At 40.3% G+C, this 1,153,433-nt stretch overlaps 4 protein-coding genes and 1 long non-coding RNA gene across 9 annotated transcripts in view; 1 reads left to right on the top strand and 4 right to left on the bottom strand.

Moving 5' to 3' along the window:
- The window catches only part of unc5a (unc-5 netrin receptor A), an 860,398-nt gene extending 769,344 nt beyond the window's left edge, over positions 1 to 91,054 (top strand). Inside the window, exons 11-16 of the mRNA XM_048542935.2 lie at positions 5,040 to 5,208; positions 25,036 to 25,269; positions 53,741 to 53,890; positions 60,145 to 60,309; positions 78,387 to 78,565; positions 82,154 to 91,054. Of these exons, the coding sequence (XP_048398892.2) occupies positions 5,040 to 5,208; positions 25,036 to 25,269; positions 53,741 to 53,890; positions 60,145 to 60,309; positions 78,387 to 78,565; positions 82,154 to 82,319 (1,063 nt within the window). The 3' untranslated portion in view covers positions 82,320 to 91,054. The remainder of the gene's footprint in view (positions 1 to 5,039; positions 5,209 to 25,035; positions 25,270 to 53,740; positions 53,891 to 60,144; positions 60,310 to 78,386; positions 78,566 to 82,153) is intronic.
- Positions 68,760 to 75,637, bottom strand: LOC125458070 (uncharacterized). Its single transcript, XR_007248744.2, has 3 exons — positions 74,845 to 75,637; positions 70,387 to 70,425; positions 68,760 to 69,499 (listed from the first exon to the last, which is right to left on the bottom strand). It is a non-coding gene; the product is annotated as an uncharacterized LOC125458070 (long non-coding RNA).
- A 4,479-nt stretch (positions 91,055 to 95,533) lies between the features above and the next one.
- pdlim7 (PDZ and LIM domain 7) lies at positions 95,534 to 222,594 on the bottom strand. Of its 3 annotated transcripts, XM_048543136.1 has the most exons (11): positions 222,491 to 222,594; positions 222,210 to 222,329; positions 177,092 to 177,243; positions 163,435 to 163,468; positions 158,644 to 158,909; positions 123,546 to 123,625; positions 113,916 to 114,159; positions 107,672 to 107,852; positions 106,566 to 106,686; positions 98,981 to 99,096; positions 95,534 to 97,268 (listed from the first exon to the last, which is right to left on the bottom strand). In XM_048543136.1, exons 2-11 carry the CDS (start codon positions 222,303 to 222,305, stop codon positions 97,182 to 97,184), a joined length of 1,377 nt encoding a protein of 458 aa, XP_048399093.1. In that variant the 5' UTR covers positions 222,306 to 222,329; positions 222,491 to 222,594; the 3' UTR covers positions 95,534 to 97,181. The 3 variants fall into 3 exon arrangements, with proteins under 3 accessions (XP_048399093.1, XP_059506704.1, XP_048399094.1); XM_059650721.1 differs by lacking the exon at positions 222,491 to 222,594 and having other exon boundaries at positions 222,210 to 222,484; XM_048543137.1 differs by lacking the exon at positions 222,491 to 222,594 and having other exon boundaries at positions 158,785 to 158,909; positions 222,210 to 222,484.
- Positions 222,595 to 340,841: 118,247 nt separating this feature from the next.
- LOC125458509 (transcription factor ATOH1-like) lies at positions 340,842 to 342,387 on the bottom strand. The gene has a single exon (XM_048543832.2). It carries the CDS (start codon positions 342,288 to 342,290, stop codon positions 341,379 to 341,381), a length of 912 nt encoding a protein of 303 aa, XP_048399789.2. The 5' UTR covers positions 342,291 to 342,387; the 3' UTR covers positions 340,842 to 341,378.
- A 19,431-nt stretch (positions 342,388 to 361,818) lies between these two features.
- On the bottom strand, positions 361,819 to 858,119 carry LOC125458525 (glutamate receptor ionotropic, delta-2-like). Of its 3 annotated transcripts, XM_048543867.2 has the most exons (18): positions 857,270 to 858,119; positions 770,834 to 770,989; positions 605,881 to 606,165; positions 603,970 to 604,175; positions 565,727 to 565,780; positions 535,302 to 535,475; positions 520,705 to 520,866; positions 516,690 to 516,746; positions 515,263 to 515,382; positions 502,569 to 502,670; positions 489,513 to 489,710; positions 459,915 to 460,227; positions 447,297 to 447,441; positions 436,686 to 436,881; positions 408,656 to 408,822; positions 372,711 to 372,948; positions 368,895 to 368,975; positions 361,819 to 367,593 (listed from the first exon to the last, which is right to left on the bottom strand). In XM_048543867.2, the coding sequence occupies exons 1-18, from the start codon at positions 857,352 to 857,354 to the stop codon at positions 367,246 to 367,248; spliced, it is 3,087 nt and encodes a 1,028-aa protein (XP_048399824.1). In that variant the 5' UTR covers positions 857,355 to 858,119; the 3' UTR covers positions 361,819 to 367,245. The 3 variants fall into 3 exon arrangements, with proteins under 3 accessions (XP_048399824.1, XP_048399825.1, XP_048399827.1); XM_048543868.2 differs by lacking the exon at positions 516,690 to 516,746; XM_048543870.2 differs by lacking the exons at positions 368,895 to 368,975; positions 516,690 to 516,746.
- Between the last annotated feature and the right edge of the window lie 295,314 nt (positions 858,120 to 1,153,433).

Below are 1,153,433 nucleotides of genomic sequence, written 5' to 3'. Positions count from 1 at the left end.
CTACATGTGACTCCAGACCCACAATATAATGGTTAACATCAACTAGCCACAAAACGACATGACCCACTATCACTCGTATCCTTACGTACAGATAAGGAAGGACACCACTTTGATTGGGACAACACATCCATCCTCGGACAAGCCAAACAGAGACACGCACGAGAATTCCTAGAAGCATGGCATTCCAACCGGAATTCCATCAACAAACACATTGACTTGGAGCCAATCTACCATCCCCTGAGAAAAAGAACAGGAAATGACATCACCAACCCAAGGAAACCTAACCAGATAAATAGAAAGCGGGACATAACACCAGCGCTTCGTCGGAGGCTCACTGATGATGTTACCTAGAATGGTGATGAAACATCTGAAAACTAACCTTCCAGCTCAGCGAGCAAACTCACATCCAGATCCCCAAACTGAGCTACAAATCTTCTCAAAACTCGCTAATGGTTGACTCTAAACTTCTCTCTGGGCAATTAAGGATGGGCAATAAAAGCTGCCTAGCCAGTAACACCCTCATCTCCTGAATGAATTTTCTAAGAAAGGTGGGAATTGGCACCAAAGGCACTGTTTTATTATTGCCTGTGGCTTTTCTACCAACTGGCACATATGACAGTTCCAGCAAAATTCAACCACATCCTTATGTAGTCCAGGCCAATAGAAATGCTTCTGTATCTTAGCCTGAGTCTTCTTCACTCCTAGATAACCTCCTGCAGGTAATTCATGTTTTACCCGGAATGTCTATATGCTACCGGCAACACAATCCGGTGAACTTCTCATATGCACTAACCTACTAAGGTCTCCATTTGTGCCATTTTATCCTTAATGCATTCTGGAATGCATTCTGATTCCTTTTGAGTAGGCTTTACCATAATAAATCCTTATCTTTTCATCTTTTTATTGTAATTCCATTCATCTTCCAGAACTACACACTTTGCCTTATCCTCTACCTGCTTAGGTTTCTCCTTTACCATTTCATCAAATGGACTGTCAGCTAACTGGAGATCAACTTCATCTTTCTCTTTTGTTTGCCTTTCTTGGTTTAACCTATGGATGTGGGATTTTTTTTTCCCACTACACAGTCTGCAAAAATTCCAGGGTATTTTCTTTTTAACTCCTCAGTTCCCTGGTTTCCTTTTGGCTTTTCCAACACAATGGGCCTCAATCCCAGTTGAGATAGAGCTATATTGTTTCCAAGAACAAACTGTACCGCTGGAATAGTCAATTCTTCTACTACTTGCCCAGTCTTGATTGGACTTTCTAGCCTTCTCTTACTGAGGGGAACACTATTTCTCCTCCACTTATTACATTGATTATAACTCTCTTGGGCAATATTTCAGAATGAATGCAAATATTTTCCACTCTTACTATTGGAGACTGACCAGGTCCCATATTTCTCAATATTTTACCTTTTTTTACCTACTCCCCCAGTTCCACCTGAGTAAACCTTACCCACACAGGAGAAATCTTCAAAGAGGTCAAGTGCCATCTTACAATCCAGCTGTTGACTAGGCCGTACAGTCTCCCGCAGCTCCTTGACTTCACTTCGGATTTTCTTCTCTACCTCAACTAATCACAATTGTTTAGCCTCCTCCACCACACCCTTTATCCCAGTGCTTTTCTTGAACCAACAGCACTGTAATTTTATGTGTCCCACCTTATTACAGTAAAAACCACCTGAAGGCTTTCACCTTTTTATTTCCACCCTCCTGGGTTTCTTTTCCCATATGTGGTAAACTGTTCCCAGCGCGATCTACTTTTTGTTTTTCAATAACGGATCACCCTCTTTCCCAGTTTTTATCCACATGGAATGAAATTGCTGTCGGAACTAGATTTCAATTTACGCAGTAATGAGTATTCATCTGCCCATCTCTGCAGCTCTTCTCGCTGTTTGACCTTTCTGTTCTTCAATATGAGTTCTTATCACTCTGGACATGAGTTTTTAAACTTCCCCCAGCAGAATAGCATCACTAATATTCTCATATATTCTTTCTATCTTTAATGCTCTCATCTATCTATCGAAATTGTTTTGTTTATTTCTTTCAAACCCAAAATAATTCTGACCCAGCTCGGTTCTTACACTTCTGAACCATTGTCTATATGCTTCTGGTGCTAATTTGTAGGCACTCAAAATAGCCTGTTTTCCTCCTTAATATTCTCGCCACACCACCTCTGACAGCAGTGCAAACACATCACTAGCCCTGCCTACCAACTTGACCTGAATTAACATTACCCATGTAGACTCTGGATAGTCCATCTGTTTAGCCAGTTTCTCAAAGGAAGTGAAAAAGGCTTCAACATGTTTTTCTATGTCTATGCTGCGTTTGCTCATCATCACCCTCCTCCTCAGAAAGCCTATCTTCTACCTTTATTTCCATCATTTTCAGTCAGCTACCCTGTCTAATTTGCAACTTCCGAAGTTCAAACTCTCTCTCTCTTTCTCTTTGTTTTTTCTCTGCTTGTAACTGTCATTCAAACTGTTTCAGTTCCCTTTCTTTCTCTTCTTCCCTGGCTCTTCCTTCCCTTACTTTGTCTTATAACTCTAATTATCTAATTTGCATTTTTTTTTCTAATTCCACTGTACCTAATTGTTTTTCTGATGTATCAAAATGTTTGACTATCTTCTTTCTTACCCCTAGTTAAACCCAATTCTAGTGCCTCCCCTTTTCTGACTTTCTAAACTTTCTTGGCAAATTTGGGAAGCATCTTCAACTCCCAGAACCTCTTTAGCAATGTTAAGTGCTATTTCCCCACTTTTGATTAAACCAACAACAAGCAACAGAAATTAAACAGATTTTCCACTTATCATTGAAGTATTTTCTTTTAAAATGTCTGGAACATTAGTCACCAAGCCTGTTTAAATCTGCTGGGACCTTTCATACCTTAATTCTGACTCGAGCCCAAACCTGTTATAACGCAGAGGTTGACTCGCCTCTGAGAACTAAACCCATAACACCCAAAGAAGAGTACCTCGCCTGTAAAAGGAGTGTGAAAAGTGGTGTAGCCTGCCTTTCAGGAACTTCTCATGGTTAAATAAAATAAATCTCTCACACTCACTTCACAACCAACAAGTAACAATTCATTTATCTAACTCTAACAGTGAACAAATAATCTAAACTATTTACAAACCAAATAAACCCCTTCTAACTACTAACTATTCCTGAATAAAGCAAGATTTTAATAGTATGCTGTTCCAACAAATAAAAACCCCTCTTATGTAAAATAAAAACAAAACATAGACTTTAGTCTCTTGAAATTATAGCCAGGTTTTCCTGACTGTTCTGTGCCTTCTCCATTGAATGTTCTGTCAGGAGCGCTTTCTCCATTGAATGCACTGTCAGGAACATTAACCAGTTGTGCCATAGTTACCTTTGATTTAGATGGTGCTTTCTGTCAAACATAGAGAAAACTATGAGGGTCAGCGATTTTCTCTTGCAAGCTGAGAGATGTTAACTCTAGCAGATAGCAGCTAACTCTTCTGATTTTCCAACTGCTGTCTCCTTTTATACCCCTCATAATATCAATTTCTTTCAATAGATTCGTCCCGTTAGATTTAAATTTAATTGGTTTTTGACATCGAAATTGACATCAAGTTGATTGGCTAAACTCAAAAATTGTTGTCATGATAACAAAACAAAACTGCTGCTTGGCCTGCTAACTGTGCAGCCTTTTGATACTAATGTTTCAATTTGAGTGTCCTCTGTGCAGCTGCAAATACACAAGCTGCTGCCCACAGACATCCTTTTTGAATCTCTAAGCAGAGAAAAAAAACACATCATCTTTTAAATGGACTACACACTACTTTCACCCCAACATTACACAAATACCAAATTCTCACTTCCGACCTTCCCATCCACATGTATTTTACTCAAATTCCCAACAATATTTATTTGATAAATTGTATCCATGTTGTTTTCAGAGTTGCGAAGCTAAAATCAACAATTATTTTAGTTCTATTCAATAAATCATCGTACTATGCCTAGTTTGCCTCCTGACTGACTTTGTTGTGTTTGGTACAAGATGACAATTTACCTTGTTTGAAAAGGTGTACTGTGTAATAGAATTCGAACAACTATAATACAGTCACTTCTGATATAAAACTTGTTTCTTCAATGCAAATTAGTATTAATGTGATTGAAGAATTATAGATTGCTATTTGTAGAAAGTGAACATTCCCTACCTGCATTGGCTATGCTGCAATTCCGTCTCCTTCACTTTAAATGTCACAGCTATTGCATAATTTTCTTATAACATGAGATTGCGCAAGAACAGAAATATCGCGTTATATCAGAACTGACTGTATGCAGTTGAATGACAAATACGTGCAGTCATGGCTCATCATTCAGTAAGGTCCGGATCTGAATTGTACTTTCGGTTACAGCTAGGTGCTGGAAACTGCAGAGCCCCATGGGCTCTATTTCTGACATGAAAAGTAAATTCTAACTGTCGAGAGAATTGGCATTGTATTGACACAACTTAGAGTGGAATCTGTTGTATGGATGCAAGTGAAATTCTATTGCACCTCCTGCAAAATTCAATTTGAAATTTGTTGGAATGTACTTCCTCAAATTTTATGAATAAGGCATCCATTTGGGGGTCACATAATCAAGCTGAGAAAAAAAAAGCTTGCTTGTGAAGGAAAACAAAATTGTTTATTTGGTTCCTATAGCAATTCTTTCTCTCTCAGAATTTCAGAAATTTTGTTTCATATCACACCTATCTTTAAATAAAAAGCTATGAATCCTGAAAATTATGATGTAGTGACTTTTTAATCTCTAGAGAATAAGAAAAAAATGTTAACTCAAAATATTCTCAACATTCTGTCAATTAAATGGCATAAAGTCTTTCTGAATATTCTAGCCAATTGTGAGAATGGCAATCTTCATATTATATAGTTGAATTAAATGGAATTCAATAAAATACCTTTGAAGATAAATTGTGAGATAAATAATAGAACATATAGAAATGAATATTACATCTTTTCTGCATTATTTATTCTACATTGCTTATGTATTTTTACCATTTTGATAATTGAGGTTACCTCTAGCAGGATGCCAGACCCTGCTCAGCCCAGTTGTAAGCTGTGGGCCGCCAGGTGTCCTGCTCACTGGGCCAGTCATCCTTAGCATTCAACATTGTGCAGAAGGAAATCTGGAGAACTGGTCTATAAGGCTGAAGAAACAATCGCCTCAAGGAAACTGGGAGGTAAGAGAAAGATATTTTCTACATTTCAGATAAAAGGCAGTTGCATTCTCATGTGGCACAGCTTCATTTATGAGATAGCCATCAATGTAAAAATAATGTCCTTAGGTTAAAAAAAACACTTCCTTTAAATGAATGTTTTAGCGTGTATCGAAGTTGAGAATTGAATGTCACAAGTGATTTCAGAAAATTGAACTGTAGTTCCATCTAATGGTCAGAGCCTGAAGCTGCCTCACAACAGAAGATGTGTCAATATCGAATGAGAAATATTGGCATAACAATTTACAATATTAAACAGACAGAAAAACACATCCAACAATAATGACATCAAAGTTTGTACACAATGGGTGTGTTCATTGCCTTTTGAATTAAAGGTGACACTGAGTACTGAGAAGATTATTGCCCAGAACTCATTTCCCTGTCAACATTTAGGGTCAATTACCTAATGTGAGACAAAGGTCACAAATAGAAAAACATAGATGAAGGTAGCAGGTTCCCTTCTCTGAAGAATGTTTGAAAATTAGCTAAGATTTTACAAGAATTCAGCAGTACTAATGCTCATCCAACCTACAAATTACTAGACTTATTGAACTCAACATTCTGTCAGCCAGTGTCACTTATAAATAATTCTTGAAGATGTCAACTCCAAAATTGAACTATTATTAATAGGTGTCATAGACTCATTTAAATTATTATTTGCTGTTTCAACGTTTGTATTTGAAGTTTTGACTAAATATTAGCACTAGCTTATTTGTAAATGCTAATAATAAGAAGATAATTTGTTAAAGTAAAGTTTTAGGTTACATAAGTAGATTAGTGCAGTGCACAAGCCAATGTGAACTTACATCAAACGATTTTAAGATATGCTAAATAAAAAGCAAATTGCTGATGCTGCTGGAAATTTAAAGTAAAAGGAAAAAAAATGTTGTCAGAGCTCAGCAGGTGAGGTATCATCTGTGGAGCAAGAGAAGGAATTACCAGTGATTTGGTGTATTTTTTGCATAAAATGTGGAGGTGTGAGTCTCAAAGGGTGAGTAAGCCCTGTCACAACCCACCATTGTGAAAGCAGCAATCAGGTGCTTCAGTGCTTGTTGATCTATCAGGTTTGATAAGTGACCAATAAGTCACAGCCCACTTGAATTGCCAGCCACTTGGAGGCTGGCAGTCTGCTGGGAGCTGCAGAGAGTCATTGTAGACCTGGGCTGTAAAACTCAAGAAACCAAAGGCAGTTACGGGGAAGGGGTCAACAGGAGGGTCAGAGGCAACGGCATCAGCCCCCTGTCCTGATTGATTCCTCCTGTTGCCAGATTGGAGAAAATGGAATCATCTCCGCAACCTGTAGAACGGCTGTGCTGGTTTGACTGTCAAGGGCAGCGGATATTTTGTGCATTTGTCCGGAAGGCATGTAATTGGGCAGTTGATAAATGGAGACCCTTGCTTGGCCATGAAAGACTCTTACTTGTTAGTGTGTTGGGCCATGGGCCAATTTGATGGCAAAGGTAGAGGGAAGAGTGCAGGAATATCTCCAGTACCAGTGAACTCAATTATTAGGCCTTTTCAACAACTGCCTTACCACTGAAAGGGAGGGGAAGATCTTGCTCAATGCTTAAGACTGAGTGAACTTGCATCAGAATTGAAGGAAGATAGAAATGTAAGAGGTTTTAAGTCCGTGGAAGTGGGGAGAGGGCAGGAAAAATACATGAGAAAAGCTCTGTGGTAGGGTAGAAAAGATTAAATAGGAGAAGATTTCATGATGGAACAGCCAAAGATTGTAGTAACAGAGATCGTGAAGTTTAAAAAAAAATGTAGTGGATAATGCGGCAAGAAAGAAACAAGACAAGACCAGCTGATCAAACCGAGAAAGGACAATAATAAAATAGAGTTTATAATTTAAACTTACCGAACTCAGTATTGAGTCCAAAAGGTTAGGGTGTGGAAGCACTGGAAAAGGTGCAGAGGAGATTTACCAGCATGTTGCCTGGTCTGGAGCACAGGCCCTATGAAGAAAGGCTGAGGGACTTGGGTCTGTTCTCATAGGAGAGAAGGAGGCTAAGAGGGGATTTATAGAGACATACAAGATGATCAGAGGATTAGATAGGGTGGACTGTGAGAGTTTTTTTCCGAGGATGATGACTTCAGCTTGTACAAGGGGACATAGCTACAAATTAAGGGGTGATAGATTTAAGGCAGATGTCAGAGGCAGGTTCTTTATTCAGAGAGTGGTAAGGGCGTGGAACGCCCTGCCTGCCAATGTAGTGAACTCAGCCACATTAGGGGCATTTAAACAGTCCTTCGATAAGCATATGGATAATGATGGGATAGCGTAGGGGGAGGGGCTTAGATTAGTTCACAGGTCAGCACAACATCGAGGGCCGAAGGGCCTGTTCTGTGCTGTATTGTTCTACGTTCTATGTCTACGTTCTAAGTGTGAGTCAGAAAATAAGGCGATTTTCATCTTGCTTGTATTGAGTTTTATTGAAATGTTGTAACAGGCCATATGCATAATGATTGAAATGGGAACAAGGTTTAGAATTAAAATGGCAATCAACTGGAAACTTGTGGTTGTGCCTGCAGATTGAATTGAGGGGTACTGCAAAGTGATCAGCTGGGGCTGAATCTTTGGTTTTTTGCTTTAGGTGTGAAGTTGCTTTTTGAGAGATTTCCACTGCAATGCCTAATGGGCCTTCTCACATTATTTTACCAAACTCACCTCATTAACTATCTATGCCATTCTTATTGCACAGTCATTCATTTACTGGCACACCTTGTCAAGCACAGTTCACAAAACCATTTACCTCTGCCTTGATTCCCAGAATTCACTGGCATCTCTTGCAATAGTGCCATTTTGGGGGGGAGATTGGTACCCCACTTTGTGGATAGGGTCCCGGTGGTCATGCTGGGAGTGGTTGGCACTGAAGCAATTCTTCCTCTTCCCAGAGGACTAACAATGGAGGCCATGACGCCAGACCATGCTACCCTATTCCATGATTGCCACTTGGGTAAAAGCAATTTCAGCTGTCTGGAGGAATTCCCAACACTGTAGGAAACTCCACTCCAGTATTATAAGTGGCACCTTCTGTTCAACCTCACGCTCACTCTGCACAATCTGCCATCAAGGCCACGCTGCGCTTCATTGCTTGTGACTTCTTCCTGCATTTGCTGTCGCCCACCGAAACATGACAACACTCGCTCTGCATGCCCTTTATGCTACCTAATTATTTGCTTGGGTACCTCCCCACCTACACCAAAAGTAACATCTGTGCCATCACTTTCCTCTCCTTTAATAACCTGCCTGGCTGCTTTTTGAGATTACTAATCCAAAATATGACAGAAAGGTTCAAGGCAGATGCTGGGTTTTCTTGCATCCAGGCCTCCTCCCTTATGTGGAGAGCAGCCTAACTCTGACTACCTTGAATGACTGACTGACGATTTCCAAGCTCCTGTAACAATATGAGAGACTGCCCTTGAGTGACTATTGCCAAGACCCCTTCAGCAAAGAGTATCCAATGACTTGATTGAACAAGCTGACAACCATCAAAATCTTCCTGCCTTTGTAGGATATGAGAGTGGTATCTCTGGTTGATGAGAAAAATGGCACGACAGGGCAGTAATGTTTTGAGCCTGCATATAGACTAAGAGGAAGTGAGCACTATGACGGTGAATGAAGGAAATGTAGCCTGGTCCAGTTCATGACCTGGGTATGTGTTACTGAATGTACAGTATCCTTACTGGTCTCTACAATGACAGTTACTGTTGCAGCATTAAAGTGCAATACTGAAGTGCAGAAGTGTTCTGAAAGTGGATCAGAGAAATGCCAAGAAGGGTTTTAGAGGCTGGTATATATTGAATGTCAGTGTCTGTAGATGGGTCCATGTAGCTAATGCCCTTGAAGATGTTGGTGCATGATCGCCAAGGTCGAATTCCTTCATAGCACACAGGAGCCAGCTGTTTTCCAAGTCAAGTTTTCTTGCTGTCCAGCTTGTTTGGTGAGCTTTAAGATCAGAAGCTGAATAATAATTAGGTAGCAGGGCCATCAATAAAGCAATCAACAAGCAACAATCCCCTTAATTGTCAACTCACCACTGTCCAGTGAGAAACTTACCACAATGCTGTGAAAAGCATAAAACGTTGGAGTAAGATGCTCCCATGTCAAGAAATACCTCACTAAACTTCTAACACAATTCTGTCACAAGATTCACCTTAGTCCACATTGCTGAGATCTCTATAAGACCCTGCCCATGCTCCTGGTCTGTTTTTAGTCTTTCTAAACTTATTGAACAGTAAATATAGTATACTACATTGAAAGTAAGTATACTTCACTTGATGACCATTTTTTGGGCCTTATATGGTCAGAAAAGAGGAAATGGCAGCACAGCTGTTGCATCACCTGCGCTTTCATATAAAGCTACCAGAGGAAATGAAGGTGACAGAAGGTGAAGGAAAGAACATTGGAGGTAACTGAAGAGAATGTATTTATTATACAGCGAGTAGAGACTTCAGAATGCTGAAAGGGGAAGGCAGTACCTGATGAGTTTGGTGGCTTCCTGGTGAAATGGAAGTGGTGGAGGATAATGAAGTAAATAATAAAGGCTTGTATGGGGGGGAAATGGACAAAAAGAGAACGCTATCCTGGCTGTATGAGGGGTGAATAGGGGTGGGAGAAGAAGTACTTGAAAAAAAATTGACACAGTGGAGGGTCCAGTCAGCTTCTACCATGACACCATTTTATGACAGTATTATAAATATTGTAAACTGAGTTTTTTAAAGGTGAGATAATAAGAACTGCTGATGTTGGAATCAGAGATAACACAGTGTGGAGTTGGAGAAGCACAGCAGGGCAGGCAACATCAGAGGAACAGGCAAGTTAACGTTTCGAGTCAGGAACCTTCTTCAGAATAGCACCTTATCTTCTGCCTGGGCACTCTACAACCTGAAGGACTCAACATTGAGTTCTCCAATTTCAAATAACCTTGCCACCCATCCGCCACCTCCCCTTCCAGCCCCACCTCCTCCCTTCAATTCCACCTCTGACCTTCTCTTCCAACCACCAACATGATTCAACCCTCCCATCAACCAACTAGTTTGCACCTATCACCACCATTCTACATCCACCCCTTCTTTCTCTCCCCCACCCACCTTTATCAGCAGCTCCCCCTACCCCACATCCAGTTCTGAAGAAGGATAATACCCGAAACGTTGACTGCTCCTTTCCTCCGGATGCTGCCTGGCTCGCTGTGTTCTTCCAGCCTCCTGTTTGTTTACCCTAAGTTCATGGTCTATCATGACTATTGGAAGACAACTTTGCCACGGAAATGGAGACAGAGAATTTGAGGGAGGGAAACATCAGTGATGTATCAAAAGATGATGCAGGAAGGATAAAAACTAGAAACATAACAAATTAATCTTTCCAGTACATGGTGAGAACAAAAAGAGGCACCAATACAGTCATCAATATATTAGAGAAAAAGTGATGAGGGAAGAGGCCGCGTAGAACATACAAATTAATGTTCCATGAATTCCACAAAAAGACAGGTATAAACTTGCAGGTACACCCAGGATTACATTTTTTTAATTGGAGGAAGTCAATGGAGTTGTCTGTATGAACTTCGCAAAGAGTTTGACAAGGTTCCTGATGGTAGACTGGATATTAAGCTTAATTCACAGGGAGAGCTAGTCAATTAGATACAGAACTAGTTTGAAGGTAGAAGACAGAGGGTAGTGGTGGGGAGGGTTGCTTTTCAGTGGCCACAAATTCAGTGCTGGGTCCACTGCTTTTCGTCACACAAAAATGATTTGGATGTAAATATGGGAGGTACGGTTATTAAATTTGCAGAATACACCAAAATAGGTGAGGTAGTGGACAGCCATAGAATCCCTACAGTGTGGAAACAGGCCCTTCAGCCCCACAAATCCACACTGACCCTCAGAGCATCCCACCCAGACCCATCCTCCTATAACTCACCTAATCTACACATCCCTATGGGCAATTTAGCATGGCCAATCCACCTAACCTGCACATCTTTGGACTGTGGATGGAAACCAGAGCACCCGGAGGAAACCCACGCAGACACGGGGAGAATGTGCAAGCTCCAAACAGACAGTCACCCAAGGGTGGATCAGGTCAGGTCCCTGGCACTGTGAGGCAGCAGTGCCAACCTCTGAGCCAATTGAGAGAGACAGCCTGAAAGAGAAAAATCTGCTTTGCTGAGTAGTGGTCAAGGTGGATTAATTGGATGCCAGTTTATTGCCTGCCGTTGATCAGATTCACAATGGCAGGAAAGCTCAATCCCATAAAATGTTCCTCCTGCAATATGTGGGAAGTGAGGGAGACTTCTAGTGTGGATGGTGACTGTCTATACAGGAAGTGTGTTCAGCTGCAGCTCCTCATTGAGTGTATGGAGTGCCTGAAGTTGGGATGGACTCACTATGGAGCATCCATGAGGCTGAGAATGTTGAGGATAGCACACTTAGTGAGCTTGTCACACCACCAGTAAGGATTACATAGGTAGAAAAGCATTGGCTGACCAGGAAGATGAGTAAAGCATGAGCAGCAGTGCAGGAGTCCCCTATGGCCAGCCCCCTCTCAAACAAATATATTGCTGGGACTAAATTGTCTCTCAGGGGAAAGCAGTAACTGCTGGGTTCAAAGCATCATAGATGTCTCTGTTTCACAGTAGGAGAGGAAAAAGACTGGAATAGCGTTAGTGATCGGGAGCTCGATTGTACGGGAAACTGACAGGGGGTTTTGTGGCAGCAAATGAGACTCATGAATGCTATGTTACCTTCCTAATTTCAGGATCAGGAATGTCTCCAAATGGCTCTCTGGCATTCTGAAGGGGGAGGGTGAATCATCAGCAGTCCATGAGACATATTAATTCTAACGACACGGTTAAAAAAAGAAATGTGATCCTGCCTCAGAAATTGAGGGTGTTATGTAGTAGATTAAAGAGGGAGACTACTAAGGATGTGATCTCCAGATTTCTTTCAGGGCTACGCACTACTGAAAATCAGAATAGGAACATAGGTCAGATGAACATGTACGTAAGGGTATGGTGTCAGGGGGAGGGTTCTAAGTTTTTGGATAATTCGGACAGCTTCTGGAATAGGTAGGACCTGGACATGTTTCACCTGAACTGGACTGGGTCCAACATCCTTGCTGGGAGGTTTGCTCATGTTGTTGGGAAAGTTTCAAACTGAGTTGGCAGGGGAACAGGCCACAGAGTCAATGTAAAATTGGGAGCAAGGTCCAATCAGATTTAGAAGGAACTCTAGGACACTCCAGTATGTGAAGAAGATATGAGCAGTGTAAGGCACATGCGAAGTGTAGAAAACTCAATTCTATCTATTATGATGCAAGGAGCATTATTGGTAAGGCAGATGATCGGCATGTAAGAGCATGATATTTTCACAATAACTGAGACATGATCAAAGAAAGGACAGGACTGGCAGTTCAATTTTCCACACTTCAGAAGCTTCAGGCACAATAGTGGGAGAGGGGATGAGAGAAAATGAGAGAGGTGGGAGTCATTGCATTATTCATAAAGATATTCATTACTTTAATGACAGAGAACATCATAGAAGTGTTTTCAAATGAAGCAATCTGGGTAGACCTTACACATTTAAAAAAAGGGAAGATTACATGGTTGGGATTATACTACAGGTCTCACAACAGTCAGGAGGAGACCGAGGAGCAGATATGTCGGAAAATCATGAAGGCATGAGACAAATCGAGTTACTATTGGAATGCAATTTCAACTTTGCTAATATTAACTGGGATCACCTTAATCATAAAAGTACTAAAGGGGTGGAATTTCAAAAATGTATCCAGGAGACCTTTTTGTGCCAGTACGTAGGCAGTCCTAAAAGAGGTTGGGCAGTGTAAATCTAATCCTAGGGAATGAAGCCAATCAAGTTGTTGATGTTCCAGTGGGTGAGTATTTTGGGGATAGTGAGCATAACACTGTTCAGTTTAAAAGTCATTACAGAATGGGACAAGAGTAGCAGAGAAGTTAAGTGTTTAAATTGGAGGAAGGGCAATCCTAATATCTTTAGACAGGACTCGGCAAATAGACTTGGAGCAGTTACTTGCAGTTACTTGAAAATTGGGAGATTTTAAACATAATACAGTGAGAATTTAAGTCTGACATATTCTGCTAAGAGCAAAGGGTGAGGGCAGAAAGTCCAGTGAATGCTGAATGCCAAAGATATCAAGAGTTTGATTAAGAAAAAGAAGGAAACATATATCAGATAAAGGGCCGTGAAAAACAGGGGAGGACCTTCAAAGGTATGCTTAAAAAAGGAAATTAGGTGGGCAAAGAGAGGCCATGAAATGGCTAACAGATAGGACCAAGGAAATATTAGTGTCTAAGGAGACAAAGGTTTACTCAGGGAAAAGGTGGGATCTATTAGAGACCAAAGGGGCATCCTGTGCCCGGTTCAGTGGACATGGCCAAAATCTTAAATGAATACTTTTCATCTGTATTCACAGAGGAAAAAGATGAGTTGAAGGGGATACTGTGCAGTAAGTTTGGCTGGAAGAGGAATCTGGTGCTGGTAAATGGAGATTAGATTGGACTCGAGAGTGACAAGGCGATGGCTAGGGTTAGGAAACTGAAGGTTGTGGAAATGACAGTGGGCAGCAGATGAGGTGGAAAGAGAGTATACAAGGAGAAAAAAATTACAATTGAGCTTGGTCGTAATAAATTCCATCGGGCAAAACCAAGCAGCAAGCATGAATTGACCCGGCCATTCTTGGATTTTGGAAAGTAAGAGAAAGTATCTTGTTCATGCTCACGGGACGACATGGTTGGAGGATGTAGAGTGAAGATTTCAGGAGCATGAAGTTACTTATGATTCTGGGCACAGTGGCTTCATACTTGGTCATTGGTCATGGTCCAGGGGCGCAAGTTGGGTCAAAGTTGGTAATTGAACTCCACTGATAGAGGTAAGCAGAGCCATTATCATGAGTTTAATGATAATGCAAGGTGTGGGCCTGAATGAACAGAGACTTGGTGGTAGTTTTGAATTAACAGTAAACAATAATGCACTTCAGTTACAGAAAACCCACTGTGAAAGTAATCTCCAACAAAAGCACGGTTGGAAATTAAGCTAAGATTAAAACAGGAGTAAAGCTGAAACATTTTTAAATGTGCCACTTATTTTCTGCTCAAAAAAAAGCAATAAAGGTTCATAATAGATCTGCTGCTGCATGATGCCTTGTTAATTAGCTTTCAGAGAAAACTGTAGTATATTGCTGAGGAGAATCTAAAATAGCAAGAGATAGCGCTAATCAAAAGAATAGAGCAGATAAATCCTGTAAAACATAGCACCTGTTAAAATTAGATTTGCTGTAATTGTTACATTAACTGATTCAGTGTTGTCACAGATGCACAAGCTCCACAAAATATTAAATATCCACCCCAACAATTACCATCAGCTTTTTAGTGGCCAACTGCAATGCACTCATTTTTGGTTTACTAATTTATCAGCCTGCAACCTAAGGGTACAAAATCTATTGAAAAGTTCCAATGAGATGTTCAGCTGTTTATTTTATTCTGCTGTGTGGACTTCAAGTTTGGATGTTGAAATACATGGTTACAAGTACGAACAACTCAGCAATAAATTATTTTAAAGATCTCAATAACATTTACAGAAGGAGGCAATATGAATAAGTATAAAAAACTTTCAATAAAAGAAAACAATTTGCAACTGTTGGAATTATGAAGCTACAGATTCTGAAATACACAGTGCCCAGTAGGATTACCAATATTTCAGGGGAGATCAGTCATTAGTATGTACAGTTCTGAACACCACACTACCAGAAGGATGTGGAGTCCTTGGACAGAGTACAGAAATGGTTTACCAGGATGTTGCCTGGTTTGAAGGGTATCAGCTATGAGGAGAGATTAGAAAAACTTGGTTTGTCGTCACTTGAATGTCGATCAGGAAGGGTGGCCTGATTGAAGTTTCCAAAAGTATGAGAGATATGGGTAGAATGTAGAGTCAGAGTCTTTTTCCCAGGGCGGAAATGACAATTACCAGGGGACCTGGGTTTACAGTGAAAGGAGGGAAGTTTGAAGGAGATGCCAGAGGCAAGTTTTTTTGTGCAGGGTGTGGTAAGTGCCTGGAATGTGCTGCTGGAGGAGGTGATAGGAGTGTATACAAAAGCAAAGTTAAAGAGACATCTTGGTAGATATATGAATAGGTAGGGAATAGCGGGATAGAACTAACATAGAGGCAAAAGCTTCTTTGTTTAGAAAGACATTGTGTGTCAGCACAGACTCGGTGAGTTGAAAAGCCTGTGCTTATGCTGTACTGCTCTTTGATCTTAAAACATTCAATGGAGTATCTATGTTTAAAGTATTAACTCGGCTAAACGGCATCCACAAATTATGTTCCTTATTTTCCAGTTTATTCTTTACTTTCTAAATTCAAAACACAGATTTTGATTTTTCATGTAAAAGCAAATATATTGATTCTAGCAACACAGATTAGCCATGATCTTAATGAATGACAGAGCAGACTCAATGACCCAAATGCCTTACTCCCATTCCTAATGATCCTATCCAAAAATCAGTCTTTCAAGCTCATGAAGTGGGCACGTCAGTGATTTGGGTTCTATAATTTACTGATGTTCTTCATTTCCCACAGTTCCCTGCCTCCAGGGCTGGATTAATGTCCTTGCTTGGCTCATTACATGGCTGTTAATTATTTGAAAGGTGGGAAATGTACATTATTGCAGGCAAGGATCTGATAAGCTGTTTTTGTGTCAAATAAAGCCTAATGAGACGCTGGAGACTGAACTCACACAGAGGAAAACTAAATTCGTCACCGATTCTGCTTGCTGCCATAACAATCAGCCAGAAAAGACAAATAAATAGCCCAATTTCTTTTTTTTAAAATTCTCCTCATAATATTAAGTGAAATCAACAAACAATATTGATTTCATGAAATGGTGATAATGTTGTAGTGATATGTCTCGACTAATATGATTCACATACAGTGAGCAGTAGGAAATTAATGTCATGTTCAGAATAACAAAGGAAAGTGGAAATGCTGAAAATCTGAAATAATTTCCCATAGTTTCCTACTTCCAGGGCTAGATTTATGTTTTCACCTATTACTTGATTAGTTTGAGAAGTGGAAAAATATTTACAAGGATATGTGGAAAGAGCAAGAGATTGGTATTAATTGGATAAAAATATGATACAGGCATAACGAGCCAAATGATCTCATCCTGTGCAGTATTATTCTATCTAGTGCTGGCTTAATTTAAGTTCAGAGTCCACAATTTCCAAACACTGGTAAATTAAGTTGACCTGATATCATTTGTGTAGAGAATGGAATGTTGTATATAATTGTCTGTATTGTAATGAAAGTGAGAAACCTGAAATAAAACATGTTAGCATTTATTTTGAATTGATGAAGCCAAGTGTTGTAAGTGAGAGCAGTCAGGAATGGAGTCCAGCAGCAAATTTAAAAGTATATTTTGATCTCTAATAGTTTGAGTCACCTTAAATTTAAAGTACTGTAAAATGGTTACATTATCATATATTTCCACAGGAAACCATTGCATTACAAATCAATTTTACAAAGATAATTTCATTTTAGAAAACCTGTTTTGCTCAGTATCCTATGTCAGGGTATAAGATCCCAGTGGGAAAGAGGCTGAAGTAGCAGAAAATTAATCCTTTCATTTCACAAACTCTTAACTTTAACAGTGTGCTCCTGTACTCTTGCTGGACAAGAATGAGAGAGAGAATTCTTACCTCCCAGTTCCACACTACTGCCAGGAAATGATTTAACTCTCTGGTTTTAAGAATGGTATTACATTTTCAGTACATCATAAACTGTCAACATTGTTGCTGTGATTGAAACTTTGATGCAAATTTAACACAAACTCATTATCAGCAACAGTAGTGAGTGGGTTTAGCACTGTCGATGACTCCTTCAATGTGCCCAATTATCCAGTCCCTGGAGGTGATGAAAGGGCAAATTATTGGGCGGGTTGGCCCTGAGGAGATTCTTGCCAACTTCTCACCACCACAGCAATTAAGTGGGAGGCAAGAAGATCCATTGGCCATGTTCTTGACTCGCCAGCAATTAAGGAGGCCACGAATCAGCTCTTAAGGAGCAGAATGAAGCTCATTCTGCAAGCCTTTTTTGATGGGGGCGCAGAGTCAATTACCACTGAACATACCTAACAACAGACTCAAGCACTGAAGAGTTAAATACAATCTGTGCCTTTATTGGTGATTGGAAAAGGACATAGGCTGATAGAGTGCTCAGTGACCAAGTTAGGTATGTCTGTTTGACAGGAGCCATCTTGACAATTTTCACGTTGTTCGACAGACCTACTTCTGTAGCTGTGTCTTAATCACAGAAATTTCTGGAGTACCAGGATGATACTAAAGGCCATAGATTTGCTGTTCACAGAGGACTTAAGATTTTTCTGTAGGTCATGGATTGCATCAGAAAAATTGAAAATCAGCACCTGTGATAGTGTGGACTTCACATATGATGTCTGACTAAAGAAGTAAACGTTTACACAGGTCTACAAGTGCTAAGGATGGGGATGATCAAAGAGCCTCCTGCTCATCTTATGTGGTCAATTGTTCATCATAATATCCAACTAGATACAATAGAATTCAAGAGGTTTTACCTGATGAATTGCTTGTAGTCTTATCAGTGCTAAATAGCGTTTGCATTTTAGCAAGCAGGAAACTCTATTCTACCTTTCTGCCACCTCTGTTGACCTCTCTGCTCCCTTTTTACTGCCTGAATAGCCTTAGCTAGCTTCAGCTAAACATTGTGAAGCCCCCAAAGTATTTGGAGTAGAAACTGGGTATTTTGTATTTTTGTAAAAGTACGCAGTAGTGTGTGGACTATGTATTCTCAAATCTCGAAGCTTGAGGTCGTCCTATATTGGACTGTGAACCCAATTGAAATAATTTAGATGAGTAATTGGCACTTGTTGAACCTTGAGATAAGCAATTTTAACATCAATTTCAAGTTGTCTTCTTTTTTATATTGCAATCCATACCAAATAACTGAGAGACCAATATGCTCATAACGTGCAAAGAAACTTGCCACAGTGGCTATGTGACTGCACACCTGAGAAGAAATATTGGTGAACACTATCCATTGAAACAATGATCTCACCACAGTCCAACTGAAAGCAGCACCTGGCAATAATGCTCAAGATTACCTTTTTTTTAATGTTGTAGGTAGGCATCATGGGCAAGGTCAGCATTTGTTGCCAATGAAATGATTTGCTGTCTTGGACATGTCAAAGAGAAATTTATAGTCAACCACATTGCCATGTGTCTGGAGTCAAACCACGGCCAGATAGAAAGAATGTCAGAGAGTTCCATCTCTTAAGGGCATTTTTGATCCAGCTGGGATTTATGAAGATCAATAATAATAATCTGATTGTCATTGAAATACCTACTAATTCCAAATTTAGATCAATTCAAATTTCTTCATCTGCCTTGGTGGAATTTAGACCTATGCCCCCACAAAATCAACCTGGAATTACCAGTCCAGTGACATTACCACTACATCACCTTCTCCTTCAGTTTACCATATACTGAATTGTATCTGAGCTAATCTGCCTCTGTATGTGCATTATAAATTAATCACAAGGTAAATACTAGTTATAAATATGTGCAGAACAGATATAGTATTAGAAGTAGGTAACACAATGGCACTTTTTAGTCAAGTCCCATAGGTTTTGTCAGACTAGTACGAAAAATGACTTTTCTGAAATATTATTTAATTTTCCAGTATTTTTAATCTGCCAGTGAGTGTTCAATAGTCTAAACATTGCAACTAGAATCTTTTGTTTTGGGTGCAATATATGCTCAAATTACCAAATTGGCCACAGAAAACAGCAGACTTAATGAAGAAGAGACCAGGCCAAGCAGCACCTGAGGAGCAGGAAAGGGTCTAGGCCTGAAACGTCAGCTTTCCTGTTCCTCAGGTGCTGCTTGGCCTGCTGTGTTCATCCAGCTCCACACCTTGTTATCTCAGGTTCTCCAGCAGTTCCTATTATCTCTGACTTGATGAAGATGTTTAGATTTCAGCAAAGCAGACAAAAAGATTGATTAAGAGGGAAAAATAGAGTATGAGAAGCTTTCAGAGAACATACAAACTGATTGTAAAAGCTTCAATAGGTAATACGTCCTTGTCACTACTTTTAACCATGAGGAATCTAAAGACACGTGGTTTTTGTTACTATTTATAAAATAAGGAATAAGCCATAAAATTCAGGTCAGTTAATTATTCAAAAGCTTAATTGAGGTCCTGTCATGTCATCCTCCCCTCTGTGAGATACCTTTCACTTGTAAAGATCTGGAGCCAAGGTCTTGGCAGCATACTTACAGTAAAACATGTTCTAATCTGGTTTTACACCCTCTCCACCCTGTAACCTTATTCTGTGGCCCAGTAAATATTAGCCAATAATGTTGCCTTCATTCTAAGCAAATAATCAATTGGAACACAAAACTAATTATAAAAATGTCTTCAATGTAGCAGTAGAGTCCCCAGTGTTTAGCTGAAATAGACCAACAATATTTTAAATCCCTAATCCAGCCCAAATACATGCTGCAATCTGGTTTGACTGATGGATACTGAGTGACAAACCTGGATACAGTTCACAAAAGCAGTTCATTGAAATTGAACGGAAAGAATCTATCGCAAATCCATAAATGAATTGGGGAAACCATGTAAGAGGAAAATTTCAAAACTGATTGTTGTAAGTTAGGAGTGAAATAACTGATTCACACACTGAAATTAATGAATTTCCAGCTGTCAAGCTGACAGTTTCTCTCAGTTAATGATTTTGTTAGAAGGCATGCATAAAATTTTGAAGACAAACATAATGTTCCTTTTATTGATGTAATAATTGTTAATTACTGATAGCAACCTCTCCTGGCATAACAGGTTAACAATTACAACCAAAGCTTCCCAGTACCTCAAAACATACTGGTTACTAAGATTGAAATTGATTTTTTAAAAATTAATGTTTCTATCTTTTCTTTGTTCTGATAGTCATTTGCCTCTTAAGTATCTTTCAGCATCTGATGTCACAATATTCACTCCTTCCAGTTTACGTTTCTTTCTCGGTCCTTGCATTCTAGATTTCACACTCCTTTTGTCTGATTTGTTAAGATTGATTGTTCTGTTCACTTGGGTTCCAAATACTCTACATTCCTCGCTCTGCAATTATGTACTCAAATTCAGAAATTTAATGAACAATAATGTACTGATAGCACAAAAATACACAGGAAGATAAGTTGTAAAAAGGATGTGCAGAGCATACAAGGAGACATAAACAGTTTAAGTGAATGGGCAAAGACCTGGCAAAGGGATCATAACATGGAAATATGTCAATTTTTTCACCTTGCACAAAGAATAAAAAAGAAGTATATTATTAAAATGGTGAGAGATTAAGAGCTCTGAGATGCAGATGGAATGAAGTGTCTGTTTGCAAAAGGCAGGTAGAACAACTAATTCAAAGAGTTAATTGACCATTATTGTTTATTGTGAAAGGAATTGAATAGAGAAGTAGCATGGCTAACACAACCTTATATGCGGTGTGATAACAAGGTGTAGAGCTGGCTGAACACAGCAGGCCAAGCAGCATCATAGGAACAGGAGAGCTGATGTTTCGGGCCTAGACCTGAAGAAGGGCCTAGGCTCAAAACATCAGCTGTCCTGCTCCAATGATACTGCTTGGCCTGCTGTATTCATCGAGCCCTACACCTTATTATCACAGATTCTCCAGCATACACAGTTCCTACGATCTCTGAAACAATCTTATATAAGGTGTGCTGAAACCATATCTTGTGTACTATTTAAGGTACTGTGGAAGCAGTTCAGAAAAAAATTATAGAGCAAGTAACGTGGAATGAATGGCCTTGCTTCTGATGGAAGTTTGTAAAGTTAGGCTTGTTGCTACTCGAATTTAAGAGGTTTAGAGACCACTTGACTGAAATATAAAGATCTTGATAGGATGAAGTGAGAAAGGATGTTTCTTTTTATGGGAGTGTAGAACCAGGGAGGGGTATATTTTAATTTTTTTTCCCTCATCGAGGTCATAAGCTTTGGAACTTTTTTCATCAACAGATTGTAGCATCAGAGTCTTTAAATAGTTTCACAGTAGTGGTAGTTAGATGGTTGCTGAGCAAAGGGATGAAAGGTTAACAAGCATAGATAGGAATTGGAGTCATCATAATAGCCATAATGTTATTGAATGATGCAGCAATGTAGAGAGGTATTGTGGCCTACTTTGAATTTGTAATTTTTGAACCGAAGATTTCAGGAGAAAATCCTAATTAGAAATGAATGTTTTAAATCTTTTAATCAGCAGTTGATGACCTTCTACTGTAAACTTTGGCACAATAAGACTAACCAGATTTTTAAAAAAACAAAGTTCTATGCATTTGAATTTCATTGTAATATGTGTTTTGTTGATGTCTATTAGTTTTATAAACAAAAATTATTAGATCAGAATTTCATCTAAACCACAATGTGAAATGTTGCAAATAATATGAAGTTGTAGTAATTTGACAGTACAGAATATAAGCAGTGCTGAAAAAGGTGCACTTTCCCTCAAAACCTTTTGCATTGCATCATCAGGTCAATATGTGAAAATAACAATTCAAAGGGAAAATAAACATTTATATATCATAAAAGGAGGGTGGTAATTGGTTGCCACGTAGACCCTGATTGTTGAGGTGTTGCTGTGGAGAATGCCTGAATTAATGACAATTGAATGTTAAATTTGAAACTAAGCGGGCTGATTCTGATTGAGCAGTGCATTATCCTCAAGGTCATTTGACAACCCATCAGTAGTTCTCAACATGAAGAAGTTGAATTGCCTGAATGTTATTGGATCCCAAGGACTGCTGCAAAGATATTTGCATGAAAACCTTTTATTTTCCCCCAGTGTCTAATGCAGGTGCACATCAATGATTTGTTTGTTTGTTCCTATGATACCATGATATTCATATTCCATATCAAGATATCTTATTGGTTTAAAATGATCTTTGAAATAACTAAACATTTCTACCGATATCTAGAAAGGATACAAAAGAGCCAGAACAGAGATTAAAGCAGATAAAACGCCAAGCTAAAATTAAGTTTTCAGAACCTCTTTGTTGTTGTAATATATATCAAAGAAATTAGCTAAATAAAAAGTGCAGTTTCTAAAACTTATCAATAGGATAATTCATCAAAGGAAAGAAAAGCATTTTGGCAAATGAGAGTGGGATATTATAAACAGAAGTAAATTATTTCTGGTAAATTTGTATTTGAGGTATATATTTGTTTTCTATGGTTAAAATGATAGGAAAACTGGTATTGATATTTAATTAACTTCATTTATATTAAAAATATCAATGTGTGAACTGAAAGCACTAAAATTGTTTGGCCCAGAAACAGAATACTTTTTCTGGCTCTCTAGGTGGTCTAATGTTGACTCATTCATCATTCCTTAACCTTGTGGCTGACCTCTCAATTCTCTTGCTTGCTGTCGACTGTTAACGTATTGAGAACAAATAATCTGGGACTTTTTCTTCATTCCTTTTGGCTTTTGTTTTCATTTTTGATACAACTTTTAGTTATTTAGAGTTGAATTTTGCCAGGTATCATGATCAGTTAGTTTCTTCAATAAAATAAGACTTTAGGTTAGTTTTGGTATTTAAACTTGGCTGCATTGAGATACTGGTGTGTTTCTTTTTGTTTTATCAGAATATATTTACTTATACATCCTTCAAAACGTGTTTTGTTTATTTAGCCCCATTTCTCTATCCCGATGCTTACATACTTAGACCTAAAGCTCATGACATTGAGAGGGCTGGAATATTGATAATCAAATAATGCATATTCTATATTACTGTACATTGACTAGCCTCTGATATTATCAGTAAAATAAAGCTTTACCTCTAAAATATGATTATAGTTCAATACTAAGTGGGGGGAATGCAACATGTCAGAGGTAGATCATTAAGCTATAACATTAAGCTGAGATCCATATTTAGCGTTTCGCTGGTTTAGGTTGGCTTTAGAAATCCCTTACAATCATGGCCAAAAGAATAGAATTCTCCAGGTAATGAAGTCAACATTCTTCCCTCAACCACAACCTTTAAAAAATGGATTTGTTGATTATTTGTCTGATTTCTCTCACCATCATCCAGTGTGCAAAATGCTCATGTAACAGCTATCAGTGCATTTCTAAAGTAATCTTTTGAGGAACAAATAGTATTTTCTGAGAACATTGGTGGAGAAAGCAAGATCTGGTATTGAGATTGCACACTTCATATGATCAGATACCTCAGAGAACCTCATGGTCATTTCATGATGTTGAAACATATTAAGTTGTGTAATATAGCCAAACATGATTACTGAATTGTAGACAATAAGTCACCACAAACAACAGGAAGATGAATGACCAGAATATTTTAATGTTTTATTGATGGTTTAGAAAGGAATGCTGATCAAGATGTCAGGAAACTTGCATTCTCTTCCTCAGGTAATATCATGGGATCACTCACCTGAGGAAGCAGAAAAGGCTCTAGTTTAACTCCAAATGGATAATATCTCTGTTTGTACAAAACTCTTTCAAATTGAAATATCATCTTAGATTATGCGCTCAACATATTTGGATTTGCTCTGAAAAGGTATTGTAACTCATTGGTACAAAGACTGCCTATGGCTTTCAGTTAGATTGATATGAATCTTTCTTTCTGTTATCCACTTGAGTTAGAGCTGATCAATGGCTTTCCCAAAAGCCTAGTGGGTAGAGGCTACACAATAAAATACTGAGCACAGAGACCAGAAGATCTCAGATTTAATTCCCATTCTAATTTGCACACTAATTAGCTGTTTTCATATAAGACAAGGTTAAATCATCATAATTAGCCTTCATTCCTCTAGAAAAAGGATTAAAAAAATCTGTTAGCTTGTTGCTGTTGATTGAGATCTCACAACTCTTACTGCAAAGAGATTTCTGGTACAAGATTTCATACGGTTGAACTGACCTCCATTTCCAAATACTTAATGTTGTGATTTCCAAATACTTAATGGTGTGAAAAATAGCCATCTGGGTAAGATAGAAGACCATGGTGCCTTTGGAGAGATGATGGTAGTGAGTTTAACCTGTATGTTACTGTGTCACGGGTGAGAGGGTGACGTTGAGAAGGTGGAACTTTCATGGTGACCTCAACAAAGATGGGAATTAAACTTTTGCTATTGGTGATACTCTGCAACTCAAATTAGCTGCTCAGTCAACTGAGCTAACTGACACTCCCCCCCCCCCACCCCAATCTGTTAGAGGCTTACTGCCATTATATCTGGAATTTTCAGCCAGCAACATTCCATACATCCAGGAAATAACAATGAAAAGTGAAAATGAACATCATTCCTTCACCAGAAAATGACGTTATTGGTGCTGAGTCATGACATGATATAATCCAAATCCTAACTTTAATTATTAAAAATAAGGATTAACCAGTCAGTTCACTGCTTGATTATTCACTGACAAGCCTCACAACTGGCTCCTTAAAATGAAGTATGTGAACACTAATGTAGTCCTATAGCTAACTAGGAAACTAAATATGTAAACAATTTGATCCAGTTCACGTTATTGCAAACGTACAAACATTTTAAGCATGTTAATCAACTAAAATGTTAGTGCAGTTCAATGATGTCTGTAAAACATGCAATTTTTTTGCCCATCCTAATCTACTGTACAAGTCTGGTTTGCAATGAGAAGTTTTATTAAATTCACTTATCATAACTGTTTTCTTTTTCTTTGTCTTTCCACAGGAAGTGTTACATCTAGGGAAAGAAATTCCTTCCAATCCTTATTATTGCCAGCTTGATGGTCAAATGTCCCATATATTTACTGAGACACTGGGCAAATACACCCTAGTTGGTGAATCACAGAATGTGACTGCAGCAAAACGCCTGAGGCTTGTTCTGTTTGCACCAGGAATATGTACATCACTGGAGTACAGCATACGGGTCTATTGTCTGGAAGATACTCAAAATGCATTTAAGGTAACAAAATTTATACAATGTTTCAGAAAAGCCTCCTACTTTCAAAAGGCTTTATTACACTACTTATATGGCAATCAGTGATAATAATTAAAAGCTCCTCTAGCTTAGCAGTTTGAAGAAAATGAAGGTTGAGTATTACAGTAAGTAATCTGTCCTTAACTACAACTTATTGTTTGACCTGAAGTAAATGACTGACATTCAATTATCATTTACAACAACTTTTGAAATAAATGCTTTATTTAATTTGAAACTACTACATTATTTACGCATTTATGGATATCAATCATTTGTAATACAGCAAAGCAAAAGGGCAGGGAAATTAGTGCAGCAAAGAAAGAAGTGGATGGCGTATAATGTGGGAATGAGGTTTTCCATTTTGCTGGGAAAGGTGGAAAAGCCGAATATTATTTAAATAAAGTGAAACTGTAGACTTCTTTGGTGTGGAGGGACCTGGGTATACTTTTCATGAAAAACACAAAAATAAGCATTTGTAGTTCCAGTACGTAATGTAAACGGAATGCTGGCCTTTATCAAAGAGTGGTGGGCAAGTGTTGCTACTGCCACAACTGTGTAGGGTATTGGTGAGACTATGCATAGAATGTTAGCCTTTGGTTTTAAGGAGAGGTATATTTTGCATTGGAAGGAGTTCAGAGAACATTTAATGAGGTGTTTCTTGAGACAAAGGAATTTTCTTATGAGAAATTGTTAGCAGATTGGACATACTTTCATTGGAATTTGGAAGAACTAGATGTGATTTTTATGGAAACATATATGATTCTGGGGATCACCATCACTGTCATTTCTGGGGTTGTGTTGGAGCAGTAATGTCCCTACATTTGGGCCAGGAAGCCCTTAGGTCTGGCACAACATGCCTGACCCAGTTGATTAAAAATATCTATAAGATTCTGAGGAGTTTGACCAAGTAGATGCAGTAGTTGGTGGTTAAGGGCAGGACCCAGTGCCTGCTTCCACTGGCTGAGTCAGATTTGTCAATGATTGGCTAACCTGGTGTGTCACATCCATTCATGTTTTCTCAGAGGGTCAGTAATGCTTGGAATTGACTACCGTTGATAGCTATGGGTTACAGTATGTTTAAGGTTAAGTTAGCTAGATTTTTGATCTACAGGCGAGTGCTAGCTTATGGGCCCAGGGTGGAAAGTGGAATTTAGCCTTCAATCAGGTGATCTTATTGAATGATAAAGTAGGTGTGGGGTCAAATGGCCTACTCAATTATACAATCCCTACAGTGTGGAAACAGGCCCTTCGGCCCAACAAGTCCACACCGACCCTTGGAGCATCCCATCCAGACCCATACCCCTATAACCCACCCAACCTACATATCCCGGAACACTATGGGCAATTTAGCATGGCCAATCCACCTAGTGTGCAAATCTTTGGACTGTGGAAGGTACCCGGAGGAAGACCACACAGACACAGGGAGAATGTGCAAACTCCACACAGTCATCTGACGGTGGAACTGAACCCCGTCCCTGGCACTGTGAGGCAGCAGTACTAACCACTGAGCCACCGTGCCCCACTTGTTAAAACATTTTTGTGACATTTTGAAATTGTCTGTAATTATTCAATGCAATATTATTTATCTTTATTTTGCTATAGTTTGTGTCTATAAAATGCAGCTATTTGTTGTTAAAGTAATCAGCATGATGCCTGAAGCTAATGCTGGACAAATTCTGTTACCAATGTGTAAGAATTACTTCTGTGAGTATCATTTCTGATGTTCCAAATACAGATCCAATTCTACAACATTCTCTATTCCTTGAAACACAACTGTAAAGAAATATGTTTTGCAGTTTGTTGATCATTTTCCATAGGAAGTATTTGTAAAATGAATTGCTTTAAATGTCCAGTTTTAAAGCAAAGGATGTTTCCAGTCTATTTAAAAATACAACTAAACTAAAGAGTAGAAATTTGTATCTGGGGCAGAAAGTATTCATATTTGGTTGAGTGTGGTAAGCCATATTCATTTGGATGATATCATCAAGCTTTAGTGAGAGAGTAAAGTGGGATCTCATGGGAGACAGATCTAAGACTAAGTGCACCTAAGGATCTTTATATTAATGTAGAAAATGTTCTTGCAACCTGTAAACAGTTGCAGAGAGGCAGTAAACTGCATCTTGTTTACTCTACAATTTCTTCTTATTAGACTAAAAGATGGCTACTATTACATACACAAGATCGCAAACCCCTAAAGAACCACCCATTTAAAAAATACAGATGGGAACAGACACAACAGCTAATATACAAATAAAAGTTTCGACAAAGATTATCAGTAAAAGGCAATTCATCTATTTTTTTCTCAACAATAGAAAAACAATTACTCCCATTGTGTTGGAAAGTTAGTGATTCTATGGCATGGGTCATCCCAAGATTTAAAAAAAAACAGGGGCTTTCAACAAGATTGAGAAGTTAGAAATGGTGGTGACTAATCAACACTTTAAGTCAGTTAATATATCCCATGAACTGCAGAATAATGTTTCCGGCCTCACTGGGAAACAGAGACCAGTCAAAAAATCTGATGATGTCTTCTCAACTGGAGACAAAATGTTTGCAATTCATTTGCCAACCTTCACGAACAAACCAACAGCTAATGGTCAAAAAATCATTCTGCACCACACCTCAGAGGTGAACTTGCTCTATGTACTTTACTTTCTCAGGAAAAGTAACGAGGTGTCCAATGAAACTCATTTAGCTGGGTTGAATGAGCCAGTCGTTCAATCTAATTTTTGATTCATTTTTTTGGATTAGAAGTTATTAGGACAGGATCCCAACCCAATGGAGTAAACCAAATACTGTCATTCAGAATGAAACTGCAGTGCCAGAAGAGAAACATCCCAAATTGAAAGGGGAAAAAAAAACTTCCCTTTGGTAATAATGTGGCTGATTTTTGATTTTAATTATTTGGCAGGTTTTGAGACTGTGGAGAGAGAAAGGCATCCACCATTGGGAACTTGCCCTCTAAACAGCACTTTACTGTGCCCTAACATTACTAGCCTACAATCTGTCACTATCTTGGTGGCCCCAGCTCAATGTTCTGCCATCCCACTGGCAGAAATGAAGCGTTTCACCGTTGTTTACGTGAAGAGGTTTTGTTAAGAGACTTTCCTTGCTAGTCTGCGAGGGCAAATCACCACAGTTATCTTCCTAGGCTGAAGATGTAATTACTTAATTTTCACTTAAATTTTTGGCGTTATGCCACATGATTTCAGTTGATTTAGTAATATCTGAATGGTTAATATTCTTTGGGGTTATCAATAGTTTTGCAAATCTTGAATGCTATTAGGAGTGGGGGTGCTGCAGCCATGAATGGAAATGGTTTGAGCAGGAGCTGGCTCAACTGACAAACCTACTGGTCAAAGCCAGAATTTGAGGACCTGAAGAGGATTAGAGATAAAGCTTCAGATTTCTTGTTCAGATCAGCAGCAATCACAGATAGAATAATGAATACCTGGGCCTGAATTTTTCTAGGACAAACCCAAACTAATACGCTACCCTCAACAGTACTGCTACTAATTTGTTTCACTGATCACGTTGTGACTCACATCTGCCCAATCTGGGCCACTGCTAAGTGATATGTACAGTAACACTATCCAATTCATGAAAATAACTTTATAACAGCTGGAGTATTGTACAACCAGATTCACACTCCTAATCCTCCCGACTTAGAAAGTGGCAGAGCGACATTAGTTTAGCTTAAACAACAGGATGGTAGTTTTTAATGGAGAATGATGCCAAGATCATGGGTTCAATTTCCTCACCAATTGCAGTTACCATGAAGGTCTGTCCTTCTCATCCTCTCCCCTTACCTGAGGCCTGTAACCCTTGAGATAAACCACCATCAGTCATTTTTCTTTGATGAGCTAGCAGACCTATAGATTGGTTAGACTATTATGACTTTATAACTATTTTGCAGAGAAATTCTTTTCTCTATCAGGCAAAGACAGAACAACAGTGCATCTTATGAATACTGATTTTGCAAAAAGTGAAATTAAGAAGAACCTTTTTCATGCAAGGTGTAGTCGAACTCTTGATATTGCTTTCCCAAAAGACCATAGACATTCCATTTAAATTGTAATTTTCAAGTTTAAGACCATCGAGTTTTGAGGTGGAAACATTTGTGATAATAGGTTAATTGTACTGACTGCAGAATCGTAGAATCCCTACAGCGTGGAAAGAGGCCATTCGGCCGATCGAGTCTGCAGCATACTCCAAATAATAGCTTACCTAGATCCAAACCCTTATGTTATCTCCGAGGCCCTGCATTTAACATGACTAAATAATCTGGAATGCACATACCTACAGACACTACAGACAATTTAGCATGGCCAGTCTAACTAACCTACATATCTTTGGACTGTGGGAGGACGCGGAGCAGGAGCTTAAGCAGGGAGAACGTGCAAATTCTACACAGAGATAGATCAACCAATATTTAATTGAATTGTAGAACATGCTTGAGGGGCTGAAGGGCCAACTCCTGGCCCTATCAAACTATCATCATTAAAGCTGCTTGATACATTTGTATGAGAGACAGAGGATTTAACATAAATGCGCTTGTTTAAGTGGCAAAACACTAAGATGGCCTAATATAGCAATTTCTTTTCTATTGTTAAGTCTTTTTGAGATGCACAAATGAGCCCAATGAATTTATTATCATTCCTGAAACCAACATCATTGCATTAAACAGCCTCATGAAGTGTCTAGTTAGTCGATAGCAGATAGTGGCCAACTAAGTTATACTCATCTAATGTCAGTGAAAAGTGTCCAAATACTAATTATTTAGGAATTGCAGATACATTGTAGGTGATTTTATCTCACTGCACTGGACAGGGACGTAGAAGTGGCCATCCAATTGTTGCAGCACAGCAAACTTTTTAAATTAAATCATGATATCTGGGCTTTGCTGGTTGGCCTATACCCCGTTGCCCTTGAGAAGGCAGTGGTGAGCTGCCTTTTCAAATGACTGCATTCCATTTGGTAATGGTAGACCCGAAATGCCACTAGCGAGGGAGTTCCAGAATTTTGAGCCAGTGACAGTGAGGGAATGGTGAGATATTTCCATGGCAGGATGGTAAGTGGCTTGGAGGAATACTTGCGTATGATGATGCTCCCATGCATCTGCTGCCCTTGTCCTTGATGGGACTGGTCATAAGATTGGAAGGTGCTGTCTAAGGAGCCTGGGTGAATTTCTGCATCTTTTTTAGATGGTATACTGCTTCTACCCTGCGTCAATGATGCAGGGACTGAAAGTGGATGAGTTGCCAATCAAGCGGGCCAATTATTCCCAGGTGGTTTCAAGCTTCTTGAATGTTGCTGTTGGAGTTCCACTCATTCAGGCAAGATGGGAGTATAAAGCTTTTGAGAAGATTTGTAGCTTGGGTTGTGGATGAGGTAATGTGAATGAGATAATGGTAGAATGAAAGAACAACTGGGAACTCCAGACTAGTATACACAGAAAGACCACACGTACGGACTAGATACTTAATTACACCAGAAACCACTCCAGCACCCATAAATGGAGCTGCATCAGGACATTATTCAAATGAGTCACAACACACTGCAGCAACCCAGAATTGCACAGAGCAGAAGAGGAGCACTATACAGAGCTTTTAAAAGCAATGGATACCCAAAAAACACAATCCACTGTTACCTCTGTGACAGACCACAACATGAAGACACAAAATGGCCGGACACACTAGTCACCCTACCACACATCAGAGACCAATTGGAGATGACCACAAGACTACTCAGGGTATCCCACAAACCAACAACCATCCTGCAACAGCTACTGATGAACATAAAGCGTCCCATAGCCACAACCGATAAAACTAATGTAATATACAAAATACCATGCAAGGACCATGACAAACAATTCATAGGCCAAATTGGAAGAAAACTGATAGTAAGGGTGCATGAACACCAAGTAGCCACAAAAAGGCACAACCAATTCTCACTGGTCTCAGTACATGCTGACAAAGAAGGACACAAATTTGACTGGGACAACAGATACACAACAGCACAAGTGACATGCCAGGGAATTCCTGAAGGGAAGGCCTGGCATTCCAACCGGAACTCCATCAACAAACACATTGAACTGGACCCGATATACAAACCACTGAAAAACAGAACCAAAAGCGATGTCAACCACCCCAGCAAACTGAGGCATATAAATAACAAACGGGACAGAATACCAATACTTCACCAGAGGCGCACTGATGATGTTACCTAGCAGGGCGACAAAACGTCTGCAATCAAACACACTGACTTGGTGAGCGAGTCTACAACCTCAAGTGGACAGTATTCCGTCATAATCCTAACTGCTGCCTTGTAGATGGCGAACAGATTTTTAGAGCTTGGAGGTGATTTACTCACTGCAGGATTCCCAACATCTGATGTGCTCTTTTAGGCATAGTATTTAAATGGCTAGTCCAGTTCAGTTAGTGGCCATTGATAACTCTCATATTTGCAATTCACCTGGCTGGATTTATTTTTAAAAAACATAACTTTTTTTTTCAATATATTAAAGCAACCTAGGGCATTCACATCCAGAAATTGACATCAAGCCAAAGGAGGAGATGTTAGGTTGGGTGATTAAACGTTTTGTCACACGCGATTGAGGGTTCAATTCCCATTTTATCACAGAAATCAAAACTGACACTCCAGTGTAAATCTAAGGGTGTGCACAATTGGACGGGCAATCTTTTGGGTGAAATATTAAACCAAAGTTCAACTGCACTGTCTTAAGGCCATTAAAAGTAAGAGTTGAAGTAGGTCTGTCAGCCCATCAAGAGTATGCTGTAGTTCAATGAGACTATGACTGTGCTGATAATCCCCAATTCTACTTTCCTGTCTTTTCCCTATAACACTTAATTTCTTGACTGATTGCACATCTGTCTGTATCACCTTGAAAAATAGCTAAAGACCCAGCCTCGGCAATCCTCTACAATAAAGAAATATACAACTTCACTACCCTCTGAGAAAAGAAATTTCTCCTCAACTCTGTCTTAAGTGTGTAACTCCCTTATTATTCTGTCTGATCCTAGACTCTCCCATGGGGGAATCAACCCTTCTACATCTACCTTGTCAAGTTCCCTAAGGATCTTGTATGTTTCAACAAGGCCCCCTCTCATTCTTCTTAGTTCCAATAAATATAGCCCCAGTCTACCCAACCTCTCCTCATGAGACAGTTCGTCAATAGTGAACCTTCTCTTGGCTACCTCCAATGCCAGTATGTCTTTCCTTAGATAAGTGGCCAAAACTGTTCACAGTATTCTAGGTATAGTCTTACTAGTGTCTTGTATAGTTTTAGAAACACCTTCCCACTTTTACACTCAATTCCCTTTGAAATAAAGTACAATATTCCATTCACTTCCCCAATACCCACTGAACTTACACACTGGCTTTTTGTGATTCCAAGGATGAGGACTCTCAAATCCCTTGGTATTGTAGCTTTCTGCAGTCTTTCCCTATTTAAATAATATTCACCTCCTCCAGTCTTCCTGCCTAAGTACATAAATTCATATTTCCCCACATTATATTCCTCATGTGCAAAGATTTTTTCCACTTGCTTAGTCTGTCTCTGTCCCCCTGTAGACTGAGTCATCTTATTCACTTGTATTCCCTTTGATTTTTGTGTCATCCACAAACTTGGCTGTAGAGCTTCTGTCTTCTCATACAATTCATTAATATATATTATAAATGATTATGGCCCCAGCACTGATCCTAGTGGCATCCTAGTACTTACATATTCCCTTCTTGAAGCGCCTTCCTTATCTCAACCCTCTGTCTTCTATTAGTTAGCCAATCCTTGTATTATGTTAATATATATTATCTCCAACACCATAAGTGCTTATCTTAAGTAAACTAATGTATGGTACCTTATCTAAGGTTTTTAGAAAATGCAAATATATTACATATACAATTTCCCCTTTATTTACCCCGCTTGTTATCTCCACAAAGAGCTTATATTAAATTTGTCAACTGTGATTTTCTCATCATGTAGCTGACTGTGCTTATAATTACATATTTCCAAATATTCTGATATTGCATCCTTTATAATTGAACATTTTCCCAATGGCAGATGTTAAGTTAACTGACCTACGGATAATTTTTTTAAACCTCCCTCCCTTTTGGAATAATATTATGTTGAAAATTTTCTGAGAAACTAAGGAGTATTAGAAGATGACTACTAGTGCATCCATTATCTCCAGCTATTACATTCAATAGCCTAGGACACATTCTGTCAGGTCCAGGGGACTTGTTGATTTTTAGCCACGTAAGTTTCCCCAGTGGTTTTTTTCTCTAGTGTTAGTTGTTGTATATGTTTTCATTCTGTCTTTTACACTTTGATTATTTAATCATTTTGAAATGTTATTCCCATTTTCTACTGTGAAAATATTTATTCAATACCTCTGCCTTTTCCAATATTATTTTGACTGCCTCATTCTCTAAGGGCCTGTGTTAACTTTGGCTTCTCACTTCCCTTAAATATTTTTGAAAAAAGCTCTTGCTGGCAGTCTTGATATTACTTATGAATTTACCCTCAAGTTTATTTTCTTCCTCCTTTTATTTTATTTGGTCTTTTTTTTAAATGGATGTGAAAAGCCCTGTAACACTATTTTGAAACAGAAAAGGGAAGTTATCCTTCATGTCCATGGCCAATGTTTATTTCTGAAACATGAAACTGATTACCTGGTGACTCCTGCTTGTCAGACCCTGTTATGGTCAAATTGATTGCCGTGTCTCCAAATTTACAAGAGGATCTACGCTCCAAAAGTATATTATTGGCAGTAAAGTGCCTTAGACCATCTAGTGGCCTTAAAGGGGTCATATGTATGAAGTTTGTAATAAGTATTTCTTATTTCTTGAACAATATTTCACACAATGGGTAGTGCATATTTGGAACTAGCAGCCAAAGAAAGTACTGGCTACTACAATTACAACATTTAAAAGACATTTGGGCAGTTACATGGATAGGAAAGGTTTAGAGGGGTATGAGGCAAAGTTCAGGCAAATAGTTTAGTTTAGGAAACCTGGTCAGCAGGGATGAGTTGAGCTGAATGGGTCTGTTTCTGTGCTGTATGATTCTATAACCAAATGCACAACTACAAAAGGTAGAGTAAGGGAGTTTTCATGAAGCAGGAACATCTTGATGGACAGTGTGGATAGAGGTAATTAGAGAAACAGGGAGCGTTAAGGCTATGATGAGATTTTTATACAAGCATGGGAATATTAAACTGGCAGAGTTGATCAAATGGCAGTGAATGTATGGCAATGAGAAAGGGATGATCGTGGTTTTGGAACAGATTAGAATATGAGAAAATGAGTTTTGGATCAGTTCTGGTTCATATGTTTGGAGTCAGAAATCTGGCCAGCAGACCATTTGAATGTTTAAATCCAAAGTTTGGAAGAATCATGCAGGAGGATTTAGGAGCAGGTGAGCTGAGTAGGAGCTGAGATGAATGACCTTTCAGAGAGAAAATTTGCCTTTGTTGTGGTAAAGCTGTACAGCCGGAAGCTCAGCTCTGTGTAGAATAGGATGCAGAGGCTGTGATCAGTTTGCTTCTGAGACAGCAGCCAAGAGACAGAGTCAATGGCAAAGGACAACAGAGTTTGTGGTGGTTCTTGAAGACAAAAGCTTCAGTCTTTACTATGTTTAATGGAAGAAACAGCTCATCCAGGTTTGGATCACAGACAAGCAGGTTGATAACATGGATTAAGGGATTTGGAGAGGTGGAGCTAGATAAATCCACTGTGCATATCGAAACCAACATCATGTCAATTAAAAAAAGGCTGGATCATGGGATAGCTTTTTGAGATTTTATGGCACAGAAGTGTCAGTTGGATAAATATGTGACCTAACAAGGGCAATACCACTCAGTTGAACAAGGGAGGAAAAACACTTGAGGAAAATGGTGTGGTTGATCCAATCAATGTCTGCAGGTATAGAGAAAGCTGCAAAAGGAGATGAGGCATGGCCAGTCACAGAGGATTTGATTTGTGTCTTTAATTAGTGCTGCTTTAATACTGTGGCATGGATGAAAATGTTATTAGAGACAGCCAAACTTGGATGATTGCATGAAAGAAGAGCACAGGTTTAGGAGGGAATGATATAGCCAACAACTGTGGAGACAAAACAGAAATGAAGATGGGCAGTAGTTCACAATTACAGAGGGGTCAGGCTGGATTTTAGAAGGATATAGACTACAGATTTTAAAGAGTCAAGGATAGCAGCTGAGAAGAAAACACTGCCCACAACATCAGCTTGCACGGAAGCCACAAGAGGGCATTAGATGTTCAGTTAGGCTGCAAGAGTGAGAGAACAAGACATAGATCGCACACATAAAAATTGCCTCGATAACGAATAAGCTGGTACGAAAACTAGAAAATATGACAGGACTTTCAAATAATGGACAAAGGAAAGGGAGTGATCTTTTAGATGCAAATGAAATGGACAGTCTCTGATGAAACAGTCTATGAACATGATCCTATAGTGAAAACAGCTGCCAATGCCCTACTGGACCATAGGTCTGTTTACCTATTAGAAATAGATGACTGGTGGTGGTTCAACCTAAGGGTCACCATTCCTCTCATGGGGAGTGAGGTGAAGAAGGGTTCTTCATAGTAACCTCAGCTGGTGAGGAGTGATGTAGGGTGATTCTACAGCAGAGACCACCTTACCAGTCAAGAACATGGTATAATCGCATTAGATCTCCAGAATGCTTTAGAAACAGGATTGATAGTTATGCACCATATACTTTCAAGTCAACTTAAAAGAAACTAAATAAGAGAATGTACTCTGTGTCATTCTGGCCAGTCTATTCTAATTTGTAGGGAGAGGAGAAAAAAAGCGCAAGTTGGAGCTCTGGCATTCCTCCAAACTAACTCGTCTCACAGTTTCTTCCTTCATCTCAGGAAGGCGGAGGTGAAGGATAATGGTTCCTTGGTTCTGGCTGTGTCTCTCGAGTTGGGAGAGAGCCTGTCCCACAAGTGATTGTGAACAATTCAGTACATCGTTCTTGTCCAAGCCAAGTTTATGTTTTATCTAGACTGAGTGGGAGGATTATTAAGATGATGGATAGTGGTCATGTACAAGAAAATGGCTCCAATGTGAAAAGTGAAAACACTTAATGGAAGAATAATATGTTACTACTTGATGAAAACAGACAATTTTGTTGGTTGAACATTGCGTAAGCAGGTTAGTATGCAATTAGAATAAAAAAGGGGAGATGATGCAATCCCCCTTTTTAATTGAAGAAGAGACTTGTGGTCTGGGGAAGGTAGCATTTGAAAGAGGAGGGTGATAGGAAGTGTGTGGTGAAATGTAATGCACAGAAGCACAACCTGGCCTTTAAAGTGTTTCATAGTACTAGAAAACCAATGTATTGAAACTTATGGTCCTGGCTGGGCATTTTTAACCCTCACTATAAGCCTGCTGCAGACTCTGCCTGAGCAGCTCCTTTGGCAAGAAAATCTGTCTCCCTGCCCAAAGTCCATTCCTGAGTTACTAAATTAAAATGTTCTCACACTGACGTGTTGCAATCTAAATCTCCCAATACCAACAAACATTGTAACGAGTGAGTAAAATCTCAGCTTAGTAGCTGTATGTTCTAAATTGTGGTTTTGTAGGAAATCATGTTGGAGAACACGTGAACATAAATAGAGAAAGAACATGGGCAAGTCTTTACATGGAGTAACTATGTGACTCGAGCCTGGTATATCCGAGATTACTACATATGACAGTATTTTGTGTTAATATGTGATAAGTAGCATTAGCTTGAAGGTTAAACCTGAAGAAGGCAGTGTTTAACTTTGCTTTCTCCTCAACCTGTCTGACTTGAGCCCAAGCTCAACAATGGCATCAAACCACACAATAAAAAGGGTGGCAGCAAGGGGGTGCTTTACCGAGAAAATCATAGCAGCAGTGAAGATCAAAAAGCAGCTCTGAGATCATCTGGAGAAGGAAAAAGAATATTTTCTTAATGAACTGGTCAGTATAGATCTAAGACAAGCTAAGAGCCAAAAAGGCAACAGGCCTAAAAAGCTGCTGTGAAGGTAGAAAACTCTGAACAGTAAACTCCTTCAGAGAATCCACTTGTACAGTATACATCTCAAAAACCCGTTCATAGACAGCAATAAATAAACTGCATGAGCAATAAAAGCCCACTACATGTAAGGGGATTGACCCACAAAAAGAGGCCAATTACAGGACACACAAAGATGACCACAGCAAGTTAATAAACTTTTACAGATATAGGCTGAAGTAAGATCACTGATAAAGGGAAAAGAAATCAGGAGCAAGAATTGTTCTTGAAATTCAAAGTAACGGAGCCCAAATGGTGCAATCTTTATTTTGATGGTTTGACTGACAAATGTAAAAGTTTAATTTGACAACTAAGCAGTTTTCTTGATTTTATTCATTAAGACAAAAATCTGGTAAAGGGAGAGAGAGAATCTGATCACATGGTATTGAATTTAATGCAAAAATACATTGGACACAGAAACATTTGGTGCCAATGATGTTACAGCACACTTCTTTGATACAGTTAAAACTCATTAACTCTTTAAATGAAGCCATTTTGGGAAAGGTCTATCCACAGATCTTTTGGAATTTCTTTGGCTATCTTGAGTGGACACCTAACATTAATGGTATTGACTTAGGAAAAGGTTTGAATGACAATTCAATTCAATTTATTTAGCAATTCAGAAGTTTTACCATTTGACTTATTAAAATACAAAAAAATTGGATTGGGAAAGATCAAATGTATATGGAGTCGAATTTGGTGAGGAAATATCTCAGGGACAGAGAATAATCAGGGCAAACAAGACATATGAAAACAGAATGGCAGACATTGTCTACATGGACTTTGGCAAGTTCTTTGACAAGGTTCTGCATGGTAGACTGATTAGTAAGACTCGATCACATGGGATCCAGGGAGAGCTTGCCAATTGGATACAAAATTGGCTTGATATCGGCGACAGAGACTGTGGTAGAGGGTTGTTGTTCAGGACTTTGACCAGTGGTGTGCCACAAGGATTGGTGCTGGGTCCACTGTTGTTTCTCATATGTAAATGATTTAGATGAGAATACAGGAGACATGGTTAGTAAGTTTGCAGATGACACCAAAATTGGTGATATCGTAAACAGTGAAGAAGGTTATCTAAGAGTACAACTGGGTCAGACGGCTGCGAAATGGCAGAAGGATTTAATTCCGATAAATGAGAGGTGTTTTATTTTGGTGAGACAAACCAGGGCAGGACTTGTGTGGTTAATGTCTGGGCTTTGGGGATCATGGTCAAAGCGAGATCTAGGGTGCAGGTACATAGTTCCCTGAAATGTAGTGAATAAAGCTATTTTTCTAACATTCTAACATCAAATATTTTAAACATGCTTCATCCATCTTGAAAAATGAATATCTTTCTTCATCTCTATGAATATGCCATATTGGAAAAGGAAATCTGATGTTTATGTTGAAATCAGCATTTAATCCTGCAGAAACATTCATAGCTTTCAGTTTTTGTACTACAACAGTCTTTACAACAATGAACATTCAACAGCTAATTGAATCAAAATAGAATGCGACAAGACAATATAGCGAGATTAAAATCCACAAAATATTCTTTGAGATCGAGAAATTAATCAACAATTTCACATAGATATTAACAATTAAACAATGCAACCAATTCCCCTGGTACCACACTTACTACCACAAATGTTTATGCTTTTGGATCTATTTGATTGATCAGTGAATTGACAGTACATTTTCTAAGATATCAATTCATTTCTAGATTGTATACCAAATTAAGTAGCAGAAGAGGTTAGCATACTTGTCTGTCCATTTTGGTTCGGAGAATATAAAAGTAACTTATTATCTAAATGAAGGGAGTTCTTCCATGTAGAGGGATCTGAGTGTCCTCTACATGAGTTGCAAAAATTAGTATGCGGTTATAGAAAGTAATCAGGAAAGCAAATGGAATGTTGGCATTTATTGCCAAAGGAAAGAATATAAAAGTAGGGAAATATTGTTGCAACCATAAAAGGCAGTAGTGAGATTGGACCAGGAATATTGGTTTTGGTCCCCTTACTTGAGGAGAGATGTATTCATGTTGGAGACAGTTCAAATGAGGTTCACAAGATTGATTCCGAGACAATGGCTTTGGCTTATGAAGAGAGATCAAGCATTTTAGCCTTATGCTGTCTTGAAATTTAGAAGAATGACAGTGGGGTTTATAAGATGCCAAAGGTGATTGATGAGTAGACAAGTTCCCTCTTGTGGGGCAATTTAACATCAGAGATCATAGCTTGAGGACAAGGGGTAGCAGGTTTAAAATGGATGAGGAGAAATTACTTCACTCAAAGTGTTGTGAAGCTGTGAAATTCTCTATCTCAATATAGTGGATGCTGGGACTCAGTAACTTTAAGGAGGAGGTAGGTAGATTTTAAGTAGTAATGGGTTGAATGGTTATAGAGATTGGGTGAGAAAGTGGAGTTGAAATCGTACTGAATGTCCAAGGAGGCTACCTAAGCTGCTCCTAGTTCTTATGTTCTCTAATAAATAGAATCCCAACAGCACAGAAAAGGCCATTTGGGCTATCAAGTTTACACTGATCATCTGAAGAGCATCCCACCCCACATTAACCTCAACTACACGTCTCTCAATATTGTAGAGCAGTTTAGCATGGTCAATCCAACTAACCTGCACACTTTGAACTGTGGGAGGAAACCAGAGCACCCTGAGGAAACCCATGCAGGCACGGGGAGAATGTGCAAACTCCTCGCAGGCAATCACCCGAGGCTGGAATCAAACCCACATCCCTGGTGCTGTGAGGCAGCAGTGCTAACCACACCTTGCTACCTTTTGGCAGACTGTATGTTGCAAAGACAACAAATCAATGAGAAAGCATTTGTTTGACAAGCTCAACTGCTTTTGATCATTGTATCACTTCAAGAAAAAATAGGACATTGTGAAGATCATGCTTCAATAGCATATATCTGGTAAAGGGAGAGAGTGAATCTGATCACATGGTATTGAATTTAATTCCAGGTGAGTCTGTAAGTAATTTCAGTCATGACCAATTTGCACTATCTGAAATATACAGGTGTGGTAACTTGAAGCAATAGCTCATTTGCTACAGAATTGGCATTGGTCTCTTCATTAGATCAGTCACTGAACTCTTTCAATGAGGAGGATCTAGGAACAGTAGGAATAAGCATAGGGCATACAGCCAGTTGAGCCTGCCCCATCATTCAATATAATAATGATGGCTGGTTGAACAAGTCAGTGCCTTGTACCCACCCTGCCAGGTGTAGTGGTTTCCTGTTTGGGGAGACTCCACACATAGCTACCACCAGTTCCTAGCATGATCATAATTTAATGTGGCTCAGTTGAGTTTGTGACAGTTTTAATGTACACTTACTGTTGGAGACTGAGGGATAAGCCATTGGGTTAGCATATATATAGGTTTATATTTGGACCAAAATTTCCAGATGTGTTTTGAAGTTCAATTTTATGAAAAAACATTATTTATAAATTACTACAGTGTTTTCTGTACAGGTAGTTCTCCTGTAATACAATACTTGTGTTCTTGTGTAACTTCGCACTGTAGAAAATTATGCTTAAGGAAAATAGCCATGGAAAATCGTGTTATAGGGAAATCACTATAGAAAATTGCTATACCTGTACAGCAAAAAGCTCGCCTTATCCAAACCCTATTCATTACCGGTGCTACAGCCAAGTTGTACACCCATTATAGCAGAACTACCTGTAATTTCATAAGGAAAATTGATTGTTTATTATGCTGCCTCAAAGCAATTTAAAGAAAATCAGAGAAGTACATTTACGCTGCAGCAGGGATTCGTCCAACCAATTCATGAATCCTAAGTGAAGAACCAGCAGTCACCTTCCAACTGTCATTGAATATGTACTGGACGATCATTCATAAGAAGTCAGCAAAGGCTTTGAATGACTAATTCTGGAATATTGTCCTTAAGAGATTTTTCAAACCTATGCAAGTATGTGCAAACAGTTCATCACAGTCACGTTGACTATATGATTAAATACAGAAAAAGCAAAAACTGCAGATGCTGGCAATCAGAAACAAAAACAGAGTTTAACAGATCTGGCAGCATTGGCAGAGAGAAATCAGAGTTAACGTTTCAGTCCATTGTCCTTCCTCATTGCTGATTATAGCTAGGAAAGTGTTGTTTTTATGCAGAAGATAGGGTGGGGAGTGGGGGTAAGGAGTAAAAAAACTGTAGATGGAGATAGAGCCCAAAGAGAGAGAAGAAATGTTGGACAGACAAAGGAGTGGATGATAATCAGCCTAGGAGAATGAATCACTACTAATGGGGACTATTAGTCACTAGTTATGGGTTGTTTGTAGTAGCAGACCATGTGATAACAGGGCACATGGGTGAAAGTAGCTCAAGCCCTTAAATTGTTGAATTCGAAATTGAATCCAGAAAGCAGTAGAGTAGTCAAGTGGAAAACGAAGTGATGTTCTTCCAGCTTTCTTCATCTGCAATGGAGCACTGCAGCAAGCCTGAGACAGAGATATTGGCTGGGGAACACATACATGTGTTGAAGTGGCAGGCAACTGGAAGCTCAGGGGGTTTTTTAATGGCCAGATGTAAATGTTCTGCAAAGCGGTCACCAGTCTATGCTTTGTTTCCCCAATGTAGAGGATGATTATATGATTTCCTTACTTATGAAAATTAGTTAAGTAGCCCATATTAATGACCATATTTAATTAGAGTTGGACAGTTGGCTATACTTAGCCTATTTCCAAATGAAAACTGAAAGCTGTGCTTTGAATGCATAAACAGGAAACTGCATAGCTACAAAAGGAGAAATTATGCTGCGAAAGGATAAATAATGTTTTACTTAAAAGAGAAGATTATGGCGTTGAGTAGGTTGCTTTTAAAATATGAGGGTGAGAGCAGGTGCTGTGGTAAACAGAAATGCAGAGAAGTCAGGCCATTTGTGACACTGAGCTACCAATAGGTCATTTAGTGGCACAGAACACAGAGATTACTGAAATGAGAAGCTTGCACTCATTAGCACAACTGCAAGAGTGCCAAATTCCAAGTGATTGCAATGATTTATAGTAAAGGAAGAAAAGATATGGATCGGTTGATAAGCCTGCATTGATTTTCCAAGGGCAAGGCAGCAGAGAACTATTGGCTGTCCAAGGTCCCTGTAATTTAAAATAGATAAACCTCGTTCACAGAGAACAGATCTCTGCATACAAATGCCAGTTTCTTCTAGCAAAAATAAACAAGCCACTTTACAAGCTCAGCTAATATCTTCCCTTGGTCATTTTGGGTAGCCACACATGCAAATTGTTATGAAAGTGCTGCCCAAGCACCATATCTAACGGTAGACATACTTGTTGAGAATAGTCTTTATTTTGTTCCACTCTATGGAAGGGCCACCAGATCCAAAATGTTAACTGATTTTTTCTTCACTGATACTGCCGGATCTGCTGAGCTTTTCTAGCAACTTCTGTGTTTGCTCTTTATTTTAGTTCTACCTGAAATAAAACCAAACAACCAAAGGAATATGTTGATGATTTGATCAACCAATTGCCGGGACATACAGCTTACACCTAGTATTGCAATGTTGTGAAAGAATTTCGGTGCTGATTTAATGCCAGGTATGATGGCCATGTCCCATTAATCAGCGTATCAAATCAAACAGTGTGTTCCTTTGGTCATAATAGGCAGAGTACAATATTGAACCAGCCAGGACATACAAAACCTAAACAAAAGTGTCTTCAATTAGATTTGATTATGTAATTGGGCAGCATTATCCTACATGTGCTAATAGCTAAACTAACAACCAAGTCAAGATAATCAGTGAAGTTTGTAATGTGTTAAAACTCATTGCAACCAACATACATTTAAATTCAGGTATGGTTTTCGAAAAGCAAAAGCTTTATATTCAAGCCATTTGTTATTAATTTCCAGGGAGCTTGGGGCACCTAACTGCTCCTTTTTGCTTTCTCAGTGGCAATACCTTGGTGAAACAGAATTGATTTTCCAACCAGTCAGTAGCTTTTTGATCTGCAGTATAAACGGTTGTAGCCATTTGAAGCTTGGCATTTTTGCATTTGTCCTGATTAGTGCACAACAAAATGCTTCAGGATCACCAAAGTCCTGAAGGTAATGGTCCAGGCTGGATATTTCCAGTTATTCTGTTCTGGCCTCCTTGCACACTCTACCTGGAAAGCTCCAATCTGTTATTGTCAAAAAGATTTAGCTCACTGCTCTCGTGGACAAGAGCCTGCATTTCTGATTACTAATTTAAGACATCCTCACAAATCTCAATACTGAGAATTTCCAGAAAGTAGAAAGACACGTAGCTTTAACATTTGTAAGTGTAGTTTTAAATTAATGCTTAGAGTCTAATGGTCATGACAGAGTCATGTAGCCCAAGATTAAGAGGAGCATTCTTATTTGAGCAAATGTATTTTGACATTCTGCACGGATTTGTGATTGTGAATTGGCACCAAATACTGCTCTGGCATAGATAATTATATCTCATATAGTGTTTTCTATTGGACTCCATAGTATGTTTATGTTCCTAAATTCCATCTGCAAAAGGTAAATATTTACAGTTTCAGTTTGTACCACTGCAATCCAGCACTCTCTGGTTCAACCACTTCTGCAGTCAGTAACCGCAGTACTTTTAGTTTTTCTTGTAATGGTAGCTAGTGCCTGTGCAGTGATCTTTATTCACGTTACTTTTGTTGCACCTTGTCCAGCTTGGATATCCTAAATAAAGTTGGAAACTCATTCACTCATTAGCAAGGTGATGTCTTCACTCAATATTCTAATAAAGTTTGCACTGAATATATTTGTAATGGGTATTTTTAACTGCTTCAAATATTTCATCAGGACGACAGCCATTACCGTGGCACTAAAATGACTTAGTGTGTTTGAGTGATAAAAGTTTTGATCTAGATTTGTGATTTTCTGCTGTCTGACAAATTCTCTGGTCTGCTAAAGGTCTAGTCCTGAAGCCTAGTCCTAAAGAGAATGTAAAATAACAAGCGCTATTAACTTAATACAGCAGTTTATCACTGCTTGCTCTGTAAACTCAGCTCTACTTGTTGCATTCACCAAAAGTTTCCATGCACATTGCAGGACTAATAAAGGTTTGTTCTCTTTCTGTGGGATGAGTTCAAAGGCATGCCACAATCTTATGGAATCCATTTTAATTGTCCTCTGTGTTCCAGCTGTTACCAGAGATAATATTGTAGGGAGATTCTTCCATTTGCTTTTTAGCCAAGTCACCCTCCAACTGTTACTAATTGTGTCTAATACAGCACCTTGCTGAGGTTACTAGCAGATGCTTTCTCTCATCCTTCCAAGCTAACTTTGCTGACTCCTTTCTAGGACAAGGCTCGGTGAGAACATTGTAGAATTTTTTGTTTAGTTTCAAATTAGACAAACCATCTAGCTTTTTCTTTTCCGATACATGCTTGAGACTGAACTTAGGTCAACTGTATTCCACATGGTGAATAAAAGTGTGAGAATTTTCTCTGCTTAAGGTACAGGCCTGATAAGCATTTATTTTTGCCCTTCTCAACTCAAAGAGCTGGAGCTTACCCAAATCAAAGCAGCAACTGCTTTCTGTGAGGGCGACCTAGTTGCATTGATGAAAGGAATCTTCTAGTGTGCACATCCCATCTCTGTGAAAATATGCCATGCTTTCCAAGTTCTTAAATGGAAATTTGACTCTGAACTGTATCCCTAATGAAATTTTATGACCCTTTCTCCAAAACCTCTGTGCCTGTCAAGGAACTCCCTGGGTGACCAATTGCCTTTAATTTGTCTTCATCAGAGATGTACATGTGTTTATTTTGTTAAAGAGAAGGTAGACATCCTGAGCCCATTTAGCTAGATAGAAGACCCCCTTTTGATAATTGTTTTCAATACTCGACCCCTGACCTTTGGAGGACAGATATAGGTATCTTTTAAATATAATTAAATAGAAGCTTGTTCGAATTGTATTCATTTGAGAGATACAGTTCAATTTATGATCAGACTTTAAAAAATTATTTTATGAGAATTGGGGAAATATGGCAAGGTCAACTTCTATTGTCCATCTGTAATTGCCTGGAGTGATGTTTAAACTGGACCAGGTAGAGATGGCTGATAATTTTTTTTCCTACTTACGTTGCCCATTGATTATTTTGAGCTGATACCTGTTAGCTGAAAAGATGAGTGATTGAGTTGAGGGCAAACTGCTTTTAAGTTTTAGTAGTAGAGGTGAAAAATAGAAAAAAAAAGTGCAATAAGAGAAACTAACAGAACAGAAAGCAAACATGGCAAAATGGGAGAGATGGTAAGCGAATAGCAGGAGGTGACAGGAGAAAAGGAAGAAAATATTTTAAAACTACACAAGATGATCCTGAGGAAAAACATGCTTGTTATGTGCAGGAGCCTATTGCAGTAAAAATGTACAACATTAGAGCGTGCGGCAATACGATAATAGAAAAATTTTCTTCCAAAGTAGGTGATGAAGTGAGCAATAAAAATAAAAAAGCAAGGCAGCAGGTTTCATGTATTTGTAGTAGACCTTTGTTAGATATAACACAAAGCTATATTCCCAGTCAGGTTCCCAGATTCCACAAGGAAGTTAATGAAACCCATTACAATAATAACTTAGTTTTTAATTGTGGTGCAGAATCCAAGAGGAAAAACAACACAAAGGTGCTGTTGGATGGAAACAGAAGTGGGGAGAGGAAAGAGATAAAAGGTGTAGACCTGGCTGAACACAGCAGGTCAAACAGCATCAGAGGAGCAGGAAGGCTGATGTTTCGGGTCGAGACCTTTCTTCAGAAAAATTTCCCCTCCCCCAACCGCATCCCAAAACCAGCTTGTCAGTGTTCCCCTTGCCTGTCCTTCCTCCTATCTATCCCCTCCTACCTGTTCCCTCCTCCCACCTCAAGCCCCACTCCCATCTCCTACCTTGTAGCCTCATCCCGCCCCCGTGACCTGCCATGCTCCCTGGACTGACCTATCTCCTCCCTACCTCCCAACCAACACTCTCCTTTACTGGCTCCAACCCTCGCCTCCTTGACCTGTTTGTCTCCTCTCCACCTATCTTCTCCTCCATTCACCTTCTATCTGCCTCCCCTTCTCTACCTATTTATTTCAGAACCCGTTTCCCCTCCCCCATTTCTGAAGAAGGGTTTAGGCCTGAAACGTCAGCTTTCCTGCTCCTCTGATGCTGCTTGGCCTGTTGTGTTCATCCAGCTCTACACCTTGCTCTCTCAGAATCTCTAGCATCAGCAGTTCTTAAATATCTCTGGAGAGAGGAAACACGAGCCAGAGAATGACCTGCAATGGCAATCCCTTCCTTCCTCACGCCATTTCTGCTTTTTCTTCCATAGTTCTGTCTTTGGTTCCATTTTGCTTCTCATCCACATGCAGCTGTTGTGTTTTATCCATGAGGGATATGCAGAGATGATACAGTTATATATATGGAAAGAGTTCTATCTGTCATGCTTCATAATATTTACAGCCATATTCACAGTAGCTGGCTTCACATCAGTTTCTTTCTCTCTACTGGACAACACCCAAGCTTAAGACGATAAGATTTAGGAGCAGAAGTATGGCATTTGGCTCATCATGTTAGATCCACCAATTGATGGCTAATGTGTTTTTCAATCCTATTCTCCCGTCTTCTCTCTATAACCCTAGATCTCATTTCTTCTCAAGAACCTAGCTCTGTCTTAAAAACACTCAATGATTTCACCTCCACAGCCTTCTGCAGCAATGAGTTCAACAGATTAACTGCCTTCTGGCTGAATACATTCCTCCTAATCTCAGTTGAAAAGGGGTGGCCATTCACTCTGATCCTCTCCTCTTAATGAAAGCATTATCTCCTCATCCAGTCTATCAGTATTCTGGAAGTTTCAATCGGATCCTCCTTATCCTTCTAAACTCAGTCGCGTGCAGTCCCCAGCCACACCTCATATGAGAAGCTCTTCATCCCCAGGATCATTCTTGTAAAGCTCCTCTGGACCCTCTCCAATGCCAGTGCATTCTTCATTAGATAAGGGGTCCAAATCAGCTCTCAATATTCCAAATGCAATCTGAGCAGAGCCTTATACAGCCTCAGCAGTACTCCCCTACTGCTGTATTCTAGTTCTCTGAAAATGAATTCTAACATTGTCTTTGCCTTCTTAACTGCCAACCAAACCTGCATGTTAATCTTAAGAGAAACCTAAACTAGGACTCTCAACTGCCTTTGTGAGTCCACTCCTCCTCGTATTGTCAGCATATGCATATGCCACAACAATGCCCTCCCTTCCTTCAGCCAGATCACTAATGTATAACATGAATAGTTCGGTCCAACAAGGATCCCTGCAGAACTCTTCTGATCACTGGCTGCCGTCCTGAAAAGGCCCCATTATTTCCATTCTCTGCCTTCTGCCAGTCAGCCAATATTCTATCTATGCCAGTGCCTTGCTCCTAACACCATGGGGTCTTATTTTGTAGCCTCTTATTTGGCACCTTGTCAATGGCCTTCTGGAAATCCAAATAGATCACACCTATTGGTTCTCCTTTGTCTAACTTGCATGTTATCTCCTCAAAGTATTCTAACATTTGTCAAGCATGACCTACACTTGATGAAGCCATGCTGACTCATTTCTTTTTACCATGTACTTCCAAGTATACTACAATCACATCATTTGTAATGGATTCTAAAATCTTACCAACAACCAAGGCCAGGCTAACTGGCCTATAATTGCCTGTGTCCTGCCTCTCTTGTTTCACTGTGGTGTTAGATTATCAATTCACTAGTCCTCTGGGACCCTCCCTAAGTACAGTGATGCATGAAAGATTACCACCGATGCCTTTGAAATGTCCTCAGCTCTCCCCTTCAGAACCCTATCATGTAGTCCGTCTGGTACCTTAAGCCCTTTCAGCTTCCCCTGCATCTTCTCCTTAGAGGTAGCCATTGCACTCACTCCTGCCCCCAGACTACCTTGAAGTTCTGGTATGCTGTTGGTATATTCCATCATGCAGACTGATGCAAAATACCAGTTCAGTTCCACTGTCATTCCTTTGTTCCCCAATGATACTTGTCCAGTCTCATTTTCCAGAGGTCCAATGTCCACTTTTGCCTCCGTCTTACCTTTCAGATATCTAAAACAAAACTCTTATAATCTTCTTTGATATTAGTAGCTAGCTACCCTTATAATTCATCTTCTCCCTCTTATTGCATTTTTTTAGTTTCCTCTGCTAGTTTTTAATGATTCCCCAATCCTTTGACTTCTATTACTCTGTGCCACACTATATGCTTTCTCTTTTGCTTTTATGCTGTCCCACACTTCCCTTGTCTGCCATTGTTGCTCTGTTCTCCCTTTAATATGTTTCTTCTTCCTTGGGAAGATTTTCTGCTGTGCCTACTGAATTACCCCCAGAAATCTCTGCCATTGCTGTTCTATCCCCATTCCTGATAGGCTTCCCTTCCAATCAACTATGGCCAGCTCCTTCCTCATTTCTTTACTCAGTGGCAACACCATTATATCTGATTCCAGTTTCTCCCTCTCCAACTGCTGGGTGAATTCTATCATATTGTATTCTTTGCTTCTAAAGTGCTCCTTCAGCTTCAGCTTCCTAATCAAGTCTACCTCATTTACACATTGGTAAATCCAGAATTGCATGTTCCCTGGTGGACTCAATCACAAGCTGCTGTAAAGAAAAATATTGCAGACATTCCATGAATTCCTTTTCTTGGGATTTGCTGCCCATCTGATTTTCCTTGTGCACCTGCATATTAAACTTCCCCATAATTAGTGTACTAGCGCCTTAACTGTCAAGTAAGTACTCAACAGACAGCAATATACAAACACTGAGCCATTGAATGTTTATTTATCCTTTGTGAAGGTAAATTTTAGCCACTTTAAATGACAAAACACACACACACACACACACACACACACACATATATATGTATGTATGTATGTCTATATATGTGTGTGTGTAGATTTATATATTACGTATTTGTGTCAAGTTACTTTTCAGAGTCAGCTTTTCCACTCAGTACGATGCAATGCTGGCTCTTCCCAGCATTGATTTCTCATTTCAGGGTGGGTGCCATGCATAGATCTCATTAGGGATGAAGAGGAAAAACAAAATTGGGGGAACATTGGTTTAATGTGTGAATTTTCACTAAGCATCAATATTGTCTTTGAGATATAATGTTCTTTGACAGTCCTGAGATCTTACTGAAAAAGGTTTGTGTTTCTGCATAATATATGACCTTGACATTGTTCTGGTATTTGTATCTGTGTAGATACCAATGATACCAATGACCAAACCTTAACATGGTTGACAATATAGTTAGTACTGGTGCTTGATGCAGAGAGTGAACTTTCCACTGTAGAGATAAATGAACCAACGTACACAAATAAATTGTTGACTAATGCTTCTCATTTTGCAGGAAAATATTTGCATTCAGTTTTGGACAGTAAGAAAGATGCATAAGCAATTGATTACTTGCTTTCTTCAATGTGCTATGAGAATATAGCTTCAACCACACTTCCTGACCAAACTGTTCAGACATGCATTTCAACCCACATGCAGAAATCTATGAGGTGATGCTGTCTTTGCTTTTTAATGTGTTAAGCCCTTCTTGCTATGCAAGTGCCCGTTCCCATTCTGTGTTGCCTTTCACTATGTTCTGAACAGATCCTGTGCCCTTTGTGAACTTCAGAGCAAGTTTGTGATACAAGTTGGCGGCACTGAAGAACAATGCCAACTCTTTCATAAGAGGGGCCAGAAGTACATGAATGGATTGTTCATGTCTTCAGTTGCTTTTATTCTATCCATTAAACATAAATGTTGGATATTGTGAATGTGTGATTTTATCCTTGTTCACTCTCAAATTGTGTTTTGAGAGTCAAGTAACCACCACTCAATAAACCTTTCCTGAACAATGACATCGTCAAATAGGTTCTGTCATCATGATATAAAATTGAAGAGATGATTTTCTGGAATGCACGGGATGCTGAATTTAGTCCATTGATATTTTGCAGGAATGAAACAAAAGCGGTAGGATATTGGTTTTGCTCCAATGCTGTCAGGTGATAACTGCATCACATGTCAAACCTTGTGATGACTGTGGAGTGATGAAATATTGCTGATAGTCATTAAATTGTAGGGACATTATCTGGGATCGTTGCTTTGTTGGCCACTTTAAGGTTGTCATCTGGTCTAATTTTACGACTTTTACATCATGCAATTTTGTTGTGCATTTAATGTTTTTACCAGATTCGACTTTCTCTCATCATTTATTTCAAGTTGTTTCAGCTCCTGCAAATCATCAGCATGTATTGCAAATGGCTACCATCTGAGGTTTAGTGCAATTGGCCTATATTGACAATTCACCATATTCTGTAAATAAAGATATCAGTGTGTTTTGTTTGCGCCTTAATGCAGTTAATATTTGCCAGGCAAGAGTTTCATGTTTGATTCCATGTTTATTGCTACTTTGGCCATGAATCTGTTATGTTTCAAAACTGCAATGGTTCCTCAAGCAGCAACAATTTAGCTTGAAGTTTGTCAGACGCAAGAGTGAGAGAAAGTTGCAAAAAATGCCAACAGTAGATTCTGTCACTTGATATAGCAATGCTGATAAGAAGTGACAGTGAGACACCTGTGATCTCCACTGAGTAATACTTAAAATGATCTGGTGTTTTTCTATGCATGTTGGTACATCTAATGTGCTTTACTCTTAGGGTGAGCTTCCACTACATGCTGAACGGATGAGTTCCATTTCCTTTGCCCTGCAGACCTCTGTAAACTGGTTTCACTTTAAACATGAGTTATACAATCTCCCTCAAGCTGACATGATGTTGTCAACATTGATCAATTCCACAACTTGGCCATTGTTTTTGAGAGTGTCTGACCATAAATCTCACATTTTGATGAATCTTCTAAGTTTCCTCAATTGTACTCTTGCATTTGTGTGAGTTAGGCATTATAGCATCAACACTCCTGAGCCCAAGTGTGCACTTCTCTGTAATCTTGTAAAACATAATATGAAAGATCGGATTGGGGCAACCAAGGTTGTGGCTTTTTCCAAGGTCAAATCTTTGATATGGTATAATTCTCTAATTAATGGAAGTGAAGGCTTTTTCAATTAATTGATCACAAATTACTTGCTTAGTTAATATGCCTAAATTTACATGTAGATGCCAGTTCCCACACCATTGTCTTATGTTCTTTAATGGACTTACTAGCTCCCTGTCAGCTCTGGGATGTGTATCATTCAAGCATCAGATTTTCTTTGGTTCAGCATTTTTTTACAAGCACCTACAAAAATTTCAAACATATTTTATGTGAGCTGCTTGCATACTGACTGGTTTCTGCTCAGAGCCAATGTACAAGTATCGCCTTCTAACGGAGTACTGATAGATCCAGTCTGTCTATCCACGTAGTGATAAAGTAAATATCGAATTCCAAAATCCATCAGACTAATAGCATGGAGGAATATTTTTGCCATAGAAAGGAAAGTTGACATGTTTGTATATTTAATCTATTCTCCATTATTCCTATTACCAATTATTGTCTTTTATGCGGTGGAGATATGCAGCAGGACTTTGCTTTGCTCCCATACTGACAGAAATTAATTCCTTCTGTGTTTCTCTCTCTCTTTCTGTCTCTTCCCTTATCTTCCTCTCACACGCACTCTCTATCCCACAAGCCATCTCTCTCTCTCTCCCCTCTATCTTCCTTCTATTCCTCCCTCTCTCCCTCCCCCTCTCGTCTCGTCTCTCTCTCTCTCTCTCTCCCCCTCCGTCTTTACCTCTTTCTCCCCTCCCTCTTTCCCACTCTGACTCTCCCACCCCCTCTCTCCCTTCTGTCTCCCCCCACATCCCTCTCTCTCTGCCCCTCTCTTCCCCCCCCACCTTTCTCCCACTTCTCTCTTCCATCCCTCTCTCTCCCCAACTCTCGCTCTCTCTCTCCCTCCCTCCCCCCCTCACTTTTTCTCCCTGTCTCTCACTTTCTCTCCCCCACACTCTCTCCCCATTTATCTCTGTCTCTCTCTACCCCCCGCTCTCTCTGTGTCTCTCTCACTGTCTCCCCCATCTATTACCCCCCACCTCCCCTATCTCCCCCATCTCTCTGTCTCTCCCCCTCATCACACTGTCTCTGTTTCTCCCCATCTATCTCCTCTGCTCCATCGACTATGTGTCTCTCTCTTTGTGTCTGTCTCTCTGTCGCTCCCACCCTCTCCCTGTCTTCCCCCCTTTCTCTCTCTCTTCTCCCCACCCTCACTGTCTCTCCCCAACCTATCTATCTCCCTTCCCCCTACCCCCCCGTCTCTCTCTCTCCCCTCCCCTTTGTCTCTTTCCCTCTCATCGGTGTCTCTGCTCCCCGCCTCTCTCCTGCTGCCCATCGCTATCTCTCCGTCTCTCTTCCCCTCATCCACCACTTCCCTCTCCCTCTGCTGCCCTCCCTCTCTCTGACCCTCTGCCACTCTGTCCCTCTCCTTCCATCCGTCACTCCCTCCTTCCCTCCCTCTCTCTCTCTCTCATTTTGCTAAAATGTAATCTTACCCTGCCTGCCTGATATAATTCAAAAGCTTAGCCTTGGTGTCTACAGATACATCATGCTTTACCTTATCATCTCCTCCCCGAGACCCTCCACTGTCTCTAAATTGTCAGATTGCTTTTGTAGCACTCAATAGTATATCACACGGAAATTTTCTTTAAACTAAATAATAAATAAATTTGTGCCAATCCAAAACTCTGCCCTCCAAATCTAACATGTTTGAGCTTGTTTAGCCCAAGAACGTTGGATGTTCTCGGTCCAGTAGCACCTTTCTTTCCAAATTCTCATCAAATTTCTCCATGGCCTAAGCCCTTGCTATCTTTATAACTTGTTCCAGTCTATAAAGCCTTGTTTTAAGTGAAGGTCAATGTGAGTGAAGACAGCTGCTGGTTTTGAAGTTGGCAAAGAGCAAAGGGACTGTATTAAGGTAAAGAGATTCTTGGACTAGTGATGGTGAATGGTTAGATGTTTTGACATTTCATCTTGAATCATACAGTGCAGAAGTGGCCCTTTTGCCCATCAAATTCTGCACTGGGAAACGTTACCCAAAATCCCACCTTCCAGCAGTTGGCTCATAGCTTTGACTGTTACATTTCAAGTTTTATTCAAGAACCTATTAAAGGAGAATGCACAATGCATTATGGAATTACAATTCAAGGTGTGAGCTGACCATTTTGGTGTCTGAACATCTTTGCAGATCCCTCTCAATATGTGGTAGAATTTGGCAATCAGATGGAATCAAATTGCAAGCAAATTGCTGTAGAAATTTAATCAACTGTCTGCTGGTGAACTACTTGTTCAGATTGCTGTGATTTCAACTCTGTGTATTTAATATGTTTCACCAATTCAATTCTTAATTAATGTTTTCCTATGCAGGAAGTGATGCAACTGGAGAAACACCTTGGAGGGCAACTGTTAGATGAGCCGAAGGTTCTTCACTTTAAAGACAGCTATCATAACTTACGACTTTCTATACATGATATCCAAAAATCTCTCTGGACAAGTAAGCTGCTGGACAGCTATCAGGTAAAGCCAGATTGGAATGGTCAGTGCTTACAATCCAGGTAGAAACGAATGACTTTAAATGAAAGGAATTCCTACAACGCTGATGAACAGGAGTTTAAAAACTTCCACTGTGACAAAACAAATAAAAATAACATAATTCAAAGGCTAACAAGCAGTGAAAAAATATTTCAAATAAAGAGGTGCAGTTTATTTTAAATAGTTGATACAATAAAGATATGCCTCAGGTATTTGTAAGCTCTTGTCTGACTTCCTGCACAAATCTGGCATCAAGTACAGTCTCATGGATTTTCCAAACCAGCTTCCACAATATAATTTCTCTCCCTTTCTCGCTCTCACTCTTGGTTCTGCCCGTGAATCATATCCACCAGCAATTGTTTTCCATTTATTGCTCCAGGCAACATTGATACAGCAGCAATGGGGTTTTTTTTGAGTTCACCATGCTTTGTCCATCCTCTCTTCACCTCTCTGCTCTTTCTGATTGGATAGAGCACACAGTACCGCAGTGATTACTTTATTCTCAGACATCGGCTTAAATATCAGGTTCAATTTGGAAGACTGTCAAACGGAAGACTGTTTCCTGTAAAGAGAACCCTGCTTGTTCCATTTTTACCCAATTATTTTTAGCATGTTCTGAACTCCAAAACATTGATCTCCACCTAACCTAACCACATTGCAATAAGCCTTTGTCATTTACTTTGTGCTGCATAAATGTTTATCCGCAGACATTCCCCAGCCGCACAGGCATTTCTTGAAACATCATAATGTCATAATTAGGGAAGCAAATTAATGTTATTTCAGAACATTCCCCAACCCACTTTAGTCTCCCAGTATGTGAATTATCATATAATAAGCATGCAATGTTTAAAATGAGCTCACTTTCATTTTCCAAGCACTGGTAATAGTTTTCATTAGTTTTCTTTAAGCATTCAAAGACGCACCACACAAGAAACTGTAAGGATAAATGGAAGTGTGTGGCATTTGAGGCAGTTTACTAACATGTAGGAAATTGGTTAGGGATGGGCTGAGAACAGGCTGTGAATCACATAAACGGTAAACCCAGTCTCGGAAGAACATTTTGAAATGGTGCCATGTTCGAACAGATCTCACATTCACTGTTTTGAAAATGCCTAATCCCACAAGAGCGACACATTTTACTGAGGAGGTGTAAGACCTCATTTTTGATTATCCTATGGTCTGTTATTGCAGAGATTGGATGATATGTTCTTAGACTCAAAACCTACATATCTCATTGGGATCTGAGTTTGTATTTTAATAGTTTTAATAGCTATTAAATGAATAGTTGTTTTTGTTGTGAATGGTAGCATTTTTTGTTTAACAACAGATCGATAATCAGAGAGACCTTAACATTTTTATGAGCTTCATAAAGGAGTTTTTTTTTCTCTGTATCCTGCATATGAATGAGAGTGCTCTTTGATTCTTAAAGGTATTTCATCTCCATGTGGCTCCTGAGTTTGACCAGACTGAGTGAGAGCCTGTGGAGGTGACATAGAGGTATGAGAGAGCTTGGAGATTGCATGAGGATATGAGGTGTAATTGACAAGGTATGCAACATAGGAAGGGTCTTGGATGTGACATGAAGGTGAATTAGGAGGAATGAAAAAGTTGAAGGATGTGGACTAGAAGGTACAACAGCCTTTTATACAATTGGACCAGCATCTCATAGAACCAGCCTGCCTTGGTATTTACTTGCCTCTATGGTAACCTCCAAACTTCCTTCAGAGACAGAAAGCCCTTCAATCCAGCCCCCACTCTAGAATGAAAATCATGCAAGGGTGTTTGGATTTCATTTCTCAACTAAAGCTACTCTTCTTTCTGACATAAATCCCACCCCAGACTTACATTTCCTAAGTATGAAAGATAAAGTGTGATCCAGTTGAGATAATTAAAGTGGCCAAGCTGTTCATAGATGGAGGGAAACTAGCTACTCTGCTGGTGGAGAACAGAACAGGGAGATATCATTTGAACATTAGAGTTGGGCCATCCAGAGGTGACTTGAGGAAGCATTTTTCTGCCAGTCTATCCAACTGCCACCCTGCTCACATCTCGAGCTGCTGTCTAACTTCATGGAAGGTGGACTTCAGGATCATTCTGCTGCTACATAGTGTTGATTGAGTCACATTGCACTCAATGGATTACCAAAGAGTAACACAGTAACACCTACAAGCAAAAGACAATTAAGATTTTTGACATTTATGACAAATAAAATAATGGTTGGGTAAACGATGTCATCAAAGTATATTTGAGCTCTTGTGGCACAGTAGTAATGCCCCTACCTCTGGGTCAGGAGGCCCCAGTTCAAATCTCACTTGCTCTAGGGGCGTGTAATCACATCACTGAACAACTTGATTAGAAAATGCCTACTTGGTGACTGATTAGCAAAGCCACTTGAAATTCTTGGAAAGCATACTGAAGGAAATGATGAGAATGTAGGATTTATCATGTAAATATTCAAGGTTGAGCCTCTGTGTTATACATTAACGATAATATGCATTCAAGAAAGTTATGTCTTCTGAGAAGCCCTACTAGTACAAGACATAGTGATTTGTCTACTGATTAATTTAGTTTGAAGACAGCCTTGGAGCTTATTTCAATATGTAATTTACTGCAGCGTAGTATGTTTTCGACCAACTCTTGGAGCAATATGTAAATACAAATTGTAATTAAGATTGAAGGAGAAAACTGGCATTGTTTGATAAAATCTATGAATTGCACTTAACCACTTCTTCCTCTCCCACAGACCCAACCAACCCCCCTCCACTGACACCCTCATCCACCTAGCTGAACTCGTCTTCACCCTCAACAACTTCTCTTTCAATTCCTCCCATTTTCGACAGACAAAGGGGGTGACCATGGGTACCCGCATGGGCCCAAGCTATATCTGCCTCTTTGTAGGTTACGTGGAACAATCCGTCTTCTGTACCCTAAACCCCACCTCTTCCTCCATTACATTGATGACTACCTAGGCCCCGCCCCGTGCTCCCACGAGGAGCTCAACCAGTTTGTCCACTTCACCAACACCTTTCACCCCAACCTTAAGTTCAACTGGGCCATCTCTAATACCTCTCTCTCCTTCCTGGACCTCTCTGTCTCCATCTCTGGCAACCACCTACAAACCAATATCCATTTCAAGTCCATCGACTCCCACAGCCACCTATAATACACCTCCTCTCACCCACCTTCCCACAAAACTGCCATCCCCTATTCCCAATTCCTTTGCCTCCACCGCATCTGCTCCCAGGATGAGGCATTCCACTACCATACATTTCAGATGTCCTCGTTTATCAAGGACCGCAGCTCACCCCCTCAGTAGTCGAGAACACCCTTGACAGTGTCTCCCGCATTCCCACAACTCACCCCTCACACCTCCTCCCCACAATAACAACCAAAACAGAATCCCCCTCGTCCTCTCGTACCACCCCACCAACCTCTGGATCCATCTCATCATCCTCCGACTCTTCTGCCACCTGCAATCCAACCCCACCACCAAGGACATTTTTCCCTCCCCATCCTTATCTGCTTTTTGGAGAGACCACTCTCTCCATGACTCCCTTGTCTGCCCCACACTCCTCTCCAGCACCACCTCACCCGGCACTTTCCTCTGCAACCGAAGCAAGTGCTACATCTGCCCCTACATCTACCCCCTCACCCCCATCCCAGACCCTAGGAAGACTTTCCACATTAAGCAGATGTTCACCTGCACATTTGCCAATGTGGTATACTGCATCCGCTGTTCCCGTTGTGGCCTCTACATCAGGGAAACCAAGTGGAGGCTTGGGGACCACTCTGCAGAACACCTATGTTCAGTTCACACTAAATAACTGCACCTCCCAGTCACAAATCATTTCAACTCCCCCGCCCCCACCCCCATTCCACAGATGGTATGTCCATCCTGGGCCTCCTGCAGTGCCACAATGATGCTACCCGAAGGCTGAAGGAACAGACTCATATTCCACTTGGGAACCCTGCAACCCAATGGTATCAATGAGGACTTCACAAGCTTCAAAATCCTCCCTCCCCATACCACATCCCAAAACCAGCCCAGCTCGTCCCAGCCTCCCTAACCTGTCCTTCCTTACACCTATCCCCTTCTCCCATATCAAGCCCTACCCTCATTTCCTACCTACTAACTGCACCCCGCCCCCTTGACCTGTCCATCCTCCTGGACTGACATATCTCCTCCTTACACTCACCTTTACTGGCTCCATTCCCACCTCTTCGGCCTGCCTATCTCCTCTCCACCAATCTTCTCTAACTATCTTCTTTCCACCTCTCCCTCTCTCCCTATTTATTTCAGAACGCCCTTCCCCTCCCCCATTTCTGAAGAAAGATCTAGGTCTGAAATGTCAGCCTTCCTGTTCCTCTGAGGCTGCTTGGCCTGCAGTGTTCATCCAGCTCTACACCTTGTTAGCTTTAATCTTGAACAACTCTTCCCCCATGCTTGTCGCTGTTAAGTTCACAAGTTAGCCGGTCATCGGAAGAAGTGCAAGAGATCCAGGCTAAGAGCAGCAGGCAGTGAGGTATTTAGGTGCTGGGTCTGGGGGAGTAGCTGGTGGAACTCTAGGTTGTGCCTTGTGTTGGCTCCTGAGTGCAGTTGACTGCTGGGCCTGGAGGGGAGGTGCTGACGATAAGATGATAAAAGTGAGCTTCCAGCAAGTGTAGCATTATTTGGATAACAGTTATGTGTGTGATTCAACTTGGATTTTTTACACCATTTTACCACAGCACTCTGAAACACACTGTTAAAAGCATTCTTTGGCAGTAACCTACTAAACTGAAACATCTACATATTGCATGATAATGAATAGCTTTTCTTTAGTGAAATGATTTCTAAGACTACACTGGGAGACTATTTTCTTACAATAAAATGGGAAATCTCTGTAATTTAACATCAATTATATCAAAGAGTAGACTTTTCATTAAAACAGTCTTAATCAAATGAATTCAGCACCTTGTTTGTCAGACTTCAAAGTGACAACATTTTAAAAAAAGGCAAGAAGTAAGCATAAAAGAAATAATCTTCCTGAGTTGTGATGCCTGAACTGAGTTGTTATTCCATGATGATCAATTACCTTCATCTATTAAATGTAATTTTATTTAAAACATTTAAAATGACATCTTTTGCCAATCATTTGAATCTTGTTTGTTAAACAAAACCTTTACACAGTGCTACTATTTTTAAAACACATGAGAAACATATGCTAAATCTCTCAATTCCATGAGCACACCTTGAAGAAAAAGCAAATTAACTTCAGCTCAAAACAAATCGCAATGGAATAAATGAGCACGTTCTGGTTAAAATGTTTGGTCTTTGCAAGTTTAAGAATGTAGCTTTTGTCAATATTCCATGATAGAGCCTCCTCCATGTGGAAATGGTTTGGAGGCACTGAAGCAAGCTCCCTTTGAGTGGGTGCACCATTAGGTATCGAGAGGGTGGTGGAACAAGATTTGTCAGAAGCTGTAAGACAGGTTTTTGATAAATATTTTAATGAGAAAACAAGTCATAGGGATATGGATAACACAGTGTGGAGCTGGAGGTAAACAGGAGGCCAAGCAATGACATGAACTTCAACTTTCCAGCTGCTCTGATGTTGCCTGACCTGCTGTGTTCCTCCAGCTCCACACTGCGTCATCTCTGATTCCAGCATCTGTAGTTCTTACTATCTCGCAGAGATATGGAGCGAGAGCAGAATATTAGTCTTTAAAAAAAAACTTGGCAGAGACTCATTGGGACCAATTGGCCTCCTTTCATCCTGTATTATTTCATGTTTTGATAAGTGAACTCAGATTGACTTTGGATTGTTGCATGATTGTTGTATGTTACTCATGCTAACTGAACTCGGGGCAGCACAGTTAATCAGTGTTTAGTACTGCTGCCTCACAGTGGAAGGGACCTGGGTTCGATTCCAGCTTCAACTGACGGTGCGAACTCCACACATTCTCCCTCTGTCTGCACGGGTTTTCCCTGGGTGCTTCACTTTACTCCCATAGTCCAAAAATGTGCAGGTTCAGTGGAACGGCTGTGCTAAATTGCCCATAGTGTCCAGGAATGTGGAAATTAGGTGGATTAGTGAAGGGAAATGCAAGGTTACAGGGATAGGGTAGGGGATTGAGACTGGGTGTGATACTCTTTTGAGAGTTAGCGTGGACTTATTGGGTCTAGTGGCCTGTTTCCACCCAGTAGTGATTCCATGATTGACTCAAAAAAATAATACCTGCTTTACTTAATTTTTTAGGAAATTCCATTTTATCACATTTGGAATGGCTGTCAAAGAAACCTGCATTGTACCTTCACTCTGGAACGATACAGTCTGTCCACAACTGAACTTAATGGTAAAATTTGGGTTTGGCAAGTTGAAGGAGAAGGGCAAAGTTTTCACATTCATTTCAACTTTCTGAAGGTAAGAAATAACAAAATATTTCTAATGTCTATCATAGCATAAAGCAGATCTGTGTAGCTTAGTGCAAGTTATCTAACTGAAACATATTTCTATACCTATGAAACATTGAATCATAAAATCCCTACAGTGTGGAAGCAGGCCATTTGGCCCATTGAGTCCACACCAACTCTCCGAGGAAGGTCTGGATTTTATAATTGGGTTATAATTGTATATTTTTTCTGTATTCCAGTTAATTCTATGTCTTTTCACCAATGATAATAACTTAATGGCATAAAATAGAATAAACTGGAGTAAGTCACAGAAATAGCTTTACATTTAGTACAGTATAGTGATGGTCAGATGACCACAAAAAACACTTCCGTTGCTATTTTCTACCACTCCAGGGAGAGAAAACAGATGGAGTGTTAATAGATAATTATTTAAATGTCAAAACTTTCTCCTGTATCATTAATATACTTGATATCCAGTTTTTGGTTGATACATTGTGATAAAAATATGCTTGACCTAGCATCAGTAAATTTACTTCTGTCTATCTACTGATTGAATACTGTAAAATTGCTTGACCAGATGAAAAGAAACTCCATCCCTTGCTCTTGACTGAGTAAATTCTAGAGTTACATAGATCTATACCTTGTTATTTGCTGCAACTCAGATCATCCCTGTAACACTGCCAGTTGCCTGCAAGATTAGTTAATGGCCTGGCACCAAAAGTTGTCAGCACTTGCACAAGCATAGTCTGAATTCCTGAACATGTATGTAATATTCATTATCGAGCCAAAACATTGGTGCAAAGTCTCAGTAATTTCTGAGGCTACCTGTCTTCTTAAAGGTTCAAACTGATGTTTGTGACACATGCACTTTTATGCCATATTGGTGAGTGCATTAGAAACTTACAGTGAATGCCCATCAAAGGTATACAGAGTCAGACTGTAACTCTAAAATGATAAGAACACTGCCATTTCAGAGTGAGCACACCAGCTAATGGTATCTTCTCATCAGACATTTCTGCACCGTAATCATGTTACCTCCACCACCCGCAAATTTAAAAGAATGATTAACTGTTTCAAGTTAGTTGTAGATTGATTTCTACTGGCTTCTGCTACAATTGTACAAGTGTTTGGTGCTTCCTGGAGTTGTATAATGTTACTAAGCTTTACAGGGGATGCTGTGGCTGGTGTTGAAGGCGCAAACAGAGGCAAGAGGGGCGGCTGGACAAACCTATTGCTCTCAGATATGGGATACCAAGTACTCACTGAGAATACAGCATGATGCAGGACAATGACAAGAGGGCGCACAGCCCAGTCAGAAGAGGAGGATGGAATAAACAGTCAGTGCGGGACCAGACATTGGAAAGTATTCCCTTACTGAGTTTACAGCAAGGAAGAGTTTGTGAGCTGTCCATGCTGTTTCTGGACTAGAAGTGGAAATATTTGCAACATCTTGCTGTCAGATTCCTCAACTTCCTTTGACTTTTGACATGTCTTCTGACAGTTTTACTAATATACCTGGCATGTCATTGTGTTTCACTAGCCCACTGCATCAAATTGCACATCTCAGTATGGTGAAGCAGAATTTGTTTGCAGTACCTCCCTCGGGAACTATTTACTACAACCTGCCTGTAGGCTACTTGTGCCTGGTGTCTTATCACGAGAGGATCCCACCTCTACATTACTTATGAAATAATGTGCAATGTCAGTATGGGTTACTGACACTGAATAATAAATAGAGTGACATGGTTTCTTCACCATCAGCATCTTGCGGCTCTCCCATCACAGTTTTCCGAGTGCATATTCAGACAGTCTCCTGGCTCTCTATGAATTCACTTGCTTCAGGAAAGTCCTTCAGCACAACAAGCTTGAAGGGCATCGCTGCCATGTTGTGCCATGCCAGTGTGACTTGAACCACTGCTGTTCTCATTTGCATCAGCTACAGTTCACCTCTTTAGTTGCCTTTGATTCATGTGGAAAGCTTTAATTTCTGCTAATGTCCGATGATTTTAGGCTCCCTGCTGGGGTGTAGAGTCATTCAGCAGTTCAGTTAGTGCTGGCTTCACACGAGAATCAGGTTAATAAGCAAGGAGCATGAAGTTGCATACTGCCTGCATCATATTGACCGGGACCTGGGTAATCATGGCTTGCAAATCCTGAGCTGTTCAACTTAACCAGCTGTGACTTTAAAATTACATTCCTGCACAGGTTCTCCAATTTATTCTGGTTACCAAACGTGTGAAAAGTAGATTTCACAAGTGATCTCCAACTGCAACTTATTACGCGATACAAAGTAGAAATGAATTCACAGCAATTTTTTAAATTTGTCAAAAACTAATCCTTTCATTTTTTAAAAAAGTGTATATTAGATGATTCAACAATCAAGTATCATTTAAATGACAAAAATGGCATTTGATTGGTTTCACCAATTAATGTTGGTGAATTGCATTAATACGGCTGTAGATAGAGCTTTAAACTGAATAGTTGGACGACGTAGGAAGGTTTCAGTTGCATGGATAATTATAAAATAAAAGGTAAAGGAGAAGGTAGGATTGCTGGTTAGTGATGGGGTTGATTGTTACCAGAAAATAAAAAAGAAGGGCCAAATGTGTGAATGTCACATTGTACCAAAGAACCATAAAAGTATAGGAAAACCCAACGATAGAACAAATTTAAAGCCTTTGTTCCTTCATGCACAACTGATTCAGAATAAAGTAGGAAAACTGACAATTAAAACCGAGGCTACAAGGACTTTAAACTGGTCAAAAGGGGAAGAGTGCTCAAGAAAGCTTATTAAAGTTTCCAGAACAAGTAACAGGACAGGGTATGGAAAAGAGTCAGGATTCTAACTTCAGGCACAACAGCTAAGAGGACAATTATGAGAAGGGTTTAGGGAGGGACAGGTGGGTGCGGTTGGTCAACACAGGACTGAGGATGTCATACTTAAATGTGCATGATATACAAAGCAAAGTAAATGAACTTGTAGCATGGATTGAAGTTGGTTGATACAGTTTTGTGGACGTCACAGATGTTGCTGCAAGGAGATCAGGGCTGGAAGTAAATATCCAAGGATATGTATGCTATCAAAAGGATAGGCAAACACCACACCAGGATGCAACTGACATGCAGGGCCGGACCAAAAGCATCTGCTGAAGAAAAGACTATCAACCTGGACAAAGATACCATGCCAGGCTGTCGGAACACTGGGCCAGAAGCTTTCACTGGAGGCCAAGCTGGAACTGCCGATGAGACCTCAACACTGGGACAAAACTGCCATATCAGGAGATTGCTCCGTAAGGCTGAAACCACCACACCAGATCGCTGGAGCCCACCCTGTCAATGGATAAGCCATTAAATGTAGATAAGATGAGTTTTGCTGTTTTAATATTAACTACACTAATTGGTAAGATATTTAAAAGCAAGCAGGGTTAGTTGTGTGGGTGATTGGAGGGTGATAAGAATGGTGAGGAAAGATGGTGCAGGAAATACTGAGACTGGCAGACCATGAGCTTTGATTGGAGTTGTATGCAAAGTTAGAGGGAGTGAGTGATAGGTGACTGTGGCACCAACCCTGATAAAACGGAAAAGGCCACTGAGCCTTTTATGGCAATATAGGCCATTCCTCTGGAGCATTGAGACTGTACTGACCCAGGTAGTAATCTTATGTTCGGCTGCCAAACGCGAGGGGCCTCTTCTCTCTTGTAGGTCCTAAGTGATAAGGATAGCTCTCCTTTTCACCACCCATCCACTAGGATCTGTCGGTCTCTCTCAGAGAGTCCTGATGCCATCCCTGACCTTACAAATTGGTCTATAGCTGAGATAACAAAGTGTGAAGCTCGATGAACACAGCAGGCCAAGCAGCATCTCAGGAGCACAAAAGCTGACGTTTCGGGCCTAGACCCTTCATCAGAGAGGGGGATGGGTTGAGGGTTCTGGAATAAATAGGGAGAGAGGGGGAGGCGGACCGAAGATGGAGAGAAAAGAAGATAGGTGGAGAGGAGAGTATAGGTGGGGAGGTAGGGAGGGGATAGGTCAGTCCAGGGAAGATGGACAGGTCAAGGAGGTGGGATGAGGTTAGTAGGTAGATGGAGGTGCGGCTTGGGGTGGGAGGAAGGGATGGGTGAGAGGAAGAACCGGTTAGGGAGGCAGAGACAGGTTGGACTGGTTTTGGGATGCAGTGGGTGGGGGGGAAGAGCTGGGCTGGTTGTGTGATGAAGTGGGGGGAGAGGAACGAACTGGGCTGGTTTTGGGATGCATTGGGGGGAGGGGATGAGCTGGGCTGGTTGTGTGATGCAGTGGGGGAAGGGGATGAGCTGGGCTGGTTTTGGGATGCGGTGGGGGAAGGGGAGATTTTGAAGCTGGTGAAGTCCACATTGATACCATCGGGCTGCAGGGTTCCCAAGCGGAATATGAGTTGCTGTTCCTGCAACCTTCGGGTGGCATCATTGTGGCACTGCAGGAGGCCCATGATGGACATGTTGTCTAAGGAATGGGAGGGGGAGTTAAAATGGTTCGCGACTGGGAGGTGCAGTTGCTTATTGCAAACCGAGCGGAGTTGTTCTGCAAAGCGGTCCCCAAGCCTCCGCTTGGTTTCCCCAATGTAGAGGAAGCCACACTGGGTACAATGGATACAGTATACCACATTGGCAGATGTGCAGGTGAACATCTGCTTAATATGGAAAGTCATCTAGGGTCCTGGAATGGGGACCCAATGGACCCAATATACAAACCACTCTCCTCTCCACCTATCTTCTTTTCTCTCCATCTTCGATGTGCCTCCCCCTCTCTCCCTATTTATTCCAGAACCCTCACCCCATCCCCCTCTCTGATGAAGGGTCTAGGCCCGAAACGTCAGCTTTTGTGCTCCTGAGATGCTGCTTGGCCTGCTGCGTTCATCTAGCTTCACACTTCATTATCTTGGATTCTCCAGCATCTGCAGTTCCCATTATCTCTGGCCTATAGCTGAGCAGGTCACCTTCTGAATGCTAGTTCTCATCCAGGTGAACTAAGTCCTGTTAAATATGGTGCAGACACCATGTCTTTCTGCAGATACCTGGTGAGTGACGAATTGTTTTGGGAATAGCGTGTCTTAAAATGGCAACAGAGTCAGATGTGATATAAACCTTAGGAGTAGGGTAAGTGGCTACTGTGCTGAGTTTGGTAAGGCATCATGAGAAACCTAGCTAGGCATCGCAGCAAGAAACACTCCAAAAAATCCAACACAACTTGCACTTAGCCAATAAAACGTAAAGATCATCCCGAGTAAACTGAAAAAGTTTCTGTTGTTTTAGCTACTGTTAAATTATAATTTTGCACTGGTAGGCAAGTGTATTTATCAAAACGTTATTGTTTAATAAAATCTGGAGAACCTGACACATTTAATTGATGGTTAGCCGTGAAAATCTGCCAAGGCAGCAACAAACGTTTTGTGATGTCCTTCTTACAGTTTACGATCTGAACCGATATATTAGGAGGAAGATTTTATTATTTAACTATAACTGGTGTTTACCAACGAGATTAGTAACCCTGGGCAAATCTCCCCTCTAGTGTTGGTGGGTAGTGGTGATGATGTTGTTGAAGAACGATGCTACCATCCCCTCCAAGATATGCTAAAATGGGCCCCACGTGGGAATTAGAAAAAGTCGTGAAAGCTTTTGTAGTTTTCACAGAACAAGGTTCAGTCTCCAGACTATATAGTGAGGCACCATTTACTTCCAACAGCCAGCAGGTATGTACAGCCTCTCAGTTCATGTATCATACAGAATTCTGCTAAGCCAAATACAATAAAGGTTCTACCTAGGAATCACATTCTAGAGCATTTTATCTGATTAGAAAATCATATCCCAAAAAGTTTTTCAGAAAATTTGTGGCTCGGGTTGTGACTGAGGTAGTAGACTTGCTCACCAAGCTGGTATGTTTTGTTTAATACAAACATTTTGTCACCCTACTAGGTGACATTGTCAGTGTGCCTCTGGTGAAGTGTTGATGTGCTGTCCTGCTTGTTATTTATATAACAGGCTGCAGCCACCCAGGATTTTGCAAAGCAGAACAGGAGCACTTATACAGAGTTTTTAATAGGAATAGATACCCAAAAAGCACAATCCACCATTCTCTCCTCAACAGACCACAACAAGAAGGCACAACATGGCCAGACACTCTAGTCACCCTATCGTACATCAGAGACATATCAGAAAGAACCACAACATTACTCATACCGCTAAGTCTGAGCTCACAAACCAATGATCACCCTACACAGCTACTGATGGAAAGGATCCCATACCCACAACCAATAAAACTAACATCATATACAAAATACCATGCACGGACTGTGAGCACCATTACATAGGCCCAACTGGAAGAAGACTGGCAATAAGGATACACAAACACCAACCAGCCACCAAGAGACATGACCAATTCTCACTGGTCTCAATACACATGGCAAAGGAGGGACATGAATTTGACTGGGACAACATATCCACAACAGCACAAGCCAAACAGAGACATACCAGGAATTCCTGGAGGCCTGGCATTCCAACTGGGACTCCATCAACGAGCACATTGAAATGGACCCAATATACAAACCACTAAAAAACAGAATCGGAAGTGATGCCAACCATCCCATCAAACTGAGGCATATAAATAACAAACGAGACAGAACACTAACGTTTCACTGGACGCGCACTGATGATATTACCTACCAGGGCGACAACACATCTGCAACCAAACACACCAGCTTGGTGAGCAAGTCTACGACCTCAATTGCATCCCTAACATGGAAACCAGCAAGAATATGGAATCTAGCTTAATCTCTGATCATTTCACAGCTGCATACAAGACTTGTTGTGGGATATTGCAGGATGAATTTTTAACCCAGGCTACTTTGTGCATAGAAGGTGGAGCATATAGACTAATATATTTTCAAGGTACACATACAAGAATTATTTGTTAAACATTTCAGCCAGCTAATTTGGCATTGAATCTAAAAAGTATTTCTTTAGTGCAATGACAAATAGAGTGAATCAGCAGCTTTTTTTTTATGTTCTTTAAGTAAACAACAGATAATCTCACCAAGGTCACAGATTACCTCCAATCAATTTAGATCATACGACCATAAAACAATTAGGCCTAGGAACAGAATTAGGCATTCAGCCCATTGTGTCAGCTCCATATTTTGTCATGGCTGATATGTTTCTCAGTCCCATTTTTCTGCCTTCTCTCCATAGCCCTTGATCGCTTGCTAATGAAGAATCTATTTATCTCTCTTAAATATACTTGATGACTTGACCTCCTTAGCATTCTGCGGAAATGAGTTCCTCAGGTTCACCACCCTCTAGTTGAAGAAATTCTTCCTCATCTTAGCTCCAAAGTGTTGTCCGTTCTCTCTGAGACTATGCCTTCAGGGCTGAGTCTCTCCTACTAGTGAAAACATCTCTACATTCACTCTATCCAATCCTGTCAGTGTTCTATAAGTTTCAATGAGACTCCCACGCCCCTCACCACCACTGCCCCCCACTTCCTAAATCCCATCAAGTACTGACCCAGACTCCTCAACCACTCCTCGTTTGACAAGCCCTTCATCCCAGGGATCATTTTTGTGAACTTCCTCTGGAACCCTCCAACGCCAGCACATCCTATAGATATGGAGCTCAAAACAGCTTATGATATCCCAAATGAGCCTTTTACAACTTCCACAGTTCATCACTGCTCTTGTATTTTTACCATGTTGAAATGAATGCTAACATTGCATTTGCCTTCGCAACTGTGAAATGACGATACAATATTCATGTCATCAGGAATAATTATTTCATAAAGTATTTAATGTGCCTCATAACTCTTGAAAAGCCATGTTTCTTGCCTCTATGCTGTTTAACATAACACCTTTCCTAGTAACATTAAAAATTCAATGTCTGGGGAGAGAAAATATTTGAAAATATCTATTCCTGATTGATTTGTTAGTGCAATGGTAAGTGTTCTTTACAATTTAAATTAATACAATATAACACCAAGTATCAATTTCAGTGAAACAGTAGTTGAGAGTGAGTTTGGCCAGTTACCAGTTAAATGCCTGGATCACTTAGCTCACCATGCGGTAAAATGGTATTTTGTTCATAGCAGCTGCTGGATGATTCATAGAGCAACATTGGCAATTCAAAGCAGGCAAAGATCAAGACTGCCACACATAATGAACTTGAAGTTCGCAATGAATCTTTTTCTTTAACTTGATACAGAAGAAATAATATGGGCTTTGGAATGAAGGAAGGGTTGATGTTATTTTGTGATGTGTGTTTGGCTTCAGTAGGTTATTTGTAACTTATGAGGCCATACTTATGTTATCAGTCATAACATAAGAACTAGACGTGCATAACATGGCATTAGAAGATCCAACAAATGTTTATTAGTTCACTAATAGATGCAAATAATTCATTCACAGGTCCATCCATGTCAGGTTTGATATTAAATTATTTGGCTACCAAACATAACGTGTTTCCATCAGTGTGTCATGCTTCAGGTGTTTAAGCTCGGATCGAATGTGAGACCTCAGGTCACAGGCAGTGATAAAGTGATAAGCAAACATTTTAAAGACATATTGACAAATAGTGTGAGACATAACATCATTTAGTTATAACCCGCCATCATAAATGACGTTGGGCGATTATGTGCATAAAAGTTTATTCAAACGTTACCAAAGCAGACACTCTTGGAAAGGGCAAGTGACTACTAATGACTTCCAGTACAGAATCTTGGAATATTTACATGCACATTGGTAAGATCATGTTGTACTATGAAAGACCAAAGTGAACATGACCTGCTCTTTTCCACTCACCCAAGCAATTTGCTATGTTTATGCATTTAGATGACTGATGTAAAAGCTTTCCTCACACGAGTTTCCACTTAGCCACAGTTGGTGATTTAGGTTTAAATTGTGTCCAAAGTTGCACCAGTTCAGAGTAATTCCTTTCTTTGATTTCTGCTGAAACTTATTTGTGTACTGCTGAATGTAAAGCCAGTGCAATTAGGCAGCATTTTAGAAGTTCTCTTCAAAAGTTGCTTTCAAAACTTTTCAAATATACCTATTAGTGACCCGGAACGAACAAAAATATTTTGATTTGAGTTTCTGACAAAGTCTGCATGTGCGAACAATTAGTGGAAACCACTGACTTGGTCAGTATTGTGGGCAGGGCCTGCTTCAAGTTTTAAGCCGACTGAAAAAAAATTACAGAAACATAAGTTACAACAGATGGAATTTGCACTTAAAATTCAGTAATTACTGTACTTGTACTGATTTCCCGATCCTGAGATTCATTACACAAAATAAATCACTGCAACCTAGAAAAAAGCACCAAGCCACTTAATAACCATACAAGGTATCTGGAAAGTTTTTTTTCTTTAGCATGGGTAATAACATAATCCTTTAGTTTCAGGGAGAGTAATGAATAATAATTACTGAAGAACAATACAATTGTCATCCATTTATCCTTCAGGAAAAATCAGAAGCCATGCATGACTTTGCTCGCAGTGAGCATGTAGCACACAAAGAATTTTTAACATCAACTAAATTTGAAAATAATTCAAAACAAGCCATCTGCTGAAAAGATTTCACTGACTATCCCATTTGCTTTTGTGACATTTGAAATTTTTGCAATGAGGCAAGTGCTGTTTGTGTGTAAAAATAAGAAAATAAAATTATTAATCCCCTTGCATTTAATCGGTGTGTGTGGATGTAGAACTGTGGCACCTTTCGTACAACTACTTGTGTTACTGGATAGTAGTTTTATGGGCGTTGTGAAAAAAAATGCTGCAGAACACTTATTCTGTACTGGAGGGCTCCTGTGCTCATTTCCTGTGATCTTCAGAACCACATAGAAAATTCTTTTGGAAGAATACCTAGGGAAGGAAAGGACCTTCCATGTAAAATTAAAGAAGAATAACTTGTAGACCACCACATGCACTTTTACTGAGCTAATATACAAACAGGGAAAAAAAGATGCTGGATTAGAACTGGGACTCAGAAAGCGATGAAACCATAATCAGATATAACAAATGTTTTCCCACAGGAAAGAGCCAGAAATTAGAAAGATAATTGGCATACCTGTCCTGTAAATATTTTGCTTCCTTGTTATGTTCATGCCTGTGTTGTGAATAAATTAGGCTAATTAAAATTTGGGATCAGTAATGGATTTCAGATTGCCATTGATCATTGCAGTTCATTTAATTTTATTTCTTTCTTATTTTAAACATAAACTGTGACAAAATATGACCAAATTACAATTGATAATTCCTTTCAATTATTACCATATGTTGTGTTTCTGCTCTTGAATCAAGGCTCGGTGGGACCTTCTCAGGATAAGCATAATGCAGGATAATAATTGCTCTGTGGCTGGAGAATGCATAATTAACTGATACAAAATAATTTACCAGAAACATAAATTACTGGAGAAACTCTACAGGCCTGTCAGCATCTGTGTGAAGAATGCAGAGTTAACATTTCAAATCTTGTGACTCTTCATCAGAACCATTAATCATTAAGGAAAACTAATATTTGCGCTCAAGTCAAAGTGGGGAGTATAAGGAAAGGGGAGAGGTGAGCTGGTAGGCGGTGACAGCCCAGAGAGAGATGTGAAAGGTGTAGTAAACAAAGAGATAATGGATAGCAGGCCAGGACAGAAGAAAAGCTGAATAAGAGATAATAAGAGTGAGAGTGAGAAAATGGGTAAGCTTGAAATCTCTCGCTCTCTCTCTCTTGCTCTTGCTGTCTCTTGCTGTCTTTCTCTCCATCTCGTTCTCTGTCTCTCTCTCGCTCCTTCTGGCCTCTGTCTCTACCTGTCTGCTCATCCTACCCTAATACTACCATCAGCTTTGTCTTCAGCATTAATACCAGTTCTGATGAAGGGTCACCGGGCTTAGAATGTCACCTCTGGCAGCATCTGTGGCAAGAAAGCAGACCTGACGAGTTTTTCTGCTTTTGTTTCAGATCTCCAGTATCCACTGTTCTTTGTTTTATAAAATAATTAAATATGTTCTAAGCTGCAGGACTAAACTAATGAGAAGAAATGTCAATAAGTTAAAAATTAAAGCAGACCAATTTGTATGAATCTAAATGTTATATTTGATGTTACTTTAAAGTCAATAATCAATGTGTTTGTAAACCACCCCATTTGCTATGGACCAGACCAAGCCCTCTTCAAATATATATAACCTAGGCCCTAACTTTTATTTTATTAAAAGGCAATTGTAAAGAGCTGTGTTCTGATGTAATTTGATTGGCCACACCACTTGGCTTTAAGCAAAATACGCTTTATTCTTACGCTCAGTTAAAATACAAACAGAAGAAACTTTAACTCAATGGGAAAACTTAACAGAATAATAGATTATTTAACTGATAAACAACAACAGCTCCAATGTAGTAATATCCCATAAAGGCACCATTGGCAAAGGCAAGTTCAGTCAAATGGATTGCCCTATATGTGATCTTTCTCCAGTCCAGGAGAAAAGGACACAAAGCCAAAATTTGGGCAGAGAGAAAGAACTCCAGCTTTTTGCTGTGGCCATGAGAGATGTAAAGCAGCTTCCACAACCAACTTCAAAGCCCAACTACTGGAAGCTAAATTAAAATCCTGGTTCTGTGGCAATCAGACTCCACCCATTCATGCTGCTTCTACCATTTAAAACAAAATGCCGATGGCTTCACGATGTTTATTAGCTTGAAAGAGATGACTTGGCTCCTCTGGCTTAAAACGTCTCTCAAAACAAAAGGACAAAATACACCTCTCAAAGCCATAGTATTATCACACACTGATGAATATACACATTCAAGGTATTTCTTCTTTAATTCAAAAACAAGATTTTTTAGGCTACAATATCCATTTCTGAAGCAGTTTCATTATAGAGATGTAGAATTCTACAGCACGGGAAACAGACCCTCTGGCCCAACTCATCCATGCCAACCAGTTATCCTAAATTCATCTAGGCCTATTTGCCAACGTTTGACCCACAGCCCTCTAAACCCTCCCTATTCATATACCAATTCAGACACCTTTAAATGCTGTAATTGTACCCCCCACCACCACTTCCTCTGGTGGTTCCTTCCGTACACATCCCATCCTCTGTGTCAAAAGGTTACCCTCAGGTCCTTTTTAAATCTATCCCCTCTCCCCGAAAAACCTATGCCCTCTTGTTCTTTTTGATTATATTAACAATCTAAATGAAACAAATCTCAATTCCATTCAAAAAAAATCCAAAAGATCCAAATTGCAATGTATGATCCTTCCTGCCATCCTTCTCTTCACCATAGTTAGAACCACAAAGGTGAAACCATAACTGAAAGAAAGACCATTAAAAGAAGTATTGTCAAAATTTGTCAGAATTTCCTAATAAAGTTAGATCTTAACATTTGACTTGTTAAATGATAAGGCACTTCAAATGAGCTAGATTTAAATATTGCTAGAAAAAAGAGAAATATTGCCAAAGCTTTCCCATCTTGCAGTTAACTGAATAAGACCTTCTGACCAAAGAGCTAAAACATGTCACTCAAGGAATTGTGATTGATCTGATAATCCTCAACTCCACTTTACTGTCTTTTCCACATAACTCTTTATTCCCTTTCTGATGTTGGATGGATCTGGCATGTTTTGCAGTTATACAGGGTCTGGGTAAGGCCACACCAGGAATATTGTGTGCAGTTTTGGTATCATTTTCTGAGGAAGGATGCTCTTGCTCCCGAGGGAGTGCAGCGAAGGTTTACCAGGCTGATTCCAGGGATGGCAGGTCTGACATATGAGGAGAGATTAACTAGGTTAGGATTGTTTTTGCTGGAGTTCAAAAAAATGAGGGGGCATCGGGTAGAGACTCCTAAAATTCCAATAAGACTAGACAGAATAAATGCAGGAAGGTTCTTCCAGATGACAGGTGCGTCCAGAACCAAGGATTCATGGTGGGCGATTGAGGATGGAGATAAGGAGACATTCTTTTACCCAAAGAGTCGTAAGCCTATGCCAAAACATTGAATGTGTTCAAGAGACTGCTAGGTATAGCATGGTGGGCAAGTGGGATCAACGATTAAGGGGAGAAAGCAAGATTAGGCTATTATGTTGGATGATCAGCCTCATCATCAAGATGAATGGCCTCCTCCTGCTCATATCTTCTATGTTTCTATGGCTTCATGAAAAACGGGCACACTGATAATGACTTCCTTCCCTTGCTGTGGGTCCCTGCCTTGTGATGCTATGCCACGACCTCCATCTTGCTGTCACTTGACTGTAGCCTGGGTCAATTGTTGATCCCACATCTCTGGTGGGAGTTGAACTGGCATCAACCACGCCCATGGTGATACTGCTGAACAATGGATTACTGCTGACCTCTGACCTTCAGCAGCTCTCTTAGTTCATGGGGGAATTGGGAGGAGAGGTGGTGTGGTTGATGGGATTTATTACTCCATGGATCTTGACCCCAGAAAGGGAGCGACACTTAATTGTCATGCTTTCCTGAATGGAAATATGTTGAGATTTTAGCCAGGTCTCCAGCGCTCAGAGGCTTGTTGTTTTCATTAAATAGTGCCTATTTTGCATCCTTTCCACAATTTAGTTCACTTGGGATGCGGAGTCCTGTATTGCACACAATAGTCTAACTGAGATTTATTTTGTATTATTATTTCCTGACTCATACACTCTAAGTCTTGTGCTATAAGCTACACATTTGTTAGTTATTTTTATCATCATTGTCTCTTGTCAAAATCTGATTCTGATCAAATTTTGTTATCTTGCACAAGAACTAATGAGACTATTGTCTGCAGTGTGATGTCTTAAATGTTTTGTAAATTTCTGGTTCTATTTAGTCATTCACAAAGCTATGGGTCTTAAGCAGTCATAATTTCATACCAAAATGAAAATAAAAAAAATGGTCATGGGATACTGAAGGAATAGTTATTTTTATACTGTTAAGAAAGTCTGGAGTAAATTTTCTGCCCTTATGCCAAGTGCATAACCTCGCTTTCACTTAATGGGAAATTGAAAACATAGAATTCATAATTTACCATTCATGAACATTAATGGGTTTTAAAAAAAGCCATTGACCATGCCTGCATCATTCCTTCCAGCAGTAAATAAGCAGAAATTTACTTCCATATGTATTCAAAATTGCAGAGAACTTATAGCATTCAGTTCAGGTAGCCAGGCAATTCAAAATCCTATTCAAATGAAAATTGTGCGATAATAAGCTAATATAGTGAATTTCCAATGTACATTTAAAGAAACTTATGTTCATTAACAATGAACAGAATCTTCTCACCTTACTCCTGCCAGTACAGTGGATCAGTTTTCAGGGTTCTAAAAGCTTGCCTAATAGTGCTCTTTACCAGTTCAAAATAAATGTCAACCTGTCTGAGACTCCCTAGCCAACTGGGAAGTGGCAATGAACAGAACAATTCTATCAAGGAAGCATTCCTAATTAGTAGGATCATGATGTGGATCAGAAAATCTCAGCTGGGATTTTCAGGCTGCAGCAGTAGCAGGGATGGAGAGGAAATCTGGAAGCTGGACTTCAGATCACTCACCATTCCTGGAGGTTCTCCCGTATCTGAGACGCTGCAGTGAGTTGAGTGCTCCCAAGGGCAGTCAGCAGAGGATAGCATCCCGATCAAATAGTTAGGATTGAAGTGGCGAAGGAAGTCAGCAGCAGGAATATGGACGACTATGCACCAAGATGATCTTAAGAAGTTGAGAAAGGTAAGTGTATAACACTTGCAAGTGCCAAGCCCCACTTTCTCATTGGCATTGCATTCTTCTACACAGCCTACCCTAGAACAACACTTTACATCGCTCCACTGATTGCTCCCTCTACAGGCACTTCATGAACTGCCGAAAGTTATTGTGTGTTGATGGGAATGTGGAATTTAAAACAGATCAGCCGCCATCTTACTGAATGGTGACTTCAGCTCGGATTTTATTTCCACACAGCCTCAAGCCATTGTTATCTCACATTTATGCTTCAGAGTCACTCTTTGGAAAGGTGTTCTTCGTTCTTTCTCACAGAAGCCATTTCAAACACACACCCTCTGTGTATTGTCTCCTTGCAGCAGAGAAAGGCAGGTAGGACATAGGGATGATTGGACTCCTGTGATAGGATCCTTGTCAGCCACTATCAGTGTTTTTTGCTTGCTCCGCTGGGAGACAACTATTGGCGATCTTATGAGTGTCTAATCCTCTTGAGACACAGTGTGCTGCTCTGAAGTTTTGATCATCCTTCGCCTATAGTCCGAATGTTGAAATTTTTGCAACCGTCCAATGAGATCCAGGCATCCATCCCATTTGCCTTGTGAGGACCACATGACTGAGGAAATACGTGAGTTTCCTTCCAAGAAGTTGACAGTTGGAGGGAGGCACTCTCTCAGAGAATTACTTTGAGCTGTGCTCTCTCAATGACCATGGCTGGAGGTCTTTGTGATCAAAGCCTTTCACAGTTTGATCTTCAATGAAGAAGCTTTTCCTACTGTGCCCTCATCTTGGTGACCCAGGTGAGAAACCGGTTTATCAGAAAATAGGTTCCAGAGTTGATTAATTTTGACTTAAACTTTCAATCTATGTATAATTGCATCTTAAAGTTCTTAATATCTGAATTACCTGTCTAACTAATCTCTGAATTATCTGTGTACCTCACCAGAGAATGCAGGATCCTGACCTGATATAAACTTCTGGGGCATTCACCATTCTTTGCTCCCAAACATGCTCCACCATTCTGGGAAAGTGCTTCACTCTTGTTGATATTTATGTTGCTTCATGATATTAATAGATGAAAAGCCTCACCATATATGACAAACGTTTAAGTAAAACAGATATTATCTTTACAATAGTTGACTTTGGAGTGATAAAGACATGAATCAGTGTTTTAACACAGATGAGCTGAGATTGAGGCAGAGGCACATGATATTGATGTGATGGACAGAATTTAATGCCCTTAACAGATGTGGGAAGGAAATTTGGCCAGTGGTGCTGTCAAATGAAGCAGGAGGAATCAGAATGGTGTGGTGATTCTACTACTTATCCAACGTTCCCCTGTTAAGTTTGAACTGGACTTTCCAATAATTATAGATCATTTATGGGTCTTGTACCAGAATTGGGGTGGGTGGGAATTGTAATAAAGGACTAACTTTTGGTGTCTAACAAGCTCAATAATATGCTATTTAGTAACTTTAAAATGATGGATGGTATTCTGCTCACATACCTGTAATTTGGAAGTCTGATGTTATTGACATTGCATTGCTGTCATAGCAACACTGCACCCTGAACTATGGCCACTTTATTTAGCCCCATGAGAGGAGAAAATTCATCACATTTACCAAGGTTTAGGCTGTGGGCTTTAACTATGATTGTGTAAATTTAAATCGAGTGAGAAGCTTAGGAAGGATATGAGAGCAGTGAATTTGAAGAAATGGAGACAAAGATTTAACTAACTAAAAATGAGGAGCTGTGTAGTGCTGGGAAGAGCAGTTGGTAACAGGAATTTATTCATTGTACTGCATTTTCATTTTAATTTGAGAGTCACTTTAGGTAAGCATTTTGATTACACTGTTGCAGCTAATGGGGTTTTTATTCCATTGCTTCCTCTTTTATTGCTTTTTATACTCATGCAGTGAGTATAAAAGTTTGCAGCCCCAAAAACCAAAGGACATGATGTTTATTAACTACTTTGTCACCATCACACATGATGATAACTGCGATCATTCATACGGATCATTACATTTGTTTCCAGTCATTAACCATCTTAAATGCACGATTCCAGCTAATGTTCCATTTGTTGAAATTACAAAAAGTGGTAAATGTAGTTGTGTAAAAGCACAAGAATGTTGTCAAGAACCCATCCAAAGGTGAGATGGTCTTATTGCATGGACCTAAATTCTTAAAGCTTGGGGTTGTCAGGAAGTTGCCTTCTTCAGTTTTCATCCCCCATGGTCTCCAGTAGGAGTACAGCTAGGAGACAAAATCTGAAGTGTCACTCTCTGGAATGGGCATCAAGCCCTGTGCTGTTGACTGCAAATCAATCCAAACCAGACAACTTGCTTCCCATGGAGTCCAAGTTGCTGTGGCAAGTGCAATTTCATACGCATGCTGTAGTCAAAAGCTATAGACACTAATGATCGAGGCTTCAATTTTCTTTCCATCGCATGGCTGATCAGGAAGCTTTTCCATTCTTACCATTGCTACTGGCTTTTGCTGGAAGGATTTCAGATTTGGTTAGGTTATGAGACACCATCCTTGGCCACCAAATCATGAACAGGAATTTGAATTGAGACCGCTGGCTCAGTGGCAGGGACCTCAAAGCCACCTTGTCAAGAGTGTCTAGAAATAAACTAATTATTGCTCTTGAGCAACATTCAGGTTAAATAATCCGTAACAATGCATGAAATCCCCATATAAGGTTTTTATTCTCAAATGCCATCAAATAAATATCTTGTACTTGGGATTTTTCTAGCATAATAATGGCAGAAAATTAGTCTTTAATATCGAACATCTCTTTTGTTGGAGAAATCAGATTCAAAACACAGAACTAAATAGATGTGCTTGGCTGAAAACAATTTAAAGAGAGAATATTAATGAATTGTTATTCATTTGATGTTATTTGTCTGATATGTAATATGGGTATCAATACAAAGGAAGTATTACCCTGAGGTCAGAAAGCAAAAACAACATTCACTAAGCAAAAGTGCTTCACATTTTAAAAGAAACTTCATTATAATAAGAAAAATACTACTTTGTTGTTAAACTGTTGCTCTCGTGGCCATTAACATTATTTGTACATTGAGACATTCAGCTTAGTTTGAATGTGTATCGGAATATCTTTGGAGCAGGATGCTGCTTAGCCTGCTGTGTTCATCCAGCTTTACACTTTGTTATCTCGGATTCTCCAACACCTGCAGTTCCCATTATGGTGGAATGTCTTTCCGTCTTTCTCCAAGAGAAAACACACTAAGGGCAACAGAAACATTTGATAAATTGAAATATATATTGTCTATGTGGATTGTCAACTGTTATGATTTGATCCCTGCAGAACTGAATCTATTACGACATGTTGAACTCGAATTATTTTTATTCCCTCAAGGATGTGAAGCAGGCAGACTTTCAATATATGGAGCCAAACCATTGTGGCACATCTTTAGCAGGACCTTGTGCGTTTAAAATTCCTTATCTGATCCGACAGAAGATTTGTAGCAGTCTGGATATTCCAAATTCAAGAGGAAGCGACTGGAGAATGCTGGCATATAAATTGAAATTAGACCGGTGAGTCCCAGAAGATTTATACAATCATATGTTTTTGTATCTATAACTGAACACTGAATGAAAATTTCATCTAATGCCACTCCTGTATATTCTCTCTGCGGCTCTCTACTCCCTTTCTTTTCAGATAACAATCCATTCCCATCTGAATACCTTGATGAAATCTACCCCAACCACAATCTCAGTCACTACATTTCAAATTCTGACCACTCACTGCATGAAAAGGCTTTTCCTTATATCACCATTGCCGTCTTACTCTTGAATCTTGCACCAATGAAAGCAGCTTTTCTCTATCTACACTGTCCAGCCCTCTTAATATTATGAAAACATTTATAAAACCTCCTTTTCTCCTAGGAAAACATCCTAGCTTCTTTAGCATAACTTTTTTCCCACTTTATAAGAACATAAAGTGTAGGAGCAGAAATTGGTCATTCAGCTAATTGAATGGCAAAGCAGATTCAATGAGATCAATAGTGATCTGATAATCCTCATTTCCATTTCCCTGCCTTTTCTTTATAACCCTTCATTCCCTTACTGATTAAAAACCTGTCTATTTCTGCCTTGAATATACTTAATGACCTAACCTCTGAGATTATGCCCTCTGTTCCTAGACAGTCCCAATAGGAGAAACGGTCTTTCCGCAGCTACTCAGTAAGTCCTATAAGAATATTGTGCATTTCAGTAAGGTCATTTCACATCATCTATATTTCAACGAGTACAACCTAACCTACACAGCCTGTGTTATTTAGATAGTATGTTCATACTCTGGCATCAGATTCGTGAACCTTCTGTGGCATGTGTCCAATGCCAGTATATCTTCCATTAATTAAGAGCCCTAAAACTTTTCACAGTTTTCTGGATGTGGCCTGATTCATGCCTTATATAGTTTTAACAAAAACTTCCTACTGTATTTTTAAATTTTAATCTCTTTGAAATAAATGTTTGCTTCAACACAGTTCTGAACATAGTTTGAGTTCTGAAGAAAGGTCACCGGACCCAAAACATTAACTCTGTTTCTTCCTTCACCGATGCTGCCAGACCCGCTGAGCTTTTCCAGCAACTTTGATTTTGTTCCTGATTTATAGCAACCGCAGTTCTTTAAATTTTTATTATATTTGCCTTCTCTATTGCCTGGTGAACATGGATTCTAACTGTTTGTGATTTATTGATTAGGATACCCAAATTACTCTTTTTCTGTAGCTTTCTGCAACCTTTCTCCATCTAAATAATATTCAGCTCTTCTATTCTTCTTGCCAAGGTGTATAAGCTTGTATTTTCCCAAATTATATTCCATCTGCCAAGCTTTTGTCCACGTGCTTAACCTGTCTATATCCTGATGCAGATTCTTTGAGTTATCCTAATCACATGTCTTCCTGTAGATTTTTATATCATCCACAAGCTTAGCAATATTACATTCATTTTCCGCATCCAAGCCATTAATATATGTTGTAAATAATTGTGGCCCTAAAACTGTTTCCATCAGTAACAGATTACCATCCTGAACAAGCTCCCTTATCTAACCTCTGTGTTCAGTTATTTAGTTAATTCTCTATCCATGCTAATGTATTACCTCAAGCACCATGGGCTGTTAAGTTATTAAGCAGCCTAGTAGTGTAGAACCTTGCCAAACACCACCTTAAAATCCAAATATATTATATCCACTGCTTCCCTGATATCTATCCTGCTTGTAACCTTCTCAAAGAATCTTAATATATTTGGCAAGCAAGATTTCCCCTGCATTAAGCCATGATGGCTCTGATTGGTCATATTAAGTATTTCTAAATGGCTTGTGATTACATCCTTTATAAAAGACTAACATTTTCCCCATAATAGATGTTAAGCTATTTTTGAACTTGCCTTTTAAAATAAAACCATTACATTGGCAGTTTTAAGTGACTTACTGGCCTTTAGCCCCATTAGTTTCCCTAGCACTCTTTTACTGATAGTAATTATTATATGTATAGCCTCTCCTCCTATTCCGCCTTGATTAGTTAGTAACTTTGGAATGCTATTACTGTCTTCTACTGTGAAGACTGGTGCAATAATATTTTCAATTCCTCTGCCTTTGTTGTCTCCCCATTATTAATTCACTGGCCTCATTCTGTAAGGGACATATATTCACTTTGGCTTCTCGTTTCCTTTCTGTATGTTTAAATAAGTTTTGCTGTCTCTCTTAATTTTATTTGCAAGTTTACCCTCACAGCTAATTTTCTCCCTGTGTATTTTTTTGCCCATCTGTTGTGAGTTTTTAAAAACTTTCCCATTCTTTGGCTTGCAAGGGGAGGAAAATTAGTGGTGTGCTTTTTCCTTTCAGCTTTTCTGCTATCTTTAACTTCCTTGGTTAGCCATTGTTGACTTATGGAATCCCTACAGTGTGAAAACAGGCCCTTCAGCCCAACAAGTCCACGCCAAAGCTCAGAACATGCCCTCTCAACCCATCGGCCTATAACCCACCTAATCTGCACAGCCATGAACACCTTGGGCAATTTAGCGTGGCTAATCCACCTACCCTGCACATCTTTGGACTGTGGGAGGCAACTGGAGCGGCCAGAGGGTACCCACACTGACAAGGGGAGAATGTGCAAACTCCACACAGACAGTCACCCGAGGCTGGAATCGAACCTTGGTCCCTGGTGCTGTGAGGCAGCAGTGCTAACCACTGAGCCACCGTGCTGCCCTAATCTTATCTCTTTATCTCCTTCCGAGAATCCTTTTCCCTCACTGGATTTCAATGATGTTGTGAGCCATTTGCCATTTGCTTCAATGTCAAACACACGTCCTCAACTGTCTTTGCTGCTAAGCTCCTTTCGCAGTTCACCCCAGCCAGATCTGTCCATGATACTCTGTAATTGCTTTTATTTAAGGTTAGCATAGTTGTTTCCAACCCAAGCTTCTCCCACTCACACGGAGTGTTAAATCCTACCATGTTATGGTCACTGTTTCTTTAGCCTTTTTTTTTACTCCAATGTCATATTTTAAACCTGGCACTTTATACATCATCAGATGCAAAATAAAATGATCCCTACTTGGATCAACCATATTTTCTTTGTGGAAAAAATCCTGATTACACTTCAAGAATATTTCCTCATTCCTTCTTTGCCAATCTGACTATCCCAATCTACATGGATATTAAAGTCACCCATAATGAATGTACTACCTTTGTTACATCCCTTATTATCTTCTGATTTGTTATCTCGCCCACCATATAGCTACTGTTATCTACTATTAAGGTATGTTTTCTCCCATTCATAAACTCTTCATGAGTTTATTTTGAAGATTTTGCATAAGCTCCAGGGAAGGTAGATTACCTGAGCTTTAGTCAGTATTATCTCAGCTTCTAAGACTTAAAGCTCATCAAAGCAAAGCAGTGGAAGATGTGCATATGTGGCAAATTTATTTGGTGAAATTACTGTATAGAGAAATGTCAAGGGTAACCATATCTACATGATTGCCTTTTTGAACTTGCAAGTGCTATAGACATGAAAGATGTTCTGTATTTGCACCATTCTGAAAGTAAATGTTACAGTCGAAGAGTACTCAAACTTACTAATGTATCAGCTTTGAAACACTTTTGATTTTGTATTTTAACAGGTATCTGACTTACTTTGCATCTAAAGCTAGTCCAACCTCCGTGATTCTTGATTTATGGGAAGCTCAGCACTTTCATAACGGCAACCTGAACCATCTTGCCATGATCATGGCAGAAATGGGAAAACAAGAACCAATGATATTTGTTGTGTCAGAAGCAGAATGCTGAGTTGGTTGGAAAATGTTATTGACCTGTTTTGAAAATTCATTTTTTGAGAACATTCATTTAGAATTCACCGAAGTCTTGCTTAAGCAGTAATCAATTCATCCTAAACAAGATTAATATATTTTCGGTGAATTAAGCCTTCTATGTAGATTTGCTAATTTTGTGAACAAATATTCACGAATGAATTTGATTTTGTATTGTTAAGTATGTTCATTACTTCAAAACAAAACTTCAATAGCATTTCTATTTGACTCTTTAAGGCTCATATGATAAACATACAAATTGAAGTGACACAGAGCAAAATGATAAAGAAATGCTAGAGCCAATCCTTACCCTGTTGTTAAATTAACAAATTTCAGTTGCAGTAAAACATCACAAACCTAATCTAGAGAATGGAAACATCAGCCAAGGTGCCGACTCTTGATTAGCTAATTAAACTTGCTTTCCACACAAAAACTTCTAGCAATTAAAGGCAAGATTGACTAAGCTAGTATTACGCCATAGTCAAATATTCCACAAATAAGAATTGGCATTTTGTTGAGCTGATGGAATAATTCTATACAAACTCAAGACAATAATTAAAAATTATTGAAGGGTATCTTCAGCATCATTATCTGGCTGAAATGGTGCAGCAGATAATAAGCAGTTGGTGAACACCCCTAATTTTTGAGAATCATATTCAAAATCTTCACTAAGATGTTCTATATCCAACTTTATGACATCAGCCAACTTACCTTTTGTTTCTGCCGATCTGTTGCAGGACCTACCATTCATGCTCTATTCTGGACTATTCTAAAACACCCCTCACTGATCCCTTATGTTTTCCTTATATGAACATGAGGTAATCTAAAATTCTGTCTGTGTCACTGCTTGTGTCAAGTCCTGTTCTTTGATCACCCTTGTGCTCACTGATCTTCATTTGGCTCCTGGCCTAACAATATCCTGACTTTACTATTCCCATTCTTGTTTTCAAATCATTCCCATGAACTCACATGTTCCCGTCCCTATCTCCTCTAGTCCTACAAGACTGAGGTAGGGTGCTGGTCTAATTCTGGCCTCTTGGGCATCACAGATTATAATTGATTTGCCATTAATGGCCATAAACTCTAGCATACCCACCCCACACGTCTCAAAATATGTATTACAGTTTTCTCCTTGAAGATACTCTTTAAAGTATATATGTTTGCCCAAGCATTTGTCATCTGACCTGATATCTCCTTGGTGTCATACTTGGTTTTATGATCGTCCTGTGAAGTTTCTTAGAATGTTATCAACACAATACAAATGTAGGTTGTTGTTGCTGTTGTTCAATGTTGCATAGGCAATCTATCCTTTCAGTTAATAGTTTGGATAGTGAAGGTGAAAATGACTTCTAGAGTTATTGCCAATTGCAAGGTTGGTAATCTAATGTGTTCAAAAAGGTCAATATGTCTTTTTTTTTACCAAATGTACTTTAAAACAAGCATATGCCATGCTATCAATAGTTATCTCAGTATTTTTTTGACCATCTCAGTAAAATTTATATGGCATTTCAAATTAAGCTTATTTTCCTGTGAACATGCAGTGACAAAACAGCACGTGTATTCAGGACAGTCAATTTTCAGTGTAAGAGATCAAGGACACTATAAGTGAACTATGAGGAAGGGTCACCAGACTCGAAGCATTAACTCTGATTTTTTTTCTTCCGAGATGCTGCCAGACTTGCTGAGCTTTTCCTGCAATTTCTGTTTTTATAAGTTAACTATGTGTACAACTATAGAGTACACCAAAATTTCCTCAGTATTTTGGATTCAATTTTGGAAAACCCTCACTAAAGCCCTCTGGTAGTAATGCTGCCCAACCTAAATGGAAAACCACAGAGTGCACAAATGTCCTGAAACAAAGACTGAGAAAGCTGGTGAAATTCAGTAATTCTGGCAGCATCTGTGAAAAGAGAAACAAGAGTTAAAGTTTGGAGTCTTGAAAACAAAAATTGCTGGAAAATCTCAGCAGATCTGGCAGCATCTGTGAAGAGAGATCAGAATTAACATTTTGGGTCAAGTGAGTCTTCCTCAGAACTAATGAAAGCTAGGAAAATGTCAGTTTTCTCTTGACAGATGCTGCTAGACCTGAGTTTTTCCAGAAATTTGTGTTTTTGTTTCTGAATTACAGCATCTGCAGTCCTTTCAGTTTTTATGACTCAAGTTTGGTTCTGAAGAAGAATCATGCCAAGTTGAAATGTAACTCTGCTTCTGTTTCCACAGATGCTGCCAGACCTACTGAGTTTCTCCGTCATTCTGTTTGTTTCAGATTTCCAGCATCTGCAGTATTTTCTTTTTACACAATATTCTGAATTTATGGAAATCATAAACAGTTTTTCAAATTTTTACCTAAACATAGCCAGAGCTACAGTAATACTTCTCCTTTATGGCAATTCTAAGTTCATTTGATTTTATTTTATTCTCACTTAAACCAACCATATATTTTCTGTATTATTGTTTTATTTAGATCTAATGACTTTTTTTTGTTTCTAACACTTTTTGGTATGTTTTGTTCACTGAACCTCAGAAAAAGTTATATATTTGTATTTGGTTCCTTTAAAAATAATGGATAGATATCAACAGGATATGACACAGAGAAAGGGAATGGCCCAAGGAAGAATTTTTTTATGAATGTGGAATTAGATCTGCATTCTGGAATTTTAAAATTATACATTGATGTTAATTGGAAATACAATGAATTGACTTTATTTTAGAATGTTTTGGATCATTTTGTTTGGAATGTTGCTTGTGATTGGATGTTGTGGATTGTCTAAGCTCTCAAGATGGAATTTGTCAGTGTTTTCAGAGCAGGTTGTTAGACATGGGTTCATTTGAAGTCTCCTCAGTAAGAAAGAAGTTTTTAATATTTCTCTTCCATCTTTATGACTACATGCAGAAACCAGGCAGAGATTAGCAGAATGAGAGTCCATTCCATTCATCTTCACAGTGATTCTTAGACACCAAAATTACAAGAACAAAATACACGCATCAAACAAGATTCGGGTTAACCTTAAATTTATTAAACCATCAAAACTATGTGCAAACACTTTATGATATGAATGCCACTTACAATCATTAATATAGTTTTTTGATACCACTGTTAATTGTAGGCCTGGATTGAGAGATGGCTGATCTTTCTCCTCTCCTCCTGACTGTAATGATTACCCATTGATGCTTGGTTACAGTGTCCCAGCCAAACTATCATTTATATGGGCCTCAGGGATGGATTCTGGCAACAGCCTGTTGGATTGCCTGTTTTTTATTACAAGCTTCTCTATCCTGGCTTTTAATGTCCTGACTTGTGCAGTACTGCAAGAGCAATGACAATACACTTTCGCAACCACTGCTGTTCGCAGCAAAAAGCTATGTGATTCCTCTCCCAGTGATGAGCTCACTGCCAACTCTGTTGTTCCTGATCCTTCCATTCTTGACAGAAACTGATTGTGGGTCATTGTGGCAGTTAACTTGTATTAATTTGTTATTAATGTTCTCCAAACTGGTCATAAGTTAGAGTTTCAGTAGGCTCATTTACATTTGCATTGAGGTTAACCATTCCATGTACTTCAAAGGTTCAAAGAGCTGTATAATTGTGATAATGTTGAATTAATATGGCATGGCAGGATCTGTACTCTATTGAGTGCCTTTGTCCATTAGGTTTATGCTGTTTTTGACATTCTGACAAATGACCATTATATTCTCAAGAGATATTGATTCAACCCTTAAATAAGAAGATGGCTATAAGTATTGGCACAGTCTGCCAATTGCGCTATTTCAGGAAGTTTTGGACAATTTGATAGAAGCTATAGAGTTTATTTTAATTAATTTCTTCCTGTCAGGAATAAGGAGAGCCTCTGCCAATACTGAACATTTTTTTGACTAAACTGATAGAGACTTCATAATTTGCTTTCAATCAGGAGCCTATGATACAACTAGGACCATTATTAATGTGAAATCATCGAGGTTGTGCCCAGTGCCTGACCCAACAGTAAAACCTAGACAGCCTGGTCTCTTGGATGCATTGAAGTAGTACTGAAATGAACATTCAGCTGTTGGACTTTTGTTTTATTTAGATCAAATGACTTATTTTTTGTTTCTAACATTTTTTTGGTATGTTTTGTTCACTGAACCTCAGAAAAAGTTATATATTTGTATTTGGTTCCTTTAAAAACTGGAGTATGGGAAACAGGAGTAGCAATAATATGTAACATAATGGTCCAGATTCCTCACGTTGACATTTGCTCCCATTCTAGAAACATTGTCTTTTCTATCCAAATGCATAACTAAAACCTCCAGTGTTATAACTGTAAACTTGGACTTGTGCAGCTCTGACATTCAGCCAGCATCATTAGAGGAGGCCTGTAGGCATTTTCCTTGCACTGAGCATAGAATTTGTTTAAAGAGAATCAGGTTGCCTTTAAGAGAAACGTACTGGTTGCACACGTATTGCCTCTTGGTCTCTTGTTGAGTGCTATGCAGCTCAAGTGCAAACATCAAAGTGTTTTTGTTTTTTTTGTTCTTTAGCTCCAGCCACATCAATTTTGTCCTTGGAACTCTCTGGAACATTCTCTTTTTCCAACACTGTCATGTTCTCCTTTGCTACCACCACTTCTCCTTTCTTATTTTATTCAAATGTGTTATATCAATAATTCTTAGCACACTGTCCTGAGAGCCAGACCTCTCTCATACACATATCACCATAATTCCACATAGCAATCTGCATCTGTAAACCACAAATCTTATTTACTACCTTCTGTGCATTTATATGTATGCTGGAACATGAACTGTGGTTCTCTATTCCAGTGTTAACTGTCTTTCACAGTATTTTGTGCACCTTAATATTCACTGTTGATATGCTTTCCTGATTCTCTTGTTCCCAAACCCTTGCTGATTTTGTTTAGACCCTGGCCATAACTACCATTGAAACCGTTTGCATGGAATCTGATCTGTGTTCTGTTCAGACACAAACCATTTGGCTTGCACTGATACCATCTCCTCTGGGTCCAGTCCCAGTGTCCCCAGAATTTAAGGCCCTCTCTTCCACACTATCATTTCAATCACTCATTCATCTGTCTTATTTTTTGTGCTCTCTTGTGCATGGGGTTCTTATTTTGAGTTCTTGCTCGCTAATTTTCTACCTAGCTCCATAAATTCTGATTATAGGACCACATACCCTAACCCTCCCATTCCAATCTATGTTGTTAATAATAATGTGAACCACAATTATCGTCCAGCTGATCACTTTTCCACAGAGGAGAAAAAATCCTTTAGCCACTCTGGAGCATCTTTGACCTTGGCACCATAGAGACAATATACCATGCTGGAGTCACATCTATGTTCACAGAAATGCCATTTCCCTAACTAACAAATCTTCCAAAACGTCAACCACTTGACTAGCTTCATTCCCTTGGATTAGGTCTAACACTGCCCATCTTCTAGTCAGTCTATCTACATACTGGCACAAAAACTCTCCTGAATGCCTTTCAAAAATTCCACCCTGTCTAATCCTTTCACACTAAGGCAATCATAGTTATTGTTAGCAAAGTTGAACTGCCCTACAACTATAACCCTGTTTCTTTTTCTCACTTTTCTGTGATCTATCTACATATAGTCATAGAGTCCTACAGCAAGGAGACACGCCCTTTGGCCCAAACTGGTCCATGCTGACCAACATGTCCTCCACACTAACCCTATTTCCCCGCACTTGGCCCATATCCTTCTAAACATCTCATATCCATGTATTGTCCAAATGCCTTTTAAATGTTGTTAATTTACCTGCCTCAAACACTTCTGCTAACAGCTCATTCCATATGCATATCACCGTTTGTTTAAAAATGTTGCTCTTCAGGTTCCCATGTACTCCTTCCCCTCTTACCTTAAACTGATGCCCTATAGTCCTCAATTCCCCAGCTCTGGGGAAAAGATTGATTGCATTCACCCTATTAATGCCTCTCATGATCTTATATATTTGTATAAATCCCCCCTCAGTCTCCTATGCTCGAAAGAAACAAGTCCTAGCTTCTTCAACCATTCCCTATAACTCAGAACCTTAAGTCCTGGCAACTTCCATGTAAATTTCTTCTGCATTTTTCCATTTTAATAAAATCCTTCCTATAGTAAGTTGATCAAAACTGAACACAATACTCCAAGTGTGGCCTCACCAACGTCCTTTACAATTGCAAAATAATTCACAAGTTCTATACTCAATGTGGTGACTGATGAAGGCCAGTATGCCAAAAGCCTTTTTCATTGCCCTGTCTAGCTGTGACTCCACTTTCAGAGAACAGCGCACCTGAACTCCAAGATCGCTCTGTTTCACTACACCCCTTAAAGCCCTACCATTCACCATGAAACTCCTATCTTGATTTGACGTTCCAAAATGCAACACCACACACATCTTTAATGAACTCAATTAACCATTTCTCTGCCCACTTCTCCAGCTGATCAAGATCCTGCTACAACTTCTGATAACCTTCCTCACTGTCCACAATATCACCTATTTTAGTGTTGTCTGCAATGTATCTGCTCCTCTATCTCCCTGTCACTGTTGGGAGGCCTGTAATGTAATCCCAGCAAGGTAATTGCCCCTTTTTTCTCTCTCTCTCACCAAGTGGACTCCTTTGAAGACCATTCTGGGATGTCGTCCCTTAAGATGGCAATGATGGTTTCCTTTATAAATACTGCAATGCCCATCTCTCTTACTTGCACTGACTCATAAATTAGGCCAGTGAACCTTTTTGTTAATTTCCCCTTTGGAGGTATATAACTGATTCACATTTGATAATTGCAAATCAATCTACTCCATTATGCTTTCAGCCAGAACATTCCAGATACCAGCTTGTTGTATTTTAAACAAAAAAAAATCTCACTTTGACTCTTTTTGCCAATTTTTAGTTTTTTTTATCAACTTACTGAATATTTCATCTGTGAAAATGTATTATTATGTTTTTCAAAATATGGGAATGATATAGGGACCTGATTAGTATTTCACATCCAATGCTTCATTAGTTTAATCATGTTGAACATGGAAAAGCAGTACAGTTTGATGGAGTCTCATTTTTTAAATGTTCTTTGGTTGCATTAGCATGGTTTATGTTAAAGGATTGCATGGTCACAAACATGCTTGTCAAAACAATTGTAGCCCAACACCTGTTACACTACTGGTCAATCACTCAAAGTTGAATCAGCCTTTAGATAACAGTGTATTAAAACAATTTTAATACTTAAAAATCACAACAGAAATTGTTTAGAAAATGTAATGAAACATCTAACAACATATGGTAATGATTAACTCTGCATTGTTCACATTAACAATCACTGCACATTTAGTGTACACAAAAACTGCTTTGTAATAACTATTATAAATTGCAGGGTTTGGGTCAGCAGTAAATTACCATTTCTTATTCCTTTCCCTTTTACATGCCTCCTCCCATCCCGCAAAAACGTGCTAAGCAGTATAGCCACTCTATGTTGAAAAAGTAATTTAGTAGATGGGTGGTTTTACAAATTGTAAATTTTTTGCGATGGAATCGCTTACATAATAGAAGGCTTTTGCTGGAAGGTCTTGGGAATACATGTTTTGTAGTGTTATTGTAGTAAATTTTACAACTGTGAGGATTATTAAGATGTGTGTTATTATTTTTGACGTAGTTCTTTGCCGCTTGCTGTCATTTGCTGTATATGATGTAAAAATGCTACAGAAGTACAAAAGCATTTCATGTAAATTATCATTGCAACAATGCCTTTAAATAGAATTCTTTGTATTAAAAATGTTCGAGACAAATGCTTACATTGTTTCAACAGTACCATTTTATACTACTTACTATGTATTAAGTGTATATCCTTTTTAATTAACCCTTTGAAGATGACATTACAACACCAAAACAGTAATAAAATCCACTTTATTTTAAGGCTACAGGGTACAAAACATTCTATCCAATCTTTATAGGTTTTAAGTGAAGCACTAAAAATATCTCCAGTATTCAAAGAGTTAATTAACATTGCATTGTTTCATCATATTCTATAGTAATGTATACTCTGTTTTCAGTTTAATCCAAATCTTCAAAAGTTGACTGTATGCACTGGGTACTCCAATTAGTGTCCATTCTCCATTGAGCCTGCTTTAAATTAATTTCTGTGTTTGTGCACTTTCATGATGTGTAGAAAATTAACAAGAAACAACAGCTGAGCATTTTAGATTGTTACCAATACACCAAAAGCCTTCACAAAGCAATTTGAGGCTGATAAAGCAAGTTTATGTTTAAGTGTTAACCAATAATGTAAATTTTGGTTGCAAGAAGTAAAATTGCATTTTATTCATGAAATCATAAGAAATAGTCAATATATTTTACTTAGGACTTATATTTTTCTTGTTTTGGCTTATGGTTCTGTATCTTTGTGCTGAGAAATCTTATTGCTGTTTTCAATATAACTGTTTTTAAACCCAAGTTACTGTTTATAATGCTATATAGTTAAACTTCAAAGAATCCACTGGTAATAAGAAATCAATGTTTTTCCACATGCATTTTGTTGTCCAGCTGTTGTGAAAACTACGTTGCATTTTAGATCACAGACCGAGTACAGTACTTTGAATTAATTTGGAATACAGCAGTCTGTAGATGTTCTATTTTGAAAAGTAATTCTGAAGTGCTTTCAAATATATTGGCCTTATGTATATATTCATCCACTACGGTAAATTTATGTATGTAATTTAACCCAAGACTCCAGTAAATGAAGTATATATTGTTAAATTTGTTGATTTATTCTTTTCTGCCTTTTGTATATTGATTTAATGTTGGAACAGAAGACAGGCCATCCTTCCACAAGGAAATGAAAGGTAACCTTAACTCACCAAAAATGAATTTTAAACTATTTAACTGGGTCAGCTTATTCTAAAGTATGCGCTTTTGGACTCGAGGTTGCAATGTGAAAAGTATATTTTTTTTAAAACATTCATGATGAGGGCACCACTGGCTAGGCCAGTTTTATAGTCATATATAAATGTCTTTATTATAGAATATATTTGTGATCAAAAAGCGTATGGTTCAAAGTGGTGTACTTCCACATTAGTATTTTTTGGTGGAGAGGAATTTAAAACATTAGTGTAGCAAATACTTATTCAAAGAGGAAAAAAAGGTATCTAAAAATACATCTAACTTGCCAGCCTGAACTTTTTACTGACAAATTTAAGCCATTCAGCAGTCCACCTGAAAGAAATTTGTTAGTAAGATTACTGTTTGGGGCTATTGAAAAGTTTCTAATTTTGTGGCATTCTATTTGTATTAATTAGCATCAAAGATAGGAAAATAATTTCAAACAGATCATGACGTACTAAGATACAATTACAAGTATTGTTTGGTGTCACAGATGCAGAGAAGATGCGGAGAAAGATCAACTCTTATACAAGGGGTGCATTCAAAAATTGATAGTAGTGGGGAAGAAGCTGTTCTTGAACCTGTTGGTATGTGTTTTCAAACTTCTGTATCTTCTGCGCAATGTAAGGGGGTGGAAGAGAGTATAACCAAGTTGGGAGGAGTCCTTGATTACGTTGCCTACCTTCCCAAGGAAACAGGAATTACAGTAGAATAAATGGAAGGCAGGCTGGTTTTCCAGATGGACTGGTCTGCATTCATGACTCTGTAATTTCTTGCGGGCTTGAGCAGAGCAATTACATACCAAGCTGCGATACAGCCGATAGGATGCTTTCCATGGTACGTCTATAAAAATTGGACGATTCATTGCAGCCATGACAAATTTCCTTAGCCTTCTGAGGAAGTAAAGGTGTTGGACCAGGACAGACTGGTCGTACAAACTTGAAACTCTTGACCATCTCTACCTCAGCACCATTGATAGATACATGCTTGTCCTCCATTCTACTTCTTGAAGTCAATGACCAGTTTTTTCATTTTGCTGACATTGAGAAAGAGTTGAGTTTTATAACATGCCACTAAGTTGTCTATCTCTTTCCTGTGCTCTGTATCACTGTCATTTGGGATCTGATCCACGATGGTGGAGTCAGCAGCAAATTTGTAAATGGAGTTGGAGCTGAATTTGGCCACATAGTTATGAATGTATATGGAGTATAGTAAAGGGCTGAGTATGCTGTCTTTCTGGGCACTGGTGTTGGGGATTATCATGAAGGAGGCGTTGTCGCCTATCTTTACGGATTGCAGTCTGTGGGTCAGTTGCTAATGGGGGAAGCAGAGTCCTCGGTCTTGGAGTGTGGAGATGAGTCTTGTTGGATTATGATATTGAAGGTGAGCTAAAAGTCATTAAGCAGGAGTCTGTCATTCCAGGGAGGAGTGTAGGGGCAGGGAGATAGTGTCGGTCGTGAATTAACGCAATATGGGAGGCTGGAGTTGATGTGTCCCACTTCTAACCTCTTGAAGCACTTTGTAACGATGTCAGAGCCACTGGTTAATAGTCATTAAAGGACATTGCCTTGTGTTTTTTCTGGCACCTACAAAGTGGAAGGTGTTCTTAAAATATGTAAACTTGTGGGTCAGTCCTGAACATCAGAAGAAGATAGCCATTAACTAACCAGTTGCAAATTTTGAGGCTTCTTTACACGGAGAGTAATGAGAACATGCAAGTCTCTGCTTGAAGCAGCTAGCAATACAAGAGGAAGCTTTACAACGTTATAAGGGGACAAACAGAATGGAGGAGTGATAATATAGTAAATTGTGTGGAGTATAACCACCAGAATAACTCTTTGGCCTTTTTCTTAGAAGAATGAGAAGGGATCTCGTAGAAACCAATAAAATTCTATTGCACTAGACAGCATAAATGCAAGAAGGATGTTATGAATGACCAGGGAGTCCAGAACCAGTGGCTTTAGGATTGAGAGAAGGAGAAATTTCTTTACTCAGCTGCTCAGCTTGTCACCTGTCCAGGAAACGAATGCTGCATTTTAGTAAAAATCAAGGTTAGGCTATTATTTGCCTAATGCCAACAATGTAGTGTATTTGTCCACTGAGGATTTATATCATTCTAATTGTGACTCTTGCTACCCTACTTCCTACAAAATATGGACACCCAGGGAGGTGGGCTTTTGTGTGTTTAAAAACTAGAACTGCTGAAATATTTTGCATTTAATGTAGTTTTTTTCCCCTTCAAACCCTGGCAATGCTGTAACCTTGACAAATAGATAGATGGGTATGTTGATCTAAAATTTAATCTCTTATGCAATGTAATCATCGCAAGTATTTGAAAATTAAGTATTGTTTAAAGCTCACTTCTTTCCAGGTATTCAACATGAGAAATGGCAGCAGAAACACAATAGTATGTAACAAAAGTTTAGCATATTGTTAATATTGATTGTGTTTATCCCACCAGACTGCAGTTCAGCATTTATTTTATTTAAAAGAAATTAAATGTTGAATTAATATCCTGTTAGTGATCTATGAATAGTTTGCTTATTTTAACATCAGCTGCATTACTTTTAATGTTTGCACTTTATTGTCCTTCAATCTTCTCTGGCTTTTGTATCTATGCACCTTCTTCGAGTGAATAAATTTCATGACTTGTTGCACTCACATTGGGAATAACCCTGAATAGAGATCTTTCCAGCTAGGGAGACAATTTTGGCTGTGGGGCTGATAACATGTGAATCTAGGGAGGAAATGGTGAGGGAATTGGGCTGTGCTAAAATCAGGCTAATGGGGCCACTGCTCCTGACAGCTGCTTATCACTTTGTAATCAGCCACAAAGGTGCTGAGTTGGTTAACTAACGGTCATTGTGCTCTGGGATAAAAATTAGGCCCTCCAGTGCTTACTGCTTCTCAAGTTTGTCTATGCCATCAGTCACCTCACCCATTCTAATATTCCCTCATCCCTCTAGGTCAACTTACAACCCTCCACTGATCCTACTTTTTCCTCCGCTATTCCCTTAGTGTTCATACCAACCCATTCCCTCCATCAGAGACAGGCCCTACGAATCATTCTTAGATAAAGTTGGGGGCTGTAATTGGTACTCACCACATTAAAAAGAAAACTCATTAAATAAAGCCCATTCAATACATTTGTTCTCATACTTTAATACTTAATTCTTTATTTTAAAATCTATATTCACAATCTCACAATGATGCTGATCCCTTAAAAATCTGTTACATATTGTACTGTCATATGGTGGACCCCACTGTGATAATGACAGATTGTGGAAGAAGTAATGCTGCTAAAGAAACTGCTGTACTGATTCTTTTCAGTTCAGTCACGCACAGCCTGTCTTTCAAAATTTAGAGGGCAAAGGATTTAAATAATTTGGTAGCTTATAGTGTTGAGCCACTAAGTTTTCTACAGCATAACTCCCACACTGAGGGCACTACGTTACTTTGGATCAAGTGCAAATATCTAAGCCCTTGTCTTCACTTTAGTCAATTTATTTATGACTAACTTACTTGAGCAAGATTGAAATGGGCCCTTCAGAATGATGATTTGCAGTTTTAATCAACAGACATCTCTGGAATTACTATTCAGTACTATACTGTACAACTTTAGTACAGCATGAACAACTCTTGTATTGCTGTACTATAGTTTGCCTGTTGATGACTGTTCAAAATGATTTTACTCCAAATCCATGCCATTCTCTTCCTAAATAGCACTGTGTACCTTAACCATATAGTTAAAAAGGTGATGACTCACCACGTTCTCAAAGGCACTTCTGGATGGACAACAAAAGGCTGGCATTGCCACTGACGCTAATAGTGCAAATATTTTAGGGGAAAAAAATCCTTTATAGTTTGAAACTGAAAGTACTCAAGACTAATGAAGTCCATTGCAGCAACCAGTATTAATCCGACTGGCTTTAACTTAAATAACTACATAATTAAATCTGGATATTTAAACCTAGGATCCTTGCCATATTGGACAGCATGTGGATGTCTCAGGATCATGAACAAGAAAGGTTTAGAGGGATGTAGGCCAAGTGGAACCATCCTTTTTTACTTTGGAGAAACTTGGTCAGCTTAGACAAGCTGGACCAAAGGGGCTGTTTCTATGCTTATGACTCTGTGCATAAAATGTTGTTTTCCTGCCTTGATTCTCCAGAGAGCAAAACAGTCCTATCTCCCAATGTGTAACAAATTGAGATTTAACAAAAGATTAAAAAAATGCATGAAGAAGTCACACAATCCCTCTAATTGTAAGCATGTGTCAAAAACCGTGAACATAGTTTGAATAAGAATGCCAAGAATAACAGTACAATTTGAATCATAACTTGCTTTAATTTCAAACAATTATGATGCTCTCCTGGCAAATTACAATTGCTTTGGAAATATGTAATACGTGACATGGGTATACTTTTCAGCAAAAGAAGGATAAATTCAAGTTATGAAACTCACACAAATAAAGAAAGCATTTTATACCAATACCTAGTACATTATAGGTTCCATACCTGTGACAAATGGAAATATTTGTGATGACCAGGTTCTTTGTTGCAGCACCTTCCATTTGCAAACTTAAACACTTAAAAACAAAACAGGTTAAATAAGGCTAAAACGTTGGCCAAACCTGTTGCGGAAAAGTTTCAGAATATAACACTATTTGTTCCTTTGACACATAGCCTCCTTGCATGTGATGTAACAAGTTCCAGAATTCAATGACAATATCACAATCTCAACTCTACCACAAATAAATTGAGTACCATCTTTACATACATCAATTGAGGTTTGCCCACCTTTATTCAAAAATCCTTGAATGCAAAAGTTACTGAGATTCTATTAAAAGTTTGCTAGAAAATGGTACTAAGTAGATAAATATTTCTTTGGTAATTGAAGGCTGAATTGTTAAGCCTTGAAATAATACCTACACAAAATCATCCCTTCCACCAACAGTTTGTCTAGGTCTATTTTATTTTACATACAAGGAAGGAAATGAAACCAAGTTACATTCCCTGCAGCACTTCCTCTAACTAATCAAATTTACTTTGTTACACACATTACTTCCAAATATTCTTTGAAATAGTCCAGAAGAGATCTTCAGTTCCTCCTACAAGAAGGATACTAGCCACAAAGAGCTAGTCACAGTGACTACATAAAGCATGTTTAATATTCAATACTGATGTCAGTGCATTAAGCAGGACTTAACCTGACTGAGAGCAATGTAAGTCAAAGAAAAAGTACAAAACACAAGACCTAATTTAAGCTTCAGCCAGATGAGATGCTATGTACTTCCAGTGAACATATTCAAATGGTGTTTCTGGCCTTGTATTTAGGCTGTTTTTTTTTAAAGTCCCTTCTCTCTCAGTAGTCCAAGTACAACAGCATTCAACCTATAAAATCAATAGTTTAAATTTGTATCTTGTGTAAAACACTTTGGCATACATCCATACTAGAACATTTTGAATAATCTTTTTCTAGCTGCTATTAATGTTGGACAACCAAAAATAGCTGCAGTGCAGTAACAAGCAAAGTTCTAAAGTCTGAGTAAAATACTGACAGATTTTGCTATACATACTCCATAAAAATATTTTAAAAAAGTGAGAAAAGTTTCAAAGTATTTACTAAAATGTGTTGATTGTGTGCAAAAATAGTGATATCAGTGAAACGTGTGAGAATATCCTTATGCTGTACGGATGTCCAAGATAGCTACCTATAACGTAATTCCCCACCCACCCAAAGGAAAACAAACACTGAAATTAGAAAGAAATTACATGCACAACAGAAAGACATGCAACATAAATGTAACCATGTTTTGCATTCTAAAATTGTCTCTCATTTCATACATTCTTATTCTGAGAGTTGGAACTCTTGCAACTTTAGTTCTCTTTGTGACTTCCTTCAAAGTCTGTGTTAGTTGCAGAGTTTTTCTGAGCCTGTTTCTGCTGCGCTCTTTGGGAATCATCAGTGGTGGACTAGATGGTAGAGAAGGCATGGCTCTTGCATAAGGGCTTCTCTTTTTTGGAATAAAACGTTTTGCCTTCCAAGTTAATATGACATACCTGAAACATGAAAAAAAATTATGTCAAATAGGAATCTCATCCTCTCTATTAAGATTAGTACCATAGTTTAAAAAATGTTACACTATGGAGTTGATTTTCATGCAAATATGAAGATTTGTATTTTCTTTCTAGAATGTTTGCACCTTTAAGTTCTGAGTTTTCCAAAGTAATAAAATGAGTCTGTACTAAATGGGAGTAATATAATAGCTCATCTCATTTTGCTGAAAGTTATCAGTTTGTTGAAACTTTTCACCTTGCCCTTATCAAGGCAATCTGCAAGAAATACTAATGAAAAGGGAAAACAAAATTATACTATAAACATGTGCTGATTGGTTGACAAAACGAGTATAGGTGTTGCCACGGAGATGACGATGTATAATTAACTGTAAAGCTCTTCCTAAATTTAAATCAAGGTAGGGCAAATGATTATTAAGATTTGGCCTGAGAAATGAACCAGAGAATCGCTGGCACCTGTTTTATCGAGATGAAACTGATGCACTGCAACTCAGGCACACTGATCAGTTTTCTTCAAAAAAAATACAAAAATGTTTCCTAATTGTCTTTTCGTGTTCTTGAATTAAGAACCAGTTACCCTCCAGAAAATGCTAAGATTTGAACAAAGTAAGTTTTTAAATTTAGGCTCCATGTGAAATAAATTAAGCTGCACAATGGTTTTTATTTCGATATTCTATGAAGAAATGTACAATTTATGATCTTATGAGTTGTTCAATAGTCACTGTTGGGTAAAGGGTCATTTGTGAGGTGCTTTTTAGCTCCAATGACACTGATTGCAACAGTCAATATAAGGCAGCTGCTTGGAAATGGAATTGGAGTTTACAACTTTTACAATAATCTCACCAGATGGTGTCAGATGGAGGATTTGAAAAAAAAGGGAAGAGTGAAGTGAGCAAGTGTAGGCTGCTGTAGCTCACATTAGTTTCATGCAGCCAGAAGGAACACTCTTGCACTTCCAAACTTCAAGTGAAAATGAGAATGTAAAAGTTAACTTAAATTTCTGATGGGTGCCTCTAGCACTCATCTTAAGGACAACTAGTATAGAATATGAAATACTGGGTGAAGATCCACCCACCTCACTAAAAAATCAAATGAAATTTCCATTCATTTCAGCCAGCTGGCAAAACCAAGCCACAAAGTACAGTGAACAGCTTGAAAATTGTCCTATGTCACACATATTGGACTCAGCCATTTCCACTGATTGCTAAAATCATTGTGGTGTCCATTTTACACCAATAAAATGTCTGCAACAATATTCAACTTTTTATAAAGACGATTTGAACATGTCCTAGAACAAACAAAATATGGGTTTGAATAATTGCAATGTATTTTTAGAAAAGTTGCCAGCTATGTAGATTTAAGGAAAGATTTGTTTAATTCAATCTTCTTAGTGATCAAATTAAATACAATGTGCTTGAAATGTCCATGTTGATTAGACTGGAACATGATCATTTATTACTGAAATAAAGAAGGATCGGTACCGGACAAAATTACTTCATTCACATCATATTCATCACCAACATATCTTTGACTTGAATTCAAGGTGTCATTTTTGCCTTTTTAATTAAAACAAATTAGATCACAGGTGCCTCTTGAATCAAATATTCTTTGATTGCTCTCATTTCTTCATCTCAGTTTAGTTTAGAAAATATCTGTAAATTTACAAATGTATTTCAAAATGGAAAAAAAATACTCACAGCACAGACAAAACAGGTATCATGCCAGCTGTACCCTAGAGCTTCAAGAAATCTGTCACCAGCATCGATCTTGAAGTCACAACCATGACATTTAGTACCAAACATTTTCTCATAATCTAAATGAGATTGCATAAGCAGAAAAAGAAGTTTCAGATTTACTTGTACAGAAATTTTAATGTTATGGGTTCCTTATTATAAATACAAATTAACTTATTCAACATAACATTAGCTGAAAGCAATGATTTATCTCTAATGTGACGCACCACACGTTCGGAATTATGTCAAGCTTGGAGATAATGCAGAAGAAACTTAGAAAATTGGTACCAGGAATGCTAGAATGCAAAAATGTGGAGAGGCTACAGAAACTGAGATTGACCTCCTTAAAATAGAGATTTAAAATAGAGATTCCAACATGAGGGGTAAGGAGATTTATAGCCACTGACAAACAAATCAGTATTCAGAGGAAACTAATTTGGGTAATTAGCAAAAGAATCATAGCATACATGATGAAGAATTCTACTGTGCAGAAAATTAGGGTGCATGGATCCTAGTTGGAAGGAGGTTCAATATGGCTTTACAAATTTCAGCTCTACCAATGGTGCATCTAACCATATAATTAGAATTGGTACAGATGATAAGACCACCCTGCACTCTCACCAGCAAGTGACAGTGAGAACTTTAGAATTTAGATTCACTAGGAGGTTTGCTATTTGAGAGGATACAAAATATTAAAAATAGAATATGTATTTATCAGAGGTCAGATATAGCATACCATCGAGAAAAATCAGGACTGACAAAATGGGTGGGAAAGCAGAAGAAGCTACCAGACCTTTGCATGTAATGATAATTTATAGGAAGTTTATTTTGTCACGTATGCTGTCTAAAAAATAATCTCTCCTTAACAACAGTATACTCACTTTAAAGAACAAAATATTTTAATGCCAACTTTTAACTGTTTTCTAAATGAGCATGAAAACTCCATGTTTACAGTACCTAAATTCAAAAATCAAGAATGATTGATGAGGGAACAGCTGCGGATGTTTACATGGGCTTCAGTAAGGCATTTGATAAGGTACTTCAAACAAGGCTGGTACAGAAGGTAAAGTCTCAGGGGATTTGGAAGAGCTGGCTAGATAGATACAAAACTGGCTTGGTTGTAGAAGACAGAAAGGAGCTATGGAAGGGTGTTTTTCCACAATAGAGATCAGTAACTAGTGGTGTTCTGGAGGGATCAGTCCTGGGTTGTTGTGTTGCTTTTAATGTCTATAAATGTTCTGGAGGAAAACACTTGGCGGAGATAGTGTGGAGGATTGTCATAGAAACAAAGATGACAGGAGCAGGAGAATGCCACTCAGCCCTTCGAGCCTGCTGTGCCCTACTTCATGATCTCCCCATAATCTTTGATCCCATTCACCCCATGTGCTATATCTAGTCTCCTCGTGAATATATTCAATGTTTTGGCATCGACTACTTCCTGTGGTAATGAATTCCACAGGCTCACCACTCTTTGGGTGAAGAAACGTCTCCTCATCTCCATCCTAAATGGTCTACACTGAATCCTCATACTGAGGCCCCTGGTTCTGGACACACCCACCATCAGAAACAACCTTCCTACATCTGCCCCTGTCCAGCCCTTTAGAGTTTTAGAAGTCTCTGAGGTCCTCCTCATTTGTCTCAACTTTAGTGAGAACAATCCGAAATTAGTCAATCTCTCCTCATACATCTGACTCACCTTCCCCAGAATCAGCGTGGTAAATCTTTGTTGCACTCCCTCAAGAGCAAGAGCAGCCTTCCTCAGAAAAGGAGACCAAAAACTGCACACAATATTCCAGGTGTGGTCTCACCAAGGCCCTGTACAAATGCAACAACACATCCCTGCTCCTGTACTCAAAACATCTTGTAATGAAGGCCAATATACCATTTGCCTTCTTTACTGCCTGCTGCACCTGCATGCTTACCTTCAACGACTGGTGCACAAGGACATCCATATCCCACTACGCATTCCCCTTTCCCAAAATACAGCCATTCAGGTAGTTATCTGCCTTGTTTTTGCTTCTGAAGTGAATAACCTCACATTTATCCCAATCACATTAATAGTCACCCAAGGCTGGAATCAAACCCAGGTCCCTGGCGCTGTGAGATAGCATTGCTATAAATGGCAGAACCCTTAGGGACATTGAGGTAGAGGTGTCTGGGAGTACAGGTCCACAGATCTCAGAACGTGGCAATATAAGCAGATCAGCTAGTCAGGAAGGCATACAGCACACTTACACTAAATATAAAAGTTGGCAAGTTATGGTACAACTGTACACAACGTTAGCCAGGTCACGTTTGGAACAGTGCATACAGTTCCGGTCAACATACTACCAGAAGAACATGGATGCTTTGGAAAGGGTACAGAGAACATTTACCAGGATGTTGCCTGGTCTGGAGGTTATTAGTTATATTGACTGGTCAGATATACTCATTGTTTTCACTGGACAGACTGAGGGGCGATCTGATAGAGGTCTAAAAATTTATGAGGGGCACAGATAGGGTGGAAAGGAAGGTGAACTACAAGAGGGCACAGGTTCAAGTTGAGGGATGAAAAAATAGGGGAGAGGTGTGGTGAAAATCTTTCCAGAGGATGGCAGGTACCTGAAATGCATTGCCAGTCGTGGCGGTGGAAGCAGGCATGTTAGCAATGTTTAAGGTGTATCTTGTGTGAGGTGAACAGAGACCGAAACCATGCACAGGCAATAAGTAACAGGCCTAAGTAAGAACTGAAATTGGTCTTGATGAGCCAAAGGGCCTGTTCTTGTGCTGAAATGAAACCTGCATGTGATTGAAGTATTGGTAGGCCATCATTTTGCAAACAAAACTTATAAATTATGTAGACTCTAAATTGTTAAATGGAAAAGGACAAAGATGGGTCTGAAATCAAAGTTTTAAACAGGGAGAGAGGCAAGAACAGATACAATTTGGCCAGACTAGACTGGGAGCAGATGCTTTCATGCTAAGTGTGTGTTAGATTAGCAGGTCACATTCACGGAGGAATTAAAGGAGAATACAGGGGCAGCATGTTCCAAAAAATACAAAATGTGATCAACAAAGCCTGCAAGATTGGACAAAGAAAAATGGAGCAGATACTGAGGGCTCAAAACAAAAGTCCAATAACAGTATAGGATGTGCAAGCTGGAACTTGAAAACAAAAACAAATCAAAACAGCAAAAAGGAGCATGGAAGAATAATGACAAGAAAAAGGAAAATCCTAAGTTATTTTACATTAAGGGTAAAAGGATAACTAGGGAAAGAATAGAGTCCATTAATGCAAGGAACTGGAGAACGTTGATAAGGTTGTAAATAAATACTGTGTTTTGGTGTTCACTCGTGAAATGGATGATGTGGGTACAGAAATCAGGAGAGGGACAGTAATATAATGTCAGCAACCACTTGCTAATGAGTGTGATTGTCTACGTAGGAAATTGTGTGTCAATGCTCATGGCCTCTTCTATGGTTGACATACTTAAAGAAATTAGCACAGACAGAAAGGATGTTCTGAGCAGTTTCTGAGCAAGCTGAAATGCAGATAAATCTCCAGGGCCAGATGAAATACATTCCAAGCTGTTGAGGGAGGAAAGGGAACAAACGGCAGGGATGCTGGCAATGATTTTCAATTCCTCTCTGGCCAGAGGAGATGCATCAGAGGACTGGAGGACAGCCAATAAGGTCTTGTTATTCAAGAAGAAAGCAAGGAATAAAACAGGAAACTACGAGCTGGTCAGTCTAACATCAGCGATGGGGATACCACTGGAAGCAACTCTTAGGTACAGGATTAATCTGCACTTGGGGAGGCAGAGGTTAATCAAGAACAGTCAGCATGGTTTTGTTGAGGGAAGTTCACGTCTGCCCAAATGGACTGAAAAAAGGTGACCAGCTGTGTAGATGACGGCAATGTATTTGACACAGTCTACTTGGGCTTCAGCAAGGCTTTTGGTAAAGTGCCACAAGATTAAAGCAAAGATGTGCATATAGAAAGCAGTTCAAGCTTTCAGGCACAGGTATCACACGCAAGACTAGTTACAGCACAGAGAGGGGCTATTTGGCCTCTTGTGTCTGCAATGGTTCAGTGAGGGAACAATTTGACCTCGTGCCTTTCCTTCACCTTCTTCCCATAACCCATATAATTCAGGAGGTTTTGCTAAAACTATATCGGGCACTAGTCAGACCACTACTGGAATACTGTGAACAGTTTTAAGACTCTTATCCAGAGAAAGGGATACTGACTTTGGACGCAGTTCAGAGAAGGTATGGAAGGATCGTCTTATGAGGACAGATTGAGTAGTTTGGTCCTATACTCTTTGGAGTTTAGAAGAATAAGGTATGACCTTATTGAAACATTTTGGAGACTTAAATGCAGAAAATTGTTTCCCCTTGTGGGAGAATCTAGAATCAGAGGGCATCATCTCCAAATAAGGGATTACCCATTTAGGACAGAGGATTAGGAATTTCCTCTGAGGGTAGTGAATCTGAGGAATTCTTTACCACAAAGGGCTGTTGAGGCTGGGTCATTATGTATATTAAAGGCTGAGAGACAGATTTTTAAATCAGTAAGGGAATCAAAGCTTATGGGGAAAAGGCAGGGAATTGGCATTGAGGATTATTAGATCAGCCATAATCTCACTGAATGGTAGAGCAGAATCAATGGGCTGAATGGCTTACTTCTGCTCCCATATTCATGGCCTTATGGTAATAATCCAGTTCCAGGTCTCACATACAACAAATCCTCATCAGAAATCTGAAACTACTGGTTTATTTACATCCAAAATCTGCACAAATGGGCCCTGCCAACATACCCAGAGTCACTATCTTTCAGATAAAAGTATGTTGAATGAAATGCTATGGAGCAGGTCAATATAGCATATATACACGTAATTCTCTGAGCTCCATTAGGCAAAACATTTGCAGAATAAATTTTAATTGAAGCATCTTATTTATTTCATATTTCATTACAGCCCCAACTTACTTTAAGACCATACAAGACCTTTTAATAGTTTACATTGGGAAATGCAAAAAAAAAATCCCCAGTCTCAATAACAACATCTGTTTATAGTTTTAAAAGAAAACACAATTCTCAGTCTTAAGCCACAAAACATACTGAGCAGAGCAAGTAGCAATGTGTTGTGAATGCATGTGGTGGGACTTAACAGAGAGAGATTTTTGGAGGCAAGGCATTCCCTGCATCACAGTTGACCCATTGGTGATTTAGTCACTGGTTGTTTGGCCAACATCCACTTAATCAGGAAAAAAGTGATTTTCCTGTCTGTTTATAAAGAGCGGAGTATTGTTTTGAGTTGGTGAGTTACAAGGAATATTGCCAAGACTGAAAAGGCTGGGACTTTTTCCACTGGAGCGTAGGAAGTTGAGGAGTGACCTTAAAGTTTTATAAAATCATGATGGGCACAGATAAAGTGAATAGCAAAGGTCTATTTCCTAGAGTGGGCAAGTTCAAAACTAGCAAGCATATTTTTAAGGTGAGGAGAAAGATTTAGAAGGGACCTGTGGGCTAACCTTTTTACATAGATGGTGGTTTGTATGTGAAATGAACTGCCAGAGGCAGTGGTAGATGCAGGTATAGTTACAATCTTTGAAAGACATTTGGAGAGGTACACGAGTAAGAAAGGTTTAGGGGGAGAGAGGGATATGAGCCAAATGCAGGCAAGTGGGATGAGTTTGGATTGGGAAGTTTGGTAGCATGGACTGTTTGACCAAATTATCTGTCTCCTTGCTGTACGACTCTGATGTGAGAAACTGATTGCTAAGGTAAGAGACCATGGGTTCCAAGGAAATGGCAAACTGAATCCTGAATTGGCTGAATGGCAGGAAGATGATGGTGATGGTTGAAGACGTTTGTGACTAGAAGCCTATATCCAATGGTACTCCAGTGATCAGTACTGGAGCCCTTGCTGTTTATGGTATATATAAAATTATTTAGGCTTGAATATAGGAGGTTTGACTAATAAGCTTGCAGATAATGTGCAAAATGTGTGGGATGGTCATTAGTGAGGAGAGCCTCACTATGTGAGGATAGATTATAGGTGGTTATAAACAGGTTGGTCAGGGGGCTAATCAGTGGGAAATGAAATGCAATCAAATAAGTGTCTGGTGAGGCACTTGGGCAGGACAATTAAGGCAAAGGAATACATGATGAGCAGTAAGAACCTGGGAATAACCAAGCATCAGAGGGACCTTGGTGTGCATGTCCAACAATCCCTTAGGGTACTAGGACAGGCATATAAAGCAGTTAAGAAGGCATATGGGATACTTTCCCCTTTAAGAGCAGGGAGCTTATGCTGGAGCTGTATACAAAGGTGGAATTCATATTATAGGAGTGATGTGAATGCATTGGACAGCGTGCAGAGGTAATTTACAAGGATGTTGCCTGGGCTCGAGAATTTTAGTTCTGATGAGAGACTGGATAGACTGGCGTTTTCACCAGAAAGGACACTAAGGTGGGAAGGGTGAACAGGATTGAGCTGTACAAAATTATGAGAGGCGTAGATTAACCAGACAGGAGTAACATTTCCCCTTGATACAGGGATCAATGACGAGGGACACAAATCCAAGCTAAGGTGCAGGACAAGATGGCTGAAGAAAAAAAACTTTGAAAGGGTTCAGAAAGGTTTACAAGGATGTTACCAGGGTTGGAGGGTTTGTGTTATCGGGAGAGGCTGAATAGGCTGGGGCTATTTTCCTTGAAGCATCGGAGGCTGAGGGGCAACCTTGAAGAATTTTAAAAAGAATCATGAGCATGGATAGGGTGAAGAGCAAGGTTTTCTCCCTCAGGAAGGGGATTCCAGAATTAAAGGGTATAAGGTTTAAAGTGAAAGGGGAATGATTTAAAAAGGACCTAAGAAGCAAATATTTTACACAGATGGTGGTGCACATATCGCATTAAACTGCCAGAGGAAGTGGAGGAGGCTGGTACAATTACAACATTTAAAAGACATCTGGATGGGTATATGAATAGGAAAGGTTTAGAGGGCTAGGGGCCAAATGCTGGCAAATGCGACTTGAGTAATTTAGGATATCTGGTCAGCAATAATGAGTTGGAAGAAAGGTCTGTTTCCATGCTGTACATCTCTATGACTCTAAGACAGTGGTTGGAATCTAGAACCCATGGTCTGCAAGATTAATAGAGTTTGTAGCCTCTTAACACTTGTGTATTCAAGTGTGTTCTTGTGATACCAAAGCATACAGGGTTATAGGCCAAGGACTAGAAAATAGTATGAGAACAATTAGGTGCTCATTTTCGACCAACACCAACAGTGTGCCATATGGCCTTTTCCTGTGCAGTAGACCTCAACGACTATCATCTCTAAACAGTTGTTAATGTACAAAACCATGACATTTTAACTTTACAAATATTCAAGAATGTTTGTAGTCATTAATCAACATGAAATAGTCCATAAATATATGCTAAAACATAAACGTGACTTTTGTGTAAAACCTTAAACCAGTCTGGAGAACAATGAATACAATCTTGAACAAACATTTGCTTACCAAAGTATTCTGTAATTTCTTTTCCAGTACATAACATACTTACCTCTCTCACAGTACGGTTGGCCTTCCTCCATGTAAAAGGCTTTGTTGCGGATGGGGGTTTTACATGCAGTACAGTTAAAGCACTTAACATGCCATGTCTGCTTCAAGGCATGCATAATTTCCTATACAGAAAATGCAATTTCAATAAAACAGAATTCACATCTCTACAATATGAAAAACAATTTATTTTACTTTATTTCAGCTGATCTACTCATTAAGTTAATTTCAAGTAATGTACTGAATATATTTGTTTAGACATGGCTGCAACAAGTAATCCAGGTGTGTAACCCAAAATCCATTACCAATGCGTCTCTTGCAGAATTTTGGAATGTTTTGTGGTAAGCCAAGTGCAAGAATTGCCTTTTTGTTACTCATTCTTGAGTATTACAATCAGATCGTTATGGGAATTCAGATCATATTCTGATTGATAGTTACTCTTTGACATCTTCCTCCTGCAAAGGTGAAGGCTGATGAATGAAGCATTCTCTCTCAATGTAGACATTAAGTACCCCTGAGATAGATTAAGCATGCACAGCACAAAACCACAACTTCTCACTCCCTACACACATGTCCAATGACATTTTTTCCACAGAACACATTTTTGCTTCCAGCTTTCTAATAAAATTTGGTCAAGATTCCTTGATCAGTTTTCCACATAGGGCTTTTTAAAACCATACAGAAGATACTCCAATTAGTAAACGATCAAGGATCAATGTCTCAGATGTGAGGGAATTCACCTGGTTTGAAAGACCTTCAATTGCAACATTTACAGTATTAGCAAGACAACACTTACTGCAGGAGATAAAAATCAATGGCAGTTCAAATCTATAATTCAACATTAATTACAGCATTCATTGTTATTCTTTTAAGAATGATAATTACCAGGCAAGTGTGCATGTACATTCTACATTGTGTGTATTCAAAATTCTAACAAGAAAATGAACATACATGGTAATAGATAGCTCAACCATGAATCAATCTGTTTTCACAAATGCAATGAAGTGCTCCTGGTGTATATTTTAAAAGGCTCTGTTTTGATTTATGAGTTGGCTTTCTTTATACAAACCAGTTCTGCATTTAAAATTACAAATATACAATATTACTTACACCTACAATCTTCTGTTTGCATTTGGCACAATTGGGGGCATGCTTATTTTCATAACATTTTCCACAGAAAACAGAACCCTTTTCCTCAAAGAATCCTCCCTCAGTCAAGGTCATTTTGCACTGATTGCAAGTGAACTCTTCAGGATGCCAAGAACGGCCCAAAGCTACAAGATAACGACCTCTAAATAAAGAGAAAGAAAAGCCAAACATCAGACTAAGTTCCAACTGATAAAATATAATGACAATAATATTCCTACATTATTGTGAAAATATACTGACAAAAGATTTTCTTTGTTTCAGTCATTAAACAGCTTTGTTCATATACCTCTATCATTAAGTCATTTGCATAAATTTGCATAGATGTACTACGAAAAATAATTTTGTAAGTCATACATTTGTCTCTTAGTTTTTTTGAATTAACACAGATAAGTACATTTTAGCATCACAGTTACAGCCACTTTCATAAGACGAAATCCCAAGACAAAACAAGTCTTTCCTCCTCTAATAATTTTAAAATCTAACATGTTATCATTCATTTGGACAACTTTAAAATGTCAAATAGATGAGAAATATTGATGTGAAGAGCATGTTCCGCCCTCTCAGTTGGTGATTTTGGAGATGGAAGCTAACCCTCGATCCCAAACCTATTTAAAGAAAGGGATACTTCACCATTTAAAATGAGATGTTTAGAAATTTAGATAGCAGATTGCACTTGTATAGTTCGTTTAATGCAAAAGGATTCCCAAGATGCTTCACACAGTCACGACTGGACAAAAATGGATAAGATTATAAAATGTAGGAGCCACTTAGCCCATTCAATGAGATCATAGCTAATCTGATAATCCTCATGTTCACTTTGTTGTTGTTTCCTCACAACTCTTGGTCCTCTTAGTGTTAAAACGTCCACCTTCATCCTTGAACATATTTAATGCCCAACCTTTACTACCCTCTGCAGTAAAGAGTTCCGCAGATTTACTAATGTACAATGATTTACAGAGAAAAAAATCTCTCATCTCTATCTAAATCTCATCTCTACCTATTTGTGTCCTTGAGTCTGTTCCCAAATATTTGTGTTTGCTGCATGCTAGGCAATAGTACATTTACTTCCATTATCCAAGTCATTAATATTATTTGTAAATAACTGAGGTTCCAGCATGATCCTTGTGATACTCCATTAGTTACAGGATACCCTTCTGAAAAAAAATGTCTGCCTTCTCCCAGCACTGTCTTATATTAGCTAGCCAGTTGTCTATCCTGTTAATATACTACCACCAATATCATAGGCTTTCATTAAATAGTCTTAGGTGTGGTACCATACCAAATGTCTTTTGGAGATCCAAATATATTACAGTGACTGGTTCTCCTCTATCTATCCTGTTCATTTCCTCAAAGAGCTACAATAAATTTGTCAGACACAATTTGGTCTGCCATTACATCTTTTATGATAGACTCTCGCATATTCCCAACGATAAATGTGAAGCTAACTGGCCTCTACTACCTTAGATGTTTTTTGACTCCCTCTCTTTGAATAATTGTCACATTGACAGTTTTCTAATCCTCAAACTTTTTCAGAACCTAAGGATTTTTGAAAGACTACTATTAGTACAACTGTTATCTCCTACCTAATGCTTTCAAAATCCTTGGGTGCAACGCATCTGGTCCAAGAGACCTATCAGCCTGAAGGCCCATTAGTTTTTCAGAGTACATTTTCTCTAGTGTTAAATTAAGCACCCTCTGACCCTTGACTATTTAGTATTTTGGAATGCTATCAATGTCCTCAACTGTGAAGCCAGATACAAAACACTTATTCCTGGTTCCCTATTATTCCATGGCTTTATTTTAGTGTCATAAAGGTTTCCAGCACAAAGGCTCCTCAGTCATTGAGTCTGTACCAGTCAAAAACAACCTTGTGTGCCTTGGAATCGTAAGTGTACATCTAATTACTACTTAAATGTTGTGACGGTTTCTGTCTCTACCATCCTTACAGGCAATGAGTTCCAGATTCCCACCATGCTCTGGATGAAAACATTGCCCCTAACATCCTGTCTAAACCTCCTGCCCCTTACCATAAATCTACAAGAAACCACCGCCCCCCCAACCCCCCCGCCACCCCAGTATCCCTCCACCAAGGCAAAAAGCTTCATCTCATCTATCCTATCTATGTTCATCATAATTTTATGTATCTCAATTAAATTGCCCCCTAGTCTATCCAATGTCTCTCAAGTGAAACTCTCCAGCCCAGGCAACATCTTGGTAAATCTCCTTTGCTCCCCTCCCCAGTGCTGTCATATCCCTCCTATAACATGTGGATTCCAGAAATGCACACAATGCTCTAGCTGTAGCTTAACCAATGTTTTATACAGTTCGAACATTACCTTCCTGCTCTTAAAATCTGTGCCTTGGCTAACAAATGCAAGTATCTCACATGCCTTTTTAACCACTTTATCTACCTATCCTGCTACCTTAAAGGGATCAATGTACATGCACACTAAGATCACTAATCCTTGATGCTTCCCAGTGTCCTACTGCTCATCATGTGTTCTTTTGCCTCGTCTGTCCTGCCCCAAGTGTATCACCTCACAGTTATCTGGACTGAATTCCAAGTACCATTGATCGGCTCTCCTTTAATCTAAGGATATCCTCCTCACTACTTACCACCTTATATATTTTTGTATCATCTGCAAACTTACTGATCAACCCTCCTGCATTTAAGTCTAAAATCACTTGTATACATCACAAACAGCAAGGGCCTCAACACAGATCCCTGCAGGACCCCACTAGACATGGATTTCCAGTCACAAAACACCTCTCAACCATCACCCGCTTCCTCCCAATTCTGGATCCAATTAAATCAAATTGCATTGGATCCCATGCACTCTTACTTTAGCTATCAATCTCCCACAAGGAGCCTATGTTCACTTTGGCCTCTCTTTTCTTTTATATATTATGTATATATATATTCTTGAGAGACGGGTGGATCTTGAGAGGAAAGTAGACAGGCAGAAAGATTAAGTGGAAGTCACAGGTACCAATGGGAAGAAAACAAAAAAGAAGTGATGCAGCGGGTTATCAGTGAGCAATGTGTTGGGGGATGCACAAATCACAAGTCAAAGAGATCAAAAACTGATAGGTGGGACTTAGAATTTAAGGGAGCAATAAAGTCACGAATGAGAATTTCACATTTGCAAAAAATCTCAGCTGTGCAGGGATGTTGACACTGAAACTTGATGCAGGATAGGAGTCAAACATGAGTGTTTAGATAAAAATATGTGTTTTGAGAACGTTGAAGAATCAGGAGAACATTCAAATAACCACATCATCACAAACAAACAGATGAGGGTTTCATCTGAAGACGTGGAATGTCACAGGGATAGAAATAGATCTAGTAGGATGTCAAGACTGCAAGCAGTTTAGCTCCACTTGAGACATTGATGACTCTGCTGGTGGGAAGTAGAAGCAAAGATGCAGAGTTTGTGGCAGGAACTGAATATTCTGATTTTAATATTTCCAGTGTTTAGAGAAAATTTAGCCAAGACCGTTGCCGGAATACTAATAGGAACAGGTTAAGGAGTTTGAACAGCCGTAGACATTAGAATGTTAAGAAACTTCAGCAGCCTCATGGAGGGCATTTGAATAACACAGTTGTTAATCGAAGCAGAGCCTACTTCATTCTAGCATGGCCACATTGTATGTCGATTTGAAAACTGCAGAGTTTGATTTCTTATAGCATTATCGACCTATCTTAGTTTTCTGCTTTTATTTTGGAAAACAAGCATTTCAATACATTGATTTGGTGTTTTTTTTCAGCTAATTGTCACCAGTTATTTTTTATTCTCCTCAACCAAATTTCAAATCACTTGGCTGTGATCTTGTTTTATTTATTGAGTTTCTCCCATAGCAACTAAAGCTTGAAACTCAAACTTTATCAGAGTTGAAGAATGATATTATAATCATTTAATTAAATTATTATAAAGGTCTGTAGACCAAATTGGTGAGATGATTATGCTGTTATGATACAAATTCACTGTAACTACATTTATAAAGGAATGAATGTTATAAACTGAAGTGCTATTTTGTAATCACTGATCAATACAAATTTTAAGAGTTTTAAAACTTGAATGAATTTATTAAAAAGAATAAAACTATTGAACATGTCAAACAATTATTTCATACATATTTAATAAGTCCAATCAAACTGCAGCAGTGGAACTAAAACTTTCCTGTATGCACTGCGACTATTTTTAAAGCTGCAGTTCTGCACAGCTGTTCTACTTTGCAAGGTTAAGTTCCTTTAACATTTTTTTTTCATTCTATATTGAGCATATCCCAAAAAAGCTCAGGAAATCTTGGCTCAAGTACTCATCATGCCTGTCTGCCATTCTTACCCCTTGGTTTGTTCCTATGATTTATCTCATGTCAGAGTTGTGGAGGTTAATGATAACATTAAAAAAAACACGCATTGACCTCAATGCTTTAAAACTACAGAAGAAACTATGTTCATAACGACAACATTGGTTAACAAACACATTAAAACCATAACACGGCAACTAATAGTGCATTATTTTAAGATTCTAAAAATCTTGTGTGTATAACTGTTTTTTGAAAAGGAAATATGATCCCTGTGAAATCATAGTCACATGTTTTATACAAACAATAAAATAGAATGCTATGTTTATAACAGTAAGTATAACTTTTACGTAATGGAATATGACAGCAAGCCACATGAGGAAAATCAAACAGATGACCAAAAGCGTGGTCATGAAGGTATGCATTAATGGATGCTTTAAATGTGGAAAGTGAGGGTTGGGACGTTAAGAGGTTTAGGTCAGAAAGTTCCAGAGTTTAGGATCCAGGCAGCTGCAGGCATAGCTGCCAGTGATGGTGCATTTAAAATTTAAAAATAAAAAGGAGGTCTGAATATGATTTATAAGATATTTCTGGGATTACAGGTATGAAGGTGTTCAAAGAGCTCAAGCAGGGGTTGGACACAGGAATGAAAATTCCAAATTCAGATCATTGCTTAACCATTTGTTTGAAGAACATTTTATCCATTTAGATTACTTTGATGTAAAGAATCAGTGGAGATTTACCATATCACAAAGAATTATTTTTATGCAGTGATTATGGAGTCAATAGAGTACCCTTTTTATTGCATTGCTTAAATCATTTCCTCATTTAATTCATGCATATATCAATCAACAGAGCTGGCATTTTCCTTTCATGGAGTGTCTAAAACATGTCAATTTAAAAAATATTATTTTAACAAAAAATTAAAACACTTAACTAAACTGGAAACACTATTTCAATTTTGAAAGGAGGTAGGAAACTTTTGTGGAAAATAAATGGACACGCTTCAGAGAGAGAGAGTAAGTTTTTTTCCCCCACTTGAAGATCACAAACTCAAAATGCAAACAACACAGTTAAATGTTAGAAAGAAGCATTGCTTTTGTGGTATTATTCCCATATTTGCTGCGACACCATAATCCACCAACATTTCCTTACATCACAACTTTCCTCCCAACATTCAGCTGCAGCCTCACAAAATTTCCCATCCCCCGTGAGGTAGCAGAGGTCAAGTTATCTGTAAAACTTTTCCTATACCTATATTCTAATTTAAGCAATGCCATTTGAACGATAAAACAAACTTCCTCTCTATTTTGTGGCCAAACAAGCGAGTCTGAGCATTGGCCCGATGAATCCATCATCCTAATTACAAAACCACAACCCAAATGTTTACCAGCACATGTTTCTCATCTAATTCAAGTAAAATAAGAATATAATCTTATATCTGAGCTGCATACTGTGCATTTTGAAAAAGCAAGCAGAATCCCTTTGTCTTCTATTATTGGGAGTGATGGAAGAAAATATTTTCTCTCCTTTTGATTTTGGCATGAAAAGGAGAATAGGAAAAGGTGATAAAGGCAAAAAGAAATAGACAGGAAAAGAGAAACAGAGATGAAGCCCCCATGAAAAGTGAAGGAGTAGAAAACGGGCAAAGCTGAAATGAAAAATGGAATGGATAAAAACTAAGAGAAGGATATAAGAGAAATACAAGAATAGCAACAAAAAAATCTTGTTTATTGACCTGCTGTTGCAAACTCACTAGGTTAGCTAGCAAAGTATGATAACTGACTAGTCAAGATTGACAATTGTGAACATAAAGTTTCTATTTGTTATGATATTTTACATGAGTCAATTCTATGTACCATGCATAAAGAATAACTCTCATGCATTCTTTACTCACTTGATAACCTTGTTACAGTGGGCACACACTGGAGTTCTGTTAGTCCCATCAGGTGTTTGCTGTGCTGCCTGGACAATAGAGTTTCGATTTTGCTGAGGAGTTGGCTGAGCAGGTTGAGTGAATTTAGTCATTACGGTGGTAGTTTTGTCTGGTGCATACTTCTCTGCAAAGGAAGTGTCAACCACCCAAGGTGGTCTGCAACTCGGAACAGAAGAACGGGTGGGTGCTCTTGGCATATCCTTCTCTGGAAAAAGAAAGTATTAACTTCATGGATTGATGTTATTTTACCTGTATTTTTCATCTGGACCTTTTTAAAAGGATTGCCTTCTACCTAAGTGTATGTTATGTTCAAATATAGGTGTTCATTGCCATTGCAAATTGTATCTAAGTACAATTACTTAATCGGTGTAATATATCTCAAAAATATGAAATTTTCATTCATCTATTTCTGAGATGGACGATAAAGAAAGTTGCAATCTTGTCATCAGGGCAGCACCAAGAGCACTAAACCTTCAATCCTATACATCATACAAGAGGTCTCCCTTTTCACAGTGACCAAAGTCCATAATTTCTTTGATTCACAGTAATTAAAGATCTTGAAAGTTTTAAATAAGGTTAATCTGCCTCCTTCACTAAAGTCAAGCACAGACTTGACGTCAAGGCTGCTCAGCTACTGGATCCTTACTCTTGCCAATAAGATCTTTGGAGAAATCTTCAGGATGGCATCATAGATAAGATTAAAGTAATGAAACAAAAACATAGCACCAGCATTTCTCATGTTCGAGATAAGGAGACACAGTAAAAGCCCTGATATTTGCAAACATTGCATCTTTATTTTTTATAAAAATAAGACATGTCAAACCCAATTTGAAGACTGTATCCTCAATTGTATCATTAGAGACTCTGATTTCTGTAGGAAGGAATTAATTGACTTAACCAATTTCACAAACATTGGTGGTAGAGAGATCAGGCTTGTATATCTTTGTCCCTGAACCATTGAGCTGTAACAAAGCGAAGGAAAGCAGTCTGGGGAAGTGGACATTCTCTGGTCAGCTACAGCCCAGTAATAACAAGAAAAACTTGCATCTACACAGTATCTTTCGCAAAGTCAATGTTCCAGAAAAGCTTTACAGCCAATAGAGGCACTTTGGAAGAGTAGTTTGAATTGCAGTCACCATTGCAATCAATGAAATGCAGCTGACAAATTGTGCATATCAAGCTGTCATAGACAGCAATGTTATCTTTGGCAAAGTATTTTTGTGATATTGATTGAGGAATAAAGATTACTCGAAACACTGGGAATAAATTTACTTCAAAATAGTGCTATTGGACGGAATTATGTCCCCCTTATAAAGCAAGCAGGGCTTTGATTTAACATCTTTCCAGAAAGATGACACCTCCCTGAGCTAGTGTAGTCTCAGTACTGCACCGAAATAGCTCAACTGTCTTTGCAGTGGGGCTTGAATCTATAGACTTAGATGTTACAGGAAGACAGCAACTAAACAAGCACACCAAAACGTGTCAGAGTATCAACCTAAAGTAGCCTTAATTTTCTCACTTTACAAAAGCTGCAAAGGAACAGTTAGCAATCAAATGTAAGTGGCTCCCTGACCAGGTATTAATTAATGGGACAGGAAATTGACAGTTTTAACAGTGTGCTTCTGGAATTCTAAGGAGGCTACCTGGAAAAGCGTAGATGAGTGAGTGGCTTAGTAGGGAGTGTTGCTAAACATTGCCAACATGTGAAGTACTAAGGTATAATTATATAACATGTTAATAAACTGTCAGTAAATGAACAAATGTTTCCATCAAATAAATGAAGCACCTGGTAAAAAAAATCTTAAAATTTAGTCCAATTATCATAAAATGGTTTCTTTTTCCCCAAATAAATCATTGTTTTTTAATACAAACTGCAATAGCTGCCCAACCTGGGATATAAATCAATCATTCAGAGATAGTAGGAATTGCAGCTGCTGGAGAATCTGACATTACAAGGTGTAGAGCTGGATGAGCACAGCAGGCCAAGCAGCATCAGAGGAGCAGGAAGGCTGAGGTTGCGGGCCGACACCCTTCTTCAGAAGGGTCAGCTTTCCTGCTCCTCTGATGCTGCTTGGCTTGCTGTGTTTATCCAGCTTTACACCTTATAATCTCATATAACTCATTCAACTGAGTGAAAGATGACTTGTGAGAATAAACAGCTAGTTATCACTAGCTTCAACTTTAAACAAAGTTTCTGAATTTTGCATAAGGTTGGACTTTAAGATCAGATAAAACCAGTTGAACTGTTTCCACATCCATCAGTCAGGTCTGGATCACTTCTTGATCTGACAGCAGTCAACAGTCAACAACGTGTATGTGTCTGGAGACACTCATAGACCAGATCAGATCAGGGCAGCACACTTCCCTCCCTAAAAAGGGCATTAGTAAACCAGCTGGGTTGTTACAATAATTGTCACCGATGGCCCAGTTTTTTTTTCCTGCCACAATGACATTTGAGCCCATGACCTGAAACACTTGAATAAATCACTTCCAGTGACATTACCAATAAACCACCACATCCCCTTCTGTGTAAGTAAATGTTTCATTGATATGGCCAATTATATATTTCAGCTAATAAAATGTGAGGCTGGATGAACACAGCAGGCCCAGCAGCATCTCAGGAGCATAAAAGCTGACGTTTCGGGCCTAGAACCTTCACTTGTTGGGCCTGCTGTGTTCATCCAGCCTCACATTTTATTATCTTGGATTCTCCAGCATCTGCAGTTCCCATTATCACTGATATATATTTCAGCTGTTAGTTTTACAAATAAAAAGATCGATCAATCTTGTTTCTTAAACCAATACATCTTTTTAAATTATAAAATAAAACTTGAACAAAGTTGCAAAGATAATTAACAAACAATTTGAAATATGGAAATATGAATATTTATTCTTCCAAATAGTTTCACAGTTTTATGTATTCATACAGATCAACTAAATGATTTTAAATAATCTTTCCTTGCTAAGGTTAACCTTAGGAATTTAAATCAACCAGATACTTGTTACTTATCAGAGGAAAAGGAGAAGATATCAAACGTTCCAAAAGGCTTTCAGTCTGGTGACCTTCCAAACACAGAAACACAAACACATACATTGTTACTAGAATCTTCTCAGAAACAGTATATTCAGGAATTGTTAACAGAGGCCAGTATCCTGTCACCAAGTGAACCTTTATTTATATGTGGAAAGACCTTGATACTGATCCAGCTTTCACACAGCAGGCTCTAAGTGAGCAGATCCTCTGACACTCCTGTTTATATCTGTCAACCAGGGCTTCCTGATTGGACCAGATTAATAACTCCAATCAAAACCCACATTCTATGGGTCTATCTGGCTGATGTCATTACAATCACTACAGCAAATGCTCCAGAAGCTTCCACATTGGCTACTTGAAGAATTTTTCAAAATGGGGTAAAGGCTGAGCTCATGTCATACACCCCTGCAAGCTAACACAACTAAATACCAACATCAAAAAGCCAAATTTGCTCAATCCTTCAGGGTCAGAACTCAAATGTATTAATAATACAAATGTCTGCAGCAATTTAAAATTATTAGGTGATTATATTTTCAAAATTTCCTTTGATTTTGTATCCCATTAACTCCTAAATATTATTTATACGCAAAGTTTGATTTATACCCACCAAAATTTTATTTAATGCAATGTGAACCCCTTCACTTTTAGCAACCTTTACTTAGCTAATGCAGATTTAATTAATTATTTTTTGTTAATTCACATACAATTTATTAATATATTAAATTTATATAATTATTTTTGTGATGCTCCATGAATGAGAATGATATGTGCGCATTGTGACAATGAAGTAGTGTGATGTGACAGAGTGCATCTTTCCAATCTTATTTGAAATAAAATGAAGACAAATTCACATAGTAAACATGATTTTACACTCAAATAATATCGTACTGTCTAAAACTAAACCACTACCAGTAAACGTATTGAGAATTAGAAAACAGTGGCATAGGCAAATCGGGTTTTTGACAGCAAGACTGCCATGTGCAAGAAATGTCTCAGCAGGTCTTAATCACACTTTAGATGAAAACACAAATGCTAGAAGGGGATAGTATGCCTGCCATTAAGTAAGGTGGGAGAACCAAATAGTGTACTTGGGATAATCACAAAGACATTGGTCCTATCCAATGAGTAAAGTGTCCATGATACTACTCAAGGTAATGAGGAAGGCTACAGAGATGGCAGTCACAATGCAGGCCAAGACACCATGAAAAGCTATTGAAAGGAAGGAGGGGATCAGAGTAAAAATACCACTTAAGCATTCAATAATCAGAGAATAATTAGCACTTGCTGCAACCATATTTGGAAATTCCAAAGATTGTCAGAAAGACATGCCTCAATGTTTTTAGAATGATAAATGCTTGGGTGTTGGGCCAGTAGAATCAAAGTGTTATGCATAATGATTGAGTCAATGGCACAGAAGAAAAGAGAAGGGTTCTCTTGAGGGTGGACAAGTGGTCGATGCTATATTAAAATATACTGCAAGGGTAATAATGAAGAGTAATATTTTCTTACTTCAAACACACAGAGCGGCATTTAAGAACAAACAGATGCGGCCAGCAAGCAATAGAAATGTATGGGAAAGAGGAGTCCAAATTCATGGCACAATTTTTATAACGTCTAAAAGCAGATTTCAGGTCACAGTCAGCAAATTAGAATTTAAATTTAGAATCAAGTGAAAGGAATGCTAAAATAACCAAACAATAGCAGAAGTGACAAATAAAAAGAAAACATGTTAAGTTAAAAAGGTGCAAGTAAAATGACATCAGAGGAAAGGAACAGGATCGAGTAGCCTGCGAAATAGATATTTTATACATTAAAGCACAGAGTATGAAAACCGAATAAATTAGTGCCTGAAAGAAATAAGTGGACGAGACATGGAGGCAAAATGGACACAATTGGAAGTAATATATTCAAAGTTGTAAATTCAATAGAAACGATGGAGTAAGGAAGATAGCATTAAGTTTAAAAATAAACTATTGCAACATTAATAAAAGACGCATGTGAAAGGAAACAAATGACAAATTTATAGCTAGAATTAAGGAGCAAGAAGGATTAAGGCTGTAAATGTTAAGTGCTTGCAGCCCTGCAAGAATCTTTACAGGGATCTTACATATTCACAATCCATATGAAATAATTTAAATAACCTGAACAAGTGCATGCTGTAAATCTGAAATAAAAACCTAAAGTAGTGAAAATACTCAATAGATATGGCAGCATCCACGGAGACAGAAGGAGTTAACATTTCAAGTTCATGTTTGCCAATAATTACAAATACAGATGGGACAGCAAGTCATACAAGGTAGCAGCATCACATCGCTAAGAGGAACAGATAGTACAGTTTTACCCGGTCACGGAACCTATAGGGTTTTAGTGCAGTCCCAATTGAGAGATTATTCATTTGAGGAATTACTTCATTTTGGAGTAAAATAAAAGCATGAGAAGGAAACAGTTAATATTTCAGATTAATGATCTTCCACAAACAATTACTGATTTGAAACCACCTGTCTGATGGCAACATGGAGGTAGGAAAAGCATCACCCTCACTCACTCCCCATCCAACAGAACATGGTCACTCAACAAGTTTGGGACTCCACTGCCTGTACTTCCTGCGGTCTCAGGGCAAGACCAGGCATTACCTCACAAATACCTAATTGGTTTGTGGTTTAAATGGTCCTTCGGAAAAGGGGCAACACAGATCTCTTGCTAACAAACAGCAACAACAATTCTGAGGAAGGGTCACTAGACCCGAAGCATCAACTGTTTTCTCCTTCACAGATGCTGCCAGACCTGCTGAGCTTTTCCAGTACACTTTGGTTTTGTTCCTGATTTATAGCAACTGTAGCTAATTTGGTTTTTATTCATAGATCTCTTGCTGTCTCCAAATGACAAGATTCCACCTTGAGAAATTCTGTTTCTCTCCCTCACATGCTGCAAGACCAGCTGAATATTTATGTTTTTGTTATATTTCAGATTCTCAACATCCAGAGAATTTTGTTTTTGTAAGGATACATCCAAGTATTTTTTTAAAAGTGGTAGAAAGCAAAGGATGTGGAATCCTACAAGTATTGAGGAGTCTATGTTCACTTTTCATTAAAGTGAAGTGTATCGGTTGAAAAAATGAACAGAAGCTAACAGAATGTTAGTTTTTCATATTTAGAGGCTACAGGGCAGGATGTTTTGCTATAGCTATACAAGACCCTGTTGAGATCCTATATCAAGTACCACACAGTTCTGGGTATAATGACTACGCCAGAATGTTGTTATCTTTCCTCCAAGGAGGAAATTTCATAAACTAGGCTTATATTCCAAGGAATATGCAAGTTAAAGAATGATTTGGTTTTTTTTGGGTTTTCAAAGGAATAGATAGGGAATAAAAAATTCTATGTGAATAAATCTCAGAAAAGGAAACAACTTGAAGTTTGGAGTTGATCTACTCAAGGGAGAAATGGGAAAGCAGGAGGATATTGAAAGTGTGGGCATATCACTCAAAGCTCAATTAGTAACTTTAAAACTAACATCAATAAATATTTGCTATTTAATGACATCTAGGGATATGGAGCCAAAGCAGGGTGGTTAGAGATAGGAGACAGATCAATGTTTTCTCCGTATTGCAGAGCAGCTTCAAAGGGCTAAACAGCCTACTTATATCTCTATGTTCATCAGATATCAACATTTCTGCTGCAAAGTGAATCAAATTTAATTGAATGACAAGACTTGCTGTTTTAAAGTGTTAACTGCAAAGGATATTTTAATTCAATTACTGTGGGCGTAAAGTTCAACTTGACATTGCAAAGATTATTCCACTTGAAGGAAGAGCCATGAGTCTCAATTCAAATCTGAACATGGATTATGATTTGTTTAAGTGTGTTTGATTGCATGTTCCTGTAGATATAACTACTTATTTAGATGTGAATAGCTTTGCTCACCTTCTAAAGGTTTCAACATTTAAATCAGCAAGTTGGCTGACTGAAACTGAAGAGTTTTCATATGGCAGGATATATGACAACTCTATAGTCTCAGAAGCACCAGTAGAGGCCAGTACTGGAATTACAAGCAGTCTCCAGATTCACACAACTGCAAAGAATCTCACATCAGATTGTAGAGAATCTCATAACAGTGAGGGGAGCAGTCAGTCAGATATTGGCGGTGGGGGGGGGGGGGGGATCTTGGGGGAAAAGAGGCCATGATGGGAGGGAGCACCCATTTTAATGTGGGCACTTGATATACAAAATACTTCATTGAAAGGAGCCGTGCCTCCTTCCTGCGCAAAGCCCAAGCATTGATTATGATCAGTCCATTTGGGAAGACCTTGGTCAGTGGGGGAAAACAGAAGAAGGAAGGTCTAGACAAAAGGGATTAGGGGGAGGTACAATCCCGGAGGTGCCCAATAAGCATGTAGGATTCCCCAGAAGAGGCTGCCACTTTCCTGCCTGATAGCAGTGAACTTGGTGGACTGCCCCTATTGTACTGTGTATTCATTTCATACCCACTGGGCAGCCAATGAACTCATCCTGCTAACCTCAGAGTTAAGGCCTATTTCCCGTCCAGCCTCAAGTGACTGGCCACTAGGAGTAGCTCAAGTGAGGTGGTGAAGGGACAGAAGTATGTGTGGCTTAGGCTTTGTCCAAATGTAAAACTGAGGGCAAGTTGGGAACAAGGAGGAATGTGGTGAGAACACCAATGGAGGAATCTTATAGAACCGCACCCCCCCCCCCCACCACCCACCTTCCTGCAAACTAGTTGGCAGAAGTTCTTAAATTTATATTCTCTTGGGACAGAATTTCAACGACTTCTCAAACTGACAAAGAAATACTTAATAAGACAATTGCATGGAAGTAATTATACTTGTGGCTTTATTAGTCCAGTTGTGTATAATTTGTTCTTAATATTCAGTCAGCTAATATATTTTCCAAACTGAAAAGTATAGGATTGCTACTAATCATTTATTTATTTAATATTTTAATTAAAAACCATTTGGCTTTGCAAGCTACAATTAAGGCTCTCAGGTGAAGGCTCTGTCTTGGAAATCCTAAATAAAAATTGTTAAGAAAAACAATCCCCGGTTTCATTATACATACTTACTTGTTAGGCCAAGTCAAACACTTTTAAAAATGTAAGGAGTGAAGCTGCTTGAAATAGAAACAAAAACAAACAAACAAACAAACAGACAAGTGTTGGGAATAAGTCCATTCCTTAACAAAAACATTGAACTTCAAAAAAAAAACAGGAATTGTTCCATGTAAGGAAAAAAGAAACTCAAAACTTAGTCCATTGGAATTAAATTCAATCTGCCAATGCAAAATGGCCATTTTTAATACTTCCATTACCCTTCACCTTATTAAATATTAGGTAGCACATTGATATATCTATATCTTACATGATGACAACTTCAAATTCCATTGTAATTCCTCATTTTCGTGTACCAAATACAATGAAACATCCAAAATGTGTTTCCAAATCACTAAACAAAATCCTGAAATCTAATCTAATCCAATTCCAAAGTAATTCCAATTCCAAATTTATTCAGTGCCTTGAAACACTAGAACTGAGCTCAGGACTTTTGTTAGCTGTATTTATTTCCACGTATTTAGGTTTTTTAGGTCTAAAAATAGCCTAGAGGAAAGAATCAAATCAGAAAAATGATGTCACTTAAAGGTCTACAAAACAGTCCAATATTTTGTGATATGAAGCCACTTGTTCAGTAAGAAGGCTTCTACATTTAAAATAAAAATCAACTTTCCCAGTCTGACCTTGGCCTTCAACATCGTTCCACTGAAACTCAATGCAAGTTTCAGAAAGATCACCTCATCTTTTAACATGAGACTTTATACACCATCAAATTCAACAATCTCAGACTGTAACTGTTGATTCCATGTCATTTGACTAAATACTTATAATGAATCTATTACTGTGATTTCAATTCGATTTTTTTTTGGTTTTGTGCTTTTCTCATCCACTGCAAATCTTAAAGCTGATGAAACGGAAGCAGAAATCAGAGTCAGTTCCCACTCTGCCCTTCAAGTATATACATAGTTTCTTCAACTGCGGATGTCATCATTTTACATTCCCAAACTTCAGATACAACTTCCCCTGCCAACCTCCTTGGTTCCTCTCACTCCTATGATGCCCCTTTACCTCAGTTCCCCCCCCCCCCCGCCCAAATCCCCTCTCTCTAACTGCCCCCTACTTGTTCTAAATGAAATACCAACATGAAATATGAACTGTTTAATTCTCCATTGAAGCTATAAGACCAGCTGAATATGGTTAGAAATGTTCTCGAATCATTAGGATGTTTCCATTAACATGTAAGTTTAAGTGTGACCCAATCTGATACTGGAACACAAAATTAGTGCAATAGAATGAAATGTACTCACTTATTTTACTTAAAAGATTTAGTGTGCTCTTGATATTTTATGGTGACAAGCATTTTCAACATGATAAATAAAATTTAAAAAGTGCAATGCATTCTGATTTCATCATCAATTTGAGATGATGATCTCAAATTAATTGCCTTGCAGTGGCCAGCGTAAACGTAAAAGCTCAAAAAAGGCAAGATTTACCTGAATCTTCATAGGACTCAGAGCTGGGCTCAAGTGCAGAAGCTAGGTCAAATGATCTCCCTGCAGCACCTCTCTCAGGGCTAAAATGGCAAAAAATGAAATTAACAAAGACGTTTATCACTTAATTCTGAAATCCATAATTATTTTGGCCCAAGAAAGTAGATGCGCCAATTAAATTCATACAAACTTAAGTTCAATACAACAACAATGAACTGACAGTAAGTTTCCTCAAGGTTGAAGAGGAACATAGAATTACAGAATCCCTGCAGTTTGGAAGAGGGTCATATACAGTCAATGTGCAAACAACTGATAATAACACCATCAACTGAGATGAGCATACATCAGTAAAACTGTGGATTACTGTGATAGAGGTAAGTTGTATAATCTTAAACACTGCACTTCTAGATAAATGGAAGTTTCCTTTACTTAGCAAGATTATGGCAATTTTGTGGTGATATTTCAATTAGGCTACCTGAAAAGAAACAAAAATATGAGTGAAATGCTTGAGCAGAGTGTATACAAGCGAGAAAAAAAAAAGTAATAGCAATTTCATTGAAGCAAGACTGAGAAAGCACAAAATGTAAAGAAACTGACAAGAAAACGAAAACATGAATAGTATCCTCTGAAATACTGACAGGAAATAATGGAAACACCAAACACAAAGCCTATAAAATGGAGCAGGAACATGCACAAAAGAATGTGCAGTGTAGCAAAAGTGAGAACAAAGACTACTAATGTATTTAAAATGCAGCCTCGATAAAGTAGTGATACTTGTTACAAGTAAAACAACTTTGTAAAAAATGCAAATTTCTAGTATTATGCAACACTATTATATTCAATTACACCAGTAACAGGAAAGAAATGTCATCAAGAGTGTCAAATTAAAACAAAAAAAAAGCTAACACAGAATTTAGAATTTAACAAAAGGAAATCAGGGAAATGATTCTGAAGCAAGATGAAAAAAAAAAGCTAATAAAAAAGGACCAAAAACTAAACCCTCTTGTAGAAAAAAGAGGTAATATGCAATAGAACTAACTATTCATATTTGGGAATCACACAAACCTATTGCGATTTTTGTTTGGCTCATCACCTGAAGCCAGTGTTACTGATTGCCAGCTGGGACCTAGTGGTAACTAGGTATTACAAAAAAATAAATCCACATCAATTATTTTCAGCAGTAAACTCAGTCAACTGAAATAAATAATGGCACCTCCCTTCCAATCTGGCTAAAATGAGCTAATTTAGCACAAACCAAAAACACATCTGCAACTGCTTTATATGCAAGTACATGGCAGACAGTATATTTATTCCAAGTTTCTGGGGGATTGAACATATAAAAAAAATCTATAAAATGTTTCAGCTGCAAACAATAGTGAAAGCCCACACCAATACCAAATCAATGACATCATGTATCTTTTTCGTTTCAAATTGCATAACCATTTCTTTTTCAATTTCCACATTTCCTTTTCTCCCCGCAAAGGAGCAACGTAAATTATTCAGACCTTGTGGAAATGGAGAATAGAATATTAACAGAACTGGAGCAAATAATTGCACAACAGCAGAATGCATGATCAAGTAAAAGTACATATGGACAGAAAACATTTTCTTTATGCAGCAAATACATCAGACATAGCACTAAACTTTGTTTTCCACAAAGTTCTCTTGCCAATGAAGTATTGAAGTGCCATCTGTCTTCTGCGTATAATATAATTCAGTTCATTTCCTGATATTAATGAGGTAGAATTTCATGTAACAGAAAATTTACAGTTTGTACACAGACTTTGCCAATATCCATTTACACTAACATTTCCTGTGCACTTAATTAGGCTATGCCAAGTGTTAAACGTGATTGGACAGTAAATTATTTGATTTGATTTATTTATTCTCATGTGTACCTAAAGTACAGTGAAAAGCTTTGTTTACGAGCGGTATAGGCAGATCGTAGTAAGCAAAGATATGCAAATTATAGGGTGAAAAAAAACAGATACATACAGGTTGTGGCATACAGTGTTGTACAACGCAATGTAAGGTCAACATTATCAAGATCAGCATTATTTGCAGTTAGGAGAGTTCATTCATCCGTCTAATAATGACCGAGAAGAAGCTGTTTCTGAACCTGCGTGTCATCAGGCATTTGTATCTTCTGCCTACAGAAGAAGAGGTTGTAAGAAATCATTGCCGGGGTGTGACAGGTCTTTGACTATGTTGACCGCCTTTCTGTGGCAGATGGAGTCTGCGAATGGAAGGTTGGTTTCTGTGATGTTCTGGGCTGTACACACAACCTTCTGTAGTTTTTTTTTCGGTCCTGGACAGATCAGTTGCTGTATCGGGCAGTTATGTACCGGGACAATATGCTTTTAATGGTGCATCTGAAAGAATTGGTGAGAGTCCTTATGGACATGCCAAATTTCCGAGCTGCTTGAGGAAGAAGAGGCTTGTTGTGCCTTCTTGACCATTGTACCTACGTTGGACATCCAGGTACAGGCTGCCAGTTATCTTTACTCCTAGGAACTTTACTATCTCCACCAAGTCAACCTCAGTTCCACTGATGTAGATGAGAGTGTGTTCTCCTCTTTTCTTTCTGAAGGAAATGATCAGTTCTTTACTTTTGCCAACTTTGAGAGGGGTTTTCTCATTACATCACATAACCAAGCCTTCTTTCTGTATTCTGGCTTGACATTGTTTGATATCTGTCTTACCACTGTGGTGTCATCAGCAAACTTGTAGATCGCGTTCGTTCAGAATTTGGCAACACAGTCACGGTTGTACAGAGAATATAGTAGGGGGTAGAGGACACATCCTTAGGGTGCTCCAGTGTTGAGTGTTAATGTGGAGAAGGTGAAGTTGCCTATCTTCAACGATTGAGGTGAGTGGGTCAGAATGCTGAGTATCCATTTGCAGAGGGCAGAGCTGAGCAGGTCTAAGTTTTTGAGGTCAGTCTGGAAGGGATAATAGTGTTGAGCTGCAGTCGATGAGCAGGAGTCCTATGTAGGTGTCCTTGTTGTCCAGATGTTCCAGGGAATAGTGCAGGGCAAGGGGAATGGTGTCCGCTGTGGACCAGTTATGTCAGTAGGCAAATTATTGGGCAGGCTACAGCTGATGTGGGCCATGACCACCCTCTTGAAACACTTCATGATTATGGAGGTCGGAACCACTGGGTGGCAGTCAGTAAGGCACATTGCATATGATTTAAGTGCTGGGATGATGGTGGTTTTCTGAAGCAGGGAGAGGGAGATTTAAGATGTGGATGAATACCTCCTCCAGTTGGTCTGCACAGGATCTAATTGCTTGTCCGAGAACTATCGTCTGCTTTCATAACATATCACACACATTATTGCTGCAATCCTCAAATGAAGTCTGATTTTGGGACTACTCAAATCATTATCCTATCACAGGTGTATATATTAAGAAAATTGTTAATTATATTGAACAGTTTGAGAAGATTTGGAACTCTAGTTGTGGATGAGTTTGTGGACTTGCTCGCTGAGCCAGAGGGTTTGGTTGCAAATGTTTTCTCACCCTGCTAGGTAACATAGTCAGTGCATCTCCAGTGAAGTGTCGGTGTTATGTCTCACTTGTTATTTATATGCCTCGGTTGTTGGGGTGTTTGGTATCACTTCCAGTTGTTTCTCAGCAGTGTGTACACAGGATCTAATTCAATGTGTTTGCTGATGGAGTTCTTGTTGGAATACCAGGCCTCCAGGAATTCTCTAGCGTGTCTCTGTTTGGCTTGTGCAATTATCGATGTGTTGCACCAATCAAATTCATGTCTGTCCTTGTCTTTGTGTGGGGAGACAAGTGGGAACTGGTGTGTCTCTTGGCAGCTAGTTTGTGTTCGTGTATCTGTATTGTCAATTTTCTTCCAGTTCGGCCTGTGTAGTGTTTATCTCTGTCCTTGCATGTATGCTTTGTTTGTTACCGCAGTTTTGCTGGTTTTGGCTATGGGACCCTTTTACATTTGTCAGTAGCTTTCGTAGGGAGGTTGTTGATTTGTGGGCTACCCTGATACCTAGGGGTATGAGTGGTCATGTAGTCATCTCCGATATGTCCTTGATGTCCGGTAGGGTGATTAGTGAGTCTGGTTGTGTTGTGTCTTCCTGTTGTGTGGAAGACACCACACAACCAGGCTCACTAAACCACCCTACTGGACATAAAGGACATTTCAGAGATGACCAGAAGATAACTCAGACACCTAGGTATCAGGATAGCCCACAAATCAACAACCCTGCAAAAGCTACTGACAAATGTAAAAGGGTCCCATACCCAAAACCAGTGTTTCTGGCAATTCTCACATGTCTCACTACACACTGACAATGGAGGGACACAAATGCGACTAGGACAACACAATCACATCGTTGCTTACACAAGTCAAACAGAGACATGCCGGGGAATTCCTGGAGGCCTGGTATTCTAACCAGAACTCCATCAACAAACACACAGAATTAGACCCTATGTACAAACCACTGAGAAACAAAGCTGAGGTGGTACGAAACACCCCAAAAAACTGACACATATAAATTACATAGTGGAACCAAACATCGATGTTTCACCAGAGACACACTAACATCACCCAGCAGGGTGATGAAATACATGCACCCAAACCCACCATCTCGGTGAGCAGGTCTACATCCTAATGCTGAACGGGGTAAAACCGGTGGCACGGTGGCTCAGTGGTTAGCACTGCAGCCTCACAGCACCAGGGACCCGGGTTCGATTCCAGCCTCGGGTGGCTGTCTGTGTGGAGTTTGCACATTCTCCCCGTGTCTGCGTGGGTTTCCTCCCACAGTCCAAAGATGTGCGGTCTAGGTGGATTGGCCATGCTAAATTGCCCATAGTGTTCGGGGTGTGTGGGTTATGGGGGATGGGTCTGGGTGGGATGTCCCAAGGGGCGGTGTGAACTTGTTGGGCCGAAGGGCCTGTTTCCACACTGTAGGGAATCTAATCTAATCTAATCAAAAAAAAACTACAGGAGTTTGTGGAGAAGTTTAGACATATTTGATTTGCTGAATGCACAATTGTTATTAAAGGAACACAAAAAAGTGTACCTCAAGTGTATCTTTGTTCTACTTCATTCAAATTAATTACCAAAACATTTAAATAAAAATGACAAGAATGTTAGACAAGTCAACATACGAGGGTATCCACATTTTAAATTCTCTTTACCAATTATCAGTTCTTAATCTCACATCAGAAGCCAAAGTCCCAATGAAAAGCATGAAGTAATATTAATTTAATTTAATAGACACAACGTTTACTATGCAATAAAATGGTTTCGACACTGAATGATAGATGACATTAATTTCATCTCTCCAATCTAACACGCTGTCATTATATAAAGTTGTAGTAGTATACACAACTCGAACCTAAGCATGTGCCAAACACAATTTGGTTAAAAATAAAAGCAAAGCTGCCAATATGTTTGAGTTAAAATACATACATAAACATACATTTGAATATACACATTTATGTTCCACCTTCAGATATCAGTCTATTGTTTCCAGTTTTTTTTTGTTCAAGTTAATATATTATCTTGGTATATATCTTTCTTCGCTGCACAATCTTCCTAATGGACTCCAGATAAATAATTTCAGAATATTCTTCCCCATGATTGACTTTACTAGTAATTGAACTTACATTGCTACAGGAGCTGTTAGTCTGCTAAAATACTTGACAACTGCATTCACCATCTCCCCAATAAAAATATAAATCGCATTGATAGTGATCAGAAAACTACGAGACACTCATAAATCTATATGATTAATTGTCATCCATCAGGGCTGGAAATCTGCTGTCTTCACACAGCCTGAACTATGTGATTCCAGATCCAAAACAATAGGGCCGGCTCTTAGTTGCCCTTCAAAATGCCCTAACAAAACACTAATTTGTATCATGGACATTACTTTAGCCCAGAAAAATGAGTGGATATAGCATATATACTGTGGCTCCTAATGTAGGAGAGATTGGGAAATCGGCCCCTATGATTAAACTACTTTCTTGCTTTCTCTAAGGCACAGGACAATAGAGTGATGGAAAATGATTACAAATGTGAGGTTTCAAAACAAGATATATACACACACCCACACACACACTTTTTGCATCTTTATAGAGGGTGTCACTTGCTTGTTCTGAATTCTGTAATGCGAGCAGAAATCCATTTCCAGTGACAGAACAAATGATCACCAAAGGGCACAGTTTGAAGATAATATGCAATAAGAACAAGAAGTGAAAGGGAGAGAAATATTTTAAGATATAAAATTAGAATGCTAACATAAAAGAGAATTCAAAAATCCACTGAAGACCTAGAAACTGCTAGTGTAACAAGGAGGGCTGGAACCAATTTGGAAATAAAAAGGATAAAAAAAGGCTCCACTCAGAGGCAGAGGGCATGGATGAGGTTTCAAAAAAAGCTAAACAGAAAGGCATCAATTCCAAAAAATGCACATGACTGCAGACAAGTCCCCAACAGAACCCCCAAGGTGTTAATGAATAAAACAATTGTACTGCCGACTTTATAATGGAGAGAATAAACATATTAAAGCCATTAGTTTATTACAGATCCAAGGAATTCCCACCTTCCTCTTACAGGGTGGCACGGTGGCTCAGTGGTTAGCACTGCTGCCTCACAGCGTCAGAGGCCTGGGTTCAATTCCACTCTCGGGTGACTGTGTGGAGTTTGCATGGGTTTCCTCCCACAGTCGAAAGATGTGCAGGTTAGGTGGATTGGCCATGCTAAATTGGACGTAGTATTCAGGGATATGTAGATTAGGTCAGTTACAGGGGATGGGTCTGTGAGGGATGGTCCGAGGTTCGGTGTGGACTTGTTGGGCTGAAGGGCCTGTTTCCATACATTCTATGATTCTACAACTTCTGAATTATGTCTTCACACCTATTCTAAAGACTCAGAAATTGATGGTTCTCTAGTCAAATTTATGGGTGGAATTGAGGATCATTAGGACACAATTGTCTCAGTGAATGGAACAGAGAAAGAAATGCTAACATTACATGTTCATATCGAAGGGAAGAAGATTATAAGATCCTGAATGACATAGGCTATGGTGTTGAAACCAGAAGAATCAAGAAAAATCCAGTGATGCTTTTCTTTATGGGTTTGGGAGTAGAGTTGAGTTTTACAGTAGAGTTTTGGGCCTTGTGATGTAATTCTTGCCAGCAAGCATTGAGATGCCTGTAAGGTGCGAATGATGCTCAGTATCACCCTTATTAACACAGAATCTCATCTCATTACTGTGCAAGTTCTTATTCGACCACAGATTAGATAGAAACTAGAGGCAGAAAAGTCTTGACTTGAAAATCAAAGGGATGCCTGGTGACCCAAAATCTCCAGCTTGAACACCCAGCACCAATGTCTCACGGCATATGAGATATATTCAGATGAACCTCACTCTTAACAGACCTTGGCATTTGACTTGTGCCAGTTTATCCACAACCTAACAGCACATCCTGATCCACTTACTACGCACTTCTGCACTTGAATTCTGAACCTTGGGAAGCATGGATACCTCTGATCACAATACTGCTCCAAGAACACTTGGACAGGCATCCAGCTGACAGGCTGCATCTCAGGGCTGCTGGCACACCCTCTGAGCACTCACTTCCCTTGTAACTACTTAGATGCTCAAGGCATCCCTGTCTTTCCCAGTACGGTTGCGTTTTAGGGCAGATACAAAATCAAGCAGCGTGTTGTGGTTGTCAGCTGTCACTATTTGGGAGGAACTTACATGATGCTACATCAACACCATATGCCAGCAACAGCTACATAAAACAACAGCATATGCTTCCACCAACTGGCCATGTGTTAAGGTCGGGGGGAGAAGTGCTCAGTTAGGTCAAGGGTGACACTCTTTAGAAAGGGTGTCCTGGCATGGATGTCAAGGGAAGCCTCTGATATATCTAGGAGCTTGAACATGGTCAGGTTGCCACTTGGCGTAGTCAGGGTCAGGTTACCGCTTCTCTTGGGGATGAGGAGTTACATGTTGTGCAATCCAACAGGAGAGACTGGGAGATGAAAATGGCTGGAACAACTGCTAGTGCTGTTAGAGGTGAGGTGTTGAGTGATGGAGAGACAGGTCAGGGTTGTTAGCATGGGGAAAATCGGGTAGCAGAGAGCGAACGAGCAAAGTTGTTTCATGCTGTCAAAAGCGGCAGAGCATCAGCCTTGCTAAGAGGTGAATGCAGCAGCAAAGATAAAAGTGCAAGACAGAGAGTGAGAAATGTGGTGGTGGCACATACACTGATGGCTCAGAAAAGGTCATTGATCTTCTTCATACATATTCCTCCAGATAGCTAAGACTGCACTGACCTGTGTGGTGAACTTGGATGAAGCTGGCAGGGTCTGGTATTATGCCTTCTACTGCCACTCCTGGGGCAGGTGGACACCCCCCACATTGACCTGGTCACAAGGACATCTGTCTCTGCCTGCAAAGCAGGGTTCCAATTTCACCTTCTGGCAGATCTGGGGCAAAAGCCATGAATGGCACAGGGCAGTTCCAGACCAGTTATTTGTCTGAACAACCTGTTAAAAATGGCACTGACACCAGGGTAATGGTCTGTTTTTGGATATCCTGACTGTGGTGAGTAGCTCTGGCTATGGTGAGAGGTCGAACTGGGCGAGCATCTAGATAAGAAGGTTGCCAAAGGGACACAGTAGGTCCTCACTGAAGTGTATTATGAGAATGTACAGAAGTCTTAAAGTTCTCCGATTGGAAACAAAAAAAAGGTCAGAAGTTACAGACTGGCAACAGGCCCTTTGGTCTAATTCGTCCATGCCAACCAGGTTTCTCAAGTTAAACTAGTTCCACTTACCTGCATTTAGCCATATTCCTCTAAACCTTTCCTACTCATATACTGTTCAAATGCCTTTTAAGTGTTGTCACTGTGCCTGCATCTGCCACTTCCTGTAGCAGTTCATTCCACCTATGACTGATCTTCAGAGAAAGTTTCTCCTCTCACCAACCTTCAGTTCACCTGGGCCATCTCCAGCACATCCCTCACCATCCTGGGCCTCTCAGTCTCCATCTCAGGCAACCAGCTTGTAACTGATGTCCATTTCAAACCCACCGACTCCCACAGCTACCTAGAATACACCTCCTCCCACCCACCCTCCTGCAAAAACTCCATCCCCTATTCCCAATTCCTCTGCCTCCGCCGCATCTGCTCCTACGATGAGGCATTCCACTCCCGCACATCCCAGATTTCCAAGTTCTTCCAGGACCGCAACTTTCCCCCCCCCAGTGGTCGAGAATGCCCTTGACTGCGTCTCCCGCATTTCCCGCAACACATCCCTCACACCCCGCCCCCGCCACAACCGCCCTAAGAGGATCCCCCTCATTCTCACACACCACCCCACCAACCTCCAGATACAACGCATCATCCTCCGACACTTCCGCCATCTACAATCCAACCCCACCACCCAAGGCATTTTTCCATCCCCACCCTTGTCTGCTTTCCGAGAGAGACCACTCTCTCCGTGACTCCTTTGTTCGCTCCACACTGCCCTCCAACCCCACCACACCCGGCACCTTCCCCTGCAACAGCAGGAAATGCTACACTTGCCCCCACACCTCCTCCCTCACCCCTATCCCAGGCCCCAAGATGACTTTCCATATTAAGCAGAGGTTCACCTGCACATCTGCCAATGTGGTATACTGCATCCAGTGTACCCGGTGTGGCTTCCTCTACATTGGGGAAACCAAGCGGAGGCTTGGGGACCACTTTGCAGAACACATCCGCTCGGTTCGCAACAAACAACTGCACCTCCCAGTCGCAAACCATTTCCACTCCCCCTTCCATTCTTTAGATGACATGTCCCTCATGGGCCTCTTGCAGTGCCACAATGATGCCACCCGAAGGTTGCAGGAACAGCAACTCATATTTCGCTTGGGAACCCTGCAACCCAATGGTATCAATGTGGACTTCACCAGCTTCAAAATCTCCCCTTCCCCCACCACATCCCAAAACCAGCCCAGATCGTCCCCTCCCCCCACTGCACCACACAACCAGCCCAGCTCTTCCCCTCCACCCACTGCATCCCAAAACCAGTCCAGCCTGTCTCTGCCTCCCTAACCTGTTCTTCCTCTCACCCATCCCTTCCTCCCACCCCAAGCCACACCTCCATCTCCTACCTACTAACCTCATCCCACCTCCTTGACCTGTTCATCTTCCCTGGACTGACCTATCCCCTCCCCACCTATACTCTCCTCTCCACCTATCTTCTTTTCTCTCCATCTTCGGTCCGCATCCCCCTCTCTCCCTATTTATTCCAGTTCCCTCTCCCCATCCCCCTCTCTGATGAAGGGTCTAGGCCCAAAACGTCAGCTTTTGTGCTCCTGAGATGCTGCTGGGCCTGCTGTGTTCATCCAGCCTCACATTTTATTATCTTGGATTCTCCAGCATCTGCAGTTCCCATTACCACTTAAAATAATGACCTCTAGTTTTCAATTTCCACATCCTCAGGGAAGGGCCCTTGTAATTCACCTTATCTAAGGCCCTCATGTTTTTAATGAAACTCTTAAGCTCACCCCTTAGTCTCCTACACTCCAGTGAAAACACTCCCAGGCTATCCAGCCTCTCCGTATAACTCAAATGCTCCAATCCCAGTAACATCCTTGTTCATCTTTTCTGCACCTTTTCTAATTTACTAAGATCCTTTCTATAACAGGGTGAACATCCTGTATACAGTACTCCAAAAGTGGCCTAACCAACATTTGAGGCCATCAAAATTGTGAAAGAATTGTCCAGCAGACTCAGAACGAAAATGCAAAGCTGTGTTCATGATCCTAAAGAAAATGAACAAGAAGGAATCAGTTAATTAAAAACTGAGTTGAGATAGAAGTGGGATGCATAAATTGGATATTACAAGTTAGATAGAAGTGCACAATAGGAGGTGAGATGTGCAGTTGAGTTGTTAACAAGCAATAATCCTTTAATAAGTAGTGTGCTACTGCCAAATAAGCATTTTCATTGGCACCTGGAACTTAGTTAAAGATAAGGAGTTGCACCCAACATCAGGCTAGGCTTCACTAGACTGTTCACATGATTCTGCTATATTTCTCTTCATAGCCAACAATATTCAGGCCCCTGTAAGATTAGTGTAATAAACTATGGACGTAAAGAGAAGATTATCTTGAAAATTATCTTGAAGTTATGCTCCAGTTATACAAAAGCCTGACTTGGCCTCATCTGGAGTATTGTGTCCAGTTCCGGTTGCCTCATTACAGGAAAAACTTGGAGGCGCTCGAAAAGGTGCAGAGGAGATTTACCAGGATGTTGCCTGGAATAGAGGGAAGGTCTTACGAGGAAAGGTTTAGAGAGCAAGGGCTTTTCTCTTGAGAACGATGAAGGATGAGAGGTGACTTGATAGAGGCATACAAAATGATCAGAGGTATAGATAGAATGGACGGCCAGAGATATTTTCCTAGGGTGGAGGTGGCTATTACAAAGTATCATAGATTTAAAGTGAGTGGAGGTAGATCTCAGGGAGACGTCAGAGATAAGTTCTTTACTCAAAGTGGTCAGGGCATGGAATGCATTGCTGGAGAGGGTAGTTTATTCGGCCTCATTAGGGGCATTTAAGCGGCTATTAGATAGGCATATGGATGATAGTATAAGGTAGGAGTGGAGGTTAGACTTTAGGGTTAGGGTAAAAATTCAGCACAACATTGTGGGCCGAAGGGCCTGTACTGTTCTATGTTCTGTTAAAGAATACCTGCAGCTCTGTGTGCATGTTTCTAGTAATAGCCAACATATTAACCAATTGGAAAAACTAAAATATAATCGAATCAGGCCAGGTTTCATTCTGTGATCTGTATTTGGGCCACTATTTGTTTGTTACATTCTATGGATCTAAACTTGGCATATACGACACAAATACAAGAATCATACAAGACAGAAAGCCTGGAAAGTTTATGAAACATTACAGCATTTAAGACATTTGAATAGGTATATGAATAGGAAAGATTTAGAGGAATATGGGCCAAATGCAGGATAGTTATAATCTTTCACTGGAGATAGACAGGTTGGTGAGATGACATTTGAAGCAAGTGTAAAGTCCTACAGGCTGGTAAGAAGAATAAAGACTGAAGAAAATAATGTTTTAATTGAAAGCAGGTGCAGGAGTAGGGGATATGAGAGAATATGTGCAGTACTTGTTGAACCAGGGCAGAATGAGAATAAGCTTGAAAAAAATATATATGGGATTGAGTGTATAGCTGCAGAGAGTACTAAGGCAAGGAAGATGTGATAAATATGCACAACAGTATACAAATTAAAAGCAGAATCAAAAGCATTAAGAGTGAGTCATTTAATATTTTAAGCCTGTTATACCATTCAATAAGATCATGACTGATTTGGTTGTGGATTAATTTCACTTTCTTGCTTATGCTTGGATGCTTGACTAACAAAGGAAGTGATCTACCTCAGCCTTAAAAATATTCAATGACCCTACCTTGACTGCTCTCTGGGGAACAGAATTCCACACTTACATAGCCATCAGAAAAGAAAAATCACACCCATCTCAATGGGCGGCCACTTCCTTTCAAACTGTCCCCGAGGTCTACTCTTACCCACAAGCAGAAACATTGTTTCAGCATCCACCCTGTCAAGACCCCCTCGGATCGAGTGTTTCAATAAGATGACTTCTCATTTTTTGAAACTCTAATGGACACAGGCCCAACTTATTGAGTGAACTCTCTCTTAATTGGTTCAGAAGCAATTATATATTTTCTTAAATAATAAGGCCATAACAGCATACCGTACTTTCAATGTGGTCTCATCAATGCTGAGAACAATGGTGGTAAACTTTGCTACTTTTACACTCCAGTCACCATACATTAGATGGTAGTATCTATTAGTCTTCCCGTTCACTTGCTGGACCTATATACTAAAGATGTTGTGATTCATATACCAGGACAAATCAAATTCTGCTGCATCTCAGTTCTGCAATCTCTTCCCATTTAAATATTTTTATTGCTTTCCTGTTCTGTCAATATGTATTGTATTTATTTCTGTGTTTTACATTTTAGGAAAGATGTGAGGGGGTGCAGAAAAAAAATCTATCAAATTTTTCCAGTATTGATAGGCTTTGGTTGCTTTAACAGTTTGGATTCCTGTTAGTGAAATGAGAGACGAGGACATGTGACAGAAACGTTCAAAATCACGATAGGAATTTGGACAAAGGTTTGGCAGAAGGCTGAGAATCAAAGGATATCAGTTTAAGGTGATTAGCAAAAAAGAACTAACAGCAACATGACAAAATGTTTTTTTAAAAAATAACAGCAATTGGTTACCATCTGAAATGTCCTGCCACAGAGTGTGGCGGTGACAAATTCCATAAGTTTCAGAGAATTAGTTAAGTACCTGAAAACAAAAATAACTGCCACAAGGAAAGGTCTAGACCAAGGAGCCAGCTAATCTTCACTTACAGAGAATGGCACAGATACAAATGGATAGAATTGCTTTTGATTTGATAATATCATAATCATTACCACATATCTTCACTGACCAATAAAATGTAATTATATCTGTAGGATATTAAATTTTTCTTGTGAAAAAAACAATTAAAAGATGGTATACTTTTCCATAGGTATCTTTGCTTCTGAATTTCATCATTTATGTAATAATCTTTCACTTCTAACAATCATATTCAGGCAAAGTGCTTTGAAACTTCCTGGTTTGCTATTCTACACAATACTTCCAACGTGCTCAGAGATAACAGGAACTGCAGATGCTGGAGAATCCAAGATAACAAAGTGTGGAGCTGGATGAACACAGCAGGCCAAGCAGCATCTCAGGAGCACAAAAGCTGACGTTTCGGGCCTAGACCCTTCATCAGAAAAGGGGGATGGGGAGAGGATTCTGAAATAAATAGGGAGAGAGGGGAAGGCGGACTGAAGATGGATAGAGGAGAAGATAGGTGGAGAGGAGAGTATGGGTGGGGAGGTAGGGAGGGGATAGGTCAGTCGGGGGAGGACGGACAGGACAAGGGGGCGGGATGAGGTTAATAGTAGGAAATGGAGGAGGGGATAGGTGAGAGGAAAAATAGGTTAGGCAGGCGGGGACGAGCTGGGCTGGTTTTGGGATGCAGTGGGGGAAGGGGTGATTTTGAAGCTGGTGAAATCCACATTGATACCATTAGGCTGCAGGGATCCCAAGTGGAATATGAGTTGCTGTTCCTGCAACCTATGGGTGGCATCGTTGTGGCACTGCAGGAGGCCCAAGATGGACATGTCGTCTAAGGAATGGGAGGGGAAAGTTGAAATGGTTCGCGACTGGGAGGTGTAGTTGTTCATTGCGAACCGAGCAGGTCACAGATTGCCAGATCCTCACGGGCAGGTTTGAGGTCAGCACAAATGCAACTGTTTCACCATTTGTTGCATATCTAACAGAAAAAAAAGTATCTTAAACCCCTAAACAGGTATCGTTCAAATCAAATTCCAATAAAAACAATTCTGTAATTATTTACTGCATTATTCCCTTCAAATTTAATGTGCAGCAAGTTACAGATTAAGGGTTGTCCTTTTATGCAGTATTTTCAGGCAATGTAATTCACTTCCTGTGGTCAAGGGGTAGCTGAATGCATTTGATACAACAAATATTAGGGGCCCCTCGCAACATTCCAGCAATGGAACTGAACAGTTCTGCTTCAGAAATAGTCTTACTCCTAGCCAAGCTGTTCCAGTAGAACTACAACACTGGCATCCACCCAGAATTGTCACCACACGCCTGAGTTTCTCACCCCCCCATTCATTCGAAAAATATGCGTGCTGCTGGCTGGCCAGCATTTCTTGCCCATCCTTAGTTGCCCTTGTGAAGGTGGAGATGAGCTGCCTTCATGAACTGCTGCAGTCCACCTGCTATGGGTTGACCCACAATACTATTATGGAGGGAATTCCAGAATGTTGACCCAGCAACAGGGAAGGTACAGCAATATATTTCAAAGTCAGGATTGAGTGTGGCTTGGAGGGGAAGTTGGAGGTGGTGGTGTTCCCATATGTCTGCTGCCCTTGTCCTTCTGGATGGAAGCAGTCGTGGATTTGGAAGGTGCTATCTGAGGTTATTTGGTGAATTTCTGCAGTGCATCTTGCAGATAGTACACACTGCTGCTACTGAGCGTCAGTGGTGGAGGGAGTGGATGCTTGTGGGTGTAGTGCCAATCAAGCAAGCTGCTTTGTCCTGGACGGTATCAAGTTTCTTGAGTGTTGTTGGGGCTGCACACATCCAGGTGAGTGGGCAGTATTCCATCACACTCCTGACTTGTGCCTTGGAGATGGCAGACATGCTTTGGAGGAATCAGGAGGGAAGTTACTCACCACAATATTCCTAGCTTCTGGCCAGCTCTTCTAGCCACAGTTTATGTGGTGAGTCAAGTTGAGTTTCTGGTCAATGGTAACCCCTAGGATGTTGATCGTGGGAGATTCAGTGATGGTAACACCATTGAATGTCAAGGGGCAGTAGTTAAATGGTCTCTTGTGGGTGACGGTATTGGCCTGGCATTTGCATGGCACAAATGTTACTCGTCAATTGTTAGCCCAAGCCTAGATACTGACCAGATCTTGTTGCATTTGAACATGGACTGCTTCAGTATTGGTGGAGTCATGAATGGTAAACATTGCACATCATCTACGAACATCCCCAGTTTTGACCTTATGATGAAGGGAAGGTCATTGATGAAGCAGCTAAAGATGGTTAGGCTGAGGACACTAACCCGACGAACTCGTGCAGTGATATATCCTGGAACTGAGATAACAACCTCCAACAGCCATGACCATCTTCCTTCGTGTCAGGTGTGATTCCAACCAATGGAGCGTTTGCCCCCTTGATACCCATTGATTCCAGTTTTGTTAGAGGTCCTTGATGCCACACTCTGTCAAATGCAGCCTTGATAGAAGGGTGGTCACTTCTGCAGCTCTAACAACCCTCCAAACATTTGACACTAACTAGCACATAGATTGTCTGTAGATATGGTGACATTTACCCTTTTTGACATATTTCTTCAAAAATTCAGAGCTGAAATGCATTAAGGCTTCTTAGAAAGTACCTTCCAAACCCATAACACGCTACCATCTGGATGGGCAAAGTTATCAGATATATGGGAAAACCACCGCCTAAAGGTTGCTCCCGAAGTCACTCACCAACCCACCTCAAACATATTGCTGCTGCTTCACTACTACTCTGCCACTATCCTGGAACTCCCTTAACAGCAGTGAATGCCACCCAAACCAAATGGACAGCAATAATTCAAGGCAACAGCTCAGCACTGTCTTCTCAAAAGCAATTAAGGATGGGAAATAAATGCTGGTCCAGCAAGCGAAGCCCATATCTCCAAAGATTTTTAAAAAAAAACTTTTGTCCATTATTAATAAAGAAACACATGATTGCTTTATAACATCTTTATGAATAAAGTAATTAACTATTTTTCTACTTATTTACACATCCACAAGTTACTGATACTTCAGAAATGATCAAGATATTCTTTTCAACTTCTGGTTAAATCTCTTTTGTAGGTATATCCATTAAATATTTTACATTACTTGGACTCAGTTTAGCTGATGGGCCAGATTTTTCATACAGCTGGATTTAAGTTGCAGGTAATTTTCCCAATGCTCCCAATTAGCCTACAGTCGGTAGAAATGGAAAATATGCAAACTTTGTTGGGTGGGATAATGGAGAAGACAAGAGCGAGAGAGAGAGAGAACCTCAAAAGAGAAGTAGAACAAGAGAATTTGTGATCTGCACACATATAGCTTCTTGTACAAAAGCATCAGATTCTGGGATAAATCCTTCCTTGCTTCCAGTTTCATAAATGATCTGCAATCAATTGTGCATCCTTCAAAACAGAAGGCCCACATGATCAGCACAGTCATTTTTAAGCATTACTGGATCCTTCCACTGGGCTGAAATTACAAAATTAAGCCACAAATACAAAGCACTGCATTGTGATATTTTACTACATTGAATTGTTGCATAAATACAAGCCATTGTTTACCAGCTAAAACAAGTTTAAAAGAAAAATTGCATTATATACAAAAGAACAAGACATAACCACAGGTCTATACTAAATTGTTTTATTTTCCACTAATAGCACTTGCTGAATCAAAATATCTTCCACAAGTATTTTCTTAGCTTGCAAGCTTCATTTGAAATAATAGTCAGTCTTTTGTTAAAGCTAGCACCAAGTCAACCATGCAAGATCTCACCACTATGTTGATGACACCACAGTTGCAAACCCTGGGCAAACATGAACAAAACTCTACAAATATGTTATGTATAGCAAGAAAAAATTTGACAGTAACTCTAGACATTTAAATTGCAGATTAAATGACTATGTTTGTGCTAGATTTGTTCTCATTATTTCGCAGTACAACATTTGTGACAGGAAGGTGAAATATGTAATAAAGAAATATTGAGCATTTTGCTATTTGGTTTCTTTCTTTAGAAGGGTTCCATTTATCCCTAAAAATGTTTTTAAAAATTAACTATATTTAACCAGGAAAAGGCTTGCAGTGTCACTTTTCAAATCAATTTGCCTGATGGAGTTGACGTTGAGTTCAGTTTCAACCATAATCTCATTTCCAAGTGGTTAGAAAACGGTCATCGTGTAGAACAGGATTTCCTGCACTGACTTGTATTAATCTCGATATTGAGTTCATGCTTGGGATAGTATGGCTAATGTATTCAATTACATGTCTGTACTTGGGAATGTGCCAATTATATAACAGAATTTATCTTTTGTGCTCTAAAGTTTTACAAATTAAACCCTACTTTTATTAAACTGTTAATTATTTTATTAGAAAACATTCAATTTCAAAAGTATATATTTTCAAATAGTATCATCATTTGGGAAGCAAATGGAGAATCACTTAATTCAATAGCTTTTATTAATATTTTCTCTAAAACAGTTATATATAAATTTGTGTACAGAGCATTAATGCTATGTTACAAACATATGCAATAACTTCCCAGTCATTCTACAATCATTAAACATGCAGATAGCTAGCAGTTCTTGCCAATAAAGTTATGTTCCAACAACTCAGGATTAACTGTTACAAATTCTCTACTCAGATGAAAGGCTTTAGCTTAGGTTTAACCAGATTGCTTTAAATTAATGTACTCCTGGATCTAAGCCTTATATTTGCAATCAAAATAAAACGTATGCATTCCCCAACTGCAGTTTACCAAGTTCCTATAACAAAACCAAATTATGTGGAACTGTTCCAATTGTGATGCATGTTCAGTATTCTGCTAACTGAATCAAAATGTTAAAATCAAAACCATGCTGACACCAAATTGCAAACTCCAGAAGAATCCATATTTTTCTTTAATATTTTATGTATTACAGGTATTGCAACAGTATATGTAGCACATAAAAGAAGTGTTAAAAGGAGAACAAAAAGAAAGCTCTAAAGTAAGGGAGATGAGATGCTCAGTACAGAAGCCAATTGAGATAGAGGACTGATGAGATGAACTGTTCACAATTGCACTTTAGTCCAGTTCAAGATTTTATATTAAGAGCGTGAGCAGATCGTTCATGATGCCAATCACGCAATTTTATATAGCGTGGGCTCTGCAGTTCTGTGATAAACCTTTCTCTGTGGAACATAAGAGAGAGAAAAAGATGAGGAAATAAAAAAAATAAATAAAACAGCAGATTTAAGCTAAGAAAAAAGCCTTATATTCTTCATTACTAAAACTGCAGAAAGATCACAGATTTAGGAATAAATTTAGGTTTGATTTAGTGCAGGCGTACATTCGTATCATTGAAGAGACCATGTTAAATAAACTTCTAAACTGTTCAAATATCATGTGGATTCTGTAATGTCATAAAAAGTCTAGGTCATACATATGTAAAATTGACAATTTATTTTACAGCTAGAGCCAAATACCACACGTGAGAAATGAATCTGCTGATACCACATATACATGATGGAGCTGAAATTAAAGCGGCCAATAAAACAAATATCAAGGAGATAAAGTCACTTCTGAATGGGCTATTACCAAGCCAGAGCAGAAAAAAATCTCCTTGATCAGACTGGTATAGCTTTGATTCCAAATGTATGATCAAGTAACTTTAGCCTTGAACATGAACCAGGACCCAAATGTGCCTGAGTATTCGGAGCATATTTTCTTAAAAAGATTTTGAGAGAGAAAGTCATTACAGAACACAAGATTATTTGGTTCATCAACTGCATGCCAGTCACAAGGGTTACAAGAATCAATTAAGTTAAAAACTCTGCACTCATTGTAAAACTTAATATATTTTTACTGGAGAATTAGAAAAGGAGTCTTTCTGAAACATATGACTTGACCATAAATGTATTTCCAGAAAACTCAGCAGTTTAAATCTTCTTCAGGAACATTGTTACTAACTGTCTGAGCCACTGAAGACCAGGCACTTCACTGGACAAATGCTCATACAGTCACAGGCTCCATTAATTTACACCTGAATTATCTTTCAGCATCCTGGACAGCAGAGAATCCGGTCTGCAATTGGGAACTTTAAAATGGTTTGAATGGGTGGGCAACTTATTCACGTAGACCACGCCAGCTGAATATGGGTTCAGATGAACCTTCGATATCAGGGTTTAGTCAAGGTACATCCATGTTCATTTTAAATTTACAGCTGCCTGTTTTATAGATGTAAAACGAGACAACAGCAAATTTAATTTCTGCAAAGTTATAGCAATTATTGCTTACTGAAACTGGTTCATTTTCAGAGTACTCCAGGATAACCTAGTTTAGTTTATGTTTGGGGTATCAACTCAAATGTTAGGCTTTGAAGTATGTATTTTATCCTTCAATTACACATCACTGATGATCAACACACTGCATTCATTAATGAGTCCTTTGGATTTTTTTGTTCTTTAATTTCAAAGACGTTTTCAACAGATTTTACAGTATTAAGTTTTAATTTCCAGTGAGTGAACACCCCAGTCTGGATTCCTCAAAGTTTATTTTGGTCAGGGAATTCATAGTGATTAGACTCATTTAAGATCCATAGGTAACCAAGAAAAATTAGAGGACTCTCAACTCCCGGTAACTTTTAAACTAACTCCCTAACTATACTTCCACCAAACCATTACCCCCAAGCACTTAAAACAAAGAAAGTTGCACCTTCCTCCAGGTCTGACCAGTGATTCTCACTTTTATCCCCTCCCCCAACCAACATATCAGACATAGAAGAGACCCTTAGCCCTTCAATGTGGTCCTAAACCCTATCACCCTCAACCGACAGATCTGAAACTCCTCCATCCCTCTCCCTTGACCCAACATCATCCCCACCACCCAGCCAACCGGACTTTCTGAACGCTACCCTCTCTCATCTTTGGCTCAACATTCCTCCCTCCATCCCATTACACTCAACAAATACCCAACCTCCAAAAATAAATTCACTTAGCTGGCACGACCTACTTGACCCACTTGGCAACTCATGTGGCACACCACCCCTCACCCAGCATACATACTACTCCATGAACACCCTCCTCTCACCCATATGGCACATTACTTTTCACATACGAGCACTAAATTTGACTTTTATACTTAATCACTCACAGGGGCTGCCAAAGTGGCTAGTTTGTCGCTGGACATGTAAAAAAGAGAGAATACAGCACATTTTCTGCTGTAAAGAGGGGTATGGTTTTTATCTGAACACTCTCTGCTGCTGGATTCAAGGATTCCTAGGCAGGTTCATGACAGGAGGCTCCTGCCCAGGAATCTCCAACACTGAAGACATGTAACGTAGAGTCCCAGAGTCCTACACCACAGAGACAGATCCTTTGGCCCAAACTGCATAACAGTTCCAATAATCCTAGCCTTCCAAAATTTTTTGTTTTGAGGACAATATGTAGTCTTACCCCGCACCCAGTGCCAACCAAAATATCCACCCACACTAACCTCAGTTCCCTGCACTTGGCTCACATCCTTCTAAACATTTCTTATCCATGTATTTGTCCAAACGCCTTTTAAATATTATTAATGTACCCACCTCAGCCACTTCTGCTGGCAGCTCATTCCATATGCATATCACCCTCGGTATAAAAAAGCTGCCCATCAGGTTTCCAACTATTCTTTCCCCCCTTAAACTGATGTTCTTAGTCCTCAATTCCTCAACCCTGGGAAAAAGACTGACTGCATTCACCCTTTTCATGCCTCTCATGATCTTATACACTTCTAACAAGATCTGCCCTCAGTTTCCAGCACACAAAAGAAAAGTCCTGGCTCGTCAATGTCTCCCTATAACCCAGTCCTGTAAGTCCTGGTAACATGCTAGTTAATTACTTCTGTACTCCTTCCAGTTTAATAATATCCTTCCTATAGCAAGGTGATCAAAGATAAGAGTTAGTGAGTAACTAATATATGGTCAATGAGTATTGAAGTGATTTTGCCAAACTCTACATCACAGACTAAGATTAGTACCAACTGTCTGAGCAGGTATATAATCACCACAATGCTTATAGCGGTTGCTGTACAGAGAAAACACAAATTATAACACATCAGTCAGTTACATATTGCAATGCACAACGAGATTGGGGAGCGTGCAGCGTAAGACTATACATTGTCCTTATTAAAAAAAAGTTAGAAGGTTAGGCTTATTGGAACTGCTATAACTGCAGATATAACTTAGCAACCACTATAGCTATATTTTTGTCCTTCCTTTGTACTTATAATGACAGAAATGCAAACTTGTCAGTGTAATTATACTATTCCTCCCAGTCATGGTGTTCACAGAAGAGTGTAATTCTGATCAAACAATCGGATACCTTTAAACAATTCTGACTGTAAATACAAAAATCTGAACGAATGAGGGAAATATCTGGACGTATGTACAAGATAACGCATATAACGTCGTATATAGAAAACGTATAATGGGCTCAACTGAGCAGAATATTCATTAAAGTGTCAAAGTTACTTTTATTTAACGGAATGGCTTATTATACTCCTGTTCCACCAGCAAGATTGGCCTTCACTTTTGTCTTCTACATCTTACCTGGCCTTTTTAACAACGTCATCATCTGGATCGCGCACTGAAATTAATCGGAAAAAAATATGGGGTGCTCAATCAATAGCATGTGCCAATTCAAAGTCAAAAACACAGACTAAAATAGACTTTAAGATTTTTTTACCTGTAATTGGTCATATTGAAATATGATTCCCCATATATTGCTTTCATGCACACTGACATTTCCAGCATAATTGCTCTTTTTGGGGAAAAGAAAATTCTCTATAATTAAATTGATATAATCCGAGATGGGGAGACAGTGATGTAGGGATATTATCTGCCTTGTAATCCACAGAGCCAGGTTTGAGTTCGGAGAATAAAGGTTCAAGTCCAAACATAGAACCTACTGGAATTTAAATTCCATTGTTTAAAATCTGGATCTGAAAACTAGTCTCAGTAATTGCAACTATCAATTGTTGCAAAAACTCATTTGGTTCACCAGCGACATTAATAGAAGCAAGATAATAAAATGTGAGGCTGGACGAACACAGCAGGCCAAGCAGCATCTCAGGAGCACAAAAGCTGACGTTTCGGGCCTAGACCCTTCATCAGAGAGCAAGTTGGTTTTCCTAAAGAATCTAGCCTACATTGATTCAAGAACAACAGGCACATTATCCAAGAGCAATTATGGATGGACAATAAATTTTGCCCTCTTCAACAATATCCACATCTTGTGAAATAATAATCTAAAAAACTAAATATTCATCATGGAAGTCAACTAAGGTTATCTCATGTAATTGAGAAGCAAAGAGTTTACATCAGAACATAGATTAAATTCATAGTCACAAAACCTAGTTGATAGCATAGATTATAATTGCTTATTCCAAATATCTGCATGCAACACATCACCATTTAAATGGATTTCTGAACTAAATTAAATTAAATCATGATTATATGCTTGGGTATTTCTCCAGTTTTGAAGTGAAATAATTCTTGGATAAAATAAATTGCTAACTTAAATTTATCTACTGTTCTAGAAACAGTACTTTTCAATACTTAACAGGAAATTCTCTAACAGCAATCCTGTTTTGCTTTGATTTCTACCTTATTCACATATAACCATGTCCAATGATTATTCAGAAGCACAATATAAGCTTGAAGTCATCAATAACTGATGCATTAAGATATTTGGTGTTCCTGAATTTACTCATACTGACTTTTTGCATAAAAACTGAAGTGATAAATTAGTTGAGTTTAATTTCATTATTTTGTAACCTATAGTGAAATTACTAGCTTATACTCTTTATTTATGCTTATACCCCAATCACAGTCACACTAATAGCCTCAGTCTCCTAACTGCCATGCTATGCACCTCCAAATATCCAAAACTGTGGTCCTTACATATGTAATTCATTAGCTCCAACTTCTCCACCCTCCCATTACTTCCCATTTTGAATCGTTTCCATCCACAGCCTTATTCCAACATTATCTCAGCAACATGCTCCCAAACTTGTATCCATGAATAATCTGATTTTCTGACTTTGGCCTCTGGTGTATTTCACTCCATCTAACAACGAGAGACTTCATGGCTGTACTTCAGTCCCCAATTGCAACTATTTTGACATTTTATTCATAAGATGCATCACACAGTTGATCTTCAGCATTTGCAGATGTGGATAGTAACCAATTATGTCCTGAAATAACTATTTGACATGCATGTTTGTTACATCATTATGTATTAATGATGCCAATAGACTTACTGAAGTCTGTACCAGTCAACTGAGCAAGGATACGGAAAGAGCGAGACTGTGTTGTCCCTGTTTTTGGCTGCCAATCCTCAGTGTCCACCATTAGTCGCTTCTTACTTGCGTCATTGGGGATGATAACACGTTGGTCAGCTTTGACAGAATGCCTAAATTATGTGGTTGATGAGTTTAAAAGCAATCAGACAGAGAAAGAAGTGAAGGGAAGAGAGACAAAGCAAAAGCAATAGTAAAGTGTGAGTATGACCTCAGGACATTCCACTGCATTTCACAGCTAGCTTTGATGGGATTCACTGTTATGATGCAGGGTAAGTTCCTGTCATTTTCACCAAGTTTTGTCTCCCAAACAGCAACAAGATGATCCATTTTGTTTTTTTAAGTGATATTGGCTGAAGGATAAGTACTAACTGAAAGATCATAGGAATTAATTACCTGCTACTCTTCGAATAACCTCATGGGATCTTTTACATCTCCCTTACAGAGCAGCCAGAGCTTTATATAACAACTCAAATGAAAGACAGCACCATTAACTGTGCCAACTTGGATTATGTGTTCATGTCTCTGGAGTAAGACTTGAAATCAGAACCTTTTACTTCAGTAGCAAGAATGCTACTAACTCAAAGCTGACATCTAAAACCTTCAGAAAAAAAAGAACAGTAAGCACTCTCACTGCAACTACTACTAAAAAGGCAGAAAGGTTCCATTCAGTAAATACCACATAGAGGAAGATCTGAAGTGCTACATTATATTTTAACCTGTTACAGAATGTTTCTCACTTTAAGATTATTTGTTGCTCACCATCTTGTTACAGCAAAAGACAGAAAACAGTCATAACCTGATTTCAGAGATGTCTAACAGTATTTTCCATTTACAAAACAAAATCATCCGAGAAAAAGGCAACGGTAATCAATTTAAGAAAATGTCACAAGACAACTGGAAGCATGTGACAGCAACCAAGCTCTGATGTATTTTGGGTTGAGTTCTGCTACAATTAGTTCAAAACAATTTCCCGTCAAATGGCACTTTTCACAAAATTCAACTAATGCATTTCTCTTCATACACCTCCTGTTAAATTTTGAAATTAAACACTAAGGTTAAAATTGGAAAATAACCTTTTCCATTGATCTTGGATTGATAGAAAACGAAATGGTGCTTTTAGAGCACAAAGTTCTAATACACAGGTATTGGGAGAAATTAGAAAGATTTTCACAAGTATAGGCACAAGATTATTAATTCAGATAGCAGCTTCAATGAGCCAGCAAGACAGTCCTGGAGCACCATTCTGTATCTAGTAGATCTCATCAGAACACACAGATGCACAAAAATAAATTCGACCAACAGGCCACATCATTTTGAAGGTTATTAAATATTCAAGAATTATTTTGAAAGAATAATATTCAGGAGATTTTTCTTAAAGTGAGAAAAAAAAACAACACTGCATTTCAATTGAGTAACTTTGATATATTCAACTCTCTTAACACTGACTCCAGCTGCTACTTAATTACATCTCATCAAACAGGGGCAACAGTATCAAAAATTGTATAAGAGATAATGGGAACTGCAGATGCTGGAGAATCCAAGATAATAAAATGTGAGGCTGGATGAACACAGCAGGCCAAGCAGCATCTCGGGAGCACAAAAGCTGATGTTTCGGGCCTAGACCCTTCATCAGACAGGGGGATGGGGTGAGGGTTCTGGAATAAATAGGGAGGGAGGGGGAGGCAGACCAAAGATGGAGAGAAAAGAAGATAGGTGGAAAGGAGGGTATAGGTGGGGAGGTAGGGAGGGGATGGGTCAGTCCAGGGAAGATGGACAGGTCAAGGAGGTGGGATGAGGTTAGTAGGTAGGAAATGGAGGTGCGGCTTGGGGTGGGATGAAGGGATGGGTGAGGGGAAGAACAGGTTAGGGAGGCAGAGACAGGCTGGACTGGTTTTGGGATGCAGTGGGGGGGGGGGGGGAGAGGGCAAGAGCTGGGCTCGTTGGGTGATGTAGTGGGGGAGGGGACAAACTGGGCTAGTTTTAGGATGCGGTGGGGGAAGGGGAGATTTTGAAGCTGGTGAAGTCCACATTGATACCATTGGGCTGCAGGGTTCCCAAGTGGAATATGAGTTGCTGTTCCTGCAACCTTTGGGTGGCATCATTGTGGCACTGCAGGAGGCTCATGTTGGACATGTCATCTAAAGAATGGGAGGGGGAGTTGAAATGGTTCGCGACTGGGAGGTGCAGTTGTTTGTTGCGAACCGAGCGGATGTGTTCTGCAAAGCGGTCCCCAAGCCTCCGCTTGGTTTCCCCAATGTAGTATCAAAAACTTCCTTTATCACATTATTCTGAGTAATCAAAGAATGCCACCAGTATTTCATTGAGTCATGCAGATCAGGAAGACTATGTAGATCACAAAACAAAATCCAATTACCCAAAAGGTACACTCCTCTGCAATATGGCAAACCAGTTAAATTATATTCTTGTGTGAGTGCACACCAAACTAAAAACACTATTTTTTTGCATGGCAACTCCAGCTTATATATGCTTGAAAATTCTGAAACACTCCTCCAACCTCCCAACACAGCCGTTCTTTCCTCTCAGATTGTCACATGACAACTTAGTCATAGTGTCAGAGATATGCAGTGCACAAACGACCTTTCTTTGATCCAACTTGTCCATGCTGACCCGATATCCTGAATAAATCTGGGCCCATTTGCCAGCATTTGGCCCATATCCCTCTAAACTCTTCCTATTGAAATACCCATCGACATGCCTTTTAAACGTTGTAATTCTACCAGCCTCCACCACTTCTTCAGGTAGCTCATTCCATACACTCACCACCCCCAATGTGAAAACACTGCCTCTTAGGCCCCTTTTAAATCTTTCCCCTTTCATCTTGAAACCTACACTCTCTAGTTTATTCCTCCACCCCAGGGAAAAGACTTTGTCCATCAACCTTATCCATGCACCTCATGATTTATAAACTTCTATAAAGTCATTCCTCAGCCTCCAGCGCTCTAGGGAAAATATCCCCGATCTATTCAGCCTCTCCCTATAGTTCAATCCCTCTAACACTAGCAACATCCTTGAAAATCTTTTCTGAACTTTTTCAGGTTTTACAACATCCTTACAATAGCAAAGAGGCCAGAATTACACACAATATTCCAAAAGCGGCCTAACCAATGTCCAGTACAGCAACAACATGACCTCCCAACTCCTACACTTAATCAAGGTGTTCTGAGGAAGAGTCACCAGATCAGAAATGTTAACTGTTTTTTTCCTTCACAGATGTTACCAGACCTGCTGAGCTTTTCCAGCAACTTTGTTTTTATTCCTGATTTACAGCATCTGCTGTTCTTTTGGTTCCTATACTTAATGCACTGGCCAATAAAAGGCAAGCATACCAAATGACTTCTTCATTATCCTATCTACCTGTGATTGCACTTCCAAAGGAACTATGAACCTGTTATGACCTACATTCATTTCTTAACCGCATGCTACTTGGACAAGACAGAATGGTAATTTATGAAAACCAAAACAAAGGGGTGGAACACAAAATGATCAGGACAACCTTGATATTCAGTTTGTTGATTTTGTACTGATTCAATTTATGGAACTAAATGAAAAGCCTGAACTGCTCAAAACAAAAATTAAAGAAATCTTCATGCAATTTAAAGGCACACAGATATTTGGATTTTCTGTTCAAAGAAAAAATAAAAATCAACCCTGGAAAGGCAGCCAAGTTTATACAAGTTCAAACCATGCTAAAGATTTACAATGTTTGCAAAAGAAACATTTTTAAAATGCAAGATGTTAAAATTAAGAAATTGCACAATTGCCCCATAGTTATGTTTTAATTCTTGGTAAAACTTGACCATTTACATTCCACACAACGGCAAGGAATTGAAAGCCAACCATGTTCAGGTTTGCAATTTTCATGCTTGCTCTACTTACCTATAGTCAGCAAGATCGTAAAGCATTTCTTCATCTCTAAGAACATGAAACTTGGGACGATTCTCAGATTTCTCCTCATTTTCACTGAATGCATTACAGTACAAAATCAAAGTACGAACAAGTTAAAAAGGCATGACAAGCTCCAGGACAGAAGCAACAAAAAGAAAATTGATGACTAGAAAGTGAAGAAAATATAATTATCAATAGCAATTTTAAAAAAAAGTGAACAGACTGATTTTTAATTCCTACGTGGGATGTCTGCTTTCTTATCAAGGTCCACATTTGAGTTAATTAGGTCTCAAGGCCATTTCAGGGCATTCATAAGTCAGAAACATTTCCATGGATCTGGAGTCATAGGTAAGCCAGACTAGGTGCAGATAACAGACTTCACTCACTAAGGGGCAGTAATGAACCAGATGCATTTAAAAAAAATCAAAATAGTTTCAATTAGACTAGCATTTTCTGAAAATAAAGTCCCTCAAAGCTGAGAACAAAAAAACCCACTAAGTCATCAGTCAGCAACTGGCTTGGTACAGCTCGCAATATGCATGTTTTAATGCCAACTTTCAAATTGATTAAAAATCCAACTCTATGAGCAAAAGGTTAATTCTTAAATTTCAATTTTTAAAATGCTGGGCCAGCATTTTTTGTTCATCTCTATTTGCCCTTGAAAAGATAGTCGCAAGCTTCCTTCTTGTACTACTCTGGTCCATGTGCTGTAGATTGACCCATAATGTTATCAGGAAGGGAATTCCAGAATTCTGAAACAGATACAGTGACGTACAATGTTATATTTCCAAGTCAGGATTGAGAGTAGCTTGGAAGGGAGTTTGCAGGTGGTGGTCTTCCCATGTGTCTGCTGCCCTTGTCCTTCCAGATTGTTGGGTTATGGGGTCAGAAGGTGCTGTCTAAGAATCTTTGCTCAATTTCTGCAGTGCATCTTGTAGATAATACACACTGCTGCTACTGGGCATCAGTGGCGGACAGGGCAGTTTTTTTTTGGAAATGTGGTGCAAATCAACCAGGTTGCTGTGTCCTGAATAGTATCAAGCTTAGAGTGTCGTTGGAGCTGCACCAATCCAGGAAAGCGGGGAGTATTCTATCATACTCCTGACCTTGTGCCTTGTAAATGGTGGCCAGGCTCTGGGGGCTCAGGAGGTGAGTGATTCACTGCAATATTCATACCCTTTGACCGGCTTTTGTAAACCCATATTTATGTGCTGAGTCCATTTGAGTTTTTGGTCAATAGTTGGCCCCCCGGACACTGATAGTGGGTGTTTCAGCAATGATAACACCATTCAATGTCAAGGGACAGAGGTTAGATTGTCTTTTATTGGAGTTGCTCACTGCTTGGTTTTTATGTGGCATGAATATTACTTGCCACTTGTCAGGCCAATTCTGGGTATTGTCCAAATCTTGCTGCATTTGAACATGGTCTGCTTCAGTATCAGAGGAGGGGTGAATGGGGCTGAACATTGATTGTGCAATCATCAATAAACATCACCACTTTTGACTTTATGATGAAAGGACGGACGTTAAATGATGCAGCTGAAGACAGTTGGCCTAGGGCACCACTCTGAGGAACTCCTATAGAGGAAACCGCCATCCAATAACCACAACAATCTGCTTACGTGCATGAATGACTCCAGCCAGCAGAAATTTTGCCCGCTGATACTCACTGCTTCCAGTTTTGCTAGGGCTCTTTGATGCCACACTCAGTCAAATGCAGCCTTGATGTCAAGAGCTGTCACTCTCACTTCAGTAATGGAGTGTGTGGAAAGGTATGAGATGTTTCTTAAAATACATTATTTGAAAACATTATGCCTTTATTATTTGTGCCAGTTCTTAAAAAAGTCAGTCATCTGCAACTATTCTTTTTAAGATTATAAAAAAACATTATGATAACACTCGTATTTGGAAAATCATTGTCATATGGCGTTTGAAATGTTTACATGGAATCTAAAATAATACTGCTTGCTAATTGACAAAATGCTGAACTCTAATTGAAGCATTTTGTAATAGAGAGAGAAGGAAATGCAATAAATAGACCAGACTGCTGGATGGAACGATAAGGCAATTATAAGTACTGATGACTTAATTCTGAAGCACTTCAAATATGCTACTTCATAGATAGAGTGATGCAAGATTAAAAGGAGGCAAACGAGGAATGTCTGTAAAGATCTAGGACCAGACTAGATATGCCCATCATTCTGCCATTCATATTTGTAGATCCAATTTCACTTAACAATTGTGTTAAAGTAATAGGCTTTTAGTCTTCAAACAGCTAGTTACACTGATTAAAGAATCCAATGAAAACTTTAAGGATGAAAGATGGATCGCATTTTAGTTCAGCCTTTCTTCCCTTGCCACTTACAAAGTAAGGCTGTGTAGATCAACTGTAGTTGCAAACAATGGCAAGATACTTTTTGAAAAAAGTGATTCATGCATTAATTCATCCTTCTGACCCCTAACCCCAACAGCTGGAGCATCCAAATGTTTGCTGTTACAATAAAACCACAGGTCTCCAAAGTATGGGGTCATTAATAGTTGCCAGCATGGCATCAGTTATCTGCTCCTCATTTGTGCACTGTGACTTATTTACTGCTATCGCTCTGAAATCAGTACTTGTATCCTTGGATGTAAAGATTCACCAAACAGTATACAAACATTGTTTGCATCACAAAACATAAGAAATTTGCTTTATTCTGAATGACTAACAGTAACATCAAAATACTTTTTCAGACTTAGATATTTAGACAGTCAGATAATTAAAAATACCAATGGAGATATTAATGTGGGACCTGAAAAGTTATGTAGAAGACAAAACAATAAAAATAAAAGTTGCAAACTCAAGTCCTACAGTTTCACCCTGATGTATAGGGATCTGTGGAATTAGCTCCCTACAGGTCAATTACAGCTCCCATGTCTACAGTTCCAAGCTTATGCTGTGCAAGTATGGGAGGAATTCAGTTAAGAGGAGGGTCCATTGAAAGCACCGGTAGAAAAAAAAATAGATTTTAAAGAAATGCATTGACTTCACGATTCCGGAATGAATTGCAGAGAATAGGACCAAACAACTTAAACTGGAACAAAACATGGTTAAACAAAGGGAAATAGAAAACAAGAGGGAATGAGACCATGAAAGAACGGTGGAGTGCATGTAAGGCTGAACATCGCTGTAATGTTAGACTAGAATCAAAGGTGATGGAGACATTAGCAAATGAGGATGCAGTTTTTTTTCTTAAAAAATGGTGCTGAAAAAGAGAAAGCCAATGTGGATTGTGAAGAGATGGGCAAAAGGAGTTTTGGAATTGAAGTAACATCGATATTATGACCTAGCAAGTTCATTGGAGAAATGGTTCAAGCTGATGAAGGCAGTGAATTAATGCCATGAGTAAACAGGGTTGCATTGGTCTGATGTTTCAATAAGACTCAAAATAAAAGTAACTAGAGAACACACATTTCACTTTCGGCTCTGGACTGAATGAAATACCAGTGTATGATATTGGAATTTGTTTCCGTGTGATCAAACAAGGAGTGAATTGTCTGTTGGAAGTCAAAAAATTGAAGCATCAATTATCCATTCTCCAATTAGAAAATAATTGGCTTCTCGGAAACTTACCAGTCTATCACGTTACAGAGGCAATTGTGGAACTGTGTAAAATGGAATTGGAGCTTGTGATTAACAACATACATATGAAAGCTTATTCCATACTTGTGGACGATGAACAATGAAACTGCTGAGAAGTTGTGACAGGGTTTGACACGGGCCAACAGAAAATTTTGAAATGCAATTTTCCAAAAGCCATACTAAAACGAATACATTAACTCTTTGTCTCTCCACAGACGCAGCCAGACCTGGCTGAGATTTTCCAGCATCTTTTTTTTTTATTTGAAGATCTCCAGCATCATTTTTTTAGACAAATTAGTGTTGCGTTCTCTTTACCATGATAACTTCTGTAAGTAATGCCCTTTAACTAATGTTAATGGGGTCCCCACATCATCTCTGCATCCATCATATTAAGATGCTTGCAATATCAACCAAGTAATTTTTATAGTATTCACCTCATGCAGCAATACACCAGAGAAACAGGGACATTTTAGTAATCTGCACAGTGTCCTGTCTCCACAGAGTTGAGTTTTACTGTTCATTTTATTTGCCTTTTATCAACCCCTTCAACACTTTGCCACCTCTCAAACCCATGCTCCAAACTGTTTCCAGCATCTCAAGTTAAAGTATCGTTGTTACATCAAAGAGTTCTTCTTGTATTCAACTTATTCTCCCTCCTTCAAATACATTTCAACTTCACATTCTAACCAATAAGCATGTTGTGCACAACTATGTAGTTAGACTTCTATGTAGCTTAGCATCAGACTTTAATTCAACAGTTGATATGCAGTACTCCAATTTGAAGTGAAATTGAAAATGCTTCCTGGAGAATTTTGAGACAACCATTATGAAAGGTAGTGAACTTGATAGAAAAATAAAAATACCGAGCTGAACTAATCAATGGGTGAAACAGAAAAGCAATAATGTATCTCAGTTAAGATATTACAAATTTATTTATATTTTATTTTGAAAATCTCTCTCTCTCTTTCTCTCTCTGGAAGCAAATATAGAGGCTTTGTTTACAACAGAAAAAACTAAAAATTACTATCTTAAGGCATCTATGATTGTGCCCTTCTACAGTAAATTAGAGTATGCCACCCATATTAGATAAGTACAAAGAAAATGTACTAACTTGATTAGAGTATCCACCTGAAGAAAAAGAAAAATGTACAAGATGAGTTGAATATGAGTGATAGCCAAAAGTTTTTAAATAAGATTGAAAAAGAGAAAATGGCAGTGTAAATAAAAGGATTTAAAGATTCAGGGCTAGATACAGATGGAGGAGGAAGACAGTCTACAGTATCATATATCATATTAGTAACATTCAAGTTTGCCAAAAGACTACATTTCCCTTCGTTGTTTTATCAATAATCTGCAACTGTTTCAAATATCCTTTTCACTTCCTTCTGCATTGTCACGTATGAAAATAGTGAATAATCAGTGAGTCAAAAATATACCTTTGTGTCACCAGAATTGTGGAAAGTCATAACATTTAGTGTCTTCACTATCCGTAAGATTAGCTGACTGTAAAATATTCAAACACACTATTATAAACATCCTGAGAAACAGGTATCATGTGATTCCACTTGACTAATTTGACAGCTCTGTTGACTACATGTATTAGGTACATGCTGAAATTTCCTCCTCCATTCAAAGCATCCATCACAATTTAAGAGAAAAGCCAAGTATTTCTCTTCTTGCCTGTTGTTTTACTTCACAATGCAAGCCGAACTGAAAGTGTCAACCATTTTATGCTGACAATTTACACTTATGTTCTGGAGCCTCTTATGAGAATACATATTGCAGACAAACAAGAGAACAAAAACCGTAAGCAAATCTTTAATTGTAAGAAACTTAGTACACCAATAGGGAAACAAAAGTTCTTGTTTTAAGTCACAGTTTGGTACAATGACTGTAACTGTTATTTGGTCAAACAGTCAGGAATACATGTGTTAAAAAAAAGTAGAACTTTTTCTATTCCCACTATTGCATTAATCCATACATTGACAACAGGAGTAATTAGCTCAGTTGGTTGGGTGGCCATTTTGCACTGCCTGGTGTGGCCGAAAGTGTGGGATTAATTCCTGCATCAGTGAAGGTTATCATGAAAAACAACCTCTTTCTCAACCTCTTCCCTCGCCGGAGGCACGATGACCCTGAGGTTTAACCATCACCATTCATCTCTATCTAATCAGAGAGCAGCCTTGTGGTCCAGTAGGACAATGGCATGGTTACCTTTTACCTTTACATTGACAATGTGGATTAGTCAAATTCAACATGCCACCTCCCTGTAATTAGTGAATATTTAAAATTGACAAAACACTGCCAGTTAGCCATTTTCTAAACTTAGCCACACTCATTAAATATATTCACAACATGCAAAAAAAAACTAAGTAAGGCCACTTGATTATTTTTAGAAAATAAGCACAAAATCAGTTTGATTTTTTTGGTGGTACCACACAATCGGACAAAAGTGAATCAGCAAGACTTGCAAGATTTTCTTTCCTATTGATCTTTGTGTTGATGCTGAAAACAAATTTCACACCTCATTGTAAAATTCTTAATTTCATTTAAAGTAAAAATCTTGCAGTAGTCATAATTAACATTTTGAAGGACACTTTCTCCAGGAACTCAAATTAACAAAAACAAACTTATGACATGAAGCCCCAGCATGTAATTAAATAATTTGTTGTACCTCTGCATGTGTCTGAGATTTTGTTGGCTGCATGCTTACTTTTTCAACTTGATCAAAATTATAGAGCAGATTTAGGGTTTCAGAGTTAGGAGAACAATATTTTGCATCAGCCACAGATATTTTGACATACATATCTTGACAAACACTACCAAAGCTTGCTAACTGAAGCAGTAGGTATGCATTCAAAGGGCCCAATATAGGCCAAGATAAATATATGCCTTTCCAAGTATGGACCTGTGTTGGGTAAGCAGTACTGCATACTTGTTGAATATGACCCTGACCAGTAAGCTCCTTGATAATTTCTTAAAAAAGAAATGTCACAGTTTGCACACGTTACTACAGCCAATCCACAGTTCCAACACAGTAATCTCATGCCAGACTGTTGCGTGTACTTAATCAACAAGTGACAATCTAAATGGAATTAGAGCACACAAATCTAGAACACCTTAGATTAATCAAGTACAACACAATCTGGAAAACAATTTTGTCTGAAATATTTCAAAGTACTATGCACGATAACCAATGCAAATAGATTAATGAGACAGGAAACCTCTATTGATACAAAATGCAAATGCACTCAGCACAGTTGATTAATTAAATTGTTCCAAAATACTTTTGTGAATACTAGATGAAGCAAAAGCAAATCATGGGGAGTTACTTTCAAACAGCAGTGAATTGTGAAACATTTTGCTCACACTGGAAAGGTCACACCTTTAACAAACTTGAAAAATTGCTTCCTTCTTTGGGAATCTAGGATAGTTTGAACAGTCATGCATCATGCAGAAGGTATTCTGATATAATTCATTGATATGTTAAGCATAAATAAAATCAAATTTTTGTGGGCACTTTGATTAAGGCAGTTGTCATTTGAGAGAGGAAAATCTATTGCTGAGGCACTGTGGTTTTTAACTCCAGTTGGTTGTAATTTGTATTTCATCCAGTAGAAACAAAGCTCAGCACTTGGCCACAAAGAATCTTCCCACTTAGTTCTGAAATGCCTGAGTAGTTAAGACATTTCCTAAAAAATTGTTGATTTTTTTAAAAAAGAGAGGCTTAGCAATGGACCTTCCTCTCCAGTGCAATGATTTTGAAACAGCATTTGTGATATATTTTATTGACAGGTTTATATGCACATTCTGACATACCCATTTGGATGCTGCAGTGTGGTTGCAGTTGAGCTGTGTTTTTCTGTGGTTGTGCCATATTGTTGTGTCTGGGATGCAGGTGTGATGCTAGGCAAAGCAGAAGGTGGAGTATATAGGGATACAGGTTTGTAGCTCACTGACTTTATTGGTGTCCCTGAATTTGAACTTTCCGTAGTTGTAACACCAAATGGTCTTGCTGTCTTATTCAATGGCATGCTGGAGTCAAACGAGTACTTCGGAACAGAAGGTGCAGTAAGCATAAAATCCTGAGCAAAAGAAACACACAAAAACTCAAAAAACACCACAAGCAACATGCAGTTATACAGTCAGTCAGTCATTGAGGCAAGACTCAAGCACCATGGAGCTATCTATTAGTTATCGTTATTTAAGAATGTAATTGCAAATCACTGAAGGGCCAATTTAGAAATCCAAGCTGCATGAATACTGAAGGTCAAAAGGTAATTCATTACGTAACATATGCTAATAATTTACACTTGGCCATTGCAAAAATATTCTCAACTTGTCCCTAGAGAACAGCTCTCCATAACAAACACGTTCCCTTGTCATACATTCCGACAAATATGCAATTACATAATGGTTGTCTTAAAAACAGACACATAAATACTTGAATCCTCAGCAACAGGAGATGACCAGTTCAATACACTGATGGGAAAGTAGTGGTTTGAAGTTGCAGACTACTGAATGCATAAGCAGGTATTTTAACTGATTAAATCAAATTGTAATCCTAATTAGGTACAAATAGGTTTAGCACAATAGACCATTGGGATTATCGTGCAAGCACTTCTAAAGGTTTGATTTCATCATGACTTTATTGTAAAAGTAGAGCTGTTAACTCAACATTGCACTGGTGATAAAATCTTGGGTCACCACAGAAATCTACGTCTAGTCCGATACACTAGTGTCTGACTTTAAGTAGCAAAGCCTTGCTATTTTGCCACATGTATCCACTAAACTCTCCAGGCAGACCGACAGATTTTGAGAATCTTAGACTGAATCTGACAGCAGTCTCCATTCTTTAGTATCCTGGCTTATGCATACAATAACTGCCAGGAGACCGTAGTGAACTATATCCTCCTTCAAAATCAAATCAGCAATAGATAGGGAAGAAAAATTGAAATACGGAGGAACATCTACCAGAAATTCAAATATACTTTGACCTTGGATCTTGGACAACATGAACTGCAAACTAAAAATTCAACTAAAATACCATTTATCATTTGAAAGAGAACTGGAGATGGAAACCTAGAAATTTTAGAATGTCGTCATTGCTAGCCTAGTACTGAAATGCAATTAACCTCCATTCTGGTGTCAGTAATAACCTTTAACTGAGTTGATTACTTTCACAGCTAGATTATATCAATGTAGCTTTGGAGTATGTTAATAGCTCTGCTTAACTGAGCCTTGAACAAGGTGGAGGGGGAATCCTGACACATCCAAAATACTTTGCCAAATGTGAACTTTACTCAGCAGTTAAATTCTATGGACAGAGGGTTGTGGAGGAAGTTACAGAGACAGGGATGCAGGGGTTTGTCAACAGTTTTGAGAACAAAAATGTGAATTTAAAAACAAGAGAAGTGTTGCTTAACCAGGAAGCGATGTTGATCAGTGGATCTGGGAGCAAGGGGTGATCGAAGCTTAAGACATGGACAGAGTTTCAAACAAGCTTAAGTTTATATATGGTAGAATTATAGGGGGTTGGCTGAGAGCATTGAATAATCAAGTCAAGGCAAAAAAAGGTATGGATGAGGATTTCAACATGTCACTTAATTTTCCGCTACTCATTCTGAAACTAAGAAATTACATTAAAAAAAACTACCCAAGTCTTTGAGCAAGATGGCAACAACTCCTTGAGTTAGTGTATGAAATTTAGCTAATTTTGTCTGTCATGTACAAAGTGTAATAATTAGCAACTGTATTTAGTATGCAACCACGCAGAAATATTTTCTAACTCACTGGCAGTTCACTAGTCTCAAACTCCACCACATTTCCTGATCATGGAAAAAAAATCAAGTGTAATAACCACTTACAAATTCATTTTCCATTGCGCACCATTTCCAAATTCTAATTGTAACTTCTGATGTTCTAATGGTAAATATTTATGGTTATTTGGTTGGAAAGGGGAAGACTTCTAACGTGCTAAGATAATCCATTATGTGTTCATTGTCTGGGTCATAAATAAAGGCCCATGCCAAAGAACCCTAAGACGTGCAGTGCAGCAGGTATATTAACCCCTATCTGGCTGATAACATTAGTGAGTGCACGTATACTTGCCTTGCATAGCGAGATGAAGAGAGGCCGCAAAATGCACCACAAACATAGCTTCTGATGCTTAGCTAGACTTCAGTACAGCATGGCCAACATATTGTATGGTAATTTGTGGGGCATGCATCGAGACATCAAGATGCACATGAGGAAATGGTCAGCAGCACAAATTTAGACAGGCAACAAATACATTCCTCCAGCTGTTAAGATTGTTAATTAGATGCCAATTACCCATCCCTTCATTACTATATTTTTGTCTCAAAACACCAGTCTCATTAAACATAAAATCACAGAAAAAAAAGAGGTTGGTCATTCAGCCCTTAAGCCTCCTCTGCCACTCATTATGAGCATCCAACTCAATAGCGTGCCCTCTTCCCTCATATCCTTTGATCCCCTTAGTTCCAAGTGCTATATCCAACTCCTTGAAATCACATGATGCTTTGGCCTCAACTGTTGTCTATGATAGCCAATTCCATAGGTTCATTACCCTCTGGGGGATGACATTTTTCCTCATCTGTCAGAAATGGTTTACCCCATTTCCTTAGACAGGCTCAGGTGGATTCTTAGAATTAGCGTAAAAGTTGTATCCACACTGTAGCTCATATTACTCTGATTTGGTACAGTAAAGTTTAAATTTTGGTTTGTTTAAATTGTGGTGTTTTTGGACTCAATACTCTCAGTTACTACCTAGCATCTTTCATTTTCTCCCCACTTCAGAAACTTTATTGGTCACCAGTCAAATTATAACAAATTTGGCAGTTCACTTTGGGATCATAACACATTTCACTGGTCTTCATCCAAGATATTTTCTAATCAACCCGTTCAGCGATGTTATCAGACACCTTACGAGCTGGTGGGTCTTGACACAAGCCTCTTGGTAGTTCTAATGATTGAAGTGTATTGCATAACATCACATCAGATCAATGTCCAAAGAAATGTCTGCAAGTTAATCTAGCCTTTCTTCTGCATGCTTCACCAGAAGACCGAGAATCAGAAATGTTTGCTTGCCATATCAGAGTTAGATTTTAAAACGTGATTCAAAAGGGCTTTCTGAAGTTGTATTGTGTCTTGACACATCACAATTTCTAGCCCAGACACCTTGTAACAGCATAGATGCTGAATAAGGCTGGTTTGAGGGGTAAGATGCTTTAATATTCTGAGAGAGAATATTATGAACATAGTAATTTTTTGAATGCCATCCACTCTGCCCATCAATATGCAACAGAGATGCAACAATAAATGAGATGGCTAAAGACCCAAGCAATTTCTGTCTTAATCCCAAGCCAGCCCAAATTGGGAAATCAAGATCTCCAAATACTATTTAACTATTAGAGGCAACAAAAGCCTCAGTTTTAACTTTTGGTCAGGATCACGGCAAAGAAAGCAGAGTGCCTATTCAGGAGTTCCAGCAGGCAGTCTCAGCCAAGGGGTCAGGGCTCACCATCATGCTGCTTGTCAACTTCTAATTTAAAAAAAAAATTGGAAGAGAGTTGAAAGTGACTGCTTTATGGTCAAGATTAACTGGGGAGTAGGCTGCGTGGCACGAGGGACTCTCAAGAATTATGCCTACACTGTGGAGGGGATGGCTAAAAAAAAGTCTAAAGGTTGGAGAAGCACTCCTGCTCCCTCTGGCTGCACAAGGCAAGTTCTTTTTTGTAGATGCACGAAAACCTTACCATACTGGGTTCCCCTCCTGTTCTCAGAGGGAAAGCCATCACTGTATCCTTGACCCTGCTCAAGCCTCAAGGAACAGAACAGGTGTTGACACCAAAATGGCCCAATCCCAGTGATCTTGGAAAAAGGTAGGAGTACAACTTTATCAAATTAATCAACCAAAAAAAAAGAGGGAAAAAAGGGCGATGAACAAAAATAGTACTAATATCTATTGCAGAAACCCATGCAAAATTGGTGCCGTTTGCTCATGGAAACTCAGGAATTTGTCATTTTCCCCTAGCTTCAGAGATGTAATCGGAATCAGTTTGGACAAATACATCACTACTGAAAGCAAAGATGACAAGTATTATGAAAGCTAGTTAGCCATGCATTAGCAGTCACAGCATAATATTAGGTGGTTTCAACAGATTTAATGCACTTCATGAAGTGGGAATCTCAATATTAAGTCAGTAATTACAAAGACAAAAGCAAAGCAATTTGAATTACTTGACCTCAACAGTCATGCATGATTAAGCAAAGCTGAACTCTAACCTTTGGTATTGACAGGTTGGTGTTTTAATATGCATCCAGGATTTCCAGGAGAAAGGTGAGAAACAAATTATGTCAATAATTGAGATAACATAATCGTAACACTCAATCATGTCACAATCCATTTTCAGTAAGATTCATTTTACACACAGGTACATGTGAGCTTTGGTCGACAAAGTTACAAGAGTTATATTGAATATCCACAATTAAAACAGAATATTACTTGACACAGTCTGCCTTAGCTTATTGTTATTTTTTAAACTAAACATGCATAGACATTGTAGAAAACGTAATCATCCACTATACCTTCTCACCACCACCTCCCGAGGAACGAAGAACTCTGAGAAGAGAAACCAAAAAGAAATGTGTTGAAACATATGGTATGCTAAAGCTCATTAGAAAATTGCACACCAGAGAGAACGTAACACATCAGAGCAAAATCCTGTCACTTGTACTTCCGAGCCACTCTCAAAAGGTGTGATTAAACTTACGTATGCTATTTAAACAAACAACTGCAATGAGGAAATATGAGGACTAGCTCCTCAGATATGGTGTGAACTCAAAATCTTGATTCAAGGATGAATACCTTAAAATGAAAGACATTTTGCTTACCTGCTTTTGAAACTACAGTATTTGTATCACTAGCCCATTTCCTCATTAACAGCAGCTCCTAGGATTTTGATAATGTGATACTGCCATTGAAAGTCACAGGCAATGGTTAAATTTCCCTTGACAGAGATAGTCATCATCTGTCACTTATGTGGTGCTTACCACTCATCAGCCCAAGCATGGGTATTATACAAAGGATTAGCAAGAACTGCAGATGCTGGAGTCAGAGATAACACAGTGTGGAGCTGGAGGAACACAGCAGGCCAGGCAGCATTAGAGAAGCAGGGAAGTTGATATGGAAGGGTCCTGAAATGAAACATCAACTTACCTGCTCCTCTGATGCTGCCTGGCCTGCTGTGTTCCTCCAGACCCATACTGTGTTGTCTCTGGATATTAAACAAATCCTGTTGCATTTAGCCATAGACAGTTTTAGAAGTCAAAAACGTGGTGCTGAACATTGAGCAATCAACAACCAACTCCACTTCTACATGTCATTATGAAGGGAAGATAGTTGATAAAGCAACTGATGGTTAGGTGTAGGACACCACCCTGAGGAACTCCTGGAGAGATGTCCTGGAGCTGAGGTGACTGACTTAAAATAACCCTAAATCATCTTACTTTGACTCCAAACATTGGGCAGATCCCACTTACCACCTTCCCAATTCCCATGGACTAGATGCAACAGTTGTTCGAACGCAGCCATGGTATCAAGTGCGGTCATATTCATCTTCTCCCTCAGATTCAGTTCTTTTGTCAATGAGGTCAGGAAGTAAACTGAGTTGCCCTGACAGAACCCAAAGCTCATGTCTTCAAGAAGATTATTGCTAAGCAAGAGCTACTGGATAGCATCGTTGATGGATACTATCCATCACTTTACTAACAACCAAGAATAGTCTGATGGGTTTGTTATTGGATGGGTAGGATTTGTCCAGCTTTTGGCACCACTGTAAGGTTTTATAATGTTCTCTCACTTCAAGCAACTTCAGCTTTTCAGTAGAAATCTTATATCACTTTAGACCTCCAATTAATGAATACATTTTCGCTTAGAAGGAAGTACATGGCTTGTATCATTACAGGTACTGTTTTTCAAAAACAGTCAGTACTCACATATCTTACTGACCATTGACTATTCTTCCAAGTTTACTGTGGCCATTTTCTGTGTCATCCTTTAATGTCATCATAAAATTTAAAAGCTGGATTTGAGACTTGCCTCTTTCCAGAAGAAATTCAGTCATAGAAAAGTCAAGATTAGGTGGACTATCAGCAAATTGTCTCTCCAAACAAAAATCTGCTTTGGAGAATCAGTAATAACACTGATGTCTGAAATAGAAGTTTGTTTTTCTCACTAGCATAGAAGGTCATCAGCATCAATTAATCACATCAGTCAAAAGCTAGAATAGTAAATAGTAAAATCCAACATATCAGTTTCTCAACTTTAAGAAAAGAATGTTTGCTAAATGAATATGCATGATATTCTTCAAGCCATAAGACACAAGTAGTCATCTTTTACCAATGATGCCATAGTTTCAAGCCGAATGTGCTTCAAGATAAAATTGAAGAGTAGCAGGTGAATCAGATTCTGAAAAAGAATAATATATAATGTAGTGTAAAGACTTTCTTCAATATTGGCCCATCCCTCCTGGAACGCACATTTTTGCAATTACAATCAGCTCAACCACACGCTTATTCCAAACTTTGGATGTTCTTTTCAATATTAAAAGCAAATATAATCTCATCCTAGCTGATCCCAGAATGACCCTAATCTCCGGTCCACGGGATATAAAAGTTGAATGGATATGACAGACTAGGTTGGCCAATTATTGACAAATCTGACTCAGCCAGGGAAAGCAGGCACTAGGTCCTGCCCTCAACTACCAACTACTGACTATGCCAGGAATGATGCACTATGCAAAGAAACACCGTAGCTTCTTTTCTCTACTGCAAACTACCTTCTTAAACCCTTCTGCTTTCTAGTAAGCATTAAAAAAGGAGCTCATGAACAGGGTTCAATCCTGGTGAAAAATCTGATCAGTTATTTCTGTCACTTCCTTGCCTTCCACTGGCACAACAGGTCAAACTGCCTTTTAAAACAGTTTCTTGCCATAGATATTGCATCTTTCTCAAGTTTCTCATCTATTCTCCGCTCAAGCCCTCTCTAAAGTCACCTTATGGAGATCCATCTCCTGATCTATATATTCCTACTAAATTTCTGATCTTCTAATTTCCTTTCCTAGCTCCAACATTAACTGATATTCTGAATTTTTGCTCCCCATATTCATCTGCTTCCTTAAATATCCCACATTCCCTCAAATAAAAACAGGCCTGCCTCTCCCACTCAGCTGGCTCTATTTATAATCTCCCAATCACAGCTCAAACTCATTTATAATCATAACAAAGTGTGAAGCTGGATGAACACAGCAGGCCAAGCAGCATCTCAGGAGCACAAAAGCTGACGTTTCGGGCCGAGACCCTTCATCAGAGGGTTCATCAGCTGATGAAGGGCCAAGGCCCAAAATGTTAGCTTTTGTGCTCCTGAGATGCTGCTTGGCCTGCTGTGTTCATCCAGCTTCACACTTTGTTATCTTGGATTCTCCAGCATCTGCAGTCCCCATTATCTCTCATTTATAATCATATTCTTCTCCTACCCATACCATTAGCTCTGGTGTCCCCTCTGGTGTCTGTTTGTCCTCCTCTTACATCCACACAGTGCTTGTGATATTATCTATATACACACTGATCCCACCCACCTCTACCAATCTCACAACTTGTCACTCAGCCAGGTACCAGTATCAGCCAAAATTTCTTCCAACTAATGACCAGAACCATTGTTGAATTTTAATATTTCTGAAGAACGTGTTAAATATTCATGTTACAATGTGGCCTCAGTTGGAAGGGTGCAGCCACAGTCTGAGAATAGAGTCAAGGAGTTCTACTCCAGCTTGGAAGGAGATGTATCCATTCTAGCTCTTTAAGAAGGAAGTAATTTGTCTGATCGAATGAAACGGTGCTTACCACTATCCTGCAATAAACCTTGACATCCAAGAGGCATGCCTCTTCTGCAGACACCCTGTAGTAGCAAATTCTCTACCTCTAATCAGCAGATTGTCTTTGCTTTGTTTTGGGCAAAAGGGAGAGAGGTAACTACCTCAAAAAACCCTTCAGCATCTGCAGTTCCCATTATCTCTACTCAGTAGCACATAAGGGTAGAGGGTAAAAATACAAAATTCCAGGAGGTGTCAGGTAATATACCACAGTTGTTCTCAGTTAATCAACACCAAGCCAAATTCCCCAGTCATCTACCTCAAATTTCTCCCAGATAGTGACTCGAGAATGAATTTAATTGTTCATAATCTTTAACCTCAGCGAGTTGCTTATTTCTCCTTTTAGAATTCCAACTCAATTAAATGGTTGTAGCAACCCTCATCCATGCTATCTCTAGACTAAATATTCCTGGCCCAGTTGGACATTCCCGACCCTCTGCAAATTTGAAGTCATTCAAACACTGCTGCTTATGTTCCAAATTGATTGTTAATTGTTCATCCAGTGGTTGCATTGATTCTAGTTAAGCAAACCCCTGGAAATTCTCATCCTCAATTTGAAAAACAAGTTCCTCCATGACCTCCATCTACCCTGCACGATTCATTAGCACTCTTTCAACATTTACCACTTGGGAGCAACCAGCTTTAAGTCACTGTATCACTGGTAGCTGTGCATCATGGTAGATGGTGACATTTGAATTCAAAGACCAGGAATGGAATGTTAGTTTAATAAGGACCTTCTAGGCTGGCTTTCATGTGAGCTCATATCCACAGTAGCGAAGTTAACTCTCAACTCTGAGTCCTCAGAAATGGATCTGGGAAGCCATTCAGTTCAAAGGATGGTTTGGAACAGGTAATAAATGCAGATCATTAATGGTTTTAAGCAAATGACTTAGTCTAAAGAAATGAAAGAAAGGCCCTGAATATAGATCAAAGCATTATTTTGTTTATTTTTTAAAAAGCAAACAAGCCTTTTGAACCACACTATTTACTATTGCTGGGTCAACATATTTTATCAGTTTTACTTTAGCAAAAGGACTCCAATCTACACAATGTAGCTGCAGAAAATTAAAAATACTCCCAAGGAAATTGTAAAATGATTGATGAAGTGACAGTTTATAAATATTGCAACATGTACACTGTTCTAACATCCAGATAACTTATCGGGAAACTTAATACGTGCAATGTTATAAACAGGAAACAGACCATGAGCAAATCTTCCTGCGCTCTAAGCCAACTTTTGTTTCAGCCAGCATTTTACAGGCTTGCCAGTGAACACCATACATACATCTGCAGGTGTAACCTGGTGTTTTAAAAGAAACCTTAAAAAATATTGTTTAATGTTTAGCAGTATATTTTTGTATGTCTGAATGCACATAAATTCTGGTGTAACTGCTGTACAAGTTGTTAATGCTAAATGATAGTGATATAACAGCTGACAAGCATTGACCAAAGCGCCAACAAAAAAGAAAAAGGGGTCCAGCAGGTGGGGCTTGGAGCTGGGAAAAATAAGCAGGAAGTCCCAATTAGATGTTCAAATCTCACTCAGGCTTTCTGGACAATCAAATTTATTTGTGAAGCTAATCACCTCTGATACACTGACAGGGTATTCCAAAAGTCTTTTTGAATAAGTTTTTTTAATTTGGTTGCGCTACTGCTCTGGATAGTTTTGAATAATATTGAAAGTGCATCTTTTTATTGTTTAATTTCTGATGTTTCCCCATTTTTCAACCATCTCTCTAGAATGCAGAATTCGTTCTGTTCCGTTGCTTAATTTGGGATTATCCCAACTGCTTTTCTCCACTCTCTCCAATGCACACTTTTCTGAAATTTAACATTATTCATTTTAAATGAGTCCTTGGAGACTGTACGTTCTGTGGACTTATATTCCAGAATCAAATCAGATCAGATCCTTCATTAGAAGTCGATAACCTCTAGTTACTGCCCGGACTACCAAGATTAAGGATTCAGCTTTTCTTCCCCTCTTATTTTGTTACATTTACTGTAATATTGCAGAGGCCAGGGTGCAATCAGCTTTGTTAGGTGGCTGGCTTGTGATGCAGTGTGACACCAACAGCATGGCTTCAATTCCTGCACTTAGCTGACGTTACCATAGAGGATCTTCCTTCTTAACTTCTTCCCCTCAACTCCCAATATGTGACCCTCCAGTTACATTATTGCAAGTTATCTCTAATTGGCGAAGCTTTTATGGTCTGGAAAAACTGTGGTGACTTTACCTTTAATTACAGTCATGCATTAATGAAGACATCTCCCTTACATTGCAGAGGACAAGCACAACATTAGTTGACCAATTCTTTCTACAGGTTTGACTATGACCATGGCAGTTTCATTCTACTCAGCGTTCTGTTCTGACCACTCAGCTTTTGACATCCTACATTATGTCAACCATGTTTAACAAAAACTTGAATAGTTCCTCTTTCTCAGAGTCTTACATCTGATGTGAAACACTGGCTTTAACATCAAAGCTCAATGGTATCTTTAATCAGTGCTGAGTTCAAGGGCTGTAACAAGGATCCTCCCCAGTGTGGGAATCATTACCATTCAGAGTAGAAGGCATACTCTTTAAGGGTAGATGAAGTATTGTACTATTATACTGTGAAGTTATTTAAAAACCCATCCCTCAAGAAATGAAAACTTGCCTATGTCAATGAGAGTTGAAACCATAATCTGTTCGCAATTACAATAATCGTTTGTTAACAATTCTCTGGAGGCTATCACTGCCATTATGAAAGCGAACTTTTAGTGCTGAAGGTTCATACAGTATTGTCATTATTTTGAAACTTTAGTACGTATAGCTTTAAGTTTGGTCAATATTCACATTTGTCAAGGGGAGGCATAGTCAAAAAAATAAGATTCAGCCATAAATGCAAGTTTGTAGAGTGATTCTCGCCATGAAGCTGAGGGAGTTTTCTGTGAATCTTATAAAGCACACCACATTAATTCCCCTTCCCATCCCTAAAATGAGTACCACACTCGGATTTCTGACCCATCATACCACACTGTTCCCAGAACAACTTGTCACTCACCAGACATCAGCAAATTGACTGGTATCCCTGACACAGGCACAAATCTGTAAAATTTTTATTACTGCATGGTCCCTGACAATTGTCCAGATAGTGACAGTAGAAATCCATGCTCCACTTTAGGAGCTCCTGGTTCCTGCTCCTATTGGATTGGATTGCACATAGGTGGGACATCTTCTTCTCCCAGGGCCAGCAGAGAAGGCCACAGATCAAACCATGCCAGCGTGGCCAGAAGGTGCACTAGGTAAAGCAATCTCAGCTATCTGGAGGAACGATCAGCACTGTAGGAAAGACTAATGAACTTCTCCTCTCCATCAGTGTAAGTGCCACTATCTTTTTATTCCCCCCCAAAAGCTTGCACTCACTCTTCGTCTCTGCTCTTGAACCCAGATCACACCAAGGCCCATGCTCTCAGTATCAGTACTGCCTGCATCATCCCTCATGTGCACTCACCCACTCCAGCATGTGACCCCACTAAGCCTGGATGCTTTGTGGTGCCTATTCACTCACTCAGGACACCTCCCCACCTGCACATACAGAGCTGTGCCACTCACTTTCATTCGAGAGAACACAGTCCACAGTCGGGCAGACAAAGCCAAAGGTGGCTTGTGCACTGCCTGACATTTGGTTCCTCACCCTTGTTTGGACGGCATTCTGATGTGACCAGCCAAGCCAGTCCTTGCAATACTATCAGACGCTGCCTTTGACCTGACAGAGGCAGAATGACGATCAAGGACAAGCTACCTAGCTTTGTATCTGCGCTAAACAGCACAACAAAACATCAATAAATGAGACCAGTATCTTTGCCCCGTCAGCCAAAGAGCAAAAAGGCAGGGCATTGCAAACCAGGGATGCTGTGAACATGTAGGTAGGCTCAGTGTGAAAGAACACTAATAGCAAGCAAAATGCCTAGAGATACAGCCTGATCCTTTCAATAAGCTGGGTGCGTATCCATGAACAAAGGATATCCTTGCTTCGATGTTACAATGATCATTGCTGCACTTTGGGCAGCAACTAAGTGCAGAAGCACCTTATAAATTGGGCCAGGAATGTGCCATGGAAGTTTTCAGAGGCTGGCATATATTGGAAGCTAAAGCCCATAGACATGGCATATGTGATCTTTCTCCGCGGAGAATGCCCAGAGATGTTGGTGCCCAATGTCTAACAAAAGGCAGTTAGGAGTAGGCAGCAAGTTGAACATGTCAAGGCTGTTTGGTGAGTTTGGTAAAATTGCAATTGGAATAATAATGGGTGATGGGGGCTGTTAAACAAGACATTTAACAAGCAGTAATACAATCAATTGGGAACTTGTTGCCTAACAGGAATTTCACCATGGAGCTTGTGAAATGCTTACAAACCTGCAGCAAGATGGTCTTGACATCAAGATGGGCCTCACTGAACACCTTGTGATAGCCCACATTTCTCAGATCCCTGTAAGACTGCACTCATATTAGCTCCATGAGTGACATCAGATTGCTTGGAAGGATATTTAAACACATTTGACTGGGTTTTTCTTTAGGGAAAATAAAACCTATAGGATTAATAGCTCAGTGCTTTAGGAAAAAAAAAGGAACTGCTGTTGAAAGAGGTCCCATAATAGTGACAACAGGCTCTTTTAAGCAAAAGAAAACAATCCAGATGTTCAAGCAACACACAGGCTTTTCCCCCTCTCTCACCACCAAGTCAGACAGAAAAAGGCTTTTAAAAGATTAGCAATAAAATTTAGCAGTCTCTAGAAGAAATCCGAGCAGAAAAAAAATGATAAAAAAAGGTTTGGAAGTTTGTGACAGAAAACCTACAGAAACAGAAGTCTTTAAGATGTCAAAGTAAAACAACATTCAAGGCTATTGAATGCATTAGTTTAAAAAGAAATACATGTTATGGAATATGACAGCTGTGTCAGCAGTTCCAGGGTCTCACAAGAAGTGACAGTAACTAATGAAAAAGGAAAAAAGTGAAGGCAGAAGCTTGACGGGAACTAAATTATAGCCATGCCCACCAAACAAGGAACTTTAAAGTGGAAACAGGGTGACCATTCACTAAAGTTTATAGTGTCTATAAGGTTGTTGAAGTAATAGAGTTGAATAAAGTAGAAACTTGCGTTGGTGTCTGGTGGGATTTAGCTTACCACTGAACTCTGGTCCCCTATTTGTTGTTCAAACTCTGACAGAATTTGTTAGGAGTGACACTTTCCTTCAACCCTGCAGTTGAGAGAACATTCACTGACGTGCTCAGTAACTTATTCCACACAATGAAAAATCACTACACAAATTATCAAAGCAAGAGTTTCAACCAAGTCATTTCATGGCCAAAATCCTTGTTTTTTGCTAAAACGCTGGCCGCAAACTTCCACCATTTCCTTCAGAAGAATTTCCAACTCTGATGTAGATTTTCCTACAATTAACTGCTCTCAGTCCACTTTAATCAAGTCCTGTCACATCCCCCTCACTATTGAGTGCCCTACGACTACTATTATTCCTTTCTCTCTGCTTCTTGCTTGACCACTTACACTCTGGATACACGCCTCAGGGGAACCATCACTCTCGTTGTTTTAAAACATATATACATACGTGTACACAGTGTTGTGAGTAAGGTGCACCTTGGGTGTTTCCTAACTACCTTCCTGCCTCCCATCTTCTGAGTGGCGGTCATCTATTTCCTTCTTGGACTATACCTCAAACTACAAAAGGTGATCACTTCTACAAATATGCTCTCCACGTAATCCTCATGAACAATCTGCAGTCACCCCAGCCAACACAAACTCCAAAATACAACACAAGCTGGTTATGCCAGTGGCACTTTCTGTAGATATGATCACACAGACTGAATTTGCTTTCACTCTGCATATAATACATGCTGAGATCTTAATTTCATATCAACACAGCTGAGGCAGGCATTGATGGAAACACTGAATTAGCATAAGTTGAGACTGGACATTAAATGGGCAAGCAAGTGGCATGCCATATGGGTGAGATGATGTTATGAGAGAGCTAGAGGGTAGAACTTATGGAAACTGCAAGGGCACGGCTGCAGACAATTAAAAAAAGAGGGCTTTTTAACCACCCACCTTGACACAGCAGCCCTTACGGCTGCCTTCAAATCTGTTTCTGCAGATGCCACCTACTCCCATCGCGTCCCAACCAACATCACCCAACAAGAGTAAATATCCTGCCATTTGGCAAGTTTCTGCAGGAGAAATAAATAGAGCAGCTAGCGGTGGAATTTTCCAACCACTTCTTCTTGTCTTGAACGGAAATGCAGGCCAAGGATAATATTGATAACAAAATTAGTCGTCATTTGCCTCACCTTGATCGGTGATGAATGAAGTTGCTAATTCTTAAGCCAAGTGAAAGACTGATTTGTCCAATGACTATCATCCCACAGTCACCTGGCAGAAAATAATTCGCCAACAGGTCCCAACTGGTTTGGGCAGGTTTCATGCTTGAACTTTGTGCAAGAGCATTTTGTTGACACATCAACATGTCATGCTCTGTTTAGTCAGAAGGGCTTGTCAACATGAAATAAACTTTCTGCTCAAAATTAGCACCAACAGTTACGACCTTAGAAATTAATCAAGTTTAATACCAATAGCTCAAGCAGTTTTGCAGAATACAATTTACAGTAACTATAGGAAGTGTTTTCAGACTGTTTCCTTTATTCCAACGTTTCAAGAAAAGCATAATGTCGAAGTAAGTTTACATTCCATCAGCTCAAAATGCAGATGTGAATCTTAACTCAAATAGACATCACAAAACAAATGCCAAATTTTATCATTTTCTACCAAATCCTGACTGAATCTGCACTCAAAGCTAATCACGTCCATTTACTAAGGAGGGTTGCCCCATGTTACAGGGAGATTTTCAGATGCAAAGAAGGAATACGCCTTGTGTTTTATCGTATTCTTCAACTGTGTGATTGAAAGGACATTCAACACAATGGAACATAGGAAAATGGCTCCACCCAACTTTACACACACACAGTCAAAAACATATGCATTTGCACCTATCAAATTTGTCCAGCAAATGTCCATTAGATTCACACTGCCACTGCTCTCCTCCAAAACGTGCCTCTCTCCCACCCAAATCATTGGCATTGCACCATCTCCCATTTCTCCTCATTAAATTGTGCATGCCATTTAGTTCTCTACCCCAGGCTGAAGGATATTCAAAGAGATTTGAAGGAAATGGTTTCAAACCTCAATATTACAATGAGGCCAGCATGTTTTTTGTTTAATAAAAAAAAAAGCTTTACTGATTACATTCTCCAATACGACTGGAATCTCAGACTATCTCCTGTTATTAGCAAATTCCCCGAAAACATTGACAAATGTGAAGGACTACAGGCACCACAACCATGGTGTTTGTTAATATACATGTTAAATATCTTAAACAAGAGATTAAATGTAGTATTTCAAACAAACCAATCCTTTAAGTTAGCTCAAACTGCAAAACCAATTCCTATGAATAAATATAAACAAACTAATTCCAGGATAGCTTTCCCATCCAAAATGTTCCATATCCTAAAAGCAGTGGTTGTTATTTAGTACCACACACTGAGTAACATTGAATTTTTAGTTCCACAAGTTTGTCAACTCAAAATAATTTCTCCCACATGAAGGCATCGCACCACTGAAAAGAAAGCAAACACTGAGGAAATTGCAATCTTTAGTCTCTATGTCATGCACATGGCCTCATTCAAAAAACTCATCTCAAGTCTAGATTCCCTTCACACCATATTTGGCAGTCACACTCAATTCCCAAAAGCCAAAAGCTCCGAAATCCTTCTCCAAAATCCCTGCTTCTCTACTTTCCCTTTTAAATCAATTGCTAAACCTCTCAGCAATCCTATTGTCTTAATGGCTTTCACATTGCCCATTGTCAAATTGTGTAAAATAATAGGTAGACTGCAGGACAAACATGCACTCCAAATTCTTAAATGCAAAATATTGACAGACACTTCATCCAATACCGAGAATGGGAGTACTGCTCTGCTCAAGGTGCCCCAGAACTAGACAGAGGCAGGCAAGTGCCAGGGACCAGGCTGTAGAAGAAAAACGAGGAAAGAACAGAGAGAGTGTTTCATGCTATACTTCGGCCGTTGCCAATTTCTTCACAATCTCCCCACCTAAACACTCTTGGAAGGGCTCCTCAGAAGATTTTCCTCAAGGGCCGTTATTGATTTTTTATGTGCAGTATTTTTTCTCTTACCAACACATTCATTTTGTAGTCCAGGCAGGTCATAATATCTCTGTTTCTGTTGAGAGTGTATTTCAAGCCCACAAAAAGCAGAATTAAAGAAAATTAAATGGACCATGTTTAGACTTAGGATGGGTCTGAAACTCAAGGTGGTTATTGGGGGGCATTGCTACGGTGACGAGCAAATTAAAAGGGAGTGAATTCAACAGGATTGGAGGCAGCATCCTGGGACGTACAGGAAGAATAATTCTGAAGGAGGCAACACAACATACAGTTGTTGAAGATTACAGTACATTGGAGGATGCAGGTTACCTGGATTTGAGGTGGGGGTTGGTCAGGGCAATCATCATTCAATCAGACAGATGATGTATAGACTGCCAAATTCAATTATCAATGTGAGCTTCTATTTTCAATTAATTGTTCCAACAGAAGCTCTTCTTTCTCATTTCTCTCCCATGCATGTCTACTACAAAGAGGTATTCTGGCTTTTTTTTTGTAAAATTCATACACTGGATATGGGAGTCACAAGCTAGGCCGGAATTTATTACCTGTACCTAAATTACCCAATAAAGCATCAGACTTTGATCTAGCCACAACTCGCCACATTACGGTGAGTCTGAAGTCACATGCGGCTAGATCAGATTTGGATGGTAGATAAACTTCACCGAAGTAGATTAGTGAATCAGATGGATCTTTACGACGATCGCCGGTGCTTGCACAATCACCATCCAGCTAGATTTTTACTGAATACATAGTCCACCATCTGCTATGGTGGAATTTAAACCCACATCCCAAGAATGTCAGTTTGTAGTTTTAAATTATTAGTCCAGTGACATTAACACTGCAGCATTGCCTCCCCTGTGCATGCTATAAATCTTACAAATACGTAGATTAAATACAACATTACATCACTGGTTCACAAACATTGATTAAAAGTTTTAAAGCTTTTAATTAAACAAAGTCACCTGCTCCACCTCAGAATTGGAATTTTCAAAATCTGAGTATTTTTGAGAATTATACATTTTATCAATGACAACTGTCAAGTGGTAGAGAGCCAGAAACTGAAAATAAAATGTCTAAAATTGCTGTTTCAAGAACAACCAAAAGACAGGACTGGAGTTTAAGGCAGACAGTTTTTAGCTTTTAAAGTTATTCATCCAGCCAGATCTTGACTCTCCTTTCCCGAAGGCATTGATGCCTTTGGAGGAATTTTGCTCAAATAATCATTATCAATTTCAGCCTGAGTAATATCTCAATGTCTGCACTGCCAGGAGGGTAAATAACATCAGTAGTTTTTCCTTGCAGCCTTGGCACTTACATATTTGAAACTGGAGTGCTCGTGACAATTATGGCATTCATCAAGAGGGCTGAAACTACTTTAGCCACGGTTGAATACTCTACCCAAGGTTTTTCAGATATTACCATCTCTCCACGAGACTAATCCACTATTTTATTGTACTGGCTAATTGAGCTGTTTGGTATCTATGCCCTTTGAATTCTGCAATTTTGGACCCAGTAAATTCTATACACCAAAAACTGCAAAGAATTGCATTTCTGATACTATATTCACCTAAATTGGACCACCTAAACACATACTTGGTTGACTTTAACTTCTAAACATATTTTTCCGTATTTCCCACATGAACTACATTAGTGAGCTCCATTATTAACCTCCGCAATCAGAGTTCAAAGGTAAAGTAAGGGCTTAATCCAGTACATGAAATGAACCATCTTATTAAACCTCCACATTCTGAGCAAAAGAAACAAAGTAAAATCTCTGATAACAAAGTGTGAAGCTGGACGAACACAGTAGGCCAAGCAGCATCTCAGGAGCACAAAAGCTGATGTTTCGGGCCTATTATAAATAAAAGTTACTAAGCCACGCATGTTATACCATATGGCATATTTCACATCAAAGGTGATTATTTCAGTTTGCAGGCAGACCTCAGGATTAAACTAAGATGCAGAGTATACAATCTATATAATCATAGTATCTATAATCAGAGCATACATCAATCCAATTATATTTACAAAAGGTTGCAAGACACATTTTGCCTCTGATCTTCTTTAAACTTACTTCCCTAGGGAAAGAGTCAGGAATCCTACACAGGATTTGATTTTGTTCTGCGCTTCCAAATGAGTCATTCCTTCAGTGTTTTCACCATTGATGGAAAGCACCATATCTCCAATTCCAACATTCGCCAGGTCTGCTTTACTGCCTGGTGTAACCTGCAACAAAAACATACAATTATGACGTCTTAGCAGAGCCTGAATGAAGCCCTCTCTGATTAGTCATGAGCAGACAACTGATGAATGCTTGTATGATTAAAGAGTGTGTTTATACAAGCATTAAAGGATTTATTTCCCTGTACCGACACTCATTGAGAACAAGCCTTTTCTGCAGGCTAATACATTGGCTCATTTCATACAGCATATGGTAGTTGAATTGATAAATAAGCTTGGTCCTGCTTAATAATATAAACTCAAGTTGTTACTAACCCCGACCCCATTGTACCCTTACTAGAATGCCAAGGAAGTGAATTTAAATGTCCATTCTCAGCACTTTCATAGTTTCTCAGAGGTAATGGTGATGTTGGGGTTGAAGCAGAAGACAGGAAAGGTGGGGAGAGGAAGAGAAGGAGTGGGCATTATGTTCCAATGGTTTCCAATTGGAGTTATGACAGAAACACTCTTGCCCCACCCAACCTGCCTCCCTCCATCAACATTTGGATGACAGTTGTGTGTATGGGTTATTAGTTAAAGCAAACAGGAATATACACAGTGAACTCTTTCAAATCCTGCAAAACATTCAGTGGGAGTCAGTATGTTAGTTGTCTCCTGTCTTTGAAACAGCAGATGCATGACAAGTTTGAGAAGTATACATCAAAGTTTGTTCTGTGGATCTTGTAATTTGGTATGAAATTCAAATGTTTCACTAAAAGCAAAGCTACAATCAACTGTCTAGAAGGGTAAGTGTTGAGTAAAAACATATTTACATCCCAAGTGTAAAATAACTGCTTTGATCTGACTTTTGAAAATGAGAAATACTATTCATACTGTTGGCTTTTGCCACTAGAGTTTGCTTACCCATTTCCCTCATGAGTGGAAAATCGTGGAAAGAAACGCTTGTACATTTAATAATGGTAACTTTTGGGATGTTAACTTATTAGAAACAGAAACTGGGACAGCCGCATAAATACAGTTGGTCAGAAGCTAAGAATTCTGCAGTGAGTAACTCCCCAGAGCCTGCCCACTATCTACAAGATGATTCAGGATGGAGTATTCTCCACTTCCCTGGATTTGGGGAGCTCTGGACAACATTTCAAGTTTAGCATCATTCAAAAGCAAACCTGCTTAAATCGGCACCTCCTCTGCAGGACAGCTGTGAATGGTCACATGACAGAAGTTCACCAAGTCCATTGCTACAAAATATTTCAAACCCACAATTTCCACTACTTACAAGACCTAGGCAGGAGGCATGTGATGCTACCTCCATCTATAAGATTCCCTCCAAAATCAGCCATCAAGCAAACTTTAAAACACTGTTGTTATTCCTTCACCATTGCTAGTCCAATATTCTGGAACTCCTTATCCAATAGCACCAGTAGATTTGTATGAGAAAGACAACGGCAGTTCAGTAAGCCAGATCATCACCCTCTAGAGCAATGAGGAAGGAGAAATAAATGATGATATTGCCAGTGATACGCAGATGCAACAAACATATGAAATAAAATTTTAAAAACTGGCTAATACAATGCTTTCCCAATATCTGAAATGCCATTTGTGTTTTACTACTCAAGAGCTTTCACTCCATAGTCAGAACGTGGGCTCAATTTTGAAAGGTGTAGTTTGACAGTGACTATTTGTTTTTGAATGGACACAAGTGGACAGTTTGTGTAACCTGCAACTTAAACTACTTATGTAAAAAATGGTCAGTAGCTAATCTTGTGGCTCATTACGGTAGATCCAGCCCAAATTGTAAATTTGGCTTTGTTTGCTCTCAGTAGGTTGAGAATGAACAAAAGTCATGGCTCAAGCTTTGAATTATTTTGCATCAGGGCTTTTGAGCACAAGCAGTTTTGGGTATCACATATTTTTGCAATTAAGTCAAGAAAAGGATTTTGAGATGGTCGATAGTTAAGACATTAATGAGCTGTTGACACATATTTGGACTGGATGCTGAGACCTTTACAGATTCCTTACCAGTGGTTTGGAGTATTCTTTGGAAACTGTGCAATAGTTGGATTTAGAAGTGTATCAGTCACATCCATTTATGATTTAAACTAAATACCTATGTCTTTTGACATGCAGGTCAACCGCTCAAAAGAGGTGGTCTGATTTTAACACCTGGTAGCTGTAGAATTAAGCCCACTGTAGAAAGTTATGATTGCTAATTTGCTTAATTAAATCAAATACCGCTACCATCGCACATTTTAAGTGAGTCATATTTCTGGATATAAAGAGATTAAATTCTCCAAATGCTGTGCTTTGTAACCCATTTTAAAAATTAGGCTTACTACTCCTTGCTATAAGTCTGCTTAATTTTAAACAAAATAAATTCATCCAAATGATATGGATGCAAGATGTCTAAGAATTATAGAGATGTTACCTAATTGATTTACAGTCAATAAGACAAAATTTCAAGGCAAGCTTCTCTCACATTCAAGCCAAGCTAAGTTCAAGAGTCTTCTGTAAAGAAAACTTGTTGCACCTTGAGACAAATGTGAACCCTTTCTCCAAGTCTCATGAAAAATTCCAAAAGTATGAAACGAGACATAATTCCAAGTTAATGACCTGTCAGTTTTCTCCATTAATTCTGCCTAACTCCTTGTTTACAGCATTGTGTGTTTTATTGCAGATAATGCTGCTGGATCTTTAAGGAACTGCAAATAATAATCAATTTCATAGCTTCAAACCAAGCTCTCTCTCGTCTAGCACTGCATGTCTAGTTTGTGTTCAAAAACTGTTTAAGAAAAGCATGTGCAGAAGACACAATGTCTAATCCAGTTCACAAGGTACTGTTAAAAGGATAATCGTATTTAAATAGATATTGGGAAATGGGGAATCAACATCAGCATTAATTTTCACCTCAACAATCAAAAGATTATGGGTTCAAGTCCCACTGTAGAAAGGAGATCAAGGTGGATATATTTGGATTTGATCCCGAAATCTATGGGCATTAATTAGGAAAAACGGGATTAAAAGATGATCAGCCGCATATCTCTCTGATTGGCAGAGGAGGTGAAAGACAGCATACTGCCAACCCTTCCTCTTTTTGTTTTAAATTTGAAATGTTGCAGCATGTTATGTAAGCAGACAACTCAAAAGGCTGAAGAGTACTGCATTGCGAAAGCTATCAACCTTCAAATGAAACATCAAACATTGCCCTTTCTGATGGAAGTAAAAAATCCGAAGAAAGTCCTGCTCTATTTTGAATAAAGTTCTGTCTAAGTCCTAGCGAGTATTCATCTTTCAGCCAATAACAGACAAAAAAACCCCTCAAATTTGGCCATTATCCCATTGCTGCTTCTTCATTACAACAGTTGCCAATGATGTGGCAATGCCGAAATTGGAAAGGTGAAGTGAAGAACAAGCAGTGCTCCAAAAGCTTGTAATTTTAAATAAACCTGTTGGACTATAATCTGGTGTTGTGTGGCTTCTGACTCTCTTCATTACAACAATGAAGTATTATTGGAGCGAATCATTTCTGGTTAAATTTCAAACAAAAAAAAACTATGTTATCTTTAGTTGAACCAAATTATCAAAAGGAAGGAGTCTCATGTTATTCATATTAAACAAATGCAACATATCTCACACAAGCAAGACAGGCAAACAAATAACACTACTGCATTTACTGTATATCATTAAGTGGATAAATTTTATTGCAGCTCCAAGTTAATAATGATGTTTTTCAAAGTATGTCTCCCCACAATAAAGACAGAAACAGAAACAATGTGCAAATTCTACAGCTTTTTTTTGTAGTTTATTAAATTCAACCCACATGAGCTGACTGTGTAGAAACAGATGTACTTGCAAGGGTCATGCCAAATATTACTGACAGGAATTGTAAACCACAATTAGGCTTGCTCACATCAGACAGCAAAATTGCCACAGGTACCTGTCATCTATTGTAAAAGGCTGTGAATGTACTCAAAGGTTCTGTTTTATGAGGGCTAGCATCATGTTCTAATTTGGATTTCATCACTACCCCACTTCCTCTTGAAATAGATTAGATTCAGACATTACCTCAATATTTCAGATAATTCAAAACCTTAATTCATACCATTAGTTATTACCAAACATAAAGGAAGAAATCTAACTTGCCAGTTACAGTCAGTACTATTATATTGAATGTTTAACGTCAGTTACTATCATGTGCATCATACTTGGAAGAAAAATATTCATGTTTAAATAGTGTTTCCAAATTACATTTTGTGCACAAACTTACATGTGTGTTATGTAGAGCTTGAGGAGCGCAGCAGGCCAGGCAGCACCAGAGGAGCAGGAAAGCTGAAGTTTTGGGTCAGGACCTGAAACATCAGCTTTCCTGCTCCTTGGATGCTGCCTGGCCTGCTCTGCTCCTCCAGCTCCACATAGCGTCATCTCTAACTCCAGCATAGTCAGTTCTTACTTTCTCTAAGTTTTTAAGCCATCATATAATCTAATACAAACAGCATGACAGAATGACACCATCACACCAATTTTTTTCCCTGCCATTCAACAAGTTGGATTCTATCCTTCCTGTCAACAGGTTTGAAGGGCAGAGTGTACATTAAATCCAAAGATGGCCTTTGCATAATCTTCATATATACCACCACCCTGCCTGAAATTTTGAAAGGGTAGGAAGACTGGGTAGCCCATCTGCCCTGGTGTCCATTGAACTCCTCAAATGGCCAATAATAGCAACCTAAAAAGTTTTCTTTCCACTATCAATGCCTTTTAACTTGTAATAATCAAGAGTAGGCTCACCCCATGCAGGAAGTCCAGCAACTACAAACTTACATGATATGAGAATTTTTTTCCCTGGTCTTTTGGGTTACAGAGTAGGAGTCATTCATTCCCATTTCACTCTCCTTCTTGGCCATCTGCCTCAGTCACAGCCAGAATCATACAGTCATACTGCATGAAAATAGACCCTTCACCCAACTTGTCCATGCGGATCAAATTTCCTAAACTGAGCTTATCCCAATTACCTGCATGTGACCCATATCCTGCTAAACCTTTCCTACCTGTGCACTGGTCCAAATGTCTTTTAAATGTTTAATCGTACCTACCTCTAACACTTCCTCTGGTAGCTCATTTCAAATACACACCACGGCTTGCTGAAAAAGTTGCTCATCAGGTCCCTTTTAAATATTTCTCCTGACTTTAAAAAATGCCCTCTAGTTTTGGACTATCCTACCCTGGGTAAAAGACCATGGCTATTCACCTTATCTGTGCCCTTCATGATTTTATAAACCTCTACAAGGGTCACTCCTTAGCCTCTGACACTTCTGTGAAAAAGTACTAGCCTGTTTACCCTCTCCTTATAACTCAAAAATTCCAGTCTCCATAACATCGTGTAAATCTCTTTAGCACCGTTTCCAGGTTAATAACATCCTATCCATAGCAGGGCAGCCAGAAACTGTCTGCAATATTCTAAATATGGCCTCACCAAAGTCTTGTACAGCTGTAACATGACATCCTAACTCCTGTGCTCAATGCTCTGACCGATGAAGGCAATGTGCCAAATGTCTTCTTCACCACTTGTGACACTACTTTCCAGGTTTGTCTTACCAAAAAATGCAGTACCAGATTAAACTTCATCTGCCATTCCCTACATTACCGAGATTTTGGTCAACTAGACCATTGTACTCTTAGATAACCTTCCTCACTGTCCACTATACCCAAAATGTTGGTGTCATCAGCAAACTTCCCAAACATGCCGCCTAAATTCTCATCCAAAATTTGTTTATATAAAAGATGAACAACATTGAACCCAGTATCAATCCTTGCAGCACACCGCTGGTCACAAACCTCCAGTCTGAACAACAACACTCTACCAGCTCTGTCTCCTACTATCAAGCAAATTTTGAAACCAATGGGCTAGCTCCCCGTCAATCCTATGTGATCCAATGTTACTAAACAGCCTGCCATGCAGTATCTTGAAGGCCTTGCTAAGTCCACACAGAGAACATCTACCACACTTCTCTCAATCTTCTTGGTCACCTCTTCATTACACTTGTATTTGAGAGACATGATTTCCCATGCACAAAGCCATGCTGACTCTCTCTAAAATCAGTCCTTGCCTTTCCAAATGCATGTTGGTCTGGTCTCTCAGAAACCCCTATACCAATGTGTTTACCACTAAACAATAGCCATCCTCCAGCCTTCCGGCACCTCACTCGTGGCTTTTGATGATACAAATATCTCTACTAGGTGCCCCTCAATTTCTTCCCTCGCTTCCCACCGTGCCCTAGGATATGCTCGATCAGGTCCTAGGGATTAATCTATAATTTATGGGTTTTAAGACCTCAAAAACCTAATCTTCTATAACGTGGACTCTTTTCAGGACATCACTATTTACTTCTAAAAGTTCTTTAGCTCTCCCCATAGTAAACACTGACATGACATTTTTGTTTAGGATCTTAACCTTCACCTGTGGCTCCACGTAGATTGACTTTGTTAATCTTTAAAAAGGGGCCTTATTCTCTCTCAGCTTAGTCTTTTCCCCTCAATATATGTATAGAAACGCTTTGGACTCTCACCTTATCAGCCAAATCTATCTCATGTTCCCTTTTTGCCTTCCTGATTTCCCTCTCAAGTGTACCCCAACGGTCCTAAAAAGAGATTTATTTGATCTCAACTGTCTATACTTGACATATGCCTCTTCTTCTTTCTTTACCACAGCCTCAATTTCTCTTGTCATCCAGTGTTCCCTACTCCTGCCAGCCTTGCCCTTCACATTAATATTCTCTCTGAACTCTCTCTTACTTTTGAAAGCTTCCCATTTGCCAGTCATCCCTTTACTTGTGAACAGCCTCCCCCAATTTGTCAAAGTTAATTGGCCTTGGCCCAGTTTAGAACTTTAACTTCTGGATCAGGCCCATTCCCACAACTATTTCAGAATTGTGGTCACTGCTCCCAACATGCCGCCACCCCCACACAACCCCCAATAACATGTCAGTCACTTGCCCTGCTGTATTTCTCAAGAGCAGGTTGAATTTTGACTTTTCCTAGTAGGTCCATTTACATATGGATTAATAAAGTTTTCTTGAACACACTTGGATTCCTCCCCATCCAAGCCCTTAACACTATGGCAGTTCCAATCTATGTCTGGAAAGTTAAAATCCCCTGGTACAATCCTATTATCCTTACAGCTATCTGCTATCCCGCAATGTACTTGCTCCACAATTTTCCACTGACTATTGCACGAAAAGATTCCCCACAATCTCAAAGTAATCTCACCCCTTCTTATTTCAGTTCAACCCATATAGCCTCAGGAACACCCTCCATCTACTGCCGTGGTTTTTAGCCTGATCAGAAATACCTCCTCTCTTTCCTCTCCTTCTATCCTTACTGTCTGTACTGCAAACAGAGCTGCCAGTGCTGTCCCTCAATCAGCCATGTTTCTGTAATAACTATGATATCCCAGTCCTATGTTCCCAACCACACCCAGAGTTCATGTGTCTTACTGAACAGGCCTCTTTACAGTGAATTAAACTGTATTTATTTCAATCTTCCCTCATTTTGTGCCATGCTCTTGCTTGCTTTTTCTACCCAGCTTGCTCTCTAACGTCCGTACTATCCTTAACCTTCTTTAGTTTCTCATTATATTTAGTTTCTCCCATTATATCAGATCAGACAACTTGGTTAACTCCTAAACATTCACAAATATCTCAGCAAGCCACCAGTTGTACAAAATAATTACAACAACAGAAAGGTAAAGATAAATTTAATAGCTAAATAACTAACTAAATAACTAAATATTAACCATAAACTGGCAACATTCAAGACAGCAGCTTCTCAGAGCAACTAGTTGACAAATGCCCCACATTCCATGAACAGTTTTTAAACGGCAATTCATCTTGCTAATGTCTCACAATAAATATACCTTTAAAAGGACAGAGATAATGGGAACTGCAGATGCTGGAGAATTCCAGGATAATAAAATGTGAGGCTGGATGAACACAGCAGGCCAAGCTGCATCAGTACCTTTAAAGGAGACATGTTTATGCTTTCATCAACATATCATAACATCCAATCCAAAAAAGTATGGGAATCTCATACTCCATCTCACCTCGGATCATGAAGCACGGACACCATTGGAAGTACGCTCCTCTATTGTAAACTTATAGCTTATTGTTAACCCAGGCACTTATGTGCCTCATGACTACAATGTCTGAACACAGTTGTAATAAATGCTTGTTGGGTTCTTTAACAATACAATATGCACATTTTTCTGTTACAGGAAATAAACATGACCATATCAGATAAAATACCCTGATGGAAGCAATTCATAACAATTCGAATCACAACAATTGATACAAATTCAAACGAAAGCAAAAACTGGTAAACAAGAAATCCAAATAATATCAAGCGACTGAAATTCTACTGAAACCTTAGATGTCTAAAGATTGTCCCGCAAACTTGCCAAAACATCTCTGGCACAAGTCAAAATTTGCTAGAAAGTGTGTATGTGTGAGTGTGTATGCGTGCGTATTCATGTGCATGTGTTGGAGGGGGTTGGGGGTGTTATTTAAAAAAAAACCCAAAGAGAGACAAACTTTCTAATACTTTCAATATTTGGTGAAATAGTTTATAATTTGTATCTCAACATCATTCGCAACTGTGGTCTCACACATGCTGCAAAAAAAGTGTACCACTGACTTTAGTCATCGCTACACACTGACCTAAGAGGTCTGCACACCTTTCAACGGATTCTTTAGCTACCCCTTTCCCTGCCAATCTTTAATGCTAATTTCTATAACCAAGGTTCTTATTTTTCACATATTTGGCTTGCCACCCAATTAGTTCTTACTCTGGAAAAGGACCGTCAACAATCTACTGACACCCTAATCCTAACAATATAGAGGCTGCTATCCCCTAATGTTTCTCCCACCAACATTTTATCTATTTGTCCCAAATCATTCCCAATAAGAAGGGCTAGATGTGTTTTCTTTCTCATTGAGCTGAAGTCATAGTGTGTTTAGGAGAACATACTATCACAATCAGAACACTTGTGCCTCTCTGCATTATACACTAAATATCTAAATATCAATAGGAATAGTGATAAAAGTCCTCCATGATAACTACCATGTTTTGCACCTATCTGTAACTACCTTGAAAAAATGATCATCTAAACTTATCCCAATAGAGGTCTACAGAGTCCCCACAGCAACCTAACTCTTAACCCTACTGCATATAAGACTAACCCTAATCTTACACATTTTTGTTCTTTAGCTCTTTCAGAATTGATTTGCTCGGTGCCCCAGAAGGAACACCATCTTTTTACTGCAGTGCAAAGTCCACCTTTACCAAAAGGACCACTCTTTTCGCTTCACCCCAACCCACCCCTTAGCTTTGCTGATTACCCTGTTTACTTGTAGTGTAATTCAAAGAAATGGTCAAAAGTAACTTCTTCAATAAATATTCTATACCTTTGTCAAAACTTACCAAAACTCCCATCAAAATTCAGACTCGGTGCAGAGATCAGACCAGTATCTCTGATAAATTTCAAATGGTCATAGTTATTAGTTATTAAGGAAGTATTAACTAATCATGGAATCAGATCTAATGGTTTAGGTTTTACAACTAAGCTGAGTGAGCGCAGCCTACATTTCACCTGTTACAAACTCCAAAAGGAACATAATATTTAGCTGATTGAAATAATCGTTAGTTTGGCCAATGTACCTGGTTCTACATGGAAGCTGACACAAGCAACAAATTTAAGATAAAATCACTGAAACTTACAACATGGATAATTTACACCTGTTCACAGTCCCACTACGTTCATTCAGCCTTTGGACCCGAAATTTGTTGCTGGTAGCTGTTGTTCTATCATCTTGCAGTGATGGGACACAAACCTGTGGCTGTGCGCACAAAAACACTGTGCCAACTAGCAGTGGTGTGGATAATAAACATTGCCTTATCTGGGATCTTGGGGACCCTGTAATTCTGAAATGATGTAACAGACTAGGAGGAAATAGATTCCAGTTGGCTATTAAACGTGCTTGCTTGAAATTTTACCGTGATTTTGTCCTGGTCAGCGCAGGATGAAAAGGTTCAGCAACGTGCTTATGTTTTCACCAACAAAAGAAAAAGAGAGTTAGAACAAAGATAAGGGGCTGGAGTTTGGCTACTGAGGCAGGTAGCCCTAAAATTGGAGATTTCTTAACTCAATTGACCTACTTCAGTAAGTACCAGCGTGATTTATGTAACTTTCATTCCTGGGGTAGGTGTGGGATGATGGCAGACATACAGACTATGGTTAGCCACAGAGGTTGGCGAATTGGTTTTAGAAAGGTATTCCTTTCTGACTGTTTGAGGGACTGTAGACAGCACAGTTCATGTACTCCCAAGCTTCTTCATTCTTCATGCCCATTCAGCCTCATGTTACTTCCAGAGTCAGAGTTAGTCACCCAGTATCTATCATAGTTCCCAATTACAAGAGGACACAGGCTCAAGGCAATGCAGGTGGGCAAGAAGGTGGTTTAGGGGAGATGTGAGGGGAAATGTTTTCATCCAGAGGGTGGTGGATGCCTGGAATGCACTTGCAATACCAGTGGGGGCAGCAGAAGCAGACACGTCAGCAATGTGTAAAGCGTGCTTTGCTAGGCACATGAATGGGAGGCAAACAGAGGGATAGAAACCACATATGGGCAATAATTTTAGCAGGTCAAAATAAGGATTAGGAGTCAGTGCAAGGGGCTGAGGGGTCTATTCTTATGCTGTATTGAAATTGAATTGGCTGACCTCAACAGCAATATGCAGACAAAAAAGTAAACTCCCATTCGTAAAATCCCAAAGTTTTGAAATCTCAAGTGGTTCATACTTGTAACAATAAGAATCTATTTCATTCAATATTTACGGCAGCACTTCATAGTCTCTGAATTATCAAACTGCGAACTCAGAACCCTCTGCTGAGCTTACTGTAGCTTCTATAACTCATCCAAGTATTCATAATGACATCGTCAGGAGGACGATTAAAGAACTCTATGGAAACAATATGAATAGATGTTAATAATTTGTTAGCCACGATCTTAAAAAGCAATAGCAAAGCAAAAACTTGTTTTGATTAAAAAAACCTGCACTGCTGCCTTAAGTTTAAAGAAGAGGATTTTAAAAATACGATGATGACAATGTTTGCTGTGATCTTAGCCATCTTCAAAGACAGGAAGCCAAGACCATGGATTGTGGCTCCTAGAGCTACTAAAATGGAGTCTCTCCCAATCTGCAGAAGCATATTAAAAATGAACCACTAGGGGGTTAGCAATTTGCACGTGCAAATTGTGTGTTTGGTTGAATATAAATTTTCTAAGACCTGCCCCAATGTCATGCCTACAGTTCTAAAAAAGTGCCCAATGGGTAGAAACATTTTCGATCAAAATGTACTTAGACTTGCACAGCAAGGCTCCCATTTTTAACTCTCTTGAGAATTTGACAAGTGAGTCAATCATTGTTTACCTTGTCAAACTCTTCATCACAATTACAACCCAAGGGGCAAATTTTCAGATGCTTTTGCCAGCGGGTGTTCCATTTCAAATTTAATTCATCAGTATGTTCATATCAAAGCTACCTTTGATTGCACCTCAGGAAACATTCCTCTGCATCATATAATTACATCATTCATCATTCTCATTTTACTCCAAGTTGAAATTTGACTTACATAAGAAAACTACAGACATATGGAAACCATACAAAATGAAGTACAAAGAAAAAAAACTGAAAGAGCCAAAATTAAGTTTTTAACCTCAAAATACATTTTTCCCAAAAATATGGCTAAATTAGAGTATTCTGGCATAGTTCAAAACTATTTTACATTTTCTCAAACTAACAAGCCAATTCAAGAAATTAAGCTCTTTCTCATCATAGAGAATCCCAATCTCCCTACCAGCTAAATAAGATTCTGCAGTTGCAACCCCAAGATGCATTTATAAAACACCCTTAGGGTGTAGAAAGAAGAGAGCAAGGAACTTCAGGTGGTCTGAAGAAAAACAACCCAAGACCCAAAAAAGGAAGATTTCAGGCATTATTAAAAGCAGGGGCATCCAGATTCAATTTTCAGTCTATTGAAATGATTTATTTTAGCAAAGTAGCATTGTAATTAACCAAAGTCCTCTAATGTCACAAAATCTCACTCACATTCGCCAGTTCGAACAGGCAAGGAAATAATTATTCTCAGCTGTAACATAATTTCATGAAGGCAATACACAACCTGCATACTGCTATTCAAGCATATAGCAATATCTTGCCTAACATTAGTTTAAGTCTATTTATAAAATGTGCCGCATCGTACAAATCATTTGTGATCTAGTGAAATCATATTCTTAACCTGTATACATAAAACTAATGAATTTGACAATGCCAGCAGTTGAACTCAGTCTTTAATGGTACCATATATGCTTAAATAGATGGCATATTCATGGGAGCCTCGCTCTATCTAGTGCTCACTAATATTTACTGGTTTCCAGGTGGAGACCATCTTTGGTGGGAAGAACCTTAAACCACCTGCCTTGTGCATACTTTTGATGGATAGGAAGGAAATGTGAAGAATCTCAAAAATTTGAACAGTAAAGAGAAAACCATTTCAATGCTAAACAGGAACAGCCACGTGAGATTTTCCAATAAGATGCCAACGTTCTGCCTAACAGACAATTCAGCAACATAATGTTTAAATTTCAGTGCTAGTGCAATGTCAAGTACATAGGGCATTTATCTCAATTATTGGCTGATTGAGGAATTAGGTTTAGTGATTCATTTTCTTTTAATAGGAAGAATACAAAACCTGTGCTTGTAAAATCCAAAAGCAAAACATCCACTTTTTGCTGCCCAATTGCAGCATTGTATCTCTTATTAAACAAAGTTGATAGTGTTAATAGCTACACTGAATCAACTTAAGGTATTCAGTTGAGCTGTGATGTGGCTCCTTTATGCTTGCCAGAAGTGACATACATTCATGACTAGTGACCCATCCTTTGCAAAAAAGGAATGCATTTAAGCCTTGCACATTTTCTGAATTACATAGGGCCTTGGGCAAGCACCACCCACTACTGTCTCCACAGCAATGCTTTCGTCCATCAAAGTCAGCCTAGTAAACAGAGGTGCAGGATAGTATTGGGTCACATTACCCCTGGATACAGTCCAGAGGTGGTCGTGGGGTTCCAAACTCTGATGCATGGAAAGTTGTGCAAGTTGTTCTGTTAAACATGAGATCCTCTAGACCTCAACACCACCCTCCGATCACTTCCCATGATCCTGCTGATCCTTTTATCCTTATGTCTTCAATGTCAACTAAACCAGATTCCCAACAAGCGTAAACCACCGAAGCAGTGTAGAGATGATAATCTCCAGAAGTTGTCATTCAAACTAAAAGACACAAACAGTCACCTGTGAGGAGGATAGATTTTGGAAAAGCACAGTCAAGGAATAATGTTAAAACAGTAGCACTTAGGTGTTAGGTCAAATAGCAACTGAAACTGCAAAGCTCAGTTTGCCAGCTCTCCAAAGGAAGGCTGCTTTTCCCCCCAAAATTTGGGTCCCATCAAGTCATTTCAAAAGAATGCTCACATAAAAACTGCTACAAGGATTCACAAAAATGCCTGCAAACTTATTTCCATTAGTAACATTTTTCAGAACAACATTCCCCTCCTATCAATATCAATAACATTCACTGATTATCAAACAGTAGCAAAATACATCTGGTTCTAGACTTCCCTTTCATTGGCCTTCATCAAATGGAAACAGTTCATACAGATCTGATGAATCTTTAATGTAGGGCAAGATCAACAACAGGAGCTCAACTAGCATCATCTACCTTCTCAAGGTCACAGAAAACTCACATACACTGTTGATATCTTTACCGTCTCCTGGTTTAGCACATGCCTGGTTAAAGGAGTTTCCCCAAGGACAAGAGACAAAAGGGTAAGATCACCAGACTGCAGCCCTTCAGATCCCACAACAGGGCTTCTTGGTAAGAGATGGAGAGAACTGGGAAGTAAAACACAGCTCCCTCTCTGAAAATGGGAACTGCAGATCCTGGAGAAGCCAAGATAATAAAATGTGAGGCTGGATGAACACAGCAGGCCCAGCAGCATCTCAGGAGCACAAAAGCTGACGTTTCGGGCCTAGACCCTTCATCAGAGATGGGGATAGGGTGAGGGTTCTGGAATAAATAGGGAGAGAGGGGGAGGTGGACCGAAGATGGAGAGAAAAGAAGATAGATGGAGAGAAGAGTGTAGGTGGGGAGGTAGTGAGGGGATAGGTCAGTCCAGGGAAGACCGTCAGGCCAAGGAGGTGGGATGAGGTTAGTAGGTAGAAGATGGAGGTGCAGCTTGGGGTGGGAGGAAGGGATGGGTGGGAGGAAGAACAGGTTAGGGAGGCAGAGACAGGCTGGACTGGTTTTGGGATGCAGTGGGCAGAGGGGAAGAGCTGGGCTGGTTGTGTGGTGCAGTGGGGGGAGGGGATGAACTGGGCTGGTTTTGGGATGCGGTGGGGGAAGGGGAGATTTTGAAGCTGGTGAAGTCCACATTGCTACCATTGGGCTGCAGGGTTCCCAAGCAGAATATGAGTTGCTGTTCCTGCAACCTTCGGGTGGCATCATTGTGGCACTGCACCCGAAGGTTGCAGGAAAAGCAACTCATATTCCGCTTGGGCTCCTGCAGTGCCACAATGATGCCACCCAAAGGTTGCAAGAACAGCAACTCATATTCTGCTTGGGAACCCTGCAGCCCAATGGTAGCAATGTGGACTTCACCAGCTTCAAAATCTCCCCTTCCACCACCGCATCCCAAAACCAGCCCAGTTCGTCCCCTACCCCCAGTGCACCACATAACCAGCCCAGCTCTTCCCCTCCACCCACTGCATCCCAAAACCAGTCCAGCCTGTCTCTGCCTCCCTAACCTGTTCTTCCTCTCACCCATCCCTTCCTCCCACCCCAAGCCGCACCTCCATCTCCTACCTACTAACCTCATCCCACCTCCTTGACCTGTCCGTCTTCCCTGGACTGACCTATCCCCTCCCTACCTACACTCTCCTCTCCACCTATCTTCTTTTCTCTCCATCTTCGGTCTGCCTCCCCCTCTCTCCCTATTTATTCCAGAACCCTCACCCCATCCCCCTCTCTGATGAAGGGTCTAGGCCCGAAAAGTCAGCTTTTGTGCTCCTGAGATGCTGCTGGGCCTGCTGTGTTCATCCAGCCTCACAACTCTCTCTCTTGCTGTTTGTGCAGTCTCAAAAAGAGAGGAGCATCGTTGAGCTTTTCTGTCCTGTCAAAGTACCCTAAATCGGAAATCCTCTCTTTAACTTAACTTATAGGCAGCGCACTTATCTTTCAACTGGCCAGGGAATCCACAGATAGGAAGCTAACATTGAGACAGTCAGTTAAAGAAGCTTAAAAAAAAATCCCATTGAATAGTTCAAATTGGCTTCCAATGCACTAAATGGTCCTAGCATTGTGGATGGAGGGGAGAAAATATGCCTTCAAGTGTTTAACTAGTTTTACACTCGTGTAATTTTAGCAAAATCATTTACATGAATGCTCAAATTACACAAAGTTCTTTTGCAATTTTGCTGTTGTATACTTTTCACTTTTATCTGGACAAACTGGAAGCATATGAATATCATTATATTCTATTGGCTATCAGTGCAAGACTTCCTTATCATAGTATCCTAGACAGTGACTTTCCTTCCATGAGATCACAGCCAGTTATCTTGGCTCATAATTACACAGTCTTCAGTAGCATACACAACTTCTTGGATAATGAAGCAGCAGATAATGCAACAAGACCCGGACAACATTCAAAGTGGCAAGGCATATCTTACAACAGTGGGATCTACCTGGCAATGCGAAAAGTTGCCCAGCTAGGTTCTGTGCACAGTGACAAAATCAAATTTGGCCAACTATGACCCTATTGGTCTGCTCTGCAAAAGTGATGGAAGAGGTTAACAGTGTTAATAAGCGGCATCTGCAATAAATAAATAAATAAATAAATAAATAACCAGCAAACGACCACAGTTTGGATTCCGCCAGGGCCACTTGGCTCCTGATTCAATACAGCCTTAACACAAGCCGCAGGAACAAGGGAGAGAGCATCTGCCCTTGACATCATGGAACCTTAACAAACCTAGTGTTAACAGCAATTTTCCATGAGCTGGAGTCATGCGGAGCACAAAAGGAAGATGGTTATGATTACTGAAAGTCAATCATTTCACACTCAAGACTGCAGAGGAGTTCCTCAGGATAGTGTCCTACACCCACCATCTTCAGCTGTTTCAGAGAGCTTATCATTACCATAAGAAAAAAAGGTCAAAAAAGTGAAGCTGTTTGCTGATGATTCCACTATGTTCAGCATTATTCACAACACCTCAATCCATGTCATATGCAGCAAAAGCTGGACAACACTCAAGCCTGGACCTGATGTGCCACAAATAACAGCATCTGCATCACACAAGTGCCTGGCAATGATCATTTCCAACAAGAGGTTGTAACCATTGGTGTTTGATATCCAATGGCATGGCCATCACTATATCCTATACTGTCAACATTCTATTCTCAACATAACATTTTGGTGTTCATGCGAGCAACAATTGCATTACTGTGACTGGAACTGATTGGTTCAGGTGATCCTGGCACATGGGAGGTTTCTTTGATCAAAGAATGCCCTGTTTTAAAAAGCAAAATTGTTCACAGTATTTTCAAAAAGTCCCAGTTAATTGCATGGGTTACTGTTGACCAGAAATAGAACAGAGAAACAAATATTGTGGCTACAAAAATAGGTCAGAGCTAGAACTGATGTGGTGGCTAACAGACTCCCTGTCTCACCAACACATGTCCATCATTTAATCTACAAAGGCACAAGTCAATAGAGAGATACAATAATCTCTACGGCCAGGATGAGCTCAACAAAATAAGATGCTTGACGCCATTTGTAATAAGCCAGCTCACTTGATTATGACTTCATCCTTAAACCTTGCCCCAGCAACATCTCTTTCACATCAGAATTTTATATTGTACAGTTCCTTAATTTATTATGGAGTCAAAATAGCAAAATCCCTCTCTCCAAGCACCTCAAGCTTACTGAGACCAAACTGACTGAAAAGGATCAAGAAGATCATTTAGCACTATGTCAAATGCAATAAATTCTGGCCTTGTAAATGACACACGTACCATGAGGAAACAAAGCATTGTCTGCTATTCCCAAGCATATTGCTATCGATAAAATCATTCTCTTTCATGCAAAAAAAAATGTTGGTAGCAGAGTTTGTGAAAAAAGAAGACTAACTTTTGCCAGCACTGGTGACTGTTCAAGTATGTTCCAATTATGATCAAACTGCACTTCAGGATTGAAAAAAGCCAACAGGGCTAAGTTGGGTTTTTTGAAAATGCTGTGAACAATTTTGCTTTTTACAAGCAGTACCTTCTTTGATCAAAGAAACCTCACATGCAAGGATCACCTGAACCAATCAGTTCCAAATCACAACAATAAAATTGCTGCAGTTTGCGTGTACACCAAAATGTTAACTAGATCATGAGCTAGAGTTCCATCAAACTTCCATTTCTTCTGCTACAAAATAATTTAATAACCAAAGATAATGGGAACTGCAGATGCTGGAGAATCCAAGATAACAAAGTGTGAAGCTGGATGAACACAGCAGGCCAAGCAGCATCTCAGGAGCACAAAAGCTGACGTTTCGGGCCTAGACCCTTCATCAGAGAGGGGGATGGGGTGAGGGTTCTGGAATAAATAGGGAGAGAGGGGGAGGCAGACCGAAGGTGGAGAGAAAAGAAGATAGGTGGAGAGCAGAGTATAGGTGGGGAGGTAGGGAGGGGATGAGTCAGTCCAGGGAAGACGGACAGGTCAAGGAGGTGGGATGAGGTTAGTGGGTAGGAAATGGAGGTGCGGCTTGAGGTGGGAGGAAGAACAGGTTAGGGAGGGAGAGACAGGTTGGGCTGGTTTTGGGATACAGTGGGGGAAGGGGAGATTTTGAAGCTGGTGAAGTCCACATTGATACCATTGGGCTGCAGGGTTCCCAAGCGGAATATGAGTTGCTGTTCTTGCAACCTTCGGGTGGCATCATTGTGGCACTGCAGGAGGCCCATGATGGGTATGTCATCTGAGGAATGGGAGGGAGAGTTAAAATGGTTCGCGACTGGGAGATGCAGTTGTTTATTGCGAACCGAGCACAGGTGCTCTGCGAAGCAGTCCCCAAGCCTCCGCTTGGTTTCTCCAATGTAGAGGAAGCCACACCGGGTACAATGGATACAGTATACCACATTGGCAGATGTGCAGGTGAACCTCTGCTTAATATGGAAAGTCATCTTTGGGCCTGGGATGGGGGTGAGGGAGGACGCGTAGGGGCAAGTGTAGCATTTCCTGCGGTTGCAGGGGAAGGTGCCGGGTGTGGTGGGGTTGGAGGGCAGCGTGGAGCAAACAAGGGAGTCATGGAGAGAGTGGTCTCTCCAGAAGGCTGACAAGGGTGGGGATGGAAAAATGTCTTGGGTGGTGGGGTCAGATTGTAGATGGCGGAAATGTCGGAGGATGATGCGTTGTATCCGGAGGTTGGCGGGGTGGTGTGTGAGAACGAGGGGGATCCTCTTTGGGCGGTTGTGGCGGGGGTGGGGTGTGAGGGATGTGTTGCGGGAAATACGGGAGACACGGTCACGGGCGTTCTTGACCACTGTGGGGGGGAAGTTGCGGTCCTTGAAGAACTTGGACATCTGGGATGTGCGGGAGTGGAATGCCTCATCCTGGGAGCAGATGTGGCGGAGGCGGAGGAGGAGGAATTGGGAATAGGGGATGGAATTTTTGCAGGAGGGTGGGTGAGAGGAGGTGTATTGTAGGTAGCTGTGGGAGTCGATGGGCTTGAAATGGACATCAGTTACAAGCTGGTTGCCTGAGATGGAGACTGAGAGGTCCAAGAAGGTGAGGGATGTGTTAGAGATGGCCCAGGTGAACTTGAGGTTGGGGTGGAAGGTGTTGAAGTGGATGAGCTGTTCGAGCTCCTCTGGGGAGCAAGAGGCGGCGCCGATACAGTCATCAATGTACCGGAGGAAGAGGTGGGGTTTGGGGCCTGTGTAGGTGTGGAAGAGGGACTGTTCCACGTATCCTACAAAGAGGCAGGCATAGCTGGGGCCCATGCGGGTGCCCATGGCCACCCGCTTAGTCTGTAGGAATTGGGAGGAATCGAAAGAGAGGTTGTTGAGGGTGAGCACGAGTTCGGCTAAGCGGATGAGGGTGTCGGTGGAGGGGGACTGGTCGGGCCTGCGGGACAGAAAGAAGCGGAGGGCCTTGAGGCCATCTGCATGCAGAATACAGGTGTATAGGGACTGGACGTCCATGGTGAATATGAGGTGTTGGGGGCCAGGGAATTGGATGTTCTGGAGGAGGTGGAGGGCGTGGGTGGTGTCACGGACATAGGTTTAATTAAAGGACTACAACAGAAGCCAAACCCCAGTACAAACCAACAAATAATGAAATAAAAATCAACCGTTTGTTCAACCATCATACATCGCCACTGTTGCGGTCTGATGACCCGAATCTGTGGCTTTTCTGCTTGCTAATGCTCATCCCCTCCCCCCACTGCATCCCAAAACCAGCCCAGCCTGTCTCTGCCTCCCTCACCTGTTCTTCCTCTCACCCATCCCTTCATCCCACCCCAAGCCGCATCTCCATTTCCTACCTACTAACCTCATCCCACTTCCTTGACCTGTCCGTCTTCCCTGGACTGACCTATCCCCTCCCTACCTCCTCACCTATACTTTCCTCTCTACCTATCTTCTTTTCTCTCCATCTTCGGTCCGCCGCCCCCTCTCTCCCTATTTATTCCAGAACCCTCTCCCCATGCCCCTCTCTGATGAAGGGTCTAGGTCCGAAACGTCAGCTTTTGTGCTCCTGAGATGCTGCTTGGCCTGCTGTGTTCGTCCAGCTTCACACTTTATTATCTTAATTTAATAACCAAACTGTTTTTACCATTCAGCACGATTCTAATTTTCTAATGGTGGAGCATATTTGACCAGAATTAGCTATACAGTAGCTCTCCTGCAATGCAATAATTGTGTTCTTGTGTGATCTTGTGCTATAGAAAATGATACTATAGAAAATAATGCTATAGAAAACTGCATTATAGGGAAATCACCAATGAAAGTCACTATACCTGTACAACAAAAAGTTTGCATTATCCAAACAGGCTCCACTATTAAATTACATTATAGCTGATCTACCTATACTTATATTCAGCACAATTCTCAACTTCCTTTGGTAGTAAGTAGACCACAGCTGTGTTCATTTATAACATAAAGGGCATCAATATTCAGATATGAGTAAAACTCAGCCACGTGCTGTAAGTTCTAGGACCTTGGGGTCACCTTGGGGAAATATTTACTACATTCGATGGGAGAACTTGAATTCAACTTTTTCTAATTCCACACCTGAGTAAGCTTCTGGCTTGGGTCAGATAAGCCCTGAACTCTCAACAGACAGCTATAGATCCAGCACAGACTCAGCAAAGATAAACGCTCCCTCAGTACCGAGGATTCGATTTCTCCAAACATTGCCGATCTTACAAATTTTGTGACCTAGCTTATGGCAACAAAATCAAATGTTAGAAGACATTAAGGAGTGTTATAAAGCAAATCTGACATGGACAGACGATGGTCAAAAGTTTGGTCAAGGGGAAAAATGATATTCGGAGCATCTTACAAAAATTGGAAAAAAGATAGAGAGATTTACTATGGGTGTTCCAGAGGTTAAAGCCTTGGCAGGTACAGGCTTGACCATCAATAATGGAGCAATTAAAATCAGGAATGCTGAAGAAGCCAGACAGAATTAGAGAGGAGTGCTGATAATTTGGACATTATTGAGCTGGAAGAAATTAGTAAGATAGAGCAGGCAAAGCCGTGGAAGGATTTAAAAATCAAGTTTGTAAAATGTAAATGATCCTACTGTCTTGCTTTTCTGAATGCAGTTCACACAAAATGTGAACAACTTTACAGTTAGTCAATCACAAAATGCAAGTCTCAACCAAGCAAATGGAAAGGGATGAGTACTTGCTTGAAGGACAGATAATAATGTCATCAGATAGAAACATACTTGCACTTTTGTTTTCTCCCGAGAGCTCCAAATTAAGCATTCATCGATGTTTCAAAAAAAACAGCATAATTACTACCTGATGCAAAAGGATACCAAAGAAATGAAACTGATACTAACATTATTTGTAAAGTTACCATCAACTTGCCAAATTGCTGCTTGGCCTGCTGTGTTCATCCAGCTTCACACTCTATTATCTTAAATGCCCTAGCCAAACAGTTTAAGTGCACACAACAGAAAATTAAGTTACATCTGAAAAGGAATTAGTTGAGACACTTCCTACTGTACCAAATTCAAAAATTAAAAACTTTCTAATGTTATCTATTCCAGTTAGTTTGTCAGAAACCTTGTGTTTCAATTGGTCGTTTAGACTTGACTTCCTAAACATATTTTCAAGCTAAGTGAATTTAAATAAAAACAGCCTTACTAATTTTCAGGTGATACTGGAAATCCAAATTCAAGTATCTAGTCAAAAAGGGACAATGCAGAAAACCTGTAGATAATTTAAAAAGGAACGGCCTACATTGAATCCAGTGAAAATCAGGAGTTGTATAAAAGTTTTATTTTACATATGTATCTCCTAAAAGTTAATTCATTGCTCCTTTACATTTTGCAGCTGTTCACAGCAACTACAGAAACATGCCACTGGCATCAGCTTACACCATGTGTAATTCCATCCTTTTATTTCTGGAAAGAAATTTGCAAGCTTCAATGCCACAGATCCATAAATATTCAAGATAATATATTCTGTACCATATACAACTGATGCAATCAGTTAAAACCTCATGTTTAAAATGTTTAACAGAAATGAACCATGGAAATAACTCAGGAAAGCAGCATGTCTATTTATCCATGAAATAGTATGCATTTTGTCAAATAACTGCATGCCACATCTTCATGCATAAAATGTAATCTGATGGCAGTTAATGGCATGAAACACACTCTTTTGACTTTTAACTGAATACATCTCAATGTACAGTGTACAAATATTATCACAAACACAGTGGTCTAAAGAAAGGTCACAGACCTGAAACTTTAACTTAGATTCTCTCTAACGATGTTGCTAGACCTGCCGAGTACTGCTAGCGCTTCCAGGTTTTATGCTAAAGTCTGGCAGTCTTACAAATGTACCATATGCTGCCAAAGTACATTTACTTCTAATTTTGAACTGCAATATTCATATACCTTGCCTTTTGTTCTTTACTGATAGAAGTAAAAATAAGCATTATGTGATTTTAAATATAGGGAGTGCTAAAGCCTACTTTTGGGAAAAAAAAGCATGATTTTTAAAAACTGAAACAAAAGAAGATGTTGTCAATTCACAACAGTTCACTAATAAAAGGGCTTCGCAGATACATTCACTCATCATGTGTGCTTCTGCAAACAACTAAATCATGTAGCTCAGCAGTATTATGGATAAGCTACAGGTTTACACTACATTCTGTCACTTATATTCCATGAACACAAATACTAAGAACTTCTATAAGTCATGTCAGATTTGTCAACTCCTGGAGAGGTGGTACAAAAACATTTAAAGGGGGTTTAATTTTCACCATTAGTATTATGATTCCATTATGAGAATATTGGTGTACTTAAATATACTGTGAAGCCAACAGCCTCTCAGACCTTAAAAACCAAAACACTATGCTTTAATGTTTAATTAACCTATAACTGAGACAGTTAAAACAAAATGTGAAATTTTGTCATTTTTAATGCATTTTGCATGTGAGAAAAACAACTTTTAACTAAAGCACTGATGCTCAAATGTTTGATTGAAGGACTCCCTTTTAAATGTATCAATCACATCATCATTCACCCTCGAAATCGCAGAAAACCTCACTGTGGAATTGGAAAGTGGTTGTGCTCATTTGGAGACAAACACAGAACGCTGGATAAACTTAGCAGGTCTGGCAGCATCTGTGGAGGGAGAAAAGAGCGTCAAGAACAGTATAGGACTTTTCCAGAAACATTTTGCTCTGAAAGGGAGGCATACCAAGCTTGAAACATGAACTAGTTTTCCCTCCACTTGCTGGCAGACCTGCTGAGTTTTCCCCACTTTCCACATTTGTTTCAGATTTCAAATTGCTGCAGTATTTTGCTTTATATTTGTTTGGTTGTTCAAAGTTAGTCATCTTGGCTGGAGTTCCTCAAGGTGACGTTTCGGGCCTGGACCCTTCATCAGAGAGGAGGATGGGGTGAGGGTTCTGGAACAAATAGGGAGAGAGGGGGCGGCGGACCGAAGATGGAGAGAAAAGAAGATAGGTGGAGACGAGAGTATAGGTGGGGAGGTAGGGAGGGGATAGGTCAATCCAGGAAAGACAGACAGGTCAAGGAGGTGGGATGAGGTTAGTAAGTAGGAAATGGAGGTGCGGCTTGGGGTGGGAGGAAGGGATGGGTGAGAGGAAGAACAGGTTAGGGAGGCAGAGACAGGCCGGGCTGGTTTTGGGATGCAGTGAGGGGAATGGATGAGCTGGGCTGGTTGTGTGATGCACTGGGGGGAGGGGACGAACTGGGCTGGTTTTGGGATGCGGTGGGAGAAGGGGAGATTTTGAAGCTGAAGTCCACATTGATACCATTGGGCTGCAGGGTTCCCAAGCGGAATAGGAGTTCAACCCCTCCCCCCTGTGCGTCACACAACCAGCCCAGCTCATCCCCTCCCCCCACTGCATCCCAAAACCAGCCCAGCCTGTCTCTGCCTCCCTAACCTGTTCTTCCCCTCACCCATCCCTTCCTCCCACCCCAAGCCGCACCTCCATTTCCTACCTACTAACCTCATCCCACCTCCTTGACCTGTCCGTCTTTCCTGGATTGACCTATCCCCTCCCTACCTCCCCACCTATACTCTCCTCTCCACCTATCTTCTTTTCTCTCCATCTTCGGTCCGCCTCCCCCTCTCTCCCTATTTATTTCAGAATCCCCTCCCCATCCCCCTGTCTGATGACGGGTCTAGGCCTGAAACGTCAGCTTTTGTGCTCCCGAGATGCTGCTTGGCCTGCTGTGTTCATCCAGCTTCACACTTCATTATCTTGGATTCTCCAGTATCTGCAGTTCCCATTATCTCGCACATCCCTTAATAGCTCATTCCATACATGCACCACCCTCAGCGTGAAAAAAAAACTGCTCCTCAGGTCCCTTTTAAATCTTTCCCCTCTTGCCTTAAACCTATACCCTCTACTTTTAAGCTCCCCTACCCTGGGAAAAAGACCTTGGCTATCCATGCCCCTCAATTTTATAAACCTCCCGTAAGGTCACCCCTCAGCCTCTGATGCTCCAGGTAAAATAGCCCCATCCTATTCAGCTTCACCCTGTAGCTTTAAAATCTCCAGTCCTGGAAACATCTTCGTATTTTTTTTAATCCCTTTAAAGTTTGACCAATATTTTCTACAGTAGAATGGGCAATAAATGCTGAAACAGCCAGTACGCCCACATCCCATGAATGAATATGTACAAAAAAGGGGAGTTTCAATAACGCTTTTAAGAAAACGTGTGAGAAAATACAGGTTATTAACCATCTCCTAGTTGCAAAAAAAAAAGAGTCCTGCTTGGCGAGCATTTACATTATTTTCATGAATGCCAACTTAACACTACTACCCTAAGAAGTGACTAAATACTAAATACTTGTAACTCTCACCGTTGTTCTGATGAGGTTTATACTGCTTTGAAATGACAAATTAACAAACTAACGAACAGCCAAGTATCACAGAAGATACCTCTGGAAGTCTTAAACATGAAAACAATGCGAACATGAAGGAGGCCCTGCAGCGCATCCTGCTCCAGAAAAAAAAATATTAATTTGTAAACTCAAAGCTGAATTGATACACGTTGGTATTTTGTTACTAAGAAGCACATATGGTGCAGGCAGAAGGACATCAAAGTAAGAGTGGTATCGAAATGCAACATTTTCCATTTTCTTTGTCAGTAAACTTGAAAATGCCATGTTTTATATTTCTAAATATCATGTTTCATCCATGAACATGAGCTAGTCTGTTCTCAAATGATTGCAGAATCAATAGGATTGGGTGGGGTAGTGTGGTAATGAATCAATTTTAAAAGAAATTCAAATTCTTCAGTTGAGATCTGCAAAAGTAAGTGGGATTGTAAAGACACTAACATAAAACAGGTTTTTCATTCTGTTTTCCCCAAATGGCTTTGAATGAGTTTTGTTCCAAAAGGATGGTAAATTCAAAACAGCACAATGATTTTGAGATCAAAAAGAGGAAGATGGATTCGTGTTTAACACTTTCAAAAAGCATCTATTTTTCAAAAGTAACATTTTCAAAAGACTATTTATTTCTATTTACAAAATGCAGTTGTAAATGCAATCCAGAGTAAGAGAAAATACTTCAGAACCCTATTAAAGACTTTGCAAGGCTCAAGTGTTCTTTATTATTGTGCATTGGGAATAAAATTATCTACATTTCTGTAGAAAACCTAATATTTGCACTTGACATAAACATAGCAACTATGGAGTAAACAGCAACTCCTGTTGATTTCAGGGGAAAGCTTGAAGCAGAAGGTCATTTAATTAGGAGCGTGCGGGTAGTGAGCCTCTGCCATTTTTGTCACATCCTCTAGAATTGTGTTATGGGTGGAAAGGCCCCAACGCCAACAGAGGCCGTTAGATGGGATTTTCTGTACTCTCTGTTGAGGATTTGGAGACAGAAATGGCATTAAATGAGGTGGAATGGTGGTGTATGTAAATCAGCTGTCAAAAATTAAGTTTGGGTAAGTTGACTTTCTGATTCCACCAAATGAGGTTACGAAGGGACTTGTGTCCAAATCAAGGCCTCAACTTATTGACTCCACTGTGCCAACTGCCTGCCCCCCTTCTGCAGCTACATTCATGCCCAGGTGTACTTTAAGAAGCAGCAAATGGTATTCTCACCAGTACTTCTGATGCATTAAATTACCCTCCAACTCCATTTTGATTTAGCCCCTTCCCCGCTCCCTCCCCTTTAATGGCTCACATTGGTCTTTAATGGGCTTTGTGCATAAATTAATAAATTGGAAAATATGGGTGATCTATCTACTGGTAGTGGGTAAAAGGTGAAAATTGCTATGGGATATTTGTGATGGTGGGAAAAAAAAACAAATAGTTCTGAAGGCAGGGGGGAGGTCACTGGACCCCAAAAATGTTAACTCTGCTTTCTCTGCATAGGTGCTGCTAGACCTGCTGAATTTTCCCAGCAATCTCTGTTTTCATTCCATTCTTAGTATTTTCGGTTTTGCTTTTTTTTGGGAAAGAAATGTTCTGTTGTGCCTAAGAGCACTTCTAGATGTAGAAGAAAAATTAACTCAGCTATGTCCCTTTGCAGCATGCACAACACCAGAAAGTATATAACCACATTGGACATTTTTTTTTGGGAGGGGGTATGGAAACTGAGAAATGCTCGACCCCCACACTCATCTTCCTATGAGCTCCATGTACAAAGCACCCTCCCCCTACCATAACATTTCTTAACTGTGGCCAAGTAGCCGTCAGTAAGCGAGGCCTCTAACTTGGTATCGTGATTCAACTAAGGAACGCCACTGGCCTTATCACTGCTTCACCGGCACATGGTTCAGCTTTCCTTCATGAAATGATACAGCACCATCTTTCATCAGCTCAACAGCCAGCAGGTGATACCCATATGCCTCAAACAGAGGTCTTTTCCTTATCTTGAGTTATCTGCCTGAAGGCAGGCAACCCTGTGTCATTACTTCCATTATAAGGGGACAACGTGGCAGATCCTGAATTTACCCCAGTCAGAACTAACTTGGCCCATGGCCCAGTCATCCAGGATAATCAGACTTCCTATGGGGTTTGGATTGCTGCGCAACGCGCACTTTTATTGTGCAGCCTATAGCAATGTTTAGTGATGGTTGAGATTCCAAATTCTTTCCAGCACATGGATGACCAGAAATCTCTCCCACATTACAGCTTGCCATTGGTGTTGGAGAAAGTATCTAAAATGTTAGCAAATTAGACCATTTGTATTGGATGCACTTTCTTTGGTCAAAGAAGAGGCAATGGCCTAGTGGTATGGTTGCTGGACTGTTAATCCAAAGGCGCACTTAACATTCTGGGGGTCTGGGCTCAAATCCTGCCATGGCAGATGGTGGAATTTAAATTCAATAACTATTTGGAATTAGGAGCCTAATGGTGACTATGAATCAATCAGGAAAAAGCCATCTGGTTCACTGATGTCATTTAAGGAAGAAAACACAGTCATCCTTACCCAGTCTGGCTTACATGTGACTCCAGACCCACAGCAACATGGTTGACTTTTAACTGCAGGACGGGCAATAAATGCTGGCCTAGCCATGATGACCTGATCCAATAAATTAAATTTAAAAGTTTTGCCATTGTACCACAAGATAAAAACCTGTAGTCTTTTTATTTCCTAGTCTGTATCTTGTCCGATTTCTCATCGGCAATCCTGTTAAATCACATGATACAATAATTGGTTGTTAAACAATTATTGCAATTAAAAATCAATCTACTGCAAATCAAGTATTAATGCAAGAACTAGGAAACAAACTGGAAGGCATCCATAGCCACAGGTCCAAAGTCAACCCTTTTACAACTGAACACTTTTAACCTCATGTTTAAATTTGTTAATGATTTGTATTTCTTTCTCTCTCAACCAGCATAATGAAGGGAAAGTAAACCTCATCTGAACCACGTATTACTGGATTACTCTGACACTGCTGTCTATTGACTTCTGTGTATTGATGGCTGATGTGCAAGAATATTCAATTTCAGTACTGCAATAACTGACAGAAGACTCTCCACAAAAAAAATGAGGTTATTTTATATCGGAAATTTAAAGAGAGCAGGTAATAATGATTGTCCACTACTTAATGACAACAGTATCATGTATTAGTTAAAAATTATTCTTTAAAAAACTGAGCTACAAGCCAACAAGAATGATACAATGCTGCTCACAAGGTAAATTAATATGCTGAGCTAATATTCTGTAGTAAAATATACCAACTCAATCCAAACTACATTACCATTGTGCCAAAAATATTTCATCACTTTAAATGGCTCTCCAGTTTTGCCATACTCTTTCAGTGTTAGATTGCCTTAATTACTGGGCTTGACTTCAAGTCCCTGGTGGGGAATGCAGCAAACAGTAAGCCTGCCCAGTAGTGTTATCAGGCAAGTTCAACTGATTTAACAACTTGGCCTCAGTTGAATAACATTTGCCAACTCTACAACCATAGCCGTGAGGAGGTTGACACCAATTCACTAACCAACTCAGAATTAGATGGCTCAAGCCCACTGCTGAAGGCACAATCTGTACCAAGGACAATACACATAGGTGACCGGAGAGCTACAGGAATTGCAGTCAGTGAGGAAGCCCAATATTTTCTTCTCAGGCTTAGAAGCATACACCATCTGCACTTGACCGTCAAGTAAATCAAAACAAAATGTTAATATATACCTTACTGGGCCTCTTCTGACCCTAGCTGCTGTTCCCAGCACTTTTTCCCCCCTTCACGGAAAACCACTAGCAGGCTGTTGCACAGGACTGAAGTTGAAATAGCAGAGCAGAATCAGAGATAATTAGAACCTGAACAGCATAATTTGTAATACAGAACAATTTGGGCTAGGTGTCTTCATCGCGTGAAGTTTAATATTAATTTAACAAATACTGAGGAGAAAAAGACAGAAAAAGACCCCCAATCCATTCTTAAACAGTCTGTACCTCATATCCACTAAATAAAGAGCATTGAAATGAAACTTGTGTCCAAACAAGCTCAGGTTTCTTTAAAATAAACACACAAAAACTTTACAATAATACATTTCAAAATTTGAGTGGATCCACAATGTTTGCACTCAGACAGTATGGTTACTGAATTTAGTTTTGTTAAAAAAAAATCACACTTTTTTGCTTTACTACAAGTAACAATACAAGTTATTACAGGAGTTTTTAATTACAGAACGTGGACAACTGTAATCCCAGGAAACATTTCACAAGAAAGCTCCACAAACAACTTTAACGTTACAAAAATAGAATTCTCACCAGGAAAAAAAAAATTTTCTTCACAATTTTTTTTCAAGTAAATATCAGCAATATAAATATTCTGTAGATTAGGAAATTCTACTGCAATTGATCCAGATCATTGCATAGTCAATATTTGGGCAGTTTCAAATGAATCACATCAAATCATGCAAGAGGCTCTGAGCAAAATTACATGATCCATGGCAAAGAAACAGTATGCACGGAAGAAAGGCTTCCACAAAGATATGTGGGGCAGTCTTTACCTTTCCTCATAGCAGTTTTTAGTGTCAACCCAACTAGTTCTATTGCTATATGGGTTTGTATAGGTTCTGGACCATACATTTAGTGAATACTTTAAAACAATATTTATCAATAGATTATACATGATAGTATGGCTACAGAGCAGCACGATCTGTGATGTACAATTTCCACTTCCCAATGGAATACAAGCACATGGTTACTGAGGTCCCAGCTTTATCACAATTTACCTCAGCATTTAACAAAGAGAGGGACTAGTTGAGTCTCTCTCGACAATCGGAGATGATAACCACAACTGCAGATGCTGGAATCAGAGTCAACACAGCATGGAGCTGGAGCAGCACAGCAGGTCAGGCTGCATCAGAGGATCAGTAAAGTCAACGTTTCGTGTTTACAGCCTTCATCAAGGCTGGAGAAGGGTGTAAAACTGAAACGTTGACTTTCCTGCTCCTCGGATGCAGCCTGACCTCCTGTGCTCCTCCAGCTCCACACTGTATTAAGCAATAAGAATACTGCCCATATTCTAACCAATAAATGAAGATATGAGAACTAAATTGCTTCACTTTTACTTCAGCAAATGAATAAATGATTGGATTAAGAAAAAAAGCATAGAGTACAGGTAAACAAAATTTAAAAATTGTGAATTTTATTCCAGCAAAATCTTTAACATTTCACAAGTAAATTTAGCTTCTTGGGGCTAAAAAAATGTTTAGCAGCAATTATGAAGTTAGCGCATTACAAAAACCGAGATACCGTCATTCAACATGGTGCAAATTTTGAAGAAGGTTATGCTTACAATGAGACTAACAATGTAAAACTAGAAGGTTTTGACAATTCACTGAGCACTTAGGGTCACTGCATCCTCCAGAACGGACATGAATATCTATTGATATGTTTTCTATTTCTATATTTGCCGTGTCCCAAAGTTATTCCTAGTTTCAGTGAAGTAATAGTGGCCAGAGTTTCACTATCATCATCAGTGCAAAATCTAAGTCAGTGTGTTTACTCAACAGGAGAGAAACAAAACAGATTTACACACTGCAATAGGTGATAACTTAATAGGGTGCATGATGGACGGTTTGTATTTGAATTGTACCCCAACTTCATCAAGTAAAATTGTTATCATGTAGACCAAATGCTGAGCCATTGCAGAGTGGGCTAAGGTTGGCTGAATATTTGTAGATTAAATGAAAAGGACATGTAAAGTAAGCCAAAGAAGATGCAATTTGCTAAAGACAATTATATTTGAATAAAAAAAGTTATCCTCTTTATTCCCTCTGACTATAAGCAAGATTTCACAATAAGAACACAGGTATTAGTCTTAATGAAGTACAAAAATAGGCACCAAATAAAATCAAGAATATTACCATTTAAAACCTTGCCTAAAACAAGTTTGTTCTTTAACAATCGTTTTAGCATTTAAAAAACTTAAATGATGTACTTAGATAAATGCCTAAGTCTCAAACCAAAATGCAACAAAGAGAAACTATTTCATATGTACAAAAGCTTAATTTGAAAGGGGCACATTTTAAATCGGTATCTTTAAAAGGATTATGGAGGCATAGGGAGGAAGTTTGTGCTCAGTGCCTAGGCATATGAAAATTGGCCACAAATGGCAGAGCGATTAAAAAAAAAATGGGGACTACTCAAGAGACCTAGATGATATCAGAGGGTTACAGGGCTAGAGGAGATTTCTGTAAACTGATGCCTCTCTATCATGTGTGCAAATTCCATAAGAGTCAAGTTATGGCTTCAAAATGTCTTCAGCTTTATTTACTTACCTTGTACAGATCACAGAATTGCAGTTCCAACTGAAGGGGGAAAAGCCCTCATCCTTCAAAGGGCTACTACAAACAATGGCATGTCAAATATGCAAATAGCCCTCCAGAACAAATCAATTTCAGTTTGATTTCTAGATTAATCCACCAAAATCAGCATAAAATGGAGAATACCAGAGGAGAAAGCCATTAAACCAGTTCAACCTAAATAAAGATTTCAGAAATCCTCAACTAGGAGACAATTTTGTTGCAGCATTGTGATCTAAACTGTTTCCTATGAAACAAATACCCAACTGCCTGCCTAGCTCGAGCTGCTAATGTACAAATTATGTTTACCCAATATCCACATAAGCCATGCAAAAAAAAATCTACTCAATGGGACAATGCATTTTCAACACCAAACAAACTTATTATTTGAGACAACATCAGTGAATGCTTGTTAAAATGGGGAGGGGGAGAATGGAGAATAAAAGAATCTCAAATATATCTATGGGGCACTTAATTAATCCATGACAATTACAACTGGCAAGGTAACATTTCCTACAACCAATGTTGACCGTTAGATGTATGATTACCACTTGTAATGTAGGAACAGGGTATTTTGCCCATAAAGACCACACCAACGCTCCAAAGAGCATCCCACCCAGACCTATACCCCCAACCTTTTCCCTGTAACCCTGGGTTTCCTGTGGCTACCCCCCTAACCTACACATTCCTAAACACTGAGCCATTTAGCATAGACAATTCACTGAGCCCACACATCTTTGGACTGTGGAAGGAAACCTGAGCACCCCGGTAGAAACAGGGACAATGTGCAAACTCCATCCCTCGGGTGGAAGTGAACCGAAGTCCCTGGTGCTGAAGCGTAATGCTAACCACTAAGCCACCATGCCACCCATTCTTTATACATTGAAGATTGATTTTATACATAAAAGTTATGCTTTCTTTTAAAATAAAGTAAAATTTGATTACAAATTTCTGCAAGGAACATAGAACAACTTCCTCTTAATTCATCAATAATGTTTACCATAAAAGATGTGTGGTGGAATGTTCACACCTTTCAGTGTGCAGCTTCATTCGTGATTTAGCTGCACGAAGATCCCCCAGGCCAGGTCAGCAGACAGCATGTGATATTTGCACCATAGATTATACAAGCCAACTTCAACCTATTTCCATTGCTCCTTAACACTGGGACTACTGCCAACTTCCCCCACATCAACATTTTGTGCTCAGCACTGGTCAGTTGCTTAAAAGATCTAGTCCTATCAACAGCATGCTGGAAAGGCCAAGGGAAGTGATGGATACTTTGTGGTCACACTTGTGGTGACTATTGATGTCAAACAATTTTTTTGTCCAACATGTAATTATTTACATTGGCTATTCTGTAAGTATCACACATCAGTGATTAGACAAGCAGGCTGGAGTAACACAGTCAGAGGCAGATCATTGACTCTCTATGATCCACACAACTCCAGTCAGTACCAAAGTGGAATAAATTACCACTTGCCTAATATACATAGCTGTAACCTTCTAACCCTAATGCAGGCAGTCAACATCATGCTGGGCAAAGTAACTGACTGAATCAGTATCCCAATTATTGATTCATTATCCTCTTCCACCTCCTCAGATCCAAGTTTGTGCAACCAATGTATTATCAAAGAACTTACTAAAAGGAATGCAAACATTGTATTATACAAAATTAATAACTCACTAGAAACATTATATATAGCGCCAGAGAACTGCTGGACAGCAAATGTATCCCCCGTGTTGAAGAAAACAAAAGCATGATCAGGAAATTATAGCGCAATCAGCTTAACATTAATGGAGGAAGAAAGGTAATGAAGTCCTTGCTCAAAGAAAAGAATTGAGGAAAACCTAGAAATGCGAAAATTGATGAGTAGTCGGCACGAATTTCAAAGGAGACATCTTGGTTAACAAATCCCGAATATTTTGAGGTGGTAACAAAGTAGACATGGCAAGTTATCTTCAGACATAATTTAATGGATGGGAAAGTAGCCTCAAGACAGAATGCAGTGTACAAGAATGAAGTTATTGAGGCTAGCAGCAGTGTGGCAAAAAGCTGGGCCGTGATGTTCCACACGATTCAGTATGGGGGGCCACAGTTGCTCAAATTTATATTAACAGGCCCAAGTCTTCCAGATGGTTTTTGCAGCAGCACAGACAGAAGTTGTATGTGGAGATGTCCCAATATAGTTAATTCCATGGGAATTGCACAGGAAGTTGAAATTTCCCATGAATAATTACTAAACAGTCCTCTAAAACATCCTTAACTGTGAACTGGAGTCCAAGATTTCTGACAGTTCTGGCTCACTTATCCAAGTAGCTCACCAGGATAGGGGGAAAAAAAAAAGATTAAAAACTGTTCCAACTCAGTCTAACTGCAAAACTGTCCCCTCACCACTCCCAAATCAGATTCTGGATTCAAACTATACTGAAGCAAATGGAAATGCTCCTGGTCTTGAATTTCACATAGACACTGCTCTAACCAGTAAGAAATTATTTACATTTATGTCCAGTCAGTATCAAAATTAGGGCTTCTCACCCGGATTGGAAGGTCTGGGTCGCAGCGTCCAAATTTTCAGACAATAGCAAATTGGGAGAGGCAAGTCATCAATACGGAGGAGGACGGGAACAATTTTAAAAAATGAATTAAATTAATAAACTTGGAGAATGAATAAATAATTGGCCATTGCATTTAAACATCAATAAATCCAGGGCAGTACATATTGTGAGGAAGAAGGATAGAGGTAAATTACTTGGAAGGTGCAAGTCTAGGCGTAACAAAAGGGAGCTCAGAATATCAATACACCAATCCCTAAAAGTTGCTCCACAGGTCTGAAAGACCATAAGAAAGCAAAATAAACTCTCACTCAGTTTTCTTCCCAGATGAATGGAATTAAAAAGTAATATGAAAACTCTATCAATGAAGCCAGAACACACAGGGCACCGCATGCAATTCTGGTTACATGTTATAACAGCAAGATTACAAGGCACTGAAGAACTGATTGGCTGGCTTCTCTTTTCTCTTCAAGACAATAAAAAGGGAAATCTTGAAAGCAGTTTGTCAAGTTCTGACAGGTTATGATCATGTCAATAAAAGAGAATGGGCAGAATTTTTCACTACCTTCATTGTCATATTTGGTGGTGACAAAAATTGGGAAAATTACACATGGAGAAAGAAAGAAAAATGGAGCCTATTTGGCCCTTGCAGTTTAAATGGAGAGTAAGGAGCTTTGATAATGAGAGGCAAGTACTTTATTTCCATGCTTCACCATCACCCTGAATACACCATGGACAATGTCATCTCCCACTCTTTGACCATACAAGTTGGCATTCGCAAGCCACCAGAATGTTCTCAGACCAACACACACCACCTCAACCTTTCAGGAATTCACTTTGGAGTTCACAGACACTTGGACTGGCATGCAACTGGCAAGATGCTGACACACATGGATATATACACATCTTAAGCATCTACACAGGATGCGTTCTATGGCTCTGAGCTCACTTTCTGCTGACTGAGTCTGCCAACCTCAAGTACTTGTATTGCTTTTTAGTACATAGCATCTTTGTCCATAACTCAAAACCTGCCAGATTTTTGGGTTTGCACTGCTCTTTAGAGCAGACAGAGGCAGACAGCCTGTCACTATCGAAAGCACCATAACAGACAAGGAATGGTCATGTTGCTATATGGCACCATACTACCATTGATACCATGTGTCAGTATTTTAAATGGAAACATACAGCATCTGCCTCACCGAAATGGCCATAGCCGTAAGTCAAAAGGGACCAGTGCTGAGTGCTGCAAATGGTCAAATCAGAAGACACACTGCTACAGTCAAGAGACTCATCCAGTCTCGGTCTATGGGTTGGCATCAGTCAGGTGCTTGGTCCTATTGAGTCCGGGGTCAGTATCCTTGCAGTCTAGAGATTGTGCCAGAGTCAATCCTATAGGTCAAATTTAACCAGTGTAGGACCACAGGTACATCAGTCAAACATCAGTCCATGATCTGGGCTATGCTCACTTAGTGTTTTCCTGTCAAGTTAATCCAGAGGATGTAGGTTCACTGTCAGTCTGGGATCTGGGGTATTGATGGTCATGGGCAGTCTTGGGAAAATGGGAAACTCTTGGGTGGGGATTTATTAGACAGGCTCGGTGAGGGAACATGGTGAAAGCGGAAATTCAGGAGAGAACTGAGAGATCTGAGTGTAGGAGAGGTCAGAAAGATACTGGTGTGGGCAACACAATTCAACGTCATTCCAGCCTCAATAGAGGCAAATATATGACCAAAAGAAGCATAGCAATTCACAAAGCAAAGCAATGGGCTCAGGGAGTAAACAACAAACATTAACTGCAAGATATAAAAAGTGATTGAATCAAGATTTCAGGTGGAGCAGGAGTGGGGAAAGCTTAAAAACGGTCACAAACATAGAATGAGGAACACAAGGACTGAGGTGAAACTTAGTCACCCTCTCAGCAATGTCAATATAAGGAAACAAACTAGTTACCACTGCATGCAGACGGAAAAAGAATAGTTACTGTTTCACTCTTCAGAGATGGAGTACAATGACTGAAACTGTATGAATCATGAATCAGTCATGCTGTAGCATTCAATTATTTTTAAACTGCAGAAACAAAAAAGGAGAGCTCCTTCCTTTCCAGAGGCCCAATGGCTTCTGAACAATTATTTACACCCACAAGCTGGCCACCGGGTAGCTGAACAATCATATAGTTGGTGATAGGCAGAAGGTCTTTGTCATCAATAACTGTCTCAGCTCCAATCAGCCAGCTAAATCTTGCTCTGTGTACGCCTCCCTGGCTCGGGTGCTTCTAATAGTAACTTCGCCCGCTGCTTGAACAAACAGCACTTTAATAAGCATCAGTAATTAGTTTTTAAAAAGTGCCACCATTCTTTTCCACAACATTTGGTTTAGAAGCCAGTTTTTTTTTCTATCATTTAGAAATACGGAAAAGTAAAAATTGTTTTTATATACTGAACCTATCTGTACATCTTTGTTAACTGCATGTAACATTATGGTCTAACCAATCACTTATTTTTCATCCTCCACAGACTGGAGCTTAGCCAAATATCTCTACTGACAACTTAACCACACATCATATCCTATTTCTTTCTCTACCTCTACATTTAACGCCTCAGTGTTAAATCCCATCACAGCCTTACCTTTTCCTCTTTGTAGGCTAATTCAATCTTAATGGCCAAGCATTAGGTCACCAGCTTCAGTGTTTTCTTGTATGGTACAATCATGTTTGATCAATAACGTTCTCAAAAAGCACCTTGCCATAGAGTCTGATATTCAAATTATTATGTAAATGCAAATTATTGTTGTTATTGCCATAGGTCTACATGTTCTGTTTTAAATAAGTATTGGCTGGATCACTCCATATTATTAATTCATTACATTGCATCAAAGTGACCTGCGAAATGTTTACTTACATCTCTTAAGGTGAGAAACAGCCAGCATTAAGTGGCTTCTCAAAAAGCACAATTTTCTTTTGCATTTGTAACATAGGTTATCAAATTTCTAGTACCACTGCTTATGAAGTTGGAGGATGCACATTTTAGGATAAAACCTTATACTGCGTTAAGTTCATTATTGTGCATTCTGTTAAACTCCAATGTTAAAAACTCCCAAAGAGAGATTGCTTCATGGAGATGGTTAGAAAGGCAGATTTATTCCATTTACAGCATTATGCCTCTCCAGGACTGCAGAGGTTCTTGAAAGAGGCACTGCTGGGTGGGGGAAGACAGCAGATAACAGAGTCTTCAATCAAGAAAGGATGGAAGAACAGAATACAACTAGGATCAGTTAGTCAACTGTTAGTCACAGCGATTAAATTAGAATCTGCAACATAAGTTTTTTTTGCGTGATTACTTCACAAGATGAGTGTCCAGCCATGCCAGCATTTATAACAAAGTGCTTTTTGGCCCAGGTGACAGTGAAAGAACGGTGATATTGATCAAAGTTAGGATGGTGTGTGCCTTGAAGGGGAACTTGCAGCTGGTGGTGCTCCACTGCATCAGGTGGCTGTCAATTTATAATGTGAAAGGTGCTGTTTGTAGGTCCGTGTTCAGTTGATGCAATGTACCTTACATACAGTACTGCTACTACTTGTAATGATGGAGGGTGTGAAAGTTTAAGGCAGTACATGGAATACCAAACAAGCAGCTTTGTCCTTGATTGGCAATTGTGAATATTGAGAAATTTGAGTCTTAAATAAAAACCAATAAAAGACAGCACGGATGCATGAATAACAAGTTATAGAACAATAGAACATAGAACAATACAGCGCAGAACAGGCCCTTCGGCCCTCAATGTTGCGCGGACCTGTGAACTAATCTAAGCTCCTCCCCCTACACTATCCCAACATTATCCATATGCTTATCCAAGGACTGTTTAAATGCCCCTAATATGGCTGAGTTAACTACATTGGCAGGCAGGGCATTCCACACCCTTACCACTCTCCGAGTGGAAGAACCTACCTCTGACATCTGTTAAAATTTTAAGAACTTCTGATGAGATGAAGAATGGGTAAATAAAGAACACATAGCAGCATAAATAGAAAGTCGGTTGACAGTAATAAAGTGAAACTTGGGACAAATTATGGTGCAAGAATTGGCGAAGGTATCAGGTAGTATTTCTGCCAGTTACATAGACTCGTTGTGAACTCTATAAAATGATTTGCACTCCAACACAGGGAGCACAACCTCTATTTTATGGCTTGACAAAATTTAAGGGATTAACAGAAAATGAAATACTTTAGGAAGGCATAAGCTAATAGACAGTGAAGCCGTATACAGGTGTAAGGTAATTCGCAGTCAACAGTGAAGAATTGACTTTCATGCAAGCAACATTTATTCAAACTCATCTGCTCCCATTGTCTCTCAAAGGCTTTTCCCACCAAATCCACCCCCAAAAATAGCTCAAACTGAACTAAAAATAAATTATGAAAAACTACCAGAGAAAGGGATTTCTGGGCATTCAAATTAAAAAAAACAAAAAGCCATATATACAAATTTATTGCTTTTCAGTTGATACAGCATACACTAAATGTGCATTAAAACCATAAAAATAATCTATAAAACCACTTAACTTTCCATTCAACAAAGAGATTGTGACAACAAAAGTTTCATTTTTGTCAGCAATCACTAGCCATATCATTTAACAAAATCACCTCCTGTGCCATCAAATGCACCGAATATGCCACATTTCTTGAATGATCTGATAACAAGCTTCAATCAGATTTTATCTCAGGTCTCTACAACCCACTCTCACAGGATTGCTGATCTTAGAACTCATTACCTCTCTTGATAAACGTCTGCTCTTATGCAATCCTCCAATCATTTCAAATTTTTGTCATGGTATCCTTGAAAGGTTTGTTCATCCAGTGGATGTTTCTCTAAATAAATCCATTTAGAGAATCCAACTGTAATACCCATGTTTTACAATCTAATGGCAGTATAAACATTGTTGTCAAGGTGTAATATGAACATGTCTCAGATGAAAGAGCTTTTTCTGATTTAATCCTTCTGGTAGACAGCTCCAAAAACCTTTGTCAGCCACAGTTTCAAGCCACCTCATCCATCTATCCTTTCATCATGGACGTAAAAATAACTAATCCTTTTAGGAAATTACTTTGGGACTGTTTTGATTTTAAGCTCACCATTAATTTAAATCTTTACGTTGATAGGCATATATGACAGAACCACAAACCACCTTAAATTTTCCATGGCCAGTTGTCTTCACTATTTTCTCCACAATTTTGCTTACTGTTTGACTGGGTGGCATATCATAATTTATGGCTTTCTGTAGCAGCACAAAATTGTCAATCCTCACTGACTTCACACAGCATCCAAGGCTGGATTTGCAGATTTCAAAGCTTAAATGTTCTTGCTTGTTTCAGGACAAAGATTCAGGCAGTGAGCTGGGAGTTCCCTGTTGTGATTTTCAGATATAGCTTGCAACTTTGATTTTCAACAGTGGCGACAAGCTAAGCTTACCACTATGCACTTGTTCCAAAGTTACACTATGTGAAGGCTGACCACCCCCATCCGCTCTCAACATCCACCATTAATTTTCTAGCTGCAGCATAATGGAAATTTCAAACTCAACAATTTAATGACTCAAGTTGGAAGACGGGTGTGTTTCCAGCATTCCTTATTGATTCCATGTTGTCACATTAGGCAGTGTGATTGTTGGAAAATGAGACAGTGAAGGCCTTGACAGCACATTTTGACTTGTGAAAACATGGAGGCGCTGAACAGCCAACTTCCATGATTCCACCAGGGAGCACTGTAATTTAACATGAGCAAGTAGTCAGTACAAATTTTTTTCCCCTAAATGTCAGGGGTCAACCTGTACATGGGAAAAATCGAGAAAGGAATGATTTCTTGAACATTGGTCTAGCATTGGTTTTACAAGACGAAAAACCATTTTTTGAACATATAAAGCAGGGAGCAGAATAGACGGACAGTGGTTGACACAAATTAACTGTGATAATGTCAAGGACTCTCCTTAAACAATCAACGAGCAGGTCTGAGACATCAACAAGAGGATGAGAAGGATTCCATATGACAATGCTGAAAAAGCTCGGCTAACATGGTTCATTGCAGCTTGACAAAGAATGTTCCCATCTCTGGTTCAATCCTGCTGGAAAGAAGAAAGGCCCTGGCAAGGAAGCAGGCATACAACCCAACTGTTCAGGTGGCCTTATTCATAATGAGAGCCTGAAGGCTAGTGGCAGAAGCCAAAAATCACCAACTGTATCTCCTGCATGGAGTTCAAATGGATTCTGCATGTGAAAGACACACAGCATGGAGGAATAGGCAGATAGCAATTAACCTGATGATAAAGACCATTACTCAGTCGTGCAATACCTGTACAGAAACCTACACTGTGGCAGACCACCCCGTACAGTGTGCAACTGACAGGTGAGGCTATAGTAGATACAGTAAGCTCTTCAAAAAGAAGGGCCCTGATGACCTTGAAGAGTAAATGCCTATAGACTCAGCCACCTGTTCACCTAATTCAATGTGGAAGGGCCATAGATATGGTCCAGGATCTCACATGCAGCACGAATAGACAAAAAAAAATTGTTTGATTGCATTGACAGTATGGCAGAAGGTATTAAGTACATGTCGAAGACATCACGTTAAGCAAATTATTGTACTTTTCTAGCACCAATTCCCTACAGTTCATGCTTCTTAGAGCACAATGTCAGGCCATTGTAATGTGTGAACCAAACTGAAAAATGAATCCCATCCCACCCCCACATAGTACATCACTATTTCATCTGTTGTATTTGAAAGAGAAAATGGGGTTACATAAGAGCTCCCTTGGCCATCTTGAAGCTCCAGCTAATACCCATTCGACGGCGGATCCTTTGTAATTTAACTTATCACAGTTTTCCTGTACAATTTCTAAATCTTGGCATTATCCTAGTATATCTACGATTATCAAGGCTGACAAGAGAGGTTAACTTTCTCTGCCTCAAGGAAAATAAATTGTAAAAGGAGATGCAATCAAGACTTTATTTGAACTGTGAAGGTTCTGATATTTTAAATAGGGTAAAACTATATCTTTTCGTTGCGAAAGCAGTGACGAGCAGTCAGTCAGTCATCAGCAAATGCCAGTGAGGAAAGGGATTAGGAGAAATGTCATTAGAGTTGTTGAAATGATTTGCCTTAGGGAATGGTTGTGCCAGAGGCCACTGTACCTTTTATTATTTATGCTCTTAAACTGCAAAAGATATAGGATTTTGCATGGGAACAACATGTGGGATTCATTTTGGATTGCTTTGGCAAAGGACCAGTGGAGGCACTAGGCCAAATGGCCTCCTTCTGAGCTGTACACTTCTATGGTTTTCATCAAGTGTAACAGGAATTAACTTGATAAATGAGATTACCTATGTTAGGATTTTCTTTGTTCTCCTCTTAAACTTAAACTCTCCATTTAAAAATCTACTTAATTATGTTGGCATCTTGTGAACTGGACTATACTATAAACATGGATAAACAAGTTGGACTGACTTAATAGTTTGATGGAAGCTTTAAGGGCAGTTGCTGCCTACTGTCTATGCGTTTATTCTCTTCCTCAGTCTTGGTTCACTCAAGTGTAGTCAATTATGTTGATTAATATGGTTTCACTTGTTGAAATGGATTTGAATCAGCAAGTCAAACCCAGGGAGGAGTTGGGTCATCAAATATTATACAGTGCTTGTCTGGAATATCTCACTTTAATACTCGGGGTGATTTAATTTGTCCAGAGGCACTGTGTATATTGGAGCAAGGCCAAAATATCTAATAGCTGAAGTCACAATCTATGCTAGCATATTCTTTTGAATTGTAGGGATAATTGTTACTCTTAAAAAGTTAATTCCGCAAAGCAAGAGACAGGGCTTTTCAAAATTTCTTTTTAAAAAAAGAAGTGTTTCACCGAACAACCTTCTAATTGAAGATCCCTATGACAAGCTACTATGCTTTCCAACTTTCAGGTCTAGAGGACGAAACTTCCTTGGTGAAATCTATAGTCTAATTTTGCAAAACTTCTCTCTGTGCAGATGTTAAAAATGTCATGAAAATTTGATTAACCATCTTATAAATTAAAGGCATGACAAGCTGTCTTCATATATAAATCGAAATTAAACTTAAATTACAGCGAATATGAAGTCAAATATTATTTACATACTTCAAATGTAATGGAGTTCTAAAATTCCTTAAGTTTTTTTTAAACATGATCGTTGTTGCATCTGGTAGTAAAAAAAAATTCATATAGCTAAACAAAAATTCCAGAAGGTTCCTGGAATGCTTAACTCTGTCTCACTTCACAGAAGCTGCATGTCCAGCTGAGCATTTCCAGCATTGTTTCTATTTTGGATTTTCAGCATCTTCAAAATTTAGCTTTTGATTTTAACTGAAATAATGTTTTAAATTTTCAATTTATAAATGGATGTACTGGATCTCCAAGCTTAATTTCTGCTTTTAAAATCCACAGTGGAGCATTTGGTGTCCCCAAGAAATAAGGTTATCCAATGTTCCCAGATTTTTAATCCAAAACAGCATATAATTGTGTTTAAATCATATTCTCAAATACCAAAACTAAGTAACATGAAGCTTATTTCAAAATTAAGAAATGAAAGGCATTTATACATATTTCAGTTCTCGTCTGTAAAGTCTTACAGACACATTTGACAATATTGCACTGGATACATTTTTATTTCCATTGCTGTCTTCATAGTAGCTTTTTGTTTAATTATACACATCTGAGGGATCCAAATGCATTAGGAAACATGGATCAACCAGCAAAAGAAAACTGCAGCCAAGGACAAACATTACTTCACAGTAAGAAATTCCAATAGCCAAAATTTTGTGCATCATGTTGCTTTTCTTTAAGATTCCAAACAGTGTGGAAACAGGCCCTTTGGCCCAACAAGTCCACACTGCCACTTGGAGCATCCCACCCAAACCCATCCACCCCTGACCACAATGGGCAATTTAGCACTATGGGCCAATCCACCTAGCCCACACATCTTTGGACTGTGGGAGGAAACTGGAGCACCTGAAGAAAACCCATGCAGACACGGGGAAAATGTGCAAACTCCACACAGACAGTTGCCTGAGGCTGGAATCAAACTTGGGTCCCTGGCGCTGTGAGGCTGCAGTGCTAACTACTGAGCCACCGTGCCACCCTTTTGTTCAACAGATTTCACACTCTTCCCCTCCACCTCACATTCTAAGCCCCAACTTTGCCTATCGTTTGCTAAGACTATGTAAAGTTCAAGTTGCCGCTCCATTCTACTGCATTAGCAACACTCTGGAAATATTCAAATGTATTCATCACTTTACTCGGCTTGTATATATAAATATAATTGTATATAGTTTTAAAGAAAGCCTATTTAATTGGGTGGAACATGATAGGGGATCTGAGGCGAGGCAATGTCGCAAGACAAGGAGGGTTGTGAGAGGAAATCAGCACGTTGAAGCATATGGAGAGATTTGTGCGGGGGGGGGTGGAGCTGAGGTGACCAGGGGATAACAACTGTTTAAATAATACCCTTAATGTAATATTATGTCGCAAGGAGCAAGCGCAAAACCAAGTATGAAAGGCTCATTGTTCAGTGGTCAAAACGTCCTTGTACAAGTACCATCTGCTCCAGACAAGCATCACAACAAGTTAATTAAAAACTTCTTAATGTATAACATCAAACCAAACAAGGGGATAGTAGTGGCCAAAAGTTAGTTCAAGGAAATAGGTGTTAAAAGCGTATTGCAAAGGTCCCTACCTGCTAAGAGGGGAACGAGAAAAAGTAGGGGTGGAATGAGCTGCAGGGCCGAGGATTGTGGCATGGGGGGTGTTTTCTGTACAAGTTGTAGACAGTCTGGAATTTGCTTTTAGCTTGCAGTATTTAAAACAATCTACAGAACACTGCTGTTCTAACAGTCAAATGTCTGGTTGTAGAATACAATTACAAAATGCTTTCTTGACTGGAAAATTTACAGACTTTAAATAAAACAAAATCCCAGAGCTTAAAACATTGTGATAAAATGAATGATGACAACAATCAATACACTGATGCCAAATATACCTTAAAGTAAACTAAGCTATGCAAAAGAAAGCACATAAAATAAGAGCAAGTACAAATATGGATGCAGCATTAACATGCAACCTCAATAAACCCTTTCAATAATGCAAGTTCTGAGACCTATATGGAGTTGTTATCCTTCTTCTCCATGCTGAAACTCTTGCCCATATCTGGTCATAAGAAAAGAATCTTCCTTGCTCTTGGAAGAGTGAGGATAGATCGCAAGAGAATTTTAGTCATAAAAGAACTGTTTTTAAAACACTGCAGTAAAATTATTCCAAAATAAATTTTAAATGGTAATAAATTAGGGCAAATAAATGCATTCTTGCAAAAGACTGCAGCAATGATCCTTTTCAAATCAGATTTATTCAAAAGAAAATCATCTAGCTTATCTGAAGGTAACAAAGAATTGAAACATTTACTCGAAGATAGCATGCCTCAGTTTGGAACTACAGTATTAAAGTTATCACTGGGTTCAGAATCAAATTATGTTGCGAGACAACATTATAAGCAATAATCAGAACGCGTTAAAATGCAGTTTTTAAAAAAACAAAATAGCTGTCGAAACGTTTGCATTCGAATGTAAGATATTTGGTATTGGACCTAAATAAAAGACTATGAGATGTGATAGTGACCTCATCTGGTCCGTTCGAAGAAGAGATTGCTGGCAGTCTACTCAGAGGGGTCAGATCAATTTACACTGCTCGTTCTCAGTGTAGTTGGAAGCTTCAGCCTTTTACTAATCCCTTCACATTCCTGATATGCAAGAATCACGCTGGAATGCTTTCAATACTGCGATTTTAAAGATACCATTTTGTATCACACGACCACCCTGTGTTGCATTAACACGTTACTCTGGGTTCCTTCGAAGTCAGGAATTGTTGGCTCTCAAACACAAAACGCCTGCGAGTTAATTTCACGGTTTCTGAACTAAAGGACACGAAGCCGCGTGCAGCCATCAGCTGAAAAGCCGCAGTACCCCTCTAACGCCCTAACTCCCTTCGCTTCGGAACATGAAGCAACTGCAGCACACACTTACATCAGAGGGTGCGTTTTAAACTTGGTGCCCGAATGATTACACCGGGAGTTCAAAAAGCATGAAGTGAGACTGCATGGCTAGTAGGGGGTTACTCAACTTGCTTAGTCTTAAAATGTCACAAACCCTGCTTTGACTTTGCCACTTCATGAAACAAACAGGTAACAAGTACAGAGAGAGAGAGAGAGAGAATAAAAGAGGATATATCTGGTCACCCTCGCTCACCCTAGACATGGTTAAAGGCTTGTTGAAGTCTTTTCCTCCCTGTAGTCTAAAACCCCACGGAGCCGGTCCTTCCAGGGTCACTTTGTACAACTCCATCGTCGGTGGAGAGGTTGCTGTTTGCTGGAAAAAAAACAACGGCTCTCTATTTTTGTTTGCTTGTCTAAAGACCGAATCAGAAAACTTTTTTTGGGGGGGGGCGGTGGAATTAGGAAACAACTGAGCGCAGTCCCAGAACTGAGGGAGAAAGAGGGAGGTAGATCCGCGGCGATACAGCCACTCACTTTATCCTACGGAGAATGACAGCTCCGAGCTTCCAGGCTATATAAGGCGTGTAAAACTACACCAACACTTTCAGCACTTTTTTATGACTCACGCCAGGGAATTCAAGCGCCACACAACACGTCACTCTGCCATTTCCCGTCCAATCTTAAGACTTTCAACCAGAGACTTTTTTTAAGAACACAGTGCAATACTTTAAATTGAAGTCACTTGATGTTGCCTGGAGATTACTGGAGTGAGTTGACTCCCGCAGTATTTACGGTAAAACTTAAAAAGTTTACATCTTAAAAGAGTCAAATACTGATGGAAATCAGTTGTGTGTTAGATGTCTTATTCCTTAATCAACAGTGTTCTCTGATCCCCACTTTTGATCAGAGGGGGAATAAAGTGGTGAGAAGTGTTCCCTTGGTTTAAAAAAAATGGCAAGGAGTTCGTGATACAACATGGCCCATTTATCAGGCCAGAATTACATCATAGGAAATGCCAGGAACAGGGCGCACCTCAAATTTGCCATGCGATGCCTCCAGGGAAACAGGCAGTAGCCTCTTTGTTTCTCTTGCTAAATGACCGCTGATTGCTCTCGTGTCAAAACACTGCAAGTTTCTAGTTAGCACCGAGCTTCATATACTCCTGCAAAATAAAGCAATTACTTGATTCTTCCGACCAAACAAAACGTCACGCCCAGCAGTCTGGCTCTAAACCTTGGAGTCAAAAACAGGACTCGGGTGTGTCTGATAACACAGACGGCGACACACGTTACAAGGAGTTCATGATTCAGATAAAGAAGCAGCATTAAATCTCATCCCAAGGAAATTAAGAGAAAATGTAGTTTACACAAAGCATAGCAAGTAGTAAAGTAATGAGCATTTCGAAAAAAAATCATTAAAATAAATGTTAGGAGAGCGGGCGGAATGGAATTAATAATTGTTCAAAAGCTACGCCGGTATTTTTTCGTTTTTGCGCCACTCTGAACCTAAAAGTTTACAGAAATAAAAAAACACGTTTCTGTCTGTTGTGGATGGTTACACAATTAGAAATCAGCATGCAATCAGATTAAACTCCCACACTAGCTATCTCAGCTAAAATTTACCCTGATTGTCCAATACAGTATTGAAGGAGTACTGCACAGTCTTGAAGATGAAATTTCAAACCAAGGTCTCAGGGCGAATTAAACAATCCAGGGCATTATTTTGAAGAACAAGGCAGTTCTCTTCAATGTTCTTGGCAAAATTTGCCCCTCAACTACAACACAGAAAATATCATCTGGTCCTTATCCTATTACTACTGTGAAGTTTACTGTGTATAATGTAACTGCTGTGTTTAGAATCTCAAAGCAAGGTCACTTGAATAATCTTTATATGGCACTAATTGGCCTCAGTTGTAGTTTATCGCATAAAGGTTATGAAGGCTTGGTGCAGAAGGAAAACCTTACAAATATAATTCTGAAGACAAAATACTTCAGCTATGTTGACAGATTACAAAATTTCATCACCCTAGATTATTGTCTTAAATAATTCCCCAGTCACATCATTAGAACAGCTGAAACTTGAACCCAGATCTCTTGCCTCAGTTTGGGGACAGTACCATTGCACCTTAAGAACCCATACAGTTGCTATTTTACACTCTTTTAAACCACCCCAGAACTTCCAACCAAAAACAGATCGTACTCAGTTTGCCAAAGACATTTTGCACTGCTGTACTATTGTGACTGGGATTGCATTGACTTTGAAGCTTTGGGACAAATTTCTGAACATCTCTGATACTAGGACCTTTTAGACCAATAGATACAGAATGCGACAGAAATTAAACATTGTACTATTTCTGGACTGTCCATTGTTTGCCTTCCTAGGAGGAGAGACTTGAAGTCCGGAGACACAGTGACAATCTACACATTCAATAAATAGAGCCGCTTCTTTCTTTTGAGCTACGTTCCCACCACCAAAATCATGGCAACATTTTTGTGCTTGTTTTTAACCTACTGACCACCCGCATTAAAACATCCTGTGTAGCTATTTGAATATTTATAAGCAAAGCCCATTGCACACAATGCTAACCATCAAAAGTGAGGTGTGAGAGAGGAGGGGAAGTGGGAAGGGACTAAATCAAATGGATTTGGAGGGGGTAATAAAGTACTGTATCCTCCTCTAAAGGCTTCAAGAACATTGATGGATGCAGCATGCTTCTTCTCCAATGATACTCAGGCAAGAAGTTAATTGAGGGAAGACATGCAGACGGCTGGCAGAGATCACCTCTTCACTGCCCGCTGCATGGACCTGTTTATCACCAGCCTAGCCAGGTCCAGGAGTAGACCCATGAGGACATCGTCCTATCTGTCCACACCAGTTACCCAAAGATCAGGAGTGTGGTGCTAAAGTGCAACCCAAAACACAACAAAAGAGTTTTTAAATAACTAAAATGGGTGTGCATTGCCCACAACCAATATATACTTGGCCCATGGGCTCCACAGTGCCACAAAATAAACAGTTTGGCTGGGAGTCTGTGAATGCCTACAATCTGCAGTTGTAAGGGACTGCTGCGTGCAACACTTTCCATCCCAGATCCCCAATGGAAAGTGGAAGGACTCCCATGTAGAGAGCCCTACACTGGGGATAATCACTTTTTATTAATGAAAGTCAGACAGAATTAAGAACGGTCTCCAGACTAACAAATAGCCCCTGACAATGATCTCATAAATGACTTTGTTCCTCCAACATCACCCATTTCTGCCACTCTCTCAGCAATGTTAATCAAAATTAGGAATTTATATTCTGTTTCTGGATTTGTGTGTGATGTTTTGTCACTGTTTATTCTTTTCGCCCCATGTTCACCCTTTTACACACCAAACACACCATCATCTTCCAACACACTTTCTCTGTGGTCCAGTTTGGGTCCATTAGTCCCATCCAATCATCTACACAAAGGAAGCCAGAGCATCCCGACTAATAACATTTATTCCTCAAAACAATCATTAACTTAGATCCATCATTGGCATCTCTTCATTATCCAGATGCTGTTCTGGGGATCAGTATGTATCCTGGCAATATCCATCATTTATACTGCTAGGTATTTCTTCAAAATTTATTCTCTGAACTTGGATGTTGTTGGCAACTCCAGTGCTTTCTGCCCATCCTGAATGTACTTGAGAAAGTGATAATGAACTGCCTCCTTGAACCTCTGTAATCATCACAGTCTGTAGTCACCTGCAAGCTAAACAGGGTAAAGATGGTAGATTCTTCTCCAAAGGGCATTAGTCACTCACATTTTTATGTAGATATATCACTCCAATACGTCATGATCATCATTACTATTATCAGATTTTCAACTGATTAATTAACTGCATTCAAATTTGAAACTCATGGCTTCACATTATTAGTTCAGTCGTCTAATTATCCCTACATTTGTATAATAGTATAATACTGCTTGCCTGACATCTGGTACAGGATATAATCATCGAATGATTACAGCATTGGAGACCATTCTGTCAGTTATATGCATGCCAGCTCTCTGCAAGAGCAATACAGCTGGACCCTTGGACCTGTCATTTTTTTTTGCCATAAGCCCTGCAAGTCTTTAATTTCCCGGTTCTTATTCAATTTCTTCTGAAATGCTGTCATTAATTCTGCCTTCATCATGCTCTTGTGTGGTGCATTCCAGATTTTAGTCACTTGCTGCATCAAAATGATTTTCCTCAAGTTGCATTTGATTCCTTTGCCAATCATCTTAAATCTGTCTCCTCAGTTTACTGACCCATCCAGCAATAAGAACACTTTCCCTCTCTCTACTCTGTCTAAACCCTACAAGCATTTTCAAAGCTAATATGAAATCTCAAACTTCTCTTAATGGAGAACAGCTCCAGCCTCTACAATACATCAACGTAGCTGAAGTGTTTTGTTCCTAGAATTATATTAGTAAGTTTTCTTTTCTGCACCTCCATAAAACCTCCATAAGCTTCATTTGATAATCTACAATTGAGGTCAATTAGTGCAAAATAAAGATTTACTAAAGTGACTTCGCTTTTGGATTCTAAACACAGCAGTCACATTTTGCACTATCAACTTGACAGTGGTAATGTGATAAGGACCAGATGACATTTTAAATGATATTAGTTAAGGGACAAATGTTGACAAGAACTCTGAAAAGAACTCCTTTGTTCTTAAAAATGGTGCCTTGGATTGTTTACTTGTCCCTGAGAGGAAGGTGAGACCTTAGTTTGACATTTCATCTTGAAAGCCATGCAGCACTCCCTCAATACTGTATTTACAGTCAGACTCGATTTTAACTGAAGTAGCTGGCGTGGGAGTTTAATTTAGAAACTTTTGCCTAAGGGGCAACGGTGGCATCAATATGTAGTGAACCCAGCTGTGCACAATCCCAATGTTCTACTTAATCACAGGGTACGGTTCTAATTGTTATCTTCCCCAATGAAACGATTATATATGTGCATCTCTATAACATTATCCGCTGCGTACTGCCCTAAACTTTCATGTTATTGAAACCGTCTTCCATATGCTTGTGTTCTGGAAACCTTGATTAATCCTAATATTTCTCATGATCAGTCTACCAGCTTCCACTTTACCTAACTGCAACTTACTTAAAGATAATGCGAACTGCAGATGCTGGAGAATGCAAGATAACAAAGTGTGAAGCTGGATGAACACAGCAGGCCAAGCCACATCTTAGGAGCATAAAAGCTGATGTTTCGGGCCTAGACCCTTCATCAGAGGGGTCTAGGCCCGAAACGTCAGCTTTTATGCTCCTAAGATGCTGCTTGGTCTGCTGTGTTCATCCAGCCCCACACTTTGTTATCTTGCAACTTACTTAAACTCTGCTGCTTGCACCTTATTTATGTACCCTTATTACTCATCCTTCATGATTGTCCTTGCTAATCTTTAATGGTTCCTGGTCTGCCAACATCTCAAATGTAAAATTCTCATCCTTGTACTTCAATCTCTCCATGGTGTTAACTCTTTATTTGTCTGTTAATATTTCAGTGCAGCAATGAAGTTTTGCACGACTAGAGGATTTTTAAACCAATTAAGTTAAACCAACGCCTTGTCAGTTTTCCCAAGTAAATGTAAATTTTCTCTTCTTAAGAAAGAAGGGAGGCTCTCCCTGTTTCATGACAAATATTTATTTTTTTAAACAACATCCGCCAAATGATTTATTTAGTCACGTATCTCATTACCTTTTGAGGGACCTTGCTGGATGCAAAATGGTACCACATTTCTCTGCATTACAACAGTGCAAACACTTCAAAAGTACTTTATTGGCCGTAAAGTGCTTCAATACATTGTGGTGCCTCATAAATTCCTCTCATTCACAGCTGATGTTTCAGCCTTCTGGGCCTCCTGTATTGGAAATCCCTTCTTCAATTTTTCAGCATCATATCTTACTCTTCTGTTCAGATTTTCCTCTGGTTCATCCCTTTGGCCAAAATTTTGGTGACCTTTCTTAACGTGCACATTTTTTGATATTGTAGTAATTTTTACTTGTACTTCTTTGAAGTTTCTTGAGACTTTTTTTGCGTTATTAAAAGAGCTAAACCATTGTGTTGAGCTTGTTAACATCATTGTTTTTTCAGCAAATGCCACATTTGTCCATGTTTATTTTGCATCAAAGATACAATTGGCCTATTCCAAGACTTTGTGTCACAATAGTATTTTAGTTTCATGCCTCCCACAATGAACACAGACCTCATTAAAAATTAATTACTTGGATTTGCAACATAATAATTTTGCAATGGACCCAGAATCAGATTTGTGAAACAATTTATCCAAAATCATTGAATATCAACTTAAACATTATAGGACAACATTGCAGAAGATGCTCAGTTTCAGCTATAATTTCAGCCCAAGATCAGACAAAGGCCCAGAGAAATAGTGTAAACAAACATCTATAGTTATTTACAGAATTTCTGCGGCCGACAAGCAGACACATGCCAGAGAAATTGCAAATGTGTTGGGAGATAATGAAAAAATAACAAAAAACAAACTTTGGAACCTAATTTGTTCACTTATGTTAAATTGTGTTAAAATATGATTTATCGGGATTGAGGTGTGCTGGATTCTTTCAAAGGCCCAGGTTTACTGAAAGATAAAAAATACAGGAGGTCTTGTGGTGCAGTGCAATGCTTCTGGCTCTGATTCAAGTTCCATACCATGGCTCCCTTGACTATGTAAGGTATGCTTGCAACATGGCCAAACAGGTTGATATTCAGTTAATTGTAAACCCTTCCAAAAATTTTGCAAGCAGCAGAGTCTCCTGCTCAAGCATCCTGCAGAAAGCAACGGAAAATCATTGCAGTACTTTGCCCCATAGCTCCAGGGCCCAGCACTCAGAAGCAAGAAGATAAAACAGACTAAAAATGTGGAAGAGCATATATTAAAAAAATCCAAGGTGTCCAAATCTAAGCTGTCCACAAGGTGTGTTTAGGATCTCAGTGCATTTCTGCAATTATCACACTTTTTAAGCGTCTTGCACAGAATTTTGACTTGTAGCATGGACACAGACCCAGTACATGTACAAGGTTAAAATGTCAAAAATAGCAGAGCATGTTAAATACAAAATGCTCCCATTGACTTAGAAAATGTGTGGGAAAGCCTGATGTGGAAGGTGGATCTTTGGATTAACTGTGTAAATGGCAATTAAAAACATGTTTAAACAAAAATTGTGGCTTTAGCAGCAAAAGTACAGGGCTCCTGAACTCTCTAAACCTCTCTAAGGTGAGATGGCAAGATCTCAGTAGAAATTGACAGGGTTGTGAAATTAATGTGCAGGGAGAGCCTTTATAGCTACTTTGTTTTTGCCTGTGTGAAAGGGTTTTGTTCATATCTCTAGTCTTGAACATATCATTTCACTGCTTTCAGCTCCTGCTCCAAGCTCCCGCTCGCGCTGCTGCTGCAACCAGAAATGGAAGGCACTGGCACTCGAGGTAAGCTTTTTAACGATTCAAAAACAGTGACTCACCAGCGGTAAGCTGTCAGCAAACTTGAAAATATTACGTTTAATTCCCTCATCCAAATCGTTCTTACATATTGTGAATAACCGGTGCCATTCCCTTGCCACTACATTTCAATCTGAAAAAAAATCCATTTATTTTGACAGATGCAACCTATTTGTTTAAACTGCTGAAAAATAGGGCCTGTCTAGGCCAACTGCTGGAAGCTACAGGGAAATCCAGTGGAGCTTATTGGGTCATATAAGACTTTGTGAAGACGGTAGAAGTCAGAGAGCTTAATAGTCCAGGCTATGGCTCTGACTGTGGTCATGAATACCTGTAAAGGCACTCCTGAAGACAAGGTTACTAAGAGTTACTGGGAATTTATGTCTAAAGGAAGGGTGATCACATAACCCCAGGGTGAAATGAGCAAGCCTGTGATGATAATGAGGAATACTGAGGCCAGTAAATGCTTCTGCTGGGAAAGGGCATGACCTCCCCACTAGAGAGTGCTCAAAGGGATTGATAGAGCCTACATGTCCATTCCACTTTGTTAGAGTGCAACCTTGTGTCTGAACCAATGACCGGGGGTTTTTACCTAATTTCCCTGCGGACAGGATGAACTTGCTCTTCAACAATAAACTGGCAGGACAAAAATTAATAGCATCCCCAGTGGCCTCTGAGAAGCGCTCTGACGTCAAGGACACTGAACAACTGCAAGAGAAAGTGTCTGGCATTTTTTTTTCTGACTGTGCAGTCATATACTCCGTGACCACACAAGCTTAGCCAGTGGAGCTGAAGTGACATGGCAAACAGTACGTCCTCTGGCCTGGCTGTTTGAAATCTTTTTGGGAGTCTGAAGCATCCAAGAACAATGTAAGCAGGATTTCTTCTGTAGTGCTTTAACAAACTTATACACCATTGAAGCACTAGCTCAAACTCATTCCTATTGAGCTGAGGTGCAATCAGAACCTGAATGCTATAAGTTAAAACATGAAGAAACAGCAACTACATTACAGACCTGAAATAGCGAAGTATACAATGATCTACCAGGAAGGAGTGGTGTCCAGAGAGTGTAGGGAAATATTGTGGCTACATCTGGCCACAGCACTACAAGGATGAAAGAAGGTTTTTTTTTGCTTGACCTGCCACATCTGCCAGGAAAACCCTGTAGCTACGATTCTTGTACCAGAGATATTAGGAACTGCAGATGCTGGAGAATCCGAGATAACAAGGTGTAGAGCTGGGTGAACACAGCAGGCCAAGCAGCATCTTAAGAGCAGGAAAGCAAACGTTTCAGGCCTAATTTCTGATGAAGGGTCTAGGCCCGAAACATCAGCTTTCCTGCTCTTAAGATGCTGCTTGGCCTGCTGTGTACATCCAGCTCTACACCTTGTTAGCTACGATTCTTGATCAAGCTTTTAAGGAAAATTCAGTAAAGAGTTATTGGATTGTGTAGGAGACATGCCCAAAACTAAAGGGACTACCAGTATATTGTAGATATCATGGACATGACTATCAGAGGCTGTTCAACTGAGAATCCCATCTGCCAAAATGGTGGTGAGAAAGTTCACCCAATTTTTACCCTGGTATGGACTGCACATGGAGAGCCAATTAGACGAGGGCTCAAATTTTGTAACCAAAGTGTTCCAGTAAATCATGAGTAACCTGGGTGTGACCCAGTGGAAGTCTTCAATGTATCACCACAGCCATGAGGGGCACTAGAACAGTATCACCAGACCCTGAATCAATGACCAGTGCACTCTTCCATCAGTGTTCTTTCTCGTTTTTCTAGAATTTGTGAGGAACCTGAAGTAGTTTGAGTGGCATATTATGTCCATTGAGCGGAAGTCATTTTACAATGCCTTTCACAGTTTGTTTATGAACAATTAAATGTGTGCATTTATATTAATTTTCAGTTACAGGTAGCCTACCTGCAAAAACAAACAAAATGGTTTGTTTGGCTTGGAAGTCTGGGGATCTGTTTAGTGGTGGCACCATATACACCACATTTACTACATGGCCAAAAAAGTACACTTGTTTTTTCACATTCCTTAGTTGGCAGCTGTTTGTGCCTATCTTTAATGGCTGCCCATTGATTGTATGTGCATTTTGGTTGATATTCAATCCAAACAAAAGTCGTGTCAAGTTGTCCAATTGATCCCTTTCTGATATATTTCTGGATTTACCTTCAAACGAGTCAAAATGCTATTAAGTGACACTCTGAGATATTGGCAAAATCTTCAAATTGTCCTTTCTTCTCAGTTGACATACTGCACATTGTATACACTATTCTTGAAAGTATTTTGGTATCAACTGTTCAACAAGTCACACTGACCCTCTAAAGAGAATCCCAACCAGACCCATCGCCCTTCCCTAGCCCGCACTTCCCTTTCCTAATGCACTTAACCTACACAACCCTGGATGCTGTGGGAAATTTAGCATGGCTAATCTACCTCACTTGCACATCTTTGGACTGTGGGAGGAAACCGGAGCACCCAGCGGAAACCCACGCAGACATGGGGAGAATGTGCAAACTCCACACAGACAGTTACTTGAGATTGAAATTGAACCCAGGCCCCTGGTTCCGTGAGATAGCTGTGCTAACCACTGAGCCACTGTGCCACCGTAACATTCTCAGCTTCATTTTGCATTTGGCAGATCTTCCAAGACTTTGATTATCTTTGTTTTATTGTTTGAAAATGATTTCTCTTAGTCTGCTTTGGGCTTATGCGCTATCATCATCCCAGTTTACTGCTTGCTTTCATGGGCTCTGGCACCCTGAGGAATTAATGCTGATTTAGAAAAATATAAAGGGTCTGAAATTTCTCATCCTCTGTGCTATAGTTTCAGTCATGTTGATGAGGTGCACACTCAGCTTTGGAGGCAGAATACAGAGGGCTAGAGGAGGTCTGGTCATCTCCTGTGCAGCATCTGAGGGGAGAGAGACGGATACTCCTGTATCAAATTTAAATCTGGACTTGTGCCCATTAATGAAGCCCACCTTACAGCAGACATCCAAAGGCATCTGGGTTACGACTCCAAGGAAATGCTCTTCAAATAGCTGGGAGTCTTCTACTTCCAAGTGCTAATGAACCTTTGTGTCCCTGATAGGGACTTGTGCCTCAGAGATGAAAATGTCTTGCTATGATTCCCTGCCGAAATAGACTGTTTGAAGCCCACATTGGTGGCAAGACATATTTCATTCCTTTGGCACAACGTCTGGAACAAGGGGCTGCAGTGCCCTCTTTTGGCCTTTGCTGTATGTGAGCAAACACATAGAAGCTCTTTCCATGAACAAACTATACTCACTCCATGTACTGCTTCAATTAATCTCATTCCTCTGTTATTGGGTGCCTGTTGTATTTTCACAAATCTGACTACCAAGTTATTGTATTAGTATCCACAATGTCTTGGGACTGCAGGAGGCCTGATATTGCCTAGTCATGCATTTATCCATCCTCTTCCCACTCCCTTGATGATTCAATCTCTTCTCACCTCAACGTGCCTTTTTTTAGATTAGATTAGATTAGATTCCCTACAGTGTGGAAACAGGCCCTTGGGCCCCACAAGTCCACACCGCCGCTTGAAGCATCCCACCCAGGCCCATTCCCCTATAGCCCACACACCCCTGAATGCTATGGGCAATTTAGCACAGCCAATCCACCTAACCTGCACATCTTTGGATTGTGGGAGGAAACCGGAGCACCTGGAGGAAACCCACGCAGACATGGAGAGAATGTGCAAACTCCACACAGACAGTTGCCCAAGACTGGAATCGAACCCGGGTCCCTGGCGCTGTGAGGCTGCAGTGCTAACCCCTGAGCCACCGTGCCGCCCTTTGTTACAGTTTTCTGTGAGTCATTAACAAGCAAACAAACCTGTGTTCTCTTCTCCATCTAGATGGGTCTCTTATAGGTATCATGTAAATCATATCACCCTGTGTCATGTCAAAGTAAAGGGTGAAGTCACCACAGTGGCAGTGGACCATAGAGCTGCTCTCTCATTGGAAAGAGCTGACAGGTGTTGAGTTGAACCTGAGGATCACCACACCTTAGGTAAGGGACAAGGTTGAGGACCTCACGTGATTGGCAATGTTCTGTCTTGTGATGTAGCTAACCATCCAACTGAGTTAACTGACCCCCAAGTAATCCTTTAGTGTCTTCAGAGCCTTGTCATGTTTTGCTGAATCTTCAGTGAGCTTTTGTTTTGACAGAGTATGATTAGTACAGTTTCCCATTAGTTATAAGAACATGCTGCCCTGTTCCCTGACTGGCTTGTGTAAGAGATTCTGAAGCTTGGAAAAGTTTGCTGCTAGTTGTGTGGTGCCTGTGTGCACCCTCCGTTTGGAAGAGTGGTTTGGGAGTGAAAGGGCCTTCTCCATCACAAGGCAACTTTGAATCTTGTTGCCTTGAAAGTCAGATTAAACATGTTTCCATCTGTCTAGTGTGAGGCTGGATGAATACAGCAGGCCAAGCAGCATCTCAGGAGCACAAAAGCTGATGTTTCGGGCCTAGACCCTTCATCAGAGAGGGGGATGGGGTGAGGGTTCTGGAATAAATAGGGAGAGAGGGGGAGGTGGACCGAAGATGGAGAGAAAAGAAGATAGGTGGAGAGGAGAGTATAGGTGGGGAGGTAGGGAGGGGATAGGTCAGTCCAGGGAAGACGGTCATGTCAAGGAGGTGGGATGAGGTTAGTAGGTAGGAAGTGGAGGTGCGGCTTGGGGTGGGAGGAGGAGATGGGTGAGAGGAAGAACAGGTTAGGGAGGCAGAGACAGGCTGGGCTGGTTTTGGGATGCAGTTGGGGGAGGGGAAGAGCTGGGCTGGTTGTGTGGCCCAGTGGGGGGAGGGGACGAACGTGGCTGGTTTTGGGATGCGGTGGGGGCAAGGGAGATTGTGAAGCTGGTGAAGTCCACAATGATGCCATTGGGTTGCAGGGTTCCCAAGCGGAATATGAGTTGCTGTTCCTGCAACCTTCGGGTGGCATCATTGTGGCACTGCAGGAGGCCCATGATGGACATGTCATCTAAAGAATGGGAGGGGGAGTTGAAATGGTTTGCGACTGGGAGGTGCAGTTGTTTATTGCGAACCGAGCACAGGTGCTCTGCAAAGTGGTCCCCAAGCCTCCGCTTGGTTTCTCCAATGTAGAGGAAGCCACACCGGGTACAATGCATACAGTATACCACATTGGCAGATGTGCAGGTGAACCTCTGCTTAATATGGAAAGTCATCTTGGGGCCTGGGATAGGGGTGAGGGAGGAGGTGTGGGGACAAGTGCAGTATTTCCTGCAGTTGCAGGGGAAGGTGCCGGGTGTGGTGTGGTTGGAAGGCAGTGTGGACCGAACAAGGGAGTCACGGAGAGAGTGGTCTCTCCGGAAAACAGACAAGGGTGGGGATGGAAAAATGTCTTGGGTGTTGGGGTCGGATTGTCGGAGGATGATGCGTTGTATCCGGAAGTGTCGGAGGATGATGCGTTGTATCCGGACGTTGGTGGGGTGGTGTGTGAGAACAAGGGGGATCCTCTTTGGGCGGTTGTGGCGGGGGCGGGGTGTGAGGGATGTGTTGCGGGAAATGTGGGAGACACGGTCAAGGGCATTCTCGACCTCTGTGGGGGGAAAGTTGCGGTCCTTGAAGAACTTGGACATCTGGGATGTGCAGGAGTTTAATGCCTCATCGTGGGAGCAGATGCGGAGGCGGATGAATTGGGAATAGGGGATGAAATTTTGCCACAGTGGTCGAGAACACCCTTGACCGCGTCTCCCGGTTCGCAATAAACAACTGCACCTCCCAGTCGCAAACCATTTCAACTCCCCCTCCCATTCTTTAGATGACATGTCCATCATGGGCCTCCTGCAGTGCCACAATGATGCCACCTGAAGGTTGCAGGAACAACAACTCATATTCTGCTTGGGAACCCTGCAGCCCAATGGTATCAATGTGGACTTCACCAGCTTCAAAATGTCCCCTTCCCCCACCGCATGCCAAAACCAGCCCAGTTTGTCCCCTCCCCCTACTGCATCCCAAAACCAGCCCAGCCTGTCTCTGCCTCCCTAACCTGTTCTTCCTCTCACCCATCTCCTCCTCCCACCCCAAGCCGCACCTCCATTTCCTACCTACTAACCTCATCCCACCTCCTTGACCTGTCCATCTTCCCTGGACTGACCTATCCCCTCCCTACCTCCCCACCTATACTCTCCTCTCCACCTATCTTCTTTTCTCTCCATCTTCGGTCCACCTCCCCCTCTCTCCCTATTTATTCCAGAACCCTCTCCCCATCCCCCTCTCTGATGAAGGGTCTAGGCCCGAAACGTCAGCTTTTGTGCTCCTGAGATGCTGCTTGGCCTGCTGTGTTCATCCAGCCTCACATTTTATTATCTTGGATTCTCCAGCATCTCCAGTTCCCATTATCTCCATCTGTCTAGTGTTCTTTTTGCGACTGTTTGTTGTGATATATGTCATTTTTGCTCATTATTCATTTTAGCCTGTGTAGTCACCTGCTAGATACCCCTAGTACTGGGCCAATCTTTCTCCTGAGGTTTTGCCTGCCACTGGAGTTTGTCTGCTTCACCTTTTGCTTGTTTCATTTACCACTGGTATTTACCTGTCCTGACGTTTTTCTAGTGATGGGATCTGTCTGCTCTAGGTTCTTCCAGTTTCACTTATCACTGGAGTCTGCCCCCTTGTTCATCTGTCTTTACCTGAGATATTCTGTTCTGGCCTCTTTGGTTATGCTGTATATTCCTCCTATTTTTTTCTCATTTTGCTGCTTACATTCATTTCTTGCTTTAGCATTGAAACTTGGTTGCTGCTGCTGACCATTGTTTCATATTTTTACACTTGTGCACCTGGGCACTGTCCCCCATGTTCAGTTTTTCTATTGGTTTTACTGCTGCCTTCATGTTGCAAGAACCATTGATTGAACTATGTACATTGTATACCCAAAGAGGGAGAGATCTGGGATAAGCCCTCACTGAGGATGAGATGATCTGATGTCACTTTGCAGTGATATAGCACGGGAACTTCGAGCTTTTGAAGGCTGTGGGTTTAAGAGGTGCCATCAAAGAAGGCTTGACAAGATGCTACGGTTGTGTGACCTGAAATTCTGTTGCTCATTATCTGGGAGAGCTATGTCTTTGAAGTCCTTTGCCAGTTTCATGTCTCCTCCTCAAGTAGTAGTCAGGGAGATAATTATTAAGGGCCACCCCTGGATCTTTGTCACTGCTTGGAGTTCTGTGCTTTTGTCTCCTGTAAGGAGAGAAAGATTTGAATTATAAGTGTGAGAAATGGATTGTATGTAAATGACTGAATGGTAACATTTGCGCAGAATGGCTCTGAGGAAACATTGTGAACCAGCAGTAAAAATTGTGGGCAAGTGCTAGTGTTGATTACTAAAGGTTCAGCTCTCACCTGGAGAGAGAAGCGAATGGAACTGTAACTTAGGTGGCCTGAGGATTGTTCTGTAAGAGATGTTTGGAGTGCAGCATTGGTTCCTGAAAGTGGGATGACACATTTCCCTCTTGTCCTGTTAAAATAATTGAAACTTTTTCAGTGCTATCTTCAATTGCATGGCCATCACATTCCTGCTAATGATCTTCTCAATTACTTTCACTCTGCTTGTTTTACCTGAGACTGGCCTCTCCATTCTGATGTGAATGGTTATTTCTATCAGGCTGTCACAATCTGCAACATGATCTCCAGGGATACCTTGGGAAACAGAGTGCAACTTCCCTATGTTATGCCTCTATATTCATTCTGACTCTGTCTTCATTCATTGATCCGCAACAAAGATATTCTGACCCCTGCTCAGGTCTCTATAAATAAACACGTTTTAACAAATAATATTTCTTCGTTATGCCTACTCTCCCATTTGTCGAAAAACCCAAAAACATGCTGCTAAGTTGTGGGCAAAGTCATGTGCTTTTCAGTTCTTGATCAACTTCTGCCCCCATTCTTGCTGCAAATTGGACAAGAATGTTAAAGTTCTGTCCTTTGAAATACAGATGATGTATCTGGCCAAATGTTAAATATTCACAAAGCAATTCATTATTTACAATTCTGACCACTGCACTCTTCCTAACAAAATAACCTAGCCACTTCTATTAAATGTAAAATATGTGATGCATGTGTTGTATTTGAAAACCTGAGAATATGACTTGTATATTGGGATAATGGAACAGCGCATTACTGTAGATATATATCTTTTTTTGTTATTATTTGATATTGTTGTAATGTTTATATAATATGTGAAAAATAATGTAAAGATCACTGTTTTATTTTCCTTTGTTTTGAGTTATTGATCAAAATGAAGAAAGGATACTGCAATAAACTAGAGACTGTGAAAGGAGTTTGATGCACTTTTAAAATTAAGTTTCTGGAACTCATCATGAGTTGCTGATTTGTTAAAGCAGTGGAGGAAGATGTTGATTATCCTCTGTGGATGTATGTCAGGGCAAGCTTCAGAGACAGAGGACAGAGGCAGACTGCTGTTTGGTTTTTCAGTTAGGACTATTTGTGGATGCCAGGAGTCATTAGCATGGCAACAGTTCTCTGACTGGCTCCCCAGCAGATGGACAGAATGCCTGTGAACAACACAGAGGCAGAAGGTATCCAGTCTGCAAGAAACTGCGTCTCTCTTTTTCTCTCTCTGCTGTGAAGAAAACAACTACAAGATAGCTAGCTATTCTCTCCCACCATTTTCTATAAGCTGCTGCCTCTCACCAGTGACAGACAAAGTGAACAATTAATGTGACTCCTTCAAACCCCTTCTACACTGTGTCTTTAGAACAAAAGTAATAGGAGGAGGAATAGGACACTTGGCCCTCAAACATACTGTGTCATTCTACAAGATCATGGCTGAGTTGCTTCAGGCATTAACACCTCCCTTGCAAGTTTGTTATAACCCTCAACTACACAACATTTCGAAAATCTACCCATCTCCTCTTTGAATGCTTTCACTGATTTAACCTCCACAACTCTCTGGAGTAGGGAATTCAAAAAATGTTGTTGTCCCTGCTTTCGACACATTGAACAATTTATGTATTATACACACTCTACCCAAGTGCTCCTGTCAGTGAGGCAAACAAAGGAATTCAGAATATGGTTTGCAATTCAACTCAATTTTATTAACAAATTATTCTATGACTAAGTGGCCAATGGCTTAAGTAACTCAACACAATATAAAATTAGCTAAACACTTTCTGCAAGCAAAGCCTGATGGAATGTAAAGAGGTCCAGGTTACCACTGGTCAAAACTCAACAAGGACCAGCCCAAACCTGTACTGCATATTGAACAGAAGTGCTGAAACTCATTAAGATGTACTCAGCCAGAATGATAGAGAGAGTCATTATAATTCATTCCTCAGTTTTGGCCAGACTTCTTGGCATCATGGACTGATCATATCTTGGGAAGGAGATGGGCACATTGAGGATGACCTGACCTAACCTCATGGGGCACTGTGACCCCATTTGTTGAAATTCAAGAACATTCCAAAAGGGCTCAGAAAGGGGGATGAGAAAGGACACCAGGCAGCCATTCTCTCAGTGAAGACTCCATACAAGAGCAACATTCAAATTAATAAGCCGCTGAGTGCCAGTTGATGGAGCTCAGGGAACTGAATCCAGAAGCCCAACCAAGTTCACCAGACCAGGTAGTAGATGCATAATGCCAGTCATCCTAATTTAGCAAAAATTAACTTAATTTGTGTAAGAGCTGTTTTCTTTAATATGTGAGTGTTTTACTAAACTAACTTCAAATCCTAATCATTTATTTGTCTCATACAGTAAGACTACCTGTATAACTTGTTTTATGAGTAATAAACTGGACAAAGAATCCAGGTGTTTTATCCCCCTTGCACTGGAACTTCCAGAATGTTCTGTGGTCTTTGGCCAATGGGTGCAGGAACTGGGTATAAATCATCCAATGGGGTTAAATCAACACCCTTGCCATGCTAAGAGTTCTAAAGTGCACAAATGCAGGCAGACAACATGCCAGAAAGTCTGATTGATACTTCTCCAATACACAACTCTCAGGCTGGCTGTAACTGGCTTCTTCTGAACCTGTATAACCTCTTTGATCTTGGTTTCCACTATTCTCTGTAGCTAATAGCTGCTGGAAGCTGTTTGATTTAGTTTGGTCAATTTTCTGTGAGACCTGATTTCTCCAGCTGTCGGTCAATTTAGATTGTCCAATTTTGGGCCTGTGGTTGCTTCACCACAAGTCACTACCTCTGGGAGAAGAACTTCCTTTGTACATCAATATTGAGTGAGTATCCCCTTATAATGTAACAAAGAACCCCCCACCCCCAGAATTGGATATTCCCCGAATAGTGGAAACATTATCTTGGCATTAAGTTAAGACTCTCAGAATCTTGTACGCTTTAGTAAGATCACCCATCATTCTTTTAAATTCTAATGGATAAAGCCCTAACTTGTTTAGCCATTCTTGATTGGTCTACCCCTTCATCCCAGGATTCAGAATCGTGAATCTCTTTTGAACTGCCTCCGATGACAGTACAACATTTCCTAAATTTGGAGGACCAAGACTGTACAGACAACTCCAAGTGTAACCATACCAATATAATTGTAACAAGGTTTCCCTATTATTAAAATTCAATATTCATTTACCTTTTTGTTGCACCTCAGACTTTTATTCCTACTTTCAATACAATGCAATACAATACAGTACAATATCCTTTTATTGCCACATGTGCTCCATTGTAGGAGTACAGTTAAAAAACATTTACAGTGCCTACCTTCTTATGATGACATCTTAGGTACAAGAACCTCGGTACAATTCTTGGATACAGCAGATGGATAAAGATAGTTGCTTAATTGCAGAGTTGAAAAGGAGTCAAAAATAGGAATATATTAAGGAGTATATTAAGGAGCTAACATTACAGTGTTCTAAGATAAATATTGTCCTCTGGCACCAGCCTCTGTCCAGGACTTGCTGCATGCAAGCCGCTCCTGGGCTGCTTCCGATGCACTGCCATGGGATTTCTTCCCCACACTTCTCTGGGGTCACAGCCCATGTGCTGCTCCAGGGCTCACTGCTTGCGGTGTTTTAGTGCTCATGGAAGGCACCTGCAGGCCCTTGAGTGCAAGGCCATGCTGCTCACTCCGGAACTCCGGAGGTCTTGACCTGTGCTCGTTCCGGTTCTCCGGGGGTCTCGGCCCACTCACTCCGGTTCTTCCGGGTCTCGGCCTGTGCTCGCTCCGGTTCTCCGGGGGTCTCAACCTGTGTTCCCTTCAGTTCTCCGGGGGGTCTCAGCACGTGCTCACTCCGGTTATCTGTGGGCCTCGGCCTATGCTCACTCCAGTTCTCCAGGGGACTTGGCCCACGCTCACTCCGGCACACCATGGGTCTCAGTCTGCTCGTTCCCGTACTCTGCAACTCCACACTCCAGGATTGGGGGTAGTGAAGAAAATAGTAAAGGGAGAAAAAAGAGACAAGTGGGTAAAGGACCCGGCGAGCAGAGGAGCTTTGATCGGAGCATCCCACTTTGCCGCCATCTTGGACTTACCTTGCTCCACCGGATTTACTCTCAGTATCAGTAACCCAACCCAATGGGGATATATCCAACTTTATTTCATGAAGCATGAGACTACATAAATACTGCAGAAAATAAGACATCATCAGCTAACCCATCCAATGTTTACAACAGTTTAAGTGGGCTTATCTGAGGAACAGAACAAAACAGGTGATCAGTCCACTCTGCCCCGAGCTTCAGTTGTGGATCAGATGATGCATTGTGACATAGTAAGTTATATCTCTGGCTGGCTGACTGTGTTTGAAAATGTTAACCCTGTCTTTGTGTCACCTACCATGGCTAGTTTGGTGAAATGCTCATTAAGACTTGTTTGTTTTCTCTGGACAGAGACTTATGGCTTGGATTTAATGAACTTTGACCTCAGGTTTAGCTTGCTCACGATGTTTGCCATTTTGACGCCATTCAATTTACACAGCACAGATCTGTGATTAAGCACTGTCCGTTTAACTGACATATAGTCACATTATCTTGTAATTCCCTGGCCGCTTATGAAGGGAACTTTAGCCCAGATACTCTATGACAACTCATTTATCACTGCTGGGTTTGTAACACTTGATTTAGAGACACATAAAATCATAGAGTCATACAGTATGGAAACAGATCCTTCAGTCTAACCAGTCTGTGTCGACATAACCCCAAACTGAACTCGTCCCACCTGCCTGTTCCTGGCCCATATCCCTTCAATTTTTCCTACTCATGCATGTATCTAAGTGTCTTTAAAACATTACAACTGTGCCCACATCCACCACTTCCTCAGGAAGTTCATTCCACATGCAAATTACGGTGACTCAGTGGTTAGCACTGCTGCCTCACAGTGCCAGGGACCTGGGTTTGATTCCACCTTTGGGTAACTGTCTGTGTGGAGTTTACACGTTCTCCCCTTGTTTGTGTGGGTTTCCTCCGGTTGCTCCAGTTTCCTTCCACAGTCCAAAGATGTGCAAGTTAGGTGGATTTGCCATGCTAATTTGCCTGTAGTGTTCAGGGATGTGTAGATTACGTGGGTTATAGAGGGGTGGCTCTGGGTGGGATACTGTGTGGATTGGTGTGGACCTGTTTGGCTGAAGAGCCTGTTTCCATGCTGTAGGGCTTCTATGAAGCCACCCTATGTGAGAAAAAAAATAGCTCCACATGTTTTCTTTAAATCTCTCTCCTCTCACTTTAAAAACATGCCTCCTTGTCTTGAAATCCCCAATCCTAGTAAAAAGAGATCTGCTATCATTCTATATTCCCTCTCACACAGAGCATTCAGTCCAATGACTTTTCTAATCATTAGTTCATCATTAGACTGATTAACTTTTCAATAGACCGTGCTTAATATGTTTTTTTTTCTTATTTTGGATAACCTAGCAAAGTTAGGGTTAACATTTTGCATGTCATGGTCAAAAACATTCACAGCTCTCTGTGCTGCATATTTTTGTGTCTCTCAATTTAAATAATAATTTGTCTTTTGATTCCTTCTACCATAGTGAATGTCATGACACATTCTTACGTTAAACTCTACCAGTGAGCTCCTACCTGTGCAATAGCCCTTTATCTGGCAGCTTATCGAATGCTTCATGGAAATCTAAACATACTATGTCTACTTGTTCCCCTTTGTCAACTTCACTCATTGCATCCAGAAGAACTCTAACAAATACATCACTCAGGGTTTCCTTCTCACAAAACTATGTTAAACCTGTTGATTGTTTTCACTTGTTTTTTAAATGCTCTGCTCTATATTCCCTGATAATAGACAATAGCATTTTTCCAATGGGAAATGTTCACCGAACTAGTTTATTATTTCCTATTGTCTGTCTCTCTTCCGTCTTGAACAGGAGCATCACGCTAAAACTCAGGGAGTTTTTACCTCTTTCAATCAATGTCTCCATCATCTCTGGAACCACCTTCTTTAAAACCCTTGGATGCAGGCTATCAAATCCTTGTCTGCCTTTTGTTCTATTAGTTTGTTAAATACTTCTTTCTTTGTGATAGACTGTCATAATTAGGGTGGCATGGTGGTGCAGTGGTTAACACTGCTGCCTCACAGCACTACTGACACAGGTTCAATTCCACCCTCAGACAACTATCTACGTGGAGTTTGCACATTCTCACTATGTCTGCATGGCTTTTCTTCAGGTGCTCTGGTTTCCTCCCACAGTCCAAAGATGTGCAGATTTGGTGGATTGGCCATGCTAAATTGCCTGTAGTGTTCAGGGATGTGTAGATTAGGTGTGTTATAGGGAAGGATGTGGGTGGGATACTGTGAGGGTCAGCGTGGACTTGTTGGACTGAAGGGCCTGTTTCCACACTGTAGAGATTCTAAAAAAGATCTTTCCTCCCATTATCACCCTACTTATTTGTTATTTTGGGCTGTTTTGTACTGACCTCTTTGTGAAGACCAAAACAAAATATTGTTTAAATTACCTGCCATTTCCCTGTTCTCCATTCTTACTTCCTCACACTGCAGGTTCCAAGGGTGCCACACTTCTATTTAGCTACTGTCTTTTTATATTCCTGCAGAAGCCTCTGCTTTTTGTTTTTATACTTCTGCTTTACTTTCACAAAAGCTTTTTGTCCCCCCCCACTTCATTATTAGCTTTGTAATCATCCACTGCTGGTTTAAAAAAATCATAATCCTTTGGCCTACCACTAGAGTTTGCTGCTTTGTATACCTTACTGTTTGAATGGATACTCTCCTTGACCACTTTTGTTAACCGTAAGTGCTTTACCCTTCTTTCATCACCCTTTTAGACCAGAATAAATCTTTGCTGATCATCATGCAGTATTTGCTTAGATGCCTGCCATTGCTCATCTACTGACTTTCCCATTAGTTTATTTTCCAAGTGCACTTTCTCCGTACCTCTGTAGATTCCCTTATTTAACTTGAGGACATTGGTTTGATATCAGAGTTGATCTCCTTCAGACTGAATTTGAATATCCTCCATGGTGAGATCATTACATCCTACAGCCTCTTGAGTCCCACCTCATTAGATAATATGAGATGTAAAATAGCTTGTTCCCTGATAAATTCTGCAACAACCTGCTCTAAGAACCGATCTCTGATATATTGTACAGAGTCATGTCTGTGTTGCCCTTACCATTTAATTCGTCCAGGCAATTTCTGGGTTATAATCACACCTGACAATTGTAGTGCCCTTCTTACATCTTCCGTTATTTCACTATTTATAGTCTGCCGGACGGTGAGGAAACTCTTTGAAAGCCTATAGACCCATGACCATCACTTCTGTCCCCTGCTGTTTCTTATTCCCACCTAAACTGATTCTACATTATGATCTATTGCACTTATATCATTCCTCATCATTCTATGTTTACCTTCCTTTTTGAACAAAGCTATGACACCTCCTTCTGTTTCTCACTTACTCTTTGGGAAAATTAAATGCTCTTAAATGTTAAGATCCCTGGCTTGGTCATCCTGCAGCCCCATCTCCATAAGAGCTATAAAGTCATATTTATTTATTTGCATTTGTGCCATCAACATAACTGTCATGTTACAGATGCTAAAGTGTGAAGCTGGATGAACACAGCAGGCCAAGCAGCATCTCAGGAGCACAAAAGCTGACGTTTCGGGCCTAGACCCTTCATCCATGTGGACAGTATCTATGTTACAGATGCTGTCCACATTCAGATAATGAGCATTCAGCTTTGATGTTTTGCCATTGTTATTTAGTATAGCTCCGATTTCTTCTGCACTCTGCTGTCTATATTTTCTACCTCTTCCCATCACAATTTGATTATTGTTTTCCTCTTCAGCACCCTGCGATTAAGCTTCTTGTATCTTTTTAAATTTGGCTTGGATTGACCCCTCTACCACCATCAGTGCATCTCCCCGTCTCTCTGTTTCTCACACACACACACACACACACACACACACACACACACACACACACACACACACACACACACACACACACACACACACACACACACACACACACGTTTGAAAGATCTATCTATGAGCTTAGACCATAAAGCCGCAAGAAAAAAGAGAAACAAGTATAGGCCATATAGCCATTGAATAGGATCATGGTGAATCCAACATTCACTCACATCAAGTCTCTTGCCTTTTCCCCATAACCCTTGATTCCCTGACTGGTCAAGAAAATATTGACTTTAGCTTTAAATATACACAAGGACTCTGGCCCATAGCTGTCTGTGGTAAAGAGTTCCAAAGACTCACAGCTCTCTGAGAGAAGAAATTCCACCTCTTCTCAGTTTGAAATTTGCTCCTGTCTTATTCTGAAACTATGCCTTCTAGTCCTAGACTCTCCCATCAGGATTCTCTCAGCATTTAACTTGTCAAATGCCTTAAGAATCCTATGTGTTTCAATAGCATCACTCCTCATTCTTCTAAAAACAAACGAATAGTGCCCCAACTGGTTTAGTCTTTGCTCATAACCCAATCATTCCATACCAGGAATCATCCCAGTTAAACTTCTCTGAACTGTCTCCAATGAAATAACCTTTCCTCATACAAAGGGATCAAAAGTGTTCATAACACTCCAGACATGGTCTAACCAGTACCTTGTACAGATGGACTGAGATTTCTCAACTTTTATGCTCCAACCCCCTTCAAATAAAGGCCAATATTCCATTACCAATTACTTGCTGCACCTATGTACTAGCTTTCAGTGTTTTGTGCACAAGTACTCCATAGATCCCTTTGTGTTTCAGCTTTCTGAAGTTTTTCTCCATTTAAACAATACTGTTCTTTTGTTCCCCCTTCCAAAGTGAACAACTTGCCATTTTTTCTAATTCATTCAAGGGATGCGGGCACCGCTGACTAGGCTGATATTTATTGTCCACACCTAATTGCCCAGAGGGAAGTTAAGAGTCAACCACATTGCTGTGGGTCTGCAATCACATGTTGGCCAAACCAGGTAAGGATGGCAGTTTCCTTCCCTAAGGACATTAGTGAACCAGACATTTATTCCCCCCGATGATCAACAATGGATTCATGGTCATCATTTGTTTCTTAATTCTAGACCTTTTTTATTGAATTTTACCACATTAGACTCCAACTGCCAACTTTTTGCCCAGTCAGTTAAACAGTTTACCAGAGTATCAGTCCCAAAGTGATTCAAATGAAGTCTGTTCCAACAGAGCAGCTGTCCTCCCCATTGCTCGTATTACATAAATTGGAACTGATTTCTCCATGTCAAGCTTTCAGCCACACATTAACCTCCCTAATCTTATTCACAGTTTGTATTACAATTTGCATGTAGCTTGAGTAATAATCCGTAAAGTATTACATATGCTTGCAGCAAAATGCTGAAAGGGCTTGAACATGAAGATTGGAGATCGAAAAGACATAGAGGCAGGAAAAGGGACTCCTCATTGAAACTTGGGGACTGGGGCTATTGAACTGTTTTTCACCAATATGTTTTCTTTCGTCCATAACTTTCATATTTGCTTGTTTGCCTGTGCTTCTAACCCCTGAGAAGGGGCGAGAGTTGCAGCTAGTAAAGTTACATTTTGAAAATTCATGTTTTTGTTTGCCTGTGGTTAGAACTGATGTATTTTTAATAAATAGTAGCCCATGTTAAATACTAAACCTGCCCAATGTTTTCTGCTAACCTGAATTTATCAGACAGGTAAATTGGAGGCTTTGAGTAATTTGTTTCAATGTTTAACTTTTGTGTCAACCCATGGAGAAGTGAGGCTCAATTATCAGCCCATTCTCCCATGTGGGTGCTGACAAAAATTTTCACATACATCAGTATATAAACATGCAGCTTCATCCCTACATAAATCTATGCTGATTTGGTTTGCTTTATAAGTGTTTCATTAATCCAACTGTGAAGCTTCTGGGTTTAAAAGAGTGAATGCTCGAGACATTCACTTTGATCAACATATGACCAGTTTAAAGACAATATCACAGAATAAGCAAGTTTGATTTTCTGAGCTTTTGATCGATAGTGCATCAAGCAGAGCTTGTGCTAACACTGTGTGGCAGGGAAAATCAGAAGAGAAAGAGTCACATTTGATAGAGCCTGACATCTGACATTCTGGGAGCTGACTACAGTATTTGGCAGTTCTCTAGAAACAGGCTCACCACCTGCCTCAACAATTGGGTATCTTTTGAAAGAAAACTGTTGGGAATTAATTGATACAAGAGACAAATTTAAATTATGCTTCACTTCTGTAGTACTGAATTTGTGCCACTAGGTAGCATCAGGATGCTATATAAATGCTATAATTTGGAATATAAAGAAAAAAAAATTCATGTACAAAATTCCTTTTGCATTATCTGGATAATCATGTTTATCAATATAATTTATCAAAGAAATATGTATGCAATTACAAAATACTTAATAATTAACTTTTTAAAAAGTACTTAGACTTGGAACTTAATGTAGCATGTTAAAATGTATCACTACAAATTAATATTATAATGTTATAGTCATTTTAAAGGGAAATTCTGTAAATAAGCTATTTCATTGCTCATACTCAAATGGTACAAATGACCAATGATCATAATTCACACTGAATGGTAAACCTAAGTTTTACATGCGCATAGCAGCAGTATAAATTCACCAGGAATGAATGTTGGGAGATCATCTCTTGAATCATACAGATTTCTTGTAGGCACTCCTGCTAAGTCACTCCGTTCATTTACAATGTGGCCATTTAGAGTGAAACATATGCAACTTTGGCAGCTATTTGACCCTGATATTAAGTTCCAACACCATATCTATTTTGTCATCAGAACTGTAGGCGTCTACATCTGTAACATCATCTGTATATTCCCTCCCTCAGTTCACCCACTTATGAAATTCTCAACTATATCTCTAGGTTACCTCTAGACATAACTGTTCCAATATTGTGTTGTTTGGTCACCTACAGGCTACACTTTATAACATTGAACTTATCTTAAACTCTGCTGTCCATATCCCAACTTGTGTCAATTCCCAGTAACCCATCACTAATGCTTGCTTATTTACATTTGCTCCCTGTTCAGTAATGCAGCGATGTTAAAATTCTCATCTGCTCTTTGCAATGCTGCCAAAGTCTCCCCATCCTTGCCTTTTAACTTCTTTCATTCCCGTAACTCTCCTTGTCCCCACACTCCCTCAATTCTGTCCTTTTACATATTCCTGGTTTTGTTCATCCGACAATTAGGACTTCAGTTGCCAGGACTCTAGATCTGAAATTTCCTCAGTGCCTCTTTATGTCACTTTAAAATTTGGCTGCACTTGTTGACATCAAGGAACGTGAATATTATCAACAATATCTCTTCCAGATATAGTTACAAATATTTACAAATACCAATTAAAGATAATACTTTACTGAAATGTTATGTTGCGCTATCAAAATAAACTGAAAAACAAAGCAGAACTTTTATTTTAAAATTCGTGTGTTGGCTTAACATGCATGCATAGTTGGAAATAATCTGTGGTGCCTTAAAAAATAAATTAATGAAAGTACTTAAAAAGACCAGTATATTGTGATAACATTTTACAGTGATCACAAACATAAAGGATAAAACAAAGTAAAACTTTACATACTCAATAATTATTTAATATTGTGCACATAAATCTGGTGCTTTAGTGTCAGCAAACCAACCACTCTTTGGCCAAAGTTTTGGTCACTCTTCCCAATATCTCCTTATGTGGCTCAGTATTAGCATTGTTTCAAACTTCTTCCGTGATGTGCCTTGGGCCACTTTACAACATCAAAGATGCTGTTTAAATATTTAAGTTGCTACCATTTTTGATCTTGAAGCTCTGCACGAGCAGTCAGCTGTAGAAGATCTGAACTATTGCTTCTACAGTTAAAAAATGTGATTTGAATTGATTTAAATATGCTACTCATTCACTTCAGGATTTAAATGCCTGCTATTAAGAGTTAATTCAGGTCCTCGTTCATTTTCTGAATGTGGGCCTGAGTGATTATGGGTTTTTTGCCAGAATATTTTAGAAAACCTAAGATAAATGTTAAAAGTTGCTGAAAAGATCTGTTTTTTTAATCAAGCTAACGCAGCCTGGAGCTGGATGAAAACAGCAAGCCAGGCAGCATCAGAGGAACAGAACAGTTGATGTTTCAGAGCCTCTTCAGAGGGTTCTGACCTGATACATCAACTTTCTGATCCTCTGTTGCTGCCTGGCCTGCTGTGTTCCTCCAGCTTCACACTGTGTTATCTCTAACTCCAGCATCTGCAGTTCTTACTATCTCTGAGCATGTTATTTTTCTATGCTGTCCATCACATATATGACAGGAGTTTGGGTAAATACTATAGAAATTCTCCCTCACAAGACAAATCAAGATTGTAGATATTCTATAATTTAATTATAAATTAGACTAAATTCTGTCCTGATTCTATTTCAGTGGAGAAATACCAGATAACAAATCAATAATACAAAATCCAAATTTTTAATATATTTCAAGATTCAAAATTGGATTTCTATTCCTATGACATGACCAAAGCTGATTACAAATTATGTTTCATATATCTTTAGTGAGGAAATTATAAAAAATGTGAAAATAGCAAGATTTCCAATGCTTTTATTTTATTGGTATGAATGTGGATAAATTATTGAATTTTCAGAGGAATTTGGTGGAATAGACTGAAGCCAAGTCCAATGATGGGACCTGAAAGCATTGGCGATGAGATAATGCTCATACCTAATCTTCCTAGTTACATTCTACTTACCCGCATTGTCTCATCTCTTCCAAATACGAAGTTGTATATGTATGTTGTATATAGACCATAGTGCCACACAGCACAGAAACAGACCCGTCAGTCTAACTTGTCCATGCCGAGCAGAATGTGCATCCCCTCCTGCGCCATAACCCTACACTTGTCTTTTTTACCTTTCAAACGCACAAGAATTACAAATGGTCAGCCAGTTTTGTCACAGCGAGTAAAAGTAAAAGAGGATGAAGAGACAGATGGTGATGAAACATGGTCAACACTTGATCTCACGCATGCAGCACTGTCTCAGATATTGTCACCGTGTATACTTAAAAGGGGAACTTAGGAGCAGAACCTCTGTTTCTGGAGATTTTGTCTTACTCATCCTACTTTTATTAAAGCCATTCAGGGCCTCTTTTCTTCTGGCTGACTGTTTTGGACAGTGGAAAGCTGCATGTTGAGCATACAGGGTTTTTTTTATACTCCCATAATGAACTGCTTCTCCCTTTGAAACAAACACACTCACTTGTTGACTTTCTGGATGGTGCTGTTTTTAGATTAAACAACCTGCCTATGCCTCTGTTAATCTATGTCATTGGACTCCTTATCACTCGGCAATTTCCATTTCTTCTCTCTCTTCTGCCCTTGTTTTCTAACACACTGAACTATTCACCTTTTTTTTAAAGAAGTTCTCATTTTCAAGAATGTGAGCAAATTCCAGACAACTTGGCACCATTCATAGAACTCAAAATTTGAAATGGAACTAGTATTGTGTTTTCTCCCTCCTTGACACAAATTAAACTAAAACCTATACACAATTCTGTTCATGTTAGAACTCAAGTTTTAATAATAATAATACATCATGGCCCTTTAACAGCTTTGGAAGAATTAGTTCTGTTCCCATGGAGGGGTGGGGAAGGTGGGCGGGAAGGGGTCAGGTATTGTCATGAAAAAAGATATTTAAAACTGTTGATTAAATATTAAATGGAGCAGTTAAATCTCTTTTGTCCATGTGAGTTATTCGATAGAGATGTGCTTTCCACTATTTGCATTTTCAGTACGGTTTGTTCCCTTCTTTCTCAATCAATAGATATAGAATCTTTTTTTTAAAAATGAAGCTTTAGTAATACAAGGTAATTTGCACAATGCTTCAGACAAAATCTGTTTAATAGCTGATGGGGAATAAATTTTTGGAGCGAGCTCGGCAGCATTATAGTTAAGACATTGCTGAACAATAGTTGTAGCAACATTTAACTATACCTGTGAAGGAATTTTTTATAATTTCAATACATTTAATGCATAGTAGGAACCTTTGACCTTTTTCGCCATTTTATAATCTGTTAACTTTATCAAATATGCTGCGTTTACTCTTAACATCTGCCAGACTGCTAACAAGGTAAATATATTTATTTCAACAGTGGAAAGCTGTATTTGAAGGAATATTTATTCAATGGCAATCAGATTACACAATCACATGGCATTGATGATTGTCACTGTTTAATCAATGCTCATGTTTGTTATTTAGAGGATGCATCCGCTCAATTCATTTGAGAATTTCAGCACAATTTTTTTACATGCATCATATAAATACTTTTACTTCTGAGTGTATTGAGGGATAAAAGTGAAATTTCAATGAATAGATTCCAATTATATTCTGCCCTTGTTTCAATTCTTAGATTTTCAGAACTTAATGTTGTATGCCACCTGTTTTGCTATATTTAATTCGATTGAAAAGTGAATTAACTTGACGAAATAACATGTAAATTACAAAGAGTGTGAAATCTTTAATCAAAATTAATTTTCTGGATTGAAACATGAACAACTCTTGTTTTAGGAGTTAGTGGTGATTAATTTAGGAAAAAAATGCAATAAAATGTTACTAATTTGTTACAGATTTACAAGAATGATACTAACAAACTCTTGTACTTGTAAATAGCTGTTGTTATGGCCAAGGCTGCGGGGTGACACTATTGTTCTATTGCTACTTCTGCACACGTTACAATCTAATGTTAAAATGTAAAAGCAAAAAAAAAGTCAGGTTTATTAATAAAAACAATTATGGGTTTATTTATGAAAACAAAACATTTTCAATAATGGTGCAATAACTAATCAGTGCTAGATTGATTATACAATTGGTGATACAGATAAATACTTATCACTCTAACTAGCCCCCAGGCAGATACACCCACCCTTCAGGAAATGAGATTTTTTTTAAAAACAATAATCTCCGTAGAGATTGGTGTTTTGGAAAACAAAACACTTTAACCAATGTACTCTTTTGGAAGGCATAAAGATAAAACACAGAATTTTGCAAAGGCTGTTGCTCAGGTGACCTTGCATATATAACCAAGTCATTAATCATGCATGTTTGTCTCTGAAGTCTTCCAGACTCAGGGTGCTCAGGAAATACAATATTGAGTTGATTCTTCAATTTCTCTTTTAAAATAACAAATAGACTTCAAGCTGAACTTGACAAGATGGTTTTGCTTTTAAAATGAGAAGAATCAGCTGGGCAGCTTGTTCTTAGCAAGCCTTCACCCAACACAATGTGCTGTTCGCAGGCTTTGTGCAGCCAAAACAAATAAAACATGCACTTCTCCAAGCCAGTCACTATTTAAAACACAGCTCCAGCCTCTCCAACAATATAAGTGTTGACACCAATTATATGATTTTCAAGAAGCCTTGTTAAAATAATCTCCAATTACCACATGAAAACTTCAGTGGCCTCTTTCAAACAAACTACTTTACATATGTCCAAAAGACTTGAATTTCTTTTTTCTATAATCCTTTAAGGTGTCCTCCCAGACATCTAAGACTATTGCAACATTATTCATTATTGATGGGTTTTATCTGACTTGTACAATCTAGCTTAAATTTATAATCTATGCTGCATAGAATGATGATATCATAGAGTTTTTTTTTACAGCATGGAAAGTGGATCTTTGGACCATCGCTGTTTCCTGGAATTGTGATTAATGATATCAGAGTCTGAATTTTTATTCATGAAAATCAAGCCAGAGCTTAAATTTTATCTTGCCAACAACTAAATAATGCAGAGAAAACTGTTCTGGTAAGGACATACTGTATAAGGTAATAGCTCTAACAGAGTTAAATTTGAGTGACTGCTTTAAGCACAATCCAACCTGATGATCTCATATAGGCTTGGTTGGATACTGCAGAAAGTCATAGGATCTCATGGACTGCAGATCTATACATACAGTTCTTGTTGTGATCTTAATACAAAAGCTTAATGAACTAATGTAACTTGTTGCCATCGTTGCAATGGAAGTCACCTTGTTTAAGATAAGAACTTCTTCTTGTTAAGATTCAGCATTGTTTGCTGATTCAATACTATAAATCAAGTTAAAGGGAAAAATGGTGGTAACATCTTCCTATTTGCAATTACCACAAAAATAAACGTGCAAAAGAAAGTGAATAAAAAAGAACTAGCAAGATTGAAGAAAATTGAAAATCAGGTTTTTAAGAAAAGAAATATTAGCTGACATCTAAGTTTTTTTTAAAAGCCTATACATTCCAAAAAGTAAATTTTGAGCAAAATAAGGAATCAAATGTTGAGAAAATTGCATGATAAATCTGGAATTCTACATATTTGAGGTGCAAATGGAAGAATGTGCATAATTAATTAATGAATCATATATTTGGAAATTAGAATAGAGAACAAATTGCACAGCATCTTGCATGGCTTTGGTGCATAATAGTTCAATGAAATTCATTCCAGAAATGCAAACAACATCACATTGACCCAGACACTTAATAGGTATCTAGTAGGGAAACAAATGACCTTTAAAATGATCCTCACCTCTCTAAAGTAAGCCTTTAGTTATTCATTGTAGGTTGCTAGGGTGTTTTCAGATCAAAATGTGAGCTATTCTGTTCTGTCTTAAGTGGAATGATTTTGTGGAGTGCAAAATATGTCTAGTTGAACTTATTTGCTTAATTCTCTCAAAGTGCATTGTTATTATTTGTTGCATAAGTTAATATCTGTGCCCTTTAATCCAGTCCTGTAACTTGTTTCCAACAGAGTGTCATACCAGACTTCAAACATTAATTCTATTTATTTTCTCCACCGGTGCTGTTAGAAATATGGAATTTCTCCAACATTCACTGTGCTTGTTTCTCCTCTAATTCAGACCTATCGTGCATCCTCAAATTTAATTGCTGTATCATTGATGACTGTGCCTTCATTTGCGATCTCCCAAGTTATACCTCTGTGTCTATCTACCTTGCTTTCCTCCTTTATGGCACACTGTAAAACATACCACTGTGACTAAGTGTTTGATCACACAACATAATACCTCCTTATGTGATTTGGTGTTATATTTTAGAAATCTTCTTTGAATGGGATGATTTGACTTGATTTAATTTAATTTGATTTATTATTGTCACATGTACCTAAGTTCAATGAAAATTTTTCAGGCAGTACAGGCAGATCATAGCATACAAAGATCATAGCGTGATTGAACAGAGCAAGGAATACAAGGTTACAACTGCAAAGAAGTTGGACAGAAGCAAGATCTGCATTAGATTTGAAATTTGAGTGGTTCATTCAGAAGCCTAAAAAGAGCAGGAAAGAAGCTGTTCTTGAACCTGTTGGTATATAAGCTTTTGTATCTTCTGCCTGATGGAAGAGGTTGGAAGAAATTGTAATTGCAGTCATAGGGGTCTTTGATTATATTGGCTGCCTTTTTGTTTCATTATGTTAAAGATGCTATATAAATACAAGTTGTTTCAGTTGTTAAGAAAGTTTAGACAGACAATTAAAAATTCATGCAAGAAGAAGGGGCAGCACGGTGGCTCAGTTGTTAGCACTGCAGCCTCACAGCACCAGGGACCCGGGTTCGATTCCAGCCTCGGGCGACTGTGTGGAGCTTGCACATTCTCCCCGTGTCTGCGTGGGTTTCCTCCGGGTGCTCCGGTTTCCTCCCACAGTCCAGAGATGTGCAGGCTAGGTGGATTGGCCATGCTAAAGTGCCCATAGTGTTCAGGGGTGTGTGGGTTATAGGGGGATGGGTCTGGGTGGGATTCTTCAAGGGGCGGTGTGGAATTGTTGGGCCAAAGGGCCTGTTTCCACACTGTAGGGAATCTAATCTAATCTAATCTATAAATTCTGCTGCCTGCAACCATGGAATGGGAATACATTTCACCACCTACGTAATGAAACTGCAACGTCTAAAAATCATCTTTTTATGTTTCACTTGCTCCAATTTTCAGTGCTTTACTGCAAAAAAATCAGATATGGCAGCTAGTCTATGAAAGGAATGTTTTGTTTAAGAAGTGGGTTGTGTGGTCTTGTTCTAAACATTCTTATATGTTTCATGACACTTACCAATAGCAGGGCCACTTTCAAATCAAAATGACAAAGTAATTTATTTTCCCACTGTCCTATTTTAAATTACCATTCTTAAAACTACTCTTAAAATTCTATTGAAGTATTATATTTTCAAAAAATATTCGAACAATTTAATAATGTGCACTTCATAATACTACTGATGTATACCCTTTCTTCCTCAGACAGCCTAATGGCAATTATTCTAAACTCTGAGTTAGATTGTGAATTAAACATGCATGGCGATTTGACTTGGTCTTTTTTATCATCTGAGAAAATGTTGCGCCAGCTACTAAATTATTTTTCTATTTAAAAATATAGTAGGGAAGACAAAAGTGAATCGATTTTACATTTGATTTGTGATTGAAATATGTTCTGTAACGAAAGTCATTGCAATTATACAGAATATTTCATGAGCTTAAAACATCCCAAAATGTTTAATATCTATTGAAATACCGTTTAAATTGTTTTCGCATGAAATGTTGGCAATGAATTGCACGCAGCCAGATCTCACAAACAGAAATGTGATAAATTCCTAGATAATCTTGTTTAATTGTTGTTCATTGAAGTGTAAACATTGGTTAGATCAACACTTTTGCACTTTGTCATGTAGTGACATGGGAACTGCTTCAATTAGCAGATTATGGCAACAGTGCTATAGGAATGAAGATGTCTCTTAAATGAACTAACCTGAGTAATGTTGGCAGTTGAGGTGCTACACAACACTCACCAACAAGGATAAACATGAATAATGTTGACTGTGAAGAGATATTGGAAGCATTTTGACATCCAGAGAATATAATAACTGATTCAAGATGAAAGGAAAGAATTGTATTAACATCTTTCCACGATGTAGGAGAAGAGCCATATCAATTCCTTCAGAGGGGAAGAGAGAAAAAAGTTCAATAACTACCAGAAATTATTAGTCAAATCATAGCCAGTAATTTTCTATCTTATTATAAAACAGAAACTGCTGGGTGTTGTGAACACTCTTGGATGAGGAAAGTGACTTCCAATTCTTTTCACAGAAGGAAGGTGTGCAACTGGAAACTCATCTGTTAGGAGTTAAAAATGAATAAATCTTCAGAATGAACATTTTACAAGCAATGTACACATTACCAAGGAGACCATCACAGATCTCTAATGCAAGGCAAGTAGATACTATCAAATGAGGTGTACCTCCTCTGCAGGTTAGTGAATTGGAGATTACTAAATCTCTTAAATCCTATGCAGCAGATTTCTTCCTACAGGTCATAATAGTAGCATATTCCAAGCAGCCATTCACCGTTGAATCAATGAGTTGACAGATGCTGACAGAGAGCTTAAGAATTCTTAAGCTTCTGGATGAATGGAGACATCGAGTGGAGAGGTGGATGAAATTTGCTTTGGCTTGTGCTCTAAGCTAATGCTGCTACACCCACATTGAAATATTAGACTGGAGTATCTCAGGCTGTGGATGTTTGCAGATACATTGCCATTGAGGCTGCTTGCTCTTTATTTCTAAATAAGAATCTTCAGATTCTTGTGTACTGAAACTCTCCTTTATTTACATCTAAATATTTAGTGTAGGGCTGAAGACTCCTCCATTCACATTCACTTTCTAGACAGGTGTTGTTTCTAGCAAGTTTTGAGAAGATTTGTAGCTCAGGTTGAGGTTCTGGATGTGAGTTTGCTCGCTGAGCTGGAAGGTTAGTTTTCAGACGTTTCGTCACCATTCTAGGTAACATCATCAGTGAGCCTCCGACGAAGCGCTGGTGTTATGTCCCGCTTTCTATTTATCTGGTTAGGTTTCCTTGGGTTGGTGATGTCATTTCCTGTTCTTTTTCTCAGGGGATGGTAGATTGGCTCCAAGTCAATGTGTTTGTTGATGGAATTCCGGTTGGAATGCCATGCTTCTAGGAATTCTCGTGTATGTCTCTGTTTGGCTTGTCCTAGGATGGATGTGTTGTCCCAATCAAAGTGGTGTCCTTCCTTATCTGTATGTAAGGATACGAGTGATAGTGGGTCATGTTGTTTTGTGGCAAGTTGATGTTCATGTATCCTGGTGGCTAGCTTCCTGCCAGTTTGTCCAATGTAGTGTTTGTCACACTTCTTGCAAGGTATTTTGTAGATGACGTTCGTTTTATTTGTTGTCTGTATAGGGTCTTTTAAGCTCATTAGCTGCTGTTTTAGTGTGTTGGTGGGTTTGTGGGCTACCCTGATGCCAAGGGGTCCGAGTAGTCTGGCAGTCATTTCGGAAATGTCTTTGATGTAGGGGAGAGTGGGTATGGTTTCTGAGACCGTTTTGTCTGTTTGTTTGGGTTTGTTGCTGAGAAAACAGACAAAACGGTCTCAGAAACCATAACCACTCTCCCTTACATCAAAGACATTTCCGAAATGACTGCCAGACTACTCGGACCTCTTGGCATCAGGGTAGCCCACAAACCCACCAACACACTAAAACAGCAGCTAATGAACTTAAAAGACCCTATACTGACAACAAGCAAAACGAACGTCATCTACAAAATACCTTGCAAGAACTGTGACAAACACTACATTGGACAAACTGGCAGAAAGCTAGCCACCAGGATACATGAACATCAACTAGCCACAAAACGACATGACCCACTATCACTCGTATCCTTACATACAGATAAGGAAGGACACCACTTTGATTGGGACAACACATCCATCCTCGGACAAGCCAAACAGAGACACGCACGAGAATTCCTAGAAGCATGGCATTCCAACCGGAACTCCATCAACAAACACATTGACTTGGAGCCAATCTACCATCCCCTGAGAAAAAGAACAGGAAATGACATCACCAACCCAAGGAAACCTAACCAGATAAATAGAAAGCGGGACATAACACCAGCGCTTTGTCGGAGGCTCACTGATGATGTTACCTAGAATGGTGACGAAACGTCTGAAAACTAACCTTCCAGCTCAGCGAGCAAACTCACATCCAGAGGTATTGTTTCTCCTACCAATGTCTGGAATGTGCCAACAGCCAGGTCATTCTTATTTACATGAGAAATATTAAATCTCACGATTTGCAACCAACACTGACTATCCATATCTTCAAATTAAAGACACACACACACACACACACATATACACTTACACTTGTGACTGGTCCAATTCCAGCTTGATTAGTTGATGACAACCCCTCAGCAGAGGGCAGCGATGATGCTGATTGGCAATTAGGGTGAAGGTTTGCATCTGCACAGTCACCAGCAGCAGAAGGAGGACCTCAGCAAGACACCTGCTGAGTGAAGACAAGTGTTCAAATGAGGGTTGAGACAACGTTGATTGGGGTGAAGATTTGCACTGATGCAGTCACCACTACTGAGCAGGTTTGTGGAGGAAGTATTGTCAAGGGATGGTTAGAACCCAGACAGCATTTCAATGTTTCTCTCCTGTCATTCAACAAAAACCAAAGCAGTGACTATGAAGGCCACTAGCTACAGCAGAGTGCATGCAAACCTACCAGATCTTGGGACACATTGTGGCTGTGAGGAAAAATCTGGAATGATGTTACTGGAAGGCTGTGACCTGACTTGTCGGTAGGAAATCTGCACTAAATTTAAAAAGAACACAACACGAAGTACCAGAGATAATAGGAACTGCAGATGCTGGAGAATCCAAGATAACAAGGTGTAGAGCTGGATGAAAAGGAACCCCTCTTTCCCACCACACCCCTTTGGCCAAGTGTTTACTTCCCTTATTGTTGTGTCCCTATGTCAATTTGCACACGGCTCGGGCAGTAATCCAGGAGCAGGAAAGCTGAAGGGTCGAGGCCCGAAATGTCAGCTTTCCTGCTCCTAAGATGCTGCTTGGCCTGCTGATGAGGAAAAGGACTGCAGGGAGAATGAGCCAACTGACCACTGCACTGTGGTATGGGAGGCCATTCAAGAGTGAGGAGCAAAAAGACAGGTGGTAGTTGTAGGGGATTCTATAATCAGGGGGGTAGATAGCATCCTTTGTCAGCAGGATTGAGAGTTCCGCATGGTGTGTTGCCTGCCTGGTACCAGGCTCTGACCAGCTTGAAAGGATATTGGAATGGGAGGAGATGGATCCAGTTTTTGTGGTCCACGTCAGAACAAACAACATAGGAAAGAGTAGAAAAGGGGACCCTTTCAGGGATTAGCAGGAGCTAGGAATGAAATTAAAGAACAGGTCTTCAAGGGTGATAATCTCTGGATTACTGCCCGGGCCGTGTGCAAATTGACATAGGGACACGACAATAAGGGAAGTAAACACTTGGCTATAGGAATGTTGTGGGAAAGAGGGGTTCCTTTTCATGGGGCACCGGCACCAGCATTGGAACAGGAAGGATCTGTACTGCTGGGATGGTCTCCACCTGAACTGAGCTGGGACCAGTGTTCTAGTGAAATGGTAAATAGGCTGGTCAACAGGACTTTAAACTAAAATGTGGGGGTAAGGGAAAGGTAAAACTTACCCCAGTGGGGAACAAAGCAATAGGCTAACATCTGTAGGGGTAGATTCCACTGTGTGGAAAAAGATACGAAAAAAGTGACTGGAGATGAGAACTCAGGAGAGGTTATTAAAGTCTCCAGCACAGACTAGGACAGAGTGTTTGGAAAGGGTTAGGAATCAACCTTCAAGCACACTGGTTAAACAAGTGACAATGAGAAGAGGGAGGGTTAATACAGGACTGAAGGTACTATATCTGAATGCATGCAGTATAAGGAATAAGGTAAATGATCTTGTGGCGCTGCTCGAAATTGGCAGGTATGATGTGGTGGGCATCACGGCGACATGACTGCAAGGAGATCAGGATTGGGAACTGAACATCCAAGGATATACATCTTATCAGTAAGTTGCCTTATTCGTAAAAAATGAAATTAAGTCGGTGGTAAGAAATGAAGTAGGGTCAGATGGTATAGAATCTGGAGCATAGAGTTGAGGAACTGCAGATGTGTAAAAAAAAACATACTTGGAATTATGTACAGGCCTCCAAGCAGTAATCAAAAGTGGGGCACAAGATACACCAGGAGATAGAAAAGGTGTGTCAGAAAGACAAAGTTATGATGGTCATTTAGGATTTCAATATGCAGATGGACTGGGAAAATTCAGTTTTGTAGTGGATTGCAAGAAAAGGAATTTGTGGAATCTTTTTGAGATGGCTTTTTGGAGCAGCTCGCAATGGAGCCAACGAGGGAACAGGCAATTCTAGAGTTAGTGATATACAATGAGGCAGACCTGATAAGGGGGCTTAAGGTAAAGGAACCGTTCAGAGACAGTAACCATAATATGAGTGAATTTACTTTGCAATTTGAGAGGGTGAAGATAGAATTAGAGATAAAGGTATTACAGCTGAATAAAGGCAACTACAGAGGCATGAGGGAGGAGCTGGGCAGAATTGGCTGGCAGAGGAGCATAGCAAGAAAGGCAGTGGAACAGCAATGGCAGGATTTTCTATGGGTAATTCAGGAGAAACAGCAATAATTCATCCCTAGGAAAAAGAAGCATGGTACAGGGATGATGAGGTAACCATGGCTGACTAGAAAAGTCAGGAACAGCAAAGAAGAAAAAGAGAAATCATATACTGTGGCGAAGGGCAGTGAGAAAGCAGAGGATTGGGAAACTTACAAAGACCAAAAGAGGACAACAAAAAAAAGAAATAAGGAGGAAGAAGATTAAATTTGATGGTAAGCTAGCTAATAATGTAAAGGAGGACTGTAACAGTTTGTTTAGGTATATAAAGGGCAAAAGAAAGGCAAAAGTGTACATTGGCGCACAGGAAAATGACACTGGAGAGATAATAGTGGGGAACAAGGAAATGGCTGAGGAACTGAATAATTATGTTGCATTAGTCTTCACAGTGGAAGATACAAGTAATATCCCAAAAATTCAAGACTACCAGGGGGCAGAGCTGAGTTTGGTGGCCACCACCAAGGAGAAAATGCAAGAAAAACTGAATGGCCTGAAGGTGGATAAATTACCAGGACCAGATGGGCTACACCTCAGAGTTCGTAAAGAGATAGCTGAAGAGATAGTGGAGGTGTTAGTGGTGATCTTTTGGGAATCACTAGAGTCAGGGAGGGTCCCAGAAGACTGGAAAATTGCTAATATGACACCCTTGTTTTAAAAGGGAGTAAGGCAAAAGACTGAAAATTACAGGCCGATTAGCCTAACCTCTGTCGTGGGTAAGATTTTAGAGTGAAGAATGAGCTTTCTAAATACTTGTAAATGCATGGTAAAATAGGGCAAAGTCAATGGCTTCATCAAGGGAAGGTCCTGCCTGACAAATCTGTTAGAATTTTTTGAGGAAGTAAAGAGCAGGTTAAACATTGGAAAGCCAGTTAATGTTATCTACCTGGAATTCCAGAAAGCCTTTGACAAGGTTACACACAGGAGAATGCTGAGTAAGATAAGGGCCCATGGTATTAGAGGCAAGGTGCTGGCATGAATAGAAGATTGGCTGTCTGGCAGAAAGCAGAGAGTGGGAATAAAAGTGTCTTTCTCAGGATGGCAGCCAGTGAGAAATGGTGTTCCACAAGGGCCAGTGTTGGGACCACAACTTTTCACTTTATGCATTAATTATCTAGATGAAGGAACTGTGGGCATTCTGGCTAAGTTTATGGATGATACAAAGATAGGTGGAGGGACAGGTAGTATTGAGAATGCAGGGAGGCCGCAGAAGGATTTGGACAGGTTAAGAGAGTGGGCAAAGAAGTGGCAGATGGACTACAACGTGGGAAAGCCTGAGCTCATGCACTTTAGTAAGAAGAAAAGAAGCATGAACTATTTTCTAAATGGGGAGAAAATTCAGAAGTCTGATGTGCAAGCAGATTTGGGAGTTCTAGTCTGGGATTGCCTGAAGGTAAACTTGCAGGTTGAATCAGTATTAGGAAGGCAATTGCAACTTCAGTATTTATTTTGAGAGAAGTTGAAAATAAAAGCAAAGATATACTTCTGAGGCTGTATAAAGCACTGGTCAGGCCACATTTGGAGTATTGTATGCAGTTTTAGGCCTGATATCTCAGGAAAGATGTACTGGCTCTGGAGCGGGTTCAGAGGAGGTTCACAAGAATGGTCCCAGGAATGAAAAGCTTAACATATAAGGAACGTTTGAGGACTCTGGGCCTAAACTTATTGAAGTTTAGAAGGATGAGGAGGGATCTAATAGAAATTTACAGGTTACTCAATAGCCTGGACAGAGCAGATGTTAGGAAGATGTTTCCATTGGTAGGAGAGACGAGGACCAGAGGGCACAGCCTTAGTGTAAACAGAAAACCTTCTAGATTGGAGATAAGGAGAAACTTCTTCAGCCAGAGAGTGGTGAATCAATGGAATTCATTGTTACAGAATGCTGTGGAGGCCAGGTCGTTGAATACATTTAAGACGGAGATAGATAGGTTCTTGATTGTCAAGGGGATCAAGGGTTACGGGGAGATAGCAGGAGAATGGGGTTGAGAAACTTATCAGCCACGATTGAATGGCAAAGCAGACACAATGGCCTAATTTCTGCTCCTATGTCTTATGGTCTCTTAACTCTACCTGGACCTCAAAATTTTCTGTTGCGATGTTCACATACCCGACAGTACGAGCCAGTTCAATTTTAGTCCTCCAGAGAATGGTTGCTTGAAGAAATTCATCTTTTAAAGGATTTTTACCATTAACAAATATCAGAACCACCCCTGCTGTGAGATCCAGTGTGAAGTTTGCCTGGCAGATATTCATAAACTTGCTGCAACATGATTGGATTCAGGCAGTTGCATCCTTTCTGCTTCAGATCCTCAATGATTCCTGGGCCCATTGGCAGCTTTCTCCATGGTAAACCTTAATCCAATCCAACATCTCAATTCTTTTTGTCTATTGAATCTTCAACTCATAATGGCAGAGTCCCTAATGTGAGGTTGACCATAGTCCTAGGGCAGTTGTAGTCATCCTAGCCTGAAGCATGCCACACTTAAGGCAAGGAGAGAGGTTGAGATAGAGTATTGTTTTAACCTTAGCTGGTATGGGAATAGAACCCACACTATTGGCATCACGAATTAGCCATCTAACCAACTCCACTCCTGTATTAACTTCTGAAAAACAAATAGGCTGAAAAGTAAAACAAAAATCATGCTACTGTTACCTGCTTTTTGTTTTAACTTCACTATGTAACTATTTGCTATTGAACTAGCAAATATAGATAAGTGCATAAATCGAAAGATTAATTATTTAATGAACCCTGTCTGACCAGATACTGGATTCCATTGGATCCATGTGTTCTCCTTAGATTACCACTCACTATTACCATCCACAGATTTTAAAAAAAACTTAAAAGGTGTTTTTATCTATACTTTAGGTCGCACAGTTCTTCTATTTACTTTTAAAGCTGTTTTTGTTTTGTGTAAGCAATATTTGAAAGACCATTTAAATAAAGATCACTGCCACATAAAAATACTTAATTTAACCTGATTATAGCTGAGATTCTGTAGTAATTTTCTAAATGTGGGCTGGAACACACAAGTGTCATCTGTCTACATGAACAGAATGCTAGCTTGTTCTGTCTACATTTTATTTCCATTGTGCTGCAATTTGACTTACAGAACACAAGGGGGCACAGTGGCTTCAGCTAAACATTTGCACAGTTTCATCAAATGTGCTTCAAAGCTGCTGCAAACAAGTGTTCGAGGCAACAAAGCGTGGAGCTGGTTGAACACAGCAGGCCCAGCAGCACCTTAGGAGCACAAAAGCTGACGTTTCGGGCCTAGACTCTGCATCAAAAAAATGACCTGATGAAGGGTCTAGGCCCGAAACGTCAGCTTATGTGCACCTGAGATGCTGCTTGGCCTGTTGTGTTTGTCCAGCTCCACACTTTCTTATCTCGGATTCTCCAGCACCTGCAGTTCCTATTATCTCTGCAAACAAGTGTTTTCCCAGGAATGATCCTTGGGGTACTCTGGTCACAGCTGTTCCATTAAAACTGCAATTAATTATTACCTCTTTTGTTTATTTTCATTCTTTTGTCCAACTTGTAACATTCTCATTTATTACACTTCATCCAAATGACTCCTGTAATTTAGTATAATAGTTTTAAAAATCCACAGGGCCAACTCTAACTCAGGACGTATAACGGGACCAAAGTAGGCGGTGAAGTATACAATCCCAGGAATATGAAGCCCTGTAGAATTTGCCTCTGACTCACTGTATTCACATCCAGACTTTTACTCCAAATTCAAGATGGGGGAGATTATATCATCGGCAGCAATCATTTTGTTGCTTACCTGTAGAATTTTAGAGAATGTTTGGGGCGTATGTGACCTACTCCATAAAAGAGAAGTGGCTAGAGCCCTAGCACTTTTTGAAGCAGCTCTTCATTTTCACTTTCTGAGCTAAATACATTCTAATCAAGCATGAGGTCTAATCTGGTGCTCGTCTCGTTAGAGCACCCCCACCATTGTGTGATCATGATATCGTCATTGACATAACTTCTTATGTACACAGTCAGGATATGACCCGTTACATCTCTGCCAACGTCATTGTCTGTATGCAACATATATATCTCCATTAACGTCTCCAATTTACAGGGACAGTCTTTGTGGTGGCTTTCCCAATCCCCCCAAACCTGTGTGAATTTCTGTTTGATATTGTTGAGGATCTGTTCTTTCCAAGTTCACATCTTTTCTTTAAGAGTCACTTTACTTTTCCTCATTTACCTTCTCCTTCTGCTATTTTCTACCTCAAGAAGTGTAAAACTTGTACTTTTTCAAGCTGACAATTTTTTTGGGTTATGTTCTCAGTACTGAAGAGAAGTATTTGGTGATGGGGCATGTGCAAGCTTCTAATTATTTTATGAAATTCTTGTCTTCCTATTAAGGTTAATCAATAAGTATTCTCAATGATGCATCAGCAGTAGTTTGATACGTTCACTGAGCATATTCTGTAACTTTATCTTGTTGCATTAGGGTCAATACAAATATTTGGATGCTTGGCTGTGTTCCAATTATTTCTTTTGCATTTTGAAAGGTTTTCAATGAGGCATATTAATTCTAATTTGAAATTACAATCCTACAATATAAATTTTTTTAATGTGTTCAAATAGTTGCAAGAGCTTATTTTTCTGTGATGGTGTGACTTTTATTAATTTCTGATATGGATGTCAATACATCATAAACAAATCTAATAGCATCCTTTTGAATCTACAACAACATTGCATCCAGTCCTGTTGATGACGCAGTAGTCAGCACAATAATTGGTAGCTCAGGATCATGAATATATTAACATTGTTTTCCTTTTCAAACAATTGCTGTTGACAGTTATACCAGCATCATACCTGTTCTAGCTTTAGGGGAATACTCTGTTGAAGGTGGTGATAGAAAATTGCTCACTTGGCTAACCATTCATATGAACCGTTGCTATTCTATAATGTTCTTGGGTGTTGGGAACTCTTTATAGCTTTTGTTTTCTATAACTCTACTATTGTGCCTGCTGCTTACACAATATGTCATTAGGTAATACAATCAAGCCAACTCTAGAATTTCATGTGCAAAACTCCAACAATCTACATGTTCAAATATTTCTGGAAGTGACCAGGTCAAATCCATTTTGTACCCTGAATAGTGTTTTTGTTACAGAGCTGCATCTTCGCCAGTTGTGACTAAACATTTCTCTCAAACTTTTCTCTATTGTTAGGAATTGTTCAGAGGTTTCATCCACGACTCCTGACTTGCTGCTGGATGAGCCTACAGATTATTTCTCAATGCCTTGACTTGCTGCTATGTCTCTTCACTGGGGCAACCATCTGTTGTTGTCCTCTGATTTTTTAGAGGATGGTTATGGTGCAATATTCTATGGATGAGGCATGGCTGGGTTCTGAAGACATTTTAAAGTAATTATTTACACAATACTTACCATACCAGCATTTAATCTAAATTATTCTTTTTTTTTCAGATTTTCTCCATTATCGCTGGAACATGACGTTTGCATCGATACAGATGTTTGGAGACAGGCATGGCATATGATCAGGCCAAAGATGTGGTCAGTTAACTATCTTATAACTGGAGATATATATAGTCCTGTGACTAGCCAAGAAGGTTGATAGGAGAGAAGTGAGTTCAACTTTCTCACCTAATTGAAATAATGTGATGATTATTATGAAGAGAAAATTCTTTCTGCTGTGAAGGTTAGTGGATAGACGTCTGGTATCTTTATGCTTTAACCACTGAATCATGGAGGAAGCCTGGAGATTCAGAAAACAAAAGGATTATTTTATATTCATTGCTAGTGTCTGCAGGATATGAGACGTATTTGTTGACAATGCCAAACAGGGCACAATGATTCACAGGTAGAAATAATGTCCTGAAGAATTCTGAAAAAGCTGAAACTAAAAATACTAAGATAGATTAGCAAGCTACTCTCAAAGCATAATTAAACATCCAAACAAATAGAAGGCCTTGCTGAAAGAGATTGCAAAGATGAATGACTGAAGTCTTGAAGAAATGCCAACTTTTCATGCAATAATCTTTAGCCACATTTAGGAAAGTCACTAATGAATTTATGGGCCTTATTCCCACCAAGCCAAGCCTCACCGTCAACAGTCTACATGGACCAGCAGTTGGCCCACTTCGTTTTATGACAATGACCAGATAATATATTTCTCCAATATTAACAAAGGGACAAATATTGATTATAACTCCCCTACCCTTCTTTGAAATAGTGCCATCGGATCTTGGACAAGATTTCAGTTTAAAAACTCACCTGAAACCAACACTTCTTATGAAGGATCAACCTTGGTTATGCATTTAAATATGACGATGATTGCGGAATCTCATGACTCAGAGGTCAAAGTTCAACCATCTGTGTCATAACTAGATAAGTAACATCAGGAACAAGTAATCATCAAGCTCAGAAATTCCTTGGCAATACAAAGAACTGGACAAACACGAGACATATGATCTCTGTACTTGCAATTGAGTACTACTTAAAATATTGCTTCAAATAACCCTTCTGACCAATCTTGCTAAGTTTTACCTAGCATGTTAGGTGCTTGGTGGGACTTTCAATATTTCAAATTTAGAAACTATTTTAACAATATCATAATGGCTTGATTTATATTCATTCAATGAATTTCATAAATGAACAAAAATGCACAGATGAATCTGCATTGTGTGAGAATGGCGCATGAAATTTAATCTTTTGTCTTTGATTTTAAATATATGTTTTGGTGGTTTGAATTGGACCTTGTGTTTTCAACTGTCTCAAACACTGTGGGCTGTTTATATGGGGCATTGCTTTCCCCATGGTCTCCCAGCTAAAAAGTCAGCTCAGGGGGTAATCTATTGAGGGCAACATTGGTTACCCTGCAGCCACTTAACAATAGACAATAGGTGCAGGAGTAGGCCATTCGGCCCTTTGAGCCAGCACCACCAACAACCAATTGGACATGAAGAGGCTGAAGAAGGAGTGCTGTCATTTTGGATCAGGAATTCCCAAAGAGCTACTGGCTAAGCAGAAACTGACAACTCCCTAGCACTTCAGAACAGCTGGCATGTGGCATTGGATTAATATTTACGTATAGATTCGGGAGTCTCGTCGGACGCCGAGTGGCAAGCCATGATGAGAGGGTTGGACGCTGGGGTTTGTGAAGATATGGAAGAAAAGTAGGATAACTTGGAGTAATGGGGTAAAGCCTTTGTGTTTCCCTTCAATGACCTTTTAAGAAGCAAATCTGACTTACCCCACACACAGCTCCACTCCACCAATCCTTTTAGGAATACCTGGCAGACTGAATGTTTGTTTGCGAGGGGATCTCCTGCCACTGTATCAATGACTGGCAGAAATAGAATGAGGCCCTTAACTGTGCATGAATTTCAAACTCAGCAGCCTAAATTAACCAACTGGAAGGTGGGCTGCCTAGTACCATTCCCACCACTGATATATTTGTTTGTAGGCAGTGGGCAGGTTGCCTGCTGGACTTAACAACCCTCCACTGCCATCAAACCCATCGGCAGTATAAAATCCAACACTGTGTTTCATCTCTTAAGCCAAGATCATGTCTTCAATATTCCTCTCAGCAAGTGCACAAACTATTAATACAACTACCCCACTGTTCTCTGAGTACTTATAATACTGCCTTTTTATCACCTAATTGTGAATTCATAAAATTCTGTTGTTTCCCATTTTATATCCCCAATGTAGTAGATGATCCAAAATGTTTCTAAACAGAATCAAAAGTTAGAAACAAACACATCTCTTGCCAAACCACAATTTTAACTAGACAGGCAGCTATTCTGAAAGATAACAAAATAATCATAAAACAGTAATAGTTTCTCTATATACATTGTTTCCTTAGAATTAGTTAATGAGACTGTTATCCATTTGTCAGGCATTAGGTATTCATCTCATGACTTGTTATGACTAACCATTTAAATAAGGGTGTGTGTACTGATTTCAGATTATAGTCCTTTTCGAAGCATGCCAAGGCCACGTTGCATCTTACCCATCTGTACTTACCAGATGCTTTGTGTGGAAGAGATTTTTCATCACTTAATGACGAGTCAACCTTGCCAAAGATGCAATAATTGGATTTTATAACTGTGCTTAATTATCTTGTATTTTAGAGCTATATCAGCAACTGCAAAGCATAAAATGATAACCTGAAAATGAATATGTTTTAAATAGAATCTTATAAATAAGTCAACAAAGAAAGCTTTATGTCAATTATTTGAAAATATATACACATGACCACAAGTACTGTATAGTCAATTAATCTACTTTGAACAGTATTTCTGTGAAATTCTTTATATCAACCATTAGCAGTGTACAAGTCCTTCTGATAGCTTGATTATTTTACAATGAGTAAGAGACTTATCAGCAAGCCTAGCTATTGGTAATTTAGGGTTTCTTGGCATACTTTATGTGATAGGACTCAAACATTTTATTTCAATTGCAACACTTACAAGCTTTGACGAAGGATTTGGATTGAGTAATAGCTTTGCTCTTTTTCACATGTCAGAAATAGCACCAAGAGCCTCCCCACTTGCTTTGAGAGATGTGAATAATATGTGAACTAATTTATGGTCAGTCAATCCCCTCTGATGGCATAGGCTCAGAAAGTAATGATGTCCAGAAAAACAGAGACATTTTTTTATTTCTCTTCAAACAAAATCATGCGATATTTAGTGGCCTTTGGAAAGCATGGAAAAGGAGACATGTGTTTGCCTGATGTCAAATATAAATTTTAGATGGAACACTATGATATGAAGTCCAAAAAAGGTAACAATTTGGAGAGAGTTCAGAGGAGGTTTACCAGGATGCTGCCTGGACTGGAGGGCTTATCTTATGAAGAGAGGTTGACTGAGCTCGGTCTCTTTTCATTGGAGAAAAGGAGGAGGAGAGGGGACCTAATTGAGGTATACAAGATAATGAGAGGCATAGATAGAGTTGATAGCCAAAGACTATTTCCCAGGGCAGAAATGGCTAGCACGAGGGGTCATAGTTTTAAGCTGTTTGGAGGAAAGTATAGAGGGGATGTCAGAGGCAGGTTCTTTACGCAGAGAGTTGTGGGAGCATGGAATGCGTTGCCAGCAGCAGTTGTGGAAGCAAGGTCATTGGGGTCATTTAAGAGACTGCTGGACATGTATATGGTCACAGAAATTTGAGGGTGCATACATGAGGATCAATGGTCGGCACAACATTGTGGGCTGAAGGGCCTGTTCTGTGCTGTACTGTTCTATGTTCTATGTTCTAATACCTTTCCTTCTCAAGATATTCTTAAGCGGTTTAAACACTTATTGAGTAGGAGGTGTTTTCAATGCTTTAGCCAAGTTTGGTTCCAACTCAAATCAAGAGAGTTTAAAATCAGTGGCGTTTCCTTTCTTTGCAACATTTCATCACAAATTCTCTCTACATGCTTATCCAGAGAAGGTGACAGCACAACGATTGTAATGTGGTCTCTTAGATAGTCAAGTAATATGACAATTTGTTTTGGCATGTATTGGCTTTTTATGAAAGTTAGAATATTATTAAATATTGAAATATCTGAAATGAACAGCAATGTTTTCTCTCCTAACATGCAACATACTGCTTGGCCAAACTAATGCTTTTTTCATATTATTCAAAATGATTTTACATTCAATATACAAATATTTCAGTCATTAATGACACAAGGACATTTAAGCTATAGGCACAGTTATGTTGTCATATTGAAAATGTGGTGCAGTTTATAAAATCATCTTAGACAATTATAATGCAAGACAGACATTTCCACGGCAAAAGTGCTTAATTGGAAAAAAAAATCAGACTGTTAATTAGTATGCATTAGTGCCACAATAATAATTCATCTGTCTCACTTACATCTTCCTGGTGGCTGTACTTTGCTGTGGTAAAATTAAAGTCCCTCTGCAGGGAGTTTGATAGTTGGAAACAACTGGCCCCTGGCCTACACAAATCTGTCTTTAATAAAAAGAACTGGCAATGCATTTACAATGAAGAGGTCAAGTATCAAGGGTTAAAGGCAATTCAGATTTTAGGCTATAATGAAGTGCCATCCTGATATCTCCAAATGAATATAGAATATACCCATATCACAACAGCTTGGTCCCATGGTTACTACAGTTTCAGGTTTGGTATTCAGTTTCTCTGCAGGGAGCTTAAAAGAAACAAAACCCTGTTGCAATAAAGGGCTTCCATTATAACTGTGAACTTTAATAATGAAAATCATTTACAATTTTAGTTCTTTCCATGAACGTTAGTATGTATATTTTTATTAATAATCCCGAAACATCGTAAAATGTTTCTTTATTTTTCATAAAATTTTGAAAATAATATGAATTTGATGTATAGCACAAACTGTAGCAAGTTTCAATGAGATCCCTGCAGAGAGAACATCAAAACCGTGTACACTTTCCAATCCACCTTCAATTAGCAAACTCTCTAATGAACATAGCAAAATAGGCAGTTCTGTATCAATTTTTTAAAAAATCTGATTTGAATTCAGGTTTTCTGGTCTTCCAATTTGAACCTTTTTCTTTCTGTCGCGAAGTATAATAGCAAAAAGTATTTCTTAGGATTTAACTGATGGGTGCCACGTTCACTTATTTTCATTTCTAAGCGTTCTTGCCATGAAAACTTCTCAAAATCTCTGATTGTTAGAAGTGCCAGAACAAACTGCCAATCCGGTACAATGGCGGTTTAAGAGCAAGACCAACATCTGTGTTTGTTGAGCCAAGTAAAAACCAAAAATAATACCTTAAGTGTGCTCAACAACCCACAACATGCAGAAGAAAACAATTTTTTTAAATTCTGTCATTATAAATATCTTCCTCATTTAGGAGTTTTCAAATTGTTTGGTTTGTGGGCTGTTCTTTGTGTTTCGTTTGTTGTGCAATCACAAAAGCAAATTAAGGCTCGGGTGAGTCACTTAGTGATCTAATAAAAATGCATGTGTTTTTGCTGATGTATTGCCAAGGCAATATAGTTTATGTTTAAAATGTGTGCATTAGATGTGTGGAAATGCAAGCGTTCTAAACAATCCCACTAACAGAAATGAAATGTGCTTCCCTCTGAGGAATCATTATGCCACAGAAAAGAGTACAAATTTAAACAACATGTCCTGAAATGATTCCTAAAGCAATTTTGCAGTAAATTTCCAAACAGAGTGTGAATTTATCAAAGCTCTTAATTCTTGACTAAGTTGGAAGATATTTATGTTGATCTAACTATATAAAAGATTTGTTAAATCTTTCAGTCTTTATGATATTACTGTAACTTTGCTTTCCTCAAGTGGCAAAGTGATACTACTGAGTAAAGGCAAAGTCAACATAGTCTTAGCGGACATTAGGGGCTGCTGTCTCATTAGAAAGACTGTAGGTGGTTTAACCTGAGGATCAACACATGTCATATAAGGGGAGAGATTGAAAGTAGAATTCTTCATAGTAACTTTAGCTGGTGAGGGAAGTGAATCCATGCAATGGTGATCACTCTACATTGTAAACTAGCCTTCTAGCCAACTGAGCTAAACTGACCTATTAAACTAAGCAACTGAATAATGAGCATACTATGATAATATTATTCCTTTTAAAAAACGTAAGTATACCTTTACTTTTAAAGTTACATTTTAAATATATTTTAGCACGTATTTTATAGACTCCAGTTATATTAATTTTCTGAAATAAAAAACGTGTTTTAAATTGGAGAACCAGAAAACCTGAATTTAAATTAGATTTTTTTCTTCTGTTGATGGAACCTATTTTGCTAGGTTTATTAGAGAGGACAGCTAATTAAAGTTAGATTTATTTTAAGGTTCTGCCTGGATGGATCCCACTGAAAATTGCTACTGCTTTTGCTACTGTTCAAATTCATGTTATTTTCAGAATGTTAGGAAAGGTAAAGAAACATTTCTTTTTAAATTTTAAAATGTTTATTAAACTTTTTTTTCATTTCTATTTGTGTCCAAATTATCAAATTTATTAACGTATGCACTCTTTCACTTTTGACGACAGGATTTCTTGCTTAAAAATTTGGCAGTGCTAAATGGCATTGTCATCCCCTGCCTCTACTATTAGGGCACTACTATTCACAGAACATCACACAGCAGCCAACCAAAAGTTTTGTTTATAAAAATAAACATCCTTTGAGAAGGGTATGAGATAATAAGTGATTGGCTAGTAAGTGACATAAGCAACTTAAAGTTTGTAAAGCAGGAATCCACTGTGTACTAGTGTTGTCATAAAGCACAAGGAGAAAAGCACATTGAATGAAATAAAAGTGATTGCGCTGTGATAATTTACTAGGCTTAAATTTAGCTTTTAGAAACTAGGGTCATCTTTTAAAATCTTGACACGGAAATTTTAATAGTGAATTTTACATGTCATCCAGAAATTTTTTTTCACAAATGCTGCCTCAAGTCTGTAGCGGTTTAGAAGCATCATGCAAGATCTTTCGAAACATAAGTATTGTCCTACAAAGGAAACACCACAATTCTAATAATAAGCCCTCATTCCGAGTACAGAAATTTTCTCAATATATTTATGCTCATTTCACACCAAAACACTTGGGAAAGCAAGTTTTGGATTTGACATTTAATTTAGAATTTCAATCTTGGTTTATTTCATGAAATTTTTATCCATTCCTATTATTACTACCTCGTTGGTTCATACTAGGAGTGAAGTGGAGATGCAAGCGCTCCGAAAGCTTGTGATTTTAAATAAACCTGTTGGACTGTAACCTGGTATCATGTGACTTCTGACTTCATATCAGAAATACAACTAATTGCTCTGTCTACAGTTAATCAATTATCTGTGACTTTTAGTTTCAATCTAAATCAATAACATAAGATATGAACGCTATGAGCTGAGTAGCACTATAACTATTTTTTTTCAGTCCTTAAATACAGATTAACTTACTTAGTTTCAACCGCAGTTCAGTAAATGGAGCAGCAAATTGAACTGTAAATTCTAATTTGGTTACTGGCTTTACATATTGAGAATGATAACCAAGGGTATAACGGTGTTCTACTAAGAACTGAATTGTACACACCTACTGGTTTTGAACATACAATTAAGTGCTACATAAGGCTAACCAATGCTACAATTGACTGTGTACTGTACTGCATGAACCGAAAACAAACCTGTTTAAACAAGAATGTAAATTGCACATGTTTATCACTTTCAACTTCATCAAGGTTTTTTTAAATTGATGATGCCCATAAAGAACAGTTTAGGAATGGCAGCAGTTATTGGGGGTAGCTGTGTTGCTTATCATGGTTATTGACTTCAGAATTCTCCAGATAATAAATGAAAGTGAAAATGCATTCATTTAACACAAAACACAGAATAAGATTCAATTTGTACTTTGGAAAGGATCTGGGTCAAGTAGAATTTGTTTATTTTTAAAACAATATAGTTTCTAAAGCTATAGATGTTATTCTCGTGTTTATTTTATAAATGTAGTGAACTGTGAAGTAATTTTTCTACAGGGGCATCAATACCTCAGTGTTGTCATTTTAAAGTACAATATTGACTTACGATTTTGAGAAATGTCTAGGGGAAAGTATAAGCACAGGGAAAACCTAACTAGACAAGGTCCTGTTCAATTTATTGTAAGTATTTTATTATAATTCATTTTTTCCCTTCACCCATCAGCTAGGCGAATTGATACATTATTTGGCAGACTATTTGCGATTCTTGGATGTAGCCCATTTCCAATAAGCGTGCACAGAATTGAACAAGTGATTGAGGCTTGAGGGTCACAGTGAAGCTAGTCAATAAGCAAGGGCACAAGGATGCTGGAAATCTGTAATAAGAGTAGAAATGCTGGAGAAATTTTGTTCTGAGAAAGAGTGATATCAGACTCAAAAATATTAACTCTGTCTCTCCACAGATGCTGTCAGGACTGCTGGTTTTCAGGCCTGCCATCATTTTCTGTCCTTATTACAGCAAGAGAACAATGCTGGGTGAGGCTAGAAATGAGCCATCTTGAGTGGGAGGGATGAGAAATTGAGCTATTTAAAATTTGTTGCTGGGATCTGAGCATCTTTGGAAATTCCAGTCCATCAAATTGTGTCAGATATATAGGTGGCTTTTTATCTCCCTCCCTGATCCTCTCCTCTCACCAGCATAGAGTTAATGTCAAGTCAAATGCCTTTGAATATTTTTGATAAGAGAGACAAGGAAAAAGGGTTTTATCTCCACAAGAATGCCGAATTTCCAATGATTGCAACAATTTGTACTACACTGGAAAAGGGAGTATCGATCAGCAAGTCAACTCTGATTAGCTAAGACAACACCATGGAGAAAGGAACAAGATACTATAGGCAAAGACTTTATTAATGATGGTGGTGTATCATTGTGCCTGATACCCTTACCATTGTAAAGGACGAGAGTTATATGATTGAAACATTCTGTCAAAGGAGGCTTGATGGGTTCTTGTGGCAGTGTGATGGTGAGCTGTTGCAGTGCCTCTTGAATTTGACCCGCGCTGCTGCCACAATGGAGAGAGTGAATGCCTAAGTTCATGGAACAAGTGCTGATCAAGCAGTTGGCTTTGAACTAGTTGCTATTGATCTTCTTGTGTTGTTTAGAAATGCATTCATCCAGGAAGTGGAGAGTATTCCAAAGCACTCCTTACTTGTGCCTTGTAGACATTAGATAGGTTTTTACGAGCCTAGAGTTACTGCAGAATTCCCAGCCTCTGACTTACTGTTGTATCTACAAAACCTATATGGTTGCTCCATATAAATTTTTCATAGAATATATATATTTACCTTTAAACCTCCTACACTCCAGGGGAAAAAAAAGTCCCAGCCTGTCCAGCCGTTCTTTATAACTCAAACTTTCCACTTTTGTGTCAAGTTGTCATAGCCGTCTTCTACTGTCACCAACTACTTCATCAATATTTACACCTGATATGCTGCTGTCAATCACTGTTGCCAATAGGTAACCTAGAGACTTGAAAATATGGCAAGTGGAACATCACTTGAAAGAATTAAGATAGCACAATGTGGAGCTGGAGGAACGCAGCAGGCCAGGCAGCATCAGAGGAGCAGAAAAGTTAATGTTTCGGGTTGGGACCCTTCTTCAAAAATTTTTGGCAGAAAGGGCACTTCCTGATCATGTTAGCCTTCGTTGGGGCGGCACAGGGGCTCAGTGTTTAGTTCTGCTGTCACACAGCACCGTGGGCCCGGGTTCGATACCACCCTCAGGCGACTGTGTGGAGTTTGCACATTCTCCCTGTGTCTGTGTGGGTTTCCTCTGGGTGCTCAGGTTTCCTCGCAATCCAAAGCTGTGCACTTTAGGTGGATTGGCCATGCTATGTTGTCCATAGCGTTCAAGGATGTGCAGATTAGGTGGGTTATGGGTGGGATGTTCTGAGGGTCGGTGTGGCCTTGTTGGGCCGAAGAACCTCTTTCCACACAATAGGGATTCTATGAGATATAAATTTCTGGTTAATAGTAACCCTCAAGGTGTTGATAGTGAATGATTGAGCTATGGTAAAGAAGTTAAATGTTGAGTGTTGATGGTTAGATTCTATCTTTTTGGAGATGATCATTGCCTGGCACTTGTGTGGTCTAATGTGACTTGCCACCTATCAGGTTTGTCTAGATATTGTTCAGTTCTTGCAGTGAGTTACAAACTGTACTGATCATCAATGAATGTCCCCATTTATCTCCATTGTAAAGGCAAAAAAGTATGAAGCTGCTGAAGATAATTAGATCTGTGACACAACAGTGAGGAACACCTGCAATAATTCCCTGGGACTGATATTGTTCTAGTTATGGCTCTCGAGAGGTTTCAACTAATTCCCATTGATTTTAAATTTATTGGGGTTCCTTAGGCTAGACTTGGTGAAATACTGTCTTGATATTGCTCACAACTCAGTCTCGAGCCAGTGTCTGAACCAGGCCAGGATCCAGAGATCCAAGTGGGCCTGTCAGAACTCAAATTGAGCACTAGTGATACCTCTAAGTGTTGCTTGATAGCACTGCTGATGGAACAGTAATTAACCAGATTAGATTTGTTCTGCTTTTTGTGGATAGGAAATAACTGGGAAATTCTCAACATTGTTGGGAAGATGCCAGTGTTTTATCTGTAGTGAACAACATGGCTAGTGCAATTTTTTGCATAACAGCCTTCATTACTATTGCTAGGATGTTGTTAGAGTCCTTTGCTTTTGCTTTACCTGAAATTACTTGATATTGAATCAAAAGAGTCAAACTGGCTGAAGAGTGATATTTCTGAAAGGTCACTGGACCCAAAACATTAACTCTGATTTCTCTTCACTGATACTGCCAGGCTTACTGAGCTTTTCCAGAAATTTATATTTTTTTTTTCATTTCAGATTTACAGCTTTAACAGTTCTACTGTTTTCTTTGACTGGTATCTGTGATGTTGGAGAGATCAGGGAGGTGGTTGAGATTAAGCATCCATCTCAGCACATATGACTGAAGATAATTGCAAATGCTTCACCCTTGACTTGACATTGACTGTTCCCATTACTGAGGGTGGGGTTATCTGTGGAGACATGCCTTCCAGTTATTTGTTTAATCGTCCTCCATCTTTCATGACGAGTTGTGATAGCTTGGAGAATTTTGATTGACTCCTTTGGTAGTAGTATCATTTAGCTCTTATTTGCTGTGCTCACAATCTGATATGCAATTAGTCCAGCACTGTAGCTTTACCAGACTGCTGTCCTGTTCTCACACAAGCTGCTCCTTGCATGTCCTCATATACTTCTCATGGGCCAGTACAGGTACTTTGGCCCACGATGTTGTGCCGACCTATTATCCTACTAAGATCAATCTACCCTGCGTACCCTACATTTTACTATCCTCCATATGCCTGTCCAGAAATCACTTAAAAGTCTCTAAAGTATCTGACTCCACTACCACTGCTGGCAGCACACTCCACATGCCCACCACTCTTTGTAAAGATACTACCTCTGACGTCTCCCCTCTACCTTCCTCCAGTCACTGTAAAATTAGGCCCCCTTGTAATAGTCATTTCCGCCCTTGGAAAAAGTCTTTGACTATCCACGCGATCTATGCCCCTCATCATCTTGTGCACCTCTAACAAGTCACCTCTCATCCTTCTTCGCTTGACTGAAAAAAGCCTTAGCTCCCTTAACCTTTTCTCATAATACCTGCCCTGCATGCCAGGCAGCATCTTGGTAAAGCTCCTCTGCACCGTCTCTAAAACTTCCACATCTTGCCTATAATAAAGTGACCAATCGATGAAGATGAGGTTGAGAAAAATATTCCCTCTGGCAGCACCATTTTTATCCTGGTTGCAGGTGGGATTGTTGGAGGTGGTACAGTTCAGTTACCACCTCTTTGTTAGTCTTGACTTGCCTCATGCAACGTCCCTCATTGAAATGAAAGTCTGAAAAATGTTATTGATAAACCCTTAGTCGGGTAGGGAATTTTGCAAAGTCCTCTGGCTCAATCGCAGACCATCCCATTTTTGCAGCTTCTGTTCCATTGGATGGTCATTTTGCAGACCTAGAGGAACTGTTACTAAACATAGCCCACATTTCTCAGTTTGCATCTCCTGTGCCTACCTCAATTTTAAGTACCAACTCTCCGTAGGTCTAAAAAGCACATTTCCATAAACTAAGTCCAAGCTACAGTAAATTAAAAACCCCTCACCCGCATGTTGCTATTGGTCCTTCAAATGGCATTGTTGCATGGAGGGAACCCCTGCTGCTGTATGTATGATTAAGGCAACATGGTGGCTCAGTGGTTAGCACAGCTGCCTCATAGCTCCAGGGACCTTGGCTTGATTCCACCCTTGGGCAACTGTCTGTGTGGAGTTTCCATGTTCTCCTGGTATCTGAATGGGTTTCCTGTGAGTGTTTCAATTTCCTCCCACCGTCCAAAAATGTGCAGGATAGATGGATCAGCCTGCAAATTTTACCCATAGTGACCATGGATGTGCAGTCTAGGTGGATTAGCCATGGAAAATACAGGGTTACAGAGATAGGGTAGAGGGTGGGCCTGGCTAAGATGCTCTTCAGAGGATCAGTGTGGGCACAAAGGGTTGAATAGCCTGCTTCCACACCATAGGGTTGACCTGTGAGCTGGAAGTGATCAATGTGGTGGACAAGGAGACATGTACAGAAAAAAAATTCCTGAAACTAACAGCTCTTTGCTGTCATCAAAGCACTAGTCCTGCCATGATAATAAAATGTGAGGCTGGACGAACACAGCAGGCCAAGCAGCATCTCAGGAGCACAAAAGCTGACGTTTCGGGCCTAGACCCTTCATCAGAGAGTTTGTGCTCCTGAGATGCTGCTTGGCCTGCTGTGTTCGTCCAGCCTCACATTTTATTATCTTGGAATCTCCAGCATCTGCAGTTCCCATTATCTCTGATACTAGTCCTGCCATGCCTGGTTCTACTGATAGTGTGAGCACCCTTCTCAGCATTGGTTATTGAATAACTTACGATATATGTCCAAAAATGTTGGGGCCACAATTTTCTTTCCTCTGGGCTCTCAGTACCCTGGTATCATTGGGAATACGCAGCCTAAATTCATGCCTAAGGTGTGGATGAATCTTTCCATTCTATCATACATCAAAGCATACCCTGATATTCATCTCCACAGAACTCAGGTGAGCAAATTGAGGAGAAATTCAAAGTCTGAGCTGAATTAACACTACTATGCAGGATAGTGAGTAAATCAAAAAAAATTAGTACAGAATGATGAAACTACCATCCAAACAATCCATTTTAACAAATCTGTATTCAAAGAATGCATCTAGGGTCTTCTCTTCTTTGAATGCATTAAGGTCTCTAGAACTACTGCATTAAAATACATTTCTGGATTATTCAGATTTTTTTTACCATTGAAATTAAATCGACAGATTAAAAGAAAGTACAAAGAAAAACAAAAACTCAAAGGTACTCACAAAAGTATTCCTGCTGATGGTATTTTCCATGCTATTCATAGATTTATTCATGCCACAGTTCTTATATCAAGAAGTCAATAGATCTTGAGAAAGTTGTGAAGGCTCCCCTGCAGCTGGAGGTGAGAAGGTGCATGTTAGCACCGATCAGCCTTACTGGGGGGTGGTGACAGTATGCTAATGCTTACAGTTAGATAATGAAGCATGTCAAAGGCATGTTCTCTTCCATTAGGAGACAGGGTATGAACAGTGCATCACACCAGGGAGAGGTGAAGGCTGTCTACTTAAAACATGCTTGTTCTGGCATGCTGCTGAAGTTACAATGTTATTCTGCGTGGAGTACAGACAAGAAATGATCATCTTTAAAAGTGTGTGACAGAAACTTGTAAATGATACATTCTCATGAAGGCATCATTTTTAAAAAAAAGCAGTCAAGGATTTTATAAACAGAGCAGCTAATCAGAGAGCTAGAGGCCTGAAGAAGCCATCGTATCCTGCAGAATTAATTTTACTCTGTTTTCTGTTCATTCATGAGATCTGGGTGTCGCTAGAAAAGCCAGAATGTATTGCTCATTCCTAACAGTCCTTGAGAAAATCATATTGAGCTGACCTCTAGATCCACTGTAGCCCTTGAGGCTTGGGAGGGAGGAGTGGGGTTTTCCAGGGGAGGGAATAGACAAACTCAGTGACAGTAAATGCGATATAGTTCCAAGTCAGGATGACAATTGCCTTAGAGGGAAACTTGCCGGTGGTGGTGTTCCTGTGCATTTGCAGCCCTTATCCTTCTGGGGAAGAAATGTTGCATGTTTTGGAAGGTGTTGTGGATAGAGCCTTGGTAGAGTTGCTACAGCATATCTTCTAGATGGTATATATTGCTACCACTGTGCAATGGTGATAGAACTGTACTCATCCATACAAATGGATAGTATTCCAACACATTCCTGACTTGTGCCTTCTAGATATTGGGCAAGCTTAGAGAAGCCAGGAGGTGGGTCACTTGCCATGAAATTCCGAGCCACCTGTTCTTCTAGCCTCAATGTTTATTGCTGGCTGTTCCAGTTCAATTTCTGGCCAATGCTAACTGCCAGAATGTTGATAGTGAGAGATTCAGTCATGGTAACATCGTTGGATATCAAATGGAGATGCTACATTCCTATGTTCCCCAGCCCCACCCCTCCTCTGCTGATTTATTTCTGAGCTCCCTTCCCCCTCCCTGTTTCTGAAAAAGGGTCCTGAGCCAAAAGATTAACTTTCCTGCTCCTCTGATGCTGCCTGGCCTGCTGTGTTCTTGAATCTCCACACTGTTTTCATACTTATGAATGAAATCCCATACATGGTTTTAAAATTTAACCATGTGACATATAAACATTTCCTGTACATACAAATGCCTGCTTTCCGGTCTCCTGAATTGTACTCTGACTTGAGAACAAAGTGACTTGCAATCAGACTTCAGAATGGAACCTGTATACCACCCAGGGACAGCCTGTACTGGTCAATATTGTACTAATGCTGACCAAAATGGCCCTGAGACCCAGTATAGAAAGAAGAATTGATGGCAGCTTTCTAGCAATTAGTTCCACAGAAAATGCATACAACTTGCCTCTGGTATTCAGCTCTTTAGACAATGTTTGGACCAAGACTGTAATGAGCTTAAGAGCTAAGTGGCTCTGGCAGGACCAAAACTGAGTATTAGAGAACAGTTTGTTACTGATCAAGTCCTTTACGTTAGCGCTGTCAATAACGCTGTTCCATCATTTTACCAATGATCAAGAACAATTTGATGGGACAGCAATTGGTTGTCTTGGATTTGAGGTCCCTTTTGTAGCCAGGACATACCTGGGCGATTTGCCATATTACTTGGTAGATTCCAGTATTGCAACAGTACTGGGAATGCTTAGGTAGGGCTAAGGCAAATTCTGAAGTACAAGTCTTCAGTACTATTGCTGGACTGTTATCAGGCATCCTAGCTTTAGTGCTTCCATTTCTTGATACCAGATTCAGTGAATTGTATTGGTCAGGTTTAACCTGATATGCCTTATAGAAGCTTTCTATTATGGGATTCCTATGAAATTGTATAATTTCTAAGCCATCAGAAATAGTAGAGATATGTGGAGAAGGTGGAATCAGTTTTATTAGTTATTTTGCTGAGCAGGAAGTAAAGGAATGTTCCTGTCACCGCTATAACATGATTGCAGATTTCTGATGGCTTGCAATACATCAAAACCCCCTGTTCTCTCCACCTAATAACAAGGACTTTAATAAAAGCTGCTAGTTTATATACATTGACGCATGGTGTGAGACAATCCACTACTGAATGTGTGACGGGTGTTACCATTCATTTCTTTTGTTAAGATGAGACCTAAGAACATTTGACTTCCATTCTTGGCATTGTGGTGAATTAACTGATTATATTGCGGCTCAGTTCACGAACTAGGAGGCTGGAATAACTCTGCCATGGGCACTTGAAGAAGTCCCAAATGAATTGTATGATTTTCAGGCAGTTAACTGCCTGGAGTCAGTGTTTTCATATCCTTAAAAGGGAAAGCTATCACTTTGCAGAGGTACAGGGCAATTAGATAACCAATGGCTTTTCAGCCCCACAGTGCCACCAGAAGTGATGATCACTGCTTAATCTGCTGCCAGTCCCAAGCAGCTCAAGATGCCTTTATTGGAGAAACTATGCCAGAAATGGTGGCCTCCAGCCACATATAAAGACCTGTAGCAGCTAGGAGCTGACACTATGTTCCTTGAGAGCGAACAATCTCTCTGGTAAACTTGCCAATGCACCAAGTATTTCTTTACTTCTGTCCATCAACCCTTTGCTGTTTGTCACCATGCTGAAGTACACCTATGAGTCTTCTGCAGCAGAACGTACATGCCACTTCACACTCAATGAGCTAGCATCATTTCTCGCTGATCTGGCTGCAATGTCACGGTATGTACAGATCCCACCCTCTATGTTACTCGTTAAAATGCCTGCATTGCTAGTCTCTGTGCTGGTGACCTTGAATGTGAGATTGAGTGATAGCATTTCACTATCTTTAAGTCTCTAATTCTTTTTGAACCTTTGTCTGACTGTGTTGAATTTTTTTGGGTGTCTGAAAAGGAAATAGGATAAGGTTTGGGCTGCAAAGAGAGAGGCGTTAAATCCTTCACAACATTCAGCGAGGGAATCGGAACAGCTCATGGGAAAGTAGATACAAGAAACAGGATTAGGTGGGAATATTTGGTCTCTAATACCTTGGGTTTTGCCACTAGCTATAACCTTGGTCATTGTTTCTCCCAATAAGGACCAGCACACTCTTCTTTTGTGGGTAAGGACTTATGACAGTACCTGTTTCTTGCTGATGAGGTGTCGCTGCTTTAAGTGTGTCCAATGTGTCCTACTAGAGAGAAGGAAGTGTGCCAGTATCATTTTATTTAGGTGACACAGTGTGCATGTTTGAATAGCTGACAGTATCCATATAATCTATGCTGTGGGTGTGAGGCTCAATCCTGCAACCTGCCATGTTGTGCCTCTCCTCTAACTTTTCCTGCTTTATGACTGCCATGAATTTCAGCACCTGTTCAAAACTAAATGCACCCTCTCTTCACGGATATAGACTTGCTTTAAGTGCTACTAACAGTCTTAAACTTGCACTTGCCTCTCAAGATTGTGCATCTCATACTCAGATCTATAATTACTAAACAGTGAGCTAGCACTGAAAGCAGATCATGATTGAATATGTGAACTGGCATAACCCCAAGGGCTGATGTTTTAACTGTGGCATGCTGGTCTTCACATGGAGTAGGAAGTGGGTGGTTTTTCTACTGTCTAACTACTTGCTAATATGCATGGGAATAAAATTAAATTTAAAGCATGAGTGGAAAGCTTTTCGATGGTGATGCCCACTAACAGCTGATAATGCTGTAGGTAGAGAGAGATAATGGGAACTGCAGATGCTGGAGAATCCAAGATAATAAAGTGTGAAGCTGGATGAACACAGCAGGCCCAGCAGCATCTCAGGAGCACAAAAGCTGACGTTTCGGGCCTAGACCCTTCATCAGAGAGGGTGATGGGGAGAGGGAACTGGAATAAATAGGGAGAGGGGGGAGGCGGACCGAAGATGGAGAGTAAAGAAGATAGGTGGAGAGGAGAGCATAGGTGGGGAGATAGGGAGGGGATAGGTCAGTCCAGGGAAGACGGACAGGTCAAGGAGGTGGGATGAGGTTAGTAGGTAGCTGGGGGTGCGGCTTGGGGTGGGAGGAAGGGATGGGTGAGAGGAAGAACCGGTTAGGGAGGCAGAGACAGGTTGGATTGGTTTTGGGATGCAGTGGGTGGGGGTGAAGAGCTGGGCTGGTTGTGTGGTGCAGTGGGGGGAGGGGGCGAACTGGGCTGGTTTAGGGATGCAGTTGGGGAAGGGGAGATTTTGAAACTGGTGAAGTCCACATTGACACCATTAGGCTGCAGGGTTCCCAGGCGGAATATGAGTTGCTGTTCCTGCAACCTTCGGGTGGCATCATTGTGGCACTGCAAGAGGCCCATGAGGGACATGTCATCTAAAGAATGGGAGGGGGAGTTAAAATGGTTTGCGACTGGGAGGTGCAGTTGTTTGTTGCGAACTGAGCGGAGGTGTTCTGCAAAGCGGTCTCCAAGCCTCCGCTTGGTTTCCCCAATGTAGAGGAAGCCACACCAGGTACAGTGGATGCAGTATACCACATTGGCAGATGTGCCGGTGAACCTCTGCTTAATGTGGAATGTCATCTTGAGGCCTGGGATAGGGGTGAGGGAGGAGGTGTGGGGGCAAGTGTAGCAGTTCCTGCGGTTGCAGGGGAAGGTACCGGGTGTGGGGTTGGAGGGCAGTGTGGAGCGAACAAGGGAGTCAAGGAGAGAGTGGTCTCTCCGGAAAGCAGACAGGGGTGGGGATGGAAAAATGTCTTGGGTGGTGGGGTCAGATTGTAGATGGCGGAAGTGTCGGAGGATGATGCGTTGTATCCGGAGGTTGGTGGGGTCGTGTGTGAGAACGAGGGGGATCCTCTTTGGGCGGTTGTGGCGGGGGCGAGGTGTGAGGGATGTGTTGCGGGAAATGCGGGAGACGCGGTCAAGGGCGTTCTCGATCACTGTGGGGGGAAAGTTGCGGTCCTTGAAGAACTTGGACACCTGGGATGTGCGGGAGTGGAATGTCTTATCGTGGGAGCAGATGCGGCGGAGGCGGAGGAATTGGGAATAGGGGATGGAATTTTTGCAGGAGGGTGAGTGGGAGGAGGTGTATTCTAGGTAGCTGTGGGAGTCGGTGGGCTTGAAATGGACATCAGTTACAAGCTGGTTGCCTGAGATGGAGACTGAGAGGTCCAAGAAGGTGAGGGATGTGCTGGAGATGGCCCAGGTGAACTGAAGGTTGGGGTGGAAGGTGTTGGTGAAGTGGATGAACTGTTCGAGCTCCTCTGGGGAGCAAGAGGCGGTGCCGATACCGTCATCAATGTACCGGAGGAAGAGGTGGGGTTTGGGGCCTGTGTAGGTGCGGAAGAGGGACTGTTCCACGTAACCTACAAAGAGGCAGGCATAGCTGGGGCCCATGCGGGTGCCCATGGCCACCCCCTTAGTCTGTAGGAAGTGGGAGGAGTCAAAAGAGAAGTTGTTGAGGGTGAGGACGAGTTCGGCTAGGCGGATGAGGGTGTCGGTGCTGTAGGTAGCATTAGGTTATAACAAAGTCTCCTTGAATAAAAAGATGCTTGTTGTCGTTGTCACAACTTTTCTGGCCAAATTCCTTAACATAAGATTTGAGACTACAAAGGCAGCACTGGTGATTTAGAAATTCAAATTCAATGCGGTATGTAATATTTATAAACTGGTTTCATTTTATTCGTGTGCAAAGTAGCATTAATTGTTTAAGAATAAATTAGTTTGAATGCTATATGTGTTGGTCTGCCCCATTGTTGCCATGCTTGATGGCTAAGTGGGAGTTAGGGGATTTTTTTTATTGTGGACGAAACAATTATGTATATTTGGATTCATTTTTATTAAATATTCATATCTGCATCCAATGTTGATGTTGCCGGTCTTTAGGAACATCACTGAAACAAAGAATTGTTTATAGCACTGAAAGAGGTATTATCTCATGCCAATTTCCTGCTCTCTTCCTACTATTGCTTTCAAAGGCAGCACAGTGGCTCAATGGTTAGCGCTGCTGCCTCGCAATGCCAGAGACCTGGGTTCAGTTCCACCCTTGAGAAACTGTCTGTGTAGAGTTTGCTTGTTCTCTCTGTGTCTGTGTGGGTTTCTTCCAGGTGCTCAGGTTTCTTCCCGTAGTCCAAATATGTGCAGGTTAGGTGGATTGGCTGTGCTAAATTGCCTGTTGTGTTCAGGAATGTGTAGATTATGTGGGTTATAGGGGGATAAGTCTGGCTGGGATGCTGCAAAGCTTGGTGTGGACTTGTTGGGCCGAAAGGCCTGTTTCCACACTGTAGAGATTCAATGATGGTTCATCCTTGCAAAAGAAAAAGCTCTATCTCACACCACCCTTGCTTTGTTTCTGCATCATTCTAAATCTGTGCTGTCTAATTCTTTTTATTTTATGAGCAGTATTAGCTTCTCCTTCACTAAGCTATGCAGACTGCTGATGATTTTGAAAACATCTATTAAATCACCTCTCTCGTCACTTTCTCTCCAAGGAGAACAGTCCCAATTTCTTCAAACTATGAGCATGACAGAAGTTTCTTATTCCTGGCACCATTTTTGTAAATCACTTCTGCACTCTCTGCTATGCATTCAGGTATTTCCTTCAATATGGCACACACAACTGTACTCAATACTTCAGCAGAGGTCTAACAAGTACCTTATTTAAGTTTAACATCATATTCTTGCTCTAGTACTCCATATACTTCTACTTATAAAGTAAGAACAATGTATGCCTTATTTACTGCTCTCTCTCCACCTGTCCTATCACTTTTGATGATCTGTGCACATACACACCTAAGTCCCTCTGCTCCTGCACCCTCTTTAGAATTGTAATCTCATTTTGTATTATCCTTCAATGTTCTTCCAAATAAGTGCATGACCACACACTTCTTTGCATTGAACCTCATCTGCTATCTCCACCAACTTGTCAATATCCTTTTGGAGTTCCAAACTATGCCCTTCATGACTAACAATTCTTCTGCATTTCATGTCATCTGAAAATTTTGAAATTGCCCTCTGCACATTAACATCCAGATCATTAACTTCCAAGCTCAGAGATCAACTCTTCTGTGCAGTATAAAGGATATTGTTGAGATCATACTCCAAAGGAATGACTGAAATGGTGAGGGTGAACTCAAAACTCTGTAAGTCTCGATCAGTCAATAACCCAGACAGACACACGTACAACTTTTTATGACCAGTTCCTAGGCAAGATTCCCCAGTGTGTGAGAACTCCACAGGGGATATCCCAAGTTAGTAACGTCCCAGTTAAGGAGGGATAAACTGGGTAATCTTCTTTATTTTCTGGCCCCGTTCAATTGATTCATTTTTAAAGAGATCACAGACCAAATGAACTGATGTTTTGAAAAGGGCCAATTTACTTCAGTTTTTTTGGATTAACAGAAGAATGAATTTATTACTGACTAAATCAGAAAAAAAAATGCAACACGCACACAAACAGATCAATGTTAAAAAAAATCTTTCTGAGTTGTTTGTGAAGAACAGACAGTAACCTTAGAGGGCAACTTACAGAACCGCCCCCACCCCCACACTTTCCTTACTGTCAGATGTGAGACCCCCACCTGACCTGACAGGCCCCTACTGAGCCAAGCCCAATATCCCCTGCCACTCCAACCTGGCCTAAACACTCCATCATTTACTTGCCAGTAGCCAGCTTATGCTTTGACACCCCAGCCATCTAGTAACTTACTCATCTGGCACCATACCTTCTACCCACCTGGTACTGTACCCATCCGGTAGCCTAATTGTACTTTAATAGCTTCCTGTGAAAAGGTAAGTTTGTAAAGTTTTGTCTGTGATGCTGGATCTTTTAAATCACAGAATATGACAGCTGATTGGTGTCAAAAATAGCTGTGGATTGTTTTCCTCAACTGTTGTACGGCACAAGGAGCCTATCAGATTATATAAGTAAACTTGGCTTTGCATTGCTGATTGGGGTCTGATCAGAATCTCCTGTCAAAAAGATAGTTTGTTCATTCCATTAAAAGAAGCAGCTAAAAGGCTAAAATTGTAATCAGTGCATATTCCGCTTGGGAACCCTGCAGCCATATGGTATCAATGTAGACTTCACCAGCTTCAAAATCTCCCCTTCCCCCACCGCATCCCAAAACCAGCCCAGTTCGTCCCCTCCCCCCACTGCACCACACAACCAGCCCAGCTCTTCCCCTCCACCCACTGCATCCCAAAACCAGTCCAACCTGTCTCTAAATCCCTAACCTGTTCTTCCTCTCACCCATCTCCTCCTCCCACCCCAAGCCGCACCTCCATCTCCTACCTACTAACTTCATCCCACCTCCTTGACCTGTCCGTCTTCCCTGGACTGACCTATCCCCTCCCTACCTCCCCACCTATATTCTCCTCTCCACCTATCTTCTTTTCTCTCCATCTTCGGTCCGCCTCCCCCTCTCTCCCTATTTATTCCAGTTCCCTCTCCCCATCCCCCTCTCTGATGAAGGGTCTAGACCCTAAACATCAGCTTTTGTGCTCCTCAGATGCTGCTGGGCCTGCTGTGTTCATCCAGCTTCACATTTTATTAGCTAAGAGGCTATCTGTGTGCGATAGCCACTCCTCAGAATCTGTCTCATTATCTACAAGTTTTATAAAACTTAGAAATAAATTAAAATAATGAATCCAAAAAAAAAACTGATATTTAACTTTTTTCTCATTTCAAAAGTTGCAATGACCATGGTGAGGCTCTCAATATATTGAGTTCTACCTTTGTTCGAAAGATGGTATTAAACACCACAACAATCCCTGTCGAATTAGTATAGCCAACCAATGGGAAACTATTTTGACATAAAAATAAGCTGAAACAAGGACATCATTTGCATTGTTGCTGACTATGTGACGCCTTCTGACCACTCCTTTCAAATAATGCATCCTCATGAGTTTCTGTAGTTGAGGAAACTGCAGAGGTAATTTTGTTGCTGGTTCATTAGCGTATAAACTATAATCAGCTGGAGTGGTGATCAGCTGTTTCAACAGTGCCTCAATTAATTACTATGAGCTCTTGGGTTCTAGTAGGACGATGGTAGTGTCCTCACCTGAGTCAGGAAACCAGGGTTCAAGTCCCACCTGTTCCAGCAGTGTGATGGGGGGAAATACCTAAAAGAGTAAACTAGGGTGCTGAATCTATTGCATGGTGATTTTTAATTGTGTAAACATCCACAATTGATGTAAGTGTTGTGGCCTTTTGGTTGGCACAATGGCTCAGTGGTTAGCATTACTATCTTACTGCACCAGGGTCCCATGTTTGATTTCAGCCTTGGGTGACTGTCTGTACAGAATTTGCACATTCTCCCGTGTCTGACTGGCTTTCCTCCAGGTGCTCCAGTTTCCTCTCACAGTCCAACAATGTGAAGGTTAGGTGGGTTTGCCATGCTAAATTGCCCATAGTATCCAGGGATGTGTGGCTGATTGAGTTAACTATGCAGAGTTACAGGATAGAGTAGGGGGATGGGTCTGAGTGGGATGCTCTTTAGAGGGTTAGTGTAGACTCAGTAGGCTGAATGACCTGTTTCCACACTGTAGGCATTCTATGAGTCCATGACTTATATATAAATTATGATAAGAGTGAATAAACTAAAATCTACCAAATGATAAATGCAACCCAACAGTTATTAAATCAATCCTCAATGGTTTAAACCCTATCTCCCATTAGACAAATATGCCATCTGTGAAACATGCCAGCCTATTTCCAAAATAATGACATTTGACATTGTCAACAGCATGAAGGTACTAAGCAAATTTCTTGCCATGTTCATTTAAAGTTAGCTCTATGATCTAGACACGTGAACAATCACTTTAGTTCACTCAAGCTTCTTCAGAATTTCTGAACATGAGCAGGACCTTCTGGCCGTCTCACAGCTGTAAACATATGTTTAAAGTTCAAAATGCAAAATTCGGAGAATTTCAATAACCTTTTGTTATTTAACTCAACGGCGTGCAAACTAACATTTAAAGAATATATAAGTCACCGATGGTGCAAAATATGAGTGAGTGGGAGCTGTTCTATCTGAGAGAATTTCAATGAGATGAAGGCAGAGAATGGGGGCCAGCTGGAAATTAGCAATAGATGGAGCTGAAGTATGGGGAGAGTGGCGAGTAATGTTACAGAAATAGAAGTGAGTGGGCTTTCGGATGGAGTATGTGTATGTTGTGAAAATAATTTGGACTGAAGTTGAGGACTCAGCTTGAATCAGGCACTGCCTTGTTTTTGCCTCAAGGAAAGACGCATTCAAATGTTTCTTGGAGAGCCCTCCTCGCTGGTGGCTGTGATGAGGTAGAAACCCAACATCTAATCTTTGGCCCCCTGCCATTCCTCCTTTGAATTTAGATGGCTCATTTGAAGAAATCCTTGAGAAAATTCCAAGCATTAGGATTTTATTCCAGCGCACTGAAAATTGCCTCTGTTATGCAACCAGAATGTTGGCCTAGGATAACTAACATTTGTTAGATAACCAAAATCATTCACAGAATAAACATAAAAATAGATTTAAGGAGGTTGCTTTGGTGAAATTTGCAGGAAGATTTATACTAGTATTTAAGTCATGAGTGAGATAGAGAAAGAAAAACTATTCCATTAGTGGAAGGCTTGAGAACAAGAGGATGTTGACAAAAGAAAGGTAACATGGAGGGTATCATTTATACTCAGTGAACGGTTACAATCCAGGATGCTTTGCCTGAGAGATGATAGAGATAAATTCACTTGTGGTTTTCAAAAGGGGATTGAAGGGAAATGAAAAATGCAGGGCCATGAAGAAAGAAAGGGGCAAGGAGACTAGCTAAATTTCTTTGTAGAGAGCTAGCTTGGGCTCAATAGCCTGAATGGATCACTTCTGTACCTCTCTGAATATTTGTTCACTTGAGGCAGAAGATACCAGTCATCTTCAAGAAAACATGATCTACATACAACCTACACAGCAAAGCTTAAAGTCTGGCCAATAAAAATCCAGGCGTTTGAAAATGCCTGAGGAGACACATTGCCAGGGAATACCTTCCTGCTTCCTTTGCTTCTGGCAACTGCTCCCTTCTCTCCAACCAGTCATTTTATTGACCAATGTCAAGCATTACTGTTCCTCCCAATAACTAAAACTCTCTCTCACAAACACACCTGTCTTCCTCTTATATGTATCCCATCTTCTGGTCACCCTTCACCAGACCGTCACTTGCCATCATTAATGGCCTGAGGAGTACTGTGGCAATACACATAAATTGCTTCAGGTCTATATTATTGTAGCTTCAGCTTACTACTTCAATAACAGAAGCAGGGGTACCATTTATCTGTGACCTGAGCCCATACATGCAATTTGCTGTTAGATAAATTACTAGATCATTATATTCATGTTTACAGTTGGACTATGTTAATTAAAGTATGTAACCAGGTTGATGCAGAAACATTGAACTTTCAACTAACCTTCTACATTTTGAGTGAATTTGAACTTATTCAAAAAATAGATCAAAGGTTTGCAGCACCTCAGCTTCTGTTTCATAGCCAACATTATAAGGCTCAACCCAATATCTATTTCCTTGAGAAAACATAAACAAGTACAATTAGGTATTTTTAAATTCTCAGATGTTACTGTGGTACATTTAGATTTGGAAGCATTCATAAATTAATTTAGATTGAAACTGGGTATAATGTGCTGCTCTTCCTAAAAGGTGCAACAATAGGATTTAAAGAAATTATCTCATATAGACTTCTTCTGCAAATAAAGTGGTGCTATTATTAGTTGTTTCATTCTTTGCCTCAATGATAAAAGGATACTTCAAGTTCAATGACCCTAATTCTGTCAGAGATTCTGTCAAATGCATCTCCCACAGCTCTGTCCTCATGCACTGCCAGATGGAAAGTGGGAGCTGAAATTTCTTTCTTAGTGTGTACGGTCTGCAGTCTAGTGCCTGCTATAACCTTATGAAATATTCATAGCTGACTTAAATAGCTCCCAAGTAACCATGTCTGCTTAACTATCCACGCTATTCCACATCTCTAAGTCTGGTGAGCCCAAAATTAAGTTATTCTACAATTTCTGTTACCTCCAGTCATCTCCATTGCAGTAATAAGCAGTGGAGAGCTCCATGTTACATACTCCAAAACATTGAAAAGACATTCAATTTTAACCCACTGGAAACTTGTTAAACTTGACTTACAATTACTGTATTCCCTCCACAGTACAAATGCAAAACAAAATCTGATTCATTTTAATTAGAGATTGTGGTTTTCAGTATTAAGTTGTCTTAAGCAAAGCTATGGTTGGCAAATAAATGAATGTTGTATGAATTAAAGATTAACTTCATGACCAATACCCTTATTTAACATTCTTCCTGTAAGTGGTAACTATTAAGGATACTAGTTCCCTTTTTGTGGCACCACATATAGATAAGGAAATCATATATTAGCTTGAGGTCAAGGAAAGTTAAAGGACAATTGGATCATATCACAGAAATTGGAGGAATGAGGATAGGAGAATGCTTTGCAAACTTAAAATCTTGCAGTGCGGGTAGATTTCTGTCTTCTTTTTGTTCGAAAACCAGAATATTAGTATTTATTAAGATTGCCTATTGAATCTGCGTAGTTCTAACAAAAATATCAAAACTCATTCAACATTAAAAATATGATATCCTCATTTTAAAAATCTTGTAACCATTTCACCATTAATTTAGTTGCTATTTATTCCATCATAGTGTTATTGGCATTAGCAAAATCTAATGTTAAACAATATTATCATAGCCAGCTACAAGTATAAAAAGTATTGTGGACAAATATGAACATTTATAAAAACATTTCCAGTAGACTAGTTTGATGCAGAAGTTTCCAATTTATTTTGGAATGGGCTAATGATTTAACTTGATTTATTATTGTCACATTTACCTAAGTACAGCGAAAAGTTTGGTTTTGCATGTAGTACAGGCAGATCATAACACACAAAGATCATAGGGTGATCGAACAGAGTGAGGAATACAAAGTTATGGCTGCAATTGAGGTGGACAAAAAGCGAGATCAACCTCAGATTTAAAATTTGAGAGGTCCATTCAGCAGCTCAATAACAGCGAGGATGCAACTGTTCTTGTACCCATTGGTTCATGTGTTTAAGCTTTTGTATCTTCTGCTTGATGGAAAAGTTGGAAGAAATTATAACCCGAGCGGAAAGAGTCTTTGATTCTGGCTGCCTTTCTGAAGCACCAACAAGTGTAGATGTATTCAATGGATGGGACGTTGGCTTGTGTGATGGCCTGGCTGTGCTCACAACTTAATATAGTTTCTTGCGGTACTGGGTAGAGCAGAACCAAGCTGTGATATATCCAGATAGAAACCTATCTATCATGCATCTATAAAAGTTGGTGAGGGTCCTGATAGACATACTGAATTTCATTCGTCTCCTGAGGCATTGTTGTACCTTCTTGAACATCGCTTCAACGAGGGTGATCCAGAACAAATTGTTGGTCACCGTCACTTCTAGGAACTTGACTCTCAACCACCTTCATCTCGGCTCCATTGATGTAGATAGGGGCATGCCTTCCTCCTTGCTGCCAAAAGTCGATGATCAGTTCTTTCATTTAGCTGGTGTTGAGGAAGAGATTGTTATCTTTACACTATGCCACCAAGCAGTCTGTCTTTTTTCCTGTTGTTAGCCAATATATTGTGGGAAGTACATAGCAAGTTGAAAATATTGTCATTTTCTCATAAAAGCAAAATACTGTGGATAGCAGGAAGCTGAAATAAAACCAGTTTCGACAGAAATATATGATTGGTCAGACAACAGCCGTGCAAAGAAAAATAGCATTAATATTGTAGGTCAATGATTTTTCCTCTGAGCCGAAAGTCATTAGAAATTTAACAATACAATTGTAAGGAAGAATGGAGAAGAGAACAAGTAGAAAGGTCTTTATTAAGGTAGAAAGCAGGAAAACTTAAATGAAAGGACATGATATTGTAAAGTAAAAGGGAATCAGAATGTGACAAGTGAAGAAATAAGAAATATCTAAGGATATGTAGGGAATCATAAAGATTTGCAATCTGAACAAAATGGGAGCAATAGTTATGATGTGAATTTAACAAACTCAGTGTTGAATCAAGAAGGCTATATCATGCTTTAGTGGTAGATTAGGTATTGTTTCTACTGAGCTTCATTAGAATAATGGAGAAGGCAAAGGAGAGAAAGATCAAAAGGGAGTGATATGGACAATAAAGCAACAGTGAGCAAAAAAAAACAAAAACTGTAGAGGCTGTAAATCAGAAGCACAAACAGAAATTGCTGGAAAAATCTCAGCAGGTATGGCAACATCTGTGGAAAGAAATCAGAATTAATGTTTCAGGTCCAGTGACCCTTCCTCAGAACTGGAAGGCATTAGAGATGTAATAACACAATGGTATGGAAGAATGGAAAAGAGGACAAATAGGAAGGCCTTTAGTAAGATGGAAAGCTGAAGAAATTAAATGACAAATGGCATGATATAGTAATGAAAAAGGGAATCAGAATGTAGCAAGTGAAGAAATTAGAAACAAATCTAAGGGCATGTAGGGAATCATAATCAGGGACTGGAAGGTCAGAGTTTGAAGACTGAACAGAACATTACTTTTAGCTTACTGCATCCCTATTTCCAGCAATATCTAAGTGGCTGAACTGACCGCTTAACCTCCTTTCCTCCACCATAATTATTGGCATTCACATGAGCCTTGATAACTTCCATTCACGACTTTCAGGACAGATTGTAAAAGACGCCGTCTCACTTCACCTCCATCTTTTATCCTCATGTCCCATGGCAGCAGGGGAATCCTGAGTTCCGAAGTGGCACAAGGTGAAGCGAATCCCGGCGCAGTGCGACTTACCTTGTTGCTGCTGGGTGCTGGTGAGAGGTGGACTGGAGGCTGAAGCAATGCAGGATAGTTACTGGACTTGGGTCTGGTGCCACATGCTGAGCTGCTGCCATTTGGAATTCATACTGGACTGTAATGTAAATCCTTTTCACAAGTGTTATAACTACCTCAGTTGTACCTTACTCTTAGACACTAAATAATGCTATTACTTTCCTTTTAATCCTCTTTTGTATAATAATGCTTTCTTTTACTCTATAAAATTTGTACTTAGTACCCGTACCTAAGATGGTTCTTTTAAAAGGCAGCCATTGTAAAAGCTTTTCACTGTCCTCCTGTATTTCTGTGCTGGAGTACAAGTGACAATTAAAGGATATTCGTAAAAGGATAATCAAAAGGATACTCATTCATTCACATTTATACCCTTTTCGCTTAAAAATACATTTGAGCTGAAACTTATTTGTTTTTTTTTTGCAAAGTATCAGTTGTGTTGAGTTCTGTGGAGTGAATTTTGATGCTGTTTGAGACCTTGTGGCGAGAATTAAGTCTGATTTCCAGAACATCTTACCAGATGGAGCAACTTGCCATTCATTCTAATACCAGCATTCTTTGCAGATGTAACATCTTCCAAAGGCCTGCGGCAAACCTGCAAGAGTGCTGCCACCTGAAATCTGTGCTGCTCAGCAGTGGAATGAGTGATTAGAGATGGTGAGAAAGGGAGGCTGGCACCATGCTTCTCTCAGAGGGACCTGCAGATCCTTGTGGATGGACTGGTGGAGAAAAGAGGAGTTCTCTTCCCAGAGGACCACTAAGGAGGCCATGTACCCTTCTAGCGCAGACACAGCAGGTGGGAGAGAAGGAGTAAACTCTCCTAATGGTACATGTGGACGATGTCTGGGAAACTTATAAATACTTTGCAAATATGTTGCTCTGGCAGGGTACATATGGCCTCCTCAGCTGGTCCTCTGGGAAGAGAACTCCTCTTCTCTCCACCAGCCCACCCACAAGGATCTGCAGGTCAGAGATAATGGGAACTGCAGATGCTAGAGAATCCGAGATAACACAGTGTGGAACTGGATGAACACAGCAGGCCAAACAGCATCTTAGGAGCACAAAAGCTGATGTTTCGGGCCTATACCCTTCATCAGAAAAGTCCCTTTGAGGTCCATCTGAGAGAAGCATGGTACCAGCCTCCCTTTCTCATCACGTCCAATGTAAATATAAAATGTAATATAAATAGTTTCTGTTTAGCACACACTGTGATGTGGCTTTTTTGTAATGCAGAATGTTTGTTTGTCACAAAATGTTACTTCAATAGTGACTTATATTTAACAAAGCCTTCCATTTGACTGGTTGTGTGGTTGTACCTTTATCTGGTGTAGGATTGAGCAAAAATCCCCATCACCTAAAATTCTGAACAAGACTTTGGGCTTTTGTAACATCTAACCTAGTCTTGTTATTCCTTTGACTTTACAATGGTCAAATACAATTGAGTGGCTTTCTTATCCATTTCAGAGAACATTTATAAGTCAAAAATATTGTTATGGGTCTGGAATCATGTAAAGACCAGACCAGTTAAAGAAGTCAGATTACCTTCCCTAAGGGGCAAGTCTTTATGACATTTGATAAAGATTAAATGCTCACTAACAGACTAGCTTCCAAAGCCACATTTATTATTAAGAAATCGAGTCTCAACATCTATCTCAGTAAGATTCAAACAAGATGTAGATTTAGTGATTTGCAAAAGAAGCAAATGTAATGTGAGAGAGAAAAAAAAACTTTTTCAAACAACAAGTGTTTTGGGTCAAGAATGCAGTACCTGGAATTTGTGGTGGAGGCAGATTCAACTGGGGCGCTCAGGGCACTGAGTAATTATTTAAATAGAAGTAATGTGTATGAATGGGGGGAAAAGCAGGAGAGAGTCATTATATCATGATGCTTATTTATTTGGAGGTGCAGCGTAGACGTAATGGGCTAAATAGGCCTCCTCCAGTATTATAACAGTTCTGTGATAACTGTGTTCTGAGGTATGGAAAATATCAGCAGCAATCTTGCACCATATCTCAGGAATGAGAGGTTTTCTTGTTTTGAGATGGATGGAGTTGACATGTTTGACATGACTAGATGAATTGATCAGTGTCGTTGTTGATGACAGGCATTAGACAGATTAACATATACATCTCTTGTCATTTCTACACCTTATAGTCTAACATGGCTTGATGTAGAGTTTGTGGAATTATTATTTGTTTATCTTTAAAAATAAAGATTCTGGAGAGCTCTAATTCATCTCTTAATAGCCAGAAAGAACATGCTTACTCTAGGACCCGTTGAATGTGTTCAGGCTGATTACTGATGACTTTGGAGCTGTTTCTGCTCATCAACATCAGATACAGATTGCTCAATCCACTCTGCCTGACTATGAACAAAATCTGAGATGGATATTAAAACTATCTTCAAACTTAGATTCAATAATATCCACTTGTTCGTATATAGGGGTACCTTTTTTTTATCAGGACTTGGACACTGGCCAACAGCTTTGGAAATAGTCATTTGGGAAGCTAGTTTGTATTGTGCTTCTGAATCATACCCTTTATAAGTGGACATTAGAGCTGTGAAAATGCACTTGAGTAGTTTTCAACAGATCATTTTGGAAGGTTTCTTGTCAGTATGAAAAATGAAATAGTTGCTGAATTTTTACTTGGAGAATCATTGTGTTTCTAAAGAAAAGGAAAACTTTCCCTTTCAATGTCAGAGTAAGTTGTCTCACTTGTTATAAAGGCCTTAGATGCAAACACAATAAAGCTGTCATCCTATGGTAGACATGATTCAAGGCCTTTCTATGATATATCTATTAAATTTCAGAAGCTGAAATGCAGGTTGACAAAATCCATTCATATATTTCATAAGTAATATATTTATTTCTGTTTGCACATTAAAAACTCCAACAGCACTGATTATTTACTAGCCATATTTATACACCTGGTTCTCAACCAATTAACCTTTAATTAATATATATCCATCGCTTGGTCCCTAGTTTCATTAAGTTCTCAGAATCCCTCTGAGGCGCAGCTCAGTGATAATAGATTCCCCATTTTCATTTTCTAATAAATTGATATGATCATAATAATAAAACACAATATAAAAAAGCTGAAAATGAGACTCAAAAATCTCAAACATTATATTTCCCCTTCTCTTTTTAGTGCTCATTAAAGTTTCAAATATTCTTTCTTTTGTCAATATTTCTAATAGTTTCTCAGGATCTTCAGATTTCTCCATTCTCCAAAGTGTGTTTTAAAACTGCTATATTGGTCCTCGGTTTCTCAATGGATCTATATTATTCCATGGTGTCTTATTAGCAACATAGCACTCAGTGAGGATTGCTGCTGAAATTTTCCCCATATTTTCACTAAGAAAATTACTGAGAATACCACCTCAATAAAAATGAGAATTTCTGCTGCTCAGCTGCAATTCAATGCTCTTCTGCTCTTTTCAGTTTCCTGATGTAAAGGATCATTTTGTTTCCATCTCCCAAAAGAAAAATTATAAACCCTCCTGCAGTTGAAAGCCCAACACAGTGATTTGCATAAGAAGCATCGGTACAAACAATTCATGTGTCTGAATCTCCCAGAGACAGAAATTTCAAAACATAATGCTAGGCTTTTAGATGTTTCAGTTTCTCTTTATAATATCTGTCCCCTTGGGATTATTCATTGTTGCTGTCAACTTGAGGATATCATAACTAGCATCCAGCCTCATTTGCAAGCACAGCCAATTCAGCTATTCAACTGGACTTTACAATTTCTTTGAAGACTTGCTTCTTTATGTGAGGCCCTACATTGACTACCAGCAACAGGAACAACATCTTCCAAATAAAATTTCTCATGCAAAATCTATATCATTCTAAAATCTGCATCTCTGAAACCATTCTAAGCGATTTCTAATCAAACAGGTTTAAAAGTCCCTCAGCCTGACTTCCAATTTCCCAATTCACTGCTCCCGATCCACATTTTTGTTATGTACATCATAAAGATGCTGAAAATTGCCAATTATGCTGCCAGTAAATATGGCAGGGTATGCTTTCAGTTACAGGCAACCTAACTTTTAGGAAAATACGTCTTAGTGAGAAGTTCCAAACTCTAGAGGCATAATTTGGGTCATTATGCATATTTCTTTAACTTCCAGATGGCCCCTATTGCGTTTTGGTATCTTTTTAGGAATATGGACCAACACTTGCCTTTTGAGCTGACCCCTCAAAAATGTAGTATTTATATCAATTAATCTACATCCTTAAGTATTTGTTGCTTACAAAACCCAGAAAGATCTTCACAGTTGCTTTTCCTGCTATCACTGAATCTATTTTTATCTTGGTTGCCTAGTTTTTGGACAAAATTTCAGGCCACTAGCCTTGGTCTAGGGATACGTTTCCAATGGCATTTGCACTTATGAGATCATGCTGGTTTCCCCTAACTGCCAACTCTGTGCACACTCCAAATTCTCTCCAGCTTTGTAATTGTTGCTGTTTGATAGCTTTAATTAATTTACCTCCTAATTTCTTTGTAGCCACTAAGAATTCCCCATCACCTGGACTTTTTTTTAACCCATGTGGCATTCCTGGCCTGTACTGCACTCTTTGACATTGTTATGTCACAACCTTTATTTTGTCTTCTGTCTCTTTCTGGGTCGTTACTGTTTGGTCTTCTCCTCCTTTTAAAAAGGTTATTTCCCACAGTTTAGAATTCCTTCCTAGAACAAGTTTTCTCCCAGAGCCATTTTCTGAGCTTGCACTGCACCTCCCATTTTTGAATTTCATGCTCCTAGTCCTTGACCCCATTCTTCTATTCCTCAACTTGTACATTCAACCAGTTTTTTGTATTATCCAGTGGCCTTTCTTGCCCTACCTATGCTATTTGCATTGGGATGAACTGTTAATCCAGATGACCCAGGTTTGAAAACCCATAATGATGGATTTTGAATTGAATTTAAAAAACAAAATCCTGGAATTAAGGATCTAGTTGACAGGAGAAAGCCATCTGGTTCATTAATGTCCTTTCAGGAAGGAAACTGCCATCCTTACCTGGGCTGGTCCACATGTGACTCCCAAACCACAACAGTGTGATTGCCTCTTATCTGCCTTCTGGGGATGGGCAATAATTCTTTGCTAGTCAGTGACACCCTTATCCCATGAATGAATAAAGTAAAAATTCTCCACTGTGTAGCCTCTTCTGGCAAATATTTGATTTTCATACCCACTTTTGGTAGCTCTATTTTGGGACTAATAGATTTATTTTGATCGTAAGAACTTACTTGCTCTTTGTCTGGCAAACTGTCAAATGTGATAGTCAGATCATCATGGCTTTGCAACATATGGCCATCAGATATATCTGGTTCATTGTTACTTTCTAAGCCTTTTAGTGTCTGAAAATTTGTAATTTATTCCCTACAAAATTGAAGAGTTAGCCAAATTGTCTGGTCCTTTTCTGTACAATCATTGGGCCAAATTTGCTGAGAACTCCATATTTCTGGCAAAAGATTATGATCAAGGACCTTTCATGAATGCAGAGCATTCTCAAAATCTGACAGTTCCCTTTCAGTGCAGGATAGTCAAAGGAAATCTTGTATAAATATTTCTAAGCTTAATGGCACAGTGGTGTATGAAATACCAAATAACACACTGCAATGAAATACTAGTCACTATTAGTTATTGTTGTCAAATTTCCACTTGCACTGTAACTCATTTTTAGCGTAAAAAGATAAGTATACAAGTAGGCTATATAAATGTGTCAGTCATACAGATTTTCTGCAATGTTCATAATATGAATTAAATATTATGCCCTGGAAATTCCAATCTGATTGGATTAAAACATATACCCTGAATTTGATAAACTGAGAGAACTGCAGATGTTGTAAATCTGGAACAAATGTAGAGTTTGCTGGGAAAACTCAGTAGATCCAGCAGCATTTGTGAAGAGAAAAACAGAGTTAACGTTTTGGGTCTGGTGAACTTTCCAGGAATGGTCACTAGACCAAAAAATTAACTCTGATATTTTTTTTTCTTCACAGATGCTGCCAGACCTGCTACTCTTAATCTTGAGAATACTTCAGCACTGGAGCTTCCTGGACAGCAGTGTCCTGGAACAAACATGTCCAGGAATCCTCAAATTTAGCTGCGGAGAAGACCATTGTGGAAACCAGATTCTCTTTTATTATACGGATTACCGTATTCTGTAGATTAAATTGTTTAATAGATTGATACCCATAACTTGGATTAAGGAGCAAAAAGCTTCTCAAATATTGACAAGACGTTTATTGTAAAGCTACAGTTTAACACAAATATCAGTTTCCTGCCCTTCTAGTCTATGTGGCTATCCAGAAACTAATTCCCACTAGACAAGCACCCAGATTTTTTAAAATTTAATTGAACCACCTCCAACTCACCCATGTCACCAATTAGAATACCAATTAACAAGCACTACTCACTAAGGAAAGTTAGCACATGGCTTGTTTTAACATTAAACCATCATCAATAAATAGCAGCTCTAGGCACCTGCTCTACTTTTTCAAAGACAGATTTGATCTACGATGCTACATTCCCCAGCACAGATAGAGAAAAGAGGCAGGCACAAACCAACCCAGCCAGAATAGGGATCAAATTCCATATTGTTTATAGCAATTTGATTGACACTAACAATTCAGCCAACTGAACCAACCAACCCCTTAAGCACCCTTTTATTTTCTGTTCAGGGATTCTATTACACAACTCTGGACTTATTTCTTCACGCCTATCAAATCATCTATAATACAAACCAAGAAAAAGGCACACACTTCTTATTATATTTTCCTAATCAACTGATTTGGAAATTTTGAGACTAGGACTTGAATCTGGGCCTACTGGCACAGATGTAGAGATATTACCTCTGCACCATGCGATCCAGGCACCAACCTTCAGATATTAAAATGTGAGGCTGGATGAACACAGCAGGCCAAGCAGCATCTCAGGAGCACAAAAGCTGACGTTTTGGGCCTAGACCCTTCATCAGACCCTCTCTGATGAAGGGTCTAGGCCCGAAACATCAGCTTTTGTGCTCCTGAGATGCTGCTTGGCCTGCTGTGTTCATCCAGCCTCACATTTTATTATCTTGGAATTCTCCAGCATCTGCAGTTCCCATTATCTCTGATACTATTTTAACCTTCAGATATTGTTCATCAAACTGCTCAGACACAACTCAGGGACAAGGTGAAACTTAAACCAAGGGCTTCCATCCTAGAGATCGGGACACTTACACTATACTGCAGGAGCCCAAAACACCCATCTCTATTTTGTTTTTTTTTTATGGACACAACTGAACATTTTGTTTTCAAATCACCAAATCACCATGGTATTTTTTTCATTTATTAACCACTACCAGTATATAACCCATGTTCTATGATGGATCAATTTACATGCTAAGGTCATTATGGGAAACACAGATCATCAAAGGTGAGGAAGAGGGTGGGATTGAGGGATAAGAGCTGCTACGGCTTTTTTAGCCTTCACTGAATCACCTGTGGTTTTTTTCATCAACTAACCACCACCAGTAAGAAAGGAGCAGAGCTAATGTTTTATACTGCACCACAAGTTCCAAGCAACTATCTCTAAATATTTTTATTAACCTGATCAGGCACACCTCTGGAACAAGTGAGCTTGAATTCAGGTCTAGTTCAGAGACAGCGATAGTTTCTTTGCACCATAAGAGCCCTAAGCACTCATTTCTAAATATAAATACTAATAAGAATCGTTTGCTCTCAGTCAAGTCTGGAACTGTACTGTTTTGCCCTTAAAGGAACCTACTTGTATGCTCGAACAAGTTTGCCTCTCATTCTCCTAAATTCCAATGGGTACAAGTCCAACTGACTCAAACTTTCCTCACAAGAAAATCTCTCCAAACTCATGATCAACCTAGTAAACCTTTTCTAGACTGCTTTCAAAATTACTACAACTTTCCTTAGGCTAGGGAGAGAAGAAATTGCCGCCAAAGGGGTTTGATTTTATTGGCAAGAATATAGAATACAGAACATAGAACAGTACAGCACAGTACAGGGCCTTCACTCTATGATGTTGTACCGACCCATTGTCCTACTGAGATCAGTCTACCCTGCATACTGTATATTTTACTATCCTCCATGTGCCTATCCAAGTGTCACTTAAACGTCTCTAAAGTATCTGACTCCGCTACCACTGCCGGCAGCGCATTCCACACACCCACCACTCTTTGTGTGAAGAATCTACCTCTCTCATCTCCCCTGGACCTTCCTCCAATCACCTTAAAACTATGGCCACTTGAAATAGTCATTTCCACCCTGAGAAAAAGTCTCCGACTATTCACTCCATCAATATTTCTCATCATCTTGTACACCTCTATTTAGTCACCTCGCATCCTTCTTTGCTCCCATGAAAAAAAGCCCTAGCTCCCTCAACCTTTTCTCATTAGACCTGCCCTCCAGTCCAGGCAGCACCCTGGTAAATCTCCTGTACCCTCTCTAAAGCTTCCACATCTTTCCTACAATGGGGTGATCAGAACTAAATGCAATATTCCGAGTCGGGCCTAACCAGAGTTTTATAGAGCTGCAGCATAATCTCATGGCTCTTAAACTTAATTCCCCTGCCAATGAAAGCCAACACTCTATGAGCCTTCTTGACAGCCCTATCAACTCGAGTAGCAACTTTGAGGGATCTATGGACGTGGAACCCAAGATCCCTCTGTTCCTCCACACTGTCGAGAATCCTGCCATTAACCCTATATTCTGCACTCAAATTCGACCTTCCCAACTGAATCACTTCATACTTTTCTGGGTTTAATTCCATCTGCCACTTCTTTGCCCAGCTCTGCATCCTGTCAATGTCCTGTTACAACCTACAACAGCCCCCTCCACACCGTCCACAACACCACCAACCTTCGTGTCATTGGCAAACTTACTAACCCACCCCTCCACTTCCTCATCAAAGTCATTTATAAAGATCACAAAGAGCCAAGGTCCCAGAACGGATCCCTGCAGAACACAACTGGTCACCAAACTCCAGGCTGAATGCTTTCTATATACTACCACCCACTGTCATCTATTGCACAGCCAGTTTTGTATCCAGATAGCCAAATTTCCCAGAATCCCATGCCTCCTTACTTTCTGAATGAGCCTACCATTTGGAACCTTATCAAATGTCTTGTGCCTTGCTAAAATCCATGTACATTGCATCCACTGCTCTACCTTTATTGATGTGTTTTGTCACATCCTCAAAGAATTCAATAAGGCTTGTGAGGCATGACCTGCTCCTCACAAAGCCAAGCTGACTATTTCTAATCAAACTGTTTTCCCAAATAATTATAAATACTATCTCTCAGAATCCTGTCCACAGAAGTAAGACTGACCTGTCTGTAATTTCCAGAATTATCCATATTCCCTTTCTTGAACAAGGAATGACATTTACCACCCTCCGATCTTCTGGTACTACTCCAGTTGACAGTGAGGACGCAAAGATCATCGCCAAAGGGGCAGCAATCTCTTCCCTTGCTACCCCTAATAAGTGTAGGTATATCCCGTCTGGCCCAGGGAACTTATCTATCCTCATGTTTTTCAAAATTTCTAGCAAATCCTCCTTCCTGACATCAACCTGTTTGAGCATAAGGGATCAGGATACCAAAGATTGTATACTTTAAATGAAAAATTGCAGTTCTGAATTGGACCATAATGTAGCTCATGTTTCTGACGAGGATCATAAATGTTTCTAATAAGGCTCATGAACTGTGTAAAGTGCGATTTAGTTTTAAACTGAAAATAATTTTCTAACCATTTGCAATATTTAACTCAATTATAATCTACTTTTGGAAAGTCTTCTGGCCACAGTGGGTAGTGTCCCTTTCTTTCCAAGCCAATTGTCCAATTTCAGGTCTCACTCCAGGATTTGATAACCAGGAAGACTCATATGTAGTCAAACAGAATGAGAATCAACATGCAAATCCTTCCAAAAAGGACCAGTGGCAGGTGGTGAGAGTGGGAGGTATTCCTGATCGCCAATGTGATGTAAAGAAATTGGATTGTACCATTATGATCCATACTTCTAGTTGGCAACATAAATATATGTATATGTCATTACTGCAACATGGGCTCCTGAGATGCTGCTTGGCCTGCTGTGTTCACCCAGCTTCACACTTTATTATCTTGGATTCTCCAGCATCTGCAGTTCCCATTATCACTATCTATGGAGGACTGGTTGACTTGACAGCCAGTTTGGATTAGATTGGAACCATTTGCATGGGGTTCAGTCCTTGTTGTGGCTGGAATAGAAACAACCTGTCTCCTTGTCCAGATGTGTTGAAGATTATAATATTGTGTGTCAAATCTGCCTTCAGGAGAATTTATTTTCCAACATTGTTCCCTTCTTTATCAGTTCAAGGTTCTAATGCCATTCATCTTTTTCATGGAAATCTTAGCTTATTACAGTTTTCAACTGGAGATTGTGAACAATGATGGCATAAAAAAGACAGAGGTGGTTTTTCTATAACATGCAAATATTCATTGACATATAGTTTGTTATCTGGATACTGGGAGAGTAAAATTTATCCTCAAGGGATATTGAAATGTTCTTGTGCAAGACAAGAAACTACAAGCACATGATGACGGTACATTACTAATTATGGAGTTGTCACTTTACTTTCAATTTATCCTCCTTATGCAACAATAGGTTTGCCAAATGAGCATTTTAGTAATTTTGATGAAGGCAGCTATTTAAGAACCTTGTGTAAAATCATCACTTGCATTTGTACTGCCGATGAAAAATATCACATACATGCATACACATACCAAGGTGCACTTGAAAGCATTGACCTTCTCTTGGAGTTCAAGTAAAAGGGAACCTCATTTTATGATTTCGCTGCATCTGTTCGTCCCTCAGCTTACATGCCCACCTTTGACATGACAGTGAGTTTAGAGGTGCAGGAGAAGCTAATGATAGCTTTTTCACTTTTGTCCCAGTTGAGGCCTTTGAGGGACTATCTGATAGCATGTAAGGGCTGCTTCTCATGGAGGTCAGGTATTGGATGGGCAAAGCTCACCAGGTTCGTTGCTAGATCCTGAAATTGTAAGGAGGGACAATTTCCTCATTATTCCCCTTTCCCAATCAGCTCTATCTAAAAGTCTGCCCCTTTCAGGGATTCACTGGTCCTAGTCCCGGAAACACTGTCTCCAAGCCCTTACCAACCCCTAGTGCCTTCTTTCCCAGTGCTCCTGAGAGATGCCAGACTTAATTGCACCCTGGGCACCCAGAACTTTATTTTATGGGATGTGTTGTCTTATCCAAAAAGTTATTACTCTGTTGCTGTCAAATGCTGTCTTAGAGAAATTTGCTTGCTTTTCTATGAGAAAGAAGTTTGGCTAGCTGTAAAAATATCTTGAAATAATCCTTCAGTTTTGTAATAATAACTTTACACATTCCAGCTAAATACAAGCTCTGAGCTGTTGTTCTTTCTTCTAGAGACTCTCCCTCTTTATGTAATCCTCACATCATTATTGACAAAGATTCCTATTTGCATGATCAGTAGTTAACCCTTTAGTCTATAGTCACCACTTCAGTTGACATTGCTGGGAGTAGAGCTTTTCATCAATCTGCTTAGGCAAAAGTTCTTGGAGGTGAGACTTCCTCCCCAGTGAGGAGGAAGAGTCCTTCTTCTAGCCACCAGTAAGTGTTCTACAGTGCATTAAAAAGGAAGCTGGACAAGATGTGAGTGGTGATACTTTGCCCTCTGACTTTATCAGTTATAGAATGGGATCTCCAACAGAAGAAAAAATGCCCATGATGTCTTATGTGATGTCTTGAAAATTTCTCAGAGTTAGTACTGTCTTAATCATCACTCAAGATTTGAAAAAAATGAGTGTGCCACTCAATTTGCTAAAACAAAAATACTATTCAAAACAAATTTGTATTCTGCTCAGTTTTACAAGATTTGTAAACAAGAAAGAAGAATTGGCAAATATGTTGAGGATGTGCAGTTGTGCTCTGTTGTTATTCTGTTCCTTTATTCTAACAGCGTGAAAATATTCTTAGAGTTCTATAATGTCTTTGTGAAATTCAGACTTGATTAAAAAGGTGATAACAGTTTTCACGTTCTCCAGTGTGTGTGAATGGACAATACTTCATTGTTGAACACCAGTAAATGCTGATTGCAGTCAGCCATGAGAGACTGTTTTCAAAAATTATTTGTCTTGTAAAACTGTTAATCCAGGACAAAGTCCAATGTTTGAGTTATGGTACCATTTATTATCCTTTCAGGCGAGACACATCTGCCTTTCTTCTGTGCAAACGATCTATTCATCTCAGAAGTCAAATAGTTATCTCATATTTCATTATAGCCGTGTGAAATTATCACTTCTTCCTGACAAACCTAACAAAATTCTGATTTCATGGGTTTCTTTTTTGTCAGAAGCCAGCTAACAGACTCTTATAGATTTACCTTTTCACATTTGTCACATTTTTACTTTTTTGTGTGTGGCAACTTGCTGCAAGTGTGAGCCATAATGTTGTAACTAGGAAAACCCACATAAACCAGCACAATCAACTTTTCTGCTTAAAAAAAGCAGTTTGAAAGCTAACAAAATTAATAGAATTTGGTCAGGCAATGGAATATGATTTACAGTAAGTGAGATTAGCATGTAATCAGATACAGAGAAAAAAAAACGAGAACTATTGGTTCGAAAGACTTAATACAGGAGACCGATAGAAAAGTAAAATTAAATAATTTTGTTAGATTTAATATATGAGGCATTAAGATTTCAGAGTTTTTGGTGCCAGAGAGTTGAATAGTAATTAACAATTTATCATGCTGTTAGTGAGGAACTTGAATTAGCTTCACTTAATTTTCTATGACATGTTTAGTTCAGATCTACTGCAGGAATACAGCAATTTCATGTACTACCTAGGCTTTTCAATGGTGAAGGAGACAGAAAAGTGCTGTTTTTGTGAAATTAATAGAGGAACAGCATTGCTTGGACATCATCTTTTGGATAAGTATTTTTAACTGCATTTGCTTATGTTTGAACTTAGTGCACCATTTGTGCATAAACATTATTTTTGACAGCAAAATTTGATTCATTAATTTTCTTTTAATAAGACTGAAATGTTGCTTAATATCTCTTATCCATTTAGTACTCCATTCAGGCATAAGATCTATTCTGTCATCAAACTAGAGAACTCAAAAATATCTAAGCTAAAGACTTTACCCTGGATTTCTACACAGCAGGATCTACAGATTATTGAACATATGGAATTTAACCTCAACAGTTGAAAAAAGTAATAAATTGTCAAGGAAACTGGAGAATGAAGCTACTTTCATGTTTCATTTACTACATGTCTGTCTTTTATTGCACTAAAAATATTGCTGGAGGAAACAAGCACTGAGTTTTTTGTAAACGCCCTACTCATCCAATACCTACCAGGTATGTATCTGTCACAGTTTGAGTCAAGCATGTTTTAATTATCCAAGGTTCCTGACTGAAACCAGTGGTTGAAAAGTACATATGCATAAATGTATGCCCTTTGCAAGTTTCAGAACCTGATTATAATGGGTTCGCACATTCTAAAACCTGCCCATGAATCCTAGGCAGTAATAATCAAAATATGCATCAGATCAATGTTATTTAAGGGATCATTTTTTTCCTGCTAATTAAATGTATTTGTTTTAAATTAGCTGTTAGCTTTTGTATTTTCATTATTGCAGCTCTCTATGGCATTTTTGACAAGTTTTTATTAACGTGATGATAGAGTTTCTGCCAAACTTCCTCTGTCAATGCCAATATACTATATAGTCTGCAAATGTGTCTGCAAAATGTAGAGTTTTAGAAGAGATGGGTGTTTAATAGCCATCAAGGACTACACACAAAGATGCTAGCAGCAGAGAGGCCAAGACAATCAGTGCTTAAAGGCTTTAATTGCATTTCTCCAAACATCCACTTTTTCATAAAAATACAAAAAAAGCATGCATTTGCATTTGCAGTCACAAGTTGCATGTGTTATTAAACATATATATTCATAAAGTATATTATTATTGACTAACAAAATAGTGTGTTAACTCTAGATAGTTTCATTTTCATCAGTCACTGTACAATTATAATATACTTAGTCATTTAATTGTATAGTTCTCCTAATGGTATGCATGTGCATTGCTTGTTATTTATATTGTGCCTGCTCATTCCTTGGGTGTTGTTCCTTCTCCAAGGAGTGTCATTGCTCTGGTGAGAACTGTTGCAGTAGTAACTGTTGCTACTATTCCATTTCAGTTGCTAGGGAATAGTGGGCCGTGGGGACTAATTTGCCACTCTGTAGTCTATCTAGGAGGTGTGAGCATTTCTTCCCAATCTACTGCCTGCAGTGAAGGCAAAGCTTCCCAACTTGTACATAGATGTCCACAGTTATAATTATTTTTATTCATTTAGCAAATGTGGGTTTTGTTGTCTAGGCTAACATTTATTGACCATCCCTAGTTTCCCTGCTGAAGGCGGTGGTGAGGTATAGTACTTGGGGTATAGGAAGATGCATTTGGGATGAAGTTCTAGGTTTGTTACTCAGTGGCAGTGAATGAATTGGTGATATATCTCTATATCAGAGTGATGAGTGGCTCGAAAGGGACATTTGATGGTTTTCCCCTTCTGGTCTTGTTCCTCCAGTTGGTAGTGGTTGTTGGTTAGGAAAATGCTGTGTAAACAATCTTGGTGGATTTTTGCAGTATATCGTGTAGATCTTTTCCTCCTCCTGTACAGTGATGTTGAAGGAAGTGACATATCTAATAACTCACATTCACTGCATATGGACAAGGTGACACAACCACCTTATACAAATCCCAAGCTGCCATGTAACCTTTGTTGAATATTTGCAATCTGCCTAGCTCTCAATGCTCAGCTCAGGCAGTTTCATCAAAGTGAAATTTGATGTTCTGTCATTTCACCTTGATTTTATGGTGTATACCTGCTGTCACTTCTGGATTCAGTAGCTTCTTGGCTGGAAGAAGAGCAATCTGGGCACATCATAGTATTTACTTGTGAACTGGACTATTTTCCATGCTTTCAGTCGGAACATTCTACATCAAGCCCTCCATTATTCAAGTGTGTGCTAAATTTATTCAATTTCTTGATGATTCCTTTGGTTATTTCAACTACTGCCTCAGCCTTTCTATTTGACTCAGACAATATTGAGATGATGTGTGGTATTGAATTTCCCAATCTTTTCTGAAATACCCAGAATTTTCACATGTGCTTTGTGGATCACTGTAGCTTATCATAATGTGTGGAATGTTGTAACAACTGAAATGCGTTTTCAGGCATTCTACAGTCTCACTGTCGTCATTGATGTTAGTTGGTCTAACTCCCAGTAGTCAGAATAGTAGTCAATGGTGACAAGACAATTATTTCATATGACAGTGAAGAAGTCTACTTTTGAGCTTCATCCATGGTCTTTCTGGGATGAGATTATCATAAGCATCTATTAAATTTGTTGAGTTTCCTTTTCATTACAAGCACTGTTCCAGCTAATATGGTTAATCTATAATCTCATTGTTAAAGTTTGGCCTGTAAAGCACTTTCTAGTGCTTTTCTCAAACTAGACTCAATCTCTTGAAGGTTTGTTTAGATGTACTTCAGCATCTCTTTGTCATCACCTGACTGATAATAATGCCATTTGCTTTGCCAAAGACATCATTTTAAGCTCTCACTTCATCTCTATATGCTGTACACTCACTTAAAGCAACAGGTCTGTCTTTAATGTTTTCAGGATATCTTGAGCCTCATTGCACAGATCTTCAAAACTCATTAAGTTGCACAAAGCACTGGTGTTTATCTATTATATTGCACTCACTTGATGGTCTCCTTTCATAATAATACTCTAAAACCAGTCATCACATTTAAACCCGATAATGCCAGATTGTTTCATGGTATACAGATGATTGTCAGAATCATCAAAAAAAAATCTTGTGAAAGCCATCTTCATAGGTTCATTCTTTTTTTCATTTCTGTTGCATACGAAGCGATTCGGTTTCCTGCAGTTGTAAAACTGGTTATGTTTCCTATTCTGTAATGTGATGCCTGCCACAGTACATGCACCTTCCTTCTGATCTTGGCCTTGTTGCTGCTGCTTCTGCAAATATTTCTTACTTTTCCTAGTCTGTGGTTTTCCTTTAGCCTGGAAGGTTTCTCAATATAATGCAAAGCCTTGTTTCTTCTCCCTTTGATGTACTCTAGTTAATAATTGTAAAGTTTAGATCTTCCGCACGTGGTTGCTTCTTGAGAGTAAATTTCTCCTCCCAGCAGATGTGCTGTCACTGCAGAATCTCTCTTGCCTAAGACAGTCCTATCTCAGGTGAGGTCATCTTTCAGTTGATTAAACTCACAGGATTCAGCTAGATGTTTAAGTGCAGTTGCACACTCCTCAATATTCTCCTCCACTTAGTTCTGATATTGAAAATTACCATTCATAAGTACCAATAATATCGAGTTCAAAATATACTTTCAAAGTTTTCAAAATCTCTCCTGTATAGCTCCTCTTCTCACTGAAAACATGGTTGCAACACAATTTATAGAAATCCTTCCCCATTAATGATAACAGGGTTGCAAGCCAACTACCATACTGTATCCGCTGTTCCTGTTGTGCCTCCTCTACATTGGGGAAGCCAAGCGAAGGCTTGGGAACTGCTTTGCAGAACACCTAGCTCAGTTCACAATAAACAACTGCTCCTCCCAGTCGCAAACCATTTTAACCCCCCTTCCCATTCCTTAGAGGACATGTCCATCCTGGGCCTCCTGCGGTGCCACAACGATGCCACCCGAAGGTTGCAGGAGCAGCACCTCATATTCTGCTTGGGAACCCTGCAGCCCAATGGTATCAACGTGGACTTCACAAGCTTCAAAACCTCACCTCCCACAACTGCATCCCAAAACCAGCCCAGCTTGTCCCCACCTCCCTAGCCTGTCCTTCCTCTCACCTATCCCCTCCTTCCACCTCAAGCGACACCAGCATCTCTAACCTATAAGCCTCATCCTGCCCTCTTGACCTGTCTGCCCCCCCGGATTGACCTATCTCCTTCCTAACTCCCCACCTACACTCACCTTTACTGGCCCCATCTCTGCCTCTTTGACCTGTCAGTCTCCTCTCCACCTATCAGGGGATGGGGACAATCGAAAGGTGGAGCTGGTTTAAGGAACAGATGTTGCGTGTCCTTGATAGGTATGTCCCCATCAGGCAGGGAGGAAGCGATAAGGTAAGGGAACCGTGGTTTATTCAAGAAATTGTATCTGTTGTTAAGTGGGAGAGGGAGGCTTATGTGACGATGAGGCGAGATGGTTCAGATGAGGTGATGGAGAGTTACAGATTAGCTGGAAAGGATTTAAAGAGAGAGTTAAGAAGAGCAAGGAGGGGACATGAGCAGCCATTAGCAGGTAGGATAAAGGAGAACCCTAAAGCTTTCTATAGGTATGTGAGGAATAAGAGGATGACTAGGGTAGGAATAGGGCCAGTCAAAGACAGAAGTGGGAAGTTGTGTGTGGACCCTGTGGAGATTAGAGAGGTGCTAAATGATTATTTCTCATCTGTTTCACTGAGGAACAGGAGAATATTGTAGTGGAGATGACTGAGTTACGGGCTACTAGAATTGAAAGGATTAAGGTTAGTAAGGAGGAGGTGTTATCAATTCTAGAAGGTGTGACGGTCGATAAATACCCTGGGCCGGATGGGATTTTTCCGATGATTGTCTGGGAAGCTAGGGAGGAGGTGGTGGAGCCTTTGGCCTTGATCTTTGAGTCCTCATTGTCCACAGGTTTAGTACCAGAGGACTGCAGGATTGCAAATGTTGTGCCCTTGTTCAAGAAGGGCAGTAAGGATGACTCAGGTAATTATAGACCTGTGAGCCTTATGTCTGTTGTAGGAAAAATTTTGGAAAGGATTATAAGAGATAGGATTTATAATCATCTAGCAAGCAATAATTTGATTGGAGACGGTCAGCATGGATTCGTCAAGGGCAGGTCATGTCTCACAAACCTCATTGAGTTTTTTGAGAAGGTGACCAAGTATGTGGATTAGGGTAGGGCAGTTGACGTGGTGTACATGGACTTCAGTAAAGCCTTTGATAAGGTTCCACATGGTAGGCTATTGGAGAAAATACAGAGGCACGTGATTGAGGGAGATTTAGCAGTTTGGATTAGAAACTGGCTTTCTATAAGAAGGCAATGAGTGGTGGTTGATGGAAAATATTCAGCCTGGAGGCTGGTTACTAGTGGTGTGCCTCAAGGATCTGTTTTGGGACAACTGCTGTTTGTCATTTTTATAAATGACTTGAATGCAGGCATTGGTGGATGGGTTAGTAAGTTTGCAGATGACACTGAAGTCGGTGGAGTGATGGACAGTGTGGAAGAATGTTGCAGGTTGCAGGGAGACTCGGATAAACTGCAGAATTTGGCCGGAAGGTGGCAAATGGAGTTTAATATGGATAACTGTGAGGTGATTCACTTTGGGAGGAATAATAGGAAGGCAGAATACCGGGTCAATGGAAAGATTCTTGGTAACGTAGATGTGCAGAGGGATCTTGGTGTTCATAGATCCCTGAAAGTTGCCACCCAGGTTGATAACGCCATTAAGAAGGCTTACGGTGTTTTAAGTTTTATTGGTAGAGGGATTGAACTCCGGAGCCATGATGCCATGCTGCAACTGTACAAAATGCTAGTGCGGCCTCATTTGGAATATTGCGTGCAGTTCTAGTTGCCCCATTACAGGAAGGATGAGGAAGCCTTGGAAAGGTTGCAGAGGAGATTTACCAGGATGTTGCCTGGTCTGGAGCGAAGGCCCTATGAAGAAAGGCTGAGCGACTTGGGTCTGTTCTCATTGGAGAAAGGAGGCTAAGAGGGGATTTAATAGAGACATACAAGATGACCAGAGGATTAGATAGGGTGGACAGTGAGAGTCTTTTTCTGAGGATGATGACTTCAGCTTGTATGAGGAGACATAGCTACAAATTGAGGGGTGATAGATTTAAGACAGATGTCAGAGGCAGGTTCTTTACTCAGAGAGTGGTAATGGCATGGAACGCCCTGCCTGCCAATGTAGTGAACTCAGCCACATTAGGGGCATTTAAACAGTCCTTGGATAAGCATAAGGATAATGATGGAATAGTGTAGGGGGAGGGGCTTAGATTAGTTCACAGGTCGGCACAACATCGAGGGCTGAAGGGCCTGTTCTGCGCTGTATTGTTCTATGTTCTATGTTCTATCCTCTCCTCTATCCATCCTCTATCTGCCTCCCCCTCTCTCCCTATTTACTTCAGAACCCCTTTCCCCCTCCCATTACTGAAGAAGGGTATAGGCCTGAAATGTCAGCCTTCCTGCTCTTCTGATGCTGCTTGGCCTGCTGTGTTCATCTAGCTCTACACCTTGTTATCTCAGATTCTCGAGCATTTGCAGTTCCTACTATCTCAGACAGTGGGGAGAATGTGCAAACTCCACACAGACCATTGCCTAAGGCCTAAATTGAACCCAGCTCCCTGGCACTGTGAGTTAGCAGTGCTTACCACTGAGCCACTATCCCACCCCATGTCGTTTAATCTCATTCAGTTAATGGATGCACTGGGATTGGCAAGGGCACAAAAAGTACACAGGTTAGGGGACTTCAATGCCTATCATGAAGAGTGACTAGGAAGTACCACTACCTATTGAGATGGGTAGCATGCACATAAACATAAACTTCTATGGATGCTGAAAATATGAAATTTACAAAAAAAGATAGTTATGGTGAAACTCGGTGGGTTTGACAGCACATAAGGAGAGAGGAACAGAGTTAATACTCTGATAGGACTTATCATTAGTAATGGAAAATGTTAGTTTATATGCTGTGGATATAGTGGGAGGAGGAGCAAGTGGAACAGATTGTGATGGTGTCCAGAGCAAAAGACAAGGAAGCAAAAATGATGGTAAATCAAAGATAAAGATTAAATTGAGTGTAAATGAAAGAGTAGAAAAGCAAAAGAAGAAGGCAAAAAGCAGGCTTGCAATGATAATTGGCATGTAATATTTGTGCCACAGACTTGCCAGACCAACTTGAGACACTGTTACTGCTCACAAAGGCTTCTCCAGCAACATCTTCCAAGCATTCAGTACTACCACCTGGAAGGCAAGAGCAACCAATCTACAGGAACTCCAGCACCTGCATATACCCCTTCAAACCACACACCATTCTAATTTAAAATTATATTGCCATTCATTGTTGCTAAGTCAAAATCCTGGAATTCCTTTCTTAAAGCACTGTGGTTTCATCATATCACATGGACAGCAATGGTTCAAAAAAGCAGCTCAGCAACACTCTTTCAAAGGCAATTAAGGGAGAGCAAAACAATGCTAATCAGTGATGCCCATGTCCCATGAATGAAAACTAAACTAAAAATATGCACTCTACTTTGTTGAATGGATAGCAGTATGTCTGATGGCTCTGCTTCATCAGGCAAATGTTAAACATCTATATCACTGCTGGAGTAGCAACCGGCATCCAGTAGAGGAATCACGGAGCTCCTGTCTGTAGCTCTGAAAATGGCTGTGATCCTGAACATCTATGTCTCCGTGTTTTCTAATTGATTAATTTACATGTGGATACTGGTGAGGACAATGCAGACCACTGAAGGTGAGGGAGTGATAGAGAGAGACAGAGGGAGCTAAGATGAAATGGAGTTGAAAAGGGCTGAACTTGTTTTCAGATATTTTCCCAATCCACATGTTATAACACATTTCTGAAGCAAGTGGGACTTGAACACTGGCTTTTTGGCTCAGAGGTATGGATACCACTGTGCCACAAGAACACCTGTAAACAATACATTAAAAAAAACTTGCCAATCTGTTCAATGATGTTATTACATCCTCTGGAACAGGTGGAACTTGAAACCAGATCTCCAAGTCCAGAACATGATCGTTGTACCACAAAAACCCTGCTAAACCTGTTTTTAAAATATTTTTGCGACAAGGAATCATGTAAGTGTTTTTATGAAGATATTTTCTAATCACTCTGTTCGGGGATGATAAATTTAGCAGATGTGTCTTGAACCTAGCTCTCCTGATCCAGAGGTAGGGACACTACCATTAACTACAACAGCCCCTTGCATTTTATAATGCTATTTTCTAATCTGTGCAGTGATGTTATTACATTCCTCTGGAGTGGGTAGTGCTTGAACCCAGGTTTCCCTGGTTCGAGCTAGCAATAGAACCACCTGTCTTAAGACACCAAAACCATTCTCTATCGGTTATCAATTTACACAGCCATCCACATTAGTATGGTTGCAGAGTTCTTTGCTTCTTCCAGGACAAAAAGGCCTGAACCACTATCATCCATCACCACTCTCTTCTGCCTGGCCAAGCTCATTCTCACTTTGTACAACTCCTCCTTTAACTCGTCCCACTCTCTTCAGGTCAAAGAGGTGGTCGTGGGTACCCACATAGGACCCAGTAATGCCTGTCCATTTGTGGGGTACATGGAGCATTCCTTGTTCCAGTCCTATCCCAAACCCACACCAAAAACTCTTTTTCTTTTATATCAATTACATCATCACTGTTGCTTTCCTCTCATGTGAAATTGAAAATGTTGATCAATTTTGCTCCCTATTTCCACTCCACTCACACCTTCATGTGCTCCATCTGTGAATCCTCCCTTTCTTTCCTCAACAACTCTATTTCCATTTCTGGTATCCACCACAAACTCCTACAGTTATCTGTACTCTCCATCCTCACGCCCTGCTTCTTGTAAAAGACTGTATTCCATTCTCTCAATTTCTTCATAACTGACAGACAATTTCCAGTGATGCTATCTTCTATTAGGGGCCTCAGAAATGTTCATCTTCTTCCTCAAGCTAGGGGTGCCCACCACCATGGTTGGCATGACCCTCAGCTGCATCTTACCAATCTCCTGCACTTTGGCCCTTGCTCCCTCTCTTCTCTCTCACAACAGCGAAAGGGCCCACCTGGTCCTCACTTACTGCTCCACCAGCATCCACATCCAACAGATCATTAACCACCATTCCTACCACCCCGCCTCTCCACAAGGCCCATTCCCTCCAGCATACTTTGGTCGACTCCACCTTCACTCCCAACATATTCCCACAGCCCCACGGCCCATTCCTCTGAAATTGCAGAAGATGCAATACCCGCCTATTTACTGCCTCCCTCCTCACCATCCAAAGCCTCAGATACGTTGTTCAGGTGAGGCAGCAATTTATGTGGACTTCACTCAATATAGTCTGCTGTATTCTCTGCTCACGATGTGGTCTCTTATCTACTGGAGAGCCAAAATGCACATTGGGTGACTGTTTTGCAGAACATGTATGTTCTGTCAGCAAAACTGACCCTGAGCCTGTATTGCCCGCCCTTTTGACGCCACCGTGTTCCCTGGCCAACATCCCTATCTCAGGTTTGCTGCAGTGCTCCAGCAAAGATCAGTGCACGCTGGAAGAACAGGATGTTATTTTCCACTTTGGTACCCTTCGGCCTTTGAGACTCAACATCAAGTCCAAAGTTTTAAGAGCCCGAACTCCTTCTTCTATGTCCTTACTCCGAACCTCATACACCAGGCTTTGTCATCACATGAGCTGCTACCACAGTCAACCTATTGTCAGCTACTAATAGACTGCATTAGCAGCTATTGATTCTCCCCGGCTGACCTTTATTCATTCCTTTGTCTGCCCAAATGTTGTTCCCTCTCTCTGAGCTACATCTGTGCTGATCATTTATTCCTCCCCATCCTCCCCATTTCAGCATATATAATGACGTTTCCTTAGTTGTGATCAGTTCTGAGGAACGGCCACTAGACCCGAAACATTAACTCTGCTTTCTCTCCACAGATGCTGCTAGACCTGCTGAGTTTCCTCAGCAATTTCTGTTAACATATATTTTTGCATTTGTTGGGCTTTCTCTAATGGTTAGGACTTCTTTTCTTCTGCTTCAACTATTTTGGAATTGGCTAAATTACATTTCTCTTTCAAGGTGTTTTCTTTCTGAATGGCCTACTTCGTTCTAGACAGAAACCTATATGCTGTGCTGCCCTTCCAAATAATTCTGTCATTTCATCTGACTCCATCATAGGAAGACATGTTGCTTGGCAGCAGTAGTATTTGTTTTCACTTCTGCCTTTTTTCTAATGCACCAAACTGTTCTTCTCAAGCTCTACTTCAAGCCTGTAAATTAATTAAAAATTACAATTATCAACAAACTTCAGGTTCTTGGAAAAGACTCACAGAAACAAATCTAATATGAAACTAAAACCATGTATCTTCTACGTAACATTTATTATCCCAAAGTTTGAATTAGACTTAAGGCTATATTTATTTTGTCATTTTAAAACATATGATTCTAAATAATGATAATATAACATGGATTTTTAATAAATCTCATCCTGTACAATTAATTTAAAGGATTACATGATTCCAAAGTCATGTGACCAATTTTAGGTATTCCTGGTGGATAGAAGAAAAAAGAAGAATTTAGACCCCTTTAGTATGTTATTTAGGACCAGTATCAGTTTTAATCATAATCAGAACTATCTTGAGTAGATTTATTACCACAAATTCCTCTTTAAAGTATTAGTCTAGGTTATTAACACTAAGTGGGGAAGAATGCCTGCATAACATCATCAACAAAAGAAAAATCTGGTTCTAGTTGATCAAAATAGGCTTAGTACATAGTGCTTAAGAGGTGGCAATATCGCATCTGAGTTATAATAAACTTAAGATTAAAGTTTAAGAATAGTATACATTTCCAGTTAACTACATGGAAGTTAGCAGTAGGACATTAACAAATAATTCAATAATAATTGGCTACATATTCTTCGGAAGGTTATATCTTAATATATATTTATATCATTTATATCCTAATGTGTAATGTATAACATGAGGTGTTAGTTAACCCTTTCAGGCACAAATGGTCTTATACAATAATGGCTTCATCATAATGTTAGCCATTGAGAAGCTGCCTCTCCTGCACAGGGCTCTTCAATGTCTCCTAAAGCCACCAACTGCAGGCCTTTATTTGATAAGGGAGGAAGAGCTCTCAAACAGAACACAGAAGTTTTATGGTGCAGAAGGTTCACTGCGCCTGCACCTGCTTTCAAATGAACATCATTCCCTATTGCCAAACTCCTTGCTCACTATTTCTAACCAAATAACCGTCCAATTCCCTCCTGAATACCTCACTTGAAACTACCTTCACCAAACTTCCTGACAAAAGGAGTGGGAACCCTTCCGTTCCCTGTACTGTTGACTGAACTGTTACCCATTGATCATTCCCCTTTCACACCCATCCATACTATCCCTACCCCACATTCCTTCTAGATGTCAGTTTAACCTTACATTTTGTAAATTTTCATATATTTAGACTGCCACCAGACCAGAACATTGAGTATCCTGTAGAAGAGTGAGTATCCGATAAAAGAATAGCAGTAAGTGGCAGCAACTGACAGAATATTCAGAACAGGGCCAAAAACTAACAAAAATGAATTTTGTATTTGAAAGCAAAATCACCTTCACTAAGGTTTCAATCATCTAAAACTGGATCTTAATAAAATCATTGTATCAGCATAGGATTGAATCTTACTTTTTTTGGCTAAGTGTGAATTTTGTTGAGCTTCTTGGAGGATTTTCCTCTGCAAGAATGAGCTAGTTTTCTTAACGCATCTGGCCAAACTCTCTCCATTAACATCCACTTGCCTTTATGATGCCATATTATTTAGTTTCTAGCTCCATTCTACCCCTCGCCATACCCAAGTCAACTTGTCACTGCCGGGATATCCCAGAACAGGTCAGTATCCCTGAACCTCAGATAAGCATTGTTAGCCCAGTGCTGCCCAGGAGTTCCTGATTTTTACCACTGATTTGGCATAGAAAGTAATATTGGTACCATATTTTGATGAGAGCAAAGTGTGAAGCTGGATGAACACAGCAGGCCAAGCAGCATCTCAGGAGCACAAAAGCTGATGTTTCGGGCCCAGACCCTTCATCAGCTCTGATGTAGGGTCTAGGCCCGAAACGTCAGCTTTTGTGCTCCTGAGATGCTGCTTGGCCTGCTGTGTTCATCCAGCCTCACACTTTGTTATCTTGGATTCTCCAGCATCTGCAGTTCCCATGATCACCATACCTTGATGGTCAGGTTCTGGATGTCCTGCTAGATGGGTTGGTGTGGAGGAGGCATGTCTCCTTACTCTGTAACTGGAAGAGGAAACCACAACACCAGAGTGTGCCAACTAGCTTTAGCCACCTGGCTCAGTGTAGTCTCAACCGTCTGGTGGAAGGCATAGCATTACTGAAAGGAGACCAATGCTGTTCTCTGCTCCTACAATGTAAGTCATCAAACTGTATAGGAGATAATAAAATGTGAGGCTGGATGAACACAGCAGGCCAAGCAGCATCTCAGGAGCACAAAAGCTGACGTTTCGGGCCTAGACCCTTCATCAGAGAGCCTCTCTGATGAAGGGTCTAGGCCCGAAACGTCAGCTTTTGTGCTCCTGAGATGCTGCTTGGCCTGCTGTGTTCATCCAGCCTCACATTTTATTATCTTGGAATTCTCCAGCATCTGCAGTTCCCATTATCTCTGAAACTGTATAGAAGTATTGTTTTTAGTTCAGGGCACCTTATTTAGGGAAGGCTGTTAAAAGCCTGCAGAGAATTCAAAGGAGATTTACTGGGATGATACTAGGAATGAAGGATTTTGGATACAAGGAAAAATTAGAGAGATTGCATTTACTCTCTTTGGAGCAAAGGCGATTAAGATGTGACCTTGCTGTGGTGATCAAAATTAAGTACCACTTTGACAGGATAAAGAAGAATAATCCGTTTCCACCATTGGGTATGTCAATAGCTAGAGGCCACAATGTCAAGATTGTTAACAAGAAAGTGAGGAGTGAGATGAGGAGAAACTTCTTTACTCAGAGAATTGTTAGGATTTACGCTTCCTGGGAGAGTGGTAGAGGCAGAGCCCATAGGAAGTTTCAGAAGAGGTCTGAATATATATTTGAAAGTAATGAATTTGAAGGGCTACAGATATAGGGCTGGAAAGTGAAACTAGATGGTAGCTCTTTTGGGACCTGGTACGAAGACAATATGAATGAAAGATTTATTGTCACATATATCTAAGGAGATACTGTGAAAAGTGTTTTGTTGCAACAACACGGCACCATTCTGAGGTACAAAAGAGTGAGCAGAAAGTACTTAGAGTTCATCTTCATCGGCTGGGGTCCCGAATATGGCTCCATGACTTTTTCAAGGTCCATGCTCCGGACTTACGGCCACCATGATTTCCTGTACCTTCACTGTAGCCAACGCCTTGCCACCAATTCCAGGAGTCCACGCTTCGGGCATACAAAGCCAGGAGTCCCACTTTGGTCACTGTCAACATTGTTCCAGGCTCCCCAAGATGTCAGGAAAATGAAGAAAAGAAGAAGATAAGGAAAGAAGAAAAGGACAGAGAAAAAAAATGTATTTGGCCAGCCTTGAGTGGACAGGCCTGCCATGCCAGTGCCACCATCTTGAATAGCTGGGCCCACTTTCTCCCGTGCGCTGCAGAGACTCCACATTGCTGTCTACTGCTGCATTGCAGCCACACCCTCTGTGCTGCCAGGCCCAAATCTGCCATGTTAAAGATGCCGAAAAGGCCTTAAAAGACAGAAAGAAAAAAAGGAGGAAGAGAAAAATGAAAACAAGACAAAAAAGGACCACCTTGGGCAGCGCTTTCCCTGTTTCCATAGATTGAATTGCCTTGAAAGGGCCTCTATGTTGGACATCAGGCACCAATACCTCAGAGGCTGCTCCATGGGCACTGGCCACACACACCCCATGTTCCCACAAATATTAACATCCAATACGTGCCAGTCTCTAAGAATCTTGTTGGCTCAACTCTTCCCCTTACAGTATGCTTCTGCACTTTAGTGCTGCACCTTAACCTTCTCCAGCAATAACCTTTACACTTACATTCATACCAACTCATGGACTGGACTAAGTTGCATCTCAGGATGTTCACTTGCTCTTTCGTGCCCATTCACTTTGAACTTTCGTAGGTATTCCAACATCCTGGCCTTTTGAAATGAGAGAGAGGCAGGTACTAAAGGAGAAGAAAGTGGATGGCATGCTGTAAAAATCTATGATTTTATAAGTTGTGCCATTTTCTCTCTCATACCTCATATTTACTCTAAGTCTGTTACTGAATCCACCTCACACAAAGGTTCATATTTGGCCACTCTCAACACTGCCTGCAATATCTTGCCTCACTTGCTGTCACACACCCTGAAACCACTAAACTGCATGTCCTCTGCACTGCCTACTCAATTGCTCAAAACACCTCCCAACCTGAAATAGCTGTAACAGCTATGCCATCTAATTTCTTCTCCTTTAACACTTGTTTCGCTCTCATTTGTGAAGGAAAAATAGCCCAAAATAGGTCAGAGAGAGTCAAGGTAGGTGTTGCGCTGCCTGACATTGCATTTCTCACCCTTTATTGGGAAAGCATCTCATCTCTGACTGCTCCGATCGGCTGACTGATTCTATCCAAGCATGGTATCAAATGCTACTTTTGACTTACTATCCAGGAATGCCTGACTGAGGCTATCATGCTTGATATACTGAGGACTGCTGACTAGCACGGACAAGGTTTTGTGTCCGTGCTAGTCAGCAGTCCTCAGTATATCAAGCATGATAGCCTCAGTCAGGCATTCCTGGATAGTAAGTCAAAAGTAGCATTTGGCCCTGAGTTGGGTGTGTGAGCCTGAATGCAAAGGTTGTTGCTGGAGGAGGTTGAGGTGCAGCATTAAAGTGCAGAAGCATACTGTAAGGGGACTGGAGTTGGGCCAAGAAGATTCTTAGAGACTGGCACATATCGGATGTTAATAGTTCTGGGAACATGGGGTGTGTGTGGCCTGTGTCCAGCGAGCAGTTCTTGAGATGTTGATGCCTAGTGTCCAACGTAGAGGCCCTTGCGAGCAAAGGACAAGCTAGGGGCACCAGGTACCTACTGTGATGTTCATATGAAGAATTATTGCCGACTGGTTGCTCAACGCAGATGGTAGGAGAGAAAGCTGCATTTTAATGAGGCAAGATGTGCAGTTAATAATGTCATTTTAAAGCAATAATCCCTTTAACAGACAAGTTGCTGCTGTCTAGTGACAATTTCATGCTGAAGTCCAGAATTACCTAAAAAGTGCAGAATTGATTCTAACATTGAGAAAGGCCTTGTTAGACTTCTCACATGATTCTTGCCATAGCCTCTGTAGTTCAGGCCCCTATATGATTCTGCCCCTGGAGACCAATGCACATAGCTACAAGAATATTAAGGGTAAAACGTTGACATTTTTGAGGAATTTTTATCATTTCCAGGACATACTAAAGTGTATTATGGCCAATGAAGTACATTTGAAGTGTAGTCATTGATATAAAATAAGAAATGCATCCACCAGTTTGCTCACAGCCAGTTCCCAAAAATACTCATATGATAATGGCTGAATAATCTCATTCAGTATTGTTGGTGAAGGAATATATTTTGGTCAGGAGACAGGGATTTTTACATCCACTGAAGAGGCAGGCAATAGCATTATTGGTTCATTTTCTCATTTCAAAGATAATGGGTAGGACCTTATTTGGCTTTGAGCAATGTGGGCTAAAGCAAAATAAATGGTATGATTAGACAAGACAGTTGTCTCAATGTTGAAATTGTCTCTCCACAACCTCCCTGTCTTTTTTTAAGAGGAGTGGCAAGATTTTCATGAGAGCAGTGAGCTCCCAGTTCATACGCTACTGCTTATTAAGTAGCTTGTTAATATTCCAATTTGGCATGGATTGCAATATTTTCAAATTCAATATTCAATATTCCATAACTGTCTGAGACAACTCAATTCAATATCTTACCAAATTCAATTCATACAGACTAGTTATTGGGAGAACTCAATACAGGAACCAGGGAGGATTCTTGACAGGCTCAACTTGCTGCTTATTCTAAAAGATCTTCCTGTCAGATACTGAACACCAACATCTCAGACACACACATGGGCACTGGCTTTTTGTACCCCATATCCACAAACACCGGCATCCAACATATGCCATCCTCTGTGAACCAATATGGGACATCTCTGATCCAGGAAGCAGAGAAAACATTGATCTTCTTTGTACTGTGCTGGGCATGCCTCCAGATGGCTAAGACTTCTTCAACACAGGTGACAATCTTAGATTAGGCTGGCATAGTCTTGTGCCGTGGTCTCCACTGCTAGCAAAGCAGAAAACCTATCTATGAATCACCCTGTCCAGCAGGATATCTAGGATCATGCCACTTAACAGGAAAATACCTGCCCCTTTTGAAATGTCCGGGTCAAGCATCAGGAACCATGCAGCACAGTTCCTGAATGACAGTGCATGCCTGGATGCATGACAGCCGACTAGCACAGTTGGCTGGTCGTTGGCTGGTTTGTGATGTAGAGTGATGCCAACAGTTTGGGTTCAGTTCCCACACCAGCTGAAGTAGCTATGAAGGACTTTCCTCCTCAACCTATCCCCTCGCCCAAGATAAGGTGATCCTCAGGAGAAACAACAATCAGTCCCTGGGAAGTTTCTTCGGAAGAGTCTACTAGTGCTTTGAGGATGCTCAGTTGGAGAATATTGCTGATGAAAAAAGCTGTTGATATTCTCTGAAAACATCCGTCAGCAACAAGTGAAGTACTGGGAATACTATAGTTGTAAGAAAGTCACAAGACTTCAATGATGAGCTTATGATAAAAGGGTGACTACCAATCATAAGATAATTAAGAGGGTCTATGCTGAATGGAAGCAACGTCCCCTGTGTAGTTAAATCAAATATTAAGAAATGAGAAACATTAAAAATTTACAGTCTTAAGTCACTGTACTTCATCACGAGTTTATTTCAATCAATGCTACTCATTAGCAGCCAGAAGTATATACTTATTCAAATTAATAACATTCCCAAAACCTCAATATATTAAGCAATTGAAAAAAATGTCAATTTTACTGATTTTCAGCCAATGACAGAGCGACAGGTAGATCCTCTTGTTAGGAAACAGAGGTATTTGTAAGTTGATCATGTCCTTAAGAAGGTTTGGCTATTTCCAATGTTGTTCATCATTAAAGAGCACAGCACTTGCATTTTGTAATGCCTAAATATCAAGGAATATTACTGTAGGTACACTGGTTTGTGATTTTTGCTAAGATTGCACTGGTTTTGTCAATACAGTTTGCCTAAATTGGTCAAAACAAAAGATTAAGAATTTCAAGTGCATTTCATATACACATAAATTGAGTTTGTGTGATCATTTGTGTTGATTTAAAAAAAATTGCAGGAAGCTGGCCTCACACAGAAAACTGACCAGAACTCCAAATTGAATTAGTCACCATGGTGAACTTGTACTAATTGTACCCTAGAGGACCTTCAAAGATGCCGTTAAAATTAAAGGTCTGAGATTTCTGTTTAGGTCCACATTTTTGCACAAATCACTCAAAATTTGAGTAAACAGTGAAAACGTTTACGCAATTACTAGCACAAAATATGATCAGTGTGACTCACACTTCGATTGGAGTGTCTATTTGTTGTCTCATTTGCAAACCTTTGAGAAGGGAACTAAAATTCAACTTTTTCTTTGAGTGCAAGGAAACTGATAGGAATGACTGAAAAGCTATTGAATATCCTCTTATGTTGCAATTAAACGGATGAGTTGATTTCAATATTACAAGGAAACATATTTTTTAAAGTACTTTTCAGTCACTTGACTGATATATGATGGATTGCACCATGAGTGAAGGTGTTTTTTTTTGTGATAAACCTATTCAACTGTCTTAATCTACCTTAGAAACAAAAGCAGAAGTTGCTTGAAAAGCTCAGCAGGTCTGGCAGCATCTGTGGAGAGAAATCTTTTTGTTTCTGATTTACAGCATCCACAGTTCTTTTGATTTTTAATCCAACTTCATCTAGGCACCTCTCAAAAACATTGCAATTTTAAACAACATTTTTTTAATAGAATCAGCATTTTCAAACATTACCTGACTGGTTTATGGCATATATAGAATTCAACAACAAGTTAATGAATTTGTGTGGAAATTTGATGGGAAGTAACACATTTTTTAAAAACAGCCACAGTTTTGGGAGCAATTTGCGGCTAAAGAAAATCTTTCTTTAAAGGTGCAAGAGCATGCTTAATAATTTTATGCATTAAAAATTAACTCTATGAAAATGATAACTGCATGTAAATGAAATTACTAAATATTCTGTCCAGTCTTATTTGAAATGTATTTCAATGGTTGAAATTCAGATTACTCTCAAGTAATGAACAAGGCATTCTGATTAAAAGCTTATATTTCTGATGAATCCAATTCAGCTGTATTAATAAAATAGCGCTAGATGACAGCTCTTAAATATATCAAAACATATGTTTAATATATAACATATTTTAAAATGCTTCTCAATGGTGCTGCTTTAGGAATTCTTTTATTTTTGTTGTCATGGTTAAACAGAAAAATGAGCAGAAAATAAAATTCTGAAAGATAGTACAATTTCGATCATAAATTGTGTGTGGATTTTTGGACTGTTCCCAAAAAGAAAATTCTACCACTGCTTTATTTTATAAAGACAAACATGACAATGTGCATAACATATGTAAACATTAACAATATGCAACATATTACCATTGTCTGGATCAGTAGAGGCAACACCCAACATTAGATATTTTTTCTCTCTGTTTTCCATTTCCTTGAATTATAATGGTCTAATACCTACCCAGGAAGGCCTTTTCTATCATTTATCAGACTTAGACTGAAGGAAGATCGCTCGCATGAAATTATTCAATTTCAAAGAACACAGATTTATTTTTGTTTATGCATTATTAATTTAACAGCACAGTGATAGCAAAATGCAAAACATTTGTAACTTTCCAGTAAAACCTGTGCACTGGAAAGCAACTTCTTCTCTAATTAAAGACAGTAAGAACTGATGACGATGGAGTCAGAGACAACACAGTGTGGAGCTGAAAGAACGCAGCAGGCCAAGCAGTGTCAGGGGAGCAGGAAAGTTGATGTTTCGGGTTAGTGCCATTCTTCAGAAATGGGGAAGGAGAAAGGAAGCTCAGAAATAATTTCTGAGCTCCTTGCACCCTACCCCATTTCTGAAGAAGGCTCCTGGCCCAAAACATCAGCTTTCCTGCTCCTCTGATGATGTCTGGCCTGCTGTGTTCTTCCAGCTCCACACTGTGTCATCTTCTTCTCCAATTATTTTTGATTCTTCTGGTACTTAAACATTCTCCTTACAGTCGGCAGCCAATGGCCATAACACAGGTTTCATTCTTTGCAATCAGATTTTTATGGTTCTTATTTGTACAACCAGCAGTTTGCTTTTGCAGAATTTTTGTTTTTGAGAAGAACATATTTTCCTCTGCTAATTGCATTGTAATTTATTAACATAAACCAAAAGATTTATCAAAATTTATCCTGCAAATGAAGGAATTCTGAACTAAGGACTGATATGAAAAACATTCACTTGGTTGGACAATATCCACATAGAGAGAGAAGAACTGGGAAAGTTTTGAGATGGAAAGTTTTGAGGACAAGGTGGGGTAGCACAAGGGCCAATGAAATGCCTGTAATAGGGTGGAGGAGGGGTAAATGTGAATGGCAGAAGACTTAGTCGTACTCCCACCATGAATGTTAAGCCAATGTCCCGATAACATTAGCCTGTGTCTCTGGATTATTAATGACAATACTACTCTATCTCATTAGAATTCTTCAGTTTGATTGATTGATGAGACGCATAGTTGCACAACCTCTTCACAGAGGCCTCAATACAGGTCTAGTCCAGATTTACCTGAAAGATTTGTCTGACATAAATGGGGTGGTAGTTATCGAAATGTGGTATTGGGTCGCGTAGTGATTCATTTGCAGTATTCTGGAAGCTGCCATTTTGGTTAGGGCATTGAAATAGAGACAATTCCAAGGTCCTTACACTATGGTATACATAGACCCTTATTAAGATCATGAAATATAGGTCGTTGAAGTCTGCTTTCTATATGCGCTTCCCATTTATATTGATATAGGGAAGGGTTTATTGGAGGTAACTCCTGAAAATGAACAATATTCTCTTTGGGACATGGAGAATCAAGGATGCACCTCAGACACCACCTTCACCATCCCTAGATATCTCCTTTCTTACAGATAGAACAGGCCTATCTGAGGTGTGGGTACAATGGTATAAAGCAAAAGGGGGTACTCAAAATTGAATCTGAACATCAAGAAAATATCATGACCATCACGTCAAACATGGACAAGGAAAACCTTTGCAAATAAACATGGTCCATTCTCTCTTAGCTGATGTCTCTATGCTCCATCATGTTGAACAACATTTGAGTATGGTAAGCATATGGTTGATGGGGGTGTCAATATTCACTCCCAAACATAGGACAACAGCAGAAACACTCATTTAGATGGTCCAACCTCTTATGGATCAGACTGAACCCCCTCAAAACATGTTATGAGTCCGAGACTCTAACATTTTCTTGTTTTAAAGGCAAGCGCCAGGCGTTGCATTCTGGATGCAATTCGATTGGTCAAACTATCAGATTTGAAGCAAAACATACTTTTTTGATACACTATAGTTAAAAGACAACAAAATAAATAAAATACAACAAAAAGTAAAATGAACTAATTGGCTTAATTATAACTCTGTCAAAATGTTTACCAAAATAATATATATTAACTACTACTAACAAATTACTCAAATATAGCAAAACATCGCAGAAACACAACCTTGGAAAGTTCAGTAAAATAGATTGACTCACATGCAATTCTAGCAGCAGGTAGAGAAGCCCAGCTTTAAGCTGTAAGAGAGACAGGAATAAAAACTTCCACATCCAGCTCCAACACTCCTACTGAAGATTCAATCTAAACAAAAATCCTTGTTCTGTGGGAGTTTGACCCCACCAACTCAGTCTGCTTATATTATTCAAGATAATGGGAACTGCAGATGCTGGAGAATCCAAGATAACGAAATGTGGAGCTGGATGAACACAGCAGGCCAAGCAGCATCTCAGGAGCACAGAAGCTGACGTTTCGGGCCTAGACCCTTCATCAGAGAGGGGGATGGGGTGAGGGTTCTGGAATAAATAGGGAGAGAGGGGGAGGTGAACCGAAGATGGAGAGTAAAGAAGATAGGTGGAGAGAGTATAGGTGGGGAGGTAGGGAGGGGATAGGTCAGTCCAGGCAAGACGGACAGGTCAAGGAGGTGGGATGAGGTTAGTAGGTAGGAAATGGAGGTGAGGCTTGAGGTGCCAGGAAGGGATGGGTGAGAGGAAGAACAGGTGAGGGAGGCAGAGACAGGCTGGGCTGGTTTTGGGATGCGGTGGGGGGAGGGGATGAGCTAGGCTGGTTGTGTAATGCAGTGGGAGTAGGGGACGAACTGGGCTGGTTTTGGGATGCGGTGGGGGAAGGGGAGATTTTGAAGGTGGTGAAGTCCACATTAATACCATTGGGCTGCAGGGTTCCCAACCGCCCAAAGAGGATCCCCCTCGTTCTCACACATCACCCCACCAACCTCCGGATACAACGCATCATCCTCCGACACTTCCGCCATCCACAATCCAACCCCACCACCCAAGGCATTTTTCCATCTCCACCCTTGTCTGCCTTCCGGAGAGACCACTCTCTCCGTGACTCCCTTGTTCACTCCACACTGTCCTCCAACCCCACCACACCTGGCACCTTCCCCTGCAACCGCAGGAAGTGCTACACTTGCCCCCACACCTCCTCCCTCACCCCCATCCCAGGCCCCAAGATGACTTTCCATATTAAGCAGAAGTTCATCTGCACATCTGCCAATGTGGTATACTGTATCCATTGTACCCGGTGTGGTCTCCTCTACATTGGGGAAACCAAGCAGAGGCTTGGGGACCACTTTGCAGAACACGTCCGCTCGGTTCACAATAAACAACTGCACCTCCCAGTCGCGAACCATTTTAACTCCCCCTCCCATTCTTCAGATGACATGTCCATCATAGGCCTCCTACAGTGCCACAATGATGCCACCCGAAGGTTGCAGGAACAGCAACTCATATTCCGCTTGGGAACCCTGCAGCCCAATGGTATCAGTGTGGACTTCACCAGCTTCAAAATCTCCCCTTGCCTCACCGCATCCCAAAACCAACCCAGTTCGTCCCCTCCCCCTACTGCATCCCAAAACCAGTCCTGCCTGCTCCGCTTCCCTAACCTGTTCTTCCTCTCACCCATCCCTTCCTCCCACCTCAAGCTGCACCCCCATTTCCTACCTACCACCTCATCCCACCTCCTTGACCTGTCCATCTTCCCTGGACTGACCTATCCCCTCTCTACCTCCTCACCTATACTCTCCTCTCTACTTGTCTTCTTTTCTCTCCATCTTCGGTCCGCCTCCCCCTCTCTCCCTATTTATTCCAGAACCCTCACCCCATCCCCCTGTCTGATGAAGGGTCTAGGCCCGAAACGTCAGCTTTTGTGCTCCTGAGATGCTGCTTGGCCTGCTGTGTTCATCCAGCTCCACACTTTATTATCCAGGACAAAATATACCTCTTAAAGTCACAATATTGTCACACCTCCCTCCTTTCAAAAACAATGAACAATCAAAATATAAAAATATTCATTTTTAAAACCTTTAGTCTTACACAATTAGTACACTAATTCCTCTGACTCTAAGCATGCAAACATTCACTTATACAGTTCATTCCAGTCTGTTTTGTTTCGCAACAGTGCATCTCCATCTTCTTTCATCGAAGTCGTGACAATGCATCAGCAATTACGTTCTCTCATCCTGCCACGTGTAATTTTCGATATTGAATGGCTGCAATAACACAATCAATTTAAACAGTCTGGAATGTTTATCCTTATTGTTTTCCAAAAATTTTACGACATTAAGATCAGTATATACAACAGTCTCAGACACATTACTGACAATATAAATGTTGAAATGTTGCAACGTCAACACCAAATTCAAGGTCTCCTGAATTGTGGAATATTTCTTTTGATGATTATTCAATTTTCTGGAAAAAATAGTCAATAGGTCTTTTTATTTTCTCATTGTCTTCTTGCAAAAGTACAGCACTGATACACACATCATTTGCATCAACAGCCACTTTGAAATGTTTCATGCAATTAGGTGTGACTCACACTGGATCAGTGGTTAACACAGCTTTCAGGTTGTCAAATGCCTTCTCGCATTCCTGCATCCACTGAAATTTTCTGTTCTTCTTCAACGAGTCAGTCAGTGGAGCAGCCAAACTGCTAAAATTCAGTATGAACTTTTGATAAAAACCACGCAGTCCCACTTCATCGAAGGTTTGGAAAACTCCTGAAGAACCTTTGTTTTCATATCCCATAGGACCATCTGTCCATATCCAATAACATGGCCCAGGTGAATGACTTGTGCATTTGTAACCGCGCTCTTAGTCAGGTTTATCACCATATTAGTGATAGACTTGGAACTGAGGATTTTTGCTCAATTTTTATCACCAAGCCTGCCTCCCGATGTTGATCAAATCATTCCAATAGACTTTCCAAATGTTTCTCCATTTGTGACTAAAAATCACCAGATCATGGATGAACACTGCACAATTGGGTAATTCCGAAATGACTTTATTTATTTCTTTGAAATATGGCTACTGTATTTTTCATATTAATGGCATAAACTTAAACTGGTACATTCCATTCAGCGTCACAAAAGCTGAAATTTCCTTCACTCTTTGAAATAAAGGTGCCTGTCAGTATCCTCTAATTTGAGATATAAGTTGTTTGTCCCACTTTCTCAATGCAGTCTTCCAAACATGGAATATTAAGGTGTGTTGGCTCTTCGAGCTGGTTTCTTGTTTCGCAGACATCTCTTTACCATGCTGGGTAACATCCTCAGTGCAGCCTCCAATGAAGCATTGGTGTGTTTTTCCGCCTAGTTTTTAAACTCTGGGGTCTAATTGAGCCTGATTGCCTCACTTCCGGTTTTCCTCCGTAGTGGAGTGTATGTGGGGTCGAGTTCAATGTGTTTATTAATAGCATGTTTTGTGAACTGCCATGCTTCTAAGAATTCCTGTTCTTGTCTCTGTCTAGCTTGTCCCATGATTTTGGTGTTGTCCCAGTCAAAATGGTGGTTCTGCTCGTCATTGTGGATTGAGATGAGTGAATACTGGTCATGTCTTTTCGTAGCCAGATGGTGTTCGTGTATTCTTGTTCGTTTCCTTCCTGTTTGTCCGACGTAATGTTTCTCACAGTCTCTGCAGGGGATCTTGTAGATGACGCTGGTCCTGTCTATGGCAGGGAGTGGGTCTTTAGTTCAGGTGGTCAGTTGTTGTAGGGTTGATGTGGGTTTGTGTGCCATTCTGATACCCAGCTGTCATAGGAGTCTTGTGGTGTATGAAGGAAAACCGGAAATGAGTTCAATCCAGCTCAACGGACCCCAGAGTTTAAAAACCAGGTGGGAAAACACACCGAAGCTTCATCGGAGGCTGCACTGAGGATGTTACCCAACATGGTACCGAAACATCTGCGAAACAAGAAGAGAGCTCAAACAATCAACCTCAACACACACAAGCCGAGCTACAAATCTATTCCAAAACCTTAGAAAAATGTGGAATCGGATATGAGTCAACTTTTGTAACTGCATTTTTTCGCAATACTGCACGCAATTGTTACTTATCAACAGTAACAGGGACCCGGGTTCGATTCCAGCCTCGGGCGACTGTCTGTGTGGAGTTTGCACATTCTCCCCGTGTCTGTGTGGGTTTCCTCCGGATGCTCTGGTTTCCTCCCACAGTCCAAAGATGTGCAGGCTAGGTGGACCAGCCATGCTAAATTGCCCATAGTGTTCAGGGGTGTGTGGGTTATCGCGGGATGGGTCTGGGTGGGATGCTTCAAGGGGCGGTGTGGACTTGTTGGGCCGAAGGGCCTGTTTCCACACTGTAGGGAATCTAATCTAATCTAATCTAGTTTTGTAATCATTACTATGGGTGAGCTCCATTTGCTGCTACTCACTTTGATTATATTGTTTTTGAGCATGCATGCATTCTCTTTTTGAACCTGTGCCAACTTTGGAGGGTTAAGTCTATAAAGGTGTCACTTAATTTAAAGAGCACTGTTTATATTTACATCATACATATTTCATATTAGTTCTTCACAGCTTATTCCCACATATTTCCCTGAGTGATTATCATTATTCTTTCAGGTCATTTCCCTTCTCCTCTATAAGGTGACTCCATAATATATCTGAATTTTTGAGAACTTCCTCATTTTTCAATTTAATTTGAGGAATGTCCAATTCAGAATCATCCAAACTTGGTTCATAACTCTGCGTTCTAACCAGTAAGACATTTTTTCTTTTGCAATCCTTCCTTATTAAAATGCCTTTTGAGTATATTCACAGGATGTACTCTGTGAGATTTCTTTCTATCTGGCGTCCTTATTAAATAATCCACACCTTACTCAATTTGCTTTCAATTTAATAAGCCCTACTAAATCTTGCCTTTAAGGGTTCAATGCCACTAGGAGTAACACTAACACTTTAACTCCATTAGTAAAACTGCAAAGTTTTGATTTCTTGTCTGCTTCCTGTTTCATCACATGCTGTGCCACTTCCAAATGCTGTCTGGCCGACTCACCCACTTGATTTAATATTTTCCTAAAATTTGACACATAGTCCAAATATGTACTTTCTGAACTCTGACACCAATTTCTCCTTAATTTCCTCTAGTAGTTCTCCTACCTCATGCTCAAAAACTAATTCAAATGGACTGATTTTCAGTGATTCATTATGTGCATCCCTAATTACAAGAATTACAAAAGAAATTTGTTTATCCCAATCCTCTGGATGGTCTTGATTGTAAGCTCTTAACATGGTCTTTCAAGTTTGATGTCATCAGTCTAATGCTCCATATGATTCTGGATAGCTAGAAGTAGGTTTGAAATTTTATCCCTGTGTCCATAACTTTCTTGAATAATTTTGATCTTTCATCTGATTGTATCACTACAGGTAGTCTGTATCTCGTAAAACAAATTGGGTAACTCTTCTACAATCCTTTTAGTTGTAATATGCATAATGGAATAGCCTCTGGGTATCTAGTAGAGGCATCTATTATGGTCAACAAATACTGGGTCTTACTTTTTGTGTTAGGTAGGGATCCTATGCAATCAATTCAGACTTTAGTAAAAGGGTCCTCAAATATGGGAATGGGCGTTGGGGGTTCTGATTTTATCATTATCTGAGGTTTCCAATTACCTGAAATGTATGCTATGTCCGGCAAAATTCAACCACATCCTTTTGCAGTCTAAGCCAATAAAAAATACTTTTGTTTGTTGGCTTGAGTTTTTTTTACTCCCAAATGATTTCCTGCGCTAAATCATGTGCTACCAACAACACCTCCTTTTTTTAACCAACCAGTAATTCAACTTCATGATCTGCCCATTTCTCATCTGGCTGAATGTGTGGTGGTCTCCATTTCCTCATCAAGACTTAATTTTTAAGAAAGTAACATTCTGAGATATATTCATCCTTTTCTTCTGTATATCACTTTTGAAATAATTTCTGAACTCCCTTCACCCTCCTCAATTTCTGAAGAAAGGTCCGACCTGAAATATCAATTTTCCTGTTCTTCTGATGCTGCCTGGCCTGCCATGTTCCTCCACCTCCACGTTTTGTAATCATGGCTTTGACCCTAACTTTTTTCTTTGTTAAAGGCAAGTGCCAGGCATTGCATTCTGGATGCAATCCAATTGGTCAAACTACCAGCTTTGAAGCAAAACACGCCTTAATCATACAATAAATTTAAAATACAACAAAAAACAAAAGAATTAGCTTAAATGTAACTACATCAAAATGCTTAACAAAATAATATACATTAACTACCACTCTGTCTATTAATAGTACATATAATTTACTAACCTCCAAGATTTTGGAGTATGTTTGTAGCTCATGTATGTTTGTGGGTGTTGTGGTTGGTTGGCTCGCCGAGCTGTTCATTGTTCCGTAGACGTTTCATTACCCTGTTGGGTAACAACATCAGTGCAGCTTCTGGTGAAGTGCTGTTGTGTTTTTCCCGCCTGGTTTTTAAACTCTGGAGTCCATTGAGATGGATCATCTCACTTTCAGTTTTCTGTCTTTACCTGTGCCTTTACACCCTTTCCAATGTGTTCCTAATGTAAGGTAGCGTGATGACTGTGTCAGGGCATGTAGTATCTTCATGGTGATGTTTGTGTAGGCATCTTCTGACCAAGTTTTTTGGATACCCAGTATGTTTGGAAACCTGGAAGAGGTATTCTTCTTTTTGCTACCTTATCACGCTACCGTCGGGACTAACCACAAGAATGCTACGACTGCTGGACATCAGAGTGGCGCACAAACCCACATCAACCCTACGACATCTGCTCACCCAAGCCACAGACCCACTTCCCACTATGGACAGGATCAACGTCACCTATAAGATTCCCTGCAGAGACTGTGACAAACACTACATCGGACAAACAGGAAGGAAATTAACAACACGGGTACATGAACACCAAATGGCTACAAAAAGATGCGACCAATACTCACTCACCTCTATCCACATGGATAAGGCAAACCACCAGTTTGACTGGGACAAAACCAAGATCCTGGGATAAGCAAAACAGAGACAGGCACGAGAATTTCTGGAAGCCTGGTATTCCATGCAGAAAGCCATCAACAAACAAATAGAACTCAACCCCATATACAGTCCACTACGAAGGAAAACTAGAAATGAGGTAATCCAGCTCAATGGACTCCAGAGTTTAAAAACCAGGCAGGAAAACACAACAGCACTTCATCGGAGGCTGCACTGATGATGTTACCCAACAGGGTAATGAAACATCTGCGGAACAACAAACCAGCTCGGCGAGCCAACCAACCACAATTACTAACCTCTGTATCAACCTTTCTTCATAAAAAATGACAAAATATACCTCTGTACACCATCGTATCATTACACGCCCTGAAGGACATTGCTGCTCATCTGGGTTTGTAATAGGAACTATCTAAAATGAAAACTATGCTTGACCAATCTCACTAATTTTCCTGTTACAGATACATCTGTACATGACAGTGAGAGATTTGGTCATGAAGATTAAGTCCTGCCTTCAAATTCATAATACCCTATATTATGTTGTGTGGTAATATCAAATGTACCAGGATGTCACCTGGGCTTGAGAGTTTCAATTATGAAGAGAGATTGCACAGATTGAGTTTGTTTTCCTCACACAGAGGAGATTGAGAGGGACATGATAGATTATAAAACTATAAGAAGCAGAGACAAGGGTAGACAGGAAGAAACTTTTCCTCTTGACAGAGGGAGCAATGACCAGGGACTTTGATTTAAGGTAAATAACATACGGCTTAGAGGATATGTGAAGGAAATCTTTTGTACCCATTGGGTGGTAAGAATCTGGGCCTTGCTACCTGTAAGGATGGTAAAGGCAGAAACCCTCAAACAGTTAAGAAGTGTTTGGATGTGCACTGTTATGTCAAGGTAGACAAAGATATGGGCTAAGTGATAGAAAATAGAATTAGAATAATGAAGGAATTGTTTTTGACCAGAGGAATCATGATGGGCAAAAGGACATTTTTTTTGCACTGTCGCTCTCTGATTCTATGACAGTCTGCTAAATGTGACAGTCTTTGATCAGATCTAGCAGTTCCATGCTATCAAAAGTACGGATGCTCATCTGTATCTAATTTAATTCACTCTACATGATCTTTAGAAACAGTTGGAGATACTGGATATTACAAAAACTATGAGTCCTGACAACTTTCTGGTAATAGCATAAAGACTTGTGCATGAAAACTTGCTGTACCCTAACCAAACTATTTCTGTACAACAACCACACTGTAGATTTACCTACAATATGTAGACCACAGCAATTTAAGACGGCAGCTCACCACCACCTTAATATGAAATGTTGCCCAGGTATGTCCTGTACACAAAAAGTAGGACCCATTGAACCAGCCAATGACTGCCCCATCAGTATACTTTTGATCATCAGCAAAATGGTGGAAGGTGTCATCTACAGTGCTATTAAGCAGCACCTGCTCAGCAATAACCTGGTCACTGATGCTCAGCTTGGGTTCCATGAAGGCCACTCAGTTCCTGACCTCATTACAGCCTTGTTTCAAACATGGACAAAAGAGCTGAATTCCAAAAGTAGTGTAAGAGTGACTGCCCTTAATATCATGGCCACATTTAACTGTGGATGGCATCAAGGAACTGTAGCAAAACAGGAGTTAATGGGAATGAGGGACAAAGGTCTCCACTGGTTAGAGTCATACTGCACACAAAAGGAAATGGTTGTATTTGTTGGAGATCTGTTATTTCAGCCTAGGACTATTTTGCTGGAGCCTCAGGATAGTCTCCTGAGCCTAACCTCCTTCAACTCCTTCATCAATGACCTTCCCTCCATTGTAAAGTCAGAAGTGAGGATGTTTGCTGATGATTGCACAACATTCAGAATTATTCATAACTCCTCAGATACTGAAGCTGTCCATGCTCAAGACATGAACAGTATTCAAGCTTGTGCTGAAAAGAGGCAAGAAACAATTATGCCATATAAATGAGCCAACTTCAATCAGAAACAATCTAACCACCATACCTTGATATGCAACGGTATTGCTTCATTGAGTCCCACACTAAAAGTTCCCAGAACCAACATCTTATGGGGTTACCACTTAACAGAAATGGAACTGAACTACCCATACAAAGATAAGGTCAGAAACTAGAAATTCTGCAGTGAGTAACTCACCTCCTGGCTCCTCAACGCCTATCACCACCTACAAGTCATAAGCGAGGAATGTGATGGAAGACTCCCCACTTTCCAAAATGAGTGCAACTCCAACAACAGTCAATAAGCTTGACACTAACCAGGACAAAGCCCATTTGATTCACTCTACATTCACAAATGCTAACACTTAGTAGCAGCAGTGCATACCATCTACAAGATGCACAGCAAAAATCCTTAGACAGCACCTTCCAAACCCAAGGCAACCACCATCTAGAAAGACGAGGGCAGTAGATACAGAGGAAGATCACCATCTGCAAGTTTCCCTCCAAACCAATCATCACACCGCCCTACCCCCCCCCCCCCCCCCCCCCCCCATCCTGACTTGGAACTATATTGCCATTCCTTCAGAATAGCTTTATCCAAGTCCTGGGATTTTTTCCTTACCAGATGTGAGTCTACCGACAACACATAGACCATAGCAGTTCAAGAAAGCAGCTCATCACCACCTCAAGAGCAGCTAGGGGCAGATAATTAATACTGGCCCAGCCAGCAATGCACATGTTCCTTGAGTGTTTTTTTTAGAAAAGAGCTTCATAGAAAGTTTCATAACATTCTCCAGTTCACTGCCAGATATTGCAAGGTCCAAATCTCCTTCTAAAGCTCTAACTGTCAGTTGGCTCTGTGCATGAGCTGTCCAATTTCCTTCCAGCTCACTAGTCACATGTAAATGAGGCCCAGGCTTAAAGCCAATAATAATTTTAAACAATGTGTGCACTCTACCTGCCAACTGCCTATTATACATCTCAAATTAAAATGAACTTCACTGTATTAAATGCCTGAGAAGATAAATGAGCATATTTTAAATTCAGTAAACATTGCCCTGCAATGTAAAACAATTTCTCAAAAACTGGGCAATTAAGTAATAATTTGATTTATCGATAAGTTTTTACAGATAACTTTGACTCCTCTCCAACGTTGCCATTAGATTCATATACATCTTCTTGGCTTGGCATGGATGAAGCAATAGACCTTGCGGTAATGGATATTTTGTCAGAATCACGTTTACACTCGCTGACTGAGGCTACAGTTTCTTTCGTTGACAGCATCAACGCAAAAAAAAGTAGTCGCAACCTCACTCACTGACCACTTTTTTTTAAGTTTTAAACACCTTCGGAAAAGAAAACTATCTTTCTCTCAAGCTGAATTGTCAGCTTATTCCGAGCAGTTGCAATATGGAACTGCAATCAATTGAAACCGGTAGAACATGGGATTGGGGGCTGTTTGAAAAGTTCAACTGACAATATTACTTCATATTTTTGATTGGTCATGAGTTTGAGGCAGAATAATTTTCGAATGAACTGTTGGTTTTAGCGAGGAGCACGTTGACATGTTTTAATATTGTCAACGTTTCCAAAGGTGGAATATAACCCAAAGAAAGTTGAAATATAGGTTTTGAAAGCAAAAAGCTCTAGAATTGTGCTGTAAATTTAACATGATTACAAAGCAGAAATATACAAACCGATTTATGTTAGAGATGCGCTCAAGTAACCGGCGAACACAAAAGCTTACGTACAGTCAATAAGTTTGAAAAGTCTTGAGTCAAGGAAGGGAGTGATTGAAAGTTCAAGTAGAACATTAGCTAGACTGAGTTTTTTTTTAAGTTATTAACACAAGAATAACAATTAAGATAAGGGGAACAGTTTGAGCACTTTAACCTGTATTTCGGCAGATTTTTTTTGCTGTCGAACAAGAGCCTTGAACTTTGCTTATGAACAATCTGCCTCTAGAGCGAACCATAATCGCATATGGGAGACCCGTCGAAGCTTTGAATTATTTATACCAAAACTAATGGGCAATCGTTCTTCCAAAATGTGACCGAATGAGACTTCTTTCAAGAGAAAGTGTTACCCTGGATATTATGCAGAGTCGCGGTCGGAAATCCCTGATGCCGAAGCCAGTATCTTAGTTACAGTCAGGGGCAGGGACAGACCAAGACTCGCCTACCGGACAGCATCTGGCAGATAGATCCGAAATGAACGGCTTTTGTTAAGACATGTACTGTAATGCAATTGGAATATGCTTTAAACCCCTTATTATTTGCAAGATAGTTAAGTACCCCGTGTTGCATTGCTTGAATGTTGTGAAGATTTGATATATAAGGTATTGATCAAATATAAACATTTCAAGAGTTGACACTTTTTTTTGGTCGGAATTTTACCAGAACAAGCTAATTCCATGCTGTTTTAGAAGTGGTGTTTTCTTTCCAACGATCAATCGACAAATGCCAATTTCTGAAGCGGATATCTTAATAATATTATTCCTACTTATTCGAAAGACGCTCGAGGTGAGAGGGCCGGATGGTATTGATGCAGTTTTTTTTACCCAAAGTTTAATTCACTGTGGGTACTATGTAAAATCAGAACTGGTTCGTCCCGTTACTGGTGTTGTAGGGTGATGTCAATTTACAAAAGTCCAACAGTTTAATCCAGGCTTCTAGCATTTCTCAATATTTGGTCACAATAGAACACAGGATGATCGAGAAATCTTAGAGAGTCTGATCTGGTCTCCGTCTCCGACTGACTGTTTCAATCGCCTTAATCAAAACTCAATTTACTTGTTGCCTCTAGAAATGTCTTGTTTCAGTTATCCTTCCAGAATTGCTGTTAGAATGAGATTCTAGTTGCTCTGGATGGGTCATTTTTCACATTTTATGCTTTTAATTTATCCAGTACTTTTCATGCTATTAGAATGGAAATTTTTTAAAAAAGAGAATTTAAAAAGAAAGATTCAAGGAGTTGGCCTCTGAATCAAGCAGCAAATTTTGTTAGAATTAATACACTCAAGACATCGAAGATTCAAAGAGTTGGCCTCTGAATCAAGCAGCAAATTTTGTTAAAATTAATACACTCAAACATCGATTGGTTTGACCCAAATTTCATGCATGAACTGAACCATTTCTTCAAATCACTGTCATCATTGGTCGAATTAATGGATAACTCCACTGAACGAAATACGTATTAAGGTAAAACTACTGGCAATGTTATGAAACAAAAATATAGCATTAAGTAGTGTTAAGAACTGTCGGCCAGGCTCTACCTATGCATATTTGATCATTGCTACGAGTGTACGGCACGCGTACATTATTTCAATTTGATTAATGCAGGTACAATGACAGTTTAGGACAAAGTTCGACTTTCAGGAGCAGGTGCAGTTCAATGGCAGGCTTTACACCTGCTCTTTTACAGCCTTACCTCATTTACTTAGTTTAAATTATTGAATATATTGTTCCCTCGTCTTATTGTAAAGTTTAACCGAAGGGCGCAAGTCTTCCCTGATACCTCAACAGATTCATCTTTACGAATGTTTTCTAACATTTTGTTTTACGTATTTCCAACAGTAAACGTTGCAACTAAAACTTGATTAAATCAAAATTTACTTTAAATGACAGCTCGACCTGATAATTTTTCCCGATAATAAAACTCTTTCGGCAGGATTTATTTTAGGTTGATTTGTTCATGCTGGAATGTTGAATTTAACGTCGTTGCCCCTTTACTATGATCTGTTTTGAACTTCAAGAATCCTTATAAAATGCAAAATTATCTGCTGAATCTATTTATGTTCCTGTATATTCTAAATTAGGGAGAATAATTCTTCGCAAAGCAATAAAAACAAATTACACAAATATGATTTACAAATCCACATTTTATTCAAAAAATAAAGTACATTTTCATTTTACATGAAACAAAGCTTTTCAAAATGTGTCGAATCAATTTCATTCTTATTATAACGTGGTGATTGAGTGCCTGAACCTGTGCTTCTCACATCCTGGAAGAATATGTCATACTTTAAAACATACAACAATATTTACGATGTGACCTTAATCTGCCAAATAAAGGGTTTGAAAAAAAAATGAAAAACATATTTCAACAGTGTAGATTGTTCCGCTGCTCTAAACTGCATACCAACTGGTACTTTCCCTCTGCATATCTCTGGACTCAAATGCTGTATTTTTTTTTAAAGTGCAACAACCCATCTCATTGTGAGCAAAAATGATATCATAGATAATGGGAACTGCAGATGCTGGAGAATCCGAGATAACAAAGTGTGGAGCTGGATGAACACCGCAGACCAAGCAGCATCTTAAGAGCACAAAAGCTGATGTTTCGGGCCCAATCCGTTCATCAGAAAAGCCTTTTCTGAACAAAAATGAAATCAACGCATTGAAATTTACAAAAATATATGATCTCGCATTCTCTACGTTAGAAAAATACAGTTGGTGTCAAAGTTCATGAGGTTCCACCCCTAACTGGCTTTCCGCGCCACCGGGGCATGAGAGAGATCGGAAAAGTGTTCTGAGCGTTGGTAGAGTAGAGTGTCTGCGTGTCCCTCCTCCCAGTCGCTGTAATGAGAGTGAGGAGAAGATTCTCCATCGCTGCGACTAGAAATCACTTTACTCTCATTTCTGATCGATTTGCAAGGAGAGAGTAACTTCAAGCGCTGGGCTGCAGGTCCTGTGTCCCCGGTACTGTCGGAAATAACCGTTGGAGAGCCCTTGGGGATGTTAGGAGAGCATGCACTGGTTGGGGTTTGCAAACTGCAGCGATTCGTAGGGCAGAGTTTATTGTTAGCTACTTTAACATTTGGGCAGTCGGGTAGCGAACTGCCAGCACCTAGGCTCTGCTGGCTCACATTCTGCAGAAGCTCAGTCAATTCAGCTATATAGATCTGTGCCATCTGCAGTGTTTCGTATTTGGAAAGTTTCTTGTCATTGTCGAAAGCTGGAATGACGCTCCGTAGCTCATCAAACGCATGATTCAAGCCGTGCATCCTCTTCCTTTCGCGTGCATTTGCAGCGAGTCGTCGGTGCTTGGGTGCCTCCGCTAGTTGCTTGCTTGTCGCTTTAGCCTGGCCTTTCACACCACAAAGCTCGCTGGCTTGCACTGCAGCCTGTGGGGGCAGTTTGGGTATGATGTTGGCTAGACCTCCCTGCGAGACCTGCTGGTGACACCGAGGCGCGATGCTTCCTGCGGGGGAGCAGTAGGAGTGAGGAGAGAGTGGACAGCTGGCCGGGAAAGCAGGCGAGAGCCAGACGCATGGCTCGGTGCCGGCGAGGCGTGCGGCGTTGTCTGGGTCACTGGGGGGCACCTCGCCGGGATCTGGCGGAGACTCTTGCATCAGCCAGCGCGCGGCGGCAAGTTTCCGAAGGTGGGACATGTCGAGTGTGGAGAGTGGGTGGGGAAGGGGAGGGTAAGTATGGAGGGGGGTGGAGTGGTTGGTTAGGGCGAGTTACGGGTGTTTGGCAGGACAGTTCAGCCCAGCGAAGCCTGACCACCGTCAATTAGCTGTCACTTTGGCGGCTGGCGTGGGCGGCTTTTATAAACACGGTGGACCAATCAGCACTGGCGCGTGCTCCTGACCAATCAGCGGCTTTGGGTGACGCGTGTCGCTCACGTGCAGGCGACCAATCAAGACGCGCCGCCTGCCCCCCCCCACGGCCCCGCCCTCCCAAATAATAGATAAGGGGGCGGTCCCCTAACCGCCATACCGGGACAGTGAGCACGCGCAGTACGGGGCGCGCGATACCCGGCGCCTGGCGCGTGTCTGTCACATTCCCCAGAGCCCACTCTTGCCCGAAGGGTTTTCTTGTTTCTTTTTGCATTCCTACGAAACTAATTCCACCTCCATATTCACTGTACAGTCCACTGGACCCAATCTATGCATTTTGTTATTTTTCGGCTTCATGCCATCGAAGAAGTTAGCCTGGTTATACCTCAACTGGGCTCCAACTCACTGCATGAGTGACCGCTCCATTTTTTATCATATGGCTCTCATCTGTCTTTTTTTTAAAAATCCCTCAATCAAAACCAAAAGAGCGCTTTTTCACTTGTCAACAAGAAATGATTAGGTGAGATAAATGAATGGACCTTGTCAGGACATAATATTCACGATTAAACAAATGCAAAGCACTGCGGATGTTGTGAAGCTGAAACAAACGCAGAAGGTGCTGGAGAAACATTGTAGATTGGCAACCTCTGTGAGGAGAGAAACAAAGTTAACGTTTCGAGTCCGACGCCACTCTTCCTGGGAGCTGAACCAATGTTAAACAAAAAGTTGCTGTCAATCTTCCAGTTGTGCCCAGTAGTCGAAACTCCATTCTTGATTCTAGCATGCAATCGGTGGTGATCATGCGAGAAAAGGAGACAGTCATGTACAATACTGAGAATGTCCATTCCACACAGCGATGCCAAATACTACTCTCGTGGAAGCGACGAGAGGAATGGCGTGAGGGGCATCGATAGGGACTTCGGTAAATGAGTTTATAATGTAAAGGTTTTTGAAATGGCTCGCTGCAATTAGATGTTATAAGTCTAGGTTAGCTTATAACGCTTTGTAACTTATGCTTATCGAATTTTTCTAGGTAAATAGAATGTGATATATAAGCTAGCATTTATTTTCAAGCACTATCATTGTGAAGATTACTCTTTGCTTCATCAGTCTACCAACTCTTTGAAGAAGTGCTACTGTTTAAGAGGTTTTTTCTTATTTGTCTTCTTGCTCAATTGAGTTTTGATAAAAATTTAAACTCAGCATCATTAATCAAATGCAACTGAAATAATGCGTTGACACCGACAAACCCTTCAAATGCCGCATCAAACACGTTGTAATCTTTTTGAATGCAGTAATAGATTGTCATCAAAATTATCAGGTCGCTCACATTACATAACTTTTAATAAGTTAGCTGCATGATTTACACGAGTCACCATTAACAATTTCATTGCTGTACAGTCATCTGTTAATATACTCAATATTTGGATTGAAAAGGATATTATATACTTCAGTAATCATGACAATTATTATCCTATTATGTAGTGTCGGCACAAATGTAGTGTTACGGCTGTCTAGCTTCCTATTATCAAACATTAAACCTTTCGCAAGTTTCTGGCTCAGCAAATACAAGGTTGGATTTTGCGGTCAGGAGCGAAGCCACAACGTTCAATGCAGACGTCAAAGAAGGAATGAATAAGGATTCAGCTACCTCCTTGTTTTTCACCAAATACAGCCTAAATCTGGTGCCAAGTCAACGGGATCTCCAAGTGTCCGGCAGTAGTGCGGGAGTAAGCAGGCAAGCAGCCCATCACACTGACACGATTCCTGTTCCAGAAAACTAGAAAATTAAAGGTTGGCAGCCTCCATTATTAATTTGTGTTTTCAGGTAGAGAAATGACTGATAATAACTGAATTAAGATAGATCCCAAATATTGTCAACAAACTTTCGCTTTATTTTAGTACGGAATTATTTTATGATAATGAACGATTTTGACCCTCCTAAATACAGAAGTAATTTTTCAGGGTGCGCGACGGCGTGTTGTTTCAATTATGAATATGATAATTCATTAGAATCCCAATTTCGTTGCCAAAGTTTTTACAGCAAGATTGCCCATACAAAAGTGGAAGTTTCCAGCAGTTCATACTTTCTTTGGGAAAAGCATTTTGTGGGAAGCTCACATTTTCCAGTGAGGAGCACAATCTCTGCGAGTTCCTTCTGGATTTTCATGTGATCGAGTTCATGTGCAAACTAAAGTTGCTGTCTGTTTCATAGATGACGGCGGTTGTTAACAGTGTTGCTTCTCACGGGCAACTAGGGACGGGAAATAAATGCTGGCCCAGCCCGCGACACCATGACTCACTAGCGAATTAAAAAGGGAAAATTAGGGCTATTTTATTTCGTTCATTGCAAACATGTTCTACACGCGTCATTTCAACTAAGAGAGTTGATAACTTTTAATTATGTAAAAGATGGATAGCTTTGATTTTTCCATGGTCAAATCTCAAAATTATAACCAAGAACCTTATATCATTTTACTTTGTGTTTTTGATTTGAATTTGAAACCTGATTGTTTGGATTTAAATCTGTCAATTTTGGAAATTTATTCAAGACTTGGATTAGGCATTTTCTTGCTCTAATGCCTAATTTCAATCTCTAATTCATATAGTTCTATGGACAAGAAGATTAAACATTTTAATCAATAGACTAGCAATTTATATTAAAACATTGCGACTTAGAATAGAATTGTTCTGGAAGAATAGCATAAGAAAGACTATATTTGTATTTCACTTTATGGTATTAGTGAATTTGAAGTTATCTGATGGTACATCCTTTGTACAAAATATCTTTTTATTAGAAGACAGAGCAATCCAACAACCAAGTCAAATAGCCAAGGACACCCAATGTGTATACACACTGGCAAGCTAAACTGTTGACACTTTTTATATATTTTGGTTTTTAATCTGCAGTTGATCACACAATCATAAAACAAAGTTGGTTAATCATTTACCTAACTCATAAATTTGCAAAAAATGTATCTATTCATGCAATTATACACCTGGTGCAATTATGCATAATCTGCCTTGCTGTGTTTTTTTAGATATTGACATTCAAAACTTTAAAATTGCTATTGGTCTGGTCACAGGCTGAACCATATATTTCTTGCAAAGTAAGTTTTAGGCGAACAGTTCTTTTTAAAGCAAAATGGTAATGAAATTTTTAAAAAAGTAAAAAGAAGGAAGCAACAATAATGAGATTAATATCAGATATCTTTTTAATACAACCTTCACACTCAAAACACATATGAAATATGATAATTTACAATTGTATTAGATGTTACTTCCCAATCTTATTTTAAAAAAGCACAAGCATAATAATTAAAATATATTGCTAAAAATAAACCTAATTAATAAATACAGTTACGTGCACAAAGTGAAGTAACCACATATACTCCAATACATTGACACAACTACAGTAAACTGTGGAACAATTTAATTCTACTATATCTAAAACAAGGCAATAATCTCATGTGCCAACTCATCTTATAATCTTTCTTGTCATAAATCTTTCTTGATACAAGAACATTTCAGTAAAAACACTGATTTAAATATATTATTTTGCAACATCTTTTAATTTTCTGAACATTTGGCACAATAGCATAACAAATCTCTGGTAGGATTATAAGGAAATATGAAAAATGAGTGATTTAACTTATAGAAAGTTACATAAATAGAGGAAAAGAAAGATTGATTTAAGAGACAGAAAAGAAACAAGAAGAATAATGTATTTTGTCAGTAAATAAAACCTACTCTACTCTTAAAGAGATCCTTATACTGGATTAGGTAAACCTTACCTTTCCTGGAGAATTATTAAAAATTATTGAGGTAAACTTTATACTGTTCAAAATTATTTGAAATCTGATATGCCAAGATGTCATGCCCAGGAAGGTACACGAATAATAAAACATCTTGGACAACAACTATCAATTTTTGTCTATTTAACAGATTATGTGCAGTGCTTGAATTTGCACTCTGGTTTAGATGTAAATAATGGTCATGTGATAAGGGTCTAGGCCTGAAACATCAGCTTTTGTGCTCCTGAGATGCTGCTTGGCCTGCTGTGTTCATCCAGCTTCACACTTTGTTATCTTGGATTCTCCAGCATATGCAGTTCCCATTATCACTGATACAATTTTAACCTCACTGCGAAGCCTCTTCCCAGGATGCCTAATCTGAAGAAGTTACCCCCCTACCTCCGGACCAACCTCAGGGAATCTCCTCTCTGATGAAGGGTCTAGGCCCGAAACATCAGCTTTTGTGTTCCTGAGATGCTGCTTGGCCTGCTGTGTTCATCCAGCTTCACACTTCGTTATCTTAAATAATGGTCATAATTGTTAACCTCATTGGCCTTAATTTTATGCTTTCTTGCTGGCAAGATTTGTTTTTAATACTTTCACAGGATGAGGGCATCACCAAGGCAGCATTTATTGCCCACAGGGCAGTTAAGAGTCAACCACATTTTGATGCAGGACAAAGTAAGGTTGGCAGTTTCCTTCCCTAAAGGACATTAGTGAGCCAGATGGATTTTTCCAACAATCAGCTCATGGTCACCATTAGATTTTTCATTCCAGATTTTTTTTAAAATCCAAATTCCACCAGTTGCATTGGCAGAATTTGAACCAGGTCCCCCAGAACATTATCTGGACCGCTGGATTAACAGTCCTGGCGATAATACCACTGGCCGTTACCTCCCCATTGAAGGTGTGTGAATCATTTAAAATCCATCAGGGTTTTTTCCTTTCACCTACCTACCCATTTCCCAACCTGTCTGAACTTTCACAAAAGATGGAGGAGGTATCAGGTGGCCCACCCATGGGCCTGTTGTGGGGTGGAGAGAACTGCTTCATGTCTGAAGCCTGGCACCTTCAGTTGTGCAAGTTAGCATTGGGCAAAAGACAGGAAGCAGCAATGTGGGACTACCCTGAGCCCATTACAGGCACATTCCTAAAGATAAATCTCTACTTGAACCTTTACCCTGGCCTCTTTATGCTGATTAGCTTTATTAGTTTTGAGGGAGATCAGCAATAAATTCAAAACTAGGAAGGATTGTTAAGGAAGAAAAGGATAATCACCGACTTCAAGAGAACAGAGGCTGGAAAGGGTGGTCATTCATATGGTACAGTACATGAAATTTAATGCAAAGAAATGACAAATGGAAGCTTAAGGAGAAGGAATAAAAGGGTACAATTCCAATTAGGGTACAGCAATTGAGATTGACTGGGAATACATACACATAAATCATTGAAGGTGGAATGCCAGGTTGAGAAGGGGTTAAAAAGTCATATGGGATTCCAGGTTTTACATAAAGTAGTGCAAAGTGCATGAGCAAGTAACTCAATATAAACCTTTATAATAAAACACTATTTTTTTCAAGTGGTGTACTCTGGCCAATTCTAAAACCCCATTTTATTAAGTAAATTAAACTTTAGGCAGGGTGCAGAAAATATTTTCATAAATTGTTCCACGGATGAGGGATTCCAAATTCCTGAATTCCTTGCAGAAAATTGAGAAGATGTTTTTGTCCAGTGAGTGATTAGGATCTGGAATACTGTGCCTTAAGATAGAGTCAATCATGCCTTTCAAAAAGGTATTGGAAAACACTAAAAAAACAATTGCAGAGCTGTAGGGAAAAGGCTGGGTGTGGCACTGGTTGATGTGCTTCTACAGTGTACTGGCATGGGAATGATTGACCAAATGACCTCCTTCTTTGCATGCCTTCCAACATGATTCTGAGCGCTATATGAATGTTTAATTTATGAATTCTAAGAGCTGCTAAGCCAAAATATTCTTCATGAAGATTAGGCATGGTGACATCCACATTGAAAAAAAAGATTCCCATGCATTCAATTTGCAGATGATACAAAACTTGGCAAAGTATTAGTGCTATGGATAATAACATACTCCAAGGAGATACAGGCAGACTGGTGAAATCAAAATACACAAGAGCTGATGCTGAACGATGTAGGCAAATATTAAGTGTTGCACATTGGACGGAATACATGGAGAGAGAAATTAATCTAAATGATATTACTTTGAGACAACATTAGCAGTGGGATCTAGCAATTCACATTTATAAATATTTGGACATGGCAGAACAACTTGATCTGCTAATTAAGAAAGGACATGGGATATAGAGCACCATATTTAGAGATGTTAAACTCAAAGATGGTGCAACTACATGTGTCAAAGAGCATATCAGGAAAGTAACTTTGTTGATCCAGGACAAGATCCAAGGCAGAATCCAAAGGGATTCATGGGTGACACACCCACAATGACTGTGAGGGGATTTAACTGCCACAACTAACATTACAGTCACGAAGCTGAAGAAAGTTTTCACTTTGAAAGTTGATAAGTGTGGGTTTCTTAACATGTAGCTTGATAATCTCTAAATATGCATTTCAGATAGCTAGGGTCATTTATAAGCTCATGTTCAAGAAAAATATGGTATGTTGTGGGCAAACTTTTATGGATTTACTCATGGTAATCTGCAACTGTAATTTCCCAGTCTTATTTACCACAATCTGCATGTTCATATACCTGCAATGTAACTCTGATTCAGACTCCATTCATTTACCCCCTTACTCTAAATGCACCTATTAACCTGCTACTTCTAAGCTAATGCAAGCTGTACCTTCAAATGTTTTTTTGAATCCTAACGTTTCCTTTTACTATTTTTTTCTTGATTCTGACACCCCTACACAGTTAGTTTAAAGCTTTTGCAACAATACTAGCTAAATACCCTTCAAAGAACTTAGTCACAACTCTGTTCAGGTGCAATCTGTGCAGCTTGTGAAGGTGTCACTTTCCACTGAGCCAATCTCACAGTTCCAGGAACCTAAAGCCTACCCTCTGCACCATCTTTCTAGCCACACATGCATCTGTCTTATCTTGTAGTCACTTGCATGTGTCACTGGAAATAATCTGGAGATTACTACATTTGAGATACTGTTTGCTGCTGTTCTACCTAACTCCCTAAATTCTGAGATAATGGGAACTGCAGATGCTGGAGAATTCCAAGATAGTAAAATGTGAGGCTGGATGAACACAGCAGGCCAAGCAGCATCTCAGGAGCACAAAAGCTGACGTTTCGGGCCTAGACCCTTCATCAGAGCTTATTATTATCCCTAAATTCTGAGTTCAGGATAAGATTCCCTTTCCAACCTAAGTCATTGATACCACTGTGGACTATGATCTCTGACTTTTCCCCCCTCACATCAGAACTGAGGAAGGGTTATCAGATCCAAAACGTTAACTCTTTTTTTCCTTCACAGATGTTGCCAGACCTGCTGAGCTTTTCCAGCCACTTTGTTTTTGTTCCTGATTTACAGCATCCGCAGTCCTTTGGGTTTTTATGAGGTCATGTACCATTTTGGAATCACGTTGATGGTCAGAGAAATGCTTGTCTGTTCTCTTAACTGAGGAATTGCTTATCACTGCCATTTCTCATTTCTTACTCTCCCTCCTCTCCTATATAGCTGAGGCGCTCATGGTGCCAAAAAGCATGGATCTGACTACACTCCCTTGAAGAATAAACACCTTCATCAGCTTCAAAGAAAAGAAAATCAATTTGTGAAGGGCCTCCTGGGATTCCTGCACTGTCTTGTTTCTTTTGGCCCACTTGGTGGTCACTCATTCCTTTCCTTCTTCAAAGCCCTTAAACTGCAGTGTGACCATGTCTCTGAACATATAATCCATGTAACTCTGAGCCTCATCACAGTGCCCAAAGTGTTTCCAGCTGCTGCCTGATCTCCAATATCACAATAACTTGCCATACATCATAAGCTATGAATTCTACTCAACCAATGTGTGCAGCTATGTGTTAAACTTGACCTTACTTAATCTCGCTTACTTAGTCTAAACTTAATTCCCTTACATTAACTTTAATCTATTTCCGTTACACAATTTTCTTATTTGCATTATTTTATTATGGTGGAACTGACTTTCATCTATTCCTGATAACAAAATGAAGAGCTGGATGAACACAGCAGGACAAGCAGCATCTTAGGAGAACAAAAGCTGACATTTCAGGCCTAGACCCTTCATCAGAAATGGGGGAGGGAGAGAGGGTTCTGAAATAAATAGGGGGAGAGGGGGAGGCAGATCGAAGATGGATAGAGGCAGTGGGAGAGAGATCCCCTGTGGTTTGTCTGGAGGGTGGAGGGTAACGTCTTCAGGTTAGGCATCCCTAGAAGAGGCTTCACAGTGAGGTTAAAATTATATCAGAGCTAATAGGAACTGCAGATGCTGGAGAGTCTGAAATAACAAAGTGTGGAGCTGGATGAACACAGCAGACCAAGCAGCATCTTAGGAGCAGAAAAGCCGCTGTTTGGGGCCTACACCCTTCATCAGAAATGAGGGAGGGAGAGAGGGTTCTGAAATAAATAGGGAGAGAGGGGGAGGCACTTATTCCTGTTGTTTCTAAGTTAATTTCAAAGAAGCACACTTTTCTAATCATGAACGAATCAACCCAGCAATTCTACATTGATTTTTTGTTCTTGATTTGGGTGATCTCCTTAAGCTGCCTCCTTCCTTGCGGCTTTTTTGAAGATGAAGTGCAGGGACCTCAATTCTTTGGCATCGTTTTATCCTCTACTCTCTCCTCTCTTGCTGCTGTGTTGAACATGAAGTCTGTAGAGGATTCAGATGAAAACTTCAGAAAGGTAGTCAGGAGAAAAATGCTGATGGGCATGTGCAACAAAATATTTGATGCATCGCAAAACATCCCAGAAAACCTGTTTTCTGTCAGAGAGCAGTGAGAGGTCCAGCATCATTCTGATGCAAAAAAAGCAGCAAAGCAATATCTGAATTTCAGACTGAAACCATTATAGCTGTGGGCTACAATGTGCAAAGAATGTTGCAGTAGTTCAGAAATTGTCTTTCAACAGTTAATGAGGATTGCAGAAACACCGCCTAAGGAGCGTGACAGTGATATCATGGAGCATCGACCTGCTATTCCTTCTGAAGAAGACAGAAATTAACTTCGGAGCTACTCTGTCATGGCCCTCCTGTCACCCATCAGCCCATGCAGACTGTTCTTGCTCTGGTTGAGATGGTACAGTCAGCAGCCAGGCCTTCTAGATCTAAGACTGCTCAAAATATCCTCCAACGCCATCTGCATTCTCTTCTACTGTAGACAGCTGCTAATAGATTCCACAAAACTGCTGGGTAGATTTTTATATGATTTTTGTTTTATTTTTATTAATAAAACTTTATTTTTAAATTTGTTTTGAAATGTTTGTTTTATGATGGTTTTTTTTGCATTGTGGCCAAATGAACGTCTTGATGTTCAGTGACAGAGCCAGGGTAAGATGTAGTATTGTTGACAAATGTAAAATTGGGGACTGCTGTTAATAGTTTCACCCTCGAATGAGTACTTCATGAACATCTTGGCTGAAAGGGGTCATGAAGCTTTCTCCTATTATCCTCATCCTGCTTCTGCTCTTCAGATATTTGCTGTATAGCTGTTGGAAATGTTGTGTCCTCCTAATGGTGAAGTTGTGCAGCATGCAGCAAACCACCATGAATTTGGAGATCCACTCAGCAGAGCACTACATGCAGCGAAAACATTGTTTCAGCTCACCAATAACCTGCTCCGTCATATTTTGTCGGTTTGCATGCCGTACACATGTGCACGTGTTTCTATACTTATCAATCATTTGAAACAAAAACGGAAATTGCTTGAGAAACTCAGCAGGTCTAGCAGCACCTGTAGAGAGAAAACAGAGTTAACTTTTCAGGTCCAGTGATCCTTCTTCACCTGGCATACATGCTGAAGATGGGATAGGCAAAGTGGGGAGAAGCAAATTATTGGTGGAGATTGAGCCCGGAGAGAGAACACCAATTGGGCAGAATGGGTAATGGTCAGCTTGAAAGAATCATGAGCTGCTAATGGGGGCCATTAGTAGCTGACAATGGCTTGATTGTGGTAGCAGCCCATGTAATGACAAGGCCTGGTTTGTGGGATTGGGAGAAGGATATGGGAAAAGGTACACAGGGCTAAAATTACTGAACTCAATATTAAGAGCTGAAGACTGCAGGGTCTGCAAATGGAAAATGACATTACTGTTCTTCCAGCTTGCACTGAGCTTTGCTGGAGCAGCACAGCGAGCCAGAGACAGAGACATTGGTCAGGAAACATGGCAGCATGTTGAAATGGCAAGAAATCGAAAGCTCAGGGACATTTTTGTGGACAGCAGCCATTTGGTCAGTGTATGGCTCTGTTGCCGAGTAGCAACCTTCGGTTTACTGAGATTTCTCCAACACGGGTGGTACAGCAGAATATTGCTAAATAAAGACATCATGATGGTTAGTAGGATAACAGCATTCAGGGATGGAGTGAAGACTTGTAGCTTAGGTGCTGGTAGTAGATGGGTGAGTTTGCTGAGCTGGGAGGTTTGTTAGCAGATGTTTCCTCCCCTTACTAGGTGACATCCTCAGTGCTGTGGAGCCTCCTGTGAAGCATTGTTGTCTAGTAGGCTGCTATCAAGCCTCCCAGTTCGGCGAACACATCAATATCTACAGGATAGCATCGATATGCATGATGTACTGCCTGTGGTCAGGCATCACCTGGAAGCCCTTTCAGTTCTGGTGCAGGACAGAGTTGAAATGCAGCATCGGCAGAACAACCTGCATGCTGGCAATGGCACCCTTCACCATGAGGAAACTTGTAATTGTAGCAAAATGATTGTGGTTGTTCCATCTTCTTCTTTCTGACTAAAAAAAAGCATGAAACATAATTAGCTCTCTTTGAATGGAGAACATTAGAGAACCCCATCATTCATGGCAGACTGAGTTGTATATATCTCGTGCTGAAGCCTAGAAACAAATAGCTGCATAAAGGTTCATACGTACAGTCAGGTCAATAGCAACAAGCTATGCAGTCTTTGGCCCTCCTCTAAGGCTGTAGTTGTAATTGCAACATGACAAATTTCAGTGAGAAAATTATTATTGAAGCATAGACATTTCACACACTATCCACTCAGCTTAGGCAGCAGAATTGTCCTTTGAACACCATAGAAAGATGTGATTTCTTTTTTAAAACCCTTCTCCTCATTTTCCACCCTCACCAGGCAACTTGTTAATCCTCCACGGTCTCTGTTCATTCTCCAAATACTGTCCTAACTGAGAGAAATGTTTATGGGTAAACCTGGGAACAAATAGCTTGGCCAGAGGCCTTGAAGTCAGATAAAAATTCTTAAGCACTTACCACTTGCTATAGACTTTTGTGACTTGGGCTACGAAGGAAGCACTAAATGTTTATGAAATCATAACAACGGAAGAAATCAACAAATATCTTAACTGTAAGTAGTTGAAGATTGCTTTAAATAGTATTTGCAAGGGAGTAGAAAATCTGTTCAACACAGCAAGGTTAAAAAAAAGTGCATTAACGACTGTATTGAATTCCAAAATGGTACTGCTGACATTGAATTAGCTTTGTATGATGTTTAATATCATAATCTGCCTACTCTGCATTTGTCTGGTTGTGTTTTAATGCCCTCCAGTATGATGTCTGGTACAATTCACCCCAAAAGTACACATGTGCTCACTATAGATGCTAGCTTGGAGATTTAAAGGCACTCATAGCAAAACAGACAATCAAACCCAATTTCTTGCACAAGACAATAAAATGTGAGGCTGGATGAACACAGCAGGCCCAGCAGCAATCCAGGAGCACAAAAGCTGACGTTTCGGGCTTAGACCCTTCATCAGAGATGGGGATAGGGTGAGGATTCTGGAATAAATAGGGAGAGAGGGGGAGGCGGACCGAAGATGGAGAGAAAGGAAGATAGGTGGAGAGGAGAGTATAGGTTGGGAGGTGGGGAGGGGATAGGTCAGCCCAGGGAAGACGGACAGGTCAAGGAGGTGGGATGAGGTCAGTAGGTAGGAAATGGAGGTGCAGCTTGGGGTAGGAGGAAGGGATAGGTGAGAGGAAGAGCCGGTTAGGGAAGCAGAGACAAGTTGGACTGATTTTGGGATGCAGTGGGTGGAGGGGAAGAGCTGGGCTGGTTGTGTGGTGCAGTGTGGGGAGGGGACGAACTGGGCTGGTTTTGGGATGTGGTGGGGGAAGGGGAGATTTTGAAGCTGGTGAAGTCCACATTGATACCATTGGGCTGCAGGGTTCCCAAGCGGAATATGAGTTGCTGTTCCTGCAACCTTCGGGTGGCATCATTGTGGCACTGCAGGAGGCCCATGATGGAGATGTCATCTAAAGAATGGGAGGGGGAGTGGAAATGGTTTGCGACTGGGAGGCGCAGTTGTGCCCTTCCTCCCACGCCAAGCTGCACCTCCATCTCCTACCTACTAACCTCATCCAACCTCCTTGACCTGTCCGTCTTCCCTGGACTGACCTATCCCCTCCCCACCTCCCCACCTATATTCTCCTCTCCACCTATCTTACTTTCTCTCCATCTTCGGTCTGCCTCCCCCTCTCTCCCTATTTATTCCAGAACCCTCACCCCATCCCCATCTCTGATGAAGGGTCTAGGCCCGAAACGTCAGCTTTTGTGCTCCTGAGATGCTGCTGGGCCTGCTGTGTTCATCCAGCCTCACATTTTATTGTCTTGGATTCTCCAGCATCTGCAGCTCCCATTATCACTGTACAATTTCTTGCACAGCTTGTTTTGGTGAGGCTTGTTAATCTTGAATTGAATATGGTTTCTCACTGTTTTTTTGCCCTGCTCACACACACCACGGATGCCTTGTTGTTGGCTCCTCACTGGATGCAAAGGATTAGAGCAAGTCTCCACTCAAAAGACAACAAAAATGTTCTGGACAATTGTCGGAAAGATGAAAAGTGAGCACTGCTTCTTTGTCACTGACTATAAAATGTGGCATATATGTTATAATCTTTATCTGATTAAGATACTATGCACTGTTAAAGTGCACACCCACCATATTTTGAACACAGGTACCAATTAGCAGCTTTTAATATAAACACTATAGAAAGTAATAATTATGTACTAGAAAAATATTTTTGGGCTATATTCTGATAGATTGTGGAATTTACTGTGCATAAAGATGAATGTCTTGGCTACTTTCTTACAAGAACAATTCTTTTTATATTTATATTGATTAATGTTCTTATAAAATGATGTTACTCTGAAATGCTACTTTTAAGGAGCTGTTTTTAGTGTGATTTCAATAAGAATCTCTTGTATGCAAAATAAATGAAAATTCTAAATCATGCTACCGTTGCATTCAGTATAAAATGGTAACAAGGGATTGATTAGGGCCCACTAAGAGCCACAGTGATAATTTGTGCGTGGAGCCAGAAGACCTATACAGGGTTCTAAATGAATACTTTGGGTCAGTGCTCACTAATAAGAGAGATAATGCTGTAGAAATCATAGAGAAGGTCTGTGAAAGAATTAAAGAAATTAGAATAGACCCAAAGGGGGTTCTGAGTGGTCTGGCAGCAGATAACTAGATAGATATCCAAGGCCAGATGAAATTTTATTGAGTGAGGCAAGGGAGGAAATAACAGTAGCACCTGCAAAGATTTGCAATTCCCCTCCAACTACAGGAGAGGTGCTGGAGGATTAGAGGACATACAATGCAATACCATTATTAATGAAGGGAGCAAGGGATAAACCAGGAAACTACAGGGCAGTCAGTCTAATCTAAGGGGTAGAAAAACTATTGGAAGCAGTTCCGAGGGAGAAAATTGATCTGCATTTGGAGACCCAGGAATTAATAAAGAAAAGTCAGAATGTTTTATTCAGGAGATGCATATCTGACCAAATTGATTGAATTTTTCTTAAGAGTTGACTAGATCTTTAGATGAGAGCAATGCACTTAACATTCTAGTTGGATTTCATGATGTGTTGGTGCCAGTGTTGGACTGGGGTGGACAAAGTCAGAAGTCACATAACGCTCAGTTACAGTCCAACAGTTTTATTTGAAATAAAAAGCATCTAGAGCACGGCTCCTTTGGCAGGTGAAGTGGAGGGAAGCACAAATACAAGCACGTAACACGACATAGAAGCACAAACACAAACACGTACACAGAATATATAGGCAAAGGGATAATGTTAAGTTAATTCCAGGTAATTAAGAATGTCAACATGTAAGTACAAATAGTGAGTGGAGTGTTGAGTGTTGACAGGCTAAATAACAAGTCTTTGTAGGTAATCAAAAGTGTCAAATGTTGTCAGTAAATTGTCAACAGCTGAATAACAAGTAAAGGGATTAGCTATGAACTGATTACTTCAGGAAAGAGATATTTACAAAATTTAAAAATAAGGTGATGCTAGACACTAACCAAATGGCTGGAATAACATGATAGGTATCAGATTTAGAAGATGAGGGTCTAAGCAAAGTAATAAGTAATCCAAATATCAAGATGATGCTGAGTTCTGAAGAAGGGTCATCGGACCCGAAACATTAACTCTGAGATTTTTTTCTTCACAGATGCTGCCAGACCTCCTGACCTTTTCCACCATATTCTATTTTTGATCCAGATGATGCTATCAAAACAGGACGTAAGATTTTACAAACTTGTTATTCAGTCTGCCAATACTCCACTCACACTATTTGTACTTATCTTTTGAGACATTTAATTACCTCGAATTATCTTCCCGTTATCTTTCTGACTATATATTCTGTGCCTGTCTGCTTTCCTCTACTTCACCGTGATGTGGAGATGCGAATGTTGGACTGGGGTGGACAAAGTTAGAAGTCAGCTGATGAAGGGGCAGCACTTTGAAAGCTTGTGACTTCACATAAACTTGTTGGACAATCACCTGGTGAGTGATAATGGGAACTGCAGATGCTGGAAAATCCAAGATAACGAAGTGTGGAGCTGGATGAACACAGCAGGCCAAGCAGCATCTCAGGAGCACAAAAGCTGATGTTTCGGGCCTAGACCCTTCATCAGAGAGGATGATGAAGGGTCTAGGCCCGAAACATCAGCTTTTGTGCTCCTGAGATGCTGCTTGGCCTGCTGTGTTCTTCCAGCTCCACACTTTCTTATCTTGGACAATCACCTGGTGTTGTGTTACTTCTGGCTTTCTCCATTTCGCCTGATGAAGGAGCAGCACTCGGGAAGATTGTGATTTCAAGTATACCTGTCTAACTGCAACCTGATGTCATATGACTTCTGACTTAGTTGACTCCAGGAGAATTTTTGATAAGGTCACGAATGGGAGACTAATAACAATGGGAAGAGCCATGGGATCCAAGGAAATTTAACAAATTCAATCCACAGCTGAGTAGATGAAAGCAAAGGGTGATGATTGGGTTTCTTTTCATTATGTTTGGAAGGCTGTGTTAAATGAGGTTCCATAGGGGATAGGGTTGGGGACATTACAGTTTGTGGTTAGTACAAATGATTTAGACTTCAGTGTAGGATGGTTGATCTTTAAGTTCACAGACAGCACAGAAATTGGTGGGATGGTTTCTTTTGTTTCTTTATTTATTCACGGGACGAGGGCATCTTTGGCTGGGCAGCATTTATTGGCCATCCCTAAGTGCCCAGAGAACAGTTGAGAATCAACCACATTGCTGTGGGTCTGGAGTCATATGTAGGTCAGACCAGGTGAAGATGGCAGTTTCCTTCCCAAAGGTCATTAGTGCACCAGATGGGTTTTTCCGACAATTGACAATGGATTTGTGGCATCATTAGATTCTTAATTCCAGATATTTATTGAATTCAAATTCCACCATCTGCCATGATGGGATTCAAACTCAGGTCCCCAGAACATTGTCTGGGTCTCTGGATTAATAGTCCAGCAATAATACCATTAGACCATCACCTCCCCCTAATTGTGGGGGAGGATTAATTTATATAGGAGGATATAAGTGGGCTGGGCAAATAGACTAATCAGTGCCAAATGGAATTCAATCTGGATAAATGTGAGGTCATACACTTGGGGCAGGACAGGCTAGGAAAGGGAATACATGATGCATAATAGGACTCTGGGAAGCACTCAGGATCAGGGAGATCTTGGTGTACATGCACACCAGTCCGTTAAGGTTGAAGGACATGCAAATAAAGCGGTTAAGATGGTATATGTGCCGTTATTAGTTGAGGTATAGAGTTTAAGAGCAGGGAGGTTCTGTTAGAACATAAATGTAAACATATAAAATTTTGTTTAGTCCACAGCTAAAGTATTACGTGCAGTTCTAGAATCCGCATTATAGGAGGGATGTGATAGCACTGGAGAGAGTGCAGACGAGATTATCCAGGATGTTGCCTGAACTGGAGAGTCTCAGTTATGAAAGAGATTGGACAGACTGAGGTTGCTTTCCTTACAGCAGAGGAGATTGAGAGGGGATGTGATTGAAATATGTAAAATTATGACAAGCATAGATAAGGTAGAAATGTTTCTCCCTGATGGAGGGACAAATGACTAGGGGAATAAATTTATGGTAAGGAGCACAAGGATGAGAGGAGATGTGAGGAAAACCCTTTTCACCCAGTGGTTAGTGGCAATCTGGAACTCACTACCTGTAAGAAGACAGAGTCAGAAACCCTCAAAACATTTAAGAAGGAATTAGATGTTCACTTGTAATGCCAAGGCATACCAGGTTATGGGCCAAGTGCTGGAAAGTGAAATTAGAGCTGTTAGATGGCTATTTTTGACTGGCATAAATACAATGGGCTGAAGAATCATTTTCTATGCCGTAGATCTCTATTATTGAAAAAACATGAAGTCTCTACAGTCCTACTGGACCAAAGGGCTGCACTCCCGTTACAGAGGGAAAGGAGTTGTGATAATTTAAGGGACATTGTACCTCATGTGAGTGGAGTGAATGGGAAGGAGATCCTGTCTATCTTCATACGTCAGTCCTTCCTACTCAAGAATTATTCTGGTAAATCATTGTTTAACTCCTCCTTGGCCAAAAATTTATTAGTCAGATAGTGAGACCAAAACTGCATGGAAACAGAATAATTTTGTGAATCACCCTCTTCAATGTCTGTAGGCCATCTGGTGTAAGAAGATGAATAAACTGTTAGGAATAAAGTTTGATGATTTTGATCCAGTGACAATGAAAGAAAGGCACTAGAATTTCAATTTTAGATGGTGTGTGGCCTGTAGGTTAGGTTGCAGGTGCGGATGTACCCATTTACCTACTATCCTAGTCCTTTCAAGTGGTAGAGGTCACAGGTTTGGAAGAAACTGTTGAAGGACACCTGGCAAGTTGCTGCAATACAACTTGTTAATGGTACACACTGCTATTACTGCGCATTTGGTGTGGACAGAATAAAGGTTTATGTTTGTAGATGAGATGCCAATAAAGTGGGTGGCTTTATCTGGGATGGTTTGAGCTTTAAGAATTTTGTTGGGTCTACACTCATCCAACCAAGTAGAAAATATTTCATCAAATTCCTGACTTGTGCCTTGTAGCTTTGCAGAGTCAGGAAGCAAGTTAATTGCTCAGAGTTCCCAGCATCAGACTTACTCTTATTATTTATACGGCTACTCAGTTACAATTTTTATCAATGATAAGGATGTTGATGATAGGGTATTTAGTGATGGTAATAATTCTAAATGTCAACACAAGATGGCTCAATTCCCTATTGTCAGAAAAGCCCTTGCCAGACACTTACGTGATGAAAATGTTACTGCCAGTTATCAGTCCAAGTCTGAATGCTGACCAGATCTTGCTGCATGATTGACATGGAGGGCATCAGTATCAAGAGTTACAAATAGTGCCAATTATTGTGCAATCATCAGCAAATTTATCCACATCTGCCTTTATGAAAGAAGGAAGGTCATTGCTGAAAAACCTTTCAGCCTAGGACACTATCCTCAGGAACTCTTGCAACAACATACTTTTATTCCTATTTGTAAGATTCCATTCTCTGTCTGCTGCCATTAATATTCCTATGTACGAAAACTGCCAAATGATAATCTGCTGACCTTGGTGAGGCATTGTAACTTTTCACGAGATGCTGATAAAGAGTCACATGGTTGATTGACATCCATGATTTTTCAGCACGCATTTTAAAATAGTTGATAGATGGAGGTGACCTTCTGGTAACAAATCAGAGTTTGGTGTGGTGGGTTGGGGGGAATAGGGGAGAGGGTGAAATTGGTGATGATGATTGGGAAATCTCAGAAGAATCAACTTGTGAGTCATGCCACAACTGTAGGACCACCTTCAAAGGCTCCTCCAATCTTGGGAACTGGTCTGCTGTCCTCACAGGATGGAGTTAGCAGACACATCCACTTAACTAGTTACCATCTCAATAATCACCCACTGCATCTTTGTATTCTCTTTTTGCTGCCAGGCAGGTAACCAACTGAGAAAATTGACAGTTGATAATCTTCTGAACTCGGCTAGGAAATGTAACTTTTCACGACAAGCTGATAAAGAGTGACATGTTTGATTCACTTTCATAATTTTTCAGCACGCATTGTAAAATAGCTGTTAGATGTGGCAATTAATCATTAGAATATCTCCCATATAGGTAAGAGTACAATATAGGTAGAGTATAATAACTATATTTAGTTTTTTTTGAAGTAGAATGCAGCCACAGTGAAATTTAGTGCAAATTATATAATTCGGATATAATGTGAATACCACAGAATTAGAAAGGATATACATTATTGTTGTTAAAATTCCTCACTTTGTATTTTGTAAAGAGATATACTTCTCTATTTCTATATCTTTCTTTGACAAGTATCAGAGGTTTATATTCTGGTTAGATATAGCTTAAACAGACTTTTTAAACTTACTAATGTGCCTAATGAATCTTGGTCACTTATGGAAAGCATAGAAACATTCCATACTCACAAGTTATTAACTTAATTTAAGCAATAAATATCATGTGGCATTGTGATATGGGCTACAGTAGTGCATATAATTTTAATAATTAAGAGAATGTAAAGAAAGCTAAAATACAACTAAACTAGTTCATAATCCTCAAGGGCATTTTAGCAAATCAGCTATGTAATTTTAAAATCACATCAGTAATACAGCACATTTTTGAGAAAACTATATTATCATGTTTTAATTTCAAATCGATACTGTATATTGCAAGAAGAAAAAAAATAGCAGAAGTAACTTGATATATGACATGAATAATAATGTGGGCACTACTTAAAATGATTGCCAAGGGTGTGAACTGAATGTTGGATACATTTGCAATTTATTCTTATTAATGCTCAGTCTGTGCCGTTCATTTGTGATGGTATTTTCAATATATATTTTTAGTGTTATTGTTAAGAAACAGAGGCCTTTTTTTCCAAAATTTGTTTCCTTTCTTTTCATAATTAATTTCAGAATGAGTGGTGAGAAAATGCAGTTCTAACATTACTGGTTTTGGCTGAGATTTGACACAAATATATTGAAATAAGGAGCAAAAATAGTAGAAATCAAAAATGCAATAGATATATGTTAATGACACACATTCTTCATTTAAAAAGCATTTATAATAGATTTATGTGATAGTCAGAGGCAAACACATACCAGGAAAGTGTAATAAAAGATGTTATTTAAAATACATAAGGAGGAATATGAGAGCACATAAGAGGCAATAATAAGAACAGTTCACTAATTGGGCATACAGTAACACAATTATGAAAAGAGAATAAAAGAGTGCTTAGCAGCATTATGGAAAGGTGTTCTAATAACATTTTTAAGCTGTTAGGGCACTGTTGTACTCCTCTCCAGTCCATACGCCATTGGTTTTACATTCATATAAGCAACAACAATTTCAGATCAGGTATTTTAACAAATGCAAACTTATAGTCTTACAGCAGTAGTACAACATTCTAAGAGGTCTATATTTCACATAATGGTTTTGTAGGCCTCTCAAAAGAATGAAAGCATCACAAAATGAGCATGTTAACATTACATGTTCCTAATATAATTGCAAGTACTTCTCACAGTCTTCACTCTTTGGAGAAGGTGAATGAAATTAACTATTTCAAACAAAGTTCCATTGTGCTGTCTACATTTATTACCAACAAGCAATATAATGATTTGAACATGTTACAAATTAATGAAGGTTAATTCTTCATTTACACTTCCAACTACTTGTGTTTGCTATAACGTGACAAGGCTTTTTATCCCCCCCCTCACATCACTTCCAAGGGAGTTGACAGGAAAATTAGTTTGCAAATTAACACATCAGTTTTCTACACATGTCAATTACTTGTCCTAGTCATATGAAATTAATGCACATATTTTGTCACACAGTTTGGAGTTTCATTAATATCTGAAAATATATCAGTCACACAAAGAAACATAGGAAGGGAGGGAGGCAATTTATCAAATAGAATCTGTTCTACCATTCAGTGAGCTCATTGGATGATCTGTAATCTATTCCTCACACTTGCCCCTTATCTCTGCATACCTTTGGTTATCAAAAAAAAATTTCAAATTTAATATGATTTATTGGTTTAGCATCAGCTGCTATTCCTGGGAAAAAGTTGCAACCTCCAAACAACCTTTTGTGTGCAGACATCCTAACTTTGCTGCTGAAAATCTGGCTTTAATTCTTCAGCTTTGTCCCTTAATTTTAGGTTCTGTAATCAACAGGAATAACTATCCTCCATTTAGCCTATCAATTTACTTTAATATCTTGTCAATTTTGATTATCTCAGTCCTTACATTGCCAAATTCTAGGGATTATTCCATATATTTATTAATACCAAAGGTGATGGAATAAAGAGCTATATGTAAAAATTGTTGATGATATATAGTGTTAAGTGGCATTGTAAACTGTTTAAATTGAAGTGTAACATTGGAAGTAAAATTCAAACATTAATGGGGAATAGATTTGAAAGTCAGAAGGGGTGAGGTTATCCACTTTGGACCTGAAAGTACAGAGCAGAATAAATCCTAAAAGATGGAATGCTAGAAATAGTGGAAGTCCAAGGAGACGGAGAGCTTCATATACAGAGATCATTATAATGTGATGGACAAGTACAGAAAACAATTAAAAGCACAACTGGATTACTGGGTTCTATATCTAGATAACTAATACATGGGAATTTAGAAGGTATACACTAGGCATACAAAGATCTAGTCAGAAAGTGCCTGGATTACTTTATATAAATACTAGTCACAACAGCTTACGAAGGATAAATTAACCTAGGTTGAGTGCATTAGAATGATACTTGTACTCCAGCAGTTAAATTAAAACAATGTTTTCATATTTGGCCACATTGAAATCCAGTTGCAACATGTTTAATAATTTAATTAAATCATAACATTACACTTTTGATTATATTGCTTTCAATATTGTCATCTTAGTCATCGGCAAACTTGATATGTAGCTATCTATCACATCATCTAAATCATTTTTATATATGGAGGAAGTGTTAGGGTCACAGAACAGATATTTGTAGGATAACATTTTGTCACATCCCACAAATAGAGGATGAGACCACTGTTCTTACTTCCTTTATTCTGCCATTCGTTACAATTCCAAATTTGTCTTCAATATCAATAGCTTCAATTCTAGTTTACTTTATCTTATAAGAGACTTTGTTAAGCATGCTTTAATGTCCATATTATATCAATTTTATCCCTGGACATTGATATTTTTGAAGAGGTGAATGAAGTAGTGGATAAGACAATCAGGTTCATCAGGAATGAACTATCTTCTATACATCTTCTTCTTTCCAAAATGTTCAGTTAGTCTAACTTAAATAATACATTCCAGGAGGGAAAACTTTGACCAAGCAATGGCTGCTTAAAGCAGCACTATGCCGTTGGTAAACATCAGTGTGGGCTATTACCTATATCATTCACATTTCATTTTCCTTTGATATCGAAGATAAAAGCCACAAGGGTTAGGCAGGTAACAGGTCACAGCATTGCCCATAGTGCTGCAAGCCTCAGGAAATGGAAGGAAGTGGTAGTATGTGAGATATTGCTCCTTATTAACTTTCCAGTTACAAATTAGAATCATAGAGTCATAGAGATGTGCAGCACGGAAACAGACCCTTCAGCCCAACTCATCCATGCTAATCAGGTATCATAAATTAGTCTAGTCTCATTGCTAGAATTTGGCCCATATTGCTCTAATCCTTTACTATTCATACACCCATCCAGACACTTTTCAAATGTTGCAATTGTATCAATCTCCACCATTTCCACTGGCAGCTTATTCTATACACACACCACCCTCTGTGTGAAAAGGGACATTAAGTTCCTTTTAAATCTTTTTCCTCTTACCTTCAACCTGTGCCCTTTAGTTTTGGACTCCCCTACCCTGGGAATAAACCTTACCTATTCACCCAGCCCATGCCCCTCATGATTTTATAAACTTCTATCAGGTCATCTCTCAGCCTCTGTTGCACTGGGGAAAACAGTCCCAGCCTATTCAGCCTTTCCCTGCAGCTTAAACCCTCCAATCCTGGCAATGTCCTTGTAAATCTTTTCTGAACCTTCCAAGTTTAACAATCTCTTTCCTAAAGCAGAGAGACCAGAATTGAATGCAATATTCCAAAAATGGCCTCATCAATGTCTTGTACAGCCACACATGACCTCCCAACTCCTATACTCTATGCACTGGCCAATAAAGGCAAGCATATCAAACACCTTCTTCAATACCCTGCTCACCTGCAACCCCAGTTTCATGAGCTATGAACCTGCACTCCAAGGCCTCTATGTTCAGCAACATTCTCCAGGTCCTCACAATTAAGTGTACAAATCCTGGCCTGATATGCCTTCCCAAAATGATACACCTCATATTTACCTAGATTAAACTCCATCTGCCACTACTGGCCCATTGACCAATCTGATCAAGGCCCCACTGTACTCTGACGTAACCATTTTCACTGTCCACTACACCACTTCTCAGCTAAATAATTTTGGAATCCATTGTCATCCTTAATCACGTTTCTTAAATTGTGGGCTGCTGTGCAAATTTCCTATCGAAAACAATAGTACCTGAATTGAGAGAATTTAGAAGAATGTAGTTTGGATATCTGCAAAAAATGTTTTTTGAAACCTTGGCATGAAAACTATTTGATTCTAGTTTATGCCACTCTTTAGTGCAATTCTTTTACCTATTAGTATCATTCTGCTTTGGTTACTTTTAATGACTTTCTTTCTCTGATTAAATTTAGCTTCCTTAAAATATCAAACATGCTATCCTCCTCGTAAATCATTTCAAAGCCAAGTCAAAATTTGTCCACACCTGACATTACAAATCCTTTTATAAAATTCTGTACTTTTCATCGTAAACAAGTACAAGTCATAAACACTGGGTTGCTATACCTTGCCTTCTTACAGTAAAGTTAACATGTTGTTTGTTTAGAATTCCAAAATAGGAATTGAAGTTTGTGTGTAGGATGGAGCCAATGATTATTTTAGACAAAATTATGATCTTTGATAGCAATTTTCATACTTAAAATTAAAATAAAATACTAAGAATTTCAAGCACTGTTTTACCATTGCTACGAAGCTAAAACCTTCTCAACCGAGTCCAACATTGGAGTATTATATATCAGGTCATTTACAGCTGGGTTGTTTTTTTTTACTACTCTTGTAATGGTCATAACAGAAACAAATATTAGGGGTCAGTTTATTTTAAGTAGTCAATATTGTACATTTTAAAATCATTTGAAGTTTATAAGGAGATTGACAGTAAATCATATGACGCAAAATTATAGCTCAAGCGTCTGAATAATCCAACACAGTTTGTTTAATCTCTTACACAAAAGGATGCTGCCCCCTAGCTAGTCCATACAATTTTATCATCAGATACAATATTGAGCTGCTTATACTATCTTGAGCATGGGTAAAAAAAAATACGTATTATCGCGGAAACATCTTTTTATACAGGAGCAGAATTTCAGCAAATTATGCACTAGATTACTTAATGACCTTAAATTGTGCTTCATAGAAAAAATTTCTAAAAATTCTCAAAAAAGTATACAGACTAAAAAAATGACCACCTCATTTGGTGCTGCAAGTTAATAATGAGCATTAGACTTTGCAATTTTATTTTACTCATAATATGGTGAAACTAATGTTATACAATTTATATTTTAATGTATTTGTTGCTATAAAATTGATAAATGTAACACTGTTTCTATTACCTTCTCTAAAGTGCATTATTTTGTACCATCATAGAGCCAATGTAATATACATTTTTCTAGATTGAAGCATTTCAGATAGACATAAGTAACTAAGCAGCACATGTTCCACACAAAACTTTTTTTTCAGTATGCCACAAAAAGAATACCTTCTTATTATCTCAATAACCTCAAATATCTTCAGAGATAATTAGTTCTGATATTAAGACAGCATCTTTCTGACTGTCATCTTTTCTTCTTATATTCATACTTTTTTGATTGATTTTATTTGTTTCTTTAATTTCTAATAATTTGACTTCATTTTGGTGAACGTTCTTATTGACATAGTCTACTTAATATTGAAAGATGAGTTTGAGATTAGGCACTTCCTCAGTTTGGCATTATTTCCCCTTGCTTTTGTATGTATCTTGATGGTCAAGATTACAGCAGTACTCATGGAGGTCTCGGAAGGTCATCTGTCCACTCTTTTTGAGCTGCAAATGATTGGTAGGGTCGGATGAAATGGAAAATAAAGAGAAGAATGGAACTAAACCTGGGATGAAAATGTATACATTCATACATTGTAAAATTAAATGGCAAATTTGCTGTAACAATATGAGAGTTCTACTGTTTTAAGAATTGTGTGGGATCAAGTAGAACATGCATGTGATTGTTAATCTTCTGAACAATGCAATCAGATTGATTCAACAAGACTTATAACTGCACATGGCAAATCCTTCTGAAAAGAAGTTCACTTACAATATTGAGAAACTCACATTTCTTAGGGCTGTACTTAATTAGGATCAGAGGAAGGAAGAAGGACTGCTACAATCTCTCTCATTTTGTGATGTGCATACATATTGTGTAGTTTGTTGACCAGCTGTGCCACTCAGTGGCAATCCAGATGAAGTCTTAGCTGATAAGCTACATGTGCTTGTCCTCCGCATCTGGTCAGGTATGAAGGTTGACATTGTCAAATTAGTGTTCCTGAAATCACTATATTGTTCTCGATTTTCACCAGTTGGCATTATAGATAGTTCAAATGAATTCAAGTCTACAAATGATGGTGAAAATTTAACAGAGCTCTCATTGACTTTAGAGAAATCATCTGTTTGTTTCTGGAACTGATCGATTTCAATTTCGTTGTCCTCCTGCATACAGAGGGAAACAAAGCAAAAAATTACTTTAACATTAAATAATTAAAATAATTTAGAATAATCAATTAAAAAATATTAAACATATCCAGAGTTCTGTAGTTTTGGAAAAGGAGAAATGATTCTTAAGTGATAAGTATGATGCAGACAGTTCTCAGATTTTGTTTGGGAGGGAGTCTATAAAATGCACCTTTTTAACCTCAGTATATATAATTTACCAAACCAAGGCATTGAATTTTGGATGGATAAAGTTCAGTTTTATAAGGGTTCATGTAATGAACACAAACAGTGGTTGGAATATTGGAAAAATAGAGATTCTGGGTGCATAGAGGAAGAGTATTTCCCCAGCTGAAATCTCCAGGCAAATTATTCTCATAATTAGAAGTTGGTCATGTATTACTGATGGGTGAAGAATGTCATTCTCTTGGAGGGATAGGACATAACTGATTGAAACTATCCTGGCCATAAGATGGTGAAGATGCAGTTGAACGTCAAGTGTGCATCAACATACATGCACCTTATATGCATTTGGATATCTAGAGGCATGAATTTCTCTATTGGACAGAACCTAATTGGGACAGCACTTCACCCCAATTAGTTTTACCTACAATGAGGTGCAAATGCATTCAGATAGGCTTCCTGGCACCTGCAAACAAGAGGGTTTGCTCAACTTTCAATGTTATATAAATTGATGGCTAAAGTTTATCCTGGTATTAAGATTCTGAAATTTTGACTCCCACCCAATTAGGCTCCCCGGCCATGTTTATTCATGCCTGCTATAAAGACTTCCATCCACTGTTTCAACATTAAGTAAACAATGTGTACATCATGAATGTTTGAGAAATATCAAAAGAGTAGCTTTAAACAGGTTGAAAGTGCTGAAAGTCTAAAATTTCCCTCAGAATCCGTGAACTGTACTCTGTGGTCTGTCATGAAACAGGGAAGATTAACAAGGAAATGGAAATCCTGTTGAAAAAAGTCATTGTTCAGTGAGAAGTTTCTGCAAACTGGAAACTGCCAAAAAGTGGGCTTAATATTAGGCACCAACTTTGGGGAGGAAAACAGGTGTCCACCTGTAATGAGGAGTATCCGACCATCAGTTCAGTATACACCATCAGCCTACCTGCCCAGTTCTGCCATGATTTTACAGATGGTGGATGTTGAGCCCACCTGCAGATCAAATAAAGCTCCAAACTTTTTCTTCCCATGGCAACCTTTTCCCCTTCCTTGCCCAACATGTCCCTCCACCTTCCTTGCTTGAACTTGGCAGCCCAGCCCCGCTGAGAACCCAAACCTACCTGGGATTGGGGTTCTTCCTCCTGGGCCTTTTGCAATTCTGGCATTAGCCACCAATCCTGATGTTGAACAGTGCTGCTGGCCTAGATAAGAGGAGACAGGATTTCTTACTGCAATTGGATGGCGGGCTCACCTCACTAATTAAAGGGTGTCACATGAAAAATAATTGTGCTGTGCTAAAGCAAGGGTGCAATTGCCCTCAAACATTAAGCTGGGGTGACCACAGCCAACCTCCAAGATATAATCATGTCCATTGTTGCTCTTTCTAAGGGTAATTAAGTCATATCAGAGAGCTGGAGACTCATAGCCTAATTTCCTTAGTTGAAAAACTAATAAACATAGAACTGTACAGTACTGGAACAAGCTTTTCAACCCATTTAGCTGTGCCAAATATGACACCAAATGAAACTTATTCCTTCTTCCAGCCCTTTATCCATATCCCTCCATTCTTTGCATATTCACATGCTTCTCTAAAAGTCTCTTAAAGACCCTTATTGTAGCTGCCTCCACCATCACTCCTGGTAGCATGTTCCCCACTCCTTCCACTGTTAATGTAAAAAGCTCACCCCTCACATCTCCTTTGAACTTGTCCCTCTCACCTTAAATGCATGTCCCCTTGTTTTAGACATATCAACTCTGAAAAAGATTCTGACCATCAACCCTATCTATGCATCTCACAATTTTATAGACCTCTATCACATCTCCCCTCAACCTCTGCTGCCCCAGAGAAGTCAGCATGAGTTTTTCTCGCATCACCTTATAGTTCTTGCCCTCTAATCCAAGCAGCATCCTGATAAACCTCTTCTGTGCCCTCTTTAAAACCTCCAAATCCTTCCTGCAATGTGGCAGCCAGAATTGACCACAGTACTCTAATTGTGGCCTAACCAAAGTCTTATAAAGCTCCAAAATGCCATCCTGGCTCTTGTACTCAATTCCCTGACCAAGAAACGCAAGCATGCCATATGCCTTCTTCACCATCCTATATGCGTGCATGACTACTTTCAGGGAGCTATGGACATCAACTGTAAGATCCCTCTGTATATCAATGCAGTTTGGGTCCCACCATTGACTATATACTTCTTCTTTACATTTGATTAGCTTGAGTACAGCAGCTCACACTTACGTGAATTAAACTCTATCTGCCATTTCTCTACCCATATCTGCAAATGACCTATATCCCAATGTATCCTTTGAGAACCTTCTACACTATTTGTAACTCCACTGATCTTTGTATCGTCTGCAAACTTACTGACCCACCCATCTACATTTTCATTCAAGTAATTTATATAGATCACATACAGTAGAGATCCCAGTACAGGAACACTACAAGCCACGGACCTCCAGCCTGAGAAACAACCTTCCACCACTATCCTCTGCCTTCCATGAGCAAGCCAATTCTGAAACCATGTGGCCAACTCACCATAGATCCTATGCATATTAATCTCCTGGATGAGACTGCCATGAAGGACCTTGTCAAAAGCCTTATTAAAATCCATAGGGACAACATCCACTGCGGTACCCTCATCAATCATCTTCATCTCCTCCTCCAAAAATGCAATCAAATTAGCAAGATATGACCTCCCCTTACAATAAGACATACTGACTGTCCCTAATTAGGCCATGCTTTTCCAAATGTGCAAAAATTATAACTCTAAGAATTCTCTCCAATAGCTTCCCAATGTAAAACTCACAGGTCTATAGCTTCTGGATTATCTCTATTTCCCTTCTTGAATAGAGGAAATACATTAAGGTTTCAAAATTATGAACAATTTTGACAGGGTAAAGAAGAATCATCGGCTTCCACTAGTTGGCATGTCAGTAACTTTGGAGTCACGATTTGAATATTATCAGCAAGAGAACTAGGAGTAAGATGACGAGAAACATCTTTACTCAAGGAGTTGTTAGGATTTGGAACATGCAACATGGGAGTGAAGTAGAGATGCATTTCATAGGCGGATTCAAAAGAAAACTGAATATAAATTTCAAAGTGATGAATTTAGAGAGCTATGGAGATAGGCTAAGAATTGAACTAGTTGGGAACTAGCTAGCTCTTTCAAGAGCTGGTACAGACATAATGAGCTGAATGGCATCCTTCTGTACTGTAAAATTCTGTGGTTCTATCATTCTATTAATAAAATGCGTCCAAAGGAGAGAGAATTTAGCTTAGCAATCTCATTCTCTGAACAATTTGTACCCTGATTAACAGAAATTATTCAATAGTAGTTTTCATGTAAACTAGCAAAAAATAATTATTTAAGTTACCTAATGGAAGAATCTTCAGTAAATAAGGGTAGAGGATATAACAGAAAAAAAGAGGGTCCTAACAGGTGAAAATGAAATGAAGTATGGAGTGTGATTTTACATGTGTCTCTTTTCACTTTCAGGTATATACAAATTACAAACTTCATGCAACATATAATGACAAAATGCATCTGAATTTAAGACCATGAGACCATAGGAAACAGAAACAGGAATAAGCATTCAGCCCACCGAGCCTGCTCAATCATTGAATAGGATCATGGCTGATCTGACATTCCTCAGTTTATTTTCCTGCATTTTTCCTCTAACCTTTAAATATATTTGAAGACCCTACCCCCACAGGTCTCTGTGGAAAGGAGTTCCAAAGACTCACAAATGTGCAAGGGAAGAAATTCCTTCTCATCTCAGTCTTAAATTCGTACCCCTTTGTTTTGAGACTGCATCCTCCAGTCCTGGACTCTTTCATGAGAGAAAACACCTCTCAGCATTTACTGTGTCAAGCCCCTCAAGAATCCAATATGCTTCAATAAGATCACCTCTCATTCTTCTAAGTTCCAGCCAGTAGAGTATGAACTAGCCAAGAATTTGCAAGAAGTTGATAATGGAGAAATTATAGGGATTTAATACACAAGTTATACTGCTACCTTTGTGCAAATATACTCCCAAAACTGTTCATCATTGGTACATTGATCCATTTAACTGGAACTTGTCATCAATTCAACAAACCTTAGTGTTTTTAAGGAAAGTCTTAACACAGTACTCACAAATATTTACGCTTAAGTCACTCAATGGAGAAAGTACTTGGAATAGTTTCCCATTGCTTCCCCCATGATTTTCTTATATTTTGAGTACTTTCTCCTAGATTGTCTATAAACAAGGATAAAAAGCATCACCGCACCTATTGACTCATGAGTATAAGTTTTAAAATTAATTAGCTTTGCATAGAAAGATATTTGTGGATATTAATGCGTTCAATAATATAATGGAACAATACTAATGACAAAATGATTACAGGTAGCTTAGTATTTCTATTATTTTAGCCTTGTAATTTATTTTAGCCTGTCCATGATATCAAATTCATTAACATCTCAGACGTTTCAGTAGGATTACTGTTTTAAAATAAGAATACTCCAAAAACTTATGATATATCATGCAAAACAAAAGGTTGATATATTTTGTTTAATTCTTTATGGGATATGAATATCATTGTCAAGCCAGAATTTATTGCCTGTCACTAACTGCCCTTGAAAAGGTGGTGATGAGCCACCTTCTTGAATTGCTGTAGTCAACATAGTTGAGGTACGCATAGGGAGTTCAACGGTAATACAATTCCAAGGCAGGATGGTGTATAGCTTGGACGGAACTTGCAGTCTCCAACAAGTTTGTTTTTTTTTAAAAGATGGTTAAATAGATGACCGTTCAGTATAAGAAAATAAATGAAAATTAAATAAAAGCACACCATAAGAGTAAGAGGATTCATGTCAATATTTGGTTAAATCTTTGGAATTGATTGTAGTATAAAATCTAGATTTCTGAGAGATCCGAATTATAAGTATTACCTCTCTAGGAGAATCTGTTTTCTTTTCACCTTTCCACCAAATTTCTACCACAGCAGCAATGAAAGCCAAAATAACACCCAAAGCTAGAAAACAGAATGCTCCAGCAAAGTTTTGCAGATCCATTGGGCCTCCTTTTCCATGTGTCTTAACATGACTTTGCAAATCACACTTCCCAACTTTGGGCCACCATTTCTGTTTTAGGGCATCCAGTTCACCATTTTGTTCAAGTTCTAGAAGCCTGAATTAAAAATGCAGAAAAAAATGTTTAGGATCAATTCCATTCAGTAAGTGATATGATTTAATTACTTACAAATGACAATATGCATTTATACAACATCTCTAACATAGATAAATATCTCACAGCACTGCATAAAAGCGTAATCAGACAAGAATTGACATCGTATGAAAGAAGCTGTTTTTAGAAGAGGTGACTGATGGCTTGATGAAATAGGTAACTTGATTTTGAAGAAGAGGTGGGAAGTCTGAGGGCTCGTATCCCTGATCCCAGAACCCAGATAGTTGAAGTCAAAGCTGTCAATGTTGAATGTGAAGAGAGTTAGGAATGCACAAGTTTCAGACAGTTTTGGACTGGAGTACAGATTAAAGAGATGGAGAGGGACAAGGTGAGGAGTGAATTTGAATAAATCAAGTCATTTTTATGCGACAAAGGCATTAGTGAGGATTTTGGATGAAAATTGGCTGAAGGAGATAGTGGATCAATTCAGCGATAAAAGGAGGACACCTTCACAATGGATAGGATAAGGGGTAGAAGTTCTATATGAGGTAAAACAAATGTTTATTCAGCTGTTAGCTATGACAGCACTAAGTAAAGAATTGCAATTCATACTGAGAGAATAGAGCTTACCAAGGATGGGACTAAAACAATTGTTTCAGTTATCCCAGTTTTTAATGGAATGTAATTGTGATTTACAGCCAGAGGCAGTAGAAGGACTAAAAAACAATGATGCAGAGTGGAACTGGTGTCAGCAGTGTTTTATTATGTTACTTTCCCTGAGGATTTTTGCTTTGGTTGTACATTACAGTGCCTTCTTTTTTGCTTAAACTTTTATAACTTAATTTATTATCACATTAATCCTGCAACAATTAACTAACTATTTCCAAGAAAGTTTATTAAAATGTTCTTTACTGATTATAAAATTATTTTAGAAGCTTTAGAGCCAAGATTATTTGTTCATCAGAATGAATTAAAGCAAACTGCATACAAAAAACATTCTGTTGTTTTAATAAGTTGGAACTAGTAATGAGTACTTGAAGGGAAATATGCATTGTAGAGAATAAATCTAAGGAATGTATTCGCCTAAAAAAATTAAAAATGGCATTTTGTTACATAAATGTAAAATATACAAAATTTCCAAACATATTACTAAGAGTATTATTTCAATTTGGATCATAGCCCTAAAACTCTGCACATGTTCATAGGTCTACCAATATTTCAAGGTGGAATATTATACTAATTAAGATAATTAAGTGAATAAAAATATAATTTTGGGACTTACTGATAGTGACTTTTATGATGTCAGGAAGTGACACTGAGCATAGATGATATTTTACTTTCACTAGAGGTTTGACTCAGTGGAAAGGCCCTGAGAAATATTTTCACTGTTTGAAACACCTTATTATTTAAGTTTCACAACCCTCATGTTATCATTAATAGATTATTAATTCATGTCATGTAATGAAGTAATTTCTCTACATTTTACTTGAAAAAAATGTGCTAAGTCTGCACTGCCAATCAGATGTCAGATGAAAACAAAACCACCCATAATATTTGATTGACAGAAAGGCTGCACAGATGATTAATTTTACCTTCAAGCAAATTCAAATCTAGCAGAGGTCTCCTTCTGGGATTACTCCAGAAGTAAAATACTCTGAATGCTTGATGCATTCCAGCTATTTACATTCAAATCAAATCTTATGCTACTGCGACAAATACACAGCAGCATAAATGGGCAAGTCTCACAATTTACCAATGCAGATGCGATTAAAGGGCCATGATGAATATATTAAAGATACTTATTTTTGAAGGTGCTAAAACATAAATATAAACATGTATACATAATGAATTAAGCGTGGATTATTTTATTTAACATACAATTTCAACAATTGAATATTCACATTGGTTACATTTTTTTGAGTAGCAATTCCATATCTGCATCAAAAACAATGTGCTTCCTCCCATGTTGGCTTCCCCTGATCCTTGCTTTCACTTTCAATGATGTAGATTTCTTTGGATATGATAGTCTACTGATTTAGACATTCTCTTACAGGTCCATATAACATCATTGTGCCCTACTTCTGTCTTCCCAAACTATTCACTACGATAGGATCATCTTGAAATGCAAAAATAAATGACAGCTTCTTTTCTCTACTGCAGAACATCTTCTGAAATGCCATTACTGTAGGATATACCTGCCAGTGAGGCCGAGCCTGGATCTCATGTTCTGAGGAGAGGCCGTTGTTGCTTTCCATCATGTTGAAAATCACAACAAAATGCACAATGGAACAGAAAATGGCTACAATGACACTTGAAGTGGTTGAGGTAAATGCAGACAACTGCGAAGGAGGGGTCTGTACCTTTTAGGTACAAGGGACCCTTTGAAGAACAACACCGGTAAGACAAAACATCCCCATCCAGTAAAGATGAAACACACTTGTTAGTTCAGCCTTCATTACAACACATGCATTAGTTTACATTGTGCAGTCCAACTCCTTGACCCATGCAAACCTAACCATTTCACCCAGGCTATTGGCCAAACCCCACTGATATCTGCGATGCAAGAGCAATGCCTGTGCACTTGGGAAAAATGGGGCTGAGTTGTCAAGGTCACAGTCCCCTGTGATTTCTCCCATTACATGCAATGGTGCAGCAGCTGCTGACTTCACAACTTGCCTCACTGATAATTCTTAGGGATAAGAAGGGATTACTTTAGTACCTTCAGGAATTTGGAGCTACACAGGGATTTTCAATAGATAACAGCAAGAAGTGAACATGTATTTACAAACATGAGAACTTGTTTACAATCAAGTAACATCCAACCACTATACACCCCCAATAGGTCCTCTGCTTTCTCTCCTTCACACTTTGTCTGAGTTCAGTCCCTAGGTCCATGCGCGTTTGGGGAAAAAGGAGGCTGCGGTACAGTGGAGCCCATTTCCCTTGGAGATTTGATTGACTGATCCCAGGGGTATTTGTGTCTAGAGGGACTATGCATGCTGAATGTGCCCTTTGGATTCCCACTGACGGTAGTGGAGAAAATGGAGGCAGTAGGCCAAACAGCTCTGGAGCGTCCTGAGAGGAACTCAATTGGAGCCTGTATCTGGTTCCTCTTCTGGCCAGTGCTTCCTGGCATCACCCTGTCTTTTTGTGAGGAAAGAGCACCTACATTGACATCAAGGTTCCTCATTCCCTTATCATTTGTGTTGGGACAGCCGGTGGCTAGGATAACAGAGCTGAATATCAAAAAGACCCTGTAGGGGTCTGGGCAAAGCTCTCCATGGCAGCTTTCAACTTGTCCATGGAAACAGCAAGATGGTTATATGCCTAAGCAGTCGGGTTCCAAAACTACTGCAATCCTGTAGCTGTTCCATTAGGTAGCTCAGTCTTACCAACAAACTTGCCCACATCTCCTGTGTCTGCTTGAGTCCAGTATGTCATCACAAATGGTGAGCAAGATATGGCTTTCTCCAGCCTGGGTTTCAGCAAGTGCCTGGTCTCTGGCAGTAACCCTAGTGCCAATGGCCTGGGCCATTTCTACCTTGACCAGCTGTGGAGAGGTGGCAGTGAAGTGCTTGCCAGCATCTGCTCCTGACTCTAGTTGAGAGAAAATACCCACTGAAATGTTGGTATCTGTGCTGGCAGGAGTGAAGGGACAGACATGCCTCAGCTTCCTCTGAGTTTCTTTCCCTCAGAGGTGATTGAGGGTATGCCTTGTGGGACCCTTTTGATTGCAACCAACAAAGACATGCTGCTGGTACCTGGAGGACACAGTAGAGTGAAACTGTTGGACTGTGGGTTGTAAATTCTGCAGGGAGAGACATACATTGACACAGGGATTAATGTGAGAATTGTACAGGAAATGAACAATGATTTTTACTGGGCTGCCAGGACATGAAGATCTCTGCATTTCCACAGGATCTTCAGAACTTATTCTATTTACTCATGGAACGAGGGTGTGGCTGGCTAGGTCAGCATTTATTACCTATTCCGTGTTGCCTAGAGAGCAGTTGCGAGTCAACCATATTGCTGTGAGTCTGGAGTTACATGTAGATCAGACCAGGTAAAGATGGCAGATTTCCTTCCCTAAAGGGCGTGAATGAACCGGGTGGGTTTTGTCCAGACAACCAATAATGGTCATAAATGAGACTCTTAATTCCAGATTCTGGGAATGTAGGTCAGTAGCTCCTAGAAAATGGAGTTGCAGGTAGATAGGATAGTGAAGATGATGTTTGGCATGCTGGTCTTCATTGGTCAGTGCATTGAGTTTAGGCGTTGGGAGGTCACATTGTGGCTGTACAGGACATTGTTTCGGCTACTTTTAGATAATGGTGAGCAATTCTGGGCTTCCTCCTATTGGAGAGTGATGCACAACTAGAAAGGGTTCAGAAATGATTTACGAAGATGTTGCTGGGGTTGGAGGTTTTGAGGCATTAGGAGAGGCTGAATAGACTGAGATTATTTTTCCTGGAGTGTCAGAGGTTGAGCAGTGAACTTACAGAAGTTTATAAAATCTTAAGGGGCATGGAGAGGGTAAATAGACAAGGTCTCTTCCCTGGGGTAGGGAGTCCAAAAACCAGAGCACACAGGTTTAATGTGAAAGGGGAAAGATACAAAAAGGGACCACCTTTTCACACAGATGATAGTACATATGTGGAATTAGCTTCCAGAAGAAGTGGTGGAGCCTAGTACAATAACAACATTTCAAAGGCATCTGGATAGTAATATGAATAGAAAGGTTTTAGAGGGATATGGGCCAAATGCTAGTAAATGGGACTAGATTTATTTAGGCTATCTAGTCGGCATGGATGAGTTGGACTGAAGGGTCTGTTTCCATGCTGTACCTCTCTATGACTTTATAAACAAAAACAACTCGAGTGAGATGTAAATGTGAGAAAAAAGAAAGAGAAATGCAAAGATTAAATTGGAATTAAAGTGAGAAAAAAGGCAAAATAGAGAGGAAGGAGAAACAAAAGAAAAAAAGACCCACTGGAAATAGAAAAGCTGGAATTGGAAAATGAGGATAGATTAAAACAAAGAGCAACAAAAGGACAGGAGAAAGAGATTGACAAGGAAATATCTTTTAAAAGGCTTGAACTCCAAAGGAATAATCCACTATGACTCAACCAGAAAATAAAGATTAATAGTAAGATCAAAAATGTAGTAGCTCAGACGATCCTTGTGATTCCAATAAGGGACCTAATTTATTAAAGTCTGAAATAAAGAAAGAAAATCTTCATTGTAATAGACAGGGCATACCAAAGACAATTGCTGGAAGCTAAATGGGAGATTGCTAGCCATTGTATTAAAGTTCAAGGATCTTCAGAAAGTGAATTTAGTATTGAAACTGCTGCTGTGGTTCAGAGACAATGTCTTTCTTTCAAATATACCAAGAAGGGATAGATGATTCAGAACAATTAAGAAAAATCTTGCTCAAACAGTGATAATAAAAATCAGACCACTGGAGAAATTTTTCTTAAATTTTGAAAAAAAGATATTTACTTATGTTTTGAATCAATGATACATACTAATGCAGGTATTGAAAGACACTAAAGTAATTCAGTCACTGATGTTGGCTGATGATACAATTTGTCTTCCAGAGAGTTCAATGATGAAGAAAATATACACACTCTGGCTGTAAACAAATTCCATCATGTACAGTTTGATTAAAGAATGGAGAAGTTGTAGTTGGAATAGTTCAAAATTATTGGTCTCACTAATGGAGGTAAGATCATAGAATCACAGAATCCCAACATAGTGGAAACAGGTCCTTCGGCCAAACAAATCCACACGGACCCTTGGAGGACCCCACCCAGTCCCACTCCCCATAACCCACATATCCCTGAACACTACGGGCAATTTAGCATGGCCAATTTGTCTCACCCGCATATCTTTGGACTGTGAGAGGAAACTGGAGTGCCTGGAGGAAACCTTGCAAACTCTGCACACACAGTCACCAGAGGGTGGAATCAAACCCGGGTCCCTGGTGCTGTGAGGCAGCCGTACTAACCACTGAGACACCATACCAGATACTATGATATTATTGGAGGAACATCCTGGATGTATTTTTTGACTGAGTTGTGACTAGACCTTAAGCACATAGAACTAAACAGAAGAAGGGCAAGTCTATAAAGGAGGGAAATGATTTGGAAATTCCATTATTGGATACAATTTTTTCTTTGTGAAATATAAAAAATGTAAGTAAAGTGAATGAGGCTAACAAGTTTAACCCACCTTATTTAACAGAAATGCAACACACGGATACTGAATTGATAGAGTTACGTCAAATGGGGTTGTGGGTTGTTTGTGCACAGTCTTAATTTGGTGGTTGGGGGGGGAGCAGGAGGTGGGGGAGGTGGGGTGTGCATTGGTAAGGATCTGACCATGGTATTTTTAAGGCTGCGGGCAGTTTAGATATTGGGAGATTGGGAGTGCCTGCTGGTGTTCACTGGCTGACACTGGTTACAGTCATAAGGAGTGACTGAAGATGGTTTGGATTTTGTAGGATAGGGGAGTGGGCTGGACAGTCTTGGCGGGAGGGCTTAAGACAAGTCATAGTCACTCAAAATGGGTGTATGTTTGGGAGTCAGTCAATACGAGCATTAAAATTCTCAGTCATCACTAGTTTTCTACAGATTCAGAGTGCAAATCGAATGCACCCAAATGGCATTCAGAAATCTCCGTCATGAATCAACAGTCTTCATGAATAGAAAAGAATTCCACTCTCTTAATGTTCAAGTTATTTCTAACCACAAACACCACAGAATGCAGTGATCTGTCAATAACTTACACATCCTGAACAACTAACAGATGCCAAACTCTTTCAAAGGTCCCTGACTCATCAAAAGATAGATGTTGGATGACAAGGGATACCACTCGACATGCGAAACCTATAGGAAATCTTACTATCATTGTGTGTTGCACTCCCAACAATCTCAGTCATCCAATGGGGGTGGGGGTGGGGGGTCGGGGACAATTGACGTGTGATTTTGCTTTTGTCCACCTCCTGGCCTGAAATGTTGACATGTGACTTGTTGAACCCCAAGCACAGCTTCAATTATGACACACAGCTCCTGCTTGTAGACTGTGCAGGTTACAGTGATACTTTCAGAAAGGTTCCTGTCTTTTGCCAGAACCTGACTGATTTCAGACACAATCTCTTCCTGCTGGTGTCATCACTCTTCAGGAGCAGCAGCCTAGGAATCTGTACCTTCACCAGTATAGCTTTCAGTAACTGGCTAACGACAGCAGTTAGATGGCCTGTCCAGCCTCTTTCCCTCTTGGAACATAGAGATAGAACATAGAACATTACAGCACAGTACAGGCCCTTCGGCCCTTGATGTTGTGCCAACCTGTCATACCAATCTAGTCTTGAGATTCTGCCATTGCTCCCATAAGATGTGTGTTCAGGGTCCACATTCTAGACATTGGCTACTTCCCTGATCTCATTGTTACCTTGTGTCCTCTTGGATAATTTGTAAAACCTTGCTTCCGATTTCCAATGTATAGCTGTGTGATTCTCTGATGGATCAGGAAATCTCTGTTCACCCACACTGCAGATTTGGGGAGAAGTTGCAAGATGCAAAATTGAAATGTAATACATTCCACTGATGATGGAAGACACTCCACATCTTTCACTTTGGAGAACCTCCTCATCTTTTATCTGTGCACTACGGTTGCAATCGTATACGTGTGGACTCAAAAATAAAACAAAGAACAACAGATGCTGGTGATCTGAAACTAATGCAAACAGGATTTATTGGAGAAGCTCAGCAAATCTGGCAGCATTTGTGGGGTTAAAACAGAGTTAACGTTTCAAGATTCTTCCTTAGAAGGGCAGACACACCCATCTTACATTTCAATCTACTGGGATCCTCCAGCTGATCTGCTTGATATTTCCCTGACTCTTTCTGAAGATTTAACATGTTAACTTATGGTCTTCAGCAGGGGTTCAACAGGTGATCAGGCTCTAGTAGTCCCCTTTAAATTTCACATCTTGCTGTCAAATCCTTCCATTGACGGAACTCCTCCACATTTCTACAACCTCCTTTATCTCACAGCCTCCGTGGTATCTGCTCTCTTCCAATTCTGGCCTCCTAAGCATCCTGATATGAATTGCTCCCCCACTGGTGGCCTCATTTTCCAGTGTCAACGTCGTAAGCAATCGATGTTGTATTCTTGTAAACCACTCCAGCTTTCTTCTTCCTCCTGTTCCTTTATGGCATACCCTAAAATTTGTCTCTTTGATCAACCTTTTGGTCACTTGCGCTTATATTACATTTGAGATAATATTACATTTGAGATTCGATGTTAAGTTTGTCTAAAAATCCTCCTGCAAAGCGATTTTGAAGGTTCTTTATTTCCTAAAAGGGAATATAAAAGTTGTACTGTTAAAATGCAACTTAATCAGTTATTTTCATTGTGGCCGTGCCTTAGCCCATAAAGACCATATGTTAAAACTAAAGGCAGCTTGCGTTGGCTTTGCTGGGCTTAGTGCATAATATACATTGCAGACTGTTGATTTTTAAAAGAAATCTCAAAGCAAAAATACCACTCAGCATATTTACATGATTTTTGTAACTCAATCCTTTGTTGTAAAATTGTTTTATTGTTGACTGAAAGTCTCTTCAGGGATGTTGGATAAGCCTCGGAGATTAATTGCATTGGATAAGTGGAATTAGCAAAAATACGCAAAAATATAAAAATCTGATGTTTTAATGAGTGTATTATTACATGCTACACAACAATAAGCTTCATGGTTTATTTTTGATGAGTAATGCATGCTGCACTTAACCTTATTGAATTTTCTCCCTTGTTTACAGAACACATTCTGGTAATTTTATTCAGCGTCAATAAATTTGTCAGGGGGTCAAATACTTAAAGCACTGCACTAATGAATTCCCTAGCGCATTTTTGAAAGTTAGGAGTAAATCAATTGTAAATCAGTTTCATTCCATCAAATGCTAATTCCAATTACCAGCATCCTAGGATTTTTCTTTTCCATTTTGGCAAGAGACCGGAATGGCATAGGCAGAGTATAGCATGCTCACAGGAAGCGCAAAAATGAGTTCTCTTAAAGGACATGCAACTGCAATAGTTTTCCTTATATTCTTATCTTTTCTGTAACACTGATAGATATTTTCTCTTTTCAGTACTTATTCTTTAAATGTGAGTTATAAATTTAATTATATTTAAGTGGATGCTTGCAACAAATGTCTGAATACTTACCGTCAGATGGCAGCACTTGCTGCAGTAAGTATCATGAACAGTTAAAGAAATAACAAACCTAATGTCTGAGTAGCAACATTTTCTTTATTGATCTCAGTGGCATGATGAATGATTAAACCTAGGGTCAGAGAGAGAAATTATGAGCCTTGACACTTCTGCCCTGACCTCACGCCCTGTCTGCATTTAACCCTTGACAAATTGTGTTGAGTTCCTTTGTGATGCCTTTTTGTCCAATAGACTACAAGAATGAAGGACAGAAAGAAGCCATTCAGGCAATCAAGTCTGTCCCCAAATATTTAGAAGGAAAATTAATTTTGTCCCAGACTTCTGCACCACATCTCCAGCCTCTCACACACCCATTGCTTTAATCTAAGTATTTCTCCAATATCCTTGAACCTGTATCCACCTTGATAGCGAGGAAGTAGTGCGTTCTGATTCCTAACCACTCTTTGTGAAGGATCTTCTCATCTTACCTTTGGTTCATTTGCCTATCAATTTAAATTGAATCTGGACCATCTGAATACTTATCCATCAGCTATTTGAAATAACATATCAATTCAATCAAAATGCTTCATAATTTTATATATCTCCATTAAATTCCCTCATCGATTTTGGATCTTAAGACAGCATCCTCAGTTTTTCATAATTCCTCATCCCTAGACCTATTTCACTAAATCCCATGAAATACTCTACAAAGTCTTCACACCGTTCTGTCACCAAGAGATAGAAATCATGGACAGTGAAATTCAACCGTATCATGTAGGTTCAGTCAAACTTCTTCACTCATGTCCTTTATGTTTCCATTTGAAGTGCCCATTAAAAGCTCAGTTTTAGTATGATGCACTTTACAACAACACCTTTATTCGACTATTGCATACAACTTGATTGTTCATATTACACATTCAGCTTTGCTTCTTTGAACCTGGCCCTACATCAACATAATTACTTTGAGAATAAAAACAAAGTTGCCGTAAAAGCTCAGCGGGTCTGGCAGCATCTGTGAAGGAGAAAACAGAGTTAATGTTTCAGGTCCAGTGACCCTTCCTTAGACCTCAGCTCTGTTTTCTCCTTCACAGATGCTGCCAAACCTGCTGAGCTTTTCCAGCAACTTTGTTTTTGTTCCTGATTTATAGCATTCACAGTTCTTTTGGTTTTCAATTACTTTGAGAGTTTTTTCTTGATATTTTCTGAAGACGTGGTTTATAATTTTGGAGGTTGCTTTTTGGTTCTCAAAAGCACCATTTTTATTCTCAACAACTCCTATCTTAGATGATGTAGACACAAAGAGTTTGGTTACAAATTAATGACATAGGTATCACTCTTCTTTTGTTGAAGTGGTTTATAACTATGTAGGTCAAGGTTCCAGACTAATGGTTTTAAACCAGCATCTGTCAGAAAACCAGTGACTTAGCGGACTCCTGGAATGTTACTGAAAATTAATTTATATTGTGGGGTTGTGTAACAGGAGAGAGAATGCATTGAATGCTATTAATTTGTTTTTGCATTCAGAATAATTAACGATTGATGTAAGCTTGGAAAAACCTAGAAACTGCAAAGCTTTTAACAAGTTCACGAGAAACTTGACTAGGGTCAACAATAATTATAGTCTGTCCTCAAAAGAAGGGGTTGTTCAGACGATTTAAAGAAATAAGTGACGTAAGGATGATGTGAGATTTTTTGTTGACACAGTGAATTGTTAGAGTATGAAATGCACTACCTGGAAAGATTTTGGAGTCAAGATCAAATGTGGAACTCAAGAGGAAATTGAGTGTTAATTTGGAGAGGAATAATTTTCAGGGATATGCAGAAAGGGCAGAAGATTAGCATTTGATAATAGAGCCAGACTAGATGGGCAGGCATGATAGGCCAAACGGCAGCTTCTGCATCATAATAATCCTGTGAATCTGTGAAGTTATCTCAGCTGAAGAATGTAATTTGTGAAAACTTCCAGACCAGGAGTGTTTGGTTAGAGATCTACATTGGTCGCTGAGAATATTTCAAGACAAAGGTCTCAGATTTGCAAGCATTCACAGAAAAAAGTCTCACAGTACACAGGACTAGAACTGAAGAAAAGCTTTCAACCTACTGTGATAGGGAATGGAAATTTCTTTGAATTTTCATTACATGTAAAGTGACGGCTATAGAGAATAGATTTCTTTTTAAAAACTTTTAATCTATGTTTTATGTAGACATCTTGCTTTTTTAAAATTTATTTTGTGTAATAAACTTCTGTTTTATTGTGAAAACAAAATCTGCAGTCTGGCACACTTATGCATCAGGGAAAGGCCATAATGTTGATTTCAAAAGAAAAGATATGATCTATCAAACCAGATTTAATTCTGGATTCTGATTTGTCCAATAGCCCCTTTAGATCAGATTGTAAAAATACTTCTGCATTTGAGTTGGGATAGACGATATTTGGAACCAATTATTAACCTTCTATTAGACATAAGGCTGCTGCACAGAAGAAAAAAAGACATTAATTTGCTTGACACTACAGTTTTAAAATTGGTACATGAAAACAAGGACAAATTGGCAATTTTCTTTTTAATTGCTTGGTATTTCAGAACATAAATATTGCTAATATGTGACACAGTCAGAGTTTTTTATCTGGCACTTATCAGGACTAGGGTGCAAAAATAAACTTGAAAAAAGACACCAATTTATACAGCAGGAGAAGAGTGTGCTGACTGATCAGGTGTCGGGGCAGGGAGGTGCAGGAGTCAGAGTTAACTGCCAATCTTAGTTGTTGGACCAGCCATGCTCTGGATGGTTATGATGTTATCATGGGAGTGCAACAGGAATTGGCAGTTTCCATGACATTCTTTACAAACAATGTAGAAGTTACAAACTGTGTATAAATTCCTGTACCCACATAAAACTGTGTCTTGTGTGTCAATATTTATAGCTTCTAGCACAGGCAAATGCATCACACTATGAGCTCAAATGACAGACATAAACTGGTTTCTGGTGGAAGCTCATCATTCTCCTCTCTAACTTGCTGATTCATTCCTTTACCACCAGTACAGCTCCTTCTTTGCCCTACCCTGCAGCCCTTTCCTTCAACCCCGAACACGTAAACTCCTCCTTCCCCCACCCCACAACTTTGCAACTTCCTCCTTCCTGCTTACAACTTTCCCCTCCACTCCTGTGTGCAGCCTTTTCCTTTTCTACTTCCATCACTCCATGTAGCATCGTCATTCCTCTCTATTCCAGTAGTAGGTTCTGCCTTCCCTGGACCTGGCTGTAGCAATCCTCAATGACTGAGCTGTGCCTGGGCACCCCTGAAGTGAGTTATGGGAGCGGCATCAGATTCTGAAGTGGCATGAACAAGTACTCAAAGAAAATGCCGTAACTGTAGGGAAAGATTTCAGTTGGTTGGAGGTCCAAGCTCTTGTGTTTCTGAATTGACAATAAGTAATAAGCACTTTGATGGAAAAGGAGTGAAGGGAAAATTAAAGAATATATCAGAGGAATTTTTTTTACATATTCCTTGGGCTGTATCTCACAGGGGTCTGAGTGCCATCAGCTATGTTGAGATCTGATGACAAACATGGCAAGACCCAGCTTGGCATCGGGAGGACCTTGCACCATTATTCATGTTTCTAACAAATTATGAAATAAAGATTTCTTGCAAGGTAGCAGTAAGAGTGCAACTGACATTGATCTTTGCTTATTAAATGCCTTGTTAACAACCCAACTTACCTCATCAGTTAGAAAGTTGAGGGGTGATCTTATAGAGGTCTATAAAGTCATGAGGGGCATAGATAAGGTGCATAGCAAAGGTCTTTTTCCTAGGGTGGTGATGTTCAAAACCAGTGGGCATATTTTTAAGGTGAGAAGAGAAAGATTTAAAAGGGGCCTTAAGGGCAATGTTTTCACACAGAGGGTAGTGCATATATGGAATGAATAACCAACGGAAGTGCTAGATACAGGTACAGTTACAACATTTAAAAGACATTTGGACAGGTACATGAATAGGAAAAGTTTATAGGGATATGGGCCAAGTACAGGGAAATGGGATGATTTTAGCTTGGGAAACATGGTCAGCATAGATGAATTGGACCGAAGGGTCTATTTCCATGTTGTATGACTCTATCCTCTCATCTTTCCAAACACAGCAAACATCTTAGACTTCAGGAACACTCAACAAGAATCCAAAGCCAGCACCTGGTGTATTCAGATTGCTGCTTGTTCGGATCGACCTCCATGTTGGAAAATGTACATGCTCTATTGGCATTGGTGACATGAACCCCATGGTGTATGGGCATTGCCTTCCAATATGTTCTGTGAACCTTCATGATTTGTTTTTGAGCCACTTACAAGATGTTCTGCCCTTTAGTTCTACAAAAATCATGGCAAAGCTGCAGCAAAGACGCTGTGCGCTGTTGTTAGGTTGTAGGATTAGGCTATAACTCAGGACTCTTCACTTGCTGTTACAGCACTTACTGACTCTGAACCACTTGGACATTCACAGTATCTCTGGCTGTCTTTAATTTTTTTGTGTTTTGCCTCCTCAGCTTGAGATATCAGGCACATTTTACTGCAGTCTTCAGTCAAGGCAAGTGGTATAGCATTCACTCAGGAGTCCGCAGCAGAATAAGAGAAGAAAAGGCAACCCTGCCAGTCCTAGTTGTGCTTGGGGTGGTCAGCCAGGATACTCTCTGCGTTAGGAATGAGGAATTGAAGGACAGCTGCACACAATGTGTCTTGACTATTTTGCCCTGTTGTGGGCTCTTTTCCTCCTGAGATGAGAGACAGGCAGGTATTAGGGAGATGAAAATGGGTGGCTGTAGGTAGGGAAATGTCTTGAATCAATGTGTAGGCACCATAGAGAGCATGCACAGTTCGTGCTGACAGGGTTGGACTGGATGTTAGCAAGTTAGGGAAGATGTTGCCAGCAGCAAGGAGAGTGGTAGAGTGTGTGCTTTGATGGGAGGTGGATACAGTTGCAGAGATAGAGTGAGTCTGAAGATATTGAAGAGAAGGTGGTAGTTATGCTAGTGGATTGGAGGAAGTCATTGGTGTTCTTCGTGCAGTGCTAGACATTCCTTCAATTGACTGAAATTGCTTTAAACAAGTGGCAACCTCAGACCAGGCTGGCATGCTTTGGTGCTGTGGCCTCCAATGCTGATCTTAGGCAAGGTGAACGTTCAGGTTGGCAGTGCCACAACCAGCAGTACCTCTAGGAACCTGGTCACAAAGCAGGGCAATGATTTCCCTCTATTTGCCATGTCCAGGGCAAATGTCAGAGACTTTACAGGGCAGCTCTGAACTGACCATATCTGTCTGGGTGCACAAGAGGCTTTTAAAGACGACAAAATGTGGAGCTGGATGAACACAGCAGGCCAAGCAGCATCTTAGGAGCACAAAAGCTGACGTTTCGGGCTTAGACCCTTCATCAGAAAAGGGGGAGGGGGAGATGAAGGGTCTAGGCCCAAAACGCTAGCTTTCCTGTTTCGCCTGTTGTATTCATTCAGCGCCACATTTTGTTATCTCAGATTCTCCAGCATCTGCAGTTCCCATTATCTCTGATACAATTTTAACCTCACTGTGAAGCCTCTTCCAGGGGTGCCTAACCTGAAGAAGTTACCCTTCTCCCTCTGGACAAACCTCAGGAGATCTCTCTCCCACTGCCTCTATCTATCTTCAATTCGTCTCCCCCTCTCCCCTCCCCCTTTTCTGATGAAGAGTCTAGGCCCTAAACATCAGCTTTTATGCTCCTGAGATGCTGCTTGGCCTACTGTATTCATCCAGCCTCATATTTTATTATCTTGGATTCTCCAGCATCTGTAGTTCCTATTATCTCTGATAGACTTTTAAAGATGCTGCTGGCACAAGGGGTGCCAGTGAATTCCAGGATATCTGCTGAGTGGCAAGCTTTTCCAGGAACAGAGTGTGGTAAGATAGGGTAGAACTCAGATGCGACGGACACCATAGAGACATGGTTGATAATTAATTTGGTGATATTTGTAACAGTATGGTGAAAATATGTGAGGCCTCACAGCAAAAAGCCATTCAAATAACTTCAAACAACTCACACTTAACAAAGAAAAATGTTTTTTCTTTGCTCTAATTTTCCTTTTGCCTTTTCTTGCCAGCTTTCAATAATTTTTGTATTCATAATTTCTCTTGCATTTCATGATATTGCTTGACAACAAAAATTATATGATTCAATGATAATCCTATTCTGTGAACTCTGTTGTTTTTCCTATTCTCTCCCTTGTTTTCAGCCAATTAATGCCATTGTTTATCTCTTATGATTTTCCTCTGAAGAACTCTCCAAGTCCATTTAACTGTCTTTTCCCCTCAAACATTACTGACTTTGCTTCAAGCTCTATCTAACTTGGTTTCAGATTTCTATCATTTCATGGTTTTCTTTTTATTCAGAAAACTGTGAAATGATTTGGTTGTCCTCTGTGGTAGGGAAAGGAGACATATTTATTTGTTCCACTTTGATCATCCCCTTGTCAGTTACAGAATTTCAGAAGAAAATGAAAGAAGCAATTAATAGTCATTTTCTTGGATTGTAATTGTTAATATATTTTGTGACAGGATCAAACCTTTTATTTTTCTTGTACAGGATCAAGCCTGCCACTTTCCCTGATCTGTCAACAGTGAAAAGGGAAAGGAACAAAAAAGAACAGATTACATTTAGTAAAATATCTGATACTGTCACTGTCAAGAAGAAAGAAAAGCCTCTTATTTTTGTCTTCTTCACTTCAGCAGACTCAATAGATTTGAAAATTGAATTCATATGTCTAACACCCCAACATCAGGTATTAGTGTTTAATATGTCACTTTCATTTATGTTGCAAATGCATTCTCATCCATGTTATTATGATATTCTGCAGCTTTCACACAACCGAATAATTTAAACGTACAGCTAAAATGTATTTTAGGATACATTTACCTTGTACTTCTTGCTGCGATAAATCTCAGTTTAAAACAAAATTGTAAAATGATCAACTTTTAACATTTAATACAATGTATTGAAATGAGACAGTAAATTAAACTATTTGCACATTACTATCAATTATAGGCACCATGGTGAAAATCTATTATGAGTACATAATGGTCATAATTAGCACTCTGCTCTTGGCATGCTGGCTGGAATGATGTAATCTGCTGCCAAGCGCACTTCCAAAAGACTGGAAATTTTCCTCCCTGCTGATAATAAAGTACAGGCGCTGCCTTTCCTGCAGAGGGCAGACTCCACCGATTGTTACATTAGCATTCTTTCACTCATATCAGAAAACCCAATACACATCTTCCATGAAGTGCATGTGTACATTTTCCTTACTGATTAGAACAATACATTTTATATATAAAATAAAAATTCAGACCATCTACAGGATCGGCTTTAGAACTATCTGCATATTTCTAGCATGCCGACTGAAATTTATTTGCTGTTAAAACTCACTTGCGTTACAATAATGCATTTGTTGTACTTTAACATTTTGCATTCAGGCAATGGAAAGCACTGGCACAAATATTAACTAACAGTGAAAATGCAAAATACATTTTCTAAAGTTAAATTTCAGGGCTTCTCATCAAGGTATTCAGTGCTTTGAAAATTTTTGAACTGATTTCCAGATCATGCCCCCATTCAGTCAGAATGTACCTGTTGGCTTAATTTTACAGGAGGTCACCCTGTAGGGACGATCATCAGCCTAGAGATACAGGAAGGCCAGTCAGAGCAGCTGAAATGAGGCTGACCAACAGCCCAACTGTGAGCTTAGTAGAGATGGCAGCAAAAGACGGAAGTACAATATTAATGATGGGACTGGGAGCAAATCCCTCGTGTCCAGCAATATCTGGTGAATCGTTCTGCAGGTGAAATGGATCCATTTGCAAACCTTTGCAGATGAATGGCCTGAGAATTAACTATTTGGTCATTGCCAGTCGTGGATTTGTATTGCATGGCACCTTGACCATGGTAATAGATAAGCTGCTGTCAAAACAAGAGTATCATGGTCTAATGAAAATATTGCAGTTTTTTTGGAAAATGTGGTTTAATCAACTTAAAAATTAGCTCACCAGTTTATGGTTGCTGCATTGTCAATTAGCACCAAAAACTTAAAAGAGTTGATGTAACACTTTTGTTTTCTAAATTTCCTGAGTTGTTTACCCCCAAACTGTGCCCTTCCTTCTTTCTTTCTTGTCTGGCAGTGCCACTGGAGCGTAACTTGTTCCCACTTTGCTGGGGGCAGGGGTCGTCTGACCAGTCTAATCCCTTCTGGTGTAAGATGGTAGCAGAGTAATAGGGCTGTGTGCGGGATCGTGCCCAGGGCCAATCTGCTCTCATCTGCTTTGCTTCTTTGTTTTAGTTTTGCTGATGCTCTTTCTCCTTTAGGCTATTTTCCTTCCCTTTTGGTCTTTTTATTTTTCTGCGGTGGATTGGTCAGCAGCACCTGCACGGTAGCGAGAGCGGGCCACATGCAGACTGCCCCATGTGGCTTCTCCTGCTGATCTCCAGGTGATAAGTGGCTGGCAGCAGTCAATGTGTTTTCCTGCCAATTAGGGCCGGTGGCAGAAGGAGCAGTGAGGTCATCCTCCTGGCGTTCGGGGCTGGCAGTGATGAGGTTGTCGTTCTCCTGGCACTTAGGACTGGCAGTGGTGATATTGTTCTCCTGGCATTTGGGCTGGCAGCGGTGATGTTGTTGTCCTCCTGGCATTTGGGGCTGGCAGTGGTGGCAGCAAGGCCCCTCCAAAGATTGGGGGCGGCAGTGCTGGAGGCAGCAGACTCTTCAAGATGGCGGCACCAGCAAGGCAACATCTGCTGCTGAAGCAGGACTTGTGTCATGGCAACAGTCTGGTCTGGCAGCAGAACCAGCGACTCTTGGTTATGGGGTGAGTGTGGATTCAGTGGTGTCAGTGAAGCAGGCCCAGTGGCAAACACTGAGGTGAATACTACATTGGTGGGTTGGTGCAGGTGGCATTGAGGTCGTGGAGGTCTCCCTTGGGGCTAGGGGCTGGCCTGGTCTTGATACAACTTTATTTTTGATTCTAAACATGATACTACTTTATTTTTCTAATTTATCCCTATGACGTATAATGCTGGACTATTTTCTTCCACTAATTTGTCTTTGTTTCCTACAAACAGGATCTTAAGTACCTGTACCTAGGGTACTGCTGTACTTCAGATGGTGCAGTAATGCTGCAATTGTAAACCTTTCACTGTATTCATTTGAATACATGTGACAATAAAGCTAATTCAATTCCTGGAGCCACAGACTCTACGAGCGAGTGGGGCAGGTGGTATTTGAGGAGGTGGATTGGTGGCACAATCTCAGTTTTGTCTGCTTTTTCCATTACTTGTGTTTGGCCTTCATACGCTCCACTTGACAACCTTTGAAGTTGCTGGAGCCCTTGTGGATGCCTCTTCTCCAGTTTGTGTGTTCCAAAGGAAATGATTCCCATGTGTCAGCAAGACTGTTGCATTTGCTCAGGGAAGCTTTCAGGATGCCCTTGTAGTATTTCGTCTGCCTTCCTAGTGATCACTTACCATTGCAGAACTTCAAATTGAGCACTTGCTTAGGGAGCCCTGTGGGTGGTTGGAGAATAGTGTGGCCCACCCAACTAGCCATGTTTGATACTGGCCTGGGAGCAGACGCTCACCTTGGTATGCCTGTCTTGCCGGTCGATTTGTTTGATTTTGAGAAGGCCTTTGTGAGATTGAAGAAGATCACGTACAGAGGATGGTACTGTTTGCTTTTAGTTCACTTTTTTTGGTTGGCCACTTGAAATCATGTCTTTGGGGCCTCTCGACGGGCGGAAGCCGCATTGAGACTTGAAAATGCTCTTCAGCTAGTGGGAGGAAGCAAGTGAGAAGCACTCTCATGATGGCATTTCCTGTCGTGCACAGCAGAGAAATCCCTCTGGAATTTCCACATTACAAGCTATCCCCATTCTTGAATTACAGCAAGAATGATGACTTTCCAAAGATTTGAGGTGTCTTTTGTACATGCTCTATGTTTCTGATACAAATGGGGATGATGGCTCTTCTGTCAACTTGGTGCAAGGTTTGAAGCCTCTCACTTTGAACATTCTTCCTTAGGTTTCTGAAGGCTGCATTCGTGTATTGGAGTTGATGTTGGATTTCATTGCTAAAGCCTGCTCATGCTCAGAGTAGCCTCCTGATGTAGGGGAAATGACCTACATTGTCCAGGGACTGACCATGGATTTTGATGGTTGAGGGGACCACGTTGTGTGGCAGGAATAGGCTGGTGGAAAGCCTTTGTTTTCCGGATGTTTAGTTTGAGGCCCATTCTCTCATACCCCTCGGTGAATGTGTCAATGATTATTTGCATCTCAGCCCCTGAGTAAGTACCACAGACAGGCATTGCCTGTGTAGCTCAATGGTATAAGTTGTAGTCATCTTGGAGGTGAAGGTTTAACAGTCTCCCAGTCATCCTGTAGGTTTGCTCCACTGCAGCATGGATCTTCATGGAGATAAGACATAGGAACAGAAATTAGGCCATTCGGCCCATCGAGTCTGCTCCACTATTCAATCATATATGATAAGTTCCTCAACCCCATTCTCCCGCTTTCTCTCCGCAACCCTTGATCCCCTTGATAATCAAGAACCCATCAGGCATGGAGTGCTGCAGAGAGAAAGATGCAGTGTCTTCGCGTGATGACATGACGGTGCTTGACCCCAGTTTGCCTTTGCATTTGTTCTCTGGTGAGCCCATTAGTGAGGATCATGACTTCCATGTCAGTGTGAATCAGGTGGAGAAGGGTGACAGAATTTGAGGGGGCAGCTGAATTTAAAGAAGATATTCTACAAGCCCTCATGGTTGACAGAGTTGAAGGCCTTTGTGAGATTGAAGATGGCCAAGTACAAAAGGTGGCATGCACTTTTCTTGGATTTGTCACACATAATTAATCATGCCCATTGTGTCTCTTGATAGGCAGAAGCTACACTTAGACTCGGGGAGGAGTTCCTTAGCTGCTTGGAGGAGTCGGTTGAAGAGGATTCTTGCTTTCTGTAACGATCAGTAGGGAAATCCCTCTAATTTCCACACATGGACTTGTCTCCTTCGTAGAAGTTGGTCATAATGACAGAATCTCTGAGCTCTCCCAGCATGGTCTCTTCCTTCCAAGTAAAGTGATGAGGTTATGGATTCATCTCAAGAGTGCTTTTCTGCTGTAATTTTGTGCTTCAGCGGGGATTCCATCTGAGCCTGATGCCTTGTTGTTTATCAGCTGTCAGGTGGCTTTTTCAATCATGGCAGGTTGGAGATATGTTGAGATAGTGATGGATAGTGATGGATAGTGTATTGTGGGAGGGTGTCAAGAGTACTTGTGTTGAAGTTTACGTCTTTTGGTTGAGGAGGTCTTCAAATTGCTGTCTAAGATGGGTATTGGCTGCTTTTAGGTCTTTGATGAGTGTCCTTCCATTTTTGGCATGCAGTGAAGTAGGACTTGGACTGTGGATGACCGAGATTGCACAGAGGTAGCTATAAACACCGTGGTTATCAATGAGTTGCTGAGTCTCCTCTTCTCTTTTCACCCACCAGCAATTCTTTAACCTGTGGCTAAATCGCTGTGCAGATAGTGCTAGTAGGTCTGATACATGTCTGGTGAAATTAACCTCATGCTAATACTGTTAAAATGAGTATGACGAACCTGTACAACTGCAGTGAACCCAGCAGATGGGGTTATGCCACAGATCAAAAGACCTGATGAGCTATAATTGTTTTCTACAGAACAATGAATTAAGTTTAGGACTCACAGGCTTTGAAATGCAATGAATGGATGGAAAGTATGACTGAAAACTGACCTCTACATTGAAGAGAAAAAAAATTAGACAGTGCATGTTGAGAGGCTGTTACTTTGCATTTAGTGGTTGCTATTTTCTTAATTTGGGAGAAAAGATGACTTGAAACCACTTCAATGGGTAAATCATAGCCTGTCTTTTATAAGAAAAAAAATACAGTACATTTATTTGAACAAACAAGTGAGTTCTGTTCAATGAAGTAGCAGCACCAGCTCTTACAAAAATGGTGTAAATAGGTTTTTAAACTCTTTTATTGGGGTTCCATGGATATCACACCAAATTTAGGGAAGGGAAGGCCGAAAACCCTGCAGAAATTCATCACTTCCATGTTGAACATTTTGCCAAGATGAAAAATTGCATTGGAAATAAAATTTACTTGGACATACTTACCAACATAATCACCAAGTTTTATTTGTTTTAAAAACAAAAACAAAAAAAAACAAACAAAAAAAATAAAATCGCTGGGAAATTAGAGTGCAAAATATGAATGATGTTGCTCATTGCACTGATGTGCAGCATTTTGTTTATTAACAGTGTCATTTCACAGGCTACCCAGCATTAACTGAGTGTGAAGGAGGAAGCAGTGAAGAAGAAAAAGTTAATTTGTTCATGACACGAATACAAATTTTCAGTTTGCATCAATGTGCAAGATACCATCAGTTTATATCGAGGAAAATGACATGCAAAGGACAAATCATGCTCTGATTTATGTATTAAAGCCTAATTGCAACCAATAAGTGCCCTTTGCATCACAACTGCAAATGTACAATTCAAGCATCAGGCAACAAAAAAGCAAGCTCGCAGGGAAAAGCAAACTGATTGTAAAAACTGCTTTCAGTATGCGAAGACAAAAAGATTAGTGAAGACAAATATAGGTTCTTTGCAGTCAGAAACAAGGGAAGTTATAATGGGAAATAAAGGATGGTGGACCAATTAAATAAATAGTTCTGTCTTCACATGGCAGAACACAAATAACAGCCCAAAAATATTAAAGAGCATAGTGTCCATTGAGAGGGAGTAAGTATTTGTATGGTGTTGTGAAAATTGCTGGGATTTTAGACCCATAAATACCAGGAGCTCAATTATCTACATCTCAGAATACATACGAAAGATGCCCTTGATATAATGGATGCATTGGTGGTCATCTTTCAAGATTCTCTGGATGCTGCAACAATTCCTATGAATTGCAAGATACTAATGTAATTTCATTAATTTAAAAGATAAAGGAGACAGAGAGAAAACAGGAATTTCAGACCTGTTTGCCTGACAAAAGTAGTGGTGAAAATGCTGGAAACCATTCTAAAAGATTTAGTAGTAGAGAACTTGAAAAACAGTTACAGGATTAGATAGAGCATGCATTTATGAAAGGTAAATCACGCTTAACAAATCTACTGGAATTTGTTATCAACACAGACTGGGTAAGGGGGAACCAGAGGATTGGTTTACGTGGACTTTCAGACCAGTTTTGATGAGGTCCCATATGAGTGATAAGCATGTACAAGAAAAGCACATAGAATCCTTAGTGTGGGAGCAGGTCATTAGGCCTTGACCCTCAAAGAGCATCCTGCCTACATCTACACCTTATCCTGTAACCCTGCATTTGCCATGACTACTCCTTCTAACCTACATATTTCTCGACACTATTGACAACTATAGCATGGCCAATCCTCCTGACCTGCACATCTTTGTACTGTGGGAGGAAATCAGAGTACCCAGAGGAAATCCACACAGACATAGGGAGTTTGTGCAAACTCCACACAGGCAGTTGTCAGAGGATGTCAGAGGTCCCTGGTGTTGTGAAGTAACAATGATATTCACTGAGCTACCATGTCACCCACATAGGATTGGGCTAGTGTACTGCCATGGATAGAAAACTGATTGGTAGGTAGGAAGCAGAGAGTAGGAATAAATATGTCTTACTCCAAATTGCAGGTAGTGACTTGTGGAGGAGATAGTAGGAACTGCAAATGCTGGAGAATCTGAGATAACAAGGTGTAGAGCTGGATGAACACAGCAGGCCAAGCAGCATCAGAGCAGCAGAAAGTCTGGCATTTCAGGCCTCAACCCTTCTTAAGAAATCCTTGATTTAGGCCTGAAATGTCAGCCTTCAAGCTCCTTTGTTGCTACTTGGCCTGCTGTGTTCATCCAGCTCTACACCTTGTTAGCTCAGTGATTAGTGGAGTTCTGTAAGGATCGGTTCTTGGACTCCAGCTGTTCACAATATATATTAATGATTTAGTTGAGGGAACTAAATGTAATATGTCCAAGTTTGTAAACAACACAAAGTTGGTTGGGAGGGTGAGCTATGATGAGGATGTAGAGATGTTTAGTGTGACTTGGACAAGATGAGTGAGTGGGCAAATACATAGCAGATGAAGTAGAATGTGAATAAATGTGAGGTTATCTATTTGGGTATCAAACACAGAAAGGCAGATCATTATTGGAGTGGTAGATTGGGTGATGTGGATGTGCAATGAGGCCTGGGTGCAGGGCAGCAGCTAGTGAAGATGACAAATTGTATTTTGACCTTCATAGCAATGAGATTTGAGTGCAGGAGACGGGATGTCTTTCTGCAATTGCACAGGATCTTGGTGAGATCACACCAGTAGTATTATGTGCAATCTTCTTCTCCATCCGTGAAAAAGGGTGTTCTGATTTTGGAGAGAGTGCAACAAAGATGTACCACACCAATTTCTGGGATGACAGGACTGATATATGGAAACTACATCGGTGAGGACTATATTAATTGAAGTTTAGAAAAATGACGATGTATCTCAGAAACCTATAAAATTCTAACAGTGCTAGATGAGGCAAATACAGGAAAGATGTTTCTGATGACCAGGGAATCCAGAAATAGGAGTCACAGTTTAAGGATACAAGGGTAGGCTATTTAGGACTAAATGGAGTGGCATGGTGGCTCAGTGGGGAGCACTGTTGCCTTGCAGTACTCAGTTCAATTCAACCCACGGGTGACTGTTTCCACGTGGAGTTTGCACATTCTTGCCCTGCCTGTGTGGGTTTCCTCTGGGTGCTCCGGTTTCCTTCCACAGTCCAAAGATGTGCAGTTTAGGTGGTTTGGCCGTGCTAAATTGCCCAGTATCTCGGGAGGTATAGGCCAGGTGGACTAGCCATGGTAAATGCAGGGTTATGGGGTGGTGGGATGTTGGATCTGGGTGGGATGTCTTTGAAAGGTCAGTGTGGAGTCAATGTGCTAGATAGCCTGCCTCCACGAAATAGGGATTTGATCTTATGAGGAGAAATTTCTTCACCCAGAGATTGATGAGCCTGTGGAATCCTCTGCCAGAGAAAGGAATTGAGGCCTAAATAATGAAGGTTTTCACTAAGATCTCAGGTTCTTAGAATGCATTGTTAGGTTATGTAGAGAAGGTTGGAGCAGGGTACTGAAATGGATGTTCAGCCATCATCATATTGAATGGGGGAGCAATCTTGAAAGGGCTGAATGGTATAGTCCAACTCCTATTTCCTCAGTTTCTATTAACATTTTGTCTATTGCACCGGAGGTTACTGGCATTTGTGGGTAAACAATCAGCTTCATGATTCTTAATTCTACAGATTGGTTGAGATTCAGTACTAATTCCTTTTAACCATGATAGAATTCTAGTATTCAGGAATGAGAAAGATTCCTTTGTTGTTCTGTTTCCTTGTTAACTGGTTTAAGCCCTCGAAATGCATAGGAATTTTAACAGTAACACGGGGTGAATAAAAGATCATTCATTAACTGAGAGCATCGTAACACAATTAATTCTCAAAACCAGGCTAGGACAAATGGCAGCATTCAGTCTCACTAGTCCATGCCAGTAGAGTTGAAACTGTTTTTAACTTTTGTCTTTGTGTGCTCTTCTATGAGAAAAACAATTGGGGAGTTGACTGCAGTTGGGGAGGTTCGGTATTGTGCACTAATCATTAGCTCCTTGTTATAATTACGGTCAGAAATATCACATTTAATGTGAATGAAGTGGCTTCAGACACTTTTACATATTATATAACAGTAGCCTCTCACTCTCTTGGGCAGTCACCTACAATCTGTAGCCACTCTTAATCCTTATCAGTACTTTAAAAAAAAGACATTTTAATATTACAAGTTAAAAAATGTCCACTGTATTGTAGGGTTCTGACCTGTTATTATAATAAATACCCCACACTTTCATATTATTAACTTAAGTAAAGATCAATTGCCCTCTGGTATACATATTAAGTATGACCTAAAATAGAGATCTCTTTAACCTCAGATGCCTCTGCATCAAAGCCAAACTCACCACCACACATATGTAGTATATAGCTTTTGAATGATTACAATGTCATTCACTCTGCCCATTCTAAAACAAATTGCAGGCTACTCATGATCTCTTCAAATCTACATACAATGAACTCAGCCTGTCCTTGAACATTGCCAAACCAATCTACACCTGTTCAGAAGCACGACAAACATATCTCAAAACTTAGTGGCCATCTCCCTCAAAAGGCCACCATTAAGGAGAAGATCCAACACTGGATCAGCTTGTATCAGCTCAGTCTTTTGCAGTCTATGGCATTTCATCAGTGATGCCTCTGCAAACCTCCAGATTTAATGTTAGGAATGCCAAGCAAATGCTCACGTTCTTCTTGAAGTCAGTCCACAAGCAGTCTTGCAAAACTCCGGCGAACATCAACGTTGTTGGATTAGATCTTTCTCGTCAAATCATGTTTCCTGAAAACTCAAATGGCCAGCGTTCCGGGGAGGATATAGAAAATGCTTCAGAGAAAATCTGAAGCTCTTGGTGAAGCAATGACTACAATGGAATTAATGACTGGGAGTAGGTTTGTAACAACACTTAAAATGGTGATAACTCTGTCCAGCAAGCTGTATCATGTTTTGAGTCACAACTTCTTAATGATGAGGCAGGGAAGCAGCAGAGAAAGAAGGAAAAGGAAACAAATCCAAAAATTCAGGTCATACTACTTTGTGGGATATTATGTCCCATGTGCTAGAAGATGGGATATCTGGAATTGGCCTGTTAAGTCATATGAAAATTTAGAGCAGAAACGGATGATCCTGGGTAGACATAATCTTTGGATTGAAGAACAGCCACTGTTACCAGAAAGTGCCATTTGATAGCATTGTCAATTTACAGACTTTCAGAGTAGACTAATGGCTTAGTAATTGGATGGATTAGATTCCACTTGCATTTTGTAGTGGACATATCTTCAATATTTTTGGGTAGATGTCAATGTTCTTTGAAATTATGATGTTATGATTATTTCAGAAACCTGGCTCAAGGAAAAACAGTTCTTGGTGTTAAACATTTCTGTACATAAATTGTTCAAGAAAGGAAAGAAAGATGGATGAGTTTTGATATTGGTGAAAGAGAGTTGAAGTTGTATGAGGAGAATGCCCTATAGGGTTTAAGGGCAGAATCAATTTGGTTAGAGTTGAAGAAGCAAAAAAAAAGGAACAATCACATTGCTCAGTGTAGCCCAGTCCACAAAGTAAGTGGGAAGGATGTTGAGTAACAAACTAAAAAGGAAAATACAGCGTGCAAATATTGTAGGAAAATTATATGGTGTATTTAATTATCTGGATATAGACTGGATGTAGTATAGATACAAAGTAATATACGCATTCCCAGGAATGGATTCTGGAAGATTTACCAAAGCAGAATATTTGCACTACAATGAGAAAGGAGGAACTGTGAGTCCTGGTTCTTGAGAATGAGATGTAGCAAGTAGATCAAATAACATTGAGTAATGATTCAGAGGACAGTGATCATTGTATATTTGAGTTTAAGTTAAAGACAGCAACAATGCTATGGCCATCATTGAGACATGGTTGCAAGAGGATCAGGGTTGGGTATGAAATATCCCAGGATACATGTCCTGTTGAAAGGGCAAGCAGGTAGATGGCAGGGTTGGGGTGTTGTCTTGTTAACAAGAAATTATATAAATCAATAGCAAGAAGTGATATATGGTTGGAAGACATAGAATCTGTGTGGGTAGTGTAGCGGAACTGCAAAGGAAAACAGGCCCTGATGGGAGTTGTGTGCAGGCCTCCTAGCAGTAATCAGGATGTTGGCAGAAAATACATCAGAAGATAGAAAAGGCAGGAAAAGAAAAACACTATTACAATAATCATGGACGACTTCAATATGCAGGTGGAGTGGGAAAATAATGTTGGTAGTGGAATCCACAAAAATAGAATTGAATAGAACAGAGATAGAATAGAACAGAAATTTATCAACACATACTTTTACATAAAAAATACTGTGAAAAGTTTTATAAGTCTTCCACTACAGTGCCGACATCAATGGCAGAAGTCAAACATAATAATTTTAAAAAATAAAATTAAGATAACATTCAGTTAAAAGCTGGGCTCGAGAAAGCTGATTTAGGAACGATGGAATACCCTGAAGATGCAGCTGGGGCAACAGTAATATTCCAACATGAGAATCACCGAACTCCTGAAATTCCGGGCCAAAAACCTGCACCAAAGAAAACCACCATGCGAGGCCAAGACTGCCACTGCTGAATGAGACTGCCTGCCAGACTGTTGGAATACCTGGACACCAAAGATGAAGGAGACCTCCACACAGGGACAAAACCTTCATGCCAGGCTAAGAACCGCACACTAGTATAAAGACTGCCACACTGAGACAAGACCACCAGACTGGGATCCCACCACATCTGGAGACTGCCACACCAGGGGACCACCACACCAGGCTGAGACCACATTTCTTCTCCAGACCCCTGGGCTTAGCTGGACCCTTGGCCTAGCTCCTGAGTCTGTGGTGGAGTAGTCAGCCCGAGATCCGTCACTGACTTGCTGGGAGACCCCAGGTCGAGGTGGAGCTGTGTCCGGCGCATCCTGGTGGTTTTGATGCTGCTGCCAGAGGCTTAAAAGAAAGCAAAATGAAGGGAAAAGATAAAGAAAAAAGAAGAGCAAAAGTAAAAAGAAGAAAAAAGAAAGAAAATGAAAGCTGATGGGAGCAAATGAGCCATTGGCTCAGCCCCCTTACTCTGCTGCTACCTTGTCCAAAAGGAATTTGTGGAATGTGTGGAATGTCAGCAAAATGATTTTTTCCCCATCTAGGAACAAGCAATTCTGGATTTGGTGATAAGTAATGAGGTAGCCTTAATTAGGGAGCTTAGGTGAAGGCACTGTGGGGTGATTGGGCAGTGACCATAATATAGAGTCATTCAGTCATAAAGTCTTACAGCATGGAAACAGACCCTTCCGTCCAATTCATCCACGCTGAACAAATATCCTGAATAAATCTAGCCCCATATGCCAACATTTAACAATCTGTAACCTTTTCTATTCATATACCAACCCTGGTGCCTTTTAAATGTTGTAGTTGTACCAGCCTCCACCACCTCCTCTGGTAGCTCATTCCACAAAAGTACCACCATCTGTGTGAAGAAGTTGTCCCCTAGGTCCCTTTTACATTTTTTCCCCTCTCACCTTAAACCTATGGTCTCTAGTTTTGGACTCCCCCACCCTGGGGATGAGACCTTGTCTATTCACCCTGTCCATGCCCCTCATGATTTTATAAACCTCTGTAAGGTCACCCCTCACCCTTGGAGGAGGCCCAGAGGAGGTTCACAAGAATAAACTTGAGAATGAAGGGCTTGTCATTTGAGGAGTGGTTGAGGACTCCAGGTCGGTGTTGAATGGAGTTTAGAAGGATGAGGGCGATCTCATGTAAACTTAGAGAGTACTGAGAGGCCTTGATGCAGTGGACGTGGAGAAGATGTTTCCACTGATAGTTCATGGGGAAGGGACGATCCTTTAGAACTCGGATGTGGAGGAATTGTTTTCAGGGGTGGTTAATCTGTGAAATTCTTTGCAGGAGAAGGCTGTGGAGGCCACGCCATTAAGTGTATTTAAGATAGAGATTGGCAAGTTCTTGATTAGTGAGAGGATAAAATATTACAAGGAGAAGTCAGGAGCATGGAGTTAAGAATTACATCAATCATGATTGAAAGGTGGAGAAGACTCAATGGATCGAGTGGCCTTATTCTGCTCCTACGTCATATGGTTTTACAGTTTAGCACAATGATGAAAAAGGACAATGAGCAATCCACACACAGAAAAATTAACACATAACTTCAAAGAGGCAAGAATGGAGCTGAGCCAGGTAGACTGGAGACAAAAATCTGTTATGAGATGTGCCTTTAAGAAAGATTTGTTCTGTCATATTTCATTTGGAAGCATACATTGTAAACTTGGAGTTGCCTGTTCTGAGCCGAGCTGGCATTTTCTTTTTGAAAAGCTGGAACAGTAAAAACAACATGAACGGGGTGGGGTCAAGCTCCCATGGATCAGGATTTTTATTTCAGCTTTCAATAGTTGTTGGGATCTTGAAGATGGATGTGGAAGCTTTTATTTCCTCTCTCGTTTGCAGTTAAATGTGTGGCTTTTCTTCCTGCTGCTGGAATTCCATATGAGACAGTCTGTTTTGCTGAATTTGCCTTTGCCCATGGTGCATTTATGGGATGCTACTACATTGGATCATTTGCTATTTAGTAGTTAAATAATCTATTATTCTGTTAAGTTTTCCAATAGAGTTATTGGAAATACTATTCCCATTTTTCTTTCCTTTGTATTTTAACTACAGTGTGAAATTAAAGTGTGTTTTGCTTCAAGCCTTGTATTTTGACCAGTGAAATTGCATCTGGAGCACAATGCCTTGCCCTTGCCACTAAAAAAGTGAGAAAAAGTTGGGTCTTCTTCTTAAATGTAGTTTAAGGGGGTTAGTCTGGTACAGAACAAAATGTAGCTAAAGAGTGTAGCTGAATAGTGGGTTACCTTCAAAAAGGGATTACTTGGACCAGAAGCTACGCTCTCTCAAAAGAAAAAGGTAAGGCAAACAAATCCAGAGTTCGCTGGATGAAAATGAAGATAGAAATGAATATAAAGAAGAATGTCCTTATGCCTGGCAGAAAGTACAATTGAGAAGAGGCTGAATCCAGAAGGTTCAAAATTGATGCAGAAATATTGAATAGACAGTCTGTAGTTAAATTTAAGTAGGCCAGTAATAGAGGAGTTGCATCCAAGAATATTGAAGGAAGTGAGAATGGAAATAACAGAGGCATTTTTTTTTTCCAGTTTTCTTTCGATTCATGGATCGTGGCAAAAAGTTTGAAAAATTGCAACATTGCTACTTTTGTTAATAAAAAGGTGAAGGATAAGCTGATCACTTTCAGACCAGTTAGATTAACTTTGGCGCTAGGGAGCTTTCAGGTAAAATAATTCATGATTATTAGAATAAATCATGTGGACTATTTGAGTTAATTGAATTTCTGAAGGGAAATTTATGCTTATTCAACTTGCTGAAAAGGCAACAAAGAAGGTTTATAATGGCATTTCTGCTGATGTGGTTTACATGGACTATCAAATGTTGTTTGAAACAGTGTTATACAACAGATTTGGGAGCCAAATAAGAGCTGATCGAATAAATGAATGGTAGTAATATAGATGCAAAATTGGCTGAGTGATCACAAACAGAGAATAATGATCAGTGGATTTTTTTCAGGTTGAAGGAAGATTTGCAGTGGAACACCCAGGGGTTGGTATTGGGACCTTTGATTTTCCTGGTATAAGTTAATGATATAGACATTGACAGACAGAGGAGGTCTAAGTTTGTGAGCAATCAAAAGCCTGCAGTCATTGTAAACTTTCAACAGGATGCTGCAGAACTTCAAAAATCAATTGACAAGTGGTGGAGTGGGCAGATAGGTGGCAGATTAAATTCAATGCAGAGAAATGTGAACGGATACATTTTGGTAGAAAGAAAATGGAGAGATAGTACAAACCGAAAGGTGCAGACCTCAAGCAGATGTGCATTTGTATTATCAAATGATTCTTATGCTGAGCTGTTTCCTGTGTTAATAAGCCATAAAGATGGCTGGCAATTAGCAGTACTGGCATTACACTTTTTTAAAAAATAACAGAAACTGCTCTTGTTTTTGCCATTCTCCCTATCAGGAGGGCCATTTGTTTCTTACTTAAAAACGAGCAATCTATCCTTTCACAATTCAATCTATGAACTTAGAAGAAAAAAAAATTCCAGTGTGCATGCACAAGTTACAATTACAAACAAACTACATACATGTTAGTTCTAATGACACCAAATAGGCGTCAAAAATAACCTAGCAGCTACATCTGTTAAAAGTTATGCCTGAGGTATCTGGGCAACAGTTGCTATGGTGTTTCAGAAGCTCAATAAGAAACAGTTTGAAAGAAAATGTTAGTGATTGAAAAGCAAAGGATGTATTATGTGAACAGAAAATTCTGACTCAGTTCTGATTTTAGTTGTTAGCTAAGATTGAGACTCAGAGACAAAAGCAAATTATTGACCTTGTTTAAAACCTGAGTGGCAGAAAACAGCAAGAAGGGATAATAGGTAGGTATTGTATTTGCGAGAATATTTCTAGCTCTGTCCGACAGGATTTGAGTTGGGGACTGAACTATTCATTGTATTTATTAATCACTCAGACAATGGACGAACAGCCCATAACCAAATTTGCTTGTGATACAAAGAGAGCCTGTATTGAAAGCACTAGAGATAGAAGAATAAAATTAAAGAGAGGTATTAATAGATTAAGTGAATGAGTGAAACTGTGGAATTCAACATAGGCAAATGTGAGATAATCCAATCTGAAATAAAAAGGTTCTTCTGGATGGTGAGAAACCAAAGAGATTTCTGTCTTCATACAAACAGACCTTTGAAATACTTGCAAAATAGGTACATATCACAAAAGATTAATGAAATTCTGGCCTTCATACATAGAGGTCTAGAATGCAGAGCACATAGAAATCCTATTTTTAGCCATAATAACAGCAACACAGACTACAACTGGAGTACTCTGGGCAGTTTCAGCAACCATGTTATCATCCTCATAGACAATGCTATCTTTATAAAAAAAACAGAAATTTGTACCTTAACAAATAATTGTAAGCATAATATAATAGGATTTCAAATTTTAAGATTTCTACTGTAACAAACAGGCTCAAAGCACTATTGACTAAATTCTATTTTTGAAGGAACTTGTATTTTAAACTGTAGGACTTTTAACAGGACCAAAATCCCATTCCACAGTATCAGGAGCCATTGCAAAGCGATTTTCTGCACTTGAGGATTTGTTTCCTTCCTTTTCCAAGTCTGGTAATTCTTAACTGTTGAACTGTGTTTTGCGATGAAGGCTTCCTTTGCTGCAATCTGTATTATCTTCCAACGTTGTTTCAAATCCTAACAAATTTGGTCTTTCTAATCCAAAATGAATCATATTTGCATGCTAATGCAGTGAACCACAGAGATGTCAGCCTCTGGCTGCTCCTGATTTTCTGGATCATGCCAATCTGTCCATGTTTTCAGGAGTATTTTAGAAATCCTCTCCTCCCAAAGGTTACCTCTACGGCAAGGTGAATCACATTTATCTTGTTTCAAAGTTTAATCTCTGATTAGCTATCTGTGAGACTGCAGCTCTATTTTCTTGGAAGGATATGGATAGTTTAAAATATTACTGTTTACAAATCCACACTCTCAACACTTATCTGGGAGTTTGAAAACTAATACCTTAACCATTGTAAACAGATGCTTCTGCCATTGTCTTTAAATGTGAATATTGTATACCTTCTGTCCAGCAAAACAATCTGGGCCCCCCATCTAATCCTTAACAGCTCCACCACACAGGCTTCTTCTTAGGCCAACTTTAAAACAGAACATACTTTGGCAATTTCTCACATTCCTTGACAGTGTTACAGCTGTACCTGAAAAGCTTGGCAAGGATCACAGTTAATTGTAGACCACAAATACAGGTCAAGATGGGTTCTGTACTTTAAAAATTTTCAGAGCACGAATATGTCATTAAGACTAAATCTTTAATGAATTAAAAGGTGAGTGTTTGCATTGTGGCAGTCCTTCTTGTAAGAAAACCAATCAAATAAAATTGGAATGTGCAGTTTTAGACTATGAACCCAGTGAACCCTAATATCATGCTTGCAATGACCCGGATGCTAATTCTGATGTCTGGATGGAAAAGAGTCAGAAATGTAAGGAATTCTGGCAGGGGAGAAGATATCAGGACACCCTACAGCAACTTGAAATATTTACCAAATGTAGTCACTTCTGTAATAATAAATAAAAGCACAATTTACACACCCACAAACAACAACTTGATAGTCATCAGTCAATTTACTTTTGTGATTTTGGTTAAGGGATAAACATTGGCTGGGACAGCATACAGAATTTCTTTACTCTTCTTCACAGTCATGGTATGATATTCATTTGCATCCAATTAATACAACAAAGATAGCCTACGTTATTATTTCATCTGAAATATGACACCTTTTATTGTGTAGCAGTTTCTCAATAGCTTTTTGGAATGGTCAACAGACATTCAAGATTCTGGAGTGCAGATCTGAGTTTATAGCTTTTTGGAATGGTCAACAGACATTCAAGATTCTGGAGTGCAGATCTGAGTTTATAGCTTTTTGGAATGGTCAACAGACATTCAAGATTCTGGAGTGCAGATCTGAGTTTATAGCTTTTTGGAATGGTCAACAGACATTCAAGATTCTGGAGTGCAGATCTGAGTTTATAGCTTTTTGGAATGGTCAACAGACATTCAAGATTCTGGAGTGCAGATCTGAGTTTATAGCTTTTTGGAATGGTCAAGAGACATTCAAGATTCTGGAGTGCAGATCTGAGTTTATAGCTTTTTGGAATGGTCAAGAGACATTCAAGATTCTGGAGTGCAGATCTGAGTTTATAGCTTTTTGGAATGGTCAACAGACATTCAAGATTCTGGAGTGCAGATCTGAGTTTATAGCTTTTTGGAATGGTCAAGAGACATTCAAGATTCTGGAGTGCAGATCTGAGTTTATAGCTTTTTGGAATGGTCAAGAGACATTCAAGATTCTGGAGTGCAGATCTGAGTTTATAACTTTTTGGATCGAGGCCAATTTGTTGCTGCAGTAATTTCTGCTGTAGAAACTGCGGCGAGGTTAAACTGAATGGTTGCCACCATTCTCCTTATAATTTGCATTTGGGCCTGATACACAGAAATAAACTTTTCTTGCCAGTGTTAAAACTACTCTGAAAAATTCAAGTTAATATTTAAAAGTGTCCTTGTGTTTAAAGTTAGATTTTTTCAGGAAGGTGGTAAATCAGTGAAAAAAAAATTACACAATGGATGAAATTTAAAAGTTATGTCCAACCCATTTCAGAAATAGTTCTGCATACCTTCATAGAATATAAAAATGCTAATTATTAATTCATATTGACTTTTCACATCAAATAAATAATTTCATGACATACAATTGTTATTGCCATTAATGGCACTACCTTTCAACAAAATGCTCACCACTCCTATATTGACGTTCCTTTCCTAATGCCGTATTCCTGATACCCTCAGTGTCCAAATGTTTATCGATTTTAACCTTGACTACATTAACTCTGGATAGAAAATTTCAAAGAATCAATAACTCTCTAAGCAAAGGGAGTTCATTGTAGGTTAGCTTTTGTTCTTCTAGTGACAATCCTGTATGATTCTTGCTGGAGATTTGCAGAACCCGAATGCACAATCTTTCACTGCCTATGCTTGAAATTATTGGCTTAACATTCATCAAAGTGGGGCTCACAGACATGTAGGAAATTCTTGCCAACTGCAGTCTGATGAATGTTTTGTAGAAATTGAGAATGCTCCCTGTCATCCTTTTCAAGAATCCCTTTGATAAAATTCAGAATCTTTTCTACTTTTTTGATAGCATTTTCCACCTACACTCATACTCACTTTTCCCAAGGGAAAGACAGGAGTTACCTATTGCCTGCCCAGTATTAATACCGGTAACAATGTTTACTTGAAGTCACTAAAGTTGCAGGAAGAGTAGAAAATACTGCTAACCATAATGATGGGCAATCCTAGTATAATACAGAATGATGAAATTCAAAAATATGAACCTGAATATATGTCTTAGTATATTTTTTCCAGGTTTTTTTTGGGAATGCTCCATATCTTTGTAAGGCTTTTTTGGTAGATATTTACTATTGCAAGCTTCAATAAAACCACCTTGGATGTTGATGGAATAAAAGTATTATCTTTAGTTAATGCAAATAATTAAGTAAACATGAGCTTCTTGGATAAGTTCTCTCATGGAATCCCAAAATCAGTTCACTGACATCTTCCTTTATTCATAAAATCCAATGGCTTAAACCAGTAGAAGTGTCCACAGAAATTATTAATGACAATTTTATACTCTATGAGAGGTGAAATTGAATAAGTTGTTTAATGTATAACCTGTTTCCTGATTGCTCATTCATGACTAGCAATATAAAAAATGATTTCTTGGTAGATTCATTGTTAATGCTTTCAGACAGCTGAAATTAAACAAAAAGACATCGTGCCTCCTCATTATAAATGTAAGCAACCTGATGTTCTAAGCAACCTTTGTATTCACTTTCATGATTAGTACAAGAAAAAGAAATATGTATTGCATTATGTAAGTTGAGTAGCACCACACCTACATTAAACAATTAAAATCACTGACTGTAAAGAAATGAAATTATATAGTTTTTGTTTACATTGGAAAACTTAAGTTAACTATAATAGAATCTCATTGTTAGAATATATCTATTTATAGACACAAGATGTAGAATACAATATCAAAACTATTGCATTTCAAGCACAAGCAGGACATACCTGTGTGAAAAAATGTCTCTGTAGGGGCTGCCATCTTGAAGAGCAATGCCATAACCTCGATCAACTTTAGAATTCCTTGCTGTGACAAGGGAGCAATCAGGTTCATTCTCTACAAAATATTCTAGGGCTGCAACATCCCAGATGAATGCATAATTTCCAGCCTTTACCTTAAAATATGGAAGTGAACATGGTTTATCCATATGTTAGCTCTACATATAGTTTTCAAAAATGCAGGCAGCATAAATATATCATTAAATGAATCAATGCCTTTATTGTCACACAAAGGTATCAAAACAAAATCACCTAGTTAGTTCTAGTCTTAAAATTCTAAATTAAGCTGATGAAAAAGTGCATGAACTGAGCCAGTTGGATTGTCATTTCTATATTTTACAAGACAAGTTACAATATTTAATGCATCAAGTGTGTCAAGATGTATTTTAAATTTCTTACATGCTCTTCAGAGTCCTTGAATGTGCTCTGCCTTCCAAATTTGTACCTACCTTTTGCACGACTCCAAGTTTGAACTCCTCCACTCAGGTAACTGCACAAGCTACAGAGTAACGATATGGCTCTTATAAAATCATAAATGACATCCCATGTGATTGTGACAAAGTAAACTATTTTTCCTTACCCTTCTGGGCTTGTTGATCACGTCACTCTCCTTCCTGTCACTTAGGATGGGATTGTGTCCATTTTAATCATTGTCAGAAAATTACTTGCAATGAATTCTTACCCCATTCTCACTCTTGATATCCTTAAACTTTCCTTGGCCTCTGCTTATTTACCATTACATGTTGCACCCAAGTAAACTCATCTGAAAACATCATGTTTCTGATGCTCATTGAATTTGCTTAGTTCTACATCTTTGCCACCTCTCATAAATCCCTCAACTGCCTAAGGGTGAACCATGCTGTTTACAGCCTTCAAGTCATATTAATCCTGAGATGAGTTTCCATTCCCATATGTGCACCTTCACAAAGCCATTCGATGATGGAACCTCTGCCTGAGATGATTTATTGTTGAAACTCTCATCTGTCCTTTTATGCATTCTAGATTTGACTATTCTAATGATTTGAAGGTTACTTTCCATATACAACTCAAAATAAGCTTGACATCAACTAAATTCTCCTGCCCATAACAAATTGCATCAATTCTCAGTTAACAGTCACTCATTCTTGCTGACCCTGATTTTAAACAGTTAAGCAAAGACTCAACATTATACATTCTCACCATTACTTTCAAATTATTTTGTGATCTCACTATTCCTCAGTTAGATTTCCCCCTTTGATGCAGGAATCAGCAGGTCAGCTAATAATGTGTAAAGAGGTTCCATTTAATGGTTGCATCCAATCCCGTGTTGAGCTGAATCCTTGGGGGTGGGGTTTGTTGTTAGAACTCAACCAAGCTCACAGAGCAAGATTTTATTACATAACCATGTCAACAAAAGCTCCAGAGTTGAATACATTAAAGACTTTCAAGGCATTCAAACAGACAACTGTTCAAATTTTACATTTGAGGAACAAATGTCTGAGCTGTCAATTAATGAAAATGATTAAATTACAGGGGTCAAATAACACTGTCAAATCTGGATATCACTATTGTTCACTGCAGAATGAACACTTCATCCATTTAATGTAACCTGATGCACCTAAAAACTTTTCTTTTCTCTTTCACAATGCTTGTAATCTTAATGGATAGTTGACTTTTAAAATGAAGCTCAATCTTCAATCACTGTATTAAAGCAAGTTTGATTTATGACACTATATTATGATATGTGCAGTTGGTTCAACACTTTTTGAGCTTGTCTGTCAAATGTTTCCCAATTCCACACAAGGGATTGTGGAACTTTCCAACACTTCTGAACTGTCATAGTGCACGTCACCTTCAGAAACTGGACCAACTCCATCAAAATTGCAGAGGGTCTAAGATATTCACTCTTGGGATGGAACTGACAAAGGATCCCGTGGGCTTGCAGCACCATTGCTTTTCGCATCCTGTAAACAAGCACTAGCAAGGTGAATGGGAGCCAGACATCCTGCAGAGAACCCACCCACCTATGACATGTGCTCATCAGGACAGGCAAATTTTGTCCTTTAGCTCTCCAGCCCCACACAACATCGATAAATTGACACCCACCAAATTCTTATCTCTGGAGCATCTCTAATTTTAACTGCTTCACCATTGGCTGTCATACATGTAGCTGTCTGCACCCTGCAAGGGTAAGGACTTACCATTTTTATTAGTTTATTATTAACAAAATAATTATACAACTTTCTTAGGAAAGCAAAGATATTCAGGAATTTTTTTTCTGTGACAATAACAACACTTGAGCTACTTACTAACTCCAGACAGATTAACAGTTTATTATTATATCAGCTTTGATGTAAGTGACAGGAAATCAGATTCTAACTCACTGTCTTATTAAAGCAAAGATAATGCTATTATTTCTGACTGTAACAATAATACTATGGCAAGCTCTGTAGATATGAATAGCAGACTTTCATCAATAGTGTTTTTCAACTCTTTTCCAAGACCCCAGACTTTAGAGCAAATAGAGCTAGTTTCAGTAGCAAAGATATGAGTCATAGTCAATGCAGTTAGAATGCCATACTGAATATGACACTGAACTGGAGTAAGCAACATATGTAAAAGACATACCTGTTTAAGAGCTATACTGAAATATCTAGATAAAATGATTATACATAAAATAAGTTTAAAATAAATCTGTCCCACATATGTAGAATGCTTTTATCAAGAAGATTTTTCATCAGAAACTTTTTTAATGTGAGTGAACCAATCAGAAACACTTCACTTGTTGCAGTGCTAATTTTTGAATTGTCTAATTTAACAAAGGTTATTCATTCACCAATGGCAACTGAGTCATAGTGGTTTTGGTTCCTCCTTATCTTTTATCAGAAGAAAAAAATTTGCTGGACCAATATTAGTAGACAATCTCATTTAATCAGAATCTGTTTGTTTGTAATATTTAATTGTTAACCTAAAACCTACCGGAATTTTCACCCAGAAGTTATTCACCTGCTTTAATCAAGAAGATTGGTGAAACCAATTATCCATTCTTTTTCTCCTTTATTCATTCATGGGATGAGGGTGTCACCAGGCAGCATTTAATGCCCATCCCTAATTTCCCAGAGGGCAGTTAAGAGTTAACTACATTGCTTAGGATCTGGAGTCACATGTAGGCCAGACCAGGTAAAGACAGCAGTTTCCTTCTCTAAAGGACATTAGTGAATGAGATAGGTTTTTCCCCTTGTACTTGACACTGGATTCACAATCATTGTTACACTCCTAACTCCAGATATTTATTAAACACTGGCATCTAACCAGAAAAAGTTGGAAAGTCATTCAGATAGGTCATGTCCATAAAAAGAAGTACAAACCCAATTCAGGCGATTACTGCTCCATCAGAAAGGGCTATTGATAGTGTTATCAAATGGCATATACTTTACAATAATTTGCCCACTGACATTCAGCTTGGGCTCTACAAAGCCTACCCAACTCCTGATTTCATTACAACCTTGGTCCAAATGTAAACAAAAGAGCTAAAATCGAAAGGGGAAGGAGCGCAACTGCCCTTGACATCAAGGTTACACTTTACCAAGTGCAGTATCAAGAAGCCCTTGCAAAACAAGAGGCAATGGGAATCGCGATAACAGTCCTCCACCAGTTGGAGTCATACCTAACACAAAGGAAGATGGTTGTGGTTGTTGGATGGCAATCATCTCAATCCTGGAATATCTCTATAGGAGTTCCAATGGATAGTGTTCTCAGCCCAACCACCTTCAGCTGTTTTATTAATGACTTTCCTTCCATCATTAGATCAGAAGTGCATACGTTGATTGATGATTTCACAATGGTCAGCACGATTTGCACCTCCTCAGATAATGAAGCAAATCATGTTCAAATGCAACAAGATCTGGACAGCATTCAGACTTGACTTGATAATGGTACATAATATCCTCGCTACACAAGAATCTCGCAATGAACATCTCCAAAAGGACAGGATCTATCCATTGCCCCTTGACATTCAATAGCGTTGCCATTACTGAATCTTTCAAATCAACATTCTGACGGTTACCATTGAACAAAAACTAAACTGGATCAGCTATACAAATGCTGCAGCTATATGAGTATGTCAGAGGTGGGAAACTGTACTGAACAACTCACTGCCTGACTCCTGAAAGCTTTTCCACTATTTACAAGGTAAAAGAAAACAATATGATGGAAAATTCTCCACTTGCTTGGATGTGTGCAGCTCCAGCAATGCTCCAGAAGCTTGACACCATCTAGGACAAAGCAGCCACTTGATTGGAACTCCAATTGACTGGAACTCCATCTGGTACGTTCGAAGTTCACTCCCTCCACTACTGACTTACAATAGCAGCAATTTGTATCACCTACAAAAGATGCACTGCAACAACCCACCAAGGCCCTTTAATCTTCCAAACCTGTGAACTCTACTACCTAGATGGACAAGAACAGCTGAGTGACAGGAACACCACCACTTTCAAGATCCTCTCCAAGCCACACAGCAATCTGACTTTGAAGAACTTCGCTTTCTTTCACTGCCATTGGGATAACATCCTGGAACTCTGTTCATGACAGTTTTGCAGATCTACCCAGAAAGTATGGAATACAGTTATTCAAGAAAGAAGATCCCCACCGTCTTTTCAAAGGCAACTAGGGATGGACAATAAATGCTGGATAAATCATCTATGCTCTCATCCAGTGAATGAATAGAAATAGAATCCTCTGCCATCTCTGTGGATGCATGCATCAGCTTATGCTCTGACAAGCAAGACAAATCCATTTACATTCCTAAACCTCATTAACAAGCTGTATCAATTTCATAAAACTTCTGAATTCCCCAGATAGCCCTGAAAACCATTAAAAGTAGATATTAGACTGGTGCCTCAACATCAAAACAACAGTGCCTTCTCACAAAAGAAGGCATTCTGCTGAATTCAATACACACTTTGTTGCCTTTTCCTGTGTCACAAACATTTAAATCATTTCTTCCATTAGGTTAATTCCGTCTCTGCTTTGTGATTGTGCTTTTTCAATTTGAGGAGAGCTTGAGTATTTTCCATATTAGGAGAGCAGCAGAGTTAGTTACCTCTTAAAATCCACCGACTTGTTCAGACACTACAATTGAGGTCAGCTGAGCTCCATTATTGTCAGGTGGAATGTGTGCATTTTGCAGTAAAGAGCTAGTTAGAGTTTCAGACAAATGTGCAATGTTCTGAAGAATATGTAAAGAGGAGTCTAAGCAATAGGAAATAGTTCATTTAATCAGTGAGGCAACATGTCAATTCATTTATGCAGGCAGAAAAGTACACATTTGTATGTTTAAGCTACATCTCATCTAATACATCTGTAGCTTATATTCAGAAAATTCATGAGGAATTGAAAACACAACTAAGCTCATTATGACTGACAAACATTTTTCTTTGCACGGCTTTTGAGAAATTGTGACTCCAGTGTAGACACTAAAGGGCATTCTTTCTGGTTCAAATCGATTCAATCTCACTAATTTAGCTACATCTGCTGCTCATTTGTGTAACAGTCTGCTCATTGGCACAGATCCAGATGCAGTTTTCTGTTGCATTCACAGGAGCACCCAATGGCGAAGACAGTGGACTCTTGGTAGACCAGGTTTCTCATTATCCTCCTTTTGAGATGGATGAGGTGAGTCATTAGATAATGAAAATCAAGAATGGATTGTAAGCATTTTAGATAGGGCAAGACCTTTGATCAATTGAATTGTCTATCCTCAAAAGATTTTTGTTACATTTTTATTAACACTGAATCTCATTTTCTTCTGAAAACATTCTTATTAAGATCTTCCATTCTGTTCTATATACTTTTATATTTAAAACTTCCACTTTTCTATTTTGTATCAATGGTTGCCACCTAGGTCGATAGGGTTGTTAAGAAGGTGCATGGTGTGTTAGGTTTTGGTAGAGGGATTGAATTTCGGAGCCATGAGATCATGTTGCAGCTGTACAAAACTCTGGTGTGGCCGCACTTGGAGTATTGTGTACAGTTCTGGTCACCACATTATAGGAAGGATGTTGAAACATTGGAAAGGGTGCAGAAAAGATTTACCAGGATGTTGCCTGGTATGGAGGGAAGGTCTTATGAGGGACTTGAGGCTGCTTTCATTAGAGAGAAGAAGGTTAAGAGATGACCTAATAGAGGCATGCAAGATGATCACAGGATTAGATAGGGTGGATAGGTGAGAGCCTTTTCCCTCGGATGGAGATGGCTAGCATGAGGGGACATAGCTTTAAATTGAGGAGTGATAGATCTAGGACAGTTGTCAGAGCTAGGTTCTTTACTCAGAGTAGTAAGGGTGTGGAATGCCCTGCCTGCAACAGTAGTAGGCTTGCCAAATTTAAGGGCATTTAAATGGTCATTGGATAAACATATGGATAATACTAGAATAGTGTAGATTAGATGGGCTTCAGTTTGGTTTCACAGGTCTACACAACATGGAGGTCTGAAGGGCTGTACTGTGCTGTAGTGTCCTATGTTCTGTGTATAGTTTGACAATACTGTTTTGCTTAAATTTAATACACAGATGAAAAATTTTCTTGGAAGTGCAAATTAACTTATGGATTGTGTATGGGCAGTGCATACTTGCTGCATTGCATCATATCCGGTTAATAGCATGTGTTAGCCAGCTAATTTAACACTCAGCCAAACCACACCTGCTGTAAACAACTATTAGCTAGAGGGCTATCGTTAAGCCAGTTCTTACGTTGTTTATTAATATATGTGCAACCTACAACAATAAAATGAGCAAAATTGGTTCAACATCAAATAAAACAATGAGAATCAGGAGAAACTTATTTTTTCAGCTTATTCTTGTTTGATATCTTAAGCCAAACTCAGTATCTTGGGCATTCTCAGAGAATCAACAGAACTTTTCTATAATTGTCTGCTTTACTAACATTATCAGAGATATGAGTAGGGTGATGTCCAGGTTCTGGCTGTGAGCTGTGTTATTTTTTTCCAACATACCACTGTTATAGTTTTTTTTTATTTATCAAAAGCAGAGTCACAGCTAGGCAGGGTAGTGAAGATGACTTTTGGTACACTTGCCTTTATTGGTCAGTGCATTGAGTACAGGGAATTGGGAGGTCATGTTGCAGCTGTACGTGACATTGGTTCAGCCATGTTTGGAATACTGCATCCAATTCTGGTCACCCTGCTATAGGAAAGATATTGTGGAACTCGAAAGGGTTCAGATAAGACTAAAAAGGATGTTTCCTGGGTTGGAAGGTTTGAGCTACAGGGAGAGGCTGAGTAGGTTGAGACTATTTTACCTGGAGCATCAGAGGCTGAGGAGTGACCTTGTAGAAGTTCATAAAATCATGAGAGGTATGATTAGAGTGAATAGTCAAGGTGTTTTCCCCAAGAAAATCCAAACCTAAAAGGCATAGCTTTAGGGTGAGAGGGGAAAAATTTAAAAGAAACCTACAGGGTAACTTTTTCATGCAGAGGGTGATCTTGTATAGAATTACCTACCAGAGGAGGTGGTGAAGGTGAATGCAATTACAACATTTAGAAAGCTTCTGGATAGCTATATGATAGAAAGGGTTTAGAGGGATATGGGCCAAATGCTGGCAAAAGGGACTAGAGTTATTTAGGATATCTGGTCAGCATGAATGAGTTGGACCAAAGGGTCAGTTTCTGTGCTATGCAATTCTATGCCTCTATCTTACATCAACTTCCTGATTTCTACAAATTGCACCGAATTATCTCCCATATGTGCAACATTTATCTTTTTGTTTATAAGTTGAATATATTTTCAAATAAAATTTCCATAATATTATCACAATCAAGTTGACAGAAAAATGTAAAAATATTGCTATTTTAACTTTCATTTATACATTGCATATTTTCTCTTCACAAGGAAGATGACATCAATGCATTTACATTCATAAGAAGTAGAATTTATACAATGAAGACATTTATGGTAGGCTGTCAAATTGAAGTAAAAAAGTTAAAGTTTTGGGAGTTATGTTTTCTAAAGAATGACAACTTGGGAGAAAAGAAGTAAACAGAAAATTAGAGTTTTTAAAAAGTGCACATCAGATCATTTGAACTAAGCTTTTGCTCATCTGTCCAATGTCAAAGTTTGTTTAATAACACTCATGCAAAGTGCTTTGGGGAGTTTTGTAGGATTGCATTTATTTTTCAGCAACAAGGTTATGGTTTAAAATGCTTGGTTGTTAATCAATTCATTATTTTATAATAAACTTGTTTGAGATATTACTACATACCTTTGGAGCAGGTGAGACTTGAATCTAGGCATTCTGGCTCGGGTGTAGGAACATCACCACTGTGTAATAAGAACCACCCAATTGGCCTATTATAGATATTTTACTTATCAACTTGTTCAGAGTTATTACACACCTCCAGAGCAGGTGAGACTTGAACCTGGGCCCCCCGGTTTGGAGGTATGGACGGTACCACTGTGCTACACAAGCCCTCCATTTAACCTAGTGTATTCTGTTTAAATACAATGAATGCAGTTGTCATGATTCCATCTTATGTTAATACGAGATGAGTCCGACCTAAATGTGAAGCATGGCTTGAACAGGCCTCAGCTGATTTTGTTTCAAATTTACTGAATACATACACAAGAGCCTGCAAATATACTTTGAATGCAAAAAAAACATTTATTCACCAAGAAAAATAAAATGAACTTGATTACTGCAGACATAAGAAGGAAAGTTCTCATTTCAAATACCAAAGATAGTTTCATATTCTTGATTGTTTTTAATCACAGCAAAAATCTTCACTAATACCAAACTCGATTGAAGATTCACCAGACTCTTGTCAAAGCTTCATGCTCTGATTGCCACAGCTGAAATTGGTTTCTTTCTAGTAAATTTCCATATACTCATGAGATTTATGTAATATCACTTCCTGAGATGCCTAAAACAAACTGCAAACTAAACTCACTATCACTTTAACTTGGGGACAAACAATTTCTCCAAACTTAATTTTTAGTAAGCAAGGACTTTTTTTACTGCAACTTTTAATTCTCTTACTTTCACCGTCTGACAAAAACACACACTGACTCCTAGATTTTTCTGCCCGTTTCCCAATGGCACTTGTCACTGGGTTTTATACTTTTTTTGAACTGCCAACTCCAATTATGTCTTATGAGGTTAGAAAATCTCACTCCAGTCCATGTGTTCAAACTCAGATCTTCAGACTTTGCCACTATCAGTAAGCCACAAAACAACTAAAAATTAAACTAAAACCATGTCTTCCCATTCTCATAAAAAAACAGATTTATACTTTGTTCATAAAAATAGAATGCTAGTACATCACATCCGAGCCTTTGTCTGCACTGCCTTAGGTCAGTGCAAACTACGTTTTTATGACTTGATTATTAGAGAATATATTGCAAAACCCATAAAGGTTTAATTCTGAGACTCAAAACTTGCTAATGAGCTAACACTTCCCAATTTATGTTCAACCATTTAAGAAGTAAAAACAGCTGTGAGGTTTCAAGCCTTTAATCTCTGGGTCCTAAGTTAGCTCACTTTTATTTTTTGTTGGGAATCAATCACTTTATTTTAGGTTACCTGGCAAACGTTTGGATTCTAATGGAGGGTATTTTGGTGCAGTGGCATTATCCCTACCTTTGAGACCAGAAGGCCTAAATTGAAGTCCTATCTGTCCTGGAGATTTGACAGAATAGTTTGATTAAGATAACAACCATACCTTTGCTTTGAAGTAAGTGCTGAGAGGGCTCTATAGTCATTTTTTTTGTAACTATGCAGTTGTTTTGACTTTTCTACTTACAGTGAATGTATCATACTTACTTATTTTCTTGCCATCTCAACTTGAACACAGTGATAATTTTCATGCATTTACTTTCTGCACATTTTGTACAGATTAAGTTTTACTAACTGTGTCATTTCAATACTCATTTTAAGGCTGTATATAATTTCATTACTTTTGCTATTTTAAATACTTCTGTTTAAAATTCCAGAAGCCACTATTGAAACATATATATTAACAAATAATTACTTTATCAAAATGCACTCACCATCTCCCTTGATGAGAGTTCTACAGGATATTCCACAGTCATAAGTCTAATTTAGTTTTGGCAAATGGATAATGAGCCCAAAGATTGATCATAAGCACTTGACCTCATAGACGCTCTTACCTCAAACAAGCAGTCACAGAACTATCCCAAAGCAACCCATTATCTCAGTAGCAAGGCTTAAGATTCCATAAAATTGCAGAGAAGGCCTAATGAGGACTGTTCACAAGTAACTGACATCTGAGGAACTGAGTCAGGATACAATGGGAAGTGACACTGTGTTAAAAGGATCACTATCCTTAAGGAATCTAATCTTACACCATCTCATCAATCAGAGATTGTGTGCGCGCTGCTTGGACGAAACACACTGACCGTCTTCAGATATAGCGCCTAGCAAGGGGTTATAAGCCTCAACTTTTAACAGTCAGCAGTTCCATTGTCTCCAAATTTATTTTCTTCTGCAGGGACCTTGGAGGGCCATGTGTGGCAGCAACTTCTAAAACAAGAAGTCAATGCTGGGAATGGAATAAGTAAACAGATTGGAATGAGTCAACCTCAAAGGGGCTGCTGGCCAGGAGCTCAGCAGGAAGAAACAAGAAGGAAGAAGATAGACTTTGGTCAATGCGAAGAAGAGACAAATATATTAAGTACTATGGAACTTGTATCTCGAGTCCCTTCTGATGGCTGCAACTGAAACAATACTGGGGAAGGGAGGGGTTGAATTTGTTTGTGCAGCACTACATCTAGTGGATATGCAGATCTGTGTAGATTCCTTTAGTAGACTGAGATTTGATCAGTAACTTGCACCATTCACATACGCTTCTGCATAAATATCATTACTGAATCTCATGTTATTGTAATGCACATGTACAAAATTAAGAGGTTACTTAACTGGCACCTTTGTCTTTATAATATATATTTCTACCATTCCTCTATGTGAGGTTTGAAAGTGACAGTGGAGGTAAACTTTTTGGTTAAATTAAATCAATCTGCTCAGTCAAGATGATTATGATGGAGCTGTACATAACATTAGTTAGGTCACAGTTGGAATACTTTGTGCAGTTCAGGATGCCACACTATAGGACAGACGTGATTGCACTGGATGGGATATAGCACAAACAGGCCCACCAGCATTCAAAACAGACTGAAAGCATCTGATCCAATGATAGAAGAGGGTGTACAGACAATGCTAATAATACCTCTGAACATGTTGATTAGAAAATACGTATAGTTCCTTGTCTATGTGCAAGGAGTTCCAGCTTCCTTGCTTAGCCTTTACCAAACAGGAAATATTGACTCACTGCCAACTCCTGCAGTCAGAGCCTGAACAAGCTACAATAAAAGGTACAATAAGGCTTGTGGCTGCCTTCCAGCTCAATGTAATTAGTTTCTTTAAATTGCCTCAAGTGATATATCAGATTATCCAATCTGCAGTATACTCTAAATACAATTGAACACTTTTGCATTATTGCTTAGGTGATGTTGTATCACTCTTTTTAAAGGGAAACAACCATTAGCAATAAAACCAAGGATTATGCAAGCACTCTTCCCTTTCTTGAGGTATCAAGCTTCTCATGACTCATGCACTCATCAAAACCTTCACTTCATCATAGTTGCCAGGAATATTGTGGGTTTAGCTGGAATGTTTATCCCTGATGTGGCCATCCTTTAATTGCCATGGCATTTCTGAACAGGAGGGAATGCCATTCTCTTAACATCTAGTTTGTGATACCATCAAAACTGCTAGACATATCTGAATGTGGTGTTCCCTGAAAGCTGCATTTGCTTTTCACTGAATCCCAACAGTGTGGAAACAGGCCCTTTGGGCCAACATGTCCACACCGATCCTCAGAGCGTCCCACCCAGGCTCATCCCCCTATCTCCACACATCCTTGAACACTATGGGCAATTTAGCAATTGCCAAGCCAAGCAGCCCACATAGCGTGCTGAAGGAAACACACACAGATAGGGGGGAAATGAGCAAACTCCAACAGACAGTCTCCTGAGGGTGGGACCAAACCTGACATCCTGGCGCTGTGAGGTAGCAGTGCTAATCATTGAGTCACGATGCCACCCAATTATTGTTCAAAGGCATTCAGTAATGTGATTTAAAGGGAGATGTCCATGACACAATCCACCACATTTAGTAGAACAGAAGTTTAATTAGGAACTTGCTTCTAAAAGGATATAGATAGAATAATGAATAGGTGCTCTGAACCAAAGACTGGGATTTTACATGAGGATGTCAAGGAAAAAATGAGAAGAAGCAGTTGTCACTGAACCAACCACACTGATCCATAATTAGGACTGCTTTTGTGTTGGGCAGCCTATATAGACAAGTGAGGTCACTACCTGATAATGAAGGTTGCTGCCACTATCCTTTTCAAGTGTAGGAGACTATAAGACTTGTTTAGTTTAGTGAGGTATATTAAAAACCAACTCGGTAGACACAATCCTAGGCTTATGGCATAGCTCACTATTAAACCTTTCAGAACTATATAAAACGCCAATTAATGGATGAAGACAGGGTGACTGACTATTTAACAGCTTGAGGTTGGGGCTGTGCTGATGGACACATTATCAGTTCGATGTGCTCAGGCACCTTTTTTAAACAGTAAACCACGACCTCGGACCATTGTGCCAACACTCTGTGACTAAGCATGCAGCAGAACTCTAGCCAACAGTGTAGACTGTTGTTGAGAGAGGGCCATGTGATAAGTAAATTGAAAGCTTGAGGAAGGACATGCTTGTCAGCTGGTCAGCGAAATAACTATGGTGGCCCCGTTATTCAGTGAGAACTCCTTTCGTGTTCCCCAAAAAGGCCACTTGGGCCATGTGGGTCCTCTTCCCCAGGGACAGGAGAGAGACAGCTCATCACCTACTCAAGCAAACCTGGGCAGAGGTTACACAGATTAGCAACTCTGTGGTCACCTGGAAAACCTGATTGAAACACTGAATGAATACTGCCACCTTTTTCTGCTCCACAAAGTTTGCAAATTGTACAAATTGCTACAGTAGGGAACTAGAGATCTCATCATGTTGGAGAAATGGATTAAGTCAGCAATGGTTAAGTTGAAGTGTTAAAAGTGATATTCAAGTAAAAGTAAAAGCACATAATTGGGCAGAGGCAAAGTGACAGGCCAGAAGAGTAGACAGATGTGAAAAAGAACAGAAAAGTATGATCAAAAGAGTAATAAGAAGGAAAAAAATAAGATTATGAAAGACAATGAGACAAGAGAATTGAAAATAGTAAATAAAAAAATGGTTGACTAATTGATGAAGCACTTCACATCTATTTTCACTAGAGAATGCAGGCAGTCCTTGTGTTGTGAATGAGTTTCTTTCTGGAGTCCATTCACATTCAAAGGTGACTTGTTTGCAAGTCAGAACACAATTCAGGAAATGGAGAGCAGCTGTGTCTAAGCACAGGAAATGGTTTATTTTAAATTTCAAAACCATGTATGGGCTTGCATTCATAAATTTGGACGTTTGTAAACCAAAGACTGCCTCTATGCAAATAATATCACAGAGGTAGTTATAAATGAGGAAATGGAAAGAAAGGAGGAACTTAGGAAAATCCCAATCACCAGAGAAGGAGTACTGAGCAAATTGTTGGTATACACAGGCTGACAAGTTCCTGCTTCCACCCTAGGGTCTTCAAAGAAGTGCCTAGTGAGATGCAGTCATCCTGCTTCTGAACTCACCTGATTTGGGGACAGTCCTAATAGATTGTAAGATATGTAATGTAACTCCTTTGTTCAAAAAAGGAAGACAGAAAGCAATAAACGTCAGACCAGACTAGAGATCTCATCATGATGGAGAAATGGATTAAGTCAGCAATGGTTAAGTTGAAGTGTTAAAGATGATATTCAAGTAAAAGCAAAAGCACACAATTGGGCAGAGACAAGGTGACAGGCCAGAAGAGTAGGCAGATGTGAAAAAAAACAGAAAAGTAGGATCAAAAGAGTAATAAGAAGGGGAAAATAAGATTATGAAAGAAAGTGAGACGAGAATTGAAAATAGTAAATCAGGAAATGGTGGACTAATTGATGAAGCACTTCACATCCATTTTCACTAGAGAATGCAGGCAGTCCTTGTGGTGTGAATGAGTTTCTTTTGGAGTCCATTCACATTCAAAGATAGCTTAATGTCTGTTGGAAGAAAATGTTAAATCCTATTATTCGATAAGTTACAGCAGGGTACTAAGATAACGTCAATGTAATCAGGCAGAATCAATATGATTTTGCGAATGGGAAACTGCTTTTGACCAATCTATGGGAGATATTTGAGAAGGTACATACTGCGGATAAAGAGAAATCAGTAGATGGTCCATTCTTAGAATTCCTGAACGCATTTGGTAAAGTGCCACCGCAAAGATTATTATGGGAAATACGAGCTCAAGGTGTCGGGATTAGCATGTTGGCACAGTGAAAGATTGGCTGGCTGAAAGGAACCCAAGAGCAGGCATAATGCAGCAAAACTTTTCAGGTTGGCAAGATGTGACATGTGGTTAGCCAAAGTATTGGTGCTGGAACCTTAATAAATTACAATTTATATAAATGACTAACATGAAAGGACAGAAATAAGGGACGCCAAATTTGCTGCTGACACACATTGATTTGACCAGTAACTAGTTCTAGTGGCTTGTGTGGCTCGATGGGGCAAAACTGGATCCTTCTGTTTGTTCATGCAGAACAACCATAGGTACAGAGAGCTGCTGACTGTAGGAGGACACTTGACCACCCCTGAAGAGATAGAGATTAGCTTAGAGAGTGCAGGCGTACACCATCTTCCTGCACCTTCTACCTTTCAAATTACTTCCACTTCAGTGGCTAAGCCTTTATGTTTACACTTTGGTTTACAATCTGGTACAAGCACATGGTAAAATGACCAGGCAGTCAGTGTGACATGCTAATTCACCGTGACAGACAAAATCATTGTGACAGGCTAGTTCACTGTGACAGACAAATTCACTGTGATAGGCAAATTCAAAGGATTGTGTATCAGCGAATCGTGTCCATACTACTGTTAAATGTTCTGTATCAACATGACCTATTCTGCTTATCATGGGGAGGTAATGACCTACTGGTATTATCACTCGACTATTCACCCAGAGACCCAAGTTCAAATCCTGCCTTAAAAGATGTTGGAATTTTAATTCAAGGAAAAAATCTGGAATTAACAATTTTATGATGACCACAAAACCATTGATTATTATTTGGAAAAAAAAACTCGTCTGGTTCAGTAACGTCCTTAAGGGAAGGAAATTTGCCATCCTCAACTGGTCTGGCCTATATGTGATTCCTGACCCACAGCAATGTGGTTGACTCTTAACTCCTCTTTGGCAATAAATGCTGGCCTAGCTTCTGATGCCCACATACCAACAACAAATGAAAAACAAAATCTCACACCATTCTATTGTCTCAACTTTTCTCATCAGACTTCCATGTTTCCCATCACCTGAACCTTTCCCACCCCTTCTTTTCAAATTAAAGCCCCACCAGAGCTCTGGTAATGCAATTCACCAGGATGTTGAATCCAGCATGGTTTAAACAGAACCTTTCCCATAGGAATTACTCCCTCTTTCTGGATTTACTCGCGTCAGTGTACCATGAATTGAAAGCCCTCTGCCCCACACTATTCTTTGAATCGTCGAGTATATTCTTTCATTCCCCTGATCCGATGTCAACTGGCCCAAAGCTGAAGTAGCAATTCAGAGATGTGATTATGTTTTACTTTGATTCGAACTCCTCGAATTCCCTCAGTAAAACTTCATTTATGGCTGTACCTATACCGTACATTGATTAAGATAATTGGATCCCTTCTCTCAAATTAGAGTCATATAGCTATAGAGCATGGAAACAGGCCCTTTGGCCCAACCTGTCCATACCGGCCAGTTTTCTGAACTGAACTAGTCCCTTTTGCCTGTGTTTGGCCTGGTACATCCCTCTAAGCCTTTCATATCCATGTATCTATCCAAATATCTTTTAAATGCTGTAATTGTACCCATCGTTAACACTTCCCCCAGGAGTTTGTTCCATATATGCAACACCTTTTGTATGATAATGTTGCCGCTCAGTTCCCTTTTGGATTTTTCCCCTCTCATCTTAAATTTACGCCTTTAGTTTTGGACTCCCCCACCTCGGGGAAAACATGGCTGTTCACCTTATCCATGCCGCTCACGATATTAAAGTCACCCTTCAGCCACCTATGCTCTAGGTTTAAAAAAAAAGTCCCAGCTTATCCATCCTCTCAATATAATTCATACCTTCTAGTCTTGGTAACATGTTTTAATTTCTTTTTTGCACCCTTACCAGTTTAATTATTGTCCAGTAACAAGGACTTGTCTTTAACTCTGGCACAATGTGGCAAAACAAAATCTTCAAAACGCTTGATTCTGCTGCAGAGAACAATATCTATCTGGCTTACTATATTGTTGCCAATCACCACTACATTTGTTTCCACTTCCTCTCAGAACAAAATATCCAGCTACTTCTCCTCTGCTTTGACGCTTTGTACTGTCTGCCACTCAGAATTCAGCTCAAAAACTCTGAACCACAGCTATCAGCAGCAATGGAAGGGACAATGTCTGGGACTACCTCCTACACACACTGCAGTCACAGCAGACCTCACAGCGTTACCATGTCTGTCCAATCTTATTTACTTATTTGATTACCCAACCAAATCTGCGATCTGTTAATTAAATAATTTCAATCTATAATCTGCTAAATTTCAGAGAAAATTAATGACTCAACAACCAAAAGAGAGAAAACAAAAGAATGAAAAGCAACACAGCCTTTCTGCTCTGCAACAAATTCCCACTTGCAACAATATCCCAACTGAGCACTTGCTTCCTGGATCACTCTATTTGCCCACTGTGCATTGGCAATCACTGTCTACTTTTACAGATAGAGTATGGTACATCCAAGTTACAACAGCTAGGTAATCAATATTTACTCAGGCCATCACTTTCAGGCCATTGACAGTAACAGTTAAGTGCCACTGCCAACCAGTTTCTCTTTACTCGGGATTTTGACTAGTTTCTTTGATAGTTTTAAAGTTCTCGTCAGATTCTAAGTAGAAGTTTGAGAAATACTTACCAGAGAAACCCTACTTACATCAACTTCACAAAGTGGGAGTGACACAGTGTCTCTGCTGCCTCACAGTGCCAGATGCCTGGGTTTGATTCCAGCCTCGGGCAACTGTCTGTGTGGAGTCTGCACATTCTCCCCCATGTCTGCATGAGTTTCCTCCAGGTGCTCTGGTTTCCTCCCACATGGGCAGGGGTCAGAATTACTCTTTTGAAGATTGATAACCGAGACTTAATCAACCATTCACAAGAGAAAGATTCCCCTTTTACCTGCCTCCCTTGCATTTCCTGGGCTGTGAGCACTTAAGAAGGAACATTATTTCCCCTAGCAGAGATGCACAAGCCAAACTCTCTAAAAATCACCTTCTCAAGGGCAACTAGGGGTAGGCAATAACTTTGGCCCAGCCAGCAATGCCCACATCCCAAGAGTGAATGAACAAAAAAGAGACGCATCATTAGAAATGACTGATGAAATGAGCAATACGTGTGTGGAATCCTGCAGGTGGATTCAGAAGCTATCTGGGCAGAAATCTAATTGCTCATCCACTTCCAAATGCCAGACTCCACACATTGGCTTTCCCTGCATTATCCTGCACAGCATTTCTCAGAATCAGACACCTTGCAGCCACACTCATTCACCTTTGGGCACATTCATTACATCGCTCTCTCAACAATCAAAACTGACATAATTAACGCTGCCTCACATCCACCCTCTGCAAACATTATCATTTTATTCTGTCATCACAATCCATTCCTCACATTCACATCTCTCTTTTTCTCTTTACGGGAGAGAGAGGGTAAAACTCAAAAGGGAGGCAGAGAAACCTCCAGTAATTGTCTTGCTGATTGCTGTGAAAGAGATGTCCATGGAGTTTGGCAGGATGATAGAATGGAAAGTCCTTGCTGATGGAAAGGTGGGTTCACCAGATTCCTAGAGACAGAATTACATACTGCATTGCCACTTGGCAGATAACAATGACTACTGATTTCTTGATGTGGAGGTGCTGGTGTTGGACTGGGGTGGACAAGTTCAGAAGTCACACGACACCAGGTTATAGTCCAACCAGTTTATTTGAAATCACAAGCTTTTGGAACACTGTTCCTTCATCACCTGATAAAGGAGTAGCACTCCGAAAGCTTGTGATTTCAAATAAACCACTTGGACTATAACCTGAGTCGTGTGAGTTCTGGCCATGTGATTTCCTGAGATCACTAATTTATATTCGAAAATCTGCACAGTTTTGACTTTGGACTCTTTCCCCATGGGAGAATCATAAAATTATCTGCCACTTCACTATTACCTACGTATACATTCTCACATGAAGTTTAGTTTATCTCTAACTATATTTTAAAACAGCAAAGAAACTTTTGCTTTTAGCTTTAGTATCATTTTCAATTTTCTTTGTTATTCACATTTTAATGCAATACTTTTTTTTAGTTCATACATTCCTGTGATATCCACATTTTTTTTCCATTTTGTGTTTTTATTCTCTGTAACTGAACACTTTCTTTCCTCACATTTTGATCATAGTCAATTAATCATACAAGTAGAAGCCATGCCTTTTAAGGGAATGTTAATGATGATTATGAAAGCAGTGTTAATATTCCTCCCCGAAGATGTTATCCTTTTGCAATGCCATAACCAATATCAATCAATGCTGAGAGCTCAGGTGTTCACGAGCACAGGCATCTCAATAATCCCCACATGAGTCACATTGGCTTTCTATCACCTCTGCTGAGGCCACTGGATGACCAACTCATATGATTGATTAAAGTAACAAACCGCTTTTGAAATGAAAATATATGGCATAGCTGTTCAATCTGTTATATTTTAAGTTAAATGATAGTTTTGCTGCATTCATATAGTTCATTTTCATTGAAACTTGTTGGTCTGTGTTACCAAAAGTCATTGATAATAAGGTAGAGTCGGTGACTTCAGATCTTCTTTAATGTAGATGTAACAAGGACCATTAAAGCAAAGGGTTCTTTTTCATTTTTCAGTTAAAGGTTTTGAACAAGCTACTGAAAATGTTACTTGATCTATTGTGCCTTCGTTCTCTAGCTGTAATGCATTCTACTGTTCCCCCTTCTAGATTCTATTTCATCTTCATCCAATTCCTTCTTGAACAAAAAAGTCTATTCATGCTGCCGTGCCTCCTTCAATCCCAGATTTTTCAGCATTACCAATCATGTAAAAAGCAGCCAATCATAATGATGTGGTCTAATACTGTTAAGAATGGTCAAAATGGTAAAGACACTTCAGCTATCACTTTAAATTGTTAATAGCTTTTGATACGATACTTTAGTTGGATAGATATGCATCTTTGCTGTTCAGTCCATTTGGCACTGCATAGGGCTTTTTTTTGTTGCATGTGTCGGGAGACTGGCTTTCTAAAAATTATTTCATGGGATGTGGGCATCACTGGCAAGACCAGCATTTACTGCATATCTGTTATTGATCTCGAACTTGGCTTACAAAATCATTTCAGAGAACAATTAAACAGCAAACTCGTTACTCTGGGTCTGGAATCACGTATAGGCCAGACCAAATAACAATGGCACATTTCCTTCCCCAAAGGGCATTAGTGAATCAGGCAGGTTGTTTTATAGCAACAGTATTGGCTGCCACTCCTCATTTATGAAATAATTTTAAAAATACATTGTTAATACTAAATGTCTTCGTTCAATTTAAATTCTATCAACAGCCGCGATGGGGCTCGGACAGGTGAGACTAAAGCATTAGTCTGGGACTTTACCATGAGAGTATTGTCTCTTCTCTCTGCTGGAAACCATCCTTTAGAGTTCCTGAATGGATGGGTGAAAAATTGTGGGGTGACATGAGTGTCATAGGATGAAAGTTTCATGGCAGCTGTCAACAAAATAAGCATGGATCCATACTTTCCTTCAGCAATGTTCTCCAGTTATAATTGACACAGAAAATCAATACAGTTAGCAAACACTCCTTGCTTGTTTTGAGGAAGAGTCATTAGACCCAAAATGTTAACTCTGCTTTTTTCTCCATAGGTTCTGCCAGACCTGCTGAGTTTTTCTAGTAATTTCTGAATTTGTTTCTGATTTCCGACATCTGCAGCTCTTTGGGGTATTTTTTTGTTTGGCACGAAAGAGGAGTTGAGGCCTGGATAGATCAGCCATGATATTATTGAATGATAAGATAGGCTTAAGGGGCTGAAAGGCCTACTCCTGTTCCTATTTCTTATGTTCTTTGAACATTATTTTATCCAACACCTAACAAGTACAATGAGAGAGGGTGCAGGTCAGGAACATACCTAAAGATAATGGGAGGGAGAGGAAGAAGAAAACATACTGAGGGCACATAAGTGGCACAGGCGCTATACCATTTTAAATAAACTGTCACTCTTCTTCATGTATTTTCACTTCCAGTGTTACAATGTCTCATATGGTAAGTAATTTTGCTATAGGGCCTGGTTAAGTCATACCCATACGAGAGAGGCCTTTTCCCAGATCACAAGGAAACAAAATGTTGCAATTATCAAGCAAGCCTCATCTCTCACAACTAACCAAGTCTTGATGCAAATAGTTTTATAGGCCTGTGACCCTTAGAATGCAACTTTGAGACTGCACCAAATTGTTTGACATTACTATGGAGAACACTGACGTGAAGGATAATGTCCAGGGAATGTGTCAGGAACTATTCTGCATACATCCTTTTAGGTTTACACTCATCTTAAGAGACAGTACAGAATCAGTGATGATTCCACATATCTCAGCAGGGTAATGTTCTTATGTGCAAGCTCTTTAAAGCTGGAGATGTTCATTGGGCAGCTCACGAGTCCTCGATACTGACAGCAGCCTGCTGAGAAAAGCTGCACAAAGCAATGCCTTCAATGGTTAAACTCTGTCATAGAGGATGTTCAAGCTCATAAAGGTGGCTTAACAGTCTCAGCACACTCTGAAGCATTGACAAGATACACATGAAGGAATTTTTGAATTATTCCTCTTTAGAATTTGGCAGACTGTCATGACAGACTGAATTACACATCACTCAGATGTCTATCCTCATGGATGGTTTCAGAGCGATATAACTTAAGTGCTGTGCTATGCAAGTGTATTGTCTTCAGATTTTTACTGAACAATGACTCACGGCAGGTTATATGTAGCTACTTTTATGTTAATTCATCAGAAAATATCAATTGCGTATTGAAATGGATAATGTAACATATACTTTGCAACAACAGAAGTGAAGAACAGCTAAACAATGAAATAAACATGCCCTTTCCACAAAGCAGGGGGTGGCCAGACAGACAAGCAATGAAAACAATCAAATGAAATCTGGATCCAGCACTGTCATCATGGAAACAGGCGACTACAATGTTGTCTCTGGTCACTCGCGCTCTGAACAACATTTCTTTGTCTCCCTGTTTATATGGCCCTCTAGATAACATTCAAATCCTCAGTCTCATCTTTATCCTCAGATTTCTCTCACTCCCCAAACTGTCTGCATCCAGAGCATTTGCCTTTTGTGTGCTCGTGCTGTTTAGGGCACAGCAACCACAATGAAGCATACTACAATGAACCTTTCTGGGCTGTAATGCTGTTCTCCATTGGAATGGTTCAGTTATTGAAACCTCACCTCAAGGCAGCCTACAGTCTGTTTCACAATGGCTCTGATGAAAGATTAAGCATCATTGTTCTTCATTCTGTGTTGATCTGTGGAGTTCTTAAAGGATGTCATAAGCCATGTTTCGAGGGGCACCCCTTGTCTCCCAACACTCATCCTGAATACGTTGAGGATTTTAGAAAGAGGCGGGAACCTGAGCTCAAGGGTATACAAGTCATGGCAGCTCCCAGAATATTTGATCGAGTCTTCCAGAATTTGAATTTGTGATCACAAAGCAGTTAACAATGTGAGAGTGGAACTCTGTCCTTCACCAATGCCATTGGCTGGTGATAGGTTGCATTTAAAACAACACGAGTGCAATCCGCATTTCTCTGTAACTGAGGGGAGGACCGAAGATGGAGAATCCTAACACTCTAGCTGCTTGATTATCATCGTCAAGGGAAAAGGATAGGAAGAAGTGGACTCCAATGAAAACAGCATCAATGGCATCCCAGATGCACTTATTAGTGAAGGATTGGGAGAGGTCTTCAGTTGCTCGTTGAATCAAGATTCTGGCACAAAACTTAAGGGTAGCTGTGACCTTGACATCCATTGAGATGGAATTTCCAACAGCTCTTTGTGAATCAAGCAGCTCACATAACTCTGAAATGATGAATTGAGGTACCTTTTTTCTTCAGTGGTACTGCTCTTCATACTTTTGCTTTTAACGACAGTGAATCCTGTAATACCCTGGGTCTTACCATTCACCTGCATCTTGTCAACTTGGCTTAGATCTTATCCTGCTTCTTCCTGTGGAAGCTGTGTGACAAATGCTGCAGGTTAATGTTCTTGCTTCACTTGCTACAGCTCTTATTATAGCTGTCTCCTTCTCTATGGCCTTCTAATTAAGAGCAAGACCACAAAGACGCTGGGAAATCCATCTGCCACATCAGCTCCATGAACAGCTAATCCATGGGGAATGTCAAAGAAATTACAGAGTGTTAATGAAGTGACAACTGAGCCCTCATATCTTTAACAATCAGGTTGATAGTTATGGTTTCACACAAGGTAGCAGGAAGAGGTTCCAAGGAGATCACCATCATGTCTCAATAAGAAGCACTGAGGAGGCATGTGACTTTTCGAATGTATGGGAGACAATCAACATGCCTGTGCTCCATTGTGACTTAGATGTCTGAAAGTAACCCACCATGAAATTGCCCACACCTTCCCAATACAAAAAGAACATCACAGCCTGTGTCTTTGCACAGTTATTTTTCTGTGTGAAGTTATGAAAGTTGCTATGTGATGTCTTACGGTACTTGCTATGGATTGCCATTTATAAATGGAAATCTTAGGCTCTGCTTTTCAGTTCCTTCCTACAATAGGACTTGCTGAGCTTACATGACAAGGAGGCAATCAGTGGGAACAATGTAATACTCATGACTGCCAGATATCTGCAATCTTTGACAATTAATGTCTCTAGAATTAATGGCTGATGGCTGCATTTCTTAATCAGTGAAGCCATTGTTATTACAATTGCCGTTTGGCAAACCTCAAAAACAAAGTCGGTAACACCGCCTCCACAGAGGAAAAAGAAGCACCTTACATCTTCCATTTGATTGCAATAAAGTTCCAACATTGTGCTCATGCGTGTGGCTTGCAGGCTGTACCCCTGATCCAACTATTTCCCCCAATTCTTCATACTCACTTTCAAGTTGCTACGCCTGTGTTTCTAATGAGAGTACAGCCTCCCCATTTTGGTTCAGCCCAATCACATCACTATTGGTTTGAAGACTTTATGCCCAGCGCTCATGATTATCATCCTTTCAATGCTCTTAATAGCTCAACAGCATACTGATATAGGGGCCAGAATAGCCATGATAGACATGAAACCACTCCCCACTTTGTGATCTGCCAGTTCTCTCCCATTAACTATGTGGACCACCTCATCTATAAATGCCCACCATCACTGTCAACATTCCTTCATTGACCCTATGAAATGACTCCCATTTCCAGATTTCATCTGCTCCCTCTCAGCAGGATGCTATGGACATTTAAATATCAAGTTTATTGTGAATAACAAGGTGTGGAGCTGGATGAACACAGCAGGCCAAGCAGCATCTTAGGAGCAGGAAAGCTGACGTTTCAGGCCTAGGCCCTTCATCAGAAATGGGGGAGAGGGAGGGGGTTCTGGAATAAATAGAGAGGCGCATCGAAGATGGATAGCGAAGAAGATAGGTGGAGAGGAGACAGACAAGTAAAAGAGCTGGGGATGGAGCCAGTAAAGATGAGTGTAGGTGGGGATGTAGGGAGGAGATTGGTCAGTCCAGGGAGGACGGACAGGTCAAGGCAGTGGGATGAGGTTAGTAGGCAGGAAATGGGAGTGCGGCTTGATGTGGGAGGAGTGGATAGGTGGGAAGAAGGACAGGTTAGGGAGGCAGGGATGAGCAGGGCTGGCTTTGGGATGTGGAAGGGGGAGGGGAGATTTTGAAGCTGGTGAAGTCCACATTGATACCATTGGGCTGCAGGGTTCCCAAGCGGAATATGAGTTGCTGTTCCTGCATCCCTCAGGTGGCATCATTGTGGCACTGCAGGAGGCCCAGGATGGACATGTTGTCTGAGGAATGGGAGGGGGAGTTGAAATGGTTCGTGATTGGGAGGTGCAGTTGCTTATTTGGAACCGAGCATTGGAGTTCTGCATAGCGGTTCCCAAGCCTCCACTTGGTTTCTCCAATGTAGAGGAGGCCACAACGGGTACAGCGGATGCAGTATACCACATTGGCAGATGTCCAGGTAAGCCTCTGCTTGATGTGGAAAGTCTTCTTGGGGCCTGGGGTGGGGGCAGGTGTAGTACTTTCTGCGGTTGCAGGGGAAAGTGCTGGGTGTAGTGGGGCTGGAGGGGAGTGTGGAACAGACAAGGGAGTCACAGAGAGAGTGGTCTCTCCGGAAAGCAGACAAGGGTGGGGAGGGAAAAATGCCTTTGGTGGTGAGGTCGGATTGCAGATGGCAGTAGTGGCGGAGAATGACGCGTTGGATCCGGACATTAGTGGGGTAGTATGTGAGGATGAGGGGGATTCTGTTTGAGTTGTTATTGCGGGGATGGGGTGTGAGGGATGTGTTGAGGGAAATGTGGGAGACACAGTCAAGGCATTCTCAGCCACTGCAGGGGGGAATGTTGTAGTCTTTGAACAACGAGGACATCTGAGATGTACGGGAGTGGAATGCCTCATCCTGGGAGCAGATGCGGTGGAGGCGAATGAATTGGGAATAGGGGATGGCATTTTTGCAGGAAGGTAGATGGTAGAAGATAGCTATAACAAGAGCGCAGCAAGTGAAGCAAGAACAGTAACCTGCAGCATTTGTCACACAGCCTCCAGAGGAAGAAGCAGGATAAGATCCAAGTGAAGGTGGCAAGATGCAGGTGAATGGTAAATCCCAGGGATTACAGGATTCACTGTTGTTAAAAGCAAATGTATGAAGAGCAGTACCACTGAAGATTAAAGGTATCTCAATTCATCATTTCAGACTTATGTGAGCTGCTTCTCCAGCATCTGCAGTTCCTATTATCTCTAGGTTTATTATGGACCTTGATAAATCCTCTGACTATTAGTGGCCAAGCCCCAATGACTGAATTCCACCCTCTGGGCTGTTTTGACAGGTCAGCTCTCACTGACTAGATCTCACTGTCTGGACTGATCCCATAATAGCAGACTGACTGGCTGGGATGTAATCCTCAGCCTCTTTCGATTGACTTTGAGGACTGCCCATGTTAAAATCTCCAGACACCAAGGACACAGATCCCCACACTCATGGTGGAACAAATGCTCGACTGACCGTGGCCTACTGTCTGGACTGAAACTGGACCAGTTGAGGTCTAAATGCATTGGTATACCATCACTGACTAGAACTATCCTAAGCTCACTAAACACTCGTCCTCTTTGACTTTCATAAATTAACATTTTCTTCAAGCACATAACTGCCCTCTGGGCAATTGGGGAAGCAACAAAACCTGGCATACCCAGTAATGTGCTCATTCCATGTGTTTATGTATATGGTTCTTGCACGCATTACAGCTTTGATGTACAACAACATATCCAGTCCCTCTCTGACTAATACATTTACTCTTTAGTCCTTCTCACTGCCACAAGCTGCAATCTCATTCTGTGCTAAGAAGCAGCCTAAGCCACAGAGGATGTCCGCTTCCAACTTGCCGCTAAATTCTTCATCTTCTTAAAGTCAGGCTGAGGCTTAGAGGATGCCTGCCTTGAAGAAAATACTAAAAATCCTGTATTGATGTGTAAAATGCGTGGCTGCTTCTAAACGCAAACTGACCTGCCACAAGTGTGCAAGTCCTGGCAGTCCCTCAGCTCCAAAGTAGGTACTTGGATCTGTGTAATGTTGGCTCCTTTGGGCCAAGCACAGGCCTGATGAGGTTATGAGCTTTGTGCTTTGCAGATGCCGAGTTCTTTGGATGAAAGGCTGAGGAAGAGTGTGGTCATTGATCATAGAGGCATGTAGATGAAGTGGTTCTATGTGAACAGAAACATGATTGACAGTACAGTCATTCCTATGAGCTGCAATAGATACTGATGAAAGTTGTCAGGTGCCCAATACATTTTGGCTGTGGACTTTTTGTCCCACTGAGTTTCTCGATTGCAGGAGGATGGCTTGAAACGAAATGTTAATATGACATGTTGGGGCACGAATGAGATGCAAATGCATGGAAATAATTAACTTGTGACCCTAGGGCAAGGTTCTGGAATTGTCATTTAAGATGTGAGGTGTTAAGCTGGGTATGCTTTTCAACAATATTGGGAAGCTGATTTGTCAACATTCACTATATTAAGACATCTTATGCACTATTATTTGTGCAAACTCAGATGGGATAAAATTTTCTGTATTGCTGTGTGCCTTTGAACAACATGGATAAAGGTAAGGACTGAAGGGAAATATGAGAAAAATGAAACAAAAAATCAGGATTCCTGCATTGATAAACAAAAAAAATTCTCCTTGAAGTTTAAGCAGCTAATTCAGAATCTCACTAATCAGTGGTAATTACCTCATTGTTATGCAATTGAATCTCATTAATTGTCTGACCAATCTGATTTCTAAGCACTTCGATTCTTCCCTCCTCTCCCAATGAGGATGACACCTACAATTCCTGAGGTGGAAGAACAGTTACCTGAAAGCAGCAATTCCCACTTGTCTCTCCAATTCTTCATCCAACTCTGTCTTCACGCAAAATCCCACCACTCTCCATGAAGGCCGTTTTCCAACTTCCAAGGACAGCAATTGACATCAGGAAACCACCAGTCTCATCACATCACCTTTCACGCTCCCCGACCAACTAATGCATTACATCAGCCCTTTCATGACATCACTTCTGGAGTTTGGGAACACCTATAACTTGCATATGTCTGCCATGTTGCTTTGCATACTGAAGTATACATGGATCTCATAAAGACAGGATGCATTTTATCATTCATGGTTTCATTTCTTAGCATTGACACTTTGTGATTACTTAGAGGCTGCTAGCCTCCATGGCTCCCAATGCTTTTTAGTGTAGGCGGAGAGAAAGATTTTTTGTCAGAATTCAGAGAACTGAGCAATGAAGAGGGTAAACATTTCGCTAAATGGTTCCGTGCTACATCAGTATCACACATGCACCATGCGCCAGCTGCTACAGCCTTGTAAGTAGTAGGCCAGATTGGCTCAAAACTACAATTCATTATTATCTGCAAATTCACAGTTAACTCAATAAAGTTTTCAATTGTTTCAGAAACATTAAGCATCATTGTCATCAGAGTATTATGACTGCATGAGTTATCTACTAAATTCTCCCTGTGCCAAAGTTGATTGGTCACAAGATTACAAAGAAATATAGGATAGTCCCATATTATCTCAACAGAACAACAAATTTATTACCCCAGATAATTTCAATTTAAATTTTTGACAGAACTGCATGGAGTACAAATACCTATGTATCACTTAGGATGGATTTTAGTAAAAATCCGGATGCTATAACTTGTCAGAAAATTCTCTCATTTCATTTCACAATGTAGAATAGAAATATTTGCAATTATGACTGATTTTTTTGTTTTGTGTTTACATTTCCTCCCTATATATATTATAATCTTTTAAATTAGTCCAATAAACTTTCAACACACGCCATTAAATATTTCTCAACAATAATACTGAAAGACACTATCCAAGTTCAACTGTATTTAATATTTTGCACCAAATAGCGTCTTGAATGTCGCTGCTCACTCACCCTTTGAATTCCATCATGAATTCTCTTCACGCAGTTCTCCAAGCCATTTGTTTTGTTTATCATATTCCACAAATGAGCATATGTTTGTTCAAGCTCAAATGGATTTCGACCTTTGGTTTTGATTATTTGCAATACTTCTGAATCAAGGACTGTACCATATGGAACATCTGTCTGTTTGGCAAGGTCCTGGAAAGATCTGCATCATGGAAGACGTTGTTATGTTAGTAAACGTCTGCATTTTATTTACAATTTATTTAGTCGAAAGTCATAGTTTACTTTAATTGCAAATTCTTCATGGCATTTTAATTATCTCAAAGTGTTTTAATTATACTAGATTCTCAGTTTGAAAATTAGTATCGCTGCATTCAAAACATCAGGTGCTGGTTAAGAAATGTATAGATTTTCCTAGTAAAAGTCTTGTAATCAGATGTAATATATTTCTGTGGCTGTAATATCACTTCTGTAACATTACGATTCAAGAAACAGCATTTTCTTCACATCAAAAGCTCATCTTTTCTTTTATCTCCTGCGTACGAAATGCCTTGCTCACCAATTTATAACATTAGTCTGATTCAAGAAGTTGGGGAAAAAGACAGTTTTTAAATAGCAAGCTATCTTTTTAAAAATAATTTTCCTTTCGTCTCCATCCATTCCTTCAACAAGAAGTGAACAAATGTTCCCCATTAAAATTGAGACAATCTGATCAGCTGCCTTTTACACTTCTCTCTCTTAGAATCCTTGCAGTGTGGTAGTAGGCCACTCAGCCCATTGAATCCACCCTGGCCCACTCCCCACTCTATCAATCTGCATTTCCCATGGCCAATCCACCTCGCCTGCACATCTTTGGATTATGGGAGGAAACCAGAGCACATGGGGGAAACCCATGCAGACACAGGGAGAATGTGAAACTCCACATGGACGGTCCCCCGAGGTTGGATTCAAATCCAAGTCCTCAGTGCTATTAAGCCGCAGTGCTAACCACTAAGCCATCATGCCACCCAAAATTCTGCCATTGTGGGATCTAAACCTGGGTCCCCAGATCATTACCTAGGTCTACTGATTAGCAGTTCAGCAATAATATCACTAGGTCACCTCTGCCCTGAGTGCTTTGTTTCAAATATCCTTCAAGGATCTCTTCAACCTAAAGCGGTAAAACTATATCTTTCTCTAATTAAATCTTATCGCCTGTCTTTTCTCATGCCCTCGCAAATCTAATCTTAGTGATGAGGCTCATCTCTTGCTCTCTCAACCTTACAGAATTAATTACCAAGTTGGATAAGGCCCTAAACAGGAAGGATTTTAAAACCAGGAAAAATTCATTTTAAATATGGCATTGTTTAAAGATTGAGAGATATTGCACTGTGATTTGGACAGCTGAGTGAGCAGGAAAATGCTTAGTAAATGAAGTATAATGTGGCTAAATGTGAGGTTATCCACTTTGATAGCAAAAATAGGATGGCGGGTTATTATTTGAATGGCCGTAAACAGAGATGGGAATGTTCAATGAGGCCAGGTGTCCTCGTGAACCAGTCACTGAAAGCAAGTGTGCAAGTGCAGCATGTAGTAAAGAAAACCAACTCTATTTTTGCCTTCATAGGGACAGGGTTCAAGTCAAGGATCAGGAATGTCTTGCTGCAATTTTACAGGGTATTGTTGAGGCCACACCCGGAATATTGTATGCACCCGGAATATTGTATGCAGTTTTGGTGTCCTTATCTGAGGAAGGATATTCTTGCTATAGAGGGAGTGCAGTGAGGGTTTGCCAAATTGATTCTTGGGTTAGTAGGACTGCTGGATGAGGAGAGATTGAGTCAGTTGGGACTTTATTCAATGGAGTTTAGAAGGATGAGGAGGATCTCATAGAAACCCATTAAATTCTAACAGGAATAGACAGGTTAGATGCAGGAAGGATGTTTCCAAAGGTTGAGGATTCCAGACCAGGGATCATAGTTTAAGGATAAGGGGCAAATCTTTTAAGGCTGAGATGAGGAGAAATCTCTTCACCCAGAGAATGGTGAACTTGTGGAATTCAATATGACAGAAAGTGGTTGAGGCCAAAAAATTATGTGTTGTCAAGAAGCATCAAGATTTAGCTCGTGTGCCTAAAGGGAGCAAGGGATCTGGTGGATCAGCGTATTGAGCTCAGTGATCAGCCATAATCATATTGAATGGTGGAGTGGGCTTGAGGGGTCAAATGCCCTACTTCTGTTCCTATCTTCTATGTTTCTACGCAACAGAGAGCTAATTTGCAAGTTCTTCCCACTCTAATAACAAGGCTAGCTCATTGGAAACTTGCTGTTCAAATCCCTGAAGTCCACTAAAGACACACTGTTAACATTGTTCTGCACAAGGATATGATGAATTGCATCTGAGCCCATGGCTCTGTTATTACCTCCTTCCACAAGTTTCCAGAAAAAATAGCATAGTTAATCATGTCAACCTCCCTTGTGTTTCTCCTGCAGTCATTAATTAAATGGCACAACCCTGTTTGGTTCATCTTCTTCCTTTTACAATATTGTCAACAAATGTCCTGCAATAGATTTTCTTCACTTTTTTCCACACCATTATCTTAAGCACCACACAAGGATCAATTCTTAGACCTCTCATTTTGTTCATTTGCATGCTGTCTTTAAATGACCTGCTTTATAGGCCGGATGAACACAGCAGGCCAAGCAACATCAGAGGAGCAGGAAGGCTGATGTTTCGGACCTAGACCCTCCTTTCTGAAGAAGGGTCAAGGCTTGAAACGTCAGCCTTCCTGCTCCTCCGGTGCCAATTGGTCTGCTGTGTTCATCCAGCCCTACATCTTGTTATCTCAGATTCTCCAGCATCTGCATTTCCTACTATCTTTGCTTTATAGACCACTTGTCACCTTCCATTTGTATGCTCATGACATCTCATGGCTGTCATTCTCCCTTTCCAGCATTGTTTCTTACTATCTAAAGCTCTATTCCTTAGTTCATCTGCTGTGGAAGCCTTTAGCAATACAGGTGTGCCTTTACTTTTGATTATTTCAATGTTCTCCTTACTCTTTGCATTTTGTTGTGTTGAATTTAAATTCCTTGAACTAATTTTCAATTTGGACATCAGAACTGCAAGTTAGGATTTTTCCATTTCCTTACCTCTTCCTTGCCCCCTTACATACTTCACAGCCACTTAACCAGCCATTCAATATGGGTAGGTCCCTGAGTGTGTTTGATATTATCATTAAAAATGGACATCTAACAATCTAATACATCTGTCATATTCAAAAACACTTCGTACAGAAAACAGAACCTTTCTCTCTAAATAGCATTGAAAAAGTACTAAATTTCTCACCAAGTTTTCAGTCTGCTGTAAAAACAAACACATTTATCTGCTTACAATATCAAAGACAGTGAATTGTATAATAATCTTTGAAGTTTGCGAATTAATATACAAACACAGCATTCCCACCCCATGATATAAGTGATGTTTGACTTATGGAAACTCAACCAAATGTCATAAATATTCCTAGCTGTCAAGTGATGCTTGTTAATGTCAACAGTGGAACACAATAACATTGAAACATGAGATGCTTTCTTTTAAAAGCTGCAAATCGTGTCATTTTCATTTGAAAGCAGGCTGCATGTTAATCAATTAAATGTGACGAGCATTTTAAGTTTATATGCTCAACAACCGGGCAATTTCTTTAAAAGCTAAAGATTGTTGATATTAAAATCTCAGTCCAAAACATGCCAGAATATTTTCTCAACATATTTTTCTACAGTTAAAAGGCATTATGGTATTTTCTGCATTGGGAAATGTATTGTCATGAATATCAATACACACAATAATGCTAAATGCAACAATGAACTTGCTTTCAAAGGACAAAACCTTATGATCAAACATTGCATTGATGTACATCCATATTATAATAGTGTCTAATTGTGACATTCAGTGGTGTCAAAACATTAAACACTTACCTGTCAGAATGTTCTGGAACTTTCAGCAAAGTTTCCCTACAGGTTACAAACCCTCAAATCTGGTGGGTGTTTTTTTTAGGGTTCAGCACAACAAATGATGCGGGAAAAGAAATTTAAATTCCCTATAATCCTCACAATAGCGATCCTGGCTTCAGAAGAGGTCTGTTTGCAATTTACAACTTATGATAAGATTGCACAGTAATTGCATGTGTTTAAGAAGGCACTTCAAATTAGAACTCACAGTCACAAATCCCTTTCCTTTTGCATTCCTAACCCCTTCCAATTAGAAGACAAAAATCCAGCCCCATATCTCCAATGTTTTCCCATGGAGTCACTCCATCACATTTCACTTCTCAGCTTTCTTTTCTTGTCGAGTCTTCTCGTATCTTCACTTAGTCCCAACATTAACAATCATGTCCACTTGTCATTATTCAGGGATCACTTTAAGGATTAAGTAATTTGGAAGAGGAATATACTATATAAAAGATTCAGAAAGCTAATGTTTGCAAGACGACAAGGGAAAAATATATTTCTGCTATAAATGATATGTTATTTACCAGAATATATACCTGAATAAATAGAGCATTTGGAGCACTTAATGTAAGTGGGTGAACAAATGGAAAAGATGAACACATTCGTAGTTAGAATTATAGAATGCTTACGGTAGAGAAGAAGGCTACAGGCTCATTGCATCCTTCGCAGAATCCAATGCTATCTCCTGTTGTTTGATAGCACATGGAGTTAATCAAATTAGTAGATGACTAGCATCGCTCAAAAGAAGGCTGACATGGATCATTTGTATTGCACTGCTAATTGAAGATACTTGCAAATGCTTCAGCTTTGTCTATTGTACTTGTGCCAAGCTCAGCATTCTTTGAGGATGGAGATATGTATAGAGTTTTCTTCACCAGTTTATTGTTTAATTGTCCGCTGTTGTACATGTATCAGGATTGCAAAGTGTGATACTGATCCACTGATTTTGGGATAGCTTAGCTCTTTTTGTCACAAGCGGCCCTTATTGTTTGTCATAAAAGTAGTTCTATGGTAGCTTCATCAGGTTGAGTTCTCATTTTTAAATTTTCCCTGTGCTGCTCCTGGAATGCCCTACTGCACACTATTCAACTGTGCTTCATTCTCCAGCTTATGATAGAATGGGGGAATATACTGGGCCATGAGTTTGCAGATTTTATCTGAGCACAATTCTGCTGTGGCTGATGGCCTACACTGTCTCATGGATCTCAAATTTTGATTGTGAGATCTGTTTGAAATCTATGCTCTTCAGCATTGTGGTCATACCGCACAATAAGATCGAGGGTGTACTGAATTGAAGATTGACGCAAAATATTGTGGGATAGTACATATTAGGAAAGATTGAAGGCTGGATCTCTTCTCTAAAAAGGGAAACAACTGTAGTATTAGGCTTTTAAGATTATGAAAGTTTATACTAGGGGAGACATAGAGAAAGATGATTGTGCTTGAGGCATGACCAGAACCAGGGACTGTAAATTTGAGATTGTTAATAATTAGTTCAACAGGAATATTCACAGAAATGTTCTTTACCTATTACAAATGAGGTGAACTAATGAAATAATAACTTATCTGTGCTAAAGCTGTCAGGAATTTGAGAAAGTGGTGAAGACATATTATGTTTTTGTTCAGTATCACATAAATTTAAAAATAAAGAATACAATGGGCCAAGCATGCAGCTTGAAGATGAAACTGAAGAAAATGACAAATTAATCTGAGGCAAATCTGAAAAAGATAGCCAGAGAGAAGGGTAGCATGGACCACTGTGGGAGGAAACAAAAGCAGGTGAAAAGTATTGGTCAATGAGATCCATAATGATAAGTAAGGATAGACAAAGAAAACATGCCACTGATCAGCATTCGCTCTAATGTAAAAACATGGACTGGAATTGTGTGCATGTTCTGATATGTCATTTACTAGAATATATTGGGCTTTCTGGTGCTTTTATTAATGTTTCTGAATATTTTCATGCTGTAGTCCCTGTGTTTTTATCCTTCTGTAACCAATCAATTTCAAAGCAGACGGGAATGAAAAAATATAGATATTCCATCTTTGCATGTGAATGATTTTCAGTGATATTTACAAAGCTGGTTTTTCATTAAATACCAAATACAATTTTATTATTTTGCACGCAAGTTCAACAGTAAATACAATAAAGAAATAACCCTTATGTGTGAAGTGAGAGGATTCCATTACTCACTGCAAAGGGTTGTGAACACGTTATTGCCTTCCACTGCAGAAACCTGGCTGAAACTATAGTGCTCTTGGATCAGTTGAGATCGTCTCAAATTTCCAGTAGCTTTTTCTCTTGCAAGTGAGTGACTGTACTTTGTTACATGCTGCAAATAGTGTGTACTTCAGAACTAGAATGCACAATTCATTATGCACAAAGGAAAGTCTAATAAATTCATATTTGCCTTTGTAAAGCAAAGATTTTGTATTTGCTCAACTGTATACTTGATGTATACTTTGATATTATCATGAATAAATTCTTTAAAATAAGGTGAAACATAAAAAAAGAAGTATTCATTTGAGCAATGCAGTGTGGATATTTGGAGTTGAGCTTCATGGAATATTTCTCTGTGATGCTCAGCAAGTTCTGTCATTGTATCTTCTCAATCTGCCCTATTAAAGACAAACCCTACTTCTATGATGCCCTTGTATCTGATTCTAGCCCCATTCCAATGCTTGCTGTGCTAGGAATACCTTGCCACTGCAAGGATATCCCAGAATTGATTGGTATCCTTGGAACCAGCACACAGAAAAAGTACTGTTAGTCCAGAAATGTCGTGCATGGTTCCTAACATTTGTCGCACAAATGGTAGACAAAGGAAAATTGGCATCTTACTTTGCAGGCAGGGGCTAGGAGGCCCTGGTGTTTGGGCTGGTGCAAAAACAGAATACCCTCTTCCTCCAGGAGCAGAAAAGGAGGCATCAATACCAGACCTTGCCAGCATGGCCTCGGATTAATGCCCAGATCAATGCTGCCTCAACCATCTGAAAGAATGCCCGGCAACATAACGAGAAGGTCAATGGTCCTCTCCGCTCTACCAGTGTAAGTACCACCATCTTCTCTCTGATACCTTACACTAACTCTAACTCTGCTATTATACCCAGTTCCCACAGAGTCTTATACTCTATCACTCTTACTATTGCCTGAAAGCTTCTCCCTCACTTGCTAATATCCATCCCATGTCCCGCTACCACCGGCCCTGCATGCCTTCTGGACTGCTTATGCAATCACTTGGCACACCTTCCTAACTGCACCAAACATGGCAACTGTGCCACTCCCTTTAATCTCCCCTAATTTCTCCCTTTTTTCTCATTCCAGGAAGAAAATAGCCTACAACAGGGCAGAAAGAGTCAAGGAAGATGGGGGGCTGCACAACATTCGGCTCCTTACCCCTTATGAAGAGAGGATCCAGACTTTGATTGCTCCAGTTGGTTTATTGACAGTGTCCAGGTCGGGGACTAATATCAGAGGTTGTCCTTAACTTACTATGCTGAGAACCCCAGTGCAAAAGCTATCTCCTTTGAGTTGACTGATGACTGCTGCTATGAATGACAAGTTTCCTGGCTTTGTGTATGCGCTAAATAGCATTGGAATACAGCAATACTATGAACCTTGTACCTCTGGCTGAGAGATCTGGCGCAAAAAGGCAAATTATGTTGATGCAAGGCAGGGATAACTGGCTTGATGATGAAGGCTAGTCCAGCCACGGCTGGGTACATGTACTTGAGCGGACAGTATCCTCTTTGGACTCTCTATCACATCTCTCACAATTTTCCATGTCATTCAGGCCCCTAGAATATATTGCCCTTTCTCTCCATAGTGGAATTAGATACAGATTGAGAAAAGTCAAAATGGAGCCAGAACTCGGAAAGTTAACGAATATAGTCAGTAGTCTAGAAGCAGTTATGGAGAGAGAAAGAGAGTTGATGTTTCAGCTTGCCTTTCAGCTTACCCTTCTACATTTCTTTCTTCATAGATGATGCCAGAACTACTGAGCATTTCCAGAAATTCCTGTTTGTTTTCCGGATTTCCAGAATTTTTTGCTTTCTTATTAAGTACAGTATAATTCATCCAAAGTCTTTAAAGATAAATGACAAGTGCATGAGTGATATTGCTATGAAAATAGCGGGAATTGTTTGGGAACAACAAAAGGCACCTGGGTTACAATAGTGGGTCAGCGTTTGCTTTCAAGAATTAGACTGGAACATCAGAGATACTGTGACAACTAACTTTAGAATTATTGATTTAAATGAAAGGAAATAAACTTTTTCTACAGTATTTTGATGCATGCAGATCATTTGGTGAGGTCTGCCTATAAAATAGAATCCCACTCTGAAATAAAAAGGATGACAGGCAGAATCTTGTACGTTTTTATTTAAGTGTCAGTTTAATCCAATTTTTTGGAGGGTTTCTCACAGTGTGGCCTGAGATGTTTCATCATGACTTAACAAACTTACCGCACCAATTATCTACCCTGCCATTAAGGCAACCCTCTTGTTCAATTCTAGCTCTATCTTACCATGTACCATTGCCAGAAGAGTTAAACCACTCACTGGATATCCCCCTGAAGACGAGCATCCCTGGTTCCTGTGGCATCTTTGAAAGGCCACTCCTGTGCACCTAGACAAGCTTTGGTAAACCTCACCACAACTTTAAAACACAGCAGGCATAAAGCCTCGCATGACCAGCATGGATGGCACCTCCTTGCACTTACAACCCCATTCTCATACGCCAGTTACTGTTACCTCTCCTTAGCTACATCTTGCCTAAACACCCTCTTGAATTAACTGATACTTTGTTCCCATTACATGTTCCGATTGTGCAGAGCACATCAGGCCAGGCTGATGTGGTACACTTAGGCTCAAGCAAACCAGGTTCTTCAGTCTCAGAAGAGTCAACGGTGAAATTTCCTGCAGATGAGAACTGCACACACTCCTCCATATTGTGTGCTATTCTATACCCTGATAATGAGGGCCTTGCCTCTATCATTAATTCAGCTTCAGTCTCAGCATGTACATCAACTTGGTGAAGCTGTTGACCCAGTGGTCAACAGGTAGAAAGAAAAAGGAACTGCCTACTGTGTTCCAACCCCTTCCCATCTCAGAGCCACATCAACAATTTAACTTATCATTGAATTCAGCACAGTCCATTGTAATGCTTATGTGACAATATGGAAGCCCACATCCACTCTCCACCATGGCCATTTGGTTGATTAAACTTGTAGTATGTTTCATACACAGTCAGATGGACACATACTGTAGGTGGTAGATTGATGTCTTATTGTGCTAGATGCAGCAAGATGCTTTGTGCCCACCCCCCCCAAATTCCCAGACAGAGCTTTATGAACAAGAAGAAAAAGCAGCCTATCTGTATCTATGCAATGGCGTATGTCAAATCAATACCACCTTTAGGCATGGCATAGCATGGCAAGACATGGATTCTACAAACATGCAGGTAGATGCTAAATGACCAAATGAACAGCCATGAGTAAGCTGCGTGCCTGCTCCTTTGGGCAAAATCTTCCTGCAACTGCTTTTCAGCGCTGTTTGCTGTTATGCCCTAGGTCTGTACTTCCTAAGCATCTAGTAAATAGACCTGAGAGGAGCCATGAGGACCCTGGTGGGGGGAGACTGGAAAATCTCGGATTGCAATGCCTGTGGGCAAAGTAATTTAATATTCACTATGAAGTGGGAAGTGTGCTGGCTTAGCACAGATCAGCCAGAGTGGGGAATTTTGCGAAGCCTATAGGAAGAAGAAACATGGTATACAGAGTAACTAAATTAAAAGGGAGCCATATGTTCACTTGTTAAACACTCGGTTGAGATGTAGATGTCAAAGCCGCAGTGTGTCTGTGTTGGTTTAGGCCTCATACTGTCTTCTGGTTCTCACCTGTAACACATTCATATGCCATGGATACTTACTCAGGTAGAACTCAGGCCAACGTTCAAAATATCCTCCCTGGAACATGAGAACAGAATGGCATCTCATCCATATGCTCGCAAAGGTAGCACGCACGAGGCAACTTTGTGTGGCTGAGTGGGCTCTGAAACTCTGTAGTGCAAGCGAGGCGAGCAGAAAAATGACAGCTTGCAAAGAGGCTTGAGACTGGCAAGGCTGAATTGGGTGTGAAGGAAGTGTGGTTTAAATTTAAAGGCTACCCATGTTGGGCTGATCGCAATAAGTTTCACGTTAATGACAATGGAATTGGTAGGAACATTTTGGCTGAAATGCAGGGCCTCCCTGTTTGACCCAGAGGCACTTTTATATTCTGCTTGAAGTTGCAGCATTGTCAATGAACTGTGGTTATCATGAATGAAAAGCATCTCAGTCACAGAATCACAGACCTTTACTGTGTGCAGCACCAATACCTTAAATTTTATTTCTAGTTCGAACAGAAGCAGCATCGAGCAAATAATTGGAAGTGGTGCACGATCCTGGATCATCCACTGATAATGACATACTGCAGTTAAAATCTTACACAGCAGGTTACATTGTGAATGTTCTATTTGATGCAGTCTGTCTTCCGATAACAAATATATTAGCTAATTTCATTTTGACTGGCAGTATTTCTAAAAAATACCTCAAAGTTATTAACACTTTGACATAAGAAAAATAACAATGTTTTACCGAATTGGGTTTTCAATTCGATTGTTGGTCAAGATGGCCGTTAAGTTTGCAGTGTACGTTGAGATTATTATAAAAACAAAAAGCCACCAAAATCCCATCAACAAGCGAACTGCCAAAGTATTAATGGGGACGTCTCCTCCTGTTCCTAGAAAAAAAAGTAACACAATTTAATGAAAAACAGCATCATCTTTCTGATTTAAATTGACTCTTGGAGACAAATCTTCAGGTAATTACAAATTATAAAATGTACCAGATGGCGAGTTAATTATTTGGAGGATGGTTCCAAACAATATTTTAGCACATCATAATCTACTGCCCAGAGCTCTACAGCATGGGACGTTGATTATATGTCACTGATGTTTATCTACTTCATCCAGCTGCAATTGTGCCTCAGAGTAGGCTTAATATAGATATTTCACTCACTGCTTCCCTCAAGGATCTCTCTGAGGCTGTGTGAAAACTTGGGTCCTGGGTTTTGTTCCTGGTTGGGTGCATGGTGGGCGTGTGGGGTGGATTCTTAAACTACACAAACTCAACCCTAACAGGCCTGTATGCCAAATTTTCAGTCTGGGAGTGATGGTCTGAATTGTAAGTTGGATGAGGCAACTTAGAAATTGCTGAAGATGCAGGCAGCCTCTGAGAAAGGTGGGTGGAAAGCCTGTCCTGGGGACATGTCCGAAACTTAAAAGTTAAGAACAAAATTTTTTAAAAAACTCTCCGTCCCTCAATATAATAAAATGTGAGACTGGATGAACACAGCAGGCCAAGCCGCATCTCAGAAGCACAAAAGCTTTTGTTCTCCTGAGATGCTGCTTGGCCTGCTGTGTTCATCCAGCCTCACATTTTATTATCTTGGAATTCTCCAGCATCTGCAATTCCCATTATCTCCATCCCTCATGCCTCATTTCCCACTCTCCCTCATGCATTCCCCTGCTCCATCCATGCTTCCCCATGCCAGTCTACTCATCCCTATGCCAATCTACACATATCCCAATGCTTCTCATTCCCTATTGCCTATTACCACTCACAACACCTTCCCCTTTATCTACCATGCCAACTCAACTGGTATCTACAAGTAGCTGTGCACTCAGAGAAGAAATAAATTCTAATGATTTAAGTTTTATGTTGCAAACTATATTCTTCTGAAGGAAGCACTTGTACTAATAAAAGCACATATTGCTAGGTCTTGGCTGCTTTAGTCTTCTTGAAAGTTCCTGACAGATGTTGACAAGTTTGAAATTTGACAGCTTTGACAATTCACGGAATCCCCATCATGTGGTAACAGGCCATTTGGCCCAACAAGACCACACTGACTCTCCGAAGACCATCCTCCCTAGACCCAGCCCCCTACACTATCCCTGTAACCCTGCATTTCCCTTTGCTAATCCAAGTAATTTACATATCTTTAGCCAGCGGGAAGAAACTGGAGTACCTGAAGGAAACCCACACAGACACGGGGAGAATGTGCAAACTCCACACAGACTGTCACCCTCTGGTAAAATTTAACTTGAGTTCCTGCTGTTGTGAGGCAACAGTGCTAACCACTGAGTCACCATGTTGCCCCAATTCTTGATCGGCATTACTCTTTTTGTCAGATCTTGACAGTTCTTGAAAGGTTTGGCACCTCTTGACAACCTTCATAGATTTCACAATTCTTAGTAGGTTTTGGTTGAAATGTCTTTGAAAATTCTACGCTCCTTGTGAGGTCATGACTAATAAGGCAACTCTTGGCAACTTTTCTAGTGGTCTGACATTTACAAAGGTTTGTGCTCCCTTTACTCTCAATCATTTCTACAATTAACAAGTAAAACTCCTCCTTTCACATTAGGTACTTGAATCTCCATCAAAAGGATGTACAAACCACCTTCCATATTAATCTGAACTATCAACACCTTTTCCCTACTGGCACCCAACATCCACAACAAAAGGACACACAAACCATCTTAGATATTAATTTGAACTGTCAACACCTTTTCTCCACCAGCACCCTACATCCATAAAGTTCATCCCCTCCAAACTATAGCATGAATGCCATCCCCTCCACACTTCGCTTCAGTTCTAATGACGAGTCATCTAGACTCAAAATATTAGCTTGTTCTCTCTTCATGGATTCTGTTCGATTGACTGTGATCTCCAAGATTTGCTATTTTCATTGCCGCTTCCAGCATCTGCAGTAATTTGCTCCCACCTTCTCAAAGAGTAGCCAAGCCCTCTGCCTAAGTTTCCAGAGACCATTTCATAGTGGTACCTCTGCTCTGCAAAGAGCTACTCTGGCTATCCAAAGGATGTGCACATCTTCTAAATCCATCTGTTTTCTGCACTGTGCATTTGCCGTAACCAGGTTACCAACATGGAAAATAACTGAAGACAGCTGACTACATAGCTCGTCAAGTGTCTCGAGGAAATGTGTGCGTGTGAAGCTCAACTCCTATTGCATCCAAGTGAAAATCAGCTGTTCCGAGTTCGGGACCAGAACATACAATTTCAGGCATTGTCTGCCATGCTGAACAGGCTCATTAGGCAAGCAAAAATCTGGAAGATGATTTTACTGAATAGCCAACCCACTACAGATCTCATTGAAGATAAAAAAGAAAATTGGTAAAGGGGATATCAAACAGGCAATAGTTACCGAAATCTGATTCACACATGGGTCCTTGAAGCCTCTTTTGATGCCTATACCAGAGAATACACATTTTTTTGTGACTGTGAAGCACATATAGACCCCATGAATTTCCAGGCCATTGCCTTTCAATAACAGAGACAACAGAGGACTGAAGTTTACCAAAAAATTGTCAGGTTTAACTTACAAGTGTTTCATGGAGCATTTCACTATTCTCTGCAGCTCACCTTATTATCTATGTACCATGCATTGATGGCACCCTACTCACATTAATGTGCACTCACTGGCAGCAGAAGTACTTGGCACTGCCAGGGCCTTCTGGAATTTCTGGTGCCAGTGCCATATTTAAAGCTCAGCCATTCATCAGGTCAAGCACTGCCAGCCAAGAACTGCCTGTCACAGTATACGTTGTGTGAGGGGAATGAAATAGAAAAGCTTCTGAGCTACACACTTGGTAAAGGTCTCAGTTAATGAGAAACAGCGCTCACATTCAAAAACAAAACACCACCACCTATCATAAGATAACAAGGTGTAGAGCTGGATGAACACAGTAGGCCAAGCAGCATCAGAGGAACAGGAAGGCTGATGTTTTGGGCCTGGACCTTTCTTCAGAAAATTTTCCAGCTCTACATCTTGTTGTCTCAGATTCTCCAGCATCTGCAGTAGTTACTATCTCTCCACCACCACCTATCAGATTGACTGTCATTGTGACAGCAGATGGAAGAATCATGCTACACAGGGTACCTGCCCTGAATGTCATACAATGTTAGATAGCTGTCTGAGGGAGTGTTATTGTTTTTGTAACACCTTGCATAGCATAACAAATTGCCATTGCTCCATTTGGGGGCATCACATGTTGAAAATCATTCAAACAGTCATAAACATTAGCTTTCATTGCACAACAGTAAAAAAATGAAGAAAAGAAAACAACAAAACAAATCTCTTTGTGCTTCTGGGAACCATTTGAGTTTTGAGCAACAACAATTTTATAGTCAAAGAATGATCAATGCACCCAGCTCATATCTATTGGAACCAGGTGTCAAGTAATGCCTTTTTGGATTGTTATATCTCATGCAGCAGTGTTTAATCATGCAGAAGATAATGTTCCTTCTGCTCAACATTTTTGTAAATGGCATGCCATTGCTCTCCTAATTCTTCAACATCTATCACATCCCACCTTTGTTGACGCTAGATGTTCCGAGCACAACATGCTTGAATTGTGTAGCACACTCTGTCTGGACTTTGCTGAAAGATACTCCCAGACCAATCAAAGCATCTTCCACAAGCCAGAGATATTTCTGAAGAAGGGTCTTGGCCTGAAACGTCAGCTTTCCTGCTCCTCTGATACTGGTTGGCTGCTGTGTTCATCCAGCTCTACACCTTGTTATCTTCCACAAGCCTATTGTTGCACTACCATGGTCTTGTTAGAAGAATGGGCTGCATTGTAAATATTGTTTGCCTCCGTCAGGAATGTATGACAGAGTCAACAATCATTGAAGGCTGCTCAGATGAGACAGTGATCACTGGTGACTTGAATACTAATGGAATGGAAACACTTTCTGTTGATGAAGAGAGCTGCATTACGATATGATACTCTCAACTCAATATTCATACAGTCAGTAGCCCCCTGCAGTGAGGGGAAGTGAGTTGTATTGGTAATGCCAGCAGTCTGAGTTGCAGAACCTATCAAGTGGGAAATGAGGTAAAGTAGTGTGATATGGCACAAACTACATCCATGGTAGCATAGATAAATTTGTGCATTGAGGATTGAGAGATCTCATAATTGCTCTGTGCATCATCGGAAGTAGTCAGTTGTTATAATATGCAACACAAGTTCTGCTCCAGACATCAGCAAACTTCTGTGAAGTCATCCTGGGACATCCAGTCTTTGACAACAATTTGTCTGAAGAAAATGGAATGGAGGACAAAAGGCTCTGGGCCTCCTGTACCTCCACCATGTCCTGCAGGAACGTTCACCTGAGATTTCATCATGTGGAAGTTGCTGGAGATTACTGATTCTTCCTGAATTTGCTGGTGCATCTGCTGCTCGTTGATTTCTCAGCACCTTCGTAGCGCTGGAGCAACAGTGACAATGACATCTGCTGCGGCGAGATCTATTGACCATGCTTCCAACGACCTGTATCAGGAAAGGTATGGTTTCCTAGGAAGACGAGCTGTCAGCGCTCTCATACAGATTGAGTGAGAAGCCAAAAACTTGATGGATGCACAATCATGTGAGAAAATATGAGGATATGCACTTTGGCAAGTATACTGGAGCTGAATATTCTTAAAAAAAAGACTGCAGAAAGCTGCAGCACAAAGGGGTTTGGCGTTTGTCATGTATAAATCACAAAAAGACAGCACACAATTTCATCAGGTAATAAGGAAGGCAAATGGAATTTAGTCTTTATTGCAAAGGGAATAGAGTATACAAATAGGTAGGCCTTACTAAAACTATACTAGACACTAATCAGACAAAATTTAGAATACTGTGACAAGATTTCATCACCGTGTCTATGGGAAGCTGTATTGGGAGCTGTCCTATTCACTGTGTTGATGCTGTTGGTGGAGGTATTTTCTTATGAGAGATTGTGTTGATTGGATCTGTAATCATTGGAGTTTAGAAGAATGAGATGTGAACACACCAAACCATTAGGGGGCTCTTAGGGGGCTTGACAGTGTAGATGCAGAGGTTACTCCCCCTTGTGAGAGAGTCTAGAACCAGACAGCATAGTCTAAGATAAGGGGTTGCTCAGTTACGACAAAAATTAGGGGGAAATTCTTCTCTCGCAGGGTAGTGAATCTGTGGAATTCTTTACAGATGATTGCGGAGGCTGGTTTATAAGAATACTCAAGGCTTTGATAGATTTTTCATCAGTATGGGCATCAAGGGTTATGGAGATAAAGCAAGAAAATGGAGTTGAGGATTATGGCTGAGCAGACTCGTGGCTTAAAGAGCTTACTTCTGTTCACAAGTTTTGTTGCATTAAGGACTCCATTAATACTGAGCTTCAATATGTTCCCATCCAACTGTTCTATTTAAGTGCTCATCCACCGACATTGCAAACTGTGTCTCCAACCTACAACATAACTATGTCAACTGTCACACTACACCATGGAAGGTAAACTCACTTTGATCATTGATGACCCCTCTCTCATAATAACCATGTCCTCCAATGCATCTTCCACTCTTATAGGTCAAGTGAGCAGCCTTCATGAACATCACCCCTTCTGTAGCCCAGCATATTGGCCTCCAATAATTGTCTTCCACAGCTTCACAATCACAGTGATCACACCTGATAATGATCTTTGAATTTCATTGAACAGGTTGTCAGAGTTGCATATGGTCTGACTTGGAAAGACAGCCCCAACTGAGTGTGACCAAGTCTCTGGATGGTCTCTGTGCAGACATACGAAAAATCTCCTGACTGCTTGTACTGGACTTGCAGGGCTGATCAGGGCCCAGTCCTTGATGTACTGTGATATAGAGCGCTTGAGCTTGACTGCCTGAAGTAGCTGATAGACCATGCTCAAGACCCTGGATTGGGATGGGACACTTCCTTCAACTTACTCTTCCAAACTGACATCAGACTCCCTCCAAATTCCTCCTCATGTCTGTCCTAAATGGCAAACCATTGTCTCCAATTATGCTTTCTGACTAAGGACTAATGCTTTTAGTCTTTGAGAAATAGTTAAATGTTTGAAGCGTATGCAGCATGTTTTTGCAGATAGGTTTTTGGCACATATTATAGGTGTGACATGAATGTAGCATAGTGTTTTACTGTAACATTTCTGATTTCTGTTCAAAACCATTACAAGCTGACTGACTCTCTGTCTGCACTAAGTTCTGAAGGAGAAAGCAAAACTTAGAAAGGCAAGTCAAAGCAAGGAAAGGCAAGGCTGAGATTGCATGAGCATCCATGTAAGTGCCAAGTTAATGAGCAGTATGAAAACAAGAGAAGGGTCCTAAAGAACACCTTGCTCTGAAACATGAAAGGAGTGTTTGTGCCTGTATACAAAGTACCCTGGCAGGAGCATTACAAAGAAAGGTATTGGTGCATCATTGAAGTGGAGAACTATTTTAAGGTGGTTGAAAATATGCTAAGAGGATGCGTTGAGGTTAGGTGTGCTGATAGCAATTTCTGTGTCCAAGGGATGCAGGCAGTTGCTTCCTATGGAGTATGTTCTGTGATTTTGGGAACTGTTGTCCAAGATGCAGGCCCAGAGAAGCAAAAGACAATCTGAAGTTGTCTGACTTATATATTTTGAATTGCCACCATCTAATTTCTCTCTGGAATGTGGGAGAACATTAAACCGCATATAGGTACTAATGCATTCCAAATAGGTCTTTGTCCACTCCACAGGTGAGACTATCATCTCTCCATTCTGACCTCAGGTCCAAATGTTGACCCTTTTTACTCAACAGCAAGAATCTCATTTGTCTGACCTCACTGTAATCTTCCCGACTGAATCACCATTCTTCACGTCATTCAGGAGCAGGGAAATTCAGCCTGGCAGATCAAAGCAGTTATTTTACCTAAATGGGCTGAATCCATCTGAAGACTGCGTACATGAAAATATGAAGCAAATATTGAACAGAATACCGAAAGAACTGTAGATGCTGTTAACCAGGAACAAAAACAGCAGTTGCTGGAAAAGCTCAGCAGGTCCAGCATCACATAGTCTACCATTATACACTATGTATTGTTAGTCACTAAGAGTCCCCATTAACAGCTATTCACTCTCGTAGTCAGATCCTTATCAACTCTGAGATAACAAGGTGTAGAGCTGGATGAACACAGCAGGCCAAGCAGCATCAGAGGAGTAGGAAGGCTGATGTTTCTGGCCTAGACCCTTCTTCAGAAATTTCTTCCGAAATCAACTCCTTTGTTTGTTCAACTGTCCTCTCGCTTCAGGCTCTATCCCCAACTATGATTTACTCCTTACCAATTCCTCCCCCCTAGCTTCTGCATATAAACTGACATTTTCCTAGCTGCCATCGATTCTGAGGAAGGGCACCAGACCCGAAATGTTAACTCTGATTTTTCTTCACAGATGCTGCCAGCCCTGCTGAGCTTTTCCAGCAGCCTCTGTCTTTGTTCACAGAGCAGGATGCCATGGCTGTGCCTTTTAGATTCCAAAGTCCACTTTATCTGTGCAACACTCAAAATTTATGACCTTGGACCACCCAAAAGTTCCTTTTCCAAATGCTGCCACCTCTGTTTTGAGAAACAATCTCTGCTCAAGAGATGGCCATATTAATATGCTGCATTGTGAAAATAGAGGTGTGTTTCAGGCATTTTAGTGCATCATGGACATGATTTACCTGCCTCTTTTTTTCATGGGTAGGCAGAACATGAAACACTGACCTTGAGAGGCTAAGTATGGAAATAAAAGCTCAATTAAAAAGAACAATAAAAAGATGTAAACAAAATATGGATCAGCATAAAGAAACCAGAATTCTGACTCCTGAAAAGATCTTAATTATCAACATTCAATAGCTATTCTCCTTGCATAAATATGCATGCTATGGAACAGAATATTTGAAGATAAATCATTTATGATTGTTGAGAAAGTGGTTATACATATCCATGATGATATTTAGACTGAATATTCCATCTGTATGTCAATGAAATGAAGAACATTCCTGTTACATGCATATTTTAAACAAGTGCAAGATGGATACATTGTACAGTTGATGAAATTCATGGCTTTGACGAATGCACAAATGTAAGGATGTGCAGTTGGGTGATACTTGTCTCTGTTCATGCAAAATAAGATAAATGTATGCTTTTGTAACTAGCAGTACAGAAGGGAAATTACTCAAACATGCGGTACAAAAGAAATAGTTTCTGTGAATAAGATTTAGTTCGCAAAAAAAAAATTCAATGACTAATTACAGGTCACTTCACATTTTTAATTTTGGCTTCTCCTGACTTGAGAGAGATGAGGAGGTTTGACAGAGAAATCTCAGATGAGCTTTTCTGCAGAAACATATATTTGGAATTAAGGATGAGATAAGTTATAAACAAACTGTTCACATTTCAACCCTGTCACTGTGAGCTGTGTTCCTAAGCACTGGGTAATCAAGTGTTAAATAAAGGAGGTAAAATCTGGGATGATTAGGGGAAAGGTTTTGTTGGAATCTTTCTTATAGGTAAAAGAGTTACAAGAATGGACCAGGCTTAGGACATTATCATTCTCACTTGTATCTTGTGCCTTGCCTCACCAGCTTCACAACCTAATCACATTGTCAGCTGGCTCCTCCACATCCTCTTCATCATCAGAGAAGACATCATGAAAAGCTGTGATCTTGTTACTCTTTACCTCCCTTTTCTGCTATCTGCACTGCATTGCAAACAGGTTCCTTGCAGGGGTGAACAGATAGGTTCCACTATCAGAAACCCAATGACCTACTCAGTGGTCACTTACTGTAGATGTCATACCCCTCCTCTGCATCCATGCTTGAATTCCTCACACTGCCTATTGATCATATTCTCAGTCATTCTGCTTTTATCATAGTATTCAACCCTGATGATGTTTGGAACAAATTTTCTACTGGGGATAGGATTCACTGTAAAACACAATGGAACCAGGATTGCCAAATTATATGGGCATGTGTTTGCTTCCTAGGAACTGATCAGAAACCTGAAGGATGCATTTCCAATCATGACAGACCAGTAGAACATTAACACAATGGAAGTCCTTAAGTTGATCAAGATTGGCATTTGTTTTCTAGCAGTCTAATAGCCACTGGATGCAGTTCATGATACTATGATACCTAGGAAATCTCTACTAATGCAGTTCCAATAGATCATCAAGTCTTTAGCCCATGCATTGAAAACCTCAGTACTACCACAAATATCATTCTGAAGCAGCAAAGTGGTGCTATAATAGAAAACCTTTAACGTAACTACAATAATGCCAGAATTTCAAGTAGGAAGAAGTGCAATGGATACTTCAACATGATATATCATCACCAGAAACATATTCAAATTATAATTTATGCATTCACATTGTCACAATAAAACATATTGATCACTAAGTAAAACACTTTTAGTGCTTAGAAACAAGAAAAGCCTTTGCCACTGCCATGAGTGATAGCACAAATAGAAACAATAAAACTTAGCCTGCGGTGCTCCAGAATAAATTTGAAGACTCATTCAAGGTTTTGCCAGGAGCCAACAGAATAAACAAAGAATACAAAACTCGTTAATGGCTGGATACTTGCAGAAATCTTTTCTTGTGGGTGAATGTCTATCATTATGCCCATATTTGTTATGCCTTGCAGTCGTAAAACTATCATACTCCAGAAGAAAAAACTGCTGTAATAATATTTCTCGTATGTCCATCATTAAAAATAAATCTCAAACATAAATAATTTACATTCTGAGGTATCTGCATTGGTTTGACAGTTACAGGATTTCACAAAAATTGGCCACTTCATTCTAAACTGGTGACAATCTGACAAGTTGATGGGGCAGAGGGATAGGTTTCTGGAAGAAGAGTCTTAGTGATCAATCACAAGGGCTGGCATTGGTAAAGAAGAGGGTTAGAGGAAGAGAGAGTGATTATCATTTCAACATGCAGTATTAATCTGAGTCTCAATACTGTGGCTAACAGTCCTGGGTGCATTGATGGCTCACAGGTGTTAGAGCAAAAGACAGTTGAAAGAAACAAAATGATTATGGAATGCAACAGAGAGCATTTGGTCATTGAGAGTTGATGATGCAAGAAAGAAAAGCCCTGAAGGCCTGCAAAATAGACTTTAGGAGATTATAAAGCATTTTTGGCACTTAGATTTCAAGGGTGATTCATGTGCTAGATTAAGAAAAATTGAAATGTTTGGAGCTCAATGAATAGCTGAAAAAAATACTCTTTTTTAAAGTTCTGGATGGCTTCTGAGAAAATGCTTTTATTTCTGAGGACAAATAATACCAGATCAGAATGTGGTCAATGAGTTTGAAAGTCATGATATGGAATATACTAAAACTAAGAAGGAAGACAACTGGGGAAAAAAGGCATGCATAACAGAAGGAACTGCCAGATAAGGTAGAAATTAGAATACAAAATAACCTTGGCTGAAAGCTCAGACATACATTACTCCTACGATACACCTGATTCCTATTTGATTGACAGCCCTGACTGTTTGATTTCTGCTATTTCTTTCACGATGTTTATTTCCACAACATTTCATGAGCTTGCAGTTTCAGGTTTTGATATTTCGAAGGATCTGAATGATCGATACTTGAGCTGTAGAGAAAATGAGTTTAGCTTAATGTAATTATTTCTAAACTATTCTTTTGTAAAACAAAAGATTTTTTTCAACACATTTAACTCTTGCTATAGGGTTCTTGATTTCTTTTACAATGAATATCAGGCTCATAGATATGGATAAGCCACAGCATGTAATGTAAAACATGAGGGGCCAAGGTGATGTGGGTGGAAGGGGGAGGGCCGTAAAGATATAAGGGCAACGTTCAGAAGAACTAAGCAAACAAATAAGTAAAATAAAATTAGCCAGTTATAAGCAGGCAAAAAGCTAAAATGAAGCAATAAGATGTTAGATTCACAAAACAAAAGCAAGAAGTAGAGTTGAAGAGGAAAGAAGCACAACACATTTTCATGATTCAGAGATAGTAAGAACTCCAGATGCTGGAGAATCTGAGATTCTTCAGAAGAGTCTAAGCCCGAAATGTCACCTTTTCTGCTCCTATGATGCTGCTTGGCCTGCTGTGTTCATCCAGCTCTACACCTTGTTACAAAAACATGCTTTGTTGTTTAGTTTGGTGAATAAAGTAAGGAAATTAGTAGCAAATCTTTGCAGGAAGTTATGGATATGTTCAGCCTCCCTTTAATGCGTTTTCTACTGTGTGGACCTTCAACACCAGTGTGTGGTAGTAACTTCCAGAACTAGATGTAAATGCTGCAATCCTTGTTGACATACCAATCACCATGAATGGAATGTCAGAGTGGCTGAGTGCATACAGTTACAAACATAAGCTGGGCAAAAGTGGAAAATATTACTTTTAGGGAGCACAAAACTAATTTTAAAATGATGCAGTGTATAGGTCTGTAGCACATAAAAAAGGTTCAGGAGAGCCATTATGAGTTGAGCTTCTTGTGCATTAATTGTGGGAGAGATAGAGAAGACAAAATGTGTAGCAGATCAAAGAGTAGAAATAACATTGTTAGAGGTGATTCTAACCACAAGTTAATTGACCCAAGGAAGAAGTAACAGAGGAAAACAATGAAACTCCTAACATTTGTGTGGAAAACTCTTTACCAAAGCAATCTGCTTGAATATCTACATATGCTTGGAGGAACATTGTTAGAACTACTTACAAGTGGTGAATTGTAATAGTTAGATATGGATCAGCACCCTGGGAGGGTAATGATTACGACACAAGGTTAAAAATCCAAACAGAAAGGGAGAAAATTAGTACAAGAGCAAAACCAGCAGATGAGGAATGTACAAGCTGAGGTGATGTGGAAAAAGAAACTTGCACACAGGACCATTGGCTAAAAGTTGGAACTATTTAAGGTTTGAAAAGTTGCAGAATAAATAAATAATGTTCAAAATTACAGTGCTGAACAGACTTATTTCATTATACATCCATGGATTTTAGCTTTCCACGTATTTTTCAAATGAACTAATTCTTTTCCTATTTTAATTAATTGATAATGTTCCAGTAGAAATATAATAGAAACATGTAGCAGTATTGTTTTTGTTTCAAAAACTTCAAATGATTATTTTTTGTTCTTTAGAATTTACTAACATCATTGCTTAATATTCAACATCAGAAATTTGCGGCAAATTTATCTTAACTCTGAAAAATGCTATTAGTACACAAAATAATCATTATGGATTCTTTGAGAGAAAAAAGAAGCATTAACTACATAATGTTAACAGCTCACTAGCTTTTAAAATAGGCAATTTTGAGATGAAATTACCATGGTAGAGTCTAATAGAATACATTTGAATAAGATAGCCCTACCTTGTTGTACAAATGATCCATAAACAAGCCACGCAGCATTGTACAATGTTGTAGAAGTCACAGATCCTATTTGCAGTGGTGATGGCTTTACCCAGCTAAACATGCAGACAAGCAGGCCTATTATAAACAAAGTGCCAATAATACATGCCCAAACTGTCAGGTCAAATGGTTCAAGGCAGGTAAACATATCCACTCTGTGTTCTGGCTTCTTAAGTAGAAATCCTAAGGTGTAGTCCATGATTCGACCAGTGAAGTCCACAACATTCTCTCTCTCTGGAGTAATTGTCAAGGCTGAAACTGCTATGTCAGCTCTCTATAAGGTAAATTTAAATCAAAAACATAAAGAAATTGTGTAAAAAACTTTTATATTTCAATAATGAAGATTGAGTATCTTGCAATTAAAACAATGTACCAATTTCCTAAGCTAGACATTTTATTTTATTACCCCCGATAATAATTCATGATTATGCATCTGTAATAATACATGAGGCATTAATCTGCAATTTTAACATTGATTAACAGTATAATTTAAAGCTGCAAACTGCATCTTGATGTATTAAAACACGTTTTTAGAATGAAGATAAATTGTAAGATTCAAACACATAAAGCCTTTGTTCTTTAGTTACAAACATATTTGTGCCATTAATACTATTGTAATTAAGTTTCAAAAATCAGTAAAGTATCAAATTTGATGAGTTTCATGGAGGGTTTCTCTCCGTGAGGTCTAGCAAGTCTTCTCACGCAATTTTCTGTAGCTTGTCCCATTGGGAACAATGCCTTTATGTCACCCAATTGCACTATCTTTTGTTTGGCAATGGCAGAAGTACTATTAACTGCTGGGATCTCTCACAATGCCCTCCCAGCTCAGGCACCATACTAAAGACCAGCTGTGTACCACATTGAATGATGCCAGCCAGGAGTTGCCTTTACAGTGGTATGGGAATGAAAAAGAAAAAGAAAGAGAAACACATCTGAGGGTGTAACGTCAGCATGGCTTATACCTCATTGTAAATACAGGTGTACATGCAAAAATATGCTACTATTTAAGAATCAAGCTACACAGGTTAACCATCCTTAGAACACCGTCTAAGCAGTGCTACAGTATCCCTGAGGCCTAATATCTTCTCATTGTTCAATGTGGGAACATTGCATACTGGAAAGCTTTCACAAGTTTGAAAACATTCATTTTCATTCAGCAACAACAAGCAAAGAAAAGAAGAGCTGCATTTGCTTCTGAGAAGATACTGCGAGCATTTGGCCAGCAACAAATTAAAAGTCAACAGATCAATGCACCCAGATTTTATCTATCAGTGTGCAGTCCTCTGAGGTTTGCATGTGGCAACGATCTTCAAATCCAGACATTAATGGATCAGCACATCAATCAGCGTATGCAGAACTTCAGAGAAACCCGAGAGTGCTGCACAGTTGCACAGCTGTACGGCTTAAAGAAACATTGCCTCCAAGACTGACCCAAGCATCAGAAACTTGTCTTCAGCAGGCCCATCATCAGCTTAATCATGGCCCTGACTAAAGAAAAGGCTTCATTTTATCCATGTTTGGCCTCAATGATTGCAGACGGTAGTCCCAGTAACAGTCATTGTAAGGCATCTTGAAACAAAGCAGCAACATGAGAATTCTCAAGGAAATTGGCTTCATAGCAGTGTGCCTGGCACAGATTGCCAAGATTTGGTATTGCTGATGAAAAATGACTTGTACATCAATGGAATTGAACCTTTGTCTGGCGATGAAGTTAGATGGGTTATGATATGCCATTCTCAACATGACATATGTATAATCTAAGTAGCTGAAAGTGAGGGAAGGGCTGTGTTAGCAAATCTTACTGCCTGGTCTGTAGCACTGGCTTTGATGAAACAATGCGGCCTGGCACAAGTTGTGTTAGCAGCAACCTTGATACATTAAGGGTCATAGGATCCCAGTGGATCCTAGGAAGCATCCAGTTGCATATAAGGTGATGACCACCAGAATAGGATGGTCACCCACTCTTTCATGTCACAGGTGGCATTCCAGCAGTTGGTATGATGCTATAAAAATGTCCTGGGACATCCTCAGCTTGCAGTGACATTATGCCTCACTGATCTGGAAGTAACGGCATCAAGTATGATAGACTCTGGGCCTTGTGTTTCTCCTGCACATCGTGAGGGAACTTTCAGCTAAATTCTCTTCATGTGGAGGCTGTTTGGAGGCGCTAGAAGTTGCCACTGATCCTGGGCATGCAGCCACATTTGTTTGGCCTTGATTTCTCTATACCTTTGTTGTATGATGAGCACATAGATGATAAGCCCCGCTGTGGCTGGATCCATTGGTCATGCTGTGTGCATAAGTACAGAAACAGAACAGCTCCTTAGTAATGTGAACACTCAGCATCCAAATCATATGCAAATGCTAATTTAACATTATCTTCTATACACTGGGACAGAAAGTGCTCTGAGAAAGAGGGCCATGGAATGCATATTCAGAAATCGTTGACATGGGGACCTTATTCAGATTAACGCATCCTAAGTCATATACAGTATGCTATTGGAAGAGCTATACAATTACATCTTATCTCTCAACTCCCACCACCCACATTGTTTAAGAAAGGCAGCATTGCATATTACAATATGTTGTAAATAGTTATACTTCAAAATAAGAAATCCCTAGACCGGTATCAGACTCTGCCCTTAATGGGCTATCTGACTGAAAGCTGTCTTTGTTGGCCTGACTGAGGATTACTGAGCTTAGACTTTGAGACATAGCCATTTGACTGAAGCACATTCAGTGTGTTTGTTGTATGAGCTGCTGGTACATGCTACAGGTGTGACATTGATGTAGCTGGGTGCTGTTCAGCAACATGTCCACCCGCTTGATTGATCACCGCTGGCACAAATGACAGTTTTGTATGTGCGCTAAAAGGCAAAGTAAGATGGAAGTATTGTGAGCTATTATCTCTGACTGAGGGGTCAAAGCACAAAAAAAGGCCCAAGAAACATCATGTTCTATGGGATGGCAGCCTGACCCTGAATGCAAAGTATCCTGGCAGCAGCTTTGCAATGAAAGTTGTTGGCACACTGAAGTCAAGAACTGTATACAAATGGGTTGGAGATATGTCATGAGAATGTGGAACGGCCAATGCCAAGAAGGGTGAGAGGAGATGTGAGAAGTTGCTGTCCATGGAACGTTCCTGAGATGTTGGGCTCTGCAGTGTGGGATGGGCAGCCAAGGGAGCAAGTGACTGGAGACACCGGGTCCCACTCTGATATTCATGCCAGGAATTGTTACCAGCGAGTTTCTTTCAGGCACATGGGAAATTAGGAAATGCATACTAATGAGGTGAGATTAAGTGATAACCGAATGCAAATTCATGCAAATAGGCCTCTCCCTCCTCACTGGCGAGATTCTGAACTCGCCAATCAAAGCCCGGTTGCAGAATTAGTCTTTTCTTTTCTCCAGGCTGAGAATATCATTTTCCTGATCTCACCATATTTTCCCAATCGACTCACCAACGTCCATGTCATTTAGAGGCTGGGAAAGTTCTGGCCAGATGTGTGTTACTGACCAGACAATCTGTTTCGGTTGATTCAGGGCAAGTACTGACCAGCACACTGCCGCTAACCTTCTTCAAAATATTGCCACAGGATCTTTACATCCACCTCAGAAGGTAAAAGGTATATCCATTTAATGCTTCATCTGGAAGATGGCACTTCCAGCGAGACATACTCAGACATAAAAATCCAACACCATCTATTGCAGAAAACAAAGTCTGGAAATTGTGTTAAATTAACAAAGAATTGTGGATGCTGAAGATCTGAAACCAAAACAGAAACTGCTGGAGAAACTAAGCAGGTTTGGCAGCACCTGTGGGCAGAAAGCACAGTAAATTTTTATAGAACAGAATCCCTACAGGGTGGAAAGAGGCCCTTCGGCCCAACAAGTCCACACTGAATCTCAGAGAATCCCACTCAGACGCATCCCCCTAAAACCCACCTAATCTACACATCTTTATGGACAATTTAGCATGATCAATCCACCTAGCCTGTACACCTTTGGACTGTGGGAAGAAACTGAAGTGCCCAGAGGAAACCCACATGGACACAGGGAGAATGTGCAAACTCCACTTTAGGGGCAGCACGGTGGCTCAGTGGTTAGCACTGCAGCGTCACAGCGCCAGGGACCTGGGTTCAATTCTAGCCACGGGCGACGGTGTGGAGTTTCACATTCTCCCTGTGTCTGCGTGGGTTTCCTCCGGGTGCTTTGGTTTCCTCCCACAGTCCAAAGATGTGCAGACTAGGTGGATTGGCCATGCTAACTTGCCCGTAGTGTTGGGGTGGGGGGTTGGGTCTGGGTGGGATGCTTCGGGGGGCAGTGTGGACTTGTTGGGCTGGGGGGCGCTGTTTCCACACTGTGGGGAATTTAATCCACACAGATTGTCACCCAAGGCTGGAATCAAGCCCAGGTCCCTGGTGCCGTGAGGAAGTAGTGCCACCAACTAAATGTTTCAAGGCTCTTCATCTCTCAGTGACTGTGTCAGAATTCATGCGGTACAATTGCATGCATGCTAAACCATTCTTACGATACTTTATAGTATGCTGCCTGAATGGGGATATTAAAAAGCAAGTACATGAAAAATAACTCTGTTAAATAAAGGGACAATGAATTTTCAAAATGCATTCATGCAAACATATAAATACTGAACTCAATATTTTTCAGAATTACAAGAAGTAGTGGGGAAAATTACATATGTTTTTCTTCGCATTTATAACTTCAAACCTATTTGTAAATTTAAATACGAAAATATATTTCCTAGAGGGAAGTTATCCTTATACAATAAAAGCAGGAATTGCTAAAGAAACTCAACAGGTCTGGCAGAATCTCTGGAGACAAAGCAGAGTTTACATTTCAGGTCCAGTGATCTGTCTTCAGAACTGATTCTAGCTAGGAAAAAAAGTGATATGTATGCTAAAGATGGGATGGGGAAAGGGGTGGAGCTGAAGTCCAGAGTGAGAAACAACAGTGGAGCAGACAAAGGAATGGGTAAAGGACAGCCTACATGAATCAATTGTTGCTAACTGGGACCATTTGTAGCTTACAATGGGACAGTTGTGATAACAGCCAACTGAAGGCAAGGTCTGGTGTATAGAGGTCGGGGTAAGGGCATGGGAGAAGGCACTCTGATCCTAAAACTAGTGAACTCGATTTTGAATCACAAACACTGCAGAATTCCCAAGTGGAAAATGAGATGCTGTTTAAGGCAGCAAACAGAGTAGACTAGGTTGAGTGGAGTGCAGGTATATCAGCTGGGTGGTGTGTCTGGGTCATGGGATAGTGAGGAGGGAGGAGATAGCCAGGCAGGTGTCACACCTTCTGTGCTCACGTGGGAAGGTGCCATGGGGATGCAGGGAGGCCTTGGGAGTGGAGGAGGAGAGGGCTGAGGTGTCCTGGACGGACTGGTCCCTATGGAAGGCTCTTGGGGAGGGGAGGACAGTGGGGTATATGTCTCGTGCCATCCTGCTGGAGGTGGTGGAAACGGTGAGGGGGGTGGTGGTGAACGATTTGGTTTTCAGAATTGAATGCAGGGGGTGGGTAAGTGTGGACTGGGGGATCTTGTCACTGTCACAAGTTATCCTCATGTTTGGACAACACAAAGAAAAAACAAAACAGCCATTTTTGACTGAAACATTCGCTCTGTTTTTCTCTGCACAGATGTGTCAATCCTGCTTCTTATTTTAGTGCCGATCTCAAGTACCTGCAGTATTCTGTTTTTATTTATGTGGTCTATGAATTAAGGTTGCTACATTTTTCAAAAAGACAAGTGACTACACTTTAAGCTAGTTCATTTTCTATAAATGTCAGCTGACTTCTCCTGTTATGTGAGTTGCTTTAATTGTTTGAAATTCTTGTGCTTGATCCAGTGACTGAAGGGTGAAAAGCTTCAGCAACATGGCTCTCTTTTCAACAATATTCGAGTTCTGAACCATCAATCTATTTAGACTCTTGCTGAGAAAATTAAGCTTACAAAGTTATACCAGTCTAGATGACAAAATACAGCAACTAATAATGTAAAAGCCCCAATTTATACCAAAGATATCAAAGATCCACATCTCAGAAGTAGAACAAAAATCTCTCTCTGAAAAGAAATTTGAGTAAAAGCATAACATATGAAGAATGTTTGAGGACTCTGGGTCAATGCTTAATGGAGTTTAGAAGGACGAAGGGGTATCTAATTGAAAGTTACAGAATACTGAATGGCCTGGACAGAATAGAAGTTGGGAAGATGCTTCTGTTGACAGGAGAGACTAGGACCCAAAGGCACAGTCTTAGAGTAAAGAGAAGACCCTTTTGAACAGAGATAAGGAGAAACTTCTTCAGCCAGAGAATGGTGAATCTATGGAATTCATTGCCATAGAAGGCTGTGGAGGTCAGGTCATTGACAATGTTTAAGATTGAGATCTATAGGTTTTGAGAGTCAGGGGAATTAAGTATTAAGAGAGAAAGTGGGAGAATGGGGGTCAGAAACTCAGCAGCTATGATTGAATGGCAGAGCAGACTGGATGGGCCAAATGGCCCAATTTTTGCTCCTATGTCTTACGGTCTTAAGGTCTAATATCAGCCGCCTTTTCCCTTGTAACTTCATTTTCATCACTTTTTTTCTCTCTGGATTTAAAAGTGTTGATTTATGGTGGCAATGGATTAACACGAGCTTCTAGTATCTTGACCTCTTAACAATGTGTGAATGAACACAATAAACACCAGTGGGTTACTTGATAATTAAAACCAAAAAAAAACTGCAGATGCTGTGAATCAGGATCAAAAACAAAATTGCTGGAAAAGCTCAGCAGGTCTGGCATCATCTGTGAAGGAAAAAACAGAGTTAAATTTCAGGTCTGGTGATCCTTCCTCAGAATGCTTCCTTTGAGGAAGGTCACTGGACCTGAAACATTAACTCTGTTTTCCCCTTCACAGAAAATGCCAGACCTGCTGAGCTTTTCCAGCAACCTTATTTTTATACTTGACACTGAACTTAGCATGATATTACACTTCAAATGTCAATGCACCAAAATTTTTAAGTAAAAACAATAACTATGACACAGTTTGTTGAAGCTTTTTGTATTGCACTCATTAGGAGTTTTCACAATATAAATTTAAATGAAAAACTAGCATTTATACTATTGATTATAGACTATTGATTTGTTGGCAAGTGGTCTCTTGTTAATTTGGGCATTATCATGGAGAATGTACCCATTATTGTTGATTGACAGGTAACAGCCAGGCTTTGTTTAAATTTTGAATGGGCATATTGATTCTCAGTCATCAGGCATTGCCCTGAAAAAATAAACCAATGAATGCCTGTCAATTATTTTGTTGAGTTGGCTGCATTCTCCATAGTATTGCCTATTCCAGTCAGAGTCAACTTGTCAATCAATCATTATTTTTGTCTTATGCATTTAATATAAATTCCTTTTAAATTGTATTCTTGAAAATTATCCTGTTGAGTGCAAAATGAAAAGATTAAAGAAACATATCATTTTTCAGCAACACTCAAAACTGTACTACCAAATGAATGTCTGATAAGAATACACGTATGGCCTATGGCGTATTTCTTCTCACTGTAACATAGATACATTTAAATCAACTGTAATACAGCTGACATCAGCTAACTTGTCACAGAAGGTGAATTAATGCTGGAATTTTTGCTGTGTTGACTCTGCATTTGGTCACATGTTACTTTACCCATTAACCAAAGCAGTCTGAGTGCCATTCAAAGTTACTGACACAAACGTAGGGTGTTTGTCATTTTCATTATTAAAATCCCTGAAAGCAGTTACCTTCTTGTTTTGGCAGTCTCCAGCCTAACCCATCCATTCTGTTTCGCCTCTAAAATACGATTTGCAAGATGGCACGTACATATGTACTTTCAGAGCTGTCTTTTTTTGTTTGTGTTAATGTGTGAGGTTTTGTTTTTATGCCCAGATATTCCAAAAATAATCTTCTCTTTTTATTAATTTGAGGAAATAATTGCCATAAGCAATTAGTTAATTTACCTGTCATTAGATTTAAAACTACACACACATCTTCGCACTGAAGTACCAAATTAACTTGAATAATTAATGGGTTTTGGATACTCAGGCATTGATTTCCTCTAATTATTTATCTGAATGAGAAGCAAGAGCAAAAGGAAAAAAAAATAGAAAAATCATTGAATAGACAGGTAAACGGGCTGATTAAAAAAAAAGATGTATGCTGCAATAAACTGAGCAGAAGTAAATTAACTGGCTACATACTGAAATTAAGTTAGAAACAAAATAACATTTTAGCTTTACTGAAAGATCTCAAATGTCACATAAATAGTAAAATAATTAACATATTTGATAGTAAAGGGCATTGAAAAATAAATTTATCTTTAACAAGGGGAGGTACCTATTTGAATATGTAAATATATGTAGGCCTAAATATGTACCATTAATCAGAAAGAACATGACTCAAATGTGAAAATTAACATTAATAAACCACCCTCCACTGCTTCTTTCTAATGTACTAAGTCTGATGTATTGTTTCAATCTTTCCTGCGTTGCAAATAAATTTATTCATTATGGATGCATTTGACTTCGATGAATTCCATCATCAAATAGCACTATTTTCTGTTTTGATGTATTAATTTGCATGAAAAATCTTGTGAATAAACAAACAGAACTTGAATTCAATTGTGTTTTTTGATGTTGCTTTAAAGCAGATACTGGGAGTCAGGAGGAAAACAAAACAGGTGTGATTATTTAATTAATTAGGGAAGTGTGAAAAGGTTAGGTTCGATAAAGGAAAACATAAAATTAAAGTTAAAAAAACCTGAGAAAATATATGGAAGGAAAGAAATTAATGTAGAAACTGAAAATGGAAATGAGCTGTAGTGGTATTATTTCATATTTGTATAATTAACACTTGCATCGTACATGCACATTTTAATTGTAAAAAGCTCACAGATCAGCAAAAAGTACATTTGTGCTTTCTGAACTTCTAAATTTTCATGGACGATATTGCTTTAGCATTCTACGAGCTAAAACCTGGACAGTGGGGCTGCCATTTCCCTCAATGAAAATAAATTAAGGGTCAGTGTGCAAACCAGATTTACATTTTGGTATCAGAGAAAATGGGAACTGCAGATGCTGGAGATTCCAAGATAATAAAATGTGAGGATGGATGAACACAGCAGGCCAAGCAGCATCTCAGGAGCACAAAAGCTGACGTTTCGGGCCTAGACCCTTCATCAGAGAGGGGGATGGGGGGAGGGAACTGGAATAAATAGGGAGAGAGGGGGAGGCGGACCGAAGATGGAGAGTAAAGAAGATAGGTGGAGAGGGTGTAGGTGGGGAGGTAGGGAGGGGATAGGTCAGTCCAGGGAAGACGGACAGGTCAAGGAGGTGGGATGAGGTTAGTAGGTAGCTGGGGGTGCGGCTTGGGGTGGGAGGAAGGGAAGGGTGAGAGGAAGAACCGGTTAGGGAGGCAGAGACAGGTTGGACTGGTTTTGGGATGCAGTGGGTGGGGGGGAAGAGCTGGGCTGGTTGTGTGGTGCAGTGGGGGGAGGGGATGAACTGGGCTGGTTTAGGGATGCAGTGGGGGAAGGGGAGATTTTGAAACTGGTGAAGTCCACATTGATACCATATGGCTGCAGGGTTCCCAGGCGGAATATGAGTTGCTGTTCCTGCAACCTTCGGGTGGCATCATTGTGGCAGTGCAGGAGGCCCATGATGGACATGTCATCAAGAGAATGGGAGGGGGAGTGGAAATGGTTTGCGACTGGGAGGTGCAGTTGTTTGTTGCGAACTGAGCGGAGGTGTTATGCAAAGCGGTCCCCAAGCCTCCGCTTGGTTTCCCCAATGTAGAGGAAGCCACACCGGGTACAGTGGATGCAGTATACCACATTGGCAGATGTGCAGGTGAACCTCTGCTTAATGTGGAATGTCATCTTGGGGCCTGGGATGGGGGTGAGGGAGGAGGTGTGGGGACAAGTGTAGCATTTCCTGCGGTTGCAGGGGAAGGTGCCGGGTGTGGTGGGGTTGGAGGGCAGTGTGGAGCGAACAAGGGAGTCACGGAGAGAGTGATCTCTCCGGAAAGCAGACAGGGGAGGGGATGGAAAAATGTCTTGGGTGGTGGGGTCGGATTGTAAATGGCGGAAGTGTCGGAGGATAATGCGTTGTATCCGGAGGTTGGTAGGGTGGTGTGTGAGAACGAGGGGGATCCTCTTGGGGCGGTTGTGGCGGGGGCGAGGTGTGAGGGATGTGTCGCGGGAGATGCGGGAGACGCGGTCAAGGGCGTTCTCAATCACCGTGGGGGGAAAGTTGCGGTCCTTAAAGAACTTGGACATCTGGGATGTGCGGGAGTGGAATGTCTTATCGTGGGAGCAGATGCGGCGGAGGCGGAGGAATTGGGAATAGGGGATGGAATTTTTGCAGGAGGGTGGGTGGGAGGAGGTGTATTCTAGGTAGCTGTGGGAGTCGGTGGGCTTGAAATGGACATCAGTTACAAGCTGGTTGCCTGAGATGGAGACTGAGAGGTCCAGGAAGGTGAGGGATGTGCTGGAGATGGCCCAGGTGAACTGAAGGTTGGGGTGGAAGGTGTTGGTGAAGTGGATGAACTGTTCGAGCTCCTCTGCGGAGCAAGAGGCGGCGCCGATACAGTCATCAATGTACCGGAGGAAGAGGTGGGGTTTGGGGCCTGTGTAGGTGCGGAAGATGGACTGTTCCACGTAACCTACAAAGAGGCAGGCATAGCTGGGGCCCATGCGGGTGCCCATGGCCACCCCCTTGGTCTGTAGGAAGTGGGAGGAGTCAAAAGAGAAGTTGTTGAGTGTGAGGACGAGTTCCGCTAGGCGGATGAGAGTGTCGGTGGAGGGGGCCTGGTCGGGCCTGCGGGACAGGAAGAAGCGGAGGGCCTTGAGGCCATCTCCATGCGGAATGCAGGTGTACAGGGACTGGACGTCCATGGTGAATATGAGGTGTTGGGGGCCAGGGAATTGGAAGTCCTGGAGGAGGTGGAGGGCGTGGGTGGTGTCACGGACATAGGTGGGGAGTTCCTGGACCAAAGGGGAGAAAATGGAGTCCAGATAGGTGGAGATGAGTTCGGTGGGGCAGGAGCAGGCTGAGACGATGGGTCGACCGGGGCAGGCAGGTTTGTGGATTTTGGGAAGGAGATAGAAACGGGCCGTGCGGGGTTGGGGAACAATGAGGTTGGAGGCTGTGGGTGGGAGGTCCCCTGAGGTGATGAGGTCATGAATGGTGTTGGAGATGATGGTATGGTGCTCGGGTGTGGGGTCATGATCGAGGAGGCGGTAGGAGGTGGTGTCGGAGAGTTGGCGTCTGGCCTCGGCGATGTAGAGGTCAGTACGCCATACTACCACTGCGCCACCCTTGTCTGCGGGTTTGATGGTGAGGTTGGGGTTGGAGCGGAGGGAGCGGAGGGCTGCCCGTTCTGCGGGGGAGAGGTTGGAGTGGGTGAGAGGGCTGGAGAGGTGCTCCCACGATAAGACATTCCACTCCCGCACATCCCAGATGTCCAAGTTCTTTAAGGACCGCAACTTTCCCCCCATGGTGATTGAGAACGCCCTTGACCGCGTCTCCCGCATCTCCCGCGACACATCCCTCACACCCCGCCCCCGCCACAACCGCCCCAAGAGGATCCCCCTCGTTCTCACACACCACCCTACCAACCTCCGGATACAACGCATTATCCTCCGACACTTCCGCCATTTACAATCCGACCCCACCACCCAAGACATTTTTCCATCCCCTCCCCTGTCTGCTTTCCGGAGAGACCACTCTCTCCGTGACTCCCTTGTTCGCTCCACACTGCCCTCCAACCCCACCACACCCGGCACCTTCCCCTGCAACCGCAGGAAATGCTACACTTGTCCCCACACCTCCTCCCTCACCCCCATCCCAGGCCCCAAGATGACATTCCACATTAAGCAGAGGTTCACCTGCACATCTGCCAATGTGGTATACTGCATCCACTGTACCCGGTGCGGCTTCCTCTACATTGGGGAAACCAAGCGGAGGCTTGGGGACCGCTTTGCAGAACACCTCCGCTCAGTTCGCAACAAACAACTGCACCTCCCAGTCGCAAACCATTTCCACTCCCCCTCCCATTCTCTTGATGACATGTCCATCATGGGCCTCCTGCACTGCCACAATGATGCCACCCGAAGGTTGCAGGAACAGCAACTCATATTCCGCCTGGGAACCCTGCAGCCATATGGTATCAATGTGGACTTCACCAGTTTCAAAATCTCCCCTTCCCCCACTGCATCCCTAAACCAGCCCAGTTCATCCCCTCCCCCCACTGCACCACACAACCAGCCCAGCTCTTCCCCCCCACCCACTGCATCCCAAAACCAGTCCAACCTGTCTCTGCCTCCCTAACCGGTTCTTCCTCTCACCCATCCCTTCCTCCCACCCCAAGCCGCACCCCCAGCTACCTACTAACCTCATCCCACCTCCTTGACCTGTCCGTCTTCCCTGGACTGACCTATCCCCTCCCTACCTCCCCACCTACACCCTCTCCACCTATCTTCTTTACTCTCCATCTTCGGTCCGCCTCCCCCTCTCTCCCTATTTATTCCAGTTCCCTCCCCCCATCCCCCTCTCTGATGAAGGGTCTAGGCCCGAAACGTCAGCTTTTGTGCTCCTGAGATGCTGCTTGGCCTGCTGTGTTCATCCAGCCTCACATTTTATTATCTTACATTTTGGTATGCTTTCTTCCCACGTATTATTATTTGTTCGCTATTTAATTAAAATATATACAATCTTTCCATAATAATAAATAAATGCATGCCACATTGCAATGGCAAGAAATGAAACTCTGCTCTCATTTGGAAAAAAAACCTAACACCACGTTAAAGTAACAACATATGGGTGGAATTTTCCCAAGTCCTGAACAATGTGGACATTGGTAAGTCAATTTGGAAAAATAGGACTCTTAATGTCAAGGAAAAGAATCTCATTCTTAACCTAAGGTTTGAATGGTAAAATTAGAATTTTGCTGAAGAGTGGTGAGAAAACTATTTGCATATATTTATATTGTATTAGCATCTAATCTTGCATCATTCATATGCAGTTTGCTATTCTCCCAGGCAGAAACTAGAAGATGGTAATCGCTGATATAAAAGTCAGACTGGGAATCTAAAGGCTCCAGACAACTGCTTGCTCCTCTGGACCTCCACATTGGCTTGTAGCTCCCAACATCTCAGGGCACGGTTCATAAGCAGCAAGATCCTACACACTCCCTCCATAGAGATTGGCATCAGACATGCAGCAATTTCACCACATTATCATGGCTTATCTCTGAGTCACTGAAAATAGTTCCCCACTTAAATTCTGCACTTTAGAGTTTACCAATGCCTTTCATTACAATACTGCTCCTTGGTGACTCTGTGGGCAGGGAACGGTGCCAATCTCCTACATTAGAGGAGAGTGCATCTCAGATTTCTTCGGCTGCTTTCTTGGTATTCACTCACTTCTTGATTGCTTGGTTGCTCAAAGCATCTTTGTCTTGCCTTGCCTTCTTGGCTTTGCAGACTCATCAGAACTTACAGACTCACAGTACCTTCTGTACTTTTAGTGCAGGCTCGAAGCCAGGCAGTTTGTTGTGATTGTAAGCAGTGATCAGTCAAGAGCGTAGATATGTTGCTGTATTGCATTGTACTATATCAATGTCATGCCTACACTATGTGTCAGCAGGTTATGCATTTCAACCAAATAGCAATACCTCAAAATCTAAGGGAGTAATTTTCAGTCAAGTGCAAAGGACTGTCATCAGTGGGGGAAGAATGAAATGGTCATGCTTGCTTGAGGCTGTAAACCTGAATCCTTGGCAATGAATGAGCTGCTGAATTGCAAATTAGATCAGTGGAGACAGGATTATGACAATTGCCTCTAGCAGGGACTCCAATTCCAAAAACTTTCCTGTGCCTGTGAAGAAAGAAAAACAGTACTCCACCCATTTTCCACACAGTGCCAGCATTTTTGTTTTGTTATTGTGCTGTTGACTTTCTGTCCAACATGGCAAGATTCCAACACGGCCTACATGTGAGCGAGAGTTAGGGTCTGCCTGTGTAACTATTCCCAATCCTTCATGTGCCCTTTTGTATCACTGTCCTTATACCCCAGTGCCCTTTCAGCCTCCTTCTCATACTGAAAACAAAAATGCTGGAGATCACAGCATCAGGCAGCATCTATGGAGAGAAAACAAGCGAATGTTTCAATTCTGATCAGAGATAATGGGAACTGCAGATGCTGGAGAATCCAAGATAACGAAGTGTGGGGCTGGATGAACACAGCAGGCCAAGCAGCATATTAGGAGATGCTTCTTGGCCTACTGTGTTCATCCAGCCCCACACTTTGTTATCTTGAATGTTTCAATTGTAGTTGCCTCTCCATGAATGCTACCTAGCTCGCTGTAATCTTCAGCATGTTTTGTTTTCAGTACAGATTCCAGCATCTGCAGTAACTTGCTTCTCCTAACACTGTTAAGCTCTGTTATAGAAATATTAATGTCCCTACTTTACTAGAGTCATGACTGGACATTCCCATGTACTCTTAGCTCTTCACCCTCCCCATGTAGAGACCAGAGTTACGTGACCTGTTTGAACTACTGCCTGCACTCTCAAATCAAAACCTCCCATTCCTGACTTTGCTATGAGATCACATCTTACTATGTCCAATTGCTCCCTATCAATGTTACCATTCTGTCAGTGATCCAGAACAACAAAGCCCATTTCCATACTTGAATTTCCTGCTTTCCCAGGACTACACGGGATGCCTCCTGAACACTGTCCACCCCAGCATAGCACCTGCCAGTATGGCAGTCTGACTGATGTAAATGTAATGCCTGGATTGGTTGTATATGACTTACAGGACTGACCATGGCCTGATCCCAAACTGCAAGATTGTATCCTCAGACTCTGGTGGGACTTGAAATATTAACTGTGTTTCTCACTCCACAAATACTGTTGAACATGCTGAGTTCCTCCACTGTTTTCTGTGCCTGTTTCAGATTTCCAGCATCCACAACATTTTGCAATTATTCAACTGCTCCCTCTTGACTTTCACGCATTGGTTTGTTCGAAGTATTTGGATAGGAGGGAACTGTACCATTGGGATAGGGTCCACCTGAATCAATCTGGACCAGGATCCTAGCGGAGTTGTTAAATAGGTTGGCAAATAGTTAAAAGAGGTGAGGGCTCAGGAGAGATTATTAGAAGTTTCCAGAACAAGTAATAGGACAGAGAGTAGGCAAAGGGTCAAGAATCTAATTTCAGGCACAGTAGATAGGAGGCATCTATGAAAGGGGTGCAGTCAATCTGTCACAGATGGTGTGATATTTAATGTGTACATTCTACAAAACAAGGGAAGTGACCTTGTCAGACACAATGAAATTATTGGCTGTGATGTTGTGAGCATTAGAGGCACGGTTGCAAGAGGATTGGGGCTGGGGAGTAAATATCCAAGGTTATACAACCTATCGAATGGACAGACAGATGGCAGAGGGGGTGGGGTTGCCATGTAGATAAGAATGGAAATTAAAGTTATAACAGGAAGTGACAAAGCATTCGAAGGGGAAGAAACTGTATGGGTAAATTGAGGAAGTGCAAAGGAAAAAGTTATGTACAGATCTCAAAGCAGTAGTCAGGACATGGGGCAAAAACAAAATTGAGAAAGAGAAAAGACAGGTAAGAAAAACACGATTGCAATAATCATGGATATTTCAATATGCAGGTTGACTAGCAAAATCAGATTGGTAGCGAATCCCAAGAAAAGGAATTTGTGGAATGTCAGTGAGATGGTTGTGGTAGCAGCAAGAGGTAGAGCCCACTAGAAAACAGGCAGTTATGGATTTGGTGATGTGTTCTCAGGCAGATTTGATTAGGGAACTTAAGGTGAAGGAACCCCTAGGAACCAGAGGCCATAACATGATAGAAATCGCCTTGCAGTTTGAGATGGAGAAACTGAAAACAGATGTAACAGTGTTACAATTGAGTAAGGATAACAACAAAAACATGAAGAAGGACCTGATCACAGTTGATTAGAAGGGGAGGCTAGCAGGGAATCTAGTGGAGCAGAAATAGTAGCAGTTTCTGAGATAATTTGGGAGGCACAGAAAAAAATCATTCCAAGGAAGAAGAAACATACTACGGGGAAGATGAGGCAACCATGAAGTCAGAGGCAGCATAAAAGTTAAAAAGTTTACTCCACTACATGATGTAGTGGAGATTATTGGGAAGTCAGAGGAATGGGAGGTCTTTAAAAACTAGTAGAAGACAACATAAAAGCAATAAGGAGCGAGAAGATGAAATTATGAGGGTAAACTAGCTAGTAACATAAAAAATCTTCCAGAATGTTAGTAAATATATAAAGTTAAGAGAGATGTTAAAATGGACTCTAGACTGCTGGAAAATGAGTCTGGAGAAGTAGTGGGGAGCAAAGAAATGAGGGAGGAACTGAACAGGTACTTTGCCTCAGTTGTCATGGTGGAAGACATGTGTTGCACACCAGAACTTCATAGAACCAGGGGGCAGAAGTGAACGGAGTGGCCATTACTAAGGAGATGGTCTGAAGTTGGATCGCCCACCTGGACCAGATGGGCTATACCCCAGGATTCTGAAGGAGATAGCTGAGGAGATTGTTTTGCATTGGTGGCAATCTTTCAGGGATCACTGGAGTCAGGAAGGGTCCTAGAGGACAGGAAATTGACTCATGTAACACCTCTGCTTAAGAAGGGTGGAAGGCAAAAGACAGAAAACTATATCCTCGTCTTGGTTATTAGGAAGATTTTAGAATTCATTAGTAGAGATGAAATTTCAAAGTTCTTGGAAGTGCATGGTTAAAAAAGGTTGAGCCCTTTGTCAAAAGGAGGTCATGCCTGACAATTCTTTGAGGAGGCAAAGGAGAGCAGGTGGATGTGATCTATTTGGATTTCCAGAAGACTTTTGACAAGGTGTTGCACAGGAGGCTGACAAATAAGATGAGGGAATGGTTTTAGCGGTAAGATACTGGCATGGATAGAGGACTAGCTGACTTGTAAATGGCAGAGTGGGGACAAAAGAATCTTTTTCAGGGTGGCAGCCAGCGATTAATGGAGCTCTGCAAGGGTCAGTAATGTGATCCCGAGTATTCATGTTACACATTAATGATCTGGACAAAGGAACTGAGGCCACTGTTGCTAAGTTGGCACATGACACAAAGTTAGGCGGAGGTACAGCTAGTTTTGAGGAAGTGGGGAGGCTGCAGAAGAACTTGGACAGGCTAGGAGAGTGGACTAAGAAGTGGCAGAGGAACACAATGTGGGAATGTTGTGAGTCATGCACTTTGGTTGGAAGGATAGAGGTTTAGATTATTTTGTAAACAGGGAAAGACTTCAGAAATCTAAAGCACAAATGGACTTAGCAGTCTACTTCAAGATTCTCTTAAGGTTAACATGCAGGTTCAGTTGGCAGTTAGGAAGGCAAATGCAATGTTAGCATTCATTTTGAGATGGCTAGAATATCGGAACAGGGTCAGACCACATTTGGAATACTGAAAGGAGGTTTGGGCCCCAAATCTAAGGAAAGATATGTTGGATTTGGAGGGGGTCAAGAGGAGGTTCACAAGAAGGATTGTGGGAATGAAAGGCTTGTCATACGAGGAGTGGTTAAAGTGTCCATCTGTACTCATTGGAGTTCAGAAGGAAATGGAGGATTTCATTGAAATTTACACAATACTGACAGGTCTGGGTAGAATGGATGGGGAGAAAATGTTTCCACTAGTTGAGAGATTAAAACCCAAGGGCACAGCCTCAGAGTGAAGGGACGAACTTTTAGATCTGAGGTGAGGATAAATTTATTCAGCAAGAGTGTGATGAATCTGTGGAACTCATTGCGACATGGATTGTGGAGGTCAAATCTTTCAGTACATTTAAGACAGAAAAAAGATAGCTTCTTTATTAGTCACAGAAACAAGTGTTATGGGAAGCAGGCAAAAGAGTGGGGTGGATTTAATACAGTGCCATACTGCACTATGGCCATCCCATTAGACCCCACAACAAGCTGCAGCTTCTCCCACTGCACTTTACAGTGGTGTAAGTGATAGAAACTGGTAGCAACGAGTCAGTGTCGAAGTCACTGAGTGTGTATTAAGAGAGCAATGGAAGATGATAGAGGCTGGCAGCTTGCAACTAAGTGTAAAATGTTTGAACGTGAACGAACCAAGCTAAAAGCGAAAAAGATTACTCCTGTGTAGACATAGACATCAACCTAGCAGAAGCCCACAAGGTTTAGGTGTCTCTGAGCTCCAAAACAAAATGCTGAATGGCAAGTGTGTGAGAGTTAGTCTCAGAGCAGACATGAGAGTGTGATGAGATAATAGGAACTGCAGGTGCTGGAGAATCTGAGATAACAAGGTGTAGAGCTGGATGAACACAGCAGGCCAAGCTGCATCTTAGGAATAGGAAAGCTGACGTTTTGGGCCTGGACCCTTTCTCATAAATGGGGGAGGGGAGTGGGTTCTGCCCTACTTATTTCAGAGCCCCTTTCCCCTCCCCCATTTCTGATAAAGGGTCTAGGCCCGAAACATCAGCTTTCCTGATACTAAGATGCTGCTTGGCCTGCTGTGTTCATCCAGCTCTACACCTTGTTATCTACGATAGAGTGATGCTTGTGTCTTACTGCTGCAGACTTCCATTGATAAAAGGTAGCAAAGATGGTAACTACAGAGCATGCAGGAGTATTGTTGAGAAGAATCATTTGTTTGATAGTTAAGATAAACATTGAGTGAGCTGCAGCCACAGGTACTCACTCTCATTTATATGACATGAATTTGTGGCATTTGGTTTCTCAGGGACAATACTTGGAACAGACAGGTAAGTAAGCTAGGCAGGACTTTAATGAGATGCAAATGTAAAGAAATATGGAAGTCACTGCTGAATAGCCAGATTCCAAAATCGTCATTGAAGAATTGAGAGGAAATGCAAAAGTTTATCTTGATGCTGAGATTCTGTTTTTGTCATTTTTCATTCTTTTCATTTTCCATTCAGTCCATGTTTTGCTATCTTTATCGCTATTTTTCACATACTAGGGAGGGAAAAATTCCACCCTATATATCCAGACTATAAAACTGAAGTTACTGGTAGATAAAGAGCTGGATTAATAACTGAAATAACTACGTCTTAAAAAGAATTGGAAATATAAACTGGGAAAAACAGTTTGGACTGTTGTGCTGCCATGAATGAAACAACCGTTTCTTTATAACCCAAAGGAAAACTGGAACGCTATGGTATTCACTCATTGGTTGTACAAGAACCTATAATTTTTGAACAAGCTGAGTATGATACTTTCGTGAGACTCAGTGGCAGCAGGTTCTTTACTAGGTTGACAGAAAGCTGCTCAACAACAGTCTTTGGATTGGTTTTGGGTGGTAGTTTGAAACAGAGCTGATTGGAAGGAACAGTGGCACACATACGTCCAAAAGCTAGCAAGCAACCCACATCTCTTGAGTGGAAGATAACCAGCACAAAAAATCTACGGAGACAAGTTTCTAACTCAAGTATTAGACAAGGTCCAACTGACCAGTTATCAAATTGAGGATTACTGCTGCAACAGAATGTCAAATCTGTTTGGCCAAAAAATAAGTCACGAATAAGCCACCACATTCCCTGTCTGCAGTGTTGCTCGTGGTTGACAGACTTTATGTGCTTTTACCTATTTTTTCAACTTAAGAACACGTTTTTCCACTTAGTAAAGAATACTTTGCTATAATAATATGTATGCATTGGTTTCTTGTTCATCGATGAATCCTGGCAATATGTTTCTTTTATGTTAGATCATGTTCAGTGTTACTAACATGACATGCAAATGCAGTATCACTCCCTGCCCATTGTGCCAAGGTTGCTCGGCTACTCACTTGGCATGGACATTGCCTTGCCAACTGTTGCAGGTGGTGGTTCTCATTGGCCTATTAAAGGCCTCACAATTCCCAAGGAAGTGCAGGCAGCTTTGCATCTTCCTAGTCATATTCCATACCCCCCTGTAAATACAGGGTTGGAACAGGTTTTGTCAGTGGAGGTGGACTGTGTGTTACATTTAAAGAGCTTTGTGCCTTCAAACCTGTCAGTAAGATACCATGAAATTTTGTACATTGGTTCATTTGGCTGTAGTACTATATAAAGAAGATGGTTACTCTTAGGTAATCCCGAGAATAAATACTGCAATGAAAAGCAAAAGTGGAAGCAGAATTTCAACATGTATATAAAATGGATAGTAACCATTAGTGGGCAAATTTTGCTCTGTAAAGAAAAATCACAATACAGTGTCATTACAAAAATAATAAAGCGAAAATAACTAAACAGAATATTTTAAGCCAAGTAATCATATTAATTTACATATTTTGGTTGCTGCTATTGTCAGTTGCATTTCCTTGAGTGAATAGGGATCTGTCTGGTTTTCTCGAATGTTCGATCATTTTAATACACTTTGCTGAGATAGCTCCATTTACAGAATGGATGGCTGCAGATGTGTTCAAACCACAAGCAATTATCTCAGTGTTATAATCCTGCTAATTTACAAAAATCAGATAATTACATCATTTTTTAAAAAGAAAACACAAATTATGGAGTAAAGGTTTGAGAGTTATCACCCAGATCCAATGTTACATTTTGTGTTTAATGAGAGTTAGCAAAATACCACATGAATCTCATTCAATGGGCTTCTTTGACAGATTATATTTACAGTGCAATTCTTTTGAAATGAGATTTTCCATCAGCATCCATAATCTATGACATTTTGAAAGATGAAGCATCTTTATTAAGGTAGTTTAAAAAAAACATGTAGCTAGCAGTGTTAGAATTCTAATACAATAACAATATTTGTGTTATTAAGAATTTAATGCTATGCCAACTCTTTAAATTCAATTATCTGCCCAATATTTAAAATATGGGACTGGGGCCTCATTTATAACAACTACAAAATTAACTTAGTTGTATTTTGTTACAAATGATACACCTTCGTGATTTTAGTATTTACTACTTGATTTCCTATTACATTTTTGTTGCATGTTGTTATGTACAAATAAGAATCTCAGAATTCAAATACAAAATAGTAATGACTTAACACAATGGGCCAATACTTTGTCTATACGCATTCTGATGCATGAATGCCACACCCTTTTTGAAGAGTAAGTCTGAAGTTTTACCGCACTCCTGATGCTACACATTTTTATTTTGATTATAGCAAGGTTAGGCAGACAGACCTCATAGAACACAAATTTCCTGATTGGGGCTGTTAACCTGGTCCAATCAGAGAGCTCTGGTTGACAGATATAGATAGGAGTGCCAGAGGTTCTGCTCATTCTGAGACCCTGCTCTGAGGAAGCTGGATCAATGTTGAGGATGTGCCACATGTAAATAAAGGGTGACTTTGGTGATGGGATACCAACCTCTGTGTAGTCATTTCAATTTTCTTCTGGCCCTTTTTTTTTGCAGTCTGAGTGTCTAGTGTGAGAATGCAAACCTCCTTGAAGTTGGATTCCCCTTTCTGAAATGGAGGAATGAAAATAGGATTGCCTCTCACTCACCCTTTTTGCATGGTTATGTGGGGACTTGGGGAAACCTTTCATAATCGCATGAGGTTTGAGAGTTCATGAAGGTAATTAAAAATCTGCTCAGCAGTCTGAAAGACATTCAGAAAGACACGGGTAAAGCATTTCTGTACTTTCAAATGGCACCATTAGGTATTATATCAGAATGTTTTAACGCAGTGATTTATCTCACAGATTTGTCCTTTAAAGGTAAGTTGACCCTGACATTTACAAGCCTTGTAGTATTTTAATGTGCATTACAGTGCTCCTAATGCTGAAAGCATGGAAACTTTGTGAAAAGTATACAAAATGCCATGTCAGCCTGTTCTGACATTTTTTTTCTGCTGTGATTTAAAGAGCTCCAGCTGATAAAGGAAAAAAACACTGCTTTGACACGGTGGGGGGGAGGGAAATCCCCACCTGATCCCTAACATTGAGTGACAGCCATGCTGAAATGAAATTTATATGAGAACTGGCAATTCTTTCCTTTCCAGATAATAACTTGTTATTTGGACAGCTGTGGCCATAAGGTGGCATGAACAATCTGAGAGGTGGGCATATTCTGACTGTAGTGATGGGTTGAGGGTGGTGAGGGAAACATTATGGGAGGCTGTGCAGGAAAATGAAGGTTGGGCCTTCCAACTGGCAATGCCTCCATAGCCACAGTTTCATCCACACTGATTCACAGTCCCAAGTGTACAGCAAAATTCCTGGTGAAAAAAATGTGCCAAGGTATACAAGTGGCAGCTATGTGGTTTGCTGCAAAAATTCACACATTGTGTGTTTTTCCCAATCCCAGAGGAAGTTTTGGCCCATTTAACAAATATATGAGAAAAGGATAATTAGCTGTTGAAGCACAAAACACAAACTCATGGAGTACATCATGAACAGAAGAGGAAATTAAGAATTCTGAGAGCAAAGCCTTCTGGTAAGTAATCAATGAAAAGACCTCAAACTGAAACTTAGTTGAAGTTACAAAAAAAGACATAAAATGGTTAATCCAGATGAAACTGCAGGCCAACAGCCCCAGCTATTGCTATTTTTTGCAATTTTAATTCTTACATCTTATTCTCGTTTTCCTTTTGAGCTTTGGGGGAACTTGTAGTTTTCTAATCAACCTGTTCAGAGATGTTGGTACACACTTCTGGAGCAGGTGGGACTTGAACCTAGACCTGGATTCTTAATTTGTAAACACTGACTTAAATTCAAGTGATTGTGTGTTGATAAAGTGAAAATGAACCAATTATTTAATCAGTAGTAATATTATTCATATTCATGGTTGCTGCTATGATTGGATTATTGTTTTCTCCAAAGCAGTAAATGAAAGAGAAATAGAACAGCATTTCGTTATCTAAAATTAAGGACTCTACCTGCTGAAAACAACAATGCTGGATATCACAGTGGTCAGACAGCATTCATGGAGAGACAGCAAGCATTCCGAGTCGAGATGACTCTTCTCTCTCCATGAATGCTGCCTGACCAGTTGTGATCTCCAACATTTGTTGTTTTCAGTACAGATTCCAGCATCTGCAGTAATTTGCTCCTAAGCTCTTCTTACTGTATTGACTCCAGTGACCCTTTTACTACAAGCCAGGAGAGTGAATAATCTTATGTACAGAATGGCTCCCATATGGAGATGAAGTTTATGAATGAACAATAACATAATAAGCTGATCATATAAGAGACAGCAACAATATTTGAGAAGTCACTGATGGTAATGCTGGCATTGGTGTCAACAGTCAACAGAAGCTAGAGGCAGCCTAATCCTAGCATTGCAAGGAGATGGAGCAGACCTCCATTTCTCTCAAAACAGGTGACGGAAACAGTAGGAAAGGAAGAAGGTGATGGTTAGCCAACGGAGGCTATTCTGGATAGTGGTTTGCTGTTGCAAAATAAAGCTACAGAGAATGAAGCCAGCACTCAAGTAGCCCATTCATTGAAAGCTGAAACTTTAGACCTTCCCATATTTTTGGACTCAGCAGACACTGGTTCTGAAAATCCACCTGTCTCTTTTGACGACAATCCGCCCTAATATGAAGGAGATATGGACAAATTAAAACTGTCCACTGATTGCACAGAATCTTCCAAGGAAATGCAGCAGCAGAAAGCTTAGTCATAATTAACTGAATAAGTTCTGCCCAGAGTAAATGATCAGGTCATGGCTGGGAAGCAAGACAGCAACTTCTATGTGTTAAATCATCACTAAAATCAAGTGAAGCTTCAAAATTCTAGGTAGTAAAGTGACTGTAGAACCTGGAACATCAAGGCTGGTGGAGTTAGAAAGAGACCTGCAATCATGCAGGGAGGATAACTGATTGTTTCCAAATTAATTCAAGACCACTGAAACTTAAGTCAGGATGAATTGTGGCATATCTAACTGGCAGAAGTCAACCACATGAAACAAATCCTTATAATCTTGCACAAAGAGCACTCACATGTGCTTAACATAATTAAAGAAAAATAAACTTTAATCCTTAGCAAAGGTCCACAAAGAAGAAGTGCAACTCAGTGTAGTTAAGAAGCTAGCTGCAGGAAAAAGAGGTCCTTAAGTTCAAAGTTACATTGTTGACAGTAGGCTGCTGCAAGTGAAACCGATCAAGCTATGGAAGCTCTAGAAATGTTTTTTTTTCAGCAAAGTTTCCAATATCAGCAATATATCCAATACTGAGACACAGATTACCTTCAGCAAATTTGAAGTTAAGCGTAGGAATAACTGAACAGCTCAGATCCCAACAGAATTGGACCAGCCTAACCATCTCAGTGAGGCAAAAGAACTAAAAATCTAGTTGTTAGCAAAGAGTGCAAGTAAGGCTTGCAATCTGAATGAGAAGCTCGCAGAACACTTACAAAAGTTTTGTAGTCAAGCAACTAGTTTTCTCAACCATGTGATACACCAGAGAGATGTATTCATGGAGAAAAGAAAGGCTGTATTGTTTTAGAATTGTCCAAGTTCCTTGGCAAATAGCTAGCTGAAAAGAACTGCTTAGTTAATGAGTGATGATCTAGTCTTTGAAAATGAAATATTGAAAAAGAATCTTTATTGCCTTAATTTCAGAGATCAGCTGCTGCATAAGGTAAACCTTTCAAGTAGACATGTAGATCAGATGCTGCACAGGAATTTATTGATTCTGTTCTCGCAATTTATTTTGTTGTCCATGATGGGGAGTCCTATTTTCTCATGAAGTCTCTGCGATGTCATTACGTCAGCAGCCTTACCCCGTAGCATTCATTCAACTTAAGAATAAAGGAGCGGGGCTATTCCATTCAGTTCACCGAACCTGCGCTGACATACGCACAATCATCATTGACCATTTTGTCTCACATTATCCCCATGGCCAATTTACACTGATTTTTACAAACCTGTCAATCTTCACTTTAAATATCCTTATTCATTATGCTTCCAAATCCCTCTGGGGCATAGAATTCCAAAAAATTCACTACTTTAAAGGTGGAAAAAATAATAGCTTCACCACAGTTCACCTTATCTTGAAAATGTGTACCCTGGTCCTGAGGAGACAGCGAACTTGCATTTGCCCTACATGTTACTTTCAATATTTTGCAGGTTTCAACTAGATCACTTGTCATACTTTGAAACTCCAGAGAATACAAGCCCAGTTTCCCCAATTTCTCTTCAGTTTAGTGCAACCTCAAGAGAATAAGCCTATGAATCTTCAATTATTATAACAACAGTATCTTTCTTAAGGTAAGGGGACCAAAGTCACACACTACTCATGTGTAGTCTACCCAAACTTTTTTAAAAAAACGAGTTTACAATTCTTGCAATGTATCATTAGCATTTCTAATTGTTTGTTACAGCTTTATGTTCATCTTCAGTGACTTATCAATGAGAAAATCCAGGTTCCTTTTTATACCTTCACTCCTAAACTCTTATTAATCATAAATATTTTGCACATCTACTCCCCTTATCAAAGTAGGTAGTCTCATGTTTTTCCAACATTGTATTCCATCTGTCATATTCTTGCCCATTCTCAAGGTTCAAGTTTTCTTGCACATTCCTCACAGCACACATTCTATCGGACCATGTGTCTCAAACTTAAACATATATTTTGCCATGATTTCCAAAATATGAATATATATTGTCAACAGATTGGGCCCAAATACTGCTCATTGTGGCACTATACAAGTCACAGCTTGCAAACACAAGAACATTTTGTCTACTCTTGCTCTCAGCTAATGACCTGTTAGCTAATCCTTAACTCATGCCAGCTATATGTTATCTCCTATCTCACATGCTTTAGTCTTGCTATCCAACCTCCTATAGGAGTAATCAAATTGATCTGAAAATGCAAACAAACTATGCTCATGCCTTTGTAATGTTCAAAAAACACCAATAGGTTTTACTAGATGCAATTTCCCATTCAGGATTCCACACTAATAACAATGTCTATTTAAATTATTTTTGTTGAAATATTCACTTATGACATCCTTAATAATACAGATGAACATTTTCCTGGCTGTTGATGTAAGACTAACAGATCTCTCCCCCTCTCCTTGAAATAGTGGGGTGACACTTGTTACTTTCAATTAGAAGGAACCAATTCCAATCATAGAATCATAGAAACCCAACAGTATGGGAGCAGGCCATTTGACCCATCAAGTCCATACTGACTCTCCAAAGAGCATCCCACCCAGACCTAAACTCTACCTTATGTAGAAGGTAGAAGGTGTACCATTAGTAGAAGGTGTTCAAAACAGGTGAGAGTATGACAGAACAGTTTTTTTATCCATAGGAGGCAACAGCTCTGCTTGCCAAAGAGATACTCACTAGAGAGGTAGGGAAACAAAAATTAAAACTAAAAGAGTTCGCGCATACAAATGAACACAAAATCACACATTTTGATAACTGGAAGAGAGACAAAGAACAATAAGGGTGAGAAAAATGTAAGGGTTCCAAAAAATAAGGAGTATGAAAATAAATTTGTTGAGCATGATAATCAAGAATAACAAGGGTAAAGTGAAAGGACATCTTATTAAGAAATGAATTAATCTGTCTGTGCAACATGTCCACCATGAATAAAATAGAGGAGGTGGATTCAATCATGCATCAGGGAACACTAGGTACAGGAGAAAATTACTGAAGCATGGGCATAGAAAAGTCAAATTAGGAACAGAACTATTTGAAGGATCAAGATAAACACTGATGAGACTATACCTGAGAAAAAGAGATGCTATTAAAGCTTCTCATCTTCTATTCATTGGGACAGACTCAAGAATGCTATATTTTAAAGGGACTGATTGATTGATTACAATATTATCATAAATGTAAGTAAATAAAAGGCAGATTGATAAACAATTCCTTCATGTCAATATTTACAAGTAGAGAAACACAGCAGCATATTGGATATCCCAAAGATACTAACAATGAATCAGAGATGTGGACCTTCCAGAATTAACATAAGGAGTTCACATAAGGAAAGACAACTTCCTAACTTCAGTGATGCTAAAGAATAACAAAACCCCCGAAGACCAGATAGTTTTGAAACTCAGGAACTAAGTGGAGTACGTGAGAACACTGCAGAGATCCTAACTCTGTATGTCAAAGTTTATTGGTATGGCAACCCTTTAGATCAGAAAATTGTGCATATCATTCCACTGTTTAGGTAATGTGTGGTGAAACCAGTTGGTCTAGCATCTATTGCCCAGAATATATTAGTCTATAATTCAGATGAGACTGCCTATCATCTTCAATTTTCTGCAGATTGGGGAGAGCCAATATGGATTTGAGAAAGGATTTGGCATGGAGAACCTGATTGAATTGTTTGAAAGGTAATAAGAGTAGATGACAAGGAATTATTTGTGGATTGTATTTGTTAGCCTTTCCAGAAGGCATTTGATAAAGCCCCTCAGAAATTCTGTTAACTGTAGTTAAAGATCATGAAATTAAATGTAAACTCTTTAACCTGTTAAAAAATTAGTTGAGTGACAGGAGGCAGAGAATCTGAATAATCTAGTGGAAGGATTGGATAGATGGTCTCTCAAAATAATGAAAAGGAACTGATAAGGTAAGCAGAGGGTAAGTGTTCAGCTCACTTCAAAAGTGATTTTCAGAAACATTCTACATGCCTTTTCTTTAATGTATGCTTACTATTTGCTTCAAGCACTCCTTGTGTAGCAAATTCCATATTTTAACTGTGCTTTGTGTAAAGAAATGATAAATGTTTAGAATTCTCTTCTACAAAGTTTAATTGATTTTCAATCTAAGAATTTTGTTAACTGAAGACAGTGAGAGAAATGGACAAAGGAGGGGATACAGAATTATAAATTAACTATTATCTCATTGAATGGCAGAGCAGGCTTGAGGAGCTAAATAGTCTTTTTTTTTCCCTATGTCCCAGTGTAAATGAATAGTTTCCATAATTATTATGCAAGTGGGTAACTGCAGAGGATGCTTCTGAATTGTTTCTTTCAACTCAACCAGAAGATTGATTTTTCTTTCATAAGTGATTTTTTGCTAATCTGTAAGTTAATTTTAAACCCATACAGTTTGATTCTTAAAAATATATTATTTCAGCATCTTGGAAAACCTTGAAATTTAATGAATGCAAAAGGATGATTTATTTCCTGTATGCGCTAGAGAAATTATATTTACCTTTTACGATGTGAAAAAAAGTGCTCATCAATCCAATTGATTTGATTGTATGATTACCATAAATTTTGATGATATCATGTTATTTTCTATGTACTATAAATAGAGAGATTCCTCATTGCAACAGTGGAGCTTTTCTTTGTTGGGGAATGATTTTTTTTGATTAAATGAATGCAAAAAGCAGGATCAAATACTGAGCGACGATCATGTACTGAATTCTTAATAATCCTCAAGTGCTGCTTTCTAAGATACTGGTTGATTCTGGTCTCATTAACATTAGAAAACTGAAACAATATGACATTTGGTGCTTAAATTCGGCAACCATCAGCTAAATTTTCCCATTCCAAGGCTGTTTTCTTTGGAGGGGTGGGGTTGGTTTCATGAATGGTTTTCTGTTATGGCTCACAGTAAGTTTTTTCATGTAATCTTCCACTGCTTACATCATTAGTTATATATCCAGGTCCAACATTCATCTCTAACCCAGCCGGCTCCCAGACTGAAGATGAACCACACACAGGACCCAAAGAGGTTTCCTCCCAGGACACTCCAGAGGTGTCTGGTCCCTCAACCTCCACACTGTCTCTGATGCCTGACCATACAGAAATTGCAGCCAAGGAGGATGTGCCTGCAGGACACTCTCAGAATGTCTTGGTCCTCTAGCCACAAATACCCTAAGGATTTCACCCCAAAGTTCCCAGGCAAAAAGGATCAACTACAGAACTGGATCACTCAGGTGCAAACCAAAGAACTTAACATAGACATAACGGGAGTGAAAAGAAAAAAAAACTGAGGGCACATTGTTAGCACAGGTGACATATCATCAGATATACGCTTTAACATCTGTAAGTACATATGCACTTTCGATCATTGCATGCCTGATTGGTTCATTTTAGCTGGAGAACCTGGTTGAATGCCTACCATGCCAAAGTTAAGCAGCCTCCACATACATCCCAAGGAGGACAGAAGTTACATTTGTGAGGCATTGCTCATATCTGAGAAGCATCCTGAATAATGGCAGATCCTTGATAAATAAATCAATTGTGTAATACATAATCAGCTTTTCAGCACCAGAGATTTCTCAGCAGATATTAGTAAACTAGTATATTAGTTATATCTTGGTTATATCTCATTTAACAAAGTGTACATTTTTCAAAAGCTTTTCTTTATGATGAGAGTAAGATTATCATTGGCACAATGACTTCTAATTATATACAAGCTGTGGTGATTTCAATACTGCATATTACACAGAGCATAGAATAACTGGTAGAAATGTTAACAGTGCCTTGTCAAAAGCCAGAAGTTGTTGTCTGTTTCTGAAGAGTAATGAAGGTGTATGTGACAGCTTCACCGTCATTAATACTGCAATGTCCAGGCTATTAATTTCAGCAGTGAACTACTTACCTTGTTCATAAGCTCTCCTATCATTCCATTCCATTTTCCGTTATTTTGTAATCTACCATGCTGATTATCAGGAGCTTGATAAATTTGATATTTAAAGCCAAGGTGCTCAGACAAAGCATTCAGAACATCTATAGAAAATCCACAGAATTCTTTAGGTTGGCCAAATATATTCTCTGACATCATAACAAATGGAGGCATCTGGAAAGATTAAGAGAAAATATCAAATTATAGCTGAGCCTCTGAAAACATAGTCCAATTTTCTGGAGATAAGACCAAATACTAGTTTTGTAGTGAAATCAACAATAAAATTATTGAATTTTAAAATTATACAATTTATCAGGAATATTTTGGATATAAGATTTTTTTTAATGTACATCTATGAAATAATCCTAAGTCTATTGTAGAAAATGTACATTATAAGCTTTCATAGCTTTTTTGAGGAAAATATTTTTTTAAAATGCCAGATTAAATCACATTACACTTGAAAACTGAATCAGTGCATTTGATGCATTCAATGTTCACCTTGTTTAGTTTAACAATCAGATGGCATACCTGCAATAGAGTAGTGCTTTAACTCCTATACAGTACTATGTACATTAATTTAAATTAGAGAATTTTTAAAAAAAAATCCTTTTTTATTATGGAAATTTTTCCACTATTTAAATAGCTTCCTAAAGACTAACAAAAGTTAATGTCTCTGCATTGGGTAATGAAAAAAATTTGAAAGTTGACTCTCAATGCTGTACAGAACATAATTTGAACACTTTAACAGTGATGGCTTGTCAAGTTTGTCAAATATATTGCTGAGCCTGCACACTAGATGATTAAATCTAATTTGTACTAAGTGAGCTGATCTCAAGGTTTACTGGCCTAGAACTGGGAAGAACAAAAATATCAGCAAAAGTTATTGCTCCTGATAGTTTCCCGTGGATGTGTGCATGTGAGTCAGTAAGAACCGGATTGTGTTTCATTATGATGCCTCAGTGGATGAATAGGCTGCTGACATTGTCATAGTTCACAGAAGATTTAGTTCTGAGGAAGGGTCATCAGAGCTGAAATGCTAACTTTGATTTCTCTTTCATAAATACTACCAGACCTGCTGAGCTTTTCGAGCAACTTCTGTTTTTGTTTCTGTTTTACAGCATCTGCAGTTCTTTCTGTTTTTATATAATTTAGGATAATACTTCAGTCTAAGATGCATTTTCAAAGGCTCATTGTTCAGGTTAAAGTTAAAGACCGTAGGGAAATTTCTGCAGATAACTACAATGTTATCCTGGCCAACAAAAACATTTACAACAATCAAGAACAGGATGATTGTTTATTCATTTTATTGCTGTTTGGGGAGCAGCACCCTGGGGAAAATGGCTTCACTGATATAATAATTTTCTGTACTTTAAAGCAATAAGTTGTATGTGAACTACTTGAGATCACATTTGGGAGAAATATTAAGTTGACATATAAATGCCTGTTTCGTCTTTCTTAATCTTTCATCTGATTTACTGCTCAAAGGGCACATATATAAAACTGAACAACTGACATTGTTCAGCTTGGGTGTTTTTTTATCCCAACTGATTAGCATAAACAGAACATGGGCGACATGATTTTAACACAATGTTTAATTTCTCAAAAATAAAAGCTCACACATGCAATTTGGATATGACAATGAATACAGTCATTTATAGTCTGCATGATAATGAAAGAATTGTGCAGTCTATCAGTGATCAGGAATATTGAATTGTTTAAAGCAATTGTTGTAATCTGAGGTAAACATTTGTGAAATAGAACTTTCATTTTCTCCTTATTGATAACTAACCTGGTTCCATTCAACTCTATCTTGAGTTTTTGCCTTTCCTACCTCTCAGGTTGGACAGTATTATGCTTCACCTTCTAAATCACAGTCTACAGTCTTGATCTTTCTGCTTTTACCTGTTCTCTGTGCCAGTTAAGCAGATACAAGCTGGCACAAAATCAGGAAAGCAGCCTCTGCTTTTCGGCATGGAATTAGTGAACTGAGAAGTTTTAGTTCATTTCATGCACAGGTTTTACGAAAACTTTGGGTTTGATGTAAAAATAATTCAATCAATGTTGACCATTATTCACAAACTTTTCAACTGGTTTGTATGATCTGTACTGTTGGACTTTTTATTTCTTAATTTTTCTCATGTGTTTTTCCCAAAGAATTGTATTTAAATGGCACCATAATTGGCTACTTTAAACTTTTTACTGTACTCATTAGAGTGCATGTGATAATAAAGCTAATTCTAATTTTCCCAAATTGGAATAGAAGCAAAGGAAGCATTATTTGTGGTGAAGCTCTTTGTTAGCATTTCTCATCATACTAGGGGTCTTTTAGTACAATGATTTTGCTTAAAAAAAACTTCCTCTCTGCATTTGTGAAAACATTGTGTGCTACATTTTTTTAACTCCTCAGATTAAGTTGTTTTCAATGCACTTCAAATAATGCAACCAAAACTGCACACCAGTCTTTAGAATTAGTGTCAGTACTTATCTGTACAATGTCAGTGTAACTTGTCCTGAATTGTAAATTAATACTTAGTTGATGCACTCAATTATGCAATTTATCCTAACTGTCTAGACCTCTCTCACACTGGTCAAAAAAACTTGTAGAATGTCAAAAAAAGAAGGAACTGCAAATGCTGAAAAGCAAAAGAAGAAATTGCTGGAAAAACTCAGTATGTGTAACTCAGGTAATGTGTCAGGTCCAGTGGTCCTTCTTTAGAACTGATGGCAGCCAGGAAAAGCTTGGTGTTTATTCAGAAGATGGCATGTGGGAAAGGGGGAGAAGTCAACAGCAAGTGGAGGTAGAGCCCAAAGAGAGAGAAAAATAGTTGGACAGACAAAGGAGATGATAAATGTCAGCCTAGAAGAATAATAGATGCTAATTGGGATTATTAGTAGCTGACAACGGGTTGTTTTTGGTAGCAGCCTTTATGATGACAAGGCCTGGTGTATGGGAGCTGGGGAAAGACATGGGGAAAACGTGCTTAAGCCCTAAAATTATAGAATTATTAAATCCACACGGCTTCCGAGTTCCCAAGCATAAAATGAGATGCTGTTCTTCCAAAGAAATAGTATCTCATTTCTCATGTTTGGAAGAAGGGCCATTGGACCCGAAACATTTACTCTCCTATCTTTCTGCAAAAATTTCTGTTTTTTCCCCCCAATTTTTGGGATGTGGTCAATGACCATTCTCAAATATGTTTTCTATTCCAACAATCTTTTTCATTCTTTTCAAATTACTTCTACATTTTCTCAAAAATTATACTGTTGCACGCCACACACAGATTGAATGTTACCTGCTTATTTATATATAATTTCACATGTATACACATCTGGCCGATCAGAGCCAGTTTACATACTCGGCCATCATTTCTCCAGGGACAATTATTTTCCACTCATATTAGCCTACCAATCATGTTTTTAAGCAAGTATAATATGCCTACAAAGGCATGTTTCATAGCACTCATAAGCACAACAATTTCAGAGCATGTCACTGTGCCATTAAACTTTATACCTTTATACATTAAATCTTTACACAAATTGAAGAATATTTCCTTTATCACCATCCTCTGTTCTTTGTTGCAGGAAGAACTTCTTGGTCCAACTAGACAATCTGCCCACTCATGGAATTTCAAATGTTGATACTGAGAGAAGCATTGATAACAAACAGAAACATAACATGCCTGTGCTCATCTCCTAAGCAATCTATCTGCTTAAGTTCTATTCCGGGAGCTTAAAATTTGGTTACTTATCCCATGAGGAACTTCATTAAAAACTTTTGCAAATATCTATTTGATATAACTTGCTTAATAGCAAGCTTATCACCTCAAGGACATATCTCTTATCACATATATTCTTGAAATGCTCATTGAAAGCATCAGCAGGAATGTGCTAAGATAACTTGGGTCATTATAGTTAAGGTTTACTTGTCAATTAATATCAGGTCACTTTACACATGTTATTTCTTTCTTCAATATTACTATTACTCTTGCAATCCTTCAGCTCTTAGCTTTATAATTTGTGAAGGTTTTACTACTTTCCTCCTAAAGTTCCATGATAAAATGAGAATGGTAGATCATCTTTCTATTGGCTGCAGAATACAATTTTTAATTCTATACATGCCTGGATAAATTTTCCTGCATCTTACTGTCAGAATTTGTTCATAATCCTCCCTTGTGAATGTCAACATATGGAGTACATTCAATTTATTTAACATATCATAAACATCTGCAGTGGTTCTACTCAATTTGTACTTCAGCAAATTCACCTATTCTTTGATTTTCCCTCTTGAATTAACATAGTCTTTTAAAATCCCATTTGCTGCATTCTTCAATTTGATTCTTTCCCTGCACCTGTTATCTTTCTTTAAAAAACAGCCTAAGTTATCCATTATCATGCACTCAATCTTCTAATTTTAAACATGCAAGGAAGCAAAAATACATTTTTTGACATAAATTCTAAAAAACACTGCAGTTCAGATTTTGCAATGATTTTGTGAAGCAATATGCCTTTCATATTTTGTTCTTATCCTTCTTAGTTATGGCTTTCACAATAATTGTTACCTAGAACATTCCTCACAGCTCAGAGATATCCTCCTACCAAACCATTTTGGTTTTCGCTTTGACTGCAAAATCAAATCAAATATTCCAAATGTCAAGAAATATTAAGTGCTAAATAACAGAGTGTGGAGCTGGATGAACACAGCAGGCTAAGCAGCATCTGAGGACCACAAAAGCTGATGTTTCGGGCCTAGACCCTTCGGTCTAGGCCCAAAACGTCAACTTTTGTGCTCCTCAGATTCTGCTTGGCCTGCTGTGTTCATCCAGCTCCAAACTTTGTTTTCTCGGATTCTCCTGCATCTGCAGTTCCCGTTATCTATCTCAAGTGCTAAATAAACATGGTGGGGTCAGTGTTAACTTGCTGAAATTGACATTAAATGGATAATTATAAACAAAATGATCAAAAACAGTTCCGTGCTGGAAATTCATCGACACTTTCCAAGAGTAGGATTTATTTGAAGATCTGGATATGAGTCCGTATGCATTCTTCCCACTTTCAAAACCTGTTCTATATTTGATGGCCCAATGCATGACAGTGCAAATCTTCACTCTGGATTCTAATGAAGAAGTGGAATGATAATCAGTAGATTGCTGTTACATTATTTTGCAGTGTATAGCATCCAATGGTATAAATATTGAAAGCATTGATTTCAAATGTTTTGTGAATTAGATCGGTCAACCTCAGACACAATATCCTTTGTAAAACAGATTTTGTTGAGACACTATTACTGAAAACATTGAACCATTGATTAGAATTTTACTAATCAGACAGATGCCCTCTCAGTGGAATGGTAATCAGATGACAGATGGCAGGACATGCCCAGTGAATTTACATTATTGGGCATCAATGATGAGGATAACTACTGCATGTATGTTAGACTTTGCATATCAGACATTGGTAATTCTGTCTCCTCCAGTTCATCTAATACCACAAAGGATATGTGTAGAAATGGTTGAGTATGGAGGCCACCACATCAGACAGAGGACTGACTGGGTAACTGGGTTAGTTTAATTTGTGAGTGTATACATAGTCTTGTATTAATAACATTGAAGATGTTGACCTATGATCCAAAATATTGCAGGGTTCAACATGAAAACTGGAACATGGAGAAATGCCGATTAGTGAAACTGCTGGAGATAATACTATATATTAGCAATAATAGTGGATCTATTCAAGGTTGTATGCTTAGGGTTATGTCCTCACAAGCAGAATAAAGTGATCCCCAATGCATGCAGACCTGCAGAATGATTAAGACATGGATGAAACATGCAAGGAACAGATGTTATTCATGCCATTCTGATCATAGAGTTGACTTATGATCTGCCACATCCTTAAATAGCCTAGACACTGTTATGTTCTGTATCCTCCTCTTCATCTTGTTCACCCTTTAATAAATTGTGTCAATTCAGCACTTCACCCTCTTGTGCAAAATCTGTAAAAAGTCATGTGATGGAGAATGCAGCAAACAATTTCCATGAGTAAGAGCCTTGTAGGAATGCATTTCAGGCACCAAGTGACCATTCATAGTCCTTTGAAAGTTGCATCATTGGTAGACAGGGTGGTTAAAAAGGCATTTAGTTGGGACGTCATGTTGAGGTTGTACAGGATGTTTGTGAGGCATTTTTGGAGTACTGTATACAGTTCTGGTCACTGCTATTGGAAGGATGCTATTAAATTGGAGAAAGTTCAGAAAAGATTTACCAGAATGTTGCTGGGACTGGAAGTTTCGTGTTATAAGGAAAGACTGGATAGGCTGTTTTTTTTTTCACTGGTGTGTAGGAGGTGGAAGGGCAACCTTGTAGAGGTTTATAAAATCATGAGGGGCATGGATAAGGTGAATACCAAAGGTCTTTTCTCTAGGTTGGATAAATTCAAAACTAGGGCATACTTTAAGGTGAGAGGGGAAAGATTTAAAAGGGACTCGAGGAGCAACTATTACACAGACCGTAGTTCGTATGTGGAAAGAACAGCCAGAGGAAGAAGTAGATGTTGGTACAGTTACACAATTTAAAAGATGTTTGGATTGGTACACGAATAGAAATGGTTTAGAGTGATATATACCAAACGCAAGCAAGTGGGACTAGTTTAGTTTGGGAAACTTGGTCACACAGACGAGTTGGACTGAAGGGTGTGTTTCTGTGCTGTCTGTCTCAATGACTCAATGACTTTCAAGATGGCCTAGTCAAGATGAGAGCACAGTCGGATGCTCTAGTCAGAGCTCCTCTGCTCACCAATCCCTTTACCTTTTTTTTCCGCCTTTGTTTCTCTCCTTTGTGTGGTTTCCCCTTTCTCTCTCTCCCCTCACCTAGCTGGAAGGTGCAGTTGTGGAATGAGTGGGCCAAGTGCTACGGCGGACAGGAGAGGGCACGGGCTGTGTCTTACAGTGGAAACAGCACATGCAGCATGACCTTGTGCTCTGGGACCTGCAGGCAAACCCCATGAGCCGAAGAACACCATGAGCAGTGAGTTCTGGAGCAGCACGGGGAAGAAACCCTGCAGCAGCACATGGGAAGCAGCCCCACAGCAGCGCACAGGCAGCGAGTCCTGGGCAGAGTCCGGTGCGAGGTGCAATTCTTACCTCAGAACTTAATTTAGAACACTGTAATGTTAACCCCTTCATATTTTCCTATTTTCAACTCTGTAATTAAGCAACTGCTTCTATTTCTCTGCTGTATCCAAGAATTGAACTTAGTTACTTGTTCCTAAGATATCGCCATAAAAGCTTTTCAGCGTACACCTGCAATGGAGTACACATGACAATGAAAGGATAATAGGAAGAAGGGCTGTTTCAGGCAATGGAATTCCTTCTTCAGAAGTACTTTTGGCCTGTTCAATGGTTGTCCTCATGAGTAGACAGCTTCAGGTGTCATAGTTCTGTGCTTCCACCTGGAGGTCATATAAAGGGATGAGTATGAAGTTCTTCAAGTGATATCCTTTGTCTGCTAAAATAATTTACAGAGTTTCAGGAGGAACGTGAAATCTATGCCACCCTGAGCAACTAGGAATGATGGTGTCTTGTCAGCTATCATGAAACTGTGCATGGATAAGAAACAAAATTCTTGTTGTGGTTCTATACTGGGTTATTGAGGGCTTGTACTGACCAATCACTGGGTGATTTGATAAACATGTGAGTGCAATCAATAAAGCCCTATGGCTCTAGGAATCTAGCAATGGAGGCAAATCCTACTGCCTTTTGTACATTAAAATGCAGTAATAGGCTATGGACAAAGTGGAGGGAAATGGGATTCATACAGTATGGTGTTTATGGGTCGGTACAGACACAATGAGTGAAGGGCCTGTTTCTGTGCTTTGTGACTCAATAGCTCTATGACATGGAAGGCAGAGCAGATACCTGGCAATTACAGCTCACTTCTCGCTCTCTGCAATTGCATCTATGCCAACAGTCCCTGACATCATATGGCATGCTCATGGGTTATGAACAGCTGCATTATCTGTCCATAGAGGTTGGCATCAAACTAGCACCAGCCTGGCCACATAATCATAGCACATCTCTGACTCATTTGGAATACAGTCATACAGTAGAGCCTGAAATAGTATCAGAGATAATGGGAACTGCAGATGCTGGAGAATCCAAGATAATAAAATGTGAGGCTGGATGAACACAGCAGGCCAAGCAGCATCTCAGGAGCACAAAAGCTGATGTTTCGGGCCTAGACCCTTCATCAGGGAGGGGGATGGGGAGAGGGAACTGGAATAAATAACATGGGATGAGTGACATCTGTAGTTTCATTCTTAAAGCTGAAGCTACAGTAGTTGATCAGAGAGGTGATGATGTAAAGTAGAAATACATTTAGGAATTTACACCTCTATTTCCAATGAAGAATTGCCTATGCTACCCATGTGTCCTCGGAGGTTTTCCTTTTTGTTTCTCTCCAACTGTGTGTATTAGTGAAGGGCTATTCATAGCACGCAATGATTAACCTGGTGCAGCCTTAAATATGGCACGAGTGGAAGAAATCCCAGAAGCTTCCAGCAGTGGTGGATACTTTTGCTGGTGACTGTACGATAGCATGAGCATGATGCCAAACAGGTGTGGCACACACACAATGAAGTGAATAGTGGAGAACTGCATGAGGCACCTCACTAAAGCTGATGGTGTCCAAAGAAAGTTAAAACCACAGTTGCTTAAATAGCTACTGACATGGCATTCTTACTTGAGGGTCTAGATACATGGATCATTAAAATATTATGATAGGTACAGAAACTGATCAAAACATCAAATAAAATGTAAGGCTTCATGTCTGCCAGACAGGACCAGAAGAGATAAAGGTTTTACCACAGTTTAGGATACAATTCTTGGAAAGCACCTGGAGTATTGTGTGCAATTTTGGCCTCCTTCCCTTACAACAGAAATATGACCTTGGAGAGAATGCAGAGTACATTTATGAGAATGATACCTGGACTTCAAGGGTTAAATTGCAGAGAAAGATTCCATGATTTATGTATATATTTCCATGGAATTTAGAAGATCAAGCAGTGACTTGATTGAAGTTTTTCAGATGGATAGGGGAATACACAGGGTACACAGAGATAACATTTCACTGCAGATTGCAGTTTGTTTTGAAGTCTATTGAGACCTAAGTACTTTTGAAATGATATTTAAAATTCTAGTGACTGACTGGAAGGATTACAAGATTTGAAATGACGAGATCTAATAAACCTTTACAATAGTTAATCTCAACCCTGAAACTGATTGATTTCTAGTCAACAAAATTGAGCGTTAAAAGGAAAATATGAGTCTGCAGGATTAGACTGCAGTGGCCTCACTGAATAGTGGAACAGAGGTTTGATTAATTAAATAAGCGTATTTCCTATTTGGAAACTGCTATCTTGTCATTCAAATCTTTGCATTGAGTATTATCAAGAAAATTGGATCACTTTTTGATATGTGTTTCTAAATGCAGCAAGTGGACCAGGAGCTCATTCATTATACAGTTCAGTCTTTAATCAAAATAAATAATTTCTGTTTCCCTAAATATTTCTCTATTTGTTTTTGCGTTAGAATGTTTAGACAACTACAAATAATCTCTTTGACAGTTGCCCACCTTTCAAATATTTGTCATTCACATTTTGCGAAAAAGAAATCTCTGAAGAAAAGAATATCAGTTCCATTGGTTTATTATGAAATAAATGGAGCTGGGCAAAGAAACTCGAAGACTTTATGGATTGCTTTCACACTGCTGCCAGTGGACTTGAATGAAGGTTGATACCCTAAAGTAGCCTTCATCAAATATCTGCTCAAAACAATGCTATTCCTGGCTTCTGCAAATAGTGCCATATCAAGGTAGCACTATACTTGCAAATACCACTGTAACTCCCATTTTTCGGAAACAATGATATTGAATCTCGAAATTTGTCAAATAACAAGATTCCAGATGATCACTTGCAAAGGTATCAAAATTGTTTAAAAATTATTGGTGTGGTAAATCAATATTAATAAATGCAAGTTTCTATTTGGAAAGCTAACAAAATTTGAATTAAATATCATTGCATAAAATCTAGTAATTTTAAGGTATTGAAATAATAATGATAATATTACCTAACATTTTCAATACTCTTGTAATTTACTTTCTCACAAACACTTTAACCTGCACATCATAATACTGAAAAAAGAGCAAGACATGAAACTGTGGATCATACCCAACATATACTGTCATATTAATGTTCAAGAACACTATATGGGATAACAAGGTGTAGAGCTGGATGAACACAGCAGGCCAAGCAGCAACAGAGGAGCAGGAAAGCCTACGTTTCAAGCCTAGACTCTTCGAAGGTTTTTGCTGAAGAAGGGTCTAGACCCAAAATGACAGCTTTCCTGCTCCTCTGATGCTGTTTGGCCTGCTGTGTTCATCCAGTTCTACACCCTGTTGTCTCAGATTCTCCAGCAACTGCAGTTCCTACTATCACTATATGGGATGCCATTATTATTCAAACAAAAGTGAAAAGAGCATAACAAGAAGTCAGCAAATAGTTGATAGCAATTGGAAATGGTTATTAATCTGTTAGAGTTCTTTGAAGAGTTAACTAAACAAATAAATGGGAGCTATGCTGAAAAAATATTTATTCAGTGTTTCTAGAAATATGATAAAGTTCAAGCAAAAATCTTTGAAAGGTTTAAATTCATATAATCACGGTAGGTTAAGCAATTACATCGATGGCAGACTTAATAATAAAATGTATAGAGTGATGATAAGCTAAAAAAAGTGCCTGGGAAGTAGGACACAAGGGATTTCCAGAGAGTTTTGTTCTTGCACACAAAGTTAGAGAAAATCTAGAGAAATTAAGCAGATAGTTTAAGACATTGTAAATTGATTTAATTGGAAGTGAATGTAATGCACATTTGAAAAGGATGCATGAATTTGTAAATCGTAAGCATTATCTATACTGAAGTATGGAAGACATAAAAAATTGCTACTAATCAATCACAAAATTTTTTGTTGTGTAGCTGTATTCAGCAACACTAATCTGATGCTGGATGGATCTCATGGGTATTTGACTAGAAAGGGCAATAGATTACCCAAACTTGTACAGATCATTGGTGAGGCCATAGTCAAACACTGTGCAATTTTGGACACCCTACCTTCAAAAAGAGAGATGCATTGAGAGGATTCAGAGAAGAGCAAGAAGGATGATTCCAGACAACAGAGCAAAATCACCTGATGCTGTGTTGATTAACTCCTTCAAGAAAGAAAAATCAAAAAGTCTTGATAAATATTTAGTTGGGAACAGGAATGAAGTTTACAGGAATTGCTATGGACTGAAATGGTCAAATATTCCACGGAATCTGATGGTTCCCACCACTGTTAGATCTGCAGTTTGTTGTTTCTGGGGGATAGTGATCCGTCCCAGTACAGAGAAGTTAAACATGTATGGTGGCAATTCTCTTGTCTTTAAGAAATCATTGATACAGAAACCCAATTTGGGAAATAAAATTGTTGAGACAGAGTTTACACTAGGGTAAACTTTATAAGATTTGCAACAGGAACAGGCTTAGTCAACTGATAGGTCTTTGCTTATTTCATGTTTTCTGACTGTATGTATGAACACAGCAGGCCAAGAAGCATCACAGGAACAGGAATGCTAACATTTTGAGTCTGGAGATAACAAGGTGTAGAGCTAGATGAACACAGCAGGCCAATCACTTTGCTCCTATGAATGCTCCCATGAAGCTGCTTGGCCTGCTGTGTTCATCCAGCTCTACACTTTGTAATCTCAGATTCTCCAGCATCTGCAGTTCCTATTATTTCTGATACAATTTTGGGTCTGGACCCTTCTTCAGAAATGGGGGAGGGGAAGGGGGTTCTGAAATAAATAGGGAGACAGGGGGAGGCGGAGAGAAGATATATAAAGAAGAAGATAAGTAAAGTAGGAGACGGACCGGTCAAGGAATCGGGGATGGAGCCAGTAAAGGTGAGTGTAGGTGGGGAGTTAGGTCGGTCCAGGGAAGATGGGCTGGTCAAGGAGGTGGAATGAGGCTGGTAGGTAGGAGGTGGGGTGGGGCTTGAGGTGGGAGGAGTGGATAGGTGGGAGGAAGGATGGACTGGTCAGGGCGGCGGGGATGAAGCTTCAAAATCTCCCCTCCCCTGACCACATCCCAAAACCAGCCCAGCTTGTCTCTACCTCCCTAGCCTGTCCGTCCTCCCACCTGTCCCCTCCTCCAACCTCAAGCGCCACCCCCTTTTCCTACCTACTAACCTCATCCTGCCCCCTTGATTGGTCCGTCCTCCCTGGACTGACCTATCACCTCCCTAACTTTCCACCTACAGTCATCTTTACTGGCTCTATCCCCACCTCTTTGACCAGTCTGTCTCCTCTCCACCTATCTGCTCTTTTATCCATCTTCCATCCGCCACCTCCTCTCTCTCTATTTATTTCAGAATCCCATTGCCCTCGCCCACTTCCGAAGAAGAATCCAGACCCGAAACGTCAGCCTTCCTGCTCCTCTGATGCTGCTTGGCCTGCTGTGTTCATCCAGCTCCACACCATGTTATCTCAGATTCTCCAGCATCGGCAGTTCCCACTATCTCTGGCTGTATGTATTATTTGTTTAATTTTTGACTGTGATCTGATTCAGGAGGAAAACATTGTTTATTTTTTATTGTTTAGTTTAGTGTTTGTTAAATACATCAGAAAGGGTGTTGGGGCAGTAGAACAGAGTCATCCAAATATGATTGAGTATTAAATCGCTCTAGAGATTCATTGAACTTAAAGAAAATGTTAAGTTCTTACTAATATTCTTCTTGATTACATTTAAAAAAAGACATTCAATGTGAGGAAGACAAGTCATGCATTTATTTTCAGATATATGATTCTGACAATCATTGTTGAAGTATAATACTGATGAAGTATGTATTGTTATAATAAGAATCTCATTTCTGATGGTGCATGTACTTAAATATGATTGCAGGCTGCCAAACATTCAACTATGTATGAAGGCAAAAAATTCTATTTTACCAGTACTGTCACAACTCGCAGTGTCACTCCTTCCATACTATTTTCCAGTCTTTGATCAACAAGAGAACCATTCAATCCAGTGGTTGGACTCCAAAGGCCTAGCTAAATAGGGAATACAAACATATTTTATTAAAATAATGCAATTAACTTTAATTATAGTATAATTATACTCTTTTACTTCCCTAAAGATCCATGCATTTCACAGCTCATTATATAAATGTGAAGACGGTGAAACTGTAATTATTATAACTATCCTTTGAAAATGTAAAATTGCTGTCAATTTTGGTGCTGTTACAACACACTGAAGATTATACCGGATGTTATAAGGATTGAAGCAAAAAGTGGCACATCAGAATTATTCTGCTACTGAAATGATGATATGTTTAATTGCTAGCTTACCCCTTTAAAGCCACTTAATTATTATTAGTGTAACCTGACACATCTTGAGAGGATAATTGTTTTTTTTCCCCTTTCACAAAGTAATTTTGAAAACACTACTAGTTAATGGTTAGGACCCCTAGCTGTCCTGTTACATCGATTCCAAGATTAATGAATAAGATATTTAAGACAATTAATGCAAGTATGACAGTTTGAAATATCTTAACCAGTTTAAACATAGTATTTTTTATAGCCTGAAGATGCCTAAATGCTTAAAGTAGTTGCTGTGCCACTTTTGAGGGTGGATTTTCAATCAGGATAGACAACCATACCTCACAAAAACATTTACTCCTTATTTCCAATTCTAAACAGTAAAAAAAAACAAATGTTCCACTTGCACACTGCAGGGAGGGAGTAACAGTGCCAGATGTCTTGAGTACTGATGCAATTTCTGCAGTCAAGCGTACTTGAATACATATTTCCTGGAGATGCAAGTACCCAAGATTGAAAGCTCAATTGATTGGTTGGGGTCATGATTGGTGAAAGATGTAACGAAATAGCAGGCTTTCGCAGAGCCTAAAGGCTTGCAGCAATTAAATGCACCATTGGTAGACTTGTGCTTTCCAATCTGCTGTATCCAATGCCTATATAATAAGAAGTAAATGGGCCAAATTGTCAATGCAATGTCCGTAGACAAGAAGTGTAACAAGCAGTATTAGGCATATCTGGTGTGAAGTGACTGATGTTCTCATGATTTTCTATGTGTAAGCCCACATAACATATACCATTGACAGCTGGGTTTGTAGTAAGACTGATATCTAGACATTTACTAACAACTAACTATGACACTAATATTATATCTCAGATTTACATACACAGTCAAGGTTATACATATTTTCCAATATATGTTTCAAGGTGGATCTCAAACCCAGGCCTCCTGGTCTAGATGGAGTCTTTAGATTTTTTTTTAGAAGTGCCATTTCAAAAGATTTGATAGGTATAGATGATCAGTTCGATCTGTCTTTCGCCTGCCTTCAGTAAAATCACATCTGCACCTTTGTAATGACATCTGCACACAAATTGGTCACTATTTTCATCTAGCCTTTGGTACTCTAACATTAATTCGAACCTTTGAATCCTAAAGGACTCTTCTAGGACTCACACAAGCTTGGTTGGATCTTGCAGTCAACATTCAAAATACTGGAAAGTTTACTTCTTCTCACTCTTTCCTCCCAAAGTGATCAGAATTTTGACAGACTGTCTCACCTTGCAGTCTGTTAATTTACATAGTCAAGATTCAGCCTTTCCCTGAATCATTCTGACAAATTATGATTGGAGAGTTAACCCATGCTTTTCATCCTAAACCATGCTGGCTTGTGCTGTTGAAAAATTACAATTTGTAAAATTTACTTCAAAAATAATCGGCTTCTCTTCATTTTATTTCTTGCTGTAGTTGTTTTAAAAGCAGCAGCTTTGTGCCTGTAGGTGTGATCATGCCAAATGAGTGAGTTGTGACATCATGTGCAACTTGTTTTTTTATCACCTTTTTCAGGAGTAAGATGCCAAAATCAAATATGTTTTGACACAGTTATAGGCTTTTATTAAAAAAAACATGCTATGTAGTGTTGTTTCTCCTCAGTTTTGTTCTAGGAGCACTTTAGTAGGTTGGAGCTGTCCTTCAGCACATTTTGAAACTCCTACTTTAAATTTGGGTCAGCTGAAGACCTTTTTTTTAAAGAGCAAGAGAGAAGGAAGCAAAATTTTACAGCTTCAGTACAGGTGTGGACTTTAATCTTGGTTGCCAGTAAGAAGTCCAACTTTAAAAACAGATATCCAATGGGTGATTGTTACAAGAAGAACTTTTCACAACTTTGACTGTTGAAATTTTACTTCAGCTTTGAATACCCACTTGCTGTCACCTGCGAGTATGTGTTTGTTGTTAATTTGCAGCCACTACAATGTCTTTGTGATTATTAATTTGATAGTCCATGTAACATATACCACAAAGTACTGGATTCATGTTGAAATAGACAATTGGAACTTTATTAACAATAAATCATGTTGATTAATACTACATCTCAGATGTACACATTCAGTTTAGGTTAAATGCTTACTTATATTACTATTATATTACATACAATTGATTGGCTGACTAATTGACTAATGACAAACTAACTGAATGTACCTCTTATACTAGAACATCACATGTCATGATGTCAGCCAGCTATCTTAAAGTATAGTACTTCCTGAGATCTGTGCAATAATACAACAACAGTGACCCAATCTCATAAGAGGCTCAAGTAAAAACATCATTAATCTATCGCATACATTCTTGCTATCTCCAGTTATAAAAAAAGAGCAGATTAGGATTGAGAGTTTACTTTTCACATACTGGTCTCAAGGGGAAGCAGAGTTAGTAGGAAGCAGTAGGCCTCCATACTCTATTAACTATATTCAAACAACTTTAATGGAGGTTCCTTTGAAAAGATGGAATAAATGAGGCCTTTTAGTTTTTAGTACAGTGAATGTGCTGTATATGATGATACTTCTGTGGAGACAAGGGCGAAATTGTATATAGAAGTGTTGACACACTGGTCAGCTGTGGAATTCAAAAGAAGTGTTCCTGTGTAAAAGCACCAAGATTATCTGTTGCAGTTGGTGATGGGTTCTGTTTTACAACCCATGAATTATTGACAAAAACATGAGAAGTAGGAGCGGGAGTAAGCCATTCAGCCCCTCAAGCCTGCATCACAATTCAAGAACATCATGGCTGATTTGCCGGGGACCTCAACTCCTCCTTCCTGCCAGTTCATCATTGACCTCAGTTCCCTGATATTTCAAATATTCAACTAACTCTTTCTGAATTACATTCTATAGCCTTGCCTCCATTGCTGTCTGGTGCAGATAATTCCAGACATTCACTGCCCTCTGAGAGAAGAACTTCCTTTGCCTCTCATTTTTAAACAACTATCCTCTTATCTTCTAACTGGGTGCCTTAGTTTGATTACCCTTACTAGTGGAAACAGCTTCTCAACGTCTACCTTGTCAAGCCCCCTTCGAACCTTGTATCTTGCAATAAGATCATCCCTTCTTCTAGACACTATTGCAGAAGCCTGTTCAGCTGTTCTTGATAATTCACCCCTAACATTCAAAGAATCAGCCTTGTGAATTCCTGTTGAACTGCGTTCAATGCCAGTGCATTTTTTCTTATACTGTACAAAGTACCATAGATGCAGCCTCACCAACACACTGAATTGTTGTAGCGAAGCTTGCCTATTTATAAACTTCAAACCCCTCACAATAAAGGTCAAAATTGTACTTGGCTTGTTCATTACTTACTGCACCTGAATGTTAATGGTTTTATGTTTATTGCACAGAGCACCCAGATCCCTTTTCACTGCACTACTTTGTGGTGTCCCTTTCCACTTGAATAATATTCTGCATTTTGATTCCTCTTAACAAAGTGCATGGCATCATAGTTTCCCACATAAAACTCTTATGTTGTTGTCTATTCAATTCACCTAACGTTATCCCTTTGCAGATTCCTTATGTTCACCCAGATATTTTTGCATCATCAATAAATCTAGACAAATTACACTCTGCCCCCTCTTCCAAGTGACAATTATTTGTTAGCTATATTAGGAATGCTACGGAGGACTAACTGTTGTGGCACTCAAACCCATTAATCCTGATTCTTTATGTTGTGTGTGGTAAGCTAACCTCAATCCATAAGAATACATTATACTCAAAATTCTGAGCTCCCACCTTCTGCAATAAACTTTTAGGTGGCACCTTGTCAGATTTCTTTGGGAAATCTAAATACACACATCTGCCAGTTCCCCATTATCAACAGTAATTGTTAAATCCTCAAAGAATACCAGCAAACTTGTTAAACATGATGCCCTTTCAAAAAACCATGATATCTCTGTTGATTGCATTAAGCTTTGCTTTAAGGCATTTCTTCCTTAATAATGGACCCTAACATTTTCCAAACAACATAAAAGCTAACTGGTTGATAGTTTCCTGCTTTCCATCTTCATCCATTCCGACACAGGGAGTCAATATTAGTGGTTTTCCAAATAATTGGAACGTTCCCACAATTCAGTGAGTTCTGAAATATTTCTCCCATAATTTTGTCAAATAGTTTGTCCCTAGTGATAGACTGTTACAAGATCTTTTCTCCCATGAGCACTTTGCTTATCTGCTTTTTATGGGATGTTTATCATATTTTCTACCACGAAGACCAATAAAAAATATTTATTTAAATGATTTGCCATTTCCTTATTCCCATTATTAATTCCCTAGTTACATCATTCAAGAGTCCCATACTTAATTTTCTTTTTCTGTAGCCATAGAGATTATTGTTGTTTGTTTTTATATTGCTTGTCAATTTATTTTCCAAATCAAGTTCTCCTTCTTTTTCAATGTTTTAGTTATCCTCTACTCAACCCTAAAAAAAACCCTTCCAATCCTCTGGCCTTTGCCTATCATGGGTGGTCCTTTGCACACATTGAATCCTCTTTTTTGACTGGAATAAATTTTTGCTGATCAGTATGAATTATCTGCTTAAATGTCTGCCGCTGCTCTTCTGCTGACTTGCCCCTGGATCCTTTTTCCCTTCCCATTTTAGACAATTCTTTCTTCACTCCCCTGTAATTCCCCTTACTGAGTTGAGGACATTGGTTTGAGACCTGAGTCAATCTCCCTCAAACTGAATTTGAAAATCAGAGCTGTGCTCACTTTCCCCAGAGGATTCTTAAGCACAAGATCTCTTATGGATCCCATGCCTTTACACTTCATTAGATATAATGTTCTTAGGTCTGCCTTTTCTTGGATAGGTTCAATAACTTGTTGCTCGAAGAACAATCTGTGACCTATCGTACAAATTTGACTCCTTGTTATGTTTGCCCATGTGATTTCTTCAGTCAATATGTAGATTAAAAGCACTGATGACCATCGTTGTGTTCATCTTACACGCCTCCTTTATTTCCCAATTTATACTTTGCTGTACCAAGATGCAGCTTTTCAAGGGCCTGTAGATAACTCTCTTGTGTGAATACTTTTCCTTGTGATTCCTTGTTTTCACCCAAACAGATTCTACTTTACAATGTATTACACCTATATTACTCCTCAGAAACAAATCTAATCTACCTGAATTTCCTTCTGTCTTCTCTTCTGGAATGTCAAATCCCCTTGAATATTGAAATCCCAGTTTTGATAACTCTGTTACCACATCTCTATAACAGCTATCAAGTTAAATTCATTCATTTCTATTTGTGCCATCAACTCATCTGTCTTGTGTGCTTTCAGACAAAGAGCCTTAAGCTTTGACTATTTACTAGTATTAATGTCATGGATTCTAATTTCTGTTAGTCTTGCTCACATATTTTTTACTCCTTCCTGTCACCTTCTTCACTCCACTGCACCTCTACTCTCTTATTTCTTTTGATTCTTTTCTAAAATTCCCCTTAGTTGATCCCTACAGCCTCTAATAATTAGTTTAAAGTCTTATCTCCCAAACTAATTATACATTATGCCAAGACAGTGGTGTCAGCATGGTTCAAATGAAACCAATCCCAATGGAACAGCTATCTTCTTCCCCATTAGTCACACTCTGAATCAGAACCCAGTTCTCCCACACTGATCTTTGAACAATGTATATACTCTTTGAACTTATTTACTCTGTGCCAACTTGCAACTTTCTGTCTCTGATTTTTAATATAACCTCAGGAGAACCTATTTCCTGGCCCTCCTACATTATTGGTACCCATATTGTCATACAACCATATCCCACCTCTACCACTCAAAGTTCCTCTCAAGTCCTGAAGAAATGTCCTGAACCTTGCCACCAGGTAGGCAACGAAACCATCAGTGTTTGCTGCAGGGAACAATATCCAATCCCTCAATCAAGCAATCACGTATTTTGACTACATTTGTCTGTTTTCCCATCACTTGAATGGCACTCTGGGCAATGGTGCAATGGTCAGTTAACTTATCCCCCTTTCAATTGTTCCCTCATCCACATCGGATACAAAAACCTCATACCAGATAAGGCCACTACTGGGGCTAATTAAAAGCTAAATTCCTCTGCTAACCTTTTCTGCGTCCTTTATCTGAGGTGTCTGTGAGTTAAAGTTGCAGCAATTAATAAACAAATGCAATCCTGAAATCCAAGTGCAACCACATTTCACGTAATAGCTTGATGTTTAGAAGTGAAACCAGCAAATTGCAAACAGAAACGTGATTCTGGTGAATGCACGGATATTGATGATCAGCTCATATCCTGAATACCAGACAGGTTCTGCTCACAAATGCTTCAGCAGGTTTCACTCTACGTTTTCATAACTCTCACCTAGATTCAAATAAATTGTTGTATATTTAAAGAAAGTATAAGATCAGTTGTGATTGTGTGCTCATTATTGGCATCATTTAACAATCAAGTCCATTGTTTTGAACAGAGCTTTTCAATTCTGTATTGAATTTGTCTGTGAATGTTGTTCAAATTATTGTTGTCTTTGAAACATCAATGAATTATTAATATGTTAAAGTTGTTAAGGTGCCATTAAGTTTAAGGAACGTAAACAGAAAATATATATTTTTGGTGAAATAATTTCCTGCCCTCCTTAAAACTTAATATTCAGGATTACATGTAGTGCTGGTAAAAACTGTATTCCTTTTAGAAGTGAGTTCATCTTGGGAACACTTACAAAGTGATGCACTGTTATGCCAGACACCCTTGCTTCCAGAAGTAGGCTGCAATAATTTCAAAACATTTTGGTCCAAAATGCACTAAAACAACGATGTCATGTGAAAAAGCTGTTGCTTCTGTGGCATCTGGATGATGGCTAAATAGATGTAGTCCTTTCCTTCCTTATAATCTTTTCTGACTAGTGTTTGAGTTGGTCCACCTTAATCTTACCTTTGAAGATTCAAATCAGTTTGACTGTCTACTGCACTAAAGTTTAAACAAGGAGTCAGCTGCTTACCTAATCTCGTAAGGTTGTAATGTTGCGTTTAAAATTTCTTAAGTGTCATTTGGATCTATATTTAATTTTAAAAAATTACAGCTTGTGATTTCTTAAGATGTAGCTTGGGTTCCTATAATCAGATCTATAGTTCCAAAGCTTGTATATATCAAATTTGCTTGAGTTGAAGTTTGCAGCGATTGTTAGCTTCATATTCATTGATCCCAAAAGTTCAAACAATTTGTTGTACATGCTAATTTCATACCTCAGAATCCTGATGCTGATATATTCAGAGTTCACAGGTTAGGAAACCTCCAATGATTTGCTCAGTCATGAAGCATTGGTACTACCTTCATTATGAGGATGTTAAAAGTCAATTTGTGCCCTGGAATGTCAATTTGCCCTTGAATTATCAGTAAAATATCATTATCCAATGATGGGGTAATTTTAAAAAAAAATTCCAGAACTGGTCCTCAGGAGACAAAATCATGACCTTGGCCTGATCACAGAATCACTTCAGTGTGGAAGCAGGCCATCTGGCCCATCAAGTCTGCACTGACCCACTGAAGGGCATCCTACCCAGTCCCACCTCCGTATCCTATCCTTGTATTTCGCATTGCTAATCCATCTAGCCTGCACACTATGGGCTATTTAGCATGGCCAATCTGCCCAATATGCATATCTTTGGACTGTGGGAGGAAATCCACACAGACACAGGGAGAATTTGCAACTCTGCACAGGAAGTCACCCAAGGCTGGAATCAAATTTGGGTCCCTGGTACTGTGAGGTAGCTAGCAACTGAGCCACAATGTCATCCTAAATCTGCCAGTAAGAAGTTCCTGGTCCTGAGTTTATTACTTCATGTAAATGGTCTTAGATGCTTTACTTCCATCAGGTCACTGATGTGGAGGTCCAGAGGAAGCTATAGGTATATCAGGCTCTCAGCTAATTGTTCTCTGTCCTATTGGAATCGCACCAAGGTTACAATGCGAACATTCTGGCCAATGCTTAGGCCAAGCAACATCAAAGGAGTGGGAGAGAAAGTAGGGTCCCAACCTGAAATGTCAACTTTCCTACTTCTTTGATGCTGCCTGACCTGCTATGTTCCTCCATCTCCACACTGTGTTATTCTGACTCCAGCATCGGCAGTTCTTATTCTCTCTGGTCCAAAACTTATATTTTTGTGATTTGTGTTGTTTTTGTAACTTTATTTAAAGAAATAGCTCTCAGGTCATATCTAGACGAAGAAAGCTCTGAATCATCAATTTCATCTTCCCTGCAGACGAATGTCCACCTGACTTGGTAATGTGGCCATGAATATAACCCTACCCAAATTATGCAGCTATTAGTATTGCAACACTACTGCTTCACTTGTGCAAAATCATCTGAATCTGAATAGGTGTTTCTTCAACCCTTTGAAAATTATACTGAAAATTGTATGGGTAAGCTCAAGTATAATGTACCTCTTCAGAGATAATGGGAACTGCAGATGCTGGAGAATCCGAGATAACAAAGTGTGGAGCTGGATGAACACAGCAGGCCAAGCAACATCTTAGGAGCACAAAAGCTCATGGTTAGAGAAGTAAGCATGGAGGTGGAGGTGGCTTTTGTGCTCCTAAGATGCTGCTTGGCCTGTTGTGTTCATCCAGCTCCACACTTTGTTATCTATAATGTACCCCTTGTCTCTTTTTGCCCTTTAATCTCCTTCGCTTACGACATTACAATTAGCAAGAACGTCTGTAAAATCTACACAAATGTATCAACAAGATAATTAACAACGTGGTTGGAAAGATGATGCGTTGAGGTAATTCTTGTTATTTTCTGGAACACACATCTATAAATGTACATGTTCCAACAGGGAACAGTAATTGGATAGACAATTGTTAGAAGTGGAAGCTGTGGCTAAGTTTTCACCTCCCTAATGCAGGAGCAGTGAAGCAATACATCCTGTCACAGTATGGCAGGTAAGATTACATTCTTTCATAGCTTTGTATCATGGATCACGATGTAATTATTCATTGGCTAATTGCAAGAATCAATTCTGTACTTTTACTCTGCCTCTTTTCGTAGTCCAATTATGGTGAAATCCACATTTTTCTTTTGTAAATGCTTGATTTGTTTGAACCACACATGGATGCATTAAATACTCTCTGCTCTTTTTAAGCCAGTGAACTTTTCAACTCTGTGAAATTTCATCAGCTGAGCTGAAGTTGGTGGAGCCCATTTTTGCATTCTTTAGTGCCTCAAATGTAAAGTTCCAATGGTTCTTCAAAGGAGTATGGTCAAAGTTTTGCACAAAACTAGATATATATTAGAAGGGAATTGGAAGACATGAGCAAAAGTCAAAGACGTAGGTCAATTTTAAAGCGTATCTTAAAGAAAGTAGATATTGAGATGCAGAAAGGTTTACGGAAAGGAATCAGAGCATTTGTGTTTTCACTACTGAAGATACAGCCATTATTGTAACAATTAAAATCTGTGATGCTCTACAGGTCAGAATTTGGAGAGCATAGATGTCCTGGAGGATGGCCCAATTAGAATAGAGGTAGGAACAAAGTGAGAGCTTAGTATTTGTGGAAGCAGCAGCCTTTGGGTCCAATGATGCAGATTAGCTGAAGACTACAAGTTCTCTTTACAATTGCTTAAAGTCAGCTACATTTCTAAATTCTTCCTGTTTGAACAAAAAGTCTGACTTGACACTCTACCTTGGATCCTATTGTCACAGATGCTGCCAGACCTACTCAGCATTTCTTCCATTTTCTGTCTTTAAATAGCAACAATGTGGGTGGACAGCCAGAAATGCATTTGGAAACTGAGTTTGTTGTTAGTATGAAAGACAATTGCTGTAAATTTATGATGTGCATTAGTCATCAGGGATACTAAGAGACAAAAAGAGACTAAGCTAGCGTCCTAGGCTTACAACACAAACATATGTCGGCTGTGGCATGGAGCACACAATACAAAGGCTACAAAGTGAAGTCGAGTAGAATCACTGACAACAATATATCCCTCCCCAATGTGATCAAAGCATTCTTTGTTTGCTTTGAATGGAAAATCAGTGAAATGGTGTCACCTGCTCTGACAGCCTTGGGTGTACCTTTCACTACCACAGACATTGCGGCTCAGTCTTCTTGAGGGAGAATCTACGGAAAGTGACTGGCCCAGGTGGAGTCCCTTGCCATGGGATATCTTTAACCTCAGCTTGCTATGATGTGAGGTTCACACCCGCTTCAGGAAGACCACTTATCATTCCGGTGCCAAAGAAAAATCAGGCAACCTCCTTTAATGACTACCTCCCAGTGGCTTTGACATCCATTATAATGAAGTGCTTTGAGAGGTTAGTACTGGCACACGTCAACTCCAGCCACCCAGATTGTTTTGATCCACTACAATTCGTCTTCCATTGTAATAGGTCCACGTCACAGGCCACTTCCCTGGCCCTACACTTATCCCTGGAACATCTAGATAACAAGCACACCTACGTCAGACTCCTACTTATTGAATTTAGCTCCACCTTCAACACCATAATTCCAACAAAATTCATCTCCAAACTCCGAGACCTAGGATCCATCTCTCCCGTTGCAACTGTGTCCAACTTCCTGACCTGCAGACTGCAGTCATTGAGGATTAGCGACAACACCTCCTGCACAATAACCTTTAACACCAGTGCCCCGCAAGTCTGCACACTCAGACACTTACTATATTCCTTCTACACTCATGACTGTGTGGCCAACTTCAGCTCTAACTCCATTTACAAGTTTGCTGATGACACCACTGTAGTGGGTTGGATCTCAAACAATGATGAGATAGAGTACAGAATGAGATTGACAGCTTAGTAGCATTGCATAAAGACAACAATCTCTCTCTCAATGTCAGAAAAATGGAACAGTCGCTCATCAACTTCAGGATGCCAAGTGGAGAACATGCCCTGGTCTGTATCGACAGTGTTGAGGTGGAGGTGGTCAAGAGTTTTAAGTTCCTAAAAGTAAATATCACCAACAATCTAACTTGGTTCATCCATGTAGACATTATTTCCTCAGAGGGCTAAGGAAATCCGGCATGTCCACAATTACTCATCAATTTTTAGCGCTGCACCATAGAAAGCATTCTATCCAGATGCATCATAGCTTGGTACGGCAACTGTTCTGCCTACGGCCACAAGAAATTACAGAGAGTTGTGAACGCAGCCCAGTCCATACAAAAACCAGGCTTCCTTCCATTAACTCCATCTATACTTCCCACCGTGTTGGGAAAACAGCCAAAATAATCAAGGGCCCCTCCTAGTTTGGTTATACTCTCTTCCACCGTCTTCAATCAGGCAGAAGATACACACTTCTTCCCCGCTGTTGTCAGACTTATGAATGGTCCTTTCATATATTAGAGTTGATCTTTCCCTGCACTTTCTCTTTAGCTGAAACACTCTATTCTGCATTTCATTGCATTATCCTGACACATGTATACTATATATATATATATAGTATGCTTTGCTTGGATAGCATGCAAAACATTACTTTTCACTGTATCTTGGTACATGTGACAATAATGAATCAAATCAACTCAAAGTACTTGCCACTGAATTTGAATTAAACAACACCAGGCTTAATTTTTACTATTTAATAAACTTGGATACTGGGGCTACTCTGTCAACATAAAATTGGTGAAGTTGTCAGGCTGAGTAAAGATTTTCAAGTTTAGAAATGATGATTATTATCACACATGGGGAAAGTATAGTAGTCACAGTGCGTCTCCAGGAAGATTAGAGCAGAAGGAGACTATTTTCTGGGCACAGAAGAAACTCAGGGAAGGTCCAAAGGTCCTGGGTAATAAATGCTCTTCTGTAGTATTTTGAAAATTGAAGAATTGGGCACAAGTCATATGTCACCATGGATGTGCTGAACATTTCAGATGTCAGAGAAAGCTTCATGTCAGCTCATATCTACAGTGCATAGGATATAATTCCTGAGCTATCTCAGCAGATACTCCAAACATGCCACTTGACATGTGGGAGGGAAATGGAAAATCAATCATCACTCTTCCTCCATCTGAAACTGGCAGAATGTGCAACAAGGGACATAATCCTCGTAAAGATTCCTCATGGGTTGAATCACCTTAGCTCCTCTCAGGACATCATCAAAATGTAGTAAAATTATAATTGGAAACTACTGTTTCATTTTATTTGAGCTTTTTAAATAACCATTCGGTGAAGGCGCAGCTGATGGAAAAGGGCATAAAGAAATTTTGTTTTATGAAAACAAAGAGCTGTAGCAATCAAAATTCAGGGAGAAATGCATTAATAAAACAAGCATGGTATAAAATCCCGTATTAATTCCAGAGCACAAAATAATGCTTACACGTTGAATCCCTCTATCCTTTTCCTCACTGTAACTGGTACCAAGAATTTCAAACAGAATATTGGTATTTGTCCCATCATCCCTAAAATTGAGTATTCCAGTTAATCCACTCACTTTCCCCTATAAATAAAAGCAAAAATACACTTAAGATTTGACATTAAAACCCATACAACAACAAATCTAAATATAAGGGAAAAGTAGCAACAAAACAACACGTTATTTCTTAGATTTTTATTTAGAATTCATTTCATTGTGAAACCAACAGACATCTCCTTACACGTAATAAATCAAATGAGCGATCAGTTTTTAAGAGATTGTTTTGCTAAACTGGGCAGGATTTCAGACCCACTGATTTACATTGCCTGGAAAACGCAAACACTGTTCTTTTCCTTTTCTCGCAAATTTTATTGTTTTTTTAAGAAAATAATCTATGTATAGATCTGTCATCTATTTATTTAAATTTTCTCCAATTTCTTTTTTGTTTGAAATTGAATGTATGCAACAGGAAACATTGATGTGTAGTAATCTCATTTTTAGCAATTCTGGTTGGAGAATGTAAGAGGAATACGGTAGTACTCAGACATTCCGGACTTCACAGTACTGGGGCAGGGGTTGCCAACATTGTGAAAATGAAATTGAGGGTTTGTTAAGACTGTGAATTGGGAAAATCATATGTTTCTTAATGTCAGATGGAGGCAATGACATTGCCCACTCAACGATTTATATCGTGTTTCTTTAATTGAAGTTGAATTTATGGGTAGAGGCAAGTCGGTGTGGTGGTGGGGTTGGGGATGAGGTTGGTGATGGCAGCTGGTGGAATTTAAGTTTAATGAATTAATAATTAAACAAGTATTGAATTGAAAGCTAATCTCAGAAATCTACTGTCCTTTTCTTGTCTGGCCTACAAAATGTTGTTGCCACTTAATTGCCCTCTGAAACCATCCAGTAAGCCACTCAGTTCAAGGCCATTTCGCAATGGACAATTAATGCTGGCCTTGCCAACAATGCCTTCATCTCAAAAAAGAATAAAGAAAAATCAATATTGATAAGCAAGGAATTCCTTTAATTGTCTTTGAGCCCGTGAAATTCAGACTCAACACAGAATATAGATTACACAAAGTGAATAATGGAGCTGATGTTTTGGGCCTAGACTCTTCTGGGCCCGAAACGTCAGCCTTTCTGCTCCTCCGATGCTGCTTGGCCTGCTGTGTTCATCCAGCTCTACACCTTGCTATCTCAGATTCTCCAGCATCTGCAGTTCCTACTGTCTCTGAATAATGGAGCTGTCTGGATTAAAGGCTGATTGGTATGAGTCTGTGAATACAATTATGTCAGGTCAATGTATGACCAACATGTGAAATCAATTAGATTGTAGTCTCCCAATGTCATTGTGGAATACTCTGCAGCATTGATTGGACTTAGATTACCTTAAATTTGTCTTCATATAATGCCTGAGCTGTTTCTTTCAAATTTTCTGAACTGATCTGTCAATTTAAAGGATTTTAATTATAATCTGGATGCAATATTAAGTCGTCATTAACGGGCAACAATATTAGGTGAAAACATAGTACATATAGATCAAACAGACAGGATGCTAGAGAACTAATCAGTGTTGTTCCACAAATTACCACATCTATTAAATGAAAGTCACCATGTTGTCATGGTGGAATTTGAACTTCAGACTTTGGGGTAGAAAATCAAGTCTATAACTGCTACATTAACTTTTTCTCAGAGAATTTTATTTTCTCAGTTAACGTAATGCACTTTTTGAGATAAAAGGCAATATAAAAATCAGAGGAGCAGTACCATGCCAGTAAATACCCATAAGCACAAAAGAACATTTGATGATTCACTCTCAATTCGTAGGCTGAACCTGTTTTTTGCTTGTGCACAATTTGGGAAATCTTTGTTTATTTTTGGATGAATTTGGCCTTAAATCAGTTTCTACATTCATCTGGCTTCTGACATCTATCTGTCTTTTGAAATGTCAACAAGTATAGAATTGAAATTCACACTGGCTCAGGAGATGGTGGAGGCATTAATGGTGTCTTTTAAGAATCATTGGAGTGAGAGAGGGTCCGACAGGACTGGCAAATGGCTAATGTAATACCCCTGTTTAAGAAGGGATGGAGGCAGAAGACAGAAAATGATAACCTAACCTCGGCCGTTGGTCAGATTTTAAGAGTCTGTTATTAAGAATGAGATTACAAAGTACTTGGAAGGGCATGGAAAATAGGGCTGAGTCAGCATGGCTTCACAAAGGAAGGATTTGCCTTATAATTACTTTAGAATTTTTTGAGGAGGTAACAAGCAAGCTAGACAAAGGAGAGTCAATTGACACGATCTGTTGGGATTTCCAGAAGGCTTCTCACAAGGTGCCCCCCAGGAAGCTGGTCAATAAGACAAGAGTCCACGGTATTAGTGGCATGGTGTAGGCATGGAAAGAGGAATGGCTGATTTTCAGGACTGGGGAAAAGGGGGACTTTTTCAGGTTAGCAACTGGTGACTAGTGGAGTTGTGCTTGGGTCAGTGATGAGACCATAACTATTCATGTAACACATTAACAATCTGGATGAAAGAACTGAGGGCGCTGTTGCTAAGTTTGCAAATGACACAAAGATAGGTTCTCAGAAAGGATGTGCTAGCTCTGGTGGGGTCCACAGGAGGTTCACAAGAATGATCCTAAGCTTAAAGAGCTTGTCATTATGAGGAGTGGTTGAGGACGCTGCATTAAATGGAGTTTAGAAGGATGAGCAGGAGATCTCATTGAAACTTATAGAATACTGTAAGGCTAAGGTACAGTGGATGTGGTGAAGACATTTCAACTAGTCGGAGAGATTAGAACCTGAGGGAACAGCCTTAGAGCGAAGGGGTGATTCTTTAGAACTGAGGTGAGGAGAACTTCTTTAGCCAAAGAATGGTAAATCTGAGGAACTCATTGCCATAGAAGGGTTCGGAGGCAAGTCATTGAATGTATTTAAGACAGCGATAGATAGGTTCTTGATTAGTAAGGGGATCAAAGACAGAAGGAAGGAGAATGGGTTGAGAAGCACATCAGCCATGATTGAATAGTGGAGCAGACTTAATGGGCCAAATGGCCTAATTCTGCTCTTATATCTTATGGTCTTATCCAGGGAGAAGCAACTTCTTCTACATTGAATAATATCAGATCTTTTGTAATATTTTGTTAACCTTGAAATAAAATGTGTGAATAGAATTATTTGCAAGTATTTTGTCCTTTGTTATGTTATTAGAAAGAAAACTGGCATAACATTCATTAAAAATCTCATTAATATTGCAGCTGCAGTGATCTAAAATAAATAAAATGGCTGGTTTCACATTACATTTTATCACCTCTGTTAACTGTATTTACAGTTAATGACTAAATGACCTTGCAACTTTTTTCTGTGACTGTGGTTAGAATTTTGGGTATTGGATTGTAATTCTGACATCTTAGACCATAGGAACAGAAGTCGGACCATCAGCCCATTCAGCATGCCCTGCCATTTAATTCAATCATGGCTGATCAATATACCTCACTGCCATCCCCCTGTATGTTACCAGAAATCAGAAATCTACTGATTTCTCCTTTAAATATGCTCAAAGACTGAGCTTTCACTGTCCTCTGTGAAACGAGTCAGGGTCAAATGAGGTTCTTGATTCTGCATTGTGTGGGAACTCAGATACCTGGCATTGATTTTCCCTTAATTTGCCAATCATTAGATAGAAGGCAGTCTTACAAAGGACACCTTCCCAATTGACAGAAGGGTAGGCTGGAGTGAGGGAGAAAGAGACATCACACTCCATAGTCACCCTGGATGGAACTGAAAACCTTTCCCTATTCTATTTATGTTTAATACATTTATCATTCATAGTGCGGTGATGTCTGAATCTCCAGAAAAGCAGTATCAACTTTAACATGAATATGAAGCTGAGGCTTGGGTATAAGCCATACTAAACTGAATAGCTTAACTGGGAATAGGCACATTCATAGACCAATAAAGCAATTGGCAGCTTTCTTTTTTATGATTCTTTCTTGGGATGTGAACATCACTGGCAAGGCCAGAATTTACTGTCATCTTTAATTGCCCTTGAAAAGCTGATTGTTGGTTTGTTGTTAGATTACCAGAGAATCTCCATTGCAGTACCAGAAACAGAGCTTATTCTGTCTTATTAAAAATGTATTGGTTGGATACGTTACTATTACCTCCTGACATATTGTACCCTTGCCAAGATGTCTCGTTGAATTTTAACAGCTGTTTCCTTGTATTTTTGAAGGATAATTTATTGGTTCTTTGGAAGCCTGCATTCTTAGATAGGCCAGAAAAATATTATTGAAGTTTCTTTGTCCAGAAAATTTTATTTGATTATTCATTTCTACTGTACTTTGAAAGGAGAAGCTCTGATACCACGGCACTACTCATCAAATAATTTTTTAACACGCGTGATTCAATGTCAAATACTGTCTCAGGTATGGTGATGCTCAGGTTAAGTCATCACTGGTTCTGTCTCTCTAGTGAGAGAGCAGTAATAGGGTCCAGCAGGACAATGATCACTTCACATCACTTTGTTGTCAGAAATGAAAATGAGTAAAGAATCAAACCTGAATAGGAAGAGGAAAAGGAGAGAAAATAATCTGAAATTACAGCCCTAGTTTTAAAGGGAATATTTGAGTATGGTGAACATGGCACCAAAATACGTGTCGAACTGCTATGATCTGAACTGATTATTGGCTGGACCTTGTTACTGTGTATTTAGTGGGGGAGAGAGGTAATTTAGGGGTGGGAAGCTGCAGCCAGTGACCCAGGCATTCTGAGGTGACCTCTGCATGCAACTGGGCAGACAGTTAAGGTCCAGATGAAGGACAGACCCAACATATATCTGCTGCTTAAGCAACTTCAACATTTCTTCATTGTAAACAAAAACTAAAACACAACAAAGAAAAGGCACATTGAGATTCTCCAAAACTCCTTCTGCAACTTCAGCAGAATACCAACAAAGTCCTTGAAGAAGCAACATAAACTCTCATTTTTGATGTTGTTCCCAGATACAATGCTGTTCTTATGCAAAGGTTAGGATAAAATATTTGGAGAATCCCAATAGAATTTCAGCTTAACTTGTTCAACCCTTGGGCAAACGGTTCCCTCTACATATTTAGAAACTGAGGGATTAACTGAGGGTATAATTGAGGCTTAATTGCAGTTATCTTAGCTTTTACAATGAGGGCTGTGAGAGCAAATTTCGGCAACCAATGCTGTTTGTTAAATGACACGTGGAAATGGTCAACCAGATATTAGATTGGGTAATTCTTCAGGTGCCTGGCTAAATGTTTTGGGCAGCAAAGTATACATGTCTGAGGTGTGATTCTTAACTCCTACCATTGCAAGGTTTTATACTTGTGCAGGTGCAGCATGACTGAATTCTACAGTAAAACATCAGTACCTTTTTGATTGCATCAAAAGTTGACTTCCCACCTTGCCACGGCTTGGAATTTTTTCTTACACATGTCAGGCTAGCCATGCTGTGCCATTTTCGATCTTCAAGCTTTTTGTGGAAAGCATCTGCCAGCAGCAAAACACTGTCATATACATAGAGATTGGAGATCTGCATAGATTAGATCAAGAGCAGTTTCAACTAAACAAGTTTATATGAAATTGATTTATTCCCTGACAAAAGGAACTGCAGATTAATTCAATGCCTCAGCCAAAGACAAGCATATCATTCTTGTAATGTGTTCTTCCACTTACATCTATTGAATTTGAGAATAAGGATTTACCAGTCCCCTAACAGCGCTTTAATAGCAGGTTAAAGGCTTTTGAGGAGTCCACACCATTTGCATTAATTTTACCCTATAATTTCATCAGAGGGCTTGATAGTATATCCTAATTGAAATACTTAAAATACATCAAATTAATTTTGCAATTTTTCAACTTATTAATTACTATTTTAAGCAATTTCTTGGTAAAAGTGTAATCTGACCTGATTTTTGACCAAGATAGTATTTGTATGCCAACCAATTTATGAAAATTTCAATAAATGTAAATTACATATTAAAGAGGCACAGTGATCTTATTTCTCATCTTTACAATACTAAGATACCAAATGTACAGCTATCTAAAATAAAAGTGAATTATTCAAGCAATAATAATTTAAATGCCAGAAGTTTAAACAACTGAAACTTCCTGGTCCTGCACCAAATATGTCAAAACAGGACTTCTATTTACCACATGACATTGCTCTAATTTCAACCCAATCTACTGGCTATACGTGGTAGACTTCCAGTACTGTTTTCACTATTGTGTAGAAGAGGACTGATGATTCTGTTGAAAATTTTGACATTCTTGTAATGGGACTGTGTTTTAAATCCTTTGCAGTTCATGCACTAGGACACCCCGGTTCCTCTAATAAGAGCTCTATATTCTCTCATCATTTAGATCTTATGCTTCGATTTATATTCTCCCAGCCACAATGGAAAATTCGATACTTTCCTTCATTATATTCCATTTGATAGATCTTTGAGCGTGCACTTAACTTAAAATTATGAGGTTTATATGATAGTTATCTTTTGGACTGTAGCTCTCAATTTGGGATAAATTTAGGAGACTGAGTGATTATTCTGAGAGACAAGAAATTACAAAATTTGCAATGTCTGTGAATCTCCTAAAGCACCAGAACGATGCTGTAGATATTGGGCTATTTTATAAACTGTCTGAATTGGGTTAGTTCAGGTGGCTGGATGGCTTGTTTGCAATGCAGAGTGATATCAAGGGCATGAGTTCAAATCCTGCACTGGCTGGGGCTACCATGAAGGTGTCTCCATCTCAACTTCCTCACTCCTGAGGAGTGGTGACCTTCAGGTTAAACCACCACCAGTTGTTTCTCTCTGAAGTGAAAGCAGTCCTGTGATCTATTAGGATTATGGTGACTTTACATTACCTTTATAAGCTGTCTGGTTACTTTAAATATTAAATGGAGTTGTGTTTCAGGGATAGCTGCTTAGAAGTTATACCTGAATGTAACATTAATGTTATTCACCTAACTATAGGGAGAGGGCAGAGGAAACTATTTTTTTTTATCAGGTCATAGGCTTCCCTACAGAACAATGAATACCACAGGGAGACAGCTGTTATGATTCCAGTTGATCATATTACTGGACAAATCAAAACTTAAATCTGGCTTGACAGAGCATCATTTATTTTTGTAGTGGTTTAAACAAGGTGGTCTCTCACTGAGAGAGAAGTGTACAATGATGTAGATTTTGTTTAACAATAAAGAGAAGCTTATTATGCAAAATAAATTAAGATATAATCGAATAAATCAACTCTATTTCATAACATAAATTTGAAGAGTTTTGAAAACACAGTAAATATATAAACTCAATAATTCCACAATACACCTTTAAAAGTTGCTCAAAAATAAAAACTTCAGACAGTACCCAATAACTACCTTATTGCAGTACTCCTACCAGAATCCCTTTCTGTAACACCTTGAAATATTTAAGTAACTGTCACTTTAACTCTGAGGCTGTAACATCATTATTCCTGGAGCTATGTCAGAGGAAGGTCATGCCTAATAAATTTGTGAGAATTTTTTTGTATGTGTGATCAAGTGTGTGGATCAGGGAAGTTTAGTTGATATAGAACATAGAACATAGAACAATACAGCGCAGAACAATGCCCTCAATGTTGCGCCGACCTGTGAACTAATCTAAGCCCACCCCCCTACACTATCCCATCATCATCCATATGCTTATCCAAGGACTGTTTAAATGCCCCTAACGTGGCTGAGTTAACTACATTGGCAGGCAGGGCGTTCCACGCCCTTACCACTCTCTGAGTAAAGAACCTGCCTCTGACATCTGTCTTAAATCTATCATCCCTCAATTTGTAGCTATGCCCCCTTGTACAAGCTGACATCATCATCCTCAGAAAAAGGCTTTCACTGTATAGTGATGGTGCATGTTATGACATGTGGAACATATATAGGATTGAGCTAATAAACCCATTTATGTGGGTTTGGAACGTTAATCATTGCACATGTTAAATGCAAAAATTGCTTGATTTCTGAATGCTGACATCAAGGGATATGGGGGTAGCATGGGGAAGTGGCATTGAGGTGGATAATCAGCCGTGATCCAATGAAGGATGGAATAATCAGCTGAATGGTTTATACCCCTCCGAGGATCTCATTGTCTTCTATGTTGTGGGAGCATAATAAGGCAAGATTTACATTCTTTTGGAAAGGCAATGACTGATTAGGGATAGTCAACATGGCTTTGTGAGTGGGAAATCATGTCTCAATAACTTGATTGAGTTTTTTGGAAGAGGTGGCAAAGAAGATTGATGAAGGCAGAGTGGTTAATGTTGTTTATATGGACCTCTGCAAGGCATTTGACAAGATTCTGCATAGGAGACTGGTTAGCAAGGTTAGATCACATGGGATCCAGAGGGAACTAGACAAATGTATACAAACTGGGCTTGAAAGTAGGAGACAGAGCGTGATGATTGAAGGATTTGTTCAGACTTGAGGCCTGTGGCCAGCAGTGTGCTGCAAGGATCAGTGGTAGGTCCACTGCTTTTCATCATTTATCTCAATGATTTTCGAGGTGAATATAGGAAGTATGATTAGAAAGTTTGCAGATGACACACAAGTTGGTAGTGTAGTAGATAGTACAGAAGGTCATCTCAGAATACAATGGAACCTTGATCAGATGGAAATTTGGGCTGAGGAGTGGCAGGTTGAGTTTAATTTAGATAAATATGAGGTGTTATATTCTGTTAAGGCAAACCAACAAGGACATATACAGTTAATAGTAGGTCCCTGGGGAGTTTGGCTGAACAAAGAGACATAGCGGGTTGGGGGGGCGGTGGCAAGTGTAAATTTCCTTGAATGTGGAATCGCAGGTAGACAGGGTAGTGAGAAAAAAGGTGTCTAGCACTTTTGCTTTCATTGGGCCAGAACATTGAGTATAGGAGTTGGGATGTCACGTCATGGCTGCTCAGAACATTGGTAAGGCTACTTTTTGAATACTGCATACAATTCTTTTCTCAGAATAGGGGAGTCAAAAACTAGAGTGCATAGGTTTAAGGTAAGACGAGAAAGATTTAGAAATCTTCTGAGGGGCAACTTTTTCACATGAGGTGATGCGTATGTTGAACATGCTGCCAGAGGAAGTGGTGGAGGCGTGTACAATGTTAACACTTAAAAGGCAACTGGATGGGTGCAGGAATGGGAATGGTTTAGAGAGATATGGGCCAAATGCTGGCAAATGGGACGAGATCAGTTTAGGATATCTGGTTGACATGGACGAGTTGGAGTGAAGGGTCTGTTTCCGTGCTGTCTAACTCTATAACTATAAAAATATTGTATTCATTGAATGTATCTATCTAGTATTAATGCAGACTGTCTAATTATCTATCCTCTAACATTAACGTGAGCTAATTAAGTCAAATTTTTCACAGGTTTCTTACAGCAGTCTCATATCTTAGTTGGGAGATGATTTCCTCAATGGCTATGAATTTTAAATGTGTCCTCCTTAAAAGCTGGAGAAGTGCTTTTTTCATGATTTGCTATTTATTAAAGATTGTTTTTGATACGTTAGGTCTGAAAGAATAGCTTAGCAGCATTTCCACACTCCTAAATAAGACGAAAACATATTGGAACCTGCATTTTTCTCACTATAATTAGAAATGCACAGCAACATGGAATCAGGTCACTGTGGGCTGAATATATCACTGCCTGTCACAACATGGTAAGCAGGTCCATTTAATTGTAGGTGTTCAAGTGGTTTCCCAGTGAGTGTGAGTTTGAGGAATTTATAATGTGAAATAAAGAAATGGCTCATGAACTAAATTCAGATACCACTTCAGTCTTAACAAAGAGGACATGAATAACAAACCAGATGGAAATCTGTATCAGTTGTAAAATAGAGTCAGAGAAATTGATGGTATTGAAGGCTGATAAATCCCCTGGGCCTAATAATCCACATCCCAGAGTACTTATGGAAGTGGCTCTAGAAATAGTGGATGTATTTGTGGTCATCTTCTAGAGTTTTTTAGGCTCTGGAACATTTTCCACAGGTTGGAGGGTAGCTAATGTAACCCCACTATTTAAAAGGGAGGTAGAGAGAAAATAAAGATTGTAGACCAATGAGTCTGACACGGAAACTGGAAAGCTTTTAAGGTCTATTATCAAGGATTGTCTCGCAAAGCACTCAGAAAACTTGGTCGTGGAAGCGGAGTCATTAGTGACATTTAAGCGACTGCTGGACATGCACAATGACAGCAGTGAAATGAGGGGAATGTAGGTTAGGTTATTTTATTTTTGGATTAGGATTATTCCATGGCACAACATCGTGGGCTGAAGGGCCTGTACAGTGCTGTACTTTTCTATGTTCTATGTTCTAAAACAGAGTCAGATGCAGTCAGCATGGATTTACAAAAGAGCAATCTTGCTTGACAAATCTACTGGAATTCTTTGAGGGTTAACAATTTGGGTTAATCAGGGGAGGCTGTGGATGTGGATTTTCAGAAGGCTTTCAACAAAGTCCTATATTAACATGAAAATTAAAGTGCATGGGATTGGGGTAGTGTATTGCGATATAGAACATCGGTCAGCACACAGAAAACAAAGAGTTCAAGTAAGTCAGTCTTTTCTTTCTGAATGGCAAGGAGTGACTACGGGGGTAATTCAGGGATCCGTATTAGAGCCTCAGCTATTCACAATATATCCATTGATGTAGATGAGGGAATTAAATGTAATATCTCAAAATTTGCAGATGAAGCATGGAAGGGTGAGCTGAGAGGAGGATGCAAGAGGTATTGCGGTGTGATTTTGTCTGGCTGAGTAAGTGGGTAAATGCATGGCAGATGCAATACAATGGTGATCAATGTGCTCCTGAGGGAGTGCATCAAAGAATTACCAAATTAATTCCTGAAATGGCAGGACTGATGTATGGAGATAGATTGAGTCAGTTCGGATGTATTCATTGGAGTTTGGAAGAATGAGGGAGCATCTCATAGAAACCGATAAAGTTCTAACAGGACCAGAGAGGTTGGATGCTGGAAGGATATTCCTTATGGTGACATTATCAGAGCCAAGGATCATAGTTTAATGATAAGGGGTAATCATTTTAGGGCTGAGATGAGGAGAAATTTTATCACCCAGAGAGTAGTGATCCTGTGGAATTCGCTACCACGGAAAGTGGTTGACTCCAAAACATTACATGTTTTCAAGAAGGAGGTAGACATTGTTGCATATATTTGTTATTTGCATATATTATGAATAGCTGAGGCCCTAGTACTGTGAATCTTCAAATCTGAGGTTGGCTGAGAGTCATCACAGTGGGATTCTGGCAGACACTGCTACTGTCATCATGACTGTACAGAAGGTCAGAGCAAACCTGGTGTCAAGGTCTGGTTAAACCTGAAACACTACAGTGTTGTTTCTCACCCTCCCCTCTCCTCTGCCAAAAAAAAGGGGCACTGTGAGGAAGCCAACTGGCAAGGCAAAGGTGCATAAGGGAGCAGCCATTAAGAGTGTGGGCCTGGTAAGAACTTTTTAATGCTACTTTCTTTCTGTCTAGACTGAAGGCAGTGGGGATGGCAGTTAGGGTGGTGGCATGCTCCCCTTGCAGGATGTGGGAGATCAGGGAGACTTCCAGTGTCCCTGGTGGTTACACCTGTTAGAAGTGCACCCAGCTACAGCTCCTGACAGACTGTGTTAGGGAACTGGAGATGGAGCTGGATACACTCAGGATCATCTGGGGTGCAGAAAACATCATTGATAAGAGCTATAGTGAAGTGGTCAATCCTAAAATGCAGGTGGCTGGGTGACCACTAGAAGCGGTAAGTGGCAGGAAAGCAGATATAGCAGTGTTCCCCAGTGGCCATTCCCCTCAGTAACAGGTATACCACTTTGGATACTATTGTGGGTTAACCTTTCAGGAGCTAGCAGCAGCAGTCAGGTCAGTGGCACTGTGACTGGCTTTGTGGCTCAGTGGGAAAGGGTGCAGTCAGGCAGAGCAATACTGATAGGAGACTCAATTGTGAGGGGGACAGATGGCAGTTTCTGTTACCACTGTAGGGACACCAGGATGGTATGGTGGTCTCCTGGGTGCCAGGGTCAAGGATGTCTCTGAGTGGTTGTACAATATTCTGAAATTGGGAGGGTGAACAGCAAGAGGTCATTGTGCACATCAGGCAAATGACATAGGTAGGCAAAGGGATGGGGTCCTGTTAAATGAGTATGGGGAGTTAGCTAAGAAGTTAAAAAGCAGGTCCTCAAGGGTAGTGATCTCTGGACTACTCCCAGTGCCATGTGCCAGTGTTTAGCCATCGAGAGCAAGTTTACTATTCAGCATAGCCAGTACACAGTAACGGGTGGGAAAACATTTCTGGTTTAAAGACCATTTATTTCAACACCTGTGGCCTGGCTCTGGGGGATGGAGTATTACAGACATAACAGAAACATGGCTGAGAGAAGGGCAGGATTGGCAGCTTAATGTTCCAGGATACAGAAGCTACAGTTATGATAGAAGGACAAGTAAGCGAGGAGGGGACGTTGCACTTTTGACAAAGGAGGATATAACAACAGTGCTTAGAGAGGATATTCTTAACAGGTCATCAAATGAGGCTATATGGTTAGAACTTAGGAACAAGAAGGGGATGGTCACTCTGTTGCAACTGTATTACAGACCGTCGAATAGCCAGCAAGTAGGAGAGGAGCAGTTGTGTCTAGAGATTGCAGTTGCCTGTCAGAATAATAGAGTAGCATTGGTTGCAGACTTTAATTTCCCCTGTTTTGACTGGGCCACTCAGAGAGTAAAAAGCCTAGACAAGGTGGTATTTGTCAAATGTGTCCAAGAAAACTTCCTAAATTAATATGTAGAGGGCCCTACGTGGGAGGGTGCAACACTGGAAATGCTCTTAGGAAACAGGGTCTGACAAGTGACTGAAGATGCAGTCAGAGAGCACTTTGGGTCCAGTAAGCATAATTCTCTTAGTTTTACCTAAGTTATGGAAAAAGCATAGGACAGGTCCACAGGTTAAGATGCTGAACTGGAGCAGGGGCAATTTTGCAGCCAAAAGGCAGGATCTAAGCAAAGGTCGATTGGGTGAGTCGGTTTGAAAATGTTACGTGGAACAATCTCTCTTCCGTAGTTACTCTCATCCTAAACCCCACCTCTTCCTTCATTACATTGATGGCTGTATCGGCGCTGCCTCGTGCTCCCACAAGGAGCTCTAACAGTTCCTCAACTTCACCAACACCTTCCACCCCAACCTTAAGTTCACCTGAACCATCTCTAATACCTCTTTCTCCTTCCTGGACCTCTCTGTTTTCATCTCTGGTAACCACCTGCAAACCGATATCTGTTTCAAGCCTACCAACTCATACAGCTACCTAGAATACACCTCCTCTCACCCATCTTCCTGAAAAAATGCCATCCCTTATTCCAAATTCCTTCGCCTCCGCCGCATGTGCTCCCAGGACGAGACATTCCACTCTCGCACATCTCAATGTCCTCGTTTTTCAAGGGCTGCAGCTTTCCCCCCCACAGTGGTCCAGAACGCCCTTGATCATGTCTCCCACATTTCCCGCAACTCATTCCTCACACCCCGTCCCCGCAATAACAACCAAAACAGAATGCCCCTCGTCCTCACGTACCACTCCACCAACGTCCGGATCCAATATAGCATCTTCCGACACTTCCGCCATCTGCAATCAGTCCCCACCATCAAAGACATTTTTCCTTCCCCACCCTTACCTGCTTTCCGGAGGGACCACTCTCCATGTGACTCCCTATCCAGTTCCACACTCCCCTCCAGCCCAACCTCACCTGGCACTTTTCCCTGCAACTGCAGGAAGTGCTACATCTGCCCCTACATCTCCCCCCTCAACCCCATTCCAGGCCCCAAGATGACCTGCCACATTAAGCAGATGTTCACCTGCGCATCTGCTAATGTGGTATACTGCATCTGCTGTTCCAGATGTCGCTTCCTCTATATCGGGAAACCAAGCGGAGGCTTGGGGACCACTTTGTAAATACCTACACTCAGTTCACAACAAACAACTGCACCTCCCAGTAGCAAACTATTTCAAATCCCCCTGCCATTCCTTAGACAACATGCCCATCCTGGGTCACCTGTAGTGCCACAATGATGCCACCCGAAGGTTGCAGGAACAGCGCCTCATATTTTGCTCGGGAACCCTCCAGCCCAATGGTCTTGATGTGGAATTCACAAACATCCAAATCTCCCCTCCCCTGACCACATCCCAAAATCAGCCCAGATTGTCTCTGTTTCCCTACCCTGTCCTTTCTCCCACCTATCCCCTCCTCCCACTTCAAGCCTCACACCCCCATCCCCTATCTAGTAGCTTCATCCCGTCCCCTTGAGGTGTCCATCCTCCCTGGACTAACCTATTTCCTTCCTAAGTCCCCACTTACACTCACCTTTACTGGCTCCACCCCCCCGCCTCCTTGACCTGTCTGTCTCCTCTCCACCTATCTTCTCCTCTATCCATCTTCTATCCACCTCTCCCTCTTCCTATTTATTTTGGAATCCCTTTCCCCATTTCTGAAAAAGGGTCTAGGCCCGAAACATCAGCCTTCCCGTTCCTCTGATGCTGCTTGGCCTGCTGCATTCATCCAGCTTTATACCTTGTTAATTAGAAAATGGAAGGGTTTTAAAGTGTGATATCAAGAGTCCAGGGACAGTACATCACATTATGGTGAAGGGAAAAGCTGGCAGGTTTAGGGATCCCTAGCTGACAAGGGATATTGAGGCTCTGGTCAGGAAAAAGAGTAAGGCATACACTGGTTTCGAGCCAGTGGGCTCAAGTGAATGTCTAGGTGACTGTAAAAAGTGCAGTAGCACATATAAGAGGAAGGTCAGAGGACCATAAAGAAGGCATGAGATAGATCTGGCACGTAAGGTTAAAGGTAATCCCAAGAGGTTCTGTAGCTACCTTAAGAATAAGAGGGTGGCTTGGGAGAGAATAGGCCCCCTTGAAGATTAGCATGGCTGTCTATGCGTGGAGCCACAGGAGATGGGGGAGATTTTTATTAAATATTTCTCCTCAGTGTTTACTTAGGAAAGAATCGTGGATGCACAGGAAATAAGGGAAACAAGTGGGGATGTTTTGGACTGTATACATATTCCCAGAGAGGAGGTATTTGTAGCCTTAAAGCGCATTAAGGTGGATAAATGTCCTGGGCCTGATCAAGTCCATTCTCGGACATTGTGGGAGGCCAGGGAAGAAATTGCAGAGGGGCTTGCAGAGATCTTTGTTTCATCTTTAACCACTGGTGAAGTTCTGGAAGACTGGAAAGTGGCTAATGTTGTTCCACTGTTTCAGAAAGGTGGTAAAGACAAGCCAGAGAACTAGGCCAGTGAGCCTGACATCAGTGGTAGGCAAGTTATTGCAGAGGATACTGAGGGACAGGATCAATCAACATTTGGATAGTCAAGGTCTGATTAGGGATAGTTAGCATGGATATGTGTGCAGGAAATCATGTCTGACAAATCTTTTACAGTTCTTCCATGAGGTAACCAAAAGGATTGATGAGGGTAGAAAAGTGCATATTGTCTTTACGATTTTAGTAAGGCCTTTGGCAAGGTTCTGCATCACAGGTTAATCGTGAAGTTCAGGTCGCATAGGATCTAGGGAGAGCTAGCTAATTGGATTCAAAATTGATTCAATAGTAGGAGGCAGAGGGTGATGATTGCAGGTTGCTTCTCAGACTGGAGGCCTGTGACTAGTGGTGTGCCAAAGGGGGCGGTGCTGGGACTGCTGTTATTTGTGATTTTACATAAATAACCCGGATGTGAATGTACAAGGTACAATTAGTAAGTTTGTGGATGACACAAAATTAGGAGGTATCATTTATCATGAGGAAGGCTATCAAAAATTACAGATGGATCTTGATCAGATGGGGAAGTGGGTTGAGTATTAGTGATTGCAATTCAATATCCATAAGTGTGAGGTGTTACACTTTGGAAAGTCAAACCAAAGTAGGAGTTATACAATAAATGGTAAGCAGAACAGAGGGACCTTAGAGTACAAGTATATAGTTCGCTGAAAGTGGCATAACAGGTGGACAGGGTGGTGAAGAAGGCATTTAGCATGCTGGCCTTCATCGATTGAAGCATTGTGTATAGGAGATAGGATATTATATTACAAATGCATAAATGTATGGTGAGGCTGCACTTTAAGTATTGTGTGCAAATTTGGTCATCCTATTATAGGAAGGACTTGGTTTGCTAAGACATAGGAAAGTGTGCAAAGAGGATTAACAGGGATGTTGCCAGGACTAGTAGTCCTGAGTTATAGGCAGAAGGTGGCAACGTCAGGACTTAATTCCTTGGAATGTAGGAGAGTGTGCAGTAACTATTGATGTGTATAAAATCGGGGAGCGGGGGGGGGGGGGGGGGGGGGCGGCATAGATAGGATGAATGCATGCAGTCTTTTTCCCAGGGACGGGGAATTGAAAACTAGAGGGTATAGGTTTAAAGTGAGAGAGGAAAGATTTGAGAAGGGCCTGAAGGGATAATTCTTCACACAGATGTGTACATGGAATGGGCTGCCAGAAAAAGTGGTTGAGTCAGGTATAATAGTTACATTTTTTAAAAAATGGATAGGTCATGCATGGGAAGCGTTTACAGGGATATGGACCAAATGAGGGCAATTGGAACTAGTTGAGTAGACACCATGATCAGTATGGACAAGTTTGGGCTGAAGGGCCTGTTTCCATGGCAAATTACTCTATATCCCTTGTGCATGGAATGGATCAAGGGAAATGGAGGTAGGAAGGGGTTAGAGCATTGAGCTCAATGATCAACTATCTTATGCTGAATGATGTAGGAGGCTCAAGGGTCGAATAGCCCAATTATAGCAGAGAGAAGATAGCAACACATCTTATCAGAATTCAAAAGATCATTAACCTTCAACATTGCATTTTACCTGGGACACAGCATTGACCTGTGACACTATCTCAGTCTAGGCTGGCTGCACCTTCAGGCTCTGTCCATGAAGTGGAATACCAGCTTCCTCTTCTGGGACATATCCTTCGTGATGATATTCGAACACCACAGAGTGATTGGGAATTCCTCACTTGCTGTGTATGAAGTGATGTGCAACTGAGCTTTCAATATGGCACCAGGATATAAAGGTCAGAAAGTCCCATCAGCAGTAAGCAATTCTGCCTTTCCTGGTCCACAATATCAGAAGTAATATGCCATGGGGCCTTGGTGCATTATTCATGAGGTAAAAAGTCAAAGATTGCATGAGAAAAGTTGCTCTGAGCCTTGGTGGAGAAGGCACAATGAATCTCATTCAGAGAAACACTGTAACTCAAAACGTGAAAATTCAGCCTGAAGATATCAAGTGTACATGCCTGAGATGCATCAAAATATACCACAGTGCCATTAGGATGTGTGCATGACATATAGCTTCCTGATCTATACAAATGTCTGGGAGAACAGATTGTAAATTCTACCCTGAAGAGCTTCACTTACACCCATTTAAAGGTAAATTGTACAAATGTGTCACATATTTATCAAAATATTTTTGCAGGCACCCTGAGGCTTTAATAACATGTGCACACATATATCTATGCATGTGCAAACATTTATATGAACATATGAATTAGGAGTAGGGCATTCAGCTACCTGAGCCTGACCTACTATTCAATAAAATAATGGGCGATCTACTTTTGTTACAAATTCCATATTTCGATCAACTCCCAATAATCTTTGATTCACTTAATGAGGTAACTAGCAGGAGATTGTATGAGAAAAGTCATTTTGAGCCTGAGAGCAACAGGCACCATGAAGCTTATTCGCAGAAACATTACTGACAAAATATATATCTACCTCCACCTCAAGAATATTCAATGACATTGCCCCCTTCATCTTCTGAGACAGAGAGTTCCAAAGTCATATAACTCTCTGACAATAGTATTTTTCCTTATCTTTGCCCAAAGTAGGTGATGCCTAATTTTTATACTGTGTTCCCTAGTTCTGGATTCAACCACAAAGGGAATAATAATTTCCACATCCACTTTATTAAAACCTATCAGGATCTTCTAAACATCAATTAAGTCACACCTTCCTCTTCTAATCTCCTGTGAAAACAAGCCCGGTCTTTTGAAATAATAAAGTGTGGAGCTGGATGAACACAGCAGGCCAAGTAGCATCTTAGGAGCACAGATGCTGCTTGGCCTGCTGTGTTCATCCAGCTCCACACTTTGTTATCTCGGATTCTCCAGCATCTGCAGTTCCCATTATCTGCGGTCTTTTGAACCTTTCTTCAAAAGGCAGCCTGTTCAATTTAGTTACTTTCCTCGAACTCACCTTCAATGTGTTGGCATCTTATTTTAGGAGACTGAAACTGCACAGTCTTTCTGATATTGACTCACTAATGCCCTGTATAATCGTAGCATGACTCCCTTCCCTGTCTTTCATTGTTTCTAAAATAAAGGAAAGCATTCCATTATTCTTTTAATTAATTGCTGCACTTGAATTCTAAGTTTTTCTGACTGTTTCAGTGGAACACTTTGATCCTTTTGTACCTTTAAGTTTTGCAGTATTTTTCATGTAAATAACATATCCTTTTTCTTCCTATATCCTTATATTATATTATATTAAATGATTATCTGTCAGTCTTTTGCCCACTCAACTCGTCTATATTGATCGGCAACCTCTTTACGTCTTCTTCGTATAATACCTCCCTGACTACGTTTGCCACATCTGCAAATTTATTTACTATATCTTTGCGATCACTTGCTAATTTATTGACATGAATTGTGAAAAGTTGAGACCTAGCACAGATCCCTGCAAGAATCCACTCATAATATTCTATCTACCAGAAGAAAAGACCCATTTATACATAATCTCTGTTTTCAGCCAGCCAGCCAATGTTCTATCCATTTTGATGTGTGGCATCCTCACCCTGTCCTCCTACTTTGTACAATCACCTTCATTGTGGCATCTTGTCAAATATCTTGTAGAAATTTAAGTTCAGTATGTCCACGTTCCTCCCCTCCCCCATCAACAGCACATGTTACTTTTTCAAAGGACTCCAATAATTTGATTGTATATGATTTTCCCTTCTTAAGACTGTACTGAGTCATCTCAATTACCTTGAGTTTTTCTCAGTGAGTAGTCATAACCTTAAACAATCAATTCTAATACATTCTGCACCCCAGGCATCAATCTATTTACTGGCCTCTTATTTACTGTATTTTGCCTTCATCCTACCTTCTTCCCTCACTTCTTGAATACAAAGGTTATATTTGCTACTTCCAGTCGATGTAACCTTTCCAGAACATAGCTGAATTTGAAAAATTAATGCCATCTCATCAACTGTTCATTTGTCACCTCATTTAAGTCCCAGGATGAAGTCCATCAGTTCTTGACACCTGTTAGTCGGCTACTTCATAAATTTGTTTAAACTTACTTCCCTAGTTGATTTTGAGCTACAGCCTGAATTTAGTTTGTATTCTTTGTCATGAAGTCAGAGCAAAATATGTGATAACAAGATGTAGAGCTGGAAGAACGCAACACGTCAAGCAGCATCAGAGGAGCAGGAAAGCTGATGTTTCAGGTCTAGGCCCTTCCCATTCTCTTCACAGAAATTGTAAATGGTTGGAGAATTACAAATAAAAGAACTGATTCAGCTATTTTTGCACAACTAACGCTCCTTAACTAACCCTAAGTAGAATATAATTTCCCCTTGTTGATTAATAATAATATGAATATAAATGCTAAACTGTTACATACATTTTCAAAAGTCAATTATGTATTGGATAAATACGGCTCCTTAAAAAAGCAACATCTCAAAATTGTGTCAGTGCATATTCAATGAACATTGAGGACAGCTTTAAAATTGCTTACAGTATTACAATATTATTCTTTAGCATTAGTGATGACTATTCTACTTTGATCTATATATATTTCATCTAAATATTGTAGAAATTATGTTATTTGTATTCAATAAACAATATTATAAAGAAAAACAATTATTGTCACATTTCCTACCTCCATGTGTTGTGTGAAGGGATCTCTAGGGTTACACATCACAGAAGAAAATCGATGACTGCTTCTCAAACAGTACTGACTTTTGCTTTCTGACATTGGGAAACTTTGCCGAATGACAGTCAACCTGCCAGTCAATCTCTTTGCCAGCTCCCGAATATCTGCATCATTTATTTCCTTAATTCAACAAAATAAAACAGATTGGTTAATTTAAAAGATGGTCTTCTGTGTTCACTCACTTTAAATGAATCAGGGTGAGAAAACAAAATTAATGAAGAAATTAATCTGTATCAATATTAATCACAAACACTAAATCATTTTTGATATTCATTAATGGAGCACATACAAAAATAATTTCCTTTTGTAAAATCATATGGCACAATTAGATCCGCTAAGCAAAGTTTCTCATCTGATATTTCCAACTGTCGATTAATCCTGATCTTTAACTTTATACAATTGTTGCATAAACTGGTAATTTTGACAATACATTTATACTACAAGGGCAGGGTATGTGGAATATATTTTTGCAACTACAATAAGCCGGTAGGGTAAATAAAGGGATGAAATCCAACCTCACTTTGAAAATAGGGAGTATCATATCATTTTATTTGAAACTGAATGCTTTATCTGGGTTATTAAAGTACTTTAAGATATTGAAATATTTGAACAACTTCACCAAAGGGGTAGACTAAATGAATTAATATTCATCGTAATACATTTACAAACTTTTAGGAGGCAACATTATACAAGTTCACACCCCACCCATGACCTTAAATTGCGTATCATGTCATGCATTCCACTCCAGAAGTTTACATACCAATCCCTTTGCCAATCAATTTCACCTGTAGTGGGGCAGACATTGGAAGGCTTGTGTGGCATGGGCGAAATGAGGCCCCTTAACACTCTCCTTTGCATGCCTCTGGGATTTTGTCCAAGGTCAGGGAGGGCCACATCTAATTTCCAACCAAGCACGTTTCACCATAGAGGCTGATGGCTTGTTAAGCGCAAGCAGGGTGAGTCCTTTATTAGCATCCTATATCCATTGATGCTCCCTCCCAGGGACTTGAAAGTCTGCAATGCATGTCTCCCCTCACATTGTCAACCTAGTCCCAGCAAGATCCCAGATTTGCCTTAATTTGGGCTCAAGTTCTGATGTCTCCTTTAAGATTGGCTGTAGTCCCAGCAGTAAGCCCTCCTGAAGGTTTTGATAGGACCAGACATCCGCTGGCTACTTGACTGGCGTTTCTCAGTGGAGGGACTTCCTTCCCAGGGGAGTGGGAAAGAGCTACCTCATGCCAATGAATGGCTGATGTTAATTTAATGGCTGCTGTACAAACTGGCCAAGCAGGGACAGGATCACATATGACATTTACATTGGCATCTTCCATATAATTCATCTGATAGGCTAAACAGAGTCTATTTAAAGAGAATATTGTGTGTTTTAAAATCTCTAAAATATTCTTAAAACTAATAACATTATTTTATCAACCCACTGTGTAAAATTCAGTAAAATTGATTGACACAGTATAGGAATTCCAATGAAACAATGGGTTATAAAATTCCATACCAATTTTAGTATTTCTTTAGCTTAATCTTGGGCATCTTTTCATTCTACAATCAGTCACCCACAATGTTCCATAAAATTTCTAATACCTTTTGTAATCCACCTATTGAGCACCTTACCAACACTTTTTATTTACTCAGGGAATGTGGGCTTTATTAACTTGGTCAACACCTATTGTTTATCCTAACTGTCCTTGAGAAGGTGGTTGTGAGCTGCTTTCTTGAACTACTGATTTCTTTTCAGTGTCGGTATAGCATAATTTTGTTAGGAAGATATCCCAAGAGTTTGACTTAATGATACTGAAGGAGCAATGATATATTTTCAAGTCAGGGTGGTGAGTGGTTTGGAAGGGAACTTGCAGATGGTAGGGTTCCTATGTACTTCCTTCTGGTTAGTAGCAGTCGTGAGTTTGGATGAATCTCTCCAGTGCACCTTGTAGATGGTGCATGCAGGTATTCAGGCAAGAGGACAGTATTCTGTCACACATCTGAATTGTGCCTTGCAGATAATGGACAGGTTCTGGGGAGTCAGGAGGTGAATTACCCACTGCACAATTAATAGCCTCTGCCCTGCTCTAGAGCCACAGTACTTTTATGGCTACTCCCTTGTAGTTGCTGCTCAGTGGTTATCCCTGGATGTTGATATTAGGCTCTGAGGAAGGGTCACCAGAGCTGAAACATTAATTTTGATTTATTTTCACACATACTGACAGACCAGCTAAGCTTTCCCAGCAATTTCTCATTTTATTGCTGTTGATAGTAGGGGTTTCAGTGATTGTAATGTCATTGAAAGTCAAAGGGCATTGGTTAGATTCTTTTGTTGAAAATACTTATTGGCTGTCATTTATGTGTCACAAATATAACTTGCCGTTAGTTAGCCCAGGGCTGGGTAATGTCCAAGTCTTGCTTCATTTGAACAAGATGCTGCATGGCTTGCTGTGTTCATCCAGCTCCACACTTTGTTATCACCCTAATTTCCCCTGCCTGCTTGTTCAAACGTGAAGGTTATATTCAATTTTTATGCTCCAGGGCAATTTCAGGCAGTCACATGAGCTTTCTGTAACATTAACCAGGATAGGCTGCAGGTATGCATTTATCAGGTTACTGGTGTATATTAGAGCAAGATAAGGAATTCATTTGCTTTGGTGGCATCATCCCGAGCAGAAGTGAGACAGGCCCTTTCAATTTTATAGAGCTATGGATATTCCAAAGGCTAATAATTCAATAGATGGCATTCATGTTGTTTTGACAACATCTATAGACAACTGTTTTAACTTTAGTCAACTGAAAGCATTCCTAGCAATGAAATGATTTTGTACATTAAAGTTAATATGCCAAAAATGATCATAATGAACTCATCCTTCTAAATGAGGCTCTTTTTGACCCTTTCCATGAAGAAAATTAAGTCAACATATTGCTTGTAAGTAAAAAGGCCTAATCACATTGATATGACATAGCATATAACAGATACAATAACTAAGTAAAGCAACCAAAACAGCACTGGGAAAACGGCACACAAATGTCATGTTACAATTAGAGACGTCAGTTAAAGTGTTATTCTAAAGAATCAGACTTCACAGCCAGATGGGGCTCCCTAGTTTTTGTACACCAGATTTATTCTAATTTATTCTGATCTACAAAGCTTCTGCAGACAAAAATGCCTAAGATGACAGCTGCAGATGCTTTAGGATTGAGGAATAAAGAGAACATCAAGATAATGTTTGCTCAGAGGCATCTTCAGAGCATATCGGACATGGGTCCAGAGCACAAATACTTAGACAATAGACAATAGGCAATAGGTGCTGGAGTAGGCCATTTGGCCCTTCGAGCCAGCACCACCATTCATTATGATAATGGCTGATCATCCACAATCAGTATCCTGTTCCTGCCTTATCCCCATAACCCTTGATTCCACTATCTTTAAGAGCTCTATCCATCTCTTTCTTGAAAGTATCCAGAGAGTTGGCCTCCACTGCCTTTGGGGCAGAGCATTCCATATATCCACCACTCTCTAGGTGAAGAAGTTTTTCCTCAACTCTGTTCTAAATGGCCTACCCCTTATTTTAAACTGTGTCCTCTGGTTCTGGACTCACCCATCAGCGGAAACATGCTTCCTGCCCAATCCCTTAATAATCTTATACGTCTCAATCAGATCCCCTCTCATCCTTCTAAACTCAAGTGTATACAAGCCCAGTCGCTCCAATCTTTCAACATATGATAGTCCCGCCATTCTGGGAATTGACCTCGTGAACCTACGCTGCACTCCCTCAATAGCCAGAATGTCCTTCCTCAAATTTGGAGACCAAAACTGCACACAATACTCCAGGTACGGTCTCACCAGGGCCCTGTACAGCTGCAGAAGGACTTTTTTGCACCTATACTCAATTCCTCTTGTTATGAAGGCCAGCATGTTATTAGCTTTCTTCACTGCCTGCTGTACCTGCATGCTTGCTTTCATTGACTGATGTACAAGAACACCAAGATCTTGTTGTACTTCCCCTTTACCTAACTTGACTCCATTTAGATAGTAATCTGCCTTCCTGTTCTTGCCACCAAAGTGGATAACCTCACATTTATCCACATTAAACTGCATCTGCCATGCATCCATCCACTCACCTGGCCTGTCCAAGTCACCCTGTATTTTCATAACATCCTCCTCACATTTCACACTGCCACCCAGCTTTGTGTCATCAGCAAATTTGCTTATATTACTTTTAATGCCTTCGTCTATATCATTAATGTATATTGTAAACAGCTGCAGTCCCAGCATCAAACCTTGTGGTACCCCACTGGTCACCGCCTGCCATTCCGAAAGGGACCCGTTTATCACTTAACGAAATCTTCCTTTCTCTAGGGTAACCCTATCAATACTCACCATATTTAACCACTGCTACATTCAATTGAAGAACCAATCCTTCCATATAGTAAATATCGCACATTTGATCCTGTGAATTTGACAACACATTAGACCTCTTCATTCTGAAATGCCAGCAAAGGTGCAATTATTAGCCTTTACATTGTGCATTGTGTTCTGGAACGTTGATGCTTCTCCTTTATGACAGTGGATGCTGTGTGCCATACTCCTCCAAACTACGTACAACTTTCAAATGACTTCTCAGTGTAACATAGATTAAAATTGAAAGCTGCTTTACTTTCAGCGTTTGCTTTAAAAGATAGACGTGATCCAGTACATGATTGTCTGGGTTAACACGTGGCCTAACAACTGCAGAGATCATACATTGTACACAGCTGCAGTAGCTGCCTTGGCTTTTTGTACATTTATGGTGCATCAGGAGGCATCTAAACCAGACAGCTGGGTGATAGGATGTTGAATTGTCCTGAAGTGCAGCCTGCTGTGGAGCAATATGACAGCAAGTCAGAAATTTATGCATTGAGCAACAATGACACTGTTGGGTTCTTATATCATGGCAGTCCCAATACAACTGCCTATATCATGAATGATGTTGAGAAATTACATTGCATGTTGATCCATGACCTTTCCAGAGCTATGGTTAGAACGTGCGTAAGGGGAACTGTACCTGAATTTAGGACCTTCGATGTGGAATTACACTCCACTGCAGTCTGACCACACCTCCCATGTCATTGCTCAGCAGGTGCACGCTTTGAAATCTTCCACAGATACCCTGATGTTTCACAGGCAGATTAGCATATCTTCAATTAACATAACTAAATACTATGCAGTACAATCAAACTGTGTTCATAGGCAGGCTCTGTGAGGTTGAATTTCTGGCATCCGCAGCTAAGGAGGCCTTAGCAAGTTCTGGGCTCAGCAATGGCATTGTCACTGACTCCTTCTCACTTCTAAATCATTGCTCCTTTCTGCTACATACTAATTGGTCTTGTAAGGATACATCTTTACTGTTGCTTGCCACTGATCAGGTAAGTAATTCAAGGTGATAAATGCAAAGCAAGCATTGGGATTTGCTGCCTTCTCACATTCAACACATATTATATATGTTATATTTTATATTTTAAAATGCAATCAAAAACCCAGCCTTTCAAATAAAATGCATGACACGGTAATGGTTTGCCTAGAATTCACTGCAATTGTTAAATTGGCAACAAACAGCACAAGTAAGTATACATTAAGTATAGCAACAGATTGGGAACAGTTTCATCACATGGTTAAAAAAATGTCCAAGAATTATTTCAATTGTTGACTTCTGCATGAATTTTGACCCTTAGTTTGTGAATTTCAGCACCCTATTGAAACTTAAAGTTTTGGCAAAGATCTGTAGCTCGGGTTGTGTATGAGTTTGTTGACTTGCTCACTGAGCTGGCTTGAGTTTGTTCAGACATCATCTCTGAAGATGTCGCCTAGCCTGGTGACAAAACGTCTGAATATACACAAGCCAGTTTGGCAAGCAACTCATCAACCTCATCCTATTGAAATTTAATCTCAAGATTCTTATTTACAACTAAATTAAAGGTCCCAGTATATGGGTAGTTTCACAGTAGAGGAGATTAAAATCTATATGAAATTGTATTTTTATTTCACACAAACCAAAACATCTGTTTTATTCATTCATTGGACACATTCCTACTGCCCTTGAGAAGATGTTGACAAGTCTTCTTGAATTGCTGAAGTCTGTTTGTTGTTGGTACATCCATGGAGTTCCGGGATTTTAACCTAGTGATGGCAAACAAATGGTAATATGGTTCCAAGTCCAGATGGTGTGTGCTGTGAAGGACAAACATGCATCTAATGCCCTTGGTCTTCTGAGAGAGTTAAAATGGCAGGTTTGGAAGCTGTTCTGGAAGAAGCTTTGGGCAGTTGCTGAATACATATAGTAGATATTATATGTTGCAACAGTGTCTCAATGGTGTAAGGAGTGAATAACTAAGGTAAGGTAGGGGTGGGTACTATCAGGTGGGCTGATTTATGTTGAATGGTGTCCCGCTTCTTAAATATTGTTGAAGCTGGAACTCATGTTACCAAGTCGACAGTGCCCTATTAGAACACTGAGTTGTCCTTTTAGGTGGTGGGCAGGCTTTGGGAGTCAAGTGTGTGTCACTTATCATTGAATTTGCAGTTTCTGTCTTGCTTTTGCAGCCATACTCATTACATAATGTTTTCAGTTTGAGTTTCTGATCAATAGTGACTGCTGGCATATTGACATTTAAAGATTCAATGATGGTAATGCATTTAAAGGTGAAGGAAAGATGGTTGGAGTCATTCTTATTGGAGATGATAATTATTCAGTGTGAATGCCACTTTTTAGCCAATCCTCAATGTTGGCAAGGTTTGCCAGATATCGATGTGGACTGGTTCAGATTCTGAGAAGTTGTGAATTATACAAATATCAGTGAACATCTCCACATCTGACATTTAAATGGTGGTTATGTGCAAGGTACTAACCTGAGGAACTTCTGCCGGGATGCTTGACCTTTAACAATCAAAATCATTTGTTTTTGTTCTGAAAATAATCCTAACCATGAAAGGTGATTGCTGTGTGATTTGCAGTAACTTCAATTTTATTAGGGCTCACTGGTGTCACATCTGGTAAAGTATTGCCTTGATGTCAAGATCATTCTCTCACCTCAATTCTGGAATGTAGCTATTCTGTTTATATTTCATCCAAGACTGCAATGAGGTCACTATCTTCATCTGTCCATCAATTCATAACCAATTGGTGGATGTCATGGAAGAAGAACTAGACTTCAATGAGCAGATTATTGCTCTTTGTATGGGTCGCGAACACTGCCTTATATTTTGCTAAAGATTGGGAGTAGATGGATTGGATTTCTCCTGATTTCTGTGCACAGGATATATCGGGAAATTTTCCATGATTTTGGAATGATGCAAGTGTGCGACTACGCTGGAATGGCATGGGTGGAGGTATAGCTAGGTCTGCAGTACAGCATTGCTGTATTCAATACTACAGTCTGCATTTTATCACGGCCAATAACCTTCTGAGTATCCAAAGTATGAAGCCATTTCTTGATTTCTTACTGAATAGGCTGCAGATTTGTATTTATGATAGTGCTATCCTCAGGAGGAAGTTCAGATGAATCATGCATGATGCACATCTGGTTCAACATGGTTGCAAATGCTTCACCCTTGCTTTTTGCACTGATGTGCTCAGCTGTACCTACTTTGATGACAGGGACCCTCATGAAGATGAACCTGTTCAAAAGTTTGTTTGCAGAACTGCAGAGCCATGCTCTAATCTCTTGGTTGTGGGATCATTTAGTTCTGTCTATAGCATGTCACTTTTCTTTTTAACATGTGTACCATCTCCTGTGATAGCTTTACTCGGTTGACACTTTGATTTGAGAAATAGCTGGTGCTGCTCCTCTACAATTATTGCACATCATTATTTACTCATTAGGAAATCCATGAAAACATAACAATGCTTAATTCTATTTAATTTACTCCTTTGATGAATGTTAATTTATGTCCAGCAGCTAATTAATACTAATTAAAAGCAGCAACAGATATGGAGTAAATCTTGGCAGTAGAACAAACAGAGATAATGGGAACTGCAGATGCTGGAGAATTCCAAGATAATAAAATGTGAGGCTGGATGAACACAGCAGGCCAAGCAGCATCTCAGGAGCACAAAAGCTGATGTTTCGGGCCAAGACCCTTCATCAGAGAGGGGGATGGGGAGAGGGAACTGGAATAAATAGGGAGAGAGGGGGAGGCGGACCGAAGATGGAGAGTAAAGAAGATAGGTGGAGAGAGTATAGGTGGGGAGGTAGGGAGGGGATAGGTCAGTCCAGGGAAGACGGACAGGTCAAGGAGGTGGGATGAGGTTAGTAGGTAGATGGGGGTGCGGCTTGGGGTAGGAGGAAGGGATGGGTGAGAGGAAGAACCGGTTAGGGAGGCAGAGACAGGTTGGACTGGTTTTGGGATGCAGTGGGTGGGGGGGAAGAGCTGGGCTGGTTGTGTGGTGCAGTGGGGGGAGGGGGCGAACTGGGCTGGTTTAGGGATGCAGTTGGGGAAGGGGAGATTTTGAAACTGGTGAAGTCCACATTGATACCATTAGGCTGCAGGGTTCCCAGGCGGAATATGAGTTGCTGTTCCTGCTGTTCTTCCTCTCACCCATCCCTTCCTCTCACCCCAAGCCGCACCCCCATCTACCTACTAACCTCATCCCACCTCCTTGACCTGTCCGTCTTCCCTGGACTGACCTATCCCCTCCCTACCTCCCCACCTATACTCTCTCCACCTATCTTCTTTACTCTCCATCTTCGGTCTGCCTCCCCCTCTCTCCCTATTTATTCCAGTTCCCTCTCCCCATCCCCCTCTCCGATGAAGGGTCTAGGCCCAAAACGTCAGCTTTTGTGCTCCTGAGATGCTGCTTGGCCTGCTGTGTTCATCCAGCCTCACATTTTATTACAGTAGAACAAACAGTTATTTTATAGGTTTCACACTACCATGGAAATCCATCTAAGTAATGTGGATTTTAAAAGCATGCTGGATTACACTCAATATATTACGATGTGATTTTAAAGGCTATACATAGAACAGTGAATCCAAAAATCAATTTGACAATATTTCAAGAATTGCTCTTCCTTTTTTTTTTAAATGACAGTATTTAGCAATGACAGCAATAAGTATAAACACTTACAATTGTGGTTCATTAAGCTCTCAAAAATCTGTGCTCCACATTTCTCAATATTAATCTGGTTAAAATAAGATTAGAATTGGTGCATGGTGGTTCAGTGGTTAGCACTGCTGGCTCACAGTGCCTGGCACCTCAGTTCGACTCCACCCTCAGGCAACTGTTTGTGTGATGTTGTCCATTCTCCCCCTGTCTACGTGAGTTTCCTCTGGGTGCTCCAGTTTCCTCCCACAGTCCAAAGATGTACAGGTTAGATGGATTGGCCATGCTAAATTCCCCATTGTGTCTAGGGATGTGTAGGCTAAGTGGGTTAGCCATGGAAAATGCAAGGTTACAGGGATAGGGTAGGGGGTTGGGATGCTCTTCAGAGTGTCAGTATGGACCTGATGGACTACGTGATCTGATTCAACGCTGTAGGGATTCTATTAAATTGAGAATGCAATTGTTTTGTAGTGCCCACAGCAGTGAAATTTGGTTTGAAATTGGCCAATTTGATTCCTGTACCTTGTCCCACCAGAGTACTGTCACAATGGCCAAAATATTAGCACCAATCTCAGGGGCTTCATATCAGCAAACTTATTCTTGCCATAGATTGGACTGGGAGACCTCTCATGATTAGCATTTCAACCATTGGAGGATTGGAGAGGATGGAGTAAAGCAGAAGTCTCAGGAAACTTTGGAGTAATTAATAGCTGGAGTTACTCGTCATAAATTGAGAGAAAAAGTAATGAATTATACTTTAACTCTGGCATTACTATGACTTATATTATCAGCAAATTCCAGATCAGTGAAAGATACTGTGATTATAAAGCTCTTGTAGTGCTCTAGTGTCTCTACCTCTGAGTCAGAAGGTCTGGGATCAAGACCCAGATGCTCTTGAGGTGTGTCATAACATGTCTGAACAGGTTGATTTTAAAATATCTGTATCATAGGTTCAGGAGATGATTTAACAGCTCTGATTTTAATGTATCTGTCAGGCCAGAATAGTGCAGGGGATAGACTTATAGGATTATGCAAACAAGGGAAGGTGACTTGTGAGGAGCACAAACATTGGTACAAATCAGTCGGACAGAAGGACCTATTTGTATACTACATATTTAAAATAATGTTGTTTTTGTTGATATGATGCTTCATTGTGTTGACTATAAAATAGAAGCTCATCCTTCTGCCTCCTTTGTGCTGGAAGGACAAGGTTCAAAATACGATGCAAAAGTGACAGGAGACTAAAGAATCATATAAGCATTTGGCAGATGGAAGAACACCTCAACTGTGCTCAGAATGCTCTCGAGAATGCAGGCATATCACACAAAATTACCAAATCACCCAGGAAAATTCACTCTGGTCAAAGGGGGTTGGGAAAAATTGAGCCAGAAAGGAGTGTGAGTGAGAACGAAGGCTATAGAGGGTATGGGAAGATGAGTGGGAGATCTACAAAGTTGTCAGTGTGAGACATGAGCTACAAGGCAGGGTGGTGATGAAATGATAATGTTGTTAGATTAGTAACCAAGAGATCCAAACTGAGGCTTGTAAAGTTGATGGGGAAGCTAGCGTTCATGATGAATTTTATTCAGTAATTGGACAATTGAAGTATGTTCGTTGATCAATATATTATTTTATTTATTCTGCTTAACGATAGCTAATGTAGGATGACACTAAAACCATGTGACTCTCTTTAGATTCAGTTAACAAGTAAATGCACCTCGGGATTGCAATTGAGGTTTAATGCTTAAACTCATTGCTGTAAGGATTAGGACTCTGTTAAGTTTCAAATCCAGACTTCAAAAGTTGTATAAGATAGAGGTTATATATTCCTAGACTTGTTAGCCTTTATCAAGGAATCATAACCACCACTGTGTCCTTATATTGGTGGATGAGAAGAATAGGCGTTGACCAAATCTAACCTTTGTATTGGAGTTAACCTTATAACAGTTTAATTAAGTTTGTAATTGTATAATCCTTTAGACTTTAACATATCTTGTGTAACAATTTGTAAGGGCAACATAGAATATTTACAAGCGTTCAAACAGGGGAATAACAAGCTAAGTATCTGATTTAATGGGAACTTCATCAATTAAGTGAGGATTTGAGACATGAGCACAAGGATATCAATCTCCGGGTCCCAACCACAAATGCCTCCCTATTTCTTTTCAAACAGGAAAAGAACAGTACAAACCCATGGATACTTGACAACTTATGAAATGAGGCAGGAGACTGGGCAGTAAGGTGGCTGAGTGGTTAGCACTCCTGTTGCACAGCATCAGGGAACCAGGTTTGGTTCCAGCCTTGGGTGATTGTGTGGAGGTTGCACATTCTCCCCAAGTCTACGTGGGTTTCCACTGGACGTTCTGGTTTCCTCCCATAGGCCAAGGATATGCTGGGTAGCAGGATTTGCTATGCAAAATTGCCCTGCACAGTCTAGGGATATGCAGGCTCGGTGGGTTAGCCATGGCAAATGAGAGATTACTCAGATAGGGCTGGGTCTGGGTAAAATGTTCTTCGGTGGGTCAGTGAGGCTCAAGGGGCCAAATGGCCTCTTTCAGCACTGTAGTGATTTGATGAGATACTGGGAGGTGAAATCTGTCAATGTCCATCGCCTTTAAGAGCCAATTAGAGACTGATCAGGCTTCCCTTGAACCAATAACAAACAGAAGGTAATGTTACCATGTGACTAATAAAAGAGTTGGTAGAAGTTTAAAACTAGCCCCTGACATCAAAAACACAGTTTCAAAAATAACAAAAATCTTAATTAAGAGCTTTTAAACAGAGAAAAAAAAATGTTTTTCATACTCCAACCATCAATACTCGCTTTAATGTAGTGAAACAAATAATTTTCAGATTGATTATCACCTAAGGCAATTATTTGACACCCCATTTTGAGGCTTGTAAATTACCATGACCTCTCATTAGATTGAAGGGGGAAAAAGTAGTGGAGGATGTTGAGGAGAAGTTCGATGTGAGGAGATGGCGTAGTGTCAGTATTGCAATCATGGAACTGGTGAGCACAAAATATCACCTCAGGATCCAACTTGGCATCCTAATTCCCATTGTAGTAATTCTAACCTCAAGTATCACTGGTCTTAATAATCTGCTGTGCATCTGAAAAGAAAATGGTGGCTTTCTCCAGTACTGTTAATCTTACATGGTGTATCGGCAAGTATATTATTTTAGCCATACCGGTAAGCCAGAGAAACCCTAATGAGACGGCACATTTGAAAAGAAATGTTGCATGTATGTTTCCTCTCCTATGCTGCAACAGTCTAATCATAAATTGCTGCTAGTTTGCAAGTAGAATGGAAGTAAGCTTAGTGTAGACATAGTTACCATTGCAGCAGTCAGAAAAATCAGCCAATTACTCTCGTGGGGTTTTATGGATGGGGTTAGAGTTGGATCTAGTGGCTGTGGTTGGGCCTAGGATGGGTCAAGTCCATAGATGGAGGAAGCTGAGCTCAAGGCAGACCCAGTTGAAAAAAGAAACCAGGCATGGGTAGTCAAGTTAGGACTGGGTTGGGGAAATGTTAGGTGGATCTGGAAGACAGAGGGGTTTGAATTAGGAGTATCAGGGCCAGCAGTTCAGGTTGAGATGGGGGTGGATGGAGTGTAGCTTGGCATTGCAAGAGGGGAGGGGGCGTCATTTTTATAGTTGGCTTGAGTTTGAGCAGATTGCAATCCTTTTAACATTTCCTGATTAACTAATAAAGTCAATTGAAACTCTCCTCAATCACCGACAATGACTCAGAGATTTTTGGAGGATTCCAGACACTAGATAATTGCTCATCTGAATTTTAATTATTGGGAAATTACCTCACGTTGAATGCAATGGAATTGTTGAATATACAAATTAGGTGCAGGAGTAGGGCACAAGAGCAGGACTGAGGTACTGAAAGTTCAATGAGATCAACGCTGGTGGGAGTATTTCACAGTCCCATTTATATGACAAAAAACACAGTTAATGTTTCAGGCCTGGTGACCCTTCCTCAGAACTTCTTTGATATTAGAATGTTAACTCTGATTTTTCTTCACAGATGCTGCCAGACCTGCTGAGTTTTTCCGGTAACTTCTGGTTTTGTAGATTTTCATTATACCTTAGGACTTAGCCTTACATTAAGGATTTTGGGGGTCTTTTTGAGATCCGTAGCCTCTGTCCATATTTAACATGACCATAAATGTTGACAGCAGAGTGGCATTCAGGGTTGGAATTCCAAATAGTCATTAACAAAAGGGCAATGTGTCTTTGGAATCTGATCTGCATAATGAAGTCAAACCACAAAATGCAGGAATGATCCAACCTTACAGTTAAGGCACAGGGAGAGGCGATTCAATCACTTGAGTTGATGATGTTTGACTCTATGCAACAATCTAGTCAGTCACATTTATCCAAACTATCCCCATAGTCCTGCAACTTTATTTCCTTCAACAACCCAAATCCATTTGAAGTATTAATTGGTGAGGTTGGTTGAACCAAAAATTTCAAATGGGAAAAAAATTTTTTTTACAGAAAAGAGAAACACATAATCCTTTTCATTGCGGAGGCGACTGGTAAAGTGTTATATTTAGCAATGCCTTCAAATCTGACAATCCACACCACCCATGTGCAGCACCTTATGTATGTGGGTGCTCTCAAGTAAGCTTCATTCACACATGTATCAGGTGCTCAAGTATTAAATTATGTGAGTTTCAAAGAAGTGAGTAAGCTGATTGATCAATTTTGCAGGGTCTTGCTCAGTGCTGATTGAAAGCAATTGAAAGTGGAGTTTAATTCATATTTAGAGATAATAGGAAATACAGATGCTGGAGAATCTGAAATAACAAGGTGTAGAGCTGGATGAACACAGCACAGCATTTCTGATGAAGGGTCCAGTTCCAAAACGTCAGCTTTCCTGCTCCTAAGATGCTGCTTGGCCTGCTGTGTTCACCCAGCTCTATACCTTGTTCTCTTTAATTCATATTTAATTAATTTAATAGACAGTAAAAGATTTGTTTCAGTGACAAAGGTCCCAGGCAAGTAATGTGGGAAATTTTCAGAACTCGTCAATTGAAGCTCTGAATTCCCTTTCAGTTTGTTATTCATTGAATTTAATACCAAATGCTACAATACACATTGTTTTGTCAGTCATCAGATTCAATTCTCAATGAATAGACTGCTACTTCAATGGAACAACTTATGACTTATTGACCTGCCTCATTCATTTTTAAAAGGAATTGCCACGTGTTCTGATTCCACTTGGAAAGAAAAACAACTTATTTAAGCTTGCATTTCATTCACAATAACTCATACGATCAATTTTTCTTCTTATGTTTTATCCATGAAAGGTTTTGCTCTGTGCTGGGATTCATGCAAGGAGAGCCAGGGATTCTCCGAGGCATCGTAGGAAGAGCAGATTGGCTTTTGTGAGCTCTCACAGTGAATGGTAGAAAGTCATTTGATTATAGAGATCCACAATTTGTCTCAATGCTGTTGTGACTTAAATTTACAAATCTGTTCACTTCCAAAAGAATTACTTCATGGAAAGAATGAGCAAAAATCCAGTCAGGATTTGTCAGAAAAAAAAGAACAAGAGCTTGAAATCTCTGACCATATTAAAGGGCTACACAAATACACATACACACAATTGCACACACACACATACTCTCTTTCATCAGGAACTGGAAACTGAGCTCTTAAGAACCAGGTGATTTGCACTGAAAGTAAACTAAATCTTCAATCAATAAAAAAAATCTCTTGTGGATAGTTCTAATGTTACTTTTTTTATGAACTTGGTGAACTTCTGTGGTTTTCTTTTGTATTTGGTCTTTTCAGGTTCAGGGTTAGCAAAAAATCCGCTGTTTGGAGGGCATTTTTATGAATTCTGCATTTTATGAATGTGCTGACAAAGGGACAAAATTGTCAATGGCTGAAGAAAGTAGGTATAGGTCTCATTTTGGGCATTAAACAGGCCCCCCAATGATAAAATTACCTTTAACTTAGCTCAACATTGAGGCGGAGGCAAGGTTTAAGAATAATTTGGAATGCAGCTGTAACCCTCACTTGTCAGTATTGGCACATTAAAACAGAGCTTGGTAGTTAGATTCATAGAACAGTACAGCACAGAACAGGGCCTTCAGCCCACGATGTGCCAACCGTTGATCCTCATGTATGCACCCTCAAATTTCTGTGACCATATGCATGTCCAGCAGTCTCTTAAATATCTCCAATGACCTTGCTTCCACAACTGCTGCTGGCAACGTATTCCATGCTCTCACAACTCTGTGTAAAGAACCCGCCTCTGACATCCTCTCTATACTTTCCTCCAACCAGCTTAAAACTATGACCCCTTGTGTTAGCCATTTCTGCCCTGGGAAATAGTCTCTGGCTATCAACTCTATCTATGCCTCTCATTATCTTGTATACCTCAATTAGGTCCGCTCTCCTCCTCCTTTTCTCCAATGAAAAAAGTCCGAGCTCAGTCAACCTCTCTTCATAAGATAAGCCCTCCAGTCCAGGCAGCATCCTGGTAAATCTCCTCTGGACCGTCTCCAAAGCATCCACATCTTTCCTATAATAGGGCGACCAGAATTGGACGCAGCACTCCAAGTGCGGTCCAACCAAAGTCCTATAGAGCTGCAACAAGATCTCACGACTCTTAAACTCAATCCCCCTGCTAATGAAAGCCAAAACACCACATGCCTTCTTAACAACCCCGTCCACTTGGGTGGCCATTTTAAGGGATCTATGTATCTGCACATCAAGATCCCTCTGTTCCTCCACATTGCCAAGAATCCTATCCTTAATCCTGAACTCAGCTTTCAAATTCGACCTTCCAAAATGCATCACCTTGCATTTATCCAGGTTGAACGCCATCTGCCACCTCTCAGCCCATCTCTGCATCCTGTCAATGTCCCGCTGCAGCCTACAATAGCCCTCTATACTGTCAACGGCACCTTCAACCTTCATGTCGTCTGCAAACTTGCTGACCCATCCTTCAATCCCCTCATCCAAGTCATTAATAAAAATTACAAACAGTAGAGGCCCAAGGACAGAGCCCTGTGGAACACCATTCACCACTGACTTCCAGGCAGAATATTTTCCTTCTACTACCACTCACTGTCTTCTGTTGGCCAGCCAATTCTGTATCCAGACAGCTAAGTTCCCCTGTATCCCACTCCTCCTGACCTTCTGAATGAGCCTATCATGGGGAACCTTATCAAATGCCTTGCTGAAGTCCATATACACCACATCCACAGCTAGACCCTCATCAACTTTTCTAGTCACATCCTCAAAGAACTCAATTAGGTTTGTGAGGCATGACCTGCCCCTGTCAAAGCCGTGTTGACTGCATTTAATCAAGCCATGCTCTTCCAGATGGTCATAAATCCTATCCCTCAGAATCCTTTCTAACACCTTGCAGATGACAGACGTGAGACTTACTGGTCTGTAATTGCCGGGGATTTCCCTATTTCCTTTCTTGAAGAGAGGAATTACATTTGCCTCTCTCCAGTCCTCAGGTACGACTCCAGTGGAGAGCGAGGATGCTAAGATCTTCGCAAGTGGCGAAGCAATTGCGTTTCTCGCTTCCCAAAGCAGCCGAGGAAAAATCTGGTCCGGTCCTGGTGACTTGTCAATCTTAATGTTTGACAAAATTTTCAGCACATCAACTTCCTCTATCTCTATCCATTCCAGCATGCACACTTGCTCTTCAAAGGTTTCATTCACTACAAAGTTTGTTTCTTTCGTAAAGACAGAAGCAAAAAACTCATTTAGGGCTTCCCCTACCTCCTCAGACTCCACACATAAGTTCCCTATGCTATCCCTGATCGGCCCTACTCTTTCTTTGACCATTCTCTTATTCCTCACATAAGTGTAAAATGCCTTTGTGTTCTCCCTAATCCGTTCTGCCAAGCCTTTCTCGTGCCCCCTCCTGGCTCTCCTCAGACCATTTTTGAGCTCCTTCCTTGCCTGCCTGTAATCCTCTAGAGCTGAGCTTGACCCTAGCTTCCTCCACCTTATGTAAGCTATCTTCTTCCTTTTGACGAGAAGCTCCACCGCTCTCCTCATCCAAGGTTCCTTTATCTTACCCCTTCTTGCCTGTCTCAGAGGGACATATTTATTCATCACTCGCAACAACTGTTCCTTAAACAGTCTCCTCTAGGATCTATGTTAATCAATGTGACTGGAACCATAGATCAGAGACAATAGATTCTGCAGCAAGTAACTCACGTTGGATTTCTCAAAATCTGTCCACTACCTATAAACTACAGATCCGGGTGTCAATGAAATACTCTTCACTCAGCTGAATGAGTGCGACTCCAACAACACGATCGATAAACGACAGCAATGCAGGCAAAACATTCCATCGATTGATCCTCCTTCTTACATAAGGATATAGGAAAACAAGTAGGCCATTCAACTCTTCAAACATTTTCTACCATCTAATGAGATTATAACTTAATGGTGGCCTACCTCCATATTGCCTTTGGTCTATATCCCTCAATGCTTAAGTAGTTTTTTCTTTTGCTTGAACTGAAAATTTACAATTAACAATGGATCTAGTATTGACTGCTGTTTGAGATGGGATGTTACAACGAGACAGTGCACCAATTCATCAAACTCCTTCCACAGTACCTGATAATTGTGTGATCCCTACCACCCAGAAATAAATAAAGACCAGCTCCAGAATCTGCATGTTCCCTGTCAAAATCAGCAGAATCCTGATGTGGAACTGTATGACTGTTAGTTCATTTCCACTGAGTAAAAGCAATTAATGTCCTGTCCTCAGTAGTTCAATTCATATATTCATACCACATGCATTGCAGCTGTTCAACAGGCCAATTCTCCACCACCTTCTTAACAGCAATTCTGGATGGATAACAAATGCAGCCCAAGAAAGCAACATCAATAACATGGTCGTGAATTTTAAAAATTATAATGACATTATTTATGGATTATAACAAATCTCAGACTTCATGACATCTCAAATCCATTCTCCCTCTCTCCCCACTGCTTTGATGTGCAATCATGCTTGTGGTTTACAAAGAACAGCAACTAATTTGAAACAATTCACTTGTAAAAACAGAACAGAAATCTAGTTTTGTGCAAAACTGACGCAAAACAGATAGTAGCGGATAGCGAAGGGGACTGTTGGAGGATGCAGAATACAGATAGATTGGAGAGTTAGTTGGAGAAATGGCAGATGGGGTTCATTCCAGGCAAATGAGAGGTGATGCATTCTGGAAGATCCAATTCAAGAGCAAACTATACGGTAAATGGAAAAGCCCTGGGGAAAGCTGATGCAAAGAGAGATCTGGGTGTTCAGGTCCATTGTACCCTGAATGTAGCAAAGCAGGTCAATAGAGTGGTCAAGAAGGCATACGGCATGCTTTCATTCATAGGATGGGGTATTGAGTACTACAGTTGCCAGGTCACGTTACAGTTGTGTAAAACACCGATTCAACCACATCTGGAACACCGCATACAGCTCTGGGTGCCACATTGCCAAAAGGATGTGGATGCTTTGCAGAGGGTGCAGAGGAGGTTCAATAGACAATAGACAATATTTGGCCCTTCGAGCCAGCACCACCATTCATTATGATCATGGCTGATCATCCACAATCAGTGTCCTGCTTCTGCCTTAACTCCATAACCCTTGATTCCACGGTCTCTAAGAGCTCTATCCATCTCTTTCTTATAGGTATCCAGAGACTTGGCCTCCTCTGCCTTCTGGGCAGAGCATTCCATATATCCACCACTCTCTGGGTGAAGAACTTTTTCCTCAACTCTGTTCTAAATGGCCTACCCCTTATTTTAAAACTGTGTCCTCTGGTTCTGGACTCACCTATCAGCGGAAACATGTTTCCTCCCTCCAGAGTGTCCAATCCCTTAACAATCTTATATGTCTCAAATGAGATCATCTCTCATCCTTCTAAACTCAAGTGCGTACAAGCCCAGTCGCTCCAATCTTTCAACATATGATAGTCCCGCCACTGTGGGAATTGACCTCGTGAACCTACGCTGCACTCCCTCAATAGCATGAATGTCCTTCCTCAAATCTGGAGATTAAAACTGCACATAATACTCCAGGGCCGGTCTCACCAGGGCCCTGTACAGCTGCAGAAGGACCTTTTTGCACCTATACTCAATTCCTCTTGTTATGAAGGCCAGCATGCTATTAGATTTCTTCACTGCCTGCTGTACCTGCATGCTTGCTTTCATTGACTGATGTACAAGAACATCTCGATCTCGTTGTACTTCCTTTTTACCTAACTTGACTCCATTGAGATAGTAATCTGCCTCCCTGTTCTTGCCACCAAAGTGGACAACCACACATTTATTAAAATTAAACTGCATCTGCCATTCATCAGTCCACTCACCTAGCCTGTCCAAGTCACCCTGTATTCTCATAACCAGGATGTTGCCTGATATGGAGGGCGCTAGCTTTGAAGAAAGGTTGGGTAGATTATGATTATTTACATTAGAAAGACAGAGGTTGAGGGGGGACCTGATTGAGGTCTACAAAATCATGAGAGGTATAGACTTGGTGGATAGCAAGAAGCTTTTTCTCTAGAATGGGGGGCTCAATTAATGGGGTCACGATTTCAAGGTGAGAGGGGAAAAGTTTAAGAGAGATATTCTTTCCGCAAAGGGTGATGGGTGCTGGGAACACGTTGCCAGTGGAGGTGGTAGAGGCGGGCACAAAAGCATCATTTAAGATGTATCTGGACAGATACATGAATGGGCAGGGAGCAGAGGGATACAGAACCTTGGAAAATAGGTGATAGGTTTAGACAGAGGATCTGGATTGGTGCAGGCCTGGAGGACCGAAGGGTCTGTTCCTGTGCTTTGTTCCCACCCAAGGGAAGATATCCTTGTCATACAGAAAAAAAGGTTCAACAGATCCCAAGTTCACATCCAGGGATGGCAAGTTTATCTCAAAAGGAGAGATATGAAGTGTCTAATTCTATAATCTCTAAATTTTAGAAGAATGAGGTGACCTAATTGAAACTTACATATTTTAGAGGGCTTGATAGGGTAGATTCAAAAAGACCATTTCACAGGCTTGGGTCCTCACTTGGGCTCATAGTCCCAAATGGCCTATCGCTTTTGCTGATAAGGAGATAAATAAGAATTTCTTCACTCAGCGGGTGGTGAGTCTTTGAAATTCTCTGTCCCCGAGAACTGTGGTGGTTCTGTCACTGAGCCTGTTCAAGACAGAGATTGACAGATTCCTTTCAACACAGCAAGGCAGGCAAACATGCAGGAAAATGGCATTGGCATTTCTGAGAAGATCTGTCGCTCGGGTTGTGGATGAGGTTGTCGACAAGGTAGATTTGGATAGCAAGAAGCTTTTTCCCAGAGTGGGGGACTCAATTACTAGGGGTCATGAGTTCAAAGTGACAGGAGGATAGTTTCAGGGAGAGATGCGTGGAAAGTTCTTTACGTAGAGGGTGGTGGGTGCCTGGAACGCGTTGCCAGCAGAGGTGGTTGATGCAGACACGTTAGCATCTTTTAAGATATATCTGGACAGTTACATGGATGGGTGGGGAGCAAATGGACACAGACCCTTAGAAAATAGATGACAGGTTAGACAGAGGATCTCGATCGGCGCAGGCTTGGAGGGCTGAAGGGCCTGCTCCTGTGCTGTAATTTTCTTTGTTTTTTGTTTTGTTTTGAGGCTGTAGACTTGCTGGCTCAGCCAGTGTATCTGGGTGCAGATGTTTCGTCACCCTGCTAGGTAACATCATTAGTGCGCCTCCAGCGAAGCATTGGTGTTCTGTGCCGTTTGTTATTTATAGTTATTGTGTGTATTATGGCAATTACCTGGTCCCTGGATTTTGAACACCCATTTCATTTTACTATTTATTTGACGGATGTACTAATTTTACATGCCAACTCCCAGCATTCTGGGGTCCAAAGCGCACATCTGTCCAAATTATCCATTCGAAATGTCATATAGGGTTTCTAAGAGCCAGGGATCACAATATCCTAGGGATTCTGAAGAGATCATCATGGTGTAATGCTTCATTTTTTTTATCTCCTATTTGGTTTCTTCTACTTTATTTTGATTCTCAAAGATTTAGGTGAAGTACATGATTCACACAACAGTTATACCAGAAAGAGAAATGCTTAATTCTGATTATTACTGCTACGAAAATCATGTAGAAGCACTGGGAAATTTTGTGAAATAAATTTCATGGTATTACCAGTACTTAACTTTCATTGCTATTTGAAAATGTGAAAAGATTGGAGCTCTTTATTCTGAAAACGTTTGGATGAGACCTAATGGGAGTAATTAAAATTATGAATAAATTTGTTAGGATAGATTTGTTGAACAATCCAAAACTCATGGCAAAAAGAAATGAGGTAATTATTAATGTATCCAATGGAATGCTAATTAAATGTGAATTATATTATTAGGGAGAGAGTTTGAGCAAAATAAGATGGATGCTTTCCAAAGGAAACAAGAAAAAATGGGATTAGAAATGTAGGAAATGGATATCTCCTTGTGCCTTTTTTTATCAAAAGAACTCATAGCATATTGGATGTGTCATTTGTATGAGCTGTTGGTGATTGAAGGATTAATTCTAAATGCATGCTAAAGCCATATGGCTGTGTAGTTTGAGACAAGTCAAACTCACACTGTAGCACAAATTGACATGTGTGAATAGCAAAAAGGAAGTAGGACAGATGTCCAAACCATGTTGAGCAATGGCACTCAAATCTTGAAAAAATATATAACAATGTGCCTTGGAGCTTTAACAAAATGAGGGAAATGGTTATTAAATCCAGCAAATGGTTATACAGGAAAAAATTAATGGTAGGCTGTTTAGGTATTGTAGCTTTCTGGTTCATGGTTCCATGTCCAAATGGAATAACAACATCATAGCATGACGGCAACGTCAGAACACAGCAAAACTCTTGGCTTCAGAGGATAAAAATGATCGAGAGAATTTTCAATGGGCGATATAGTAAACAATGGAAGAAATTCCAAGCTTTTTGTAGCCTTGAGAATAAAGGAAGGAAGAATTACCTGAATTACAAAGTAGATAGTCTTATTTTGTTCTGTATGAATCATCCTTATACCACTATGTTAAATACCTCCTCATATGGTCTCCAAATATTTTTAAAGAAAGTTATGGTGAAAAGTTGTGATGACTGGAATGGGAGAAAACTGATGTGGACCATAAAAACCAATACAAACTAGTTGGGTCAAAAGGCTTGTTTCATTGCTAAGCATTCAACATTAACTGGTTATTATGTAACAGTCTTAAAGTAGAATAATAGTCAAACATTTTGTCAAAGAAAAATCATGACACTGAAATGGGGGAATGAAAGAAGATGAGATCACACTTAAAAAAAGAGCTTCTATAGGTATCAGAGGTATAGTTGGAATTCCAGAATTTAAAGATTGGATGACTGTAAGTAAGAAAATTAATGTTTGAACAAAGGGAGGAATGTTTGCATGACAGCAGAAGAAAGGAATGGAAATTTGGGGTTTTGTGGTTGTAAAAGATAACAGAAATTGATAGGAGCAACGCCATGACAGAATATGAATACAGGAATGAGAACTTCAACATGGGAATATTGGATACCGACAAAACAACAAACAGAGAAGTGTGGGTGATTTAGACTTGCTGCAGAGTAGAATGCAAGAAGCATGGCTTTGCTTAGCTGGCGATAATGGACCAATTTGGGATCTTGGCCATGACATATTTGAGATAACAAAAGTGTTATAAAATATTCATTGAGATTTCAACAGCATCTGGACTGAAATCAGTGTGAAGCTGTTAAAAAGGTTAAAGTTGGGAGTCTTTAAGTTGGAAAGAATATCAGGTCACAAACACATGCTAAAGCTGGAAATTCTACTCAAGACAGAAAGAAGGATTCGATCCATCGTAAGGTTACAGCGCTCATAGCAGAGTGTTTCTCATGTTTCACCAAAGGCATTTACATTTTAGCCAGTCTGGATTCTGGAAGAGAGTAAAAAGGGACAGCGTAAGAGCTTGGTGCTGTCACTAGTCTTCGGGTTCACGAGTCCCTGCGATTGATATATGCTTCTAACAGAGTGAGAACAGGTGGGGCCATTGAGCTAAAAAATCAGGTGTTCCTAGTGAATAAAAGATCTGAATTCATGAAGTGAAGTGAGAATAGTTTTACTTGAACGAGTGTGGCAGCAAGGACCCCTAATGAATAGGAACAAAAGGATAACTCTTCACTGTTTGCAGTCATATGTAGCACAAAAGATGTTGGTGAAATATTTTGTGTCCACTGCATTGCTACAGTTTCTCAGTATTCTGGGTCTGATCATCTCCAGCTGCATCAATGACCTACCTTCCATCATAAGATCAGAAATAGAAAAGTGTTGGTTAACTATTCCACCCACAATGTTCAGCACCTTTTGCAACACCTCAGATGATGAAACGTCTATGTTCATCTACAACAAAATCTGGACATCATTCAGTGGCAACTGGTACTAAATTAGAAAAGTGTCCGACAATGATGACCTCCAAGTGGGAATCTAGCTTTCTTCCCTTGACATTCAACTGTATTAACTACACATCAAATCCTGGGAATTATCACTGAACAGAAACTTAATTGGACTAGTTATATAGTGTGTAAATATATATAATATACATTATATCATCTTTAGAATTTGAATTATTTTTAAAAGACAGGTGAATTTTGCTAACTGCTGTGAATGCTTTCTTTTTCAAAGAATTCACAAAGTCATTCTGGAACAGCGACCTAAATCCAGAAATGTGCAAAGCATGAGACTACAGACCCCTGTGCTGTTATGCAAAGAGATTTTGAGTTTATGACAGTCGGTATAAACATTTAAGGCCATCAACATTGTTTTAAGTTAAGTTCAGTTCAGTTCAGAAAACAGCGCAGTTGTGTTCAGAGATGGTAGGAACTGCAGATGCTGGAGAATCTGCGGTAACAAGGTGTAGGATTTCTGAAGAAGGGTCGAGGCCCGAAACGTCAGCCTTCCTGCTCCTCTGATGCTGTTTGGTCTGCTGTGTTCATCCAGCCCTACACCTTGTTAACTCAGTTATGTTCAGAAGCAATTTTTTTGTTTTTTCTCTTTGCACGGGTTTATGGAAGTCAGTTGTCTTGGCAAAACTGTCTAGTTTGTGCAGCCTTCTGACCAGGAGAGTCAGATTGAAATTTGCAAGTTATTGGAACTGAGAAAGACTCGGCTCTCAGCTTTGTTAACAGACTCGAAAAGAAATTGTCTCCACAATTGGCCATAGGAAAGAATTTGGGAGGAGTCAGTTAAGTAGAAACCTGATGAGTTGAGATAGGGTTTTAAGTTATTTAACTTTAGCCTCTGCGATGAATGGTGTTGGAAAACATTGCATTTTGCTTTGATGTTTGTATTGAGCTCTCAAACTACTGTGTATAAGTTGAGAGATTTTCATTAATTTTCTTTCATTTGTGTAGTAAAACCTAAATTCTGCTAAAGAACACCACAATGACTACCCATCATATTTTTGTTAAATACAATGTAGCACACTGGGTTTTATTCTGGGATCTAATTTGTCCAACAGTGACATCAGTTGGGATCAAAACAATATATTTACTGTGGCTACAAGAACAGGTCAGGGACTATGAACTCTGTCGAGAATAACTCACCTCGTGTTTCCCTAAAACCTGTTCACCAATGCATTGCAGAGATCAGGAATGTCATTTACTATTCTCTGCTTCTCTAGTTAAGTGCAGCTCCAGTGACACTTAAAAAGTTTAACAAGTCCAGGGCAAAGCATGACTTAATTGGTAACACACCTACCTTTTTTAAACATTCAGTCTATCCATTGTGGAAGCACAATGGCATCAGTGTGCACCATATGCAAAGTACACAATAGCAACTCACCAAGGTTCCTGTATGAACATCTCCCAAATGTACCACCGAGAAGAACTATGGCAAAAGAGATTTGAGAACACCATCGCACGCAAGTAAGCAGACCCCTACCCCCATCATCTTGGAACTCCATCTTACACAGTATAATATGTACATCCATACTGATTCAAGGCAGTGGTTCAAAACCACTTTCTTGAGGGCAACTAGAAATAATCAATAAATATTGGCATAATCAGTGACATCCACATCTGATGGAAAAAAAAACTCATTTAATGTTGACTGATTGTGAGATGTTTGTTCAGCTTAGTGATGTGGGATATTTTGTGACAATATTCAACCACAGTGCAGTAAGGAGCTGGGTTTCTAATGTGTCAGAAACCCCTATAACTAAACAGAGCTAAGAGCAGCTGACTGTTGCAAATCAACATGTTGTTTTTTAAAAAAGAAATACTCCTTCTGGTCCAAGGGCATTAGAATTGCTTTCCCACAGCCTCTTAAAGCGAGCCATCTGCCAACTCCAGCATTCCATCAATGAATTTGTCATCCCTTTGTCGTTCTGTTTACTTCATGATCAACTGCACCAACTGCTTTATTCCAATGCTAATCTCAGCCACTTCCCTTCCTGATTGCTGGGCTCTTCTCCTTCCCAACCCTGCAACCAAATCTAGTTTCCACATTATAATAAAAATGTGAAATTAACATGGTTAGATCAAAGGAACTGAAGAAACCTGAGGGAAGCATTGCTTGGTGAACAAGGAGAAAGAGACGAGGAATACTATTTACGAATTTTTGAAATAAAGATCTTGAAAAGTTCCTTGTATTTGTTGGTGGCTTTATGTAACTTAAGCCATATTTCAGGTGAAAATCTGATCCATTTTATCTAGGCACTGAGCATACAGATATCAAGGGTCATGAGAACTGCTGATGCTGGAGAATTTTCGATAACAAGGTTTAGAGCTGGATGAGCACAGCAGGCCAAGCAGCATCAGAGGAGCAGGACAGCTGACATTTCAGGTCTGGACCCTTCACTATGATTTCTGAAGAAGGGTCCTGACCCGAAATGTCAACTTTCCTGCTCCTCTGATGCTGCTTGGCCTGCTGTACGTATTCAGCTCTGCACCTTGTTATCATACATTTATCAATTCTGTTTTTAATGCCCATGGCTTGATTGTTACCAGATTGGCAGGGACTTAGGACCTTAAATGGCAGGGAAGCAAGTGCTAGCCTGGAAGGAGATATGGTAATCAGAAATAGCAAGTTGAAGAGACAAGTCAGTTTGGAATAAGACAGAGAACAAGGAATGCCTGTTAGATTAAAGTGCATCGATTTCAATGCAAGAGGTCTGACAGGTGAGGCCAATGAACTCGGCATGGATAGGTCCGTGGGATTGGGATATTGTAGCCATTACAGAAACATGGCTAAGGAAAGGGCAGGACTGGCACATTAATGTTCCAGGGTACAAGTGCATTAGGTGAGACAGAGGTGGAGGAAAGAGGGGAGGGGGACTTGCATTTTTGATTAAGGGGAGTATCACAGCGATAGTCAGAGATGAAATAACTTGAGGGATCATTCAGTGAGGCTGTGTGGATGGAGCTAAGAAATAATAAGGGGATGGTGACATTATTGGGGTTGTACAAGAGGTACCAAATAGTCAATAGGAATTAGAGGAACAAGTATGCAGGCAGACTTGGGAGACTTGCTGGAGAAACAGGTTGTATAAGTGGGGAATTTTCATTTTTCTGTAACAGACTAGGACTGCCATCGTGTTAAGGGCTTAGATGGGGTGGAATTTGTTAAGTGTGTTCAGGAAAGTTTCCCTAAGCATACAGAGGGTCCTACTCGGGAAGGTGACTGAGGTGACATTGGGGTGCACTTTGGGACAGTGACCATAGTTCTATTAATTTTAAAATAGTTATGGAAAAGGACAAAACTGGTCCACAAGTTCAAGGTCTAAACTGAGGCGAGATTAATTTGATGGAATTAGACAGGAACTTGATTGGAGCAGGTTTTTTTTGCAGGCAAATGGTCCTCTGGCAAGTGGGATGCCTTTAAAAGTGTGATAGCTAGAGTTTAAGATCTTTATGTTCCTGTGAGGGTGAAGGGCAAGGTTGGCAGGTGTAAGGAACCCTGGATGACAAGTGATATGGAGGCTTTGACCAAAGAAAAGAAGGAGGCATGGCTCAGGAGCAAGCAGCTGGGGTTGAGGGAATCTTTGGAGGTGTAGAAGGGATAGAGGAGTTTACAGAAGAAGGAAATCAGGAGGGCAAAAAAGGGGACATGAGATAGATCTGGCAGAGAAGATTAGGGTGAATCCAAAAAGATTCTTCAGGTCTGTTAAAGGAAAAGGAATAACTAGATAGGCAATTGGACCACTCAAGGATCAAAGTGTATATGTATATATGTGGGAACCCAAGAGATGGGCAAGGTCCTCAATGAATACTTCTCCTTTGTGTTTACTGTGGAGAAAGACATGAAGACTTAGGAACTTGGCGAAGTTACTGATGACGCCTTGGGGACAGTACTTACCACGTTACAGGAGGTGTTGGAAGTATTAGAAAGTACAAATAAATCTCCTGGTCCTGACCAGATATATCCAAGAACCCCACAGAATGCTATGGAAGAAATTATGGGGGCCCTGGCACATATATTTGCATCATTGTTAGCCACAGGTGAAATCCTGGAAGACTGGAGGATAGCAAATGTTGTGTTCTTACTCAAGAAGGGTTGTAAAGAAAAACCCGAGAATAATAGAAATGTTAGCTTAACATCTGTGGTAGGTAAATTACTTCAAAAGATTCTGAGGGATAAGATAAACATGCATTTGGAAAGTCAGGGTCTGATGAGGAGTAGTAACATGGCTTTGTGTGTGGGAGATCATGCCGCACAAATTTGTTAGACTTCCTTGATGAAGTGACCAGAAAGATTGGTGAGGGCAGGGCAGTAGACATGGTCTGTATGGATTTCAGTGAGGCCTTTGATGAGGTTCCACATGGTAGACTGCTCTGGAAGCACTGATCATATCGAATCCAGTTAGAGCTGGCAAATTAGATACACAATTGGCTTGATGGTAGGAAGCATAGGGTAATACTGGAAGGATGCTTGACTGGCTGGAGGCCTGTGACTCATAGTGTGCTGCAGGGGTCAGTGCTGGGCCCATTGCTATTTGTTATCTGTATGAATGATTTGGATGACAATGTACAAAACATGATTTGTAATTTTGCAGATGACTCTAAAATAGGTGGTATAGCGGGCAGTGAGGAAGGTTATCAGAAATTGCAGCAGGATCTTGATCAGCTGGGGAAATGGGCTGGGAAATGGCAAATGGAGTTTAATATAGATAAATGTGAGGTGTTGCATTTTTGAAAGTCAAATCCAGGTAGGAGTTTCCTAGTGAGTGGTAGGGCCTTAAGGAGTGCAGTGGAAAAGAGGACCTTGAAATTCAGGTGTGTGGTTCTCTGAAAGTGGAGTCACAGGTAGACAGGACATTAGAACATAGAACATAGAACAGTACAGCACAGAACAGGCCCTTCAGCCCACGATGTTGTGCCGACCATTGATCCTCATGTATGCACCCTCAAATTTCTGTAACCATATGCATGTCTAGCAGTCTCTTAAATGTCCCCAATGACCTTGCTTCCACAACTGCTGCTGGCAATGCATTCCATGCTCTCGCAACTCTCTGTGTAAAGAACCTGCCTCTGATATCCCCTCTGTACTTTCCTCCAACCAGCTTAAAACTATGACCCCTCGTGTTAGCCATTTCTGCCCTGGGAAATAGTCTCTGGCTATCAACTCTATCTATGCCTCTTATTATCTTGTATACCTCAATTAGGTCCCCTCTCCTCCTCCTCTTCTCCAATGAAAAAAGTCCGAGCTCAGTCAACCTCTCTTCATAAGATAAGCCCTCCAGTCCAGGCAGCATCCTGGGAAACCTCCTCTGAACCCTCTCCAAAGCATCCACATCTTTCCTATAATAGGGCCACCAGAACTGGACGCAGTACATTGAAGAAGGCTTTTGGCACACTGGACTTCATCAGTAGGGGGACTGAGTACAGAAGTTGGGAAGTTGTGATGCAGTTGTACATGATGTTGGTTAGGCTGTACTTGGAGTAATTTGTTCAGTTTTGGTTACCTTGCTACAGGAGTGATGTTATTAAACTGGAAAAAGTACAGAAGAAATTCACAAGGATGTAGCTAGGACTCTAGGCAGAGGTTGGACAAGCTAGGACTTTTTTTTTAAAGTGTAGGAGGCTGAGGGGGGATCTTATAGAAGAGTATAAGATTATGCGAGGCACGGATAGGATGAATGCACTCAGTCTTTTTCCCAGGGTTGGGGAATCGAGGACGAGAGGGCATCAGTTTAAGGCAAGAGGAGACAGAATACATGGGAACATGAGGGGCAATTTCTTTACATTGAAGGTGGTATGTATATGGAACGAGCTGCCAGCAGAAGGGGTTGAGGCGGGCACATTAACAACATTTAAAAGTTATTTGGGCAAATACATGGATTGGAAAGGTTTAGAAGGATATGGGCCAAATGCAGGGACATGGGGTGAGCATGGATGGACATTTTGACTGACAGGGACCAGTTTAGGCCAAAGGGCCTGTCTCCATGCTGTAGGGCTCTATGACATTGTGACTCTATGTTGTACATTGGAGCTGTAATATACTTTTACATATCACACAAATTTCATTAACTCTTTCATAATTGCCATACTGTGAAGTTTGATTTTACTTGGAGACAGGAAATTGAATTTTGACTTAATTGAGATGTTTAAATGACAGTATAATTCAATTCTGCCATCAAAGGAAACCTATAATTTCTGATCCTAAACAGGGGCCACAATCTTAAAATGAAAGCAAGGCCATTCAAAAAATGAAATTGAGAAGTACGTTAAAAAAAAGTTGCAGAAAACATTAAAGATCCAGCACTTCCTTCCTCAGGAAACAATGATGTGGTATAATTTGAAACCTTTAAACATAGACTGATAAATGTTTGTTCAATAAAAAATATTTGGAGAAACAGACCAAAAGTGGATTGACCAGACCTGAGTGAATGGCACAACTGGCCTTAGGTCCTAAAACTTAGGTATTTCCTATAAATATGTACGAAAAAATGCACGATAGCATAGTGCCAAGCTCATACTTTGCTGCATAATTAACAATTGTTTTGCATTTGTGTGCCATTCTATGATTTAATTAAGTTGAAGTTCAATAGCATTCAAAAATAGTAAAGAGAACTTCACACAATGCATTCCACAACAGATCCATAAAAGCATAAATCTGTAAGACTCACCAATCTTTATACAATCCTTTTTTTATGAAGTGGCTTCTAGTCAGACAAGTTACCAGCATATAGCATAATGAAAAATATAAACTACAGTGATATTTGGCAAATTTCTGGGGCATAGTACATCTTGATCCACTTGATTTCAATTACCTCATTGATGAAGATCCAGTGACTGTCAACAGCTGCCAAATTAGTGTCAACTGCCTGTGAAGGGGAAGCAATAATTCACAGGTTATATGATTTTCCCACAGTGATCTTACAATACATCATCAGGTTTATGTGTTTGATTGAATAAATCTCAATGTTAGAACTAATGAACAGGGAATTATTTTTGAACATGAAGTAAGTTCACAGCCTGTGGAACATTCAGTTTCTGACAATCAGCATTAGAAAGTTTCTACTGTCTGTTCTCACTGTAAGTTCCCAAAATACCAACCACTATCATTTTATATATAAACTAAGTTATAAGATTTATGGTTTACAATTTAACATACCAATAATATAATTTGCATTTTTGCTTAAATTAACATAACTTTGTTCAACAAACAAATATTATTTGATTACAATATGCTTCCTAGGTAATTTCAGTAGCTTTAGGTTTTTAATAAAATTGGTTTACAGAAATGTTTACTGAATAATAAACCACAAATTGCAGCAATCAATTGTAACCTTACAAAAAAGCACAACATTCCCCTTATTTGTGGGAAAGACCTTCATGATCTGAGAGGCTTCCCTGTGGAACAGTCTCGGACCAGAGGCATAGCCTCAGGTTAAAGCGTTGTACATTTAAACAAAAATGAAAAGGAATTTCTTCTCTCAGAGAGCAGTGACTCTGTGGAATTCTTTACTGCAGAGGCTGTAGAGGCTGGGCATTTCAGGAAATTCAAGGCTGAGATAGGCAGTAAGGGTATCAAGAGTTATAAGGAAAGTGGAGTCGAGGAATGCCAGAGCACACTCAACAGGCTCAATAGCCTTCTTCAGCTCTTATGCTTTACTGTATTATAATGACATACCATATAATCAAAGTATCCGATTAATCATTAGTATCCTTACATCTACATAAGATTTTGGACATACAGCTAATCAAATCCATCAGGAATGACATGGGTTTGTATGGTGCATATTTGTTTATTGCTAAAAACAGCAAGCATCCTTCAGCAGATTTTGCCACAAATGCTATATATGAAATGGTTATCAAGTGTTGTTGCAGGTTATTGTTTTTGATGTTGCTGCCTATTGCCAAGCCACTACAGAAACTGATTGTCATAATGGCAAGCCTGCCCACAGGTTCAATCACTATTTCCTTTGATCATAGTGCTTCCCAGGCACAAAATAAAATTTGGGTCTTTTTTGTCATACATGCTAACTTTGTGCATTCTACAGGCTCTGGCTCCCTCACCATACAGAAAATGTTGATTATTTATTCATTTTCCAGCCTGGAAACATACTTGTGCCCAAATACTGAATTCACTGCTGCTCAAAACACTTTGGAGATTTGTCTTTGAGAGGACTGCTGCATCCTGCATTTTGTTCTTTCATGAGACACCCAAAATAAGACACAAACAGCCAAGATAAAAGTTGTTGACGTTATACGACACATTTTCCAAGATATATATTTTTTTAAAAATCTATATTCGAGGTATTAGCACTTTACTCTTTTGGCCTGTTTAATTATTTAGAACTGATTTACACCAGACCCCAATTCTTCAAACTAAATGCAGTATGAATTACGTTGCAAAAGAAGCAATGGGTTTGATGATAGATGAAGAAGGTAGTCTTTTGAAAAATTAAAATTACTCTTAATTAATAATTGATCTTTCATCTTAATTTCACATCTTCATCATCTGTGATCAGCAATTGTAAAGAGAATCAACTGGGGAACATGTTAGAAGATCTGTTTAACTTAGGTTAACATTAATTGTCAGCTGGGAAACACAAGTTATCATGTGTGGTAATAGTGTATTGATTTTAAATTGATTAGTTCTGATGGTAAAATTGTGGATAGGGACACTTTATATGAACATTAAATTTGCTATGCTTGTATTTCACAGTGTGATTTCATGCTAGCTATTCTTTAGATAGAAAACACATTGAAACCATGGAAACATTGACATGTTAACACAGCAAGAAAAAGTGCCATAAAAACAAGCTTACTACACACACAGCAGTATTTAAAGACAAAAAATTGATTTTTTGTAGCGTTCCCTATAGACCAAGGTAATACAAAATATTTTTATTGGCTTTCACTTGTGTTCCTAGTTTGCAATACTTACCTATTCTGATAGGCAACACCTATGTTGGAAACCTGTTGTGGAGGTCACAGATGGTGATTTTAATAGCTCAAACTATAAGAGTCTGGAGTATGAATTGCATGAACTGCTAAAACATTCTTCTTTGACAATTACTCTTTCTTACTCTCTGTTTGACTTTGTCACTAGGTGGGAGGAAAATTAGTCAGTCCCCATGTGTGATGTCAAATCTGCATATTACGTTTGTACTTAGTCCCCATTCAGCACACCTCTTATATCATGGATAGATTATTTTCCACCTTGCAAAAGTCACGCAGGTTGCTCTTATAAATGTATTCAAAATGATCAAAGATTTTGATCAACTAGATAAAGAAGGAATATTTCCTTTTGCGCAAGAGAACATACATTGTGGGTGTCACTAAATCATGAGGACTCCAGCAGTTCAAGAAAACAGCTCACCATCACTTTCTACATGGCAACTAGGATAGAGATGCTCACAAATGCTGACTTTGCCAGTGATGTCCACTTCCTTTAAAGAAATTAAAAGAAAGACCTAGAATCCATCAACGTAAGTTAGTCACCAAAAAACTCAGTAGACAATTCACAAGTAAATTCACCTGACGAGTGATAAGAATGTGAAGGCACAATGTAGTTTAATTATTGAAGTGGAGGATATACATTCATTTAAGAGTAAATTAGAAAATGATTGCTACAATAGATTCAGATAAGGAACTATCCGTGAATGCTTGAGAGCAGTACAACATCTGCATGAGCTGCCTGGGTCAATTGCTCTATTTCCTTGGCACATATCCTACTATTTTGCATGTTTATAGTGTTTCCCTTTGCATTCCAATTTTACACTTCTCACCCTGTTAAGTTTTTTCAGCAGCCAATAATCACACTCTGTTTACTTTCTGGCATAAACCGATTTTCTCGGCTATTTCAGGATCCATAGCTGCTTTAAGTTAACATCTGAAGTGGTGGTGATAATGGGAACTGCAGATGCTGTAGAATCCAAGATAATAAAGTGTGGAGCTGGATGAACACAGCAGGCCAAGAGCATCTCAGGAGCACAAAAGCTGACCTTTCGGGCCTAGACCGTTCATCAGAGAGGATGAAAGGTCTAGGCCCAAAACGTCAGCTTTTGTGCTCCTGAGATGCTCCTTGGCCTGCTGTATTCATCCAGCTCCACACTTTGTTATCTGAAGTGGAGCAAAGCATTATAGGTGTGTCACTCAACTTTATCCTTACACGTATCATGACAGAATCTGGCACCACAGGCATGTTAAAGGGTAGGTTAGATAGGTCTGTACAGGGAGAATGCATCCAGTACTAGTGGGAAAAAATATGCATCAGGACTATCAGAGAACACAGAAATAGGTAACCTCAGGGTAAGTATGGATCCTGGTGCTGACACAAATGACATAGATGATGACTTAAACAGAACAGAAGAAAACTGCTTGATGGATACCAGGAATTTAAGCATGCACTGGGTTGTTTGTATTCAAAGCACCTCAAGGGCTTGAACCATTCTAAATGTGTCTTGTGGGGTATGGGAAGCTATCTACCTCCCAAGCTTCAGCCATGTGGAATTAGCTCATAGAAATGCCAAACAGGGAATGTAGAATTGAGGTCTGGTACCAGCACTTCACATAAGGTGGTTTGCAAATTTTCATTGCCAACTTTGATGAAAAGATTTTTGCTCTTATTTGTCTTCTGTCAATTTGCCTGATTTTCAAGGTGAGGTGAATTAAAGATAGTTAATGATTAGAGAGAATTATTGTTGTGCATGTCAAATCCTTGGTAAGATACAGGCAGAGACTATTGTTGCATTGTGTCAGAGCGATTGTTCAGGTTTTTTCAAATATGTTTTTCCTGAACGTCTAATTATCCAGGTGAGTTCAAAGGTTGACCCCTTTGAAGGGTAAATCTAGAGATCATGCAGCAAATGGCTAAGATCTTGGTGACACAAACTAAAGTTTACTGCAGGGCATTGTGGTGTGCATGGTACTGATGAAGGTGTAGTTTGGCTCTATGCCATCTTTCCTGACAGTAATCATGAGCAATATGCCCAGTGCACATTTCTTGTCCCCAACTGCTAAATTAACACTGATGGCTCAGTTGAAACAGACAATTTATTGAGTTTATAGGAGACAACATGATTTTAGCCATGAACTAAGATACAGATTTGCGGGCTGTGTTGTCTGTGATCATTGATTATTTGATTGAGTGGAATCTCTTGGAGCTTGGGCTTGACCTGGGTCTTGAGGCTGGGTATGGAGGAATGGAGAAATGCTCTTAATTATTTCTTATCCTTTCGGGAAGCCTACAACCATTGAAAAGACCCTGTCTGTCTTATCCTGCTTCAGTGACTCCTGGCTGTGGAGATAAAGTTGATTCTCCTAGATTAGATGGTAAATCTCTGATGCTGCACTGTACAGTGCACTGGGCTATATCACTAGTGTCATCTGTTGCAGTCTGGAAGGGCTTTGTGATATAGAACTTTGTAGCCAAAGTGACTTGACAGGCAGAAGGCTTGTTCATGTGCTCATTTGAGACATTAGTTATATTGCAACAGCACCCCATAGTTTTGTGACCAATTCCATTGGAAAGATGCCTGATAAACTGCTCCTCCATGAGTTTGAGGTATATCCCACTTCTGAAGATCTGAATGCTGTTGACATTCTGTAGCCTCCTTTCCTTTTCTGTCTTCTTGTAATAAAAAGTTCTGTTGGACATTTCTGGTTGGTGCTGCACTCATTATCTAGCAATTCAGATGGCAGACCCTGCTGAACATCGGTAACAGCAGCAGAAAGTGCAGAATTATGAACATTATAGTGCTGCTACGCTCTCAAAAGATATCCAAAATATTTTCAAATACTGTTATTTCAGTTAAAGTAATTAAGATATTAATTAAAAGTTAGGATCCTCTTCCACGATGTTTGTGAAGTCTGCTTCCAAATTGATCTGTCATGATTTACTTTTTTTGACTTCACAAAAGATGGCTCAGGAATTGGCAAATACCACTTTCCCAAATGGCTCTCCAGATCAGTGCATTTTTCCTCACTCTTATATTTTAATTGGTTTCTAATCAATTTAGTTGAGCATCCTCAATTTTTTTTTGAGTATAACAATTTGTGTTGCACCATGGTATTGAGAATTGGATCTCAATAGGTGAAGCAAGATTCAATTACAAGCTTTGTATGTCAATTCAGGATAGCTTATTTCTTGTTTCTTTATTCTATAAGTACCTGCTTCCCACATCAACATCATAACAGTAATATTAACATGACTTTGCAATAATTATTATCTAATATGCAGTAGTCTTATTTAAATAGTAAATTATTACAATCTCTCACAGTGAAATATGAATTATTATATCATTTTAAAATAATATTTATCAAACTCTACCATTAGTTTTAAGCTTTGCCAACTGTTTACCTGGTTTCATCATGTTTGAGGAACTGTTTGACTTATTGCCTTCAAATTTTAACGTGAGTGATCTTTCTTCTTGTTTTATGTGATGTTTTTGATTATTAGATATTCTGATACTGCAGAATTGGAAGCTTTTGTGCAATGATAATGAATTAGGGGAAAATGTCAGGTAGAAAATTGTGCTCAAAGTTAAAAGAAACTGGATTAAGCCCAGAGAATACAGTCTATGCTGAGTGCAGGGGTTTAGATATAACTGTTGGTGAGATAACAGACTGCAGCTCAATGCTGGACAAAAAGGACAACTAAAGCAGGAATAGGGTGAAGACAGTGGTGGGGAGGAAGGATTATAATTAAAATACCCTATAGCACTCCACAATCCACTTTAAAACCCAGTATTTTGACTATTCTTTGATCATCCTTCCTAATGGCTGAGTGTCCATATACTGATTGGATTTTTTTAATGCACTTTAAGCACTTTACTACATTAAAAGCAGTAGATAAATGATAGAAGTGGCTCTTGTGTATTCAACACAACTGAACATTAGAATCTTTAATAATTTGATGGGAACATAATCCATTTATATTAAGCAATTAAGGTGAACCAAGGCACAATGTTCTTGGTAAATGTAGAAGCAAATGCGAATAGTACTGTCAACATGCCACATGAATCAGAGTATTAGTTATTCACGTTAAAAATTGTAGCAATGTCAAGGGGGATGACAGTCACAAAGGATATTGTAGATTATTTTGGTAAGTTTTATTTCAGTGTTGTGGAAGGAATCTAATCAGAAAATAAATTAAATGGGCAAAAGTATGGCCAGATTTTGGCACAAAGCAGCGCAAAGTGCTTGACTGTAAGGATAGAGGTGGAGGAAGAGCTGGTAGAGAGGAATTAGGATTTTTATTTTTGTTTGAGGAGCAAGGTATCAAAGGGGATTTAAAGTAGAAGATAGTGCCTGAGGTAAAGCAATACGGAAGTCAGCTAGCATGGCTGCCAAGAAACAAAGTTAGTTTTTCAAAGGATTAGTAGGAAATTGATCAATGGAGTCAGGCATGAGTTTCCTGGATGAAATGAGTTTGGAGATGGGATAATTATAGCTGGAGAAACTAAAGAAGCAGGAAAGAGGTTTAGTTTATTGGGAACTGGAAAATTGGACAACAAAAAGTAAATGACTGCATAGTTGCTGATTCAATAGTTATAGTCATGGTGAGAACGCAAACCATGGGGTTCTCCTTGTCAAAGTTGAAAATAGTGGCATAAGGGAAGAAAAATTTTTAAAAGTGGTTCAATGTTTTAAAAGTAAGCCAAATCCTAAGTAGTGAGCAGGTTTGACAGGGCGATTATGCTTATATGATCAAGCCATTTGTGTCCATAAAATTTTCAGGAGAAAGGAAGTAAAGCTACAATGTGAAATGACTAGAAGGAACCAGTAATGCTTTTGTTGGACAAGGTCAGGTATCACACAACATCAGGTTATAGAGCAAAAAAGGGTTTATTTGAAAACACAATCTTTCAGACCCTTGCTCCTTCTTCAGGTATTAGTGTTTTTGTTGGAATCAAGAGAGTCAAAAATAAAGGTAAACGAGTGGTTGGACAAATCTCATAGAATCAGAACTATTGGGAACACTTTGACGTTTCTCTCACAGAAGATGTGAGATGGTAATATCATGAAACAATGGAAATAACTCACTGTTCCAGTCTACAGTCACCATGGCGACTATAATCTTTTCTCGTGCCTGCTGCTGAATAAGGTTTTAGGGAAGATTTGTAGGTCGGGTTGCGGGTGAAGTTGTTGACTAGCTCATCGAGCTTGCTTGTTTATGTTCAGACGTTTCGTCACCATGCAAGGTAACATCATCAGTGAGGCCACTGATGAAGCAATATTGTTCTACTCCACTTGTAATTTATACTGTCCTGTCTGTTATGATGAGTTGTATCATTTCTGTTTCTGTCCTGGATGGGTTTGTATATGGGGTCCAATTCTATGTATTTGTTGATTGTATTATGGGTTGAGAACCATACCTCTAAGAATTCCCGTGTGTGTCTATGTTTGGCTTGGTCTACTACCGTTGTCTTTTCCCAGTTAAACTGATGGCCTTCATTGCCCGAGTGTACTGATAAAAAGGAGAGTTTGTCATGCCGTTTTGCTGCCAATTGATGTTCATGTATTCTGATGGCTAGTTTCCTTCCTGTCTCTGATGTAATGTTTGTGGCAGTCTTTGCATGGTAATCTGTGAACCATGTTCATTCTGCATGTTGTGGGAATGGGGTCTTTAATCTTTGTGAGTGTTTGTCATAGAGTGGCTATGGTCTTGTGTGCTACCATGATTCCTAGTGGACATTGGAGTCTCGTCATCAGTTCTGATATGTTCTTGATGTATGGCAGTGTGGCCAGTGTGTTAGGGCATAATGTCTCCTCCTGTTGTTGTCTGTTTAGTAAGCACCTGTGGATGAAATTGTGGGGATATCCATTCATAGCAAAGATTTTGTTTGGTGCTCTTCTTCTTTCCTGCATAATTCTGGTGTGTTGCAGTGAGTGGTGGCCCATTTAAATAGTGAACTGAACACAGCTTTGTTTGTGGACGTTGGAAGTTTATGATTTGATCAGAATGGGTTGCTTTCCTGTATACTGAGGCTTGGAACACCCCGTTGGTCAGACGTTCAACTTTAACATCCCGAAATGGAAGCTGACCACTGTTTTCTTCTTCTCTTGCGAACTTAAGCCCAGTGAATACATTGTTGGTGAGATGGTGGGTCTCTTCGAGTTTGGTGCATTTAATGACGACAAATGTGTTGCTCATGCACCGGATCCACAGATAGGGTTGAATGGCAGGGAGGGTAATGTGTTCTAGTCTTTGCATTACTGCCGCTGCAATGACTCCTGAGATGGGTGACTCCATGTGTGTGCCATTGATCTGTTTGTATACCTGACAATTAAAGACGAAGTGTGTGATGAGGCACAAGTCTGACAGTTTGAGTATGTTGTCTTCGCTGATGGAGCTGCCGATCTGAGGCCCTGCTTCCTCCAGTAATGTGGCCACTGTTTCTTTGGCTAGTCGGATGTTGATTGACATGACTACTGCTATGACGTCAAAGAATACGATAATCTCATCGCTGATTTTCATGTTCGTGAGGGTATTGAGGAATTCTTGGGTTGAGTAGATGGAATGGGGTGATACATCCATTAGGCAGTTCAGTCTCTATTATAGGGCCTTGGCCAGTTTGTGTGAAGGTGTGCCTCTAGGGAGACAATGGGTCTGAGGGGGATGTCTGGTTTGTGTACTTTGTTGAGAGTTGGGTGAGCTTGAGCTATTGGTCAGAGCAAGAGTGCAGATCACCAAAGCTGCTCATGAAGCACGACCCTTAAAATGGTACCATGCCATTGACTTAACTCAACTGGCTACCACCCAACGGATCAAGTCCATAGCTTCATAGCAAAGAAAGGGACAATATATGGATGTGAGTTTGCTCGCTGAGCTGGAAGGTTAGTTTTCAGATGTTTTGTAATCATTCTAGGTAATGAAACATCTGAAAAATAGCCTTCCAGCTCAGCGAGCAAAGTCACATCCAGAACCTCAACCTGGGCTACAAATCTTCTCAAATTTCGCTAGGGACAATATATTTTGGGCAACATTGGTGCTTTATGGTTAGACAGATTTTCTGGCACAATGTAGTGTCCTTACCTTTGAGAGAAATGCTTTGGGTTCAGGTCACACCTGAATTTTATGCCCATGTGTTTTCTGACATGGGAAAATGGTTTAAATATCATTCTGATACAAGCATGCGCCTGGCTGCCTCATGTGTCAGTAGATATGGGAAAGCCTCCAAGTCTAACTACAGATATTTACAAGAGAATGTTCGCTGCCAAATATTTTTCAGTTAAATAAAGTAAATATTCCAAATCACAATAAACCACCACTCAAAGGTTAAAAAAATGTATCTGGTGGACAATATCATTCCACATAAACTTGCTGGCATTTGTATAGCCTATTCCCTGTGAAATAATTGAATATTGGTCATCTACAAATCCTCTTGTCCTTTTTGAAATAATATTGCTACACTGGCAGCACAAAACTGGCACAACTGATGCTCAATGTGACCAGCTGCACAACACTACAATTATGCATGAATTCGAGGAATCATTTCTACTGGTGGATGAGCTGCCAAAAATATAATAATGCCATCCAAAAAAGGACTAAATTATGCTTTTGTTTGCTCTCATAATTCTTCAGGTATTCAATTCCCCAGCAGAACACCGTGATGGAGGCAGAGTTCATAATAACTTTTAAAAGAAATAAAACAATGTGACTTTGGGCAGGGAAACAGGACCAAGGGGATATTTCATTAAGAGTTGGCACAATAGGCAAAATGCCCTCCATCTGTGCTTTGAAATTGTTTGATTCATTTCCAAATGTCAGTTGCATATAATTGGAACTAATCAGTTTAAACTAAACTGAACCTGTACTAAGTGCAGGTCTATCATTGTTTCATCTTTATTTTAGACATTACTAACTGGCAGTGAATTGACTGCATATTGGGAGAAAAGGGCTTTAACTATACCAAAGGTTTGAGAATGAAGTACATTTGTCATATAGCTGATACATTTCAAAAGTAAAATATTTTGGCCCATATTGCATGCTTTGGAAATGGTAATGCCTTCATTGGATTATACCTGTCCTTTCAACAACAACTCAAGCTATTAAGTTAACACAAAGCCAAGAATCATGGATGCTGGATATCTGAAACAAACAAAAACAGAATTTTCTTGAGAAACTCAGCAGGTCTAGTTGCACCTGTGGAGAGATAACAGAGTCAACATTTTGAGCCCTGTGACCCTTGTTCAGAGGTTTGCTACTTGCCAATTGTGTTCAAAACCCACTGCCTGGAAATACACACCTCTTAGACCTGTCAAGACCTCAATTTAGATGCCATATTCTGCTGACACTGATATTTTACAGCCCTCCACCCCTCCCAGTCATGTCTGCAAGCCTCTGTCCAATTCAATTTGTCTCCTGGGACCAGGTCAGTGCCCAGTTCATTAATTAGTGTTATTAATTCAAAAGCTATACCTAAATGTGCACTTTATATTCAGTCACTGGGCCTCGTGTTATGCGATTTAATATGAAATAAACAGATTTATGCCAATGCTAAAAAGTGTATGAAACATGGAAAATAACAGTAATAAATATCTGATATAAGGAATATTTGATCTTGGGCAGAGATCACGAATATATTTTAGTGTATTTTACATTTGTAGCATATAAAATTCTAAAGTTCTGTTCCTTCTTGTTTGCTTTTGGGCTTTACTCTTATAATTACCTAGACAGACCTTTCAAAAGCATACTTTGGGCATTAAGAACACTCTAGTGACTCTGGGTCAGGTTTCATGCCTGTTGTAGCTAAAGTTTTTTCAAAAATTTGAGAACCTGATATTGGAGAGAAGATGGTAGGTCAAGGAGATGGGGATGAAGTGAGTAAAGGTGAGTGTAGGTAAGGAGTTGGGATGGGGGTTGGTCATTGAGGAAGGAGGGATGGGTCGGTGGGAGGGAAGGTGGACAGGTCAAGGAGATGGGGATGAGGCTATTAGAGGTGACTTCAGGTAGGACGTGGGGGTAGGGGCTGGTCACTGAGGTGGGAGAATCAAGTGTAGGTGTTCCACAAAGTGGTCTCCAAGCCTCTTGGTTTCCCTGATGTAGAGGAGGCCACATCAGGAACAGCAGATACAATATACCACATTAGCAGATGTGCAGGTGAACATCTGTTTAATGTGGAAGGTTTTCTTGGGGCCTGGGATGGAGATGAGGGGAGAGGTGTAGGGACAAGTGTAGCACCTCCTCTGGTTGGAGGGAAAGGTGCTGGGCGTGGTGGGGCTGGTGGGGACTGTGGAGTGAATGAAGGAGTCGTGGGGAGAGTGTCCCTCCGGAAGGCAGGTAAGGGTGGGGATTTATTCCCATCTTCTCTCCACCAATCTGCTCCACTATCCACCTTCTATCACCCCCTCCCCCTCTCCCTATTTCTTTCAGAACTCTCTTCCCGTTCCCCCATTTCTGAAGAAAGGTCAGAACTGAAACATCAGCTTTCCTGCTTCTCTGATGCTGCCTGGCCTGCTGTGTTCATCTAGCTTCACAATTTGTAACCTCAGTCTCCAGCATCAGCAGTCCCTACTTTCTCTAACTTAAATATATGTTTTATTCATCAGAATTGATGCCGGTTCTAAGATGTGCAGGTTAGGTGGATTGGCCCTGTTACATTGCCCGTGGTGTCTAAGGATCTTTAGGCTAAGTGGGTTAACCATGGTAAATGAGTCTTATAGGGATGGAGTGGTGGCTGGGTCTGGATGGGATGCTCTTTGGCAGCTATTGCAGACTTGATGGGCGAAATGGCCTCTTTCCATATTGTCGACATTCCATGACTCAAAGATAAAAAGAAACTATCCTAAAAACCTAGATTAATTAGCAAGAGTAATTTCAGTTAAAGTTGATTCTTTATATAAATATACATATTTCATATCCACTTGCATTCATTAAGTGGGTTATGTTTTGAGAGTGGAAACGGCACCTTATTATCACAACAGATGCTAATTTACTTTTCATTGACAGATGGTCCTGGTCAGAGATTCGCTGCTTTGTAAGTGACAGGGGACAAAATCTCTGCTTTCTCAGTGGTGTCTTTCAATTTTGACACATAGCAAAGAAATTTAGGATTGCTTCTATAATCATTCCAGGGCTGTTAAAATAGTTTTCTATCTCCACAGTGTACCAGGTAGTCAAACTGATTCCTATTTTCTTATCAGTAAATAACACCACTGCCAATTTGTGATGATTGGAGTGAATAGAATCTATTAAGTGATGTGTAAAAATATTAAAAAAACAGTCCATTGCTACAAACTGCTACTATTAGATTTCTTTTCTTCACTAGCCACAGTAACAAACCACTCACCTCCCGATGGGAGCATTATCAGTATTTATAGATAATGTCTTCAGTTCTTAAAATTACTGCTTTCATGCATACAATTTGTGACTGAGTAATTTGTTCTAGCATTAGTAAAATGCAAATATATTTGAAATTGCCATATAAAAGGCTAATAATCATAATATTAATATATAAATTTGCAACAGTGCCATGATATTCTAAATCAAAGTTCAATGTCTCTCCACATAATATAAAATGTTGGCAGCAAAAGCTGCTCTGTGGTGTTTTAGCTCCAAAATTGTGACATCCACACATGTCTTGTACTGAATATCATTATACATATGAATTACAGCCGTAATACATGCGCCGGGTGTCTTTGCAGAAGTATGCAGATCATGACCATCACCTGTGTGTTTCCCTCCAAGTCACACATTATCCTGACTTGCAACTACATAACCTTTCCTTCCATGTTGCTGGCTCAAATCCTGGAATTCCTTTCTTAACTGCTCTGTGGGATTATTCATACCCCAAAGACAGCAGTGATTCGAGAAGGCAGCTCAGTACCAATTCCAAAATGGCAATTAGGGAAGAGCATTAAAAAATGGCGAACCCAGAAAGGCCCACATCACATGAATAAACAAAGGAAAGACTCCAGTCAGCATGGTTTATTGCTGGCTCAACGGAGCTGAAAGCTTGAGCTAATGTTATGTTTTCAAATTATGTAATTGACCATCCTTTAAACAGCAAGAAGGACACTCTTGCCTGTGCTATTTAAAGGAATCATCAACTACTTTTAGGTTAGTTGCTGATTGATCTCTTCAGGTTCTAAAACAATTTGCGCGCGCACACACACACACACACACACACAAACACACACGCACGCACACACACACACACAAACACACACACACACCCCTGTCCATTTTGACTACAAAAAAAATAGAGAGAATAGCCGAGATCTCCACAGATTACAGCAAGCTACTAGAAAAGAGAAGAAGACAAGAAGGGGTCTCAGTCCGAGCACTCAGGATATTAACAAAGTAATTTTCCTATCTTGCTGTGCAAGGAACTGGATATCAGACTTCAAACAGCCTCAGAGCAAGATGCAAACATTACTCCTGGCCAAGAAATTGTAAGTAACTGATTCATTCTTCACTGGAGTAGGTAGTATTTGCATAGTTTGCCACCTGCTATTGCACAAAGTGGTGATCAGCGAGGCTCTGCACATGGACTACTGAATGACACTTGTTAGACAGAAACAGGAAGAGCAAAAGTGCAGCATCACCAGGATTCTGAATTTCCTGATAGTTCAGTGTTCCATTGTTGCTTTGTAGGTGTTACATGTCAATTTAGAAAAGTAGCACAACTGAAAAAAAACTCCTTTCCCTCAATGTCCAACTGATATTTGACTGATACAGTGCATCATGGAGGATAATTCCTGGAATTCTGACAGTAATCATGATGTCTTTATCTTGGGTGATATGTTATGATCCCAACTTCAAACATTTTCCCAGCAACAACTTTCATAGATAGTCAATATCAGTGAAGTAACACTGTTATCTCAACTTTAAGTTTTCTGACTCAATTAACACTTTCCAGCTTTGATGACCTCAGACTTTTTTTTCCAGCTCTGAAGCCTGAATATTTCTAAGCACTTTTGATAATCTGGAAGCCTTCTATAAGATTTTTACAACCTGAAGATTTTTACCAACTAAAATCCTACAGTCTGGAGATTTCTACAAACTAATTTTAACTTTTGCTTACATGAAACCGTTTTTCTCAACGGAAACCTGAAACTGGCCCCTGCTTATTGGTTTAAATATTTAAAATATACATGGGAATACGGAATATTCCAACAAATGCTTTCACTGTCTCTGTAGCCACTTCATTTAAAACCCTTGGGTATAAGTCAACAGGTCTTGGTGCCTTGTCTGCCTTAGTCCCTTTAGTTTGTCAAATATTTTGTCCATCATGATCGAGACTGTTACAGTATGCCACTGGTCTCTAGCTACCAACTCCAACTAATTTTGAAGGCTGAACCAGATTGTTCCAAACCTTGGCATCATATTTGGCCTCAATATGAGTTTCCAATGATATTTCCTAAATGATACTATGGCACCAGAAGACAATTATTTTCACCTCTGTAACATCACCTGACTCTACTTCTGCCCTGGCTCTCATACTTCTGAAAATCCTCATCTATGCCTTTGTTCCTTCTAGGCTGCATTATTCAATGTGATACGAATTGGGCTCCAATATTTTATCCTGCTTAAATTTAGCCACATCAAAAACTCTGCAGCCCATCTTCTACTTTGCATCATATTTCATTCACATAACACATTGTGTTTGCTGACATTCACTGGGTTCTGATTAAATAATACCTTGATATCCTGTTTGCTAAACTCTCCATGGCCTCTCCATTCCCTATCTCTGTGATCCTTACCATCCTAAAAACCTTCAACAAAACATAATTCTTTTGATGTGGCCTCTTGAGTGACTCAAATCTTAATTATTTTATCATTAGTTGATGTGCTTTAACCTGCCTCATCCAAATTCCCGCCTTGATGGTTACAATTTTCCTAATGGTTTTATTTTCCTTCTTTAAGCTGTTCCTTAAAACCTATTTCTTTGACCAAACCTTTGATCATCTGCCTTTATATCACCTGACTGGATTTGTTGTTAAACTTTGATAATCTGGAAGCCTTCTATAAAATTTTCACAACCTGAAGATTTTAACCGACTAAAATCCTACAGTCTGGAGATTTCTACAAACTTTTTAAAACAGGGGTTATATAAACACAAGTTGAAGCCGTTTTTCTAAGATACTGTGTACACATATACACAAATGATTGGAATTTAACTTAATCAAATGATAAAAATTTTATGTCTCACTGAAATACATTTGGAATTATGCTGTAACTAGAAAGAATAAAATGGCAAAAATACTTTAGGTAAAAATGCTTTAGGGTTCAAATTGATGATTGCTGTTTAGCTTCTATCAAGATACAGGATGTAATCTGCTGAATTTTGGAGTTGTGCCAGTTAACTTATTGTGGTCAAATTATAAAATACACTAGTCAACATTGTCATCAGGCAGGAAGTAGGATAATAGGCTCCATGAGATTCATCACATACAGGATCGAAAATAAGCTCTGTTTGAACAATAACATAACTTGCAGCCTTAAAGGGACACTATATTTATAGTGAATACTACATCTGATTTGCTGTAAGCACCAAAATAAATTTGCTAATAACATCATAAAAATGGTAAATGTAGAGTAAAGGGAGGGTCCCTTTGCTCTGGATGTTGCTGTGGACAAAATGAGCTATGTCATGTGACATTAAATCATTGGAATTGGAACCTGGGTCTGCAAGATTTCAATGTAGTTGTCCTTGCTTAGAATCCCCTGTATGTAGTTGTGTTTAATGAAGACCACTGCATGTTTAACTTCACAGTGACTGTAACAAGGTCAGCCATCTGGACTTCATAGAATATGCATTCCCTGTTTGGGACTGTCAATCTGGTCCATTACAGGAGCCTTGGCTGACAGATAAAAAGGGGAGTATCAGACATTTTGAAACTCTGGTACTTGACTCTGAATGAGACAGTACTAAAGTCAAGGACTATACATGTGTAAATAAAGGGCAACTTAAAAGCAGATGTTGGCCTCAGTGGAGTTAAATTAGACTACACAAATTCCCTGTAACTTCAATATATGGACTGTGTTGACAATGCTGAACTTTGATTTGATTTATTATTATCATGTGTATCAAGATACAGTGAAAAGTATTGTTTACCCTACATAAGTGCATTAGGGTAATAGAACAGAATGCAGAAAACAGTGTAACAGTTACAGAGAAGGTGCCGAGAAAGATCAACTCTAACATGTGAGAGGTCTGTTCATAAGTCTGATAACAGCGGGAAGAAGTAGTTCTTAAATTTGTTGATATGTTTTCAATCGTTTGTATCTTGTGCTCGATAGAAAGCGGTGGAAGAGAGTATAACCGGGGTGGGAGGGATCTTTGCTTATGAAGTAGAACTCCCATAGCAGAGGAGGGTGAGTATATTGTTCAACCTTAATTACCCTTCTTAGAACTGCCACAGTTTTTCCAGTGACAAGAAATTTCAAGATTTTTACCTGGCAATGGATAGAACAGAATCAAATCTAGATCAGGGGTAAATTAGAATTTTACACTTCAAATATATTTCTGTTTGCCTTTTCTAGTCTCAAAGTCGCAAGGCTGTTATATCCGTTCACAGGTAAAAATCTTGAAATTTCTTGTCAACAGAAAATCTCTGGCGGTTCGAATGAGGGCAATTAAGATTGAACAAGATGCTTATCATCCTCTGCTTTTTGAAAGTTCCATTTCATAATCAAACACCCCTCCCACCCCAGTTATACTCTCTTCCACTCCACCCTCCATTGTGTACAAGATACAAGAGTTTGAAAACCTGTACCAACAGATTCAAGAACAGCTTCTTCAATGTTATTATCAGATTTAAGAACGGGCTTCTTTTGTGTGTCAGAATTGATTTTTCTCTGCACCTTCTCTGTAACTGTTACAGTATTTTCTGCCATTCTGTCCTATTACTTTGATGTACTTATGTAAGGTATGATTTGAAGTAGACTGAGTAGAATTGCTGCAGTTTATTCTGTGGATAGCATGTACTGCAGTTACACTGCTCAGGTAGCAGAGGGGGTTACTATTAAGCCGAGTGGCAAAATGTGCAATCAAATAGATTCCTTAGTCTAGAATGAATTTGTGTCTCCTAAGAGTATACCATCATACTTTTTGTCGATTGCAGACAATGAAGGGTTTGAAAAGTCAAAAGAGCTAATTGACACAGAGTACATGGCTCCTAATCCACTTCTGCAGCCATTGTGTTTGTTTAAAATTCAAGGCTGATGCAAATGAGAACAGGGAACATGTTTGGAGCAGTGCAGTTAGAGGTCACAGATATTGATTAGTCTTGCTCTTGCTAGAGAAATTGTGAAAATGTTACTGATGACTTCATAGCTCAATGCCCTGTTGATCAGGTTCATTATAGAAGGAATCAGCTTTTTTCATAGAATCACCAACACACAATTGCAATTCTGACACTATGATCAGATGACAATCATTGACAAGACAGTTGAATTTTACAGAGTGTTGAGGAGTCTGGCAGAGTTCATTCATCTCTAGCAATCTTTGTGTTGAGTTTTGTCCTATTCATTAAATGCTTATTCGTTGCCACCATTAATTTTAGCTTTTTCTGGAGCTATTTAAAACAATTTTTAATTAAAAGTTTGCTTGTTATTTAATATTGCTATTTTAACAACTCTGATCTTCAGCTCTTACATCCATTACTAAACACGGTGTAATATAGTCTGAAATCAAGACGGTCTTGTGAACCCAAGCTGAATAAAGATGATCAGGGTTATTGGTGAGTAGCTGTCATTTAATGGCATCACAGGTGACTCCTGTGACACTTCTTATCAAATAACTGGGAGAAAGCTGATGATGCAGTGGCAATTTTGTTCTGAAGAAGGGGCTCGATCCGAAATGTCAACTTTCCTGCTCCTCTTATGCTGCTTGGCCTGCTGTGTTCATCCAACTCTATACCGTGTTATCTCAGATTCTCCAGCATCGGCAGTTCCTACTATCTCTGATGCAGTGACAATTGTCCTTTTATTTTAATAGGATGTACTTGGAAAATGTTTTACATTGATGGGTGATTCCAGTATCACAGCTGCTTTGGAATAGTGTAACTAGGGAAGCAGCTGGTTCTTGTATTAGATGTTCAGAACAACATATGATACTGGTTTTAACATTGACATTTTTTTACTATGACTGGAGCACCCAGCTGCTTTTTAATGACATCTGTAATAAACTAAATTGGGTAGGTACTAGCATTTACAACAATGGAGGCTTCAAGGGGCTGAGTTGAATTATCCATTGAGCTTTTCTTGTTGAAGCTATTGCAAACAGCCCAGCCTCGTCAGTTTTATTTGTGATAGGCTGTATCATAGGGGATATGTTAAAGTATGCAAAAAGTTTTTATTTTCAAAAGGTCATAGAGAAAGGTCATAGAGAACATAGAAAAGTACAGCACAGTACAGGCCCTTCAGCCCACAATGTTGTGCCGTGGAATAACCTAATCCTAACCTACATTCCCCTCAATTCATTGCTGTCCACGTGCATGTCCAGCAGTCGCTTAAATGTCACTAATGATTCTGCTTCCACGACTACCACTGGTGAACTATTCCATGCGCTCACAACTCTCTGGGTGAAGAACCTCCCTCTGACGTCTCCTTTATAACTTCCTCCTAACACCTTACAACTATGACCCCTCGTGGCAGTCAATCCTGCCCTGGGGAAAAGTCTCCGGCTATCGACTCTATCGATGCCTCTCATTACCTTGTACACCTTGATCAGGTCATCTCTCTTCCTCCTTCTCTCCAGAGAGAGAAGTCCGAGCTCAGTCAACCTCTCCTTGTAAGAGAAGCCCTCCAGTCCAGGCAGCATCCTGGTAAACCTCCTTTGCACCCTCTCCAAAGAATCCACATCTTTCCTTTAATAGGGCGACCAGAACTGGACACAATATTCCAAGTGTGGTCTCACCAGGGTTTTGTAGAGCTGCAGCATAACCTCGCGGCTCTTAAACTCGATCCCCCTGTTAATGAAAGCCAAAACACCATATGCTTTCTTAACAACCTTATCCACCTGAGTGGCAACTTTGAGGGAGCTATGCACTTTGCCCACAAATGTATTGCTCTGGATGTAATAGGATTACGGAAGCTCATTATGACCCATCAGTTTTTGATTATGTAAACCTGGGTGCAGTTTTCTACTTTTGGTGTTCAGTGTGTAGGCATTTCTGTGCCGTAGGTCAACACTTCATCAAAACACCAGGAACAAATGTTTTGTGACCCATATGTTAGTGAGGTCAATGTACCACCAATGGTTTACATTCATGTAATTCCTGCTGGCAGACATCAAATTTCTCCACTGTTCATGCCTTGCTTCTGTTTCTTTAACAAACCAGTACAGATTCAGTTGAGGGGTTAGTAGGTAGTGACCAGCAAATGTACTCTTATATCAAATGAAGCATTGAGGTTTTGTTAAGTTGTAGTGAACCTTTTAAAACTGAGTGGTTTACTAGATTGTGTCCCATCATATTACGAGTCACATGCTGTTCAGATAGATAAAGGTAGTAGGTTGTTTGCCACTTGGACATCATTGAACCAGCAAAGATTTAATGATAATCCTAGAGCTTTAATGATCAATTTCTTGGTGCTTGCACATAACTATCAGATTTGTTTGATTCAATTTTATAATTTGTCATATGGATCTTGATCCCCCAACCTCTGAGTTAATAGTCCTTGTGTCATAATTACTAATCTACTGTACATGATAGCATCACATTTCAACTCTTGCAAACTTCTGTGCTGTAATTATAAAATCTTTCCCAATTCAATTAGTTTCATCTGAATGACTGATTACTTCACTTCAGCATCTGTGATTAAAACTTGTAGACCATACCCAATTTATTACAAGTGCACCCAATATTCCCATCAGATTATTGAGAATACATGTTTAAAACTTTATGTGTCTTATTTGTTTTCTCAGTCTGAAGAGAAAGATAAAACAACTACTTTTTGTCTCTGAATACCATCAAGGTTGTTTTAAATCTTCTGTCAATGGCTGGGTTTGGACTTTATATTTTGTCATAAAGACTGATTATTCTGTCAATTACTTAGTGAAGCTATACCATGTGTAGAGTGTGCAATTTCCCACATGGCTATTTAGTGCAAGTGTAAGGGCATATCTCCCCATGTCATAGTTGCTGGTTATAAAGTATTTTTCAGCTAAGTTTCAAATTTACCAAATTACTTAATTGAAAGACCTAGCCAGTGGGTGAGATCTGGGTTTTGATCACCATCAGAGCTTTACTTTAAGAAACACGGTTCTTCATCAACATGTAATGAAGACCAATGATTACTGATGAAGTCTTTCTATTTCATGGTTATCTTCTTGCGATATTCTCATACTATAAAATTTCCAAGGTTTATTTTTCATAAGCTGCATTGAAACACAAACAAGTTACATAAAATCTAAAACATTCAGGCATCTTTGAAAAACATTCTGCAAATGAAAACAATAAAGGTAAGAAATACTGGAATCTTTCATGATAAAAAAATGCAGATAAAAGGTGTGTTTGTCTTCTGTCACATTGTTGCCAAATTACAGAATTCCAAGCTCCCATCTTGCAAACCGCATATATTCAGCTTCTCCCTCTATCACCGCAGCTTAATATTACCCAATGAAAACCTTCCTATTGCTGCTAAATGCATATTTCAGCTTGACAGTTGAAATATACTATTTTGCTTTTACTGTTGGTTGTACTTAACAAGATATTAAGAGAACAAAATTGAGTATTTGGTTGCTGCAGTACTGTAACAGCCTTTCAAAGCTCTAGAATGGAGATGCAAAATCAAAAGATTTCTCTTCCAATAAATATAAATCCAAGACAATCCTGCTATCTATACCATAATCACAAACAATTACACACACAAGTTTAGGGATGATTGTGTTGTCACATTTGTAAACTGAATACTTATAAACATCAATAAGAATAAATAGCACCACTAGCAGTAACGTTCTGAATGTTTCAATATATAGCTGTTTTACACTTTATTACACTTTGTTCGTTTTCTAGATGTTTCAACATTACCTATTTTTCATGTCTCCTGTATGTCCTTCTGCCATACCCATCAAACCCTGCCATCAAATTTTGATTTTCCCCATGACTTTGGACAGTTGCTTCCTATTACCTGTCACTCTCTTTCTCTCCAGATTCCCTAGTGCTCCACCAGGGGGTATTGTTGTTATATTTAAGGGTTGTATTTGTATGAGTAAATACTGGGTTAAGTGAGTGAAATTGCAATCAATAAAATAGGGTCTACCTATTGGTATGTCTATCATCACCTGAATGGAGATCAGGTCTGCAGCAGCACTGAGTTTTAACACCAGCATTACCATGACCCTGATATGTTTCAATCATTTTATCTTGAATTCCACCTTAATTTATAGTCATCATTTCTAGAGCTTCCTGTGCATTCTTTGCATATGTTCTGGCTTCCATTTTTTTTGGAAAATCTGATTCATTAGGAAAATATTTATCAATGGAACCCAGTTTTGAATGTATTCTATTTTTCCCCTTAAAGAATATTCTTGCATATTTTTCAGTTACAGAGTCATAGAGTCATACAGAATGAAACAGACCCTTCAATCCAACCAGCCCACACCAGCCATAATTCCAAACTAAACTACACCCACCTGCCTGAGCTTGGTTCACATCCTTCCAAATATTTCTTATTCACGTACTTAAAAAAATCTCTTAAATGTTGTAATATACCTGCATTCACCACTTCCTTTGGCAGTTCATTTCAGACACAATCACTTTCTGTGTAAAAACAGTTGTCCCTCATGTCTTTTATAAATCTTTATCCTCTTGCCTTATAAATATGCACCCTAGTCTTGAAATTTTCAACCATAGGGAAAAGCTGCCTGTCATTCACCTAATAATTTTATAAGCCTCTATAAAGTCATCTCTCAGCGTCCAATGCTCCTGTGAAAAAAAAGTCCTAGCCTGCTCCAGCCTCTCCTTATAACTTAAACCTTCCATTCCCAGAAACATCCCGGTAAATGTTTTCTGAGCCTTTTCCAGTTAAATAACATTCTTCTTACAATAGGACAATCCGAACTGGGCACAATAGGCATCGCCAACATCCTATATGACCTCAACACGACATCCCATCTCCTATACTCAGAAGATCTGAGCAATGAAAGTAAGCGTGCTAATTAACCACCTTGTTTATATAAGATGCAAATTGCGAAGAGTTGTGTACCTGAACTCCTAGGTCTCTCTATTCTCCAGCTCTACCCAAAGCCTTATTTTTAACTGAATAATTCCTGCCCTTGTTTGTTTTTCCTAAATGCAATACCTCACATTTATCTAAATTAACCTCCATCTGACTAATCCAAGGTTTTGTTTGACAGTTTTATTTTGCTTCCATTTTATCCAGGCAAGATTGTCTTTTCTTATCTTGCTGTAATTCTGCAACCTGTGAAATATTTTTGTCTTCAAATGTTTTTTCATTCCCTTTCTATTCATGCACTGAGAATGATTTCTAAACATTCTCCCAAACTTATTCTACTCACTCACATTGTTTCATTGCCTAAAATCATGGCAAGGAATACTTTGGTATTGAGTAGCAAAATACTCTGAGTAGCAAAAGAAAAACACCCTTGCCATTTTTCATGAACATTTTTATCAACCTCAACATCTTAATGATAACTGAGGTCTATCCTAATCATAGCTACCATTAGTTCACACCTCTCCAGTTGTTTCACAATTTCTTTCACACTGTTCGTCATTCTATATTCTAGTGTGACTGATCGTTGCTAATTCTCAATTTCATTCAAAGATTCTGACTGGATCACCTCATGGTAAATCCTAAGTATCCCTCTTCAGAAATTTCCTTTGGCCAAGTGGTCCTAACAGACATTATTTGAGGTCAAGTGAGGCTAATTACTGTTATTATTGGAAACTTTCCCAGACTGGCATCTGTTTTGTTTCTCTCTTCAGATATACCAATAAATCTCATGATTGGGGAAAAAAAAACAAGAAAAAAAAAGCTTTCTTTCTCTTTTTGTACATGTTACATTTAAAAGATAGCTCAGTTTTGATTTGTTGGTGTTTTGCACAAAATTTAAATTCTGAAATGTAATGCATATTTTTCAAAGTGAAGTTTCTCTTGTCCTATGTTAATTTGCTCCATTTCTCCCTGAAGATCTTAGCCAATGCAACCTTTTCTATGTTATTCTACTGAATGCTTTCCATTAGTAAGTTAAGCCAAAACAGTGAACAGTGAAAGCATATCTCTGTAATCATCTAACTTCCATAAAAGTACACTTTCCAGCAAGAATAATATCTATTTCTCTCTTGACTCAAAATGCTAAGGCAATGCCTAGATGGAAAAGAAACTCATATTGAAAATAAAAAGCTGACTGGCAATTCACTGTTGCCCTTGTACTCTCACCTAAGATGAGGTCACCTCTTCTGCACGATCTTAGATAAATTTGGTTCTTATGTTCTTGAGTACGATAGGATTAAGATTGTCAACTTTTCCTTTCAGAGCAAAATAGTTACAGGTAACATAGGCACTTTACCCATTCAGCTCATCCATCTGGGATGATCCTATAGTTTCATCCACCTCCACCCCCATTTCTGGATCCATTTGTTTGTTAAAATCTGTCAGCTTTTCTTCCTGGAAATCTATTCAATAACTTAAAAACATTATGCAGAAAAAAATGTTTCTGATATCAGTTCTTGGATTCAAACTGCAAAGTGTAAATTATGTCCCTTTGTTGTTATAACCCTATTCATTCTCCCTAACCTTTCCTTCTAACATCTAATTTTTGATGTGATTTTTAAAAAAATTATCAGAAAAGAAGGGATTCTGTATAAGAGGAGGTTCTGTATATATAATTTATCAGAAAAGAAGGGATTCTGTATAAGAGCAAAGTTACTGGAAAAGCGTGGGATGCATTTGTATACTTGTCAGAGGAGGACTCAAGGGTTTATAAGACCATGAAAATGGCAATTTTAAACATTTACGAGCTGGTTCTAGAGGCCAATAGATAAATGTTTCGGAGTCTAAGAATATGGTCAGGGCTTACTGATTTAGAGTTCACGAGGGAAAAGCAGACCAGTTTTGACAGATAGATTAGGACATCCAGAATAGGAACAATCTACGAAAGATTTGGAGAGATTTTTTGGTTGGAAGTGTTTAAAACCTCCTTACCACCTGCAATGAGAACATACGTATAGGAACAGAAAGCTGGTAATCCTAGGCAAGCAGCACAGATGGCCAATGACTTTGAGATGACCCATAATCCCTCATTCTGTCGACCCTGGAGGTTCGAGAAAAACAGGAGGGGACAGCCGGGAGAATCAGAAATCAGTGCCTCAAGCCAGAGAGGTAGTGATCAAGCTCCCAGGAGAATACAGGAAACTAAGTAGTTTTCACTGTGATAAATAAGGGCACGTTAAGGAAACTTGCTGGAAGCTATATGCAGGAGCACTTGGGGCCATAAGTATTCAGCAAAGAGAAGCAGAAAGCAGACTAAGGAAGAAAGCACCCTGAGCCAGTCAGTAGCAATAGCTACAGTAAAAAGAATGGAGATGCATCCTGTCAAAGAGGCAGGAAGAAACAAAGTAGGTGATGGGTACCGGGGATGCTTGACAAAGGGTTCAGTGAGACCTTTTGCCTCTAACTGAATGGCAAAGCCTATAACATTATTTCTGTACACAGGGGTATCCTAATTTTAAACTACTGAGGGATGGCTTAGTCTTACCATCTGAAGTTCGAGTGAAGACCGGTACTAAAAATCGGAATGGGTGGACTGCACATCCCCGTTCCACTCCATGGGGTAAGGTTGAACTACAACACTGGGTCAGGTGACATGACAGTAGGAGTGACAGACCCTTTGTGAACTAAAGGAGTAGACCTGCTGGCGGGAATGATCTGCCAGGACTGAAGGTAATCACCTCAACTTTCCTAGAGGATAGAAATGAGATGAAATGACCAGAAGAAGACATTCCAGGCATCTTCCCACCCTGCATATTGACCTGGGCAATGGCTCAGCAGGAGGAATCAATGGAGGAAGTTGCCACAGCACAAACAGATGAGAGTTGGCTGAAACTATAATGGGCAAGGAGAAAGGGAGTCCTTGAGACAACAAAATTAATCAAGGCCCAAAGGCCAGACCCCAAGTTAGCCAAATTAGCAAATTTTGCCCACTCTGAGGTTGTAGCAGAGGGCGTTTCAGAGCCTTATTACATGAAAGATGGAGTGCTGATGAGGAAGTGGAGACCTCCTCATAGGCCCACAACCAAAAAGTGGTCAATTGTCCACCAGGTTGTGGTATTGTCCAAGAACTGTCGGGAATTGTTATGGGCACAATACAAGGTCCTCAAGCAGGACATGGTATCATCTGAAAGACTCAATCCTCCCTGAATCAATATTCCATGTGGTGAAAGTTGCTTGGAGATGCAGTGCAATTCTGCAGAGCTTATCACATGTCAGGCTGTGGCAAGCCTCAGCCTCAAACCGGCACCCTCAATACTGAAAAATCATTTGGCCAGGTATTAATCAATTGTGTTAGTGCTTTGCTGAAGACGAGAGCTGGAAATCAGTACATATTGACAGTTAAGGATGCAACTGCAAAATTCCCTGAAACCATCTCTTTGAGGACTATTACAGATAGGGCAGTAGCAGAGAAACTTGTAGAGTTTGTTTTATGAGATAGAGACTCCAACTGGATGTTCAATCAGACCAAAGGTCCAATTTTAGATCTAGGAAAATTTGGCAACTTTATGATAAAGCAAATTCACTTTACAGCTTATCACCCACTGACACTAGCCAGAGATGAGTTAAACAAGTGTAAGGTCATGTCCTTTGGAACAGAAATGCCCTAGCCATGTACCGGTGACTGATGATCCAGCTTGTAGCAAAGGTACCAAACTGTGTTGTATACCTAGACGATATGGTAGTCTACCCAAACACATGGGAGCAGCATGTTAAATAACTGAGGATCCTATTCAAACAGCTGAAGACAACTGTAAACCTTGTTTATAGTAAACCTTGCAAAGGGCAAATTTATGAGAGCTAAGATAAATTACCAAGGCAATTGTTCGGCAAGGTGAAGTGGTGCCCAAAGCTGCAAATGTTAGAACCTTGATAGACCTTTCCATCTCTCAGGAAATATGGAACATTATGTGTGGGTTTTACTGTTAAGTTCGTACCAAATTTTTGTAAGCTAGCTGTAACAGATATGGATTTGCTGCAAAAGCAGGAAGATTTAATTTTGGACTCGAGAATGTGAGGTGGCTTTCAAAAACTTAAAAGCCATGTTGCTAAATGAGCTGACATTGAAAGCTCCAATATTTAGCAAACCTTTTAAGCTGGCAGTGGATAGCAGTGACATAGATATTGGAGTGGTTCTGTTCTAGGATGCCTTTCAAAGGGTTGAGAAACCTATGGATTACTTTTTGAAGAAGCTAAATCAGGACTCAAGGGAAAAAAACTCCACCATTGAAAAGGAATTGTTGGTATATCAGAGCCTGCTCTCAGAGTGAACAGAACCTCTGACACAAGATAATGAAATGTGAGGCTGGATGAACACAGCAGGCTCAGCAGCATCTCAGGAGCACAAAAGCTGACGTTTTGGGTCTAGACCCTTCATCAGAGAGGGGGATGGGGTGGGGGTTCTGGAATAAATAGGGAGAGAGGGGGAGGCGGACCGAAGACAAGAGAGTTGCAATGGGAGAGAGATTCCCTGAGGTTGATCCGGAGGGAGGAGGGTAACTTCTTCAGGTTAGGCATCCCTGGAAGAGGCTTCGCAGTGAGGTTAAAATTGTATCAGTGATAATGGGAACTGCAGATGCTGCAGAATCCAAGATAATGAAATGTGAGGCTGGATGAACACAGCAGGCCCAGCAGCATCTCAGGAGCACAAAAGCTGACATTTCGGGCCTAGAACCTTCATCAGAGAGGGGGATGGGGTGGGGGTTCCGGAATAAATAGGGAGAGAGGGGGAGGCGGACCAAAGACAAGAGAGTTGCAATGGGAGAGAGATTCCCTGAGGTTGGTCCGGAGGGAGGAGGATCTCTTTCCCATTGCAATTGTCTTGTCTTCGGCCCGCCTCCCCCTCTTTCCCTATTTATTTCAGAACCCCCACCCCATCCCCCTCTCTGATGAAGGGTCTAGGCCTGAAACGTCAGCTTTTGTGCTCCTGAGATGCTGCTGGGCCTGCTGTGTTCATCCAGCCTCACATTTCATTATCTTGGATTCTCCAGCATCTGCAGTTCCCATTATCACAGAACCTCTGACATCCCTGGTTATATCTGTCAGCCAGGGCTTCCTGCTTGGGTCAGATTAACAGTCCCAATCAGGGTCCTCACCTAAGACAATAAGGTATAGATAACAAAGTACTCACCTGTCCAAGATAATGGGAACTGCAGATGCTGGAGAATCCAAGATAATAAAGTGGGAAGCTGGATGAATACAGCAGGCCAAGCAGCATCTCAGGAGCACAAAAGCTGATGTTTCGGGCCTAGACCCTTCATCAGAGAGGGGGATGGGGTGGGGGTTCTGGAATAAATAGGGAGAGAGGGGGAGGCGGACCGAAGACAAGAGAATTGCAATGGGAGAGAGATCCTCCTCCCTCCGGACCAACCTCAGGGAATCTCTCTCCCATTGCAACTCTCTTGTCTTCGGTCCGCCTCCCCCTCTCTCCCTATTTATTCCAGAACCCCCACCCCATCCCCCTCTCTGATGAAGGGTCTAGGCCTGAAACGTCAGCTTTTGTGCTCCTGAGATGCTGCTGGGCCTGCTGTGTTCATCCAGCCTCACATTTCATTATCTTGGATTCTCCAGCATCTGCAGTTCCCATTATCACAGAACCTCTGACACTCCTGGTTGTATCTGTCAGCCAGGGCTTCCTGCTTGGGTCAGATTAACAGTCCCAATCAGGGTCCTCACCTAAGACAATAAGGTATAGATAACAAAGTACTCACCTGTCCAAGATAATGGGAACTGCAGATGCTGGAGAATCCAAGATAATAAAGTGTGAAGTTGGATGAATACAGTAGGCCAAGCAGCATCTCAGGAGCACAAAAGCTGATGTTTCGGGCCTAGGCCCTTCATCAGAGAGGGGGATGGGAAGAGGGTTCTGAAATAAATAGGGAGAGAGCGGGAGGCGGACTGAAGCTGGATAGAGGAGAGGATAGGTGGAGAGGACAGTATAGGTGGGGAGGTGGGGAGGGGATGGGTCAGTCCGGTGAGGATGGACATGTCAAGGGGGCGGGATGAGGTTAGTAGGTAGGAAATGGAGGTGCGGCTTGAGGTGGGAGGAGGGGATGGGTGAGAGGAAGAACAGGTTAGGGAGGTGGGGACAAGCTGGGATGGTTTTGGGATGCAGTGGGGGGAGGGGACGAGCTGGGCTGGTACCTGTCTGACCTTGTTACAACCACTACATTTTTGGTGGGGAGATATGTTATAAGTCTATGTGTACTTTCTAACTTTTCCTTCTGTGACTAACTTCTAATGGTAGTTCTAAAAATTTTAAACAGAGATTCTGATGGGTCCAGTGACACACTTCTCACCAGGTCCTTGACTTTGCAGACAGAAGGAATCATCACTGATTGTGTATTGGTCACTTCCTGCACTGCACAAAGCCACCCCAAGAGGGATTTTGACCCTGTTACCTCACAACAGCTATTAAAACAAACAGGAAGAAAAATTACAATCTGGAGTGAATAATGAGGGCCGGAGTTGTGAAGTCAAACCCCACAGGCCTGTGTGAAGAGTCAACAGCTACAGCTTCAGAACTGAGGTCCGAGGAAGGATAGGAGACACACTGTGAGTGCCCTCTGTGTAGGGAACTACAGGGACATGACTTGAAGAAACAAACAGAGAACTACTAGAACAGTAAAGGTCAAACTGGAAGATTGTTATTGGCAAAGGGCCATATTGTGAGTATTCAATTGGTAGGGTACAACAAACAGACTACCCAGGAGGAGGAACCAACAGAGCTCAGTAACTCTATCGAAGGTAATGGGAATTGCAGATACTGGAGAATCTGAGATAACAAAGTGTGGAGCTGGATGAACACAGCAGGTCAAGCAGCATCTTAGGAGCACAAAAGCTATCAGATGCTGCTTGGCCTGCTATGTTCATCCAGCTCCACACTTTGTTATCTCTATCGAAGGTCTCAGCTCTTTCATCATCAAATTGTCATAGAGGTGCTGAGAAAGGTTTAGTGTATTCAAGTGCTGGAACTGCAAGCCTGAGATTTAAATTCTCTACAAACAGCGCCATAGCTTACTACGTTTCTCTCTTTAACTTAATATCTAACCTCCACTGCTAACCTTTTGTCTTGTCTGTCAGGTTTAAGGGCAGACTTGGGGAAAAGGAGAATTTAGGGCAATAATCTGCGTTGTTAGTAAGTTGGTGGTTTTAAGTATTTGCATTGTTGCCATTCCTAAAATTTTGTAAACTACTTTTTGTTCATTATTAATAGTTATTTCTGTTTTACATAAAAGAAACAATGTCAGTAGTCTTCATAACACATATAGCTTGGGAGCAGTAAATTGAGGGACAGGTCAATTAGCAGGAGTTATTGTGATAACTTCGCAAAATTTTCACCACATGTTAGAGACCTGCGGTTCTCCATTTTGTGTTCACCTGTATGGTTAATCCAGTGTTCGTAAGTTGCTATTCTCAATATTTAATTAAAGCAATATTCCAAATTTATGTTCTTCATGAACTTAACTATCTTTATAATGTTATATCTCTGATATCCTTATCCACAATGAAGTGTTGCTCAGATCACAACTCAGATCATTCAGATTAGGAAGTGATCTTATGGGTCTACTCTTCACTGATACCAGCATTTCAATGTCTCAGCGGACAGTACAGGATGTGATACTCACAGCGTGTGTTTTGTACAGAAAACTACAGTAAGCTTCTGAAAACTTTTACATGTTATGGACCAACCACTACCTTCTTTTTCTGGGGTTGAGGGCTACCAGCAATCTTCCTTTCAGTACTGAGTCCAAGAGCCCATCTATTAGCAGCAGTAGAAGATAAACTATTATTTTATCTTAACGAGAACGGCACTTGTGTTAAACTAGTGATGTTTATTGCATGACAGCAATAGTACAAGTTACATTGTTCAGTTACGCGTAATGACAAGTATCACCATATCTATCTCCATTAGAAACTTATGTGAGAGTGTTTGTTCTCCACCCAGCGCTGCTAACACTATCAGATTAGGTGAAGCCTAGTGGATTCTCCCACACTAAACCCTTCATAACCATCATCTTACACAATATCTCCATTGCAACACCTACCCTCAGCCCTCCAGTTTTTCTCTTCATTTTAAATATTCATTTCCCATTCAGACATACCGCTACTTCTACAATTTACACTAAGTTATATCCCTGTCCCTGCCACCACCCACTCTCACACCCTTGCAAGTCTCTGACCTTACAAACTTAGGTGATCTGGACGTTCATCAGAATTCTTGCAGATCATGTTCTCTTCCGACAAGAAAGACTGGTAGCCCTTCTGCTTGAGGACTATTGAGGCAGATATTGATCACCTGTAAATCATTTCTCCACTAGAGAATCTTTTATCTCTTAGATATCCTTTGCTGAGAATATCATTCCTATTAAATCCAATAGTTAGTCCATTAATTAAACTGGAGGATTTTATTCTCCTAAATTCCCTTCACAGAGCAACTCTTCCCTCCAGACGTTGGTAGCTATTCTACAACATCATCTGGGGGCCTTTAATCACATGACTGTGTCGAATGGAAGATTGCTGCTCTGTTGAAACAAGTACCTTTTCCTTTGTAGTAACTTGGATTTTCAGGCTAGGTTATTTCTTTTTGACCATGTCTCAAATTTGTGGATATTGGTTTGGTTCCAAAGAATTACAGGCAGCTTATCTATATCATGCTTCGTTTTTTATATTTTCAATCTGGTAATACATCTGTGTCAAAGTGTATAAGCCCTTTGCTTCAACTTCTGGAGTAGGTTAAATGTTTTCATGCATCTTCTGTGCTCATCTACCTGGTGTATTTTGACATTTTTACATCTTCAATCATGCTGCTGCCGAATTGCTGTTTACTTAGTATTAATAAACCTTCTTTGTAAAATGAAGGATTGAAACGTTGCTCTTGAACTTGTCAGCTCATCATACAAAATCAAAGTAAAATCTGCTGTATCAATTAATTTAATAGGCCTGCTTATTGTCTGAACAATTTCAGTTACAGATTCAACAATACACTCACGTTTATTCGATGGCTTGTTCTAATTTGCAGTATTTACTTCTGGGAAACTTCACTTTTGTCTTCTAAACTTTCCTCAGTGATGAGAGAAATAGAAAACATTTTCACCAGTCCTGCAAGGTCTGTAACTTCTTTCCTGTTAAAAATCCAAAGCAATTCCCTTGTGCCAATGTAGGTAATCTCAATAGATTCTATTATATTTCTTTTTGGGTTCCACCACAAATCTAGGAAGCCTATTGGAACTTTCTATTGCTTGTACCTTAACCAGTAGGATGCCAACAGTTTGTTTCCAATCACTTTGTTTTCTTGGAACTTGACGTACCCCTCATACTATTTTAAAGGTGTTGAGGTTCAAGAGAGAGAAATGTTGATAATGAATTATGTATGCATTTTTAAGCCATTTTATGCTATTTCTGTTGCCAAGTTACTTTAGGTATTCTTTTATTCTGGAGAGTTATTTCATCTAGACCATGTGGTTTCATCTCTGCAAGCCCCAACTTCCAGTTTGTCGTCTTCTGGTATTTCATTTAATGGAACAGTGTCAGTCACCACATGTATTAAGCATAAAATTAACAGAATGTCCATTGACATAGTTCTGACAAATTTAAATTGGTTTGCTCACTATCACTCACTAGGAATACCTCAGGTACATTTTCTAATGTAGGTATGTTGCCAAATGTGGATATTTTTTCTAATGGAAGATATTCTACTGCATTATCCTGTTTTCTGAGTAAGCAGTTAGCTTTTTGCTGCTATGAAACTGCGTTTTCATTCAACACATCTCCTGTAAATGACCCACAGCTTGACAGGGATAACAATATTTTATCATAGCTGGGTACTGCTTGCTTTGTAAGGCATTTTTGTTCAGACATGTCATGTCTGTCTGCAGAACATTTATATCTTATAAATTGGCATGTTGTGTAGCTTTCCTGTGCTAAAATTATCCTTCTGCTCTCAAGATTTGTCTGTGAGACTTTCTGGTTTCTGATTCCAGAATAATTTAAACAATGTTTCTACAAAATAAAATCTTCTTTGGACTGCAAGGATTCTGACAAAACTGTGGAAAATAATTCCAAACACAATCCTGTCTGTTATGAATTCTGATTTCAAAGCTCAATAGTTATAGGTTTGCACCATCTGTGGAGGTCATTAATTCAATTAACTACAGACTCCTGGATGCAGAACTTTTGTGTTCAATCTTGCCCTATCAAAGATTGGCCCCAGGTCATCTACAAAGATGTGAGAAAGGAAATAGGAGGGGACTCGAGTGATTGTCAAGGTAAAATATGGAGTTTGTGTCAGGGGTATATGGGTGGGTGGGTGTTAGGCATTTGAGAAGGGGTGGGGTTGTCAGTTTTCTAGTTTGCCAGGATTGGAGCAAGTTTTAATTCCTCATCCTTATGTTGGGTGATTTGGAACCCTCCAAAGTCAAAAACTCCAACTCAGAGTTGGGCCTTTCTATGAAGGCATCCAGATGCCAAGTAATTGTCCATAACAAATTCAAATTCCCTGGGCAATTACCACCTAATCCGTGCTTTTAGATTTCCACAAGTTCCCAACACATATCCTTCAGGTTATGACTAGTCTCCAACTATTCAGAGGCTGGAATTTCTGAAACTCAGAATATCAAAATAGCTTGGTCTCATTGTAACCATGCATGAGTGATCTTTTGTATCTGTTATAGAAATACCATTGGCCATGGGCCTAGGTAAACAAATCACCATTGGAAATTTCTACTAATTGAATAAATCTGGGACCTTCAACAAGCTTTTAAAAATTAAGCTGAATCTTATCATTGCAAGGGCACTAAAAAGATAAATTCTAAAAGCTCTTAAATCTGATTTCCATTTTAATTCAGTAAGAAACTGACTAATGCGCTCTTAACATAATTAGAATATTTCTAGAAAGTGAATTTAGATTTGGGTCATTCACAATTAACTGATTCTGAGATTAAAATGTTTAATTTGTGGGTTGGGGGTACCTTATTTTCAGCTGTTTCAATTAAATGTCACAAAGTTATCACTTTTCAAGAAATGGAGGATTGTCTTTTCAAAAAAAAATACTGTTTAAAATGTTTTTTTTTCTGGACTGGTTAAGGACAGATTTTGCATCTGTTGATATGCAATTAAATTGAGCAAAACACAAGGGGAGAAGTGCCTTTCAAGTTGGTTATAATTTCTGCTGCAATTTGCCTTACAATTTGCAACACTCGTGGCAGAGACATTAACCCACAATGTACAATGAGTGAACCGTAAATGGACAGAAGCGAGACAAAAATGCAGTAAAATTATCCTAGGCTTACACCAGTGTTAGTAAAGTTCATAGAATTAGTCTGAACTTGATTCATTAACTTATTCAAAGACTGGCTGCTTGTACTGCCAAACTCTTTAGTAATGTAAGGACACATTGAAGCATCTGCTGATTGAACAGTCAGTTTTGACAACTACAAACTGATCAATCTTGTGAAACTGCTAGGCTACATTCGATATGGGCCTCATTCAAAACATCATAAAATGTGTTTCTCATTCTGCTTACTTCCTTCAGGATGGTATAAACTGTCAGCATGATGCGTAGATTTATATTAACCATGTGTGGAATGTGTACGGCATGAGAAACAGCAACATTCAGGAGATAAGTTTACCATGAAATTTGAAGCAAACATGGGTTGTAACTTATTTTCACATTTTGGGAAAACTGCACCATAAACAGAAACCTGAATTCACAGCTGTTACAACTTGACAAAGTATGATTGTGATGTTGTATTCCATTGCCTACGTGTACTTATTGCAGATGTGCCATTATTTTTAGAAGCAGAGCAAAACAAATACAATTGCAGGTTTCGCTTCATCAAATTTACATAAAATTAATAATCCTGGCCATTGAAAATAATAGGTCATTTATTAGAACATTAAAGAGCTGTCAACATTCTGCTTTTTAATGTTTTCAAACAGAATTTGATGATACATTTTATTTTCTGGAATGGTTATTAGTATTGGAACTTTTTGCTGCTTGGGCCCTCATTAAGCTTTTAAGAATTAAGCTGAATATTTTAGTTGTTAGGAGAGGTCCTTAGAAAGCAATTAAATCTTATTGGCTGTGGTAATGGGAACTGCAGATGCTGGAGAATCCAGGATAACAAAGTGTGGAGCTGGATGAACACAGCAGGCCAAGCAGCATCTCAGGAGCACTGTGCTCCTGAGATGCTGCTTGCCCTGCTGTGTTCATCCAGGTCCACACTTTGAAATCTTATTGGCTGACTTGTTGGAGAGCAAGCTTAGTTGCAAGTCAAATTTGTAAGTTTTTTTGTGTTGCCCAACAGAACGCCGCACTCTAAATCCAGCATTTTGTATTCTCCTCAGTGCCTTCTGTGCCTCTGTTTACTAGCTTCTCAAAGTTGTCTGCATGAACTTCAACACGACAAAATTTGCTGCATTAATATTTTGCAGTTGACTTGAACTCAAATTTCCAACCAAAAATTGGCAAATGGCAGGTAAACTTGAATGGGAGACTTAACATTGTACTTCCACCCTCTTCTGGCTGACTATAATTTTAAATTGCAGATAGCAAATACCCAAGGGCAACAGGTAATGGGATATTTCTTTAAATGTGCTGATTGTTAATTCCATAGTTGTAATTTTATCAATTTCTACTTTATATAAAAACATGAATTAGGTAGCAATGGTGACATCCTTGCAGGTGTAATTATCAAATTTCCTCCAGCCCACTATGTCTTGAAATGATGGTCAACTGTATCAAGCTGACTGTCAAGCCATTTTGGTTTGGAACAGAGCTAGTGGCAGGCTGATAAAATTTGGCCACAGGAATCGTTGAAGTTCCATTCTACCTGTGCCAATCAGGCTGGAACTGGGAATGCTATTATATTGACTGTTGTGATTTAGCACATTTATTCAGGGTACTGCCAGATCCTGGCTTCCTGAGTGAGAATGCTGAACAGAGGTTAGGTATATCCTCAGACAGCACACACTAAAATGGGCTGCAATTCTAGCTGCAATATGGTGAAGCGCTTTTTAATGAATAACTAAAATACAATAGAGGCAGCAACTTGGCTCAAATCAAAAGTGGTTCATAACTTGCATTTTCATTTTGAAAAATGTAATTTGTAAGCATTTCTCAGCCCAATGTCCCCTCATTCAGAAAGTTAAAATCTTTTAAAAGACATTGCAGAGAAAACATAAGCACTGATCACACTGTTAACTTTTGGAAATGATTGAAAGAAGTAATGGGAGTGTTTCTTTTGGCTTTGAACATTTTAGAACCTTATGGAAGCATGAGGCAGCCAAAAAATAAACATTCATCGAGCGTTTTAGCATTGATTACGAGTTAGCATGCTAATAACAAGGAAAAATCTTAAAAATTGACAAGAAGATTATTACCTGTAAATAAACACATACTAAGATAAGGTAAGAAGGGTTGGTTAGATCAATTGGCTAGACATTAGTATGTGGTTCTGAAATTTCTGGATGGCTATACACACAATATAATCAGCATTTATACACAGTTACAACAAAGAAAAAAGTGTAAGTTCCCGAATGAGAGAGTGTGATTTGCAGAGAATCAAATTGCATGGGTCTCGGAGCAATTCAAAAGGATATCCTGCAGATACTTGCTCTCTCAGTGTAGGCTCTTTATCTGTGAAGATCACAGGAAAGGCTACAGGGACATCAGCTACTATGCAGACCAAGATACTATGGCTCAGAAAGCCATTCAAGAAAGGTTTTGTAGGAAAAGAGAAGGACCAGAACAGAAGTTATTTTTAAATGAGGCGCCCGCGGAATTATTGGTACAGTAAACAGCTGTACCGTTGGGATAAACACCGTCCAAATTAAAAGATGAAGACGAGAAGTATGAGAAATGAAACGATCTGAAGTATAATCTAAGCAAATGAAAAAGTATGGAACAGATAAAACTACAAGCAGGGATAAGTGAGGATAGAGACAGGTGTGTGTATGGTGAGGAAATAATGAGTAGTAGAGCATGCATAAAAAAGGATTAGGAATAAACTGTTAATAAAAGTTAATTAAATTACATGCTGGACTAAAACCAAGAATAAAACAGAAATTGGAAATAGTCATATGTTACAAAAATCCAGATGCGGTAGGAATTAATGAAAAATGGCAAGAGAAAAATCATTACTATGACTAAAACACTACTAGGGATAACATATTTGAAAAAAACTAGGAGAAATAAAAGCTATAATTATCAAAGAAACCATTATGGCAGTTTGAAAATACAACACTACCATCAATAAGGCACAGAATGCATGTGGATCTAGACAAGTGATAACATTGATAGGGGTCATTCAAAACCCCTATAAGTGGGAGTCTGGTGAAGAAAGAAAGATACAAAAAAAATGAGGGATATGAAGAATGGAAAAAAATATTCAGAAAATTAATTGAATGGATAAGGAATGTAAAGGCGAATCAAGTTCCTACAATGTGTGCAGGATGGTTTCCTAATCCAACAGTCCAGCAAAGGAAGATTCACTACTTGACCTAGAATTGGAGAATAAACAATAAACTTCATAGAATCATAGAATCTCTACAGTGTGGAAACCGGCCCTTTGGCCCAACAAGTCCACACCGACCCTCAGAACATCCCACCCAGACTCATTCTCCTATAACGCACCTAATCTACACATCCCTGAACACTATGGGCAATTCAGCATGGCCAATCCACCTAGTCTGCACATCTTTGGACCATGGGAGGAAATCGAAGCACCCAGAGGAAACCCATGCAAACACGGGGAGAATGTGCAAACTGCACACAGACAGTCACCCGAGGATGGGATCGAACTCGGGTCCCTGACACTGTGAGGCAGCAGTGCTAACCACTGAGCCATCATGAATGAAAAAAAAGGTACAGACATTTTGAGTTACTGTACTGATTAGTTCCCAGTGGACCATACCGAAAAGGCTGTGTAATTTATAAATCAGAATGAACTATTTCATTGAACATCCATTTTTAAAATAAGATCTGTACTTTCTTTTACAGATATAAAATAGATACTAAGTGCAAGGTAACATTATTTATGGATTATCACCAATCTTGATTTTGAAAACTACCATCTTCTACCAGGCCAATTATTCCTACCTTTGATTATATAGATGCCAGAAAGATCAACTATCCTTCATACACCCTTTAGCATATCTCTTAAATTATCAAACTTGTATTCAACATCCAGTACTAGTTGACCAGAATGAATTACAATTAAATATATTATTTTTCTGGCCACTGGTCCAAACTAATTTCCTTGTTTCAGACTCTACCCTCTCCTTGACAACTGTCTGAGATTAAGTCAAAACAAAAATTGATTTGCCTCTGATTCTGTTCATCCACTGCTGAAACCCTCAATTATGCTTTTATTTTCTCTAGTCCGATACATTAGTGACTCACATTCTACCCTTCATAAACACGAAGTCATACAAAAAACTCCTTGCTGATGTTTTCACTCATAGAAAGTCTATTTCCAATGTTTCCCTGTAATCTTGATTTACTTGTTTTTGCTTTATTTTCAAATGACACGTCCCTCATCCAACCTTGTCTCTATAATCTCTTCTGGCCTGATAACTCAGCGCTCACTGAATATTTTAAATTCTTTCAGATTTAATTGCTCCACTACTGATGGTGATACGTTTAGCTGAATAGGCCCTGGACTCTGAAATATTCTCCCTGCACCACTCTAACTCGCTATCTCACTTTCCTGTTAGATGCACCTTGAGGCCAGCCTACCTGATCCAAACCTCCACATGTGGCTTGATGTAAGGATGCTGGTGAGGATCATGGGCCTGCTTGTGTCTTTCTTTTTCAAAACTTGCTGTTTCTATTTCAGACTTCTCTGTATATAACACCCAAGGTATGAAATTTGTTACCTCACTAATGAAGGTCTTTGCAGTACGTGGGTTAAGGAAAAGTAGGGCTCTTCGAAGCATGTCTCGGAAACGGCTCAGCTCATCAAACCCAAGAGTGGAGAAAAGGCCTGTGAACATGTTGCCTATGCTGGCCTCAACCTTTTGCAGTGAAATCTCTATTCCCTGTTGACCAGCTTGGCCCAAAAATTCTTGAATCCCACGAATATCTGTACAAATGTACAAAATATTATGTATGAGATTTCAACACATTAAGGTATGCTGTAAAAAGAAGTTGTCCAATTAATTGTTTTATGATTATGCTGCACAAAATAATTGCAAGTATCCATTAAACTAATATCAAAACATGTAATGTCTTTTTTAAATTCTGAAAGGAGAGTTTTAGTGTGCGTATACATATGCAATAAATTAACTTATGGGTAAATGCTTCAACATTGGAAAAAAAAAGCGATTATTGCTGTTCTCTTGCTGTCTGTAAAATATTTATCATCAGCCTGTTCAGGCATGTTACAATACTCATCTGTGGCAGGAAGACATGAACCCAGACCTACTAGCCTAGAGGTAGGAATACTATCACTACACTGCATGGGCTCTGTGGTTTTCTGCTGGTGAGCAAACCACTTAATTTTCAAATACTGTGTTCTTCCTTTGGCAGCATTCCGACACCACCACAGAATGTAAGCCAACAAATCAAAACTCTGTGATAATCACAATTAAGTATTTTAACAAGCAGCAATGCCCCAATAAGAAACATACCAACTGGATATCCAGGCATGTTCACTGGGAATTCAATGGGAATTATTATGCTATATTTCATGTGCAACAGATACTGGCAGGAAAAATTAACTCATAAGTACATTTCCTACTTTCAGAATCTGCACATTAGGGGATTTAGTTTTCTCTGAGACCTACTTAGTGCACTGGTTAGCATGTTTGTGTTCAATTGTGGCGTCTGCTATTTAATTGAAGTTGTTAACCCATTAAAAACATATTAACTAGTAAGTGCATTAAAATAGCACAGACAGAAATGTAATGCCAACATATTAACCAGATGCCAAAGGGAGCACCCCAAAGAAATTAAACTCCCAGAAACAAATTCAGGAAGGGATAGTCAGCTGAGTAATTTTAATTGTCAAATGCTTACTTACTAAAAGCTTGCTTTCAAATACTGTGAAAGAAAGCTACAATTTAATAGGCAAACAATCAAAATCAGGCACATACTTTCATTTCATTACTTTTATGAAAGGTCAGTTAAACTCATTATTATAGAATAATTCTCTTTGATCTATATTAATTTTTCCATGCTGAATTCATCAATTAATAACTTCAGGCGCTGGATGTCAAGTCAAAATCTAAAATAAATAATATTGTGGAGAATTCATGTATGATAAAGCTTGTATTGGCATGTTACACATCAGTAGTGCTGTTTTACAGTTATTGTAACTCCCAGCTCTATCCATCAAGCTACTCCTGTCCTAATGTTATCCTTTTTTTATTGCTTACAGAAATCAGAGAAATTCTGTGCCAGGAATGTTGGAAAGGGGAAAAAGACTACATCTTTTAAAATTCAAAGATCAGTACAAGTTCTTGCCATAAAACAAAATAAAAACCTTCAATTTGACACACCATATTTTTCCTTTTTGATTCCCTTGTATTTGACACAGTCATGTTCTAAATATATAATTTTAATTATTTGAAATGTTGAGTTTAGGTTCATTTTCAGTATCATGATTGAAAACATGACATTGCTGTAAGCTCAGCCTTCTCATTTGTATTTAAAAATGGGTGCAATGTATATAGATCAAACATTCTTGTTTCAAATAATTAAAAGCATTACATCAGTATTGAATACATTAGAACTACAACAGTTATTTACACTTGACAATTAAAAATAAAACAAGGTTATGTTATTACCATATGCATCATCATAGAATATCATGAACTTCTGCCAGGAAAATTCAGTGATTATTTTGAGAATCACTTCATTGAAGTAATCAGGAGGACGGACAGAAAGCGTGTAATCACTGTTTCTTGTATTCCTTGTAATAGAACATTGAGAACGTGGAGTTCCAGCTGGTGTGCGCTGAATGTAGAGGTGAGGAATATGCATTCCATCTGCAAAGGATTGCAGTGAAGCTGAAGGTGCACAGCCAGTAGAGCTAACAAGAGCCAAAATCCCTTGTGACACAAGATCACAGGCTGAAAAAGAAAGATATTTTCCATTAATGATCAAACAACAGCAATAGCATTTATTTAGTGCTGCTAGCTATGACTGACGTCCTAATGTGTTTCAAGGAGGGATAAGAGAAAGGAAACTAAGAAAAAGGGTGAAATGTGGATTGTAAGAGACTTTTCTCATATGATGAGGAAGTGGAGAGTTTCTGAGAAACAGGATTCCACAGCATGGTTTCTATACTGTTGAGAACAATATTGGCAATAGCGTAATGAAGGGAGAACATTGAAAAGGATGGACCCTGAAGATCAGAGAATATGGGTTAGATGGATGGAGGGTGAAATTACTGCAGAGAGAAGTGTTCTCACGGACAGATTTAAATGTAAGAATTAGAATTTTAAATTCAAGAAGTCAAGGACCAGGAGTCAAAGCAGGTCAGAGTGAATGGATGAGATGGGTCAGCATGACTTGTTCTCAGATACAATGCAGCCAGTACAGCTTTGAATAAGAGATAACTGGAACTGCAGATGCTGGAGAATCCGAGATAACAAAGTGTGGAGCTGGATGAACACAGAAGGCCAAGCAGCATCTTAGGAGCACAAAAGTTGACGTTTTGGTCCTAGACCCTTCGTCAGAAAATGGGGAGGGGGAGAAGGTTCTGAAATAAATAGGGAGAGAGGGGGAGGTAGATCAAAGATGGATAGAGGAGAAGATAGGTGGAGAGGAGAGAGTTGCAGTTGCAGAGAGATCCCGAGGTTTGTCCGGAGGGAGGAGGGTAACTTCTTCAGGTTAGGCATCCCTGGAAGAAGCTTTGCAGTGAGGTTAAAATTGTAGCAGAGATAATGGGAACGGCAGGTGCTGGAGAATCCAAGATAACAAAGTGTAGAGCTGAATGAACACAGCAGGCCAAGCAGAAGCTGAGAAGCACAATAGCTGACTTTTTGGGCCTAGAACCTTCATCAGAAAAGGGGGAGGGGGAGAGGGTTCTCCCTATTTATTTCAGCACCCTCTACCCCTCCCCCATTTCTGGACTATGACTGTACCTACACCAGATGGGTTGCTGTGCTTTAAGAAGGGAGTTCACCATCAACTTCTCAGGGACAGTTAGGCAAGGGTCTGGCCAAAGATGCTTGCATCCTAGAAATGAATATATATATTTTTAAAAACCATGTTGTAGCTGGGATAAGTTTTCTGAGAAACCTAACGTTTTAGTAAATCACTTGCTGATGGGCAAAACTTTATTTTAAATAACAGCTTTCATTTATGTAATGACTTTCCTCCTCTTAAGATGTCCAAAAATTCCACACAGTCAACAAGCTTCTTTTGAAATATAATTTCTGTTGCAATGCATGAAGGAGCATGGATGTCTTGCTTCAATTGCATAGGGCCTTGGCAAACCCACATGTATTTTGTGATTCTTAGCACACAAGGATTATGTGATTTTCTCTTTTGTTAGGCTTGTTTTTTTCAAAAATAAGATTGCAGCTAATGTCCTTGCTTTTCTATGGAAATATGCAGCCCACAGTGCAAAGCTGAGCTGTACCGATCAGTCATTGGAATGAGGGAGATCAGGCTGACACTTCTTTATGGTGGTTGTCTCACTGGGGCCTGGGTATATTTACACCCCATATCCCCAGGACCAAGTGTGCTCTTGGTACTAACTTAAGTTCATCCTCAGGGCTCACATAATAACACAGGCAAGCTATTGGACCACCGTAACTAATGTTAACTGGCACTAAGTTCTGCAAAAGCTCCAGAGAAGGTTGGGGAGAGGTACTCAATGGGTATGGAAAGCAATTTGCGAGTGAGCATAGTTGGGGTGACTGCAGGCTGATACCAGTCCATGGCTAGCTTCGTAGAGTCAAAAGGAGCACTGCTGCTCTCACAAATCCACAGATCCCACTTTTCTTTTGAGCAATTTATTTCAGTTGCTTTCAATAGTTGCTTTTAAGTCCTGTTATGTATGGCAGCTCACAACCTGGAATTGCTAGAGAGTGCCCCTGCATTATATATCAAAATTAACTTAATAAACTTCAGTATGGAAATGAAGCCTGGCTCAATCCAGGGAGATGCTTATGGCCACTTAAATGAAGGACTTGTCTGTTTGGCAGCAGAAGGATAATGCATCTTTACTGCAATATTCTGACTCGTGTGAACTCCGATTTAAGGGACAACTGGTGCTGATGGAATGATGGGCAGAACTTTTGGCCACTGCTGGGTTGGGAGCTGAAGTGGATGGGCTCAAAGATATCAATGCCAGTCAGTGTGCTAGATTTCTAACCGCATTCCGCATCATAGCAAGTGTGGGTGACTTGCACTGTTGAAGCACGCAGCCAATTTGCTAAGGCTCTGAAACAAGGTTGCCTGTGATTTTCTGTTGCCTCCTGATGTGACAGTGGGTGGTTTTAACTGCTTGGAAAGGGGTATCTAGCCAGCCTGCCTTGATATGGATACATCCAAAGGCCACCCTGCGGAAGAACTGGCAATGCTGTGTCTCTAAGGGGTGTATTTTGTTCTGGTTTCTTTTAGGCAGGAGATTGAATGAGAAGTTCTGAGCTGTCTGTCATAATGTAAACAGTTTGGGGCGCCTTGGGGATTTTTTAAAAGTTGGAACAATTTACGCAGCCTGGAGAGATGTGGCCATCTCTCACAGACCAGGATTTCTAGCTCTTTGTTAGCTTTAAGATTCAACAGAAGCTGCTGGAGTTTTGAAATAGAAGCTACACTTTCCTGTCTCTCGGTTCCAGCTAGAAGCTGGGATATGTAGTCCTACTGCGAGCATCGTATGTGAGCAAATCTGATTTGTGAATTTGCCAAGAGGTGTGTTTATGGGATGCTATTTTACTGGAACAGTTAATTAGTAATAGTTACTGCATCTATTATTCTGTTAAGTTTTCCAATAGAAAAGTCATTCTAAGTTCTTTCGAATTGTTTTTTTTTAACGATAGTGTTTGAATAAATCGTGTTTTGCTTGACGCTGAGTAGTTTGACCAATCAAATTGTATTTGGAGCACAGCAGCTTACATCCACCTTTAAAATAAGAAGAACTTTGGGTCTAAGTTACCTTCTTGAAATATCTTGAGGGGCTCCGATTGGCCCATAACAAGGGCCTGGCCATGTTTTTTATCATTTACTCCTTACCCCATCCCACCATCCTATGTCCTGTGTATAAACCAGCATTTTCCTAGCTACCATCAGTTCTGCAGAAGGATCATTGGACTCAAAACATAAACTCTGACATTTCTTCACAGACACTGTCGGATCTGCTAAGCATTTCCAGGAACTTCTGTTTTTGTTCTTGATTTACAGCATTCGCAGTTCTTTCAGGGTTTATCTACAATTTGTGTTCCCTCAGTTCTGTATGGAGTGTTAAGACCTGGAGCACAGCTATCCGAATGTAATGGGTCCAAATTCGCTGATGATGCACAAATAGGTGGGTAGGCATGTTATAATAATGACATGTGAGATTCGTAAGTGAATACAAATGGTTGAGTGAGTGGGCAAAAACTTGGCATATCGAGTTTAATGTAGCAAAGTCAGAGGTTTTTGGTACAAAGAATCAAAAGGGAAACTATTAATTAAAAGGAAGGAAGTTCCAAAAAAGTGCAGTGCAGAAGGATCTAGCTGTTCTTGTGTACGAAACATAAGAAATTTAGATGCAAGAAGTGATTAAGAAGGCAGATAGAATTTTGGTCTTCATTCTTAAAGGGTTCAGAGTTTAAAAATGGAGAATTCTTGTTATAACTATATAGGACTTTTTTGAGGCTGCACCTGGAGCAGTTTAAAAAGGAATATCCTGGCATTGGAGGCCGTTCAATAGGAACACACTAGGCTGATTCCTGGGAAGGATTTGACTTCTCAAGAATGACTAACCAGGTTAGGACTTTGTTTGTTCGAGTTTAGAAGAACGAGGGGTGATTTTATTGAAAGTTGATGAGGCAGCTTGACAGTACAGATGTTGGGAAAATAATGCCAAAAGTGTTGGAATCTGAGCAGGTGACATAATCGCAGAATATCATGACACTTATTTAAAACTGAGATGTAAGGGATCGTTTTCTTCCAGACAGTAGGGAATATCTGGAATTCGCCACACCAAGAGGCTAGATCACTAAAGTGTTTGGAAAGGAGGGATTTAGATTTTTGAAATATTTCAGAGTCAAGTGCTATGGAGAGCTGGCATGAAAGAGGAGTTGAAGCCTGAGGTAAATTAACAATAATCTTCTACAACAGTGGGAAGGTTTGAGGGGCTGAATAGCCTATGCCTGTTTTTATTTCTTGTGTGTTGATTTTTTTTGAGTCAGTGACAAGAGTACTGACAAACGAGCCATGCTGTCAACTACAATATGGATAGGCTTTAAAAAATCATATTTTGTTCCCCTCTTTTTGGACCATAAACTGAAATTGAATTTGAACTGTCACACAACTATAATTCCAGGAGTGTTTCAAAGCTTGGATAAATCAAGAGGTGCACATTTTTAACCATAGACAATATAGCTTTTCAAAACAGTGAGGAAAGTATTTTGAAACAGAATGGCATTAGGATTCTAAATTTGCGAAAGATTACCTGATGACCAGCAGTTTGTTTCAAAGCTGTAAATGTAGGTCAGATAGAGACATTCAGAGACTGCAAATTGACAACAACCTGCTCTCACTCTTACTGTCTATCTCTTATGTAGTCAACAGTGAAAAAAAACCTAACAGAGAATTCTAGCAGTGAATGACCTTGGCCAGCACGTTGGCTCAGCAGTTAGCACCGCTGCCTCAAAGTGTGAGGGACACGAGTTTAATTCCAGCCTCAGGTGACTGTCTGTGTGGAGTTTGTATACTCTCCCTGCATCTATATCGGTTTCTTTTAGGTGCTCTTGTTTCCTTCCACAGTTCAAAGATGTGCAAGTTAGGTGGATTGGCCATTGGGGAAAAGCAGGATTATGGGGATAGCGTGGGTCTTGGTGATGCTCTTTGAGAGTTGGTGCAGTCTTGCTTGGCTGAATGGCCTCATTCTGCTCAACCAGGGTTCTACGTCTGCTTGATCAGTGATCAAACTGAGGAATAAACATAGCTTTACACACAATAGAGTAACATCATCGCTTACAAGAAGGCTAAAAAAGGACTGTGAAAGACAATCTAACCCATTCTTGCGATCTGGGCTTTGGATCATCAGGATTTGTTCCTTTTTTAATGCCATCCACAATATGTCAAATTCTCTCATCTTTTTAATGATGAATGACCAGCCATGTACTTAAGGATTCTTTTAACTTGGATGGTTTATATCACATGTTAGTAGATGAGAAATCCCTGTTCTGAGCCATTTGTTAGAGTTGAGTGTGTTCCAAAGATTGTTATTTTCTGTTAATGACAAATCCTGGTATGAGCTGCTTTTGTCTTGAAGAGCAGACAAGAGCACAAATTGGTCATCGCAAAGATGTTATTGGGGTTTTAAGCATTTTGTGATGGCTTGTGGACAATGGGATGTGTTATTAGCACACTCCTTCCGTTACTTTGTGAGACTTTCCTCCTCAGAACTAACTAGACTATCTGGTCCTTCAAGTAGGATCCATCATTCATTGAGATTATGCTATGCTGAACCCTAACTGTGTGGATCCAGCTAGATCCCATTTCTTTTGATACTCTCTCTTACTTAATCCCGTAATAAATTATTCCTTAATTGAGGCTCCAGAAGAGATTCTAAATGGTTGAAATTTTGTATACAAAATCAGATTGGTTGATGATAGGTAAGAGGATAATTTTTTGAAAAAAACAAGGTTGACTCCAATGTGCCACCTCTGGATTTAATGGAATTGGGATACCATGTGGTTGCAAACCAAAAGAGACATGCTGTCGACCCCAAAACATGAAGATGCTTGTCTAATTTGATCTTGCTCTTATTTAAGTCCACTAGTCACTTCTTCGCTATTTGAGTACATTTTTGCTTTACCCGTTTAAGAGTGTCTCGTCCTTGATTCATTATTAGTTTCCCTGGAATGTCAAAAATAATATTCTGTTCCCTTGACCATAAAACTGACAAACTAACAAGAAATTAAAAGGAAAACCAAAAGAACTGCAGTGGCTGTAAATCAGAAACAAAAACTGAAGTTGCTGGAAAAAAAAAAGCAGCAGAACTGGCAGCATCTGTGAAGAAAAATCAGAGATAACATGTCAATACTGAGGAAGGGTCACTGGACTTGAAACATTAAATCTGATTTTTCTTCACAGATAGTGCCAGACCTGATGAGCTTTTCCAAGAATTTAATATGGCCATTTCAACATTGTTCACTACAACATCTCCAATACAACCTTAGGCTACAATTCTACTGTTTCTTCTTTGTCACTATGCCTTGATGCATAGCAGCTTTAGTTGCAGATAAGTCAAAAATTAGTAAATAACTTCAGGATAGTTTCAAATCTGACTCTGAAACGAACTATGCCAGACATCCCTGCCTCAAGTTATCTAGGTTTGGCATTATGTCAAAGTTAAACTCAGTGCTAAAATAATAGCAAAATGCTGGAAAGTCAGAGCAAGTTCGGCAGCATTATTAGAGACAGGAACATAGTGAGCATTTCTTTGTAACAGAAGGAGACCAGAAGTAACTTTTTATGCTGTTGAGAAAATGAAATGAGAAATAAGTGGAACAGATGCAAGCCCACAGCAAAAGGCAAAATAAAAGTGGAACTGGTCGTAAAGGAATAACACAGAAAAAGTATTGGCGTTGAAAGCAAGAAAATATGTTGGCCTTTTTGAGAGTAAACACATGCAAACAAGACATGCGGTAGAGAAGGAAGAGAAGGGGCTAAAATCAAAATGGACAGTATTAATAGTCTGAGGTTATACAGTCATTGAGTTATACACAATGAAAGAGACCCTTTGGTCCACTCGTCCATGTCAACCAAATACCCTAAACCAATCTAGTCCCATTTGCCAGCATTTGACCCATATCCCTCCAAACCCTTCCTACTCATCTACCTGTCCTGATGCCTTTTAAATGTTGTAATTGTATGTGCCTCTTCCACTTTCTCTGGCAGCTTGTTCCATAGCTGCCTCTCAGGTTCCTTTTAATTTTTCCCCATTCATCCTAAACACACCCATACCCTTGGGAAAGGACATTGGAAATTCACACCTCTGTCATGATTGGAATGATGTCAGCCAGATGAAACTAATAGGATATGAGTTCCCTGACTGGGGCTGTTAATCTGGTCCAATTAGAGAACCCTGATTGACAGATATAAACAGGAGTGTCAGGAGCTGGATCGGTGTCAAATACAATGCACATGGAAATAAGGGTAACTTGGTGATGGAATATCGGCCTTCATGGAATTATTTTAACGAAGCCCCTCATGATTTTATAAACCCCTACAAGGTTACCCCTCAGCCTCCAACACTCCAGGGGCAAAAAAAACCTAGCCTACTCCACCTCTCCCAATAGCCCAAATCCTTCAATCCTGGCAACATCTTTTCAAAATTTTTCAAGTATAACAAAATTTTCCTACGGTAGTTGTTAAATTAATTGTAAAGATATCTCTTTTCCTTTTCTTTCCTCAACCTAGGATTATGTTCATCATGGTTGGCAGGGCTTTCAATCATGTCTGACCCATTTCCCATACCTTTGCCCCTTCTCTGTCCCTATTTTTGTGGAAAACTCTGGGTTTCTCCATACGAATGACCTTGAATTCTAGTCACTTGCCACTTCAAACCGTCACCTTGCTCTCAGATTCTTCTTTTCTAAGTTGGCTGCAGTGTTCCAGTGAATGCGAGCTGGAGGAATTGCACCTAATTTTCTACTTAGGTATTTTACAGCCCTCAGGACTCATTAATACTCGCTTTAGCTTTTACTTTGGGCACCCTCACCATCTGTCCCACTTGCTCTTTCTCTCACTTTGTGAACACCATTAGAACAATCATTTCCCTGACCCTTTCAATTCCAAAGAAGAGTCATATGGGACTGTATCAGTGCTGCCTCGTGTTCCCAAGAGGAGCTCAAACAGTTCATCCACTTCACCAACACCTTCCACCCCAACCTCAAGTTCACCTGGGCCATCTCCAACACATCCCTCACCTTCCTGGACCTCCCTGTCTCCATCTCAGGCAACTACCTAGAAACCGATATCCATGTCAAGCCCGACTCCCACAGCTATCTAGAATGCACCTCCTCCCACCCACTTTCTTGCAAAAATCCCATCCCCCATTCCCAATTACTTCACCTCTGCCGCATCTGCTCCCAGGATGAGGCATTCCACTCCCGTACATCTCAGATGTCCTCATTCTTCAAGGACCGCAACTCCAGCCCCACACCACCCTCTCCACCCCCCCCCCCCCACCCGCCGTGGTCAAGAACGCCCTCAGCCGTGTCTCCTGCATTTCCCAGACCTCATCCCTCACACCCCGCCCTGCAATAATCGCCATAAGAGAATCCCCCAGTTCTCACATACCACCCCAGCAACCTCCGGATACAACATATCATCCTCCAAGACTTCCGCCATCTTCAATCTGACCCACTACCAAAGACATTTTTCCATCCCCATCCTTGTCGGCCTTCCGGAGAGACCACACTCTCTAGGACACCCTTGTCCGCTCCACACTCCCTTTCAACCCCACCACACCCGGCACTTTCCCCACACCGCAGGAAGTACAGCACTTGGCCCCATGCCTCCTCCCACACCCACATCCTAGGCCCCAAGATGACTTTCCATATCAAGGAGATGTTCACCTGCACATCTGCCAACGTGGTATACTGCATCTGTTATACCTGTTGTGGCTTCCTCTACATTGGGGGAAACCAAGCGGAGGCTTGGGGACCGCCTTGCAGAACGCCTCCGCTCAGTTCGCCATAAACAACTGCACCTCCCAGTTGCAAATGATTTCAACTCCCCCTCGCATTGATTAGATGGCATGTCCATCCTGGGCCTCCTGCAGTGCCACAACGATGCCACCTGAAGGTTGCAGGAACAGGGCGGTATGGTGGCTCGGTGATTAGCACTGCAGCCTCACAGCACCAATGACCTGGGTTCGATTCAGCCTCAGGCGACTGTCTGCGTGGAGTTTGCACATTTTCCCCGTGTCTGCGTGGGTTTCCATCGGGTGCACTGGTTTCTTCCTACTTTCCAAAAATGTGCAGGCTAGGTGGATTGGCCATGCTAAATTGCCTGTAGTGTTCAGGGGTGTGTGGGTTATAGGGGGATGGGTCTGAGTTGGATATATCAAGGGGTGGTGTGGACTTGTTGGGTTGAAGGGCCTGTTTCCACACTGTAGGGAATCTAATCTAATCAACTCATATTCCGCTTGGGAACCCTGTAGCCCAATGGTATCAATGTGGATTTCACAAGCTTCAAAATCTCCCCTCCCCCACTGCATCCCAAAACCAGCCCAGCTTGTCCCCGTCTCCCTAACCAGTTCTTCCTCTCACCTATCCCCTCCTCCCAGCTCAAGCCGCACCTCCATTTCCTACCTCTCTGCCTCATCCTGCCCCCTTGACCTATCTGTCCTCCCCGGACTGACCTATCCCCTCCCTACCTCCCCCCCATACTCTCCTCTCCACCTATCTTCTCCTCTATCCATCATCGATCTGCGTCCCCCCTCTCTCTAATTATTTCAGAACTCCCTCCCCATCCTCCTTTTCTGATAAAGGGTCTAGGGCCAAAATGTCAGCTTTTGTGCTCCTAAGATGCTACTTGGCCTGCTGTGTTCATCCAGCTCCACACTTTGTTATCCGGGGCTCAATATGAACTGTTTCACTCCTTCTGTGGACCATCTGAATCTATACAGCACATGTATACAGCTGTATTTATTTCAGGCCTCCAGCATCTACCGTACTTTGCTTTTATTTAGGCCCAGGGTACACGGGGCCATGTTGAAAATAATACTTTAGTGGCTCAACTGTATTGATGTTATTTTTGTCCAGCATGTTAATGGTTACCTGATTTATTTGCAAAAATCCACAAATAGTTCAATATTTTTTCAATCCAAATGTTTTATGTAGTGTTTTTTGAAGAATGATTTGGATAACTTAATCAAATATATGTATCAGTTGAGCAGCACTCAGTCTGTTAATGTCCTGATTTGTTCCATCTCATGGTATATAATTCTGGTGACCTTTTCATATTTGGTGATCTTAATTTTCTTATTATTATTATGGACTTAAAATTAAGTGTGAATTTTATATTAGTTAAAGACTTTGTCTGGGTCAGAAAATTGAGCAAAGAGCTGAGAAGTTTCGAACAACAATTATTTTTAATGTTATAACACATGTATTGTTGTGAAATGTTTACTGTTGATAACTAACTTCAGATGCCATGCAGTATTCAATGCACATGTTCATCATATATAATGGATGGTTATCCTTCTGAAATATTCAAAAAATTGATCAAGTGAAAATGAGATAAAAATTGTTTACTTTTAAAATACGACCATACCATTCTGACAGAGAGTCACTGGACTCAAAATGTTCACTCTGTTTTTCTCTCTATAGATGTTGCTAGACTTGCTGAGTTTCTCCAGCGTTTTCTGCTTTTAAATGCTGATTTTTTTTATTGTTTAAACTGAACTTGACTGTGTCACAACGTGTTACACAAAATTAAGCAATACAGAATCCTGCATCTGATTTAACAGTGTTTATCATTCTTTAATATTCATACATATCTTTTCCAAGGTAATATCATTAAAATATTCCTCTATTTCTTTCTGCTTCATATGTTTTGAAATTACATGTGAAGCAATAAATACTGATTAACTTCTGATTATGACTTGAATGGTAAAATTTTTCATGTCATACGACTTAACATTAATATCCATAAAATCAGTCATCCCAAACTTCTAGCTCTTTCAAAGAAAGTCTGATGTACAACCAAACTCCTGACTATATATCTTTCTTCTTCTGCTTCCCTCAGACACTGTTAAGCCATAGCCCAACATGCATTCCATGTAGTGCTCTATTATTGAAATCGACTAACATTATTGATCAAAGTTCTTAAGCTGTTTAAGATGTCAATGCTCTTGGCAAGGGAAATGGGAAGTGCCAATATCAAATTTTAACATATTCTCTTGGTAAATCAACAACAACAGTAGGATTACAAATGTTCTTACTTTTTTTTGTGAATGCAATGGCAAGAAATCAAACTTTTGGGAGTCAAACATGCTGAATACCGGCAATACACCTCTGGTACCCATCCAATTTAACACTAAGGAGATCCATATGGCCTTCTAGATACAGGCCTCATTCACATTCTGTTGCCAATGTTAAAAATGCCAAATTCTGCAATTCATCTACTTCTGCAACATAAAATCGCTTGGTTGTTTCATGATGCTGCCTGAAAGTTAAGAGCTGTTTATAGTGGAGAAAGTGGATGAGTGGAGCCATGGTGGGGACAATGGGTCAGCATAGGACAGAACATTTTTCTGAGGCCTCAGTGAGCATTGCTACACTATATCGTGGCTAAAAAAGTTTCTAGTTCTTTTTTGAAGAAATGTCTGTCCAGCCCTTTTCAAAATGTCATTTGCGGTACTTTATATCTAGAGAAAATAAAGGACAGGTACGGAATGTATACAAATCTAATTTTCAATGTAAATTACAATTCATATCTGAAAAAGATAGTTTGCATGTCTCAGTAGCCTCCTATTTGTTTTAGATGCTAGTGCTGCACATGGACAAAGTTGATCAGTTATGTGTTATCTGTGTGAAAAATGTGCAGTTGATAGTTGAAAGTCCCCTTCTATGTTAACAAAAATAAGCCCAGAATTATTAATACATTACTTCCATAAAGTACTTAGAGTTCACTTGTTTTCCACCTTTCACCAATATTGATTTATGATGGTTGTTGCTTGGAATTTTAATTTAGATCTCTGCTCCCAAAGAAACCATAGTGTTTTTATTATCCATATATCAAGGTAGCTACAATACAGTGACAAATGTGTTTAATATATTGAACCATTAACACCTTGAGAGGTCATTTTCTAAATTAATGTTCCACAATGAAACACCTCTAGTATTTAATTTCTGTTCTTAAAACCATCTACCACACAAGGAATTGCAAGAGGCCAATTGTTTTACACTAAACTTGACATTCTAATCATAATTTATTTTAAATGAGATCATTTTTGTTTCTTTTGGTTATTAATTGTGTTTTTTTTTCAAGTAATTTATATTCATTATTAAATGTGCCACAATCACTGAGTTTCCTCATTGAAATCTTAATTTGTTTTGGATTAAGAAACAATTTTAGATTTGAATAACTGGATTTTTCTTCTATGGTTTTCAGCATTAATGAAATATAGGCACATCATATTTGTTTCAGATTTTATTGTATTAAATTAAGCCATAAATTATTTATTAAATTATAATCATCTGAAGGAGTATTAATGTGATAGCTTGTCATAAGTAAACCTTGATTATGCATTGAAGAGACAAAGTGTTTCATTAATGTTCTCATTGCACAAAGAAACGTAGGGTTAATTTACATATACATTTTAAATTTTGGTTTACATAAGTTTGCATTCTTTCAATCATCCTACAATTATATTCAAAATAGCTAGAATTTTAATTATTATGAAAGCAAAAATAACCACAATAATAAATTAGTTTCATCTGTAGTCTTTTTACTTACCAACTGATTTAAATGGGCTGGAATGGGCCAAGGAATTATTTTGGAAAAATCTTTTAAAGCAAAGCAATAAAGGTAATAGGTTTTTATTCTTCATTTTATGACAGTCAAGAAAACAAATGCTAGCATTGTCAATGAGATTTCTTCTATTGGTCCTTTGGAATCCCTTCACAGGGCCGGTAGAGATCATAATCGTTCTGTTACTCTCCTGAGATGGGCAATTTGGAAAATGCCTGTAGTAATCATGCTCCCAACATGTAAAAACTCTGCCAGACTTCTCTGCAAGTTCACCAAAAGATTACAGCTGTCTCAAAATTTCTCCACTTCTGTTAAATGCATTTTGAGGTTAAATGGGAATGGTGGAAGCAGTAGCTGTTCGTTTCCACATTCCCATTGCAATATGGGAATGAATTATTTGATTGAATAATTTGATTGACTATATTGCACATTTTAGTGGTGTCTTCAGCCTTACAGTCAGTTGAAAAGTAAAAAGAAATTCTAAAGCAACTTTCTGACTTGTGGGATTAACAATGTGGTGCTAACTATGATGTGTTGATATTTTTCACCAAAGAACTGTTCTCCTTTGACAGACTATGGAATCTAGAAACAGAGAAATTAGAAGCAGGAGCGGACATTCAGTCCTTAAAGCCTGCTCCACCATTCATAATCATGGCTCTTCATTGGATTAATTGCCTGTTCCTGCTTTTCCTCCATATCCTTTGATTCCTTTAGCCCCAAGTACTATACCCAGCTCCTTCTGGAAACGTATGATGATTTGATCTTGAATGCTTTCAATGGTAGCAAATTCCACAAACTCTCTGAGTGAAGAAATTTCTCCTCATCTCAGTCCTAAATGGTTTATCCCCTATCCGTAGACTGTGACCTTCAATTCTGGAATACCCTGTCAATGAGAACATCTTCCAACATCCACCCTGTCTGGTCCATTAGAATTTTATGGGCTTCTATGAGATTCCCCCCAAAATTCTTCTGAATTCCAGTGAATATAATCTTAACGGATTCAACCTTTGCTCATATGTCAGTCCATTATCCCAGAAATGAGTCTGTTAAGTCTCCACCACAGACACCTTCAAGTTTGCTCATGCAACTAACATGACTAATCCAGTGTTTTCACGGGCACAGAACATGCCTCTTCGTAAGTAGCACTGCTAGAAATTAATTAAAGGGCAAACAACATTTATTTTCTGAGAACGCAAAACTTTTCAGTGATGTGAACTAAATTGTTATGCTAACCTAATCTGAACTTTATCAGATAAAATACCAATTTTTGGTGGATAAATAGATGGTTGAATATTCCTTTGTATGCTTGTACACATCTCACATGCCCATTACCAAAGTCCTATGTGACTAGCTCCCTTTCCAAATACATCCCAAGTCTGAACACTGATGTTCCCTATCTAAAGAAAATGATGAGAATATGCTGCAAGTCGACCTATCACTCAAATTAAGGAGAAATTAAGCCACCGAATGCTGAAATAATACGTCTGGCCAACAATCATCATGGGCTGTGTTGTTCAAAAGATGAGTCTACATCTTGAAATGGAGGATGGAGACTCACAAACTATAACTTTGATTCAGAATGTGACAACTAGGATCCAGGACATTCCCCAGTTCCAACCAACTGATACATTAAAACCTCTCAGCCTCCAGAAAGATGTGATTTCATAGATTATCACCTCTGATCTACCAACGGTTTCTTCAATCTGGTGCAATGATGAAAATCCAAGCACATCGATTTGAGTATAGGTATAGAATTATTTTCTAATTGTTCATAGGAATTGGTGAGAAACAGTCATATTAAAGTTAACTTCATAAAATCAGTTTGTGTGCTGCTGTTCACTAACTATAACTTTCCATTTATCCAACACAAAAAGATTGTCACTTCATTATAAGGCAATACTGCAGATTTCAGCAAGAGCCAGCCCGTATGAAATCCTTCCTCCGCTTCCTGTTGGATTCCAGAAGCTACATTATATACTTGATATGTTCCTTTCCATAGGAAACCACATCAGAAGAAAACTTAAGTAAGACTGAGAAAAAAGAAATGAATGAATGTCAAGATATGTAGAGACACACAGTTAATATTGACACTGACGAGATGTAGGAGTGTTAATTCAAGAATTTTGATAGTGTAATGTAAAGTACAGTAGGAGTAGGCTCATGTGAAGCATAGCTATTGATAAATATGTTTGGCTGAAGGGCATGTTTCAGAACTGTAACATTTTACACTGTGTATATTGTACAATTTAACAGTTTGATCACTTGGAAAGATTCACACTTGCATCTGCCTATTTTGTACTTTTCATTTTTTGGAGGCATTAGTTAAAACATTTCTCTCCAGGAGAGGTAACAAGAAGGGAGACTAATCAGATAGTTTGATGCTGAGCAATACCTACCAACCTTTAAAACCACAAGACTAGGACAAAATATAAGCCAATCAGCCCAATGAGTCTACTTTGACATTCAATAAGGTTATGCTAATCTGAAAATCTTGAACTCCAATTTCCTGCCTTTTCCTCATTACTCTTGATTTCCTACTGATTACAGAACTGTCTATCTCAGTCCTCGATATACTTATTAATGCAGACTGCCCTCTTGCACAAGATGGTCCCACAAAGGGAAACATCTAACCTGCCTACAATTCTTGTGCGACTCAATAACATCATTTCTTGTTCTTCAAAATATCAGATGAATACAAGTCCAGCCTATTAAACCTCTCCTTATATAATCATCCCTCTACATCTGGTACCACCCACCCAAGGTGATTATACTTCCCTTAACCAAGTCATTAATATTTATTGTAAATAACTATGGCTCCAGAGAATGGGATTTTGTGGTGGGTGGTCTGCGGTGGGTTGGGTGGAAAGTGTAGTGTTTGATTGTGTGTGTGGGGTGGGGTTTCTCTGATGGGTGGGAGTGTGGCGGCTGGGCTATGGAGGGTGTGAGGATGTCAGGGTGTGGGAGTTGTTGGGATATAGGAGAGTAGAGAGTGGGGGTTGTTGTGGGCAGGGGTTGTGTGAAGGTTGGGTGGTAGAGTGGGAGCAGTGAGAATGTGGGGTGTAGATGGATGTTGGGAAGGTAGGAGCAGGGTGAGGATGTGAGGACAGGGTGTGAGGCTTTTGGGGTTTGGGATTTGGGGGTGTTTGTGGAGATGCGGTGGAGTTTGAGGTGTGGGTGGCATCTGCAAAGGTATTGAGGGTGTGGAAGGGTGGGCTTGTATGGAGCAGGGTTTGTGAAGGTGGGATTTGGGCATTGTGGTCTACTCACCCATAAAAATACCCACATCCTTTGTCTACAAAATAGAGAGCCTTGCTCACAAAGTCTTTTGGTTGTGCTTAGTTTGATCTAGTTCCGTTAATTTACAGAAAATAGCTTTTAAATACTTGGGTACGTAGTACCATTGTTTTGGGAAATGTAAATTTGCAATATTGCAGATTTCTGACCAAAATTAAGATCCACTAGAAACTAATTATTCATTGTCTGCTAAGTTTGGTTAATATTCAGCTGCATTTTATTTTTAAATGCCTGAATGCAGGAATCAATTTTTTTACTGAGTTTAGAACGTACAATTACGGTGACAATTACTGTTGTTCATAAACTTTTCCCACTCTTGTTGAGCTAAGTGAAATTTTTTTAAAGTCAAAGAGCAACAACCTATAAAATCATTATGACTTAAAGCAAATCAAACATTTTAATTGAATTAATTAGAGAACAATGAATCAGAATCATGAAAGATTCTGGTGCAGAACACAGAGAGTAGAATTCCTGTCAGGGATTTTCTAATCTCCTGTGATAACTAATGGCATGTTAGCATAGATCTTGGAGATGGGGCCTGCATTGCATTTCTCTTGAATTTCTGGCAGGCAAGTGAGTGATCATACCCACAACCACAGTCCAACCTGATGAGATTTGTGGCAGGTTTTTATATGAGAATGGATACAATTGATGTGGAAATCAATGATGCAAATTTGAAAACAAAAAGACTGCGCCTAATAAGAGGTTGAAGCAAAAACGAAACATCTTCACAATTAATTGAGACTGTAAAATCAAATATATCTCTGAAAGCCCAATAAAAGGTGAAGAGTAATAAGAGTAATTGATTTCTGGATGGGTAAGGGAAGTACAATCTCTATAGAGTCTCTCACACCTTAAGAGGAAAAATTAAGTGAGTGAAATGACTGCACTTAAAAGTGATTTCTGAAATAAAGGAAAACGATATAGTTACTTCAATTATTGTAACTGCAAGCTTATTACTGAGATCAGGAATGTGAGCACTACAGAAATTGTGCTATTTGAGCTTTCTGAATTGTTTTCTGGTACATCTAACATATGGAGGAAATATTTCACAAGAGCAACTAACAATAATGCCAAGAGATAATGGGGACTGCAGATGCTGGAGATTCCAAGATAATAAAATGTGAGGCTGGATGAACACAGCAGGCCAAGCAGCATCTCAGGAGCACAAAAGCTGACGTTTCGGGCCTAGACCCTTCATCAGAGAGGGGGATGGGGGGAGGGAACTGGAATAAATAGGGAGAGAGGGGGAGGCGGACCGAAGATGGAGAGTAAAGAAGATAGGTGGAGAGAGTGTAGGTGGGGAGGTAGGGAGGGGATAGGTCAGTCCAGGGAAGACGGACAGGTCAAGGAGGTGGGATGAGGTTAGTAGGTAGCGGGGGGTGCGGCTTGGGGTGGGAGGAAGGGATGGGTGAGAGGAAGAACCGGTTAGGGAGGCAGAGACAGGTTGGACTGGTTTTGGGATGCAGTGGGTGGGGGGGAAGAGCTGGGCTGGTTGTGTGGTGCAGTGGGGGGAGGGGACGAACTGGGCTGGTTGAGGGATGCAGTAGGGGAAGGGGAGATTTTGAAACTGGTGAAGTCCACATTGATACCATATGGCTGCAGGGTTCCCAGGCGGAATATGAGTTGCTGTTCCTGCAGCCTTCGGGTGGCATCATTGTGGCAGTGCAGGAGGCCCATGATGGACATGTCATCAAGAGAATGGGAGGGGGAGTGGAAATGGTTTGCGACTGGGAGGTGCAGTTGTTTTTTGCGAACTGAGCGGAGGTGTTCTGCAAAGCGGTCCCCAAGCCTCCGCTTGGTTTCCCCAATGAACCAAGCGGAGGCTTGGGGACCGCTTTGCAGAACACCTCCGCTCAGTTCGCAAAAAACAACTGCACCTCCCAGTCGCAAACCATTTCCACTCCCCCTCCCATTCTCTTGATGACATGTCCATCATGGGCCTCCTGCACTGCCACAATGATGCCACCCGAAGGCTGCAGGAACAGCAACTCATATTCCGCCTGGGAACCCTGCAGCCATATGGTATCAATGTGGACTTCACCAGTTTCAAAATCTCCCCTTCCCCTACTGCATCCCTCAACCAGCCCAGTTCGTCCCCCCCCCCCCACTGCACCACACAACCAGCCCAGCTCTTCCCCCCCACCCACTGCATCCCAAAACCAGTCCAACCTGTCTCTGCCTCCCTAACCGGTTCTTCCTCTCACCCATCCCTTCCTCCCACCCCAAGCCGCACCCCCCGCTACCTACTAACCTCATCCCACCTCCTTGACCTGTCCGTCTTCCCTGGACTGACCTATCCCCTCCCTACCTCCCCACCTACACTCTCTCCACCTATCTTCTTTACTCTCCATCTTCGGTCCGCCTCCCCCTCTCTCCCTATTTATTCCAGTTCCCTCCCCCCATCCCCCTCTCTGATGAAGCGTCTAGGCCCGAAACGTCAGCTTTTGTGCTCCTGAGATGCTGCTTGGCCTGCTGTGTTCATCCAGCCTCACATTTTATTATCTAACAATAATGCCAAGTTGTCTGCAACCTTCACAAATGTCAAAGACAGCATAAAGTAAAAGTATTAAGAATGCAGAATTTTAACACATCCTGCAACTGAAAGAATAAAGAGACAAGAGTGACAGCTTACAATTTAACTTTAAAGAAGTGCTTCGGCAAATGGCACCCAGAGTCATATATATCCAAATATTGCAATAATTCCAGAAGAAGGAATATGCACAGCCAATCAAAAGTTGCAATCAGTGTTGTGCCACTCTTCTGTATGCTCCATCAAAACTGCATTTTCCTAGTTGGTTCCCTATCGAAATACATTGAGACAACAAGGGCTGCCGATGCTGGAAGCCAGAGTCCATAGATGTGAGGCTGAAAAAGCATAGCATCTGAAGAGGAAGTAAGTCAACGTTTTGGGCTGAAACCCTTCGTTGGGACTGGGGAAGGGGAGGAGACCCCAGAAATAAATATAAGGAGGGGGCTGAAGGAAGTGTCAGAGTGATGGTGAGAGGTGGATTCAGGTAGGGTTATTGTGATTGGTCTGTTGAATGGTGGAGCTGACAGGTGGGTAGAAAGATGGACGGGTTTTGTCAGGTCAGGAGGGGGAGGGCTTGACGTGGAATGAGGCTGTGGTTTGAGGGATTTTGAAGCCAGTAAAGTCAATGTTAAGGCCATTAGACTTTAAGTGTCCAAGGTGAAATATCAGGTGTTGTGCCTCCAGCTTACGTTTGGCTTCACTCTGAGAGAGGAGGAGGTCAAGGATGGACATGTCATCAGTGGGAGGAGGAATTAAAATGCATGGCAACCAGAAGGTTGGGTTTGTTGGTGCGTGCAGAGAGCAGATGCTCCATGAAATGGTTCCCGAGTCTGCATTTGGTCTCCCCGATATTGAGGAGACCGCATTGGGAGGAGCTGATGCAATAGGTCAGGTTGGATGAAGTGCAGGTGAATCTCTGCCAGATCTGGAAGGATTGTTTGGGTCTTGAATGGAGGTGAGAGTGGAGGTGTTGGGTAGGCATTTCATCTCTTGCAGTTGTAAGGGAAGGTGCTGGATGTGGTAGAGAAGTTGTTGCGATTGTAGAGCTGACAAGAGGATCATGGAAAGCATAGACCTTGCAGAAAGCAAACAGGGGTGGGAAGGGAAATATATCTTTGCTAATGAGATTTAATTGTAGCTGATGGAAATGTTGGAGGATGATGCATTGGAATCAGAAGTTGCTGGGGTTGTATGTGATGATTAAGGGAATTCTATCCCTATTGCTTTTGGAGGAAGGGGGTTTGTGGGCAGAAGTGTGGGAAATCGAGGAGATGTAGTTGAGGGCTTCCTTAATTACAGAGGCGGTAAAATTATGGTCCCTAAAGTAGAAGGATAGCCAGGGTTTCCTGAAGTGGAACGCCTCATCCTGGGAGTAGATGTGGCCAAGGTGGAGGAATTGTGAGTATGGGATAGCATTTTTCCAGGAGGGTGAATGAGAGGAGGTGTAGTCAAGGTAGTTATGTGACTCAGTGGGTTTGAAATGGATATTGGCGATGAGTCAGTTTCCAGAGTCGGAGATGGAGAGGTCTAGGGGCGGGAGGCATTAGAAATAGTCTAGGTGGATATTAGAGTGGGTTGGAAGGTGTGGCCAAAGTTGATTAACTGCTTGAGCTCCTCACAGGAGGATGAAGCAGCGTCAATGCAATCATCAAAATAGCAAAGGCAGAGAGTGAAGGATGCTGAAGGTAGTTAAGGAAGAGGGACTGTTCCACGAATCCTACAAAGAAGCAAGCATATGCCTTTGACCACTCCTTTGGTTTGTAGGAAGAGGGGAGGGTCAAAGGAAACGTTGTTAAGTGTGAAGACCAGTTCCACCAAGCGAACGAGAGTGTCAGTGGAGACGGACTGTTTGGGCCTACGGGAGAGGAAGAAGTGGAGGGCTTTTAAACCTCAATGATGTCGAGGTCAGTACATCGTTATACAGTTGTGCCCTGCTTGTTGGTGAGTTTAACAATGAGGTTTGGGTTGGAGCAAAGGCAGTGAGGGCTGCGCTTTCCGATGGGGAGAGGTTGGAGTAAGTGAGGGGGTGGAGAGATCCAAGTGATTGCTGTCACGGCAACAGTTTGAGATGAATGAGTCGAGGGAGGATGAGAAGGCAGGAGGAGGTGTTCAGGAGGATGGAGTTTGCTGAAGCGGGGAAAAGGGGTTGTTAGATGGTGGGTTGGATCCCTGTTCAAAGAAATAAGCACTGAGGCAGAGGCAGTGGAAAAAGAGCTTGACATTATGGTGTGTGTGAAATGCATTTATGTGTGGGAGCAGGGCAATGAAGGTGAGTCCTTTGCTGAGGACTGACCATTCAGCCTCAGTGATGGAGAGGTCAGTGGGGCGGATGGTGAAAACCCAACTAGGCTTGGTGTTGGGGCTGGGTGTAGTGCTGGTGCCAGAAACAGAGGTGGAATCTTCAACAGAAGTGGATGTGTACACTGCAGTGGTCACATGGGCTGTACAAGAAGTAACCCTATCATCATTGACGTCAGCATGTTGTCTGAAGTGGCAGTCACACGGTCTTCAATGTCAGTAGAAGTGCCACCACATGTTGATGTCAGGAGAAATGGCAGTCACATGGTTGTGAGGAATAGTCGGAGCGGCAACGTGGTTAATCGTGTCAGGCTGATCCTGGAGAAGGTTGGAAATTAAGTTAGGATACTGAAAGGTTGAGTAGGTCTGTGTTTGGAGGTGTGTATGGGAGGGTTTGGCGTATTTATGGTCTTTGATGTCTGATAGAGCAGAAAAAAAGTGTTTGTTGAGGATGTGGATCCTTTTAAGAACAAGGAACAGTGCAGGTCCTCTGGGAGAGGGAAGCCCTGAGCTAGGGCAAGTCCAACTGCAGGGAGAGAAGGTGTGATGCATTGCAGAGAGTATGAACCTTAGAATCCATAGGGAGATCCATTGCTGGAGGCACTGGATACTGTAGATAATGATTTTCATGGTTGGGTCCAAATTGTGAAGGTCTGAAAGTTATTTGGAGTCCATCCGGGATGACACATAGAAATATATTGAACTGCATGAATCTGCCATATTTGCACCATAGACATAACCCAAATTCACAACAGAAAGTTAGATATTGTGTTTCTGAGTCTATGTTCCTTTTTACTTAATAATATTATGAATGTTTGTTACTGCAAGTCAACCCCTGCCACTGAAAATGAACCATTATTAGAGTTGAAATGATTTCCTCTCAGCTTGAACTGTAAACATTTGACAATAAGCTTTTGTTGAAAAAATGATTTTCTTGGGTGATTGTGGGGTTTGAGAGGATAAGGTTTCAGTAAGGATACTGCACATTTCCTATCATCACTGCACTTGTTGGAATGAGGTCCCTATGCCAAAATTCCATGCACAGGCATTCCTTGATAGGGTCTCCTTGCCAGAATCCTACATGTCCCCAATTGTTTGTGTGTAAAGTGACTGCTGACTGCTCACATTTTTAAGGACTTGCTCTTTTTTTATTCCCAACATGGGAGTCTTCTAAGCACGAGCACTAGCTCCAGCCAAATAAATGTTCTCTTGTCACTGTGGTGGAATGATGATACGAGGAGAAATTAAAGAACAGATACACCAGCAAACCCAGGACCAGCTACAAGTTCTAGCAGATGCCAAACAGTTCTCAAATGAAGATGTCACAACTGAAGGGCCCCTCAGCAGGTACAAGAGGCACTGAATTTATTGTCCTCCATGTCATTTCTTTCAGGCAACATAGACACAATGTTGCTACAGACTAAGGAAACGCCAGGACACTGTCATAAAACTATGCTAACTACAACAGGACCAGCAACCTGAAGGAGTAGGTGGCTATCCTATTTCACAGTTTGTCAAGGTGACTGCTGAGCTACACTTCTGTGTAACTGCTTGCATCCAAGGAGTAACCTTTGTAAGATATGTTGATTCTCAAACCACATACATATTAATGCTGTTCCCAATGCAATTTGAATCAGATCGCACTGCTTCAACTCTTCTTCCATGATGAGATCAATCCTGCGACCGACGACTTATGTCATGCCTTCCCTACCTTACACAGCACCAATGGTCCCTCTTCATAGTTTATTGTTCCCATAACATCCCAGCATGCTGCCTCCAATCTTCACAACTGACTTTCCCAGTGCCACACTGCAGGAATGATCCTTAATAAACAAATCCTCCTTTTCAGTGAACAGACCCACTGGACTAATCATGGACCACTCCTCTGATCAACGATGAGAGACAGCCCATATTGAAGAATTATCAAACTCTTGACTAATCTTTATGCGTCTATCTGACTGACTTGCAATTAATTCCCAATCTGGATGCATTGGACCTGTTGGATTGGCCATGGCCCTACCCCTGGGCTATAGTGTAAAGGACTCCCTCAATCTGTGTCCAGTTCTTTGTGCTGATATCTGATGATGTCCTTGATTTACTCTGCTGGTACCCCCTGGTGCTGACTGTCCTCCATGACTAGGCTAAAAGCAAATTCCCCTAAAATTTTGAGACATGGCCATTTGGCTGGAATATCTTCTTGCCATGTAGCCTGCTGACATATATTGCAGGTGTGACATTGACATAACACAGTGCAGTGCAGCAACATGACCACTTAAGTGATCAGTCCTGACAACTATGACGATTGTCCTTATGTCTATGGTTAAAGGACTGCAATTTGTAAGTTCTTGATGAGACAGCGGAGATGCTGTGAACATCCAAACAGGGGCAAAGTGATTGAGCAGTAAGACAGAAAGCAAAAAGCCTATTGGTGCACCCTACTCCAATTCACGAGATGGATGCCTATCGCTGCATGAGAAGTGGGCTGGCAACAACAGTATAATGCCAAATATCAGTGCAACCTAAAGTGCAATATTGAAGTAGAGAACTGTATTTTAAACGAATCAGAGACATTCTATGATATGATAAGGGCATATGTGTATTTGATGCCTATTGCTATTGATGGAGTGCAGTTCAGGCACTCATGATGGAGCATGCCAGGGAATGCTGGCCAAGGTGGAGGCCTGCAGAGATAAGTGGTGAACTGGAGGTGCCAGGTACTTGCTATGACTTTCTTGACAAGAAATATTGCCATCTCATTTCTGTCCATATTATAGCAGAAGGGCAAACTAGGTGAGTAATAAGATGTTAATACAAGTAAATAGGCCCCACTGCTCCACCACAGCCTGTGCAGTAGTCCCCATTTTTGTTCGCCGTCCAGAGCCAGCAATTTGTGAAATCAGTTGACATGATGTGAACTTATTTTTCAAAGTTCATCAAGAAACCCCGTAGGAAGTTAAATCGTTTTCAGATGAGATCTAATGGGGATTTTAAACAACAAATTGAATAATAATAACTGTTAAATGACTCAGCTTTCCATAGAAAACAAAAATGGTTTTATACCTTTGGAATGTTGTTAAATATCTCCATTATGATAACCAGATATTTTAAGCTACATTATTAAATGTCTTATTTTAGCTTTGTTCATGATATTCCAGTTTTGACCTTAACCCTCATATGTCCCAATCTTTACTTCACCCTGTGATGTAAAGGTTTGATTTGTGTTTTGTATTTCCTACTTTGTATTCTTTTATGTGATTTTATGTGATTTTGTCTGTGGGACAGTTCAACATCAATGGCACTAGGAATCTCCACTAAACTATGTTATAATCAGTAGCATGGTCAGAATTAAACAAATTGCTGAATCTCTCAGTGAAGTGTAACTAAATTTCTAATTTCTGAATCAATTAGAATGAAGCCATGTGAAATTAACAGCCTGAGGATTGAGAGAAATGTGCAAAAGAGTGATTGAATTTGGTGCTACATCAGATACATAAGATATTTGGATTGGGAGAGGAGAGAGGGTAAGTAAAATTGAACATTACAAATTTAAAATACTTTGTTAAAATCTCCCAACAATTAAAGGCTGAAACCTTGAAATTCTACATTTGCAAGCACATAAAGAAATTGTGGGTGCACCAAACATTGTTGACAGGATCCAAACCCAAATGGTTAGGTTCAAAATAAGACAATTATTTCCTTTGATAATAAGTTTATTCACAGAATAAAGATCTCTGTCACCTAACTATTACTCTCCAGTGACCTGGCTGTCTCTCTTTAGGTATGATCTCATTCTTTAATCAAACAATGCTCATTACCTGTGTATCTTTAATAACATAAATGACAAACCATTATCAAATGGCCCTAAACCTCTATATTCAATAATATTAGGACTGAAAATTTTAATTGACTTCATTTTCCTGCTATATCTTGATTTAAGAAATCATATTTTTTGATTCCCTTATCCTGCAAAAGATCTACTAATATCACACTTGAATAAACTCATTGACTGAGCATCAACAGCTGTCTGGAGTCGAGAATTTCAAAGATTCACAACACTAAGTGAAGCAATCTCCCCTGAACTTGGATTTAAATTGTTGACTTTTTATTGACATTATGACCCCTAGACTTAGTTCCTGCAAACAGAGGAAACAGCCTTTCAGGACCTCACACTCTTAAGTGCTGTCAGAATGTTATATGTTTCATTGGGACATGCTTTCATTTTTCTAAACTGCAGTGAGTGAAGGACCGCCCTGCTCTATCTCCTTTCCTCGTTCAGACCTTTCATATAAAACATAAATGTAATAAACATTTCATACATTCCATCAATGGCAAGTACATTGTTCATTGGGGGCAGATACGAAATTTGTCCATATTACTCCAAGATGTGAACTCTCGACATCCCTTTATAATTTCGGCAAGATGTCCTTACCTTTAACCATTTACGACAACGGTTTGTAATATGATATGTTCGTCTAATTGCTGTCTGTAGCCACATAAAAAAAATTGTTTGCATGTTCATTGTCGTGAAACAACATTACTAAAAGAATATTTCAGTATTTGGTTATGCCACAGAAGTTCAGGTGAGTCTTAAGGATACAACCAATCATCAATGTGCAGGATTCACAATTTTAAGTAGTAAACATCTACTCAATTGGCTCAGAACGTCAGTGCTCACTTGCATCTTGGTACACTTTTGTACAGCCACTCATTATGGATAACATAGGATTGAATATTTCTGAAAGTAGGCTGTGTCAATTTTGGGAAGTTCATGAAGTTATCGCTCCATGATCTCCAATGAATTTTCCCACACAATTTTAAACTGATCCTCTCATTAACTTTACACCAAGCTTCAATGGCAAGGCTAACATGCAATCTTTCACACACCTAGTGCAGAAGTACTCACCAAAGTTAGGACCTGCTAAATTTCCACCACTATTTAGACCTTGTTGACAGGATCCAAACCCAAATGTTTAGGTTCAAAATACGACAATTATTTCCTTTGATAATAAGTTTATTCACAGAATAAAGATCTCTGTCACCTAACTATTAGTCTCCAGTGACCTGGCTGTCTCTCTTTAGGTATGATCTCATTCCTTAATCAAACAATTGCGAGTTGGGATCTGTCTTTCATTGTTGCAGTGTTGGAAAAATGTCCCCAGGAATAGTTTACAGAGGCATGATGACATCTCAATTTACTGACTGAAACCTTGGGGTTCTGATGGACAGGTGGTAGAGAGGAAAGCCATCCTCTTTCCTCTGAACTGCCAGAGGAGATCGTGGCACCAGAGCTTGCCAGTGTGGTCGAATGTTGCCATCTGGGTTAATGTGACATGTAGGGCTGGAGCAAGGTACAGCAGTGCAAGAAGAAGGTCAATGGTTATTCACACTGTGAGAGAGTAATTGCTGGCCCACTCACGCAAGGCACCACACCAACCTCTCCCCTATCTATATTATGACGAACACTGTGCCAAGCACTTTCATCACACTCAGTCCCTCCCACCAATTATCTCATTCCAGGAGAACCAAATCAGGTGGTGGAGAGTTTATAATTTTCACTCCTAACTTCTATGAAGAGTAAATCTTTGTCTTGGTAGGGTAGGACCATTGCTGTTCATGTGACAATGCCAAGACCTCCATGTTCTGGCAAAATTGAAGATGTGCTGTGCTACTCTCCTGTTGCTATCAATATGAATGTATTCTGAGCATGCTCAAATGTCTACCTATATTTTGCAGTTCATTTCCTTTTTCTTCTTCTCTGTAGGTACCAGTGGCATCCATAAGATCACTACCTCAAAGTAGCTCCTCAAACATCATCACCCCCTGTACCAGGAAGAAGCCACAGATTCTTCAGAGATAACTACCACAAGGTTCCACTATAAGATAGATTATTTCCTTCACAATGTGTATCCCAGGAACATTAAGTAATTAAACTACATTTGCAGTTGCGTTTGCTGGCCTCAGAAGCATCAAATCATTTAGTCAGTGAAAGATGATTTCACAATACTCTATTCCATTGAATGAAGTTCACAAACAGATCATGACTACATTGTTTTGGCCAATAGTTGTGTATTATAGGGTGTTGAAGGTGCTTTTCCATTTGGAAAATGTCCTCACATTGTTACTCAGAACATTACAACGGCTCTCATGGATCTTCATCATCCATCATATAGCCTGGATGCACTCTTCACTTGTATGGAACAGAGATTCCAAGGGATAAGCAGCATCTTCTGTCTGCATGTTAGTGGTATGAAGCTACAGATTGGACCTGCATGGAAATCTTACGTGTAGGGGCCATCCGATGTATCTTGTGGGCCCCAGTGGAAGCAGATTTTGCAATGTAGATACTCTGAATATCATGATATGGCATTCTGACTTCTATCTCCTAATAGTGTAGAATACCACTGTCCCTCTCTCATCTTCATGGAATTCTGCAGAAGAGAAGCAACTCTGCCTCTACTGCAGCTATGCCACATTATGAAAGTACGTATAGTTAGAAACTAAATAGTATGAAGTGGCTACGTGTTTGCTTAAGGTTGAGCTGTTCTTGGATTTTCAGTCATAAATGGTCATCATCCATTCATATAGTGGCCTTTAGTACACCAATGACAGGGACAACTACAGCTTCTGTGCCTGGATCCACTGGCAATGGTCCCAATGAACCTGCGTGGTGCAGTATCAGAAACAAAGTAGTTGCTCAGTAAATGTGATCATTCTGCAGTCAGAACACAAACTAATTACATTTACACAATGCCCTTGAATCATTGGGTCATGGAGTCCCCTGACAAGGGAGCTAGTGTGAATGTGTCTGTGTAGACATTGTCCAGATTCAGAACTATGTTGTTCACACATTTTGGCTCAGATTCAGTTGAAGATTCTATATGTGGCACGTGTCATGAGAAGCTTTCTAAACTAATCCTGTATTGAGAACTGCATTGTAAGTAAACAGAGATGTGCCATGATAATGTGGTCAGGGTTAATGTGTTTCAATGCCAATTTCAATTGATGGGGAGTGTAGATGATTGCTGGCAATGTGGCCTGGCCCTATGATATTGGAACTGGGGACTGAGATGGAGACTTTATGAAGCAAGTGATGAGCTGGGGCACCAGCTACCCGCTATGATTTTCATGTCAGGAATTGACAACATCTAGTGCCTCTTCGCTCCATGGGAGATAAGGTAATTGCATATAAATGAGGCCAGATTAGATACTAATGAGATGTAAATATGTTCAAATGGACAGCTTGCCAATCATCAGCAAAATTCCCATCTTGCTGTTTAAATCTTCAGTGTAAAGTCGGACTATTTTTCTCTCTATATTGACAATCTCATTTTTCTGATCAAGCCACATCCGGGACTGAAAGTTCAGTATATTGATAATTTCTTTTAAAGAGCCATTGCTTAAATGCTTTATATTTCTGTTGCTATTAAAGCTCTAATAAAATATCGTTTTACCATGAATGCAAGGCAACTAGTAAAATAATGTTATGCTTCCAGTTCCAACAGTTCTGTTCAGCATTTGTGGATAGTAAGCTCATTGTATTTCCACAACTCTTCAAATAAGATAATGTGAAACTAGTTAGTGTGAAATTGCTCCCATATTTATGCATATTAGCAGAACATAAAATCTATAACTTGATCTAACAAAATAATACCAACTTTTTCTGTTTCAAATGCAATTTCATTTCTATCATTGATTTTAGCTTTTGCAGTTGTAAGTGCTGTAGATTCCTTTATATGCACAATCATTCCTTTCACTCTCCCTCTCACGTGAATTGTGTTCTAGTTTGATTTCTAACCTGAACATACAAACATCAAATTCAAACATCTAGGACCTCTAGTTTCCTGTTCCATTTTCATTTAAAATGAACAACAATTTATACATATAGCCATTTTGTTCCATCTTGACCTGTTACTGATTACATGTTTGAGAGCTGACTTTTCGCACAAAATGATTCTCTTCTTCAAAGTAAAATGTTTTCTCTAATAATTCAATTCAAAAAGCAAGTTGTGTTATCTACATTTAGTAGCTGTACACGAATTGCACCGGAGATGTAAGAAGGTACTAAGTGTTTGTAACCTTTCAGTTGGATTTAAAATTTACTTATATGACTTGTTGACTGAAACATAACAAGTAAAGCATTATGATCTTCAAAGTTGCTTGCAGTCAGTTTTGTTTCAGTATTATGTCAAAAATTGTAAGGTCTCATCCATCCAACCTTTTGCCCACATGTGCTATGGTCACCGACAAAAGTATCCAAAATCACAAAGTTTATTAGATAATCCACAGCACCAGTTGAAATGATTTTGTTGTCTGCAACCATTGTACTCGTTACTCTTGTACTCTTCATATCACCGAGAGAAGTATAGTTTCCACTCCAGTATTAAATCTCCAATTAGAGTTGATCTTGCTTGACTGGATTTGTCAAGACATAATTTATTTTGTCTTTGACATTTAAATAGTAGCTGTCGACTAGTTGCTTATTTTTAACATTCATTACATTTCATTCATCTGGATCAAATTCTATATCCCACTCCAACAATCCATCTAAGGTTATGCCTAATTTGGCTCAAATATTATTTTGCCAAGATATTGGACCTCCTACCCTGCACCGGTAAAATTACATAAAAATAAAATGCTGTGGATGCTGGAAATTTGAAATAAAATTAGGAGGTACTGAAGAAACTCAGCAGGTCTGGCAGAATCTGTGGAAACAGAAATGGAGTTAATGTTTCGAGTCCAATATGTCTCTTTCTCAGAGATTTGCTGCAAGTCAACAAAACTGTCTTTTTAAAAAAAGAGAAGTACAGAATCTGATCTGTGCAATCACTGAAAGAAAAAAGGTTTGATGTAATTTAAGGTAGAAACATAGCCAGTGAAAGCTTCTTTAGTTTCATCATTGCCCACATTGGGTACTGTGTCAATTTCAAATGTTTTCCTTGCAAAGAACTTTCATGTAATATCCAAATCAACAAATGTCCATGAGAATCACTTACACATTTTTCCTATCTTGTATCAACCAAAGCTATCCAACGGTTCAAACGTCAAATTAATGTACCAATCTAGAAACCATATTAGTAAGCATGTTATATTGCTGATCAATCAAATGACACATACCAAATTTATGTTTTAAATACTGAAGAATTACTTTGGCAATAATTAGCATGACAATCTGAACCTCCATTATGATTACAGCTACTCTAGGCATACCAAAATTGTTTTCAGCAACTCCAACAAAATAAACTGTCATGATAACATCCTCTCTCTCAATGTTAGTAAAACAAAAGAATTGATCATTGACTTCAGAAAGAAAAGAGGCAAACACGCCCCCATTTATATCAACAGAGTGGAGGTCAAAAGGGTTGAGAGTGTTAAGTTCCTCAGAGTGACGATAACTGTCCTGGATTTCCCTTGTGGATGCGATGGTCAAGAAGGCACAACAAACACCTCTTCTTCTGCAGGCAACTTAGGAAATTTGGCATCTCCATAAGGTCCCTCACCAACTTTTACAGATACACCAAAGAAAGCACGCTGTCCAGGTGCATAACAGCCTGGTACAGCAACTGCTCTGCCCGGGACTGTAAGAAACTACAGAAAGTTCTGTGCGCAGCCCAGAATATCATAGAAGCCAACCTTCCAACCATGGACTCTATTTACACTTCCCACTGTTGCGGAAAATCTGACAACGTCATCAAAGATACATCCCAATCCGGTAATGGACTATTACAACCTCTTCCGTCAGGCAGAAGATACAGTAGTTTGAACACATGCACCAACAGATTAAAGCACAGCTTCTTCCTTGACGTTATTAGACTGATGAATGGACTCTCGAACTTCAAACAATGTTGATCTTGTTAATGCTGACCTTGCTCCGTGTATCTCCTGTGCAGTGTAATCTGTTTGCCTCACTCTGTCAAAGCACCCTATGCTCTGTACATCCTTGCTTTCTATGATCTGCCTGAAATGCTCGCAAAGCTTTTCACTGTACTTAGGTAGACATGTCCACATTAAATCAAATCAATGTAAAATAGAGTATTTCTAACAATTCGTGTTTGAAGAATTATAACATCCTGACAATGAAGTACAGCTTGTGTTATAATCACTGTTGCAGAGAACTGTCTAGCAAACAGGATCTGCTTTGAAAAATTAAAATATAAGCACAATATTGTTTTCCTACACTGTCACAGCTACTATTCTTTTCAGATGATTATATTAAATGGCATGCAAGTAGCTCATTTGTGACCTCATATCTTAATTTTTTGCTACATTGCCATCTTAAGTTCACAGTTGTCTCTGAATCTTTACAGTTCAGCTGGCTGGAAGTAGTAGCATAATAATTATGTATTATTTTGTTAGCAAATAATTATCTCATTATTTGAGCCTATGAAAGCAAAAAATAAATAAAACTTCTTTAATAAAAAATATAGCTAAATTACGTGCAAGGAACAAGAGCACATTTAATCAATTATATTATGAGAAAATAAATGAATCAGTTTCTCTAAAAAGAAAATGCTGGAGAATCTCAGCAACTGTCTCAGCATCTGTGGAGAGTAAAACAAAGTAAACAGTTTGAATCGCGTGACCCTTCGTCACAACAGAAAGCAATGGAGATACAATTATATTCATGCTGATGACAGAAGCGGCGTTGAACAATTGGAAATAGTGCCCAGTCAGAAAGACAGACAGAAGGGTAAAGCAAACAAAGGGATTACTGATGATATACCAGGACAGAAACTAACGCTGAATGGTTGTTAATGGAAAGTATAAACAGTTGGAAAAGGGTTAGAGATAATGGGAACTGCAGATGCTGGAGAATCCAAGATAACAAAGTGTGAAGCTGGATGAACACAGCAGGCCAAGCAGCATCTCAGGAGCACAAAACCTGATGCTCTGGGCGAAGACCTTAGCCCCACTGGGAGCAAGCATGCAGAACAGAACCTCAAGGCGTGGAGGTAGGTATCAAGTATGAAGAAAGGTGTGCATGCTCTGAAATTCTTAAACTGAATCCTGAGGGCTGTAAAGTACTTAGACACAAGATGTGGCATTGTTCCTCCAGTTTACTGAGCTTGAGCTCTTCCACACCTTCACCTAATTTATTAATAGAGGGACCGAGTTCCGGAACCAAGAGGTTATGGTGAAGCTGTACAAAACTCTGGTGCGGCCGCACTTGGAGTATTGTGTACAGTTCTGGTCACCGCATTATAAGAAGGATGTGGAAGCTTTGGAAAGGGTGCAGAGGAGATTTACTGGGATGTTGCCTGGTATGGAGGGAAGGTCTTATGGGGAAAGGCTAAGGGACTTGAGGCTGTTTTCATTAGAGAGAAGAAGGTTGAGAGGTGACTTAATTGAAACATATAAAATAATCAGAGGGTTAGATAGGGTGGATAGGGAGAGCCTTTTTCCTAGGATGGTGACGGCGAGCACGAGGGGGCATAGCTTTAAATTGAGGGGTGAAAGATATAGGACAGATGTCAGAGGTAGTTTCTTTACTCAGAGAGTAGTAAGGGAATGGAACGCTTTTCCTGCATCGGTAGTAGATTCTCCAAGTTTAGGTACATTCAAGTCGTCATTGGACAAGCACATGGATGTACATGGAATAGTGTAGGTTAGATGGGCTTGAGATCGGTATGACAGGTTGGCACAACATTGAGGGCCGAAGGGCCTGTACTGTGCTGTAATGTTCTATGTTCTATGTTCTAATTATCAGCATAAATATATCACCATTCCTCAGCTGCTTTCAGGCCTGATTAACAATCACTGGAACTCAAAACATTAACTTTGCTGATCTTTCCACAGATGTTTCCACATCTGCTAAGTACCTCCAGCACTTTCTGTTTCTGATTAATATTTCCAGCATCTGCAGTTCTTTATTTAAGTCAATTTCTTATTGTGTCTAGATTTTTAATGTTATTTTGTGCGCATGCTCTTTCTTATGATCAAAGTTACGAATTACTAATTCCTCTGAAACAGCTGACAAAGTATCACATGTAAAAATGGAAAAGTAAGGTTGAGAACATTATTACAATAAAATTGTAGAATCGTAAAATCATATTGTACAGCCGAGACCATTCATCCATCCAGCCCGTACCATCAAAATTATAAAGCTACCTACACTAGTCTACTTGCCAACTCTAGGCCATAGCCTGGTACATTATGCCTTTATTAAGCATTATAGAGACATTTTTTTCCTCTGTACAATTACCTACATAAATAATGATGAATAAATAAATTAGTATAAATTTGACCGATTTACCAGGAAATGTAACACATTGGGAAATATAGCTTTCATGCATTATCTGAGCAAAATCATTTATATGTATGAGCCACATCAAGAAAGATAAGATTTATCAAAGAATATGGCTCAGAACTGAATGCAAACATACATGCAAAATATTGAAGCAATTACATTAACTTAAGTTTCAAAAGTGGATAAAGATTTAAATACAGCCATGGGGTGCATTACTGGTACAGTAAACTCTCTATGGATAAGGGTAAGTGCTTGAATTAATAATTGAGAATGACAAATCCGAAGGGATCATCAAAGAGCTGACGGTATCTTCTGAGCCAGAAAACCATAACTGTGAATGATTGATAAAAAAACCAATCAAAATCATTAAAACCACAAGAAACATATTATTAAAGAAGAATAGCAGGCTGTGCATTTCAGAATGGTGAAATATGCAAGTGGTCTTACTTTTACGATGAAGTGGAGAAGACAGCATTTAGTCCATATTGTAATCTGGGACAGATAGCCTCTTGTGTTCACCAGTGGCTAAATTTGAATGTTCCAACCCGCTCCCACTGAATGGTGAATAATCATACAACATAAACACAGGGCTGCCCAGCCAATTAAAGTATAGATGGATGATGATGAATGACAGCAGTCTGTTCCAGTTTCACTATCGAAAGATGCTCTGAGAGATTCAGAGCTCAAGCAAGCTAGAATTATCAAACCAGAGCCACTACCTTGACAGAAGAGATGGGGTTTTATAGTCATTGTGGTGAGCGCACCACCAGCTGGTGATAATACAGTAACCTCACCAAGTTCCTTTCCAGGAACGATACCACGACCAAAAGCCACTTAAAGGCAAGGTTCACAGATCTTACACACTGACTGCCCTGCCATTGGCAGCTGTCAGCCAATCCAAGATTGACAACTCATCAGTATAAACAGTGCCAGTGGGAGAGTTACCAATACCTGCTCTGTAGTGAGGGGTCAGTGTAAAGGGGATTGGGGATACTCTTAGACTGGCAGCCCCAGACCAAGTCCCTGCAGGTCCCTCTGTTCTCCAGGTTGAGGAGGAACCACTCACTCACTCCTCCTCCCACGATGCTGTCAAACCTGCATCCAGTAGTTTCCCCACATCCCATATGTACACCCATTCACTCCAAGAGCTGGTCCATCCCAGTTTTTTTAACTGGAGCATAGGAGGTTGAGAACTGATCTTATTGAGGTTCATAAAATCACAATCTAGATAGGGTTAATGGTATGTGTTTTTTCCATAGGATGGGGATCTTAAGACAAGGGGGTACATTTTTAAGGTGAGAGGAGACAGATTTAAAAAGACATGAGGGGTAATTTTTTTCACACAGAGGGTGGTTCACATGTGGCGTGAACTTCCTGAGGAAGTGTTAGATGCAGGTACAATTACAACATTTACAGACGTTGGATAGGTACATGAACAAGAAAATTTCGGAAGGATATGGGCTTGGAGCAGGCAGGTGGGACTAGTTTAGTTTGAGATTGTATTCAGTATGGATTGGTTGGACCGAAGAGTCAGTTTCTGTGCTGTATGACTCTATGATTAATGATTATAAATTTGAATGGCTTCTGTAAAGGAGAGTTTGATTTGTTGCACTTCAAAAATATTTGGTTGATTTTTGCTTGTTGCTGTTAATGTTGCTTACTCATTGGCTCCCAATAATACAGCTTATATGAATGAATGGGTGGAAAGAATTCAAACAAAAATATTGAGATGTAACTCATTAGAATTATTACATTTATTCAAGGTGTAACAGTGAAAGATACTTCAGCCAGAAATATTATTTATCAGATATGAAGATTCCCAACCTCATCTCTATTTTTGAAAAGTTCATTTTTAATTAATGGGCAGAAAATTGTTGTTTGTGTGCTAATCACCAATTGAGCTCATGTTGACCATACAAAATTAGCTAGTTAGGCTGATCAAACAGATGAACTACATTTCTCACACACCACCCTACCAACCTCCGGATACAACGCATTATCCTCCGACACTTCCGCCATTTACAATCCGACCCCACCACCCAAGACATTTTTCCATCCCCACCCCTGTCTGCTTTCCGGAGAGACCACTCTCTCCGTGACTCCCTTGTTCGCTCCACACTGCCCTCCAACCCCACCACACCCGGCACCTTCCCCTGCAACCGCAGGAAATGCTACACTTGTCCCCACACCTCCTCCCTCACCCCCATCCCAGGCCCCAAGATGACATTCCACATTAAGCAGAGGTTCACCTGCACATCTGCCAATGTGGTATACTGCATCCACTGTACCCGGTGCGGCTTTCTCTACATTGGGGAAACCAAGCGGAGGCTTGGGGACCGCTTTGCAGAACACCTCCGCTCAGTTCGCAACAAACAACTGCACCTCCCAGTCGCAAACCATTTCCACTCCCCCTCCCATTCTCTTGATGACATGTCCATCATGGGCCTCCTGCACTGCCACAATGATGCCACCCGAAGGTTGCAGGAACAGCAACTCATATTCCGCCTGGGAACCCTGCAGCCATATGGTATCAATGTGGACTTCACCAGTTTCAAAATCTCCCCTTCCCCCACTGCATCCCTAAACCAGCCCAGTTCATCCCCTCCCCCCACTGCACCACACAACCAGCCCAGCTCTTCCCCCCCACCCACTGCATCCCAAAACCAGTCCAACCTGTCTCTGCCTCCCTAACCGGTTGTTCCTCTCACCCATCCCTTCCTCCCACCCCCAGCCGCACCCCCAGCTACCTACTAACCTCATCCCACCTCCTTGACCTGTCCGTCTTCCCTGGACTGACCTATCCCCTCCCTACCTCCCCACCTACACCCTCTCCACCTATCTTCTTTGCTCTCCATCTTCGGTCCGCCTCCCCCTCTCTCCCTATTTATTCCAGTTCCCTCCCCCCATCCCCCTCTCTGATGAAGGGTCTAGGCCCGAAACGTCAGCTTTTGTGCTCCTGAGATGCTGCTTGGCCTGCTGTGTTCATCCAGCCTCACATTTTATCATCTTGGAATCTCCAGCATCTGCAGTTCCCATTATCTCAGATGAACTACATTGTTCTTTCTTCAACCCTGAAAGAATATCTATGTGGTTTGGCAACAAAATAAAAGACAGGAATGAATGAATTAACTAGTGTCAACACTGCACAGATGAAAACATTTCTTTTGTTTTATTAGTTTGGAAAAGTCGACAAGGAAATTATACTGAGTAATTGAAATAATTGCGTACTTCCGTTAACTATCAAATGGATATTTGAAAGGATTATTGGTTATTTGCTCCTGGGCTAAAAAAATTTCAATTATTGCACCTTTGAAATAATCCTATGTATTTCTTCTTCAGTATTACTTCCATTTTTGTTTTTATATTTGCTTTATAAACCAGATAAGCTCAATTTTATAGCATGAACCATTTTCTCATCTTAAACATTCAAATTAGTTGAAACATTTGGGCTTTATACTTGTGAAAGATGATTGAAATGTATTGTATATCCAACAGTACAATATCAAAAATATATTGCATATCTAACAATACAATATCAAACAATATCAAAAGTACAATTCATCTTAACTTTTAAGAGCTAGACAAAGCTTGAACGTACAGTTGTTCAGATTCAGAAAGAGCATGTTTCTCATTGCTATTATTTGAATAATTGAGCTATTTGTTTCAGAATATTGCCAGATAGAGCTTTATATGCTCAAGAAATGAATTATCTTCAAGCTGCTAGGTTACATGAAAATCTTATGTTAGTATGCATTAATTTGGCAAACTGGAACAAATGGAAGATGTACTATTTTGCCTATTCTCCACTGTCTGCTTCTGGGAGCTAGAATTTTGTTTCTCCCAACTGCACAGGACAGTAGAGTGCCCTAAATACTTTATTTGAAATAGATATAAATTCAAGTATTTCTATTTTCTTCTTTCATCTTTACATCTTCAGTTCTCAGCCTGATGGGAGGTCTTACTCACCGTGCCATGGCATCCATCATGAGTAAAGTAAGAAGACACGTCCCAAATCCACCAACAATTGGCATCAATCCAATCCGTGTTAAGAAATTTAATTTTAAATTTCAGTCTAAAAATAACCAGCAGCAAACTTTCATGTTTTATATAGTCATGATGTTAGTTCAATACGCAGCTACTGCAGAAGGTGATTAGCTAAAGTACACATACAAAGATCAAAAGTAAAGATATAAGTTATGAATTAAAATAAGATCTATCTCTCTTACCATTACATGCTTTATTACTTGAAGATCCCCTTCCTGAAAGGAAAGTCTTGAAACTTGAATTCACAATCAGCCACTGCGATGGCTTCTGCTGTTGAATAGTAGGAGGTAGTTCCCACAGTTTGATTAAGCAGAACAGGTTCTAGGATTAATTGCATGCTTATGTGTTTCATATTCACAACACTGCAGATTATGGCTTTGTGTAGCCTCGTTCAGAACAGCAATCCTTACATTGATTTATTCTGGATGCTTTCTTCTGTCTTCCTGTTGAGAAGCTGTTGCTGTTTCAAGGTATCTCTCTCATTGTGCTCACATAGTTCTCTACGTGAGTGCCCTCAGTCAGCTTTTACCACAACCAAGAATGTTGCGCTTGCTAACTTTGTTAAATCATTGTTCCAAAAAGCAAAATCAATCACGTTGAATTCTTTGTGATCTCCTTCCTGACTCCTGTTCAACAGTACAGAATTTTTGAGTCTTCACATATTTTGAGCATTCAAAAGGCAGTCCTGAAATCCTCTAATTATTTACTAAAACTTTGCGATTGATTCTTAAGATAACAGGAAGTGAGGCAATCTGCTTTGGCTGCAGTTGCGTTTACATGATAGGTCTGGGTGCCATGTAGTGTCCTCTTTTTTATTCGTTTGAAAGATGGGTTAGCTTCCTGTACAAAATATGTAATGTAACTGTGTGTTCATGACAGACGGTTAAGGCTCCAATTTATTTTCATCACAAGGAGCAAGAATTTTTCCCATTCTTACTCTTGCCAATGGCATTTGTTAGTCCTTACTCTGGGCACATCATGAATGTTCTACCGTTGGTGATCAGGTCCTCAAGTGGGATTTTCATCAAAGTTTCTGGTTTAGAGCTATCCACTGCGGCATAAGATTTCTGCTTTCACCCCGTAAACATGCACTTTCCATTTACTGTTTGATACTTGAACTTCATATAACTTCATGTAGCTATTATAGTATATAGGGATATTTTTAAAGTTTGCTTTGATGTGGAATCATTATGGTTCTCTCTCAAATTGAAGATACTGACAGCAAACATTGAGATTTTATCAGAACTCTCTTGAAAATTTGACTTGCAATTCTATAAGTTACTTAAGTCCATAAAATTAACATTCCTCCTTTTTCATTCTGCCTTTGTCAGTTGTCTACTGGCAGGGCAGTCAAAAACAGATTATGTACTGAGAGATATCAGGCTGCTCCTGATATTACCTAAATGCATTGTCCAAAGATTGAGGATTGAGTGTAACTTAAAATCTCTTACAGCAGACACCCTGGTGCTTTCACGACATACCTAAAACTTATGACAGCCACTTATTGTTTAAAATTGGAGTCAATTGTGATAAAATACTGGATTCTACACTCTGACATCACTGTGTACATGAACACTGCTGTAACAGTGCTAAAAATCTTGTTCTATCCACTGTGGAAGCTAATGTTTGCTGACCATTGCTGGTTTACAGAATATGCATGCTTGCAATCTGACAGGATTATGTGGTTGATTATTTCTTTCCATGAAGGAAAGTTACATGTTCCTATTCTCACCTTGGGAAAGATTCACTTTTCATTTATGGTCACACACGATCTCAAAAGAAATAAAATAGCTTGCAATATAGCAACTTTGACCAAGTGAAGATTTCTCAAAATGGTTTGTGGTCAATGGAGTACATTTAAAGTGTGCGCACTTTAGTAGTGTAAGTGCAATAAGCACCCACTGAGGATGACATGATATTGACCAGGTCACTAATACAAAATTGCTGGTAAGGCTCAGCAGGTCTGGCAGCATCTGTGAAGGAGAAAACAGAGTTAACATTTCGGGTCTGGTGACCCTTCCTCAGAGCTGACAGTGGCTGGGAAAATGTCAGTTTATATGCAGAAAATAGGAAGGTAGTTGGGGTAGGGAGTAAACAATAGGATAGAGCCCAAAGAGAGAGAAAGACAAAGAAGTTGCTAACGATCAGGCTGGGAGGGCCAGAAGTTGTTAATGGGGACTGTTAGTGACTTACAACAGGGGGTGTGCAATGGCAGGCTATGTTGTAACAAGATTTTTGACCAGGTTACTGTTGCAATAACAGTGGTTGAAAGATAATTATTGAGTCAGACTTTGGGAAGAACTCAAGATAACAAAGTGTGGGGCTGGATGAACCCAGCAGGCCAAGCAGCATCATAGGAGCACAAAAGCTGATGTTTGCCTGTTTGTCCTTGAATAGTACTTTGGCATATTTTCCATCTCAGAAGGCAGAGGTAGCTTCAGCTGAATGTCTCATCCAAAAGACAGCACCTCTGATTGTGCAACATGCCTTCAAAGCAGCAATATTATGTGAGTACAGATTACTTTTGTTTGCAAGTCCCAAATATGCAAACAACGTTCTGGCAGAGACAAGTGTGCCACTAAATAGACTACAACAGATACAAAGCAATGTTGCAGAGTCTGCAATCTAGGATGATGACTATCGCTGCTACCATTCCTCTAGTTTCAACGTTTACTATTTCTATACGAGCAATGTGCCAATTCACCACGACAACTCAATCCAGAATGTCAGCCTAGAATGTCAGCCTACGGACTCACAGAGTTGAACAGCATTGAAAAAGGCCCTTCAGTCCAACTCATCCATGTAGACCAGCTATCTTAAATTAATCTAGTCCCATTTGCCAGCATTTGGCCCATATCCCTCGAAACCCTTCCTATTTATGTACTCATTCAGATGCATTTTAAATGTTGTAATTGTACCAACCTCCACCACCACCTCTCTGGCAGCTCATTCACACATTCACCACCCTCCGTATGAAAATGTTACCCCTTAGGTTGCTTTTATATTTTTGCCTCTCGCTTTAAATCTATACCCTCCAGTTTTACACCCTCTTAGCCTGGGAAGAAGATTTTGGCTATTCACCTTATCCATGTCTCTCATGATTTTCTAAAATCTCTCAGCCTCCAATGCACCAGGGAAAACAGCCTCAGTGTGTTCAGCCTACAGATCAAGCCCTCCAACTCCAGCAACATCCTTACAAATCTTTTCTGCACCCTTTCAAGTTTCATAATATCTTTTCTATAGCAGAGAGGGTAGAATTGATTGCAGCGTTCTAAAAGTGGCCTAACCAATGTCCTGTACAGCTGCAACATGACATTCCAACTCCAAAAATCAAGGCATTGACCAATAAAGGTAAGTGTACCAAACACCTTGTTCACTACCCCATCTACCTGTGACTTCACTGTCAAGGAACTATGAACCTGCACCCTAAGTTGGCAACACTCTCCAGGACTTTACCTATAAGTGTAAAAGTCCCGACCTGATTTGCCTTTCCAAAGCGCAACACTGTGCATGTATCCAAATTAAACTTCATTTGCAACTCCTTGGCCCTTTGGTCCATTGTCCCATCTGATCAAGGTCCTGTTTTAGTCTGAGATAACATTCTTGACTGTCCACTACACTGCCAATTTTGATGTCAAATGCAGACTTACTAAAGATTCTTCTCACATTCACATCCAAATCATTTACGTAAATGACAAAAAAAAAGTGTACCCAGCACCAAACTTTGCGGCACATGTCAGGTCACAATCCTCCAGTCTGGAAAACAACAGTCCACCACCACACTCTGCCTCCTACCTTCAAGCTAATTTTGTATCCAGTGATAATGGGAACTGCAGATGCTGGAGAATCCAAGATAATGAAATGTGAGGCTGGATGAACACAGCAGGCCCAGCAGCAGCTCCTGAGATGCTGCTGGGCCTGCTGTGTTCATCCAGCCTCACATTTCATTAATTTTGTATCCAACTGGCTAGGTCTCCCTGTATTCCATGTGATCTAACCTTACTAACTTGTCTACCATGCAGTACCTTGTCGAACGCTTTGCTCAAGTCCATGTAGACAACGTCCAGCTTTCATCCTTGATCAATCTTATTTGTCACGTTTTCAAAAAAAAACTCAAGTAAGTGAGACATGATTTCCATGCATATAGCCATGTTGACTACCCTTAATCAGTCCTTGCCTTTCCAAATGCATGTAGATCCTGTGCCTCAGAATCCCCTCCAACAACTTACCTACCACTGACATTAGGCTCACCGGTCTTTAGTTCCCTAACTTTTCCTTTCTACCTTTCTTAAATCATGGCACAATGTTAGCCACCCTCTAATCTGCCAGCACTTCACCCATGGCAATCGCTGATACAAGTATCTCAGCAAGAGTTATGTTTAAACCTGTGCATGTAATATTTGCTTTTATTGATGTTAACAGTTGCCAAGCTAAAAAAAAACAAGCTTGATTCATCTCCTGAGCCTGGCATGTTTTTGAAAAATGTATTATATGAACACTGGGACTTTGGAGGTATATTGCAATGGAAAATACGTAGAATTTCAAAATTGGATTTTCTCTCCAAGCAAAAGTAGAGCACGAAGTAAATACATTGTAAGACCAACAACATCTCTAAAGACAATACAATATACAACATCTAATGCTATAGATAGACACCAAAAGGCAGCAAAATCTATGAGGTTCCTTCCAAATACTGTGATATTAAAACCATTGGTTTAATTTATCATTTGTAGTAAAATATTACAGCTTCCTGTTCACATTTGTGTGCATAAATGCTGACTAAAATACTTTTCCTAGAATGGTACTCCAAGTAACAAATTTCTGTCACAATCTCTGATATTTGCCTCATGTTTCTGTAAGAGACAATAAAACAAATCAGTAAGACATCCTTGAAGGAATCCATCTAGATAATGAGTCATTTGAAGGGTGATCAAAATATATGATTATGCCAAGGGGCTATAAAATGTGAATTATTTGTGAATATTTGTTGTATAACTATAACCATATGGCCTTAAAGTGACCAACATATGCTAAAAGAGTGCACTATCATTGTGTTTATATCTTGATATGCACAGAAATGTTTCATTTGATTGTGTAACAATTGATTTTTTCTTCATTGTCAGAAAAATACAAGAACACAATAAAAACACCAGTAAAATGTCAGCAAATTCGGAACGTATTTGCTTTTCCATCATGGATTACAAAAGGTGCGAAAAACAATCACTAGTAATTGCACCAATTTTACTTGCATTTCTTCATTTATCTTTCAGATAGCTATTTTGAATGACATCGCACACAATCAATTTTGCATATCTCTGTAAGTGTGAATGGTGGGTACTGTCAAGGTGACATCAACTGTTTTGAAAGAGAAATAGAAATGGCTGGAGAAACTCAGCAGATATAACAGCACATGTCGAGAGAAACTGTTAATGTTTCAAGTTCAATATAACTTATCTTTGGAACTCTTCAGCATCTACCGTGTTTTGCTTTTACAAGCTATTGCCACATGTAAGGGAGTGCTTTGTAGCACATATACTGAACAGAGGATGTAACTTCTATTCCTTTACTCCAAATTTATTTAATCAGGTGTATTTATAGGAAAAATAATAAGGTGTGAAACCAACTGCTTTCCTGGAGGTAGGTAAAATTGAATGGTGAATCATTCAGCATGACTCCAATGAAATGACTTCTTGATGGTTCATAGTAGCATTAGTAGGCATCTGCAGTGAAATGCTCATCATCTTAAAATTTGATTGGCTTAAGGAATCAATGTAGAAAAAAATATGATACTTTTCAATATGATGCGTAACATTAGCAATAAATCAAGTATTTTTTACTCTTTAGAGACTAGAAATAGTTTTATAAGTAATGAAAATAATCAATCTTCAAGAAGATCTATCAAAAATCAACAGCATCATCTTGTAATAGCCACAAAATATTGTTACAATTGGCTTGAATGAAGAGTCCCAACATTTCAACTTGACATCAATGCACTTTCCGAGTGTTTTCAGGGTTAAAATTTTCAGAAATGTGTTTTTATATATAACAGACATATTATGCAAGGCTAGGACTTTGTCATCAAATAGTAGTTATCTAGGTGTAGCCAGAAAGTTAAACTCTATGAATTGGTCAAATTTGAATAGGCTATTAATATTGTCAGACATCAGCACTGCACAAAGATAACTATTAAGGCTTTGTAAACCTAAATAATAAAACTATTGGGGATGAAATGGTTTCATTTTGTGCTAACTATGGCTGATAATTAAGAAATTTTAAACAGAATAAAGGTCATGTTAGTTAATACAGAGATAGGCTTAAGCGTATTTTGCACATTAGTGTTTATTCTCTATGAGCATGAAGCTTCTGCAAAAGCTCCTGCTTAACATCTTTTGTCAAGCTGTGAAGATCTAGGTGTTCAATAGTGATGATGGAACATGATTTGTGGGCCAGGTCATGAAAGAAATCAATGATAGTAATAGAACTGAAAATCCACATTGCAAAGCACACTCATAAGTGACAGGTTTAATGGAATGAACACTGAAAAAAAATTGGTAAGTCTGAGATCTTGAAGCATAAATGATTTAAATGATAATCAAGGGACTATAAGAGCCAAACTAATAATGTATTTTGAATTTTAAAGCTTGATAGATCATGAAAGATCATCTCTGAAACATTTCTATACTGCTTACTGGTCAATACGTTGATTAATGTTACAGTCTTAGTAACCAAAGGGGTGAAAGGTTATTGGAGAAAGTGAGAACATGGAGTATTCAGATTAGAATGATCTTATAGAATGGTTGAACCAACTCAAGAAGTTACGCTTGCCCACTCCTGCTCTGAATTTATACATTTGCTGAAGCAAACCCTTGCTGATGAATCCTTTCAGGGGGCAAATCATTGAGTGGCTTTCCCTTTTCAGGTCATAAATTTGGTTAATTTTTGATTAACTTCTGGAATGTGTGGACAGTTAATGTTAACAATGAAGCAATATCAGGAATATTCCTTGTAGTTTTGAAACTGCTCTTCAAATGTAACTGTGACATGTTTTCCCTTTGTCCTTCCTAACCTGCCTGCAGTCTTTAAGATGGTTGAGTGCACTATTCTTGTCCAATGCTCTGCATTGTCATGCAGCCAGGTGAGACTGCACCCACCTGCTTCCATTCTTACCTATCTAATCAAAGGCAGAGTGTCAAATCCAATGGCTTCTCTTATTGCTTCTGCACAGTTATCACTGGTGTTCCTCCCACCCTCACTAATCCCACCTCTTTTTTCTCACTGCCCATGCCGCCCCTCAGGTCATCATCCAAAACAGCATTAGATTTCACATGTATACTGATGGCACTCAGCTCTATTTCACTGCTACCTCTCCCAATATCTCTTCCATTGCTAAAATGATTAAAAAGCTTATCCAGAATTCAGAACTGATTGAACAGAAATTTCTTCAACTAAATATTAGGAAGTTTGAAGCCTTTGTGTTCGATCTCAACTTTCAACTCGCTTCCATTGCTGACAACCACATGCCTCTCTGTGCACCTAAACCAGGCTGTACACAAAAACAGGGTCTACTGGAGAATAACAGTAGGTCTGGCACCTTCTGTAAAAATGAAAAAGCACAGTTAACATTTTGGGTGGACAGGCAGTAGGAGACAGTGAGAGAGAGAGATAGATAGATAGAGAGAAATAGAGAAAGAGAGAGAGAGAGAGAGAGAGAGGTGGAGAGAGGGGTTGGGTGCAAACAAGAAGTGGAAATGGTTGAAAACAGGTTGGCTGTGCAGGGAGCAACCTGTACAACACAGGACCTATGGGTGAGGGATGAAGGTAACTAACATGGAGGAAGGCGATCACATGCTGAAATTGCTAAACTCAACATTGAGTCCTGAAGGCTGTAAAGACCTGAGATGGAAAATGTGATGTCGCTCTTCCAGCTTGCTGGAAGCAGTGTAGCAAACTCTGAGAAAGAAATCAGAGATAATGGGAACTGCAGATGCTGGAGATTCCAAGATGATAAAATGTGAGGCTGGATGAACACAGCAGGCCAAGCAGCATCTCAGGAGCACAAAAGCTGACGTTTCGGGCCTAGACCCTTCATCAGAGAGGGGGATGGGGGGAGGAAACTGGAATAAATAGGGAGAGAGGGGGAGGCGGACCGAAGATGGAGAGCAAAGAAGATAGGTGGAGAGGGTGTAGGTGGGGAGGTAGGGAGGGGATAGGTCAGTCCAGGGAAGACGGACAGGTCAAGGAGGTGGGATGAGGTTAGTAGGTAGCTGGGGGTGCGGCTGGGGGTGGGAGGAAGGGATGGGTGAGAGGAACAACCGGTTAGGGAGGCAGAGACAGGTTGGACTGGTTTTGGGATGCAGTGGGTGGGGGGGAAGAGCTGGGCTGGTTGTGTGGTGCAGTGGGGGGAGGGGATGAACTGGGCTGGTTTAGGGATGCAGTGGGGGAAGGGGAGATTTTGGAACTGGTGAAGTCCACATTGATACCATATGGCTGCAGGGTTCCCAGGCGGAATATGAGTTGCTGTTCCTGCAACCTTCGGGTGGCATCATTGTGGCAGTGCAGGAGGCCCATGATGGACATGTCATCAAGAGAATGGGAGGGGGAGTGGAAATGGTTTGCGACTGGGAGGTGCAGTTGTTTGTTGCGAACTGAGCGGAGGTGTTCTGCAAAGCGGTCCCCAAGCCTCCGCTTGGTTTCCCCAATGTAGAGAAAGCCGCACCGGGTACAGTGGATGCAGTATACCACATTAGCAGATGTGCAGGTGAACCTCTGCTTAATGTGGAATGTCATCTTGGGGCCTGGGATGGGGGTGAGGGAGGAGGTGTGGGGACAAGTGTAGCATTTCCTGCGGTTGCAGGGGAAGGTGCCGGGTGTGGTGGGGTTGGAGGGCAGTGTGGAGCGAACAAGGGAGTCACGGAGAGAGTGGTCTCTCCGGAAAGCAGACAGGGGTGGGGATGGAAAAATGTCTTGGGTGGTGGGGTCGGATTGTAAATGGCGGAAGTGTCGGAGGATAATGCGTTGTATCCGGAGGTTGGTAGGGTGGTGTGTGAGAACGAGGGGGATCCTCTTGGGGCGGTTGTGGCGGGGGCGGGGTGTGAGGGATGTGTCGCGGGAAATGCGGGAGACGCGGTCAAGGGCGTTCTCAATGTGACTCCCTTGTTCGCTCCAGATTGAGAACGCCCTTGACCGCGTCTCCCGCATTTCCCGCGACACATCCCTCACACCCCGCCCCCGCCACAACCGCCCCAAGAGGATCCCCCTCGTTCTCACACACCACCCTACCAACCTCCGGATACAACGCATTATCCTCCGACACTTCCGCCATTTACAATCCGACCCCACCACCCAAGACATTTTTCCATCCCCACCCCTGTCTGCTTTCCGGAGAGACCACTCTCTCCGTGACTCCCTTGTTCGCTCCACACTGCCCTCCAACCCCACCACACCCGGCACCTTCCCCTGCAACCGCAGGAAATGCTACACTTGTCCCCACACCTCCTCCCTCACCCCCATCCCAGGCCCCAAGATGACATTCCACATTAAGCAGAGGTTCACCTGCACATCTGCCAATGTGGTATACTGCATCCACTGTACCCGGTGCGGCTTTCTCTACATTGGGGAAACCAAGCGGAGGCTTGGGGACCGCTTTGCAGAACACCTCCGCTCAGTTCGCAACAAACAACTGCACCTCCCAGTCGCAAACCATTTCCACTCCCCCTCCCATTCTCTTGATGACATGTCCATCATGGGCCTCCTGCACTGCCACAATGATGCCACCCGAAGGTTGCAGGAACAGCAACTCATATTCCGCCTGGGAACCCTGCAGCCATATGGTATCAATGTGGACTTCACCAGTTTCAAAATCTCCCCTTCCCCCACTGCATCCCTAAACCAGCCCAGTTCATCCCCTCCCCCCACTGCACCACACAACCAGCCCAGCTCTTCCCCCCCACCCACTGCATCCCAAAACCAGTCCAACCTGTCTCTGCCTCCCTAACCGGTTGTTCCTCTCACCCATCCCTTCCTCCCACCCCCAGCCGCACCCCCAGCTACCTACTAACCTCATCCCACCTCCTTGACCTGTCCGTCTTCCCTGGACTGACCTATCCCCTCCCTACCTCCCCACCTACACCCTCTCCACCTATCTTCTTTGCTCTCCATCTTCGGTCCGCCTCCCCCTCTCTCCCTATTTATTCCAGTTCCCTCCCCCCATCCCCCTCTCTGATGAAGGGTCTAGGCCCGAAACGTCAGCTTTTGTGCTCCTGAGATGCTGCTTGGCCTGCTGTGTTCATCCAGCCTCACATTTTATCATCTGAGAAAGAAATGTTGGTCATGGGGAACTCAGTGGTGTGTTGAGTGGCATGCAACCGGGAGTTTGGGTCATTTTTACTGACTGAGCGTTGATGTTTGGCAAAGCAGTCACCCAGTCTGCGTTTCATCTCCCCAGTGTACATGACAGCACATTGTGAGCTCTGAATGCAGTAAACTGGGATTGAATGAAGTTCAGGTAAATTATTGCTTCATCTGGAAGGTGTATCTGTGTTGTGCCTTCTCTGATTGCATGGGAAGATGCTGCGGCAGTATGGCGAGGTGTTGGAATTTCTTTGAAAGTTCTCAGCATGAGTTCTAAAGAGTTATGTAGGAGCTGTCTCCTACAGCTCGCCTCATTTTGCATGTACTACATCTCGACGGCACCCTGTTGCTCTATCATGCGTTCAGCAATTGTAAAAATATTCTCCACTGCCTGGAATACTACGATTCCTGGTGTTGGTGTCATAATTACAGCCTAGTCATGCAGAAGGTCAAGCACAGCCCTTCACAGCACATGCAATAGGAGAAGAACAAAAAAATCTTTTGAGGTCACCTAAGTGCCATAGGTGACATTTTGTAAATACAAGTTCACATTCATAAATGTATTGTTATTTTAAATTATTAGCTGTCTGATCCGCTGTTATTGTAACTGCAACTACAGGAATCAAGCTACACAGGTCATCCACCCTAGTGTCGTCCCATCTTAGAACTCTGTCTATTCCTTTTCTTTCCCTCATTGTCAACAATGGCATAACAAGATCTCATTATTTAATACGGGAGCATCACATACTGAAAAGGCATAATGGTTGATGCACTTCTTCTCAATAATAGCAAAGGCAAAGAAGAAACAAATTAGAAAATTGCACTCATTTTGAGGGACAGGGGCCACTTGTCATCTGAATAACCATAAATTTACCGTCAACAAGATAATTCCCTGGCTTTTAGTGCCTGATGCTACGCTGCTCTATCATGGTGAAGGTGATGTTCCTTCTGCTCACTGTCCTCCTGCTGATTATCCTCCACAGAAGACTACTGCCCTTTGCCCGATCCTTGCTATCCAGCACAATCCCTCTTTGTCTGCTCCACTTGTGCAGGGCACGACATACAAAGGATGTTGTTGCATACACTATTTGGAGCACACTGCAAGAACTACCCCAAGACTCATCCAAATATCGGAAACTAATCTTCAGGACACCTATTATGTGCTTCATGATGATCCCAGCCTAAGAATCATTGCATTTATCTACACATGGCCTCAGTCAGTGGGTTTAATAATGAAGTAATCTGCCATGGTTGTAAAAGGTTGTCCTTGTCTCCCAGTAACCATCCTTGTAAGGCATACAGCCTGTGAAACAAATCAGGAACATGAAGTTCTCAAGGGGATAAGCATCATAGCAGCTCCCAGGTTGTCTGGCACACATTTCTAAAATGACAATCACAGATGTTGTACATTGATTAAATGGAAGACCTTTCTGTTGATGAAGTCTGCTGCATTATGATATGATGCTTGTAATGTGACGTATGCACAGTCCATATGCTGTGTACCTGGAAGAAGCCAAGTATATTGGCAAAGCTGACTGGCCAGGCTGCAACTTTGATTTGATCATGGAAAATGAAGTGAAACAGTGTCAACTAGTATAAATTGCACTGGCAACAGCTTGATACATTTGTAGGTCAAGGGTTGTGAGATTCCCACACAGATCCCCAGATCATCCTTGGAAGTAGTTAGTTGCATCAAAGTTTCACACAGCTGTCATGTTGACATCCACTGGGAAAGAATGGCCAGCCACCCAATCTGATCATGCTGCAGTAGTTAGTGTAGTTCTGTAACAGTGTTCTAGGACATCCTTAGCCTGTTGTGGCAATGTGCATTTCTCATCTGGGGGAAACAGCATCAAGGACTTAGACTCTGGGTCTGGTCTACCCCCTGTGCATCCTGAGCGAGCCTTCCACTACAATGTCTTCATATGTTCAACAATCACCAGATGTCGCTGCTGATCCTAAACTTGCTCATGCATCTGTTCCTCCTCCATTTCTCTGTGCCTTCATAATACTGCAGCCACAGTGCCAATGAACACGCCCCCACCTCCAAACCCCATGCTGGATCCAATGTTCATTGTCCCAGTGAACCTTTGTGATCAATATCAGAAAAAGAGCAGATTTTTTGTATTGTGAACAGTTGGCATTTGCATCACACTCAAAGGAGTTTAAAATAGTCCTTGATACAATGGGAAATGGATGACTCTGACAAGGAGAACTATAGCATGCTTCCAGATGGATCTTTGACATAGTGGGCTATTCCAATGCATACAGGACAATCTATTTCATGCAAATACATCAGGAGATTCTAAGATCTACAGTACTACTGGAAACTTTTTCTCTTCACCCCAAATCACCCCAGAAGGGCAACATTGCACGTAAGTGTATGTTGACAAATATGTAGAGTTCAAGATGAGAAGAAATCAGCTCTATGCCATCTGCTATCAACCTGATATTGGATTGTCTTTATTAATTGTGGTCTGCAGTTGATATTGTTAAGATCTCCTTTGATTACTTCTTCTTTGCAGAGATGATTATAATAAACTTAGAATGACCACTGACATGGTCGAGATTGTTTGTAGCCAGGATTTATATTATTGGACACTATACACATTTCACATGCAGGGCATTGGGATTACTGATGTCTTCAACCTGTACTGTTTGACTGCCTGATTAATATAGTTAACCCCTGAAGGGCTTTGCACTGCTCAGTAGTAAAGCCCACATGCACACAGAGAAAATAAATCACTTTGTTTACTCCAGTGTGATGGCAACTATTTTCCATTTCTGTTGTGTATTTATGATTTGGATGAGGAAGGAATGCAAAGCAAGCTCACTTGGCAGTGTAACAGTCTCAGCCTGAAGATCAAGGGGCCACTCTAAACCTCGTTGTAACTTTCTTCCTTGCATTCTCATTAGCACTAATTTTCCAGATCTTCCCACCAAACTCTTTCATTTACATTTTCATTTCCTGCCATTATCCCCTAAGTCCCACTCTATAGCTTAGCCATGCCAAAATCTCAATGCAGTATCTCCCCCTTTGTGGTTGCCACTCAATGACTCCATCTTCTGCAGTAACTGATGCTCTTCAATGCACTATTTTCTCTCTCCCTTAGAGGGTGAGTAGGCCCCATTCACCATTATTATCCCCAACTCGCACAACAGACTTCCAGAATTTCTCTAACACTGACCCCTGATAATTCCCTTGACTTTAATTGAGCTGAGCCCCAGTACTGATCATGGTCCAAGCACATGATCAATTCAGAAAAGTCAACACTGACACACTCCTCACCGATCTCTCCGAGTCCCCTGAATGACTTACCATGAATCTCTGACGAGTTGCATTTGATCCGCAGGACTGACTGTGGTCCGTTCATGGGCTGCAGTGATAGGGACCTCCTGGCCTGCCTGTCCCAAACAGCCTACTGACAGTGTCCAATTGCCTGCAGTAAGATCACATGCTGTACTCGATGGACAATGATGGGAATCCCTGGCTGATGGGAATCCCTGACTGATTGACAATCCCCCTTTGATTTGACCAAGGGTTATTCCCTTAAAGCTGAAAACGTGCTTTTTGCTTAAAGTACTTCAGCAAGTATGTTTGCTTTGTGAGCTGTTGGCACATGCTGGGAGTGTGATATTACCTTAGCATGGTGCTGTACAGCAAATTATCCATTGCCTTGACTAATGATTACCGTTACAAGCTGCCTTGTATTGTGTCAGCGCTAAACAGCAAGGTCGGTCCTAAGTACTATGAGACTTTAAGTTTGCAGTTCACAAATTAAAGGAAAATACAAAAAGGAAATTCAAGGCAGAGATGCTATGGGATCCAGTTAGGTGCAAAAAGAGTAAATGCTAAGAAAACAAGTAAGGAACCCTGAGATGCACCCAGCTCCCATCCGTGAGCTAGGTGTCAGTCCTGTTGTGTGTCAACAGCAGCATTCCAATGAAACTGGTATATGAAGTGAGAAACTACATTCTAAATGAGTCAGACATGTGCCATGATGATGTGCTGAGGCTGGTGCATCTTTGATACCAATCTCCATGCACAGGGTTGCTGACTATGGAGTGTACCTCGAGATATTGGTGATTGTAGTCCAAGGTGGAGGCCTAGAGAAGCAAGCATCAAGCTGGAGCTGACAGCTACCATTCTGACGATCCTGTCAGGGACTGTCACCATCTAGTTTATACTGAGTCCATCAGCGAATTAGAAACTGCATATCAATGAGGTGACAACATATATTAATAAGATGCAATGCAGGCAAATATGTTTCTTGATGTTCACCATTGAGATTTTCATCTTGCTGTTCAAAACAGGGTTGCAAAATGCAATTTTTTTTCTTGATTTAGAGAATCTCATTTTTCTGAACTCATCATGTTTCAGGATCTGGGAAATTCAGCCCTCTGTGTTTGATATCTAATTTTGTTTTTTTTTAAATTTACAATGCGTCTGTGAAGTGCTTTGCAACATTCTGTTATGTTCAAAGTGCTTTGTTATTATGATCTGTCATTTCTTTGATGATGAAGATGGATCTATTTTATTTTGTGATATTCAGGAAGAAGTCAGGTGAATTGAAAATAATTTGCTTGACATGAAATAAAACATGCGCAACTAAACAGACTATTTAGAGGAACAAACAGTCAGATGGAGTGTTAAATCAGTGCAACTTTTATGAATTGATTTGAAAGGAAACGTGAATAGACGATGTTTCTTCTTGTGCTTGATCTAACAAGGAGTTAAATGATACATAAAATTTTATATACAATTCTCTTATGTTGGGCAAGCAGATGAGAAGCTGGAAATGAAATGGTAATAACATATTGGTAAAACTAATGATGATTTGAATTCATGTATTCTGCCAGAAAGCCTGTAAACAGAATGTTATTTTAAATGGACTCCTATAACAGTGGAATCATTTTTTTGTTATTTGCCAATGTAAAACTGCTGTGGGTATTTAAAGTGAACTCTATATTCTTGTTGGAAGATGATATACAAAAGGAAATTGTAACTTATCCAAGATATTTACTGGAAAAAATTAGAGAGCCTAGAAAACTCCAGATAGCTCTTACTGTTCTAGAAAAGTGATTCTTGCCAATAGCTCTTTTGATCTACTGTGGATCTTGTGGTCAGACTTTAGTTTCCCTTAACTCTGTAACTATATCACTTGACTGATGGAATGCAAAAATGAGAATGTTTCGAAAAACTAAAACAATATGGGGCATTGTGTACCATTTGTACAATTCAGCAAACAACATATTGCCTTACAGGAGGCAAAACTAAAGCAGGAGAGAAAATACTGGTGCTTGCTAAAGCCCAGAGGAATTCAAATAAATGTTACCCTTTGTTCAGAATCTATACGAGCAGTTGTAAATTTTGGTCATCCAATTCTAGTCTTTCTGGCATTTTTAATCTGCATTGTCTCTGTGATGCAGTACAATATAATTGTTAAATAGCAGCAGAATGTAATGCTATTGAACCTGTTCATGGCCACCTGGGGTAACCATGAATGATGAGAGGTAATATGCAGCATCTCTTTGTTCCAATAGCTGTGTCAAAGTTGGTTGAACTTGCTCTCCTCTCAGTGATGCTTTACTAAATTGATTGTCTTATAACGTTCTAAAATATATTCTAATAGCAACATCAGCTGTAATGAGAAATGAGTTTTCTGAGGCCATGGGAAATCCGTTAGAAAAAGGGGAGTGAAGAAATATTAATGTTTACACCAGATTTGTTTTAAAAGACAACATGAAACAACTATTCAGAGAAAGTAGGAACTGCTGATGCTGGAATCTGAGATAACAAGATGTGGAAAGCTTTCCTGCTCCTCTGATGCTGCCTGGCCTGCTGTGTTCCTCCTGCTCCACATCTTGTTATGTAACAACTATTGCCACGCAATGGCCTCCTCCAATCTGGAGATATCCATGCCACACTGGTAAACCTTGGCAGCCTGACTGCAGGCTTGGAAGAGTGGCCTTTCCTGTTTGGGTATCCTGTGCCTAACACAGATGACTGCACCTGCCTTCTCCCACAGGCCCTAACAATTTTGACTATGTCCCACTGAACTTTGTTTGACTAACCCCATTGAAGCCATCCTGACTTACCTTGTTATTCTGCCTTTGTTTGGATGGTAGCTCTGAATGCAGCACATCCTCCCTCACGGGGTCCGAACTTAGAAGCCTCAACTACAGTCAATTAACAGCCTGACAACCAGAAAAATCCGATGGCGGCTCTACCGGCCAGAGGAAGCAAGCTTGCCCCACCGACCTTTCAGCTGATGTGCGGAGCACTACCTCTGAAAAATACCAGTCAATATTTTTAATTCAGGCTTTATATGTGCAAATGGGTTTAATGAGAAATCTGACGAACAGTTGTCTTTAATAAATTGGCAGGTCCAGTTTTGGAATTGGTATTGAAAGAAACTTTATCCTTTCTTAAACATTTTCAAAGTGGAATAATTTGGCATGTTACTATTTTAACCTTTTGAACAGTATGGAATAGAATATTTTATATTGAACAGTGTGATACATTCAAGCAGGGCAATGAACATATCAAAGTCTTCATGTTTTCTTTGCTGATTAATTGAACATGTATTTCCTTGATCTCTTCCCAAACCAACACCACAATTTTACCAGAAATACAGAAAATGTGATTTCTGCAACAATTGTATTCCCTCCATTAAAACCATGACTTTACCTTTCAAACAAAAATCACTGGTTGTAGAGGACTTAAAATCTCTAGGGAGTATGAGAGCCATTATATAGATGTAGGTCTTTCTTTTCTGCAAAAATAGCTGAAGAAGCAGAAAGAGCTCCAGGTAGAATCTCAGTCCTGCAATGTTTTTCAAAAAGATATGTAATACTGTAGTATAAAGTGCTGCTGCAAAGCGCTAATTATAATCTTTCACAGTTCCCTAGGTGCATAGAACAGTCAAGCGAAGGAACAAGCCCTTTGGCCCATGTCTGCAGCAACCAGAGTAGCATCTCTGATCTAATCTCATCTGCCTGCACATGATCCATATCTTTCTATTCTCTGCCTTTTCATGTCTCTATCTAATTTCAGCAATCGGTGTTTGCCTTCTAATTTTGCTTTTTAAATTTATAATACTCCTTTTAAGTGCTGTGCAATTTTCTGTTGTGTTAAATGTGCTTTGTTAATATAATTTGTCATTTCTTTGAGGCAGAAGATGGACCTTTTTACTTTGTGATATTCAGGAAGAAGTCAGGTGAATTGAAAAATAATTTGACAAAATAAAACAAAAACAGGAGTAATTAAACAGATTATTTAGAGGAACAAATAGTCAAATGGAGTGTTAAATGAGTACAACATTTAAGAACTGATTTGAAAGGCAATGAGAATAAGGGTGTTTGCTAACATATCTGCTTCTACCACCTCCCCTGACAGCACATTCCAGGCACTTACCATTCTCTATGTAAAACACTATCCTCTCATGTCTTCTTTAAACCTTTTTCCTCTCACCTAAAATCTATGCCCTTTAGTATTTTACATTTGACTCTATCCACTATCCACATTATCAATGCATCTCGTAATTTTATATACTTGTACTAGGCCTCCCCTCAGTCTCTGAAGCTTTAGTACAAACAATCAGAATTTGTCTAATCTCTCCTTATAGCTAATACTTTCCATCCCAGCAACCTCCTGGTAAACCTCTTTTTGAATCCTCTCCAAAGCCTCTATTTCGTTCTAATATTGTGGCGACAAGAACTGTACAAGGTATTCCAAATGTGGCCGAACTAAAGTCTGAAATAAATACAACATCGCTTGCCAAATTTTACGCTCAATGACCTGACCAATGAAGGCAAGCACGCCATAAACCTTCTTTACTACTTAATCCACTTCATCACCACTTTCATGGAGCTATGGACTTGAACCCCAAGATCCGTCCATATTTCAAGGCTCTCAAGTGTGCTGCCATTTACTGCATAGTTTCCTCTTGCAGTTAACCTCTCAAAATTAATGGCCTCACGCTTGTCCAGTTTAAACTCAATCTGTCACTTCTCTGCCCATCTTTCCAACTGATCTATAACCTCCTGTATCCTTTAAAACTATTCTCACTATCCACAACTCCACCAATTTTGATTTTGTCAGCAAAATTACTAACCAAGCCCACCTACATTTATACCCAGAGAGAATAGGAACTGCAGATGCTGGAGAATCCGAATTAACAAGGTGTGGAGCTGGAAGAACACAGCAGGCCAAACAGCATCTTAGGAGCAGGAAAGCTGACGTTTCAGACCTATAAGAAGGGTCTGGTTGGCCTGCTGTGTTCTTCCAGCTCCACACCTTGTTATCTTACATTTATACCCATGTAGTTTATATATATTGCAAACAACACAGATCCTAGCAATGATTCTTACCAATTACCATTGGCTGCAAATTCATTTGGCTGGATTGAAAAATTGCGTGTGTCACTCTGCCTTTAAAGAAATATCTTAATTCCAGATATTTATTGAAATAGAAAATCCAGGATTACAGTCCATTTAGCCTAACATCTGTGGTGGGGAGATGGTTGGACTCTATAATCAAGGATGGAGTAATTGAACACCTTGAAAATTTTCAGCGAATCAATGAGAGCCAACATGGACTCCTGCCTGACAAACCTCACTGATGTTTTTGAAAGGTGAGTCAGGTATCAGACAGAGGATTTGTGTATTGACATTCTTTGTATGGACTTCTGGAAGGCATTTGATAAAGTTCCTTTTAACAGACTGTTAACTAAATTAGAAGACCATGGAACAGAGGCCTGATTACTGACATGGCTATGAAATCGGTTGAATGACAAGTTAAAGCAGGAATAGTAGGTGGGTACTCAAATTGGCAGATGTGACTACTGGTGCCTCACTCAGGCCTTAGTTACTCACATTATTTATTGATGACTTGGATAACAACAAAGATAACAACATTGAAAGTTATATGTCCAAACTTGCCAATGACACAAAGTTATGTGGCATTATCAACAATATAGTTGATTGTATAAAATTACAAAGGAATATTGATTGACTAGGTAAATGGGAAAATCAGTGGCAGATGGAGTTCAATGTCAGCAAGAGTCAGGTTATCCATTTTGGGCCAGAAAAGGATAGATCAATGTACTTTCTAGATGTTATGAAGTTAAATACAGTAGATGTCCAAAGAGACTTGGGCTTTCAGGTGCATAGCTCTTTAAAATGCCTTGAACAGATGCAGAACATAACCAAGACAACCATTAGAATGTGGCTTTTATATCTAGAGAACTGGAATATAAGGATACAGAAGTTATGCTGCAGTTATATAAAATCCTAGTTAGTCCCACTTAGAATACTGTGAGCAGATGTGGGCACCACGCTTAGGAAGGATATAGCTTCCAAATATCATATTAACCTACAACGTTGGTTTGAAAAAATGATACCTGGATTTCAGCATTCGAGTAACGAGATGATTATACAAATCAGGCCTGGTTTCTCCAGAATTTGTAAGGTTAAGGTTGATTGAAGTCTTCATGATATTAACAGGAAAAGGCAGGCTTGATAAAGCCAGGTTTGGCATTCTAGAACTAGAGGCAATAGTCTGAGAATTAGGGCCAGACTATTAAGGGTGTCAGAGATTTGTCACTCTCTTTGATAAATGACAGTTGGTGCTAGATCAGTTGTGAGTTTTAAGCCTGGGATAGATACAATTTTATGAAGCAAAGGTATTAAGGTATATGGGTCAAAGTTAAGTATATGGAGTTTGACCACAAATTAGCCATGATTTAGGCAGCACAGTGGCTCAGTGGTCAGCACTACTGCCTCATATACCAGGGGCCCATGTTCAAAAACAGCATTGGGCGATTGTGTGGAATTTGCACATCCCATATTTCAACACTAAGTTAGGTGGATTGGCCGTGCTAAAAAGTTGTCCATTGGGTGTTTAGGGATGTGTTGGCCATGTTGAAAAGCCATTGTACATGTGGGATACAGTAGAGGGCAGTGTCTGGGTGGGACGCTCTTCACAGGGTCAGTATGGACTCAATGGGCTGAATTGACACATTCCGCAGTGTAAGGATTCTATGATTCTATCTCATTTAATGACAGAACAGATTCAACGGGCTGAATGGCCTACGTTCCTATGTTCGAATTAGGTCAATATTGATATAAGAAAAAAGAAAAGCTTTGGTACAAACATTTTTGAAGAATTAATCCAGTTAGAAACAGTGATAAAGTTAAATGGGATGGAAACAGCTCAATTATTTCAACAAAATAAAGCAAAAAACTATGGATGCTAGGAATTTGAAACAAAAACAGAAATTGCTGGAGAAACCCAGCAGTTCTCGAAGTATCTGTGGAGAGAAAGCAGAGTTAACACTGCCTGATCTGTTGAGTGTCTAAAGTGATCTATGATTTTGTTTCGATTATTTCAAGATTCCAGTTGATAAAATAAGTTTCATTTGAGTTAATATTTATAAAACTGCAAAATTTTGAAAACATGACGACCATTTTCTATAATTAAAACCTTTTTTTTGAAAGATACCAGAAATTTCAACCTAGCCTAGCAAAGAAAAGTCAACCTATTGTAGAACCTGGAGTTACTGTGAATGTGTTCTGACTTGCTACTCATCTGGTAAAAGTACAGCACTCTGTGAAAGACACTTGTAAGACATATCTCAATTGAATTAGTTACAAGTGCATTTTCTTTAGTTGCCTATGTTTGAGCAACATTCATTTTAGTTTGCTTGTTAGAAGAAAAGTTTTAAACAATAAATCCTGTCTTTCAGTTAATTCCACTGATTGCTGGGAAAATTGATTTCTTCTTAAAAGTCCCTTTATTCATTAATGGGATGAGGGTGTCGCTGACCAGGCAGCATTTATTGCCCAGAGGGCAGTTACGAGTCAACCACATCACTGTAAACCTGGAATCTCACGTAGGCTGGACCAGGTAAGGATGTCAGTTTCCTTCCCTAAAGGACATTAGTGAATCAGATGGGTTTTCCCTACAATTGACAACGGATTCACAGTCATCATTAGATTCTTAATTCCAGATATTTATTGAATTCAAATTCTACTATCTGCCGTGATGGGATTCGATGTCAGCTCCCTCGAATGTTGTCTGGGTTTCTAGATTAACAGTCCTGTCATAATACTACACTGCCATCACCTCCCCTGTTGTCTCTATGTCAGTCATAACAGCTTACATTACATAGGCAGCTGAAGGATACAAGCTCTGAGGGAATACAATGTAATAAAATTATAACAAAAATAGAAGATAAAGGAGGACGAAACTAAACTTCTATGAAATTTAAGCAAACCAACAAAATCTTTCACTGGCACATGAGATACATGACAGCTGCAATGACATAAAAAACATTATGAGATATATAGGATTAAACCATAGATAATAGAGAGATTATAGAAATGGTAAACAATTAACTCACTTCAAAGTATAAAGCTAGGTAGTACAAGTACACACAATATATTTAATGACTAGATAAGATAAGAGAACTTAAAATAACAAGTGTGGATGCATTAAATAAACACATCAACTTAAGGAGGATAAATCCTCTGATCTGGATGGATTGTATTGTGTGTCAAAGTGAAGCTAGCGAAGAGATGGCAGTAGCATTATCACTTAAATTGAATAATTCATTAGCAAAATGCATAGAGTCAGAGAAATAGCATTTGGCTAACGTATTTCCTATAATTAAGAAGGGTACAGTTCTTCTTCATGGAATTATTGATTAGTTAACAACCTCAGAAGAAATTAATAGAAACCTTACCAAACGAGAGAATAGAAGAACATCTAGAAATGACAAATATAAGGTGGAATTTTCTGCTCCTATGAGTGACATGGCCGAGATATGGGAAAACAATGAAAATGCAATAAAAAATATCACCTCAAGAAAAAAGAATTCTGGTTAATCCTCAAAGAGATAAATGCTGAGTTCTATTTGCTAATGACAAGTCACCTGTGCCACCAATGTGCCATTAGAAAATGTTCTTTGTCATTTCCTTCCCATTACAAGTCCTGAAAAGGGCTGACAGCAACTAATCTGGTGTATAGCTTGGCTTTAAATTTAGCAGCGGGTGAAAAAACCCACTAGTGTTCACAGAGAGAAACCTGAATAAAACTTCCCAAAATTACATTTCGTTGAATTTTGGTGAAATTCAGCCCAATGTTTGTACTAATGGACAGGAGCATAATTAGAAGCTTTACATGCTAAGACAGCAAGAAATCCAATAGGGAATTCGGAAGAATCGCAAAGATTAATGAGAGAGAAACAGACTTAAGTTTTCAAGTCTGAAATAACTCTTCCATTCTGAAGAAGATTGATGACAAACCCAAACTGGAGGATAACATGCAGATTCAGTTGGCTGTTAGGAAGGCAATGCAATGTTAATGTTAATTTTGAAAGGGCTAGAATACAAGAGCAGGGATGTACTGCTGAAGCTGCATAAGGCTTTGGTCAGACGCCATTTGGAACATTCTGGGCTAATAGATAAGGAGGGATATGCTGACACTGGAAGGGGTCGAGAGGAGGATTACAAGAATGATGCTGGGAATGAAGGCGTTTTCATATGAGGAGCAGTTGAGGACTCTCGGTCTGTACTTGATGGAGCTTAGAAGGATAAAGGGGGTATCTTATTAAAACTTACAGAATACAGAAAAGCCTGAACAGCCTGGGCGTGGAGAAGATGTTTCAAATAATAGGCGAGACTAGGAACTGAAGGCACAGCCTCAGAGTGAAGGGACGATCATTTAGAACTGAGACGAGGAGGAATATTTTTCAGCCAGAGAATGGTGAATGTGTCGAACCTACTGCTGCAGAGGGCTGTGCAGGCCGAGTCATTGAGCATATCTAAGACAGAGATAGATAGGATTTTGATTAGTGATGGGTTCAAAGGTTCTGGAGAGAAGCTAGAAGAATGAGGTTGAGAAACATATCTGCCACAATTGAGTGGCCAAATAGACAGGCCTAATTCTGCTCCTATATCTATGGTCTCATTATTAATACCGTTTCTCCACAGATGCTGTCAGACCTGCTGTATTTCTCTAGCATTTTCCATTGTTACATCAGCTTTCAAGCATCTACAGTATTTTGCTTTTAATTAATTATATGAGCGAGTAGGGAACAGATGGTTACAAAGTGCTTTTAGACAAAAAGAGATGGGAGGCTGGAATGAAGCATAAGCAATGATGTTGGGTGTCTGTATGCAATGACCTGTTTCTGTGTTGTACATCCTATATAATCTTTGGTAAGTGTGTGTGACAAGTGCGCATTTTGTAACAAACATGAAAACATTGCGCATTTTGTAAAAAAACATGCAATATAGGAGCAGGGTGAAGCTATTTGGCCCCTCAACCCTCTTTTTTAACCATTCATTATGTTTATGGCTGTTGAACTGCCTCAACTTTTCTCCCTATTCCCATCTGAATCACTGAGAAACCTAAAGTCTTGTGATCCTCCAACTGAACATACTGAAGGATTGAGTATCCACAACCTTCTGACAAAGTAGTCCAAAGATTCACAACACTCTGAGTGAAGAAATTAGCCTAATTTCATTCCTAGATTATTTTTTCTCCCTCTTCACCTTTGCATTTGTACAAAAAGTATCCCTCACCCTTTGCTGAATTATATTCCACCAGTTACTTTTTTTGTCCACTTTACTGTGATATAACACAATGATGTGATGTGTTAGCACGTACTGATGGCTTGACATGATCACGTTGTGATACTTATATTAGTTAACGTAATGTAAAAATGACACAGAGGTTACACTGAACTGAAGAATTCAATAAACTTTTATTATAGCAGCTATCTACATGTGTGTGTTACAATCACTGTACGTCCGGCTAAGCAATTTGGACAGACTGCAGCATGCTTCCTTCAGCATGTCACGCTACAAAAAAGCAGAAATCTGTCAGATAGAGACTGACAGCTTTATATCATTTAGTTGCATGCCATGATTTGGTGGTAACATCTAATTATTTCCCTTGAAGGTACATTGTTGCAAGATGTAAAGCAACATCCCCCTTTTTCTCAAGGAATATAAATCCCAATCAGCTACAGATCATATTAAATAAGCATGCATCGCTATTTCAATATTTATGCAGTCATGAATAAGCAGAGTTAACAAGATTATTAATTCGGATTTTGATACAATGATATAAATATTTTGAAATTTGACAACTTGTCTTGCTTACGTGAATATGTACCCATCTGGAGAGATTGTGTTATGCTCAGTAGCTCTTGGCTGACAACTTGTTAGCCTGGTCACTAGTTGCTGTCATTCAGCCTCATGTTACAATTATTATTGTTGGAGCTTTCTTGCACACACTCTGAATACATGATTAATGTCTCATACATTGGTTTGAGCTGGCTTCTGTTAATTCGCAATGTGGTACCGTGATCAGTAGTGATTTCGTTTGACCTTGGCTAACTGCATATCTTTGCTGATATCCAGGTATTTGTGACTGGATCTGTCAGTCTCACTGCATCCGGTGCATGGTTGTAACATTATCTATTTGCCAGCAGGTTGTTTTCTGTTTCAATCTTCAGTGTATTTGAAGGAAAATGTCCTGTCACTCTTTCAATCTCACCACATATGGGTGTGGGTTGAATCATACAAATAATTACAATGCTGAGATGTGTCTTGGGGTTATACACCACAGAAGAGGCCCTTTGGCTCTTTGAGCCTGTGCTGTCCTATCTACACCAATCCCACTTTTGAACACTAGGCCCATAGCCTTGCATGTTGTGGTATTTCAAGTGCTCATCCGCATACTTTGTAAGGGTTGCTTTGTATCCCACCATTACTACTCCCCAAGCAATGCATTCCAGATTCCTATCATTCTCTGGATAAAATAAAATCCTCAAATCTTGACTAAATCTCCAGTTATTCACCATAAAATTACACTGTCTCAGTATTAACCCTTTGACTAAGGGGAAGTACTGCTTTCAATCCCCTCTGTCCATGCCCCTCATAATCTTACACACCTCAGTCAGGTCCCCTCTCAGCCTTCTAAAGGAAACAACCCGAGCCTACCCAGCTGCTCTTCACAGCTAAAATTGTCCTGCTCAATTTCCTCTGCAATCCCTCCCATGGCATTACATATTTCCTATCATGTGGAGACCAGAATTGTTCACAGTACTCCAGTTGGGGCCTGATCATAGTTTGTATAGCTCTGACCTAACCTTCTGCTTTTACAATCGATGCCACCACTAATAAAGGGAAGTGTCTCAGATGCTTCCTTAAGTCCCATGTTAACCAGTTATGTTGCCTTCAGGGATCTGCGGGCATGCATTTCAAAACCCTTCTGTTCCTCTGAGCATCCTTTGTGAATATTATACTCCTGTCTTTGCTGTAACATTAGACAGAAGATTCTGGAATCCAAGCTGTATCTCCATTTTGACAGTGCAGTGTAATTGTGCTACTCCACGATAGTGATAACTTCTTGTGTGTTACAAGATGGTTTTTTGTAGGTGAGTAATAGATCGCCCTTGTTGTGTTGCATGTAATTTAGGGCAGCTAGCTTAAAATTTGCCATTGGGAAGATATCAGTCTATTATAAAGCATGCAATAGTACAGCATTTAGAAGTGTACAATATCGTCAAGCAGTCAGCATGGCTTCATGAAGGCAATATTATGCTTGACACATTTATTAAAATTCTTTGTAAAGGCATGAAACATGTCAATAATGGGAATGGGTGGATGTTTGGGTTTCTAAAAAACATGCAATAAGTTAGCACATGTAAAGTTAGTAATAAGGTAATGGCACATAATGTTTGTAGTAGTATATTAGCACGGAGAGAGGATTGGCTAAGTATTGGGAGACAAGGAATTGGGATAAAGGAGGCATTTTCCAGATGACAGCCTGCAAAGAATGGAGTGCCAGAAGGATCAGTGTTTGGCTCACAATTATGTACAATTTATGATAATAACTTGGATGAAGGCAGTGAATGTACTACTGCCAATTTTGGTGATGATATAGAAGTAATACTGAGAATGACTCAAACAGTCTGCAGAGAAGTGAGTTGGTAAAATCTTGGCAGGTAGAATATATTGTGGGAAATTGTTAAGTTGTGCACTCTGGAAGCAGACACAGAGGAGCTAATATTGTTTAAATGGAGAAAGTCTGAAGGAAACAACAGCAAAGAGGGATTTGTTAGTCCTTGTGCATGAATCTCAAAAAGCTATCATACAAATTTAGCAGATAATAGGGAAGGCAGATGGATTGAAGGCCTTTGTTTCAAAGGGAATGGATATACAAATAGGGAGGTTTTGCTCCAATTATACAAAGCTCTAGTTAGAAACAAACCTAAAACACGAATAGGAGCAAATTATTGCAGGTATTGGAATCTGTACTGAAAACAAAAAGTGCTGGAGATCATAGCAGGTCGGGCAGCATACATGGACGGAAAGCAAGCTAACGTTTTGAATCTAGATGACTCTTCATCAGAGCTGAAGTGAAGTGTAGAGGGCCAGCATTTATATTATAGTTGGGGAGAGGATTAGAGTGCTGGGGAAGAAAGGTTATTGAGAGTTCAGCTTACTTCCAACCACTTAATCTGTGCAGCACATAACCCTGAAATCATTGTCAAGAAAATATCCAGTTCACTAAGCTCCTTACCTGGTCTGACCTACATGTGACTCCAGTTCTGCAGCAATTGGGCTGACTCCTAGTTGTCCTCTGGGGCAATTAGAATGGGCAACAAATGGTGATCTCGCCAGTGATGCCCATATCCTGTGAATGAATATTGAAAAAATATACAAAAACAAAGTTGCTGGAAAAGCTCAGCAAAAATGGAGTTTACATTTCACGTCTGGTGACCCTGCTGGGCCTGAAACGTTAACCATGTTTTCTCCTTCACAGATGCTACCAGACCTGCTGAGCTTTTCCAGCAACTTTGTTTTTGTTCCTGATTTACAGCATCCGCAGTTCTTTTGGTTTTTTAATGAAAAAAAGTCAGTTCATTAGGTTGAGCCCAGGAATGGATTTTCTCATGATCAGAGACTGAGTACATTGGGCCTGTACTCTTTGGAATGATGTTACTGAAATACAAGATTGTTAAAGGACTTGGCTAGGGTACATGCTAAGAGTTGTTTCTCTTTGTGTGGTTGTTCCTTATTTAAGACAAATGAGAAGGAGTTTCTTCTTTTGGGGGTAGTGAATTGGTGGAATTTGTCACTATAGACAGCAGTCAGGATCGAGTCATTAAGAATATTCAAGGTTGAGATAGATAGATTTTTAATTAGAAAGGGCATCAAGAGCTATGATGAAAAAGGCAGGAAAGTAGGGTTGTGTATTATCAGATCAGCCGTGATCTCATTGAATTGTACGGTAGGGTCGCTTGGTCAAATAATTGACTTTTGCTCCTATATCTTATGGCCTTAAACAATAGTAATGTGGTAACATGAGCTCCTTTATTAGTTTTGAATTTCAAGTGTGTCGAACAGTCTCTTGGGGATATGTGATGTTGAGGGTTTTAAAAGGCTTTTGAGGACTTCTACTCATTTTGTACCTTTGTCATTTTGTGAGGATGACGATGTGATTTTCTGAAAGGTTGCTTTTCTATTTGTTTGTTGATCACATTATTGATACGTCATGTACTTTTAGATGAGTTTCCCTGTTGCCACCTTGCTGGTCACCTGGGTCTTCTTATGGGGGTCTGATTTGGTTTCCGCAAACAGATTTTCTTAATGTGCATACTTAATGTCCTTTGGTGATACGTTCTTTCCAGATATGAGAAAATGCCTGACAATTTTTGTGCAAGCGTGACAAATGCCATCTATGACAGATATTGATGGTTTGGTGCTCTTTGCTAACCACATTAGTGTTGTCTGCACCTGATGCTTGCAACTGACATTGGCTTGACACTATGGCTTCATGTTGGTATATATCTTCCAGCAAGGCATCAATGGTGTGACATTTCTTCTTGCTCGAAATATCTTTCAAGAAAGCTATGATTAGAGTAAAGGTGATTACTAACTTGATTCCCCTTCCTGTGAATTATTATTCAGAGAAATCACACTAATGCCCCTTGACAGAAGCATTTAGCAACAAGGTTGTCAGACTTTTGGAGTTTCTGTCTGAATAACATAAAATGGAATCTGTTAATTCAGGGCTTGATCTGGAAGTGAAAATTTATATAGTGCATAAGTAGATGTAACTCAGTGAAGTTATCACTCATTACCCAATCCATATTCAAATACTTGCCTTCTGTTTCTTGCAACAGTTCGATGATTTTTGTTTTATTGAAGTATAATGCAGGGCTTGTTAGTTCATTTCTTTTACTTAGCTCACTGTTCTGTCCTTTAATTTTCCATTCCTTTCCATCTATTTAACTTTTTTTTGTGTTTGTGACTTCTTTAAGATGTCTTATAGTGTCTTTAAAAGATGAAGGCCTGTAGTATCAGGATTCATCCACTGGAGGAGGTTTGAATCAAATAAGGATTAAAGACTGACACACCTATTCTGGTACGTAATTGAAGAAGGCCAATTGCCAAAGCCAGTGGACCCTGTACACAGGTAACGTGCTCTAAGTTAGAAAATCACCTTTGGTGCTTAAAATATCATTTTCTCAAATAGCATATCTAGTAATTAAACTGATGGTATCTTTTAACTATTGATGTTAGTTTGAAGCTTGCAAGGAACAAATTATTTTTTCCTATCAGTTGATGTAAGTTGTTGTCTTTAACCAGTAGCTCAAAACTTCAAAGTTAGATTACGAATTGACCTGTAACACCTAAAAAGTAGGGAACGATTTACAAAGGGATCAGAGAGCATAAGGCCTTGGGTTGTAAATCCTGAGGACTGCAGGTGTTGAACTATGTTTCCCCAGTTTTATTTAACCTCCATACATATTGATTGTGTTTTTTTTGTGTGTGTGTGTCCATCTGTCTCTGTGTGTAGGGGTTTCAAAATGTTTTGGTAATAGACTGCTGTGGCAATATCAATAACTGATTGTTCTATTTAGGCTCTGAGCAGTATTTAATTTGTAATAAATTGTATTCCTTGTTAATTAGAGGAAGCTGATAACATTGGACCAGAACTTTGATTTTTTTTCTTTCAAAAGTCTTCAGAGTTCCCTCATTTAAAATTCAGTGAATGCTGAATCTTTGGATATGTTTAAGGCAGGGATAGATACATTTTTGATTATAAATAGATTAAGAAACTTTAAATCTCTAGTGATGATCCCAGGAACGGTAGGGCTTAATGATCAGTGCATTTTCCCACGTGGGCATACCAAGACAGTAGGGATTCTTATAGGTTTTTTTTGTAGCAGAGACAACAAAGATTTTGGTGTGGTATTAGTCAATGATAAAAGTAAAGTACATGTACCGCAAATTAGAAAATGCATTGATAACTGCGAAGAGTTTCCTGTAGGTGGCAGAAGTGTCCCTGACAGTATCAAATGAAACTCCAAATGACAGGTTGGTCACATTCGCAAATAGTGTGGGGGTGGATTTGCCCGCTATAGCTAAGAAGTATCAGCACAGCATTTAGGTTTAGCAGAAATACAGGAGAGACCATGTACTCCAGATAATGAAACATCAGAATCAGGTAATATTTAAGTTACGGTTGAAGCAGTTTAAACATGAGGAAATAAGGGAAACAGGAAGAAAGCTACAAATAAAGGGAAATGGGAAGCAACTACAATTTTAATTGTAAAGAGAAGAAACAAGAGAACAAGAAAAACAGCATAATATGTTACAGTTTACAAAGGAGACATCCGATGCCGATGCAGATTTTAATGGGAAGAATCTGTTAAAATCTGAAGTCCAGTAAAGAAATCTTAAAAGTTTATACAGGCCATACCAGAATTTGATAAATCGAAGTGGAGGCTTTTTGAGAAAACAATGAGACAAATGAATCAGTCAAAGAAAAATTGGGCATTGCCCTTGCAAAATAAGTTTAAGGGCTATGAGATTAGAGGCCCATTAAAATTGATATGGGAAAATATCTTGTAAAAGCACGAACAATCCAATATTTATTTATGCTCCATTTCCAGCTTATTTTTTTTCTCATTTTAATGTACTTTTTGGTTGCCCTTTCAAAAGCCATTGAAATTCTCCAGCTAATCTTTTAACCTATACTGATTCATAAGACCACAAAACCAGAAGAAATAGGAGTGGAAGTGAGGCCATTTGGCCCATGGTGTCCACTCCGCCATTTAATCATGGCTGATGGGCATTTCAACTCCACTTCCCTGCACTCTCCCCGTTGCCCTTGATTCCTTGTGAGATCAAGAATTTATCAATCTCTGCCTTTAAGGCATTTAATGTCCCAGCCTTCACTGCGCTCCATGGCAATGAATCCAACAGGCCCACCACTCTCTGGCTGAAGAAATGCCTCCTCATTTCTGTTTTAAATTTATCCCCTCTAATTCTAAGGCTGTGCCCATGGATCCTAGTCTCCCTGCCTAATGGAAACAACTTCCCAGCGTCCACCCTTTCTAAGCCATCCGATACCATACTTTTCAGCCAAGATCCTTTCTCTGGCCTTATGTCATTCTTTATTTTCAGATCTACTCTCCTTTGCTATTCTGCTTGTCTTCTTTGAAATGTTGTGCACTGTGTCATATCCATTTCTCAGACCTTGAACCTATGTCTCTAATAGCGAAGAAAATTAAACCCATTTATCTTTATTTCTGACATCAGTTCATCTAGTCTGTCACAAATGTTTCATGCATTCTTACAAAAAGCCTTTAATTTTCTTTTCTTTTAACACTGGTTATGTGCTGATGTCCTATCATTAAAATCCCTATGCCTCACTGTACAATCTGTCTGTCTTTTTCCAAGCTACCAGACTCCACAATTGCCTTGACCTTTTCCTCAGATTTCCACCTGAATACTCACTTTCCTTTTAAAGCTTTGGTCGTATGTTTCATTAGCATGCTGCTCCCAGCCTGGTTTAAGTGACATCCAATTTGGCATTTAATGCACTGCATCTTCTCATTTAGGAATGCCCATCTCGAACAGACTCTACTCTTCTTTGTGGCTGGATTTACAATTTTATTCAACATTATTCACCTCAATTCCTTTCTGGCTCCTTTTTTTCTTATCCTAATACCATTTCCTTTTTTCCTTACACCATCAACACTTTTGTCATTTAATCTCTCCTATTTTCCACTTCTTCCAAACACAAATTTTTTTTTGCTCTCAGCACCAAGCCCTGCTCCATCCCTTCTAGAAATCCGGAATGCCATGTACAACGCTGCTGTCTGTAATTATGGAATAATGGGATGCATTGAAAGCAGTTCAGAGATGGTTTCTAGGGTAATAAATGGAATGAACAGACTGCCTTATGAGGAGAGGCTAGACAGCTGTATCCGCTGAGGTTTAGAAGAGTCAAGGGTGACTTAATTAAAACATATAAGATCTCAAGGGGACTCGACTGGGGGGATGTGGAAAGGATGTTTCGTTTCGTGGGAGAGTCTAGAACCAGGGGTCATCATTTAACAATGAGATGTTGCCCATTTAAAACAGAGGTGAGGATTTTTTTCTCTCCCAAAAGTCTTCAGCGTTCCCTTATTTAAAATTCAGAGAATGCCAAATTTTTGGATATGTTTAAGGCGGGGCTAGAAACATTTTTGATTATGAAGGAGCTGAAAGATTATGAGGAATATGCAATAACATAAAGTTGAGGTTAAAATCAGATCAACCATGATCTTCTTGAATGGTAAAGCAGGCTCACAGGGCTGTGTGGCCTCCTCTTGTTCCTTAGTTGTACATTGTAAATTGTAAAGCCATTACATCTCAAAACTTTTAGAGTCTGATGATACCTAAAAAAACTAAAATCTCTCTCCACAGACCTTTGTACTTCCACCACTTACTACTTTTCTTCCCAATGTATTCTTTATTTTGGAGTGAAGCCAGGAAATTGAAAGGTAAAACAATATAACATTCTGTTAATAAATTAATTAAGACCAAAGTGTAAAAAAAAACTTGTTAAGAGTTAACAATAAGCTCGTGTTAAGAACACGGCAGTAAACAGATATTTCAAAATTTCAAGATACTTGACATCTGGGAGCTTTTCAAGTGCTTTCTGGTACCATTGTGTTTGAAGGAGAATGAAAATAATAATTATTTATTCAATGAAATGTAGACACAATATTCAATTGATTTCTGTTTCCTATCTGGTGAAAAAGTTTTTGTTTTGATCAGCCAGGTACCATTGATGTATTATCAACCGTTCTTTTAGCATATTTGTCCAATTCTCAGTACCTTCATGACTAAAAGCAGCTCTTTTTTTTAGGACAATGCTGCAGCAGCCAGTCTTTACAGCGTAAACAGACAACCATCAGGATAAAACAAAATAATTTAATCACATAAATGCCAGGAGCTACTTCACAAATGCCATTCTCCTAGAATCCAATTGAAAGAAGACCAGATAGAAAAGGTAGCTTTAGCTTATTCTATGCAACCATAATACTTTCATCACATTGATGGTCTTCAGCACTGTATTTTTTTTTAGTCCCAGGGACATACTGTTAGAAGTTCTTCCTGTCTGAAATGTAATGTGCAATTCTGCGGTTTGTTTCACAGCCGAGGATAAATGTAGTGTACAGAATTTAAATTTCTGCCATGTGTCTGATGTGAATGCCATTATCTACTTCTTACCTTCTCTTGGGAGTTCGAAAAATTCATTTGTATAGGTCAAGTGGCTTACACCTGATAATTAAGGTAATAATTGTCAGTTGCTGCAGCTGCATTCTTATTAAGTGTCTTATCCAAGCTTCTGTTTTTGCAGTTTTCTTTTTCTCATCACAATAGAACATGGGAAATGACACAGTTTTTCTTTTCCCTCAACGTTAATACTATTTAGCCTGCATCTAAAAAAAACTGTCCCTCCCTAAATAGTGTTTTATTAAGCCAAAGAAAGCAATGTTACACTGCAAAATTATAATAAATTACACAGCAAAATCTACAATATTTACTTTCACATGACCATCTTTTTGAAAATATGGAACATTTCATTTTTTAATGTTTATACACATGTTGCCAGGATATAATTTTAACTTTGTTCTTAGGATGTTTTCAATATAAAAAGCTGTTTCATTATCACCATTCATTGACACCATTCTGCACACTGGAATGACTCCCACACACCTCACCAGTTTCATATGAGTCTCAATAAACAGGTATCGTTTAAGGTGTGGGCCTGGATTTCACATGTTTATGGCAAGGAGGGGAGAGCATGTAAAATAGTGTAGCCATCTAACTCATCACCAGAAGACAGCTGGTGGGAAAATTCCAAAACCACTCTGCCTGCCATATTTAAATAATTACTGTTCAGTTGAGCTTGTTAACAATCTATAACCCAACAGTATGCTCATATTGTTATTACATTAGCTTGGACAGGCAAGTGGAAATAGGTAGTCCTTTATAAAAAGGATTTTTAGAGGGGCAAGAATAAAGGAGTTTTTTTTAATAATGAAGGATTTTAAGTATTTTTTCACTTTGTTGCCCTTGCAATTCAGAAATATATTTTTTTTTGAAAAAAGAGCGTTGCTGTAGAAAATCTGTGGAATTGAAGTCAATGACCATCTTGTAAAGTCCTGTGGAGCCCATGAAATGTTGCACCTGTAAGTTGTCAGAGAGAACTTCAAGCAGGAAGAAAAGTAACAAGAAGAAATAACAAAAGTGCTATCCCTCCTCCCTTGATACAAGGCTAAGGTTGTTTTACCACCCCCACCCTCTATCTCGATGAAAATACAAAAACAGGAATTAAAAAGCCAGTTTCAATCAATTCCATTGAAGTGAACTGGTGGGACTGAATGCTCACGTATACATGATCCTGGGTTTGAGTATTAACATGCTGTGAAGGTCACAGTTGAAGACTTAACACCTAGTTACCCATGTTGCAGGTAAAGAAAGACTCTATCTCAATATGCTGCAAGCTAGCTTTAAAAAAAATCAAACAAGAGGAACTTCCTTGAGCCTACAAAACAAAGGATTTCAAAAATTGTCTGTTCAACTGCCAATATCATGTGCTACCAGTGCAAATCAACAATGGCCACAACATTGTCTTATCTGATAGACACTAACAATTCAGAGACTGGAAGATATAATGATTTTGGACTTTTTGGACCTTCTAATTTGTGTAAGCGCATGTTATATTGTTACCTTTACTGGCATTTGCTAATTAATCAGGTCAAACTCGTTAATTCAAGAAAGCCTGGTTGAAATTGATGCCTTTTAAAACATAGGCTCATTTGGGGGCTGGAAGATGGATTCACAAGAGAAGGGGTGATGGCAGCTGCAGATGCTGGAGAATCCAAGATAACAAAGTGTGCAGCTGGATGAACACAGCAGGCCAAGCAGCAGCTCAGGAGCACAAAAGCTGATGTTTCGGGCCGAGACCCTTCATCAGAGAGGGGGATCGAAAGAGGGTTCGGAAAAAATAGGGAGTGAGGGGGAGGCGGACCGAAGATGGATAGCGTAGATGATACGTGGAGAGAAGAGTATAGGTGTGCAGGTAGGGAGGGGATAGGTCAGTCTGGGGAGGACGGACAGGTCAAGGAGGTGGGATGAGGTTAGTAGGTAGGAAATGAAGGTGCGGCTTGAGGTGGAAGGAGGGGATAGGTGAGAGGAAGAACAGGTTAGGGAGGCGGGGACAGGCTGGGCTGGTTTTGGGATGCAGTGGGGGGAGGGGACGAGCTGGGCTGGTTTTACGATGCAGTGGGGGGAGGGGAGATTTTGAAGTTTGTGAATTGCACATATAAAACTTTGGGCTGCAGGGTTCCCAAGCGGAATATGAGTTGCTGTTCCTGCATCCTTCGGGTGGCATCATTGTGGCACTGCAGGAGGCCCATGATGGACACGTCGTCTGAGGAATGGGAGGGGGAGTTAAAATGGTTCGCGACTGGGAGGTGCAGTTGTTTATTGCGAACCGAGCGGAGGTGTTCTGCAAAGCGGTCCCCAATCCTCCGCTTGGTTTCCCCAGTGTAGAGGAAAACACAACCGGTACAGTGGATGCAGTATACTACATTGGCAGATGTGCAGGTGAACATCTGCTTGATATGGAAAGTCATCTTGGGGCCTGGGATAGGGGTGAGGGAGGAGGTGTGGGGCAAGTGTAGCACTTCCTGCGGTTGCATGGGAAGGTGCTGGGTGTAGTGGGGTTGGAGGGGAGTGTGGAGCAGACAAGGAAGTCCCGGAGAGAGTGGTCTCTCCGGAACGCAGACAAGGGTGGGGATGGAAAAATGTCTTGGGTGGTGGGGTCGGATTGTAGATGGTGGAAGTGTTGGAGGATGATGCGTTGTATCTGGAGGTTGGTGGGGTGGTATGTGAGGACTAGGGGGATTCTCTTTGGGCGGTTATTGCGGGGCGGGGTGTGAGGGATGTGTTGCAGGAAATGCAGGAGACACAGTCGAGGGCGTTCTTGACCACTGCGAGGGAGAAGTTGCAGTCCTTGAAGAACACGGACATCTGGGATGTGCGGGAGTGGAATGCCTCATCCTGGGAGCAGATGTGATGGAGGCGAAGTAATTGGGAATAGAGGATGGAATTTTTGCAGGAGGGTGGATGGGAGGAACTGCACCTCCCAGTGCTGAACCATTTTAACTCCCCCTCCCATTCCTTAGAGGACATGTCCATCCTGGGCCTCCTGCAGTGCCACAATGATGCCACCCGAAGGTTGCAGGAGCAGCAACTCATATTCCGCTTGGGAACCCTGCAGCCCAACGGTATCAATGCGGAATTCACTAGCTTCAATATCTCCCCTCCCCCCACTGCATCCCAAAACCAGCCCAGCTTGTCCCCTCCCCTCACGGAATCCCAAAACCAGCCCAGCTCATCCCTGCCTCCCTAACCTGTTCTTCCTCTCACCTATCCCCTCCTCCCACCTCAAGCCGCACCTCCATTTCCTACCTACTAACGTCACCCCGCCCCCTTGACCTGTACGTCCTCCCCGGACTGACCTATCCCCGCCCTACCTGCCCACCTATACTCTCCTCTCCATCTATCATCTCCTCTATCCATCTTCGGTCTGCCTCCACCTCTCTCCCTATTTATTTCAGAACCCTCTCCCCATCCCCGTCTCTGATGAAGGGTCTCGGCCCGAAACATCAGCTTTTGTTCTCCTAAGATGCTGCTTGGCCTGCTGTGTTCATCCAGCTCTACACTTTGTTATCACAAGAGAAGGGATCATTTTTAAAAGTAACCTGATTGCAGCCAACTGAGGGGGATGGGTGATTTTAAAAGGACAGCTAGTTCATCCCTCTTCAAGTAGGAGTTTAACAGTTTACGGTATTTCGTTGTATCAGGGAACCTCACATGCAGTCTCGTCATGACAGTATACTATCTTTGGATGAGGGTGCCCTTTATGGAGGTCCCTGTCTGAAGATAGAACCTTCTTTTCTAGCTGCTTCTCATAACCCATGCACCCTCAATCTCTTCATCCTCCCTTCCAAAGTTTCAGAGAGTGGGATTTCTTCCAAGTGAGCTCAATAGCCTCCTACAGAGACAAATTTCAAAGATGTACATGGTGCACTTTCTTCACAACCTCAACAGTGGTCTCGTGGAGCATAAATATGTCAATGCATATGAGATACCTTTTTAAAACATTCTGTATTTCCTTCTGCTTCCCCCACCAATGCAGCATTGACTGTGTAGTGGAAGTTGCAATGAGTTTTATGGAGGGGTATCCAACATAAGGCATAGTGAATTTTACCTTTGTACTAGCAAAATTCATCAAATTAATTAGTTACCCTGTCCCTAGCCTGCCCTGTCACATCCAGTTCCGGCACTATTTTAACACACGCCATTCCCAAAACAATTTGCCACTCAGCGGATATTCTGAAATTCACTGTTATCCCATGCCATCTTTAACCCATTGTGCACCCAGCCAAGCATTTTTGACTCAGAGCTACGTTGCACCGCTCTTGATATTTGTCCTGGACATGGCAGGCAAGGGGGAATCAGTGCCCCTATTTGCAGTCGGAGCTCGTGCTGGATGGGATGGTGCAGAGAGAGAGCCTTCTCTTTCCTCAGGACCAGCATTGAAGGTCATAAGACCTCAAACATACCAGGCATGTCCAAGGTTCTCACCAGCTTAAAGCAGACTCAGTGACATGCAGAAATGCACAGCACAGTGGGAACAAGATCAGTAACCTTCTCCATATGCCAGTGAATTTTTTATAACTCTCACTTACATTATTTCTGCTACTGTAGCTATCTCCCGCCGAGACTCACGCTCCACCACTCTCACTGTTGCCTGCGACATCTTTCCTCGCTCACTCTCATCTACAGTAACCCCCGACACAACAAACCTTGCATTTCTTTTGCACTGCCTATTCACTGACTACGGACACCAGTCTCCCTGCACTACAAGTAACTACTGGGCCACCCACTTTCATCTCCCTAATATCTGCCTGCGTTTTATTCTAGGGAAACAGCCTCAATAATGCCGAAAGAATTGAGATGCATGGTGGTCTGACGGGTGTTCTTCTTCTCACCACACATATAGGGAGTAACATTACTGGCTATTTCCAATGCCCTTGACTAGTACTGCAGGCAGTAGAGGAGGTGTGCCAATATCTCGTGACTGAAGGCTATCTCCCTTGTCATGGCTGAAGCCTACTGATAATCTTAATGAACTTTGTGTCTATGCTAAACATCAAGGCATGACAGAAGTAAATGAGCCTGGTAGCTTTGGTTCATGGGGCAAAATGCCAAAAGAAGATGCATGGTAGAATTGCTGCGAGCATCCAGTTACGCTCTGAGTGAATGAGCACTATGACAGTGGATGAAGAGCCCAAAGATGCTGCCTGGTCCAGTCCATGACCTGAGTGCATGTCCCTGGGGGCAGAGCGTCCTTGTTGCAGTATTACAATGAAAGTTGTTGGGGATGCTCACTTGTGTAGATGCATCCTCTAAGTGGATCAGAGGTGTGCCATGATGTTTCTGAGAGGCTAGTATATATCATTTGCCAATGTCTATGAGCATGGAGTACTTGAACCTGGTGCTCAAGGAGCAAACCATGAGATGCTGGTACTCAGTGCCCAACATGGAAGTCCTTGGGAGCAAGCAGTTAGGTGACTTTGTGAGGTGCCTGCTCTGATGTCCATGTTTTCTCAACATAGCTAGATTGGTAAGATTGGAAGCTGAAAATTAATGAGGCAAGTTGGACCATTAACAAGGCATTTAATGAGCAATAATCCCCCTTCACTGACAACTCAACATTGCCAAGTAAGAAACTTGCTGCAACATTTCTCAAAAGTATAAAAGGTGTTCCTGATGTCCAGGTCAGCCTCACTGGACTCCTTGTCTGATTCTGTCACAAATCTTGCTGTATCCGATGTCAGTCAGTGCTCTATCAAATTTTGTCCTCAATGTTTGCAGCTTGCCATGCATTTTCCATTAATACTCAAGTATTAAAACAGTTCAGATCTCTCAGTAAGAACATTAAACAGCAGGCACAAGCCCAAACTTAAAATTGCTCAGAATACATGACTCTGAGAGTTAGTTCAATGAGAAATAATATTTACGACTTATGCATAACTGGAGCTCTGATTCAAACCAGTAATGTGTGACTAGGTCTCTGGATTCTCTGATTCTGCCTGATTTTCACTGTCTCCAATTTTAAATTTGATGTTTTTTTATGGAAAATTTGAAGTATGATTGTAAATCACTTATTCAGATTGTTATTCCCTGTATCATTTTCAAATATTATTGCTTCCCACTATACAAAAGCAAAATATTGCAAGATGCTGGAAATCTGACAAAAACACAGAATTCTGGAAATGCTCAGCAGGCCAGGCAACATTCATACAGTTACACTTCAAGGAGTTTTTTTTTTCTTCAGAAAGGTTGAGGTTAAATGATCACAATTTGAAATATCAAGCTTAATGTGTTTGGGGTTGGGATCAGAAGCATAAAGGCTAGAAGATGGTCTGGCTAGGATTCAATGGTACCTTTTCCCTCCCTGGACATTTTGCCAGTAGCAAGTGAGGTGAAAGCTGGCCTCGATGCCCAAAGCCTAAATGAGTCATTTAAATGTTAATTAATGCCTCCTGTTGCATACATTGGCAATGATTGTTGGTGTTTCTTAGCCACATCACGAATCCTTTAGGAGATGAAATCTCTTAGCAAATTCCCAGGGTGCTCCAAGGGAAAGGAACCTTTTATTTGGACACTTTTTGGTCTGCAATAGTTGCCCTTGCTATATCAGCACCGTTCCCTGAAATCCTCCCATGTAACTGCCCCAGCACTCCAGATTACATTTTGTGAGGCATAACTCCATGCAGTGTCTTCTTCCCACTGCTGCCACCCCAGAAACAGCCACCGGTCCTAACGGCTCTGCTGAAGCTTCTGAACTGGCTTCCCTCTGGGCTAGGAACTGTTGGTAGTCCTGAGGTACCCCATTTCCATGCCCACTGGCATGACCTCTGTCATTTCTGGAGAATCCTGTCCATTAACCTTCACCCTCTACAGATTCTGCCAGACCTGCTGACTATTCCCACCACTTTCTGTGTATGTTTGCTTTCCTACTGTGAGAATCCTCCAATGCACAAAGAATTTGTACAATAAAAAGGAAGTCTACTACGCTAAGTTACGCAGCTATTCAAGCAACTTGTTAAATTATAGATGAAGAGATTTGAGTTCCCTTTCAAGTTGCTATTCTTCAGTGATTTTTCTCCCCCACTGTGGTCAGTGATTCTCTAATTGCATAGGTAAGACCAGAACTAAACTATATTGCTTATTATTAGTTCAAACTCAATTCATAGCTTGACACATTTAAGCACATCAATTTTTCTTTACAATTATTAAAAAGGCATTAATATTATTTACAGTTTGAGAAGATAACTAGATAAAACTGGCTTAAATATGTGAATAAAAGCATTGTAATCATTTAGATTAGATTAGATTCCCTACAGTGTGGAAACAGGCCCTTCGGCCCAACAAGTCCACACTGCCCATTGAAGCATCCCACCCAGACCCATCCCCCTATAACCCATACACCCCTGAACACTACGGACAATTTAACATGGCCGATCCACCTAACCTGCACATCTTTGGACTGTGGGAGGAATCCGGAGCACCCGGAGGAAATCCACGCAGACTCGGGGAGAATGTGCAAACTCCACACAGACAGTTATCCGAGGCTGGAATTGAACCCAGGCCCCTGGCACTGTGCTAACCACTGAGCCACCATGCCACCCTAAATTAAGTTTATTTACCAGTAAGTTTGTAGAGCACAAGTTGATCACAATTGCAATTTATTTTCTGCAACCATCTATAAAATGAACTGGAACCATTAAAGTTATAGCACAATTAAAGGTTACAATATTGTTGATATTTGCACAATTTAACAAATCTAATTTACTTTCATAATAAACCGTTTCAGAATTATACCCTACGGGCACTGGGATCCTAACTTATAACAACTAAATTGGCTAAGCAGCACTGACAATCAATTGGAAATTTTATACGAGAGGGTCAATCTAAGTAAAGTTACCAGGGTTAAAGATGATATGATAGGTACAAATAAGGCAGTCCATCTAGCCGAAGCAGCTCACCTTTTCACACAAAACTTAAAGGACCACGCCACCTCTCCTTATTATTTACCTCTGGATTATCTTCCTTTGGATGCCTGACCTGAAAGGCTATTTTTAAGGATTGTCCAGTCTTGGCTGTGAGCAAGTGTTCCCTAACCTTGATGGCGAACTTGCCTATACCACTGTACATTCAAGGTGTCCAACTTGAAATTGTGCTCTGGATTAAGTTTTGTTGTTTCACTTAAAATGATGTCTATAAAAAGACTGTTCACATTGTCTACTCATTACTGAACAGTAATGACCAATGCTTTAACACTAGGAGTCAAGTGAGGCGTTGATTTTATCGTTTCTAAAGCTTGAGTAGTTCAATTACATTCAACTGTTGCAGATGCTTGAAATATGCAAACTCAAAGCAGAAAATAAAATCTGGTAAGCTTAAAAGATCAGCATTTGGGGAAACTGACTTCCACTTTTGTTAATGATGTCACCAAATTTTCTTTGGCTCCAGAGCATTGATAAACGGGAGGTGATATGTACTGAGTGTGGGAAACAATGTTGAATATAAACATTCACTCTATGTCTACGTGTCAATCTCGGTTAGCGTTTTATATACCTCAATTCACTCTCTTTCATTCTTTCAATCTCCAGACAATATAGGCCTAAATTGCTCAATCTCCCTTCACAAGACAAATCCCTTATCTCTGCAATCAATCTAGTCAACCTTCTCTGAACTGCCTCCAATAAGTAAGGAGACCAAAACTGTACATAATACAAAAGGTGTGGTTTCACTAATGCTTTATAATAGTTGCAGCAACATTCCTTTCTTTTATACTCTATTCCTTTAGCAATAAATGCCAAAATTCCATTTGCCTTCCGAATAACCTGCTGTTAGTTTCTCTCCATTTAGATAACAGTTGTCTTTCTATTCCCCTGGCCAAAAGGCCAAAATAGATAATCTCACATTTATCCATGTTAAGCTCCATCTGGTAACTTTTAGCCCATTTACCTAACCTATCCATGTCTATTTGCAAATTTCTTACTTGTTCATTGCAACTTACTTTCCCACCTATTTTAGTGTCATCTGAAAATTTGGTACATTATTTTCTATTTCCACATCAAATTCATTAATAACCATTGCAAATTGTTGGCACCTGTGCACTAAACCCTGTGGTACTCCACTAGTTACATCTTGCCAGGTAGAAAAAGACATATTTATTCTGACTTTCTGTTAGTTAGTCAATCCTCTATCCAAGTTAATACATTGCCCCGACGTGGGATCATTGACATGATAAATAGAGGTCACATGTTGCATGACACCAGATTATAGTCATCTGACAAAGGGGCAGCAATCCAAAAGCTTGTGATTTCAGATAAACCTGTTGGTTTATAACCTAGTGTCATGTGACTTCTGACCTTGTCCACCCCAGTTCAACACCAGCACCTCTACATCATGTTATAAATAGAGGCACAGAGTATAAAAGAACTGTCCTATCCCTTTACAAACTGGTTAGGACCCTGCTTGAGGATTGCACTTAACAATGGATAGCATTGTTGGAAGGTTTAAGGTTTTGCAAATGGTTTGAGAGAGATGTGAATGATAACAAGGCAGCGAGAATTCAGACCACAGAAGCTAAGGTTGTTCTTCATAGGCCAGAGAAGCTAAGTAAAAGTGTTGAGTAAAAGTCGGTAGCAATATTCAAATTTCAAAATAAAACAGTAAATGAGGAGAAAGTGTTTCTCGTGGCAGAACAGTTGGTAACCAAAGACAGATAATTGAGAAAAGAACAGGAGAAACCATAGAGAAACAGCATTTTAAAATCTGGAGGACATTGCCTGAAAAGATGGCAGAAACTTATTCAATCATTATATTCAAAATTGAATTAAATAAATACTTGAAAGAATCTACAGGGTCATGAGGAAACACGCAAGTAAAAATATACCTTACAAACACTGTTGTTAGCCTGTTTTTAGTTTTCAGTTCTGAAGAAGGGTTACTAGACCTGAAATGTTAACTCTGATTTCTTTCCACAGATGCTGTCAGATTGCTGAGTTTTTCCTGCGATTTTTGCTTTCGTTTCTGTTTCCAGTCTGTGTCGAGGAAATATCACTTCAAAAAGAATGCACAACTTATTTGATACACGTTATATGTTGACTCAAATTGTTGACGTAATGAGATCGCTTGCATTACCCGTGGACACATGATTAGTTTACTTTTCACTGCTTTTTGTACTATGATGTTAACTCAGCATCTATTTTCATTAGCAGTGCAATGAGAACTGAGTACCCCATTCTTCAACAGTTTAGCAGAGGGTTTACTTTTGGGGTGAAAGATAAAAACAATGTTTCTTGTACTTTGTCAAGTGTTGAAAGACAAAAAAAAATGCATTCATGGCTTGAAAAGGATTTATTTCTTCTGACAAATTACTGGTGGCCTTAATTCTAGAGGAAACTGAGAGATAAGGTTCCTACTGACTGCACCCAATGAAAGACAACAGCAAAAGTTGCGGTATTTGAAGAGTTTTTTGTGCATTGGGATTATTTTCATTTAACAGACAAACAAATGTGCATGGAAATATGTGAGGAAAGAGAGTTGCAAAATTGAAATGTGTTTGCTTGACAATATTTAGATATGTTACTGAATTTGTCATTTGAATGGCATCACTTGGATATTTATGGTGTTTTTGGAATCATCACATTGTTTTATGAATATTAGTATCATTCACTGCCAGAGGATAACATTTGCACCAGAAGCAGGTGTGGGGTGAAATGCGCTAGCAATATTGAGCTGAATTTCCCCAAATTAGTTAGTTTCATGAAGGGTGTCCTCCCAAATGGCCTAATGAATTTTCTCAAGCAATTATGCACTACTCACATCATTAAGTATGCACCATTCTGAGGTGCTGCTCTGACACTATCTGGTGATCAACAGAAATGCTTACTGGTGCTGGGATGTTCTGGGGCCCATTTCACTAGTGCTGTATTTAAACTCCAGTTGAGCAGTGCTTCAAACACTGAACAGAATTAAATAAATACTTGAAAAAATTTACAGGGTCATGAGGAAACAAATAAATAAAAATATAACTTACAAATACTGTTTCAAGCCAGGAATTGCCCCTAACAAGTGCCCTGTCTCAAGAATTGCAAAGGAGATGTCAAACAAAGGTGCATTGCCAGCTCATTTTGCTAATATGGATCTGTGGAGGGGTGGCCAACATGCATCACCTTATCCTATACATGTAAAGAACCTTGAGCTCATGATAGAGAACAGCGACCTCTGAGAGCTCCAGTTAAGTAAGACTTGGTAATGAAATAAGATTCATTGTGATCTGCTGTGCTGCTCCTGCATTACCACTACTGCTATGATGATACTATGACTTCAAGAGGTATATTTTGTCCTGGGTTTGTTTGAAGAGAGATGTTTAGAGAGAAGTAGCAAGCTGTTTATTGAAAACCCATAAAGTAAGCAGCTTGGGAGGCCTTAGGATGTTTTGTTTTGGAGCAGCCTGAATGGGCGAGATCAAGTTCCCAGAAAACCAGGATTTTTAGTTTTAGTTTCTCAGTAACAGCTGCTCGGGTCTTGAAGTTGGATATGGAACATGCTTTTTTCCTCGCTTGGTTCCTTCCAGAAGCTGGAGATTCTCTTCCTGCTGCTAGAATTGCATCTGAGACAATCTGTTATTCTGAATTTGCCTTTGACAAGGGTGCATGAATGAGGTTTTACAAGATTGGAAAAGTTACTGTTCAGTAATAATTATTCTATTAAGTTCTCCAATAGAATTAACTTATTCCAATTTCTTCCTTCTTGCTGTATTTCAACTATAGTGTACGAATAAAGTGTGTTTTGCTTCAAATCTGGTAGTTTAAACAGTCAAATTGCACCTGGAATGCAACTCCTGGCACCTGCCTTTAAAATGAGAAAAAGTTATACTTTGAGCGGGTTTCGTCTGGTTCATAACACTGTGAACATGTTCTCAACATTCTGAAGCTAATACCCTTATTGTCCAACTCATTCACTCTCTTGGCTCCTGCAGTGTAACAACTTAATTGGCAAGAATCTACAGATAATTAAGCCTCACTATTTCAAAAACTGCCAAAATATGTAAACCCCAATTCAACTGTCCAAGGTGATTACTTTGCCTTATTGTCAAAGACTCAAGTCAAAAAAGGTATTTACATCAGGATTTGCGATTAAAAAAGAAAATAACTATTTATTGTAAACAAGTATTTATTTTAATAATTGTTGGGAAATGATTGCTAATCTGCTCCTATGCAATTTCAACTATAGAACCCTAAATTCTGAAGATCAAAAGTTCAAGCCTCAAAGGTCAGATAAGTCATCTCATATAGTTCTATTGATTTTAGTAACGAAGGCATGATATTACCTGAAAAGTGATGGTTGTTCTTCAATTTAATAGTTGATTAGTCAGACCTAGGTCTTTGCTTATGTTTAAGTGTCTTGATTTACTGTCATATCACTCGTGCAGCGAGATGGGAGAGAGATGTTTTCTGATTGGCTCTGGACGTTTTTAGCTGGATTGTCCTCAAAGGTCTGGAACATAGTTCAGCTCAACCAATCCAACAGCTGTTGAAAAGTGGTTTTCCTCAACTCAAAAAAAGTGTGATGCCACTCTATCTCAATAATCCAAATATATCACTGCTCCAAAAGAAACAGTTTTCTGCAGCTGCAGAAGTACACACATTACGACCTGAATTTTCAAGTTTTAAAACTCTCATGGAATTTAAGCTCTCTGAAGACGTTCAACATCTATTCCAGGAAATATGTGGTCCGTTACAGTAGGCACCAGCAGCATCCTGTCGTCCCACAGGAAAGGGGCCACTACCTCCTTCTGCAGCTCTGAGAAAGAAGCTGCAGATCACCCAAGTCTGCCACCTGCCTCTCCCGCCAGCCCACAAACTTGAAATAATTTCACAGAGGCCAGTAGGTCAAGATCAAATCACCCTTTATTTACACATGAAGATTCCTGACATTGATCCAGCTCCCACAGAGCCAGCTCTCAGAGTAACAGGATGTCTGACGTTCTTGTTTACACCTGTCAGCCAGGGCTGTTTAATCTGGTCCAAACAGGGACTTCGTATTCCATGAGGTACACCTGGCTAACTGGTTAGATTCACTACATCCCTCCCCCTCTCAATCTGAGGACATAGGCTAGTTCTATTTTTTTTGTATCTCCTCCTGGGGCATTTTAACCCTAGGTCAGGTTCCTCCAACTCTGCTTCTGATACCGGTGGCATGTAACTTATAGCAGCTCGCAACTTGAGCCTTGAAAGAACTTCATTCTCTTCCTTGGATGGCAAAGGTATTGAGGCGGCAACCTCACCCTGTCCATCTCAGATTCCTAGTTACTGACACCTTGTTGGGTAGTTTTGTGAGATTAAACTCAGTAGCACATTATGGGGAACACATCACTGGCATGTCTCTGCAACTGGCCAAGGTCTCTATAGGAAGACTGTTGAAAACCAACCAGCTACTCAGCTTCATACAGGATGGGATCTCTCTGTGTTGGCCGTGTTAACTTCATAAAAATACACAAACGGATGCACAGCAGCAGGCTGGTTTGTTGGAGACACTCAACAGGCTGCTTAGAAGGTTGGAGGAATCAATACCATGCTGGTTGCTGTCAGTGCACATTTAGCAATCTCCATGGACAGGACAGTGGCAACCATGGAGATCCAGGTCCAGCAAAACGTTCATTGGCTACTGAGATGCATGCAGACATGCACTCCACTTCTTTAGCAATTGGAGGTCATCACAATGGCAAGGCAATAGGGGAATGAGGGATTTTGATCTCAATCCAAGTGTCTCTTCCTCTCAATAAGCTGTGGTGGTGCCAACAGACACAGCTGGAACTAGAATTTCAACCTGAGAAGGCTAAGCCTACCTCTGACCAGGGCATTGAGAATTCTGAGCCCCCTAACCATAATTTCTCCAGTGGCCAGCTGCTCAAACAGGACCACAGGATCTAGTGCAGGGCAGGCTCCCTCCACCCCAGCTGCGGAAGCCAGTGCTGCAACTAGACATAGTGGAAGGGCAATGAGAAAGGAAACCTTCTAAGGGTAGTGTCATGGGAAAAGCTTCATTATCATTAAAACATTTGTACATATATTGGCATTTTACTTCATCTGGTTTCACCTGCCATCATGTTAGCCGCAATGACAAGAGTAAGGATACAACGGCTAAACTTTCATAATGTGACATGATTTTATAAACCTATCCAAAGGAGTGCAACTCTAATGTCCATAATAGCACAATGTCAGGGTGGTGATAGCCTAGTGGTATTATTACTGGACTGTTAATCCAGAGACCCAGATAATGTTTTGGGGACCTGGAAGTGAATCCTGCAACAGTGGATGGTGGAATTTGAAAATTTATAAAATCTGGAAATAAGAGTCAAGTGATGACTATGAATCCATTGTGGATTGTTGGGAAAAAAACCCATCTCATTCACTAATGTCCTTTAGAGAAGGAAACTGCCATCCTTATCCCTGGCCCACGTGTGACTCCAGACCCACAGTAATGTGGTTCACTCTTAACTGTTCTCTGGGCAATTAGGGATGGGCAATAAATGCTGCCTGGGTAGTAACACCTTAATCCCGTGACTAAATAAATTTTTAAAAATCCTGTAATTGTTGGATGTGGGGACATTGGATGCTGTAAAGCCTTTGAACAGTTGTTCACTTTAACTCTGATTGCACAAGAGGAAAAGTATAGAAAGCAGAAACTTTAAAAAAGTCTGCCTTTGAATATGGCAATGAACAGGGTCTTCTTGCCCACTAATCACGTTAATGATTTAGATGAAGGAACTAAATAATAACTCTAAATTTGCAGGTGACACAAAGCTGGGGTGATAGGCAAGCTGTGAACAGGATGCAGAGAAGCTTCAGTGTGTGTTGGACAAGTTGAGTAAATGGGTAAATGTATTGCAAGTGAAATATAATATGGATAATTGTGAGGTTATTAACTTTGGAGCAAAAAACAGGAAGGCAGATTATCTGAATGGGGAGAGATTAGAAACAGTGGAGTTGCAACAAGTGCCTTGTACACCACTTGCTCAGTTTTTTTCTTGGTAGTGACTCTCAAATATAAGTCCTGTTTAGCTTGTTACATGTTGAAGGTAACACTCTTCCTGCTCAATATCCTCATCTTCCTTTTTGGAAGACTGCTGTCACTCTCTTAGCCCTTCACCATCCATCACGATAGGACAGCATGGCAGCTCAGTGGTTCGCACTGCTGTCTCACAGCACCAGCAAACTAGGTTGGATTCCAGCCTTGGGTATCCATTTGGAGTCTGAATGTTCTCCCCATGATTGTGTGGGTTTCCTCTGCATTCTCTGGTTTCCTCCCACAGTCCAAATTGGGCACGTTAGGTGGATTGACCATGTAACCTGCCCACAGTGTCTGAGGATGTGCAGGTTAAGTGGATTAGCCATAAGAAATGCAGGGTTACAGGAATTAGATTGGGGGTAAGTCTGGGTAGGATGCTCTTTAAATGCTCTTTTTCTCCTTCAGTTACAGAGGACACAGCATGCAAGGATTATGCAGCACACTCTGCGAGAAATCTACTGCAATATATTCTGTATCAATGCAACCATCAGAAACTCATCTCAGGAGATCTGTAGATTGTCACATAATAACCCTGTGGAAGAATGGGCAGCACTGTATCTACACCCGGGCTTATTCAGAGTGTTGTGCAATGGATTCAACAACAAAGCTGAAGAAGCAAGACCTTTTTTCACAGCAGCCATTCTTGTAAGGCATCTGGCCTTTGTAATGACAAGGTACCTTCAGAGTTTAAGAATCATTGTAACTCCCAGGGTACCTAGCATTGATGTCTATGATATGATAGCAATGACATGCGGATTGACCAAATGGAATCTTTTCTTATTAATGTCGTCAGCTGTGTGGTGACATGGCACTTTGAATACAATATATATTTAATCTACAGTGTCCTGCGCCTGGAATGCTACAGAAGATGGCACAGTTCAGTGATGATGTCCCAGGACAACCCTGTTCAGTAGCAACACTGTGCCTCTTTCATATGGAGGAAATTACACCATGAATGAAAGATGATACATCTCCTTCGCTTTATCCACATATTGAGGAGGCCATGCGATGTTCACTTTGAGGCTGTTCAGAAGTCACTTGAGTTTGTTGCAGGCCTTTGTCTTACAGTTTCATGCGTTCCTCAATTTCCTTGAGCCAGCAACAATAACGCCCACCATAGTTGGCTCCATTGCTGATGGTTCCATTGAGCCACTGTGAGAAATATCAGGTTCAAAGCCACTCCTTAACAATGCAATTAATCCACAGTCACAACACACACAAATTACTTTAGCATAATTGTCATTACAAAGGGACATGAAGGGCTCTAACAATAAAGGGTATGGGATGCATCTACGTGGAGGTTGGCATTTGAAAAGTAACCAGATTTATGGAATTGTCAAGGAACATCTTGGATTCACTTTTAATGCTTTGCACTTTGGAATTCACCAATATCTAACATTGTAATGCTCCTCCCAGGCTGTTTTATGTGTAGGTTGCTCATTTGATTCAACAGAACTGTGTGTTCTTCAGGGCTCTGAGTGCTCATTCATTTTGCTAACGGCATCTCTGTCTTTTAGAACATTTCCACCTCAGTTGGAACTTATAGGCTCACAGTAGTTGTGCCCTGTCTTTTACTGCAAACACAAAGCTAATTACTGTCCATGGAGCATCCTATGAGATGTGGTGGAATTCTGACCAGGCTGGCGACTCAGAAGATCTGGTGATCTGTAGTTGCCAGGTTACTGCTCTGACTTCCAAGTCAAGAATTGGTATCCAATTTGCTAACTGGAAATGAAGCAACCTATATACAAATAAAGTGAGATTTGGAAATATTGAGAGTTCAACAATATAAATAGGCTCCTAATTGCTCACTAGTGAGATTCTCATCTCGGTGTTAAAAACTTCAGAAAGTCAGACTCTTTTCAAAACATTGAGAATATAATTTTTAATTTTCACCAATTTTTCCCCAACTAACTCTTCATTGTCCATCTAATTCAGGGGCTGGGAAAATTAAGCCCATTGTTTCATATCATCCGAAGCTTTGGTGTTATATTGTATTTAACATACTGTCTTTATTTAACATGCAAACATGTCAGTTGTGGTAGGCTTTCTGAACATATTAGTCGCTATTTTCAAAATGCTATGCAATAGTATGTTTAATAAGAAGATTGCTGAAGAAGTACAATTCCTGGATTGTAAATGATTTATTCTACTTAGGGAGCTGTCATGAAACAATGAAATAGCTCTTATCAAAATCAGAAATTTTAACACTCTCAGACATGTTGACAATTTTCAAATACCTTGTCCGATAAAAATAAACAATACTGCACATATTTTAACAGTTGGGAAATCACAACTGAAAAAGTCTGCTGAATCAAAAGTCTATAGAGACAAATGTTCCAAAACAACACACTTCAACGATGCCAATGCTACAATGGGCCCAGGAGTACAAGAACAAGGAAGTGAAATTACAATAAAAGTGCAAACCTCAAAGGGATTATCTTTAGAGAGATATATACCACTTCAATTTTCACAAGCTCATTTTACTTCAGTTACAGCCACAAGTCAAGCACAACCTCTAAATACTGAGGTACAACTGTATTGAGACAATAGATTAAAATCATAAGAACAAAAAAAGAGTTTCAAGCTCAAGGTCCAGTGTAATAGTGGAAGTAGGGCACAGTGAGGGACCGACATGCTGTAAACATCTATATTTCTGGTAATTTGCTGTGTTTGTGTTTCTTTCTCGGGAGGGTCTTATTCTGCTCGCATAGAGATTTAATGTGATCTCCCCAAAGAAGATATTTATTTTGTACCATGCTAGATTAAATCATCAAGGAGAAAGGTTTTATCATGCACATAGAGGAACCCTTTCTTTTGCAGATTGTCAATAAGCTTATGCATGATACGTGTGTTACAAGGTGTCTGAAAAGGCTCTTGTAGATGGTGGTGTGCCTATCTCCATGCCAGGACGCATAGGCTCAAGTCCCAATTGCTCCAGAAGCACATAATAACATCTCTGGATGAATTGACTAAAAAATAGCTACAAGATGCCTGGAGCCAACCAGATAACTTCCTTCTAAACAAGGAATTATATTTCTTTCTCTTCATCTCCTTGAAAGCCCACACCTAAATTCTGCAGGATACAGAAAGCCGACAATTATTCCAAAGGTACTCGCTGGATGATACCTTCAAACTTCCACAGATCTTTCCAATATGATGGAAACTGAATAAAAAGTGCAAGAATTGATTATACTAACACCTGCCAAAGTTAAAGTGGGGACTACTATTCTCCTGAAGTCACTATATTCATTGCTGAGGCTGCCTGGTGCAGGAATTCTGGATTACTTTAGTATAAACATAGGCAAAATCTTTGAAGTGCAGTCAGTAACCGAATATCAGACAAGTTCTGGGTTCTGATCCCTACCACAGTTCTACAGCTTCTGACCTTCATAGCAAGAAGATTTGAGTATCGGAGTAAGGATGTCTTGCTGCAGTTATTCAGGGCCTTGGTGAGGCCACACCTTGAATATCGTTTGCAGTTTTGGCCTCCTAGTCTAGGGAAGGACATTCTTGCTATTGAGGGAGTCCAGCAAAAGTTCCCGGAATGGCAGAATTGACATATGAAGAAAGATTGAATCAGTTGGACTTGTATTTGCTGGAATTTAGAAGAATGAAGGGTCATCTCACAGAAACATACAAAATCCCGATGGGTCGTGACAGGCTAGATGTGGGAAGAATGTTCCCGATGTTGGGGAATTCCAGAAATAGGGGTGACAATGTAAGAATAACTGATAAACCATTCAGGATTGAGATGAGGAAGAATTTCTTCACTCAAAGTTGTGAACCTGTGTAATTCTCTACTACAGAAAACTGCTGGGGCCAGTTCATTAGATATATTCAAATAGGAACTGGACATGACCCTTGTGGCTATAGGTATTAAGGGCTATAGAGAGAAAGTGGGAGTGGGATACTGAAATTGCATGATCAGCCATGATCATACTGAAAAGTGGTGCCGGCTCAAAGGCCGAATGCCCTCACCTGCGCCTATTTTTTACACTTCAATGTTTCAAAGTTGTCATGAAGTGTTCATTTATTAATCAGGCAGGAGGCCCGCATCTCCAGGTCAATGCAGCTGTCTAACTGACATCAGTACCAAAGCAGATGCCAGACATGTTGTCTTTCCAATTCCAGCAACAAACTAAACAGATGGACTTGAGATTAAAGATGGCAGAATGAGAGTGAACAGATCAAATAAAGACGCTGCACATTTTACGGTACAGATTATCTGAGGGTTCAACCACTCTTGTTTTACAACAGGTTTTCCCTTCCCCATGGCACAACCAGCAGCTCTGCACTACCATGAACCACTTTATCGCCAAGATAAAGTTTCAAAATGTCCCTTAATGACCTACATAGGGGCTTCATAGGCAGACAGCAGGTTTTCCAGTTACCTCCCACCTCCACCCAGCCATTTTCTAAGGACCCCCTCCTCCTCCTCATGGCCTAATAACAGAAAAATCACCAGAGCATCCATTATTTCAAAACCTGGAGTGCCTTTTAATTCTCAGCAAGTTTGATAAAGGTACAGTCAAAAGCTCCAAGTGTTGAAAATTCAAACACTGTTTGGACTGGGGGATAGACTCCTTCGTCCTTTCAGCCTACTAATTCAGGCCAATATACTCTCTAAGTTTTTGGGGAATGTGGTGATTCTTTTGGATTTTAACTCAGATTTTTCTGTTTTTGCACGTTCTTTCATGTAATTAATTAATATCTGTATGTCAATATGATTTAGCATTTTGAAAATAGCATGAGTTAAATTTGTCGACGCTTTGCATTTTCATAAATTAGAAATGAAAGGTACTAATTTCTAATGCCTGTGAGAGTAATTGGAGCATCTAACACCAATCAGGCATCCCTCAGTCCCTCGATAATAAAATGTGAGGCTGGATGAACACAGTAGGCCAAGCAGCATCTCAGGAGCACAAAAGCTGACGTTTCGGGCCTAGACCCTTCATCAGAGAGGGGGATGGGGGGAGGGAACTGGAATAAATAGGGAGAGAGGGGGAGGCGGACCGAAGATGGAGAGTAAAGAAGATAGGTGGAGAGAGTGTATTTGGGGAGGTAGGGAGGGGATAGGTCAGTCCAGGGAAGACGGACAGGTCAAGGAGGTGGGATGAGGTTAGTAGGTGGGATGACCTCAGTCCCTCAATTGCTACAGAAACAACCATGGGAGAAAACAGCATTAATTCAATAATTATAGCAGCCTTTAGGCATAACCAGCAACAAATCCAATTGGGGCTGACAGGCTTCAGTTGCAACTTCCAATTGATATGATTGTTTATATTGGCAAACCTTTAATCCCAGTGAAAACCCTAACAGAGTGGTACATAGGTTAAAATTCTGTCAGCTTCAAAACATGATATTTGGTGTGTATGAAGCCTGCAGGCAGTTTTCTGCACTTTAATTGAGCAAAAAGTTTCAGCTACAATCCATAGAGACGCAATCAGACATCTCATGAATTTGATTTTGGTGACTGGAAGAAATGTAGGGAGAGCTTGAGAAATAGCAGTAAAAATGAAGAGGCAGAGATTTCCCATTGCCTAATGTATGATACAATAATTCTCTTATCAACTGAAAAATACTTGTAGTAATAACAAGAATGTGCAGCATAGGGCTTGCTGAAGCAAAAATACAAACCGTAGAGATCCAGTGAGGACTGAGGTGTGAAGGTGCAAAAGGCAGTAGAGTGGCCTCATTTTATATGCACTGGATTCCACTGTCTCTACTGCATTCCTGTCCACAATGTGCAAGTCTTCACTGAAAGAATATAACCATCTAGTTCCTGCATCAGTTTGAACAATTACCCCAACTGTTAATGCTGCCTTGTCGTTTCAAAAGAGAGGGCAGAATACCAGTGGCTGTGTGTTTGATGATGCATGTCATTATTGACCAGCTTGCAGCACATGGAGGCAAAAGGGTGTGTGAGTACAGATGATATATTTCAAAGTGTGCTTAGGTGATGTTTCATGTTTGGGATGCTAGGGATGAATCCTAACTGTGAGGGTATAATTCTGGATGAGTGATCGCAGTCTTGTGCATTAAGCAGCTTGAGAGTTGTGTACAGTTGTGTGTCTGAGATGTGATCTACGGATGTATTCACTCACTTTGACCACTCAACTGAGAGCACTAAACATTTCACAACTTCCTACACTACTACCCTTGACATATTTCCATCTCCATCACAGGATCATTCTTACCCACTTCCAAATCAGAAACATGACTTCCTTTCTGGCTTCAACATTTCAGCAAAGAGAGCCCAGGTTCACTATGCTAAGCCTGGGAGACCACTCCTTCCTTTGATGCATTATCATTGTCAATTCCAAAAGTCATTTTCCCACAAACTGCAGTATAATTTCCTCTTTAAGGTATGACATTTTTAATAGCATGACTTTCTGGAACTTGATTTCTAAAACATGCTACTTGTCCCCTGAAGGACGAGAAAGGTTACAACCAGAGAAAAGGAAACTAAGGCTCTGCAGGGGCGCAGCAATCTTCCTACACCACAAAAACGAAAATCAGACAGATTCATAAATTTTATGTCTGACCTAGCTTGTTTCCAACAAGTGTGGACATACCATGAACCATAGCCCCTGAGACTATGAATTACTTTGCACTCATTACTTTTGTTACCTTGTCTCCTTCAAGAAAAATTCCTTGGATTTTTCTGAAAACGGGAAAATAATTCCTGTCTTTGGAGATTATTTTTGTAATTATAACATACTAAACCAGCTTCACTTGTTACTTAGGTGTGAATTCTGTAAAGTTTCATGACTCTGCACTGGTTCACAATCTTAGAATTCCCTCTCTAATGGCATTGGATCTACCCACACAAAATGGATTGCTGCAGTTCAAAAAAGTATGACACCACCAACTTCTCAAGGCAATTAGGGATGGGCAAAAAGGATGGTCTACCATCGATGTCCCTTTTCAATGAATGAGTACATCCAATAGAACTTAGAGTTGACATAACAAGTTGTAGAGCTGGATGAACACAGCAGGCCAAGCAGCATCAGAGGACCAGTAAGGCTGATGTTTCGGGTCTAGACCTTTCTTCAGAAATGCGGGAGGGGAAGGGGATTCTGAAATAAATAGGGAGAGAGGGGGAGGCAGAGAGAAGATGGATAACGGAGAAGATAGGTGGAGAGGAGACAGACAGGTCAAAGAGGCGGGGGTTGGAGCCAGTAAAGGTGAACTTAGGTGGGGAGTCAGAGAGGGGATAAGTCAGTCCAGTGAGGGTGGATGGGTCGAGGAGGTTGGGAGGTAGGAGATGGGGTTGGGGCTTGAGGTTGGAGTGGAGAGGTGGGAGGAAGGACTGGTTAGGGAGGCGGGGATGAGCTGGGTTGGTTTTGGGATGCGGTCAGGGCAGGGGAGATTTTGAAGCTTGTGAAGTCCACATTGAGACCATTGGGCTGCAGGGTTCCCAGGTGAAATATGCGTTGCGGTTCCTGCAACCTTCGGGTAGCATCTTTGTGGCACTGCAGGAGGCCCAGAATGGACATGCCGTCCAAGGAGTGGGAAGGGGAGTTGAAATGGTTCGTGACTGGGAGATGCAGGTGTTTGTCGTGAACCAAGCGTAGGTGTTCCACAAACCAGTGCCCAAGCCTCTGCTTGGTTTCCTCGAAGTACAGGAGGCCACATCGGGAACAGTGGATACAGTATGCTATATTAACAGGTGTGCAGGTGAACATCTGTTTGATGTGGAAGGGCAGTGTAGCACTTCCTGCGGTTGCAGGCAAAAGAGAGAGTGGTCCCTCCAGAAAGCAATTAAGGGTGGGGAGGGAAAAATGTCTTTGGTAATGGTGTCAGATTGCAGATGGCGGAAATATCAGAGGATGATGCATTGGATCCGGAGGTTGGTGGGGTGTACATGAGGACGAGGGAGATTCTGTTTTGGATGTTATTGCAGGGAGGCAGTGTGAGGGATGAGTTGCAGGTGATGCAAGAGACACGGTCGAGGGTGTTTTGACTACCATGGAGGGGAAGTTGTGGTGAGGAAGTTGACCTGGTTGAGTTTTAAAATTATCCATTCATGAGCAGGCTACATTTAGAAACAATGTGGGAGAATATAAACTAAAGGGCAACATAGGTATTCATAAATTCAACAGCAAAATATGAGGAGATCTCTTTCCTCAGAAATGGTTAGGACTGGAACTCACCACGATGGCAAATGTTTGAGCTAAACAACTTAGATGCTTTCATTAGTACAAGAGAAAATGGAATAGAAAGTTATTCTGAAAGGTTGAAATGAGGTAGATGAAATGTGAGGAGATTCCTATGATGCACAAATAATTGTACAATTTGAACAAAATATTCCTGTGTTATATATTCCATACATTTCTTTTCTATGTGTTAACATAACATTTTCTGGAACACTTGGTTCTTTTATTCTTTTACGACTTGCTGATAAATTCACAGTCAGGGTTATTTGATTTAAATCAATTTTAATAAAATGCTTATTCTTTACATTCACAGACAATGTGCACTTTCAAAATATTTCAGGCAAGTCTTCAGCAGAGTACAACCTCTGCAACTTCACTCAGAATGATCTCTGTCTCTGGCATTTTATAATAACACAACAGCATGATAATGGAAGCATGTCTGCATGATTTTTTCCCAATGTGGACAGCATAAATAGCTTGAGCCTTTCCTTTGCAAGCTCCTAAGTGCATTTGAAGGGGAACCTAGCGAGTATAGATGAGAAAAGGAAAGGATATAGGGACAAGTAAGGTGAATTGCTTCAAGCAAGAGAAGGCTGGTCTTGGACATAATCACTGGCTTCTTTCTGGGCTGAAAATTCTATGTAATTCTGATATCCCTAATGGTGTGATTTAAATCATTCATAGCCTAATTTTCCTGTTAATACAGTGACAGCATTCCAAGTTCCAAAACTGGCTTTACAGACAGTTAACAAAGTGTGGAGCTAGATGAACACAGCAGGCCATGCAGCATCTTAGGAGCACAAAAGCTGATGTTTCGGGCCCAGACCCTTCATCACCATGGACAATCACCTTCCTCTTTACAGATAATTATTTCTCTTTTATTGATTTTTATTGTATTTTATAAACAGGGAAAAGGAGGTAGAATGGTCCTGCCTTTTTCCACCTCTTAACTAACCATAGACAGTGATGACTTTTTTAAGAGAAAGGTTGTTTGAAACCTTTATTGCTACAATTCTTGTTTTTAAAAAGATATTTAAAAAATGTTAGAACACATGTTCCTTTAAACACCATAATATGTTCTCAATAACACTTACTCACACATGGGCACAGGCACAGACACAGATACACTAAAGAACATAGAGTCATAAAGTCATAGAATTGAACAGCATGGAAACATACTCTTTGGTCCTGGTCGTCTATGCCGACCAGGTATCCTAGTCCCATTTGGACCTTTTCCCTCTAAACCCTTCCCATTCATGTAACAATCCAGATGCTTTATAAATGCAATTGCACCAGCCTTCACCACTACTTCTGGCAACTCATTCCATACACACACCATCTTCTTCATGAAAAAGTTGCCCCTTTGGTTCCTTTTAAATCTCTACCCTCTCACCTTAAACCTGTGCCCTCTAGTTTTGAACTCCCCTACCCTGGGAAAAAAGGCCTTGGCTATTCACCCAATTTACGCCCTGCACAATTTTGTAAACCTCGATAAGGTGACCTCTCAGCCTGTGATACTTCAGGGAATTTAGCCCCAGCCTATCCCTATTGCTGAAACCCTCTAACCCCGACAATATTCTTGTAATTTTTTTTCTGCACCTTTTCAAGTCTAACAACATCTTTCCTATAACAGGAAGACCAGCCCAGGCCCCAGGAAGACTTTCCACATCAAGCAGATGTTGCACATGAGAGAGTGTGTGTGGACATGTCCATCATGGGCCTCCTGCAGTGCCACAATGACGCCACCTGAAGGTTGCAGGAACAGCAACTCATATTCCGCCTGCGAACCCTGCAGCCATATGGTATCAATGTGGACTTCACCAGTTTCAAAATCTCCCCTTCCCCTACTGCATCCCTAAACCAGCCCAGTTCGTCCCCTCCCCCCACTGCACCACACAACCAGCCCAGCTCTCCCCCCCCACCCACTGCATCCCAAAACCAGTCCAACCTGTCTCTGCCTCCCTAACCGGTTCTTCCTCTCACCCATCCCTTCCTCCCACCCCAAGCCGCACCCCCATCTACCTACTAACCTCATCCCACCTCCTTGACCTGTCCGTCTTCCCTGGACTGACCTATCCCCTCCCTACCTCCCCACCTATACTCTATCCACCTATCTTCTTTACTCTCCATCTTCGGTCCGCCTCCCCCTCTCTCCCTATTTATTCCAGTTCCCTCTCCCCATCCCCCTCTCTGATGAAGGGTCTAGGCCCGAAACGTCAGCTTTTGTGCTCCTGAGACATTACAAACAATAATGTGATTTGTCTTTCCAGGTGGTAGCAATGTGGGCTGGGAATGTCCCAACAAAGGAAGCCTGCTGAGTTGTTGCAATGTGTCATGTAGATGATACACACGGCTGCTGTGTGTCTGTGGTGAAGGAGTGAATGTTGTAGGTGGTGGATGCAATCAAGTGGGCTGCTTTGTTCTGGATGGTGTCAAGATTGTCTATAATTAGAACAGTGCTCAACCTGGCTGGCTAGCGTATTCCATCACACTGCAGATTTCTGCCTGGTGGACAGATTTTTAAGAATCAAGAGATAAATTACTTGTTGCAGAATTCTTAAATTCAGATTCATTCTTAGCCTTTTAATTTTTGGATAATGGCTGTTGATCGTGGAGATTCAACAATGGTAGTGTATCTAAATGCCAAGGGTTAATGGCTAGATTTTCCATTGATGGAGATGGTCATGCTTAGCATTTGTATGGTGCAATTATTACTTCCATTTGTCAGCCTAATTCTGGTTGTGTCAAGTTGGGTCACATAATGAACATAGACTGCTTAAGTATGTAAGGAGTCACAAATTGTGCAAAACATTGCAACACTATCAGCAAACATCCCTACTCCAAACTTTACGACGGTGGCAAGTTCATTGGTGAAGCAACTGAAGATGGTTAGACTCTTGGCAACTTCCCTGAGAAACTCCTGAAGTGATGGTCTGTGACTGAGATGACTGACAACCGAGAACAACAAACCATCTGTCTTTGTGCTAGGTACAACTCCACCCAGTGAAGACATTCTTCCTCCCCCTCTTCCCTCAAACCCTTTTGCTATCCCAAAGAGTCTCTCGTTGAGTTCAACTAGGTCTCTTGAATGCCACACTCGGTCAAATGGTACTTTGATTTCATGAGCAAGTCACTCTCATTTTATCTCAAGTTCAGCTCTGTTGCCCTTATCTGTGCCATGGTTATTGTGATGTCAAGGGTTCAATAGCTCTGGTGGGCCCCAAATTGAGCATTAGTGAATAGGTTATTACTGAATGAATGCCACTTGATAGCACTGTTGACAATTGAGGACAATGAGGCAGTAATTAGCCAGTTTGGCATTTTGTATAATCTCTCCTGTTTTACACTTCAGTTAATCAATCAATTTAATTCAGGAGTATCTGAGTGATTTACAACAACAAGACAGCTTCTATATCTTTCTGTGTTTTTTTTTGCTGAGCAACATTCCTTTTGGCCCTACAAGGTTAAGATTTCTATCATTGAATCTCCCCAGTCTTGCACCTTGTCACAAACATTCTTTTTGTCCACTTTCCTCCCTTGCTCAAAACCTATTACGCTTTGTGATAAACCTTATCACTATGATCTAGTGTTTATTGCAATTGGACCTGTTACTGCCCTGAAAGGCTTCTCAGCACTTTAAAGCTTGATGCATTCTTCTTTCTGGAGAAACTTCCAAGCACAAGCTCAAACTGAATGTCAGAGTCTGAAAACTTGTCCCTCTAAGTTCTCTGAGTAGTTGTCTAGCTTTGGGTCACTTCTCACGCAGCTTTTTAAAGACGGATGATAACTTCAAATACATAGACCAAACCAGATGTTTAACTTAGAATTCCAAAAAACGAAGTTGCAGTCAAAAGATATTAAAGTACACAACGTATATCTTATAGTTTTATCACAATATGTATAATTTAGTGTTATCATTTTCAAATATAGACGTTCTAAGCTAGAAATATATGTACAGCAATAATTTTATTTACTGGCACCTATGGGGCCAAGAGTTACCAGTTGATCAAGAGGTCTACATAATCAATATTTGCTGTATTTTGATTTGAGTGCTGTGACGGTCACTTTTTTGTTTCCCACCACCACCTGCCCCAACCCCAAGAGGTCAGAAAGTAATTTGGAACAATGACATAAAGGCATCATTTGGAAGAGGATATGTGCTTAAATTAACTGCCTAGCATGATAATTTATAACAGGCAGCAAAAGCAGACCAGGGGTCATTATTTCTTCTTTGAATTCAGTTCAAAATAATCATGTGAACAGTTTCCTCCTGGAAATAAAGAATCAATTTTCCAGATCAGGAGAACCATGCTTACCCTAGCAGAAGGGTTGTAGTTTGTGAAGTCTCTAATCTGAGAGCTATATAGTGGTTTTCAAGATATCAGAACTGAAATGAGTTTTAGGCCCGCAGAATTGGAAAGCGGCAGTGAAATGGACTCTGAATCCAACAGGGAGAACTGAAATAGGAAATTAAGTGAAAATTTTAAGAGTGGAGATGTAAGTGGCATTTTTTTCTGAAATGAGTTATCTGCAAAAGCATGCTGGTGGTAAGCATGTTGAAACTTTTTTTTGTGTTAAGAGTTTTCTAAGCGGTCTTTTAGTAAAGCTTTGTTTGTGCAATTAACAAGTGTTCTTTTGTTGGAAACCTACGCAGACCAATCACCTGCTAGCTATTCACAAACATTAAACTTATGATCTCTCAAACAAGACTTCACTCTCAGATTTGCTTTCAACATCCTTGGGTTTATCATTGATTAGCCAATTAAATACTGTGGCGACAAATAGCATGCCAGAGATTCAGAATCCTGCAACAACTCATTTTCTGACTCCAACTCATTTTCTGACTCCCCAAAGCCTGTCCACTGTCTACAAGGAATGGTACAGATGGTGAGGAATACGTCTCACTTGTCTGAATAAACGCCTATCCAGCAACAGGCAAGAAACTTGACATTATTCAGTACAAAGCGGCCTATTTGGCCCACATTCATAAATATTCAATCCCTCCACCATTGATGTACAGTAGCAGTGAACCATCTACAGAATGCACCACAAAAATTCATCAATAGTCCTCGAACACCACGTTCTAAACTGAATATCACTGCCATCCAGAAGGAGAAGGACAATAAATACATAAGAACATCATCATCTGAAAATTCCACCCAAACCATACCATACTGACCTGAAAATATATCCTCATTCCTTCAGAGTCATTCGCTCAAAGTCCTGGAACTCTCTCCCTCATAATATGACTGGTCTTCTCACACCAAATAAACCATAACGGTTCAAGAAGTCAGTTCAACACCACCTTCTCAATGTCAAATAAGGATGGACAATAAATGTTTTCTGTCCACCAATGCGCAATCCATGAATGAATAAAAATCATTAGCTGAAGTTGGAATCCTATTGTGATGTCATAGGGAACATTACATTTTTATCCACATTTGGCTTTCTATGTGTGTTTATAAAAACACGCATTCTTGGAGAGTTTGCAACCACTTAGGGGAGCCTGATGAGTTGTTCATTCATGAAATGTAATTGTAAAATGTTTTTGCACGTTCAATCGACATTCATAGATGCTACAATTTAGAGGTACTTTTAATGAAATGAGATTTCATAGGGATCTGTCCTACAAATGTATGTTGACCTGACATTGACTACCATTGTATAATTAATAATACCCGCTGTAGTACTTTTCCAATGATCTCAAATGTACAAATGTTAATAAAATGTCTCTTTGGGCTCTGGTTTTGTGTTTTGTTCTATGATTTAAACCATCCAAGAGCTCAAGCAATGAAGATTTTTTTTGCAGTAGCTCCCTTACATAGATTAAGCTCTGATTTAAAATGATAGTGGGAAACCATTCTGTTCGGTTAGATTCAGACAATGTAGCTGGAAGGTTGTTTAAACAAAAAAAATGTCATGTCATTAATGAATGCTTGGCTGAGTTTCAAAAGCTTCCTCAGTGGGTAATCCATTGAGATAAACGTAATGGAAACATTTAAGAGTCTTTAATCACTGAATATGCCTTTGTGGTTTCTTGTTAGTTCACAAACCAAAAACACATTTTCTGGATTATTTCGGTGCAAAGAAAGTCCTTTCTTTCTTTTCAGTATTAATGAAAGTGTTATTGATTATGTATTGCATTGTTAGTGGGTTTTTTTTCTCCTCCATAATTTACAAGTAATTCCCATTCCAACTGCATGGGATAGTATATACTGGGTGAGTAGTTTTGGAAGATAATTGGGGCCCCTAGGAGTGGTATGGTTTTTATGTGTGAACAAATGACATCACATGATGATAGCATCATAATGTGAGGTAACATGGGTGATCTGGAAGGGGGCAGACTAGCACGGGAGTGGGTGGAGATATGAGGTTAAGGGCCTTTAATAAATGATGGGAGCTGGATTGCTGTGTTTGAGAATTAAGATAAGCCTAATAATTGTTGATCTCCATACCCAGATTCCTTATCCATCATTGCTGTTCGCAAAATACGCTGTCACCTGTCCCCTGCCTGAAAAGACAAAAGCCCCAGACAAAGTCACACCTAGGGGTTAATGTAGATTTCACACAGTGTGGCAGTGCACGGTTCTGAAGGAGGGGTTCTGAAGAAGGGTCACTGGATCCGAAACGTTAAGTCTGATTTCTCTCCACAGATGCTGCCAGACCTGCTGAGATTTGTTGTTGAAGTACACAGTTTGACTTATCCCCAGAGCTCATGAGCATCTGGGCACTCACCTCTGATGATCAAGTTCATACTGTCCATCTCTTTTGTGTAAACAGATGCAATTCATTAAGAACCATGCCAATGTTCTCTACCTTTTTATACAAGCTACCCCAATGGTCTGTAATAGGATCTGCATTTGCACTCTCAATGTTGTTCCACTATCGGCTGTCTGAGTAGGCCCAATCTTCATCTAGGAGACTCCTTAAAACCCACTTTACTAATCTGAGGCTTTATGCCTTATGTGATTTATTAATGTTCCTGTGAAGACCGTTGAGTTGTTTTGTTGCACTAATAGTGCTACTATAATTTAAGTTGTTGTTACATACAAAATATTTGTGCAGAAAGTTATACTGATCCTTCTTGTTAAGTTTGGAAGTAATCTTAGCATTACCCAATTAATGGGCAACTGCCATAACTTACTAATATATCAACTTATGAATATGGTTATTGCCTCCAGTGTTTGTCAGCTGTGTAACCTGGTGAAAAGTATGTGCACAATTAAAACCCAAGCTCCTTTCAAATATCTTGGAAAACTTGTTCAATCAGCTTCAAATCAGACTAAGATTTCAAAAATATGCAGCTCTGACCCCATGTGATTTCTCCTATAGTACTTAGTATAGCACAGAACCAAGACCTGTTAATTCTGAAAAGTTCATAACACTCAGCATTATGCATTTCTTAGTTCTTGAGTCTCTGCTCCAATACAAATGCTTCAAAAGCAAATATGAAGAAAGTTGATGGAAAACTGGCATTTACAATATGCATTATTATATTTTGCTGAATCTTTCCAGAGCACTCTGCATACAATAACTTACTCTCAGGTTCAGTGACATATAGGGAAAGTGATGGCAATTACATAAGATACCATAAAAAGTTAACCTGTTTTGATGTTGATTGAGGGAGTATCATCAATCACAATATCTAAAGACAGACCTGCTCTTTTTCAAATAGATCTAGGAAACCTTATCCAGCTGAATTACCAGAATAGCGTGACTCTTCTCAAGAATTGCACCTCCCTTAATATGGACGTACACTGCCATGTTAGACAACATGCTAAAATCCCAGAAAGCAGCAACATTCCATGGTTTTCTAACTCTCAGGCAATTATACTACTAGGTAAACAAGGATGAGACATAAAAGAAAACAGAATAGCTCAAATACTGCTTTGGTGCTCTCAATGAAGAAACTGTCGAACAAATTTCCTCCACATCTGTTATGTTGACTTTGAGATTTATTCCATTCAAAAGCTATAAACCTGTTTAGTGGAGGTGTATAAGGACATCAACAGTTTAAACCATTACGAGATCTAGGTTCTCCTAAACTTCTCCCTTTTGTACTAATACTGTCATTAATTAATGTAATTAAATAACAAGCTCTCATTGTCTCTCCATCTGTCTTTACCCCTTTCATGCATTACATAATATTTACGTCTTTCAACACACTCAGTGAACACAGTGAGTTGACAGTAGATGAAAATATTCAATTGACAGAGAACTGTGAAGAGGTTCAGTAATAAAAACATTCACTGATGGGTAATCTGGAACAATGCTGTTGTGGCTATTAATGGGTGGTCAGTGGTGGGTGGCAGGATCTATTATCTTGCTCAGCAGGACTAAAGCATTTTGTTTTATGTTTCTGTTCTTGTTTCATGTACAATAGATGCAAAAACAAGATCTTGTATTGAATTATTCACAGTGATTTACATGTTCCTGTCATGAGCCAGTTTATTTCCACCTGTTTTATTATTGTGCCCAAGTGACAGTCCTCTGCTTGGATTTGTGCTTTGTCATCTATTTTAGTAAACTGGGGTATGTAAATTATACTGTCTCCATGTACACCCATTGCCTTGCTCAATAACATCACCTCTGAGCTGCCAGAAACCCTCCCCTAGCTCACCCAATTTATAAAACATATATTATGCCACTTTGGCTACATTCACACTAGGTTCCTCAATGCTAACCTTCTTTACCTGACTCCAATTTAGTTAACCTTGTAAATTATTACCTCTCATAAAACGTAGCAAAGATACCTCATACAAATCACACAAATCACCAATATCCCTTTCTTTACCATGCATTTATCATCCTTAATATTGTGGCTTTTTAAGCCATGTGATATCTCCTACAGTATTTAGTACAGGATGGAAATGACAATTTGTGTTTATATAACACATTTATCTTTGTAAGATGTCCCAAATTGCTTCGAAGGTGCATTATAATGCACAATTTGACACTGGCCCATATAGGATACAAGGGCAGATGATCGAAAACTTGTTGAAAGACATAAGTATTATGTAATGCATGAAAGGGGTAAAGACAGATGGAGAGACAATGACAGCTTGTTATTTAATTACATTAATTAATGACAGTATTAGTACAAAAGGGAGAAGTTTAGGAGAACCTAGATCTCGTAATGGTTTGGGAATAGATGATAAAGGCAAGAAGTCACTTGTGGGAGTGATGTACAGACTCTCTGAAAATAACCACGTTGTAGGATGGAACATAAAAGAGAAAATAATGGCAACTTGCCAGAAAGATATGGTAATATTCATCAGAAATTTTCATCTATGAATAATGAAAAAATTAAATGGGCAAAGATGGCCAAGATGAGGAGTTTATGGAATATTTTAAAGGTAGTTTCTCAGACAAGCATGTTCAAGAGCTGACCAGCAGGCTTTGCCAAACTTGATATAATGCAAATTGATGAGGCTAATTAATTTTTAGCTCATAGTGAAGGCAACCCTAGGTCGCAGAGATAATAACATGACTGCATTTTACATTCAGTATGAGGGTGGAGAAGTAGCCCCAAGACTGGTATTTATAATATAAATAGTGGCAATTATGAAAGCATAGCTAGGTAAAATGCACTGGCAGGCTAGGTTGAAGGTTAGGCTAATGGAGTCACAGCAGCAGACTTTTGAGGGAGGGGGCAATGAAAAGCAAAAATTCCAATAGGGCGACTCAGTAACCATGGTGAGAATATACAAATGGGTTTTATTTGAAGTAAGTGTTTTTGGGCAGAGCCATGAGTGAAAAATAGATGTGTAACACAAATTAAAAACTCTCTCTCTCCCTGCTTTCTCTTAGCCTCTCAAAAGACAACTCCCATTGACAACGAAACTGGAGAAACATCCATTCACTAGGAACTCAGAGATGTCTATAATATTCATACAGTCACAGAGTTATTCAGCACAGAAACAAATCCTTTGGTCCAACTCATCCACACTGACCTGGTACAATTTGCCAAAATTTGGCCCATAAACCCCTGTCAACCCTTCCTATTCGTACATCTGTCCAGATACCTTTTAAATGTTGTAATTTACCCACCTCCACAACTTCCTCTAGCAGCTCATTCCACACATGCCCCACCCTCTGCATGATAAAGGTACCCTTCAGGACCTTTTTAAATTTTTCCTCTCTCACTGTAAACCAATGCCGTCTAGTTTTGGACTTCTCCACCTGAGGAAAAAAGACCTTGGCTTTTCACCCTATTCTTGCCCCTCAGGATTTAATAAACTTCTATAAGGTCGCCCTCACCTTCCAAAGCTCCAGGGAAAGAAAGCCCCAGCCTATTCAGCTTCTGACTATAAATCAAACAGTCCAGTCCTGGCAACATCCTTGTAAATCTTTCTGCATCTTCTCAAGTTTAACAACATCCTATAAAAGGGCAACCAGAATTCGACTGCTAAGGATACAATTTCAGTTAAACAACTGTGCTTCAGGTTAACATCTAACACCTCAGGACTCCAAGGTCTTCAAAACTTTGAACTGTTCTTCTTCTTCCTTTTTGCACTAAACACTACCATCTTTAATAATAGAAGAGAGACAACAAGGTGTAGAGCTGGATGAACACAGCAGGCCAAGCAGCATCAGAGGAGCAGGAAAGCTGACGTTTCAGGTCTAGACCCTTCTTCAGAAATGGGGGAGGCAAAGGGGATTCTGAAATAAATAGGGAGATGGAGGGAGGCAGATAGAAGATGGATAAAGGAGAAGATAGGTGGAGAGGAGACAGACAGGTCAAAGAAATGGGGGTGGAGCCAGTAAAGGTGAGTGTGAGGGGGAGGTAGGGAGGGGATAGGTCAGTCCACGGAGGACGGACAGGTCAAGGGGGCGGGATGAGGCTAGTAAGTAGGAGATGGGGGTGGGGCTTGAGGTGGGAGAAGGGGATAGGTGGGAGGACAGGTTAGGGAGACGGGGGCAAGGTGGGTTTTGAGATGCAATCGGGGGAGGGGAGATTTTGAAGCTTGTGAAACCCACATTGATACCACAGGACTGCAGGGTTCCCAAGCGAAATATGAGGTGCTGTTCAATCAACTTTCAGGTGGCATCGTTGTGGCACTGCAGGAGACCCAGGATGGACATGTTGTGTGCTTGACATGATATCTTTAAGTTTCTTTTCTCAGGATTAGCACATAGTAAAATTCCTCTTCCCTGTAATTGAGAGCGTTATTATTTTCTCCTTAATTTTTAAGTAGAGAACTACATTTTAGTGATGAAGCTGCATGCTAAAAATAATTAAAAATATTTGTTGCGGGTACCAGTGTGATTTAAAAAGAAGGGAGTCATTTCGCTGATGCACAATTGGCCATATCAGAGGGGTGGTGATGATATGCACCTATAGCAACTGACTGTACTTTCAGAAGATGTGTCCAAATGGCAACATGCAGACAACAGTAAGAGAGGCAAAAACGTAGATTCTTGGTGACAATTAAGTTGTGATGTGGGAGCCGGATGAGAAACCATTATGAACGGCTCTCTGGCTATCATTCGTCATAGAAGCTGATCAGAGCAGTCTCACAGAACTTGATAACAATGGTGAGGCGTTGGAGAGGATAGTGTGCACAACTATGCCAAAGAGTGTCGGCAGTTTGATAAAAATGAACAGCAATAGCTGATCTTTGCCAAAGCTACAATGGGTTTAATTTTTGCCTTTCAAAAGATTTGATCTAGAACTATGACAGGGGTAGAAGCTTCTTGGAGTGATTCAAACCTGGAAAGCTGGGAAAGATGTCCACAGATCTCAATGGAGCCAATGCATTTAGGGATCTTGGAATGGAAGAGAAGGTTGGACAATAGCTTGCAGTGACAGAAGGGGTAAAAGATAACTTTTAAAGGGAACTGTGACGAAAAAGGATTTGTACGGCACTGTTGCAGTACACGAAGAGGAAGAACCAATGAACCAGAGAATTGTACCAAATGGCAGAGACAGATGATCAGATTGTCTCAATCATAATGACAAAGCAATCCATGATCCATCAAATCCAAGTTGTTATTTACGTTCCAAATTTTTATATATTTTTCTCAATCCTTTCATCTCTGTATACATTTGGTTATTTTTGTTTCTCCTTTGCTTCTATCAATGGGAACATTAAACAAAAATCAGCTGACCAATCAAATCAAACAGGCTACAAATTACAATAACCAATTTACCTATGCACAAAATCAAAATCTACCTTAATGTGCCAGGAGTCTGACTACAACAATGGAAACTCAATGAAAGTCTGTGTCAAAGACACAAAAAATACTTTCAGATCCAACCTTATTTTCACAAGGAGATATGCTACCATTCATAAAATTAGTAACGCTATAGTAAAGCGGAGTGGGTTTATGAATTTAAAAACAGAACATAGGGCTGGAAGATAAAATGGACGCAAAGTTTGAAATATAAGAAACTTCACCCTGCAATAAGGCGTTCATGAGGAACAGAATCTGGAAGAAACTAATTAATTAATAACAATTGACATTTCCAAAAGTGACCTGGATTCATGCTTTGGTTTGCTTAATAAAACCCCATCAAGTGTGTATGTGCCATCATGTGTTAACATTATTCTTGGAAAGATTTCAAAGATGTTTGCATTATTAAGGAGCTTGTGCTGTTTTCACACATAGGAAAATGATTACTGATGGAAACAATTTTGTTAAATAAAGTGTAAAAATGTCACAAATGTCAGTACATTTTCCAGTTACAAGAGCGAATAGAAGGACACTGAATGTCACTTGCTATCAGTTAAAGATTACGCTCTCCTCTTTTATCAACAGCCACAGATTCTTTCATTTGCTTATGTTCTTGATTTCTGTAGAATACTCGTTCACGTGGAATTTTTAACAATGGTTCTGTATAAAGCAATAGTGCAGCCTGCAACACATAAGCACAATTCGGAAAGTCCTGGATATCCATGTTGGAGTCCAGAGATGCAGAGTTCACCTTCAACATGCCAAGGATGTAGCAACACTGCCTTAACAATGAATCAACTTCTTTATCTAGGCCCAAAACGTCAGCTTTTGTGCTCCTAAGATGCAGCTTGGCCTGCTGTGTTCATCCAGCTCCACATTTTGTTATCTTGGATTCTCCAGCATCTGCAGTTCCCATTACCTCTTTATAAGGGTGTCCACTTCATATGCTTACAGTATTGTGTTGATGTTATGAACTATACTGCAGTAGTTAGTCGTTTATTTCTAGGACTCACACCCAGAATTGCTTTTCTGAGTTTATGAATGCGATATAGTGCATCATAATAGCTTTCAGGGAAGAAACTCTTCACATGAATAATTTAATTCAAATAAACTGCATGTTATGACAGTTAGATCCTAATGAATACTAAGCTAGCTTGAGGGGCCAAACACCCTACTCCTGTTCCTATTTCTTATGGTCTTATAATTACTTTTTTCCACGACCATTGTCTTGTGGCTGCAGGATGAGCCATCTGCAGCATGCAATGACAGTAATTTCATCAAGTCTTCCTTTACAACATCTTCCAAACCACCACCTAGAAGAACAAGGGTAGTTACTGCATGGAAACACCAACATTTTCATTTTCCTTCCAAGTCAACATGAACACCCATCATCATTCCGTCATCAAATTCTGACATTACTTACCTAATGATACTTTGTTTTTACCTTTATTTAATGGACTGCATTGTTTCAAGGAGACTGACCAACAAATTCTCAAACAGAACTAAGATGGGCAATAAATGCAAACCTTGTTAGTGACTACCATATACTACAAATAGCTTGTTTTAAAAGCCCACAAGTCACATCCCCATTTTTGCATTTTGTCTGTTAATTTTGACTCTTTTCTCCAAACTTCACTGTATCTGAGCATTGCCAGGAACAACAACTATGGATCCTTTGTCGCTGGCTGGCATATTTTTACAACACCATCCAATTCACACTTATGAAAATAATCAATTCAAAAGTCAATGTCCTAGTAATCCATAAACCATTACCCAACAGTAAGATAGCTGCATTGCAGATCAATAATCTGATATGTACATGATATTTTCAAATTTAGACATCTTCATCATTGTTATCTTTGATAATTCTTTTATCTATTCCTACAAGCAATACATTGTCACTTTTAGCAACAGCGTTAGGCTCCAGCATACTTATCGGATTAATTTAAATCATATTATTCAGGTTTCATTTTCATTTTTTAAATTTCACTTCATCATATTATCTGTTTTTAATTTGTTCTTGTTCTATGGATGGCCCTGGAAAGTTCAGCAATAATTCCTCTTCTCTAAATACAACTAAATGGCTTACGAAGACATTTCAGAGAGCAGTTAAGACTCATATTGTGGCCTGGTTGGCTAAGTTCAGGAATGTTTCCTTCCTGAAAGGATATTCAAATGTCTAGTTTAAATTTTAAGGAAATGCTGATGCTTCAAGGCAACTTTTAATGATTCCAGCTTTTTATTTCCAGATTTATGAACTGCACTGTTGTGATTTGAAATGACACGATCTGGATTAATAGCGAGAGTATTTGTTTACTTTTCGAATAATATAATCACTAACAACCATCGCTTGAGATGACTAGGTTGTGTAATTTGCAAAATGTTACAGAAACCCTTTTAAATATGGAGGAGAGATGACTTCATGGATCTCAGGAGACATTTTGTTGTCATTTTGTACTGTAGAAAAGAGAACATTGGTGTCATTCGTCAATCTTGGTCAATTCCTGGAAATAGTCTCATCTCTGGCTCAGATCAGCAGCTAACAAATGGACATTAACAAAATGCTTAAGCGAAACTTAGGACAAAGTCCAGGAGGAAGCAGCACATGACAACAGATACAAACAATATTCGTGAGGATTAGTAATATATGTTTATAATACAAGTCAAGATAAAATATGGACTGCTTACGAGAAGGAAACAGGTCTTTGTTACATATATGGGATCCTACAAGCCATAAACTGGTTTCGCAAGAATGAGGATCACCATTTTTCTGACCTAACTGGAACTTTTGTGTGGAAGTGGACTTAGAATCTCAAAGTGGTTCCAGAGTCTCGAGAACCTTCATGAGTCTTCATGAACCTCGAGGTGAAGCCCAATGCAGTCTGAAGCCAAGGCCCAGTGCAGATTGGAGGTTAGCTGCCAGCATGGTCTAGATTAGAAGACCATTGTTCTGAACTTTCATTTCTGCATTGCTGGAGCTTTTATTTCTCTACTCTTCTAAGATCTTGTAACTTGAAGAAGCTGTGCCTAGGTGCCTTAGTTAAGATGGTCCTGTAAGTGGTGACTTACAAACTTTTGACTGTATTCATTTGAGTGACAATACTCCTGTGACAATAAATCTAGTTCAAAATTTTAATTCTAAAGAGTCTTACACAGGAAACAATCTGAAGCTTATTGCGTTATTGCAACTAGTTTCAGATTACTTGAATATGACCTACATTACTACAGAGACTGTCAGAAGCAAACTAGCCACAGGTCTATCTCCTATCAGTCCCTTCTTTCCTTGGATTCAGTCCTCATGACATCACAGTGAGTAGCGCATACTGTACTCAACTGGCTATTAACTCTTTCAGGCCCATATCCAAAAACTGTCACTGAAGACAGTGTTAGAAGAGCAGGGAACAGGTTCCAACTTTTATTTTAGTATGCACTTCTATTTCTGATCTGCTTTTGTATGCTCATTGAATAAGCTGGCCAATTTTCCTGTGCCTGTTATTTTCCTCATAATGCTGAAAATGTTTTCTTTTCAAACATGTATCTATTCCTTTTTGAAAATTATTATTAAATCTGATTCCACTATCCTTCAACAGTGCATTGCAGATCATGACACATTTCTGCGTAAAAGACCCCAAGGCAAGTTGCTCACATTGAATGGCTGTGTAGACAAATGAGGCAAACAGACTCCTCCTGAGCACGAACAGTACTGTGATTCTGCAAAGAAATTCAGATTTCTGCCCAGGTTCTTTTGCCAATTATCTCAAATCTGAGTTCTCTAGTTCCTTACAATCCTAGAATTGACAGAAGAAACTGTTTGCTGATCAAAGTACATCTGTGTATTAACTCCACCAATTAATGTCCTCTTAACCTCCTTTGCTCTAAAGAAAATGTTATTAGTTTTTTCTAGTGCTCCAGGCAACAACAGTCACAAATTCTAGTGCCATTCCAGCAAATCTCTGTATGTTTTTCAAGGCCTGGGCATCCTTTCTAAAGTGCAGTGCTCAGAATTGAATTCAAGGTGCTGAAATTAATGAGTGTAACAGGAGGTCCATCATCTGTCACCAAAACTTACAGGTCCCCCATCTGACCCAGTCTGTAGGAACCCTGGGAGAATTAAGTCCCTAACTGTCAATGAGAAAGCTGCTGCCAAATCTATTAGTTCTTTGCTCAGGCAGGGCAGAAATGCTGACCCTGAGAGCTGCTGGCCAATCAGAGGTAGTAGCTGCTGCTGGTAGCACATTTGGGTCTTCACCACAGTTCAATACGACATCCTTGACGAAATGTAAGTGATGACATTTGTTGCTTGCATGTGGGTGTTGCTGGCAAGGGGATCAGGGCAGGTTTGTGGGGAAAAGGGTGCTGGAAGAAAGGGCTACAGGGGTTGGTTGCTAACTGAATACACGCTGCCCCCCATTTCCTGATAGAAGTCCCTTCAATCTTGCCCTGTATGCCTTTGATTGAGGAACCAGCTGGGTGAGCACAACTGTGCTTGATCAATCAGCCCCTTCATACCTCAGAACTCACCTTCAAGGAGATCATTAAATTCCATCAAGTGAGGTCCAACCAATAATTTACAAAGGTTTATTGTAATCTCTCGGCTTTTGTATTGTACAGTCTCAGCGTGAGCAGGTGACAGAAAGGACACATAGGAGACTGAATACAGCTAAAAAAATTTGAGAAGATAGCTGAGTGAATTCACATCACAGCTGAATGGTTAAGAGGTTTAGAGTGCAGTGTTTTGATATGATGGCTAGTTTTCATCTGCCAAACATTGGCCTATTTCAACAGGCTGATAATGTCCTTTTTAATTTCTACCAATACCCATCTCACTATTTTTTTTAAACTTCCAAAATTTATATCATCTGTAAGATTTTAAACTATGTCCCCCAAATCAAGATTCAGATAAATAATGTATTTATCAAACAATGGCCCTACTGTGAGTTTCATTTATTATTGTTACATAAACTGTGATACAGTGAAAAGTATTGTTTTGCATGCTATACAGGAAGATCGTTCCATATAAAGTGTATCAGGATAGCAGAACAGAGTTCAGAATACAGTGTTACAGCCACAGAGAAGGAGGAGGAGGGGAGAGAGAGAGAGAGAGAGAGAGAGAGAGAGAGAGAGAGAGAAAGAGAGATCAACATTTACATTGAGAGGTCTGTTCAAAAGGCCCGAGCATCAGTCCCTGAATAATGCCACCGTATTCTTTGGTCAGTCTGAGAATCAAGAATTGGTCACGACTCTGTTTTATGTCCCCTGACCAATTTTCCAACCAGGCTTCCACTGATTCTTTCATTTAATTGTTTTTGACTTTGCTGACAAGTTTATTATTTTGGAAGTCATGCTACACTTGTTAAAATTCCATATCAAACAATGATCCTCAAGCAAACTTAAATTGTGAAAACCTAATTTGCCTGGAACAGAAAAAGACACATTTCATCTGATATTCAGTGACCTTCAAATAGCCATAAGGGAGAGGAACAAGACTCTAAGTTCAGATTCAGATCTCTGAAAAATCGCAGCGAAACGTTCAATGAATAGAAATACCAGGCTGGCTGCCGCTCCAGAATTATTCTGCTTATTTGTACTAGACTTCGCAATAAGGATAATTATAGTAAATTGGCAGTTCACCCTATTTATGCCACCACTCCTAATTAATCTAGCATCAATGCTTTTAGGATCTACTTTGCAGATAATCTAAGAATACATTTTTTTAAATCACCTCCTGGTTGCAGTTCTTTTTCTTTGTTAGCTGGTTGAATTTCATTATTATCTCATTAACTGATTGATATTTGCAACTATTACGGTATGCAATATATCTTGTCCTTCTTGTTAAAATCAGGCCTGCTTGTATCTGTAATTTGATTTTAAGTAGCTTACTAATATGCCACAGCAGTTTCAGTTGAGTAAATTTGATATTGGCTTGTTAGTGTACTTTAATGTAATTTATTTAATTACATGATTATCTGGAATGTTTGATTCTGAACACTGATAATTAATACAGATAAATATATGGCCAAGACTTAATGCATGAGCATATCTGGTTTCCAACAGAATACAAATGTTGTACATTTTAAAACAGGTATTGTCTTGAAAACCAGCATCAGGGAAAAGAAAATTCCTATTCTAAATTCCAAAGAGCTTCTGAACAACACAGCATTTCATATGCATGTACTGTCATGTTCACATGCCTCGCAATCTCAGCAGGGCAGGATAAGTTGTGCTGTAGAGGCAAAAAAGGTCAGAATGAAGTGGCACCATTGCTCAGATAGAATTTATAATTGTCTTGTATTAGGTCCACAGTATTTTAATACAGTTTTGGAGTAAGTTTGACATCATTAGTGTCTTGAATAAGCAAACATAACAAGCAAGAATAAAGCTCAAATCTATGCTGCCAGGCAAATGACAAGTGAAAGATAAGCCTTGATTCAGTATTCAAGAGATACAGAAAATACTGTATGAAATATGGAGTGGTGCAATCACAAAATTCCTTTCCACAGTAGTATTGTATCAGGCCAATACAACTTATTGTATTGTCAGTAAGTGTTCATGTCAATCACAGGTTGGAACAAAGCACAGAAAAAGTGGAAAACACTTTTTCACTAAGATTTTTTTTGTGTGTTCAATAATTACAGAAGGTTCTGCTATTGCTAATTATTTTCAGCATTGGTGAAAGTGGGAAATATCTCCTGTATGACACATTTACTTGATAAAATTGGACAGAACTTAATTGCCCCAGGAATGCAACCTCTAAATAAATTACTAAAATATTGGAATAATGTTGATCATGTCATGATTTATTCCTCTCATACAGTTTCCAGGCTCTTTCACATTTCAGAAATCAACAGATCTAGACATAACATATTTAATTAGCTGTCTACATTTATAGCATTCCCAACTTATGTGCTTTTAGCACTGTAATGTATGTTTTACAAATAAGCAATCTGATCAGATAATGAATAGGTCTTAAACATTTCTGACTCAGGTTCAACCAAGAAGACAAATTTCTGTGACGCGTTCTTTCTTGCAAACCAATAACAGATTCGGGCATAATGCCAGCGATTGCTATTGTATTATCTGTTAGCAATTGTGTTAACTTGACAGCAGCCGCTGTGTGTGGGGGACCCAATCATGCTGTGGTAAACCATGAATGTATCAACAGATGGACAGTGACATTAAAACCTGCTACCTTTCTGTGCTCCTGTTTACATGTGAGGGTTTGTTAATGTTAATGGTGTGATTTTAGTTAACCTGCAGCCAGCAAAATCTGCATTAATATCTGCCAGGCATTTTATGCCAATTTGGATTGTCACAGAAGATACATACTGTAAATTAAAATCAGCTATTAACTGACCATGGAGCACAAGAAATTAAAAGGGAAATGTTAAGATTCAATCCAAATAAGACAAGCAGGGATCCTTCAGTGCAGACTCACACCTACTCCACACCAGGATATAACAACCAGGTTTTGCACCTCACTTAAACAATTTTGCTGATCTTCACTTTGAAACATTTAGCCTGCATTCATAGGCAGACAAATATTTTCAAGAGGCTTGTTGAATATCTTACGAATCAGAAGCTGTGATATTCACTCCAGTCTATGTGATATTGTACTTACAGATTTAGAAAGTGACTTCTGATTTAATATATCATTCATTGAAGATTATAATGAATAATATCACACATTCTTCTCATGTCTAAAGGGTGGATTAATTTGAATTAATGTTTTGATTTGATTCACATCGGCTAATGAGGAGGTAGCCTGCAAATTCTAAAAGATGCAGCCAGATAATAATGGCATAAAACATCCTAGAGTGGTTATGATAAGCTATTCATAATTTAGGGGAAATTTTAATTCAGGAATTAGGGAGTGCACTTGCGAGATGGATAGCTAATGAAAGGCTCCTGTCGCCTCTTTTTGAAGAAGATCTACCCCAGGATTGCGAATACTTGGGGTGGAAATCTTACACCCTCCCCCAATAAACTACTGACAACCAGAGCCTGACTACTCTTGATTACTGTCAACACAACCAGGTATAGCTGGAGAGTTCTGGTAGTTTCTAGCAATAAACTAACCAGAGGGCCTAGATCAATAACAGACTTAGGCTACAGATAAGTGCAGGCAGAATAGTTACTGGGGAGGAGGTTGGCAGCGTCAGTGGCTGGCATGGATGCAATGGTTATTGGCGATTTCCTCATTCTTGAAAAACGTCCATCCCTGCTGGACGTTCAACCCTCCCTCCATTCCCTTCGCGGGTTTTAAATGGGAGGATGAGAAAGTGAAATCGAGCACTGGCTTCATTGTTGTTCACCCTGCTATCTTCCCCAAGACTTTCTGAAATTTGTCGTGAGGTTGGGGAGACAAGAGTCCTCTTAACGGGTCCACTGAATGCTCTCAATTGTAACTGTATACTTCTAGAATCTCGATGGTTACTTTACTCTTCAATTTTGCCTCTGGAACCCAACCTCACATTTTCTTACATTCTTCAATGTAATGAAATAGCCCGTAGACCCAGTAATGGTCTCTGCTCCGGGGGTTGGGGTGGGGCCTGCTGGGAATTACAGAGTGGCCAGCCTCCTGTGGAAGGGGTTGAATCTTCCCTGAAAGCAAGCAACTCTGTTCTTAATGTTGAGCCTTGTTCAGGACCCAGCAGCTTCACAAGTTGATAGTGATGATGATGTCAGTGGAGGCAAGCTGGTGCTGAAGAATGGTGGCACAGTTCCAATGGTTGTGTCGTGGCACCAGGCCATTGCCAGGCCCAGGCACCTGATGGTAGAGGCAGTGTCATTCTGATTACAGTGGGGTGCAGGGGTCAGGATACCTGGTTGCAGTGGTGTGTGGGCATTCGGGATACTGATTGCGCTGGTGTGTCGGAATTTGGGATATTGATTGCTGCGGTGTACGTGGATTGGGATAACAGGTTGCAGTGGTGTGCAGGGTTTCGGGATATCTGGTTGCACATCAAGCAGATGTTCACCTGCACATCTGCCAATGTGGTAGACTGCATCTGCTGTACCCGGTGTGGCCTCCTCTACATTGCGGAAACCAAGCGGAGGCTTGGGGACCACTTTGTGGAAAACCTACGCTCGGTTCGCAATAAACAACTGCACCTCCCAGTCGCGAACCATTTCAACTCCCCCTCCCATTCCTTAGATGACATGTCCATCCTGGGCCTCCTGCAGTGCCACAACGATGCTACCCGAAGGTTGTAGGAACAGCAACTCATATACTGCTTGGGAACCCTGCAGCTCAATAGTATCAATGTGGACTTCAGAAGCTTCAAAATCTCCCCTGCCCGCACTGCATCCCAAAACCAGCCCAGCTTGTCCCTGCCTCCCTAATCTGTTCTTTCTCTCACCTATCCCCTCCTCCAATGTCATAGTGCACCCCCATTTCCTACCTACTAACCTCATCCCGTCCCCTTGACCCATCTGTCCTCCCCAGACTGACTTATCCCCTCCCTACCTCCCCACCTACACTCACCTCTACTGGCTCCATCCCGCCTCTTTAACATGTCTGTCTCCTCTCCACCTGTCTTCTCCTCTATCCATTTTCGATCCGCCTCCCCTTCTCTCCCTATTTATTTCAGAACCCTTTCCCCCTCCCCCTTTTCTGGTGAAGGGTCTAGGCCCGAAACGTCAGCTTTTGTGCTCCTGAGATGCTGCTTGGCCTGCTGTGTTCATCCAGCTTCACACTTTGTTATCTCAGATTCTCCAGCATCTGCAGTTCCCATTATACCTGGTTGCAGTGGTGTGTGGGGATTCGTGATACCTGGTTGCTGTGGTGTGCAGGGATTTGGGGTACCTGGTTGCTGTGGTGTGTGTGGGTTTGGGAAACTGATTGCGGTGGTGTGCAAGAATTCAGAATGGTGGGATGGTAGGTAAGGTCTGACCCATCTCCCGCACCTCTGCCCTCACCCCTTCTCTTCCCTCCCACAACAACAATAGAGATTCCCTCGTCCTTACCTACCATCCCACCAAGCATCCACATCCAGAAGATCATCAGGCACTATTTCTGCCATCTCCAGCAAGATACCACCACCTGGTACATATTCCCCTCCCCTCCCCTCCCTTGTCCCCCTTTGCAGGGATCATTCCCTCTGGGACACCCTGGTCCATGCTTGCTTCACCCCCAGCACTTCCTCACAGCCGTATGGCACCTTACCCTGTAACCGGTGAAGGTGCAATACCTGCCCATTTACCTCCTCCCTTCCCAGTATCCAAAGGCCCAAACACACCTTCCAGGTGAAGCAACACTTCACCTGCACTTCCCAGAATCTAGCCTACTGCATTCACTGCTCACAATGTGGTTTCCTCTACACTGGTGAAATGAAGCATAGACTTGGTGACCGCTTCACAGAACATTTACGTTCCGCTCACAAAAAAGACCCTGAACTACCCGTTACTTGCCACTTTAATGCACCACCCTGCTCCCTGGCCAACATCTCTGTCTCTGGCTTGCTACAGTGTTCCAGCGAAGCCCAACACAAGCTGGAGGAACAACACCTCATCTTCCACTTGGGGACCCTGCAGCCCTCCAGACTAAAGATTGAGTTCAATAATTTTAGGGCCTAAACGCCCCCATGTCCCAGCTCCCACCCCACACATCAGGCCTTGTTACCATATAGCCTGCCACTACACACATGCTGTTGTTAGTCACTAATTGTTCCCATTAACAACCACTCATCCTCTTAGCCTGATCGTTAGCAACTCCTTTGTCTGTCCAACTGTCTTTCTCTCTCTTTGGACTCCGTCCTATCGTTTACTCCCTACCCCACCCACCTCCCTATTTTCTGCTTGTAAACTGACATTTTCCCAGCCACCATCAGTTCTGAGAAAGGGTCACCGGACCCGAAACGCTCACTCTGTTTTTGCCTTCACAGATGTTGCCAAATCTGGTGTGCTTTTCCCGCAACTTTGTTTTTGTAACTACGATCTTTTCTGCTTCCTTGTTTTTCACTAGTGTGTAACCCGCAAATGTGATCAATCAACTGCAACTGGGTCTCCTGTTAGAGAACATCATCTGTGAAATCACTGTTTACGGTGATAGTTTTTATTTCCGTAAGTTTTGTAAAAATAACATCTACAACGGTTGTGAAAGACACTGATAAAGCAGAACCCCAGATTTCACTTAAATCCTGACAGAAAATTGGCTCAGAGCGGTACATCTGAAATTTAATCCCAGGGTAGCTGTGATGTAGTCTTGCTGTTGAGGTAAGGGGCTGTGTCCGCAGCAAGAGAGCTCTAGCTTTGTTTTTTCATCTGTATTTGTGTGCGTGGAAGATCCTTCTTGCCTCTCCACCCAAGCAAAAAAAACTCTTTAAACTGTTTAAAACCTTACCTTTTTGGACATTCTTATTTGGAAGCTGCCCACTGTTTGGCTTCTCACTGAGGCCATCAAGTTAACAGTTAGTTGCTGATGCCAATAGGACCTGATCTGCATTTGTAAAAAAGGGCCTCCCTGGCTTTGGGTCGATGTTAATTGAGTTCAAATCAAGAAAATCATTTTGATAATTTTAGCTGCACACCTGTCCAATAGTGTTAAAATCAATCACACAGTTTGCCACTGCAAACTTTGACTCCACTGGAGCCCAGTGATCCATAAAGCAATTTTTCTGACATCTTCATTTATTTGATTAAGTATAATCAGCACAGCAATTTATTTTTACAAGCGGGATATATACCAAGGGCAGCTGCATTAGTGACAGAAACAGCCTGAAATTTCTTTTCTATAGTCATGATTTAACTTGTCGAATGTCTCTGCATCCATTATTACATAAGCACATATAAAGCACAACGCAAAGCGAATAGCTATTTAAGGGCACTTATGGGAACAAAAAGACTATCATGAATTATTCACTGTGATATATCTGGGATGCATAGTTTAAAAATGTTATTTCACTGCTAGTGCATTAATAATATCTACCTTTCCTTACTACAATGCTTTGAATGAAAGTACTTATGTTAATTGCATTTAATAATTACAAAAACTGAATTGATACATGTTTTTGTGTATTCTTGCTGGTGATCTAAACACACAGTAACAAAAGTCTGACAAACTAAAGCTGTGATGCCACCTCTATTACTTGTTTATCCCGTTTTGAGTCTTATTAATCGTAATGTTTTGTAATTCTATCTTTTTGATTCATTTATATGGAAATCAATAGTTTTCAGTTAAAGCATGTTGTCAGCTTTTGAATTGACAGGGGACTTACAATCAGCAGATTTAGGCTTGCCATTGCAATTTTATAAATGACTTGTGAGGTTTTACTATTTGAAAGGCTCTATATAAATGTAGTTTATTGTGGTTCATTCATCTGACACATACTGGATCATCTCACATAATGAGAATGTGTCAATAATTGCGAAGAGTCTGAAATCACTGGTTTCCCAGATTCCTACCAGAAGAACACGAATGGAGACTGATACATATGCAGTCTATCTCAACCAACACCATCATAGTCCAGTTTAAAAATCTAAATGAAGTATCAATCTAGTACTCTTATTGGTCTGACTATATTATCTCAAGATAATTTTCGTCAAAAATATAATAAATTAATTATTGTCACAAAACAACTTACCTAAAAGGAGAATTAAATAACAGACTCTGGGGTTGAGACAATTTTGGAATTGTAGAGACTCAACGCCTTATGCAAAATAGGGCCGAGACCCCGATCCAAAATCCGATGTTTCTCAGTCTTCCAATAGAGCCTATTTTTGCTAAGAAGGGATGTGATTTACAAGTGGGCGATCCTGAACTGAACAGATCAATTTGAACTCAGAAGTGAATTCAAATTGACCCCATCTTATCTGGAGTATGTCCTTTTCTTGCAGTATGTGACGTTGTTTTTATTAAGAGTCAGTGAAAAATTTCTTAGAGAGTGGATAAGGTAGGTGGAACTGTCAAGCTTTCAAACTCTGTCAACCACCTGCTTTTTATATTTTAATAAACTAATAGACTGATGTCTCTCTCAGTTGGCTTTCTTGATAACTCTCATTCCAAAATGAAAGGTCTGAAAACTTTAAATCAGAATCAGCAGCTATGGCAGCTTCCATAGATAAATAGCCAAAAATTGTTCCTGCAGGTAGACTGAGAAGTTGGGTCCTGCGATCGAGAGAAGGTTCCTTTGTTTCACTTCTGTGGGATTGCTAGCTGTATCTCTTGGTGGTGTGGTTAAATATAGCTGCCTTCGTTAGCCTTCTTATTGCGTCATGGAGTCATTGAGTCATATAGCACAGAAACAGAACCCTTGGTCCAACTCGCCCACATCAACCAGACGTCCCAATCTGACACAGTCTCATTTGCCAACATTTGCCACATATCCCTCTAAACCCTTCCGATTCATGTACCCATCTGTATGGTTTTTAAACATTGTAATTATACCAGCACACACCACTTTCTCTAGCATCTCATTCCATACACGCACCAGCCTCTGCGTGGAAAAGTTACCCCTGTCAATTTCATCTCTCACCTTAAATCTATGCCCTCTAATTTTGGATTTCTCCACCCTTGGAAAAAGACCTTGGGTATTCCGCTGATCATGCCCCTCATAATAATATAAACATCCATAAGGTCAGCTTTCCGCCTCGACATTCATGGAAAAATAGCCCCAGCTTACTCAGCCTTTCCCTGTAGCTCAAACCTTCCAGCCCCAGTAACATTCTCGTAAGTCTTTTCTGAACCCTTTCAAGTTTCACAAAATTCTTCCTGGAGAAAGGTGACCAGAATTGTATGAAGTATTCTAAAAGTGGCCTTACCAATATCCTGTACTGTCAAAATTGACTTTACTCCAGTTTAGAACTTCAATTTTTTCATCAGTTCTATCTTTTTCAATCACTTTTTTAAAACTAATAGAATTATGATCACTTGCCCCAAAGTGTTTCTCCATTGACATCTCAGTCCCTTGCCCTGTCTTATTTCCCAACAGAAAATCATGTAGTGGTTCTTCGTTAGTAGGTACATCCACATACTGAGCAAGAAAGTTTTCTTCATACGTACTTAACAAATTCCTCCCCAGCCAAGCCCATAACTCTATGACAATCCCAGTCTATGTTTGGAAAGTTAAAATACCCTACCATTACAACTCTATTATTCTTACACACATTTCACTTTTCCTTACATATTTGCTTTTCATTTCCCACTGACTACTGGTGGGCTTACAGTACAATCCCAAAAGATGATCATTCTTTTCTTATTTCCTAGTTCAACCCATAAATCTTCAGTGGACATAGTCCCAGGAATGTCCTCCCTAAGCACAGACATAATAGGCCGATGGGCTACATTCTAGAGTTCTGAGGGAGGTGGCTGAGGAAATAGCGGAGGCGCTGGTTGTGAACTTTCAAAAGTCACTGGAGTCAGGGAAAGTGCCAGATGATTGGAAAATTGCAGTTGTAACCCCCTTGTTCAAGAAAGGATCAAGACAAAAGATGGAAAATTATAGGCTGATTAGCCTAACCTTGGTTGTTGGTAAAATTCTAGAATTCATTGTTAAGGATGAGATTTCTAAATTCTTGGAAGTGCAGGGATGGATTAGAACAAATCAGCATGGATTTAGTAAGGGGAGGTCGTGCCTGACAAACCTGTTAGAATTCTTTGAAGAGATAACAAGTAGGTTAGCCCAGGGAAACCCAGTGGATGTTATGTATCTAGACTTCCAAAAGGCCTTTGATAAAGTGCCTCACGGGAGGCTGCTGAGTAAGATGAGGACCCATGGTGTTCGAGGTGGATGGATTGAGGATTGGCTGTCTGGCAGAAGGCAGAGAGTTGGGATAAAAGGCTCTTTTTTGGAATGGCAATTGGTGGCAAGTGGTGTCCCGCAGGGTTCAGTGTTGGGGCCGCAGCTGTTCACTTTATATATTAATGATCTGGATGAAGGGACTGGGGGCATTCTGGTGAAGTTTGCTGATGATACGAAGCTAGGTGGACAGGCAGGTAGTACTGAGGAAGTGGGGAGGCTGTGGAAAGATTTAGTCAGTTTAGGAGAGTGGTCCAGGAAATGGCTGATGAAATTCAAGGTGAGCAAATGAGAGGTTTTGCACTTTGGAAAAAAAGAATGCAGGCATGGGCCATTTTCTAAACGGTGAGAAAATTCATAAAGCCGAAGTACAAAGGGGCCTGGGAGTTCGAGTCCAAGATTCTCTAAAGCTTAACTTGCAGGTTGAGTCCATGATTAAGAAAGCTAATGTAATGTTGACATTTATCTCAAGAGGGTTGCAATATAAAAGCAGTGATGTGCTTCTGAGACTTTATAAAGCTCTAGTTAGGCCCCACTTAGAATACCGTGTCCAATTTTGGGCCCCACATCTCAGGAAGGACATACTGGCACTGGAGCATGTCCAGTGGTGATTCACATGGATGATCCCTGGAATGGTAGGCCTAACATATGATGAAGGACTGAGGATCCTGGGATTGTATTCATTAGAGTTTAGAAGGTTGAGGGGAGATCTAATAGAAACTTACAAGATAATGCATGGCTTAGAAAGGGTGGACGCTGGGAAGTTGTTTCCATTAGGTGGGGAGACTAGTGCCCGTGGGCACAGCCTTAGAATTAGAGGGGACCAATTTAGAATGGAAATGAGGAGACATTTCTTCAGCCAGAGAGTGGTGGGCCTGCGGAATACATTGCCACAGGGCGCAGTGTATGCTGGGATGTGAAATGTCTTCAAGGCAGAGATTGATAAATTCTTGATCTCGCAAGGAATTAAGGGCTACGGAGGGAGTGCGGGTAAGTGGAGTTGAAATGCCCATCAGCCATGATTAAATGGCGGAGTGGACTTGATGGGCCGAATTGCCTTACTTCCACTCCTTTGGCTTATGGTCTTAATATTATCCCTAATCAAAAACACCACTCATCCTCCTCTTTTGCTTCCTTTTCTATCCTTCCTAAAGCATCTAAAACCTTGAATGTTAAGCTGCCATCCACCCCTGAGCCACATTTCTCTATTAGCTGTGATATCACAGTCCATGTTGCCAATAATGCTTTACGTTCATCTCACAAGCTTTCAGAGTGTCACCTCTTCATCAGGTGAACTGAGAGGTAGCAAACAGAACACAGAAATTGTCGGCAGAGGTATCAAGGCCAGAGAGAACAAAAGATGATACAAATGGTGTGAGTGGCCTGTCAAATAATAAGTCTCTCCAAGTGATCAGAAGTGTCAGATAGTGTGAGTGTCAACAGTTGAATAACAAGTGAAGGGACAACCTATATTTCTGATTAAATGAGGCAGAAAAATAATTACAAAAAACTAATAATAAGGTGGTGCTGGTGACAAAGTACATGGCTGGAATAGCATGATTGGTATAAGAGTCAAATGCTACGGGTCTAATCAAAGTCATAAGTGTTCCAAAACTGTACAAACTAATTCTCTTGGAGAGATCATAACTATTTATTCACATGATGGCGCCAAAACAGGACAGTAAGCAATATTTTACAGATACAGAGCAGGGTCGTGGGGTCATATGTAGATCAAGATGAATCCAAGATCATAGTTGAAGTAGCTTACCCAAAGAATGGAAGCTGAATGTCCTCGGCCCCCGGGAACATTCCTCATCACAATGGCCATTTTGACACTCCACACTTGCATCCCCCACAACGATGCCATCACCGCAACAGCCTCAGTACTCAATGCCAACATATATCCATTTCCAGATACCATCCTACAACTCAACTGCTTCAGCCTTGAACAAAACATCTTCAGTTTTCTTAATTAGTTCTTTGACCAAACACACGGAACAGCCAAGGGGAGCATATTTGAAGCCAATATGCCAACATTTTCATGCACAAGTTTGAACAAGACTTCTTCGCTGGGCAGAATCTCCGACCAACACTGTACACCAGATACATCAATGACATTTTCTTCTTTTGGACCCAAGGTTAGGAATCTCTAAAATGGCTACGTAGTGACAGCAACAAGTTTCAGCCCACCATCAGACTTACCATGGACTACTCTTCAGAATCCGTCTCAATCTTGGACACACATCTCCATCAATTATGGATGCCTCAGTACCTCACTCTACTGCAAGCCCAAGGAACCTCTCGATGCCGCACTTCTCTAGCTTCTACCCTAAACACGCTGAAGAAGCCATCCCTGAAGGACAAGCACTGCAAGTACACAGGATCCGCTCAGAAGAGGAACATGACAGACACCTAAAGGTTTTGAAGGATGCCCTCATAAATACAGATACGATGCTCAACTCATCGATTGCCAGTGAAAAACCAGAACGACCTCCTCAGAAGACAGATACAGGATATGAACGATACAGAACCCTTCGTCATCCAGTAGTTCCCTGGGGTGGAGAGACAATGGCATGTTCTTTACAGCCTTCACCAATTTGTTGATGATGATGAGCATCTCACCAAGATCATTCTTACGCCTGCACTTCTCATGTTCAAACAACCACCAAACCTTAAGCAGACTATCCTTCATGGCAAGCCCCACAGCCTTCAGGACAACATCGACCACAACACCACACCACCCTTTCCTGGCAACCTCTGTAAGAAATGACAGATCATCGACCTGGAAACTGCCATCATATGTCTTATCTACCTTAACTATTGGACTTGCTGCCCCATATACTGTACAGACTCAGCCTTTTTCTCTTTTCTCACCACCACTTTGGTTCACACTCTCTTACCTCACCGCCACACCCAACCCCTACCAGTTTAAAGGCTCCCAAGCAGCAACAACAAATATTTCCACAATGATATTGGTCCCCTTCCAATTTGGTGGAATCTGTCTTTCTTACTCAGGTCATTTCTACACCCTGAAGAGATTCCAACGGTCCAAAATAATCTGAATCTTTGCACCCTGCACCAGCTCCTCAGTCATGCATTCATCTGCTCTATCCTCCTATTCCTGCTTTCACAAGCATATGGCACAGCAAATAATTCAGATATTACTAGTTCTATTTAACCTCAGAAACACTTGTGAGTTTCAAAATGTCTTGCGTGTGATTTCTCCTTTGGGCAGATAGAGTTCAGTCACAAAACCAGCTGAATCCACAAGGACAGTCACATGGCTTCTACGAACAAGTTTGCAAGCTTTTTTGCACCTATTTTAAGACAGATTAATTTTCCTTACAAAATATATAATACAATAATTTCATAATCACTGCTAAGGGTCATTAGACCATGAGGTTTGGGGTTTAATAGTCAAGCACACAACCAAGATGAAGTCCCAGAGTACTGATGTAAACTTTTAGTCAGTCTCTCTCAGCCCTTGGCATTCCCCGTGGCTATTTCTGAATATTTTCCCAAAATGTTGGGTCTAAATTTAGCACACACCCACCCCTGGGACAATGATCCTCTGGTTCAGCAGATTTTGTTTCGTTCCCAATGCGGGTGTGGTGAGCCATGAAATTTCTAAACACTGTGCATCTGTTTCAGGAGTGAAAATTCTAGCCCAAGTGGATGAAAAGCTGAATGCCTTTGAAAACATTCCAGTGTAAAAACAAATACTTTCCCAGAGCTGAAATAAATGTGTATTGGTTCTGATGCAAAAGCAAAGAAAAGAAACAGAAGATGAAGCTCTTAAGAGAACAGTTATGTGTAACTAGAACAGATTGATGGCAACATTTGTTGAATCTGAGCAGCCATAAGAAGGAATTGGATAACTGCTGTAGCAATAATGCAGTCTTTGGCAAGAATCAGAAAGCAATAAAGGACTGCTAAGGACAATTCCTCAGGATTCCTCAAAACAGTCTGAGGTAGAACATAGAACATAGAACATAGAACATTACAGCACAGTACAGCACAGATGTTGTGCCGACCTGTCAGACCAATCTCAAGCCCATCTAACCTACACTATTCCAGGTAGGCATTAAAGACACAGTCACCATCGTATATTTGGATTTTTATAGCATTTTTACAAGGTCTCACACAATAAGGTGCCTAATTAGGCACATTCTAATGTGATTAGATAACTGATCCAACATGGATAAGGAATTAATTGGACTCTCACAGACCATTACAATAGGTTCTTGTGGAGTTTAGCAGGAATCTTTTGTTAGGACCCATTGTTTATCACAATCCATATCCACATTCGTGATGGAGGTGTTTGGGAAACTGTCAATACATTTGTGCTTAAGGCTCAGTGCATTGGACAAGTAAAACAAAATCTGAATCAGATCTAGATCGTGGCGGGGGAATTGGTCTAAATTCCTCAAATGCTATATAAGATAGAGAAGTGCATTTGGTGGTAGGGCATGGCCAAACATGTTAGGGTTTCAAATGAAAGTCTGCTGAGTGTGAAAAGAGACCTAACTATTACAGCACATCAGTCAGTAAATGCTTGTGAAAAATAATCAAATTTTAACCTTGTTATAAATCTGAAAGGATGTGTCACTTCGAAAACAAACCAATTTTACATCTGTCAGTACAGTGTGAAATCATACTGAAATTTATGAAAATTGTACAAATCTGAATTTCTAAAATAAATATCCAGGCAAATATTAGGCCACAAATGTGTATGAAGATTAAATTACTTGCTGACAGTTTAAAATCAGAGAGCTTACATATTTATGGCTAGAATTTTAAAATTTAAGGAGGTCCAATGTCAATTAGTTCAGAATGATCAGACCTGGGTGAGTTGGCACTGCCTTTGGTGGATGAAACTATATGGAAAACACAGTTTTAATAAGCAAATGACTCTATTACGATCATATGAAATAGGAGCAGAAGTACACCATGCAGCCCCTTGTGCCTGCTCATCCTTTCGGTAAGATCATGTTTACATTTCAAATTCTACATTCCAATCTTGCGCCATTAATTGTTCTTGCCTAACAAGAATTGATCTACCTCTGGCTTGAAATATTCTAATGACCCTGCCTCCACCACATTCTGAGGCAGAGAGTTCCAAAGTTACACAAATCTCAGGGGAAATAAAAAATCTTTTCACCTCTGTCCTCAAAGACAAATCACTAATTTTTAAACAGTGCCCCTAATTCTTCACTGATCCACAAGAGGAACAGGCTGGATGGGTTAGTCATGGTAAACGCAGGGTTTCCCGGACAGGTTAGGAGGCTGGGTTTGTATGTGATGCCCTTTGGAGGGTTGGTGTGGACTTGATGAGCCAAATGGGCTCTTTCCACAACATAGGGATTCTATTATTCTATGATTAAAGTCAATGTAAATTACAACCATGGGAAAAGTAGGACAAACAATACCAGATCTCCCTTGATGATGAAAGAAAGAGGGAGCGAGATGATGCAGAAAAAGGTTGTGTATGACATGTCAGGTTCATAATATAAAGGGGAGCCTTGTTGAATATAGAAAGTCCAGAGAGAAATGGAAAAGAATAACTAAAGCTGGAGTTGGTTCTCTGGAGAATTGTTAGTAGAAAATAAGGGAGCTGTGGAGGCATTGAACAGACATTTTGTATCTGTTTTTACAGTAGAAGATATATCAAACTTCACAAGGGCATTTGAGAAGCAAGAGGGGAAAGGGATGGAGGAAATTTTTAAAAATCACTATCACCAGCTATTAGTCCTGAAGTCTGACAACTTTGATTCCCAGGTCTTAAAAGGTGTGGCTACAGATATAGTAGATGCTTTGCCATCATCTTCCAACAGTACTTGTATTCTGGCATCCTTCTGTGCTATTAGTCTATAATTCTATAAGGAATATTTTCAGATAAATCAGTAGTCTTGAAATATGGTTGATTGTTATACACTTATTAACAGCAATGAGCAAGTAAATTACTTTGTAGTGGATTCATTAAATGGGCTAAGAATGACGTCTGTTTGACTTTACGAGGTAAAATTCAATGATATGCTTGAATCTACTCAAAATAATATGTATGAATTTGCCACCAAAGTTTCCAGATTCATTTTAACAATTGAAAAAGATGGTGAAATAAAAGTTCATGCAACTATAACTCATTTATTATACTTATATGCTCTGGGCACTAATTCTAACTGTCCCTGTACCTAATGATCCCATTAAAAACTTTCACTGCATGATCTAGAAGTTTGACAAATAGCAAGTGTATAGTCTCTGTCTTTGGCCAGCAACTTCATAATAAATGAAAAAGACTGATTTTATTTTACAATGCACATTTACATGAGGGAAAGCAGAACAATACATTTTCAGGTCCAGATATATTGTTACGTTTATGTAACTTCAAAAAATCTCAAAGCACTTTAAAACCATTATATTTATTTGGAAGTGTGGACAGTGTTACAAACTGTAAATGTCATACCCAATGTGAAGATTACAAAAGCACACAAGTAGCAAAGAAGTAAATAACTAGATAACCTATTTTTGTTCTGTTTCCTAAGGCATAAATAAATATCGAATATATTGGGATCTTCTGGTGAAGTCATTTAATCAGGTTAAGTCATTGCAAGAGCTTTGCAGTATCATGTATTAAAACTTTAAAGAGTCTGCAGTTGACCCCTGTTTTTCCACTGTGTTAGAAAGGACGTTTTAAATCAACGTGTAAAATAATGAATGGATGACTATGCTGGGTGGTCCATCCAGCTTTATTCCTTTCTTCAAACATTTTCTGCACACATTAGCTCTCAGAAATTTCATGCTCATTCAAGCAAACATTTTCAACTAACATACTGCAATTACTTAATGATTACGTAGCAGATATGAGGCTATGTTCTTAGCTTAATATTTTCCCCAAATACTTCTAAATATTTTCAGTTAAAGGACTGAAAACAGAGTCTGGAATAAATCTAATCATTTTCAAATTGGCAGGCTGTAACTACCTAAAAGACGTGTTGTGTCTCAGCTGCTCACAACCCAAATTACCTTACATTAAACTCTGTTCCTGCAGTTATTGTCAAGTTTCAATGGAGGGAGAAAAATAAGAATATAGATATGTCAAGTCAGTGGGCAAGAATACAGCAGATGGAATATTGGAATAGATTATTATTGAGTGGGGTTCAATTGACCGTCTTTAGAAATGGTGGCTGGACCTGATTCAAGGATCCCAACTCTATTCCTGGGCTTTCTGCTTTCCAGGAATGTCATTTAAGGGCACACTCTGGTTCTGAGCTTACACCTAGCATTGGCCATGACCTTGCAAGTGTGGTCCCTCAGAAATGTCATGAGCAATAGAAGGAACCTGTTGAATGGCACTAAATTGTGATCAACGATAATGGGAACTGCAGATGCTGGAGAATCCAAGATAACAAAGTGTGGGGCTGGATGAACACAGCAGGCCAAGCAGCATCTTAGGAGCTCTGAATGGCACTAAATGTTCTCTTCATACCTGCCACTGTAAGAGGTTCTGAAGAACTGTCACTGGACCCAAAACATTAACTCTGATTTCTCTTTTATCCCTGCTGAGCTTTTCCAGTCATTTCTGTTTTTGTTTAAAAAGTTAGAATGTTCCATCCTTTCTCAACCTTCTTATTATGACTCTTTTTACATTGACTTTTGTCATTTTTCAAAAATCGAGTTGCAGGTTTGTAGCAACAATGGTTCTGCACAGATTAGTCTCTTAGGTTGTATTGTGCAGTGAGACAGATAAACCTAGGAATCAATTCTATGCCATTTTTTGCAATTCTTGTAAAGTGCCTGTGTGTCTCTGAAGTTGTTGCCACTTATTTCTGGAAAGTGAAAATAATGTGAACAGCTCAATCAGAGAAGAAATTTGTGTTTTTGAAGGCAAGTATAAAATACCTTGCAGTAGCAACTAATTAATACTCAACAATTTTGTGTACAGGGAATACTGTGTAAAGTAATGAGTGTGCGTAGAATTTTTTAGCTTAGATGGTTTGTATAATTGACTATCAAAAGATAGGAAGAGAATAATAGGCACAAACAAACAGAAGTGTGGATAAGAAGAGAAATAAAATCATTTCCCAAGAGTGCCGAACATAAAAAAAAGACACAAACTTGCACTTTTCTAAAGTGGAAAGAACTCAAGGTGATTGCATTTGCAAAATGATACACAGCTTCATTAAAAAGAAACTGCAAAATTATATTGCAGTCGAAATCCCATTGTCATGTATGGTTCATGAGGTCCCACTCTCACTTCAAGTCAAGACTCGAGCAGAAAATTCAAAACTTACACTCCAGTGTTTCATTGTGGGTGTTCCGCACTGTTGAATGGTGCATTGCTTTATTGAATGGGTGCTGCAGTCTATAACCTCAATAACTGATTTCTGTTCCCTGAACAACTTTAATGAGAAAAGCCCCTGACAGCCGGATTCAACACCTGATTCCTGTTTCAACCACAGCTTTACTTGAAGTACTGCTACGATTCATGATGTTAAGAGATGAATCCCACATCTTCACTGTATTTTTCCTGCTATCTGTACCTCTAATAACGTTTCAGTTTCTTTCATGGATTTTACTTGATGGCACCACATTCTCGTGGTCTAAAAAAGTGCTTTTTGCCTTCAATACAGTTTTAATTAAGTATTTCCAACCTTTTCTGCAGCCTTAATAAGATCTCCTAACTTTTAATTTCAACATACTTTGGTGGTTTAACTTTTAATCTGTCCGTTTGTCACTTTCATTCAGGCTTCATGACATTCCTCAGTCTAAGACCTCTAATCAAATTGCTTTTCAGGCCCTTCATCTTCCTTGCTTCCTGATGGTGCCCTCCCTGCTACACTTGATCAGGGGTATATTTTCCTTACTCTTCACACTCCCAGCATGAAATACAGTGTTTTTTTTTCTGAAAGAAGTTTCCCTTTGCCCACTGGGGATTTTACCTTTCTCACCGAGCCTCCAGTGCCTGTTTGCTCTCAGGCTAAGACCTGACTCAGGGTTGCTCCTGCAGACTATGGCCACATAAGGCAGTATGTGTCTGCTTTGGAATAACTAATTCTGCTTCACAAGGGAGTTCCTAACTCTCCTGCTTAAGTCTCTTACCAGTCTGAAATACTTCTACCATTGACTGAATTTCTTACTTTTTGAATCTTGCCATAAGGACATTCATCTTTAATCTTCACCTCTTTCCTGCTGCTGCCTGTTTGCATGATCAAGAGATTTAAAGCTGAATATGCTGAAAAATCTTCAGACTTCATCACTGCCAGCAGGAAGCAGATGGCAACTGAATGAAATCCTCATGCTCATCGCACTGCACTTGCATTTAAATCACATCCCTACGTCACCAATGAGATAGGTTTACTGTCATCACTATTTTAAATTGTTATGAGCTATGGAGGTGGTGGATGTTAAAGGGCTCTCATTGTAGTGTGACACAAAAAGGGATGTGCACAAGAGTTTGCTGTCATCACCTTCCCTTCTCTAGGTGCAAAGCACAACTTGGAAAGGGCTGGGACAATGTCTAAGGTGAGTCAATAAGTGTCGATATGATGAATCAAAGCATGGGAACCACAGCTGATGGATGCTAGGACACTGTAGAATTAAATATTTGAATCAGCCATTTGCAAATCCCTTTTAACTTGCAATTATCACATCATCCATTTGCTATGTATGCAGAGTAATTAGAGCTTGGGCATCTCAATAATTTTTGAAATTAATGGTACAAAAGGCTTCTGATGGCTGTAAAGGAACTGCCATTTATGCAGCTTCCCGGGGTTGTGTGGGAGCCACACAACTTCATCATTTGTCATATAGCTGTCATTCTGGTCTGTACTGAGTGTAGTGAGAAGTTGAGCATTTGAGATGGATCAGGGATGACAAGGGTGTCAGAGTGCTGCAGGCTCTCTCTTCTCAATGATATTGGGAAGTCATTTCAGCCAACACAGTAACTTCTCCAATTTGCAGCAAATGCTGAGGGTGATGGTGGATGGATGTTGAAGACATGGTCCTCATTGTCAAGGAGCAACATGTCTCACCATACTGTGAAGTGTCTCTGCTCTCATCTGCAGGGTATGTCATTAATGAATGTTCTTTGACCTAAGAAGCTCTTTCACTGCCACTGCTCCCATTTTATATCATTTTCATGGACAGTCATGGGGCCTGCCATTAGTGACATGCTGGTCACTGTTTCTGCCTACTGAAGAAAAGTGAAGACAGATCCAAGAGAACCAGGGCTGACCCCAAATTTAGCAGTAGCCACAGAAGATGCAGAGAACTCAGTTGTGACCTTGGCTTATGAAACTGTCATGCAAACCGTGACAGATACAAAGCACAGATACAAAGCTGTCCAAACTTTAACCAGGGCCAGGACTATGCAAATGATTGGGATGTTGAAGATGTCGTTCCACTGCTTGGATGGGTATAGCCCAGACAAGGTGTGTTATGTCATCCTGACACACTGCACTTTGCACAATTGGAGCAATGATTGAGGCTGAGGAAATGGAGAAACACAAGTAGTGCTTGCGTTGTGGGGTGAGCTTCAGCCTCTACTTGTTTTAATTTGATTTGATTTGATTTATTATTGTCACATGTAACCAGGTACAGTGGAAAGTTCTGTTTTGCATGGAGTACAGGCAGATCATGCAAAACAAAGTGCATTGGGGTAATAGAACAGAGCGTGGAATACAACATAATGGCTGCAGAGAAAATGCACAAAGAGCAAGATCAACATTAAATTTAAACTTTGAGAGGTCCATTAAGATTACTAACAACAGGGAAGAAGCTGTTCTTGAATCTCTTGGCAGATGTACCTAAGCTTTTGTATCTTGTGCCTGAAGGAAGAGGTTGGGAGATATTATAACTAGGGTAGCAGGGATCTTTGATTATGTTGCTGCCTTCCAGTGGCTACAAGAAGCATAGATGGATTCAATGGATGGAGAGCTGGTTAACATAATGAACTGGGCTATGTTCACAACTCTCCATACTTTCTTATAGTCTGGGCAGGGCGGTTGCCATACCAAGCCATGATGCATTCAGATAAAATGCTTTCAATGGCACACCTATAAAAACTTGGAAGCATCTTTGTTTGCATTTGCTCTTGCTCTCTGTAAAAGGCTCTTGTTCCCCTACTAGACAGTATTAACAATTTGCAGGTCACAGTGGGTACTAGGGTCAGGGTACCACTGGCTTAGAATGGGTGTTCAAATGGGATGTAGCAGTGGCCAGGTAATGTGTGTGATGTGGTTGCTGAACATTGGCTAAGGTGAGAGAATGTGGTTGCATGTGAAAGGGAGAGTCAGCCATTGCCATGGGTAGTGTGGCTTCATGGCTATGGTGTCATGACATTGGCAGTGATGGGGAATGTTGGGTTGCCAACAAGGTGGGCAATGGCCTTGCAAAGATGGCGCAGCTGCAAACAGTGAAGACTTTTCGTAGATATCTGCTGAGTGGTGCATTGCTCTGGGAATGGCACATTGTAAGATGAGGCCGAATCAGATGTGACAGAGGTGGAGTTGTAGTTAATGTAGCAAATTTGGTAAGCTACAACAATAAAACTTCCTAGGCTTTGAAGTAGAAATCCCTCCAAAAACTCAATGCAACGCGAACTTCGCCAAAACAAGAGAGACTCGGCCGACATTTGTCGCCATATTTTTGGGAGGATTTTAGCTAATGTATGTTTTATTAAAATATTGCTGCAGGCTCAAATGAAAAAAATATGTTTCAGTTTCGAACACAGAAAGAGCATCTCTTTGCATTGCTAGTTTATTTTGCTAAAATATCAAGGCAGACAGTTCTTTGCTATAGTTTTAGGTTTGTGGTAATGCATCCAGTGAAACAGTCAATAATCATCTTGATTTATACAGGTAGAATTGCAATGCTAGGTTGAAATCTGGTGAGTAAGCACTGCAGTGCTTTGGATGATTGCACATTCCAAAATAGTTTCCATATTCCATACAAGAACTCCGGAGGTATATTTTATGCATCAAACTATTATTTTCTTCAAATGCTTTCAATTAACTTACTGTAAATACAAATGAAATGAAACAATTATACATTATATGTTGGTTGATGCAGTATACTTGCTATCATGCAAGAGAATATATTGTATACAGGAGTGCACATAGGCGAAAATCAATCTCTCTCTCTCATGCTCTGCAAATGATCTTCTGTTTAAAGACATGGAACAGTTGGATACTCTGACATGGAATATGTAAGAAAACAAATGTTAGTTTAATTGGAAAAAGAGATTTGCAAGAGATTGAATAGAACACTTTCGCTTTAGTCCCTTCTGGAATGACACAACCATTTTCAGGCTGGGAACCCTAATCACTGGCTTGCTTTCCTTGTTGTTTGTCCTTTCTCAGTGCAAACTAAACATGAATCCCACCTCAAAGTACCCCAACAATCAGGAAGGCAGTTGGGGTGGCATGCCTAAAACAGCAATGAAGCATCTCCAGCAGGTACCCCAGCAGGAGGATTTCCAACGGATGCCATTTTTCTGGGGGAAACTCCATTGTAAGTAAGGGAAGAGCTGCAGCATGGATTAAAGACATGGGCCCTGAGGTGTAGGATAGCGAAATGACTAATGACACTGGGGTACTTCTCAAAGAGTCCAATTTCATTGGCCTTAATTACCCAACTTCATGGCCTTTGATTCCCCATCATTCCTCTGACAGAGCTGTACAAATTGTCTGCACAAATATAGATGGGATATTCCTTGATGTGACCTTCAAAGGTTTCAAAATCAAAAGTTTACCTGCCACAGGCACTTTGTATCAAAGCAGGGAAGAGAACAACAAATCTCTAGCTCTGCTAAAGAGACACAGGCAGCATAGCATAAAAGCTGTAGAAATTCCACAGCAAGGAACAGTTCCTAGTTGTCAAGGCTATCAGAACTTACTCCACTCTTTGTGTTTTATTGATGCTCTTTACTTAAATGTAAGAATGCAGTTTACATAAACTTAAATGGCCATAGTCTCGGTTTTGTTGGATTGATCATTGGGGAAGACTTAAAAAGGATCTAGGGGAATGTCTTTCATGCAGAGCGTGCTGTATAAATGGAACGAGCAGCCAGAAGAAGTGGTGAAGTTGGGTACAACTACAACAATTAAAAGGCATCTGGATGTGTATATTAATAGGAAGGATTTAGAGGGCTATGAGCCAAATTGGACTTGGTCAGATTGGGATGTCTGGTGAAGTGCAAATGACTTTGATCAAAGGGTTTGTTCCCATGATGTATGACTCTGTGACTGTGATTGTTCTGGGGAAAGGCATCAACCAAGTTGATGAGAAGATAGGATTCTAAATGCGATGAACAGTGCAAAGACCGTAACATTTTATTTTTCTGTACTTTATACTGAGGATCAAAATGGGAAAACAGCAGTTTTAACAGTTGAAGGACAGCTACACTATTCAAAAGCAAGTTACCTGATAATCATTGTAAGCTTTGTTTACTCAGCTGTTTGTTTGAGCATTGGGGTAAACGCAGTTAGAGACGAGATGGAGGTGGGCAGTTGTGTCCAAATGGAGATTAACCTGGCAAATGAATTGCTGATTGATGAATTGGTGAGCAGTTATTGATGACAAAGGATCCCTGTTTGCCAACAACCATGCGATTAGCTCCCAGTCAGCTGCACAATTTGGGGGAGAGAATGTTTGCTTTAGAAGTCACCTGACATCAGAGATGGAAAGAGCTGCTTTTGTTTTTTTTTGCTCTGAAGTAAAATGCCTCAATGTAACTTATTTATTTTACCTCATTCAGTTGCTGTGAGATGTGATTTTTAATTAGCAAGTCAGAGGCCTTTTGAGGTTGAGAGATAATGGGAACTGCAGATGCTGGAGAATTCCAAGATAATAAAATGTGAGGCTGGATGAACACAGCAGGCCAAGCAGCATCTCAGGAGCACAAAAGCTGACGTTTCGGGCCTAGACCCTTCATCAGAGAGGGGGATGGGGAGAGGGAACTGGAATAAATAGGGAGAGAGGGGGAGGCGGACCGAAGATGGAGAGTAAAGAAGATAGGTGGAGAGAGTATAGGTGGGGAGGTAGGGAGGGGATAGGTCAGTCCAGGGAAGACGGACAGGTCAAGGAGGTGGGATGAGGTTAGTAGGTAGCTGGGGGTGCAGCTTGGGGTGGGAGGAAGGGATAGGTGAGAGGAAGAGCCAGTTAGGGAGGCAGAGACAGGTTGGACTGGTTTTGGGATGCAGTGGGTGGGGGGGAAGAGCTGGGCTGGTTGTGTGGTGCAGTGGGGGGAGGGGATGAACTAGGCTGGTTTAGGGATGCAGTAGGGGAACGGGAGATTTTGAAACTGGTGAAGTCCACATTGATACCATGTGGCTGCAGGGTCCCCAGGCGGAATATGAGTTGCTGTTCCTGCAACCTTCGGGTGGCATCATTGTGGCACTGCAGGAGGCCCATGATGGACATGTCATCTAGAGAATGGGAGGGGGAGTGGAAATGGTTTGCAACTGGGAGGTGCAGTTGTCTGTTGCGAACTGAGCGGAGGTGTTCTGCAAAGCGTTCCCCAAGTCTCCGCTTGGTTTCCCCAATGTAGAGGAAGCCGCACCGGGTACAGTGGATGCAGTATACCACATTGGCAGATGTGCAGGTGAACCTCTGCTTAATGTGGAATGTCATCCTGGGGCCTGGGATAGGGGTGAGGGGGGAGGTGTGGGGACAAGTGTAGCATTTCCTGCGGTTGCAGGGGAAGGTGCCGGGTGTGGTGGGGTTGGAGGGCAGTGTGGAGCGAACAAGGGAGTCACGGAGAGAGTGGTCTCTCCGGAAAGCAGACAGGGGAGGGGATGGAAAAATGTCTTGGGTGGTGGGATCGGATTGTAAATGGCGGAAGTGTCGGAGGATGATGCGTTGTATCCGGAGGTTGGTGGGGTGGTGTGTGAGAACGAGGGGGATCCTCTTAGGGCTGTTGTGGCGGGGGCGGGGTGTGAGGGATGTGTTGCGGGAAATACGGGAGACGCGGTCAAGGGCGTTCTCGATCACTGTGGGGGGAAAGTTGCGGTCCTTAAAGAACTTGGACATCTGGGATGTGCGGGAGTGGAATGTCTGATCGTGGGAGCAGATGCGGCGGAGGCGGAGGAATTGGGAATAGGGGATGGAATTTTTGCAGGAGGGTGGGTGGGAGGAGGTGTATTCTTTTGGGTTGGTTGGCTCACCAAGCTGGTTTCTTGTTTTGCAGACGTTTCGGTACCATGCTGGGTTACACCCTCAGTGCAACCTCCGAGGAAGTGTCCATGTGTTTTCCCACCTGGCTTTTAAACTCTGGAGTCCATTGAGATGGATTGCCTCACTTCTGGGTTTCCTCCATAGTGGAATGTATATCGGGGTGAGTTCAATATGTTTATAATAGCACGCAATAATAGCATTAATTCCTAGAAGCCTGGCACTCCATGAAGCAGGCTATTAATAAACATATTGAACTCAACCCCATGTACATTCCACTACGAAGGAAAACCTGAAATGAGGCAATCCATCTCAACGGACCCCTGAGTTTAAAAACCATGTGGGAGAATACACCGATGCTTCATCGGAGGCTGCACTGAGGATGTTACCCAGCATGGTACCGAAATGTCTGCAAGACAAAAAACCAGCTTGGTGAGCCAACCAACCTCAACACCCACAACTCGAGATACCAGTCTATTCCAAAACCTTACAGAGGGCTTTATAAGTGTGCACTATTCTCCCTGTGCCTCCTGCAAATAGGTTAAAGTATCTGGAGAAGGAAGATTGTAAAGCAATGTTCAGCTTAGTAATAGGATTATTACAGCAAACCCTGTGGACAGGGACTTCAACTGTTTTCCCAGTTTTACCCCCTATCCGAAATATGAGTAAATATTTGTGTTTGACTATGTCTGTCTGAACGTGTGTGTAGACAGGGTGTTTTACAAGTGAGTTAGAGTTCTAACTAGTACAGTTATATGTTACTGGTTCATAATAGTCCATTTGTAGTTAGAAAAAAAAAAATTCTTGTTGCAAGAAAAATTCTGGTTTATGTTTTTTGTCAACCTAGGCCAGAAGACAGGTAAGTTGGGGAATCCTTGTGTACTTCTGCAATATCTTTAACCTCTGTGACTACTCAGGCAAAGTGGAAGTTAATTTCAACCACATTACCCCAGTAGAGGCATAACAAGGTTTGGGGTTAGGATTGATTTTGAATCTGAAGTAATGCGAATCTTGGCATGGTATTAATAAATGACACATATGAAGAAAATTACCATAAAACTAAACATTTTTTTGTCATCTTCATAAATATTAAAGTGATGAAAAATGGGAGACTGAACAGACGGCGAGTAGCCAAGGTAAGGAATGGATAGCTGGGAATGCCCAAGGGTCTCCTCCTCAGTTTAGAATGGACTGTACAATAGGGTTGGCATGGAAATCAGAAGCTACAAGCTATTTCAATTGTAACCTAGTGGTGCACATTCATTTCGAATGCTGGGAGCTGTAAGAGAAACCCATGGGACTTAGTGGAGCTCATAAGAATGAGTCTAAAAAGAAATACAGAAGTAAAAGGGCATAAGATTTATTGGAAATGTGAGATGAAACATTTTCATTCAGAGAGTGGTGGAAATCTGGAAGTCATTGCCTGAAGGATGGTAGAGGCAGAAACCCTTATAACATCCAAGACGTATGAAATGTGCATGTGTGATGCCAAGACATACGAGGCTAGGGGCCAAGTATTAGAAAATGGGATTAAATGAGTTAGGTGATTTTTTTTTGCACGGACATGATGGGCCGAATGGGCATTTTCTTGCTATAGATTGCTACATGTCTATGGCTCATTGAGTTTGACTTGAAGCTTGTTGTATTACAACAACGTGATCCGTGATAAACACTGTTGTGAGTGCAAAAGCAGTACATAGGGGTGGTGAGAGGTAAGGAAGCATCCTTCACTATACTAAGGGTTACAAGGACTACGGAAACCTCTGGCAACAGGATAATTTAGTTTTCACTTCAGAGAGCTCAATAAAAGTCAAAGTATTCATAAATAAGGCAGATGGAGAGCAGATCCTGGTTGCATAGTACAATTGGCATGTGGTTGTTGTCTGGACTAGTGGCAGTCAGGGTAGTTAAGAAAGTACTTGTGGATAGACTTGAAATATTCCTGTGGCATGATTTGTCAGGCATGAAAGTTACAGCCTCACTTATAATCATGGAAAGGACATTTGAGGCTAAAGAGGTTGAACAGTTGAAAGTCCATTACCAGAAGTCACGGTAATCCCCCAAACAAAATGTTCAGGTCACTAACATTCTATTTAAGAATGGGGATACTTCAGCAGAAGTGCTTGGCAAGTCTTCATGAATTCAGGCTTGGGAAACAGATCCAGAGTAAATTAAGCTGGCACAGACAATTCACACTAAAGCTGAAGGAGTTCCAGGATGTTACTTATTAAAAATAGAATTCTGAAGAGGAATTGGAGGTATCTTGATAAACAAGTATTTCAGATTATCAAGATTTCAGAAATAGAGAATACAGTTCTGTAAAACATGTCATGCATGTCAGTTGGTTGGAAAATCTCAACAGGAAACACTTGATGCAAATAACAGTTCTTGAAGAGACATTTTGTTGGTTGTTTTCAGATTATGTAACCTATTACCAAAGGTGAAAGCAGACATGAGCAGATCCTTATGAATGTGGATATTAAATTTATTTTAAGGGCAATTACAGCCAGGGTGTGGTTGGAAAACTTAGTTTTATTTTACTGCCAAGGAATCCAATTGAGATGTAATCTGATCAGTGGTCTAACATCAGAAGTTTCAGCATAAGATAACTGAAGTCAATTGTAAATCATTCACAAACACAGGGAACTTTGGAGAGGTATCCATCAGATTTTCAAAATCATTATTAAGTCATGAATATCCACAGGATTGAGACAAAGGATGAGACTTCTTACTATTTACTCCCAGATATTCCTCCATGGATTTACTGGCTTTAGCCCTCTGAATTAGTTAATTGCCATTAATTTGGGGGTCCACTAAAATTGATGAGGGATAAACTCCTTAGCCAAAAAGGCAAACTCTTAATGTTGAATTACATGTCTGTGCTTCTAGAAAGACTCACAGGACCATGTCAGATAGTGCAACAGCATTTGGAATTTTTGCCATTAAAAGAATGAGAAAATAAGTATTAGGTAATTAGAAGCTTTGTGTGGGAAACAAAACATTGGTATTGTTGTCTTTATAAGGCAAACATCTGAAAATGACATCTAGTGATTCATACAAAACAGTTAAGAGGTTCAGCAAAGTGATAATTACTCCTGAATGCAGGACGAAGAATCAATTATGACATGGAACAATGGCTGGGGATGTGAATTCAGTGGTTGTTGGAAGAGAAGCCCTGTAATGTCACACTAAATGTAAAGCTTACATATTCTATCACCTGCTCAGCATATGCTTCCTCCAGATTTATTTTTTAAAAATTTCATTATGGCTGACAATTATTGCCCATCCCTGGTTGTCCTTAAGGTGGGGGTGAGCTGCCCTCTTGAACTGCTGTAATCCCAGATATTCCTACATGGATTTACTGCCTTAAGTTGATCCACAATATCCTGAGGGAGGGAATTCCAGGATTTTCATCCAGCGACAGTGACATATTTCCAAGTCAGGATGGTGAATAACTTGGGAGAAAAACTTGAAGGTGGTGGTGTTCCCATTTATCTGCTGCTCTTGTCCTTCTAGATGGAAGTGATCATGGGTTTGGAAGGTACTGTCCAAGAATCTTTCTGCAGAGCATCTTGTAGATAATACACGCTGCTACTACTGAGAATCGGTTGTGGGTGGAAGGAGTGGATGTTTGCCAGGAGTGGTGCCTGTCAAGCTTTGTTATGGATGGTGTCAAGCTTCTTGAGTGTTACTGGAGCTGCACCAATCCAAGCAAGTAGGGAGTATTCCATCATTCTCCAGACTTGTGCCTTGTTGATGATGGACAGGCTTTGGGAGAGTCAGGATACTCGCCACAGTATTCCTAGCCTCTGACATGCTCTTGTAGCCACAATGTTCATGTGAGTCAGTCCAGTTGAGTTTCTGATCAACGGTAATCCCCAGGACATTGATAGTGGGGAATAGAGTGATGGTGACTCTGTCGAATGTCAGGGAGCTGTGGTTAGATTGCCTCTTTTTGGAGATGATCATTGCCTGGCATTTGTTTGGCTCAAATGTTATCTGCCACTTGTCAGCCCCATTTGTTTCGCTTCTCATTTCTAATCTATGTATGTGTGTTGCATTATTTCCCCTCACGTTTAGTATCTAATAAACTCACTTCTTTCGTTAACTCAAAAAAATTCTGGTTAAATTGGCTCCTTGAAAAGGAAATTCATTGGTCATGAAGAAAGATGTACTAATGAGAAAATATCCTATTAAAATTAACCTTATTGCAACCAATCAAGGGAATAGTGAGTAAAGCAAGGAAGCCTGGTTCTTCCGTCCCCACCTGGGAGTATGGCAATTTGGGATATCACTTCTGGAAAAGTTGGGAATTGGGGCCACTCATCTGTGGATTGATTGTAACATTGCGGCATACTAAATCAGTATGTGAACCAGCCTGTGACAAGCTGTAGAGAATCAGGTGGATATCCTAACCAGATAACATTTTCCTGCTATTCCCACTCACCATTACGCAAAGCCTCCGCTGCGTCCATTACAAGGCCCCCTGAAACTATGAAGATTTATGTCATGTGACATAATACTTACAATAGCCATGATCTTCAGAATATTCAAAGGAATCTGCATGGGGTCCATTCAATTTTTGTAGCTCGTTTAATTTTTATTAATCCAGTTAACCTTTGGCATAAATCATGGCACATTTATTTTGCAATTGCAAAGAAATCCAGTTTGGCTGTCAATTATTTAAATCCGATCCCATAGAGCCATAAAGGTGGGGAAGAGAAAGCAGCCAGACATGCAGTGACAAGGAAATGCTTAATCATAAAACAATGCCTTCAGATTTTCTCATGCAGTGGTTTAGATGTTGAGTAAACAGGTGAGTGATTTAGAACATAGAACATAGAACAGTACAGCACAGAACAGGCCCTTCAGCCCACAATGTTGTGCCGACCATTGATCCTCATGTATGCACCCTCAAATTTCTGTGACCATATACATGTCCAGCAGTCTCTTAAATGACCCCAATGACCTTGCTTCCACAACTGCTGCTGGCAACGCATTCCATGCTCTCACAACTCTCTGCGTAAAGAACCTGCCTCTGACATCCCCTCTATACTTTCCACCAACCAGCTTAAAACTATGACCCCTCGTGCTAGCCATTTCTGCCCTGGGAAATAGTCTCTGGCTATCAACTCTATCTATGCCTCTCATTATCTTGTATACCTCAATTAGGTCCCCTCTCCTCCTCCTTTTCTCCAATGAAAAGAGACCGAGCTCAGTCAACCTCTCTTCATAAGATAAGCCCTCCAGTCCAGGCAGCATCCTGGTAAACCTCCTCTGAACCCTCTCCAAAGCATCCACATCTTTCCTATAATAGGGCGCCCAGAACTGGACGCAGTATTCCAAGTGCGGTCTAACCAAAGTTTTATAGAGCTGCAACAAGATCTCACGACTCTTAAACTCAATCCCCCTGTTAATGAAAGCCAAAACACCATATGCTTTCTTAACAACCCTGTCCACTTGGGTGGCCATTTTATGGGATCTATGTATCTGCACACCAAGATCCCTCTGTTCCTCCACGCTGCCAAGAATCCTATCCTTAATCCTGTACTCAGCTTTCAAATTCGACCTTCCAAAATGCATCACCTCGCATTTATCCAGGTTGAACTCCCTCTGCCACCTCTCAGCCCATCTCTGCATCCTGTCAATGTCCCGCTGCAGCCTACAACAGCCCTCTACACTGTCAACGACACCTCCGACCTTTGTGTCGTCTGCAAACTTGCTGACCCATCCTTCAATTCCCTCGTCCAAGTCATTAATAAAAATTACAAACGGTAGAGGCCCAAGGACAGAGCCCTGTGGAACTCCACTCACCACTGACTTCCAGGCAGAATATTTTCCTTCTACTACCACTCGCTGTCTTCTGTTGGCCAGCCAATTCTGTATCCAAGCAGCTAAGTTCCCCTGTATCCCATTCCTCCTGACCTTCTGAATGAGCCTACCATGGGGAACCTTATCAAATGCCTTACTGAAGTCCATATACACCACATCCACAGCTCGACCCTCATCAACCTTTCTAGTCACATCCTCAAAAAACTCGATAAGGTTTGTAAGGCATGACCCCTCACAAAGCCGTGTTGACTGTATTTGATCAAGCCATGCTCTTCCAGATGGTCATAAATCTTATCCCTCAGAATCCTTTCTAACACCTTGCAGACGACAGACGTGAGACTTACCGGTCGATAATTGCCGGGGATTTCCCTATTTCCTTTCTTGAAGAGAGGAATTACATTTGCCTCTCTCCAGTCCTCAGGTACGACTCCAGTGGAGAGCGAGGATGCAAAGATCTTCGCAAGTGGCGAAGCAATTGCATTTCTCGCTTCCCAAAGCAGCCGAGGACAAATCTGATCCGGGCCTGGCGACTTGTCAATCTTAGTGTTTGACAAAATTTTCAGCACATCAGCTTCGTCTATCTCTATCCATTCCAGCATGCACACCTGCTCTTCAAAGGTTTCATTCACTACAAAGTTGGTTTCTTTCGTAAAGACAGAAGCAAAAAACTCATTTAGGGCTTCCCCTACCTCCTCAGGCTCCACACACAAGTTCCCTATGCTATCCCTGATCGGCCCTACTCTTTCTTTGACCATTCTCTTATTCCTCACGTAAGTGTAAAATGCCTTTGTGTTTTCCCGGATTCCTTCTGCCAAGCCTTTCTCGTGCCCCCTCCTGGCTCTCCTCAGACCATTTTTGAGCTCCTTCCTTGCCTGCATGTAATCCTCTCTAGCTGAACTTGACCCTAGCTTCCTCCACCTTATGTAAGCTACCTTCTTCCTTTTCACTAGAAGCTCCACCGCTCTCGTCATCCAAGGTTCCTTAATCTTACCCCTTCTTGCCTGTCTCAGAGGGACATATTTACTCATCACTCCCAACAACTGTTCCTTAAACCGTCTCCACATGTCTATAGTTCCCTTACCATGGAACAACTGCTGCCAGTCCATGCTTCCTAACTCATGTCTAATCGCATCATAGTTTCCTCTTCCCCAATTAAATATCCTCCCATTCTGCCTAATCCTCTCCTTCTCCATAGCTATGTAGAATGTGAGGCAGTTATGGTCACTATCACCAAAATGCTCTCCCACCACAAGATCTGATACCTGCCCCGGCTCGTTTCCGAGCACCAAGTCTAGAATGGCCTCTCCCCTCGTCGGCCTGTCAACGTACTGCGTTAGGAAACCCTCCTGAACACACCTTACAAAAACAGATTTGAAGGATGATAGGTACTGAAGCAAATCAAACAACAGATATGAAGTCAGGCTGTAGAAAATATTTGGTACCTGGAGCTTGGCTGCAATGTAGAATTGCCAAGATTAGATTCTGTTTTAACTATTCGATGCTCTTATTCCCAGCACAACTTTACAGCTCCATATTTCTGAGCACCATCAAGTTCCCTTCCTGCTTCCCATAACTTTCTTTAATTACGAGAAAAGATGCAAGCACTTATCTTTCTGTTTGTCCAACATCTACAAATCTCAATTCTACAATTAAATCTATCTCATCTTGTCACCATTCAGACTATCAATGTGCATATGTAGTTCATAATGCATATGTTTTAGGAATATAACTTTTAGTTTTGGGAAGCAGTGTTTTAACTTCAGAAAATAAGACATCTCCCTGAGAAAGTAAACACACTGAAGTAAATGCAGTTCAAATAAGCTTGGAGATAATTGCAATTAACAATTAACTAAGACTTAGCTTAGCAAGCCAGAGCTGGCAGTGGGAAAAGAAATCTTAAACAATGGGTGACCAATTTCTGGAACACTTGTTAGAAGCCATTATGTATATCACTATCTCCACAAAAGAAGCTAAAAGCTGGAGATTTTAGGAAAGAGACTGTAAATGTTGTAATTGGCTGTGAAATATTCATATGCGTTACAGGATCTAAGGGTCTGGAGGGAAGATATTTAGTTTCATTTAATCTCTGAGATCAGTTTGGGATATCTGATTGGCATGGATGAATTGGACTGCAAGGTCTGTTTCAATACTGAATAAATCAATGACTCTACAACTATGATTCTGATGCAATAATCTAAGGTAAAATAGATGATGACAGGGAAATCTCAAGTGTATGAATGAAAAGACCAAATGGTGCAGAAGGAACATGGTAACAGATAATTCCTGGAAATATAGCACTACTGTGAATGTGTGACTATGTACAGAGTTATTAAATGACAAAATTACATTAATACCTTCAGCTGAGGAATCGTAAGTACTGCCATCATTGTCCACAATGTTATTTCTTGCACAATATCTATTAGGACAGCAATAGCTCTGGCTGGAGCTACTCACCCATCAGTTAGATTTAGCACAATATATAAAACTATCTAGAAAACCATTACTTGCTCCTCAATTTAAATACCTTAAGGTAGAGATATCACTCTTTATGTTAGTAAAATCAACACATCCCTGAAGGATTAGACCTAAGCTGGGAAAAGGATTGGGGCATTTTAAACATTAAATGAGTTGAACCAAAACCATTTACATTATTCAATCCCACAATTAATAATACTGGAATAACACTTGATTCACTGAATCATGCTTCTCCCACTAAAATAGTCCTCCCACCCCCACCCCTTCACCACCTCCATGAGCACTTTTAACTGGTTATTACGGTCAGGGAGGTTCTTCATTAGATGACCAAACATTACTACACATATTTTAAACCTTTTGTCACGTTAAAAACAAGTCAGCGTACTAAGAAAGGGAGGGTTCTACATCATTGGAAATGGCAAATGTTGCATTTTTCCTTCAAGTAGTCTCCAGTGATTTAAAATCAAATAACTCACAGCTGGACACTGATGCTAAAATTGCATATTTTTGTGACATATATCTTCAGATGTATTAATAAAAGTAAATCAGTCTTAATTACATTCATGAGGGTACTTTAATGAAAGGGAGACAGACAATTCTATTGTGTTGTCTGACTGCACTGGTTCACAGCAGGTGTTAGGCAGATTTTCACAGTTTCCCACCAAGGTGCTCAAATGAGAGTGAAAAGCCTAGTCTGTGTAGAGTACGGTCACCCAGCTCTAATTAATAGCCAGAGGGTGGACATCCAGTGAAGGAAGCTGGACAGGTTGTTGAAGCTATAAGCCAAATAGAAGGACTGTCTAGCTTGGACACAGTAGAAGAATGATTTTTTTCTCAGGTAAGACAGAGATTGCATGCCTTAAGATGGAGATATTACTCCATGCAACATTTAAAAATTTGAAACAGAAATCTCGGACTATCAAATGTAGAGTAGAAACCTCTGCAAATGGCTGCCTATTGCTGTAGTTGAAGCTAAGTACCAGGAACAGCCTCAAAGTCTGCTTAGAATACTGGGTTCCCAGTCCACCACCAGAAGATCACTATGCACTCAGCTGCTGAGATATTTATCAGTGCTTCCTGGGGCCAAGAGGCTATCTGGGAAATTCCAGTCAGGTTTATAACATAGGCCCTAATAGGTGATGAGTAGCTGAATTGGCTATCCACAGTTTGCACTTGGATCGAATTTTTCTGGAGTGGGATAAAAACTTAAGAAGATAAGAAATGGGACTCGGAGTTGGTCAAGCCAGCCTTGCCATTCTACAAGATCATGGCTGATCTGCCCCTGGCCTCAATTCCTCTTTTGTGCCAGCTTCTGTTAGCCGTCAACTCCTCCATCATCCAAAAAATCTATGTACCTCCGCTTTAAGTGCTTTCAGTGATCTACCCACCACAACTCTCTGAGGTAGAAAATTCCATACAATCGCTGCCCTCGAAGAGAAGAAATTCCCTTGCATCTCAGTTTTGAACAAGAGTCCCTTTATTCTGCAACTATATCCACCCTCATGGAATCATATTCTCAAAATCTACCCTGTCAGATCCCCACATAATGTTAAACGCTTCAATAAAATCACCCCATGTTCTTCTAAATTCAAACAAATATAGGTCTAAGATGTGTACATCAAGTAGATGGTACAAACAAAGATTTCTGTTCCACTTGCTAAACGTAAGGTACATTATTGTACGTATTCTGTCAGAGGGACAACTTAAATGAAGGAATGATGGAGTTATGTTGAAAACTTCCATGCAATTGTTTTCTACTACTTAAGGATAACTATTTGAGATATTAAACATAGTAAGAGTAAATAGGAAATGTCGAACAAGAAGAAATATGTTAGAATTCACGTGAAACATTGATTCAACAAATGCATGCAGAGCATCTTCACATATGGAAATGCAGAACGTCACAATCTCAGAAGGTTTAGATGTTTAAAGCAGAAATATATTTTTTAGAGAAAATATTTGCGTGTCCTGATTATGTTTTGTCCTAAATCATGTAATACTAATATTTACATTTTCCAAATCAAACTTCAAAACTGTTCAATTAAAAGCATTCCCAAAATACAACAAAAAAGAATCTACAATGGCTGCTGAAAAATGACTATTGGTATTTAACTTACCCTCCATTAAATCTCAAATTGAACATGGTTCAGCAATCCCACAAAAATAAAAACATGCGTGTGTGATGGTGCAAATAAATTCTAAATAGTGGTTATTTTAAATTGTTATGTCACTTCTGAAATTTACACAGTAAGAAAAAACAAAGTAACTCAAAGTGATTAAAAAAAACAGATTTATTTCCTTCATTTCAAAATTTAATTCTGGGTCAATTTCCATCATGAAAAATGGGCAAGACAAGGGCAATGACTATCTGGAGAAGGTGTTAGAAGATCTATCCTAGTTTTTGGTTATTGTTCATTTGTCTATCAGATGAATAGCTTCCTAGAGGTGATTAGGAGAAGCAAAAGTGGATACTGCAGCAGATTTTAAGCAACTTTATTTTAAGATTCATTCACAGGATGAGGGTGTCACTGGCCAGACGAGCATTTATTGCCCATCCCTAAATGCCCAGAGATGAGTTAAGAGTCAACCACATTGCTGTGTGTCTGAAATCAAATACAGGCCAAAAGGATGGTAGTTTCCTTCCCAAAAGGAGATGAGTGAAGCAGATGGGTTTTTCCTGTCAATTGATTTGTGGTCATTATTAGAGGCTCTTAATTTGAAATACTTAATTAATTCAAATTGCACCATCTGCTGTGGCAGGATTCAAACCCTAGTTGTCAGTTTCTGCATTAATATTCCAGTAACAATACTATTAGGTGAAGCCTCCACTTCTAGCAGTTTAAAGAAGGTTGTTTTAACCTCTTCAGCAAAAAGATGGAAGTAACATCATGGATTTGCAGAAAATTATTTGAATCAAACACAACCTTGGGATTCTTAAATATATCATCTGACTGCGGCTCTAGTAAGTTCACAACGGACAGGCTGTCCTATTTACCCATTGATCAGTTTATACTGAGTTTCACAAAAGAGGGTAAACCCACAAATAAAATCATAAACTAAATATGCAGAGCTGTGTCTTTATCTTTATGCAGTCACCTTTAATTCCTGCATTCAGTGTATGGAAATGGTGTGAGAGCTGGAGGGTGAAAAAAAGGAAACTCATACAGTATATGATGACACTGAGAGTGGGAGCAGGCAGCCCGAGGCAGCAGTGAAACCTTGTGAGGAAGAGATAATGGGAACTGCAGATGCTGGAGAGTCCGAGATAACAAAGCGTGGGGCTAGATGAACACAGCAGGCCAAGCAGCAACTCAGGAGCACAAAAGCTGACGTTTCGGGCCTAGACCCTTCATCAGGAAAGGGAGAGGTGGAGAGGGTTCTGAAATAAATAGGGAGAGAGGGGGAGGCGGACCGAAGATGGATAGAGGAGAAGATCGGTGGAGAGGAGAGTATAGGTGGCGAGGTAGGGAGGGGATAGGTCAGTCCAAGGAGGACGGACAGGTCAGGGGGGCAGGATGAGGTTACTAGGTAAGAAATGGAGGTGCGGCTTGAAGTGGGAGGAGGGGGTAGGTGAGAGGAAGAGCAGGTTAGGGAGGCAGGGACAAGCTGGGCTGGTTTTCGGATGCAGTGGGGGAGGGGAGATTTTGAAATTTGTGAAATCCACATTGATACCATTGGGCTGCAGGGTTCCCAAGTGGAATATGAGTTGCTGTAGGAATTGTGAGCCCAGGACTGTGATGTTGATCTGTTAACTGTTTTTCCTTTTTTTTCCTATGCTTTATAAGAAGGACTGTAATGTTTAACATCCTGGCTTGCTTTCTTTGTTCTTCCACTGTATACTAAGATTGAGTGAGTGAGTACATGTGAAAATAAAAGCTACTTTTAATTCTAATGATTGTAGCTTCCAGAATAATGGTGCATACTTATGTGATCAGCTACTGGGAAATGCCTAATTGTTCATTAAGAGTCAAAAAACAGTCGATCCCATTGGGTTTTATGGGGCAGCAAATGGCATTAAGCTCTTAGAGGAAGCCTGCAATCTGTGCAAACCCTGCAGCCCTATTTTATTCTTTCCAGATATTTCCCCCTGGCAAACATAGAAGCAGTCTTGGCTTATGCAAACATGAACTGCATAGTGGCCAATGTAACTTAGATATTGCCTAGAAACTTGGAATAAAAGGCACAAAGTGAATTTGAAATTGATGGTTTTAGCAGGTAGTTGTAGATTTCGCTGCAGAATGTGACAAATCTCTATCTGAAAAAAGGGGCCGTTACAAAATACTTTGCTAAAGAATTGCAGGTTTGTTGTCCTGAGCCCATAACATTTTATTGATGTGATTCTGTCTTCTACTTATTACTTTACCTGATGCAGAACTGCTCACATCGTCCCTCATAACTTAACAAACTGGACCTGAATATCATGGTATTAAAGATTCCAACAGAAATTTATTATTGCTAACAGCAATCTGCAAATATTACATTCACAGACAATTACATGTGTTTGGGCCAACATTAAATTTATTACAACAGAACAGCATACTTTCAACAGCATGTGATGCTTCAAGTGATCCCAGGCTAAGATGTTTTAATCAACCCATTCAGATATATTTTGGCACATCTTCTAGTCATGTAGGCATTGAACTAGGATCTTCTGAACAATAAGGATTCCATCTCTCGAGATATTTACACTCATAGGTCATATGCCATAATACAGGTCTGATATCTTGAGCAGGTCTGTTAAAGATACACTGACATGATGACTGTGAGACATAATGTATGAAATTGTAAGGATTTTTTGAGAACTCTTCCAACAATTTTCTGTTGTTTCATTGGGAGTTTTGTTTCTTCCTCTTCTTATCAGACTGGAATTCTCTGACAAGAAAATCCAGCACAACTGTAATGTCAAATGCCCTTTAATGGTTCAATGCAAATCAAAAGGGAATTAAAATGATCAGAACAAGAGGTCACACCCCAGAAAAAAAACAAATAAGGGGATATTAGGAGAGATGGCAAAATACCTCACATGTTTATACTAAGGAGGATCTCAATGGAAAATAAACAACATTTTCAAATGAGCAAATGTCAATGCTGGTGAAAAATACAGCAATGGATGCACAGCTGATAGGGTAGTGGCAAAGAAAGCTCTACAGACCTGCCATATGCTGAACAACTCACTGAAGGAGGAGGCTCCACAAACATTCACATTTTCACTAATGGGGGACCCAAGCACATCATCGAAAAAAATAAAGTTGAATCGTTTGCAACTATCTTCAGCCAGAAGTGGTGAGTAAATGACCCATTTTGGCCTCCTCCAGAAGCTCCTAGCAATGCTCATGCCATTCTTCAGCCAATTCAATTCACTTCACGTGATGTCAAGAAATGACTGGAGGCACTAGATATTGCAAAGGTTTTGGCACTTACAATATTCTAACAATAATGTAAGTGTCAGGTGATGATAATCTTCAATAAGAAGATTGGGTGGCATGGTGAGTCAGTGGTTAGCACCGTTGCCTCATAGCGCCAGGGACCCGGGTTTGATTCTACCACCAGGTGACTGTCTGTGTGGAGTTTGCACATTCTCCATATGTCTGTGTGGGTTTCCTCTGGGTGCTCTGGTTTCCTCCCACAGTCCAAAGATGTGCAGGCTAGTGGAATGGCCATGCTAAATTGTCTGTAGTGTTCAGGGGTGTGGAGCTTAAGTGGGTTATAGGGGGAATGGGGCTGTTGAGCCAAAGGGAAGGTTTCCACACTCTAGGGATTCTATGAAGAGATAATTTTAGCAATGTCCCTCAACAATCAGTGGCTTTACTGATTCCTGCACGAACAACATGCAGGGGATTACCATATCCATGAACATTCACTTGCTGCACCACTGGCATTCAGCTTCAACAATCTTAGATACATAGGGATACCATCACCTACAAGTTCTCCTCTAAGCCATTCACCATCCTATTTTGGGAATATAATCACCATTCCTTGAATGCTGCTAGTTCAAAATCCTGGAATTCCCTCCCTAATAGCATGGTCTGTTTACAGCCCACAGACTACAGTGATTCAAAAAGGTAGCTCATAACCAGCTTCTTAAGAGCACCCAACCAGTGACACCCACATCCCTTAAATGAACCAGAAAGTATATGTAGTTAAGCTTAGGGATAACAATGAACCTTGACTGAGGATTTCAGCAGATGAAAAGATAGCGGTATAATCAGAGAGATGGCAAAACACATGTTAATATTAAAGGAGGATCTTAATGGAAAAGTGAGGTGAATAGGTTCAGCGAGGGAAGTAGATCAGCTCAGCAGAGGAGGAATCTGAAGAGGGAGTGATGGAACGAATATTCTCAGAAACACCCCAAATGGTCCAATATGACACCACAGTTTACAGCCTGTTTAGCTTCACACAGTTTCCTCGGAGAGAGATGATTTCATTTCGGAAATGGTATGTTGTGGGCAGTAAGGGCTTTAGTCAACAGTCAAAATGTAAGGTTTTTTGAAAGTGTGGGCATAGCATTTTCAATAGGACTTATCCCTCACCATCTTCCCTAATTGCCATCGCTACTGGTTCAGGAGCCATCAGATAGTTATGTGCTGTTTGCTGGCAGGATTCTCAGCCTATCAGATGTCTTGTCATTGAAGTCACCCTTTTTCTGAAGCAGCTAGCTAATAAGAGACCAATAACCACTGGGAGCTGGACCACGTGGGAAGGATCAGCTCGTGTTGTCAAGAAGCCTCATGCAAGCAAAAAACTAAATGTTTCTTATGAAGAATTTGGTGGTGGGGGGAATGTGTGAGTTGCAAACTGGAAGAAGAGGTAGTTAAAGGGTTTGGAGACAAAGGAGGGAGGTGACTTTCGGCAGCCTCATTCATGGCCCAAATTGTCGCCAGTTCAGGCATTCTCCCAACACTATGACAGATCATCCTAGTTTCTCTGTCAGGAAAATAAAAACATTTTTCTCACCTGCCAGGAAGGCAGTCCAGTGACCGGCTGAGACCGTTAACTGGTCATTAATTGACAACAGAAGGACCTTAATTCTTGGTGGTTTGGAAAGCATCCAGGGCCCTTTCCACCAAAAACTTGATTGCTGAGGCAGCAGGGAGTGGGTGGGTCTCTTTCTGGTCCTAACCCACTCAATTATTTGCACTTTCCCTCTCTGCCTCAAAACGTAAATGAAGAGCATGTGTTGCTGAAAGCTCAGGGCAACGTTAAATAAGGTGCTAAAGTTGCTGGTAATTTGGTTTCAGTCTGTCAGCAAGTTAAGTTACATGCAACTGCAGAAAAAATATCTTGAAAATTTCTATAAAAGCGCTATCATAGAAAGTGAAGGATCCCTTCAAATAGTGTTTGAAATGGTTGGTTCAAACCTTATATCACTCCTGGTTGCCAGGCAGGAACACTATGTGGTGAGAGACAACCGGTAATATTGGAAAATGGTACTTATGTCACTTAAGCATATTTTGTTCATATTTGTGGTTTTCGGTGTTTTAGACTGAAGTTCTACAAGCCAGTAACTATTTCTCTGGAAAGATGGAAAACTAAATCAGCTATAAATACACTTCTGCATTTATTTTTGCCAGCTACTTTCTAATGCAAAATAGTGGGTGAAGCCTTTATAGAGGCCTGACAAATATGGCTTCAGTGAGAATTGTGGAAGGCAAGAAGTCTATGAAGGCCTAACTTGATGTCAGGAGCAACTCACTGCCCCTTTTATGCATTTGCCAAGCAGTGAGGTAAGTTTCAAGCTAAGTGGCAGTAAGTTGTCGATTAAGGAGAATTATAGCTTGTTAAACACTTTATTCATGCCACAATTCAGCTCATTAATATTCAGTTTTTCATATTACCAGAAGCTCTAACCAAGCTAGATATTGAGAATGCTTGACATAGAAGTCAAAGCGGTGCTTGGAAACTTCAGCTCATCTCTTGCTTCAACAGACATCAATGTTGGATATTGAGCAACATCTCAGGATATGCTCCATGGGCACTGGCTGCACATACACAATGCCTGTAGAAATTGTCAACCAATATGTGCCTCTAAGAACCCTCAAGACACATCTCTGATCCACTTAGAGGATGCTTCTACACTTGAATGCTGTACCACAGGCTGCACTGGAAACTATTTTTATAACAATGCGGCAAAGACAATGTGCACTCAGGGACGTGCACCTAGCTCCATGGACTGAACCAGGCTGTATCTCCAGCCTGTCTGTTGTGGCACTCACTCACTCTGAGTATGCCTGTCTTGAATTATCTTGTTTTGTGCTTAGTGCCCTCAGCTGATATTCCAGGCTCACACTACCTCTGTCTTGCCTTGCTGTTTAACGCAGACACAAAAGCAGGAAGCTTGGCATGGTAGTCTGCAAGCCTCAATCAAGTCATGCAGGAGAGCTTTCTCTCAGGGGGGTCCTAGCACAGTGATCAAAGGACATCTCCAATACCAGTCCCAGGGACAGCCACTTGGGCAGTCAGAGTCAGGATACTCTCCACCTAAGGTGAGAGGACATGAATACCGGGCAACCCACGTCCAGCCTTGATTCTTTCAGTCCTATTGTGAGCTGTTTTCCTCTTGGAATGAGGGGCAGGTATTCCCTGCAATGGAGGTGGATGACACAGCTGTTGAGGAGGTGTCCTGAGTAAGTGAGTGAGTAATGGAGAGGGCATGCAGGTCACTGCTGTTGGGGAATCAGTGAGTGACAGGGTGTGAGGAAGATGTTGCAGGCAATATTGACAGTGTTAGATCATGAGCCTTGATGGGAGGTGGATGTAGTAGCAGAGATAAATTGAGCGCGATGCATCAGACAGAAGAGTGTGGCACTGACACTGGCAGAGCAGAGAGGTCATTGACCTCCTTCCTACTTTGCTGTGCTTTCCTGCTGATGAGTGTGAATGCACTGACTCAGGTGGCAACTATGAACCAGGCTGGCATAGTCTGGTGGCATGGCCTCTGCTGGCCCTGGGGCAACTAGATATTGGCCCATATAGCACATAATTCAGTAGGACCTCCAGGTCCCCGCATGCAAAGTGGGGCACCAATTTCCCCTTGTCTTCCATTGTCTGGGGCAAACGTCTAGGCACCATATAAGGTGCAGCTCTACACTTTACAACACCTGTCTGGTTGTACTACAAGCTTTTAAAGATGGCACTCGCACCAGCGATGATGAATATAATTAGTAGATGATGAAGGTGGCAGGGTAGCTCAGGGGTTAGCACTGCAACCTCACAGTGCCAAGGACCTGGTTTCATTACCACCCTTGGGCGACTGTCTGTGTGGAGTTTCTCCCCGTGTCTGCGTGGGTTTCCTTTGGGTGCTCCGGTTTCCTCCTACAATCCAAAGATGTGCAGGCTAGGCGGTTTGGCCGTGCTAAATTGCCTGCAATGTTCAGGAATGTGTAAGTTATGTGGGTTACAGGGGGATGGGTCTGGGTGGGATACTCCAGGGATTGGTGTGGACTTGTTGGGCCAAAGGGCCTGTTTCCACACTGTAAGGATTGTATGATAGTAGTGATGAGTGCTGAGTTGTTCTGGGAATGGCACATTACATGATGGGCTGGAAAAAAATCAAAAAGCATACCATGGGGAGAGGGGAGATAGCTAATTGTTAGGTTTGGTAAGACGTAGCAAGAAAACATCCTCAGCCTTACATCGATAAACCTTCACAGAAAGTTCAATACAACCCAGACTTAGCCAAAAAAAGTAGATTCAACTCATAGTAAATGCACAGTAAGGTGGGAAACCAGACAAACTAAATCTTGTGTTGTCAAAATCAAACGAATTTAATTATCAGGCTTGCATCATCAAAATCACAGAGTTTATATGGTGACTCCATTTCTTTTGCTCAAATGGAACAGGAATCATAAATAAATATTTGCGCAGGTTTTAGGGGTTTTCTAAACCCTGCCTTTTGAGAAAGAAACTTGTACTGGAGGGAGACATGATTCAGATCTTGAAAAATTGAAAAGCATAGATGCAAGCCAGAGCTCAAGAGTCAGCTATGCCCAGCTGTAGTGATACAGTAGCGTAAGGGAAAAAAGACAGTGTGTTCCTCTAGTTCAAACATAATGCAGGGATAATAGTAAGTAACGACATTCCAAATAAAAGATTCTGTCATCAGTTTCCATTTTACAAATAATTTCTTCCAACACAGAAACATCACGGAGTTTCATTAGCCATCTAGAATGATATCTGTACAAGTTTACAAGAAAGATTGAATTACGAAAAAGGCTCCTATGCTCCCATAAAATCCAAGGGATAAAGTTGATCATTTGGCCCATCAAACCAGTTCTGCCATTCAATGAGATCATGATTGATCTGACAATCTTTGCTGTTCCCCATAACCCTTGGCTCCCTTACTGATTAAAAAAAAAACTATCTATATCAGCTTAGATAACAAAGTGTGGGGCTGGAAGAACACAGCAGGCCAAGCAGCATCTCAGGAGCACAAAAGCTGGCATTTCGGGCCGAGACCCTTCATCAGAGGGGGGGATGGGGAGAGGATTCTGAAATAAATAGGGAAAGAGGGGGAGGCAGACTGAAGATGGATAGAGGAGAAGATTGATGGAGATGAGAGTATGGGTGGGGAGGTAGGGAGGGGATAGGTCAGTCCGGGAAGGACGGATAGGTCAAGGGGGCGGGATGAGGTTAGTAGGTAGCAAATGGAGGTGCAGTTTGAAGTGGGAGGAGAGGATAGGTGAGAGGAAGAAGAGGTTGGGCAGGCGGGGATGAGCTGGGCTGGTTTTGGGATGCAGTAGGGGGAGAGGAGAGCAATGGGCTCACCTTTGTCCCCCTACAACCACACATCAACGAATACCAGTCACGGTTGGACATAGAGCAGTTTTTCCGCCGCCTTCGCCTCCACGCTTACTTCTTTAACCGGGAGCCTAACCCTCTCTCCACTGACCCCTTCTCCCACCTCCACTACATGTCCTCCTCCCGGACACCACCCCCAGGCCTCCTGTCCTCCCTACCCTCTTCATCTCCAACTGCCGTCGAGACATCAACCGCCTCAACCTCTCCACACCTCTCACCCACTCCAATATCTCCCCTGCAGAACGGTCAGCCCTCCGCTCCCTCCGCTCCAATCCCAACCTCACCATCAAACCCGCAGACAAGGGAGGCGCAGTAGTAGTATGGTGCACTGACCTTTACATTGCTGAGGCCAGATGCCAACTCTCCGAAACCGCCTCCTACCGCTCCCTTGATCATGGCCCCACCCCCGAGCACCAAACCATCATCTCCCAAACCATCCATGGCCTCATCACCTCAGGTGACCTCCCACCCACAGCCTCCAACCTCATTGTTCCCCAACCCCGCACCGCCCGCTTCTATCTCCTTCCCAAAATCCATAAACCCGCCTGCCCTGATCGACCTATTGTCTGCGCCTGCTCCTGCCCCACCGAACTCATCTCCATCCATCTGGACTCCATTTTCTCCCCCTTGGTCCAGGAACTCCGTACCTACATCTGTGACACCACCCACGCCCCCCACCTCCTCCAGAACTTCCAATTCCCCGATCCTCAACACCTCATTTTCACCATGGACGTCCAGGCCCTGTACACCTGCATTCCCCGTGCAGATGGCCTTCAGGTCCTCCGCTTTTTCCTGTGCCGCAGACCCGACTAGTTCCCCTCCACCGACACCCTCATCTGCCTCGCCGAACTCGTCCTCACCCTCAACAACTTCTCTTTCGATCCCTCCCACTTCCTACAGACTAAGGGGGTGGCCATGGGTACCTGCGTGGGCCCAACCTATGCCTGCCTCTTTGTAGGTTACGTGGGACAGTCCCTCTTCCGCACCTACACTGGCCCCAAACTCCACCTCTTCCTCCGAAACATTGATGACTGTATCAGCGCCGCCTCATGCTCAAAGAGGAGCTGGAACAGTTCATCCATTTCACCAACACCTTCCACCCCAACCTCAAGTTCACCTGGGCCATCTCCAACACACCCCTTCCCTTCCTGGATCTTTCTGTTCTCTATCTCAGGCAACCACCTACAAACTGATGTCCACTTCAAGCCCACCGACTCCCACAGCTACCTAGAATACACCTCCTTCCACCCACCTTCCCGCAAAAATTCCACTCTCTATTCCTAATTCGTCTGCCTCCGCTGCATCTGCTCCCAGGATGAGGCATTCCACTCCCGGACATTGCAGATGACCACGTTCTCCAAGGGCCACAACATCACCCCCGCATTGGTCGAGAATGCCCTCGACCGTGTCTCCCGCATTTCTCGCACCTCATCCCTCACACCCTGCCCTCGCAATAACTGCCAAAAGACAATCCCCCTAGTTCTCACATACCACCCCACCAACTTCCGGATACAACGCATCATTCTCCGACACTACCGCCATCTACAATCCGACCGCACCACTAAAGACATTTTTTCCACCCCACCCTTGTCCGCCTTCCCGAAAGACCACTCTGTCTGTGACTCCTTTGTCGGCTCCACCATCCCCTCCAACCCCACCACACCCGGCACATTCCCCTGCAACCGCAGGAAGTGCTACATCTGCCGCCACACTACCTCCCTCACCCCCATCCCAGGCTCCAAGATGACTTTCCACATCGAGCAGATGTTCACCTGCACATCCGCCAATGTGGTATACTGCATCTGCTGTACCCGGTGTGGCTTCCTCTACATTGGGGAAACCAAGCAGAGGTTTCGGGACCGCTTTGCAAACACCGACGCTCGGTTCGCAGTAAACAACTGCACCTCACAGTCGCAAACCACTTCAACTCCCCCTCCCATTCCTTAGATGACATGTCCATCATGGGCCTCCTGCAGTGCCATAATGATGTTACCTGTTGGTTGCAGGAACAGCAACTCATATTCCGCTTGGGAACCCTGCAGCCCAATGGTATCAATGTGGACTTCACCAGCTTCAAAATCTCCCCTCCCTCCACTGCATCCCAAAACCAACCCAGCTTATCCCCGCCTGCCTAACCTGTTCTTCCTCTCACATATCCCCTCCTCCCACCTCAAGTCGCACCTCCATTTACTACCTACTAACCTCGTGACACCCCTTGACCTGTCCGTCCTCCCCAGACTGACCTATCCCCTCCCTACCTCCCCACCCATACTCTCCTCTCCACCTATCTTCCCCTCTATCCATCTTCAGTCCGCCTCCCCCTCTCTCCCTATTTATTTCAGAATCCTCTCCCCATCCCCCTTTTCTGATGAAGCATCTAGGCCCGAAACGTCAGCTTTTGTGCTCCTTTGATGCTGCTTGGCCTGCTGTGTTCATCCAGCCCCACACTTTGTTATCTTGGATTCTCTAGCATCTGCAGTTCCCATTATCTCTATATCAACTTAGACCATTTTTAATGAGCCAGCTTTGATAGCTTTCTGTGGTAAAGAATTCAACAGATCCTGTACCTTTTGAGATAAGAAATTCCTCAACATCTGTGATAGCCAGAGACTTTTCCCCAGGGCAGGATTGACTGCCACAAGGGGTCATAGTTTTAAGGTGTTAGGAGGAAGGTATAGAGGAGACGTCAGAGGGAGGTTCTTCACCCAGAGAGTTGTGAGCGCATGGAATAGTTTGCCAGTGGTCGTTGTGGAAGCGGAGTCATTAGTGACATTTAAGTGACTGCTGGACATGCACATGGACAGCAGTGAAATGAGGGGAATGTAGGTTAGGTTATTTTATTTTTGGATTAGGATTATTCCACGGCACAACATTGTGGGCCGAAGGGCCAGTACTGTGCTGTACTTTTCTATGTTCTATGTTCTATGTTCTAACTGGGTCACCCCTCACTCTGAGTTCTTGCCCTTAGGTCCTGGACTCACTCACAAGGGGAAACAACCTCTCTGCATCTAAGCTGTCAAGAATCCTGCCCTTCATTCTTCTAAACTCCAATTGTTAGATGCCCAACCTATTCAACCTCTCATAAGAAATTCCCTCCATAGCCAGGAGCAACCCTGCTTCTAATGACACTACATCTTTCCTTTGAAAAGGGGATGAAAACTTCACAGTTCTAGGTGTGTTCTGATTAGCTTTGATTCAGCATGATTTCCATATTTTTTAGTGTATTTCCTTTGGAGTACAAACCAAACTCTATTTCCCTCCCTATGACCTGGTGTCTCACTTTTTAAAAAAAATTCTGAAAAAGGAGCACCAAATCTCTCCGTGCTGTAGCTTACTACAGTCTTTCTCCATTTAAGTAACATTCAGCTTCACTGTTCCTCCTGCAAAAACATTGATGATCTTGGCTACAGTCCATTCACTTTCTGCATCCAAATCATTGAATATATATTGTAAATAACTGTGGCCTCAGCACTGACTTCTGTGACTCTCCATTACATAGAGGATGGTACCATAGTGAAGTTAGGAATTGTTACATGTTTGTAAAGAAGCGAGTTGATTTGGTTTTAGTTTATTACTTTAAAAACCTTCATCAATTTTACAGAACTGTAAACAATGGGCACCACTCTCAAAATGTTTATTCATTCACAGATTGTGGGTGTCACTGTCAATATCAGCATTTATTGCACATTTTTATGGAACTCTAATTGCAATTAAAATTCAACAACATTTTTGTAGTAACATATAGGCCAGCCAGCCTGGGGAAGGACAGCAGACTGGTTTCCACAAGAAATGTAATTGGAGAATTGATGCTCAGTCATTTTGTGGTGACTATTACAGTTACTGGAATTGTAATCCAGACATATTTAACTGAATTTATATTCCCTATTTGCTCTGAGTGGGGGGCTATGAATGTATCTCTCAAGATCATTCGTGCTGGTTTCTATGTTATGTTTCAATAATCATTTCGCTGCAAACCTTCCTTGATTTAGTTCAATGTCATATACACTTTGAAGCATGTGGATATTCCTGAAACATCAGTTGCATCTTTGCAGCAACAACTGGTTTCTCCGAATATGTGCTAAGCAGCCGCACAGTCAAGGTGTTCTATAAGAATAAAATAATTGCATAAATAATTAACTGACAAATGAATTGTAATGTTTACCCGTATCCTGAGTCCTTTCATTTATTTTTGTCTGTAGGTTAATCTGCATAAATCGTTCTAGTTTTGTGTGTAGCTTGTAGAATGGCAGTGAATATATTTGATATCCCAAAACCCTCCTCGAAACAAACTGACTCAGTTAGGGTTAACTGTAAAATTTGAGCCCAATAACTCATTTATTATGAAATGAAAGGATAGAGATTTTAATTTGACAAAGATTACAATTGATTGCCAAAAGGCTTATGTAATTCACTGAACTTAGTTTTGAAACAAACTTGTTCATGGAATCTGGGTATCACTAGCAATTAAGGCCAGCATTTATTGCCCATGTTTAATTGCCATTGAAACTGCACTGGTATCCAACTAACCACTACATTCTGTGCAGTGTAGGTACTCATTATAATCAAGGAGGGAATTCCACGGTTTTGACCAAACATTTACAAATGTACATTAATACATTATGATGACAGGATGCTGTGCAATTTGAAGGAGAATTTGAGGATATTGGTGTCCCCATTCCCTATGCTACCCTTCTCAATTTAGGCTGTAAGTTTTAGTAAATGCTATGAGGAATTCTTGGTGAGTGCATCTTTTAGACAGTAAACATTGCAGCTGGTGTGCACTCATGATAGAGAGAAAGTGATGTTAAAGGTGTTGAATACTATTTCAAACACAGGTTATTTTGTCTTGGATGTTGTTAAGCATTGTGAATCCTGTTGGAGGTGCACTCATTCAGAGAAGTGGGGAGTATTTCATCATACTCCTGACTTCTGCCTTATAGACAATGAGCAGGCTTTGGTGAGTCAGAAACAGAGTTTGTTTCTGCAGAATACCCAGCCTCTGATTGTTCCTATTGTTATTAAAGTTATATGGCTAGTCAACTTAAATTTAAGGTCAATGGTAAACTTGAGGCTGTTGTTAGCAGAGAATTCAAAAATGGCAATGCTATTGAGATCAAGGGATGATTACTAAACTTTATATTGTCAGACATGGTCACTGTCTGGCACTTGTATGGTACAAATGTTATCCTGCAACTTACAATCCAAGCTTGAATGATGTTCAGATCTTAATGTATGCAGACACAGACTGCTTCAGTAGATAAGAATCATGAAGGACTGAAAACTTCATCGTCTCAGCCTGCTCCTGCCCCACCGAACTCATCTCCACCTATCTGGACTCCATTTTCTCCCCTTTGGTCCAGGGACTCCCCACCTATGTCCGTGACACCACCCACGCCCTCCACCTCCTCCAGGACTTCCAATTCCCTGGCCCCCAACACCTCATATTCACCATGGACGTCCAGTCCCTGTACACCTGCATTCCGCATGGAGATGGCCTCAAGGCCCTCCGCTTCTTCCTGTCCCGCAGGCCCGACCAGGCCCCCTCCACCGACACTCTCATCCGCCTAGCGGAACTCGTCCTCACACTCAACAACTTCTCTTTTGACTCCTCCCACTTCCTACAGACTAAGGGGGTGGCCATGGGCACCCGCATGGGCCCCAGCTATGCCTGCCTCTTTGTAGGTTACGTGGAACAGTCCATCTTCCGCACCTACACAGGCCCCAAACCCCACCTCTTCCTCCGGTACATTGATGACTGTATCGGCGCCGCCTCTTGCTCCCCAGAGGAGCTCGAACAGTTCATCCACTTCACCAACACCTTCCACCCCAACCTTCAGTTCACCTGGGCCATCTCCAGCACATCCCTCACCTTCCTGGACCTCTCAGTCTCCATCTCAGGCAACCAGCTTGTAACTGATGTCCATTTCAAGCCCACCGACTCCCACAGCTACCTAGAATACACCTCCTCCCACCCACCCTCCTGCAAAAATTCCATCCCCTATTCCCAATTCCTCCGCCTCCGCCGCATCTGCTCCCACGATAAGACATTCCACTCCCGCACATCCCAGATGTCCAAGTTCTTTAAGGACCGCAACTTCCCCCCCACGGTGATTGAGAACGCCCTTGACCGCGTCTCCCGCATTTCCCGCGACACATCCCTCACACCCCGCCCCCGCCACAACCGCCCCAAGAGGATCCCCCTCGTTCTCACACACCACCCTACCAACCTCCGGATACAACGCATTATCCTCCGACACTTCCGCCATTTACAATCCGACCCCACCACCCAAGACATTTTTCCATCCCCACCCCTGTCTGCTTTCCGGAGAGACCACTCTCTCCGTGACTCCCTTGTTCGCTCCACACTGCCCTCCAACCCCACCACACCCGGCACCTTCCCCTGCAACCGCAGGAAATGCTACACTTGTCCCCACACCTCATCCCTCACCCCCATCCCAGGCCCCAAGATGACATTCCACATTAAGCAGAGGTTCACCTGCACATCTGCCAATGTGGTATACTGTATCCACTGTACCCGGTGCGGCTTTCTCTACATTGGGGAAACCAAGCGGAGGCTTGGGGACCGCTTTGCAGAACACCTCCGCTCAGTTCGCAACAAACAACTGCACCTCCCAGTCGCAAACCATTTCCACTCCCCCTCCCATTCTCTTGATGACATGTCCATCATGGGCCTCCTGCACTGCCACAATGATGCCACCCGAAGGTTGCAGGAACAGCAACTCATATTCCGCCTGGGAACCCTGCAGCCATATGGTATCAATGTGGACTTCACCAGTTTCAAAATCTCCCCTTCCCCCACTGCATCCCTAAACCAGCCCAGTTCATCCCCTCCCCCCACTGCACCACACAACCAGCCCAGCTCTTCCCCCCCACCCACTGCATCCCAAAACCAGTCCAACCTGTCTCTGCCTCCCTAACCGGTTCTTCCTCTCACCTATCCCTTCCTCCCACCCCAAGCCGCACCCCCAGCTACCTACTAACCTCATCCCACCTCCTTGACCTGTCCGTCTTCCCTGGACTGACCTATCCCCTCCCTACCTCCCCACCTACACCCTCTCCACCCTTCTTCTTTACTCTCCATCTTCGGTCCGCCTCCCCCTCTCTCCCTATTTATTCCAGTTCCCTCCCCCCATCCCCCTCTCTGATGAAGGGTCTAGGCCCGAAACGTCAGCTTTTGTGCTCCTGAGATGCTGCTTGGCCTGCTGTGTTCATCCAGCCTCACATTTTATTATAATGATCTGAACATCCTTATTTCTAACCTTATGATATAGGAAAACTCATTGTTGAAGCAGTTGAAGATGGAGAGGCCCAGGACACTCCCCTAGAAATTTGTGCACATATGTCCTGCAGCTGTGATGATTCACATCCAACAACTACAATCACCTTTTGTTCTCACTGTGACTTTATGTGAGTAGGATTTCTTCCTGACTCCCAATGACTTCAATTTCATGACGGCACTTTGACGCTACTCTTGGTCAAATACAGACTTGATATTAAAGGCAGTCACTCTCAATGCATCTCTAGAATTCTTTAGATTCTTGGAGGTGGATTCTCTAGTCACATCAGCAGAATCTAAACTGAGCATAGGAACATAGAAACAGGAAAAAGCCAACCCCTTGAGCCTGTTCCACCATTCAATGAGATCACGGTCGATCTGTGGCCTAACTCCATATACCGACTTTGGCCCATATCGCTTAATACCTTTGCTTAACAGAAGTTTATCTATCTTACATGTAAAATTACCAACTGATCCTGCATCCACTGCCATTTGTAGAAGACAGTTCCAAACACATTTTGTGTGCAGATGTGCTTCCTAACATCTCTCCTGAATGATTTGGCCCTAATTCCCAGATTCTGCCCCCTAGTTCTGGAGTCTCCAACCAGTGTAGGCAGTTTACCTTTCTATATCCCTTTCTTTTCCTGTTAATATCTTGTGCACTTTGATCAGATCATCCCTCAACCTTCTAAATGCTAGAGAAAACAGGCCTAATTTGTATAATTCCTCCTCATAACTTAACCACTGAAGCCCAGGTATCATTCTCGTAAACCTACACTGTATTTCTGCCACGGCCAATACATCTATCCTGAGGGTAGTGCCCAGACCTGCTCTCCATACTTCAAATGGAGTCTCACCAGGCTTTTGCATACCTGCAACTTAACTTCTGCATCCTTGTACTCAGTCCTTTAGCTGTAAATGCCAGCATTCCATTAGTCTTCTGCACCTATTCATGACATTTTAAAGATCTATACAGCTGAAGTCTCAAGGCTCTTTGGACATCTACTGCATTTAAATTTATTTCAACGAGAAAGTACCCTGATTTAATTCTTTTTTTTGCTCATTAACTGTCATCTGATAACACTGTGAATGGCACATTTCATCATTTTGCAGATCGTCCAGAGCAGACTGATGGATTGGCAATTGATGGATTGGATTTGCCCTGTTTATTTGCGGGCACAGCAAACCTGGCTAACTTTCTGACGTTCTGAAAAGTAAAATTATTTTTTTGGAAACCATTAAAATCTTGTTTGCATTACATTGTAGAAATTAAATCAACTTAGTCTTACCATTGCTATGAAATTAGGAGACTTTTTAAACGCATCTTCTGTTTCATATACAAAAGGTAGACAATAAAGCAAAATAAATAAACATTGTTTATTGGCTATGGCAAAATCTTTAAACACCCAATCAAAGTGTTTAAAGTGAAGTGGCTCCTATATATATTAAGGTAAAAGTTCACACCATAAAATGGCTCTTTATCTAGCACTAAATCATTTCTGCACTTAGGGAAAGACATAAAAGACAGTTAGAGTAATAAACAGGACTAGAACAATGATATTGCAATGCATATCTTTCGAGCATTTGTGCAATTTTACAGGAGATTCACTCATAATTGATCAGATACGGCTCATGAGTAATAACGAAGCTTGGTGTAAAAAAATGTTTTTAATTTCCCCTTACTGACAAAAAAGCTTTTAAGAGAATGTAATAAATGAAGAATACAAGGAATGCTGCTTAATTTAAAGCTACTCAGAAACAATCATTTCCATGAAATTATCTTGATTATTTTCAATGATAGTAAATATTTCTTTAAAGTGATCACATAAAATATATAATTAAATTGTATCACTTAAAAACAGAAGTGTTTATGCAAGCAATTTATTCTAGAGCTATTGACAAGTTAATTCATCAAAAGCATTAATCTGTACACATTTTTGGGAGTTTTGGGAATTTTGCAATTCGCAGCCAAGCCACAGTTTCCATTAGGTAGACAGTGTGCAAACTCCACTGTTGCCCTGAAAAAATGAACTTTCATGACTTGAAACATTGAATCTGTTTATCTCTCCATGGATTCTGTCAGATCTTCTGAGTATTTCCAAAATTTGTATCCCAAACAGCCTGGTTCAACCTGAGACAACAGTTGGAGAGAGGAACAGAACTGGTAGAAGGAAACAGCTATCGAGATTGAGCCCAAAGTCAATGATTTACATCTCCCCAATATCAAACTGGAGGTAATTCATGCAGTGCAAGAACTGGATGTCAAACAAACAGCCCAAGAATAGATTTGGTTGATGGGACAAGAAAAATGGCAATGATGTAGAGCTGGAATTGTCATTGGAATTTCATGTCTCATATTCAGATGATATTGGCAAAGGGGGACTTGCAGATGCAAAATAGGAAAAGACAAAGAGTAGATTCTGGGGAAACTCAAGAAGTAACTATGCAAAAATGGGACTGGCAGCCACTGCAAGAAATTCTCTTGCTCTGGCCAAACAGTTGTTAGTGAAACAAAGCAAGGACACTCTCTCTCAAGTCAGTGGAAGAGAGGCACTCGGGACATATGATGTGGTCAATCTGTTAAACAGTTTGTGCAGGGTTTCATTGCAGCTCATATGCCAAGCCCATTAAATATAATTAATCATGTCAAGTTTTCACAACAAAAGTAAATTTAACTAAAGCAGAAGGACACAGTGAGGAAAAGAAGGCTACGTTTAGCTAAGTTCTGGAAAACTAGGCAATTTATTTCAGATTATTACGAATGATTTCTTTATCTCATCTTGTTTGCTTTGACCTATTTGTTTCCGATCTAAAATGAGCCAGTACTGAATCACAAATGTAGAAATTTTAGGCGAATTTCACTCTGAAAATCAAGTAAATAATGCCAGAATGATTTCTTCAAAATAAATTAATTTCCTGCAGAAAATTAAGCTTTCACAGTGTTGATTTCCATCGTGAAAAATGAAACCTGTAAGAGAGGAAATCTTAAAACATGGGCAATCATGAAAATGACAAAAACAGCAACAATCTCCCCAGGCTAAAGGTTAATGCGATTAATAGCTGAAAAACTGGTGCCTCACCCTCTTGAACAGCTTGAAATGGATTGTTGGAGTCAACAAATCTGACAGAGAATGTTATCTTTTCGTTTTGCAGTATTTCTTCATTCATGTTCATTTCAGCCACAGCTAATCGAAACATTTTGTCATCCTTTCTTGCAGATTCCTCAAAAATTGCACCTGAAGATAGAAAAAAGATATTGATATTAACCCATTTACTTCAGTGTATGTAGACAATGAATCAAAATTATTTGTAAATATATTCATTAAGTAGCTGAACATTATATTAATGCCATTGATTAGAAAATGTTGAGGATAAACTAACAATAATCTTTAAGTATGGTGGCTGACTTGTATCACTGCACAATAAGAAATTATTTGCACATAAGTTACATAGACTTTTCTGCTGTATTAAAGAATTCAAATAAAGCATCTCTGAAAAAAAGCCAATATTTTAACAAGACACAACACATTTTATGTACAATGCACTATATATCTCAATTAGAACAAGTGTACAAGAAATGTGCTGAAGTTTAAGGTTTCCTATGTTTTTGGCACTAGAATGCAAATTTAAATTTCCTTTTGTAATCAATAGTGAGGTAAGTTTGCTTCCAATAAGGTGTTTTTATCTGGTGTTGTAATGCTTACTTTATCTTGGTGAGGTAAGAAATTGTGCCCGGATATTGTGATATTAAAGAATCCAACAGATATCAATTACAGCTAACTATTATGTGCAAACATTACAATCGTGCACATATGTGTCTGAATTAACATCAGATTATTAGGTTACAATAGTGGAGGCTGTCATGTTTCAAGTGATCCCAAGTGAGGTGGAGTGTGAAACCATTATTCTTTCAGTCATACACCAGTGGTGATGTTGTTAGTTTGGCTCCTAAAGGCATGCTGTCAAACTAATTAAGATTGTGCAACATTCCCCTTTACCAAAGATAACATACCCGAACATAAACAGATACATATGGTTGTACGTAGGCATGTGTTGTCAATTTAATAATTACACAAATCGATGAAACAAAATGCAACATTGCATTTTGGAACTTTGAAATCTTGATCTTGTGGTCATACATCTGGCGAATTACACTTTTTTCTTGTTTGGCAACTTATTTATTTAGCTGTTAATTGTTGTGACTCACTATCACCACAAAACCATCATCAAAGTATGTTTCCTCACAGTTTATGTATTATTGAAATTGACGTCGTTTATATTAGGCTGAACTGGCTCTCATTCCTTCGAAATGTGCAACTGTAAAGTGGCGATTGACGGCTTTGTTTGATCTTGGCTGATTACACATTCTGGAAATCTTTACAGGCATTTAAATATTTAAACCTGAAGTTAAAACTCACACTTTTAATCCATTCTGCAATTTTGTTAGATTTTGTGAGATCAGCAAGCAAAATGACTGAGGAGGAGCTGGAGAATAAGACCAGTAAGGCTAAGAGGGAGAATGTACAGGGGGATGTAACTGGACACAGCAACACTGGTGGTCCAAGGTGTATTTGTTTTAATGTAAGGAGTATGACAGGTAAGGCAGACAAACTTAGAGCGTGGATTAACACATATAACTATGATGTTGTAGCTATTACACAGATTTAGTTGAGAGAGGGGCAAACCGGCAGTTAGACATTCAAGGATTTAGATGTTTCAGGTGAGACGGAGACGTAAGTAAAAGAGGTGGGGCAGTTGTGTAACTGATCAGGGAGAATATCACAGCTGTTGTGAAGGAGGACACCTCGAAGGTCTTATCCAGTAAGGCCATATAGGTTGAGGTCAGGAAGAGGAAAGGAACTTTGATGGGATTGTACTAAAGGCCTTCCGACAGCCAGTGGGTGATAGAGGAACATATATTTTGACAAATTATGGAAAAAATGTAAAAACAGCAGGGTTGTCGTGATGGGTGATTTGTGCCAGGAGTTTGGATGTGGGGTGGAGTTTGTAATGTGTATGCAAGATGGTGTTTTTGAAACAATATGTGAATAGTCCTACAATGGAGGGGCCACACTAGATCTGGTATTGGGAAATGAGCCCGGCCAGGTGACTAAAGTTTCAGTGGGAGCAGTGCCTATAATTCTGTAAGTTTTAAATTAATTATGGATAAGAAAAAGAATAGTCCTTGGGTGAATGTACTAAATTGGGGGAAGGCCAATTGGCACAATTTTAGGCAGTAAACTGGGGAATGTTGATAGGCGGCTGCTGTTTGAGGTTAAATCAACATCTGTCATGTGTAAATCATTTAAAGGCTGATTGGTTAGAGTCCAGAGCCAGTGCGTTCCTATGAAAATGAAAGACAAAAATAGGAAGATTCAAGCACTTTGGATGACAAGAAAATTTGAGAACTTAGTCAGAACGAAAGAGGGGGCATACATAAGGTTTAGGAAACTAAGTAAAGACAGAGTATTCGAAAAACACAAAAATAACAGAAAAGAACTCAAACAAGAATTTAAAATGCCTAAAAAGGGCCATGAAATGTCTTCAGTAAACAGGATTAAGAAAATACCAAGGCAGTTTAGACATTTATAAGGAGTAAAAGGATAGGCAGGGACAGGATAGGTCCACTTAAGGACAAAGGAGGGTAGTTACACGTGGAGCTGGAATAAGTGGGTGAGGTCCTTAACAAATTCTTTCTATCGTTATTCACAAAGCAGAAGGACATGGTGGATGATGAGTCTTGGAAGGGACATGTTGATATTCTAGGGCATGTCAGTATATAAAAAAAATGTTGGCTGTTTTGAGGTCCTAATGGGATCTATTCCAGAATACTGAGGGAAGCAGTTCAAGAAACTGCTAGAGCCTTGTATGAAATCTTTGTATCTTCTTTAGAGGTCTCAGATGACTAGAGAATAGCCAATATTGTTTCTTTGTTTAAGAAGGGCAACAGGGATAGTTCGGGAAATTACGGGCTTGTAAGACTTGCAGAAATTATTGGAGAAGATTCTTAAGATTCACCTGCACATACACCAAGGTGGTATACTGCATCCGCTGTACCCATTGTGGCTTCCTCTACATTGGGGAAACCAAGGGGAGGCTTGAAGACCGCTTTGCAGAACACCTATGCTCGGTTCGCAATAAACAACTGCACCTCCCAGTCGCGAACCATTTCAACTCCCCCTCCCATTCTTTAGATGACATGTCCATCCTGGGCCTCCTGCAGTGCCATAATGATGCCACCCATAGGTTGCAGGAACAGCAACTCATATTCCACTTGGGAACCTTGCAGCCCAATGGTATCAATGTGGATTTCACCAGCTTCAAAATCTCCCCTCCCCCCACTGCATCCCAAAACCAGCCCAGCTCGTCCCCGCCTCCCTAACCTGTTCTTCCTCTCTCCTATCCCCTCCTCCCACCTCAAGCCGCACCTCCAATTCCTACGTAATAACCTCATGCCGCCCCCTTGACCTGTCCGCCCTCCCCGGACTGACCTATCTCCTCCCCACCTCTCCACCTATACGCTCCTCTCGACATATCTTCTCCTCTATCCATCTTCGGTCCGCCTTCCCCTCTCTCCCTATGTATTTCAGAATCCTCTCCCCATCTCCCATTTCTGATGAAGGGTCTAGGCCTGAAACGTCAGCTTTTGTGCTCCTGAGGTGCTGCTTGGCCTGCTGTGTTCATCCAGCTCCACACTTTGTTATCTTGCTTCTGTTTCATGTGTCTCTTTCATTCTCCTTTTTGGGGAAGAATACTCCCTATCTCAGAATAGTTAGATCATTTCTTGCTGGGCAAGGTCATTATATTTGCCTTCCAAGTTGTGCTGAGAATGGCAAACCTTTTCAGGTGGTGTTCTACAATAGTGCAGCAATGCAATCTTAAAATCTTGCTTTGTTGCTCAATACCTAATGAGCACGGATTTGCTCGTACAGATCTCATATTCTGACAAATTGTTTGAGCTTAGATAGTGAGATAACAATGTGAAATTGGGCATTCCTCAAGTGTACGTATCATGAAACAGTTTATCATTGTACTTTGGTCTATTGCCAGCCATTACCTGATCTGAAATACTGTGTAAACTGAGAGTAGTATTAATCATTAATTATTAATAGAAGTTTTGAAAATGGTTCACTGGACCTAAAACATTGGATCTACTTTCTCTCCACAGATTCTGCAGACCTGCTGAAATTTTCCAGTGAGTTCTTCCACTTATGTCAGAAAGAGTCATATTTATTGTATCGTTAAACTAAGCAAAACTTAGAAAACTAAACCATGAAAAAGATGTAATTTTCATTGTGCACTGTAACTACGTCTGTTGTAATTTTCATCCCAGCAGTGAATGGAATGCTATTTGGATTTGGAAACTCTCTGCTGCTGGGCTTGATACATTTGCCATTGCCTCACATGCATCTGCAAGTCATTGACTACCATGATGCATCCCTGACCAGGATACAGATTCATGTGCTCGTCGTCCTGTGCATTCAGTACTCACGTGTCCCTGTGCCACTGGAACGTGATATCTTGAGGTAATGCTTTTGAAATTAGGTAAGGCCGTTTCTGTTTCACGCTTCTTTATATATATATATCGTGTGATTGCCAAAAACCTTTTGGTTCCTTTTTCATTTATCTAAGTTAAGTTTAATAATGTCAGGAGATCTCACACCCATGTTGTGCTCCTTTTGCTCAATGTGGGAGCTCAGGGACAGGGCTGATGTCTCTGACTCCTTCACGTGCAGGAAGTGTGTCCAGCTGCAGCTCTTGTTAGACCGCATGACGGCTCTGGAGCTGCGGATGGACTCACTTTGGAGCATACACAATGCTGACGGAGTCGTGGATAGCATGTTTAGCAATTTGGTCACACCAAAGATTAGGATTGTTGAGGGAGATAGCGAATGGGTGACCAAAAGGCAGAGGAAGAGCAGGAAGGCAGTGCAGGTGTCCCCTGCAGTCATCTCCCTCCAAAACAGGTATTTTGTTTTGAATACTGTTGGGGGAGAAGGCTCACCAGAGGAAGGCAGCAGTAGCCAGGTTCACGGCACCATGGCTGGCTCTGCTGTACAGAAGGGCGGGAAAAAGAGTGGAAGGGCAATAGTCATTGGGGATTCAATTGTAAGGGGAGTAGATAGGCGGTTCTGCGGTCGAAAACGGGACTCCCGAATGGTATGTTGCCTCCCAGGTGCACGGGTCAGGGATGTCTCCGATCAGCTGCAGAACATTCTGAGGGGGGAGGACGAACAGCCAGTTGTCGTGGTGCATATAGGCACCAGTGATATAGGCAGAAAACGGGATGAGGTCCTACAAGCAGAATTTAGGGAGTCAGGAGCCAAGTTAAAAAGTAGGACCTCAAAGGTAGTAATCTCAGGATTGCTACCAGTGCCATGTGCTAGTCAGTGCAGAAATGAAAGAATAGCCAGGATAAATGCGTGGCTTGAGAGATGGTGTAGGAGGGAGGGGTTCAGATTTTTGGGACATTGGAACCGGTTCTGGGGAAGGTGGGAATATTACAAATTGGACGGTCTACACCTGAACCGGACTGGAACCAATGTCCTTGGGGGTGCTTTTGTTAATGCCGTGGGGGAGGGTTTAAACTAATGTGGCGGGGGATGGGAACCAAATATTGGACAGAAAAGAGGTAGAAACGAAAGCCTGTAGGGAACTAGATAATGGAGTCAGTGTGACTAAAGGGAATAGTAGTCGGGGAGCAGATGATGAACACAAAGGGACAGGTGGTCTGAGGTGCATTTGCTTTAATGCGAGAAGTGTAGTAGATAAGGCAGATGAGCTTAGGGCTTGGATTGGTACCTGGAGGTATGATGTTATTGCTATTACTGAGACTTGGTTGAGGGAAGGGCATGACTGGCAACTAGTTGTCCCAGGATATCGATGCTTCAGGTGGGATAGAGAGGGAGGTAAAAGGGGTGGAAGAGTTGCAGTAATGGTCAAAGATGATATCACAGCCGCACTGAAGGAGGGCCCCATAGAGGACTCAAGCAGTGAGGCAATATGGGTAGAACTCAGAAATAGGAAGGATGCAGTAACAATGGTGGGGCTGTACTACAGGCCTCCCAACAGCGAGCGTGAGATAGAGGTACAAATATGTAAACAGATAATGGAAAGGTGTAGGAGAAACAGGGTGGTGGTGATGGGAGATTTTAATTTTCCCAACGTTGACTGGGATTCACTCAGTGTTAGGGGTCAAGACGGAGCAGAATTTGTAAGGTGTGTCCACGAGGGTTTTCTAGAGCAGTATGTATGTAGTCCAACTCAGGAAAGGACCATGCTGGACCTGGTGCTGGGGAATGAACCCGGCCAGGTGGTTGATATTACAGTAGGGGACTACTTTGGAAATAGCGACCACAATTCCGTAAGTTTTACAATACTCATGGACAAGGATAGAAGTGGTCCTAAAGGAAGAGTACTAAACTGGGGGAAGGCCGACTATATCAAGATTCGGCAGGATCTGAGGAATGTAGATTGGGAGAAACTGTTTGAAGGTAAATCCACATTTGATATGTGGGAGGCTTTTAAGGAGAGGTTAATTAGCGTGCAGGAGAGACATGTTCCAGTGAAAATGAGGAATTGAAAAGGTAAGATTAGGGAGCCATGGATGACCGGTGAAATTGTGAGACTAGCCAAGAGCATACATGAGGTCTAGGTGACTGAAAACAGACAAAGCTTTTCAAGAATATCGGGAATGTAGAGCGAACCTGAAAAAAAGGATTAAGAGGGCTAAGAGAGGACATGAGGTATTGCTGGCAAACATGGTTAAGGAAAATCCCAAAGCCTTTTATTCATATATAAAGAGCAAGAGAGTAACTAGAGAAAGGATTGGCCCACTTAAGGACAAAGAAGGAAAGTTATGCGCTGAGTCAGAGAAAATGGGTGACATTCTTAACGAGTATTTTGCATCGGTATTCATCAAGGAGAGGGACATGACGGATGTTGAGGTTAGGGATAGATGTTTGCTTAGTCTAGGTCAAGTTGACATAAGGAAAGAGGAAGTATTAGGTATCCTAAAAGACATTAAGGTGGACAAGTCCCCAGGTCCGGATGGAATCTATCCCAGGTTGCTGAGGGAAGCGAGAGAGGAAATAGCCGGGGCCCTAACAGATATCTTTGCAGTGTCCTTAGACACGGGTGAGGTCCCAGAGGACTGGAGACTTGCTAATGTTGTCCCCTTGTTTAAAAAGGGCAGCAAGGATAATCCAGGTAATTATCGACCGGTGAGCCTGACATCAGTGGTAGCGAAGCTACTGGAGAAGATACTGAGGGAAAGGATCTATTCCCATTTGGAAGAAAATGGGCTTATCAGTGATAGGCAACATGGTTTTGTGCAGGGAAGGTCATGTCTTATCAACTTAATAGAATTCTTTGAGGACGTGACAAAGTTGATTGATGAGGGAAAGGCTGTAGATGTCATATACATGGACTTCAGGAAGGCATTTGATAAGGTTCCCCATGGCAGGCTGATGGAGAAAGTGAAGTCACGTGGGGTCCAGGGTATGCTAGCTAGATGGATGAAAAACTGGCCAGGCAACAGGAGACAGAGAGTATTAGTAGAAGGGAGTTTCTCAAATTGGATACCTGTAACCAGTGGTGCTCCACAGGGATCTGTGCTGGGACCACTGTTGTTTGTGGTATATGTAAATGATCTGGAGGAAGGTGTAGGTGGTCTGATCAGCAAGTTTGCTGATGAAACTAAGATTGGTGGAGTAGCTGATAGTGAAGGGGACTGCCAGAAATTACAGCAGAATATAGATAGACTGGAGAGTTGGGCAGATAAATGGCAGATGGAGTTCAATCCGGGCAAATGCGAGGTGATGCATTTTGGAAGATCAAATTCAAGGGCGAACTATACAGTAAATGGAAAAGTCTTAGGGAAAATTGATGAACAGAGAGATCTGGGTGTTCAGGTCCATTGTTCCCTGAAAGTGACAACGCTGGTCAATAGGGTGGTCAAGAAGGTATATGGCATGCTTTCCTTCATTGGACGGGGTATTGAGTACAAGAGTTGACAGGTCATGTTGCAGTTGTATAGGACTTTGGTTTGGCCACATTTGGAGTACTGTGTGCAATTCTGGTCGCCACATTACCACAAGGATGTGGATGCTTTGGAGAGGGTGCAGAGGAGGTTCACCAGGATGTTGCCTGGTATGGAGGGTGCTAGCTATGAAGAGAGATTGAATAGACTAGGGTTATTTTCATTAGAAAGACGGAGATTGAAGGGGGACCTGATTGAGGTCTACAAAATCATGAGGGTATAGACAGGGTGGATAGCAAGAAGCTTTTTCCTAGAATGGGGGACTCAATTACTTGGGGTCATGAGTTCAAAGTAAGAGGAGGAAAGTTTAAGGGAGATATGCGTGGGAAGTTCTTTACACAGAGGGTGATGGGCGCCTGGAACGCGTTGCCAGCAGAGGTGGTAGACGTCAACACATTAGCGCCTTTTAAGATGTATTTGGACAGGTACATGGATGGGCAGGGAGCAAATGGACACAGACCGTTAGAAAATAGATGACAGGTTAGACAGAGGATCTTGATCGGCGCAGGCTTGGAGGGCCAAAGGGCCTGTTCCTGTGCTGTAGGTTTCTTTGTTTTGTATTTGTTTGTCCTTGAAAATGGCTTGCCGTGATATATAGTACCAAGTTCTTTTCTGTATGACGAAACCAATCTAATCTTCTCAGCTCCTTCTTTAAAGCTGTCAGCCCATTCCTAGATTATAGCTTTTCTTCAACCCTCATTGTTACTCATACTTAGCCAATTGCAAATATTCATACTGGCTCTGACTGAACTGTCCCAGATAAGAGAATGTCTTTAACTTCATAATCAAAAACATCAATGTGTGGATCAAGACAAATATCTCGGTCTTTGTTTAGATTGATCATTTTGCTTATCCTGTCAAACATGTGATAATTTCATACCTGGCTTATATTTCTCTTCAAAGTGATACCTTTTGGATCTTGACAAGGAGACACTGCAATCGTGGATTTACACACATTAGTAGTTCTCAAAAGATCATTGAAAACTTATGATCTGTTTCAACTGTATGTTTCTTAGAATAAGTAATTTTGAAACCGTAGGATTCAAATACCATAGCTAATGTTTTATATTGGAATCATTGGCTTGACAGATGACAGGAATTTTGAAGCAAAGGCATAGTTTTTTATTGTCTTGTGAAAGATATGTACCTAGTTTTTTTTGTGCTGCATCCTCTTCAAAAATCATGTCTTTTGTAGTTTACAATATTGCAGTGGGTAAGATTCTACTGGCAGAACCTAATAGAGAGAATGTATTGGTGGTCATCCTACCACATGCAGGGAATTACATCAAAGAGCAAATCTTCCAGGGGAGATACTTTGTCCGTGACATTGGGAATGTATGGTGTGAGGAACTTAAAAACCTCCAAGGCAACACTGTGGTTCCTCTTCATCCTATAGGGTCATTCTTCATCCAGCAGACTCCATAAGTGAAGTAAATGGACCCAAAGCAGTTTATCTGGTTAATGGTAATCTGTCATTAAATACCAAACAATCATCATGGTGCCCTCATCAGAAGATGAAGGTTTTGGTCATGTTCTGCCTGTGTCTTACCCATGACTGTGATATTTTCAGCTATGCAAATACAGCCAGGCAAATTCTTAATGATCTAGAATATATCTTGCCTTTCAGAGAGACTAAATGTTAACTATTGGAAACAGTATGGTTAAAATGGCGTACTAAATGTTGTGAGGTCTTGTGATTCTTTTGCTGAGTTGGCAGACCACTATCTAGCCTTCAATGTAACTTATAAAAAGGATATCTCTCTGGAAAATGTAGGTTTCCTGTCTTTTAGCATTGCTATTTTGTGTGAGAACTTTTTAAGCAAAGGTTTGAGGCACCTTGGATCCTCACATACTCTGATGCTGCTATCTTTCTTTGAAAGGCACGCGATAGAGTTACACAAGTCTATCAGTGATTGACATTCTGAATTTTACCATTTCACTTCATCTCTCCAGATCCGATCAAAGTTTCTCCTGAATGTGTACACCGCACTCCCTTTCAGGATTAATAAATGCTGTTGCATCTCCTTTAAAATTGCTAGTCTGTCAAGTTGGTCTGGATAGAAATATTTAGGACTGTTGACTAATTCAATTATGTCTCATATGATAAGTTGTGCCACAATGAATGGTCTGAATTACATGAATTGTGACTAAGCCAATACGCATGTTGGTTGTCCAGCCACCGCTGGACTGTTGGTATCTATAAGATAGAAGATTTCAGAAAGCCAAGCTGGCATATTGGCACTGCAGTGTGATTTTGCCAGTGCATAAAATTGGTTATCCTTGAGGCAGTCTCTTCTAGGTTTTACAATAGATTGCCACTTACTGGAGTGCATGTCTTACTGCTTTCCATATGTCAGACTTAAAAGCTGTACCTGGACTGAGCCCCGAAGTTCACATAAATTCAATATAATGCTACTTAACTTTAGCTTAGTCATTAAAGATATTCTTCTTTTAAAGAATTAGAGCCTGCAGATGTTGCAGGAAATTGTGTGATTTTTGTAACAATTGTCAAGACAGAGCATAGGGGTTCCTCCCGGCTCCTCTTGGAGACCAACAGCAGCGGCAGTATGACATTGGCAACAAGAGAGTGACAGCAAGGATGCAGCTCTTCCCAGCCTTTGGGGTTGATGATTGTGACAGCTCCAGCAGCAACAAAACTGCTCAGCAATCGGAGATGGCGATGGTAACAGGAACTTGGCTCCTCCCAACGATCAAAATAAGACTCGCGGGCTGACTGAGCCTTTAGGCCATGACTGCGTCCAAATACCTGCATTGGTGATTCCAAACACCATTATGAAGATAAGTCTTTGACTTGACGACCTGAATGCTTTTCTTACATTTTGGCTTTTTTTTTCTGCTGTTGTTCATTTTTTAAAATTCTGGTTAAACCAGGATAATGCCAGAAAATGGCAACTTTGTACACTTTTCACCATATTCATGTATTCCGACACTTTAGTACACATGACAATAAAATCTAATCCCAACTTTAATTCTAGGCTTCCCCCTTGCTGTGCCGCCTCAACATAAAACTGAACTGGAGATTTTTTTGAGGTAATCTTAAATTTGTCTTCTCGAGAAAGCTGACATTCCATTCATAAAGAAATTAGCTCTGGGTTCATGGTATTTAATGCCCTGTCTACTGACTTGTATTATCTGTACTCAAAAATGATACTGCAAATGGTCCCCTGTTTTCTGAATTCCCTGTTGTCTGATTTGTCTTCAATAAATTTTCTAAATATTTGCTACCAAAATATTGGAGTCTTTTAAAATGACTTGTTGTCACCATGATGTGAGCTTGTTTTCAACAGTGTGTTTTTAATTTGATGGAAGCATTGTTTATGCTTTCTCTCATAACATTAGAAAATGGACATAGATTTTGAGGTATTGAAAAATCCTAAAGTTAGTGCATCTAGTTTCTATGTACATATGTTACAGTCACAGGCACACAAGTGTCTTAATGAGCCAAAACAGCACATTTCTCGTAATGCATCACACTCAAATGATCCTTGGATAAGATTAGATTTCTATATTCTCAGGACTCATACAACAGAGGTGATCATATGAGCATGTTACCAATTGTTTGTTTATTTTTTCAAACCGTCCTTGTTCTAGTCCAGAGCAGTTAAAGTGCATCAGTGCAAACTTCCTTCAGGTAGAACACTGTCTGCACTTAGTCTGAGATGCATGTGTCAAACACTGGAGAAAACTACATTTGAAATATTTATCACTCCACATCAAATGTCACTTAAGATTATATCATTCTCCAAGCAAATCCTCAGCTCACTCAGTGCTGTAGGAACAGCAGTGACAGTAATAACAACTTGTCATTATTATTGTGAAAATGGCACTGTAACAGTTGGCGACTGCAAATATACCAATTAAATGAGGAAATTTGGATGATGATGTTGAAAATGGGACGCGAGAGTTCAAGTCCCACCTGTTCTGGAGATGTGTAAAAATGTCTCTGTCTAGGTTTATTATAAAAATAAGAACAGGAGTGTCAAACATCCTGATCACTCTGGGAGATAGCTCTGAGGGAGCTGAATTAATGTCAAGGACTCTCCATATATAGATAAAGGTTGACTTGGTGATGGGATACCAGCCTCTGTGGAGTTATTTCAGTGGTGGCGAGTGGGATTAATGATATAACCATGCAAAAGCGCTAACTAGCTGAAGCCCAACTGGACTTCAAACTGCCTCTACAACTGGCTTTATCATCAGAAAATGCAGCAAGTGGGGCATATGACTTGCAGGGTATTCTAATGGAAGGGTTGCCCTCATCAATCCAACTGAGCTCGGGAACACCACTTGAGTGAAGCCAATTATATGGCCTCATTCAGGACATATCCTAAACAGAGGGACTCTAGTTCAGCACACAGAAAATCCAAAAACAAAGCCAATCCTCAATCAGTTTTTCAGGATCTATAGTTGCTGCCTGTGTGCAGAAGGGACAGCAAAAGGATTTCACTAGAACGAAAGTGAGAAAGAGCACTCATAAGCCACTATCCAGGAGACTGCACACCCTGGAAACACTAATTACTTCTGGTTTTGTACAGTTAAATCAATTAGCGAAACCCAATTCAGAACCAATCAAAACAAAAATCTGATTAAATGGTCATCTAGTTCTAATGGAGGTTGTTACAAGCGTGGCCGTTTCAGTGATCATAGAATCAGTCTTTAAAAAAACTCATTCTGGAGCCCAAACGTTAAGTTTGTACGAGATCTTGGCTAGACCGAGAACCTGTAATTGGGAAAGTTTACAGGTTAAAGGTACTACTTCAGTCCTGGTCTTTTATGAGAAGCAGCTGGTTTGGGTTATCACTAATTGTAGGAAAAAGCTCGGGCCCAAGCCTAATGGGTGAAATTAATTGAGAAAGATTCCCCTGGATTGGCTCAATATGTATTGATTAGAAAATGGCTGCCTGGGAGAAGTCCTAATTAAATACCAGGAAGTTTTTAGGAACGTCCAGGGGCTATCATAGGTGCCAAGGTCACCTTGGGTGTTGAGCAGGAAGCAGTTCCATGATTTTGCAAGGCCTGCCCAGTGCCATTTGCCTTACAGACAAAAGCAGAGGCAGAAAGCTGGAAAGCAAAGGAATCATCAGGAGTCCAGATGTCTGTTCACCAGAACATATAGTCTCGATATGTTTCTCCCAGCTAGGTGTACATCTTAGAGGGGAAAATGTGTGTCCAGGCACCCCAAATGACTTCCCTGGGCTATAGAGTCGACTAGGCTGCGTTATACCCATTGGAAGATAAACTGAGGAGAATCAAAGGTGCCTCAGATTCTACATCTGTACCAGAGTTTAGATCTGTCCTTGGGGTGGGGAATTATTGCAGAAAGTTCACACATAACCAGGCCTCCATCCTGGCACCTTCGCATCAACTCTTACAAAAGGGGCAGTCTTGGAAATGGTCACCTAGCCAAGCCATGGTTTTCAGGGAAGTGAAGTAACAGCTATCATTCTGTCAGGTGTTGGCACACTATGAAGCCAAGCGAGATCTGGTATTGACATGTGATGCCTTCCCATACAGCACTGGAGTAGAATTGGTTCGTAAGTGGCCCATGGGGACGTGCACCCAATAGTGAATGCATCAAGGACATTGGCTAACGCAGACGATATGCCCAGATGGAGAAGGAAGGATTGGCAGTCATATTTGGAGCCAGGAAGTTCCACCAATACCTTTACAGATGTAAATTTCCAATAATAACTGACCACAGGCCCCTGCTAGGTCTACTTAAATAGGGCAAATCACTGCTACCCAGACCTTCAGGCCAAATTCAATGGTGGGCTCTAATATTACAAGTTGGAACACTATTCAGGAGGCAAAGCAGCAAATGTGGATATATTGAGCCTCCTCCCATTGGCAGATACACCATCGATGGTACCACCACAGGAACAGTCCATAATGTTGTAAATTTTCTGGACACACTTCCTCTCACAGCTGACAATATCAGACTTTGGATGCAGAAGGATCTTGTCCTGGGAAAACTGAAGCAGCTGGTGGTGATGGAGGAAACCAAAGGGCTGTCAGAGCCAGAATTGAAGCCTTTTTGGACCCAGAGAGACCAGATCACAGTAAAGGAGGGCAGATTATTATGGTGAGCAAGAGAGATTGTCTAGGGCAAAGGCCTCTGCCATATATTGGCTGAAATCTACCGGGATCATACAGGGGTTTTCAAAATGAAGATGTTGGTGAGACATTATGTCTGGTGGCCAAGATTGGACGCTGACATAGCTGCATTGGGGGGGGCAGCATCGACAAAGGCAAAAAATACCGCCAGCAGCTCCCCCATGTTCGTGGGAGTGGCCGGGTAAAGCCTGATCTTGATTACATGTCAATTATGCAGGTTCTTTTATGGGCTCAATGTTCTCAGTGATTGTGGATGCCCATTCAAAGTGGCTGGACGAGCATAGAGTTCATGTATCAAATACAGGGACAACGAAAGAAAAACTGTATGCATCTTTTACAGTTTCCTGTAAGTGTTGGTCACAGATAATGGGCCATCATTTACCAGTAGGGAATTTGATTATATCCTGAAGTTGATCAGTATTTGTATATAAGGACAGCTCTATACTATCCATCACCCAATGGTCTGGCAGAAAAGCCGTCCAAACTTTGAAGGCAGGGGCTTAAAGAAACACACTGTCCCGGTTCCTGTTTGATTATAGGACCATCCCTCATGCAGCTACAGGGATAGCTCCAGCAGAGCTGCTGTTGGGGAGTTGACTCTTATGTTTCTGATGGAAAAGTCCAAGTTGCATCCTGCTGTTTTGTAAAGATTTCCATGAGGCCTGGTAAGCTTTCCAAATGTATCTTAGTAAACTTGCTTCATTAACTTCCGGGCCCACCTTTACCACATCCCTCTAGTCCCGTTTTGCCATGCGCCATTCTCATAACAACTGACTACTCCACAGATATCCCAGAATGCAGCAGTATCCCTCTCACCCCTGCCACCTTTAAAAGCCTGTTGTGCACTGGGACAAGCACGATCAATCTACAGCTGTCCTGCATGTTCACTAATATTTTCCCTGGACGTGGTTGGCAGGGGTAATTAGTGCATTGTTTTGCAGGCAGGGGCTTGGAGGTACTGCTCACACAGGCCTTATTCTTCCCTCAGGATGAGTAATGGAGATCAGGAGACCAGACCATGGCAGCCTGGTCTCAGATTGTCACCCATTAAAGCAGTCTCAGCCACCCGGACGAATCCAAACAGACTGCTAGCACTGGGTAGTTCAAACAAGGCAAGGGATTAAATAATGAATGGTAGGGCCCTGGGAAGCAGCAAGGATCAAAGGGACCTTGGTGTGCATATGCATGAGTGCAGAGTTGATGGGCCAAATGGCCTGCTTCCACACTGTAGGGATTCTATGACAGGCCTGAAATTTCAATGAGCACTGGAACAATGTGATTCGAGCCTATAAAACTTTGGTGAGAGGAAGGAAAGAAAGGGAACACATTTTACTTCTCTTTTACCACTTAAAGGATACCTACGGGATTTCTGTATCCTTTGAAACAGTGATTAGAACTCTGAAATAAGAACAGGAAATGCTGGAGAAGCACAACAGATCTGGCATCTGTGTGGGCATTGAAACAATGTCACTATTTCAGTCTGACGTGACTCTTCTTTGGGAATAAAACAGAGTTCTTAGAAGAGTTACATCAAACTCAAAACGTTAATTTTGTTTCCATCTCAACAGATGCTGCCAGACCTGCTGAGTTTCTCCAGCAAGATCTGCTTGTGTTTTCAGATATCCAGCAGTACTTGTACTTTGCTTTTATTTGTCAAAAAACCCATATTTGGTAGCCAGCATGTTGGGCGGTGACCATTAATACACTTTTCAGGCTTGAATCACATCCCTTCAGTGTATAAATAAAACTTATTTTCACTACTTGTACTGGAACCTCGTCATAGTGCAAAGTACAGCACAGGAAGAAGTCCCACAATCCACCATGTCTGTGCTGACCATGATGCCATTCTAGACCAATCCCATCTGCCTGGTCTGCATCCGTCTATTCTGAGATGTCAGTGAAAAGGACTTGGAGTAACTCCCATGTAGCGAGAACAACTACTTGTGTTTGCATCCAGAACGTTAACACAAACTGAACAACACTATTCCTGCACATAAATTGAGAAAAAGATGAGTCACCTCAGGCTGGTAATTGGGAGGTAAAATAAATGATCACTTAGAACAAAATTAAATTATTAGAGATCTTCAATGTGAATTTCTGATGGAGGGGACATGGCTGACTGCTCAGATGGAATTTTTTTTAATGCAGGCCAATATAATGTATTAGTAAGTTGAATTAAATAAATGGAATTTACATGAGCCTCCTGAAAACATTTGATAATTTGTCACATAGCACTTCTTTTAAAGAACGAGGGCAGTTTGCATTAAGGAAAATGCAAAAGTGTGGATAGTGCTGCAATCATCTAGTGCACAGTTCATGTGTCTTAGAGTATGCCTTTTAATTTTAGAATATAAAATTTTACTTCTTAAAACCACAATTTAACTATTGAACATTTAGTTAGCACAATGTAAATAAGCTGGGGTTAATTACACTTATGAGATCAGGACGGCTGAGAGAGAACTATAAAACAGCAGGTGGATAAGCAAGTGATCGGGATAGTCCAAAGGCCAGATAATCATTGAAACAGAGCATTCTAAAACTGATAGTTGGGCCAGTGCAAAACCATAGATTCAGCAAACTCCTAGGAATTGATAGAAATCGTAAATTCTGGTGGGTAGTTCCCCTATGTCTGCAAACTTCCATTGAATCCATTAAAAGTGAATGAGTGAATGATTTTATTGTCACATGCATTTGGGAAACACTGAAAAATGTTTTGTTGCCACAATCCAGCACCACTTTGGATTACAAAATGAATACAAAGAAATTATTAAATAGAGTTTCAACTTCTGTTCAATTGACATGAAAATATACAGGCAAAAAATAATGTTCAACGTTACTGCCCTTCTTATCAAGCACAGTTCTGGGTTTTCTTAAGGTCTCTGGGGTTTCTGTTAGGCATGATCCAGTTTATAGGCCACGAGTCCCTGTTCCAAGTTCAGCTGATATCCCAGCCTCTGCTGCCGCCACTGCCTCGCTGCCTTTGCCATGAGTCCCAATCCAGCATCCTCAAGGGTCTAGGCCTGAAACGTCAGCTTTTGGCTCCTAAGATGCTGCTTGGCCTGCTGTGTTCATTCAGCTTCACACTTTGTTGTCTTGGATTCTCCAGCATCTGCAGTTCCCATTACCTCTGTGTGACCCCTCCCCCACCACCAACATCAACAAAAAACAAACAAAGCAAAAGAAAAAGAAAGCAGACAAAAAGGAAAGAGAAAGAAGGGTGCAGCTGACCTGGAGTGATCCAGGAGCCTAAACATCACCTACCCTGCCAATTCTGCTATCCTTTGAATTTAGAGGGTTCTCCTTCAGCTAAGTTAATTATTACCCAGAAAAAGTTAGGCAAGAAAAAAATCTTCCAACTCACCACAAATACCCCCACTCTCTACTATATCTTCCCTGAGTCCTTGCACTCCCAGATCCCTGATAATCACCATTTGATCAGAAAATCCCCAACCCCACATCCAACATGTTCACAATACACCACCAACCCTGGGAATTGATGTACACCCTAACATCCCAAATAAAAAGCCTGAACCCCCAGGAGACCCCTCCTCCCAACATCCCAAAACCCCAGCCATAACCCATTCCCAACACTCTCATCACTCCTGACCTATTACTCCCTGCTGGGCCCAATGCCTCCTCATCACTTGCCAAGCCCAGTAACAATTTCACAAGATCTGATAACACTGTCACCTCCCCCTTAATCTGATCTGATACTCTGTTTCCACCCTTCCCGAGGCCCAATGTTTATCCTCCCCAGCTGCCAGACCCTAGCCCCTCTCACCCCTAATGCTGTACATGGCTCTCACTTCCTCTACATACTTGCAACCTGACTGACCTTGCAAACTAGCATCCTACCCACTTGACACTCTAATCATTTAACTGACTGCCATCCTAACCCCACAGTTAGCTTTGATAATTACACAACAGCTATCAAAGTGTCTAGTTATGCAGCTGGACATTTAAATCTCAAAATAATGCCCGGGGACTGCTACAAAATGGAGTTTCCAGAATCCTGGCTAGAAATCCAGGGCTCAGTATAAACACAAATACAAGAGCAGAGTGAGAATCTAATAACGACTCTATTTCTTGGAATATCCAGGTCAATAAGACAATAGGCGTAGGAGAAATAAGACCATAAGGCATAAGTTGGCCATCAGCCCACTGAATGCTCCATCATTTAATGAGTTCAAAGCTGATATCATAATCTTCAACTTCACTTTCATGCCATTTCCCCCGTAACCCTCAATTTCCTTACTGATTAAAAATCTGTCTCTCAATAATGCATAACCTCAAGAAAAGCAGAACAAAACTGAATCTGAAACTTGGAAAACAAAATCTCTGGGCAGACTGAAACTGATTGAGGTGATATCAAGGTGAAATAACTCCACAGAGGTCGGTATCCCATCACCAAGTCACCCTTTATTTAGACGTGGAGAGTCTTTGACACTGATACAGCTCCCTGAGAGCCAGCTCTCAGAGAGGACAGAGGTCACCTGGCTGACCTCACTATAATCACTACACAAAGGGTACAAAACACTGTACTGGTCATTGTCTGGGCCCAGCATGTTGCTCACCATGAAATAGCAAAAACAATTGATTGCTGGCATTCATCATACAGAATACAAGTGAAACTTAATTACAGCTTGAATTTGGAAAGCAGAAACCAGAATTTGCCTAATTTGAAGATGGAATTTACAGTGACCTTCACTGAGTTTTGTGATTTAAAAAAAAGCATGCCAGCAAATTAAACTTGGAGGTATTGAAAAAGTAACACGAAGAAACTTAAGCATCTGCAGCCAAGAGATTGTTATCGAAAATTAATCTAACGGGAACTGAATACAATGTTTAAAATTTTCCAAAGGACCGTGGCAAATTTGTGGCTGGTCCTATTCAGACTAAAAATATCTTTTAAAAAATCATAGCCTGTGGGAGAGCTCTAAAAATAGAATAAGAAGCAAAGCCAAGAGTCTAACATGTGCAAGTATAATATTTGTAAAGGCATAAACATGATAGCTTTGTTGAATTTATTCTACCGTAAAATCTGAAATTTTGTGTTATTCTTTCACCAGGAGAACAATGTGTTTGGATTTCACTTTAAACAGGTCATTGACAGGATTGTCACAAGAAAAGGTCATGAAAAGACAAACGTCAAGATTAAATAGCAAACAAATGCTTCTCAGGCTGCACTAACTAGTAGGAGGCCCCAGAAATCAATGATAAGATCTGTTTTGTTTTCCATAACTATGAACTAGTTGATTCCTCTGTGGACTTACTGAGTTAGAAGATGTGCTAAATTATTAAATCAGAAAGACCAGCAACATTTGCATGCTATAGGAAGGAGTTTTATCGTTGTATTATTAAGGTAAGTCAAGGGAAAACAGTAATGACATTGTTATATTGGATTGAGCAGGTGAGCCAAGTGACCTCCTTAGAGTCTTATGAATTAAATAAATAAGGGAGCCAAAAAACTAAATAAACACTAAAGAGGGCAGCAATTTAATTAACGGCACGGTAAGTCAGAAATTCAATCAAATAAAAACCAGATAATTAAATACCAGGGTCAGAAATTAAACAAATGAAGAGAGTCACAGGTTCTCACATCCCATTAGCAGTGGAGATAGTTTGCTGGTGAAATGTTGGCAATTTAAGCATTGACCATACCTACAACAAACTGAAAATAAAGTAATAGCAGGGGAGTTGGTAAGGTAGTGGTCATATCACTGGACTGGTAACCCCCAAGTTTCGGGGGATGTAGGTTTGGATCCCACAATATCAGTTGGTGGAGTCTTGAATTCAAATTTGGCCTAATGTACCCTTTTTTTTTGTCTAATTTCAATTGGCAAACTGGTTCACTAAAGCCCTTCAAAGGAAGGAAATCTGCTGCTCTTATCTGCTCTGGCCTAAATAGGACTCCAGAGCCACAGCAATGCCTAGGAAATCTAGTCTGGGTGGAACAATGACATTATATCATATTTGTTGGATTTAACTATCGGCCTCAAAACTGCAATGGTGAGGTAGGCGATGATGTTAAACAGAAAATTAGAGATGCGTGTATAAAGGATGCTGCAATAACATTGATGACTTTAATCTCTATATCAACTGAGCAAACAGCATTAGCAATAATACAGTTGCAAATTAATTCCAGGAAGCTGTACAAGGTGTTTTTTTGTAAATTAATACATTGATTCTAAATTACTACATTGTAGAACCAATTAGGGAACAAGTATCTAGATCTGTGTCATGTAATGAGAATAAATTAATTAATAATCTTGTTGTGCAGGGGAAGAATGACCATAACATGATGGAATTCTTCATTGGGAATGAAAGTGAATTGAACTAATCCAACACTACAATTCTAAACCTAAGTAAAGGTAATTACAAAATTACAGATTTACAAATTACAAAATATGAGGGATGATTTGCCTACAACTGACTGGCTAACTTCATAGGAAACCTAAGGAAACCTAAACAGATAAATAGAAAGCGGGACATAACACCAACGCTTCACTGGAGGCTCACTGATGATGTTACCTAGAATGGTGACGAAACGTCTGAAAATGAACCTTCCAGCTCAGCGAGCAAACTCACATCCAGAACCTCAACCTGAGCTACAAATCTTCTCAAAACTCGCAAGCTTTATTTGAATTTCAGTCTGACTTTGATTTGTTGTTGTCACATGTACAAGATACAGTGTGGTTGTGTTTACTGTTTACAGACAGTTTATAGCATATAAAGTGCATCAGGGTAACAAAACAGAATGTAGAACATAGTGTTAATGGTCACAGAAACAGTGATTGGAGAGAGATCAAAACTAACATTTGAGAGGTCTGTTCAAAAGTGTGATAACAATGGGAAAAAGCTGTTCTTGAATCTGTTCGTACGGGCATTCAAACTTATATCTCCTGCTTGACAGAGCAGGGTGGAGAGCAGTGTAACGAGAATGAGAGGGGTCGTTGAAGATGTTGGCTACTTTCCTGTGGCGGCTGGAAGTATAGGTGGAGTTAATGGATGGAAGACTGGTTTGTGCAAGATTCATAATCATCTGCCATTTCAGCTGCTAATCTTATCATCTTAACTCTCTACTCTTCCACGTGGGTTCTCACTATTTCAGGAAGTGAGTTTTTGATCTCCTCCAAAATAATCACCCCTCTAAGAGCATTGTTTGTTTAAATTATTTAAAATGCCTTTATCACCTATCAACATTATTTTGTTTGATCCTTTCAAAATCTATGTAAGTTTGACCAGGCTCCCTCCTTAAATCCCTGAAATGGAGCCTGTAGGCTTCTGGCACTAGCTCACATGCACATAAGATGGCTTTCTTAACCTCCTCAATCTCTCCAGATGCCCCCTTTAGTAGTGATGCAATACCTCACTGTCTCTCCCTACCAACTTTGTTTGGATCAACAATACCCTCATGGTCTTTGGCCATTTCATATTATTTAGCCTCTACTTCACATGAAATATAAAAAAAGCTTCTACATGCTTCTTATCCAACTTACACAATGCTTCAACATGTTGAAACAAATGCACACCAGGCCTTTGGCTAAGATAGGCTTGCTTTCCATCACTGTCCTAGTCACTACTCCAATGTTTCCCCTCTACATATGGCATTTCAATTCAACTTTCAGTTTTCAATTCCAACTTCTGAAGTTCAAAACTCTCTCCCACTTTCTTCTCTCATTTTTTGGTTTCTCTTCTGCTTTCAACCATAATTCAAACTGTTTCATTTCCTTTTCTCTTTCCTTCTATTCTGCCAGAGCTATTTTTTTTTGCTTTCTTTATCCCGTGCTATTACCTCTAATTCAAGCTGCTTCATTTGCAATTGAATTTTAACAATTTCCAAAGATTCTGATAGCATTTCTGGCAAACATAAACATTGAGCTATTCCTGCAATTACCTTTTTTTGTATCGACAAAGGAAGCTCTAACTCCAGCTTGTCTGCTACTCTTTGCCTCACTCACACATTGTAAATCATCCTGACTGATATCTTCAACACCCAGGGAAGTCTTCGACTCTGAAAAGCCATTATTACACAAGGCACACTCTGTTTAAACCAAATGCAACAGATGAAAAGAGAACACCAACATTCACTATTTACCGACTTTAAGTCCAATAATTCTAAACCTAACCTGGAAATAGAGATTTTGATCCCAACAAGAATCCCAAGTTTGTTATAGACTAGACCAAACCCCATCAAAACATGTCAAGGAGATAGCTGGGACCATAACTTTTTCTTATTTTTAAAGGCAAATGTAGAGCATTCCATGCCAGATATAACTTGGTCAAACTAGCAGGCTTGAAGCAAAACACACTTTATTCACGCATTCCAGTTTAGGTACAGACGAAATAAGATTTAAAAAATAGCTTAACTGTAACTCTATCAAAATATTTAATATGATATGTATATGTTAACTACCATTCATTACTGGTTCCTCCACAGTAACATCCCATACACACACCCTTGGTAAAGGCAAATTCGGTAAAACAGATTATCTCACGGCATCCACTGTACCCGGTGCGGCTTCCTCTACATTGGGGAAACCAAGCGGAGGCTTGGGGACCGCTTTGCAGAACACCTCCGCTCAGTTCGCAACAAACAACTGCACCTCCCAGTCGCAAACCATTTCCACTCCCCCTCCCATTCTCTTGATGACATGTCCATCATGGACCTCCTGCACTGCCACAATGATGCCACCCGAAGGTTGCAGGAACAGCAACTCATATTCCGCCTGGGAACCCTGCAGCCATATGGTATCAATGTGGACTTCACCAGTTTCAAAATCTCCCCTTCCCCCACTGCATCCCTAAACCAGCCCAGTTCATCCCCTCCCCCCACTGCACCACACAACCAGCCCAGCTCTTCCCCCCCACCCACTGCATCCCAAAACCAGTCCAACCTGTCTCTGCCTCCCTAACCGGTTCTTCCTCTCACCCATCCCTTCCTCCCACCCCAAGCCACACCCCCAGCTACCTACTAACCTCATCCCACCTCCTTGACCTGTCCGTCTTCCCTGGACTGACCTATCCCCTCCCTACCTCCCCACCTACACCCTCTCCACCTATCTTCTTTACTCTCCATCTTCGGTCCGCCTCCCCCTCTCTCCCTATTTATTCCAGTTCCCTCCCCCCATCCCCCTCTCTGATGAAGGGTCTAGGCCCGAAACGTCAGCTTTTGTGCTCCTGAGATGCTGCTTGGCCTGCTGTGTTCATCCAGCCTCACATTTTATTATCTTGGAATCTCCAGCATCTGCAGTTCCCATTATCTCTAGTCACAGCAATGTTGCTCATTCTTAACTACCCTCTGGGCAATTTGCAAGTGGTAATAAGTGCTAGACAGCAATGCCCTCAACCATGAATGAATAAAAGAAAATCTTTACTTAGATTGGCTAAATAAACTCTGTGACTACGAAAGCAACTCTAAAGACTGGGCACTGTGCAATAGCTAGCTCACTTTCTAATCCCTAAACGCCTGATCACCAACTGCTTTTAATTTTCTTTAAATTCTCTTACAGGGTGTGGTAACCTTGTCAAGGCCACCATTTACGGAACTGCCATCCCAAACTGCCATTGAGAAAGCAATGGGAGATATGTTTTTTTGTCCATTGAAGATCAGATGAGGTATAGATTGTTAGGGAGGGAGGTTTAGGATTTCGACCCTACATTAATGAAGCAAAAGCAGGATTGTTTCAATTATCTCCCCCCATCGACTGAAGAATCAGTAGTCTATGTTAACAACCACTTGGAAGATGCACTAAAGTACAGATACAGAATGTATTGTGGGCAGACGACTTCAATGCTCATTTCCATTACAGCTCTGTGGCTTCACACTGGCAGAGTTAACCAAGACATAAAGGATAGTGCTTTCAGATTGGGCCTGGGGCAGAGGGTGAGGAAGCCTACAAGAGGGAAAATCTACTTGACTTGCTCTAACCAAAGAACTGTTACGGATTGGACAAATGATAGTATTTGGAGGTGTAACCATCACACAATTCAAGTGAAGACAAAGTCTTATCTTCAGCAAGAATTCCCTTCATCCTGTAATGGGGCAATATAACCATGTTTGGATGGGTTCAATTCCGAACAGAGCCTCAGGTTAAAATTAGGATCTGTGAGATTCTGTGGGCCATTGGCAGCAGGGGAACTGAATTCCAACATAATCTGGTGAAACTGTATCAAAGGACTCCATGAACAACAGGCCATGATCAACAAACCTAAGTTAACCCACAACCAAAAGATCATATGAAAGCTTTGCAACTGCTGCCCTAAAAGTCATGTATGGCAGTAGAATATTAAACAACTAACAAGTAGAGAAGCCTCCACAAACATTCTGTCATTAAATTGCTGGAATCCACAGTGTAAAAGATAAGAATACAATGTTTGCATCCATCTTCAGCCAGAAATACTTGGTGGATGATTCATCCTCTTGAGGTCCGCAGTGTCACAGTGCTCACATCTAACCAACTCAATTATGTCATTACATCAAGAACAGCTGAAGGACTGGGGGCTACAACAAAAGCAAAGGGCCTTGATAACATTTTTGTAATAGAAGTGAAGACTTGAACTCCAGAATTAGTTATGCCCCTAGCCAAGTTGTTTCAGTACAGCTACAACACTAGCATTTACCTGGCAATGTAGAAAATTGCCCAGGTATGCCCTGCCAAAATGCAACTCAATTATAGCTTCATCATCCACCGTCAATCATCAGCAAAATATAGAAGAAGATGTAATTGACAATGCTTTCAAGTGGCATACTCAAACTGGGTTCTGCCAGGTTCTTCAGCTCCTGACTCATTCAATAGTGACACAGTCCGTACGCTAGTGCAGCAAGACATGGATAATAAGTCGGCACAGGACAGCAGGTAACGTGCAACACACACAAGAAAGAAATGACAGGCAATCAGAATCCCCACCAACAGGAAATCTAAATATTGACGCCATTCAACGACATTACTGTCCACAATCTGAGGGTTACCATTAACCAAATTTTAACCGCACCAGCCATACAAATATTGCAGTTGAAGCTGTAAAGCTGGAATGCTGCGGGAATCTGGGGTATTTTATGCAGCAGCAGTAGTTGACAGTGATCAGGTGAAAAACTGGCAAGAATCCTTCATTGCCTCTTTGGGAAAGCCCTGTAAGTAGTCGGTACCTCTCAGGTACCTCTCCTTGTGGAAGCAAAATCTCCAGGGGCGGTATCCCACTTCCAAGTCCAATCAGAAGCTCACCAGTAAGGTTGTAACTGCCAAAGGACTGTCAGCCACCAGAACTGCAGGTTTGAGAAGTCATCTATATCAGACATAAGTAATGGCAGGAGGTATTTCCTGACACAGAGGTTGTGGGTAAGGGGTTGAGAGTTCAGGCAACAAGGAAAGGGATAACAAAGTGTGTAGCTGGATGAACACAGCAGGCCAAGCAGCATCTTAGGAGCACAAAAACTGACGTTTTGGGCCTAGACCTTTCATCAGAAAAGGGGGATGGGGAGAGGATTCTGAAATAAATAGGGAGAGAGGGGAGGCGGATCGAAGATGGGGAGAGGAGGAGATAGATGGAGAGGAGACAGACAAGTTAAAGAGGCGAGAATGGAATCAGTAGAGGTGAGTGTAGGTGGGGAGGTTGGGAGAGGATAGGTCAGCCCGGGGAGGACGGACAGGTCAAGGGGGTGGGATGAGGTTAGTAAGTAGAAAATGGGGGCGTGGCTTGAGGCGGGAGGAGGGGATAGGTGAGAGGAAGAACAGATTAGGGAGGTGGGGATGGGCTGGGCTGGTTTTGGGATGCAGTGGGGGGAGGGGAGATTTTGAAGCTTGTGAAATCCGCATTGATACCATTGGGCAGAAGGGTTCCCAAGCGGAATATCAGTTGCTGTTCCTGCAACCAACGGGTGGCATGGTTGTGGCACTGCAGGAGGCCCAGGATGGACATGCCATGAGTTGAAATGGTTCGTGACTGGGAGGTGCAGTTGTTTATTGCAAATCAAGTGTAGGTGTTCTGCAAAGTGGTCCCCAAGCCTCCGCATGGTTCCCCCAATGTAGAGGAGGCCACAACGGGTACCGCGGACACAGTATACCACATTGGCAGATGTGCAGGTGAACATCTGCCTGATGTGGTAAGTCATCTTAGGGCCTGGGATGGGGGTGAGGAAGGTGGTGTGGGAACAAGTGTTTCACTTCCTGTGGTTGCAGAGGAAAATGCCGGGTGTGGTGGGGTTGGAGGGGAGTGTGGAGCGGACAAGGGAGTCACAGAGAGAGTTGTCTCTCCAAAAAGCAGACAAGGGTGGGGAGGGAAAAATGTCTTTGGTGGTGGGGTTGGATTGTAGATGGTGGAAATGTCGGAGGATGGTGCGTTGGATCCGGAGATTGATGGGGTGGTATGTGAGGACATGGGGGATTCTCTTTTGGCAGTTATTGCGGGGGCGGGGAGTGAGGGATGAGTTGCGAGAAATGCGGGAGATACAGTCGAGGGTGTTCTCGACCACTGCGGAAGGGAAGTTGCAGTCATTGAAAAATGAGGACATTTGAGATGTACAGGAGTGGAATGCCTCATCCTGGGAGCAGACGCGGTGGAGGCGAAGGAATTGGGTACAGGGGATGGAATTTTTGCAGGAAGGTGGGGGGAGGAGTTGTATTCTGGGTAGCTGTGGGAGTCGGTGGGCTTGAAATGGATATTGGTTTCTAGGTGCTTGCCTGAGATGGAGACAGAGAGGTCCAGGAAGGTGAGGGATGTGTTGGAGATGGTCCAGGTGAACTTCCTCAAGTGGGTGGAAGGTGTTGGCGAAGTAGATGAACTGTTTGAGCTCCTCGTGGGAGCATGAGGAGGTGCCAATACAGTCATTAATGTAACAGAGGAAGAGGTGAAGTTTAGGGCCAGTGTAGGTACAGAAGAGTGATTGTTCCACCTAACCTACAAAGAGGCAGGCATAACTTGGGCCCATGCGGGTACCCATGGTCACCCCCCAAAAAGGAAAGGGAGCTTGCTTTCAGCAGGCTGCCTCCCTTCCACATTGCTGGTTCCTACGATCAGGCACTCCATGGCTTGGAGCTGGAGATGCCCACGCCTTGAAAGAGCACAAGCAACCTCCAATTTTATTTTGTGCACGTTCTGCATGGCAACAGGATGAGTCACAAATGGGTTAACATTTGCAGCAAGTTAAGGCAACTATGCTTATTCACTTCAGTAGATCTAACTGGGTGAAAGTCCAGCTAACTTTGACAAAGGCAAGACGACTGTGTGCTCAGAAGCACCTGCCTGAAGAAACAAATCCCACCCACTTCCAAATGCTAGCTTAGTGTTAACTTAGAGAACTTAAAACTCCCCAAATAACTCACCCCCTGACTTCCAAAATTCTGTTCATGATCTACAAGCCACAAGTCATGAGTGCGATAGAGTACTCTCCAGTTCTTGGATGAGTGCAGTTTCAACACTCAAGAAGATTGACATTATCCAGGACAAAGAAGACCACAAGATATCTAAGGCCCCCACCCATCCCTTCTGCACCTCTGTAAGTGCAGAGAGGGCACTGCACACCAACTACAAGAAGCAGCACAGCAATATTCTTTTGACAAAAAATTCCAAACCCACAACCTCTACTACCCAGAAGGACAAAGGGAGACAACATTAAAATATGACAATCTGGCGTTTCACCTGCAAAACATGTGCCACCCTGATCTGGAAATACATTGCCATTCTTTCCTTTACTTTTTTTTAATTCATTCATGAGATGTGTGCTCATTGGCTGGGCCAGCAGTCCATTCTATTGATAACTCAGTGTGGAACTGGAGGAACACAGCAGGCCAGGCAGCATCAGTGGAGCAGGAAAGTTGATGTTTCAGGTCAAGACCCTTCTTCAGAAATGAGGAGGGGGAGCGGAGCTCAGAAATAAATAGAGAGGAGGTGTGATGCTGGGGAAGGTAGGCAGGATGGTGATAGGTGAGCGGAGGTAGGCCGTGGTGGGGATTGGTCGGTGAGGTGGGAGGAACAGATAGGTGGGAGAGAAGATGGACAGGTTGTGTCTGGTCAAGGAGGCAGGAATGAGAGGGAGGGTTGGACATGGGATGAAGCCAAGGGGTGGGGAGTTTTAAAACTGGTGAAATCCATGTTTAGGCTATTGCGTTGTAGGCTCCCAAGGCACAATATGAGATGCTGCTCCTCTAGTTTGTGGGCATTATCATTATGACACTGGAGGAGGCCCAGGGTGGAAATGTCATCCAGGGAGTGGAAGGGGGAGTTAAAATGGTTCGTGACTGGAAGGTGTTGTTTGTTGTGTACAGAGTGCAGATGTTCTACAAAACAGTCTCCCAGTCTCCGCTTGGCCTCACCGATGTAGAGGACGCCACATCGGGAGTAGCGGATGCAGTAGACTCAGTTGGGGAATGTGCATATGAACCTCTGTCTAATGTAGACAGTTTGTTTTGTGCCTTGGATAGAGGTGAGGGGGGAGGTGTGGGGGCAGGTGTAGCACTTCTTGTGGTTGCAGGGAAAGGTGCCGAGGGTGGTGGAATTAGTGGAGAGTGTGGAGCGGGTGAGGGAGACACAGAGAGAGTGATCCCTATGAAAGGCAGATAGAGGTGGGGAAGGGAATATATCTTTGGTTGTGGGGTCAGATTCTAGGTGGCAGAACTGGTAGAGAATGATACATTGGATGCAAAGGTAGTGTAGGCAGCCCACAAAGTCATCTGGGAAGCTATTCCAGAATTCTTGCCCTCCTGATACTGAGGGAACAATGAGATATTTGCAATTCTGGATGGTGAGTAGCTGGTAGAAAAAATGCAAGTGATGGTGTTCCCATGGATCTGCTGCTCTTATTATTCTAAAGTAGTGGTTGAGAATTGGAAAGGTGCTGTCTAAGGAGTCTTGATGAATTTCTGCAGTGCAACTTGTAAGTGAAACACACTGTCACTATTGAGGTGGTGTACAGAATGGACATTTGTGGATCTGGTACCAATTAAGTTGGGGGGGGAGGCTGCTTTGTTGCGGATAATGCCAAGTTTCTTGAGTGCTGTTGCAGCTGCATTTATACCGGCATGTTGGAAATATTCCAAAACACTCCTAAACTTGTGCCTTGTGGATGGTGGACAGGTTTTGGCTTGCTCTATCAAGCGCCTGGAACACCATTCCTGACAGCACTGTGGATTTACCAACACATTGACAATGACAGTTTAAGAAGGAGGTAACCATCACTTCAAAGCAATTTCAGATAATCAATAAATGCTTGCCTTGTTTACTGTACTTACACCTCATGAGCGGATAAAAGAGCTCTCTCATTTAACCTTTCTGCTTTGTCGTTTTCCCCTACTTCTTTAATACACTGCTTAAAATCACCACTTTAATGAAGTGTTTAGCTAAGCCTCCTGGTAGCTCTTCCTTTGCATTATTATATATTTTTTAGGTACTGTCTTTGTAAAAGGCTCTGATATATTTTATCTATTTGAAGATGCTATATGAATGCTTTTTGTTGTTGGACCAGATATAATGCCCTACTATTTTGCATCTTATTCAGCTGTCCTCCATCAATTAATTCTTCCTGGCCAGATTTAGTAAAGATTGAAAAGAAATTAACAAGTCAATTAGCACAGACATTTGGGCATGACAAGTCTTTTGTGCATTACAAGCCGTTCTTGTTTCAGCTCAGCAGGCACATAGTCAAACATGAGTGCAGTTAATAGAATGTAGATCTTTGGGGAATGCAGAAGGCACAGGGCATTTGTATTTTGTGTTGCTGGAGAGAATTAGGGATAGTAAAGGTCTACTACTGCAGAAAATGCCTGAGAATTGAGTAATGACTTTGGATACTACAAGTTGATTGATGTACTCAGTTACTATGACAAGAGATTTAAAATGTAGAAGACAAGTGTAATAGTTGCCTTCACAAGTGCTACAGGGCACAATTAGTAATTGCTCAAAAATTGAAATGTTAACACGTCACAAATATCTAACTTGTTTTTTTTACATTGAATGTAAAGCTCCAAACAGTGGGGACCAGTCTAATTCGAAAAAGAAATAGATCTGTAAAATCTGCTCGATAGTACAACTGCAGCAAGGCTTTTGCTATTTGCCAATTATGATGAAAAATAAATAGAAAATTATCACAATGTTAGACTTAATGCTGTTATTTGTTCCAAAACAAGGCTAAACCGTTTTCATAACCAACTGAACAGAACACAACCTGCACTGAAGCATTTTAACTGCATGCAAATAATGTGATGGATTTGAAATTACAAATAAAAACACACAGGAAAAGCCCTATCAACATTATCCTATAGCTTGAACAGACGCAAATTAGGATGCAACTTTATCTCATGAATATCAAGTTCCAGGGTAATAAGATAGGTAGAAAATTCAAATATCAGCGGGAGTCCTAGGTTCAACATTTGCTTAAAGATGTTGTGCAAAGTGGAATATGTTCAGTTAATAGTTCTATAAATTAGCTTTCAAGGGAGTAGAATAGAAAAAGGAAGAACACCAGGTTGCAGTCAGAACACTGTTATTTCAGTAACTTATCCGTAGAAACTATTTAGTAAAAATTAAATACTTTTTGTTTTGCTGATGAAATGAGAGAAAAATATAATCAAACTCTTCCTAAGTGGCACAGGTGGCTAATAAAAACAAATACTTTTAGTTATAGAAAAGAAGACAAGGTAGTTAAGATTAAGAAAAAAAAAACTTGTTTTCTCTATTCAGAATATTTTTGTAGAAAGCATATCTCCAGCAATCCTCTATCTTGTCATTCTTAGTTATTTTTTTACAGCTACCATTTCTACCTCACAATCACAGGAATCAATAGTTAGCTCGTCAAAAAACCTTCTCCATCTCCTCCAGTTTGTCCCAAGTTTTTATTTTAATAGCATTCTTTAAATTTCTTACTACTGACTTCCTCTGTCTTACAGCTTCCTTTTCTCCACCTTCCTGTTGCTTCAAAACATGTCCTTTATATCTCTGCAATATATGGCCATACCATTCCAATCCCTGTTTGGATACTTCCACAATCTTCACTGATGCCCCAGAACACCAGTTCCTGATTGTCCCGACATGTCCATTGCTGCATTCACATCCTTTTAGTATCCTGTCATTGTCCCTCCCTTTTTTGAAGTTGCTCAAGTTTCTGTGCTGTATCGCAAAGCTAGTCTCACAAATTTGTTGTAGATTCTTCCTCTCAGTTTCACCAATACTTTTCTATCATGTAACATTGCATTTCATTATTTTCCAATTACTCCAATCTGAGCCAATCCATTGTTCAATTTTCATTTTCATGCATCCATATTATGCCACCGATCATGCTTAAAATGCCAAGGACAGATTTTCTACTCCATTGAATAGCGTGACCAACCCTCCCTCTCATCCCTGCCTCCTTGACTTGACACAACCTGTCCAAATTCTCTCTCACCTATTCACTCCTCCCACCTCAATGACTAATCCCAACCACTACCTACCTGTTAATAAAATGTGAGGCTGGATGAACACAGCAGGCCAAGCAGCATCTCAGGAGCACAAAAGCTGACGTTTCGGGCCTAGACCCTTCATCAGAGAGGGGGATGGGGGGAGGGAACTGGAATAAATAGGGAGAGAGGGGGAGGCGGACCGAAGATGGAGAGTAAAGAAGATAGGTGGAGAGAGTGTAGGTGGGGAGGTAGGGAGGGGATAGGTCAGTCCAGGGAAGACGGACAGGTCAAGGAGGTGGGATGAGGTTAGTAGGGTGCGGCTTGGGGTGGGAGGAAGGGATGGGTGAGAGGAAGAACCGGTTAGGGAGGCAGAGACAGGTTGGACTGGTTTTGGGATGCAGTGGGTCGGGGGGAAGAGCTGGGCTGGTTGTGTGGTGCAGTGGGGGGAGGGGATGAACTGGGCTGGTTTAGGGATGCAGTAGGGGAAGGGGAGATTTTGAAACTGGTGAAGTCCACATTGATACCATATGGCTGCAGGGTTCCCAGGCGGAATATGAGTTGCTGTTCCTGCAACCTTCGGGTGGCATCATTGTGGCAGTGCAGGAGGCCCATGATGGACATGTCCTCAAGAGAATGGGAGGGGGAGTGGAAATGGTTTGCGACGGGGAGGTGCAGTTGTTTGTTGCGAACTGAGCGGAGGTGTTCTGCAAAGCGGTCCCCAAGCCTCCGCTTGGTTTCCCCAATGTACAGGAAGCCGCACCAGTCGCAAACCATTTCCACTCCCCCTCCCATTCTCTTGAGGACATGTCCATCATGGGCCTCCTGCACTGCCACAATGATGCCACCCGAAGGTTGCAGGAACAGCAACTCATATTCCGCCTGGGAACCCTGCAGCCATATGGTATCAATGTGGACTTCACCAGTTTCAAAATCTCCCCTTCCCCTACTGCATCCCTAAACCAGCCCAGTTCATCCCCTCCCCCCACTGCACCACACAACCAGCCCAGCTCTTCCCCCCAACCCACTGCATCCCAAAACCAGTCCAACCTGTCTCTGCCTCCCTAACCGGTTCTTCCTCTCACCCATCCCTTCCTCCCACCCCAAGCCGCACCCCCAGCTACCTACTAACCTCATCCCACCTCCTTGACCTGTCCGTCTTCCCTGGACTGACCTATCCCCTCCCTACCTCCCCACCTACACTCTCTCCACCTATCTTCTTTACTCTCCATCTTCGGTCCGCCTCCCCCTCTCTCCCTATTTATTCCAGTTCCCTCCCCCCATCCCCCTCTCTGATGAAGGGTCTAGGCCCGAAACGTCAGCTTTTGTGCTCCTGAGATGCTGCTTGGCCTGCTGTGTTCATCCAGCCTCACATTTTATTATCTTGGAATCTCCAGCATCTGCAGTTCCCATTATCCCTCACTACCTACCTGTACTCACCTATCACCATCCCACCTACCTTCCCCAGCCCCACCCCTCCCTTAGCCCATTTCTGAAGGAGTTCCCGAGCCAAAACATCAGCTTTCCTGCTCCTGTGATGTTACCTGGCCTGCTGTGTTCATCCAGCTCTACACTGTGTTGTCTCCACCTTCATTACCATTTCCCAACATATACAGCATCTGTGCTCCATGCAGGTTGGCATTAGGTGGCAACAAATGCACTCTCCCACCTTCGGGGCCTGTGGCAGCAGCAGCAGCAAGCGTGTTCTCCCTTGATTTGAGGCTGTACATTTCAAAGAACAACCAGAGCCTGGGGTTAATATAAGAAGTGAGGAAGCACTGGAGATTTTGACGGTTTTAAAAGAGCACAAATTTCCAGATCTGGATGAGTTGTATCCCAGGCTGCTGTGAGAGATGAGCAAAATGATTACAGGGGGCACTAACCCAAATTTTTATATCATCTTTGCAATGGGGAGGAAACAGGGGACTGGAGAACAGCTAATATGGTTCCCCTTTTCAAGACAAATAACAGAGATAGACTGTGGACTATAAACGTCTAAGTCTACCTCATTGTTATAGAAACTATTGCACAAAATAACGAAAGAAGAAACTAATCACTAATTAGAGGCTAGTTGATCAGGGATCATCAGCATGGCTTTGTCTGAAGGAAGACACACCTAACAAATCTTGGAAGAATTTTTCAAGGAGCTGACAAAGTGTTTGGATCAGGGTAAGGCAGTTGCTGTAGTTTGTATTGATTTCAGCAAGGCTTTGACAAGATCCCACATGAGAAACTGATAAAAAAGGTAAAAGCTCATGGGAACCAGGGTAACTTGGTAAGAAGGATCTAAACTTGGCTTTGGGATAGGAGGCAGAGATTGGTGATGGACGTTTGTGTGTGTGGTTGGAGACCCATGTACACTGGCTTACCGCAGCAATCAGTGCTGGGTCCTTTAACGTTTATGATATTCATAAATGATTCAAATGAGAATGTGCAAGTGATGATAAGTTAATTTGCAGATGACACAAAGATTAGCCAGTGGTTGACAGTGAGGAGGAAGGTGTTAAGTTACAGTAAGATATATACGGATTGGACAGATGGGCAATACTGTGCAGGTGGAATTTATTCTTGAAAAATGCCAGCTGACAAAGAAGAAAAAGTACAAGGGAGTACTCAATGAATGGCAATACACTAGGAAGTTTAGAGGAACAGAGGGGTCTTTGCAGTGCTTCTACAGATCCCTTGATGGTAGCCGGCCAGTTTAATAGGGTGGTTAAGAAGGCACGTGGGTTGCTTTACCTTATGAATCATTGCATTGATTATAAGAGCATAGTGGTCATGTTGGAGTTATACAGAATTTTGGTTAGGCCACAGCTGGAGTACAGTGTGCTGTTCCGATAAGCAAACTATAAACGAAGGATGTGATTGCACTGGAAGGGGAAAGAAACACGTTTTGTTAGGACTTTGTATGGGATAAATATAAAGAGAAGCTGGATAGCTCAGGTTGTTCTGTCTGAAGCAGAAGAGGTTGAGGAGAGAACCTGATAGAGGAATATAAGATTATGAAGGGCACTGGCAGAGTGAATAGCTTTCCTCCTTAGTTTAGGGGTCAATATCAAGTGGGCATAATTTTAAAATGAATGGCAGAAGATTTTGGATTTCACCCAAAGGGTGGTGAGGAGCTGGGATTCATTGCCTGGGAGGGGAGTTGAGAGCCTCGCAACCTTTAAAAAGGGAACACTTAAAGTGTCCTAACATTCAAGACCATAGGCCTAGTGAGGAAAAGTAGGACTAGTGTGGGTGGTAGTAATTTTTTTGTCATTACAGACTTGATGGGCCAAAGGGCCTCTTCTGCACTGTATGATTCTACGGGGAACCTGTGTGCCACGTCCCAAAACTCAACATACTGATGCAACCAGGAGGACACACATGCCATATACTCCTGATTATACTAGTTTACATCCTTCCCTCACAGCAAGAGTCCAGCAGTTTGGGCACTAGGATTCTTCAACACTGCAGACTCCCCAAGGTGCACAGGGCTGTGGACTGTAGCCATGTTGCTTTGAAAATGCCTGAACATCAACATGCAGAGTTTTTCGACAGAAAGGGCTTCCACTCCACCAGCATCCAGCACATCAATGTCACATTCGTGAAGATGTCCTACGAACTTCGTGATACATACACACTGGAGAACTCGAGTTCCTGCCTCTTTCCAAGATCCTCAGGCCTTAAAGGAATGGCTGCTATGCGACAAGGCCTACCCACTTCAGGTATGGCTGATGATTTAAGGGAGGCAACAGCTGGACTGTGAGACACCCAGGTGATATTCTGAGGACCAGGGTTCAAATCCTGCCATGGCATATAGTGGAATATGAATTCAATAAAAATCTGGGGTTAAGAATCTAATGATGACCATAAGTCCAAGAGCAGAGTAGCATAGTACAGCACAATGAAGCTCAATGGGCTGGTTATTCATGGGAGGTCCCTCCATTTCCATAGGAGCTAGCATGCTCATCTTCAACCAAGTAACGCATTTTCTCCTAATCTGGGTGAGGAGCCTTATGTCCACTACCCCGCTGCCAATCTTCCACCCTCACAGCCTGGTTATGAGACCTGTTTTACCACAATTAATCAAAAGAGGGAATGAATAAGGTAAAAAGAGGACGGATGAGCTGTTCATGGTTATAGAGAAGCTGGGTGGGGGGGAATAGTGAAGTCTCCTGCGTAAGTGAATAGGAAGTATAGAGGGCAGGAACACCTAGTTGTTTGGGAAAATGAGTTGGTTTAAAGCAACTGAGTGGACATGGTGAATGCAATGTTGAGAGGTATAGCCCCTGAGCCTTGGTGAGAGGTCTGTGCAGTGGCAGGCATAGATTGAATGATGGCCCTTTAAGTGCAAGGTAGCCAAGAGAAAGTGGCAGCACATACCGTTGCATTGCATTTTCCTAGAACATTGCGCCGACCTGAGCCATTGTCTCAGTCCCGACTGGCTGGGTCTGGTGTTGTAGCCTCTCCTTTGGCAGTCAGCAAGAAAATGGATGGCTCCCTTTACAACCATCCCATCCATCAGCACCTCCAAGTCAAAGTCATCAAAGCAGGGTGTGAGCTGTTATAGAGTCGCAGAATTGTACAGCATGGAAACAGACACTTCAGTCCAACTCATCTGTGCCAACTAGGTATTCTAGATCTATTTAGTCCCATTTGTCAGCATTTTGCCCATATCCTTCGAAACCCTGCGATTCATGTACCCATCCAGATGTCTTTTATATGTTGCAATTACACCAGCCTCCACCACTTACCCTGGCAGCACATGCCATACATGCAACACACTTGGCATGAAAATGTTGTTCCTTCAGTCCCTTTTCTATCTTTCCCTTTTCATCTCAAGCCTACAACCTTGGCTTTGAACTCCCCTGCCCTTGGATAAAGACCTTGGCTATTCATTCTATCCATGCTCCTCATGCCTGTATACACCTCTACAAGGTCACCCCTCATCCTCTGATGGTCCAGGGAAAGTAGCCCCAGCCAATTCAGCGTCTTGTTTCTGGGCCATGTCCTTGGTAATAATGGTGGAACATCAGAGTTTAGGGCCAGTTCCTGGCTTGCAGCATCTGAAATGCAGTGAAGCTGTGTTTTCATTTGGGACCAGAGGTAAGATCATAACAAAGTACCAGCAATAACAAGCTTCTCTGCTTCTCCTGTTATACAATTCCATGAGAATGGTGCCAAACAGGCCAATTGCATGACTAATAGGAAGAAGAGAGTGGAAGACTGCTTGTCATGTCCTCATAATCTTTACTGCATAGCAGAATGTCATCTGTAAATATTACTGGCCATGGTCCTGAAAAGAACAAATGCCGGAAATGCTCGGAAAGCAAGTTAATGTTTCAAATTCAGATGACTCTTCATTAGAGCTGGAGTGAAGTATTGAGGGGACAGCATTTATGCTACAGTTTGGGGTGGAGGGAGGTGTTGTGGATGGGGGTACTGAGTGTAGGGTGCTGGTAGAGAAAATGTATTGACAGTTCAGATTAAGTGACTGGAATGTGAGAATGGCCAAACAATGGTGTTTCTCCTGCCAGACTGAAAAGGACAGACAGTCCAACTGGGATGAAGGGAAGGGGGAGATGACATGGTAACAGAATGTAACAAGCTAAAAGAAAGAGAAGAAATGGCTCACAATGTGAAGTTGTTGAACTCAACCTCAAGTCCAGAAGGCTGCAAAGTGCCTCAGCTGAAGATGAGATGTTGTTCCTCCAGTTTGCACTGTCATTCACCAGAGCACTGCAGCATGCCGAGGAGTGGGCATGCAAGCAGGACATTGTGTTAAAATGACCGGCTACTGGAAGCCAAGGTCATGCTTGCGCACAGGCCAGAGGTATTTGGCAAAGTGGTCACCCAGTCTGTGTTAGGTTTCTCCAACATAGAGTAAGGCCACATTGGGTACACAAGTTTGAAGGAGGTACAGGTGAAAGACTGTTTAGGGCCTTGGATGGTGAGCCAAGAGGAGGATAAGGGACAGGTGTTTCACCTTCTATAGTCACATGGGAAGGTGCTGTGGATAGGGGGTTGGTGTTGGTGGTTGTGGGATGGACTGGGGTGTCCCAGAGAGAATGATCCCAGCGAAATACATATACGGGACTGAGGGGGAAGATGTATTTGGTGGTGGTGTTCTGCTGCAGTTGTCTGAAGTGGCAGAGAACAATCCTTTGAATGAGGAAGCTGGTGGGGTGAAAAGTGAGGACAACGGGGACCTGATCACACTGTTGTGAGTGATGGGAAGGAACAAGGGTGGAAGCGTGGGTGATAAGTCAGATGTGGTTGAGGGCCCTGTCAACCGCAGTGGGTGGAAACCACGGTCATGGAAGAAATAAGCCATGTCAGCTGTGCTGTTCTGGAAGGTGACATCATCTGAACGTATGCAACATAGGTGAACGAACTTGGAGAAAGGGATGGAGTCCTTGCAGGATGTGGGGTATGAAGAGCTGTAGTGAAAGTAGTTAAGGGAGTCAGTTGCTTTGTAGTGGATGGCAGTGAAGTGTTTATTCTCCAAAATGGGTTCCGACAGGTCAAGTAAAGGAAGGGAAATGTCGGAAATGGATGATGTGGAAGTTAGAGGAGTGGAAATTGGAATCAAAATGAATGAGGTTTTCATGGTCCTGGCAGGGCATGAAGAGGCATTGAAGTTGACGTACCGAGAAAAGAGTTGTGGGAGGGGTCCAGTTTAAGACTGGAACAAGTATCATTCCATATACCCTGTAAAGAGGCAGGCATGCCTTGGACCCATGCGGGTACACATAGCCACTCTTTTGATTTGGCAGAAGTGTGATAAATGAAAAGTGAAATTGTTCAGTGAGAGAACAAGTCCAGCCAGGCAGAAGAGAGTGATGGTGGATGGGGATTGTTCAGGCCTCTGGTCAAAGAAGAAGCCAAGAGCTCCTGACAATCCTGGGGGTGGGGGGGGGGGGGGTGGAGGGAAATGAAGGTACGGAGGGATTTGACATCCATGGTGAACAGGCCAGGGAACTGGAAATTTTCAATATAGTGGAGAGCATCAGAGGAATCATGGATGTACATAGGTAGGGTCTGGGCAAGTGGAGACAGGATGAAGTCAAGGTCGGAGGAAATGAGCTCAGTGGGGCAGGAACAGGCTGATACAGTGTGCCTAATGGGGCAGTCTGGTTTGTCGATTTTGGGAAGGAGGTTGTAGAAGCGGGCTGTCCAAGGTTAGCCTACTAGGTTACAGGCAGTGACGGAAAGATATCTGGAGGTAATGAGGTTGGTGACAGTCCTGGCAACATGGCTTGATGTCCGAGTGTGGAGTCATGACCCAGAGGATGGTAGGAAGAAGCGCAGCTTCCAGCATCTGCAGTAATTTTCTCCTACTGGTTGTGGTTGTTCTCATCTCACTTCTGCTGTTGCAATGTTCAGGATGACAGGAAAGAGCAAGGGCTTGATCCCAATTCACAGCACAATTTAAGGCTTGAAAACATTCACCCTTCCCTACACTGTTTCTTATACTTGTCTGGCAGTCTTTGTACATCTTGCAATAGTTGTACACACTTCAAAATTTCCATAAATTCTAGCATATCTTGAGTTATTTTTCCAGGGTGCCCAATCATAATCTTCTAAAGGTGAATAAATGAGTATTTATATTAGTATGTTCATGCATATCTTTCATTCTAATGAAGGCAGACCAATCAAGCACCATATAACAAGGTCACACATGACCTGTCAAACTGTTTTATTGGGTGAGCAGAAGGATAATCAGTTATGACCACATTAGTTTAGATGAAACAGTGTAACTTCTCTTTGCATAATATGGTGCATTTTCTCATATCAGTGATTGGTATTCAACATAAATGAAATAACCAGTTTGCTGCATTGTAATAGCCTTGTGGGTTACCTTGAGATCTGAAATTTCTAGCCTATCTGTATGATTTTTGTGTTTAATTGCTCCCTGTTTTACAGTCAAATGGATTAGGGCCTTTTTAATCCAACATCTATATGGTGTGTTTAATGATTGCTGAAATTGCATATTGTTTAAATCTATGGGAAAGCAATATCAAAGCTTAAGTCCCTAGCTATTTAACTACTCATGTGTTCTTTCCAAAACCGTGAAGACACAATCCTTTACAACACAGAATTTAAAAGCAATTAGGTTCTTTTGCAAATGTATCGCAAAACATTTTGCAATAAAAGTCAAAGAATCTAACAGCTGCAATTGAATGTAATTAGCATTTCTGTGTGGGGTGCCAGGAAAGTCCACCGAGTATAGGTATAATCTCAATTTGTTTAACTCAAAGACGTTGATTCACTTTCAGAACTCAGAAACAAACAGAGACGTGAATGTAATTTTTGTTTTATAAAGTAAAGGGTTATCGTTTAGATTTACACTTGCCTGCTATTATTTTCTTTTGAAGGGATTGATAGAATTTCTACTCATTACATATTCAATTGTTATTTTTAATATTGAGTAAACTAAATCAAATGCAACCTGATAAGATTTTCATAACTTATTTGACTGTAGGTAGATCTTGTGGAAGTAGTTAAATAATTCCAGTTAATTGAGAAATAACCACTAGAATTTAGTTTTTTTATTCAAGAATATTACTAAATACTTCATCCTGATCATTAAACAAGTGAAAGACTGTGGAAGGCATTGGAATTTGTGACCTATTTAGGAAAATGATAATCAGCAAAAGATTCTAACACATATGGGCCTAAATATTATGATATATTTATTTATGGGCACGGGAGTCAGTGCTCCCCCACAACTGGTCCCATTGAGGCAGCCTGTTCAAAAATGTTATGTTGTGTCCTTGATTGACTGATTACAGGCAGCAGCCAATTAGATGAAAATTGACATTGGGTCTACCAGCCAGTGAATGTTCAAGCTAGCCCTCTGTTTTTAATGGCAGGTCAAATCAGTTGCTGCCTTTCAGTAAAAATTGGCAATTTGGCCAATTTGCAAATTATGGCAGCAAGTGCCAAGCTCAGAAGCAAACTGTAGAAAGCTTCAATTAAAAACCATATGGACACGCCAATTCTACACCTGCACTTTTTTTGTCATGCATTTTCAGTTCTATAAAGTTTTCCAGACCCTGGAACACCCTTGTGATGACATCAGAGAGCTACACATCACTGAGATCACCAGGGGAAGAGAACAACTTTTAAAAATTAGTTTTATTTTAAGATGTTGTTGATTCATCTTTAAGACCAGTACAAAGCCAAAAGCCAATCAGAATTACAATAGTTTTGGAGGAAACACCTTTCAAATGGAGTCGTCAGCAAATTTTTAATTTCAAAAATGCCTATTTTGTTCATTCAGGGGATGTGGTTGTCACTGACTGGTCAGCATTCATTCTTTCCCATGCCTAACTACCTTTACAAAGATAGTGGTGAACTGCCTTCTTGCAATCCATACGCTGCAGATAGACCCATAAACTCTGAAGGAGGGAATTCCAGGAGTTTGACCCAGTGACAGTGAAGGGATGGCAATATATTTCCAATTTAGGATGGTGAGTGACTTGGAGAGAAACTTGCAGGTGATGGTGTTCCCCCGTATCTACTGCCCTTGTCCTTCTAGATGGCAGTCATGGGTTTGGAAGGTGCCACCTAAGGATGTTTTGCAAATTTCTGCACCATATTTCGTAGATTTACATGCTTTTGCTGCTTAGCATCATTGGTGGAGGGAGTGGATGCTTGTGGATGTGGTGTAAAGCAAGTGGGCTGCTTTGTCCTGGATGATGTCAAGCTTTGCGAGTGTTGTTTGGACCTGTGCCAATCTAAGCAATTGGTGAGTATTCCATCATATTCTTGACTTGTGTCTTGTAGATGGTAAACAGGCTTTGTGGAGTCGAATGTGCTACTCGTTACAGTATTCCTAGCCGCGGATCTATTTATAAGGTGAGTCCAGTCGAATTTCTGGTCAAAGGCATCACCCCAGTATATTGATAGTGGGGTATTAAGTGATGATAACACTGTGGACTGTCAAGGAGTGATAGTTTTCTCTTATTTCTCCTGTGGCAGATGGTGTTTCTGTGGCACGAATATTACTTGCTACTTGTTAGCCCAAGTTTGGGTATTGTTCAGATCTTGTTGCATTCAGTATCTGAGGAGTTGTGAGTGGTGATGTATATTGTGCAAACATTGGTGAACATCCCCACTTCTGACCTTATGATGGCAGGAAGGTCATTGATGAAGCAGCTGAAGGTGGTTAGGCCTAGGACTACCCTGAGGACCTCCTGCAGAGATGTCTTAGAGTTGTATCAGAGATATGGGTCTAGGCCCGAAACGTCAGCTTTTGTGCTCCTGAGATGCTGCTTGGCCTGCTGTGTTCATCCAGCCTCACATTTTATTGTCTTAGAGTTGTGATGACTGATCTTCAACAATCACAACCAGCTTCTTCTATGCCACATATGACTCCAAAAAACTGAGACTTTACCCCCGATGCCCATTGATTCCGGTTTTGCTAGGGCTCCTTGATGCCACAATCAGTTAACGTGGCATTGTGTCAAGAGCTGTCACTCTCACCTCACCTCTGGAATTCAGGTCATTTGTCCATGTTTGAACCAAGGCTGTAATGAAGTCAGGAGCTGAGCGGCCCTGGCAGAACCCAAACTGGTTGTCAGAGAGTGTGTTGTTGCTAAGCAGGTGCTGTTCAATAGCACTGTTGATGACACTTTTCATGACTTCACTGATGATCAAGATTAGACTGATGGGCTAGTATTTGACTGGGTTGAATTTGTTGAGCTTTGTGTGTTCATGACACTTCTGGGCAATTTTACAAATTGTTGGGTTGATGCCAGTGTTGTAGCTATACTGGAAGAGTCTGGCTAAGTGTGCAGCAACTTCTAGAGCACAAGTCTTCAGTACTATTGCCAGAATATTGTCACAGCACATTGCCATTGCACTATCCAATCCCTCCAATCATTTATGGACATCATGTGTAGTGAATCAATTTGGTGGAAGATGTGGAAGACTGGAATCTGTGATGCTGCAGACCAGAAAAGAAGCCTGAGATGGATATCTACTCAGTACTTCGGGTGACAGGTTGTGCAAATGCTTCAGCCTTATCATTTGCACTGTTATGCTGGGCTCTCTCATCTTGGGAATGGGATATCTGTGGACCCTCCTCCTCCGGTGTGTTGTTTAATTGTCTACCACCATTCATACCTGAATATGGCAGGACTGTATAGCTTAGATATGATCCATTCATTGTAGAATTGCTTAGCACTTACTACTTATACTGTTTGACACTTAAGTAGTCCTGTTTGGTAGCCTCACCAGGTTGATAACACATTTTTAGTTATGCTTAGTGCTGCTTTTGGCATGCCTTCCTGCACTCTCCATTGAACCAGGGGTGATAACCTGGTGTGATTGTAATGGTTGAGTGGGGTATATGTCAGGCCATGAGGTTGCAGGTTGTGCTGAAGTACTGTTCCTCTGCTGTTGATGACCCATAGCACCGCACTGATGCTCAGTCTTCAACTGGTAGATCTGTTCAGAGTCTGTCCTATTTAACACAGTGATCGTGCAATATCACAAGATGGTGGGTATTCTCTATTGAAGATGGACCTCATCTTCGTACAGACCGTGCGGTGGCCACTGTTATTGATACTGTCATTGACAGATGCACCTGCAGCTGGTAGATTGCTAAGGATGAGATAAAGTATGTTTATCCCTCTTGTTGGTTCCCTCACCACCTGCTACAGATCCAGCAGCTATGTCCTTTAGGATCTGATCAGTCATGGAATGTAATGTAATGAATATAATGTAATAGAAGAAAAAGCAGTGAGGCCAGTAAAAGCTCACAAATAGCTAAGGCGAAAAATTCAAACTCAATACACAAGAAGAAAGGCTGATTACTGCAGATAAGAAAAAGGAGCCCATTTAGTCTGCTCTGCCATTCAACGAGATCATGGCTGATCTGATAATCCTCAACTCCACATTTTTGTCTTTCCCCCATAACCCTCCATTCCCTTGCTGACTAAAAATCTGTCCATCTCAGCCTTGAAAGTACTTAATGACCTAACCTCGATAGCCCGCACCAGTGAAGAATTCCTTCGATTCACGTTGCTTGAAGAGAAGAAATTCCTTTTCACCTCTGTATTAAATGTTTGATGCCTTATTCTGAGATAATGCCTTATAGTTCTTAGGAAACAACTTTTCTGCATCTACTCTGTCAAGTCCACTAAGAATCTCATACACTTCAATAAGGTTGCCTCTCATTCTTCTATATTCCAATGAATACAGGCCCGATCCACTCCCTCTCCTTATAAACAGTCCCTCCATATGAGGCATCAGCCTAGTCAACATGCTGTCAACTGTTTCCAATGTCAATATATCTTTGCTCAGATAGAACTCTTCACAGTGTTCTAACTGTGGTCTGACTAATGACTTGTACAGTTCTAGCAAATCCTCCTTACTTTTATACTCCATTCCCTTTGGCCATTCCATTTTCTTTTCCCATTAGCTGCTGAATTTGGAAGGTTTTTTTTGAGATTCACAGGCAAGGATTCCCATTTCCTCTGTCCCGTAGGTTTATGCAGTCTTTCTCCATTTAAACAATATTCAGCTCCTCTATTCTTCCTGTCAAAGTATAGAATCTCACATTTTCACACATTATATTTCACCTAACAAGTTTTTGCCTACTTGTTTCACCTGCCTATATCTTTTGCAGACTTCTTACACCCAAAGCGTATTTGATCTTGTGAGGATTTGAGGGACACAGAAAAGTGTGATTTCACCTGAAAACACAAAAAAGAAGGCTAACCTAAGGAAGACAAAACGTCTAAGGAGCACAAGATTTTTAAAAGACATTTTTCCTAATCACCTAAAATTGACAAAAAGTGTTAAAATTAGCAAATTAAGCTGTTTCTTTAGTTTCAGACTTAAGGAAAGTAGACTGAAAAGGGAATAAAAATTGTTATGCATTTCAAAGTAGCAGAATCCTAACAGTGATGTTAATGAAATAAGAATTGTTTACTTTATATAATCTTTTCTCTTTATTATTTGTTGCAAAGTTGTGTGGAGTACTTGTGAAATGGAAGGCGGTAAGTTCGAACTTGTTTCTAAAAATGACAAGGGGTAAGAGTGCATAGTCTTTTTAAGAGATGATGTGCTTTTCTAAGTTTGGAGATTTAGACAAAAATGTCTGCAAGCAGCTGCGGATGCATATGCAGTTTTGAAATTGAAACATATGTATCAATTGGCTGTGTGGTTGGTGATGTAGGCTCGTTTTGATGTTAAGGCAACTAGCTTGGATGTCGGCCAATTAATTTAAATCAGGCACTTAAATACTGAAAACCATTTGAATTTAAATCCGATGGTGTTGACAACCAAGGACCAATCCTATTTTAAGTAAAGTGACAGTTCATCAGGCGTATATAAGAAGAGAGTTTTTGAAAATCAAGGGGACAGCGAACTGCCATCGGAACACTAAAACTCTCACTCTCACAGAAATGTTTAAGCTCTTTGATGAAGCACCATATAAAATGTACCACAGCAGTCGTAGCTAATATTCAGGGCACCAAAATTCAATGGAGAAAGGCGGTCCTGGTGGAGGATCAGCAGAGAGGGCATGGAGCATTCCAGAAGAAACATTCCTGGTTGTAATTTTGAGGGATTAAGTTTTAGTCTGTTTTATTATTATCATATTGGTTTAAATAAATGGGTCTTGTATCTACTGGAGGGGCATACCTTTACAACTTTGTTTTATGCAGGAGCAGTTAATTGTTCGATTTGTTCGTAGCTCTGTAATTGTTCACTGTTGGAATTAGATAAATAAATTGATAGTTATTACTTATAAAGTGAGTATCAGGGATTTCTTTCATTTAACCACTCCTTTACAACAGATTGGATATGACAGCAAGGTTATATACCTTTTCACACCATTTTTTTACTAGATTACGAGCCAAAGCAAGCTTCTCTGGGTGTTTTGGTTTCTAATTATAAGAGGAGCTTGAACTCCTCGCCATAAGATTATTTTACTAGTTTGAACGACAAATTCAATGTTTTATTTGGCAAATAAGTAGTTTTATTGGTTTTGTTAGTTAAAAGATGAGGATTCAAAGAAAAAAGGCACAAATCTGATCACCAGGTTTAAATTTGGTGCAAAAGTACCTCAAACACACAAAACCCAGTGTTTATGATGTCAGAATAGGCTTCTTCAATTCAGCCAAAAAAATTTATTGAATGAGGCCAGTTGAGAAAGTTTCTATCCACAGATCTTTAGGGAATTCTTTAGCTATCTTGAAAAAGGTAATCTTCATTTGTTTCTATACAGAATCAAATTAGTAAAGGAAGATTACCTTGCAAACAGCATTTAAAACAGCAGAAACATAAATAGTTTTCAGTTTCAGTGTTACAGAGATTCAACAACAACTTTAATCAAGAAATGTATCATAAGATAAAAACAAGTGTATTTCAAGGAGATCAGTACTTAACAATATTTCGGCCAATAAGGAAGAGAATCAATAACTTCAAATATCTGTCAACAACCAACAAATTCAGCAAAACTTACCCATACCAACCGTCCCACCACAAAACATTTTTTCTAAGATCAATGAATTGGCAGACATGGAAAACACAATTCATAAGATTTCAAACAACTTCAACATTGAACACTAAATCAAATGCTGAATAGCTTAGCAAGCATTTCTACTGCATGGAAATAAAATGAGATCATGTGTTACACAGACAACAGAAGAATGAGAACCAAAGAGTGTCAGACAATCTGATAACAGCTTTTGATCAATATTTCACTACATTGGTGCAATCACACTTTAGTAGCAGATATCAACATCCAGGAGGATCTGTATATAGTCGTATTAGTGATCTGCATATGCTATCTGAACCATACAGCAATGGAAAAACTTACAAGAGCTCCTTTACAAAAGACTTGCCATTGGTCTTTAGATTGAAGATGTACAGTGACTAATCTATCAAAACAGGATCAAATTCCAAAATGAACAGTCCATATGATCGTGCACATAGAATGTAGAAAACTGCCCCATAAGCAATATATAGCAAACATGTAATTTAATAAAGAAGGGTGTACTGACTCCTTAAAAGCACAGTAAACCAGGGAAGACAGACCTCTCATCTGAAAAAAAATACTACATACAATAACATCAACACAAAATCCTCCTCAATCTAATTTCACAGAATCCTGTCATAGGAATGATTCCGAAATCCTGCATCACTGAAGACAAAACTGTCCAACCTTCTGCCAAAGTACTCACTATTATAAAAGATGTGCTGTAGTCTGAGGAACATTCTAAACAACAAATCAAATCATTCTCATATACTTTCATGACTTGAACTTCCATGAGCCTGAAAAACAGTCAATATTGCAAGGGAATAAGTTTGTCTTGAAGATAAACTACTGAGGAATGGCCGATACTACTCTTCTCCAGCAGAAATTAAACAGACACCTGATATAGATTTAACAGACATCATCTAAGTAAATGGCTATCCAACCAAATTAAAGCTAGATATTGGAGCTACTGCCATGGTTATCTAAGATGATAATACAGTGGGTTAGCGGAGATAAGCATTTGACCACCTGATTTGTAGCTGTATGCAGCCACAGATATCATGTCTTTGGTTAAAGGAATGTTGCCTGTTGTACTGACATATAGGTCTCACAAGGGGAAAGTACACTTCACCAGTAACCAGCAATCTTCCCTCACACAAAAACAGAAATCGAAGTCAATAACAGCAATCCTCCCTGAAGAATAAGGTGGCATAGTTTGCCTTTAACCTCTTTAGCAGAGTACAGTAACTCTCTCTCTCACACACACTGCAAAAAACATGTTCCCGTGCCAATGTCCCAAATTATTTACTAGACTGGGAAAGCTGGAAACTCTTTATAAAATCATTTCAAATGCTGCCACTGAACAGTACAACTCTTTACGCCCGAGAACTACTCTCTAAAGAAAAAGTAAAGAAGCAATAAGATGAGGTGGTCAATGCATGTATTATCTCCCCAGTGACTAAATCTACAGAGATGGTGCTCAGGAATATTCACACCTTCCAAATTTAACACATGAATTTGTGTTTGTTGCACAACTTGAAAAGCAGATGGAAAATTTCATGCCAGAAAAATTCATCCTATGTTCATAGTCAATGACCATTTGGCAAAATCCTTCACCAGTAGAATACAAATGAAGCTGCATATCGATAGACAGCTTTGATAGTCCTTCTGGATGAGCTATTTCAACTCATCACCACCTTTATTACCCATTTAAGATGTACTGTTTCAACAGACTACACTTTATATTTCTGTCCCAGAGATTCTCCTACACCCTAAGTCCCCTTGTCTACAGGGACTAGATGGCTTAAACATCACATGGATGATATGTTGATACATGCTAAAACTAACCAGCGACATGATAGAAGATTACATAATATCCAACAAAGAGTAGGTGAAATAACTGCATGGAGGCCAGATTCTATCACCAGATCAGCCTTCATTTACTACTGCTTGGTACACTGGCTGTGGCCACCCAGCTCAGAGTCAGTCCTCAACTGACAAGATTCTAATTTCCTGGATATATTAGTCAGATAAGGCCTTCCTGATGGGCCCAGGTTAACAACTCAAATCAAAAATCTCCTGGTTAACATGGCCGACCTGGTCCCAATCACTATAACCTCTCCCCTCCCCGCCAGGTCTAGTGATGCAGGTCTGGTCTTTCATTTGTGGATTCTTTGACGATGTTTTCGCCCTAGATCCAGTTCCTGTGACTCAGATCTAGGCGGTGTACCATACCGTGGCCCATCTCTTGTGCCAACAATGTCTCGAAAGAGTCACCTCTTCTTCTTCCAGTGGTAACATTATCGAAGCTGCATCCATTTCGGACTCTGAGGTTTTCTCGCAACTGGATGGAGGGGCAGCACTTGCGGTTTCGGTTGGTCCTTCAGGCTGTGCCAGTTATGTTTAGCTCCTGCCCCATTTGCAAGTTAACAGCTTTCAGGTGAACCATGTGTTTGTTCAGGGCTGTGCCACCTACCCAAACTTTGTAAGTCACGGGACCTGATCTTGCACCAACCTCACCTTGTATCCATACAGGGCCATTTCCATGGCTCAGCCACCAAACTTCATCTCCTGGATTAACCCGTCTCTCTCACTGAGAGGACGCATTTATCTGGCAATTGCATTCATGCTGCCATTTCAACTTTCCCCCCAGATCTAGAAACATCAGGTTTAACCTGGTGCGGAGTCTTCTCCCTATCAGCAAATCCACTGAAGCTAGCCCTGTTGTTGTATGTGAGGTAGTCCTCTAATCGAACAGGAACCAGGACAGTTTGGTCTCAACTGATGCTTAAGGTTGTTTCTTTAAGCCTGCCTTCAATATCTGGATGACACTTTCCGCTAGACCATTGAATGAGGGGTGGTATGGAACTGTCCTTATGTGCTGAATGCCATTGGATTTCAGAAAATATTCGAATTCCCAGCTGGTTAATGATGTCGCATTGTCCGTGACCAATACCTACATGTGTCATGAACAATGCTCGCAGCTTCTCAATCATCATCCAGAGATTGCCAAAGAAACCTTATGTACGTCCAACCACTTTGAATGAGCGTCCACAATGACCGGCAACATTGAGTCCGTGAAGGGACGGGCACAGTCAACATGCAACTGTGTCCAGAGTTAACCCAGCCATTCCACCGAATGTGGGGTGCTACTGGTGGCAATTTTGTCCTTGCTGGCACTCTGGGCACTGTCCCACCAGTGAAGATCATCAGCATCCTGGCCAACAGACACAGCATCTTGCTAGTATCTTCATTCTGGAAACCTGGTTAACCCCAGTGGAGCCTGGCCAGTATATGGCAGCAACCTCTACTTGGGTTAATCACCATTGCACCCCCACAGTAGTGCCATCCTCTACAGTGATCTGGTCTCACCGGTTCCAGAAAGGTGTCATGGCCATTCGGTTTCCCCATCACCACCAGCTATTTCAGTTTAACCAGGACAGGATCTTTTTGAGTCCACAGTTGGATGTTGTCTGCAGTAACTGGAAGGCTGTCTAGAAAGCTTAAAATCAAAATGGGCTCTTCCAGAGGAGGCACCACTGGTGAACTATCCGCCAGTGGGAGGCAGCTCACGGCATCTATATGAACTACTTGGCTTCCCGACAGTGTTCTAACTTATATGGGCTCAGAATAAGGGCCCAACACTAAATTCTACCGGAAGCTATGGAAGGCATCGCCTTGTCTTCATTTAGTAGCCCTAGTAGGGGTTTGTGATCTGTGACTATCACAAATTCCCATGCATAAAGGTACTGATGGAACTTCTCACACCAAAGATGACTACCAAACCTTCCTTCTCAATTTGGACATGCCTGTGTTTGACACCAACCAAAGTCCAGGAAGAATACGCTTTCAGGCACTCGTTTCCATTGGGCTACCGGTGAGCCATTGCTCCCTGATACCATACGAAGAGGCATTGCATGTCAGGATTACTTCTCACCTCGGACTGTAGTGGGCCAACACTTTAGATGACAACACTTTCCTCAAGGATGCTTTTTGGCTTCATGACTGTTTGTTTAATAACAAATGTAATGGTTCCAAGATGGCGGCCAGGTTACCTATGACTTTTCTATAACAATTCACTAACCCAAGGAAAGACCTAAGCTCCGGTAAAGACGTAGAAGTCAGGAACCTTTGATGACCCTCACTTTCTCTTCAGACAGGCATAAACTGGTTTTGCTGACTCTGTAACCCAAGTAGGTCACTTGGGGTACGTGGAACACACATTCTACCTGTCTAAGGCATACATCCACCTGGGGGAAATGTTTAAGCACTGTGTCTAAGTTCTCCAAGTGTTCCTTAGTGGTCTTCCCTGTTATTAGTGCATCATCCAAATGATTTACCTTGTAAAATGTTCGCGAAGGTCCATTGGAAAAGGACACAGGCCGATGACACCCCAAATGGTAGTCTTGTATATTGGTATAAACCCTTTTGGATATTAATTGTAGCATATTTCTGGGACTCCTCATCCAGTTACAATTACAGGTAAGTATGGCTCATGTCCAGCTTCGTAAAGGACAATCACCCCCGCCAACTTTACAGACAAGTTCTTGATGCGACGTATCAGGTATTTTTCCAGCTATGAGTAGTGGTTTATCATTTGCTTAAAATCCCCACAAAGGTAAACTGAGCCATCAGGCTTCACATTCGGTACAAATGGTGCTGCCCGTTCTGCAAACTGCACTGGTTTGATGATTCTGTCACATTCTAGCCTCCTGATTTCTGCCTCTAGTTTTGCCCAGAAGCAAACAGCGCTGGGTGGGCCTTGCAAAATCTGGAAATTGTGTCCTGGTCAACATGTAAAAGGGCTTTGGCCCTTTGATAGTCCCAAGCCCTTTCTGAAAAACACCTGAGTATTTCACTAGTACCTCAGTGAGACAGCCATTTGCCAATTGAAAAACTTTGAGCCAATCAAGTTGAATCTTTCTCAACCAATTCCACCTCAACAGTCTTGGGTCATCTATGGTAACTGCACCAACTGCTTATCATAGGAGACTGGAACTGAAGTCATATCCTTAAGGTGCAACAGTTCTCCAGTGTATGCTATCAGTGTGACTGAGGTCTTGCACAAGCTTAAAGGTTGAAGTCCAGAGTGAATCTTGTTACAGACAGATTCTGCAAACACAGATACAGCTGCACCGGTATCAACCTCTATAGGAACTGGGTGACCATTTAACCGGACGTTAATTTTAATTGGCTCTGATTTGGGTGTCACTAAACCATTTAATTGTTCCAACCCACAGGTAGGGGAACTTTCCAGGGTCTGCACTCTCCTGGGGACTGGCTTTTGAGTTTTCCTACTGACGATGAGACTCCTTGTAAGATTCCTTTGCTGTTTCAAGCCTACATACTTGCAGCAGCTACAATGGCTCACTGGCCCAGATTCTGAAGAACAGATTGGCCACTAAAATACCTGCACAGAGGCTAGTACCCTGTCACCAAGTCACCCTTTATTCACCACTGCACTGTACACTGGCTATGGCCATTCAGTCGTCAACTGCGGAGATTCTAATCTCCGGATAATGCTCTTATTAAACTGTACAAAAATGCAGGACAAACCAAGGTAACAGTCAACAAAGCAAACAACAATTTACAGGGCAAAGGTGAACTGAAACCTCAAATCCCACCGTACAATCAGTTAACAAATCAGTCAAAAATTCACAGGGAAATGGGGATGGTAACCAAATCCCAAGCCACACCGTGGCTTGCTCTGAGAGAAAACTTTTGACAAAAGTACATATAAAATAAATCCATACAAACAAACAATAAAAAAGGGAATATATACAACACCGACAACCCTGGAAAACCAGCTATTGGCCTGCCCTTACTCGCCTTCCGATCATCTCGAGGACAGTGCGTCCCTATGCCTTCTCAGGACGACAGTTTTCGGGGTGACCTGTGATCATGCCGGCTCTCAAGGTGACCAACCACTCTTCTGACTCACAGAGCGACAGCTGTTGGGTCAACCTATGCATCATCCCACGTTCGGAACAACGTACTCAGCTTCCAGCTCTCAGTAGGCCTGCTAGACCCAGGGGTACACAAAACACAGTGCTTCCAAACAATCTAAACATAAAGGGCTGAGTCTATGCCTGCAGGCTCAGTCCAAGCTTAAAGGCAGCAAGCACACACCTTATAGCATGCATACAGATACTCAGTCCATCTTTGAGGCCTGGTCCACTTGCAGAAACACAGCAGGCTCTCAGAGACCAGGCCAACACGTGAGGATACAGCTTACCTACAGGGGGCCTGGCAATCACAGAGGCCTGGTCCACCCACTGGGGCCCAGTTCACTCATGGAAACACAGTCCACTCGCAAAGGCGCAGTTGACTCTTGGAGGCTCAGTCCAGACACAATAAAATATGAAAACACATGCAAAAGTAAAGTGCAACCACTTAAAAATGTAGTGCGAGGAGCAAGCCTTGCACCCAAGTCATCTTTGCTTTGGTTCCAAAAGCGACAATACACTGGCTGTAACCAGCTAGTTGTTCCCCACGGAGAATTAAGATCCAGCAGTAACACTGGCTGTGAACTAGCCAACCTGGGAACCAGTTCTCAAAAAGTGAAAAGGAATCCACAATACACTGGCTGTGGCCAGCCAGCTCGAAGCCATTCCTCATCTGAGATTCAAATCTCCTGGTTATATTTATTTTTCCTTTTTTAAAAATCCCTACAATATTGCCATTCAGCAGTACAGCTTGTTTACCTCCTGGTTATATTGGTCAGCTAAGGCTTGAATAGCCCATTTTAACAACTCAAATCAAGAACCTCATCGTTAATGAGGTCAACCTGGTCCCAATCACTATAGCTGGCCTCATGCTTACGCTGAGCAACAAATATGAATGTGCTAAGAGTTCTGGATGTTTCTGAGGTCACAGTCAAACATGGATGGAGTACAAGCTAACTCCAAGGAAACCAAGGCAATCAAAGAATTCCTGACTTGAAAAGTAGTTCATGATCTGCAAAGATTTCTGGGTGTGGTGAATCAATTGCTCAGCTTTTACCACATCTCGCCTTGTTACCATACCCTTGAGAAAATTCTCAAGGGAGTCACGAGCACAGTGATGGGATGGATAGCAACATAATCTTTCCAAAGATTAAGAACATGCTGATCTTCACCAATGGCTTAACTTATTACAATCCATCAGATGCCTTGATTATTAATATCGGTGCCTCAGCCACAGGAATTGGGTTGGTTCTGTTTTCAGAAAGGAAATCAAAAGCCCACATATACGTCAATGGTGTTATCCGACAGGGAAGCCTAGTATGCCATCATTAAACAAAAGAAGTGACTTGGCAGTTACACATAATTTTCTGATTATATTCTGGACCTCAAAGCCATGATTGAGTCTGATCATAAATCTTTAGCCTCTTTGTTGGATGTGAAACAAAAATGTCAGGTAAAATGTCTTCTCATGCAAGCTTGCTGCTGAAAAAGAGCACATCAAAGCCATCCTGCAGTTACTAGCCATGCTGGTTAGATTATTTCTGAATGCAAATTCATGAATAGACCTCAGGCCATCACTTTTGGAATTGAAGATTGTACCATCTACCTCAATAAATGAAAGAATAAGATATCCCAAAATTTTGAACAATAGGGGAAGCTAATGGCTTCATGCTCCTACCATGCACTAACAGGATGAGTGGTGTTCACCGCCAACAGGAAATTGTCATCAAGCCAAAGAGGCGAATGTGTATTAAACAAGTAATAGGGTATACAAATTTCATGCCAGCATGATATCAGTTGTCAGTTGTACATTCCAAGGACTGGTGGCTAAATGAAACAGCATATACCTTCAGCTGTTACAATAAAGTCAGTTGGTACCATACCCAATAAGCTCAGGCTTATAAAACTCACAGTCCACTGTCCAACGAGACAATATTTTCTGAATGATTTTTTTTGGGGGGTGGTACCAAGCTATGTCTGATAACATCCTTACTGCTCACCACCAACTGATGCCCTTAGGTGAGTAGGTAAAGGCAAATTAAGGCTTCAATCCACTACCATCAATATTCAGAATGTGGCAATCAAGGGACTCATTATATGGGGAGCACTACAAGCAAATCCTCTTACGGTTATTTGCAAATTCCCAGGTTGAAGGGCACCTTTCATTCAAAGGCACTCCATGCTTGATCAACAGATCCGGTATTGGAAATTGGGAATGGGGATTGGGATGAATGGGCTCCCCTTCCCTACAAAGCAACCTCCATCATTCACATGGCCTGGGTCCCTTGGCAAATTCTGATCTCTCACACTGTTTCCGTTGAATACAATTTCCAGCCTCATATTAACTGGCATAACTTAGTGGCTGGTATGGTTGATCACAAGATCCTGCAAGATCCAGCTGCTTGCCCCCACCTCCCCCCACCCCCCCCTACCAAGTACGTGGATAGCAAACAACACTCACATGCATGTACTCACATAAAAAGGACAGCATAAGCCATTTGCCAGCTCTTTCCAAATGTTCACCAAGTTTCCCATTGCCTTCATACAATTCCAACACAGTCTCAATATTTTGTGCTACGTTCTGACCTTTGCCTCTCACACAACACCACCATCAACAGCTCCTTGGAAGATATGTGAAAAGCTCTATGAGTAGGCAAGTAGTTCTGTCATCTACAATCCGACCCCACCACCCAAGACATTTTTCCATCCCCACCCTAGTCTGCCTTCGGAGAGACCACTCTCTCCGCGACTCCCTTGTCCGCTCCACACTGCCCTCCAACCCCACCACACCCGGCAAATTCCCCTGCAACCGCAGGAAATGCCACACTTGCCACAACACCTCCTCCCTCACCCATATCCCAGGCCCCAAGATGACCTTCCATATCAAGCAGATGTTCACCTGCACATCTGCCAATGTGGTATATTGTATCCATTGCACCTGGTGTGGCTACCTCTACATTGGGGAAACCAAGCGGAGGCTTGGGGACCGCTTTGCAGAACACCTCCGCTCGGTTCGCAATAAACAACTGCACCTCCCAGTCGCAAACCATTCCACTCCCCCTCCCATTCTTTAGATGACATGTCCATCATGGGCCTCCTGCAGTGCCACAATGATGCCACCCAAAGGTTGCAGGAACAGCAACTCATATTCCGCTTGGGAACCCTGCAGCCCAATGGCATCAATGTGGACTTCACCTGCTTCAAAATCTCCCCTTCCCCCACTGCATCCCAAAACCAGCCCAGTTCGTCCCCTCCCCCCACTGCACCACACAACCAACCCCGCTCTTCCCCTCCACCCAGTGCATCCCAAAACCAGCCCAGCCTGTCTCTGCCTCCCTAACCTGTTCTTCCTCTCACCCATCCCTTCCTCCCACACCAAGCCGCACCTCCATTTCCTCCCTACTAACCTCATCCCACATCCTTGACCTGTCCGTCTTCCCTGGACTTCCTCTCCACCTATCTCCTTTTCTCTCCATCTTCGGTCCGCCTCCCCCTCTCTCCCTATTTATTCCAGAACCCTCACCCCATCCCCCTCTCTGATGAGGGTCTAGGCCTGAAACGTCAGCTTTTGTGCTCCTGACATGCTGCTTGGCCTGCTGTGTTCATCCAGCTTCACACTGTATTATCTTGGATTCCCCAGCATCTGCAGTTCCCATTATCTCTGGGTAATGGAAATGCTTCCCAAAAAGCTTTTCTCCATTGAAATCGACAAAGGGCAGCTTTCAAAAGAAAATACTTTCCTGAACTATAAAAGTCCACATTTATGGCTATTAGCAGCGTAGTGCTTGCCCTGCAATTTTTTTTAAAAAAAAGATTCTGCTCTTTTTATTGAATGCAGAAAAGGTTTCTCAATTAAAGCCTTCCTTAATTTAAATTTTTGAACTCTATAACTATTTGTCATCTCTTGCGGAATAAATTTTGGACAATAGCCCTGTTGTATAAAAATTAAACAGAAAGCAAAACTTCAAATCAAGATATGTGGTGCAGAAATGTGCATAAAAATGGGAAGGAAAAGGAAAATTGCACCACCTTTTAGTGGATGAAGAGGCAGGCAAGATTTTTGTTTAACAGCTCATCTCATGAGTGGCAACACCAATCAATGAGCATTCAACTTAGCATTGCATCAGTGTATCATGCTCGACTTTGAATCAAAGTCATGGTAGAGTACATAAACTTGCAATGATATTAGAGCTGAAATTATTATTTTAGGGGAGTTACATTTAGTTGAAATGAAAACAAGGAAGATGGACAATAAACGGTATCATTGGGAATAAGCTTGGCTGGATTATTTCTAAGTAAGTAAATATCTACAGAGAAAAATGCTGTGATTAAAAATGTATAATTTACCTCATTCGTGCCAGCAGCTGGAATAGAATGGATAAGAAGGCATGTCAAAGGCATTGTTTCTTAAATTAATCTTGTTTACAAAGGTGAAAAGGTAGGCCATACAATGTATTGAAGAACCAACATATTGCTGTCATTGAACACGCAGAAAGAAAATAGTGAGAACAGAGTAATGACACACAGTAAAAGAACATTTGGAGAGAAAAAAGTTATCAACTTATGCCATGCTAAATCACTTAGTAGCATTAGGGGACATTTGGGAGACATAACCTGCTGGGCTAATTTTTTTTTGTTTTGAATTGGTTCTTTCTTCAGCTACTATAAAATTATTCCCAAGTTTGCAGTCTGTTGACATTCCTCATTTTTTAAACTAAATGCCCAGTAATGAAAGTATTGTAATATAACATGTATCTCAAAACTGCATGAAATTTGATTATTTCTCATCATCTCATCTTCTCGGGACTCAATAGCAAACATTAACGCTCTTATGATAAAAGTTCATTTGAACCCCCAGATGTAACAACAGCTAACATTTTATTCCCCAAGATGCAATCGAATCAATCACACTGTTACAGACATTTTAATCATGTCATCTGAACACACAGCCATGCATCCATCAACACCAAAGTAATAAATGTAAAAAAAAAGCTAATTTACAAAGAGTAAACATGAACCCAAAATTGGCTAGTTGACTAATCCATCACAACCCCCTTTTCCGTGCTCCAGTTGTGCAGAGTACAGTCTGATAGGATTACATGGCACACTCTGGACTGATCCAAGCATTGGAGCCTAATCTCAGGAGGTACATCTTCTGTTCCACAGGAGTCTTTGTCAAAGAGTGAACTGCATTGCATCTCTTTTTGGCCGCAGCCAGGGGATTGCATAGGAGAATCATCAACCTGTGCAGATCATGTCTTTTCTTTGTTTATTCAGTAATTTAAGCTATGGACTGAAATGTGAATAGAACAGTTTTAAAAACTAAGGATTGCTATATGTTTTTTCTATGAGTAACCTGACACTCATGACAAACAGGTTGCACGGCTGCCTTGTTTGAGCAGTGGTTATAGTAATTGTAGATGGATTGGGGCTAAGGGGTTGTCTACACGTGGAGCTTTGGTTCATATAAGTCGCTGGTTAGAGAAAAAGCTGTTCAAATAGCAACCATGTAACTATTATCCTTTATCATTCACTGGTTCACTGATGTCTGCTAGGGAAGGAAATTGGCCATTCTTACCTGGTCTGGTTTACATACGACTGCAGACCCACAGCAATGAGGTTCACTCTTAACTGCCCTCAAAGCAACTAAGAGACAGACAATAAAGGTTGACCTAGCAGTGACGGCCAGATCCCATGAATCAACTAAAGAAAAATCAAGTATTGTTTCTATTTGTTGCAGAACCTATCTGGGAGCATGATATTTTAGATTGAGTAAGATGTTATAAAATAGGATTAATAAGAAATATTGCTGTTAGGCGTGCTCTAGTGGGTAGTGGTTACAACTTGGTAGAATTTCAAATCAATTTGAGAAAGAGCAACTCAGTCTCAAACCAGTATCCTCTATTTAAATTAGGGTAATTATAGAGGAGTGAAGAAAGAATTGTCTAAAACTGACCGGGAAAAAAAATCTAACATAAAGTTTAATAGATGGCCAGCGGCAGACATTTATGCATAAATTTCATAATGCAGAGTAGATATGTGTTCCAGTCAAAAAGAAGGACTCAGTGAGAAGCATGGTTAATAAAAGAGTGCAAATAACAGCAAATAATGTACACAAAGTGACAAAAACTAGTGGTAAATTAGAGAATTGGGATTTTTTTCTGGGAACAAACAGATGAAACACTAATGAAATGCCAATAAAAAGTGAGAATATTGATTATGAAAGTAAATTGGCACAAAGTAGAAAAACAGCTTCTGCAGCTTTAATAAAAGAGAATAGCTAAAGTTATTGTGGTCTCATTGAGGAATATGACTGGGGAATTGATCATGAAAAGTAATGGCAGATAATTGAAACTGACATTTTGCATCTGTCTTCACAGTGGAGAACATTACTAATATATCAAAGATAACAGATAAAGCAACATGTCAATGGGAGGGAGGGTCTTATAAAAGTTCCTATCACAAGGGAAGAAGTATTTGACAAAATAATCAGACTGAAAACAACCAAGTTGCTGGGACCTGACGGCCAATGTGAAGCGGTTTTTAAAGCTGCAGAGATATTGGAGTCAATGACCAAAATATTCCAGAGCTCAGTGGATGCTGGAAGCATTTCAGCAGACTGGAAAACCACTAATGCGACACTCATTGTTCAACAAGGGACATAAAAAGAAACCAGGAGACTCTCGGCCAGTTAGCCTAACATCAATCATTGGGAAAATGCCAGAGTCCTTTATGTGAGAAGAAATGGAAGGACAAGTAGAAAAGTTTAATGCAATCAAAAAGGTCATTTGGTTTTTTGAAAAGGTAATCATATTTGGCAAATTTGCTGGAGTTCACCAGTGATAAAACAAGCACAGTTGATAAAACAGGATTGGTAAATGTGGTGTATTTTGATTTCCAAAAGCATTCAGTAAGATGACGCTTAAAAATGTTATTGCACAACACAGAATCTCATGGTAATTATGATAATATGTTAACGCGAATCCAATTCTGGTTTACAGACAGAAGACAGAGAGTCAGGATGAATGGGTCTTTTTCAGATTTGAAGATGTAACAAGAATTAGTCGTAGGTCCTCAGTTATTTACCACAATGCGGTCAAATTGGCTGATGGTACAAAAAAATCATGGGAAGGCATCTGGATCACAGAATGTATTCAAGGAGGAGGTAGACAGATTTTTGAAATACTGAGTAGTTGCAAGCAATGTGCAGCTAGCATGCAAGAGGAATTGAGGTCTGACACAAATCAGACATAACGTTATAGAATGGTAAGGCTAGTGTGACTCAGTGACAATCTGATTCTACTTCATATTTCTTATGATCTTTTGAATAATTCGGTCAACATTGCTTATGGCCAAGATTTGTACTCAACATGATTAGTCACTGCACATGTTTTATATGCACAATTCTGTGATTTCCAGCATCTTTACCCAGTCCTGTGGAAGTGCCTGAGTTATGCAATTGCCCATTGAACAGAATCATATCACACAACGGAAGCCTGTTCCCTCAAACAAAAAAAAAGTTTGGCTCACTCCAAGTATGATGGTGGGCATTTTCTTTGGCATTTTCACTACTCATTTGTGATTCAGTTCAGCACAGAAGGCAACAAAGGTAGCACTTCATTGAGTTCAATTCACAGGCTCAGCCTATCAATCTAGCTATCACTCAAATCATCATGCTCCATTCTGCCTTGCACTCCCTGTTTACCCCATCAGGATTCAATTTTCACACTTTCCCATCAAGCTCTCTTATTTAGATCTTCATCTCCTCATTTACCCACAAGCCCCACATTTTAGTTGTGCCAAACATTATTATGCGCTATCCTGTCATTGAAGTTAAAGTGTTGGTGACTCCTACAGTAATCTGTGCCCTCTAATTCTCTATTGTCTCCCATTCTTGTAATGTTGTCTTACCCCGCCATCACAATTATTGTCCCTTTACATCCCGACATGTTGCTTCTAATCTTCACAACTGGCATCCCTAACTTCTCCACCAAAGCAATGGCCTTTAATAACCCCCACTTTCACTTTCAGTGAACAAATCCATGGACTAACTATGGCTCACCCCTACCCCCAACTCCCGAAAATGATTCGGTACCGACTGCACTGGACCCGCGACTGACAGTGGCCCGCTTCCTTTACTGCAATGACACTGAACCCTTGAATCTGACTAACCCAAGCCACAGGCTCCCCTGTCCAATCCCCTGGACTGAGACTGCACACTGCCTTTGTCTGACTGTGATGATATTCCTGTCTGACAATAGCTCCCACTGGAGTTGAATGAGGCTGACTCATCTTAGGCATTGTGACACGGCCATTTGGTTGATGCACATTGTTCATGTCATACAAGCTGCTGACATATGGTACTAGTGTGACATTAACACAGAATGCTGCTGTCCACCAATATTTCACCGTTAACTGATCCATACTGACAACTGTGATGAGCTGCCTTTGTGTCTATGTTAAAGTCAAGGCAAAAGTACTATGAGTTTGAAAGTTCTGAAAGACGCAACAACACAGATAAATGCAAAGTTGCTGTGCGTATGCAAGTAGGTAGAAAATGAATGAGTGCTAAGCGAACAAGCTAAAATCTCAGAGATACGCACTGTTTCAATACATGGGGCGGCACGGTGGCTCAGTGGTTAGCATTGCAGCCTCACAGCACCAGGGACCCAAGTTCGGTTCCAGCCTCGGGCAGCTGTCTGTGCGGAGTTTGCACATTCTCCCCATGTCTGTGTGGGTTTCCTCCGGATGCTCTGATTTCCTCCCACAGTCCAAAGATGTGCAGGTTAGGTGGATTGGCCATGCTAAATTGCCCGTAGTGTTCAGGGGCTATGGGGGATGGGTCAGGGTGGGATGCTGCAAGGGGTGGTGTGGACCTGTTGGACCCAAGGGCCTGTTTCCACACTGTAGGGAATTTAATCTAATCTAATGAGCTAGGTGCTTGTCCCCCCCGGTCATGCATCCTGGCAGCTGTATTGTGATGTAAGGTCAGATTGTGATGATGTAATGTGAGCTCCAACAAGCAGTACTGAGTGTTTAACTGTACAAGAAGGGAGTCTGAGATATGCCATGATGATGGAGAGAGGCTGGTGTTTGTTGATGCCAGTCTCAATAGATGGTGAAGGGGGTTGGCAATCGCTGCCTATGAAGTGTGGTCTTGAGGTGTTGGAGAATGATGGTAATAATGAGATGTTAATGCATGCAGATACATTCATCGCCACTCCTTTAGCAATATTCTCATCTCATTGTTAAAATTCTTGATGATAAAATCGGACATTTTCTCTCGATATTGTGAATACCACTTTTCTATTCTCGCCATATTTTCCCAACGGACATGTTATTTTTCACTTCATTCAAGAGCTGGGAAAATATAGCCCTTTGCAGTCTCATTGAGAGAATGTCTGTGTTATCAACCTGCATTTATTAGCTGCCAAATTGGAATTACCCAAATTAATTTTATGATACATTTCATACCATAGAGAAGACCTACAAACATTTTGGCTGTTTTGCGTATGAATTTCAGTCCAAGATAAAACACAATGCAGAGGCCCACTGTGGTGATTTACTTCCTGAATTTATCCAGTCTTATATCCAAAAGTGTATTCCATAAGATAATGCTAACTTCAAAAAAACCTTTTACTCTATATTGTATGGGGTGTATCTCCCTGATTTTCATTTTGTTCTTGGGAAACCCGTGCAATACTGTTTTTACTTTAACAGGCTGTGGAGCTGGATGAACACAGCAGGCGAGGCAGCATTGGAAGAGTAGGAAAGCTGACGTTTCGGGTGAGCCATTCTTCAGAAATGGGGGAGGGGAAGGGGGCTCTGAAATAAATAGAGAAAGGGTAAGGTGATGCTAGAAGGTGGATAGAGGAGCAGATAGGTGGAGAGAAGTGGGATAGGTCAAGGAGGCAGGGATAAAGCCAATAAAAGGTGAGTGTAGGTAGGGAGTAGGGATGGGGGTTGGTCAGTGAAGAGAGAGAGGCAGGTAGGTGCAGAGAACATGAACAGGTCAAGGAAGTGGGGATCAGGCTAGCAGGTAGGAAGTTGGGGTAGGTGTTGGTCTGTGAGGTGGGAGGAGCAGATAGGTGGGAGAAAAGACAGACAGGTCAAGGAGGCAGGAACGAGATGGGCTGATCTTGGGATGAAGTTGGGGGTGGGGAGATTTTGAAACTTGTGAATTCCACATTGAGACCATTGGGCTGCAGGGTTCCCAAGCAGAATGCGAAGTACTGTACCTCCAGCCTTCAGATGGTATTGTCGTGGCATTGGAGGAGGCCCAGGATGGACATGTTGTTCAAGGAGTGGGAGGGGGAGCTGAAATGGTTAGTGACTGCGAGGTGCTGCTGTTTGTCATGAACCAAGCGTAGGTGTTCCACAAAGCAGTGTCCAAGCCTCCGCTTGGTTTCCCTGATGTAGAGGAGGCCACATCAGGAACAGTGGATACAGTATACCACATTAGCAGAGGTACAGGTCAACATCTGTTTAATGTGGAAGATTTTCTCGGGGCCAAGCATGGAGGTGTGTGGGGAGGTGTAGGGGCAGGTGTCGCACTTCCTACAGTTGCAGGGAGAAGTGCCGGGGTGGTGGGGCTAGTTGGGAGTGTGGAGCAGATGAGAGAGTTGCGGATAGAGCGGTCCTTCCGAAATGCAGGTAAGTGTCAGGAGGGAAAAAATATCCTCGATAGTGGGATCAGATTGCAGATGGCGGAAGTGGTGGAGGATGATGTGTTGAATCCAAAGGTTGATGGAGTGGTACGTGAGGACACCATCGACCTCCGGATTCAATGCATCATCCTCTGCCACTTCCGCCACCTACAATCTGACCCCACTACCAAGGATATAATTCCCTCCCCACCCTTATCTGCTACACGCTGGACCGCTCCCTCCATGACTCCCTTGTCCACTCCACACTCCCCCCTAGTCCCACCACCCCTGGCACTTTTCCCTGCAACTGCAGGAAGTGCTACACCTGTTCCTATACCTCCCCCCTCACTGCCATCCCAGGTAAAAGGAAACCTTCTCCATTAAACAGATGTTCACCTGCACATCTGCTCATGTGATATTCTGTATCTGCTGTTCCTGATGTACTTTAGGAAACCAAACGGAAGCTTGGAGACTGCTTTGTGGAGTAACCACGCTCAGTTCACACTAAAACACTGCACTTCCTAGTTGCGAACCACTTCATCTCCCCTTCCCTCTGCTTGGATGACATGTCCATCCTGGGCCTCCTCCAATGCCACAACAAAACCATCCGAACGCTGGAGATACAGCACCTCATATTCCGCTTGGGAGCCTGCAGCCTAATGGTCTCAATGTGGACTTCACAAGCTTCAAAATCTCCCCACCCCCGACCTCATCCCAAGATCAGCCCATCTTAACCCTGTCTCCTTGACCTCACATTTATCTGCTCCTCCCACATCACTGACCAACCCCCACCCCCTTCGTACCCACCAGCCTCATCCCTGCCTCTTTGACCTGTTCATCTTCCCTCCCACTTACCTGCCCCTCACTCCTCACTGACCAACCCCCAACCCTCCTCCCTACCGACACTCACCTTTTATTGGCTTCATCCCCACCTCTTGACCTGTCCGTCTTCTCTCCACCTATCTGCTCCTCTATTCACCTTCTATCATCGCCTTTCCCTTTCTCTATTTATTTCAGAGCCCGCTTCCACTCCCCCATTTCTGAAGAACGGTCCAGACCCAAAACATTAGCTTTTCCACTTCATTCAAGAGCTGGGAAAATATAGCCCTTTGCAGTCTCATTGAGAGAATGTCTGTGTTATCAACCTGCATTTATTAGCTGCCAAGTTGGAATTACCCAAATTAATTTTATGATACATTTCATACCATAGAGAAGATCTACAAACATTCTACCCTAACTTCCTACCTGCTAGCCTCATCCCCACTTCCTTGACCTGTTCATCTTCCCTCCACCTACCTGCCCCTCTCTCTTCACTGACCAACCCCCATCCCTACTCCCTACCTACACTCACCTTTTATTGGCTTTATCCCCGCCTCCTTGACCTATCCTACTTCTCTCCACCTATCTGCTCCTCTATCCACCTTCTATATCCAGTCTTATATCCAAAAGTGTATTCCATAAAATAATGCTAACTTCAGAAAAACCTTTTACTCTACATTGTATGAGGTGTATCTCCCTGATTTTCATTTTGTTCTTGGGAAACCCGTGCAATACTGTTTTTATTTTAACAGGCTGTGGAGCTGGATGAACACAGCAGGCCAGGCAGCATTGGAAGAGTAGGAAAGCTGACGTTTCGGGTGAGCCATTCTTCAGAAATACAGCACAAATAACTCCGCAGTCGATTAAGCCTGTGCTGGTTTTTAAAGCTATCTTAATTACAGCATAACTTGATTCTGCCCTAATAGCCTGTGATGCTCCTCTGATGCTGCCTGGCCTGCTGTGTTCATCCAGCTCTACACCTCATTATCTGAGACTCCAGCATCGGCATTTCCTACTATCTCTGCTTTTATTTTAATCTTTTATTATCCCAAGAATCTAGTGGTGGACCTTCTGTAGTAATCGAACAATCCAGGTGCTACTCAACATTGTTGAGCTGAGCTCCCAATTTCTAGTCCAGTGTTATAACCATGAGGAGATTATATGTTATCCCTATTATTTGGCATGAAGTCAGACTGGTAATATAGCGATACTTTTTTTGCAAATTATATCCTATTGAACAATAATTTTGGCTTTGCTAGGAAACAAGACAATGAACAAGTGCATTTAGGAATATATATTAGTTTAGGTGAGTCAGTTAATGATCCCTAATGCTACTGCTGTTTTCCTTTATTTACAAGTTAATTGCTTCAGAATTCACTCAGATTCAAATGCATACGGAACGTGTGGAAGAATATCAGGCACCACAGTGTCATCATAAAAATAAACTATTTAATATGCAAGTTAAGTGTCAAAATTAAACAAATCCAAGAGGGCTTCTGTTGACATTCTTCAAACTGAATAATAAACTTGAATAACATAATTACTTACCTCGTTGTGATATTCCTTTTGATCTTGTTTGTTGTGTTGCATCTTGGATACCCAGAAGGATGAGTGAACAGATGTGAGATGTTTCCCATCACACTATTTAGCATTCAACACTTTCTGTTACTGTATTTGGCAGAGATCACCCAGTAAAAGGAACACTTGCCTCAATCACACACAAAAATATTATTCTTCCTCTAAAGATCTTGGCTACCAGATTTCATAAGAATGTATTTGAGTACATATAAGCAGATAATTTTAATTGTTCATATGGTATTTACACGCTCAGTATTTCATCATTTATTTTTCACTTCTATGTAATTATCATTGCTGGGAATAAACCATTTTAATAATTTTAAAATCATAATTGTACACTGATAGCCAAAGGACCACATGTGTGGTAGCTGTGTGCAGCACGTTCATTTCAATGTACAGGTCCTTAAAAGTCTTTTGTATTGCAATTTAAATAGGTCAAATTGTGCTCAATGTGCAAGAGAACTTCAGGCTGTAATGGTGCACAGCTTAGATGGCACATTTCTGATAACACAGTGTTTTGTTCCTCTTAGAATAAGGAAAAGGTACTCAGAATAGAAAAAAGACTAACTGTGCATTATCCAGTGTAAGATATTATGGTAGAAGGGCTATCATTAATGTTCTGGCTTGGTGTTTGCAACAATGCATGTTTAGATTATTAAACACGGATCCATTTTTTTTGCTGTAAATACGAATAATAGTAAGCAAATTATAACCATGTATAAACAGAGAATCATAAAACGATACAGCACAAATAACTCCGCAGTCGATTAAGCCTGTGCTGGTTTTTAAAGCTATTTTAATTACAGCATAGTAAAATGTGAGGCTGGATGAACACAGCAGGCCAAGCAGCATCTCAGGAGCACAAAAGCTGACATTTCGGGCCTAGACCCTTCATCAGAGAGGGGGATGGGGGGAGGGAACTGGAATAAATAGGGAGAGAGGGGGAGGCGGACCGAAGATGGAGAGTAAAGAAGATAGGTGGAGAGAGTGTAGGTGGGGAGGTAGGGAGGGGATAGGTCAGTCCAGGGAAGACGGACAGGTCAAGGAGGTGGGATGAGGTTAGTAGGTAGCGGGGGGTGCGGCTTGGGGTGGGAGGAAGGGATGGGTGAGAGGAAGAACCGGTTAGGGAGGCAGAGACAGGTTGGACTGGTTTTGGGATGCAGTGGGTGGGGGGGAAGAGCTGGGCTGGTTGTGTGGTGCAGTGGGGGGAGGGGACGAACTGGGCTGGTTAAGGGATGCAGTAGGGGAAGGGGAGATTTTGAAACTGGTGAAGTCCACATTGATACCATATGGCTGCAGGGTTCCCAGGCGGAATATGAGTTGCTGTTCCTGCAACCTTCGGGTGGCATCATTGTGGCAGTGCAGGAGGCCCATGATGGACATGTCATCAAGAGAATGGGAGGGGGAGTGGAAATGGTTTGCGACTGGGAGGTGCAGTTGTTTGTTGCGAACTGAGCGGAGGTGTTCTGCAAAGCAGTCCCCAAGCCTCCGCTTGGTTTCCCCAATGTAGAGGAAGCCGCACCGGGTACAGTGGATGCAGTATACCACATTGGCAGATGTGCAGGTGAACCTCTGCTTGATGTGGAATGTCATCTTGGGGCCTGGGATGGGGGTGAGGGAGGAGGTGTGGGGACAAATGCTACACTTGTCCCCACACCTCCTCCCTCACCCCTATCCCAGGCCCCAAGATGACATTCCACATCAAGCAGAGGTTCACCTGCACATCTGCCAATGTGGTATACTGCATCCACTGTACCCGGTGCGGCTTCCTCTACATTGGGGAAACCAAGCGGAGGCTTGGGGACCGCTTTGCAGAACACCTCCGCTCAGTTCGCAAAAAACAACTGCACCTCCCAGTCGCAAACCATTTCCACTCCCCCTCCCATTCTCTTGATGACATGTCCATCATGGGCCTCCTGCACTGCCACAATGATGCCACCCGAAGGTTGCTGGAACAGCAACTCATATTCCGCCTGGGAACCCTGCAGCCATATGGTATCAATGTGGACTTCACCAGTTTCAAAATCTCCCCTTCCCCTACTGCATCCCTCAACCAGCCCAGTTCGTCCCCTCCCCCCACTGCACCACACAACCAGCCCAGCTCTTCCCCCCCACCCACTGCATCCCAAAACCAGTCCAACCTGTCTCTGCCTCCCTAACCGGTTCTTCCACTCACCCATCCCTTCCTCCCACCCCAAGCCGCACCCCCCGCTACCTACTAACCTCATCCCACCTCCTTGACCTGTCCGTCTTCCCTGGACTGACCTATCCCCTCCCTACCTCCCCACCTACACTCTCTCCACCTATCTTCTTTACTCTCCATCTTCGGTCCGCCTCCCCCTCTCTCCCTATTTATTCCAGTTCCCTCCCCCCATCCCCCTCTCTGATGAAGGGTCTAGGCCCGAAACGTCAGCTTTTGTGCTCCTGAGATGCTGCTTGGCCTGCTGTGTTCATCCAGCCTCACATTTTATTATCTTGGAATCTCCAGCATCTGCAGTTCCCATTATCTTTAATTACAGCATAACTTGATTCTGCCCTAATAGCCTGTTATGTCTTTCTCATGACAATACAAACATACATACTTACGCTGAACAGTACAGCACAGAAACAGACCCATTAGCCCATACTTACCAAATTTACTTTTGAAAGTTATTATGAAGACTCAATATGTCAGAAATTCCATTCAGATCACAATATAAGAAGAGAACATGTTCTCATGCTTATCACCTTAAGTTTGTTTGCTGGTTACTGTTATTTTTTCCTTTAAAAATAGATTTTCCTTATTTGCTAAATAAACTCATGCATAACCTTGAATGCCTCGATCAAAACTTGTTAATGTTTTTGGCTCTAAAGGTCAGCAACTCCTGCTGCTTCAGGTATAACTGAAGTCCTTCAGGCATCCTCTGTAGAACATCCTTACTAAACCATGATCCTCAGAATACAACACAATACTCCAGTTCAGATCTCACCTGTACTTATAAATCACTACATAAATTTTAATTACTGCGGTTGAACTTCAGGCAAAGACGTGCAAGTCATTTCTCCTTTTGGTTGGCAGTTGATGATTTACCTCTTTGCAGTAATGTTTAAATGAGAATTTTAGGGTCAAGGAAAATTCCAAAACAACTTAAGCATCACTTCTGCTGTGCAGGCATGCTGGAAAATAAACAGCATAAAATCTGTGACAATTGGTTCCTTATTCTGCTGTGCAATCTGCGCAAATTTAAGAACAGTGGAAAGTGAAATTGGAAAACAGGTGAAATGAAGGCCAAATATCAAATGGGCTTTGAATGCAGAAAAATATCAAAAAGACCAAGTTAAGCGCACCGTGAGTGCTGATAGCGTCCATAACAAGGCAGGTGATCTACAGGCACCAACAGGGGTAAATGGTTATGAAGTACCTAACGTTGCAGAAGCTTGACTGGAAGGTAACCAAGACTAGGAACTGGATTTTCAAGGACACCGCACATTTAGGAAAGAAAGGCAAAAAGGAAAAGGACAAAAACAAAGGAGTGTGTGTTGCACTTATAATAAGGGATGGGATCAATACATTAGTAAGGGAGAATATCCAATCAGAACTGCAAAATGCAGAATTTGTATGGATGGAGATGTAAAAAAAGACATAGGTAGAATCATTCACAAGTGTCAAAGTAGTAGTGAAAGTATGAAGCCGTCAGGCAATTAATGATCGGTGTAAAAACTGAAAAAATTGTGGATGCTGTAAATCAGAAACATAAACAGAAGTTATTGGAAAAGTTCAGCAGGTGTGGCAGCATCTGTGAAGAGAAATCTGAGTTAACATTTCTGGTCTGGTGACCGTTCCCAGAGTGTAGGAGGTTGAGAAGTGACCTGACAGAAGTTTATAAACTGATGACAAGTGTGGATATAGTTAATGATAGTTGTCTTTTCTCCAGGTTGGGAGGTTTCAAAATTAGGAGGCACATTTTTGACGTGGGAGAAGAGAGATTTAAAAAAGAAATAACAGGAAATTTTTTACACTGAGGGTGGCTCAAATGTGGAATGAACTTCCTGAGGAAGTGGTGGATGCGAGTACAATTACAAAGACATTTAGATGGATATATGAACAGGAAAGGTTTGGAGGTATATGGGCCAGGAGCAGGCAGGTGGGACTAGTTTAGTTTGGGATTATATTCAGCATGAACTAGATGGACTGAAGGGTCTGTTTCCACGCTGTATGACTGGCTCTATGACTCTGTGCTGCCACAACTGCTGAGCTTTTCCAGAACCCTTTGTTATTGTTTCTGATTTACAGCTTCCACAGTTCTTTTGGTTCTTATTTAGTATTTAAGTCACTGCAGCATTTCTTCGAGGAGTTTTAAGGAAAGGTCACAGGAGCTGAAATGTTAACTGTGATTTCTCTTTACAGATGCTGCCACACCTGCTGAACTTTTCCAGCATCTTCTGTTCTTGTAGCAAACTATGTAGTTTGGGTAATATAGTACTCATCAGTAACTTCAATCTGCACAAAGGCTGGCTAAACCAAATGAGTTCTAACATTGTGGAGGCTGTTTCCAGCCTGTGTTTGGGATAGTTTTCAAGAGTAATATGCTGAGGAAGCAACTAAAGAATGATGTATTTCAGATCTAATATTATGTCTCAAAAGAGTGCTAATTAATAATCTTGTTGCAAAAATAACCCTTAGGCAATAAACTAGCAACTATGCATTCCTTCAAGGCACAAAAGAAATTACAACAAAAAAATTGGTTAGCCATGGCTAACAAAAGAAGTTAAGGATTGCATAAGATTTAAAGAAAATAGCAATAAGCAGTACTTCCTGTAAGAATGATTGTGCAATTGATCAGATGTTCTGTGTACACCGATTGACGAAATTGGCAAATGCACTGACTTCCAGTTGTAAAAGAAGCTGCCACACATGGACCAAAAGAAAAAGGGTCAATTGCCTATAAAGTGGTCGAAATGGTTATAAATCTGAAGATTGGAAGAATTTTAGAATGCAGCAAAGAGAACAACAAAACTGTTAAAGGAAAGAGAATAGATTTTAAATATAAATGAGCAAAAACCATAAAAACCAATTAAGAATGTTGATAGGTGTCTAAAAAGGAAATATTTGGCAAAGAAAAATGTAAGTCCAACACAGGCTGTGTCAGGAGAATTTATAATGGGCAACAGGGAAGTGGCAGAGAAGCTAAATTATTACTTTGTGTCTGTCTTCTCTGTAACAGATAAAAAACTTCCCAGAATTATAGATCCTTGGAGCTAAAGATTAAAGAATTTAAAGAAATTAATGTTACAGTAAAGGTTCTGTTAGAGAAATTGTCGGTTCTGAAGGTTGATATGTCCTCAGAGCATGATAATCCATGTCCCAGAATTTAAAACAGACAGCTATGGAGGTTATAGATGCTTTTATGATCTTCCAAACTTCTGTAGATTTTGGAACAGTCCCTACAGATTGTAAGATCGCAAACGTATTCCAACTATTTGAGGTAGAAGCAATAGAGAAAACAAGGACTGCAGACCAGCTGTGCTTATATCACTAGCAGAAAAAATGCTGGAACCTATTACAAAGAAGATGAAAAATTAATCCTTGGATAATAATGGCCTGATTGAGCATAATCAGCATGGATTAGTCAAGGGAAAACATTGTTTTATTAATCTGTCAAAGTTTTATTTTGAGGATGCTACTACTAGGACTAATGAACATAAGTTTATAAACACAGTGTACCTGAATTTTCACGAAGTCCCCCAGAAGGGGTTTGGTTATCAAAATTAAACCACAAAGGTCGGGGGTAATGCATTGGCATGGATTAAAAATTGGCTAACAACAACAAACAGCATAGAAATAAATGAATCATTCTCATTATGGCAGGCTGTTGCTAGTGAGATGCCATAAGGACCAGTATTTGGATCCTAGTTGTTCACAATATATTTTTATTGATAATTTGGATATGGGATCAAATATAGTATTTACACATTAGCAATGACACAGGACTGGGTGGGAATGTGTGCTGTGAGGATGAAAAGTGGCTTCAAGACGATTTGGACAGGCTTGATGAACAGAAAGAAATATAGCAGATGGAATTTAAAATGGCAAAATGCGAGGTGGTCATTCACTTTGACAGGAAGAACAGATGCACAAAACATTTCTTTGTTGGTAATGGATTTCAAAGTATTGATGTACAAAGGGATCTGGGTAAGTCATTGATTGCTAACATGCAAGTGCAGCAGGCAATTAGGAAGGCCAACGGTAATTCAACCTTCAGCACCAGATGATTTCAGCACAGAATGAGAAATGTTTTGCTTCAACTGCAAAGATTTTTGTTTATATTGTACCCTCAGTATTGTATTCAGTTTTAGCCTCCTTACTTTATTGTCATAGGAAGTAATACTACAATTATGTTTCACCAGATTTGTTGCTGGGACAGTGGGACTGTCCTTTTAACACAGATTTGAAAAATTGGACAGGTATTCTGTAGAGTTTTAAAGAATGAGAGATGATCAGATTGAATACTACAAATACTTAAAGGGATAGACACGATAGATGCAGTTAAGATGTTCCCCTGGTAGGCGAAAACAGAAGAGCAGCAGAATTGATGTTTCAGGTCTGGACCCTTCATCAGGACTTTCCACAGAGGTTTTTCCATGAGGAGGAGGACATCTTCAAGGTGGGCATCCTTGGAAGAGGCTTCACAGTAGGGTTTTGAATCACTTGGAGATAGCAAGAAATGCAGATGCTGGAGTCAGAGTCAATACAGTGTGGAGGTGAGGAACACAGTGGGTCAGGCAGCATCTGAGGAGCAGGAGATTGGATGTTTCAGGTCTGGACCCTTCATCAGGTCTCTTGCTATCTCCGGGGAAGTACAGCTATGGGATATGCCCAAATAAGAGGTAAGACACTTCAAACTGAGATCAGGAGAAATATTGTCAAAAAGAAGCTTTGAATTCTCTACCCAGAGGGCTATGGAAACTCAGTCATTGAACATGTGTAAGGTAGAGTTCGGCAGGTTTCTTAATATCAATAATGTAAAAGAATATTGAGCGAAAAGACATTGAACTGGAGGATCGGTCATGATCTCATTGAATGGCAGAGCAGGCTTATTGGAACAGGCCATTCAACCACATACCCCTAGAAAACATAACCAGCAGAAGGAGCTCCCAAGCATCACTGAAGTTGAGTTGATATTTTTTGAAACTTTTGTCAAACATCCTTTTCTTTAGCCAAGTAGCTGCACATGTCTTGTATTATATTTTTGAAGTTTATCAGAACCTAGGTTTAGTTTAAAACAAATTCCTAGTTGGAGATGTAGATGCCACAGACAAGGCTGATATTTATTGCTCATCCTTTGATGTCCTTAATGAAATGTGTTATTAAACAAGTTAGAGGGAAGTTCCGAGTCAACTGAAGAGTCACATATTGCACATTGTACAGGAACAGCAGGTTTCCTTCCCTAAAACACATCAGTGAACCTTTTCTTTTAATGACAATAAATCTCACATATATTGGTATCAAATCATTACCTTCTCTCTTTTAAAATTGCTCAATTTATTGTCTAATTTTCTCAGGTTTATTTGGCTTGTTGTCTGCACTTTGTCAATTCAAAGGACTTTTACAGTAATCAGCAACTGTTTTCCTAACATAAAAAGGATATCCCTCAATAAATTCCTCACATCCTGAAGGATGAATTCTACAACTTATCAGCAGAGGCAGGTCAAATAGGAGTACAGCACAGCAGCACAGTGTGTACCTGAAGAGATGTATATAGATTACTGCACAGTTATCTCAACATACACGTTAACAGTATATTCATTACTTTATTATTTTTATGCAGAAAGGCAACCACAAAGCTTTATCATTTCCTATAATCAGAATGTAAAACTTCTTATACACTGAACTTTGCTTGTGAAAGTCAGCAACAACTATTTTGATTTCTGTGCCAGGATATTTTCAGAGTAGTCAGATAAACCAATACACAACACAGCGCTGCGAGCATCAATTAAATTATTCACTCTTTGCCACGATGAGGGACTTATTGTTTTCCCTACGGGCGACCATGATCAATAGTCAAAGACTAATCACTCTTCCAAAATGACAAGCTTCCCAAAGATGGCAATATATTGTTCTAGTACATTTGGCCACCTGGGCATCTTGTGCAATGTAACCATATATATGAATACAAATGGATTTTGTTCCTTCAATGTACATAACCACAGGATATATTGTGGTGAACACCAGATGGTTTATTTGGCATTCATCGGTCTATACCTTCATTATTTCAAGTAAGTTCCAACAAAGTTCTGAGATTTCTGAGTAACATGGAGTACCATTTTGAACCATAATGACAACAATGTAGACTAAAATATTCCTTTCCGAGATAACGGCAGAATAGAGCACTTATGCTGGAGCTTGTTTTCTCCCACCTTTATTTCCTCTTTTTCTTCTCTCTCTTTTTCTTCTTTATTACTCACTTGTCCTGAGTTTGGACAGCATCGGCAGCGGCGGGAGCTCAGCGTGTGGTCCTCGAACAAGACACCAGCGTAGATTTTGAGCCCAGCACAGACCACAGACCTCAAGAGTGCCCTGCGAGGGGGTGCATGAGCTCCTATTTCGTTTTCCGGAGCAAGCACAGGATCTAGAATTGGCAACTGGTCCATCAGCAGAGGTGACATCATCGAGGTAGGCCCAGTGACAAAAGATGGCACTCAAGAATCGGCAACTTCATTTTTAGTCGGGTCCAGTGTTGGCAGCGATGAAATGGTGAAAGAAGGGCATCACAGCAACATTGATGAGGTGTGCCCAGTGGTGAGACCTGACTGATATTGGTTACTCCGGCACAAGTGGCACCGAGGTGGTGATGGAGGTGCATCAGCCCAGTGGCAAAGATGACACCCTAGGATCAACTGCTTCGATGATGGTTGGGGTGGGTGTAGATGGTGGCAAAGCAGTGAGAGAGGGATTGCAGCACAGCCAGTGTTGACGGTGATGAGCTAGCTCAGGGCTGATGACCTCTCCTCAAGTTATATTTTTCTTCTTTTCCCTTATTCTTAAATTACTCAAAACGGTACCATTTCATTTTGACAAATGAAAACTTTTCACTGTATTCTTATTGTGAAATGCATGTGACAATAAAATCAACATCAGAACAAGATAATCCAACAGGATCTTAGGAAACTGTCCGTAAACATACTAATTTGGAGCACGAGTGCCTTGAACCCTGCTCCATTATTTCATAAGATTGTGGTTTTAGTGCTTATATTCTCACCAGCCTCAGTACAATTTCTGCTTTCAAGGTATTCAATGACCCTGCCTTCACCACTCCAGAGAAGTCGGTTCCAAAGACTGATGACTCTCTGAAAGAAATCATGGGTACATTGCTTCTCATCTCCATCTTAAATAGAGACCTCTTATTTTTAAGCATATGTTTCCTGGTTTTATTCTCTCCAGAAAAGGAAAGGTCCTTTTAGCATCCACCATGTCAGGTCCTCTCAGAAACTTGTATATCTCAATAAAAGCACCTTTCATTCTTCTATATTTCAAAGGATAAACATTGCCCAAGCTTTCCTCTTATGGTAAACAATCACTCCACCCCGCATCGCAGGTGTCAAATGAGTGAATCTTTTCTGGACTGTTCACTTATATCCTTTCTTAAAGAAGGGTTATAAATTAGTATACTGTAAGCACAACTTAACAGCTCTTGTTGCATTCTCTTTCTGTACAGCCCTCCTGATGGAAGCTCATATCAGGATCACTGCACATAGCACAAACGAGGGCAAAATAGGATGGTCTACTTTGAAATCAAGCAGATATCAGAAGCAGAACAGAAATCAAGCAGATATCAGAAGCAGAAACATACAAAAACCTTCTGCAGAAGAAATCCAAAGACAGCAACTTGTATCAAACTCAACAATTTATTTGCAGCAGAATCTTCCAGGATTGAATCAGCCTCAATAGTCACCTACTTCCCACCAGAACACCACAGAGGGTCATCTTCAACTAAGTGGAGTCGAAATGCCCATCAGCCATGATTTAAATGGCAGAGTGGACTTGATGGGCCGAATGGCCTTACTTCCACTCCTATGTCTTATGGTCTTATGTCTTATGGTCTTCAACTGATAGTACAAACGAGAAAACTCCTCCATTAGTCCTGAAAATTTCTAGTTGCATTTAGGCGGAAACAGCAAATGTAAGTCTCCACTAAGCACCATTACAGACTATGCCAAGGTGGAAACTTAAAAGTTTGTTGAGCAGACTTTTGAACGTAATTGCTTCAGAGTAGACAAATTCTATGTGATGAGTTTCGCTGTTCTGGATGTTCAACCTTAGTTCTGACAAAGACAGCTTCAAATCTAATGGTGCACAAGATCATATACCCTGACCCAAAATATGTACGCATTCTAAATGAACTCTTGCAAGAACCTGAAGAAAGCAGCTTTTGGAAAAGAATATTACTTTTCTTGCGGATTGACTCCAGCTCTTTCATACATATTTTGTGATGTTGGCATTTTGTCAAATTCATATCTGTGTAGCATTTTGTTTGTAAATAAATCTTGAATGGTTGCTGGTGAAGTGAACTAACAGGGTAATGCTTTCCATGATCTAATCTGTGCAGTAGGCACCCAGCTGATTTATCTGCAAGCAATTTACCCCAATCAAAAGTAAGTGTTTGGCTACAACTGTACTAATTCAGTGATGCAAGATGTAAGTGATGAAAATTTTCATTAACACATAAGCCAAGCAGCTTTCCCACAACAACTCAGGCCAATCAAATGTGAAACAAGTATTGGAAAAAGTCTAAGCAAGTGCCTTTTTTATGAAGTGGTCATGGTGGGAGAATTCTCCGCTAAACAGGTGTATTAAAAACTTCCAACTGAGAAAACTTCATTCAGTACAAAGCTCAAGCAAGTCAAACTGTTCGTTAAATTGTTCTGTTTCTTGGATTTTACTGATGGCTCTTACTGCTGTGCACATTTTTCAGAGCAGGAAGAGTTAGCCTAGTGGAAGCTTTGGGCAACAGAAGCATTGGAATCAGCTAGCCAAGTGGAAAACAAAGCATACCCATATGCTCTTAAACACATTGTAAATCAAAAGCAGATCAGATGTTTTTAAATTGCCTGCTCAAAGGTGCTATGATACACAGCTGGATTAGGTGGGACATCAACCTGGGTCTCTTAGCCCAGAATCACGAACAATATAACTGGAAGACAGAGGAGCAGAATTAGTCCATTCAGCCCATCATTTCTGCTCAGCCATTCAATCATGGCTGATATGTTTCTCAACTCCATTCTCCTGCTCTCTCCCAGTAACCCTTGGTCCCCTTACCAATCAAGAATCTATCTATCTCAGTCTTAAATACACTCAATGACTTGCCCTCCACAGCTCTCTGTGGTGATGAGTTCCACAAAATAGCTGAAGAAATTTCTCAACATCTCAATTCTAAAAAGTCATCCTTTCAATCTGAGCCTGTGCCTTGGGCCCTAGTCTCTCCTACCAGTAGAAACATCTTCTCCACATCCACTCTATTCAGGTGTCTCAGTATTCTGACAGTTCCAGTCAGATTCTAACCTCATCCTTCCAAACTCCATCGAGTACAGAGCAGAGTCCTCAATCATTCCTCGCGTGACAAGACCTTCACCCACTGGATCATTCTTGTAAATCTCTTCTGACCTTCTCCAATGTCAACACATCATTCCTTAGATACGGGGCCGCAAACTACTAACAATATTCCAAATGTGGTCTGACCAGAGTCTTACACAATCTCACCAAGACATCTCTGTTCTTGTGTTCTAGCCCTCGTCAAATGAATGCTAACATTGTATTTGCCTTCCTAACTAAATGAATGTACATGCTGACCTTAAGAGAATCCTGAACCAGGACTCCCAAGTCCCTTTATGTTTCAGATTTCCAAAGCCTTCCCCCATTTAGAAAATAGTCTGTGCCTCTATTATTTCTACGAAAGTACATAACGTCAACTTGCCCACATTGTATCCCATGTGCCACTTCTTTGCCCACTCTCCTAGACTGTCCAAGTCCATATGCAGCCTACCTGCTTTCTCAACATTTCCTGTCCCTCCATCTATCTTTGTTTTATCTGCATACTTAGCAATAATGTCGTCAATTCCTTCATCCATATATTTAACGTATAACATGGACAGTTGCGGTTCCAACAGTGACCCTTGCACCTCCTATAGTCACTGGCTGCAAAAAAAGACTCCTTTATCCTTACTCTCTGCCTTTTGCCAGTCTGCCGATCCTCTATACATGCCAGTACCTTGCCCATAACACCATGGACTCTTTCTTATTTGGCAGCCTTCTGTGCACCACCTTGTCAGTGGCCTACGAGAAATGGAATTAGATCAGATCCACTGGATGTCCTTTATCTAACTTGCTCATTACCTCCTCAAAGAATTCTAACAGATTTGTCAGGCATGACTTGCTCTTGATGAAGCTGTGCTGACTCAGCCTTATTTTATCATGCACTTTCAAGTACTCAGTAATCTCATCCGTTATAATGAACTTCAAAATTTTACCAATGACCGAGATCAGGCTAAGCAGCCTATAGCTTCACACTGCCTGCCTCTCTCCCTTTTTAAGCAGCAAAATTACATCAGCCATGTTCTACTCTTTTGAGACTCTGCCTGGCTCCAATGATTCCTGAAAGATCACCACCAAGCCTCCACAATCCCCTTGGCTATCTGCTTCAAACTCTGGATCATAGTCCATATGGTTCATGTGATTTATCCGCCTTCAGGCCTCTCAGCTTACTCAGTACATTCTCCTCAGTGACGGTGATCACATTCACCTCTGTCTCCTGACTGTCTTAAAGTTATGGTATGCAACTGGTGTTTTCCAACGTGAAGACTGATGTAAAGTACATATTCAGAACCTCAGCCGTTTCTTTGTTCCACATTACTACTTCTCCAGCCTCATTTTCTACTGGTCCACTGTTGCCTCTCTCATATCTTTGGATGTCAACCTTTATAATGTCAGTTAGCTTACCACAATATTTCATTTTCTCTCCCTTATTGCTTTTTCAGTTGTCCTCTCTTGCTCTTTAAAGGTTTTGCAATCCTCTGGCTTTCCACTGATTTTCACCACACTATGCACTTTTTCTTCTGTTTTTAAACTGTCTCTGATCTGACTTCCCCTGTCAGTCATGGTTGCCTTATCCTCCTCTGACTACGTTACTTCTTCCTTGGGATGAATTTCTGCCGTGCCTCCTAAATTGCTCCCAGAAACTCCTGCCTTTGTTGTTCCACTGTCTTCCCTGCTAGGCTCCCCTTCTAATCAACTCTTGTCATCTCCTCCCTCATGTCTTTGTAGTCACCTTTGCTCAGTTGTCGCACTGTTACATCTGATTCCAGCTTCTGCCTCCCAAACAACCAGGTGAAATCAATATATTATGGTCACTCCCCAAAGTGGGTTCCTTCACCTGAAGTACCCTAATCAAATTTGCCTCATTATACATCACCAAATTCAGAGTTGCCTGCTCCCTCATGGGCTCTACTGCAAGCTGCTGCAAAAAAAATCTCATGAATTCCTTTTCTTGTGATCCACTACCAACCTGATCTTCCCATTCTACCTGCATACTGAAGTACCCTATGATTACTGTAATATTGCCTTTCTTAAATGCCTTTTCTATCGCCTGATTTATTTTCTTTCCCACACCTTGGCTAATGTTGTGAGGCCTGTACTTTAATCCCGTCAAAGTCTTTTGTCCTTTACAGTCCAAACCTCCAGCCACATGGATTTGATGTCCTCTGACTCTATATCATTTCTTGCATTCGTAATTAATTTCATTTCTTACTAACAAGGCAACTCCATCCATTCTGCCTGTCTGCCTGTCCTTTCAACAGGATGTGGATCTTTGAATATTTAATTCCCAGCCTTGATCCCCTTGCAGCCACATCTTTGTGATACTCACACAACATAGCCATTGATTTCAATCTGCACTACAAGCTTGCTTATCTTGTTTCACATTTTGCATGCATTGAAATAGAATGCCCACAGTTCTATGTTGACTTCTCCTAGTTGTCCCCTTATCTACTCTGCCTGAAGTTAGATTCCTGACCCTTTCCATGCTGTCTGTCTACTTCTTGTTCTGGAAACTTCAATATCCTCTGCTGAGCTCTCCCCTCTCTATACCTTTTTGAGAATTTTCCATACAAATGAACACATCCCCTACTGTTAAATTTAAAGCCCTATCCACAACCCTAGTTCTGTGGTTTGCTAGGACTCTGGTCCCTGTATGATTCAGGTGGACCCTGTCCCATTGGACTAGTTCCTCCCTTCCCCAGTACTGAGGTCAATGTCCCATGAATTTGAACCCATTTCTCCCACACCAATATTTGAGCTACATGTTCACCTCATTATATTTGTTGACTCTGTGCCAATTTGCATGTGCCTGAGGTTATAAGAGAGATTATCAAATTTTTGGTTCTTCTTTCTAATTTAGCTCTTAGTTGCTCATAGACCTCTTGCCTCTTTCTACCTCTATCACTGGCGCTTGTGCGGACCATGACAACTGGAGCTTTCCCTTCCCACTCCAAGTTCCTCTGCAGCCCAGATGAGATTTCCTGAACGCAGACACCAGGCAGGCAATACAGCCTTTTGGTATTCTTGATCCTGGCCACTGACAACAGTGTCTATTTCCTAGCTGGACTATCTTAGATTACAACTACTTTTCTCCTTTCTCTCCGCTCATGAATGGGTCCCTGTACCATATACTATGGTCAAGTTGCTCATCCTCCCTGTAACCCCTGCTCTCATCCAGACTGGAGCAAGAATTTCAAAACTGTATATATTTCTCCTGTAGACCTCCAATCTGAGAGTAACCTATAATAAAATAGTCAAATTAGTAACTATTACCAGCCCATGAACTTATGATTTTTCTATAATGTCACTCTTTGTTTTTTCCCTGTGCATCAATTTATCCTGTAAAAAGACTTCATAAACTTTGAGCCAAAAAAAGCAAACAATAAGCACCTCTTCCCTCTGTACTGAATTCCCACCTTGCCTCCAAATTCCCCAAAATATAAACTCACTCGGGCTGCGTCTTGCTCCAAAAGCAATCTCTCCATCCTGACCACGCAAGCCTTAATGTAGGGACACTGCCACTGCCCGAGAGTTCGTTCAACAGCAGGTTAATCCACATACAAAGGAAGAAAGACAAAACATGCACGCCACTGAATGAGAAGTGTCAGATGAATCTGAGAAAGCTTTAATTACAGAGAAATCTTGAAATAAAGACTTCCATGTGTCAGATACCTTGAGTTCTTAAGTATAGTTCAGGTGTAGAGAGCCCATTAACTGCAGTATTTTCAAAAAAAGCCCTGCACATCTGGCAGAGGGTGTGTAGATATACATCTAGAGTAACATAGGCACTCTGAAAAATCCTTTGACTCTACAGATGAAAGGGATTAATTGCAGATGAGAAAGCAAGATGATGAGACAGCGAGGCATTAATGATTAAACAGAAGTGCATGAATAAGAATTGGTGCAAAATTAAACTAAAAAGGTATTGATCTGAAACATCAGCTCCGTTTCTCTCCACAAATGCTGCAAAAACTGTGCTTCCAGCAATTCCTGCTTTTACTACAAACTAGGGGTGGGAAGGGTGGAACAAACATAAACACGTAGAATGTGGTGCAGGAGTAGGCCACTTGGCCCATCGGATCAGCTCTGCAATTCAACATGATCATGGATGGACTCTAATTGATTGCAATACTCCCACTGACTAACAAATCCCCTTGATAAGTTTAGCCTCCAAAAAGCACTTATTTCTTAAATACATTCCAGAAATTGGCCTCCACAGTGTTCTTTATAGAGAATTTCATAGGTTCACTGCCCTCTAAATAAAGGAATTTCTCTTCATCTCAGTCCAAAATGGCCTATCACATATCTCGCGACCACGACTCCACATTCTGCATTTCTCCCGCCTCACCACCATACACCCTACCCCGAACTTGCAAGGGAAAGCATTATCAATGTATCCAACAGGACGAGACCTGTCAGAATTTTACATGCTTCAACAAGAGTGCCTCTCATTCTATTAAATTCCAGTAAATACAGGCCCAGCCAGCCCAATATTTCCTCATACAACAAACTTACCATCCTTGGTATCAGTCTGGTTGGACTTTCTTCATTGTGTGGCAAGTTTTTTTGCTTGGGTAAAGAGACCAGAGCAGCACACATTATTCCAGGGGTAGACTCACCAAATCTCTGCACAGAGATTCAATAAGACTTCTCAGTCTCTTCAACTAAACCTGCTTGCAATGAAAGCCAATATATTATTCAACTTCTAAATGCTTGCTGTACCTGCTGTACACATGGTGTACAGATCTCATTGTGGATCAACATTTCCCAAATCCATCATAACTTATGTAACACTCTGCTGTTCTGCTTTTCCCACCCAAGTGCACAACTTCAGACTCATCCACACTATATTGCATCTGCCAAACATTTGCCACTCACCAAACTTTTCTGAATTTCCCTGATGCGTTTTTATATGCTACTCAATACTCACAATTCCAGCTAGATTTGTGTAATAAAAGAAAGAATAAGCATATGATAAAAAAAATGTTATGGGGAGAAGAAACACACAGCAAAAGATCTTGTGCAGAAGGGGGAACTTGCATTCAAGGAAAATTGCAAAAATTTATCCAGGAAAGGAAGCTGGTGGAAAAAATGGATGGAGTACAACAGATATAAGTGAGACAACAAAACCATTCATGAGATGCAATGGGAAAAGAGAGATGAATGCAGTAGAGAGTAAGTAGAATAGAAATTAAAAGAAAGTTGAACCTAATGGTTGAGTTTCCACAGCACTCCGGAGTAAGAACACCAAAGATCAACACAATCTGAGTGAAAACAGTACCAAGTGCTTGTGTTCTTTTTTTAATCTGAAGCTGTGTGCCTTGGTTCTAGCCCCCACAGCCAGCAGTAGCATCCTTTTTCCTCAGTAGATAATCACACAATTGAGCTGCAGTATAGTGTACATCACTGCACCCCCACAGCAGCAAGTACATCCTTCTTTAGGCAAAAGGACCAGAAAGAACAGCATATACTACTCCAGGTGCAGTTTTTACAGTATTCTATACAACTGAAGCTAGACTTCTTTCTCTTGTGTTCAATTCCTCTTGCTATAAAGCTAACATACTGTTTGACTTCCAAATTGCTTGCTAAACCTGTATGCTAGCTTTCAGCTTTCGGGTCCCTTTGAACCTCATCACTTTCCAATATCTTTCAACTTAATAAATACTCTGCACTTTTTTTTCCCCCAAAGTGGTTAACCTCTCACATATTCATGTTATATTCCATGTGCCACATTCCTCTGCAGTCTCTCACCCCGTCCAAATTCCATTCAGCTTCTCTGCATCCTCCTCATGACCAATGTTCCCATCAAGTTTTGGATTATCTGAAAACTTAGAAATATTTCAATTGCTCCCCACATCTAAAACATTGATGCAAGTATGGTACAGCTGGAGCCTAGGCACTGATCCTGAGATATCTCACTAGTCACAGACTGCCAACTTCAGAATAACTCATTTATTTTCTCCTCTCTGTTTTCTGCCTGTTAGCCAATTTTCTACGTATCTGTATTATGGGTTTTGGAACAAGGTGCCAGGATGGGAAATTAAGTGAAAACACAGTTGTTTGGATCAGCAAGTCTGTAAAATACTTTAAACTGTGAAGCCGGTATGAAGAAGCCCTTTTTGTGTGTGCGTTAAGGCTCTGAACATGACTCCCTCATTCAAGCACTGGGTATTGATAAGGGTGTTTGAATTAAAATTTCAAAATAACTGCCTATATTCATGGAAGCAAGGTCTTGGGAGAGGCCCCAGGCATAGGTCATCCAACAGAAGCTGTTGGGCTGAACAGTGAAGTAATTAAAAACAAATGAAATGGACCAAAACGAAGTAATGCCTTTGCCGCACACAGCCATAACAAAAATCAATATATAGATAGAGAATTTGAAACTGACCTCACCAATACAATGTATAGGGTGGTGTTGTCCGCCACGCTGAAGGCACAGTCAGTGAGTTCTTGGCAGATTAATCACACTCATCAGACCTGTCCACTGCTAAGGGCTGCCAAGCAACCAGTGTCATTGTGAGCATGCCCTATCACTTAGAGGCCTAATAAAGTTTCATTGCATTTAATGTGACAGTACCTAATCTGTTGGGCACAAAAGATATCCAGAGTAAAGGCAGGAAATGTCCTCCTGAGGTTGACATTGAAGAGTTAATAAAAGGTAATAAAGAAGTGGTGAATATAATGAATGAATATTCCGCCTTTGTTTTCATTCTCAAGGTTATTATAAACATTTCAGTTGTACCTGTAAAACTGATGGAAGAGGAAATTGGTGAAATTATAATCACTGGGGAAGTTAGAATGAACAAACTGATGGATTAGTTGGTTGATAAGTCTTTGGGTCCCGATAAACTTTGTCTTTGGGTCTTAAAACAAGTAGCTTATGAGGCAATAGTTGATTTTGTGTTAATTTTCCAATATTCATTTGTTTTCAGAAAGATTTCATTGTAGTGGAAAATCACAAAAATGACTTCTCTGTTCAAGAAGGGAGATAGAAAGAAGCTCAGTGAAGAGATACTCGATTGATATTTGGAACAAGCAACATTATAAATAAAGCAAGAAAAGTAGATTGATCCCTGTCATGAGGACACTGCTAAAATTGCTCGTTAAGGAGAGTATAATTGGGCATTGGAAAAACTCAAAGCAATCAGGAAGAGTTGGCATGGTTGTGTTAAAAGAAAATTATGTTCAACTAATTTGTTAAAGCTCTTTGAAGGAAAAACATGTACCATTGCTAAATGAGAACCTGTAAATTAACAATTCTTGGATTTCCTAGAACGCATTTGATAAGGTGCCATATCAAAGGTTTTATAACAAGTAAAAGTTCATCTTGTAGGAGACGATATATTCACATGGATAGAAGATTGCGTTACTGACAGGAAACATGTACAAGTATGCAGAAGTGGACCTTTTTCAGATTGACAGGATGTGACAAGTAGTGACCCAAGGAATCTGTCCCACAACTTTTTACTTTTTATGTCAATAGCTTAGATGAAAGCAAGGCAGTTAAATTTGCAGGTGACATAAAACCAGGTCAGAAAGTATGCTATGAAGATGACATAACATTGTTGCAGACCAGTATAGATTGGTTAAGCGCATGGATAAAAATATGGCAGATAGCATAGTGTGAAGTTGCTCACTTTGGCATGAAGAATTATCAAACAGTTTATTACTTAAATGAAGAGTCATTGCAGAATTCTGAGATGCAGAGGAATCTGGTTCTAGTGCATGAGCCACATAAAGTTAGTATGTAAATACAGCACATGATCAGAACAGCTAATAGGATGTTATTCGTTATTATAACAGGAAGTGAACATAAAAGTAAAGATGTTGTGTTTTTGTAACACAGGCTTTTGTATCTTGAGTACTCTGTAGGATTTTGGTCTCCTTATTTAAATGATGGTGGCAATGCTTTGAAACAGCTCAGTGAAGAGATACTCGATTGACATTTGGAACAAGCAACATTATAAACAAAGCAACAAACAACATTATAACTAAAGGTTGAACAATTCAGCCAAGTTTGTACCCACAGTTTAGAAGAGTGAGGAGTGATTGACTAAAGTTTAAAAGATCCTGAATGGTCCTGACAAGGTGAACTTGGAAACAAAGTTTCCTCTTGTGGCCTGCCCAGAATTAGGGGACAGCCTTCTGTACCTCTGAGTACTTTTATTTAAGGATATTTAAGGCAATGTTAGATTCACTTGCTTAGCTCCTCAAATATAAAGATTATTGGGGGTAGATGGAAATGTGAAATATGGAACAAAAACAGCTATGATTTTCAAAAGGGGCAGAGTGGGCTTAACATGTTGACTAGCCTGCGACTGCCTCTAGTTTGTTATGTTTGCACATGCAAGAATCTTTAAACCAGGAAAGGGTTTCACAAAGTCTGATGAGAGGTTATTCTTAGGGCATAGGACCTCAAACTTTAGGAAACAGTAAGAACACTGTGAGGAGCAAAGACCCTTCATATAGATTCAATATACCACACAGCATTTTCTGGGTGTTAGTACATTGTCAAGTTGAAACCTTAGAGACCACACTCCATCACTTTATCACTTCACACTTTAACAGAGGGCAAATTTACTGTCTCTGCAAACACATCTTCCACTGTGTGACCTCTCATTATGTTTTGAGCTGCATACCCATGCTCCTATCGTATTATCACATCCATTCCTCAAACCCCTCATGTAATTCCACCGTTCCTCCTGTGGCTTCCTGCAGCCCTACCATCTCAAGGCTCATGTTACCACCTTCCCCTGGTCTTTGTTCCAGCCCACTTCCTTAAGCCACCCACACCATTCCCCAGTCTTGCCTTACCCAAATCCCCTGACCTCATACTAAATCCTCTTCCTCCCCCTCAACTCTTGTTCCCTCCTCCCCACATCTTGCGCTTGTTCACTCGGTCCAGGCTTGCCATGCAATGAGCTGAAGGCATTTCTTCTGTGACAAGAACGCTCTGCATTGCTGCTATTGAATACTGTGGGTCCAGTCTGGGTGTACGGAAAGACTGGACCTCGAATGCGAACGCATCTCGGCCATTCGTCTTCATTTGGTCCCACTGGCTCGACCTTTCCTGTTAATGTATGAACACACGATATGACAACCTCTGCAGAATGGAACTGCGGCAGTCCTCACCAATCACTCTTTATTTTTCCTCCCTGCTTCGCCGTACAGGGATCGTACCTTCGTGACTGACAGATGTAATGGAACTAATCCCCTAGCCCGTTTTCTCACTCTGTAAGTGGAGGGAACAAATTGCTACCAATACCACTTACTTAGGTCAGCTAAAGCGGACTGCTCACACACAGCCTGTGCGGTCAGAACCACGTAAAGTAAAAGGCATGGTAGCATTATTTACTCAACTTGTCCTGGACCTCTTCCTGTATTTTGCAGGTATGCAATAGCAGGCTCACAGTTCATGCTTGGTTCAGTAGCCCATTACATTGAACACTAGACTTTGCCAAAACAATGCTTCAACGCATTCAGTATCACTTCGTTGCAAGTTAAGCAAATCAGCAGAATACCAATGCAATTAGCCCTTTGGCAGAACTGCTTCACTTATAACTGTTTCATCCATTTTTAATTTATCCAGTCAACACGTGTAATTTAGCACATGCAACCTTTGATTATGCCAGTCTGTGCCGTTATTTTTACAAGCGGTTACGCGTAGCTCGGAGTAAAAATTGCTGCATTCTTCAAACGTTTGGACAAGTCCACATGACAACTATTAAACACATGATGCAATGATTTTACATCAAAGTCAAACAGTAATCCGCCAGAGCGTTGTGAAAATGCATTTGCGAATTCATGGTTTACTAGATTAGGTTAACGTACATCAATAAAACAGCGCGTTTAGGATCTACTCAGGAGAAGGCGCCTCAACATTTCAATGTGCTTTTTTTGGTAAGAAAAGCGAACAAACGGGGTTGTCTTACCTATATGAATAATGGAATCACTAGCTACACTGTCGGAATATAAGATCCAAGAGATGGACACAATCAGAGCGGCGAAAACTTCCATTTCCTTTAATCAGTCAACTGGAGACGGCAGTAACATTCAATATCCGCTGCTTACAACACATAACGTAAACACAAAACGTTGCGATCCAATTCCCCCGGACTAATTAAAACATCTGGGTCGAAACTGGTGATTTGTTGCTACTGGTGGGAAATACGTTTCTAGAACTTTACGGACTCTTCTTCTGATGGACAAAAAAGGCAACGTGTCTCCCGAATCCACTCTTCAGGAGATTGGTTGAAAGCACAAAGTGATTACAAGGTAAACTATATAGCGATGAGATTGCAGGATTCGACAGGAACTGCTACTTCCCAGTCGCTCGCGGTCATGATCTTGCAAAGATCTGTATTTCACCGTCGGTTATAGTTACCGATTCAGGGTCTGTCAGAAGCAGGAAACCCATGCCAGCCAAATCAGAAGCGAAAGGCTGAGAAAACAAAGCAGGGAAATAGTACAATCTCCAACTGCAGAGCGTACGCGGAGCCCTTTCCTCTGTCTGGTGCTTGCGTTGTACTCTGGTTTCAGTTTATGTTGGGAAGTCTCTTCCCTGGGAGAACGCAGCTGAGGTACAAGTCACCTCGATATTCTGAATTAATTGTATTGGAGCAAAGCTTTGAAAGCGGTCAGAAACATGACACGCCAGATAAATCGGGTCCACGCAGCCACTAGCGGCAATAACTGGGAATACGTTCAATTTGCGTAAATAGCAAAACAGACGTTATGCAGCATTCTCTGAAGCTGGACATGCAGAAATATCTGCTCATCGGAAACTCGACACGGATTGTTAGCACCATTCAGAGCGCGCATGATGAAGACAGATAAAACCCCAAAACGATCCATTCGTGCGTGCGTACACTCATCCCCTGAAGTCTTCTGATTAATGCATTTTGATGTGTCCTCCTACTTGGATCGAGTTGCGGTTGAAATTGAAAGACTCAGGAATGGGAACAGCGGCACCGAGCTGGTGCGATCTAACTGTGGCCGTCCCGACGTGATGGGGGACGCAGCTTATTTCAAACCAAGCAACAAACTTGACAACTAAATGGACAATTTCTGTGGCACTAAACTAGTGGGGATAGGAGCAATTGGCTATTTAGTTCTGGTTTCCCATGACGTCATCGGAAAGCACTGTTTTATTAGATGTCAGCTCATTCTGTCTCTACAATATGTGGATGCAGTTGGTAGGTGCGAAATATAATTATAAAAGTAGTTAGATCTGGTAATTCAGGAACATACTAAATTTAACTGGCATTTTTTATTTCTTCCTGGGAGCAACATTCGGGGAAAAACATTTGAGCTGCCCTTAGATAGCGCCAAGCTGTTAACAACCAACTTTTTTTTCCATTTCTAAACCAAAACCGAAAGAAACAAAACAAAAACAAAATAGAAATTGCTGGCGAAAGCTCAGCAGGTCAAGCTGTTCTGAGGAAAGGGTCACTGGACCCCAATTGTTAACTCTGATTTCACTCCACAGAATCTGCCAGAACCGCTGCGTTTTTTTTCAACAATTTCTATGTTTTTGTTTTTGTTTCTAGCAGTGCAAAAATAACCAGCAGGTGTCCATGTCCACTCATAACCTACGGGGACTGTTGTACAATCTGTCCGATTTATTTCACAATTCAAGTAGGTCGGAGAAGGGGATACCTTGTCATTCATTCAAGGTGCGTGCATCTTGAAGCATGTTTTTGTATTGCTGCTTGTTTAGCTCCAGCCAAGAAACTGGTAACCACATGCGGCCTTCTTAATTCAATACCATAAACTTGCATTCGGTCAGTTCGGTCACAAAAAAAACTGGGATCCATGATTCTGTAGGTCAGGTTTACAAGCGTAAATCTTACTATAATTCACACAAAAATGCACCAATGTGAAATATTGAGAAATTGAGGAGAGCAAAAATCAAATCCGCAGGGCATACCACAGCTGAAAAAAAAAGCAGTGTTTGATATGGTGATGAATTGATTTTGACAGCCGTATTTATGAGATAAAGGGTTTGGGGATAAAGATCTAAACACAGGAAACATGAAAATGACCAAGTGAACTGAGGAATTCTAGTGTTCTTGGATGGAAGTAATTAGAGTAGCAGACTATACAATGAGAATGACGACAGTAACAAGGAGAGGTGAGGGAGCATGTGACATTGTAATTCGGAACGAACAAAATGAGACGTTTTAAAGCAATACCATTTTTATGAAGCAAAATTAAATAAAAATAGAAGTTTGGAACTTAAACCACAAGCTTGATATTCTAGCCTGATTTTTTTTGTCTATATACAATGCTTGGTGAAGCAATTGTTAAATGGCGTGTACAACTATATAGTTTGCATTAATGACCCATCTTTCACCATTTTTACCCTGAGAATGGCCTGCCTGTTTTAGCTAAGAGATTAATTGTAATATGCAATATGACAGGCTATGATAGTTGGAATGTAAAGCAAATTGGGCAGAATGTACCCTGTTACAATTTATACTGACAAAGACCACCCTGCTGGTGAGCGTTTTTCTTCAAGGATCTCCAACCACTTTTTATGCTCCTAAGATGCTGCTTGGCCTGCTATGTTCATCCAGCTTCACACTTTGTTATCTTCGAGACTCCAAACGATAGTCCGATTAGCTATATATTCCTGTCCCCCGCCAGTTAGCAAACTGCATGAGAACGCCAAAGTACAGCCTGCAGCTTCCAGACAGCACAGAAATGAAATTATAGACCTCAAAGCAGCTAGGGTCACCCTACGGTAACAATGAACAAGTGATGGTTGTAGAAATTCGTTCACTGCCAATGGAGTGTTCCTAACATTAGAATAGTCTCAAATGTTATGGTAAGTTATTTTGACAGTCTTGAATCTGCATTCTATTTCAGTGATAGTACGAACTTGTCCTTTCTGATATAAATAGAACTTTAAATTATCTTGGAGTTTGCTATAATAATAACCGTGAGTTTTTTTCAGCACTTGCTGTTACTGCAAGGTGAATCTGGCAGCCACCTCTCCTGACTACAACTGCAAAGTTAAATGCAGAATCACTTCCAAAGACATCCTTTGTTTTTCATATGGTATGCTGCTGCAGTCAATAGACAATAGGTGCTGGAGTAGGCCATTCGGCCCTTTGAGCCAGCACCACCATTCATTATGATCATGGCTGATCATCCACAATCAGTATCCTGTTCCTGCCTTATCCCCATAACCCTTGATTGCACTATCTTTAAGAGCTCTATCTATCTCTTTCTTGAAAGTATCCAGAGACTTGGCCTCCACTGCCTTCTGGGGCAGAGCATTCCATGTATCCACCACTCTCTGGGTGAAGAAGTTTTTCCTCAACTCTGTTCTGAACTTGACACTGAAATTCCTGTAAAGGCTTGAACCTGAGGGTACTCATTGAGCTAGTCCACACTAAAAGTGGTTGGAAAAGTTGAGGTTGGTACAATTAGAAGAAGTGAGTTATTCAATGTTTAAGAAAGAACGTTCCTTATGAACAGTGCCTGTATGATTGAAAATGGAATAAGCAACTCAGGAGTGCTTACCTTCAATAGAAAGTTAATGTCGATCAAAATTGCTCAGTTTTGCTTACTTTTTCTGAGTGCCTCTCTCATCTCTCTTCCATAACCCATCAATATCTCTCAACATTTGATTTGTCTACATCACTTAAATCTGATTTATAATTCTTGCTTTACAATTTTAGTTTGGGTTTGATATGGCTCAGGAAGGATTCTCCAGTCTGATTGGAGAGCCTCACCATTGCTTGCCCTATCCAGAGACACTCCAGATCTCCTGCAGAGGGCACCAACTGGAACAGACAGCAGATTAGTAGGAATTTCCACTGACAAATCAAGCACCAAAATGCAAAAGTTGTCGCTGAGCTCAACAGCAAAAGCTGTTGCCTTGCTGCTAAGACCAAAATCTTATTTACAATTATTTTCTCAGACCCAAAACAGAACAACAGATAGTTAATAGCTGTAACTCCAGAAAATCTATGCAGCCATTTTTGTTCATGTTAAAAATATACAGCAATGTCTCCCCTCTGAAAGTCAATAAGAATGGATCAGAAAGAATTACTATGATAGGGTAATTTGAAATGACCCCCTTTGTGTTAATTACAATTTATTTAAAATTTCCTTAATTCCAACTCTTCTGACAATAAAATGACCTAGCCTTTGTGTTTCTCCAATATCACATAAAATGCACTTTTTGAAATTGTGTATTTCATATTGGTAAACAGTGAAAAGCTGTTAATTTAAGTGAAGATTACAAAAAATAAGACTTTCAAAAGTAAAATATTAGCTGATGGCATTTCATGTTAGATTTTTAAGCCATTCACTGAAAGTGAGAATAAATCCATCCCAATTCTTATGCTTAGCAGGTACAATACAATTTTTGTATTGGTCTTATTTATATTTGTTGCACTTTCTTCCCATGCTTTCTCTCAAGTATTTTGCTTTATAAAGGAATATATTAGAGAATTTTGATCCCTCTCAATATAGTGTGCACCGCTCATTTTCTTGCTGCTGTGTGGGTGAGAGAAAACAATGGTGCTGAATCTAATTTGGAGTTTACGTATGCTTGTCAGATAATCCCATTGCCAGTATGTGTAAGATTTCCTAGGAAATCCAACTTGGGAAAGATAAAAAAAGTTGGGGAATCCAACCATAATCAACTGGCAATCAATTGAAAATTGTCTGCTATTACTAGAAAAAAATGTCAACATCCTGTATTTCTTCTAAAAAGTGATCTTAAGTATTGAACAATACACGATTAGCACGAATCCAAAGAAGAAAATGTGAGTAACATTTGTAGCAGGGATCTTAACATGTGAATTTATTGGATAAAATTCAGAAGTGATTTTCAAGAATATTCCTAGTATTGAGAAACTTCAATTATGAGGATACATTGTAGAAGTTGGGACTGTTCTCTTTGGTGAGAGAAAGGCCAAGGAGATTTGATTAAAGTTTTTCAAAATCATGAACAGGGTGTATAGAATAGACTGGGAGAAACATTCCTACTTGCCTAAAAAAGAATGAGTGAGAGGCCATAGATTTAAAGTGATGTTCAAAAGAAGCAAGGGTGATGTGAGAAAAGAAAATATTTTTCACTCAATGTGTTGTTAGTGTATGGAATGCACTGCCTGGAAATATAGTGGGTACAGGTTCTTGTTGGGGCATTCAAGACAGCTTTGGATGAATATTTGGATGGGAAAAGTGTATAAAGGTATGGAGAAAAAGGCAGGAGCTTGGCACTAGGTAATAATGTTTGTTGGAAGATCTGTTGCAGGCATCATGGGCGCCTTCTGCACAACAACAATTCTGAGATGGGACAGCATATAACCAGCTGAGTTTGAAATAAATTGAAGTATATGGAAGCTGGAGGAGTGGGAGTACAGCCAAGTAAACATTGAATAGTTGAGTCCAGAGATACTAAAGGCATTGATGAGGGTTTCAAAATTATATGGACTGAAGCAGGTACAAAGGCAGGCAGCTTATATTGCTGTTCACATGATGTGCCAAAGTGAGGACTCATTAGTAGAGAATCTCTGGTTACAGTTACAAGGTGATGAATGGAATCAAGAAAAAGTTGTGACAGAGGCAATTCTCTGAATTCCTAACTCCTGCTTTGTGTGAGATAATGACAGCAGCAGGCCCTATCATGGGGACATTCGTATTTGATGCCCATGTTCTATCAGACATGTACTAACTCTATACAGAGTTTCTGGGTTCCATTAATTGCATGCCAAGCTTATCACTGGCCAAATTAGGGCATTAATATCTGGAGACTGCAGCATGTGAGTGACTCTGAAGTGGTGCAGTGCCATGCAAAAGAAATTAAGCAATCATGCCAAATCGAAAATCTTGCTCATTGTCAAAAAAAAATCACCATTCTTTTGATTTCAAAACTATAATAACACTTATCATGCATTAGAATATAATGTTTAATTTGAATGATATTATAAAGTTACGTATGTACGTATGAACCAGGAGTAAGGCATACAACTTAACGAGCCTGCTCTACCATTGTGTAATATCATGGCTGATCTGATTGTAACCTCAAATCTGTATTCCTACCAACCTCTGGTGACCTTTCACCATCTTGGTTTACAAGAATCAACTGAGATCTGCCTAAAAAATATTCAAGTACTGTGCTTCAACCATCTTTGTTCAGGAAGCGAGGGCTAAATACACAAAAACTGCTGAAAGGAAAGCAAACTTGCCTTATCTCTGTTTTAAACGGTTGACTCTAACCTTTGAACTGTGATAATTAGTCTCCATTCTCCAATTAGAAGAAACATACTATCCACATCTACCCTGCCAAGCCTCCTCAGGGTTTTATTGATTATATTCCTAATGATTCCTTTATAATTTTTGTTTTAAACTTGATGTAATGTTGAACATTAAGCCCATCTTTGAAACTTCAAAAACAGTTATAACTACAAAATGACCAATTGTAAAGCAGAAGTATTTAGATTATGCAATGATGAGTAATAAATGCTGGCCTCACCAGCGTACCCACTTCTCATGAATTAATTTAGAAAGATAATCACAATTTGCAACTTGTATATACTTGCAACTAACTCCTATTTACAACTGAATAAGAATATTAAGATGATAAAACCATTAGCCTATATTTTTAAAGAATAGCAAGGGCCATAGTTGAAATACAACATGATTTTCAGAAATCTTTTCATCTATTCAGAGCTATGAAGCTAATGCTGTTGTTAACAGGCGTATGTGTAATTTGCAATATTCTCTGGAAAACTTTTGCTGTGCAATCAATTTATTCAAATACACAACCCCTGGAAATGTTTTTTTTTAAAGTTGCATGGTAATTTGATCAGGCCATCCTGAACAAGGCTTGTATGGGACTTTAAGAGGGAGCATTGGTGAAATGCCATACAAACAAAAGCAAAACCTCTAAAGAACTGAGCAACTGTTGGGTTAATATACTAATTAAAATCTGATTCCAAATTCTGCTCATTTGTATTGTGAGCCCTTAGAGATGATTTCAATCTTCTCTTGTAAAATTTAAGTTATGCTGTCTGACATTAGTTGTGATTCTGCTATTGGACAATAGTGACTAAATAATCCTGATTGTGCTAAACATTGCACTGGATACTAATTTAAGTTTAACAGTCGGGCTCATGGTGTGATTCACTTATGTATGCTGGAAGCTATAATTATTGAAACAGTGTCCTTCTCTTTTCATTAATAAAAATAATATGCCTTTGTATTACACTTTTCTCATAGAAGAAAGTAATTAACTTCTTCTTCTTACATTGTACAATGTTTTTTTCTTTCCTGTCTATAGTTGGCTTCCTTGCATTTCACTCCTGATGAGTGTAAGACTAAAAACATCAATTTCAAGTGTCTTTTTAGCTATGTTTAATATCAACTGAGAACACTGGTCCAAGGTAACAAAACAATAAGTACATTCTGATAGAAATAGATCAAAGGAAAGTACAATATTAGAAATGCCAAATACTTGTCATTTCTTTATTTTGGATGTGATTTATATAAGATATTTTCCTTCCCTTGCAAGTTCTAGACCAATCTAAAGGCTAATAGAATTTTCCCACCATGTAATATGAATAGGGAAGATTAGAGAAACTGACAGCAGTGAATCAGTTCTTCAGGACTTTACTCCAGTCAGATTTTGTTTGACACTTTCGTAAACTTAGACATTTTGCACCACACTAACACAAAAACGTATTAATTCACAACTATGCTCCCTTACACTGGACTCTAACCTGCCTTTGTATTTCATTGGTTGTTCATACAGGCTGGAGCTGTTTTGTTTTTGTGTGGCCAGTTCAGATTTATATGTTGTAACGTTATAGACCTCCATAATATATAAAAAAACTATTCCTATGTTCAAGTGGAGTAATCAGCTTTAACATTTGCTATGGCTCAAGAATTTTAGAGATAGCTGTATAAATAATGGTTTCTTCAAACTTAATAAAAACCTCTTCTTTCACATTTGTTTCAGACTTCTGAGGCAATTAAATTTAAAGGCAGTGGAAATTTTGTCGCCAGTTCAAAGTTACTTCTCTACTGAGTCACAAGGTGGAGCACCAATCTCTGAGGAACCAAGATTCAACATTACTTTCTAATCTGATCAAAGCAATGATAAAAAAAACAGTTCAGTTCACCTTTAAGCTGGAGTTTTCAGCTTTACTACGATACCCTGCTGTAATAGCACTCGTCGCCCACTTGCTGATTCGCCCTACACATAGTGTCCTGACCAAGCCACAGTTTTTCAATATTTGTAAATTTGCCTGATGACAATGAGTTTCAACATCTATATAACCCAACATTCATGACGGTGATGACCTAGAAGTGAAAATAGCTGCATGAAAGGAAATTTCTGAAAGTTTTGGAAAATATTTCTGAAGTTGTGACAATCAGAAATTATTTCAGCACTAAAATACTAAGAAGAACTTGGAAGGATTTGGTATCTCCTGAAGTGGGTGCTACCATGAGCTAGTATCACTTGGTGTTTTTGACAAATTATTTCATAGGGGGTCAGAATTTTATTATTCTGACGTTGGCGGGAAGGTGGAAGGGTTGGTACCACGTTCACAGAAGGAATGGGGATACTAATGGCAGACACAGTTGATTAATTTGGTTAATTGGTCCACTGATTACTGTTTTACTGTGCCACTATGATCTAATGAACTTCAGAATCCACAACCTACATCCCACTCACCTCTTTGGTTGTAAGGGATCTCCGTGGCCTATAGAGGGATATCAGGGCCACCATTGGAAGATTTGCCCATGTTATCATTTGGAAGTGCCTTTCTGAACTTGGCACTGCAAATATTTATTACCACCCTTTTTAGGATTGCGATGAAACTATGACTCTGAGGTGTATTTTGTCCTTTTTTTAAATGAAGAAAAGTTGAGAGAGGTGATGAGTGGCCTACTCAGAGCCAATAAAGTAAACAGTTTGCTGTGAGGCTTTTTTTAAAATTTGGCACAATAGAAGCAGCCTGAATGGTGGAGTCAAGCTCTTTCAGAAAGAAGATTTCAGATTTTAGTTTTCTGTAGCAGTTGTTGCTGGGGTCTTGAAGCTGGACGTGAAAGCTGTTTTCACTCTCTCTGCTGCAGCAAAAAGTTGAGATTCTCTTCCTGCTGCTAAAATTTCATGAGAGACAATCTATTTTACTGAATTTGCCTTTACTGAGTGTGTATTTATGGGATGTTACTATATTGGAACAGTTATTGTTCCAATAGCTAAATAATCTATTATTCTGAAGTTTTCTAATCGAGTTGTTATTTTAATTCTTTCTTTTGTTGTATTTTAACTATAGAGAATGAATAAAGTGTGTTTTCCTTCAAGATTGATAGTTTGACTAAATGAATTGCATCTAGAACACAACACCTGGCACTTGCCTTTAAAGTAAAAAAAAAGTTAGGGTCTGGGCTGTCTTCTTAATATGTTTTGAGGAGTTTGATCTGTCTGTAACATGGAGGTGAACTCCATGCAGTCTTAGCAGGAAACATCTTTTAAAAAGATTGCAGTTAAGTGTCAAATGACCCCTCAGGGAAGCAGGCTGCCATCTGTAATTGGCTAATAGTGCTGGAGGTGGCCTTTCATAATGCCACTATTCACCCACACAGAGGTAGGACCCAATTTTGGTCCTAGTCGTCAGGAACCAAGGTGTGCCAGCAAAATTCTGGGGAGGGTTCCAAAAGTTCATTGAGACTATTTTGTGTAAGAATGAAGTATTTCCATATCAGTGAGACAGAGGAGGTGGGAACAGTGCAGAATCAGGCATTGAAGTGGGGAGCAGGATAGACTTAGAGATAGGAGAAGATCGTAATCCAATTATTTTAGGGAAGGAAAAGGGAATGGGAAATGGAATAGAGTAGAACAAAGAAACATGGTGTCAGTAATAATATTGTTGCTGGACCAGTCATCCAGACACCTAGGCAATGTCCCAGAGACCCAGAAACAAAAACAAAATTGCTGGAAAAGCTCAGCAGGTCTGGCAACATCTGTGAAGGAAAAAAAACACAGTTAACATTTTGTGTCCGGTGACCCTTCCTGAGAACGCTTTCCTCAGTTCTGAGGAAGGGTCATCGGACCTGAAACATTAACTCTGTTTTTTCCCTTCCCAGATACTGCTAGACCTGCTTCGTTTTTGTTCCTGATTTACAGCATCCACAGTTCTTTCAGTTTTTACTAGAGATCCAGGTTTGAATCCCCAAACATTGGATGGTGACATTTGAATTAAATAAAAATATAGAATTAAAGCCTGACAGCGATCATAACCATCACTGATAACTGTTTAAAAACCTACCTGGTTCACTATTGCCACCCTTACCTGGTCTGGCCTTCGTGTGCCTCCAGACCAACAGAAATGATCGTATTTATTTCACTGCCAGGAGATGTGGATTTTTCTGGTTTGAGCAGCATTTATAACCCACCCCTAAATATGAGCCTCCTTCGAGGTTTTGATACAACTGAATAACTTACTTAATTCAGAGGGCAGTTAAGTGTCAGAACATTGTAGAAAAGCTACTCAATTTTTCTACTCGATATAGGCAACCCACAGAAATACAATCACATCAAGGGTCAAATTTTTGTACAAAATTATTCAAGGATGTTAAGGATAGCTCAGGAATAAAACAAGTCAAATCAACTGCATAGCATTGAGAATCACAAGGAGTATTAGAATGGTGGCATCACATTTTAAAGACTGTATTGAAGGCTTATAGTCAAGACTATCCAGAGGATTGGGATAAAGGAATTTCATTTGTACCATTTGTAATTAGGGATGTACGTAGTGACTCAACTAAATTCAATCCATTTGAATGAGTTTTCAGACATGAGGTGAGAGGACTACTGAAATTAATGAAGAAAAAAATTGGTAGTTCAGAGTTCAGAGACCACATATTTGGACCATGTGCCAAATTCTAGGGAAGATTAAATCGAGTGGGTGAGTTTTTTAGACAACATTTGAAAGCAGCACAGCATGTGATGAAAGAGGAAGCAAACAAGAAATCAAAAAATCATAGTTCTGCTTATGGAATTAAGTACAAGTATTACTACCAGTGGTAGGTGACCCTTTATAAACAGAGTTTAATTAGCTTTACCAACTTAAAAGGAAATTAAGTGAGGTGAAATATTTGACAAGAATGCCAGACAGAAGGAAAACGCTCAGTGTGTCATGTGAATATGCTTAAAAGTCTTTTGATAGGGAAGGAAAACAAAGGAAAATATGTTATATATTACAATTCAGAGTGAAGAACCAAATCCAGATAAATTTGAATTTGACATTCCTCAAATTAAATTGGGTAATGAGGCAATCTTCAAAAAAAGATACATAATTAAATGACCTTCCAGAGAAATTCAAAATGACCTGAAAAAGTTAGTGCAATCACATCTAGAGATATGTGGGAATGAACAGTGGACTACTACTCTAATTACACATGATGTTTGTATTGGAATTGCTTTCTAATTAAGTAACATCCTTATTAACTCAACCCTCTAAAATTGTCACAGTTCAAAAGGAGATTGTTCAAAAACAGTATAATCAAAGTGAGTTGCAGTGAATGGCATATACCCACAGTGATGGTGCCAAAACCAGGTTGAACAGAACATTAATACGTTGATTACTGCAAAGTCAATGCTATTAAGAAACCTGACTCATATTCTATTTCATAGCTGGAAGATGGTGAGAAGGTGAGACAAGCAACTTCTAATTTTAAGTTGAACTTAGTTAAAGGAGACTGGCATTTATCCATGACAATGGAGGAATTTTCAGCTTTCATGACACTGAATAGATTTTACCAGTTTAAAGTTATGCCATTCCTAATGAAAAATGCACCAGCTTCATTTCAAAAATCTAAGCAATAAAGTCATTTCAGGATTACCCAGTTATATAGTATACATAGTTGGAAGAACACATGGAAGGAACATTTGGAGCATCTGTTGGAATTGTTTGATCAACTTCAGGAGGAGGGCTTGGTGATAAACCTGGCTAAGATTGAGTTTGCAAAAGCCTAAGCCATGTTTCTTGGCCATATCATTGGACATGTTCATATTCCTCTATGGGATGTGAAAACAAAGGTTATTGGGGAGTTTCCCATACCATTGATGAGTAAGTAGGTACTACAATTCCTGGGACTGAGTGGTTTTTATCAGGTATTTGCATTAAAGATCAGCAGCGTGGTTGCTCTACTGACTGAAATGTTGAAGAAGTACAGAACATTTCAGTGGGCAGAGGAATTTCAGAAGGCATTTGACGGCCTGAAAGCTATGTTAGCCACCACACCAGTGTTAGTCACAATTAATTACCCAAAGCCATTCAAGGTGGCTGTCGATACAATTGATGTTGATATTGGTGCCGTACTCTTACAGCAAGACAATGAGAAGATTTTAAAAAAACCTATTGGGTAGTTTTTCCAGAAAGTTGAATATTCATCAAAAGAAATATTCCACATCTGAAAAAGAGACCTTGAGTTTTGTGTTGGTGTTGCAACATTTCAACATTTATGTTGCCAGTAATATGCCTGCGACTATTGGAAGTATTGATCATAACTCCTTAACATTTTTGGAAAAGATTGAAGACAAAAATACCAGACTATTTAGGTGGAGTTTACAACCATTTAATTTTGAAAATTATACATGTGGCAGGATGACAAAACAACTGCTGACGCATTGTCATGACTTTGATGGAAGAAGTTTCAGGCGTTTGATGCTCCAAGAAACAGATTGAAATAGATTGTGGTATTAAACGTTTGCATGCTTTGAGTCAATGTAATGTATATGTATTGAACTAATAGCATAAGACTAAAGGTTTTTAAAAATGAAGCCATCTTTGTATATTGATGGCTGATTTTCTTAAGAGGGTAGGTGTGATGATGCTATGGTGTGGGAGGTGTATTTTGTACTGGTACTAATTTTGAAGGGATGTTTTGAGACAATAGTGGAGTGGTCTGTTCCAAGCCAATAAAGTAAACAGCTTGTGAGGCTCTAGGTTATTTCTTTTAAGTTAAAACAATAGAAGCAGCTTGAATGTGTGAAATCAGGTTCCTACAGAACTAGTGTTTTAGTTTAGTTTTCAGTTGGGGTTTTGAAGTTGGTTGTGCAAGCTGCCATACATCTGTCTCAGCCACAGCAAAGGACTTGGCTGCTCTCTGCCAGAATTTTTTCTTGGTGTTCTCTTCTCCTGGACAGGTGGAACAATGCATGTGAGACACTCTATTTTACTGAAATTGCCTTCGCCAAGGTGTGTTTATGGGATGTTACTATATTTCTGTTCATATTACTACAGTTTCTATTTAGTAGTTAAATAAACTATTATTCTGTTGAATTTTCCAATAAGCAGATTGGTATAGTTATAACCCTTCTGTTTGTATTTTAACTGTAGTGTAAGAATAAAATGTGTTTTTGCTTAAAGCTGAGTAGTGTGACCATTAAAATTGAAATGCAAATGCAGCACTTTGCACTTGCCTTTAGATAAAATAAAAGTTACAGTTTGCCCATCTCCTTGATATATTTTGAGGGGGTTTGGTATGGCCCAAGGAGGAAGGAAGAATACTGCATCACAATTTTCCCTAAAACACCACCCTTACAGGACTTTCACATGTAACATTCAAAACACCACCTTTTGTGTTGGGTCACACATATGAGCCAGGGTAAACATAATTGAGCTTACAGACATCCAAAGGAAGAGTGAGATCTTTGTCAGGGTGACTGATGAACTCAAACTTTAGGAGATTATTAGGAGAAATGTGACACTGGCATTGAACTCCTACCAGAAAAATTACAGCAGGTCTAGACACAATTGACAAATTCTCTTAAAGTTTTTTTGCTACTGTTATTCAGCACACAGAGCAAATTTTAAAGGGTACTGGGACAATCAAAGTGATTAACTAGCAGGATGACTTCTGAAATCAGAGCTTTCTGTTTGGAATTATTCTCATATTTGTAACATCTAATTTTGACTATTAGTACATCTCTTGGATTTTGTCCTTTCTTTCAATTCTCTGATTCTCAATTCCCATTTTACTATTTTCCTCTCTCATTTTGTGCATTTTTTGATACATCACATGTTTCCACATTTGATCACTTGCCCTCAATAGTTAAAAACAAAACTCTGATTCCCAACAAGGCTGTTCACAAGAATAGTGGCTCCAGCACAGTTCAGCCAGTTGCCAATGTTAAATTTCCTCCATTCCCAGTGCATCACAGAGGTCCACAAACTGGAAGCCATTTCAGCTACGCCAGTCTTTTATTCACGTATTCATCTCTCTAATTTCATGTACCTTATTGCCAATTTGCATATGGCTGATTTGATTTGATTTATTACAGTCACATGTAATGAGGTTGTATTAGATGGGCTGAAGGGCTAAACTTATTGATGGTCTTTGATGACCTTGAATGTGCCCTGTGAATATTCTTGTACGTGCTGAAGCTGGCACAATCAATGTAATTTTATGTAGTTTTTTTCCGAGCCTTGCTGTTTGTTACAGTGTATAAGGGAGAAGTTTCATGCCAAGTGGTTGGACTTCACCTCAGACCGGGATCGCAAACACTGCCAGGAACAACCTAAGCCTCCAGACCAGCTGTTGATTGAGGGGTTCTCGATGGGCAGAAAGGCATGAGGCTTATTGTTTTCATCCTTTCTTTTTCATTCTTTTTATTTACGTAACAAATGTTCCTTCCTTTTTCGTCTTCTATCATTACTCAATAAATGTTCGTATTTACACAAATTGCTCTTGTCAAACCTTCTGCTAGTTACATTCAACTTAATCCAAAAAGACCAGTTGCATACACCCTGTAATCCAGGACAGAGGTTCAGTGAAAAGTGTTGTCTTACATGCTTTACAGGCGGACTATACTATACAAGTGCATCAGGGTAATAATCCAGAGATTATGGCCTTTGAGATTCTGCTTTATTAATTTAATGCCTAGCTCCTCATACTCCTGATGCAACTATCCTTGATGATGGTACTTGCTTGGACCGCAACTGTCAGATTCTCTCACTCCCACAGAAAGTTCTTTTCCAGCCCTGAGAAGACTACAGGCATAAAGAATGCTATACAGCCTTCTTGACTCTTGCCCTTTGCTGCAGAGAATTGTGTTTAGCCCCTTTACAAAATGATCTGTTATGATTATAAGTACATTCCTTGTTCCTGCCTGCACTTGAAAAGCTTCCTGTACGACAATGCCATGGTAATTTTGCTCATCTATCCTGCAGGCCTGGCTGTCATTTAAACAGTCTGAGACAATCACAGAGACTGAGACTCCTTAAATCCCTCCTCTGATTTCATTTACCTGCCTTATTACGGTCATGACATCCTGTCCCTGTGCACTAATCATATCAGAAGAGCCTGTCCTCCATGATGTGCCTACTTCTTGGCAAAAAGATGTACTTGTAGTTCAGCCTCCAGCTCATAAACCCTGAACCAAAGCTGCTTGAACTTCATAAGCTTACTGAAGATGTGTTTGAACTAGTATCCAAGAACTCCCACATGCTACAGCCTTGACACATCGCTTGCCCTGCCATCCTGAATTAGTTTTAATTATTTAAATATATATATTCACTTTTATGTTGTTCATTAACTTTAATACAAAATTGCAAATTGTTATAATTTAAAAACAGAAGAAACCTTACCAGAAACTCAATAAGCAGCTAGTTTCTTTCTTTGTATTAGAGTAAGAACTAATTCTAAGCAATTTCAATGAATCTTGTCTTGATTTACAATTATTTCAGAATTGTTACTTGTGCGATCCACAGTGAAGACAAATGTAAATTATCTGTTTAGTTCACATGCCATTTCCTTAATTTCCATTCTTAATTCCCTGGACCCTCTCTAGATGAATATAAGACAAAAGAACCAAAACAGATTATTCAGCCCTTTGAGTTACCTCTGCCATTCATTGAGTTCATTGCTATTTTATTAATCCTCAGTTTCACTTTCCTGCATTCTCCCCACAGCCTTTGCTTCACTTATTGATTAAAAATCTGTCTAACACAGCCTTGATTATAATTAAAGATACAATTAAAAATTTCAAAGATTCACTAGTCTCTGAGAGACAAAATTCTTTTTCATCTTTACTTTAAAATGATGATCTCTTAATCTGAGATTATGCCATTTGGCTCACAATTGCCCCATGAGAGTAAACAATGTTTCTGCATCTACAGTGGTAAGTCCCCTAGGTATCTTGCATTTTCAATAAGGTTACCTTTCATTTTTCAAAACTCCTATGTGCATAAGCCCAACCCACTCGACCTCTCCTCATAATGCAAGGCCTCCACACCAGGAACAGCATGGAGAACCTTCCCTGGAGTACCTCCAATGCCAGTATGTTTTCCTTATGAAAGAGGCCCAATACTGTTCATAGTATTTCAGCTGTGGTCTGACTCATGCCTTGTACAGTTTAAGCAAACTTACCCTATTTTTCTACTCTATTCACGATCAAATAAAAGTCAACATTTCATTTGCCTTCCTGATCACTTGCTGAACTTTGTATGCTAGCTTTCTTGTGATCTACACATGAGAACTTGAAAATCCCTCCATCCTGTAGGTTTCTGCAGTCTTTTTCAATTAAAATAATATTCTGTTCCTCTATACTTCCTGCTAACGTGCATTACCTCACATTTACCATACTATATTCCATCTGCCACCTTTTTCCCACTCACTTGACCACTCTGTATCAACTTGTAGACTCTTGGAGTCATCCTCACTATTTGCCTTCTCATCTATTTTGAAATCAATAGCAAACTTTACAATCATACATTTACTTTCCTCATCCATGCCATTAATATATACTGTCAATAATTGTGGCTCCAGCAATGAATCCTCTGACACACCATAGGTTGCCAGCCTGAAAAAGTTCAATTTATCAGAGCTCTGTCTTCCATTATTTTGTCAATCTTCTGTCCACGAAATCATAATACCTCCAACATCATGGGCTTATCTTAGTAAGTGGCCTGAGTATCTTAGGTGCCTTATCAAATGCCTGTTGAAATTCCAAATGTATTACATCCATTTTGCCCCCATTGCCTATCCTCCTTGTTACGTCCTGAAAGAATTCTGATAAATTTGTCATGAATGATTTTCACTTTGTGAAGAAATGCTACATTTGCTTGACCATATTATGTATTTATAAATGCTTTGCCATTACATCCTTTAGAATAGGTTCCAGCTTTGCTCCAAAGACAGGTTTTAAGCTAAATTCCTGTTGTTAAGTATTGTCTCATTCTCTTTTAAAATAAAGGTATTATGGTGTCAATTTTCCAATCCTCTGGGTCTTTCCTAGAGTCTTAGAATTTTTGGAGGAAGCCTACCAGTTCATCCATTATCTCTGCAGTTCCTTCTTTTAAATCCTAGGGGGCATCACATCAGATTCAGGGGACTCAATAGTCTTTAGCCCCCATTTATTCCCCTCACTTCTGGTGATAGTTATTGTATTTACTTCCTTCCCCCTTGTATCCCTTCAGTGTTTAGTAATTTTGAATTGTTATTAATGTCTTCCACTGTGAAGACTGACGCAAAGTATTATTCAACAGCTCTGCCATTTGCAATATTATTTCCTGAGCCTTATTCCTCAAGGGGCCTTTATCAAATTTGTCATCTCTTTTCCTTTTTAAATGTTTAAAGAAAATCTTGCTATCCATCTTAATATTTCTTGCAAGTTTATCCTCAAAATTTATCTTCTCCCTCTTTTTATTTCTTTTTGGTTAACTGTTTGTTTAAAAAACTCGCCCAATCCTCTGGTTTCTCACTAATCTTTGCCACATTATACACTTTTTGTTTCAATTTATCGCTAGTCTGAACCTCCCTGGTTAGCCATCGCTGGCTTATTCCCGTCCTAAATTCTTTCTTTCCCACTGGGATGTATCTTTGCTGTGAGCTATGAACTATTAAACACTTGACATTTGTCCTCAATCATCCCAGCTGAAAAAAAACCCTTTCCACTCCACTCCGGCTATTTCTGTCATTATTCCTTTGCAGCAACCCTTATATGCAATTCATGTTCCTCAATCTCAAGCTGAATGCTAAATACTAGGTATTATGGTCACTGTTTGCACGGGGATCTTATACTCTTACATTATTTAATAAACCTGCCTCATTACACATCATCAGGTTCAAAACAGCTTGATCCCCATTTGAGGACAACATATTCCTCTAGGAAACTCTCCTGAATACACTCGATGTATTCTTCATCATGGCTGCTTCTATTAGTCTGTCTATCTCAATCTGCATGAAGATAAAACTCACCCGTGATTAATGTGCTGCCTTTTTCACATGTCCTCGTTATCTTCTGATTTATTACTCCCTATCCCACAGTTTATCTAAATTAGGTTCCTAGACACTTTTCCCTCCAGTATCTTCTTCCCTTTGTTATTCCTTACCTCCACTCATTCGGATTCTTCCAATCCAAGTTTTTTTTTGGTATTGAACTTACTTCATTCTGTACTAACAGTGTTGCTCTGCCAATACTTTCCTTCCTGTCCATCCTATAACTAAATTCAGGGGTCTCAAAATGTTTAGCTCCCAGCTTGGATCTCCTTGTGACCCTATCTCTGTAATGGCTTTAAGATCATCCCCATCTCATCTCATCTCATTCCCCATCTCATCCCCATCTCATTTTAATATTCACTTTAGTTACTCTTTGTTTTCTTATTTTCTGAAGAATTTCTAATGTACTGTTCTAGTTTTAGCAATCTTTTACATAATGTTTCCACCTTACTTATTTTCTTAAAAATATTTATTTTTATTAAATTTCTTATCTTGTGCAGTTATATGCCTCTTTTTTTCATTTAATACAAGCTTTAACTTCCTTTGCTACTCATGGGTGTTCTGTCCTTCCCTTAGAGTCTTTCCCCAGTACTGGGAATAGTGCTGTCTTGAACCAAATTCTATTTATGCCATTCCAGTCTTTGAACTTTGCATTTAACTGTCTAATCTTATTTACCTTGTTCCAATTTGTTTATGGATTAGGTTGCACATATATTCTGAAATATAAGTTCAATTGAGGAATAAAAACATACGTAGAACATAGATAATAAAATGTGAGGCTGGATGAACACAGCAGGCCAAGCAGCATCTCAGGAGCACAAAAGCTGACGTTTCGGGCCTAGACCCTTCATCAGAGAGGGTCTAGGCCCGAAACGTCAGCTTTTGTGCTCCTGAGATGCTGCTTGGCCTGCTGTGTTCATCCAGCCTCACATTTTATTATCTTGGAATTCTCCAGCATCTGCAGTTCCCATTATCTCTGATACGTAGAACATACGCAGGTAACTGAAGACATTCAAAGATAACAATTTGTGTAAGGATTTACTATAAAAGGCACCAACAAAGGTAGCAAACAAAAACCCAGAAAGGTCCACATTGAAGTTAGGACAGACCTAGAAAGGGTCATAGAGACAACATACATATTCTATTAACGAAGATAATAGACTCATATTCAGAGCAGATAGCAGAAATATCTAAACAATAGTTTAATCAGTGAAAAGAAGTCCTGGAAAAAGAAATGGTAACATCAAATTATGTAAAAGATTGCTAAAACTAGAACAGTACATTAGAAATTCTTCAGAAAATACATAAAGAAAGATATGTTTTTTACAGGGAAAAAAACATAAGAATGATCTAAGTGTCAAGAGACAGCAAGTTCTTTATTACATGAATACTGTTGGAAGCCAGGATCAGGCAACTCATAAAGATAGAAAAGTGAAATGCCTTTATTGAAAAACATTTAATGATTTTTTTTTAAGAATTGAAGAAATAAGGGTGTGATGAAAGGATTACGCATAAAATCATTAAATCAGCGACAATGTGGAAGCAGGCAGTTCAACCCATCGAGTCCACACCGACCCCCAAATTAGCATCACATCTAGATGCACCTCCCTGCTATATCCTTGTGACCATGCATTGCCCATGACTAAGTCACTTAGCCTGTATGTCCCTGGGCACTATGGGGAACTACAGCACAGCCACTCCACCTAATCTGCACATCTTTGGATTGTGGGATGAAACTAGAGCACCAAGAGGAAACCCACACAGGCACAGGGAGAACATGCAGACTCCACACAGACGGTCATGCGAGGGTGGAATCAAACACAAGAGCTGGCACTGTGAAGGGTCAGAGCTAACCACTAAACCACCGTGCCACTCATGTAAGAATATAAAACCTCACAAAAAAAATTGACAAGATAAAAGCTCAAAACTTCATAAAAGAATCATAACTGAATAATGTTAAATGATACAGCATCACATGAACGTTGGAGGAATCTATACAGAGGGTGAACACCTACATTTGCAATACAGAAGGGTTTCAAACAATATAAAAATAAGACTCTTTCACTGAAATTTCAGAAATATGAGGAATACTGAGATAATACTTCTCTGAAATTTCTCCACTTTTCTCCCACTGAGAAAAGGTATCTTATTTGCTCAACTCATTATGGTAAAACTTTAAATATTGATGAGTATTCTATTACTGAATATTTTTAGACGCTTGATTCTCAGCTATTCTAAGATAATTTCAATTGTTAAAAAAAGAAACTAAATTAGGCTTGATTTCATATGGCAGTTTTTGACGTAACATATTCTAATGCACCTAGAATGCATTGTATGTTAATATCTATTATGGACATTAATAAATTGTCTATTTTAATTTTTCTGTTACAACTGAAATGTACGCTTCATCTACGTACTCTTTTTAAGTGGGGTAGTATCTATCCTGGAAGAGAAATTGTGGACCCTGAAATACCTGGATATTTATAGCACAGCTACGGCTTATTAAAATTAAGTTAGCTCTTTGGATGAAGGTAGAATTCACTGGCAGATTCTTCTCAGTGGGAGAAAACTGGGGAATTTCAGGATGTTTATGTGAATACTACAGAGCCAATACAAAGCATTTATGCAATTGACTGGCTTGAATTTAGTGGACAGAATTTGCCCAGGGAATATTCCTGATCTAAATTAGTTCAAAATAAGTGCAAAAATCGCAACTTCCTTCGGGTAATAATCCGGAGATTTTTACTTTAAGATATTGCTGTTTAATTAAGCCCCTAACTGCTCACATTTCCTAAACAGAAACTCTTGACTATTCGGACCTATAGCATTCATATTTAAAAGATGCATAACAATTGAATTCTCCCCTCCCGCTGCAAGTTCCTCTCCAGTCCAGGGCACATGTGCCAAATGCATAAGAGCATAAGGTGTAGGAGCAGAATTAGGCCATTTGACCCCTTGAGTCTGTTCTGCCATTTGATCATGGATGATTTGTTTCTCAAACCCAATCTCTAGCCATCTCCCAGTAACCCTTGATCCCTTTACCAATCTACCCGTCTTAAATACACTCAATAATTTCACCTGCACAGCCCTTTGTGATGAGTTCCACAGATTAACCACCCTCTGGCTGAAGAAATTCCTCTGCATCTCAGTTCTAAAGAGTGGTCCCTTCACTCTGAGCTTTGCCCTCTGTCCCAAGTCGCCCCTACTAGTGGAAATGTCTTCTCCAAATCTTCTGCACATTCACTCTCTCCAGGCCTCTCAGTGTTCTGTAGGGTTACTATCAGATTCCAAACTCCATCATCCATCTACACTCCAGCAAGTACAGACCCAAAGTCCTCAACCACTCCTCATATGTCAAGCCCTTCATCCCCAGGATCATTCTTCTAAATGCCCTGTAGAACCCTACCAATTCCAGCAATCCTTCCTCATATATAGGGGCCAAAACAGCTCTCAATATTCCAGATAACCAGTGACGCTGGGTGAACACAGCAAGCCAAGCAGCATCTTAGGAGCACAAAAGCTGATGTTTCAGGCCTGGACCCTTCATCATGAAATATTGCTTTTCTGATGAAGGGTCTAGGCCCGAAACGTCAGCTTTTGTGCTCCTAAGATGCAGGTTGGCCTGCTGTGTTTATCCAACCTCACACTTTGTTATCTTGGATTCTCCAGCATCTGCAGTGCCCATTATCTATGACCACAATATTCCAGATGTTGTCTGACCAGAGCCTTATACAGCCTCAGCAGTATATCCCTGTTCTTGTATTCTTGCCCTCTTGAAATGAATGCTAACGTTGTATTTGCTTCCCTGAATGCCAACGAGCCTGCATGTTTACCTTAAGGCAATCCTGAACTAGGGCTCCGAAGTCCCCTTGTGCCTCAGTTTTCCAAAGCTTTTCTCCATTTTGAAAATAATCTACTCATCGATTTTTCCTACCAAAGTGCATTGCCTCACACTTTCCCATGTTGTATTTTAGCTGCCACTTTTTTACCCATTCTCCTCGTATGTTCAAGTCTTTCTACAACCTTCCTCAATACTACCTCTCCCTCCCCTAAATTTCTGTCATCTGCAAACTTAGCAACAATACCCTCACACCTGCAAGCTACACAGCCTCTGGACTCTCACTCTCAATTACATAGAACTGTGCCTAACTCCCTGACTATACTGTCCCTGACTAAAGCTACATTTAACTCACTCTACTTAAATTTGCTTGCCCATACAAGCTGTGAGGACCTAAGACCCACTGGACAAGAGGTGAGTCTCCCACAGCACATGTTTTCCTTCTCTCCTTACCTGACTCAGTTGCAGTGACAGTCTCCTGTCTGTTGGACCCAATCAAAAGACACCACCCAAAGGGATTTGACTGCCTCTTGGATAAAAATTGCCCAGATATCATTCACAATTCAATACAATATCTATAGCTTAGCCTCCAGCTCAACGACCCTGAGCTGAAGTTTCTCAAGCAATGAACTTTTACTGTAAGAAGAAACAAAGAACTGCAGAAGCTAGAAGTCAGAAGCAAAAATAGAAATTGCTAAAAATCTCAGCAGGCCTGGCTACATCTGTGGAGAGAAAGCAGAATTAATGTTTCAAGTCAGGTGACTGTTCTTCAGACCTGCTTGTAACTGGGAAAGGTTGGTTTTTATGCTAAAGAAGGGGTCGGGGAGGAGGAAGGAATAAACGATAGACAGAGATGGAGACCAGAAAGGGAGAGAAAAGCAGGTGGGCAGACATAGGAACGGGTGAAGATCAGCCTGGGAGAATGAATAGTTGCTAACGGGCACCATTAATAATTGAGCCTCAGCAGCCCTCTGCAGTAAAAAAAATCACAAATCCTCAACTATCTGAAAGAATAATGTCCTTCCAACCTTTGACTCAAAATGATATTCCCTTCTTCTGAGGCTATACCCTCTGGGTCTAGAATTTCCCACAAGGAGAAGCAATGTTTCCACACTTAACCTGTCAAGTCCTCTAAGAATTTTGTTTGTTTTAATAAGACCACCTCTGATTCTTCCGTATTCCAATCAGTACAGGCCCAGTTGACTCAAGCTTTTCTTCAAAAGACAGTCTGTCCATGTGTGGTATCAGCCTAATGAACCTTCTCTAGACTACCGCCAATGAAAGTATAACTTTCCTTAGAAAAGTACCTGAAAATTGTTTACAGTATTCAGGCTGTGGTCTGGCAAGTGCCTGTATAGCTTTACCAAGATCTTCCCACTTTTACAATCCATTCTCCATTAGGCCAACATTCTATTTGACTCCTATTTTACCCATCAAACTTGGAATGTTAGCACTTTGTGATTCATGGACAAACTATTAATGTTAAGAGAAGAAATCTTCTGGATCCTGCTGATTCAGGATCCACTCCATGTGACCTGGCATCATTTTGACATAACACTTAACCCATCCATGCATAGTAGCTTACGTACCTATTCTTGGATTAAAGATATAGAATGTGAAACATAGAACATGGGACAGTACAGCACAGCACAGGCCCTTCGGCCCACGATGTTGTGCTGACCTATTATTTTACGCCAAGATGAAACTACTCTGCATACCCTACTTTTTACTATCATCTATGTGCCTAACCAAGAGTTGTTAAATGTCCCTATATTGTTGAGACTTAACTCCATGCATACTGAAGCCTCAATACGTCACCTGTGTCATTATTACATGTTTCATCATTTACTTTTCTTGATTAATTTATCATTCATAAACCTTATACTTCTAAGCTTTCCTGCAATTAGTAAATCTTACTGCTATAAATAAACGTTACATTTAATGATAAATTATTTTTCTCCATGAAGATGAATGAGAAAACTGCTTAATAATCAATCAACTTACTATTTTCCAGTGACATTACAATTTGATTTTTCTCGGAACTCCCTGCAGCCACAGATGAGATGGCACAGTGAATAAGTGCTCCTGCATTGGGGAGCAGATTTAGAACTAAGTTGTGGAGAAAGTTCTTCACGCAAAGGGTTGAAATTCTGTGGAATTCCCTACCCAGTGAAGCAGGCGAGGCTACTCCATTGAATGTTTCTAAGGCAAAGATAGATGGATTTTTCAATAGTAACAGAATTAATGGTTGTGGTGAGCAAGTGAGTAAGTGGAGCGGACCCCGCAAAACAATCAGCCATGATCTTTTTGAATGGTGGAGCAGGCTCAGTGGAGCAGGTGGCCTACTCCCGCTCCTATTTCTTATGTTCTTATGTCTTATCAGACTTCCAACTAGTAATAAGTTGATTGGTTATAGAATGGGCAGGAAAGTGAAGTTGAGGCCAAGATGAGATGAGCTGTTATCGCATCAATTGGCAGACTTGTCTCGAGTGGCTGAAATACCTACACTGGTTCAAAATCTGGATGTTCTTATGTACCTGCCCTTCCAATGCCATCCTGTCTTCCCTTCTTGTACTGTCCTGTATGCCCTTCTAAAACAGTTTTACACAGTCCTGTCCAGCCCATGTCCTGCTGTGTAGCCAAACCTCTTTCCTGCCCTCCAGTCTAACCACTTTCAGATCACTTTTAGATTCCCAAACACATTTCTTCCTGGTCTAGATGATTCTCATTTCCTATTTATTCAATTACCATTTCATTTATGCCCTGCCTACTCAAAATGGCTGATTGTTGTAGAACGCATTTTCATGTAGAATCTCATAATATATCACAAGAACAGACTGACTTCTGGGTTGACATGACTGATGCATGAAGAAAGACTGAATTGACTGGGCTTGTACTCACTGGAATTGAACAAAATGAGGGGGGATCCCATGGAAAAAAACATAAAATCCTGATGGGACTAGACAGGCTTGATGTGGGAAGAATGTTCCCAATGTTGGGGAAGTCCAGAACAAAGGGTCACTTTCTAACTATAAGCCACTCAGGACTGAGATGAGGAAGAATTTCTTCACCAGCGAGTTGTGAACCTCTGGAAATCTCTACCACAGAAAGCTATTGGGACATGTTCATTAAATATACTCAAGAGGGACCTGGATGTGGCCCTTGAGGCTAAAGGGGTCAAGGGGAATGGAGAGAAGGTGGGAGTGGGATACTGAAATGACCCTGATCAATCAGGATCACATTAAATGGTGGTGTTTGTGCTGTACTCAAGTCTCCTCCAATTTTTTCTTATTTAAATTTGTCACCATGTTTATATCTAACTTCCCTTTATACACATGCATCTACTATTTTTCCTGGTGCCGCTGTGAATCCATAGCTAATCAATAACCGGCTCCCTCTTTCGCAGTGGAAATCTCAATGGGAATGCATATACAATGCACCTGGAGGGGAGGCAGTGAAAAGTGGTTATGCGAAAGGACCAGGTTAATGCTTTGACACACAGATTCAAACCCTATTGATGGTTCCTGTTGAAAGTTTAAGCTCAATGAATATATCTGTCATTAAAAGGGTATCTAATGGTGACCATAGCAACATTGTCAATTGTGGTAAAAGCTCAGCTCATTCACTAATGTCCTTAAGGAAATGAAATCTGCCATCGTTAACTGGCCTTGCCTCGATCTGCCTCCAGAGCCACAGCAATATGGCTGACTCTTAAATGCACTTTGAAGTTGGTAAGTCAGTCACTTAATTCCAACAAACTACTAAAAAATCTAATAAATGAAATAAAACTGAACATGCAAACCAGCATAGACCAAGGCACCAGAAAAAAAACAACAGATCACTGTTTCTTCATTGGTGCTGGATCAACATCCTGGATCTCTTTTCTGAACAGCTGTACCTACAGCATGTAGAACCAATGATGGCACAACTCCATGAACAAGTATGAAAGAAATTCTGATCTAAGAATCCAAGTTGAGGATTCAATGGTTTTGGTAGTTGTGTGGTAGCCCTGGCTCACAGGGCTTGCAACACAATATCACATTGTTTACTCAGTGGCAAAATGCACCCACGAGCAAGAATAACTGTATTATCTGACAGACAGTGAGTAGTGACAAAAGAGATGTGCTGCTCCTTGTAATGTCCCTGGAACCAATCTGCTCTGGCACAATCAGGTGTAATCATTCAAACTCTGAGAAACTGAGTAGTTTTGATGCCTGTGCAGATATTTCCTGTAAATCATTGTTCATTATTCACTCAGCTTTTGAATGCTGAACGCCCACTCAGTGCTACCAATCACCTAAGGGAACCAAATATGATACAGTTTTGCAGATTCAATCCAACCAAGGGCCTGTTCGTGTCGATATTGAATGATTTTACAAATGCTTTTGCTCATGGGCTATCGCAGCAGAAGTAAATTCCAGTGATGAGGAAGAACTGTAGGAAGAGAGATAGCCTACAATGGATGTCTAAGGAAATAAAGGAAAGTATCAGACTGAAAAAAAGACACATACAAAAAAACAAGGAGTAGTGGGAAACTAGTAGACTGGGAAATCTTTGACCGACAGAACGCCACAAGAAAAAGTATAAAGAAAAGTAAAATAGATTATAAGAATAAACTAGCTCAGAATATAAAAACAGGCTGCAAAAGTCTCCATAAATATGTAAATTATAAAAGAGTGGCGAAGGTAAACATTGGTCCTTTAGAGGAAGAGAAGGCCAATTTAATAACTGGGAACGAGGAAATAGCCGAGACATTAAACAGTTATTTCGTGTCGGTCTTCACAGTAGAAGGCACAAATAACATGCCGAAAACTAATGGCAAGGAGGTTATAGCAGGTGATGACCTAGAAACTATCCTTATCACTAAGGAGGGGGTGTTGAGCAAGCTAATGGGGCTAAAGGTAGACAAGTCTCCTGACCCTGATGAAATGTATCCCAGGGTACTAAAAGAGGTGATGGGGGAAATAGCAAATGCACTAGTAATTATTCACCAAAATTCACTGGGCTCTGGGCTGGTTCCCGCAGATTAGAAAACAGCCAATGTGACACCACTGTTTAAAGAAAGAAGTGGACAAAAAGTAGGTAACTATAGGCCAGTTAGCTTAACTTCGGTAGCGAGGAAAATGCTTGAATCTATCATTAAGGAAGAAATAGCAAGACATTTGGATATAAATTGTCCCGTTGGGAACACCCAGCATGGATTCATGAAGGATAGGTCATGTTTAACTAATTTGGTGGATTTCTTTGAGGACATTACTTGCATGTTGGACAATGGGGAACCTGTGGATGTGATGTATCTGGATTTCCAGAAGGCATTTGACAAGGTGCCACACCAAAGGCTGATACATAAGACAAGTTTGCACAGTATTACAAGTAATGTATTGGCATGGATAGAGGATTGGTTGACCAGTAAAAAGCAAAGATTAGGGGCAAATGGGTGTTTATCTGGTTGGCGATCAGTAGCTAATGGTATATCTCAGGGATCAGTGCTGGGACCGCAATTGTTTACAATTTACATAGATGATTTGGAGTTGGGGATTAAGTGTGCTGTGTCAAAATTTGCAGATGACACTAAGGTGAGTGGTAGAGAAAAATGTGCAGAAGACACTGACAGTCTGCAAAGGGATATAGGTAGTCTAAGTGAGTGGGCAAAGGTCTGGAAGATGGAGTACAATGTTGACAAGTGTGAGTTCATCCATTTTGGTAGGAATAACAGGAAAATGGACAATGCTTTAAATGGCAAAAAAATTGCAGCAGACTGCTATGCAGAGGGACTTGGGTGTCCTTGTGCATGAATCGCTAAAAGTAGGATTGCAGGTGCAGCAGGTAATTAAAAAGGCAAATGGAAATTTGTCTATCATTGCTAGAGGGATGGAGTTTAAAAACAGGGAGGCTGTGCTGCATCTGTATAGGATCCTGGTGAGGCCACACCTGGAGTACTGTGTGCAATTTGGTCTCCTTACTTGAGAAGGGATTTACTAGCACTGGAGGGGGTGCAGAGGAGATTCACTTAGTTGATTCCAGAGTTGAGAGGGTTGTATTATAAGGAGAGACTGAGTAGGCAGGGATTATACACATTGGAATTCAGAAGAATGAGGGGAGATCTTATGGAAACATATAAGATTATGAAGTGAATTGATAAGGTGAAGGCAGGGAGGTTGTTTCCGCTCGCAGGTGAAACTAGGACTAGAGGGCATCGCCTCAAAATAAAGCGAAGCAGATGTAGGACTGAGCTCAGGAGGAACTTCTTCACTCAAAGGGTTGTGAATCTGTGGAATTCCCTGCCCAGTGAAGTGATTGAAGCTACCTCACTGAATGTTTTTAAGGCAAGGCTAGATAAATTTTTGAACAGTAAAAGAATTAAGGGCTATGGTGAGTGGGTGGGTAAGTGGAGCTGAGTCTCAAAAAGATCAAGCATGATCTGATTAAATGGCAGGACAGGCTCGAGGGGCCGGATGGCCTACTCCTGCTCCTAGTTCTTATGTTCTTATCTCCTTCCCACTGAAAACAGCTGTAAATGATTTCCCATTGATCATCACAAACAACTGGAAATATGCTAACCTTCTCTCCTGCCCACAATTTTTATGGGGCAAGGCCTGTTGAGCTTTCCTTTTGCTTTTGCAGGTGAAACATCCATTGTCTTCCTAACTGCAAAACTATGTAGCACGCCACGGTGATTTTTCTTCCATTTTGATGTGGTCTCAGCCCTCAAAACCATTTTATACATGAACAATGGCTCTTTCCTTTTATACTTGAACATGGCACTTTCATCCACAGGTGGTTTCCACATTTCAGCTGAAGACTGAGCCAGCTCTCTCTCCAATAGATGCTGGTTGGGAAGCCTGTGGAAGAGGGTTGGGAATAGGTAGTAAAACTAATCACAATGATTGCGGAGCCAGAGGAGTGCTCTTGATCCACCTGCTTATATAATCAAGTTTTATTATTGTTGACAAAGATTGAAGAATAATTCCTTGCATTTAGTCTGCTCACTGGAAATAAATTTTCTGAAGTGTCTTTAATTAGCCATTAAGTCTTTAAGCTAGTTGCTGTTTCAGGCACCAAACCAGGCTGCTTAAAAAAGAGGCCAACAAGTTTAGCAGTGACTTGAGCACACCCACACTTACTCTACAGCAGACATAACACTGAATGTGTCAACATTCTACCTATTTGCAACCAGAAATGGGCACAGAACACATCAATGTCTACCCTTCTCTACTCTGTGCTTTACAATGATGCTTTCAGGTTACAAACTTTTCGTTCTCACTGTGACACCTCGTATTGATGCATAAAATCCAGATATATTTCTGTTATATCAAAGTAAATCTTTATGTCCAAGTACGCTGCTTATATTTTTGATCTGAGTATTTTATCTCCTGTGTGATAAATGTGCTTTGTGTTTGATAGTTATCCTTGAGTATTTGTAAAGTTTTGCCAGACTGGTGAAAGGACTTCTTTTTTTTATGTGAGGGCTTTAAACTTACATTGTATTGCACATTTGCTGGATAAGGGGTTGCCATGGGAACATTTTTTGTGCTTCCCCTAATTCATGAGTTGCTTTTAAACTGAAATGCTGAAATAAATTTCAAGCATCACCTTACGTAGACAAAGAAAACCAAAATTATAGCTACTGAGTGAGATAATGCAAAACAGTGCAGAAGTACTTTCAAAGATTATATGTTGCACTACAAAACAAATATAGATTGACTAAAAAACTGCAGTTTCAAAAATGCAATTTTACCTTTGCTATAAAAAAACTACAACATTAAAAGCATGCATGTTGAATTTCAGAGGCATTGATAATTTAAAAAGAACAATTAATAATAGAAAAGAAAATACAAATTGCGACTGATAAACATGGGATATTTATGAGGGGCATGGCTAGGAACAGGCAGGAAGGAACCTTTCCCATTGGAGGAGGGATCAATGACCAGGGGGCACAAATTTAAAGTAATGACAGGAGGATGAGAGGGGATGTGAGGAATTTTCATTTTCACCTCGAGGATGGTGGGAATCTGGAATTCACTGCCTGCAAGGATGGCACATGCAGAAACCCTCATGATATTTATAAAATATTTAGTCTGCACTTGCGATGCCAAAGCACATAAGGCCATAGGCTAAGTGCTGAAAAATGTGGTTTGAATAGTTAGGTGTTTTTTACGTTGTGCACAGTCTTGATAGGCTGAAGGACCTTTTCTCTGCTGCAGACTGTATTTGTGAAGCTGAACAGCAATTGCAATAAGATAAGATCTACACTCCTGGAACTGAATATTAACAGGTTTCATTAAACATAACTACCAGTGAAGTATGGTAAGCAAGGACATCTTCCTGGCAGGATATGGACTTGGATATCAGTTCCACATGACCTGTTGTCACAATGATGTACCTCGTTTCATCCATGCTTCGCAGCTATTCTTTAAGCAAAAATATAATTAACTCTTTACTCTGCATTTCCTTCCAAGTTCTTTAATGGTACCCCTTTTAGCCATTGATATCTAACCATGAACATTTAACTGGGGGATGTCAAGGCAACATGGCATTATTAGTAAGCTAGTAATCCAGCGATCTGGGTAATGCTCAAGTTCAGATTCCCCACCATGACAATGAAACCATTGTCATTTGTTGCAAACCTTGCCTGGTTTACTGTTGTTCCTTACTTAATGCACTTCTTTTAGAAAATTTGCCATCTTTATCATGTGACTCCAGAAATGGATCATTATAGATGATGATTAAATGCCTCTGAAGTGAACTAACTTTCTACCAAATCATTAAAAAGGCTCCAAAAAAGAAATGAAACTGAATTGAGCACAGAGCTCTGAGCGAAGCAACAGAAAAAAGAACAACAAATTAGTCCTGTAAGCCTCGTAAATTTCTCCTTGTTACCATTTTGTGGTTAGATCCAAAATTGAGAGAGCTATATCACAGGCTATCCAGGCAACCACTTATGGAATCATAATTTACAAATGATCTCCCAGACTCAGCATCACAATCCCTGTTTAAGTCCTGACTTGCCAGGTAAAAGCACAGTGGCATACAATCAGGAAGGAGGGGTTGTGGTTTCCCTGTAAGTTCTCAACATTGGCTCTCACCCATACTAAGTCTCGTGGCATCAGATCAAACATAGACAAGGAAACCTCCTTCTGTTACCATCCACTGCTCTGACTGCTCCACACTCCACACCCCCACATCAACTGATGAATCATACTCTTCGATGATGAACAACACTTAGAGAATGCATTGGGGTTCAGAATGTACTTTGGATGGAATACTGCAATATCCTTCACAAGAATGGTTCAGAACCATTGTTACTGACTGAACTGGTAAAGTTCTGAAGGACATAGCTGCTAGATTGGGCCACTGAGAGTTAGTGAAGGAATAAACAAGATGGAAAATCATATTTGGTCTCACCCTCAAACAATCTGCCAATCACAGATCCTGATGGTATCAATAAGAATGATCACCACACAGTTCTTGTGGAGACAGTCATGTTTTCATGTTAAGGACACCCTCCATCATACCGTGTGGCATAATAAATTTGCGAAAGGAAAATAGTTTGACTAGATCTAGCAACCAAAGAGTCGACATCCACAAGACACATTAGGTCATCAGCAGCAGAATTGTACTCCAACACAATCTGCAATCTCATGGCCCTTCCCATCCCTCAGTCAATCATTACTATTGAGCCAGAGGAATAGCCCAGGCTCAATGAAGAATGCATTAGTGCACAGGACCATCATCAGACATACCTAAAAATGAGATGCCAGTTTGGTGAAGCTACAAAACAGGACTACTTGCATGCCAAACAACATAAGCAGCAACTGATGGACAGGGCTAGGTGATTCCACAAACAATGTATTCAGATCTAACCTTTGTATTCCTACCACATACAATGGTATTGGGAAATTAAACTACTCACTGGAGTAGGAGAATCCATAAATATGCCTATCCTTAATGATGTGTTTGTCAAGCACATCTGTACAAAAGATAAAGCTAGAGTGAAGAAAATGTAATATGCTTACAGCTCCAGCATTGCTTTTGAAATTACTGTGTAGACTAATGGCAAACCTCTGTGGATCTTGACTTCCTATTTTCATGCCAATGATGCAGTCCTTCACTCAGGCTACCAATTTCTTCTTCAATGTCCATTCTACCATCATGAGAGAACCCCAGGACAGAGAACTTCATCACACCAGTTTATATTCATTATAACAAAGGAATAAAAGCACAGTTATGTGTTTCTGAGTGATTAATACGATAGAAAAGTGAATAATCCATTGGCTTCCAGATGATTTTTGTGTTTCTGTGTGTGGATTAATGTATGCTATTAGACCTCTACGTATATCATTCTACTTGCTGGGCACAATACTGCACTTACATGAGCATTTCTTACTCTGTCCGTAAGTTTTTAGCCATTGTTTCAATTTTCTATGTTTAGGTCAGCAGCATAAATCGTTCAACAGATTTATAACAATCACCAACTGCATAACCACAAATACACAAGAAGTGTTTTGCATCCAAAAGTGGATTTTAGTTTTGCCTCCCTCGCCCCATAGGATATTCCACCAGGACCATTGTCAACTTGTCTGAATTTTCTGCAGGATCTCTGACTCACCTGCTCCAAATGATAAAATACCTTCTGGGATTTATCAATCTGCTTTCACTGTTTATTTAGATGTCTAATAGTGGTGTAATATCATAAGCCAATGTTTTCACATATTCCTGTAATCTTCCCTTTATTTATGTCACAGGCTTTCAGTTCAGTGCTTTTCTGACTAAATGCTCACCAATTTTCTTTGCCCAGAATTTGCAGACTCAGAAGTAAAATTACAGGTGGGAAGGGTTATTGGGCCAATCAAATTTAATTCGTTATGGCACTGTTTCCTGTTCGTGGTAACATAATACTCTCTCTCCCCTCTTTCATCTACTTGAGTAAACTTGAAGTTTGCCTGCACTACTTCCATGGTGCAATTTAGTTCGGTGATAATTGAAATAACTCCACAGAGGCTGGTGTCCTGTCACCAAGTCATCATGTTTTGACACATGGAGTGTCCTTGACACTGATCCAACTCATCAAGATCCACCAATAGGATCAGATGCATCTGGAGCAGGCAGTATTAGCATGATACTTGAGGATGAGGTCAAGTGTGTTATTCTGTCTTGTCCATTCCTTCACTCACTGTCATTGGCCCTCTCTAGTATTTTTATCCTTCAGGGCTCGACCAGCTCTGTCAGTAGAGATGCTTCCAAACTTCTCGGTGAACTATATTAAATTTTCCATGCCAGAGTACATTCTATCACCCAATGTGTTTGGTGTTCAATATGGATGAGTACGATTCATGGGCCAAAAGGACTTGGCAAGGAGAATGGCAAGTTCTGGAGTACAAGTCTTCAGTACTATTGCCACAATGCTGTCAGGGCCCAAAGCCTTGTCAATATTTTGTGCATCCAACCATTTCTTGATATTCATATGGAGTGAATTGATTTGGCTGGAGTCTGGTTTCTGTGATGCTGGGGGCCATGGGAGGATTCGAGATGGATCATCCACTTGGCACTTCTGGCTAAAGATTACTGCAAATGGTTCAGCTTTATCTTTTGCACTGATGCAATGGCTCTTCCATCATTGAGGATGGGGATGTTGGTGAAGACTCCTCTTCCAATGAATTGTTTAATTATCCATCACCATTCATGATAAGATATGGCAGGACTGCAAAGCTTAGATCTGATCAGTTGGTTATGGAATCACTTAGTTTTGTCTCTCACTTGCTACTTATGCTATTTGGCATGCACACAGACCTGCTTGGTAAGTTCATCAATTTGACACCTTATCTTTTGGTATCTTTAGCACTGCTGCTGGATTGACCACCTGCACTCTTCATTAAACCAGGGTTGGTCACAGGGCTTAATGGTAATGGTTGGTTGTATTGAAGTATAATTCCACAGTGCCTCGTGGAAACCTAGTCTTGAATTGCTAGATTTTTTTCAAACCTGTCCCATTTAGCATAGTGTAGACAACAAAAGAGAAGGTATTTCTAAAGAGCGCTGAATTCCCCACTCCCAACATTGTGGGGTGTACCATTGATCGGAAACACAACTGCACTTGCCATATAAATGCAGTGGCTACAAGAGCTGGCCAAAGACTAGGAATACTGGGCAACTTACCTTCTGACTCCCCAAGCCTGTCCAGCATCTATAAGCACAAGGCAGGAGCGTGATGGAATATTCCCTATTTGCCTGGATGGGTGCAGCTCCAACAATACTAAAGAAGTTTGACACGATCCAAGGCAAGCATCTCTTTTAGGTTGGAAAGACATAATTATTTGACTGTCACAAGGCTGTTCCTAGACCACAGTTATTTATGACAGATATGATTGACTGAGAGGAGGCAGCAGGGGGTACTGCATCCAAGTTTGCTGCTGATACACGAATAGATGGGAGGGCATGTTGTGATGATGACTTAAGAATCTGCGAGGCTATGTAGGTAGGTTGAGTGAGTGGGGGAAACTTCAAAGATGGAGCTTAATGTGGTAAAGTGTGAGGTTGTGCACTTTGCTAGGACAAATCGAAAGTGAGACTAGCATCTAAATGGAGAATGACACCAAAAAGGTGCTCATCAGAAGAATATGGGTGTTCTTATGAATGAAGAACAGAAGGTCAGCATGCAGATATAGCAAGTAATTAAGGCAAATGAATTTGGTTTTCGGAGCTGGGGCATTGGGGTTTAAAAACATGCAAAAATGTTTAAAAACAATGAATTATTGTTAAAACTGCACATTATATTGGTGAAGTCACACCTAGAGTACTGTGTATGGCTTTTGTCATCACACATAGGGAAGGATACATTGACCCTAGAGACAGTTCAGAAGGGATTTACTAGGCAGATTCCTGGGATGAAAGGGTTGACTTATGGCCAAACTGGTGAGGACTTTAGTCATTACATTTGGAAGAAAGAGGATGATCTTACTGAAACCAACAAGTTACTGAAAAGTTTTGGCAGGGTAACTGTTGATAAAATGTTTCCATTAATGGGAAAATATTACACGATGGGCATAATTACAGAATAAGGGGACATTCATTAAAAATGAGATGCAAAGAAATTTCTTCTCTTGGAGGGTTATGAATGTTCAGAATAACCTAGCCTGGAGAGTTATGGAGGCTATGTCACTGAAAGTATTTAAAGTAGAGGTTGAAATACTTTTGAAATATCAAGGAGTTGAATGTTATGAGGCTATTGTTCCTTTATTCATTCATGGGATGAGGGCATCACTGGCAAGACAGCATTTATTGCCCATCCTTAATTCCCCAGAAGGCAGTTAAGTGTCAATCACATTGCTGTGGGTATGAGTCACATGTAGGCCAGACCAGGTGAGGATGGCAGTTTTCTTCCTTAAAGGATGTTAGTGAGCCAGGTGTTTTTTTTTCCTAACAATCAACAATGGATTCATGGTAATCATTAGATTCTTAATTCCAGATATTCGTTGAGTTTAAATTCCACCATCTGCCACGGCGTGATTTGAACCTGGGTCCCCAGAATGTTATCAGGGTCTCTGGATTAACAATCCAGCAATAATACCACTAGGCCATTGCCTCCCCAAGGTGCTGGCATGAACGAGGAGTTGAGGCCTTGGACAAATCAATCTTCACCTTATAGAAAGGTAGGGCAGGCATGAGGGTTCATGTGACCTACGCCTGCATCTACATTTTTTTCTTTCTATGTTCTATTGAGGTACTTGCCATGAATATAAATACAAGTTTACAGACATGGCAACCCAATTTAGTGTTTGTATTGTAGCATGTGGCCAGCATAAAAGTGTGATTGCCTATAAAGCTGCAGAAAAGTGAACAGGATCTTGGTTTAGCGTCAGTTAATATTCTGACGGATAATGGAGGAACTTTTACGAATGGTGACTGTAGAGACGTATCTGAAATGTGAACAATGAAGTTATGAATATCACACCTGCAAAACCTTTCAGCAATGTGAAAAGAATCACACAGTGACAAATCACCGCAAGTTGACAAATGTACTTGCAGTTGTGGTTCATTCAATTCATTCACTTTAAGTAGTTGAAGGATATCTATCAATTTTTGGAGGAAATCCAAATGGCCTTTTGCAGGACAATGATTTCCCCACTCTAGAGGGATGACTGTACAATTTATTCCACATTTTATGTACTTTTAAGCACTTTGCATACAGGGAGAAGGGCTTTCAGCATGGTTGAGGTCTCAGAAAGTTTGGAGACCTCTACAGTATCAAGGTAGATTTTAATTCTAGGGATATGGCATATTACAAGAGAGACGTTGTCGTGTATGGAAAGGTCTTGGTAACATAATAGCACAGTTGTGCTGCATGGTAATTAAATTATTAACAGCCATTCCTCATAGTGCATCCTGATTGTTTAAAAACTCTTAGACTCTGTGCACTCCTTTGAATGGTATTCAATCAGTTAATTAATTTGTACACTTAGTTCTCAAAGGAGTATCAAGGGACACTTTTGACTCCAGTTTGAGGCCAAATACATCTTTAATGTGTAAACAAAACTAAACTCGAAGGTTCATTTCTTATCTTATAACTTCACCAACTGGCTGTCAGATGTTTAACAGCCTAAACAATGCCCACAGACATAATGTGTGATCTATAGGCTTCCTTGATCTGATCTACAAAACTCTTGTCAAACATTTCTTTGTGCTTGTGTGGAAAACTGATTTTGCAGCTATTAAGCTGTTTCAAGTTTCTCAGCCATTCACAAACATGTTTTGCTTGTTATCAGGTCCAGTGAGTGTAAAAGGCTGAAGCATTTACTCCTGTGCCCTCTCTAGTTGTGCAGCCGAAGAAAGAAAGGAATCTTTGCTGTCAAAATTATCATCAGGAATCTATGCAGCAATATTCAGTTTCTTTATTTAAAGAATATCTGCATCAAAATTAATTTTAATGATGGCACATTCATCCTGCCAATTTCTAACTTCAAGGAAATCAATGTAAATTAGATATCTTCAGTGGAAAGCTATTTAATGAGAGAAAACAGATCTAATGGAAAAATAGTGAAATTGAGGTTTCTCACAATTCTTGGTTTAGATTTTTCTCCTTTTCATTACTAATCATTGATCTAAATGAATAAATGACTTTATGCGTACAGGTCTTTGAATTCGGGGAAAACTATGCAGTACATGCAGAACTCCAGTATCAGAGAGAAAAAAGGTAGGCGATTGAAGAGCATGAAAATGTTTATACTGTCATATTCTTTTATGCATGTCTTTTGGTGCACTGAGGGCTCACTGTTTAATGTGATATTCAATTTTTTGTGAATTTTGAGTTAATTATTGCAAACTTAGCATTTATTTTGAAAATTATATCCCCATGCTTGGATCACGAAATGGCTGACAAGCCTACATCCAAATAAAAACTGAAATAACTGCGAATGTTGTAGATCAGGAACAGGAGCAGAAATTGCTGGAATAGCTCAGCAGGTCTGGCAGCATCTGGGAAGGAAAAAACAGGGTTAACTTTTTGGGTTCGGTGAACCTTCTTCAGAAGTGGTCTATATCCGAACCCTAATCCCACCTGAAGGGAAAATGGTCAAAACCCTGATTTTCATGCGGGTGGATTGTCCAATTAGTTTGGACAGTGGTCTGGACAGACCCAGATTGTCAACTGGGGGCCTGAGGAAAAACGGTGAGCCTGAGCGAGGCAGTGAGGGAGAGGGCCAGCTTCACAAACTAAATTAATGTGGATTATAATAGTTAAAACCATGAATGGACAGATCGTGGTGAGAAGGAAACGGGTGCAGCACAAGATTAGACTCAATTGTCTTATTCCCTTTGGTTAAATGAATGGAATGGTAGATTTTTGTGACTGGCCTTTGGGTATTTGCACTACATCAGACTCTTCAGCTGAGGAGCCTGAGGGTAAATATCATTCCTAAACATGGAAAGAACATATTTCCACAACACCTACAGGCTGTCAGCAAGATTCAAAGCCATAATGCTGTTGAGGACCTGTCAATCACTGATACATACAGTTTTGTCTGTTGATGAGTTGGTAAAGCAGGTTACAGAGGCCAGCATTGCATCGCTCGCTATTTTTTACCTTTGAATTGCACTTTACATGTAAAGATGTAAAGAGCCACAAACTAGAGGAATTACTTCCTTCCTTTGTCATTAATGCAGTGAAGGAGGGAGCCATAGAGATTACCAGGTTGGCTAATTTGAAGCAAGTTGGGGAAAGTGACAAAGGTACCCCCTTCATGGATTGGGTGAATAGAGATTGCAATTCTTCAACTGAGGAGGTGTATTGTATTCCATCAAATGCCAGGGACTCAGTCACAGTGTGGTGCTTTTTTCAGCACTGCAGTGGAGTTTAAAATTCCTAATCTACAGATCATGATCTCTGCTTGTATCTTTGTCACGTTCAGACATTGCAGTGGATGGACAGATGCCTATAACTGCAAAAATATCTAAGAAATTGCTGTCACATTCTACAAGTGCACCTTCCACTAGGTCTCGTAACTACTTTCGTGTATCCTGGTATGTATATATTTAGAGGGCTCTGGGTGTTGAGTACATCACTGTAGAGAGAGGCAGAAGCAGATGGGGAGTTTCCACAGCAGAGAGAGGACAGACATAGACTCACCCTGTTGAATGCTGATGCAGTACCTGAGGAGTGACAAGAAACAGGCTTCACTTAGATCAGCAGCAACAGGAGTACTCCCACATGTTAGAGTTCCTTGCAACATTATGGGATCATTACCTGACTTGAGGGAGTCCATGCAGTTTGTGCGCAACAGCATGAATTAGAAGTTTGAGCATATGAGCTCCTCCTCAGAAATGAATTGAATTAGCTTTATTGTCACATATACACAAATAGGTACAGTAAAAAGTTGCAGCCTGTTACTTACCATGCCATTTCAGGTACAAAGGTATCTAGGTACAATCCTTAGTTACAGAATAGAGAAAGAAAAGTTACATTACAGCTGCACATGTTATAACCACAGGTCAGAAAAACAAGAAGCAAATTTAAAAAGTCAAACATCACAATCTCTCTCCAAGCGGTCTTGCAGGGGCCCTCCCAGTGACCTGATTGCTGGCTGCTGCCATGCAATGCACTGTGCTGCTGGCCACTGGCATCCCCACTCCTGCCGATGGCATTCCCACTTTGGGCTGCTGGTCTCCGATATCCCTGCCCTGGCTGACGGTCTCTGATATCCCTGCCCTGGCTGCTGGTCTCCGATATCCCTGCCCTGGCTGCTGGACTCTGATACCCTTGCCCTGGCTGCTGGTCTCTGATATCCCTGCCTTGGCTGCTGGCCTCCGATATCCCTGCCCTGGCTGCTGGTCTCTGATATCCCTGCCTTGGCTGCTGGTTTCTGAAATCCCTGCCTTGGCTGCTAGTCTCCGATATCCCTGCCCTGGCTGCTGGTCTCTGACATCCCTGTCCTGGCAGCTAGATGCTGACATCCTCGTTTCGGCCTCTGACGTTTCTGTCCTCTGCTGACCCCACGTATGAGGCCAGGGCCGGGTGCCTGAAGCCAAGAGAAGGAAGGAGAGAGGGAGAGAATGAAAAAAAAAGAAAAAGACCCGTTGAAACAGAGGAGCTGTGGCGCGAGTGTCCCACTCTGCCACCATCTTGCTGGAAGATCAATCTTTGACTCATGTTGAGTCAGCACGTGGAGTTTATACAGGACTGCAAATGGGCATTCTCAAGATGTTTGCTGTACAACATAACTTGGAACCATCAAAAATATTGATGACACAGATCTTTAGATAGAATGCCAGTTGCCATTCATTTGGTGCTCCCTGGAACACCACTTAAGAGTTGAGGCAGTCACTGAGATGGAAGAATTATATATATAGAATTATATAGAATCCCTACAATGTGGAAACAGGTCCTTTGGCCCAACAAGTCCGCACTGACCCTCAGTGGAACCCATCCAGACCCATCCCCTATAACCTCCTCATCTATATTTCCCTGAACACTATGGGCAGTTTAGCATGGCCAATCCTCCTAGCCTGCACATCTCTGGAAGGTACCACTCCTCATGGGGTTTCATCGTCATCATCAGTAGCAGCATCAGCAGCAGCCTCTTGGCCCCTCTGACTGAGGGAGCATCTGTGCAGCAGGCGCCAGTGATAAAAGCTGCTCCAAAAATCATGCTGGTGCTGCTGCTTCTGGAGAGTTTCCCATTGACATCTCTACAATAAGGACTACTGGAAGCCAATTAAATGAGCAGGCTCCTTCCATCTGGTTCAATTCCATATGGAGAGCAATATGTAGAAGTAATCTGAGTGGAACGAAGGTGAAAGCAACCACAGTTGGGCAGAACATTGAATGGGTAATATGTTTGTTGCACCTGCACCTCAGCAGCTTTGTTTTATTTTTGGCCAAATTGACAGATGATGTTTGACATATAGTTTTCTCTTTTTTTTAATGTTTAAGCCTGGAATAGTTTGCCAGTGGTAGTGTAGAAGTGGAGTCATTAGTGACATTTAAGCGACTGCTGGACATGCACATGGACAGCAGTGAATTGAGGGGAATGTAGGTTAGGTTATTTTATTTTTGGATTAGGATTATTCCACGGCACAACATCGTGGGCCGAACGGCTTGTTCTGTGCTGTGCTTTTCTATGTTCTATGTTCTAAGAAAAAAGGGAAGAACTGGCGAAGGGAACATGGGTCTTTGCTTCGGGCAGTGCCACTTCTGGACAGATGCACATTCTTTGGTGGTAATAATTGATCTATTCTGTGCTATAACTTCATAGGAATGCTCTTACAAACAACTTAGCATAAGTTCTGGCCCTTGTTGTTTTCCTAGGCTGAAGGGGTTCAGCTGAAAGTGGACTAGTTCGGATGACCCCTGATGTTGATGGCACTTTGATGAGGCTCTTGAGTACTAGGTCTGAACACATCTATGTGCAGCAAGATTCCCTTGGATCTGCACCTTCTTGATCCTTCTCCTTGTTACCTGATGATTTGTATGGAAATAATGGTTTACCCTCTTCAAGATCTATTTCTGCCAGCCTATGATGAGCAAAGCAGAAAATCACTATGAGAGAGAGTCTTGCAGGTGTGCACTGCAGTGAGGTGCCTGACTGGTCATAGCATTTTTACTGCATCTTTCGATGGTCAATGACCTGCCTTACGTACTCAGATTGATGTGTGGGCATTACTTTTATAAAATGTAATTACTAATTTTAGATTAAAATTCCAAAGAAATGGTAAAAACAATATATTAGTTTTAACTGATTGCATTTTAACTTATGCATTCTATTAGCCAGCTGCCAGTCTGAAGTAGTTAGAAAGATACAGCTGGCAAACTTTGAGCAGATTCAAGTCACGTGACTTAAGCTAAAACCTCACACCCAGACAAGTGACAAATCTGGGAAACTTCTGGCGCAGCAAACGACCAGATTCTTTAGGAGATAACACTAAAAAAAGGCATTGAATTACCTAATGGGGCTTGTTCTTCATCCCGAGATAGTAAGAACTGTCAATGCTAGAGTCAGAGATAACACATTTCCTGAAGAAGGGTCAACTTTCCTACTCCTCTGATGCCACTTGTCTAGCAGTGTTCCTTCAGCTCGACACTGTGTCATCTCTTATTCTTTATCTCCACCAGATTTGATAAGCATCAATATCTTTAATAGATGTTAAGCTGGAGGAGATTGCGTAGAGATTGAGCAGTGAGATTATGGAGGGGTTTGAAATCAATAATGCAAGTGAAAGCCAGTGTAGGTCAGTGAACAGAGTGATAATTCAATGAATAGAGATAAGTGAACAGATTTTGATGTGAGAACAAGTGTAGCATGTTTTGGAAGACATCAAGTTCCCAGAGGGCAAAATATGGGAGCATCAGAATAGACAATTCTATGGACAGAGATTTTAGTAAGATCAGAGTTTGTCGTGGGAATGAAAAGCAAAGTTTTCAGTTTCCTTTTTCATTGTCGGAGAAAAGTTCTGCTCATGCAGTGGTTAAAAATGCTGTTATGTTGGGAGCTTGCATTCCTCTTGCTAACTGATGAAGATACTCTTCTGTTATTATCTTGAAAAGCTTGCTGCATCTGTTTTCCTTGTACCGTCCAGCAACTTTATTTGCATTTGAAAACTCACTTTCAAACTGAAAAAGCAACTGTTTCTAACTTTGGATTATTAATGGCCATTTAAATCAAAGTTGTCAGTCAATTAATCAGTTTTTCACACATCCATTACTATCTATCATTCCAGTAGGGTATGATTGATAGATTCTTCTTCTCAAGCTTTCATGTGTGGTTGGAGAAGTTGTTTTGAATATTGGAAATATAGCTTGGATCTTGCTTCTGGTAATGACAGGTCTCATTGGCTGTGAGCAAATTTGGGTCTCAGCTGGTCATTGGAATTTCATCATTCTAAAATCAGGATTACGGATATGGTAAATCTCAATGTCCCTAACTGTGACCTGCAGGGATACCAGATCAGCTGTGAATGTATTGATGCAGTTTTTGAAACAGAGTTTCAAACTAAAATATGCACTTTTAACAAAAGTTTGCAATTCAAATGCCATACCATAGGACATCCTCTGTCATGACTATTCAAACCACCTTCTGGAAATGTTTGAAGCAGTTTAAATCTTTTTTCTTGATTTAAATATTTCAGCTTTGCTTTGTTCAAAGGACAAAAATATACTTTATTAGCAGCAGCAATTCTCATCTTGATGGTATCTCTGATATAGAGCGAGAGATTTCAAAACACTTACCAGGGTAATTAACATAAAGTGGGTTAGAGACTTGAGCATAATCATTCCATATGAGGGCACTTTTGAGGCATTTGGAAGAGAGAGAAAGACATCTAGGGAGAGAAATCCAAAGAGTTGGCCATGATTACTGAAGGAACATATACCACTAATGAGATAGAAAGAATAAAGAATAAGAATTCGGCAAGGATTGAAGGCTAGATGCAGGGACATTCAGTTGGGAGAAAACATGGTCAATGAAGGTTTGAGGTTTTGAAGAAATTTGAAGGGTGAAATTTGAAGGTAAAGTAACATCTCTACATGTCGAGCTAGCAAAGTTTAGAAAAAAACAGGATGATAACATTCTATTATTTAAGTCAGAAATTGTTTGCTGTGTTTATCAAAAATTGTAATTTCTAACAATGCAAGCAATTTATTTTTAAAACAAAATTCATTCTCAGAAATTTTTCTGAAGAAGGGTCTAGACTGAAAATGGCAGCGTTCCTGCTCCTCTGATGCTGCTTGGCCTTCTGTGCTCATCCAGCTCTACATCTTGTTATCTCAGATTCTCCAGCATCAGGAGCTCCTACTATCTCTCATTCATTCTCAGGATGCAAATTTCATTGGCAAGGCCCACATTTATTGACTGTCCTGATAAGTTTACAACAGGTTTGTTTCATTAATGACTAACAGTGATTTGATGCAACTGAATATCTTGCAATACGAGTTCAGTGAGGAGTTAAGAATAAGCCATATTGCAAGGGCAGTCATTATACTTTTCAAAAAAGCATTAATTGATCAGTTGGAATTTTATGACAATTTGACAGCTTCATCATCACCTTTATTGATATTAGTTTTTTCTTGTATGCAGAATTAAAATCTGGAACTGTGGTATTGGGATTTGATCTTGTGTTATCTGGATTATTAGATCAGAACTCTGAATGATTAGTCCAATGACATCAGAGAATTCATTTCAAACTAATCTGCCCGAGTTAACTTTTCCCTGCATCATCTGTATTTATCTATTGTTAAATGGTAAAATATTATGTTGAGTAGTAAGTTCAATGCAGCTGATAATGATTTTTTTAGCCACTTCATTATCATTTGCTTCCAATTCATTCTGTGGCAGTGGCTCAGACATGACATGCTGTGGTGGTGTCAACCCACATGAAACAATCTCAATTCCAGTATTTAGAGATATAAGGTGAACAAGCTTCAATTTGTGAAGACGAGTGAATAAATGTTTTATTGAAGTTCAGACAGACAACATGCATTTAATTCATGGTTCCCTGAATGTTCTAGCGAAGAGTCTACGAAGTCAAAGAGATACATGCTCCCAAGCAATAGGAGGAAGAAATCAACACATGAAACTTGGATGGTGTATTTGGAGGTTTTATTTGAAGGGCGCGGAGGTTTGTTCAGCACCAAAAGTATGGTGTCTACCTTCCTGGATTAAATATAGGAAAGGTGGGCACAGTGATCATTAACCTACATCTGTATATCAACCTGTAGAGATTGGTTTCAATGAATGTGTAGATGAGCCTATGAGGGACTCCACGAAGTAGCTGTGACCTGAGTAGTTATATACTGGGAACCCATTAGAAGATCATGGAGTTTATTATCATACACATATTGTTAATCAATGTTGTTCAAAAGAGACCGTTATATCTGGCCAGAGCTTGTAAGAAGGACAGAAGAACTCAGGACAGAAGAGCAAGATAGCAGACAAAGACACATCCTTCTGTGACATGCTCAATACTTTGAATGCTCAGTTTGAGCAGAATGCAGGTGGTATGGTGACACCTGCGCTGACAGCCCGGGACACACCAGTTCCCTCGATCACTGCTGCAGAAGTCGGAACGATGTTCCTGGGAGTCAATCCAAGGAAAGCCATGGGCCCAGAGAGTGTCCCCAGCTGAGCACTCAGACCCTGTGCTGACTAACTGGAAGAGGAATTCTCCAACATTATCAATGTCTCCCTCCTAAAAGTTGATGTCCCAATCTGCTTCAAAAATACCACCATCATCTCCGTACCTAGGAAAGCACATTAAATGTGTCATAATGACTACCGCCCGGTGGCTCTGACCTCAATAATCATGATGTGTTTCAAGAGGCTGCTCATGGCCCACATCAACTCCGGTCTTCCAGCCTGCCTCGATCTCCTATAATTTGCCGACCAACTTAAATATCCACAGCAGATGTCATGTCTCTAGCCCTATATTCATCCCTGGAATATCTGGACAACAAGGACACCTACATTAGGCTCTTACTCATTGACTACAGGTCCACTTACAACACCATTATCCCTTCCGGACTCATCTCAATACTGTGTGATCTTGGTCTCAGCTCTGCCCTCTGCAACTGGATCCTCAGCTTTCTGACTCACAGGCAGCAATCAGTGAAGATAGACAACTGCACCTTTTCCATAATAATACTCAACATTGCAGCCCATCAAGGATGCATCTCAACCCCCTACTGAACTCTTTGTACACCCACTATGTTGCCAAATTCCAAATAAATGCTATCAACACCACCGTAGTGAAATGGATATCTAACAATGACAAGCTAAAATACAAAAGGGTGATAGATGGCTTGGTGACGTGATGCAATGAGAACAATCTCTCTCTCAACTTTGGCAGAACTAAAGAACTGATCATGGATTTCATAAAGAAGGGAGGAGAACACACCCCCACCTACATTAACGGAGCTGGGGCTGAGAGGGTGGAAAGAATAAAGTTCCTCGGAATGATGATAACTGATAACCTGCCTGGACTTCCCACATAGATGCAACGGTCAAGAAGACACAACAATGCCTCTCCTTCCTCAGGCAGCTCAGGGAATTTGGCATGCCCGTAAGGACCCCAATCAACATCTACAGATGCACCATTGGAAGCATACTATCCAGGTGCATAATAGCCTGATGTGGCAACCGCTCTGCCCAGGATCGTAAGAAACTACAAAAAGTTGTTTGTACAGCCCAGACCATCACACAAGCCAACCTTCTATCCATGGGCTCCATTTACATGGCTTACTGCCACAGAAAACCTGCCAACATCATCAAAGACCCTTCACACCCTGGTAATGATCTCCTATAACCTCTTTCATCATGCAGAAGAAACAGAAGCCTGAACACATGCACAAGCAGGTTCAGGAGCAGCTTCTTCCCAACTATTATTTCACTGATGAATGGACTCTTTAGTCTCAAATAATGCTGATCTTACTAACATTGATCTCACCTAGCCCTGTGCAATGAAATGTGTATGCCTATGTCTCAGTCTTTTTGATCTGTACATCCTTGCTTACAATGATCTGGCTGTGCTGCTCATAAACAAAGCTTTTCAGTGTACTTCAGTACATGTGACAATCAATCAATCATGGTAGCAAAAGCTGAAATAGAATTCTACAGTAGATGAAGCTTTTCTCCGAAGAATTTGAAGAACTATGAAACAAGTCTGAACAACGACAAGGGAAACTGAAAGAACTGGAGATACTGTAAATCAGAAACAAAACAGAAGTTGGCCCTCAGAGGAAGGGTCACCAGACTTGAAATGTTAAATCAGATTTTAATCCTGAGTACTTTGTTAATATGACCAATTCATCCAGTGATGCCAACAGCCAGAGCACTCTGAATACTTCATTGAGGATTAATGTAGAGTGATCCACTAATACAATGTTGCATTGTTGAAAAATGAGCCCATTTCCATTTTCAATGGCATACTCGCTGATTTATTTTAGTTTGAACAAGGCTTAATGTTGTAACAAGTAGTCTAGAGTTTGAGGCAGGTAAAGTACAAAGGAGAATCACTTGGCACGACTCCAATGCTGAGTCTGAACCTGTCAGTTGGTTAGACCCAAAGGTAGCAATGCTGTCCAACAAGAAGGCAGGAAAATCAGTGAAAATGACAAGTTGCCATCTTGAAATGCTGGCATGTGGTGGCACAATAAGCAACAGGATAGTCCAAATGGGGTATCCAATGTTTTCACATCAGCAAATAGTTCACTTGCGACCATTTAGCAATGCAAGATCTTCATTTTAAAGTAAGCTCAATAAAACGCATCCTGACTGACGGACAATGCAGCAAATCAAACAAGAAGAAGAAGCAGAGATGGAAATTGCCCAATTTCTTAGTCAAGTGGACATTGTTGACTCTACAATCAAAAAAGATGATGTGAACCAGGATTATCAGTCAGTAACCTTGCAAGACAAGAGTTTTGAAACATTTTATTTTGTTGATTGAGGAGCAACTGTTATTGTGCTTCTGACAGCTTAGAATGGCTTCAAATTGTATCCCTTTAGGCATGAGAAAGTTTGGGAGGCCATGTCCTTTCCATTTAAGCCAATTTAAGTTAATGCTATTAAGGAAACAAGTTACATCTTATGGAATCAGAGCAAATTTTTGTTATGGTGGCAAAGTTGAGACCAACTTGATCTTTCACAGCAGCCAACAGGCGCTATAGCCCAAAGCAAAAACACTCTGTGCAAAAATAATGGCCATATTCCATTCTGTGAGGAATTACCTCAGCCTCTACTAGAACATGAATTTTTCTCTACAAGCGGTTGGACCATATTTTGTAAAGACTTTCCACAGTTTTCCAGCTTATTGCTTCATACCGAGAAAGTTGACTTTTTTTGTGGATAACCATCTCAGTTTTCATAAGTTCATAAGAAATAGGGGCGGAATTAGACCATTCTTCTGCCATTTGATTATGACTGATATGCTCCTCACTCCCATTTTTCTGCCTTTTCCCCATTACCCTTCAATCATTGACCAATTAAAAATCCATCTAATTCCTGCTTAAATTTACTCACTGTCCCAGCTTCCACCACACTTTGGGGTGAATTCCACAGATTCACAACCCTTTGGTAGAAGTAGTTTCTCCTCAGCTCTGTTTTAGGTTTGCTATTACTTATCCTCTTGTCCTAAGATGCTCCCTCTTACTAGAATGCCCCATTCCTCATCTATTTAATCAATAAGCTTCATGAAACTCCTCCCCCATTAGACCTCAAAACAAAGGAACACTATCTTCAAAGATTCCTCATCAGGAAATACAGTCAGGAGTGAAACTGAATTAAGAAATGCTATCATTAGGTCCAGATTTGCCATTTTCAGGAGGAAGATCCTGTATTGCCTAACTCTGCAGTCCTTGATACAGTAGATCCAGATCCTTCTGTTATGCTTTTAGATCAATCAAACAGAATGTTTCCCTTTGTGTCTTGGTGGTGCCAGTTATGTGAGCAATAATATTAACTAAGAAACATTATGGGACACTGTTGAAAACGTGAAGTACTTGTAATAGTGAAAGTTGGCTGAATGATCTTTGAACTGTTTGAGCTTCTCTGGGCAATTGTCTATGATTGTATGGAGCAACAAACTCTCCTTATGCAGGACATGTCCTTCAACAAACATGAAGCATTAGACTGAAGTTATACTTTTGCACAAGAGTCTAGACTTTTTTTAAAACCTTCATCCGGCGTTCGAGACATATTGTGGTTAGTTCTCAAATATGAAATTCATTTCACATTGAATTTTCCTTCAAAATGCTTTTCTGTAATTACACATGTAATCACAGCTCTCGGCTGCTTTGAAAGCATATCTTCCATTGCATTAAATTAAAAGCAAAGTACTGTGGATGCTAGAGATTTGAAACTCAATAGATCGGGTTACCATCTGTGGAGAGAGACGCAGAGTTAATGCTTTGCGTCCAATATGACTTACTTTGAACTGAAGTGAGCTGGAAAATTAAGATTGATGTACTGTAGACAAAGGAAGAGAGAAGTAAGTAGAACAGGTGCTGATGGTGCCCAGAGTAAAAAGCAAAGCGAGTGCTAATGGTATTAGAGGAGAAATGTAGGTGAAGAATAAATGTTAATCATATTAATAGTAGGTCTTAAAATCAGAAAATAGATTAAGTCTGGATGTGAGATTGCTCACTGAGCTGGAAGGTTAGTTTTCAGACGTTTCGTCACCATTCTAGGTAACATCATCAGTGAGCCTCCGACGAAGCGCTGCTGTTATGTCCTGCTTTCTATTTATCTGGTTAGGTTTCCTTGGGTTGGTGATGTCATTTCCTGCATTGGTGATGTCATTTCCTGTTCTTTTTCTCAGGGGATGGTAGATTGGCTCCAAATTAACTCTGCTGCAAGCAACACATGCAAAACAAGACCTGAGAGAGTGTGGAAAGGATGGTGGTGCAAGTGAAATGGAGGACAATATACATGTTCTGGAGTTTCTGAACTCGATGTCAGGACCTGAGGAAGTAAAATTGTGAAGCGGAAAATGAAGTGCTATTCATCCAATTGCTTCACTGGAACACTGTAGTAAGCCTGGAACAAAAATGTTCACAAGAAACCAAGATGGTGTTTTGAAATGGAAAGTGACTGAATAGTTGGTCTCATTCAGGAGGACGATACAAAACGCTAGGAAGAGAGAGAGAACTGAGTGTTGATCTCCATAGATTTTTCAACCTACCGCTACAGCAGAGGATACGCAAGAGATCATTGGAGATTCAACATTTAGAAACATAGAAATGATACAGCTAGGAGGGCAGTTCAGCTCATCTTTCTTAATCCCATCTTCCTGCATACAGCCCATAGCCCTGCAGCTTCAGCACTTAAGCTGCTGATTCAGGCACATTGCAAAAGAATTCCACCTGTCCACCGTCGCTAACCCTCAAAGTTTTATATACATCAACCATATCACCTCTCAGCCTTCTCTGTTCCAAGCAAAACAACCCACCCTCTACTATCTCCTCTCATAGATACAATTCTCCAGCTTTGGCAACATTCTAGTAAATCATCATTGCCCTCTCTCCTGAGCAATTATGTCATTTCTGTAATGAGGTGAAAAGATCTGTACACAATACTCCTGTTGTGGCCTCACTAGTGTCTCATTCAGTTCCATCTTTACATCGCCACTTTTATATTCTATACCTCTACCAATGAAGGAGAGCATTCTATTTGCCTTCTTTACTACCTCATCTATCCATGCTGTTACTTTGAGGGACCTGTGCACTTGGACACCATGATCTCTTACTTCATCTACTGCTTGGGTAATCATCTTTTTTATATACGACAGAGTCTTTGTACCAAGAGCAGGAGTCTGTGAAGATCACAAATGACAATTCCTGAGAGGAGCTGAATGTTTCTGAGGATGTACTGTCACAAGGCTCATGCAGATCATCCAGCTACTCAAAGATTTATTGTTCAGTGTGGCCAGTAAGTTGAAAATTGCATCTTCACCTAAAGTGTCACAAGATGAAAGTCACCAAGGGCCAGTGTTGGAGACAGCGTAAAACCTATGTCAGACAATGCAGCCCTCTCTATACGCTGTTTGTCAGGATGCAGATGACATGTTAGAGGCACCACTAATGAAGAAAAAGCTACAAAATAAATTTACAATGGCTGCAGAGAAAGTAGAGGAACCTGCCTCAAGCATGAGTGAACTAATGTTGCACTCTATTGAGATAATGAAGGATAAAGTGATCAGCATCACAGAACATGAAGCACTCTAATCACACCGATGCTTAACCACTGTCATGTTGAAATTGGATGCCAACATGTCTGCCATATTGAATAGGTTGATAATTTTTTTTCGCCCTTGCAGAATTGCACTGACTTGCACTGTTCTTCAGTGAAGTGCAGCTGGACTATGAGATAGATGGTCTTGGAAGTGAGGACTCAACTCAAAGTATTGTCAATTGTCATTCATATCCTTACTCTCAGCCTAGAGGATGTAAACTGCCTTGTTACCTGATGACAACCCCTGCTCCTGAACAGGTATAATTGGGGTTATCTTTGGCAATACCCTTTCAGTTCCAAAAGCCAGAAAGTATTGAGAGCAATTGAACAATCAGGGCAGGGATCTAACAGCCTGCCTTCATCCATGTAAAAGCCTCTACTATTGCTTCTTGGTGGAGAATAAGAAAGAACAGAGTTGTCACATACAAAGACGACTTTTAAAATGTCCTGTCAATAAGTTTCTGTTGCTTATTTAACTCATATGAATGTAATTATTTTTCAGCATTTTCTCATTTTGACAATTTTTGTTTGCTGTGTGACAAGTAGTTTTGAATTTATTTGATGATGAAGTAAATTACTGGAAAGCAACGGGGAGAATGTTGTTTGTTGTTTGCAGTTTTGCTGTCTCATAGGAATACTGCGGCATAGGGACATGAATGGTAGCAAACCCATTTCTTATTTCCTTGGACAACAGATGCAATGGTGCAACTTAAATTGACCCTGTATTAGCTCAAGCCACATACGCAACTGGGAATATATTTCCCTCATCACACTCCAAATTCTTTTTCCCGCTCTGAATCTGAGCATTTTTCTTCTAGGTCCTCCTGAATATTCATGCTCCACTGAAGCACAATGTTGTGCACAGCACCAGGACTGCTTTGAAAATCCTAACTCGTGTGGGCTGAAGGTGCCTCCAGACCTGTGTTAAAGGACGCCTTCAGCATGCCTGTGCCATGTTCAATTACACACCTAATGATCGTACTGTGTTCATTGCATTGCTATTGCGCTTCAGGAATCAGATTTCTGATGGATGACATGAGCCAGATTTACAGCAGGTAGCTGTTGTTGCCTAGGAACACAGTTTACATAATTGCCTATCCTAGTGAATAAGCCATCAGTCATTTATCTCATCTGCAGGCCCCTGACTGGGAGACCCTGGATATGCCTGAGTAGAGCCCTGGAAGGAACCAGAGGCAAAATGATAAGTGAGAGGATGACTAGGACAATGACTGGTAATGCAAAGTAAAAATATGCTGCAAGTTATCATTATTAAGATGGTCATAGTTCACTCACTATTGAAACCAAATCAACAAGATTGAGCTCATATGACTTGTGAGTGGCTTTTATTTAAGTTTGTCGCATGTCCTATAGAGGAAACTGATGGTCTTCAATAAGACAGCAAATATCTGTTACCTTATGACATGACAAACTGAACCCCTCGAGACACTTCTGGCAAAGCATCGAATCACAGAGTCATACAGCACAGAAACAGACCCTTTGGTCCGACCATGTGCTGGAAAGTCAGCCTATGCTAATATTTTTCAGAGATTCTACCTCCTGTATCTCCTGCCTCACTTGGCTGGTCTCTTGGGTGACGTACAGCTAATGGTACGTGACCAGCATACTGTTATTACTACATCTGTCACTGCTCATTTTGCTCCTCATCTAAGGCCCAATTTTGAGTAGCATTAGCATATCAAAGCTGGTGATAAGACAAGCTTCCAAAATAAATTAACTTCCCAATTGTAGAAGGTTAACTCTCAGCAAAAAAAATTGCTGTGGTCATTTCTTGTCCTCACTAGCAGGTAAAAATACAGCTGTGAGTGCTGATTACTTACTGTCTTCCTTCCCTGAGATTAATTGAGTCATTTTCATTGCTGTTGTGTCCTCAACTTGCTTTTATTGACTAGCTCCAGGAAGCCTGAGAAACTATAGACTCAACGATCAATTCAAATATCTATCTAAATATTTTTCGAACTGAGAGAGTAACATATGTTCATCAACGTGGTAAGATCAGATCCATATTCAAGTGAGTGAACATTTGGGGCAGCACGGTGGCTCAGTGGTTAGCACTGCAGCCTCACAGCGCCAGGGACCCGGGTTCAATTCCAGACTCGGGTGACTGTCTGTGCGGAGTTTGCACATTCTCCCTGTGTCTGCGTGGGTTTCCTCCGGGTGCTCCGGTTTCCTCCCACAGTCCAAAAATGTGCAGGTTAGGTGGATTGGCCATGCTAAATTGCCCGTGGTGTGTGGGTTATAGGGGGAATGGGTCTGGGCGGGATATATCAAGAGGTGGTGTGGGCTTGTTGGGCCGAAGGACCTGTTTCCACACTGTAGGGAATTTAACCTAATCTAACAGCATTTAGTGAGCATTATAGTATTCAGAGATGATCAGAAAGGACAACATCTAGAAATTCACAGACACAGGCTCCAGTCTCATGTGATCTGGCATCATTGTGATGTAACTCCTTATACAACATGGTAAGGAGATATTCCTGGATTAGATAATTAACTTTTACTTCCCGTTCCTTCATAAGTCAATAGGGACAGCACAGTGGCTCAGTTGATGGTAGTGCTACCTCACAGCACAGGAATCTAGGTTCAATTCCACTCATAAGTGACTGTCTGTGAGTAGTTTGTACATTCTCCCCGTGTCTGCATGGGTTTCCTCTGGGTGCTCCAGTTTCCTCCCACAGTCCAGGTGCGCAGGTTGGGTGGATTGACCATGCTAAATTGTCCATAGCGTTCAGGGATGTGTGGATTAGGTGGGCTATCAGGGGATGGGTCTGGGTGGGATGCTGTGGGTGTCAGTGTGGACTTGTTGGGCCAAAGATCCTGTTTCCACACTGTGTGGATGTATGGATAATTCTATTTGAAAATTCTTTATTATTGTGCCTCATTGGAATTGCTCTCTGGAAATCAAGCCCAACTGTTCTACAATCTGTTGTAAAAGTTGAATATTTAATCGAGGTAGTTAACGTCCCCAACTTACCTGTTAGATAGAGACAAGTCAACACACTGGAGTGAAATCAGAAAGTTGGGTGGTACAGTGGCTCAGTTAGCACTGCTGCCTCACAGTGCCAGGGACCTGGATTCAATTCCAGCCTTGGGTGAATGTTTACACATTTAGATGAGACTCCCTACAGTGTGGAAACAGGCCCTTTGGCCCAACAAGTCCACACTACCCCTCGAAGCATCCCACCCAGACCCATCCCCCTATAACCCACACACGCCTGAACACTAGGGACAATTTTGCATGGCCAATCCACCTAGCCTGCACATCTTTGAACTGTGGGAGGAAAGCCGCGGGGAGAATGTGCAAACTCCACACAGACAGTCGCCCGAAGCGGGAATTGAACCTGGGTCCCTGGTGCTGTGAGGCTGCAGGGCTAACCACTGAGCCACTGTGCTGCCCATGCTGCCATTCTCCTCAAGCTTGTGTGGAATTCCTGTCAGTGCACCAGTTTCATCCAACAGTCCACAGATGTGCTAGTTAGGTAGATTGGCCATGCTAAAGTTCCCATAGTGTACAGGCTAGGTGGATTAGCCTTGGGAATTTCAGGGTTACAGGGAGAGAGGTGGAAAACTCTTTGGAGGGTTTGTATGGTCTGAATGGTCTGTCTCCACACAGTGAGGATTCTATTGAATTGAAGGTTGATTTCTGACTCATTCAGTTTTCTTGCGATTATATTCCTCCCTGTAACATTCTCATGCCAAAGTGCTACACTACATTAAAATTCACTCCCTTTCAATGAATGTGCCTGCATTCAATATTGTTATACATTTCCCAATCATTGTAGCAGAAGTCACTGCGCAGTGATTGGAGTGAACTATGGCTTATCCCAATGACTCATCTCTATCAGTGATTTGATATTTTGGACAAGTCCTCAATATTTTTAAGATCCACACAGAGTACAATAATTTCCTAAAGGATATTTATGTAAGCGTAGTATTCTTAATTCAATGATTGGATTTTGAACTAGTGGAAATGAGCTGGGTCTGAGTCGATGAAGGCGTTCAATGATTAATTTGCAAATATTTCTTTAGCTATGATGATTTCTTTTACAGCACAGTAAGAGAAAGGGACTTGCTTGAGAGTGAATGAATTGTTTTCATTGGGTCTGTTTTATGAGTGACCAGAAGAAACAGTTGTGTATTAGGTTTCAGGTAAAAGGATTTGGAATAGAATTTTTTTTTGGCTAAGGGAAAACACCTACAGTTTGATGAAAGCTCTTTTTCTTTGCAATTTGCACAAGTCTTGATTGAAGCTCAATGTGTGAAACAGTTCCTCTTAAAGAAAGACATTTAAAAATGTTAAGAAATAGGTTACTTGGTGAAACGAGTTTAGCTTGAGAGTACCAGAGGTGTTCAGTTTAAACTCTGAGAGTTATTTGAAGCTGAGAACAACTAAGCTTGGTTATGTGAAGACTCAAACAAGAATCTTCCGGAGTTTCAAGGTCATGAACTCAAGTGTCAAATGCATTAAATCCTACAGAAGGGACTTCTCTCAGTTGTGAATACTGCAAAGGAATGCTCTTGGTATTAATAAGGAAACCAGAACACTCGAAGGCAACCCACACATGCACGAACACGACACAGACAGTTGCCTGAGGGTTGAATCAAACTTGTGCCCCTGGCTCTGCGAGGCAGCAGTGCCACCATGCTGCCCATAATAATGGGAACGATAGAAGAATTTAAGACAGCATGACTGGCTCAATTATGTGGTGCAAGTGTTCCAGAACATAAGAAACTTAGCAGCAGTAGGTAATGTGGCATCTCGAATCTGTTCTTTCATTCAAAGCAATCCTGGCTGATTTGGCCTTGACCTAATTTTTAATTTCCTGCCTGCTTCCCATAATCCTCAACTACCCTTCATTTCGTGCTTCTCTCTGCCTTATGTAGGTGACCCCTTATTATGAAACAATGCCTCCTTTCTATAGCCCCTCACAGGGGAAACATCCTCTCAGCATTATCCTAGGCCTTCTCAAAATCTTACATATTTCAATAAAGTTATTATGCTTTTCTTCTCAGTTACAATATGCATATATTGTGGGACCAACCTGATTTATCTTTCCTCAGAAGACAAACCCTTCCTCACTGGAGTCAGCTAAGTGAATCTTCTCTGAGCTGCCTTCAGTGCTGATAAATCCAGCGCGGATGTTGTTCAAAGCAAGCAGGAAGCTGAACCTGCCAGGTACATTGTTTGGCTTCCTTGCCAAGCTCTCCTGATGACTAGCTTGTGTGGTGAGTTTGGTAAGATGGGAGGCTGAATATAGGATGTTAACAGGGCATTGAAAAAGCATTAATCCTCATCATTAGCATCTCGCTGCAGCCTAGTGAAATCTCAAATTCATAATTTCTTCAACAAGGATGCTAAAACTGTCTGTAGAACCCTAGTTGTGGTCTAAGTAACAGACTGTACAGTTGTTACAGACTTTCCTAACTTTATATTTCCATTCTCTCTTGAAATTAAGACCAAACATCAATTTTATTTAGAAATACTTGCTGTAACTGCCTGTGAACATTCAGTGCAGAACCTGACAATGGTCTGAGTAACATGTGCATGGTAAGGTGAGCAGCAGAGTTGGACGACAAATCCAATAAAGCCCATCTCGAATTAATCTTGCTCCATCTTATATGCTTTTCACAAGTGATGTGGCAAGATTTTCTCTCGGCAGCAGCAAGATGCAAATTGTGGGGATTAATGCTCCTTAAATGCCTTGCTATCGCCATATCTCATCTCATGAACACTCGGCCTCCCATTTTGACAAATTCGCCAAACAAGATAATCATCAGGGAAGCTTGGTAAGGAAGCCAGACCTTGAACCCGGCAGATGCAATAACAGAACAGCATAGTGGCAAGGGAACAGGCTGTTCGGCCCACCACATCTGTATCAACCATGATGCTTACAAGCTAATCTCATCTGCCTGGGCATGATTTGTATCTTTCTTTTTGCTGCCTATTCATGTGTTTGTCTAAATGCCTCTTAAATGTTGCTATCGTATCTGCTTCTACCACCTGCTCTGTTAGCGTGTTCTAAGCTTACCATCTGCATAAAAAATGCACTTCACACAGCTCCTTTAAACTCTCCTCCTTTCATGTTCAACCTATGCCTCTAATATTTGAGATTGCACTCTCCAATCACCCTCTCACTCAGTGCAACATCCTTCAAACTCATTCCAGCGGCAGAGATTCATCTCAAATTCACAGCAGGATGACAGGATGTTTGCCCCTACACCGCCCACTGTTAGAATCACTCCAATTCCTTCTCTTCTCATTTAATCCTGCAGACAAAGCATGGATTCTGCCAGGAATCATTTCAGAAAACTAACCATGTTAGAATGAAGACTGACGTTGCTATTCCTATCGCAGCATCAAATGAAGCATTTTGGCTGACCTGGGCACAAGTTTTGGTTGCTCTTAACATCTGACTTTTGCTGATTCCAATCATCACCACCAAGGAATCCTGGGTGGGCCCATTCCAGAACATTACTGCTATTAGTACAATTGATCAAGGCCCAGATAATATGTCATTATTATAATATGATGTATGCCTGGGTACAACTGATGGCTGGTAACTGTGGTAGAGTATTACCACCAATCATCCTTCCTATGACAGTTTAAGTGGCTGTTCACTAGTTTGTGGTGAAGGATGGACTTTAAACAAGTCTCAGCAGAACAGATACTTAATGCAACTGGATAAAGACTATTCCATCACAATGACTATATACTTGCTACATTAATTCTGAAGTATGTTGACTCTTTCTAACTATAGGAAGGTAAGGTCAATATTCATACAACACCAGGCTATAGTCCAACAGATTTATTTGAAAACTCATGCTTTCAGAGCCTCGCTCCTTCTTTAGGTGACAAAGGAGCTGGGCTCTGAATGCAGTGTTTTCAAATAAACCTACTGGACTATAACATGGTGTCCACCCCAGTCTTATACTAGCACCTCCACATTATGTTACATAAGACAGTTGCATCTCCATCAGAAGCCTGTGTCATGACTCCAACAGTAGTTACCTGACTGCAAATTATATATTTCATATATCTGTCACCTTATGCCACTAACATCTTCATATTCACTACATTATGCAACAATAATAAGACTGAAATTAGATGAAGAATGTTCAGCCAATTGCAGTGTTCAGCCGTCCATCCAGGCAACTTAACAAAATATCCTTGGATAAGCATATGGATAATGATGGGATACTGTAGGGGAAGGGGCTTAGGTTGGTTGACAGGCTGGCACAACATCGAGGGTCGAAGGGCCTGTTCTGCGCTGTATTGTTCTATGTTCTATCTTGAGAAAATGATGCCAGCAATATTGTCAATAGGAATGACACAGGAAACCTTTCTCTGTGCACTCTCGGGCTGTGCTGATTTGTTTCCAGACATAAAGCCTCAGAACTCAGGTCAATGAATCTTAAAATAATGGAGATAATTCAAAATATTGGGCATGAATTCTCTTGTTCTGATTAAACTTTGATATGTTTTAAGGTTCATATGAGCAAGAAAACCGTCACTGAGATGTTTTAGTTAATTGTCAAATAGATGGACATGGTATGAATGCAGTCTCTGAACCTACAGAATTATTCCTAGCAATCTTGTGGTCTTTCCAAGCTCCCAAATAGAAATTATGTGAGGGCAAAATGACAAATTACACAGATAATTAGTAAATTGCTAAAGCCAAAGGTTTTCTTTATAAACTGTGATCTATATCCATTTTATTTCTTGAACATTTAAATAATTTGTGAGGCATCAACTTTGATCTTCTCGATTACTTTTAAATTCCATCAGCTTGTATTCTACATAACCCGTTTTTCAGTTAATAATACATTGATACAATGCAACACAAGCTTTTGAGTAAGAAAGGCCTAATTGAAACTGTAATTTATGCTCCCTGTACAAACATAGCCCAATGAACAATGAATAAAGGGAAGGCCATGGCATTTTCGATTTTCTTGATTCATTCTTAGGTTGCAGATATCATAGAAAAGCAAAGTGCTTATGGCCCACCTTCAAATGATTTGAGAACATAATGGTGGGCTTTCTTCTATTATCAAAGAGGTTCATAATATCCTCTCAGTAATTAATGGTAAGCATTGGGGCTCAGAGGAGTGTGCAGCAAGTCAACATTGCCGTGAAGTGGACTGTGAGCAATGTCCAGCAAGTTAGTATAACTCAGAATCAAATTGAGCAAGAGAGAGGAGCAGCCTAAATTTCTGAAAAAAAAGTGCAATAGAGTATGAGGACAAAAGTTTTATAAAGAGCAGGAGCAAGAATGGAGTCAGCAGCTTGTGAAATAATGTGAGACAGGATGTGTGCAGCATCATAAAGAGAAGCATGGACCTATATGAGAAAGTAAAATAAAACAGGAGATGAAAAATCCAGCAACAGGGAACCTCTTCAACTTGATTCTTCCCATAAGAATCAAAGTGTCAGATAACAAGTAAATGATTGGTAGATATTTCTACTGTGCCCTTCAATTGGCCAAATGGTTTCCATGAGGATACATTACTACAGCTGAAAAGTACAGTTAAGAAATTCACCTTTAAAATATTTAACTCCCAGATGAACTAACTGAATTGAATAGAGATGCTTGGCTAGGCTATGTGTTGCAGCTGTAACATGTGGATGTTGATGGGTGCTAATCTAATCCGGGATGAGTGCATCTGCAACAAGTTGGCTTCAGCTCAGAGTTGATGTGGAGTCTGACCTGTGGGCATTGCAACACATCAGGAGGGCAAAAGTTACATGGTACTGTTTCTGGAGACTGTCTTACCTCTTAGATTAATTACAGCAAATTTAGTCTGTGGTCAAGGACAACAGAATATGATTGTGAGTGAGGTAGGTATAGGGGTCTAGAATTTTGTTTTGGAGGATGCTCAGGTAGCACCTTTAACCAACAGCTACAGGTTCTGGCTTCCATTGTGGATGAGGGCACAGAATCAGGAAGACGAGCAAAAAAAACCACAAAACAATTGGTGCTGGAAATCAACAACAAAAACAGAAATTGCTGGAAATACTCAGCTGGTCTGGCAGTAGTTAGATTCTGCTGAGCCTTTGTGTATGTGTGTGTGGAGGATGAGCAAATTTGCCAAAGCACTGTAGTACAGAGTTCCATTCAAGTTGGGGGAAGAAAAGAAAAAATGTAGCACTAATGAGAGATAACATGATTAGGGGACTAGATTCTCTTCAAGACAACAAAGACAGAGCTTAAGGTGAAGGGACCCTCAGGGGGCAATGGTCATACTATGATTGAATTTATTCTAAAATTTGAGAGTGAGAAGGTAGACTTAGAGCTAATAGTATTACAGTTGAATAAAGGCAATTACAGAGGCATGGGTGAGGAGTGGAATTGAGTGGGAGAGGATCCTAGTAGGAAAGACGGTGGAACAGCAACGATAGGACTTTCTTGGAGTAATTCAGGAAACACAGCAAAAAATTCATCCCTAGGAGAAAGAAGCATGATACAGGGTGATGAAGTAACTATGGCTGACATGGGAAGTTAGAAGCAACATAAAAACAAAAAGAAAAGCATATAATGTGGCAAAGGGGAATGAGAAACTGAGGACTGAGAAGCTTACAAAGATTAACAGAGGGCAACAAAAGAAGTGATAAGGACGGGGAAGATTAAATATGAGGGTAAGCAAGACTATTATAAAGGAGTCCTGTAAGAGTTTCTTTAGATACATGAAAGGCAAAAGTGAGGCAAAAGTGGACATTGGACCACTGGAAAGATAATAGTGAGGAATAAGGAAATGGCTGAGAAACTGAATAATTATTTTGCATCAGTCTTCATAGTAGAAGACATGAGTAATATTCCAAAAATTTGGGACACTCAGAAGGCAGAGATGAATATGGTGGCCATCACCAATGATAAGATGCTACAAAAACTGAATGGCCTGAAGGTGGATAAATCACCAGGGCCAGATGGATTACACCCCAGAGTTCATAAGGAGATAGCTAAAGAGATAGTGGAGGTGTTAGTGGTGATCTTTCAGAATTTGTTAGAGTCAAGGAGGGTCCTAGAGGACTGGAAAATCACTTTTTAAGAAGGGAGTAAGGCAAAAGACTTAAAATTACAGGCTGATTAGCCTAACATCGGTCATGGATAACATTTTAGAGTTCATTGTGAAGAATGAGCTTTCTGAATACTTGTAAATGCATGGTAAAATAGAGCAAAGTCAGCATGGCTTCATCAAGGGAAGGTCCTGCCTGACAAATCTGTTAGAATTTTTTGAGGAAGTAATGAGCAGGTTAGGCCAAGGAGAGTCAATGGATGTTATCTACCTGGAATTCAAGAAGGCCTTTGACAAGGTGCCACACAGGAGAATGCTGAGTAAGATAAGCGCCCATGGTATTAGAGGCAAGGTGCTGGCATGGATAGAAGATTGGCTGTCTGGCAGAAAGCAGAGAGTGGGGATAAAGGGATCTTTCTCAGGATGGCAGACGTGACAAGTGGAGTTTCACAAGGACCAGTGCTGGGACCATAACATTTCACTTTGTACGTTAATGATCCAGATGAAGGACCTGAGGGCATTCTGGCTAAGTTTAGAAATGAAACAAAGATAGGTAAGAGGGACAGGTAGTATTGAGGAGGCAGGTAGGTTGTGGAAGGATTTACACAGGTTCGGAGAGTGAGCAAAGAAGTGGCAGATGGAGTGCAATGTGAGAAAGTATGAGGTCATGCACTTTGGTAGGAAGAACAGAAGCATGGGCTATTTTCTAAATGGGGAGAAAATTCAGAAGCCTGAGTGCAAAGAGGCGAGGGCGTTCTAATCCAGGATTCTGTCAGGTAAACTTGCAGGTTGAGTCCGTAGTTAGGAAAGCAAATGCAACCTGGGCATTTATTTTAAGGGGACTTGAATATAAAAGCAGGGATATATTTCTGAGGTTCTATAAGACTCTAGTCAGGCCACATTTAGAGTATTGTGCATTGTTTTGGGCTCCATATCTCAGGAAAGATGTGCTGACCCTGGAGCTGGTTCGGAGGAGGTTCACAGGAATGGATCCAGGAATGAAAAGCTGAACATATAAGGAATGTTTGAGAACTCTGGGTCTGCACTCGATGGAATTTAGAAAGATGAGGGGAGATCTAATTGAAACTTACAGAATACTGTTGGCCTGGGCAGAGTGGATGTTGGAAAGATGTTTAAATTGGTAGTAGACACTCGGACCTGAGGTTACAGCCTTAGAGTATGAGGAAGGCCCTTTAGAACAGAGATAAGGAGAAACTTCTTCAGCCTGAGAGTAGAGAATCTATGGAATTCATTACCTCAGAAGCTGTGGAGGCCAGGTCATTGAGTATATTCAAAACAGAGATAGATAGGTTCTTGATTGTCAAGGGGATCAAGAGTTACAGGGACAAAGTAGAAGAATGTAATTGAGAAACCTATCAGCCATGGCTGAATAGCAGAGCAGACTCGATGGACCAAATGGCCTAATTTCAGCTCCTATGTCTTCTAATCTGATGGACATGTGGCAAGAGGCCCATCTGCTGGTTGAACCACAGTGGAATTGGGCTATGTCCCTTAAGTTGTTCTTAATTGGTTACTTATGACATTAATTGGTAGAAGAGTGGTAGGGCTTTAAGCTAAATAGTGGTGGAGGATTGGTACAGCTTCTTGGAAAATTATGGAAAGATTTAAGGGGCGAGGGATAAGGTTATTAAAGCTTCAAGGACAAGTAGTAAGACAGAAAATATGAAAAGAATCGAGAGTGATCAGGCACAGCAGATGACGGGACAACTATGAGAGGGGAACCGTCAGTGCAGGACTAAGGGTGTTGTAATTAATTGCACTCAATGTACAAAAAGAGCGAAAAGAACTTGTAGCATAGATTGAAATGAGCAGGTATGATGTTGTGGGTATCACAGAGACATGGCTGCAGGGGGATCAGGACTGATAAGTAAATCTACAAGGACACATGTCCTATCAAAAGGATAGGCAGATGGGCAGAGTATCAATTAAATTGATAAAAAGAAATGATATAGAGTTGGAAAGCATAGAATCTGTGTGGGTAGGATTGAGGAGCCTCAAAGGAAAAAAAGATCCTGATGGGAATTGTGTGAAGGCCTCATAAAAGTAGTCAGTATGTGGGGGAAAAAATAAGTCAGGTGATAGAAAGGCATGGAAGAAAGTCAATATTAAATTAATCGTGAGGAACTTCAGTATGGAGGAAGGCTAGTAAAATTAGATAGGTAATGAATCTTAAGAAATGGAATGAGTGAAATGTGTGAAGATTCTTTAGGAGAAACTTGTGGGAGACCCATTAGGGAACAGGCATTTCTGGATTTGGTGAAGTGTAATGAGGTAAACTTGAGTATGGAGCTTAAGGTGAAGGAACCTCTGAGGGCAGTGAACATAATTTGATAGAATTCACCTCACAGTTTGAGAGGGAGAAGCTGGAAGCAGATATAATTGCATTACAATTGAGTAAAGGTAGCTACAAAAACTTGAGGCAGGAGTTGGCCAGAGTTGACTTGAAGCAGAGCTTAGCAGATGGAAGATGGGGGAGGAGCAATGGCAGGAGTTTCTGGTGGTAATTCAGCAGGGTCAGTAGAAATTTATCCCAAGGAGGAAGAAACATACTAAGGAGATAGTGAGGTATCCATGGTTGACAAGGGAAGTCAGGGACAGTGTTATAGCAGCCGATAGCTAAAGTTGACAAAATTGCTGCCTGGGGCTTTTAGCTGACATAAGATGACTGATGCAGTTACATATTGCAGATGGTCACAGCCAGACTTGTGGTCTCCATACAGAGTTACTGGATAAGAAAATCAAAGGTTCCATTGAATTCATAAAAGGATCCCAGTGAGAAGAAAAGACAGGGAATTTTAATCAGTGATAATAGGAACTGCAGATGCTGGAGAATCCAAGATAATAAAATGTGAGGCTGGATGAACACAGCAGGCCCAGCAGCATCTCAGGAGCACAAAAGCTGACGTTTTGGGCCTAGACCCTTCATCAGAGAGGGGGATGGGATGAGGGTTCTGGAATAAATAGGGAGAGAGGGGGAGGCGGACCGAAGATGGAGAGTAAAGAAGATAGGTGGATAGAGTATAGGTGGGGAGGTAGGGAGGGGATAGGTCAGTCCAGGGAAGATGGACAGGTCAAGGAGGTGGGATCAGCTTAGTAGGTAGGAGATGGAAATGCGGCTTGGGGTGGGAGGAAGGGATGGGTGAGAGGAAGAACAGGTTAGGGAGGCAGAGACAGGTTGGACTGGTTTTGGGATGCAGTGGGTGGAGGGGAAGAGCGGGGCTGGTTGTGAGGTGCAGTGAGGGGAGGGGACGAACTGGGCTGGTTTTGGGATGCAGTGGGGGAAGGGGAGATTTTGAAGTTTGTGAAGTCCACATTGATACCATTGGGCTGCAGGGTTCCCAAGCGGAATATGAGTTGCTGTTCCTGCAACCTTCAGGTGGCATCATTGTGGCACTGCAGGAAGCCCATGATGGACATGTCATCTAAAGAATGGGAGGGGGAGTGGAAATGGTTTGCGACTGGGAGGTGCAGTTGTTTGTTGCGAACCGAGCAGAGGTGTTCTGCAAAGCAGTCCCCAAGCCTCCGCTTGGTTTCCCCAATGTAGAGGAAGCGACACCGGGTACAATGGATGCAGTATACCACATTGGCAGATGTGCAGGTGAACCTCTGCTTAATATGGAAAGTCATCTTGGGGCCTGGGATATGGGTGAGGGAGGAGGTGTGGGGGCAAGTGTAGCATTTCCTGCGGTTGCAGGGGAAGGTGCCGGGTGTGGTGGGGTTGGAGGGCAGTGTGGACACTGCACCTCCCAGTCGCAAACCATTTCCACTGTCCCTCCCATTCTTTAGATGACATGTCCATCATGGGCCTCCTGCAGTGCCACAATGATGCCACCCGAAGGTTGCAGGAACAGCAACTCATATTCCGCTTGGGAACCCTGCAGCCCAATGGTATCAATGTGGACTTCACAAGCTTCAAAATCTCCCCTTCCCCCACTGCATCCCAAAACCAGCCCAGTTCGTCCCCTCCCCCCACTGCACCTCACAACCAGCCCAGCTCTTCCCCTCCACCCACTGCATCCCAAAACCAGTCCAACCTGTCTCTGCCTCCCTAACCTGTTCTTCCTCTCACCCATCCCTTCCTCCCACCCCAAGCCGCACCTCCATCTCCTACCTACTAAGCTCATCCCACCTCCTTGACCTGTCCGTCTTCCCTGGACTGATCTATCCCCTCCCTACCTCCCCACCTATACTCTCCTCTCCACCTATCTTCTTTTCTCTCCATCTTCGGTCCGCCTCCCCCTCTCTCCCTATTTATTCCAGAACCCTCACCCCATCCCCCTCTCTGATGCAGGGTCTAGGCCCGAAACGTCAGCTTTTGTGCTCCTGAGATGCTGCTGGGCCTGCTGTGTTCATCCAGGGAATTTTAATCAGTCTTCTTTAGACAGGCATTTCTAAACACACAAGTGTTTTTGATAAAAATGCATCCTTGGAAAAACCTAGATAAGAGAATCAAAGGAAATCTACAATCCCACAGTAACTGAGACTCTTCGGGCAATTCTTATTACATATTAAATATACCCATACGAAAATTGTGAAATTAAAAATGCAGCCTGCAGCCAACCTTAGACAGTAAAAATAGGCCCTCACATTACCAGGGAGAATGGAGTGACTAATGTCAACAGGTAACCTCGAAGAGCGCAAAGGAGGTAGTAAAGCATGGAAAATAAACAATTGCAGATTAATTACAGATCCTTGTATCCACTGATCAAGGGAAAGATGGTAAAGACAAATGATAAGAAAATGGTGTGATGAGGTCATATCTGATAATACCTTGACTATCCAAATAAGTTTATTTTAATGACTTGGTAAAGCTATGTAAGTGACAGAATTTCTCCTCATCAATGAAATTTAAATAGCTGCCTTCTTATTTAGTAAAAGGGCTCAGTTTAGAATAGAGATAGTAATTGTTATCAAGAGTTAGCCTTCTGATTTAAAACCAATTTGCAACACGCCAAAGCAAGGGTCATAAACTGCAGCTGCAAGACAGAGAGACTATGTTTGTTTGATCTCCCAGGATCAATGGAGAGAATAGCTGTCCCAATTTGCAGAAGGGTCACCAGATTCCAAAATGTTAACTCTGATTTTTGTTCACAGATCCTGCCAGATTATAGAATTTGCCCTTTGGCCCAATCGGTCCTCACTGACCCAAAAAACATCCCATCCAGACTCATCTCCATATAACCCACCTCATCTAAACATCCCTGAACACTACAGGCAATTTAGCATGGACAACCCACCTAGACTGCACATCTTTGGGCTGTGGGAGGAAACCAGAGCACCCAGAGGAAACCCAGGCAGACATGGGGAGAATGTACAAACTCCACCCAGAACTGAGGGTGAATTGTACCCAGGTCCCTGACACTGTTAGGCTGTAGTGCTAACCACGGAGCCACCATGACACCCAATCTGCTGATGTTTTCTGACAACTTCTGTTTTTGTTCTCGATTTGTTCGCTTTGTTAAAGAATTGTAATATTGGATGCGACGTATAACTTTATATTGGAACTGAGATTTTTGTAACAATTGGTAGAAATTAATATCATTTCTAATTTTCTGTACGGAGATTATTTGGGAATCTAAAATGCAACACAGAATTTGGAAATGTTCTCAATGATAAGTAGGTATCTAGCTTATTGGCAATTAACGTGATTCAACTGGTAAATATCAGGGAAAGATTATAATTGTGGGATGCTGGATGTATCTGGTAAATATCACGAGATTAGGGGAGGACCTAGGAGTGTCTATAAAGTTGTCCATCATTGATTGTGTGTTTACAGGATTGGATGTATAGATTAGGAGGATGTGGCTAATTGTGACATCAACGTTCTTCATAATTATTAAAACAAAAAATGTCTAAGAATGCAATATTTGATGGGGAGAACCAGAGTGTCCTAGCGAAGGACCTCTCCCACATTCTATGGTGAAGAATTCTAAATAGAGGCCAATTGTTCTGTAAAGCACGGAACTCAAGACTTATCTGTGAAAACTCCCTCCAACAGACAGCATGAAAGCAAAAGAAAAACCATGCAAATGGGAATCCTTCTTCCGGCAAAAAATAACTGAGAAAATGATAAGGGAGTGAAAATGAGAAAAGAGAGTAGCAGGGTGACAAAACATCTGCAACCAAACACACCGGCTTGGCGAGCAAGTCTACAACTTCATGACAAGGTTTTTTTTTGGATATCTAACAGGTAAGAGAGAGGCAAGGGTAGACATTAGGCCACTGGAAAATGAGGCTCAAGATGTGGTAATGGGGAGCAAAGAAATGGCAGAGGAACTGAATGGGTACTTTACATCAGTCTACATGTTCAAAGCCATCAGTAGCATATCAGAAATTCATAAGAGTCAGGGGCAGAGGTGAGCCAACACTAAAGGAGAAGGTACTGTGAAGCTGAGAGGTCCGAAGGTAGATAAATTATCTAGACCAGACAGACTACACCTGTGAGTTATGAAGGAGAAAGCTGAAGAGAGTGTAGAAGATTGTATTACTGCCCACAGCGTTAAGGGTAAGGTACTGGCACGGACGGAGGATTGGCTGACTGGCAGAAGGCAGAGAATGGGGATAAAGGGGTCTTCTTCAAGACTGCAGACAGTGATGAACAGAGTTCCGCAGGGCTCCATGTTGGGCCCGCAACAATTCATATTTTGCATTAACTAAGTTTGCTAAGTTTGCAGATGACACAAAAATGGGTAGAAGGGCAGGTAGTGATGAGGAAGTGGGGAAACAGCAGAAGGAATAGGAGAGTGGACCAATAAGCGGCAGATGGAATGCAATGTGGAGAAGTGTGAAGTTATGCATTTTGTGAGGTGTAGACTATTTTTCTAAACGGAAAAGGTTTTGGAAATCTGAAGCATAAATGGACTTGTGTCTGAATTCAGGATTCTCAAAGTTAACACACAGGTTCAGTTGGAAATTAGGAAGGAAAAGTGCAATCTTAGCATTCATTTGAAGAGGACTAGAATAGAGATGCACTGCTGAGGCTCTATATGGTTCTGGTCAGACAGGGTTTGTTAATATTGTGAGCAGTTTTGGGCTCTAAGCAAGGATGTGCTGGTGTTGGAGGGAGTGCAGAAGAGGTTCACAAGAGTGATTCCAAGGATGAAGGACTCACCATATGAAGTGTGTTTAAGGGCGTGTGTCTTTTCTTGATAGAGTTCAGAAGGATGAGGAGGATCTGATTGAAACTTAGAGAATACTGAGAGGCCTGGTGAGAGCGGGCATGGAGAAGATGTTTCCATTATTAGGGGACAGACTAGGACCTGAAGGCATGCAGCCAAGCAGTGGACTATCAACTTCCTGTTGAAACCAGACAAGCCTGGAACTGCCTGGCTAGGTGCTAATGGCCAGATTGTTTCAGAACAAAACATTGTTTACTCCTCCAGAGATTCTGCTATATTTGAAGAATGCTCTGCAGAGCTGGTATCATTGCAGCCAGCTCAGTCAGAAGCCAGAGGCATAGTGTGACAATGACAGCACTTGACAGCTGCAGGTTCAAAACTATGTTCTGCGACTTCCAAATATGGAAATTGCTCTCATCATTGGATATTTCTGCTCCTGCCTGAAGCTAGTATGGGACAAAAGCCATAGAATAATTGAGATAGGTACTAGGAGGGGATAAAAGTGGGAAACTGGCGCCTGCGCTCACACTGCTGTTGGACCTTCTTCAATGGCATCTCCAGAGAGCATCTGAGATTGGTTTTCTCATTCAAATGGTTCAAATGAAGTGTGAGGAAGCTGTGGATAGGGTGTAGCAAATCTTTAGAAGTGCATGTCAGAAATAAATAACTACTGTAGATTTGAGAATGTTTATTGAAGAGCCTTGTGAAGAGATTGACTGTGTTTGATAAACTAGGTAAAGTGCAATAGTAAAGACTGATAGATGTTGCTTTTCAGTGATAAAGTGATGAATAAAGTTGTATAGGACATTCCCTGACTCTTGTCCCCTTTGTCTATCTCACTGTGTGACATGCCTGAATTAAAAATGATTGCTACAAACTGGTTGAGGTTAGTCAGGGTACATTTACCCACCTTTCACTTCACACAATGCACATAATTATATGTCCCTTTTTAAAAATCCTAGTTGTTCTCTTATATCTTTACTCATCTATGGAACTCGAGGGTTTTTTTTCATTCCTTTCAATGGAATTTTCCCTGTACTCTATTGACACCATTTAAAATGTTTTGCATTACTGTTCTAGATCATTGTCGCTGCTATGATTTCTTATTTTATTTTCCCAAGTGGAATTCTCAAACTCTTAAAGAAAAGGTTTCTTTCAAATTTATAAACTTTGTTTTCATCATATTTATGACCAAAATTATATCACCTTATCGCCACTTATTGCTATTCTTTTAATCTTACCTCACTTATCAGCTTTGGTTCATTCACCATGATAAAATCCAAAGGTAAATCTTATTTTTTATATATATATGTTGGGATTAAAAAGGAGTCCAATTCTCATTGTAAAAATATACTCCCTTATCCCTCTGAGCTTTTCTGCTACTTTCCAATTAATTTTGGGGTGGTTGAAATCCTGAAGAATTATTCCTCTAATTTTCCTGGTTCATCTGTATATTTCTTTTCCCACCTACTTTCCATTACAATATGACCTTATACTAGACCTATTATTGTGTTTGATCCTTTATTATCCTTTGTTAATATGGACTCTATTTTTCGGTTGCTGATAGTCCGGTCCTTTTCTTTTTTTTGCCAATATGCTGTACTTAATGTGTATAGTCACTGTTGTGTTATGTCTCAGAGTTAGTATGTCAGTATAACATTCAGAAAAGTGCCCAACATATCATCACAACATCATGGTATATGACCTGACAATATAAAAGTCTCACTCTTCAGCTTACTGGTGCCACTTGCAGCATGGCAAGTTGATGGAAGCATGCTGTGGTTCATACCTGAATTGCTCAGTACTAGCCTAGACATTGTCTGGGTTGTAACATATGTATGTATAAATATGTCACAACCCCAACAGGCAATGTCTGGGCTAGTACTCAGCAGTTCTGATATGGACCACAGCATGTTTCTATCACATACATAAATATGTATGTATATAGGCATAAGGAGCTGTAACAGACATCTGTTATTTTTTTCTATAACTATGTTGCTCACATCAAGATATTATGTAACAGAATCTGACATTAGTATTGTGCCATAAAGTACAAATCTTCTTTTAAGGCAAAATTAAAATCTGTATCTGTGGCAGATTGTGAGGGAAGATTAGATCTTTCACTCCATCTCCATGTTCTCCCGATTTGTTCTAAATATATTATATCCAGCAATTTTTAATTTCCAGTTCTAATATTTTCTGTAGCTATGTCTTAATTATCCAACTTAGTCTGGTTCCTTTCTATGCATGATTGCCTACAGTTCCTCTTGTCTTATGGTGGACAAAATGTACATTGCTCTACAGACCATTGCTCTAACATACATTTAATAGGATATTCAGTTGCTTTATGTTTAACCATCATTTTCTGACTCCTGTAACTTAATTTATTTCCTTGCCTTCAGTGTTCCTGCTGACTTTATTCTTCCCAATATGCTCCATCCCTGGTTTGCTCACCGAATCAGAAAATCACGCAGCATGGACAAGACCCTTCAGCCTATCATATCTGTACTACAAAAACAATGCTAAATATACAGAAGTCCTTCTTTCCAGCACTTGACTCATAATCTTTGAATATCATGAAACTTAAGTGCTAATCCAAGAACATTTTAAACAGTGTGGGGTTATCCACATCCATTACCCTATCAGGCAGTGCATTGCAGACTCCCACCAGCACTTGGTCAAAATAGACTTCCCCCAACTCTCCTCTAAATTGTTTTCCTTTCAATCTACGTACAGGCCATTTTGATTTCTTTGCATTATTCATTTAGAGTCTTTGCTATTTCCTATTTACCTTTTGTACGAGGACATGGGGTATTACTTCAAGATTAAAGTCTTTGCATAATTTCGGTGAAACACATTGATGAGCAAAGAAACATTCAGGTTGTTTTGGCATTTATTTGTACTGTGCAAATTATATTTGACATGTATAAACATAGTTAAATTATATATGTTTAAGCATACTTCAAAAATTGCCAGCAGTTATAAAAAATTGTCCTGTTGGTCATCATCTAATTCTACACAAGTTTTTAAGAGGGTAAGCTGCAACCCCAACAAAATCACTGTTTTACAGAACATGGCTGTCTGGTAAAACTTAATTTTAGCACCTTGATGAAAATCAACTGAATTTATTTCACTTCTCTCCTCACAGTGCAGTAGTATATGTAATGCTTCCATGTGAGACGGGAATACAAATGAATGTAAATGGCTTAACAGGTGAACATTCCCATCCTGTAAGACTCCAGCACAGTGCAGTGGTATTCTTTCAGTTGGCAGTTAGACATATTGAATCAATAATTTTTTTTAGTCCCAAATCACACATGTAGATCGATCAGTTCATTATACATTTGGAGTTAATCCAAGAAGTACTGTTTGTTCCAGTCACAAAATGCCATTTAACTTAGTTCAGCATTTACTTCATATTTACTTCATATTGTATCATACATCGTTGTGTCATTTACAATTCAAGGTTGAATCATGAAATATTAACAAGCACAAATTTACAGTTTATTTCGGGAAAAAGGAAATGTTTACTAATGATATTCTTTCCCATATTCCAAACAACATTTTTCTATCTCCAATGAGAATTCCAGAAAATTGGAGACTTTTTCAAGCTTTTCATTAAAAGAAACATTTTATTCCTAAATTCATTAGTTTGCACAGAAAATACATCACACATTTTGCCAAGGGAATATGGAACAATATATCCTTCATTATTAACACAGTGATGACAACATGTCACTAGTAGAGTATTTTTGGAATACATAATTTTGCAACCAATGTGCCCTTTTTAGCTGTTAATAAAAGAGCAAACATATCTTATTACTTATGCTTTGTGATGCTATGATTTTAATGAATTTTCAGTAGAAAAGTTGCCAAGCATGTAAAATCCAAATCAGTTTCTGGAACTGAAATGAAGTTATTAAATGGACTAAATATGTACTACCCAGTGAAACTCATCTTTAATCAAGTTACAATGACATAAATTTCAATTCAAGTCCTATTTGGGTTGAGTTTTATAAAGGGTTTTGAGACCTTGATGTAAGGACCAATGCGGGTTCTAGGCCTACACTTGCCAGTAATTGGACTGACTTAATATCTTTGCTGGAGACTGCCTCCTAATTAGCCACCTCTTGTCCTATCATCCATAAGGACAGCAGGTGGCATGCAGATGGCTCTTTGTTAGAAAAGAGTAATACACTTTGAATAAACATATATTTAATATTTAGCCTGCAAGAGGGAGAAAAAATGGTTTATTACCATATGTATTTTTTTTCCTGGTATTTGCTTAAGATGTCATTTCCCTAAAAACAAAACGTGTGGCATAAGTATTCTCTTGTGATCCCTGTCATATCTAACCTGAAATGGGATCAAAGACAGATCTGAGTTCTGCATTAGGGAGAGAGCAATTGATAAGGTATTTAAAACAAATGGCCCTACTTAAAAGCTGTATTAGTTTCATGGTTAAAAATGCTTAATTAAGATGTTCGCCGAAATGCAAAAATTAGTTAGTATCAGGAACTAGAATTTATCTTAATGAACCCTACAGGCAAGATTTTATGCTCCTGGTTAATGGGTGTGAAAGCAGGGAGGACTTATTAAATTGAACCTTCCTGCTCCCAACCTATTGATGTTTCTTTTATTGCAAAAATATACCTTATTCAGAAATGAAAATCTGTAAGTACATAAAAAAATCTCATTTTGCTCTGTACAGTCTTAGCAATGAAGAAAAAGAAATGCGATAGAATATTACATCCCACCAAACTACTATTGAGTTGAAAATAACAGGGGCATTTTTAACTCATGCAGGAAGAAAATATTTACATTTTGAGGCAATGAGGGGGTGTGACAACTGAATGGACTACAGTTATACTTGGGCAAGATGATCATATCTTTAGTGTATCCCTTTAACATGTGGTCCTGGACTTTGGAATGTCTCAGCCTGCAACACTCGGTCGAGATCAACACTTTAAAATGGAAAGCCAACAAGTTTTGAGCATACCAGAGAGCATTTTCCTCAGAATTAATTGTCTTCCAAGTGCAGCTGATGTTTGTCTTGGAGTGCATCTCGGGGAACAGAGCACATAGTCCTCAACAAAAACTGTTGCGCCTCTCTCCAGACATTCTTTACGCAGGGCCATTCTTGAAGGAGGAGCGTCACAGTCTTCTCCCCTCCCCCCGCAGTCACTTTGAGGACAGCACGCGGTGGCCGAAAGAACCCTAGCATACATAAAGGCTCTCACAGGTAATGCTTTTCTGATCACCAGCCCAGCTGTTCCTTAGTGCTTGTTTGAAAGTTTTGGTGATGAGGCTTTCTGTCAAATAACTTTGCCAGTCTGCTTAAGTAACCATGCAACAAGATCAATCCTCTCCTTTTTCCTGCAGGACCTCGAGATTGCTGCTTAACCGCTACCTGACGGATTGCAGTCAAAGGTATTTTCTTTTGCAAAGTTTTCCATGAGACACATTGTGAAACTTCTTGGGACACTCTTCAGCAACAAGGCATGGCCCATCCTTCACCTGAGATACAATCTCAGTACATAGTGAAATTTGGTGTTTGCTCACTGAGGCGCTATGCACAGCTTGATGCAGCTGCAGACCAGGCGGCCATCAGGAAGAGAGTCAATCCTCCCCACTCAGTGCAAACGAAAGCATTGTACAAAGTGTTCATGCAGACACTGTCCATCTTTGACCTCCAGATGAAATGGAGGATGGCTTGCTTGACTGCAGTGGTGCAGAATTGGGCAATGGGCCAGACCTGTGTCATATACAGTAACAAAGAGAGTACCTCACACCTGTTGGCCAGGTTTTTACCCACCATGGGGAGGGACTGATGTTCCCATCTACCAAGTTCCTGTCTCATCTCCTAAGTTTTGGGACGTGGACATGGCCCCTCTGAACCATATTCCCGCCACCTTCAGATAGTGTTTCCTGATGTTGAAGGGGATAATGGATTAATTGGCCCAGTTCCTAAAGAACGTGGCTGCATTCTTATCTTAATTTATCTTGACTTCTGAGGCCAGTTTGAGCTGGTCACAGATACTCATGAGTCTGCACACTGACAACAGATCTGAATAGAAAACAGCGATGTCATCCTTGTGTAGGGAGCCTTAGGCCTGGAGGCCTCTGCTGCCTGGAATAGTCAATCCTCTCAGACATGCATCCTTCCTGATGGTCTTGGCAAAAAGTTCTTATAATACACAAACAAAGCAGGAGAGAGTGGGCAGCAATGCCTGACTCCTGATCTGATTGAGAAGCTTTCTGATTCCCACCCATTGACTGAGACTGCATTACTGATGTTGCTGTAGAGAAGCTGAATCCAATTTCAGATTCCCTCTCCACTTTAGACAGCAAGTCCCTCATATAGGTGTGCAATATCCTGTCAAAGGTCTCTCCTGGTCCAAGCTGATGACGCAGACATCTACCCATTTTCCTGCACATAGGCCATCATATCCCTAAGGAGCATGAGGCTCTCAGAGATAGTCATGCTCAGTTCAGCAGAGGTTTCATCAGGGTGAGTCATCAATCCGAGACCGGACCTGACCAGTTGATGATGATCTTAGACAGGATTTTGTAATCTGCATTCAGCTGTGAAATTGGTCACCAATTTCTCCTTTCCCCCCAACTCCTCCTTCTGCTGATAGATGAGGACGATGAAGCCCAACAGCTTTAGCTGCATGGGGTAGTGTGTGCAAGGGGAGAACAAACTCCATTGTAGTACTCTGTGTCCATCAGAGGCCAAAACCCTGCCATCAAAGACACCATGTCCCAAAGTCATTGTCCTTTAAAAGCCTTCCCCAACCTTTTATTCCTGATATCTCAACTCCAACAGTGCCTTTTCAAGACCTATGACTCCAGAAATGGCTTGGCTCCTCAGCAGTAGGGACTGCCTGCAGTCCAGCAAAGCATGGGCTCCTCTCCTGGCAGATGCTGCTACATTTACAGAGCTACCAGCCAATTTGACTGGCCAACAAGGATAGACTTCCTTCTACTAAAAGGGCAGAAATTTAACCACGAAGCAATTAAGATTCTTCCCAGTTTTAAATGACTGCGAAACAGCAGTCTGGAAGGTGGGAAGGAGGGCCTCTCTCCTGACTTTTTACCTAGGAATGGGGTCTTCACTGGTCAGGAAGTCAAGCCTCATGGTACAATAGTCTGACAAAGAGTTAGTTACCTCAACTGGATGGCCATATGCACCGATCATTAACAAGCTTGGCAACCAGCCCTAGATATAAGTAACTGAAATTGGAACAGATGTAAATAATGACAATTCTCCAAGTTAGCTTTTTACCAGAGCTAGAATGTTTCTGGGGAGGATGCAACTCATTGAAGAGGACAACGTGAGATTAGGTAAGGATGATATTTGAGCCTGAATACAAAAGGCGAATTGTATTTGAAGGCTCAAGCAGTTAATAATGGGTGGATAACTTTAAAGGTGGACTTCCACCTTTTGGTTCAACAAAGAATTTAATTGTATTGGTTTCAAAGAAAAGAAATCATTATTGGGCAATGTGTATCAATAACCCATCCAGGTCCACCACTAAAAAAATGACATGAAGTAAGAGATGTTCAGAGGTTCCAGTTCAGTGGAGAGAAATTCATAAGTGTAGATCAATGTTAACACACTGGGCTAGCTTGAAATTTCATGAACAGTGGATGTGCTACATCCAAAAGGAAAATGGAAAAAAAAGAATGAAAGATCTGTTTACAAATACCAGCTGTAATACCTCAGCTGGAACTTATTAATTATAATGCTTGTATGATGTGGCTGTAAATCTTGCACCTTATATTTCAAAATACTTTTAGTAAACTCAACATATCCACCACTTTGATTGCGATAAATCCATATTAATTAAATATTGTTAACATAAAAATGGGAAAGAGTAAAATACAATGAATGGTGAATGATTCGCACTAATGAACTGTAAGGATTTATGTGGGAAATGTATCCAAGTCAACTGCTCAATGAATGCAGTTCCCTTGATAGGAATCTGAAAGGCCAAGCAACTGTTCATCTCTTTATAAAGCAAACTGAGGGTTTGTTCATGAACAGCACAGAATATGATAATAGACAGGTAAAGAAAGGCTTAAAAAACTATGTATTTTTTAACAAAAGCTCTCTAAAAATAATTAGAGTTAAATTTAGCTGTCAGGATGAGGAAGATTGTTTAACTATGTTTAAGTCTCGGCACAAACATATAATGTTTACTTACGTTGCAATGGACAAATGTAAAATTTTTGTGATAAATTTTGTGGGTGTTTAATTATTGCAACTACGTTAACTGCATGCTATTCTATGTGTAACAATGGTGAATAAGAGATCATTGTTGAGTCATATCTAAAAGACCAAGGCTGCTGGTACAGTAAGAATTGGAATTCCGTTTTTAACAGCACATGGACACTTGATGAAATCGCTAACCAATATACACTTCCCTTTACTATTCTTTATTTCAAAGGTAGTAATTTCTGTACTATTCCCTGCGCCATGTGCTAGCACAGACAACAAGTGGAGGATAATGTAAATGAACATTTGGCTGGAAAGATGCTGCAGGAGGAAGAAGCTTTACTTCTTGCAGTTATTGGACTAGTTTCTGACGAAGTAGAGCCTGAAGCCAAATGAGTTGACATTAATAGGGTAGGAAATAGTACTGTTACAGGGTGGTTTTCTAGAACTGCTGGAGAGGTTTTAAACTAGCTTGGCAACAGGTGAGAAAATGATTCAGGTGAGAGAGGAGAATAGAAGTCACAAAACCAGTCAGCAAGTGTCAAAAGCAGAGAAAACAAAATCCAGAAAATAGATAACAAAGGAGAATTATAATGCTTATTGGTGTATGCTTAATGCTTAATGCAAAGTATTTAGTGACTAGATGAATTTGGGGCACAGCCAGGTACATGGACACTAATAATGCAATGTGGCTTAGTGAAAGTTGAGAATATTGGTTTTCAGATGACATAGATAGAGGATGCAAGTCACAGGATTGACTAAAGAAACAGTTGTAGCTGAGAGGGAGGGCCTACATACTCAAGAAGGATCAGCAAACAAAGTTATGTGGCTTGAACTGAAGATCAAGAAAGTGCAAATCACAGAAGAATAAATATGTAGGTAAATTTCTGATGTTCAGATAAAATAACACAGCAGTTTTGGGAATTTCAACAATTAATTTGACATCTTGTGGTACAGTGTGCATTGTGCCAGAAGGTGTGAGTTAAAGCTTCTCTACAGAAGTTAATGGACATGGAAAATATATTCATTAATCAACTGAACAAGCACTAACCTGCAAAATGTTCCAATACATACCAATGGAAAGGGGTAAAACTGGGAGAGATTCCTTGCTGATCACATAAAGAAAAGAAAACTAGAGCCTTTAACATCACCATCCATAGCTCCAGATGACAGCATGCGTATAACACAGCATGATACAGCAACTTGGACTCCTTGAATGAACTATAATGCACTATCATTATGGACTGGTATAGAATCAGCATAAGAGGTATAAAGGTGCAGAATTCTTAAGGTCTAGTCACATATACAGATTCCTGACTGTAGTGTGTAGATAAGATGCTGAAGAGACACACAGGATTTTTTACAAGTTTCAGTACAGAATATTAAAGATTACAATAGGGAGTTTATGAAAGAACTGTATAAAAAGGAGATGATCACATTAGAAAGGCTGGAGAGATTAATAAAAATATTGACAGAAGGGGAGAATTTTATCTATGAAGGAATATTTGATAATCTGTATCAAATAAGCTGAGGCTGTTTTCTTTGGATGATTTTATTGAAGTGTGTAAAATTTGAAGATCTATGAATGACCTTTTTCTCTTAGCAGGTTGACGAGAAACTGGGAGTTTCAATTTAAGGTTGAAGTAACTCCATAGAGGCCTGTAACCCTTCACAAATCACCCCTTTATTTACACATGAACCATCCTTGAATTTAGTACTGCCTATTCAGGGTCAACTCTCAGACTGTCAATATGTCTAACACTCCCTGATTAATCTGTCAGCCAGGGCTCCCTGATTGGACCAGATTAACAGCTCCAATCAGGCAATTCATACTCAATGAGGTCCAGCTGGCTGAACCTGTTACAATCACTACAAGGTAATAGATTGAAGGATTAAATGTGAGGTGAAGAGAATGCTCTCAACCAGAAGGTGGGAAGTCCTGGAACTCATTACTTGCAAGAATGGTAAAATCAGAAAACCTCAGCAGATTCAAATAGTTTTGTAGCTCGGGTTGTGAGTGTTGAGATTGGTTAGTTCACCAAGCTGGTTTGTTATTCTGCAGACATTTCGTTACTGCGCTGGGTAACATCATCAGTGCAGCCTCTGATGAAACATCAGTGTGTTTTCCTGCCTGGTTTTTAAAACCATATGGATAAGGAGAAGCAATAATTCGACTGGGACAATACCAAAATCCTGGGACAAGCTAAGCAGAGACAGGTATGGGAATTCCTAGAAGCCTGGCACTCCACGATAAAAAGCCATTCGTAAACACATAGAACTCACCCCCATATACACTTCCCTACAAAGGAAAACCGGAAATGAGGCAATCCAGCTCAACGGACCCCAGAGTTTAAAAGCCAGGTGGGAAAACACACTGATGCTTCATCAGAGGCTGCACTGAGGACGTTACCTAGCAGGGCAATGAAATGTCTGCGAAACAAGAAACCAGCTCAGTGAGCCATCCAACCTCAAGATTCAAATAATATTTTGAAATGCACATAAAATGTTGTTGCTTAAAAGAATATGAAACAAAACCTGCAAATTAGAATCAGGCTGGACATATGATTTTCAGCTGGTACATGGACACAAATAATAGGCTGAAATGGTGTTCCCTTCATGCCATTTTTTTGAAATCCAGTCCAATCATTGATTTCAGAGCTTCGTGTTAAAATGTGATTTATTGCACTGCTTCTTGTTTTCAATCCCAACACATTGCAGTAATTCTGCTAATTACATTTAGTTACTGAATTGTTTTGTAGATTAAAAATCTCCTTAATTAAATTGAATGGAATATTTCTGACTGATGTTATCCTATGGAAAATACATCTAATACTTGGCATTAGAATGTCAAAATCTTTCTTGAAAAACATTCTCTTGATTTTCATTAATGCCTTGTATCTTAATATAATTTGTCATTACTGAATGATAATCTACTATACAGCAGTTAGTTTAGATTCAAGTTGGAAAATTCCTTTTGATACACTTTCTTCTTTCTTGAAATTCTGGAGGGAAGTAACACCCCAAGTGGCCAAAGAAATCTCTGCAATGTTGAATGTGTTACAATTTATACAACATTCTATAAGATTTAATGAAGAAGTAAGATGTTTAACATTAAAGTGGCAATTCAGGATAAAATCTAGGACTAGATAATAAATTCCCTGACCTGTCAGAAGCAATGGGTGTGGGGGTAATAAGATTGACAAATGAGAAGATACTGACAACAGTGGCCAAGAACTGAATTTAAAGACAGGACCCCATACCAACATAAGCTGCCTTGTGACCATAATCAGAGATAATGGGAACTGCAGATGCTGGAGATTCTAAGATAATAAAATGTGAGGCTGGATGAACACAGCAGGCCAAGCAGCATCTCAGGAGCACAAAAGCTGACGTTTCGGGCCCAGACCCTTCATCAGAGAGGGGCATGGGGAGAGGGAACTGGAACAATTAGGGAGAGAGGGGAAGGTGGACCGAAGATGGAGAGAAAACAAGATAGGTAGAGAGGAGAGTATAGGTGAGGAGGTAGGGAGGGGATAGGTCAGTCCAGGGAAGATGGACAGGTCAAGGAGGCGGGATGAGGTGGTAGGTAGGAAATGTAGGTGCGGCTTGAGGTGGGAGGAAGGGATGGGTGAGAGGAAGAACAGGTTAGGGAAGAAGAGACAGACTGGGCTGGTTTTGGGATGCAGTGGGGGGAGGGGAAAAACTGGGCTGGTTTTGGGATGCAGTGGGGGAAGGGGAGATTTTGAAGCTTGTGAAATCCACATTGATACCATTGGGCTGCAGGGTTCCCAAGTGGAATATGAGTTGCTGTTCCTGCAACCTTCGGGTGGCATCATTGTGGCACTGCAGGAGGCCCATGATGGACATGTCGTCTGAGGAATGGGAGGGGGAGTTGAAATGGTTCGCGACTGGGAGGTGCAGTTGTTTGTTGCGAGCCGAGCGGAGGTGTTCTGCAAAGCGGTCCCCAAGCCTCCGCTTGGTTTCCCCAATGTAGAGGAAAACACAACCGGTACAGTGGATGCAGTATACCACATTGGCAGATATGCAGGTGAACATCCACTTGATATAGAAAGTCATCTTAGGGCCTGGGATGGGGGGTGAGGGAGGAGGTGTGGGGACAAGTGTAGCACTTCCTGCGGTTGCAGGGGAAGGTGCCGGCTGTGGTGGGGTTGGAGGGGAGTATGGAGCGGACAAGGGAGTTGCGGAGAGAGTGGTCTCTCCGGAAGGCAGACAAGGGTGGGGATGGAAAAATGTCTTGGGTGGTGGGGTCGGATTGTAGATGGGGGAAGTGTCGGAGGATGATATGTTGTATCCGGAGGTTGGTGGGGTGGTATGTGAGAGCAAAAACAGAGCAAATCATGTTTTGCAGCACACAGCAAAGTATTTTTTAAAAACTTTACTCTTACATTGGAGGTGGGTGCTGCTAGCAAAGTCATCTTTGATTGCTCTTAAGCTAATTGGCTTGCTTAGCTATTTTTGAGAAGGCAGTTCATAATCCAACTGACAATGTTTCTCAATCATGCAGAATAGAATGCATATTCTACCTATTTCCCATTCCACCCTATTTCCCACCATTATTTAAATGGATGATCAAATACTTTAAGGCTTATCACTAATTAATTTCTATAAGTTGTTATTACAATTATATAAGTGACACTTTCTAAACTTTGTTGCGATCTACAAGGAATAGAATGGGAAATGCAGAAAGATTTGGCCAGTGAATCTTGCCACTTCTGCTGGAGTTATGTGGGTAACAAAAATGTCAATCAAAACACCTTGGCCATGATATTAAGTGAGGAACAGGCAAAACCAAGGGCATCGTAAAATGGCATCGTGATGAAACTCTCAGAACTTATCCACAGCTGCTAAAGTGAAGCTTATGCAAACTGAAGCAGTGGTAACAGATTGGCCCAACTTGCTACTTCAGTGAATTCTCTTAAATTTAATGACTCGAAACCAGGTAATGCATATACTGGTGAATGCTAAACCATATATATGTCAAATGTACCATAGGCAAGTTGTAACTGCCTAGAAGAGGCAGAACAAAATATCCATCACTCTCACTGGTAGGGAATTTCTTATGGTAGATATTAGTTATGTGGGTTCCAACAGAAGGTAGCATTATGCTGCAACTGACAGTCTGCTAATTGGAGCCTATGCAGCCAGTTTAACATAACTACTTCACACCTGAATGAAGATGCAAGCTTAACTAAGTGGGACTACTATCTTCACCTTTCAGTCAGATGTTCTTATGTTCAATATCCACTCCACAGTTGAGCACATTATACATATTGACACTTTATTATCGAGGGGGCATTGGATTAATTTAGGTGTTGGTGAAGAGGTGACTGAGCATTATATTGCCACAATTGCTGAGAAATGACATGGGCATCTAAATTATGTTGATAAAATATAATGAATTGTAAATTGCTGACTCTTTCTAGCACCACAATCAAACAGAGCTAGTGGGGGCTTTTGTGATAGTGTCCCATTTACCTGCATGCAATGGGTGCCAGGACATTGAGTAAAATTTAAGGAAGAGATAGACAGATTTTTAACTCATAATGGACTGAGAGGTTATGGGGATCAGGCAGGAAAAGTGGTGTTGAGGCCAAGATGAGATCAGCCAAGGTTGCGTTGAATAATGGAGCAGTCTCCAGTGGTTGAATTGCCTATCCCTGCTCCTAGTTTTTCTGTCCTTCTGTTCTAATAACATTAGCTTAAACCAGGAAACTGCCTGATTCTCAGCTGACAGCAAATCTGACGATCGTGCATGTGCCAACAACTTGTTGAAAAGGTTGATGATACTATACAAAATGGAAACCCTCCAGGCATCTGACCTAGTTCTGCTTACATGGCTTAGACATAAGTACCCTGCTTCTGTCTAACCTATCGAATGCAAATTGTCTATTCAAATAGCCACAGACTAATCCCTTCATTGTTTTAAATACCTGAATCAAATTTCCCCAAAGCCTATTTCTTCTGAGTAACAAGATTCAGCTCTCTAATTCTGAATAGTCACATCCACTTTACAATCATAAGTTGGATGTAACTGACCAGAAAGACTGTTCTCTTGTGATTTTCCACTGCAATGCAAGATTTCCATGAGTGCATTTAAGATTTAATATAAAGTGGCTAATAAGCCACAGAGCCTGTAAAACATACAGAAATAATTTGATAATTTGATTTCTATGCATTACTTTTTGTATTATATTTATGTTTCAATTCTACTGCTAATTCAAAGACTTTCTGTCATATTGATGGCAACTCAAACTTCATTATTTAAACCTTGTGACTACCGTTACATCATTTCACAAGTTTATGATTATAATGAACAATTTATGTTTATGAAACCAGTAAAATATCGAACCATCTGTTCCAGTATGTTAATTGTAGGAGGATGCAAAGGACAAAATAGAGCCACATATGACAGATGTTTCCAGAGAGTATGTATGATGCATATATCAGGTTCGACTGTCAAGTTCAGGTTAACTTGTTAATTTCAGATAAAGTTAGAAGATGTGTGAGCACAAACTCAAAAACCAATTAGAATGAACACAGGAGATGAGTAACACATGGGGTGGCTGTTAAACCCATTTGCTTTGTTTTCTGATGAAGAATCACACAAGGATGAGACAGAGAAGGAAGATAATTGTGAAGCGAATGTATTTTAAAGGCCTCATGTTTTAACACTATCTTTTGGTGCAGGATTGCAAGAAGTTGAGAGGAGTGATGGGATTCACACAACATGGCAGCATAAATATAGATGGTTTGAATTTTCTTTTCTTTGTGCAATGCAGTGATTGTTTAAAATAATTATTGTGCAATGTATTGAATGAAAGTGTTATACATTTTCTTCTGCCTTCCCTTTGTTTCACAACTAGCTTGGGAAACAGAGACTGAAGTCGACACTGAGGCTAATTGCATAGAGGAGGAATGATTGATGAGATGGTAATTTGGAAGAGAAGGAGCAGACTTTGAAGAACAGATGGGAGAGCTGCAACTTGGGAATTAGGTGAGGTTGCCATCACCCTCAAGCCTCTCATCTTCAGGAGTCTGCCTCATCTCCAGTTCTTGGTACTTCTGTACAAAACATGCCCAGTCCCAACACCACAGGGAGCATTGAAGCTGCCTCTGCAGGGTTGTCGGACTCAACTCACACTCTTGAACCTGCCCTGGCAGAGAATGACAGGTAGGGGTGCTGCGCAAAGAATTTCTGTCTCAGAGTATGTACAAATTTAACACACTTTGAAAATGATTGGACATAGGACTGCAAGGATCCAGAACTAAGAAAAAGAATAATTGGGGTGCCATGGTGGCTCAGCGGTTAGCACTGCTGCCTCACAGCACCAGGGAGCTGGGTTTAATTCCACCCTCAGTTTGTGTGTTCTCCCCATGTCTGCATGGGTTTTCTAAGGTGTCCTCCCATAGTCCAAAGATGTCAGCGTAGGCGGATTGGCCATGCTAAATTGCACGTGGTGTCCAGGAATGTTTAGGGTAGGTGGGTTAGACATAGGAAATGTAGGGGAAGGGGTCTGTGTTGGATACTCTTCAGAGGGGCAGATTGGACTTATTGGGCTGAATGGCCTGTTTCTGGACTGCAGGGAATCTACAAATAATTAATAAGTATTAGCAACTTTTCTGGTTAAGCTCTTGTTAGACAAAGCAGACCAATCAGATACTATGCCAGAAGCGGAGCAACTTCTGGCAGGTTTTTGTGTGAACAGTCGACTTTCTTGCAACAAGTACAGCTGTCCTATGTCTTCTTTTGTTGTGTAACCATCTATGGAGATAGATCAAGGTCCATGAGGAAAACACAGTTGACAAACAGGAAGGCATGAGTTCCCAGCAATACCACCTCTGATCAAATACTTTTTGGCTGGACACACAGGAATCACTTATTCCAGCGGCCGAGTACGACCTTCCAATGATATGCCCAACTGATTCTTCATGGCCCGAGGTATATCCAAGCAGGCAACTGTCAGATCCAGTGACATCTTCTCTGCCAGTTTGGCATATTGCCCTCAATGTCGTGAAAAATTGAACAGTGTGCAGAGGTTACTACAAATCATGTCACTGCTAAATGATTATAGTAAGATGCCCCCAACTGACTAAGTACTTTTTATTAGTTTCAGCAAAAGCGGAGTGCACAAATCATTCAGCAATTTGCAAATAAAAAAAGCCCAGAAACTCCTGGTGCAGTTCTTTTACTCAGCAAATTACCAGATTCTTTTTCTAATTAATAATTAATAATTGTGAGTACCATTAATACATCATTCTATAACACAAATGAAGAGCAATTTTTAGTTTGTTGTGTTCTTTTAATTTATCCACTCAGCAGTTTAACAGTGTTATTTCAGAATGTTGCTTCAGTCATTTTAAAACTGAAATTGTCATATCTTTCAGCAATAACTTTGGTGACAAGAGCAAACTAGAAGGGGTTCTTGGCACACTTCCAAAAAAGATATTAATCAAGTCTGCTGAATTTGGGTTTTAAAGGGTTGAAGTGACAACAATTGCTAATAGTATCTGAACCTGCTGAAATCTCACAAGTGATGGGGATATAAATATTTGGTAGGTGCTGCTGAAACAATTTGCTGCACAGATGGCAAGAACAGAAGAGCTACTGTAAGAATATTAATATACATAATGTACATAGTGATTGATTAATACTTAATGCTGTAAGAATAGATGGAATGCATTTTCATGTTCAGAATACGACCCTGTCGTCTCCCAAGATCTAATGAAAGAGTTGGCTGTCATCAAGGTACTGTTGAAGCATTCACACAGGAATATGATAGGTGGTATTGACTAAATATGAAACTGCAGGTTTGCAGACAAAAACCAAAGGCCATGAATTATGGTTAGGATGGAAGCACGGAATGGTGAAAACAGGCTACCCACTTCTGGCCTTGTCTTCTGCGCATCATGCACCATGCCAGACTTGCAAGGGTGTTAGGATAGATAAGTAATGTGCAACACAAGAGCATGTAGAATGAGTAGATTTTATCTTCAAACAGCCTTTAAAGATGGTTTGGCTCGAGCTGTCATTTTGAACTTTGCAAATCCTGTAAAGATTGTCTCTTAATCACATCCAAAAGAAGATGCAAAATGGACACTTCTCGCTGCAAATTTCTCCCAATCCTAGCTCCAAAACTGCTAGCAATAAGAAATTGATTACCATGGTACATCCAGGTGAGATGCTTTGACTTTACTTGCTGCAGACTGAATAGTATTGCTGTGTTGAATGCTTCTTGAAGTTTGGAAAGGCAGGACACTGGCAGAGTGACAACAGTGGAACAGAAATACTGTCCCCATTTGACCTGCTGAATTATTAGTTTGTTTGAGGAATGTGAACATTGCTGGCTACATCAGCATTTGTTGCCCTTCATTAAATTCCTGATAGAAGACAATGACAAGCTGCTTTCTTGAACAACTGCAATCAATAGGGTTGGGTGGGACTGGGGTGAATTGTTGGTAAACCCACATTGCTTTTAGAAATTGAGTTTAGGATGTTAACCCAGCAACAGTAAACTGACAGTGATATAATTCCAGGTCAGGCTGGTTGATGGCTTGGAGAGAAAATTACAGCTGGGATGTTCCCATATATTTGCTGCCCTTATCCTTTTAAATGGTAGAGTCATAAGTTTGGAAAGTGCTAGTGAATTAGCGTGTTGAGTTTCTTCATCTTGTAGTTGCTATATACTGCTGCTACTATGCTTTAGTGGTGGAAGCTGGTGAAGATACAGTCTTGCCTGTAGGTATTTTCAAATCAACCTGGTCAAAAATATTAGGATACACCCCTAGATGAGACGAACTTGGGTGTTCTAGAATCATAGAGATGTACAGCATGGAAATAGACCCTTTGGTCCAAATCTTCCATGCCGACCAGATATCCTGGATAAATCCAGTCCCTTTTGCCATCATTGGCCCGTATCTCTCTCAACTCTTCCTATTCATAAATCCATCCAAAAACCTTTTAAATTATGTAATTGTACCTGCCCTCACTACTTCCGCTGGCAGCTTATTCGATGCATGCATCACCCTCTGTGTGGAAAAACTTACCACTTAGGTACCTTTTAAGCTTTTCCCCTCTCACCTTAAACCTGTGTCCGCTAGTTTTGCACCTCTCTACCTCAGTGAAAAGTCCTTGCTACTTTACCTTATCTATGCCCCTCTTGATTTTATAAACCTCTATTTGGTCATCTGTCAGCCTCTCATGCTCCAGACAAAATAGCCACAGCCTATTCAACCTGTCCCTACAGCCACAACATGACCTCCCAAATCCTTTAGTCAATATACTGATCAATAAAGGCAAGCATACCAAACACTTTCTTCACTGTCCTATCTATCTCCACTTTCAAGGAACCATAAACATGCAACTGAAGTCTCTTTGTTCAACATCACTCCCCTGGACCTTACCATTAAGTGTATAAGACCTGCTCTGATTCGCCTTTCCAAAATACAACACCTCACGTTTATCTAAATTAAACTCCATCTGCCATTCCTTGATCAAAATCCCATTATACACTGAAGTAACATTCTTTGCTATCCATTTCGCCTCCCATTCAGCTTAGGAACACTACCCCTAGACCATAATAGCCTGACTAAAAACATTTGGATTCCTTTCAGCCAGAATTAGACCAGTGACCAAAGGATGATGGTTTTGTGACATACTGAGAACAATCTTGTTCACAGTCATTATGTATGATTTTGAGCTGCAAAAGTGAAGGGATAATGCAAGTGAATATTTTGCAATCTACTTGGGTGATGTGGCTGTCATTGCTGAAGGCCTGGAAATGTGTAGCTACTGTGAGATGTGAGTAAGATCTTTAGTAAGTGTATGAGGGTGAGGTTGGGAATGTTTGGCATGGGTTCTCATCGTTGATGGGGCTTTGATGCAGTGGGCAGCCTGAGAGTTCACTGATATGGTAGGTAGAAACTCACTTGAAGTTGTATTTACTGACCTTGGTCACTACTGTAAGTCATTGAAGTTCTCCAGAATGTCATGGCTATCCAAATACAAAGTTGCCTGACTAAGCCTCTGATACCAATGTACGATTTCACCCATTATCAGAGCTTTTCATCAACTGCTGCAGCCTGAGTAAACCTTTCCTGTAAGAGGTCAGGCCATGTTCAAGAAGGGCAGGCTGGTTTTCTGTCATGCTAGCCATGCACCCCTGGGTCCCCTGTATAGTGCATGTAAACAGTCAGCAGCAGGTTTCTTGTTAGGCTTTGCACTGCAATCATGTTAATGATCGGCAGCACAATGTTTGACTGCTACTTGTCTTAGGTTGATTTTTCTTGGGGCAATTGCCCAATCCGTTCCCTGCAACTCGCATCAGAATTAATGCAAAATTTATGTCAGGCTTTATCTGGTCATATCACAAATCATTCAGTTATGATTGTCAAACCATGAAAGACATCTGTAAGTAATAGAAATACCACCTATTTTCACTGCTTCATTATCACCCACTTCTGTTCTTCTAGTTCATCTGTGCCTAATAATCTCAACCATGCCTTATTTGTCTCCTGTAGACTTAACAATTTCAGATTTCTGCTATTGGCTTCCCATGTTCCATGATTTGTGAAGTTCAACTCATTTAAAACCTTGCTCCTTATTTCCTACACTACCAAAGTCCTGCTCAAACATCAACCTGCTCTGCTGGTCTACTTCCTAATTTCAATAGCATCAAAAGTAAAATTCTGAACTCCATCCTTATTGATTTAATCTCGACTTGATCATGCATCATATTGCCCATCTCATAAATCTTGGTTCACCATTTCATTGCTCAGCCTCTTGTGTTAGTTCTCAGTTTAGCCCTTCAGTTCTTTAGGTTACGCTTTTTAAGTTCCCTGCCTGCACATTTCCATTTCATTATATTCCTTCTTCATTTTAGATCTTCCAGAACAAATCTTGATGCCTAAGCTTCCATGCTAAAGGCATTCTTTAAATGCAGTTGTCAGTGTTGAACATCCTGTAGATCAGAAGACAGGTATGCTGATATGCTTAGCAATTCTCCCACATAAGCTTCCAAACTGAAAGCAATTACATTAATGTGTAAAAGAAATTGAGTTGAGTGATGTAAGAAAAGGCTCTAACAACAATAGGAAATGAAGCAGTCTCAGGTTAGAGAAGGACATCAATTTTATTAAGAAGAGAAAGAATGGCATCAGAAATTTAATTAATAATCATGACTTGCCAATGATAAATGCACTTTCAAATGAAAAAAGGACTTGATGACAGGAAATAGATTAAAAGATACTGGAGCATGGTAATGAGGATTTACAAAAGAAAAACTTTTCATGTATGTAACTTAAATCAATGCATTACAACAAAATAGAATGTTATGTGCAAAATGTGAGTGCTTAATTGTACGAATAAACATTTTATACTCAAAATTAATATTATGGCTAACCGCAATTTTAATGGTTCTTTAGTTATAGCTTTCTAAAATGAGTGGTTAAAAATATTTAATTTTCCGTTGGATGCTATTAATGCAGAAGGTTGTGCTGCAAGTGAAGAACATTATGTCAATTCTCCTGTCTGATTTGATCCATGAATTGCCCTACTCTACCTATGATAATTGCTTGAATGCAATTAACAGATGTTTTATTGAGGGCATGACCTCAACAGACCTGTGAAGATTCTTTACAATGTTAGTCAAACCAGTGATCATTAATTGTAATGGAATAAATATGAGAATGGCGTTCAAGGAGTTAACTAGTTACTAGCCTGGAAAGTGCAGTTTAATATCTAGATAATACATTTTGTTGAATCTGAGTTTTGGTACTAGAGCACACACTATATTGAATAAAAGATTTTTTTTTCCATGTCATGGATTTGTGTTTCTATGAATGTGCTATCATCTATTAAAATATGCTTTTATACTTATTATTGTGTGAATGGGATTAAATTATAATTTGCTTATTTAAAATTGTTTTTCTCTGACTATTATTTTCCATTATTTGAAATTGCAGGATGAGAAAGATCTTTTTGTAGACTCTGTTTTGGATTGGACTCAAACTTTTCAAAAATTAGAGGCTCAGTCAGTGTAAGTAGCTCATTATCCCATGTTGTATCATCATCCACTTATCAATGTGCCACAAAATGCAGAAATGCTAAATCATTTCTTTCAATGCTAAATCATTTCTTTCAATGCATCTGTACAAGTATTATCCCAATTTTATCAAAATAACCTTTCAGGTTCATGCTCCAGGGAGCTACAGTTAACTCCAGTTTTATAGGCAATAATTATTCCTCTTCACTCAAAGTCAATATGTCAGTGGCCCTATTCTTAGTTTTCTCAATGGTGTCATTAATATATGAACATGTGAATAGTCTGCTACTCTACATTAATTATTTCATACTTATTAAAAAGTTTGAAAATTATTCTGTTCTCCCTTTGAATTACATATACCTGCACAGCACAATGACTTCTTAAATCATATTTTACTATTCCCCTCTTTTAGTAAAAAAATCACGTTTTCATCCCATGTCATACCAACTAAGTATTAATGAGTCAGTGAACAAAAAGCAGCAGTTACATTTACACAATGCAAAATTTATGAAACCAAAATATTAAGTCCATTTATCCTAACTGCTAGACTCATTGAGTATTTCATTAGTTTCTGCTTTTTATTCAGATTTCCAGCGCCCACAATATTTTGCTTCGGAATATTCACAAAGCATCTTTCATGCCATATAAGTTTTGCTGCTCTCACCGAATTATTTTATGAAATGTAGCCACTGCTGTAATGTAGGAAACATTTGTAACTGCTTTCTGAACTGAAAACTCCAACAAACAGCAATATAATTGTCAGATAATCTGTTATACTAATGTTAGTTGAGAAATAAATGTTAACTATTACACTGGCGTAACTACCCTTCAAAATAGTGCCATGGATTTTTTTTTATGTCTACCTGAGAGAAGGCAGATGATGCCTTAGTTTACTTTTGTAAAATGCTGCACTGGAGAGTGAGTATTGATTTTGTGTTTCAACTTCTGGAACCCAAGCAATAAAAAGAGTTGTTATACTTTACAAACTAATTGGAAGAGAACCTTAGTATTCCAGGTGTTTAGCAAAAAAAAACATCTTCTCAGATGCTTGGGGAACCTGAGCTCAGTTTCTGAGTGTCAGCACATACTTTAAAGCTCATTAACTGATGGTGGAGTAGTTTTGGCCTTGGATTGGAGGCAATGCAAGTTGAACACTGAGCCATATTAAGAGCAAAGTACTATGGATGCTGAAGATGTAAAATAACAACAGAAAATTCTATAGAAACCTTGCTGAATCAGCAGCATCTGTTGAAAGAGAAGTGGAGTTAATATTGAGTTCAATGTAACTCACTTCTTCAGAAATCTGAGTTTTCTCTCTCTACAGGCACTGCCAGTCCTGCTGCGTTTCTCCAGCAATTTCTGTTTATGTACAGACGCTTTCCCATCTGTTACATGTTCGTTGATAATTTGCTTGAGGTGACCGCAATAATGGAGGAAGGAATGTGGAGAAGAGGATTGTTGTAATGACACAATCTTGTTTGTCACTAGACTTTGTGGTGATTCTGTTGAAAGGATCATAACTGTATATCATCATTGAATAGAATCATAGAAGCCCTAGGGTGTGGAAGCCGGTCATTCGGCCCATTGAATGCACTCCAACCCTCTGAAGAGATTCCTACCCAGGCCAATCCCTCTTCCCTATCCCTGTAATCCTGCATATCCCACAGCTAATCTACCTCAGCTACATACCTCTGGACACTATGGGCAATTTAGCAGGCCAATCCATCTAACTCACAAATCCTTGGGCTGTTGGTGGAAACTGGAGAACCCACGCAGACACAGGGATAATGTGCAAACTCCACACAGTCAACTGCCTGAGGGGGGAAATTGAGCCCAGGTCTCTGGCGCTGCGAGGCAACAGTGCTAACCATTGAGCCACTGTGCTGGAGGGTTGGCAGATGATGCTGAAAAACTTCTGAAGCAGATACATTTGAGGAGGATCCCACTTCAGCCATTGTAATAGAGGCAGATGCTTTGGTGCACACTCGTTGACTTGAAACATTACCACAGCTCAAGAAAAGGAAAGCAATTGTTCTACAGATGGCTGAAGCGAGTGCGACAGCATAAAACCTAGAATGTAAAGAACAGCTACTGGATAACAATTCAGGGACACCAAAAACATACATGGGTGCCTCAGTACAATAAAGATGGACTATAGCCCTAGCTCTTGAGGCCAACACTGCCGAGGGCCAAGTATGGAGGGGAGCTCAACTGTAACTAAGGATGGGCAATAAATAATAATCCAGCTAAAAACACCCATTAGCCTCGAAAGAATGAGAAGAAAAACACCTGTCCAATTCAGTCGTGGTGCAGCCCCAGTCCAGACTGAGGTTGAAAGTCATTCTATGATTGAAAAACAGCAATGCCTCTGGAACAGAAGAGATCACTGGTGAAATGTTGAAGCATTGCAAAATACACCTCTGGCATGGCTGCATATCCAGGAAGAAGAGTGCAAACCGGCAGTGTCCCCCTCTGACACTCCAAAAATTCTGCAAGTTGGACCATTCAGATGGAAAAGGCAGTATTTAAATAATCAACATAGCTCCTGCAGTCTTCAGAAAAGAAAGACAAATCATTCATCAACAGCATTGGCATTATCTTCTTATGATTCCAGGAGAACCATTGGATGCAATCTGAAATTATCAAAGCTATCCATTGACAAGATCTGCATACCATTGATTTTTATTCAACTTTAGAAATAATTAATCTATTTTCCCACTTTGTCATTCTGCATGTGTGTGTGTGTGTGTGAGAGAGAAAACTCTTGATTGCATAAGTTTGAAATCAGATTTGTTTTTAATCAAATTTGAGATTAAATACAATATACTTATTGTCTCTTTCTAAAGATAAAACTTACAAGAAAACCTGGCCATGTACATTTTTTACAGTCACAACATTTAATCTAGTTAAACATCTCCTGAAGTAGCAAGCATACTCTTTATTTAAAAAACAAAGCATGTTCTGATCAAATACAGAGTTGGAAGAGAGGTGAGTCATTCTAAATCCTTTCATGTAATTGTAGCATTCTTGAAAATCTATATTTGTACTTATATCATTGCTAGGTGGAAGATTTTCAGCACCAAGTTCCTTGTCAGAAGAGAGTCAGGTGGTTCATGTTTAATTGATCAGACACAAAAAATCTGCAGATGCTGAAATCTAAGGTAGACAACCCAGGATGAACACAGCAGGCCAGGAGGAAACTGGAGAAAAGGAGAAGTCAATGTTTTAGGTATTACCATTCTTCACGACTGGATATGGGGGTAGGGGGAGCTGCAGATGAAGTGGAGGGGATGAAGGTGGGTGGTGGTGGTAGGTGCACAACAGTAGCAGGTATGACCTTGTTGGTCAATGAGAGGGATGAATCCAATTGGTAGCTGGAAGGGAGGGACAGTAGGTGGAATGGAAGGGGGGAGGTGGGGCTGGAAAGGGAGCCAGGGGATGGGTGGGAAGGTTATTTGAAATCAGAGAACTCAATGTTGAGTCCTGTGGGCTGTAAGGTGTCCAGGCAGAAGATAAGATGTTGTTCCTCACATTTGCATTCTGAATCACTGCGACACTGGAGATGGCCAAGAAGGGACATGTCAGAGGTGGAGTAGGATGGGGTGTTGAAATGGGCAGTGACCGGGACGTTAGACTGGCTGTTACGGGTCAGGTGAAGATGCGCAGCAAATGATCACTTAGTTTACTTTTGGTCTCATCAATGTGGAGAAGACCACATCGGGAGTGCCGGATGCAATAGACTAGGTTGAAGGAGATGCAGGTGAAGCTCTGTTTTACCTGGAAGGACTGTTTAGGGCCCTGGATGGAGGTAAAAGAGGTGGTATGTTGGCAGATGTTGCATCTTTTATGGATATGGAAGAAGGTACAGGGGGCGGTGAGTTGGAGTGGTTGGTAGAAACAGTGGCATGCACTAAGGAGTGGCAAAGGGAATTTTCCTTGATGAAGGCAGCAAGTGGGAGATATTTTCGGTGATAGTGTCTAATTGGTGTTGTGGATGTATTTGAGGATGATACATTGGATGTGGAGGCTGGTGGGTTGGAAAGTGAGGACAAGAAAGACCTTATCTTTATCATGTTTGGTGGGGGTTGTGGTTTAGAGCTATGGAGTGGGGAATGGAGGAGGCATGGTGGAGGGCTGTCTGGATGACAGACGGGAGAAAGAGTTGTTTGAAAAAGGAGGACACCCAGGATGCTTGGGAATGGAATGTTTTCTCATCAGAGCAGACATGACGGAGGTGGAGGAATTGGAAAAACAGGATCGAGTTTTTACAGGATACATGGTAGGACGAGGTATCGTCTAGGTAGATATGGGAGTCTGTGGATTTATAGTAAATGTCAGTGCATATACTATCACCAGAAATGGAAACAGAGAGGTCAAGAAAGGAGGAGGAGGTGTCTGAGATAGACCAAGTGAATTTGACGGCAGGGTGGAAGTTGTTAGTGAAGTCAATGAACTGCTCCAGTTCAGCCTGGGTGCAGGATGCAGCACAGATCCAGTCATTGATATAACAGCAGAACAGCTGGGGACAGGAGCGGTATATGTACTGAAGAGGGGCTGTTCAACATAACCGACAAACAGGCATGCGTAGCTGGGGCCCATGCGAGTGCCCATGGCAACCCCAGGCACTCCCCAACTACATCTGGGACACAAACCACACCCTCCACCTCTTCGGAAACTTCCAGTTCCCTGGGCCCCAGTGTTTCATCCTTACTATGGAAGTTCAACCCCTATACATGTCCATACCCAATAATGACAGCCTGCAAGGCCCTCAATCTTTTCCTCTCCAACTGACCCATCCAGTCCCTCCTACCAATACCCTCCTCTGCCTCATGGAACTAGTCCTCACCACCAATAACTTTTTCTTCAATTCTTCCCACTTTCTACCAATCCAGAAAGTTGCCATGGACACTTGCTGACAAAATTACATAGTGATATCAACAAGTTTCATCCCACGATCAGACTTAAGATGGACTACTGTTTAGAATCAGTATCATTCTTGGACACATGCATCTCCATCAGGTATGGACACCTCAGTACCTCATTCTAACGCAAGTCCATGGATAACCTCACAGCACTTCTCCAGCTTCCACCCTAAACATATTAAAACAGTCACCACCTATGGGCAAGTCCTGTGCAAATACAGGATCTGTTAGGTTGAGGAAAAATGTGACAGACACCTGAAAGTTTTGAAGGATGCCCTCGTAAGAACAGAGTACAAAGCTCAACTCATTGATTGCCAGTTCCAAGGTGCCACAGCAAAAAGCCATAATAACCTCCTCAGAAGACAGACATGGGATATGACCAATAGGGTATCCTTCGTTGTCCAGTACTTCCTGGGAGCAGAGAAACCATGCCACGTACTTCACAGCCTTCAACACTTTATTGATGATAATGAGCACCTCACGAAGATCTTTGCCAGGCTTTCACTTCTCATCTCCAAACAACCACCAAACATTAAACAGGCCATTGTTTGCAGCCAGCTACTCAGCCTTCAGGACAACATTCACCACAAAATCACACAACCCTGTCATGGCAACCTCTGCAAGACATGTCAGATCATCGACATGGACACTACCATCACACGTAGGAACACCACCCACCACAAGCACGGCAGATACTCATGTGACTCAGCCAATGTTGCCTATCGCATATGCTAGTGTCAAGGATATCGCGAGGTATGGTAAAGTGATGAAACCATGTAGATGCTATGGCAACGGATGAATGGACACCGCACAACAATCATCAGACAGGGATGTTCCCTCCCAGTGGGGAAATACTTCAGCCGTCAAAGACATTTGGTCTCAGATCTTCGGGTAAACATCCTCCAAGGTGGACTTCAGGATATGTACCAACGCAGAGTCGCCAAGTAGAGGCTAATAGTCAAGTCTTGTACCCATGGGGACAGCCTCGGCTGGGATCTTGGGTTTGTGTCCTACTACAGATGAGCGCGCGCGCACACACTCACACTCACACTCACGCTCACACTCACACTCACACACACACTCACACTCACACTCACACTCACTCTCTCTCTCTCTCTCCCTCACAACCACACTCACACTCGCTCTCTCTCTCACACACACGCATACTCACTCTGTCTTTCCCACACACAGTTTGTCTCCCATGGACACACACGGAAAAACACACACTCTTTCTCTCTCTCCCACACACACACACTCGGTCAACCATGCCCCCCCCGCCGCCACACACGCAGAAAAACACATTCTCTCTCTCACACACACATATACTCACACACACTGTCAACCACGCTCCCCAGCACACACACACAGAAAAACACATTCTTTCTCTCTCTCACATACACACACAAACACACAAACGCACACACACACTTTCTCTCTCTCTCTCTCTCTCTCTCTCTCTCTCTCTCTCACACACACACACACACACACACACACACACACACACACTCTCTCTCACACACAGACACAGACAGACAGACAGACACACACACACACACAATCTCTCACACGCTTTCTCTCTTTCGCACACAAACTGTCTGTCTCCCACACAGACACACACACAGACACACACACACACGCACACGCACACATGCACAGGCGCGCGCACACACACACACACACACTCTCACATACAGGTGAATCTGCATTTGCAGTTACGCTCTATTTTGTTCAGAAAGCACACAATCTATAGACAACCATCCAATGTGATGTTTTATAAATTCCTATTTAGAAATAAAACTAATCTGACTGCAGATCAGAACACAAACAGATGCTAAAGAAGTCTGCACATTTAACATGCATTGCCCGACTGAAAATATCACCGCTGTTTTGTACTCATAAAGCTTTTATTTCTCTTTGGGTAGTGGCTTGAAAGAAACGCCAGTTTTACATATACATATTAATCAATTGAAACCTTCTAACTAATTAAAGATTTAACAGCATCTTATTTAATACATCCTCGTCAGTTGTGTGACATTTTGATCTTTAACGTGTAAATTCTGTATCTGAAGCCACCTCTCAAGTTAATATCTGAAGAAAGAGTGAGGTTCTGACAGCTTGTGTTTTCAAATAAACCTATTGGACTATATCCTGGTGTCATATGAAGTCAAGTATAACCTACTATCTCTCTTCCAGAGCAGGTTGCTCCAAGAAACATCTCAAAAGCATTCTATGTACACCATATCTCGGCCAACTTTGCCAATATGATTTTTCCACTTTGCATGTCAATTAAAATCTTCCAGGGCTTTTGCTGTTGCTTTATTCTGAGCACTAAAATTTATTCTTCTGTACTTTATCTAACATTATGGATACTGTTAGGAGGCTTATAGACCACTTTCAGTGGAGACTGTTCTACTTCTCATGTCAACTAAGTCTGCATTGTGATCTCCTGAGCAAAGATAATTTCCAGTTATTACACTGTGTTTCACATTATCTCCTTAATGAAATGCACTTTACTGACATGAAGAGGCTTACTAAACTTTTTTTATTGGAATCAATGGTCTATAAATTGTTTAGGGCAAAGAGTCATAACTTCCAAGACACATCCTTTTGATATGCAACTTCGCTCTGTTGTTCTCCATCCTGTTCTACTTTTCTTTATTTTCCATGACAATCTAAAATTCAAACTTTGAGAATCCCATTTTTCAGAGACAACCACTTTCTGTGAATGTTATAAGATATATAATTTTGCTTATCAGAGAGACCCGTATGTCAACCCCATAAACAATCTAAAGCAGACTTGAAGGTTTTCGCTACTTGTTGGATTTGGTTTGGAGTTATGTTATCTACATTGATCAGGTTCTGGAACATTATGATGTGCATCAATTGATGAAATCAGAAATACGTGGTACATACCTCTGGAAAAGGTTGATGGGCAGGATCTCTTTGTGAGAATGAAAGATTGAGATTTTAGTAACGAAGCTTTTAAAATTATGAACAGTCTTAATAGAATAGATGGAAACATTGTTTTTCCTGTTGCCGGAAAAAGCTAACCTACAGTCCATTAATGTATGATAATCACGAAGAAATCCAATAGGAAATTTAGAAGATAAACTATCTTTATCCAGAACGATGGAAATGTAGAACTTACTACCACAGGGAATGGTTGAAGTGAATTGTATGGATGCATTTAAGTAGAGGTTAGAGACAAAATTGAAAGAGACAAAATAATGGGTTGCTAAGATACAGTTTGATGAAGAAAGAACGAAAGAGACTGGAGTGGAAGATAGATGCTATGTAATGCCTGTTTTTGTGCCTTCCATTCTATGTAATGTTCTACAGTTGGACAAACTGAAGCCACACTTTCTCTTTTTGTAACAAGTATTTTGTTCTCTGAGATCTGTTGCCTGTTTAGTAATCATGTACACAAGCATTTACTTTGAACTTTGTTGTAGGTAGGCATACAATTTATTAACATTACATTTGCAAACTGTATGCAAAATGCCATATATTTTTCTTTTGGAGTTAATCTCAGAAATGAAGTCAGACACATTTTCTTCTCCGGGAGGTCATGGAAGAGGATTATGTTGATCAGTTTACTTATCTAAAAGGAAGATGCTTCATACAACTTAGTGCTTTTTCTGCATTCATTTCTTGTGATGGTCCTTGAGATAAGGCTCATTGAAACTTAGAGAATACTGAGAGACCTGGCTAGAGTGGATGTGGAGGAGATATTTCTGCTAGTAGAAGAGACTAGGATCTGGGGGCGTAGCTTCAGAATAAAGGCACAACCCTTAAGAACTGAGTTTAGGAGGATTTGCTTCAGCCATAGGCTGGTGAATCTGTGGAACTCTTTCTGCAAAGCAGTTGGAGGTCAAGTCATTGAACTGAGATAGAGATAGATATATTCGTGATCAGCAAGGGGATCAGGGTTTATGGGCGGATGTCAGGAGAATGGGGAGAAATATGTTGAGAAACATATCAGCTCTGATCAAATGGAGGAGCAGACTCAATGGGCTACATGGGCTAATTCTGCTCCTGTGTCTTCTGGGCTTATCTTCTCATCACAATGTTTTTTACAATCCTTTACACTGTCTTAACTTTTGAGTCTTACTTAGAAGCAATATTGCAATGTCTTACTGTGAGAACTCTACTTTTACAATCTCAGCAGTTACACTGACACGTAAGCAGGTGGAAAAGTAACCAAAGTCTTAACAGACCATACAGATTGTTTCACATGAGAAAGAGATGACAGTTAGTAATTAAACCTGAGGGGCGCCATGTCCCATGGGGAAGGGAGAGATTGAAAAGATGAGTCCACCATGGCAATCAGAGCTGGTACTTTAGGCAGAGTTGTTAGACTAAATTTAAAAAAAATGAACTATTGGCCGAGATATTATAGTGGGTGGATAGTCATTGGAGCAGGACAGATTGAAGGTGCACAGCAGGATCCTGTGTAATTACAGCTTCTGCGTACTCTGCAAGAATTTCCTGGGAAATTGACTTTTCTTTGGACAATTACCCTTCTGAAAGTGTCCAACCAAAATGCAGAATTGGGAGGGCTTTGCTTCAGTTAATCATTACCCAGAAAAAAAACTTAAACAATTAAAAAAAAACACTTCTCTGATGTGGGCAAACATTTAGCTGATCCTTCAACTCAACACACAACAACTGCAGCTATAAAACCCAATCAACCAATTCCAGGACTAGAAGAAGACCCCACCTCAAAACCCAACACCATTCCACTCCTGACCTCAGAAACAAGAGTACCCTGGCCACACTGCTAGCTTGAACCTCTTCCAGCCTTGGTACCACAACTCCTTGCAAGCCTCAATGTCTCATGCCCGCACTTCAAGACTAGCATGAACCCTTGGTGGCTTAGAAAACCATTCTCACTCATTGGTCCTGATACCTCCACTACGTGCCAGCCACAAAACTTGCCTCGGCTGTCGCAGCTGGGCCTAGCATGTCCCTCCCACAGCTATGCCAGCATATTCCAAGCAACCTCCTTCCCACCATCAACGAGCCTGACACCTCTCCCACCTCTGGCCCCGACTGCCCCAAGCACTCCATTACTTACCTGGCCCCCTAACTACTCAAGTAAGTATCTCAACACATAGCTTACACAATCTCTCACAAGAGTTGAGAAAATGTGTGGCTGTGCTGCTGGACCTTGTAACTAGTGCAATGACTGCTATAAAAATGAGCAATCTAGTGGTATTTGTCACTCCTCAGAATATCTGGAACTTTTGCCACAGAGAGAGGAGCTCTTTTAAAAGCCGAACAGACAAGGGAGATGAGGGATGTTTGCTATGCGATCTTGTTGGTGGAACTGGAATAACAGAAAAGCAATGAGCCATTTGTGTATGCCAATGAAGTAGAAGGTGAGGTGAGATGGGGTCAGTATCACTATTCTGAGAGGGAAAGTTAGAAGTGCAGGAAATGAAGCTGACTTGTTAAAGGATTCTAAATAATACAACACAGATTGAGTACAAACAAAATCACTTTGCAAGTTCTTTTTGGAAGAAGCTTCATCATTGCAGATACAATGGCAAAATTGAAGAAAGGGCTGGGATCGTTATACGAAGTGGAATGGGAAGGATTTTCCCTGTCTGCTGCATAGTTGTAGTAGCCCCTTAGACGTTCACTTGTGCTTTATTTCTTTTATTTTTCTCTTTCATTGAAGACCAATGACCTGGGGCTCTTTTGTTCTGACCACAGTGGATGTGGTTTGAATCTCAGGAATTGTGACACACTGCAATCTGTGCATATTGTTAGTCCTGCTGCTGCTCGGCCACAGATGTACACCAGGTTAATGATTTAGGGAAGCTAAGCTTAATTTGTGTAAATTTGTTTCTGAGGTCAGGAGTGGAATGGTGTTAGGTTTTGAGGTGGGGTCTTCTTCTAGTCCTGGAATTGGTTGATTGGGTTTTATAGCTGCAGTTGTTGTGTGTTGAGTTAATCCTTTATATATTGTGTAAAGTTAATCCTTTATATATTGAGAGATAGTCTTTCGTAGGCTGTACCATGGATCACCATTTATTGGACTAGATGCATTTGAGTGTGGTAAATCATCTGGGTCCTTTTCTGAGATAACAAGGTGCAGAGCTGGATGAAAACAGCAGGCAATCAGCATCAGAGGAGGAGGAAAGCTGGCATTTTGGGCCTAGATCTGTCTTAAGAAATGGGGAAGTAGAACGGGGATCTGAAATAAATAGGGAGAGAAGGGGAGGTGGATAGAAGATGGATAGAGGAGAAGATAGCTCGAGAGGAGACTATCTCTGGAGAGGAGACAGACAAGGTCAAAGAGGTGGGGATGGAGCCAGTAAAGGTTAGTGTAAGTTGGGAGTTAGGGAGGAGATAGGTAGGTCCAGGGAGGATAGACAGGTCAAGGGGGCAGGATGAGGCTAGTAGGTAGGAGACGGGGGTAGGGATAGATGGGAAGAATGACAAGTTAGGAGGGCGGGGACAAGCTGGGCTGGCTTTAGGATGTGGTGGGGGAGGGGAGATTTTGAAGCTTGTGAAATCCACATTGATACCATTGGGCTGCAGGATTCCCAAGCGGAATATGAGTTGCTGTTTCTGCCACCTTTGAGTGGCATCGTTGTGGCACTGCAGGAGGCCCATGATGGACATGTCATGTGAGGAATAGGAGGGGGAGTTGAAATTGTTCGTGACTGGGAGGTGCAGTTGTTTAGTGTGAGCCTAGCATAGGTATTCTGCAAAGCGGTCTCCAAGCCTCCGCTTGGCTTCCCCGATGGAAAGTCTTCTTGGGGCCTGAGATGGGGGTGAGAGGGGAGGTGTAGGGGTAGGTGAAGCACTTCCTGCGGTTGCAGGGGACAGTGCCAGGTGTGGTGGAGCTGGAGGGGAGTGTGGAGCGGACAAGGCAGTCGCGGAGAGCGTGGTCCCTCCGGAAAGCAGGCAAGGATGGGGAGGGAAAAATTTCTTTGGTGGTGGGGTCAGATTGCAGATGGCAGAAGTGTCGGAGGATGACGCATTGGATCTGGAGGTTGGTGGGATGGCATGTGAGGACGAGGGGGATTCATTTTTGGTTGTTATTGTGGGAACGGGGTATGAGGGATGAGTTGTGGGAAATGCGGGAGACACTCATCCTCTGCTGGGGGAAAGTTTTGGTCCTTGAGAAACAAGGATATCAGAGATGTACGGTAGTGGACTGCTCATCCTGGGAGCAGATGTGGTGGAGACAAAGGAATTGGGAATAGGGGATGGCATTTTTGCAGGAAGGTGGGTGGGAGGAGGTATATTCTAGATAGCCATGGGAGTCAGTGGGCTTGAAATGGATTTCGGTTTCCAGGTCCTTTTCTGGTGTGTGTCTCAGCTTTTGAATCAGATTTACAACACAAGCATGTCCAATGTCCTTTAGTGCCACATACTTGCAAATGTGAAGTGCTTTTGGGTCATGCAATAAAGCAAAACTATGACAGATTTTGCTAACTTGGTGCACTTCGACAAATTTCTGCAGTGAAGTATGTAACTGATGTTGGCCAGCCATTGTAGCCTTATGCTGGCACCCATCTTGCAGCAAAGTATCAACGTTTTCTTGGTCAGATCTTCCTGAAGGCTTTACTTGTAGAAATGATAACCAATTCAATTAGCCTTTCTGAGGAAGGGTCACCAGAACCAAAACGTTTATTCTGTTTTCTCTTTCACAGATACTTCCAGACTTGCTGAGATTTTCCAGCAACTTTGTTTTTGTTCCTAATTTACAGCATCTGCAGTTCTTTTGTTTTATTTTTCAATTAGCCTTTCTCTTTGCAGTGACATATTCAACGGACGGAACTTGTCAGATAGAATCTTACTGAGTTTGAATGAAATAGGTTGTGGCAACATTTGTGGCAGAATCGCATGAGAAATCCATTGAGATCTATCTTCACAATGGGAGCAACTTGGCACATTTTTTACACATTAGGCAAATTACTTGTTCAGAAGCAGTGAGTTTCAAATTAAGTCTTAGTGATGCGCTGAACAAGTTAAGTATTGAAGATTCTTGATGTAGAAATCAGAACAAGTGTTTGGCAACTTTGACTTGCTGCTTGCTCCAAGAACATCCATGTTAGGTACAAGGCACTAACAATTTGGCCGCGCTCCAAAGTGTGCCAATGCTGTCAATTTACTTGCTGGCTCTCTGATGAAGGGTCTATGCCTGAAACGTCAGCTTTTGTGCTCCTGAGATGCTGCTTGGCCTGCTGTGTTCATCCAGCTCCACACTTTGTTATCTCTGTCACTTTAAGAGCTGTGTTTTGTCCTCTTTTCTTTTACACCGAGATTGGGGGACAGATGCAAAGCAATCAATGAGAAGATAAATAACTGAAAAGCCTTGTTTTTTTAAAATTAGAATAATAGAAGCAGCCTGAGTGGGTGTAGTCAAGCTGTCACAGATCCAAGAGTTTTAGTTAGCCTTTGGCAGTTGTTGCTGGGTTCTCAGCAGTGTTGGAAGGGAATGAATCTGTCCTCGTTGCTACTCTCTCTCTGAGTTTTTTTTCCCTCAGAGTTGTTCTTTGATGTTCTTTCCTCCTGGATTGGAAAACTGCATGTGAAATAATCTATTTTCTGAATTTGCCTTTTTGCGACGGGTGCATTTGTGGGATTTTGATACATTGGAACAGTTTCTGTTGAGTTGATAAGTAACTTATTATTCTATTAAGTTTTCCGATGGAGTTAAGTTGTTCAAAATTGTTGGGTCCAAAATTTACATAACAAAGTACACATGAGACCACCAGGAATGATTAATAATTTATTTTATTGATAAAACTTCAATTGTTATATGTGCAGGTGATTTCTACCCCTTTCCTTCCAATTCCAACTGCCCCACCATGGGGCTCACATTCTCATTCTTTTGTATGCACTCCCACCCCCACTTACTTTCCTCCAATCATCTTACTTAAGCACCAGTGTGCCTGCTATTTCAGCTTTCAGCCCTGCCATTTGCTAGAACATTCTGTCCACGCTTTCTGTAGCTGTACAGTTCCTACTTATTATTTTCCACTTAAGTAATTTGAATAATATGCATTCAACTGAAGATATTTTGTTGAAACATTATCAATTCAACTGCAGACATTTTGTTTAAACACAAAGAAAATTTCTCCCACCGAAGTTCGTTTCTCTTTTGTTGTATTTTAACTGTAGTATTTGAATAAATTGTATTTTGCTTAATGTTGGGTAGTTTGATTAATTGAATTGCATAGGAACCAACACCTCACATTTACTTTTGAGGTAAGAAAAAGTTTAGCTCTAGGCTACCTTCTTAATATATTTTGAGGAGTCTGGTCTGGTCTATAACAACAGGGTGGGGTTTTGGTCTGGGTGGGATGGTCTTTGGAGGGGCAGTGAAGAATTGATGGGCTGAATGGCCTCTTTCTGCTCTGTAGGGACTCTGCAATAATTCTAATACTGCTGCTGAGATGCTATATGCTCAGGGACATGTACTCAGCTCATGAATTAGAACATGCTGCAACTCAGGGTGCTCCACTTGCTGTCTATGCGCACAGTCACGGTGTACATGAATACTCATAACATTCCTGTTGTGTATTGCCTTATCTTGCTTTTTTGATCTTTATCCCCTCAGCCAGAGATGAAAGGTTCACAGTACTGCTGTGCTTCTTGACATAGGCTAAGTGCAGGAAGTTGACATGGCTGTCAGCAGTCCTCAGTTAAATCAAGGGAGACAGCCTTTACTCAAGAACAGCCTCCAATAGCTGTCCAGATGTCAGACAAATTTAGTCAGTTCCAGGGAAGGTCAGAATCAAGATCCTCCCTATATAATGAATGAGGAGCTGAATATCAGGCTGCCCAACAGTCTTCTTAATTCTTTCTGCCCAATTGGAGCTCTTTGAAGTAAGGCTACTTTGTTGCTTAAATACCCATAATACAGTGAGGATATCATTGAGTCATAGAGTTGTACAGCATGGAAACGGATCCTTTGGTCCATCTCATCCATGCTGACCAGATATCCTAAGCTCATGTAGATCCGCTGGCCAGCATTTGGCCCATATCTCTACGAACCCTTCCCATTCACATACCTATCCAGATGCCATTAAATATTGTAATTGTACCTGCCTCCACCACTTCCTCTGGCAGCTCCTTCCATACATGTACCACCTTCTCTATGTAAAAGTTGCCTCTCAGGTCCCTTTTAAATCATTCCCCTCTCACTTTAAACCTATAACCTCTAGTTTTGGACTCCTCTATCCTTAAAAAAAGACCTTGACTATTCATCCAATTCATGACACTCATGATTTTATAAACCCTCATAAGGTTACCCCTCAGCCTCCCTCCAGGGCTGTGCCAACCTTGCTATTTGGCACAAATTATCCAAACCCAGCAGCATCCTTGTAAATCTTTTCTGGCTGTTTCAAGTTTAACTACTTCTTTCACAATTCTGTTTGCTCCGATAATAAAATATTTGCCTTCCATTTTTTTTGTTGGAGACATTTTTCCTTATTTATTGATGTAGAATGCAATTGTTGTTTGCCCCTTTCTATTACCTGGTTAGTTGTTCTGTCCTCTCATTCTCCTTCTTTTGTTTCTATATTACTTTATTGTTTACAGTTGTAGTCAATTTTAATGAGTGTTGCTGCTTTTGGTGCTGTGTCTTTCCTAAATAAAGGCATCTAGTTGCTGGTTTCACCCACCAGAGGCAGTTTACACGAAGTGAGGATGAATGAGGCTCAAATTAAAGTGACACAATTATGCAAATGACCAACCTCTGCACATAGGTAAGCTTCTCCAGACTAATGTGCTTAACGCACCATTTTATTTCAACTGGTTGGCTCTGTAGGTGAACTGTATCCTTCATCTACTAATTATAGTTTTAAGCTTATAAGAAGTCTTTTGTCTGCCAATTTTACCTCTAATCCTGTCATGTCTTAACTTTTACGTCAGAAAGCAGGCTGAAACTTTGTTTTCTTTTGTAACAAGAATATAGGAGTTACAGCTTGAACTTTAAAAGGAAAGAAAGTAGGTCTGTCTCCTGCTATTTTGAATTTCAGAGCAATATTCCCGTAAACCTGTTTTTATTGGTCTTCAGAATGCTATAAAATCCTAGGATATGTGATCTTCAGTGGTATTTTCAAGGGTCTGTGAATGAGATCTTTGAGCCTCTTTAAAGAAGGTACTACTGCTCAGCACCACACTGCCTTCATGATGTAATATCTGGGAACAAGGAGTCATTTCTTAATTGATGACCATTATGGCTTGCTCAGATATGTTTTATTCTCACAGACTGCTTTAAATGCAGTGAAGACCTTTTCACCTTCAGCAGGCTATCGGTATCTGCTGAAATAATACTTATGTTAGTTCTTGGAAAAAGAATGGTATGTGTATAACATAGTTCTGAAGGATTCAGTACACTTTCACAGCAGCTCTTGGTAGACACATTTATTGGAACACAAGCACTTGTGTGTCTGGGCTATAGCTAAGCAATTTGGATATAAATTATAGCACACTTCCCTCAAAGTGGGCTGCTGCAAGTGGATTCAGAAGATGGAGACGAAGAGTTTTATAAAATCAAGTCACAAGCTATAATACAGAGGTGACATCATGCAAATGTCCCTTTAAAGTATATTACAGGTAAAGGGAAAATTGTTGAACATGATCAGCCAAATAAATAAACATGGTGGTTAAGAATTTGTTTTTGATTAGCCTTTGTTTGAGGAAAAACGCTTAACCGTAGACATCTTAGGGGAACAGAAATGTAGAAAGACAGTTACCACAACAATACCAGAATTTGTTAATGTGACAAAGGACATCAGAAGAATAATGGACGTAGTTGTGTTGAACTTCACCAGGAAAGATGAGGAAGAAAGGTTGATAGTAATGAATTGGTAATCAGTCATACAGTCATGATTGTAACACAGAATCCCTACAGTGTGGAAGTAGGCCAATCAGCCCATCAAGTCTACACTGCCCTTTCCCCACAAATCTTATTCCCTCTAATCCTGCATTTCTTCACTAATGACTGATCCACTTAACCTACACATTCCAGAACACTATGGGCAATCCACCTAACCTGTACATCTTTGGATTATGGGAGGAAACTGGAGCAAAACCCATACAGACATGGGGAGAACATGCAAACTCCACACAGTCAGTCACCCAATGGTGGAAGTGAACCCAGGTCCTTGGTGCTGTGAGGCAGCAAAGCTAACCACTTAGCCACCTTAACATCCATCACATAAGCAGACTAGAACCTGGTGATTGGTCAAGCATTGTTGAATTGTTCTATATGCCTTGTAAGATAGAGTTCATTGAATTCAGAACTAAATTGAGGAAACTACTGAACTTTTCATCTGATTTCAGTTTTTACAGTTCAATTTATGTCACGTTTGTCTGAGCAAGTCACTTAATTGAAGCTGTGACCGTATGGTTCACGGTACTAGAGTTTTTAATTGAGTCATGTCTCTGGAAATTAGTTGCCTGCTTTCGGTTAGAACTAACATATAAGACAAAGATGTAAAAATGACCTTATGATCTGCAAACTCACTTGGTTTTACAGTCATTAAATGCAGGATGAAAATATTGTCTGTCAGCAGAAATAAAAAAAATTACTGCTCTTGTTAGTCATATATTAGATAGATAGATAATGTTTCCTTATTTGTTCGAATATAGCATATTTACTGAGCCAATGAGAGAAATAGACTTTTTAAAAAAATCTTACAGAATCATTTTCCCATGGGATGTCTCCATGTCTGAAGTCTTACTTAAATTTTGAAAAACATTATGTCTCTAAGCTTTCAATAGTATGACATAGTTTATGCAGTAATATACAAAGTTGTTAGAGAGATGAAGCCTGATTCTTTTCAGCCATAATTAATTCTGAATTAAAGTGAACAGTTTTTAAAAAAAGACTGTAACAGTGAATGGTTTAAATGTCCACATTGGTTTCTGCTTACCTGATTTTCCCAAGGACAGAGTGACTTTCAAACTTGCCAGCATGTATTAATATTGCTTTGAGTTTCTTAAATGCCCATTGTATTTCCAATATTTCCAGAAAGGACTAATGTTTAACAGTTGTTTGTTTCAGACCAGCTACTTGGAGCCAAGGACTGTGTGTGGAGTGGTTGTGGAAATATGAAAAAGGTGACATAAAGATTAATTTCAAAGTTTACAATGCTTATCTCTGTTGTGCAACATGGCAGTTCTCATTGCCATATCAGCTGCTGCTCATGATTATGATAACTGCCACCACCCTCTTTAAATGTGGGAAACTACATGCTTGGTGTACTGTGGTTGAGGAAAAAAAATCTGTTTGAAAAAAAATTGTCTTGTGGATAACAAAATACAGTTATTGCTTGTTAGCAACCATTTAAAGGTATACTATGACAGATATTTCTCCAGAGATTTCAAAGAAGAGGATGCTAGGTCTTAATCCTTTGAGATCTGAAACTGCTGATCCCGCACCATAATGGATGGTAGTTATGTCACTCCTTTTTTGAAGCATTTCAAGCCTTTTAAGACTCCCCTGCCCAAGCTTTCATTCCTTCTTATGAACATTATGCATTTACGTATATAATTACGCTCACCAGTAGCCCATCTCCCCTGAAGTTTGTGACTTTACAAATTCAGGTAATCTAGAGGTTTCACTATTCTCCTGAAAATCATTGTCTTCAGACCTGGAAAGCTGGTAGGTTTCAAAGTGTAAAGCTGTTGCCCTTGATTCTCTTCCTGACAGTCTGAAATCTGCGTCCTTTCAAGTTTCCCATTGATTGACTGAAGGTAAATGTAACTACTGCAGGACGATCAACCTTGCCATAGACTAAGGCTCAGAAATAGGAGGAACAGCCGATGCTGGAGAATCTGAGATAACAAAGTGTAGAGATGGATGAACACAGCAGGCCAAGCAACATCAGAAGAGCAGGGAAACTGACGTTTTGGGTCTGGACCCTTTTTCAGAAAAAGGGGTCCAGACCCCAAACGTCAGCTTTCCTGGTCCTATCAAAGAATAAGTTTCCTGTGGTTCCTTCACATGACTCCTTCAGTAGAACAAGCAATATATTATCCCTGTTAGTCTGCAGCTCCTTGGATAACTGTACCTTTTGTGTTCAGATCTCTGATTCACACCTGTTGCCTCTGTCCTAAATTTGTTGACCGTTTACTGTAGTACGTGATGGGACACCTCCAACTTAATAGTTCTGACACTTGCTCTGACAACTTGACCTTCATATATCAATTGCCTCACAACTAAACTTCATCTAAAGATTATTTCCACAGACCGCCACCTTGCGATGCAGCCTGCATCTACTTTGAAGTTATGAATTTGTCTTCTCCAGGGAATTCTGTCACTGCTGCCAACCAGGTATAGTGTGAGCAGTCAAAGCAAATTTACATTGCTGCCTACCATGTTACATGGGCATTCCAGCTCTCTACACTGTACGAGTTGCTGCTATGATGATAGTTGCACTGACTATCAAGTGTAGAAAACTATAGGGCTTGTTTGATCTAGTGTGGTAGAGGTAAACTATTTTCTGGTTTGACTAGAGGAGAGTCTTACAATGAACAAGATTAATTTATTCTTTGTCACAAGCATTACATTTACACCTAGCTACAAGTTACATTGACATATTGGACATTATTACAAGGGACTTGAGGAGCTACAGATATCTGATCTTGCCTTAACTATTCTGCCCACCAGTCCAAACAGTAGATAGTTCATGTGGCGCTCAATATATTAACCTTTTCAGACCCACAGACAACAACTCTTTGAAGTTAAAGTTTTGCAAACCCATCACAGTTTGGATAGGAACCAAACAAAGAATTTTACCAGTGTGGGTATTATCACACTCCTGGCATCACCTAGTATCATGTGGGCATCAGAACAGTGGGTACAGCTGGTTGGACATTACCTGGGCAATAGGAAAGTTGCATCCACTGAAATCAGGGCCTTTGATGATGAAAAGTGGCAATTTATGAAGGAAGAACAGAGAAGGAGAAAGGAAATGAGAGAGAAGGAAAGACTAGCTTGAGCAGAAATTATACAAGCGGAAGTGAAGGAGGGCTGTTGATGGCTGAAAGTGAGTGCTGTAGGAGACAGTGCACTCTAGGAAGATGTTCACAGACTGTCCTTGTCACTGATGCCCCCTGCAGTGTACCACAGGCAGCTGAGTGTAGGGGCATTATGCAGGTGACAGATGCCCCTTTCCACCAGCGATGGCTTAATTTCAGATTCATAACTGATAAAGCATTGTAAGTTCAAACGACATTGGTTCCAGTGCCCCACAGAATAAAACAGTGCTGTAAGAATCCGGTGCGGCTTCCTCTACATTGGGAAACCAAGCGGAGGCTTGGGGACCGCTTTGCAGAACACCTCCGCTCAGTCCGCAACAAACAACTGCACCTCCCAGTCGCAAACCATTTCCACTCCCCCTCCCATTCTCTAGATGACATGTCCATCATGGGCCTCCTGCAGTGCCACAATGATGCCACCCGAAGGTTGCAGGAACAGCAACTCATATTCCGCCTGGGAACCCTGCAGCCATATGGTATCAATGTGGACTTCACCAGTTTCAAAATCTCCCCTTCTCCTACTGCATCCCTAAACCAGCCCAGTTCGTCCCCTCCCCCCACTGGACCACACAACCAGCCCAGCTCTTCCCCCCCACCCACTGCATCCCAAAACCAGTCCAACCTGTCTCTGCCTCCCTAACCGGTTCTTCCTCTCACCCATCCCTTCCTCCCAACCCAAGCCGCACCCCCAGCTACCTACTAACCTCATCCCACCTCCTTGACCTGTCCGTCTTCCCTGGACTGACCTATCCCCTCCCTACCTCCCCACCTACACTCTCTCCACCTATCTTCTTTACTCTCCATCTTCGGTCCGCCTCCCCCTCTCTCCCTATTTATTCCAGTTTCCTCTCCCCATCCCCGTCTCTGATGAAGGGTCTAGGCCCGAAACGTCAGCTTTTGTGCTCCTGAGATGCTGCTTGGCCTGCTGTGTTCATCCAGCCTCACATTTTATTATCCTGTAAGAATAAGTTGTTTGATGTTGTATTTTTGAACGTAGTTTTTATAACCATTGTAATTGAATTCTATTTGTAACAATGATGAATAAGCTCAGTTGAATGTGCATTACTGTTTTATACAAGTCATAGCACTTCATGAATTGATGAAATGAACAAATTCCGACCATGTATAGATCCTTTCTGTAAAAGTCATTAGAATGTAGATAATCCCAGGGAAGATGTTTGCCTTTTAATCAGTAATAGCTGTAAACATGTCTAGCAAAAAAGCTATGAAATGAGACTGGTTGATATCAATCCTGTTCAGTGGTCAATGTTGATGAATGAACTGAAAGGAAGCTTGAATCTGGAGACCCCAAATTGCCATTGTCTATGATTTAAAGCAGTTTCTTGTCTCCTTTTCGGTCGTGGATGCCAGGATTCCAAATTCCTTATGCTATCTGACTTCTTGTGATGCAGTAGAGGGCTTTAGTACAAACATTCTACATTGGGACAAACAGAAGACTGAGTGATGGCTACTTTGGACATCTGAAACCTCCAACCATTTCTGTTCCTACCAGCATTAATTGGACAATAAAACTACCCCCATATCAGTTAAGAGCTCACCCTAGCAAAATTCAGTTCTCAGTCAGTTTCCCATTGACGGCAGGTTTCTGACACAAAAACAGAGCAACCACCTGTTCCTTCAAGGGGAATATCCAACCAGTGGATTACAGCCTTGGCAAAATATAATTTGATCGACCTTATGTCACTGTAGGAACAGGGTTGCTATAAGATTTAGGGCAGCCTTAATTAGATCCTATTTATGTAATAGCATTTGGTATGGACACAAACCCAATTGTTCAATCAGGCTTGCCTGGAGGTTGACATTACACAGAATGCTCAAATTGAAGTTTGTATTACTTCTGCCAGTATGAGGCACACTTATAATTCACCCCAGTATCTCAAAGCGATGGCATTTGTTGATACGTGACAACCATAGTATTGAAAACACAGAATGTTATCATTCATACTCAGGCTGATAATCTTAAAGTTCAGAACTGCAATAAATAAAATGAACATTTTTCAAAATAAGGTACAGTTCACAGAAATGTTGGCTGTTTATGAAATTAGTTTGTTCACTGCGTGAAAAATAATGGTACAAATGTAACGTCATAATGAAAGAATAATTTTACATCAGTTGATTTTTCATTCTTTTGGTTCTGGCAGTGTTTCATGATCAAGAATCAACAGCTTGTTTCACTTGTATAATGATAATTAGCCTTCCTGTGTGCAATTTATCTTGCTTCTCTCAGTTTCCCTCTTCTATGATATCTCATCAATTGTCATTTCCAAGTCACATTTACTTATTATGCAGATTGCTATCTTCATTTCTTCTATGTAATCATCTAAGACCAGTTCTGCTGTTAATTTAGTTGTTTTTTTTTCAATGAAAACAGAGAGTAAGTAGCCCATATTTGCAAAAGAATTTTCACAGTTTAGAATGATTTAAAATAGCAGATGTAGTCTGGAGAATAATGAAAATTTAACATTAATGGCAAGTCATTAACAATGTTCTTCTGATTATTAATGGTAAATAAATTGAAGACGTGGGCAATTTCGGCAGGCTTGCATTAGTAACAGTGTTGTAACAATTTAGAAATTGCAGCTATCCTGAATTAAGATGGAACATGGCCAAGAAAAGGTGTGATTCTTTTAATGCTGAATGGTTTCCTTAAACAGCACATCCAAATGTCCAAAATGAAAAAAGCTGCAATGCAGGAATCAGTATGGATAGCAAAACATGACAAGAAAATGATCAGGAGATAGACTAAGACGAGGAGAAACAACAATTATGACTTTGTGGCAAAATGATTAAAAGTAAGTATTTCATGTTGAACTGAAAATTTACTAGTTTTAGTGTGCTAAAGGGAATCTAGTGGGTTAAGTAGTCATACAAAAAAGAGATGCATTGTGGATATAAGAGGGGTAATATGGGGAAAAAAATGCACATTTGAAAAGCACAAAGACATTAGAGGAAGTATTAAAGAAAGATTGGAAGTCACAATAAAGGAAAACAGCCATTATTTCAATAAAGGAAACTGAATAAAAAGGAAAACAATGGTCAGTCCACTTGCAGATTAAAGAAAATATCTTCTAACTGGAAGGGAAAGAATGGCAGTGATAGCTCAGAACTGCAGAGGAAGGTGCAATTGTGATCTTGGAATGTTTGTGGAGTCTGCCTTCTCTCATTTGTGCCTGACAGCACATCAACCAACAGTTTTCTTTCGCTGTTTTATATTCAGAAAAACATACTCTGATTTTTCAGCCATGAAATGCCAATTTAGTCAGATCTGACACAGAACATTAACCCTATTTCTCTCCATAGATGCTGCTAGACCTGCTGAATTTCTCCAGCATTCTCACTTTGTGTTTCAAACTTATAAAGCCGCAATATGTTTCAGAATCAAACAACTATCAGAGGATAAGTTAAATACAACAGGGTCGTTTCCTCAGACTCAAGTATATAACTGCAGCTGTGGTCTCCTTAGCAGGCTTTGATGAACGTCATTCTGCTATCTACCTGGTTACTAATATCAGATTTGAGTATGTACTTAATATGAGCCCAGAGCCTGGGCCCTGCAACACTTTTATTTGTTGAGGCTGTTGACCTGCTCACTGAACTGGCTTATTTTTGTTCAGGCTTTTCATCATCATATTCCCTCCATGGCGTCTTCTGCCATGGTACCATGCAACAACTGCCACAAACGTTACAGCCGACAGGCAGGAAGGAAACTAGCCTCAGAATACATGGACATCAGCTACAGCAAAACAACGCAACAAACTCCCCTTAATATCGGTACATTCAGACAATGAAAACTATCAATTTATCTGGGACAAAGTAACCATAGTAGCCCAAGACAAACATAGATACCACAGGAATTCCTAAACGCACCCACTTTTCAATCAACAAACAGATAGAATTGGACCCCATATACAAACCCATACAGATCAAAACCGGAAATGACACTAGCACAGACCAAACTGTATAAATTCCAAGCTGAGTAGAATAACATCGCTTCATCGGAGGCTCCACTGATGATATCACCCAGCATGGTGATGAAACGTCTGAACAAAAGCAAGCCAGCTTGGTGACCGAGTCAACAACCTCATCCACAACCTGAGCTACAGATCTTTGCCAAAACTTTAAATATTCAATTATTTGTTAGAATGGTTTTGAGTGGAGCTTCAATCTATAATCTTCTAACTCAACATGGATATTAGATCTGTGATAATATGTTCATTCTGAAGAATGAATATAATTGCTAAAAAGCAAACAATGCTAAAAAAAAAGTTAATTAGGCAGAAAGCAGAGAAATCACCAGGTCCAGAGTTGTTTGTCACAATTGACAGAATGAGACAAGGTGATGTAAAGCAAATACAATTAACTCAACATTGTCAAAACACTACGGTTGTGATTTGGAAAGGAGTTGCACTTCAGTCAATGACACACCATCCAATTACTGTTAATGCCTTACATGAAACTTATTCATGTAATACACATGGAATGCCTTAGCTCCATATGTTGTTCAGGCAGCAATCGCTAAGAGATAGTCGAGTGAACCCGAATTTCTGCCAGTGGATTCCAAACCCTACAATTTACAAATGCTGCCTGAGATATAAACTGTGTATGCATCACAACTGGTTTCTAGATGCTTTTTGGCAGATGAGGAACGGAAGCCATATTCGTGCAAAACCAATCATAGAAATAAAGAATTGTTATAATGGAGTAGGAAACCATTTGGCTTTCATTGGCTGCACTGTGTCTCTGAAAAGCAATTCACTTATCGCCAGTTCCCAGCACTTTTCCCATAGCCCTGCATATTCTTCCTTTTCAGATAACAGTCTAATTCTATTTGGAATACTTCAATTGACTTGCCTCCATCACATTCTCAGGCAGTGCATTCCAAACCTTGACTATCTTCATTTTACAGGTGACCATGTCTGGTACAGTGCAGTGTTTACTGACTCTACTAAGAAGTAGTATTGTGTACGGCTTTCTGAGGTAGTTCAGTGCCATCAATTCCCACTGGTTTTTACTTGGACTGGGCCCCACCTCGTGGTGAGTGATAGTGGAGACACCATTGTAGAGTAAACGCCAAGAGCACTGTTCTTAGACACTGAGAAAGTTTACTGCATAATGATAATAACTACAGTTCCATTTGGTCAAGTGCAAATGTAGGAACTTTAGGCAGCTGGTACCAATGCATCAGCTTCCTCCAGAAACTAAAGTAGAATTATTTGTCTCCATCCAGAATAAGTGTGACATCAGTAGAAGGTATGGAGTTGAAATAACATGGACATTAACCACTTTAGAACCGTTCTCTGACACAATTTCCCCCCAATCACTTTTGCCAATGTTAAACCATGATGTAATGATATGCATAGCCATATTATGTTATCACTATTCCACATCTCTGACTTCACAAATGCTGATGGTCTGGATGTTTCACACTTTTGTTGGAATTTTCTTTGGACTTGGAGGAATAGTGGGTGACTTGTTTGAGGACTACTGCATTGCATACTGATGCATTGGTCATTTCTCTACTGGGTTCTTTTATACTTCAGATAACGTTTGTAGGGGGCATTATTCTTTGTAGACCTTCATTGTTGGGCCATTGCCTCAAATGGAAGATGCTTAATCTCCTGAATTCCCTTCTGCTAAGATAGCAGCTCAATGGAAATCAATACTTTCTTCTTTGTAGTATCCTAGATTTCTGAATTATGTATGACCTTTTTAATTGGATGTGTGCAGTTATCATCATCCATTTATTTGATAAATTAACTCAAAGCACATCCAGCCACTTTGAACCTCAGCTCTCCATTGTGAACAGCCAACAAGTTAATGAACACAAAACAGAATCTCAGGGCATGGTCAATGGGCACCAGCCATGCAGATCCCTTTCCTGTGGACATTGGCATCTGATATCTGTAAACCACTTAGGATCTCATGACATTTCTCCAATCTACTTGCAGAGCACTTAACAACCACAGCCATGCATTGTCGGTGTGCCCACAACCAGCATTAAAAAGCAGCTGCAAAGACAATTCAGGGCTGCTCTCTTGATTGCTTTGCAATCATTAACTTAACATCTATGTGCACGCTTGCAGCATCCATGCCTTACTTTGCTATGCTGTGCTTTGACTGTTAGCTTATCGGCACTTCAGGCACAGCCTATAAGCTATTAGTACTGCTGTTTTGACACCTGTCATGGTTGTCAGTAGGGATATGTCTGGAGTGGGAGGAGACATTAATCTAACATCTACAGCATGTGTCATCTACCTGCACAACAAACACACTACAAGTGTATTGGCTAAGATCATACACGATCTGAAGCACGTGTCTTCAAAACTATTGCTAAAATGTTGGTTGGACCAGCAGGCTCTTTAAATATTGTTATGCACCAGACTACATAATCCCTCAAAATATAATACAAAGGTAGCCTAGACTCTAACTTTTTCTTATTTTGAAGGTTAATGTAAGGTTCTGTGTTGCAGATGCAATTTAATTGGTCAAATAATGTGAAGTTGAGCAAAACATTATCTATTCATACAACAAAAGAAAGAGGAAGTACTAAATAAAAACTGAAAGAATTGTGGATGCTGTAAATCAGGAACAAAAACAATGTTGCCGGAAAAGCTCAGCAGGTCTGTGAAGAACAAATTAGACTTAACGTTTTGGGTCCGGTGACCGTTGCTCAGAACTGAGGAAACGTCACCGGACCGAAACATTAACTCTGAATTTTTTTCTTCACAGATGTTTCCAGGCCTGCTGAGCTTTTCCAGCAACTTTGTTTTTGTTTGTGAAAATAAAAAGGAATTGCAATAACAACTCCATTGGAAAACTTAAGAGAATATGGTTGTTCATTTGCTCACTGATCCAGTTGTTCTGTAGCATGCAGAAGTTTTGTTACCATTCTCAGAAACATCATCATTGCGACCTCTCATTGAAGCTTGGGTGTTCAACTCCATTCCAAATTGATACAATCCTCTCATGTGGTAGGTCTTGTCACTTCTGGTTCTGTTTTTTAGCAGCTGCTTGTGTACAGGGTCTATATCTATGTGTTTGTCAATGTAGCCCCGTGTTAAGAACCAGATTCCAAAAATTCCCTTGCATGTATGTTGTTCGCTTGTCCTTATATCGTCACGTTGTTCCAGTCAAAATGATGGCCTTCATTGTCTGTCTGTATCGAGACAGTGAATATTGGTTGTGTCTTTTTGTTTATCACTTACCTCGACACAAACAACGAAGGTGCTACAAATTTTCACTAAGACCTTAAAAACTTAAAAGAAAAATATATTATTTTATTACTAAACAGTAACTGTACCAATATAATAACATCACATAAATACATCCATGTTAAAAAGGCAAATTCAGAAAATATTTATCTCACATGTAATTCTCCAATCCAAGAGGAAAGAACACCAAAGGACAATTCTGAGAGAAAACACAGGCAGAGAGTGTAGCAGCCAGCCAACAACTGCTGAAAATGAAATGAAAATCCTACACCTGTGAGAGCTTCACAGCACCCACACAGGCTACTTCTATTGTTCCAACTTTAAACAAAAACCCAAGGCCTCACAAGTTGTTTATCTTCTCATGAGCATCTCATCACCGTTCCCCAGTCTCTCTCTCAAAGAAATCAGGACAAAACGCACCTCTTAAAGTCACAGTATTCTCACAATATCCAATACCTTTTAGGTGCTTCTTGATATGAAGTGAATTGAATGGGCTGAAGACTGACATCTGTGATGCTGGGGATCTCTGGACAAGGTTGAAATGGATCATTCACTTGGCACTTCTGGTCAAAGCACAATTGCTGCAAATCTTCAGCATTTTTTTGCACCAATGTGCTGACCTCAGTCATCACTGAGGATGGGAATATTTTTGGAGCCTCCTCTTTCAGTGAGTTGTTAATTGACCACCACTGTTAATGACAAGATGAGACAGGACCACAGACTTTATCATTGTCATTGAACCCCTACAGAGTGGAAGCAGGACGTTTTGACATCAAGACCACACTGACACTCCAAAAAGCACCCCAACCATACCCGCGTCACACCCTATCCCTGTATTTCCCATCCTAGACACTATGTGCAATTTAACACAGCCAATTCACCGAACCTGCACATCTTTGAACCATGGGAGGAAACTGAAGCACTCAGAGGAAACCCCACAGACAGTCACACACACAGACATTATAATCAAACTCGGGTCTCTGACACTGTGAGGCAGCAGTGCTAATCACTGAGCTCCTGTGCTTTATATTCATCCTGTTGGCTGTGGAAACATTTAGTCCCACCTACTGTTTCCTGCTAATGCTGTTTGGCATGCAAATAGTCTTGTGTTTGTAGCTTCATCAGGGATATTCTATGCAAGACACGATTCTGTGAGTATGAAAATATCAGGCAGTTGCATGACTAGTCTGTGAAACAGCTTTCTCAGTATTGACACCAGTCCCAAGATGATGGTAAGGAAAATCTTTGTAGGGTTAATGGAGCTGAGATTGCTGCTATTGTTTCCAGTATTTTCCAAAAATCTTTGCTGGAAGTAACCTTGCCTGTGTATGACTTATAGCTATGAAGCATTATGGGATTTGGAATGAAAGCTAATTCCATCTTGACGGTACACCACTATGTCACCATCTCTGGTTGGTCAATCCTGCTGTTGGAAGAGAGAATGTCCAGAGATGGTAATGGGGCATGGGTCATTGACCATAAGGTATGATTATGTGAGTATAACTTCATCAGGCTGTTGCTTGACTTTCCTGCAAGAGAGCTCTCTGAATTAAGGCACAAACCTCAACATGTTAGTAAAGACGACTTTGCACGGTCAACAGGGTCCTGTTTGCTGCTGTTATTTCTGGTGCCTATCTCAATACCAGGTGAAGGATCTGGTTTTACTCTTTTTTTTAGACTTAGCAGTGATTGATACAACTGAGTGGCATGCTGGTCCATTTTGGAAGAACATTAAAGAATTTATCACTTTGCTGTCTCTGGAGTGATACGTCGTCCAGGCCAGTTAAAAGAGACCAATTTCTTTCCCTGAATGGCATTTAGTCAGGCAGATTTTGTATAACAACCAGCAATGGTTATATGGATGCCATTCAAATAATTTTTAATTACAGATGTTATGGAATCGAAATTTCACCATTTGCTATGTGGAATTCAAGTGGATGTCCTCAGAATATCAAACTGAGGCTTTGGATAATTAAACCAGTAACACTAACGCACTGCCACTATATCTCACTTTGAATAGCTAACTGACTGGCCACAAGCCATGTGTGACCAGTCAACCTGTCCAGGAGCAAAATTATTCCTTAAATCCAGTCATTCCTCTAACAACCTTGATGACAATCTGTAATAGTGGACTCATCTTAGATGCAAGTTATTCATCGAATGTTCTAATTGATCTCAAATGTTGTCATTGATTGTAAAAGGAAGGATGGAAAGGTTCCAAATTACTTTACAGTGGCAAAATGGACTCTGTGCAGCATATAAGTGGTGACGCAGGATGTAATTGGAAAAATCATTTAAGATGATCTTTAAGACCAGGAGTAAATAGTAAAATGGAAAACTTTTTTAACTTTATAAACATTAATGCTTATTGTGCTAGTTGGCTCAGTAGGAGACCTTGTGATAACCGAATTGCCAAATAATGAAGCACTTTATTTGTTTTACTGATTTGTAAAATTATATATATGGGATGAAAGAGGAAATTGAACATCATCAACATCGTTGAAGATGGTGAACCTGTTACTCTGCCTGCAGAAGGAACAAAAGGTACTGCAGGCAATTTTCCAGATCAGAAGACTTTGGTAAAAGCTACGATGTGGAAGTGGATTGATGATGTGTATCTATGGAAACATAACGTGCTACTACAGAATAGTAATGAGCCAAACACTATATTTGAGAAATTTTACTCAGATAATTAGAAGTCTTATGAATTTGATAGTGCTCCTATTTGGCTGATTCTTCTGCTGCAAAGCTTTATATTGCGAGGCTGTCTTTCAAACTGTATTTTTAAATGGTCAATTCATGCTTTCAGATTTGTCAAAGTATTTTTAACATCTGTCAACAGATTCAGTAGACAGTATTTGCTTGATTGTTTGTTGGTCATATGTTAACTGGCAACCTACATAATGGTGGCTGAACTTCAGAAGTGGTATCTTAGTTTAAATACTGTGGGACATCCAGACGATCCATATTAATGTAGACTCTTTCATCATGTTATTGCGTTGAGTCTCTTTCTCTGTTCGTTCTCTATTATCTTGGTACTGTTTGTTTTCTCCACATCTCTACCTGACTATTTTTCACTGCCATTTTTATTTAATCACCTTCTGCTTTCTTATCTATGTTATTATTACTTATGAGATAATGGGTGAGAAAGGGTACTTCTGTCAGAGGTGGACCGCACCTTTTCCAGGTCTATTTTTGCATTCTTTCCATTGTGTTTCTCAATCCAGTTTTTACCTTCATCGTACTTTTCATTTTGATACTGATTCTCCTTTGCTGCTCTGCTCTGTTCCTGCTTTTCTAATAATGTTCAGTATAACCCTGAAACTTTTACTGTCTTGTGTTTTCTTGCTTCAGAGTTATTTCTGCTGCCCTTCATTAATTTTTCCAAAAAGGCCTCCCTGTTTCCTTATATCACTTTTACTCTGCCTAATTATCCCCACCTTACCTCATTTCCTCATCAGTCCTATTACTCAGGTCCATCGCTAGCTGTATGGCGCTTCAACTGCTCCATTTTATTTTCACCTTCTTTTGCCCCCACACTGTTTGACTTCCACAACTAAGACACAGGAACACTTCCTCAGTCTCTTAACTTACAAAATGTCCGTAAGTGACACATCTAGCTCTGGCTATTCCTTCGAACGTTTCACAAAGGAAGAGAGATGAACACTCCTCAGCTACTGTATTTATCAACTGCTAGAGTGTTGTAAGTTGAAGGACATACAAACATTAAATACCTACGAGGGGAGATTCAGAGGAAAGGATACCTAGAATCTTCCCAGCCGCTCAATGATGTGGCACAGACGGTCATTTGGGAAAATTTGGTGAGATCAGCAGAAATGTGATTTTTCACCTCAAGAGGAGAAGTTTCCAATTCATCTATCAAGGTTTGAACGGTGAGAATAGTGACAAAGGACTTATGTGTATCGATTTGCATGGATTAATGTTCCATTATTATTCTGTCTAACCATTCAGAAAAGGTTTCCCATTGTCCATTCCCCTGGATAGAAACTGGCTAACAACACAAACATTATAATGCTTACCAGGCAACGCCTGGACAGCGGTTGCCAATATTTCAGGCATGATTCCTGGGAAGCGACTGCGCAGAAATCCATCCATGGAGGTCGGCATTGGACAAATACCAGCTTCACAACATCATCATAGACACCTCCAACCATGCAACATAGCTTTGCACTCAATGATTCACTTTGGAGTGAACTGGCACCCTTCATTGGAATTCTGATGCCAGAACATTTTTTGGCCCTGGAGCAGATATTCAAATCATACATTCAACTAAAATATGCCTCATGACTCCTTGCTTACACTCTTAGAGCTGGCTCACTTTATGCTGACTTCAATGTTCATGGCATCTCTGCATTGCCTTTTCTTGCTTGTACCCACCTTACCCTGTCAGCTCAGCTTAAAGGCTTACAGTGTTTCCACCTTCCTTTGCTGTTTAGGACAGACATAAAACTGGATAGCTTGTCATGGCTTACAGCAGTGAACAGACAAGCAGGTGGATATGTAGCATGGCACCATGCCGCGACATCAGTCTCACATCTGCAGCCAGTACCAGTAGCTGATGCAGCAAACACAGTGCATGTGTTGCAGCCAAGCAGCCAGGTCTCAAATTCTCAACGAGTAGCTGTCAATCAAACCAGTGGAGATGGCCGTACAACTGAACATCCTAGCACAATATGTCAAGGGAACACTACACTGATGTTCAGGGGTTTGGACACTGTTATTTGGCTGCTTGGAGCTGTCAAGGAATCCATCCATCAACAGTCTGGGGAGTGTGCCATGATCTGTCCTGCAGATCCTATGCATGCAGGCTGGGGAGTTGCAGTAGGTCAGTCACGGGGTGGGGGTGGTGGGGGTGGGGGGTGAATGGTGGGAAGGGTGGGAGTGAGTGTTGGTGCACAGAGATCAATAAAGGATCTGGTCAGTCAGCAGTCAGGGCTGTGTATCCAAAGAGGTTCAGGACGTTAGCAGTGGTCAAGCCTAGGAGTCAGCTTAATGAAAGTCAAGGGATTATTGGGGCCTCTGTTGTAGTAGTGAAGTTGGCAAAGTCAGTTCTGGGAGTTGGAGACAGCACGTTGGAATACAAAGTGGACAATTGTTGAAGTGGGAAGCTTCAACATATAAGATTGGGAGGAATCAGTTATGCCTTGCAGGGCATGGTTTACTGCAGGAATGGGGTCTAATCATTCATCACAACCAGACTGGCGTCAATAGAGTGTACAATGTAGAAAGATGGTTGGCATGATTAATCTGTATGCTATGTTAGGCATTAAGAATAACACTTCCTTAGAATGGATTCTAAAATAGAATGAGACAAAGGCCTGTTAGTTTGTGTAGCTTAGTTCTTAAAAAGCAATGCATTTATGTATGTGCACTTGTATCTGCGATGCATAATGAACGGTAACTCCTGGCTGGCATTGTTTGACCCAGTATATGGCTAGGCTGTAAATATGCTGTTGATGCTGGGAATCCCAGGTGTCACAGCAGTGGTGAGCATTTATTCTTCTGGCAAGAGAGAAAATAGATGGGCGGGATGCCATCAAAGCACGGTTCATAGCTAATGAGACCGATATTGGCAAATAACTTCATGAAATTCACTAAAATTGATTTCTGGTAAAATTCAGCCCAATAAGTTTAAGATAACTAAAAATGGGAAATTAAAACTATATAGATCAGCACTGTTGAATCAGAAAATAACTTTGACTGACATGACTTAGTGAAGCTTTTTATCACATATAGGATTCTTTCTGTTTCCTGGATCCCAGACCCAAACTGTTTAATAAATTATTCTGTGGTGGTTACTGTAGAAACAGTAAATTCCAAACCTAAGACTTGAAATTGCAACTGTATTAATAATGTTCAATTTTGCTATGAAATTTAATTCCTAACTATTTTGGCATGAGGCACTTTTTAATACTCAGCAGATCGAAAGAAATACAACTTTTTCTATACCCATCTCCCAACAGAATACAAACAGAACAAGTAGAAAGCAGGCAGCATGATTTGCATGAAACAAATATTCCATTCTTCTCATGAATTTAGCTGTGATTATTTGACTAAAAGCCCCGAAAGCAGAAGCAGAAAGTAATTAAGTGAAACAGAATCTCAAATAATACTGTCAATATCTTTTATTTCTGAAAGATTTATGTATTCCTTTGAAACAAACATGCTTCTGATTCAGCAATCATAGCAAAATACATTTTGCATTAATGCACTCCTTTTTAATCTGGTGTTTTACAAGATCAAAGAAACATGAATTGTTAAAATGTTTATTTTGGAAAAAGTAAACAAATGTTAAATTTGAAACTACAAAAGTCTCCCCTGACCAAAATCTCTTAAAAATTGAGAATCTCTTCTTTTTATTTAAATAGATTACCTATATGTAATGTTCTGGCCCGGAAGCACAATTTTAATGGAAGCTGAGGAAATATTGTTCACTACATATATTTTTAGAAAAACTATAATTCTTGCAACCATCTCATCTGTGACTGAAAATATTTCTTTGCAATAACCAATTTAGGATCATTACAAAGTTAAATAATTGCAAGATCAATTGAGTTACAGAATTCAGTATTTCAGAAGAGAAAAGTAATTTGTGGAGAAGGTGCTAACAGATGGTGACAACAGGAGTACAGTTAATGGCTTCTCAGAAATAGCAATAATAAAACAGCTATAGACAATTGTTGGACAACAGGAGATAATTTTATGTAAAGTTGTTTTATATAAGTACAATATTTATCAAATTAAGTTTAAATAACATTCTGAGGAATAGGATCTGCAGGCATGGCAGAAGAGGGTGTAAAATGGTGATGGTGTAGCACTATTGATTAAGGAGTAAATTACTGTATTAATGAAAGATGATATCTTGGAAATTGTCCTCAAGTGGGTCAATGTGGATAGAAGTTAGGAATGTTAAGGGGCCGTTAATTTACTGGGAGAGTCAATCGTGAGGGGGCATAATTTTAGGCTGAGGGTCAGAGGATTCACAGTGAATTTGGGAAAAATAAAACTCTTTTCACTCACAGGTGATGGGAATATGAATACACTGCCTAGGAAATTAGTGGAGACTAGAAACCGTATCAGTTTTTTAAAAAATTGGTTGAGAACTTTATAACATTCAAGGATTTGGGACACGGGTAGGAAACTGGGATTAGTGCACTTTTAGTGGTAGTTATGTCAGTGCAAACATGATGGGCCAAAGGGCCTTTTCTGCACTGTATGAATCTATGAACTTTTGTTTATTAAAGCAATAGTTTGACATTAGAAGAAATGATCCTTGATGATGATAATTTAATGTCTTTTACTATTTGATTGGTAAACATGTGGCAAAGCACAGAGATAGTAGGAACTGCAGATGCTGGAGAATCTGAGATAACAAAGTGTAGAGGTGGATGAACACAGCAGGCCAAGCAGCACCAGGGGAGCTTGAAGGCTGACGTTTCGGGCCTAGACCTGTCTTCAGAAATGTGACATAGCACACCTTTTTTCCCCTCTCTTCCAGTCTTGGTTGTGCAGTGTCCTCTTCAGAAACATTGATGTGTTTGTGGTGTCCCACATGTTAGCCCTTGTAACATATATCATACAGAGGGTCAGGTTTGTATTAAGTCAAATATCTGGAAGTTTATTAACAACTAACTATGAACACAATATATAAAATCTCAGGCATACATCTACAGCAATCTGGGTTGTCTGATTATCTGAATTGCTACTAAGTTATATATTTTGCCAACTGGTTGACTAGCAAACCAAAGAAGTGATTGACTACTTACAAACTGATTAGGGAATTGAGTGACAGAGAATAAGTTGGCAACCTCTTAAAATGTGATGTATTGATGCCATTAACTTTCTTAAAGGAGGTGGTGCCATTATGAGAGGTGTACAATAATATGCTCCTCTTTTACCTCAGGACAGTGAGAAATGAGAATGTGAATGGGCAAGTGTTCCACCTTCAGTGTTTGCATGGGATGGTGCCATAGAGAAGTGAGGAAGTGTTAGGAGTGATGAAGGAGAGATTCCAGGTCCACTGGGTCCACCATGAAATCAGCACCGCCACTGACCCTGAATTTATGGCTTCTTTTGAAAATGTTTTAAAATAATGAAATATCTTCAAATAAAACCGGATGGAAAATAGGAACTTGCAACTAAGCAGCAAGAAGATTAACCTGTCTAAGGCCCTTTTAATCTCTATGTCTCAACATGTTGTTCACACATTCACACATTCTGTTTGGGATAACTAAAACAGCATGTAATTACAAGGGCAATTTAGTTCATTGAAACATAACAGAGGAGACAAAAGGTAATTTATTGGAAAGATGGAAACAGATGGTGACAATCTGGGATGTGACTACTCTCTTTTTGGCTGTACCAAACAACCAAATAGTTCCTGTTAGAATAAACATGAAGGGTCTAGGCCCGAAACGTCAGCTTTTGTGCTCCTAAGATGCTGCTTGGCCTGCTGTGTTCATCCAGCTCTACACTTTGTTATCTAGAATAAACATGAAATTGCTTTCACCCAAGAGTTTTGTATTACAATCTAGAGTGAAGTCAATACTTATCTTGCTCTTACATTTGAGAAATAAACAAAGCAAGTGAAATATCAACATGAAAGTCAGCAAGGGGTTTAAACAGTTATTTGGATGAAAAGGAGAAGCTGAATCATTGTTGTGTACTTGGGGCCATAATGACACTGCTTTCAAATGCAAAATTTATCTGAGAATAAAGCATTCAACTAAACCACCTATGTGAACTGTGATAAACTGACCTTGTATACACATTTTCACGTGTAGATTTAAATAATTTTTCTACAGAAAATAATTAGTGCAAATCCTGACCAAGAGGTGAAGGACAAAATGATATACAGTTCTCTGTGGAAAACCCATTTGTATGATTATTCACAGTTCCAAGGTTGAACTCAGTCAGAGAGAGAAGAAACACATAACATTAGGCAATCCTAAAAGAAACTTCATTGGATCTGAATGAGTTATGTTCTAGAATGCTGAAAGAAGGAAGGGTGATCATTTTAGAAGCTCCTATCTCAATCTTCCATCTTCTTGGGTCTCAGGGTAAAGCCAAAGTAGTGGACAAATGGCAGCACAGAAACATATGCATCAGGAGCAGGACAAGGCCATATGGCCCCTCAAGCCTGGGCTGCCATTTAATACGATCATGTCTGATTTGATTGAGGTCTCAACTTTATGTTCCTGCCAATGCCTGAAAAACATTGACTTCCTTTGTAGTCAATAATGGATTTAGCTCAGCTTTAGAAATACTTCAGGACTCTTCCTCCACTGCTCCCTGAGGATATGAGTACCTAAGACTCAGGGCCCTCTGAAAGAAAACAATAGCTCCTTGTTTCCATCTTAAATGGTATACCTCTTATTTTTAAACCATTTCCTCTCATTTTAGTCACTGCCACAAGCAAAACATCCTTTCAACATTCCATGTTAATGCTCTCAGGTTGGAATTTGTGTCAATAAGATCAACTTTTATTCCTCTAAACTCTGATGGATACAGGCCCAGCCTGTATAATCTTTCCTCATAAGGTAATCTCCTCATTCCAGCTTTCAGTCAAGTGGTTCCCTCCCTAAACTGTTTCTCTTGCATTGACATAATTTCTTAAATAAGGACATTAAACCTGTATACAGTACTCCAGATGTAGTTACACCAATGCCTTATAAAACTGGAGTATAACATACCTACTTTTAATATTCCAGTAAGGTTGCAATAAACAATAACATTCTATTTGCTTTCCTTATCATTTTCTATACCTGCATACTAACTTTATGTGTTTCATGTACTCGCACACCCTGACCCCCACCACTTCGATACCCTGTAATCTCTCCAATTAATACCATGCTGTACTTCTATTCTTCCTGCCAGATTGGACAAACTCACAGTCAGGAAATCATTACAAACCTTTACAAAACACTAGTCATGCACCAACTGTGTCTAATTCAGGTATCACACTTTTATGAAGGTGAGGCTGTGGAAAACATTGACTTAATGGTACAGTGAAGAGGGGTATTAGTTAAGTGGAGAGACTGGGGACGCTGAGCTTTTTTCTCCATAGGGAAAGAAAAGGTCCAATAGCAAATAGATTAGATGAGCAGAGTTAATTGGCAAAAAAAAATCTGCTATGGCATGAGGAAAATGTTTTTGAATACAGTGAGATGTTGCAATTTCACTATTTGAAAGGATTTCAAGAAGCAGAAGTAAGTTCACCAGTAACATTCAAAAGAGAATTGGATCAATGATAAACATTGAAAGGAATAATATTCCACACCATGCTGAAAGAACAAAGGAATGGAATTAATTGGACAGGTCTTCCAAACATTTGACAAAAGTATGATGGGTTGAATTACCCTTTCAATATAGTGTAATTCTATAATACTGTGAACAAGGGGAATTGTTTTCACCTCATCGCTCACCATTTACACATAAAAGCAGGGAGCTAGTGAGATGGAATTACATAGTGCATATATTACTGCTGGTTTCCACATTCCAATTTTTAATTTAACCAAGATTTATAGGGCCATGCAAAAACAGACGAGGCATAATAAATACATGCTAATCAGTGTCAAGTGACTTTGCCAGATGTTTTCATGGCATTTTCATTCTTGCTGCATTGTTTTTGATCTGCAGCCTGTCTGTCCTCTTCAAGAGATAAAGCACATGCCATTGTCCTCTGTTTAGTTGTTTCCTGAGCTGTCCTTGCCGCCTGCATGTTCTCATTTGTGCTTAATAAATACACAAAAGGTCACCCCTGTAACTCGCTGTCTTTGGGCTGAATGATTAATGCTGTATAGTGTTTGGAAAGACAAATGGAATGAATGGGATATCAGTAGGACAGCATCTAAACTTCAGTGTGAGTTCCTCCAAGATCTGTCACATTTGATGGAGTTGGAGAAAGAAATGATGCGTCATGCGTTAGCATCTTGTAGGAAGGATTAAGAATAACAGATGATTAGGGCAGCATGGTGGCTCAATGGCTATCACTGTTGTCTCACAGCACCAGGGACGTGGGTTAGAATCCACCCTCGGTTGATTATTGGTCTGGAGTTTGCACATTGGCCCCATGTCCATGTGAGTTTCTTCCGGAAGCTCCGGTTTCCTTTTGACATTCCAAAGTTTTGCAGGCTAGATGGATTAGCCATGGGAAATATAGGGATAGGAGAGGGAGTGGGTCTGGATGGGTTTCTCTTTGGACATTCAGTTTGGATAAAGCCTTGGTCTAGGCCAAATGGCCTGCTTTCACGTTGTCGGGATTTTCTAATTAGTATCATAAGTTCCCCGCTGCATTGAGCATGGAAAATAAAGGATTAGATAGAAAGAGAAAACAAAACAAGAACCAGAGCTATGTACCCTCCATTTGCCATTGATTTTGATGATGATCTTGTCTATTAGTATCAGAATATGTATACTGTCTACAGCTCTTCCTGTTCTTGTATCCATATTCTGACACTCTGCTAATTTCTCATACATGAGAAAAGTATTTTATGTATACATTAATATGGCCCTTTTAGAGACAAAGTTGCATTAACAGTTGTTTTGAGTTGCCTTTACAGTGTGGAAACATGTGCCCATCAAGTCCTCACTGACCCTCTGACAAGCATCCTACCTCGATCACCTCCTCTACTTTATCCCTGTAACCATTTTCCCATTCCTAATCCACCTAGCCTGCACATCTTTGGACATTATGAGCAATCTAGCATGGCCAATCCACCCCAACCTACGCATCTTTGGAGAGTAGCAGGAAAATAGTACACCCGAAGAAAACCCACGCAGATACAGGGAGAATATGTAAACTCCTCACAGATAGTCCTAATGATAGCTGCGACATATTCTTCAATGCTGGATTCTGAACGGAAGTCAACGTTATTTGGCCTCTCAAAAAAAACATGCTTTAGTGTTATTGTTGTAGGTGTTGCTGCCTTGTGCCTTGGGTTATAGCATGATATGGAAATGAAGCACAATTTGCAAAGAGGGAGTCCACTTTGTACAGAATGTACAGAGAGGAGAGGAGGGACAAGGCCCTCAGTGAAAATCTCGATCTACCAGAAGTCTTTCAGAAGTACATCTCTTAATCAAAAGTATTGTGTGAGATACTTGAGTTTCAACAAGGAGGTGGTCACTCCTGTATACTATAGAACACAGAACTGTACAGCACAGGAATGAGCTCTTTGCCCCTTGATGTTGTGCCGAAAATGACACCAAATTCAATTCATCCCTTCTGCCTGGTCTTGGCCCATATCCCTCCATACCTGGCATATTCATGTGCTTATCTAAAATCCTCTTAAACACACCTATCGTATCTGTCTGCACCACTACCCCTGACCACGTGTTCCAGACTCCTACGACTGTCTGTGTAAAAAACTTGACCGCAAGTCTCCTTTGAACATTCCCCCTCTAACCTTAAATGCATGCCACCTAATATTAGACATTTCAAGACTGGCGAAAAGATTCTGTCCGTCAACCCTATCTAAGTATATAATAATTTTATAGACTTCTATCAAGTCCCCCCTCAGCCTCCTTCAGTCCAGAGAAAACAACTCAAATTTTTCTAGCTTCTCCTAATTGCTGATGCCCTCTAATCCAGACAGCATCCTGGTAAACCTCTTCTTCATCCTCCCCAAAACCTCAACATCCTTCCTACACCGTGGCGACCAGAATTGAATGTGATCTTCTGAGCATGGCCTGACCAAAGTCTTATTAATCTGCAACATGACATCCTGACTCTTGTACTCAATTCTTTGACCAATAAAGGCAAGCATGCCATACATCTTCTTTACCAACCTATCTACTTGCGTTGTTGCTTTCAAGGAGCTATAGACTTGAACCCAAGATTCTTCTGTACATAAATGCTACTCAGGGTCCTTCTATTAACTGGATATATTTCCTTAAGATTTGATCTCCCAAAGTGTGGCAACTCTGAATCCACATGACCAAGTCACCATGGATTCCGTACATCTTAATCTTCTGGATGAGCCTACTATGAGGGACTTTTTCGAAACCCTTACTAAAATCCATGAAAACAACATCCACTGCTTTATCCTCATTGATCACCTTTGTCACCTCCTCAAAAAATTCAACCAAGTTAGTAAGGCATGACCTGCCCTGCACAAAGCTATGCTGACTGTCCCTAATCAGGCCATACTTTTCCAAATGCACATAAATCCTTTCCCTAAGAGTTCTTTCTAATTCCCAACCACCAATGTGAGATTCACTAGTCTGTAGTTTCCAGGACTACCCCTATTTCCCTTCTTGAGCACGGAATAATATTAGCTACTTGCTAATCCTCCTGTACCTCACCAGCGAGCAAGGATACAAAGATCAAAGATACAAAGCCCCAGAAATCTTGCCTCTCTCAATAACATGGGGTAGATACCATCAGGCCCTGTGAACTTATCTTCCTTAATGCTCTTCAAAAGACCCAACACTACTTCTTTCTTGGTCTCAAAATACCCTAGCATATTAGCATGCCCCGCACAAATCTCACTATCCTCCATATCCTTCTCCAGGGTGAATACCAAAGTAAAATACTCATTTAGAATCTCACCCACATCCTCTACCTCTAAGTACAATTTCTCTCCTTTCTCCTTGAATGGCCCTATGTTATCCTTTTGTTTTCAATGTATGTATAGAATGCCTTGGGATTCTCTTTAACCCTACTTGCCAAGGTGATTTCTTGGCTCCTACTTGCTCTCCTAATTCCCTGCTTGAGCTAATTCCTGCTTTCTTTATATTCCTCATGGGCCCTGTCTGATTTTAGCTTCTGAAACCTAACAGATGCTTCTTTTTCCCTTTTGATTAAATTCATAACCTCCTTCATTATCCAAGGATCCCTTACACTATGACAACTCAGTCTTTAATGCATCGTTATATAACCTGCGTCCATTTCTGTTCCTCAATCTCTTGGCGGCTGTTGCGTTGCCTATAGGACAATCCTATCAGAATGATTGCACCCATCTTATTTTTCAGCTCTATCCATATTCCCTCAGTGGATTAACCCTCCAGTAGGCCCTTTCTGAGTGCATTCTCCTGATTAGTAATGCAAATCCTCCACCTCTTTTACCTTCCTCTCTATCTTGTCTAAAACAATAAACCCCTGGAACATTGAGCAACCAGTCTTGTGCTGCTCTCAACCAAATCTCTGTAATGGCCACAACCTCATAGTCTCATGTGCTAATGCAGGCTCTAAGGTCATCTGCTTCACCTATAATACTCCTTGTGTTGAAATAAATGCACTGCAGCCCATTAGTACCACTGTGTTCATTTACTTGCCTCTGTCCTTTCTTTCTGATTTACCACTCCTAATATGTATCTTCCCCTCAAACCATTCACTTGCCGACCCCGTGGTCTGCTTCCCAGTCACCTGCCACTCAAGTTTTAAACCCTCCAGAGTAGAAGTAATGAACCTTCCTGTGAAGATATCAGTTCCCCTCCAATTTGAGTGCAATCCCTCCCTCTTGTATAGGTGGCTCCTGCCCCAAATGAGTTCCCAATGATCCAAGAACCTGATGCCCTGCCCTGTACACCAGCTCCTTAGTCACACATCCATCTGTCCCATCTTTCTATCTCTTGCCTCACTAGCACATGGCACTGAAAGAAACTCACAGATTACTACCCTTGAGGTCCTGTTTCTCAGCCTCTTTTCTAACTCCCTGTAAACAGCCTGCAGGACCTCATCCCTCTTTCTATGTATGTTGTTGGCACCAATGCACACAATATTTTCTGGCTGGTCACCGTCCCCCTTAAGAATGTTGTGCAACCGCTCAGAAAGATCTTTGATCCCGCTACCAGGGAGGCAACGCAATGTCCTAGAGTCTTGAACGCGGCCACAGAAACATCTGTCTCTGCCTTAACAAGTGACTGTCCTACCATTATTGTTTGCCTAGATCTTGTCCAACCCTGCTCTACAGTTGAGCCAGTTGTGGTCTGGCTGTTGCTTTTATACTCGCCTGAGAGGCTATCCTCTCTAATAGTATCCAAACCAGTATACATGTTAGAGAGGGGAATAGCCACAGGAAACTTCTACATTACTTGCCTGCCTCTCCTGGATGTCACCCATCTACCTGTGGCATGATCACTTCCCTGTAACTAGTGTCTATCATACTCTCTGCCCTTGTATGTACCTCAGTGTGTCCAACTGCTGTTCCAACCGAATGATGTGGTTTGTGAGGAGCTGCAACTGCTCACACTTCCTGCAGACGTTGTTGTGAGAGATGCTAGTCCGCTCCACAATCTCCCACATCTGGCAGGAGGAACATACCACTCTCTTAACTGCCATTTCTACCCCATTACATGAAGAAAAATAAAAGAATCTTACCTTGCTATCCTTACTCACTGAAGCCTAATATTCACCTAAGCCCACACTTGTACCAACTTGCAGTTCCAGCTAGTTACTTAAATTAAAATGCAATCTTTACAAACACATCAAATATTCTCTAGGATACAACAAACTTTCTAACATCCTGCCTTAACCTTTTCGGTCTTGTGTTTGGTTAGAGGAGGAGGGAAGGATGGAAAAACTACGGTAATGTAAAGTTTGGGCTTACTGTTTCTGAACACTGGGTTCTTCCTCATCCCGCTGATCAATCATGTTGACTGAACTGACTTAGTTACATACAATTAGTTCAGGAAGGGTTAATTTTGTGGACTGCATTTAGCTCCACTGAGTCTGATAATATCATACAGGTTTGATGGGCATAGGCAAAACATCTTAAGATCTCACGGAGCATGAACCTTTATTCATAGGGCTGAGGAGCAATGTTTAAACAACTAATGTAACAGAAATCAATTTATCCTTCCCAGATTAAAAGGCTGGTCTTTCAGAGGGAGATGGATGGTGGTAGATTTACCTGAGGGTCACCACACGTCAGGCGAGGAGAGTTTCCGTCAGGTGAGGAGAGTTTCCTTCATGGTATCCTTGGCCAGTACAGGAATTGAACCCATGGTATGGGCCTCACTCTGTGTCATAAACCAGCAGTCCAGCCAATTGACCTAATCAAACAACTAATATAACTTGTACGTGATTATTAAATGCAATAAATTAAGTCATATTAAGACTGGAGCTAACTAAATCTAGCTAAGTTATGGTAAATATCTCCAAAATGCTCCCATACTGATATATCTTCCACTTGTCTGGTCTTATTTCCAAATAGTAGGTCCAGAACTGCCTCTTCTACAATTGGTCTTTCTAATATACTAGTTTAAAATGTTCTCCTGGATTCAATTTAAGAATTCTATTCTTTCTCTACTTTGCACAGTAAAACTATTTCAGCTAATATTTAGATAGTTAAAAGCCCCCACTCATGCCACCTTATTACTCTTACACGTGTCCAAGCTTTGATTGCAATTTGATTCGCTATCTCTCCCTAACTGTTTGGAGGTGTCCCAACAAAGTGTTTGTCCATCATTCAATGCTCCTTCCAAAATTTCATCCCTCCTCACTGCTATAATTGATTCCTTGATCAATATTATAAACTCCCTCTTTTCTCCTAATGCCTTCCCTATCCTGTACAATTATCCTATAACCAGGAATGCTTAGCTGTCAATTCTTTCCATCTTTCAGCCAAACCTTGGTCATACTTTACAATGTCATACTTTAATGTGCATATCTGTGCCCTAAGCTCATCCGTCTTATTCCTCAGGATCCCTGCATTGAATTATATTCCATTTAACCTCACTAAAATCACTTCTTTCTTATGTTTCCTCTGCCTTCCAGGCTCAGTTACTTATGTTTTTGCTTCTTCCCTTTGAACTACTTGCCAGGATGCTATTCCCTTGCTAATCCCGTTTGAATTCACCCAAAAGTCATCAGAACGAAAGTAATCCATCCGAAACTTTGCAAGTCCTACCACTGCCAGAGACTGTGTAAATGTTGCAAGGACCTTTATCATCAGCATTTGGATCAGAGGTTTCTGCGATGAAAACATTTATATATATTCAACAGTCAGTGGGTAAGGTGTTCAGGGTAATGCTGATTCCATGTAGCTGTAGGCCCATATCAGGTGTCAGGTTTATTTTTCTCATTGGATTTCACCTCTGTTGTTTTAGGAACATCATCTAACATTGTCTGTTCCTGAGACAACTGAACATTCAGACGTTTGCACAATGTTGTGATATTTTACACGAAATTACTATCACCTTCAGATGCTTCAGTTACTGTTCTGCCCTCAGGGATATTGAGGTCTCTATTAATGTTGCGCCGACCTGTGAACTAATCTAAGCCCCTCCCCTTACACTAAAACACCATCATCCATATGCTTATTGGTACAGTTATTTGTGGATCTTCAATTAATATTGTCCCTGGCACATTCATCCTGGTTGCTAAGAGTTGATCTGCATGTTTTCTCCATATTACATTGTCTCTCACCTGTCTATGTTACAATAGTGGCTGGTACCCACTTCTCGCTAATGGTTTAATTATTTGCCAATACTTCTTGACATTTTTGGAAAATGCAGCATTTGCCTTTGTTCTGTCATCGGAAAACCTGATTCTGTTGTTTCCCATCAACAATCTCTTCTGTTATGCTTGGCTTTAGCAAATCAAATGTGTATGCAACTGAAAATTTACCAAGAACAAAGACAGAAAACTTTGAATTTTTGGTTGGGTTGTGTTCTGGAATGTTCACAAAAAAATGACTCAGTCTTTTTGATAGTGATTCCTGTTCTCAAGTTTTCCTTAAGGTATTCTTCATTGTCTGAACAATCTTCCCTACCAAACAATTTGTAGCTAGGTGATCCAATATATTGAATTCAATTCAGCTTCAGACCGTCTGTGATATAAACTGTGGTGGACCATCATCACAAGCTAGTTGTTCCACATAACCAAACCTCACAAAGCCATCACTCAATCTTTCAATGGCTTTCTCAGAAGATGTTGCCTTCATGATGGCAAGTGCAGGCCATTTAGTATGTGAGTCAACCACAATGAAGAACATTTGCCTTTCAAAATGTTTGGTGAAGGCACTGCGGATACTTTGTCTTGACCTCTCTGCCCATTCCCATGGATATAATTCTGTTAATGGAGGTAGCTAGCTCAAGGTGTTCAATTCCCATTTTGTCCTATTACAGGAGACAAGCCCTGGCCACCAAAATTAACTTCTGGTTATCTCCTCTAATCTGACAATGCCATGGTGACCTTTATGTAATTTATTTAACACACATTTCCTTAGCTATGGAAGAATGATGATCCTTATTCCCAAGAGGAGACATCCTGACTTGATTGAAAGTCCTAGCTTCCATATGACATCATGACTTCATTTCTGGGACATTTTTGTGATATTGTTACAAAGTACAATACCCATCACTTTTGATAGTAGTAGATCACTTTTAGTCTACTTCTTAACCTGTCTTGCTATTACCCGAGTGTTGTCTACTTGTTTGATGTAAAAAATGTCTACATGAGGACTGTTTGAAGTTAACTCAAAGGTTCTTGAGCCGATTTGTAGCTCGGGTTGTGGATGCTGTGGTTGGTTTGCTCACCGAACTGGTTCGTTATTTCGCAGATGTTTCATCTCCTTGATGGGTAACATCATCAAAGCCATGAACACCAACAATCAACAAAAAAAACATGGCCAATACTCATTCATCTCCATTCACATGGATAAGGAAAACCACCAGTTTGATTGGGACAACATCATGATCCTAGGACAGGCCAAACAGAGACAAGCATGGGAATTCCTCGAGGCCTGGTTCTCCACCAAGAAGGCCATCAACATACACATAGAGCTAGACCCTATATATACACCACAGCAAAGGAAATATGGAAGTAAGGTAATCAAATCCAATTGACCCCAGAGTTTGAATACCAGGCGGGAAAATACAACAGTGCTACATTGGAGGCTGCACTGATGATATTACCTAGCAGGGTAATGAAAGGTCTGCAAACTAATGAACCAGCTCAATGAGCAAATCAACTACAAAAGTTAATTTATTTGGCAAAGTTAATTTAGAGAGTCCATTTCCATTCCCATGTAAGTTGGATTACTGAAGCACACCAGACTTTCTCTAATAGCATCATTTAAGTTATCTTTAAATTTGCAGAATTCTGCTAGCTTCTTCAAAATTGCTGGGAGTTCTAACTCTCTGTGTTTTAACCATACAGCATTATGGTGCCAAATTTTTCCCACTTTTTGTTTCAAATGGAAAATAGCACAATATACCATGGAAATTTTAGCACTACCTCACTTCTTCCTATTTAAAACAAGATATTTCTGACGCTACCTGTCTCTTTGCAAACTAAGCTCAAGACATTTCCCTCTGAGTGGGGTATTTGATACTCACAGTGTCCATTCCTGCTGGACCATGTGGTGAGTTTCATCTGCAATTATTCACCTCTTCTTTGTAGTGATTTTTTTAATTGCTGACTTTACTTGTTTTGGTGCAGTGATGGTGTCTTTTGTTTTCTTTTCTTTTAATTGAAACACCTCAGTGATCTGCAGTGAGGACGTTTGGTTTCTTTTTTTTATCATTAAAGATATCAAAACAATTTTTATCCCACTTTTCAACACAATTTTCTTTTTCGTGTCAGGTTCGAAGAAGGATCTGGAGGCCGAAGTGTTAAACTAAAAGAGCTTTGTGAAAGAGGTGCTGACTCTGCAGGTAGCAAAGTTAGAGAGAGCTGTTTGTATGCCCAAAATGCCCAATGATGTCATTGTTATGCCAGATGATCAGGCCTTAAAAGTGACAGTCCATCATACTTACACAAATACACAACAGTTGTAAAAAGCATAATACAGGCCTCTGTCTTTTGTTCTTACTGGATAGACCTTTGTCTCTTTTAATCAAACAATTCCTACAGGCACCTTTGGGCTGGATGAGCATTGAGTAATTTTAATCCAGCTCTGGCAAGATTTTAAACTTCTTCAAACAAATGAGTGTCATCAATCTTGTACATTATCACATCTGCAAGGTCAGTAAAAGACAAACCTGTTTCAGCCAAAATCTTGTTTCTAATCAGAAACTGCAAGAAATGTAACGTTTTAAATTTAATTTTTATACTTGATGTGATGATCTCATTTCTTTTCCCAATTTATACATAACATGTAGAAAAGCTTAAATTTAATCTGCAGAGGTCTTATCTGTTTATAGACACTGCCCTTTACTATGAACACAAACCAAGTGTGTATGGGAAAATTGAAGCTTAAATGGTAGTACTGTCCTCTGCTTAAATTAAATAATTTCCAGGACTGAGAATCAGGGAAGTTTTCCAAAGTGATCAATTTTATTCCTTATGTCTTTTATGGGGATATTGGGCAGTAGTGAAAGCGCTATGATAGTCTGAAAGTAAATATCACCAAAGATAGAAAAAAATCAAAAGCAGTTTAACAGACATAGGAAGGATAATAGCAATACGTAAGGACACGCAAGCTGTACGCACAGGTTTTAAATGCAGCTGAATCACATTGCAAGTTCCATCCACTGTTAGGTCGATATAATGGAACAGTTTTCACAGTAGTGTGGAGTGGAATTTAAAGTAATTGACAGTGGTCCAGCCAACCCAGTAGGACATTCGTGTTGCCCCTGAGGAAGATGCTCAATTGGATAAAATATGCAGCGTTGGGCCGTCCCTACTGGGGTGGAAATCCTGCTGACTGAGATCTGCTAACCAATCAGAGGGTGGCTGCACTTCATGACACATAGTGCCACCAGCAGTGCAAATGGTGGTGCGTCCATGTAGAAGCCTAGGATTGCTGAAAAGCTCAGGTCCCAGCTGAATGAGCGTAGAAAGGGGTTAGGTAAGAAAGAGGAGAGACAGTTCAGTAGATGGATTTCAGAGGCTATCTCCCGTCTGACACTGAGCCCCATGGCTGAGTGTGAACTGATGTTGAAAGTGGGGCACCCTACTGGGTTTATCTTGATGTCCTTCTGGTGACAGTGGAAAGCCAAGCCATGTAACTCCCTGATCTGCCAACTAAATTCTGATGGGATCAGCCCTACTTGGTATCAATTAGCTCAGTAATGAGGTTAACTGACAATCTGATGTGAGCAAGTGAATTTCTCTCACGGACCAATTCCTGCATCTAAGCTTTTAATCATGGAAGGTTTCTCAGTTGCTGGGTGCATGGCTTTGTCTTAAATTACTTAGGTCCAAATTCATGGGAGAAAGGAAAAGAAGGCACTATATCTCTGTTTAGAAAAATGAAACTAGATAACTACAGTAATCAGAAATAATGTTGACATGGAATATCAAGATACTGAAATAGTTTGTTTGGAAATACGAAATAACAAGTGAAAGAGATTATCAAAGGAAGTAGTTTATAGGTCCTCTGAAAGAAGCTACAAGTATAGCAGAGTATAAATCAAAAAATAATGGGGCTTCTGAGAAAGGTACAGCAATAATCATCGGTGATTTCAATTTTCATGTAGATCAAAAGAAGCAAATTATCAAAGGTAACTTTGCTGAGGAGGTCATAGGGAGTATTCAGAACTCTGGAATCACCCAGTGAATAAGTTAGTTTAGACTGTAACACATTGTGAGATAGAATTATTTAATAATTTCATATTAAATATCCACTCTGCAAATGTGATCATAAATTGCCATAAATTCCACTGAAGATTGAATTTTATGAAATCTGTGGAAGATGGAGACTCAAGTAGCCAAGAGCTTTTCCTGTTGTATATAATACATTTTTTAATCTCTCACAATAGTATTTCAAGCCACATACTGTTAAGCAATTACTTTTAGAAATTATGTCTTATTTCTAGAGTTTGCATGGACTGGTTACAATTTTAATCATATGTGATTCTGCATAATTAGTTGCTAAATAATTGAGCCAAACTGAAATATAAAGAGCCTTGGCTCGTTATGTGTCTACTTAAAGATAAGCTCAACCTATTCAAACAATTTATTTTTCAAAGTCAGTGTTCAGCAACATGAAGTTCTGAATCATCTCCAAATTTCCACTTTGCTACTGGGAAAAAATGCAATATAGTTTATTTGTCGAGGGGAGCAAAGTTCATTGAAGCTCAGTTCAGATGATGTAGCTGTATTGAAAGTCAAATCCCAGGTCTATACTCCTATTATTGTCATTGAAAACTTTTCAATTCACAACTGTTGCTGTGGTTTTTGCTGATTCGTTTCACTTTGGACATCAATGATGATATCAACATTACAGCTATAAATCCTAGCATTAAACACCATAAAATACATCATGGCGCATACTTAGAGTCAGAACTTCAATGTACTCAAAGTTATATCCAGAAAAATCAATAAAAAAGCATCGTGACTTCAAAATAATTGGAAACTGTTATGTTTCCATTGCTGCTTAATAACATTTTAGCAATTGAATCTTTAGGGCATTTTATTGCAGAAGCTACATATTTGACATTAATGTGGTGTGTAGCGCAGTCTTAAATTGGCTTGATTCTTTCATTCAAGAAGCAATTGATGATGCTCCAGGCAGAAACAGGAACCATCTATTATCCCATGAGTATAACTAAATCATGGTTATAATTAACAAATAAATTTGCGAAACAACGTAAGGTAAGCTGGGGTAATTTTGCCTGTTGCTTGTGTGATACATCAACTTTTATAACATGGTATTGCGTTTCTTTGGAGCTCTCAAATAATTCGATAATATTTGCACTCATGGTGAAAAATATCAAGACAATGGACAGAATCTTTGCTGTTCAAGCATGGTAGCGAGTGAGTCTCATGGCATCAATTCTACAAAAGCCAGAGGTGAGTTATCTTGGGCAATCTTCTGCTTTCACCTTATTAATTCCTCATAGATGATGTTGAGTTGATTTCTCACTGAATTTCACAGTGACTGAGATAAAAAGGTCTTTCCACTACTGGGACCTTCTGGCTTCCATTTTTGCTGCCATGTTTAAAGCTCAACTGGGCATGACATCAAATGCTATAAATCAAGAGTGACTGCTCAAACTATGGTCCTCATCCTTAATTACTGGTCAGATTGCAGAAGAAAAATAGGCTTTGTGCTTTCTGGAGAAGGATCTCAAGGTACACTGGTGGTTGTGGTGGTGAGAGAAGGTTAGTCAACTTCCCTTTTGACTGCCAAAAGAGGCCGCCAAGCCTGGTAGAGATTGTCGCATTTGTTTGTGCTATCTCCACTGTGAGGAAATGTAGCAAGTAGAAGGGAAATGATTTGCACTCTGCAAGGGTAAGTCTCTAAGCTACAGGCCTATCACTGTTAACTCTGGCATTGAATATGCATTACACCAAGGCTAATGGACTGTGACACAACATCACATGCACCGTATCCAATCATGGGTTCACAACAACCTCACCCGCTACAACTACTAACCCTTCTCTCCCTTTACAGTTCCTGTTTATTCACTGGGGATACGTTATGATGACTTCTGCTCATACACAACCATTCAATAATTTTGCAGCCATTTCCATCAGGCTCAATCCTTCCTTTTGTCTCACTGTAGGATCAACTACACATAATCCAGTCAAAAAGGTTAAAACAGGCAGTGAGGCGTCAGGTTTTAGGCTCCTCATTCTTAAGGGTAAGAGTATTGTGGAATTGATCAGGGAATACTCAGATCACTTGTGAGATGGATGGGGTGATGCCAATGGGCCACCATTCAATAAACTCCATTATGCTGTGCTGTTCACCTATTACCACTAAACTATTCCTTTCTCCACAAATGTCTTTCCATCTTCTCCAACTAAGTCCCTCAGCAATTATGCAGGCCCTAGCAGCATCAAGATGACAAAGAGGGAGTGCCTTGGATGCAAATGAATTACAATCCAGAACCAGGTGTCACAGCCTAGGGATAAGGGGCAGGCCTTTTAGAGCTGAATTAAGGAGGAATTTCTACACCTATGGAGTGATGAACCTGTGGAGTTAATGTGCAAATGATATATTATGATGATCAGGCTTTAAAGTCGCTGCACAAAACCTTACACATGTCCAGACCATTTATGTTTGACCTGCAAGACTATCATTTTCCCAAACCCGAGACTTGAAGGCCATGGAGCCATGCACTAGAAATCTAAAAAGGTCATGGGGTCATGGACATTGGAGACGTTTAAGTAGGAGCTAAAGACATTATGTGCTAAACAAAGGTCTCTGTTTGATGCTGGATGCCTTCACTAAGAGCTTACACATTCAAAATCAGACGTAAATCTAGGACTTCCTGGCACGTGTCAGCAGAAAATATCCTGTCCAGATACAGAAAGTACCTTCTATTTTTGAACACTAAATGATATAGCAGAAGCATGCAAGTCCTCGCTATCCCTCAGGCCCAAAGGAGATGGATGAGAAGCCATGAAGCAGTGACTGGGTTTGCTCACGAGCAGGAATGATGATGTTATAAGGTTGGTGCTTTGCCCTTCAGAGTTGCCTGAACCAAGAATGAGGATTGTGTTTGTTCACCTCATATGGACTTTGTGCAGGAAACAGTTGCATGTAAAGAGAAGAGAGGTGACCAGCGCAGATATTATGTGAACTGTAACAAACTGAAACAAGTCACCAGATACTCATTCTGTTTTACCTGTCGATTATTTGTGCTATTGAGCTACTCAATGGAAAAGGTGACAATTTGAAGTGCAATTTTCATAAAACAAGTTAGAGTTTTAATTGGATGCAAAGGGTCACCAGACCCAAAATGTTAACTCTGCTTTTTCCTTCACAGATACTGACAGACCAGCTGAGCTTTTCCAAGAATTTTGTTTTAGTTTGAGATTTACAGCATCCACAGTTCTTTTGTTTTTTTTATGTTAACTATTGGCTCCTTTATAACCTAATTATTTTCGACAGCCAATTGGACTACTCTAGTTCCAATGGCGTTTCCTCATTATTTACTCTGAATATGTTTCTTCCGAACTATTTTCTTACCATTTCATAAATCTTTACTTTTTTCTGCTCTCTGTCCAATTTCATTCTTCAAATCTACCTCCTGCCCGCTTTATACTTCTGTTTCGTTGTTTGTCGTTTATAGATTTCCTTCTTCAGCCATTAGCAAAAGTGCAACTATGCAGCTGCCTTCGTCCCCACCAGATTGGATTTATCACATGACCATCATCTCAATTAGATGGAAGGATCGTCACAATGAATGGATGGCGCACACTCTTTATTTCCTTTCAACTCCCAGAAAACTGAAGCAAAAGCCAGGAATGTTACCATCTAACAGTTTCAAATTTATTCCATTTTTCTTTATGCATGAGGAAAGAGAATCAGCAATGTATTTATTTGGTCGGCGGGGGGGATCAGTATTTGTGTTTTTATTGTTACCTTCATTTCTTTGTCCATACTTTGCTCCCGTGGCTAACAAATTATTATCATGGAGTTATTCTGCACATGGATCCCAAGCTTTATCTCTCTATCTCAACACTTCATCGCTCAATTATTCTGTATTGCATAGCATCCGTAACAAGTCTTGGATGAGCAATTATTTTGCTCAACTCAGCTTCAAAACGCTAAGGTCATGGCAAAGATTTTAACTTACCACCCCTTTATAATTACCTTACACACGTAAATCCTGTAGGTTTTTTCAGACCACGACTCTAAAATCCAAGTGCTCAATGTAACAACATCAATGAAAAGCAAAGAGCAAAGAAAAAAAAGTTCATTCAGATAAAAGAGTCTAAAAAATTTTTAAATAATAAATTTTCAAAATTGCCATTAACAATGTTCAGTTGTAGCCAGATAGTTACTTTCAATGGTTTTTGTTCTTGCTCCTTCACCTTTACTTCTCTTGTCCCTCAAGGATCTATTCTTGATCTCCATTACTTTTCTTCCACATTCTGTCCTTTCAACTAGATGCACTTTGGAATAAAGAATACAAGCATGGACTATTTTCCAAACAGTGAGAAAATTTGCAAATCAGAAGTGCAAAGGGATCTGGGAGTGTTGGCCCAGGATTCTCTAAAGGTTAACTTGTAGGTAGAGTCCGTAATTAAGAAAGCGAATGTAATTTTGTCATTTATCTCAAGAGGGTTGGAATATAAAAGCAGCGATGTGCTACTGAGGCTTTATAAGGCTCTAATTAGGCCCCATTTAGAATACTGTGTCCAATTTTGGGCCCCACACCTCAGGAAGGACATACTAGCCCTGGAGCGCGTCCAGCAGAGATTCACACGGATGATCCCTGGAATGGTAGGTTTAGTGTATGCTGAATGACTAAGGATCCTGGGATTGTACTCATTAGAGTTTAGAAGGTTGAGGGGAGATCTAATAGAAACTTACAAGATAATGTATGGTTTAGAAGGGGTGGACGCTAGGAAGTTGTTTCCGTTAGGCGGGGAGACTAGGACCCGTGGGCACAGCCTTAAAATTAGAGGGGGTAAAATTAAAACTGAAATGAGATGACATTTCTTCAGCCAGAGAGTGGTGGGCTTGTGGAATTCATTGCTGCAGAGTGCAGTGGAGGCCGAGACGTTGGATGCGTTCAAGGCAGAGATCGACAAATTCTTGATCTCAAAAGGAATCAACGGCTACGGGGAGAGTGCAGGGAAGTGATGTTGAAATGCCCATCAGCCATGATTTAAATGGCGGAGTGGGCTTCATGGGCCGAATGGCCTTACTTCCACTCCTATGTCTTATGGTCTTATGGTCTAAGATAATCAAAATATGAACTATCACTTCCACGTGTTTCGTTAAGAAACACGGCTCTACTTCGCACACAAACCTAACCTTTATAATTCAAACATAGAACATAATACAGCAAAGGAACAGGCCCTTTGATCCATCATGTCTGTGCCGACTACGGGGCTATTCTGAACTTAATGCCATTTTCCTGCACGTGGTCCATATTGTTATATTCCCTGCCTGTTCATGTGTCTAAGCGGCTCTTAAAAATTTCTACAATCTGCTTCTACCACCTCTTCTGGCAGCAAGTCCCAGGCACCTTACACCTAGAAATAAAAAAAAACTTTGCACATCTCCTTTAGTCATTTCGCCTCTCATCTTAATTCCATGCCCCCTGGTATTTGACATTTCACCCTGCAAGAGAGACTCAGATTACCCTTCCTATCCAGGCCTCACATGATATCAGGTCACCCGTCAGTGTCTGACTCTCGAGCAAAAGCAATCCAAGTTCATCAAACCTCTCCAAAGACCTAATTGTTTCTAAGATCTTAAACTCGATGTCCAGCATCCAGTACTAGACTTTCTCCTGCTAAAGACCGGGGAGCCCAAAACTTGAATAAAAAGTTTGTGTCCATTTTGGGGAGTTTTATGGATGGTTTACTAGAAAGAGAGTTTTAACATATTCTCACACAATTGTCTGTTTCTCACATCATTATGCATGCACTATGCCACTTTGATATCATGTAGGTACGACTGTGCACTCTCCAACATCAGTGGTACTTGCTACGACTGGGATTTGATGCTGGTGCCAGATTTAAAGCCCAGCTGTGCACCGGATTAATTGCTGCCAACCAGGAACAACTCTTCATGGTACGTGCAGCATAAGGGAAAGGAAATAGAAAAAAAATCTGAGTGACAAAGAGTGGCAATTCACTGTGAACAGAATATCACCATCGAAAATATCTTTCCACCCTCAGATTTTTGTCTGTCATAGTTTCTGCAGCCATCGTCAGCGCATACCATGTTAGGACTCTGCCTGTAGGACTCTTTCCCTAACACTCAGCGTAGCATACCATCTTACTTTGTTCCATGTAGCAACTTCACATGTTACAAAATCTTCAAACAGTTGAAAATGTTAGCTTTTCACAGGAAAAGTGAAGAAAATTAAAAAAGTACAGGCCGAGAAAGCTCATTTGCTTTTAGAAATAAATCGAGGCTGTTGCCCTTTCAAGCAACAGATGTACAGCCAATAAATGATCACATCACCGAATCACATTCTATTGGAAGCAGCTGTCACTTAGGTCAAGTCTGGCACATTATGGCTACAGTTTATCATGCTGAAGGTGATGTTCTTCCTGCTCGCAATCCTCATCTTCCATCTTGGAACACAGCTGCTGCTTTTCCAGCTCTTCAGCTTCCATCAAATCACCTATTTGCTAACTCCAGTACTGCACAACACAGCATGCAAGAAATATGTGAGATTGCAGTATATTGCAAGCCACCATCACCAAGATATTATACAGATGATCAGAGGTGACTTGTGCATTTACTGAATAGAAGATTTCTCTGATGATGAAGTCTGCTGTTTTATGATATGGCACGCTCAATGTGAATTAATACAAACTATATCACTCTTCATCCAGGCCAAAAGAGTGATTTTGGGAAAGCCCACTGGTTGGAGTCTAGCATTGAACTTATCACGAGAAACAGAGATGAAGGGGTGTGCTCTCACACAAAATACTGGAATCGCCTTAATACGTTCATGGGTTGAGGATTGGGCATTCCCAGAACATCCTCAGTCTGTGTACAGCAGTGAACCTTGTTCATCTGGAGAGAAATGGCATTTATGATGATGGACTGTGTGCTTGTCGTACTTCCCACAAATCCTTAGGGTACTTTGAGTTGCACCTGCTCCATGTGAAGATTGTTCAGCAGCCCCTAGAAGTAACTTCTGTTCCTGGCCTTCATCATAGGTTCCTCTTCCATTTTTCTGCAACTTGATTGCACCACAGCAACAATGGTGATAGAATCTGCACTGGCTGGATCCATTGGTCATGGTTCAAATGAAACTACATGGGGAATATCAGAAACATAACATGTCCTCAGTAATGTAAGGAGTCAACAGTTGTACCACATACAATTAATGGCCAACATCTTCTTTGATATAGTAAGTTGCATTGTCTTTGTGAACAGTGGCCCACAGCTGATATTTTAAGGCCTCCTGCACTTACGTCTGCTTCACAGAGATGACGATGATTAATTTGTAATGACCAATGACATGGTCAAGATTGCTTGTGGCCAGGATTTGTATTGAATATTGTTGGTCCCTGCAGGTGGCTCATACAAGGAAGATAATATCAAATCGCCCTCTTCGGAGAATTCGCTGATTACAGATATATCAAACTTGTCTGTGGAAGTGTCTTTTTAATACAATTGTCACTCAAAGGACCTCAAACCACTCACAAGTAGAGCCTCTTTAAACAGAAAAATAAAACACTCACTGAATTATTCCAATTATAGTGATTGTTGTTTTTCATTTCCATTGTACATTTGTAATTCAGATGAAGATGCATGATGAAACATGTCATGTTTTGCAGGGTGAATGTTAATCCTATCAACTGAGGTGACATCCCAAAGTCTTAGTGTTCCTTTTTTTTGTACTTCCTGTAGATCCTATCAGTTCTGAGCTTCCACACATTTCCACCTTACTGTTTAAATATGGAACCTCCATCTCCCGACATTACTCCCTGACTCTCACACTGCCAGCTTAGCCATGCCAACCATCATGATATGCTGACCCCAATCAAAACCAGAGGGATATGACTAACACCCCTCCTGCCATAACCCATGTTCTCCCGACTACCATCACCTCCTACATTAATATGTTAAGTTGTCTCCTTTTCACTATTATTGCTCACTCTGTAGCCCAACGTTAGCACAATTCCCATAATTGACTTCCCCAACTTGCCTACTATACTGGGACCCCTGACAACCCTCCTAAACTTACATTGAACCGAACCGTCTTCTACCGACTGTGCAACACCTCTTCCCTTCACCACAAACAATGTCAGCCCAACTGATAACTGCCAGATCTGTGACTGATTCCTATACAGCCCCCCAACTGACTTCCCACAAGTCTCTGGCCTGGCTACACTGGACCTTCTGGTCTTCCTGAGACTCAGTCCCTCGACTGCAATGATGTGGAACCTCTGACCCTGACTGCTCCAAGCTGCAGGCGGACTATGTCCAAAACTCAAATGCTGGACTGAAATCTGGCACTACCATGGATGGATCCTGACTGACTACAGTCCTCCTTGAATTGATTGAGCACTACTCCCCTAAGATTTTGAGGCATGGCTATTTGGTTGAAGCACATTCTGTGTACTTACTGTATTACTGATGGCACACAATGTAGATGTGACATTGAGATAGTATGATGTCATGCAGCAACATGTCTATCCCTTGAATGATCATTGCTAGTAACTATAACAGGCTGACAACACAGTACGGATCTGGAGAAGCACAGCAAGCAGGCAGCATCAGAAGAGCAAGAATGTTGACGTTTTGGTTTTGGATCCTTTTTCAGAAATAGGGAGGGGGAAGAGAGCTCAGAAATATATTGAGAGTGGATGGGTGAGGCTGGGGAAGGTAGGTGGGACAGTGATAGGTGAGTGCAGGTAGTGGGTGGTGGAGATTGGTCAGTGAGGTGGGAGGGGTGGATTGGTGCGAGAGAAGATGGAAGGTTACATCAGGTCAAGGAGATGGGGATGAGAGGGAGGATTGCCGTCTTTGTGATTGCACTATCAGACAAGATAGGACAGAACAACGCCAAGCCTGCATGTTCTGAATGAAGCAGCATTGAGCAAAATGGAAAGGAAATACAAAATGGGCTTGCAGTGATCATCCATGTGTAACATGGGATCTGTATGCATGGAAGGTTCTAAGATCATGAAAAAGTGAGTCTTTATTCCACTGGCGTCAGGTCATTACAAATGCGAAGGGAAATTCAGGTTAAATAAGGAATTATGCACACAGGATTGCTTTTTGCGTTTCATTGAGGAATTTTTTTGTCTGTCTGCTTTCTCTTCACAGCCTTGTCTCCACCAAAGATGCTTGTTCTTTTCCAGTGAGAGACTATTTGACTGCTCCAGCTTCACCACCCCCTCTAACTTCACCTGTTGTAGGAGATCTCAGAGAATTGCTCCACTCGCCTGCTCAGTCTTTTCTATCAGCGTTGCCACATATTGCTGGAAATCCTGATTTGTACGTACATGCACAGTGGCTGAGTACTGGAAGATCAAGCTAAAAGTCATGAGATTCACATTGTTGATGTGACGCATGAGCTGAGTATCTGAACCTGTGCACAAACTGGGCAGGCAGCAGCATTTCAATGAAAGGTGCTGGTGAGTTCTGAAGTATAGTATTGAAGTGCTGAACTGTATTCTCAGTGAGCTGAAGATGTGCCATGATGATGTGGTATGATGCCAATTCTTGTGGATGAAGGATGCAGGTAGTTGCTGCCAGTGCATTGGGCTTTGTTATTTTGAGGAATTCTGGTCAACATGGAGACCAGAAGTAACAAAACGGGAGCTGCCAGACTTACATGTCAGAAATTTTCACTATTTTGGTCTTCTCCACTGCCTGTTAAAATAGCAAACGGCTTGTAAATGAAGCAAGATTAGATAATGATGAAATGTCAGTACATGAAAATAGTCTGCTTGCCACTCACAAGCAGGATTTTCTTCTCACCATTCAAACCTTAGTTGAATTATTGGGCTTCATTTTCTTACCATTGCAAATCTAATTTTTCTGTTCTCACTGTGTTTTAGTAAGTGACTCGCCATTGTTCAAATACTTCAGTGGCTGGGAAGCTTCCACCCTTTGTCTCAATTCCTGCCACAAACTGGTTCCAATTAACTCTGTCTGCCTCAATTGTATAAAACCGAACCAGACCACTCAGAACCTAGGTATCACACTTAGTCATGCAATGATGAGGTGGCATGGTGGCTCCGTGGTTAGTACTGCTACCTCCCAGCATCAGGGACCAGGGTTCGATCCCACTCTTGGGCAACTATCTGTGTGCAGTTTGCACATTGTCCCCGTGTCTGAGTGGGTTTCTTCCCACAGTCCAAAGATGTGCAGGTTAGGTGGATTGGCCATGCTAAATTCCACATAGTGCTCAGGGATGTGTAGATTAGGTGGGTGACAGGGGGATGGGTCTGGGTGGGATGTTCTGAGGGTCACTGTGGACTTGTTGAGTGGATAGGGCCTGTTTTCACACTGTAGGGATTCTATCTATGAGAAGTCAAGTTGGCAGCATTCAGGCTCCTAGGCTCATCTGGTCCAGGCCACTGTCTCCTCCCTTCTTTCCTTACCCTTTTTGTCTTCTTTCCTTTTCCTTTTCTTCATCTTCTCCCTGTTGGTGGTGGTGGAAAAGATGGCATCACAGATGAGGGAGGCTGAAGCAGGGTTCTTGGTAAGGGGGCGGCCAAACCTGGGCACAGAACCAATAACCCCTAGGTGTGGTTGGCCCAAAGTGGTGACTGCAGGTGTTGGTGGGACAGTGACTGCAGTGGAGACAGGGATTCTTGCTTGTGGTAATCCTGGAGCTGGGGTCAACAGCAACAGAACTGGGGGCTCGTGGTTGCAGGGTGAATGTGGGTCTATGAGATCGGACCCAACATCAGTGGCAGTAAAAACGAGATGGGCCCAGCGACAAAGAAATGGTGCCTGAAAAGTGTGATCCCTATGTTGGTGAGTCTGGTGTAGGAAGCAGCGAGGTGACTGAGGAAGGTAGAGGTGAAGATGTTGCTGGTGAGCCGGCTCAGGGCTCGGATTCATGACAAAGGCGACAGAATGAAGGTAACCTCCCTGTCAGATAAATCATTTTATTTTTAAACTATTCAAAATGGTGCTGGATTGTGGCAACAGTTGAAGCTTTTCACTATATTCACTGAAAAATACACGTGACGACAAATCGTCATTCGTTCTTTCACCAGGACTGCTTCCTCTTTTGGCAACTTTGTTTATTTCTAATCCTGCTTCAGCTGATTTACAGAGGAAAGTGTTATCCTTCCTTGCATTTAGACTTAACCAATTCCATCCTCTATGTTCCATCCTCCATAGACCACCTTGATCAAAACTCTGCTGCGGGATCTGATTGATACCAATTGCAGTTTCCTCATCATCCTTGTACTCACTGACTTACATTGTTTCCTGTGACTTAATTTAAAAACTCAGCTCCTTGTTTTCAAAAATCTCCATGCACTTGCTACCTACCTTTGCAACAGTTACTGGCTATATACCTCTCCACAATCCTTTTTTACACTGTTCCAGTTCTGGCCTGTAGCATGCCCATGATTTTGAAAACTCCATCATTGATGGTTGTGCTTTCTGCTGTCCTAACCTCTGAAATTCTCTCCCTAATTTACTGATTCTCTACCCTTCTCTCCTCCTTTAAAATGAGCCTTAAAGGATTTATTTGTTTCCTACATTAACACTTGTTTTGAGCTTTGACCATGAACGCTTTTTTTTTTCCCTTTAATCGCTCTTACCCTCTTTCTTCTGTAATGGATCTTATTTCTTTTGCCCTTTTTTCCAGTCTTCCTCCCTTCAATTGCTCAAAAACTGTTACACCTCTTTATTTTACCAGTTCTGAAAAAAACCTTACAAATGTTAATTGTTTTCATTTCCACAGATGCTGCCAAACATGTTGAGTTTTTCCAGCATTTTTTGTTTTTATTTTAAATCACAACCATTCTTGTGTCACTTCTCCACCCTTTCTTCCTGCAGGTATCCTCTTCTCTTCCACCTCTGTCTTCACTTTTCTCCACTCTTTCTGTACAGCATTCAGCCCATTTGGTCTCAGAATTTGAAACTTTTGATCTTGGCTTCTTTTCTTTGTTGTCTCATTCACCATCTCCAAAAGTCTTAACAAAATTTATAGGTTCATTTTTGACACTTAACAGAAATATCTCTACTTGACTTTGGATCTTGTTCATGGGGAAAAAAAAGAAAAAGAAATAGCAAAATAAATCCCTCAGTTCTTTTCTGCTTCAGTCAGCTTTTATTGATTTTTGGTGTTTTATTTTGTTGACTGAGTTAATTTCTAATTAATTCTAATAGAGGTTCCCAGTCAGGCACCAAAATTATATAATTGCAGCTCATGAAAATCCTCTACAAGTTGGTGTTCAAATCGATTGCTGCACTTTAATGTCACTGACATCAAACTTTTTTTTTGCTCTTTATGACATGACCACTATACGAAGGCAGGAAATAGTTCTTTGTTTTACTACTGACTGTTATGGTGTGTCATTTATATTATACTATTATAGCTGCAGGTAGAGGTGTCAGAATTTTGCAATGCTGCAATATGAATGGAACACTAGATGTAAAAAGCATATCTTGGCCAGCACGTGGCAAAGGAGTAGTAATATTATTTTTAATAAATGCTTCAAGGCCGGGGACATGTTTCAATCGTACCTGTATTCAGCGATCTATATTGTCTCCTGGCCTATCAGGAGTTTTGCCTCCTTGTTTACAAAAAAGGCAAATACAAAAATTAGAACTGTTATAATTAGTTCTAATTATTATAATTATATTGTTTAATCCTGGCACGGTAAAGTGGAAGGGTGGGTAAATGTTTTGTGACTGGCCTTCACTAGTTTGCAGTAACATTTTTTAACTCATATGTTTTGTAGTGAAATGGACTAAAGGGTCAATAGTCAGGATAAGGTCCGACACAATTTATTGAATTATTAATCAATGAAATGCAATATTTATCAGATTCTACAATTGTACTTTAACTCAACTCTATCAAATGGTATTAACTTCTTTACAGTAGTCTTCAGTTAACAGCCTTATATCTATACTATGTACTTCTGACACACATTCCTGAGGATTCAATGTATGCTATCCAAAGGTCCTTGTTACTGTATTTGAACTGTTTGTATGAAAGTTATCGGTAATAGCTGTTCAATAAGGCTGGGACAGGTTGTTCCTCAGCCTTTGAGGATTGACTGATGTCTCAGGATCTGCAGTTGTCAATTTGGCCCTCCCCTCTCATCCAGGCCTGGTTCCTAGTCTTAGTGTTATTTCACAAAAGTGATGTCTGTGATGTCCTTGTTAAAGAAGTGGCAAAAAGCACAGAGAGCTGGGTCTCCAGTTGCACTTTTAATTTGCCTCTTTGAAACTTCTTGAAAGTACTGTGGCCTCAGTCCAATTCTAGTGTCAGGCAGGGGCAGGAAGATCCAATGAGGTGACTACTTGTTTTATTCAGAGGTCATTGAACACTTTGAACCTTTAGCTGTCAAGTTCTGACCTTGTCACTCTATGCTGCCAGCCTCTTAGTGAGCTGGGTGCCACCAGGTCTGTGTAACAAAGCAGGTTCAATGGAGGTGTAAACAACAGCTCATTCTGAAACAATGTGGCTGTACACTTGGACAGGTAGTTCCAGGCCTATCTGGTTGCAATGGGAAGTTGATTGTGTAAGATCTTGCTGCATGGATGCTGCCTGTTCTAACTATAGGGTTAGCCCATTGCAGAGCCATGGTAGATTTAAACTTAACTTTCATGCTTCAAGTTTTTGGCTATGTTCATGAAAAGCATACCAATACATCCGCCACAATCCTGAAGGTCATGGGTCACTTGACCAGACTACGGACAATGGATATAGAGGTCTTGTGATCAGAGGATTTCATTTCTTCCTGTATCTGAGGCAGAAGCTCCCGTTTGGAGTCCCACCCCTGAACATGATGCACAAAGAAGGCACACACAAAGGTGGCCAAAACCAGGCACTTTTCTGAGAGCTTTTCTTGAGGGCTACTTTTTCATTTTTGAGGACTACTTCGTAACTTTTTCATTCTCATTCACATACCACATTATTTAAATTACCCCAAGATAACAGGCATAAATTGGCAATAAGAAAACGTTACCTTGAAAATAGAAGAATGAAGAAGAAAATAAGAACAATTGTGAAAGGGGAATTGTTAATTAGTGGAACAAACAGAATCCAGGATGCTTAGTTGCATTCCGAGTTGCATTCAAGGATGTGACTATACAGCTGCAGACTCTTTTACGAGAGAAAGGTAAACAGCAAAAGGCTGTGATGCACATTGATATCAATGACTTTGGATGTTGTCTTGCAATCAGAATTCAGGAATCCAGGTTTTAAAAATAGCAAGCAGGACCTCAGGAGTAAGAATCACTGGATTATTCTCAATATCATGTGCAAGTGAGGACAAAAGTAGGATGATGAGGTAAAGAAATGTGAGGCTGGAGAGATGGTGCAGCAGGGAAGGAAGTTGTTATGATTCCAACTGATGGTAATACTGGATAAGTCTGATCCCAGAATGAAAAGTGACTTAATAGATAACGTATTTAATTTTGCAGCTGGTTAACTTGGTGGCTAGTAACTGAGACATGTTCACGTTAGGCTGCAGCTGCTTTTTAACAAGTGGACATAGATTATTACACAAAAGAAGAAGGAAACAAGCAAAATTCTCTCTCTCTCTATTCACAACTTAGAAAGATCTTAACATAAACATCAGAACAAAGTTTCAACCTGTTTTGCATCACCATCTGTCTCAGAGACTCAGTCCCAGAGAAATAACACATCTATAATCAGCTTTTTAAGTCTTTAGTTAACTGACACATTTCCAATTTCGTGCCCTTGGATCGCTGGGAATATTTTTATAATTTATTTACGTGCATGATGGCGTGAAACTATCACAATTTTGATTGCCTAAACATTGTCAGTTAAACAACTTGATTTCTACGAAGGTTTTCCTGGCTTGGAGTCTTCACATAACAGAAAGCACTTCGGCTAAGGTTAAGACTAACTACGCAAAACTGAACTGGGGGGTAAAGTCTTGGTCCTCCTGCCATACGAAAACAATTTTACTTTTTGCACTGAACATCAGATTCCTCTGAATTAATTTTGAACCTTTTGTTCTTAACATTACACTAATTGCCTGAGTGTGTTTACCTTAACTGCCATAAAGCCAACATTTTACATTAACACCACAGGGGATGCCAGGTATTTCACTGAAGGCACATAATTTTTATGAAAAGATGTGTTTAGCTTATTGTCCAAATTATACCCTAAACTTTTGAATTAAAATACCTTACAGGACAAACTAAATCCATTTGTCTCTTTTTGATTTAAATGTTTGAATTCCATAAATGATAATAACATATTTTGCACTTTTCATCATAAACTGTGAAATTAAACAGGAAACGTTGAAGGCACTATGAGGGAAGATTGGCAGCCAATACAAGAGAGTTGTCTATCGACATATATACTGTAAGAGAGTGAAAAAGGAGGAGTAGGGCATATGGGAACCTAAAACAAATGGGGTGGGCACGTGGGTGGATGTGTGTGTGTGTGTGTGTGTGTTTGTGTGTGTGTATGTGTGTGTGTGTGTGTGCGTGGAATGACTGCACTGAATGCTTTCCATGCGTCTTTAAACGTCATCCAGGCCATGCTGATAAAGGAGGAAACCGTGTCACTAGACGGTTTCAAAATTGATAAGATGTATTGAATTAAAGGAAGTTTCAGATTGCTGAGGACCAGGCCAAGCAGATTTTTCCCTTGTGTTTGTTTCTTCAGTACTTGATGCATGTTTAGTCTGGCAATTATGTTCTTCAGGACTTATTAGCTTGATTAATGATGCTTTGAATGAGTTACTCTTGATGTCAAAATTCCCTGCTCAGAGTAAATTACATGAACTTGCTTCCGTTAAATGAGTTATACCTTTTTGTGTGCCTGACTTAAGGTAAGCGACTAATTTTAAGGCCCAAATTGGAAAATTAAGTATTTGAATTATGATCTGCCAAGTCATTCTATATTTTGCCAGTATGTCTCAATGCGCCCATGGTGCCAAAAGATGCAAAGGGAAGAGAAAATTGATGAATAAGTATTGTTTCTAGATCAGAGTTTATGCAGTATTGCAAGAGGTGACACCAGTAGAACAAATAACTTTCCCAATGTGTTACAGGCATATGAGAATTTGCATTAATTTTCTATGCGATACAGATGAGGATGGAGTCATGGGCAGACAACACCATAGTCAACCAATTGTGTTAAAACAGTGCCATGGCACATTGGATAGTTGTTTTCCATTATGCCAAAGCCATGAGGTACACTGTGGCTCGGGTCTATAGACAAAGAATAAGCTACCTCCAGGTGTCATGTCAGCAGTATTGTTTAAGATGGCATCTTACCTACAAAATTGTAATGAAGATATCAACCATTCTGCTTTTATTAGTTGTCATCCGAAGAACGGTGAGGGAAATAGGCCTCTCACCTTCTATACTTCAGTTTCATTCCAGAAGGCCACTGGAGAAATGAGTGACACCTCTCAATCAGCTGCCCATCATTGCAACAAAGTGCCTCTGACTGTTCTCTTCAGTGGTGTCAGTCTGAACTGTTGCAGACAATCAGAGCAAGAGAGCCAAAGGATTCAGGGTTATTGCTTGATTACTCAGATGCAAAGTCTCATGGGCTGCATACAAGAGACTATTAGGCATCTGCATATCAAAAAAAGACTTTCATTCACAGAAAGAGATTTCATTCTGTAAATATCCACCTGGTATATGACCACTGTCAGTGAAGTCAGCAGGTGTGTGCTTTATTCACATGACAGCTGCCATTTGATTATTTATTTGTTTATTTTATTCATTCACGGGCAAGAGTGTTGTCAGCCAAGCCAGCATTTATTTCTCATCATTAATTACTGCGGACAATAGAATAGACCTCATAGAATAAGGATCCCTGAATGGGGCTGGTAATCTGGTCCAATCAGGGATTCCCGGCTGACAGATAAAAAGATGAGTGTATCCTGTCTGTGCATATCCCTGCCTGGACAGAATTTCATATTGTCCCCAAGATCCTGTGCTTACCTCGAATGCATATGTTGTATGTCCTTTAGGGAAGCAAATGGTGGACTGTTGCTGAACACCATCTGCCTCTTCTCCTTCATCCACTGCCTGGGCATGTGTGCTTATTTAAATCCAAGAAGTGGGAATGCCTAGTGGAGTTCTCTCTACATAAGTGACCTTCCTCTTTCCCCTAAGGGATCTGGGGTGGAGGGAGTTGCACACAGCAGTCCCCTGTAACCGCGGACTGTGGTGGTTCACAGACTCCCAGCCAACTGTTTGTTTTGCTGCAGTGTGGGCTCTGAGGATCATGTGTACAATGATTGTGGGCATTTGCAATCCCCATACAGTTTTCTGGAGAACCCTTTGGTCTCTTTTTGATTGCCGTTCAGCCCCACACAGCTGATCTTTGGGGACCCTGCGCGGAGTGATGCGGCTAGGTCAGAGGATCTCCTTGTGGTTCTGCTCCTGGACCTGATTAGGCCAGCTATAAACAGGGCCAGGCAGTGGGCCATAGTGGGGGGGGGGGGGGGGGGGTGCTGTTTTCAGCCAATAGTCTGCCCCTCTTCTACTGCTATGTTCAGGCCCAGGAGTCCTTAGAGACTGAGCACACAGTGGTCCACCAATAGCTCCAATGCTTTTAGGAAGAGTTGGGCACACAGGGGGATGGAGTACTTTCTTTTCCCTTCCAATTCTATTTTAATTTAATCTCTACTCGCAGCCCCCCCCCAACCCGCTTCACCTTTTTTCACATAAGCATTGCTTCTCTTGGACTTTGCTAGTTACTGGTTCCCTGGCCACATTGGTGTTTTTCCTGGAAAAAAATGGAAAAAAGCGGGTGAGGGGTGGTGTCAGACATTCTGACACTCTGAGAGCTGACTCTGAGGGAGCTGGAACAGTGTCAAGGGCTTGTCGTGACTTGGTGTTGGGATACTGGCTTCTGTGCAGTTATTTGACATCAAACGTAAGATAAAAGCATACAATGGCTCATTAACTGAACTGGCATATCTGATAATTAGTCATAGCAGAGAATGGCTGTAAATTTAATCAGAAAGATCAGGACCTTAAACATTTGGCTAATGAGTTTGAAGGTGCACCGGTATTAATTTTTACGGATTTGTTAGACACTGAGAAGATTCCATCAGACTTGAAAGTAGCAAATCTAACCCCTGTATTCAAGAATAGACAGAAGTTTGAAACTATAGGCCAGTTAGCCTGACGTCTGTCATGGGGAAAGTGTCGGAAAGCATCACGAATGAGATAATAGCTGGACATTTGGGAAAACAAGGTAATTGGGGATACTGGGACTGGTTTGTGAGAGGGATTTCATGTTTAATCAATTTGTTGGAAGCTCTTTGAAGGGGTAACATGCACTTGGAATGAAGGTAAGCCGATTGATGAGCTGTACCCAGATTTCCACAACGCATTTGATCAAAATTTAACACAGAAAATTAATGCTGATGGTGTCAGGGGCAACTGGCTGGCTGCCTGGCAGAAAATGCTGTATATGACAAAGAACAGTGTCAGTTTCAGTGTATTTGCTGGTGGCTTTCCCTCTTATGAGCTTTAGCAAATCTCTGCTGCTCACCCCATGATGTATGCACCATACCTCTATGGCACCGCTCTCGTGCTCCAGAGCTGGAAACACTGGTCACTGTTGGATCTTTCTGAATGCTTTCTACGCTTCCTGCACACTCACAGCGGACACCTCACCAACTTTCCCCTACCTCTGCCAGCACAGCCAGCCATTTACATCTCACTCAATCCCTATATTTGTCTCATTTCAAAAGAAAACCGCCTGCAATAGAGCAGAAAGAGCTAGGATGGGTAAACGGGTCCCGAAACTCACGCCAGCACTCTCTAAGAGGAGAGAATCCTTGGCTTTATGAGACAGATACAGACCAGTCCCTGAAATGATGCCAATTCTCAGCAGCCCAGTAAGAATCATTGTCAAATGCTACACTGCTCTCCTTTGATCACCATTGTGAATGATTCTTATCCTCCCAAATGCTGACTCCTGTTTCACAACTTATTCCCTCCCTTGTCTCCTACAGGCACCAGCAGCATCCATACAAAAACAGCCTGATGAAACCAGCCTCTCAGGACATCATCTCCTTTCCCACCTTTCAGTGAAAAGGGACAGATCACTCAGATGAAGCACTGGCATGGCTACCCATTCCCCGCCACCGCACCACAGCCCCCCCCCCCCCCCCCCCCGCCCCACCCACCAGTTCAAATATTTATCAGCTATTTTAGCTGCAATAGAGGTGGGGACACAATCTGATGAATGCATCATTGACATGTCTCTGCAGCTAGCTAAGGAAGAAGTTCCCAGGTCACTGGTACTCAGAGGGCCACCAGAGATCAGGTACCTATTTGCCCAGGCAAAAGAGGGCCCCATGGTTTCAACTGTTAATAATAACTGTTCAAATGCATGGACAGACACATGAACAGCAGGCAGGCTTGTCAGAGACACTATGGAAATTGGATTGAAGCTTGGAAGTGGCCACCATCAGCATCTGACCCATGCTGTTTCCATTATGTGTCTATCTGTGGATAAGTTGATGGTTACCATGAAGGCCAATGTCCAGTATGCAAGTTATGTACACAAACATGTACACACATAGCACACTTAAGCGCTTCAGCCATTGCTGAACAGAGGGCAGCAATGAGAAGCAACTGAGGAGAATTCTGGGAGAAGTTGACTTGTTCATGACAACTTCGAAGAACATCATAGAACATCATAATGTCAAAGAATGGTGGGCTTCAGATATCTGGATCTTTGGCATCTCTTCCAGGGCAGGAGGGATGGTGCAAGAAGAATTGGTTGTATCTAAACTAGAAACACATCACTAAACTTGCAGGCAGATTTAAGCAATATGGGGAGTGTTTCTTCTTTGGTCAGCTGCAGACACATGTGACAGGGGTGTGGGAACCAGAGAATTGGGCAGTGTGTGCAGTGATTGGGGAGAATGTAAAGTTTAAGTCAAGCAAGTCGATTAAGAAGAACAGGCAGGGCCACGCTAATGAATGCAACAGGACTGACAGTCCAGAAATATATTTATTCTAATACAATGAGTATAACAGGTAAGGCAGATGAGTTTAGAACTTGGGTTATTTCATCAAACTACAATGTTGTAGCCATCACAGAAATCTGATTGAGAGAAAGGCAGGGCTGGCAGCTCAACATTCCACAGTTTAGATGCTTCAGGCATGATAGAGAGGGATTCAAAAGAGGTGAGTAATTTGTATTACTGATTACGGAGAATGTCACAGATGTGCTCAGAGGGGATATCTTGAAGGGCTCATCCATCTGATTAGAATTCCAGAATAAAATCTATGACAGAGCCTATACGTCCTCAGTCACTGCACACACTGATCTATGCTTTGGTTCCCACCCCCAACACATGTCTCTGTACCTGACCAAGGATGAAACACACCAAGTTACTGATATGTAAACCTTAGAGAGTGGCACCGTAGGCGTCACAATAGCCCGTGAGTTAGAGGAACAATATGTAAATAGACAATGGAAAGATGTAAAAACAACAGTATTGTTGTAATGGGTGATTTTAACTTCCCCTGTTGGCTGAGATTCCCTGAGTGCCAAGAGTTTAGATGGCTGGAGCTTCTTAAGTGCATCTAGGAAGGTTTCTTGAAACAATATGCAAATAGTCCAACGAAGAAAATACTGTACTAGACGTTGTATTGGGGAATGAGCCTGACCAGATGATCAAAGTTTCAGTGGGAGAACATTTTAGGAAATGTGATGAAAGGATGGTTGTTTACAGGGAGGTGATGGAATGTCTGCGCACAAGCTGATGGAGAGATAACTGTTCACAGGGTGATGGAGATAGGCTGCTGGGGGATTACTGATTCTGAAACCGGGCCACAGTGCTTGTTTAATCTTGGCACCAGCTCTCCTCTACCTGATGACTCAGTAACTGCCTCCTCCCACTTCTTCCTGATGAATGATTTTACACTTTGCCTGCTGGCCATTAATTATCTGCTCATACAAGATTGATTCAGAAAAGTGAACAGGAGCAAGAGGGCCATTACAGTGGACTTCACTCCAGGAGCCATGACATTTGAACCACTATTTTATTTCAGCAGCAGAAGAATCTTTCATTTTCAAAACCATCAACACTTCACATTAACTTAAATAAAACAAATGGCCTCACATTCAAAGCCATCCTTTGATTCCTGCTCCCATTATTTCTCATGCCAACAGTATTCTGCTTCTGTTGCTTTAGCATTTAGGAAAATAGAGAGATTGCCAAATCTTGACTGCAATATGTGCTTGGATCTTGACATGAACATTGGTCCCACCCCAGCCACGATTTAGCAATTTATTCTTATTCTGCAGAACTAATGGAGTTTCTTAAAAGGTGACCTTACATTAATGAGAAATGGAAGTCAGACCAACAATGTTATGACTAAATCCCCGGTAAGGCTACCCATCATTACAGGTCCAAGTGGGATGCCCTAAACTGTAAAACTCTTGGGTGAGGAAGGACGGACTGTCTCCCTTTATGCTCACCGCCTTGGTTTGTTGCAAAAAAAAATTTAAAACAAACTCCAAAAGACCACAAATTTAAAGAGCAGAAGTAGGCCATTTAATTTATCTCATCTGCTCAGCCATTCGATGAGACTTCTTCTTTTCTGGCTACTTTGTCCCAGACCAAATGAATTTATGTCTTAAATAGAGCCAATTTAGCTAGACATTGATAAATTTTTTAAAAAAGAGTTCAGTCATTATTGCATGCAGTAAGTAATGCTAACACAAAACATAAATACTAGCAATAAAAGCTGAGCCTATAAATAAAGAAATTAAAAGTTATACTCAAATTAGTCTCTGAATTATTTGTGGAGAGTGGAGTAGATAGTTGAACGTTACAGCTGTTGCAGTGGAAGATACTGGTAGCATTGATGTAAACAGTTGAACAGCCAGTTCATGATCTTTAGTTTTGCAAATTGTTTGCGGTTCTTAGATCTAATTCTTTTGGCCAAATTTCCAGTATCCAGATGAGAAAAAAGTCCTTTAGTTGTCCCATTTCCCTTTTGTGTGATTGCTATCTGACTTCTAACGTTCTGAGTTAAAATAAGCCTTTATCAATGATGCAGGTTGCTAGGAGATAGTTCTTTAAGCATCATCATCAGAACATGCTAACTCTCAAACCCAGACTGGTCCTCACAAGAATGTTCAGCCCCAGTAGAGCATTCCCATAGAGTTGAATCTGGCTTTTAAACTCTGTTCATGTGTATTCATTAAAGAAGAGAACACAACACGTATCTGATGTCAGCCCTTCATCATATTATTGTTACAAAAGACCACAGTCTGTTCGAGGTCTCTTTGACATCTTTATGTGTTTCATCCCATTAATCCAACATAGAATATTTTCCCAACCAGCCAACCACTGAATTTACAGTAGAACAGTACAGCACAGTACAGGCCCTTTGGCCCATGATGAGGAGCAGTTATTTTGGCTGATAGCAGCATCTTTTTCGAAAAAAACTCACACATTAGAATTAAGGGGTAAAAGTGCTGGTACTTTTGTGGTGTTTTAACCAGTTGTCATAACAACACTGATCTTTAGCCAGTAGTATAAATACTTGATGTTTCATACACCAGAAAACTCTGAAAGAAAACATTATTTTTTCAGAGTTTCCACGACAGTTGCCTTTAATGCTCAAGAGATCTCTTTGTCCTCTGCTGAGTTTGTGGCTATTGCTATGCCAACCAGTATAGCTGGTGCATGCCTGCAGAATTAAATTGAGGTACCAGAAGAAGTCTGGTCTCTAAGTTCTTGGTCCCACAGGAGCTTGGTTCTAGTATCTTCCGCTGTCATTGCTCTTGGGCAGTTCTGGAATATTTAGCTATCAACTTGTCAGGCATGAAGCTTTGTTAAATTAATTTACTTAGCTTGCCCCATTGTAGTTTTCTGTATCTATATCTTTTAAAAAATATTTTAAGTAGAACTTAACTTTTGCACAAGGTGAATATCATCAGCAGACTGCTACAATATGCAATCATCCAAAAGCGTTCCTGCGTATTCTTAAAAATTTTCATGGCAATTACTTGGGGGATTTAGTAAAATTGCTTGAGTGGCACCGCATTTCTGTGCACAATGCACATATTTGTAATTAAGAGTTATTAAATGCTGTGTGTGATTATACAGTAAGTTTAATTTTGAATTTTAATGTGCCATGGTATCCTTAAAAGTGGTTTTTGAAAAATGTTTGCTCATTACTGAAGTAAATTAACTTTACAAACCTTCATTGCCTCACAAGCTAATAGCTAAATATGCCTAAGGATTTATCGTAAATAACACAATGCAATGTCATATACAACATATCAATATGATTATGTTGGTACGCAGAGAGAATGCTATGTCTTATAATGAAAAGACAATTTTACTCTGAGTAGTATTAAATGCCCTCAAAGTGAGGAAGGAAGTAATCATAAGAATATGACATTTAGCTATGAGATGAATGTAATATGGATGACCAACAATGTCAGTTCAGCACAATTAAACAGAAGGCAAGGATGACATTGCCTCTGAAAATCTGAACATAAATGTTATTATTACGTAACATTATGAAAACAAATTATTGTATAAGAAAGTTACGAGATCGTACATTTGTGTGAATTATCTGTTTCAACCATAACATGAGCTCTGTCTTCTTTTGTTACTCGGATGTATGAATAAAATCTGACTTGATTTTTCTGTCATATTTTGTTGGAATCAGGGATCCAAATGTGAGCAGTTTTATGAAAATAAGGGAATTTCACACAATCTGCTGCGTTTTCAATTACTTGGCCCTAAGCAATGAAGCCTGAAAAGTATCCCTGCTTACCTCTACTGTCTAGCATTGTAATGATTGCTATGCTAGACTTGAATCCTTTAAAATTACAATTCTAAGTTTATATCTTATAAATTGACTGCTTGGAGGCCAACAGCTGTATCACTGTGGAAAATGCAGTGTTCGGAATCCTCTTGCAGTTATTTTCCATCTCCAGTACAAGATAAATTCTTTGAAAGCTGGGGAATCTACTAAAATATTGAAATAATCCAGTCTTAAAGATGATGAACATGTTTTTGTACTGGATTATTGGATGGAAATTCCGTCTATGTTAAAGAGATGGCAGAATTCCATCAATATGATTTGTGTCAAAGTAACAAATACAGAAGAACAAATTTGCTACATGAGGCTTTACAAGGGTCAAAGCATAAAAGCTCCATATAGATGCAGCTATTTATCCAAAAATGTAACAAAATAATCTTACAACCCTTCAATCCTGGATGCTTTGCATATTTCTTTTTAATAGCTTAAATCCGGGTGAGTCCTCAACACGATATATGATGGCTTAAGAATTATTTTAGTTTCTTTGAAATAAGTCTCAAAGCAGACCTTTATGAATACATTTATGATGTTCTTACACCTGAACAGCCCGAGTAAATCAACTTTTCAAAGTTCAAAAGCGCAGAAAAGAATGCAAGCTGAATGTGTTGTGATGCTAACAGGCTGAAATTTGCCAACCATACAGAGTGCATTTTGTAGTTACTACACTATCTGCTGCACTGTGCATTACTGGTTGTTGGAGTGAACGTTTTAAGGTGGGATGCCAATCATGTGGACCGCTTTGCCCCAGATAGTGTTGAAAATCTTGAGTGTTATTAGAGCTGTGGTCATACATGTACTTGGAGAATATTCCATCAAACCCCTGACTTATGCTTTGGGAGTCAAGTGACTGCAGAATCTCAGCCTTCTCAATGCTTTGCCCCAGATAGTGTTGAAAATCTTGCGTGTTATTAGAGCTGTAGTCATACATGTACTTGGAGAATATTCCATCAAACCCCTGACTTATGCTTTGGGAGTCAAGTGACTGCAGAATCTCAGCCTTCTCAATGCTTTGTCCAGATGGTGTTGAAAATCTTGAGTGTTATTAGAGCTGTAGTCATACATGTACTTGGAGAATATTCCATCAAACCCCTGACTTATGCTTTGGGAATCAAGTGACTGCAGAATCTCAGCCTTCTCAATGCTCTTGCTGTGGCAATATTTATATAACCAGTTCTGCTTTAGCTTGTGGTCGGTGGTAATCTGCAAGATATTGCGTAGGATGAAGAAGTTTTACTTTTGAGTTTGTGGACAGTGGACTAGTACAGATGAGATACAATGAGATAAGACTTTTTTCCAGTAAGTATGGAAACATTTATTGTAAATAACAGTTCATGGATAAGATACTCTTACAATAACCCAAATTTCAGAGTTACTCTCCACATCGGAGCAGACGTCATTGGATAATTATTTTTCACTGTTCGATCTATCCACATCTTTAATCGGTTGACTAAATCATTCTCACCCAACTGCAATACCTGGTGTTCCATGATCTTCTTCTTTTGAGCTGATTTCTGGTTTTGTTGTAACCGTTGGCGTCAATAGCCAAGAGGTTTATGCTGATAGGTTATGTAAGAAAATTTTTAAAAATTGTTCACATAGCATTTATAGGCGTCTGGAATTTTAAGTCAATGTTGTCTGCAGACACGTCTTATTAGTTCTGGTACTATGACCTATAACAGTTTAATTGATTCATCTTCCATTTATATTGGCCTCGTGGACACACATTTGAGGTTACTCATCAATTCACTGACAATATAATCACAAATGTTGTATGACAATGATTAGTCTAGTAACACCACCTACTTGAAACAAACAGGAGCTATGCTTTCTTACAACTACAAACATTATTTAACAACGATTAGTTCACTGGCCCTATTAATTTGAAACAGACACAATGAGATTATTCATTCATCAACTGTCAAATTTGAAAAGAAAAACATGAACCACAATCCACAATGACATGTCAATTTTGAAATTCCAATAAACCACAAAAGCAGTCTGCTTCTTCTGTAACCTTACTGTCTTCCCTTTACAGATCTTATAATCATATGCAAAGCCCACATTTCAGAGAAACACACACCCACAGTTATGAAATATACACTAAAATCAGGTAACAAAGGTTGGAAGTAATGGGTAGTAAGCATTTTGCCTTACAGTTAGTCAAGAGAGATTCAACAATGATAGTGCCATCAGATGTCAATCGTAATAGACCTTTTAAGGTGGCCCTAGCTTGGCAATTGTGTGGTATGAATGAATGTTGTCATTTGACAGCCTTAACCTGAATGTTGTCTGGGTCTTGCCGCACATGAAAAAGGATGACTTTGACATCTGAAGGGTTCCAAATAGCGCTGAATTCTGTGCAGTCATCAGTGAATATCTCCACTTCTGGCCTTATGATGGAGCTGTGGTCATTGATGAAGTAGCTGAAGACAATTGGGCCAATAATGCTACCCTGAGGAACTTCTACAGGGATGTTTTTGGCTGAGATAATTGGTTTCCAACATGTCAAGGTCCATTAATCCCAACTCAGTCTTGAATTCAGCCCTTTTATCCATGTTTTGATAAAGGCTGTAAGGAGATCTGAAGCAGAGGGAACCAGGCGGAACATTGGTGAGCAGGTTATTGCTATGCTGCTTGAAGCATTGTCAATAATGCCATAAAACACTTTACTGATGTTTGAGAGCAGACTTAGAGTGCTAATTTTTGGATTAGATTTGTTTTGCTTCATGTGGTTAGTACATACTTGCACAATTTTCCACATTGTTGTGTCAAGCATTTTAATATTTTTTGTATTTGTCAGACTGCAAGGCACCTTTGAGGTTTTCGTGTATTTCTGTCATGTTGGAAAGTAAGTAGTTTCTTTGCATTTTAATGCACATTATTTACACCAGTGTTAAAATGTAACCCACTGAGGTGGACCAATGCCCTGAGCTCAAAAATGGATGGTAAGAAGATGGAGCTACAAAATGTGAAACATTCTGACAGGAGACATCATTGTGGGGCAGAGTGAGCTAAAACAGGGTCCTGCACACACATACAAGCGTATGAGGGCATGTCACTAATGATGACCTACCAGACACGTTGCTATAACAATGACCTAGATGATATAAGTTTGAATGGCATCTTCCTGCCCCATTGTTGGCATGTACCAAGAGACAAGCCTTGCTGAGGGCAAGATGTGACATGTCATATCTTCCAGATTTGGCGAGTACCAGAGTCTGAGTTATTTTGGAACAGCTTGTCAAGGGATGTGGCTATTTTTGGAATGTAAGTCTCCAGTATCAAAGCCAAGGTGTTGACAAGATCTGTCACCACATCCGTTCTCCATTAAATGTCAAATGCCCATTGAGAACATCGAAAAGAGGAAGACCATGTAAGATAGCATACATAATGTAAATACAAGCAGTTTAAGCCAGTGTACCAGCTTTGATCAAATAGAAGGTATGAAGAATCTTACAATAGGGAAAGAAACTTAAAGAAATGATGAGCATCTATCAGATAACAAGCTCATTTTGTGTATAAAGGGGTAAGACCATCTTTGAAACTCCCCTGCATATCTTTGAAGCACCCACCTTATCTACTTCAATTGTTTATTTAATTTCTTCAGGGTTCAGCCATGCTAAATTATTCTTTGAAGTTAACAAAGTGAGGATCCAAAGGAGCTAAGTATCACTACAACTTCACTATTTCATCATGGTCAACAATACCACACCAAGATCATTATGTGTTGTGGAGAATTTCATTTTACTCTAAACTTATCCACATAATCCTAAATATTGTACCAACAGAATACTTATTAACGTCCTTCTATCATATAGATCATCTCAAAATAAAATTTTTGCCTCAAGGCTTACTTTTCAATGTACTGCCTGGAATTCCTATAAAATTAATAGTGAGATTGTGGCACTTACTATTTTAGTGCATAAGACCTCAACAGTTTGCAATAAAGATCAGATACAGTACGCAGTGAATTGTGAATTATTACAAATTGCTGGTTGATTTGTACCACTCCATTGTTAACCTTACAATTAAAGGGAGCTTGCCATCAATCTAACCATTGACATTCATTGAATATGAAAAAAAAGCTAGATTTGAGGCATGAAAATAAATTAACCTCATTGCAGTCATTCAGGGCTAGTAATTCATGCCACAATAATCCATCAATGATATGACAAATGGAACTGTCATGGAACTGAACCATAACGTCCAGAAAAGGAACATTGAAAATATATCGCTCTCCTAACTATTAAATCTCTGCTGGAACCTTTGCCAATATTACATTCTTCTATTTTTTTCTTACTCTTCTTTTCTGTATCTTTAATTTTTTTTCTTAGTTCTATTATTGTATCGAATTTGATTCTAATTCACCCTATTTCCTTCACCATCTTGTCACACAATGGGTAGCATCCTTATCTCTGAAGCAAAAGCTCCATGTCTCAGTTCCACTCCAGATTTGATGAGAGCACATGACTTGCCTCGTATGTCACTAAATAAGCAAAGTATACAAGTCTATATGTTTCTCTGTTGTTAATACTGTTTCTTTCTTTATCCTTAAGTTTGATTGGTTCAGGCGGTAGAGCATTGGAACTATCATTTATTAGGGAAGCAATGTTCTACTAACATTCCTGTCTCATTACCGATTCAATTCATTGTACCTTTATTGGACAAACATAACACTGTCTGATATGTGGGAGAAAAAGAAGAATAACACTCCAATTCATGCTGCTCAACAAGATATGTCTCTCCAGCATTTTCTGAAATGTTAATATTTGGCTTTGATGTGGTTTCTTGGATCAATCACCATTTTCAGCGTGATACAGTCAGACAGTTGCCCTATATTTTGGTTCACATGAAATATATCTCAAAGATTGGATTCTTATTGAAACAGGTCTGAAAGCTAATTGACAGCACCAACTATTGCCAATGTTATGATATCAAAAAGCTATGAATTGTGTGGCTCGATGCCACTGATGTTACTGTACATTACATAAGATTAATAGGCTGAATCAAAATATAATGCAGACTCCATTAGTCAACATAGTTTTATTTAGAACCGGGCTGAAAGTGAGGAGAATACCTTAACAGCAGAACACCTTGAGTGGTGATGTCATGTAACATTCTTAAAAGTGTACTGCCTGTCTGGTCTGGAATTGATGTAATGACAACATCCCTTTTATCTCTTTTAGTGTAGTTTTATTTATGCCTTTTCTCATGATGTGTTCAAGGATGCATATAGATACATTGTGTCTACATGTTTAGATAACGCTTGATAGATGTGCAACACAACCAGATCTGTCATTATACAATTATCATGACTAGACTGTGCAGCTCCACTTTGTTGTATGCTGTTTGTCATTAGGGATTGATATGTATCATTTGTCAAAAATCTGTAACCATTATCTGAGATGATGTCTTCAGTATTTGAACTGCCATCCTCTGTGAATCTGTCTTCCAAACATGAGAGGCTGAGTAGAAATGTTACCTTGATTAGTAACTCAGATTTAGCAAACTATCTGAACGTCTTGGCGTAGATAATAAAATGTGAGGCTGGATGAACACAGCAGGCCCAGCAGCATCTCAGGAGCACAAAAGCTGATGTTTCGGGCCTAGACCCTTCATCATGCTCTGATGAAGGGTCTAGGCCCGAAACGTCAGCTTTTGTGCTCCTGAGGTGCTGCTGGGCCTGCTGTGTTCATCCAGCCTCACATTTTATTATCTTGGATTCTCCAGCATCTTTAGTTCCCATTATCACTGAACGTCTTGGCAAATCACTTTATATTTGCCTGTTAGATTTTACAGTTTGAACAATATGTTTGGAAAGACCACTTGACTAATGGTAGAGGTGAGATATTGAACACCCATTTTCTACATAGGTCTGGATTCCTGTGCGATGGATAATTGTCAGATGAAATTCGTTAAGTATATTGAACATACTGAATATCAGTAATTTGACAATGAATGTTACACTAGGGCTGCCTTTGATTTGAAAGAGAATTTGTTGAAGTAGTCAGTCACCAGCAGGGCCTGGGGCCTGGAGGTACATCGGGGTTGAATAACGAGGGCTAAAGGATGGCCTGCTGTACTCAGGACAGGGTCAATTACTTAGATCAAGAGAGGAGCCAGCCTTCATGATTTCTATGAGGCCTGAAACCTCAGCTTTCCTGGTCCTCTGATGCTGCTTGACCTGCTGTGTTCACCCAGCTCTACACCTTGTTATCTCAGATTCTCTGGTATCTGCAGTTCCTATGAACTCTTCAAGATTTCTAACCCTTGTTGTCAAAGTCAAATTGTCTACTTGGACATGAACAGTGTCAATTGTAATCTTATGCCACAACTCAGAAGGAATCTAATGTGGAAGGATAGATTCTCTCAATGGTTGAGCTTGATGGAGTTGACTTGTTTCATACAAACTGATGAGTTGAACCACAATCATATTTAAGTCAGGTTAACAAAAGGATTCACGAGCCAAAATAACAAAGTGTGAGGCTGGATGAACACAGCAGGCTGAGCAGCATCTTAGGAGCACTAGCCAATTTTTGTGTATTTTTAAACTACACCAATGACATCGACATCTGTATGGTCCAGAATGGCTTGGCATTGAACTTGCAAATCTATGACTTGTTTACCTTTAAATGCTATATTCTTGGAGTGCCCTAGCTCATCAATGGTGACCATAATGAATCTGCTTGCTTGGGGAACTTTTAGATGCTCTTAGGCTACCTACTGATATTGGTCATCAATTGATGTAGCTTGCTGAATCTGCTGTGCTTGGCTTTGACCAAAATAAACATGATGTTAAGGCTTCAGAGATAGCAGGAACTGCAGATGCTGAAGAATCTGAGATAACAAGGTGTAGAATTGGATGAACACAGCAGACCAAGCAGCATCAGAAGAGCAGGAAATGTGATACGGGTGAGGTCCCAGAGAACTGGAGACTTGCTAATGTTGTCCCCTTGTTTAAGAAGGGCAGCAAGGATAATCCAGGTAATTATCAACCGGTGAGCCTGACGTCAGTCGTAGGGAAGCTACTGGAGAAGATACTGAGGGACAAGATCTATTCCCATTTTGAAGAAAATGGGCTCATCAGTGATAGGCAACATGGTTTTGTTCAGGGAAGGTCATGTCTTATCAACTTAATAAAATTCTTTGAGGACGTGACAAAGTTGATTGATGCGGGAAAGTCTGTAGATGTCATATACATGGACTTCAGGAAGGCATTTGATAAGGTTCCCTATGGCAGGCTGATGGAGAAAGTGAAGTCACATGGGGTCCAGGGTGTGCGAGCTAGATGGATAAAAAACCTGGCTAGGCAACAGGAGACAGAGGGTAGTAGTAGAAGGGAGTTTCTCAAATTGGAGACCTGTGACCAGTGGTGTTCCACAGGGATCTGTGCTGGGACCACTGTTGTTTATGATAAACGTAAATGATCTAGAGGAAGGTGTAGGTGGTCTGATCAGCAAGTTTGCTGATGACACTAAGATTGGTGGAGTAGCTGATAGTGAAGGGGGCTGTCAGAAATTACAGCAGAATATAGATAGACTGGAGAGTTGGGCAGATAAATGGCAGATGGAGTTCAATCCGGGCAAATGCGAGGTGATGCATTTTGGAAGATCAAATTCAAGGGCGAACTATACAGTAAATGGAAAAGTCCTAGGGAACATTGATGAACAGAGAGATCTGGGTATTCAGGTCCATAGTTCCCTGAAGGTGACAACGCAGGTCAATAGGGTGGTCAAAAAGGCATATGGCATGCTTTCCTTCATTGGACGGGGTATTGAGTACAAGAGTTGACAGGTCATGTTGCAGTTTTATAGGACTTTGGTTCAGCCACATTTGGAGTACTGTGTACAGTTCTGGTCACCACATTACCAAAGGGATGTGGGTGCTTTGGAGAGGGTGCAGAGGAGGTTCACCAGGATATTGCCGGGTATGGAGGGTGCTAGCTATGAAGAGAGGTTGAGTAGATTAGGATTATTTTCATTAGAAAGACAGAGATTGAGAGGGGACCTGATTGAGGTTTACAAAATCATGAGGGTATAGACAGGGTGGATAACAAAAAGCTTTTTCCCAGAGTGGGGGACTCAATTACTAGGGGTCATGAGTTCAAAGTGAGAGGAGGAAAGTTTAAGTGGAAAGTTCTTTACACAGAGGGTGGTGGATGCCTGGAACACGTTGCCAGCAGAGGTGGTAGACGCACACATTTTAGCGTCTTTTAAGATATATTTGGACAGGTACATGGATGGGCAGGGAGCAAATGGGCACAGACCGTTAGAAAATAGATGACAGGTTAGACGGAGGATTTTGATCGGCGCAGGCTTGGACGGCTGTAGGGCCTGTTCCTGTGTTGTAGGTTTCTTTGTTCTTTGTTCTTTGTGATGTTTCAGGCCAAGGCCCTTCTTCAGAAATGGGGATAGAGGGGGAGGAGGATAGCAGATGGTCAAGGTAGAAGATGGGTAGAGAGTAGACAGACAGGTCAAAGGGGCAGAGATGGAGCCAGTAGAGGTGAGTGTATGTGGGGATGTAAGGAAGAGATAGGTCAGTCCAGGGAGAACGGACAGGTCGGGGGTGGGGGGATGAGGTTACTAGGTTGGAGATGGGGGTGGGGCTTGGCATGGGACGGGGGGTATAGTTGGGAGGAAGGACAGGTTAGGGAGGTGGGGACGAGCTGGGCTGGTTTTGCGATGCAGTAGTGGGAGGGGAGATTTTGAAGCTTGTGAAGTCCACATTAATACCAACGGACTGCAGGGTTCCCAAGCGGAATAAGAGTTGCTCTTCCTGCAACCTTCAGGTAGCATCGTTGTGGCACTGCATGGGACCCAGAGTGGACATGTTGCCTGAGGAATGGTGGTGGGGGGGGAGTTGAACCAGTTTGCAACTGGGAAGTGCAGTTGTTGAGTGTGAACCGAGGGTTGGTGTTCTGCAAAGTGGTCCCCAAGCCTCTGCTTGGTTTCCCCTATGTAGAGGAGGCCACAACGGGAACAGAGGATACAGTATACCATGCTAGCAGATGTGCAGGTGAACATCTGCTTGATGTGGAAAGTCTTCTTGGGGCCTGAGATGGGGGTGATGGGGGAGGTGTGGGGGCAGATGTAACACTTCCTGCGTTTGCACGGGTAAGTGCTGGGTGTGGTCGTGCTGGAGGGGAGTCATGGAGAGATTGGTCCCTCCAGAAAGCAGACAAGGGTGGGGAGGGAAAAACGTCTTTGGTGGTGGAGTCAGATTGCAGATGGCAGAAGTGTTGCAGGATGATGTGCTGGCTCCAGAGTTTAGTGGGGTGGTACGTGAGGACGAAGGGAATTCTGTCTTGGTTGTTATTGTGGGGAGGGGGTATGAGGGATGAGGTGCAGGCAATATGGGAGACATGGTTGAGGGCTTTCTCGACCACTGAGGGGGGGGGGAAGTTGTGGTCCTTGAAAAATGAGAACATCTGAGATGCACAGGAGTGGAATGCCTCATCCTGGGAGCAGATGCGGTGGAATGCCTCTCCCTCTCTCCCTATTTATTTCAGAATCTTCTTCCCCTCCCCCATTTCTGAAGAAGGGTCTCGACCTGAAACGTCAGTCTTCCTGCTCCTCTGATGCTGCTTGGCCTGCTGTGTTCACCCAGATCTACACCTTGTTATCTCATGATGCTCAGGCTATCTTCTAAAGCAGATTCAATATGATCCATTTGCATGTCTAAAGGGTTATCTCTGTTCTTAACAGAATTTGGAAGTTGACTAAGAACATCAGAAGCAGCCCTTTGGTCGACTGGCTTGAATTGAACTTATAAATCATACTTTGAATCTTTGCAAGTAGTTGTTGTCATGTAGATCCTTTGAGAGAGATTTTTGGTAGATTATTTCCAATGGCTTGTGGTAATGAAATAAATAATGAAATTCTTGCAGAACAGGTACATGTAAACTTGTTGTATTCCAAAAATTAGACAGTTTTTCATTAACGTTTGGAGTAGTTCGTCAGAGCTGTCATAAAGACATTATGATCAAATGTAATAGGTTTGTCATCCAGTAATAGGCATGCTCTAAGACTACAAGTCTGGCAACATCTGTGAAGAAAAAAAATCAGAGTTAATATTTCAAGTCTGGTGACTTGACTGCTCCTCAGAACTGTGAAATGCAAGGTCATACAATTCTGAGGAAGCACCAATGGACCCGAAAAATTAACTCTTTTTTTAAATTCACAGACACTGCCAGATCTGCTGATCTTTTCCAGCTACTTTGTTTTTGTTCCTGATTTACATTATTTGCTGTGCTTGCAGTGTTTATGCTCTAAGGCCTTTCTGGAGTTGCATCTACTTCCACTGTGGTAAACTTTGAGGGATCATAATATTGAAAAACACATTAGCTGCTATGTTTGACGGATTGTACAAACTATGGTGGTGATCTTCCTGCCAAATGTAAGGTAAGGTTTTGTGAGAAGGTTTCTCTGAAGAGATACCACAATCTCAAATTGCAGAATGTACCCAGATGAAAAGTTGAAGAACCGAAGACTTCGTTGATATCCTTGCTTTGTGTCAGAGGCATCTTGTGTTGTGAATGAATACTATCAGGTTGATGTGATGATCAGATTGTAAATTTTGACTATGCAGGCCTTGGCTTTATATCTATTTTTAAAAAAGGACATGTCTGAGACGAGGATTTATGAAAGAGCTAATCAACAAGTTGTAGTTGAAGATAATAAAATGTGAGGCTGGATGTTTCCTTGTGCTCAGACATAGCTGGAGGATGTGGAATGTTGTTAGAATTTTTGTTGGCAATTGTTATTACTGTGTTAAAGAAGAGATCATTGATGGACTCAGGTTTTGAGACAATTGTTTTCAGTATCTCTTCCACCAGTGCATGATCAACAGATGGGAAGGAAGAGCAGAGAGGCAAAGCTCTATGAGTTAAGAGGAGAACAAGGTGTTTCAATCAAAGGCAGCAGAAGTAGTCAAATGAGATAGAAATATTCCCTGAGGCAGCTCAGATTGACAAAGGTGGTAATTTTGGAGCTGTGGCACCTCCTTCAAACCAGTCTGAGACCTCACAGAAAGGTGTAGATCATAGAAATCACCATGTTGCTGATTTACTTACTTATCACATCTCATCATGCTTTGAGATAACAAAGTGTGGAGCTGAATGAACACAGCAGGCTAAGCAGCATTTTAGGAGCATAAAATCTGATGTTTCGGGCCTCGACCCTTCCCGAAACGTCAGCTTTTGTGCTCCTAAGATGCTGCTTGGCCTGCTGTGTTCATCCAGCTCCACACTTTATTATCTCAGATTCTCTAGCATCTGCAGTTCCCATTATCTCTCATCATGCTTTGAGATCTTTATGACGAAGCAGAACAGAAACTGAGCAAGAAGCAAAAATAAGAAAATCCTGTGCCATCCATTACTTTAGGGATATCTTGTTCCAAATGCCTAAGGTCTGGTGTTGAGAAGTGGTTGAGTTGAAAATTCATTCACATGAAGACCCTTGGTAGAAATCCATGATCCTGAGTGAAAGGATACTGCTACTGCCGATGACATCCTATTCCTGATACCACTTTATAAGATTACCTCAAATAGGAGTTGAGTTTATATTTTAAAATATTTTTGAAAAGGTAACAATTTAAATGCAATGCAGAAACTAAACAGACATAAAAAGATTACATCCTGTGGCAATTGAGAATTGATCCCAGGGAATGATTGGACAGATCACCAGACTTAACCTGTGTTGCTCATGATGTAAATCTGCTCTTTAACTGAAGTTTTAGGAGACTCATTCCCTGGCAATCTTTCTTCTGAAGAAGGTAACTGCTTGATGAGGGCTGTCCCTTTGATCTCATGAGCACCATTTTAATGTACGTTATTTCTGAATCACAGTTGTTTACTCCATCAATCTCATGTCAGTTCATATAGCCAAGGACTGAAGAATAGATATTCAAGATGTTACCTCTTCCTTGTTCATTACTTTAACTAGTGGTGGCCTTTCTGCTTATCTCATGTTGGTTGTCATTTCTTGCTCTTGCCAGACACTTGCTCAGAGGGCAGTTTAAAATATCAACATAGAAGCCTATAGTAGGAAATTATAACACAAGATCCTTGAGATGACTGTTCTCCACGGTTACTATGTTTGTTTAACTCCATCCCTGGCTGTTGAGGGTGGTGTTTCTTCTAATTGAAGCAAAGGGAATGAGAAACTCACAGCTCTATGCCAATAATTATATGACCATTCGAGAATATTCTGAAAAGTACAATTTCACTCATAGCTGAGATGAAGTGCATGAATATTAATTGTGAGTCCTGAGTTCCATGGTCTGTTGTTGAATAAGTGAGATAAGTGTGTGAATTGATCATTGTGAGAAGCTGTTAACAGATAGGAGATGGAGTACTGAGGTTGCACTCTTTCACCTTGATCATACCTGCAAAATCATCGTGTTTACTCATGCATTGTTACTATATACATGGTGTCAAATTCTGGGCATTCACTTCCCAGGCAATATGCTCTTATTCTGTCTTCTGGTTGTGTCTAGAAATTGTCTTTCCCACTCAGGGAAATGTTAGCTGCCATCCAGACTACTCCACAGTGACCAAACCATCCAGGATATCATCAGTAAATTGGGCCAGCTCTTGCTTACCTGCCGTAAAACCCTCCTAATGCTTCAAAACTAATTTTCCACTTGAGATCATTTCAGTATTGCAGCCTTACCTTTAACTGATGGATTACCTTTCAGAACAGTGAGCTGCCTATGGCAGGTGACTATGAAAACAGCTGTTTGATTTGAGACCACAGGAAACATGAATGGTGCTGTGGCAGTCCAGCAGACATCATCATAGTCACTATGCCCAACGTTACTATCAGTCAGATGAAATGGTGAGCAAAATTGCACCCTGTCCACCTCACTTTCAGTATGCACAGGCAGGTCACAAACTGTGACCAAGACCAAGACAGAAAATTTTATCTTCAAGCTTTACTTTTCTTCACTTTACATACAAACATCAGACCAATTAAATTTGTAGGCAAGCGAATCCTGTGTTTTTTTTAATCCTGCGTGTTCTCCTCCATATTTATAGATATCTGCTTCTGAACTTTCTGAAAACTCTAAACCCTAGGCTAATGCATACATCTCCATCATTTGACATTTTTATTTAAAAAAAGCTCCAAACTGTCTCTTAAGTTCTTCATCTTCTGTACCAAGGAAGAAAATCAGGTGTTATATATTCAGGTTGAGCCATTGCGTCAAGCATTTAATTTCTGTTAAGTTCAGACGGAATAATTTCAAGACACAAACACACATGTTTGATTTAACTGTCAATGGTAATGGACAGATTTTCTGTAACATTTGATTTAGATCAGCTTCCCTGCATTGATTCAGCACTGACTGTATACCGTAGAAGTTTTATGATGGAAAATAGTTCCATGAATTGCAGCTCACACTGGACGTAAAAAGTTCAAAGTGTTTGACAAGTTTCATGGATCAATCAACTATTTTAAATTATTTAATTCTTACCTGTTACCGACTGAACATGCAAGGATTTTATTTCCTTATTTTCCTAACCAGTATCTCCATTTCAGCTTCGAACTCAACTAAAGCTATCCCCCCCAGCTACAATTACTTCGATTCATTATTTACAAGACTTGATATTGAAAGTGAAACACAATGTTATTTTAACAGAGCTCTCTTTTAGCTGACTCACATAGCAAAACTGGGAAAGATAGCATATGTTAAATCTAGGCTATATGACTGTAGAATTAATTTTTCAGATTCCATTCCAACTTGTTCTACTTCATCATTAGTATCTACCATTTATCTAATGTCTATTGGTGACCGTGAAACACACACTGGGGATTCTGGTGTAATTAACACATCTGCTGATTCCAAACAGCCTGCCCACCAAGTAAAAGGCACAAACCAGAATTTTTATGGGATGCTCAGAGATAGCAATGTTGGAGTTAGACATAACAAAGTGTGGAGCTGGTGAAACACAGCAGGCCAGGCACCATCAGAGGAATGGGAAAGCTGACATTTCGGGCTTCAGAAAGGACCTGAAACAAAATATTTGTTTTCCTGTTCCTTTTTATGGGATGCTGTCTATTTTCCCAGATTGCTGTAGTTCTAACAACGCTTAATCTTAACACCATCCATAGTAAAGAAGCCTGCATTATTGGCACCCCATCCAACCCCACCCTCTACCCTCAACATTTATATTCACATCAACATACAATAGCAGACTGTGCGATCTATAAGATATACTGCAACAACTCACCAAGTCTCCTTCCAAACCCTCTACCAGATAAAGGCAATGGAAGCAAATAGATGGGAACGCCACCACCCACAAGTTCCCTTCCAAACCAGGCAGAATCTTTAATGGGAACTCTGTTGCTGTACTTCTTTGTTGTTGGTTAAAAATCCTTCATTTCCCTCCCTAACAGCATTATGGATGCATTTATACCACAAAGTCTGATGGCAGCTCATCGCCACATTCTCAGGGGCAATTAAGGATGGCAATAAATGCCAGTGATGTTCCCATACCATGAACAATCATAAATAAATTGAACTTTAAGTGTAAAAGGTAAACATTTCTGTGTTACAGGATATATTGGATATGTAAAGCCATCTATTAAGAAAGTTGCCAAACAGTAACTCAGGCTTGGACATAAAGCACCAAAGCCTCAATAAAGACTAGGGTAAGGGCAATGTTTGCAACACTAGCAAATCTTTATGCACTTCTATGCAACCTCCAGATTCCACTCCCAAACCAAGATCAAAACCTGAAGAGCTGAGTCCCCAAGCCTATATCTACCAACACATTGCTCACATCTAGAGGAAGAATAATTGGCTGAGGTCTTTATTACTTGCACCACAGAGGTGTGCTGCACTTTTAAGACAATCATGATTACCCTCTCTAATCTCCACCAGCACAAAGACATTTCACGTTGGTCACAGTTGGGGCTACCTTCGGGTCAGCATAGCAGTGACTTCAACTCACTGCAAGAGGATACCTTTATTACTCAGAGATCTGCTGTAGAATAGGTCTCTGCTGAATGTAATTTAGATGATGAGTCTCTGACTTGACCATTCATGAAATAATGGAGTTGCATGGACAAGGGGGGTAATATGTGACAGAGGGTTAAAGGGAAGAAGAGTCGAGCAAGTTCTGATAGATGTTGTAGCTCCAACATGCATTTTGCACCAGGCACCAACTGCCACAGAGACTAAGGTGCAGCACAACAATCAGTATCTGCTGAAATGAAATGAGATTTTTGCTCCATTGGTCATGCCATAGATTAATTCATCAACTGGCGAAGCAAGAATTGACAAATGGATCTTGAATTCCCTCCAGGTGCTCCAACAGGTGTGGTGCTGTGGGTGGCACGAGAGATGGCACAGTGGCTCAGTGGTTGGCAGTGCTGCCTCATAGCATCAGGGACCTGGGTTCAATTTCACCCTCAGGAAACTGTCTGTGTGGAGTTTGCACATTCTTCCCATGTCTAATTTGGTTTTTGCTGGGGGTGCTCTGGTTTTCTCCCACCATCCAAAGATGTGCAAGTTAGGTGAATTTGCCATGGTAATTTGCCCATAGTGTTCAGGGATGTGTAGTTTAGGTGTAGGTTAGCCATGGGAAATGAAGGGTTACAGGGTGTTGCCTCTGCGACGGTTGGTGTAGACTTTTTGGGCAGAATGGCCTGTTTACACACTGTAGGTATTTTATTCTAACCTCTCACGGGCTGAAAGAGGTGACATTGACCACCAGCAAAGAGGAGGACAAAACAATCAGGCATCAAAGGTTTGTCACCTCAAGTTACTTAGAGATTCCCTTTACCAGGGACACAAATGCTTCCATCAGACAGGCTGAGGAAGTTGCATCTGCTCCTGAGATGGAGACCTCAAGCAGTCCGAAGCCCTCGACAACAAATATGGTGAAACAAAATTGAAAGATTAAAGAACATTGTAATGCTTTTACCTCAACCTTCTGCACAACATTACTGTATTTTGTTTAATTGTGGTGTGGTTTGTTTCAATCTGTGAAGTCTTCTGATGATATATGTTTTATTTGGACAGTATTTTGAGGGACACTCACATATGCATTAGATGCAGCAGTGAAAAGAACACTTATGCTGCTATTCACTGCCATCCTTTTTGGGGGGAAACATAACTTCCAGGTTGCAGGAACTGACGCCAAATGGTTGGATCTTAGGGTGGGGTGTGGCGTGGTGGAGGGCTGCGGGGAGGATGATCAGTCAGTGCAGTTCAGCCATTCCAAATCTCAGTGATGGAAGAATGTTCATCATAAATAAAGCTTTTTTACGACATAAGTGCCGGCCCATGTAATCTTGTAAAATTCCATACTGATGCTTTCATCAGAAAACTGAAGGTTTTGGTGCAAAGATCATCATTTATCTATTTGTGTTTTAAATTCCATATTCCTACCTACAATAAACCTTGGTTCCCCTGCCTAACAAGAATCTATCCATTTCTTTTGTAAAACTATTCAATGACTTTGGCTTCACTACCTTTGGAAGCAGTAAGTTCCAAAGTTATCAAACTTACTTTCAGAAAAAGTTCTCCTCATCTCTATTCTGGAAAGGTGATCCCTAATTTTAAAACAGTCCTCTCTAGTTATGGACTCACCAGTAAAGTAAGCATCATTTTCATGGCCACTTTGTCAAAGCCATTCAGGATTCTATTCACTTCATGCCATAGATTAATTCATCAACTGGCTAGGCAAGAATTGACAACTGGATCTTGAATTCTCTCCAGGTGTTCCAACCGGTGTGGTACAGTGGGTGGCACAGGAGGTGGCACAGTGGCTCAGTGGTCAGCACTGCTGCCTCATAGCATCAGGGGTGTGGGTTCAATTTCACCCTGGGAAACTGTCTGTGTGGACTTTGCACATTCTTTCCATGTCTGTTTCCGTCTCTGGCAACCACCTGGAAACCGATATCAATTTCAAGCCTACTGACTCCCACAGCTATCTAGAATACACTTCCTCTCATCCAGCTTCCTGCAAAAAGGCCATCCCCTATTCCCAATTCCTTTGCCTCCACCGCATCTGCTCCCGACACGAGGCATTCCACTCCTGGACACCCCAGGTGTCTCTGTTTTTCAAGGACCGCAACTTCTCCTCCTCAGTGGTCAAAAATGCCCTCGACCGCATCGCTCACCTTTCCCTCAATTCTCATCCCTCACATCCCCTCCCCGCAATAACAACCAAAACAGAATCCCCCTCGTCCTCACATACCACCCCACCAACTTCTGAACCCAACGCATCATCCTCCGCCACTTCCGCCACCTACAATCTGACCCCACTACCAAGTACATTTTTCCCTTCCTTCCCCATACTTCCCTGACAGAGGGGCCACTCTCTCCATGACTCTCTTGTCCACTCCACACCCTCCACCAACCCCACCACTCCCAGCACTTTTCCCTGCAACCGCAGGAAGTGCTATACCTGCCCCTACACCTCCCTACTCAAACCTATCCCATGCTCCAAGTAAAACTTCCACTTTAAACAGATGTCCACCTGCACGTCTGCCAATATAGTATATTGTATCCGCCGTTCCCAATGTGGCCTCCTCTACACCGGGGAAACCAAGCGGAGACATGGGGACCAATTTGTGGAATACCTAGGCTTGGTTCCCACTAAACAACTGCACCTCCCATTCATGAACCACTTCAACTCCCCATCCCATTCCTTGGATGACACATCCATCCTGGGCCTCCTGCAGTGCCACATTAATGCCACCTGAAGTTTGCAGGAACAGCACCTCATGTGTCGCTTGGGAACCCTGCAGCCCAATGGTCTCAATGTGAAATTCACAAGCTTCAAAATCTCCCCTGCCCGGACTGCATCCCAAAACTAGCTCAACTCGTTCCCACCTCATTGACCAGTCTGTCTTTATCCCTCCTATCTGCTCCTCCCATCTCACTGGCCAAATCCCACCTCCTACCTACCAGCCTCATCCCCACCTCCTTGCCCGTTTGTCTTCCTTTGACCTACCTATCCCCACCCTAACTCCCCACCTACACTCACCTTTACTGGCTCCATCACTGCCTCCTTGACCTGTCTGTCTCCTCTCCACCTACCTGCTCCTTTCTCCATCTTCCATTTCTGAAGAAGTGTCCAGACCTGAAATGTCAACTTTTCTGTTCCTCTGATGCTGCCTGGCCTGCTGTGTTCATCCAGCTCCACACCTTGTTATCTCTGAAGTTGCTGAAGTTGTTTGTTTCCTGCCATTTGGCTTCCATTGTTTTAGCTGGGGCATGAATGGGGGTCTTCCTTTCATTTGTGCAAGCTAAACCCTGTTCCAGACATTTGCCGCTGGGCTTGTATATTTCCCAGTCTGCCCCAGCCAGCCTTTTCCTTGCTCAGTTGTGCCTATGGCTTCTGGAGTCCCAAACGTTCAGTGAATTTAATCCAATGTAATTTCCACAACTTCTGCCTTCGGGGAGTTTTAAGTCCAGGTATGCCCATAAACTGATGGGGATTTTTGCCCCACGTTGTACATCAGACATGAAATGTTAGCTGTTTCTCTCTCCACGGACCTAATGAGTATCACTACTCATGTGTTCAGCACCTCTTAATTTAAAGGATACTATCTCATTAGCCTTCTTGTTTACATACTGTATTTGCATATTAACCTTCTGTGATTTTGCAGAAAGTCCCCCTGCACTTCAGAAGTCTGCAGATGTTCTCCATTTAAGTAACACGCTGTTTTAATTATTCCCATCAAAGTGACCAATTTCACATTTTCCCACATTAGACTTCATTTGTCAAACTTTGCACACTCACTAAACCTATTTGTATCCATCTGCAGATAACAAGTTGTAGAGCTGGATGAACACAGAAGTCAAGCATCATCAGAGGAGCAGGAAGGCTGACATTTCGGGCTGAGGGTCTAAGCCCAAAACATCAGCCTTCCTGCTCCTCTGATGCTGCTTGGCCTGCTGCGTTCATCCAGCTCTACACCTTCTTATCTGAGATTCTCCAGCATCTGCAGTTCCTACTATCTCTGTATCCATCTGCAACTTCCTTTATCTTCTTCAAAACATACTAAGATGCTACTTGGCCTGCTGTGTTCATCCAGTTGCACACTTTGTTATCTCGGATTCTGAAGTGTCTGCAGTTCCCATTATCTCTGATACTATTCTACCTATCTTGATGTTGTCTACAAATTTACATATCATGCAGTGCTCCTTTCAGCTAACTTCATCTTCTGACCATGCTGTTATATGATCCAGTTTACCATGAGCTTTTAATTTTCATAATAACCTGTGATGTCACACCTTATACAATGTCATCTGGAAATCCAAATTTAACATGCCTACAGGCTCCTCTTTATCCACACCATATGTTACTCCTTCAAAGAATTCCAAGAAATGGGTTAAACTTGATTTTTCCATGACAAAACCACACTGACTTTTCCATACTCCCTTGATGTTTCTAGCTGCTCAGCTAATCTCTTTAATTATTGATTCTATTGCCTTTTGCCTGACAAAAGACAGGCTAATTGACCTAAAGTTTATTGTTTACTGACTCCCTCTCTTTTTAAATAGAGGGCTTATGTTAGCTACTTTTCAGTATGATAAAACTTTCCTGGATCTGGAAAGTTTTTGGAGTGGTAAAATGTTAATGTATCTCCTACCTCATTAGCAACATGCTTTAAGACTCTGGAATGAAGCCCTGGAGACTTGTCAGCCCACAGCTCCATCAGTTTGCTCAGTGCCACTACCTTCATTCTTGTACTTTCATTAAGTTTCTCTCTACCCTCCATGTCTTGATTTACCGGAATTAGTAACTTATAAATTTTAGCGGTTGTACCAGCTGCCATGGTAGATTCCACGTTTTCCATTTGCAGTTGTGAGTCAGTTATTCTACACTTCAGTTTCTCATGTGTTGGCTGAAAGCCTACCTTCCAGCCACTGCTATATGGTGAGGTGTATTCTCCAAGACCCATAATTGGTGTTCTCCTTCCTGAAGTTGCCATGTGCAAGATCATTCTTAATCTTGATTTTTACATTCCATTCCATGCATGTGGCAATTAATGTCATCTGATTCTTGGTGGCTATCAATATTCCTCATAAAACTTTGGAATTTACATCCTGCATTGTAGTGTCATTCCCATACCTTCATCTCTCAGATAAACAGGCCTTTGATGCTCCTGCATGCTTGTGGAGTAACTGTATTTCCAGCTTCATTATCTCTACTGATGATTATAAGGTTCTCTCCTCCCAAAATAGGACATGGTTGGGTCATTGATATTTGGTGCTGTAAAAGATTCTTCACCTTTATTCTTCAGTGAGTGCTTCTGTTCAGTGCAAACTCCTTAACCAAAGGACATTTGTATTCATATTTTACAATTTCTGTTTTCATTCCCTCTGTCAGTTGTGTGTGTCTTGTGTAGGTATGCATGCAAAAAGATTTGGGGTGCCTCCTGTTTGCGCTATACAATTGGTAGATCTTATTTTGAAACTTATTTAGGGACAGATAGTGATAATATACATTTCCTCAGACTTGTCTATTCCCTGACTTGCTCCCCGGATGACATCTTGCCCTCCATTACAGTAAGTGTCCTTGTCCTTTCCTTTCTAATCCTCCTCCATAATTATTAGCCCTTTCACTATCTTCCACAAATTTCTGCCCTTCTCATGTTCCTAATCCCATCCAGACCCCCATATCCATCCTCGCCTTTATACCTTAACTTGGTTCATCTGTTCTTTCTCTTTCCCATCATGCTGAACTAATAAATTGCATTGCTCATTCCCAATATATAGCTCCCATCTTTGTTTGTCCCCATTGCTTTGTCACTTTATTTTCTTCTTGCATCCCCGTTTGCTCCCTTCATGTCCCTGACAAGCACACTCTTAAAATTCCAACCATTAACATTACTTTCCACCTTTTTACCTTTCTGCCAACATTTTCTATGAGTCACTTTTATTGTTAAGTCCCTTTTTCATTTCATATCCCTATTCAAATGAGTACTGCTTGCTTGTCCCAGTCAGGTTCACTGCTATTGCCCTGTGGGGCAGCCTGACTTGGGCAGGCTCATGGGCCCAGTAAGTCTTCACCTACAACACTGTCAGCATTAAACGACAAAAAGCAACAGCACATATGACTGAGGCTTCTCATGAGTTGGCTGACTCAGCCAGGCTTCATTCCTTGGCGCTGTCTGTGTTGGCACAAATAAACGTTTCAGTTTTGAAGGAGCCAATGAGTGTAAGTCACTGGAACTAAACAAGAGGGAATCTATCCTACCAGGCACACACGTCATATATAGTCACATTCATAAACAGAGATGTCTTCCATTTTCCTTCAGGTTGTTCCTATGAACGTAATTCCAGTGCACTGGAATCTAATAAATGTAAGCTAATAAATATAAGGTCAGGAATGCTGATGTCTGTAAGGTTCTGAGAACATAATTGCAAAACTTTAACACTGCCAATGGGAAACTGATTTACTGCTTGCAGCCCAATTACATTTCCCTGCCTGCCCTTCTAAATCTTGAAATATTCTAACTGAAGTTCTATTGCTCAGGCTTCTTCACCTTAATGGCTGGCTATTTTCAATTTTGTAATTCAGTCAAAAGGAATCAATTCAGTTTAACCCATTCTAAAAGGTTATCTTCCTCTGATCATTTTAATCCTATGTTGGAGGTCAGTTCACTCACAAGTCATTGCCCGTTGTGATCCCTGTTTGACCTGTTCAATTCATACTGCACAGCACATTAGCAAATATGTTTACAAGTTTTAGCTTCTCACATTTTGCAGATGGCCCAAATAAATTTAACTTAAACCTCTTTAATTTTCCTGTTAATCCATGTAGGAAAAACATGTCCTTGCCAAATTAGATGTCAAAAATATATGGATACTAAAAAGAAGATGAAAACTGGCCATGCCTCAGACTGGTTAATTGGGCATGCAGCAGGCTCACATCATCAGCCCTCTGCCAACTGGAATTTGTCATCTGCAAATCACCCTCTGCATGCAGTGTAGATGTAAGTGCAGTTCATTTATTTATCAACCTTCAACCAGTAAAGACTTGGGTCTGGGGGCCTATAAAGGGCCACGAGATGCTTGAAAGATTGCCAGTTCCTCTGCAATCTCCACTCTCACTTCCTTCAATATTCTTTGATAAATCTTATCAGGTGTGGAAGCCTTATCAACTCTAAGTACAGACAGCCTATTCAAAATGCCCTCATCATCAATTTTGAAGACTTCCAGTGACAAACTTCTCTATGATCATGGCTTGGACAATATCAATTTCTTTGATAACGACTGATACAAAGTATTAATTTAGCACACTCAGCCATGCTTCATGTTTTCATGTGTAAATTCCCTTTTTAGTCCCTAATCAGTCTACTATATCTTTTGTAAGTCCTTTACTATTTATGTGCCTTGGGCTTCCATTTATTTTATTTGCTAGTCTTCTTTTTATAGTCCAACATTGGTGCTGATATTTGCTTTCTCACCTCCCTCCTAAATTTTTTGCATTCAACTTGTTTCTAAGTTGTATTTTATGCATGACATGTATTATATGCGACTTCCCGCTAAAACTGCTTGGTGCTTTGTTTGCATGACTGCTTTGAGTGTCTGTGCAGAGAGATTGGCGTGCCAATGTCATTTGTATTATTGACTCCTGGTTCCAGAAGCTGCTGCTGCGCTTGCATGCCAAAGAGGGAGGTCATAGCAGGAATATTAGTCATAAGTACATATTTTCTCATATATCTTAATCTCTATCTCCTTTTTCATCCAGAGAACTCCTTGCCTTACCTTTGTCTTTTAACAGAATATATCTGAACTACCTTTTAGAGTCATAGAGATATACAGCACAGAAACAGGCCCTTTGGTCCAATTCACCCATGCTGATCGGATATCCTAGATAAATCTAGTCCCATTTGCCAGCATTTGGCTCATATGCCTATAAACCATTCCTATTTATGTGCCCATCCAGATGACTTTTAAATGTTGTAATTCTACCAGCCTCCAACACTTCATCTGGCAGATCATTCCCTACACGCACCACATTCTGCATGATAAAGTTGCCACTTAGATCCCTTTTACATCTCTCCCCCTCACCTTAACCTATTCCCTCCAGTTTTGGACTCCACCACCCTGGGGAAATGACCTTGCCTATTTAATCTATAAATGCCCCTCATAATTTTATAAACATCTATAAAGTCATACCTCAGCCTACGATGCTGAGGGGAAAATAGCCCCAGCTTATTCAAGTTCTCCTGATAGCTCCAGCCATCAACCTAGGTAATATCCTCATAAATCTTTTCTGAACCCTTTCTAGTCTCACAACATCCTTCCTATAGCAGGGACAGCAGAATTGCATACAATAGCCCAGAAGAGGCTGAACCAATGCCCTGTACAGCTGCAACATGACCTCATAACTCCTACACTCAATGCACTGACCAATAAAGCCAAGCATACCAAATGCCTTCTTCATTATCTTATCTATATGTGACTCTACTTTCAAGGAATCTGAGCCTGCAGTCCAATGTCTCTGTTCAACTACACTCCCCAGAATTTTACCATTAAGTATATAAGTCCTGACCTGATTCGCCCTTCCAAAATGCAGCATCTCACATTTATCTAAATTAAACTCCATTTGCTAATCCTCAGCCCGTTGGTCTTTGAAGATAACTCTTTGCTCAGCTAAAGTTTCTCTCAGCAACCTTTGGTTGTAGTCTGTTTGGCCTAGCTCCAGTCTTGGCAAATTGAAGTCTATTTTCCCCCATTTAATTGTCCTTTTTCTGGACTGTCTTTAGTCCAAAGTCAACCTAAACCTTATGATCAATGATCACTAGCTCCAAAATGATCCCTCACTGACACTTTCTATACTATCTTACATCCTTTTCAAGAACTGGGTCCAGTTGTGCCTCCATTGTTTTTGGGCTGGACATGTCCTACTGTAGAAAATTCTTCCGAACACAATCTAGGAACAATTGCTTCTCGCTACACTTTACTCTGCCACTATCTCAATCTTTATTCAATAATTGAAGTCTCCCATTATAAGTATGTTTGCAGCTCTATGTAATTTTCCTGCAGATTTCTTCCTTTATATCCTTCCCATTAGTTGGTTGTCTATGACTTCACTGAGCAATATAATTGCACTCTTCTTGCTCCTTAGCTGTAGCCAAATCAAATTTGTCCTTGAACCCTCAGGGATATGCTCTTCCTGTCACACTACAGTGTTTTCTTCGGCCAGTGCTGAAATCCCTCCTTTGTTTTTACTTCCCTACCTTTCCTGAACACCTTCTAACTGGGAATATTATTCCATGTCTTTCAACACTATTCTTTCTATCGAAAGGGACACCCATCTCTGAAGTCCTCAAACACCCACCCCAGCCTTGCCCTCCAATACTGACTTCATCTCAGGGCCTATGAGCAACACCACAGAAAACTGACCACCGAACTTGGCAATGTTTTCAAATGTGATGGATTTCTTTTATTTCTAAGTTATGATGGATGCTCAGAAAATTGAGTGTGATAAACCTGATATTTACCATTTAAATATTCCTTTATGTTGCTGTTTTCATTTTTCCGCTCAATTGTAAGCTTCCAAGCTTTGCCAGTAATTTGTTTTCAATTTTTCTGAAAGATGTTTACAACTACGTATATAGACATATTGAAATGAAATAAATGTAAATTACTTGTTAGGTGACTGAAAGTTATTTCAGTGGGTTGTCAGGAAATTAAAATTAGAAATATGGTATATTTGAAATTCATGGCTTGCAGATAGCTGAAATGTGGCATTTTATTTATCCAAATGACGAAAAGGAGTTTAGTGTAAAGGTTAGACTTCAGGATATTAATACTGCTGACTGCAAGTTTGCATTCTAAATTTATGATTAAAGCATACACATACACAGACAAAAAGAAAGCAAGATCTAAAGTAATATTAGAGATACTATCTAATTTGCAGCCTTGAGCTGTTTTCATTATGAGAAAGTATTATTTGATTAAAGAGCCATAAGTAACTGTGGCCAACACAGCAACATGCAATGTTGATTGCTTTTTCAAACCAAATGTAATATTTGGTTGGCCTCATATGCAGCAGGAGGGAATGTGACCATGGTTACTGGGAAATAGGCTTTTCAATGCTGCTAGTACAGAAAATAATTTGAGCAATAAGACCCCAAAATTTAAAAGTGCCTGAAAATATGCATGAGGATCATGATGCGTAATTAACCCATACCTATTGGTTCTGATGTTGGTGGCACACAAACTTTATGCTGCCTGCTGATTTGGGTATTTTTGTAACAAAACCAGCATTACAGCAACTGAGTGGCTGTGTGACTGAGCAGTGAGACTCAGCAACCATTTACTACCAATTAGCTCTTTACAACACAGTTGTGAACCTCTGAAAGGGCAAAAAAAGAAAATGTGAGCTAGAAGAACACATAATGCTGGAACATCATGGCAGTGAATGATTGAAATGTCCTATCGTTGCACTGAAGACCTTGTTAAAATAAACGTCTCCTCCCCCTGTGCTGTAATCAGTATGATTCAATGAAAAAAAGAATTATTATCCAGAACGCCAACTAGATAAACCCTCAGAAAGATGAGCCATAGACTAAATGATATAGGAGGAAAATCAGTCCATCAAGTTCAAAGATTCTTCTCCACAATTTGATCATGGCTGATATGTTTTTCAACGCCATTCTCCTCATAACCCTTGATCCACTTACTAATCAAGAACCTAGCTATCTCTGTCCTCAGTGACTTGGTCTCCACAGCCTCTGTTGCAATGAGTTCCACAGACTAACCAGCCTCTGGCTGAAGAAATTCCTCCCAACCTGAGTTATAAAGGGTTGTTCCTTCATTCTGAGGCTGTAACACCCCCAGGTACTAGTCCCTCCTACAAGTGGAAACATCTTCTCCACAGCCACTCTACCCAGGCCTGTCAGTATTATACAATCACAGAAACCCTACAGTGCAGGAGCACAACATTCAACCCATCAAGTCCACACTAACTATCCAAAGAGCATCCTGCCCAGACCTAATCCCCAACCTATTCCGGTAAACCTGCATTTCTCATGATCAATCCACCTAACCTGCATCTCTTTGGGTACTGGGAAAAAACAGGAGCACTCAGAGGAAACCCATACAGACATGGTGTGAATGTGCAAACTCCACACGGACAGTCTTCCAAGGGTGGAATCAAACTCCGGTCCCTGGCACAGGGGGGTAACAGTGTTAACCACTGAGCCACCATGCTACCTCCAATTGATGATCAAATTCATTTTGTGAAGTGTTTTTTGCTGTTAACACATTTAAAATCACAAGTTTGCAATGGCTGGTTATCAAACCTGGGTCAAATGCTTGGATGGTTGCTATGCTCACCACTATCTCATGATTGCTCTGCACAAAGCCCCCTTATGTTCCAATTTCCAAAGCCTTTCTCCATTTACAAAATAGTCTAAGGCTCTATTCTTCCTACCAAAGCACATAACCTCACATTTTCCCACGTTGTACTCCATCTGCCACTTCCTTATTCACTCTCTGAACTTGTCCAAGTCTTTCTGCAGCATCCCTGCTCCCTCATCACTGCCTGTTACTCCACCTATCTTTGAGTCATCTACACACCTAGCAACAAAACCCTCAGTTCCTTCCACCAGAAGATTAACGTATAACATGAATATTTGTGGCACCAACACGGACCCCTGCGGAATTCCACAAGTCACTGGCTGCCATCCTGACAAAGACCTCTCTGTCCCCACTCCCTGCCTTCTGTCGGTGAGCCAATCCTTTTTCCCTGCAAGTACCTTGACCCTAACACCATGGCATCTTTTCTTATTTAGCAGCCTCCCGTGCTGGCCCTTGTCAAAGGCCTTCTGAAAATTCAAATAGATCATGTTCACTGGCTTTGAGACAGGAAGGACTGTAAATGCTTGAAGCTAGAGACAATAAATGTGGAGCTGGAAAAGCACCAGAGGTCAGACAGCATCTGAGGCGCAGGAAAGTCAACATTTCCGTTATCCTGAGAAAGGGTTTCAGTCCGAATTATTGATTGCCCTCCTCCTTGAATGCTCTCTGACTTTCTGTGCTTTTCTAGCTCCACATTGATTGATGTCCACTGGCTTTGTCTAACTTGATGCAACACTTTGCAGGAGTCAATGCTGAGAAGATAGCTCACAAAGACCTTAATTCTGTTCTCCTCAGTAAATGCAACCTCAAATGATATGTTATTTTTGATGAATATTTAGCATTCTTCTCTCCTGGATAATGGTACTAAAGAAAATCCTGAATTTAGCAGACTCATGCACAATTTAAATGAAACACAAATATTAAACAGAAGAATTTAGCTAAGCTTTTGAATTCCTAAATGAGACATCCTTAAGGCTAAGAACAATGCAAACTAAAGAGATTCTTTTTGAAAGGTGAGGTAATTCTGGAGGGAGGAAAATTAATTTTTGTAAGGCAGTTTTGACATTCTGGCAGCTGAGGTTAGGTCTAACAAAAAAAAATCTTGACTTAATGAGCTACCAAGCCAAGATAAGCAAAATTTCCAAATCTATTATACCTATTACATTCTGGTTATGAATGTTTGTGGTGATTTACAGTTTGGATTAAACTTCTGCTAGATGTAATCCAACTACATACAAGGCAATGTTTTGTATGTAAAAGTGTGGAGCTGAAGGAACACAGCATGCCAGGCAGCTCCGGAGTAGCAGGAAAGTCGACGTTTCAGGTTGGGACCCTTCTTCAGAAATGGGGCAACAGGAAGGGAGCTCCAAAATAAATAGAGAGAGGAGGGGTGGTGCTGGGGAAGGTAGGTGGGATGGTGACAGGTGAGTGCAGGTAGGGAGTGGTGTGGATTGGTCAGTGACGTGGGAGAGGCAGGTAGGTAGGAGAGAAGATGGACAGGTTGTGTCACGCCAAGGAGGCAGGGATGAGAGGGATAGTTGATCATGGGATGAGGCTGAGAGCCAGGAGATTTTGAAACCGACCCTCCCTCCTTGACCTGACACAACCTGTCCATCTTCTCTCCCACCTATCTGTCCTTCCCACCTCACTGAGCAATCCCCACCACTGCCTATCTGCACTCACCTATCACTATCCCATCTACGCCCAGCCCCACCCCTTCTATTTATTTCTGGGCTCCTTTCCCGGTCTCTCATTGCTGAAGAAGTGTCCTGACCCAAAAGGTCAACTTTCCTGCTCCTCTGATGCTGCCTGGCCTGCTGAGTTCCTCCAGCTCCACACTGTGTTATCTATGACTTCAGCATCTGCAGTTCTTATTATTTCTGAACGTTTTGTATGCAACTTGTGCTGATTCAATCTTGATCATTGTTGTGAACAACGGAGTTATGACATTGTAAGCTTTTTTTCATATGAAAACCATAATCAGACTCCAACTGGATATATTTTGTTTTAAAATCGGCTTTATGTTACATGTCAATACAGCTTCAAGTGCAAGATGATTGCAGAAGGACATGCCCAAACATGTAAAGTCTCGAGAAATAACAGGAATTTGTAAACAAAGCCTGCAATCCAAGCTTCAGACAGAAGACAGGAGGAAGAACTTCAAAAGGATAGTATGATTAACTCATTTGATTTGCGGAATTCTTGGTTCCTAAAAGTCAATGTGCCACCAATTTTGAATTTTGAGCTGTAGTTTTTAAAACAAGATGTTTGGCTAAATCCAGCTGGTGTGAAAATCTCGAAGAAGAAAGATCGAGGCTATATGCTCTGAGAGTGGACTTTTGGCTGTGAGAAACAAAGAGAAAAGGCATACACACGACAAATACTGCACTTGAGAATGAAAGTCAGGGACTATGATAGTGCTGAAACAACAGAATTGTTGAAGAAAAAGGACACTTCTCCCTTTCCCAATATCAGCTGTCCTACAGAATTCCTACAGTGTGTAAACAGGCCACTTTGTCCATTGAGTACACAATGACCGTCCGAAGAGCATCCTGCATCACAACGTTATAACCCTACATTTCCCACGGCTAATCCCGCTAACCTGCACACACCTCAACACTATGGGCAACTCTATGATTCTATTCGATTGACATGGCCAATTGGCCTAACTGGCACATCTCTGGGCAAGAGGATACCAGAGCACTCAGAGGAAACCCAGACAGGTCCAGGGCAAATATGCAATCTCTACACAAACAGTTGCCCCAGGCTGGAATGAAACCCAGGTCCCTGGCACTGTGAGCAGCACTGCTAACCACAGCGCCACTATACCACTCCAAAGAACCTAATGGTACAAGAAAACACCACATATTCAACCAGACTTCCAGTGTTATTCACTTCGGTTTCAAGAACGAGGAACTTAAGCAACAACCCCCAATACTATACCATCGAGGCTTTTTGGGATTTTCATCTTATAAGTATTCTTTGTATCATTTTGGCATGTGGCATACCTCTCTCATTACGGACTTTATTTCTTTATCATAACAAATTCAGCAATACCTTGTAATAACCTAACCCTCTAACTATTTAAACAAAAAAAGCTTGGCTGCTGGTCTATTTCACTTCAAGCTATCAAATTCTAAAAAGAGAACTTGGACAAGCTATAATAATCCTGTTCACTGACCACTCTGGGCACACTGGATGATCATGGCATTAGCCTTTGCAGATGGAGAAATTTAATCCTGTAGAACGGGTATTCACGTATGTACTTAATCGGAACTCTTGCGTTGAATTGCAGGCAACATGTTAAAATGCCATTTTCTACACACTAACATGATTTCTTAATGCAGCCAATTTGCAGCTTATTGAGTGCATACATCAACAAAGGACTAATATCATAGTGGCCTGCGCTATTTTCAGTCAGTCTGTTAAAGGAGAGTTTCATTGTTACTGCAAGTTTTTTTTTGTTTCGACATTCTTCTGATACCCTGAGCTATAGATGAACATGCAACAGTAAACATCAGACTTCCAAATCAATGCACTGGAGATCTTGGTGGAATAGGCGGAAAGAAGGCGAAACAGTGGCACAGCCACCTTGATAATCGCAGGAAATTGGGGCATTGCACTGCTTTGAGGTTGCTGTAACAGTTGACAGTTTCAAGATGCAGTCTCTTTGCTTGAAGTACAGACTTCAGCATTAGCTCTTTCTGAGAATAAAGATAGAGAAGTGCTCCTTAAAGACCTGCAGATATTGTTTTCTGTCGAGAGCCCTGCCACTCCACCTACTTGTCTCTCTTCTATAACCTGACTCCACTCTCTGTGGCTTCTCCTCATTTGCCCAGGTATGTGCAAATCCAAGCAGAAGGCCTGGAAGTCTACTTTAGTCCGGAAGCAACTTATTTCAGCATAACCTTTGAGGAAGAAAATTGTACTTCTGCATCAGCTACACCCTTCCATTCCAGAATAGTCAAAGTTCAAAGAAGGGAAGGAGAGGTGCAAAAATATGCTTCACTGAACTATCAGCCAGAAGAAATAATCCAGCCACAAACCTTGAAAATATTCTTTTAAATAAAGGCTACCAGGGTGGCATTCATTCTGCTCAACATTGCTTTCAGCTTCAACAGTACATAGGCTGGAGAATGAAATTGAAAACTGACAGCATTCACAGTATTGCACATTGATTGACTACATGATGTGCCTATTCTGCATGTTGCTGGTGGATATTTGCCTTCAAAATGAAACGCGTGTGCCTTTCTCCAGATGCCCTCTTGGAAGCGTGGATGCACATCATGCACCTATTTGAAATTAAAATGTGGGCATTGGGTACCCCGACCTGTCCCCCAGGATGAACTTTATGATGTTATATTAAAATTGTAAACTTGAAATGATGGCTTTATTTCTCTCGCTATAGATTCAACCAGATCTGCTGAGTTTCTCCAACACTTGCCATTTTATTGTTTATTTCAGATGTCCAGCATCTGCAAAATTTGCTTTAGTTGTTGTCCAAGATGTAAATTGATTTTAAATGAAAGTACATCACCCCATAAATTATGTCAAGAAATTAGCACTGAGTGGAATTGGAAGCCTACATGACATATCTTTTGCATGGCAAAAATGTATTGTTTAAAGAGACAGAGCCATCATAAATATGACAAATATTTTATTATTTTGGCTCAAATTTTTACCAGGAGGACAGCACCTCTCCCAGGCAAAACTGCTGGAATTTGCTGGGAATCACGTGTTCGTGTGTGTGTGTGTGTGTGTGTGTGTGTGGGTGTGTGTGTGTGTGTGTGTGTGTGTGTGCATGTGTAATGCACATGTATGTTTCCTAGAGGCTGCTGGCCATTTAAATGATTAGTTGACTCCATTGAAACACGATTTTGGGATCCTTCAAATGTGGAAAGTAAACCAGGTAAAAACATGTCTCTTCCCCATGCATTTCTTTTGGATATTCCAGGTAATCCGTTGAGAACTAAGGTTGCCTTACAGTCATAGTGCCAGGATACTTTGAGAGGACGATACAGGGATCGTTTGGGGGATGCTTTATGGATTTTTTTGGGGATGAGTGGGATGTCAAGCATCCTTTGAAACATTTAGCTGTGGAGATGATTATGAATAAATAGTGGATAAATTCTTTGGAACTACGCAACTAGTCAAAAAATGTCAACAAGTGTCAGCTTGTAAAGCAGTGTGCATAAGTATCGATATTTGTCAAGAACTGTCGATCTGCAAAGCAGTGTCTAGAAACCTCAGAATTTGGGGACTACCATTGACTGGAAACTAAATTCATCAAGCCATTTAAATATTGTGGTTGCAAGAGCAGGTCAGAGGTTGGGAATTCAGTGATGTGCAACTCAACTCCTGACTCCTTAAAACTGTCCATCGCCTTAAACAGTGCTAGTTAAGGGTGTCATAGAAGCTCTCCATATGTCTGAATGAGAACAGCTGCGACCATCTGTGAATGACTAAATTTTTGTTTTTGGTAGAACATTGCCTGCAATATATACATTTAGGTAATAGATCGCCATGCTTTCTCTGAAGTATTATCAGTAATTGAAGATTCTTTTAAATTATTCTTGTGGTATGAATTTTGCTGGCTAGGCCAGTCTTTACTGCCATCCTAAATTGCTCCTGATAATATGATGGTGAGCTGCGATCTTGAACAGCTGTAATCTTTGGCATGCAATGTCACCAATAATGTGGTTAGAGATGGAGCTCTAGCATTTTGACCCAGTGACGATGAAAGAATGCCAATATCGTTCTAAATCAAGTTTGTGTGTGGTTTGGAGGAGTACTTGCAGGCACCTATGTTCAAATGCATCTGCTGCCCTTGTCATTCTCAGAGGTAGAATTCATGGATTTGGAAGATGCTGCCTAAGGTTTGTCGAGTTATTGCAGAGCATCTTGTAGATGGTATACAGTGCTGCTGCCATGCATTGTTGGTGGAAGAAGTGAATCTTGAAGATTTTGAATAGGGTAGCAATAGTTCAGGATGTCGTTAGAATTCCTTGAGTGTTGTTAGATGTTCACTCATCTACAGTACTCAATGGATTGGCATGGCAAGGGAAAAGAGGAATTGGTGATAGAAGGAAGAAAGTACTTTATTGGCAAAAGGCTATGATGGGCCATGGGGAATGGAAAAACATTATTAGCTTGCATGGGTTGGCACAGGACTAGATTACATATGTGACCACCGTGGACCCTATGGGCCAAAGGATTTATTTCTATGTTGGAAAACTTTCAGACTCTTAATTAAACTAATAGAGACATACATTATTTCTAGCTTGGAAAATGCCAATACTGAAAATAACAAAATCCTTACTTTTTATCTGATAATAAAATGATTAATTGTGTAATGTATTCATTAGTTAATATTTATTTTTCTTAAAGAAACAGAGACATACTTCAATCATTGGTAGCCTATGATATTTAGTCATATTAATAAGATCATTACATACAATGAATTGTAGCAATTATTTCTTCCTTTAATATTCAGCTTGATTTTAGGGATGGTCATTGATATTCATGTAGTTTTAAATCAATATTGCATTTTATCCATTTCATTAGAATTATTTTCGAGAAATTTGTCAGTATTGAGCCATTTTATCAAATAAGCTCAGGTATCAAGGAGCAAAAGTAATTCCAACATTCTCTGTTCTAAAGTTTAATTTATAAAAATAATACAATTGAAAATATGCTTTTAAAAATGGTCATTGCATCAGATCCAATGGATGGTTTCAAATGTACAACTACCAAAGATGGATTTAGTTTTTCTTCAGTTAAACCATCAACTTAAACATTTTATTTTGTAATGTATTGATTGATGCTTTGTTTACTTCTATAAAAATAAAGAACAAGCACCTTGGTAACAGGTTTAACAAGATTATTTTTGTGTGTTGAAAGTAATCATAAAATGTCTTTATCACAAGGAAGGGAAAACACAAATTATGCTAATAGGTATTATTGAAAGTAGCCATTTCCAAATATTCTAAGAATGTATCCTCCTCAGCAAGAAACCTGTCAGAATTACAAACATAAACTTGATTTGATGCAGTGGCATGTTCAGTTTAAATAACAGTTCTCCAGAGAATTACATGCCTTCTGTGCCTGACGAAACCAGAGAATTATTTTATCGTCCTAAACCTAGAAAATGTTATGCTGCCACGATAGCAGTTAATACAGTCCTAACAATCTTCACTGTATTGTCAATAGAGCTGCCTAATTGGCCCACATTGCATAGAAATGTCTCCATGCTCTGCACAAAACTGAAAATAAGTAAGTGTTAATCTGTTAGGAAGGGAATTCAGGGTCTTTAGTGAAAGAATTGTGATATAGTTTCAAGTAAGAGTGATGTTTGTTTTGGAAGGGAATGCATAGGTCTTCTTACAAATTTGCTGTCCTTATCTTATGTTGTGCAGGACGCAGGTTTAGAATATGTTGTTGAAGATATTTGGCAGGTTGCTACAGTGCATTATATAAATGTATTCACTGCTGCCATGATGTGTCAATGGTGCGAGGAATGAACGTTTAATATCATGTACAAGGCACAATCAGGTGGGCTGCTTTGTTGTATATGACATTACTGAATGTTGATTGTTGCTGGAGCTGCAATCATACAGGCAAGGCTTTCATCAGAATTCCAACTTGTGCTTTATTGATGGTTTTGGGGATTTAGGAAGTGAGTTACTGATCACAGAATTCTGAGTGTTCTCTGACCTGCTAATGGAGCTTGATTGGGGGGAGGAGGGCAGATGTGGGTGTGAGGGGATATGGAACATCAGTCAGAGGTAGTTAATTATTTTCTTGTTGAAGATGGTCCCTGCTTAGCACTTGTGTTGGAAATGTTACTTGTATAGCACAAAGCCTCCTGCTCTTTCTACTCATTCATCGCCACATGGTCTTATTTTCTCTTGTCCTTCAGACACATAGCAGACTGAGAAAATATTTAAGACTGAGAAATACATTCACATTGTCAGACATTTTTGGGAAGAAAATCCTGGGCTGTCTCTTTAAGCCTCAAAATGAAACGTGTCACAAATGCTTCCTTCAGCTCGAGGCAACACCGGCAGAAACAGGCAAAAAAAAAGAGACAACAAAGTGTGATGCTGGATGAACACAGCAGGCCAAGCAGCATCTCAGGAGCACAAAAGCTGACGTTTCGGGCCTAGACCCTTCATCAGAGAGGGGGATGGGGAGAGGGAACTGGAATAAATAGGGAGAGAGGGGGAGGCGGACCGAAGATGGAGAGAAAAGAAGATAGGTGGAGAGGAGAGTATAGGTGGGGAGGTAGGGAGGGGATAGGTCAGTCCAGGGAGGACAGACAGGTCAAGGGGGCGGGATGAGGTTAGTAGATAGGAAATGGAGGTGCGGCTTGAGGTGGGAGGAGGGGATAGGTGAGAGGAAGAACAGGCTAGGGAGGCGGGGACAAGCTGGGCTGGTTTTGGGATGCATGGTGGGGAGGGGTGATTTTGAAGCTTGTGAAGTCCACATTGATACCATTGGGCTGCAGGGTTCCCAAGCGGTATATGAGTTGCTGTTCCTGCAACCTTTCGGTGGCATCATTGTGGCAGTGCAGGAGGTCCATGATGGACATATCGTCTAAGGAATGGGAGGGGGAGTTGAAATGGTTCGCGACTGGGAGGTGCAGTTGTTTACTGCGAACTGAGCGGAGGTGTTCTGCAAAGCGGTCCCTAAGCCTCCACTTGGTTTCCCCAATGTAGAGGAAGCCACACCGGGTACAGTGGATACAATATACCACAGTGGCAGATGTGCAGGTGAAAATCTGCTTAATATGGAAAGTCATCTTGGGGGCTGGGACGGGGGTGAAGGAGGAGGTGTGGGGGCAAGTGTAGCACTTCCTGCAGTTACAGTGGAAGGTGCCGGGTGTGGTGGGGTTGGAGGGGAGTTGGGAGCGGATAAGGGAGTCACGGAGAGAGTGGTCTCTCTGGAAGGCAGACAAGGGTGGGGATGGAAAAATGTCTTGGGTGGTGGGGTCGGATTGTAGATGGCGGAAGTGTCGGAGGATGATGTGGTGTATCCGGAGGTTGGTGGGGTGGTATGTGAGGATGAGGGGGATCCTCTTAGGGCGGTTATTGTGGGGGTGGGGTGTGAGGGATGTGTTGCGGGAAGTGCGGGAGACGCGGTCAAGGGCGTTCTCAACCACTGCAGGGGGAAGTTGCGGTCCTTGGAGAACGTGGACATCTGGGATGTGTGGGTGTGGAATGCCTCATCCTGGGAGCAGATGCGGTGAACGCAAAGGAATTGGGAATAGAGGATGGGATTTTTGCAGGAGAGTGGGTGGGAGGAGGTGTATTCTAAGTAGCTGTGGGAGTCAGTGGGCTTGAAATGGAAATCAGTTTCTAGCTGGTTACCTGAGATGGAGACAGAGGGTCCCAAGAAGGATAGGGATGTGTTGGAGATGGCCCAGGTGAACTTGAGGTTGGGGTGGGAGGTTTGGTGAAGTGGATGAACTGTTCGAGCTCCTCTGGGGAGCAAGAGGCAGTGCCGATACAGTCATCAATGTAACGGAGGAAGAGGTGGGGTTTGGGGCCTGTGTAGGTACAGAAGAAGGACTGTTCCATGTAACCTACAAAGAGACAGGCATAGCTTGGGCCCATGTGGGTACCCATGGCCACCCCCTTTGTCTGTAGGAAGTGAGAGGGATCGAAAGAGAAGTTGTTGAGGGTGAAGACGAGTTCGGCTAGGCGGATGAGGGTGTCGGTGGAGGGTGACTGGTCGGGCCTGTGGGACAGGGAGAAGCGGAGGTCCTTGAGCCCATCTGCATGAGAAATACAGGTGTATAGGGACTGGACATCCATGGTGAAAATGAGGTGTTGGGGGCTAGGGAATTGGAAGTTCTGGAGGAGGTGGAGGGCATGGGTGGTGTCATGGACGTAGGTAGGGAGTTCTTGGACCAAGGGGGAGAAAATGGATTTCAGATAGGACTTCACAAGCTTCAAAATCTCCCCTTCCCCCACTGCATTCCAAAACCAGCCCAGCTCGTCCCTTCCCCCCACTGCATCCCAAAACCAGCTCAGCTTGTCCCCGCCTCCCTGACCTGTTCTTCCTCTCACCTATCCCCTCCTCCCACCTCAAGCCACACCTCCATTTCCTACCTCCTAACTTCAACCTCATCCCGCCTCCTTGACCTGTCTGTCCTCCCTGGACTGACCTATCCCCTCCCTACCTCCCCACCTACACTCTCCTCTCCACCTATCTTCTGTTCTCTCCATCTTCGGTCCACCTCCCCCTCTCTCCCTATTTATTTCAGAACCCTCTCCCCCCTCTCTGATGAAGTGTCTCGGCCTGAAACGTCAGCTTTTGTGCTTCTGAGATGGTGCTTGGCCTGCTGTGTTCATCCAGCTTCACACTTTGTCATCTTGGGTTCTCCAGCATCTGTAGTTCCCATTATCTCTGAAAAAAGAATGAGCATCAGTTCAGAGCAATGAAACAGGTATTCCAACCAATCAACCTTTTAATAATGCAGGATTGGTGGACAAATACTCGAACAGGTCAAGCCAACACTAAAGAAACTGTTAGTCATGTTTGGCCACTGAAACAAACACAGGATTTCTGTTTTCAGTTTGGATCATGTGTCTGCCAGCTGTGGGCGTGTGTCATGAACAATTGAAAATGCGTCCTACTCAAAATGACACAAACAAATACCTGATGGACACCAGGTGAACAATTCTCTCTAAATTCTGGAAATCACCTTTTCATCATTTCAACACAAGTTGAGTGTTGGTCAGAAGTTGGAAATTGCCTTCTGAATAGTATAATTCAACTTTGTAAATTTTGCTCTTTGCGTTTTAGCATTTTTTAACTGAATCATGAAATAAAACCACTTGTCTACTGACATTTTGGCTTTAGAATTATACATATTTGGAAACAGTGTAACACTGTTACTAACAGAGCTGCATGAATATTCTGATGAAGAACTTTAATACATACTGTCAATCTTCCATCCAATGCAATTAAATAGCCAAAAAACCTGGCTAGAAATTGTTTACTGTTTAGTCAAGTGGCTGTTAAAACAAAAATGAGCTATAATTAATGTGAGACAGCAGTGGAAACTAAGAACTGTTTATTGACTGAAGGTTAGAATTCTCCTTTCCTAGCATGTAACAGTGTATCACTATACTGCTATTAATTCACATGGGATGAAAATATACTCAGAGTGCGATTCCCAGTGAAGTTATTTCCATGGTGCAAACAGTTTGCAGCTGAAACATCAGCATATCAGAGCATAGAGGACTAAAAACATGAGAATCTAAATCTTTCCATCCCTGGATTGCTCAAGATGGAACGCATGGAAAATTTGAGTCAGGACCCTGAGGAAGTCCTGATGCCCAGATATCCATGGGAATTTTCCAGGGAGCTTCACATTCTGGCAAGTTGTTACACTGTAGCTTGGAACCCTCCGCAAATGTCTCTGGTCCTGAGCTTACAACAGAGATGGAGACAAGGTACTTATCCTGGAATTGTTAGACAGATCAAAAGCTGGGTTGACAACTGGGTAGCTCCATCAGTGACCCTATCAATCACCAAACCTTCGACCCCGTCTGAACTGAGCCAACAGCGCACAGAATCATTTGACTAGTCACCAAAATAAAATTTTAGAATCCCTATCATGTGTCTGCAGGCCAGTTAGTCCACTGAGTCCAACCGAGCTGCCAAAGAGCATCCCACCCAGACCCACAAGGAGGTTGATATTCTCTGCATTGAAGAGGTACACACTTTGTATTTGGACTTCTGTCAGCTGAAAACTATTTTCATCAGCCAGATCTCATCATTTGATAATATTACAAGATTTGCTTTCTGTCTAACTTGAAAATTCAGGAGGTGTTCATTGATATAACTGCGAGCTAAAAAACGTTTACTCTGGATCACCAATTTCCCCTGGGAAAACACTGGGTTCACCTTGTACTGAGTAGTGTTCCAACACGTTTACTTTTTATGCAAGAATTCCTTCAATATTTTGTTTTTCTGTGGCTAGGTCTTATATGGGTCTTGTTCATTAAACCACATGTTTACTGCAATTCAGCACCCATTTACAGGCTGTAAGAGAAAGCCCTGAATTTCTACAAAGTTTGTTGAGAGGGCTTAGTGACCCAACGTTCCCTCCAACCAAATCCGTATGACATCATCTCAATAGGTGTTCCCGTTGCACTTACCTATGTATAACACTCTCAGATCCTTCCAGACTCATATGCAAAATAACCCCCTCATACCTTGTTACTTATGCACCTACCTACTACCTATCTTACCATCTAACCAACTTTCCCTCCTACACACTTCAACTAACCCATGCAAATCCATCCATCTCATCACTCTCTTATTCATTCACTCACTCACTCGCCTGTTTACCCTTCCATCTTGTCACTAGTTCACTCATCCATAGTCTAATTGAGTCATTCACAAAAAGGTTGGACCTTTAAAAATGCGTATGAATGTGGTAACAACAACCGAAAAATGGGGTGACCTCTCTTTCCCTCAACTGTACTATGATATACTGGGCTGAGATTAGAAGAAATTGGCCGCAGTGTTGGATTGCAGTGTAGGGTTCATAAAATTTTGGTAGACAGCTGCATGCATTGCAGCCACTGGAAAGATCTAGAACAAAATTTTGAAGGGAAGACATGATACTACAACAACGTCAGCTTAGGCAATGTTCCTCAATGAGGACACAGAGAAAAGGAGCAGTAAATTCATCTGCCTCCATTTTTGGGCATGAACAGGGTGGCCCTTTAGAATCACACACCAAAGAAGGTAAGCCCAAGAGTTATTTTAGATTGCACTTGGGTCTAATTACTTTTAGTCACACATATCAAATGTCCAGTTACAACTTTTTGATTTGGCAAATGTCAGCTCGTAAAGACATTGTCTATAGCACTCAGGGCAATTCTGAGTTGAGGGTGGGGGGATGAGGGGCAATGATCAGGGCCCAGTAAGCACAAAGCCACTGAAAGCTGAACTATTAACATGGAGGCAGAAGGAGCACTCTGGCTCCTCCTAGTTACATGTTGAGATTTAGTTTGAAATTTTATCCAATAATATTTTCATTTGCCTCAATTGGCACTTTAACAGACAATGATGGTTCCACCACATATTTAGAGAAACCAGTCAGCACAAGCTTCAACCATTGCAACAAACTTAGCAAATGAGTTCTGAAATGAGTCCAAAATCCTCCCTTGAATATTGACGAAGAAGGGATGTACATAGTCAATATAATCACAGCATTTGTGTTAAAAATGACACTGAATAATTTATAATTACTTAATCAAAAAGTTTATTGATCATTCACAAGTCATCTGACCAGTGTCTTTGCCATTTATGCACAAATTTTAAAATTGTAAAATAAATGTAATGATACTGAATCAGTCACCCTACACTCTGGGATAGAATCTCTGGAAGAAGTGACAGCATTTAGATATGGTTAGTCCACCAGAGCTATCCTTGCAAATGATATCAGTATCAGAAATATATGGCGCTTTTGACAACTTCATCAAGTATCATTAGCCACAGCAACTGTTTTGCTCCAGACTTTATGCCTAATATTTCATTTTGAAACAAATCCAAATGAAAACATCAATAAAAGGAAAAGAATATCTTAATCTGATACACATTAGTGCTCTCCCCATAAAGAATCTTTTCATACTGCATGGCCTATTATTCTGAAGGAAGTTAAGTACTGCAACAAATTAGATCCCACAGGAAATATCACACTGACTGTCTAAGGAGAAGTTGTTCTACTAAAAGATCATTACTACAATATAATGCTTTATTTCAGTACCATTATATAAATGATTGAAGAATGAAAGAGACTGAGAAATGAAAGTGAGTAAAAATGATTCTTTAATTACTATAATTATGGCTGCTTATTTATCCAATTTAATATTAAACTCTCAGTATTATTATGATATTCACAAGCATAAAGCAATTAGGGAAGAAAGTTCTCTAAGGTTCAGAATATCTATATTCACAATTTTCAATTTTGTATTTGTTTAAAAGTAATTCTAATAGTTAAATTTTGATTGGACTGAAACTTATGATTTGACTAAGGGATGTAAAATTTATTTTAAATCTATTTGTGCTAATTATGAACAAAACAGTAATATTTGCAAAACAGAAGCATTTTGATTGTTAAGTTTTAATATTAAAGATTTAAATACACAAAGATGATGATACATGGTAGTTATAAGATAGATTGATAAGTTCTTATAATTGCTTATTATACCTCAGGATTGACTTTAATTATGATAATCATGGAACAGTGTGGTATTACTGTGAGGCAGAACAATAAATGATTTTTCTGAGTAACCACACCAGTCAGACTGCAGGGTTACAAAATATAAAAGAAACAACTGCCTCATTTTGCTGCTCAGCTCCATCAAGCTCATAATTTCACTGACAATAATCACCACAAACATTAGTAACATTGACAGCAATACCACTGTGTGACAGAACATCTTAATGTTTACACCACATCATCTGTATAATTTTCACACCATCTCTCTTGATCCTTCCACTGTCTCAGATTTGGCATAACGGTTGACATTCAGCATTGAAGGAAATATTATGCTATTTCCAGTTTAGTCAAAGCAGGAGGCTCCCAGAAGTTTGATGGATATACTTTAGGGATGTCATCAAAGCATATCAGAAGAGGTCAAACACACCCATTTTTTTCATGGGAAGCTGGCTTGTAACCAATGAAAATGCAGAATGCTTGTTCGAAAGGGTAACAAGACTTCACCTAGATCATGTAGAAGTGAAATTGAGGTGTCAGAAGGAGTGTACAAAACTCCAAGCAGCCCATCTACCTGATCCTTCAAATATCACCTGCCTCACATGGTAGAGACTCCAGATTGCAGGAGAAGAAATGTTTTCATTGGAGTACCCTCCTTTGCCCTGCCAGCATCCTTTTTATGAGTTAGACATATTTTACCGTTCTTAGTGCGTTAGCAAGCACTTTGGTGGAGCTCACAGCAGCACAGAAAATCCAAGGCTCAGGCATCTTTCATTCTATTAGAACTTATTGATAATGTTGGCATCCGTAGACTGCATGACCATGTTCAATGTGTACACATATTTAATTAAAGAACCAAAGATCTACATTTATATAACATATCCCTGGGCATCTCAAAGTGGTCTACAGCCAGAGCAATATGGTACGTTGAAATGCAGTTACTGGAGTATCATTGGATATGTCACAGCCAATTTGTACATAGGAAGTCCAGATGGAATAGGAATGAGACAATGACAAGACAATCCATTTTTGTGATGTTGATTGAGAAATAAATATTACTCGGGGCACCAGGAATAGCTCTTCTTTTTCTTCCACAGAATAGTGTCACTGGCCATTTTATGAGGGCAGGTAGAAAATCAGAATAAAGTTTCACCCAAAGCTGTCACCTCCTATGGTGCAACATGCCATCAGTATTGCGCTGAAAGGTGAGTCTTGATGGTTATGCACAAAAGTGAGACTTGAACCTTCAATCTTCTGATACAGAGACAAGTGTTGTGTGATATTCCACAGAGTTATAGAGTCATACAGCATGGAAAGAGACCCTTTGGTCTAACTCATCCTAGTCCCATTTCTAAGCATTTGGCCCATATCCCACTAAACTCTCCCTATACACATACCCATTCAGATTCCCTTTTAAATGTTTTCATGGTACCTACTTCCACCTCTTCCTCTGACAGCTCACTCCATACACTTACCATCCACTGTGAAAAAGGTACGCTTCAGGTCCCTTTTAAATTTTTCCCTTCTCCTCTTAAACCTATGTCCTCTAATTTTGTACTCCCCTTCCTAGGAAAAAGACCTTGGCTATTCACCCTAACCATGCCCTAATGATTGACTTTGACATTGCAAGAAGACCTCACTGCAATGTCCAGTGGCATGAACTCATGTATACCCTGCAGTCGTGGAGAGGGTACTCGGAAAGTCAATAAGTGCATTGTGCAATATCATTTTAAGCTTAGTGATTCTTCTTTACCTCAATCATGCCAGGAAACAGCCTCTCTTGTACAGGTGAGCAGAAATTAGAATAGCTCTGGTTTCTGCTATGGGCTGTCCAATGTTATTGCTGTCACTATGATTTGCCCTTGCCTGATTGTGAAGCATGAGGCACCAAGTCAAAAACCCAACCATCTGACCAGTGGTTCCTCTAAATTCTGAGTGTCTGTGATGGTGTATGGTATGCTTGATTCCTTTCATTGTCAATCTTTGGAATGAATCAATTCTTTCAAGGAGTTAAAAATGAAAAGAACTGCAGATGCTGGAAATCAAAAACAAAAACAGGAATCACTGGAAAAGTTCAACAGGTCTGGCAGCACTGTGGAGAGAAATCAGAGTTAATGTTTCGGACCCAGTGACTCTTCCTCAGAAGAGTCCTTACCTGGTCTGGCCTATATATGTCTCCAGACCCCCAGCAATGTGGTTGTCTCTGAACTGCCCTCTGGGCAATTAAGCATGAGCAATAAATGTTGCCTGGTGAGTGATGACCTCATGAATTTTTTAAAAAAGAGCCCTAGAATTCTGTGAGAATCTGCATTCATTTTGAACACTAAGATCCACAGCCATGATGTCAATGTTCTGAATGTGCATGGCAGCAGCAAGGATCTCATGACCCACACCTAGCTTCCACTGCAGCTGAGCTGTTGAGTACATTCTGCCTGTGCTACATTGGAAACCAAACAAAAATCATCAAATTCTGCACCATGTCTGGGTCTAAAAACATGGCCATGTATCTGCTCAGTGCTTGAAATTTGGACAGGATGGACTACAAGCTCAGAATAATGCCCTGTGCCATGTTGGAACCTGAATCCTCCATGCTGATTGAAGATGACTTGCTTGGCAAACTTCCCAATGCACTGAGCCCCTCAATGTACATCCTCATCCAAGTTCTCCTGTAGGCCATTCTATCGAAGTCTACATCTGAAGCCCAATAGCAGAACTTTCTAAAATCTTACCCTTTGGCATGCTGGCATACAACCTACCTTTTCCCTATCTCTTGATTACAGCCTGCTCTTCCTTGTTGACTCACCATGTCAGATTCCACCTATGTGTCACCCTTTAAGGTATGTGCTATACCAATAATTGAGTTGGTGCTGTGAATATTAGAAAACACGGCAATGCTTCTTTTTGTGATCAGAGACAATGGGAACTGCAGATGCTGGAGAATCTAAGATAACAAAGTGTGAAGCTGGTTGAACACAGCAGGCCAAGCAGCATCTTAGGAGCACAAAAGCTGAAGTTTTGGGCCTCGACCCTTCATCAGAAAAGGGGAATGGGGAAAGGGTTCTGAAATAAATAGGGAGAAAGGGGGAGGCGGACCAAAGATGGATAGAGAAGATAGGTGGAAAGGAGAGTATAGGTTGGGAGGTAGGGAGGGGATAGGTCAGTCCAGGGAGGATGGACAGGTCAAGGGGGTGGGATGAGGTTAGTAGGTAGGAAATGGAGGTGTGGCTAGAGGTGGGAGGAGGGGATAGGTAAGAGGAAGAACAGGTTCGGCAGATGATTGATGCAGTAAGGGGAGGGGAGATTTTGAAGCTGGTGAAATCCACATTGATACCATTGGGCTGCAGGGTTACCAAGCGGAATAGGAGTTGCTGTTCATGCAACCTTCGGGTGGCATCATTGTGGCACTGCAGGAGGTCCAGGATGGCCATGGCGTCTAAGGAATGGGAGGGGGATTTGAAATGGTTCACGACTGGGAGATGCAGTTGTTTATTGCGAACCAAGCGGAGGTGTTCTGCAAAGTGGTCCCAAAGCCTCCGCTTGGTTTCCCCAATGTAGAGGAGGCCTCACCGGGTACAATAGATACAGTATACCACATTGTCAGATGTGCAGGTGAACATCTGCTTGATGTGGAAAGTCTTCTTGAGGTCTGGGATGAGGGTGAGGGAGGAGGTGTGGGGGCAAGTATAGCACTTCCTGCGGTTGCAGGGACAAGTGCCAGGCGTGGTGGGGTTGGAGGGGAGTGTGGGGTGGACAAGGGAGTCACAGAGAGAGTGATCTCTCCAGAAGGCAGACAAGGGTGGGGATAGAAAAATGTCTTTGGTGGTGGGGTCGGATTGTAGATGGCGGAAGTGTCGGAGGATGATACGTTGTATGGGAACCCTGCAGCCTAATGGTATCAATGTCGATTTCACAAGCTTCAAAATCTCCCCTCCCCCCACTACATCCCAAAACCAGCCCAGCTCGTCTCAGCCTCCCTAACCTGTTCTTCCTCCCATTTATCCCCTCCTCCCACTTCAAGTCGCACCTCCATTTCCCACCTACTAACCTCATCCCACCCCCTTGACCTGTCCGTCCTCCCTGGACTGACATATCACCTCCCTACCTCCCCACCTATACTCTCCTCTCCACCCATCTTCTCCTCTAACCTCCTCTTCAGTCCGCTTCTCCCTCTCTCCCTATTTATTTCATAACCCTCTTGCCATCCCCCTTTTCTGATAAAGGGTCTAGGCCAGAAACGTCAGCTTTTGTGTTCCTAAGATGCTGCTTGGCCTGCTGTGTTCATCCAGCTCCACACTTTATTCTCTCCAATGCTTCTTTTTCAATGGTTAATAGCAGTTCTCACCCACCTCATCAAAGTAATCTGGTCGTTCAAGTAACAGTACTTAGGAACTGAAAGTATAAATCAGAAGGGGGTGGTTGATGTAAATGGCAGCTGAGCAGGGTGATAGATAGCAAGAGGCTACAACTTCATTATCAACATTCTTTTTCTAGATACCAAGGGAAGGTGAACAGTTTTGAAAAGGACCATAAGACTGAAACATTTCACCACCATCGATATCGACAGCAGCAGCAGATACAATGGTTCCTGTGGCAACTGGTGGGTTAGGTTGAGCGTAGTGTCCTTCAGCAGGCCGAGGTGATGCAGGTGCGTGTGTCCCTGGCTGTTCAGACTGGCCCCCTGCGATAATAGGTCACCTCATCCTGCAACAATGTCCGGGAAACTTGTCAGCCCACGCACTCAGCTGGGGTGATGTGTCTGCCATAAACAGGCAGGGCAACTGCGTTAAATGGGTTCAGTTAGAAGACTCTATAAGTGAACTAGGATATAAGCAGAAAATAACAGATTAGAACTTTGGACAGAATACAGATTGAAACAAGCTCTGAAGGTAAAGGACAAAACAGGCCAAGAAGGAGCAGGTAATGGAATCAAGGAGACAGCCTTTATTGTGCAATTAATGAGATTGGGAAGGTTTGAATGGCTGAGAATGAAACTTAGTGCATGTCTGCATGGGGATAAGGACTGAAGCCAGGGACATCTGTTTAACATTTTTTGATAAGTTGTAAAAAAACTTAACAGGGGCCCTTTGCGGCACAGTGGTAGTGTCCCTACCCTGGATTAGAAGACCTGGGCTCAAGTCCCACCTGCTCCAGAGGCATGTAATAGCTTCTCTATACAGATTGATTAGAAAAATAGGTTAAACAATTTGACAAAACATAATTTTATAAATATATTGATGGTACGTGCATATGACCAAAGGTGTGTATAAAGTAGAATATTTCTGTCACTGTATAGTGCTAGTTTACTAAGGCATGATCTGCCTACCTTTGCATGAACAATTGGAACGTATACCCGAGTTTCCTGGTGGCTTGTCAAGTCACAACACAATGGGGAGTATGTGGAAAGCACAAGAGGTGGGTGCGAGGCTGTAATATTGTTCGATGTGTTAGGGTGAATTGGAGTATCTGAATTTTAAACTTGAGTCCTGATTACTAGAGTTTGTTGATAGATGATTGATGAAATTCGAGTGCAATAAGCAAGATAAGAGCTTGGTGATATGGTAAGTAATAAATACCATATTGGAATTAACATCAGGAGTGCATCATTTGGCTCCTAGAGCCTGTTATTTCCATTAAATAAGTGCATGGCTGATCTGGGATGAAGATATAATGATTCAGTATGAAGTTGCATTCATTGACCTTGACCACTCCTATTTTGCCACTGAACTTCTTGAGGCCCTGCTGAATAATGCTAGAGACCACATATGGAAGGTATACCTTCAAGGCCTCCTGCATCCTCTGCCCCCACCAAACCTACCTCATAAACATGACATCTGTCTTTCCGTTAACTTCCGGGATGAAAGGCAGAGAATGGGGGACCTGTCTCTCTTTGCTTGGCGTGATTCTCCTTGCAGCCAATTTTTAGAACATAGAACATTACAGCACAGTACAGGCCCTTCGGCCCTCGATGTTGTACCGACCTGTCATACCGATCTGAAGCCCATCTAACTTATACTATTCCATGTACGTCCATATGCTTATACAATGACGACTTAAATGTACTTAAAGTTGGCAAATCTACTAGTGTTGCAGCAAAGCATTCCATTCCCTTACTACTCTCTGAGTAAAGAAACTACCTCTGATATCTGTCCTATATCTGTCACTCCTCAATTTAAAGCTATGCCCCCTCGAGCTCGCTGTTACCATCCTAGGAAAAAGGCTCTCCCTATCCATCCTATCTAACCCTCTGATTCTTTTATATGTTTCAATCAAGTCACCTCTCAACCTTCTTCTCTCTAACGAAAACAGCCTCAAGTCCCTCAAACTTTCCTCGTAAGACCTTCCCTCCATACCAGGCAACATCCTAGTAAATCTCCTCTGCACCCTTTCCAAAGCTTCCACATCCTTCTTATAATGCGGTGCCCAGGAAGTATTGCTCAAGTATTAGCAACTTCTTTGTAATCGGTGTTGGGGGAAGTGGGATTTGGGGAGAGGTGGGTGAGCGAGGGCGCTGGAACACATTCCAGTTGCCCATGCTGTTGCTTTCAGCAACCACCATCCCCACATGGGCCATCCTCTGCTGAATGTCACATGCATGGAAATGAGGAAATATTGGAAAGCTTATGAGCTTCCTCCCTCAATGGGACCAGGCATGAACAGTTCCTGAGCCCTGTGGCCAAAAAATAGAGTAAAACAGGTTTCTGCCCATAACGTCAGAGAACTGTGCTTTATTTTTACCTCTGCAATTGTGCTCTGCATTTCTCAGTTCTACCAGTCTGCTGTCAGAGGTCATCTTTCCAAGCCAGCACTGATCAAATAGTTCCTGCCTTAAGGCACTTCACCTCTCTCTTCGAATGAATTTTTGGTACTCTCAGGCATTTTCTGTGTTTAATTAATGGATAGGGAACAACTTTTCTGTTTATTTTCTTTATTAGTTAAAAGAAATGGCATAAATCAGATCCTTTGAGTTGATACAAAATTCACAATGACATTTGTCTTACCAGCCAGACATGATTTTTCCATTGCCTAAATCTATTAGGCTCCTTGCTGAGCAACATTCTGAATTTCCAATAGATGAAGCTTTTGATCTGTGCTGTTATTTTTCACTTATGGGTCTCCGTATTTTGTTTAAGAGATGAATTATCAAGTCTAGGATCCTATTATACTGTCATATTTTATGATGCTTTCAGAGTTACCCTGAGAATAATCTTTCCATATGAATTCTATTTTATGTAGTTGGCCCTTCCGTGAACTTTTCAACTTCTCATCAAATTGTATATGGTTTCCTCCCTGTTGGTGTGGTAATCAACTCATTTCTGCCTTAAAATAAGCTGTCTGCCTTTCAAATTAGTCTTTGGATTTCCAATATCATTTAGCCTCCACAGTCTGAGGGAAATAAATGTTTTCTTATTCAGCTATGCGTAACACATGCCAGCACTCAGTGATTTGGCAGGACATTCTCATATGGGTCTCATCTTTTCTTTAAGGCATTTTCAGCAGTTAATTTCAGGTTCCTTTCTAGGTTTTGTTAACAGAAAAAGCTTTTATTCAGCTGTAATTAATCAATAGATATTTTTAAACCATGTCCTCTTTAACATTGCCATTGTAAACTGCATAACAGGCATTGTGCCATTTCAAAGCTCACGACTTAAAAATGAGTTAAAAGCTGGTCCCAGTTTTTCCAAAAATCTCTTATACAGCCAAAAGACAATACCTTTTTAATATTTGAAGGTAATTATAATTATCCTCATCCCACTTGGGAACTAGAACTTCTATATATCAGTACTTGTATACTCAGAGGCATTCTTAATTGGAGTGAAAGAGAAAAAGGAGTGATCCACATGAGTGATTACAAATCTGCCTTTTTGAAATGACTTTGTATCATGATCCCCTGCCATCTGTTCAAATCTATCTTATTACTGGTGCAGAGCCCAATTAATACCAGAGTAAGAAGTACATCATCAGTAATAACAAACTGCAAGTGTTAAACATGGCCCTTTTGTAGGAATGTGTTATTCATGGAAATAAGTGAATAAGTAAAATGAACACATATTTAAAAATTACTATCTGATGACCTAATCATAATGAAATACACGTTAATCGGTTTGAATCCATCATGCCATTGTGGTGGAAATAATCCAATGATTTACTCTCTTTCAAAAAAAAACAGAAAATAAGATTGCAAACATTGTAGTAGGATGACAATTTCCTTGAAAATATATAACCTTTAAACAGCTGATGGATTGGGAGATAATGCAAGAAATTTAGAAGGTGGATGACATTAAGTTACTTCAAAAGGGCAAAAGAACAAACTGAGTAATGACAGATTGATGAGCTTACGGTTAGTGATGAAGTAAATGCAAAATGCATCAATAAAGTAAGTGAGCACTTGGAGAAAAAAGTCAGAATGATTTGTGAATCTATGCTTACTCTAATACAGGCTTCTGAAGATATAGTTCAGACTCACTGAAGTGGTAAACAAATGAGGATCAATGGCTATCAAAGACATGGGCCTTCAGGAATCATTTAATAAGGTTTTGCTCCAAGAGATTACCAGTCAAAATGAAAAGCGTATGGAATTGAATGCAACCTCTTGGTCATGGTAAGATAGGCTAAGAAAGTGGAGACAATCTCAATAAGAGGGATTATCTTGTACTGATAGGCAGTGATAAGTGATGAGCACCAGAGATCTGTAGCATACTTCAACCATAAAGAGCGGGAGACGGGAAAGGAGTCTAAAAGTGTGATTTTGGAAATCACCTGGATAAATCATCTAAATCTCATTTATATTTCACAAAGTAGAGAGAGAAAGATACTTCCATTTATAAAGGAAGTTGAGAATAAGAAAGAATAAAGGAATTGTTTAAAAAAGTATTTACTTTTATGTAAAAGCTTATCACTTTCTCAGAATAAAAATGTCTTGTATTTAATGAATTGGATTTGAGGTATATTTTGCAAATTCAGCAGATAAGTTAAGATAACAAAATTTGCTTTTGACAATATTGTTTATGAGTATAATTCTGACAAGGTTATTGATAGAACTCATTGTTCACTTTCATATCATCCAATGGAATCTGTATTCATCTAAACAGGCAACATGATTCCAGTTTAATATTCCATCCAAACCAGAACATGGCAGCTGCAGTATAACAGCATAAGATTATCCATTTCTCATGGTTTTGAAAGAAATCAGCAAGAATACAAAAAAAAGGCTAACTATAATTTTTCAACCTTTTTGTCAGGAAGCACTCCTTTAGACTGGAAATTACACTTTTTGCTCTTCAACTTAAGAAATAATGCAGAGGTGCCGGTGTTGGACTGGGTTGGACAAGGTCAGAAATCACTTGACACCATGTTATAGTCCAACACATTTATTTGAAATCGTAACCTTTTGGAGTCTCACTCTTTCTTCAGGCTTTAGTGAGAGGCAGTATCAGACACAGAAGTTAAAAGTAAAAGATCAAACGGTCACACCATTGATGAGGATGTACTGAAAAGATCTAAGATGCTGCTAAATCTTTTATCAGTTAGAAGATTGTAATTAATTAATATCTACATGTAATTCCCTGAATTCATTTCAAGTCACTGTTCTTTGAGAACTGAAGGTTTTATCAGTCTAAAGAAGAGGTGACGTTTTAGGTCAGACAATGCATGTTAGGTGTGAGGCCTCGTTTAGGATCTGTTTGTGTTTTTGTTTAGAGTCAGACTGGTTTTATTTCGGAAGTAGGGATTTATAAAACACCACACTGACTGACTGTCTATAAATTGTGTACTGTTTGAACAAAATAGATTGTATCTGCAAATACAAATTCACCCCATAGATTCATGTGTGTGTGTGTGTCTGTGTATTTGTGTGAGTGTGTGTGTGTGTGTTTGTGTGTGTGCGTTTGTGTATGCTTGTGTGTATTTGTGTGTGTGTGTGTTTGTGTGTGTGTGGTGAGCATGTATAGTGTGTTGGGGACACCTGTAGTGCGGCATGAACCCAAGATCCCGGTTAAGGCCGTCCTCATGAGTACTGAACTTTGCTATCAGCCTCTGCTCGGTGACTCTGCATTGTTGTGTATCCTGACACCCACCTTGGAAGATGTTTACCCGAAGATCCGAGGCTGAATCTCCCTGACTACTGAAGTGTTCCGCCACTGGGACGAAACACCCCTGTTTGGTGATTGTTGAGCAGTGTGCATTCATCTGTTGTCACTAAATCTGCATGGTTTCACCAATATACCATGCCTCGGGGCATCCATGCCTGCAGTGTATGAGATAGACAACACATGAATACCTGCTGTGCATGTGGTGCATGGTGTTTCCATGTGCGATGGTAGTATCCAAGTCGATGATCTGACATGTCTTGCACAGGTTACCATTACAGGGTTTTATAGTGTTGTGATCAATCTTGTCCGGAAGACTCTTCAGTTTGCTGTGAACGAACGTCTGGTTAACGTTTGGCATTTAATTGAAGGCGAGAAGTGGGGAAGATCTTGGCGAGGAGCTCATCATCATCGATAATGTGTTGAAGGCAGTGAAGAACGTGGCATAGTTTCTCTGCTCCCAGGAAGTACTGGACGACGAAGTGTACCCTATTGGTCATATCCCAAATAACAAAGTGTGGAGTTGGATGAACACAGCAGGCCAAGCAGCATCTCAAGAGCACAAAAGCTGACGATTTGGGCCTAGACCCTTCATCAGCCCGAAACGTCAGCTTTTGTGCTCCTGAGATGCTGCTTGGCCTGCCGCGTTCATCCAGCTACACACTTTGTTATCTTGGATTCTCCAGCATCTGCAATTCCCACTATCTCTGGTCGTATCCCATGTCTGTTTTCTGAGGAGGTCATTACGGTGTTTCGCTGTAGTATGTCGGAACTGGTGATCAATGACTTGAGCATTGTATCCCATTCCTATGAGGACATCCATCAAATCCTTCAGGTGTCTGTCTCATTCCTCCTCACCTGAACAGATCCTGCATATGCATAGGGTTCGTCCATAGGGGATGGCTGTTTTAATACGTTTAGGGTGGAAGCTAGAAAAGTGCAGCATCATAAGGTTATCCGTGGGCTTGCAGTAGAGAGAAGTATTGAGGTGTCCATCCCTGATGGAAATGTATGTGCCCAAGAATGAGAGTGATTCTAAAAAGTTGTGGTAAGTCTGATGGTGGGATGAAACTGTTGCTATCACTATGTAATTGTTTCATTGATTCCTCGCCATGAGACCAAAGGAGGAAAATGTCGTCAATGTATCTGCTGGAGCGCATTAGTCAGAGTTTCTGTGCAGCAAAGAAATCTTGTTTGAACCTCTGCATGAAGATGTGCGCACACTGGGGAGCAAATCCGGTCCCCATGGTTGTTCCATGTGTCTGGATGAAGAACTGGTTGTCAAAGGTGAAGATGCTGTTGTCGAGGGTGAAGCAGATAATTTATAGGATGGCGTCTGGAAATTGGCAGTTGTCGCTATTGAGTATTGAGTACTGAGGCTGTTGCAATCATGCCATCATCATGGGGATGCTGGTGTAGAGTGCCGAAACATTTATTGTGACAAGGAACATTCCGAGCTCAAATGGTCCAAGGGTGCTGAGTTTCTGTAAGAAATCAGTAGTGTCATGACAGAAGCTAGGGATTCCCTGTACAATGGGTTTCAAGATGTCCTTGACTTAGCCAGAAGGTCTCACACAGGGTCCTACTGCCTGATATAATGGGGCATCCAGGTGTGTATCTTAGGAACGCCGTAGAAATCTCCTACGCCGGACTTTAGTTCTCACAGGACCATGACTTGAAAGGAATTCAGGGATTTACATGTACATATTAATCAATTAAAATCTTCCAACTAATTAAAGATTTAACAGCATCTTAGGTTTGTTTAATACATCCTCATCAGTGGTGTGACCCTTTGATCTTTTACTTATAAATTCTGTGTCTGATACTAACTCTCTCACTAACACCTGAAGAAGGAGAGAGACTCCAAAAGCCTGTGTTTTCAAATAAACTTGTTGGACTGTAACCTGGTGTCGTGTGATTTATGACCAACTTCAGAAAGGTTGACGACGGAAAGCAGACGTTGTAAAACAATTGCCCTAACATATGTTGTCAGAAAATTACTAGAAGCAGAATCTATAATTTAGGATAGAAGGACTGATCAGAAAAAGTAGGATGTATTTGTTAAACATGTATCATGCCTGTAAAACCTCCTTGAAAATAGGAAAATGTTTGTGCACTCACATCGTACTTGAAATGGATAGAACAAGGTACTTTCTAAATAGTGAAAAGCTAGAAACATTGGAGGTGAAAAGAGACTTAGGGATCCAAGTACATAAACCATTAAAATGCCATGCTCAGATTGAGGGAATTATCAAAAGGCTCCAATGGATTGCTGACCTTTGTAGCAGAAAGAATAGAATACTGCTGTGGCTGGTTGTAGAGGTCGTGTTAAAGCTTTGGGAATCTCTGATTAGAAATACAGGAGCAGAGAAACTATATGGCACTGAAACAGGACAAAAGGCCCATCTTTGCCCTGGCTGACAAAGAGATATCAAGCTTAACCCCACTTTCCAGCTTTGGGTACGTAGCTCTTTAGTTACTTCCACTTCATATACAGAGAGCAAAGGTAGTATTCAAATAATCTTCTGTAATAAAATAAAGCTTTCTGCTTTTTTTTTACTCTTTCAAGCAGTGAGTTATACAGCCTATAAACCTCTAGGTGAAAAACATTCTACTTAACTCCTCTCTAATTCTTTAGATCATGACGTTATCTCTGTTCCCTGCTTAATGGTCTTACTGATGAAGGAAATAGGTCCATCCTGTTCATTAAATTTTGGCTTCATATACCTTTAAGCTCCTCAATTCTTACCTAATCCTTTCCTATCATTAAAAAATGACTGACACGATCTAATTTTCTCTCAGAGCTGAAGCCTTCCATTCCTTGCAAAAGTAAAATACAGCAGTTGCTCAAAACCTGAAATAAAACCAGAAAATGTTGGAAATATTCAGCATTAGTGTAATGAGGAACGTATTTAATGTTCCAGGTCTGTAACTTTTCTTTGGAATTTGTAAACTTGCTTTCTGCTTTCTGTAGCATGATCACATCCATGCCCTATTACATGACCAGTTGGGCTAACTAATGTTTTATATGGTTCAACCATAACTTCCCTGACCTAATATTGTACAACTTAACTGATAAACTAAAGTACTTTTTGTCATTGTTTACCAGTTTAACCAATTTATCCACTTGTCCTGCTATTTTCAGTGATCTATGGACAAGAATTCCAAAGTGTTCTCCTCTTTAAAGTTCACAGCATTCTATTTTTTATTGTATAACTTTAAGATTCATTCATAGAGTATGTGTGACTTTGGTTGGGCTAACATTTATGTTCATTTTTAATTGGCTGACAAGATGGTGGGTGAGTTGCCTTCTTGAACTGCAATGGTCCATTTGGTGCGGATACCATTAGAGACTGTGTTCCAAAATATTGGCTGAGTGATATTGAAGGAACGGTGATATTTTTCCAAGTCAGGATAGTCAGTGGCTTGGAGACAAACTTGCAGTTGGTAATGTTCCCTCGTATCTACTACCCTTGTCCTTCTCGGTGAAGGTAATCATGAATTTGGAAAATACTTGGCAAATATCTTTAGGTGATCTTGGAGGTGATCTTGGAGATGTTGCTCACAGTTGCTACTGAGTATAAGGACTAAATGTTTGTGGATGTGGTGCCAGTCAAGAATTCATTTTTGTCCTGGATGATGTCAAGTTTGTTGAGTGATGTTGGAGCTGAACTCACCCAGACCAAAGGGGAGTATTCTGAAGAAGGGTCCCGACCTGAAGGGTCAACTCTCCCGCTCTTCTGATGCTGCCTAGCCTGCTGTGCTCCTCCAGCTCCACACTGTGTTATTTCATCATACTCGTGCATGTTGCAAATGCTGAGGTATGGATATTACAAGTGTACTACAATAGTCCAGTTCTTCAGGGCAATATCCAGGGCCCAACAATCTTCAAAGACTTCATAAATAATTGTCCATCCATTATAAGGTCAAAAATAGGAAAGTTCACTAATGACTGCATAATGTTTAGCAACATTTGCTACTCCCCAGACAAACAGTCAAGCAGTCAAAATGCAGCAAACATGGTCAATGTCCATGCTTGGGGTGAAAAGTAACAAGCACAACAGATAAATGACAGGTGATGACCATCTCCAACCAGAGAGAATCTAACCATTGCTCCTTAACATACAATGTTATTACCAGAATTGGACACCCTACTATCAGCATCCAGGGGGTATACCATTGACGAGAAACTAAACTGGACAAGGCATAAGTGCTGCGGCTACAAGAGCAGGTTAGACATGAGGAGGTCTTCAGCAACCAACTCACCTTCTGACACCCCAAAACCTGCCTTTTGGGGAGTCAGAAGGTGAGTTGGTTGCTGAAGACCTCCTCATGTCTAACCTGCTCTTGTAGCCGCAGCACTTATGCCTTGTCCAGTTTAGTTTCTCGTCAATGGTATACCCCCTGGATGCTGATAGTAGGGTGTCCAATTCTGGTAATAACATTGTATGTTAAGGAGCAATGGTTAGATTCTCTCTGGTTGGAGATGGTCATCACCTGTCATTTATCTGTTGTGCTTGTTACTTTTCACCCCAAGCATGGACATTGACCATGTTTGCTGCATTTTGACTGCTTGACTGTTTGTCTGGGGAGTAGCAAATGTTGCTAAACATTATGCAGTCATTAGTGAACTTTCCTATTTTTGACCTTATAATGGATGGACAATTACTTATGAAGTCTTTGAAGATTGTTGGGCCCTGGATATTGCCCTGAAGAACTGGACTATTGTAGTACACTTGTAATATCCATACCTCTGAGCCAGGAGGCCTCGGCTCAAGTACCACATGTTCCAGAGGTTAGTAATGATATGTTTGAGCAAATTTAACAGAAAATAATGTTCCCTGGCCAATATCTCTGTTTCAGGCTTGCTACAGTGCTCCAGTGAAAATTGACTGGGACTATTCAGAAGCTTTTCTTCTCTGCTCTTCTTTAGGAACAGTTAACGTACATTCCTTAGCACCTATGTAAAATCTTGTAGTTGAAAGAAATTAGGGGGCGAAAAAGACTTTCTATTTAAGCATTGATCTTTATTTGACATTTATGGTCGTGCTTTTGACAGGTTGCCCAATTAACTGAACACTGTTATATAAAGCAAGTCACCAATGTTCTTTTTCGTAATGGCTGCTCAGTTTAGGTACCTTCATAGAGATCCTAAGCACAGACTGGAAGAACAATTTTCTTTCAAAATGTCACAGTTGCTGGGATTATTGATTGCACCAATGTGGCTTTGTGGGTCCAAAATGTTAAACTCTATATTTATAATGACCACATTGACTTATATTTCTGACACACACACACACACACACACACACACACACACACACACACACACACACACACACACACACATTTGACTTCTGGAAAGTGTCAAAAATATTTTTGTTTCGTTTGTTAGTCGATACCTTGAATTGCTGTGATACTTTAAGGCCTGTATAACTTTGTTGTTGGACAAAAGCTAATGACAGATTTTCTGCTGGATTAACTGATAATGACACCACTGATGTCAAACAGCAGTCAGATGAAGAGTCTAAGGTAATTGTTACAATAGAGGTCAGTCTGGACATCTTCACAAATATCTAACAGCAATATTGTTTTAAGCCTTATCTTATTGAAAAACTGCTTCATCTCAGTGACCTCTCGACTGTCTAAATTACACCCATCCTCCTCATACCAAATCACAAAGTAATTATAAGCCTCAATTCCAGCTTCCTATTGCCTCTTGAGATAACTAATCAGCCTTTACATCAGTGATTCCAGTCATTTATTGCAACTATTTACAGAAACATTACTTGGTTTCACCCCTAGTAACCAAATAATTCTTTTCTCTATCCTATTCTAACACTTGTTCTACATGCCACCAGAGATGTAACCATCTGCTGTACATTTAGGAAAGGCAGCATACAACATCAATATGAATTTGATTCTCTGCTATTATTCTTAGATTCATAGCAGGATTCCTGAATTCATTATGTGAGCATTCAATTGCCAAGGGCGAAATAAAACATCCACACAGAAGTTTATAACTTCCAAAGTCCATAACCCTTTCAAAGCTGCTTCAGCAGACACCAGTGTGGCAAAATAAATATTTTCGTAGGCAGCCACTATATTTTGAGTATAATGAAAAGATTTTGAGTTTTGGGTCGTTGATATCTGGGGTCTAAATCTAGGTGATAGAAATAGCCTACATTGTGAAAAAAATCCAGTGGCTCACAACTTTAAGAACCACAGTTTATATAAAACCTATAGCCCTTGCTTCCAAACAGCAGTATCTTGTAAACAGTGCATGTGCCAGTAGCTTCCTTGGACAAAAATCAATTGAGATTATTGTTTACAGGAACACGTGTATGATATTTGTAATTTGTTAGCTTTGAAAATACTCCAACATTTTTATCTCATTTCTCAAATGACTGCTGATCTGACTGTTATATTTCTTAATTGATTCTGTATTAATGGTCAAATTTTGGAGAAATTTTATGATAATATATAATTTTAAGTTTAAGTCTCTGATGGTTAAGGGAAGGTTTTGAAATGGTTAATGTTAGAGACTGCATTTGGTTCCAATTAAACTGATGATATCATGGGGATTTAGCTGAGAAAAGGCAAAGCATTTTTAGGAACCCAAAGAGGAAAACCCTGTCATCATAGATTGTTTATATTCCTCGTAACGATTTCTTTACGCAGAGAGTTGTGAGAGCATGGAATGCGTTGCCAGCAGCAGTTGTGGAAGCAAGGTCATTGGGGTCATTTAAGAGACTGCTGGACATGCATATGGTCACAGAAATTTGAGGGTGCATCCATGAGGATCAATGGTCGGCACAACATTGTGGGCTGAAGGGCCTGTTCTGTGCTGTACTGTTCTATGTTCTATGATGTCTATGCACTGAATTTTCCCAATTTTTGGCATACTGCTGTTTTTGGTGAGATTCCTGCCAGGGTGTCCCAACACTGCCCATGACTACTTTTCTCACACAGTCATCCTCTCTTCAGTTTATCACAAATATAACTAGTTCCTATTGCACCCAGCTCATGTTATCTCAGAACAGGAGCAGCAGACTGTGCTCACAGTTGTTGGGACTTTGCAAAATGCTCTCTGCTGGTGCAGAGCTCCACAACAATTCAAACACTGCAAGGAGGAAACTGCCCTTAAAACGTGTACAGCTGTAACACAGCAAACGGGAATATGGCCCCTGATTCACAGACAGGGACTTAGAGGTCCTTTGGGAGAATTGCTGTTTTCTCCAGACCACTGAGGAAAACATGTGACCTGGTGCTGCCAACCTTAGCAGAGATTGTGAACCAGGTCAGTGTGGTGTTTCAGGTTAAAAGAAACACCGAGCAATGTTGAAAGAAGATCAATGACAATTACCACCATTTTCTTTCTGCTACATCTCAGCCTCCGCAATGTAGAGATCAGTCCACCCGAAATATGAGCAGGAGTAGGCCATCTAACCTCTTGAGCCCGTTTGCCATTCTATAAGAACATGGGTAATATCTTTGTGAACTCAGCTCCGATTACTCATCTGCTCACCATAGCCATTTAGTTCCTTCACTGTTTAAAAAGCTATCTAACTTTACCTTAAAAACATTCAACAAGGTAGCTTCAACTGCTTCACTGGGCAGGAAAATTGATGTTAAATGTCTATAACATTTAAATAAAAACCAAAAGAACTGTGGATGTTTTATTTTTAATGTTGTGGACCATAGAAACAGCAGTGTGCATCTACGAAGGCACACAGTTGCTCAGAAGCAGCAGAAATGTAGAATAATTTTCTTAGCAAGTGATTTTTATTCAGAAGTGCCTTGTTCTTCTCAAACTGACAGTTAATCGCTTTTGAATATTTTTTGGACAATGTGATGATGTTAATACTGTTGATGTTTAATTGGTCATTCATCATATGTCACCAAGTGCATGTGGAGCTTAAATTATGGGATATGTAAATAGTTTGTCCAAGATCAAGAAGAAATTAATGCTTGCTCAATAAAAGACAGGAGATCAGAAAAAAAGAGCAACTTTCTGCATTTCTACACATCGCTCCAGATTTTAGTAAATACCAAAAGAACTGTGGATACTGTAAATCAGAAACTAAAGCAAAATTGGTGGAAAACCTCAGCAAGTTTGGCAACATCTGTGAAGGAGAAAACAGAGATAACGTTTTGGGTCCGGTGACCCTTTCTCAGAACTGATGGTGGCTGTGAAAACGTCAGTTTATATGCAGAAAATAGGGATGTGGGTGGGGTAGGGAGTAAACGATAGGATAGAGCCCAAAGAGAGAGAAAGACAGTTGGACAGACAAAGGAGTTGCTAACGATCAGCCTGGGAGGGTCAATAGGTGTTAATGAGGACTGTTTATGACAAACAACAGGGGGTGTGTAGTGGCAGGCTATGTGGTAACAAGGCTGTTGTTTACAGGGCCCTCAATTGGGTCCGGCCCATCTCCCGCACTTCTGCCCTCATCCCTTCTATTCCCTACCGCAACAGCGATAGGACTCCCCTTATCCTTACCTACCATCCCACCAGCATCCACATCCAGAAGATCATCAGACACCATTTTCGCCACCTCCAGCAAGATGCCACCTCCAGGTACATATTCCCCTCCCCTCCCTTGTCTGCCTTCTGCAGGGACCGTTCCCTCCGGGACGCCCTGGTCCATACATCCTTCACCCCCAACACCTCCCCATAGCCCTACGCCACCTTCCCCTGCAACTGGTGAAGGTGCTACACCTGCTCATTTACCTCCTCCCTCTCCAGTGTCCAAGGGCCCAAACATACTTGCCAGGTGAAGTAACTCTTCACCTGCACTTCCAAGAATCTAGCCAACTGCTGTCGCTGCTGACAATGTGGTCTCCTCTACTTTAGGGAAACAAAGCGTAGGCTTGGCAATGGCTTCATAGAATATCTACGTTCTGCTCGCAAAAAAAACCCCTGAACTACCTGTTGCCTGCCACTTCAATGTACCACCTTGCTCCCTGGCCAACATCTCTGTCTCCGGCTTGCTACAGTGTTCCATTGAAGCCTAGCCCAAGCTGGAGGAACAACACCTCATTTTCCGCTTGGGGACCCTACAGCCCTCCGGACTCAATATTGAGCTCAATAATTTTAGGACCTAAACTCTCCCATATGCCTGCCCCCCACCTCACACACCAGGCCTTGTTACCACATAGCCTGCCATTGCACACCCCCTGTTGGTAGTGACCAACAGTCCTCATTAACAGCTACTCACCCTCCCAACATGATTATTAGTAGCTCCTTTGTCTTTCTCTTCCCTTCCCTGTGTCTTTCTCTCTCTTTGGGCTCTATCCTATCGTTTCCTCCCTACCCCACCCACCTCCCTATTTTCTACATGTAAACTGATGTTTTCCCAGCCACCATCAGTTCTGAGGAAGGGTCACTGATCCCGAAATGTTAACACTGTAATATTTACTCTTGGATATCCCTTCTGGTTGACATCCTGATCCTCATTCTCATCTCCAGATGACTGCTCTTAATCCTCCACTTGTTCTGCATTTGGGGAATTCTCTAAGGTTTTGGAGTAGGTTTGTAGCTCGGGTTGTGGGTGTTGTGGTTGGTTGGCACACCGAGCTGGTTTGTTGTTCTCCAATTATTTTATTACTGTGCTGGGTAACATCCTCAGTGCAGCCTCTGAATCAGTGTCGATGTGTTTTCCCAACTGGTTATAAAACTCTGGAGTCCATTGAGCTGGATTGCCTCACTTCAGGTTTTCCTTCATAGTGGAGTGTAAATGGGGTCGAGTTCTATGTGCTTATTTATGGCTTTCTTCATGGAGTACCAGGCTTCTAGGAATTCCCATACCTGTCTCTGCTTTGCTTATCCCAGGATTTTAGTGTTGTCCCAGTTGGAGTGGCGGTTCTTCTTGTCCATGTGGATAGAAATGAGTGAGTATTGGTCGTACCTTTTTGTCGCCATTTGGTGTTCGTGTAACCCTGTTGTTAGTTTCTTTTTAAATAGTGTTTGCATGCAGCTTCTTTTGTGTGTGTTAGGGTGGTTACTGTTGAAGTTCAGTACCTGGTCAGTATGTGTGGCTTTTCTGTGTACTTTCATTTGGAGTTCCCCGTTTGTCTTGCACTGTACCATGACGTCCAGGAATGGGAGCTGTTTGTTCTTCTCCTCCTCTGGTGAAACCGGAATCAAATTCACCTGGGAGGAGGAGAAGAACAAATAGCTCCCATTCCTAGACATCACGATACAGTGCAAGACAAACGGGGAACTCCAAATGAAAATACACAGAAAAGCCACACACACAGACCAGGTAAAACACTTCAACAGTAACCATCCCAACACACACAAACAAAGCTGCGTGCAAACACTATTTAAATGGGCAACAACACACTGCAGGAGCACAGAACTATGCCCAAGAGGAAGAATAATACCTCATCCAGGTTTTGAAGGATAATGGATATCCAAAAAACTGGGTCAGAAGATGCCAACATGAACAACATCAGGAAGATACTACACGCCCTGACACACTCATCACACTACCCGACATCAGGAACTAACCACAAGACTCCTACAACTGTTCAGCAGCAAAGTGGCACACAAGCCCACATCAACCCTACGACAACTGTTCATCTGAACTAATGACATACTTCCTGACATGGATGGCACCAATGTCATCTATAAAATCCCTTACAGAGACCGTGAGAAACACTAAATCAGACAAACAAGAAGGAAACTAACAACAGGGGTACATTAACACCAAGTGGCAACAAAAAATGACCAATACTCCCTCATTTCTATCCACATGGATAAGGAGAACCACCAATTCGGCTGGGACAGCACCAAAATCCTGGGACAAGCTAAGCAGAGACAGGCATGGGAATACCAAGAAGCCTGGTACTTCACAAGGAAAGCCATCAATAAACTCATAGAACTTCACCCCGTGTACACTCCACTATGAAGGAAAACTGGAAGTGAGGCAATCCAGCCCCATGGACTCCAGAGTTTAAAAACCAGGCAGGAAAACACACCGACACTTCATCGGAGACTGCACTGACTACCCAGCATGGTAATGAAACGCCTGTGGAACAACAAACCAGCTTGGGGGATTCTGTGGAAATCATTCCCCTCCCCTTACAGCCCACTTTTACCATTGCTGCTATGAATTATATCCCTCCTGGTGCATGAAAAGATAACGTGCATAAATAACAAATAACCAAGACAAAGAAGCAATTGTTTGAAGTTGGAGGGGTTGGTGGGAGGTGTTGCATTGTTCATGTTGAAACTGTAATGTCAGTCAGAACTTTTCCAACTGCTTACCAATATGGACATTGTGAAAATGTTGGAACAACTGTGTGAAATCAGCAGGCTGAGGGTGCCGAGAGCTAAATGTCTCATCCTCCAAAAAGTGTTGAAAGGCGGGGTGAGAATCTCATTTGTGATTGGTGAGAAATCAGTTTGCATATCTTAACATCTCATTATTCACTACTCTTCCCTCATTGGTATGCAAGTTCCCATTTTCCCACCTGCCAAATAGAAACTGGAATCAATTCAGCGTGGAACTGGAGGAACACAGCAGTTCAGGCAGCATCAGAGGAGTAGGAAAGTCACGTCTCAAGTTTGTACGCTTCTTCAGGGCTGTTACCACACAGCATTGACCCTGACTCCAGCATCTGCAATTCTTGCTATCTCCAAATAGAAACTAGATGCTGATAATTCAGAAAATCAGAGCAATAACCTTGTGATTTGAGATTTCTACTTGCTCTTATGTTCATCCTTCTGGCACTGACATCTCAAGGCATGCTGTAGTGAAGGAGAGAGCATGTGCCACCACTGCACCACACCCCCCACCCTATCCACAGATATGAGTACTAGACATGTACCAGCCTAACCACACATCTCAAATCCGTGTACAAAACTGATTTGTACTTCAATACTTGGAGTGCAAGGGCACATTTCATTTCACTGCCAGGACATCTTGCACAAAGAGGCATACAACCATCTCATGAAATGGAACAGGTTGCATCTCATGGCTTCTCACTTGCTCTCTTCTCACTCCCTCAGTTTGCACTAATTGAGTGCCCACAATATCTCTGCATTTCCCTGCTTTGTTTTGCTTGCCTTTTTGCACCATGCCAATGAGCTTATAGTATGTCTGTTTTAACTTGGTTTTCATGCAAACACAAAGCCATGCAGCCTGTCATGGGTTTCAGCAGCCACCAACCCAAGGGACTGAACATCTCGCTGTGTTGTGTCACTCTCACACCTGCCCCATGTGCCAGTGACTAATGTGACAAGCACAAAACACGTGCTTCAACCAAATGGTCATGTCTGTAATTTTAAGGGAAGTAGTCCACAGTTAAATCAAGAGAGAAAGCCTTCAGTCACGGAATCTTTTAATATCAGACCTGAGACTTAGGTACGGTCAGTCAGCCACTTGAATAGTCCAGGGTCAGTACTTTCTCCTCGCAGGGAGTGAGGAGCTAAATGTCAGGCACCCCCCACACCTGTCTTAACTCTTTCTGCTTGATTTCAAAAGAAAAATCATTCTTGGGATGTAGGCATCACTGGGTTGGCCAGCATTTATTGCCGAAACCTATATTCCTGGAGGACAGTTAAAAGTGAATCATATTGCGGTGGGTCCAGAGTCACATGTAAGCCAGACCAGGTAAGGATAATTAGTTTCCTTCCCCAAGGGCATTAGTGAACCAGATGAGTTCTTCCCAGCAACTGACAATTGTTTCACAGTTATGATATAATCCTGAGATTTATTCAATGCAAATTCCACCATCTTTTTGAGTTGATTTGGTTTACTATTGTCGCATGTATCTGGTCACAGGCAGATCATATCATGCAAAGCATACTAATGTTATAGAATAGAGCGAGGAATACAATGTTACAGCTGCAGAGAATGTGCACAAACAGCAAAATCAACATTTAAATTTAAAATTTGAGCAGTCCATTCAGAAGTCAGTTAACAGCAGGCAAGAAACTATTCTTGAATGTGTTGGTATGTGTGCTTAAGCTTTTTGCATCTTTTGCCCAATGGAAGAGGTTGGAAGAGATTATAACACAGGGTAGGATGGGTTTTTGATTATGTTAGTTGCCTTCCTGATGCTTGCCATGGCAGGATTCAAACTCTAATCCCCAAGACATTACCTGGGTCTTTGGATAAATAGACTAACATAAATACCATCAGGCCATCATCTCCCCCTATTATTGTCCCTTTTCTCCTAGAATGCAATGAGGGGAGAGATTGAGTGAGCTGAAAGTATTTAACATAGCTGCTAGTGCTGGCGTTCATGGGATGTTTTGTGAGGTGTCCTGAGTGAATGAATAGGCAGAGCAGAGCAATTTAAGGTAAGTGGTTCAGGGATATTGGGTGGCTGAGAGCAAATGAGGGAAGATATTGCAAACAATAGTGAGAGTAGTAGAGCACTAGCCTTGGTCGGACATGCGGAGGAAGTGTAGAAATAGAAGAGACAGAGCGAATGGGATGTTGCAGAGAGAACATTGTGGTTCTCCACCCCTATGGAGCAAAGCATTTCTTTCTGCATTGCTAGGTGTTCCTGCAGACTGTGGAGATAACAGTAATCCAGCTGGCAATCTCAGATCAGCATGGCAGTGTCTTGTGTGCCAATCCTCAGGGAAGTGAATGGCTCTCCTTTGCAATTCCCAACCCACCAGAACCTCCACATCCCTGTCAGCAATGTGAGGTGTCAATTTTCTTCTGTCCAATCTGTCTGGGGCAATTCATATGAACCCTAGTTTGGAGGAAGGGTCATCAGACCCAAAACATAAACTATGGCCTTTTCTTTCCACAGATGCTACCAGATCTGCTGAGCTTTCCCAGCAATTTCTGTTCTTTTGTCCCTGACACTGGGTCAAGTCTTGACCAAAAAAATGGTACTGGTGCTAGAAAAATCCTGAAAATTACTGAGCACTTCCACATAGAGTGGGAGGGAAGAGCAGGTTTCCAGAAGGCTGTTTTTGGTGGATTAAGGAGGTGTGTTTGGGAGGATAGTGTGGGGAGTCTTGTTAGCACTGACAGAGTGTAACCAATCTTGAAACTTGCTAAAATTGACACATAGCTGATTTCTGGCAAAATTCAGTCAGTGAAGTTCGACTGTTCCTATTAACTTTTAAGAACTGACATGAAGCTTTTTTGCAGTAATTGGAGTTTAAGTGATTTTTAACTCCTCAGGCTCTTTTGATTCTAAGTCTATAACATGATTACATGTATTATCGCCAAAGGAACTGTATGGACAAAATCCTGCAAGGTGGTGCTCTAGATAACATTAAATATCAAATTTATGAGTTTAAAGTCAATGATGCACATGTAGCAGGCATGCCAAATTAGTTGGTTTCTTGAAAACTGAGAATGCTGATGAAGAAATTGGAGAACGATTTATTCTCATTAGTCATGCAATGGCTAGGTTCAGGGGACTAGCTGTCCAAGATGGTCAAAAAAAACCTGATGCCAAGAGACAACTGCTGAAGCTTATGAAGGTAGATCCAGTTTATCTGGAACCATTCTTAAAGATAACAAGAAATGAATTAAGTATAATGAATTGCATCCAGAAATGATAGCTTGGTGCACCCTTTCTGACGCAAATGGTAAGCCTCCACCCAGAGTGGCATTAAAACCTCATTTTAAGGAAATATAAAATCTGTTCCACAATGACCCCAGTCTAAGCATGGGCAGTGTTATATCTCTGTCCTGTGCTAGTCTGTGGATTTTGTGAAGGTGCTGTCAGCCATGTTTGAACAGGGTAGCATTTTCTCACAGCAGCCATCCCTGCACGGCCCGAAGAACTTTGGAGGTAGCAGTTGGCAGTTCTCTTATCTGTACGCATCATGGATGGCAGCAAATATTTGGTCTAAGCCTCCAAAATCTGGCCTCAGTTGTCACAGATATTGGATTTAGAATTCCTACAGTGTGGAAGCAGGCTATTTGGCCCTTAGGTTCACACTGACTCTCCGAAGGGCAATCTACACAGACCCACCCTCTTCCTGTATTTCCCATGGTTAATCCACCTCTCCTACACATCCTTGGATACTATGGGCATTTTAGCATGGCCTCCTTGAACTCTGGGAAGAAACCAGAGTGCCCAGAGGAAATCTATGCAGACACCAGGAGAATGTGCAAACTCCACAAAGACAGTTGCCTAGGTGAGTGGGGGTGGGGGGAAATCAAACCCAGGTCCCTAGTGTTGTGAGGTAGCAATGTTAACCACTGAGCCATCATGCCACCCTAATCGATGGAGCAGAAGATTTTTTGGTTGACAGGCTCTGCCAGCTCATCAGTGCACAACCTCAAAGCAACGTGGCTGCAGTCTATTGCACATGGTACCCGTGGGAGGTTAGCCATGGTGAAGCATCCCATTACCTGGGCACTGATTCTCCTCATCCAGGTGGGGAGGATATAAATTGGCGTATTCCGAAGAGAGTGACATCAGTAACATCCCAGGTATAGCTGTGGATTGTGGACTGAGAAATGCTACAAAAGCCTCCAGTTGCTTCTTGGAATGAGCTACTGGCATAAAAGGGATGATGTTGCCTTGGTGGCCTCTCAGATTGGATAAGCACCATTCCAGAACCATTCTAAAGGTATGCAAATGCTCGTGATTGCTTGAGGTGATAATTTGTAATGTTAATCATTATCAAAAGAATGACAATTCAATTAAATCCAATTTGTTGGCAGCATGATGGCATTGCACAATTGGCTTAATACAATTAGCCTGAGAGCCATGACCATATAAGTGCAATAAGGCTTGATCTCATTGAATCTCAGAAGCTAAGCAGGCCCAACCTGTGTAGTATTTAGGTGTAAGACCACCAGGGAATACAAGGTATAATAGGATTTTAAGATCCTCTTAAAGCACAGTGTTCGCAATCCTGCCTGGAAGTCTGGGTTCAAGACCCAACTCCAAAAGTGTATGATAACATTTAGAATAGTTTGATTTTACTTTCCATTTTCTAATCAACTTGTTTGGAGGTGTTATTATGTACCTTATGTCATTCAACATTGCTGGAGCATCATTACCAAAATGTTGCTTATTGTACAATAGCCGTGAGGTACAAGGTAAACCTGTAAGATAGGGCAAAACTTTCTATTATCTTGAGTGGCATGGACAAGGGTGAGAAAGTTGGGAAAAAAGGTGAGAATTTAAAAAAAGTCAGGTTCCAAAAAAGTTTTCCACTAGTTAAGTTTAATGGCAAGTTTTGAATCTTGCTAATGAGTGGCACTACTTTATTCCTATGCAGTTGCCTCTCATCATAAGCTATTTTCACTTCATTAAGGGTAATGGTGAGTCAGTGAGTAACAGGATTTGAGTCCATGAAAAGATTAGCCATGATCTTAGTGAATGGTGGTGCAGGCTCAGTGGGCCAGATGGCCTACCGCTCCTATTTTTTATGTTCTTCTCTACAGCTCTTTGTTCTCTCCTCCTCTCCTGAGAAACAATGCAGTACAATTGTAAACATGAAAGCCAGGGCAGTTACCTCGTGGCACCAGCTCAATGTGAACTTATTTGGGCCTCCACCAAACCTCAAAGTGTCCACAATTTCACTGCATGTTCTATGGACATACTCCTCCATTAACCTTCATCCACATGATTAGATTAGATTAGATTAGATTCCCTTCAGTGTGGAAACAGGCCCTTCGGCCCAACAAGTCCACACCACCCCTTGAAGCATCCCAGCCCCCCATAACCCACATGTCCCTGAACACACTACAGGCAATTTAGCATTGGCCAATCTACCTAGCCTGCACATCTTTGGACTGTGGGAGGAAACCGGAGCACCCGGAGGAAACCCACGCAGACACGGGGAGAATGTGTAAACTCCACACAGACAGTCGCCTGAGGTGGAAATCGAACTTGTGCCCCTGGCGCTGTGAGCCTGCAGTGCTAACCACTTCGCTAAACATAGTGCTAAACATCGCTTCTTATCTGATTCTGACATAACCCACATCACTCAGACCTCTATATGATTCTGCCCCTTGCATTTATGTGATTCATCCAGCTAAACTTTTATTGTACAATGACACTGTCAATATTTTAATCATTTGTGATGGTAATTCAAATGGATGTCAGTGGTTTAGGATCTATCTTGTTGGAAATCATCGTTGTCTAGCATTTGGTTCAAACACATTTTCCTACCTGTTTTCCAGTCAAGTTTGAATGCTTTTCAGATCTAGCTGCATGTAAATATACTTTATCAATTACATATGTAACTGAAGGCTGTGTCATCAACAGAGAACAGACCCATATGAGATCTTGCGTTGGAGAGAACCATCAGCAAATGCTATGATGTTTTACACTCGACCTTTATAACAGAATGTATCTTTATTTATGAACAATATGATGATATTTATCACCTGTAATTTTATCAATTTAAAAGTGTAACAATGGGATAGAGAGTCAACCATATCATTTTGGAATGATATACATCTTTCAGCCTCAATGTTGAAGCTCAAGGCATTTCAATTTGGCACTTAGGCCTCATTTCATTGGTGTGAACACTCTGCCAGAGGAAGTTGGGATGATAACAGCCTCTGGCCCAAGAGATCATATGACAAGGAAATCAGATGCATGGTATTAGCAAATAGAAAACAGTGATAGGGCTTTAGAGCATTGGCCAGAGGAAATGGTGATTACATGGGTACGAGTGGAGTAGCACGAGTGCATGTTCATTAAACAAATACAGAGAATGTTGTGGAAACTCAGCAGGTCTGGCAGCATCTGTAGAGAAAGAAACAATGTTAAAGTTTGAGTCTAATATGACTCTTCTTCAGAACATTGACATGTTCTTTAAATGTGGGAAGCAGAGGATAAGTCCTACTTCAACTCATGATCCATTTCCAGGTTAAGAAAATGTAAAAATTCTGATGCATCAAAGTAAACTATTCTAATGAATTAAAAACTGAAAGAACTGCAGATGCTGCAAATCTAGAACAAAACCAGAAGTTGCCGGAAAAGATCAGCAAGGCTGGCAGCATCTGTGAAGAAAAATCAGAGTTAATGTTTCGGATCTGGTGACCCTTCCTCAGAATAGTTCAGTTTTGAGGAAGGGCCACCAACACTGAAATGTTAACTCTGATTTTTTTTTCTTCACAGGTGCTGGCAGACCTGCTGAACTTTTCCAGCAACATCTGTTTTTGTAAACTATTCTTACAGCAGGAGCCCCAAAGAAGTATCAGGCAGCAACTGTATTTCAGGTGTAGACCTAAATTCACAAATTTTTATAACTCATCGATGAGTACACACTTCTTTGTCTCCAATTTAGACAAGTAGAAAGAAGGCTGTTTATTTTCCAAAATCAGGTGCAGCATTTCCAGTTTGAGAGCATCAATCTCTAGTACTAATTGCACATCTTCCAACTTCTTTTGCCGTTTCCCTATTATTCAACCAACATTACTAAAACAATTTCATTAGTCACTCATTACTGTTTGCTGTGCATTAATTGGCTGCTTCTTTCCTGCAGGCTTTGGCTGCAAAGCACTTTGGACCTTGCTGAGGTTGTGAAAGACACTGTATAAATTCAAGTTTATTTTTATCCTATTTTCTCACTTCTATTATTTCTTGAACCGCTATCTGACTATCTGCATTTTCTTATACATCTGCTGGCTGGCTACTCATTTCAGGAACAGTACCATTTCACTGAAAATTTACTTCTGATAAATGTGGAAATTAAATTTCAGCTATTGGGGTGAGAGATCACTGAGGTATGACCTGATTGCATCAACAGTATAACAGGTTGCAAATTAATTCAGTTTCAATGACACTGAGAAGTGGAAAGTTTGAGACAAAATTACTTGTTGGCATACATATGGTGGCAAAACAAATCATTTATTTTCAGCACTTGATTGAATGGCAGAATTGTAGTTCAAAAGCTTTTCTTTTCAACATTATCTGGAATATTTAATGCTACCGTTCAACAGTATTGGCAAATGGAACTGTGATATGTTTTTACTCACGATTTTGTGATAACTTCCAAATGCTGGAAGGTATTACAGGCAGTTTCAATTTTTCTGACAGCAGAATTGTGGAGGTTGTTGTGGGACACGTTGGCTATTTCTCATTCTGAAATGTTTAAACTTCCACCAATTTCCCTTTCAGTTCAACACTTACAAAACTGTCTCCTTCTGCATTAAGCCTGAAATTGGTTGCAATCCCAAAACCTTTAGAGCTACACTGCCTCAGAAATGACTTTGAAGACTAAATGACAACGATTATGAAGGCAACCAGCATACTTTCATTCTTTCTACTGTATATATTGGGTAAAAATGAAATCTCTTTTGAAATGCTTCTGTATGTTATAAACCGGAAAGGCTAGTTTATAAACAAAGCTTAGTGGATTAGTTCAGACCATGCATAGCATCTACTCTAGCTTATCAGTAGACATGAGAGAATTTCAAGATGTATTATTTTGAATAAATTTATTTTGATAGAATTTTTAACAACACTTAGAATGGCAAGCAATAATTTAACTGTAAGCTTTGCAAAGTCTGCTGATAGAAATTGATTTTTTTTAAAAATTTCATGTTGCTTCCAACTTATCAGCTTTAAAATTGAAACTATTAATAATTGAGCCAAACGTTTTGAACTAGTAATAATCTATCAGCTAATAAGGAAAGATAACAAAGTGTGGAGCTGGATGAACACAGCAGGCCAAGCAGCATCTCAGGAGCACAAAAGCTGACGTTTCGGGCCTAGACCCTTCATCAGAGAGCATTCGCCCCGACAACCAAAGATATATTTCCCTCTCCACACCTATCTGCCCTTCGTAGGGACTGCACTCTCTGCAACTCCCTGGTTGACTCCACACTCCCCACTAGCTTTCCCTACCACCAGAGGAAGTGCTACATCTGACCCTGCGCCTCCCCCCTCACCTCCATCCAAGGCACCAAACAAACTTTTCACATCAAACAAAGGTTCACCTGCACATCAGCCAATATCGTCTATTGCATCCGCTGCTCCTGATGTAACATCCTCTACATCAATGAGGCCAAGAGGAGGCTTGGAGGCTGCATTGTGGGGCACCTGCACTCTGTTTGCAACAAATGACAACACCTTCTCGTCACAAAACATTTCAACTCCCCCTCCCACTCCCTGAGTGACACGTACATCCTGGGCCTCCTCCAGTGTCACAATGACACCACTTGGAAACTGGAGGAACAGCACCTCAGATTCCACCTTGGGGGCCTTCAGCTCAACGACCTAAATGTGGATTTTATTGATTTCAAAATCTCCCCACCCCTGGTCTCATCCCCTGACCTAACCCGCCCGCTCATCCCCACCTCCTCGATCTTGACACAAACTGTCATCCCCTCCCCCCACTGCACCACACAACCAGCCCAGCTCTTCCCCCCCACCCACTGCATCCCAAAACCAGTCCAACCTGTCTCTGCCTCCCTAACCGGTTCTTCCTCTCACCTATCCCTTCCTCCCACCCCAAGCCGCACCCCCAGCTACCTACTAACGTCATCCCACCTCCTTGACCTGTCCGTCTTCCCTGGACTGACCTATCCCCTCCCTACCTCCCCACCTACACCCTCTCCACCCTTCTTCTTTACTCTCCATCTTCGGTCCGCCTCCCCCTCTCTCCCTATTTATTCCAGTTCCCTCCCCCCATCCCCCTCTCTGATGAAGGGTCTAGGCCCGAAACGTCAGCTTTTGTGCTCCTGAGATGCTGCTTGGCCTGCTGTGTTCATCCAGCCTCACATTTTATTATCTTGGAATCTCCAGCATCTGCAGTTCCCATTATCTCTCATCTTCTCTCCTATCTATCCACTCCTCCCACCTCACTGACCAATCCCACCAGTCCCTACCTGAACTCACCTAACACCATCCCACCTACCTTCCCCAGCTTCACCTCTCCTCTCTCTATTTTTTTCTGAGCCTCCTGCCCCTCCCCTACATCTGAAGAAGGGTATAAACCTGAAATGTCAGCTTTCCTGTTCCTCTGATGCTGCCTGTTCTGCTGTGTTCCTCCAGCTCTACACTGTGTTATCTCTGACTCCAGCATTGGCAGTCCATGCTATCTCTGAGCTAATAAAGAGGCTTAGAAAGGCATTGGAAATAGAAATATATAATTTCATGACAGAGTTCCATTTATACGTTTACATTGGTTTTTGTAAAAACAGAGAAGTACCTGTTCAAAAAAAGTGACCCCAAAGGCCTCGAATGCCTTGAAAATTGAAGCCACTTTTAGAAAACTATCTTACATTCACTAGTGTTTCCAAAGAATGCACTAACAACATTCTTGCTAAAAAGGGAAAGAGAATACAGTCACATTATGACCATTATAGCTTGACTGAGTTAGGAACAGATTCTTTAAAAAAAGCTTAAAATTCAAAATTCGCAACAAATGGACTCAGGGCTTGTGATACTCAATTACTCCAACCATGTTCTAAGTGATATAGGCATTATGTATAAGTCTCCTTGTCTGTTAATTTGAATGATAATGCCCTGCAGCTCAATGCATGAATCACAAAAAGTAGGCATCCAGCTTCAGAGGCTATTGGAGAAGGCAAATATGCCATTGGTCTTTATTTCAAAGGTCATGATGTATAAATGTATAAGTTTTATTGAAAGTATACAAAGCACTAGTCAGTCTATGGCTGAAATATTGTGCACAGCTTAGCTCCGCTTATTAAGGACAGATATGTTGGAAATGGAGGGAGTCCAGAAAGATTCATTAGATTCATCCTGGGTCCAAAGATGTGTAGGCTAGGTGGATTAGCCTGGCTAATATTGTGTTCTGGGGATAGTGTTGGGGGGTAAATCTGGGTGAGGTGCTCATCAGATGGTCACTGCAAACTTGATGGGCTGAATAGCCTCTTTCTGCACTGTAGGGACTCATACGATTCAATGACAATAATAAAATGATTTAAATGCAGCCAAAAATATTGCTACAGCCAGCAAAACAGAGAAAACCAACCAAATTTCAAACAGACATGACTTATCTTTACCTGCCTAAAAGCTGTCCAGCTTTCCTTTGTATCTGCAAAACTTCTGACCATGGAATTTCTGCCTTGCATGTCTGAAAGAAGCTTCACAGGGAGAAATGCACAACAAACTGAATTGCAATCTTCTGTAAATTAGCTTTGATGACAAACATGATGAAAGAGAAAGGCGGTAGTTTGGATGTGATCAGAGATAATAGGAACTGCAGATGCTGGAGAATCCGAGATAACAAAGTGTGAAGCTGGATGAACACAGCAGGCCAAGCAGCATCTCAGGAGCACAAAAGCTGACGTTTCGGGCCTAGACCTTTCATCAGAGAGGGGGATGGGGAGAGGGTTCTGGAATAAATAGGGAGAGAGGGGGAGGCACGCCGAAGATGGATAGAGGAGAAAATAGGTTAAGAGGAGAGTATGAGTGGGAAGGTAGGGTGGGGTTAAGTACAAGAGAGTTGCAATGGGAGAGAGATTTCCTGAGGTTGGTCCGGAGGGAGGAGGGTAACTTCTTCAGGTTAGGCATCCCTGGAAGAGGCTTCACAGTGAGGCTAAAATTGTGATCAGAGATAATGGCAACTGCAGATGCTGGAGAATCTGAGATATCAAAGTGTGAAGCTGGATGAACACAGCAGGCCAAGCAGCATCTTAGGAGCACAAAAGCTGACATTTCGGGCCTAGATCCTTCATCAGAGAGGGGGATGGGGAGAGGGTTCTGGAATAAATAGGGAGAGAGGGGGATGGGGAGAGGGTTACTGAAACTTGTTCTGTCATGGCTGATCTGACTGGAGCCTTACCATCATTTTCTATCTGAACCCTAAAACCCTTGACATGCTTGTTGCTTTAAGAACCTGATTTCCTTTCACTGAGGTAGAAAATGCCAACATTTATCAACCACGAAAGAATAAATTCCTTTTCATCTCTAGTTTATATGGAAGGCACCTTATTTTAGAACAGCTTGTGTTTTAGATCCCTGAACAGGATAGAAAAAGCCCTCACCCTCTAGTGGATAAGAACTGCTTGCTGTTTTCTTCCTCTGTCTGTTATCAGCTGATCCTATTAATTGCTGCTTCTGCTTCAGCTCCCTCTCATGTTTCAACCTAAGCAGGAGAATAACTACAGCACCCATAAAATAAAGCATGTTGTTTTCCTGAAATCCTTGCCTTTATAAATGAGCCCTTCTCTACATCCAATGCCACTCCTTCCAAATTTCAGTAAATGTAACCAACTCTTCAAAGCACTTAACATTTCTAAAAGCTGAAACAGAGACAGTATAATGTGTCAGCATCAAATCTGCTAACTGAAAATGATCTCTTTAAATATTGTTAATAGTGTTTCTCACCCATTGCTGACGTATGTTCAGCTATGTATGTCTATATAGAAGCTGGCTAATATTGCAACCTGGTTCCTCTCGAATAATTGAAAACAGTATGTGCTTCTAACACCTACATTAATACCCTCAGCCAAACAAGTCTGGCATGTCCTCCAAGTGTGCATGTGCAGAACAGATATCATTTTGACATGAAGAGTACTGTTGCAGCAAAACTATTAGCCCTAAGAAACCCAATTTTGCAATCAACATTTTGTCTGCTTGACTTCTTAGAATGAGTACACTGAGATGAAAAGAGGTACATGCCAGATTTTCTTGGCCTTTAAGAATTGCGTGTTCATCAATAACATCACATCATAAACATGATACATTTAAGATTGCAAGTCAGCAAGAAGCGCGAATGTTATGAATTCAGCTCAGTTTTGGATATTGGACTCAATGTTATTGAGTGGGAGGGATATGTTACTCATCCTCCTCTCTGATAGAAAGTACTTATATACAGGCTGCCCTCAGCGATAATAGGCAATAAGATGATAGCTTTAACAAGGCAATTATGGGAATTCCACCCTCAGGGAATGAATATCCCATCTTCAAGTGCTTCCATCTGATCAGAATGGTACCAGCTATTACCAGAACTGTGTGGTGACAACTATAAGGAAGTCCTAAGGAGAAGAAACATGACTGCTTGTCTAAGCTGAGTCTGATGTTGCTGGTCAGGAAGCTTTTAGGACTTTAACAAATGTGTGAAGAGAGGGATGGGTTGATTGGGCTTTGGATGCAAACTAAAGTCTGAAAGTAGAGATGGGTAAGGCATAAAATCTTGTGGATGGTGTCCGTGATTGGCATAAGGAACTTCTGCATGGAGATACCAGTCTTTCCTTTTCTGCTGTTTCACATGTTGATGTGATCAGCTGGCTTGCTTCATTCTACCTTCCTGAGCGACATGTCCTATTGCAACAATGGGTGGATGGTGGCAACAAGCTTTTGACTGCACTTGATAGGCCTAAGACTGGCTGAATCTTTACCTGACCACAGGATGAAGGATAGCTCCTGTTGGGCAGGATAGTCATGGTCCAGTCATACACCAATCCTATTTGATGTGCCCTCATCCATTTCAGTGGCTGTACATTTTCCCCTTTGTCTGTCACTTCCATAATAACTCAATTTGGGAATTAACTCATATTTGTTTTATTCCTTTTCTTTGTTCTTTAATGGGCATTGTTGACAAGGCCAGTACTTGTCGCCCTTTAACTAAATGCCACTTTAGAGGGCAGTTCGGAATCAACCATATTACCATGGTTTGCAGTTATGTACAGGCCAGACCAAGTAGCATAGCAGATTTCCTTCCTTAAAGTACATTCATGAATAAAATGAGCTTTTATGGAAATTGTCAGTGGTTTCATAAGTACTGAGATTATTTTCAATTTCTGATCTATTCATTGAATTTAAATTGCACCAATTGCCATGGTGGGATTGAAACCCTGTTGCAAAGTCATTTGCTTATGCTAATTGTCCAGTGACATAGCCATTACACTGCAGTTTGTTCAAAACAATGAAACCCATAAACTTTTCAATCTTTTCTAACTCTAAAGCCAGTTTTGAAAATTGGATTTGTTGCCTTGTGACACATTTTCAAAGGTAGGGTATCAGCCTATAGTCTCTGGAGAGAGAGATATGTGTTTCCTTGTTATGTTCCTTTACATGTACTGGTATAACTCTGATCACTTGATTTTATTTTGGCAGCATTATGTATCTTCAGCCCAGTACCATCTGTGCACTGATCTCAACAAAACTGAGTCACTGCCAAGAAAGAGATCAGGAACTTCTACAATGAAGGGTTTCAAATTTTCTTGGATCAGTTTGAAGTGTAAAACCGTAAACCCCTGGGTCTGATGTCTACCAAGTCAAAGGGAATGTCAGTCATGTTATTTGGAATCACCAATATCTGCCAACTTACACATTCTCTAGGTTGCAGTATCACATCAAAATACCTTCAATGTTTTGATCATTTTTGGCAAGTGAATAAATGAACATGCTCTTCTTTCGATGATTAGTCACACTGCAGGGGAAATACCGCACTCTTCAACCACTTTAAGCAACAATTATAAAATTAACCATGCTCATTAGACTTTATTTCTGGCATTTTTGTTTAGACTGTTCATAGTACCTGTAGCACAGCCTTAAACAATCCTGGAATAATTTTCTCTGGTGTACATTTACTCTCAGTGTCTTTTACTTCTTACTTCCTGCAGCACTTGCCATACTCCTAAGTTGCCAGCCTTACCCTTACTTAGTTATTTCTTAGAACATAGAACATAGAACATTACAGCACAGTACAGGCCCTTCGGCCCTCGATGTTGTGCCGACCTGTCATACCAATATGAAGCTCATCTAACCTACACTATTCCATGTACATCCATATGCTTGTCCAATGACGACTTATATGTATCTAAAGTTGGCGAATCTACTATCGTTGCCGGCAAAGCGTTCCATACCCTTACTACTCTTTGAGTAAAGAAACCACCTCTGACATCTGTCTTATATCTTTCACCCCTCAATTTAAAGCTATGTCCCCTTGTGCTCGCCATCACCATCCTAGGAAAAAGGCTCTCCCTATCCACCCTATCTTATGCTCTGATTATTTTATATGTCTTAATTAAGTCACCTCTCAACCTTCTTCTCTCCAATGAAAACAGCCTCAAGTCCCTCAGCCTTTCTTCATAAGACCTTCCCTCCATACCAGGCGACAACCTAGTAAATCTCCTCTGCACCCATTCCAAAGCTTCCACATCCTTCTTATAATGCGGTGACTAGAACTGTACACAATACTCCAATTCCGACCATACCAGAGTTTTGTACAGCTGCAGCATAACCTCATGGTTCCGGAACTCGGCCCGTCCATTAATAAAAGCTAAAACACTGTGTGCCTTCTTAACAGCCCTGTCAACCTGGGTGGCAACTTTCAAGGATCTGTGTACATGGACACCGAGATCTCTCTGCTCATCTACACTACTAAGAATCTTACCATTAACCCAGTACTTTGCCTTCCGGTTACTCCTACCAAAGTGCATCGCCTCACACTTGTCTCCATTTGCCACCTCTCAGCCCAGCTCTGCAGCTTATCTATGTCTTTCTGCAATCTACAGCATCCTTCATCACTTTCCACAACTCCACCGACCTTAGTGTCGTCTGCAAAATTACTAACCCTCCTTCTACGCCCTCATCCAGGTCATTTATAAAAATGACAAACAGCAGTGGACCCAACACCGACCATTGCGGTACACCACGAGTAACTGGTCTCCAGGGTGAACATTTCCCATCAACTATCACCCTCTGTCTTCTTTCAGCAAGCCAATTTCCGATCCAAACTGCTATGTCTCCCACAATCCCATTCCTCTGCATTTTGTACAATAGCCTACTGTGGGGAACCTTATCAAACACCTTGCTGAAACAATTTGGCTATTATGGTAACAATTTTCGCTTCCTAATCTCTGATGAGGACAAGCCCATAGAACTCATGAACATGGATGTGAGTATTATTGCAGTGAATGTTAAACGTTGTTGAGGTTAATAACTGGACTACTATAATGCTACAAAAAAGTAAAATCATATGGATACCGAATATTTGGAATTGAATAAAACATAAAAAGTGCGAGAAATGCTGAACAGGTCTGGTAGAATCTAGCTGATGGTTCAGGTTGAATTTGACTTTCTTCAGAAATACTATAATATGATAATTAACACCTCTACTTATAATTTTCCCCTGGCTTCTCTCTGCTCAATCCTCCCTGCAAATGGAGTACAAAGTAGACTTTTCTGGAGGAATGTAATGCTATAGCAGAAACAGTGGTTTGCCTCAAAACCATCTAAGTGGACACTTGAGAAACATGTTTTCAGAGCCATTGCTGAAAATATTTATATTTAACAGAGATGATTTTTGGCAATCGAGAGAATCATGGGATATGGAGAGCTGGTGAGTAAGTGGAGTTGAAACCGAAGATCACATGGTAAGTAAAGTGGCAGATTTCAGCTTCCTCAACATTGAGTAGCATAGTTGTAGTTCAAAGAGTTTTGAACGGACAGACTGTTGAAATGTATCCAGGAGAGCTTTATGTATCAACGTGTAGACAATCCTACAAGGGAAGGTGCAGAGCTGGACCTAATTTTGAACAACAAATCCTGACAAGTGTTCTAGGTCAAAGTGTGAGACCATTTTAGTGATAGCAACAACACCATACCTTTTAAGTTTCCTTTGGAAAAGGCGAAATATGGTCTTCAGAAAAGAATGTTGGATTGCAGAAGGCAGATTTCGTTAAAATAATAACAGGGTCTGGGTAAAGGGGAACTTGTGGGTAAATCAAAGCAGACTAGTTGTAGAGTGAAGGACGATGATGGAAGCATTCAAAATGGGATTGGTGAGAATGTATGCCAAGTGTGTTTCCTTTGGGATGTAATGTAGGATCAATAAGGCCATGAACCTCTGGATACCTAGGAATATTCAAGACTGCATAAGAACGAAAGAAGAACTTTAACAATGGGAGCAAATCAACTGAAGCCTTAATGGAGTAGAAAAGCTGCAAAGAGGAATTATGAAGGCAATTAGAAGATCAAAGGGGGGGCTGCAAATTACTATTAGGTAAGGTTGAGGAGCATTCTATATTAAAAGCATTTAATTAACTGTTGATTATATTATTTTGTATGTAAGTTAGTTATGACATGCAACTTTTATTCCTGCTGGATTCTACATTGTACTCCAGGTAAACACGTATATCTAGTGCTTTCCAATTCACACACTTGAGACTGGATATTCTCATATCATTCTTTAATCCTGAAGATTCCAACATTTAGAAATGGTCTGAAGAATTCCAAACTGGAAACATTATATTTTAGTGATGTTTTATCTTTATCCCAAAGCAACACACTAGTTTAGCCTCCAGGGTTTCTTATGTAGAATCTTTATAATGCTGCAGGAATCATATATTATAGCGCAGGAGACCATGAGGCATCTGCACCAGCTCCTTCAGGAATATGATAACCAGGGAAAAGGCCCATTGAGGACAAAGGGACGATCTGCACTTAGACCCAAAGGACATTTGTAGTGTATTAAATGAGTACATTACATCTATCTTCCCATAGGAGAAAAAGGAAGAGGGTGCAGAATTCAGAAAGATGGACTATGATGTTCCTGAGCTGTTTGACATAGAGTAAAGAGATATTGGAGGTTTTGGTGGGCTTAAAAAAAGTAGAAAACTTCCCATGCCCAGATGAATTTTATCCTGTGGTAGATGGGGGAGGAAGTTGCAGAGGAACTGACCTCAATTTTTAATTCCTCTGTGGCCACAGTAGAGGTGCCAGGGGACTGGAGAATAGCTAATATTGTTGCACTTCTAAAGAATGGTGGTGGACATAAGCCAGGAAATTACAGACCAGTGAGTATCACATCAATGGTCAAAAAACTATTGGAAAAAATTCTGAAGAAGAGAATAATTCTAGAATTGGGAAGGCAGTGTTTGATCAGGGATTGTCAACATAACTTGTGAGAGAAAGGTCATGCCTAACAAATTTGATTGAATTCTTCGAGGAGGAGACCACGTGTGTAGATGAGGCTAATGCAGTTGACGTAGTTTATGTGGATTTCAGCAAAGCCTTTGTCAAGATCTACATGTGTGATTGATATAGAAAATAACAGTGCAAGATCTAGAGTAACTTGGTTAAGTTAGATTCAAAATTAGCTTAGAGGTAGGAGACAGAGGGTGGTGATAGAACGTTGTGTGGCTGGAGACTGGTGTCCAGTGGTGTAATCCTTTATTATTTGTGCTATATATAGATGACTGGACAAGTTAATAGAATAATCAGGAAGGCATATGGGATACTTGTCTTCATTGGTCATGGCATAGATCATAGGAGAAGGGAAGTTACATTGGCGTTATTCAAAACTTCAGTTAGACCACAGCTTGGGTACTGGGTACATATCTGGCCATCACACCATGGGAAGGATGTAATGGAAGGGATTCAAGGGAGATTCACCAGGACGTTGCCTGTGGGATGGAGCAGGTCAGTTATGAAGACAGACTGGTTAGCTTAGGCTGTTTATTTAGAGCAGAAAAGGCCGAGAAGAAACATGGTTGAAGCCCTTACAGCTATGAGGGTTATGGACAAAGATGGAGAGAAAACTGCTGTACCCCTAGTTGAAGGCTCAATAACAAGGGAGCATAATTTAAATGTGAAGGGCTGAAAGTTGAGGGAATTTGAGAAAAATAAAATAGAAAGGTCTTGTATGAACACTTAAAATGTCATAAACCTCAAGGCTATAGGGTCAGTGCTGGAAATTGGGACTAGTGTAGGCATATAATGATTTTTGTCAGTGCATACTCAATGGGCCGAAGATGTTTTTCTGTATTGTTTGATAGTTTAATGAAGCTTTTAGAATTACACGACACCCACCTCTTGTGTCATTGTGTTCTGCGTTGTATCACCTTTGACACCATCATCTGAGAGGAATTAGGTGATAGTGAGGAATTGGTATTAGCTAACTCACCAAGCACAAGAAATCTGGAGGAGAGTGAACTGGATGTAGATGTGTTTCTTTTGTAAGGTGAAATTGAAGGCAAGACTGCCTTTACTGTCAGAACTATGGAAGCCAAAACATCCGTGTGCTTGCCTGAAAACAAGGATGCTGAGGATGCTTATGTGATGAATTTGTTTCTTAGATCAAGACTTTCAAAGATTGCAGTATTTTGGCAGTAAAATTTCAGATACACTTCCAGCAAAATAAATACCAGATATATTCTTTTGAGTTGAACTCTTGGATTTGTGGCAATGTTTGTTGCAGAAGCTAGTTGACAGTAGCATTGGCAGTGCCTCTGAGCATGTTAGAGGAATGGAGAAGTTGCCAGGAATGCAATCTCTACACCATCGCTCTTCCGAGTTGAGAATGTAGTCCTCCGTATTCTGTGAAATGATGGGAGGTTATACCCAGTCTAATCAGCACTCTCTTCCATCTTGCCTCATCAGTGTCCTCATCTAAGTCATCTACAGCAGAACTGATTTGTGACATCTGCCACTGTCAATCTGATAAATTAGCCATTACTTAGCTCTGGCCTGGTTGGAATCCATTCCTGACCAGATGACTGTCATGAAAGGACCATGCGGTTCTATACCTGAGCTGAGTATCAAATTAAAACTTCTTCACCATTGCAGCGCTACTGTTTTTTTTCTCTTTCTCCCTGGGATGCTGACCCTGGTTGGTATCATTGGGCCATGGGTGTATGAAAGCAAGAATTCAGAAAGGACATTTTGGAGTGGGAGAAAGGGACGAGGAGTAGGTGGTAGATGAAGCGTTGCTGGTAGTTCAGAAATGTCATAAAGTAGGAACAAACAACATTCTGAGTATTTGAAGCAATGCTGGTTGCCAGGAGTTGTGTCATTGTCAGTCAAATGACTCATCATTGGAGTTCAGGAGTTCAATTTATCTCCAACGCTCTGTTTTTATTTCCTTCTGTTGTTTGCCACCTGGACCTGCAAAAGAGTCAACAATAATAAAGTGCTGAATTTGAGTGGTGGAATATCACAATGACAAATTCCTGGATATTAATATGGGTAAGTTCTGTAGTGGATGGGGACACCCAGACGTTTTTGAGAATCATTGTTCAGTGCCTGATAAGTACATTCAGGTTCTGGGGTTTGATATTCAGCCCCGGGGGAGGGTGCTTGATTCCAAGTCTGTGGAGAATGGTCCACTTCATGACCGTGGGTGCTTTGTAATAAGGGTGTTTGAGGGTCAGGAAATTTCTGCTGCTATTCCTGGCCCACAAAGGTATAACTGTAAAGGCCTTTAACATTTCCTCTGAAACCATACTCACCTCAGTTCAGTTGTCAGGTTTCTTTGGGCCTGGGAAGGTAGGTCATCCATGTTAAAGCCTGTAAAGTATAAAAAATAAAATACTGATTGAATTAAAATATTTAAATTATCAATCCACCACGTGGCAGTTGGCCAACTGTTTGTTTGATTTAAATCCTGTTTTCATTACCTGCAGAAAGATTTGTGTTACACATAGGCCATTCTCTCATTTCAGATTTTAAAAAGTTTTAATATCTGGCCCAAATCCATTTTTTTTTGGTAAAATTTAACACCAACTTTGCAGTGGTGGATTTGCTTCAGAACCAAACGCGGTTATCTCAGGATGCAAACCTGGACACAGTAGGCTCAGAGTCCAGTATTACGGCGTTGACTGAGACAGACCTTGACAAAAGTAACTTCATCTCCTTCCAGACCTGTCTTGCAAAGGCGTGTTCCATAAGGAGGTAGGCAATTTTTTTTACTGATCCCAGTAACCTTAAGGGTAGCATGCAAAGGGTGTGAGATTCCCAGTGTTGGTAAGGGTCTGATGAGGAGGGAATTTCTCACAAGCTTGCTGCTAGTTTGAAAGCCCTATTGATGAACAAGACTTCTACCAAACAACTTTATTCATCTGCTCATCATTATAGTAAACATCATTTACTTCTTCCACATGACCTCAAAGACATTCCCGTGAACCACTGCCTAATTTGGAGGTGTTCAATTTTTTTTTTCTCTATCCAGACTTCTCTATTGGGATCTGGAGGGGTGGTACTATCCCATAGAATGGAATGTTTCATATTGAAGTGGTCACACCATTCCTGAATCATTTATACTTAATTCTCTACATTCTTAATTAGTGCAAAACTGCATAGAGCAATGAACTGTGACCTCATATTTCTTTCAAATCACAAACATTTCATATACGTTATTCCAAAGTCAGAATTTTAATTTTAATCATAAATCACCAGTTTAGAAAATAAAATCAGAGACAAGTTCAATATAGGGTGGCAGCCCTGATCTGTGCAAGTTATGGACACATTTTTGATTTAGGATATGCTTTATAAGGTTTGAAAGAGTCTGACAGGTTTATTACTAAGATAAGCACAGAACACTATGCGTTGTCATATGGGCTTGTGGGTAGAACAGCTTCAGATCCAAGAGAAGTGGAAATCAACATCTAGCCTCCACCGCCTCCCCCAAAGCTTCAATAACAATATCAATCATTTTGATGTCGCTGTAAGCAGTTGCTAATGTGTAATAAATTAAAGTTGTTAACAACAAGCAATTCTATGGGTTAGGGCACTGAGTGGTTTTCTTGTAGACATACATACAAGAACTATGAGGCCCTTTAGCTTTGTGCAAAAGGTTGATGGTAGCAACTTTCATCATGAGCCGCAGAGTAGTGGCCGGCATGCCCAAGCAACAAGATTGTTTTTAAGAGAATTTATGGGAAAAATATAATGACTATATTATTGTTGCAATGTTACAACTGTGTCTATCAGTTAGTTGCATAAAGGCAAGATCAGCAATAGAAAGTATATTTCAAGGATGATTTATACTACTTTGAATGCTGGAGGCTGTGTGGAGTAAATAGGTTGTGTGAAGTAAATGGAACATGTAAGTAAATGGGAAGTGTTAAATTGGACTATTAAAAGTTTGCAAACACTGAAACTATTTCAATGTTCAGAAATCAGTATTGGGCTAACTTACTTTGCAGTTTGTAAACATTTTTTTTCACCCCTGCAGCAACTTACATAATTGGGAATAGTCATTCCTTTGGGCTACACAGTAGTAGTTTTAATTGCCATTCTCAGTCTTGGACAAATAGTCCAGGCTGAGATTTCAACATTCAACTTAATGATGGCCAGTTACAGAGGAATGGTGGAACAGTGGTCTAAAGTGGACTTAGAAAACACAAAGAGGAAAGCACGTGGATTAGAGTGGCAGACATTTGAGCAACTATTTCATAATGCTCAACAAAAAGTTTATTCGGGTCAAATAGAAAGACTTGATGACAAGAATAAACCACCCACGTTTGTTAAAAGTGTTCAAGGAGAGTGTTCCAATCAAAAACTAAGGAATACAGCTCAGTGAAAATTAATGGTTGGCTAGAGGATTGGGATTTCCTTGAGGAACCTACAGCAGAAGTCTGCAAAGCTAATAAAGAAGTAGAAAATGAAAAATTAAAGTAAATTGGCAAGAAAAATAAAAAGAAACATCAAGAGCTGCTACGGGTATAAAAAAGACAGTATTTAAAGTAATTGTGGAACACTTTGAAGATGCAACTCATGAATTGAGAACAGGGAAACTTAATTTAAACAAATATTTTGAATTGGTCTTCATGGTGGAAAACGCCACCATGGATTATGAATGAACTGGATGGACTTCCCAAAGATAACAGATAATCAGGTTGCAAATGGAAAGAAAGATCTTATAATAGCCTCTATCGCAGAAGGCAAAGCATTTTTTAGACTGGAATTGGTTTTCAAGGTGGAGGATGCCACTATGGATTATGAATGAACTGGATGGACTTCCCAAAGATAACAGATAAACAGAGCACTAATGGAAAGAAAGATCTTATAATAGCCTCTATCGCGGAAGGCAAAACATGTTTTAGACTAATTAGGTCAAAGGCAGATAAGTCACCAGCTCTTTACGATCTGTATCCAGGAGTTTTAAATGAAGTAGCTGTGGAGATAGTGGAGGTCAAAATGTTCTAGTAGTCATTGGATTCCATGACAGTTCCAGCAGCTAAGAAAACTGCTAATATGATTTCCTTGTTCAAAAAGGAGGCAGACAGAAATCAGGAAACTATCTGCCAGTTACCCTAGTTTTGGTCAATGGAAATCTGCTATGACCCATTATTTTTTTTAAAAAGTGAGACTTTAGAAAAGCCTGAAACAATCAACATGGATTTGTGAAAGGGAAGTCACATTTGTCAAACTTGTCAGAGATCTTTAAGATTATAGCAAACAGAGTTGATAAAAAAATTAGTAGATGTAGTGTATTTGGATTTTCAGAATTCATTTTATGAGGTGCCACATAAAAAGTTATTGCACATGGTTGGAGCCCATGGTGTTGGGGATAATGTGTTAATATGGATTGAGAATCCGTTAACACACAGAAGACAGAGAATCAGGATTAATAGGTTTTTTTTACAGCATGTAATGGAGTCCCATAATGATTATTCCTTAGGCCTCAATTATTCACTATCTATTTTCAATTTATTTTGGGAGGAAGGACAGAGTGTGATGCATCCAAATTTGCTAATGATATAAAATTCATCGGATAGCATATTGTGATGAAGGCATAAGGAATCTTCAGGAGAAGTAGGTTGAATAAGTGGACAAAAAAAGGAGGTGGAGTTTAATAAGAAGAGGGAAGTTCACCAATGATTGCACAACCATGTGCCACTCCTCTGAAACTGGAGCAGTCCATGATGAAATACAGCAAGATCTGGACAATATCCAGGCTTGGCTGATAAGTGGTAAGTAACATTTGTACCACACAGGTACCAGGCAAGGACCATCTCCAGTAATAGACAATTTCTACCACTTCTCTTTGACATTCAATGCTGTTACTATCACTGAATCCCCCACAATCAATATCCTTGGGTTACCATTGACCAGAAACTCAATTAGGCTCATAACATAAACACATTCACTACAAGAGCAAGTTAGAGGCTAAGAATACTGCAGCGAGTAACTCACCAAAGCCTGTCCATCATCTAAGGCAAAAGTCAGGAGTATACACCATTCCCCTGAATGAGTGCAGCTCCAATAACATTTAAGAAGCTTGACACCATCTAGGATAAAGCTACCTGCTTGATTGGCATTAATTCCACAAGCATCCACTGCCTCCAACACCGACACTCAGTCGCGGTAGAGTGTATTATCTACAAGAGGCACTGTAGAAATTCACCAACAATCCTAAGATCGCACCTTCCAAATACAGAGATAGTAAGAACTGCCGATGCTGGACAGTCTGAGATAACACCCTGGATGAACACAGCAGGCCAAGCGGCATCAGAAGAGCAGGAAAGTTGAAGTTTTGGGTTGAGACCCTTCTTCAGAAAATCTGCATTCTGAAAAAGGGTCTCGACCCGAAACGTCAACTTTCCTGCTCCTCTGATGCTGCTTAGTCAGCTGTGTTCATCCAGCTTCACACCGTGTTATCTCACCTTCCAAACATACACCACTTCAATCTAGAAAGTCAATGGCAATAGATACATGGGAACATCATCACCAGCAACTTACCCTGCAAGCCACTCACTATCCTGACTTGGACTCACATCGCCTTTCCTTCACTGTCGCTGGATCAAAATCCTGGAATTCCCTCCCAATGGGTATTGTAGGTCAATCTACAATATGTGGACTGCAGCAGTTTAAGAAGGCAGCTCACCACCACTTTCTCAAGGCCAACTAGGAATGAGCAATAAATGCTGCTCTGCTAGAGATGCCAGCATTCCATGAACCACTAAAACAGAAAAGTAGGAAGCAGATCATACAATTTGGTTGGAAGAATCAAATAGCAGACTATTACAGAAATAACAGTCAAAAAAGTGCAGCACAGAAAGATTTGGTTGCTCTTGTGCATGAGACACAGGATGTTAACCTGCAAGTGGAGATAACAGTTAAGAAGGCAACTGTAACATTGTTCTACATTCTACATTGTTAGGAGTTTGGAGAGAAAATGCGCGAGATTTGTTTGCAACTGTAGATGGTGTAGTTTATGCTGTGTCTGGAATATGCTGCATTGTTTTAGGCCCATTGCTTTTTTCTAAGAAAAAGGGTAAATTGGCATTTGGAGGCAGTTCAAAAGAAATTCTCCAGACTGATCCCTGAGTTGAAGAGTTGACTTATCAAGAATAGATAAACAGGTTAGATCTTATTTATTCACTAGAATTTAGAAGGTTGAAGGATATTTTTTATTGAATCATATAAGGTTCTCAGGGGCTGGACATAGTACATGTTGATAAGATGTTTCTACTAATGGGAGAATCTTAAACCAGGAATAAGGGGACATTTATTTAAAAATGTGATGTGAAGGAGTTTCTGGTCCCAGAAGTTAGTGAATGTCTGGAATTCTCCACCCAGCGAGTTGTAGAGGCTAGTTGACAGAAAATATTTAAAGAGGAAGTGGATTTTTTTTTAAATATAAGGAAACTAACACCTGTGGAGAACTTGAATGAAAATGGGTTTGAGACTTGAGGCAGATCAGCCATGATCTTGTTGAATGATGTGACAGGTTTGAGGGGCTGAATGGCCTAGTCCTGTCCCTACTCCATAAGTTCTTATGAGTATGTGATGTTACATTTTTTCACTAGATAAACTACATGACTTTGGTGCCAGTTACCTCTTCCAGAAGGCAATCTTGCTTTCTCTAATTCTCTTTCTCTAAGTGTCCTTATCCGCATATAAGCAAGGTAAATGTGGCAAGGCCAAAGGTCTGAACAAAGCACCTTCAACCATGACCTTTCACTTTAAAACAATTAGGAGCAACCTTACATTTAGAAAGTTGAAATATACACTATTAGATAAAGAATCAAGTCATACATCAACTCTCAAGTGCACTTTATATTAAATAAATCAAGAAAGAGTTTTTAGCACAACTAATACTCGATATGATATATTTCCATTTTTATTAATCTGCTCACTGTGAGTACAAAATTGTTTCTCCTGCACTGCCAGCCCACATAAAATTGAAATGCAGCCGTTCATTTATCACAGAAGGAAGTTTAACTGTGGACCCAAGTCTAACTCAAAAACTCTGAGGGCATTAGATTTCTAACTGGCACAAGGTCAGTTGTAGATATATCATTCAAAATCCGATGAAAATACTTTGAAATAGAAAGCATTAATCCAAGTATCCTTCTCAATTGGCTATTATCTCAATCCAAACATATAATCAATCTGAAAGAAAAGATTTTCTGATTGAAAAATAACCATATAATCCTGATCAGGCATATCAGATTGTTTCAACCTGAAATAAAATTGATGGCTGTTAATGTCAAAGGTTGTCAACCTCAAATGTTAACTCTGTTAATTCTATCCACAGATGTTCCTTGAATTGCTGAGCATTTCCATTATTTACTGTTTTCATTTTACATGAGACCGACCTGTGTTCACAACATTTAAAGACAGACTTGAAGATTTCATCCGTACCTCCGCCCGTATATTTAAAGCAAATAACTTAGTTCGTATAATTAGTTGGTGAAAAAGGTACATTTTATGGAAACTTTTGATTTTGACCTATCAAAAATACCAACTCAGAGGAAAACTAACATTTGCACTGTACGAGAATACAGTGCTTATTGATTATTAAGTGGACTCTGGTCGCAACATTGCCATGGAGAAGGCACACATTAATGGGCACATAAATAAGGAATCGATACAAAGCTGCTTTTGTTGCTGCACTAACCTATCTATATTTTATGCAACAGTTGTCAACTCATCAGGCTCAGGAGCTCATACTACTGGAGAGCTCAAACTGCTTAGGGTTGGTATGGTCAACTGATTTTCTAACACGCACGGAATCTCTGTTTTCATATGAGCTAGTCCTCTCTGCTTAAATGATAAGGGTTTTATATTGATTCTTTAATCTCCATATCAAGTCTGGCTAAAGTGATACAAACTGGTGTATCTCCACAAATTTATAGGTCTCCCTATTGTTCCTCCTTTAATTATGAGAATCATTACCTAACTATCCACATATTTCAGCATTAGTTAATCAGACAGTAGGAAGTTCACTTCGTGAATTGCCTGCATCTGCCTTTACTTCACTGGCTCTGGAATCCTTCAATATTCTTACTACCTGACATATATTACAATGGATCATAACTCTGAAAAATGTATACGCTTTTTTAAAATTTTAAGTCAAAATACATTTCTCCATTAAAAGTAGACTGCTACAAAAAAACCGTGGACATAAATTCAGTGATTGACAAAGTCCTGGGTGAACCCATAGAAGGTTATATCTGGAAAGAGATAGGGAAATGTAAACTTAAACAGAGAGAGACTTAACATGAACAGATATTGAGCGATCAGACTATCCCGACATGCAGCAAACATATGTGTTTTTACCCTTCAGGAATATACCAAGAAAGGATGAAAAACTCTACAAAAGTAGTCTGGGCGTGTTATCAGCTGGACATCCCAGTCAGAGGACCAGAGTGCTGTGAGGACACAGTTTTGAGAAAAGCCTTTTTCAGCACCCATGCACGTTAAATAAAACAAAGGGTTTTTTCTTCCTTTAATCTCACTGTGTGTGTCGCTGTCTAGCTCAAAAGAAATCAGGATAAAGAAATTTTAGTCCATTCACAAAACCAAGAATCTCAAAAATCGATACAAACAGTGCCATCCAATAATGACCATAACTTCTTCATGTTTGCTCTTCACAAACAATTCAGTTGTTGATTAAACATCTTTTCTTTTACTTTTATCATCTTGGACTCACCTCTCATCTCTAATTTGTGCATACGGGTTTTGCGTCAATTGCTTTTCACATTTAACAATTTGTAAACTTACCCTTTTGTTAATTCAAGAAAGCTGGTTTGACTTGGCTACTTTTAAGAAGAAGATTATTTGGGTCTGGGTGGAAGTTCTTCACAGGGAATGGATCCTTTTAAATTAGCCTTGTTGCAACTTACTAGGGGCAGGTGAATAACCAAGGGATGCTAATTTCTCCATCCTCAATTGAGAGCTTAACAATTTAGGGTATCCTCTCTGTCAGAGTATGTAATGGAGAATCTTTGGAGATAGCAAGAACTGCAGGTGCTGGAGTCAGTCAATACAGTGTGAAGCTGGATGAACACAGCAGGTTAGGCAGCATCAGAGGTGCAGGAAAATCAACATTTCGGGTTTACACCCTTCATCAGGACAGGGGAGGGGAAAGGGAGCTCAGAAGTAAAGAGAGGGAGAAGGGATGGCGGGCGAAGGTAGGCAGGATGGAAATAGGTGGATGCATTTAGGGGATAGTGGAATTGGTCAGTGGGAAGGGTGGAGTGGATAAGTGGGAAAGAAGATGAACAAATTGTTTCAGGTAGAGGAGGTGGGGATGAAAGGGAAGTTTGAACATGAGATGAGGCCAAGGGTTGGGAGATTTAGAAACTGGTGAATTTCATGTTGAGACCATTGGGCTGTAGGTTCCTGAGGCAGAATATGAGGTGTTGCAGCATCATTGTGACCCTGGAGGACGCCCAGGATGGACATATCAACAAAGGAGTGGGAGGGGGAGTTAAAATGATTGGCAACCAGAAGGTTTTGTTGATTATATCATACAGAGTGCAGATGCTCCATGAAACAGCCACCAAGCCTGCATTTGGTCTCACTGATGTAGAGGGGCCCACATCAGGAGCAATGATTCAGTAGATCAGGTTGGAGGCTGTGAAGGTGAATCCCCTATTGGATTCAGAAAGGTTGTTTGAGGCATTGGTTAGAAGTGGACATGGATATGTAGGGGCAGGTGTGGCACCTCCTGTGGTTGCAGGGAAAGGTACCAGGGGTGATGGAGACTGTGGGGCGGACAAGGGAGTAGTGGAACAAGGCATCCCTATGAAAGGCATACAGGGGTGTGGAGGGAAATATCTCTTTGGTGGTTGTCTCAGATTGTAGGCGGCAGAAGTGGCAGTGGATGATATACTGGATGGAGAGATTGGTGGAGTAGTATGTGAGGACAGGGGCACTTTGCCCTTATTTTTGTTGGGGGGAGGATGTTTGAGGGCAGAGGCACAGGAAATGCAAGAGATGCAGTTGAGAGCATTGTATATCAAAGGAAGGGTGAAGTAGGAGGACATCTGGGATGTCCGAGACTGCAACACTCCATCTTGGTAGCAGATATGGCAGAGGCAGAGGGATTGGAAGTAAGGGATTGCATTCTTGTAGGATGGTTGGTGAGAGGAGATGTAGTCAAGGTAGGTAGGGGATTCAGTGGGTTTAAAATAGATTTTAGTGTTGAGGCAATTACCGGAGATGGGGACGGAGAAATCCAGGAAAGGTATCAGAGATGGTCCAGGTGAATTTGAGATTGGGATAAAGGTGTTGGTAACGTTGATGTATTGTTCAAGCTCCTCATGAGGGAGCACAAGGCAGTAACGATACCATCATCATTGAGGTGGAAGAAGAGGTGAGGGATGGTGCCAGTGTGAAGCAGAAGAGGCACTGTTCCACCTATTCTATGAAGAGGTAGGCATAGCTTGGACCCATGTGGGTGCCCATTGCCACAACTTTAGTTTGTAGGAATGGGAGAAATTAAAGGAAACATTATTGAAAGTAAGGGCAATTTCTGTTAGGCAGATGTGGGTATCAGTGGAGGGGTACTGATTGGGCCTGCAAGAGAGGAAGAAGTGGAGGGCTTTTAGGTCCATCTGCATGGGGGATACAGGTCTACAGAGACTGGATATCTATTGTGAAGTTGAGGTGCTGGGGGCCGGGGAATTGAAAGTCTTGGAGGAAGTGGAGGGCATGAATAGTGCAGTAAACTCGCCCGGAGCTCAGTTGTAACAATAAAGTTGTTCTTTCTTGTCTTCCTTTCTGTGATGAAACTGTTTTAACATGTTGGAGTGACATTACAAATTATTCTTTCCATGACCTAGAGTATCTGTCAGATGCAGAGGAGATTGAGCTCTTGTAGAGAGTTCAGACTCAGCATGAGTAAGCACTTAAGAAAGACTTGAACTTTTAATATTAGTTCTTTACTTCCTACTTAATAATAAGAGGGACTGTAATGTTTAACTTTTTACTTTTCTTGCTATTTTTCTTTTTAGGTCAGATTTTGTACCTAGGTAACTTTGTACCCAAGATGGTGCCGGAAACAGCAACACAGTACATTCATGCACTTTTGTGCTTGAGTGACAATAGAAACTAATTCTAATTCTTATTCAAATGCTAATTCTACTTGTCTGTCTTGGACAACTGAACTTTCCTTTCAGAAGTTTGCTCTGCAAAGGTAATAAAACTAATGCTTTAAATGCTCAGGTTTCAGCGTGTTGGCGTGCACATTCTTTTTTCTTTGCCTATGAAGTTTTTAAGTGCTCCTGTATAATTTTCTATGCTCCTGTGAGTCTACATAGAAACATAGAAATCTTCAATTAAAATATTCTACAGATTCTATCAGAAGCTGAAATCTTTTGTTACATTTTGCCCTCCCAAAATTTTTGTTTGTTCTGAGATTGGACAAATAATCAAAAACTATTAAAACCTTGTTAAATGTATCTGTGCCTTTTGACTATTTTGACAATTTATCGAGTAATCCACCTGAGCACCGATTGTACAAAGTGCTGTATTAACTTGTCAGCTTCACTGGCTGTGTTGATGATGCTTTTTTGAAAGATTTGAACAGATTGGATGAAGCTAACCCGATTTCAACATAACTGTTACAGAACTTTCGCCAGGACCAACTCTTAATCACACAGACTTGGAATAGTAGCACAGTTCTTTTCCTGTCATTGCATCAAAATAATAGAATATTCTCGCTCCCAAATAGACTGTAGGTATATCTGAATTGTCCTAGGAAAGCAGTTAACTATCTTTTTCCAAATGGCAATTATAGATGGACAATAAATGCTGGGCCAGACAGTGATGTCAGGGCTTAGTAAAAAAAACTTTAGAAAAGTCTCCACATATTATCCTGAAACTCAAAACCAATCCTGAATGGATAAATAATTCTTGAATACAACCTTTTCTGCTGGGTTTCCTAAAACTACCAATAACCAATTAATGAACCAATCAAATGATCTTCCCTTTGTGGGACATGTGGTCTGTTAATTGACTGGCATGTATGCTTAAGTGACAGTAACACTGCGCGTCAAATATAATCCATCACTTCTGAAGCTGTTTGAAACATTGTCAGTATGTAACATGTTCTACATGAATGCAATTCTTTCATTTAATTCAATTTTGTTGTCCAGTTTTGTACGGCATAATAAAATAATAGTTACTTTCCGGTACAAATTAATTGGATTGTCCAAGATCAAATTTATACGGTTCAGCAGATTTTGCTAATATTTGGATAATAATATAGGCAGAGTATTCTACAATGTTTCAAAATATCAAGCATATTAATTAATATTTTCAGTCTCTACTAAATAATCCCCATTCCTATACCAGGAATTCTCTCCTAAAATTATTCTATAAAATTTATGGCTCACTTTGTATTAGCTCAGTGAAGCAATCCTTTGGAAAAAAAACATTTCTCTCTAGCTACAGTCAACTTAAACCAACATGACCTTCTTATAATTGTTACCAATTACTTTGAAAAAAATAAGAAATACTAATATTTGATGTAGTTTCTATCAGCTGATATTTAAAGCCATGTTGACAATCTTTTTCAAACTCTGACTCTTGCCTGTTTACTTACTGATGCTGACATGCATTACTGCACTCATTGGTTCATGATTCATTACTTGCTAACATCAGCCACAACAAAGCAAAATGAATTATTGAGCTTTACAACAGCAATTATGTATGGACTTATAAGATTCTATAGTTCTCTCTTCACCTGTACCCATCTTAATTGAATTTCTTGAATATTTTACCCTCATCAGCATCAATTGTCCCAACCAGAAAAGTCATTTTACTTTAATTTTTACCCCCTCTCACCTGTACCATTCTAATTTATTTAAAGCCTACTTCTCTGCGCATAATATATCAGTGCTTTTTCATTTAAGTACATTTTCTTGTCTTCAGGACAAAACAACCATTTTGTCAAGTATGTGAACATTAATGCTTTCTTCAGTGCATTTTCACTATGCGTTCCCTCACTGGTTACTTCAGATGTAACATATGTCTGCTGCACACTCACACCATTCTCTAGGTTATATTACACATTCATTACTACTAGGTGACCTTTTTAGAAAGATCAGATAGGGGGAGTGGGGCAGTGGGGAAGGCATGTTTACAGCCCCCACTTGATTCCCATTTTTTTGGGTGATGGCCAAACCATCCAATTCAATTGTTTTAAAAAAAAATTCATGGGCACTGACACACAAATTTTCCAGAAAAAAAGTGTCGATTAATTAGTTTCATCTACTCTTTTCTTTCACTTGATATATCAATTTAACTGCTTCTGAGGTGAGTTATTACAATTTGATGTTGTGTAATTTTCTTGTCACTATCTTTTATTCTGAGTTGTTCATCCCTGATTACCATTCCACCCATGCTGTATGACTCTATGACTCTAATTTATAACAATTTGGAAGATGCACAGTAAAATTTTTAAAATGTCTGCCAGATGAAAAATTTAAGTCTATGCTTGTTTGAAATTGAGTAGGCCAAAATATTTGCCAAGTGACATTATTTCATAATTTTGTGTTTTTTATTCAGGAGTTTTTCTGACAATATTCTTAAAGTCATTTAGAGTCGTACAGCATGGCAACCGATCCTATGCTTCAACAAATCCATACTGACCCAAATCCCAAACTAAACTTGTCCTGCCTGCCTGCACTTGTCCCATATCCTTCCAGCTTTTCTAATTCATGTACTTATCTAAATGTCTTTAAAATATTGTAACTCTGCCCACAGCTGTGATTTCCTCTGGAATTTCATTCCACACACTCCCCACACTTTAAAAATATGCCCCCAGTCTTGAAATTAAACCCCCTCCCTAGGGAAAAGCCACCTGCTATTCACCTTATCTATACCCCTCATGACCTCTGTAAGGTCACTTCTCAACCTCCTTGGTCCAATGAAAAATGTCCCAGCCTATCCAGCCTCTTGCTACAACTCAAATCTGCCATTCATGGCAACATTCTGATAAATCTTTTCTGAACCCTATCCAGCTTAATACTATCCTTCTTACAATAGGGTGACCAGAACTGGGCATGGTACCCCAGCAGAGGCCGCACCAATGTCTTGTACCACCTCAACATAATGTTTCAAAGGTCTGAACAATGAAGGCAACCTTGCTAAACACCCTCTTAAACACCTGTCCAGATGTACCTGAACCCCTGGGTCTCACTTTTCTATAACACTACACTAGGCCCAAGGCCCCACTTTTAAGTGTATAAGTGTCTTGTCTTTTTTTTTACCAAAATGCAATATCTTGAATTTATCCAAATTAAACTCCATCTACCACTCCATTGACCCAAAGATCAAGATCTCTCTCAATCTTAGATAATCTTCTTGGCTGTGCTCCATACATCCAATTTTGATACCATCCACAAATTTACTAACCATGCCTCCTATATTCTCATCTTAATCATTCACACAAATGACAAAAATGGAGCCGGTACTGATCCCTGTGGAACACCACTGGTAACAGGCTTCCAGTCCAAAAAACAACCCTCTACCACCACTCTTTGTCTCCTGCCATTAAACCAATTTGTTTTTAGCAAGTTCACCCTGAAGCCTGTAATCTAACTGTACTAATTAGTCTACCATACTGAATCTTGTCAATGGTTGCACTAAAGTCCAAGTAAACAATGTGTACTGCTCTGTCCTCATCAAGTTTCTCAGCTACCCCATCAAAAAATGTCAGTCAAGTTTGTGCATGATTTCTCTTGCACAAAGCCTTGCTGACTATCCTTAACCATTCCTTGCCTCTCCAAATGCATATAAACCCTATCTTTCAGAATTACCTTCAACAACATACTCACCATCGAAATCAGACTCGCGTGTTTATATTTCCGAGGCTTCCCCTTACATCCCTTCTTAAACAAAGGCATAACATTAGCCATCCTCCAGTCTTCTGGTACCTCCCCTTTAGTTATTTTTGATACAAATATTTCTGTAAGGGTCCCTGCATTTCCTTACTAACTTTCCACAACATTTTGAGACTTATTTTCCTTTATATCTTCTAAAACCTCCAGCACTTCTGTACTGTGAACTGTCTTCAAAACGTCTATATTTATTTCTGCGAGTTCTTGAACCTCTATTTCTTTCTCCACAGTCAAAACAGGTGCAAAAGATTCATTTAATATCTCTCCCATCTCCTAAGGTCCAACACAAAGACAACCTCTTTGATATTTAAGGGGCCCAATTCTTTCTCTCTAGTTGCTGTCTTGCTCGTAATGTACTTGTGAAATCTTATTGGATTTTCTTCAACCTTATTTGCCAAGGTTGACTCATAATCCTTCTTTGCCTTCCTGATCTCCCTCTTAAGAACAGCCTTACATAGACCATAACAATTTATGAAGATGATGCTATCAAAACAGAACAGTAAGGAACATTTTATAGATACAGAACAATGTGGTGGGTCACATATAGTGCAACATAATCATAGCTAAGCCATCTTCAAGGGCACAGAAGGTGGCTATCGGTTTCTGATCGGTAATTCTGTGTAGTTGTGTATCCTCAAGGCTGCCTTGGAGGATGTTTGCCTGAAGGTCAGAGGGTGAATGCCTTCAACTACTGAAGTCTTCCCCGACTGGGAGGAGGGAACATTCTTGTCTGGCTATTATTGTGCTGTGTTTATTCATCTGTTATTGAAGTATCCGCATGGTCTTTCCAATATACCATGCCTCGGCATATCCTTGCCTACAGCATGTGAGATAGACAACGTCGGTCGAGTCACATGAGAATATATTGTGTATGTGGTGGTTAGCATTCCCACATGTGATGGTAATATCCATGTCAATGAGTTGACATGATCTGAAATCGTACCAGTTGTGTGATTTTTTTGATCTCTCTCTGTCCTCGATCTCTCTGCCCATAAATTATTTTTCAGTGTGCTTCCCTTTCACTTCACCTGACAAAGGGGCTACGTCCTGTTGTGATTTCAAATAAACCTGTTAGACTATAACCTTGTGTCATGTGACTTCTGACCTACTTACAACAGTTTTCCTTAACCAAAAAGTCACTTCCCCATCTCTTTTGTCTCCCTTTCTATCCTTCCTAAAGCATTTGAAACCTGGAACATTAAGCTGCCAGCCCTGTCTGTGCCTCAACCAAGTTTCTGCAACAGCTATGGCATCGAAATCCCATGTTCCCAAACATGCCCTGCGTTCATCAGCCTTACCTGTAAGAACCCTTGTATTGAAGTAAATGCAGTTTAATTCTTCAGAGCTCCTTTGCTCTCTGACTTGCTCTTACCTGTCTTTTCTAATTAACTTGCTCTCTTAGACACAAAACCATCCTCATCTATCTTTCCACTTATTCTGTTACTTAGGATCCATCTACACCCCTTTTCTAACATTTTATATTCTTCCTTCAAAGAATTAGCACATCCTCCGACTAGGATATTGGTCCCTTTCCAGCACAGATGCAACCCATTCTTCTCGAATAGGTATTTTCTAGTCTGGAACAGAATGCACTGATGCAAGAACCTGAATCACTGAACATTACATCTCCTTTTCAGCCATTAATCTATCTCATTTATCCTTTCATTCTTTCCCACATTCAAACTTGGCACCAGGACTAAACCAAAGATTACTACTTTTGAGGTTCTGTATTTTACTCTTCCACCTAGCCTCTTATATTCACTCTGTAAAGCATTCATCTTTTCCCTCACTATGTCATTTGCACCAAGTGTGCAATAACTTCCCAGGTCTCATTCTCTCCTTTGATAATAGGCTTCACATGTTTAACACGCCCTTAATCCTGCTACGAGGGAAGCAACATACTGTTTTAGACTCGCACTCACTGCTCCAAAATCTCCTGTCTGTGCCCTTGACAAGAGAGTCCCCTGTCACAAATATTCTTTTAAATTTTGTGAAACCCCACTTAACATAAAATTTATTCTTAGCACCCATGATATGACTGTCTTGGCACATTGACTCAGTAATGGGGGCATGGTGGCACAATGTTTAGTGTTGTTGTCTCACAGTACCAGCAACCCAGTTTCAATTCCCTCCTCAGCTACTGTCTGTGTGGAGTTTGCATGTTCTCCCTGCGTCTGCATAAGTTTCCAGTGGGTGCTCTGGTTTCCTCCCATTGTCCAGAGATGTGCAGGTTGAGTGGATTGGCCATGCTAAATTGCCTATTCTGTCTGCAGATGTGTAGTTTAAGTGTGTTAACCATTAGGAATGTAAGGTAACAGGGAAAAGGTGGGATGCTCTTCAGAGGGTCAGTGTGGACTGGTTGCGTTAAATACCTGTTTCCACCGTGTAGGGGTTGTGTGATTCTGTTTCTTCAAGTTTCTTCTGGGAGATTATCTATTTCTTTCAACAGTACCCAAAATGTAATATCTATTTGAGAGAGGAATAGCCTTTGTAGACTTCTGACTAAAACATAGTTAATATTTTTGTAAAGCCAACTTAAAAGAAAATGAGTACAAGCATGCAGAACATTCCTAACATATCTTCTCTTTGCCATTTTACTGCTTAAATCAATTTTCCGTTTCTGAGTTCAAATTGGATTTCTGCCAAAATTCAGCAGATGTGTCAGTTTTGGGAACAAATCACAACTTTTCATAGCATGGAAAGTCACTTTTTAAACTGCTTTCTTTTTTTTTGCATTCGTGAGGGAATTGTGATCAATATTCCATTTGGCACTGACATGACTGGAATGTAAGGAATATGTTAATTGTAAGTGTAATGGAAGTTTCCTGTGAATACACCCAGATTTTCAATGGGGACCTCTTCACCCTCACTGTGGCAAACATTCTTGTACATATTTAACAAGGTGTAGAGCTGGGTGAACCCAGCAGGCCAAGCAGCATCAGAGGAGCAGGAAAGCTGATGTTTCAGGCCTAGACCCTTTCTGAAGAAGAGTCTAGGCCCAAAATGTCAGCTGTCCTGCTCCTCTGATGCTGCTTGGCCTGCTGTGTTCATCCAGCTGTACACCTTGTTATCTCAGATCTCCAGCATCTGCAGTTCCTACTATCTCTGATACTTGTACATAGTTTTGCCCTTTTCTCTAACCATACCAGAGGGCCCAGCACCCGTCCCTTCTTCTTCTATCCTTGTGCTGTCCGGGTGACATTGTACACTGGTTTCAACCCCCTATACGGGAGAGGTGAGGCGGAGGGGTAAGCAGTTTTAGCTATGCTTTAGCGCTAGCTGAAATCACTGGGAGATCCTTTTTCTCCTGGCCTCACTTGCCTGTTGATTGCAGATTTCTGCCTGACCTCAGGATTCTATCAACAGTTCACAACATGGAAAAGAAACTTGTATTGAATATTTCCATAATTTATGGTGAGCCTTTTATGGAGTTGGGGACGGGAACATGGATAATTGTGGCAGAAGAGCAAAAGTTGGCAAGCATTAATTTCTGAGGGCTTCTGTGACTAATTATCTGCAGTACAGGCTATCAATTTCCATCGTATTGGAGATGAGACACCATCACTCTATATGGGAGGCCGTTAGAAGCCAACTTCAATTGGTAGCTTGTGATTTTGGGTCACTTTTGCATGCATTGGTCAAGGCTCCTGTCTGATCCTCATAGCTTCGTTTGTTACCTGCATTTCGTCTGGATGCTGTTCTACTGAGTTATGACCCATCTGAATGGGACGAAGAGGTTGAAAGTGAGAGTTATTCATGTTGCCAGCCTTTTGCCCTCCAAGCTTATTGTGGCAATCATTGGAGTATTAATGCAGTAGTAGAAACAGTGAGTTTGAATATCCATTTCTTGCACAGTACTTTTAAATGTTCATACTTTTGGCTGGGCAAGGGGGTCTTGACATCTGCTACCTTATTCTGTCCTGAACACCCTAATTAATCAACTCATTCCAGTTCACTGTTTTACTGTTGTAAATGTTTAATATACTACAGATTGATAGCTGGAGCATTTTCAGAAGAAAAGATCTTGAAATTTGAGGAGGTGCAGATATTCATCACTATCTGGTACTGTTCCTTCTCTAAACAGATCATCTGGTAACAGTCATGAAACTTCTCTGCAAATACACTGGGGCTCTCAGTTGTGTCTGTTTGTTATTAGCCAGTACTTGGGAGATATCAATGTTCTCACTCCCCTAATATCTGCCTTAATCCTTTCAGCAGCCTTTGGCCAACTTACATCGTGGTTCAATTTTAAGTCAAGAGAGCTTCCCTTAGAGAGGGGCTGTTTAAAATCAGAATTCTCAAACTCAGGTTGTGATATCTTAAAAATTTCCCATTTGAAGAGGAGGATGCTAGAACTCAAATCTACTGTAATCCCCGCATCTTCCAACTGAACCCAACCCTGTATCCACTGCAGCTGTAACTAACAACAATCCCATCCCCAGCCCCAGACCCTACTCCAACCCACACTAGGCCCTATGGCCCACTCTGTTGCTGGGCCTGACACTCTACAGGAACCTAACACTATTCCCACATCCTGCCAGACCTAATATCCCTTACCTACTCCAACATGCCCCAAATATACATCACTTGTTTGCCCCCTTACCACTTTAAGGCCTGAGATCTAACTTATTGCTACTCTGCCATGTGATACCTAACCTCCTGGAACCCTAACCATTACCCACCTTGACCCAGGGGTATGGTTTGCTTTCACCAACTGTTCTACACTATAAGGGACCAGTCAGAAAAGAAGTATGGCTCTGCATTCCTGCTTGGAATTACCTGTTCGAAATGCAGTGCTCTTTCATTTTGCTAAAGATGGAGCAGAGAGAGGGTCAATCTGTGTGTGATTGCCACGCCTCGCTACGATCTACTACTGCTTGTTCTCGGCTTCTTAAGTTTCATTACTTCAACTGAAATAAAAGCAAAGTTGGTGATTTGAAACAACAACAAATTCGTGGAGAAAGCCTACCTATCTGGTCATACATGAAGAGAAAAGCAAATTAATTTTTTGCATCTAATATGACTCTTCTCTAGAACTCAACTCAACTGCTTTTGATGCTAAGAACAAGATCGGAAGTTACTGGGGAAGATCAGCAGGTCTGGAAGCATCTGGGAAGGAAAAAGCAGAGTTAATGTTTTGGGTCCGATGACACTTCCTCAGAACAGAGGACCCAAAATGTTAACTCTGACATTTTTTTTCTTCACAGATGTTGCCAGACCTGCTGAGTTTTTCCACCAATTTTTGTTTTTGTTCCTGATTTACAATATCTGCAGTTCTTTTGGTTTTCATCTAATCAATACCACTCATACACTACTGTTAGAAGTTTGGGACTCTTAACCACGTTTAATGAATATAGGAGGTTGATTGTTCATAACAAATTTTTCAATAGTTTAACAGGCTGCAGATTAGATAAAACAAATTAGTTAATTAGACAAAAAGATGGAAAACCAATGATAATGGAAGAAGGTTCATATATATAAGTGGATGAACAGTCTGTTGGCGCAGAGTGAGTCATTTTTATTAAAATTGTGAAAGCAGCATCCTGCTTTGTCTGCAAAGTGTTAGTGAACTCTTTGTTGGTCTTACCTCAATCTCTTCCGATCCATTATCCATCTTCCTATGGACAAGCATATGGATGTACATGGAATAGTGTAGGTGAGATGGGCTTCAGATTGGTATGACAGGTCGGCACAACATTAAGAGCCGAAAGGCCTGTACTGTGCTGTAATGTTCTATGTTCTATGTTCCTGATAAGGTTTGGCACCAAACATCCACATCGCAAACCCACTATGGTTTCACTAGGCATGTCATGCAATTTTCCCAACTTCCTCTCCATGGTCTACATTATTCAGCAGCTGAGAATAATCTGCTAAATGTCCTCTTTTCATTTTTATCTCTCTTCATTGGGAAACCCACTTGTTCATCAATATTTTAATACCAGTGAAGATATTTCTCATAAAACTCTACTACTATGAGAAACTTTGCAAATTTTACCTGATTTCCACTGAATTCAAATACAAATTTTTATTCATTTCATCATGCTAGACAAATTTCTAAATAGTAAGTTGTAAGGAAAAAATAAATTATTTCTATTAGCTTTTAGTATTTACCTTTTAATTAGGTTTTCATCAGGAGGCAGAAAATGACAATTCCAGTTTAATTTCCAAGCAAATAAAACATGTAAATAGGGACATATAACTGATAATTGATTCAACAGAGGCCACAAATTACCATTGTTTAATGACTAAAAAGAGCTACTACAGATCACTCAACAGTAACATTTCTATGGATAGATGTTGACCATCAAATTGGGAATCTATAGCTTCAGACACGAACTCTTCAGAGGACCACTGTATAACATCAGTGAACAGAATGTTGCTCTCTAGCTGTTTGTAGTTGGATGACTTAGTTAACAGCTCAATGATGGTGAAAACTTAAGAGGTGGTTCTTGTTAAGACCGAAATCATGGCAATAATTTGATTCAGATATGTTTTGGGAGCATTCACTAGGAAAGTCAAAATGAATGTACTATATATGGATGATTAAAATGGATAATGTCAATTCAACACAATCTGAATAGTCATTAAGACTTCAAACTCATCGCCCATAATATGTAAATTCTGGTACTGTGCGGCTGGAAAGAATGTGTGGAATTGTCATTAATTGTACATATTATTGTAAGTTTACTTCTTATGGAAGCCAATAAATACAAATTCTATTTTATCTTGTGAAATAACCTACATATTTATAACTAAGAACTTCCATTTTGTCAGAAGAGTTGTTGGTCCAACTAAACATTTATTGAGTCCTTTTCTTCTTATTCAAACTTCACTTGCAGTATTTTTTTAAAAAATACCCTATTATTAGACTTGCGTCTCAATGTCCTGCACTCCTGTCGAGTAAAGTTGAGCATCAAGCTCTCCATCTTGCTGTGATGAACTAATGTAAATTCCAACTTTATTTTTTATTTGCTGTCAAATTTTAGCCTCATTAAACAAGCTCTCCATCCATTTACAATAACTATGCATTTTAATATGTTCAATATGATCCTTTAAAACAATGTAGTTCCATGACCAATATATTTCATTGAGTATTTTTTAAAAAAACTAATTTTCTCCAAGACTTTTCATCTTGTAGTCATCGAGAGAATTTGCACAGCTGAGAGCTCAAAGGAGAAAACAACATTTACACTACATGAGAGGAGATTTATGATTTCTTGGCAAATGTACTCTGATTAGAAGAAGTGTTGCCATGGAGAATGCTCCAATTAATGATGGCTGACAGTTAACTATCATGATTTGTTTAAATTTTAAGCCAAGCAGTGGAGTCCGATTGGTTGCAGCATTGCACAGAAATTTGGAGTAATAAATGGCTATCACCTGTTTTGTTCAGTCGAATCAAATGTAATATGTCTATATCTTCTACCCAGATAATGAACACGAGCTGCAGAGAAACCCATTTGGGATTGTAGAGACAATCCCCATGAAGCTCACCAAAACTGACACTTGGCTTATTTCTGAAAATTCAGCCTAATGGCTTTTTGGTTTGATGGCAACATCCTTTTAGCTGTGAAATACACTTATGTTGCTATTACATAGTAACAGCATGAAATAAAAACAGCTTCAACTATTGATTACATATTTACCCTCACATATGCTCTGAGATGGACTGGGCACCATTCAGGGTCAACAGCAGTTGCTTTAAGGCCTTTATTTTTATTAGTTCATGAATTTGTGCAGTTTCCTAGGAATGTAGAGTAAATGCTGCTCCAACCAGCAATACATACAGGCCATTATTGATTTAAAAACTGCTGGAATTGATCTTATTGAGGTAGCTATTATCCCATATGATGGCTCTGATGCACCATATTTACACTTCAGCTTCCAGGCAGAATAAATAACTCAGACCCTATTTATCAGGTTGCTAGTAATCTTATGGTTTTCAATCGGTTTCTGTTAAGATCAGAGGAGTACAATGACAGCAGTAGGTCAGTCAACCCATAATAACTAGTTCTGGTGTTCATTGTTATTGTTAATTAATCTGTTCAAATGTGATAAGATGTACCTCTGGACCAGGTGGAACTTGAACCTAGGCCTTCCAGGCCAAAGGTAGGGACATAGCCACTGCACCACACGAGTCTCTCATTAGTTTGGGCCTTGGTTCTTCAATCTTTTAAAATGGTCACGTCATATATTTCTGAAATTTTTAAGACTGTATCCTAATAATAACCTATCAATATCAAGTTTGAAATTTTCAATTGACCCAGACTGAACAGCCATGTCATGGGATAATCCAAGACTTCCATTACCTTTATTGTAAAGTAGCATTTCTTACATCACCCTTAAATGATGTTATGGACCAGACCTGATCCCCTCAAAGTATTTTGAGAAAGTATCCTAGACCCTAACATTTTCTTATTTTAAAAGTAGATGTGAAGTGCGTCTTCTAGACTTGATGCAACTGGTAAAACCACTCAACATTAAGAAAAATACAGTTTATTTAAACACTATAGTTGAAATACAAACAAAAGAAAGAGAAATGTGTGATCACTTAACTGTTGGAAAACCTAATAGAAAAATAGGTACGGTACTTATTGCTAATTAGCTGTTCTAATATAGCAACATCGCCTGAACACACTTCTTGACAAAAAAGGTAAATGCTTACAGACAATTCTTCAATACAAGAAAAAACAAATTCAAGGGAGATTTCAGAGAATTTAGCAGCTAGCAATCATTTTACTCTTCTTGGAGTTTCAACTCTTCTGGGATTCAAACAGCTTGTGACTGCTATAGCTAAAAAAAACTGGAATGCTTGACCTGTGAGAACTGATCACTCCCCTTCAACTGTTACAACTGTCTAAAAAAAAATTAAAGACCTCCTTTGATTGTTGAGTTAGGCTGTCTCCCGTTAGTACTTCGGTCCCTCTGCCTTTATAGCCTTTCTTCGAAAAAAAACAGGACAAAAAAACCTTTTTAAAATGACAGTGCCATCACAATGACATGGCTGTGATTTAAACGATATGTCAGAAAGATCCCAAAACATCAATCCCCAGTACTGGAAAAATTGTTGCTACATACCTCCATTCATATATGTTAAAATCAGTTCCATCACTTAGTTAATTATCCATTTTTATCATTCTTTTGTATTCTTTGGTTATGTTTAACTACCCATTTTATTATTGTTCCTGTTCCTAGTTAATATTCTCTATATTTTAATATAAGTTTTCTTCCAGCTTGATACAAAATAAAGGAATATTCTGATAAACAAGTGCTGTTGTTTTCATCGTCAAAATTAGAATCTAAAGTATCTCAAATTCTCGTCATAATTATTTTTACAGACACATTTATATAGTCTTTACCAAGACTTTGATAGAGAAGATGTGGATAACTGACGATCATGAACAGAGGAACTTCAAGTGCATAATACCCTCTCCTTTGAGACACAAAATAACGACTACTGATGTGAAACAAATCTAATTTTATATAGTTTAGTGCTGTAGAAAAGAACACAATAGAACTGTCATCTATCTTGTTGATCAGAAAATATTTCATGATAAACACAAATAAAATCACTTTAAATGTACAAGTATTTTTAGCCACTGGAAGAAGTTTTGAACAGAATGGGACCAACATGAAGACATAAACTGGTGAACAATACAAGAAAAATTACAAGTATAGACTCAGCCTAATATTTGTTTTAGATTTAACAACACATGAAAAGTGCTGTCAAATGTAATATTGAATTAAGGCTCAATGGACTTTAGGCTATATACCCCAAGTTAGCTTAGAAAGGTCAAACACAATTCTGGGGAAAAAAACTCAGTTGCATTCACATATAATTCTTGTAACACCACAGTTACGAAATGCATAATCCTCGATTTTCACGAGGTGAGCTGGGTTCAAGTTTGGGCCATTTCAGCTATTGAATGTTGAAAATACACCTGCCTCCAATTTGCAAATCGCACTCCAGAACTTTAGAACAAAAATCAAGGCTGACATTTCAGTGCAATATTGAGTAAGTGTTGCATTATCACAGATGCTGTTTTTCAGTGAGACAATAAATGTAGACTCCATCTGTCCTCTCATGTAGATGTAAAATTTTTTCAAGTGCTAGTTGAAGGAAAGTAAGAGAGTTATCTCCCTGATGCCATGGTTAATGTTTGTCCCTCAGTCAATGTTATTAAAGCTGATTGTTGGATCATTAACTAATTACTGCCTGTGAATGGTTGATGTGTGCAAATTGGCATTTTCTACTTTACTAACAGGCTAAATTTCAAAATTGCTCCTTTTATTGTAAAGTGCTCTGAGTTGATCGAGTCAAAAAGGTCTACAGCAGAGAAAAAGGCTATTTGGCCCATCAAGTCTGCACCAGTCAAAAACAACCACCTAACTGTTCTGATCTCAATCTCCAGCACTTGGCCCACAGCCTTGTATGCCTTGGCATAATCTGTGAGCATCAATATATTACTTAAATATCATGAGGGTTTCTGCCTCGAGCACCTTTACAAGCAATGAGTTCAATATTTTCCTCACATCCCCTGAAAACTCTTGCCCCATATCTTAAACATGGTGCACCTGGCCACTGATCTCATCACTGGGGAAAGTTTCTTCCTGTCTACACTATCTATGCCTCTCAAAATTCTGTGCAAGTCAAACATGTGCCCCTTCAGTCTCCACTGCTCCAAGGAAAAAAATTCAATCTGTCCAATCTCTCTCAATAAAACTCTGCAGCCAGGCAGCCACCTAGTATATTTCCTCTGTATCCATTCCTGTGCAAATATATCACTCCTATGTTGTGGATTCCAGAACTGCATACAATAGTCTAGCTATGACCTAAACAACGTTTTACACAGTTCCTGAGATCATGATCTCCCAGCTCTTAAACTTCATACCTTGGTTAATAATGGCAAGCATCCTATATACCATCTAAAGCACTTTATCTACCTGCCCTTCTAACTTAAGGGACTGGTGGACATGTACACCATGGTTCTGCTGACCCTTGATGCATCCCAGTGTCACACCGCTTATCATGTATTCCCTTCCCTTGTTTGTCCAGCTCCAAAGTGGATCACTTCACAATTATCTGGATTGAATTCATTTGCCACTGATCAGCCCACCTCATCAGTCTATCTACATTCTTTCATAATCTGAATCATCTGCAAACACACTGATCAAAACTCCTACATGCAAGTTGGAATCAGTTATATGAATCACAAAGAGCAAGGGCCCCACGATTGATCCCTGTGGAATCCTACTGACATAGGCTTCTAGTCATAAAAACGCTTCTTGACCATTACCCTCTATTTCCTGTTTCTCAGCCAATTCTGTCCAATGAGCCAAATTTCCTTGGATTCTATGGGCTTCACTATTAATCTTGGTGGCTGTAAAATGTGTTGTCTAAAAATAAGCCTTCCCTTTTCATTTAAGGTTTTAAATCTCCGTCAGCCATAACTCACTTTTTTTTGGTTAAGAAATTCAGCCTACAAAACTCCTAATGCCTTCACATAGACGACAACCATTGATGGAATCAAAAAAGAGAATGACATACCAGAACTCAAGGCCTTAGGGAGTGATCCTTACCGATCTCCATCTATCAGGGGATCCTGGGAGAGTAAATCAAGGGCACAGTCCCATTGCAGCCATGTGATTGGCAATAGCCAAGTGTCCACTGAAGCTGATTTCAGTCAGGGAGTCCATGACTTTGCAGTCAAAGGAGTGTGTCATGGTCAGTCCTGTGAGCTGAATCTTACACTTTTTGGCTAAGCCTGAGTTGCATTGAATTCTTTTGTGTATTTCTATGAAAGGTCAGTGAGTTCTCTCACTGTACCTTACCAAATTTGCTTCATTAATTATCTATGCTTCTCCATGCCATCTCTCACATCCAAATTTTCTTCCATATTGGCCCATACCATTTCCAGAGCAATTCACCACTCAGTGGATATTCCAGAATTCACTGACATCCCTGTCACCCGCACCATCTTTGAAAGGCTATTATGCACTTGAACAAGCACTCTCATTCTGGTGCTGTCCTGCGCAGTTACTCACATTTGCTTTGGAATTGACAATTTTTTTTTAGAAATGGCATTTGCTTTGTGGCAGGTAACTGCAGTTCCTGTCAGATGGAAGGGAGGTGAATTCAGGGCTTCCTTCTCCCCCAGGAGAAAGAGTGGAGGCCACTACACCAAATGATTCCATGCCAGCTTGGTCCGAGTTTGAAGCAATCGCAGCTACCTGGAAGAATACCCAGCAGCATAGGAAAATATCGACATTGTTCTTCACTCCACCATTGAAAGGAGCTTTGTAGGTTGAATTTTAACCATTGAAAATGGGTGAATTATGGCCCACTGAGATTCAAAACAATAAATGAAACGGAAAGGCTTCCTTTTAGACAATACTTTTCACAGCCACTGAGTCTAATACATCACACTCTGATACATCACACTCACTTTGATTCTGTTACGGTACCCATCTCCCACAAAGGCTCATGCTCTACCACTCTCAATGCTGCATACAACGCCTTCTGCGCTCAGTCCTACACACGCTGAAACCACTAACCCTCCATGCCCTCTGTGCTGCCTGCTCACTACCTGTCTGTTCCATTAGTAATAGATGTGGTACCCACTTTCAACTGGTTTACCTGACTTTTTACAATGTCTGCCTGCCTCATGCTAGCCCACAAGAGGGCAGAAAGAGCCAAGACAGGTGATGTATTTTCTGCCATTCAGCTCCTCACCCCTAATGAGGAGAGGACCCCGACTCTGGCCATGCTGAGTAAGGCCTGGGCTTGTGTCAGAGGCTGTCTTTGACTTACTGTACTGTGAAACCCATGAGCAAAGGTTCTCCTCTTTGACTTACCTGACACCTGCTGAGAGCAATAAAAACTTCCTAGCTTTGTGTCTGCATTAAAGAGCAAAGTGCAAAAAGGCAAGGCATGGAAATGCAATTCTCAAATACTGCGAGTGTTCAGGTAGGGTCATTCAGTGAACATTATGAGACCAAGCGAAGAGCCCAGAGATGCAGCCACATCCAGTCCATGAGTTTGGCCTATGTCCCTGAACACAGTGTTCTTTCAGCAGCACTGGAGTGGTCGTGTGCAGTGTATAAGTCATGCAGTAATCATGATGTGGCGTTTGAGAGAGGTGAGGCAGAGTGATGGAGAGATAGTGCAAGAAATAATGAGAGCGGCAGAGTGAGAATCTTGATGGGATGTTGGCGCAAAAGTGGAGGTAGAGTGAGTGGGAGGTGGCAGAGAGAAGAATGTGGTACTTACCCTGGCACAGTATAGAGTAAAATGGCCTTTTTTAAACGTTACTAACTGTTTCTCAATACCCTGGCAATGCCATTAACTCAGAGGGTGAGCTTGGTACAGGTTCTGATGGTATTACATGCTCTGTTTGTTTTCTAAGGATATGACACCATTCATTTGCACCACCCAGTCAACCAGGTATCTGTTGGAAAACCAAGCACCATTTTCCCCTTCACCAACCTGTTCAGACACTGTCCTAGACTGAGAAGGGCATTTAGGAATGCCAATACTCAGCTGCTTTTAAATATTTTCCAGACGCATGGTGTACCAGTCTTTCAACTAATATCTGTTAAGTGGTGAGTTGTTTGGAATGGAGCACTGTAAGATGGGATCAGAGTTGAATGGGATGGACACTAGAGGGGCAGGATAGCTAATGAATGTGGCAGGTTTGGCAAAATATGGCCAGAAAACCTGTAAGGCCTTGTGGCAATAAACAAAAAACTCAACACACCTCAGGCATCACCCCAAAAACAAATTCAGCCCATTGTCTTGTGCTATCACAAGAGCATAAGAAATAGGAGTAGGAATAAGCCGCCTGGCCCCTGGATCCTGCTTAAATCTAATCGTGGCTGATGTTTTCATGGACTCAGCTCTACTTACCTGTCCACTCATCATAACTCTTAATTCCTTTACTGTTCAAAAATCTAGCTATCTTTGCCTTAAAAACATTCAAAACATTAACCGCAACTGTTTCATTAAGTGGGAAATTCCATAGATTCATAATGTTTGAGTGAAGAAGCTCCTCCTTAGCTCAGTCCTAAATCTGCTCTCTCTTATTTTGAGGCTATGCCCCCTAGTTCTGGTTTTACCCACCAGTGGAAACAACTTCCATGCCTCTATCTTGTCTGTTCCCTTCATAATTTGATATGTTTCTTTTAGGTACCCCCTCATGCTTCCAAATTCCAATTAGTCTCCTTCCAGTCTACTCAATCTCTCCTCATTAGCCAAACCTCACAACTCTAGAATCAACCTCGTTAACTTTCTCTGCACCTCCTCCAGTGCCAATACATCCTTTCTCAATTAAGGAGATCAAAACTGTATACAGTACTCCAGGTGTGGCCTCACTAGCACCCCATATAGCTGCAGCATAACTTGCCTGTAAATTATGGCCAAAAGGGCATGACAGCACAATATCAGAGCAGAACATAAGCAACCTTATCTTGATACATGAAGAGAAAGGAGTGAAAATATAATTCATTGGAAGGACAGAGCCTTTAAATCCAGTTTAAGTGTAAATTCGTCCAGATTTTGTTGATCTATCTTCTTGATTTTGAACAAATTTGTCTTTCAATAATAATAGTTTCTAATTTACAATGTACTGTCAGCATAACTTCACTTCTTTTTTTAAGCATAGAGTTTTCTTGTGCCATCTTTTACATTAAAGTTCATGAATGACAGCCATTACATCCGCTCAAGCCTGCAGTAGGGCACATGTATTGAAAGTCTATTGTTTGTAAATGCATTTAAGCTACAGGAATGCAATGAGTTCTTTGACAGTTATACCTACTAATCCGAATAAGACTAAATCTGCCTTAGCAACCTTTTGCAAGGAATTTTCATAGGGAGGGTCAAATATCAAGGATATAGAATACTGATTTTGATTTTGATATTATTGTCACGTGTACTCAAGTACAAAAGTAGAGAAGTACAGTTAAAAAAAAGTGTACAATGTTGTCTCACAAGGTGCCATCTTAGATATAAGTGCCTAGGTACAGAATCTTAAGAAAAAGGCAGAAAGAAATAACAATGTTAAAAGTTAAAAATTGCAGTAATTATAGTGTAAAACATACAAAATAAGGTTAAAAGTTACACATTGTAGACCTTCTCAGTTTTAAGAAGAAAATACAGAAATAAAATGCTGAAAGTTCAAACACTACAGTTTATGTCAGCATGGCTTCCACCATCCGTCAACTTTGAGTCTCCCAGATCCTATGTGCAGTTTGTAGGATAGGTATTTATTTTCCAGAAGCATAGTAAATTTCAGTAATAACTTTTTTTAAAAACTAGAACCCCTACAATGTAGAAGCAGGCCATTTGGCCCATTGAGTCCACAGGACCCTCTGAAGAGCATCCCACCTAGACACACCTACCTGCCCTCTCCCTGTAACCCAGCATTCCTCACAGCTAATCCACCCAGACCACATACCTCTGTGACATTGTGTGCAATTTAGAATGGCCAATACACCTAACCTGCATATCTTTGGACTGTAGGAGGAAACTGGAATACCCACTGGAAACCCATGCAGACACAGGGAGAATATACAAATTCCACACAGACAGTCATCCAAGGATGGAATTGAACCCAGGTCCCTGGCACTGTGAGGCAGCAGTGCTAGCCACTGAGCTGCTCTGCTGCCATTTCTCAATTATTTATTGTTATGTTTTGCTGTTACAATTGAGAAAAGTTTCTATTGTTGTTATATTTATCTACTACCTTCTTTTCTAATGTCCTTTAGATGCTTAGATGGCAGTGTTCACTGGGTTCAGCTGAGTTCATTGTTCAGTGCTAGTCTCCTAAGAATTATTCACCTTAATTTTAGAAATATACTTCTGCTTTTGTCTATTTTGGCTATTTACAGACCCAATTAGCCAGTTTGATTTTATTTTAACGTACACTCTCCTTTTGACCTCAGTCATTCATGGCTTCTTCCAATATAAGCTTGGCTTCAAATGTATTCCATGTTTTGTTCGAACAGCTATTAACATAAGAAAGGAATTTGCACGATTGAACCAGAGGCTGGCTGACTTGAACACATAATAACTTGCAAACAATGAATTACTGTGCATGGTCTCAAGTTTATATCTTAACATCTGGGCTAAGTAAAAATAATCAATATAAAGATAAAGATAATAAACCTGCAGGAATTTTTCAGAAGACATATAAAGTGACGGGTGAGATCCACCTCATGGACAGAACTGACTTGTATGTAATATTGTACTTGATTTCAATGTCCAAAGATTGTGAAATTCAACAGCGAGATTAACAGAGATAGCAAGAACTACAAATGCTGGAGCCAGAGATAACACGGTGTGGTGCTGGAGGAACACAGCAGGCCAGTCAACATTAGAGCAGCAGGAATGTTAATATTTCGTGTCAGGACTCTCCTTCAGAAGGGACAAGTGTCCCGAAACAAAACATCAACTTTCCTGCTCTTCTAATGCTGCCTGGCCTTCTGTGTTCCTCCAGCTCTACACTACGTTATTTCTAGCTAGATTAACTGATTTGGTATAAATATGTAGTGTGCTTACTATAATAAACATCCAGAGCATGAAGAAAGGGATAACCAAATGTTTTCCTCTACAACCTAAAAGAATGCTTATTTTCATAGATGGCAAATATTACTACTTGGATTATTGTTTATGTAAAGTGATTGTACTGGAAATATATAGCTTATCAGGCAGTATCATGGACAAAAAGAAACAGTATTAATATTTCAGGTTGATGCATGTTTCTTCAGTTCAGGTAGCTTCGTAAGTAGGCACATGACACATTTGTAATTGGTCAGTTATGATCTAGAAACTTTTACTTTAAACAAAAACAGGAAGCGCAGGAGAAAAAAAAATCAATGATTCTGGCAGCATCTGCAGATAGAGAAACAGCTTTTCAAGAGCAGTGCTACTGTTCTCAGAACAAAAGAGACATACCACATTTGAAATATTGACCCTGTTTCTCTTTCCATAGATATTGCTAGAACTTCTGAGTTTCTCCAGCACTCTCTGTTTTCATTTCAGATTTCTGGCATCCATAGTTGTTTGTTTTTATTAGCATTTGTTTAAATGATGCTTTTGTGCAATGATACAGCCTCTGCTGAGCTATCAATCTCAAATTGATCCTTTGTAATTTTGTTTCAGTGTGTGTGTGTCCATAAACACTCCTTCATTTGGTGCTCATACTTGTCATCAATTTCAATCTTGTATAATGTGTTCTTGTACAAAATGTACTACATATATCTTTGTCCTGCTAATTCAAGTCCATCCTTCTAACATGTGGCTGTTGTCCTGGTAACATCTGCACCATTATTCTTATTAAACAAGAATGATATACCTTTAAAATTAAAATAATCAAATTATAAGAGACAAGAGCAAGGTTAGGTCATTTGGTCCATTAGTCCTGCAACACCATTCAATAAAATCATAGTTGATCAGATCATGGCCTGAATCAATGATTCAGCCTTCACTGATCTGAGGGTTAGTGATTTCCAAAGACTAATGACTCTCTCAGGGAATAAATTGTTTCTCATTTCCACCTTAATTTGGAAAAGTTTATTCCTGAACAATTTTCCATAATTGTAGATTCAAGAGGTGTTGTGCAAAATCCTGTTGAGATGTTGGGGATCTCACATTCTGGTTGAAAGCTGATGAGAGACCCACAATGTCGCTATTCAGCAAGGTACAGCCAATAGCAAACCAATCAGGCAATGGTGAGCCAAAGTAAGGTTTTGCCTGAAATCAACACTCCAGTTCTTGAGTCGTTAGAACTCTCTTCCTTAAAAGAAGTGGAAGCAAAATTCATGAGTATTTTTAAAGCATATGTACATAGATTCTTGTTAAACCAGAGGGTGAAAAGCTGTCAGCAGTGGGTGAGAATGCAGATCTGAAATTACGATAAGATCAGCTATGATCTTACTGAATGTTAGAGCAGGTCTGGAAGGTCTGAATGAACTATTCCTGCTCCTAATTCACATGTGTGAACATGCATTCATAAATATTACCAGCCTGTTACGCTTGTGCTCAGCAGCACCACTGCATAGATCCTGGCTACTGTAGGAAGAAAGCTCATGGGTATCTCAGAATTACAGAACAGCCCAGACAAAATATAATTATTGTCAGAGAGTTTTGCAAGGTAAGGCGCAATAGCAAAGGCAAGAGTATGACTATAAATGGGAACTCCTTTCTAATCTGACACCCAGTCCATGGCAGACAGTAAATAGTCATTAATTGGTGACATATTGCTTGGTACCAGGCTGGCAAGGTCAAGCATAGAAGAACTGATATTTAATTCTTTATAAAAAATTGTTCATGATACAGCTGGCAACCCAAGACTGAAATTGAACATTTACATGACTTATTCACTTCAGTCCTGGTCAATTGTAGTCCTCAGGCTGTCACTAGTGGAGGATTCAGCAATGGCAATGTCATCAAACTTTATAGGGTGATGGTTAAGGTCTTTATTGATTGAGGTAGCCATTGCCTGGCACCTTGAGGAATTCATGTTACTTACCTTATATAAGCTCAAACCTGACATTGTCCACAACCTACTACATATGAAGATGGCCTGTTAAAGTGTCTGAAGAATTGCAGATGGCATAACCATCTGAAGTAATCCCCACACTGACAACGTTGGAGTGGGAAGTCAACAGTGTTCCTATACAATATCATCATGTCAAATTAAACCCTTTTCTCCCTCCAAGCTTTCCATTAGAGAAAGCAAGATGTTCCTCTCCTCTATCCTCTCAGCATCCACTCGATCAAGGCTCTTTCTAACTTTGTATCTATCTATTAAATCAACTATTTTTCTTCCAAATGTCAATGAATATAGGTATAACCTGCTCAACTTTTTCATTGCAAGGCAACCATTTCAACACAAGAGCCTAGTGATCCTTTGCTGAACTGAATCCAATGCAAATACACCTTCCTTAAGTAAGGAGCCCTGTTGTACATAGCACTATAGGTTTGGTCTCACTAATATTCTGTACAGCCGTGGAAAGACGTTTCTACTCTTGTGCCCCATTCCCCTTGTAATAAGCTAGAATAATTCATTTGTCTTCCTTAAGACTTCCTGTACCTGGATTTTTTTTTCATGGTTCGGCTACAAAGACAAATGCATCCCTGTGTAGGGCAGCACCCTGAAACCTCTCTCTGTATGAATCACATTCAATTTTTAAAAAATCCTGCCAAAGTGAACATCATCACGTTTTCCCACATTATACTCCATCTGAAACATTTTGGCCACTCACTAAACTATCTTTGCTGACACTTTGCAATCCCTTCACATTTTTCTTTCCTACCTTGCTGTTGACAGCAAATTTGGCTCTGGTGTAGTCCAAATCATTTGCATGGGCCATAAAACCTTGACTCCCAGAAATGAACCTCTACCATGTTAATTGTTAATATTTTCAACATTAAATTGATCAACTTATCCAATCTTTATCTGTCACTCCCAAGAACATGAACTCATACCTTGAACAGTAACCATTTATGTGGCGCCTTATTGAATACATTTTGGAATTCCTAATTTATTAGACTTATTGATTTTCCTTTATTCACCCTGCGTCTTATGTTCTCAAAGAATTCTAATGAATATTTTAAAAAATGTTTTCTCTTTCATGAAATCATGTTGAATCTACTTGATTAGTATTATCATTTTTCAAATGCCCTGCTTTGAACTCCTTTACAATAGAATCTATAGATAGATGTCAGGCCTACCAGCTCTTAACTTCCTGCTTTCCACTTTCCTTAATCAAAGATATTACGTTTGTAGTTTCCTAATCAGGTGGGATCTTACTAGCACTGAGGGAATTTGGTAAGATTACAATCAATGCTTCACTATCTCTGTGGCCACTTCATTTGAGACTCTAAAGCCATCAGATCCAAAAGATTTGACAGTCATTAATCCCGATAGATTTCCTGTTACCTTTTTCTTAATGAGAGAGGTATTTTAAAAATTCCTTCCTGATTTTTGACCCTTACTTCTCCATTATTCCTGGGATGATATTTGTTTCCTGCTGTGAAGACTGATGCAAAATACTTGTTCAAAATCTGCCACTTCCTTGTTTCCAATTAATAGATGCTCAGCACCATCTGTTAAGGGATCAAAAGTTAATCTTAGCTACTATTCTTTTCCTTTTGATATTCTTGTTGGAGCGATCACTTTTCTTCAGGTATCCTGCTAATTATCGCTCATATTCAAATTTCGCCCTTCAATATGTTTTTGAGCTCAATGGGCTGAATCAGTTTTGAGGGGCTTAATTGCCTTTTTCTGCTCTTAGTTCTTGTGTTAGTCATCTTGTTCTGGTTTTAAAATTTTCCCAACCTATGGCTCATCTTTAATCATTACAGTGCTGTACACATTTTCTTTCAATTGGATACCAAGCTTTATGCCTTAGTTAGCCACAGATGGTGCATTATTCCAAAGTTGACGAGATTTACCACCAAGAGCTGGAAAGCTGGGCTTATTGTTCATGGATGAAATACTTATTTGTTCCCTTGTAAAAATAAACTTGCAGAGATATGCCAATTTAATGAGAACAGATGGTGTTATCAGGAATAAACAAAGTAATGCTATTTGGGAGAAGGCAACTGTATTTAGAATAATAGGAAGCAGATACTAAAGGTTCTGCAAAAATAAGACGGCTCAAGGCGTAAAAGTTTGCTAATTTTTCTGCAAATGATTTTATCTGGGAGTTTGCCAACTCACAGCCTAGATGTATATAGGTATTTAACTAATCCTTAATTCCGACTGTTAAAAGTGCATAAAAGGGGGAAAAAAAAGTGTCTCCCTATGCTGGAAATTTCCTGAAGGAAGTTTTAGGAAGATAAATGATGTCAGGGTGGCTTAAGTCAAATATTGATAAGTACATAAGATCAGGGGTGGCACGGTGGCTCAGTGGTTACCACTGCAGCCTCACAGCACCAGGGGCCCAGGTTCAATTCCAGCCTCGGACGACTGTCTGTGTGGAGTTTGCACATTCTCCCCGTGTCTGCGTGGGTTTCCTCCGGGTGCTCCAGTTTCCTCCCACAGTCCAAAGATGTGCAGGCTAGGTGGATTGGCCATGCTAAATTGCCCATAGTGTTCAGGGGTGTGTTGGTTATAGGGGGATAGGTCTGGGTGGGATGCTTCAAGGAGAGGTGTGGACTTGTTGGGCCGAAGGGCCTGTTTCCACACTGTAGGTAATCTAATCTAAACTTGTCAATGTAATATCCTATTCATCAATGACAAAAAGAATACATGAAAGAAATTGTGAAAGGAACCTTGTTGCTGCAGTTGAAGGGAAGACTGATTTTGTTCACTACCAGAGAGATAAATAACATGAAGTGACAGTTTGTCAGAGATTGTATTCTCTTGATATTTTAAATAGATTTCTTAAATACTAAACAATTTATGACAAATAACGTTTTTGGATATCTGAATTAAATTAATGACATTTGATGTTTCATTTACACATAATCCTCGATACTGAACTAAAATAAATAGACTTAAGTTTTACTGTCATATTTGTTGCTTCTTAAGAGCAAACAACAAAAAATACATGTCAAAAATCTGGGCATCCTCACATCAAATTGTTTGAATAACTGAGAATGTCAACCATATGCTATTATTGAAAATATTTTGCATTTTGTCACCAGAAATCCTTTTGTATTTAAAGAAGATCATATTTGAATAACAAGCTAAGCTATCAAAAGCTTACCAGGATTTGTAACCAGACTCTGGAAATATAGCATCTTAAAACTTGCCTGTGATCATCACCTGACACACAAGAGTAAACAATGACAAATAGCAAATATGGAGCATTGTTCTTGCAGCAAGAAGCCTCAGGACACATCTCAAAATGTTAAAAACAAAAAAAGAAACACCAAATCAGTAAAACAAAACTAATGTTAAAGAGAATAGGGTGAAATGTGGAAAAGCAAAGAGGTATAGATAGCGAAGATAATAAAATGTGAGGCTGGATGAACACAGCAGGCCAAGCAGCATCTCAGGAGCACAAAAGCTGACGTTTCTGGCCTAGACCCTATAAACCCAAAAGAAATTAAGGCCTAACTGCCAATTGTGAGATGGAAGAAGTGAAAACTGCAGAATTAATTTGTATTAGAATAACTCAAAGTCCCTGGATTGTTTTATGGTTAACTGTAGTTAGAGAGATGCACTGTTAGAATAAGGAATAATATACACCAGCAAGAAATGAGGTGGGTGTAATGGGATTTGGTGGAATTTAGCATAGGCAGCAGAAGTTTGAATGTGTTTAGTTTTTGGAAGGTGGAAATAGGGAAACTGGGCTGGAAAGCCTTACAATAATTGAGGCTTGAGGGGTTAAATGGCCTGTTTTTGTTCCTATATTTCACTATTTATTTCTAATTCTTAGAATGACAATAAGAAGGCAAGTACAATTGGAATGAGAAGGAACAACAAGTTAGTGCTCCACAAGGCTACCGATAGTCCTCTCAGTTAGTCTAGGTAAGTTCTGTTGGACAGATTGTTGGACAATAGCGACATGTATCCGAAGAACCATTTTGAATAGTGCTATCTGTAACAAATGTAGTTGCAAATTGAACTTGCGTTACAAAAATGCTGAGGTTGTAATGTTGTGCTGTTCAAATGTTAGAAGGGCTGGCATCTGCTTCTGCACTGTAAACTTAAACTTTGACATCAGATAGTAATTGTGGCTGGATGTGCTGTTTTGCAAATGGAGTTGGCCTCTTCTATCGTGGGCAGGAAGGTCTCTACAGAACATTGTTCCGACTTGAAGCCAGGCTCCACCGTAGTCCTTAACGGAAACAGGAGGTTCACTGGAGGAGCTGGATTGTTCCGAGAAAATCATTGTGCGTACCCATTGTTACTCTGCTCATAAGGCCATAAGATAAAGGTGCAGCATTTAGTCATTCAACCCATCAGGTCTACTCAACCATTCCATGATGGCTGGTATGTTTCTCAAGGCCATCTTTCTGCCTTCTCCCTGTAATCCTTGATTGCCTTACCAATCAAGAGCAGATCTCTCTGTTGTCCTGTCCTTTTTCAATTTGCTAAACATACACATCAATTTGTAACAACTGCAGACTTGGATCTTAAATCTTCCTGAGTTCATGCTACACTATCCAAAATGAAATAAATCATGTAAAATGATTTATTTTATTATTATTTTACTATCTATTATTAGAAATCAGGTACTACACTCCACAATTACAGCATGACGAGAGAAAACAGCACTTTACTCAAAACACTAACACCAATTATCTACAGCTCTACACTCCATGCATGCAGAAACGTTAAACTACAATCAATTAAAAAGTACACAATCTAACATCAGAGATACACTTCAGTCTTTCCAAACTTTTGCAATAATTATTGAAACAGGTATGTGGTCTAATTAAGATCATTTAAAACTTTGCACTTGTATGCAGTGGCTAGCATGTTCCAACACTTAAGATGTACACAAATGATCCTTCACCAGTTAGGTTTGCTTTACAATTCATCCGTATTCAGCAGAAATGAAAGCTGTGGTAACTAATTACAAGATGGTCCCGTAATACTTTGTATATTAACAGGCCTAATAGCAAACTTGTCTCCATTGGGGAGCGCAGATGAATCTATCTCCAACTTGTCATGAGGCTTTATTCAGGTCTTGAAATCCTTCCTTTCCAGAATGCAAATAATGGTCAACTCTATTTGCATAATTATGGACCCAAAGATTGGGATGGTGACTTATTACTCTCCTGGCTCTCTCCAACTAAGTGCAGGGAATGGAAAGTAGAGGCAATGGCCTAGTGGTATTATAACTGGGCTCTTAATCCAAAACTCAATTAATGTTCTGGGGACCTGGGCTCAAGTCCTGCCATGGAAGATTGTGGAATTCAATTTTTAAAAATCTGGAATTAAGTATCTACTGATGACCATGAAACTATTGTGGATTATTTTAAAAGCCGATGTAGTTCACTGTGTCTTCAGAAGAGGAAATCTGCCATCCTCAGCTGATCTGGCCGACATGTTATTCCAGACTCACAGCAATTCAGTTGACTGTCAACTGCCCTCTGGATAATTAGGGCCAGGTAATGAATGTTGGACTAGCAATGTAGGCCCTCAACTTATGAATGAATAAAGAAAATTTCAGACTGGTTTCACCACTATACAAGTCGAGGCCCATAAGTAGCACCTTATAGGTCAAATAAATGGCTGTATCTCAGTACCACTGCCATTCCAACCACAAGTGTGTTAGGTATGACACTCAGGCAGATTATTAGTTATAACTTGGTGGGTGAGTTGATGTCCTGGGGGAGACCTGGATTCGGGGCGGGTGTGAGAAATGGAGGGATGGTCCATACTTTTCCAGCAAACTATGCCCTTAGGGAAATGAGGGAATCTATGGTAACAAGGAGCATGCCTTGCCATAAACCTTTAAACAAAAACATTCCTTGCACTACTGCAGAGCCTGCTTGACTGGCCCTCATGAGGCAGTCACAGTTATCTGAGCTCTGAGGTTCTTGTGGGTACTCCTTTTCAAAGACCCCTGTAGTACTGGCAGTGGTCACTTTGCACAGTGGCACTGTTGAAAATGTAAAGCTATTGGCCTCTTTCAGGATCTAAAAATGCCAGCACAAGATGGCAAACAGGTAATTTCGGATTGAATCTCGCTGAAGCTCTCATAAGTGGCTTTGGTAAAATTATAAATGGCACTGAGACAAGTGAGCAATACCATTGTCATGGCTGCTAATCATCATATGCTGACCATGCATCTGTATTGCCCTGTACAGTTACACTATCTAAGCAGGCTTCTGACAGTGTGAAATTCAATGGTCGTGTTTCATCATTATATTGCAATTGCTTCCTCTTGCACTTCACATTCATTTCTCACTGTTATGATCCCAGCGAAATATTGAACAAGTCAAATTCCAGAATAAAATCTGGCTTGGTAAATCATATATAATACAAATAAGGTGCTAGAGAAACTCAATAGGTCACCTGTGGAGAGAAAAACAAAGCTAGGACTTCAAGAGTCATACTGAACTCAAAACATCAACTCTTTTTCTCTCTCCACAGATGTTGCCAGACCTGCTGAGTTTTTCTATCACTTTCAGTTTTTTTTTGCTGCAAATTTCCAGCATCCATAGTATTTGATTTTAGTTGATGGATTGTGTGTTATTTCCCATTTGGTGACAAATCACTGAAATATATTCACAGGAAGCTGTAAGTGACCTTCAACAACAGAACCCAAGTTTATTAGAAAAGCAAACAAAGCTATACATTTAAGAAAATTATAAAGATCTTAACATAAAACAGCAAAAGAAAGTCTCAACCTGTTACCCAACATAACACATTTAAAGATATTAAATTACAGAGAAGTATCATTCCAATCTCAAAACTGATTCTTCTCTGTTCATTTACTCTTGAACTATTGAGGCAGTTTTATGATTCTCTTCTGATTCTGTTGGTATGAACCTTTCACAATTTTAATGCTGTATGTTTTATATTTCAGCTCGAACAGCCGATAGATTTCTATGCAGGGTTTTCCAGCTTGAAAGCTCCATGAATTAAAAGCACCTCTGCTAGGAAAACTCATTCCCTGAACTGAATTGAAAAATGTAATTCTCCACAATTCAGAGAAAACTATTCTCACTTCTGAAATTAAGTGTGCAATTAATCTAATGTACTCTGGTCTCTTTATAAACTCATGCATATAAACTTTCCACTCATTGACATCACAAGTGCCAGACACATGACTAAAGCCACATGTATTCTTGGAATTTGGATCACTGTTTCAAATAACTTTCTGACCTTTTTAAAAAACAAACCTTCGTATAAATGACCAAATCCATCTGTCTAATTTAAAATCCATTATGTCATACGCTTTTTATCTTCACACTGCCTAGTAAGTTGCTGTTCTAATGTATATAAAATGAGAAATGCAGAAAGCTAGGCAAAAGTGAATGAAGCGGGAAAAATAAACATGCTTACTTCATCTACATCTTGTAAATTAGAAGCGGGTGTGACATGATGGGAAACTGAGATATGGGAAGGGGCATTTCATCAACTTTGATGGTTTCAGGCTCATTATTGCCCAAGACTTCAGTCAATGCGACACAGTGAGCGTGAGTACCATCACCTCCATAGGGAAGGGCATGCTGCAATGTTTGTACACCATGGTTCCCTACTCTCTACTTCTCCACTGTATGGTTTGTTTGCTATGGATGAGCAGTTTGCAATATGAGCAAGCTTTGTGAAATAGATTCGAAGTTTGAAGCAATGCTTACAGTGTGAAAGTGAGCTGAATTTATCAGCATGAGGAGCAAAGATAGTAGGAACTGCTGATGCTAGAGAATCTGAGATAACAAGGTATGAAGCTGGATGAATACAGCAGGCACTCCTCAGATGACATGTCCATCCTAGGCCTCCTGCATTGCCACAATGACACCACCCGAAAGATGCAGGAACAGCATCTCATATTTTGCTTGGGAACCCTGCAGCCCAAGGGTATCAATGTGGACTTCACAAGCTTCAAAATCTTCCCTCCCCCCGATCACATGCCAAAACTAGCCCAGCTAGACCCCACCTCCCTAACCATTCCTCCCACCTCAACCCCACCCCCATCCCCTACCCACTAAACTCATCCCACGCCTTCCTATCCTGCCCATCCTCCCTGTACTGGCCTATCCCCTCCCTAACTCCCCACCTACATTCACCTTCACTGACTCTAACCCTGCTTCTTTGACCTGTCTGTCTCCTCTTCACCTATCTTTCCCTTTATCCATCTTCTATCCGCCTCCCCCATCTCCCTATTTATTTAAGAATCCCCTTACCCTCTCCCATTTCTGAAGAAGGGTCCTGACTCGAAATGTCAAGCTTCCCTGCTCTTCTGATGCTGCTTGGCCTATTGTGTTCATCCAGCTTCACACCGTGTTATAGCATGAGGTGCAAGTTGTGATTGATAGAAATTGTGGGTTTGGGAATGATGGAACTATTGTGCTTTGAACAGTATATCTTCTGCTGCTATTGACTTTTGTCCCTTTTGTGTTTTTTAAAGTTATATCATAGGAGGTAGTTTTTAGAAGAGAACCAAGAGAGGACCAAAAGTAGATGCTTGAAGCACTCCTGAGGGAATTGTACATGTGAATAATTGAGAAAGTGTTGCAGGAGAGAAAATGAAGAAGAGAATTGAGGTGCTCGAAATACAATGGCCATGACTGTACTTAATTCTCAATTAACATGATAAGAATGATCAATTTCATCTATTTCTTTGGGTTTTAGTTATTAATTGTACACAAACATAACTTTTAACCTTTCTATTTGCCCATAATAAATGGATGATGACTGGATAAGTCTCCCATCAATACTTTATTTAAATAGATCATAAATCTTTTATAAAATGATATTCTGGTTTACTTTATTTTACAGACAACTGATTTGGAATGTTCATGGCTCTCACTTACACCAAACCATTATCAATCACTGTGCACATAAAGCATGTGGCTTTTTTTACTGTGTACATTGAACATCAACACTGTCAGGTGGACTCAACTGATACAATTGTATTGCTTTGTTCAGAATGGAAGGTTTTTGAATGTGATTTCCAAAGGGACGATAATAACAGCATTATTTAATTTTTCACAGCAATTTAAATACGTGACATCAAATTACAAATAAAGTTCAAACTAATATAAAGCAGCAAAATCTAAAACAATTGCTTTGTTAGTGTCAAAAATGAATTTATTACCATTAACAAGGCTGTGCAAAGCATTGAATTTTTGGTAGAGAAGTAAACAAGGTTTGTGCAGTATCTCTACCAATTTCAAGCATCACTTTAAGTCTAATTAAATTGAAGGAAAACAATAGGAAACATTTGAAATAATCAGAATGTGGAACAATATAATGGCAAGGTGAAACAAGAAGATCAACAACTTGAAATGCTGGGAAGATATGGGAACGAATGAAGAGATCTTGACAAACGTGCTTCTTAACTACTTTGATGGTTTTAGGCTCATTATTCCACAAGACTTCAGTCAATGCGAGACAGTGAGGGTGAGTACGATCACCTTCATAGGGAAGGGTATGCTGCAATGTTTGTACCCCATGGTTCTCTACTCCAAACTATAATTACACATTACTTTGTACTGTATGAGGCAGGGAAGTGTCTTTCTTGAGTACATTGTGATGTTTTTGGGTGGTATATTTGCTACGGATGAACAGACTATTAAACTGCAGCAACCAATTCTTGTAAATAATCACACTAAATAGCAAGCGCTCCTGTTGTATTTGATAGCAGTATGCATCACCAAGAGACCTGATACAGTTAATAGCTAGCATTAGGTAAAGGCAGCTATGCTTACACCTCCAGCAGCAGCCTGAAACTTAAAGGTTCTGGGACACAATACCTGGACAGCCATGGGCAATGATAGCCTTGATCCATATGAGGTTACAATTGTGTTTGAAATAACTCCACAGAGACTGCTGTCCTGTCACCAAGTCATCCTTTGTTTACACATGGAGAGTGCTTGGCACTTGTCCAGCTTCCTCAGAGCCAGGTCTCAGAGTGACCAGAACCTTTGGCATTCCTGTTTAGATCTGTCAGCCGGAGCTCCCAGATTGGACTAGAGTAACAAGCTCCCATCAGGGAACTCACTCAGGGTTCACTTGGCTGATCATGTTACAATCACTGCAGCATTTGCAGCAGCTGTCAAAATTCACTATCGCAACATCATTTATGAAGTGAATTTGTCTCATGTATTCGCTGTCATTGAAGTTAATAGGAAAACAATTCTCTGTAAAACTTAATAATGAACTAAGAGCTCTTATCTTTCTTCTCTCCCCTCTTCTTTCAACTTGTCCTGCTCTTTGTGGTCTCTTTTCATTCTCCTGGTCAGGCTTAATTTTTCAAGGGAATCCAAGCACCACTCATGTCTGGAAGTAACTCATTTTGGCACAAACTGTGCAATGAGCAAACTAGGCAGAACACTACCTAGACACATATTCATACTGCAGCCCAAAATAATGCAATGATCTGCAGAGAGATTGCTAATGTTTTAAAAAGGAAAAAAAAAACACACAACATCAACTGACAAAGAATCACAGGGACAGTACTTCACTCTTTTTAAAAAGAAAGCCTTTACATTAACAAACCAACTAAAATCAATATAATGCAAACAATATAGGTGACAAATTAGGTGGCAAATTTCACTTTAAGGAGTTGATGCAACAAAGATACAACTCATATTGTTACAACTGCATAACTTTTCACATGAATATAACATCACGTGGCAATCTGTCTTTTCAACTAAGGCCATGCATGATTTCCAACTTCCAATTCAATTGTTTCTGCAATTAAATTGCATTCAGCAGAAAATCTATTCCAGCCAAAGTCCATCTCGCTGGTCAACACTGACAAATCATGCTCCCATGAGCACTCTCACTCATAATAGCAGGAAAACCTAAAGCATGAGAAAGAAAATGCATGACTCTATTCTGTAGCATCTAGAAATAAAGACCTGCATTTTCATAATGTGTTTCATGACTATGAGACACCTCAAAACATTGATATATAACTGAGTACTTTCAAGTGTAGACATAACTGTAATGTAGGAAACAAGGTTGCTAATTAGTCCAAGCAAAGTCTCGCAAATAGTAATATTTTCTCATACTCAGGTCATCTATTTCTTGGGGTGTAGATTGAGCAATAGTTGTTGGCCAGAACACTGGTGATAACTCATCTGTTTTTCAAAATAATGCCTTTTGATCTTTTGCGGTAGCCCTTCCCAAAATCAGGGTTGGGAGCTGAAATTTTGGTCATGAGTTCCAAGGCATCAATGACCAACCCAATTCTCCTATTCCAAACTGATCGTCTCCTCTTTGCCAAACACTCAATGAGGGCTCACAACAGTTTTCAAGCTTTGAAATGATGCCACAGTGAGGAAAGTTTTGGGAGGCATTGTTTTAATCTTCCATAAGGTTACAGCTAACTCCTGGTTGAGGAGAACACACATAATCGTAGGGTTAGCATCACAGAACTCAAGTCATCTGGTCTCACTGCGGCCATCCAGGATGACAGTTAGTGATTCTTATGTCCTTTCTTGTTATGGCCCTCATCTATGTTTGAGATGTGGCATTAAACAAAAGGTGCAGATAGCATGATCATTGTTCCTCTCCCTCCCTCATACCAACACTCTCCTTCTGAATTTGTGCTTGAGAATAGTTCCCTACACCGATGATGAGAAGGTACTGTCATGTGATTGGACACTTACAATTCAAATCCTGGTGTAGTGCATACCATAGAAGCTAGCATAGAATTAGCACCTGCACCTGGGGAATGATAGACCAGAAGTGGGCTGCAACTCAACCGGAGTAAAGGAAAGATTATATGGGCAAGCTTCTTGGAGGATGAAGTTACAGGTCGTATCTGCTGCAGAGGACTCAGATAAGGATATTAATGGGGCAACCTGCAGGGGAAGATCGAAATATAGGTAAAATAATGTATTTGCACTGACAGGTTTGTTAGGCAGGCTGCTTTGAGAGTCAAAGAACACGGAGGTATTCAGTTCCAACGTGGTAAAAGTTACTGTCATAGAAGTATGGTTAATTTTTGAAGTGCACTAGACCAAAATCATACAGTTGTAAAGTTCCTACATTGTGAATGTAGGCCATTCGGCCCATTGAGTTCTCACTGATCCTCCTAAGAACAGTCCACCCAGACCCACCGCCCAACACTATCCTTGTAACCATGCATTTCCTGTGACCAATCCACCTAGCCTGTACATCCCCAGACACTGTGGGCAAGTTAGTGTGGTCAATCTGCCTAACCTGCACATCTTTGAACTATTGGAGGAAATCTGAGCACCTGGAGTAAACCCACGCAGATACAGGGAGAACATGTAAACTCCATACAGACAAATTTGGTGGCTGCTGTTTTATGAGTACCTTGCCTTTAAGCAACCCCACCTTTAAGGACTCACCATGCTGTGATAATCAAGTGTTGCAACTTTCCCCGTCAGTTAGTCTGCTGTGGTCTGTAAGCTTATACATACACAACTCAGCTTGTTTGCTGTAATGTCTGCTTTATAACTTATAATGCGCCTTACTTCTTTTAAAATAAACCAACCAATGCAATCAATCAATCTCTGATGAGGGATTGACTATTAGACAATAATTATTCAGGTGACAATTGTTGCCTCAGCTGCAAAAGTCCATCAACATCTCAGCACAGCAGTGAAAACTCAGACTGAAGTGCACAGAAGCTCAGTTTACTGCCAAGATGTCTCAGACTTCTGCCATCATTGCTATGGATACCTCCACTTAAAGGGGAGCATAGGCTCTCTCTGCCGTCCAGGAATCTGTCAACCAGTACATGCCTGGGATTCTGAAGTGCCATCCTGTGGGAGTGGTAGTTGCAGCATGGAAGGATTTATGTACAGTAATCTCTTAGTGTGACAGCACTGGTACAGCCACTGTTACCACTGTGCATGCATCCTTGCCATAGCCTTTCAGCCAGTTAGGCCAGACTACTGTTCTTGATGCTGAGGTAGTGCACTCTGAAGGTGAGCCGTCAAGCACCAAAACTGCTGAAGATTATCCGGTAAGGTCGCCTCCCAGTATACTTTGGTGCAAATCAGGAGGCCACAGTGCCAATATTGTACCTTGTGGTGCATGCTAAGAAGTCCAAGGCATCTACCCTTTATTGGATCAAACATTGCATGGGCTTTAGGAGAAAGGCTGGTAGCACAGGGTGCCCCAGCAGAAGAGCATCAGGATTCGACAGTGCTACTACAGACAGTGCAACAGATAAAATTTGTGTCTGAAGCTTTGGAATCTTACTCATCCTTCAAGTTATATAATTATTCATGATATTCAAGACACTTTATTAGTCATTCTGCTGCTGATGTTAATGAAACATTTGAACGTAAGATCGAATAGCTAATTGTCCAATTAAGGCTTGCAGTGCACCAGGATTGTTGCACTGTGTATGACATGCTTACTTCTAAATGCAAATAAATTGCAGCCTATTGTGTTTTGTCCCTTGCCTGTGTTAAGGTGTGTGGCATGGCATATTAACAAAATGGGGTACATATTAAGGGTTTCAAACAATATATAACAAAACAACATAACCTGAACTAAACCAAAAAATGTTAGAAACACACGGCAATTTTGTTGACATCTATCATGTGTAAAGACAGGAGAGTACTTCATTACAATCCTTTTCTGAATACTTAACATTTGATAAACAAGCCTCTTTGTCGTAAGGCAGATAAAAATAAAGAATAAAAAAAAATAAGAAGCGGTGAGCAAGTAACACTAAATACGAAGATCAAGTTGATGGGCAATATGAAAGCAACAAACTGTGCATGTTGGAGATCTGAAACACAAAAAGAAAGCACTCAGCAGGTTTGGCAGCATCTGTGAAGAGAGAGAACCAGTGTCAACATTTTGAGACCAGTGATCATTTAGCAAACTGAAGGTAGCAGGGGAAATGTGGTATTTAGGTGGCATTTATGAATGGTGACATGGTTGCTCAGTGGTAAACACTGCTGCCTCATAGTGCTAGGGACCCGAGTTCAATTCCATCCTCGGGTGACTGTCTATGAGGAGTTTGCACATTTTCACCGTGTCTGTGTGAATTTCCACCAGGTGATCTGGCTTCCTCCCACAGTCCAAAGATGTGCAGGTTAGGTAGTTGGCCATGCTAAATTGCCCATAATGTCCAGGAGTATCAGTTAGGTGGATTAGCCATGAAAAATACAGGGTTAGAGTATGTGGATGGGTCTGGGTGGGGTGCTCTTTGGAGCTAGTAGGAACTGCCAATTCTGGGGTCTGAGATAACAAAGTGTGGATGAACACAGCAGGCCAGGCAGCATCAGAGGAGCAAGAAAGCTGAAGTTTCGGATCTGGGCCTACACTTTGTTATCTCATGCTCTTACAAGGGTTGGCGTGGACTGGTTGGGCCAAATGGCCTGTTTCCTCACCATAGCGATTCAATGGTGATGACAGTGAGGTTGGAGAGGGGGTTAGGGGGATGACTAGAGTACATGGAGATAACGCCCAGAGACAGAGAGAAAAGTCATAGGCAAACAAAGAGAAAGTAGAGGATAAGCCAAAAGGGGGAGTTTTGCTTAGGAGGATGCTAAAGAGAAGAGTAAATGTTGAAAATGGGTTGCATGTGTTGATGGCAGCTCATACATAACAGGATCTAGGTGTTTGGAAGAAGGTAATGAACAAGGAAGAGGGTGCCAGCGTTCTGAAATTATTCAATTCAGTGTTGAGACCTGAAGGCTGTCAGGTACCTAGGTGGAAGATTGAGCCTTATTGCAGCAAGCCTGAGACAGATATGTTAGTATGTTGACATGGCAGGCAACTGGAAGCTCAGGGTCATTTTTGTAGACAGAGCACAGGTATTCCACAAAATGGTAACTCAGTCTGAGTTAGTCTGTGTTAGTTAAATGATGAGTAAGAAGACTGGCAACCTGTTTAGTGATAGTTTTTAAGAAATGGATACAGAAAACTAGCTTTGCCATTCTGCAAACTGTTGAAGTTGTGTTTGATTTGACAAAGTGGAAATCAAAGTCGCACAGTTTCTATAATAACAACTGATGTACAAAACTAGATTCAAAGGTGAGTAACAAGTCAAATTATACCTCAGGATGCAGGAACTTTACTAAATTGATACCAAGATGTTTGCTAAATAGAGAGTAGATAACCCAGGATTTTCTTCTTACAGTAGGGAAGGTTAAACAATGTAACAGAGGTATTCAAATGTTAGGTTTTGAGGTTATAAGTTGGGAGAAATTATTTCAAGAGGGAGCAGATTTAATGTGATCGACAACATATCCTGGTGACAAATGGAAGACTTTTTTTACATAAAGAGTTATTATTATCTGAGTGCATTGCCTGAACAGGGTGAAGGATGCAGACAATGATAACGTTTTTAAGGGATTTGGAAAAATAGAATCCCTACACTGTGGAAGCAGGCCATTCAGGTCATCAAGTACACACTTTTCCTCTGAAGACCATCCCATCCAGACACATGCCCCTACCCTACTCCTGTAACCCAGCATTTCCCATGGCCAATCCAACTAACCTGCACACCTCTGGACTGTGGGGGTAAACCAAAGCACCAAAAGGAAACCCACGCAGACACTTGGAGAATATGAAAATTCCACACAGTTGCCCAAGGTTTGAATCGAACCCAGGTTCCTGGCATTGTGAGGCAGCAGTGCTAAGCGCTAAACCACTATCTATCCCTTGTAAATATTTGTAAACAAAACTTTTGCTGCAATATGAGAGTTGAATAAACAAGTAGTTTCTTCAAAGTGCCCCAAAAGACATGATGGGCTGAATGAACTTCCCATGCTATGTCATTCAATTATTTATCCTTCTATAATTGTGCGGTAGCAATTTGAAATGGGCACAGTGACACTTTGTAGTAATATCACAGCTTCAGTAATCCAGAGGACCATGGGTTCAAAAACCAGCCACAGATGGAATTTGAGTTCTGGTAATAAATTTGAACTTAAAATCGAGCCTCAGTAATGGGAACTGATGAAACTCTTATCAATTGTTGAATAAACGTATATGACACATTAATTTCATTAGGGAAAGAAATCTGTCATTCATCTCGCCTGACTCATATGTGACTCTTAACAAGAAAGCAGTTTGCCTGTTAACTACCTCTGAAAAGGCTTAGCAATGTTACTCAGTTCAAGAAGAATTAGGGATGCTTTCTTTCCAGTGGCACACTTATCCCATCAAAGAATAAAGAAACCAAAAAAGCATAGGATGCAGGTTCATATCTTACCATGACATTAGGAGAGATTTTTATTTTTGTTGGAAGAAATCAGGGATGAAAGGTTTGTATCAGTTATGGAGACTACATAAATATTGAATTGTCAAGAATTCCATTTGTTTCACTCATGTCCTTAAGAGAAATCTAGCATACTTAACAGTTTTGGCCAAGGTGATACTAGACCCAAAGCATCGTGCTTGACTTTTAGTCGCCTTCTGAAATAGGGCAATATGTCAAAACCTCCATGGAAAATTTTGCAAGTGCAAATACAGATAAATGACTCAGTATTCATCTATGAATCAGACATGATAAAGGTGATTCACCAGCCCAGTCAACTCCAAAAAATCCTGAACAGAATATCTAGGATCTTGTGGAAGAGTTTTCACATAGATCAGACAAGCAACCGCCTGGCATGTTATATTCAAAAAATTCCAAGCTTCCTGCTAATGTCCCAGAGCCCTCCATCATTACCTCTGTGCATGTACTGTACCACTGGGAAGTTAGACTCACCAGCACAGTGGAAAGCAGCTCAAAGTGAGTGTCTCTGGGAGTCATCAACACTGATTCTGGATCTGATGAAATTGTATACCAAAGGGTCTAGGCCCGAAATGTCAGCCTTTCTGCTCCTCTGATGCTGCTTGGCCTGCTGCGCTCATCCAGCTCTACACCTTGTTATCTCTGACTAAATACAAGTCAAGTTATGAATTACTAATTTCCACTAACAGCCCAATCTTCATGATTCACTGCAGCGATCACCAGAGATCCTTCAACATTGGATTCGAAAGCCATAACCTCTACCATTTAGAAAAAAACACACAGTAGGACCACAGCAACATATAACGAGCAATATTCCCTCTAATTCACACACCACCTTGACTTGGAAATATATTGTTATTCCTTCATTGTGACATGGACAAATTTGTTGAACTCCTTAGCTAATCATCACGTGGAAAGGCTGTGGTTGCTGATGCCAGCACATTTACACTATCACTGCTTTAAGTCATGTATGTACGTTCAACAGGTTTATGGATACTGAGTTGGGACCTGAGAAATGGGGTTGCATTGGGGGGATGGTGGGGGTAGCATGGTATCAGGGCCAGGATCTGGCAAAGGGAGGAAATGGCATCAGGACCTAAGAGAGTAAGCTGAGAGTTGGGACCCAGAAAGACGGGCAGCTTGTTCAGGATCCAGGAAAAGTGACAGACAATGGAATGAGGACTTGGGATGGGAGAACAGGATCAGGCCAGGGAGGAGGGAGAGATAGTAGCTGGGACTTAGGCCTTTACTGCTACGCCTTTTCTTGCAGCCCTGGTTTCTTTTCCCCCTCTGGCTGCCTCTATTTTCAGCCTGATTCCCTCCTCACTCCAGGAGATAACCCCAAAATTTCCCCCATTTGATTCATTACTCAGTTCCCTTCACACAATTCCCTGCCCTCTCCACGTTTGGTGGATTCCCTCCCCTCACACCCTCCCACTCATTCCCTTCACCCTCCCATCCCAAGACCTCACTCTCCACTTTCCACTACTGAACTCTGTTTCAACAGTGTACACAATTCTCCACACATACATAGAATTGCAATCATGGGCATGTGGGTCTGCGAATTCGCTCCTATGTGCAGTTCCTGTAAGCTAGGGCTGTCAGCAAACACTGGTCTGTAGAAATATCTACTCCCAATGGACTAAAACTGTTCAAGCTGGCAGCACATCACCATTTTCTCAAGGTGCATTATGGATGCAACAAACGCTTTTCTTGGCAGCAACAAACACATCCTGTGAGTACATTGCAAAACAAAACTGTTCTTATTCCTTTTAAAGTCTCCAAGGCCTGGAAAACGGGATACACAAGGTGAAAAACATCAGAGGTAATGGGAACTGCAGATGCTGGAGAATCCGAGATAACAAAGTGTGGAGCTGGATGAACACAGCAGGCCAAGCAGCATCATAGGAGTACAAAAGCTGATGTTTCGGAACATCAAGTTTGGTTCGCTGGGTTCACCACCAGAACAACATAATTGTTGGTCAGTTACAATGTGTCAGGTGTACTAGCCCTTCCTTGCTTACTTGCCTCATGGTCATGTGCTTTTTGGGTGAGAGAGTGAGAGAGGGGCTGCGTGGATCTTGCAACTGGGATATATTATATATATTTTACAGTTATTACAGCCATTATATGTGACTCATATAAGATTTTTATTCAGTTTGTTTCATTAACATTTAAAAACTCAAAAAAAACAAAAAATGTAGTTTGTTTTTAAAAACAGGTTTTTTTTCAAACAAGCTTTACAGGTCCTACAGTGAACGGCTGAGATTTTTATTTTGTTCTAAATTGAAAAGTTAAAAAAGACAGCGTGTTTTAACATTACAAAAGTTTTTTATTTGAAAAATCAAACAGTTTTTTAAAAAAAATAGAGTGTTGTGTTTTTATTACGGGGAGTCCTACCTGTGCTCAGGTCTGGAGAAGTCCTTTCTTCTTAGAAGAATTTATTGAAGATGAGTCTTTTTTTAATTCAGCTAATAAAATAAGTTATTGATTTTATTGAAGTTGCATATGGTTGATATATATATTTTTAATGTTTTTCATTTTAACATATTCTGGAGGGAATGAATAATGCTTTACTTTATACAAAGTTGTTACTGAAAGTTCCTTTGTGAGGCTTAATATTATTAAGGCCACATATGAGGTACAGAGTGAGATGGCGAGTAGATTTAGAACTGTTATTACACGGCAGGATCAGTCAGAAAGACAGTTGACTGTCAGGAAAGGTAAGAAGGAAGCTCAAAGATCTCCGGTGGCTGTTCCTCAATCAAATAGATACTCAGTTTTTGGAACCATAGAAGGGGATAGTTTCTCTGGAAAAAGGAAAGGGCAGTCTGTTATTGGGTACTTAGAATGATTCTTGTGCTAGGCAGCATTTGACAAGATTTAATATAATTATTGTCATGGGGACCCTCCTGTCAGGGCATAGAGAGGATATTCTGTGGCAGTGAGTGTAAATTTAGAATGGTTTGTTGCTTTCCTGGCATTAGGATTAAGGACACCTCTAAACATTTCAAGCATATTGTTAAAGGTGGGATTGATAAACCAGGAATTATTGCACACATTGGTAGGAATGACATTGTTAGGAAAAAAGATTAAAGTTGTACAGGGTGTATTTAAGAGGTTAAGTTGAATATTTAAAAAAAAACCTTAAAAGCAGTAATTTCTGGTTTACTCTTAATGCCGAACTTAAACGAAGGAAGGAACAAAAGGTTAAAGGAGGTAAATCAATAGCTGAGGCACTGGTAATAAAATGTGAGGCTGGATGAACACAGCAGGCCAAGCAGCATCTCAGGAGCACAAAAGCTGACGTTTCGGGCCTAGACCCTTCATCAGAGAGGGGGATGGGGGCAGGGAACTGGAATAAATAGGGAGAGAGGGGGAGGCGGACCGAAGATGGAGAGTAAAGAAGATAGGTGGAGAGGGTGTAGGTGGGGAGGTAGGGAGGGGATAGGTCAGTCCAGGGAAGACGGACAGGTCAAGGAGGTGGGATGAGGTTAGTAGGTAGCTGGGGGTGTGGCTTGGGGTGGGAGGAAGGGATGGGTGAGATGAAGAACCGGTTAGGGAGGCAGAGACAGGTTGGACTGGTTTTGGGATGCAGTGGGTGGGGGGGGAAGAGCTGGGCTGGTTGTGTGGTGCAGTGGGGGGAGGGGATGAACTGGGCTGGTTTAGGGATGCAGTAGGGGAAGGGGAGATTTTGAAACTGGTGAAGTCCACATTGATACCATATGGCTGCAGGGTTCCCAGGCGGAATATGAGTTGCTGTTCCTGCAACCTTCGGGTGGCATCATTGTGGCGCTGCAGGAGGCCCATGATGGACATGTCATCAAGAGAATGGGAGGGGGAGTGGAAATGGTTTGCGACTGGGAGGTGCAGTTGTTTGTTGCGAACTGAGCGGAGGTGTTCTGCAAAGCGGTCACTGGTTCTGTGTTATTCAGGGACTCAGGTTTTCAAACAATTGGAATGTCTTTTGGGATTGAAAAGACCAGTTCAAAAAGGATGGGTCTAACCTAAACTGGAATTGGATCAATATCTGAGTAGGAAGATTTCCTTATTCCATTAAGGGAGATTTTATACTGAGATAGAGAGGGGGAGTAGAGGAATTCTAAGTAGCAGTATAAACAGAAGTAATGATGACGAAGGTTATGAATGTGAGGTGAGCACATCAAGTAGTAAAGAAAGTCAAGAGAGAGTCAAAGTACGTAGTTACTCTGAAAAGCTAAATTACACTTATTTCAATGCAAGGGGTCTTGCAGATAAGGCTGATGATCTCAGGGCATGTTTAAGAACATGGGATTGAGACACCATAGCTATTATAGAAACTTGATTGGTAGGTGGACAAGACTGGTAGCTCAATGTTCTGGGTTTTAGATGCTATGGGAAGGATAGAAAAATAGGATGGGGTTGGAAGACAAACCTTTTCATTAGCAAATACATTACCGCTGTAAGTAGGGAAGATATTTTTTGAAAGATTGCCCAGTGAAAACATAAAGGTGGAAATTACAAATAAGAAAGGAAAAATCACTTTTGTGGGATTGTACTATAAACCCTCCAATAGTAAGAAGGAAATTGAGAAACAAGTATGTAAGACCATCTCAGATATATGTAAAAATAATACAGTTGTAATAATGGGGGATTTCAATTTT

The sequence above is a fragment of the Stegostoma tigrinum genome, chromosome 13 (genome assembly GCF_030684315.1).
Source record: "Stegostoma tigrinum isolate sSteTig4 chromosome 13, sSteTig4.hap1, whole genome shotgun sequence".
Lineage (NCBI taxonomy): Eukaryota > Metazoa > Chordata > Chondrichthyes > Orectolobiformes > Stegostomatidae > Stegostoma > Stegostoma tigrinum.
The sequence above is the reverse complement of the archived record's forward strand: the minus strand, read 5'-3'. Positions and strand labels throughout refer to the sequence as shown.

Excerpts from the sequence above, each read along its gene's own strand:
- LOC125458509 (XM_048543832.2), bottom strand. The coding sequence starts at position 342,290 with ATGTCCCACCTTCGGAAACTTGCCGCCGCGCGCTGGCTGATGCAAGAG.
- LOC125458525 (XM_048543867.2), bottom strand. The coding sequence starts at position 857,354 with ATGGAAGTTTTCGCCGCTCTGATTGTGTCCATCTCTTGGATCTTATAT. Across the intron at positions 516,747-520,704 it reads CTTTTGATGCAATCAAAAAG|ATCAGTTCAGAAAATTTGAA; the intron begins GTACTGATGTTT and ends TTAAATTGACAG. Across the intron at positions 502,671-515,262 it reads AGGATAGAGGGATTCAACGT|CTAGGCCTTTGGAGTCCAAC; the intron begins GTAAGCATTATT and ends TTCCCTATTTAG.
- pdlim7 (XM_048543136.1), bottom strand. The coding sequence starts at position 222,305 with ATGGAGTTGTACAAAGTGACCCTGGAAGGACCGGCTCCGTGGGGTTTT. Across the intron at positions 107,853-113,915 it reads CACTGTAACAAGGTTATCAA|AGGTCGTTATCTTGTAGCTT; the intron begins GTGAGTAAAGAA and ends CTCTTTATTTAG. Across the intron at positions 97,269-98,980 it reads ATACCTGTTTTGTCTGTGCT|GTATGTCATATTAACTTGGA; the intron begins GTGAGTATTTTT and ends TTCATGTTTCAG.